The sequence below is a fragment of the Eretmochelys imbricata genome, chromosome 1 (assembly GCF_965152235.1).
Source record: "Eretmochelys imbricata isolate rEreImb1 chromosome 1, rEreImb1.hap1, whole genome shotgun sequence".
In the NCBI taxonomy this organism is placed as follows: Eukaryota; Metazoa; Chordata; order Testudines; family Cheloniidae; genus Eretmochelys; species Eretmochelys imbricata.
In genome coordinates this window covers 285678188-286815855 of record NC_135572.1, presented here as the reverse complement: position 1 = coordinate 286815855, position 1137668 = coordinate 285678188, and the positions used below count along the sequence as shown (strand labels likewise).

Here is a 1137668-nt window from a genome sequence, read left to right as displayed (position 1 = left end):
CTGCGAGGATTATTCAGCTTTTACACAGCACACAGTAGCTCTTCAGGGATACTTGGAGCTATTTAAGCTAACTTGTGATCACCCGGTTGTTGTTGTTAAATGTTGCTAGTTATTGCACATGCTTGATGATGAAGAAAGGATCTCACATTCCTGCTACTTTTGTAAAACGGAAAGGAAAAGAAAATAAAGTTTTAAATTTATTACATATTATAAAGTATGGTAGACTGATTTAAGTACTGTATACCTTCATTCAAATGACCTGAACACAATCTTATACAGTATCTTCATAAGGAATACTCAGAAATTCAATATTAAAATATTTTATTGTTCAGGTGTATAAAATCAAACTTTGTTGCTTTCACATTGGCATAAAATAAGTCACTGAAGCCTTTGAAACGCATGGCTGATAATATTTTGTGCTGGCACAATTCCAGAGAGCACTGATTAATAAAACCCAAATCCTCAGCTCCTATTGCTGCATCATCAAGGGTAGATCCAAAGATGGAATGGAAGAGTCAGGAGGCTCTCAATCAAGTAGCAAAGTATAGACTGATAATTAGAGGGCCATAGGAAACTAATTTTACCATACCCTTGGATTTTACTAGGAAGCCCAGTGCTTTATAGACATTCTCATAGCTTTGCATTGATACATTTTTAAAAATATTATGTGAGGAAACATAAAATGTTCTACTACAAACCAATAATACTATCAAATTGTGGCCTAAGTACTCAAGGAGAAACCTGCTTGAGTGCAAAAAACAGTAAGGAAACTATAGAAGGTTCTCCTTGTAGAGCACCGAGCTCATGTTTGCATTGGGGAGAAGGAGCTTCCAGCCTTGTGGAGGGGACAAGTGGTTCAAATTTTGAACTCTGAGGAGCCTCAGATAAATCAGGCCAATCCCTCTGCACTTGGGACACCAGCAAGGAAGATATATAGTGTGAGTAGGTACATGATCTGTATGTAACAGGAAGTTAACTGGACTCTTATCTATTTCATATACCAAACAGACAGTGTTGTACGGTACATAAATTGATATTTATGCAGGAGTAAACTTCAGTAAGGGTCTGGTTTCTTTTTACAATCTGATGGGTTTGGTACAGATTGTAAATTAGAAGAGATCTTTTGTAAATAGGCAGTGTGTGTCAAGTACCTCAGATGACCATCAAAAGCAGCACTGAGGGAGGGGAAGAGGGTTCGAGGGCATTTTAGAGAAGTATTTTTGGGAAACTCTCTTTCAGGAAGACTGACAGTATTGCAATGTCACCTGTCAACCTAAAGGAAAAACAATGCCTTTTAAAGCCGGACAGAAGGAGAGGTGATGTCCGCAGCTGTTCAGATCTCTGGCAAACCATTCTGTACAGCTCTAGTTTCATTTGGTTCATATGAAACATGTGGTCTTCATTTATTATACATATGTTTTAAAGTATTTTGACAAATTGCTTATAAGGGTCTTACAGATGTTTTTCATGATTGTATTTGTACTTGGTAGCAGTATGTGTAACCCTGTGATAACCAGTGTTCCTCAGACGTTCTTGTCAAGTGCTGGAAATAGCCCACCTTGATTATCACTACAAAAAGTCGTTCCCCTGCCCCCCCCACCCCGCTCTCCTGCTGGTAATAGCTCACCTTAAGTGATCACTCTCGTTACAGTGTGTATGGTAACACCCATTGTTTCATGTTCTCTATGTATATAAATCTCCGCACTGTATTTTCCACTGAATGCATCCGTTGAAGTGAGCTGTAGCTCACGAAAGCTTATGCTCATATAAATTTGTTAGTCTCTAAGGTGCCACAAGTACTCCTTTTTGCGAATACAGACTAACACGGCTGCTACTCTGAAACCTGTGATAAAATGACATTATTCAGCCAGTCTTGTAACCACAGTGCTAGACTAAAAGTATGTTTGTTATTTCTATAATTAAATGTTTTGCAAGAGCTAATTAGTCCTGTGCAGCTTCAAGGTGAACTCTCCAATGCTCAAAAAATGATTATAATTTTTTGTATTTTATCAAAATGACTCCTGTGGAGATTCTTGCATCTTTCTTTAAAGCATCTGGAATCAGTTGCTGCCAATGACTGAATTTAAAGGAAAACTGCTCTGACCATCCAGTATAACACTACTCATGTTCCTGTGATTACTTTGTTAAAGCCAAAAAACTTCAAAATGTTTTAAATATTTCATTGTACAGTTTTATGTAGGCAATCTGATAATCTACCTTTGGAGATTTCAATGTTCTCTTCACGCAGGGACAGCCAGTAGCCAACCCAATCTGGGCACAGCTAACAGGACTTCTACACATGGAAGGAAATTGCTGAGAAGTAGCTGCTCTGCTATCTGTACTGCAGTAATCCATGAACCTTTATATGTACCCATCCGTGGGGAATGAGGAAGGGAAGATGTCCATGTCACAGTAGATCCTCCAGACCCACCCATGAATGCCATGCTTGACACAATATACCCTCTCTCCATAGGTTGACAAGGAATTCCCACATCACCCCACAAATTCTGCCCTCCCATCCCCATCTTTTGCCAGGGGAACTATGGGGGCAAGGTCAGAATTTGGCCATTTTGTGAATAAATAGCTATTTTGCAGCATTGCCGTATGCAGTGTTGTTGTAGCTGTGTCAGTTCCAGGGTAGTAAGAGACAAGGTGGGTGAGGTAAAATCTTTTATTGGACCGACTTCTGTTGATGAGAAAGACAAGCTTTCGAGCTTACGCGGAGCTCTTAGAAGATCTTGTCTCTCACCAACAAAAGTGGATGCAATAACAGATATTACCTCACCCAGCATGTCTTTCTATTTCACAACATAGCATTTTTATTTTTAATTTCTCAGATGATGTTTTACTGACTCTTCGGATAGTATTTGAGTAAAGATGTTATCATAGCTCCATATTGCTAAAATTGTCAGTGTAACCTACTGCATCAAAAACAGAACTCAAACCAACCAACCTATGAAAGTAAACCTACCCTTCTGGAATAGTCCTCTAGAATTTAATAGATAGTGATAACTTCTCTTTAGGTGTTTTACCCATTCTATCTGATGTCCTGCACCTAGGAAGGAAGAATCCCATGCACCACTACAGGCTGGAGACCAACAGGCTAAGCAGCAGTTCTGCAGAAAAAAACCTGGGGATTACAGTGGATGAGAAGCTGGATATGAGTCAGCAGTGTGCCCTCATTGCCGAGAAGGCCAACGGCATATTAGGCTGTATTAGCAGGAGCCAGCAGATCTAGGGAAGTGATTATTCCCTCTGGTGAGGCCACAGCTGGAGTATTGTGTCCAGTTTTGGTCTCCCCTCTACAGAAGGGATGTGGACAAATGGGAGAGAGTCCAGCGGAAGACAACGAAAATTATTAGGGGGCCGGGGCACATGATTTACGAGGAGAGGCTGAGGGAACTGGGGTTATTTAGTCTGCAGAAGAGAAGAGGGGGGATTTGATAGTCTTCAACTACCCGAAGGGGGGTTCCAAAGAGTGTGGAGCTCTGCTGTTCTCAGTGGCAGATGACAGCAAGAGGCAATGGTCTCAAGTTGCAGTGGGGGAGGTTTAGGTTGGATATTAGGAAACACTATTTCACTAGGAGGGTGGTGAAGCACTGGAATGGGTTACCTAAGGAAGTGGTGGAATCTCCATCCTTAGAGGTTTTTAAGGCCTGGCTTGACAAAGCGCTGGTTGGGATGATTTAGTTGGTGTTGGTCCTGCTTTGAGCAGGGGATTGGACTAGATGACCTCCTGAGGTCTCTTCCAACCCTAATATTCTATGAGTAGAAAAGTATAGCCGCGCTATAATGGTTTAAAAAAAAAAAGCTAGTGAAAGGATATTAAGCTTTATCAATTATACAGGTAATTTCTATAGAAACCTATTATATTTCAAAGAACCTATTTGTTTAATTTCTATTAAATTCTGTAGGACATCTTCAGAAGGGACATTGAAGGGGAAGTCATTATAAATTTGGGGTGGGCGGAGGGGGAGAAAGAGAGGGAAAGAGATATGCTAAGTTGTTTGTAAATGAGGCCTCTGGGCTGATATCTACTGTTGATGTCCTCCCAAATTGCTCCTCTCACTCACACATCAATCCATCTTCTACTTTAAAACCATCATTAAGGCAACTCAGCCTCTGGCTTTTAGAACAGTCAAGTTCACCCTCTGATAGGTGTCAGGACAGTTTCCTTTACATACTCAGGAGTTTATCATGTGTGAGGGTAGAACAGATGTCTGTTCCTTTAAATGTAGAAACAGCTCATAGACAGTGGCCACTTCTTGCCCCTAGAGGTGCTGTCTATGTTGAATCCATTTGTGTTTTATCTCTAGAGAGTACAAAATAGTGAAAAGGGATCCAGAGTGAAAGAAACCCACAGATGGCTAAGTTTTAAAGTATGCATCTGCTCACTGACACTTTAAAAATGAATAACAAAAATAAATCCTGCCCCACTTTAGGACATGTAGACTATATGAGGATAATTCAAGAGAGGATTTCAAATGTTTCTTAGAAGTGCCCCAGTCTCCTTTATTGTAGGAAGAGTGTGTGCAATAAAGGTAGAACTGTACTCATAACACAGAGTTGTCTGAGAATTACAAACATTTTCTCACCATTAACATATTTGCAAAATGGTGTTGCTGCTTAGCAAAGGAAGCTGTCCTCCTACTTCCTTTTCACATGATGAAGTAAAGCAAGAAACTGAAATCTGGATGGCTACTATTCTTACATTGGTCTTCTAGATGAAAGGATTTTATAACAAAAACAATTGAATACCAAAATCAGTTTTAAATTTGGGTTATATGTATTTTTTAAATTGCTGTTATAATTTGCTGTGACATTACAAGACAAGGACCTAGTAAGAAAAATAATCAGCACTTTGCACTTTCACTAGTTACATCAAGCTACACAGTAATTTAGTTTCATAATACTGTGTGAAAGATTATAATGTAGAACATCTAGGTATTAAGTTCCAATATAAATTGTATGGTCCTATACAATTGTTAAAAAAGCGGCAAATATAGCTTTGAGCCTGCCATATTTCTTACCAAGGTCACCCATGACAGTGAGCCTTTTCCCCCAGTTATAAGCAGAAAAGTACAAAGCTGCTCAGATTTGGATTAGATTCAAAAATGTCGAAGCAATTTGGAAAAAAAAAAAAGCCCCTCTTCCGTTTGCGTTGGGAAGGTATTAAAAAAAGTCTTTCCAAACATGAAATATCTGACAGTTGCATGCCTTCATTGCCTTTTCTGTGAAGAAATCCACCTGTGGGTACCACAATGCCAGTGCTTACCTTTGACAGTTCCTTTTTATTTAAGTAATTCATATTTACAGTTCAGTACTCTTGGAACCAAAACTGGTTTTATAGCAATGTAACTGTGGTAGTTTTGTCTTTAATTTACGTTAGTTATAGCAAAAAGTGAAGATTGCAAATTTCTTAGCCCAAGAGATATAACATCTCTACATTACCAGGCCTTATACTAAATAAACCACTTAACGTGCAGCAATCATAAAATCATAGAACCAAAGGTCATCTAGTCTAACCCCACACCAAGATGCAGGATTTGTTGTGCCTAAACCATCCAGTTGAAATCAACTTGACCACTTGAACTTACAGTACTTACGTGTGTGAAGCTTGGAGCAAGACAGTCTCAATGGAGGACTCTAAACTCTGGAACGTACATCCACATGTGACCCCACTCTGACACAGCCTGAGATTGCTGAGATTCAGGGCACAATGCAAACAAGAGGAGGGGGCTGAGTGGAAAGCAGCTCACTTGGGAATGTTGACAGCAGGTCAACTTGAACTTTTAAACTTAAAAAAAGTATTTTAGAGAGTGTATCATACATATGCCTAGTGCATTGGATAGGGGCAAATTTTGCACATGGAAATAAACTAACATTCCCAAATCCAAATTCAGTTCTTAATTTTAAGAATTATAGAAAATATCCAGTTATTGCTCTTTGCTTTAAGGAATATATGACTACCTTTGTGTGAAACCATAGTCTGTACCTGACTATGTAAAAGAAGAATGTGTAAACAGTACATGGTCATGGGGACCATTGGAATCCATACACTGTATTAATTTAATACACAGGGTTAAAAATCTTCTGGAACTAGTACTAGATACAAACATCATTCCCAGACCAACTGTACAATAGTCTTATTCCTAAACTGCTGTCTGTCCTTCCTCTCTGAAATGACTTGCAGCTGACAGCAGGGAACACTAGCTGAGCCTGTTGCACTGGCTCTTCCCCAGATCACAATTCTTTCTTCTATCTGGTGTGACAAAGTTCCTCCTATGCCTTGGTGGGTCCTGCGCTTATTGGCGGATTTGCTCACCTCAGAGATTCACAGCAGCGCGCAGTTTGGCCCCTTTTGCTAGTGGCTCAAACCTGCTGTTCACTCAGCTAACCTCATCACTGGCCAGCATGGCAAAAAGGAAGGAGAACAATCCCTGCAGTCTCTGCAGATCCACCATGTGGGTTGGGGAACAGCCCAGAGACCTCCCCTCTGGTGGAACCCACAGTCCAGGTCAACTCCTCCTATGTCTGATCAGGAATTGGGAGGTTTGGGGGGAACCCGGGCCCACCCTCTACTCCGAGTTCCAGCCCAGGGCTCTGTGGAATGCAGCTGTCTAGAGTGCCTCCTGGAACAGCTGTGCAACAGCTACAACTCCCTGGGCTACTTCCCCATGGCCTCCTCCCAACAAGTTCTTTATCCTCACCACAGGATCTTCCTCCTGGTGTCTGATAATGCTTGTACTCCTCAGTCCTCCAGCCATACACCATCTCACTGTCGGCTCCTAGTGCCTCTTGTTCCCAGCTCCTCGCATGCATGCCACAAACTGAAGTGAGGTCCTTTTTAAACTCAGGTGCCCTGATTAGCCTGCCTTAATTGATTCTAGCAGCTTCTTCATTGGCTCCAGGTGTCCTAATTAGCCTGCCTGACTGAATTTGTTCCAGCAAGTTCCTTCTTGTTCTGGAACTGCCCCTGTTACCTTACCCAGGGAAAATAGACCTGCTTAATCTGGGACTAATAGATCTGCCTTCTAGCACTTTCCTGTAGCCATCTGGCCTGACCCTGTCACACTCGATATAGTTATGAGGCACCAAACTGGGTGCAAACTGGGGCTCAACTAAGAGCTGACCTGTGATATCAATTGTATGTCTTCTCAGTGCAATACATTCTTAAAAGTAAGAGGGAATGCATACTTCCCATCCAAGAGATGTTGCTGCTATAGGTTTTGATGATGATTGATGTGTTCAAGATGAAAGGAGGGCTCCAATGATTCATGATAAATCTGTCATTCACCTCTGACCTCACTCTATCTATAGTGAACAAATTACTTACTTTAACAGTGTTCTACTAGTTCCTTTTCAATGGAGGTCCTGACTGAGACCCCACAGTGCAATGACAAGGAAAACATAGAACATGAATCCCATAACTTTTCATCAATGCACACAGCATTGCATGGTGTATTTCACAGACCTTGTTCACTGAGTAGGTTTTGACAAGATGTTGTGCCTCTGAATTTTAGTTTAAAGACCAAACTCAGACAGTTTCTGCATGCTGACCCTTTGTAGGATGACGGCTGCAACCTGCTAGCTGCTATTATGAATAAACCACTCCACTGCTCTTTATAATCAGCAGTGAAATGAAGGAGCTTTTATATGATATTCCTGAAATATTTTGTGGGAGGTGGGGGTTCTGTATGGCATAAAAAAAGAATACTTCGATAGTAGAAACCAAATATTCCTCTGAAGATTTAACAGTCCCAGTTTCATTCCATGAGGCATGCTGCATCGGAATGTGTCATAGCACTCCAGTTGTCCTTTGGGAGTTGACTATTTCTAGGCCAGGTAGGACCTGTATTCTTGAATGCCTAGATTGCTCTGATGTTAAATAAGCAGATAAGGATCTCAGATACTTGATAACAGTGATTAGTTTAACTTTTCCTATAATAGCATGCTAATCGGCTTCTTGGGCCTGAGGAGCATGAACTTTTCAAATTTAGAAAGCTATTGAAAGCTCAGCCAGATGAAAGCAAAAAGGGAATGAATCATAGAAGACTGGTTGATAGTTGAGAAGAGTGTAATGAATGTTGTTCAGATTTGGTTTTTGTTTAGTTTCTTCAACGTTATCAGAGTTAATTGCAGGGTACAATAATGGGAACCCTGTTACAGTCCCATCTCCGTACAAATAGGCAGGGGCTGGCAACCATACCTTCTCAGTGAGAGCCCTTAGCTGTGGAATTTGCTTCCATCCTAGGGTCATCAGAACATGAATTCAGTGGCTTTCATGACACCTTGCACCATCCACTGGTTCTCCCAGGCTTTGCCTGGGTTAGAAGAGTGTTGTTTGGGGAAACTGACAGCAGGTTTTTAGGTGCTGATTGAGGGGACATGAGGTGGCAGAGTTGGGATTTGGAAGTCCTCCAAGGTGCTGAGCTTTCTGGTCCCAGTCCAGAAAAACATTATGATAAATGTCACTGCAAAACTTCTCCAGATCTCTTAAAAATTGTAGCAGCTACATGTAAAATGGGAGTTAAAAATGTAACATTGACCACTTTGCACTGAAAATGAATGTTATGACCGCTGACATGGTCTCCCTGATTCAAGCTGGTGCTACGGAACCAAAAAGGAAAATTGATCCCGTGCTTTTCCTATGCTTAAGAGTGAACCTTTGCTCAAGAAAGCGGCTAAGATCAGGAACCTACAGTTATTAAGCCTATTGTAGGAGAGGGGTTTGATCTCAGCTCCTATTGAAATCCGTGCATGTTGAAGGTGTTCAGCATCTATGGGATTGGATCCAAGACTTACTTTAGGCTACGTTGGGAATGTGCATCTATCTGATCTGAAGAAATTTGTTGGTTTGTTGTTGAGTTTTTTTGTTCCCAAATTTCATGAGACAATTTCAAGATAAATCTGCTTGGAACAGATAGTTGGGGGAAAACAATCAGAAAACTAACCATCTGTAGGGGACAATTCTGTACTGATGAGAAGGTGGATCTGACTCTCTTGATGACTGTTTTCCATCTCTGATTTCTATTGCTCTCTTATTCAGAGATGGACACTGTCCCTGCACTCTACTGGGACAGAGTTCTGTTTAAACCTAACTGAACGAACTTATGTGAAACTTCTGTTTTCTGATCTAACCTGATAAACTCAGGCTCACTGAACAATTGCTACTTGAATTTGTTCAGTTCAAAACTGTGGTAGTTATTTTATATCTAGAAAAATAGCAGCTTACTCATGCAAGCAGCAGTAATGTCTTCTTTGCATTATGATGATGAAAAGAGATTTTTGGAAACACATTTCATCCAGTGAAGAACAAACTGCAACAGAGAGAGATGTTTCAGTCCCTCAGGTCAGGTGTGGCTGGCTGTAGGTTGGGGAAGGAAGTACGACTTGGATTTACTGTCGTCATGACCATTTAGTTTTGATCTACAGAACTAATTGAGTTTGCTTTTTAAAAAACTTTTCAAGGGGTCAGGCTGAAGCCCCGTTTTGTGATGTGTACGGTGGAACAAGGGGCAGGCTGCTCTAGTGGAACTGTGAAATACTTTAGGGCAGGCTCTCGTGTTATATGGTTCTCTAAACACAGAAAGAATGTCCTGCAGGGTCTTATAAGGCAACTTGATAAAACATAAAATTGCTACAACAGCTGAAAGCAGGAGAATAGTTCCATTGACATAAAAATAATGAACCAGTGTCAAAATGGACAGTTGGTGTCAATTCCAGAAGGATTTGAAAGTTAGACATAAACTTGAAGAGCCCGTGTAAACAGACCATTCACTGTCTGTAGGAAAAGAACCCCATATTTAATAAAAGTCCATCAAAAACATCATGCTTGTCACAGTCTGTATTAAAGTGCTTAACAGAAAAGAATGGTGTATTAACAGACCATGTAAGTGCCTTATTCCATTGCTCTCCACAACATATGATGTGTTCTTCTTTTTCCTGAAAAACAAATTCCAAACTCAATTCTGGCCTCAGCTGCAGTGCTGAACCTCAGAGGAAAAATCCGTTACAAAATCCGTGAAGTTTCATTCATAATAAAGGATGAAAACTGAAATGAAAAGGGATGCCAAAGCCAGTCAGTCCACTGTGGTTTCTTGTGTCGCTTTTTTCTGAGAGCCCATGTAGTACATTTTCAAATACATTACGTCCCATCAGACTGGCAGCCACAGATGAAAGCCATAGGCTCAGGGAGGAAATATAAGAATAAATTGTTTGACATTTTCTACCTCACATTCTGTAACCCTCTTTCCATTACACAACATCTTGTCTGATTTGCTACATGACACAGTTTCACCCTATCCTGCCACCTGAGTTTTGGCGGCAGAGGAGGGAGTTAGGGAATGACTTCAACAAGCGTTGTCTTGTGCCCTAAGTGTGTAACAGGGAGAAGGGAACTGCATTCTCTGGCTAATAAAATAACTCCATTTTGCTGATGCAATTCATTTGGCAAGTTTCTAATGATGTATATCAATCACTTCCTGGGACCATATGGCTCCTCTTTGGTGTTCTAATAGTAAACGTGTTTATAGCTTGTTTTAAAATATTAGTTTAATGAGATCTTCAGTGTTTCCTGCTTAAACAAAATATTATAAATAACATAGTAAAAAAGAAATAATATTTCATATTAAAGATAACGTTCCATTTTGATTGTTAAATCATGACACCTGACTGCTCTTTTACTCTACTTATTCATAGGTATCATAGCACCTTAGCATCATTCATTTATCCTCACAACATCCCCTGACGCAGGTGAGCATTATCCACATTTTACAAAAGGGAAACAGAGAGACTAAGGCCAAGATCCTCAAAGGTACTGAGGCTCCTGATGCCCACTGAAATCAATGCACATTGGGAAGCTCAATACCTTTGAGGCGCTGGGCTTAAGTGACTCACCCAAGATCACACAAGAAGTCTGTGTCAGAGCATAGAGTTGAACCTAGGTCTCCTGAGTCTTTTGCCAGTGCCCTAACCACAAGGCGCTCAGATACTATCGTGATGAGTGTGATATAAAAACCAGAATGGAATAAAACAGAACAAGCCCATCTTTCCTTCCTTCAGAAAAGGCCCCAGAAGAGGTAATCTTGCAACCCTTTGGAAATGATTAGCTCAGTATCTTCAAAACGGTAGTATTTTGCTATTGCAGGCTCTCATTTTGTTCCAGTTTTTCAGGTGAAGCTGGTCTGTGCTTTTTCAATAGCATGAATATAGGCCTGAGCCTTCTCTACCAAGTCATAGGACAATCTAAGAGAGCTGCCACAATTAGGCCTAAATCCTCAGCAGCACCCAGTCTGATCGCTGAAGGAGGGTAGCTCTCAGGCCTGGGGCCAGCTTGGGAGTAATTCATTTCCAGCAGAGATGAGAGCAGCAAACGGACAAGATACAATAAGCCAAATAAAGCAGGTTGATGCTCTGGGTTCAGTACATAGTGTAGCAGCTAGCAATCCCTTGCAGCTTGATTATGAACTTTCCATAGTCACATTAGGACTTGACCCATGGATAAATAATTTTAATAGTCATTGGAGCAAGGGGATTGGATGCTGGGTCTGCTACATGAATGCTCTAACTCAGGGGTCGACAACCTGCAGCACGCATGCCAAAGGGAGCATGCGAGCTGATTTTTAGTGGCACTCTGCTGCCAGCCAGGATCACGGCCACCGGCCCCGCTCAGCCCGCTGCCTGTCTGGATGTACAGAACCTCAGGCTGGCAGCGGGCTGAGCGGAACCAGCAGCCAGGACCCCAGCTGGCAAGGGGCCAGCAGCCGGAACCCCAGACCGGCAGTGGGCTGAGCGGCTCAGTCCGCTGCTGGTCTGGGGTTCCGACCGTGGGCCCCTGCCAGCCAGAGTCCCGGCCGCTGGCCCCGCTCAGCCTGCTGCCAGCCTGGGGTTCCAACCGCCGGCCCCTGGCACGCAAACCCTTAAATTACAGTAAATAAATGAAGACTTGGCACACCACTTCTCAAAGGTTGCCGACCCCTGCTCTAACTACAAGGCTACAGAGTCGTTCTCATGCTTGTCTTGTGCATGCTCTCTCTCACTCTCTTGGGCCCAATTATTTTGATTACTTATCCACAATGGAACAGCTTTAACAAGAGAGCCTGAGGAAGCCGCACATCAGACTAGCCCATAGCCCAGTGGCTGGGGTAAATCACTGTTCAAATCCTTTCTCCCCCTCAGGTGGGAGGGGGGGGCTCCCACTTCCCAGGTAAGTACTCCACCCAATGGGCTAAATATTATGATGGAGCTGTTTCTTCCCCTCCCATACACCATTTTGTGGGAGCTGGCCTATGAGGGGAGAGTGATCCTGTAGGCAACATCTAGGCATGCTCATTGGATCAGGCCCTACAAGTGAGTTAAATGGAGCAATGGCTGTCATCTCCCAAATTATGCATAGCACTGGAGCTTACATGTCCCGATGCCTCGCCTGGGGCTGCAGTACGCATGCATTCAGGCAGAAACATGGAGTAGGGATACACCACAATGTAAACCCCGGGTCAGTAGAACTTGACTTAGTAGACTCTGGGTTTATTAAGCTAGGGTTTGAGCATCTACACTCTTTTGGAACCAAAGTTAGAAATTGTTGAACCCTGGAGCTCCGCTGTCTACGCTGCATTATGTAGGCCTGAGTCCAATCACCCATAACCCAGACTTCCCTCCCAAGGTGTGGCTGCTCTAGTCCTTTGTTCCTGGTGCATTGTGGGAAAACTTGCCTGTCCAGAGGACAAAGAAAATTAGCGTGTGGGATTGTGAGGTATATTTGGTGAACTCCCAGAGTCCAAGGGAGCTGTGTCTACATTGCAAAGCAATAGGGGTCCTGGGACCCTGGGTCCGAGCACTTGGGTAGCATGATTTGTGTGTATGTGGAAGGAGGGTTAGGCTTGAGTTTGAACCTTGGGCTTACATTGCAGTCTAGACATAACCAACAGTGTTTAGGGAACCTTTACGGTAATAATTGAGGGGCACATGAGATTAGGTACATACAGCATTCGGCAGCAGTTGAGTGGGGCTTTTGAGAATCCCAGAGGGGCCCAGTTAAGCCTGATTCTGGGATTTAGGTGCCTAAGTCCTTTTGTGAATCTATCTTGTAATGTTCTGAACCCATCTTCCTTAATTCCTCCCCTTTTTAGCTATTTTTTTTCCAGAGGAAGTTTGCCACCAAAGACATATCCTAGGTCAACTGTGCAGTCTAGACAGAAGAACCTCTTCCGATGAGGTAAGGTAATCTGTATTTACGCACCTGCCTGATTTACAGATGTGCTGAGAACTCAGTAGCTTCCATTGGCCTCAAGGTGCCTAACTATGGATTTAGGAACCTAACTTTAGGCCACTATGTTTGAAAATTTTGTCAAGTCATTTACTGAGACAAAGTGAATTGGTTGACGTTAAGTTAGTTAATTAGGTGTCAGCACTTGAACAGCTTCTGTTTGTCATTCATGATGCACAGTGATTTTTGGCTGCTTTAAAGTTGTTAAAGTAAAAGAAATATAGAAAGGCAAAGAAAGGGTTAATCAATAGCAATCCACTAATAATAATGATAATAATTGGCACTTACATAGCACTTTTCATCCACAGATCTCTAGTAGGAGCGAGGCGTTCACTGGACAGTTAATGTTGATTTTCAATAAGTCTTAGAGCAGTGGGGAAGTTCTAGAAGACTGGAATAAAGCTAATATGCCAGTTTTAAAAAAGGATCAAGGGCCTGACCCAGCTAATTATACATCTTTTAGCCTGACATTGATCCAGGGTAAGATAATGGAGTGGCTAATCTGAGACTCAGTTAACTAAAGGAGTGTAATGTAATTAATGCAAATCAACCTTGGTTTATGAAGAACAGAGCCTGTTAAGTTAACTAGATATATCTTTTTGATCACATTACACATTCGGATGATAAAGGTTATAGTGCTGAAGTAAAATACTAGATTTCTATAAGGTGTTTGACTTGGTACCTCACCACATATTGATTAAAAAACTAGAACAATATAAAGTGAACATAAAAACTGGCTGACTGATAGGTCTCAAAATATAATGGTTAACAGGGAATTGTCACTGAGCAGATCTGTTTCCAGTGGGTTCCTGTGGGGTCTGTTCTTGGCCCTATGCTATTTAACCTTTTTATCAATTACCTGGAAGAAAACATAAAATCGTCACTGATAAAGTTTGCAGCTGACACAAAAATTGGAGAAGAAGTAAAAAATGAAAAGGAGGGATCACTGATACAGAACAATCTAGATCACCTGGTAATCTGGCTGCAAGCAAACAATATGCATTTTAATATGACTAAATGTAAACATAATTCTAGGAACAAAGAATGTAGGCCATACTTACAGGATGAGGGACTCTATCCTGGGAAGCAGTGACTCTGACAAAGATTTGGGGGTCATGGTGGATAATCAAATTAACAAGTTTGATTCTGTGGCCAAAAAAGCTAATGTGGTCCTGAGATGCATATACAGGGGAATCTCAAAGTAGGAGTAGAGAGATTATTTTAGCTCTATATTTGGCACTGTTGTGTTAACTGCTAGAATACTGCATCCAGTTCTGGTGTCTACAATTCAAGAAGGATATTAATAAATTGGAGGGGGTTCAGAGAAGAGTTGTAAGAATGATAAAAGGATTAGAAAATATGCCTCATAGTGATAGACTAAGGAGCTCAATCTATTTAATTTAACAAAGAGATGGTTAAAGGGTGACTTGATTGCAGTTTACAAGTATCTGAATGGGAACAAATATTTAATAATGGGCTCTTCACTCTAGCTGAGAAATACATAACACAATCCAAAGGCTAGAAGTTGAAGCTAGATAAATTCCCATTAGATATAAGGCATACATTTTTAATAGCGCAAGTAATTACCCATTTGGAAGAATTTACCAAGAGTCATGGTGGATTCACCGTCAAAGATAATTTATAAGCGATGATTGGATGCTTATCTAAAAGATCTCCTCTAGGAATCATTTTGGGGAAGTTATATGGATTGTGTTATATAGGAGGAGAGACTAGGTGATCATAATAGTTCCTTCTGGCCTTGGACTCCATGAATCTATGAAAAGCTATGAATAGTCTAACCTGTGGTAAGTGTGTTTAAATATAGTAACATTAAGGGCCAGCAGACTGTACTGTAAACCGGCTGTTTCACACATCATGATTAAAATAGTCTCCTGATATTTTCTCTAAGCATAAACATAGATGTAAGTTATCTACCAGGTGCATAATTCTCATTTAAAACTGTTCTGCCAGAATTTTTCTTTAGCTAGTCAGAAATATATTCTTATGAGATTGCTTCTGCTAAGAATTTGCCTAGAAGTTAACCACTGTATCTCTTATAACTACGTGTGATGAGGTGTTTTCTTACCAAGTGTAATAGTTCTCTGAAAACACTCACTCAATATGCAGTGGCAGTCGAAAAAGCTAACAATGTTAGGAACCATTAGGAAGTCACAGACAGAAAATATCATAATGCCCCCATATAAATCCACGGTATGCCCGCAGCTTGAATACTGCATGAAGTTCTGGTCATCCCATCTCAAAAAAGATATACTAGAATTGGAAAAGGTGCAGAGAAGGACAACAAAAATGATTAAGGGTATGGAACAACTTCCATAAGAAGAGAGATTAAAAAGACTGGGACTTTTCAGCCTGGAAAAGAGACAGCTAAGGAGATATGATAGAAATCTATAAAATCATGACTCGTGTGCAGAAAGTGAATAAGAAAGTGTTTTTTACTTCTTCACATAACACAAGAACCAAGGATCACCCAATGAAATTAATAGGCAGCAGTTTTAAAGCAAACAAAAGGATGTACTTTTTCACAATGCACAGTGAACTTGTGGAACTCCTTCCCAGGGGATGCTGTGGAAGGCCAAAACTATAACACGGTTAAAAAAAACAGAACTAGATAATGTTACGAGAGAACTGGACTTGACACAACTGCAGCCATTTTATGTATTCAGCCACCATTAGCTGAAAATGAGAACACCAAATAATTAGAAATAATGTGGCCTTTGTCTAAGTAAAGTGGACAAATGGCTGCACAGCTGCAGCTTTGTACAGATTTATTAGAATAAATAATGAGCGTGGATAACTGATCTTAGATCTATGTGTCATACTGTTATGACTAGGAGTTGCTTTGCTGATAAGTAGCATTATAAGTTTTGTTGTTGTTCCTAGGGAAATTGTTAGCCTATTAGAGGTTACTATAAGTTACGCGTATGCACTCTGTTTTGAGTAACTTATAAAAGATTAGTTGAGAATGTGCAATTTGGAGCAGTTTGAGGAGGATTTCTAAGAGCTAGCAGATTGACGTCTTACTCCCCAGCAGCTGGAAAGACGGCTGATCACTGGAAACCTGCTGCTGAACACTCGACACCACCTCAGACTTTGGGTAACTAAATCTGGGATGCTTAGACTACTGCTATTGCACATGCGTGTGTGAATAAAGAAGGAGCTTTGAGTGAAAGCACTCTTGTTTGTACCAATCATTTATCAGACGATGTAGCTGTGTCTCCACTGATTTAATTCATGACACCGCCTGGAAGACAGAGATTAGTTACCAGAGTGTCGGGTTCATATAACCCCAGGTAACAGATAAGATCATGGAGGCTAGGTCCATCAATGGCTATTAGCCAAGATAGTCATGGATGCAACCCAATGCTCTGGGTCTCCCGAGCCTCTGATTGCCAGAAGCTGGGAGTGGACGATGGGATGGATCACTCAATGAATTCTGTCCATTCCCTCTGAAGCACCTGGTATTGGCCAGTCGGAAGACAGGATACAGGCAAAGATGGACCAGTATGGCCATTCTTACACAAGCCCTGAGCAGGTTAATGTGGGCCAGAATGGGCCAATTATTAACCTTATATGCTGCACCTGGAGGGAAGCCAGGGATTGATAAACACTAATTGCAGATGAAGCCCAGCCGGGCTAGAAGTATAAAGCTAGGAAGTAAGAGCAGGAAAGGGCCTGTAGTCATGCTCTAGAAGAAAGATAGTTGGGTAGGGACAAGGAGGGGAAGAGAAAGCTCTGGGCCCTTATCCTGGATTGGGGGTTTGATAAGAGACTGAAAAGCATGAAGTAGCCCACAAGAAGTAGAGGAAGCTCTGGGGTAAACCCAGAGGTAAGCAAGCAAATAGAAAGGTGGGGTAGGAAGGAGCCCAGGGAAGTGGCAAGTAGGTTTGAGTCTGAGCAGACCGAGGTTGCTAATCATAGGGTTCCTGGGCTGAAACCCAGAGTAGCAGGCAGGTGCCCAGGTTCCCCTACCAGCAAAGTGGCACAGTATCTGTATTTGGAACACAAGACTGCCTAAGACAGCATATGGACAGTTTGTCCAGTCAGACTTGGTTACTCCGGAAGCGGGGGTGACCATATAGTGACCTGACCAGAGGTTAAGTCACAAAGAGGGAGCATGCTGAGACATGGAGAGAGGGACCACTGTTCTTGCAACCAACAGAAAGCTTTTGCCCTGTCTGGTACTCCCAACTTTCAGACTAGCCCACATTACCCAAATATTATTTTAACCAAGAATCCTAGCACCCTGGGAGCCCTTTTTTTGTTGATTCTTCAGTCAAACTGGAGAGCTGACATCCTGTGGTCAATGCAGTTTTTCTGAAATGTTTTCTATAAATGAGTTACAGGATCTCATCTCTTATATGCATGTAGCTGCCTGCTTGCCTTCTGTTCTTCATTAGGACTTCTCAGGGTGTCTGGATTGGATCCTGGAAGCAGGTAAGAAGCTTTCTTAATTTCTTGCAGATCCATAGAGTTAAGTTATAATCTCTTAAGGATACCAGAGGGTAGCACACTTCATTGCATTTGTAGGTGGAGTTGTACAACTCGTTGGGCCCCTTGACCACACTATGGCCAGGTCTCTAACTCCCCTCACCCCATATCCTGAGTGCCTATGGGTAGTCACTCAAGATATAGGGGTGGGGAGTTGGGGTGGGGATTTCAGGGAAGGGGTTGGAATGGGGGCAGGGAAGGGGTGGGAAGAGGCGGGGCAGGGCCTCACAGAAGGGGTGGAGTGGGGGTGGGGCCAGGGGAGTGGGGTGGGTGGTCAGTGGTGCGGCCCTCGGGCTAATGTACTAGTCCTCTTGTGGCCCTCGTGGTCATTTGCGTTTGAGACCCCTGCTTAGGCCATTTACATTGGAAGCTTTAAAACTACAATTGTGTAAATATCCATAGTCTCCCAATTTCCCATGTGTATGCTGTGGGCAGCCATTTTACAGCATCTGTATTCCAGTATAGTTTGAAGGACACATTTCTGAGACCCAAAGAGCTCTCAAGTAGCTGAGAACTTAAGACATGTGTAAAAGGGTATTGAGTGAAGTTGTGTGAAAGGGAGCAGAGAAATGAAGGCACCCCTGCTTAAAGTAGCAGCTATAATTTTTGACAGGCTAATCTGGAGTAACCTCAGTTGCAGAGCTTTATATTCAGAGTAACATACAGCAGCATGGTGACTTGACAACTTCAAAACAGGTTCTCAGCTATGCAAGACAGTCTGATAACATGGCATAATGTAGGTCAGGTTCGAGGTCATTACTGCTTCTTAACACAGAACAAACTTCTTCCTAGGAACATCTTGTTCAAAGGTGTCCATTTTACTTGAGGAAGAGCTAGTTTCATTATGAAGTGCTTTTCAGAGTAGGATGTGTAGGAATCTCTCTTCAGGCACATTTGCACCACATCTGGTTATGTTACACAGGATAATAAAAAGTTTGGAAGGGATATAAACCCTCATGCTTAAGGGCATACACCAATTTAACTGATGGAGCTAGGAGGAAACCTCAGCTACCCTATGGGAAACCTCTTCAGGGTTTCTTGTACCTTCTTCTGAAACATCTGCTACTGGTCGCTTTCAGAGATGGAATAATGCATTGGACAGACCACTGTTCTAACAATGTGTGGAAATTGCTTTGTACCAAATCTGTGAGGGTTTGGGGCTCTTTCTCAATATGGTGGGTGGGGAGATAAAAGTTTTTTTCCCATCTGAAAGGAAAAGTGGGTTGCTTGTCACCAGGGTGAGGTTGGATCGCCAAACTTTTCTTTCAATAGGCCCAGCTCATGAAAGTTCAACATGTGCTGGAGGCTCTGGGTATGTGCTGGGTTGGGGGGATGCTGACAGAAAAAGACCCCCAAGATCTCCACAACATTGCATTCATTCCATACTGAGGATAAAGCTGAGGAAAGTGAAAAAACCTTGGAAGAGATAATGAAAATGTTTGAGGGGAAAAAATGTGACCAGGTCTGTGGAAGCTATGTTTTCTGGATAAATACTCAGAAAGAAGGGAAAATAACTGAGGAGTTTGTCCAGAATGAACACTGATTTTTTTTTAATATTAAAAAATTCCCTTATTAAAAAGCTTAGTTTTGGGGAGCAACATTCAAAAGCTTTGTGAAAAGCTACTCAAGTAAATGGATTTTACACTTGGAAAATCAATATTCATATGCCAAGCAGCACCACGCACACGATGCAAACACATTAGTTAAACAAGGAAGGAAATTGTTAACAGAAATTTAAAAGGGAAAGGAAAGAAACATGCCAAAAAAAAGGGGTGATATCAGCAATGTTACAGCTATCAAGAGGTTAGAAAATGTCCAGCTTTGGGGCAAAAATATAATAAATGCAATAGGCCTCTTGGGGAAATGTGCAGAGAAATCTGGAAAAATATGGGCGAAAGCTAAATTATAAGGATTCTGCAAATGAGGGGAAGAGCTCTTTTTAAGTGCAATGAAGAAACATATAAGCCAAGCTAATATAAACATATGCATGAAAGGCCTACATGTGACTTATAGACTCATTATACATCACTAAATGCAAAACTCAAGAAAGGAGAAGGACCACTGAGGATACAGCAATTGCTTCTGTAAGTACAAAAGCAGGACAGTGCCTAATAATTGCAACATGCTGTCAAGTTGGTATTCTATTCTTAGTGACACAACCAGATATTCTCTGGCAACCCAGATCAATACATGTGAATATGACAAAAGCAGCATGTGCTAGACTAGCAGGATTATGGGACGAACTGGAAAGCAAAGGGCTAAGGATGATATGCTGCAAGCAAGAACACAAACTACAAGTCATAGATGGAAAAATCAACACTTCTCGAAAATCAAGAGCTGGAGAAATTGTACTCTGTCTGCAGATGAACAATGGCATTAATGAAATTGAGTAAGTGTGGAGTTGCCCAAATCACAGAAATGGACAGCAGGCAGAACCTGCAACCTACAAGTCCATGGCACAAAGACAGAATTGATATGTTTCTCCAGAACAAATAAGACCATCTGATCATAATGGACAATCCTAGCAGCTTGCCAAAAGTAGTGACACATCAGGGTACCACAACTTCTGCTGTGTTCTAGCACTTTAAATCCAGGTTTGCACATCACAGAATTCTGAGGACAATTATAATGGGCAACAGGCTACAGCCCAAAAATAAGGAATTGCAGGACTATGCTAAAACTTATGAATTTCTTCTTAATCATCTAGATACACTCAAGCAACTGCATTCATTGAGTGGAGGGTTCATATAATGAAGAGCTGGTTCAAAAAAGCAAAAGAAGATCTGTATTTAGCAGTCACAACCAAGGAGGAATCCTATGATTTAGAAAATCACCAGCAGAGTTTATACAAAAGAAATGTGTAAATACATGATTACCAGTCTGTCTTCCCTACCAGCAAACTCCTCAAGGGTCTCTCAGAGCCCAAACCTTGCCTAGCAGGAACCAATCAATGAACTCCAGCCCCTGAGCTCCTCAGATACAATACACAGCACCCAACACTGTGCATTCAGAGGAGATATTAACTTTGGTCCTCTGTTAAAGAGTCAGTACATCACAACTTATTAATTGAACTAGGGTAAATACACCTGTCACTTCAAACACAGCACTGAATTGGTTTCTAGTGAAAGTAAAACAAGTTTATTAACAAAAAAACATTGTTTAAGAGATACCAAATGAAAGAGAGAAAGTTTGAGATGGTTACAAGCAAATAAAAGTGAAAACAAACACCTAAAAGTCTAAAACTTAATCTAGCCAGATACAGTCTTTATTCAAGATAGGGTGGTTGGTTTTGGTTTTGTTGTGGTGGTGCGGGGTTGGGGGAGAGTGTTTTGTTTTGTTTTTACACTCAGTCTCCTTTCTAGCTTTTTACTGGCCAGGACCCATCACTGAAATCAAATTGCATGGTTTCTTTATCTCCTCAGGAAGGATAAAGTTGGAGTCTTACTCTCTGTACCTTATATTCCTAAAAGGATTGCTTTTTGTCAGGAAGGCCTCCTGGGGATTTAGCCTCCTGTCTCTTTCTCGAGTGCAAGAGACATGCTAATTCTCTGTCTCAAGTTCAAGAGCAGGATAACCCTAGCTGATTTAGCTTGATAAATTTAGTTACTGGTAATATGTAAATTGAGGTAAACCCGCATTCCTTTGTCTAGGACAGACCTGTTTATCATCTTTACCTAGACTAGGCTGTCTGGTCTGAGACATGTTCTAATAACATCATACAAAGGGAACTCATAACTTCACACGTAATGTTAACACATGCTTTTTACAATGATATTAATAACCAGAATGTTATTAGCTTTCACGTGATACCTCACAAGGCATGTTTTGTACAAATATTATCACAGTTGTGTGTAGGGTGTGAATACAGGGCACATAGCATCACAACCAAATATGAGCCATGATCAAAGGATGACAATCTTTACAGGGCTGGAGGGAGACTATAAGAACGGTCATAGTGAGTTAGACCGATGTCAATCTAGCCCAGCATCCTGTCTTCTGACAGAGGCCAATGCCGGATGCTTCAGAGGGAATGAACAGAACAGGTGCATCTGTCCATCTACCCATCCTGCACTGCCTCTCCTTCCCTCCACAGATCTGCAGAGTCTCCTCCATGGAGCCGGGGGGTGGGGGGAGGAATATAGTTATATAGCTGGCTGGTTTCCCCACCACCTTCTGTGCATTAAGGCCTCTCTCTGCACGTGGATCTCAGAGATATGACTGGGCCCAGTGTCAGACTGCGGGGGCGAGTGGAGGAGGGAGTCATTTCCCTTTTACTTTCCTCTTCGCCACCATTTGTGATATTGTGATCATATTTATAACACCCTGTATTCCCAGCAGGGGAACAGTGGGTGAGTAATAGGAGTGGAGAGAAAAAGTATTTTTTCTCTGTACATTTCAGATCAGTTTGTTAAATTAAAAATGAATATTCTTTTAATTAATGTGCGATAGCTGCTGAGGTTTCTCTTTTCCAGAGGGATTAGGTGTAATGCTCAATGTCTTTCTCAGTGTTCTGATACTATCTGAACTGAATGGCAATAGATGGATACCTGTCTATCATGTAAAAATTAATGTAATGTAATTTGTGTAGATTTCTGAAAACCACAGGCTTCTCAGGGAGGCACCCTTCTGCCCCAATGTCCCGCCTTAAGCTATACATAGATAGCTGCTCTGCCTAAAGGGGTCTTACCGTAACTGCAGCTCTTGCAGGCTTCCTATGCACCTGGAGACTTGTCAAATTAACCTTCCATCTGTAAGCACCTGCTTCATGCCAAATGCTCTGAAAATCCCCCCAGCCAGGCACCCCCACTGACTAGGATGTTCATTCGCCTTTGCTGGCTCTAAATAGACTTTCCCTGTCCATTTATCATCATCCAGTCTCATTTGTCTCCATGTTTTTGACAGCTAAATATTTAGTCACTATGAGTTGACAGCTACGCATTTAGACAGTGCTGCTGGAGGTGAAATATTTCATGATCAGACCATTCATGACTAAGTATTTCAGCACTTGTGAAACTGGTGACTAACCAGTCAGCTGAGAAGAAAATCTTTTAGTATAATTTAACATTTATTACCAGATTATTCTATTCTGTAGCTTTCCAATAGCACAGTTCTCCCTCTACCTAAGGAGTGGGTGGAGACATTCTGAGAGATGTAGAGATCGCTAACAATCAATGCCGGAGCTGGCTGGGGTGTTCCTGTCAACTGGATGATTTTTATGCTGTAATGCCACTGACCATTATATTCACTGCCAATCCACTGCAATGAAAACCTTCCTGCAAAGAAACCCCTTCACATATAAATCTTTCTTTTCTGACTCAACCCTTTGTGCCTAGGTATTGTAACACAATATGGTAAATAAGACATCACCCAGTGTGGGAACATAAGGAATGAGGCAAGGAGGAAATGGCAGCTTCAGTGAGATTTTGCTTTGACCAGTTTATATCAGGCCATTGCTAGCTAGCAATCTGAAATTAACTTGTTTACCACTGTATGACCATATGGATGGACTTGCCTGTGATGTGAAATCCTACTGCACAAAGACCACTGAAATGAGTTCATTCACTAACAGGATTTTATGCACAGAAGGTGAAATTCACACCAATACTGAGGTCTCCAAAAAGCCCTCCCCACCGCATTTTCCCCCAGTGTACCTCTCTGGACAGAGCAGCTGCAAAGATGGGCTCTGAATAGGCTGACACAAAGAGTGTCATTGGGGTAAACTTGCTGGGAGAGGGTCCATAGAATACATGTGTATGTAGCTTGTGTCCCGGACTCTCACAAAGGCCATGCCACTATTTCATCAAGTCACAGAAGGGCTGTCCTACAGCCCTGTGGATGACCAGTGGATGGGGAGAAAAAGTCCATCTACTGGCCTGCTAGAGTTCCTTGTACAATACTCGTTTACGTCTGCATGTGTGAAATATTCTTTTATTTACTTTTACTTCTGCGTGTGTGAAATTTTGTGCAGTTTCCTAAGTTCAACAACACACTGCTTATACATACCTTGAATGGGAAATGTATTACATTCACTCCAAAGACCATACCATTGCAAGATTTCTTCCTCCCCTCCCCACCTGCATCCCCATCAAAAAATACCAAAGGTTTCCAAACTCATTTGCTGTGCAAATAAAAGATGGTTGAACACTGAGATTTTTACATTATTTGTGTATCTGGAAATCACAGTTGTGTAAACTGGGTCAAATCAATTTTTCTGCAGAGATAGGCAAAGAACCTGAATACTATGTTTTAGTCCATTGTGAACTGAAATCTATAAGTCCCACAAACCTCATGTTTATTAATGAAACCAAGGGCAAATGCTAAACTATAACAGCTTTGCCCAGCAGTATACAAAGCATCACTCCTAGTCTATAGTGTAAGTATGTTCACAAATACTAAGGGGATGAAGGCCATATTTATTTGCACTGTGATAGTGCTGAGAGAACACCCATCAAGGACCAGGGCCTTGTGCTAATAGCACTGCTCACACAGACAATGAAAATACAGTCCTTGCTCCAAAGAGGTTACCATCTAAGCTGAGAGATAAATATGTGATTTTAAGACTCTAGTATGCAAAATGTCCGATATGCATGCTACATTTTATATAGACCCATGACCCCAATCTTAAATCACAAAAAGAAAAATATCTTTAATTACCCTCATATCACTTACCACCTACAATGTCATATGTGGATTGCACAGCTAATGGTGCCTGTTCCGCTCGGTAACAGTGCAGTGAGCATTCTGTTTCTGATTGGGCAGTTTTCCCCCCAATAAAACGCCTTGTAGTAGAATAAATGTGTTTGTGCAGTGGTGGCTATTTGTCACTGTAAACCCTGACACAGGCATTAAAGCATCTGCCATTTAGAACTATGTGTCATAACCACCCAACATGAGAGCTGTAATAAAATCCTCCCTTCCTATCCCGAACTAGAAATGTCTGTTTAGTTAGCAAGATTGCGCCTCTAGACAACTATCAGACATGTAACTGATCTGAGCACCAAACTCCATATCAAATCAAAGGAAAACAACCATAATTAGAAACAGCCATTCAGCAAAGGCCTCAATTAAGACAATTTTTTAAATTTCCCCCAAATAATTCAAAAAAATAGGTTAACTTTTCAGACTGCTGCTATTTGAATGTGCATTTTCCACTCCCATTCCTAGACTATCATTGAAATTGTCCCAAAGCATATGAACATTTGCCAGGCTGAGTTAGAGGGATTATTGCTTCCACCTAAATTTCAGTTCTCTGAAACAACAACTATACTTGTGCTGTCACTTGGCTATTGATATATTTATTCACAAACACATACATGCAGGCTACACACACCTTCACCTAATTATTGAGTAAGGCCCATCTCCTGCATCGCCTTCTGTGTGGGCAGACCTCTGTGTTTGAATTGAGCTGATTGGTTTCAGCTGGGCTCCATCCAGGTGCAGGGTTAAGATGCAGAATCAGAGCTTGTATGTGTTGCTCAAGCACGTAGTTTTGCATACATGACAATTTGCATGTACAAATAATGTAATCTATGCACACAAGCAGGATTTGCCTGCCCAAAGAAAGTAATTAGGTACATGTAAATATTTGTGCCTGTAAGCAAGCTTTGTGCAAGTAAAATCAGTTGGACATCTAACTACAGAATTTGCAAATGTCAATCATGCACCAATTAGGCTGACCAGAAGTCCCAATTTTATAGGGACAGTCCCAATTTTGGGGTCTTTTTCTTATATAGGTTCCTATTATCCCCCACCCCCGTCCTGATTTTTCACACTTGCTGTCTGGTCACCCTAGCACCAATTCTGGGCCAGGTCGCCCCCTATAGATTGCTGGGGAAGTTCATAGATTTTAAGGCCAGAAGGGACTACTAAAATGATCTAGTCTGACTTCTGCATAATACAGGCCATAGATTTCATCCAGGCATTCCTGCAGTTGGGGGAATTATTCTACCCTATATGTAAGTGAAGTTCTCCTTGTGCATTTTTCCCATGGTTGTTCCATGGCATAGACAGGGTTTGTCCCCTAGCAGAGCAAACAGGGAGTTTAGCCTCCAATACCAACAGACCTCAGGAAACTTGTGGAGGCTAGGCCCCTCCATACAGTGACAGAGACATCAGGGCTCTGACCTTTACTCAGGGTCCCCTTGGTGTCTGTTGTCTGTCTGCTGACCTAGCTAGTCTGTTTTATCTAATCTATCTATGTACACCTTATGTGTGCTGGAGATAAATTGTAAATCTGGGTGGGGGTTCAGGAAAGATTTCTTTCAGGATAAGGTTCCCATTGAGTATGAGTTATAGTTGGTTGATGATACCCCATATGGGTTCCAGTGTGGGGTGGTAGGTGACAACTAGGGGTGTGCAGTCGAAGGGGGTTTTATTTCTGTATTAAAGCAGCTTGTCTCGGGGTATTTGGGTGGCCCATTCCATGATGCTATCTACTTCTCTGGTGGAGTGTCCTTGTTTGGTGAAAGTGTTTTTAAGTGTGTTAAGGTGTATATCCCAGACTTTCTCCTCAGAGTGTATTCTGTGGTATCTGAGCATTTGGCTGCAGATCATAGATTTCTTGATGCAGTTGGGGTGGTTACTGGCTCTATGAAGGTGACTGTGGTGATCCAGGGGTTTCTTGTATATGGGTGTCTGTAGGGTTCCATAGCTGAAGCTGATTGTGGTGTCCAGGAAGTTGATGCTGGTGTGAGAGTGTTCTAAAGAGAGTTTAGTGGATGGGTGGTGGTTGTTGAAGTTGCAGTGGAAATCTATGAGGGAGTTTAAGCCTTGGCCCCCTGGACCCCTCTGTTCCAGCACCCCTGTAGAGAGATCAAGGCACAAATTCTTAAAGGTATTTAGGTGCCAAACTGCCACTGATTTCAATGTGAGTTAGGTGCCTAACTACCTTTGAGGATCTGGACCTCAGTGACTTACCCAAGGTCACCCAGGAAGTGTGTGGCAGAGCAGAGAATTGGCTCCAGAGCTCCTGAGTTCCAATTCATGCCTGAACTGCAAGGTCATCCCTCTTTTTACCTTAAAAAAAAAAAGAAGACAAAAATCACTTGCTAGTCAGCAGCCACATCATAAACATACAATAAGCCACCAATGTACTTACTCTGTGGAAGATTGCCACAGTAGTCTGGGTGCTGTCTCAGCAGCTTTCTACCTCTCTCTGAGATCTGAAAAACACATAAGAATATGAATGGCCCTACTGGGTCAAATGTATGGCCCCTCTAGCCCAGTATCCTGTCTTCCAACAGTGGCCAGATGTTTCAGAGGGAGTGAACTGAACAGGGCACTTTACTGAGTGATCCATCCCTGTCATCCAGTCCCAACTTCTGGCAGTCAGAGGTTTAGAGACACACAGAGCATAGGGTTGTGTCCATGACTGTCTTGGCTAATAGTCATTAATGGACCTATCCTCCATGAACCTGTCTAATTCATTTTTAACACAGTTCTATTTTTGGCCTTCACAACCTCCCCTGGCAATTAGTTCCACAGGCTGACTCTGTGTGTATGAAGAGGTACTTCCTCATGTTTATTTAAACCTGCTGCCTATTAATTTCATTTGGTGATCCCTAGCTCTTGTGTTATGTGAAGGGGTAAATAAGACATCCCTATTCACTTTCTTCACACCATTCATGATTTTATAGACCTCTATCATATCCCCTCTTAGTTATCTCTTTTCTAAGCTGAACAATCTCAGTCTTTTGAATTTCTCCTCATATGGAAGCAGCCCCATACTCCTAGTCATTTTGTTGCTCTTCTCTGTACCTAAACTATTCTAATATATCTTTTTTGAGATAGGACGACCAGAACTGCACTCAGCATTCAAGAGGTGGATGTAGCATGGATTTATGTAGTGGCATTATGATATTTACTGTCTTACTATCTATCCCTTTCCTAATGGTTCCTAACATTCTTTTAGCTTTTTTGACTGCCACTGCACATTGGGCAGATGTTTTCGGAGAGCTATCCATGATGATTCCAAGATCTTTCTTGAAAGGTAACTTTATTTAGTATGTATAGTTGGGATTATGTTTTCCATGGAAATTACTTTGCACTTACCAACATTAAATTTTTGTTTCTCAATCACCCAATTTAGTGAGATCCCTTATGACAGGTTTCACAGTAACAGCCGTGTTAGTCTGTATTCGCAAAAAGAAAAGGAGTACTTGTGGCACCTTAGAGACTAACCAATTTATTTGAGCATAAGCTTTTGTGAGCTACAGCTCACTTCATTGGATGCATCCGATGAAGTGAGCTGTAGCTCACAAAAGCTTATGCTCAAATCAATTGGTTAGTCTCTAAGGTGCCACAAGTACTCCTTTTCTTTTTGAGATCCCTTAGTAACTCTTGGCAGCTTTGGACTTTGGACTTAACTATGTTGCATGATTTTGTATTGTCTGCAAATTTTGCCACCCTACTGTTCACCCCTTTTCCAGATCATTTATGAATATATTGAACAGCAAAGACCCTAGTACAGATCCTTGGCAGACCCTGCTTTTTCCTCTCTCCATTGTGAAAACTAACCATTTTCTCCTACCTTTTGTTTCCTATCTTTTTAACCATGAGAGGACCTTCCCTCTTATCCCATGACTGTTTACATTGCTTAAGACCCTCTGCAGTGGGACTTTTGTCAAATGCTCTCTGAAAGTCCAAGTACACTATATCCACTGGATCATCCTTGTCCATATGCTTGTTGACACCCTCAAATAATTCTAAAAATTGGTGAGGCACGATTTCCTTTTACAATAGCTGTGTTGAGTCTTCCCCAAAGTATCATGTTTGTCTATGTGTCTGATAATTCTGTTCTGTATTATAGTTTCAATCAATTTGCCTGGTACTGAAGTTAGGCTTACTGGCCTGTAATTGCCAGGATCACCAAGGGAACCTTTTTTAAAAATTGGTGTTACTTTAGCTACCCTTCAGTCATCTGGTACAGAGGCTGATTTAAGCAATAAGTTACATACCACAATTAGGAGTTCTGCAATTTCATACTTGAGTTCCTTCAGAGCTCTTGAATGAATACCATCTGGTCCTGGCGACTTATTAGAGACAAGACAGATCAAGAGCTATTAGCTAAAAGTAACACAATAATGATATATTCAACCCCCAAAAGCTCAAGAAAATTCATTCACCTCCACATGATGCTCAGCCAAACCAAACAGTTCAAGGGTACAAATTGATGTTATTTACTTGTTCCAAGGAATTTTGCCATGGATGTTGAGACAGGTGCAACAGTCCACAGGACCTACAACTTAAAAAGGGAATGGCTGTGTGTGGACCTGAAATAGGATGCCCAGTGTAGCTGCAATGCACCACTGCATCTTGAACTGGTGCAATCGGTTGTAATAATGTAAGTAGATGCAGCTAGTGAGGTCAGGGCCATCAGAACATAGCAGTAGGTGTGTGACACCAACTGTGGTATAAAAGAGAGACAGTTGTTCTGGAGCAAAAGGAATCACAAAAAATATGAGTTTCTAGTACATATTGGAGAAGCCATTTGAAGTGCACAACTTTATTGACCCTCCTAACTTATAGACAGTGTTACCTATTGGCAATCTTTCTAACTTTGTCAACATATATACAGGTATATCTGTTTTGTAGAGCACTCTTGTGTCATTTCTCATATACAGATGTTTGATGTGGAGAGAGAGAGAGTTGGGACAACAAATTTCAAGCTATTAAGGTAATATTCACTAGTTTGCTGTCAGTCGAATGAAATATTGTTGGTCACATTAACATGTTCAACGCAACTGAAAGCCAACTTCCCACCTCAGTGCTCTATTTAATATCAATTACTTTCCATTTCATTTATTTTTTATGTTTCCTTTTGCATCACGGTTTGTTTGGATTTTTTTCCAGGACGTTTTAGTTTGGGACACTTCTATTTTTTTTCTTCTGCAGTGCCAACCCCCAGCATTCCCTCTGATGAAGCAAGGAAGGAAATAAGAAAAATGGGGGAAACCCACATATATTTACAACAGGTTTAACGTATGTACTATTTATTAAATATAGCCTTCGATAGCTAAACACAATCAGACTTAGAGTTGATTCCATTGGTCAGGAATCAAAATGTAATTACATTTGTTTTGAAACATCCTTTGAAACAATTTGAACATAAGACTGGCCCTACTGGGTCAGACCATGGGTCTATCTAGCTCAGTATCCTGTCTTCCAACAGTGGCCAATGCCAGGTGCCCCAGAGGGAATGAACCGAATAGGTAATCATCCTCTGTTGCTCATTCCCAGCTTCTGTATCTATCTGTATCTATCTCTATAGAGCATGTTATGATTTATTACGTATATTACAGTTGCAGCTAGCAGACATAATAGAGATTGGGGCCCCTTTGTGCGAAGCACTGTACAACACATGGGAAAGAGTCCTTGGGCCAAAGAGCTTACATTCTAAATACTGTACTCTTTTGTATTGAAACTAGTAGTTTAACTGAGCTTGTTGAACTTTTGTGGATCCATTTAAAACCAGACATTGCCATGATTTATGAAGAGGGACATGGGGCATGATCCTGCAGTATTTACTTAGTCAGAACCAAAATCCCATTGATTCATGAGCCCCTAATGTCAATGGAAGTATCAGTTCAAAATCAGTTTCTGAGGATCAGTCGATCCAATGATCAATTCCATTATAATTCGGGGAACTTAGCAGCAGGATAATGGATCCCTTCCCAAAGGACTGAGTTTGAAGGACAGGTGGATAGAGTTGGTGATATTTCATGGGCTTAGTTCTTTATTTTTACATTTGTTATTGTTAATATCTGCAAACTGTAATCAGACAAGGAAAGAAATTACACATGATTTTGCATCTGGTGGGCTGAGACTCAGGGGGATGAGTGGCAGATACAGGATAAGATTGTGCTTTGCTCCTGATATATCCCTTCTCCAGGACAGCTGGGTGTACCACTTTTTAGGATATAGAGCGCCCCAGTTTGCCCAAGGAGCGATAACTGTGATCACCAGACACTGAAACTTACAATGGGTGTAAGTACAATGCTTAACTTAGTAAGGGTGCCAAGAACATATAATGATCCGTGGAAGAGAGGTTACCTGGTCGTCCAAGCTGAGCTATGCCTTGACAGCCTTCCTGCAAGTGTACGTTGCAGAAGAGTGTGTACCACTTATAACCTTGGGCTGGCGCTACTGGTTTGGGTCACAGGAATGGCATGTTTCGAAGAGGGGGAAAAAATAGCATGGACTCTTCTGAAAATATTAACTTGTCTATTTGGAGAGTAACCGTTGCCTTTGAAACCTCGCTCTATACACCTATATTTAGCACCAGAGGAGGGAAGGAGAAGAGGTTTCCGTTTTAAGCTCCGCTGTTTGCCCTAAAATGCCCCCCACCCCCCCATCTGAACAGGGCAGATTCGCACAGAGAGGGGTGGCCGCTGCCCTTTGGAATTATTCCCCCAAATCCACCTTTGCTTTTCCACTTCATCCCGCGTTCACGAGCTGGTTTGCGATTTTTATCCCCCCCCCCCCCCCCGGAGATGTTCCCCAGGCGGAGCCCAGGAGACTGGTTGGGATCGGATTTGGAGGGTGATGCACCGCGACAGCTAAAAGTTGGATAGAGTTTCAGCAGCTACTATATATAAAGCAGGGGGACTTATGTCACTGCACTAATTAAATTCCATCTGGGTGGCTCCTCTGGGGTTTTTTGAGCCTATCACCCAACTCCAGCAGGCAGAGAGGCCAAGGGGAGAGCATGATGATGGACCTTTTTGAAACTAGCTCCTATTTCTTCTACTTGGACGGAGAACATGGAGCTCTACAGCAGCTGGAGATGGCAGAGGGGTCCCCTCTGTACCCAGGCAGCGATGGCACTTTGTCCCCCTGTCAGGACCAAATGCCCCCAGAGGCTGGGAGTGACAGCAGTGGAGAGGAGCATGTGCTGGCGCCCCCGGGCCTACAACCCCCTCATTGCCCCGGCCAGTGTTTGATCTGGGCTTGTAAGACCTGCAAGAGGAAATCGGCCCCCACCGACAGGAGGAAAGCAGCCACCCTGAGGGAGAGGAGGCGGCTGAAGAAGATCAATGAAGCCTTCGAGGCTCTGAAAAGGAGGACTGTGGCAAACCCCAACCAGCGGCTGCCCAAGGTGGAGATCCTGAGGAGTGCCATCAGCTACATAGAGAAGCTGCAGGATCTCCTGCACAGGCTGGATCAGCAGGAGAAAATGCAGGAGATTGGGGGAGACCCTTTTAGCTTCAGCCCCAAGCAGGGAAATGTAAGCACAGCGATTGTACTCAGTCCCCTCCTGCCCCCGAAAGTCAGCTGCGAAACCGCCTTCCGCTTTTTTTCTCCCCCTCTTCCCCTTCCTTAATGCAGGCTGTCAATCCAGAGCGCCGGGCAAGCTAACGAGTATTTAGCAGACTTCGCGAGGGAAGTATATAAGTCGTCGTTGAGAAGTCCAGCAGGCACCCAGGCTGCCCCGAGGAGCAGCGATCCTCTTTGCTAATACATGTTCTCTCTCTCTCTCTTTCTTTCCTCTGCGCTCTGCATGTTTACCTCAGATCCCAAGTTCAGATTTCCTGAGCACCTGCAGCTCCGACTGGCAAAATGTTTCTGATCATTCCAGAGTGCTAACAATCAACGCCAAAGAAGGTAAACTTCAGGATTCTCTTCACGTGTGGGCAATGTATTTATCCGTGTGTTTGTGTGTGTGTGAGAGAGAGAGAGATAAAGAGAAAGGGATCTATTCCGTTAGTGGAAAAAAACCTCTTACTGACAGTGCTAAGAAAAATGAACACTCTTACTGTATAGTACGCTGCTATATAGCTATTGTAATTTTGCTCACAGGTGTTGTTTCCTTTTCCTAATATTTGAATATCGGTCCTTGTTAGATCTTCTCTTTCTTAGGGCTATGTTCTTTTCTGTCATTTCCTGCGGTCTATCGATCCCTGTTTAACAAAACTAAACCAAACACTCTATTTATCTTTATTATTTATTGAAGTATTTATTATCATTATTTATTTATTATTTATTGACTAGGAGCCTCCATCGTTGAATCTTCAGCTTCTAGCAGCCTTCGTTGTCTTTCTTCGATAGTGGACAGTATTTCTTCAGAAGATCCCAAACTTCCCAGCGTGGAAGAAGTGGTAGAGAAGTAGATCTGCATTTGGCCTGGTAGTATTTTGAAAGCAGATAACAAGGAACTCACCCCACACCCTATAAATGAAATAATGAATTAATTTAATATTTTAGCAATCCCAGACAGGGGCCTTATTAAAGGCACTGGTAGGCAGATAAAATTGAATCTTCTTAAAAAGACATGTTCCTCAAATAATTGTACAATCTAGCTCTTCTTTCTTTCTTTCTTTCTTTCTTTCTTTCTTTCTTTCTTTCTTTCTTTCTATGTTGTATAGACCACTCCTTTTTTATTTAATGTATTTACTTGTTTTCTGGTGATCCACTTTGTATAATACTCAACAAAAAGTTCATTCCTATCTGAGTGAAGCTGTTGTTTGGATTTCCTGTTAGTATTATTTAAAGAGTTCTTAGGTTGTGTTTTTGTACATAATTTTAGTACTTTTTTATGTAAACCGGATCCATAGATATATATTTAAATTGTGGAATGTGATATTGTATATAAGAACGACCAGATTTCATGGGTATGTAAAATAAAGTTCTTTGTGTTACAAAGTTCCCAGCCCCCGCGACCCATTGTTACTTTAAATTGTGGGCCCGATCCTGCTCCCATTAGAATGACATTTTGCCATTGACTTCAGCGAGATCAGGACCCAGTTCGGTCAATCCAAATAAAAAGTGTTTAAATTAAGAGGTTGCAAATATTTCCATCCAGGGCAGCGTCTCTTTAACTGTCTAAACAGTTTCTCTTCTACTCAGAACAGCACAGAATGCCTTAATGCAGTTCCTCTTATTTTGCATTAGAAGCCTTCCACAGCTGAGATTTGTGACTGCTGCTGGGTGTAGGATTGTAGGCGGCCTACCTTCACCCAGGCCAGTGCCTCCCTTCGGTCTCCCTCGGTGGAAAACGCAGTGGATCTACAGTCGTTTCATTATATCGCTGGGGAAAGCGCTTCCACTCGGCTCCTGACTGACTCGGGGCGATATTTACCCCGCATGTTTGACCCGCTGAGCTGCACATGCTTGGAGGAGCCTGGAAGGGGGAAGCCTATTATACCAAGCAATGTCTGGGAGAGGGTCAGTCAGACTCCCGTGTTTAATTGACCAGCTCCCTATGTCTCCTGAATTCTTCTCTGAATTTTTTTTGGGGGCTGGAGGACTTGCACCCAACCCCTGTTTGCAGCAGAATTTATGGGCCTGGCTGGTTTCCTAATGGACAGCAAAGGGCTGTGACAGGAGCCAGCTCCCGTGGGGTCGAGGGGGCAGAGACTTCTTTCGAAGAAAGGTGACTCCTACCGCCTTCTCCTCCCCTGCAGGGGGAGCTTAGGGCCCCCAGGGGCGGAAAGAGTTAAGTGGCTGAAAGTGGGGCCGAGGAGGAAAAACAACACGTGAAGCCTTTCAGTCAGTGCTGTAGAAAAACAAACCCTAGAGTTGAGGGTGGAAAAGCAGGAGCTACTCCCAGTGAGGACTTTAGGGCTCCTAACAGATTTGTTTATAATCTCGGGAAGGGGCGACCACCAAGAAACTAAACCGCTGAGTTTCTCCCCCCAGCTCCCCACCACTTCATGGTAACTAACAAGAGGAAACGTCCCATTGCCGAGCAGTTAAAATGTCCCTTTCTCACCCCCGCTCCAACTTGAATCCTTTAGATTTAAAAATACAGGGTCACTCCCATGTCCCTTCTTAGCCGGCATGGGGGGAGGAATGGATGGCGAAAGACAAAGCTCTCACTCAGCTGCAGCCAGAAACTCTCCATTACAAAACTATTTGCTATTCCTCCCTTCCTATGCTGGCCTCGTCGCCGGCTATAACAGCTCGCCAGTGCCCACGTTATTTGGGTGAGTGGTGGTGGTTTTTATTTTTTTATTTTTTTTAAGTCTGCCACTTAAACAAGGGCATTTCCAGTGGTTGAATGCTGGGATCTGTGTGTCTCAAGCAATGGTAAATAATAGTATTTCCCCCCCACACCCCCGTCACGTCTGAAATAAACTGTCTGCTGTATAGAAATAACAGCGGGCAGGACCTTTGGAAATCTACACTTCCAAAGAATATGGTTTTCCACACAAAAATCGATTGCTTTTGGTAAGAGAGGGTGGCTGTTGTCCTGGCTCTCATGCAGAGCTTTAGCTCGATCAGAAATATACAAAGAAGCTTTTAACCCCCGCTAGAAGCTGTTAGTGTTCTTAATAATCTAGTTCAATGCCTAAGCATGTAAAAGGAGGGTCCCTATCTAGTACCACTCAAGCTAAACTCTCACTAGCTTTACTTTTCCTGAGTACAGAGGGTCGGATCTGGCCTTAAATTGTAACTCTCCTCAAAAGGAGAATTTCATGAGCATCTCATGCACACCTTGGGGGGGTGGCGGGGGGGGGAGGGAAGAGCTCTTTTTCTTCCTCTCGCTAACGGGTAGGTTTTATTCACATCCTAATATTGACGTCAAGAGACGATATAGTCCGGCTGTGTTTGGACCCCGAAATCCGTGTCGTTTCCAGCAACGGGGTAACATGAGAAATTGTTTGGAATAAGTTTGAGTAAAGAAGGTTTTTCATTAAATAAAGAAAATATTTCCCAAAGAGACTCCCTGTGACCTCAATGGCTGTCGCTGACATGCAAGGCTTCCCAATGAAAGTCCTCAGTGTGTTTGCAATTAAAATGTTTTTGTTTGATATTAATAACGGTAATCTTTACCTAAGTCTAAAGCCAAAGCAAACAGGGCCCTGGAAGCACAAAATCAAGAGGTAATAACTCGGTAAAGATAAGCAGTTTGTGATTTAATCTAGCCTCTTTCCAGAGGGGGTTGGGCTTAAAGTTATCAGGTTTAAACTAATGAAAGTGATTTTCTGCCTACATTTTATTAAATGTGGAGCAAAGCTCCTGGAACATGACTCCCCAGATGTCCCTTTTAAGGCCTGGCTCCTGCAGCTTCACCTGTATTGCATAACTCATAGCTTGTGTATTTATTTATATTGAGAGTAGTGGAGAGGGGCCCATTCATTTCATGATCCAACAGCTATTGTAATATACTATGGAATGAAACAGTGCGATCATTCACTTGACGCACTATAGACAGTCACTGCAGTTGAGGTTCCCCTGGGGACTAGAATACCCTGGTGGAACAGATGAAATGTGGGTACAATGGTGGTGGGGAAAGATAAAAGTAGATGAGACTGGTTTGAAATCCCCACTAACTACTGACGGACAAATGTAATGTTCTCTTCCTAAGTGAAAGGATGAAACGAAATGAAATATATTCAGATTAACAGAGAGTGGGCCCGCTTCTCTTTGGGGTAAAACTGTCACCAACTTCAGGGGCAGAGGAGCAGAGCCGCGATTGGCTCCGGAGTTGTTGATGAAATCCGAGAAGACCACGGCACACTGGTGCGATGCAGCTATATGCAAAGGGAAAAGTTTGAACGAACATTCATAAGGAGCACTTGGTAGGATCGTTATGTGGCTGTGGGGACCCAGGCTAGCATTTTGCCAGAGCTTTGCCCTTTTATGGCAAGTGTGGCTGTTTTCACCGGGAGGAGAGAGAGAGAGCTGGAGGTGTGTGAGAGGGCTTGAATCACTCAGCCATGTGCTCGCTTGGGTTTCCCCTTCTGTAGCAGCGGGGACTAGCAACTTTTCCCATTCTCAAGGCTGCTAAAAACCCTCGTGTCCCTTTGATCTCTCTTGGGAGTCCCAGAATGCAAGCAGAGGCCAATGTCTTCTTCAGCTGGCTTCTATACAAATCCTTCCCGCAGCTCTGGCAGGTACTAATGTGTTTACTTAGGTGCGCGCAGTTCCCAGAGCTTGATGGAACCAAAAGTTTAGCACGTTGTTGGAATCCCCTTAATACAGGTCCAACTGGGAAAGAGTTTTTGTTCCTAGTTAGTTCTGGAGGCGGATTGCTGAAGGGGACCTCGGCTGGCACGGTTATTACTGACAGGAGCTAAAACTTCCACCGGTTTAGCATTCCTAAAAGCAATTTGAACTAAAGGAATAACACGTCACAAAATGAATCTTGCACACCATTAGTGATATACACTGGAACAAATCCTTCTCCTGCAGTCTACGCTCAGGCAAAAGTTCCACCGACCCCAATTGGGATTTTGCCTGAATTTTCGAGAACAGCTAATTTCCTCTGTATTTTCTTGGCTGGGATTGTAATGTGTATTTTTAATAAAGGATGCCCCCAAAATAAAACCTCAATAAGTTTAGACTCAGCTGTTAAATATTTGTAGTCCTGACCCCTGAGTTTTCTCAGACAAACTCAATGGGAGTTTTGCTTAAAGTGAGGACTACAGTAACTGCCTCTTGGCTTCAGCTGTCGTTACAATTAATTATATATAAGATCTGGTGCTTTTAAAGTACAACATTAACACAGCCCCAACAAGGGAAATTGTGTTCTGCAATCAGTACCCCACACACATTGGCACACAATCTCTTCACTTCTCACGCCCCAGTAGTTAAACTTCGGGTCATATCTGTAAAGATGGTAGCAGTATGTGATAATATTTTCACACACTCATATTTACATTTCATTCCTACATGTTTTACGCACATGTTGTCAAATTGAACTATGTAACACTTCCCTTGTTTGGTTTGGTGTTTCATTGTTTTGTTCTGTTTTTCGAAGTAAAGTTAAGCCATTTCAGAAGAGGGGAGAAAGGTCATGAAATAAAATCTGATGTTCAGTAATTTTGCTCTTTAAAAAAAAAACCTATTCCTTCTTTTATAGTGGGAAAAAAATAATCGTAAACGAGTCAAAAATGTGTTATAATATTTAAATGTGCGATTCCTACTGGCTGAGGGACGCCTTTGAAATGCTGTGTTCTTTTCTTCTGTGAAGATTTCTTGCTATTTAAAAAAAAAAATCTCTCTCTATTCTTTTCTCTGTTTTAACAAGAGTTTAAAAGTTTTGTTGTCCCATTCTCGGCACTTCAATCCCCAGATCTGAGATTCAATCTCAAAACCCCACCACCCCTCCGACCCCCTCGCAGCAGCCTCATTAACCAACCTTGTAGTTTATGTTTTTTCCTGCTTCTTTTAGTTTTACTCGCCGGCTTTGCTGCACGTTTGCAAATTTGTTTTGAGATCGTTTTGCAAAAGGAAGCTGGCACCTCTAAGGGATACTAATTACAGATTTTCCTGAGTGACAGCATCTTTTTTCCAAAGATTCAGGAAGAAGAGAAACAACCTTCAGAATTCCCCTGAGACTCTTGGGAAGGGCCCATTTCCAAACAACCGCAAACAGTCTGAATAAGGCGCTACAGATTCGAATGCAAGGAGAGACACAGATAATATTGTGTAAGGCATGCCAGAGGGGGTTGGCATTGTTACTACAAGGTATCTTGTACACCCTTGGAGAGAAACCACCGAAAGCTGATCAGACCAGTGTAACTAGCACTTTAAAGACCAAGTTTATTTGTGCGCAAAGCATAAATCTGTAAGCAGGTCTATTTTAGCCAGCCTGAACATGCTACATTAAAATACCCGTGTGCTACACTCCAAGAAAGTCTTCAAGTTACGGCTGACCAGAACCGCCTTATCTGGCTGATGATTTCTTTCAGAACCATTGAGAACTGCAACGTTTCAATCGTGGTCAGCTGAATGTCAACCCGGACTTCAATGGAGAGAGCTGAAATTCAGAGCTTTCCTTTTCTGTAACTCTAGTCCTTTATCAGCCCTATGGCTTTAATACAGTATTCATTTCAAAGGGGGCTCGCTGCCCGTTTATGGCCCTAAATAAACTGGAACAGGACAGATGTAGCCTTTCCAACTGCTGAGATAATTATGTTCCAACTTTTTGAAAGGGTGTGGGCAGGGTTTTATTTATTCAACCTTCTATTTCTTCCTCTGATATATTTTAAAATCGATTTTCACCTTAAAGCAATAATAACATCCCCCCAAGGGAAGTGAACAGTTATCGATCAGTTGTCAGATGGATTCTCCTCTGGGTGGCTTGGAGCTTTGGGTACACGGTACAAAGAGAGACGTGGCTTTTCCGGCTACCTGCTCCAAACTGACGCCCAATCTCTCCTTTTCAAAAGTGTTCGCGGTTCACAGCCTGCATCAAGGCAGTAGTTTAATCACCTTGCTGACACAGAATCCCCTGCCAGGCTCCTTTACTTAAAGGGGGTTTGAATAAAATCACTAGACCAAGAAGTAAACTCACTGGCTATGTCAGCTGCTCCTTCAGCGCGGTTAGTCAAAAATACTTCTGCAGGGTACTAAGCATAACTGGCAGCGCATGGGAATTTCTGAGGGGTCGTTTGGAAACCGTTTTATTTAACCCAGATAACACATTTTCCTAACATATAAAAGCCAGCTGAATGTGGCCAAAGGGTTCCTGCGCTTTGGCAAATGCCTGTTAAATGGCTTCATTACCACTTTAATGGCCCTTTAACAGTTTCAATGATCTGCTACTAGGTCTCTGGAAGGCTTTTGTCACCGACTTGTGTAAAGTTACTCGGGGATTGTGGGGTTAGAAATTTTACACTTCCAGGAGGGGTTTGTTGCACTGACAGCTGGGACGCATCTGTAACGGTACAAGTTTGTCTGAAGGCAGAAAATTAGCAAACCCAAAGCACGGCTCTGCTAGTGCCTCCAGCACCAGCAGGCCACAGGGAAGAGAGCAAAGGGTGGAAGAGAGATTTTCTTAGGCAAACAAATACAATTGTCTTCTGTGAGTACCGTTTCTGGCATGATCAGGGAGCACTAAAACCTGAAATTTACCTGAAATGCCCCCCTTTCATTGTTAACTGACAATATTATTGTTACGCAGGAATGATTCTCTAGCTTTGTCTTTTTTTAAAAAAACCTATATAAATAATCGAACCAAAGGGCAAAACATCCCCCAGCAAAATGAAGAAAACGGATCACACCTATCCAAACAAAGTGAGCCCGTCTGGTTCGAACTGTAGCATTGATTGTGAGAAAAATCAAATGATTAAAAGCGTTCACCGTTTAATTCCCGTGAATATGACGAATAAGGTGAGACTGTATCCTATTTACTCCATGCTGTGTTGGAAGAGGCTTATATGCAGGAAATGTCACGTTTTAGGGTTTCTTTCCCTCCGTTCCTGCTCTTTATTTTTCACACCAAATTGCGAATCTCCTACTTTATTCTAACTTTTGAGTCACTACTTTGAAAAAGTCTATGCAAGTTAAAATGTAATAAACTCATCAGACAGTCAAAAGGAGCGGTGCACAGCAAGCTGTCTCCTGGGGATTGGAGGGGGTTTGCCCAGACAGCCCCAGTAGGGGTTGTGGAGGGATATGCTAATAAAGACTAGCCTCTCTGGACCAGCCTCCCATAACAACATGTGTATATAAAGAGCCCCGTGCCCCAGAGAAAGGACACTTTGTCTCGCATCCCTAATTACTTAGGAACTTGCCCAAGAAAACTGCAGTGTGACTTGCTGAGCCTGGCTCGCTGCAGTCCAGACCAAGCATTGCTCTGTATTAGGGGCTGTAAAGATGGAGGTGATGGACAGTTGCCAGTTTTCTCCATCCGAGTTCTTCTATGACAGCTCCTGCATCTCTTCCCCTGAAGGCGAGTTCGGGGAGGATTTTGAACGGGGACTGGCTGCGTTTGGAGCCCACAAAACAGACGGCCCATGGTCTGACGAAGAGGAGCATGTCAGAGCCCCCACAGGGCATCATCAAGCCGGGCACTGCCTCATGTGGGCTTGCAAAGCCTGCAAGAGGAAGTCCACTACTATGGACCGGAGGAAGGCAGCGACCATGCGCGAGAGGAGGCGACTGAAGAAAGTGAACCAGGCTTTTGACACGCTGAAAAGGTGCACCACGGCCAACCCCAACCAAAGGCTCCCCAAAGTGGAGATCCTCAGAAACGCCATCCGGTACATCGAAAGCCTGCAGGAGCTCTTGAGAGAGCAGGTCGAAAACTACTACAGCTTGCCAGGACAGAGCTGCTCTGAACCCACCAGCCCAACTTCCAGCTACTCGGACGGGATGGTAAGAGGCGGACGTTTCGCTCACTCTTTAGGTTGTGAAGGTGCCGACACAGGCAGGTTACTCCGTGACTGCTTTGTGGTCTAAAGGCAGAAGAGTGAAAAGGGGATGCCTTTATTAAGATCCCACGGAAACACTAGGTGCGCTTAGGAAACGGTCCCTTTCCAGGATGTAATTCACACGGTGTTCTGCACGCAGACAGCCTTGCGGTGCTGTGGGGTGGGGGACTTCATATGTGCAAAGGGGGCAGCTTTGTTGCCCTGCAGGGGATGAAGCTAACTAGAAACCAAGCTCCTGGCTAGGGATCACAGCGTTCAGCATTCAACGCTCGTCAATTCTCCTTCGTGGTTTGTAGCCGAGCTGTCACCAAACACCGCAGGGAAGGCGGAGAACTGAGACTAGGGAGCGAAGCCTTTGCTTCCCCCCCCCCTCCCGACCCCCAGTAACTTTACAGTCTTCATGACAAAACTAGAGGGCAAGAGGGGAACCCACCCAGCTGAAGCCTGGCCCAGAGGAGCTGTGGATGCGTTTTTTCCCGAGCGCGTTTGCTCCACCGGTGCCAGGTTGTAATGTGCTCTCGCTCTGGGAAAGTGTCCTCTTCCTGACTCGCTGCGCCTTCCTCCGGCTACCAAGCCATCCTGCATGGCTAACGCGGCGCCCATTGCGGGCGGGCTCGCCTTTTGCCACGCTGCCCCTCAGCCACAGAGCCGCTGGGACCTGAGCTCAAGTAAGCCGAGGTGCCGGGGAAGCGCGAAGGCGCGGTGGGGTTTTAGGGTCCCCCCCCCCCAGGCTCAGGGCGTTGGAAGTCAGCGGGCAAAGTCGCCCCCCGGGTTCCGTGCGCTCATTTCTTGTCTCTTGCAGGCTGAATGCACCAGCCCGGCCTGGCCCCGGCGGAGCGGCAGTTTTGACGCTGTCTATTGCCCGGACCTTCACACCGGTAAGACTGAGCACGCTTCCCGGGCCAGCTTAGTAGCGCAGCTGCGCCCTGGGTAAGGTGGCCTCGATGTAGCTCGAGAGGCAACATCTGCCATGAGTTTTCACACTCCCGAGCTCTGTGCCAGCCAGGGATATTTACAAGGGATGGTGTGTGTTGCGTGTCGGCGCCCGGACTCCCCAGGGCTGGGTGGGGCTATGTACCTGGGTTGGAAATTAAATCCTAGCTCATTAGTGAGTTAATCCACGTTTCTTGATGCAGGTAAGTATTTACCGATTACTTTCGCCTTACTCTGTTCCCCAGACAAAAGCACTACCCTGTCCAGCTTGGACTGTTTATCCAGCATCGTGGATCGTATCTCCTCCCCCTCCGATCAAGCGGCGTTGCCGCTTGGGGACACCGCCTCCCTCCCTGCAAACGCCAGCCTCGAGTCCCAGCCGGGCACCCCTAGGACCCCTCCTCATTCCAGGCTCATCTATCACGTATTATGAGCGCTGAGACTTGAAACCAACTCCCTCCACTGCTTTTACGTGGGGAGAAAGGCACTCACCCCAGGAACAGCCGCGCCTCTCGGCGAACGAGCTATGCACGTGGAATCCAGGCGGTTCAACCTGTGGATATAAAGGAGAAGCTTTTTAAACTGTACATTTGTGAATAATGTTGCCACGAGACGTATTTAACTAAAGCATTCTTGACACATTTTAGTACTTGTCTGACTTTTATTATATTGTTACCGGGCTAACTTTTTGGCGAGGGTAAACACTGTACTCAGTAAACAGAAGCGGCTTCCTGCAAAGTTTTTATAGCGATGCTGACATTATATTTTCATACTGGTATTTCTTAACTTTCTTGGGGCGAGGAGGCACTTTCATTCCACCTGAAACAGCAAAGCAAGGGAGAGCTCACTTGCAAACAATATTAAACACGTTCCTCTCATCAGATACAAATGTATGAAATACACAGACAACATTGTTGCCTACTGCTGTATATTTTGTTATTTCCATGCATGGGATGCTTTTTGTTGTAAGCACGTCAGTATTTCTGGGGGGAGAGGGGGTTCTCAAAATAAAAGCAACTGCAATTGTCAAGGGCTGGGAATACATGGTATTCTGAAAAATCCTGCTATAAATCAAATGTGTTATTACAGAAGTAGTTCCTTTTGTGGTTCTTTAAACCAGTTCCAAATATTCAGGACTCTAGCCACTTTTTTATGATTGGTAGCTCTTCCATATGCTTACCAGATCTTTGAATTCACCAGGGTAATAATGGGATCGCACATTGCACATTTAATCTAGAGGAATCCCAGACCCTTTTACAAACTAAAGCCTTGGGCCTGCAAAAAGTTAGGCTCATGTTTAACTTTGAGCCTGTGAATAGTCCCTTTGAGTTCGGTGGCACTACTCAAAGCACCTGCATACATGTTTGCAGGACTAGAGCATAAAGGTACAGTGCAGCATTCCCTATGTGAGTGGCTCTTCCTCATGCAAGTAGGGATGTCCATGGGACTACTCAGTAAGCAAGGGTTTGCAGGACAGGCCTTTAGATTGCACATTAATAGCAGAGACTTGCTCCTATTGACATTAATTGCAATGGGAGCAGAACTGGGCCTCACCTCTGCAGTCCTTATTCTGGCAGACCCTTGCCCCCCATTTATTTCTGTGGGAGTAAGGGTGCAGTAAAAATTACAGGATTTGGCCTTAATACTACATTGTCAGTTTACCATGTGTCAACTGCATGATTTGGCTCTTATATTGTAGGCAGACTCATAGATGGGGGAACTAGGGGTGCTGGGGGTGGTACTGTACTGTACTGCCCTCTCTTGAAGTGGTTTTCATTATATACTGGGTTTATAGTTTGGTTCAATGGCTCTCAGCAATCCCACTATATAAATTATTCCAGCACCCCTGGGCAGAATTGTACTGTCTGTGGCAAAGGACTACCAATGTAACAGAGTAGAAGTGGGCAGCATTGATAAAAACAAATTCCAAACTATCCCTTTTTTCTTGCAATGCCCAAACTACAGTTCACAAGGTTCACAAAACACATTATTTTGCCCACATTTTCTTTGTTCCACCTCATATGACGGAAATGCATGCATAATTCACAGATGGCAACAGAGTCACACGGCACTAGAAATCACCAGGCAGCGTTTGCAAAATTATGATCTTTAAAAAAAAAAATTTCCTTTCATTTACTAGGTCGCTTCAGCGAACATGTTCTACGATGAAAAGATTCCAGCCATTAGTAATGCTCTAGCTATAATCTAAGAATGTCTTCACAGTAACGTCCAGAAAAGAAAGATGGATTCTTTCAATAGCGCTCAAGAGTATCTAGCATGAGAAATTATCCTCTCACTGTCAGGTCTCATGGACGAAAGGTGTGTAAGCTTTACTAGCATGGGCTTATGGATATATTTGGCATATTCATGTTATTGTTAGCAATGGATGGCTCAGAGCACTAGTAATGGGATACAGAGCCTTTCATGTCTAGGGACTTATCTACACTGCAGGCAGGCTGTGTGTTATCTCCTGCACCTTTGCCCAAACCCCCAAAGCCCTCAGACACTCATTCAGGGGAGTGTGGAGCAGAACACATGTTGACCAGTGACCCATTCTTACCTACTTTCCCACTTTACAGTGTGGTGATAGCAAAGGGGGTACCACCTGGCCTTGAGCCAACATAATCCTGCATAGCCATTGACACAATTCCCTGAACTTGTATCTTCTTGCCCTTCTACCTACTCACTTCTCACTTGCCCTCTGTGCACTGACAGCTACATGGCATTTAACCTGTCTTTTCCCATGCAGTTTAATTCAGTTTCTGCACAGCTCAGTCCAGCTCTGCCAAACAGCAAGAGGCCCACCACAGAGCATGCCGCTAGCTAGATGGAGGAGCACCCTAGGGTTCTAGTTAACTGTTGGTGTGAGTACTCCAAAGATCATGATTTCATCCACAGCTCCAGCAACATCCACCTCTATGAGACCATCTCAAAGAGGCAGGCAGAGCTGGGCACCCACCAGCCTGGTGTGTAGGACTGGGAGTGTAGCAAGCACCTGAAGCAGCTGGATTAAAAGCAAAGGAAGGGAGCAGCAGGTTGGACACTGAGCTGACAAGTTACTCTTTCTGTGATAAGCTGGACCCACTTGCCACCACCCTGAGCACAGAGGTCACCATCTTGCATGAGGGAGGTCTTGTTTACAAAGTGAAGGAAGAGGGAATAGCAGTGGAGGAGAGCCCAGTGGAGCCGGTATGAAACTGGAAGTTTAGAGTAAGCCCATGTGGGCAGACAGGCAAATGGCCATACTGAGGCAATTATCTGAGGGCCTGTTTGGGGAAAGACCTGTGGAACAGCCTGGAGAGGGAGTGGTACACAGCCAGGGGTCAGAGCTGTGCGTGGTAAGTGCTGCCCACTATCTTTGTTAGTGTTGTAGGAAATTATAGTCTTAAAAAGGAGGGATTTCTTGGTTATGACCAATAAAATTATTATGGATATTGCATGCTAGTAGGTTGTGTTTAGCTTTGATTGAGGGGGTAAACGATGGCATTCCCATAACCCCCCTTTCCTCTGTCTGTCCCTGCCTCCAGTCACATGGATGTGTGGTGGCAGGAAAATTACACACATCATTAGTAGCTATTTCAGAGTATTGTTGTAGTAAGTGTTAGCAAACTATTTAAAGGACTGCAGGTCTGGCAAACATGAACACATATTTATAAATATATTGCTCTTTAGTAACCCATTCACACCAATCTGATTATATACGTTTATACCTAGCCTATCAAACCATTGTCCCACATCTTTGTCCTATAGGAGACAGCATAGATTATAAATCCCAGGGGCCACAAGATGTGACAAAGGTCCTTTTATCCGCAGTGTCTGTCTCTCTTGCTCGGTCCATTTGCAGCAACCTGTCCATTACAGGCAGGGGGAGGATGCGAGGATAGGGGAGCCGGGGGAGAACTCTGCTGATGGCAATTCTCAGCAGCCTAACACAGTATGCTGTTAATAATCACCTTAATTTTCTTCCACTCCTGGAAGGTGATGCTTGAAAATGTTTTATATATAAGGTACTGCAGCTTGTCAGACAGATTCCTTGGCAGGGCAAACTTGCTCTGACTGCCCTGGTATCTCACTCAACTTCTTCACTCAGGATATACTGTTCAATCACCAGCCACCACAAAACCCCCTTGCCATAGATATTTGGGTTTCCTCCACTTGCCTGGAAAAGCATCTCCTTTTTCCCAATCTTGAACTCGGGACAGGCTGATGTCCTGTTCGGCTTTGGTGGAATTCAGCCCAGGTTGGTAGAAAGTGTGACCAAAAATTATCACTTGATTGCTGTTTTGCATCTTCTCTGAAGTGAGCTGGTGAACTCAGTCTACTTCCCTTTGGAGATACCTCCTCACCATAAAAACTACCATCACACATGGCACTAACTGGCTGTTTCAACTAAGATGCTAATGAGTAAATGTGTGTGGACTGACTTTACTTAACTATCCTGTTCAAGTTTGGTAGGATAGAGCGGGGACAGCTGCACTACTGACATGGGGCATGATCTGGCAAGTACTCTGTGTGCAGAGCTGCCACTGACCTCAAGTTAATTTTGGTTTACAGGACTGGGCCCTCACTGTGTGACTTTGGTGTATGTCATTTCTCTTCTCTGGGCCTCTATTTGCCCCTCCTTAGGTGGGGATAATAATGCACAAGTACTACCCAGGGAAGTTGTGAGTTTAAGTAATTATGTGTAAAAGTGCTTTCAAAGCCTTAGACAAAAGGGGCTACAGCAGTACAAAGTGTTAATACCCTGTAATATCATTATGAACATTCCAATCCTTAAACTCTTTCAGTACCAGGTAAATGTTTTCAATCATATGCAAACTTTTCTTAATATACATTTAAAATTTAGGGTTAATGTATGATCACTTCCTCTCTGTACATTCAGTGAAATACATTCAGAAAAACAGGAAAGTCAATGTTTTTATTTATAAGAACACTTCTCTAGGTGGGTATCCCCGTACACGCCTGTTGTTACTTTGCTATGCAGATTATTGAGGCCAAATGAAAATATTTAGGTGAAAGGTAGTTCTAGTGTTCTGCTGATCATTTAACATGATGATTAAACAATTAGATAAGCTATAGAACATACTCTTTTACTTCTGCACTTTACTGACCTTGGCAAGTGACCTTCTTTCAAGTATGCCGTGCAACACTGACAAATCACATGTTTGTAATATACACCTCTCTTTGGCTAGCAGACATTTTAAGAGTGACAATAAAGGTCAACACCTTTGAGAACTAGCTCTTCACTTATTGAATGTGTAAAAGTATACAGCGTGCCGTACATTTGTTAATATCCTTAACAGCAGTAACATGCTCGACTACAATTGGAGGGGCATTTTATGAAGTTTAGGAGATCCAGATGCAGAGTTTAGCAGGCTTCTAAACAAAATAGTTATGAGTCCATAATGTATAATCCTTGGATATCTGACAGTGTTCTAATTTTTCCCACCCATGTGCAGAATGAATTTTGTTAAGTGCATCAATGTGAAGGTGATGTGTGACACATGACCTCCATAATGGTTCACAAAAATAATTCATGTGGTGGGGGTGAGACCAAGGGGTTTGGAGTGTGGGAGGGGGCTCAGGGCTGGGGCAGGGGGTTGGGGTGTGTGGAGGTAAGTGAGGGCTCCGGCTGCAGATACCGGCTCTGGGGTGGGGCCAGGGATGAGGGGCTCAGGGCTGGGGCAGAGGGTTGGGGTGCAGGGGTGTGAGGGCTCCGGCTGGGGGTGAAGACTCTGGGGTGGGGCAGGGGATGAGGGGTTTGGGGTGAAGGCTGCCCTGGGGCTATGGTGGGGAAGAGAGGACTCTCCCCAGCTCTTTCTCCCCACATCAGCACCTGGGCTGGTGGGAAGGGGTACCTCTCCCTGCCAGGGCAACTCTGGGGCTGGGGCAGCAGGAGAGACTTCTCTCCCACATGTCGGGGCTGGGTTGGGGCCGGGGAGGGATGCCTCTCCCAGGGCCGCGGCAGGTCCATGTCAGAGCTGGACTGGGGCTGCGGGAGAGGCGTCTCTCCCATGGCCACAGCAGATCCAGGCCGGGGCTGGCTTGGGGCTGGAGGTGGGTCTCGTCTCCCACGCCCGCGGCAGGTCTGTGGCTGGGCTGGGTTGGGTCCGGAGCTGGGGGAGAGGACGCTCTCTCGCCGCCGCAGCCCTGAGCACTTGCACAGTGCTTAATCGGCTGTTGCGCAGCGCACAGGTTAGTGGGAACTTCGATATCTGATGTAAAAAGGAGTATGTTGTGCCAGCAATGCCCCTCTGCCATGTACATTGGCCAAACCAGACAGTCTCTATGAAAAAGAATAAATGGACACAAATCTGACATCAGGAATTATAACTTTCAAAAACCAGTCTGAGAACACTTCAATCTCCCTAGTCTCTCAATAACAGACCTAAAAGTGGCAATTCTTCCACAAAAAAACTTCAAAAACAGACTCCAACATGGAACTGCAGAACTGGAATTAGTTTGCAAACTGGACACCATTAAATTAGGCCTGAATAAAGACTGGTAGCAGTTGGGTCATTACAAAACCTAATTTCCCCTATTGTTACTCACACCGTCTTGTCAACTGTTTGAAATGGGCCACTCTCGTTATCACTACAAAAGTGATTTTTCCTCCCTTGGTATCTTGCTGTTAATTGAATTGTCTCCTTAGACTGACCTCCCACTTGGTAAGGCAACTCCCATTTTTTCATGTGCTGTGCATTTATACCTGCTACTGTATTTTCCACTCCATGCATCTGATGAAGTGGGTTCTAGCCCACGAAAGCTTATACCCAAATAAATTTGTTAGTCTCTAAGGTGCCATAAGGACTCCTCATTGTTTTTTTGATGTTGTTGTAGTCATGTTGGTCCCAGGATATTAGAGAGACAAGGTGGGTGGGGTAATATACTTTATTGGACCAGTTTCTGTTGGTGAGAGAGACAAGCTTTTGAGGTTAGAAAGAGCTCTGTGTAAGCTCAAAAGCTTGTCTCTTCCACCAGCAGAAGTTAGTCCAGTAAAAAGGAGTGCATGTCACTAGATCTGAAGCCATTCCTAGAGCCTGTGGGATGGGTGGGAACAAGATTTAGAATTATTGGTCTCTTAGGAGTTTTGTTGTGAAGACCAAATTATGAGCATTCAAAGAGGCAAGGGCTTGAAAGCAAGGCATTGAACTCCCTGTACAATCATACTGACAGCGTCCCCATTATTTTACACAAGGATATCCCCACAGGTTTGGAGGTACATGTTACTGTGGAAAACAACACTCCTTGAGCTCCAACCAACCCTCCCTACCCCATGACATTATCTCTTAAGGCGTGCAAAACTCCAAAGCCGCACAGGCATACAATGTCTTCATCTCACCCATTTGCCCTGTGGATGTCATTTCATCTCAAACGAAGACAAAATGTGAGCATGTTTTGCTGTATTTCTGCAGTTTTCCTGACCTTCATCCAATATATTGAAGGGCATGATCCTGTCATATTTTTGTAAAAAATAAATAATATTGTATTTGGGTATTAGCTGGACCTTGCTGAAACAAACTTTCTGCTTCAAGTCTTTTTAAACAAAGGTTGTTTGTTTAGGACTAAAATTCATCTTTTGTTCTTGCTTTGTGTTAAGCAGTGTTCAGAAGACTTTAAGCAGCTGTGCATGTTGCTCTGTGAATAACTTCTTTTACCTCTGGACTACTGATTCAAAGCCTATCAGAGTTCTCCAGTGAAAATGAATTCTCTGATCTTAGTTCAGTTCCTAGTCCAGAGCAGATCCAAACACTCACTGCAGAAATGACAAAACTAACATATGGAACATGACAGCCACGCTCTGATTTGTGACATGACTGGTAAATACTACACAAGAGAGCACAAGTTCTACACTGTGATGTATCAACACCTTAGTTACTGTCCATTTCAAATTCATATTTAGGATTAGTGTGAGAAGCAGTTCTTTACAAGCAGGTCGTGGTATATGGATCATTTGCCTTCACTGGTGTGATGAGAGTGTTGGAAGTACTGTTTAAAAATTTATACTTCCTGGAACTAACTTGCCCCTGTCAGAAAAGTTGCTAAATGGGTCTTATATGTCTTAGTTCTAGGAAATACTGCCTCTTCTAGGGCTGTATTTCTGGGAATTTCCATCTATGTGGTGTACAAATTTGGGTGTGTGTACTCTAGCGAGCACTTGTGGTGCTTGCTTTAGTTAAGGTTAAAAAATAATTTTCATCAGCATGTTTTCAATCACTCGTAACTTTCTTAAACTTTGATCATTTGAGTTGACATTTTCCATGCTTGGCGGAAAGTGAGAGAAAAAACTGTTTAACTTTTTAGGAATTATGTGTATGAAAATACACATTTTTCACCTTGAAAAAAAAAATCACTCCCCTCCCCTCCTTGTCCCCTGCCAACAAGGGTAAAGCTTAAAAGTGGCAAAACTTTGAAACACAAAACCCAGTATGTCGTTACTTCCTCGTGAGTAGTTTGTGCTTTGCTATGTTGCAAAGAATTTGGCTATCGAACAGCAAAGTTATGCGTATTAGGAAATGTGCACGTGAGCCAAAGAAAGTTTTTGTGAGCAATGACAACTTTTGATGCAAACATGCTGGCTTTAAGCCATCATAACTTTAGAAGGCTTGGACTGATTGTCCTCAAAGAAGGCTTAATGTTTAGGTCTCAATCAGGTCTACAAAAGAAGACAAGTTTGTGAATGCTAGCGTCAGTGGTTTGATGGGTGGTAGTACAGTGCTCATTTGATACACAGGGTGGAACTATTCTCCTCAGTATACACAGAAGATCACTATGGATCATGCCACAAGACTGGAATCTGGGGCCCTAGGCACACCACAACATACACCATACATATTGCTCTGTGAAGAACCTCTTTTCCCTCTGGGCTACCACCCAGAGAGCCCAGGGCAGTGGCATGGCAGCCCTTCCCTCCTCACCCCGCCCCAGGGGCAGCGGGGCCCCCTTTGGAGCAGTACTTACTCCAACACCTGGGGTTTATCCGTCTGAGTTGGTGGTCTGGGTTCATTGCACTCTTCTCTTCCTGCCACACAGAGATATGTTGGAGTGGTGTTGGTGGGACAACCCAGAGCAGTAACTCTTGGGCTTAACTCTGATGTTCTTATGTTGCACCTCTCAAAGGTGTAAAGTTGTCTTCAGAATCAGGAAGATGCTTCTGCATCAGTTATACTCAGTTTATGTTTTCTTCACAAGCTGGAGGGCTGGACATATTTTATTTAAATGAAAGCTGAAATTCTAATGCAAGGACATGACTTCAGGAGCTGGGGCTCTGACTCTCTGTGAAAGGAACACTACTATACTGCCCTGGGTGATTCCCTTGCTGTAGCTTGGCATGTCACCAGGGTGCGTGATGACAACCTAGTGAGTCAAAGGCATCAGACTGTTTAGGCCTTCTAGACTGCCGCTCTTACTTTGTGGGGTTGCTCTTTGTTTTGTTAATCTTTTTCCATTAACATGCATATGTTTTGCCTTCATTTTGTTTTCTATTAAGGAAAAGGAATCCCTGCAAACAACTATGCTAAGAGACTGTTAAGGTTCTACTATGAAACACTTTAAAATCAGGAAGTGCAAAAGTTAAGCTGGAGCATGGTGTGCTTGTGTGTCTGCATTATGATAAAGAACCAAATCATGGATTATACCAGGGATTAATTTGGCACACTGCCTTTAATGATGTGATTACACATTATTTCATAAATACTAAACTAAGAATAAGTTCTTAAATCATATTCAACAAATTATTTCTACATTAGATACATCTGTGCCTACCTGAGTGTAAAGCACGCACCAGCAAATAAACAGATGTTCCACTAGGGGGCCAGATTCAAGTGTAATATCCATATTACATGTCTATATCCGCAGCAGGTCTCCAAGGTGAACAGCCTCTGGCATGTTAGAACAATGTAGGTAAGGGAAGTCAGCAAGCCAGATCTGTAACTTCAGGATAAGGATTGGCTCTAAGGGCTGGGTCGGTCGGGCTGGGGCGCGAAGCGGGGCTGGGCGCGAGCCGCGGCTGGACGAGGCGCTGCCCTCTCCCGGGGGGGCGGCTGCGACTCTGGACGTGAGCTGGGCCCTTCCTGTGGATCGCCCCAGCTGTGGCGGGCTCTGATCGCCTCTCCCCCTCCGCGGGGACGGGGGGGGCCGGCGTTCCGCCTCGGCCGGCGCCTAGCAGCTGACCTAGAACTGGTGCGGACCAGGGGAATCCGACTGTTTAATTAAAACAAAGCATTGCGAAGGCTCACGGTGGGTGTTGACGCGATGTGATTTCTGCCCAGTGCTCTGAATATCAAAGTGAAGAAATTCAATGAAGCACGGGTAAACGGCAGGAGTAACTATGACTCTCCTAAGTAACTATGACTCTCTTAAAGTGTTCTACTTTGGGGAGTCGGGCTCTTGAGTCAGGAAGAAGCAGCTTCTCTGAGGAGGGGGGTTGTCTCCTCCCGAGCGGCGGGGCTCTGGCTGGATAAGGAGGTTGCACCTCTCCTCTTGAGGTTTGCTGATTCTCTCACTAGTCTGCACCGTTTAGGGGAAAAAGACATGGTTCGCCACTGATCCCCCTACTCTGGTCTAGTTACTGGGGCAGCAAGAATAACAGATCCTTAACCTTCCCACGGTGCTCGCCGATCGCCACCTATATGGTGGTGGCCAAGAGGATCTGCTGCCCTGCCCCACAGGGTGACTGGGCTGGAAAACACCCTGTGGGAGAAGCCAACACTTCGGTGTTGAAAAACAATATGATGGCCGAGCCTCCGGGTTCGCAGCAAACCACCCTCCATTGCGTAGAGAATTGTGGGGTTCTCTTGAACTACCACCTACGCCCACATACTCGCCAGAGCGGGCGGCGACAGTTGCTCTTCGAATGTAAAGGGTTGGAAACCGGGAAACTCCAGACCCTGAAAAGATTAGCTAAGTCTCCGAACTCTGTTGCCTGGGAAGATTCTGATGACCACTGTTCCATGAGGTCCTTTCCCTTATGCGATGTCTTTCTCCATTTTCCTACTGTTCTTGACCAATCTATCTACCCGCCCGCCTCCAAGGGATTCTCGTAATGATTATATTAATCACGCTTGCTGTCACCGAACTTGACACTGGTTGGACGGGCCACCTGGGGTTTGGAACACCCCGAATAACCTGGAAAAGAAACCCACATGGGTTTGTAAAATAGCCAAATGCCTTGTAATCTAATTAGTAATGCGCATGAATGGATGAATGAGATTCCCACTGCCCCTACCTACTATCTAGTGAAACCACAGCCAAGGGAACGGGCTTGGCAGAATCAGCGGGGAAAGAAGACCCTGTTGAGTTTGACTCTAGTCTGGCACGGTGAAGAGACATGAGAGGTGTAGAATGAGTGGGAGGCCTCCGGGCTGCTGGTGAAATACCACTACTCTTATCGTTTTTTCACTTACCAGGTATTAGAAACACTCCTACTCCACTTGATATCAACAATGATCCTCTATTACCCCATTTAACTTTTCTGAATCTGTTGTAGGTGGTTGAAGTAAGTTTTTCTATGTAGTATATGTAGTTTTTACATGACTCATGTTCCCGAACTCCCTCTTTGTTCCCTGTAGATTTGAATGAATCTCTGTTGAAATAATGTTTCAGTTTGAGGGGTAGTTCTTTTGACCGAGTTGCAGTTTTGAAGTGTCTATATATTGATATAATACCATGATTTTGACTGGATTGTCTCAGGCCATGAAAACGGTGGGTAAAATTTTTAAAAGTTCCTTAGTAATTTAGGAGAATAAATCTCATTTTCAAAAGTGATTTAGACTTTTAAGAATCTAAGTCCCATTGACTTTCAGTGAGAGTTAGGCTTATAAATCCCTTAGGTACTTTCGAAAATTTTACCCACTAAATCATTGTTGTCACCAGATGCCACCGTGGTGCTCTGCTCTGTTCAATGTTGATAACAGTTGGCTGCGTGCATGTGTTCCCTCTGTGTGCTGCCCTGGCTCTGCGCAGATCGCTGACACAGCGGACCCTGAGAGAACCCCCAATGACCACAGACTCCGATAAGGTACGAAGGCACCTTGCCAGGTTTATTGTCAAACAAAGCACAGTAATAGTTTCCCGCAGACTCTACAGAACATACTACGAATATGTGCCCCCGACAATGGACTGGCTCAGTCCGTGGCTGGATTCTCCACGGCCCCCTAGGCCAGACAAAGACAACCCTTCAGGGGTACATTTTTATACACAGGTACAAACAAGTTACACATCACTCCCGACGTATAGAGGTACAACCCCTCTACATGTTAGGGTGCCGCTTCTCACCTTGCACATTTTGGTTCGAACAAAACAACTCTATCCATCATATTACCCTCCTCCCCCTGTCTTTAGGATGGGTCAGTATGTTCCTTGTTATCTATGTGGAATGTGCTAATACTGGAATGTTCTGGTATCATCCTGGCACATGTTTATATTACTAGGGCTTAGTACCTTTTAGATATGTGTATATTTGCAACATCAGCATTCTTCTTGCCAGCTCCTGTGAGCAGGGCCTCCCTCAGGCTCATAGCTTAACTTTGCTTTATGTTAGCAAAGTCTTGACCATTACTTGAGTTCAGGCCTTAAGTTTCATACCAGGCCTTTGATACAAGGGTTTATGTTTCAGGGCCTCATCTTACCACAAAAGTTTACAGGAGCCTTGTATGTTCAGAAAGGCTGCAGCACTCCAATTTCATTGCCTATGGAAACTGCAGTATTGCCAACCATAGGCGGTCGAAATCAGAGTCAAGCTCCCCAAAATCATGAGAGTGACCAAAAATCATGTGATTTTCATGATAATAATGTTTTTATTTGCCTATTGTTTTGTGAGTCTTTAGAGTTCACATTTTCAAGCTTTTCTCTGCAACCACGAAGACTGGAAACTCACTCTCCCTCCATTCCCCTGGAAAGCTGAGATTCGGAAGTCACCCCTCGAGCTGGTTGAAACTCAGAATTTCTGTTCTTTGGGAAATTCTGATATTTCAAAGAAGTTTTCGTTCCAATCCAGAATGAGAACTTAAAATGCTGACATTTTTCATTGCAAGGAAATTCTGAAAGTTTTTGTTTAAGCAAAATTGAATTGTTTCAGTCTGATTCTTTTCAAAATGAAACAGAGCAGCTGGCTGCCCTGCCTCCCAGGAACTCCTCTCTGTCCTGACAGCCAGAGACTTCCTGGGCTGCTCCTGATTCCAGGAGAGTCCCCCAGAGTTGAGATCAGCCCAGGGAGTCCCTCACCATGGAGAAAGGAGCCTGGAAACCCCAACTCCAGCCATGCAGGGGGATCCTGGAAGCCCTGAGAGCACAGGCTCAAGCCTAGACTTCCAAAGCTTCCAGCACTTTCAGACTTCCTGCCTCCAAGCGGGGATCCTGGAGGCCCTGGGGTTCCTGACCCTTGTCAGTTTGTGTTATGCGGCTGCCCCAGAGCTGTGGACCCTGGAAGCACAGGCTCCCTTGCAGCCCACCAGGTGAGCTGGCAGGAAACCATGAAGATTTTTGGTGGAAGTTTGGAAGTTCGTCAAACCCGTTATGTCTCTGCGAAACATTTCACGCTTGGCAAATCAACATTTTCAGATGAAACCCTATTTTGTCAGAATATTTCCAAACCTCTCTAGTCACCACATGACTTTGTGGACCTGGGCTTTAAGAAACACTGTGAGACTCATGAGAAAATTGTAAAAGTTAGCTACATTGACTGTGGCACCAACAGAGTGCAAGAAACACCTCAGTGAGCCACATGTACCTGCAAGTTGCATACCAGAGAGTTAGATGCCCTGACATGCCTCTACATGCCATCTGACGGGTAGCAGAAAAAGAGGAATATTGTCGATGGAGATTGTGTATGTCAAAACCCTTGCCATACACCTAGGCTGACTGTTATGCAAATGTCTGGGAGTCCAATATAGTATCCTGGGAAATATAAGTTAAAATGTGAATAATACTAACATATCTGATTAGTGGAAATGTAACCTGGTTAACCCCATGCCTCTGGGAAAGTTACTGTCTCTTTAAATGGTGGTGCAGCTTGAAAGCTTAGGCTTGGAGACAGTAAAAGGAAGTGGGGGACAGAAATGGGAGGAGAGTAGCCACATGCCCTAGAAGGGGCAGCTCAAAAGAAGGCAAGAGATGCAGGATTCATGGGTGAGAGAGCTGGGAAGGAGTTTGATAACTGAAAATCCTCATGCTAAGCATGAAGAAGGAGAGAAACTGTGAGTAAACAAAGCCAGAGACAGCTGTACCCTCCCACAGCCTGAAATGCACATTTTTCACAGTGGAAAAAAATGTCTCATTTGTTTATCATCAGGGTAAAATTCAAAAGTGGCTGACCTTCAAAACATGAAACTTAATATGACTATGTCTTCTAAGGAGCAGTGTTTACTTTACAAACAACCTGGCTCTCAAATAAACTTACAAATGTGTGAAAATGTGCTGTAATATGTGACCCAAAAAGAAAATGACCAAGGATTCTCTGGAGCTGTGGTCTTACCAGCTTATTCCAATTAGCCATGGAAAAGAGACCTTTTCCCAAATATTAATAGTATTTGTTCAGTCTACCCATGACTTTTCTGTAGCGCCTGTCACCATAGTATGTGGGAGGCATTGGGGGAGTGTATGCATTGTTTTCCTATTTGATTTAGTAGGTTTCCTTTCAAGCATTTAGTAACTACAGCTACTAACCAAATGAGAGAAAACGCCCCCCAATAAAAGTGCATACACCTAGCGCCAGGTATGGAGTAGGAAACCACAGATCTAGTTCTAGCAATTGGTGGAAAAACACCTCCTATAAAGGGGGAAGGTTTATCAAACCCACTTACCCAACTCTGCTGTAGCAGATACTCAAATGCCACATTTGGGACATGGAGTAGGACTGGGATTTATGACAATGAGTAGGATTTATTTCAAGTTTTAATGGTGCTATACCTTGTGTTGTAAGTAAGGGACTTCTTTAAACTTCTCAGGTTAAATCCTGAAATCCTTCATCTGGCAATACCCTAAGTTCTGTAAAAACATTTTTTTATGTTATTACAAACTATACAAGGAGATTTTTTAAAGCGCTAGAAAAAATCCATGAAGTCTCTCATATGTAGAACTCGTGCTCTACTTAAATGAGCCATGCTCTGGAGTTTAGCCATTGAAAATTTCACATGATCCATTTACTATGAAAGTTGAGGACACTGAAAAGGAGTTTATATATTTTTATGCCTCCCCTTGCTTTAATATGTTATGCAACTTCGTGATACCTTACTCCATCATATAACTTCTGTGAAAGAAAGAGCTCTATTTTTACTACTGCTCTTTATTCTGTGAAATTAATCTGTGTGTAAACATGGGTTTTCTATTTTTGCAATGGCAAACTGAAGACTTTTGCTACATGTGTATGTATGAAAATATCTATAATACCTACGTTATGAGCTGCAAATGGAGTTTAATATATCTGTTCCTCTACATCAACTCTGTTCTTTTTTTAAAATAAAACATAGTGGTAGTTAGACCAAATTTATACCAGGGATAAATCTGGCCCTGTATACCTAACCCTTTGAATTTAATGCAGTTGTACCCGGGAAAATTCAGCTGGCAATGTCTAGAGTACAGTTACAGTATATTGACTTTTCTCATGCTACACAAATGGACTATATATGTGCAAAGCAGTAAGGTGATATTTATGATGATTGAAGGCTGACCTAAGATAAAATATTAATAGCCCCAATGCCTGTGGTATCTGGAACTGTTCCCTCCTTTTAGAAGTGGGGAGGCATTATCATTGCCACAAATATGGGTGGATGTCTGTCCCACAACTCCACAGAGCCCCAGGATACTGATGAATACCAAGGGCCAAGCCCACGGATCTCAGAACTTCAACACAGAGGGCTTGCACCAGTGCACTTCTTTGTGTGTCTCCTTTTCCCAATGGAGGTACAGCACCCTAAGGAGACATTTGGCCTCTGAATCCTCCTACTGTAGCAGGAGCTATGGATTGGATTTTTTCTGCTCAGAAAGCCACAGGGCTCTATTAGAGCACCCCTTGGGGACCAGCTGCTCCACCCCCCCAAATCTGTGGAGCTATGAATGTGCAGACTAGGCACAGAGGGGAGTGTGTAGGGTTGGGGAAAACACTCCACCTTCCTGTGGACTTAGGGCACTTTGTGTCCTAATTCCTACTTCTCTGCTGCCTTTCTGGCCATGTAATGGAGGGGAACACAGTTCTCTGATTGCAAAGATTTAGGATCCTCTTCTCATCTTTCTAGTTCAGGGACCAGATCCTGAACTTGGCAAAATTCTCACTGACTAAAATGGCCCCAGCCAGTTCAAAAATGCGGCTAAACCTGCAGCCACAGGGAGACTCCAGGTCAAGAGGACCAGGAGGTGAAATGTTAGTGTGAGGTTCACATAATGACTGACAAGGCCTCAGCTCTGTGGTGTTCTACTGACACATTCTCATGCTCCAGGGAGCTCAGATTTTCATCACAATCCAGACTGGGGCATACTGAAGGTTCATCTCCTCCTTCTGTGTAACAGGCAACCTACAGTCACTGTTTCCTCCACACAGCCACACACTATTTCTAGACATATGTAGTGTTTCTCCCACCCTGGTGAGAATAAACCCCTTCTAAGCTGGTGTGTGAGGAGTTTAGAGCAGATGGGGCTGGGGAGGTGTTGGGAGGAATAGAAGTTATATCCTGAGTCAGTGACTCTCATTCTGGGCTGCCCTTCTATGCCACTTTTGTGGGGTAAAGAAGATGGAAAACTGCTGGACTCCAACAGGGTTCCTTGGGCCAGTCCAATCCTATGCCACCTCCCCTCCACACCTCACAGCACCTGGGGTGGGGTAGGGTTTTGCTGGAGCACTCTGTGCTCTGGGCTGCAGAATAGCACGTGGTGTCTGGGGGAAGCCAGCATAAATTAGAGCAGCCCCAGGTGATGGGAGCTGGGAAGGGCTCTAGAAAATTCAGAAGAAGCTTTGCAGTCATATTTACCACCACTGTTTCCCACCCCGACCCTCCTAAGCTGTGCATCCTGACAGGCACAGCTCAGAATCAAAATGAAGGAGTACAACTTGAATGGCTAGGCAGACTTGCCCAAACTATCCTTGTCAATGGCTTGTGTAAAGACCATCAGACAGTGTGACAAACTGGGAAATATCTGTATTGATTTTTTTAAGACTATGGTACATACCCGGGTATGTTTATGATGGGTTCCTTGCTATGGGGTTAGATCAAAAGGATTGTTAGGGGAACCAAGCAGGAAAGGGGTAAAACAATGACACACATAAGAGGCCCAGAGAAAACAGTGGAAAAACTGTTTATTGGGGAATATCACTAGCTGGCTCTGACCAGGCCAAGAACAGTTTACTGTTGTTAAGGCTAGGATCAAAAGGAGGATAGAAAACATTAGAGGACCCCAGACCTAGGAAAGCATGGGGGTTGAGTGCATGGTCGGAAGTTGTCCAGCGACTGTCAGCTAGAGCTGACGGGGTGGCAAGAAGAAACACAGAAATAGCATGCTGCAAGCTGGACAGTCTGCTTCCCAAGTTAAAGATGTGGGTTAGCTGGGCTGAGGGAAATTTATGAAAGCTGCCAAGGGAAGATTAAGGTGTAACACAGAGCCAGGCAATAGGCCTTTTATTGTTCTTACCCTTTGATTATGTGCTTTGTACCTTCGGGGGAATGAATTCATAATACTTTGTCTTGAAAATGCTGGTTTTGAGTTGGTTTAACCACCTTGTTGGTCATAGGTCCCCAGAGTGAGAGGGCTTATGGGTGCCAAATGCAATTGGCTGGCAGGTCAAGTCAATACAACTGGGAAAAGGGGGCTGCAGCCCAGAGACCCAGTCTGCGTGGCTACAATGAGTGGTTCCACCCAGAGTGTGTTGCAGGAAGCCAGGCCTGTCACCTGAGGGGAGCACCGGAGAGACACTAAAGGGGATCCAAGTTGCTATTCTCACAGTAACCATGACACAGTCCATAGACCATAGGGTGAGGTCTCTATCTCTGCTTGTCCAGTGACTAGCATAATGGGGGCCCTAATCCTCACTGTGGCCTTTCAGAGAACCTGGAATATAAATACAGAATAATAATGATACATCTGCAGGTATACAGATGATGCTTTTTTGCCTATGATCCAATCGTGACTTATTATCCTTGTGTTTCTAGAGTCAAGAGTCACTGAACAGAATTCTGCATTAACACCTACCTACTGCTCAGAATTCAGAGCACTCTATCACACCCCATACCCCCCTTGTGAGGTGTAAATCCAAATAAACTTTCACCCACAAACTTTTTGGAGAGTAAAAAAGGGTTGGAGATTGGACACAAGAGTGTTTTTAGTAAACATAAAACATCTTTTTTATATTTTAGTGAAATTCTTTAGTGTTTTGGTGGCTAAAGGAGTAACTTATTCTGTAATTCATTTATATTTGAAAATTTAAGGGTTGTTTTTGGTTGTTTTCTGTTTTTTAAATTTGCTCCAACTTCAGAGGAAGAATTTTTAGTCTAGAGAGACAGTTCTCAACAGCCTGTTGCTGTTCTGGCTCAGCAGTCAGATGGGTGCTTGGATACAATGATGAGAGCCATAGAAATGGATACAAACTGCTCCTGGTGTGGAAGTGAAAAAAGCTGAATTCTATTCCTCAGTTTGATGTTATGTAGAGGCAGGTGCGAATCTGAACATCTCTACCTCAGCTCATCCTTCTTTAAAAATCAATTTCCTTTATATAAACATATATAAAAAGCACAATATAATAAAAGGAGAGGGGGAGAGACTCTTCCATGGATTTAATTCAGACTAGCTTAGTAGAAATCAGTTGAAAATTCCAGCTGGTTCCATTTGGCAAAGTTTTGGAACAAAGCAACTGGGCTATGGCTTCCCCAGTAGATATCAAAAGAGGCCAGTTGAAGGATTCTAATAGAGGGTATTATAACTTCTATTAGGGTACCTCATGGATCACGTGCCTGATCCAAAGCCCATGTTGATTAGTAGGCATCTTTCAACTGACCGTGATGTAGAAATCATCTTTGTGTTCTATTGGGTGGCCAAGATTTTATTTTGCCAAATAGAACAGAGAGGTAATTTTGACTTGGTATTTCATGGATGAAATGATTGCGTGTGTGTGAGAGAGAGATCAATAGCAGTGCACAGGCCCTACCTTTCAGGAACTGAGCTGTTTAAAGTTACAAGCTGTGTGATTCATTATATCAAGAACATTAATTCTACAATCACAACAATTGTGCATAGCATTTTTCATTAAAACAGTTCCCACCCCAAATGATACACTGTCCTAAATAATCCAATCACAGTCTTACTAAACAATCTGTAGAGAAAAAGTAAAATTCAGAGGCTCCTAAATAAGTGACCTGATTTTGCAAAACTGCTGAGCGCCTAATAACTTCTGTTGCTTTCCATGGTGGATACTGGGTGCAAGGCACTCTGGAAGATCATTTATTTAGAGTCTAACTTGAGGCTCCTATTTTTGAAAATCTTAGCCTTCATCTTCATAGTAAACATCAATATTCAATAAAACCAGGGTGAAGTGTTTGATAATTACGTTTGTTTTTCTTGCTTACTTTTCAAAACAAAATTTGGGGAAGTAGGTGGGCGAGGATCTTTAAGTACCTGTAGGATTGTGACCTAAGACTTAAACACATACTTAACTTTATGCACCTGAGTACTCCCTTTGGAGCCAAAGGAAGTATTCATGTGTGTAAAGTTAAGTATGTGCATACGGGCATGTAGGATCAGGGCCTTAATCAATAAGGAGGATGAGATCTCTCCTTACAACTGAAGTGATCTGTGAGGAGGATGGAAAACACTGTATAAGTTGTAAGTATTATGTGTTTGTTTATTTAAGCCGATGGTCTGGAAATCTATCTTCGTAAGTGTGACCTACTCTTCTGCCCTAGATTCATTTTTTCATTATAAATTAATCCTGGAATGTTGGAAGCCCTAGATTCATATTTTCATTATAAATTAATCCTGGAATGTTGGACGCAAATGTCTCTCTCTACCAAAACTTTCCACAGAAGCAGCATTGATCATGTTGCTGCAGGCGTTTGTTTCTGAAGGCTCCAAAGCCTCACTGGAAAAGTTAGAGGCGTTGTCTGTGATAGACTATATTAAAAATGGGTGAAATTCTGCTTGTCTTACTCACATGAGTAGTCCTGTCATTTGACCTTGAAGGTGACCCCAACAAAAGCCATTGGGGCAATCCTACTTAGTGCTCTTACTGTACAGTAAAATCACATGGTTATTAAATATTTTGCTATAATTTTTTGTGCAGTGAGTGTTCCTTGCTTCTGTTCTTGCTTGTTTTCCAATGAAAAACAGCGATTTGGAACCCATTGGTAAATTTGGTCCTCAAGACTCCCTGCATTTGATAAATGTCAGAACTACGCAGATGAGCTGCTTTAACTGTAACAATCCTGATGGCTTGGCCAAGTCACTGAGAAGGCCTGCATTAGAGGGTAGCAAGCAGGGCAATTGCCTGGGGCCCTGCACAGCTAAGTTACATCATATCTACAGAGTTACTGTGGGTAAATGTAGTGTAAGCATTACAGTCATTTAATCTGTAAAAGTGGAAATAAATCACTCTAAAGCAGAGGTTTTCAAACTATGGGGCATGCTCCTTAGGGTGGCACAGAGGAATGTTTGGCAGGGGGGAAGTGGCGACACCAGGCGGCTTGGGCTTCGGCCCCGAACGGCGACACCAGGCGGCTCGGGCTTCGGCCCCGGGGGGCAGGGTGGGGGCCCACTCCTTGTTTCTGCCCTGGGCCCCAGTAAGTCTAATGTCAACCCTTGTATCTGATGATATTGCAATCTGGAAGCTGTTGAGCTGTGAGATTAGAACTGCTTCATACAGCAAATTATTCTAAATAGCTATGTACATATATCTGTAAATGTGTACTTTGCAAAAACACAGCTCTTTTGAACAACTGTGAAAACTATGGTAGTGGCTTTGAAAACACTAGGTCCTGATCACCCCTGCAATTTCCAATAAATTACCACTCTCTTTGGTCAGTCAGTTTCAGAAGGGTTAATCCCACTGAAGGGGATTAAGTCCATTAGGATGCTCTGCTTGGGTAGCACGGTGGTTAGGGGCTTTATAAATAGCTGGGTGGATAGACTTCAAGTTTTATTTTCCAAATAGAAGATTTTTTTTGGAGGCTGGTCCTGGATTGATTTCAGTGTAGTTCTGTGAGTAGGAGAACTGCAGGACCGGGCCCTAATTTAGGTCAGGGAGCGAGGGAAACATCAGTGGATTTGTTTTGACATTGTCATTCTCAGATTCTGTTAAACAAACTGAAGGAATTGTTGGTGAAGAAAAGACAATCACATCTGGACTGAAAATGTAAACCACAGGCCCCAGCCAGTGTGACTCAGACTTTGTAGCCTAAAAACCGGTGTTTGTATGGGTATTATCACTGGTCCAACTGACCGCATACAGTAGCTATGCATAAAAGAATAGGTCCAATTCAATGAACTCTGATCATGTGTGCTCTTTATTTCCTTTTAGCTTCAATAGAAGTTAGATGCCTGCTCTCAGAAGATCTCCTTTTATAGGGACTCTTTCTGAAGGGTGTGAGCCTGCCCCCTGGTCTCCGGTGGAAGTCAATGTGCTTTGCAGAGGCTGTCCCTCTCTCAGGTTGATGATCTCAGTATGAAAAGCGTGGAACTCTTCTCAGTAAGATTTTTCATATTCTAAAGCTGCGTGTGTCAGAAAAGCCATTATTTTAACATTACTTCCGGTAATGTGTCACTATCAGACTCCTCTGTCTTGCAGGTCTTTTCTGGGGGTGATTAATCTGCTTGTGGGCCTGGTCATGCATTTCCCACCATGGCAAGAATCCCATTGAGTTCAGTGGGAGATTAGCCAAAGTAGCAAGTGGAGGACCATTTTTTTTTTTAAACTGCCTCAAGGATCAAGGGCCAGATTTTCAAAGATCGTTAGGTACCTAACGATGAAGCTAGGTGCCTAGTGTGATTTTTTTTTTCCAGAAGTGCTTAGGTACCTAAATCCTTTTGAAACCAATTGGATTATTTAAGATGTTGAAATCAATAGGAGTTATGGGTCTATATTCTTTTGAAAATCCCTGTCTGCATTTGTAGGCACCTAAATACCTTTAAAAATCTGCCCCAAGGTCCCAATTTAGCAAGGTATTTCAGCACATGCCTGGCTTTAAGTATGTCAGGAGTCCCAACTGAAGTCAAAGGCCTGCACCATAAATCTAGCAACGTGGTTATACTTTGAGGCCTAGGGACCGTATTTTTGCTCTGTGTTGGTACAGCGCCTAGCACAATGGGGCCTTGGTCCACGGCCGGAGCTCCTAGGTGCTACCTCAACCCAACTAATCAATAATAGCATTTTAGAAAGTTACTTTTGTTGCTGTGAAGTGACATGTGGTTAGTCAGATGATATACTTAACAAGGAAGAGAATGGCACATTTGTAAGGCCCCTTAAAAGCTCTCGTGTGGGATCTTGGCAACCAGTTGCTGCGGTACGTAGTTCTTTGATTGGTAGTTATTCTGCAGAATTGCTTATGACACTACAGCCATTTCTTGCTGTCTATGAGGCATGCCCCTGAAATTATTTTTTATTCTTTGCGGACATAGTCAGACATTTTCTGTGTGCAGTTGGTTACTGGGAGTATGTTCCCTTAATTAAAGGGGAATTGGAACAATCAAAAAATAATTAATTTTATCTAGGGTTCAAATTTGCCCTCTCAGCAGCCTTCAGGACTTGGTTGTACAGTTGAACATTGAGTGCTATTGTGTGCTATTGGGTCCTTGGACAGATGACTCTGCAATCATCTTGATTTTACTTTGCTCCGCAGCATCACAAACAATAGACCTTAAAAAAAGAGGGGGGGGGGCTGTACTTCAGTTTATACAGTCCTGTGGAGAACAGCTGGTGAGCCACAGCTTCTGGGTAACTTCTGGCTATGATTGTGTGTGAGAGAGAGAGGCAGAGATCTTCAACTGGGCTGGCAGCAAGATTGTATGTGCAATGAGTAAGGAGTTGGGGGGGGGTCTTTAAACAATAAAATATTAAAACTATTATTTTTAAACAGATTATCTTTTGATGTATGTAAGCCTCTGCAAGGTGACACCATATAAAGTTTACTTTAAGACTACCATGTGCTTAAATGCAATGAGAGGTGCTGACTGATGTGTGACACTGATTTGTTACCAGTTTCAGCAACATAGATTGTTAATGATGTTATGGTCCAGATTTGTATTTTGGATGGTCCGGCTCTTTGTTTGTTTCCATTAGTTTGTCTCAAACAATTGCTAAAATTCACCTGACCTGTAGTTAAAATGAATATTTTATGCATATTGTCAATATTTGCTTCCTATTGCAGGGAGGTTAATGGAATTATTTGTCAGACCTTTTTGGTCATATGCATCTCTTATTCTTTTGTAAATAGCAAGAATAAGTTCTGCTTATACTCACTTGTTTTGCAAATAGTAAACAAAGTGAACTTGCCATGCATTTGATTATTGAATGGGAACTGTAACTAACAAGGAATTTTTTATTCCATGTTACATATTTTTGCCTTTGTTTAAAAAGCTCTTATCCATTACTGTCTAGCCAGATGGAAGAGGAATTAAGGCACAATCAGAGGGACTCCCTGATGAGAACAGCATTGCAACGGTATGCTGAGAGGAAGAAGCAGGATCACTTTAAGGAAGTCATCTTTAGTATGAAGTTACTGTGAGGTTAATAGGAATGAGGAACAAATAAGGAATTGTTCTTACCTTAAGGAAGAGCCAGGATAGCACCTTGCTGGATAAAGATTTCAAGAGGAAAGCAGGAGGCAGCAAAATAAATTAGGATGTAGACACCTGGTCAGGAACTGGACTCAGACCAACCACTCCTTTCAAATAGGACAATAAGATGGTACCCACTTCTACTACTCCCAGCCTACTTTACATTTGAGCCACAGCCCTAGATATGAAAGGCTTCGTCCAATTGAACCTCTCCTGTGTTCAGTCGTGTCTAAATTGCGTGCTTTTTAAATGGTGAAATGCTTTTCAAAATCATTGCTCCACTATCGTTTGTCAGTCCCCAGTTTAAGTGATATCAAGGTCTGTGCTACGTAACTAAGAACTGGAAAATATTACAGGGGGTAGCTACTGGATTAGTGGTTAGAGCTGGAGATCTCGCAGCATCTTCTGGCCATATGTCACAGTCTGCATGCAGATGTACTTCTTTGCTTCACATATTGCACAGTCTCTCTCCGGTTAGTCTGCTTCCCTCCTGTGCACTTACAATTTGTGGTTGTTGCCTCATTGATTAATGCTCTTCTGTCATATTATCAATTAGTGACTGGCTGTTAGCACTGGTCTCAATGATGGGAAGCTCAAGGGTTCTGATTAATAATCTGTCCTCTGACACTTCAACTCATGTTAAACAGTCATGTTTAAATCAGAGAAATATAGTAAAACTTAATACAATCTACTCAAGAGATGGAAGTATTGTTTTCCTCAGTTTTTATTATTGTAATTCCCTTTTTATTTGTCTGATGTTCCAGCTGTCATAGGGTAGCTGGTTCCCATGAATAGACTGGGCCCAGCTTCCCTGAGTCATAGCAGGTGAGTCCAGTCCAACCAAATAAAAGAGGCTTGATTATCCCTGGCCTATAAAGGGCTGCTAGATATCAGGCAAAGGAAGGAGAGATTGGAGTAGGCTGTGCCTGGCGAAGGGAAGCGACAGAGGAGTGGGTGAGTCCATGGAACAAGGGGACAGGTGTTCCAGGGAGGTAGGAGAGTTGGCTTGAACTGGGAAGCTGCCAAGAGCAGGTGTACAGAGACTCCTGGTGGGGGTGGGGTGTGTGGCCCTGAAGTCTGAGGGGGAAAAAATGAGTTAAGATTTTTCCGTTTGTTTACTCACCTGTATTAAGAGAATAAACCTGCTTGAAAGACTGGGTGTGGCATCATATACCTGTACTTGGCCAATAGTTTGGAGGAGAAGTTGCCATGGGGTGACATCAACAAATAGGTTTCAGAAATCCCACTGCTCATCTCCTTATTAAGACATAAACCAACATTACTGCTGAATTGCAGAATTTACTAATAAGATGAATGTATCTCCTTGTAGGTTAATGTGGCTGAGATGTGCTGGCTGTTATGTAGAGAGCAACTCAAGGTCCGTTAGTTCAACATGAGCCTACTGAAAACTACTCAGGCCTGGTCTACACTCTGGGGGGGAAGGGGGTGAGCTAAGTCGGTCTAAGTTACACAACTTCAGCAATGAAAATAGTGTAGCTGAAGTCGACGTACTTAGAGCTACTTACTGCGGTGTCTTCACTGCGGTGGGTTGACTGCTGACTCTCCCCCATCGACTCTACCTACGCTTCTCGCTCCGGTGGAGTACTGGAGTCAATGGGACAGCACTCGGTGGTCGATTTATTGCGTCTTCACTAGACACAATAAATCAACCCCTGCTGGATCGATTGCTCCGGAGGTAAGTGTAGACATGCCATCAGTAGCTCATGAAAAATACGTCTCACCATTAGAGCTGCTCAGCCATTTCACCCCAGTATGTATGCTCCTTTCAGACTCAAGATAAGCATTCTAGACTTGGCCTTTACTCAGGGGAAACTCCCATAGACCTGAATGAGAGATTTGATGAAGGACTTAAGGAGTGGGCATCTTACTAGTAACTGAAGCTTCTGACCACTTAAGGCATCTTATTTGCTTCATTTAGCCATTACTTGGTTAAATATTGGCAAGCCAACAATGGTGTAGCATACCTGGCTACATCCCCTAATGACAAAGATTGTAGCCCTTGTCAGAGGGAGAAGTGTTCTAATGGAATGAGGTAGCTTGTGGCTATAGCACTCCTGTTAGGGAGTGAACACCTTTCCTAGACAGTGGGGGCCAGTATAGGAGGCATGACCTTTGCTTCCCTCATATCTCCATTTCTCCCCACTGCTCTTCAACCAAATCTGCTCCCCCTATGTTCCACAGGAGCATGGTGTAAGTCAAGGGGGGATCAGTGCTCTGACTCTACCCTTCTCCCTCTCTGATAATGGCTGCCTTCTCTGTCTTAGCCCCACAGTCCGGGAGGCATGCTTCCTTTCCCAAACAGCAGTGCCAGTCTACCAAGCCTGGTGCCCTCCCAACCATGAACTTCAGGTTGTTCTCTGACAGAGGAAGCTGTTGGAGAAGAACTAATACGCAGGAAGAATAAATATTAACTTATTGTTCCTCGGAAAGAAATCTTCTCTAACATCTTTTCTCAAAGACTGAATGCCAAATCCGTGATCCACACGTGGGACCCAGGGGAAAAGGGGTTTACATAGGAGAGTTGTGCAGGGGTCATGCAGGATGATGTCCTCCCCTCCAGCTAGGAAAGAGAGTGTGAGGTATCTGTATATCTTGTCCACAGGTACAGCTATTGCCTATGAGCAGTGATAGTTTTAGTGCCCCTTTATGTGGGGTTTTGGCTTATGGAGCCTTTGAGGGATAACATTAGGGATCAAAACAGTGCTACCCAGGAGTGGCAGCCATGAAGCGACTACAAGTGCAGGGAAACCTACCTCGTTTCAGAGCACTGTTTTGGGCCAAGTGCCTCCATTGCTGTGAAAGCAGAGCAACTGCAGCACTTCACCAAATAGCTGCTGCTCCACCTGCTCTAGGTGGTCCCCATTTAGAAAAGCACTTAATGTCCCATTAGCTTCAGTGAGACTTAAGCAATGCTTAAGTGCTTTGCTAAATTAGGTCCTATTTGCTTTCAGTTGTCTCCTCATCATCACTGATCTGATATTAGACAGCAGTGGCCGGTTTAGACATGTTAAGTCTCATGACTGTGTGCAACGCACAGATCGATTTAAGTAATGCTTACATTAACAGCAGATTTCGTGTTTCTGTAGGGCAAGGTATTAACCATACTACTGTTATTCCCCATTCAAATTATGGGGAATACTTGCTCACAGTTCGAAAACCTACTTAATGCTAAAAGGAAACTTTTCTGAACTGTTCACTCTATGTGAACTATATATAAATATTATGACTTAAAATTTGTACGTATTTGTGCTTTTAGCCAGGTAGAATAAAGCTACAGTAATAACTGGTGGACTTGTTAGTTTTAGGGCGCTATCCACATCTTTAAGCACTAGATGTCTCTCTTACTTTATTTATAATAGAGACAGATCATGGAGAGCTCTTCGTTATAAGTGGCTGTTCAGTGAAAAGGACAACATGCATGAATATACATACCCAAACAAATACAGGCATAATTAGATAATTTTTTGAAAAAGGAATGGTTAGAATGCAGTCAAGTAAAACAAATGTTATGTGGCCTAGAAAAAGTTAGCCAAAGACAAAATGGTGATACCAGAACAAATGCTCCTACAAAAGAGGTGAAGACTAACAAGAGTCCATATATAACATTGTGTTTGCATTAACACACATGTAGGCACTGATCCTGCAGATAGTTATGCGTGTACTTTGCATACTGTGAGTAGTCCCAGCTAAGTGCATGATGCATTGCATCCATGCAGTCCGTGACTAACAACACACACAGTGAAGTTAAGCATGAGCATACATCTTTGCAGGACTGAGGCCTCAAAGACGTACTGGCATGTTACTATTTAAGTGATGCATAAAAGTAGTTATATAAACTTTTCTCTTGGTGGTGTATGGTTATCATTCACCTTCAGAATCAAACATACAGATATAACAACTTCAGAAATGTAATTTTGTTTTTTTCCCCCTCTATGCATTAAATTTATATGGCTTTTCTTACATAGAAGTGATTTCATCTTTTATAGCCAGTTTCTCTTTTATAACCCTTTCTCTTTTCCTTCAGGGCCTCTGTTGGCATTATATAATCCAGAATTTATATGGTGCTTAAGGCCAGACTTGTTCAAGGTATTTTAGACACCTAAGGATCACTTAGTGCTTTTGAAATCTGACTTGAAGAAGTTCAATGCAGTGGTGTAGCTGTGATGGTCCAAAGATATTAGAGAGACAGGTGGGTGAGGTAATATCTGTTATTGGACCAATGCCTGGTGTTGAGAAAGACTCGCTTTTGAGCTTACTCAGAGTTCTTCTTCAACTCTGGGAAACTTAAACCAGGTCTACACTATAGACTCCTATTTGTATAACTACATTGCTCAGGGGTGTGACAAATCCACAACGCTGAGATATGTAGTTAAAGTGACCTAACCCCCGTGTACACAGCGCTATGTCAGTGGGCGAGCTTCTCCTGTCAACATAGCTACCACCTCTCGCGGTGGTGGATTGACTGTGCTGAGTTCTCCCATCAGCGTAGGAGCGTTTTTACCAGGGGTGAAAGTAAAATGAAGATCTTACCAGTACAGGGCCGCTCTGCCTCCCGCCCCCAAAAGGGGCGTGGCCTCAGGCGGAAGGGGTGGGACTGGGGGTCAGCATCCCCCAGCCAGTCTGTCTGTGCTCCCTGAGCTGTGCTGCCCATGGCTCCAGCGGCGATTTAAAGGGCCCAGGGCTCCGGTCGGCCCAGCCGCGGTAGCAGCAGAGGCGGCCGGAGCCCTGGGCCCTTTTAAACCGTGGCCCCGAGGCAGCTACTTCTTTTGCCCCTCCCCCACTGTCAGCGGCTGGCGGGGGTGGGGGGGGCAAAAGGGGCAGTGATATTAAAGCGCTGCCGTAGTAGCTTTTTAACATCGCTGCCCCTTTTGCGCCCCCCAGCAAGGTCGTCGTTGCCCCTTTTGCACCCCCCCCATTGGCAACCCTGCTGGTAGAGACGCGGCGGGGGCGCAAAAGGGGCAGCGACGTTAAAGCGCTGCTGCAGCAGTGCTCTAAGCAGTGTTTTAAAGTCAGCGGTACGGGCCAGTCCTGGCGGCTACCTTTTACCAGTACGCCGTACCAGCCCGTGCCCCCTTACTTTCACCCCTGGCTTTTGCTAAAGTGCTACAGCGGCGCAGAGTTTTAAGTGTAGATCTGCCCTTAGTGCCACAGCTAAAGACAAGGTGGAACAGATTGCTTTGCATAAGTAGTTAATATATATTTCAAGGGACCATTCAAGGTGAAGTCCTCCAGTCAGAGGGAGAAAAGGAATGTGGGGGGAGAGAAGGCAGCTGAGGGTGGTTGTTAGTGGGTTATAAATTGTTGTAATAAGCCATAAATCCAGTGCCTCTCTTCAGTCCATGGCTTTTAGTATATAGCAAAGTTATGAATTTCAGCTTTCAGGGCTCATCTTTTGAAAGTGTTGTGCAGGTTTTCTTCGAGGATGAGGTCAAACAGAGTATCATAAATATAAAGGGAAGGGTAAACCCCTTTGAAATCCCTCCTGGCCAGGGGAAAGCTCCTCTCACCTGTAAAGGGTTAAGAAGCTAAAGGTAACCTCGCTGGCACCTGACCAAAATGACCAATGAGGAGACAAGATACTTTCAAAAGCTGAGAGGAGGGAGAGAAACAAAGGGTCTGTGTGTCTGTCTATATGCTGGGGTTTTCTGCCGGGGATAGACCAGGAATGGAGTCTTAGAACTTTTAGTAAGTAATCTAGCTAGGTATGTGTTAGATTATGATTTCTTTAAATGGCTGAGAAAAGAATTGTGCTGAATAGAATAACTATTTCTGTCTGTGTATCTTTTTGTAACTTAAGGTTTTGCCTAGAGGGGTTCTCTATGTTTTTGAATCTAATTACCCTGTAAGATATCTACCATCCTGATTTTACAGGGGGGATTTCTTTATTTCTATTTACTTCTATTTTTATTAAAAGTCTTCTTGTAAGAAACTGAATGCTTGTTCATTGTTCTTAAGATCCAAGGGTCTGGGTCTGTAGTCACCTAGGCAAATTGGTGAGGCTTTTTACCAAACCTTGTCCAGGAAGTGGGGTGCAAGGTTTTGGGAAGTATTTTGGGGGGAAAGACGCGTCCAAACAGCTCTTCCCCAGTAACCAGTATTAGTGTGGTGGTGGTAGCGGCCAATCCAAGGACAACGGGTGGAATATTTTGTACCTTGGGGAAGTTTTTGACCTAAGCTGGTAAAGATAAGCTTAGGAGGTTTTTCATGCAGGTCCCCACATCTGTACCCTAGAGTTCAGAGTGGGGGAGGAACCTTGACATGGTAGCATAGTGGTGGGATTAACCTGAAATCATTTTGAGATCCAGTTGAGATTTTTTGAACTAGAAATACAGATTTTAAAAAGGAAATTTTTTTTTCCTTTGGAAAGGAAGTCCAGAAAGCAGCTGAAACTGAAAGCAGCTTGTTTTTTCTCTGCTTTGTGGCCAAACAGAGACAAAAGGGGATTATCTTTGTGAATTGCAGGTTTTCTTTGCCTGGAGGCAGGGTACTTAACTCCTGCAGGGAAATTCACAGTCTTCCAACCCAGAGTTTTTTTTTTTTCTTTTCTTCCTAAAAGTAAATAAGGGGTGTGTGTTCTACCCATTTGCTTTTTCTTTGGGCTGGGTAAGCAGGTTTCCAAGTAGTTGGAGGTTTTTGCTTTAATTTGGGCCCAGAGCAGAGACAAGGGAATTGTCTTTTTCTGTAGGCTGACAATCACTATCAGAAAATAGGTATTCTATTCCAGCACAGCAAAATTTTACAGCCAAGTTTTGTTTGTTTATTTCTAAACCTTGGGTGTAAAGTTAGTTAAAAACAGAGAGGTTAGAATGACAAAATCCGCAGCTCGACTACAGCTGGAATGAGCCAAATTTCAGGCTGAGGAAAAACAAAGGGAACATGAAAGACAGACAGAACTCATGTGGCTGGAAAAGGAGGTACAGGAGGCTGCCCACAAGAGGGAAATGGAGGCAAGGAGCATGTGGAGGAGGAGAAGGAAAAAGAGAGGAAGCATGTGGAGGAGGTGGAGAGGATAAAGGCCCAGCAGAATATACCAACAAACCCTAGCAATCCTTCTCTAGGTACCACTTCCCATCCCAGAAAGTTCCCCACCTACAAGGCAGGTGATGATACTGAGGCCTTCTTAGAAAACTTCGAAAGGGCCTGCCTTGGGTACAACATCTCTACTGACCAATACATGGTAGAGCTGAGGCTGCAGCTCAGTGGACCCTTAGCTGAGGTGGCAGCTGAAATGCCTAAAGAACACATGAACAAGTATGAACTGTTTAAATCCAAGGCGAGAGTCAGAATGGGGATAACACCCGAGCAGTCTCGTCGGAGGTTCAGAGCCCTAAGGTGGAAACCAGACGTGTCATTTACCCGACATGCCTACCACATTGTGAAACATTGGGATGCCTGGATATCAGGAGCAAGTGTTGAATCTCCAGTAAATTTGCCCTTCCTAATGCAAATGGAACAATTCTTAGAGGGTGTTCCTGAGGAAATAGAAAGATACATCCTAGACGGGAAACCCAAAACTGTAATCGAGGCAGGAGAGATTGGAGCCAGATGGGTGGAGGTGGCAGAGAAGAAGAAAACTGGTCGCAGTTGGAGCGGAGACCAGAAGGGACCACCCCAGACCACACCCTATTACCGGGGGCCGCCCAAAGCCCCACCTACCTCCCAAAGAACCCTCCAGACCCCTTATCGTCCCACCACCCCGTTCTCCAGCAACCCTCCTCGCCCCAGTGACCCGTCAGCTGGACGATGTTTTAAATGTAACGAGCTGGGGCATGTAAAGGCCAACTGCCCCAAGAACCCCAACAGATTACAGTTCATTGCACCGGAATCACACCAGAGGTCCACAGGCCCAGATACCTCCCAGATACCTTTGTAGCGGAGGGAAACTGTGAGTGTGGGCGGGAAGAAGGTCACCGCGTGGAGGGACATCAGAGCACAAGTGTCAGCTATCCATGCTTCCTTAGTGGACCCCAATTTAATCAACCCAGAGATCCAAGTGACGATTCAACCCTTCAAGTCCAACTCTTTCAATTTGCCTACAGCCAAGTTGCCTGTCCAGTACAAGGGCTGGTCAGGAATGTGGACTTTTGCAGTCTATGATGATTGTCCCATCCCCATGCTATGTTGGGGGAAGACTTGGCCAATCATGTGAAGCAGGCCAAGAGGGTGGGAACGGTCACCCGCAGCCAGGCTAAACAAGCCGTGAGGCCTAGCTCTGTTCCGGAAACTTCTATCAGGACCCGGTCAGAGGTGATGGACCCGGAGCCCAGGCCAATGTCTGCAACAGCAGTAGTGGATCCAGTCCCAGAGACCCAGATGGAACCAGTCCCAGAACCGGAACCAGCCGAACAACCAACACCAGACCCCGTGTCAGCACTGAATCCAGTACTTGCAACCTCAACACCAGAGGGCCCCACTGAACCTGAACTGGCAGCAGCCGATAACCCTACACAAGAGGCTCAGCCAGAGCCTGAATCCCAACATAGTGCACCAGCGGAGAGCGGTTCACAGTCAACAGAAACAGCTCCATCCCCTATATCGCTTCCAGAGGGACCAAGCCTAGGTCCACAATCCCATGAGGAACTGATGTCTCCAACATCAAGGGAACAGTTCCAGACCGAACAGGAAGCAGATGAAAGCCTCCAGAGAGCTTGGACGGCGGCATGGAGCAACCCACCGCCTCTCAGCTCTTCTAATCAATCCAGGTTTGTTGTAGAAAGAGGACTTTTATACAAGGAAACTCTTTCTGGGGGACACCAGGAAGACTGGCATCCTCAGAGACAGTTGGTAGTTCCAACTAAATACCGGGCCAAGCTCTTGAGCTTAGCCCATGATCACCCTAGTGGCCATGCTGGGGTGAACAGGACCAAAGACCGTTTGGGGGGGTCATTCCACTGGGAGGGAATGGGCAAGGATGTTTCTACCTATGTCCAGTCTTGTGAGGTGTGCCAAAGAGTGGGAAAACCCCAAGACCAGGTCAAAGCCCCTCTCCAGCCACTCCCCATCATTGAAGTTCCATTTCAGCGAGTAGCTGTGGATATTCTGGGTCCTTTTCCAAAAAAGACAGCCAGAGGAAAGCAGTACATACTGACTTTCATGGATTTTGCCACCCGATGGCCGGAAGCAGTAGCTCTAAGCAACACCAGGGCTAAAAGTGTGTGCCAGGCACTAGCAGACATTTTTGCCAGGGTAGGTTGGCCTTCCGACATCCTCACAGATGCAGGGACTAATTTCCTGGCAGGAACTATGGAAAACCTTTGGGAAGCTCATGGGGTAAATCACTTCGTTGCCATGATCAACAACATGATCACCATCAAACAAATGGCATGGTGGAGAAGTTTAATGGAACTTTGGGGGCCATGATACGTAAATTCGTAAATGAGCACTCCAATGATTGGGACCTAGTGTTGCAGCAGTTGCTCTTTGCCTACAGAGCTGTACCACACCCCAGTTTAGGGTTTTCCCCATTTGAACTTGTATATGGCCGTGAGGTTAAGGGACCATTGCAGTTGGTGAAGCAGCAATGGGAGGGATTTACACCTTCTCCAGGAACTAACATTCTGGACTTTGTAACCAACCTACAAAACACCCTCCGAACCTCTTTAGCCCTTGCTAGAGAAAACTTACAGGATGCTCAAAAAGAGCAAAAAGTCTGGTATGATAAACATGCCAGAGAGCGTTCCTTCAAAGTAGGAGACCAGGTCATGGTCTTAAAGGCGCTCCAGGCCCATAAAATGGAAGCATCGTGGGAAGGGCCATTCACGGTCCAGGAGCGCCTGGGAGCTGTTAATTATGTCATAGCATTCCCCACCTCCAACCGAAAGCCTAAGGTGTACCATATTAATTCTCTAAAGCCCTTTTATTCCAGAGAATTAAAGGTTTGTCAGTTTACAGCCCACGGAGGAGACGACGCTGAGTGGCCTGAAGGTGTCTACTACGAAGGGAAATGTGGTGGTGGTGTGGAAGAGGTGAACCTCTCCATGACCCTTGGGCGTATGCAGTGACAGCAGATCCAGGAGCTGTGCACTAGCTACGCGCCAACGTTCTCAGCCACCCCAGGACTGACTGAACGGGCATACCACTCCATTGACACAGGTAATGCTCACCCAATTAGGGTCCAACCTTACCGGGTGTCTCCTCAAGCTAAAACTGCTATAGAACGGGAGATCCAGGATATGTTACAGATGGGTGTAATCCGCCCCTCTGAAAGTGCATGGGCATCTCCAGTGGTTCTAGTTCCCAAACCAGATGGGGAAATACGTTTTTGCGTGGACTACCGTAAGCTAAATGCTGTAACTCACCCAGACAACTATCCAATGCCACACACAGATGAACTATTAGAGAAACTGGGACGGGCCCAGTTCATCTCTACCTTGGACTTAACCAAGGGGTACTGGCAGGTACCGCTAGATGAATCTGCCAAGGAAAGGTCAGCCTTCATCTCACATCTCGGGCTGTATGAATTTAATGTACTCCCTTTCGGGCTGCGAAATGCACCCGCCACTTTCCAAAGACTTGTAGATGGTCTCCTAGCGGGATTAGGAGAATATGCAGTCGCCTACCTTCACGATGTGGCCATATTTTCGGATTCCTGGGCAGACCACCTGGAACATCTACACAAAGTCCTTGAGCGCATAAGGGAGGCAGGACTAACTGTTAAGGCTAAGAAGTGTCAAATAGGCCTAAACAGAGTGACTTACCTTGGACACCAGGTGGGTCAAGGAACTATCAGCCCCCTACAGGCCAAAGTGGATGCTATCCAAAAGTGGCCTGTCCCAAAGTCAAAGAAACAGGTTCAATCCTTCTTAGGCTTGGCCGGTTATTACAGACAATTTGTACCGCACTACAGCCAAATCGCTACCCCCCTGACAGACCTAACCAAAAAGAAACAGCCAAATGCTGTTCAGTGGACCGGAAAGTGTCAGAAGGCCTTTAGCAAGCTTAAAGCGACACTCATGTCTGACCCTGTACTAAGGGCCCCAGACTTTGACAGACCGTTCCTAGTAACCACAGATGCGTCCGAGCATGGTGTGGGAGCAGTTTTAATGCAGAAAGGACCTGATCAAGAATTCCACCCTGTAGTGTTTCTCAGCAAAAAACTGTCTGAGAGGGAAAGCAACTGGTCAGTCACTGAAAAAGAATGTTACGCCATTGTCTACGCTCTGGAAAAGCTACGCCCATATGTTTGGGGACGGCGTTTCCACCTGCAAACCGACCATGCTGCACTGAAGTGGCTTCACACCGTCAAGGAAACTAACAAAAAACTTCTTCGGTGGAGTTTAGCTCTCCAAGATTTTGATTTCGACATCCAACACATCTCAGGAGCTTCTAACAAAGTGGCTGATGCACTCTCCCGTGAAAGTTTCCCAGAATCAACTGGTTAAAATCGTCCTTGAGATGTGGAAAATATTGTTAGTCTTTATGTACTTGGTAATATATTTAGAGATGCATGTGTCTTATTAACTCGGTTTTTCCTAGAGCTGCAGGAAGAAATCCCAGCCAGTGTTTTACCCTAGCTGAGATTTGGGGGGCGTGTCATAAATATAAAGGGAAGGGTAAACCCCTTTGAAATCCCTCCTGGCCAGGGGAAAGCTCCCCTCACCTGTAAAGGGTTAAGAAGCTAAAGGTAACCTCGCTGGCACCTGACCAAAATGACCAATGAGGAGACAAGATACTTTCAAAAGCTGGGAGGAGGGAGAGAAACAAAGGGTCTGTGTGTCTGTCTATATGCTGGGGTTTTCTGCTGGGGATAGACCAGGAATGGAGTCTTAGAACTTTTAGTAAGTAATCTAGCTAGGTATGTGTTAGATTATGATTTCTTTAAATGGCTGAGAAAAGAATTGTGCTGAATAGAATAACTATTTCTGTCTGTGTATCTTTTTTGTAACTTAAGGTTTTGCCTAGAGGGGTTCTCTATGTTTCTGAATCTAATTACCCTGTAAGATATCTACCATCCTGATTTTACAGGGGGGATTTCTTTATTTCTATTTACTTCTATTTTTATTAAAAGTCTTCTTGTAAGAAACTGAATGTTTTTTCATTGTTCTCAGATCCAAGGGTTTGGGTCTGTGGTCACCTATGCAAATTGGTGAGGCTTTTTATCAAACCTTGTCCAGGAAGTGGGGTGCAAGGTTTTGGGAAGTATTTTGGGGGGAAAGACGCATCCAAACAGCTCTTCCCCAGTAACCAGTATTAGTTTGGTGGTGGTAGCGGCCAATCCAAGGACAACGGGTGGAATATTTTGTACCTTGGGGAATTTTTGACCTAAGCTGGTAAAGATAAGCTTAGGAGGTTTTTCATGCAGGTCCCCACATCTGTACCCTAGAGTTCAGAGTGGGGGAGGAACCTTGACACAGAGTGATCGCTTTGTGAAAAAAAAATTGTTCACCCAGAGGTGACGTGGTGTTTTTTGTCTTCTATCATGTACGAGTTCATTCGAGAGTGCAGCGATTTTTCCGGTTTCACCCAAATAGTTGCTATTGGGACATTTAGTGCACTGGATGAGATAGGCGTGTGTAGGACCTATGGATCTTGAAAAGTGTGTTATGGGGGTGTTGCTCATTGTAGCAATGGAGATATGTCACTTTGAGTTTGTGTGTTCTGGTGGGGAATTGCTTCTGATGAGCTTGGAGGGGTTGCGGTGTTGTTTGAAGACAAGAAGAGGGGATTCAGGAAAGATTTCTTCTAGGATGGGGTTCCCATAGAGTATGGGTTGTAGTTGTTTGATACCCCATATGGGTTCCAGTGTGGGGTGGTAGGTGACAACTAAGGGTTTTATTTCTAAATTGAAGCAGGTTTTGTTGGGGTATTAGGGTGGCCCATTCCATGGTGCAATCTACTTCTCTAGTGGAGGTTTGGTGAAGGTGGCTTTGAGTGCGTTAAGGGTGTGTATCCCAGACTTTCTCCTTGGAGTATATTCTGTGGTATCTGAGTGCATGGCTATAGGTAACAGATTTCTCGTGTTTGGGGTGGTTACTGGATCTCTGAAGGAAGGTATGATGATCTGTGGGTTTCTTATATATGGGTGTTTATTGGGTTCCGTTGCTGAAGCTGACTGTGGTTTCCAGGAAGTTTTTGCTGGCGTGCGAGTGTTCCAGAGAGAGTTTAATGGATGGGTGGGTGCTTGTTGAAACTGTGGTAGAAATCTGAGGGAGTTTGTCATCTGTCCAGAGGATGAAAATATCACTGATGTATCTCAGGTATATAATTAGTTTCATGGTGCATTTGTCCAGAAATTCTTCTTCAAGGGGACACATGATGAGGTTGGCATATTGGAGTCATCCTATGAGGTCATAGCTGTTCCCAATGATTTGAACAAAGTGTTTGTTGTTGAATGTAAATTTCTTATGGGTGAGGATGAAATGGATGAGTTTTGGTGATGTGTTTGGGGTGGCTATCTGAGGATTGTCCATCATCTCGTAAATATTTGAAGCAGGCAGCTATGCCATTATTGTGAGGGATGGTGGTTCAAAGGAAACACTTTCAAAAGATGAGCCTGGGAGATTAAATTCTTAACTTTGCTAGACACTAAAAATCATGCACTGAACAGAGACACTGGATTTATGGCTTAATACAACAATCTATGACCCACTAACAACCCCTCAGAAAACCCAGATTTCCTTCCTCCCCAACTTCCTTTCCTCCCAATGACTGGAGGGTTGTTAACTGGACACTTCACCTTCAATGGTGCCTTCAAATATATGTTAACTACGTATGTTTAACAATCTGTTCCATCTTGTATTTAGCAGTGATACTATGAGGCCAGGTCTACACTATAGACCTATATCAGTGTAACTATGTTGCTCGGGGGTGTGAAACTTCCATATCTACCTAATCCCTATGTAGACAGCACTAGGTCAACAGGAGTGCTTCTCCAACCAACATAGCTACTGCCTCTTGGGGAGGTGGACTGACTATGCTGATGGGAGAAGCTCTCCTGTTGGCGTAGCAGCATCTTCACTCAAGCACTACAGCAGCATGCTATAGCACTATACATGAAGACAAGCCCTGACTGAGGACATGTCTACACTGGCAATTTACAGCGCTGCAACTTTCTTGCTCAAGGGTGTGAAAAAACACCCCCCTGAGCGCAGCAAGTTTCAGCGCTGTCGAGCAACAGTATAGACAGTGCACCAGCGCTGGGAGCTACGCCCCTCATGGAGGTGGTTTCTCTTTTTAGAGCGCTGGGAGAGCTCTCTCCCTGTGCTGCGCCACGACCTCACAAGCCACGTTAAAGTGTTGCCAGTGTAGACGAGACCTAAGTTTCCCAGACCTGAAGAAGAACTCTGTATAAGTTTTCTCTCACCAACAGCCCAATAAAACCTATCACCTCATCACCTTGTCTCTTTGTAGAAGTTTAATACTTCAAAAGGTGAAGTCGGTTGCAAATATATAACAGGCAATTTGTTGATCAGCTATGTGTTTGAGTTTGTTTTAACAATAAGGATGTTAATGAGGCCATGATCTTGTCTTTTTTTAGCGTAGATCACCATGTTAAGTATGAAATGTCTCAGCATAAAATATCTCTATGTAAAATTCTAACAGTTATGAAAGTAATTAAAGAAACATCCCATTTAACAATTGAACACATTTAACAATACAAAATGAGAAAAAAATAAAGAACTAGCAACATGTAAATAAAATGAAGGTCAGCTCAAGGATTTAAATTGTGGAGGGAATGCTGGATTTTCAATATAGATACAATCCTTCTGTCTTGGAGACCTTTGTTAGCTCCTGAATAGTTGCAGACCTCTGAACTTCAGTAATACTCAGGTTTCACCACATTCTTTAGTATCAAATGTATATTACTTTTTTTTTTTTTTTTTAGGTTTGGATAACTTTAATTTTCATGCATTTCTGTAATTGCTAACTCTGAGTAGAATCAGAAGTGCAGAAATACAGTGAAAGAGGCTATTGCTGTGGCTTTCCTTGCACAACCAGAAGCAGGAGTAGGGGTAAGTGTGTGAGAAGTTCAGTCTACGTGAGATTTCCAGCCCAATTTTGCAAAGTCAAGAAATTCATACTGGTCAGGTCAGACCCATAAAGTATGTGGTCATTCTGAATATTTGTCCAAACATTTTGACTGTCACAAAATACATAAGTAGTAGGCAGTAGTATTTATAGACTAAGATCAGAAAGGATCATTATGAACATATAGTCTGACCTCCTGCATAAGCAAGGCCACAGGTTTTCAAGCCCTACATCAAACCCATAACTTCTGTTTGAGCTATAGCATATTGTTATACCAGGGATTTGATGAAACCACATTGAAATTGGTGTGCAAAACAGCCGCCTTTCCGGCAGAATCAGTGTAATCAAGCTCCTTAATAGAACAGATAGCTGAAAGAATAGGCGCCACCACCCAAAACAGAGGCATATACAAGGTCAGTTAGGAATCTGAGCTATTTGGGCAGAAGGATTTGACTGGAGCTGAATGCTAATATAGAGGGTTGGGTATTGTTTGAGGGAGCTGTGTGAGAGAGAAGCAGCAGAAAACAACATGGAACTAGACAGAAAACGTAGTAAGGAATGAGTGACCCTGAGAAAAAAGCAGAGAGAGATTTTGAGGAGAGTGCTGGCTGGAAAGAGACTTAGGTGTTGTTCACAGTCCCATGTCCTGCTGTTTGATCCTTCCTGTGTCCTGGGAAACAGGAGTTTATGTACATTTCTTGTAATGAAACAAGATTGCATCAAAGAAACAGCTGCTTCAATCATCAATTTCTCCTCTTAAAGGAAAGAACCTGCAAGACTCCAAGTATTGGGTAACTGCTCCAGTCAAAAGCAGTAATAATAGCTCTTAAAAAGACATCCAGTTTTCATTTATAAACCTTAAATGATGGGCGAATCCACCATATCACTCCGTAAGTTGATCCAATGATTTATTTCTCTCACTATTAAAAAAAATTGTGCTTCATTTTTACTATAAACTTGTCTAGCTTTGGCTTCCAATCTTTGAATCTGTTCCTTTTTGTGTCGGATTACAGGGCCCTCTTCTATCAGAAAACTCTTTCCCATGTAGATACTAAGTTATAGACCAGGGGTCGGCAACCTTTGGCATGGGCCCATCAGGGTAATCTGCTGGCAGGTCACAAGACATTTTGTTTACGTTGACCGTCCACAGGCACGGCCCCTGCAGCTCCCAGTGGCCGCAGTTTGCCATTCCCGGCCAATGGGAGCTGCAGGAATTGTGCTTGTGGATGGTCAACGTAAACAAACTGTATCGTGGCCTGCCAGCAGATTACCCTGATGGGCCGCGTGCTGAAGGTTGCCGATCCCTGTTATAGACCATGATCAGGTTACCTCTTAACCTCCTCTTGGGTAAACTTAATAGATTGAGCATCTTTCATTTCTCACTGGAAGACCAGTGTACAGACCTCAAATCATTCCTATAGCTCTTCTGAATCCTTTCCAATTTTCCAATGTCCTTTTTCAAGTGTGAACTCCAGAACCAGTGGCAGCATTTAGGGGAAACTGGTGGTGAGTTAATGTCTCTCGACAAGGTTTTTGCACTTGCTCTAAGTTCCATAGGCTCTGAAGCTGGGGGATGTGGGGAGGCACTGTCCGACCACTTTTAAGCAGTGTTTCCATACTAAATCAGTGTGGCTGCTGCCAGAGCAGACTGGAGCATTGCTCTAGCTGCAAGGTTTCAATGCCATTGAAATTTGGCCAGGCCAGGACAAATCAATATTACAGACTGGCACACAGGGGGTGGAGCTCAGGGGAGTCTGCCAAAAATTTGAACCTGGTGGCACTGGCTCATGCACTGTGTGGGTAAGAGAAAGGGAAGATTCACCAGCCAAGGGAGACCTGGGATCCCTGGGTGGAGGAGGGGGAAGAATGAATGGGGACTGGAACAGGGTCTTTTACGTGGCCTAAGGTGGCCCAGAATTTGTCTTTCCTCCCCCGCAAGAAATATTTGAATTGGCACCACTGATGAGAACCAGGCACAGTATACTGATGCTGTATACAGAGATAATACTACCTCCCTATTCTTACTTGATCTTCCCTAGCTTATACGTCCAAAGATCATGTTAGAGCTTTAGCCACAGCATCTCACAGGGAGCGCATGTTTGGCTGGTTATCCACCATGACTCCTATGTCATTTCCAGTCACTGATTTCTGAAATACTGTCCCCATCTGTCAGTGTGACCTACTTTTTTTGTTCCTATTGCGGTAGCTCTCAAAGGTCCCTGGTATAACTGGGGCCCCCATTATACACTGTAGGAATAGCATAATTACTCCTGGGGGTATTCTGTGCATCTGCGGATGCGCAGAATTAATTTGTCTTGTCTTGCATAATTTTGTATTTTCCCACATAAAATACGTTTTGCCTAAGTGCTGAAGTTCTGCCTTTTGGCCACCAGAGGCCGCTGTGGTGCCAGAACAGCCAGCTGCATTCATGCCAGCTGTTCTAGTACCACAGCAGCCTCTGGTGGGCAAAAGGCAGAACTGCAGCACTTTCTTGGGCAAAACGTACTTTATGCAGGAAAATACAAAATTCTATGTCCAGTGGAGCCAGGTTAGGACAGAGTGGGGCACACAGGGCTGCTGAGGGGTCACAGACTAGGGTTCAGAATAGCTAGTGAGGGGAAAGACTGGAGCATGGGCTCAGGAGCCAGTGGGGTGAGGGGACAGGGGCAGATGTGCCTGACTGAATGGAAGAAGCCTGGAGTCAGCCAGGGTCTGCATGGGGGAGGCTTCCAGACACCCTAACAATCCCCCACCCACCCATACTCAACACCCTCCAGGTTCACTCCTAGGCTTCTTCTCTTTCCCTCAGCTCTTCTGTTACCCCCAACTCCCCCAAGCCTTTGCACTGCTTCTGACAAGTGCAGGAAATACAGTTCCGTATTGTAATTTAAATGAATTACACAAAGTTCTGTATTAATATGCTTCATAAGGAATCTATTTGTCAAAAAAAATTACCAGAATCTTTTTTTTTTTTTTTTTGGTCTGTGTTGTTACAGACGTACTTGCTGACAGATATTTTGAAATAAATTACCAAAACTGTAACTGGCATGATTATATTGTGTTATTTTGACAAAATGTGCGGAATTTTCAAAGATTGTGTGCAGAATTTTAAATTTTTGGTGCAGAATTCCCCCAGGAGTATATAATACAGTGGACCAATATGCATTGCAACACTTGTTTTCAATGGGAGACTGCAGAACTGTATGTCATTTCGTTCATTCAAGTGAAAAGCATGTGCACTCGCTGGCTTTTCATCTTTACGCTTACCACTGTGTAAGCTGCACCTGAGAAGCCAACTTTACACATAACTTTCACTGTATTAAGAAGCATGCCATGAAATTCTCTCACCTGTCCCCCAAGCTTCCTTTCTGTAGAATTCTCTGTGTGGTATTCTGAAACACTTTTACAAAAAACGATCAATTTTTTTATCTGTCACAGACAGAAAAAAGACCCTGCCTGGATTAGCATAATACGTTTGTGGGATTTATGCAGGGAGAGTCAAAAATCTAGTGTTCATAGACAGATTTGGATCTTGTCTTTGGATCTTTGGCATGGTGGAAAGATAGCGAAACTCAAAGCCAGACAGCTCCCTCTCGATTATCATTTTGTAGAAGGATTAGGTCTATTTGATAGCCCCCTCCTCTTGTTGGACTAAACTGTGTCCTGCTAGGTCAGTTCACACTCTCTGAGGTTAATTTGACTGAGCTTTCTCAAGGAATCCAGGGAAGCTACTTCTCAGCTGAGGTAGGTTCTTTAATTGAGCCTTCTTAATAAAACATAATCAAACTCTTGCAGATTCTTTCTTCCAACTCTGTGCATGCATAGCAGTCCTTTCCCCCCAAATTAGCCTCTCGCACCAATAATTCCACTAACCAGATTTCCTGGCTCTTACCTCAGAGCCTCAGTAATACAGATCTCCCACCAATCTCCCTTTTTGAACATTTGGCATTCCTGAAGCAGTTCCTCTTAGCAATAACTTCAGTAGTGGGTCATCAGGGAACCACTTCTGGCCTCTCAACTTCCTCCAGGATGTTGCAGTTCCTCTCTCCCCGCTAAACCCCTTCTTGCTGGCCTCTTTATATGAGGATCAGCTAATTAAATTCCAATTCTTTCTTAGGTGCAGCAGGCCAGGCTAATCGGACAGTCAGGCCAGCTCTGGGCCACTGACCCAAAGAACGGTATCCTTTATACGTATCAAGTTAGAGACAGAAAAGATTTAGTGGATCTTGTACTTCAGGGATTTTCAACCTTTTTTCATTTGTGGATCCTTAAAAAATTTTGAATGGAGGTGGAGACCCCTTTGGAAATCTTAGACATAGTCTGCAGACCCCCAGAGGTCCACAGATCACAGGTTGAAAACCACTGTTCTAGTTCAATTCACTGTCAATACAAGGAAATGTATCTGAGGGGGCTCAAGTTATTCCTGCCAAAATCAATGAGACCTTAAACTTACTAAAGTGACGGCAGATAAACCAGTTTCATACGGTAACAGCAATAAATAAAAAGGCAAACAATTAGCTATAGCAGTGGGAATGCATGAATGAGAGAGAGAGAGGCGTGTGCACATTTTTAGGCTCTAGTTAAGTACACGAGCATGTGTTTAAGTGCTATGCTGAATCAAAGCTGTAAATTTTATGTGAAAAATGCAGAAAACATCCATAATTGAAGGTTCAGTTTTTAGAGGACGACCGATTATTGGCAGTATGTAGAGGATGCTGTCAGCGGCTCCAGTGATTAACTTGCTACATCTTTACAGATCCACAGTGCAGGTATGATCATTGAAATTGACCCCATAAACATAGGGTTAGAAGGGACTGCAAGGGTCATCTAATCTAACCCCAATGATTTTTTGCCCCTTCTGTTTCCCCTTAGAATATCTGATTTATTGGTACTGTATTATACTCTCCTCTTATTTTTAAATGTTGGTAGAGACTGAGATGTTAATATTAATATGTATAAATAATTTATTGAACAATAACATATGCAAATGAATTAGATATGCTTCTCTATATAAAGACATTAATGACATTCTATTTTTTTTCCAATTAACTATACTAACTGTCCATTCCACTAAAATCTAGCTATTGTGATGAGGGGCAGGCAGGATCAGGGGAGAGTTCAGAAAGAATGTAATACAGTGGTCCCACTAATCACACTGTGTAATATTTGGTCTCTGAAAACTTACAGAGCAGTAGTCATGTGATATATAATACAGTCATATGCAGTAATAGTTCATATACTATCAATACTAATGTTTTTAAAAAATATAGCTTTAAAATAGATATTTCAAAAGGGTACATCACAATCTTATTAAGTTAAAAAATGAAACAAAAAAGCTGAAACAAAATCCTTGCACAACATAATAAAAGAATATTCTATCTTTAACTTCTGGTGGCACACTCAAGCTACACTGTTTAATTCATGTTGTCACCAGCACCACTGGATGGAATTATTTCTAGGTATTATATTGTTCATCTGGTGTTTTTAATATAATTTGGTTTTAAAAGCATGATTACTTTCAGCAGTTAATTATAGTAAAGGAACACTGTCAAAGCTGGTGGCTGGTAGGTATTCTTTTTTTTAAACCTATGCTACTATGGTATATCAATTTCCCCCTGCTGTGGCTGTCTGCTCTGTATTTGATTAGATCTTATACTGAAGTGAAGGGAATCAATGATGTGAGTATTTGCAAAGAAAAGATGTAACATGTTTTGGCTTTTTTGTTACAAGGCTGCAACCAGAGCATTGATTCAGAATAGTTCAGAGTTCCTTGTGTCCCCAAACTCCAAGTGAAATCAACTGGAGTTTTCAGTATGCAAGAATTGCAGAACTTCCCTCCGTTTGACACTGCTTTGCCTCCTTCTTCTCTATATAGCAGATATTTTTAAATGACAATAAATTGGTCAGGATTTGAGGTTTTTTTCACTTCTAAGGTAGATGATATTTTTAGCCTTCCAGCTTTGGCTGTGACTGTTCATTAGTCTTTGGAAAAGTAAATGTAAACTTAAAAAGGTTCTTATATATTTTGCTTTTACATTCCAATTTGATTTGATAAAGTTCTAAACTTTAAGATCAAACTGAGTTACAAGAAAATATGCCAGGAACAATTTACACTTCTCCTCCTAAATATATTAGCAATGAAATACAAAATAAATTTAAAAATACAGAAAAGCTAAGATAGCTGGGTTCTATTTATCACATGAATACGTGGCAAACAAAGCTTGGTCTTTTGCTAACGTTATCTTACTACATTTGTAATTCATGGTAAGCAAAGATCCTATTTCTGTAACAAGTACATTCTGATAATATATATTTTATGGAATAAATATACAGTATATTAAGTTATAGATTTCAGAATAATAGCTATAGTGGATACAAGCAATACCTATATTTAAAAATACGTTCTAGGATTCTCTAGCCTTACTACTAATAAAATTAAAGTAAATCTAAAACTGCCTCACTCTATTGATGCATAATAAAATATATGGAAACATCAAGAGTAAAAAGCCAATTGCTTTTACAACTGAATACGTATAAATATAGTAACTTGCTATTTTCAGGGAAAAAATTGAAAATTATTATAAACTGGAAGTCAGATTAAAACAACTCTACAATATATAGTAAAAAGAGGTTATGGAATGTGATGTGGGAGTTTGTTTTATGTTTGTGGCAAAATTTTGAACAGATGCAGTTTGGTTGATGGACTACAAGTTGTTCATTTCTGGAAATAACTGCAGAGAAAGACTTCACCCTCACTAGCAGCCGATCTTGGCCTCCTTAGATAAAATCCTCACTGACCTCAGTGAACCAATAGGCCAGAGTTTTGTTAGAATAAGGAGTGCAAGATTGGACCTTACAAAGATTTATTCAGAATCCCCAAACTTCTCTACATTTCATAGTGTTTACTTACCATACTGCTCATTAGGAATAAAGTCATAGAAATCTTGTATCTGAAACTGCACTGTACTGAAAAGCCTGATAAAGAAGGTACCAGGTGTGTTGTGGTTCTTACTAATTTATTACTCCACTTGTTCATAACTTCTTGATAAATTCAGTTATTGTGTTCTCTCTGTTTTCTTATAGCTGTAGGTTGGAATACTGAAGCACAGCTCCAATTGCTTGGTTACTGAATTCTTGATCTAGATTTTATTCTTGAGAATAACCTAGAATTAAACAAACAAAAACATTTCTCAGAGCTAACAAAAAGAATTGGGGGATTAGATCACTCATATTTTCCTTCCTTTCTCCCCAACTAAGAATAACATCAACGAGCACTATAATACTTTTAAAGATTGAGTTGGGGTGAGATTGTCTAAACTTTATTTAAAACCTTTGAAATTTTGCATTTTAATGTTTAATGGTTCCTGAAACAGTCCAGTTTAAGGTAGAAAAACACAATTTATTACACAAAACATAACCATTTATATCTGTAACATTAAGAGCGGAAAATAGGAATTTTGACTAAGACTCACAGAATAAGGATCCATCAAGCAAAATTCTGATCTCTCATGCAAAACCTCAGCAAAAGACTCTTGTTTAGGGGACCAAAGCAAGATACTAGCCTACAACTTGGAAGAGCTGGGTTCAAGTCCCTGCTTCACCAGATTTCAGAGTAGTAGCTGTGTTAGTCTGTATTCGCAAAAACTTCCTGGATGACATTGGATAAATCACTTAGCTTCTCAGTTCTCCATCTGGAAAGTGGGAGTGATAGAAGGAAGTGCTATCTCACAGGGGTGTTGTGAGGATACATTAAAGATTGTAAGGCACTCAGCTACTACAGTAATTTTGGCCATATAGGTACGAAAGCGGTGAATGGAATATTCCCTACCACAGTGGAGGTAGGATGTGCAGCTAAGCACCTTTCCACCACATTATGCAATGGAACCACAGTGGCTCTTGTGCATTTTGGCTTTTTGTAGCTGTGAAAGGGCTGGGAAAACTTCCCCTCATATGTGTAGATGCTATTCAGCGTAGTAGTAAGGGATTGGTATATTAAGCTAAAACTGGTAGAAAAAAATTCTTACTTTTTACAAGAACTCTATTTTTTGGCTGATGGGAGTAAAATACAGTATGAGAGGGTGCCCAGAAAGAATACTAACTTACTGCTCAGACTCTTCCTTGTATTCCCTGCCAGACTTGTATGCCAGGCATTGATTTCTAGATTCAGACTTGGAAAAATAGCTCCACATCAAAATGTGGCAAATCCCCTACTTGCAAAGTGCATTTTTCTTGGGGTAGGGCACACTGAAGTCTACCAAGCGGTAAGCACTCTCCGCTCCCGTTGCGGTCAATGCCCAGCAGCTGGTAAGAGATGCTCAACCCTTCACAGGTTTGAGCCAAAAGCATGAGCAATGAATAGTCTCACCTACGACATATGATTTTGCTGTGTATTCTGCTGCTGTTGCTGCTGCTGAATTAGTAGTTGCTGCTGTTGCCGGCGTCGTGCTGTCCTCAGTTTTTCAAAACGAGCCTCCATCTCTTCCAGCACTTTGGGAGTGTAGCGCACGACCAACTTGACACTATCTTTAGCAGCCTTCAGGAGCTCCACGGCTTTTTCATGGTGCTCTCCTTCCACACTCTGCAAGCAAGGAGAACAGAGAGCATTCTAAAGATGCTGGTTTTATCCAGAGTCCTGCCCTCTTCTAGTACTTGCTGTCACAGAAAGGATGTCAGTGGTTTAAGCTGTTTCCGTATTTTAGACTTTTCAAATAGTCATGGGGGGGGAGGGGTACATGTAAATAGATGTATGCAAGGTTGATGGATTATCTCTCTTTGCATTTTAAATATGACGCCTGAATCATTTTTAGGTTGCATCTGAAATATGAAAATGAGCATAATTTCTGATTCATACAAAAACTGGGGGTGGGGAGAGTTTTGCAAATATACAAGCCAAAATAATGCAAAAACAACTGAATTTAAGAAAAGCATGTCAAACCTTTCCTGTGGCTACCAGATAAGAAAATGGAATGCAGTGAGTGTGAAAGCTTAACATAGGTGAGAACCGAGCAGGTTGGGCCTTTGGGAATGGCTCAACAGCCTTTCATTTGTTAGGCACTGAGACTGCATGGAGCTCAATGCAATATATAAGCCCCTACTTAACTTCAAATATGTGAGCAAGCCCACTAACTTCAGAGATTACTTGTGTTGAGAAGTTAATGGGACTGCTCACATGCATAACTGCATCCTTTGCTGAATGGGAGTTAGCATCACAAGTGCAGACCCCTTCCTGTAGTGACTGTTTGGTAGCCTACGCGAAATGAGCTGGTGCTCTCCATCCAGTTAGTACAGACAGGCATATGTACTGCAATGGGCACTTACTGCATCTTCAAGAGTAAACCAGGAGGCCAAGGGGTGAGTGATGAACCAGGACCTTACTTTTCATAATCCTAACACATGAGCATGTACATAATCCTCCTCATGCAAGTAGTCACTTTGAACTCTGTAAGTCTTGCTCACGTGAGTACAGAGTGATGCACATATTTAAATGTTTGCAAGATCATAAACTAGCCTACCCAAAAGGTCACATCCTCCCCCATCACAGGGTTTCAGAGCGCAGGTTCCAGTCCCACCCCGAATGTCTGCACTGCAATTTTATAGCCCTGAAGCTCTAGACCTACAAGCCGAAATCAGCTGCCCTGGGCTCTGACACTGGGTACTTCAGGTGTTTTTTTTTTTTTTTTTTATCAGTGTAGATATACCCTTGTTGCTAAGCCATGGGACTTAACTGTGTCTGAAAACAGAATTTGAATTTAGTTTTAAAAATACTGCAGTTCTAGCTAAACTCTGCAGTACCAGACTGGCTTTGAGCGTGGTGGTTTGTGGGTGTTGATATTGGAAAAAAATAAAAAGGCGTGTCGCCACAGTGGGGAGGAGGTGGCACAAGTGTAGGTGAGACAAGTTCATGGTTTGTGAAATCCAAACATTTAAAATATGGCATGCAAGTGAAAGAGAGCTTTCTGACTTTTTATGATGTATGAAGGTGGCTTTTTTGTTACTATTCAGTTGGGAATTTTACCCTGGTTTCCTGGAAGACCATAAGGGTAAGTGGAGAACTCTGATATCTATGAATTAAAACATAACTGAGAGAAGTGTGGGGCTTTTTGTTTGTTTTTTGTTATTCAGACTATTTAAAACTATTGTTTTTGTTAACACCCATTTAACTCAAATAGACAACAAACAATTCAGAGGAAAGCTCTTTTGCTAAAGATTGAAGACCTCCTTCAATTAAGAGCCAAGAAACCACATCTCTGGATTCTTCAGAAAAAACAGGAGATGAGACATTACTGAAATTTCTAAGCTTAAAAAAAATAGCAATTTTGTTGACATTTTTTCTATATAGAATTACCCACAAAAGGAGACTAACCAAATTTTCATCCCCTGACCAACCTACCACTGAAGTCAACTTTAAAAAGCAGCTTCCAGTATCTCATTTCCCACTAGCTTCCTTGGAACGTAGGTTTGAGCAGAGTAAATCCTCTTTACTGACTGCTTCTCAACATGTAACTATCTATTCCTTTTCAATTTCCTATAATTCCTTATCTCTCTTTTCCCCAAACGCCCCTTTCCTTCTCTTTCTTTCAGTTCTGAATTCTAGATTTCCAATCCTCACAAGAAGTGATATTCAGTCCTTGGAACAAGTGAGTGATAATGCCTATTTGTGAGAGAAAGCAAGGTCTTCTGTCAATGAGGTTTGATATAGTCCCTCAAAAGTGGTACTTTATCTAACTTTATTTGTGGTAGAGTACAGATGAAAAGAAAGGAATGAGGGAGAAAACACACTAACAACTGACAGATCTCAGGGCCCTGATTAAGGGCAAAATTCTCTTGTCTGATCAGTACATACCCTTTCTCACACTTAATGCAAGTCATTTTTTGAATCTGCTGTGAAATGAAACATACTCCCAAATGTGCTTAATTTCTGATTTGTATGCTTACATTGTTTTTAAATAGTAGGTCTTCAAAAGCAGAGGTGATTTCTCTGAAAGAGGTTTTTCATTTTTTCCCCACTAAATTGCTTGACTGAAGTGCATTTCAGGAGTACAAATTGTTCCACACATTAGGTGGAATGGTGGACTTCTATAATGACAGATGATTGTCATATACATTCCAACAAACAAAAGTGTCTCAGTGCAAAAACCCTACAACCAAGATCTTCATGTGGATTGTAGACCATTTTTAAATGAATGTTTTTTTCATAAAAGAAATCAAAGCTTTGCCACACAGGATCTTGAAGCAATTGTGTATCATGCTATTTAAAAGGAAACTATGCCCATATGCCACAAATTTCCAAAGAGAAGAAGCAGCACGAATAAAAGTCCAATATTGCAAGAATACGTTGGCATCATTTTAGGAATGTCAGAAATTAGAGAAAATTTTGCTTATTTTTGTCACTTCTAATAGATTGTGAATACTGTGTGAACAGGGCAGAACAAATATGAATTACTTCTGCTGTGGCACACTATGAGAGAGAACTTCCAAGGCAGAAGATGCCAAAAGCAGGCACATGACTTGACTTCAATGAAATGTGTAACACAATCAATACTGTTTGTCCTCTAACCTCTTGCTGGCAGCAAACACAAGAGATACATCAACAACATATTTGGAAAATACTGTCGCAAGCAAGGAATAAACTTTTAGATTAACTGATGGGACATAAGCATTTCAGAAATGTGAACATGCTTCAGAAAGCATTATATTTATATTCAAAGTTGGGGGAATGATAATTATCATTTCAGGTGCTAAAATGATGAGGTAGGCCCAGGGGTAAAAGTAACTTGAATGACTTATCGGTACGCAGGGCCCCGATATGGGCCCTGGGGCAACTACCCCTTTTGCCCTCCCCCCCCCGCACCCGTCAGCAGCCCTGCCGGTACAGTCGGCACTTTCTTGCTGGTATGCTATGCTATACCGTACCGTACCAGCTTACTTTCACCTCTGCAGGCCATTCTGTATTTGGCAGCCAGAGTGAGAAGGAACCTTCAACTAACTAACTAACTCCCTTCCATGTAGCTTCAGATGCATGACCATATGGTTTCTGAAGTACAGATTTTCTAAATCTCTTCCATAACCCTCCCACTGCAAGATCTTAAAATAGTATTAAAGTTATGTGACAGAGTACACTTTTTTTTTTAGTTGTTGTGATTATGATGATACAAATCTGCTGAACTTCCAGAGCTAAATGAAAGTAATTTGCAGAAAATAGAATTCCACTATAAATACTTGAAAAATTTTTAGGTGAGAATATGTCTAATGCACAAAATGATCAGAGCTCAAATGGAAAACAATACATGAATAGGGTATTTTAAAATTTATTTGAAAGATAATTTGCATGTACAAACTAAAAATTTGCTTAGGAGTTTTGTGGTTTGATTTTTTTTCAAAATCAATCTATTTTAATAAACCCATAGGATGTACTGAATTCCATCAGAGGAGAATGTACTCAGTGCTTACTGTGCTAGCTATATAATAAATCATTAATATGTGACATGGTCACATTGATCACTTTAAAGTGACTTCTGTTCTTGAAACTAACCACATGCAGCTCTGCATCCTTCTGCATATCACTTTCTTCCTAACTGTTAGGGGGCTTATTCCTTCACCCACTTACTTCCCTGGTCCTTCTCGCATGAACAGAGAGCAACAATACCCGAAGTCCAAAGGTGCAAACAATTCGATGTTTATTGGGGTGAACTTCCAGTAAGCATGATTCCAGTTTCCTTCCTTAGTATCCTCCTTCCAGCTCTGACACCACAGAGCCTTACACCTGTGTCCCTGTTCCCATTCCTACCCTTAGCCAAACATGATTCCAACTTCCTTACTCCCATTCCCTGTTCCCATTTTCCCCTTTAGCAAAACATGATTCCAATTTTCTTACCCCCATTCCCTGTTCCCATCTCCCTTACCCACATGCCCATGCCCACCCTCACCCACTCACTTCCTCACTGACTACAGATTATATAGTAAAACTTGAGTTCTGCTTAGCTATACCTTAACCAATCATTTTCCTGAAATTTAACTAACCAATCCTAACATATTGTAACATGATTATGTAACCAATTATATCCCACCACCTTAATTAGTTTACACCCAGCAAAATTAATTATACAGCAGACAGGAACAATCACAGAACCAGACAGAGATTATACAGACAAACAATAGCAAAGTGGAAACTATAATGAGAAGACAATACAGAAGTGAGGGTTTCACATCCCAGCTATTGATAAGTGAGTTCTTGCCAGACAGGATGCTATCAAACTAAGTTTTCTTTTACATTTTCTAGGCACTTCCCTTTCTCTGGAGGCGATAGGAATACAATCCTGTCCTGATAGTGCCTAACAGCCCAATAGCACCTTATTTCAATGTGACTAGTTTGGAACGTGAGGATGTGACCGTTCACTTCCCAGCTTATGGCTGTCTCTGCTGCTTAGCCAAAGGCCTGAGCCTAAGCACAGGGCTACAAACTGCTGTCACAGTAAGAGAAGGCCCTTACACCGGCAGACAGTGATTTCTTTCTTTTATACCTCTAGAACTAGCCAAGCGATGAGAACACACCTAAATTCTTAAAGTACAGGCCTTTGCAGACAGGCCTGAATGTCTATATCCTAACACTAACGAATTCTGGTCAATATGAATCGGCATCAGCGTTGGGCACCCATAGCAATTAACACTGTCTATATTTACTGAGCAGCATATATTTACTTCACTGCTGTTATTTATAATAGGCAGTAAAGCACATGGCAAGTAGCATATCTGAATTTGCATGCAATTATTTAAGTATAAAACATTTTATTTTGTTTTTTTAAAGGGGATGGATGGCTACAGACAGTGCTGTACGCAATTGTGGTTGTGCCTGTGTAAAGGACTCAACAAGATTGTGTACATCCGCTTCTCAAACCACTTAAACTTGATCGCAATTCATAGCTGCTCATTTTTGGGACTTCACCCCGGTCTCCTCCCCATTTGTATAAAGTCCTCCAGCTTAACACCATCTTCTTCTAGTTAGTAATGAAGGGCTTGACCCTGCTCCCATTCAAGTCAATGGAAAAACTCCCATTGACTTGAATGGTGCAGGATAAAGACTTAAGCTTTCAAACAAAACAAGGAGGGTGAAACTACAAAAGGCAAAGTAAACGATTATGCTACTAAATATGGAACTTGATCCCATCACAGACCTGAGTTCAGGTATTATCAACCAAAGCTAATTTAAAGGTGAGTTCGGCTGCATCCAACACCATTACTGCACTTAGTTTTAATGCATCTGTTCCCGCTGTCACTCTTAAATTCATAAGAGTTTGGCCAGAAGAGACCATTAGATCATCTAGTCTGATCTCCTGTATACACAGGCAATTAAATATTACTCAGTGACCCCTGTATCAAGCCTAATAACCTCTGTTTAACTAAAGCATAACGTGTTTGTATGCTGAGTGTTATCTGGGGGACTGCTCACTAACACCCCCTCTAATAAAGAAGACCAGATGCCAGTGCTGCTTGCTGAATAAAAGGTTGTGATACTATTTAACACCCAACTTGGCTTCCTCCCTCTTTGTTTAACAACCTAAGAACAGCAAAGAGAAAGATATTCAGAATACACATATAATTTTTTTTAATCTTGTAGCATTGGCAGGTGCTATCAAGCAGAATAAAAATAAAATACCTAATGTAGAGATAACAATAGGTAAAGGAATTGCAGATATTATACAAGAAAGCACTGTCATTACTATACCCATGTGCGTATAATTATAGTCAAAAATCCCCTACTCAATTGCAGACAAGGAAAAGGAATCTGATTACTGGGCGACAGGCAAAGTGAGAATAGTATTGCTATTTGAGGTCTGTAAGTACAGATGTTGGATGAGAATTAGTTCTTGTATATTTACCTGCAATATCTGACTAACAGTAGCTATGCAATAAAAGCATAACCAGTGCCAAATATGGACAGCTACCTCTGTGTCCTGGCTGAGCCATCTGCGGGGCTTACTGCATACAAGGTACTTTACTCCCCTGCACACTGATCGGGTATTTCTTTTAAACTTCTGGTGAGACAATTTAAGCGACACCAACCGCTCATGCTAGGATAAGTAATACAGGTTCTGAATGCTCAGCCCTAGCTTTATGTTGATAATTATAAAGTTGGATAACCACCAACATATGAGCATAAGCAAGCTGCTGATATTTCATTTTCATCTCATGTACCACTGCTGATCCATCTGTTATACTGCACCTGCTGTATATTATTTGCTTTTTCTCAGATGCAGGTGACCTGTTCATAGTGAACAATAGGTTAGCAAAACTTAGCTCTTTTTTCTTCTATTCTCAAGTTGTCTGTGAAAAGATCACTACTTCCATATTTTTTTTGTTTGTTTTGAAACTATTCTAGAAATGTTTTGTGTGGGTATAATTCGCCTCTGGATGGCTTGTGAATTGTTAGCAACAGGTATTGTTTCAAGTTTTCAACATTTATAATTCAAAATAGAGGGGTTTTTTCATTAGACATGGATCACAGATACGTTTGTCTCACCTCTCCTGATGAGCATAACTCTTAGATTCATGTTTCTCGTGTGCATACTCGAAATGGTGAATTTGACATCTGTTTTCTGCAATATTAGCTTAATATTTGTTCCAGTGCACTTTCCTGAAAGTAAACTTCTGTAGGCTGCTCACAAAGAGGTGAGAATATAGTCAAAGCAAATGATTTTTAAAATTTGACAGTTCACCTATTTTTACTGCATTTGTCCAGCTGTAACTGAAATAAAAAAATCTTTCCAGTTAAGTCTGTTGGTCAATTAAAATACTTAATTTCCTTTTAACCTGTATTTTTCCCTTTATCGGTTGGCAGTGATGCTAAATACCAATGAGATTATTTGATTTACCTCCAACCTGTGAAATTCAAGTAACTTATTTGGTTAAGTATTCAACCGGAACTTGTGAAGTTGATTGATCTCTATAGTAACTCTTCTTTTTTTTAAGGAATCATACTTTTTCCCCCTTAGTGCATAGGGATGGTCAGCAAATTTTTCACAATTTCCCAAAATTTCCTATTCTGCATGGGGACAAAACTGAGGCCTTTAGACACTTTCACACACAAAAACATGGGGGCGGGGCAGAGAGAGAGAGAGAGAGAGACACACACACACACACACACACACCCCAGCATAGCCTGGTGGTTAGGACACTCACCTGGGATGTCGGAGATCAGGGTTCAAGTTTCTGTTCCAAATCAGACAGAGCCAAGACTTGAATCTGGATTTCCCACATACCACCTGGTGTCATACCCCTAAAGCTATTGGCTATTCTCTTGTTTGCTGTTTTTTTTAAACTAGAAATTCCCATCCTTGACTTGAGAAACCTTCCTGACAAAAGTCTTGCCATGAACAGAAAATTAAGCTGAACATTCTTCTATTTCAAGCCTATTATGAATCATTTTGGGGTGTGATCCTATGTCCCTTTCATAGGGAGGTGATGGTCAATGGGAGATTAGGGTGGAAGTTTTGGGTGCATAAGGAATACAGGATTACAGTCTTTTGTACAGTGTTTTTAGGCAGACACATGCTATTGGAGTGTGCCATACTATTTTAATATTTTACAAAATCTACTTACTGACATTTCACCTCTGCCTCATGGATTTTAATGGGGCTGTGCAAAGGGCAAGGAAGGAACAGAATACTTAGCTTTATGCCACAATGACTTCACATTTTATGATGAGTTGACTATCACACTGAAAATGTGCCCTATTCTGAGGACAAAGATTTTAACACAAAGAAAACACACTGTAATATTTATGAGGCAATTGTAAGAAGAGTAAGAAATAGTGTAATCCTAACTCATCATTAAGTCTTCAGACTGTTAGAAAATTCTTTTAAAAGGGATACATTCTGCCCAGGGACTCAATGTTGTCACTCTGAAAAACTGCAGTGCAATACTTTTATTCATCTCCTGGTATACCACACACAGGAGAGGTGCAACAAATATGTGACAAGAAGTTATGGGGAGATCTGAGGGCAGAACTTGTCCCAAAGACACTTAGGCCTGATTCTTCTCCTCTCTATTCCAGTTCCCCTGTTTGGAGTGAAACTATTGCAAATCAGTCAGTCTGAAAGTGACTGAAAAGTACAGTAACTATGTAAAATGACACCTTTTTACTTTACGCATCCCTGTATGTATTTACCATTTTAATCAAATTCATTTAAATCATGATTTAAATCACTAGTCAGGAAGACTCGATTTAATCATGGATTTCTACATAAAAGTGCATTCCTGTTGGTTGTTATAACCTTAATACATATTCTTCATATGTATTAATAGATGTAGGTTTCATTTTCAGAAGGTACGCACTATATTTTTTTAAAGTGATTTATTTTGAAAACTTTTCAGATTAGTTTTACAGCTATATCAGAAAATGAATGATTGTTCGGGTATTTCATTTACCAAAGGTAACTGAAGCAGATTATTTATGAAGTCATTGGGAGGTGAACTATCTCCAATTCAACAGGTTAATCATTAATATTTGGAGGATTTTCTTGCCATGCTGTATTAGGAGGAGAACATCACCAGACAGACATTTAAATTGTTTTATTTAACTAAAACAACAATGTTATGTATTCTGGATTTTTTTCTTCAACAGCAAACATATAATATTTTAACAAAACAAGCATATGAATTTTGAATTTAGTTAAACATTACAGTTTTTTAAAATCAGGTTTGTTTTTGTTAAAATTGTTTTTAATTGAAATTGTTAAATATTTTTTTAAAAAACAAAAATTAAATCAACTATGTCAGCCTGGTCAACATGAGAAACTTAAAATACTGGCTACTGCAGCTAACTCAGTCGTCTTCACCTTCATTTTCCTGTTTGTTCATAATGTGGAAAAGAAAAACGAGCTTTTCTGCTTTTTAAGGTCCCAACGATTTCTCAATTTGGAATGAATTAGTCCAAAGAAAGAAAATATTCTTTCTACACCGGCAGAAGAAGCTAATGCTGTTTAAAAGTGAGATTATCACTTCAACAGTCTCCGAATCCAAATACTTAAGTAACTTTCCCCAGTTCACTGGTGTGACTTTCTTTAAACATCATCAACAAACATATATTTCTTGAATGGTTCACCCTTAGCTCTGAAGTTTATTATAGTTGGAATTATGGAGGGATGATTGCTGGATGTCCATGTCATCGCCAACTCCTCCTCTTCAGCAGTTAAGGTTTGACCCTGGTACTGAATATTGAGAATATTTGCAAGAAAATGAGCTGGAGATAGTGCTTTGTCCCACTGGTTTTTTAAATGTTTATAATTTAACTCTGTCATTGCATATTTCTCTTTTTAAGATCTCACTCCGTTCCTTCCAAATTTCAACAGCGACAGCAATAAAACAGCTATTTCCCTGCATTTTGTTCAAGGCGACAGAAATAGGCTTCAGGGTACTCAGCATGTGTTCAACATTTCTCTTAAGCCCAATGTTGAAAACTTTTGCTGTGACAGTGCCATCTATTTTCTCACGATTTTGTTCACAAACTGTCATCAGATTAGGCCAGTTCCTGATATAGTGCTCAAAACAGTCCACTACTGAGTTCCATCACATGTCTTGTGGGAGAGCTAGCTTGGTTCCTCCCACTTTTTTCAGAGCAGCTGCTGCAAAGTGGTTGTTCTGGAAGTATTTTGCACTTTCAACAACATTGGCCTTTATTTCTGGAACACTTAAGTCTTTGGCTAGAAGGTGCATCAAATGAGCACTGCAACGGTATGTTATTAGCTTGGGACTCTCTTCACTCTCTCTTCTTGGATAAATTTGCAGCATCGTCTGTGACCGAGCTGCATACTAGACATTTAAATTTTTTTCACAGGCACTTCTTGTAAGTATTCTGCTGTGTGTGTCAATTTCCTGATATATCAATTGTTTCTGTAAGGAAGACATTCCCTTAACAGGATCGTTGTGGACATTGCTTCACCTATCAAGACGCAGGTTAACAATTTTACCCTCTAGACCTTTTGCACACTGCTCAATTTCTCTTTCATACACTTTATCCAACCATTTGCCTGCTACATCTGCTCTGTCAGGTGGACTGTATCCTGGTCTTAATGACTGAATCATGTTAATGAAGTGTGGGTTCTAAGTCATACGGAAAGGAGAGTTTGTTGCATAAACAAACTGGGCAATTTTTTCATCAATTACCTCTTTTTGTAGTTTGCTGGTTCTTATCACAAACTTCTCTATGGTTGTTTCTGGATGTTTTTTTTTTTCTTTTTGCTACAGGTGATGATATACTGTGGCTATGTGACATACATGATGTGACTGAAACACTATCATTGGCAGATGACTCTGAAACTATAGAAAATGATGGTGATTTTGAAGGTGGATAGTCTTCAGAATCCTGTAGGTTGAGGATGGATTCTCCTGAACAAAATAAGTCAATGCAGTTATTTCATTATTACCATACTGTTCATTTAGTATTATTCCATTGCATTCACTGACACTCAGTACCACTTCAAAGGTGAAATTGTAAAAGGAAGATATGCCTATTTATTTTTTTATCACAACTGCATCTAAAATGATTGTACCGTAGAGTAACAACTATATTTTTTTTGCTCAAACATAAGAATTCAAGAATAGCCCAGAAGGAAGACAGGCAGTCCTTAAGAAAGAAGTATGAAATAAAAAAGTTTACCAACCTGAAGATCCTGCATGTTCAGATATGTTCCTTTCATCATCTTCAATGCAGCTTCCGCCTGATAAGGAAGACTTCTCATGATGTTGTTTCATTTGGGCAACCAGGCCTTGCATTTCTTTGTTGCACATTTTGCATGCATGCCTGTCTTACCCACAGGTAGAGGAACTTCATTAAAATATTCCCAGACTGGGTCTCTTTTATGGCCTGCTGCCATTATAGGTTTTCCCTTCTAGTGAGAGAATGGTATGATAGATCTCAAATCAATGAAGTCTACGCTCAGAAAGACCTCAAGACTTCTGGAATATGCTGCTCAAACAGTTTCAGTTTTGTTTCTATTGTCGGTCCCTCTCTTCTCACATTTATCTCCAGACTTCTTCTCCTTGTCCAGATCTATTCTGCTGCCAACAATCTTCTATTCATTGAACTTTTTGAAACTTTGCACTTTTAGAGAGAGGTAAGAGATTGACTCTATGTACACAAATTTGCAGAGGGGCAAGAGGGTTGAGGTCTGTTATTTCTCACCTCTATATATTTATGTATTTAAAAACATTTTTGCTGTTAACAAGCATGTTACGTATGGAGACACAAATCCAGAGTTCGAGAACTTCAAAACTAAACATCTCTGATGGTATCTTCTAGACTGAGCACTGAGACCCATTGGGTAGATAGAAAGACTAACTTAAATAATAGATACAGAAGACCCTGGGACCCCATAAGATGGGGTCCCTAGTCCATGAACTATTGGAACTCATTTACAAAACTTTTGTTAAACATTACATGAATATATTGTCTCCTACTACAGAATTAGAATTTATAATCCCTATTCCATGATGAGACATTATAGCGCAAAGATATTTTTTAATTAAAACTATCTCTACATAGGTTTTTTTTCCTCAAAAAGCATTTTATCAAAAAAATCCGATTTAAATAAAATCCGACTTTTTTAAAATATATTTTTTAAAACACATTGATTTTTTTATCCACTCTGGTATTTACTGATATTAGCTTATTTTAGTGACAAAAATAACACACAGAACAACACAAATAAAAGAGAATGAGCTGGATTTTATTCTTCATTGTGAATCATCAACAAAATTGTTTATTTAGTTCCTTTTTAATTATAGTTGTACAAAGCCACTGAAGCCCACAAGACTGCACAAATGACACAGAGGGCCTAATCTGGCCTGTAGGACTGTTACTGGCTATGAAATACAAGAAGAGAAAAGCTCAGTTTGACTCTCCAATTGACGCACTGGCAATGACTGAAGATATCTTTTTAACTTGTAAATTGCATATATTTTATGCAGAAATCAAGACAATAAACAATGGAAATCCATAAGGACATTTTTAGAGTCACTTTTCAGAGCTGAGCCACACTGGAAGATGAAGCTCTAACAACCAATATTGTAACAAAGATGTAGTGGCACAAAGTTGTTTAGTTCACCGCAAATGTACTATCTCTGGTCTCTTACTGCAGAGCTAATCTTCTTTATGGTGTGCCAGCATTTTAAACCTTCATTTGGAAAAATAAAAACTCACATGAAAAAGGAAATCATTCTAAACTTTTCACTTACCACTCCGTTAACAGAAAGCAGCTGGTCTCCTCGCTTGAGTCCTCCATGTCTTTCTGCCACCCCTCCAGGAATGATACGAGAAATATATATAGGAGAGTTTTGTTCCTTTCCTCCCATCACGTTAAAGCCAAGACCTTCATCAGTCTTTGGCAGCTCCACCACTCGAGGGTGTGAATGGCCTTCACTTGCTGCAAAAGCAGCAACTGTTGCCTGGAAGAAAAGACAGTTATTTGGTCATGTAATGAGATCACTGTTAAGCCCTGTTGTTTGTTTTGCAGAAAGAATTCGTTCACATGAAAATATTTTGAAATGCTATCAAAGATTTGAAAGCACTTTACAAACGTTAAGTCTCAAATCACTCCTTTGAAATAGCTGGGGAAACAGGCACTAAGAGAAGTTAAGTGACTTGCCCAATGTCACCCTGAAATAGATCCTAAAAGGCCGGATTGCTAGTCATCTGTTCTAACTCTGTAACACATTACTTCTCTTTTTAAAGTTGCTTTGTCACTCACTTCTTTCCTTACTGCTGTGCAACACACCGATATAACCTTTTGCTGTACTTCTAATTTATGTAACTTGGATAAAGTTAATTGTTCCCTCCCCCCCGCCCCCAATTTGTATGGGACTGATTATTTGGTTTATTCTTTGCCCCAAAAAAATCCTGAAGAAGGATATTTTCAACTATTTTATTAAATAGCCTCAATAAAATCCTCCTCTTGAAAGAAGCGCTGATAGATTAATAACTTTTATGACAGGGGCATGAGCTTTTATATTGTAACTGCACTTTATATAAATAGGTCTTGAAAAGTAATGCTACATAATCTTCAGATTATGAAAATATAAAATGAATTAAAACTAAATGACTATTCTCACTATAGAAAAATTACAAATATGTAAGGTATTGTAAATCTTGTATGAAGAAAAGAAAAACATTCTTTATTCAGTCTTCCACTAGCAATTGTCTCTTTTTTTTAATTGTAGACCCTGGTAAAGCATTAAGTAAACATTAAAAAATAATTATTTTTACTTTTCAACATATCCTCAGATTTAAAATTACTGCAGTAATTCTACATTATGTTAATGCTTGTTCAGCATTCTAATAATGTTTATGCTTTAATTGAAGCTAGTAGATAATGTGAATATAATGGATCATTCTCAGTTATATGTACTTGCTCATGCAAACCTTGTCATCATGCGTACATTTAAATGTCAGACATGAATGCACTAGGAAAATGCAATGCAGACAGCCCAGAAATAACCAGGAAGTATTGCGATATTCAAACATTGCTCTGTAACCCTGCTGTTCTATATGAATAAGAAATGAGAATGGCAAACACTATTCAGAATTTTTCACCCTTTATTATACCATGTATCAATCATTTTTGTGTTTGCCTACGGTGTAAAAAAAAATCATAATCTAACATAATTTTCTACATTCAGTAGTAGAACCTTTACAAATCTACATTGTTCATTTGAAGTTTCAAGAAAAAGGTTAACTTGTAAGAAAAAGCCGAACTCAATATAACAAAAATAAAATAAAAAATCAAATGTAGGAAAATATGTTGCTTACTGTACGGTAGGCTAATTATTTTAAACGTACTGGTTACCATAGGGAACATTTTTCTGAGATCCTGTAGGTGTCTTTTATACGTATTCTGATTTGTCTGTTTTTACTATTGTCGGGGGGGGGGTATTTGCTTCTTTTCCCCTAGTGTAGATTTACAAGGGTGTAATCACACTAAAGCTAGTGAAATTTTGCCATTGACTTCCCTGGGGGAAGGATTAGGTCTTAATGAATTATTTTCCTGAAAAAATACCATGGCTTTCCTAGAATACACTTACTGCACGATATGTACATAACCTGTTTACCAAGTGGTAGGTAATCTTCTTTTACCATTTGGTGCACAGGGAGTTAATTCCATGATGAAGCCCTGTTGGAAGCAATTATTTTTGTTCATGCACTGAAAACACAAAGCATATTACATATTGGGTACAATAGGGATTCTTCCATTGATACAGGGGAATTCACACATCGTTACCACTCACTTTTATCAGACTTACATACTTGGGCCCTGTTTTTCAGAAGTGATGGGCACCCACAGCTCCCATTGACTTCAATTGGAGTCTTCTGTGCTCAGCACCTCTGAAAATCCTACATGCATTGATTGGAGGCTAGACCACCTGCTACTTGGGATGAGCCCTATAGGAGAATTTGTCATGAAAATATTGATATTCCAGGTTTAATTCTACAGAATGAACCAGTAGATTTGCTTTTGCAAACTGATTTTTCAATAAACCACCAAATCCCATGATATCATTCTCTTTTCTTAAGCTACAGAAGCAGCACAAAGGTTAAATTTGCCATTAGGATTGTTACCTGGGAAGTAGCACTGGTTCTAGACTCTGGGCTGCCACTGATGTCTAAATTTTCTTACAGAGCACACACGAATACCTGAAACACACACGCACACAGTCAATTACTAGGTCACTTTGGTAACAGGTACTTCAATAGTTGCACAGGTCTTACCTTTGCAGTGGCCCTGGCACGGAATTCTGGGCAGCCATTAACAGTTATGGTTTCATGCATATATTGATATACCTAAAATGTTCATGGAAACAAAGAGGAATTAATTATAGGAACAAAACCTTAATTTATTTTACCCTATCCAGGATACTCTTTCCATCATAAGATGGCTTCATTGATGTTCCATTAATACAATTAGAGAATCCTGTGTTTGTTGCCCTAGCTGTACATTTAGTTTCCTTGAAGACAATCTTTGCAATCCTCCCTCTAAGCCTCCCAAAACTGCTCTCTCCCCATCTATGGGTCCACAATTTTATAGAGCCAATCCCTATTCCATCAGTGGCCACCTTCTGGCCATGTCTGCCTTGGACTGTGTCCATTGTCTCTGACAGAAACTTGTTGAGTTTCTGTGACCTCTGAACCCCCTCAAGAATTGGGAAGTCAGGAGGCGGAAGTAAAACAAACAAACAAAAAAACCCCAATCCACTTTCCTCGTAGGGTCTGTGGAGGGAAGTCCAAATTAAATCTCAGGGAATTTAATTGTACAATGTGGGCATCGTCGCTCAGTGCTACAGACCTTCGCTGTCTAAGTTGGGGTGGTGTTGAATTTAATCTTCGCTGTAACCTACTGGCATTAATCTGTCATGACAAATGGTGGGGAATAAGGGATGGCAATCTGGGCAGTAGGTTAGGAATGGTTAACATTGGGGATGGCCCTTTATGGATTGGGATCCTGTGTTGCCACAGAAGTTGTATAAGGTGAAGAATCCCAATAGCTGTAACTTTCTGCACAATGTTCTCTTCCTTGCTCCCCTTCCTCTTGCCCCAACCCTCCCTTTTCATCCTTCCCACTTAAATCTTCTCTCTTAAAGAATACAGAGATGGCATCTTCTCTCATGGCGTTATCCTGGGTCCCTCGGAATGGGTGCAGAGTGGAGGTGATGGAGTTCTGATACCCTGCCCTGGTGATGAACACCCTTTTTATTTTATTTTTTTAAAAAAACTAGATAGTCGGTGAGTGGCTGTTGGGAGCTGTAGATAAGCAGAGGCAGTAAAGGCTCAGGCAGCAACAGAAGAAACAGAGCCTGGGTGCCAGTTGCACTACCCCCTTCCCTCATCCCCCCTGGTAGCTCAAACCACATGCACAACTCATCAGTGTGGGTTAGAGAGGACAGTCTGTTCTACCTAGGTAGCTGCCATCTTTAGGCAACAGATGTTGGGATTCACAGGCAGCCTGGCAGGACAGAACACTGCTAGGAAAAAATTGAATTTGAAAAAAAAATTTGAATTGTGGAACATCCCACATAATGCTTAACATCTGAAAGGTATGGTTAGAATCCCTGTGCTGGAAATGGCTCAACTTGATTATCATACACACTGTAAGGAGAGTGATCACTTTAGATAAGCTATTACCAGCAGGAGAGTGGGGAGGGGGGAGAGAAAACCTTTTGTAGTGGTAAATACCCATTTTTTCATGGTTTGTATGTATAAGAACATCTTCTGTATTTTCCACAGTATGCATCTGATGAAGTGAGCTGTAGCTCACGAAAGCTTATGCTCAAATAAATTGGTTAGTCTCTAAGGTGCCACAAGTACTCCTTTTCTTTTTTTGATAACCTTCTGTGTAATGTCTACAAGAAAATATTCATTAACCACATGTAACTCCTCCGTTAGCTGTTCTCTTACAAAGCCAGAGGTTTTGCCAGTTCTTGTAATTTGTCTTGAGCAAGAGTAATAAAATTCAAAAGGAGTGTCTTATTTCTGTGGAAACTTGGACAGACAATTAGTATCTCTTGTGGCTTGCCTGTTCTGAAAAAATCAGTTGGCCCCCTAAGTATTTCCAGCTGTACTGGGAAAGATCTACAGAATGCCCTTTCTGTATCTGATATACAATTCAGTATTTTTCTATAGCATTGTTTATACAGTTTCATATTGCACAGATTAATTTGTATGTATAAATGTGGAATAAATTTTACATTTGCAGTTACACTGTACCACACAGGTAGCATGTGCAGATGTGGTGGGAGAGAGAGGAAGAAGGATGCAATGGCTAAGTTTTGGGATGGAGCAGGATTCTTTTTGTTTATTTATTTATTTATTTAATATGAGAGTTGAAGCTGCCCCAATGAAGAGGGGAGAATGCAATGTGCAGGTAGGTGGATATCAAGGGAACGGCAAAACAAGGGAAGGGGCTATCCAATAGATAACTGAAATTGTTTATAGCATCCAAATGTGGTAGGCACTTTCCTACAGAGTGGAGAACTCTTTGATTATCACCAGCATAGAAATCGTACTAGGGCTAAATTCTGAACAGTAGTGTCTAATGACAGATTAAGGGAACAGGATGAAACCTTTTGCCCATCTCTTGTTAGGGTGACATTCTGACCCTGTTGAAAAGTACAAATGTACATTGACTTCAGTAGGGCCAAGATATCACCCTAAAACTTAAAAATAAATAAATAACAAACAATAACAGAGTACTGAGATCACTGACTCAGTAATCATTTTGAAACTTCCTTTTTTGTTTACAATGGGTGGAACAGGGGTTAAAACTACATAATTAGCATTGCTTTAGGTAGCTCAGTTTAGTGCTTCTAAATATTAAGCTGTAGGAATACAGTAGAACCTTAGAGTTACGAACACGTCGGGAATGGGGGTTGTTCGTAACTCTGAAATGTTCATAACTCTGAACAAAACATTATGGTTGTTCTTTCAAAAGTTTATAACTGAACATTGACTCAATATAGCTTTGAAACTTTATTATGCAAAAGAAAAATGCTGCTCCCCCCCTTTTAAAGTAGTTTACATTTAACACAGTACTGTACTGTATTTGCTTTTTTGTCTCTGCTACTGCCTGTTCCAGTTCCAAATGAGGCATGTGGTTGACTGGTCAGTTCATAACTCTGAGGTTATACTGTATAGGATTTACCATATCAGATCAAATTACTACCCCGCTTCAGGCATCCAGCGTCCAGTGTGTACTGTTGCTTCAAAACCAATAATGCACTGAGCCAATTACACAATGCTGTATGTTCTTCATACTCTCATATCTGTTTTATCTAGAAGCACGAGATCTGATTACCCTTACTATCATTGCTTGCACAACTACAAATGTTGCAGACCACAAATTAACAATATTTGGCTGACTTAAAGATCTATGATGACAGTGAATTGTGTTGAGAATTAACCACAGCATTCTATCAAGCTAAATCCTGAGAAGTTATTTGCGACATTGATTATGTAGCTTGGAGAAGCCAAGGGGTGGTGGGTATTCTTATCAACGTGTATATGGCAGGTTGAGGCAGAGGTACATAGGAAACTTAAGTGAATGCTGATGAGAGAACGAGGCTTTTAGAATGCATTGAGTCAATGTAATGTTTGTCTGTCTGTCTGTCTTTCTGCAATCAGACATGCAAAAGCAAGAACTTCATATCTTTCCATTCAATGAAAATTTTTTTAAATTAGCAAATTTAAGATGGTGTTCTCTAAAGAATTGTCAGTATCACCATGGTGACCATAACATCTCTAATATAGTTCTATTCGGACAGGAATTTCTCTTGTAATTTAAAACCCTTTCACTACAAGCAGTTGATGCTATTACCCTTGAATATCAGCTTGATGAAACAAGCAAATCCAGTTACCCTACGTGATCGTCACATAATGCTTAATATAATTTGAGATTAAGAGAGATAAAATATACATCTAAATTACTTTCACATTAAGTTAAACAAAACAATAAAAGGATTAACTATACCTGTTCCAACAAGCCCTTGAGGCTTTTAGTATGTTACAGATTACTTGTTGTAACATCATATACAAAGCATATAGAGCTCCATAAATAACTATCAAATGTCTGTAGCCACAATATCTCTTTTATCTAAATTATCTCAGTATCACCTCAGACATTTAGATTGTATTATGCACAGAGAAATGGACATAAGCAATCCATTCTGTTGCCTATCCTATGTGTACAGATACACTAAAAATGTTCTTTGTTCTCAAGGTAAAGAAGATCATTTTTATTCTCAGAAGGGAACATGGCTTTTTTTTTTTCAACACACATTATATGTCAAGGACCAGAAATAGTTTTAAAAATCTTATTGCCAATTCCAACACGAGCAATACATCCAATGAAAGATTTCTTAACAAACTGCAATTCTCATAAATATAACAGAATTTTTTAGAAGACTCACCAAAGATTTACTCAGCTAAAACATCACTCATGGCAAATCAAAGATGATGACAAAGGTACAGTACCATAATTACAAGTGTCTGAATTAATCTTTAGGGATATTTATTAAAGAGGTCTTTGAAAATGATGTCCTATGGTGCCCATGAAACACCAATCATCTCGAAAGACCATGTGGGATCCAGTTTAATGTGCCATGTCTTTTTTCTCATTTCAGTGGAAAAGCAAACAGACTATAATTGCTTTCATTTTAATCTTTTTTTCTCCAACAAAAATAATGTGAATATACAAACCAAGAAGAAGTCAAATGTTCAATTTAATTTAAAAATGTTTGCCAATCTAACTATCCATATAAAAAGAAAAATCCCTATGTTTTCCAAATAATATTGCAGGGTTATAGCCAAGAGGTTTTCCTTGCCACCAAAGTGAACTTTAAACTATAATAAAGTATCATCAATAAGATGAGGCACTGAGACATGAGGAAGTAGCATGAACATTACTAGATTGCAAAGTACTTGTGTGTATGGTTGGTGCAATGGTGGCCTGTTCCTTAAAGGGCCTGGGGCCTGGTCAGTTTTCAGACCTACTGGAAAGGGAGTGAGTGATTATAAAAGCCAGCAAGTGGCTCATTTGAGGGGGAAGGGCAGGGAGACGCTGCAGGAAGGGGCAGGGTCCTTCAGGAGCCCCTGTAGAAGGAAGGCAGGCTCCATGTGGTAAGTCCTGGGACTTGCGGCTGGCTAGTAAGCCCCAGCTGACAGTCTCCGTTTTCCTTTTAGGAGTTTGTGGACATTCAGACAATAAATGGAGCCCAAAGCCAAGGCCTACAGACTAATTTGGTATGGCTGATAATTCCTCAGGCTGATGATGAAGCAAGTATCTTATAGCTAGTTTTTAAAAGTTTAAAGTGCCTAAAATTCTTGATGGATACTGGTAAATAAATAACTACTGAAGACCAGGATGCGTAAGAGCTTCACTGACTGGTACTGTCCACTGTAGTAGACGCACTACACGGAAACCTTCATTTTAACATGAAGGAAAGTAAAAATGGTTACTCTTTAACATTCATTGTGCTGTCTGTTTCAAGAAAAGCTTCTAAAGCCAGGTATTTACTGTGCAAATTTAGTTCTTAATCTAAAATACTGAAAATGAATGTCATTGAAGCTGCAAAGGCTGTTTTGGAGGCACAGGGTTGGAAGGTTGGTTGGAAGGGCACTAGAGAATACAATTGTAGTAGCAACTGAGAGGATGGGAAAAGACCACAAAAGAAACTGGGGAAGCCATCCCCACAAGCAATTAATAAAGATGGAGCTGCAGGTGAACAACAAAGAGCTGCAATTGTAGGTTAAATGGTGACATTTCACCTTTTCTTTGGGGGAAAAAAAAAAAGATTTCTAGGAAGAATGTCAACTCCCACATGCGAACGTTCATGAAGCAAAAATGTGATGTATGTAGGTATTTATTTTTTATTCATGCAGCTCTAATTTGTGGTATGGAGCCAGAAATACCCAGCTTTGTGTTCCACTTTCATATGCCACACACAGTACAACACTCTTATCGAGAAGCACTCCAGATAGCATGAATATAGTATTCAGCCACCATTTATGTAGCTTGTACAGTTAGGAGCCTTAGCTATAATAAACTAGGTAGGAGCTTTAGCTATAATAAGCTAAAGCTGCTCCCTCACAGTACTTGGCAGAAACCCTGAGGGAGGGAAGTCCTAGCAATGCATGCTGTTCTTTGCGGTGAATCCCCATTGTGGTGCAGGAGCTTTAGCTGTCACAAAGAGGTGTACATTATAATAATAAGTACCTAGATCTTACATAGTGCTTTGGATCAGTAGCTCTCATAGCATTTTACAAAGGAGGTCAGGATCATTATCCCCTGTTTTCAGACAGGGAAACCAAGGCACAGTCAGTAGATGTGACTTTCCCAAGATCCTCAGCAGGCCAATGGCAGAGCCAGGAATAGAACATAGGTGGCCCCAGTCTCAGTCCAATGCTCTGTCCACTAGCCTCACAGCCTTCTGTTACATCACATTCTTTCCTCCTCTGGCCTACAAGCATTAGAGGATAGCTTGGTGACAGAAGCTACTGCACAAAGGCCCAGAACGGTGTAATGTGGACTGAGAATGCAGACTGGCCTACTGAAGTCCTGGTGAAGCTGTGGGAAGACCCTTAGGAAGTGTAATGCAGTCAAAGCTCTGTTGCATGAGGGACACGATCAGAACCATTCTGTAATAGCCTGTGTGGCAGTGTGTTTACTGCTTGAGTCCTAGAAGTTACAATTTAAATAGAGACTTCGCTCAGTTAACCCCTTTAAAAGGCTGGTGTTTCTTCCAGTGGTGAAATGTTACCGATATGGGTTCCACCCTATTCATAGCAATAACAGCACATTCAGAGGACTTTAGATTGCTTCAGTCTGAAAAATGAAGGCCAAAGAAAAAAAAAAAGGCAAGAAACAGAAACAAAATTTTGGAGGGGAGAAAAAAAGATGTATTTATAGAATTAGAGGACAAACTAGGACAAATTATAAAGAAATTGAGAGTGGCAAACTACAGGCCCAGATGAAGTTCTTAAGGATTCTAAAGAAAGCAGCAAGCTATTTAAAATACATCTGTAAATATAAGAGTACTTGAGGACTACTAATGGATGGTCACTTATTTCTATAGTATCCAAATCATGTTAGGTGCTTTATAAACAGAAACACAAGATCCTTGCTCCATGGAGATCACAAACTAAAGAGAAACAGAAATGAAGGATGGAGGATAGAATGCAACAAAAGCAAAGTGACTGAGCAGTGAGGTTTAGCACCTGTTTCATTGCTGCCAGGACTTGGTTTAGGTTTTACTAGACTTTGACTTTAATGCTTCAGTGAGGGGAAGTCCAGGGAGTTTTAGAACTTTTGAAAAAAAGTGTGTTTTAATGAGAGCTAGACATGCTAGACAGTGCTGGGGAAGAGTTTCAGATGCAGAGAGCACCAGGAGTTGAATGGGAGGAGGACAGAAATGAGGCAGTTAGTTGTGGAGTGTTCACACATTCCTTCATGCCACAAAAACAGATGATGGCAGACCAGTAGGCAGGAGCTGAGCTGTACAGCACTATTTCTGTAGACTTTTCTCTCTAGCATCCAAAAGAACATAAGAATGGCCATACTGGGTCAGACCAAAGGTCCATCCAGTCCAGTATCCTGTCTACTGACACTGGCCAATGCCAGGTGCCCCAGAGGGAGTGAACTTAAAAGGTGATGATTAAGTGAGCTCTCTCCTGACAAACAGAGGCTAGGGACACCATTCCTTACCCATCCTGGCTAATAGCCCTTAATGGACTTAACCTCCATGAATTTATCCTGTTCTCTTTTAAACCCTTTTATAGTCCTAGCCTTCACAACCTCCTCAGGCAAGGAGTTCTACAGGTTGACTGTGCACTGCGTGAAGAAGAACTTCCTTTTATTTGTTTTAAACCTGTTACCCATTAATTTCATTTGGTGGCCCCTAGTTCTTATACTATGGGAACAAGTAAATATCTTTTCCTTATTTACTTTCTCCACACCACTCATGATTTTATATACCTATATCATATCCCCCCTTAGTCTCCTCTTTTCCAAGCTGAAAATTCTTAGCCTCTTTAATCTCCCCTCATATGGGACCCGTTTCAAACCCCTAATCATTTTAGTTGCCCCTTTCTGAACCTTTTCTAATGCCAGTATATCTTTCTTGAGATGAGGGGACCACATCTATATGCAATATTCAAGATGTGGGCACACCATGGATTTATATAAGGGCCATAAGATATTCTCCGTCTTATTTGCTATCCCTTTTTTAATGATTCCTAACATCCCGTTTGCTTTTTTGACTGCCACTGCACACTGCGTGGACATCTTCAGAGAACTATCCACGATGACTCCAAGATCTTTCTCCTGATTAGTTGTAGCTAAATTAGCCCCAATCATATTGTATGTATAGTTGGGGTTATTTTTTCCAAAGTGCATTACTTTACATTTATCCACATTAAATTTCATTTGCCATTTTGTTGCTCAATCACTTAGTTTTGTGAGATCTTTTTGAACTTCTTCACAGTCTGCTTTGTCCATATATGCTCTAGACACACTTTGAGTTGTCTCCATAGCTTAAACTCTTTTATAGTGTTTTTTAATAGATTAGGTAGTTCTCAAGACCAACAATATTTGTGTAACACACAATTCAGTTTTTACCTCTCTGGATTGAGGTGAATGAAAAACATATCCCCAAGAAATGGAACAGATAGGCCCTCAAGATTAATATGGTGTATACATGTCACTGCTCATATCCTGTGAAAATAATGTTTTCTACAGAGCTACACCAAAACGAACATTAAAACTCAACAGCAAAATAGAGTATATATTTAACAACGCTAACAGGTGATCTGAGAAAGAAGGTGATCTTGACTGTTGAAATATTGGTCCCAATAAAATTAAATTGATTAGAACAGGATTCATAATATGGACTTTCCTCCTTGTTTGCAATTAAATGACATTACTGTGGCAACTACAGCAATTGCTTGGATGGAAGAAGAGTAGTCATGTATTTTTACCTGACTAGTATAAGTGTTTTTTTCCCTTTTTGGGAAAAAAGTTAATGGCAACATCTCCTCCTCTTGCTCATCATTTTATCTCCTTGCGCTCTCTCTCTACCTGTCCCCCTTCTACTCTAGTCTTTTTTTCTACCATCTGTTCTTTAACCTCTCCACTTTCATATGCTTCCGTGCTGCTTAATTCCCTATTTCTTTTGCTCCTATGTATGTGCTATTTGGCTATATGATCCTCTAACCCCTGGACATAACTACCCTGAAGACTCCAGTCTCTGGGTTGACTCTTGCTTCTCTCCTCCAGCTACTATGTGGCACCAGGCTCTTATGAAGGTAGCTAAGCTGCACTCCCTCCCCTTCCCCCATTGTTGTTTTTTAGGCCTCTAGTCACCTCTTCATAATAAAGAGCCTTGCACGTCTCTAGGGGCAATTAGAAACAAAGACAGTAGATGCAATGTAACCAGATAGCTCTCTGTGGAAAACCAACAAGCGCTCCAAGGACTGTCATTGGTGGACCATGGACCACAGTATGGGTGCTGCTGAGTTAAGACAGTACATTTTTTTTCTTTTATCTACTCTTACAAGTCTCCTGCTTGGGGACATGTTTTATGTTACAGGTTATCTGACTGTCCTTGTGCCAGGCTTCTCTTCCCCAGGAACGTTTAGCCTATGAACACTCTCTTTTAATTTCTACTTTCAAGTAAGAAAAACAGGAATAGGTTATTGATTACAATTATTTCTGCACTTACACAAGAGTGTCAGTAAATGAGAATATGCAAAAGTAACAGCATCTGTTAAAGAAATGATTCAAGACACAAAAAAAGGTCCTTTACAGAAGTCACCAACTCAATGAGCATAAAAGGTTATCTCTGCCAATTATAAATATTTATGTAGATATTTTAGATCATATGGAAAAATTAAGGACTCCATGCCAAAACCAAATCAGAGACTGATCTATAAAGTTAGCAAGTCACAGATAAGTTATTTTTATTTAAAGGAAAAGGAAGGTAGGAAAAGGACAGTTACTTGTTCCGTAACTGGTATTCTTGAGATGTTGCTCATGTCTATTTCACAGTAGGTGTGCATGCAGACCACATGCACCAGTGCTGGAAGTTTTTCCCTTAGGTACCTGTAGGGGGAGCACTGCTGTGACCCCAGGAGTGGATCCTATAGTGCGCTATAAGGGGAGCCACGTGCTCTCCCCACCCTCGGTTCCTTCTTGCTGGACCAACTCTGACAGAGGGGAAGGAGGGCGGGATGTGGAATAGACAAGAGCAACACATCTCGAAGAACACCAGTTACTGAACAGGTAACTGTCCTTTCTTCTTCAAGTGCTGGCTCATGTGTATTCCACAGTAGGTGATTCCAAGCTATGTCTGATGGAGGTGGGTAGGAGTTCACAGAAGCACAGCTCTGCCGAAACCAGTGTCATCCCTAGCATGGGAGACAATCGCGTAGTGTGAGGTGAACCTGAGCCCTTGTCGAGTGCGCCCTCATGATAGGTGGTGAGGGAACCCCTGCTAGGTCGTAGCATGTGTAGATGCACTATGTAATCCACCGGGAAAGCCTCTGGGTGGAGATCGGTTGACTCTTCATGTGGTTGGCTGAAGCAACAAATTGTTGTGAAGACCTGTGGAATGGCTTAGTCCGATCCAGATAAAAAGCCAGTGCCCTACGCACATCGAGTGTATGGAGGCGGCGTTCCTCATTAGAGGCATGAGGTTTGGGGCAGAGGACAGGCAGGAAGATGTCCTGGCTCATGTGGAAGGTGGAGACCATTTTAGGGAGGAATGCAAGGTGTGGGCAGAGCTGAACCTTGTCCTTGTGAAAGATCGCGGCGGGGGAGGGGGGGTCACAAGTCAGGGCCCTGAGTTCCGAAACCTGCCAGGCTGACATGATAGCCACAAGGAAGGATGCCTTCCGTGATAGGTGAGACCAGGAGCATGTGGCCAGGGGCTCGAACGGGGGCCCCGTGAGGCGGGATAACACCAAGTTTAGATCCCACTGAGGAACGGGGGAATCTAGCATATGGAAAGAACTGGTCTAGCCCCTTGAGGAAACACCCGGTCATGGCATGGAAGAAAACCGAGCAGCCCTGGACCGGAAGATGGAATGCCGATATAGCCACCAGGTGCACCCTGATGGAGGAGGGTACCAGACCCTGAGTTCTAAGGTGAAGGAGGTACTCAAAGATAAGTTGGAGTGGGGCAGACCCTGGGGAAGTACTCCACTCACCCGCCCACCTGGAGACCCTGGACCACTTCGCCAGGTAGGCTCGGAACGTGGATGGCTTCCTACTTTCTAGGAGGACACGCCTGACCCTTTCTGAACACCTTCTCTCCTCCGCATCTAGCCACTGAGCAGCCATGCTGTCAAATGGAGGGTGGCCAGGTTGGGGTGGAGGAGATGTCCCTGGTCCTGGGAGAGTAGGTCCAGGCGGAGCAGCAACGGCTGCAGAGGGGCCACCAGCAAGCCCAGGTGGGTCCCGTACCAATGGTGCTGGGACCAAGCTGGGGCGATCAGGAGGACGCGTGCCTTGTCCATTTTCACTTTCTCCAGGACCTTGCCGAAGAGGGGGAATGGGGGAAAGGCGTAGAGGAGTTGACCTGACCATGACAGGAGGAACGCATCTGAGATGGCATTCCTCCCCACTCCCCCGTGGAACAGAACCAGTGGCAACGCTGGTTCTGTCAGGTTGCAAACAGGTCTACTTGAGGAGTGCCCCACGCTCGGAAGAGCTGGTGAGTGACCTCCAAGTGGAGAGACCACTCATGTTGGGAGGAGAACACCCTGCTCAAGTGATCGGCCTGTGTGTTGTTGACACCTGGCAGGTGGAAAGCCTTCAGGGAGATGTCATGGGCTATACAAAACTCCCAGAGCCTGAGGGCTTCCTGGCAGAGGGCCAAGGACCTCGCCCTGCCTTGCCTGTTGATGTAAAACATTGCGGGCGGTGTTGTCCGTGAGTACTCTGACCACCTTGCCACGCAGTTGTGGGCTGAATGCCACACAGGCTAAGCGTATTGCCCTGAGCTCCCTGACATTTATGTGAAGGGACAACTCCGAGGCCGACCACATCCGTTGGGTCTGTGAGTTCCTTATGTGAGCCCCCCCAGCCCAAGTCTGACACATCGGACACTAGGTCTAGCAACGGGGTTGGATCCCGGAAGTGAATCCCCTGGAGCATATTGATCAGGCAGGACCACCATTGTAGTGAGGCGATCACCGGCGCCGGTACCGTGAGGACTTTGTCCAGCCTGTCCCGGGCCTGGGAGAACTCTGAGGCCAGCCAGAGTTGAAGGGGTCTCATCCGAAGTCTGGCGTGGCGGACCACGTACGTGCACACTGCCATGTGGACCAGGAGCTGGAGGCATGCCCTGGCCATGACTGAGGCTATGAGCCCCTTAAGGGCTGGAACTTGCCCAGGGGAAGGGAGGCTGTGGGCTTGGAGGCATCTAGGAGAGCGCCTATGAATTCTGTGCGCTGCATCGGAACCAATGTTGACTTGGCCTCGTTTACTAGGAGGCCTACATTGGCACATGTAGCCAAGAGCAGCTCCACATGGTCCTGTACCTGAGACCGCAAGCTGCCCTTGAGAAGCAAATTGTTGAGGTAGGGAAATATCCGGACCCCTCGGCGTCTGAGGTAGGCCGCCACAACCACTATACACTTTGTGAATACCCTGGGCACGGTGGACAGGCCAAATGGGAGGACCATAAACTGGTAGTGGTCCTGTCCCACCAAGAAACAAAGGAAGCGTCTGTGCCCCTCGAATATATGGATATGGAAGTATGCGTCCTGAAGGTCCAGGGCCGCATACCAATCGCCAGGTTCCAGAGAGGGTATGATACATGCCAGAGAGACCATGCCGAACCGGCATTTGGCCATGAACTGATTGAGGTCTCGCAAATCCAGGATAGGCCTGAGCCCCCATTTTGCCTTCAGGATAAAGAAGTAACAGGAGTAAAACCCTTTTCCCTGGAACTCCCTTGGAAGTTTTGCCACAGCTTCCAAGTTGAGGAGCCAACGCACTTCCTGCTCTAGCAGAGGTACATGTGATGGGTCCCCCATGCCGTCCCAGGGAGGGGGGTAGGAGGGTGGGGGTGAGACAAACTGTAGCATGTAGCCCTGGGAAATGGTGTTGAGGACCCAACGGTCCAATGTTATTCGGGACCATTCCGCAAGGAATGTGCACAAGCGGTTGCTGAAGGCAAACTTTATTGGTAGGAGAGTCCTCTCGGGAGGCACCCGGGTACCCTCCTGCAACCAGTCAAAAACGCCTCTTGCCCTGCTGCTTGCCCCTTGAGGGCCCAGGCTGCGGGGCAGAGAGAGACTGCTTCTGAGGTCGCCTCTTCTGGGTCTTGGACCTCTTATAGGCTGGCTCATATCTTGGCTGGGGAGCCGGGGTGGGAGCCTGCAGCTTAGACTTGTCCTTGGCAGGCGGGACGTAAAGCCCAAAGGTTTGCAGGGTAGTACGTGAGTCCTTCATGCCATGAAGTTTCATGTCTGTTTGTTCCGTGAACAGGTCCTTGCCATTGAAGGGAAGATTCTGCATCACAGACTGTGCCTCCATGGAGAGCCCAGACAGCAGTAGCCCTGACGCCCTCCGCATGGACACCGCCGAGGCCATGGACTGAGCAGCTGTGTCATCTGCATCCGATGCTGCCTGCAGAGCAGCCTTTGCTGCAGCGGCACCCTCCTCCACAAGCGGCTTAAATTCCTTCCTTTCATGCTCCAGAAGGGAGGGTTCGAATTTGGGCAGTGACCCCCACAAGTTAAATTCATACCGGCTGAGAAGGACTTGGTGGTTGGCCACCAGGAGCTGGAAACTGGACGATGAATAAAGCTTCCTACCGAACGAGACCAGCCTTCCAGAGTCCTTATTCTTGGGTGTGGGTCCTGGTTGACCCTTTCTCTCCCTATGATTTACAGACTCCACCACTAGGGAGTTGGGGGCCGGGTGGGTATAGAGATACTCATGCCCTTTTGTGGGCACAAAATATTTGCACTCTGCCTTCTTTGATATTGGCGCAAGGGAGGCTGGCATTTGCCAGAGGGCATTGGAAATGTTAGCCACCCCTTCTTGCACCGATTGGGTACCGGTACCGAAGAGGAGAGGACATTGAAGAGCGAGTCTGAGGGTCCCTCCATCTCCTCAGCTTGGAGTTTGAGGCTCTACGCTACTCGCTTCAGTAGCTCCTGGTGAGCCCTGAAGTCCTCCTGCGGTGTGGAGGGGGGGTGGGGCTGCAACCTTGTCATCTGGCATGGGGGAGGAGGCAGGTACGGAGCATTGCACGTTGGCCAGCGCCGTGGGATACACCCCTTGGTCGGACTCCACATGCGGTGCTGAGGGAGGGGGGGTGGGATAACTCAGTGGTTTGAGCATTGGCCTGCTAAACCTAGGGTTGTGAGTTCAATCCTTGAGGGGGCCATTTAGGGATCTGGGGCAAAAATTGGGGATTGGCCCTGCTTTGAGCAGGGGGTTGGACTAGATGACCTCCTGAGGTCCCTTACAACCCTGATATTCTATGATTTTATGATTCTATGACCAGCCAATCTATCCCTTGGAGGCCTGGATAGTGAGGTGGAGGGAGCCTCCGACGCCCCTGCTACTGAACAAGCCCCTGGCTGGGCATGCATGGAGGCCGGGGGGGGGAAGGGGGCAGGGAGTCCACTGGCGCCCCTGGCCCTGCCATGGGGGCCCTTGCCACTGACCATGCTGCAGCACCGGCGGCACCAGCTGGTCGGGTTGGCTGGGCTGGGACATAAGGGTCCACTTGTGGGTCAAGGTTGTGGTTACCAATGACCTATCGGTACCATGGGAGCGGTACTATCGATGGTGCAGAGAACGACATCTGCCATGGGACCGAGACTCCGACGTTGAGGAATGGTGCTGCCTCAACTACTACTTCTTGAGATGCTGCGACGCCTAGATCTGTGACGACGTGGAGCTGGCGATCCCCACTGGGAGTCATGGGCACGGTACCTCGAGGAGAAAGAGCTGGCGCGGGAACGGCGACGGCACCCACGTCGGGAGCGGCTACGGTAGCTCTGACAAGAAGGGGAGCGCCTACGATGCCTGTGCCTGTCCCGTTGATACTCTCTGTTCGGCGTGGAGCGGTGCCTGGAACTCCGATCTGACAGCACCTGACCAGACAACCTAGTGGGTGATGAAAGCGGAGGCCGGAGACAGTGCCCTGACAGGATGCTGAGCAGCGAGAGGGCCCGAGAGCAGTTCCCTGACTGGGATCTGGGTTGGGTCGGGGTTGACTGCCTAGAGCCCAGTGGTGGCTTGCCTCTAGAGTGGGGCCCAGATGCTGGTGGTGCCCCGGGGACCTGCAGAGTCATAATGTCTCGGGCCGCTTGCAGGGCTTCTGGCGTCGAAGGCATCCGGACATTCTGAGAGGCCTGAGTCAATGCAACTGGACTGCTCCGCTCGACAAGAGTCGGAGCTCTGGAGCTCTGGGGTGGGGGCCGGAACTGGGGCTGCCCGACACGGGTATAGCCTCTCCCGTTGCTTTCTCTCGATGCCGCTGAGAAAACCAGGCCTTTCTCTGTTTCTTAGACAGGGAGCGGTGCCGGCCACTGGAAGATGCCGGGGGATCACTGCGCACCGAAGATGAGGTTCCCGGTGCCGAATCCACTCGGCGCACTGGGGTTGGGACCAGTGCCAACTCCATGAGAAGGGCCCGAAGTCTAATGTCTCTTTCCTTTTTGGTTCTAGGTTTGAAGGACCTGCAGATCTTACAGCGATCACTAATGTGGGATTGCCCCAAGCAGCGGAGACAGTCAGCGTGCGGGTCACTTCTGGGCATCAAATGCCTGCAAGAGTCGCATGATTTAAACCCTGGGGCATGCGGCATGCCCCGGCCCGAACACTAACTAACTGAACTGAAACTTGTTGAACTAACTGACACAGGTACCACTAACAACGAACGACGAGTTCTGGGACGAGACGCAGTGAAGCGAAGCTGGAGCAAGTAGTTCCGACGCACCCTCACTGGCAGCAAGAAGGAACTGAGGGGGGTGGGGATTACGTGGCTCCCCTTATAGTGCGCTATAGAGGTGCCACTCCAGGGGTCGCAGCAGCGCTCCCCCTACGGGTACTGCTAAGGGAAAAACTTCCGCACCGGTGCATGTGGTCAGCACGCGCACCTACTGTGGAATACCACATGAGCAAGCACTCGAAGAACTTATATGATGCCAAATGCAACTGTGGTTGTATAAATGTGGATTGAGGCAAGGGTGGATCCAGAGTTCTGTAGCTTTCTCCATACCCACTGATGCGATGTTTCCCTCCTCGCTGTTCCTTCATCCCGCCCTCGGATTAGTCTAGCCTGGCACTTCCACCCTGCTAGTTAGGTAATGGTGTACTAGGTCAATGCGAGTAAACAGACTCGCCATAGATGGGCTACCTGTTGTGTCCCCCACTCCCACCACATGCAATTTCACATACTTCTGTTTTTCTTGTGTGCTAATTTTAGATGATCTCATGAGGTAAATAGGCTCAGGAGAGCTAAGTACTGGATAATAAAAGAATGATAATATATTTTCTACCTCAGTTACAAATTATAATTAAGATACTGTAACACATCAGTTGAACACATAAACCAGGAGTATGGAGAGTTGTAGGTCATGGGTTCTGGCTCTTCCTCTTCTTCCTTTACAGCTGCCAAATAGAGTTAAAGTACAGCTATACAGATGTTATTTTCCAAATTGCTTTCCCATAGTGATAGTTACCATAGGGATGTTTTGCGGTCAAGAACTGGGATGGGGGATATTTTGCATGACTCAGAATAGGAGAGGGAGTATTGCATGGGGCAGTCTCTCTAAGTGGTGGTTCCCACTGTGGAAGACTTTAAGAACCTCTGCTGCTAACAAATCTGTGCCCATCTAAAAACATCATGGCTGTCGCTATGTTGCATATCCTATCCTCTTGGAACTTCGCTCCTTTTCCACAAGCACAATTCCCTATCATATGAGTAAATGGAGGACTGGTGTTAGGATTGCATGGCATGCAATGCGTGGGCAAATAATTCTGGATAGAACCAGAATCAGGCACTGAGATTTTGTGAGTGTCTGTAAACATACAATACATGCCCAGATGTACGTACATTGTATAAGATCAAAAGTATTTTCAATTTTGCAGTCTGAAGCACCCTGACAAAAGACCTCTTTTTAAAACGGACAAAACAAACACACACCTGTGAGCACAGTAAAATGAAAACTGCTGAAAAATGAAATCCCTGCGGGGAGACATTTGTGACATTATGAGTTTACAAGAAATAAAAAAAAAAAAAATCTATATTACAGACGTTGTTTCCTGTAGCTACTGAACTTTGACAATTTACAGAAAAGCTGTATTTTTTATATTAGCTGGCACTGTAAGAATTAGCTATTTGTATGAGATCAAATAAATATAAGGTGGTCATTTAGGCTGCAAGCATTTTGAACATTTTGGTATGGTAATCTTTCATTAGTCTGTAAGTAGTTTTGTGTTTGCATCAGGAAATCTGTTAGCAGCTACCCTCAGAGACAAACATCTGCATCATTATCACAGCTGTCAGAACAATCCCCTACAGTGCAGCCACAGTGTGTCATTTTGCCTTATGCAGCACAGAGGATAACTTATTAAAAAGCCCAAACCTGCAAATGAACTAGATCTCATTTAACTTCCTGAGGCGATATGACAGTTTTAATTACAGAATGTATGAAAGAAATATATGAAAATGTAAAAGCTAACATTTGGAATATGAGGATATTTTTTTAAAACATTTCTTTCAGGGGGGAAAAAAAGAAACTAGGTCAGTTTTACCAAAGTGAAAAATGCTCTGACTCTTGACACCTTATTAAACTATACTTAGGCAGTGAAAAAAATCTGCTATGGGGTTGAAATATCCTCCAAAATAATTGAAGTTTAACCAGTGTAAGGGGAAAAGTTTTAATTTAAGATACCACACTTTCTATAGGATCCAGTTAGAGCCTAAAAATTTGTTTTGCTCCAAAAGATCTTTTTATCTTGTTGTTTTCTGTTGCTTTTTAAAAAATACTTGATAGATACTTAGATACCACGCTGACGGGGCCATATAAATACTTAGCTTAGTCTCTGAGTTATCAGATGACCTCTCCCATTAATTTTTATCAATACTATCGGTTGCTACATTTCAGCTTTCATTTCAATCACCCGTTAGCTGCTAGTGCCCTTTTCCATCTGCCTTCACATCTCTTACTGTAGTTACATATGCTTTGTAAAACTGGCAGCTGTAATAAACAGATAGAATTGGTTGGATTAGCATCTTGCTCTAGTTTTGGGACTAGGTTTTCTGTATGCTGGGAAGGACGGGGACAAGGAGAGTCTTACCCTCTCTTTCTGGGCTTTTGTGCAAGGGCTGGACGCAGTCTTGGTCCTTGAATTTCTGCCATGTGAGGACTCTGACTGTCCTGTGCTGAAAGTCACAGTGAATGACCCCCAGGGCATAGGATGAAGTGGGGCCATGGTCTCACTCCCTTCTGTGTTGGCCACGAGAACATAACAGATGCACGTAGCATGCATGCTGTCATGTATTCCACAGTGTGTGCTCTGATATGTATTGGATGAGTCAGACAGAATGCTCCTGGTACTGATGGTAGGGCAGGGCATCTCTGCATGCCCTCCCTTCCCTCCTGCAATGTGATTTCCTACTGAAAAAGCCAGATTAGTCAACTGAACTTAATTTATATTCTAATAAGATTAATAGAAATTAGACACTGAAAATACCTATTAGGTCATTTGGCATATTTCCCTGTTCCCAAGACAGACTTCCAGGAAGCACTGAGCACTCCCTATTCCATTTGAAATAAAGGGGAGGTGTTGCTGTTCAGCACCTCGATAGAAAAGGCTCAAGATGTCTCAAGTTTGGGCACCCAAAATCAGTGGCCTTTTTTGAAAATACTGGCCTCGGTGTATCTTTAGCGGCTTTTACGACAATTTATAGTAGCTGGAAATGAGGAAGGGAGCAACCAGCTCCCAGAAGACCGCTTATAATCCACAGACAATAATTTAGTAACCCCATCTCTAAACTCCTTGCCTATTCCGGTTTGGAGAAGTATCTGAGCCTTCAATAACCCACACTCCCTTCACTTTATCAGTGAGTCTGTATGGGCTGCAGATCACAGCAGCTCTACACCAAACATAAAAAGCTTTCTCAGTGCCTCGCCAAAAATCAGCAGCTGGCTAAAGCTGAGCACATCATCCTTTTATCTGAGTGCATTCCCAAGTGTTTGTTCTACCTGGCTGGAATGGAAGTGAGAGAGAGAGAATGAGACTATTTGTTTCTATTTTTAGACACTTAGGAAGCAAACAGATAACATGGGGTTCCTAGAGGTAGACTTAGAATTAGGCAAGCTTTTTCCCCCTCCGACGGAGTAACCCAGAAGTATAGATTGAAAGACACTTCTCAAGAATTTCCTAAAAGACTTTGGTGGGTGGGAGTAGGGAACCGTTGGGAGCTGTAACAAGGCAGGAATGCAAGTCTGTAGTAAAACTGCACTGGTCCACTCCAGTGGACTGCCAGAATAAATATTTTTCTCATCAGTTCACCTGGCTGCAGATTTCTCCGATAATGAAGAAGCAGGCTTGAGATGAACTGCAGTAAAGGTTATTGTTATCCTCCAGAGTTTTATATAATCAAATATGATACTGTGACACTAAACAAAAATGATAATGTAGGGAAATCAAATAGGTTGCTGATTTGCGTATCCAATGTTGTATTAGAACAATCTTCCATGAAATAAGTAACTGCAGCAAGCTCTGTACAGAATTAGCTAAATCAAATTAGGACAGTTTATTAGAATTCTAACAATTATGCAGCAGTAACCTAGCCAAACATTGACATGAGAGAAATACAGCATTATTTTACTATTGGGTGTTTGCAGGCTTTTTGTGAATATTGATTTTTTTTTTCTGGGGCACAGCTAAGCAAGCCAAGCACAAATGCAAGTAGTTATATAGCCAGCAGCCATCCTCAACAATTGATCTTTAATCAGTACTTCTCATTGGTTTCAATCAGAACTCTCCATTGAAGCCAAAGGGGAGTACTCAGTAAAGATCAATGGTATGATATGGCCCCAGATTCTAGAGTATTACATCTGTGATATCAAAGTATTTAGCTCTAAGCTGCTTTTTAAAAAGTGACAACAGCAGCTGTTTTAAATCTCCTCTAGTGAAGTCATGGGGATCTTGTAATTGCACAGAGGCTTAATAATGTCTCCTCTCAGATACTGTTTGTTCTGCCTGGTATATTCATATATAATTGCCATTAATGAGGGCCATCTGCCTAGTGACAAGGTAATCATTCCAAAAGTTCATTCAGGCAATACAGTGTTTTCAGGAAACAAAGTAAGGATACTTCACCTATGTTTGTAAGATGGTGACATGAAAGTACTCTTTCCTTCACAGCAGGACATTATGTGTCATTTGGTGTAATTCTGGGTTAAAGTTCCTGATAACTACAGGAAATGGAATGCATCTAACAAGGTGAACTTATACAGGAAACACAATCTCTGCTTATTTAAACCCCAAGTTATTCCAGTTTCTGAACTTTCTAAATACCTTATACATTATGGTGGGAATGGGGAAAGAGGCAGGTTGTTTAGTGAGATTTGACCAGTCATTCCCTGTCCTAATTTCTAAACATGCCCCTGACAAATACTCAAAATTCCTCATCACAGACATAACCTTTTTAACCAAAGACGGGAGGATAAAACTCACAGTAGAGCCTCGTAACACTAATCCTTAATCATTCAGAAGTCACTGCTAAACAAAATTAAATAATGCCCTTTCCCCGGAGGGACAAATACGATGTCTTGGTAGAATTATTACTTTTTTATCACTTATTTCTGTATAGTATTTCATTGAAAATCTTAACACCAAACATCTCATGTCTACAAAGTATCATGCCCCCCACAGAACTATATACATTAATAAGGTCAGACAACTCTGAGTTTCACCCTTTGTAGCTCTTATCATTATGAGATACAACCATAAAAAGCTAGAGAGGTTAAAAGGGGCAAAATTCTGCTCTCGCTAGAGGCCTAATCCTGAACCCATGGAAGTCCAGGGGGTTGTTATCATGGACTCCAATGGAAACAGGATCATACCTTTTTACATCGGTGCAACTTCACAGAAATCAGGAGAACTGTACGAGTTTAACTGAGAATATGGCCAGGATCTGACTCAATATTTCAAAACCAAATGTTGAAATTGCAGATTTAACATCAAATAAAAGCAATTTTAACACAAAGGTGCAAATGTAGCTCTAGTGTAAGCATGACAAAAAATCTCACTGAACTTGGCCCAAAGTCAAGCTTTAAACTGTTTCCAAGATCTGTTAGTTTGGAATGAAAACTACATTACCAGTTTTAAACTATCACATTTGCCCTCTCTTTACCTGTTAAACATATGAATTGAAATTACAATATGAACTGCCAAGAACACAACTTCACAAAGAATTTTGCAAGCATAGAGATTTCTTTAAGAGATTTAAAACCTTGTTTATACAAGATTTAAAAGTCAGTTATGTTCTGGGGGACAAGGTGGGTGAGTTAATATCTTTTATTGGACCAATTTATTCTGGTGAGAGAGACAAGCTTCTGCACTTACAAAGAGCTCTTCTTCAGTAAGAGCTCTGTGTAAGCTCGAAGCTTGTCTCTCACCAGCAAAAGTTGGTCCAATAATAGATATTACCTCACCTCATCTTGTCTCTCTGATATCCTGGGACCAACACGGTTACAACAACACTGCATATGATTATGTTCTGCACAGCTGCATACTATATCTGGGACAATTCCATATTCAGTGCTGTAAGACTGTTCCTGCTAAATTAACAAGAATGTGTTCTGAGACTATTTTTAATCTACAGTTTTACTTGGTATATTTTATATAACCTGTAATTTAAATGATAAATTTTGTTTGCCTTATTCAGATGGGTAGCCTCCTTGGCCACCAGCTGACGTACTAAAGGGCCAATTCTTCCACTTTTACTCATGTTGAGTAGTGTAGTCCCTTAATTTCAAAGGGTAAAAAGAGCAGAACTGGACCTTAAATTTGGGGTTTCATACTGAAGTTAAAGGACAGTTCTATCCTGAAAATTCTATCATCTTCATCCATGGATCTTCTCCCTGTGTGTATTCAAAGTCATATTTTAGTGGCTTTATTTGAATACATTTGTACACACGTTGGCTCTGTAGGGTTACATAGAGAGAACAGGATTCTATTTCTGCTTATCCACCAGCTACAAAAATAACTAAAATTTTGCCTTTAGTGATTGGGGGACAAAAAAGCAGTTACACCGGTGCAATGGAGAGCAGAATTTGAACACTGGGGTTGCTCAGCTGTTAGACTGTAGAATCTGGCCTGCAGAATCCTTTTTTTTTTTTTTTTAAAGGTGGGGCGAGCAATTCAGCAGGCAGAAAGCGTGCAACTGAACTTTCAGAATCTAGGACTGGCAGTGAGAGAGAAATAATATTGTCCTTGTAAACTGAGCAAAAGTTGATCTTGGAACCCTTCAAACACAGAAAAACCTGGGACAGTCTGATGATTTCTGGAACCACACTTTAAATTTCTAAATAAAGATCTTTCTTATAAGAAAGTTAAGGTGGTGGAAGTGTGAGTTGAGTCTAACAAACACCCCAAAAACATTGCACTGAGTATAGCTTTTTAAAAAGAAATCCCAAATATTAGAATGATAAACCCTGAATGCTAGAACTAAGGTGAATAGTTGAAGGAATCTAGCCAGATCCCTGCTGTCAGGCAATTCTTCGTTGCTCAATATCACTGCACCCAACTTATACTACCCACCCAACCTTAGCGTTTCTCCCTGATGTTTGCGAAAACATGTGAAGTGTGAAAGTAACATTTTATTAAGGCACTGTAAGCCAGCTGGAGAAAATAATATATCCGCATGTAGGGCCGTGTGGGATTCTAGTGCTTAAATCACCGAGGCATGGAAATTATCATCCATTATTAATGAAACACAATCACTCACACGTACCATATCCAGGAATAGTGACAGAACATGGGCTTGTAAGAAACCTTTTAAAGGTGGGGATAAACGTTTCTCACTGAATTATAACCTAACATCCTGGTAATGAACCCCAGTTTCGATTATAATATAATATAACCAAAAATATTTCAAAAGCACCAGGGGCGAAATCCTGGCCCCATTAAGGTCAATGGGAGTTTTGCCACTGACTTCAACTTAGCCAGGATCTCACTTTACTAGTTTTATTAAAAAGAAAAGGAGTACTTGTGGCACCTTAGAGACTAACCAATTTATTTGAGCATGAGCTTTCGTGAGCTACAGCTCACTTCATCGGATGCATACCGTGGTATGCATCCGATGAAGTGAGCTGCAGCTCACGAAAGCTCATGCTCAAATAAATTGGTTAGTCTCTAAGGTGCCACAAGTACTCCTTTTCTTTTTGCGAATACAGACTAACACGGCTGTTACTCTGAAACCTAGTTTTATTAAGTTTTCTCCAGAAAGTACTCTAATACACAGATAAAAAGCGTATTTTAAATCAATGAAGTCTTTATATTGACCCTTACTCAAAACAAATACTGTTCCACCAGATAATCCCATACAAAGTACTCAGCTATAGAGTCACCTTTCTTAAACCATGTCTGCTTCTCTCTTTTAAAAACTGTTGACAATCTTGCAAAAATAGCACCAGATGATGACCAGATATTTGGGTAGAAATGTTAATATAATAAAGCAATAAGACAATGCATATTTTAGCTTCTCTGGTTTATAACTAGACAGACTTTTATTTAGTCTTCCCAATCCTATTGTACACGAGATTAATTTATGTAATAAATTCATCCATATCACTGATGTAGGCCATTACCAATCAAATTTTATTTTAAATAACATTCACAGAGAAAACTGGTCCCAGTGGTGCTGAATTTTATTATCATATATTTAGTTATTTGGTATGGTGGTCGTGAGGCACTGATATCTTAATAAATATAGTTGTTTAACCTACAGGTGAACAAAAATCTTCATTTCCAGAACCTTTTAATATGCAACTTCTTAAAGGACAACCTCATACTCCAGGAAAAATAAGGCTCTGTTGATATGTATTACCTTCCACTACTGAATACCAAAAGGCAATAGCAATGTATGTGCATTTTATTTATTAAGTTGTGCCACATCTTTTGCTGATGATTTGTTATTCTTTTGGTTCAGGAATGTATTCTAACACTTTCTGTATATAGCTGTCTAAAATGTATTGATAATAAAGCTTTGCAAAGTGCTGATTTTTTTGGTTCACTAGCCATTCCAAAAAATTTCCCCCCCTCCTCACCCAAAATAGTTTCAGTGAGAAAATTTCAGTTTCTGGTCAACTGAAGCAGAAAAAAAATTTCATGTGAAACTAAATATTATTTTGTCTCACCCAAAACAAAACACTTCATTTTGTTTCTGAGCTTTCTTAAACATTTTATTTTTTCATTAAATTGAAATAAATTTCAAAAGAAAACATTACTTTGAATCAAAATTGAAATGATGTGTTTAAAAATGTCAAAACAAAACTTTGATTTTTTTCAGGTTATTTTTTACTGAAACAATTTGGCAAATTTGACACAACATCACAAAATGTTTCAGTTGACCCAAACCCACATTTTCCAATGGGAAAGAAATGTCAACTGAAATATTTTGCCTTGCTCTAATAGCCAGACTAGGCGTTAATTTCATTTACAATTCTACATAATTTCATTTATTTTTTTGCCTTACCCCAATTATAATCAAACCATAAATGTACATTATCTTATATTTTCATATCTAAGTTCATCTTTTCAGCAGATGAACTGTCTCATTCTGCCTTGCAGTCTAATACCTCACCTATACTTGTTCCTCAGCAACCAGGAGAGTAGAGCATAATGACAGTTTTGATCTAAAGTAATAATAGAAAAGGTGCATGCCTTAAGAATTGGGTTGTTGTATGATGGGCAGGACTGAAGAAGAACCTAGCTTTTTCCAGGCAACAAGGTAGTAACCCTACACCTTTCCCTGTATCTAGAGAACTTGAACTGTGTTAACCAAATAAATCTTACACAGGATTTTTAATGTGATTAGTCCAAAATGAGTTTGTCTGGCCATTATAAAAAATTATGGCCTAGACTTCATGGTAGGCCTAAGGGACCTTAGCTGTGGAAACCATGTACCATGCCAATGGACTGAAAATTGGTGCTTCCATTTTCAAAAGGAATTAAAACATAATTATATATTTCAAATCGCCATTCATTATTTCCAGAGCCAATAAAAATGTCTTGCCAATTTGAGACAAATACCTCCAAGTGGTTCTAATATTCAGCTAAGTGAGCATGCCAGTTAATTATTTTCTGTTAGCTCTTTTTACATTAATTACCGATTCTTGACATGGCATCTTATAACCTTACAACCGTCTTATAAAACCCTGTAATTTAAATCAAATTCATAATTAACAACTACAATCAAGGTCATTTTTAAAATAAAATGATCATCCCTAACAGAGACTAATTACCTAACCTGCATTCTTCCCAATAATCTATTTCCTGGCACGTGTTGTAATATCCCAACCCCTGAGCATTTTCAGTTGGCCACTGTTTTTCAAGATCTTCTTTCCAGAAAAATGTTTTCTTCTTCAACCTCAACCCCAAAGTGGAATTTTCTCCACTAAATAATGCTTGTCTAAGATACATGATGAATTTTTTCTGGCTGGGGCTGCACTGGGTCTCTGCAGGTATCCTGAGCTTCCCTCTGGGGGAAGGAAGACAGTGCCTGGTATATCTCTAGCCAGATCCACACCTTCTGCCTTCAGGCCCTGCCCTCCTTTATAGTGCAGGTAGCCCGGCACGGAGTGTGCTGGCACACGTCTTCCTCCACCATGATACAAACAACAGTTCTCTTATCTCCACCTGAGAGGTCTCTTGAAACCTGTTTGAGTTACCAGTCTTTTACAAGAACCTCCTCAGGACCTGAACTCTAGCTTCAGTGACCAGGTCTATAGCAGCCTCTGAGAGGAAGGGTTCTCCTCGTGCTATATAACCCCCATCTATGTGCACAGATGGTGGAGTCCCCCTTGGTGCACCAAAGGTTGAGCCTGGCTGGCACCATCAGAATCTGAGACCTCCTGGCCTATGGTCAGAGGGACTGGTGGACTCTGCGGTGTTCAGCCAGTTCATGAGGCTGCCCACCCTGCATGACCCCATTGTGTACCTTTTTTTCACAGTGATATTTAAAGAAGAGAGAGAAAAAATAAGTGTCATTTATGTCAGTTGGCACAATTGACCTGACCTCTTATTTGGAGTTGGTCAACTGTTGTGTAAATAAATAATTATAAATATCCTAAAGTGAATATTATTTACTTACTAGTGTAAAACTAAAAGAAAAATCAGTTTAGTACAGGATGGTTTTACCCAATAGCCCATAAAAGTACTTTCTATGCCTTATAGATGATCCTATCAAGTTCTACTTAGGTATTTTTAGTTCACTGAACTGATAGTGCATTACAGTCTAGGCCATTTCCCAGCTTCCTATGCTCCATACCTCTTCAAAAAGCTACATGTTTATTGCTTTTGAGAATATTTTCTGCTGATGAATATAAATCTGATAGGATTTCATTGGTGGTATTGTAGAGATAGCAAAGCTCCCCTTCATAACTTGAGTGCCAAACTGTGCTATATTTAAAAAATAAATAAATAAATCTTCAATGCTTCCTGTCAATTAAGGAAACATTTAGCTAGTTAAATGAAAAGACTAGCCAGGATATCAGCATCTCAGAATAGAGAGTGCCATTATTTACAGTCTTGGAACAGCATTGCCCTAAAAAGTCTTTAAAACTGTGGGCTATTTAAGTGGCACTCTGTTTCTCGCAATGCAGAATATATTCAGTAAAATAAGGGTGTGTTGCACGTTGCCGATAAACTAATGTACCTTCCCTTTTCTCTTCCTTCTAGCCATTCATGAAAAAAAAAATCACAATCAATGCACTTCTGCTGCCTCAATACCAAAGAGTGCAATCCTGCTATTATTGAAGTATATGATAGAACTCACATTGATGTCACTGAAAGAGGACTACTGTTAGGCATTAAATAGATGAGAGGCTTGCTGGGTGCAAGCTGTAAACTGCTGACTCCATAAGAATATTTCCAATCACTTCAGTCAGGCATACAAATAATGTTTAGTTTAGTAGGAAAATAATCCTAAACGCTTAGGAATCCTATTGAACTGATTAGCTTCATTTGTATCTTCTGTCCAAGAAATTGTAAAGTGAAAGAAAACCATTATCAGTTACATATATGAAATTTGGTTCACATTCCCCATGGTATGCTTATGAAAGAGGGTTCCAGAAAGGAACCGACTCTGTAAAAGAAAAATTCTAAAGCAGCCTTAACTATGGTCTCACTACTGTGAGCCCAGAACATATTTCACTGCTTTAGAGACATCCTAACTGTGTCTGTGTGGATATGTTGGAGGTCAAGGAGAGATGAGAGCGCAAGGAGCTCCTTCTCCCTCTGTGTACCTGTGTGGGAGGCAGCCATAATTTATCGACTGCTGGAGAGTGCAAGGAGGGCCTTTTCGCACAGATGGCAGGGTAATGATCCCAGTCCTCAGCACTGCAAGTGGCTACAACTTTCTAACACATACAGCATGACCTCACGCCTCTCTACAGGCCCGATCCAATGCCCACTGAGGTCCCCTGAAGGGGTCCCCTTAACATCAGTGGATTTTGGATTAGCCCCACATTGCCTCTGGAAGCATTATGACTTCAAATCACATATCCTTTGCTGTAGTGGACAAGGCGCTCCTGCTCCCTCAACATTTATAGGAATAAGGCTACGCTAAGAAATGACCTTCATTTCCGTACCTCTCTGATAGCTGTACAAAACTCACTCTGCAGTACTTTCTTTAGGGATTGCAGCTTGTGTACTGGAACTTCTCCGGACTCTTGTAGTTTCTCCAATAATTCAATTGCTCTTGCAACATCTGAATGGGTAAAAATAGGAATAAAGCTCAGAAAAGCAGAGATTTGGCATGTAAGAATGATTAATGTTCCAAATAAGTGGTACAGTGATGATGAGCAATATTTTCATGCACAATCGGCTTTAGCAATGCTTAATTTATTTGTTTTTCTGTTTATAAGTCTTTTCTGCAGGTAAACCACTTGAAATGTACACATTACCTTAAACTAACATATGTGTAGACACTGCTGTTCAGAAATCTGAGTCCTTCAGTACCGACATTACATGCATATTTATCAATTACAAGTACTCTTTTCTAAAAACACAGATACCAGTGTAAGCAGATAATATACAGTAGCATGCTTAAAACAGTTAGAAATACATAACTGCTTCCTTCTGCATTAAAGAGAACAGCACCAAAGAGGTGCTTTCAAAGAGTCTAATTTAAAATAAGTCCTTATATAAGTCCATCTGGCATGATAATGGATAAGGAAAGAATTTAATCTTTTCTTTGTACAAACCTGGAACTATACACTAATATTTTCTTCAAGAATTGTTTTTCCTGTTGCTAGAAGAAGGCTTCTCTAGTGATTAGAGCACTTGCCCAGGGCTCTGAAGAGCCAAGTTCAATTCCCTGTTCTGCCATGTACTTCCTGGATGACTGTGGGAAAGTCACTCAGTCTCTCTGCCTTGGTTCCTCATCTGTAAAATGGGGATAAAAGCACTTCCCTACCTCACAAGGATGTTGTGAGGATAAATATATTAAAGATTGTGAGATGTTCAAATAACGTGGTGATGGGGGCCATATAAGCATGATAGATAAGTGATTTGTTCCATGTATTACTTGATGGAGGCTATCCACTGGTCAAGTGAGGGAGCTGAGTCAGTCCACTTAGTTAAAATACATTTCTTTGCAAGAATTAACTGAAACAGGCAGCTGAGCTGAAAGGGGTGGATCCTAACCAGTGGTAGCAATTGTGGAAGCTGTAGCATAGGCAGGGCTCAGACATTTTTACTACCATGTCATATAAGCCTACGTTACAACTTCTGCTGCAGGAGCTGCATTGGAGGTGAATTACAGCTACAAAACTTGCTGAAGTAGATGAAGTCTGGCAACATTGTAATGATGTCTTCTTGATTGTGTGGTCATTCCCATTGCCTCTAATGTAGACTTATTTTCATTTCTACCCATAACATCACTAGCCAATTATACCAGAAAAAATATCATAGTGTAGTCATATAGTGACTCAGGGAATATACAATACTACATTCATGCAAAATATTTGAGACATTTTAAATGTGATTTAGCTGCGTTTAAAAATAAAATCTTTATAATGAATGGAAATTACCTTAAATAACCCTCCTTCCCCATGATAAAGATTGTAGTGTTTGTGACTGGGAGATTACACTAATTGAAACAATTCTTAGAATCCTCATCTTGCAGTTCAGCTCTTCTGAGCAGCTGTCCTATCTGGCATAGACATGAGAAGCTATTTAGAAATGGGGAAAGGATGGCTTCAGATGCGTGGTTTAAAGTATATTTTTAAATATTCATAATAATAGTTAAAAATGTAAAGAATAAATAGCAATTCTCACAATGAAATACCTCCAAAAATGGGTATTTACCAGATTCATAATTTTGACATTTCCCATTCAAACTGAGAGGTTCACAGTTAGTTCATTTTTAGACTTCCAGTCCTTGTCCCCAGCTTCACCTGCTCTGCTCTGTGCAGACAGTACAAAGCAGATGAAGGGCTGCATCTGAGAATTGCCCACTACTCTGTTAGCAGAGCAGTTTTGATTGGACCTCTGCAGTGGCCATAGCTTAGAAAAGCCCTTCAGCTGCTTTAAATTAAAAGGGGTTTTGGTTTTTTGGTTTTTTTTTTTTTTTTACCCTGGTTAGCTCAGTTTAGAGCTTCCTTCCTAGCTCTCCTCCCAAACTATACTGAGCAGAAGCACAGTGCAGCTGCTGGCTGGTCCACCACTATTTTATTCTCACCTAGCTGTTCTACCTCTACTTTTGTGGATTCTCTGCTTCTCCCCATGTTCACTATGGTCCTGATCCAAAACCTATTAAATTCAGTGGAAAGTCTACTGACATCAGTGTTCTTTGGCACCCTGATTCGTGAAAGTAACCCTATTCTTAAAGCATATGCTTAATTAACTCTAGCCATGTCATTGTCCTGTTGAAATCAATGGGTTTTAAGTATATACTTAAAGATAAGCATGTGCTTAAGTGCCTTCCTGAATTGGTGCCTGGATCATTCACAGTATGATTAATTGCATTTAGAAGTAGGACAAGTTTGCATTTAGTATTGCGATATATTGAAAAGAGAGGAACATAGTAGTACAAATGATAAATGTATGCTCTCTGATGTGAAATCAACAGGAGGTGAGTGCATAAATTCCTAGGCAAAACTGAGTGCCAAGTTGTCATTTGCTGAAGTGAGCATCTCCCATTTTCTGATAGAGTAGTTGCACATGAAAAAACAAAAATTCAGGCAGCACCCATAATAAAGCACTAATAAAGCAAAGCTTGTGATTGTTCTTAAACTAAACAACAAAAACTACCAACAGTAGTAACTTTACCAGTTGACGATATGTTGCATATTATTTGTATTATCGTAGCACCTAGGAGTCCCAGTCATGGGCCACGACTCCATTATGTATATTGTGGGAGGCATGACTTTTCACTGTCTTGCTTACCATAACAAAAGTTATGAGTACTTTACTTTCTCCATGCTTTATGAGGTGTGTATAATATAGTATGTGTATGTAGATGGTGCTCCTGTGCGGGTTTTCAAACCATAGCCACTATACATGGTTTTTTTGAGTCAGACCTTCACCTTGCAGGTACTTACAGTTGTGTTTGTAGTAATAAAGAATCCAGATGCAAATTAGAAAGACAGTATAAGCTTTCTTAAGAAATGTAATTCAACTGCAGGAGCAGGAGAGCTAGGGCTTTATTCTCCCACTGCGAGATAGGCTAGGAATATTTCTCACAAGGTATTGACTTTGCTGGGAGTTACACAGGCTCTGCGGTGAGAGAATAGGACCCCAGACTCTAATCTAAGCTGCAGAGAACAAGTTCAGAATGATTTTCACAGACCCCCAGTCATATAACCATCTCTATCAAGGAATTTAAGTTCTAACCATTACTTTATCAGAACAAAATTGTCCATCGCTGATCAGTGATCCTGAAGGCAGGATACTTCCTGCCTAGCAATTTCTCAGAATTGTAAACCCTGCCACTGAAACCCAAAGTAAACCTTTCTGCTGATAACACATATACTTTTATTTCAATATTTTATTTCTCATACTTTAAAACTCAAGATGTTCACTAGTTGAGCAAATGCAATTTTTAACTATATAAGCAGTATTGCACACTATTTGTTTTTCTAAAATGAAGTCTAAGAAATACATATACAGGTATATACTTATTTCACAAGATTAAACTCAAAGTCTTAGATGCTGTCGTAAGTTACAGTAAAAGTTGAAGCATGATTGTCTGGGGTTTTGGGACGCTGAAAACAGTAAATTGTTTACCCTTTGGCTCCAGGAGTTGGAAGATTTCCCAAGACTAGCAGCAAGTAAATAAATGATACTATTTAATTTATTGTTTCTGACACCAGAAAGTAATATAGCACTGGGAGTTTCCATTTGCAGGTAACATAAGAAAATCCCAGTGCTCAGAAAATATAATGAGACTATCAAGGTGCCTATTACAAAGACTTTTCTTTTAAAATTATATAACTTTCCATGTTCCCAAATTCACCCAATAATGTAAAATAGATGTAGTGATCCAAGCTGTTGCTTTGATGTATTATCTCTCTATCATATTTCTTAACAATGTGCTTCCCTTCCCTTATCACTGCTGGGTCCAGTCTCCGACTCCATTTGGTAGTGACTTTAGGGATAATGTTCATGGCAGAAGAATATATGAAGCAATAAATAGCTTTGGAGGAGGATTAAATCCCAAAGTGAAAATGAGGAATGTGCTCACGGCCATATGTTTGTTCCAAGCAGACACCTTTGTCATGAGCGTTATTCTTGTTTCACAAGACAAAACAAGCTTCAACACACACCATAAAACACACAGTTTCAACACACACTGTAAAATATAGGCATGAAGGTAAAATATTACCTCATGAGGGTTTGAAATGTTGTACTGCTTTCCAGTGGTATGCCTGTTGAGGTGAGGCTTGGGTAAATAGCTACTCTAAAGTAGGTTCAACAAGCGTAAAATTCATCCCTGCATAAGGGCTTAAGTGGAGTGTCAGCTTTGTGCTGGCCTTCTGGACAGGGAGAATTTCACCCAACATGGAATAACTGCTTTAGGGCGGAGTTAAAATGTGAATAATTGTTCCAAGGAGTGAGGAAAAAGAAGTGATGTGACTGGCAGCTATGAAGATTTCAAAGTCACTTGTGAGAAGTTAAAATATGTGGTGAAATCCTGCCTCTATTGAACTTAATGAAAACACTCCTCTTGCTTTCAATAGGGCCAGGATTTCCCTTTGGGGTTCTTTTCTTGACCAAAATCCTCCTTTTGCTATGTAATTACTCTAAGGAATTAGTTCTGTTTGTTATGAAGAATGCGCAAGAAAGCGTTCTCATGTTTTCTCATCTATTAGCAGAAAGTGTAAATTAATGAATTAATTAAAAATCCATTGAAATTGTGAAACTATTTTAAAAACAGTTTAAAGCTACATTTATATTATATAATAAAGGAAATTAAACTCAATCTTTTCTCTTTACTATTTCTAATACATCCCTTTCATCAGTCAAGGAAACAGATTATTCTGTTTAAACAAAAGCCTTCCAATAATAATCCCTTTGATCACAATTTTATTTGATTGAAATTTAGATTGCAATCAAATTAGCATGGATTTATCTTCTTCCACTCACTGATCTTCCATTGAGATCAATGGGAATTTTGTTTGAAGACTGGGAGTGAATGATTACTTGATATTTTATGTTGAATATACCAGAAAAGGAACATCTGCTTATTCTTTCCCTTTTGGACCTAATGCTCATCTTACATTTTTATTTTTACCAACACCTCTTTATACTTCTCTCTTCTATTTAAGCAATGATCTCTACTCTTCCCCCCATTCTATTTAACATTCTGTTCACTTCTCCACTCTTCTCATCATTGAACTCACATGCAGCACTTGAGGAAATAATATTTCAGCGTGGTGGGTCACATTATCAGTGAAACACAGATAATGGTGAGGTGGCTGCAGATGGAACACATTATATCAACAGTGTGCATCGAAAAGGAACATTGTTTTCAGAAAAATTCTCATCTCATGTAATATTTTTATATTTTTTCATTTGAATGCAGTTTCGTTTGCATTCCTGGGGACCATAAGCAGGCTATTATGTTACTGTACAGAGGTAAAGAAAGAGGGAGAAATCACTAGAACATGGAGTTAGTATGATTTCATACTGTGATTAAAAACTGGAACATTACCATGCAGTATTAAATGAAGCAGAATTGTGTAGACATAGCCATGTAGAATAACACAGCTGTAAAGGCAGGTCATCTTGCTTGTTTATCACTGTCCTTCAGTCCCTATGTTTAGTCTCACTTCTTTCAAATGGTATTATTATATGTCATTCTCCCTTGCTGTCTCTTTATTCAAAACTGATTTCATTAAACACAATTTATATAGATCTGCCTGAAATTAATCTGTTTATTTTAAACATAAATATTATTTCCAATATTTTGCATTTCAGATAACTGTAGCCCCAAAACAACAACCAAATGCAGATACTATGAGAAATAAAGATCCTAGGTACTCCAACACTGATAGACATGTCACAGTTCTGTTACCAGTTTGTAAGGTAAATTCTAGCTTTCATTGAAGTATGTATAACAGCTGTAACTGATGGCAGAATTTGGCAAGGTTTGTCTTAATTCTAACTCAGGAGATCCAGGAAATCCAGCAATTCATAGAAATGCCAGGATATTTGATTTTAGCATTCTGAATCATTTTGTGTTCAAGAGTCACTATAACTGTCGGTGTTTAGTGATACAAAATTTCAGTAACTTTTGGAATGCAAGATACTCAGATCCACTATGTACACCGGAGGTAAGAGCTGTACTACATTAATTAATGTATGGTCTTCCACTCCTGTGCTTATCTGGAAATTGTACTGTTATAATCTGCAGCCCCCTGAACAATTTTTAACCATTGGCATAACAGACTCTTTTTGACTAGTAATGACAGTGTTCTGTGAAGTTAGTTTTGGTTCAAGGAGTAATTGCTTACATAGGCAATATATGGCTGTTTTTTCACCAGCTGGTCTGGAACCATCTTACTGGACTGATCGCAATAAGGAAATATAAAAATTTCTTGTAGACTAAAAAGGTTTTGGATAGTAGACTTCCCACCTTTCTAAGACACATTTTATCCTTCTACTGCCACAGTCCAGCTATGAAAAGGTTAATTGAAGGTGAAACTGTATTATTTATCAGAAAGAGGAAATATACACTATAAACACAAAATGCCATCTGGGATGTCATTGCAATTAATAGTAAGAATACACAGTTTGTCTCTGACATTTCACAAAACAGTTATTTAAAAAGCTCATCAGGGCAGAGTAGAAATATACCCAGGGCAGTGTAAACGGGAGAGTTTCAGCTAATATGTCGTTTGAAAATCTGAGGAGACTTGGGCATGTCATTCTTCCTCATTCAAGTGTGTCTAAAGATTTTATCTAGGCAGAAGGTGAAGAGTTTCAATGAAATAAATCTTTGTACAACTTCACAGTTCATCTGGATCTCCTACTCTTCTAATTAAGTGTAGTTATTTCTGTAATATTCAGTTTTGGATGAATTTCAGTGTATACTTCTGAAAATCCTCGGTATTAGTAGAATACTGATGGCACTTGCTACTTTGTATTCCATTACACTTCCTTCCATGATGTCATACACCAGACAGCCCAATTTGCTTTCATTCTTGTGTGTAGTTCCTTACTTACTCACAGACCAGTGTTCTCTCCTGTTCCAGTAATTCTCTTTAATTTACTGATTAAAATGGAGAGTTTAGAAGAATTGAGAAAGTGGGGAGTCTTTTTGTGCCATTTTTGTTTGTTTTTTAAGTTGTACAAAATTTCATGCTAACTAGTCATCTGAGGCCTGGTCTACACTACGAGTTTATGTCAGATTTAGCAGCATTAAATTCGAATTAACCCTGTACCAGTCCACACAACGAAGCCATTTTTTCGACATAAAGGGCTCTTAAAACCGATTTCTGTACTCCTCCCCAACGAGGGGATTAGCGCTGAAATTGACATTGCGGTTTCGAATTAGGGTGAGTGTGGACGCAATTTGAAGGTATTGGCCTCCAGGAGCTATCCCACAGTGCACCATTGTGACCACTCTGGAAAGCACTCTAAACTCGGATGCACTGGCCAGGTGTACAGGAAAAGCCCCGGGTACTTTTGAATCTCATTTTCTGTTTGGCCAGGCGAGCTCATCAGCACAGGTGACCATGCAGAGCTCATCAGCACAGGTGACCCTGCAGTCCCAGAATCGAAAAAGAGCTCCAGCATGGACCGAACTGGAGGTACTGGATCTGATCGCTGTATGGGGAGAGGAATCCGTGCTATCAGAACTACGTTCCAAAAGACGAAATGCCAAAACGTTTTAAAAAATCTCAGAGACTACATCAGGGACGCAACACAGTGCCGCATGAAACTTAAGGAACTCAGACAAGAGTACCAGAAAACCAAAGAATCAAACGGATGCTCTGGGACAGAGCCCCAGACATGCCGCTTCTACGCTGAGCTGCATGCAATTCTAGGCGAGGGAGGGGCGTGGACTCCGAGGATGGGATACTCTCCGCCATGGCTGAGGATTTTGCAGATGGGGAAGATGAGGAGGAGGACGAGCTTGGGGAGAGCACACAGCACACCGTTCTCCCCAACAGCCAGCATCTTTTTATTACCCTGACTGAAATACCCTCCCAACCCACCGAAGCCAGAGAAGGGACCTCTGGTGAGTGTACCTTTTTAAATATAATACATGTTATAAAAGCAAGCATTTTTTAATGATTAAGTAGCCCTGAGGACTTGGGATGCATTCGTGGCCAGTACAGCTACTGGAAAAGTCTGTTAACCTGTCTGGGGATGGAGCAGAAATCTTCCAGGGACATCTCCATGAAGCTCTCCTGGAGGTACTCTAAAAGCCTTTGCAGAAGGTTTCTGGGGAGACAGCCTTATTCCGTCCTCCATGGTAGGACACTTTACCACGCTATGCTAGTAGCAAGTAATCTGGTATCATTGCATGACAAAGCCTGGCAGCGTATGGTCCCGGTGTTTGCTGGCATTCAAGCAACATCCGTTCTTTATCTCTCTGTGTTACCCTCAGGCGAGTGATATCGTTCATGGTAACCTGGTTGAAGTAGGGGAATTTGATTAAGGGGACATTCAGAGGTGGCCGTTCCTACTGGGCTGTTTGCCTGTGGCTGAAAATAAATCCTCCCCGCAGTTAGCCACGTGTTGTGGGGGGGAGGCCATTGGCGCTGAGCTGTTCGCGTTTGGCTAGCAGGGATCTTCCCTGATACCAGCCAGGCAGAGGGGGGAGGGGAAAAGTGATCATCCCAGAGAATTGGATGGGGGGAGGGGTTAGTTTGGTTTCTGCTGCTGCACGTTAACAGGAAAACTGCAGCAGTAAATGGCCAACTCAATGGGCTTTGCTTGGTATGGGAAAGGAGGAGGCTGCTGTTATGAAGGTTGCAGGGGCCGAAAGACTATGGCTTACCATAGCCGCCTGCAAGCCGAATTCTGTTGCCCGGCCCTGCGTGTGCGATCTCTAACACCAAAGCCGCAGGCACTCAATATAAGATGCAAAATGCGACATTGTACCAAAATCACACGTGCTATGTAATGTGAATAGTGTTGTTCACCATGAAAGAGTATAGCCATTGTTCTGTAAAATATATCTTTTTAAATACTTCACTCCCTTTTTTTCCTCCAGCAGCTGCAATTTTTCAAGACTCCCTCCTCCATCCCAGAGGCTACCTCAGATAAGGCGGCGAAAAAAATGCACGCGCGATGACATGTTCTCTGAGCTCATGCAGTTGTCTGGCACTGAGAGAGCTGTGTGGAGGGACACAATAGCAGAGTACAGGATGGTGGCCGATGACCATGAGGAGAGGTGGCAGGAGGAAGATCAGAGGAGGCATGAGGAAACGCTCGGGACTACTGCGGGATCAAATGGACATGCTCCGGCATCTGGTGGAGGTTCATGAACGGCAGCAGGATCACAGACTGCCGCTGCAGCCCCTGCTTAACCGTCCTCCCTCCTCTCCAAGTTCCATAGCCTCCTCACCCAGATGCCCAAGCACGTGGGGTGGAAGGCTCCAGGCACCCAACCACGTCACCCCAATGGACAGCCCAAGCAACAGAAGGTTGGCATTCAACAAGCTTTAAAGTGGCCTTTTCCTTCCCTCCTACCCTCCTCCCACACCCCACCCGGGCTACCTTGTGAGTTATCTCCCTATTTTTATAATCAATTAATAAAGAATACATGTTTTTAAAATGATAGTGACTTTATTTCCTTTGCAAGCAAGCTGTGATTGAAGGCGGGAGGGTGGGTGGCTTACAAGGAATTAGAGTCAACCAAGGGGGCGGGTTTTCATCAAGGAGAAACAAACAGAAGTGCCACACAGTACCCCGACCAGTCATGAAACTGGTTTTCAAAGCTTCTCTGATGCGCACCGCTTCCTGCTGTGCTCTTCTAACTGCCCTGGTGTCTGGCTGCGCGTATTCAGCGGCCAGGCAATTTGCATCAACCTCCCACCCCGCCATAAACGTCTCCCCCTTACTCTCACAGAGATTGTGGAGCACACAACAAGCAGCAATAACAATGGGAATATTGGTTTCACTGAGGTCTGAGTGAGTCAGTAAACTGCGCCAGCGACCCTTTAAACATCCAAATGCACACTCTACCACCATTCTGCACTTGCTCAGCCTATAGTTGAACAGCTCCTTACTACTGTTCAGGGTGCCTGTGTACGGCTTCATGAGCCAGGGCATTAAGGGGTAGGCTGGGTCCCCAAGGATAACTATTGGCATTTCAATATCCCCAACAGTTATTTTCTGGTCTGGGAAGTAAATCTCTTCCTGCAGCCATTTAAACAGACCAGAGTTCCTGAAGACGTGAGCGTCATGAACCTTTCCCAACCATCCCACGTTGACATTGGTGAAACGTCCTTTGTGAGCCACCAGTGCTTGCAGCACCAATGAAAAGTACCCCTTGCGGTTTATGTACTGGCTGCCCTGGTGGTCCGGTCCCAAGATAGAGATATGCGTTCCGTTTATAGCCCCACCACAGTTAAGGAATCCCATTACAGCAAAGCTATCTAGTATGACCTGCACATTTCCCAGAGTCACTACCTTTGATAGCAGCAGCTCAGTGATTGCATTGGCTACTTGCATCACAGCAACCCCCACAGTAGATTTGCCCACTCCAAATTGATTCCCGACTGACCAGTAGCTGTCTGGCATTGCAAGCTTCCACAGAGCTATTGCCACTCACTTGTGAACTGTGAGGGCTGGTCTCATCTTGGTATTCTTGCGCGTCAGGGCAGGGGAAAGCAAGTCACAAAGTTCTATGAAAGTGCCCTTATGCATGCGAAAGTTTCGGAGCCACTGGGAATCATCCCAGACCTGCAACACTATGTGGTCCCACCACTCTGTGCTTGTTTCCCAGGCCCAGAATCGGCGTTCCACGGCATGAGCCTGCCCCATTAACACCATGACCTCCAAATTGCTGGGGACCGCGGTTTTAGAGAAAAGTGTGTTCATGTCCTCAATACTGCTCTGCCGTCGCCTCCTCGCCTGGTTTTCCAGGTGCTGGTTCTGCATACACTGCACGCTAATGCACGAGGTGTTTACAATGGTCATAACTGCTGTGGTGTGCTGAACAGGCTCCATGCTTGCTGTGCTATGGCGTCTGCTCCTGCTTGGGCAAACCAGGGAAAAGGGCACGAAATGATTGTTTGCCGTTGCTCTGGTGGAGGGAGGGGCAACTGGCAACATGGCTTACAGGGTTGGCTTACAGGGAATTAAAATCAACAGAGGGGGTGGCTTTGCGAGAAACAGAATGGCCCCCTCAAAGATAGAACTCAAAACCTCAAGGATAGAACTCAAAACTGGGTTTAGCAGGCCGTTGATTTCACCGAGGGAGGGAGGAGAAAATGAATACAAAACAAATCTGGTCTATTTCTTGTTTTGATCCATTTCATCTATCTTTATACATCTTGCTGGCAGCAGACTGTGCAGTACAACCGCTAGCCATCGTCATCATCTGGGTGCTTGGCAGAAGACGGTGCAGTATGACTGGTGGCCATCGTCTTCTGCTGGCTGCAGATTAAAAGACAGTGCACTGCCGGTAGGACTGAATCGCCATGAGATGAAACTTAAAAGGGAAATGACCCGGCTAAGTCACTCCCATGTTTGCCCAGGCACCCCTGACCTCATCGAGGTCGGTTAAAAGAGCACCCTGGACTATGTCGATGATGGCTACCAGTCATACTGCACTTTCTGCTGCCAAAAGACAATAAACTGTTGCTGTGTAGCAATGCAGTACCGCGTCTGCCAGCACCCAGAAGACATATGGTGATGGTTAGCTGAGCGGGTTCCATACCTGCCGTGCTATGACGTCTGCACAGGTAACTCAAGAAAAAGGCGCAAATGTACCCAGAACTACCCGCAACAATGTTTTAGCCCCATCAGGCACTTGGATTTCTACCCAGAATTCAAATGGGTGGCGGAGACTGCGGGAACTATGGGATAGCTACCCACAGTGCAACACTCCAGAAGTCGACCGTTGCCTTGGTACTGTGGACACACTCCGCCGACTACATGCACTTAGAGCATTTGTGTGGGGACACATACAATCGACTGTATAAAAACGCTTTCTACAAAACCGACTTCTGTAAATTCGACCTAATTTCGTAGTATAGACAAGGCCTGAGAGGTATACCTCACTATCGTAAATTGGGCATAATGGTGTGCAGGGAGCAGCAATTTAATCAGTTAAAATCCAGTAATGTTATCCAGGCCTTTATGGTACATTTTTATACTGCATCTATAATATATAAGCATATCTTTGAAGTCTTCTCAAAATAACTATAATTAAAAACAATGTTAATGTTCTATTATTTTGGTTTAAATAAATGATCTGGTAATCATTACAGGTCTAATTCAAGAGCACTTTTACATTCCAACAACTGAATATTGCTACAGCTACTCAAACATAAGAAAGAATGAATCATATAGAACTTCTACTGTTCAGATAAATACCAAATCACTCATGCATATCTTTTTCAAGTGGTCTAGGTAAACGGCCACTGGCCCCACCATACATGACAATACCCATATGTGACAAGAACTTCATTATTAGCAGGTAGGACATTACTTTTAAAAATTAAAGGTATGTCTACACTGCATGCTCCCCTAATATGGGTATAAACAGCAGTGTGGACACTGAGACACTGCATAGGTGAGCAGCATAACCTTGAACCCTGTGGCTATGTGTGACATTTTGAGTATCATGCAGATCAATAAGGGGTTCTGTCACTGCCTGTCTTGTAGCTTTGGGTGCCTTAATTCTATGCTGCTATGGCTCAGAGTCCTGACACCAGCTCACAAGCACAAAAGTCTCATCCTCGCTTCCACCAGCCTAGTTACTCCTTTCAGGGTGATCCCAACATAAAAACATAAGAATGCCCATACTGGATGAGACCAATAGTCCATCTAGCTCAGTATCCAGTTCTTCCAACAGTGGCCAATGCCAGATGTTTCAAAGGGAATGAACAGAACATGGCATTATCAAGTGATCCATTCTGTTATCCAGTCCCAGCATCTGGCAATCAGAGGCTTAGAGAGACAGAGTGTGGGGTTGCATCCGTGACCATCTTGGCTAATACCACTGATCGACCTATCCTCCATGAACTTATCTAATTCTTTTTTGAACCCCCCTATAATTTTGGCCTTTAAAACATCTCATAGCAATGAGTTTCACAGGTTGACTGTGCATTGTGTGAAGAAGTACTTCCTTTTGTTTGTTTTAAACCAGCTGCCTATTAATTTTCACTGGTTTTTGTGTTAAGAGATGGGGTAAAAACCACTTCCTTATTCACTTTCTCCACATCATTCATTTTATAGACCTCTATCATATCCCCCCCCTTAGTTGTCTCTTTTCCAAGCTGAACAGTCCTAGTGTTTTTAATCTCTCCTCATATGGAAGCTATTCCATATCCTTAATCACTTTTGTTGCCCTTCTCTGTACTTTTTTCCATTTCAAACATATCTTTTTTGAAAGGGGCAGAGGGAACTGCATGCAGTATTCAAGGGGTGGGTGCACCATGGATTTATAAAGTGGCATTACAATATTTACTGTCTTATTATCTATCCCTTTCCTAATGGTTCCTAACATTGTTAGCTTTTTTTGACTGCTGCTTCAAGGGTTGCCAAGCCTCCAGGATTGTCCTGGAGTCTCCAGGAATTAAAGATTAATTTTTAATTAAGGAGTGTGCTGTGATGAAACCTCCAGGAATATGTCCACGCAAAACTGGCAACCCTAGCTGCTGCACATTGAGCAGATATTTTCAGAGAACTATCCACAATGATTCCAAGATCTCTTTCTTGAGTGGTAACAGCTAATTTAGACCCCATCATTTTATATGTATAGTTTTCTATGTAAATCTCCCCAGATTCTTAACTACAACACACTCAGACCTTTCCCCTCTGGTTCGTCACCCCAAACATGTGAAAACTGCCCCCAGTTATCAGTTTCACTTTGGCGCACACACCATAAAGCTTGCACATTGGAGACCTGCATTGGATAAAAATAAACAAAAAGTTTGTTTAAAAGAAAAATCACAAATTCAGAAAAGAAATAGTAAGAAAAAACAATAAACATAAAAAATAAAAATAAAAATAAAAAATAAACATAAAGACGCAACTTCAGGCTTTACACTTATATATTGGGTAAATTCTCTTTCCTTATACAAGTTACCTATTCTGTTTGAACAGGGTTCCAGTGTGCCCTGTCATAGATGGGATAAAGCATTTCAGGGACAGTGTCCTGTTTAGAGGCTGCCCATCAGTTTCTATAAAGCCTTCACTTCAAAGCCCTTCTTTTTTAAGGATTTGCATGGTTTTTGTCCCCCCACCCCCTTCTGTCAACTATGATGATTCATCATTACTCATAATGGGGAAAATTCCCTCTTGACTTGGTAGCTGGGGTGTCTCAGGGTCTTCCCATTAACTGTAATTATTTGTCTTTTCCTGGGTTGAAACATGGATCATTAGTTGCATGTGGTTTTGTGTAAACACCTAGCTTGGAATGCACTCCTCCCTGCAGTGAGGTATATTTGAAATTGTAGCTTAGGTCATAGGCATAGTATTCTATATAGTTGGGGGTGGGCAAACTTTTTGGCCCGAGGGCCACATCAGGTTGCGAAACTGTATTGAGGGCCAGGTAGGGAATGCTGTGCCCCCCAAACAGCCTGGCCCCCGCCCCCTATTGCCCCTTCCCATTTCCCACCCGCTGACTGTTCCCCTCAGAACCCCCGACCCAACCAACCCCTCTGCTCCTTGTCCCCTGACTGTCCCAACCTATCCACCCCCCCACAGGCCCCCTGGGACTCCCTTGCCCTATTCAACCGTCCCCTGTTCCCCGACCCCTGACTGCCCCAGAACCTCTGCCCCATCCAACTACCCCCTGCTCCCTGACTATCCCCTGGGACTCCCTACCCAACCCCTCACCGCCGCGTGCACGTGCCGCCACCCCCTTACCATTTTGCTCAGAGAAGCAGGAGCTCGCGGCCCTTCTGCCCGTGCAGCGGTGTGGCTGTGGGGAAGGGGGGACAGTGTGGGAGGGTCCGGGGGTGAGCCTCCCCAGCCAGGAGCTCAGTTTGCCCACTTCTGATATAAATACATAACCACAGTCTGTATACATATCTCGTAATGGCCGTCAAGTTCAAAACATTACATGCTTTCATAAAAGACCTTACTCCACATATTTGTATACACAACATTGTATACAACCAGCTGATTCAAATGCTTACTCTTTGGGGTTAAGAGCCCCTTTTCTCCCCGAGGGGGGGAGGAGGAGGGGTCTGGACCCTAATTGTCACAGTATATACCCTACACCAGTCGTTCTCAAACAGGGGACTGGGGCCCTCGAGCAGGTTTCAGGGGGGGCTCCCCCAGTGTCCCACTGCCTTCCTACTGCTAGAGTCTTTCCCTGCTGCAGGGGGAAGCTCTTGCAATGGGGAAAGTCTCTGGCAGCAGGGGAACAGCAGGGAAAGGTTCCGGCAGCTCCCTGAAATGCAGAAAGGCTCCATGTGTAGCAATGCACTGTGGTGTGGGAGCAGCCAGTTTTTCACTGCAGCATGTAGCTACACATCTTATACTCCGTTGCAAGTGATTTGCATTGTAGACATACCCTGAAGCTGCTTAAAATAAATAATTTTAAGCAAGCAGTTTAGCAAATGTTTAAGTCTCTCTTTTCCTAACGTATGAAAAAATCCAACCACGCAATAGAGTTGGATGTGCTGTATCTGTCTCACTTGGCCTATTATAGTGGTAAATGAACTTGTAAGTGTGTTGGTGGACTTCCTATGTGCTTTCTATCACAGCCGGGGTCAAGCTCCTTCTGCTGGATGCTCATCAGGCTGCTGTGTTTGGATCCATACACTGGATCCTACAGGTTTCTAAGCCAGTAATTTAAGCACACCCTCCCCAGAACTCCAGCCTCATGGGTACTGCTGTTTTGCAGTTTAACCTTTTTGGGGTCATGTGACAGTTACAATATTGCCAATCTCAAGAGATCAGCACTCATGAGCTGAACCCCAAATATAATGAGATTTTTTTTAACGTCTATATTGGGGATTTTGGTCTGTCTTTTGATTTTGAATTCCCCCTGCCCGGGCCCAGCATGTGACATTAATGTTGCTCACTCTCCCAGATGTGTTAGTAAGGTGATTGTGAGCTCCCATTGCAGAAGCTCTAACCCTAACATCTGCCTCTTCCCAGGCTGGGTGCTGCAGTGTTTCATTTGCAAAGAGTAAAGCTGAATGCAGGTTAAGTTGAACAAGTGAAACTTTGTTAAACCATGTGTTCTGCTCTGTCTTTGTGGTTGAGTTGCTTCTAGTCTCTCTCCCCATTCTCTGTTTTCCTGGTGTCCCATCAATAACAGTCCCTCCAGGGAAGAAACATGAGCCTCTGACTCCAGTTCAACTGATCATGATATTTCTTCATTATTTTACAAACATTTTAACATACAATGTTGATATAAACAAATAATTGACACCCAAACTCCTGCTCCGTGTCCCTTCTGCCCTCCAACAGAGACAAGTTGGAGTCTCATTTTAACCACAGATTCAACTAGTTACATATTTCTTTGAGACAGCTTGGTCTCCTCAACAAGTGACCACACCAGAAGTAACTGATCTCCGTCTCCCTGTCACCATAATCTAGCAAACTCTCTCTGCGGAGTTGCCTCCCTCCCCGTGGGGTTGGCTTCTAGATGGTTCTCTGTGTCTCCATTCTGTGATGATCTCTGTAGTTTCTGGCTGGGTGTTGTCTGCTGGCTCGTGTCTCCTGTTCCTTCAGATCACTTTTCCCTCTTGTGTAATCACCTTCTATGATCTGGTTGCCACTGCACCCCTCATTACTCCTTTAGTGTCTCTCTAATGTCTGGATCCTCACAGAAGTACCTGTCTCCAGGGCCGATAGATCCCATACTCCAGCACCTGCTTTCTCTGATTGCTGGCCATCTCCTTTGCAGTTTCTCCATCCTTCTGGCTGCAGCAGGTCCCCCTTCATTGGTGAAATGGTTTTGATCCTTTGTACCGTCACTGCCTGCGCTGGACAGTTTTGGCACCCAAATGTTAACAAAGATGTTAACAAATGTTAACAAGATGTTAACAAAGGGTCTGAACTAGAGGTCTGCTTGGGCCTAATTTTAAAGCCTGGCCCAACCCCCTGGATAGATACAATGAGGGCACTGATGTACATTTCTGCCCCTGTACTTCATGAGCAGGGGTCTGGAGGCAAGAGTGTGACCTGGAAGGGCTGGAGCAGCCACTATGGCATCTAGGATTGGGCTGTGGAGTAGGAATCGAGCAAGTGGGGCCTCTTCCCCTCCTGACTGCAGAGCATCCTCTGAGCCAGCAGGTGCCAATACTACGTCCGGTTGGGGGGCACTTGGCAGCAGCTCAGCACAGAGGGAGCCGGGAATACTGCACCCATGACTGCGCAGGGAAGTGTGGGGATCAGAGCTGCTGGGAGCCTGGGGCACAGCTGGACATAGGAAATATCAAGAGCTGGGAAGCGGGGCTGTCTGGACCATAGAGCCCCCTGCAGAGAATAGGAGCCAGGCACAGGTAGGAGGAGATGGGGACCGGATAGGCTCTGTGGGGAGTCTGCCCCTATCTTTCTCCCATCTCCCTCTGCTTCAACCCCATACACCTCCCTCATTGTGAATAACATAGTTGGCACACTGAGTGATAAAAGACTATTCAATCCGAGCCAAGCCCCGATGTGTGCTATACAAATTACACCTGACCCAAACCCATCACTTGTAGTTGGGTCCCATCTGGTTTGGGTTGGGGTGGATGATATTATCAAAGAGGTGGGATGTGGACTGAGGCTAGGGAGTAAGAGGCATCCACGGGGAACACGCATCATTCTCCCACTGGTCCTATGAAGACTTCCCAGGAACAGCAATGGGCCCAAAGGCTTTTACTCCTGTTTTGCAGGAAATATGCCTCAAGAGTTATCTTTTTTCTGATTTGACCTTTAAGACCATGAGATGAGTGGGGCAGGGAACTTAAAACAGCTGTATAAACCTGAGAAACTCAAGTGAATAAACTGACTTTATATTTAAATATAGTTTTATAATTTGGAGCTCATAAAACTGAGGAAATAGTAAACTGCTGTGCCAGTTTCCCTGCAGTCCTTGTAATTCAGCTGATTTCTGACCTGGAGTGCCATTCGCTATTGTAGTTTAGAGTCTGTCTTAAGCAGAGTCTGCACTGGAAACTGGACAAAACCACACTAGAGACTAGGCTGAAGTCAACAAACTGAGACACTTTCATGTGTTAGCTGAGCAGGATTTTAATCCAGATAAAAGGCTGGTGCATTAACCCACCCATAACTCTCTGCTTGCTTAATAAAACAAAAATTGCCTTATGAAATTTGAACCTATGGTGAAACCCATTAAAACCCGTGGAGGAATTAAAGAAAACTAGAGCAGTGCGGGGGGAGGAGGGGTCAAGGGGTGTGTGTGTGTGGAGAGAGAACATGTCTGTACCAAGACAAGCTGTAAGAAGAAAACCATTATTTCTAATTGTGATGTATCTTTTTTTCAGCGGAATTCCACTCCATTACCCACCTAACCTGCTAAGTAAAGGACATAACAAGTGATACGTCCTGCATCTAGATCACAAAAAAGTAGCACATACAATATAACTGTGCATGTTGCCACACTGGTATTCAATAGTGTGTTTTTTAGCTATTGTCAGACAGATTTTTCTTGGGGAATGGGGAAAAAGGGAGGAAATGAACCACCAACAGGTGTTTCACAAAGGGAGGTGAGATTAGTTCACAGATACTAATTCTCCTTCACAACAGGCTCTGTGTTTGAGCTAGAGCCACTACTCTTGGTTTCTTCTCTGCTGGTGTGTCATTATTAGAGTCTCCTGCTGTCTGCTCCTTAGTTCTTATCTCTTCAACTAATCTTGATCTTTTATTGTTCATACCAGAAAAGGGAGGAAGAGATGGCAGTGGGCCAACAGTGGACATAAACAGCTTCACATTATTTCTAGCATTATGATTTTAATTTCTTCACTGGCTGTTCCATAAACCTCCTCCCCATAGAGGCAGCAGAGATCAGATGACTTTATTATGTATGACAAATGATGCAATAAGTCATTACACATGAATATATAATGGCACTGTTTCTCTGTTGGAAGAAGTAATGAGAAACTTTGTTAAACTTCCGTCTTTCTGAAGTCACCTTTTTTCATTTTAGTTGACTCCAGCGCTGAACTTTGTAGACTAATTTCCTGTGGCAGCTGACTAGGGAGATACAACTTCAGAGAGAAACACAATTTTCAGAAAGTATATATGAGAAATATTGTAATGGCAAGATTAGTGTAATGGAAGCAACATTCCTTGTTAACATACCCCAGTGTAACTAGACATTGCAGGCAGTTCTAGTATACTAGTGATTGACATGGCCAAATATACCACTTTTTTACTTTTAATTTCCAAGCCTATGACTTTCCAAACAACAAAATGAATGGAACTAGGGTTCTTTGTGCATTAGTACGATCATAGGATAGAGCGATGACTTTCCGGAATTGCTCCTGCGAGCTGAAAACAAACTTTGAAATGAAAAGCTCCCTTCCTGTTGTACAGAGGATATAGGTAATGACAGTATAAACTACAGCTGTGTGGTTTGCTTGATTCTGATAGATTTTGGAAGTGGAAGTGTGGGGGTACAATTTATTTCAAATTGTAGCCTGATTTAACAGGACATCATTTATGAGATGTGGAAAAAACAAAACCTGAGATATTGTGGCATGGTTTCATTGTTAGGAAGCAAAAGGTGAGGTATACACTATGAACTCCATAGCCATTGCTATTATGATACAAAACTGGCAGCATGGCAGGAAATGGTGATGGGGCAGGGATGCACAACTTACTCTCTTCCCAACTACTATTCTTTGTAGGATCATAGATTTTTAGGGCCAGATCACCTAGTCTGACCTCCTGCAAACCACAGGCCATAAAATTCCATCCAGTTACTCCTGTATTCCTCCAAATAACTTGTTTGACTACAGCACATTTTCAATTTGTTTTGAAAGCATGAATAGATGATGGATTTCAGAAGGTTAAGACTGCTGCCAAAGGACTAATATACGCCCCAAACAGCTATCTGATTTTTGCATGTGACGTCTGTGCCAGTGCTGGAGCTCATTGATTGCAGAGGACTCCACACAGTCCAATGTGCAGGACTGATACCTTAAAATATAAATAACGTTTCTTCTTCGTTTTTTTTTTTTTTACATGATATGATTGAGGAAGATAATGAAAGAGTCAGGGTCCTGAAGGATAAATGCTTACCCTGAGGGATTTATCAAAAGGAGCTTCCACAGTAAAGGTGAAGCAACTTTGATTCAGCAGAAATAAAGAGAATGCCCATTTCAGAAATGCTGGTCCATAAACAATACTCTGTGTTTGTGTGTGACATTTTAAAAAATCTTATTCTCTGAGCTACTCCTTCCCAACCCACACCCACTCTGATGATGATACTGCATGCCATTTACATTGTTGTGAGTAATTTTTGTGTACTGTCAACAGTTATTTAACTCTTTGGATTTGTTGCCTGATATGCTCATGAAAACTTACTTTTTCCATCTTTTAAATAATTAAGAACATTCCATTTGTTTTGGAGCATTCCTTCCCCAGCCTCTTCTGGCCATTCAGTTTCTGGATGACAATTTATCCCCTTTATTTAGTATTATCACATAAAGGGGCACAGGGTAACACTTTATGAGAAGCAATTTCCACTTCTTGGTTACTTGGTAGCATTATTCCTGGGTAGTTGTTTTGTCTCACTATTTGTTAGAGACTCAATTCAGGAAAGCTTTTCGGCATGTATTTAAATCCATCCCTGTTTAGGACAGCACTTAAGTATATGCTTAATTTAAAGCACATGTTTGAGATTTCAGTACATGCTTAAAGTGTTTTTCTGAATAAGTATTCTTTCCTGAATTGGTTCTTATGATCTTCTTATCCACAGTCTGAATCTCTAGCAAATGTCTGACTACAACTCTAGGTAAAAGAAGATTAAATCAGCTCAGATTAACTTTCTTTGTAAATGTTTGTGTATTTTAAAGTATGTTAGTATTTTAAAAGTACCAAATATGTTTGAAGTCTCTCATGCGACACAAATTATCTGTACTTTAGAGAAGATAGATAAATTTAGGAATTGCCACTTAAGTGGGGTCAAAACACTATCTGCTTTCACTTGCTTTTTCTCTTGACTTTTCATCAACAATTAATGATGGTTCTATGTAATGACTTTAATTGGTGGCTTCACATTTTATTAATATTTCAAATCGTTGCCTTTTTATCTGCCAAGAGCATCTTTACATTTGACTAGCATAGCTCAACTAAAAGTGTGTATCTTTGTGTACTTGCATAAGTATCATAACTGTTAAAGAGAGCTATGCTTATATGTATTTTTCTGATGGTTAATTGAAAGAACATATCTGCACAAAGCCAAAGACTTTATTATCCATCACATTTCTTATTTCCACTGATTATTTCATTAGAGGAGTGCCCAGCCCAGTAGCACACATAAGCTGAAAAGAGAAGACATATATTCAAACAAATAATTTAATTGATATTTCATTAAGTACCTGATCCTGCCCTCTTTACTCAGGCAAAAGACCCACTAACTTTAGAGTGAATGAGGCATGTAGGATACTAGGATTGGGCATAGGGATTTGTCTATAAAACACATTGTCAAAAGGGAAGGAATATATAATATAGCCTGCCTTGTGTTTCCTAAGCATTAGCACACAAATCCTGTAATCCTTGTTGTATGTGATGGACTCCTGTACCTGCTCAGAGCCCCATTGGGGATTAGGGATGAAAATAACATTTTAAAAAAGTAAATGTTCAAACGACTAAAATTTTACTGGTTAAATGTTTAACTGTTAGGCTCTACTGCCACCCTGCGCACCCAGGGTCCCGGCTGCCAGCAGGCCCCCCGCGCCTGGGGTCCCAGCCGCCACCACACGCAGGGGGTTCTGCTGCTGCCGCGCGCAAAGCCCTGGGCATGGGGGCCACCAGCAACCAGGACCCCAGCCAGCAGCTGGGATGGGGTGGGGGGAAGGGGATCAGCAGCCAGGAGCTCGGGGGCATGGCAGCTGGGAGCCGTGGTGCAGGGCCGGCAGCAGGGTCCCGCAGCAGAGTTTAAATGTTAACCAGAATACCTTACCGATAAGACTGATGCTTATTGGTTAATCGGTTAACCGGTTAACATTTTACATCCCTATTGAGGATCAACAAGTTTCAGGATCCAGAACAATGTAACAAATGAGGAGTAGAATACATTATTGGTAACCTAAATTCTGTTCAGATTCAGGATCTTCCAGCATAAACTCAAATACAGATGCTTCCCGACTTACGCAATCATTCCGTTCCGGAACGCCTTACGTAACTCGAGTTTTGCATAAGTCGGAAATGTATTCCTGACCATTATGCAAAAAAAAAAACAACAACAACAACAAAACCCCCTCCTATTTCTAGCTTACGGAGCTTTTTCCGTAAGTGCGGATATGCGTAAGTCGGGTCTTGCGTAAACCGGGGAGTGTCTGTAAACTAAAATTATGTCTAGGTATTACTATTAAATTGCTACAGTACCAACAGTGTGTTAGGTGTTTACAGACCAGGAGTAAGGCAAAATCCTTGCAGTAATAAGTGTTTGCTGTGAACATTGTCCATCTTGTTTTGGCAACTGTATGCCTAACGTGCTCAACAAACTTTTTCTTAACATGAACAAAGCCACTGAAGAACAATGTGGCATGACTAATCTTGTGTTCAAAAATTACACTTGACTGGGGATTTAAGATATCCCTTTCCAAGTCACAGAAGTGACTTACACCAAATTCCACCAAAACTCTGTGTGTTCGTGGAGTGTTACATATAGACACACATTTATGAAGGACTTCATATTTAAGGCCACATTGTGCCTGGATGCAAGTCTGATGCACAAGTACAAAGTTGAGAGAAGGAGCTGTTGCTCCTTTCTGGTCATTGTACAGTGGCCAGGCCCATTTACAACCCCTGAGGTATCAGGGATTGCTCTCTCCTAGAGGCCTCAGGGCAGAAGCCACCTCAACAAGGACAGGAAAGAGAGAGAAGGAAGCAGGACCATGATCCAGTGAAACTGGTGGACTGCAGATTGGAACACAGACTCCTCAGGCAGATCCAGTTCCTTTCAGAGTCCCCCTGGGGAAGTGGATCTCCATACCTACCCACAATTCAGGGCTGTGCCTAACAGATGCAGTTGAGTTCCTCATGTGCATTTAACTTTTTAAAATAGTAACATTATTTTGACATTTCTTATAAAAATCCAAGCTCCCATATTAAAGGTATAAATATAGGAGCCATAAGACTTTAGGAAGCATTACTAAACTATGTGCATAATTAAAGAAATTTGTTATCAATGCTGCATGAATGCTTCAGTTGCATAGATCTGTAAAAAGCATACTCATTTATAATCCAAAATGCACTAAACCAAGCGGCTTACCCTAAATCCATCTCTTCAGAAAAACATCCAGTAAAAAAAAAATCAAACACAGTGACATAAAACAAATTATTTCAGTCTGTGACTACGTCTTTCTGTTCCAGTACTACATAATCAAATACAGACCAAGCCCTCTGATTTTTTTTATTTTAATGGAATGAGTGATTTTTATTTTTAATATATCATTATTTTGTATATCATCGCCATAAAGGATATCCAGCTGCAAATTTGTGGCACTTAAAGTATTTTCATTGCTCTCAGATCCTACAATGACGGGTGCTATAAAATCTCTGAGATGGACAGATATATTTGATAGATATTAGGTGATACTCATGCCTGTGCAGAGGGACAGTACAATCACTCCAACCCTATTCTGAGGGCTTAAGTGGGATTTAAGTGATGCTGGGTCTCTGTAGTAGGGTCAAGGTCCTACCTTATGAATTAGACTTTGTATTAATTATATTATTTTCAGAACAAATATACATTATAGTAAGACTTACAGTCCAGAATAATGGCATGTTTCCAATTTCCATGAAAATTATATCAATGATATGTACTTACCACACACGGATGTGTGTGAGATGGGGGGGAACCAAACCCACTTAAGTAGGCTATCAAAAGAGAAGGATGAACAGAAAAATAACATAGAGAAGGATGTACACAGACCTATAAAAGAACGGTGTTCTATCTGGCTGGAATGGAAGTTTATTTTATAACTATCAACAGAACACTGCCATAGCTGCTTATATTAGAAGCTCTAATACTAATTTCTGATCTTTTCTTATTTATCTTTATCTTATCTTTATCTTTATCTCTTCTAAATAGAGTGCTGTATAGGACAACTTTCCCAATGTGTTTTGGCACATCCATTTCATTTGAAAGTTAATTGTTTGAATTAATAGAGAATAAATGGAGTTTAGTTACGCAGTGTAGCTTAACAGCAAGAGGTCTTTCCAGTTTCCTAGCATAGATCTGAGAGCAGTAGAAATTAGGCTGTCAATAAGTTTAGGTTATTTTAAGGTTATGTTCACATATATTAATGCCTGAATGATTTTAAATTAAATCCATCCCAGACTGTTCCCCATTGACCTACTGCACAGCCAGCAGTTATGACCCTGGGTGAAGCTTCATAAACAACTGTGGTATCAGTTCTTTCTGTGCAAAGAATTCAGCAGTCTTTCCTTCAATCTGCAAGCACTTAAGGAAGTGTTCACCCCAAGGATGTGAATACTGACTATATGCAAATAAAAAAGTAATCAGGATATGGGGTGGAAGGATAGATGTAGACATCGGCTAGTGGGACCTGGAAATATATTTTTCATGACAATCTAGCTCTTAACCATGAGTCAGTTCAAAACAATTTAAATATCTAATTGACTAGAAATCAAGATGGTCTCTTGAAAAGTGATCTTTCCTAACTTGCCATTTGCTTGTCCTGTGCAAAACCCACAATGAAGAAGATCAGGGAACATGCTGGTGCAATGTTCTGAGTAAACAGTGGCCACAGCAGACTAAGTTCAGCTTCAGAGTGAAGAGTACAAATAACATTTCAAATAAGTTAAGCTTTTTGAAAAATAGTATTTTAAAATGTTCAGTAAAGTATAAAGGTTCAGATAAAGTGAAAGGTGAAAATCCATCTTCTATTATTGACAGATACAATGATGTCTGCCTATAAGTGAAATCTCAGACAATACAATGGCCCTGACCAGAAATATTTGAGAGAGAGAGTAATAAAATGCCCACATGTTTTAGCTTAAAATGAAGGTTGTTTAAATTAATTTTCTCTCAATGCAATCAATAAACATTAACTTTCAGACCAATGTCTTTTTACATCTCTTGAAAGTTTCCCTGGGATGGAAAAACGGTTTCCATCCCACTTCTATGGCCAGTGAGGATGACTGATAGAATGACATAAGTGGTACTGAGTTGGGGATGTAAGGTTGGTGCAGTAGGGAGAGGGGAAGTGTTTAATCTGAGGGGCATATGGTTTGGGAGGCATAGGCTTCTTGGGTAACTGGTAGGGGAAGTATGGTGAGGAGAGTGACATGAGGATGCTGAGACATCTGGGTCTTGGAAAACCCATCCTCTGACAAGCAGGATTTCTCTATGTTGGGAAGTCCTTACATATGTTCTATGAGGATACTCTACCACAGGGAAACTCTGGCCTGTAACAGACAGGCCCAGACACTCAGGTTGGCCACAGTTTGATAGTGGCAGAAAAGCAGTAGTCCTTCCTCTGTAGATTTTGGGGACCATCCATTGACTTGTGGAGGGCAAAAATCCTTCTTGATGTCCCCCCAAAGAAAGAAGATGGGGGTGGGAGAGTTCAGTCTGGTCCTCCCCCACCAGCAGACAATTGGAGAAAAAGAGGTGAATGCCACCCTAAAGACTCTAAGGATACATGAGAAGTCCTAAGTAGAAGTCTATTTGGAAGGTGCAATTGCCTTATGGGGATCCACGGGCATGGAGCTGGGGAGCCCATGCATTTTAGAGACAAGCCTTAGGGATCCCTAGCAAAGAGGGCTTTACTGGTGAGCTGAGTGGAAGTCTGGTGGAGGCATGGGGAGGGGGCATTGGGTGGATCTGCACTGTAGCAGGAGGCATGGTGGAGCAGGAAAAGAACCATGGAAGCAGCAGGTCTCTGGTAGAAGAGGTCATGGGAAAACAGGGTTCTTTTGGGAAGGCCTGGGTTTGAGGTGATCATGACAGGGAGTGGAGGCAGGTGGAGAGTAGGGCTCTGCAAGTAGGGGACGTTAGGTCATAGTGTCACAGGGCTGTAGCTGTGAGGCACTGGGGAGTAAGTCTGCTCCCCAACCCCACATCTCAGTAGCACATTCTTACAGTCCAGACTCAAGAAAGATTGCAGAATGATCAAACTTTAGAAGATTAAATTTTAACTGTTGCCCTTAGCCCCCTTCATGGTTATCTTCAAACAGTGCTTCTCCCATGTTCTCTGTGTCTCCCAACCCTCAACCTCTGACTCTCTGTAAGTCACTACAGAATCACAGGGCTAGAAGGGACCGCCAGGGTTATCTAGTTTAACCCCATGCCAAGATTCATCATTTATTGTATCTAAACCATCCAAGACAGATGGCTATCCAGTCTCTTTTTGAAAACCTCTAGTGAAGGAGCTTCTACAACTTCCCTAGGCGGTTTGTTTCATTGTCCTACTGTTCTTACAATTAGGAAGTTATTCCTGAAATTCAATCTAAATCTGTGATGCTATATTTTGAACCCATTGCCTCTTGTCCTGCCGTCTCTGGCAAAAGAGAACAATTTTTCTCCATCTTTTTTATGACAGGCTTTCAGGTATCTGAAGATAGCTATCATGTGCCCCCATAATTTCCTCTTTTCCAAACTAAACATATCCAGTTCCTTCAGCCTTTACTCATATGGCTTTCATTCCATCCCTTTGATCATCTTTGTTGCTCTCCTCTGGATCGTTTCCAGTTTCTTTACATCCTTTCTATACAGCGCTGACCAAAATTTGACACAGTACTCTAGCTGAGGCCTAACCAGCAGCAAATAGAGCGGTACTATCACCTCTTGTGACTTGCATGCTATGCTTCTGTTAATGCAATCCAAAACTGCATTTGCTATTTTTGCAAAAGCATTGCATTATTGACTCATGTTGAGATTGTGATCCACCACAACTCCCAGATCCTTCTCTGCAGTGATGTTGCCAAGCCAGTTATCCCCCATTCTGTCTTTGTGCATTTGGTTTTTCTTCCCTAAGTTTAGCACCTTACATTTGTCTTTGTTGAATTTCATTTTGTTGTCTATAGCCCAGTTCTCCAATTTATCAAGATACCTTTGCATTTTAGGTCTATCCTCCAAAGTGTTTACCACTTCCCATAGCTTTGTGTCATCCGCAAATTTAATCAATATGCTCTCTGTTCCTACATCCGGGTAATTAATAAAGATGTTAAATAACACTGGACCCAGAACAGATCCCTATGGACCCCACTTGAGACCTCCTTCTAATCTGACATCATTCCATTAATATTACTCTTTGTTTGCGGCTATTTAACAAACTATGTATCCACTTAAGGGTAGTTCTACTGAGTCCACATTTCTCCAGCTTACTTATGAGAATGTCATGTGGGACTGTGTCAAAAGCCTTGCAAATTCCAGGTATATTATGTCCACCGCATTCCGTTATGCATCACAGGCTTTTTCCCCTCCCAAATCTCTTGAACACTTGTAACCCTGCCCCCAACTTCAGCCTCCCCTATAGCAGTGGCTCTCAACCTTTCCAGACTACTGTACCCCTTTCAGGAGTCTGATTTGTCTTGTGTACCCCCAAGTTTCACCTCATTTAAAAACTACTTGCTTATAAAATCAGACATAAAAATACAAAACTGTCACTGCACTCTATTATTGAAAAATAGCTTATGTTCTCATTTTCATATAATTATAAAATAAATCACTGGAATATAAATATTTTACTTACATTTCAGTGTATAGTATATAGAGCAGTACAGTAACTCCTCACTTAAAGTTGTCCCAGTTAACGTTGTTTCGTTGTTACATTGCTGATCAATTAGGGAACCAGCTTGTTTAAAGTTGTGCAATGCTCCCTTCTAACGTCGTTTGGCAGCCGCCTGCTTTGTCCACTGCTTGCAGGAAGAGCAGCCCATTGCAGCTAGCTGGTGGGGGCTTGGAACCAGGGTGGACCAGCAGCCCCACTATCAGCTCCCCACTCCCCTAAGTTCCCTGTGCAGCAGCCGCCCAGCAGGCTATCAATTGCCGGCAGTCCAGCTGTCCCTCCCCCCACTGCCATGTGCTGCTCCTGCCCTCTGCCTCGGAGCTGCTCCCAGGAGCCTCCTGCTTGCTGTGCGGAGGGGGCTAATGTCAGGGTGTCCCGTTCCCCCTTGCTCCTGCACCCTGCTTACCCCATCTCCATAGAGCAGGGGACACACACGACAGGGCTCAAGATGGAGGGAGCTTCCTGGCAGCAGCTGTGGTCTCAGCTTGCTGATTAACTTAACAAGGCAGTGTTAAGGGTAGTGAGGCAGCGTACTTAAAGGGGAAATGGGCATTCCTCTCTCTCTCTCTCACACACACACACACAATGTGTATGTCGCTGTCTGCCATGCTGTCTCCCCTCCCTCCATTCCTGCTGCCTTGTAGAGTGTCAGGCGACATTAACAATGAGTTAACCTTTGAGGGTTCAGCCAAGTGCTAGTTCATCATTTAGCAGTAAGGCATTCCCTGGGAAATATCCCACCCTCTGACTTCACTACCTCATCCAAGCTTCACAATCATCATTGCTGTGTACAGTATTAAATTATTTGTTTAAAACTTATACTGTATGTGTGTGTGTGTGTATATATATATAGTCTTTTGTCTGGCAAAAAAAAATTTCCCTGGAACCTAACCCCCCCCATTTACATTAATTCTTATGTGGAAATTGGATTAGCTTAACATCGTTTCGCTTAAAGTCGCATTTTTCAGGAACATAACTAATGAGGCATTACTGTATAAACAAGTCATTATCTGTATGATATTTTAGTTTGTACTGACTTCGCTGGTGCTTGTTATGTAGCTTGTTGTAAAACTAGGCAAATATCTAGACGAGTTGATGTACCCCCTGGAAGACCTCTGAGTACTCCCCAGAGATACACGTACTCCTGGTTGAGAACCACTGCTCTGTAGAAACCCCCACAGCTGCACCTGCCCTAGTAGCTGAATCACATCATATTCCCACCCCAGGACATATTGTCTTCCTTCCAGCTGTCTCCCTTCCAGCCCTGTACAGTCCTCAGATTAAAGGGAGATGTCTGTGAGATGAAACTGTGATTAAAATTTCCATTATATTGGAAAGTTGCTCTACATATTAGAGTCCTGCAGACACAGATGGTTGTGCAGGTAGAGAGAGACATGCTGACAGGAATTAAAGAAGTTAATTCTAATCAGGCTTCCAATCATGCACACAAAAATGACAGTCACCTTTAAATGTTGTTTTATTTTAACTTACATATTTCTCATTTATCTGTGATGAGGTTTGAAAAACAAAACTGCATATAAAGTTTGTTATGATGACACATTCCAGGACAGTAATAAAGGTTTTACATCTGTATATTATTCACATAGGGCTAGATTTCACCATTTAGACACTGCCCAGAGGAGGGGGCAGTGCAGAGGCACACTGCCCCCATGGACCCCACCATGATAATTCCCTCACCACGATCACTTGAACTACTACATGCCTTCAAGGAATGCACTTTACTCTCCTTGCTGCACTGACTTCTCTGTGGGAGAGCATGGAGCCAGTGCAGGTCTATGGTATTTTCCAGAGTGGACTGTGTCTTAACCTTAGCAGGGCTGAGGCAGACTCAGGAGGAGCCCAGCTCTTTCTATTTTGATAAAAGCAAAGGGAGAGCTTCTCTTCCTTGATCTGAGAAATCTGCTGCCCCAGAGATTCCCCTCTTCCCTGGTGGTAAGGGGAGGACTCAAGTGAAAACACCTGGAGGCACTGGGCCTAGGTGAGATGTCTCTGGGGCTCTCAGCCTTCTCAACAACTGGAGCAGCAGCACCCCCTGAAAGGCGATTGCGTCCCACTGAAGAAGTTGCCTTCTTTTGGAAATGAACACGTTGGATATATTTTTTTTCCTTGTTGCATGCAATCACCTTGTGCTGATGCAACTCTGCATCTCAACTACATTAACAGTGAGTCCTCTTAGGAGTCACTGGGATTGATGAATTCCTTCTCCTATTTTCACCTACTTCAGCCACCAGGTGAGAGGAGGGCATTTTGGCCCTCAACTTGCACCTCTGTGAAAGTGCCAGGCACACCCTGGCCCATATCTAGTGGAATCTTACTTATGACTATTGAGAGAGAGAGTGTTTAAAAAAAACATAGTTTCAATAACGAACAGGAATGCTATGGTATCATAATATTGAAATACTAATAATTCTCTTTGAAAAGCCATGCATTTTAATGGATTGCCATCTGTTCAACCCTTTACCGAGAAATAGATTTGTCCTGTTATTGCAAACAATATTGGGATGAAACTACACATTACACAGTAGATTTCTAAGCACTTTGGACAAACATGTATTCTCCTTCTTTCTGCATGCCAGTACTTTATTTCAGTAATAAATTCATTTTGTTCTTTCTTTTGTCTGAATATCTTATTAAAACAACCCACCTAATGCACAGTAAAGTTGTGATGGGACCACAACAGCTGCTATGCCCTCAATTAGGTTCCAGCAAAGTAACCCTAGTGTCCTCTAAATTAAAATCTCAAACTGAGTTCATCAGGTTTCTTTTCCATTGAATTTACAGCAGGAAGCTCTGTGCCTCTTGTTTCGAGTCCATCTTAATCTTCTAGAAAGAGTATTTTTAAAACCAAGGCACTGGCCTAAATCATTCTCTACAAAGTAAAGGATTTACAAATTGCTCAGCGGCTCAGACACACAGGATGCAGATTAAAAAAAATTGACCTAACACTTAAGAGTCCTATCCAGGGAGCTTGTTTGATCTCATAACTAAGAAAAAGCCAAACAAATAATAAATCAAGTTATTTTCCCCTCTGTAATAACCAAATATTTCTGGGTACCTTATTAGGATTACAAATGTACTTTCAATGGTATCAGTTTAGAAATCATTTCTTATTGTCGCCTAATCAGGTTGGGTTGGGAGATCTAATTTTACAGCCTTGTGGCAGAAGTTTAAATTTAGCATAGTCTCAAGCTTTCTGCACCCCCTCTTTATCTCTTTTGTAATGGACTGTACAAAGAGAAGGATAAAAAGGTGCTGTTGTCACAGTCTCGAGGGTGGAAAAAATTTATCAGTGTTGTCGTCAATGCCAGGGGCAACTAGGTGTCTTCAGGAATATAGCTGTCTTCTATATGGAAGCAGTATTAATTATAGCAAATATGGCAAATTGCAGCTCCCTCCCATTCTCCTTTACTCCCCCAAATTCAGATTTTTCGCATGGCTGACTTTCCTTTGCTTATGTCTGAGCCCTTTTCTTAGAGGAGTTAGCTATGGGGAAAGTGAAGCTACCACAAAGCTAATAACTAGAAATGCATCTATATGCCAAGCAGCAACTCTGCCACTATACTTGAGATGCCAGTATAGGGACAAACTCAAAATCAATGCACTAGAGACGCTAGTAGGGCAAGATGCTGTACCAGATAGCAAGTTAGCAGAGAAAAGCGAGTGCAGAAAAGATGCAAAGCAAGATCGTAGAGCTACATAGAGAGATTAATACACTACATAGAGAGTGCAATACACTAGCCAGCACTACCCTAGATTTCTAATATACAATCCCCTTCCCCCTGGTACTGTGGGGATCCATGGCCCGGCTATCTCCTCAGGATGCCAGCCCTACCCCAGCCTCCAAAACGCTTCTCCTCCTCGAAGAAAGTTTGGTCTCTTTGCTTTCCTCCCTCCCTCCCCTTTCACCTTACAGCCACCTGCAGTCCGAACTGCCATGGGGGGCAGCGTCCCCCCCAGTCCCGCAGCCTGCCCACTGCCCTGTTCTCCGGCAACAGGCTCCAAGCATGCAGGTGCAGCTTCAGCAGCCAGCACAGGTACGGCCAGGGGGCTCCTGCGGCTTTGGGGGCCCCTCCCCAGGACCAGGGTGGGATACAGGCAGGGGCAACTCCGCGGCAGCCAGAAGCAGCAGGATGTGCCGGGGATGCGTCTCCAGGGGACACCAGCCTCTTCTCTGCAGCCTACTGTGGTGACTCCCCGCACCCAGGGGCGCCTGAAGTCCCTGCCTGAGCCGCTGCCCTGGAGCGGGCTAGGGGCGCAGCAGCTGCGCTTACCTCTGTCCAGTGTGAGCGGCTGGACCGCTGTCAGCGTCGCCATGTCTGCGGCTGCAGCGGGAGTGACGCTGGGCTCCAGGAGCGGCGTGCAGGGAGACGAGGCGGAGGAGGAGACAGGGAGGGCGCTGAGGAGGTGGGTGGCGCTGGGGAGGAGGCTCAGGCGGGGAAGGGACAGGGGCGAGCAGTTGGCCGGGGTTGCTGCTCTGTGGCGCGGAGGGGCGCTAGCCCCATGCAGGCAGGCGGGGCTCGCTCCGCGCTGGCCGGGCGCCAGGGAGGTGCGTGAGCCGCCGCTGGCTCCCCCGGGCGCCCTGCCTGTGGCTTCCAGATGCGCGCAGCGCCGCCTGGCGTGGGCCGCGTCCTCTGGCCGGCCTGGGGCTCTCCCGCGCGGGCCGGTGCCTGCGGGGAGCCCACCGGGACCTTCCGTAGCCTTATCATAGAATATCAGGGTTGGAAGGGCCCTCAGGAGGTCATCTAGTCCAACCCCCTGCTCAAAGCAGGACCAGTCCCCAGTTTTTGCCCCAGATCCCTAAATGGCCCCCTCAAGGATTGAACTCACATGAGCAGGCCAATGCTCAAACCACTGAGCTATCATTGCACAGCCCGGGCATGGGGAGCCCCGGAGGAAACAGCGACTTGCTGGAGATGTGGCAATGGCGGGGGAGGGGGAGCCAGGTTCCAGCCCCCGGGAGGGAAGAAACGCCAACTGCAGCCAGGGCTAGGGGGTGGGGGAGGCAGCAGCAGCCTCCAGCTGCTGCCCGAAATGTAGCCTTCCTCTTCTGCCACCCTCTGACGTCAGCAACGAAGTGTGTGTGTGGGGGGGGGCTGTTGGGCAAGGACTCTGCAGCTGGTTGTCCTGCGTCTGTGGGGGGAGGCCAAGGGGTGGGGAGAGTGTGACTGGGTGTGAACTTTGTGTGTCTGCAAAAAGAAAAGGAGTACTTGTGGCACCTTAGAGACTAACCAATTTATTTGAGCATAAGCTTTCGTGAGCTACAGCTCACTTCATCGGATGCGAAAGCTTATGCTCAAATAGGTTAGTCTCTAAGGTGCCACAAGTACTCCTTTTCTTTTTGCGAATACAGACTAACGCGGCTGCTACTCTGAAACCCTTCGTGTGTCTGGTTTGTTTAAAAAAGCGGATCGTCCTACCCTCTGTCCCGCAGAGAAGGAGGAGATAGGTTGCTACAGAGGCAGGGAAGGGGTGTATTTTTTTTTAACGGGTACTTGTGTGGCTCCAGCACCATCCTTATCTGTAAAATGGGGAACTAAGGCACAGAGAATAACATGCTGAAGGTCACATGGAGGTTGTTCACAAAGCAGGGAAAAAAGCAAGGTCTCCTGAGTCCTAGTCCAGTGCTCTACACACAAGCCTATCCTTAGTTTGGCTGCACAGGCATTTTCATTCTCAGTTATCCTTTTGCAGTTTTTACCCACTGGACTGAAGTTTGCCAGGTTAGATGTCAGTCCCAGAGTACACATTTTTGAAATCTTTGAATACAAAGGGTTCAGCCATTCTCTTACAATATAAAAAATGTTTGGCAACTTTTTTTTTTAAAAAAATCACCCTTCATGCCTCAGTGGCTTGAGGTAGATGTTGGGCATTTGGCAGCGAGAGTGTCCCCAAGTCATAGATGTGCCTTTTGGTCATCTGAGGATGTTTGGCTGTGATTTGTGAAAGTTGGAAAGATTTGTAAAGAGGACAGTGCAGGCTCATGGATATTTCTATTGTGATCGCTTAATGGCTTCCTAACAGTTCTGTGCATGCATATACTAGGTAAACCAAAGGGAGTCAGCCACCTTCCTTCTGAGGAGTGAAGGTGTATATGGGTGATGACAGAGAGCCAAAGTACTGCTGCAGCCTGACCTATGAAAGATGAGGTGGAGAAAGGTTTGCATGAAATGAGGCAAGGCTCTTCTGTGCAATATGTGCATTTTGCTGTTGTCCGGTACGTACTTAAACATAGTGGAAACACTGTTCCTACATTTTCCCTTTAAAATATATAGGAAATGCTATACAAAAGAAATTGTGTTACAACAAAGTTACAGTTGCAAAGTAAAGTGTTGTGAGCTCAAGCATGAAAAACTGAATCCACAATTGGAGCAATAAAGAAACTATTACTGGAATATTTTTACCACCATTTGGTGTGTTTTATAATTAGGTGAGTGTAGGAGAATAAATTTAAGACACATTTTATCCTCAGAAAGATGAGTTAAAAACTAAAAGTCTTCTTCTGAGTAGTAAACACAGTAGTTAAATCAGTTTGGCTGTGTTGACAAGAAAATGTTTTAATTGGCTAAAATGCTGAAATTTAAAAATCAGTTACTGGCAGGCAGTCAATTATCTTAACCTAAATTAACATAAGGTTTTTTATTATGTAGATTGTATGTATTTGCATAGCAGCTGGATTGACATAAAGTGTAACATCTCCTTTTAAGCAGTCACATTATTATATATATATGGGATTCATAGTCTGAAATTGAAAAGAATGTACACATTTGGAGCTATAACAGCCTAATGTGACAACTCTCAAACTGTTACGACACTTTTAAAAACCCTATTATGGGAAGCATGTTTAAATAATATTAAAAGCACACTGCCAAGCTAATTAAGTAATCAAGTTGTTTTTCTTGTAGGTTTTCAGAATTCTTCAGACTCTTTTTTAAACTGACAAATTAAAAACAGACATTTTTTAAACAAAAAACAAATATAACATTAGGTGGCCTGTTTATAAATGTGTAATAGACATGCCACATGGATAAGTTATTAAGATCCAGCTCTTCAAATAAATAGTAGTAGTCCTCAGGTTTAAGAGCAACCATATTAGGGGAGATTTCAGATTAACAGCCGTGTTAGTCTGTATTCGCAAAAAGAAAAGGAGTACTTGTGGCACCTTAGAGACTAACCAATTTATTTGAGCATAAGCTTTCGTGAGCTACAGCTCACTTCATCGGATGCATACTGTGGAAAATACAGAAGATCACTTTAGATAAGCTATTACCAGCAGGAGAGTGGGGTGGGGGGAGAGAAAACCTTTTGTAGTGATAAACACCCATTTTTGCATGGTCTGTGTGTATAAAAACATCTTCTGTATTTTCCACAGTATGCATCCGATGAAGTGAGCTGTAGCTCACGAAAGCTTATGCTCAAATAAATCGGTTAGTCTCTAAGGTGCCACAAGTAATCCTTTTCTTTTTGCATATTAGGGGAGAGGTGCTTTCTATGGGAAAAATCAGTAGGCCAACTTTGTGCCTGGTTGAGTGCCCTTTTATGTCTGTTGCTGGATGAACAGGTCAGATGTCCCATGCCATGCAGGATTAAGCCTGATTAGTACTTGAATGGAGATGTCCACAGATCTTGGCTTTCCCGTAGGGAGTGTTGTTGCTGAGGCACTAGATGACATCCTCACCGTTAGATTTAGTGTCCTATTTCTGAACAAACTTTGCTTTGGGCTGTTACATTCTGCCTACCTAAATTCCCCATGTAGTTTCAGTTGGCTATTGTACTCTTCATTTCATGCCATGTTCTGTAATATTACCATGTGTTCCATCCCAGGAATTTCAGCTATGGATAAATTGATTGTTTCACAATATAACACAGGCTTTAATCTCCTCTTCTTCTTTTTATAAAACAAAGAAAATGTTCTGTGTGCTTCCAGTGCTCTCAAACGGTAACAACTTGACAGCTCTGGAGACTGAAATTCACTGTATATTTACAGCAGGGTCAGCTGTAGTGGTGGCTTCTCTTCATTGGAGCCTCGTCATGCTAGCACTAGGCTCTGTATGGAATTCCTATTAGCTTCAGTGGAAGTTCTGTGCACACAGGGGTTTGCAAGATCATGTGTGGAGTTTGTAAAATGGATCCTTTGGGATTAAAAGCGCATTATCTGCCTTTGCTTTACATTTTCTTGCTGATATTGGTTTCAGTCACAACCCACCATAGTATTTCAATGCAAATATAAGCAAAGATGCTAGCACAATTATAATGAAGGGCCTGTTAATTTCTTTCTTCTTTATAACCTGATCATTAAAATTTGCTTTGGAATGAATTCTGGTATATAGTTTGAGTAGGGGAAAGGGCCCTCTTTCTCTTTATTTAATCAGTCAGAGCAACTCCTTGGTGTTTCTATAAAGGACTTGGAATTTGGATATCCAATGGTTTATGGCACAATTTGCTTATTAGGCAGAGAATTGCGTCCTTCTTCCAGCGGGATTTTTTTAGGATTCTAAAATAACGATACAACTTGGTGCTTTTGGTAATAATTATACACCATATATTATATTACCAGCATGTGCAGCGCATTCTGCTCCAGGACAGCCATCCACTGTTAAGCAATATTTCAGATGGATTGGGAACTGGGGAGGTAGTGCTCGACAGCTGCGCTGGTGCTACAATTGTTACAATCTGGGGCCACTTTTATGTTCTAATATTGCAAAACATATGACATAGTTTCAAAAAACTGTTCTTCTAAAAGCTCCAAACCAGCTTCAACTTAACAAATGGTGCTTTTTTAATGCTAAATTCCCATTGGCTACAGTGAGAATAGGACTGAGCTCTTGTGCTCTGGGAGCTTTACTGTTGACTTCAGTTCAGGTGTGGGAGCAAGCCCTTAATCCATAATGTTATAGTGTCAACTTTGGATGTGTTGTATATCAGCTGAAATACTGACATTTTTGAAAGTAGTTATGTTGAATTAGTTATTTTTATGACTGTTTCAAGCATAGGGTGTACAATTTGTGCACACAGTCTATACCACCTTACTTTTAAAAATATTAAAACTACAGTTGACTCAGGAACTGAAGAGAAAAAGTCAAATGAAAAAGAGTCCCATTCAACTACAACACATGAAGGCAGACAACTAAATACTGACAGATTTTATAAGTGCTTGTATACCAATACAAGAAGTCTAAATTACTAAGATGGGTGAACTTGAGTGCCTGGTATTAAGTGAAGACATTGATATAATAGGCATCACAGAAACTTGGTGGAATGATGATAATCGACGGGACCTGGTAATAGCAGCATACAAAATATATAGGAATGACAAAGTAGGTTGTGCTAGTGAGGGAGTGGCCCTATATGTGAAAGAAAGCACAGAGACAAATATAGTAAAAATCTTGAATGACTCAAACTGTACCATAGAATCTTTATGGATAGAAATTTCATGCTTGAATAATAAGAGGATAGCAGTAGAAATATACACCAACCACCTGACTAGGATGGTTGATGGTGATTGTGAAATGCTCAGGGAGATTAGAGAGGCTACAAAACCAGAAAACCCAATAATAATGTGGCGAGCTCTCAACTATGCCCATATTGACTGTGTATGTATAAGGACGGGATGTGGAGATAAAATTTCTGGAAACCATAAATGATTGCTTCTTGGATCAGTTAGTCCTTGAACTCACAAGGGGAGAGGCAATTCTTGGTTTAGTCCTAAGTGGAACACAGGATCTTGTCCAATAGGTGAATAAAGCGGAACCCCTCAGAAATGGCAACCGTAATGTAATTAAATTTAACATCCTTATAGGGGGAAAATACCAAAGAAACCCACCATGGTAGCATTTAACTTAAAAAAGGGGAACTATACAAAAATGAGTAAGATAGTTAAACAGAAATTAAAAGGAATGGTCACATGAGTGAAATACCTGCAAGCTGCATGGAAACTATTTAAATCACCATAATAGAGGCTCAAAATAAACATATATCCCAAATGAAATAAAAACAGTAAGAAGAGCAAAAAAATGCCACCATGACTAAACAACACAGTAAAAGAGGTTGTTTAAAGGCAAAAAGGCGTCCTTTATAAATTAGAAGTCAAATCCTAGTGAGGAAAATAGAAAGGAGCATAAACTTTGGTAAGTCAAGTGTAAAAGTATAATTAGGCAGGCCAAAAAAGAATTTGAAGAGCAACTAGCAAAAGACACAAAAGCTAACAGCAAATTTTTTTTTAAGTACATCAGAAGCCTGCCAAACAATCAGTGAGGCTTCTGGACAATCGAGGTGCTAAAGGAGCACTCAAGGAAGCCATTGATGTTGAATTCTTTGCATCAGTCTTCACTGCAGACGTTGTGAGGAAAATTCCCACACGTGGGCCATTCTTTTTATGTGACAAATCTGACGCACTGTGCCAGACTGAGGTGTTAGTAGGGGAGGTTTTAGAACAAATTGATAAATTAAGGTACCAGGACCAGGATGGTGTTCACTCAAGAGTTCTGAAGTAACTCAGATATGAAATTGCAGAACTGCTAACTGAGGAATGTCACCTGTCACTTAAATCAGTCTCTGTACCAGATGACTGGAGGATACTTAATGTAATGCTGATTTTTTAAGAAAGATCCAGAGGCAATCCTGGCAACTACAAGGTGGTAAGTCTAACTTCTCTACTCAGCAAATTGGTTGAAACTATAATAAAGAACAGAATTATGAGACACATAGATGAATATGATACTTAGGGGAAGAATCAATATGACTTTTGTAAAGGGAAATCATGCTTCATCAATCTATTAGAATTCTTGAGGTTGTCAACAAGCGTGTGGGCGAGGATGATCCAGTGGATATTGTGTACTTGGACTTTCAGAAAGCCTTTGACAAGGTCTCTCACCAAAGGTTCTTAAGCAAAGTAAGCAGTCATGGGATAAGAGGGAAGGTCCTCTCATGGATCAGTAACTGGTTAACAGATAGGAAACAAAGGGTAGGAATAAATAGTCAAGTTTTCAGAATGGAAAGAGGTAAATAGTGGAGTCCCCAAGGATCTGTATTGGGACCAGTGATGTTCAACATATTTATAAATGATCTGGAAAAGGAAGTTAATAAGGAGGTAGCAAAGTTTGCAAATGATACAAAATTATGCAAGATAGTTAAATCCAAAGAAGATGGCGAATAGTGACAAAAGAATCTTACAAAACTGGGTGACTGGGCAACAAAAGGGCAGATGAAATTCAATGTTGATAAGGGCAAAATAATGCACATTGGAAAAAATAATCTCAACTATACATACAAATGATGCATCTAAATTATCTGTTACCACTCAAGAAAGAGATTTTTGGAGTGATTGCGGATAGTTCTTTGAAAACATCTGATCAATGTGTTGTACTAGTCAAAAAAAGTTAACAGAATGTTTGGAATCTTTAATAAAGGGATAGATAATAAGACAGCAAATATCATAATGCCACTACATAAATTCATAGTTCACCCATACCTTGAATACTGCAAGCAGCTACAGTCACCCCATCTCAACAAAGATATATTAGAATCGGAAAAGCTACAGAGAAGGGCAACAAAAATGATTAGGAGTATAGAACAGCTTCCACATGAGGAGAGATTAAAAAAGACTGGTATGATTCAGTTTGGAAAAGAGACGACTGGGGGGACAAGATAGATGTCTATAAAATCGTGAATGGTGTGGAGAAAGTGAATAAGGTAGTGTTATTTACTCCTTCATATAACATAAGAACCAAGGTTACCCAATGAAATTAATAGCAAGTTTAAAACAAACGTAAGGAAGTACTTCTTCAAACAATGCATTGTCAACCTGTAGAACTTATTGTCAGGGGATGTTGTGAAGGTCAAAATTGTAAGTTGGTTCAAAAAAGAATTAGATAAGTTCATGGAGGATAGGTTCATTGGTGGCTAATTGCCAAGTTGATCAGGGATTCAGCTGCATGCTATGGGTGACCCTAAGCCTCTGACTGCCAGAAGTTGGGACTTGACACCAGGATGGATCACTCAATAATATTCCCTGGTCTGTTCATTCCTTCTGAAGCATCTGGCTCTGGCCACTATCAGAAGACCAAATACTGGACTAGATGGATCATTGGTCTGCCCAGTGTGGCCACTCTTATGCTACCATTAACTAAATTGTTGTATCATAATTTGTGAGCTACAAAAGACATTGCTCACTATTGGCCTTGTATTTACTGCATCTATATACAGATGGGGCGAAGGGGGAGGGAAAACAGGTTATGTGGCTATTAGTAACTTGCAGGGTGCCTGCTAAAATGGGTAGAAACCTGATTTCAAGAAGTTACTGTAGTTGATTCTAATTTTAGTGTATGCTATGAATTCTTTTTTTCCTGATCAGTAAAAATGAGAATATGATCAAATTGCTATTGTAATCTTGAATGCTTTTGTAGTTTTTGATTGGGATGTGAGCAAAGGCAAGCAGTTTGCAAAGCCTGATTTGATTACAGACCCAGATGTAGAAGTAGGTTGTCAGTATTAACTGAAATTATCAAATACATAATGAATTCACACAAATAACTTAGTTTCCTAGTTTGAGTTTTAAAAAACAGCAACAAAGCAATGATGTGATTGAACTCAAATTTAGCAGTGTATTTGTCCTAGCCCTAATTTCTATAAATTAAGAAACAAGTTTATTTTAGTTTTCAAAAGATGGCTTATGATGGTAGTGAGACTGTTCTGTGTTTTCCAGCCATATGCTCACAAATATTAAAGCACTGAAGGAGATCAGAATGTCAGATCTACTAATGAGGTTTGTTCTGAGTAATACTTTATCTTCACAGGGAAAGAGAACCAAGAGGGAATGTATTTGAGTTATCTTGCTCTTGAGAAACAGTTCAATGGTCACTGCTGTACTACAGGCCTACATCATTTCAGTGCTAACCTGTGTGCCAGTGTGATCAATCAAATGACATCTGGCCACTACAGCGCAGATCAGGTTCCTTATTTGCCAAGGTATTCTATTTCCTCATGTGTCCTAATGGCAAGACCGTTCTTTAAAGTATTCTAGAAAAAGTGTGCGTATGAGTTCCAGATCTGTAAGGATACTCATGGGTGCAATCATTTGGGGAACTCATTTGTCTGGAGGCAGAGTTTGAAGTCTTACTTTTTATGGGCCTGAGAGTCTTTTAGACTCCGATCCTACAAACACCTAGGCACATACTAACTTTATTCACACGGTATTCCCTCTGACCTCCATGGAGCTACTCCTGTGAGCAAAAGGCACATGCGTACGTGTTTTCAAGATTAATGTCTGAATTAGTTCATTATCTAATTAAAATTATATGAAAAGACCAGGGCTGTCAAACAATTAAAAAAATAATCCTGATTAATCATGAGATTAAAAAAAATCACGATTAATCATAGTTTTAATTGCACTGTTAATAATAGAATACCATTTATTTAAATATTTTTGGATGTTTTCTAAATTTTCAAATATATTGATTTCAATTACGATACAGAATACAAAGTGTACAGTGCTCAATTTATATTATTATTTTTGATTACTAATATTTACACTAAAAAAGATAAACAAAAGAAATAGTATTTTTCAGTTCACCTCATACAAATACTGTAGTGCAATCTCTTTTTTGTGAAAGTGTAACTTATATTGACGGGAGACAATGCTGCCCGCTTCTTATTTACAATGTCATGTGAAAGTGAGAATCGTATGAAACTGTTGTAGCCGGCGTTGCAAGGTATTTACCCGCCAGATATGCTAAACATATGCCCCTACATGTTTTGACCACCATTCCAGAGGACATGCTTCCATTCTGCTGCGGGGTTCTGCTCAATAACGATCCTAAGCAGTGCAGACCGACACGTGTTCATTTTCATCATCTGAGTCTGTCATAAATATAAAGGGAAGGGTAAACCCCTTTGAAATCCCTCCTGGCCAGGGGAAAGCTCCTCTCACCTGTAAAGGGTTAAGAAGCTAAAGGTAACCTCGCTGGCACCTGACCAAAATGACCAATGAGGAGACAAGATACTTTCAAAAGCTGGGAGGAGGGAGAGAAACAAAGGGTCTGTGTGTCTGTCTATATGCTGGTCTTTACCGGGGATAGACCAGGAATGGAGTCTTAGAACTTTTAGTAAGTAATCTAGCTAGGTACATGTTAGATTATGATTTCTTTAAATGGCTGAGAAAAGAATTGTGCTGAATAGAATAACTATTTCTGTCTGTGTATCTTTTTTGTAACTTAAGGTTTTGCCTAGAGGGGTTCTCTATGTTTTTGAATCTAATTACCCTGTAAGATATCTACCATCCTGATTTTACAGGGAGGATTTCTTTATTTCTATTTACTTCTATTTTTATTAAAAGTCTTCTTGTAAGAAAACTGAATGCTTTTTCATTGTTCTCAGATCCAAGGGTTTGGGTCTGTGGTCACCTGTGCAAATTGGTGAGGCTTTTTATCCAACATTTCCCAGGAAAGGGGGGGTGCAAGTGTTGGGAGGATTGTTCATTGTTCTTAAGATCCAAGGGTCTGGGTCTGTAGTCACCTAGGCAAATTGGTGAGGCTTTTTACCAAACCATGTCCAGGAAGTGGGGTGCAAGGTTTTGGGAAGTATTTTGGGGGGAAAGACGAGTCCAAACAGCTCTTCCCCAGTAACCAGTATTAGTTTGGTGGTGGTAGCGGCCAGTCCAAGGACAACGGGTGGAATATTTTGTACCTTGGGGAAGTTTTGACCTAAGCTGGTAAAGATAAGCTTAGGAGGTTTTTCATGCAGGTCCCCACATCTGTACCCTAGAGTTCAGAGTGGGGGAGGAACCTTGACAGAGTCAGATGCCACCAACAGAAGTTTGATTTTTTTTTTTTGGTGGTTCAAGTTCTGTAGTTTCTAAGAAGAAAGAAGAAATTTTAAGAAGTCTGACAGCATATTCCACACCTCATCCCTCTCTGATGTTGGAAGACACTTCAGATTCTTAAACTTTGGGTTGAGTGCTGTAGCTATCTTTAGAAATCACATATTGGTATATTCTTTGCATTTTGTCAGATCTGCAAAGAAAGTGTTCTTAAACTGAACAACATATGCTGAGACAGCATCCAAGACTGCCAAAATATGAAATATATGGCAGAATGTGGGTAAAACCATGGAGCAGAAGACATACAATTCTCCCTCAAGGAGTTCAGCCACAAATTCAATTAACACCTTTTTTTAAACGAGCGTCATCAGCTTCGCCTGTTCTCACTTTCAGGTGACATTGTAAATAAGAAGCAGGCAGCATTATCTCCCGTAAATGCAAACTGTAAAAATGTTTGTCTTAGCAATTGTCTGAACAAGAAGTAGGCCTGAGTGGACTTGTAGGCTCTAAAGTTTTACATTATTTTGTTTTAGAGTGCAGTTATGTAACAACAACAAAAAATCTACATTTGTAAGTTGCACTTTCACAGTAAAGAGATTGCATTACAGCACGTGCATGAGGTGAATTGAAAAACACTATTTCCTTTGTTTATCTTTTTTACAATGCAAATATTTGTAATAAAAATAATAATATAAATTGCGCACTGTACACTTGTATTTTGTATTGTAATTGAAATCAACATATTTGAAAATGAAGAAAAACATCCAAAAATATTTATAATAAATTTAAATTGGTGTTCTATTATTAACAGTGCAATTAAAACTGCGATTAATCATGACTAATTTTTGTAACTGAGTTAATTTGTAAAAAGTTAATCGCATGAGTTAACTGCGATTAATTGACAGTCCTGGAAAAAAACATAATATTCTCATTGTCTAGGCCTTCTGAGAAGCCTGCAATGACCAGCTTTACAAGTGATTTTTCTGATAACTTATTTTTACATTTTAAAAGAACATTTTCTCTTGGCATTAAATTAACAACACTCTCCAGCACCTGCTGTCATCCATCTGCTCAGGGCCCTCAGCTGACACCATTCTGGTAAATCTGCTCTGCACTCATATTCAAAGCCATCAAATTTGCCTTCAAGTTGACCCATATTCTGTTCCAGGGTAAAGAACAAATTCTCAATTTTCTTTCTGCTCTAATGATGTCAACAGTTTTTCTCTGTTGAAGGCTTTTCCTAAACAGATCTAAACATTGCTGGGAGTCAGACTCGTTCATACAGCTCTTCTGAAGGTGTTTGATTTTCACCTGCCATTGTTGGGGTTGATGATGAGCTGGGCTCACTGACACAGCAGTCTGATTATATTAACAACTGTAATCAAACACTGAGCCTCCAAGTTTATCTCTGCTGCTGTTGTAGATGAAAATACCCCAATTTGTTAACTATTGAAATGGACGTTGAATATGCAGAGACTTCCCTCTCCAATAGGTTAACACATTATATATTGAACTGTATTCTGCTCTGTTTGAGTATACAAGGGGGAAAGGACGCAAGAAGTCTCCTTCCCTTGTACCCCTGTATGGGACAAAGCCCCCTAGGGAAGTGCAGCCTCTGCTTCCTGCTGTCTGCCTCTGTGGGTACTCCTTTTCTGGCTGGTCACAATGAGGAGTATAAGTCACTTGTTATCCCATGTCGGGTGGAGCTGCCAGTGCACTGTTGGCTTCCCCGTAATTGGCAGGGGGAATAATGGCTGAGTGGTACCTCTTCCATCAGAAGGCACAGCTCTAAATTTACAAGCAGGCCCTCATTCTTACATTTTCCAAGTGATTTCTGTGATATTTTCATGCAGTTTCTATTGATGTTGAATCAGTTGCTTAAACTTTCCGCCACACCTGAAAACTCTTTCTAAGTTTCCTCCAAATACACAGGAGACTCCCACAGACCTATTTGCATTTAAGTTTTGCCGATTCAATTACTGTCATTTGCCTCCCTTAGCTTCTTGCCATGCTGCTTTGCTGCATTCTCCAATTATCAAGTGAATTCACAGGCAGAAGAAAAATCTTTTGAATAGGAAACAGCCATCTGGCCAAATGTACTCAATCTTTTTAGTTTAACTTACCTTCATCTTCCTAATTTTCATACTATACACTTCAGTCCCACTGGAGAGCTAAATGCCCTTCCTGCTCACCTGAATTAAATGGAGTAAAGCTCAGGGCCTTATTTACAATATATTTGTATATCTTTGTCTATCAGGCTGAAGGATGTCTTTGTATCATACATTGAATGATATATACATATGTAATGAACAGGAGATGTCCTAAAACCAAAATGCGGAGTTCTCCCTATGTAATCCCTTTCCAACTTTCCATCAGCAGTTAGCCTTTTCCATCATTTCCATTGGCAGTTTCCATCAGCAGTTAACCTTTTTCTGCTAATATTAGCTGTTTGGGTACCACACAGCATATCTGGTGGACAAAACACAGTTGCCACAATGCTCTTGCAGGATGCTTTCACATTCCCCAGCTGCATACCAGCCAATGTACCTGGAGGATGTACAGGGTCCATTCCAAGCTGCCACAGAGGCAAGCTGCATATGCTCTGAATTGCTGACTTCCCAGTTATGTTAGTTACTGGCTACTTAGTTCTAGTTTAGCACAAAAGGGTTAAAATCAACTTTTTAACTAAAGAATAGCACTCGCTCTGTGCTAGAGAAATGAAATTCTAATGGAACTGCATTGTGACAAAAGCAGAAATGTTTCTGCTGCTTAAACAAGATAAATACTAAATAAGTATATTATGGTTTGTTTCAAATGGTGATTGCTTCCCCTCTAGCACAGATGGCTAAACTGCATTACATTCTAACGCTGCTCATTTCACATAAGATTGCCATCATAAAATACCTAGTTTTGAACCGACACTATTCAGCAGATATATTCTCCTGTCGTTTGTAGTACTTTGTTTCACTTTTTAAGCATCTAAACTTGGATATCTAAGATGTTTACCTTTGAAAGAGTCTACTATCTTTTAGGGATTTGGAACAGACAGAAGCCCGGCTAAGTTAAAGGCACTGGTCTCTAGGGTGGGAGAAAAAAGAGTTAAGTGGCAGTGCTCAGATTAATCATCAGAGGCTCCTTAGCTTCTCAAGGTATGTCTACTGATCAAAATAAAACCTGCAGCTGGCCTGTGCTAGCTGATTTGGGCTCACGGGGCTTGGGCTGCACGGCTGTTTCATTGCTGTGTAGAGTTCAGCGTTCTGGCTGGAGCCTAGGCTCTGGTACCCTCTCACCCTGCAGGGTCCTAGAGCCCAGGGTCCTAGAGCCCAGGCTCCAGCATGAGCCTGAATATCTACACAGCAATGAAACAGCCCCGCAGCAGCCCAAGCCCCGTGAGCCCAAGTCAGCTAGCACAGGCCAGCTGTGGGCCCCTAGTTGCTGTGTAGACATACCCTTAGAAATGCAGCCTGGAGTGTGAAGAGGCAGGATGTTCTAATTAAAATCTAGATTAATCCAGATTAAAAATGAAGGCTTTGAATAAAACAACTCATTTTTGTAATTTATTTATTTGTGACAAAATTAATGTCATTTGCCTCACTGTATTAAGTCTGACTGTTTATCATTGTAACACTTTATCTGCTACTGCTAACTATATAATTCTGTGATTTTTTTCCAATTTCCTTGGTGGCCATTACATTATTTCTCAAGGAACATAAGTGAAGCAAGTACAAATAAAATTCTGCATTCCATGCACCTATTGGGCCAGATACTGTAGCCCTTATTGGTTATATGCACAATCCTATTGCTACTTGTTACTGTCTCTTTTACTGGTTTCAATGGAGTATTTGTGAGAGAGCTGCAAGTTTGGTCTATAAAGAGGATTTTTGTTGTTAATTACTAAGGGAAAAATGCTGTCTAGCAATGTATGTGTGGCATTTAGGATTCAAATCCCAAGAAAGTAGGTCTAGAAACACTTTTCAGTTATAATTATCAGGATTAAAATAGCAAAACTGCCATGCAATTTGAACAGAAATGTTAACATTAAGTGAACTGCACATGCACTTTCCAAGTGAGTTATACTGAGAAGTGTTAGCAGGTAAAAAGTAAGAATCCAGTTCTGCAGGATGCTGGGCACTTCCGACTCCTTCTGAAGTTGAGTGGGCATTGAGAACGCTCAGCATTTTATAGGACTGAATCCCAGAGTTTCGAACCAACATCATGTAAAGTCACTTTTTTTTTCTGGGGGAAAATACAGATTGGTGCAATGTGGTTAAAGTAAACACTAAAGCAATTATTTTACAGGCTAGCTAGTTGAAATATTATTTATCAAGAAATTAACCCTATCTTTTAATCCTAACATTGCAGGTACTCTCTAGGAAGTGAGGACATAATTTATTTATTTATTATTACCTTCAACAGATTATAGAGCTGATGTTGCCCCTGTTATTACTAATGCCTTAGGCTATTAAAGTCTCAGGAATGGGAAAAGAACTGAGGAAATACAAGAGAATTGGGGAAAAGAGGATGTGTTTGTAAAACCAATGGTTTGGAAAATATTTGAATATAGAAACTATTGTGACTAGCTGTTCAAAACTGCATGGCTTTTTAGCAATCTTGGGGCTTGATCCTGGGAGGGGCTGAGCAGAGTTGCAGGTATTCAGAATCTCCCTGGATGGAGCCCTAATCACCAGCTGTGAAGCATTCTAAAGACACTGCTTCATTTTTCACCAGCACAAAAGCAAAATATCCCTGGTACTAACAGGCACTTTTAGTTTTGCCTCATTGAGAGTTAGAAACGTTATGAAAGAATAATTATTTCTTTCATACCTAAGTCAATAAAAATACAATTTGGCAATAACTGGGGCCATTTGAGTCAAGCATCAGTTGATCTTAAAATGGGAATCTAAATATTTCCCACCAATGGAGTGTGTGATTTCAGGATGCAGCTGTCACTAAACTGTATTCACTGGTGTCTTATTTTAAAGCATAAAGAACAGCATAACAAAGAGTGAACAAATTTTTAGAAGGTTAACACTTAGAAAAGGAAAGGCTTTTCTGTTTTGGTTTTATTTATTTTTACTATAAAGGCATTTCATAATATGCACTGCTACAGACTAGGGACCAAATGGCTAGGCAGCAGTTCTGCAGAAAAGGACCTAGGGGTTACAGTGGACGAGAAACTGGATATGAGTCAACAGTGTGCCCTTGTTGCCAAGAAGGCTAATGGCATTTTGGGCTGTATAAGTCGGGTCATTGCCAGCAGATTGAGGGATGTGATCGTTCCCCTCTATTCGACATTGGTGAGGTCTCACTTGTTGTACTGTGTCCAGTTTTGGGCCCCACACTACAAGAAGGATGTGGAAAAATTGGAAAATGTCCAGCGAAGGGCAACAAAAATGATTAGGGGCCTGGAACACATGACTTATGAGGAGAGGCTGAGGGAACTGGGATTGTTTAGTCTGCAGAAGAGAAGAATGAGGGGGGGGGGGGGATTTGATAGCTGCTTTCAACTACCTGAAAGGGGGTTCCAAAGAGGATGGATCTAGACTGTTCTCAGTGGTAGCAGATGACAGAACAAGGAGTAATGGTCTCAAGTTGCAGTGGGGAAGGTTTAGGTTGGATATTAGGAAAAACTTTTTCACTAGGAGGGTTGTGAAGCACGGGAATGCGTTACCTAGGGAGGTGGTGGAATCTCCTTCCTTTGAGGTTTTTAAGGTCAGTCTTGACAAAGCCCTGGCTGGGATGATTTAGTTGGGGATTGGTCCTGCTTTGAGCAGGGGATTGGACTAGATGACCTCCTGAGGTCCCTTCCAACCCTGATATTCTATGATTCTGTGAATATGAATGAGGCCATTTCAGGGAGTGGGATTATCTGACATGTAAAGCTAGCCTTGTGATTTAGACCATGTACAGAATATAAATATCATACAGCCACAGAGAGCAGGTGGCCAGAGATTTGAGTAATGACGAACATCAGCCTGCTTCTTTGGACTGGTCAGCATCTAGGCCAGACGGCATCTTTACACTTGTCTGTGCTTTTCTGCAATTTTGGGTCTAATACAACTCTCGAGATTCATAAAAAAAAACCAATAAAAGTATGGCTTCAAAAATGCACGGGAGGGTAAGGACAAAGCCTTCCTATATAACTGTAAACAGAGCAGCTTTTTAAAAAATTACACCACCAGCAAATCCAGAAGGGGAGGAAAAATCCCAAATTATTTAGGACTCTGGGACTTAAACTGGCTCTCTTGGATGTCATCCTCATTTATGACAAGCCAGGCCTATCTGTCTTCTTATTCCACCACTACAGTACTGGAGTGTGTCCCAATGACACAGGCCCATTTGTGCCAAATGGCAAAGAATTCACTGTTCATTACAAGCAACTCCTGTCTCAGACCTGACAAACTCACTACACCCAATAAATCAGTGTCATAATATTTAGCCAGAAAGGATAGCATGTGAGGTCTCTACTGAAAGCTTGAAACTTATCAATACTTCTTGTGAGATGTTGTGAGCCAAAGCATCCCATATTCATACTTTACAGTCTACTGCAGTAATATTTGTGCAAAATATGACTTGTGTGGTACCATATGAAAGCTAATAACATGAAGGTTATTAATATCATTGTAAAATGCATGTGTTAACGTTATATGTGAAGTTATGACTTCCCTCTGTATGATGTTACTAGGACATGTTTAAGACAAGACAGCCGGCCCTAGGTAAAGATGATAAACAGGTCTGTCCTGGACAAAGGAATGAGGTTTTACCTAAGTTTACATATTAGCAGTAAACAAAGCTACTGAGCTAAACCAGCGGGGGTGTTATCCTGCTTCTGAACTTGGCTCCTGCACTCCAGAGAGACACAGGAGACTATTATATGGCCCATTACTGTAGAATCTCAGTGCTTCATAATCTAATATGTTTTCATTCACAGCACCCCTGTGAGGCTGGGAACTGCAGTCAGCCCTTTTCTGTACAGATGAGGAATTGAGGCACAGAGAGATTAAGTGACTGGCACAGGAAGTCTGTTGTGGGGCAGGGAATTGAACCTGGGTCTCCTTGGTCTCTGAAGCATGACTGGCAGGGGTGCAGGATAATGGCAGTTAACAGATGGAATGGGCTAAAATTGTTGGAGTCAGGCCAGTCTCCCAGTCTTAAAAACTTTCTGGTTCATGACTGAATTAAGAACTGGACTATTTGCCATGGGTGTCATCAGTGAGGAAAAAGCACTTCTTTTTAACTACAATTTATAGCCCATAAATTACGGTGTAGTGAATTTGCCTCTACCTCTATTGCACAATAGTAGGATCTCATTACCTCCTTCATGACACTGCCATAGATTTGTAGAAGTTCTTTGTGTCTGAGCCTGTCTGTTTCAGACTGTGTTTTCCACTGCTGATGTGTTGGGGTTTTCTTCTTTTCTGCTTTTTCTGTTGCAAGTTGTCGGACAACCATGGGAATCCATGTGTGCAATGGGTTAGAAGGGGACATATTTCGGTGATAGGTGTCTATAGCGTGAGTTGGGGAGCAATTGGAATGTTTCCCTGATTTATAGTCTCCTTAGTGTCATGATTGGGGAGTTTTTTGTTTGTTTTGTTGTTGTTTTATTAGTGTCTTGGAATTTGGCAGGATCCAAGAATTTTCTGGGGAAATGGTGGTGGTCATGTACGGGGAGACTTTGGCAAACCAGTAAAGTGCCTGAAACCACTATGGCTTATTGCTAAAAGCAGCCAAGTCAGCAGGCTTAGCTTAACCAAGGCAGGAGGGGAGGGGGGTCTTTGGGTGCCACAGAGAGGGCAGCTTGACCCTGCGTCCTTCCTGATAAGAATTGTGTTGAAGTGGCTGAGACATGCATTTTAGAAGAGCAGGATGTGCCCCAGGAATGTCTATTGGGGCCTCAAGGCTGCAAACTCTGGAAAAACCCACACCTGGTTAATCAATAATCAGAAGGAACCTTTTGCTGGACCACTGAAACTGCTTGTAACAAGTTTGCTTTAAGGGACATGTCTAATGTATAAGTAAGGGGGGAAAAGTGTGAGGTAGCTGGACTCTTTATGGACTCTCCCTCTGGATACATCTTGCAGTCCCCATCGGCAGACGGAAGATTTGGCCACCGGAAGCCTGCCGCTGTGCCACTCGAGAGCCACACTCAGCTTTGGTAATTATCAAAGGTTGGGGGTGTTTTACTAACCCCTTGTGGATGTGTGTAAGTGCTTGAGACTAAGTAAAGTTTAGCTTTAAGTGAAAGCACTTTTGCATTGTCCTGTTTGTGCTAGCCATCTATCAGTTGGATGGCCGTGTCTCTCCTGATTTATTTCCTGACACTACCTCGCACAGAGTAAATATTACCAAGAGCTTTGGGTTGAAAGAACCCCGGGTAACAGTAATTGTTTCTCATGTTGCCTTATCTTCTGTCACTGTAGGAGAGCTGGCCTTTCTGCCTCTCGCCTCACAGCCTGCTCCAAAGAACAATACCTGCGGGAGAGGGAAGGAGAGCTGACTGCAGGGAGAGAGGGCTACTACTTTGTCTCCTCTGGGGAAAAGCCAGATAAAAGATGAAGATTGTGCATAGAGTATCTCTTCTGAAATGACCTAAAATCTTCTAAAATGCAAGATGTTTCAAAATTTTCCAGGGAAAGGATGGTTGCCACTCCACCCAATTTTAATTTGCTCTTGTATCAACACAGCTTCTCCATCCTAATCAATTATAAGTGATAGCAAAGGGCTTTGTCACACTTGCACTGCTTATGACACTGTGCCTCCCCCCTCATTATTTAAATATGTTATTTTCATTTTTCATAGCCATTCAAACTGAAGCCATATGTTTCTTCTTTTTAACTCCAGGATGCTACAATTCCTCCCCTATTCCTCAACCATTTGCCCTTCTAAAGTCTCACTCTCCTTCTATTCCCCCAGTCAGAATCTGAGTCCCTAAACAATAGAATTTTCCCAGCTCCTGATCACAAGTTTTCCCATGTTGATACCCTGCCATCTTATGTGTGGAGAGATTCCCCTTGAAGCATAAAGCCATCCATCCTCTCAGTCTGACCTCCCCCCCACCCCATGATCCTGCCCATCCATCTATCTACAGATGTAGTTTCCACCTTTCCTCTTATTACCTAACACACAGGTAACACACAGAGAATTGGACTCTCCCATTGCAACCTGCCCATCCATCCATGTACTTCTGTGAGGTAGTCATCCTCTTCCCTGCCAACCACACAAATGTCTCACTTTGGCCTAAGACAAGCTCCAAGTCTGTTTCCCACTCAGTGCCAAGCACCCCAGTCATTGGTATACTCCAGTAGATTTTGGCACTTGAAGTCACAGTAGAAGAGGAGTTGTTTTGCTAAGGAATCTGCGCTAGTCCCAGTCCCTTCTCCAGTCTGCTGTAATTAACAGGTCCAAAGTTCTTTGAGCTAACTAGTAATGGGGAGGGCAATCAGATATACCCATAGTGCAGTATGCAGCGACAGAAATACCACTGAGAGCTACATTCCTATTCTTCAGATGAAATTCATCCTTGGTGCAAATCTGTTGGCTTCCAGAGAGTTGCACTGCGGATAAATTAAGCTATCTGTCTTTTGGTTATTGAGGTGCAGTCTAGGAGTATGGCACTACTCCTTTAGTAATTGCTCTGCACTGATGTAGTGACACGTGATTACCCTTCCATTGGCTGAGGATGACATAATGAGTAGAAGTGGCCAAATTATTAATTTCATGCAATTTATACATCAAATTTAGTCCCTTTTCCTGTTTGTAAATTGTTTCTCAGGAGATCAGTTTTTATGAATTTCATACCAACGTGGATACTTAAAAAATAAAGCAACATAATTCAAGTGAAGAAAGCCTTTGTTGTCACTGTGTCAAGGTGAGGGAATCTATTAGGTGGATACCTTTTATCCATACCTGCCAAGCCTGGCTACTCAGGCTGTGGGGAGAAAGGGGAGGGTTTGCTGCAGAAGGGAATTTAATACTAAATACAGTAAATTATGAGTTATGCTCAATGAGCCAGATCTTCAGGAGGTGTAAACTGGTGTAACTCCACCGATGGGAGAGATACTGACTTTCAGTCGGCCAGACCCTGTACTGATCTATCTAAAGACTCTGGTCCTGATTCTCATTTAGGCTTTACACTGCTCTGACACTTTAAATGGGACTTACAGGTAATGAGTTACAAAATGAGTTACACCTAGCAAGGAACATAAAAGGAAATAAGAAGAGGTTCTATAAACACATTAGGCACAAGAGACAGACAAAGGAAAGTTTAGGTCCTCTACTTAGCAGGGAAGGAGAGCTAATAATGGATGATACTAAGAGGGCTGAATTGTTTAATACCTATTTTGCTTCAGTCTTCACTAAAAAGGTAAATTGTGACCAGAGGCTTAAAACAATTAATTTTAACAAAAAGGGGAAGAAACACAGGCCAGAACAGGGAAATAACAGGTTAAAGAATATTTAGATAAGTTAGATGTATTCAAGTCAGCAAGCCTGATGAAATTTACCTTAGGGTACTTCAGGAACTAGCTGAAGCAATCTTGGACCCATTAGCAATTATCTTTGAGAACTTGTGGAGGATGGTTGAGAGCCCAGAAGATAGCAGAAGGGCAAATATAGTACCAATTAATTTTTTTTAAAAGGGGACCTAGGGAATTATAGACCCCAGTCAGCCTAACTTTGATACTTGGAAGGATATTAGAACAGGAAACAAGCAGTTTGTAAGCACTTAGAATATAATAGGTTATAAGTAATAGCCAACATGGATTTAACAAGAACAAATCATGCCACATACACCAACCTAGTTTCCTTCTTTGACAGGGTTACTGACGTAGTGGGGGAAGGAGTAGGCATAATATATCTAGATTTTTCATAAGGCTTTTGACATAGTCCCACATTACACTCTCATAAAGCAAACTAGGTAAATAGGGTCTTGATTAAATTACTATAAGGAGGATGCACAACTGGTTGAAAAACCATACTCAGAGTAGTTATCAATGGTTCACTGTCAAACTGGGAAGATGTATTTAATGGGGTCCCACAGAGGTCTGTCTTGGGTCTGGTATTCTTTAATATTTTCATGAATGACCTGAATAATGGAGTGGAGAATATGCTTATAAAGAGTGTGGATGACACTAAGCTGGGAGGGATTGCAAGCACTTTGGAAAACAGAATTAGAATTCAAAATGACCTTGATAAATTGGAGAATTGGTCTGAAACCAACAAGTGTAATGTACTACACTTACAAAAGAAGAATCAAATGCACAACTACAAAATGGGGAATAATTAGCTATGCAGTAGTACTGCTGAAAAGGATCTGGGAGTTATAATGGATAACAAATTGAATATGAGTCAACAATGTGATGCTGTTGCAAAAAAGGGTAATGTAATTCTAGGATGTTTTAACAGGAGTGTAATATGTCAGGCATGGGAGGAAATTGTCCTGCTCTACTCGGTACTGGTGAGGTCTGATCTGGAGTACCATGTCCAGTTTTGGGAGCCACACATTAAGAAAGATGTGGACAAACTGGAAAGGCCAGAGGAGAGCAACAAAAATGATAAACAGTTTGGAAAATCTGACCTATGAGGAAAAGTTAAGAAAACTGGGCACGTTTAGTCTTAAGAAAAGAAGACTGAAGGGAGACCAGATAACACCCTTAACATATGTGAAGACTGTTACAAAGAGGACAGTGCTCAATTGTTCTCCATGTCCACTGAAGATAGGGCAAGATGTAATAGGCTTAATCTACAGCAAGGAAAATTTAGGTCAGATATTAGGAAAAGCTTTCTATCTATAATGATAGTTTAGCACTGCAATAGGCTTCCAAGAAAGGTTGTGGAATCCCATCATTAGCGGTTTTTAAGAACAGTTTAGACAAACACCCATCAGGAATTGTCCCTTAGTGCGGGTGCTAGGATATGGACTAGATGATCTCTTGGGGTATGCTTGTACTGCAATGTAAGTCCATGCTTGAGCCCAGGCTAGAGGCTACCCCAGCTCCTTGCGTTTACACTGCAATTGCACTAACCCATGGTTTGGAACCACAGTCCCAGGACCCTGCAGGGCTGGAGGGTCTGAGCTCAAGTCAAGCCAGGACCCAGGGTCTGAGCCCTATTGCTTTGCAGTGTAACCACACCCCACTTGATTCAGGTCCCAGGAGTCAACTGGAAGTATCCTACAATTCCATGGGACAACTTCTTTAGTCCTCTCTATCCCAACAATCTGCAATCCATTCTACTGAAAACAGAAGCCACCCTCCCTTGGCAAACGGCAGAAGCTCAGGTCAGCATCAATCCATCATTCTGTTCTGATCACCAATCTGCAAGCATGCTGTCAGAAAAACCTGCTGGGTTTGCAGTGGAGAGCAAACCATCGAGTCTTTTGAAAAGCTACTTCCTGGTCATGTGCAGGGCAGGCAGTAAAGTTTTCCCATAGTGCACCACGTTCCTGGGGCTAGAGAGGCCACATTTTGGTGGGGGGTGCACTAAAGACTCTGGGATATACTTACTTTGACTTGGGTCTGCACACTGCAGTGTGGATGCCAGAGCCCTAGGATTGAGTAGGGGCCGGAAAATTCTTAACCTTGGGTTAAAATACAATGTAGATGCTCAAGCCCAGGATTCCCTAACATGGGTCAGCTGACTTGAGTGCCACTAACCCTGATCTTACATTGCAGTGTAGACATACTCTCAGTGTTCCTTCCAGCCCTACATTTCTATAAGTCTATGATTTACATCCACATTAAGGCCCATTTACACTGCCAGAATTAGTATAAAGATATGAATTGCCTTAGAATAAATGAAAACCATGCTCCCTTTCATGTTTTCTTAAAAATGTCCTCCCACTCATCAGTTTCCAGATGAGAATTCTCAACCTGGGTTTCTTTGATTCCCTGCCACACATACTCTCTCCCAGAAAGGTTCAAAGCTGATTCCATGTCCCACAGTTTCGCAGGGTATAGCAAAATTGTTTCTACGTTCAATAGAAAGGATTGTTTTACTGTAAAAGCCTTATTTTACAAACTAATTGGGGATTAAGGATTGAAAATCTCAGAATTACAATAGATACGGTGCCTGAGTTGCAGTAGGGTGCACTGCATCCTTCAAACAACTGCAAAGCAGTGAATGCAGGCCAGTGCACGGAAGGCATCAGAATGTGAAAGAATGGGACACTTGTTGGTCATAAGATTGGTGGTTGCAAAATCAAGGTTCCAGTGTATTTAATTCTTTTCTATTTAATTATATATTTGTACCACCATCAAAAAAGAATAATAGCTTAGAACCATTTTGTTTGATATTTTTAATGTGATCACGTGTAAAATCCTGTCTTAGTTATGGATATCTGCTAATGAAATTTAGAGTGCCGCCCTTTTCTGTGTATCTAAATCTCTTGCATAGAGGAATAACTGGGCCTCTTGGGTTCTGTCTACACTGCATTGTAAACCCAGATCTGTGGGACCCAGACTGGTAGACTCAGTGTTTCCAGGCCTACACTGCATTGTAAACCTGGGCTTACAATTGCTGGACATGGGTCTCACAGCCATTCTAACACATCCATACTACACTACGCAGAACTTCTGACTCAGGTCTGAGGCTTGAGCTGCATCCACACTGCAAAACAACAGGGCTTGGACACAAGTCACAGTGGGACTCAGGCTTTGACCCACCCCAGTAGCAGGGTCCAAGGACCTGGGTCCTGAGTGCTTGCTGACCCATGTCAGACTGATTTGGACAAAAGAGGGCTTGGGCTCAAATCTGAGTCCGAGCCTGGGCAGTGTAGACATACCCTGATGTGATAAATTTCATAATATAAGCTGGAGTCTCTTTGGGATCTAAATCAAAAGCATCAAACTGTAGTTTTTCTATGAATGTGATCTAGTCAGTGCTTTCTTTCCGAGGTAAGCAAAATATACAAACTTTCAGGGGCTGAGCTTGGCTTTCTCGTGGTTCCACTCTTCTTTCAGGGGCCATAACATTTTTGACTTCCTGTTAATAGTAAGAATTCGCCCTTTCTTAGCCTTGTGATTTTATGTTTCCCTGCTTGGTGGTTTCAACCCAGCTTTCAGTAAGACAAACTGTAGAGTTCAAATTATTCTCTTCAATTTGTTCTCAGTGGTGGAAATGGAGGATTTCAATGTAGATAGCTTATCACTTGTCATGACAATTGAGTGGTTTATAGGTTCCTCCAAATTATGACAAACTGCGAAGTTCTCATCCTTTGTACATAAACAAAATGTCACAATTTTGTTCCAAGAAATGATACTACATCATGCAATGAAGTTTTGTTTATCATTCCTATCCATGCCATAGCATTATACTTATGTTCTTATGTTTTTTAATCCCAAGTGTATCAGGTTGTCAACTCTTGGATTTTTTTCTCTAGGTGTTTTTTTTCCCCTTGTCAAAAGATTATCTGCAATTAGTTGAATTTTAAAGATTAAGGAACCCATGGCAGAGAGCTTCTGGATGATGCATCTGCTTAAGCTTGAATCCAGCCCTATCCCTACCTTTTCCTAACATATTTCATTTCTACTGCTGAAAAATTAGGGGTTTTATTAGAAATATAATCAAAACAAAATAACAAACATACGGAGATAGTTTTCTGATTGATTACAGGCAATTAAGAGGACAAAAACAAAAGTAATCTTACACATTCTAAAAATCAATATAACTAAATTGACAAGTAAATTATCATAGTCAAACATATTAATTCTTTATTCCCATAAACAAATCTCAGCAAAAGAAACAAAATAACAGCTGAAAACCACAGACAGCAAGATACAAGATATAATTATACATGCAATATTTGCATAGTTCTAAGCTGAAATACATGCAACTCTTTTATATTCAGTTCTAAAAATATTTGCCTTAGGAAACTGGACAGTGGAGTGGGCTAATAATGGAATATAATTTCTCACCTCTGCGCCATCAGTTCCTGTCCAAACCAGGTTGGAAGTGTCCAAAAGTTGTTAGCAACTCATGATTGGTCAGAAGCTTGTAGCTCTTGAGCAAGGAAGATGATAGAACCAGCATTCTTTGCTAGCACTTCACAGAAAAGGCTACTGCTTTCCGTGTACCCAAGAGGAATACATGTTGTACTTGTTTGTTTACACCTTTATGCTCCAACTCCTGCCTTGGTGCACAGCAAGGAATGAAGCATTGTTTCATGGAATAGTGCATGTGTGAGAAGAGGCTATATGTAGATTCAAGTACGGTTATGTATTAGGCATGGTCCTCTGCACTGAATGGAAGAATGTCTCATGCCTCTTGCACGCCTGCTTCTCTACTTTCAAGAACACCGGGCAAAAAATGAGAAAGGTGTGGCTAGAGAAAGGACATGTTTGAGGAGGCTTGGTCATCAGTGGAGGATGAATAAAATCCTTTATGAAATTTTGAAATCCAGTATGAAAAACGTCATGAGAAAATAGAAATAAAGAAAAAAAGGAGAGTCAGGAAAAATGTTACGTGTGTGTGTGTGTGTGTGTGTGTGTGTGTGTGTGTGTGTCTTGCAAGATCAAAGGATAGAAACATAAAGTTACTTTTCAAGATAAGAAAGTTGTTGCAAGGACCATAGACACCTGTCAGGTGACTTCAGAGTGGCAGTGTAAAGGTGTCTGACTACACTAAAAAATATAATGATGAATTATTCAGCAAAGACTTTAAAAGAATTTTCCAAGGGTAACAAAGAACAAACAGAGAAAATAACGAATTAGCTGTTACCACTCAAGAAAGAGATCTTGGAGTCATTGCGGATAGTTCTCTGAAAACATCCGATCAATGTGGAGTGGCAGTAAAAAAAAGCTAGAAGAATGTTAGGAACCATTAGGAAAGGGATAAGAAGACAAATATCATAATGCCACTATATAAACCCACGATACGTCCACACCTTGAATACTGCATGCAATTCTGGTACTCTCATCTCAACAAAGATATATTAGAATTGGAAAAGGTACAGAGAAGGACAACAAAAATGATTAAGGGTATGGAACAGCTTCCATATGAGGAGAGATTCAAAAGACTGGGACTTTTCAGCTTGGAAAAAAGATGTCTAAGGGGGGATATGATAGATGTCTATAAAATCATGACTGGTTTGGAGAAAGTGAACAAGGTAGCGTTATTTACTCCTTCATATAACATAAGAACTAAGGTTACCCAATGAAATTAATAGTCAGCAGTAAAACAAACACAAGGAGCAGTCAACCTGTGGAAATCATTGCCAGGGAATGTTGTGAATCCCAAAACTGACAGAGTTCAAAAAAGACCTAGATGGGTTCATGGAGGATAGGTCCATCAGTGACTATTAGCAAAGATGGCCAGGGATACAATCCCATGCTCTGGCTGTCCCTAGCCTCTGACTGTGCTGGGAACGGACGATGGGGGACGTATCATTTGGTGATTGCCAGTTCATTCTTTCTGAAGCACATGGCATTGGTCCTGTTGGAAGACAGGATACTGAGCTAGATGGACCATTGGCCTTACCCAGTATGGCCATTCTTATGTTCAATTCCTGTGTTGCTATTAATGAGTGATGGGAAGGAACCTGTGAACTGTATTAGGTAGATCCCTGCACCTGTGCAGAACCCACAAAGAGTTAACAGGACTCTGTGTGATTTCAGGAGAGCACTTGTGGTTTTAGGGCCTAATCAGTTCTCACTGAAATTGAAAGTTCTGGGAATTGGTTGGGTCCTTAAGTGAAGTTCACACCCATGCAGAAATAAAACCTTATTACCTGGAACTTAAGGGAGGCAGAGGGCTTTGCATAGATGCTCTGTACCAGGAGAATATCATGTTTAAAGCATCCAATTGTTTCACAACTGTTTTTTATCTAATTAAACAATATTTTCTTGTAGTTTTGCATTTTGCATGTTTGCTTCACAAATTTTAAACGAGGCATTTTCCCAGTCATAGGAGCAGATGCAGGGAGCGGAGGGAGAGTTCAGCACCCGTTGGCTACTTTCATCTCCTTGAGTGAGTCCTGGAGTGCTGAGCATATTTGAAAATCTGGCCCATAATTCCTAGGCAGCAGGCAACCTGTAAGATGCAGATTCACTAGAAAATTACAATTAGCAGGGATCAATGGCCTGCAGTTTCTCTTTCTGCTTAAAGTATCTTCCAACTTAAACAACCAAATGGAGTTCTCAGCAGTAGAGCTTGTGTTGGCCAAAATAAGATTAAAATGTTGCAATCCTGATTTTAGAATATATGAGGCAACTGCTCTGACACTGACAGGGAGTCTTCAACAGGCCTTGTGGCATCGGGCACCGAGGGAGGAGTATTGATGTTTTTGCCAAACACTGCAAAAAATTTAAAAAGTGATGTACTGAAGACTTTTAGAGGAAAAGGTCAATCTGAACAAGGTCTACAGTCAATAACAGTAGCTAAAAATTAACTGCTTAAGTGCCTTTTGATTTAACAAGTAGAGCAGCGGTTCTCAAACTGTGGGTTGAGACCCCAGAGTGGGTCACAACCTTGTTTTAATGGGGTTTCCAGGGCTGGCTTAGACTTGCTGGGGGATGAGGCCAAAGCCCGAGCCCCACCACCTGAGGCCCAAGCCTGAGGGCTTCAGCCATGGGTAGCGGGGCTCAGGATTTGACTTCAGCTCTGGGCGGCAGGGCTCAGGTTACAGGCCCTCTGCCTAGGGCTGAAGCCCTCAGGCTTTGGCTTTGCACCCCCTGCCTGGGGCGGTGGAGCTCAGGAGGGTTCAGGCTTCGGTCCCCCCTCCTGGGGTCGCATAGTAATGTTTGTTGTCAGAACGGGGGTCACAGTGCAATGAAGTTTGAGAACCCCTGAATAACAGAGAGTTTCAAAGGGCATTTATATGTCATTTACATAGGAGAATAATGGTAGGGGGGAAATACATGATGTCTGGTGCAGTGTTACTTTCTTTTGAACCAAGTTAAAACCACAAATAAAGTCAGGAGAGGACGATGAACTTGTCACATCATAATATTTATAATAAAAAGTATATTCTTCACACAGCCATCTAATTAATTGATTTGTCATCTAACCTTTAGCTATAACTAGAAGATGGTGTATTTCGCTCAAGTCATCATGGTGCCTAGTAGTCAGTGACACACCAAGCAGTCATTGTGAGATAATTTTGCTGCACTGTGCATACTGAATGAGACATCTATCAATCTTTGTTATTAAAGAGATTTACATATCTAGTCCATCATGCATGATGCTAGAATTCACTCCTTTGTGCAGAGGAAATGTAAATCTCATCAAACCTTTTCTGAACAGGTTTTTCAAGGCTCTTGCTTACCGGTGATTCTCTGGGCTGCTGTATAAGAAGCTCAGTTTGATCCCAGAGTCTGCCCTTCACTCCCTTGATTAGCAGAGCCTGAGAGCACTACCAAGCTGGCGCATTTAGACCAAGTCGTGCCCTTTAACTGACAATCTCTGTTTTTAATTGCATTTTTTAAATATGCAAACTGTAAAGAGCAAGACATCTGACGGGTTATACAATGTTTATCCATGTAGATTATTTCAGTCCAAATGAAAGATTTGTCATGACATTGTAGATTTTCATAGCAGAGTTCACCATAAAGATCCCTCTTCCATATTTCATTTCTCATTTCATAAAGTGAGGTAAACTGCAAAACTGCAGGGTGGGAGGATCCCAGAGCTTGGGCTCCAGCCCGAGAACAGAAGTCTACACAGCAATGAAACAGCCCATATCCCAAGTCAGCTGGCATGGGCCAGCAGCAGGTTTTTCTTTGCGTGTAGACATATCCTATGAGCACAGGGGGGCTGTGTCACAAGCACCGTAGTACGTAGCCCATACAAAATTTAGAACCCTAATACTACCGAACATTAAAACTGCCTCCTTAAATATGAGGTGAATATTAAGCATGGTCTTAGTGAGTGCTGCATGACTGACAGATTGGTTCAGAGAAATAGGGAGCCTTTAAAAATGGCAATCTATTTGTATTAGTCTAGAAATACAAAATAATACTAAGCAGTTTGTCAGACAGACCAGTTTGTCAGAAGTGGTCTTCATGTCTAGTGTGGGCTTTGGTACTGCTTTATGGGATGAGCACAACACCCAGTGATTAAAAGCAGTGATGCTGATCAGCACCAGCCCCTGCAATACCCTGAGAGTGAAATTGGCATAGTAAGAAAAATAAAAAAAAATTAACCCCGTTGTGCTCTTTCAAAGACCTTCATTGATGGGCCATAATTTAATAATCCAGATTCCTGATCTGTGTCAATATGTACAATATATCTGTTAAACATTATGAATAAATGGAACCCTGCATAAATATATTCCTCTTCATTGCAGATCCAAGGATAATTTGGTGAATCCTGGATAATGTAAAATGAAGCATTTCTAAGCCAAAGATAATAGTTAATATTTACTTAATAGAGCAACACTGAGCAGTAAAAGGAAAATATATAACCATGCAAGTAGAGCTGCTCTTTTGTTCTGGAATGACAGATTCCATGACTTTCAAGTCATGATTTTGATTCATAATCATGATTTCTGATATTTTGGGATTTCCCTGTTTGGGTGGGTGGGTGGCTGGGAAGGTGAACAACTGAATCTCATTGAGAATACAGAGCCACCAATTTAAAATATAAGCAGTACAGGAGACTAACACCCAGCAGGAGCTCATCAAAAATGCTGCTTTGCCACTATTGCGCCCCCCTTCCCCCCAAACAAAACAAACCACCACATTAAATTTATCTGGGTTGATGAGGGATTTTTTCTTCACCAAGTTTAAAAACAACAAAATCATGTGGAGAGTATGATTGACTACACAACAACTGCCTATAACAATGTAATTACTCATGTGTGGCTCTTTTTGTTATTCTCTTGCTCAGGTTTCAGAGTAGCAGCCGTGTTACTCTGTATTTGCAAAAAGAAAAGGAGTACTAGTGGCACCTTAGAGACTAACCAATTTATTTGAGCATAAGCTTTCGTGAGCTACAGCTCACTTCATCGGATGCTCAGGTTATTCTTACTGAATGCTAGATTCTGGCACCCTTACTCAGGTTGAATAGTACCTTCCTCCCCGATTTCAGGTTGAACTCCATGATAAAATCACAGCCCTAATCATGGACCATGTAAAAACAATAGAGAAAGAAAACACACAGGCAAAAAGAACAATGTGAGTTTCCATTTGGAGAGTTTCCTTATCCTTCCATCTGGGGAGCATGGTGTTTGCTCCCTGTGACACACTGTACCTCAGAATCATCATCATGTTCCCATTATGCCTCTGGTGTTTAGGGCAGTGATGAAGCTCCTCCACTCCTGTCTGTTTCTGGCAAGTCTTTTAATGGTTCCCCAGCTGTGCCCCAGGTTTTTCAGCTCGGCTTCCACAGCTCTTCGCCATGTTGTTTTCAGGCAGCCTTGTTTTCGCTTGCCTTCAGATGTCCATCTTATTGCTACTCTGGTGATGGATTCAATTTCCCTCCAAAGCACATGGCTGATCAATCTCCAATGTCTCCTGGCAGTGATGGTGCTCGTATCCTCTTGGCTGCACTGTGTCAAGAGATCTTGGTTTCAGATTGTTCTGGGCCAAAAGATACGAAGGATTTTTCTGAGGCAGGTTGTACGGATTGAAAATAGTCATGTCATACTTTCTCATTCCCCAGAATTCTGCACTATAAAGTAATGTTGAAAGTACACACTCTGATAAATCTTGAGTTTGGTTTGGTTTTGTATGTTGATGATGTCCAGACTGTATTTAAGCTCCTGAAGGTGTTCCTGGCTTTATTGATTTTGTTCTGGATGGGTTGACTTATTCTACCATCCTGGCTGATGGTGCTGCCAAGTATGTGAATATTTCTACATTGATGAGAACATAATCCTCTATCTGTACTGGTGATGGTCATGATATCTGTCTTATTGCAGTTAATTTTCAGTCCAATTTGCTGGCTGAATGCATTGAGTCAAGTTGTTTTTTCTTGTATATGGTGTTGGGAATGTGATAGGAGAGCAAGATCATCTGCGAAGTCCAGGTTTTCAAGAGATGAGAAGGGTGTCCATTTAATGCTTTTTGGCATGTCTTCTGTTGTATGCTGATTTACACAGTTGATGGCAATGCTGATGAGGATTGCAGACATGACACACCCCTGACGTACTCCTATTTTAATTTCAAAACTGAGCTCACTGTGATCAACACTGCATGTAATGTTGAAATAAAAGCTTTTGATGATGTTGATTATACAGAAAGGGATTCCATATGCCCGCAGAATGTGCCATAGACTGGTCCTGTGAATGCTATGAAAAGCCTTCTCAAAGTCTTTGAAATTTATGTAGAGTTGCTGTTGCCATTCTAAGCATTCTTCTATTATGTTTCATAGAGTGAAGATCTGGTCTGTGCATCCACACCCTTTCTGAAAACAAGCTTGCTCTTTTCTGAGAACTCTATCGACTGCCTCTGATATATGCTGGACTATGATCTTACACAATACTTTGCTTGGCACAGATAAAAGTGTGATCCAGGCCAGTTATTACAATCACTGAGAGTTCCTTTCTTTGGTATCTTCACTATAATCCCAATGGTCCACTCATCTGGCACTTTTCTCCTTTCCCAGACTGATGTAAATAGAGGGGCCAGGACAGATGCTGCTAACTCAAGATTTACCTTGAACAGTTCTGCATTCAAGTTATCCTTGCCAGGAGCTTTCCCATATTTTAAGGGTTTGATGTCTTGAATGATTTCTTCCTTAGTTGGGGTGTCTGTCTGTTGATATCAAGATTTTCTTCTGCCTCCTGTATGTTTGTTTCCTGTGGCTCCCTGTTCAGCAATTCTTTGAAATGCTCTGTCCAGAGCATTTCTTGTTCTTTTTTGGTTGTTAGTAGGTGGCCTTGTTTGTCCCTGATGAGTGTTTGTTGGTGTCTGCCATTTACCACTGGTAAGCCGCGTCATTTTGTAGATGGTTCCTTGTTCACCACAAGCTGCTGCATCCTCTGCTTGTTTTGCCAGATTATCAATATAATGTTGTGTGTCTGCTCTCACAAGGCGTTTGACTCCCGGTGTGCCTTGCTATATTGCTCACGGTATTTGTCCCTTAGCTTCTGGGATTTTGTGTCTAAAACCTTTCTCTTTGGAGCTTCTCTGGTTTCTATGGCATTCCATGTGCTGAGTGCAATCCACTCCTTCCTTCTTTTCTGCCTGTAGCCTAGACAGGCTTCACTGCTCTGTTTATAAATTACTGGTACTTTGTCCACTTCTTGTTGATCTCCTCATCTGCATTCCCCTCCTCTTCATCAAGGTCTGCAAGTGCTTGAAACCTATTCTTTACCTGCAGAATGAAGGCTTTCTGTATTTCAGGGGACTTTAGCTTATCCATGTCATAATGTCTATGTCCCTTTTTTGGTGGATCCACACTTCTCAGTTTTGGCTTGATGGAGCTGTCACAAGTTGGTGGTCACTGCCAACATTTGCACCCCTTCTCACGTTCCCATCTGTCAGTGAGCGTCACCATTTGATATTGATCATGATATGGTCAACCTGGTTCTTATCTCTGCCATTTGGAAAACACCATGTCAGCTTGTGAATTTCACGATGTTGAAATAGGGTTCTGCCGATTACTAGGTCATTCATATTACAGAAATCAACAAGCCTCTCTCCATTTTCATTCATGGTGCCACACCCATGTCTTCTGCAGAATGGCTCCCTGTAATCCCCATATTCATCATTCACATCTGATTGTGATATTTCATACAAAGCATGCCATGTAAAGTAGCATATGAGAGGTCATGATCTGCTGAAACCCGTTGTTCTATCTAAATATGTATATAATTAGTGTGTATAAAGTTATGAGATTTTGCTGTATGATTGTTACTAAAATATACTGTAAGTTTGCTAATGACATACAAAGGACCCACACTCAAGAGGGTGCTCCATGACCATTAATTAGCAGAGGAGTTGTGATCAAGGGATTTACAATTCAATGACAGTTGCCCAAGTCCACACAATAAGGGTTTAGTCGATCACTGTGACTCAGCAATGCCCACCACGATATGTCTGGGCAAGTGTCTTCTAGGCACATGGACTTAGGGTATAAAATAAGGAACAGTCGCAGCATGTCTTGGCTTTTCTCCTCCCCCACCTATGCTGGAAGCTGCAGGAATGCTGAGAAGATGACAACTTCACTTGAGGAGACTGGTCCAGGCTTAAGGGGAAGCCTGTGTATTAAGAACTGTAACATCCAGTGGGGTGAGAAAATTGCTGATCTAAATACCGCCTAGTTTAAAAAGGTTTAAGATTTAGATTGTGTGTTTTTCTTTTATTTTCTTTGGTAACTTTTCTTTTTTGCCTACCCTTATAATGATTAAAAATCTATCTTTCTGTAGTTAATAAATCTGTTTTATACTTTACATAAAACAGTGTGTTTTGGTTGAAGTGCTTGGAAAATCTCAGCTCAGTTACAAAGGCTTGTGCATGTTCTCTCCATATTGAGGGAGGGGCATACTGGGTAATAAACTTACACTGGTGAGGCTTCTGGCCAGGGCAAGACAGTCCAGCTCTGGGGTGCAAGGCTGGGGATCTGGGAGGAATTGGCTGGAGCCTCCCTATTGGTAGTTCATGAGTGGCTGAGAGAAGCATTCATGTAACTCAGCTGGGTGTGTCCCTGCCTGCGGATGTCTGTGTAAGTGCAGCACCTGCCAGAGGTTGACAGCTTGTCACATCATCACAGTTTGAGAGGGAGCCCAGGTTGGTGGGACAGAGTGCTCAGCGGTACCCCAGTTCCAGGCTGCACACCAGGGACCCTGTCACACTCCCCTCTCTCCGCTTGTCTTCCATCTTGTGCAAATGAGAAGGCATTCACACACACACACACACACACCCCAGCTCAATCCCATTGATCTCGCTAGATAAGAGTTCAGTGCCCTTGATGTGTTTGGTGAAATGCTACGAGTTTCCTGCCCACCCAGTCCCCATGCAGACGTGCACGCCACAGGAACCATGCAGCTGTGCTGCCCTGCTACAGCTGGTCTCATATCCCCCTGTGTGTGGGGTAAGCCTCCTTGCCTAGCAGTCAGAGTCTGTGGCAGGAGCCCTATCTAGTGGTTAGACTCTGTGGCAAAAGCCCTGCTTGAAGGTACAGAGGTAGGAGAACCTGGGTTCTTCCATCACCTGGTTCTTGAACACCATATTGCATTCCCCTTCCTAAAGTGGATACAAATCCAAGTCATCCCATCCATCTTGAGCACCAGGACAATGGAACTCCACCACCTGCTGTGAGATTCCTCTACCACCCCCAGGCTCAACATAACCTGTAGCTACTGATGTATGATGTATTGCCTGGGCAGGGGATGGTGGCTTTCATGGACCTTGCTCCAGGGCTCTCTTGTAGTGACAAATCAGCCATGGTTCTGACCCTGTTGGGCCAGATGCAGACTTTCCCCCGGGGGAATTGTGTCTGAGTCCTGGGATAATGGAGCCTGGGGGATTGGGGGAGTTGGGAAGGGTGCTATGAACATGCTGTCACAGTCCCACCAGGCCTTAAGAAGGATTATGTGATAAATCTGGGTCTCCTTCCTCTTCCTGGGTTGTCAAATCTCATAATCCGCTGCTCCGACCCAGCATACCTCAAGGGGCCCTCGGCATCTAGCCACTAACTTTGATTCCAAGCCAGGCAGTAGCAGCAGTACTCTGTCACTGGGGTGGAATTCACATAGATGGGCACTATTTTCATAGGCTTGCTTGTGACATTCTTGGGCCCTTAAGACGTTTTCCTTTGCAAAAGCTCCTATTATCTTCAGGTCCTCTGATAGCTGGAGAACATACTGTACTACCGTGATGCCTCTGGGCTCTTGTTGCTCTAGGTTTCCCACACTAGGTCTAGCATGCTCTGGAGTTGCTTCCCATACAACAACTTGAAGGGGGAGAACCCTGTCGAGGTCTGGGAAACCTTGCACACTACAGATAGGAGGGTCAGTAACACGTGATTCCAGTGGTGAGGGTCTTCAGCCATGAACTTTCTTAGCATCCCCTTAGGGTTCCATTGAAGGGTTTGACTAGCTCATCTAGTTAGGGTGGTAGCCAGAGGTTTTCAGAGGTTTGATTTTCAGCAGCTCAAACAAATTCTTCATCAGTTGTGACATGGAGTTCATCCTCTGTTCTGTTATTATTTCCTTGGGGATCCCCACCCTCATGAAGATCTTCATGGCTCCCATAGGTATGGTCGCTGCTTTGGTTGTAGGAAGAGGAATTGCCTTGGGGTACTGCATTGCATAATTTACAATCATCAATGTGTGTTCGTGCTCTTCTCTAGGAGCCCCATCAAATCCATACCTATTCTTTCAGAGGGGGTGTCTACTATCAGTATGGGTATTGGGGGAAGGGGACCTTGGATTGTTCTTGGTCCTTTCAGCTGACCCACGAGGCAGGACATGCAGTAATCCCTTCTTATGGATGTCTGGCTAATAGAACTGGCAGGTAATTCTCTCCAGGATTTTCTCCCTCCCCAGGTGGCTGGCACATGGTACTGAGTGTTCAAGCTGGAATAATTCCTTCCAAAAGGACTGGGGTACCAGGAGTTGGGCCTGGATTTTGTTGATCTGGGGGTACCCCATACCAACCAGTAGAGGCACTCCTCTCCCAGCTCAAAGTGTGACCACTGTCTTACCCTCTGTGGGTTGACTACCTCCCCTTGACAGCAGCCAGCTGTTCATATGCCCAGCTCAAGGTGGGATCTCTCTTCTCTTCCCCTATGAAATTCTTGTGCTGGGTCAACCATTCTGTACCCATGGGGCTTTGAGTTTGTTGGTTCTGCTAGTCTTTCAGGGGCCCTTGTGCAAGCTGTGAAGTACCCTCCCCCAGATCTTTTCGCACACCTGTGTCAGCCAGTTCCATGGACCCGGCTTCTTCTCTGGTCTCAGAAGCCTAGTCATCCGCCCTCTCCAGGTCTTTCTTCCACACTTGCAAGAGTTTGCCAAAGAACTTCCAGTCATGGCCCAAGACCATGGGATAGGCAAGAGAAGCCACCACTCCCACAAGGAGAGCCTCTGTATACTTCTCTACTGTCAGCTGAATTTTCTTTGTGGGAAACAGGCACATGTCCTCATGTATATACCGTAGGAAGATCAGGATGGAAGGCATCCCATAACCTTATACTGCTTTGCAGTGGCTAGCCAGTCTCAGTTCTTGGCTTCTTGAGCACAACAATGATAGAAATCTAACACTAGGTTACATTGTCATTTTCTCACCAGATGTGGATATTCCTACTCCAATGTGCATGCTCACAGAGGAATTCTAGCTGAATCATCCAGAATGCTTGCAGAGATTTCCATTGCTATGTGGCCCACATGTATCCCTCATTGCTACCAATGTGGGCTGTGGGATATAAGACACAAAACAACACTCTAGCAAAAAGCTGGAAGAGCAATGAACTACAGCTTAAATAATTTAAGTTTTTCAGAGACTGATAAATAGTTGATTTATTAGTAAATCTTGCAGTGTCTCAGAAGCACCTCTGGTCTGGTATGGAGTTTCTATGATAGTCCAAAGTTCTATCAAAAGTGTGAATTTAAAATGGATAGAGTTAGTGGATCATTGACACATCACTAATTCTGCTCTAAGAATCTGGAGTGCTGCAAACCTTTGCTTAGCTGCCTCTTTTGCAACTGGATGACAAGGACACATCCAAAAGACAAATTGGATGAGAAATACACAGACGGCTCTAGAAAATAGCATCAAAACAGAGTTTCAAATGAGGTCCACATGCTCACTCACAGCGATCAAATGAAAGCAGCTTTTATGCAGCATAAGTGACTCAAAAGCCAGTGAAAAGTAAGAAAATATAAACCGACAGCATTTTCTGATGGCACTTCAGGCATTTTACAGTATTGCATGAAACCAATAAAAATAATTGTAGGAAAAGCCAAAGTTGTAAATTCTATTCTTAAAAGCAGCCAAAGCGTCCTAGATATCTGATGCACAAGAGCAAAATATTCTGCATTCAACAGTAGAAGCATGCTAGCTAAATGATAAAGCACTAGAGATTATATTCTTGCCCAAGGATGTTAAAAAATGAAGCCAAACTTAAGTGTTGAATCATTTGAGGTAAATTTACATGTTACTAAGTAACAAGGTATGAGAGCTCTTCTATATGCATTCAGTATGATATGATGAGACAGGTGTGACAAAGTCAGATCGCACAGCTGTAAGAGGGTAGACCTGTTGGGTTCTGGGAAGTCGGCTGGTGTTAGCCCACCCATGGCTAAAGGACCCTCCCCCAGCCTATGGGATGGATCCACTGAGCCCAGGACACAAATAAGTATGGGGGACAACAGAAAAAATAACAAGGACAGGTGTAAGGGTCAAAGGGTCAAAAATAGGGAATCTGAAGGGGACACCAAGCAGAGAACCCTGGACAGCACCCACTGCTCCTTGAAGGTGTCAAGGGAGCTAGCGGCTGCCGCTCAGAGGAACTCTGCCCGGGTATGTAAGAAAGTGGAGGAAGGCAGGTATGCCAGCCTAGAATGTTAAAGGCCCTTTTCTCTGTGATCTGAAAAGAGGTCACCTCAGGTCAACTAGGGACACCTGAGTCCAATTAAGGGCTGCCTGTGACCTTCAAAAATCCCTCTTCTGACAAGAGAGACGGAGGAGAGACAAGCTGCAGCAGGGCTTGCGGAAGCAGGGAGAAAAGTCTTCTTTTTCTGGGTGAAAGGCTGCTCCCCACCATATAGGGGAAGCAATTGAGCTAACTGCCTGTTTGGGGAAGGACTGGCACCCTGGAGCCAGCATAACAAGGCAACAGCCCCAGAGAGAGGACAGGGAAAGGTGTTTCCTTTTGGTGTTATGAATTGGTTTCTTTGGTGTGGCTGAAGAGTGCTGCTTGGGTCTATGCTGAAGCCCACCTTTTAAACAGTGAAAAATAAAACCTGAGTGAGGAAAAAAATCTCTCTGGAATGGAACTGATTTACTCCCAGCCAACCCTCCTCCACCCAGTGCCAGAGGGGGAAGCGCTGTGTCTGGTGAGGTGAAGGAGGTGCCTTGCCACATAGTTTAGTTCTTATTAATAAAATTCTGGCTACAGACTTCTGCAGAAGCTAGAGGCAATTTAGAAAGAACACAAAAGACCAGTCAACAATGAATTATAATAACTCAGTATAGCAGAGGCCAAACATGGACAAGAGTGAGTCTGCATATTAAGCATTGGTTGCAGTCTGAAAGTTTTCCAAAGATCACAACAGGAAGCTTTGCTGGTAGCAACACAATTCTGAAATTGCCACACCTTTTCAACCACCCCTCATTGAGGACATCCCTCATTTTAATGCATTCCACACCTATTTTCCTTTCTTGACAGAACAGAAGGGCCCTAATAGAGTTATAAAATCTTGTAGGTTTACATCATGAGAAGCAGACTTTGAGTTCTTTAAAAGAAGATTTTATGGTAATTGCAGATGCTTGACATTGAAATACTGATCTTTGGGAAGAAAGGGTTTCATTATCTTTTAATTTCAAGATGAATAAATGTCATTTTTTAGTCAATGTCTTTTTCCAGCACTCTTGATAACATTTCCACAGCATATTGCCTTCTGGGAAAGGACTGAGATTCTCTTTCACAGATATTATTCTGTTTGAAATTTCTGTTTTAAGAGAATGAATATGAATTTAAGCGTGTTTTTAACATAAACTTGCTCTCCTTAGCAGTCTGCTAGGATAACCTCCTAGCAGTTTGACACTGTAAAAATCTGAGCCTTTAACATGGTCCTTATAATTGCATACAATATTTAAGAAATTCAAATATTTGAATTATAAGTAGGCTAATCTGACAGAATATTCAAATATCAGAATATTCATGTAACACTGCACTTATTGTGTTTTTGATGGAAAGAACTCTAATGTCTGGAGTACCAGAACATTATTATGGACTGAAGAGAAAGTCTGTACAAATCCCACTCACCCTGCATTTTATACAAATAGTCCCTCCACCTTGTTCTTGAATCACATGTAAATGAGGATAATAGCAAACTCTAGATTCGTAGAGTAATGAGTAGATTTGGAAGGTCAACACAGAAGAGGATTCAAAGATTATGACTTTTACATTTTGTGAAGTAGAGTTCCAATCCTTGTTTTTACAATGTTTTGGCAAATCTAATAACTGAAAAGTGAAAAACTAGTAGTTGAAATAGTAATCATTTATATTCTGGCATTGATTCTCAGAGGAATAATGCCACCTTTAAATAGTGTCTCTTTCCCTAGCAGACACTATAGTCTAACATGACTATATTGATTTCTAAGACAAAACTGGGTCCTTTTTTCCCACAATGTGAAAATACTATTGAATATTTTTAGGTAAATCTAAACAGTATGAGGCCTTATCTGACCATTTCTGCACAAAGGGCTTTGAAAGCCCTCTGCAGTGACACTAATGAGGGGAAATTAGGATCTCAGGTCTATTCCAGGTTGTTCAGAAAAGTGATGTATCCATGCTTTTTAAAATCACTTACATTAATAAAGGTGAGAATTAGATATATTCGTAATGATTGAGTCTGGTTGATAATAATCTTGCAATTATATGGTACTCAAAGTCATAAACAATAAGAAGAGGCACATAGCCACTGTGTACATTGCAACATTTCCAAAAATGTACAATATAGCAGATATATAGATTTGAGTATTTTTGTTTGGAAAAAACAAAACTACTTGTAGTGTCACAGATGTAAATGGCATTTTGATCAACAGATGAAGATGGCGTCTCTGCCCTGAAGAACTCACAATGATAGATCACCTGGAATGATTCAGATATCCTGCCTCCACTTCTGTTCCTGTGACATCAAACAGGCTCCTCAACTGTTAATTTGTAAAATTCACCCAAACTGTTTCCCTTTCCATGATGTTCCATCAGTCCCATGTGGCCCTTCACCCATTCTCATGACTTCTTCCCACAATTTTCTTTTCATTGAAAAAACTATGAAAGCATTTGATTTGAGGATCATTGCTTTCTAATTGTCTAAAATACAACTTCTTCCCTGGTCAGAGGTACTTCAGTCCAGAGCATATTCCATACTAATTGCATGAAATTTCAAGGCAGTAGTTTCCAGGGCAAAGCTGCTGTACCTGCCGGACTCCTTAGAAACATATCCAGGGTGGGGTTGGAGGAGTGCTATGGGCTGGTCACAGAGAGGGAGTTGTGAGCTGTTGAGGGATGATATAGAAGACGGGCCTAAACTAGGGTCATGGGAAAAGGAGGAAGCTTTAATAATGGAAACAATGAAAGAGGTTTTCTTATCTCAGCAGAGCTAAACCTTATGAGCCAAATTTTCAAAGGGGAGCCTCTAAATTTCTGCCTGTAACTTTTCACCTCCAGTTTTCTGAGCACAAAGAGTTTAGCTGAACAGATATTGTGACCAGGGACCTCTTGGAGCTAACTGGCAGAGGACTTTGCAGGGGTTCACAGGGTCAGATATATGCATAATAGTTCCCCAAAAGGTGGCATGTAAGGACTCTACTGAGAGCCAGTAGCCAGTTGTTCATCATAATCATTGTGAAATGTATGTACAGATAAATATTTAAGAAGTTATGTAGCTATACTGAAAATTCAATACTTCGGATTAGGGTGGGTCTGCAGGAGGAATATTTTAGGAATGTTCCTTTCAGGCAGGTGATAACAGATGCATATGTCCCTGTCTGGCCATATGTATACTGTATATTTCACAGTGGAGGTCTATTTGCATATTGAGCTTGATGCTAACCAAAAGGTTGCAAAATCAACAAGATAGGGAAGCCGCAGGGGAAAAAAAAATACAATCAGCAAAGAGTGTCCTGTTTATGGGGACAAAAACCCCAAAGGATTGTCCTGAAAGATCTAAGGGTACCAAGAAACACCCGGGATCTTTTGCTGAGGAAGCAAGCAGACATGACTTGCCTTATGAATGGACGATCATGGCTGAGACTGGCTGTAAAGTGCTCAAAGAATTTTGGGTGAACATTGCTCTAAAGACATGAAAGTATCTAGATAAGAAATCTTATGTTCAAGAATGTGTGTTACGATTTGATTTTATATGTAACCATTTCTTTCCAATACTTCTACTTGCTAGCTCTTAATTCTCTACACTTTGTTAAATAAACTTTTACTTGTTTTCATTGTACACACATCTAAGTGCTGTGTGCCAAGCGGAGCAGTGATCCAATTGTAACTGGTAAGCTGGTGTGTAGTGCTTCTATGGGAGCAACGAATCTGTGAATGGCTGCTGAACGCTCCAGGGAGACACTCGGGCGTTGGAGTGTGGCCAGAAGTGCCAACTTTCTAATGTGCCGGGGGGTGCTCGACCCCTACCTCTGCCCCAAGCCCTGCCCCCACTCCACCCCTTCCCCCAAGATCCCACCCCTGCCGTGCCTCCACCACGCTCCACTCCATCCCCGCTCTGCCTCCACCCCACCTCTTCTAGCCCTGTTCTGCCCCCTCCCCCGAGTGCACCTCACCCTTGCTCCTTCCCCTCCCCCCAACACCTCCTGCATGCTGTGGAACAGCTGATCTGTGGTGGGCGGAAGGCACTGGGAGGGAGGGGGAGGAGCTGATTGGGGGGAGCTGGTTGGGGGGCAGCCCTGGACACCCACAGAGTCTGTGCCTATGAGTGTGGCTATCGTTAACCCGTAGAGAGCAAGTGGAGCCTGCATAGGTCTAGAAGGAAGTGCTTGTGTGGCCCTTGGCCACAGGAGTTGGGGAGCTGACCCACCCACAGCAGGCACAAACAAAGCTTCCTCACAGTAAGGGCAGGTGGTAACAACCCTGAGTAAACCCAGGCAGCATCACATCTTCAGTACTCAGGTTTCAGAGTAACAGCCATGTTAGTCTGTCTTTGCAAAAAGAAAAGGAGTACTTGTGGCACCTTAGAGACTAACCAATTTATTTGAGCATGAGCTTTCGTGAGCTACAGCTCACTTCATCGGATGCATACCGTGGAAACTGCAGTAGATATTATATACGCACAGAGACCATGAAACAATACCCCCTCCCACCCCACTGTCCTGCTGGTACTAGCTATCTAAAGTGATCATCAAGTTGGGCCATTTCCAGCACAAATCCATGTTTTCTCACCCTCCGTCCCCCCCCCCCCCACAAACTCACTCTCCTGCTGGTAATAGCCCATCCAAAGTGACCACTCTCTTCACAATGTGTATGATAATCAAGGTGGGTCATTTCCAGCACAAATCCAGGTTCTCTCACTCCCTCACCCCCCTTCAAAAACCACACACACAAACTCACTCTCCTGCTGGTAATAACTTATCAAAAGTGACCACTCTCCCTACAATGTGCATGATAATCAAGGTGGGCCATTTCCAGCACAAATCCAGGTTTTCTCACCCCCCATCCCCATACACACACAAACTCACTCTCCTGCTGGTAATAGCTTATCTAAAGTGATCATTAAGTTGGGCCATTTCCAGCACAAATCCAGGTTTTCTCACCCTCCGCCCCCCCCGCCCCCCAACTCACTCTCCTGCTGGTAATAGCCCATCCAAAGTGACCACTCTCTTCACAATGTGTATGATAATCAAGGTGGGCCATTTCCTGCACAAATCCAGGTTCTCTCACCCCCTCACCCCCCTCCAAAAACCACACACACAAACTCAATCTCCTGCTGGTAATAGCTTATCCAAAGTGACCACTCTCCCTACAATGTGCATGATAATCAAGGTGGGCCATTTCCAGCATAAATCCAGGTTTTCTCACCCCCCCACCCCCATACACACACAAACTCACTCTCCTGCTGGTAATAGCTCATCCAAAGTGACCACTCTCCCTACAATGTACATGGTAATCAAGGTGGGTCATTTCCAGCACAGATCCAGGTTTTCTCACCCCCACCCCCCCGGGGAACACACACACACACACACACACACATAAACTCACTCTCCTGCTGGCAATAGCTCATCCAAACTGACCACTCTCCAAGTTTAAATCCAAGTTTAACCAGAACGTCTTGGGGGGGGGGGTAGGAAAAAGCAAGGGGAAATAGGCTACCTTGCATAATGACTTAGCCCAGTCTCCCAGTCTCTATTTAAGCCTAATTTAATAGTATCCAATTTGCAAATGAATTCCAATTCAGCAGTTTCTCGCTGGAGTCTGGATTTGAAGTTTTTTTGTTGTAAGATAGTGACCTTCATGTCGGTGATTGCATGACCAGAGAGATTGAAGTGTGCTGAAGTGAGTAGCTTTGCCTGTACAAAATTGTGGGCCCATTTTGGAAAGGTTGCTTTTGGAAGTTTGGCTGCAAAATTTTCACATTGTGTAGCAAACCTAGTTTTTCTCTCCTTACTACACATCTGCCCACGCTCATCACGTGATGCTGTGTGCAACAAGCTGTGCAGTGTCTTCCATTCTATACATATCAATGCCAACTTTGACAGCTGTAGTGTTTCTCGGAGAGACAATCTTCTGTGTTTCACTGTTAGCGTCTCCCACAGGAAGCTGTGTGTCTTGTGAATCAGTTTCTAGTGCAGATTCAATTCCCTAATGCTAAGCCTCAGACTTTGAACAAAATCGTTATTTAAATTTAAGACAATCCAGTGAGTGGATTTGATCATATTCCTTGATTTACACCTACACTAGCACATTGTAGTAGCTGTCAACTTCGGGGATGGAGAAGAAATCCACATGGTTTGTCAGGTGCAAAGGCTGAGGGTTAAGACTTTTGTCAGAGGGAGAGAGGGTGGGAGAAAATCAAGACTTTAGTCACTGCTGGCAATGCATTGGCAGCTGCAATTGACTCCTGAGATTGGTGGAGGCTGAGTGGAAATCAGGGTGCACCCTGTACGGTTAGTGGTATGAGAGACTCTTGCACTGGGGAGGCATTTACTGAGGAAATTTGAGACTTGCAGAATGTGAGAGACCCTGCTCACAGGTGAGTGAGTAGTTTTCATTCATGAGTCCTCTGTGAGCTGGGCAGTTCAGATGAAAGGCAGCGTGGTCTAGTGGGCAAAGCCCTGGATTGAGATTAGGTTTTATTCCCTGTTCTGCCACTGGCTCACTGTGTGATCTTGGGCAAGTTTCCCAATCTGTAAAATGGGGAAAATGATACAAAGAGCTCCTTGGTAAAGCACTTAGAGATCTGTTGATGAAAAGAGCTAGATGTTATTATTTAATAGTCCACAATGATAGCTTCACCATCTCCTATAAAAGCATGTGTTCTCTGCACACAATAAACATGTGTTATGATTTAATAATAGAGAACTGAAGGGCAGAAAAGCAGAGGTTGTGTTAATCATTGTGTCTGTTTCTGTGATTCCTGCAGACCTCTCTTTTACTAATCTGAGCGCACATCACCATCCTTTTGCTGCCATCCAATACATATAGCTCTTTCTCAGCTATTCCTCTTTCATGGACACTGTGTTAGACATACATTTGTTTAAGTATCTCCAAAGTGATTCATGGAAAAAACCCATAAATATGAACCATGAATAACTGTGTTTTAAGGATAGAAAATTTCTATTACAATCACATTTTCTTGTACTCCAACTCTGAACACTGGTGGCTTGTAAACAGAACTCTTGCTTATGGTGTTCTAGGCACTCAGATTTAAAGCTAGTCTTGCCCTATTTTTCCCTTGTGTGTTGTATTTTAATAACTCCAAGTAAGAAGTGCTTTTTTGTGTATTATTGAGGCAGCAACTGTGATGGTACGGTTGCCAAACAGTTTCCGCTACAAACACTGATTATCATAGCTTGGTGAAACATTAGCCTTTTGGGATGAAATGTTCCAGGGCTTGTCTCTGTGCAAAGGTGAATCTTTCAGCAGCTTTGACTAGATTCCGCTCATGTATTTTTGAGTCAGAAAAGAGAGGGTGAACAATATTAACCCCATTTATACAAAAAATTCTTCCAATACTTTGGATTCAATGGGACTACTTGTAGAGTAGTACTATCCCAATGTGAACACAGTGGCTGAATCAGACCCCCGGCTCCCTCCCTACTTATTTTTTTAAGCAAAGATTATAAATAGTCACCTAAGGAATGGTATATTGTGCACGAGTGTGAAGCTAATTTCAATGAATTGACTAGCCCCCTGAATAGCTGTGCACCAGAACAGGCAATTTTCAAATGTTTCGAGAAACACAGGAGCTGATCAAAGGGATTCTTCTGCTGCGACAGCTTTCACTGCTGTCGCACTTTTGCTATTCACGCCTTCCTTGCAATTGTACAGCTAGTGCTGGTTTATTGGTATATCAATGTGCATCATGAGGATGAAGCTGTAAGAAACTGACTTCTGCAAAATACTGCAGAACTGGATATATTCACCTTTAAAGAAATGCAACAATAACAAAGTCATGGTTCTGAGGAAGGGAGCAAGAATGAAATGAGTCCAGAACAGGATAGAAACAGGACAGAAAAAATTATCTGGAGACCTCCCATCCTCCATGTCCCCAAGTGTTTGCATATAACCCAAAAGTGTGAAGTACTCTGAAAAGTGACTCTGTAAGAGAAACATTGTGAAGCTGCATATTTATTGTTTCAGTTTCCATGTCAAAAGTACACACTATACAAACAAAAAGATGGCCTTTCTAAATGCCTGCCCTGCAAACTCCATCTGGGTCCTGAGGACTTTCCTTCTCAAACATTATCACCAGTAATAAAGATTCTGCTGGTCAATTATGCCATCAGTTAGACTAATGAAACATCATTGTCCTCAGTTTATAGTTTCAATGACTCCTGTGCAAAGCCATTGCAGTCAACATTGCACAGATGTAAGTGATTAGAATTAAGTAAACTTTTGTGTTGATAATGCACAAAATGGAATATAATCCGACTCACTGCCTTATGGCTACATTGGCTCTGCAGCACACATGGGAGTAAAAAAGTTATTTTTGTAACTGACGCAAGAAGATGTGAATCTGAATATTCGCAGAGAGCAGAGTTCAGCATTTGCTTGTAGAAGCCTTTCTGGAGTCAACACGAATGTTGCCAGCCTCCTTTGTACTAAAATAGCTTTACAGAATAGCTAGTACTGAACGACAGCAGAACGTTGCATGTATCAGTGCCTCACAGGCCTCTGCCCAGGTTCATACTCATAATACAGCAGAAACACTGGGCTGACTATTCTTCTTATAAAGGCCCAGTACTGTAATTACTTCATAATGAGCACTCTTATTGTATTGTAATTACATTATTTTTCTAATACTGTATTCCTGGCTCTACAGTCTACCTATCTGGTATATTTAAATATGCTGAAGGGGTAACCTATATAACCATGAGCTGTAAATCATTCAGTACTCATGGAATTCTGAAAATCCAAGAATCCTGGAATTCTGCAGCTGGATAGCAGGTGCTGAGACTGACATACAGGTGCCATAGGAACATAGGAATAATGTTTCCGTATCAGACTAATGATCCATTTAGTCTGGTATCCTTTTTCTGACAGTGGCCAATACCAGATGATCAGAGGAAAATAGAAAAGTCCATAGTGTACGATTATGAAATGATCTGTCTGTTGCAGGGTGGGATGCTCTTTAACAGCATTGGGTTTGGCCCCACTTATGAAAATATAAGGTCTTCCATGCCCCGAAAAGCTTACAGTTAATTACTTCATTTAAAAATTATAAAAGGTTTCTCCTTTTGATTTCATCACTGTCTCCTTGTTCTTGTGTTGGGAGAAGATAAATAGGAGTTCCTGGATTTACCTTCTCCATATCTTTCATTTTTATATCTTTAAAATGTCCTCTCTTATTTTTCTCCAGTCTAAACTACACAGTCTCATTATTTTCAGTCTTTCATAGCTTGGAAGTCTCTCTACACCTCTTATCATTTTTGTTGCCTGTTTCTTAATCCATTCCAGTATTCCAGATGAGGAAGTACTCGTAGGTTTATATAATGGCATAATATGTTCTGTCTTTTCAAAAAATATATCCTAACATTTTGTTTGCTTTGCTCAGGTGTCTCTTCTAAGTGATTACAGATCAGTTAGAACCCCGCAGTTTATGAATGGTTCAGATTTTTTTCCATTCAGGCTACGTTACCTTGCATCCAACAACACTGAATTTCGTCTGTCATTATACTACCAGGTTATCTAGTAAAGTGTTCCTCTGTTTTCTCTCATCTTGACTAACCAGAATAACTCAGTATCTATAATGTTTACCACTTAGGCAGTACCACATAAGTCACTAAAAAAAAAATCTTCCATTAACTTTTCCATTTGCTGACATAGCCCTTGTATTGTGCCGAATTGAAAGTATTCAGTGCCTCATTAATGTATTTGCTACAGTGTCAAGCTAAATAAGAAAACTATAGGAAGAACTAAAACCAAAGAAACAACTTTTGCACCTCAATTGCTCATTTAAAGACAAATTAACATAAGACCATAAGAATGGCCATACTGGGTCAGGCCAATGGTCCATCTAGCCAGGGGCGCCATTTCAGATTTTGGTGGAGGGTGGGGGGCAACTTTAACCGTGATTCGAAGGGCTACTTAGGCACCTGAAAACTCTAGGGGTTTTTTTGCAGATAACTTAGAAATTAGCTGATAGGAGTACTGTATCTAATTCCTATATAAAAAAGAGGATTTAATAAATATTAGACCCGCTCAGCTCTAATACTAACATGTTCTCACATCTTGTGTCAAGTCACTTAAGTAACACAGGTTAGGTTTAAGATTTTAATGTATATTCTTTGTTACTAACTCTTGAATACAACAATTGAAACAAATGTAGAAAAATCTAGATTACTTTCTATCACAATTTTGCAGTTCACCACACCTGGAATAGATCATTTACCTTTGGAAACATCCTACTAAGGCAAGGCCCCATAAGTTTATACTGCACCTGCCTGGGGTCTACAGCTGTTACCTCACTAGGAATAATAGACTAGAAACTAACTTTAAACAGGAATGAAACTGACAATTTCAAGTCACTTTCACAGTAGTGCCAATCCCAAATGTTCAAAAATCATGAATCACGCTCACGAAAAATCATGAGATTGCTTTAAAATCACAAGATTATGTAAAAATAACAGATTGGGGTTTCTTTTTATTTGCCTTCTGCTTTTTGAGCCTTTAGGGTGCACTGGGGTCACATTTTGAAGCTTTCTCCACAGCCACAAGAACAAGGACTAGAAACTTCATTTTTCTTTAAGAATGAAGGCTGAAATCATCACCTATCCACTTTACTCCAGGAGCTGGGGCTTTAAGTAAAACAATTATCATGAGACTGATGACAAAATCGTAAGAGTTGGCAACACTGCTTTTACTTCTGTTTAAAGGCTAGTTACTTTCCAGAAGGCTCTTAAACACAACAGCACAGCGGTTGAGTTGCAGTTCTGACGGAAGACTATTTAAAACCAAACACCAAGAAAATTCTATTTTTTAAAGCTGAGAAAAAACCGGAGACTTCTGAGGTGTATCAGGGCCACTGCAGGCAGGAAAGGAAAATAAACAAACACGGAGCTCTGGACAGCTCTTCCTTTTGAAAGAAAGTTGGAGGGTCAAATCTTGTAGTCCTTAATCAACTAAAACTTCTATTGCCATCAGTGCCTCCACTTACAGATATAAACATCACAGTGACCATGCTCCCATCTATCAGAGTCCTCTTTTTTTGCAGCATCCAGCAGAGAGAGAATGGCTGGTGTGCTGGATAGGGAGCTAGCTCTAAAAGACCTGGGTTCTACTCCCTCCATGGACTTCCTGTCTGATCCCAGGTCAGTGTTTTAAGGACAGAATTTCAAAGGTTTTTAGGCACCCAAAGATGCAGCTAGATATCTAGTTGAGTTTACAAAGCACCAAACATTCTAAGTGCATTTGAAAATCTCACTAGGTGCCTAAAAACCTTTGAAAATCTGGCCTTTAGTCTGTGTGTGCTCAGTGCCCTATCCGTACAATGGGGATAACAGCATTCCTCTACCTCACCGAAGGGCTGGGAGAAGAAATAGGTGCAACCTCAGATACCATGGTGATGGGGCCACATAAGTACCACAGAGAGTGGGAACTTCTCTATACACTGCTAGCTCTTCCCTGGGTTTGACCCCTTCTTTTCACCTATGTCCCCAAACCTCCCCCTTTTCTGAATGTAACCTAGGTACAGTGCTTTGCTGTATTTTTTCTGAGTCCCCCCACCCCAGCCCCTTCTCTCTAAAACAACCCCTCCTCCCTCTCCCACTCCACAGAGGGATTCCTCTTTTACAGGCTAATAATACTGACTCCCTGCCCCAGGGGCACGTCTCCTCTGCAGAACAGACATTTCACACTAATACTGGGATGTAGTTAAGAGCTCCACCTGGAAGCTTGCACATCTTCTGTATGAAACTCGGTGGGGTGACGACTTTGGCTCTCCCCTGAACCTCCTAATTGCACTCTTGCATCTAGCCCAGTATCCTCTCTTCCAGCAGTGGCTAGTGACAGATGCTTCCGAGGGAATGAACAGAACAGGGTAATTTATCAAGTGATCCATCCCCTGTCATCCAGTCCCAGCTTCTGGCACTCAGAGGTTTAGAGACACCCAGAACATGGGGTTGCATCCCTGACCATCTTGGCTAATAGCCATTGATGGACTTATCCTCCAGGCACTTATCTAATTTTTTTGAACCCAGTTATACTTTTGGCCTACACAACATCTCTTGACTATGAATTCCACAGGTTGACTGTGCGTTGGGTGAAAAAGCACTTCCTTAAGTTTGTTTTAAATCCGCTGCCTATTAATTTCATTGGGTGACTCCTTGTTCTTGTGTAAATAACTTTCACTTTCTCCACACCATGAATGACTTTATACACCTCTATCATATTCCTCTCCCCCCGCCATTTAGTCATCTCCCCTCAGCTTTATTTAATCTTTCCTCACATCAAAGCTGTTCCATACCCTTAATCATTTTTGTAGCCCTTCTCCGTACCTGTTCCAATTCTAATATATCCTTTTTGAGGTGGGGTGACCAGAACTGCACACAGTATTCAAGGTGTGGACGTACGATGGATGTATTTAGTGGCAATATGATATTTTCTGTCTTCTTATCTATCTCTTTCCTAATGGTTCCTAACATTCGGTTAGCATTTTTGACTGCTGCTGCACATTGAGCAGATGTTTTCAGAGAGCTATCCACAATGACGCCAAGATCTCTCTTGAGTAGTAATAGCTAATTTAGACCCCCCTCATTTTGTATGTATAGTTGTAATTTTGTTTTCCAATATGCATTACTCAAGCATTCATCAACATTGAATTTCATCTACCATTTTGTTGCCCAGTCACCTAGTTTTGTGAGATCTTTGATGGGGTGTTCAGCCTACAATTCTGAAAGGGTTAAAGAAGCTCAGAAAGAGTCAATTAGTCAATTAGACCCCCACATGAGGGGATTAGGTTGTAGGAGTAACTCCTAACAGGAAGATGAAGTTCACCTGAGCAAGATGGGCTGTACTAGTATGAATCCGGCAACAGGAAGGGCTGCAGTGAGGAAGTCTGCAGCCATCCTCAGTGCATTAGAGAGGGAAGGTGGGAACCCAGGAAAAGAGCAGGACCCTGGGACTCTGTCTCTGAGGGAAGAGCGTAGCCCAAAGAGAGGAGGCCAGTGGGAGGTAAGTAGGAAGCAGCAAAGGCAGTAAGCAGCAAGGTTGGTAACTGAACAGACCTTGGCTGCGTGTTGTAAGGTCCCTGAGCTGGAATCCAAAGTAATGGCTGGGCCCGGGTTCCCCTACCAGCCACTAATGGAATGGCATTGCCTCGACATCAGGTCCAGTGAGACTCTGGACCTGGAAGGGGAAACCACAAAATGACCTGGCCAGAGGCTCTGAGTCACAAACAGAAGCAGCAGAGAGGGGCCACAGAGTGAGAGAGAGGACAACAGGTGGAGAGATGGCGGGACCTGGAAGAGTGTGAAGGAGGCCTCAGAGTCCTACCACACCCTGCCCCGGGAAAGGAGCAGTGAAGGTGGGTCCTCCAAGCCTGCTAGAAAAGCAGCCAATCAGAGCTCAGCAGGTTCAGTTAATCAGTTCCGGGCTGGGACCAGAGGAGCAAGGATGGGTGCTCATCGCTGGTCACAGGAGCTCAAGAAGAGAACCAGAAGGAAGATTCTGGAGGTACTTGTATTCAGCAAGGAGGAAGAAGATTTGAGAACTTCAGCCTGAGATCAGGGTGAAGAGAAGGAGCTACAGGGGAAATGACCCAGGGAATGCAGCAGGAGCTATTAAAGGAAGCAGCATGCGGCAGCTATTTGTAGGGTCCCTAGGTTAGGAATTTCAGGGCTGGACCACAGTGGCTGGACCACGATCCCCCCACTGGAAAATTGGCCAAAGCCCCAAGAAGGGGACAAGTTTAATTTAGAAGCCCAAGCACAGGGCTGGAATTTAAAGGACTCGGGGTTGAAGACCCTGCAGAGGGTCAACCATTTGTTGGACTTTGTTCCGGAAGGGGACTGAACTTGAACGAGTGAGCTGGCTGGAGAGGTGGGGCAATAAGAACTGATAAAAGCAAAGAATCTCCAGTGAGAAAGCTCTGGGGGCACTGCTCTGTATCAGGGCAGGCATGGACTTAAAGCTTGCCCAGAAGGATCTGAGAACTGAGCCAAGAGACAGGACTAAAGACACTAAGAGGGGCACAGGGAGAGGCCCTGGTGGACACTTGACCTTTGAAGGGGTTCATCCTTCCGTTCACCTATTAACTGAGTGACTTAACTGGAAGATGGAGCCACTGAAGACCCACCTGATTAGGACAAGAGTTGACAGGGGGTGCTGGGAGCAGAGAAGGGAAAGAGTGTAGGATTGCGCTCAGCTGACAGGAGGTGCTCATAAGAAATGAGTGTGCACCATCACAAAGAGCTATTCCACAAAGCAGCCAGGAGGAGGCACCACCTGTGGTGAGTGAGAACCCCTTGACAGATCCCTTTATAACTCTTTGCAGTCAGATTTGGTCTTAACTATCTTGAGTAACTGTGTATTGTCGGCAAACTTGGTCACCTCACGGTTTACCCCTTTTTTCAGATCATTTATGAATATGTTGAACAGTGCTGGTCCCAGTACAGATCTGTAGGGGATCCCACAGTTTACCTCTCTCCATGGTGAAAACAGACCCTTTATTTAGTTTGAGTCTCTATTATGGTATTTTAACAAAATTTCCATGCAGCTTGCAGGTATTTCACCCTTGTGACTGTTCCTTTTAATTTTTGTTTAACTAGCCTCCTCATTTTTGTATAGTTCCCCTTTTTGAAGTTAAATGCTACTGTGGTGAGTTTCTTTAGTATTTCCCACCCTACAAATGTAATTACATATGGTCGCTATTACCAATCGGTTCAGCTATATTCACTTTTTGGACCAGATCCTGTGTGCCACTTAGGGCTAAATCAAGAATTGCCTCTCCTCTTGTGGGTTCCACGACTAGCTGTTCTAAGAAGTAGTCATTAATGCTGTCTAGAAATCTTATCTCTGCATCACATCCTGAGGTGACATGTTCCCAGTCAATATGGAGATAGTTGAAATCCCCCTTTATTGTTTGATTTTCTACTTCTTGAGCCTCTCTAATCACCCTGAGCATTTCACAATCATTGTCACCATCCTGGTCAGGTGGTAGGGTAGTATATTCCTACTGCTATACTCTTATTATTCAAGCATGGAATTGCTATCCATAGAGATTCTATGGTACAGTTTGAGTCATTCAGTATTTTTACTATATTTGGTACTATACTTTCTTTCACATATAGTGCCGCTCCCCTACCAACATGACCACCTCCATCATTCCTCTATATTTTCTACCCTGATATTACTGTGTCTGATTATCTTCATTCCACCAAGTTTATGTGATGCCTATTATATAAATATCCTCATATAATACCATATAATACTCAAGTTCACCCATCTTAGTATTTAGACTTCTTGAATTTGTATACCAGCACTTATAAAATTGGTCAATATTTAGGTTGTCTTTTGGTGATGTAATTGAATGGAACTCTTTTGCATTTGACTGTTTCTCTTCTGTTCCTACCTGCACTTTATCAACTTCTATCTCTTCTCTCTACTGGGATATAGAGAATCCCCTTTAAAAAATCATCCGCTAAGGGATGTGTCTGTCTGAACTGTGTGCTCCTCTGCACATGTCAGCTTTTCCCCAACCCTTAGTTTAAAAACTCCTCTAAGACCTTTTTAATTTTACATGCCAACAATTTGGTTCCATTTTGGTTTAGGTGGAGCCCATCCTACCTGCATAGGGTCCTCCTTTCCCTAATAAACCTAAATCCCTCTTCCAAATATCATTGTCTCATCCGTGCATTGAGACCCTGCATTTCTGGCTGTCTCCTGGAAAGTGGAACCACTGGGAGGCATTCACGGACAGAGGACTGGTCTCACGGGATGGACTCCACCTGAATAGGGAGGGAAGTAGACTTTTGGTATGGAGGTTGGCACAACTGATTAAAAGAGCTTTAATCTAGGAATTCAGGGTAGGCGGTTGGGAAATACTCATGTAGTCTCCATGCCTGATTTTAACATTGAGCTGGAGGAAAATCAAGTAAGAGAGTATTCAGCAATGGAGAAAGGAACAACAGAGAGTAGAAGAAAGTGCCAGTATCAATCATACTAATTACAGCCAGGTAGGCAATACTGACAGTAGAATGACAGTACCTAATCAGGCAAGGAATCTGGATGAAGCCAAGCAGAATCAACTAAGATGTTTGTAAACCAATGCAAGGAGCGTGGGTAACAAAAGGGAGGAACTAGAACTACTGGTACAGGAAATGAAACCAGATATTATAGACTTTGGAAGACAGCCAGCAGAAGGTACTGCGAACAGTGACTGAACCCCGTGAAAATTGGTGGAGAGCATGGGCATGTGGTTGCCCTGATACAAGGGGGGTTTAAGAAAAAAGGACAGCAGAAGGTGGTCACCCTTATACAAGGGGAGTGCAAAAAGGCCACAGCTGGGCAGAAAAAAAGGTAGAGAGACAATGGAGCCACAGTATGCAGAAGCTTTATTTGCAGAGGGCACTTATATCCTCCCAGGCTGGTCTCCAGAGTTGGCACCCCTGCAGAAGGGGACTGACAAACAGCAGGAATGGATCCAGGCTCTGCTGAGGCAGGTGCTGGAGAACTAGCAGAGACAAGGGGAGGCCCAGGTGTACCTGCAAAATTATTTGATACAGCTGGCTGAACAGCAACAGTATTTATTTAAGCTCCTATGGGAGGAAACTGGCAGAGGCTGCAAAGAATAAGAGGGGAAGATAGGGACCAGGGCCAGAGACCCAACAAAGGGAGTGCTATGACTGGAGGTGACAGTCACTCCTAAAAAGAGAGTGCCCTTACCTGTACAGGGACAAGGAGCCTCACCCAGAAGGCAGAAAAAGAAGGAAGCCCAAAAGAGCCCATCCTGCAGGGAGAACAGGAGAGGCAGTGTTTTACCTGCAGTGAGCCTACACACCTAACAAGAAGATGCCCATATATGAGCTGCAGAGTGAAAGCTAACCCAGGAGGGGTGACCAAAGAAGAGAAGGCTGAAGTGCGGCCTACTGAAATGAGAAGACAACGGGTTTGTTTCGGGTGCTGCGAAAGAAAGAGCAGGGTAGCAAAGGGGAAAGGACCGGTCCCAGAGAGGTAGGAAAAAAAGGGCGGGGTGTCTGGGGACTGGAATATGCCAGAGACCACCAGGGTAGATGTGGCAGTGATGATCATGGAACTGGCAGGGAATTAACACATGCATCCAGCAGTGGCTAGCATATAAAACAACTGCAACAGAAAATGCCCAGTGAGACTGAGGTATGAACACTGAAGGGAATTGGATAGTGGTGGGAACTCACCCTGTGGGAAAGGGAGCTGGGGGATCCTGTGGGGCAAGTGAAGGAGCACCAGGGGAAGCTAGTAGCAGCAGAGCAAGCCCTGCAAATAGCTGAAGAAGACCTGGAGTTCCAAAAGGATAAAGCTTAGGGATGCCATGGAGGACCAGCATAATTTGCATCTCCTGGTGGAGGAAGCAGAACAGCAGAGAGGTGACCTGAGGGCTCAATTACAGCAAATGTAGGGCAGGAGAAATCCACACCCCAAGGGTTGTAGACTTGAGGGGGAGTCTATGTGATGGGGCGTTCACCCCACACAAAGTTGAAAGGGGTTAAGGTGGCCAGACAGACCAGTTAATTCCACCAGGTACACCTGGAGGAGGAACCAGGGAGAATGCCACTAATTAGAAGTAGGCTCAGCTGGGCAGGAACAGGAAGCCCAGGAGCAGTGAGCAGCAAGGCAGGGAAGTAGGCTGCAGTTACTCCCTGAGTGAGGGGAGTTAGGAGGCTGGCAAGCCCAAAGAGTGGGGAAGCCAGATGAATAGGAAGAAGCCCAGGGAAACAGCAGCAAGGGGGTCAGACTGAGCAGAGACTGTTGCTGCTTGTTAAAGGGTCCCTGGGCTGGAACCCAGTGTAGATGGTGGGCCTGGGTTCCCCTACAGCCACTGGGAAGGGGCAAAGACATTGGAGATGCCAGCCAGACAGCGGGTCTGAAAGGACTTTGAATTCCCCAGAAGAGGAGGACCTTAGTGACCTGGCAAGAAGGCCAAGCCACGTAGAGAAGACTGCAGATCCAAGAGTGACCAGGGCTGCAGAGCAAGACAGGACAGGGGAAGACACCACTAGAGAGGGAGTGCAAGCCTGGTAGAGCTAATTTCCAGGATGGCCAGCAGGAGGTGTTGTTAGCGGTGTGTGAATCCCATGACAAAGACTTTAATTTCCCAGACTTTAATTGGTGGACAAGTGCTACTAATAATGGTAGATAGATATTCCTGGATGTGATAGCTGACAGATTTCTTCACCAAATAGTCACCGAACCAACAAAAGGTGATGCCATTTTAGATTTTGTATTGGTAAGTAGTGAGGACCTCATAGAATTACTGTTTGTAGAGGACAGCCTTGGTTCGAGTGATCATGAGCTAATTCAGTTTCAACTAAAGGGAAGGATAAACAAGAATAGGTTTACAACTAGGGTCCTTGATTTCAAAAGGGCAAATTTAAAAAAATTAAGGGAATTAGTTAGGGAAGTGGACTGGGCTGAAGAACTCAAAGATCTGAATGTGGAAGAGGCTTGGAATTACTTTAAGTGAAAGATGCAGAAGCTATCCAAAGCCTGCAACCCAAGAAAGGGGAAAAAATTTGTAGGGAAGGGTTGCAAACCAAACTGGATGAGCAAGCATTTCAAACAGGTTATTAAGAGAAAGCAGAAAGCCTACAAGGAATGGAAGAAGGGATGGATCAGCAAGGAAAGCTACCTCTTAGATGTCAGAAAGTATAGGGGAAAAGTGAGAAACACGAAAAGCAAAGCAGAGTTGGACCTTGCAAAGGAAATTAAAACCAATAGTAAGACGTTCTATAGACCTATAAAGAAAAACAAAAAAGGAAAGAAGTGGGACTGCTAAGCACCGAGGATGGGATGGAGATGAAAGATAATGTACGCAGGGCCCAACACCTAAATAAATACTTTGCCTCAGTTATAAGAAATTATAAGACCAATAGCAAGGATTTTTAATGAATCCGTAAACGTGGGGGGTCATACCCTATGACTGAAGAATTGCTAATATGGTACCTATTTTTAAGAAAGGAAACTACCTTTTAGGCCTATTAGTTTAACTCAATTGTATGCGAGATCTTGGAACATATTTTGAAAGAGAAGTTGAGAATGTAGAGATAAATGTTAATTGGAATAAAATACAAAATGGTTTTACAAAAGTAGATAGACCAATCTGATCTCTTTCTTTGAGGAGATAAACTGCATTTCCTTTGTCTAAAAAGTCAGTTCTCATCTACCTGGATTTCAGTAAAGCATTTGATACAGTTCCATAGGGGAAATTATTAGTTAAATTGGAGAAGACGGGGGGTTAATATGAGAATTGACAAGTGGACAAGGAACTGATTAAAGGGGAAACTACAGCAGATCATTCTGAAGGGTGAACTTTCAGGCTGAAGGGAGGGTATGAATGGACTTCCTCAGGGATCAGTCTTGGGACCAATCTTATTTAACATTTTCATTCATGACCTTAGCATAAAAAGTGGGAGTGTGTTAATAAAATTTGTGGATGACACAAAATTGAGAGGCATTGCCAATATGGAGGAGGACTGGAATATCAGAACCGAAAATCTGGAGGACCTTGAATACTTGAGAAATAGAAAGGGGGTGAAATGTAATAGTGAAAAGTGCAAGGTCAGTGACAGAGGAGGAGGAAGACCTGGGTGTATTAACTGATCACAGGATGACTGAGCTGCCAATGTGATGCAGCCATAAAACAGGCTTCTGCAATCCTAGGATGCATCAGGTGAGGCGAGATAGGGAAGTGTTATTGCTGTTATATAAGGTACAGGTGAGACCTCTCTTCAAATAGTGTGTGCAATTCTCGTGTCCCTTGTTTAAGAAAGATTAATTCAACCTGAAACAGGTGCAGAGATGGGCTATTGGGATGATCAGAGGAATGGAAAACCTAATTTGCAAGAGGAGACTCAAGAAGTTTGGCTTGTTTAGCCTAAACAAACACAGACTGAGGGGATATATGATTGCTCTCTATAAATATATCAGAGAGAGAAATACCCAGGAGGGAGAAGAATTATTTAAGTTAAGCACCAATGTTGGCGCAAGAACAAATGGATATAAACTGGCCATCAAGTTTAGATTTGAAATTTAGACAAAGATTCCTAACAATCAGAGGAGTGAGGTTCTGGAATAGCCTTCTAAAGGATTCAGTGGAGGCAAAAACCTAACTGATTTCAAGACTGAAATTGATGAGTTTATGGGGGGGATGGAATGATGAGACTGCCTACAATGGCATGTGGCCCATCTGCGACTGCTAACAGCAGATATTCCCAACAGCTTGAAATGGGGCACTTGATGGGGAGGACTCTGAGCTACTACAAAGAATTCTTTCCCAGGTATCTGACTGGTGAGTCTTGCCAACATGCTCAGAGTCCAACACCAAATTTTGGGTTGGGAAGGAATTTTTCCACATATCAGATTGGCAGAGACCTGGGGTGTTTTTCATGTTCCCCTGAAGCATGGGGGTATGGGTCGCTTGCTGGTTTAAACTAGAATAAATGATGGATTCTCTGTAACTTGAAGCCTTTAAACCATGATTTGAGGAGTTCAGTAACTCAGCCAGAGGTTATGGGTCTATTACAGGAGGTAGGTAGGTGAGGTTCAGTGGCCTGCAGTGTGCAGGAAGTCAGACTAGATGAACTTGATGGTCCCTTTTAGCCTTAAAGTCGAGGAGTCATTTCTGAGAATGCTACCGTAGAGGTCCTGGACTTTAATCTCTTCCCTAGCAACCTAAATTTGGGCTCCAGAACTTCTGTCCTACTTTTCCCTATGTAATTGGTACCTACATGTACAATGACCACCGGATCCTCACCACCAGTGCACATGAGTCTATTTAGTTGTCCCACGAGATCTGCCACTTTTGCACTCAGTAGGCAATTCACATGTGCTTCTCCTGGTCAGCACAATCCCAAAATTAATCTTGTCTGAGCCTCTGGGCATAACTAAAATAAACCGAAAAAGGGAAGAAACTTACTGTAGCTCAAGATTCAAAGAAAATGAGAATTCTTTCCTTCTTCAGTTGAGTATTTTATTTTAGTTTTACTTCTGTGTCATTAAAGGAAAAGAAAAAACAGATAGTACAAAGCTTTGCAGTTTTCAGTCTACTACAGTAGAAGCATTGGTCATAAGTATCATATAATAAAATGGACTGAGCTCATCGCCCTCAGATCCACATGCTAAGAGGACCTCCTTTCCCTCCCCCAAATGGATTTTTTACCACATGGAAGAGAGACAGTCAGACACTATGGAGGCAATATTATGTCCCCTTTTTGAAAGGCCAGAGGAAGCCTTCTGTAATGCTAGGATCCATGCAGGTGGAGTGCGTAGGCCCATGGGTTGGTAGTTGGCGATGGACCTGTAGTATTTCCCAAGGAAAGATAATACAGCATCCTCCTGTGCTTAGAATACTGCCCACCCATCTGAGGAGATGTGGCAGTGGCAAGCCAAGGCCCTGATTGATAGCCCAGTGCCATTGTACCCATCCTACCAGGGAGCAGAAGAGGGCACTAGGATCTCCAAATTGGCACAGCAGCACAGGTCTTCTGGAAGGATTGTCCTGACCTTCTGCAGAACTCATCAGATTAATGGATTCTGAGGCAGACCTGTGGGTCGTTCTGCAGAGTTGCAAATCCTTCCTGTCAGAATGTTGTTGGGGAAATTCTTGTGGCATCTTCCCTCTCCCAACTCTTCTCCCCTGGGGACAATTTATATGTTAAGCAGATTCCTTGTAAAATCATCAAATTAATAAACAGGGTACAAACTAGAATTACATATAAATTTAGTACAGTGTAAGTGATAACAAGGTTTAGCTACTTGTATGTTAAAATCTGCATATTTAATTAAGAGAAGACAAATAGCAAAATATTGATTGTTTCCTGTGTTTTATTTTATAGGTTTTTTTTTCATAATAAAAATATCACACATTTTGCCAGAACAGCTACTCAGACTCAGTGCAATAGAGTTACACAACTGGGAACTGAGTCTAGCAGCAATCAGGCGAGTCAACTTTTGTTGTTGCTTACATATCCCCCCAAAAGTAAAAGGCATATTAATTCAGTCAGAAAATCACAAATCAACTTAACTTCTCTCATCCATGTTTTTCTAAAACTCTCAGATCTATGCAGTCTTGCCTACGTATGTTTCAAACTACCAGCTAGGCAAACATTGTGTCTGTACTACAGCTGCATGGTCCATTCAGAGGTTGACAGTGTCTCTTAGGCATCAGATAAGACCTGACAGTGAACATAAGTGATTCGAATCTTTCACTTGGAGGAGGCACCACTTCAAATGCTTACCAGGCTACCTGTTGGCAGTGTACCTGATTGTTCTAATATTGATCACTTATGTAACTTAGCTTTTCTGGGATGCATTCATCTCAGGGAAGGAATGTGGGCAGGGTGGGGCCTGGGAAAAATGTATATTTAGGATGAACAGGTTAGCAGCAGAAAAATATAATGCACAGGAGCATGAAGTAAAATTTGCTTAAACTTCTGTCCTACTGTTTAAGCAAAATTAACCCAGTTTCCATTGATGTCCATCCCTCCCCCCATAATGATTTGAAACACTAGAACACATTTCTATGTCATATTATTTTTCTTGGTATAACCCTTCCCAGATAATGCATCCGACAAAGTGGGTATTCACCCACGAAAACTTATGCTCCAATATGTCTGTTAGTCTATAAGGTGCAACAGGACTCTTTGCCGCTTTTACAGATAATGCAGGACACTTGTTGAATTAAACAAGGTCTTTTTTCCTCTTTATAGATTATTTCACTTTTACACTATCTTAAGCTGAAAGATTTTTTTGTTACATCAAAGAAAATTTGAAATCTCTTTCAAAAATATAATTATACCGTTAATTTCAGAAAATACAAAACCATGAGTTTCAAGGAGTCGACTCTCTTGTCAAGATAATTTTTTACTAAATAGCAGCAATATCAAAGCAGCAGGCCACTCAATCCTTTAAAAAGCTGTATGAATTTAAAATTAGAAACATAGTATCTCCAAAATTTCCATGCCTTTAAAATGCAAATAACAAACCACACAACTTTAGATTTTCATTTGACATGTCTCATTTGCAAGTTTGGGTTTGTGGGTTTTTTAATGGAAATCTTAATGTGTGGTATTTGTGATAACTCTTCATTTTATTGTAGGGAGCATTTTGATTACATTTGTTTTTATTTGCATATACTTCAGTAAGGTATTTCCATATAAAACAAAAAAAAGAGAGAAAAAGTCCCTCTTTTTCCTCCCCTTCCATTATGAAGTTTCATATACTAATGTTTGAAAAAGTTTGTAAACCATAAATATTTACAAGGTGAGCTACACATAAGACATTTTGTTTTAAAATGAGCTAGTGTACATTTACTCTGACAGGACTTTCTTGTTACCACTCCCAGGCTGTACCAAAGTTTTTTCCAAAAATCATACATGTTACATATTTTTAAACTATTTGCCACCAGTATCCAATTCTTTGTTTTAACCCACAGAGTGTGTAGTAAGAGACATAAAATTACCAGCAAATTCATGACAGGGAGGCATTTCCAAGTACGATTATCATACCATGCCTTCTGTCTAAACAGTTCAGTTTGTTTAGTATTTACTGCATTTCTCATCCCCTCAGTAAAGGTTCTTGCTTCAGGTATTTCTATGGGGTTTTGGCATGGAAAGGATGTAAGGAGACCTTGTATGTTACTGACCCACCCACTGTGGAGTTGCATTTCCTCTCCAGGGTTAAGCCCATGCAAAGAATCTACCCCCTCTCCTGAGATCCCTTTGTGTTGATAACCCCCATCATTCAGTGTCTGAAGCTCAGGTGTGGGAAAGAGTTTACCTGCCCAGGAAGTGGCTGTTGCTGCCCCTTCCTCAGGTGGTTCATTAGTATGTTCACAGAAACCAGGATAATTGGAAGAATCCCCTCCCTGCCTTAAAGAGACAGAGTTAGTTTCCCCAAGTACAGCAGGAAAAACATTTTGCAAACGTGGGTCCTGGATGGGGATACCCTCTGTTGCCCCTCTCTCTGTCCCCAAGAGGTCAGCTGTGTGGCTGCTCCCCTCCGGGGGGGTCAGATACACAGCTCCCGCTTAAAACCTGAGCCACCGGTGAGGTGCCCGCGATTACAGATACAGATCCAGCAACTTTCTCCTGGGGAAACTCTTCCCGGTAATGAGTGGGGAGACACTCCTGTACTCCCCCACATTCCTTCTTAACTTCTTTTTCGGGGCTCCCATCAGGGTAACCTGTCCCCTGTTCAACTGTAGGCTCCCAGCCATGACAGATCCTTCCCTGGTGAGCTCTGTACCTTCTCCCTCTTTGAATTGGGCTGGCTCCCAGTCACAGAGCCCATTGAATCCTCATCCCCTGCAGCAGTTTCTCAGACCCCAACTTCCACCTGAAGGCCCCCTTCCAAGACACATTTCCCCATGCATCCTAGAGCAGGGTTTATTCCTTGCTTAGCTGCAACTTCCTAGCAGCCAGCAATCTGGGCAGACTCCCTACCATCAGGCAAAATATCCCTCTCCCCTGAGGGGATGACCACAGGACAGAAGCTGGCTTTATCCACCCCCACCCCTTGTGGCAAATTGCTTTGCACTCCTGGAGAAGAATTAAAGAGACACTCTCCAATTTCCTCAGCAGTTCTGTAGCTTTGTTCCTTCCCACTGCGGCTTCAGCACAAGGCTTCTCCTAACTGCTGACAGACCCAGGGACAGGCCTATCCACATCAAAAAAGTCATTACGCAAACTAATTTGTGTGGGATTCTGTGGGACAGCCGCCACAGTCAGCTCAGCTTGAAAATCCTCAGTTTCTATGTGCAGCTTAACAAAAGGCACAAGGACTTTGTGACCCCCTACTAACAAAAGAAAAAGGACTAGGGGTTACAGTGGACAAGAAGCTGGATATGAGCCAACAGTGTGCCCTTGTTGCCAAGAAGGCTAACAGCATTTTGGGCTGTATAAGTAGGAGCATTGCCAGGAGATCGAGGGACATGCTCATTCTCCTCTATTCATCATTGGTGAGGCCTCAGCTGGAGTACTGTGTCCAGTTTTGGGCTCCACACTACAAGAAGGATGTGGAAAAATTGGAAAACGTCCAGCAGAGGGCAACAAAAATGATTAGGGGGCTGGAGCACATGACTTATGAGGAGAGGCTGAGGGAACTGGGATTGTTTAGTCTGCAGAAGAGAAGAATGACGGGGGATTTGATAGCAGCCTTCAACTACCTGAAAGGGGGTTCCAAAGAGGATGGCTCTAGACTGTTCTCAGTGGTGGCAGATGACAGAACAAGGAGTAATGGTCTCAAGTTGCAGTGGGGTTGGATATTAGGAAAAACTTTTTCACTAGGAGGGTGGTGAAACACTGGAATGCGTTACCTAGGGAAGTGGTGGAATCTCCTTCCTTAGAGGTTTTTAAGGTCAAGCTTGACAAAGCCCTGGCTGGGATGATTTAGTTGGTGTTGGTTCTGCTTTGAGCAGCAGTTGGACTAGATGACCTCCCGAGATCCCTTCCAACCCTGATATTCTCAGATTCTATTAAAAACTCTGCCATCTGTCCTGGCAGGATGTCTCTCTCCTGACCACAGAAATTTCTGCACCAGTATCCCTCCATGCAGGGAATTCTCTGCCAATTACTCTGACAGCCCATGTGCTTACTGCCTGGCTGTGCAGTGACAACCTTTACAAATCCTGTGTGATAAGTGGCAACTGCCTGAGGTTTCTCTGTGCTCTGGGTAGCAGCATTTCCATGAGTTGCCGTCTTCCTGTTCCCACTCAGCACAGGGCATTTATTCCTCATTTATTCCTCCTGAGTGGAATTACAATGGTAGCACCATCTGGGCTCTTCTGTTTTTACAGGAATTCGGGACAAGGACTGGAGGAGTGAACTTGGGGAGGTGAGAGTCCTGCCTCGCATCCATCCTCCTTCTTTCCAGGGGTAAAATGGGGACCTTGCTTCCCACCAAACTTTAACGCCTCTGCCTGTGACTTATTCCTACTAGGTGTTTGGGATTGCTCAAATTTGTCAGCATAAGAAGCAAGTTCATTGACTGTTTCTATCCTCTTATCCCATAAACACTGTTTCACATCACCACTAGACATATTCAGGAACTGTTCCTGAGCAACCAAATCACACATTCCTTCAAAGCTTGTATTACTTTTTCCCCTCACCCACTTACCCAGTAAATCTCTCATTTGGTTCACATAAGCCACATTACTTAACCCAGCTCCTCTCTTAAGGCTTCTAAATTTTACTCCGTAAATTTCAAGTGTTATCTGAAACTGTTTCAAAACCAAGTCCTTAAATTTACCATAATTGGAAGCATCACCCATGGGCATCTTATTGAATATATCCAGAGCTCTCCCAGTCAATTTGGCAACCAAAGTAGTCATCTTTTCATCCTCAGGAATTGCATGGAGCATACACAGTCTCTTAAAGGTGATGAAATATTTGGCAATGTGGTCGGCACAACCTCTCCTACTTGTGGGTTTTTGGAGAGGTGGAGCCCCCTGGTGTGTGTGGGGTTCTGTCTCCTCCACTCCATTACAGTCAGTTCATGTTGTCTCTTTTTCCTTCTCCTCAAAGGCTAGCCTATGGATCTCCATGGCCCTCTCGTGGTCTGCTTTTTGTCTGGCTGCTTGTGCCTCCATTTCTTTGTCAGCCTCCAGCTTTCTCCATTCTTGGGCTTCCCCAGCCTCTAGCTGTCTCAGTTCCATCGCTCTCTCGTGAGTTAACTTCTGCCTGGCTGCTTATGTTTTAATTCCATCTATCTCTTATGTATCCTCTCATTTTCTTTTACTTGCAGCCTGTGGAACTCCAACTTTTTGGTAGCTTCACTTTCACTCATTTTCCTACTTTTCTGTCCCTACTTCCCTTTCCCGAAATAAGCACCCAAAAATAACAAACTAGTAACCACTTTGTCTATTCTCTAGCCACCACACTTAAAACTCACTTAAAATCACCACCAGTGTTTCAGGGCAATAAGCTGGGCTCATTATCCTGCTTGACTATGCCACTATGATGGGCTGGACCTGGGATGTCACCTGGTGTGCTGGGATGCCACAGAGTCAGACTATTGTGCCAGCCTGGGCCCCTTTTACCTGGTCTTGCTGGGCTAGGCTCCCCAGCCTTTTCCAGCCAAGCATGCAGGCAGGGCCATACCCAGCTGCAGATCACCTCTGGGAAGACTCATCTTAAGAGACTTGCTCCAGCACTCAGATGGCCCCCATGGAGTACAGACCCAAAAATATATTCACCTCTTCCCTCAGTGTGGAAGAGGGTATGCACAATTTCTCCCCCCCCCATTAGAAATCACATAAACTGGGTTGTATTATAAACCAGAAATAAATTTATTAACTCTAACAGGTGTATTTTAAGTAGTTTAAGGAGGTAGCAGACAGAACAAGGCAGATTACTAAGAAAAGAAAACAGAGCACGGACACTAAGCTTAATACACTAAAGAAACTGGTTACATGTGAGTTCTCACCCTAAATGTGGTTCTAATAATCTTCTTCACAGGCCAGACACCCTTCCAACCAGGGCCCAGTTCTTTCCCACTGTTCAGTCTTAGTTGTTTCCAGCAGTCATCTTGGGTGGGGTAGCAGCGGAGAACTGATGACCTGGATTATCTCATTCCCTACCCTTAAATAGGATTTGCATAAGGTGGGAGTTCTTTGTTTCCCTAGTTTGATCCCCCATTCCCTTACAGTGGAAAGTTACAAGAAGTCCCAGGTAATGTTTTAGTATTGGGTGACAAGACCACCTGACTGTATAGGATTACAGTGTCCATGAGTCAGGGGCAGTATGGAGCGGCCACAGGAAGGCCAAGCTTTTCACAATCCATTGTACTTGCTGATGGGCCATCCCTTCTGTCTGGCTTTTCCATTGTTGTACCTGACTTGTTAGCAGTAGGCCTCACCCAACGTAGCATAGTTGAAATACAGCTACAGAGTCAATATTCCTAACTTCAAATACAGAAATGATACAGGCCTACAAAATTGGATAATCACATTCAATAAATCATAACCTTTCCAATGATATCTCACATGAGCCATCTGGCATAAAGTATATCTCAATTATGTCATTCATATCATTAGCATATTTTCATAAAGCATATGGAATGCCATGTCACAAATATATCAGATGCTATTGGTACCATGACTGTATAGGCAAATGTTGGGGTGGAATGTGGCATATAGATATCTAGCTGAACGCCAGCACAATGCCTCCTGGAGAGCTAGGATGCATTGTGAGCAATAATTCTGAGGAGAGTAGATGTTATAGCACCTTTTGGTGAATGTACAGTATCCACTTGGCAGCGAGTTCTGAGGGGTAGTAGGGGCAGGGATGGGAGGGAGAGAGCTCTGGTCCCATCTGCTTTGGAAATGCTAGTTCTGACTGCAGCAGCAGGACCCAGAGATGTCCTATGTTTCCTGATGCTAGGACCCCCATTTTGCCTACTACTTCTGTGGACGCTGGTCTGATAATCTGTTCACTTGCTCTTTCCCTAAATTATTGAATTCTCAGGCTTAGCTGCCTAAGTTTTCAGAGAAAACATTGCAGTTCCTCTCTTCAGCATCTATCTGCTACTTTCTTTTCTTCCTCTGTTAAAATTAGCAGTGTATAACTTACCTTTTGTTTCAGTCTTTACCTCTCCAGCTGACTTTTCCACTATTAAAATAAAATTCCTCCTCCCCCGAAAGATATCAGTAATGAGGTTGCTGTCAAATTCTCTGTTTCCCATAGCCTGTTGCTATGAAGGCTGCATAGTATTAGCAAACATGAGATAAGTGAATGATATGTTAATATTAGGGAAGAAATCTCTTATTTGTTCTCAAGTTCCTTTTATAGTGCTCCTACATTAGTAGTTAAATAGGCTAATATTTATTCTTTGTTTTATATTAATTGAAAAAGGAACAATAGAAAACCCTACAAATAGAGAGGACATGGTCTCACCTTTCACATTCAAAAATAGGATAAGTAGCTTTTATGTCTCTTGTCTACTACTAGAAAGGACATTCAGAAAACAACTTGGTATTAGTACATTTAACCACTTAAATTATATCTTCAGTGCCCCTATCTCCACCTGGCACATTGTGCCCAGCCCCTGCACCAATCTGGCCAGTGATGTGCTTAACAATAGCTCTTGAACATTATATCCATTCTTTTATGAAGAGAGGGAATACCGAGTAGGACATCAGGAGTCTCCTTTACTTTTTGAAAACTGCCAAGGTAGCTTTAGCTGTCACCTAGCCACTCTTGGGAGGAACAAAAGGAATGCACTTTAGTATTTCAGCCAAAGAAACGGTATCTTTGTTTTAATCCTCCTTCAGACTTGTATTAACAAATAGGGTTCCTTATCAAACTTTCAGAACTGTGTGTGCTGTGATAGAAAAGATTTCTTTGAAGGCTGCACAAATTAAGAAATGAGTGATTACATAGGTAGAGCAAATCTCTAAAATTATTCTAAAGGAATTTTGAGAATGTTTCAACAGTTGCAATGGATAAATTCATGTTCAATCTGTGTCTGCACATACACGTGATTGTTCAAGTTGAAACATAATTACTGAGATATTATCAGTTTACTTAGTACCTGTGTTGCCTTGTAAAAGATAGTTTCTCCTACTTTTTGTGTATCCCTAGTTTTCCAGGCCCCTCTAATGTCATCCCCACATTGATTGAGCTATCCCATTTTTATTGGTGGGGGAGGGGGAAACTTATTTGTATTCTATAACACAACATTGATATATTTACTTAGCCAACAATTAAGTGTCATTATTGCCCCAAATATATTTAGCCATAGATACTGCTATAACAGGTCACTGGTGCCTGGGTCCATGTGTACGTACCTGTGCACCTGTTATAGCCTGTGGCCTCTTTAAAACAGTCTGCTGTAGTCATGGGGCACATAAGTAGGAGCATTCATGTGATCTGTAGGAAACCAGAATAAGATTTCCTGCCTCCTACATAGGAGTCCCCCAGTGTCAGGGAAGAACCTGGGGGAGCTCTCTATAGAAGCCAGGAATGGCTGCCTAGCAGAAGAGGATTGGTCCTCCAAAGTTGTGGAAATCAGGAATGTCTCAGTTGTGAATATTGTATTTTTGAGCCTTTTGCATTTTCTGTCATTTAACAGAAAAAGGACATGAAACTTGACTCAAAAGTTTGAGCTTTAGTTGAATTAGCCTGGCTGGTGAATCTGCCCCCTGGCTTACAATTGTATATCTGTAACATAAGTTATTTGTTGATTGCATTCATAATTCAGTATATAAATCAGCAAAATATTAGTTAATATGTCAACTGAAAGCCCATTCCTTCTTGGTGATGCCATAACGTTACTTTATAATAACATGCAGAACAGTTTGATATAGCAAAATATGCAGGTGCAAACAATAAGAAAGCATTGGGAATTTAAAATTGGCATTAAAATCAAGACCAGAGAAGTGAGAGAGGTGTTGAATGACTTAATTATAGACTTGCAATTGTTCTACCAAGCCTTAATTACAAGGGAGAAGCTCATTCCCTACCTCGGGAAAAACCTGCATAGAAGAGCAGACAGGAAACACTGGGCCAGATCATGCTCCAAGATCCATGTGCAGAGGAGACCCTCTGTGTGAGCATCTCTGTGCTCATGTGTAGATTGACAATCTGCCAATCTCTACCTTAACATCTCCTCTTCCTCAGAAACCCTTGAAGGGCTTTCCACAGGATCCACAAAGGAGGGAGGGATGTGGACTGAGACTAGGGAGTAAGAGGCATCTGTGGGGAACACACATCATTCTCCCACTGGTCCCATCAAGACTTCCCAGGAACAGTAGTTGGCCCTGAGTTTTTAACACCTATTTTGCAGGACACATCTGCAGTGCAGGAACTACCCCCTCCCCCAAGACTGTTCCTTGGAAGCAATGGGGGGCTCAGGAGTACAAAGCCATTGTAGAGACATAGGATTTCTGTATGGATGGCTTTGGTCTCCTAGCAATCCCCTGGGATGAGTGGACCTTGTGGGTGAGCCCTGCATCACAGTTTGCAGATGCCAAATCGTACAGTCCTGCAATGGCATTATGGGATGAAATTCCATGAGGAATTCTTTGTTCCTTCCTCTGCCTCTTTCCAAGCTTCTTCTCATGGAAATTCCCTAGATTGTTTCAGGAGGCATTTCGGGGGTGGATCATCGTATAACAGATTAGGTTTCCTGCTCACAAGTTACATGGTTCCCCCAAGATCCATCTGGACCTCCAGTGGATGAGATGGTGAACAGGGTCATCCATGCGGTGCTTTTCTGCTGCTAAACTATGTCTCTGGGGCCTCTGCTCCCTCTGTCTATGTGGCATCAGGAACTTCCCTAGAATTTCAAGGAAGGGTGCAGAGGGCAGCAGATTACACAGTGTGTACAAGGATTCAAAAAGATAACTGACTGAATTTCTTTATAGTAACTTTTGAGAGGAATTTCTGCAGGATTGGTATGCAAATGCTGTGAAAAAAGTGTCTGCCCCAGCCCCCTCCGAACGCATGAATCCACGAGCCCTTGGAGAGCTGTTGTAGGGTGGGAGAAGGCGGGAATGAGACAGCAAAAGTTACACACCCCATCCTGTATGTGCCTCACAGCTAGGAGCTAGTGCTTCCTCCTCTCGTCTTCCTGCTTCCTCACAAATGTTTCTCCAGTTCCACAGTTGTCTCTGGATTGCCTCTCTATCACTACCTGCCCAATCATACATCAAAGACACACCTGAACCTACCTCTGAACTTTCACTGATCTCCCCCTAAGACATGGACAAAAATGTTCGGAATGAAGGTGTTAAACTAATGATTCTAAGGAAAGAAGAAGTGAGAGCAGCAGAATAAAGACTTTAAAAAAAAACAGACTTCAGCAAACTCAAAGACTTCATAGATATGATCCTATGGGAAGGATATCTAAGGGAAAAGTAGCTCTGGAGAGCTGCAAGTTTCTAAAAGAGACAATGTTAAAAGCACAACAGCTTTTATCAAGAGGAAGGGGATTAATTGTTCTCCACATCTACCAGTGGTAAGACATGAGGTAATCAGCTCAGTTTGCAGCCAGGGAGATTTAGGTTGCATATTTGGTGTTAAAGTTTTTTAACTATTAGGATAGGTAAGCACTGGAACAGGTTACCTAGGAAGGCAGTGGAAATCCCTTGGAGATTTTCAAGAACAGGTTAGACAAACACCTGTCAGGGATGGACTCGGTGTACTTAATCCTGCCTCAGTGCAGGGGAATGGACTAGCTGGCCTCTTGAAGTCCTTTCCACCCTTACATTTCTATGACACTGTTTCTATTAAACCACCAGCTGTGGGTGACACATAGATTTGCGATGGAGGAATATTTATTTTTACAGTTGGCTTTCCCCCACCCCCCCATTTTTCTGACTGGGCCAGAGCCCCAATTCTAAACTGCCCCTTCAGCTCACTGCAAAAAGGCTCCTTTCTATGAATAAAAATTTCACCTAGTGGAAGGTCTTCTAATTTGGAAATAGTGTCTGTAAAATGAACCATTAATTACTCAAGAGCCTCATGCTTTTTCAGAGTAACTGCTTCCTTAGAATTATTATTATTATTAGTTGGTAGTAGTAGTTGTATATATTGACAAAGGAATCAGTTAAGTAGGGGGGAAGTAAACCTGCAACAACAAGGTAGATGGCAGAATCAAAGGACGAGAGAACAAATTAACAGTAGAGGAAGTCAAAATAACCCTTCCCTTACAGGGTTTTTTTTTCTAGAGACATTCAGTGCTGCAGGAGTGGAGGAAGCACATACAGGGAATGAATACTGAGATATTGAATTTTCAGAGTGGTACATTTCCCTTATAAAAACAATCATAATGGCAAAAACATCTGCATTCTGACAGAGCTGTAATGTGACATATAACAACCTGATAACTCATGCAGATGTTACACAATACTGAGTTCAGTACAGTCTAACCTCTATCTTTTCCAGAGCATGCTTAACTTAAATGTTTTGTGACAGTGAAATGCATTTGGAGAGAAAAAATATATAAGGAATTGTTGCCGGCACCCAGCGCTGAGAGGCAAAACAACAGCAGGGGTTCGTTACCCGGTATGCTTCACTCGATAATCACAATGGGGTGGAGAAGCAGAAAAGTTTATTTGAAGCTTCAAAAAGGTACAGGGAGATTAGAATCTCAAATCCTGTACACAGAGCAGGAAGTTACACAGGCTTTTATACATCCTTTTTTCAGCATACTTATCCAATAGCAAGCTGCCCTAAGTATCCATATAGCCAGCCAATCCAGTTACCAGCTAGTTCCCTTGTTCTCTGTATCATTTGTTAAACTATACATAAAGCTGCTTTATTCAGCATTGTTCTTCGATATCTGCCCTGTTTGGCCTTGTTTAGTTTCAGGCAGTCTGACTCTGCAACATATTGTTGCAGATCCTCAGCATAACTGCTGTGAGTGCCTCCAGGCAGGGGGGGCCAAGGACACTTGGGCCTAGTGCAAGGGGGCTTCATCGACACTCGTGGTCTTCCATCCCCTCGAGTTACCTAGTGGCCATGCCCAGTGTCCCCAACAACTCCCTCCTTTGAGAACACTCAACAGCCTTGGCTCTGAGTTTTCTCACTTGGGCTACTTATTTCTTTACAATAGGACTTTGCATAAGCACTTTGTGATAGCCCTGAAGAGAATGACTTATTAACTTTTGCAAAAGAGCCCTGACACATGATACTGCACAGCATAATACCATTAATACAAGCAATACAGGAAAGAGAAATTTCAATAACAGGCTAAATAAACCACCAAGCCAAAATGACAAACCCCAGCCTGAAAACAAGGTTTGCAACCAATCGCTCTCTGAGGCAGTATAGGCAACCTGTGCTCCGACTCGGGCATGGGCCTCAGCCTGTACCACCTTTTCATAGATTTCATAACTGCTATCATTTACATATACACAACATCGGGGCCCGATGAGGGCACAAACCCCTCCTTGGGATGTCAAGAGATAGTCCAAAGCCAGCCTGTTTTAGAGGGAAAACATCCTGAGCTGCTGTACCTCTTTATTTAATGTTTTTACTGCTGACCCTAAATCGCTAACTGAGTCCTCTAACTCTAAGGCAACTTTCTCAAGTACCATTTGCAGCCTTACAGTATAGCGGCCTATGCATTGCCATGGCTGGCCCGGTAAACAGTGGCACTATTTCCAGTGCAGAGCACCCTACAAGCTTCTCGGTTGTGAGGGAATTCTTCATATTGCCCTCCAATGCCGTAGTCAGTCGCAGCAGGGTCTTTTCTCGTGACTCAACAGAGGTGTCTTGGGCATTTCTAATCTTTCCTTTGGGCAGTGTGGCAGTTATTGACAGATGAGGAACTCCATGAGCTATATAATAGCTACCTGTCCAGTTGGCTGGCAGCACCTTATAAGCCTTTCGGCGACATACAAAATAGTGACCCTGTAGGGCCCAGTAAGGACTGTTTCTTAAGGGGATTCCTGGGATATTTAAGGCTGCTTTGGCTGTTTTTCTGAACAGTTCATATGCCCCTAAGGGGGCATCCCATCCTCCTGATTGGGTACAAGTGGGGGCATTTCTAATTGTGCCGTTCAAATTACACTTGCCATAGGGACACTACAAACCCACCATTGGCTTGCTACATTGGAGATATTAACTGGACGGCAAGTTATATTTCCAAACCTTTCTTTTGTGGTAAGATTATTTGTAAGAGTTTCCCTAAAAGGGGAGGAACCATTACACCCACACTGCTGGCCTCCCCTTTTGGTCTTTATCCAATACCCATCAGCCCACTGTGTAATAACACAGGAGCTTTTTCCCACAGGATGCCCATAGTGATCAGACTGGTTTCGGGTAAAACATAATACTCCCTCAGTGAGTACTGCAACTGAATACTCCTGGTCCTGATAGGTGGCTTGCTGTAAAGAGGTCTTATTTCAGAACGGCGAGTCCATTCTTTTCTGCTCTTTGGTGGCGGCTAATTCTGCTAGGGTCAAGGGCAGCATGTCAAGGGGCATTCCCGTTTTGGGGGACAGTGGAGTTGGAGCACATACCCAGCAATCAGTCTGGTTTGTTAAAGTAGCAACATGGTGCGCAAGCGAAACAAAGGAGTTATGCACCAGATATGCACAGTTTGGAAATACCAATACAGAGAATAACAATGTTACCCAATTAATTATCACCAGAGTCTTCCCAACCCAGGGTCTCCAGTACCTGGGTGGGACCATTTTAGCGTTAAGGTGCCCGCTATTTGTGTCTTTTAAACAGTAGCTTTAGCCCAAGATCGTCACTAGATGAGGAGTCAGCAAGTTGGATGGTCCACTGTTCTGCTGACGAGGGGGCAGGTACTGCCTTCAGACGAGAGTGATGGATCCAGTTCTTGTGTCCCTCGACCTTTGCAACTGTATGGGAGATCAGCAGGACGGTATAGGGTCCTTTCCACTTTTCCTGGAGAGGCTCGTCTTTCCAGGTATGAACAAGCACGGAGTCACTGGGCTTTAAGGAGTGGAAGGGAGAGTCCAAGGGGAGAGGCTGGGAATCCTTGGTATACCTGTGAAGAGACAAGAGAACAGCAGACAGGGAACATATATACTGTGACAAAAAACCACTACCCAACTCCCATTCCCCTGACAGAACCGGGGTGCCATTCATAGGCCATGCCCTTCCAAACATAATTTCAAAGGGACTAAGCCCTAATCTACCCTTTGGGAGAACGCAGATACGGAGTAGGATGAGGGGCAAAGCATCAGGCCATCGCAGTGAGGCTTCTTGGCACACTTTTGAGAGATGCCATTTAAGGGTCTGATTGGTACGCTCCACTACACCACTGGCTTGCGGTCTCCAGGGCGTATGGAGTTTCCAGGGGATCTGTGAGGCATGTGAGATGCCTTGAATGATTTTTGATGTGAAATGTGTCCCGTTGTCAGATTCCATCCACAGGGGGAGTCCAAAGCGAGGAATGATCTCCTTAACAAACTTAAGGGCCACTGTTCTGGCAGTGCAATTATGGCATGGGAAGGCTTCTGGCCATCCGCTGAACTGACTCACTAAGACGAGGAGATATTTGAACCCTTGGGTCCGGGGAAACTCAGTAAAGTCTATTTGCCACACTTGTCCGGGGCCCGGAGTGGGTTCCAGGGCAGCTGGTGGCACAGGATGTCCCGGTCGGAGGTTATTCTTTTGGCAGACTAAGCAGTCCGCTTCTACCTGGGCAGCCAGGGATCGGAGTCCGGAAGTGATAAAGTATTTTCCCATTAGCTGGATAAGTGCTTCCCTGCCAGCATGAGTGGTTTGATGTAGTTTCTGCAGCACCGGCAGGATCAGGCTCTTTGGTAAGAGGACCTTCCCTTCTGGGGAATGGAGCCATCCCTCCTTTTCCCGGAGACTGAGTTTGTCAGTTAGCTGTCTCTCCTCCCCAGAGTACTGAGGGGTTGGAAGTTCCCCTACTGATGGGATAAGGGCATGCATATGGGCGTTCTCAGTCTGAGGGGATGGCAGGGTGGCAGCATGCTTAGCCTCTCTATCTGCCCGGGCATTACCTCTGGCCACATCTTGATCCTCCTTTGGATGGGCTTTACAGTGTACCACCGCCACTTCCTAGGGAAGTTGTACGGCTTCTAGGAGCCAGAGAATTTGGGGCCCGTACTTGACTGGGGAGCCTTGGGCTGTCAGCATTCCCCTTTGCTTCCATAGGCCAGCATGAGCATGTAGCACACCAAAAGCATACTTTGAATCGGTAAAAATGTTGATCCTCTTTCCTTTTGACAGTTCAAGTGCACGGGTCAGGGCTATTAGTTCGGCAAGCTGGGCAGAGGTCCCAGCAGGCAAACCTTCAGCTTCCACAGTGTCATGGAGGGTCACAATAGCATAACCCGCCCTCCTTTGCCCATCTATTACAGTACTGCTACCATCAGTGTACCACTCATAATCTGCATTTGGGAGGGGTACATCCTTTAAATCCGGATGGCTGGAGTACTGGGCATCTATGATCTTTAAACAGTCATGTTTCTGTTCCTCTGTTTCTGGCAAGAGGGTGGCTGGGTTAAGGGAGGGGCAAGGCTGTAAGGTGACTTCAGAGTTCTCTAACAGCTTACCCTGATACCGAGCAATCCGAGCCTGGGTGAGCCAAAGCCCTCTCTTTACATCCAATAAGGCTCGGACCATATGGGGAGTATAGATTTGCATAACCCCTCCCAATGTTAGCTTCTCGGCTTCCTTAAGCACTAGGGCAGTAGCTGCGACCGCCCGTAAACATGCCGGCCAACCCTTTGCAACCTGATCCAGTTGCTTAGAAAAATAAGCCACGGGACGTTTCCATGCTCCTAACAGCTGTGTGAGCACTCCTAGGGCCACCCCATTTCGTTCATGTACATACAACTGAAACGGCTTAGAGAGATCCGGCAGACCCAGAGCTGGGGCTTCCATCAACTTCCTTTTCAGGATTTTAAATGCCCTGTAGCCTCTGGGGTCCAATAGAAGGGGTCATGATCTGCTCCTTTTACAGTTGTACAGGGGTTTAGCCCACAGTCCAAACTCTGGGATCCATATCCTGCAAAAGCCTGCCATACCCAGAAATGCCCTGAGCTGCTTACGAGTGCTTGGGGTAGGGACTTGACAGATAGCTTCCTTTCTTTCGTTTGAAAGCTGACGCTCCCCTTGCCTTAGCTGTAACCTGATTCCGCTCTACCTCAGACAACAGAGTTCTCAGGAGGATATTACAGTTGTCCCAAGCCGGCTTGTGACTATTGAGGCACCCCTCAAAGACTGAAATAAACCGGCTTGGGTTCGTGGAGAATTCCCCAGCCTGTGTTTTAAAAGCTGCTAAGTCTATTGGATTGAATGGCACATGGGTGTAAACTTTCATGGTGGTAGCCTGACATCCGTCTGCCCCGGGCAAGCCACAACAGTCTCGGTAATCAAAGGACAGAGTCCCACCGAGGGGGCAATCTCTGTAACCTGAGGCATCCTACCCTTATAAGGTGGGGGTGTTGTTGCCGAAGGGGACACCGGCTCTGCCATTACAGTGGGGGTGGGGATCTGGGGACTAACATTAGCTACTACTGAACCAGTCAGGGTCAAATTACAGTTCTGCAGAATTACAGCTCTGTTCTGTCTCTTAAAGCCATAAATGCTTGTGCATACAAATGTTTATTCCATTTACCCATTCACTGACAAAACAAAACTAATTGGAGGATCGTGTTGTAATTAATTGACCCTCCTGGTGGCCACCACTCCTGGTCCTCTTGTTGATATTGAGGCCAGTCAACTTTACAGAATCGTTTTAATTGACTCTTAGTCATTGGATCTGCACCAAATACCTTCCAGTTTGCTAGAATGCATTCTAGGGGCGCACACTGTGCCCTAACCCCCGAGCTCTGTCCCTGTCCCATACCTACAGGGTAACTCTGGGCGTCCCCAGGTTCCAACAGAGCATACAATCTGGATTTCAAAAGGTTCCTACCTTATCCAAGGGACCGGTTCCTCACCGTCGCCTGCAGCTGCTCCTCCCCTATGTCCAAGGGACCGGTTCCTCACCGTCGCCCACAGCTGCTTCTCCACTATATGAGTGTGTTGCACCATTATGCCCTCCGGGGTCGATCAAATCGTGTCTCCTCCGAGGCCCGCGATGAACTCACCGGTGCGCGCTGGGCGTCGGTTCTCGCCGCAATCCTCGACCTCCAGGAGGGGTCCGGGCAAGGCTAAATAGCAGCCTCGTCGCCAACCCAGGGATGCCAAAAGCTGTTGCCAGCAACACAACAGCAGGGGTTCGTTACCTGGTGTGCTTCACTCAATAATCACAACGGGGTGGAGAAGCAGAAAAGTTTATTTGAAGCTTCAAAAAGGTACAGGGAGATTAGAATCTCAAATCCTGTACACAGAGCAGGAAGTTACACAGGCTTTTATACATCCTTTCTTCAGCATACTTATCCAATAGCAAGCTGCCCTAAGTATCCATATAGCCAACCAATCCAGTTACCAGCTAGTTCCCTTGTTCTCTGTATCATTTGTTAAACTATACATAAAGCTGCTTTATTCAGCATTGTTCTTCGATATCTGCCCTGTTTGGCCTTGTTTAGTTTCAGGCAGTCTGACTCTGCAACATATTGTTGCAGATCCTCAGCATAACTGCTGTGAGTTCCTCCAGGCAGGGGGGGCCAAGGACACTTGGGCCTAGTGCGAGGGGGCTTCATCGACACTCATGGTCTTCCATCCCCTCGAGTTACCTAGTGGCCATGCCCAGTGTCCCCAACAGAATTATAGCATAGTTGGGAATAAAAGTATTCTGATTCAAAACTGACTGGAGTACTGTCATGGATGGTTATAAACTGTTCAGGAAGGACAGGCAGGGCAGAAAAGGTGGGGGAGTAGCACTGTATGTAAGGGAGCAGTATGACTGCTCAGAGCTCCGGTACGAAACTGTAGAAAAACCTGAGTGTCTCTGGATTAAGTTTAGAAGTGTGTGCAACAAGAGTGATGTAGTGGTGGGAGTCTGCTATAGACCACCGGACCAGGGGGATGAGGTAGATGAGGCTTTCTTCCGGCAGCTCATGGAAGCTACTAGATCGCATGCCCTGATTCTCATGGGTGACTTTAATTTTCCTGATATCTGCTGGGAGAGCAATACTGCGGTGCATAGACAATCCAGGAAGTTTTTGGAAAGCGTAGGGGACAATTTCCTGGCGCAAGTGCTAGAGGAGCCAACTGGGGGGGGTGCTTTTCTTGACCTGCTGCTCACAAACCGGGTAGAATTAGTGGGGGAAGCAAAAGTGGATGGGAATCTGGGAGGCAGTGACCATGAGTTGGTTGAGTTCAGGATCCTGATGCAGGGAAGAAAGGTAAGCAGCAGGATACGGACCCTGGACTTCAGGAAAGCAGACTTCGACTCCCTCAGGGAACGGATGGCCAGGATCCCCTGGGGGACTAACTTGAAGGGGAAAGGAGTCCAGGAGAGCTGGCTGTATTTCAAGGAATCCCTGTTGAGGTTACAGGGACAAACCATCCCGATGAGTCGAAAGAATAGTAAATATGGCAGGCGACCGGCTTGGCTTAATGGTGAAATCCTAGCGGATCTTAAACATAAAAAAGAAGCTTACAAGAAGTGGAAGGTTGGACATATGACCAGGGAAGAGTATAAAAATATTGCTCGGGCATGTAGGAATGAAATCAGGAGGGCCAAATCGCACCTGGAGCTGCAGCTAGCGAGAGATGTCAAGAGTAACAAGAAGGGTTTTTTCAGGTATGTTGGCAACAAGAAGAAAGCCAAGGAAAGTGTGGGCCCCTTACTGAATGAGGGAGGCAACCTAGTGACAGAGGATGTGGAAAAAGCTAATGTACTCAATGCTTTTTTTGCCTCTGTTTTCACTAACAAGGTCAGCTCCCAGACTGCTGCGCTGGGCATCAAAAAATGGGGAAGAGATGGCCAGCCCTCTGTGGAGATAGAGGTGGTTAGGGACTATTTAGAAAAGCTGGACGTGCACAAGTCCATGGGGCCGGACGAGTTGCATCCGAGAGTGCTGAAGGAATTGGCGGCTGTGATTGCAGAGCCATTGGCCATTATCTTTGAAAACTCGTGGCGAACCGGGGAAGTCCCGGATGACTGGAAAAAGGCTAATGTAGTGCCAATCTTTAAAAAGGGGAAGAAGGAGGATCCTGGGAACTACAGGCCAGTCAGCCTCACCTCAGTCCCTGGAAAAATCATGGAGCAGGTCCTCAAAGAATCAATCCTGATGCACTTGCATGAGAGGAAAGTGATCAGGAACAGCCAGCATGGATTCACCAAGGGAAGGTCATGCCTGACTAATCTAATCGCCTTTTATCATGAGATTACTGGCTCTGTGGATGAAGGGAAAGCAGTGGATGTATTGTTTCTTGACTTTAGCAAAGCTTTTGACACGGTCTCCCACAGTATTCTTGTCAGCAAGTTAAGGAAGTATGGGCTGGATGAATGCACTATAAGGTGGGTAGAAAGCTGGCTAGATTGTCGGGCTCAACGGGTAGTGATCAATGGCTCCATGTCTAGTTGGCAGCCGGTATCAAGTGGAGTGCCCCAAGGGTCGGTCCTGGGGCCGGTTTTGTTCAATATCTTCATAAATGATCTGGAGGATGGTGTGGATTGCACTCTCAGCAAATTTGCGGACGATACTAAACTGGGAGGAGTGGTAGATACGCTGGAGGGGAGGGATAGGATACAGAAGGACCTAGACAAATTGGAGGATTGGGCCAAAAGAAATCTGATGAGGTTCAATAAGGATAAGTGCAGGGTCCTGCACTTAGGACGGAAGAATCCAATGCACCGCTACAGACTAGGGACCGAATGGCTAGGCAGCAGTTCTGCGGAAAAGGACCTAGGGGTGACAGTGGACGAGAAGCTGGATACGAGTCAGCAGTGTGCCCTTGTTGCCAAGAAGGCCAATGGCATTTTGGGATGTATAAGTAGGGGCATAGCGAGCAGATCGAGGGACGTGATCGTTCCCCTCTATTCGACATTGGTGAGGCCTCATCTGGAGTACTGTGTCCAGTTTTGGGCCCCACACTACAAGAAGGATGTGGATAAATTGGAGAGAGTCCAGCGAAGGGCAACAAAAATTATTAGGGGTCTAGAACACATGACTTATGAGGAGAGGCTGAGGGAGCTGGGATTGTTTAGCCTGCAGAAGAGAAGAATGAGGGGGGATTTGATAGCTGCTTTCAACTACCTGAAAGGGGGTTCCAAAGAGGATGGCTCTAGACTGTTCTCAATGGTAGCAGATGACAGAACGAGGAGTAATGGTCTCAAGTTGCAGTGGGGGAGGTTTAGATTGGATATTAGGAAAAACTTTTTCACTAAGAGGGTGGTGAAACACTGGAATGCGTTACCTAGGGAGGTGGTAGAATCTCATTCCTTAGAGGTTTTTAAGGTCAGGCTTGACAAAGCCCTGGCTGGGATCATTTAACTGGGAATTGGTCCTGCTTCGAGCAGGGGATTGGACTAGATGACCTTCAGGGGTCCCTTCCAACCCTGATATTCTATGATTCTATGAAGCATATTGGGGAGGGACCATCTACCATCATAAACTGAGGAGACAGGTTTTAGCAAGTGGCTTGTGTTAGTATTCAGGTGTTTGTTTTTATATTTTTTCCTGTTTCTGCTATGTTATCCCCTTGGCACTCATTAAGCCTTGTGTCCCTGGAGCAGACTATCCACTCAGGCATGAATAATCTAAGGGGTAAGCAGAATGTTGATATAAATACACAAGTGTCTGTTACAAGAAGTATGAAATTAATATACAATTAAAAAAAACACCTACAGAGCACAAATGACCCCTAAAGTGAAACTCAGACAATTTTGACAAAGAATATGTGTTTCTCTTGTATAGTGTTTATTAGACTCTAACTCTAAAACATCTTAGAGTTCAGTGAAAATAGATAACTCAATTGGTGGGTAATGGGCTATTGAATATTTCAGCTCTACCTCACTGTCCTTAAGAGGGAGGCAACTATAAATTTAAGGGGTTTGATTCTCCACTGCCTTGCACTTTATTTAAACATATACACTTGTGCAATGTCAAATGCTAATATATGTGTACATGAGGGGCAAATTCTGAACTGATACAGTTTTACAAAGCTGTAGGCATTGCATGCCATCTGTGTATGCAAGCATGCATTGCATGCCCCATGACTGGCTGTGTCCACAGGACAATTCTATCCAGCCTCTGAACACACATGGAAGACGCCATGTAACAGAACAAAATGGAATCCTCTGCACAGCATGACATTGCATGCACTGTACATGTGAGGTCACGCCACATGGGGGAATGCCATTTTGCATGTAAGTGTAGAATTGCATGCCTGACCAGAAATGTCACAGCAAGCCACTGGCTGTTAGACCCCTCAATTCAGTAAAGTATCTAAGCATGTGCCTAGGGCCACCTCTATTCAGCAGTGTACTTAGGCACACATAGAATCACAGAAGATTAGGGTTGGAAGAGACCTCAGGAGGTCATCTAATCCAACCACCTGTTCAAAGCAGGACCAACCCCAACTAAATCAGGGCTTTGTCAATCTGGGCTTTAAAAACCTCTAAGGATGGAGATTCCACCACCTCCCAAGGTAACCCATTCCAGTGCTTCACTACCCTCTTAGTGAAATAGTTTTTCCTAATATCCAGCATAGACCTCCCCCGCTGCAACTTGAGACCATTGCTCCTTGTTCTGTCATCTGCCACCACTGAGAACAGCCTAGCTCCATCCTCTTTGGAACCCCCCTTCGGGTAGTTGAAGGCTGCTATCAAATCCCACCTCACTCTTCTCTTCTGCAGACTAAATAAGCCCAGTTCCCTCAGACTCTCCTCATAAGTTATGAGCCCCAGCCCCCTAATAATTTCCGTTGCCTTCCGCTGGACTCTCTCCAATTTGTCCACAACCTTTCTGTAGTGGGGGGCCCAAAACTGGATGCAATACTCCAGATGTGGCTTCACCAGTGCCGGATAGAGGGGAATAATCACTTCCCTTGATCCACTGGCAATACTGCTATTAATGCAGCCCAGTATGCCGTTATCCTTCACTGTTGACTCATATCCAGCTGCTTGTCCACTGTAATCCCCAGGTCCTTTTCTGCAGAACTGCCGCTTAGTCAGTCGGTCCCCAGCCTGTAGCAGTGCATGGGATTCTTCCGTCCTAAGTGCAGGACTCTGCACTTGTCCTTGTTGAACCTCATCAGATTTCTTTTGGCCCATCCTCCAATTTGTCTAGGTCACTCTGGACCCTATCCCTACCCTCCAGTGTATCTGCCTCTCCCCCGAGCTTAGTGTCATCCGCGAATTTGCTGAGGGTGCAATCCATCCCATCAACCAGATCATTAATGAAGATGTCAAACAAAACCGGCCCCAGGACTGACCCTGGTTGGCAGCTTGATACTGGCTGCCAACTAGACATGGAGCTGTTGATCACTAGCCATTGAGCCTGTTGATCTAGCCAGGTTTCTATTCACCTTATAGTCCATTCATCCAGCCCATACTTCTTTAACTTACTGGCAAGAATACTGTGGGAGACCGTATCAAAAGTTTTGCTACAGTCAAGGTCTATTATGTCCACAACTTTCCCCATATCCACAGAGCCAGTTATCTCACCATAGAAGGCAGTCAGGTTGGTCAGGCATGACTTGCCCTTCGTGAATCCATGTTGACTGTTCCTGATCACCTTCCTCTCCTCCAAGTGCTTCAAAATGGATTCCTTGAGGATCTGCTCCATGATTTTTCCGGGGACTGAGGTGAGGCTGACCGGTCTGTAGTTCCCCGGATTCTCCTTCTTCCCTTTTTTAAAGTTGGGCAATTAGTCCCATTGACTGAATGTTGCTGCTAAGGTATTTTTCTGAATTAGAATCTAAATGACTACATTAGGTGCAAGACAATGAAGGATCAGACACAAATCATAGACGTGTTGTTTTAAATAAATGGCTGGGAGCCAGACTCTCTCCTCGCGCTTGTTTAAATCAGGAGTAACTCCACTGACATCAGTGGAGTTATTATACTAGTGTTAGAGGACAGTCCTGAGAAGCTTTGGTTCTATTGCTGGATCTTCCACAGACTTCCTGTTTGACCTTGACCAAAGCACAGAGGGCCTGATTCTGCTTTCATTTACAATGGTGTAAATAGGAATTACTCCAGTGGGATTAATTGTCTATACGTATAGTAGTGCAGCGCAAGCTGGGGTGTAACTCTACAGTGGAGTAGCCTGCAGCGTGACCCCTTCTACTGTGCACTAAAAGTTCTGTAGTGTATTTTGACCTACTGCAGTTTGAAATGGGAGTAGATCAAAGCACACTAGGGAACTTTTAGTGCATGATAGCAGTGTCTACACAGACAGTAGTGTGTCAAGCAAGTGCACTGTGGATTTACACCCCACGTATCGCACACCAACTGTCTGTATAGACAAACCCAAAGGCTTCCACCATTTTGTGCTTCAGTTTTCTCATCTGTAAAATGCGGTTCTAATACCTAATACCTGTCTCACGGTGGTATTGTGAGGATAAATACATTTGTAGAGTTGTTCAGAGTCCTCAGATGGAAGGCATTCTAAGTACAAGTTATTATATAGGAAGAACTTGGCAATCAAGACATCTACAAGTCACCTAACAAAACTCTGGCATGTCAAATGTGCAATTAATTCAGAACTCATGGAAAGTGAAATACAGAGAAAAATACCAAGGCTTTTAATCTGTCTCTGAACAAAAATGATAATTTACACTCTAGCAAGAAAAGGAGCTCCAAAAAATAACCCCCCAACTCAGAAACTGCAATTGCCTGCAATCAAGCTTAAAAGGCAAAAATGGATTAGACCTGACCATTGAAACACCCTAAAGAATAGTATAAACACAAGTTTAATGAAAACCAATCAGACAGTCTTTAGATGTTCAAAAACCTATCTAATCGCTGGAAAACAATACCAAAATAAATGCTTATTTCAGAAGAGAAGACCAGATAACTAGGGAAACAGAAGGCCATATTAATGATCAGAATCAACCTTTTGACTAACTGACTAGAAAAAGTTTGTTCATAAACAATGCTATTTTCTGGAATTTGGGGATGGATGGACTTCAGAGATGTGAGTGATATAGGAAGTGGAATGAACATCTCTTTGCTTTCATTGCCAAACCTTTGACATGAAATGTAACAGAGTTTGGATAGCTTCTTAGTACAAAAGAAAAACTGAAGCTGTAGTAGGGTACAATGGTGCAGCCATTTTTTTTATAATTGTCTGACACTAGCTGATCATTATGACATAAAGACATAACTGAGGAAACCATGATTGGTTTATGACTGTTTATGAAGTCTTATAATAACGTAAGAATTCTTCCTCTCATTAAAAAGCTGCATGGCAAGAACAGAACTGCTTTTTATGATTTCACATCTTCATTGAAGCTGGACAAAACATTAGTAACAATTTTTCTCCATTGAAATAAACCTCCTTTCATGTTTGCAAAATGTTCCAAAACTGCAGGCAATTTTTCAATAATTCTAAATTCTTTGAAAATGCATGTAAAACATATTTCTGTGAAGAGGGGGTGAGTGACCGTCTGTACTGTTATGTTCAACCTTTTTACAAAACTATGATAAATTTTGTACCAAGTATGCCATGTGAAGTATCCTTTGAAAACTCTTTACCTGCTGAACATTATTGTCCTCATAAAATATGTGTGGCAGCATTGTATGTAAAGTTATAAGATTATACTCTATAAGGCATGTTTCAAGTCTGAGGAAACAGCTTAAGACCAATTCCCCAGAGACAAAAGGCTTTCCAACACCTCAGCCAGGTGTCAACAAAATCAAATGGACTATCACCTGGTTAAGTGGCCATTCTTTGGTAGGAAGAAGGATGTGAGTGAGAATTTTACATATTGGCAATGGAACAGTTCAGGGTTCCCATGTAAACAGACTGGCTGTCACCAGAACCCCAGCTGGAGATGATTCTCAAAGAGATGGAAAAGATATAAAAATGAGGAACAGAGGCTTTAAATCACCTCTCTCCTTCCTTCCTGTTCACAGCATCAGTGATACCTGAAGGAATGCTGAACTGGGGGAGGGAGCCTGACTGAAGGAGTTCAGCCAGTAAAAGCATGTGGTGAGACAAACCTTTGCTTTGAATTTATTTAGCTTGTTAAGTTAGGTATTAGTTTGCATCTTACCTTTTATTTCTTTGTAACCAATACTGACTTTTATGCCTCATTACTTGTAATCAATTAAATCTATCTTTCTGTAGTTAATATGCTTGTTTTATCATTTTATCTAAGCCAGTGTGTTTGGACTGAAGTGTTTGGGAAACTTCATTTGAGATAACAGGGTTTGTTCATATTATTTTCTATTATTGAAATGACAGACTTTCTATGAGCTTGCATTGTCCATGGGACTACTGGGCAGTACAAGACTCATATTTCTGGGGACAAGTCTGGGACTGGGAATTTGCTGGTATCACTCTGCAGTGTAATTCAAGGGTGACAGGCTGGTTGGCTGAAGCACTCTTGCAATGTAGGTGGGGGATAATTTACATGCTGGAGGCTGTCTGTGAGCCAGCCAGGAGTGGTTGCTCTCACAGAGAAGCAGTGTAAAAGGCACCCCAGGGTGGAAAACTGAGCGGACACAGCTGTTCAACAGTCCATACTGTACCCTGGAGAATATCACCAATTTCTTTTTCAATTGTTTTTGAGTTACTGTCTCTGATTTTGAACTGAGTTGGCTGATTTTTAGTTGATCACCAAAGTCGGATGGTATTGGTTCCAGTTCCCTGAATGAATGAGCAATTTGATCAATTGGGTTAGCAACAGCCATTTTGACTCAGAGGAAGTAGATTCATTTTCTGTACACTCTCTGAACAATTCAGAAATAATGGATAGTGGTCAGGAGTGGCTCTATGTTGCACCCTGATATAGTGTTTGGGGGAGAAAAAGGAGCAGGAAAAGACTTTTTATTCTGAGTTAGAGACTTGTGTGTCAAAAATACTGTTCAAAGTTGAGCAACTGAATACTAAAGTATAAAAGTGAATTTGTAGGCATCTATGTGATGAAACATAAGGAATTGTTCCTTATGTGCATGGTACAATGAAATGTATGGTTGGTGACTTCCTATGCTTTCCACTTCATCTCTTTGCTAAATTTGCATTTTTAAAATTGCTTTCGTTGGATGGTTGAAATAATGGCTGTGGACTGATCCAGGACCTCAAATGTCTCAAAATACCTATGGACCTGCTGACTGATTGACTGGATATAATTTTGGATCCATGGACTTTTTGTGCTTCAGATTGCTGGAATGGTGCATAAAGGTTGAACTGACTGAGTGAGGCCAGTGACTTTGGAAGGAATATTATGTATGATTTGCCAAAAGACTCCTAACGTGCAGTTCCAAGGGGGAGGAACCAGCCAGGCCACCCTCTTCAACAACTGAAGGAAAAGAAGAAGCAAGTTTGCTTGCTTCTGGCCATTGGTTTAAATCCATTGTTTGCTGCTGTCATGGCTGCTACTGCAGCTGCTGGTTTCTGGCCTTTGGACATGTGATGCAACCATGCCTGACAAAAGAGGCCTTCACTCCCTCTGCTCTCCTGGCTGGTCACCAAGGGCTAGGAGTCCAGCAACAAACAGCATCTAAGATTCAACACCTTGCACAGATTTACAGGCCAGGAGGGACCACTGTGATCATCTAGGCTGACTTCCTTTGTAAAACAAGCCATGGAACTTCCCCCACAATAATTCCTATTTGAACTAAAGCATATCTTTAAAAAAAGTCTAGATTTTTAAAATTGTCAATGATGGAGAATCCACCACAAACTTCGGTAAACTGTTCAAATGGTTAATTACCCTCACTGTTAGAATTTTATGCCTTATTTCTAGTGTGAACTTGTCTAGTTTCAACTGCCAATGATTTGATCTTATTATACTTTTGTCTGCTAGATTGAAGAGCCCATTATCAAATATTTGTTCCCCATGTAGATATTTATAGGCTGTAATCAAGTCACCCTTAAACTTCTTTTTGGTAAGCTAAATAAATTTGAGCTCCTTGAGTCTATCACTGTAAGGAATATTTTCTAATCTTTTAATTATTCTCATGGCTCTTCTCTGAACCCTCTCCAACTTATGAACATCATTCTGAGGCCGTGTCTACACTAAAAACTTTGATTGATGCAAACTGCACTGGCATACAGCTGCTAAAGTTGATATCACTCATGTACGGGTGTACTTGGCTGCTCGTGTTGGCACTGTGCATACACACTATGAAAGCTTGTGTCATTGCAAAGTGTGGTGAACTACAGGTAGGTATCCCCATGTGCCACACTCTGACATCCTGGGTGATGCCTTTTGGGAACTTTTTGCAATGTGCGTGGGGTAGAAATGAGTCACGTAGGGATCTCTGGGAGATAGGGTTCAAGTTCCCAGCATGCAACTTACTCCATCCCATGATACTATCCATATCCCATAATTTTCGATCCTTTTTTAAAAAAAAATCCCACAAATCCACACAGTTTTCAGTGTCTACCATCTCTGACAAGAGCATAGAGCCCACAGAGCTCTGCACACTATTGTCATGAACACTGCAAATAATGGACACACAATTCTCCCGTATTTGCAGACTTGCAGGAAGTAGAGCAACAAAGGGCGACATGACAATTTCTTGGACAGTTTACTGAAGGACATAGTGAAAAACTATTCAAGATGATTGGTGGCATTCACGGAGCAGCTGCAGATAGTGAAGTACTGCTTCTGGGCCTGAGAAACAAGCACTGACTAGTGGGATCAGATCATAATGCAGATTTGGGAGGATGAGCAGCGGCTGCAAAACTTTCGGATGTGAAAGACCATGTTCCTGGATCTGTTTGCTGAGCTCACCCCAGCCTTCCAGCTCAAGGACACCAAAATGAGAGCTGCATTGACAGTGGAGAAGTGAGTGTTCATCACACTCTGGAAGCTTGCAATGCCGCATTACTTGTTGTTGTCCTTTATGACCAAAGATGACACTGGCAATGGTATTACATCTTGTAAATGTGACAGGCTAAAAATGCTGATTTGCGAGTGGTAGCTCTTTCCGCATGGAGTGCATATGTAACTCAGTATCGAGGAAGGGATTACAGACTGTGCTTGCTGAATCTGCCGCTATTTACAGCTCAGCCTCTGCGCCTAAAGATCCATATGGTAATTAATCTCTAACTGAGTAACCTCATCATTGACATTGACAGCTGGGAGTCATCAGCAACAGCAAGATCATGCTGGCAAGCAGCAGTCAATGTTGCACTGTTTCAAGTTATGCTTCAGTGTGTCTTTGAAGCGCTTCTTCTGGCAGCTGTGTGTGCAATTACTCACTTTCACCTCACTATACAGCAACCGTTTGGGTGTTCTGGAATCATCCATGCCCACCACATGACCAGTCCAGCATAACTGTTACGCAATGAGCTTGGCTTCAATTTCTGTGGTGTGGCTGCGTTCCAGAACTCATAAGTGGTAACTTTATCTTGCTATGATGTGGAGTATGGCACAAAGATGTGATAAATTATCTAGAAGCTTGATGTGATGCTTGTAGCAGATTCAGGTCTTGCACCTATACAACGAACTGGATAGCACAACTGCTTTATAAACTTGTAGCTTGGTTTGAAGCTTAATATCATCTTGCTGCCAGATTCTGCCTGTGAGTCTGCCGAATGATGAACTGCTTTTGTTGATGCAACTTGTCAGCTCCTTGTCTATAGTTGCATCATTTGACAATGTGCTGGTAAGATAGCAGAAGTTTGTAATAGCATCCAGCTGTGTGTTGCTGATGGTGACTTGTGATTTTGTATAGGGTTTTCCTGGTGCAGGTTGAGACATGATTTCTGTCTTTTTCAGATTTATTGTCAGCCTGAACCTTTTTGCATACTCTTTGAATCTCTCCGTAATCAATTATACCTCTTCATGATGCCTGTAGAGCACAGTCACCAGCATACAGCAGCTCATGTACAATTGCCTCAAAGACCTTAGATCATAGTCTGTTCAGGTTGACTAATTTTCCAGAGGATCAGAAATGTATCCTGATAATGGCACTCAGGTCTCTTGTAGCATCATTGAGCACTGCTGCATAAAAGAAATTGAACAGGATTGGACCAATTAGTTGCTTAATACCATTAGTGATAGGAAATGAGTCAGACAGAACACCATCTACAATGACTTGTTTGAGCATTCCATCGTGAAGTAGCCTCAGAGTGTTGGTGAATTTTTCTGGACAACCAAAGTCCAGGTCTACTGATGGTGTCAACTGCTTTAGTCAGGTTGATGAAGACAGTGTAAAGGACCCATTACTGTTCTGTGCATTTCTCCTGCATCTGACGAGCTGTGATATAATGTCTGCCATTCCTTGTGTTGGCCTGAAACCACATAGTGACTCTAATAGCATGTGATTAGTGATATTGCATAGCAGACAATCTAAGAGTACTCTGGCTAGAACCTGTCCAGTGATGTAGAGCAGTGGTTTACAAACTTTTCTTCTGGCAACCCAGTTGAAGAAAACTGTTGATGCCCGTGACCTAACGGAGCTGGAGATGATGGGTTTGGGGTGTGGGAGGGGCTCAGGGTTGGGGCAGAGGGTTGGGGTGTGGGGCTGAGGGCTGCGCGGTGGGGCCAGAAATGAGGGGTTCAGTGTGGGAGGGGGTTCTGGGCTAGGGCAGGGGGTTGGGGTGTGGGAGGGGCTCTGGGTTTGGGGTGCAGGCTCTGGGGTGGGGATGAGGGGTTTGGGGTGTAGGGGGGATGCTGGGTTTGTGGGGGGCTCAGGGCTGGGGCAGGGGATTGGGGCACAGGCTTACTTCAGATGGTTCCCGGTCAGCGGCACAGCGGGGGTGCTAAGGCAGGCTTCCTGCCTATAGTGGCACTGCGGACCGCGCTGTGCCCCAGAAGCAGCCAGCAGCAGGTCTGGCTCCTAGGCAGAAGCGTACAAGCGGCTCTGCGTGGCTCTCGCCCGCAGGCATCGCCCCACCCAGCTCCCATTGGCAGTGCAGAGCCGGTGCTTGGGGTGGGAGCAGCATGCGGAGCCCTGTGCCCCCCCGCCCCCCAGGAGCTGGACCTGCTGCTGGCCGCTTCTGGGGTGCAGCGCGGTGTCAGAACAAGTAGGGACTAGCCTGCCTTAGTCGAGCAGCACCACCGATGGGACTTTTAATGGCCCAGTCGGCGGTGCTGACCAGAGCTGCTGTGACCCAGTGCCCTACATTCCGCGACCCAGTACTGGGTCGTGACCCGCAGTTTGAAAACCACTGATGTAGAGTAATGAGATACCATGATAGTTGCCACAGTTGAACTCTTCACCCTTCCTCTTGTGTATGAAGACAGTGGTGGTATTTTTGAAGTCTTGCGGTACACCTCCAGTATGCCATATATTGAGAAGGAGTCCATGCAGTCACCTCAGCAAGGTTTCGCCTCCATACTTGAATATTTCTGCTGTTCTTCATGGCACTCATTGCAGGCTGACTTTGCTGAGGGACGGAGCTGTGTCTATGTAGTCATTACAAGTTGGCTGATCCACCACTCTCATTAGTGCCGCATCTCTGTCATGGGACAGTGTGTTCAGGAGATTGCTGAAATGCTGTCACCACCGTTGAAGGATTTCTTCTTTATCAGTGTTAGGCCAGCCACACTATTCAAAGGCACAGTAGGATCACATATGACTTTCAAAGTAGCATAGAAATCTTTGGTTTCATGATGGTTGGCCCACCAGGAATGAAGTGTGTGGAGGGCAGAATTTCATTTGTATGAAACAATAAAATGTTGGTCCCTATTCTGTGGGCATGAGTATGGGCTGATGGCACTGAATATTGGCACTATTTTCCACCTGTGATGGTGGTTTTAGCTGACATCTCATTCCTTAGCATAAGAAAGGCACAGAAAGCACAGATGCTATTGGCATCCCGAAACCACCCAGGTCCCTATGCTGCTAGTCTGTTTACTGCAATGGTGCCTACTGAACTCACTCTGTAGTGGAATGGAAAAGAGTCCTACCACAAAGAAAGGCTGCTGTGCCTAGAAACTGTCAGAGGATTACAGAGCATTTTCATGAAAGTTTAATTGAGATCTCTTAGGAGGATACAAGGGACATCCCTGTGTACATAAGCAAACTGCTAGGCATGCCCTCTGGCCCTTGCCTAACCCAATAAGTGAATGAAAAGCAGATGCTAACTCTTCCTCTCTTTGTTGTACTGCTATCTCTTCTCTTATGAGTAAAAAAAAATGAAAAAAAAAGCTATCCCTGTGTTTTGTTTACTTGGGGATGGGGTAGGTGCCATCTTTAAATTTAAACAAGGCAAGGAAAAATGCATGCACATGCTTACCCAAGTTTTTTTCCCCTGCTGTCATAAATATAAAGGGATCTTTAAAATCCCTCCTGGCCAGAGGAAAACTCCTCTCACCTGTAAAGGGTTAAGAAGCTAAAGGTAACCTCGCTGGCACCTGACCAAAATGACCAATGAGGAGACAAGATACTTTCAAAAGCTGGGAGGAGGGAGAGAAACAAAGGGTCTGTGGGTCTGTCTTTATGCTGCCTTTGCCAGGGATAGAGTCTTAGAACTTTTAGTAAGTAATCTAGCTAGGTACATGTTAGATTATGATATCTTTAAATGGCTGAGAAAAGAATTGTGCTGAATAGAATAACTATTTCTGTCTGTGTATCTTTTTTGTAACTTAAAAGGTTTTGCCTAGAGGGATTCTCTATGTTTTGAATCTAATTACCCTGTAAGGTGTCTACTATCCTGATTTTACAGAGGGGATTTCTTTACTTCTATTTACTCCTATTTCTATTAAAAGTCATCTTGTAAGAAAACTGAATGCTTTTTCATTGTTCTCAGATCCAAGGGTTTGGGTCTGTAGTCACCTAGGCAAATTGGTGAGGCTTTTTACCAAATCTTGTCCAGGAAGTGGGGTGCAAGGTTTTGGGAAGTATCTGGGGGGAAAGACGTTTCCAAACAGCTCTTCCCCAGTAACCAGTATTTGTTTGGTGGTGGTAGCGGCCAATCCAAGGACAAAGGGTAGAATATTTTGTACCTTGGGGAACTTTTTGACCTAAGCTGGTAAAGATAAGCTTAGGAGGTTTTCATGCAGGTCCCCACATCTGTACCCTAGCGTTCAGAGTGGGGGAGGAACCTTGACACCTGCATTGGGCTCATCCATGCTCGGCTAGTGGGACTGGCTAGACTGTGATGGAAACTTAAACAGGTTCTGGCTCGTGGCATGGCTGGGGCCTTCACACTGCATCTTTCCCTTCCTCCTTGCTGTTCATGGCAGGAGTCTCTGTCTTGTGCTCCTCTGTGGTGTCCACAGTGGCCCACAGGGGGCTGGGGGTTCTGCCAAGTATGGCATGCAGCTCATTGTAAAAGTAGCAGGTCTGCAGCTCAGCACCCGATCAATTGTTGGCCTTGTGGTATTCCTGCTTCACTCTCACGCGGCATTGTTGCTGTTCTGTCACACTCTCTTGCTTGCATCCCCATGCCATCTGTTTATAGATGTCCAGGTTTCTGCCTGTAGTTGGGCTTGCACAACCCCTTCTCCCCACAGGGCCAGGAGACTAATACCTCCTGTCTACTCCAGGCAGGAGCACATCTAGTGTGGGGAGCTGGTAGAGTTGGCTGGGCAGTTGCAGGCTGTGCACACCAAGGTGGGGCTGTGCTAGGTGTGCACGCCAAGGTGGGCGCAATCAGGAAAAGGTATCCCAAAAACACTTGGGAGAGGGGAGGAGAGGACGTTAAGTGGCTTCCAGTCTCTGTGACCACTGGCAGTGGAGTTTGCAATTGTGACATGAGTGGTCATTGTTGCAAGGAATGGGGCATTTTGGGACAGCTGCAGGAGGACGGTTAGGGTCGACGCAGGTCATGCAGTGTCTACGCTTGAACTGCATTGAACTGTGTAGGTTGACCATGAGGGAGGTAGTTTTACTACTTTGCCATAATGGGGCTCTTATATCAGCCAGACACAAATTTGAGTGTAGCTACGTGCACAAACAAGTTGATGCAAGACGACTTACATTGATCTAACTTTGTGGTCTAGACTAGGCCTTAGCAAGTAACTGAGGGCAGGTCTATACTACAGCCTAAGTCGATATAACTTATGTACTTCAGGGTGTGAAAAAGGTCTCCTCCTGAGCAACGCAAGTTTTGTGCTGTCCACACCAACACCGCTTCTTGTCGAGGTGGAGTAATTCTGCCAACAGGAGAGCTCCTCCTGACGGCATAGCACGTCTTTGGCTCCAGCTGCGCCTATATAGCACTGTAGTATAGACTTGCCCTTGCAACGTCCTACAAGTGAGTAACTTCTAGCCAGCCAGTAATACCATCAATGTTAAAACATATGAGCTCATAATACGACTGGCTAATCTTTTCAGTGACATACCAGCTTCCTAAACCTGGATGAAATAGGAGTTGTGGCAAAATTCCTGCATAAGTATCAACCTCTTAGTTTTGTTCCTCTCCAATTTTTAGTGATAGAGGCACTTCTCTACTCTAGCATTCTTGCACATTTTTTTAATTCCAGTAGATAATTGGTAGTGAGTGAGAGCAGAAGTGTGTGTGTGGAACCCACAGAGTTTATTGGAGAACGGCATCTATAAAATAGCTCCCCAAATACCTTAAAATAGCCCTAGGTTAAGCAACTTACTGTCTAAAAGATCATGCTTGCGTATTGTTACAGGGTGATGTTGACCCTTTGAAAGGGAATAGTGTCAGTGCACCTGGGCCTTATCAGTACACTCCAATTTGGCCAATTAATTGGGCTTAACAGCGGGCACCTGGGCTCGGGGAGGCAAGACCCAGTGAGTTAAAGCCTGGATCAGTCAGAAAAAGGGCAAGATGTGAGAGGTGCCAAAGTCAGGAGTTATAGGTGGGTCCTGGGGTGAAGGCTGGAGACAGGAAAGCAGCAAGAGAGGTTTGCTGGTTGGAGTCCCCAAACCAGAGAGCCAGGGCTGGAGGGCTGATGGCCAGGGAGCAGAAGAGGGAATTGTCTGTTGGCTTTTAGCTGGACTGCTGGAGGGAGCCAAGGTGGGGTGACCAGATAGCAAATGTGAAAAATCGAGACACTTTTTTTGTCGGGGAGGAGTATGTTTGCATATGTAAGAGAAAGACCCTAATATTGGGACTTCTGGTCACCCTAAGCTAAGGGCTGGAGAGAGCTGAAGGGAGGGGAGCAGTGGAGAGCTGGACCCAGAGGAACTGAGAGGGCCAGAGGGAGCAAGGAATGCCCAACTGGCAGGGATGCTCCCAGCTGTGTGTTCCCATTGGGAAGAGTGGGGTTTTATGCCAGTTGGAAGGGCTGGGGTGGTTATCTAGGGCCAGAGGGACAGAAGAGGATGGGCAGAGAGTCCAGGCATGGTCAAAGGGTGCTGGGGTGTGGTATGTGTAGTATCAGGGGTGAGATATTGGGTGATCTTAATTACTATTTGCATTTGTGGTAATGAATTGATTTGATGTTGGGACTCTTGTTGTGAACTATTTTGTACAAGGTTTTAATAATAAACCAGCCCCAAGGAAGAGGTGTAATATTGAGAGAGAAGAACCTGAATCAAACTTATTTGGTTATCTGAGAGGGGAAACTGAGGCAGGGTGCCTGTGTTGTGCCTGTCATGCGGTGGCTTACTGCAGGGGGATGCCTCAGGTGAGGCTGCTCTATGACACACATTTTATGGCTTAGACGTGTTTTGTGTAATCCTAGGAAATCATTATTTTAACCCATATTTTCCATTTGAATATTTAGTGTAACCAGCTGTGTTCTCTTCAATCAAGTTGGAATGTTTCATGTTACCCTATGTTCGGGGATGGGGAGATAGGTTATTATATAACCACCAATAACTTGGGCAGGCTGGTTGCCTTAATTGGTATCAGAGCTGTAATCACAATTTTTAGCTTCAATCTGGAAGTAATTTGACCCTCACTTTATCAGCCATTTGGAGGGAACATAAGTCTGTTGCTGTTCATTGAGATTGACAATGCCCTATCACTTTACAGGTTGATAGTTAAACAAGACTGCTGTCTTTCTAAATTATTACATAGATCTTATGAGGAGGGTTGGTTTATTGATATTGTTTAATCCACCTGATTAAATTTGATTTTATAACAACCTTTTGGGGGATGTTTTTATATGTAGTTTATTCTATGCTTTTGCTTAACAGTTTAATTAATAAAATATAAAACTATAAACTTGTGTGGGTCTGCTATTCTTCCCCAGATGTCAGGGTCTGGACTCAGAGGAATACTGGGGTCACCAACAGAGGCTCCTCTGTGACCCACTTACTGATAGTCCACAGACTTCTCATAACTGCTTTTGAAGGAAAGTTGACTTATGTGTTGATCATTTCTTTCAATAAGAAATGTGGGTTCCTTAACTTTTAAGGGCAAAAGATGAAAGCGGTGAAAGATACCAGCTGGCCAGCCTTTAGGTTGACCAATTTGCAATAATAACTCTATGCTTCACAACCAGTCCTTTCCCAAAGGAAGATAACACCAGCTCAGGTTGTGCATGGCCTGGTGGGGCCTTCATAGTTAGTTATTCACACTGAGCCTTTGGAAATTTGACTATGGTGAAGCTGGCTTATAGTCTGGGGGGGGGGAGGGAGGGGAGGAGTAGTAGAATGTAGTAGTGGTGGTTGTAGTGAGGGCTGAGATTTGCATGTTTTTTTTATTTTATTCCTGTTATTTTATCTGCTTCTTAGGGTTGCCAACTTTCAAATCGCACAAAAATTAACACCATAGCCCCACCCCTTCCCCGAGGCGCACCCCCCCCCCCCCCAGCATTCCCCATCCCTCCGGTGGCTTGCTGTCCCCAACCCTAACTCACTTTCACTGGGCTTGGGGAGGGGGTGAGGGCTCTAACTGGGGGTGTGGTCTCTGGGGTGGGGTTGGGGATGAGGGATTTGGGGTGCAGGAAGGGGCTCCAGGCTGGGGCTGAGGGATTTGGAGTGTGGGAGGGGGCTGCGGGTTAAGTCAGGGGGTCAGGGCACGGGCTTACCTTGGGCAGCTCTTGATCAGCAGTGCAGTGGGACTAAGGAAGGTTACCTGCTTGTCCTGGCTCTGGGCTGTACCCCGGAAGCGGCCAGCAGGCCCAGCTCCTAGGCCGGGGGGAGTGGGCAGATGGCTCTGCGTGCTACTCTCGCCTGCAGGCACTGCCCCCCAGCTCATATTGGCCCTGGGTCCTGGCCAATGGGAGTGCGGAGCTGGTGCTTGGGGTGGGGGCCGTGCACAGAGCCCTGTGCCCCCACCCTGCCTAGGAGTGAGACCCGCTGGCCACTTCCAGGGCACAGCCTGGTGCCAGGACAGGAAGGGACAAGCCTGCCTTAGACCCACAGCACCGCTGACCAGACTTTTAATGGCCCAGTCAGTGGTGCTGCCTGGAGGCATCCGGGTCCCTTTTCGACCGGGCGTTCCGGTTGAAAACCGGGGGCCTGGCAACCCTATCACTTCTACGTTGTTATGAAAATGAGAGGAGACGGCATTTATCTTTTACATTTCAGATTTATCTATACTAAAGTAAACTAAAATCCAAGATGAATAAGAGACGAAGAAGCCAAGACATGGTATAAAAAGTGAGCAAATGTGGGTGCTGGGAAAATAGAGCCCATCAAGTTCATTTTTTTTTTTTTTTTCTTCTTCAAATGTTATCTGAGGAAAATGTCTTCTTCTTTGGGGACTGTAGTTCATAGAAGATGCCATCTGGCATTTCTACTTTGTCACAAGAGAGACTATTCGGTATGTATTTTTGCTTTGACATATCGTAGAATGTTTCTTCATATGACTTTGGTGTGGTTGCCCTCAGAAAAAAAGCATTTCTTTTTCTTTTTGAATATCATTCAAGGAATTATGTGCATCTGAGAATTAATGCCAATTATTACAAGGGTCTGTAATTAACTTTTATCTACAGAAATAAAACAAGACCAAGAAATTCTCACACAGTCAAAATAGATATACCACCAAACGCTACAAAAAAGGCATGAATACATTCAGCATAAAGACCAGAATAACAACGATATGGCTACTGAAGAATCCACTAAACAAGCTGAAATGGTCCAAACTTTTAGAAGTTCTGTTTCTGCTACAGCCTTCTCCAGTATCTGAATGAGACAAACTATTAAACTAAACAGTAAAATTTAATTTGCACTTATCTTTCCAATTACATATGATGGACCTCTGAGCAAAAGTCAAATGAATGTCTGTTAAATGTATTATAATTGCTGCTGTTTCAGGAGCACTCGTACCATTAGCAGCCAGCATGAATCCTGAAGGCCTAGTAAATTGCAAACATAATCTGAAACATGTACCTAGAAGACATCCACCATTTTAGACTAAAAATAGAATGTGAGTATAAAAATGTGCACTAGGTACGATCAGTCATTATTTGAACAAAGTAGTGTAATTACTTTGACCAAGGTCCAGAGTGCTCAGCAAAGGATAAAGTAGGATATCTGTGATAAGGCAAATGAGCAGGTGCTGGATCTGGATTTCTGCCAAATCCAGTGCTACTGCTATGACACTGAGTTGACAGAAATTGACTCTCGGCTTTTTTTTCTCAGTTCCAGAGAATTAAGTTGAAGGGCACTACCTTGTACTTTGTGCAGTCTTTGCACGTATGCAAAGTGAGTGTAAGATGCTATCATTCTGTTTTGGTAACACGTTGCATACATTTTTCTTTGTTATAAATGACCATTTTTCTTTGTTATAAATACAAATTTCCGTGGATCTGAATTAGAATGTCAGGTCCCTAAACTTTAATCTGAGGAAAGCATGGTTCCAGAACCAAATTTCATGGATCAGGACCCTGATAGATAGGGTGAAATCCTGGTCCAATTAAAATCAAACCAGCACAGAATACAGCCCTAAGCCTATGGGTGAAATCCTGACTCCATGGAAGTCCATGACAAAACTCCCATTGACTTCAAAGGGACCAGGATTATGTTGGATCATATTAAAGAAGTTCTGTATTAAAATCACAAATGAGTTTGATTCCCCATAGTTTAAATTCCAGGGTATTACTAATTAAGAGGTCTCTTGGTTTTTGGTACTGTTTCTCTCCCTCTGTGTGTGAAACTTGCAAGCTGCTAATTGTGTTAGTACATTCTAAGACAGAGTCTGTTCTCAAAGCAATTCACACAGAGAGAGACTCAAAGCAATACTCTAACAACAGAAACAGCACCCAGAGACTCCCTGCCCTTTTGTTGTATTAACAATTGTGATTAAAATAGAGATAGAGGATGTATGTGGATGGATGCTTGGTGTGGCTAATAACTGAATGATCAGGGAGGTGCCAGCCTAAGAATCCAGTGTCCATCGGCTGAAGAAGGCGTCAAGTGGAAATAACCAGAGGACCCCCGGAGGGCAGACTGGAATCCACCCAACAGCCTCAAGAATGGGAGAACCAAAGAACAAGATAACATCTAGCAGCACGGAGCCGTCAGGAATGTGCTATCTGCTGATTGATTCAGCAACAGCATGATGAAGCAATTCCCATAGACTGGCATAGGAAGAAATTCCTATAAAAATAGACTCTAAAAAGTGAGAACTCTGGGGTCTGATTCTGCAAACCAACTTCCAGGAGCATCAGATGAGCATCTGACAAGGCCTTGCTCCCTCCTCATGTTCAGGCCACCTGGCCAGTGCCTTGGCATTAGCAACTCTAAGGTTGGTAACTATGATAACAACCTTGCAGAACCTGTGTGTGTGTGTGTGTGTATGTGTTTGTATGAATGAATGTGTGAATAAATATGAGATTGAATGGAATGTTATAACTATAACTAACTGCTTACTATGATTCTTTCTGTATTCACAATAAATGTGGTATTTTGCCTTTTTCCCTTTAATAAGATCCTGCTGATTTTTAATTTATTGGTATAACAATTTCACCCTATATATCAGGGTCCTGATCCATGAAATTTGGTTCTGGAACCATGCTTTCCTCAGATTAAAGTTTAGTGACCTGACATTCTAATTCAGATCCACAGGAGAAGTCTGAGCCATGGAAATTTGTATTGATCTGCATTTATCTCAAGTTTGAGGGTATCTGGACATATGCTTTGGCTTCCAGCTCATCTCTATATAAAACGGAGTAGTTTTAACACTTTGAGAGTTAAATATTGCTTGGGCATGCAGGAGTGAAATCAGGAAGGTCAAATCACACCTGGAGTTGCAGCTAGCAAGAGATGTTAAGAGTAACTAACAAGAAGGGTTTCTTCAGGTATGTTAGCAACAAGAAGAAAGTCAAGGAAAGTGTGGGCCCCTTACTGAATGAGGGAGGCCACCTAATGACACAGGATGTGGAAAAAGCTAATGTACTCAATGCTTTTTTTGCCTCTGTCTTCACGAACAAGGTCAGTTCCCAGACTACTGCACTGGGCAGCACAGCATGGGGAGGAGGTGACCAGCCCTCGGTGGAGAAAGGAGTGGTTTGGGATTATTTAGAAAAGCTGGACGAGCACAAGTCCATGAGGCCGGATGCGCTGCATCCGAGAGTGCTAAAGGAGTTGGCGGATGTGATTGCAGAGCCATTGGCCATTAACTTTGAAAACTCATGGTGATTGGGGGAGGTCCCGGACGACTGGAAAAAGACTAATGTAGTGCCCATCCTTTTAAAAAGGGAAGAAGGAGGATCCTGGGAACTACAGGCCAAACAGCCTTACCTCAGTCCCTGTAAAAATCATGGAGCCGGTCCTCAAGGAATCAATTCTGAAGCACTTAGAGGAGAGGAAAGTGATCAGGAACAGTCAGCATGGATTCACCAAGGGCAAGTCATGCCTGACTAATCTAATTGCCTTCTATGACCTAGAAACTGGCTCTGTGGATGAGGGGAAAGCAGTGGACATGTTGTTCCTTGACTTTAGCAAACCTTTTGACATGGTCTCCCACAGTATTCATGACAGCAAGTTAAAGAAGTATGGGCTGGATGAATGGACTATAAGGTGGATAGAAAGCTGGCTAGATTGTCGGGCTCAACAGGTAGTGATCAATGGCTCCATGTCTAGTTGGCAGCCTGTATCAAGTGGAGTGCCCCAAGGGTCGGTCCTGGGGCCCGTTTTGTTCAATATCTTCATAAATGATCTGGAGGATGGCATGGATTTCGCCCTCAGCAAGTTTGCAGATGACACTAAACTGGGAGAAGGGGTAGATACGCTGGAGGGTAGGGATAGGATACAGAGGACCCTAGACAAATTAGAGGATTGGGCCAAAAGAAACCTGATGAGGTTCAACAAAGACAAGTGCAGGACTCTGCACTTAGGACAGAAGAATCCCATTCACCGCTACAGATTAGGGACCGAATGGCTGGGCAGCAGTTCTGCAGAAAAGGACCTAGGGGTTACAGTGGACGAGAAGCTGGATATGAGTCAACAGTGTGCCCTTGTTGCCAAGAAGGCCAATGGCATTTTGGGATGTATAAGTAGGGGCATTGCCAGCAGATCAAGGGACGTGATCGTTCCCCTCTATTTGGTGAGGCCTCATCTGGAGTACTGTGTCCAGTTTTGGGCCCCACACTACAAGAAGGATGTGGAAAAATTGGAAAACGTCCAGCGAAGGGCAACAAAAATGATTAGTGGACTGGAATACATGATTTATGAGGAGAGGCTGAGGGAACTGGGCTTGTTTAGTCTGCAGAAGAGAAGAATGAAGGGGGATTTGACAGCTGCTTTCAACTACCTGAAAGGGGGTTCCAAAGAGGATGGATCTAGACTGTTCTCAGTGGTAGCAGATGACAGAACGAGGAGTAATGGTCTCAAGTTGCAGTGGGAGAGGTTTAGGTTGGCTACTAGGAAAAACTTTTTCACTAGGAGGGTGGTGAAACACTGGAATGCGTTACCTAGGGAGGTGGTGGAATCTCCTTCTTTAGAAGTTTTTAAGGTCAGGCTTGACAATGCCCTGGCTGGGATGATTTAGTTGGGGTCTAGTCCTGCTTTGAGCAGGGGGTTGGACTAGATGACCTCCTGAGGTCCTTTCCAACCCTGATATTCTATGAAAGACTGGTGCTAATTTTTCTTAACCATGTAGGGCTACATCTCCACTGTGAGCTAGGGCTGTAGTTCCCAGCTCATGTAGACTTACTTGTGCTAGCTCTCATGTGAGCTAGCACACTGAAAATAATAGTGTAGCTGTGGTATCACGTGCAACAGCACTGTGCTAGCTACCCCTAGTGGAAACCCACAGGTTCATACTTGGGGTGCCTAGCATGTGCTGCCACTGCCTATGCTACTAATGGCTGCATGGCTATTTTTAGCTTGCTAGCTCAGATAAGAGCTAACACAAGCATATCTGTGCAATCATACTCCTAGCTCATAGTGTAGACGTAGCCTTAAGGAATTGCACATTCTGAAATTATTTGAGTGTCTTCTGTAATCCACACCCATTTTTCCCCTTTACATCTGCAGAGGTCTATGTGACAAGCTTACCTTCAGGCTCATAGACTTGAAGGTCAGAAGGGACCATCGTGATCATCTAGTCTGACTTCCTGCACATTACAGGCTACTCGCTCATTCCTGAAATGGACCCCCTAACCTCTGGCTGAATTACTGAAATCCTCATATCATGGTTTAAAGACTTCAAGTTATTCACCATTTACACTCGTTTAAACCTGCCAGTGACCCCATGCTGCAGAGGAAGGTGAAAAATCCCCAGGATCTCAGCCAATCTGGCCTGGGGGAAAATTCTTGAACAGGACTGGGCACAGCTACTTTCAGGGCTTGAGAGTGATGCTATTGGGACTGTCAGAAAGGGTCAATTTAGTGACGTGATTCTTTTGCCCCTCAGACTGAACATTGTGCTGTCATATTGCTCCCTTCTGGCCTGAGGAGCTAAGGACCAAACTTAGCACATATATAGAGATGTCTTCACCACATGGCTGAGCTTTCACTGACATTTAAAAAAAAATTATCCTGCAGCTGAAGAATTCATCTGAAAATCAGAAGAATTTTGAATTTAAAACTTGGTAGATAATTCTGCAAATGAAATAAAATTGTGCATGATGATGCCACCTGCTTCAATGTCTGAATGTCAACTCTACATTGTATGTCGTGATAGAGTGGGGTGGAGGTGGTGAAGACATCTGCTACCAGTAGGAACTCCATTCAGCAGTGGCTTGGAAAGGAGTAGGTAGCAAGGGTGTAACTCTGGGGGAGCAGCAAGAACAGATGATTGGAAAAAGCTGGTTGTTGTTGTTGTTGCAGCCTCATCAGGTAGTTTCTATTTTGAAGGGTAATTTAAGAAGGAAAAAGGCTATTTAAGAAATGGAAGCTGATATCTAAACCAGCTCACTGCTGAATCACTCTTATATTTCATCACCACAGTCACATTTGTAACCAGTAAGCCAGCAAAATAACATATTAATTTTAAGACAGACTTTCTCCTGAAACGTTTTGGAGAACATGAAGGATAATGTTCTGAGGGCCAGGTGCTCAGCTGGCTTCATTTGGCATAGCTCCACTAACTTTGGCAGAGCTATGGTGACATACACCAAACTAAGAATTACAAAAACAACAAGGAGTCTGGTGGCACCTTAAAGACTAACAGTTTGTTTTACCCACGAAAGCTTAAGCCCAAATAAATCTGTTCATCTTTAAGGTGCCACCAGACTCCTTGTTGTTTTTGTGGATACAGACTAACACGGCTACCCCCTGATACTTGACACCATGTAAGAATTACAGGTACTCCTAAAATATTAGGTGTCTCATCCTGCAATTCTTGTGCACCCAAAACTCTCCGAAAAGGGAACTGTGTGTATGAAAGCAGTACAGGATTAGTCTGTAGGTATTGGTGTTGTTTCCAAAAATCTGAAACATAAATTTTTTTACTTAATTATATTATTTTTTATAATGCTAACATAATGGATAATCCTCACACAAACCCCTAAACACTGAGGTAAAGCCTATTCTTTAAACCTAGAGTAAGCGTGGAAATGTTCAGGCAAAAGAGAGTTTTGCTGTTTTATTATTGAAGGAGAGGGTTGAAAATAGAGTTTAGAATGGTTGCAACTTTAACTATGGAACTGATCCATAAAAGCTAATGTCCATGTACTTCAAGTCTCAAGGTGAACTACCAGGAACAAGGGATAGTTAGAAGAAATCGCTCAGATTTTATTTTCAGTTTATCCTGCTCATAATCTCTTTGAGTTGTGCTGTTTTATTTATGGGGTAGGTTTGTTTTTACCAATTTCAGAAAAACAAACACCCCTGTAATGATGCCTGCTGGTCAGTAATATTAGTAAAGACAAGTTTAAATTTTCTGTGTTTTTATTCCTTTTGTTTCCAGTAATGATATTGTATTTATAATATCTAGGGCTTAAGGTTTCTCAGTTATAAGAAACTAAGAAAAAGAAAAGTAACAATGGCCAAGTTATTTTTTGAAAGTTACTTTTTAAGGAATGTCAATAGGAACATCAGTGTTTAGAGTTCTTTTGGTTCCCACTAAGAAAATATATATGAAGCACTGCACATTTGGTAAAAGCAATGCATGTGCATGTCACAGCTTGGACGCAGCAATCTGGAAAAAACAGTTGCAAATCAGGGTTGGCTCTAGGTTTTTTGCCGCCCCAAGCAAAAAATTTGCCGCTCTGAGAGTGCAACTGCCCAAGCAAAAAAAAAAACTCCAAAACCGATGGCTGGAATGCCGCCCCTGGAATTGTGCCACCCCAAGCACGTGCTTGCTTTGCTGGTGCCTAGAGCCGGTCCTATTGCAAATGCACAGCAAACAAACAAGGATAGTTTTTGATTAAACAGATTTTACTCTTGTAGAGCCAAATAATCAATACTCTGTAATTGCATGAACCTTCACAGCCCTGGGACATGAACTACATAAAGATCAATGTTCATTGGCAATTTTTGTGACATTACTTCACAAAGAGCTATTTTATAGTTAGGGTAAGGTTATAGGTTAACTCCACAAAAGCAAATAATTCAAAGCAAAGGTTACAATTTTATTTGTCCTCTATGAAAACTATGCTTGACTGATTTTTATATATTGTTCCTAAATACTGGGTATCATTTCATATACTTTGTTTTATCATTGAACTGCTGTGCTTTTATATGCTCTTAATTTTCAATTTAGAATATTTTTTAAAACATAATCCTCTGTGGGTTTTTCTTTCCTTTTTAAATATACAAGAAGAGTTGCCAGAAGGGAGGATAATAATCAAAAGGCACTGAGGATTTTGGTTCAGATTCAGCAGAATGTTACATGAGCAGGGCTATTTGCACGTATAAAGCTAAATGTGTTTGAAACAGGACTTCAGTTTGGGAAATGTGCTTGTGAAGAAACTTTCTTGCATTGCAAAGAAACCCTTCAGAGGAATCAAATAACAACAGCACTAATAATTTATACTAGTAGTGGAAAGTCTGTGCTGTTGCACAGGTGTAATGCATACAGCCAGGTATGATTTAAAAATCAAAAGGCTGACAACTTAAAAATTAGAAAGTAACAGACAATGAATCCCATAAATGGTTAAACCTGGTGAATTCTAAACAGAGCTCTCAACCATGTTTGTAGCTGTTTCCATTACTTTACTTTGACTCAACAAACATTATAGGCTTCAGAGTGACATTCCTGGAACCTTATTACATAGAATAATGTTGCTCTTCACCCCCAAAGGATCTATATGCGCTGCACAGATGAAATACATATAGCACCACTGACATGTAGCCATCTTTGGGCAGGAGTACAGCAGACAGATAACTGTGGTGAGTAAAATAAATTTTTGTCTATGGCCAGCCCTTAATATTCCAGAACATACCACAAGATCTTTAATGTTCACATAGAATAGACAAAAATTCCTCCTGAAGGGTTCCATTTTAATGTAATTTGTTTCAAATTATCAAAAGTATTGTTTTAAATTCTGTGTGTGAGATGCCTCCTGGATTTTGGATATAAATGTGATTTTCTTTTTATTCTGGGTTTAGTTGACAGGAAACTGGAACACTTGTACTCATTTTAAGACTCAGGCTATCCAGGGCTGAGCCCCGGCACCTCGAAGCTTGGCAGTTCATAAACCTGGCACCTCTGGGCTTGTCCCTCAGTTATGAAAGTAAAAAATTGCTTGAGCCCCGGCACCTCTTTCATTACAAATTAAACACTCAGCCTACCAGTTCCATTTCCATTACCTCTGAAGGAAATAAATAAAAGAACAGGTTCTGACAGAAACTTCACTGGATTACATGGACTACCACCCACTGAACTCAAACGTATTACTATTATTTGTCTATCACTGATAGTATGCCCAGCACTATGAAAGACTGTACATGCCCTAACGAGCTGTCAATCTACAAGTCAGACCAAGAAAGACAGGATGCACTGGTAGAATCAAAGCAAGGTTATTTTTGTTTCAGTAGTGGGCTTTGTGGCAGAAGTGAGTCTTCAGAAGTGATTTGAATTAGGAGATATGGGTACCTGGCAAATTGGGATTAGAAAATTCCAAGAATAGGAGGAGGCAAAATAAACTTTACAATATTTTATTTAAAGTTGTAAAAAGAGTAACAAATTACAAAATAAGAATATTTTTTTAAACTTTTTTCAAAGGTGTGAATTTCTTTCTTTCCCTTTTTTATGTTAAAGGAAAATGTTTGTTTTCTATTGTTTGGAAAAAAACAAACAATATTATTTGAAGCCTAACTTTAGACAATAATTTAACATAGTTTGTTCTTTGCCAAGTTATAAAGCCTTGAGTGTGCATGTGTGTATTTTAATGGAATCTATAGTTAAGATGAGAATTTCTGAACACACCAGTCCACATTATTTGAAAATCCTCCATGTGTGAATTTCAGGAAATAAAATGGAAATGTTAAACTCATTAGTTTTGTCTTTCAAATCTTGCTGGAAAAAATCTTTAGAGATAAATTTCAGCAACCGAGGAATCATCTCTGATGGTGTTTTGTAAATTAAGCTCACGTTAATGGTTTTAACCCCTACCCCTTGAGATATCAGTATGGGCTGCAAGCAGTTTGTTTAATGAATATGATCTTCCATAGTTACTCATTACCAACATTCCTTTAGGAAACAGATTTTAGGACTGTAGCTAAAGTAGGAATTTAATTTGCTTCCACTCTATAGTATAGTGATCAGTCTCATTTTCCTGTGATACTCTGAGCTTCTCCTCCATCTCCACTGTACCATTTGTAAGAGGATGTCCATTCAGAACCTAGTACGGTGAGGTTCACTCCTGAAGTGCTGCTCATTCTGACAATTGATTATTTCACCGTTCTGCTGGTACTATAGGCAGAGTGGAGTGATCACATGAGAAGCAGGCCCAGAAGTGTTCTTCCACACTCTAAGGAGCCTCAGGCAAATTAAACACCTACCGGGGCTTTTCAAGCCCCATGATACTCCGTGTCATAAGAACATAAGAATGGCCATACTGGGTCAGACCATACTGGGTCTTCCAACAGTGGCCAGTGCCAGGTGCCCCAGAGGAATGAACAGAACGGGTAATCATCAAGTTATCCATCTCCTGTAACCCATTCACAGCTTCTAGTAAACAGAGGCTAGGGACACAATCCCTGGCCATTCTGGCTAATAGCCATTGATGGACCTATCCTCCATGAACTTATCTAGTTCTTTTTTGAAGCTTGTTATAGTTTTGGTCTTCACAACATCCTTTGGCAAGGAGTTCCACAGTTTGACTGTGCATTGTGTGAAAAAATACTTCCTTTTGTTTGTTTTTAAACCTGCTGCCTATTTCATTTGATGACCCCTAGTTCTTGTGTTATGAAAAGGAGTAAATAATACTTTACTTTCTCCACACCAGTCATGATTTTATAGACCTCTGTCATATACCCCCCCTTAGTCATCTCTTTTCCAAGCTGAAAAGTCCAAGTCTTATTAATCTTTCTTCATATGGAAGCCATTCCATATTCCTAATATTTTTTGTTCCCCTTTTCTGAACCTTTTCCAATTCCAATATATCTTTTTTGAGATGGAGTCACCACATTTGCATGGAGTATTCAAGATGTGGGTGTACTATGGATTTATATAGAGGCAATATGATATTTTCTGTCTTATTATCTATCCCTTTCTTAATGATTTCCCAACATTCTGTTAGCTTTTTTGACTGCTGCTGCACATTGAGCAGATGTTTTCAGAGAACTATCCACAATGACTCCAAGATCTTTCTTGAGTGCCTGTGGCACCTTAGAGACTAACCAATTTATTTGAGCATAAGCTTTCGTGAGCTACAGCTCACTTCATCGGATGCATACTGTGGAAAGTGTAGAAGATCTTTTTATATACACACAAAGCATGAAAAAATACCTCCCCCCACCCTACTCTCCTGCTGGTAATAGCTTATCTAAAGTTACCACTCTCATTACAATGTGTATGATAATCAAGTTGGGCCATTTCCAGCACAAATCCAGGGTTTAACAAGAACATCTGGGGGGGGGGGGGTAGGAAAAAACAAGGGGAAATAGGTTACCTTGCATAATGACTTAGCCATTCCCAGTCTCTATTCAAGCCTAAGTTAATTGTATCCAATTTGCAAATGAATTCCAATTCAGCAGTTTCTCGCTGGAGTCTGGATTTGAAGTTTTTTTGTTGTTGTAATATCGCAACTTTCATGTCTGTAATCGCATGACCAGAGAGACTGAAGTGTTCTCCGACTGGTTTATGAATGTTATAATTCTTGACATCTGATTTGTGTCTGATTTTGTGACATCTGATTTATTCTTTTACATAGAGACTGTCCAGTTTGACCAATGTACATGGCAGAGGGGCATTGCTGGCACATGATGGCATATACTCACCAGCAACCACATACCACACAAAAGAACCACTAACCCAGGAACCTATCCTTGCAACAAAGCCCATTGCCGACTGTGCCCACATATCTATTCAGGGGACACCATCACAGGGCCTAATAACATCAGCCACACTATCAGAGGCTCGCTCACCTGCACATCCACCAATGTGATATGTGCCAGCAATGCCCCTCTGCCATGTACATTGTCAGTGCATAAGACTGCACAATTTGTTAATTACAGAATGTTGGTGTTTAAATGTTTTGGTATTTTTTGGCTACCGAACTGAAGCTTTGATTGTTTTAGGACCAGATTGTGTCATTAAGGCACAAACCTATGGTAAGGGGCAGTGCATAACTTCTCTGGCTCAGGATTGACTGTAAGAAGTGTTGCCTCCTAAAGTTCACGAATACAGAGGGGGAATAGTGAGAGTGTCACAGAATTTTTTTTTCTCCACAGTCAGCTAGCTCTGTTTGCTGATGCACAGGGAAGGAAGAACACCTGGGCCTCTAATAATAATAATAAAAAAAAAGTTAAACAAATGACATGGGAAATGCTACCAGACTTATTGGAGGGCAGTGTGCTCACACGCTCTTTCCTACTGCTAGTGAAGTCAACGGCAAAATAGGTCATTGACATAAATGAGAACAGGCTGGGATTCATAATGCCCACTGAAATCAGTGGGAGGGGTAGCACAAATGGGCCTCCAGTTATCCCCAACAAGTTTTTAAAATAACCTCTCAATAGTAACCTATTTTTCATGCCAGTGTCACAGGGAGTTAAAAACATGGTTTTACAATGAAAGTTGATTGCAATCTTGGTATAAGAAGAGGTCACAGCCTCTCAGTAAATATATTGTTTTGCATTAACTACGCAGGTGCATCAACTAAGACTGTTTCCCCAAAACTTTGTCTGAGGACTAAATGTTTCCATTCAACATAATAAATATGAAATCAAAGGGAAAAGTCAGGAAGAAAAACACACACAAAAGCCCAAACCTGTAAAACAGATTCAGTTACTTTGAAATCTCCACAATATCTTTTTAGAAAATCCTCCACTGGAGAAAGAGACCACCAAAAACAAGTACAAGGGAAGAGCGAGGAGATAGAGTCACATCTCCTTTTCAAAGTAATTTAAATCAAAGCACCATATAGAACGATGTAAGAAAAAGAATAGCCACATCATGTCAGTAATTGTCACATGATGCAACAAAGCATTACTGCCTTGAAAAAAACACACAAAGGAGAGAATACACTATGTAGAGGATGAGTCTATGCCCCTATGCAAGTACGGCAGCACCACTATAGTTATGTTTGTGGCACAACTTCTCTTTGAAGGTCAAACTTTCTAAGTAATCTGAAATAGTTATGCTTAGTTGGATTCCTTTGAAACTTGATGTACCTGTCCTCAGGAGGGTCAGGGTAGGCTGAGTGACCCAAGGTTGGGGTAATATGAGATGGGGGTTGCGGAGATATATGATCTGAAGAAAATAGCCATTTTTCAAAAAGTTTCTAGGTGAGGCTCTTTTCTTGTGCAGAGGTAGAAATTAAACTATTGATGTGCTGTGGGTCGGAAGTCACAATCTGTTGGGTTTTACCCATGATAGTGCATGTCACCCACTAAACTTTAGGGGGACTCATACTTAGAATAGTATTTAAGAAAATGTACCTTTTTTTTAGAGTGTGCATGAGCCAATACAGAAAAGTGGCTACAGGGTTTCTATTCCTGCCATTTAAGCTTGATTCTTCGAAGTGTGCTAAAATCCAAATGTTTATTTGGATTGCTTTGAAATTTGACATGCATCCTGGAGGTGTGGGGTAGCATTAGTGATCCAAATGTGGTGTCATTTGACCAAGGAGTTTCCAAGTGACAGCCTCCCACCCAAAATGGTTTACTTCTACTGCCTTGGACTGTTACACTGAGGTCTGGTCTACCCTGTGAGGTTAGGTTGAATTTAGCCACGTTAGGTCAATTTTATAAGCAATTCAGCTACACAACCAACCCCATTCTGCTAACCTAAAGGGTTCTTAAAATCGACTGCTGTACTCCTCCTCAATGAGGGGAGTAGTACTAAAATCAACCTTCTTGGGTCGAATTTGGGGTAGTGCAGACACAACGTTGTGCAATTTGATGGTATTGGCCTCTGGGAACTAGCCCAGAGTGCTCCAATGTGTCCGCTCTGCACAGCACTTTCAACTCCGATGCACTAGCCAGATACACAGGAAAAGCCCTGGGAACTTTTGAATTTCATTTCCTGTTTGGTCAGCATGGAGAGCTCAACAGAACAGGTCACCATGCAGTCCCAGAATCTCAAACGAGCTCCAGCATGGAGTGAACAGGGGACACTGGATCTGATTGCTGTATGAGGAGAAGAATCTGTGCAGGCAGAGCTCCGAACCAGCAGAAGAAATGCTGATATATATGCCAAAATCACACAGAGCATGTTGGAGGGAGGCTACACCAGGGACACACAGAAGTGCCGCGTGAAAGTTAAGGAGCTCAGGAAAGCCTACCAAAAGACAAAAGGATGCAAATGGTTGCTCCAGGTCAGAGCCCCATACATGCCGCTTCTAGGGATTTTGTGGAGGAGGAGGAGGAGAATGCGCAGCAGGGAAGCGGAGAATCCGTTCTCTCCGGCAGCCAGGACCTTCTCATCACCCTGGAGCCAATACCCTCCCAAGGCGGGTTCCTGGACCCTGAAGGTGGAGAAGGCATCTCTGGTGAGTGCACATTTGTAACTACGCTAGAGGGGTTAAAAGCAATTGTGTTTAATGTTTGATTTTCTGTGAAGAATTGGAATGCATTTGCGGCCAGTATAGCTACTGGAAAAGTCTGTTAACATGTCTGGGGATGGAGCAGGAATCCTCCAGGGACATCTCCATGAAGTTCGCCTGAGGTAGTCTGAAAGCCTTTGCAGAAGGTTTCTGGGGAGTGCTGCCTTATTTCATCCTCCACGGTAGGACACTTTACCACACGAAGCCAGTGGAAAGTATTCTGGAATCACTGCAGCACAAAGCATGGCAGCAAATGGTCCTGGGTTTTGGTCGCATTCATTCAACATTAGGTCTTTATCTTTCTGTGTCAACATCAGGAGAGTGATGTCATTCATTGTCACCTGGTTGAAATAGGGGAATTTTTGTAAGGGAACAGTAAAAGGACCCCGTTCACGCTGGGCTGTTTGTGCTTGGCTAAAAGGGACCATCCCAGAGAATAGCCATGCGGTGCGGGGAGGGATGTGCTGCACATCCACCCCAAAACCACAGCCCCTCCTTTTAAATGGCAAACCCAACCACTATTGCTTGCTATGGGAAAGAAGGGCGCTGCAGTTTGAAACCATTCCCACATGTTATGAAGGCGGACGAAGCCAACCCCACGTACCCTTTGGCTTACCATGGCTGCCTGGAAACTAAATTCTGTTGCCCAGCTGTGTGTGATGTGTCACCCTACTGGCAGGCGCTCAATATAAAAGGCAAAATGTGACCTTGTACCTAAAAGACATGTGCTGTCTGCTGTGAATTGCTTGATTCACTGTGAAAGAATCTCCCTTTTGTTCTCAGAAATGTATCTTCTTAAATTGTACTCTCCCTTTTTATCCCGCCTGCAGGTGCAAATGTTTCTATGCTTCCCGTATCAACTCCGTCCCTGAGGTTATCGCACATTAGAAGGTTGAAAAAAACACTCTCACGATGACATGTTTTCCAAGCTCATGCAGTCCTCCCACACTGATAGGACACAGCTGAATGTGTGGAGGCATTCGGTGTCAGAGGCCAGGAAAGCATTCAGGGAGCATGATCAGAACACGCAGGAGGAGATGCTGAGGCTAATGGGGGGGCAAACGGACATGATCAGGCATCTGGTGGAGCTGCAGGAAAGGCAACTAGAGCACAGACACCCACTGCATCCATTGTATAAATGCCTGCCCTCCTCGCCAAGTTCCATATCCTCTTCACCCAGACGCCCAAGGATGCAGGGAGAGAGGCTCTGGGCACCCAGCCACTCCACTCCAGAGGATGGCCCAAGCAACGGAAGGCTGTCATTCAAACAGCTTTGATTTGTAGTGTGGCTACAGTAAGCAATGTGGCCTTGTCCTTTCCTCCTCCCCCATCCCATTCAGGCTAGTTTGTCAGTGATCTCAATTTTTTAAAAAATAAATAATGAATGGATTCAAAACAATAGGGACTTTATTTCCTTTGCCAGCTGTGGTCAAAGGGGGGAGGGGAACTGGCTTACAGGGAAGTACATTCAACAAAGGGGGCAGTTTTGCATCAAGGACAAACACACTCAACTGTCACACTGTAGCTTGATCATGAAACTGTTTTTCAAAGCCTCTCTGATGTGCAGCAGGCCTAGCTGTGCTTTTCTAATCGCCCTGACGTCTGGCTGTTCAAAATTGGCTGCCAGGCGATTTGCCTCAACCTCCCAACCCGCCATAAACGTCTCCCCCTTACTCTCACAGATATTATGGAGCACACAGCAACCAGCAATAACAATGGGAATATTGGCTGCGCTGAGGTCTAACCTACTCAGCAAACAGCACCAGTGAGCTTTTAAACATCCAAAGGCACATTCTACCACCTTTCTGCACTTGCTCAGCCTATAGTTGAACTGCTCCTTACTACTATCCAGGCTGCCTGTGTACGGCTTTGCCATGGGAGCCATGGGTAGGCTGCGTCCCCAAGGATAACTATTGGCATTTCAACATCCCCAACGGTAATTTTCTGGTCTGGGAAGAAAGTCCCTTCTTGCAGCTTTTCCAACAGCCCGGAGTTCCGAAAGATGAGAGAGTCATCCCGACCATCCCACGTTGATGTCGGTGAAACGTCCCTTGTGGTCCACCAGTGCTTGCAGCACCATTGAGAAGTACCCCTTGTGGTTTCTGTACTGTTTGGCAAGGTTGTCCGGTGCGAAGATAGGGATATGTGTTCCATCTATCGCCTCACCACAGTTAGGGAACCCCATTGCAGCAAAGCCATCCACGATGATCTGCACATTTCCCAGAGTCGCTATCCTTGTTAGCAGAAGGTTATTGATTTGCCTTGGCTACTTGGATCAGAGCAGCTCCCCACAGTAAGTTTGCCCACTCTGAATTGATTCCCAAGTGACCGGTAGCAGTCAGGCATTGCAAGCTTCCACAGGGCTGTCCCCACTCGCTTCTCAACTGTCAGGGCAGGTTTCACCTTGGTATTCCTCTGCTTCAGGGCCGGGGAAAGCAACTCACAAAGTTCCATGAAAGCGGCCTTACGCATGAAAAAGTTTCACAGCCACTGGGAATGATCCCATACCTACAACACTATGCGGTCCCACCAGTCTGTGCTTGTTTTTCGGGCCCAGAAACGGTATTCCACTGTATCAACCTGCCCCAATGCCACCGTGATATCCCAATTGCCACATCCCATGCTTTCAGGATTGTCCGTGTCCATGTCCTCCTCACAATCGTCTTCATGCTGGCAGCTCCTAGCCAGGCTTTGCACATACTGCAGGATAATACACAAGGTGTTTACAATGCTCACAACAGCAGTGCACAGCTGAGCAGCTCCATACTTGCCATTCTATGGTGTCGGCATGGATGACCCAGGAAAAAAGGCACGAAATGATTGTTTGCTGTTGCTTTCAAGGAGGGAGGGAGGAGACAATGACGACATGTACCCAAAACCACTCGCGATAATATTTTTGCCCCATCAGCATTGGGAGCTTAACCCAGAATTCCAATGGGCAGCGGGGACTGTGGGATAGCTACCCACTGTGCACCACTCCGTGAGTCGATGCTAGCCAGGGTGTTGAGGATGCACTCCGCTGACCTACTGCGCTTAGTGGGGACATACACAATCGACTGTATAAAATCGCTGTCCAAAGATCGACTTCTATAGAATCCTAATTTCAGAGCGTAGACATGCCCTGAGAGGTACTAATGAGTGGATGAATCAAAGCCCTTGTTGAGACTCACAGCTGTGAAGTCACCCTTCAATTAACATAACTAAGGATAATGTTGCTCCTTTTTTACCCAAGTGACTAGCCAAAGATTGGGGCCCAGCTGAAGAAACTGATGGAGTCTGGTATTTTCTTTGATACAATCTTGCTTATTTACAAGTAATGTACTTAGTCCCCCTTGTCTAAATGGAGGATGAACAAGAACAAAAGGAGCAGTTTCTTAGTTTACAGCCCCAAATCTCTTTAGCCAACAACTTAAAAGCTTCTCTCTAGCTTTTCCCCAGGGTCACACTGTGATCATAGGCTACTGCTTGGCCTTTTTGCTTTTTGCCTCTGCCTCTCTCTTTGTTCTTGTTTTTTTCAGTCTTTTGTCTCTCTCCTGTCCAAAACAATACTAAGCCAAAAGCTCCTGGGCAAGTTCACACACTCTGTTTGTCTTAGCTGGGATCTTATGCTTACAGATATATTAACTTAATGGTAAATTTTCACTTACCAATCTCAATGGCATTTTAACTCACCCCATAATAAGATTTCAAGGAGCTTGAAACAAGTTAATCACAGGCCCTCCTAAAACAAAAGGAGTTTGGATGGAGGAGGTGGAGGTTGATAAAATTTGTGAGTCATGGGCATAGATGCCATCTTTCTTAGTTGCCAGAGGGTGCTCGACCCCTGCTCTGCCCCAAGCTCCACTCCACTCCTTCCCTCAAGCCCCCACCTTAGTACCGTCTCCGCCTCTTCTGGCTCCCTCCCCCCAGTGCCTCCTGCATGCCACTGAACAGCTGATCACTGGCGGGCGGAAGGCATTGGGAGGGAGGGGGAAGAGCTGATCAGTGAGGTCCGCGGGGCAGGTGAGAGGCACTGGGGGGAGGGGGAGGATCTGACTGGGAGGTCTGCCGGTGGGTGCTGAGCACCCACAATTTTTTTTCCATGGGTGTCCTGGAGCACTCATGGAGTCGGCACCTATGCATGGCATGTGGGGGGGGCAGTTTTATTTTTGGAGAAATGTAATCAAAGTATTTGGAGAAAAATTAGACATGTGAATGCTTCTTGGGATGGGAGAGATATTAGGGGGCGGTGGAATGGGGGAATAGGATGAGAAGGGCATGGGGCTTTAGAAAGGGAAGGGAGGTTATGGGGAAGGGGTTAAATGGGGATGCATGGTAGGGGAGGGGAGAGAGACTGAGGGCTCAGGTGCGGGAGGCGTAGGGAGTGAGAGGTGGGACACTGGGTTTATGTCTATACTCTGAATCTAGGGGTGTGATTCCCCTGCTCAGGTACTCACACTAGCTCTCATCAAGCTAATGTGAGTATAAATAGCAGTGTAGCTATGCAATAGCACTGGACAGAATCCTGTGAGTGAGAGGGCTGTAAAAGGAGGTGAAGAGCTTGTACATTTCAGCAACTGTGGGGTTGGCAGACTAAAGGTATATGTGTTAATGGGGTATGTTTGGGCATTGCTGAAAGCAGGCAGAGTTAAGGTCGCGCGGGCAGCATTAACTGTGTGTTTCCTGGTTTTTAGAATTTTGAGTTTTCCTCAACAATCTTCAAGGGGATGACATACCACCAAGCAACCTTAACTCTGAGTTCACATAGTTCTTTGCCATTGAATTATATCTATTCCAATAGTCTAACCTTCCAATCTTATAGAACTTTAAAATAAATCTTCGTTTGAGTCTGATAAATCATCTGCTCTGGCAACATAGTCTTGATCTGGTCTGTTCACACATTGTCAGGAGCTGTCAAACTTAATCAAAATAAACATATGAAAGTTTGTCCATTGCATTTAATATCTATCTTTTCAGAGAGCAGGACAGGCAGATTTAAGACTGTATTGCTAAATTCAATTTAAAAGCCATTAACTGTTTTCTTTTAGCCTGAATGTGCATAATATCAAGGAAAAAATGAATAATGATGTCCCTGAAGCATAATACTGTGTTTTTCATAGTAAACATGGCATTATTTTTTTTTAAAACACGGATTAAAATGAATAAATCTTTAAGTGCTTTGAAGTTGAATAATTAGTGGATAGGGTGCAAAACTGTCACTGAATTATGTACAAGACCATTGTAGTCTGAGTGGGGAGAACAATCTTAAACAGCACAGATATAAAGCCTGTGGTTCTCATCCATGTTGGTATGGTAGCAACGTGCAGTAAACTGGTGTAGACTGAAAGCATTGTCAAGAATTGCCCACAGGAAGAGCAACTGCTATAGTACTAGCAATGATTATGTAACACAAAGAGCAATTTTTTGTGTGAACACGAGGTAACAAGTGTTTCAGGCATCTCATCTGTCTGTAGCAATACTTAAATTCTCTGGGGCAGACAGGCCCTCAGAGAGACTTCTCCAAAAGTGAACTTGCAGAACTCAACTGTGCTGCCCACATATCACATGCTTGTGTTCAAGACAACCTGTGATTTATTATTAATTATTATTGTAGCACTGAGGAGCCCCAGTCATAGACCAAGATCCTATTATGCTATGTGCTATACAAACACAGAAGATGGTTCCTGTTCATGCTTATCTGAGACTGTGCGTGTACAAATATATTATTATTTGTTATGATTATTTATTATTTGTATTACCATAGCACCTTAGAGCCCTAGTCATGGAACAGGACCCCACTATGTCAGGTGCTGTACAAACACAGAACAAAAAGACCGTTCCTGTCCCAAAGGGCTTGCAATCTAAGTATAAGACAAGAGACAACAGACGAATACAGAAAGATGAGAGAGTACAAGGGAATGAGACAACACTGGTCAGCTTGTTAGGCAGTGGTCTGAGCACACGAGCAGCCTAACTGTTGTCAATTTTTTTGTGGCCTTCACAGCAAAGGATATTTGAAGGAGGGTTTGAATGAGGATAGTAAGTTAGTTTTGTGGGTGTTTATGGGGAGCTTTTCCCAAGCATGAGGGGCAGCTTGGGAGTAAGCACAAAAGTGCTTTGTTTGAAAATTTAATTCGGGGGCGATGGAGGCTGGTGTCATGGGCTGATCAGGGATGGGAGTTGACCTTTTGATGAGAATGTAGAGACAACAGGTAAAGTGGGGATACGTTGTGAAGGGTCTTGAAAGTGAAGACAAATAGATTATAAATATGATAGAGAAGAGGGAGCCATGAGGGGATTCAAAGGAGAGGGTGACATGATCAAGGTGACATGCTAGGAAAATGATCTTTGCAGCAGCATTCTGAATGGATGCCAGTGGTGCAAGAAAGCATTTGTCAAAGCCAGAGAAAAGGATGTTGCAGAAATTGAGAAGTGAGATGAAGAGAGCATGGATGAGCATTTAAGCTGTCTGTACACATACCTATGTACTAACAGTGCTATGCCCAGCCAACTCAAAAGCTTTCCTTGGTGCCTGAGAACAAAATTTGTTTGCTGGCCCAATCCTGTTCTCATTGAAATCAAGAACAAAATTCCTGTTGTCTTAAAAGGGAGCAAGATCAGGCCCCGACTGAGTATACTGGCTGTGTGCAAGCACTCTCCGTGGACACTGGGAGGAAATGGAACTCTTCTTCTGATGCACCACGAGCAAATCCATAAATGCTATACCAATCTCAGGACTGCAGTCATATTCACAACCCCTTTGCTCCTCTTCCTTGAAGCATATTGGCCAGAGGATCTGTACAGACAATCCTTCCATCCCTGCCTATTTCTTCAGCCACCCTCTCCATAGCTGAGAAAGAGTATCAGCAACATGGTGCAGGTGGCACAGAGTTCCAAGGGGCAGCCTTTTGGTGTCTCAGAAATGCCATTCTGATTCCTTTGCTTTGGTGGCATTCTCCAGTCCTTTCACAGGCTACAGGGCGGGACCTTAAATGTGTGTAGTTCTTTTAGAATGTCTACCGAACAATCTTTACTTGCATTGTAAGCTTCTTTGTTATATATGGGGCCTAGCATATTGGGGCCTCTTGGCATTACTCATGATAATGTGGTTTTGTTTGTCTCAGAAATAGAAGCCACCATTCTTGATGTCTGAAGAGTGGTAGTTGTTTTTGAGGGAGGAGGATGGGATAAAGTGAGAGGGGGTTGGGCCAAAATGAGACCATTTATTGGTCAAATCCTGCTCACCTTATTCGGTCCTGACTGAGAATTTGAGTTAATGTTTTTCCTCTTGTAGTGGGTAAATAGACTATTTCCTTTGATCAGTTTAGTCATTTACCGGTTATGTAACTTGTTGAATGACTAAACTTGGAACATATCAATAATAGTCACCTAGCATAACCCCCAAGTTAACAGTGAATGTTACAATATTTGTGGCTATTCTGATTTGTTGACACACAGATATACTTACTTTGAGTTGTAATTTTTTTCTTCTTGTTCTATTTCCTTTATGCCACTGTTTCTGGTGAGGATCATGGTGACAGTATGGACAGTAGAGTGGAACAGACCTCCTTTTCCTCTGCAACAGGTTCCAGCTCCTCCTGAGGGATTCCCAAGCCTTCCCAGGCCAGGTGGGAGATATAATTTCTCCAGAGTGTCCCGGGTCGGCCTCGGGGTCTCCTCCCAGTGGGACATGCCTGGTAGAGTTTCAAAGGAAGCCTCCCAGAGGGCATTCTTATCAGGTGCCCAAACCACCTCGGCTGGCTCCTCTTGATCCAGAGGAGTAGCAGCTCTCCTTCAAGGCTCCCCTGAATAGCCGAGCCCCTCCCACTATTTTGGAGAGTACACCCAGCCACGCTGTGGAGAAACCTCATTTCTGCCGCTTGTACCCACAGTTTTGTCCTTTTGGTCATTTCCCAAAGTTCATGACCATAGGTGAGGAAGGGGACATAGATTGACCTGAAAAACGAGAGCTTTGTCCAAGAACTCAGCTCCTGCTTCACCACCACAGATTGATACAGCACCCACATCACTGTTACCGCCACACCAATCCACTGGTCAATCTCCTGCTCCCGCTTGCCATCACTTGTGAACAAGACCCCTAGATACTTGAACTCTTTCACTAAGGGCAGCTGCTCCCCCTTCACCTAGAGAGAACAATCCACTTTCCTCTGAGAGAGGACCATGACCTCCAATTTGGAGGTGCTGATTCTCATCCCAGCCGCTTCACAGTCACAGAAAATTACATTTTGCTGCTGTCTCTTATATAATGTCTTTTTATAATGTGACTCTATGAACAATCTCCCCTCCTCCTTTTTTTTCTTTTTTTAACATTATAGATAGAGCCATTAGAACAGTAAAATAACTGATTCCATAAAGGATATATACCTCTGCAAAATTCAGGAGTCTAGCATATTCTTTTAGCAGGTTCACATTTTATAGTACTCTAAAAAGGACCCTCTGAAACTTAGAAAAGTCCTCTGGCATGGCCAGAGATGTAAAAAGAAATTCAAAACACTGTGAAGTAGCTGAGCTTAAGACATTTCTTCCATTCTCAGAGGCCTTGCTGATACTAGTGGTAGTCCTCATTTTAGGCACGGGAATATCTCTCAAACCAGTAGAATCTTTCAAAACAAGGGGTGGGGGAGATGTTTTTAGTTTGTAATTACTGCAGCTGCTCAGTAATGGAGTACACCAAACCCATAATGTGCCAATAGCATACCACAGCTCAAAGGCAAGTACTGTTGGTGCTTCAGAAGCAAGGTCTTCAGGGTGCTGGCCTTGGTAGGTGCCAGTAACCAGTCAGACATGTGGCTACAAGAAAAGGTATTTTACTAGGGCTGGTAGGAAAGGGAAAGGTTGCACATATCTTAGGTTCAGAGGCTTAAACTTTTACAGTTCAAAGTGAGCCATAGCTGTAAATGTTTGGGTCCCTGGAGCAGTCCAGTTGAGAACTAGGGATCTTCAGGGATAGTTCCTGGGGTACCCTCTCCAATGTAGCTCTATTCCAAGCAAATAGGAATGTATAAGTTTCCAAACCAGGCTCAGTGTCCCTGTTTGGGGCTTCTTTGCACTGCCTCCCTGCCCGCCTGCTGTTGCTTCTCTGTAAGTGCCATATAAGCCTGCACCCAGCTGTGATGTCCAGCAGCCACAGCCTTTTCCATGCGGGGCTCTGTATATGGTTTCTGGGAATCTTTTTAGGCTCTAGCTTCACTGTAGCTCCTGGCTAGCCATGCAGCTCTGGCTTTACTGAACAGAGCATGGCAGTGTCCACTTTCTGGTTCAAGACTTTCCCCACTGCACATCCCCTTCCTTCTAGCCAGATAAGGAGAAAGGACCGATTCAAATTGGAATTAATGCAGTCACCTTTAGCCTGGCTGCCCTCAACTCTCCCATTAGGGGCGCAGGTCAAACCTGAGTGATGCAGTGAGCCCATGCCCAAGGTGCCAAGTCACTAAGCCCAGAGTGGGGGGCCGAGCCCAGCATGCCATAAGTGATGGGAACTACTGCTGTGGGATGAGTACAGGGTCACTCTGCAACTCCCCCCTTTGTGGGGGCAGCACCCACCTCCCAACCCCAGTGACAGCACACAACCTTGCCCCTCCAGGGACAGGACCTGCCCTGCGTTAGCTGCTAAAAATGTTGGGAAGTATGGTATAAGTGCAACCAAACACCCAGTACTTACACAAATCATGTAAGTGTTAAAAATAACCCTACAATAAGGTGACCCTCTCCTCTTCCTTTTTTCAGTTTGCTCCCTGTGCACCCACTTAATTCATTCTTCTTAATCCTCATAATAAGCCTATACAGTTGAACAGTAGGTTTTGATTATTCTTTTTTGGGGGGGGGGGGGGGGGAGGGAGGGAGAGGGAATATTTGTGATTTATTGAAAGTAATGGTGGGGTGGGCAGCGGGGAGAGGTACATTGGTGCAGATGTAGATTGGTGTATTCCTCTGCCTTGCGTTCTCACAAAGTTGGCAGGTCTGGCTAACCCCAGGCTTTGGAAGCCCAGGCTGTTGGTTGTGCTGGGTGGAGCCTCCCCTATGGGCCTTAGGTGTTGGAGGTAAAAGGGGTTGCACGCATTGGGTGCATGCTCCCTGCTTTGAGGGACGCGTTGGCTGCTCGAATCTATGTCAAATGCCCTCAGGTGCTATGGATAAGGGCGTCTTAAAAGGAGCTGTGCCAACAGTTAGCGCCCCGGCTGCGCGGATACAAATGTGTAGCCGCGTAGGGCTCTATTACCACTGCCGTATAAGCAGGAAAGTCTGTTTTGCCTGGTCCACACCCCGAGCTGCGCGGCGCGGCGCAGGGACCGTGGCCGAAATCGGGGCGGTCAAGCTTGTGCAATTGAACTCCCCTGGCCCCCAGCCATCAACAAGGGCGGGCAGGCGCAAAGCCCGGGCTGGAGTCGCCACTTTAGCGCCTGCAGACCTGTTGCCCGGGAAGCGCTCCGCAGCAGAGAGCGGCGCCTGCAGCAGGCAGGGGATCCAGCTCGGCTTTTTCGAGCGGCTTCCACGTGGCCCTTCAGTCGGGCTAGAGGGAGCCGCTCCCCAGCCGCACGGGACGGGGCCGGTCAGCTGAGCGGCACCACCATGGACCTCCAGCGCAGGGCGATACGGCTCCTCGCCTGCAGCCGGGTCTGGGGCAATGGCTGGCTGAGCGGGGCAGCCCCGCGCGGCGCAGCGAGCGCTCCCGCCGCCCGGCGCTGCTTCTGCGCCGGCCAGGCCGCCCCCGAGGGCGCGTACGAGCAAGCGTTCAGGGCTGCCGTGGCGGAGCCCGAGAAGTTGTGGGGAGAAGCCGCCGGGCGCATCCAGTGGCACAAGCCCTGGGTGAAAATCGTGGACAGGAGCAACCCGCTGGTCGCCTCCTGGTGAGCGACACCCCGCCTCCGGGGGCGCCCTCGGAGCAGTGGGTGACAGGGCGGCGGTCGAGCAGAGAAGGGCTAGAGACAGCGGGAGGAAGCCCAGTGTCCCTCCCAGCCTGCAGCGGGGGGCTGGAGGGACGCAAGAGAGGGTCGGGTGTGTGGAGAGGAGGAGGAGCAGGGAATGTCCCAAACCTTTCATGGGGATTGAGTGTGGGAGAAGCAGGGTCTCTAGCCTATAGTAAGGGACAGGGGTTGACTTGTGTGTGGTGGTGGGGAGGAGAAGAGAATGCCTCTAATGCATAATGCGGGTCAGGTGTGTTGGAGGGAGAACATGCCCTCAGCCTTTAATGGGGTCACTGGTGCACATCTGTGTTCTTCTTTCCTGGATCTTCACCAGGAGCATGCCTGGTATACCTGCCATAACAAATGTCTCTGTTTTGACTAGACGATATGGACCCTTTTAAGTGGGGAAAATAGGCACGTTTCACCAATACTAAAATATGGAGAAGGAAGCCGAATCGATTGTTCTGTTGGCTGTTTCTGTAGCATCACAGCAAAAGTAGACCACAGTGTAAAGAATAAATGTTTGCTATACAGTTTATGGCAGAGGATGTATATAACATGAGATTACAGGTAAAACATTGCACCGTTCACTGAGAGAGTGCATGCTACTTACACTAAACTAAAATCCAATTACTGCAAGAGATTTTTAGGTACATTAAAATCTTGTTACATTTATTTATTATTATTATATGTTCTAAAAGAGAATACATTAGTCTGCTAAATTGATATGCAGTTTGTGGAAAGTTTGTACTCTGGAAAGAAGACCTATTTTATTATGGTGACTTTTGACCAAAAAGTTTTATATTTTGGCAATAGATTAATGCAGCAACATAATTGATATCAATCAGTTAAAGTAAATTGCAAGATACTTTGTTATATTCAATGCCTTTCCAAAGATGGCTTCACTATTGAACATCCTTTTTTTTTGGTACTGTGGGGGCAGGATATTAGAACAAGCATTTCCATTGCTTTCCCCTAGAAAAACTGAGTACAATATACATCAAAAAACCACTGGAGCAGTGTCCCAGCTGTGTGTTTAGTAAGTCTATGCCCAATGTCTTTTTTTGCTTTCATAAGGGAACTTCAATTAAACTCACTGTTTAGAGACTTTAGTTTAAAAATTATGATCAAGCATGTGATCTGTCAGAGTTCTAAATCATTTCCACTAATTTAGCTGTAATACAATAATTTGTCGTGACAATATAAGCATTATTTGTTCTGCATCTCTCCACTGTAATAAAATAACTAAGGAGGATGTTAAACAATCTACTAGGGACAAATGTTTTTAAATAAGCAGGCCTGGATAACTTACACCTAAGAGTCCTAAAACAGATAGCTAAGGAGATCTGTCATACACTGATATTAATTTTTAATAAATCTTGGAATACGGGGGAAGTTTCAGAAGACTGAAAGAATACTAATGTCATGCCAGTATTAAAAAAGAGCAAGTAGAACAGGGGTGGGCAAACTTTTTGGCTCGAGGGCCACATTGGGGTGCGAAACTGTAGGGAGGACTGGGTAGGGAAGGCTGTGCCCCCCAAACAGCCTGGCCCCCGCCCCCATCTGACCCACCACCCCCCGTTCCCTGACTGCCCTAACCCCATCAACCTGCCCCCCCCGAACCTCTGCCCTATCCAACTGTCCCCTGATTGCCCCCCGGGACCCCTTGCCCCATATCCAGCCCTCCGGCTCCAGCCCCCTTACCATGCCGCTCAGAGCAGCATGTCTGGAGCCGTGCCGCCTGGCCGGAGCCAGCTGCGCTGCCCTGCATGAGCGCGCAGCCGCACCTCCCAGAGCGCTGTCTGTGCAGCGGCGTGGCTGCAGGGGAGGGGGAGAACAGCAGGGAAGGGGCTAGCCTCCTGGGCCAGGAGCTCAGGGGCCGGGCAGGACTGTCCCGTGGGCCAGATGTGGCCCGCAGGCCGTAGTTTGCCCACCTCTGAAGTAGAATGTCCTGACTAATTATAGGCCATTTAGCCTGAGATCACCCATGGGCAAAATAATGGAAGCTGGTACTGGATTCAGTCAATAAAGAACTAAAGGATAGGAATATAATTAATGTCAGCATGGTTCTATGGAAAATAGGTTTTGTCAAACAAACCTGATTTAATTCTTTGGGATAAGTTTGGCTGAGAAAGATAACTGTCTTGGACTTTTGTAAGGCATTTTGACTTGCTACCACAAGTCCAACACAAGTTATTGGACTCAGCGTGAACTCAGTAACTCAGTGAAATTCTATGGCCAGTGTTATACAGGAGATCAGACTAAATGATATAAAGTCCCTTCTGGCTTTATACCTTATTCTTCCCTGTACAAAGTGGATGTAAACTGCTACTAAATCAGAATGATAGTGTTTTGTACCACTTTGCATAGGAGTAAAGAACTACACAAAGGTGCAAGGCAGTGCAGGATCAGAATCGGACCCTCTTTCTGACTGGTGTTGTATTGATGTCAAGTATCTAGTGCTCCATTTTAGTTAATAAAACACATTAATGAAATCAAGTACAAGTCTGTAGACCTCTCATGTCTAAACTCTCTAACAAAGGAGTTTCTTTACCTTCATATGCTCCACAACTGTTATTTTTTAATCCAAGTTCATATGTTCATGCTTATCTGAAACAGAGAGTTAGTGTGCCTATATATTATTACTTGTTGATTATTTGTTTTACTGTAGCACCTAAGAGCCCCAGTTATGGCCCAGGACTCCATTGTGTTAGGTACTGTATAAACACAGAAGACTGTAAGCACTTTGGGGCAGGGACAATCTATGTTTAAGACAAGAGGCAGGAGATGTGGGGGGGTTGGTGGGAGGGAGTATAAGAAAACAATGAGACAATATTGTCTATGTGATAAGCTATTGTCTGATCCCACCAACTGCTTGACCATTGTCATGGTTTTGTAGGCATCGCGGCAAAGGAGAGTTTTAAGGTGGGATTTGAAGGGGGATCATGAGGTAGCTTTGAAGATGTTTATGGGGCACTCTTCCATGAGGGGTAGCATGGGAGAAAGCACAGAAGTGCTTGTTTGAAAATTTAACAAGTAAACAATGGAGGCTGGTGCCATTGGTAGATCAAAAGCAGGAGTCAACATTTCAGTAGTGATGATAGGCAGTGAAAGGCCTTTGAAAGTGAAGACAAGTAGCTTGTATTTGATCTGATAAAGAAGTGGGGGGGGGAGGGGGACAATGGAGGGCTACAAAGAGGAATAATGTGATCAAAGCAATGGATCTGTGCAGCAGCATTCTGAATGGATAAGAGTGTGGCAAGATTGTATTTGTCTTATAAGGTAAACAAAAGATGTTGCAATAATCGACATGCGAAATGGCAGGAGTTTTAGCTTTGTGGATGGATATTATGCAGAGAGAATTTGGCAAAATTTAGACAGACATAGCCTGTGTCAGGGTTCCTTCCCCACTCTGAACTCTAGGGTACAGATGTGGGGACCCACATGAAAGACCCCCTAACCTTATTCTTACCAGCTTAGGTTAAAACTTCCCCAAGGTACAAACTTTGCCTTATCGTTGAACAGTATGCTGCCCCCACCAGGCGTTTTAAACAAAGAACAGGGAAAGAGACCACGTGGAGACGTCTTCCCCCACCAAATATCCCCCCAAGCCCTACACACCTCCTTTTCTGGGGAGGTTTGAGAATAATATCCTAACCAATTGGTTACAAAATCATCAAAGACCCAAACCCCTGGATCTTGGAACCATGGAAAAATCAGTCAGGTTCTTGAAAGAAGGATGTTATTAAAAGAGAGAGAGGTAAAAATCATCTCTGTAAAATCAGGATGGAAAATACAGGGTGTTCAGATTCAAAACACAGAGGATCCCCCTCTGGGCAAAACCTTAAAGTTACAGAAAACAGGAATAAACCTCCCTCTTAGCACAGGGAAAATTCACATAAAACAAAAGATAAACTAATCTGCCTTGCCTGGATTATCTATATTGGTTGCAATATTGGAGACTTGGATTAGGATGGGTTGGAGAAGATGGATTTCTGTTTGGCCTCTCTCAGTCCCAAGAGAGAACAATCACGTAAACAAAGAGCACAAAACAAAAGCCTTCCTTCCCCCAAGATTTGAAAGTATCCTGTCCCCTTATTGGTTCTTTGAGTCACGTGCCAGCCAGGTTAGCTGAGCTTCTTAACCCTTTTCAGGTAACAGATGTTGCCTCTGGCCAGGAGGGATTTTATAGTACGGTATACAGAAAGGTGGGTACCCTTCCCTTTATATTTATGACAGCCTGGATGCAAGGATCTAGAGAGAGGGCTGAGTCAAAGGTGATGCTCAGGTTATGGGTCAGAGTGTCAGATCGGGTAAGATAGTGGGGTTGTCCACCATGATCAAGAGCAGAGGTAGAAGGGAACTGTTAGGGGGCTTATTCCTTCACCCACTTACTTCCCTGGTCCTTCTCGCATGAACAGAGAGCAACAATACCCGAAGTCCAAAGGTGCAAACAATTCGATGTTTATTGGGGTGAACTTCCAGCAAGCATGATTCCAGTTTCCTTCCTTAGTATCCTCCTTCCCAGCTCTGACACCACAGAGCCTTACACCTGTGTCCCTGTTCCCATTCCTACCCTTAGCCAAACATGATTCCAATTTTCTTACCCCCATTCCCTGTTCCCATCTCCCTCCCTCCCTCCCACCCACACCCACTCCCACTCACTTCCTCATTGACTACAGATTATATAGTAAAACTTGAGTTCTGCTTAGTTATACCTTAACCAATCATTTTCCTGAAATTTAACTAACCAATCCTAACATATTGTAACATGATTATGTAACCAATTATATCCCACCACCTTAATTAGTTTACACCCAGCAAAATTAATTATACAGCAGACAGGAACAATCACACACAGAACCAGACAGAGATTATACAGACAAACAATAGCAAAGTGGGAACTATAATGATAAGACAATACAGAAGTGAGGATTTCACATCCCAGCTATTGATAAGTGAGTTCTTGCCAGACAGGATGCTATCAAACAAAGTTTCCTTTTACATTTTCTAGGCACTTCCCTTTCTCTGGAGGTGATAGGAATACAATCCTGTCCTGATAGTGCCTAACAGCCCAATAGCACCTTATTTCAATGTGACTAGTTTGGAACGTGAGGATGTGACTGTTCGCTTCGCAGCTTATGGCTGCCTCTGCTGCTTAGCCAAAGGCGTTAGCCTAAGAACAGGGCCTCAGACTGTCACAGTAAGAGAAGGCCCTTACACCAGCAGATAGTGATTTTGATTCTTTCTTTTATACCTCTATAATTAGCCAAATGATAAGAATACACCTAAATTCTTAGAGTATAGGCCTTTACAGACAGGCCTGAATATCTATATCCTAACACTCCACCCCTTTTTTTTCTTTTGGGATCCTCCTGCCCAGGTATCCCTGGAAAAGCATAGGACATATGGCGACACATTTCCTGATAGGGCCAGGCATCAAGGTGGAAGGTGTCGATATTCCATTTGTCCCACTGCCCCTTGTGTAGTATAGTGCCCTGCACCTTCTCTCGTACGGGCATACCACACCTATTCCAATTAGTGTTCCAGACTTCCCATTATAGCAGGCCCGAGAAGGTTGGGTCCGGGTTGTCTAGTACACTGTAGGGTTTGGAGGGCTTACTACATTACTTATAGATTATCTCCCTATGCAACGTAACACAAGTACAGTTAACAATTCAAAATCCACAGCAACACCAAGTCCTGACCACTGCAGTAAGGTCCAACATCCAAGACACCCCCAAAACACTGCCTCTCCTCCTTCGACGGGGTCACGATCTTGTGTGTCCAGTTGCTGGCAGTTGCAACAAGCTGCTCCTGCAAGTTTTGCATGCTTTTGTCCATATCATAAGTCCATTGAATGTTCACAGAGAAATGGGATATCGTCCAAACCAGCTTGACCACTTGGTATGGAATCAGGCAGTATGCCCTGGCTTATTCACAGCAATAAGATTCACAGATCCATTTGTGCACCAAAGTCCAGATAGCAGCATGTAAATGTGTGTAGTTTGGTTATGGGCTGGTGTAATTGTGCCCCCAGTAATATGTACATTCCCAGCAAAACACCTTATAAACAATACACCCAATTGTTCACCCCTTGCATAGGCTCCTCTATAGTCACAGGAGAGGGGCACATCCAAACATCTTCTGTTGATTTATACTATTTTACACACCCCTCCATTGATTCCCAGTGAGCTCCTCCCCTTCTCATTAGTTCCATAGGGCTTGTGGGGGCCACCTTAGTTGCCATTCCATTTCCAGGTACCACGGTAGCTATTACACAGGTGCTGGCCTCCTAGTTGAGAATTTGCATTCCCATACACATCTTCCCACCAAAGGTCAGCCTTTTGAAGCCATCCCCCACCCACATCATGAGGTTTTCTGTTCATTAAAACACAACAATGCTAGCAACAAGACAAACACCACAGACAAACAACACAAAACATAGATCCATGGTATTCTGAGTTATTCTTTCGCTGGCACCAGCTTGCTTGTAGAGTGTCTGAAAAACAAAAGAAACAATTTCCAACCCCCTGGTGGGGACAGATTATTGCTTAATAATAATACCACTTTCTTTTACAAATTTCCTTGCTAATTGCAGGAAAAACAGAAGAATTACCTCCAGGCTGTCCTTATTTCGTTCTATAGTCAGGCTAGTGAATTACCTCACTCACTGGTCATTTATGAAATTCATGAGATGGTGTACCTCAGTTTCCCCTCTTGTACAACAGACCAAGTTTGCAATAGTTTCTCTGCTGTACCAAGCTTTAAGTTTATTCTCAGGTAATAGCTGAGACACAGCTTCAAATTTTAGCACTGTACACACACACACACACACACACACCCCCCTTAAGGTTAACCTGTCCCCCTTATTTTCAGGCTTGACTTGTTTTTTTCACCTCCCTTTCCTGGAGGGCCATAATCTGAGTCTTCTAGTAGCTTGTCTGCTGACCAGGTGTATTTGTTATTTGTAGCTCCTTTGTGCCCATCAGCTAGGTAATCTGCATTTACACACAGAGGCTTACTAGCTTGCTTCTGGATCCAAAGCTGTTAGCAGTTTAGAGAGTGTCTTAAAAGGGAAACATTCCACTTCCACTAGAGTTCTGATTACTTTCCACTTTCATCTCCTGCTCCAAAACACACAGATCTGAAAAAGAAAGCACAACCTATTGTGGCTCCTTTTGGAGCCCTATTAGGATTTTAATTAAGTACCATGTTTTATTTGCATTTCTTTTACCCCTTCTCCAATATACACCGCACACGTCCTGGGAAAATGCAAATTCCTTCCATATAGTTTAACCTCCATAACATCATATTAGCTATATTAATTTTACACAAGGTGTAACTGCCTCCCCCATGCCCACAGAGTTTTCATGCACACCCACCAAAGCAACAATCTGATCCCCCAGAGCCACCCCAAGGCTCAGTGTTCCCATCATTCCTCCCCTTTTCTTTTTCTTTTTCCCATGCGCACACACAAAATTCTCTTTTGCCTAACATTTCTTGCACTGTGATTACTCTTTTTACACAACTGTACCCCGATTACACTTCCATCTTGTACAACTAGACACAACCAGGAGCAGCCAAGTTAAGTTCCATAAGAAACCCCTTACATCCTTTAGTGATTTTGATTACATTACCCAATAGTCAAATAATTTTGATCAGATTCTCTCCCCGCCTGCTGCCTGCAGCAGTCCCTTATAGACCATTTCTGTGGGAAAAGGGCCCGTGTTCCCTCAGAATAGCTGTAAAGGCTTCTGTGGACAGAAGCATAGTGGTAGTAGTAGCCACTCTACCTGACCCCCTTGGATAATTTAATTACCAAGCTTCCATCCAATGTGACTGCACAGAGTTGCACATACAGTTACATTTATATAACTGGGTTTTATCATTAAACAAAAACTTCTTTCTTGACATCTCACATAAGTATCCAAAGTACCCTCCATTAAAACTTCAGAAAAACAAGAGTGTGGAAAGGCAGTTGCACTTTGAAACTTTTTTTTTTTCTCCACTCCCCCAGGACCAAGTCTCAGATCCAGTCTCTAAAGGTAGTCTGTTAACTCTGCTTTTGACTTTAAACCCTTTTGTGCCAAATCATCTTTAACTACCCCTAACTAATTTACAACCCTTCAGCAGCCCTTGCTGAAGCAGCACCAAACTTGAAAGATTACTGGCAGCTTCCCATAATGCTGCCCTTACTTCAGACCGCTCACAAGCGGACTGAAGTGCCTCCTTTCCCTGGAAGGCATTCAGTCATAGAATCATAGAATATCAGGGTTGGAAGGGACCCCTGAAGGTCATCTAGTCCAACCCCCTGCTCGAAGCAGGACCAATTCCCAGTTAAATCATCCCAGCCAGGGCTTTGTCAAGCCTGACCTTAAAAACCTCTAAGGCAGGAGATTCTACCACCTCCCTAGGTAACGCATTCCAGTGTTTCACCACCCTCTTAGTGAAAAAGTTTTTCCTAATATCCAATCTAAACCTCCCCCACTGCAACTTGAGACCATTACTCCTCGTTCTGTCATCTGCTACCATTGAGAACAGTCTAGAGCCATCCTCTTTGGAACCCCCTTTCAGGTAGTTGAAAGCAGCTATCAAATCCCCCCTCATTCTTCTCTTCTGCAGGCTAAACAATCCCAGCTCCCTCAGCCTCTCCTCATAAGTCATGTGTTCTAGACCCCTAATCATTTTTGTTGCCCTTCGCTGGACTCTCTCCAATTTATCCACATCCTTCTTGTAGTGTGGGGCCCAAAACTGGACATAGTACTCCAGATGAGGCCTCACCAATGTCGAATAGAGGGGAACGATCACGTCCCTCGATCTGCTCGCTGTGCCCCTACTTATACATCCCAAAATGCCATTGGCCTTCTTGGCAACAAGGGCACACTGTTAACTCATATCCAGCTTCTCGTCCACTGTCACCCCTAGGTCCTTTTCCGCAGAACTGCTGCCTAGCCATTCGGTCCCTAGTCTGTAGCGGTGCATTGGATTCTTCCGTCCTAAGTGCAGGACCCTGCACTTATCCTTATTGAACCTCATCAGATTTCTTTTGGCCCAATCCTCCAATTTGTCTAGGTCCTTCTGTATCCTATCCCTCCCCTCCTGCGTATCTACCACTCCTCCCAGTTTAGTATCATCCGCAAATTTGCTGAGAGTGCAATCCACACCATCCTCCAGATCATTTATGAAGATATTGAACAAAACCGGCCCCAGGACCGACCCTTGGGGCACTCCACTTGATACCGGCTGCCAACTAGACATGGAGCCATTGATCACTACCCGTTGAGCCCGACAATCTAGCCAGCTTTCTACCCACCTTATAGTGCATTCATCCAGCCCATACTTCCTTAACTTGCTGACAAGAATACTGTGGGAGACCGTGTCAAAAGCTTTGCTAAAGTCAAGAAACAATACATCCACTGCTTTCCCTTCATCCACAGAGCCAGTAATCTCATGATAAAAGGCGATTAGATTAGTCAGGCATGACCTTCCCTTGGTGAATCCATGTTGGCTGTTCCTGATCACTTTCCTCTCATGCAAGTACTTCAAGATTGATTCTTTGAGGACCTGCTCCATGATTTTTCCAGGGACTGAGGTGAGGCTGACTGGCCTGTAGTTCCCAGGATCCTCCTCCTTCCCTTTTTTAAAGATTGGCACTACATTAGCCTTTTTCCAGTCATCCGGGACTTCCCCGGTTCGCCACGAGTTTTCAAAGATAATGGCCAATGGCTCTGCAATCACAGCCGCCAATTCCTTCAGCACTCTCGGATGCAACTCGTCCGGCCCCATGGACTTGTGCACGTCCAGCTTTTCTAAATAGTCCCTAACCACCTCTATCTCCACAGAGGGCTGGCCATCTCTTCCCCATTTTGTGATGCCCAGCGCAGCAGTCTGGGAGCTGACCTTGTTAGTGAAAACAGTCCCCATGGGCAGGGACCTTCTTCCACTACCCATATACCAAGGAGGGTGGGCTCCTCAGCCACCCCCCATCCCTCTGGGTTCCCTAACACTTCCTCCATTTCCTTTTTAATCTCATCCCATGTTGACCCCTGTACCTGGTATGGGCCCTGGTTCTCCCTTATCCATTTATCCAAAAAATCCTTTACCCTGGCTTGCCAGAACCCGCAACTACCATCACGAGAGTTCGCGATACCCCCTCCAAGCAGCTGCGCGGACTGTTGGGGAGAGGGACTTACAGGCTGCCACTCACCTATCCAACGCGATGCATCCGAGTCACCGGCACCAAGATGTTAGGGGGCTTATTCCTTCATCCACTTACTTCCCTGGTCCTTCTCACATGAACAGAGAGCAACAATACCCAAAGTCCAAAGGTGCAAACAATTCGATGTTTATTGGGGTGAACTTCCAGCAAGCATGATTCCAGTTTCCTTCCTTAGTATCCTCCTTCCCAGCTCTGACACCACAGAGCCTTACACCTGTGTCCCTGTTCCCATTCCTACCCTTAGCCAAACATGATTCCGATTTTCTTACCCCCATTCCCTGTTCTCATCTCCCTCCCTCCCACCCACACCCACTCACTTCCTCATTGACTACAGATTATATAGTAAAACTTGAGTTCTGCTTAGTTATACCTTAACCAATCATTTTCCTGAAATTTAACTAACCAATCCTAACATATTATAACATGATTATGTAACCAATTATATCCCACCACCTTAATTAGTTTACACCCAGCAAAATTAATTATACAGCAGGCAGGAACAATCACAGAACCAGACAGAGATTATACAGACAAACAATAGCAAAGTGGGAACTATAATGACAAGACAATACAGAAGTGAGGATTTCACATCCCAGCTATTGATAAGTGAGTTCTTGCCAGACAGGATGCTATCAAACAAAGTTTCCTTTTACATTTTCTAGGCACTTCCCTTTCTCTGGAGGTGATATGAATACAATCCTGTCCTGATAGTGCCTAACAGCCCAATAGCACCTTATTGCAAGGTGACTAGTTTGGAACGTGAGGATGTGACTGTTCGCTTCCCAGCTTATGGCTGCCTCTGCTGCTTAGCCAAAGGCGTTAGCCTAAGAACAGGGCCTCAGACTGTCACAGTAAGAGAAGGCCCTTACGCCAGCAGATAGTGATTTTGATTCTTTCTTTTATACCTCTATAATTAGCCAAGTGATAAGAATACACCTAAATTCTTAGAGTATAGGCCTTTACAGACAGGCCTGAATATCTATATCCTAACAGGAACTCTTTGGGGGAGTGACTAATACAGATAGGACCACACTTCTTGAAGAACCTCCAGTTACATGTAAGTAACCTCCTCTTCCTAAAAGATACTAGAATTGCAGAATATTTCTGAGATAGGCTACTGGTAAACAATTTTTTTTTTTAAACTTACTTGCAGCAACCATTAACTTTCTTGCTGGTACAGTGAAAGGCAGTCATTAGTGCTGTATCCTGGGGGGCAGCAGTTTTAGGAAGAAATCACTTGAGACACAGAGAGCTGAGAGCCATGAAAGCAGCCATTTATTTTCACACACTGAACTAACCAAACCAGCCAAAATTGGCTGGGCTATCCCCTAATAAAGTAACTGAGTTGCCATAGCAACAACAAGATACACAACATATTCCTCCCCCCTTAATAAGAACATTCCCTAAATAAAAGAAACACTAAACTAGAGAAGGAGGGTAGACTGCCTCCATTCCCAGCTAAACCCTGGGGATTATTTTGCCCCATAACCGTGGATTCGCCCTCGCTAAAGATCCAGCCATTGAGGAGGTCTTCTGTCTCTAGGTGGATTATGGTGAACTTTGGGTGGTGTTGCACCTGAAAGTACCTTGGGCGCAGGCCTAACAATGGGCTCAGGGTTAGTAGCGTGAACGGGTGAGGAGGTGGTATCAGCTTGTTCCGGGCAAGGGGTTATCTCAGCCGCTGGCAGTAATCATAGAATATCGGGGTTGGAAGGGACCCCTGAAGGTCATCTAGTCCAACCCCCTGCTCGAAGCAGGACCAATTCCCAGTTAAATCATCCCAGCCAGGGCTTTGTCAAGCCTGACCTTAAAAACCTCTAAGGAAGGAGATTCTACCACCTCCCTAGGTAACGCATTCCAGTGTTTCACCACCCTCTTAGAGAAAAAGTTTTTCCTAATATCCAATCTAAACCTCCCCCACTGCAACTTGAGACCATTACTCCTCGTTCTGTCATCTGCTACCATTGAGAACAGTCTAGAGCCATCCTCTTTGGAACCCCCTTTCAGGTAGTTGAAAGCAGCTATCAAATCCCCCCTCATTCTTCTCTTCTGCAGACTAAACAATCCCAGCTCCCTCAGCCTCTCCTCATAAGTCATGTGTTCTAGAGTAATGGAGGAGAACAGTCAGGAACAGGTGATTCTTGATTCGGTGTCTTGCCAGAAGAGGTGAAGTCAGACAAATCAACTGAAGATGTGTCCTGAGGACTGGCATGACCTGGCAACAGCTGATCTACGTGTCGCCACCCAGTGAGATTCTCTGCAGTCCGGACTGCAGAAAAACAGGTCCTGTTTGAGCGATGATTGTGGCAGTGACCCATTTAGCTCCAGAAGTATAATTCCGAGCCAAAACTAGCTGTCCCGAGCTAAAGGTTCGGTCTTTTGCTCTGGATGCACGTCTGCTGACTTGATATTGCTGCTGACATTGCACAATTTGTCTGGGTTCAGAAGGTTTCAGCAGATCAAAGCAAGTGCGCAGCTGTCGTCCCATCATTGGAAAGGCTGGGGATGCCTTGGTCGTAGCATGAGGTGTGTTTCTGTAGGAAAGTAAGAAGGTGTCCAGATGCTTTTGAATGGAGTGTTGTCCCCTTGCTGATTTCAAAACTTGTTTCATTGTCTGCACAAATCTTTCAGCTAATCCATTGGTGGATGGATGATATGGTGCTGAAGTGTGTTGTATCCCATTTGCCTTCATAAAATTTTGAAACTCCTGAGAGATTAACTGCGGTCTGTTGTCGCTCGCAAGTTGTTCTGGCAGACCAAAACAACTAAAGAGTTCCTGTAGTTTTTTGGATACTACTCTCTGCAGTAGTGGACTGCATTATAGAGACTTCTGGCCAATTAGAATGGGCATCTACCACCACCAAGAACATGCTTCCTTCAAGGGGGCCAGCGAAGTCAACGTGAATACATTGCCATGTGTTTTCAGGCCAGTCCCATGGGTGTAGGGGCACCCACTGGGGTGCATTCCTGACATGACATACAAGCTCTTGCCTTCTTTTCAATAGCACTGTCCAATCCAGGCCATGAAAAATAGCTTTGCGCAATTTCCTTCATGCGCACTATTCCACAGTGACCAGAATGTAGCTGTTCTAACATCTGTGATCTCAGTGGTGGTGGGATAATGACGTCTCCCCCACAACAAACAACCAGATTGGATCGATAACTCCGTCCTCCTGGACATGTAGGTAACCAGGTCGGGTGAGACTGGAGAGGTTTGTCGAGATTTTTTGCATCACCAGGTCCATATCTTGGGACAATACTGGGTCAATGCGAGTTGCCTTCTTTATCTGAGTAGCAGTGATGGGTGTATTCTCTGTGTTCAAATGAGAAGATTTCCTTTTGGGAAGTATCTTGATGTTTGACTGGCAAAGGCAACCTTGCGAGACCATCTGCATTGCCGTGCAGAATGGATTTCTGATATCTGATTTCATATGTGTGCGCTGAAAGTAACAATGCCCAACGTTGCATACGATTAGCAGTTAATGGGGGAATACCTGTGTATGGTCCAAAAATTGACATCAGAGGTTGATGGTCTGTAAGAAGAGTAAACTTCCACCCAAACAGGTACTGATGAAACTTCCGAATTCCAAAAACGATTCCCAATGCCTCACGTTCGATTTGGGCATAGTTTCTGCTTTGCTTAGAGTGCCTGAAGCAAAAGCAATAGGTCTCTCTTCTCCCGAAGGCATAATGTGTGACACAACTGCTCCCACTCCATAAGGGGAGGCATCGCAGGTCAACTGTAGGGGTAAGGATGGATCAAAGTGCGTTAGAACTTCAGAATTTAGCAGTGCATCCTTAGTTTTGTTAAATGCAACATTACAGGCTTCAGAACACTTCCAGGTCTTGTTCCGCCCAAGAAGTTCGTGAAGTGGTTTTAGCAGTGTGGCTAACTGAGATGAACTTTCCATAATAGTTCAATAGTCCTAGAAATGAGCGCAGCTGGCTAACATTTCGAGGTGGGGGAGCCTCCACAATAGCCTTAACTTTTTCAGGGGCCTTATGAAGACCCACAGCATCAATGATACGTCCCAAATATTCAACAGAGGGCTGGAAGAATTCACACTTGTCTTTGCAGACTCGTAGGCCATACTCTTCCAGTCTTTGTAGGGTAGCCTCTAAATTCTTTAAGTTATTCTCTTCAATCCTTCCAGTGACCAGGATGTCTCCAGATAGCACTGAATTCCTGGCAAGCCACACAAAATCTGGTCCATAGCCCTCTGGAACAGGGCCGGAGCAGACGTTCTTCCAAAGGATAGGTGACAGTATCAATAAAGCCCCTTATAAGTCACAATGGTTAACAACTCTTGGGACTTTTCATGGATGTGCATCTGTAAATACGCTTGACTCAGATCAATCTTACTGAACTTTTGTCCCCCAGCCAGGCCCACGAAGAGGTCATCGATGCGGGGAAGTGGGTATTGTTCTGCATACAACACCAGGTTGACAGTGACTTTAAAATCACCCCAAATCCGGAGGGAGCCATCTTTCTTTCCTACTGGAACGATAGGAGTGGCCCATGGGCTATGGGTAACTGGTATTAGGACTCCATTGGTGACCAGACGCTCCAGGTCTGCTTCAACTTTCGGGCTGATGGCATATGGCACAGTTCGGGCTTTCAGATATTTTGGTTGACTGTCAGGTTTAATGTTCAATGTCAGTGATTCCCTTCATACTTCCCACATCCTCTCCAAAAACAGCAGCATGTTTCCTTAGTATAGCGGTCAGACTGGTTTCTTCTTTAGTCATTCAGTGCACTTCTGCGCAGTTCAGCTGAATCTTCCCAAGCCAAGACCTACCCATTAAGGCTGGGTAATTACCTCTCACCACAAACAGTGGCAATTTAGCAGCCTGTCCATTGAGCTCCACTTTAACATCAATAGTGCCCAACATGGGCACAGCTTCTCCTGTGTACGTCTTCAGAACAGGTTTTGTTGTCTTAAGTGGAAGATGCTGTAGCTTTTCTTTATACACAGTCTCTGAGACCAGCGAGATGGCTGCACCGGTGTCCAGTTCCACGCGTATAGGTTTGCCATCCACCAACGGGGTTACCCAGTATTCATGTGAGCCCACGGCCAAAGACAAAACGTGCAGTGGCACTTCTTGCGATGAGGTGTCACCTTGGTCATCCTGAGCCTGCTCTAGGGCAGGTTCCCCATTTTAGTCGGCCAGACCACAGGTCTCTCTTTCTTTTGTTTACAGGCACACTCAATGTGTCTGTTTTTGCCACAGTGTCAACACACCAGGTCCTTACACCAGCATTCTGATGCCTGGTGACCCGGCTTACCACAACGGTAACATTCCTGACTCTGCACAGTTTTGTGGGTAGGTTCTTGTGACACTTTATGCACCCTAGGGGATGCACTGATGTATTGGGCCTCCTTTGTAGCCGGTTCCATGGAGACTGCAATATCAACAGCTTTCTGTAACGTAAGCTGAGCCTCTGTCAATAGGCGCTTCCATATAGCTTCACTGTACAGGCCGCACGCTAACCTGTCATGCAGGGCATCATTTAGTATCTCCTTAAATTCAGTGTTCTCGTAGCCTTTTTAAAATTGCCACAAATTGTACAACTGTTTCATCTTCTTTTTGGTCTCTTTTGTGGAACCTATATGTTTCAGCAATTACCAGTGGTTTTTGGGAAAAGTGGGACCCCAGGATTTCCACAATGTCACTGTAAGATTTGGTCTCAGGCTTAACGGAGTGTAGTAAGCTGCATAGCAGGAAGTAGGTTTTAGCCCCCACAACACTTAAGAATATTGGCACCTTCTTCTCGTCTGTAATGTCATTTGCAATAACAAAAAGCTCAAAATGCTCAGTATACACATGCCATTGCACTATATTCTCCTCAAAAGATTCCAGTGGCCCTGTAAGTGTAGCCATGGTTTTAGTTTCAGGTTTCACAGTCAGTGCAAACAAACCAGTTCTCACCCCCTTCCAACAGCTAAAAGATTTTGGTAGGTTTTTTTCTTTTTCTTTTACCTTGACTTCTACTTCCTTCTGTTGCTGGGGCACCACAGGGATCCCATCCTCGTCGCCACTTTGTTGCATCCTTGGGGGCAGCAGTTTTAGAAAGAAAATCACTTGAGACACAGAGAGCTGTGAGCCATGAAAGCAGCCATTTATTTTCACACATTGAACTAATCAAACCAGCCAAAACTGGCTGGGCTATCCCCTAATAATGTAACTCAGTTGCCATAGCAACAACAAGGTGCTATTACCACAACAACCAAATACACAACAATTAGCTATTTAAAAAGCTTAATATACCATCATGCAAAGGATGAAAGAATCATCGTGAATGGTAACAAATCAGCATTCAGTGAGGTTTTCATTCTGGAAGTTTTGAATGAAATAGCCTCTGGAGCTTGATAAGTGGGTCAGCTTCTCTAGAAGTCTGAAGATACTCTGATTTGATGTACTGAAAATTACTGAGAGCAAGCAAAGTCAGTCCTTATCTCTCTCAGATGCTGACAGCAGTCTCTGTCTGATAAAGTGAAAAGTCTAATGGGACTTGCTCTTTTCTCACAGAAGAGCTGCTTAGTGTAATGGACTTATGGATGGGAAACCATTACCTTCTCTTCAATATTTTATTTAGAAAATGGAATTTAGACTTGCACGAAATAAGATTTTTTTTTCTTTTTTTCTTTTTTGTTTCATCAAGCGTAAAGGTTTTTTTGAAATGATCACAGTGAACCTACTTGAGAAGAAGGGCATCATTAGTTTAAAATTTAAAGAAGTTTTCATAACCTAGCAAAAACAGAAGACCAGATTGGGAAGTATTTCTTTCAGAAAGCTTTCACAGAAGCTGTCAAGGTTCCTTTCCCACTCTGAACTCTAGGGTACAGATGTGGGGACCTGCATGAAAAACCCCCTAAGCTTATTTTTACCAGCTTAGGTTAAAAACTTCCTCCAAGGTACAAACTTTGCCTTGTCCTTGAACCGTATGCTGCCACCACCAAGCGTGTTAAACAAAGAACAGGGAAAGAGCCCGCTTGGAGACGTCTTCCCCCCCAAGCCCTACACCCCCTTTCCTGGGGAAGGCTTGATAAAAATCCTCCCCAATTTGCATAGGTGAACACAGACCCAAACCCTGGGATCTTAAGAACAATGAAAAAGCAATCAGGATCTTAAAAGAAGAATTTTAATTAAAGAAAAGGTAAAAGAATCGCCTCTGTAAAATCAATATGGTAAATACCTTACAGGGTAATCAGATTCAAAACATAGAGAATCCCTCTAGGCAAAACCTTAAGTTACAAAAAGACACAGAAACAGGAATATACATTCCATTCAGCACAGCTTATTTACCAGCCATTTAAACAAAAGGAAATCGAACACATTTCTAGCTAGATTACTTACTAACTTAACAGAAGTTCTGAAGAGCATTCCTGACCTGGTCCCAGCAAAAGCATCACACAGACAGACAGACTCTTTGTTTTCCTCCTCACTTCCAGCTTTGAAAGTAACTTGTCTCCTCATTGGTCTCTTTGGTCAGTGCCAGCGAGGTTATCCTAGCTTCTTAACGCTTTACAGGTGAAAGGGTTTTGCCTCTGGCCAGGAGGGATTTTATAGTTCTGTATACAGAAAGGTGGTTACCCTTCCCTTTATATTTATGACAGAAGCCAAAAACATTAAATGAGTGAATAACACCTACTAAGTTTAATGATGCCAAAAAAACCTCTTACATAAAGCTTACAGACATTTCAGTGCAAGAGGAAATACAACAGTTCAGACATAGCATTTAATTTGAGTCATTAGTTGTTCATATGCTCTAAAATAGTTAGTTGCCCCAAGAGAAACTGCTCTTTATTGGAGCTTCTTTTTATTATTTTTAAAATTTTATATATACAAGTGGTCAACTCCTGAGCTGGGTATTGAATCATGTTGAATAATACTATTGTTACATTAGTTGGTGAGAATTTTAGATTTTGATGCATGAATGATTCATAGGGTCACGAGTTTCTAAAATTAGTAATAATTGTACACCATGACTAAGGCTACCATTTAGTCACCGCTGCTCGGGCGGTCCTCAGGGCCAGCCACATGGGCCACTGCTCGAGTGGTCCCCAGGGCCAGCTGCTTGGGGCAGCTCCAGCAGCGGCTGGTGCAGCTGGCCCTGGCGTCAGCCACACTGGCCTCTGCAGAAGTCGTAGAGATCATGGAATCCGTGACTTGCGCAACTTCCATGACCAACACGGAACCCTAATCATGAAGTACGGCTTCTCTTAAACAACTTTTAAGAAACTCGGAAGAACACTTGATTTTTTCACTATTGTGGGAAAAGATAGGGAGAAAAAATATGGTGCAGTGGCAATTGCCAAAAAAGAATCTAGCAGTAACTACATGGGACATCAAAGGATATGTTGGAGGATGAGGAAGATGCTTGCTTGAAAACTTCAGAGCAATTGTTCCTAACTACACATGACCTGCTCTACTTAGCACTGCTGAGGCCTCAGCTGGAATACTGTGGGATATGGGGAGCCACACTTTAAGAAAGATGTGGACAAACTAGAGAGAGTCTAGAAGAGAGCAACAAAATGATAAAAGGTTTAGAGAACCTGACCTATGAGGCAAGGTTTACAAAACAAAACCAAACCAGGCATTTTTAATCTTCAGAGAAAAAAGATTCTGGGGATATCTGATGAGAGTCTTTAAATATATTAAGGGCTGTTATAAAGAGGACAGTGATAAATTTGTTCTCCAGGTCTACTGAAGGTAGTACAAGAAGTAATCAGCTTAATTTGCAGCAAGGGAGATATAGGTTAGATATTAGGAAGAAACTTTCTAACTATAAGGATAGTTAAGCACTGGAATAGGCTTCCAGGGGAGGGAATGACAGGGATTCCATAGGAGTGGTGCAGTTGCAGCAATACAGGTATGCCACTGTAAGGTCTGTAGTGTAGACATAGCTTAAGTTTGTGCTGAACTCGTCAAGAATCAGAACAGATGTATATAATATATACATTTTTTAAAAAAAGTAAATGTATTAAAGTAGATAAATTTGAATAGAAGCTGGCTAGTTCTAAAACAAAGGGTTTTAAAATTTTTAAATAAAAGGCTTTCCACAACTTTAATTAGAAATTTTTTTGTGAAATTTTAAAAAATGAACTAACATTATTTGTAAGTAAACATTTCTTCAGGGTTTAAAATCCATACACTGTAGCATTGTGCTGATGCAAAAGGAACAGAAAGTGAAAGTATTTTGTTTGCTTTGCTCTCAGCTGTTTGGTGTAACTTAAACTCTTATCAAAAGCAACAAGGAAAGTTGTCAACAGTCAGGTTAAACATCAGTTGAGAGCTGGGAAGTTGAAGCTCCAAGTCTGGATTCAGTCTCTTGTAATATAATCAAATCAGAAAAAACAGCCTTTTAAAAAAGGGTACAAACATATTTTTGTTTATTTTAGCTTTAGCTTTAACTCTCATTTAATATTGTGTTTAAAAATGTACCCTTCTTGTAAGATGATACATTAGAATTGGGTTAAGAACATCTACAGTCCTAAAAACTAGATGGCTTGTCTTGCAGATGGAAAGGCAGACTCGTTTAGGACTAAGGAGGGGTTAGTTTATATGTGTGAAAGCTGTTGGTCTGATAAATCTGGAGACAGAAGCCCATTATTCACAGACTACCTGACATTACTCTGGTAACAACATTTATGCTAATTTGGAGGAACCCTTTACCCCTAGGTATTTCAGTCTCTATACCCACTCTGTCCTTTTTCCTGATTGAATCTGCCAGGAATAGAATAGGGTGCCAATTCTGATGCTGCTTTTCTGTGGAATGCATAAGGAACAAAATTAAAATCAAACTTGTTTCAGGTAGGGAACTGAACAGCCCTTAGGTGGTAACTCCAGGTCATTACCAACCAGATTAGGTTTAATAATTGTGAACCTGTGATGAAAGATGCTACATACATGCAAATATTTAAATCAGTCTCTTTATTGAGATGAAAAAAGGGACCCTAATCTTTATTTATTTATTTACTTCCCCCCCCCCCCCCCCCCCCCCCCCCCCCCCGCCCCTTGCTCAAAATGGACCTAATTGTTGAGTTTGAGTTGTGTCCAGTGCAGTACCCAGCCAAGGGTGTTGTGATAAAGGTATGCCACTTTAAGCCTCTCTCTTCCTATGGGGCAGTTTCACCCTGGTACTGTTTAGAGCATCCTCCTGGGATCACAGGGTTCATAAATGCTTTCCTTCTGCTTGGTTTAGCTGTTCGTCTTTCGCTCTTGTATTGGGGTATATGCACAGATTGGGAGAGGGATATACAAGCCAAGTCCCACAAAGGGGACCATGGCTGGGGAGATGGCAGGCAGGGGAATAGGACTGAAATTCAAAGCTCCTCTTTTGAAGTACACTTTTTTTTTTATATTGTCTATTTTTCAACTTTAGTGTCCTTTTTGAATACACACTTTTGTATATTCTTGTATTTCAGCATTATACTAGATTTGAATAATCTCTATATAAAATTACAACAAAAACAAATTCCAAGTCTGTGAAACTGTTTTTAAGCAACAGTTCTCTGTAAATATCTGGCTATTGAAGAGATCATAACTCTCATTTTGCAGATTTCTGGTCTTTATGCAGTTAAAGTACAGTGAATAGGCTTATTTACCCATTTTTGAGCAAATCCTTTTTGACTTGGGGCTTGTCTACACTTACAGAGCTGCTGCTTTAGCGCTTGGTGAAGATGCTACCTACGCCAACGGGAGAGCTTCTCCCGTCAGCGTAGATACTCCTGTTCCCTGAGCGGCGGAAGCTATTTCGATGGGAGAAGACCTCCCACCAACACATGCTGTCAACACTGGGGGTTAGGTTGGTATAACTATGTTGCTCGTGGTGTGGATTTTCCACACCCCTGAGAAACATAGTTATACCAACATAAGTTGGCAATGGAAGTAATCAGAACTTCAGAAGCAGGGGCCTTCTGATTTGAAGACAACGTTTCATCAGTTATCTGACTGAATGTTATCTCTTCTCCCCAGAAATTAGTCTAGTTACTTTGGAAAGACTGTTATCTAACATTGTACTTTTTCTCTTTCAGGTTTGTGGATGGAGAGCTGAATATTTGTTATAATGCCGTAGATCGTCATGTTGAGAGTGGACATGCAGACAAGATTGCTATTATCTATGATAGTCCTGTGACAAACACTAAACAGGCTATCACTTACAGAGAAGTTCTTGAACAGGTATAATTGATGATAGAATCGTGTTTTGTACAAACAGATAGGAAATAATGTCCCATTACGTGGCACATAGATGTTACAGAAATGTGTGAATTAGAAATAACCTAGCCATATGATTATCTTGCCTTTCCAACTGCATTTTATTCTTTTAGTTGTGTTACGTTCTGATTTATAAACCTCTCTAATTGTACCTAATAGTGCATTGTTTCTCTCCTGCACTGGTTATTTAGGCAAAACAGCTGCTGTCCTTTTTTGTCAATGTCTTAGATTTCCTTCTCCCCACCCACTTCCATAGTCCATCTTGAAAAAGAAAAACGGTATGGGTAAATTTCTTTAAAGTAACTTACTGTCATCAACAAAACTACTCTTCCAGTAGGGCTAGCAATAAGCTTGTGAAAAGAAAAGCATATATCTTGACCAATACACCAACAAAACATCATAATTAGATTTTAAATATTAAAAGGACAGAACTCCTAAAATATGTGCCTCATCCACCAAATTCTAGATCATCATGGAAGTGTGAAGGTTTTCTAATGTGTTTACCTAGTAAATCAGTGAACATTGTATCTGTCTGCTGCATACCAGCTACAGGGCCTGTCAGCAACGGGGTGTGTATGTATATGTGTGTGTGTGTATATATATATATCACTCATGACTCAGGTGTTTTTCATAAAACAAATGACACTGGCAGACCATGTGCTAGCTCATGCCAAGGGCCCTAGGCCTCACTGAACACTGACAAATGCATAGCTGGAAACCAGTGTGGCTCACCTGTGTGTTGCTATTGTTAAAATGGGTATTAGATTTATAGAGTATTTTTTACTATTTGCATTTTATGAAATCCTTGTGAGTTGCTGCATGCATTAATCTCACTTATACTATCTGTATTGTATTATAAGGTAATATGTAAGTATTTGCTTTGTAACTATAAAAGTGGTTGCTAGGAAACTGGAAGCCCCCACAGTCAGAGAAGCATTAACAAGTGTGAAATGCTAGTTTACCGTTGGAGGTGTCATCTCCTGCCCAAAACAGAAGGCCCACAGACGCTGCACAAATCATTACGGAACATCAGACTTTGTTGATTGCTCCTCATGCACCCATGAAGAGGGAATGGACACAACCTCTTATTCCATCACAGTTTGAACACTGGGGAAAGGGAATAAAAATCCCTGATCTGAAGGATCTGTATCCATATGCTTCTTGAAATTTGGAGAGGATAATGTTTCTTAACATAAGCAAGGGATCCCCAAGCTGCTTAGCTTGGATTAGCCCTAAAGAACAAATAGAGCTTGAATATTACAGCAGTTTCTATTACTGTTTGAAACCTAAGACTGATACACATAAATGAGTTAATGTTTATCTGCTTCAACCTTGTAAATAACTCTAGTTTATTATAGGATTGGCTACAAGTGTTGTCTTTAGTGTGAGGTCTAAGGTGAAATTGACATGGGGTAAGTGACTGCCCTTTCGGACTGGGAGTAACCTGAACTCTTCTTTTTTTCTTTTTTTTTGGTATAAGGGACCACCTATCACAAAAGCAAGCTTGCCATGGCAAGATAGACTGGAGCACCCAACGTTATGACTCCATGGTTAGGCTGCTATAGTGGTTGAGTTAACACTTGTTACTTGGTGAGCTCTAAGTATAGAACTCACAACCGATTTGGGGTTTGTGCCCTGCTTCTTGACTATCTGCCCTGAGGTTGGCAATCACAGTCGTGAGCCACTCCAGACAGCTCGACAACACCTTCACAATATTATCCGAATTTATAAGTTTACAGACATAACTCCAATTCATCATAGTAGGTATGAGTAATCTCTAGCTTGTACTGTGGCAGTAGGTTCTTTCTGTTTTTAAAAAGGTGTGTGTGTGTTTTTGAACCTGAGATGGATGGCCTGTGAGTGCTTGGAGTGCTGAAAGAATCCTGACCTGTCTAACAAGTGGCCTATATTTTTGCCTAGCTGGGAACAAATTTGAATTCTCTCTTTATTAAAAATACAGCCCACTTACCAGATAGTGAGAAAAGGCTGTGTCTACCCTAGAAAAGAGGCTGGTTGAGTATCTGAAGGGAGGATATTTGGGAGGATTCATGTCCACTGTGGCCTCTATCTGTAGCATAGCATCCTGGCCTTGGCCAATCAGCCTCTGATAAAACCTCTATTGTAAGGGTTTTAAATATTATGGTACATTTATTTAAGTGAGTAAAACACTTCGACAGTGTGGATGCTAGTGTCTAATAAATTCTGTAGCAGATTTTTATACGGCAGTTGGTAATCAAACTGGATTTCTTGTACCAGTACTAGTTTTAGCCATTTTGTTTTGTTCAATTATCTTTACCTGTACTGAACTCTAAAGTAAACTTCATTGAGGTAGAATGAGACTCCCACATTGTCTTTAATGATTGCAGTGTCCAAGATGCAATTCAGGTCACTGTTATAGTGAAATTGTTCCATGGGGAAAAAAAGATATTTACAGCATAATTGTGCGTAGTGTTCTGAAATGTGTGAATATGTTTACAAATGTGTAATGTACTCACATTAAAATAGTCCAGTTTGAGTTTTGTGTTACTGGCTTTAGGAAAGGAAAAACCGTGTAGTTGCAAACATTGATACACATCACAGCACTTCTCTAACGCTGTAATGAGATCTACAGAAACCCTTCATTTTTATTGATTGACTTTCAAGAACTTTCAGCCAACAGAGGATTTAAAGGTTAACTATAGTGTTGTGACATAGCTATTCATGTACTTCAACATTTATTGATAAAGTATGTCTAGTTTGTGTTTAAATAGCTATCTTAACGATGTAATATCCCTGTGTAAATCCTGTCCAGTGCCCCCCTTTGCAGTAATTTACTTTGAAAAATCATTTGAAATGCAGCTCTTTACCTTTTTGAACCTGAAATAGATGTTCAGTTTCCTAGGTTTGTGGCTGTGTATTCTGTCGAGGTCTAATTATAGCTTTGGGCGAGAAAAAGAGTGTTTTAAAGAATTAGAGAGCTGCACAAATTAACTTAAACTTCCTCTCCCCACATTGTCTCCTCTTTTTCTAACAAACCCAGTTAACAGGGAGCACTAGTTAACCAGTCAGAGTATGTAACCAAACTCACTCTGAAGTCAGCAGGTCATGGAATGCTACCTGTAGTAGAGTCCTGTCTAAATACTGTCTTTGGATTCCGTACAGCTCATGCATGTGTTCTAATTTACACATTTTCATGCTCTTCTATCATGTGAAGGAGAGAATGTCAGATTAAGTGTATTTATAAACTATGGTATATTAAAGTCTACTGCTAAGCCTTGTGAAGCTGTTGAGTTGGGTGTTATATATTACCTGATTTCCCTGAAATATTCTGTTTTATGCATGATATCTTTTTGTTTTTTTGTTTAATTTTACATTATATTTTACTCCTGTTACATTTCTTACAAAGGACAATATCTTCATAACAAACTTATAATGGAAAACAAATCCTTTCCCCATTTTAACCCATTATGCAGTGTTACCAACCTCACTGTCTTAAAAATCAAGAGATTTGGTATATAAATCATAAATATACACCGGACCCTCGCTAGGACGCAGGATTTGGGATCCATGCTTGGTACCGGGTTAACATGGGGACTGCGTGTAAAATGAATTCCAATTAAAGTAATTAAATTTGGGATTCATGGCCGTGTTATATGCAAATTTGCGCTATATAGGCACGTGTTCTAGCGAGGGTCCTGTGTGTGTATGTGGGTGGGTGCGCGCGCTCACACACACACACATCTTATAAACCTCATTAGGTGCTTATTTAATTTCTAACAGGTCAGAGCTCATTACAAAAACAATATTACTGCATCTGAAAATGCCTTGAAAACTTGAAAAAAATCCTACCTGTTATCTTCACCATGTTGCTGTGCTTCTCAGTTTAAGGTTACGATGACAGCAATTGGGATGACGACATCTGCTGGAGTGCTGTGTGTTTAGCAATTTCCGGTAGTTGTTGGGAAGGTTTCAGTTCATAGCAGGCCAGAACATTTGTTTTTGTTACAGGTAAAATAGATAAGACTTTGCTCCACATTCTAGATAAAAAATGGTGGTTTCTCTGCATTAGGGAGAAAACACACTCCATGCTAGCCTGATCATAAGGAAGAATCAGAAGCGTAGCAATCAGTTTCGAAAGAGTTGGATACCACTTTTCTTGTGTCCCCATTTTGTTAAGATCCAGGACTTGCTCCCCGCCCCTTCCATTCATTCAGTTTTGTGACCTCTGGCTGAAAATCAGGCAGTTCAGAACCTACTTGTACTGGTTCCACTCATACACAATTGTTTGTTTTTCACCCTCAGATTTCATTGCAGATGGAAATCATGTCAGTAGATTAAGAATTGTATCTTCATCATAATCCAGTTATTTAGGCAGGTGTAGCAGTCCCAATGCCTGAAGAATATTATCTGTTAAGTTATATGAAAAAATTACCACTGCTGTTTTATCTGACTTAAAACAGAGTTTTTTCCTATCATGACATTGGCATAGTCAGAAGAGAAACCAGTAACATTCTCCCATGGAATGTGGTGGTTAGCAAAAAATCAGAATTTATTGCACTTACCAGGTTTTCTGCATTTACTATGTTAGATATTTCCATGGCCAAGAGGTCTGTTTTCATAACTTTAAGAGTCTGATGAAAGTACCTAGTTTAATGCAAACCTCCTTGTCATTGCAAACATCATTACTGTCATTTACCATTAAAGTGTTCGGGCTTGTTTTCCCCAACTGATTCGGAATGGTGGCTGGAAAGTGCTTTTATTATTGTAGTGGCTTTTGTTCACCCACCGGGAAATTCTTTTGCAATGTTTGAATTGGGAAACACCAGGTTGATGAGTGGTGGTTGTGTGTTATGGGTTTTTTTTTTTTTTAAATGATCTTCAAATGCAATTGGTAATCCATATTCTGAAATGGCTTGGCAAAAAAGTAAGTCAGCATTTGTAATCTTCTGACCTTTTCATGATAGGAAAAAAACCCACTGTTTTAAAGTTGGATAAAACAGCAGTCAAGTTCCATGTACAGGGGTGCTAGAACAATTCTTATAGTGGGGGTGATGAGAGCCATTGAACCAAACAGTAAACATTGTATATAATGGAAACCACTTCAAGCCAGGGTGTGTGCCAGCACTTCTATTTCCAACACTTGTCTGTGTACGTTCTGCCTTGTGTTTCCCATATTGCACATCTTGCAGTGAAGGATGCTGTTAAAGCAGTCTCAAAACCAGCAGATCATCTGCTAGTGGACACTTTTTATTATTGTAATAGTAGTGCAAAACAAAAAACAAAGAGCAGTACAATTACTGGTGTGATGCAGGTGAGCTTCAACTAATAAAACAAGGTGGAACAGCGTGGCTCAGTCTCAGCCAAGCAGTAGCAAGATGTAGTAACCTATGGAAGCCCCTTAAAGCCTATTTTGGAAGGTGACTTGTCGTTAAAGTGAGAGATGCCAGCACCATAGACTAAAGATTTTAGAGTCTAGTAAAAGGATTTGGTAAGAGCCTCACTATGGAAAGATTAATGAATTAAACAGTAGAATATTTTTATACTGAGATTGAGAATCTCGAATCAAAAAGAGTGAGGGATGGAAATGAAGGAAAGATTAGAAGGAAATGAAGACAAGAAGCTTTATCTCATGGGTGTTGGAAGCTAAGTCAAAAATATCTGCCCAGTATTAAGGTACTGATAGGAAGATGTAAGGAAAAAAAAAAAATAAGGGAGAGATAAAAGTGCCACTAGAAACTGGCCTTATTCATAGTGTTGCTGTCTTGATGTAAAAATCAAGTGATGCCTTTAAGAAATGTAAAACTTGCTGCCTCTGTTCAGGTTTTATTTCCTAATCTTAGGACATCATCTGAACTCCATTGTCTGTCTGGCTATGCCTGAAGGACAGGAGAGATTGGATGTGGTTTTAATTAGGTCCCAACTTTATTTTTAAATGTCTGAGGGTACCCAGCAAATAAGTTGAAGGTAATTCCATAATTTAAATATATACCCGGGGGCTTCCCTGAGCCCTGGCCCCTAGCCAACCTGCTGCTGTGGCCTCACAATCTCTCCCCTCCCAACTCAAATGAGGGTTCAGGGGGATTGGTCCACGAAATACCAGTCATAGTAACCCTCAGCCCCCTCCTCCCTGTTTCTGCTCCTTTAAAGAATACTGCCTTTAAATCCTTTACCGGTCCATTTTATCTGATCACTCTGTGCCTTCCCTATGGTGTACCTGCTCTGAATATCCACCATCATAGACTAATTTCAATTTCATGTTCACCTCACTAAGGCCCCCAGAATCCACTGTGGGGAAGGCATAAAACTCCAACTTTGCCTTGGCCAATCTGGCAGTGAGGGAAAAATTCCTTCCCAGTCCCCCCTCCCCCGCCCCCCAAGAAAGGAGCGACTAGCCCACAGAGGATCCTGACAAAACCAGTATTTCACCACTTCCAGGAGGGTGTGACCGGAGTCCCGGGGAGTCAACTGAGGTCACTCAATGAGGGTGAACTGCAAAGAATGGGGCAGACAATCCCCAAAGCTGGTGGATATTCCAATACTTAGATTTTCTAAATGAGCACAAAACCACTTCTAGAATACCTCTTTGGTTACCCAGAAGCCAACAACATAGTTCCCTTAAAGTAACGCAGCCTTAGGCCTCCACCCAGACACCCAAGTCAAATATGACTAGGATTACTGAACATAATATTCATTGTATAAGAAGGTTGTACCAATCCCAAAGAATTGGACACATTACTTCCCAGGTTAATGAATATTTCAGATCTTACCGAAATATATACTTACAGCCAATTTTTATTAACTAAGCTAAAATTTATTAAAAAATAAAAGTGAGTATTGGTTAAAAGATCAGTATACATACAGATATGAGTACAGTTCTAAGATTAGATTCATAATAGAGATGGTGAGCTTTGTAGTTGCTAAGAGTTTTCAGAATTGGTCCATACGTTATAGTCCAATGTTCATATTCAGGGTGAATCTGGATTAGGACCAGAGATCTCATTCTTACAATTTAAGCTTCCCTTGCTTCGAGCAGCAAACAAATCTGAGATAAAAAGGACGGGGAGCATCTTTATACAGTTCCAGGCTTCCTTTGACAGGTTGGAGTCCTTTGGCGAACAATAGGCAACTATGGAGATTTTGAAGTAGACCTATTTCCTAAGCATCACTGGTAATTAGCTACACAAATTAACTTAAGGCAATTTATCCATTAGGCCTGGGGTGGGCAAACTAGGGCCTATGGTCCGGATCAAATTCGCCCGTGAGCTCCTACTTGGGAGCGGGGTCTGGGGTTTTCCCTGCTCTGGTGCTGGGTCAGGGGCTGCACCACGCGGCTCTTGGAAGCCATGGCATGGCCCAGCTCCGGCTCCTGTGTGCTTCAATGGCCCCCTCCGGTGCTCCAATGGGAGCTGCAGGGGCAGTGCCTGCAGATTGGGCAGTGTGCAGAGCTGCCTGGCCCCGCCTCTCTGTAGGAGCCAGAGAAGGGACATGCCACTGCTTCCGGGAGCCACTTGAGGTAAGTGCTGCTTGGAGCCTGCACACCTGAGCCTCTTCCCCCCCCTTCCCCTTTTTCCAAACACCTTGATCCCAGCCCAGAGCATCCTCCTGTACCCCAAATGCCTCATCCCCACCCCAGAGCCCACACCCCAAACCAGAGCCCTCACCCCCTCCAATACCCCAACCCCAATTTTGTGAGCTTTCCTGGCCTGCCATACAATTTCTATTCCCGGATGTGGCCCTCAAGCCAAAAACTTTGCCTACCCCTGCATTAGGCAGTCTGTCACAAGCTTTAAAGAGACATACAGACAATGACATTATTGCACACAAGATTAATCTAAATATTAATATTCCCTTTTGATCTCTGAATCAATAGCTATAGTGACAGACAGGATCTGTCTTTTACATGGCTACTATCTAACAAGGTATAAGTAAACACATACAATTAGTATCACCTCTAATTCTCTAACAATACATGTTTGCACTTCAAAGTTCTTGCCTATCTACCATAGACTGGCACTAATTACCATTTACATACTTTTCTAATGTGTCTCTAAAGGTTGAATCTGGGTCATTTATCCTGCAGGATGCTTAACCCTTTCTGGCCACCCATCACACTTTGTATAAGATTCGTTGCAATTATATAACAGTGGTAGCAACAATGATTTTGCATGGTCACATTTTAATCAGATAATGTCACAGAGGATGAATGCCTATTTTTCCCAGGTTGTGAATTGCTATGAAGCTTAGTCAGGCAATAGGTGCCCAGATTCTTATCATGAGGCTGTAATGTGCATGCTCAGGCACGTTTTAGGTGGCTGGGTGACTAGAGTGAGGCTGCAGTACAAATGGCCAGAGGAAAAAACTTAGGTATCCTGTGAGTTTAGGTGCCTACAGGGTCAGGTGGCAGCTGAGGCAGAAGATTTGTGGATCACAGTCGTGCCTAAAAATGGGGATTAGGTACTTATGCACCTACCTGGATTGCATCCTTAGTCCCCAGTTATTTTTATTAGTAAAATGTCAAATGCATTAAAGCAGTAGATCAATCTTAAAATCCTAAGAAAAGCAGATAAATAGGGTGGAGGGAGGAAAATAGTAGCTATAAAATTTGGAGTGATAAGTATACTGACTTAATATAAACCATAAATGACAAAATACTGTACCATAAGGGAAAACTTCAGAACTTTTAACAAGTGAATGTCATTTTACCCAGTTATTTTTTTCTTTATAAAAGAGTGATTGCTTGAATGTTTCAGGATTGCCGTATCAGTCTTCAGAGCCAAATAAGCCTTCTCCATAGTATTCTGCATTTTTCTAGGCTTCTGCAATCAAGTAAAATGCTTCTGTGGATATTGTGACCTAAATTCTGGCTGTGTTTGTGGGGGATGAGAGAGAGGGAGCAAAGAGTGTCCTCGCAGTTGTGCTACTGTGCACCAGCTCAGGGACCAGCCATAGTATGGCTGAGGCATACAGGTACTCTACTAGTCTACTGCCTTCAGTGACAGTCCTCTCTCCGGAGGGTGCAGAACAGACATAACTGGGTACATGTAGCAAATATGGTGGGATTCCTGCTACAACATGCCCCCTTCTCCTCATGATAGGTTTGTGCTTTACAATGCTCCAATAAAGGTCCCAAACCACCTAGATTGTAATTTTTTTACACATAAAAATCTATTTTGGAAGACTTATAAGCTTGAAAAGTCAAGCACTCAAAAGGTAGGAAATGCTGGAATTAAGGTTGTGTGTGCATTACAGTAGTATTTAATGACAAGATCACAGGCTTTATTGTGCACAGAATCCATACTTCAGGATGCATTGTGCTTACTGAATGGATAATTAGCTGACTTTTTTCTTTATTCTCCTCATTCAGTGTAAAAAGAAAAGGAGTACTAGTGGCACCTTAGAGACTAACCAATTTATTTGAGCATAAGCTTTTCTGAGCTACAGCTCACTTCATCGGATGCAACTTATGCTCAAATAAATTGGTTAGTCTCTAAGGTGCCACTAGTACTCCTTTTCTTTTTGCGAATAGAGATTAACATGGCTGCTACTCTGAAACCTCTCGTTCAGCGTGTAGCCCTATATTTATGTATATCCACACCACCTAACCCCCGCCTTGAATACAGAATTATTAATTAAATGTCATTAATTGCCTCTTGGTCTGCTTTATAGTGCTCATTCCCAGAGAATGAGTGCTTCTCTGGGGTTGATGACAAGGATTAATCTTCACAAAACTCCTGTGAGGTGAGTTGGTGGTATTATCCCTGTTTGGCAGAGTTGTAAGCAACTGAAAACGCTATAGGTAATGGAAAGTATTAGACAACTCCACCTATAATTACTTTTCCCATGAGTCCCACCTAAAATCTTCTGTGAATACTAGATTATTTTGCTAGCAAAATGGCAGGTGAAATTCAGAGTTGGTAAATGCAAAATACTGCACATTAGAAAACATAATCACAACTAAATTAGCAGTTACCACTCAAGAAGGATCTTGGAGTCATCATGGGTAGTTCTCTGAAAATGTGTGGTAGCAGTCAAAAAAGCTGCTAGTGTTAGGAATCATTAGCAGAGGGATCGATAATAAGACAGAAAAATATTTAAGACCTCTATGTAAATCTATGGTACATCCACACCTTGAATACTACAGGCAGTTCTGGTCTCCGCACCTCAAAAAAATATTAGAATTGGAAAAGGTACAAAGAAGGGCAATAAAAATGATTAGGCGTATGTAACCACTTCCATGAGGAGAGATTAAAAAAGAGGCTGGGACTGTTCAACTTTGAAAAGAGATGACTAAGGCAGGGGTGGGGAGAATATGATAGAGGTCTATACAATCATGAATACTGTAGAGAAAGTGAATAGGGTAATGATATTTATCCCTTTGTAAGGCTCAAGAACCAAGGATCAGCCAGTGAAATTAATAGGCAGCAGGTTTAAAACAAAAAGGAAGTATTTCACACAATACGCAGTCAACCTGTAGTACTCATCACAGGGGATATTGTGAAGGCCGAAAGTATAACTGGTTTCCAAAAAGAATTAGATAGGTCCATAAATGGCTCTATCCTCCATGAACTTATTAGCCACGATGATTAGGGGACTCAGCCTCATGCTGTGGCTGTCCCTAAACCTCTGACTGCTGGGACTGGATGACAGGGGATGAATCATTAGATAATTGCTCTGTTCTGTTTGAAGCATCAGGCACTGGCTCTGATCGGAAAACAAGATACTGGGCTAGATGGACCATTGGTCTGAGCCAATATAGCCATTATGTTCTTACCAGTTGTCATACATTTATCAGTGCCAACGACTGCATTGCTCTTCAGTAGTGCATCTCAGATTTTCACAGTGTATTAATGGTGTGGAGTTAGTTATTTCTAGAATGATGGAGACATTCCTTTCAAGATTAACCACTGAAGTTAACCAAAAAAATAAAATAAAAATCAATAAACCAAGATAAAGATACCTACCTGTTCCTGGTTAGCATATTATATTAATTAGGAACTTGGTAATGGCACTGATAGGTGATCATGACAGTTTTTGGCATACGTTTATTTTCAATGATCTTTGTACCTGGGGATATGAATACCTAGCACTTAGTGGGGGTTTTTATACAAAGAATTGTGTAAACATTAATAAATCCTTACTATAATCTCTCTGTACTAACTATGTGCCTCACGAGGGTAAATAATTTGCTCATGACCATACAAGTCATTGGCAGGGTCAGAATTAGATTTCAGGAGGGCATGAGTTTCAGTCTCATGCTCAGTCTGTTAAACCTGTCTACATGCCTAAATAATCTGGAGGTGAGAGGAAAAAGTAATCTCTGAAATTAAATGGATCACAGGGACGTTTGGGCAGGCACAATGTGGAAGAACTCTTACCCAGAGGACTTAGAAATTAGAGAATACAGAAAATTGGGAAAATATTTGGTATCTTCTCTATTGACTTGTGCCCCACTTTGCTATGTTTTAATGAAACTTGGATTATGAACAGTTCGGATATTTTCCGGGCTTTTTTCATATTTGTTTAGTTTAGTAAAATAAACCTGTCCTGCAAATGTTCTTATTTTGTATGTCTTACATAGAATTTTTTTAGTTAATTGTACTAGCAATATGAGTAGCTAATTAAATGAAATGGCTCGAGTATTTGAAAAAAATCTTTTCTCTTGGTTTCTCTACTTTGTAAAGCCAAAATGCCAATATATTTTGATCATTTTTTTCATCTTTACAGAAGATCATGCTGTATTCTCTATTTTTCTTCTCATCTGGACTAAATTCATTGACCTTATACTGGATCTTTAATTTTGTGTAGCATTCCTGTGGCTTAAAGTGAAAAGCAGCATTAATTTTTAAGTTAACTGTACCACTAATTTATGTCAAGATCAATGATAAAATGGTCAAGTATGTTGTCCAGTTATTGTCTAGATATTGACTGTGTTCTTTTTTGTGAGATGCCACCTAAATTGGAAAAGCAATTAATCTGTTTACTGAGGTGCTTGCTTTATACATTTCTTTATCGTTAACTTGAAAACGTTGCTTATACAGGTCTCCAAGTTAGCTGATGTTATGGTGAAATACGGTGTGAAGAAAGGAGATTGTGTTGTCATCTACATGCCCATGATTCCACAGACAGTATATACCATGCTGGCATGCGCAAGAATAGGAGCCATACATAGCCTCATTTTTGGTGGATTTGCATCTAAAGAGCTTTCTAGTCGCATTGATCATGCAAAGGTAAACCTTTAGAAAAACAAAGCCCATTGTAAATTATAAAAAATAATTGATAAATTGCTTTTTCCAGTGATTGTTATATTTCCCCTTTTATGGTAAATAGCCCTGTTTTGTTGACTGTACGTAGTATCAAAACGCAGACAGATCCTTATGCAGAGTGTTATATTTTTATAACAGATATTGAGTTTTAACTTTTTGACCTATAAATGTATGACTTTTTGTCATGCTGCTCTCTATGCTTAGAACAAACATCCTCCTTTGTGGCAACCATTCTCCGCTCCAACATCTTGGCTTGAAACCAACTTTTCATCCAGCCTTCCCTTAATTGTCTAAGATTCTGCAAACTGGCCTTGTACTCTCCTTTTTGTTTGTTTTCCATCTGTGCATATTATGCTGTGAGCTATTCAGCTGCAGCTTATGTTCAAGTACACTGTGTGTTTATAAAGTATTATGCATGTCTGACACTATATACTGTAAGTAATACCTAGCAATTTCTATTAGAAATGAATAGTGCTGCTCAAAATGTTTTTTAAATTCTGATGATTTATTTTGTGGGAATTACAGTTGGAAAAGAGAAAGGGAAATCACAGCAATTTCTTGAAATTTTATTTCTGCTTTTTCAGCAAGGTAGAGGAATGAATTTTAAGCCTCAGATGCTACTGATTAGCAAAATCATGTGGAGAAAAGAACCAAGTAAGAGTGCAAAACCTTAAGGTCAATTTACATAATAGCACAGAGCTAGCATTTTTCATTTTCATAGTAGTTTCCAAATATTAGATAATTAATCCTAATGGTCCTTCTCTCAGAGACAGAAAGAGAACACCGTATATAATTATCCCTGTTTTACAGAGGAGAAAACACAGAAAGGGAGGTTAAGTGGTTTATCCAAGGCCACACAGCAAGTCTGTGGCAAATCAGGCATAGAACTAGGAGCTGCATGCCCTGGGTTTTGTGCTAGATTATGCTGTCATTTGTTTTAAATTTGAAAGGTGAATCTAATTGAACTATGTTTTATTCTCTTGATGAATGCTTTAGCTAGCTTGCATATTGAACAAAGTGGTGTGTAATGAAATGAGAGGGCAAGACGAGGTGAGCCACATTTATACTGAAATTTCAAGATTTGGCCAGATTTCAGAGCTCTGTACAGCTTTTTAAAAATGTAATACAAATTATATTAGGACTATTTTAAAGCATATGCATTTAAATAATTGTGTAATTGATGGCACTGTGCTGAACTCAAAGTTAGTAAGATATTCTTTAGCAATTGCCCCAGTTAGTACTATAATTTGTGTTTATTGAACATTGAGGTACCAAACCTGATGTTGGTATGATATGCTAGAAAGAGTTGCATCTTTGGAACAGAGAGATCAAACTGTGAGAAGTTCTTTTGGAAGAAAGGTCACAATTTAGCTCTTGTCAAAAGACCCCAAATATAAGTAATAACAAGAACTTTCTATTGGATATAGAAAAGTATGAATATAATACCAGTTTGCCTTAATTTGTCTTGAATTTTAAATAGCTCTGGGAATGCTGTATAGACCATGATGATTGTTAGTCTTCTCAGGTATTGACTGTGCTATATACATAAGTGAATTGAGATGAAGTGATATGGAATGGGAATACAGGCATTTTTTGTAACCTCATCTCACTTGAAGTGGAGCATATATATATAGTTCACTACGCTGAAGTAACAGATACTTTTTTCTAATGTCCATTAAATGACTGTTAGATCGAAACACAATTTGTTTAGGCATCTTATTTTAATACTTCGAGAAATTTAAAAGGAAAACTGCAAGGACACTTCAAATATGACGTGGTCGGATGTGCAGTTTACAGATGTTGTTCTTTAAGTCACTGAAGCCTCTTGAGGTATGTCTACGTTGCAATATAGCCTGTGTCAGTTGACTCAGACTAAGAGACTGTTTAATTGCAGTGTAGACATTCAGATGCAGTTTTTCATTTTCAACAAATTTTAGCATGAAATGGGATCTTAACTGTGTCTGAGAAGCTTCCCCCGAAAATGGGTTGCTATCACCTGATGAACACCAGAAAGAACAGACCAAAAATAGTACTTGAACAAAACCTCTATCCCAAAATCATCATTATTCCTGTCACAGCTGGGGGCACAGGGGCCGGGTGCCAGTAGAGAGCAGATCCCAGTCACTGAATGTCAGCAATCAGGGCCTGCAGCAGAGAGAGTCTCTAGGCAACCTCATCAGTACAGCTGGGCTGCTGCAGGCTGCCTGACTGACCCCATTTCCTTATTGGTTGGAGAGGCCAGTAGGCTAGCTTTTGGGCCACTAGCAGTTCGCTGGCTGCTCAGTGCTCATGTCTGCCCATGTGACTGCTTCTGTATTATCTTCCTGCCTTGCATTCAGCCTTGCCTCTGTCCTGCCACTATCTTGAACCCTTCTTTACCTGCTCTCCTGCTTCCTCCAGCTCCTGATCTCTGGTTTGACACGTGGCTCCAGCCTCTGCCTCTGACCCTAGTCTCAGGTTTTAACATTTTGGTCCTGATGCCTGACCACTAGGCCTGAAACTTTTTCCAACCACTAGGCTAGTACTGCCCTCCTGCTGGTTGCCTGACACTGATACACCCACCTATCAGCAGTGGGGGGGCTGCCACTACTCTCCTCCTTGCATCATGAGCTCCTCAGCTCTGCTCCACCAGGCCACAGGGGGATTGGAGTGACCTGTTTCTGGGCAGGAGCAGGCTCTGTCTGGCAAGTGAAGTGGAAGAGATTCTGTGGCCTGGGGCTCCCCTCCAGGTGGTGATGCATTCCCGGGCCTACCTACTCACAAGGGCTATTACAGGGAAAGGGAGTGCCTGGGCAGTCATGGGAAGGAGCAGGCACAGGGAGGGGGTTTCCAGGCCCAGCTATTCACAGGGGCACTTATGGTCTAAAATAAACAAAGGCAATTTACTTCTTCACATAATGCACAATCAAACTGTGGAACTTGTTGCTAGCCGCTATAACAAGGTTAAAAAAAGCATTAGATAAGTTAGTGGAGGATAGGGCCATCAATGGTTATTAGCCAAAATGGTCAAGGATGCAACCCCATGCTTTAGGTGTCCCTAGCCTCTGACTGCCAGAAGCTGGGAGTGGATGACTCGGCATGGATCAGTAGGTAATTGCCTCTTCCATTCATTTCCTCTGAAGCATCTGGCATTGGCCCTTATCAGAAGACTGGATACTGGGCTAGATGGACCTTTGGTCTGACCCAGTATGGCTGTTTTTATCTTGGGGGAGGGAGGTGCCTTACATTCTTGGGGGAGCTGGTCAGGAGGGGGGCCAGTACTCCTGAGTGCAGCCTCTTGTTCCCTGTAGCCTATCTGTGCAGCAACTGATTGTCTTAGCAGGCTCCCTGCCTGTCTTGCTCCCTGCCTGTCTCACTCCCTCACTGTGCAGCGGCAGCAGCCACCAACGGGGCAATTTAACCTTCCCTGCGCAGGCACGCTGAGGAGGTCTGTGGGGTCTCTGAGCAGGGAGCTGCGTCCAGAGAATTCAAGCAGGGACAAAGTCCGAGTAGAACCCTGGAAAAATACAGATATTGGATTTTTCAAAACCCAGACATTTTTCAGAGGTTTTTGGTGGGGGAAAAAACAAAAATAAGGTGCCCGATTTATTCTGAATAAGATACTGTTCTTGCACACAGATACGTCTATAATTGGCTACTCCTGATTATTATCATGAAACAATCGGACCATTTGTGTGATTAGACACTAAGATGATGAGCCTGGAACTTAAGAGACATGGTTGCCTCAGAATAATGGCAGTCCAATCTTATGTTTAAAGAACTATTTATTTTTGTAATACATGTTTTTTTAAAAAGTCCACTCTTCCATAGATTTAAAAAGCAACTGTATACAGCTTTATTAACCACTCTTACAGTATGATTAAGGCTAAGATTTTGTCATGGATATTTTTAGTAAAAGTCCAGACAGGTCATGGGCAATAAAGAAAAATTAATTGAAGCCTGCGGCCTGTCTGTGACTCTTACTAAAAACATCCGTGACAAAGTGGGGAGGTACAGAGTCCCCACACTGCCTGCAGCTGCTGGGCAGCTGCGGGGGCCCTGGCTCGGAGCTCCAGGAGGTCCCCACCACTCGCGGTGGCCGGGAACTCTGGGATACCCCCACCACCCATGGTGGCTGGGAGCTGTGGGGACCCCATGCTGCTTGTGGCAGCCAGAAGCTGTGGGGGGGGGGTCCCTGTTGCCTGTGGAGGCTAGGAGCTGCAGGGGGCCCCCACCACCTCAGGCAGTGTGGTACCTCACAACTCCCGGCCACCACCGGTGGTGGAGGGGACCCTGCAGCTCCCAGCAGCCATGGGCTGAAGTCATGGAGATCTCTGGAAGTTACGGATTCTGTGACTTCTGCAATCTCCGTGACAAAATCATAGCCTTAAGTATGATTTATCTGCTTTAATGTAGAATGTTACAGAATACCTGACAGAACTAAAGAGGAGTTGCAATCTCATATGGATTATATGCCCACACAGTGGCAGCTAGTCTGGCTAGTAAAACTATGTAAACATTAGTCTTCCCTCCTGCCCCCTGCCCCCCGCAGCCCTTAAAATTTGTCGCCATTGCACTACCACCAATGCCTCTCCACTAGCAGAAGCGACAGAGGGCATGTAGTGTTGCCAGTCTCAAATTACGAGTCAGATCCACAAAATCATGAGCTTCTTAATGTGAGGGTTCTGTTCATTGGTATTCTGTTTTCTAATCCTTTAGATCGTGCTCCGTTCATGTTTTCATGCTGTTCTCTACATCCATGAGGGCTAGAAACTTACTAAAAAAAGTTAAAGCTGACATGCTCATGTGACCACTTTACTCCAGAACAACAAATAATCACAAGTCTTGTGATAAAATCATAAGAGTTTGCAATGCTTAAAGTGCTTAGTGTAGCTCAGATAGTAGAAGCAGTTGTAAAGTCCATTTATTTATGTCTGAACGCTGGTGACATCATAGAATTTTCAGAAGCCTTCTTAAGGCATTCTAAGTGCACTCTCAGCAGTTGACTTCCCAATGATCTGACACACACCTTCCATCCATCCATATCCTTGCTGGTCATCCCCTACTGCGATGACCTACCACCATTCCTTCCATAATAACTTCCTTGAATTCTTTCTATTTCTGTGCCTGATGTGACCAAAGTTCATAAGTTTGTGCCTGTTGATTTCTGAGATCAGATTCAACTTCTCTTCAGCAATGTTTCAAAAACAAGCATTTGTTCTCTTCCATCCAGGAGATACACAAGTGTCTTTGTTAGGACCATATCTTAAAGGCTTCAGTTTTCTGCTTGTCAGCAGCATTATTTCCCAGGAATCCCATCCATAAGTTGTTATGAAAAAATAAGCTTTTTATTTTTTTCATAGCACTTTATGGATGTGAATTCTGGGAAACTAATGCTGCGGACAAGAAGAAAATTGAAGCCTTTGAAATATGGTAGAACAGATGCTGGACTTCAATCATTGTTTGTTTAATTTCATCTGGCTGAGAGAAGATATGGATGACAGGATGGTTAAAGCACTGGTGTCTGCTGATGCCCTGTCTGTCTGAACACTGCCGTTTGTGTAATATATGTTACAAACACATACATGACACATTGCCTACATATTTAAAAAAATTAAAGTATCAGCATATAGGTAAGCTTGAAGGATATGAAACTTTCAAATTTTGACTTTTTGTAAGAAAATTGATCTTATTCAGTTTTTAAAATCTTGATTATCTGTGAAAGTCCAGAGTCAAATTGGACAGCAGGAAGGCAAGATGGGATGCACTGGGGACAAGCAGGAATGTGTGTAGCCTATGCTGAAGGTAGTGAATGGGGATTTCAGAGGGAAGACGGTTCTTTGGGCATGTAGGAGGTCCAGGGGTTGTGGCAGTGTTGGTGTAGAGGAGGGAGAGCAGGAATGCATGGAGAGGCTAGAGGAGGAAGAGGTCTTGCATGTTGGGGACATTGGGTCTGGGCTGGGGAGATGAGTCTCTACTTGAACAGTTCCCTATGGCACTGCTGCTTTTGCTCCACTGCTCACTGAGGCAGGATTGCAAGGGGAGCTCTTAAAGGCGAATTTGATGCTGTGGAACTTTGCTCTGCCCTACCCTATCCTACCTCCCCCACTGTCGTAGCACTGTTTTTCCTAATACAGCCCACTTTCCTATCCACATCCTTCCTTATTCATCAGACCTGTGCATATCCCTCCCACCTCAACACCAGAAAGCAGGGCTGGAGAGCTAAAGGTAATGGGGAGATGGCTGTATGTGAGGAGGTTGTGAGCAGAGATGTGAAGGAAGCATGGCAGGGTTAGCTGGGATATCTTTGTTCCTATCTAACAAAGATAGGAAAGGGTAGGGGGCCAGGCATGGGGTAGCCATCTATGATGCTCCCAATCAATGCCCCTATACTCTGGAGAAAGTATTCATTTTGCCTAGCATGAGTTTCACTCCAATTAACTTGATCTTGTCTGAGAATAGATTTGCAGCATACAGAGTGGCTGGAGAAGGGACCCCTTAAAAAGCAACTTAAGCAAAATTAGCCCTGACTAGTCTATAAACATAACAATGGGAGACCATAGTTGTTAGTATTTTAGATTAATTACAAACTAATTTATTCAAATGTAGCCTCCACATGACTTCAGTTAAGCTGAACTATATGGAAAGTTTGAAGATTCTATCTTATTCTGTTGATGAGGTTATTCTGGTCAAAAAGAGAGAGAGGACAAAGGCTGAACTTATTATTTTTTTTTTAAAGCTCATCAAAAAGATTTTAAAAATCTTTTTGAACTCAAAACAATTAATGAATTTCCTTTAGTAACAAATTTGGAGATGGTACACTGTATTATTCATACATAAGAAAGCTATTCAGTCCCCATTCTAAGTTCAAAGCTCAACTCATCTGTAACTGGAATTGGGGCCACTGCCTCCGTCATGAGATTTCTGGTAATATACACAATTAACAAACGAGCTTGGTCAGATTGTAAGATTGTACAAAATAAACTAAGAGCACTCTTGTTGTTGTGCTTGCAGTTTTGCAGAGGAGAGAAGATTGGTTCTGTTCTAAATAAGATGAGTCTGACTATTAGTTGATTTTTACTTCTTGGAATAGGACTAATAGAAATTTGGTTTACTTAATTTTTGAAGGCAGGGTCTTGGAAGTTATGTCAAAACATTTTTGTATATTGTTGCCTTGATTTTAAATTAAACAGGTGCCCTGACTTTAAATTGTGCAGTCTAATGTTCTCACTTCCAGTGCAAATGAGGAGGATGTCATCCAAACAATCATTTAAAAAAGTACAGAAACTTGTGTGTGAAGAGTACAATGTTCTCTTAGAAATGAAGTAAATGTGTGTATTTGTGTGTAAGGGCTCTATTTACTGAATAATTTTATGGCAAACATTTTTTAATGTACTATGATCCTCTTTACTTTAGCCCAAACTTGTTGTAACTGCAACTTTTGGGATAGAACCAGGAAGGAGAGTGGAATACATGCCGCTTCTAGAAAGAGCCCTGGAAATGATACAGCACCAACCTCAGAAAGTTCTCATATACAGTCGACCTCACTTGGTAAATTTATAGTTGTTCTTGTTTATTAACTTTTTATGTATCTTCTTTTTTTTTCTTTTTTAATCAAATATGTTTTGCTGTGCATTTTAATTGAGATCTTCCGTGTCATGAGATTTAAATAATTTTTAATTAGCTAGTAGAGCTTCTGTGTCTGAGAGATTAGGTATACTAGCTTTGTTCAAGGTATCCATATGGGAGACTGGATGCTGCATATCTCTTGAGCCAGTGTCTTTTATTCCATCTGGTTAAATTTCATTGAATATTTCTGTTTCTTGGTGTATAGGGAACTGTTCCTCTAGTCTCAGGTCGTGACCTTGATTGGGATGAAGAAATAGCAAAAGCCAAGCCTCATGATTGTGTTGCTGTTCGTTCAGATCATCCACTTTACATTCTTTATACATCAGGAACGACTGGCTTGCCCAAGGTAGGGTACTATCTTTAGTATAAATATCTGTGACCAAACTATTTTCCGTTCCATATCAGAGAGCATTTAATTAAAAGGCTGAAAATATTTGCCAAAGCTCACTGCAATGAATGATAAGCATTGTTAAAACTGCTTTGATTTCATTTGCTCGCATTTCATTACTTTAACTTTTTAAGATTTAAAGTTCATTGTCTTCCCATAAATCATAATAGTGGATCTGAATGTGAATGACATAAAATAAACTGAATTCTAATCTAAACGTTTGTTTAATATAAATTCGTTAGGAGAAGGGACATATTTCTTCTCTATGTATGCACATTCTATATTAGCAGTGTGATATGTTGTATAATAATTTAGTGATAGGTTGGTCAACAGTGTTTACTTTGTGATCACTTGTTTGTTTGTTTTATACTGAATAAAGGAGGATCAGATAATACTCCATGAATTTTAACTGGAATCCGGGTGTAATGTTGAATAGTTCCTTCATTTAAAAAAAAAAAAGCATATAAAGATGGAAGTTGAGATTGAATAAGGTTAGACAACTAAGGCAGCATATGCTTTGAAGACTTTAGCTTTTCAAATTCAGTCAGTTATATATCTTTAGAAGAATTCTGATATGCTGAGTAGAACACAGAATGCGCCAAACTTCTTTCTTGGGCTAGTTTTATTGCTATATTAACATTTTTTTCTTGTGTTAATTTGTATATTTTTCCAACTCTCCTCCTCCCGCAAGCCCGAGGAACTTTAGTCAAAAACTTAAGATATCTAAGACATTAATGAAAATGTTACATTTTGTCTGCTTTCCCTCATTATTTTAAGATTAAATGTCAAACCTGTTTCACCTTTGCCCATTGGCTGACTATTGCTCAAATCAGTCTAAAACTGTACACTACTAAAGCAGTAGCCCATAGGGTTTGTGTTAGAACTTCCTTACCGCAAAGGAAAGGAGTATTTCTTCAATAAAATATCTGAAGCAATACTCCATTTAATCACATATGATGCAGATTTAAGTGTCTTCTCAAACACAGTGAATAGGTCTCCCCTCACAAGGGTTCGTGGGAGAGCCCACAGAGGTTCACGGGGAGGGTGGAGGAAGCATCTAAAAAGACTGTCTGTCTCAGTGGAAAGCCCATTATATCTTTGTGGAAAACAGATGCTTAATATCCTAACACTTAACTCTAAATTGTTTTTGGTTTACTGACTCTAGGGAGTGCGAGATGGGTGGAAGTAGGGTAAGGGCATGTCAGTGAGAAATCTGGGTCCAGAGGCACCAGCTATATGCTTTTCCATCCCTTTCATTTGCCCCCTTCTGGCACTGGAAGGATCTTCTCTATATCTTAACAAGCTGGAAAGAGAGCTGTATAGTGCTGGTGGCTGGGTGAGGTCAGTGGAATATGTAATGGATGGCCTAGTAGGTGGAGGAAAATACTGAGTGAGCAGAACCCGAGATAAATAGCTAAAAATACAATTGCACAACAAGAAGAAAACCAAATAAGAGGGAGAAATGGGGGCAGAGAACAGAACAGAAAATCTTAAAATAGAGGCAATGACTGGCATGAAAGGACATAGGCTGAGAGAGGGGAAAGGGATTCCCAGGTGCCTATTCATCTTGAGGTGAAATCCAATTAAAAGGGCTAGGAACCCTACCTATCCTCAGTGAGAAGGAGCTTTTCACAAACAAATAGCAATCCAGTTAATCAAAGCACAGAGGAGTCAAACGCATGTTGCTTCTTTTGAGAACTCTAATAAAGTACTTAGATGAAATAACAAAGTTATTGTGGGGTATTACAGCTAAGCTTACATAAGTAGGTGCACATAGGTCCTGTGATCCCAACTCTTCCAAAATTTCTAGCGACTGTTGTGCTAACTGCATCCCAGAAGCAACTTTTAGATGTCAATAGAGTTGGCCAAAACTTGTAATCTCCACTTTTTGAAATTTGATTTAGTTCTGATTCAGACCGGAATAAAACCCTTGTTTTTCAAAATTTCCTGCAACCCACACATTCTATTTAAAATTTTTACTTTGGAAACTTCAGTACATGATGTTTCCAAAATGAAATCGGCTCTCCAGGACTCTGCCACTAGTGTATGAAATTGATTGTGATTCTTCCGCCCTATACTGTACAACACTGGTGAAATAGCAGCTAGCTAGTCAGACTCTGTATGTTTTTGTGAAACATTCTGGGCTCAACGAATCAGCATTTTCCAGTGAAAGCCTGTTTGGTCGGAAAATTCTCAATCAGCTCTAGTTCTCAACATAACTGACTGTGCAAGATGCTGTTGACAGCAAAATAAATATATATTATTCCATAGCATGGTGCTTATGTTTCTGTTACTGAAGAGAAGGAGAGGATTAATTTCTGTACATACTTGAATTAAATGTTTTATAACTTTTTTGTTTGTAAATGTGTGGAAAACTGATTTTGAATAGAGGATTTTAGCTGGGTGATGGTTGTGTTCTGTAAATAATTGGCAGCAGATCTAATATTTTGTTCTATCTTTTTTGAACTAATTCTCCAGGTAATAATGCAAAAGTTAATTTTAATCCGTACTTGGCCTTTCTTCAATGGGACTACTTGTATGAGCAAATATTTATAGGATTGGGCTGTTATATTATTCTGATATGGCAGGGATGTCAAAGTTCAAGTTAGACAACTTTAAATATTCTAGCTAATTTATAGTAATGAGATTTTTTTAATAGAAGGAGATTTAATGTGTGTTTGCCTTTTAAGTGATCTTAATTTTAAATTACTTCTCACTTAGGGTGTTGTTAGACCAACAGGTGGCTATGCGGTTATGTTGAACTGGACAATGTCCACTATATACGGACTCAGACCTGGAGAGGTAAGTGCTATTTAAATTTTAGTTGCATGTATTAAAACTTTTTGGAACTTTTTTTTAACTGAATTTAATTTTTATTTTATTTTAGGTGTGGTGGGCAGCTTCTGACTTAGGCTGGGTAGTTGGCCATTCCTACGTTTGTTATGCACCTCTCCTGCATGGGAATACAACTGTTTTGTATGAGGTAAATGATTGAAAGAGACACAGTAGGTGTTCCCCAGCATGAAGGAAGCACTGGGAGGGAGGGAGAGGAGTTGATCAGCGGGGTCTGTGGACCCCCTGGATACCATCTGGGACCTCCACGGACCCCAGTTTGAGAAACACTGGTATACGTAACTCCATTGAAGGCAACAGGACTACATACAATTAAATACATATGTTTTTGCATTAAAGTTACATGCTTGTGGGTCTTTGCATGATCATGGGCAATAGTGCGCTATCATGAAATAAACATACGTTTGGGAAGAAATTTGGGATTTTTGTTATCTTGGGCCAGCAAAGAATGACTGCTTTGGAGGAAACACTTTTGTAACCATGGAGATAATGGAGGATTGGCTCTGGTTGTTTAACACTGTGGTTCCCAAACTTTTTAGTGCTATGGCTCCCATACAGATGGTTTAAAACTTGGTGGCTCTCTACAACCAAATACAGTGTTTATTTTTTTTTCTTTAATTGACTTAGGATACTAGATTCAAGAGTTCAGGACACTATAGTTCAGATGGTTTACTTGTCCTGCATATCCCACTCTTCTTTCGGATCATGGTCCTGCCCCGTCAGTGCACGGCCCAGCACATATAGCCTAGTTAAGACCTTCAACAAGTATGAATTAATCAAGGATCTTGAAAATTTCCTCCGTAGTTGTTCAGTTTAGGATTTCTTTGCAAAATAAGTCTTCAGCTGTTATACCCGCTTTGACAAATCTCATGTGTGACAGAAGTTGAGCCATGTTGGCTATGTTTGAATTCATCAAGCTGCAGTGCACAATATTGCCTCTTAACTTGTTTTGTCAACTGCTTCTGGATGTTTTCTGCAAGATAACCATTGTGTCGATGGATGGTATTATTTGACATAAAAATGGTTATTGGTACCATGGCTACTTATTCCCCAGTCATAATTCTACACGTCTATTGCTTCTGGAATTTGAATTGTCTGGTAAATGGTGTGTGCAGGTTTACCTTTTGCAATTCACCTGGCCACAACACAAGATCATTTAAAGCATTTTTGAGGAAGAGTTGCTTCTTTACACATAACTTCTCTCACTCCTGCTGCTCCCCCAAGCTTTAATTCTTGTTTCCAAAAGAAAAATTGCTGCTCTTGTTTTTCGAATTCTGGGTGTTAAATGTCTCTCTAGTTTCCCTGGCCTCATGCTTTCGTTTAGTAACACCCGAAAACAAGTGACATGTTTTGGCTATGGACTTTCCTCAGTAATACGGAGACATGAAAATTCAAATATAATGTAACTATCATCACATTATTTACGTTTCTTCATGTTATATTTAACTGTGTTAAAACCATCATCTTCTTCTGCCAAACATTAGCTACATGTAGGCTTAGTATGTGGTAAAAGTTGTTCCCTTATTAAAATCAGACACTGATACCCACGCACTCCAGGGCACCCACTTTTACCCAGTTCCTAGGGCTCAAGGCACCTGGTTGACTTAGGCACCCCCACCCTTTCCCAGTTCCTAGGGCTCTGGGGGAAAGGCACCTACCCATACCCAATTCCTAGGGCTCAGGGCGTACTCTTCTGTGGGTTTGCAGGATGTTTTTACCAGTGAAAGAGACTTACACAGTAATATCCTTAACGTCTATTTATTAACAATCACCAAAACAGAATGCACACGCTAAGCATACAATGCTCACTACTCCCAATAAGGTATATGAGCTTTTCCTGCTGGCCAGTCAGGATCGGGTCATCCGAGGACTCTGCACGATGTGATTGGCAGAGTGTTGAAGTCTGGCAGCTCTGATCTTGGGGCTGTGTCCTGGAGTTGATTCCAAAGAACTTCCTTTTGGATCCCAGTTTTATATAGTGATACTTGAGTCCTGCTTAGCTGTAGCTTAACCAAAGTACAATAAAAAGGTAATTTTCAACAATCCTAGCCCATTATGAAACAATTATTTAACTAATCATACCCCACCACCATAGTAGATTTATACCGAGCAAAATTAATTATACAACAGATGGAAACAATCAAAGAACCAGACAGAGACCATACAGATAAACAATAGAAAACTAGGGACCATAAAGGCAAAACAATGGAAGTTTGGGTTTTATAATCAGAACTATTGATAAGTGATTCCTTGCCAGACAGAATGCTCTCAAGCAAAGTTTTCTTTAAACATCTTAAGAGATTCCTTGCTTATCTGGTGATGGTGGGCACTATTAGGAGGGGTGCCTTCTTACCAGCCCGATATTACCTTGTTTTGGTATACTTTAGAAGGAATGTGATGATGTGACTTTCTGCTTCTCAGCTCATGGCTGCTAATATGGCTGCAGGGAAAGGCCCAAGGCTTTTGCTGTATCCAGTTTTCCTTTTGCCTTATACTGCCAAAGCAGTTCTTTGCTGTCTAGTGTCCAGCAGATGGTGAAAGCCTTTCTGTATCACCTGGGAATATTGGCTTTGGCAGCTGTTATTAGGCTAATGTGGTGATGATAATTGGCAGAGGTCGGAGGGATACAGCTTTCCAAAAGTTCCACTGAGGCTTTGAAATAGCAGGATCTGGAGACTGACCTGAATTACCAGGGGTCTGTGTTGGCTTTTGGGAAAGTTGTCAAATACTATCCTTGTTGATGGCAAAAGGTGGCTGCTGTTCTCTTACAAAGCAAAGGTCAGGCGTATAGCATTTTTGTCAGTGTGCTAAAAGTGCCATGCTCCTTAGTGTTGTAGAGCAGACAAAGGTCTTCTGCCACTGCCCGTGATGACAGTTTTTCTCCCGCGCAATCGTTGGTATCATAGCCCCACAAATTGTGGTGGTTGTTGAAGTCGCCTACGTGATGGTGGGGTGGCTTGAAGGTGGCAGCACTGCGAGAGGGCAAGTTCGTTAATGGGAGTTGTCATAAATATAAAGGGAAGGGTAACCACCTTTCTGTATACAGTGCTATAAAATGCCTCCTGGCCAGAGGCAAAACCCTTTCACCTCTAAAGGATTAAGAAGCTAAGGTAACCTCGCTGGCACCTGACCCAAAATGACCAATGAGGGGACAAGATACTTTCAAATCTGGAAGAGGGGGGGCGGGAATAAAGGGTTCTGTCTGTGTGTTGTTTTTGCCGGGAACAGATCAGATCTGCAGCCTTCCAACTCCTGTTAAGTTAGTAAGTAATCTAGCTAGAAAATGCGTTTGATTTCCTTTTGTTTAATGGCTGGTAAAATAAGCTGTGCTGGAGGGAATGTATATTCCTGTTTTTGTGTCTTTTTGTAACTTAAGGTTTTGCCTGGGGGGATTCTCTATGTTTTGAATCTGTAAGGTAAGGTATTTACCATCCTGATTTTACAGAGGCGATCCTTTTACTTTTTCTTCAATTAAAATTCTTCTTTTAAGAACCTGATTGATTTTTCATTATTCTTAAGATCCAAGGGTTTGGGTCTGTGTTCACCTGTACAAATTGGTGAGGATTTTTATCAAGCCTTCCCCAGGAAAGGGAGTGTAGGGCTTGGGGGGATATTTTGGGGGAAGAGATCTCCAAAGGTCTCTTTCCCTGTTCTTTATTTAAAGCGCTTGGTGGTGGCAGTATACTGTTCAAGGACAAGGCAAAGTTTGTACCTTGGAGGAAGTTTTTAACCTAAGCTGGTAAGAATAAGCTTAAGGGGGTCTTTCATGCAGGTCCCCACATCTGTACCCTAGAGTTCAGAGTGGGGAAGGAACCTTGACAGGGGTTTATCGACATTCACTACCGTCAAGTTGATGACCTGGATGGCGATGGAATTAGGGGTTGTGTTAGGGAGTAGCTGTATAGAGTTCTTCACATCATCTTTGGTATAGGTTACCAGGCCTTGTTTTGGATGGAAGACTGCTAAAATAGGGATCTATCTGTTGATCTTGGAGCGATGACTTTTTCACTCAATTTACATTTCCTCCGGTCAATTTTCTCAGTTCATAGGATCTTCGTGAGGTTGTTGCATTTTGTGCTGGATAAACCCTTGATATTTAACTGCATTATATGCAGTGAGGGGCCATTGTCTGGTTTGACTTGGAAGGTGCCATTTTTGCCATTGCTTTGCTGACCTGTAGGCCTTTTCGGGACATTTGATCATCAATTTAATGACATTTGTTGTGCTTACACACATAGGAGGAGAGACCACAAGCAGGTTGTCATTTCATCCCTAAACAAATTTATGAAGATGTTCCTACCCTAGGACATCAACCAGCACCTGTGTGCAGCACAAAGTATGGGGTGGTTAGCACAAATTGATGCCACAGTTGGATTGTGGTGATTATCCTGCAAGTGAGGCAAGTGGAAGTCTGCGATCTGGGCCATTATTTAAAAGATAAACTGTTGTTAATTGTAGAGAGGTTTCTTTTTGTTAGCATTTGAAGGGAAGAAAATGAGTGACTGGGAAGGAGGGGGTACTCCTGGTGGAAGGGTCAAATATGCGTTAGTAGGAGCATTGCCAGCAGATTGAGGGAAGTGATTATTCCTCTCTATTCGGCACTGGTGAGGCCACATCTGGAGTATTGCATCCAGTTTTGAGCCCCCCACTACAGAAAGGATTTGGACAAATTGGAGAGAGTCCAGCGAGGGTAATGAAAATGATTAGGGGGCTGGGGCACATGACTTTTGAGGAGAGGCTGCGGGAACTGGTCTTATTTAGTCTGCAGAAGAGAAGAGTGAGGGGGGATTTGATAAGTCTTCAAGTATCTGAAGGGGAGTTCCAAAGGGGATGGAGCTAGGCTGTTCTCAGTGGTGAAAGATGACAGAACAAGGAGAAATGGTCTCAAGTTGCACTTGAGGAGGTCTAGGTTGGATGTTAGGAAAAATTATTTCACTAGGAGGGTGGTGAAGGAGTGGAATGGGTTACCTAGGGAGGTGGTGGAATCTCCATCCTTAGAAGTTTTTAAGGCCTGGCTTGACAAAGCCCTGGCTGGGATGATTTTGTTGGTGTTGGTCCTGCTTTTAGCAAGGGGTCGGATTAGATGACCTCCTGAGGTCTCTTCCAACCCTAATCTTCTATGATTCTATGCCACCTCCAAGAAGGGCAGCATGGCTTGTATTTAACCCAACCCCTTACAGTGGAGAGCAACAAAAGTGGAGTGATTGGCATGCACAGTTCAAAATGGCAACCAGTCTTAATGAGTGAGATGAGTCCAATAAGCTGAAGTTCCTGAGCCTGTTGCTCATAGGGAAAGACAGGGAGGATGAGGATTTAGCAGTAAGGTTTGACAGGCCTATAAGTGTCTAACAGATGCCCTTACACATTCTATGGAGCCTACAGCATGCACTGACTGAGATTGGGCAGCTTTCCTCAACTATGGGAAGAAGCCAGAGGAAAGTGGTTGTGAACACTTTACCATAAACAGGCTCTGAGGTGCAAGATGCTCTAGCTTGAGATCAGTTACGCTTTTAGTGGGGAGATGCAACTACAGCTCTGGATGGGGACGTCCCAAAGATTAGATGAAACTATCAGGCTATCTATAGAGATGGAACTGGTGAGGAGACTGGAAGTTTTAGTTTTCATGGTACTGGTGCTAGGATGTATATCCATTCTCTGGAAGAAGAGAAGTGGGGACAAGACCTCATTGTATGAGTCATGGGTCATGTAGACAGTGTTGGGAGTGTTAGAGTTATGGGGTGAAGTGGATCATTTTAAGGAGGCTGTGAAGATTCAGGCCCAGTGCAAGTTACCATGGAAATAGCAGCCCAGATCATGATGGATGTAGGATCAAAGTGAGGAAGCGGATGGATGCTGGCATTCTGATAGCCCTGACCATTTTTGGAGGGAATGCCCAAGGAGGGAGTGGCACTTGGGGAAGGGAAACAGAAGAGAGCAGGGTCCTCATGCTCAGAGAGACAGAAGAGGTCAGCAGGAAGATACTGATATAGAGAAATTAATAAGATGGAAAAGAACGGATAGTGGGGAGTTCCCAGAGAAAATTCGGTGGCATCTTGCCTGAAAAGCTATCAGACTGTGTGGCAAGAGCTGAGTGTTAGACCAGTATCCCCTGTCTAGCACTTTCCTCCCTTCCTTCTTGCTGTTCAACTATTTTCCCTTTGCACCTGGGTTCACACAGGGGATAAGACAGGTATGTGGGGTGGGAAGATCTGTGTTAGCTCATTTTAAGACAGATTCTCTTTGTTTGATTTAAAACCATCTGCAGCACCCACATCGGTTAGAGGTCTTCTTTTTAGAAACTTCCCCTTATCTCATTATTTAATCTTTAAATCAGACATTCTCCCTACTTCATTCCTTTTGGCCTTATAACTCATTATTTTCATGGCCTTCCTTCTACTTGCTAGTCAGGGCCTTTCTTTAAACACATATATAGTTCCTTAACCAATAAGCTAATTTTTATTCTTTAATTTTATATTTATCCTACAACTTCCTAATACTAGTGCCAGTTGTTTTAATTACACAGGTGTCATCTGCTTGTCAGTACAGGACCAGGATTTGTCACCTAGAAGTTCTGAATGCAGGGGTGCCAGAACCAGGGGGGAGTTAGGAGGGCCATGGCTCCCTCACTTTTCAGGGGCTGTGCTTTACGGCAGCCCCAGTGTCTTCTGGTGTGTGTGTGGGGGGGAGAGAGGGAGGTGCTGAGGTGGGCCTTAGCCCCCAATCATCATGGGGCTCTGCCCCTGCTTCTCCTCTTCCCCCTGAGGCCCTGGTCAGGCTGGGAGCCAGGCCCTGGTAAGAGCCACCCAGGGAACTCAAGCCACTGTGGGGAGCCCCGGGCCCTCCATCTGCTCTGGGCTGGTGGGGACATGGAGGTGGGGACATGGGCCAGGGTCTGCTCTTGGGCCCCCTGGCCCCCTACCAAGGGCAGGTGAAGGGATCTGGGGCTCCTCACAGCAGCCCGGATGCCCTTGGTAGGCAGCTCTTACTACAACCTGGTTCCAGTTTCTGGCCTGGCCAGGGGACAGAGCCTTGGGGTAAGAGGAGGAGTGGGACCTCAGGGGAGAGTTGGGGCCACTGTGCCAGCGCTGAGGCCCCCCCCACCCTTTTACATAGATTCCAGTGCTCCTGTCTGAGTGCAGATATGAAAGAGGTGACTCATTGTAAAAAGTAGAGACATAAACCTGGTGTGAAGGGTCCTCCCCCAGGGTGCAAACTAGAACTGGGGTACCACTGATCTCCCTGCCTTACCAGTCTGGGTTCCCTCTCACACAGTGACATTGTGACAAGCTGCAAACCCCTCCAAGCTTGCACTCTCACCAACATCCACAGGCAGGGATCATACCCAGCTGTGTTCACGAATGCTCTGGCCAGTCACTGCATGAACCAACAATAGAGAGGCTCCAGACATAATACCCGCAGCCTATGACCCCAGAGCTGTACTGTCCTGCTATGGTCAGAAGCTCAACCAGTATGAATTTATTACTCAGTCTGCCCCTCTCTTGATGTGGAGAGGACATGCACAAAGCCTTTGTTAACTGAGCTGATATTTTTCACTTCACTCAAACCACACTGTTTTAGGTAAAGAATATAATAGATTTATTAACTACATAAAGATAGATTTTAAGTGATAGCAAACAGATCAAAGAGGATTACTTAAGAAATAAACAAAACACAATCTAAATCTTATGCACTACACAGGATTTGAATCAAACAGGGTCTGACCCTGTTAGATAGTAAAATCAGTTTGTCGATGTTTTATACACAGGCAGGAATCCTCTCTACCAACCTGGGGCTAGCACTTCCGTCAGTTCAGTCGTTGTTTCTAAAGTGTTTCCAGGTGTTGAGTGAGGCTGATTGGTGAAGTCACTTCCCCCTTTTATAGTTTCTTCCCTATGGAGGGAACACCTTTGTTCCAAGCCAAGTTGCCAGCCGAGTTTGTGGAAAAATATAGGTACCAAAATGGAGTTCAGTATCATATGGTCTAGTCACATGCCCTTGCATGCTTCACTGAGTCATAGCAGCCATTATTCATAGGCAGACTGAAGCACTCCCCGGTAAGGTGGGGGACAAGCTTCTCCTGAGGCCCATTGTTTTCCTTAATGGCCCATTATCTTGAATAGACTCTTCACAATTGGCTGTCTAGACTGGAAGCATCTTGGTTTGTGGGTGTCAGCCAGGTGCAACCACATTTGAAATACAGATACATAGTCAATATTCATAACTCCAGATACAAAAATGGTACATGCATACAAGTAGGATAATTATATTCAGCAAATCATAACTTTTCCAATGACACCTCACATGACACATTTTGTCCAAGATGCATCAGAATTATGTCATCATATCGTTAATCATACTACTATGATGACTATGGGGTGCAGAGTGTCACACCTAGTACTAAAAGAAAAAGAACAGTTTCTAGCTGCTTGCATCTACACCACACAAAGGCCAACAAACAGCTTAACGTCTTCATGAGTGGACACAGGCTAGACCATGACTCAGTCTGTGTATCTAGCTGTTACACTGGACCGTAACTTGAGTTTTCAAGCAAAACCTTACTAAGATCACACTGTAAATGAAAGACAAGAAACAACCTGATCAGCAAACTAGCTGGTTCCTGGGGAGGCAATTAAGAAATTCTGGGCTTGCCTTGTGCTATTCTGTAATAGTGTTGCTCCCTGGTGTGGCTTAGCTCTTCTCACATGGGATTGGTAGACACTCAGTTAAATGGAACCAAGCGTTTAATAACAGATACCATGAAACTGACTGACCTGTCCTGGCTTCCAGTCATGTTCAGCCTCAACCCTCCTGACATGGGGCAACAAGTCGCTTTGCAGAATATGCACTGTAAGGTGCGCCACATCTACCCTTGTTTAAAGATGTGTTTAGTCTACCAAGCCCACAGTCCCAGCTCACACACATCCTGTTTGGACAGTTCCCCTAAGAATCTTGATATCCTCTTGGTGACAGGCATGTTTGAAACTTGTTCTTATCTCATGAACGATCCAACAGTCCAGCCCCCTGGTTTTGACCTTCCACATTATCTCTGGGTAAAACTCAATCACTTCAGATGTAGAGTAATCAGATGTGCTGCTAATGACTGTAAGTGGGGTCCTTGTGACTTCCCCTTTGCTTCTGTGGCCAGTTAAAAGATGTAAGTCACATTTGTAGCCTGCATCCAATAACAAGGACTGCTTGGACTTCATCATAGACTTGCATAATGCTCTTCTCTCAGCTGTTGAATGGTTAAGACACTTAGACTAACACAGTTGACTTGATCGTCTACATAAATGCAATCACAATATGTACACATATATGTAACGCACTCTAAATTCTCATTTATACCAGATGGTGGAGATTTGAGTTTGTAATGTGCATTTGTTTGAGTGCTGTAGTGCAGCAATATGGTGACATTTGCAACTATGAAACGCTTGCTCTGGGCTTGTGGCTTCTTGTCCAATGTTTATGCTAGTGGCATTTTCAGTATGAAAGCTGTATCCTGACTTGGCTATAAACCCTGTGTGATACAGAAAGTTCATCTTCTAAATGTGATCTTTCTAGTGAAAAGGCCCTGGCAATAGCCTGTAGAGCTTTGCCTAAAAGTCCCTCTGTTTTTACTTAATCTCTTTATCATTTAAAATAAACAGGTATGGTGACCTTCACTCACTGCAGCAATCAGGAGCAATAAAATTTTTATTAGAAGATCGCTTGCCACCTGGTTTCCTTATTTACAGCACTGTAGAAAATGATTGCTGCTTTTTATCCCTAGCCATGCTGGGCAATCTGTCACATCTGGTTACTGTTGTTTACTATTCCCCTGGCATGTTTTGAGATATGGAAAGTCAGTGCTTAGGAAAAAGCTGCTATTGTAGCACACCAAAATACAAAGGGCCAGATTTTTGCCCCCCCTCTCCAGCTTTTTTTGTGCTGCTGTAGGGGCATGAAGGGGCCAGAAAGCCAGTATGAGCAGCCAGTTGGGGATTTTTGCAAGGTGAGGGGAATCCTGGGTAGCAAAGAGCCAGCATAATGGAATTCTACGTTACCACTGTGACAATCTATGTCCAGACACCCCAGGGGGAAAACAGAAGGTTTGAACCTCCAAAATGAGCAGTTGGAACCAACTGGTTACATACTGTATAGTTGTACTATAAAAGTGAATTGAGTGGGGTCTTTTTTGAAAGCTTGTCATGTTCTGGACTTGGTCACTATGAGCTATGTATACAGACTGTGGTTATGAATCTAGGTGTTTAAGTACAGAGAAAACTGTGCTCCTGATCGGTACTGCAGTTTTATCATCGCCTCACAATGGGGCGGAGGAGCAGCCAAGATGGGAGAGAACCCAAGCCAGTTCTTTACCCAAAACCAGTTTCAAGTGGCGATGAATTGTCCAGCCTAGGAAACGACAATAGTAGACCATTAATGTTAATGGAAAGACATTGAGACAATTGGGTATTTCCCCACTTGTATAGCAGTAGTGACTGAAGGGGAAAAAAACCTGCCAACCCTTTTAAAATGGAAGGGGTTTGAAGCAGGGGTAGTCAACTATTTTTTTTTTTGTCAAAGTCCAAATTTCTTGGTCAAGGTATAGTCAAGGTCCAGACTCCAGAGAAAATAATACCAATAACGATAATACTAAGTAAATAAAAAGATTTTTTGGGTCCAAAAGCATCTGACTGTCCAGATTTTGCCCATGGTCCGTCTATTGACCACCCCTGATCTGAAGTGAAATCCATCTTAAATTTGAGGGATAGCCTCAAAGGCAGGAGGCTGTCTGTCAACGCTGGATTCCCCACTATGGCTAGGGACATGCTGGGAAACTTTTCAAAGAGAAAAGGTAACTTATTCTAGAAAAGAGATTTTATCGAATATGGAAGTGCAAAGCCTGAAGGTGTCTTTGTATATTTTCTGTGGAACTTGTCTATGTTTGCTTTTCCTTACTATTTTATCTTTAAATCTGTGGTTTTTCTGTTAAATACACCTTTTACCCCTAGTGGGTCTCTGTTGTGCAAACGGTGTGACATGTGAGTGCAACAGTGAACTGATAACTGGGGGGCTAGTTTCATGCCTTTGGGGTGACAAACCAGAGGGGAACAGTCCTAGTGTCTGGTACTTCAGAATTTGGGGAGGACAGTTTGGGGAGACTTGGGACTTGAAGGCTGTTGGTATCACCCTGCAAGGAGTAACTAGGTTGATGGAGGTCAGGGTATGGCCTTGTGCTTGTGGGCAGGCTGCTGGTGTCATATCTGAGCCATAGCAGGACAGCATTAAGACACCCCAAAGTGACTGGGTAGGCAGTCGCAGAACCCCTTACTGCTCTGGGTGAACCCCAAAATATCACAACCGCCTTCTGTGCCTCTGCACTGACAATGTAATTTGGAGAAAGGGAATGTGGCTGGAGTGCTGAACCAGTCCATCATGGGCGGCATGTGAACCCCCAGTTTGGGGAGGCTAGTCCCCTGCCCCACCCCTTCTGCCCAAGGCCCCGCTCCTTCGGTCTGAGGTCCTGCCCCCATTCCACCCCCTGCTCTTGCCCTCTGGGGCCAGAGGAGCCCCAAGCCCCCAACGTGGCTGGGGTTGTAGTGGGGAGCATTAGCAGAGGTTTGAGGTGGCTTAGCCTCCCCCAGCCTCCATTACGTGGCACCCATGCAGCCCGTTAGGACTCTGAAGCTGTTCTACACTGTTCCAGGACCAGGGTTGGTGCAGAATTGACTCTCTGTCTCCAGTGTAGAAACTGCTCTTTTGCGGCTCTTCTTTTAACACACATCCCTCCTCCAACTTTTCCTAGCTGTAGCTAGCACTTATTGGGCACAGTTGGAGATTGAGCTCAGAAGCTTTTGAGTTTACTCTGAAACAAGACTCCAGCTTGTGATATTAATGGTATAGCAAATGAATAATCTCATTGTATATGGACAAAGGTATTTCAAAAGTGTTTTTGAAATACAGTTGTTGATGTGTTGATTGCTATTGTTATGTGTTCAAGTTGTGAGCTGTCAAGGAATTATGAAATATTTTTATCCTATGACATTTTATATTAATCTCTCCATAGGGGAAGCCTGTGGGAACGCCAGATGCTGGTGCTTACTTCCGTGTGCTAGCAGAGCATGGAGTGGCTGCCTTTTTTACTGCACCAACTGCAATTAGAGCAATCCGTCAGCAGGACCCTGAGGCAGATTTGGGAAAGCAGTACTGTTTGACAAGGTGAACTAAGGATAAATTGGAAATCGTTTGTTATAGAAATAAACTTGATAGACTGAGGAGAGTATAATGTCTAGAGCTTTGAACACTTAAGCAGTAGAACATAAATATATAAAATACCAACTGTATTTTATTTATATATGTGTAAATGTATACAGAGCATGTGTGAAAGTGTGTGTGTGTTTATATAATAATCTACATATATTACACAAAATCTACATTAAAATAATATTAAGGTTGCGAAGTTAGGCACTCAAAAAAATAAGGAATGCCTCAAAGTTGCCTGTGCAACCTCCTGGTCTTTATTTATGTCATCAAATTCTGTTTTTTCCAGAAGACCCTGGCATCATTTAGTGCACAGCATGGACAGTGCTCACTTAATGAGCAGCTATTCAGTGTGTTGTTTTGTCCTTGTGTTCATTGTGTTGTCTTAGGCCTTATTTACTCCACACTATTCAAAGCCTGCTCTAAAGACAGAATTATTAATTTCCCCATGGGCTTTTCTGTGGTGCTCATTAGTATAGCGTTTGTGATCCATGCAGATGCTAATTATCTTCACATGATCTCTGTGAAGTGAGGAGGTGATACTTTTCCCATTTTACAGTTGGGGAGCTAAGATACAGAGAGATTAAAGTCAAAAGTTTACCCTAATTTTGGGTGCACAATCTGAGCAACCTGAAACCTGATTTTTCAGCATTCTTAGCATTATATGGAGCTCTCATGTTCAAAGTACAGCTCGCACTGAATTCAGTTGCAGCTGTGAGTGTGCAGAACTTCTTCAAATTGAAGTCTCAAGTTGGGCACCCAGAAATTAAGGAAAACACAGTTATGACCACCTGTGAAAACTTTGTTTTACGTAACTTGCCTAACACCATATAGGAACTCTGTGGCAGAGGCAGGGATGGAATCTAGTTCTCCAGAAAAACATTAACCATGCCTTAACCATGAGACTTTCCTTTCTCTTCCTCCAATCCTCTTCCTCATTCACTTATAGGTAAGGCTAAGACTTTGTCGTGGTTATTTTTAGCAAAAGTCATGGACAGGCAATAAAAAAAAAAAATTCACGGAAGCCGTGACCTGCCTGTGACTTTTGCTGCTGCGGCTCCCTGGTTTCTCACACCACTGTGGTGGCTGGGAGCTGTGGGGCCCGTTCCCCCTCAGCAGCTGGAAGCTGCAGGCCCCCCCACACACACTCATAGCGGTTGGGAGCTGCAGGGTGACCATATTTCCCAAAGAGAAAACAGGACACTCCCAGCCTCTCACCTGAGGCATCCCTCTTCCCCTCCCATGTTCCCCCCCACCCCATTATCCGCACAAGGCTGTCGCCCTGTCAAGGTTCCTCCCCCACTCTGAACTCTAGGGTACAGATGTGGGGACCTGCATGAAAAACCTCCTAAGCTTATCTTTACCAGCTTAGGTCAAAACTTCCCCAAGGTACAAAGTACTCCACCCGTGGTCCTTGGAATGGCCGCTACCACCACCAAACTAATACTGGTTACTGGGGAAGAGCTGTTTGGACGCGTCTTTCCCCCCAAAATACTTCCCAAAACCCTGCACCCCACTTCCTGGACAAGGTTTGGTAAAAAGCCTCACCAATTTGCCTAGGTGACTACAGACCCAGACCCTTGGATCTTAAGAACAATGAACAATCCTCCCAACACTTGCACCCCCCCTTTCCTGGGAAATGTTGGATAAAAAGCCTCACCAATTTGCATAGGTGACCACAGACCCAAACCCTTGGATCTGAGAACAATGAAAAAGCATTCAGTTTTTTACAAGAAGACTTTTAATAGAAAATAGAAGTAAATAGAAATAAAGAAATCCCCCCTGTAAAATCAGGATGGTAGATATCTTACAGGGTAATTAGATTAAAAAACATAGAGAACCCCTCTAGGCAAAACCTTAAGTTACAAAAAAGATACACAGACAGAAATAGTTATTCTATTCAGCACAATTCTTTTCTCAGCCATTTAAAGAAATCATAATCTAACACGTACCTAGCTAGATTACTTACTAAAAGTTCTAAGACTCCATTCCTGTTCTGTCCCTGGCAAAACAGCATACAGACAGACACAGACCCTTTGTTTCTCTCCCTCCTCCCAGCTTTTGAAAGTATCTTGTCTCCTCATTGGTCATTTTGGTCAGGTGCCAGCGAGGTTACCTTTAGCTTCTTAACCCTTTACAGGTGAGAGGAGCTTTCCCCTGGCCAGGAGGAATTTCAAAGGGGTTTACCCTTCCCCTTATATTTATGACACGCCCATCACTGGAACCCCGAGGAGGGCCCCCTCAGGAGTCTGTCACCTGTTGCTGTAACCTTGCAGGGGGCCCCCTGTTGCCTGTCGCTCCTGTCCCTGGAACCCTGCCAGGGCCCCACTGGCTGCCAGCTCCAGAGTCCCACAGCCCCGGGGCCGAAGCAGAAAATATCACAGATTCCGTGACTTCCAAGACCTCTGTGACATAAACATAGCCTTACTTATAGGTAACCTTCCAACTTCTGCAACCAATGAAGCAGGGGTCCTACTGACAAGTTTCCTTTACTACACAGCCTTGATTGATCCCTAGAGAGCACAGTCCATCTTGTGCACTTAGTGAAGCAGGGCTCCTATGAAAAAATTCGCAAAAAGAAAAGGAGTACTTGTGGCACCTTAGAGACTAACCAATTTATTTGAGCATAAGCTTTCGTGAGCTACAGCTCACTTCATCGGATGCATACTGTGGAAACTGCAGAAGACATTATATACACAGAGACCATGAAACAATACCTCCTCCCACCCCACTCTCCTGCTGGTAATAGCCCATCCAAAGTGACCACTCTCTTTACAATGTGTATGATAATCAAGGTGGGCCATTTCCAGCACAAATCCAGGTTTTCTCACTCCCCCTCCCCCAAAACACACACACACACAAACTCACTCTCCTGCTGGTAATAGCTTATCTAAAGTGACCACTCTCCCTACAATGTGCATGATAATCAAGGTGGGCCATTTCCAGCACAAATCCAGGTTTTCTCACTCCCCCTCTCCCCCACACACAGACTCACTCTCCTGCTGGCAATAGCTCATCCAAACTGACCACTCTCCTTACAATGTGTATGATAATCAAGGTGGGCCATTTCCAGCATAAATCCAAGTTTAACCAGAACGTCTGGGGGGGAAGAGAGGGGTAGGAAAAAACAAGGGGAAATAGACTACCTTGCATAATGACTTAGCCACTCCCAGTCTCTATTTAAGCCTAAATTAATAGTATCCAATTTGCAAATGAATTCCAATTCAGCAGTTTCTCGCTGGAGTCTGGATTTGAAGTCTTTTTGTTTTAAGATAGCGACCTTCATGTCTGTAATTGCGTGACCAGAGAGATTGAAGTGTTCTCTGACTGGTTTATGAATGTTATAATTCTTGACATCTGATTTGTGTCCATTTATTCTTTTACGTAGAGACTGTCCAGTTTGACCAATGTACATGGCAGAGGGGCATTGCTGGCACATGATGACATATATCACATTGGTGGATGTGCAGGTGAACGAGCCTTTGATAGTGTGGCTGATGTTATTAGGCCCTGTGATGGTGTCCCCTGAATAGATATGTGGGCACAGTTGGCAACGGGCTTTGTTGCAAGGATAGGTTCCTGGGTTAGTGGTTCTGTTGTGTGGTATGTGGTTGTTGGTGAGTATTTGCTTCAGGTTGGGGGGCTGTCTGTAGGCAAGGACTGGCCTGTCTCCCAGGATTTGAGAGAGTGTTGGGTCATCCTTCAGGATAGGTTGTAGATCCTTAATAATGCGTTGGAGGGGTTTTAGTTGGGGGCTGAAGGTGATGGCTAGTGGCGTTCTGTTATTTTCTTTGTTAGGCCTGTCCTGTAGTAGGTGACTTCTGGGAACTCTTCTGGCTCTATCAATCTGTTTCTTCACTTCCACAGGTGGGTATTGTAGTGATAAGAATGCTTGATAGAGATCTTGTAGGTGTTTGTCTCTGTCTGACGGGTTGGAGCAAATGCGGTTGTATCGCAGAGCTTGGCTGTAAACGATTGATAGTGTGGTGTGGTCAGGGTGAAAGCTGGAGGCATGTAGGTAGGAATAGCGGTCAGTAGGTTTCTGGTATAGGGTGGTGTTTATGTGACCATTGTTTATTAGCACTGTAGTGTCCAGGAAGTGGATCTCTTGTGTGGACTGGACCAGGCTGAGGTTGATGGTGGGATGGAAATTGTTGAAATCATGGTGGAATTCCTCAAGGGCTTCTTTTCCATGGGTCCAGATGATGAAGATGTCATCAATATAGCGCAAGTAGAGTAGGGGCGAACATCAGTCACACTATCAGAGGCTCGTTCACCTACACATCCACCAATGTGATATGTGCCAGCAATGCCCCTCTGTCATGTACATTGGTCAAACTGGACAGTCTCTACGTAAAAGAATAAATGGACACAAATCAGATGTCAAGAATTATAACATTCATAAACCAGTCGGAGAACACTTCAATCTCTCTGGTCACGCAATTACAGACATGAAGGTCGCTATCTTAAAACAAAAAAACTTCAAATCCAGACTCCAGCGAGAAACTGCTGAATTAGAATTCATTTGCAAATTGGATACTATTAATTTAGGCTTAAATAGAGACTGGGAGTGGCTAAGTCATTATGCAAGGTAGCCTATTTCTCCTTGTTTTTTCCTACCCCGCCCCCACCCCAGACGTTCTGGTTTAACTTGGATTTATGCTGGAAATGGCCCACCTTGATTATCATACACATTGTAAGGAGAGTGGTCAGTCTGGATGAGCTATTGCCAGCAGGAGAGTGAGTCTGTGTGTATGGTGGGGGTGGGGGTGAGAAAACCTGGATTTGTGCTGGAAATGGCCCACCTTGATTATTATACACATTGTAGAGAGAGTGGTCACTTTGGATGGGCTATTACCAGCAGGAGAGTGGGGTGGGAGGAGGTATTGTTTCATGGTCTGTGTGTATATAATGTCTTCTGCAGTTTCCACGGTATGCATCTGATGAAGTGAGCTGTAGCTCACGAAAGCTTATGCTCAAATAAATTGGTTAGTCTCTAAGGTGCCACAAGTACTCCTTTTCTTTTTGCGAATACAGACTAACACGGCTGTTACAATTTTTTCATAGGTTTCAGAGTATGTGATCATGTAATTAAAGATTGTATCATAATGCATACGCACAAGAGGGCAAATTAAGGTTATTTATGCAACCTTAATTCTGGTATTTCCTAACCGTCCCAGTCCTGTCTCCTCACCCTTGGCTCCTTGTCCCAGTTCCATTCTCCTTGCTTTTCAACTCTCTATTCCTCAGACTTCTGATCCCAGTCCTAATCTTCCACTCTGTGCTCATGTTTGAATACCAATCTACTCCAGTCCCAGAATTCCATTCCCTCATCCAATTTCAGTCTCCTCGCTCAGCCAGTCCTAGTGCCCTCCTTCCAGCTACTCATCCTAACTCTCTCTCTCCTTCCTCCCTCAACTGACTCCCAGTCTCCCTCACAAGACTCCTCCCATTTCTCTGTATGCATCCCAGTTCCTTGTCAGCTTTCTCTTCCATCCACTGGTTCCTAGTCCCAGTCTCTTTACCCACTACTTGCAATCTCCCTGTTGTCCAGCTCCTCATGTGATCTGTGTCCCCAGTCCCAATGTCCTTGCCCAGCAAGTTCCAGCCTCACTGCTCACCCAGTCCCAGCCTACCTGCCTCTGTCTCCACGCTACCCAGTCCCATTCCACCCCCTTCCAATTCTCTTGGTCTCTCTAGTCTTTGTCCTGATCTGCTCCATTCCTTCCCCCTGGCCCAGCTTTTGTCCCTTCAGCATTTGAATTAGGGGGCTTCCTCCTCTAGCCTGCCTGGGTGCCAGCAGGTGGATCATTGAGAGCACATGAGAGACAGGCTCTCTGCTCTCAGTTCCAGTGCTTGCCGTCCCCCACGCCCCCCGTCCTGGAGCAGCTAGAAGCAACAATTACAGGGAAAATCTGGTTTTGCCCCGTCACCTTCGACTGAAGCATGTTCTGTTGCTCTGTGGGGATGGTGCATGCACAGTGCATTCACACATGGGAGATGTGAGGGGATGGAGTATGCTCAGTTGCTCTGTGGGGATGGCCTGCAGTCTGGTGAGCATTAAGAACTGTGAGAGGGATGAGCATGCTCAGTGAAGATGGATTCTGGAGATTTTAGCTGGTAAAATCGGAGTCTCTACTGAGTATGTGCAAATAGTGATTTTTTTCAAAGACTTAGAACTTGGCCAAATTTGACTGGATTTTCACTGGGATGGCAAAAGGCACATCCCTGTTACAAAGGCCACACCCTGCCAAATTTCAAGTCCCTGCTAGAAAGCATAGGGGGAACTAGAGTTTTCCAAAGAAAAAGTTGCCAGAATTTTGTAATGTGCAGAAACAATGTATTTTTCTCTAGCCTTGTTCTTGGAAAGGGCTGAACAGTTTTGTTTGAAACTTAAAAATCAGTCTGAGGCAGACAGCTGGTGTAAAAAATCACAACCGAATTAGTTACAGTTTGATAAAGTATAAGCAAGTGAAAACAATGTCTTTTAATGAGAAGTGTTGGGCAATCTTAATAGGCAGTGCAACCTGCCCCGCCTATAACATATGTATAATTTATTTTTAGCGAAGAGATATTTAAGTCTTTTTGATTAAAGTGCAGTTAAACAGTAAAATATAACTGTAAAATTGGAATCTGGATGTTGCCAATCTATGATTATCTCTGTGACTTCTGCATCAGATTTGGTCAGCTCACAAATAGAGACAAAGCCTTTAAGTTCCAGTCCTAAAAATTCCCTCTGGAATGTGATAGTCAACCTGTTCTTTCTGGCTCTGACATCAGCAATAATAAAGATTGTGCATCTGGAACCTAGCTAACAGTTTGGCTGATGATATGTGATCAAGAGCAGAATCTCTGAACGTGTATGAGACACCTTTTGGAAGAGCTATACATCTCCTTCTCCTCAGCAAATACGACTCATGCCATCTCACAGATGTCATGATGCCTTCAAGAGATGGTCACCTGGATTTTTTTTTTTTTTTTAAATCTGTCTTCATTGGAAGGGGAGAGGGGGAAATCACTTGGAGCTAGTCAAGGCACTGTCTTTCAGTTGTCAAGATAGTGTTTGATGATGATAAATCGTATAGTCAGTTGCTTAACCAAGCTTTGGTTTGTTATGAAATATACTCAAGAGACCACATAATCAATGTCAGTCAGGTTTATTGCTACAATCCAATAATAATATAATTCAGGAAAAGGGATCTATAGGATACTCGTCTCTGGGAAGCCATCTTGCGTAGCGATGTTACATTCACCTCGTGCAGAAGATGTACTCCCAAAGTTACACATTTCAATTGGTAATATTTTTATGATGATTTTGCAAGTTACACATTTCTTTACATGTCATCAAACCCATCAGTTTGTCCCAGTTCCTTTCCTTGTTGTTCTGTTCCTTTCCTTATCTTTGTTCTGAATACTAGCATTCCTGGTATTGGACTATGAAGGTACCTTCTAGGTTTGTACCATGGTAGAACAATCATATATATTGTCTTCTTCCTTTGGGATATTCCAGTACTGGCCTGTGAGAATAACTCCCTACCTGTTGCTATGGTAAAATACTCATAAATCCTGATCCTGACACCTTTCCTATCTACTTAATCCAAAACTTACTTCAGCTAATGCAAGATGTTATGGGATATTTGGTATAGGATTTTAGAAAAGGAGTAGGCCAATTTAGGATTATAGAAAAGGAGTAATATTTGTACTTAATGCATACTAATGTATATATTATAAAATTTATGGTGCAAATAATATATATTATTAATATATATGCTAGCCTGCATATATTGGTCAGCAGTAAGGTTTAGAGGTAATATAAAGATTATTACTTCTCCCTGGTGGTACTCTGGCCTGTAAACTGATGCTTCTGAACAGTATGGTAACTACAGGGCTATTGGACCATAGAATGATCTATTTTAAATATAACTTCAGGGAGCGCACAGTGAAATTTAATTTTATCTGCATAAAGTTCAAGTTATTGTGGCTTTGTGCAGGGGAAATCTACCCTGACAACTTGAGGTATGAGACATGGAGCTGCAACACAGCCCCTGTGTCAGGCTGTGGGCATGGAATACTAGTAGGGTGACCAGCTAGCAAGTGTGAAAAATCGGGATGAGAGTTGGGGGTAATAGGCACCTATCTAAGACAAAGCCCTGAATATCGGGACTCTCCCTATAAAATTGGGACATCTGGTCACCCTAAATATACCCACGTGTAACAGAGGTGTTAGGCGTTATTTACCTTTGATGAGAGACAAAGATGAGGGATATATAGAAGTATATAAAATGATGCTCTTATGTTATGAGACAGGAAGAATAGAAGTTACTGATCTGGTGTTTAAAAAATGGCAAATTCAGACTAATAAGGGTAAATACTTTTCCAAACACCATGGAATTAGACTGTGTAACTCACTGCTACAGGAAGTCATTGAGGCCACGAATTTACCAAGATTCAAATATAATGGACAACTGATCTGATCCAGTATGGCAGTTCCTATGCCCTACTAGATCTGTGCAATTGTAGCTCACATAGCTCTGTTCCCATTAGAATCCTTTGCCTCAATTTATAAGGGTTCTTGTGAAGTCTCCTGCAGTGAGCTGGGGATGTAATGGCTGATGTGTTCAACTGTTTCCGTATGGCCCTTCCCGATACACCCCTAGAGAGGTATGTTTTCTTTTGTACTAAGAAAAGGAGTACTTGTGGCACCTTAGAGACTAACCAATTTATTTGAGCATGAGCTTTCGTGAGCTACAGCTCACTTCACCGATGAAGTGAGCTGTAGCTCACGAAAGCTCATGCTCAAATAAATTGGTTAGTCTCTAAGGTGCCACAAGTACTCCTTTTCTTTTTGCGAATACAGACTAACACGGCTGTTACTCTGAAACCTTTCTTTTGTACTGGCACTGTACTTACATGAGTAAGTATAATGCCAAAAAAGTACATGCTGTATCTGTCTTCCAAGATTGGATCCTACATGCACTGATCCAAAGCTTTATGTAGCTTAATTCTTCTTCAGTGCATTTTGGATTGAAATCCTAAAAGCTTAATTACATTGATTTATAATGTCAGGAATCCAGGTTTCAGAGACAACAGTTTAGGACATGTTCACGTAACACACAGGTCACAAGATTTCATGAACATCAAGTTCAAGGAGCAGGACTGCAGTGATAAATGCATTGACAGATTGTAACCATTAAGTTTTCAGTGCGATTCAAAATATTAAATTGTTCATACCAGGACTTTTTTTCATATCTATACATATATAGTGTTCTTTTTCACTTACACACCTCTCTTTTGATTTACTCTTCAGGAGGAGAAAATAATTAATTCCATATTTCTTTTGCTTGTTAGTCTATTTAGCTGTGACAGTTAGTACTTTTCCCAGACATGAAGAAGAGCTCTGTGTAGCTCTAAAGCTTGTCTCTCTCACCAACAAAAGTTGGTACAGTAAAAGATATCTCACTCACTTTGTCCCTCTAACTTTAGGCAAGTCTTTTTAAAGTTTTCTCTGTGCATTTATGTCCTGATCTGTAAAATGGGGATAATTATGTGACACTTAAGAGCTTGTCCTCACTACATTGTTAGCTCAAGCTATAACTTGAGTTTTGCCCCTAACCTGACTCCCGTGCACACACACACAAGTCTCTAGCTCAAGCTATCTGGCGTTTTAAGTTCAAGCTATCTGGCCCATTCAGGGAAGGATGCAAGGGGTTGGGTGGGAATGCTTGAGGCTCCGGTTATGCAGCAGTTAGAGTTATAACAAATCATCAGCTGCTAATTGAATCGCTCTGTGCTGCTAATCAAATCAGTCTGTTTTAGTTTGAGTGTGGTCGATCTAATTCAGGGGTTTTAAACTTTTTTTTTCATTTGTTGTCCCCTAAAAAATTTCAAATGGAGGTGTGGACCTCTTTGGAAATCTTAGATGTGGTCTGCAGACACCCAGGGATCCACAGATCACAAGTTGAAAACTACTGTTCTGTGGTAATGACAGCCTTTCATGGACCACTTAGACATAATCTATGGACCCCCAGGGGTCCGTGGACCACATGTTGAAAACCACTACTCTAATTCAAGGTGGGCTAGCTCAGGTGAACAAGCCCTTAGTTTTTTTTAATGTTTTCACAGTTTCACAGTTTAATATTTTTTTTAATGTTTTCACTGTGAGATTTGTTTTAATTCATTATAAACCCACCAAGGTGCATGGATGAAGTTAGACAGAATAAATGTAGGCTGGATTTAGGTGATAAATTTAGGTGCCCATGTTTAGGTTTCAGAGGTGATGTGACTCTGCACCTCTCCTTAGCTCTTGGGTACCAAAATATAGAGTTAGGTGCCTAACTATAGGTTTCCAAGTTTGAAACATTTGGTCTGTTTCTACTCTAACCCATTCATGCTGTCTTGTATTGCTTGCCTCTTTTGAACAAACTTAGAAACTTCCTTATCTGTCCTCTGTTTGCCTGCTTCGACTTGCCAAAGGTTGCTTTTTTCGTGGCAGCAAAATGGTATACGGTATATACACTGGACTTGACTCTTATCCTTGTGGCAGTTGTAGTCATCGTTCTCCATCTTGAACTGCTATGTGAAGTACTCTCTCAAGTCATTGTTAATTCAGAGGATGGACTCTGATCCTAATTTACTGACCCCTAATTGATAATCAGTGATCTCTTTAAAACTGCACAAGCTGTTTTTGTTTTGTTTTGTTTTCTCCCATCCTATTAACTTTTGGCTACTACTAGAAAATTGCCTAGCATATAGAGCTGTGCTGTGAATGGAGCCAAAGAGTCATGTCCATGGAGAGGAAATCACAGTTACAGCCAATAGTATTAATACAATTAAGATTAATTGTTTTAGTTAATACAGCTTTGGTTATTCTTTGGAATCTTGCCTCCTGAGATGTTTCCTTTTGCAAACAATTAGAGTGCTCCACTGAACTGGAATAAAAAAATATTGAAGAATAACATCTCATTTGGTGAGCTCAGTTTAATTTGTGAGGGAATTAAGTTTTTATTCTAAATCTATTCGGATGGAACATTGCTATAAGCTTCCTCACAGCAGGATCCTGCTAATGCTGCAGAGAAAGGAATACTATTATGAATCATCTCAACCTCCTTTCTCTCTTGGGTTGTTATCATTGACAATAATGGAAGGGTTGCCATACACAAGACATTTTGTCCTGTGTGTTACAGTGAAACTCACTGAACGATGACTAATAAAGAATTATAATGCCAAACAAACTTAGTACTCATTAATTTATATAATTATTTCTCAATTTTTTGTAAGGGAATGTCTATGAAAATAGTACATTGTTTGACACAAAACCATATTCTTCAAACGTGAAGCATAATGTTCATGTGACTTCATTATTTGATTATAATACTCTACATCAGAGGATCATGCATGATGAACATCACACACTCTCTTGCTCACTCCCTCAAAAAAAAATAATCAGCCAAAATTTTTTCAGGAGAAATGGAGAACCCTGAATGCACGTTCACCAAATTAGTAAAAGATAAACAAACTTTCAAATATTTTATATGTATTTGTAATGTTTATGGGCCCAGTCCTGCACACATGTATGTGTGTAATTTTATTCACGCAAATATCCTATTGAGGTCAATGTGGCTACTCATGTAAGTACAGTTATGTATCTCTCATTGGACCCAAGTTCAAAGTTTTCTGTTGCTCCTCAAAAAAGGTTGCTTATTATTTATTATTTTTTCCTGGACATGGATGAAATGGATAGTGGTGGATTATTCTTCTTTCAATTACCATGCTTTTATATTGAGATCTTTTTCTTATTGACTCCGTCCTCCTCCTAAGTGTCTATGGGCAGGTACAGGGTATAAAAACAGGCATATGAAAAGTGGTGTGTAAATTATTCGGAAATGAGAAATGTATGTGATATAACAGTGGGACTACTCATGTGAGTAAAGTTACTGTGTAAGAGTTTGCATAAGACCTGTAGTCTGCTAGTATGTTCTAAGTTCTAGATCCTAAATAATATTTTTGTGTTGTAGGGGCCTACTTAAAAAGCACTTCAGTTCACCTTCAAGACCTTACCATACCAAAGGGGGAGTGAATGCATTTGTAGTGCTTCATGACAACTTGTGACAAAGCATATGATAAAAGATGATGTTAAAAGATTTTGTGGGTTTAATACGTGGTTATATAGCACTATTTAATTTAATAATAATAATAATAATTAATAATACAAATGCAAATTGCACCTATTGCTGCTGCCAAAAGATGCCTCTGTTTCTGCTGCAGTTTGCTAGAGAACATCCCTCCAGATGAATAGAATTCTAACACATACTATGATGCCAAGTATATACAGCATCAATTGAGTGTTTAATGTGCACGCAGCATATTGTTCAGCAAAGAGGTGGCTATAATAAGTGTGCTACCTTTATTGTACTATTTGGAAATCTAAATGATTTGTAAACTCTTAGAGTATGAAATCTTCAACAGGGTTTCAAATGCTATATATATTGTCTCTGTTGTTGTTTGCCTCTGAAATTTACAGGTTGCTTTTCAGGCAATCTCTCTCTTTCTCTCTCTCTCCCCTATGTCTCTCAGAATTTACAAATTTTCAAAGTATTATTTTTATTTCATATATGACTTAGAATATTTGCTTTAAGATTATTCATGTACGTTGGTTGTACTTCTGGGAAAGGGGTTAGCTTCAGTAGTTGCTAGAAATCCCATTCTCAAATGATGGTTCAGTTAAGGTTAGAAAACTATTGAAAATCAACCTTAAAACGGAACACTGTTTACAGCTTTAACTAGAGAGAGACTACTGGTCTTGCCATAAAACATCTTAATTTCTGTGTAATTTGTTTTATTGTCTGATACTTTTTTCTGCTCCTTTTCGGTATCTTCCCATCATTTCTTGACTCCTTTTCCTGTTTACACAGGGTCAGAGGTGCCCACGTTTCTTTGCCATTCCTTGCAGTCCATGGTACAGGTTTGTAAGCTTGGCGGTCCAGGCCTTTTCTCTTCAGGCTTCTCTTGACAGGGTCTTTCCATCATATCCTGTCTTCCTTTCTTGCTGTTCACTTCCTCCCATTTTTTCTTTGCTTGTCGTCATTCTCCCATTCTTATCACATGTCCAGCTCACCTCAAACAAGCCAGCCTGTCTGTCACTGAGTGTCCCAAGTTAATCTTCCTCCTGCTTTCTTCCCTGTACACTCTGTCTACCCTCTGCATGCTAGCTATTCACCTTAGTATATTATTGTCTACTACGTATATCTCCTTTTCTTCCATCTCTGTAAGACCCACCATTTCCAAACCATACAGCAGGTGGGACAAACACGCAGCATACACTGTTGGTTTCAGTTAGTTACTTAGTTACCCATCCCACAGTACTTCTGTCACCGTTTTCGCAGCCGCCCATGCACATTAGTTTCTTGTTTTCACTTCTCCAGTTCTTTCTCCGAAGGCACTAAATGTACTTCCCCAGTACACAAATTCTTTCTTCTGATTCTTTTTCTCCTGGAATGTCAGCCACTCTGTCAACCACTCAGTCAACTGCTCTGCTTCCACCTTCCCTACTTGCATAACTTCAGTGTTCTTTGTGTTTGCCTTCAAATACAGATGCCCACTCTGATACCATATTTACCAATTCCTCTTTGGCCTGGGCTACACAGGGGTGGGGGGGCCTTTTGAACTAAGATACGCAACTTCAGCTACGCTGTTCGCGTAGCTGAAGTCGAAGTATCTCAGTTTGACTTACCTGGCCGTTCTCATAGCGGCGAGTCGACCATGGTGGTTCCCCCGTCGACTCCGCTTACTCCTCCTGCTGAGGTGGGAGTCAGGCGTCGATTCAGGAATCGATTTATCATGTTTAGATGAGACGCGATAAATCGATCTCCGATAGAGTGATCACTACCTGCCGATGTGGCGGGTAGTGAATTAATGCCCTTAGCTATCAGCCAAAAGGGACAGCGCACGTTAGTTTTCTCTGTGGCTCTGCAGTCTTGCTGCTTCTACTAATGAACTTCATAACTGGAAGAGAAGTGGACTCAGCACACTGCTTTGTCTCCCACATCACCTCAGAACTCTCTGAAATTCCATGTATAGTTACCACCTTAGCTCATGATCCTTGGTACAGCTCCTTTGTCATCTCCGCTTCTTGAAGTCCCTTTCCTATCCATCTCAATATTCCAAACACCAGCTCCCAAGGAACCAAGACATATGCTTTTCGCAGGATTAGTCAGTACTGCATAGCAATTAAATCCTCCATTTATCATTCTTTCAGATTTCAGTCTCATGGCAGATATTGTGTTTATAGTACTCCTTCCCTTCCTAACACCATGTTGCTCTGTTTCTATAGTTTCCTATACCTTGCATCTCAGTCTTTGCTTCCAGAATTCTCTCAAGGGCTTTGAGAAGCTGACTTAACAGGATGATGCCCCAGTAGGTGTTTGGATAATTTGTATCATCCTTATCCTTTCAGAGAGGCACAATCAATCCCATTCTTCAGTCATCTGGTATCCTACCTTGGTCTAATAAATCACATACCTGTGAAACCATGTTAGTCCAGTATCTTCAGTGACCTTGATCATATCAACAATTTTTATGTTCAACAATTGTTTTACCAATCTTTCTCTTATTCAGTGCTGCTTCTGCCTCCTCTGTAGAGATCAGTATCTTTTGAGATTTCCCCATAATTGTTGGTGCTTAAATGATAAGCGAAAGCTGCAAATGGAAAGCCTATGAAAATATGTTTTCCATACCTCTACCATCTCCGTAGAGTTGCTCACCACACAATTCCTATTCTTCTCACATAAAGAATTCTTCATATCTCATGCTTCATTGTTTCTCTATTTGGCCAGCCGCAAAACCAATTTCCTGCCACCATCTTCCTTCAGCTTTCAGTATCATTCCTCTTCTGCCTCCATTCTTACCTCAACTGCCTTTTTAGCCTCAATTTTTGCTTGCATTTTTTATTCTCATGATCACTAGCTGCTTCCTCAAACTCTGAATTATTCATTCTTTCTTTTTAACTTTTTTACATCAGACTTCCACCACCAGCTTGTTCTCTCTGAAAGCACCCCATCTTACCACTCGTTCTGCCACATGTTACCTCTGCTGCTTTGATGAAACATGCTTTAAAATTCCTCCATTCTCCCTCCACTGACTTCATTGTTCGTGGCAAAGTATGAAAGCCTTCCTTCCCCCCCCCCCCCAAAAGTGGAGGAAAAGTGAACTTTCTCTCCCCTCCTCCCCATATCTCTATTTATATAACCACCAATGCAATTGCTTCCTCAGCATCATCTTTTTTTCCTGGTTTCTCAGGCTGCAATTCTTTTAGGTGTTAATACTTTGTTGTTCTGCCACATAATCTCTCAGTATAACCTTTTTTGTCTTGCACCATTTTCATATGTTCTCTTCTTATCAAAATATAGTCTACCCGGGGCATGCTTTTTCCACTGTAGCATGTCATCAGGTGGGATTCTCTTTTTTGAACCATGTATTCGCCACTGAGAACCCATTAAACAAACAGTGCTCAACCCATTTCTTTCCTTCTGCCTTTCTTTTACCAAAGCCAGGTTTACCCACCACTCGTCTGCTGGGCACCCTTCACCTGCATGGCAGTTTTAGTCACCACTAACAAGGAGTTACTCTCAACCATGACCACTAACTCTGCCAGATCATTTCTAAAGCTCTCCGTCTCTTGCATAGTTCTACCTTGTTTAGTAGCATATGCTGACCTAACACACACAGGCCTACTCTCTATCTTCAACATTCTACCATCCATCGGTCTCCTCTTCTTTCTACCCTTATGAAAACCTCAGCAATGTCTGGGCTCACAATGAGAGCTCCTTTCTGGTAGATTGTATTCGTTTTGTAGGTATTGACACTGTACACACTATACTGTACCTGTTTTTAAATGTAATACATTTTTATATTTGTTTACTCTTCTTGAATTGTTGAGCTAGTCTTGGTGTCCCAAGGCCATCACATTTTAAAAAGGAGGCTATTTTTAAATATTGTATTAAGAAGTATACATTAATATCCATAGGTATGCAATTTCCATTCAGTAGGCTGGAACAGAGACACACTTTCCATCCTTCAACATCTTGGACATAGAACACACGTTTCTAAAGTTTATAGAGAAATATATTCCTTTTCTGTTTTACCTTTCCTTATCAAGCATTAACATCTAAAATTTTTACCATTTTATTTAGGTTCCGAACATTATTTGTAGCTGGTGAACGCTGTGATGTGGAGACATTAGAATGGTCCAAAAAAGTCTTCAAGGTCCCAGTGTTGGATCACTGGTGGCAAACTGGTGAGCACTTTGCAATATTGTTTGAAATTCTCCCTCTCACCAAGCTTTACAGACTTGATTCCTGTTTTCTGCAAAGCAATCACTACAGGTGGATTCTTCCATCCTTGTGACTTCCTATTTATGTTTGCCTGGGGACGGAAAGCAGTATGTGTTTAGTAAACTGTGTGTTTAAAGTAATGTGGGAAACACAATATAGTGTTTTCTGATACCTGCATTTAAAAGATTTAACATCATTATTATCATCACTATATTTCCATCTGTAACGATATTATATATGTACATGTGTTATCACCTCACACAAATCTTGATCTATTAGAGAAGCTTTTAGATTTATTTTATACACTCTTCAGTGTATTTTATGTATGAAAAAATATGGCACACAATAGGCTCCTCAGTTTTTGGTTATGTTCCATTTGGACTTGATCCAGCACCCGTTAAATGACTACCATTGACTTCAATGGGAGCTGGATCGAGCCCTTAGATCACACTGGGAGAATCAAAAGCACCAGTGTGTGTGTAACTGTGTGTCACAAATTCTGGTGACAGACAGCTTGCTTCTGGCAGTTAGACTGAACAGCTCTTTACCATAACTCTGAATGATGTCGGTGTCTCAGTTTTTTTCTCTCTCTCTCTCTCTATATATATACTGTGTGTGTGTGTGTGTGTGTGTGTGTGTGTGTGTGTATATACTGTGTGTGTGTGTGTGTGTGTATATATATATATATATAACATGTATGTATGTATGTAAAATTGTGACGGGTCAGGCCAGATGGCTACAGGAAAGTGATAGAAGGCAGATATATTAGCTCCAGGTTAAGTAACAGGGAAGGTTCCAGAACAATCCGGAACTTTCTGGAAACAATTAAGGCAGACAGGCTGATTAGAACACCTGCAGCCAATCAAGAAGCTGCTAGAATCAATTAAGAGAGGCAGGCTAATCAGGGTACCTGGGTTTAAAAAGGAGCTAACTTCAATTTGTGGTGTGCGTGTGAGGATCTGGGAGCAAGAGACACTAAGAGCTGAGAGTGAGAAGGCGTACTGCTGGGAGAACGGAGGAGTGCAAGCATTATCAGACACCGGGAGGAAGATCCTATGGTGAGGATAAAGAAGGTGTTGGGAGGAGGCCATGGGGAAGTAGCCCGGGGAGTTGTTGCTGTTGCACAGCTGTTCCAGGAGGCACTCTAGACAGCTGCATTCCACAGGGCCCTGGGCTAGAACCCAGAGTAGAGGGTGGGCCCGGCCCCGGTTCCCCCCAAACCTCCCAACTCCTGATCAGACACAGGAGGAGTTGACCTGGACTGTGGATTCACTAGAAGGGCCAAACAGGGCTGCTGTGAATCTCTGAGGCGAGCAAATCTGGCAATAAGTGCAAGACCCACCAAGGTAGAGGAGGAACTTATATCAGAATGGGCTTCATGTGTTACATAAACTAATCACACTGGAGAAGCCTTATGCTTGGGGGGTTTTTTTTGGATCTCTTTGTGCCAAGAATATTCCTTTCAGTGTCTGTGCATCACTGTTTGATTATAGAATTTCACAGATCTTTGTATGAGGCAGAATGTCTTCTGCCTGCTCCATGATGGGTGGCATATGGAATGGACATGAGGCAGAAAAATGTGGTTTAAGGATACAATTGCCTGGAATAGAGGAGCTTCCATAGTTCTGATCTGATCTGATTTACCATATGCACTAAAATCAGTCTAGTAGGCTTAAAGTGCGGCTTATCTGTATAGACATTTCAGCACTTGTGTGAGATATTCGTAAGATAGTGGTGTTGCCTGTTACTTAATCCTTGTGTCTATTAGTTGATAAAAATAAGTGTTACAACATGGAGAGAGAACCTGTTTTTTCCTCCTGTGCAACTTTAGTAATACTGAAGGATAGATTCAGAAATAATATAATCCATTTTCACTTCTGATAGGTTTGAATATAACTTGCGCTGTTCGGTGCAGCTCGTGCACCCAGGCTTAACGGAAAGGCTCCCTGATGTCTGAGAACAAACATATGTCAATCCTAGGAAGAGACTGTGTTTCATATGTGTTTTTTTTTTTTTTTAATGTAGAGAAATCTTGTGATGATCCTATGTTGTCTGTTTTCACTTTGAGGAACATTTTATTAAGTGGATTTCCATTGTTGTGAAAGATTACTGATTCATATACTAAATAAGTCTTCAGTGCATTAAATTGTACCTACCCTGTAGAGATCCATTCAATTACATCTGAAAATTTTGAGCTTTGGAGCAAGACAGTTCCAGCTAGATAATGCTGAATGACTGCTATAATTTAAGCAGGTGTTAAGACAGTTCTTTTGGTCCTGTGAATCAAAGTACATTTTATAAAAGTATTACAGAGGTACAGAATTTAATAGTTATGAATTACTGACAATCTGGCATAGAGCGAGAGGAAATCTCTCAGAGGCATGTCCCCAGCCAATTAGGGCTTCACAGGTTGATACCAAAGCCTTGCTCTCTACCTGCAAACCAACATGCAGATCAGAGCAGAGTCACAGATTCAAAGGCCAGAAGGAACCATTGTGATCATCTAGTCTGATTTCCTGTATGACACAGGCCAGGGAACTTCCCCAAAATAATTCCGAGTGCATACCTTTTAGAAAAATACGTCCAGTCTTGATTTTAAAATGCAGCGATGGAGAATCTACTATAACCCTTAGTAAATTCATCCAATGATTAATTACTAACTATTAAAAATGTACAGCTTTTATTTCCAGTCTGAATTTGTCTAGTTTTAGCTTCCAGCCGTTGGATTGCAATTGTACCTTTCTAATGAAGAGCCCATTATCAAATATTTGTCCCCCATGTAGGTACTTATAGACTATAATCAAGTTACCTCTCAACCTTCTCTTTGTTAACTAAATAGATTGAGGTCTTTGAGTCTGTTACTATAAGCTGTGTGTTTCTAATCCTTTAATCGTTGTTGTGGCTCTTTTCTGAACCCTCTCCAGTTTATTAACATCCTTCTTGAATTGTGGGCACCAGACTGGACACTGTATTCCAGCATCAGTCACACCAGTGCAAAATAGAGAGGTAAAATTACTTCTCTACTCCTACTCAATATTCCCCTGTTTACATGTGCCAGGGTCACATTAGTTCTTTTGACCACATTATCACTCTAGGAGCTCATATTCAACTAATTATCCACCAAGATTCTCACATTTTTTTCCAGTGTCACTACTTCCCAGGATAGAATACCCAATCCTGTAAGTATGGTGTGCTCACAGCTGTCACATTCTGCACTAACTTTAGTTTCCCAGATGATTTAAGGTGAAGTTCCATGTACAGCACATTGCTGTAGTATAATATTAAAGTGACAACGTGATACCGTAATAGCAAGGCCGGATCTGAAAGAACTAGCTATGCCTTCCGGGCCAGATGCAGATGAAAAAATGTTGTCCTGATTACCACCGCTGTGTGATCATCTAACAGCACTTGGGGTTACATCAGTACCCATAGACTACAAACTTGAGTAATAAATGATAGAGAAACACACTCTCAATTGTATGGCCAGCTATAATTCTTGCCAGTGATGACCATTTGAAAGCTCTTTAGAAGATAGGAATGAAGCCTGTGAACCCTAATGGAAGGAAATAGGGCAAGTCAACAGTGCTTCATGGCCAATGGTTTTTATGAGAGCCGATAGATCTGACATATGTATCAGAGGGGTAGCCGTGTTAGTCTGTATTCACAAAAACAACAAGGAATCTGGTGGCACCTTAAAGACTAACAGATTTATTTGAGCATGAGCTTTCGTGGGTCGAAGTGTTTTTTGACCCAAGAAAGCTTATGCCCAGTTAAATCTGTTAGTCTTCAGTATCAATATGGACACTTGATCTTTATCAGCAGATCATCTAGCAAGGCATCCAGAATACTCCACAGTCTGTACCCAGATGGACAGGGATCAGGAAGATTTTGTATGTCAAAATGTTCTGAGAATTGTTTTGCAATAGTAACCTTAACCAAAAATGGAAAATTGCAATCTTGGGAAAAATCTGGCTATTATCATCAGCATCAAGTGATGGCCTCACAACAACTTCCTTTACAGAAATCAGCAACCTGTCCTACCTAGGTCATTGGCAGTCTCCAACAGCTGGGGATGCTGTTCTTCCCGGCTTGCCTTGCTCAGAAAAGATGCACTTGGTTGCAAAGCGTGGATTGTAGCACAAAATATTCCTAACGCCTCTAGAGTAGCAGCTGTGTTAGTCTGTATCCGCAAAAAGACTCTAGTATCTCAGGGAGCATCATTGTCCTAAACTTAGCCAGAAAGTCTTAATGGCTCTGCATCTGCTGAAGTGGATATTTCAGGCCAATCAATTTTCTCTTCAAAGTAACATGCAATTTCCTCGCAATGGGAGGTACTCACTTCAGTTGGAATAACCAAAGCTGTCCATTACTTGAAACAACTCTGCTGATCAGGAGTAAGCCAATGCTAAAAAATAAACACCTGTTTGCCTCATGCACGGCCACTGCAAAAAGGCTCTAAAATTGTTGGAGTGCTATTGGTCAGATCAAGCCTACTTCTGTCATTTGGTACTCTAGACATCTTTTCCTCTCACTTTATTTGTGTCTGCTCACCTGTAAACCATGATGACCTATTAGAATGGAGCCAGGGAAGATGATATCTAGGGGTAGGGTCATTTAATCAATAATACATTTTTTGTTTTAATTTCTTTTATAGAAAGTCTTATGACAAAATATATACACGTTTTATAAACACAAACATTAAATATATAGTTTGCATATCTTAGAAGACATGATTGTAAGTGTTTGGAGTAGGGGAGGTTTGAGAGACCTGCCTATGGATGGGAGTAGTGCATCTGAACATTGTGTTCATCTGTGTATAGAGAAGGGATAATTTTGTTTTGGTTTTATGCATATATTAGTGCAGGTGCTTGGTTTTTGCATATTTATAGAAAAATAATACTTTGCATTTAAATAGCACTTTTCATCTTCAAAATGGTTGTTCAAACGTGAGCTAATTAATTCTCATAACACGCCTGTGAGGTAGGTAAAGTGTTATCCCACTTTCACAGATGTGGAAATTGAGGAAGAGAGATGACTTGTCCCAAGCCACACAGCAAGTCATTACAGATTCATGGTTAGAACTCTAAGTTCCTGTGCTCAAAGAAAAAAGTTTCCTGTCATGCTTACATATGGTTTTGCTCTGTGTGTGTGAGTGAGTGATGGGTAATAGAAAAATATGTTTAGGGTCAGCCATTGTGTGTGCGCATTGGTGTTTTAAGGGAATATAATTTTGCCTCTGCCAGGTTTTTCTAGTTAAGCATTCCAAATAAATATCATGTGAGGTACTTTGACAAAAGTATCCTAAATCTTTTAAAATTCAGGGATTATACTTGGTGTGTCCAGTTTTCCAAGGAGGTCCCCATTTTCTTTAGTATGGATACATGAGGAAATATTGTGAATGGATTACTCCCATTAGAACTGGAACTTGGATTTTAGTAGAGAAATACTATTGTCACCCCATCACCTCTTCATTGCTGTAATTGAAGAGGTGATGGTTGTGAAAGTTTGCATTAGAGAGCTTCCTATGCGTTTAGCTGTTCAATGCTTGTAGAACAAAGATATGAAGTGAAATTGTCCAATAATTTTTTCTGTCTTCAAAAAAAGGTTAACAAATAAGATTTCTTTCACTTTCTATTAAATGTAAGAAGTAAGGCTCATTTGTCTTGTAGATACAAGACCAGGAGATATCTATCTGAGGAGATATATGAGCCACTATCTTTGAAAAGTCATGGAAGAGGGGAGACATTCCAGAAGACTGGAAAAGGGCATATATAGTGCCCATCTATAAAAAGGGAAATAAGGACAATCCGGGGAATTACAGACCAGTCGCTTAACTTCTGTACCCGGAAAGACAATGGAGCAAATAATTAAGCAATCAGTTTGCAAACACCTCAAAGATAATAAGGTGATAAATAAGTCAGCATGGCTTTGTCAAGAACAAGTCATGTCAAACCAACCCGATAGCTTTCTCTGACAGTGTAACAAGTCTTGTGGATTGGGGAAAGCGGTAGATGTGGTATATCTTGACTTTAGTAAGGCTTTTAATACTGTCTTGCATGACCTTCTCATAAACGAAATAGGGAAATACAACCTAGATGGAGCTACTATAAGGTGGGTGCATAACTGGTTGGAAAATTGTTCCCAGAGAGTAGTTATCAGTGGTTCACCGTCATGCTGGAAGGGCATAATGAATGGGGTCTTGCAAGGATCGGTTCTGGGTCCAGTTCTGTTCAATATCTTCATCAATAATTTAGATAATGGCATAGAGAGTACACTTATAACGTTTGTGGATGATACCAAGCTTGGAGGGGTTGCAAGTGGTTTGAAAGATAGGATTAAAATTCAAAATGTTCTGGACAAACTGGAGAAATGGTCTGAAGTAAATAGGATGAAATTCAATAAGTACTCCACTTAGGAAGGAACAACCAGTTGCGCACACACAAAATGGGAAATGACTGGCTAGTAAGGAGAACTGCGGAAAGGGATTTGGGGGTCATAGTGGATCACAAGCTAAATATGAGTCAACAGTGTAATGCTGTTGCAAAAAAAGCAAACATCATTCTGGGATGTATTAGCAGGAGTATTGTAAGCAAGACACGAGAAGTAATTCTTCCGCTCTACTCCATGCTGATTAGGCCTCAGCTGGAATATTGTTTCCAGTTCTGGGCACCATATTTCAGGAAAGATGTTGACAAATCGGAGAAAGTCCAGAGAAGGGCAACAAAAATGATTAAAGGTCTCGAAAACATGACCTATGAGGGAAGATTGAAAAAATTGGGTTTGTTTAGTCTGGAAAAGAGAAGACTGAGAGGGGACATAAGTTTTCAAGTACATAAATGGTGGCTGCAAGAAGGAGGGAGAAAAATTGTTGTTCATAACTTCTGAGGATAGGACAAGAAGCCATGGGTTTAAATTGCAGCAAGGGCGGTTTAGGTTGGACATTAGGAAAAAAATCCTCACTGTCAGAGTGGTTAAGCACTGGAATAAATTGCCCAGGGAGGTTTTGGAATTTCCATCATTATGGATTTTTAAGAGCAGGTTGGACAAACGCCTGTCAGGGATGGTCTAGATAATACTTAGTCCTGCCTTGAGTGCAGGGGACTGGACTAGATGACCTCTCGAGGTCCCTTCCAGTTCTGTGATACAGTCTCTTAAAGAAATCTCTCTAACTACAAATGTGATGTCTGCTCTGGGGTGTCTGCAGCTTAGTTACTTTGAAAGTCACTTAGTCATACTTTGAAAGAGAATTGTACAAATCCTTTAACTGAGCTTTTGTGGAAATAAGCTGCCATAAATGGAGTATGTAAAAGCAGCTTGAGCAGTAGGTATCAAGATAGATACCATGGTGTTTGGCACAGTATGGCTGCTCAAAAGGTGACTGTTTGTATAACATAATCAGGACCTTGAGTACTCTGTAACATGAGACCAAATTCACTGTCAGCAACCCGATAAATGCCATGGCAAAATTTAATTTACTCTGTCACCATGAAACATTCTTCATTCCCCTCCCTGTCTTCTCTCAAACACAGATAACTATTATTATAATTACTATTGTTGATTATTATTTGTATTGTGGTAGTACCTAGGATCCCTAGTTGTAGACCAGGACCCCATTGTCCTAGGCACTGTATAAATATATAACAAAGAGACTGTCCCAAAGATCTTGGCAATCTGGGCTATCGTTCATAGCTGACAGTACTCATTGATACAAAAATTGTTACTGAGTGTTTTTGGCTCTGATAATTTGAGAGGATACGTTTTTATTATGTTCTCCATTGTGGCTGTCAATTAATTGCAGTTAACTCACACGACTAACTCAAAAAATTAATTGCGATTAATCGCAGTTTGCACTGTTAAACCATAGAATACCAATTGAATTTATTAAATATTTTTGGATGTTTTTCTGCATTTTCAAATATATTGATTACAACACAGAATACAAGGTGTACAATGCTCTCTTTATATTATTTTTGATTACAAATATTTGCACTGAAAAATGATAAACAAAAGAAATCGTATTTTTCAGTTCACCTCATACAAGTACTGTAGTGCAATCTCTTTATTATGAAAGTGCAATTTACAAATGTAAATTGTTTTGTTGTTACATAACTGCACTCAAAAACAAAAGTGTAAAACTTTAGAGCCTACAAATCCACTCAGTCCAACTTCTTGTTCAGCCAATCGCTAAGACAAACAAGTTTGTTTATATTTATGGGAAATAAATGCTGCCCACTTCTTATTTACAGTGTCACCAGAAAGTGAGAACAGGTGTTGGCATGGCACTTTTGTAGCTGACATTGCAAGGTATTTACGTGCCAGATATGCTAAACATTCATATGGCCCTTCATGCTTCAGCCACCATTCCAGAGGACATGCTTCCAGGCTGATGATGCTCGTTTAAAAAAAAATTGTTAATTAAATTTATGGTTGAACTCCTTGGGAGAGAATTGTATGTCCCTTGCTCTGTTTTACCTGCATTCTGCCATATATTTCATGTTACAGCGGTCTTGGATGATGATCCAGCACATATTGTTCATTTTAAGAACAAGAGCACTTACTCCTTTTCTTTTTGCGAATACAGACTAACACAGCTGCTACTCTGAAACCTGTCATTTTAAGAACACTTTCACTGCAGATTTGACAAAACACAAAGAAGGTACTAATGTGAGATAAAGATACCTACAGCACTCGACCCAAGGTTTAAGAATCAGAAGTGCCTTCCAAAATCTGAGAGGGGCGAGGTGTGGAGCATGCTTTCAGAAGTCTTTAAAAGAGTAACACTCCGATGTGGTGGCATCTGACTCAGTTGATGAAAATGAACATGCATCAGTCTGCACTGCTTTGGATAGTTATTGAGCAGAATCTGTCATCCGCATGGATGCATGTCCTTTGGAGTGGTGGTTGAAACATGAAGGGACATATGAATCTTTAGCGCATGTAAATATCTTGAGACACCGGCTACAACAATGCCATGCAAACGCCTGTTCATACTTTCAGGTGACCTTGTAAACAAGAAGCGGGCAGTATTATCTCCTGAAAATGTAAACAAACTTGTTTGAGTGATTGGCTGAACAATAAGTAGGACTGAGTGGACTTGTAGGCTCCAAAGTTTTACATTGTTTTGTTTTTTAATGCGTTTTTTTTTGTACTGTGATGGGGCAGCTGCCCCACACTAGCAGAAAAGGGGTTAAAAGCAGCCATAGGGAGGCTGCGCCGGAGGCAGCCAATTAGAAAGGGTCTGAGAGGAGCAGCCAGCCATGGCCCAGCAGGCTCATATAAGAAGAGCTGCAGGGCAGAGCAGAGGGTGTCTTTCCCTGGAGCTTGAGGAGAGAGGTAGACTGGCTACCTTGCAGGTTGAGGACAGCAAGTACCCTGGACATAGCAGTGCTATAGGCTGGTGCTGCAGGCTGAGGCCCTGAGGCTAGGGCAAAGAAGGTGCTGGGGCCTTGGAGAAGTGGCCCAGGGAGATCCACAGAGGAGTCAGAGGGGATGCAGTAAGTGGCTGCTATCTATAAGGTCCCTGAGCCAGGACCCGGAGTAGTGGGTGGGCCCGGGTCCCTCTCCCCTGCTCCTCGCCATTCAGGAAGCGGCTAAACAGTAGACTGCGCTTGCGACTGAAGGAAGTGGCCGGACGGTGGACTGCAGTTCCCCCAGAAGAGGGGAACATGGAGTGTGGCCCGGCTGGAGGGCAATGTCATGAAGAGGACGCCGCTGTCCTGGGAATGACATGGGCCCATGAACAGAGTCGCACCCTGTCACATGTACAAAATTCTGCATTTGTAAGTTCAACTTTCATGATAAAGAGATTGCACTACAGTCCTTATGTTAGTTGAATTGAAAAATAGTATTTCTTTTGGTTTTTACAGTACAAATATTTGTAATATAAATTGAGCACTGTACACTTTGTATTCTGTGGTGTAATTGAAAACAATATATTTGAAAATGTAGAAAACATCCAGAATATTTAAATAAATGGTATTATATTGTTTAGCCGTGTGATTAATCATGATTAATTTTTTTAATCACTTGACAGCCCTATTTTCCATACATACCCTATACATACTCCATAGGCTTCAACTCCCATAATGCCCATGTGACCTGTCTCAGATCCGTCTTCTCTCCATATGTGTCAGGGATGATGGCATTGGATTCCAGTTCTCTCTTTCCAACCACTGCTACCTAGATCCATTGAACAGTGCAGGGAGTATGCATTGTAATCCAATTAATTCCCTCTCTTGCAGAGCAAGAGGCAGCTGACAACAGGTCCCATCAGGACAGGGAGACAAAATAATGTTGGGTTTCTGATTGCAGTAAAATTGTGAATTTCATAGAATCTTCAGAAAATGCCAAATTATGCAGTTGTGAAATTATGAAGCCTACAGGGTCCTGACTGCGATGAGTGAAGCAAGACACATGTCTCAGAGCTATTGTTTCAGTTTACAGTCTATTCATACTTTTGAGATTTTTCTCTGCAGCAAAAAAGGCTTTTCTTTTTAAATTGGAAGCTGAGATTCTGCAGCAAAACTCTGGAAGAAGGGGTGAATTCTGCAGAAAATACCATAGCAGTGAAATGCTTGGGTCACTGAACTTCATGTTTTGCAAAATCTGGACTTGTCTCTGACTTTCATATAGGGGATAGGACAGGTAAGTTACTATCTTACTTAAGAAGTTATTTTTGAAGGGGTTAGTAGTCTAACCTCATCCACTTAGAAGTACACAACATTATCTGTGGCCTCTTTACTTTAAGCAGTTTTTCATAGGGACAATAGTCATTGCCATGACCGTATCTAACTAATAGTCTGGCTAGCTGGGTATCCCATCCTCTACTGTGGCCAATCAAAATATTTCAGAGAAAGGAACACTGTAACTTTTAAAATTTTTGGTTTTTTTCCTATCTATTTATGCAAACATTGTGTCGTGACTGGGGAGCTCTTCCTGATTCCATCTGGTGACCAGTTTTTCCCCTGAGGTGTAAGGATTGATAGCCCTTGTAATTTTTATTGTATGGTAACCATTAATTTATATAATGGTAATAGTATATCTATCACCTTATTAATGAAGTCTAGCATATCCTTCACATTTTGGCTGGTGATGTGCTTTACTTAAACTGGCCACTAGGCCTGATCTTTCTGCCAGCTGTAGTCATTCGGAGTCACCATCGTCTACATTCCTACTCTAATCTTGTATCCTCATGGGATTTCTGAGGCTTTTCTCCGGATGCGGAAGATTCTAATCCAGACACTTAGCTGGCATCTGCTTCATTAATGTACTCAGATTTGAGGATTATTTTCCTGTAGAAAAAATTTAATTCATTTCCACATTCTGCAGTGGGCACTCAAGAATGTTTGCTTTAATTATGTTTGTTCTTTAAAACGATCATCTTAGTTGGAATAAAATTGTTACAGCTACCTAAATTTGCCCTGGGTAGCTGTTCAGTGCTACTCACTCTGATCCATCTCATCATCTTGCTGGATTTGGCTTCTATATTTTCCTCCGAGGTGATCCCATATGAATTACTTCAAATATGCGTTTGACAGATGATCAGTCCTCCTCTGCATCATGGGAAGTGCTCCAGGCAGCAAAGATGGTGCAGGTTCTGTGACCGAGGGAAGGAAAGCTGTCTCTTGAAAAAGCTTCTAATCCCTTTGTTTTTATTTTTAGAAATGATAAAGGTTTGCCTATGGGTTCAGAGAGCCAGTATTAGGGTCTGCTCCAGTAAATTAAAGCACAAACAGCTTGTGCTCTCTAAATTGCACAGGTTTACTGGTTTCCTTACAGTGGTCACCTCCGCTTCTCTATAATTCTGCATTCTAATTTATTGTATCCAATTTGTCACCTATCCTGACATTCTATATCAGTTTAGCATATTTTAAGCTTTTTTTGTTTTGGTCTGATTTTAGTTTCTCTGTGCTGTTTAATCTAAGTAATTTCCAGCTGTTATTCCACATGCAGTGAAGGGACCTACAGTAGTAAGAATAAAGCATTATAAATGTCCACCCCTTTTAAAATTTCCTTTATGCAGTTTTGATGGTTGGAAACAAAGGAATTGTAAAATGATCTTCAGTCATGGAGCTCATCTCTGAGCTATTTTTAGCATGCATTAGATAGGAGAATTTAGGGGCAGGAGGGGGGGCGTTTGTGTAAGAAACAGTGAGTTAAGTCTAATGCAGTCTCAGCTGTGTGAGTGAAAGCGGCTGTGACAGCGCCCCCAGTTTGTATATTTGTGTGAAAATGTTACAGGTTGCTGATGTCATTCTTGTTGCTTGGCAACTGTTCCCCCCCCCCCCCCAGTTCATAGAACAGAGTCCTCATTAGTGTCAAGTAGACAATTTTACTGATGATTTGAGAATAGCAATTCCAGAGTTAAGCTCTGTGAATCTAGTTTATGGGAAGAGTAACCCTTTGCAAGATTTAAGGCAGCCTTGATGAAGATTTTCCTGAAGAGAGAGAGAGGGAGAGAAACAATTTATAAAATGTTAATCCCTGCTGCAGATACATTTGCCTAAATTACACAGTAATAATCTAATCATCCTCTTCCATCGTTACAGTATAACTCTGCGTAAAATATATAAAGCTTTCTCAGAATGATTAAACAGTAAATGGTTAGCACTGAGATGTGTAATTACTTTTTATCACATCCATTTCTGTCTATTAAGTATTTCATCATGTATCAGTTATAGTATTACAACCAGAAGAGAATAAAAAAATGGGTTTCAATTAAAGCATGAAAATACATATGCATTGCATTATTTTATGCCTCTTTAAATCTTTAGTCCTAGTATCTGAAATCTTCAAACTAAGACCAAAAGCATTGCCTACTCCTTATGTCTGAATATCTCAGTAATCACTCTGCTCTTGTCTATTTAACAAATATACTATATCAACTAATACTCTGAGGCAGAGGAAAGTGGTACACTTGCAAATTCCCTCTATAAACTTCAGCTGCACTGTGACTAACTTGGAGCACTACAAGATCACTGGACTTCCATTTCAACCCTTGTCATAGGCAACCAAATTCCAGTTAAGCTAATGAGTGTTTCCCAATAAGTTCAGTTAATTGCAGCCACGCTTCTGAAGTTTGCCAGGTTTGGGTGTTCTTTGAAACCCCAGAGGTGGGCAGGTGTGTGTGTATGTTGTGCACAATACAGTATATAAATATACAGAAAAAGCTGTGTTATCCGACACTTTATCAACCAGAAAGCTCTGTTAACTGGCATTTCTGATATCTCCTAATATAAATCTTCAGTCTAGTAATCAGGACTAGTATAATGCCCAGGAGGTTATGCAATTGCACATTCTGCCCTTGAGGCAAAAGACAAGTTAGCAAGCTCGTATCAGGGATTTATTCAAAAAAGCAGCTTCCAGGGTGTCATTGGGTTGAATCTGTAATGACCCTATCTCCTACACCACCTTCTACATCTACAGTGATAATTGATGTTGGTAATGATGATCCTGAGGCTCTACAAGATCCTGAAGTGCCTTCTGAATTATGTTCAGTATAGTTTTAGTGTTAAGTGTATTTTTAGTGATCTGGGTGTAGGCCATTCACTGCCCATAGCGATATGTAGTGTCATAAGATAACCTACTGTGTAGAAAACTTTTACCTGTATACACATAAGTGTTTCAAGAAACCAACCGCTCTGCAGTGCAGTGCTACTACTGGATTGGTGAGTACCTGTTTACTATTTTATACTTTATTCATTTTATTGTATTCTAATTCTTTGAAATTTTGTATTCCATTGGTAAGTATAACTCTTAGTTAACCAGAATTTTTGATTAACTGGCACCCCCCATTCCCCGCAACATGCCGATGACAAAGCTTTTACATTATACTGTTTACACACTAGACAGAGAGAGTTGGACAAAGATCATGAATTATGTATTTTTATGATTGAATTGAATAGAACAACTATATTACCATGAGAGAGTGGTTTTTACAAATGAAACAGATGTTCATGAAATCAGGTGTGCGGTGACTACTGAGGCGATAGGAAGAAAAAGGAGTTGTTTTCTTATGTAACTACATTTAAAAAAGAAACACAAATTCTCTGAATGGACTTGAGTTTTTATAATTTTATAAAGAAACCAGCACTGTTTCTCCAGACAAAATCATCTTTTAAATATTTTAACTGGTCTTGTGACTTCCTCTGGATTTTGTATACTTGCAAGAAGTGACAGAAGTAGTGTTATCAGAGTTACCAGTTGTTACAGAAACGCTGGTTGTGGCTCCAGAGTCCAAGATCAAGTTTATTTTTATTATGGTAGTACCAGGAAGCCATAGTCAAACTGAGGCCCCTTTGTACTACGTATTGTAAAAACACATAATAAGGGCTTGTTTGTCTACAGCGTTTGTACTGATTTAAGTATATTGGTTTAAAAGTTGTTATAGTTAAATCGGTGCATCTCCCAGTGTGGGTGCAGTTATACCAATTTATAAGTGCTTGTATTGGTGTAGCTTATTTACCAAACTAAACAATGATGCTATAAATACTCTCATATTCAAATAATTGCATACCCACTAGGGGGTTATACTGAGTTTAACTATTGGTTTAGAAACAGATATAGTTAAATCAGTACAAAAACTGTGTATAGATGAGTTCAGAAAGACAGCTTGTGTCTCAGGGAGTTTGCAATCTGAGGTTCTGATTCAGGAAAGCATCTCTGTTCAGGAAAGCACTTAAGCATGTGCTTAAGTCCGATTGACTTCAGTAAGATTTAAACACAGGGCTTATAAGTTAAGTGCTTTCCTTAATGGGACTAAATAGACTAGATGAACCAAAATTGGGAAAGAGGAAGTAATAGTATCCTCATCTTAACTAAGGCTTGAAGATCACACTGGGAATCTGTGACAGAAGGTTCCAATTTAGCACTTTAACTTCAAGGTCATCCTTACTCTTATAAAGGAAACAGTGGCAGCCACCTGTATGGGTTATGTCATGTCACAATCCCTTTGTCCCATCTGTCTTATTTTTAAGTATTTTTTTAGGATGTAAGCTCTTACTCTGTGACTGTACAGCAACTAGCACAAGGGGGAGGTGGATCTGATTCTTACTAAGACCTCTGCATGCTACCATGATACAAATTAATAATGATACTACAGAGCTCTGAGTAGGAGTGGACAATGAACAGCAAATGTGGCCATAGCCAGCAGGAATATTACACACAGACTTTGTGCAGGGGACTGGATCGTACTGTGAGAGTGTATTTGTATCAAGGAATCTCTTTGGTACTGAAGACTTTCCAGTTTCTCTGTCTTTAGCCCCTGCATTGTTTGTTGTTTCTGCTCTTTCTTGTTTTGTATCTTTCCTCTTTTCCATTCTACGTTATACATCACCTTTCCTCTGCATCTTTTCTTTGTTTTATAGGTTAAAATTTCTATGTTTCAGTTTCTGAATGGCGATAATCAGGATAATCTTTGCAAATAAATCGGGTGCCTTTTAAGGTGTCACATACAGTTCATCCCAATGAAGGCAGGTCAAATTCCAGTTTCAGTTTTGCAAAAAGAAAAGGAGTACTTGTGGCACCTTAGAGACTAACCAATTTATTTGAGCATGAGCTTTCGTGAGCTACAGCTCACTTCATTGGATGCATCCGATGAAGTGAGCTGTAGCTCACGAACGCTCATGCTCAAATAAATTGGTTAGTCTCTAAGGTGCCACAAGTACTCCTTTTCTTTTTGCAAATACAGACTAACACGGCTGTTACTCTAAAAGTTTCAGTTTTGTGTGGGAAAAAACTTGGAATGATCAAAACTTCTGTTCATGAGCCTAATGCTGTGCTTCTGTAAAGGTTTTTCACTTTTCTTTGTAGACTCAAGGTAGGATAAAAAACAGTGTGGAGCCCTGGTAGAGCCTTAGCATAGAGATCTGGTGTCATGTCAACCTAAGCTACTTAAATGCCATGTGTCCACATTCTGCACTAGCTGAACCTTCCTAGGGTTCTTTAAAGGTAGTACTAGGGCAGGTACATTGCAACAGTCTGGACTGAGGTGACCAAGTTATCCTATTCCTTTGCTGGTTTATAGAGAATCATCTCCTTGAAGTGCACCTGGAAATAGATAGGAAATCAGGGCGGAGCACAAGAGTTGTGTGCTCCTCTTAGCCTAACCCACTTAAAAGCCAGTCATCCACATTGTACATAGCTGAAACTTCATGGTGCCTTTCAAACATAGTCCAAAGTAGAGTGCATTGCCATAATCCAGCCTGAAGATGACAACATTTCTGTTCTATTTCTCTGGCAAGTAGATCCATTCTGAATAATGGGCAGCATGGTGAATGCAGACTCTCCACTTGGCAAGAGTCAAATAATTCTCACTATCAAAAGTTTTCCAGGTTGTCTTCAGACAAAATCATTTAGTGTATGGCAGTCTCTCTTTCACTGACTACAGGATACCAGAGCAGAAAGGGGAAAAGGGCTATCTTTTTCTGGTTGGGTTTTAGTCTCACTGCTGGATATTCTGTGTATGTTGGAAAAACTTTGTCCTACCTTTATGATATTTCTTTTTAAAGAAATTTTAAAAAGATCACGACAAACTAATGAAAGGAGTCTCCATCAGAAAGATGATTTAAAATCAAATGAACAATCAACTTGAGTATTGCCTTAAATGTAGTATTTATGGTGACTCTTCCTATAAGGTCAGAATCCTGCTGCTTACTCTTTCTGACTTTGTAGTGGATGTAATCCTATTTTGGCAGACCATTGGCACCTAGCACCATGTTGGCACTTTGCATATCTAATAAATAAGAGGACATAGGTGGAGAAAAAAGGATATAACTAGCAGCTTTCAAAATCCTTTGATCTGTGTATACCAAATCTCATAAATAGTCTGGAATTAAATATAAAATTGCCTTTGACACAATTATCACAGTTCAAAGAAACATAAATAGAAAAGAAATTCAGAGGTAAGAATGAAAGTATGTCCTTACCTCACCTCCTTTAATAGTGTCTAATGAGTAAATTGTGTTTAATTCCAGACTGGCTTTCTGACAGGAAAAGGATCTTTCAAGGTGTTATGTTCCTCCAAATTCTTCTGTGTTTGTTTCTCTCTTGCTGCACTTAATCTTGTTGGTCTTCCTTACGGCAACACCCTGTTCAGTATGGTAGGATGGAGTTTAGCCTTTCAGAAAATTGAATCTTTTCCAGTAAATTTTACTTCATTTGCTGACCCACTGAGCAGTGTGAAGAGGGGCAGAGGATGGGATGAAGAACTTCTCACAGTGGTAGGCACCAAACTGTAAATAACTTTTCCTAAGTGTAATTGTTCACTAGCTGTTTTCCTGGTGGTAAAGTGGCTAGTCACAGGTTAGTAGATGACCTATATGAATGTATGTCTTTGTTACTGTTTCCCTAATTTTCCCTCCCCTTTCACAACTGAAATGCCTGCAAGCTGCATGGAAACTATTTGAAAACTGCAAAAAACTCCGACTATGACTAAACAGCAGAGTAAAAGAGGTGTTTAGAGGGGAGAAAGGCATCCTTTAAAAATTGGAAGCCAAACCCAACAGAGGAAAATGAAAAGGAACATAAATTCTGGCAAGTGTAAAAGCATAATAAGGCAGGTCAAAAAAGAATTTGAAGAGCAACCAACAAAACATACAAACAGCAATTTTTTTTTTTTTAAAGTGCATCAGATGCAGGAAGCCTGCCAAACAATCAGTGGGGCCACAGTGCAGTCAAGGTGCTAAAGGAGCACTGAAGGAAGACAAAACTGTTATGGGGAAGCTAAGGCCATGTCTACGCTAGTGAACTAACAGTGGCACAGCTGTACCATTGCAGCTGTGCTGTGTAAGGTCGCTCATGTAGCCTCTCTATGCCGATGTGAGAGAGCTCTCCTTTTCACATAATAAAACCTCCTCCATGAGCAGCGGTAGCTATGTTGGCAGGAGAAGATCTCCCACTGACATAGCGCTGTCCACCCCGGTGCTTCCGTTGGTGTAACTTACGTTGTACAGGTGTGTGTTTTTTCACACTCCTGTGTGACATAAGTTGTACTGACAAAAGTGATAGTGTAGACAAGCTCTACATGAATACTTTGCATCGGTTGTCACTGCAGAGGATGTGAGGGAGATTCCCACACCTGAACCATTCTTTTAGGTGACAGGTCTGAGGAACTGTGCAAGATTTAAGTGTCAATAGAGGAGGTTAACGTAAGAATGGCCATACTGGGTCAGACCAAAGGTCTGTCTAGCCCAGTATCCTGTCCGCCAGTATGCCAGGTGCCCAAAAGGGAATGAACAGACAGGTGATCCATCTCCTGTCGCCCATTCCCAGTTTCTGGCAAACAGAGGCTAGAAAAACCATCCCTGCCAATCCTGGCTAATAGCCATTGATGGACATGTCTTTCATGAACTTACCTAGTTATTTTTTCAACCCTGTTTTAGTCTTGGCCTTCACAACATCCTCTGGCAAGGAGTTCCACAGGTTGACTTTACGTTGTGTGAAAAAATTGGTTTTGGAACAGATTGATAAATTAAACTGTAATAAGTCCCTAGGACCAGATGGTATTCACTCAAGAATTCTGAAGAAACTCAAATATGAAATTACAGAACTACAAACTGTGTTATGTAACCTGTCACTTAAATCAGCCTCTGTAGTAGATGACTAATAGCTAATGAGGATAGCTAATGTAACACTGATGGTTTTTTGTTTTTTTTTAAAGCCTACGGAGGTGATCCTGGCAATTATATAGGCCAGTAACCCTAATTTTAGTACAAGGCAAATTGGTTGAAATTATAATAAAGAACAGAATTATCACACACATGAACACAATATGGTGGGAAAGAGTCAGTACAGTTTTTGTAAAGGGAAATCATGCCTCCCCAATGTATTAGAATTCTTTAAGAATGTCAGCAAGCATGTGGACAAGAGTGATCCATTGGGTATAGTGTACTTTCAGAAAGCCTTTGACAAGGTCCCTCACCAAAAGCCCATAAAGAAAGTAGGCAATCATGGGATAAGAGGGAAAGTCCTCTCATGGATCAATAACTGGTTAAAAGGAAACAAAGAGTAGGAATAAAGGAACAGTGGAAAGTGGTAAATACTGTGGTTGCCCAAGGATCTGTATTGGAACCTGTGCCATTCACTATATTCATCAGTTCTCTGGAAAAAGGGGTAAACTGTGAGGTAGCAACATTTGCAAATGATACAACAGTAGTCAAGATAAGTCCAAAGCTGACTGTGAGAAGTGACAAAGATATCTCACAAAATTGTGTGAGAGGGCAAAAAAATGGCAGGTGTAATTCAATGTTGATGAATACAAAAGTTATGTATATTGGAAAAAATAATCTCAGTTACACATACAAAATGATGGGGTCTAAATCAGCTGCTACCACTCAAGAAAGAGATCTTGGAGTCACTGTGGATAATTCTCTGAAAACATCTCAATGTGCGGTAGCCGTCAAAAAAGCTAATAATGTGAGGTACCATTAGGAAAGGGATAGATAATAAGACTGTAACTATCGCAATATCACTATATAAATGCATGTTACACCCACACCTTGAATACTGTGTGGAGATCTGGTTGTTCCATCTCAAAAAAGATATGTTAGAATTGGAAAAGGTGCAGAGAAAGATAACAAAAATGATGAGGGGTATGAAACAGCTTCCTCATGAGGAGAGATTAAAAAGACTGGGGCTATTCATTTTAGGAAAGATATAATTAAGGGGGGAGGTTATAGGGGTGTATAATCATGAATGAGGTCGAGACAGTGAATACAGACGTGTTGTTTATCCCTTAACATAACACAAGAACCAGATGTCACCCAATTAATTTAATAGCCAGCAGGTTTAAAACAAACACAAAGAAAGTTCTTTACACAATACACAGGCAATCCATGAAACTAGTTGCGAGGGGATGTTGTGAAGGCCAAAAGTATAACTGGGTTCAAAAAAGTAGATAGGTTTATGGGGGTTAGGTCCATCAATGGCTATTAGCCAAGATAGTCAAGGAAAACAGCCTCATGGTCTGTCTTTTTAAACCTCTGACTTCTAGAAGCTGGGACTGGATAATAGTTGCCCTAGAATCATAGAATATCAGGGTTGGAAGGGACCTCAGGAGGTCATCTAGTCCAACCCCCTGCACAAAGCAGAACCAATCCCCAACTAAATCATCCCAGCCAGGGCTTTGTGAAGCCTGATCTTAAAAACCTCAAAGGAAGAAGATTCCACCATCTCCCTAGGTAACGCATTCCAGTGCTTCACCACCCTCCTGGTGAAAAAGTTTTTCCTAATATCAAATCTAAACCTCCCGCACTGCAACTTGAGACCATTATTCCTTGCTCTGTCATCTGGTACCACTGAGAACAGTCTAGATCCATCCTCTTTGGAACCCCCTTTCAGGTAGTTGAAAGCAGCTACCAAATCCCCCCTCATTCTTCTCTTCCACAGACTAAACAATCCCAGTTCCCTCAGCCTCTCCTCATAAATCATATATTCCAGTTGCCTAATTTTTGTTGCCCTCTGCTGGACGCTTTCCAATTTTTCCACATCCTTCTTGAAGTGTGGGGCCCAAAACTGGACACAGTACTCCAGGTGAGGCCTCACCAATGTCGAATAGAGGGGAATGATCACGTCCCTTGATCTGCTGGCAATGTCCCTACTTATACAGCCCCAAATGCCATTGGCCTTCTTGGCAACAAGGGCACACTGTTGACTCATATCCAGCTTCTCGTCCACTGTAACCCGTAGGTCCTTTTCTGCAGAACTGCTGCCTAGCCATTCGGTCCCTAGTCTGTAGCAGTGCATGGGATTCTTCCATCCTAAGTGCAGGACTCTGCACTTGTCCTTGTTGAACCTCATCAGATTTGTTTCGGCCCAATCCTCTAATCTGTCTAGGTCCCTCTGTATCCTATCCCTACCCTCCAGCTTATCTACCTCTCCTCCCAGTTTAGTGTCATGTGCAAACTTGCTGTTGTCTTCATTCCCTTTGGAACTGGCCACTGTTGAAAGACAGGATACAGGGCTAATTGGGCCAAGATACAGGGCTGTTTGTTAGGTTCCCACTGTCTCATGTGAACCATGTATGCACATCAGGGACCAGCATTTGACTCTATGATAGGGTAGATACTAAAAATGTTACATTCATGGTTGTAACTATCAAGACAGTATCACAAAGTAGCTGCTACTGAAATTGCATATTTTCTGTATTAGAAATATATATTCCTTATTTAGAAGAGATGGAACACAGCTCAGTCTTTTTATATTTTTTATTGTGTAGCAAGTAAGTGCAGAAATATAAATCAATATAATAGCATGGTTCAGTTTTAGTTCACATTGTTAGTTCTGTAGATAGTGCATAAAAAGCACCAAGTGGATCCTAACTTATCCTTGAAGACTTCACAAATCTCCCCTCTCTCCAAGACCTTTGAACAGGAGGACTGCAGTGACAAATTTATGTCAGTTCCTAGTGCACACTAATCATATCTGTGGATTAGGTTACTGTAATGTTCTATGCTCATTCCATTTTTTTGACAGAATCATTGCTTTGCAGCTGTAGTAATTTGCCTTGTCAAAGGCATTCCCTATTCCTGTCAACTTGTGTATAAACAGAAATTGGCTGGAGTTCACAAACTGCTGTCTACAATGATACTAATGATAGAATTTATTAATATTTCTGTACTTGACAGTGTTGTGAGTAAGAAATATAAATTGGTTTGCTGAGTTACAGACTGTCACATCCAGAACATTGCATTAAAACAGCGATAAAGTCATGTATTGGATGGTTTCATGAAACTCATGATGAGACATTCAGCCTTTTGGCGATGTCTGATTGTTACAAGTTCAAATGTGGCTTAGGTTGATAGGTACCGTAACAATTTTCAGTGATACAGCTACTTTGCAGCCCATGTGAACTGAGTTTAGCAGTCTCATGCCAACTTCTAGGAGTAGAATAAAGACAAAATAAGTTCTAAAATCAAGAATTTTCCAGAATCTCCATGACCAGACTCTTCCCCGCTTCCCAGTCCCAGACCTGACACTGAGTATATTCTTCCTGCAACCTAGACCAGTCCTACATGTCCTCCCTGATTTGGGAATCCAACATGGGTGTGGGGAGGTTTTCCACCATTATCATAGCAGGGGTCATTATGTTTGTGGCTCTCTTGGCTGCATTGGGATGTCAGCAGAGCTAATCTGACTCCCACAAAGTCCTTTGCTTAGGTGGGTAAATGCTGAATCCTCTCTTCTGGAACAAACCCCAGGTTTCCTGAAGATGTAGGGGAATGGAGGAGGCCCAGGTTGCCCTAAGAGGAGATTTGTGATGGCTGTTGTGTTATAAGGGTGGGATACTGTCTGGGGCCCTGGATTTCCCAGCCCTAAGTTCCTACCTGCCTATGGCTATCCTCCTACTTCCCTCCTGTGTCATCTCCCCCCCCCCCCCACATTTGTTTGGTGCCTGGGCCTATATCCATCACTGGTCTAAGATGAAGTTAATGGAGTTGCACCTGACTCCTCAGCAGTGAATGTGACCTCATCTAAGGGAACAGGAGGCACAAGAGAAAGGAACTGTATACAGTAGCAGTTGTTCGGAGTATACTGAAGCAGAGAGGATAAGCTGGAGGACCTCACAGGGAGAATGTTAACAGGCTGAAGAGTGGTGTTTGGAAGGGGAGCTCTTTCCTCAGTACCACCTACTGCAGCAGCAGGTAGTTGGGCATCAGCTTGTCAGAAGTTTAAATTTTAAATACACTGACAAGTGATGTCCACAAACAAATGATCAGTCCAGGTCATCTGAAAGGAGACTGACTGTGGCCTATGATTTCCTCTTCTCAGCTCTGATCTCAAAGCCAAAGCCACATACCACTTTTGGCCATGTCTGTACTGCAAGAGTCTATTTCAGTAAAGCTATGCTGGCATAGACTGCTAGTGTAGACAGTGCTCGTGCTGACTGAAGGAGTTCTGCCGCTGCAGTAGTAGCACATCAACCCTGAATGATTTTAGCTAAGCTAACAGACAGGCTCTTCGGTCGGCCTAGTTGCCTCTACACTACTCCATTCTGCTGGCATAGCTAGACTGCCTACAGTAGTGGCGGGCAACCTGTGGCCCATCAGGGTAATCTGCTGGCGGGCTGCGAGACAGTGTTTTCATTGACAGGTTTCAAAGTAGCAGCCATGTTAGTCTGTATTCGCAAAAAGAACAGGAGTACTTGTGGCACCTGAGAGACTAACCAATTTATTTGAGCATAAGCTTTCGTGAGCTACAGCTCATGCTCAAATAAATTGGTTAGTCTCTAAGGTGCCACAAGTCCTCCTTTTCTTTTTGTTTACATTGACTGTCCGCAGGCCCACTACTGGCCTAGAAGGTGTGAATTTTTTCACACTCCTACATGACATGGTTATGCTGGCATAATTTAGTAGTGTAGACCAGTCCTTTCTCAACAGACCTGTTGCAGTAGGTTTGGCAGCCTCCTCCCTGCAACTCCTGCAATCAGCTGGAAGATTCTCCCCTCCCCCTTGCTTTCTGATTCCTTCCCCCCCCCACCCCATGGAAATGCAGACTATGTAGAAATTTGGTGTATTTAAGTGTATCTGCCCTTCATTTTCAATATAACTTCATTCTGTTTAAAAAGAATGAATGGGGAAGAAAAGGTCAGGGTCCATAATAGCCCGATATCAGTGTTTTGGGGAAAATTCAGTTTCAAACCTGCTGAATAACATCTTTCAGGGTTTCTGTTTCTGTAGCTCCGTTACGTTCTGCTACTGCCTCCCTGCTTCTACTACAAGAGAACCCTGGCAAATATCCTCACACGTGTTGGTAAATGGGACGCGGCTCCTTTCTTTTACATCATAGGGAAGCAGGAACCCCTTGCCCTTTTTCTGCGTGCAAAATAAGAGTCTCTCTCTCTCTCTCTCTCTCTGAAGGAAATAGGCCCATATTGTGATGTTATTAATCTTTGCCATAACCCTCACTTTTTTATCTAATCTATGGCTCAGAGGTACAGCAACACTGTATCCTTAAAAAGAAAAGGAGTACTTGTGGCACCTTAGAGACTAGCCAATTTATTTGAGCATAAGCTTTCGTGAGCTACAGCTCACTTCACTTCATTTTCCACAGTATGCATCCGATGAAGTGAGCTGTAGCTCACGAAAGCTTATGCTCAAATAAATTGGTTAGTCTCTAAGGTGCCACAAGTCCTCCTTTTCTTTTGGCGAATACAGACTAACACGGCTGTTACTGTGAAACTGTATCCTTATTGTTTTTTCTAGTTTTCACACATCATTTATTCTACTCTTTCTTTCCTCCTTTTGTCATTATAACTCTGAACCATTTTCTCCCCCCTTTCTGTTGTCTACTGTGAATCTGTGCCTGCCCCGCCCCCACACAGATTTTCTCTCAGCCTAGGTGCAACCCTCAGTCTTACTTTCTCCCAATCTCTTCTCCCTCAGTTAGTTGTCTCCATTTGTTTTTCTCTTTTCTACTTTCCCTTTAACCCTCAAGGCTCCTGGTCAGGCCAGTTTCAGCCTCCTCCCACTGGAGATCCCTGAGGTTCCAGTTCAAGCTGCCAGCAGCTGCGTCCACTGCCTTTCCCCTGTTCTATCTGTGACCTCTGTGGCTCTTCTAAGCGTAGCTCTTATCTGCCTCCTGCAGCCAGCGTCTGAGACCGGCTACCTTAAGGTGGGATTGTTTTCGTAACTTGGCATGCTTCTGTGGCTAGGCAAGTTCAAGGGCCATGTCTGGTTCTGCACTGGCTTGCTTAGCTTGAAAAATGGATGAGTTGAAATTCCAGTAAGGCCATCAGTGTCACTGGCCAAAACTACTACACACCAGCCCATTTTGGGCCCTGCGTACTTGGTAAAGCCAGTAGACTGAATAAGGACCCTATTAAATTTTCTGTATTGTCACCACTGACTGGTTAACTCTTGTAAGAATCTGCCAACATGAAAAGCCTCTGTAGCAAGAATACAGACTTAGCTTCCTTCCAGAAGGAAGTAAGGCTGCTGTAGAGCAATACTCCTATAAACACAGACAACCCTCACAGTTTTATTGTGAATATTGTAATTATTTTCATTAACCCTCCTCACAGACCCTGGAGTTATATGAGCACATCAGAACCTCAGCTTTCATTTTAGTGAAAGTAAATTCCTAGCCATCCTGGGTGTGGAGATAAGCTTGAATATCTGAGCACTAAAGATTCACAAGCCAGAAAGCAAGTAAAAAAGAAAAAACACCTCAGTGTGTTGCTTGTCAAATCTCATGTTTTTGGGGGTTTGACTCATGATTTGTTGAATGCTTGGGGCTGGCAATACTGAATGAATGACTCCCCTGCTCGCAGCACTCCCAGGAAGTTTCTTTCTAGTAACTTCAGAAACTTAAGGTACGTCTACATTGAAACATGGGATTTGATTGCAACTTGTGTGAATGTAACTGAGCTAGCTTTAATCTAGAACTTCATGACTGCAGCACAGTCATACTTACTTTATACTACTACTACGGCGTTCTTTATATTACTTTATTTTTCCTTTCCTCTTCACTGTGTAGCTGCAAATAGTTCCCAAACTGGTATCTCCATGAGAACCCCAGGAGTTATAAAATAGATATTCCTGAACTATTTGCAGTAGTTCCAGATAAAGTAGTGATCCATTGCTTCATAACAGAGACTACTCTCTGGTCTTCCTGCCCAGCATTATGAAATTGGGAAATATTGCATTTGTCTGCTTTCTGAGCATCTCAAGGGATAGAATTTCTCAGCCCCAAAATAGAATTCTGTTGACCTTGTGAAGGCTTGCAAAACTGCATTCCTCTGTCTGTATGTAACACCATAAATTTTAAATACAAAATCTGACCAATTCCAGGGAATATTCTAGGCATCAGTGTACTGATATACAAGGGAAATTGGAAAACTGAAAGGAGGAAAATGGGGAACATAGAGCCCCTGCCATCTGTTTAGGACAACAGCAGCTTCCACTTTCTCTGCAATTGTCTGTAAATCAAACTGGTTGAAGGCACCCATTAATATCTTCCAGTATAACAATATCCCATCCCATCTCATTTCTGCTCATCCTTCCAGTAGTTTAACATGTTGACACCCTGAATTACTTATCTCAAAGATGGAAATAAAAATGATGAGGAAAAGGAAATGAGGGATGGGAGCTCTTGGAATGGAAGAATACTGATATAAGGGAGGGAATGAAACCGAATCCATGGTGGGAGGTAATTTGGGGGACCCTGGTATAGGGGAAATGAGGGTGTACACAGAGTCCCTGCCATGAGGGGAAATGGGTGGAGGGCTCACAGAGCCATTTGCATGGAGGGGAGGGAGGGATAGGGACACATAGAGCCCCAGGCATGAGGGAGTGGGTGGGTAAGTTACAGGGGATCCCTGAAATAAAGGGGGATGGGAGGATGGCACCCTGGGAGCTCATGGAGTGAAATGGAGGAATGCCGGTGTGTGTGGTCAGCTTGGCCTACTAAAGCTACGTGCAACCACCTTACACAGAAAGCACTAGGACAGTCTAAACAGAGAGGAAGAATAATAATAAGACAAGGCTGGTGTGTTTTCTAGAGATTGTTCCTCTTGATTCTGGTTGATGGGACAACTCTTAAAATACATATATAAAATAATCTTATGTAGCAGTCCTATCGTCTATAGGTTTCTTGCAAATGTAATTTATTGTTCTCTGACTCTCCTAGGTCCACAGCAGAATAAGCTCCAAGTTCCTTTTTTCTTAGTGCAATACAGATTTTTTTTTTCATTATCTGTTATTGAATGGAAACGTGGCCTTTTGGTACACTCTGATTTCTGTGGTGAAAATTTGCATTCATTCCATATTCTATATGAATCTTTCTTTCATTGCTCATCTGGGAATGTATTTTTGATGTGCTGAACTAGAAACAAAGCTTGGCACCACTAAGTACTTAATGTCACTAAGTACAAGCCTTAACTGACAAATTTTCCTTCTATTACATAACAGAAACTGGGTCTGCAATTACTGCTTCCTGCATTGGTTTGGGAAACTCAACAACTCCTCCACCAGGACAGGCAGGAAAACCAGTGCCAGGATACAATGGTAAGAGTGTGCAGTGTATATCAATAGGAGAGGAGGTTGCTTGCACTTCTGAGTGAGAGCTCAGCACCTCACAAGATCGGGCCTTAAGACTGCAGTTATCTAGGGCCAAAATTGGCCTCTCCTCCATCAGTTTTGCACCTCTCTGGCTTAACTGGCTACTGAACTGGGTGAATGTCCATGTGACGTTGGGTCAACATAGTAGTTCCTCATCAACATTTCTTTATTTTTCCTTCCTCCCCAGTTTGGCTGGGGAAGAAAACATGATTTCAGAGCTGACACATCCAGGAGATCCAATTGTGTATGTTACCAATTGGCACAGTTTAGAGCAGATCTGATGCTATTCCATGTTGCCCCCTGGAACCAGCCCAGTGCCCTCAGGATTGACTTAAAGCCATTTTCTCTCTCTCTCTCTCTCACATGCACACATGCAACTTTTTGACCCATGTCAGGTGCAGAGGCATCAGTTCTTACAATCAGGCTCCAGTATCCAGTACAATTAAAATTACAGCAACCACTTAATCATGTGGGTTTTAATTTATCCTGTATCCCTTGAAGATGCTTGCATTTTTCAGGAAGTGCTCAAAAACTCACAAGGTCAGATCCTTAGCAGTCTGCCCTGTTAGCAAAAATTCCTTTCCATCTTTCAGTTGTTAGTCTGACGCATTCCTTGTGCACCCAAAATTTCTCTGGCATACAGTGAGATTTGAAAGTGCACAAGGAATTGGCTACTGCAGTTGTCATTGTACTGTTGAGCCTGAAGGTTTGGAATGCCTGCATACAAACGAGCAATGGATATTATGAAATGCTCAGAGCTTCAAACCATAATCTGCAGTAATCTCGTGTTAAATCATAACCAGCAGTGACATTGTTTTTTAGTGTTTAGGAAAAATAGTGTTAATAGTGATCATCTCTATAATTGGTGGAGAGGGAATAGTAGCTAGACTATGTAGCTAAATAGTGCTTTAAGAATGTATTATCATACCTGTAGCTTACATCTATGACTTCATGTGTTGTTCAGAGGCTAAATGGTTTTGCTTGTTGGGCATATACATTGTACATATATGTTTGAGAAACACACTGATCTGATCTTTTTCTCCACAACAATTCAATATAAAAACTCACCTGATTTTAAGTGTATAAAGATGATTCTTCCTGTGAAGTCTGTGACCTCTACAAATATGTAATGATGAACTAAAAAGCAACACAGTAAGGGTATAAATCCTGGCTATTTGTACCTGCCTCACATCCCCATTCGTTTTATCAAAGAAGATAGTGTTTGTGTTCAGACTTGTACAGGGGCTCATATTTGAGAGAGTTGTTAAACACGTTATGTTTCCATACTTGTTAGGGGGCTTATTCCTTCACCCGCTTACTTCCCTGGTCCTTCTCGCATGAACAGAGAGCAACAATACCCAAAGTCCAAATTTTGCAAAAAATTCAATGTTTATTGGGGTGAACTTCAAGCAAGCACGATTCCAGTTTCCTACCACAGTGTCCTCCTTCCCAGCTCTGACACCACAGAGCCTTACCTGTGTCCCTGTTCCCATTCCCCCCCTTAGCAAAACATGATTCCAATTTCCCCACCCCCATTCCCTGTTCCCATCGCCCCCCTTACTTCCTGGCTGACTGCAGACTATATAGTAAAACTTGAGTTCTGCTTAGCTATACCTTAACCAATCATTTTCCTGAAATTTGACTAACCAATCCTAATATATTGTAACATGATTATTTAACAAATTATATCCCACCACCTTAATTAGTTTACACGCAGCAAAATTAATTATACAGCAGACAGAAATAATCACAGAACCAGACAGAGATTATACAGACAAACAATAGGGAAATGGGGACTACAATGATAGAACAACACAGAAATGAGGATTTCACATCCCAGCTATCGATAAGTGAGTTCTTGCCAGACAGGATGCTATCAAACTAAGTTTCCTTTTACATTTTCTAGGCACTTCCCTTTCTCTGGAGGTGATAGGCATTATCAGGACAGGATTGTATTCCTAACAGCCCAATAGCTTATGGCTGCTTCTCCTGCTTAGCCAAAGGTCTTAGCCTAAGAACAGGACCTCAGACTGTCACAGTGAGAGAAGGCTTTTACACTGGCAGACAGTGATTTTGATTCTTTCTTTTATATCTCCGTAACTAGCTAAGTGATAAGAATACACCTAAATTCTTAGAGTATAGACCTTTACAGGCAGGCCTGAATATCTATATCCTAACAAGAAAAGGAGTACTTGTGGTACCTTAGAGACTAACAAATTCATTAGAGCATAAACTTTCGTGAGCTACAGCTCACTTTATCAGATAGCTCATGAAAGCTTATGCTCTAATAAATTTGTTAGTCTCTAAGGTGCCACAAGTACTCCTTTTCTTTTTACGGCTGCTACTCTGAAACCTGTCATTATATCCTAACAGTACTTGTGTAGCATTTTTATTTCTAGCTGTACAAAACTGTAGGCTGTGAACCAGCATAGGGCATAAAAAGTGAGAGCTTTTGTTATTTGGAAGGTGTTTGCATGCAGAGTGCGCAGCCATGAGATTAAGAATTCTAAAATATTTTTATACATGGGATTTATACCTCTGATTATGACCCAGAGTGTTCAGGAATTACTTCAAGAAGGACACATAATTAGATTTTTTTTTTTAGGTCAAGCCATCTACAGGAGGAGTGCTCACATTCTTGGGAAGGAGCGGTTGGCTGACTTTTCTTCTAACAAGTAGAAGTGAATATGAACATAAAAAAAAACCTTTTCAGCTGCCCTAGACTTTGGCACTAGTAGTTATTGTATGAAGACAAACAATGAATGAAAGAGGAAGTTAGAGAAAAGGCTTAAAGTTTGACCACAGCTCTAATAATCAGGGAACAATTGCAGAATTTAATTGCATGAAACCTGTTCATAAAGCTCTGGTAGTCAGGCTTAGCAAGAATATGTGGGAAGGACATATACAGAGATTTTAAATGAACTCTGCAAAACCTGATGTTAGAGTATTTAAAAGCTTTGTTCTAAATGGATCAGAGGGAATTACAGTAGAACCTCAGACTTACGAATATCAGAGTTACGAACTGATCAGTTAACCAGACACCTCATTTGGAACTGAAGGATGCAATCAGGCAGCAGCAGAGACCCAAACCAGAAAACCAAAAAAACCCAAATACAGCACAGTACTACGTTAAATGTAAACTACTAAAAAAAAAATAAAGGGAAAGCAGCATATTGCTTCTGCATAGGAAAGTTTCAAAGCTGCATTAAGTCAATATTCAGTTGTAAACTTTTAAAAGAACAACCATAACGTTTTGTTCAGAGTTGTGAACAACCTCCATTTCTGAGATGTTCGTAACTCTGAGGTTCTACTGTACTTTAAAATGGACGACAAAATGGTCACACGTTCAGGTATATTCTGTAAGGGAACAGTCACATTTCCTTTCTAACAAATGGTTCAGGACCACTTACTGGAAAAGTTTACAAATCCTGTAACCCTGCTATTAATGAAATACAGGACCTTGAAATCACTTCTGATTACTATCTCACTTTTCCTCACTTCAGTTGTGTTATGACTCTAGCTGCTGCTACTTTAGCTACTAGTTTGAGATAAATGTTTTATGCCATTTAAAAGATGGGCTGTGTGCTTTTTGATGGTATAAAATTGCATTAGTAGTTCTCTGGACAATGGTTGCTGAAGTCATGATACATTTAAATTGGATTTGGGGAAGTAAAATTGGAAGAAATGCCTTTTCCCCCCAAATGGCCAAATTCTTTCCTGTTATACCATTGTAAATACAGAGTAAAGTAAATTGTGTGAAGTGACTCCAGTTTTACATTGGGGTAAACGATTCAAGATTCAGTGTTGGGTGACGAGGCCAGGCTATGAATGCTGCATACTACTGGAAAACTAATTTAAAACCTGAATTAATTTTTTAATAATATACCTCATTCATTTCTAGCTCTGACATTTTCTGAGATCTGACCTGCTATTTGGTATTGGTCCCTTAGTCTATAAGTTTGTTTGTTATTGATCCAAGACAAAATACAGCAAGTCCTGGATTTGAGGGCGGTAAATACCCTGAATATAGGTTGGTAGCCATGTAATTCAGGAATACCCTAAACTACTGTTCTTTTAAAAAAAAAAAATCTAAAAATCTTGGAAACCTAAGTACATAGCTTTCAGGAAACAAAATCTAATATGAAAAACTGATGTTAGCGCCTTGATAAACAAATTACATTCAACTGAGGACTGTAATGTATCAAAAAAAAAAGTAAGTTGTTGAAATTGTGGTATGAGTAAGACTATCTCCTCCTACTATATGAGTCCAAGTTCTCCAAGTCTAGCTTGATGGATTTTCTTACGTTACTTGAACAGGTACAAGAAACAAATAGTGTTTACAGAATTTGTAGTCATTGCCCAGGAGAATGGAAGCTTCTTGTTAGCATCCCAAACTTGCCCTCCCTCAAGTAGAGGGCACGGAATGACTTCTGAGTTCCTATTCATCCTTCCCAGAACCTTTCTGAGCTTACCTTTTGACTGTCTAATTAACCCTTCGAATTCTTGGGCCTGTATCTGTCCTGATGCCAAGCCTCTGACCCATTGTCTGTGACAGGCTATGTAGGTGTTAAAATCACTGTCCTTTCTGAAGGAGTGGTTTCAGACAGCAAAGATCAAATTGCAGCAGTCTTGGAGTCTGTGTATTAGGTAAGCCCAATGATACTTCAGAGGTCTGTTGGCAGATGTGGGTATCTCCTCTCTCACCTCAACTTTCTTTCATATTGTCCAAGGTTGTTGTAGCAGGATAGACCTAGCTGGATGTTACTGTTGCAGGTCAGGTCAACCTTGTATTCCCCTATGGGCTCCAGCAAGGGCACCCGCTTTTAGGCTCCCTGTTCCTCAGCTGTCACCTCTCTTGGGCAGAGACCCACATCTTGTTCCCTCCAGTCGTGGTCAGGGTTTTCCAGGCTGCATAGTTCCCTACCTACATTGTGTTATTCCTGGCAAGCCAGACTGCCTAAATAGGCCAGCATTTACTCTTTGCTTTCTTTTCAGAGGCCGTAAACATCATAATTGCCCATACGTATAAATTACTGCACAGCTCTTCCTAATCAAGCACATTTATTCAAGTGAAAAGCATTACAGAGAAAACATTAAAAACAATAAAAGAGTCTACACGCGTGCTAATAAGCTTGACAGAGATCACCCCAACTTCAGCAAAGACTGGTAGGAGTCAGTCCTTCAAACCCCGCCAAGGGATTTTCCTGTGGTTAAAACACCTGTAGTTTAGAACAAGCATCCCCATAAAATGGTGAGTCCTTTCTTTAGATATCTTGGATCTTTGATCTTCAGATTCTGGGAGTGGGTAAGCAGTAGACAATGATTTCCTCCTCATGGTATTGCTTCGAAAGGCTGCATTCAACCTCCCCTTTGAGATTCCCCAGGCAAACCACTTGACACTGTCCAAAAGTCCATTCTTGTCTGGCCCATTGTCCTTTGAAGTTCATAACATTTCCCAGGGCTCACATTACCTTTACATTACCATTACCTTTACAATACATTACCTTTGTGTTTAATATAATGGACTCCAAATAAACTTAATTCAATAAGGTTTTTTAAGGATATTGCAGGAAATTGCCGTATCTGTTAGTTACCTCCTCTGCTTGGCCACACTCAAAAAGCTTATGATTTAAAAGGCTTACTATGCCTCTCCTCCCTACCTCCACTTGCTGTTCACATGCATCAACCATTCTTAATGAGGTATCTCTAGCTATTATAAGCCATGCCTCTGAGTAGTTAGTACAGATAAGGGTACCACAGCCCTGGACAACAAGTTATTTGTCATCCTTCCTTTGTTCCCAGGCAGCAAGGATTTGATTCTAATAGATTTCCAAGATAAAGACTGTATCCAAGAGGAGGTTCCAGGCTCTGTCCATGGAAACCTAAATGTCCTCTATTGAAATATAACCGAATTACTGAAGATTGTAACAAAGGTTGTGTGGACCATTGAAAAGGGCACTGGAGTTGGTCTCTGGATTCTGTTCCCAGCTATGCCACTGTGTGAGTTTGGGCAAATCAGAAGTCACTTCACCTCACCTCTCTGTAGTATGAAAAACACAATCCTTCCCTGTTGGGATGGTGGTTTCACTATGCAGAGTCTGACAAATCAGAGACAGATCTTGTGCATTTGAAAAACAGAGAGTTTTAGGTCAATCTCTAATAATCTTAGTTATCACTTACTAATATTTCTTGTGGGCTCTTTTTCGTGGGCTCACTGCCCTACTTCTGAAAGGGCTTTTCTTAACTGAAGATTCAGATTTCGCTGTCTGGAGATTTTTTTTTCTTTTAATTTTTAGTTTGGTGTTGGTTCTTTTTCATTCAAACCAGGTGCTTCTCCCTCTGAGTTTGTGTGTCGTTAGTTTAAGGCGTAGGGTATTTGTGGTGGGGATGCTAATAGCAATCTTTAACTCCTCTATTTTGGTACCCAGAAATTCTATAATTCCTTTTGTTGTCTGTTCCTGCTCGAAACTGAGTGTGACGTAAGTGGGCATTCATCAAATTAAGGTTTATAGACTGAGTGAATTAGTGTGCTGCAAGCCAGGGTATGAATCTACTACGTACTAGCTTCCTGTGTAGACCCTGTTACTGCACACTAGATGTTCCATAGTGCTCTGTATCAGGGTCTACCTAGCCGGTTAGTGCATTGTAGATTCTCACCCTGGCTTGCCTTGCACTAACTCCCCAGGTAGACAAGCTTTTTAGAAATTGTCCTTGTCCATCTGAAAAGTACCATTTGCAAGGGAAAAAATGATCTCTTTCTTTACTTTGCAGTGATGGTTCTGGATGACAACAAGCAACCAGTGAAGGCCAAGACTTTAGGAAATATTGTGGTAAAGTAAGCAAGTCAAAACTTACAAGGTGTCTTATAATTAAGGGGAGCTGCCTTCCATGAAAACTGTTGAGAAGGGCAAACTATTATTTTTTGGGAAAGACCTAAATAGCAGTGGCACATAAAGTAAGGAAGATGAGAGTAGAAGAGCATGGCTGTCTCTGATGTTGATTTTTAGGAATCTCTCACTTTACCCTGCAACACTAATATGGGAGCACTCAACTCACCTGGTACAAAAGGCTTAAAAAAACCCTCTATACTGCTTTTTTTCCTTAATGGCAGCCTTCTTTGCCATGTTTCTTATTTGCAAGCATAAGAACAAGTCTGATTCCTGTGATGCAAGAGAACACTGCCATGTCTCCGACTTCCTCCTGATTCCGTGGAGGTCTTCAGCGTCACAGAATTACATGCTTGATTTCTAGGAGGATAAAGCAATGACTGCTTGCTGCTTCATTGTCTAGCTGGCTCAACCTAAAGCAGCATTTGCAAATTGTTAGGTTTAGAATGATTGTTTCCTCATCCTACTAAAGCAAGAGCCCTTCTGTTATCTGAAAGTGTGGTTTGTATGGAAAAGGTTACTTAGCCCTGGTCTACACTAGGAGTTTAGGTCGAATTTAGCAGCGTTAAATCGATGTAAACCTGCACCCGTCCACACGGTGAAGCCCTTTTTTTCGACTTAAAGGGCTCTTAAAATCGATTTCCTTAATCCACCTCTGACAAGTAGATTAGCGCTTAAATCGGCCTTGCCGGGTTGAATTTGGGGTACTGTGGATGCAATTAGATGGTATTGGCCTCCGGGAGCTATCCCAGAGTGCGCTATTGTGACCGCTCTGGACAGCACTCTCAACTTAGATGCACTGGCCAGGTAGACAGGAAAAGGCCCGCGAACTTTTGAATTTTAATTTCCTGTTTGCATGGTCACCTGCAGCTTGCCACGCTGGCCAGAGCTCATCAGCAGAGGTGACCATGATGGAGTCCCAGAATCGCAAAAGAGCTCCAGCATGGACCGAACGGGAGGTACGGGATCTGATTGCTGTGTGGGGAGAGGAATCCGTGCTATCAGAACTCCTTTGCAGTTTTGGCATTACGAAAACATTTGTCAAAATCTCCCAGGGCATGAAGGACAGAGGCCATAACAGGGACTCGAAGCAATGCCGCATGAAACTTAAGGAGCTGAGGCAAGCCTACCAGAAACCCAGAGAGGCAAATGGCCACTCCGGGTCAGAGCCCCAAACATGCCGCTTCTATGATGAGCTGCATGCCATTTTAGGGGGTTCAGCCACCACGACCCCCGCCGTGTTGTTTGACTCCTTCAATGGAGATGGAGGCAACACAGAAGCAGGTTTTGGGGACGAGGAAGATGATGATGGTGAAGTTGTAGATAGCTCACAGCAAGCAAGAAGAGAAACCGGTTTTCCCGACAGCCATGAACTGTTTCTTGCCCTGAACCTGGAGGCAGTCCCCCCCGGACCCACCCAAGGCTGCCTCCCGGACCCGCCAGGCGGAGAAGGGACCTCTGGTGAGTGTACCTTTTAAAATACTATACATGGTTTAAAAGCAAGCATGTTTAATGATTAATTTGCCCTGGCATTTGCAGCTCTCCTGGATGTACTCCCAAAGCCTTTGCAAAAGGTTTCTGGGGAGGGCAGCCTTATTCCACCCACCATGGTAGGACACTTTACCAAACCAGGCCAGTAACACGTACTCGGGAATCATAGTATAACAAAGCATTGCAGTGTATGTTTGCTGGCATTCAAACAATATCCGTTCTTTATCTCTCTGTGTTATCCTCAGGAGAGTGATATCATTCGTGGTCACCTGGTTGAAATAGGGTGCTTTTCTTAAGGGGACATGCAGAGGTGCCCGTTCCTGCTGGGCTGTTTGCCTGTGGCTGAACAGAAATGTTCCCCGCTGTTAGCTTGTGAGGGGCTAGCCACGTGGTGGGGGGAGGCAAAATGCGACCTTGGAACGAAAGCACATGTGCTGTGTATGTAATGTTAACAGCAAGGTTTACCATGAAAGAGTGTAGCCATTGTTCTAGAAAATGTGTCTTTTTAAATACCACTGCCTCTTTTTTTTTTTTTTTCTCCACCAGCTGCATGTGATTCAGTGATCACAGGATCTTCTCCTTCCCAGAGGCTAGTGAAGATTAGAAGGCGAAAAAAACGCACTCGTGATGAAATGTTCTCTGAGCTCATTGTGTCCTCCCACACTGACATGGCACAGACTACTGCGTGGAGGCAGACAATGTCAGAGTGCAGGAAAGCACAATATGACTGGGAGGAGAGGTGTCGGGCTGAAGAGAGTAAGTGGCGGGCTGAAGAGAGGGCTGAAGCTCAAATGTGGCAGCAGCGTGATGAGAGGAGGCAGGTTTCAATGCTGAGGCTGCTGGAGGATCAAACCAATATGCTCCAGCGTATGGTTGAGCTGCAGGAAAGGCAGCAGGAGCACAGACCGCCGCTACAGCCCCTGTGTAACCAACCGCCCTCCTTCCCAAGTTCCATAGCCTCCTCACCCAGACGCCCAAGAACGCGGTGTGGGGGCCTCCGGCCACCCAGCCACTCCACCCCAGAGGATTGCCCAAGCAACAGAGGGCTGGCATTCAATAAGTTTTTAAAGTTTTAAACTTTTAAAGTGCTGTGTGGCCTTGTCCTTCCCTCCTCCACCACCCCTCCTGCTGCTTCTCTTCTCCACCACCCCTCCCGGGCTACCTTAGTAGTTATCCCCCTATTTGTGTGATGAATGAATAAAGAATGCATGAATGTGAAGCAACAATGACTTTATTGCCTCTGACAGCGTTGATCGAAGGGAGGAGGAGAGGGTGGTTAGCTTACAGGGAAGTAGAGTGAACCAAGGGGCGGTGGGTTTCATCATGGAGAAACAAACAGAACTTCACACCGTAGCCTGTCCAGTCATGAAACTGGTTTTCAAAGCTTCTCTGATGCGCACCGTGCCCTCCTGTGCTCTTCTAACTGCCCTGGTGTCTGGCTGTGCAAAACCAGCAGCCAGGCGATTTGCCTCAACCTCCCACCCCATCATAAATGTCTCCCCCTTACTCTCACAGATATTGTGGAGCACACAGCAAACAGTAATAACAGTGGGAATATTGGTTTCGCTGAGGTCTAAGTGAGTCAGTAAACTGCGCCAGCGCGCTTTTAAATGTCCAAATGCACATTCTGCCACCATTCTGCACTTGCTCAGCCTGTAGTTGAACAGCTCCTGAATACTGTCCAGGCTGCCTGTGTATGGCTTCATGAGCCATGGCATTAAGGGGTAGGCTGGGTCCCCAAGGATACATATAGGCATTTCAATGTCCCCAACGGTTATTTTCTGGTCTGGGAAAAAAGTCCCTTCTTGCAGCTTTTGAAACAGTCCAGAGTTCCTGAAGAAGCGAGCGTCATGTACCTTTCCTGGCCATCCCACGTTGACGTTGGTGAAACGTCCCTTGTGATCCACCAGGGCTTGCAGCACTATTGAAAAGTACACTTTGCGGTTTATGTACTCGCCGGCTTGGTGCTCCGGTGCCAAGATAGGGATATGGGTTCCGTCTATGGCCCCACCACAGTTAGGGAATCCCATTGCAGCAAAGCCATCCACTATGACCTGCACATTTCCCAGGGTCACTACCCTTGATATCAGCAGATCTTTGATTGTGTTGGCTACTTGCATCACAGCAGCCCCCACAGTAGATTTGCCCACTCCAAATTGATTCCCGACTGACCGATAGCTGTCTGGCATTGCAAGCTTCCACAGGGCTATCGCCACTCGCTTCTCAACTGTGAGGGCTGCTTTCATCTTGGTATTCTTGTGCCTCAGGGCAGGGGAAAGCAAGTCACAAAGTTCCATAAAAGTGCCCTTACGCATGCGAAAGTTTCGCAACCACTGGGAATCGTCCCAGACCCGCAATGCTATGCGGTCCCACCAGTCTGTGCTTGTTTCCGGAGCCCAGAATTGGCGTTCCACTGCATGAAGTTGGCCCATTAGCACCATGATGCCCACATTGCCAGGGCCCCTGCTTTGAGAGAAGTCTGTGTCCATGTCCTCATCACTCACATTACCGCGCTGATGTCGCCTACTTGCCCAGTATCGCTTCGCCAGGTTCTGGTGCTGCATATACTGCTGGATAATGCGCGTAGTGTTTAATGTGCTCCTAATTGCCAAAGTGATCTGAGCGGGCTCCATGCTTGCCATGGTATGGCGTCTGCACAGAAAAAAGGCGCGGAACGATTGTCTGCCGTTGCCCTGATGGAGGGAGGGGCAACTGACGACATGACTTACAGGGAATTAAAATCAACAAAGGGGGTGGCTTTGCGAGAAACTGAATGGCCCCCTCAAGGATAGAACTCAAAACCTCAAGGATAGGACTCAAAACTGGGTTTGGCACGCCGTTGATTTCACAGAGGGAAGGAGGAGAAAATGAATACAAACAAATCTGGTCTATTTCTTGTTTTGAGCCACTTCATCTATCTTTATACATCTTGCTGGCAGCAGACTGTGCAGTACGACCGCTAGCCGTCATGTCCTGGGTGCTCAGCAGAAAACGGTGCAGTATGACGACTAGCCATCATCTTCTGATGGCTGGAGGTTAAAAGACAGTGCACTGCCGGTAGGACTGAATCGCCACGAGACAAAACTTAAAAGGGAAATGACCTGGCTGAGTCACTCCCATGTTTGCCCAGGCGCCCGATTAAAAGAGTACCCAGGACTACGTCAATGACGGCTACCAGTCATACTGCACTGTCTGCTGCCAAAAGGCAATTAACTGCTGCTGTGTAGCAATGCAGTACCACATCTGCCAGCACCCAGGAGACATACAGTGACGGTTTGCTGAGCGGGCTCCATGCTTGCCGTGGTCTGCACAGATAACTCAAGAAAAAAGGCGCAAAACGATTGTCTGCCCCTGCTTTCACGGAGGGAGGGAGGGAATGGGGGCCTGATGATATGTACCCAGAACCACCCGCGACAATGTTTTAGCCCCATCAGGCACTGGGATTTCTACCCAGAATTCAGATGGGCAGCGGAGACTGCGGGAACTGTGGGATAGCCGCCCACGGTGCAACACTCCGGAAGTCGACAGTTGCCTCGGTACTGTGGACACACTCCGCCAACTACATGCACTTAGAGCTCTTGTGTGGGGACACACACAATCAACTGTATAAAACCGCTTTCTACAAAACCGGCTTCTATAAATTCGACCTAATTTCGTAGTGTAGACATACCCTTGGATTCTGTCCCAGAATGGCCACAGCTCAGATGAGGAACATGTATTGAAAGACTCCATAGGCAAGAGAATCATTGTTGTTTTTCTTGCTGTGTCTTCTCTTTGATAACACTTGACAGCAAACTCCTTTGTCTCTTCAGTGTTTCATAAACACTAAAAGTCACTTTAAAATGCACACCCTTTTTTATACCTTCCACTCCACTCCACTCCCCAAAGGAGATTTTAGTTACAGGGACCTCAGCTTAAAGCCACTCTAAATATTGACTGCTTTTCTCTTATCTTGTTTTCTGCTTTCTCATCATCTTCAGTTTCCATTGTATCTGCTCCCATGGCACATGCCTGTTGCATTTCTTGGCTGTTTTACAGGAAATACTTGGGGTTACTGTCCTTTTGGTCAGCCAGGTACCCCTTTCTGATTTACAAGCTAGGAGAGCAGTGCTAGGTCAAAAACATCCTTTGGAGGGCTGGTAAGTAACATACTGGAAGTTTAACATTGGTCTGCGTTAGAACTGGTTGGAACATTTTTGGCTAAATTAAATTTCTTTGAGATGTGCTCAAAGTCAAAATGTTTTATGCAGACATATCTGTTTCAACTAAGTTTTTGTTGGGAAATCTGGAGAGGAGGGGAAGGAAAGCATGACTGACTGAGACCGTAACTGGGTGGTTAGGACATTTGGCTGGAGATGTGGGAGAGCCAGGTTCAAGTCCCTGTTCTCCCTGATTATGTGTGATCTGGGATGGAAAAACTCCACTTTGGTTCATGCAGAGCAAACACTTGAACCTGGCTCTCCCAAATCCCAAGCCAGTGCCCTAACTTCCTACCTCTTTTCCTCCCATAAATTTAAAAGCTCAATTTCAGTCAGAAAATGGACACTTTTTGACACATGGCCATCAGAAACTTTTTCCCTTAACGGTACCCATTGGGTGGCTTGAGCATCTTCTGCTCTGATCACTGCTGCATGCAGGTATAAAGGGCAGAACTGTTCCCACGCCCCTTTCAGTTCCTTCTTAACTCCCACAACAGTCACTGGAAGCCCTGTTCATTACCAGAAGTTTTCTCTCTGCTCTGTGTACAAAGTATAATTGTAGTTGGTTAATAAATTTATTTATGGTCAAATTTTTTTATTGTTTTCCATGTTTTGGGGTTCTACCCCCAGCACTGAGGAATGCCTCCGTTGCTGGGCTTCAAGCCATGTGCTTGTTGCTCAAAACCGATGCTAGTGAGTGACCTGCACAGTAGTTGTCTTAAGTGCCAGGGCAAAGCACCTGTGAAAGACTGGTGCCGGATTTGCTGTAAATTCAAGCCTAAAACAAACCAGGATAGGAAGGCTAGGCTGAAGTTCCTGCTGATGGAGGGGGCACTCGGACTATGCTTGAGGTGACCTGCTCCAGCTTGGTGCTGAGTGCTGCAGCTTCAGTGAAGGTACGTCTCCAACGTTGTCAGAGTCCCAGCACTCATCTCCTTCACTTGTGCCTAGCAACAAAGAGGCGCCAACCAGGGGAAGATATCCACCCTCAAAACCCGAAAAGAGGGATGAGAAGGATTTGAGTAGAGTACATCTGAAATCCAAGCATTTCTCCTCCAAATCAGTGCCTAAATCAGTACAGTAGACTCCTGGTGCTGGACTTGATGATGCCCTCTCTGGTGCCAAAGTGGCACCATTGTGGCATAGCAGTAGACAGATATGATCTGAACTTGGGGTTTCAGATGACTGTCTGTTGTTTTAGATTGCAAAGTTCACCCAGTCACAACTGCATGAAACTGTTTGAGGCTCCTGGGGCATGTGGCCTTGTGCACCTATGTGGTTCAATATGCCAGACTGCACCTCATAATTCTACAGGGTTGGCTGCTCAGCGTGCTGTCACCATCTGGACTCGGTAGTGAAGGTGCCCTCTGATGCCCTCACCTCCCTAGCTTGATGGACAATTCCAGCTAATGTATGTGTAGGAGTCCTTTTGCCTCCCTGCAGATGATGCTCATGTTCGTGATCAATGTGTCTGCCTTTGGCTGGAGGACCCATCTGGGTTCTCTGCAGACTCAGAGTTTAGGTCCGCAGAGGACTTGGCTTTCCACATCAATGTCAGAAAGTTGAAAACTGTTAGATTGGCCTGTCAAGTTTTTCTGCTACAGATCAAGGGAAACATCCTTTTAGTCCTCACAGAGAACACAGCAGCAATGTTCTATCTCAGCAAGCAGGGAGTAGCCCGCTCTGTCAAGAGGCTACGCTGCTTTGTGAGCTTTGCACTGCCAACTCAATAGGTCTAGAAGCTTCTTATCTACCAGGGTCCAAAACAATCTGGCAGATCACCTGAGCAGATCATTTACAAGACACCACAATTGGTCTCGTTGTCCACATCTAGTCAGATACATCTTCCATTGGTGGGGGTTTCCACAAATAAACCTATTTGCGAGAAGGATCAACAGAAAGTGTCAGCAGTTCTGTTCCCTACAAGATCACAGCCTGGGTTCCCTGAACAACGCATTCTTACTACTGTGATCAGGCAGGCAGCATCACCGTTCCTTTCTTCAGTTCAACAGCTACTAGATAGCTTATTGTACCTAAAACACTGAGGTTTGACTGCTAGTTCTGTGAAGGTATATCAGGCAGCTTTCCAGCATTTACTCCTGAGGGAATTCTGCGCCAAAAAATAAAAAATTTGGCACCAAAAAAATTAAAAACTCTGCGTACAATATTTTAAAATGCTGCAAAATTCTGAATATTTTATTTGTCAAAATAACACAATACAATCGTGCAAGTTTCAATTATTTTGGTAATTTATTTCAAAATACCTGTCAGCAAGTATGTCTGTAACAATACAGAGAACAAAAAGATTCCCCCATGAGTAGAAAATTAAAGAAACCCTTACGACAACCCAGTTCCTGTTTCTCTGTTATGCTTTTGTCGGGCACCTCAGTCTAGGTGTTTCACACATGCCAGCTGGGCACATCTTCGGGGAAAACTCTGCCCCTCCAGTCTTTTAGTCAATTCTGTTTTTTTTCACCATGTCCCCGTAGATTACTATATTTCAAGTTCCCAAATAGAGAACGCTGCCGGGGTGAGAGGGAGGTGCAGGAGTACATTTGAGGGGTGTCGAAGGGGATATTTGGGGGGTGCTGGAGTTGGCTGCACAGGACCCCCCAGCCCAGACACCTGCGCCCCCTTTCCCCCCCAGAGTTCAGCTGTGGGGCCAGACACCCGCACCCCCTCCCTCCAGAGCCCAGGTTCAGGCACCACTCCACACAGCTTTCGTTATTGTCCTACTGGGCAGAAATGACCTGTATCTGCTCATGGGGGAGGCAAAATTTAAAGATTTGGTTGCCTCCTGGAACAGGTCGAGTCACGCCCCCTTCTGGGAAGGGGCCTCCCCTTAACCTTCCTGGAAAGCAGTGGCCCCTCCCTGCAGCTTTCAGCTGTTGCTTCTGCCTCTCCCTGAAGGGTGCAGCTTGCCAGCTCCAGCAGCTGTTGCTCAGGGAGGGGACCTGAACACTCTACGTGACTGAGCAGGGTCAGCAAACTCTGGCAGAAATCTGGGGGGGCACGTGACCCTGTGTTCCGGGCACTCTGCTTATTGTGCAGCCCTGGCCCACATGCCATCTCCTTTGTTCAGGGCATGCTGGGAACTGCAGCCCGCCTACGCCTCTTGCAGTGCTGCATTGCGATTTGGGGAGGCGGGCTTTGTCAGGTCCAGCAGTCCCTAGCAGCAGCTCTGCAGCACCAGTTCTGTGGGAAGAAATGAAATTCTGTGCAGAACATTACTTTTGTGCAAATTCTGCATTGCACAGTGGTGCAGAACTCCCCCAGGAGTAAGCATTCCATCCCAAAGTAGATAATTGGTCTGTTTTCTCTAACAACATGTTTATAGGGTTTTTGAAAGGGCTAGTCAAATTGTATCCTTGGTTGCAAGACCACCTTCTCCCAAGCAATCTAAATTTAGCGCCTTTAAGACTTACGGGTCCCTCTGTTTGAGCCTTTGGCTACATCAATGAATGAAAATGGCATTTTTGGTTGCCATCACCTTGGCCAGAAGAATAGGAGAGCTGCATGACTTAACGGATGGGCCTCTCTATACAGTCTTCTTTAAGAACAAGGTTTACTTGCAGCCTCATCTGAGGTTTTCCCAAAGGTGGTATCATCTTTCCATATCAGCCAGCCAATGTACTTACCTGCACTCTGCCTGAAGCCACATTTGTAGATTGACAACCTGGTCCTCAATCAACACATTTGCTTCCTATTGTGGTGTTGTTCAGGACTCGAGAGACAATGCTAGGGTTGAGCAAGTTGTTCTCCAATCATGACCTGTCCTCCTAACCCTCTATGTCGGAGATCTGGCAAGATGAAACTGAGGGGGAACAGGGAGCCGCTCTGTCCTTTATACCTGCATGCAGTGGTGTGTGTCAGCAGGAGGAACTCAAGCTACTCAGTGGGTACTACTGAGGGGAAAAGTTTCCAATGGCTATGCGCTGGGCAGACAGGCACCAAGGTTGGATTGGACATGTGCAACATGTCCAGAACAACAGGTACTGAACAGGTTAGTAACCGTTTTTTTCCAAATATCAGCACTCAACAAAATATTTTGAAGCACTTGACTGTTTGCCCCAAAAGTGGAAGAGGAAGAGTACTCATTGGTGAATTTGGTGATTTTGTGGCAGTTAAGCTGAACTATATTTGTTATATATTCATGTATAGCTATTTCTGTATCCTGTATCATCTTTTATTCTAGGTTCTTGTCATTAATGGCCTATACTGTAGGGGACCTTTTAAAGTGTCGTTGCCTGGCTTGGTAAAGCCAACAGTGAGCTTTCTTAACAAGTTTCCCTTTTTAAAGAGCTTTAAAGATTGTAAGGGTATTTGTATTGTGGGTTTTTATTCTGTCCTCCCAACCCCCATCTTGACTTTTGCTGCAGTTGGATGAGTTGGTGGAGAAGGCCGGGGTGGGGAATCTGAATACTTTTTGTATTGTGTAATTCCTGGTAGAATACCAGTACGCTATCCTCTGTTGTTGCAGTTTGACCTTCTGTTGGTGGGGGGTTGGGTCTGCATCCAGCTGTATTGCTTAGTGGCAAGAGTCTGTGGCTCCATCACCTGATGGTGAGAGTCTTTAGGGTCAGCGGTAGGGGAACCCTGGTCCCTCCCTGCTCCACCTGGTTCCAACCATGGCCCTATGACAAGCAGGTCGGATATGCACCTAAAGCTGTCCAATAAACCCATAAAAATGGGCGATATGGGGAGTGGCTAGATACCCCATGGATGTTCATACACTTTACTGGGAAGCGTCCCATCAGCTGAAACTCTGACCACATTCTGTTGCCAAATACATCCTTCTGGTCCTCTTAAAGTGAATCACGTGGAGGATAGCTGAGTCTGACCCTGAGAGGCCCATCAACTTAGGAAGAACAGTGATGATTTAGCTTGTTTTGCCATGGCTTATTCTGTTAATACTTTCTATAGAAAAAAGAAAAATTGTCCTTTTGTGTTGATAAAAGTAAATCTTGTAGTGTAGATGTGGTTGACTTGCTAACACCATTTCCTGTAGGCTAAAGTCCCACATACAGTTTATATTTTATCTGTATGGACACTGCTACGCTACTGGGGAATGTTTCAGTGCTGGAGGTATTGTCCTTTGGATAGTGTTATGAATCATAGTGGCGTTTGTCAGTATTTGGTGACTGCCAGGGTGAAAGTGAAGATCTCATGTATGAGGTATTACTTGGGAGTAATACATTCATCCCAAATTCATACCAGGAGACCTTTTATGGCACATTATTGAATTGATCTAATATATGCATGCACGCTGTCTCTCTCCTCTTGCGCTCTCTCTCTCTCTCCCCCACCCTGCATTCAGAGTTAACCTTTATAGAATCCCAGTTCATCCCCCTTTGAATTTATATCTTTTACTGTTAAACTCAGTTTCCGTGAACTTTTTATTGACAGTCAACACTGTGGAATTAAAATCACCTGTGTCAGCCCAGGAAGCTTTGCAGCTTCTTCCCATCTGACAGGTATTATGTATGTGGAATGCTCCTTCTCCCATCTTCATCACATTCAGATGCTGACTAAAGTGGCAGAAAGGAGCACATATTGAGAACTCAGCTGATGGTGCATTTCAACTTTTGTCATTTCTATTTTCTTCTATGAATTAAACCCAAATTATTTTATATTTGAAAATATAGGTTTTTACCTTTTTCTACCTTCCTCCCCCCCAATAATTACTGCAGTTTAATCTGCATAATTTCACTTCATTTTTGTACAATTAAAATAAGTATAACCACCTGAAAATGCTGTGATCCAGATCCTCATGACTTTGAAGTCAATGGTGCTAGGACAATTTACACAAACTGAGGTCTGATCTTGTGTGTATTTATGTATTACAAAATGTGTGTATCCATGCAGAATATAGAATCATAGAATATCAGGGTTGGAAGGGACCTCAGGAGGTCATCTCGTCCAACCCCCTGCTCAAAGCAGGACCAATCCCCAACTAAATCATCCCAGCCAAGGCTTTATCAAGCCTGACCTTAAAAACCTCAAAGGAAGGAGATCCCACCACCTCCCTAGATAACCCATTCCAGTGCTTCACCACCCTCCTAGTGAAAAAGTTTTTCCTAATAACCAACCTAAACCTCCCTGATTGCAACTTAAGACCATTATTCCTTGTTCTGTGATCTGCTACCACTGAGAACAGTCTAGATCCATCCTCTTTGGAACCCCCTTTCAGGTAGTTGAAAGCAGCTATCAAATCCCCCTTCATTCTTCTCTTCCGCAGACTAAATAATCCCAGTTCCCTCAACCTCTCCTCATAAATCATGTGCTCCAGCCCCCTAATCATTTTTGTTGCCCTCCACTGGACGTTTTCCAAATTTTCCACATCCTTCTTGTAGTGTGGAGCCCAAAACTGGACACAGTACTATTCCAGATGAGGCCTCACCAATGCCGAATAGAGGGGAATGATCACGTCCCTCGGTCTGCTGGCAATGCTCCTACTTATACAGCCCCAAATGCCATTGGCCTTCTTGGCAACAAGGGCGCACTGTTGACTCATATCCAGCTTCTCATCCACTGTAACCCTTAGGTCCTTTTCTGCAGAACTGCTGCCTAGCCATTCGGTCCCTAGTCTGTAGCAGTGCATGGGATTCTTCCGTCCTAAGTGCAGGACTCTGCACTTGTCCTTGTTGAACCTCATCAGTTTTGTTTTGGCCCAATCCTCTAATTTGTCTAGGTCCCTCTGTATCCTATCCCTACCTTCCAGTGTATCTACCACTCCTCCCAGTTTAGTGTCATCTGCAAACTTGCTGAGGGTGTAATCCACGCCATCCTCCCAGATCATTAATGAAGATATTGAACAAAACCGACCCCAGGACTGAACCTTGGGGCACTCTGCTTGATACCGGCTGCCAGCTAGACATGGAGCCATTGGTCACGACCTGTTGAGCCTGATGATCTAGCCAGCTTTCTATCCACCTTATAGTCCATATAGTCTAGATGTATTTGTGCCAGTTGCTTTATCTTGGGCAATCTTTTAAACTGAATGATGATGACAGATATTTATAGCACTTCTTTCACATTTACTACGGCAAACTTTATTTTACTAAAAGTTGGAGGCCCTAGTTTTCTATAAAATGTATCTGCTAGCTGTATCTTCAAGTTTAGAACTATATGAATGTGATTTATCAGTAGTTTATGAAATACATAATTTTCAGAATCATCTGTCACTAAGTAATATAGGTGTTAAGGGAACAGTCTTCCAATTGCATAATCCTCATATGCTTACCTGACTCTGAGATATGAATTCAGTTCTATCACATTGTGATTATCTATTATACTATGCATCATTGAAGTTTTTGAGTTTGTATCTTATTATTCTAACTACTGCACTTTTTTCCTTTTTAATGTAAGGTTGCCTTTGCCTCCTGGAGCCTTCTCGGGTCTCTGGAAAAATCAGGAAATATTCAAGGAGTTATATTTCCAAAAATTTCAAGTAAGAATTGCAAAAGGAACTATATAAACTACCAGTAATGCTGTGGCATTGAATGACCTTAGTTAGTAGTTAGGATTCTGTCATTTCTTCTTTTGATGAGAGAGCTTTGATATGTATCTCTGTGTAAGATTAAAAACTTTTAAAGTTAAACCTTTCATTGTGCATAATATTAGAATGTAGTCACTCTCTTTTAAAGAAAATCTAAAAAATACAGTTTGTCTTCTGTGTGGAGTAACATATGCAGGAGTGGAGCATGACTTTAGGGAGGGGAATCTGTACATAGATGAATAAATTATGTTTCCCCCATCAGATCCATACATGGAAGAGATTGTACATAAGCTGATCTCCTCCATACACAGGGAGGGGTGTGTGTGTGTGTGTGTGTGTGTGTGTTTCCTATGCATGACCAAGAAGGAAGATTCGGTCCAAGGGTGGAAATAGCGGAGGGAACAGATTTATGTGTGGACAAGTTGTCATTTTGTGGTCTGGCAAGGTGTTGCTATCATGCTTCTGGGTCAAGATATTTCCAATAGAAACAGGAATATCATGAGAATTTGAGTTCAGTTTTGCTGCCCCAACCTTTAGAGACAACGCTGCTCTTCCCCTGGGCTCAGGAGAGCCCCATCTTCCAGGGGTTCTGAGTGAGCGGAGAACAGGCTGAAAAGGTGTGAGTGGACTTGCAGGGCATATGCTGTTCCTGCTGACCCCACCAAGCTCGCTTGGGGAGGGGAACCCAATCTGTATTATGAAATCAGAACAGTGAATAAAGTGTTTCAGAATAAAATCCATATAATGAAAAAATTATAATTGGGAAAAGAAGGAACTGCAGTTTATAAAGATTTTTCAGCTGTAAAGTTGATGTGATCCTATTTCTACACCGCACGCATAAACTTTAGGTGGGAGGTGACTATATTAAAGAGGCCAGTAACTTTTTTCATTTTGAGTGAGTCACTCATCCATTTTGCTGGTAGAACATTGCTGAGCTGATGACCCTAGTATTAATATCAATTTATTTCTTGTGGTTTTATTTTCAGGGATACTATGATACCATGGATGCTGGGTACATGGACGAAGATGGCTACTTATATGTCATGTCTCGAGTTGACGACGTGATCAATGTTGCAGGTCATAGAATTTCTGCAGGTGCAATTGAGGAGGTGAGCACAAACTTAACAGTGAAAATGGGTACAAAGAAAGCTGGCATCACAGGGTACGTCCACACATTGAGTGGGAGCCTGTGGAAGTGAGTCTTGGAGCCCAGGTTGACAGACTCAGGTTTGCTGGGCTCACACTAAGGTGCTTAAAATAACTATGCAGACATTGTGACTCGGGCTCTGAAGCCGAAGATGGGGGTGGGCTTCAGAGCCCAAGGTCCAGCACGAGCCTACACAACTGTTTTTAGTGACGGAGCACAAGCCCTGTTGAGCCTAAGTCTGTCAAGCCAGGCTCTAAGACTCACTGCCACAGGCTGCTGCTCGCTGTGTAGATGTGTTCACAGAGACTGAAAACCTCAACAAAAATACGTTTTATTTTTTTCTCAGTTGTGTACTTGTTGGTTTTGATTTCTTTGGGGGTGCAGAGGTTTCTAAGATTAAAACTTTTGGAAAGTTTTTTAAAAGTAGTTTTAGGGTGGATTTCAAAAAGGGCTCAGTGTTGGCTTAAACTCTGCTCCCGTTGAAATCATTAGGAGTTTTATTATTGGCTTCAGTCAGAGCAGAGCTAAGCCAACTCTAAACGCTCCGAAAATTCCACCCTCACATCCTAGCTCACGAATGCAATATACAGGTAACTCCACAAGTTAAAACTATGCATTTTAAAATAGCATTTTAGACTCATTTCCTGATTCACTGACCTGTCCAGATCTACTGTAATTGCCAGAAGATCTTGGATTTCCCTAAAGATCTTGCAAGTAAAGGAAGCCATGCAGGGAGTACAAGAAAATCCTCCTTATTTGGTATTAGGCATGTTGCTGTACTTTTCTCTAGACTCTGAACTTAGCAGTTAAGTCAAAGGAGAACTAATTTTGCAATATTTTGCTTTACAAAATATCTGTTTGCAATCTGTGGGTTGACCTGCATATTTTATATAACATTTTGGATTTTAAAGAGTAGAAAACTTGGAAAAAAGCCAGAGGACAGATTTTTGGTCTCTCTGGCTGCAGAAGCCATTTGGGTTGCACAAAAGCAGCACATAAACCCCATGGAACCACCTTCCTAAGCATTTGCATTATATAAGGGGAATCTCTGGGTGGAGTACAGTGGTATTAACAGCTCTGCACCATGTCATCTCATCCTCCAGGGACATTACTAGGGGATCCCTGCTCCCTGGTGCTCCCAAGATACTGGAATGTCCTTTTAGGCCTATGAATAATCTGTTTTAAATTAGAGCTACTCTAACGTAAGAGTGGTAGACTAGTGTACGTTGGCTCAGAATTGGGAGAATGTAAATGTCATGTAAAGCCACCTTCCCCTCCCACCCCACAATCCTGTAATGAGCACACCACCTGGGAAGGGATTCTTCCCTCCGGTGTGGCCCTTTAGTGAAAGGGCTGTCACAACACCAGATTTAGGTGGGGAGGATCTAATCAACAACCCCCACCCCCCGATATGGACTTTGCACAAGGTAATTTATGCTGCCATATGAGACCCATGCCTCAAGCCCCTGGCATAGGGGGTATGTCTAAACCAGGAGGCAGTGGGGGGAGGTGCAACAGCATAGCACTTCAGGGATTGTGCTAACTTAGGCTGCCCCTCAATGTTAAGTTATTCAAGGGACCACACTGGCTCCTAAAGCAACCCAGGATTAGGAGGCACAAAGATGACTTGAATATATACAGCACAAAATCTTGCCACTGGTCTTTTACTTCTGTATCGTTAAACAAATTATTCAGGCGTTGTTCCTTGTCTTTCAGGCTGGATCTGAAGCTGATAAAATGGCTGGTGTTGTGAATTACCCAATGTTTAGTATTGTACTACTTTATCTCTGTGTACCATGTGAGCTTTCTTCTTTTCTTTAATTTAAGTCACTTGTTTTTCTCAGTCTTCTCCCCTACTGTTTTGTAATTTTGTTCCCCTGAAAACAATATACACTTAATCACACGAAAATGTTTAGTTTTTCAATTCACCTTTTAAACCAAGCTAAAAAAAAGCTAGACTGTAAGTAGTTTACAGAGCAAACTGCTATTTAAATGAGCAAACATTAACAACAACACAATTAAGTCTTCAGTAAGATCAGTAAATACAGAATTAGAAGCTCAGTGAATCTTCCTTTAATTAAATGACAGTCACCTTGTCAAGTATGCATATTTATCTCCATTTCCATTATAGCTACATGTCGTTTAGCAAGTTTTTCTGCAGATTTTGACTATAAATTTCAACTTCATCATGTTCCAGTAAGAGTTGTTTATTTCACCAGGGTTTTCTATAAGTATCATCAGGGCCCTGTGAAGCTACAGAAGTTACCATTTATCCTGTCGCTCAATGAGTAGTTGTTACGTATTTGTGTTAATTTCATCTTCCATCTTGTGGTGTGTGTGTTTCAGCTGGAATTGCTTGCCTTTTCTCTGAAGCAAGGGATTAATACTACAGGGATTTAGCATGACTAGTCCCCTCCTGACTGTCTGGCGGCTGCTGCTGCTGTAGAAAACAGGAATACATCCTGTTTCAGTAACTACCATTCTAGAAACACTGCCTCTTTTTAAGTATTTTTTTCTTGTTTCTTATTTTTACAGTTTTTCAATTACTTTTGGCTGTTTCTATTTTCTATATTTCTATTTTGCACGCTTGTTAAACTTTTATTTTATTTTTTTAAAACGTTCTACCATTTTTTAAAGCTCTTGTCTGGTTCTTATGAATATGGAACCCTTCACTCTTATTCAGAATTATCTATAAACTTTTGGAACTCCACGGAGGGTACCTGGTCCAGTGTCAGGTGAGGGGCCTGAAAGACTGCACTGGAAGCAGTGGCTTTAGAAGGCCTTAGTCCATAGGCCAAAAAATGGGAAGCTGAGAACTTAAGGAAAGGTAACTGTTTACTCTGAACCTTCGGCAGGAGCTGGGACCACAACGTCAAGGGCAGGGTTACAACTGTGTTTTTTTGTATGGTTTCCCTATGTTGTATCAGTGTGTTTATGTTTTTCTGAGGTGCACTGAATTTTTCATGATTTTTCCTCTGCTTTGACTTTATTTTTATATCCCACTCCCAAGGGTTTAATTAAGATTTTACCTTTTCCTTTTGTGTGTGTTCACTTTTCTAGTGGTTGTCTCAAGTTATGTCTATTCTATTCTATTCTTTACCCACTTACTTGTATTTTCCTTGATATATACAAAAAGCAGCTGTGTCAACTAACACTCCTGACTGAGCAGGCAAAGGAATCTTCAGGGGGTGCCATTAAATGATAGACAAAGACTTCCATTAATGGAAATTTGACATTTTGGAACCCAACAGTCAGGGCAGAATAGCCCTTCCTTTTAATGAGGGAATTCTTAAACCTGCAAAAGGAATTATAGACTACTCCAGCATCTCAGCAATCTGAAAGAGAACTGAACAAAAGAATTAAGGTCCCCTTAAAGGGTTAGAGTATTTTTATTCGCATCTGCCGCCATCATCTCTCCTTCCTTCCCCGGCCCTGAAGAAGAGCTGTGTGTTGTTCGAAAGCTTGTACCTTTCACCAACAAAAGTTGGTCTGATAAAAGATATTATGTCACTTATCTTGGCACCATCATCTCTAGTAGGTACTGCAGCTAATGAAGACCACCTCATGAGAAAAAGAGGCAAAGAAATTGGATCTGTTTGGTCGTAAGAATTATTCAGTGATATCTCTTCAGGTCAGGATTGCAAACTACTTAGCTATGCTAGCCAAATACAGTTATATACAATGGGACAAAATTGCAGATTTTTTGAAAGAGTTACCTCAACGTCTGAAGGATGAAATTAAATTGATTTATTGCAGAAAGCGCTTTGCAAGCAGTTTTAGACTCTGCAGACATAGGAGCTAGATCAGTCTTCACTGGAATTTCCATGAGAAGGGACTCACCTTTATCTGCATCACTGCCTAACTGCCTAACGAGGTTAAAAAGGCAGTTCAAGACTTACCCATCAAGGGAAAGGATATATTCAACCTGAAACATTACGTTCTGTGAAGGATTCTAGAGCCACACTCAGATTACTGAGGCTTCACACCTCATGTTTTAAGAGGAAAGCAATATAAGTGACTGTTCTCTTCAAGGCAGAGATCTCAACCATGTATTTTGTTTTATCCTAATTTTATTATCAGAAGCAGCAAGATCAGTTTAAAAAGAGACAGAGATTCTAAAAGAGAAGACTGTCTTCTTCATTCTCTACTCAACCATCTCATTCTCAGAAGCAACGATTTTGATACTTCAGTGGAGATTACTGCACCAGACTGTGTGGATTGGTACCCTTCCCTTCCCCCTTTTGGTAACTGCCTTTCTTTTTTCAAGAGTGCTTGGACTTCAATAACATTGCATTTTTGGGTCATCCAGACAGGATACACCCTCCAATTCCATACCATTTTCCCCTCATGCATCTTCCTCATACCTTTTTGGGGACAAGTCTCATGCATCAAGAAAAACTGTCACTACTGGAGTTAGTGGAAATGTTGTTGGTTCCTTTAGCCTTTGGGGGAAAGGGATTTTATTCCCTATACTTTCTTATACCAAAAAGGTATACTAGACTAGGTGCTCCATAGTAGACCTCAGGCTCCTCAACACTGTCATCACCAACACAGAATTCTGCATGGTGACTCTCACATCCATCATACCTTCTTTATATCCCATGGATTGGTTCAGTGCACTCGATTTGTAAGATGCATGTTTTCATGTTGCAATACATCACTTGCACAAGAAATGTTTTCGTTTCCAAGTTCTAGGTGATCGTCATCAATGCCAGGCCTTTCCGTTCAGACTCTCAACTGCATTGCAAGTGTTTACAAAATGTCTATTGTTAGTATCCACCCATCTTCATCATTGAGGGATTTATGTTTACCTGTCTCTTGATCTTAGCTCCTCTAATCAGGGAGGATCAACTCAACAGATCTCAGACTCAGTAAGTTCGAATCTACATCTGTTCTTAAACTTGGTTCTGAAGTTCAATCTCAGTCCATACAATTCCTTGGCATACATACCTGCCTCAGGAGAAGTTCCAGAATTTATCTCGCATATTTATTTTCAAGCCTGAGATTGGTCTCAAGTACTCATATCACACCCTTTGCCAGACTGAGGGTGAGACCTCTTCAGTCCTGGATCAGGTCAGTTTACCATCCAAACATCCACAGAATGATCATCCCTTCATTGGTGGCTAGAACCAAGCAATGTCTGTTGTGGGTGCCTTTGACTCCAATATTTCCCATTCAGATGTTAGTCACCAATGCATCCACAAAGGGTTGGGGCATTCAACTGGCTTGATTCCAGATCTATGGACTCCTGTGGATTGTTCAGATCACATAAATGTTACAGAGCAGAGCAATTTGCTTAGCCTGCAAATAATTTCTTCCCTCATAAAGAACCAAACAGTATACGTTTTGAAGGTTTAACAGATAAAGTTTTCAATAACAAAATATTACATGGTACATTGTGCTTGTGAGGTTATTTAAAAACTGAAACTTACTGTATCTTCTCTGCACTCTGCTTTTCATATTATTGTAAATAACTTAATTCCATTAATAACAGGATAATTATCTTAATTCTGTGCCAGTTAGGGCAAAATATGCATATATAATCACAGCTACCTTAAAAGTATAGACTGCTTCAGCATATTGATATCATGTACATGTGTGCTGCAAAAATAGTGTCAATTGAACATATAAACTAGGAAGCAAAGAAATGATCAGTGGATTTGTATGAGAAGGTTTCACATGCTTTATGACAGTTGCCCTGCAACCTGAGGCATGTATTATTGGATTTAGATTACTGTCCGTCAATAGCGTGGGAGTGAAACTTTGTTTTTGCAATAGGCTATTTCTTTGAGGAAGTGTTGGCTCATGCTAATGACTTATCCTTTTGGCCTTGTTACTTTAACTCTTTGTAAAAAAAACAAAAACAAAAAAACAGTGGCTTGGGACAATGTTAACTCATGGTGAATTTTGGGTACGTTTTGCATACTATTTTATCAGCCAATGGGGAGAGCATTAATGGATATTATCACTACTATAATTCCTACAGGAAGGGTTTGATTAAGAGTTGGACCACTAACACCTGTGGATCCAAAGAGTTTCTTAGGAGGGAAATCAAGGATGCCTATCCTATAGTTTTTATAATCATGTTGGACACCTGGATCCCTAATTATATATGAAGAGCAAAACAGAGTATCTAAAGGGCAATAGTCAGGATATCTGTTTTGCAAAGCTGAAGTGTTTCTTGCCCAGGTAAACTGAGGTCTCATTTTACCTGGGTTTTGACTACATTATGAGAGGAAAGGGAGAGGAGTCTCAGAGATATCTGAAAGATAGTAGATGAAGGTCTGTCCATTCATTCATTTCAGCTTCCTTCAGTTGCAATATGCATGTGTAGGTTCGTACTCGTGAGCGAATTCTTACAGCACTCCATAGAGTTGCTCCATGCAGGCTTTCTGAGGCAGGAATTTTGCCTTCATATGTGTTTGCACAGCGCCTAGTACACCCGCAAACAGTCTTCATCCACCTAAAAGTCCCTAAAGATGGCAGATTAATTTTTCTCTGATTGTGATCCACCAATGAGGACTCTTCTCTTCAATTTCAGTCTCCCTTTTTCCTCTTTAAGAGGTCACCAATGAATAATGGGGAAATTATACAGGCCATCGTGATTTTTTTTTTGTACGGTTAGGAAAGTTCCCTAAGCAGGAGATGTGACTAGGAGGGAAAGAGACACATTTTTATATATGTTAATTTGATACTTCAACCTGACAGACAAATGTGAAGCAGTAATAACTTGTGGGTTTATTGTTGCTGGTTTGGATTGGCAGAAAGTAAAATTTCAGATAAATTACTTATGTAACTTTAGCCCCCCAGAGTATGTACGTACGTACGTTTACACACACACACACACACACACACACACACGAAAAGTACAATGAATATAAGAAAGGGAATGAAAGGAAAAAAACAACGGGGAAATAGAGGGGGAGTGGTAAAACAGGGTTGCATTCAACTCAAGGCCCCACAGGCCTATTAGTACCATAGTCTGAAAGGAGAGACACCGAGCAATGTGTCTGCACACAGAGTTCAGGAGTCCTGGGCAAAGTTCCAGTCCAATGGTGAGTCTTGGGTGCTCCTGGTCATCTTTGGCACCAGTAAACTTCCCCCAACAAACCCTTCCCGTGCCGCCTTCTGCCTCTCTCTGCAAAGCCACACAGAGTGACCGCCTCCTCACTTAACTAGCTAACAGCCTCCCTCATTATTTCCAATGCAAAGTTTTATAAGGCCCACAGCCCCATGCAGCTTTGGGCAGCAGTGATACTGGATCCAGCTCTGGTCTGTCCTTCTCAGGCGATTCCTCCCTGGCACAGTGCTCCCCCTGGCTCCTGTTCTGGGGCATCACCGATCAGCCGCTCTGCCCCCTCCCAGGCTTCAGACAGGTTATTGACTGTTTCACTCTGTGAGGGCCTGCTTGCTGCAGCCCTTCTGTCTGGACGGACACGCACACGCGCACACACATGGACACACCCCCCGTTGCTCTCTTCCCTTCTCTCTGCTCCCCCACCCACCAATAGCACTTCCTCCTTCTGGAACAATCAGGGTTCATAGAGTTTCATTATACAGTTTTTTTCATAGTTATGGTTGAAGAGGCTCTTTAGTTTCAAGTCCCTGCTTTCCGTATGATTGAAAAGATTACAGGTAGATTACATATCTGAATTGGGATAGATCAGACACCCAAGAATGTACCAGCACTCACTTGCTCTTTCCTCCCTGCATAACTGTGTGAAACATCGATCATAATATTATATTAACATAACATTTTTCCAGCTAAGATCTTGTGGGATGTGTTAAAATTGTCATTTTAATATTGCTATAAAGAGGACATTTAATTATCTTTTCAATTGTATGTTGTGTTACCTAGGGGTTGTTCTTATTTCCATCCAAACACTAGATTGTCAATGCAACCTGCATATTAATTACAGTAGAATATATACTCAGCTATTTGAGGTTTTGTTTTGTTTTTTCCCTCAGTCTGTTCTTTCCCATGGAGCTGTGGCTGATTGTGCTGTTGTTGGCCAAGAGGATGCCTTAAAAGGTCTTGTCCCATTAGCGCTATGTGTATTAAGAAATGGTGAGAGCTCATTACTGTTCATAGACTCGTGTATTGTGTCCCTAAGATTTGTATAATGTTGTAAAGTAGTTACAGCATCTGAAATTCCTCACCAGGTATAAAGATAGAGGAGGAGAAAGTTTTGGAAGAAATTGTTAAGTACGTTCGAGAAAGCATTGGCCCGGTGGCAGCTTTCCGAAAGGCGGTATTTGTGAAACAGATACCAAAGACACGTTCCGGCAAAATACCACGTTCTGCTCTTTCTGCTCTTGTCAATGGCAAACCATATCAGGTAAGCTCTAGGTGCTCTTTAACAAGGGATGCTAGCACATCAGCAGAAGTGGCTTTATCTTTTTTGTTTCTTTAATGTATTTTGCTATTGGTTCACAATATCTGATATTGTAATGTCATTTTATTTTTGCCTGGTATATTTTATCTTCACAGTCTTTATAAATGCTTTCTTCTTGATTACTTTAGAAAAATTAGCATTAGAGGAGTTATTGAACTGATTGCTCCTCACTGTATGTGGTATATGGCAGTTCTCTATCATATGTTTATGTATGTTCTTCCCTCTCAGATAACTCCAACCGTTGAGGATCCTGATGTGTTTAAACACTTAGAAGAAGAACTGAAGAAAAAAAAAATAATGTGATTTTTATCCATCAGACAGTGTCTTTTAACAGTAAACTTCCAAACGTCCAGAATACATGAAGAAATTTTCTATTTGGTAACGCAGTTATAGAACATATTTTAGATGTCTGAAATAACCTGGCGCTAATTTTATTACTACAGAACTGTTGCTGCTTTCTCTGTCATGTCGTCATCATCATGGACAGCGAAACATTCTGAGTTTTGGCAGTGTTTGTCATTTGTATTATACTGGAGGTTTAGACAGATAAGAAGTAGATACTTACAGTAGAGAGTTTTAACAGAGCCCTGTAAAGAGGGTTCATAAATTCATAGAGTTCAAGGCCAGAGGGGACTGTCAGATCATATAGTCTGACTACCATATTACACGGGTTTTTAATTTTACCCGGTAACAAAGATCGCATTAGCACCTTTTGCCACAGCATCGCACTGGGAGCTTATGTTGAATTGCTCTACTATGAACCCTAAATCCTTTCCAGGATACAGCCTCCCATTCTGTAGGTATGGCCCGTGTTCCTTGTTCTACTCCTGGTGGAATTCTGTGCCAAAAAAATTAAAATTCTATGCACAATATTTTAAAATTCTGCAAAATTCTGCATATTTTATTTGTCAAAATAACACAATATAATCACACCAGTTTCAATTATTTTTGGTCATTTATTTCAAAATACCTGTCAGCAAGTATGTCTGTAACAATACAGACAACAAAAAAGATTCAGGAAATGTTTTATGACAAATAGATTCCTTACTAGGCATATTAATGCAGAACTCTGAGTAATAATTCATTTAAACTACAATACAGAACTGTATTTCCCGTATCCCTCAGAAACAGAGCAAAGGCTTGGGGGAGTCAGGGGTAACTGAGGAGCTGAGGGAGAGGGAGGTAAATTGCTGGGAAGGAGGCTGGGTGTGAACTTGGAGGGCTGTTTGGTATGGGTGAGTAAAGTATGGAACAGGTATTTTTGGGAGGGGGCAGGGAGGGATTGTTAAGGAGCTTCCCCCATGCAGACCCTGGCTTACTCCTAGCCTCTCCCATTCAGTCAGGCACATGGACCCCTGTCTCCATGAGTCTCCCGCCCTCACCCAGCCACTCCCCATCACTATGTAGCTCTGCTCCACCTCCCCTTGTCGCCATATGGCTCTGCACCTCCCTCCCACCATGGCCCCATGCCTCCACTCCCATTCAGCCCCTGCCCCAGTCCTCCCCCTAGCCCTTATGAGCCCGTCTGCCTCTCCCTGCAACTTTGGTGGGCAAACGGCAGAACTGCAGCAGTATTTTGGCAGAAGCTTTTTCTGCTTGAAAAATTAGAAATCTGTGGGGCTCATTAAATATGTGCGCACACAGTAGCACAGAATTCCCCCAGGAGTACTTGTTTTTAGATGTATAACTTTGCATTTGCCTGTATTTGGATGCATTTTGTTTGCATAGTCCCCGGTTACCAAATTATCCAGATTGCTCTGCATGACTGGTGAAATGGTAAATAATGATGAGGACTGGGCAATCTATGTCATCTGCAAATTGGATCCCTAGTGATTTTTATATTTACTTTCAGTTCACTGATGAAAATGTTGAATTGCATCAAGCGTCATACCAATCCCAGTGGATTCCCACTAGAAATATCTCCATTCGATGCTTATTCCCCATTGGCAATTACTTTTTGACAGACATTTTTTAGCCAGTTCTTAATTCGTTTCACTGTGCTTTATTGATAATCGTATACTGCTAATTCTTTTAATCAGAATGTTGTGTGATACTTTGTCAAAATCACTTACAAATATGTATATTACATCTGTGCTGTTACGTTTGTCAACCAAACTTGTAAGCTTTTCAAAATGAAATCAGGTTTGTTTGGCAAGACCTAATTTCATAAACCATGTTGCCTAACATTAATTACATTCCTATCCTTCAATTCTTTATCTGTTGAATCCTGTGGCAGCTTTTCCTTTAGTTCACCCAGCATTGATTTCTGGCTAACTGGCTTATATTTACCCAGGTCATCTCACTTGTCCTTCTTGAATATTGGCACATTTCTCCACTCTTCTGGAAGTTTTTTGAAAGTTATCCAGGCCTACTGAATTGAAAATGTTAATCACTAGTAGATGTTGCTTAACATCCTCTTGGTTACTAATGGACTGGACAATACAAGCGTATAATCTTGCTTCAGTTCAAATATAAAATGCAGATATTTATTGAAAACTTCTGCCTTTTCTTCAGCAGTATTAACAATTTTACCATCTCTGCCTAGTAATGGGCCTATACCATTGCTAGGATTTCTTTTATTCCTAATATACTTTAAAAATTCCTTCTTATTATCCTTAGCAGCCATGGATTTCCCCTGATGTGTTTAGCTTCCCTTATCCATTTTCTACACTTCACACATTCTTATTTATATCAATTGCTATTCCTTCCCTTTTTCCATTTGTTGTATGCTGATTTTTTTATTCCTAATTGCTGCCTTCGCTTTGCCACTGAACTAGGATGAGCTTTTAGCCAAAGTTTTTATCTTCCTTTATTGTGGACTTATGGCTTTTTGGCCATTGTCTTGGTGGTGGAGCATGCTAATTTGCCTGATGCTTTTCATGTGTATCTTTACTTTAAAGTAATGTCACAAATAGAGGGAAAAGAAGGAAGACAAAGACTAAATTAGGACTGGATATCTTTCTAAAATATATCTCTAGCTCCTACAAAAATTATGGGATTGATGCAGAAATTACTGGGTGAGGTTCTATGGTCTGTGTTATGCAGGAGGTGATTGTAGATAATCATAATAGTCCCTTCCAGCCTTAAAATCTGTGAACATCTGATTATGGCTGACCATCACTGGCTAATTGATGACAAACAAAGAGCCACTGAGCACCTTTTTAACAGCTGTTTCTGACCTCCTTCCTCCCCTCCGCCCCCTCCCACCCACCATAAAGCAGAGCTGTCTTTCCTGGATAAGCCTCAGACAAACTCTGCCCCACCTTAGTTGTGGTGCAGTCATTCTCGCAAGGTGCTAAATATCCCGGAGAGTTGTTTGAGCACCCCTATGCCTTTATGAGGTGATTGGAGGCTGCAGCTGCCAAGCCAGTCACAGGAGAGAGCCTGTACATTTGAGTGTGTTCTAGGTTTCAAGTGGTAGTTTTTAGTGCATAATGAAATTAATAGTCTTTGTTATTTTTAAATAAGTATTCACAAAATTCGTACAACAGATCTTAAAAAACAAACAAATTCAAAACAAAGTCAGCATTTCCTGCCATAGGAAATGACACGAAGCAATAAAAGTTGCTATAATGAATGAGAGACTCACTTAGTGAAGCTCTGCTATGGGAGAGCCCGTTAGTGAAGATAGTTTAGGGATCTCCAGTTATTTTTCCAGATCGGTCCATACCTGAGGGATATATTTTGTTTCTATAGGGATTTATAGATACCCTAAGAGTATCTATAGGGATTTATAAGACTATGCCTTATTTTTTGCTATGGGCAGTATCTCCTTAAAAAAAGAAGACATCCAGGAGGATAGCCATCAACTAATGAGTAAAGGTAGGAGACTGTTAAGTGACACAGTACTGGAACCAGATAAAACAGCAGACTGATCATAATGGCTGGGAGGGTGTTATAGATATATAGATAGATAGATATATACACACATATATTAAAAAAAATAAAGGTGACTCCCATTTGAATGCTCTCTTGGGCCCGGCTCCTGCAAACTGTTCTGGGTGAGTGTGGAATTCTGCCTTTGCAGAACAGTTTGCAGGACTGGAGCCATAGCTGGTAACTGTAAAATATTCCAGAAAATTCTTGCCTTGCACTGAAAACCTTGGACCGAAGCAATGAAATAGTGAGACTGGGACCAAATATGATGGAAGAAACCACTACACTATCAGATAGAATGAGCAGAGTTACATAATAATTGAGTCCATAGTTAATTTTATGCTTTACCCACCAGGATGAATAAATTAACGATCCTGTTCTCCTGTTCAATTCAGGTGCATGAATTGAATGGCATGGCCCAGCAGCAGGACTAGCCACTACTTAAGACCTCAAAGTAAGGGTTGAGGGGGACTTACATAGGGGATAGGCTCTCTGCACAGGTTTTAAATTTTCTCTCGTGAGACACTTAGGGATGTGAGTAAGTTTGCTCATGCGAGTAGTACTGTTGAATTCAGTAAAGTTACTCACCTGTCTGTTTGCAGGATCAGCTCCTTAATTTCCTCAGTTTGGCTATAAAAATGACATTTTTGCAACGTTCTCCTTCTACTGCATTTGCTGTCTCTTTGTAGGCATCTAAGATGATCTCTATGCATGTATGTGTAGCTTTGAAAGGAAGACTGAGATGTCCCTATGAATGCTGCAATGCTGTCTGTCTACTTCGCTTTGTTAGCTAACTAATGTTAACTTAAAGTGTACTGCCTAATATGGAGTGAATCAAAAGCTCCAACTTCAGAATTTTCCCCCTCTGAAGAGTAGTGTTAAGCTCTGAGGTATAAAATTGCAGAAAAGCTAAATAACACCAGAGAACTGTACAACAGATATGGCAGCTGTAAATATAAACCAAGAGCCTTATTCACCACTGCCTTGCATTTTGTTTAGATCGGTGTGGAAAATGATACCAAATCAGATGTCAAATATTTTTTGTGAATATGAAAAATTCAGTATAGCAAGCTAGTTTTGTTTGTACTTTACTCAAACCAGAACTACTTTATGAGGCATTAGTTTGGATGCAGGTGTCTTATCCTGCGGACTGTAGAGTTGTATGCTAGCTGCTTTCCTATGTAATAAAATTGATGAACATTTAAAAGTAAATTATAGTCTTTTGGGTTACTCTTTTTTCCTTTGTAAATAGAATGCCATAAAAATGTCCATGAAGGTAAAAAGTAATTATAGAGAGGAAGATGCCTTGGGGTTAAGGCACTAGCCTAGGCCTCTAGAGACTTGCTTCATGACCTTGGGCAAGTCACAAGCTCTCTCTGTGCCTGTTTCCACACCTCTAAAATAGGATAATACACCCCAGTCTTTGTCTATTGTGACTATTTTATGCTTTTTCAAGTAGGACTGTCTCTTAACATGGGTATGTACAGCACTTAGAACTGAATGAAACCATCTTTGTAGACTTCTTAGTAGTTGAAGAGCTTTCTTTATTAAACAGGACTAGATGGCTCCAGAAAGTGCTAAAAGGATTTTTTGTCTTTTTGTTTTTTAGTTCAACTATTGCTCAGGTTTCTACTGACCAAAAGTCATTATCTAGATTTGTAGTGTCCTATGTGAATAGAGCTGGGGTTATAATTCTGCATTGAAAAGAGTCTTTAATGACACAAACCACTGTTACAGTTGGTATATCTGAGAATGGAATGGGCCCTTTAAATGAAATTCCTTCTATTTGGATGTTCCTTTTAGGCCAAGGTTCATATCCGTTATACTTGCACCACTACCCTTGGTGGTGAATTAGTGTAGAGATAAATAGGAAATCAGAGATGCAAAACTGATAATTTTCACTAGTGCGTTAAAAAATTAAATTGTGTATAAATGTGTTTCTGGGGTTTTACTGGTGATACAAAAGGCAAAAGTAATTGTTTGGCCATGAAGTTATGATTTCAGACTGTATTTTATTTATGGTACTGTTTGGTGGTCTATGAAATGCACAACCATGCATGTCACTCAGGCCTTATGATGGCCCTTTGTATAGGGGTAATGTCCTCCTCCAAGCACAATGTCGCTTCGTGCACAGCATGGCTGCTGGCTAATAACCAATTTATCAAGAGTTTAAGTACCCTGAAAATAGGAAAGCAGTGATTTTAACTGGTGTTTTTTTTTAAGAATGTGAATAGACTTGAACAAAACTTTGAAAGCTGGTATGTTTGAGCCCACTATAGTGTTTTGTCTGTGTGCTAAAGGAGTGTAAAATGATGTTGTGACATCAACCATGGCCATCTTAGGTTGGCTGAGATAAATGTTCCAGAATCTAAATCAAACATAAGGTAGACACATCTTTGTGAATTTTAACAGCATACCAGCCAAAGAACTCCCTAAAACCCTGGACACTTGGTAAGGATAGCTGAGAATGGGTTTGAATGGCTACCACAATTGCATGTTTTTCTTTTGTTGAGAATGGCAATCTAACTCAGGAGCAGGGGGAAATAATTAGACAGAGGCTCTGGAACAGAACTGTTCACATCCAGCTTTAAGCATTTATAGGTTTTTCCTCCTCTGATCTTCCAGAGTAGAAATAAGAGATTTAGGGGTTAGTCTGTCTTCTACAGGCATGTAACTTCTTATTCAGTTCACAGGGATTTCTCCTTTGTGTTGCTCCTGGTTTGGGCTGAGACTATGTGAAAACTGCAAACAAAACAATAAATACTGGACTGGAACGTAATGAGGGGTTTGCTCAAAAGAGACAAGAACTATTGAAAATGTTGGAGTTTGCACTGTTTTTACTTATTTACATTTTTTCACTAAAACAATCAAAAGGGGGGAAAACATTAACATGAAAGCTAGTTAAGCCTGAGGAATTTGAAGTAATGTCTTTAGCTTTATTGTCTTGACATTTGATCAAATTCACCATATCCTACAAATAAGCAAGTGTAGTGCTCCCTCTAGTGGCAGACTCAACATTAAGCTCGTGTTGATAACAGTCTCTGCCTGGGAAAAATTTCTTATGCTTTGAGATGTGCCAGTCATCCAAACTGCTTTTCCATGCTACCATATATCCAGCCTTATAGATATTAAACACAAATAGCACTGAACATTTTTATTGACAAGGGGGGAGAAAAATCTGTCACCATTTGATTGACTGAAATCTGTCAAATGAAAATAGACAATAAAACAAATGTTTAGGTACGTGCAAACATTGCAGATCAAAATGCTAAAAGAAATAACTAAAAGACAGATCTTGAGATAGTATCAAGCAGCAGAAAATTAGCAAATAGGTCAATGACATTATTAAATTGGTCTTACTTTGAAACTTCCCATATAAACAGAGAATAAACAACACTAACACCACCAAATAAAGCCACAGTAGGTAATAATTGCTCTTCTAAACTTTTATACACTATATATTACCATTCTGTCTTTCAGTTATTTCCTCTGATAAAACTGACTTCCAAGAAGTCTCAGCAAGGCCATCTTGGCTAAAAGCATAACGTTAGACAGGAATTTGTCTAATGCCCTGTTACAATGAAGAAATGGTGGAGTTTGGCATTTTTTAATAGAAAACTTGAACATCAGATTCTTTGCAGTGTTCAGATTTTTACATCCCACGCTGGCTGGCATCTGAAGATCTTGGAACAAAAAGATGGCTCTTGTTCCATAGGTAACACAGGAGAACGTTTGTTTTTTTTAATACATAATTTTTCGGTAATTGCTTTTGACTCTTGTAAACAGTTTTGTTGTTTTTGTTTTTAAAAGGAGAGCCATCACAGTGCTTTTCTACAGGTATTACAAGTATCTGATGTTTCTGCTTGACTTTATAGGTCCATTTTGGCTCCAGTTCAAATCATCCTTTTATACATCATCAGAGGCAGGTGTTCAGCTTTAAATATTGACAGATCTTTAAGTAGGAACGGGTTGAAGCATCTAACTCTGCTAAACATATTAATTTGACTGTTACAATCAAAAAACTGTAAAAATGGTGGAATGGAAAGATACAAACAGTATTGTTGACACTGTGTTGTCAAGTGTCTGCACTGAGACCCCATGTACCATAGATTTTATTTTAAAAAAATCATATTTATATCCCTTTACATACACATTTTAAAAGAAATACACAGTAAATACGTAGATGGCTGGTATATTACAATAAAACTGATGAACAATGTAAAAATGAGTGGCTCCACTGGATAAAACCCTTGGTTGTGCACTACTGCCAAATTTATGATGAGAGAGATGCTTTGGTTTTTTTGTTTTTAAAATGATTTAGGTATTTTATTACTCTTGTATTAAACTAACCAATAACTTAATACATGAAAAGAACATCACATTTTTTTAGCTTGATAAAACTTTGTGTTCTCTTCCCTATTACCCTGTTCTTGAAGAGACCTTTACTGCTCCTTTTCCCCAAAATAGTGGTAGTGCACTTCAGGTAAAGTAGAAGAAAGAGATGATATCTAAAGACAAAAATAAAAAACATTAATTAGCAAGATTCTTGATTTATATCCTTTTTACCCAGACCTGCTTTATAGTGAGACCACTGGAAATATCATAACACTTCATACTGTATTTCATGTTTTGCTAAAACTTGAACTTGAGAGAGAGAGAGAGAGAGAGAGAGTAAACTTTCATTTATTGTAAATCTTACATCTCTTTCTTTCTGTGTATGTGAATGGAATGTAGCTGTAATTCTTTACATTGTTTAATTGTTTACTAACATGTAGAAATTATTTTTCAAATACTGAAATTCAAGCAAATATTACAATAAGTTATAGCTTTAGCATATTATAATTTTGAAGGCCATAGGAGGCCTTCCAGTATAAAAGAGTTGTGTACATTTCAAATCTTTACTCTTCGTCCACTACTTTTTATGCCCTCCATCCTGTAGATCATCAAGGACAGACCGCATTAGGGCGCCACCTACTTGTACCAGGAAGTAAATAAGCAAAAGCTGTTATGTATGGAGTCTTTGTCCATCCACTGCAGAACCTACAGTTCTTTTGCCTCATTGTGCCTGGAAGCTTAAAGCCTGCACCTCAGTGCTCCTTCCCCTAATTCAAGTTCCTTCTCTTTTGGGACCAAAGAGAAAAAATATTCCAAGAATCCAGAATTGTGGATTACTTGAGAAAAAAGATCCTGACCTAGCAAGCTTATTCTTTGGAGCCTCTGAGAATCTAGTTTCCAGGTCTCCCCTTCATCTGGAGTTGCTGAAGTCTTTCCTTTTGTCCAAATGGCACTCATCCCCTTCCCTTGAGGAAACTCTTTGGTCCAAAGGAAGCTTGGTTCATCCGAGTATAGTGTTCCCATTTTCCTCATGTTGCTGGAACTCTCATTTCTACCCTCTTTGAACCAACTGTATATCACCTCAGATATGATTAGCTTGGATTCGGGTACTCTGCTGGGTCAGTACAACTGTGGATGTCACCCCTTTTATGTAGACTAATTAACCTTACAAGATAAATATACTACTAACTAGCAAACAGTATGGTGCAACCGAATCATTGCCTTTTGTTTTATATAGCTTGTTTGTAGTTATCACATTTGCTTTTGTATAAATGTTTATTAAGATAATTTTCTAGCTTCCTTGAAATTTTTGCAGTTGCATATAAAAACAGTGAGGGAGACCATCTGAATAATTACTGTAGTATATTTCTGCTATAAAAAGTGGACTGGAAATTAATAAAACCAGTATTACATTAATAACATTTTAGTCATTCACATGTTAGGGATGGGCAACTGGAAATTAAAGGAAGAAATGATTGATTCTTCTCACTGGAAAGATGACTTGTAATAAAGATGTAATTGCAAAAGACTGGTCAAAGGCTTGGACCCAATAGACATCACTCATACTCAAGGTAGTAGTAATATTCCTGTAGAGTATATTAAACATATTTTTATACCATTCTATAAATGTATTTTGTTTAAAATACAACACAGTACAGCTCCAGTAATTTTTTGCTGCTGCTTATCTGTGTTTAGCTTTTGGGTTCTTGGGCAATAACAGCGCTCCAGCAGTAACAGACCAATTGGATAATTGTAAATTAACATTTTTCAGTATTTGCAATCCCTGCCATTCATGTATTCATTGTAACTTGAAAGAAACTCTTTGGGGAATGTCACTGAAATTACGTCCATGGGAGGCTCACAATATTGGGTAATTTAGTTGCATGCCATTACAACATTTTTTAAATTATGATTTTTGCTTTCTACATTATGCCTTTCAAGCTCAAAGCAATACATTATTAATGCCCACTCCCATTGAACTGATTGAGAGTTTTGTCATGAGGTAGCACTGGGCCCTAAATGACTCAGACATTGTTCTCTGGGTAGAGATGGGCTGTATTGTCCTCTTTCCAGGGTCATGAGCCAGTAGCAGCCAATTGTGCCAGAAACTATTCACCAGCTATGTCACAAGGTTTGAAAGCCAAACTCTGAATCACTTAAGGAAAATTCAGATCTGAGTCCAGCAGGGAACAGGTAGGTTGATCTCCTCTATGTCTCTGGCCATTAAGTTTCATCCAGTTCCCCCTGTATTAAGCCCCAAGATGTGTTTGGCTAAAGCCAAAAAAGAAAGTCTTGATCTGAACACATTAAGAGATAGAGAATCTGCCCCTCCCTTTGGTAGTGGACTGCTCATGATTTCCCTGGACTTACAACATTCTAAGCCCTTCAATTGCCATTTTAAAAAAAATCAACCTGACAGAAATGCTTCCTTCTCATCCTCCATATAACTATTTACCTGCCTGAGGTGCAGGATGTGCCAGACTCACTGCTGAAGCTGTAACGGTTTTTCTTTATATAAAAATGATTTGAATTTTATTTTACTACCCTGCATGGCTAGAAAAGAAAGCTTTATACCATTGGAAAGGGGAGATTTTCAGCTTCTCTAAGGGACCCAGAATTTGCCTAACTCCTATAGAAATCAGTGAGAGTTAAGCCCAGCTCCTCAAAAATATTCAGGTACCTACATCACCTGGCTTTACAGGTGAAGGGCTACAAAAAAATTCTTAATGTTTCAGTAACACACATGGCATATATAAAACAATGGTTGTGTGGTATAAATTTTCTTTTGAACTCATTTGGGGAAACCTATGCACCTCATTTGTGAGTAATGCTGTAATCCAAACTCATGGTTTAATACACGATTGTGTATTTTTATTCTCTCTCTCTCTCTTGCTATACATGAAAATAGAAAGAGGCAGCTGAATACTGTGGTGACAGGTGCTTTATAAATGCCTATGATTATCTGCTGAAACTTAAAATGGAAAGGAAAACTGTTATTTAAGTAAAATTAGCATGAAATGGTGGCATATTAATGGAAGTGCTCATCATGTTCTTATTTTTGTAAGAGGGATGATTTGGTAACAAACTATATATTTTCACACGGCTGTATTTTGTTCAAAAGTGTATTTGTACAACTAGTACGTGTGTAGATGACAAATGATGAGATATTTAAGTAATAAGAACCACTACATCCGACCTGACCCCTGTGTATATCTAGTCCAGTATCCTGTCTTTGCCTGTGACGAATATCAGGTGCTTTGCAGAATGTGTAAGAACTTTCATAACGGATAATGTTGGAAGACCTTATCCACGGGAGATGATTTGTTCTAACTCATGCCAACCACCACCCAAATGATGTCCTAAAGTAGGTTTATAGCTCTGACTTCTTTTTCTTAAGTAAATCTAGTGTAACTGTTCTCTTTCATTAGGCTCCTCTCTAAAGTGAAGTTCCCCAGTGTCATATATGCATGTAAATTCCTCTTTTTTACACCATCATCTCATCCATACAGCAAGACCCTGAAATTCCTCTGTCAAACTTTCTCTTCTTTGAGAACCAGAAGCATATTAGAGAAAGCTATCGTCAAGGCCTGACTGTTCCTTTCTCCTAATTAGCTGAATGTAGGTTCCAAGACCCTGCCCTTCCCTATGTCACTGGTACTAATATGTACCATGACCACAGGTTCCTCCTGAGCTCTCACTAGAAATTCACCTTGATGTCTCAACACATTTTCTTGGTCAGCATCATCACAAGCTATCCGTCTTAAACAGCATCCTTATCTCTTGGTGGGTTTGACCAGTTTATTAGAAGAGTTGCCCATGAAAGAGAGGAAGAAGTTGCTGTTTGAGATGGGAGGTGGAGTAAGAGGCTGGCCTCCCCCAGACTCAGCCCCACTCACTTTGATAAACTAGACCTGCCTGGGGGAATGGACCCCATCTTGGCTTTCATTTCAGTAATGTCAGTGAATACGGGGTATAGTGTACATTTATACAGCCTCCATGATGGCTTTTTGTGAATACTCACAGCAATTCAGTGCTGGCTTCTTTGCTAGCCTTGTCAACATGAGTATGTGCGAACTGTAGAGCTGTCTAACCTCTGCAATCGTGATGAAGCAACTGCAAATTGGAAAAAAACCCTCTTTAGAATAACGAAGAAAATTAATATATTTTCCCCTCCCTGAAAGTGTGACTGTTAAATTACTGTGTAGCTCATTCTGTCCAACCTTCTGGGTTTGGTCTGGTCTATAAAGCTCATTTAGAGTTGCTAGATGTCTGAGACACTGTTGAAAATCTGACTGCTTCAGGAAAAAGAAGAGGTTTTCCAACTTACTGATGCCATTATTGTTGTTAATACAGCATCACAGGTGTGCATTACACTTTAATGTTCATATCACAGGAAGGTGGGAAGTATGGTCCCAGAGCCTGGCTTAATGGACACAGAATTGTGCGTCAGGTAGCCCTGAGCTCAACTGTCATGTCAGCAACAGACACGCTGCCCTATGTGACTTGGGAAGTCACTTAATCTACTCTGTGCTTTAGTTCCCTAGCTGTAAAATGGGAATAATACTTTCCAACCTCACAGTAGTTCTAGGAGGATAAAATTCATTAACGATGGTGCGGTGTTCAGATCCAGTGGTGATTAGGGTTATGTAAGTACCTACTTAGATAGTACCCTTATTCATAGCTGGAAACCACATTTGAAATTGATCCCGCCTGCCCTATGACTTTGCACTATTGCTAAAAAGTATAGAATAGAGGAAAAAAGCATGAATATGAGCAGTGCAGTCAATGGAATTAGTGATGTGGTTAGTAACGTATGCCATTTGTGCTACGATATAAGATGTTTTTAAAAAAGATAAGCTTCTCATACATGGAATGTAGAGGGATATATTTTTATACCAAATTCTTTAAACAGCTGCAAAAAATAACTACCACCAATATACCAATTATTTTGAAGACTGAGACTATTAGTGTTTGATAATGCTTCTATCAAGAATGAAATACTATTCTGTGGTGAAATGAGTGCACAGTGTTTCTTCTTCTGTGTAGAAGGGTTAGAGGGAAAATTAAGACTGGTACGCGATAACATTGTCAATACCTGCAATGTGGCCTTTGACTTCTGTTTACACTACCTACCCAGGGTCTTGATATTTAACTGCTAGCAGCCACGGTTAGTTCGTCGTTAAGCCGAGGGGTCAGATTTGAAAATAAAAGAAATACTGAAAACTGACATTCTGGAACACAGCTTGAAAAAGATGGGGGTTACCATGTCACTGCATTTCCCTTCCCCATTTGAGACCTGATTAAACCTCTATTGTACCTGTGACTGTACTAAACTTGTTCAGTTCAAGGCTTAGTGCTAATTGCCCAAGTTCAAGTTAAGTACCAAAGCACTTCATACCATCTGTTGTCATTTTTCGTGACTGCCCTGATGTTGTAGTTAATCTGAATCCAGCTGGAAGTGTTTCTGAAGAGCCAGGCATCATGCTGATTCCATGGACCTCACGTGGAGGAAACTGTCTTCGCCAGGAAGGGCCACGTCTGAAGTTCTTGTCATCGCTCTGCCAATACAAATGTTTGTGTTTGATAAAACTAAATTAAATTCATGATTAGTTCTCTGGATGGGTGCTTCTTCTCCACCTGTTAAGTTTATTTTCTAGAAAATAGATTACTACATGTTTCATGTCATCCAATAAGAAGGAAGTGTATGTGAGACATTCTTATAAGAGCAACTGCTTTAGAAACTTGGAAATACTGGATTAGAGGGTTTTTTCTTGAATCTTTTGCATGATACACTGTCAGTTCTTTTTGTTGTCTGCTGATGTAGAACATTCTGAAAAATCAATGAGGGATAAAGTATCTCCACCTAGGCTCTCTACTGAATTCAAAGGCAGGAGATAAAGTAATAGATTAATCAGATGAGGAGGAATAAAAGATAGTTTTTAAATCCAATCATTCAGTTCTTCTGTGGTCAGTTATATATATGTAACTCCAAACTCCTAAATAGTGAAATCAGACATGAAATTTATTTTTCAACATAAATTCCAGTCACCTGTCATATACTGGAATTTATTTTTAAATAATTTCAGTTTATGTGAAAATTTGTACCATGTGTTTGTAACCACATGCAGAAAATCCTTGCTAGAAATACTGAGTCTGATAAAAGAAAAAACTAATAGTGTGGGTTCTTCTCTTAGTGTATCTGTGCCAATTTGCATTAATATTAATGAAAACAACATATGTGTACCAAAGCTAGAGAGAGCTATATTAAGTCAGCAATTTATAAACGACTTACAAAATTTCAATAAGTGGTTCTTGAATAGATTAATATTGGGTCAAAAATGAATAGTGAAATCCAGTTCTAAACCAGTTCAACTATCAGTATTTTCTCACAACTTGCTTTAAGGAACAAAGTATGGTTCTGAAAGTATTTTTCATACATCCTACTGCTTTTAGTCTATCAAGTGGAGTTTTGTCTTCCCTGATCAGGAGGCAAAGATCTGTCAGTCAGAGATGGTATATAACTAGGGCCCAACCAAATTCATGGTCATGAAAAACATGTCAGGGACTGTGAAATCTGGCTACTGTAGGGGAGACCAGATTTCACAGAGCTGGGTAGTTGGAGAGCGGTGACTGTGGGCCCAGGAGCACAGCTCTGAAGGCAGCACTGCCACCAGCAGCAGCGCAAAAGTGAAGGTGGCATGGTCATCACTTTTTGGGGGGGCAGGCCTTATGGGGGGGCAAATGGGTGACTGCCCAGGATCACATAGTCAAGGGGCTGCTGTGGTCACCCCTCACACACACACACAGCCAACCCAAGGGCCCTTTAACTCTTGGAGCTGGGGAGGGTCAGGGCTGGGGACGCCCCGGCTTGGGGTTCCTATTGTGTGCCGGACTCCGGCTGCTAGTCCTGGACAGGCTGGGGAAGTACAGGCCTTCCTCTTTCCCTGCACGGGCGACTCTTGGGGACAGATCAGAGCTGCCTGCAGGAAGCTCTGTGGCTGCTGGCTGGGATCCCAGCTCTGAGGGGAATGCTGCCACCAGCAGCAGCGCAGAAGTGAGGGTGGCAATACCATGACTCCCTGACAATAGCCTTGTGAGCACCCCGGCACCTTTTGGGTCAGGACCCCCCACAGTTACAACACCATGAAATTTCAGATTTAAATATCTAAAACCCTGAAAGTTACAGTTTTAAAAATCTTATGACTGTGAAATTGACCAGAATGGACCGTGAATTTGGTAGGGCCCTATAACTCCTGGCCGACCCACTCCACTCAATTATTTTCCTCCTACGTGGGGGCTCCAGCTCCCTTTGCCCTTCTAATTGTGTCATCTTAGCCTTTCTCTGCTAGTACAAGAAAGAAAGGTGAAGGAAACGTTAAGACCTGAATCTCTCTGTTTCTTACAGCTCCATCTTTAAAAAAGCCTCCCTATCTTACAGGACCATGGTGAAGATAAATTCATTAGTGTGTGTGTGAGGTACACTCCTACTCTGGTGACAAGTGCCATAGGAAAAGCCTATAAGGAACTTAATAATTGCCTGTTTAATGCAGCATTTGGATGGTGTGCAGTCTAAGTATGGGACAATGCTCTCATTGATGATGAAAAGAAATATTGAACTGTTGCCTCATTCTCTGAGCATTGTACAGCCTGAGGCAGGAGTCCTGTGGGGAAAATATAGTTACGTGGTCATCTAATTAACTATCATAATGCATATACACAATGGGCAGCAGGAAGGTTGCACAGGCAACCTTAATTTTGGCATTTCCTAATTTTTGACTGTTTGACTTCGTAGCCTTAATAACATTCTTTTAATTGTGTGCGTGTGGCCATGTCCTCCTGAACTTAGTGTGTGGCTTTCAATTTTGTAAAGACATAAGTTAAATTACTTACTTCATCAAGTCGTCTCTCAGTTCCTAGTGCTAAAAGATTGTTGTATTCTCTCTCAAGGATTTGCCGTGCCTATATATAGCAAATTAAATAATTAAAATAATTGAAAATGAGCAAAAATAAAATCCAGACAAAGTAAAAGTCAGGAAAGGACTTGCCTGGGTGTTTTGTGTTGGAATCTGTAATAATAAAGCTAAACTGCTGTAATCAAAGTTTTCATCCAGGGCTATAAGTGACCCATGTACACCACTTTCTAAGACGTTATTTGCATATTCTCGTAGTCCAATAGCCTGTATCCAGCGTATGACTCGCTCATTGCTCCAGACCAATACATCTACAAACACATATAATATAGTATCAGCTTATTGTTAATTGAACTTTCATAAGCATACAGATACATGTATCTATATGGTAGTTAACCTACCACACCACTTTCCATACAAGGAATACTAAAACATGATTAAAATAACCTCAGTGGTTTCATCGTTGATACAGAGTCCAGAAAGTTGATTACTGGTGTCTCCATTCCCACTTGTTTAAACATACCACATGACAACCCTCAGCAAACACAGTAGTGTCAGCAAAGGGCTTTACAATTTTGAGAAAAGATTTTACAGATTTCTGGGAGAAATAAAATCAGTCCCGTGAGGTTCAACCTCAAGGGAAGGTGGAGTGGGATTAAACATCAGCTGAAGTGACCATTTTTAGAGTGAGACCTATACATAGAGGTCAAAATCTGTAGTTTTCTAATGGGCCAGAGGCTTGTGTTGACATTTTTAGTAACCAGCTCTTCTCACTTCTGAAAGCTGATCCATTAAGATCTGTGCTAATTAGAAAGCTATGGACAAGTAAAAGGGAGAGGAGGTCTTATTTGAGGACTGAGTCAAAAAAACCCTCCACATTAGAAAGAGCTATTTGTCCCACATTCTTAATATTTATTATTTTACTTGCATGTGTGATGTTTTGCATCTCTAATCAAACACAAATCGAAGACTGCTTTTTAATGATCTCCTTAACATCTTAAGTCTCAGGTGTAAATAACCATGAGCCAATGAAGTCATCAAACAGCAATAAAGTTAATTTAAATGGAAAGCAAAAAGACCAGATTCCCTCCCTGGCTCCTGCCTCTGTTTGTTGCACCACCAACACAAGGAGGCTGGAAAACTGCTAGTCTGGAATTCTTCTGTGAGGAGGGATCCTCCGCTGGTTTAGGCCAGTGTAATTGTTCTTTGAGTGCTTGCACCTTCCCATGAAGGTGTGTGCGTGCCCCAAGCACAATTTCTGGAATTTTTTCCCCAGTGGTATCTGTTGGGTTGGCTCCAGCACTCTCCGGTGCCGCATGCCCATAGCACTGGTATAAAGAGCCCTGCTGACCCCGCTTCCCTTCAGTTCCTTTTTACCGCCTGTGAAGGTTGCTGGAACGCCTCTGCTCAGGCAGTTTTCTACTAGTGGCTTTTCTACTTCTTTTAGTTACTGTAATTTGATAGTTGGTGGGTAGTTTTTTAATAACTAGGCTGAGATGCTCGGTGTTGAGTCCAGTTGTGGCTCTGAGGTAGGTCTTAAGGCTGCCTCCATGAGGAAGACCTTCAGTCTCGCTTTGCGGTCCTTTTTGGTGCGGTGTTTGAAGTCCCTGCAGATTTGGCAATGGTCTTTCCTTGCGATTCCCCCAGTCACTTGAGACAACTCGAGTGCGGGTCACTCAAAGGCATAGACTTATCACAGGAAGTGCAGGGCGTGAAGCCCAGTGACCAAGGCATGCCCTGGCACTGGGAGGTGGATGACACCACTAATGAAGCGCAGAGGCATCCAAAACTGTTGATGTCTTTACTATCTGATGCATCAGCCCTTGGCTGGGGAGTCCACCGAGGGGCCCTCAGGCCTCTGGTCCCAAGAAGAGCCTTCCCTCCAGAGCTCAGGACAGTCCGCCTATCCTGCCAGGCATTTCTACCTGCTATTACAAACAAGATTGTTTTGGTTCTCACAGACAATAAGATGGCCATATTCTACATGAACAGACAGGGCAGTGAGTGTTCTACCCCCGAGTCAGGAAGCAATCTGACTATGGGAGCTCTCCATTGCTCATTCCATCAGTCTAGAAGTGTACTACCTTCCAGGAATGCAGAACCAGCTGGCAGATCACCTCAGCAGGTCTTTCTCCTCTCACCATGAGTGGTCCCTTCAACCAGACATCGCAAGGGATATCTTCCAACGGTCGGGGACTCCCCTTATAGACCTGTTTGCTATCCACAACAACAGGAAATGCCATCAGTTCTGCTCCCTGTGAGGCTCCAGCCTGGGGTCTTCCACAGATGCATTTCTGGTGTCTTGGACAAATTACCTGTAGTATACATTTCCTCCTGCATGACTGATTCACAAGGTTCTGATGAAGATCAAGCGGGACTGAGAGTGGGTCATTCTCATAGCCTTGTTGTGGCCCAGGCAACATTGGTTCACCAACCTCTTAAGCCTTTTGGTGGAGGCCCCACTATGCCTTCCGGTACACTCAGACTCCTGAGACCATGGTTGGCTGCTCCACCTGAACCTCAGTTCTTTTAATCTGTCAGCCTGGAAGCTCCAGGCTGAATCCTGAGGAGCAGCTTGCTTGGAGCAGGTCCATAGAGTCCTACTGGGCAGCAGAAAGTCCTCCACCCGGGCCACCTACCTTGCAAAATGGAAGTGGTTCTCCATCTGGTCCTCCCAATGGGGAATTCCACCTACACAGTCCTCCCTGCGTACCTTCTTCTGCTGAAACAACAAGTTCTGGCCCTCTCTTCAGTCCCGGTTCACCTAGCGGCTATCTCAACTTTCCCTCCCAAGATTGACAACCAATCTGTTTTTTCACACAAGATGGTGATCAGTTTTCTCAAAGGCCTGGAGAGGGTGTATTCCCAGGTCAGAGAACCCATTCCTCCCTGGGATCTGAATCTTGTCTTGTCAAAGCTTACGGGTCCACCGTTTGAGCTGCTAGCAATGTGCTTGTTGTTACACCTCTTCTGGAAAGTGGTCTTCTTAGTGGCCATCACTTCAGCCAGAAGCGTTGCAGAGATCCAGGCCCTCACATTGGAGCCACCATATATGGTCTTCTTCAAGGATAATGTCCAGCTGTGCCCACACCCATTGTTCCTCCCAAAGGTGATCTCACAATTCCACTGCAGGCAAGCAATCTTCCTGCCAGTAATCTACCCTAAACCACATGCAAACAGAGAGGAACAGTGCCTACACTGGATGTTAGACAAGCCCTGGCTTTATACATATAGAGGACCATATCATTCTGCAGAGCTACTTAGCCGTTCATAGCGGTAGCGGAGAGAATGAAGGACCTACCTACCTCTGCTTGGAGAATTTCATCCTGATTGACTTCATATATCCGAGCGTGCTATGAACTCATGGGCATCTCGCCCCGCAGCTAATCTGACTGCTCATTGTACAACATCTCATGCCTAATCAGCCACCTTCCTAGCGCAAATTGCTATTCAGGATATCTGCAGAGCAGCAACCTGGTCGTTGGTGCACATGTTCTCAACACACTGTGTCATCACCCAACAGGCTAGAGACGATGCCAACTTTGGCTACACAGTCTTGCAGCCAGCCTGTGCTTGAACTCCGAACTCACTTCCTGTACAACTACTTGTTAGTCACCTACATTGGACTGGACATGTGCAAGCACTCAGAGAAGAAAAAACAGTTACTAACCTCTCTGTAACTGTTTTCCTTCAAGATGTGTTGCATATGTCCATTCCAAAACCCACCCTCCATCCCCTATTATCGGAGGCAGTTAGTAAGAAGAAACGGAAGGGGAGCAGCGTCGGCAGGGCCCTTTATACTGGTGCTATGAGCACGGGGCACCAGAAGGTATTGGAGCTGACACAACGGATATCACTAGGGGAAAAAATTCCGGTAGGCGTGCACACCTACACTGGAATGGAAATATGCAACATACCTCGAAGAGCAAGTTACAGAAAGGTTAGTAACCATTTTTTCCCCTCACTACCCATCCTGCAGTCCCTGCCACAGGGAGCATTCCAGGGTTTGGATGGGGGAGTGACTGAAATACAGTGTTCCAGCCATCCCTGGCTGTAAAACGTTCCATTGGGGAGCATGTCCAACCAGCACAGATTGGAACAGCCTGAGCCTGCTGTAACCTATGATGGGGTCGGGACTAGCACAGAACCAGCACCAGTAACCAAAAAGAAAAGGAGTACTTGTGGCACCTTAGAGACTAACCAATTTATTTGAGCATGATCTTAAATTGGTTAGTCTCTAAGGTGCCACAAGTACTCCTTTTCTTTTTGCGAATACAGACTAACACGGCTGTTACTCTGACACCAGTAACCAGTTACTTCATGTGCTTCTCCAGGTACACCCAGCAAATACTGGGCACAGCAGGGAATTTGACCGTAAGTCCTCATTACCAATGTAAGTCTTTTGCACTAGAGTATGCCACCATCCCTGCTGAGGCGAGCACAATTCAGATATTACAATTAATTCTGTCCCACTAGTTCTTGTGTTGTCAATTCTTCCAAAGAAAGTTGCACTTGAAAAGAGTTAACTGAAAATGTTCTAGTTTCCTTTAATACTAGGCAATGCTTAAAGGAATCAAAGGATTCACTTCTGATAACAGGAAAGAAAGCCTCACTCTTAAGTACAAGACCTATACCTTGAGCTTGCATGCTCTCTAGGAAGCCTTATGTAGGAAAATACTGTTTAACTAGCTATTACGTCATACAATAAACCTTGTTCTTCGGGAACTAACATTATGGATCAAGGCCTGACACAAAGTGAAACGGCAAGTTGTAAACTGAAACAGTTGCCTTTTCAGATCTTAAAGACCTGACTTGATGGAAATCCATCCATATAATTTTATTTAAATATGAGCTGCTTTAAAATTAGGAAACAAAAGCAATGATTTTCTAAAGGCTGAAGTTAGGCTCCTAAATTCATGCTTAGGTATTGGCCAGATTTTCAAACGTGCTGCACCCAACAGCTCCCATTGACCAGCACTGGTGACATTCTCAGGCAGCTGGACTTTCCAGTTTTATGGCCAGTTTCTATTGGCAGACTGGTGCAAAGGGACTGTAGTGGGATCTGGCCCACAGTCCCTGCCCTGTAGCGGGATGGTCACCTGCTCCTGCCCTGAAAGGCTTAAAAACAGCCCAGGGGATGGCTGTGGCTGGGGCAAGCAGCCCATGGGGAAAAAGGCACAGCTGGGGCCACGCCCCAATCAGGCCCAGCTGGCCCTTGTAAGAGGGCAGTAGGCCAGGGGCATAGAGACTCTCTCTCTCTATATAGCCTTTTAAGAGGGAGGGACCTGGCTGCTGTGAGCTGAGTAGGGTACCTAGACTGGAGCAGGGCTGGGGGAAGACCAGAGGAGCTGGGGAGCTCCGGCCTGGAAACCCCACTGGCTGCAGGCCTAGTGTAAGGCCAAACAAGTACTGGGATTGCAGGGGGCAGCCCAAGGGTAGGCGGAGGCAGCAGGTCCAAACCCTCCTTGCTGCTGATGAGTGGCAATTATACTGCAGTCTGCTCCAGTGAACAGGGGCTAGATGGTGACTGGCAGTAGTCATATACTGAGGCAAGGTGGGGATAGGGAGTTGGGGGTTCCCCGGGGAGGGGAGACCCAGCGAGACTGCGGGGCACTGCAAGGGGGCAGAATCCTGAGGAAAGGGGCACCGGGGTCCGGGAGGGACACAGGGACCAGTGGCCTGCGGAGAGCACTCCGACAGCTGGAGAGCTATTTCCCAAGACGACCAGCAGGTGGCGCTGCAGGGTTGAGTCGCCACCCTGCTGCATGCCCCAAAGAGCTTACAATCCAATCTGGCCAAACACAAACACACCAACATATACTTGCAACAACCATTCAGGAATGAGACTTCAGAGTATAGGCTTCAGTTCAACAAAGTACTCAAGCATGTGCTTAACTGTAAGCAAATGCTTAAGTGCTTTGCTGAATAGGCATGGACTCAAATTTATGCTTAAAGTTAAGCACATGCTTAAATCCTTTGTTGAATTGAAACCTATAGTTTGAAGTCTCACAAAGAAAAAAAAAGTCACAATACCCATTCCCTGACACTTACCTTTTATTTCATGCTGACTCACTTCTCTTCTTCTTTCCAGTTCTTTTCTGTCATAATTCAGCCTCTTTAAGCACATGATACCGTACTGCAAACTTGTTCTGTTATTTGAGAGAGAAACATTTACAGATTAACATAAGACATTTAAACGAAAATAGCATTGTGGATGTGAATGTATTTGAAGTATTTACTACATTTTATAAATGGTAGTTCAGTATGCTCATGTATCAAATCATAGGGGCAAAGAGCCAAAAAACGTAACAGACTAAAAAATGAAATGAGCACAAACAAAAATGAATGGGGTTTAACTAAGTTATCTAGCAGAAATACATTTAACGTTAAAAATGTATCCAAAACAGGCCAACAAACTATGTGAACTTAAGTAATTTATTGAATCAGGATGTAGGCAGGAAGAGGTGTTTATTGTCAAATCAGACAGTAAAGAATGCATCCTTGCAGGAATGGCTGCCTCCTTTGGTAGATGAACCTACTGCCCACTTGTTTTTTCCACTGTAATCTGAAGGAGTTTAAACATTTTCTTTATCATCATGTTTCTTGTCTACCATCTGCTGATGCTGTGCCTTTTAATATATTTTTTTACAATTTATGTATTGTTACAGTTACATTTATATATTAAGGCTACTCTGTGCACCATGGAATTGCATTCCATAACTAATCACACTTACAGTTACTATGTCAAAAGGAACCTCTTTCATTTTCACATAGTTTATTGGTGCTGATTGTTTATATTTTCATGTAGTTGTCTAAAGTTGGAACAACCTTAAAACTAAAGCTTTGTTAGCTTATGCTGCACTGAGCATAATATTACATCCATGTGCTCATTTTGAGCAGCCTTTGTACAAACATACCGATGAAAGCTATCCACCATTTTTAAATGTACGCGGAGATCTTTCTTCGTCAGATGATCTAACATCCTTGCGTCTACCAGGCACTCCATAAAGTAACTTCGGTACTGAGGTAAACCCAGACTGGGGAGCCATTCATTACCAATCCATTCATGGTTCATATCACCATAAGCAAGGGTCTATAGAAAAATAGGAGACTTCACATTTTAACCTATTTGTGTCAATGCCCCAGAATGAAGGCAGCCTATCCATCTGCTGTGCCATTTCAAATAGGAATTCACCATCTAGGAAATTCACACTGCTTTCCATAGTAATTCTGACAATACTACCATTTGGGCCTCAAATATGTAACTAAAACACTATTGGCTCTCTGTATACATAAAATATTTTTGTTAAATACAAATATGATCTACCAATATCATGTCTACCACCTTTTCGAAATGGAAATTCTAATTGCAATAAGAAATAATGCATTTGAAAGTTCACATCATAGCAAAATCAAGAAAATCAGACACTTAGATTGAGGGAAATTTTTTTACAAGCACCTAAGTGAGTTAGGAGAACAATCCTATTGAATTTCAAAGGGATTTGTTCTCCTAATGCACCTATGTGCTTTTAAAAATCCTTCCCTGAATTAACACAAGCGATAAAATAAACCTTTAGGGTGAAATCCAGGCAGCATTAAAGTGAATGGAAGTTCTGTTGTTGTTTCAGTGGGGCCAGGATTTAATCCACAGCTTTCTACATCTTATTTCAACAAGCAATTAGCATTATACATTTGTAGTCCCTCTGAAACAGTGGTTATTTTTAAATGGTTCTTGGCCAAGCCTGCATGCCTGCCTCTGCTTCCAGCACCAGTAACAGCAAGTAGCCAAATGCACTAACAATATGTTTTAAAGTTTGACCAGCACAAATGAAATGCACCTTGTGGGACTATCAATACGTGAATCCTTGACTAAAAAGAAAAAACAATCTTTGGAGAATTCCAAAAAACCACTACAATCCAGGAATACTTTCTGTGTTGTGAGATTCTAGTAGAAAACAAAAGTGTGTTTGTGTAATGGGGTGCCTGCCCCATACTGAGCTCTAAGGGTTTAACAGAGCCCTCGGGAGGCTGTGCAGGAGGCAGCCAAGCAGGCCTATATAAAAAGGGAGCTTCAGGACAGAGGAAGGCAGTTCTCTGCTGGGAGCTCACGGAGGAAGGACTGTGTCCCTGGAGGGCTGAGAGAACTGCCAGGACCCTGGACAGAGCAATGCTGCTAGCAGGGACCAGGGAAGTGAGACACGGCTCCTGGCTGGCTGCTGGGTTTTTACCCTGAGGCCCTGAAGCAAAGAGGATGCTGGGGCCATGAGGACACTGTGGTCCTTGGAGAGATGTGGGTCCTAGAGCAGGAGTGGTGGCGAGGAGGCACCACCAGAGGAGGGCGCACTAGTGAACTGAGCTAATCCCCAGGACAGCCAGCAGGAGGTGCCACAGTGGTGAGTGAACGCCATTACAGACTGTAATGTAAATACACACTGAACTACTTTTGTATGGTTTATCTGAAGTATACAATCTATATTTTAGAAAGAGAGAGATTCTGCCTGTACTAATGCTCTGTGCAATCCCATTAAAGTTAACCTAAAAATTGCAGGACATTTTTATTTTATTATTTTTTTAGAATCTCTCACTTCTCATAATAAAACACATTTTTGTGACCATTGCTTGTGGTGCAATAGTTTCTTGTCTTATATTTAGATGGTAACAAACTTTTTGGGTCAGAAACTGTCTTTTAGTTATGTGTATATAGTGAAGAACAAAAGAGGGCTGTGATCCCTGACTGGGGTGACTAGTCACTATTTCAATATAAACAAATAATAAATCAATCATCTGGAGTTGTGAAGAGCAGAAATGGGCTTACAGAAGCCTACTACAAGAAACTAGAATTTGGAAAAAATAATTCCCTGCACTTGTTCTTTATTAGCAATATTATTGTTATAGCTAACAGAAGGCTATTGATAAAACTGAATTAGAGGAATTAGGTGTTAAAAGCTCTGTTCCTTCAAATACTGAAATGATATTTTGGCTAATTTTTATTAGAGGTAGAAATGATGCCTACATATGTATTAATGGATAAAATTGCATGTCTTTTACAGCCAAATAAAGATTAGTCTGCAAAAGGCATGCAGGTATATTGTTTCTTTTTGTGTGTGTTCCCCTTGTTTTGTAAAGTGTGTTGGTTTTCAGAACTGGAAACTATACACAGCAAGAAAATAAAAAAAAAGTCTGCCTATAAAATACTGCTTATAAAATATCTGTAATGGATAATCACAATAAACATAATTAGTAATGAATATACAACTTAGAAGTTTAACACTCATGTACATTAAAATTATGTGGCACAAAATTGGATTCTGACAAATATAACTGTAGAAATGATTTACTTCACTGCTTACATTATCTATGTGCTTGGCATCTAGTTGTGAGCTACACATTCAAACGGCAATTTTTGCACAACAATGCAACTGTTTAGTTTAAAATGCCAGGCTTGTTTATCCTTGAGAAAAACCACAAGCAATCAAGATGATTTAACTTTTGATGTTATTATCAAATTGGTAGAACAGCCATATGACGTTACAGTTTCGCTCAGTGGGCAATGTAGTTGTAAACTTTGAAACCCAATTTTAGCTTCACTCAAGTGAAGAATATTCAAACACCAATATTTGTTTCTCAAAAGAGTCTAATGTGCACAAAGTAAACACCTAAAAACAAACATGGATGTACAGTAGGAACACTGTGTTTCTTGCTATTACACAGTATGTGTGTATATATATATGTATACCTTTCCATATAAATAGTCTTCCCTTAGCTGCTGACATCTACAGCAGTACTTTGCTGTCACCCTCTTTATAGTTGGACAGTTTTTTCTCTGAAATCCACACATTCACATGAATCAAATGGAAACATTTCCTTTGCCTCTAGCTGCTTTATTTACACCATTACCTTGGAAAAAGTTAATTGAATTTCCTGTAAATGTAAAGCGGTTGCTCTTTCAAGTGCAAAATATAATGAAGGGTGTATCCATGCTGAGCTTGCTCAGGGAAGCTGCACGTTCACCTCTGGTGTAGAGGTCTGATGCAAAGCCTTCTGCCCCACTCTATGGGGGAGTGGGCATGCAGGGGGAGCAGTCATGCTGTGTGTTGTCTTTGCACCTCTTGCATGACATGGGGAAAGGCTCTGTGCTGCTCCCAAATGGCTTGTATGTAAAGGAGTGAACTGGAGGTGGTGGCATGGGATCAAAATGTATGTGTATTCTATGAACCTTGGGATGGGGGAGAAGGGAATGTCGAATTAGCATCTGTCAGTTATCATCAAAGAAAAAAGACCTGTATTTAATTAATTAGTAAGTGGGAGTTATTGAATATCACATTTGGTTTAACACTTGAACTCAGGACAGTGAGAGCTTAATTAGAATTCAAAAACATTTTAAAACAAGGAAGCTAATCCTTTGGCATAGGGAGAGAATGCTAACCTAACCTTGGGTTAAGAAGACAGAGGGGGACTTGAACAGTTACACATGTGGAAAAAGACTTCCTAACCAAGTTGTATATGTGACATTATGCCCCATATTCTTCGTAGAAATTATTATATGAATATGGCATAACTATATATATTTTATGCAAGATCGGTCATGTGAGGTATCATTGGAAAGGTTATGATTTACTGAATGTGATTATCCAATTTGTATGCATGTATCATTTCTGTATCTGAAGTTAGTTGTAATTGCTACATAGTCAATATACCTGTGTGTATACTTGGGGGAATGCCTGCCAGACAGTAGGCAATCAGCCTGGATGGGACATTAAGAAGGACAAAAGAACTTTGAAGATACTAATCTCCGACCTTCCTGAGAAGCTTCCTGGGATGCTGCTTTGACACTACAAGGTCATATGATCATGTCACCTGGTACAGGGTCCTATCTTGAGCTGGTATTTTTCCACTGGAAGGGCATGGACTAGGAAACAAAAGATTCCTGCCATATGTAAATCCTATTCAAGGCTGGGGAGGGAGTTAATCTAGGCGCTTCTCCACTGCCTCTCTGCCCAAGAAGGAAGTCTGCTGAAAACACCTGAAGAAACAAAGGCTAAGATGGGAGGGCAGGGGACTGAGTCCACGAGAGACAGATCAGCCTGTAAGAGGAATTCCTGGAGATCTAAGCTGCAAGCAGTGCAGTTTACCTTCAAAAATCTCTGCAACCTCCTTGAAACATTTAGGGTGAGAAATTACAATTTGTAGCCAATTTCTTTAATGTATGCAGCCTAGTTTGCGTGTTTTTTTTAATTTGCTCAGTAATCTGCTTTTTTCTGTTTGCTATCCCTTATAGTCATTTAACATTTACCGTTTGTAGTTAATAAACTTGTTTTTGTTTTCTAAAACCCAGTTTGTGGAACTCATAACAGGGGTTGGGGGGAGCAAAAAGCTGTGCATATCTTCCTCCACTTTGAGGGAGGGGGCGAATTTATGAACTTGGCTATATAGATGTCAATACAGCGCAAGACAGTATCATTTTGGGTTTGTATCCCAAAGGAGGTGTGCACTTGAGAGGTCCCTGAGCTGATTCTTCTGACACAGAGCTGATCTCAGTGTCTCTGTGACCATTTGCAGCTGGGTGTGTTCCTACCTGTGTGTGCTGGAGAAGGCTTGAGGGCCTGGCACAGCGGAACAGGGTGAGGGAGCCCAGGCTGGTGGAATGGGGGGGCTCAGTGGGACCCCAGCACGTCAGGTGATACCCTGGAAGGGGAGGTCCAACCCATCACAGTATACAGATATAATTATGGGCACATCAAGGGCTTGTCCTCACTAGAGTTTTTTTTCACCTTGAGTCAATTGCTTGTCAGGCTAATTGTAAACCACAAATTTTGTAGCCTGGTGTAAGTATTTAGGAAGTGTCCAGAGTACCCTTTATCAAGGTGTTAAGTACCTGGAGTTGATTGGAAAACAATTAATGGATATTAAAGAATAGAGCAGAGACCATGATAATTTCAAAATACTGGACATGAACAATTCTCATTGACAAGCTGCTGATCATGTTTGAATTTGGGAGGGGATATGTGGCAGTCCAATATACACACAGCTTCCCGGAGCTGTGATCTTGTTCTCTAGAGTCTCAGCTTCTTTTAAGAAAGTCTCTAGACATTTCATTTATGAAGAAAACCTGCAAAATGTAACCCAAGTGTAAATGATGTATGAATGTTTGCAACCAGTCTGCAACCAGCCTGGAACAATAGCTCTGAACTGTGGTATTAATTTCAATGAGGGTGTAGCAGGGTGACTACTCCGCTCCTGCCCTGAAGGGGTTAAAGCAGCCTGGGAAAGGGCTGTAAATGGGAAAAGCAGGCTGATTGAGAAAGCTTAATCAGGGTCAGTTTAACCAGGGTCCAGCTGATCCTTATAAGAGCGCTGTGGGCCAGAAGCAAGGGTCTCTCTTTAGCTTCTTGAGAGAGAAGAACCTGGCTGCCAGGGAGCTGAGATGGATACCTAGGGTGGGGCAGTGCTGCGGAAGGGCAGAGGGAGCTGGGGAGCTCCAGCCTAGCAAAACCCCAGGCTGCAGGCTTAGTTAAAGTCCTATGAAAGGGTACTGGGGCTGCAGAGGGGCACCCCAGAGATAGGCAGAGGCAGCTGGTCCAACCCCCCTTGCTGATGATGAGTGGTGCATAGGCTGCAGTCTGCCCCAGGGAGCAGGGGCTAGATGGTGACTGGCAGTGGCCACAGAGGCAAGGTCGGGGTAGAGGGTTGCGGGATCCCCTCAGTGGGGAGACCCAGATTGTGGGTTACTGCTGGGGCAGATCCCTGGTGAGGAGGGCACCGGGGTCCAGGAGGGACATGGGGGCCAGCGGGGGCAAGACTCTGGCCTGCAGAGGGCGCTCCGGGCTGGAAAGAACTAATTCCTGAGATGACCAGCAGGAGGCGCCGTGCCAGTGAGTTGATGCCTGCCACAGAGGGTGATTATGCAGATGCAAAATGATAATTATTAAAATATTGCTATTGTGAACTATCTCATGGCTGATTCTGGGTATGAAAGGAGAAGGACTAGTATATTATGAAGATCTGTGCCATATCAAGTGAGTAGAGCTTGGTTTGTAAGTATAGTTTGAAAGAGTACCACTAATTTTTTCAGTTTGGCCCCTAAAGTTCATAGGTACAATAGCTAAAATGATGATGCAGGGGCTGACACCTAATCATAAGAGTGAACTGGGTATATAGGAAGGGATGTGTCAGATGCTGAGAGAAAAAGGGATGCCAAAAGGGAGAGAGAGACCTGACAGCAGCTGGACAGACACAGAAGTCTAAGAATATAAATATTTGATTCTCTGAAGCTTGTGCCCTAACTAGGCAAGGCTGCTTGTAGAGTAAAATCTGTGATTTATATCATTTTACCTTGGATTGTCTCTCCATTTTCTAATCATAGAATATCAGGGTTGGAAGGGACCTCAGGAGGTCATCTAGTCCAACCCCCTGTTCAAAGCAGGACAAATCCCCAACTAAATAATAATAAACCTTCTAATAATAATAATCCTGTTATCTTGTGTGAGTGTGTGTGTGTATGTGTGATGATTTCCCCCTTTGGAGTCACGTAAGCATACTGCAGCCAGGTCTTAAGAGGTCTGTTAGCTAAAAGTGGATCCAGTTCTATTCAATCTCTTCATAAATGATTTGGATAATGGTAAAGAGAGTACATTTAGAAAGCTTGTAGGCAATACCAAGCTAGAAGGGATTGAAAGCACGCTGGGGGACAGGATTAGAATTCAAAATGATCTGGACAAACCGAAGAAATGATTTGAAGTAAACAGGATGAAATTCAATAAGGACAAACACAAAGTACCCCTCTTCGGAAGGAATAATCAATTGCACAAATACAAAATGGGAAACAACTGCCAAGGAAGAAGTACTGCAGAAAAGAAACTTGGGTTATAGTGGATCACAGACTGACTATGTCAACTGTATAACACTGTTGAAAAAAATGAATATCCTTCGGGATGTATTAGCAGGTGTGTTTTAAAGTACAGTGGTGAAAGTAAGCAGGTACGGTCAGGTACACCATACCATTATGATATTTTTAGCTGGTATGTTGTACCAGAAAGACCCATTTTTAGAACTGCAAGGCTCCTGGGAACCACAGTGGCGAAAGGAGCATGGGTGGTCCCACACTGGCAGCTCCTGCGGTGCAAATGTACCGCCAGCAGCCCTTCCACGCAGCTGGGTCACCTGTCTGGGGTCTGTACATCCCCGCTGGTGGTCAGAGCTGGGGCCGGGGCGGTATAGCTGCGCTGGAAGAGCTGCCAGTGTGGGCCCACATGTGCTTCTTTTGCCCTGCGGTTCCCGGGATCCCTGCAGTTCAGATATCTATATCCGGTGTAGTGGGAGAATGAAGTCCCCCTCAGGTAACATGGGATGGCGAGGGGATAGAGAGAGCATGGGAGGTCACATGCCCCCCGTTAGCTATTGTCCCCCTTTGTGTCCCTCCCATGAGTTACCTATGTGTACCGATAAGAATTAAAATCTACTTGCACCACTGTGTAAGTAAGACATGAGAAATAATTCTTCCACTCAGTACTGATAAGGCCTCAACTGGAGTATTGTGTCCAGTTCTGGGCATCACACTTTGGGAAAGATGTGGACAAATTGGAGAAAACCCAGACCGGAACAACAAAAAATATTAAAGGTCTAGAAAACATGACCTATGAAGGAAGACTACATTTGTTTAGTCTGGAGAAGAGAAGACTGAGAAGGGACATGATAACAGTCTTCAAGTATGTAATGTTATTATAAAAAGAGGAGGGTTATAAATTGTCCTCCTTATCCACTGAGGACATGACAAGAAGTAATGGGCTTAAACTGAAGGAAGGGAGATTTAGTTCAGACATTAGGAAAAATTTCCTGAATATATGGGCAGTTATGCACTGGAACAAGTCACTTAGGGAGGTTGTGGAATCACTGTCCTTGGAGATTTTTAAGAACAGAGCAGACAAACAACTGTCAGGGATGACCTAGCTAATACTTAGTCCTTCCTCAGCGCAGGAGACTGGACTAGATGACCTACTGAGGTCCCTTCCAATCCCACAATATGGTGATCAATGATTTAAAAGGACTCGGTAGCATATGGTGTGGTTTTCAAAGAAAATAATAGTAATAATAATAAAAATCTTTGAAACTGTGTCATATACTGAAAAGTTTCTACATTAATGGTTCAGCTCCAAGAACTAGCACAATTTCCTTGATAGCTGTGTCATCCCTCGGCGCGTGCTGCTTCCTGCAGCACCCATTGGCCTGGAACGGTGCACTGCAGCCAGTGGGAGCTGCGATTGGCCAAACCTGTGGACGCTGCCGGTAAACAAACTGTCGTGGCCAACCAGCAGATTTCCCTGATGGGCCGTGTGCCAAAGGTTGCCGATCCCTGTTGTAGACTTTATATGCAGAGCATCTAGGTCCAGATTTTTAGAGATATTTAGGCACCAAACTCCCATTGAAATCAATGGGAGTTAGGTGCCTAAATACTTTTAAAAATCTGATCCCCTATTCTATAAACGACAACTCACAAAGAGCCTCCAAAAATGTATACAAAAATTGTGCAGGGACTTGATTGTACCTTCAGTTACCCCTGCTGCACAGACATATAAATGAGGATCCAAGTTTACTATGAACCAACCACAGGATGGTATCAGGATGTCTCCAGCTGACCTATCACCCTTTCTCCCCCATAGTCCCCTGCTTGTTTCATCATGAAGGGGGAGCATGCCATTTCTGTGACTTAGATGACCTTCCACTATGGTGGACAGTGGTGGCTAGAACAAGAGAGGTCTCTTTTCTGTGCTGGCAGGGTTTGAAAGACATTGCCAGTAGGAACAGGGACCATGCCTGGACCCTTCACTGTAGCCTGACATTAATATCCCATCTAGATAAGCAGCACATAAACACAGTTTGTTGTGACCTAATTGCCCCAAACTTGGGCATGTGTTTAGGAAAAGTTATGCTAAGGACAGTGTGGGAAGGACATGAGGCATACAGGGCCTTACTACTGAGAACGTGTACACAGGCCCACCGACAGCAATTCCGGGCCCCAAGGCAGAACGCGTAATGGTCCTGAGCTGCCGATTGCACTGCTGGAGCCCAGTGAGTTGCTGAGCACATTCTTCTGGCACGGCCAGGGCTTCCATATGCCCGCCTGGCTGCCTTCGCCACTGCCGGTACCATCCTGCGCATGCCCAGGCAACTTAACAAGGCCCGGGGCTCCTGGCCACCGCTACCAGGGTTGCTGGGCAATTGCCCCCTTTGCCCTCCCCCGTAAGCGGGCCTGCATGTACATCCCCCATCCCTCGTGAGCAAACATGTCTCAAACCAATACCAGTATGGTTGGGAGCTGCATCTTGCTGGTGTCGAAGTCATATAGCAGACACCCTCATTCTTTATAAGCATTAGGGACTGCAGGGTAACAAGGCATTTGCAGCCACTGCCATTAATCTACTTACGAGTGTGTTGTGTTTTACTTCCTCATCATCCCAAAGCAAATTATACTAGTGCATATAATGGATAGGTGTGCAAAGTGTATATGCACAAAATAAAGGATTGTGTTGAGTCTCCTTAAAATATCTGGTTACAAAAGATCGTAGCAATTTATATAAAGGAAAATATTTGCTACAAATATGGTATTTATGTTTTATGTAACAAACCTGTCTAGAAAAGATTCTTTTTGAATTAAAAATGTAAAAGATATTCATTAGACTTAAATCAGCAGGAGGAAATCACAGCATTAGACTCATACAATAGCTGATAAAATGTTACAAGGTTTTCTATTACTATGTTAATTAAATTATTAGTAGTCTTCCACCCCAAAAGTATAAAGTCAAAAGATTCATACCTGGGCCCAGCTGCCTTCCTCAGATTCTTTCTGTATTATCAGGAAGGAGCCATTAGAAAAGCAGGTAAAAAATACAACAAACACAAGTCAAGAAGCAAAAGGTGATTATAATGCAAATGTTAATAATTCTAGTACAAAGAAAAATGTACAACTTAATATGCTGATAATGCATTTGACCTAGTGTCAATGGCAAACTGCTTAGCTATGCTACAAAAGTGACACCACTGTAATTAAGGTTGAATAAAAAAACTTCTTAGTGCTGACAAATCAAGAAAATATTAAAGATATGAAAAAATCTTCATAGTTTTGTGAAATTTTACAAGTTCATCTCAAACTCCCTTGGTGGTTTTCTCAAAAGCAGCTATTAAAGTCAAAATGTTGCCATTTTGCCTCAAAATATTGTAAATTAGGGGTAACCCACTGTTTGTCCAGCAAAGTCTCAAAACATTCATAATGTAAAGCTATGTTTACAGGCAGAATGGTTGAAATTTTGCCCTGATTCATTATATACTTGTAAAGCTTTGCCCTTTGATTTGTACATTCTCAAAGGGCAAGGTAACAGTTTAATTCAATTCTGTTAACAGTAACATTTCGTACAACACTTTGCAATAAAGCTACCCACTTTCTTGTACAAAAAGTATGTTGTTTTTTCCTGGTCAGTTTTCCAGGGCTAGCTCTATTTGTTGGTGCTAAAGGTGTTTTTATTGTGTTAGTGTTTTCTTTACCAATAATGATAAAGCTCAGAGGCAGCTCGGTTGTAAAAAATAATTGGCAAAGAAATTGCTCCCTGAAATTTGTAGTGAATATGTAAAACATTATAGCAAATGAAAATGTATAGCAAATCCACCTTTGCTGCATTAAACTGTAGATTTAGCACCTCCCTTGCCATTTATGGGCTGGGCTAACCATAAATTATTCTGAACTGAGGATAAGGTTTCATACATCTTTTTTTTAAGCTTAGTTAATGGCTTACAAGCATGGTCTCATGCTGGCATAGAAAAACCTTTCCTTTGAAAACAAAAATATAATTCTAACCCTGAGGTTTGGAGGAATGAAAAAAATCTGAGCCATTGACTGGGGGATACATATTGCTATATATTTTAAGTCTCTACGAAAATCAGTAAGATGTTTGCCAAAAACACAATGGCACAATAGCCACCCTAAGTCCTAGAAATATGAACAGCTTGGTCTGGTTTTCAAAGAGAGAATTCTGGCTAAAGCATTTTTGTCCCAGTTACATACTCTTTAGGCTTCCTCTAGATTAACATCTCTCAGTGTCATCATTATCGCAAACTTCTATTTAAAGTGATGCTTGCAAGGAGGCTTATGGGCAGGTGCAGTACTGAAACTGCTATAGACTCATTTTTCACAGACTAGATTTCAAATTGACAGTTTCTTTTACATTAAACACTCTTCCTTCATATTCAACACAGTGTGACATTCAAATTAATGACGGGTTTCAGAGTAGCAGCCATGTTAGTCTGCATCCACAAAAAGAACAGAAGGACTTGTGGCACCTTAGAGACTAACCAATTTATTTGAGCATAAGCTTTTGTGAGCTACAGCCCACTTCATCGGATGCAACATTTTGCATTGTTGTCTAAGGTGCCACAAGTCCTTCTATTTAAATTAATGTTTCAGAAAACAGAACTACAGCTGTACAGTGAAACTTCAGTACTGTATGCAAGTTAATATAGTCTCTGTGACTGTAATACATTTGATATTTTAGTTTTTAGGGAACTGTTATCACGTTTTTTCTAATTGTATATTTCAGAAACAGTCTACAGGTGATGCAACAATTGTAACAACTACATATACTTCAGTTGTGTTCTTGGCATTAAAACAAATATCATTGTTGTTTAAATAAAATTGGAAAGACTAACCGTTTTGGCTGGAGCTGCAAGATTTTCCATTTCTTCATGGGTCACCCAAACATTGCCTGAGGGCTGTTAACAAGGCCCACAGGGAAGCAGGTAGAATCCACATTAGGTAAGCAGTGTTAAAGAAGAAAGGCAGCACCACTGTAAGTTAACAGCGTATAGCATCACAATCAGCACAACCATGTTCTTGCCTCAATTGAGCTGCAACTAGAGAGAACTTTAGACAACTTGCTTTACATCTTTCTTCACTAAGATCTTAACAGATGCCTGTTTATTAACCAGAACTGGTGAATGAAATGTCTTACTCCTAATGTGGTGGAAATTTTCTGAATACCATTACAAAGGAAAGAATAACAGTTAAAGCAAGTTTCAGAGTAACAGCCGTGTTAGTCTGTATTCGCAAAAAGAAAAGGAGGACTTGTGGCACCTTAGAGACTAACCAATTTATTTGAGCATAAGCTTTCGTGAGCTACAGCTCACTTCATCCGATGAAGTGAGCTGTAGTTCACGAATGAAGTGAGCTGTAGCTCACAAAAGCTTATGCTCAAATAAATTGGTTAGCCTCTAAGGTGCTACAAGTACTCCTTTTCTTTTTAGTTAAAGCAAGTATATCACACAAAGAGTGAATGTAAGCTTTTATGTGGTAACTGAATCCTGAGGAGAGTTCTCATTTGGTGATGAATTTCCAGCCTAAAAATTCTGCACACATACTGTAGTTGCACTGTAATATAACATAAGATCCCTTTTCCCACAGTTCTGTATGTCAAACATTCTTGAAGAATTTCTTTTAAAAATGTTCTCTTTTCCCCCTCATTCCATTGTTTTTAATAAGGGTTAGATTCTGACTTGCCCCCGGGTGACCAACCAGGGAAGTAAGGGGGTGCAAGAGCTGGCTGAGCACACAAGGGCAAAGGCTGCAGTAAATTAACTTCCTTCTTGAGAAAGAGAGAGGACAGGGGACTTATGACTCATGGTGCAGCTGCATGCCACCCATCCCTCAGGGCTAAGTGCAAAAGGCACAATCTATCCTAATATTTCTAGCCTGAAAATGTGACAGCTCATCTGGTAAACGTCAATGCTTTTCTTGAGCTGTGTAACTATAGCTTTTAAAGGTGCCTCAGCAATGGGAATAGAGAAACTGAGATGTTTAGGGTAAAATTTGACTTTCAATGAAACTCAGACTTCTCAGTGCCTAAGCCACTTTTGAAAATGGTACTTAGGTGTGTTTGTTTGAATATTTACCCTAAGTCATTATGTTTTTTGGCTATTGTCTTCAATGAGAGCAAGATTCATCCTTAAATGAGGAAAGCCATCAGATTTTGAGAACATATGCCAGATTCTTAGGGCCAGGTTACTGATAGTAGTACCTTCGGTAGTACCACTTCCAGGAGGAGCACTTTGAGTAGCAGAAATCAGCTCACTGGAGGAATAAGGTCCTCCTCAAAGTAAGAGTAACAGAATTTGGCCCTTAGCAGTTACTGAAAGAGCTGACATATTTTGAATGCATACATAAAGCTCTAAAAGATGTTTAAACATTAGATCATAGGGATGAAAAACCACCAGGATGGGCACACTGTAGAAAAACTGATTGTACAGATCAAGTGGTACAGAATTGTATATGACCTCATGACAGCACCAACTTGAACAGTGCTGTAAATAGTCTTATAGCCACCTGATCATGCAGCGACTTACAACTATTGTTTGTTCAAGGTACATTTCACTATGACAGATAAAATTCATCTGCTCAGATCTGTGTCTGCCATTGTTTCCTTATATTATGTTACTCAGCAATACATTTAAAATTTGTGTGCAACACGGTTCATTATCATTGAGCATTTAAAATATGGAAATTAAGAAGTTAAGAATATGGAAGTTAAGAGAAGGTAGAGAAATATTCAAATATCCTCACTGTTCAAACAATCTCTTCAGTGAAAGAACAAGTGTAATATATTACACTGCACATTTAAAAATCACCTTAACTCTGTCCCCATATTTCAGCCCAGCTTCCACTTATAGACCTGAAACATTTTAGATAAAAAAAACCTGTGCTTGTATTTGCATCTCACTAAAATTAACATGTACCAGAGGCTACAAAATAGCTTAGTCTCTAGAAATGTCAAAACTTACTTTGCAGACTCAAGAGGTTTGTATACAGGGGTTTGAATAAGCATCCAGACTTTTGGATGCTGATCCAAACCAAGGCTCAGTACCCAAATGGAAAAGTGAAAGTGTTAGTATTCTAATGTCCCCCCTTCCCAGGCAGCATGCTGCCCTGGGGCTCCTTCATTTTCAGTCAGCTTCTCCTTTTCTGACAGGACAATACTACACAACATAGGGAGATAACCACTCTTAATATAATGTACTATCCTTAAATTTGAGCGTTGTCTTAGATTTTTCCATTTCTTTTCCACTTCTTTCTGTTCTCTCCTTTTCTCTCACTTTGATTCATTTGCTTCATCTCTTTTTCCTGCTGCCTACTGTTTTCCTCTCTTGACTTTCTTTCTACCCTTTTTTCCTTCAGGGTCTCCACTTCTCAGACTTTTCCCTTCACCTCTTCTGCACAATTCCCATCTGTCCAAGCCCCTTTTCTCTTTCTCTGACCTCCAATATCTCTTTCTAGGCCCAGCTTTCTCACCTTACTTCCAGTCATCTATTTCTTAGCCTTCACCATCTGTCTCATGATTCTCTCCCTTCCTAACTCCCACTCTTTATTTCTTTCCTCACCAGCATGGCCCCTTTGTTCTCTGTCTCCCAACCTCCACACGCACTCTTACCATAACACACACAGGATTCTCACCCTCTCAAATACACTTCCACTTCTCACCTTTGTTCTCTTTCATACATGCTTCTTCCCATCACTTTCATTCTCTCTCCTAGATGCACTCTTCTCCTGCCTTCTCTCTCTCCTCCCATCACCCACACCATTATACACAGAAAATAAAACACTCTCTATTCTCTTCCCTCTTCTCACTACATAGCCACATGCTCTTGCTGCTTCTCTTAGGGAGGAAAGATAAGCAGGAGGATACAGCAGATCCAGGCTGGGGGCTAACTGAAAAAGGTAGAAAGAGGAAGTGTCAACAGAGTTCTGTGGGAGGAAAGAGCCAGGGCAGGAAAAGTATCTGGTTCATTTGGGGCAAGGATGTGACTTGGAGAAAGGGGGGAAATAAAATACCTGCAAAAGTACAAGTAAGTTTCCAAACATTAGGTATCTATGCATAGTACATGTGAGCATTTTGAGGTTTGCCCTTCTCATATCGATCACTGAGGTAATTTCAAGGTTAATCAGAAGCACAATGTTAAAAAATGTATTTATTACAGAAAATTATCAGTGATCAACAAGCAATGAAAGGCACTTCCACTCTCTTCAGGACAATTCAGACTGATTTTGATTTGGTTTGCACTACACAACTTTTTCTCTGGATTCTGACATGGTGTTAAGTGTGAGAAAGAAAGTTAGCTGAATGTGACTCACTGTTCTAGAAGTGGGAGGAGCTGATGGACTTGTAAGTGATACCATCTCCTGGATTGCTAGTCGGAGCTTTAAGCGATGGAGAGGGTTGCTGATTCCAATTTCTCTTTGAATCTCAGTATCAGACAAAGCAGACATTATGGCTCCACTCTTCACATTTGCACGGCAAGCGGCAACATACCATGCAGGCATTCCCAACCACAGCTGTTGAAAAAAAAGTCACCAGTTTAAGACACTAGAACTCAATTTCTGAGATTTCATACATGGTTTAGTTATTAAGACATCTGCCATGTGAAGTACTATGGTAATGCTCAAGCACTCAAATCACCAGTTTGTGAAAGGCCCTTCTGTGCATGCAGATTCAGGCATTGCACAGGCAATAAGTGTAATCGACAAGTGATTTTGACGTTGTGAAATGGCTTCGGATGCAGGATCTGGGCACGACTGGAGATGTCACGTTAGCGCTCTAGTGTTCCATAACCATAACAGGAATGTCGAACACAGGCATGTTTCTTAGGGTATGTCTACACTTCCAGCTCGAGGAGACAAACCTGCCGTAGCTCAATGAGAGCTAGCGTGCTTTTACATTGAGTATACCCACAACAGCGTGAGCCATGGATAGGGCTAGCTGCCCTGAGGACTTACCGAGCATCTTGGATGGGTTGTACTCAGGTTGGCTAGCCCCTTGAGCCGTGGCTGCTACACCCTGTTTTGAGTGTGGTAGATCAATGAGTGTTAGCACAGGTATGTTTCCTTGAGCTGCAATTTACACCTCCAGCTCGGAGCGTTTTCAGAGCCACTCACAATCCCTGCCTGCAACACTCCTACTATTCTTTTCCTGACCCTCTTATGAGCACAAACTGACCATATGACTGAACTGTGCTCAACTGTTTTGCATTCTTCTAGGTACACAGAAACACAGTGCCTGCTGTGTCACCTTATTATGATTGCAAGAATACCCAGATCTTCTCATCCACAGGAAAGAATTCCATCTGCAATATATACATATGTGAATGCCCCAAAACACTGTTTCTCCAACTCCCCCTGAACCCGGCAGCTCCTCGTCACAGTATGCAATACATTCAATTCTAATGAAATGTGCAGAAGCAGGACCAAAAGACATAACTTGCCAACATTTTCAGAAGTGATTAGTAATTTTGGGTGCCCAACTTGAAAAAGTTAAAGGGGCCTGATTGCAGAGCACAGATGCTCAGCACTTTCTGAAAATCAGGCCTCATTAAGGTGTCACAAGTTGGACATCTAAAAATTGAGGCCCACTATAGCTTTTTATGATGGGGGCATGGTTTGTTTTCAATTGGTCAAATGTTTTCTTTTCTAATGTTTTACATCATTTCTATAAACACCCTGCCCCCCCCCCCAAAATACCATATGATTAATTATTGAAGGCTAATGACAGCCATTGTTCATTAAAGTCCCTGTTATTACATGAAGAACAGGAGTACTTGTGGTACCTTAGAGACTAACAAATTTATTAGAGTATAAGCTTTCATGGGCTACAGCCCACTTCATCGGATGCATAGAATGGAACATATAGTAAGATATATATATATATACACACATACAGATAAGTTGGAAGTTACCATACAAACTGTGAGAGGCTAATTAGTTAAGATGAGCTCTTATCATCAGGAGAAAAAAACTTTTGTAGTGATAATCAAGATGGCCCAATTAGACAGTTGACAAGAAGGTGTGAGGATACTTAACTTAAGGAAATAGATTCAATATGTGGAATGACCCAGCTACTCCCAGTCTCTATTCAAACCCAAGTTAATGGTATCTAGTTTGCATTTTGCATGTGTTTTCAGAAATGAACTGAAAGGCCAAATTTTGAAAAATACCTAAATTATGCCACAGAAATTATACACACACTAAAAGCCCTGGTCCTAAAAATATGCATGAGCTTAACTTTCCATAGCACATAATTTGTAAGAGGCTACAAATACTCACCAATTCATGTGTGCAAAGGCCCTTTTGCATGTCCAAAATCAGGTATTCCATAGGCAACATATTTTGCATGCACATATTTTCCAGTCTAGTCATAGACTCCCATGTTTCCAAATTTGTCCCAAAGTTTAACAAAACAACAACTAAAACCTGACAACTATGCTTTGTTTATTGCCTTATAGGACACTCAGGGGCTTTTTACTTCTACAAATGTGTGTACACACACACATTTCATGATAGATATTTAGTACACTTTTCTATATTAAAATGAAATATGATGTACTTTTCAAATATAAGGTGTCAGAAAGCACATGTCAAATTAAAGAGTTAGCTAGTGGTAGTGTACAAACATTATTTTTTATTCTGTTTCCTATACCACACCCATCGGCATGGAACTGAACGCCTGCTGAGCACCCATAATACCGTACCAATTAAGGCTTACATTTTCAAGAGTGTTCACTAATTTTGGGTGTCCAGTTCAGGAGACCAGGTCTTGATTTTTCATAGATTAATAGATTCCAAGGCCAGAAGTGTCCACTGTGAATTAGTCTGATCTCTTGCCTAACACAGGCCATAGAACTTCCCTAAAATAATTCCTGTTTGCCCTAGAACAATTCCTGTTTGAACTAGAAATATTTTCACAGGTGCTAAGCCTCTGCAGCTCTATCTGACGTAAATGGGAGCTTCGCAGGCTCCATACCTCTGAAAAATCATGTTCTATGTGTCTCTAGTTGAACATTCAAAATTAACATATAATTTTGAAAATGTAAGTCTAAATCCTCTCCAGTGTCTTTGGGTATTAGAAGCTGTTTTACCAAGAGAGAAATTGTAGGCATGGAAACTTTTTAAAACATGGCATTGGTTAATCCACATGCACCTGGACAGGTAGAAGTGTGTCTGATTTAACAATCTTCTACAGTGCGATGAAATACTCAACATTAGACCTAAATCATCAAGTTGGAAATGTGTACCGTGTGATAAATTTCATACGATGGGGGAACCCCAGGATCTACAAAGAGTTAAAAAATGCTCAGTATGGAGAGAACTTATTTTTCCATAGGTGCAGACTTGGGTACAACATCTTATCCTTTTGGAATTTCCTCCAACTCCCTGAGGCTGATGGAGTGCCCTTTTGCATCCTTTTGGGCAGCGTTGTCCCTGGTACCAATCTGTAGTGCACTGAACTACAATACCTATATGCCACTAAAACTGCTGATGCTTCAAAGGATGATCCAGGGAGGCAGCTATCTGTAAGGATTACTTGGCATGTTCCATTAGAATAGGCGATATGAAAAAGCAAAATGGCAAGATTCCTCCTCTCCCTCCAGTATTTGCTTCAGATGTAGACCTAATACGATATTCTGTCAAACATCACAACATCCGCTAATGCAGGATTTTTCAAAACGAATGAAAATATCACCAAACTGTTCTCAAATCTTATGAAAACTCTTATTTTTACCATATTAAAAATCAACAAGTAAAAACTGGAAATTTTGCACAAAAATAGACAGTCACAGACTTTACTCTTGGATGTCACTGAGTTTCATACTGTCCTTTTCCGCAGTAGGAGTGAAATTTTATGATGGCTCGTCACTGGTACCACTGTAACTTGCTCATCATCATAGTCTGTCAGGGGACCAGTTACGTAGCACTAAACCTTGTTGAGGATTAATAAAAATTCTCAGCAATATGGAGGCCTAAACCACACTTCAAGAGTACTAACACTTCTGGCTGCAGTTCAGTGATTTGAAAAAGCCATATGACTCATTGTTTTTTAAAATGAAGACATTCTGAAGAGACAGATTGGAACAGGTACACAGAGGGTGGGGGGAGGGCAAATAGCTCATACCTCAGATGGCCCCATAATGGGCAGCTACCATCACAGTTCCAGTGCCCCAGGGAGTTCAGTCAGATCCTCCATATGTCCCCTAAGGAATAGAGTGCTACAAAGAGGATGGGGAGAGTCTGGGAGGAAATGGATCCCTGTCTCTCCACCATACACTGGTCTACGAAAGAGCACTGCGGGGAGCAGGCTGTGCTGAAATATGGTATATCAAGAAGCTTAGGGAGAGACGGGGTCTCATTTTGATGCACAGTCCCTGCCTTGAAGTCCCCCACACCACACATACAGGACTGAGTCTTAAAGCACTGTCTAAACCCAGATTAAATTGCCATGTGTAGTTTAATAGGGACATGTACGCAGATTGAGTCCAGGCCCCAGATATAGAACTGCCAACACAACTGATCTTAGCCAAAGGACTATGAAAAAATTATGCATGGCTTCATAATGCATCTTCTCTCATGTTTTCTATACATGTAATCTTTAAATAAATTAAATTTTTCTCCTTTTCAGACTCTCTCCAAGCCAAACACTCCACTTAGTTTGAACTTAAACAGTTCCTTAGAACAGAAGACAGCAATTTGGAAAGGAGAGTGGCCCAAGTTCGAGTTGTTTACTTCTGTGCAACTTGATTCAAATTTAACTTATATTAATGGGTAAAAAGGAGTGTGCAGGTCTTAATCAGCTCTGTAGCAGACATTTATCTACATCAGAAACAACCACTTAGTGTGACACAAATAGCATCTCTGAGAAGCCTATACCGCTTTGTTCCAAGCAAGGAACATGCAGATCAAGATTGAGACACTTGGTTAAGCATTGGTTAAGGAACCTCACAGTTCTTAAGATTTATCCAAGCTATACATACAAAAATTACACACCAAATAGCTATGTTTAAAGAACACTAAGATGACAGTCAAGCAATGAAAATTTAGGAAATGCCAATATTAAGGTTGCCTTAATTTGCCCTCCTTGTACTTATGCATTATGAAAAGTCTTTAAATTATATGACCACATACTATTTGTGAGGGTATGATCCTCTACAGTCTACACATGTCTGCCACTGGGGGAAATAAGAGAGACAGACACACTCATCCAGTGGGTTTCCTAGACATTCGCTGACAGCAGAGGAATATTGAGACTCAGGAACCCAGTGTTCAACTGCAGTTTCTCTAGGGTAGCATTCTCCAGAGGTAATAAACCTTTTTTGCCCCCATTCTTTCCATCTTGCCTCTATCTCCCTCTCAGCAGCTTCTGTCTCAGCCCCTCACACTTTACCCACCTGCAGCTGGCAACAATGCTACAGCTAATAGAAAGTAAGAAAAGGAAACATTCAAACGTTCTTTCCAAGTACTGTCTCTCAGAGTTTGGGAGGGTAACATAAATACAGAAGTTCTGTGAATAAGATCCATGTTTCCAAGTTCTCCTCTTAACACTTACCTCCAGCCACGCAACCACTGTAGGCCCGTCCCACTGTGCAAAAGGCAATCCCTTTCTCCGAGCTTCTTCCAGAAGTTCATGCCTAAAAATGCATCATACAGTGTTAAGTAGGTGGCAGTACCTGGGACAGCAGAGATGCACTTATACTTCCAAGGCTAATGCAGCACAATAACTCTCCTCATTTATACCGATAACCTCGTTAAAGTATTTAAGCCTAAGTAAAAGCAGTTCCTTTCCTTTTTTGAACATATTCCTTTCTCTATCCCAAACTTTTTTCTCTTTCTGTTCCAGGACTCCTTTGATAATGCCTAACATGTAAAGGAAATACTTTTGTATTTTAATTTTCAACATTTCTGGATTGCATATAGAAATAAACCATAGAGCAGACATCTATTACACAATGTTGTTACATGTTTTGACACAATTCATTGGATAGGCATTGTGATAATTTATAGACGATATGTGAATCATTACAAAGCTGGCCAGCTATAGATCCAAATTCTGCACCTGCCATCTCCTCTGGACTTCAAAGATTGTGGAACACGTCAATCCACAGTAAGAATTTGGCTTTTGCAGCTTTTAAAACAAAGAGTGTAACATCACATTTAATATAACGATATTGAATATCGTACAGATTATATACATTTTAAATTGATTAAAATACCCGGAAAATGCTAGCTTTCCATTTCACCCATATTAAATAATTTGATCAAGCACACAAAAAAATCCTTTTGCACAGGCGAAAGGAATGACAGGATATTTCAGGGGCACAGAATTGATCACGTAGCCCCTCTAAAACCAGTTTCTTATTAACCAAAGTATTTCTGTCTGCCTCCCACTGAGAGGAGCACAGAAGGCAGGTTCTCAGCAGTAACGGAAACAAATAGATGAGGACTATGTTAATGTAACATTAAAATTTGCTGACAACACCTCATAAGAAAGGCAATGTAGAGTTATAATATTGATTTTGCTTCCTTGTCCTTTATTCTTGGCTGCCTGTGTGATTCAGAGATCCCTCAACAACGCTTCTTTGCCTTAGTAGCCCTTCACATAGTGCTCTTGAAAAACTGTGGCACAATGAAGCAGAGATAAAGGCGAGAGAATTACTCTGTTTTTTTAAAGAAATAAACTTGGGGTTCCCAAACCATGAAGGGTCCGATTCTGTTACTTGTGCTCCTAGTGAATATTCTCTTACTCTGTAAACTGCTCCACTGTAATCAATGAGACCACTCTTGCAGTTAGATGCTAGTGAGTGAGAGTTTCAGGATTTGGCTCTAGTAGAAGAGGAGAAAGACTGATTAAGACCTGCACACCCCTTTGTCCTGATAATCTAATTTTGATTTGAATCAAGTTGTCCAGCAGTGAAGAACACAAACTACTTATGCCACAGTCCTTTCCAAATTTATACCTTCAGTTCTATGGAACTGTTTAATTTCCTAAATGACAACTTTCAGGTACAATGCAAGATTTTTAGATACCCAAAGGTCAGAGTTTATAGGTGCAATCAGCCGCTTAGATACCTAAATTCCCTAAATTATTTTGCATCCATAAGAAGAGTCCATTTTTGAAAATCTGGCCCTACAACTGCCTCAGGTTTCTGTATTTCTCCTATATCTGTAGTTAACACACTGACATCTGACAACACTTTTCAACCAAAATCATCTAAGCTTCCCTCTCAGCACACACACTATCCCCTGCTGCAGAGAGTTTTGCAGCTGCTCGTAGGAAACTGGTTATATAACTGCCACTTGCTATCCATGTCCTCTTCCTGAATCCCAGCTAGGCCGAGGAGACCTGGGGAGCTGGGCCAAGGAGTCCAAAACTATCAGTAAAAAAGTCACTTAACTGCTTGGTGTGTAAGGATGGTGTTAGTAAGGGTTTCCTGCTCCAATTTCCCAAAGAGGATGGAGTGCCCCTCTCTACCACACTGCTGTTGCACAGGTTCTACCCAATAATTGGAGTACGAGATCACTCAACCACCCATCTCCCCATCATCAGTGTGAGCTTCCTCAGTGCTCAGCGGTATGTGAGTTGGGGGGAACTTCGGTCCAGGAGGCAAATTTGGGCTTGTTAGATCTCTTTTCAAACCCATGGCTGAACTCTGGAATTGAAGTGCCAGCAAAGGAGACATAATCTTTAGGCTCCAGAGCCCCTTTACAATGTCTTTCCCCTGAACAACTGACTTCCTCCAGCCTGGAATATCAGAGAAAGTATTGAGCATGTTCAGTATATCTCTGGTGTGATTCCCATGAGCTCAGTTGCCATACGGTAATCAGACTGGAGTCAGGTTTGGGCTCTTAGCTGAGCATTATGCTGCTGCTTCTGAGGGAGCTGTTCTCCCTTGGAGTAGTGAAGAGCCTCTATAGTTGCATGGTCAGCCAGACTCGTGGCAGTACTTATGGGAGAGCAGCTCTGGACGCTGCTTTTGGCTGAACAGAACAGGCCAAAACATGAATTTCTCTTACTGCTGGCTACTGCTATCAGTGACATCACACATAATCCTGAGGTTCTTGGAAGGCACAGCAGGTGAGGGAGGAAAATTATTATAAATAATTTTAATTGTAATTTTAAAATCTATTATTCAGTCAAATATTGTACTAGGGTGAAATTAATCCTTGGGCAGAGTGTCCGCACAAGACCAAAGCCTCACTTAATGATTTGGGATCTTAAAGAGATTTTTATTTATTTAATTTTTTAGAAGGATTTAAATTTATATTTAAAAGCTCACATAATAATTTCCTTTTCCGTTATAGTTTTGCCTACAAATCATGAAGTGCAAATTTTATTTAAGTTGAATTTCCCATTTAAAAAAAACCAAAAACCTGTAGTTTAAAAATATATATGATTTTATATTATATAATATGAAATTATAAATTATGTCACAGAGCTTGAACCTTGGATCTGCAGAACTAAAAACAGAGCCTCTATTACTCCATCTAAAGGCAGTAATTTCTTAGGCGATAGCTGTAGCAGACTTTTATCCTATTATATGAATCAGCCACTAGAGGGGGACAAAGATCCACACTTTGTTAGAATGGGTTACAAAAATGAATGTATGAAGCAAGTTAATTAATAAACTATGTATAATTTTGATAAAAAGTAAATATAATGAATAAAGTTAATATGACTAAAATAGCAACTTCCAGTACTTATGAATAATATGACTCTTCTGCTGCGATTGTAAGGTCTGCAACAAATTTTCAAACGAAAATTCCTTGGCTATTTCAAAGACAAGTTTTAAAAAAATCAAAATCAAGATGCTAGAACCAAAATTGTGTTTTACAGGAGGTCACACTAGCTGATGGCTTTACAATCTCTGAATCTCATTAAAGGGGTTTTCACTGGAGAATATGCTAGTTTATTTTACAGTATAAACTCCTTGCAAAAAGAATCAGATAATTTTCAAATGAATCTGTAATTTTTCATTACAGCAATGTGGAAATGGCTAAAATTGTGTGTAGTTTTCCTAACACCAGGGTAATAACAGCTATAAATTTCGAAGCCATTTTTGGAGAAAAAATTATTCACTACACTTCATCAAAGTAATTTATGAGGCCATGAAGTTATCCTAAGTAAACCCCCCAAATTAGTGACTGAGAGGAAGGGGCCTGTGGCTCCAGAGGGTAGCCTACTGCTTGCTACGCAGATGGACAGAGAGGACCCTGGTTACAGGAAGCTACAACTGCAGCTGCCTCCTCCCTGCCTAGCTAAGAGACTGATCATTAGGGGAGGAGCAGAGAGTGTGCTCAGCTGCATTAATAACAGCCTCAGACTGTTTCCCTCTGCTGGGGCTTACAGTTGGTGGGGCGAAATGTAGTGTTCCCCTCCCTAACCTGAAAGCTGGGGAGGAGCTGGCAGATGTCAGAGAAAGCACTATACACTGTGTGACTTCGTTTGTATCTTTAGGCAGATACAGGACTTTCCTTGCTTTCCTATCTAATTTTTGGCAACATATGCAACCAATATGGTAAGGAGAATTGACATTAATTAGACTTTACTGAAAGAGGTAGTTTGCAGATATTCTCTAAAAGGGTTTGCAAGCACTGGAATGATTACAAAATGAATCAATATTTTTAGATATTATTTAAGAATAAAATCCCCTTTATTTAAGGGAGTAACTGTGGGAGTAACTGTAATATGAATATAGGACTGGGACCTTGACGGTCATCTAGTCCAGTCCCCTGCACTGACAAAGGACTAAGTATTATTTACAGCATTGCTGAGAAGAGTTTCTCTAACCTGCTCTTAAAAACCTCCAAATGACAAAGATTTCCACAACCTCCTTAGGTAATTTGTTCCCGTGCTTAATGAGCCTTATGGTTGGGTAGTTTTTCCTAGTATCTAACCTAAATCTCCCTTGCTGCAATTTATGCCCATTACTTCCTGTCCTCAGTGGATAAGGAGAACAATTTATCACCCTGCTCTTTATAACATCCTTTTATGTATTTGAAGACTGTTATCATGTCCCCTCTCAGTCTTCTCTTCTTCACACAAAACAAACCCAGTTTTTTCAATCTTTCCTTGTAGGTCATTTTTTCTAGGCCTTTAATCCATGTTTATTGCTCTCCTCTGGACCTACTCAAATTTGTCCACATCTTTCCCAAAGGACACAGTACGTCAGTTGAGGCTTATCAATGCTGAGCAAAGCGGAAGAACTACTTCTCATGTCTTGCTTACAACACCCCTATGAATACATCACAGAAGGACATTTGTTGTTTTGCAACTGTATTACACTGCTGACTATACTTAATTTGTGATCCACTACAACCCCCAGATCTCCTTCAGCAGTACTCCTTCCTAGGTAGTCATTTCCCATTTTGTATTTGTGCAGCTGATTATTCCTTCCTAAGTGTAGTTCTTTGCATTTGTCCTTACTGAATTTCACCCTATGTATTTCAGACCATTTTGACAGTTTGTCAAGATAATTTTGAATTCTAATCCTGTCCTCCAAAGCTCTTCCAACCCTTTCAAGTTGATATTGTCCACAAATTTTATAAGTGTGCCCTCTTTGCCATTATCCAAATATTTTATTATTGCATTGTTAACTATCTTCTACTGCCCTAGATAGATGTTGCAAGCTAAGGAAATTATATGAAAGTGGACTTTAGTTAGCCTCTGTCCAAAGCTAGGATGACTCTTCTGTTAATCTAACAGTTTAGAAAGAGGACATGATACAACCGGGTATCCTCACCATTGGTGCAATTAGAGAGGGGCACAGTCAGGTGTGTCTGGGCTGGCTGGCACAGAATGGTGGTGACATGGAAGTGCTGGTTCCCTCCAACATTGACCTCTCTTCCCTAATCCCAAGGAAACTACTTCAGAGGGGCACTATTGTGCTGGGCTGTTCTCCCTATTCTGATCCTCCCCAGAGCCCCGTGGGACTGTTTAGCATACGATTATGGTAACCCACTCAACATCATTATATTAGGGTTGCCATTCAGCACTTTGAAACTCCTCTAAAGGGAGCGGTGGCCAGAGTGGACAATATGGGAGTTGTGCTGTCAGGGGAGAGATAAAACCGAAGAGATCAGTGCTGACTATGAATGTTCTGGACAACCTGAGAGTTAGGGCAGTGGTTTTCAACCTCTGGTCCATAGAGGGGGTCCACAAAAGGTTGTTGTTGCCAAATAACAGTGCTCTTCACCCTGTGGTCTGCAGTCTCCTAGGGGGTCAGCAGACTAAGTCTAAGATTTCCAAAGGGATCCACAACTCCATTTAAATTTTTTTAGGAACCAAAAATGAAAAAAGGTTGAGAATCACTCATTGACCTCTCTGTAGGAAAATATTAAAATCTGGATTAAAAACAAAATCTCTAGCTTGATCTTGTTTACAACTGTCACAAAAGCGAGGCTCACCTAATGAGGTGAACAATAAATAGCTGCTCAAAATGACTGACACCTAACTTCATGTGCAGGAACTATAATACATAGTCTAAACACTTCCATGATGAAGCTTGAATTTCAACACACAGCTCCATACTTCTGTAAAATAATAGTGTGATTAGATAGTTCCAGTTGATTTCACATGTTCAGTTCTCAGTAATACCAATTATAATGGCTCTTAATTAAAATTCAATAGCAAATGTGAGGCAAGTTCATAATGAGGCATGTTAAAATAAGAAGTAACAACATTTTAATAGTATGGTACTAGTAGTTCTCACTTAGAAACGCTGGCTTGTAGACAGAGAAGCTAATTCCCATGAAATGTTGTGCATAAAAGTTTTCTAATAAAGATATTGCCTGCAAGTCAAAATGTTACGTTGAAGACAAAATGCAACAGATTCCCTTTATTGTCATTATTTCCTTTATTATTATTTAACACTAAGTAATGTAAATGGAATGGTTAATTATTGTATTTTTTAAGTAGAAATATTTCCCAAATTACAACCAGCCTTTATACATACTAGATTTCTGTAAATTAAGATAGATAGAAGATGACATTCAATGTGAGCAACTTGAGGATTTCAAACCAAGGTGTAAACACAATTGATTCTCTATGGAAAAATAATATTCAAATAATTGAAACAGACAAATGTCCAGGAACTAGTGTCTTGGATTCAAAGCCCTTTGGAATCAGGCAAGAGTCTTTCCATTGAACTCGTAAGGCTTTGGACAGATGCTATTAGCAGAAGGAATTTTTCATTTCTCTGTATTGGTATTTCTTAGCCACTATTGATTTAAAAGGAACTAGAAGCAAACTTGTCATTGCCATATACATATATAATCTCTTTTAAAAGGGTCTGTATGTGTTTTAAATACAATCCTTAATTAAAAATTAAGTTAGTTCTTCAAACTCTTGCCCTTAGGCTGACCCTGACTTTAAATAATGTAGTCATCTTTTCTATGTATATGCATATATATATGTATTACTTTATATAATAGGTGGACTGGGAATGGTCTTTGCAAAACTTTTTCCAGTTAACTTTAAAAGAGTTTTCAGGGGAGAATAATTGAAATATTGAAACAGGTAAATGTAAGTAATGATTGAAGCAATAAATAAAAAGGGTTTAAATACAAAAGGCAAGGGAAGTTTTATTATTCATTTAATATGAGCATAAGTAACATAGTTATGGACAGAATTTTTAAATATTGCTGTAATTGCTGTATATTAGTGCATGTTCTGGAAGCAGAAGGGCATTATTGCTTTTCTGAAAGCATACATTATGCAAACAGAGGCATATTCTGGAATGCTGAATAGCCATAAAAAATAAAGACCATAACTTTAAATTAGAGCAGCAGAGCATTACTATTAAAATATAATAAAAACAGTAATGAACCAAACAGACTTGCCTAATAGATCACCTTGCAATCTAGTATAAAGTTTACTAGATATTATTAGAGACCCTTGGAGCTTCCAGGTTAATTAAATTTTATTAAATCAGGTTTTGTAGCAGCATTTCATAGTAATACATTTTAAATTAAAATTGTAACTCCTGTCCTCTACAAGTTTATTTCTGGTCTTCCAATCTTAAAAGAGCCATAGTTCATACATATTTAAGAGTTTGTGTACTCTGCATAGAATTTTCTTTTATAAGCATCATAAATAGTTTGTTTCAGGAAAAGCAAAAAACTTGTTCAATTGATCTAAGAGGAGGAGATGAGGATTTTAAAGCTTAAATCAGGAGAGCCAATTAAAACAAATTTCCATACTTTTAAAACAAATGAATTGGTGAAAAAGAAAAATAAGCATGAAATTCTATAAGCATAAAATGAAAATATTGTTGTTCTATATACAGAGCATGTAGACCCAAGAAGCGAATCTATTTTAAGAACTGACTGGCATTATCCCCAGTGTAGACTCATAAGAGTAAGGGCTTCAGGATCAAGTCCTGAATTTGTGAAGAAAAGAGAAATATTGTGCGTTCAATTATTATAAAGTTTTAGAATACCCTGAACATTTGGCTTGGGGTTAGTGCTCTGCATAGGTCTGGTTATATAATTGAAAAAGGAAAAGAAAAAAAGAAAAGAAAACATGGTGCTGAAAATGAACATGTTCAGCAGCCAATGTGATTTAACTTACCCAGATGTGCTTTTCATGAGATGAAGAGAGATGGATGGAAAAGAAAAGCATACAAACATTAATGAATATATGTCAATCCATTAAAAAAATCAGGACAGATAAAATGAGAGCACAATCACAAATATGGCAAATCTCACTATGAAACAGACCTTCCACTAATTTATTTAAAAAGATACACGCTCCTGTATGATTTTTAAACTGAGATAATAGCAGGTTATAATTAAATTGGCGTCTGTTACTTATTAGAAACCTCTTAGCACAACAGACCTACAATAAATGTTAGAGCCAGAAGGTCTGACAACACAGCACATGTTGGATACTATTCACAAACAAATGCAAGTTGTCCCAGCTTTCATCATTCATAACCTTTTGTGCAATGGAATGTTATGTATATTTTGATTAGTGTTTTTCACACAAACACATTTATATACAAACAATGTGGATTTAGCCACTAAGCAAATTACCACGGAAGAATCTCCAACCACACACACAGAAAATACACAGCAAAGGGTGAACCAGGATTTGCTTTCTTGCCTATTACATCAAAAAGCCCCCAAAATAAAATGGTCTAAGTTGTGTTTTCTGAAACATTACAGGAAATGTCAGCATCACTTAGGGATGGATTGTGCTATCCTTACTCATGCTGAGTAGTATGTAACTCTGTGACTAGTCTGATTGGTGTGAGACGAGTTGTCATACTGATTTAAGCAGTTTTGCATTCTATGTAAGGTGTTACTCAGTGTAAGGATAGCAGCATCTGACCCCTTACTAAGGTAATGGAATTTTACTTCCAGTTCATAATGACACTATATAAAAGAGCTTGCTGAGTTGTGTATGGTTGTAAAACAGCTACGATTCTCCAAAAAACATGGACAGAGAAATATCACTAAAAGGACTGTTCACCAATCACACCAGAAATTTGAGTTTATTTTCCTGTTGACACAAGCGTTTAAAGTTATACAGAATTAAAAGCAGGGTAATAAAAATAGTTTCTGGATGAATGACATTGCCCACTAGCCAATAAGTCCGCTAAACATGCAGAAAGCCCAGGAGCTAACCATGTGCCGCCAACATAATTTCTAAAGGTGTCTATTACAGAGTCAGGATGCCACCATTGGTAATATAATTTCCCCAGCATACCATCTGTATCTTATGATTGTCATTCAGTAAAGAAAGGGAGATCCCGTGTCACATGCCTGAATAACATCTAAGCAATCTTACAATACTGTATTTCGAAAAAACCCTTACACAGGTCAAAAGAAAGGTGTGCTGTAAAACTGCTTGGAAAATATAAGTGAAGAAAAGTCTGGCCTGATGAACCCGTGCTCTGATTGAGCCTGGGCAGCTGGTGATGAGGTCGGACAAAACACACAGTAATCAGGAAGGGGGAAGAGGCCAAGAAATAAAGTTTTTGTTTCCAGTGTGTGTGTGTGTGTGTGTGTGTGTGTGTGTGTGGTGGAGAGAGAGGATGGGCAAGAGAAGGAGAAAAATGGGAAGAAAGTGGGAGTAAATGACAAAAGAGTGAGGTATGGAGAGTTTTGGGGCCAGAGGACAGACAGATGGGGAGGAGGAATAAAGTGGGTGACGGAAATAGAGAAATAAATACATATTTGTACAACTCTTAAATTAATGGACACACCATTAGACTTGAAAGTAGAGTCATGAATTGTAACATTTGGGAGAAGATTTTCTGCATTGATATACTCTGTGAGGACTGATCTTAAATCTCTAGCTGGAGATAACCCTACGGGGGTGAAGTTCCCAGTATCCAAAGGCAGCATAGCACATTCCCTATGCTAGGGGAGGCTAGACGAGTGTTAGGATATAGATATTCAGGCCTGTCTGCAAAGGCCTGTACTTTAAGAATTTAGGTGTATTCTTATCACTTGGCTAGTGATAGAGATATAAAAGAAAGAATCAAAATCACTGTCTGCTGGTGTAAGGGCCTTCTCTTACTGTGACAGTCTGAGGCCCTGTTCTTAGGCTAAGGCCTTTGGCTAAGCAGCAGAGGCAGCCATAAGCTGGGAAGCGAACGGTCACATCCTCACATTCCAAACTAGTCACACTGAAATAAGGTGCTATTCGTCTGTTAGGAATACAATCCTGTCCTGATAGTTCCTATCACCTCCAGAGAAAGGGAAGTGCCTAGAAAATGTAAAAGGAAACTTAGTTTGATAGCATCCTGTCTGGCAAGAACTCACTTATCAATAGCTGGGATGTGAAACCCTCACTTCTGTATTGTCTTGTCATTATAGTTTCCACTTTGCTATTGTTTGTCTGTATAATCTCTGTCTGGTCCTGTGATTGTTCCTGTCTGCTGTATAATTAATTTTGCTGGGTGTAAACTAATTAAGGTGGTGGGATATAATTGGTTACATAATCATGTTACAATATGTTAGGATTGGTTAGTTAAATTTCAGGAAAATGATTGGTTAAGGTACAGCTAAGCAGAACTCAAGTTTTACTATATAATCTGTAGTCAATGAGGAAGTGACTGGGTGTGGGTGTGGGTGGGTGTGGGCATGGGCATGTCGGTGAGAGAGATGGGAACAGGGAATGGGGGTAAGAAAATTGGAATCATGTTTTGCTAAAGGGGGAAATGGGAACAGGGAATGGGAGTAAGGAAGTTGGAATCATGTTTGGCTAAGGGTAGGAATGGGAACAGGGACACAGGTGTAAGGCTCTGTGGTGTCAGAGCTGGGAAGGAGGATACTAAGGAAGGAAACTGGAATCATGCTTGCTGGAAGTTCACCCCAATAAACATCGAATTGTTTGCACCTTTGGACTTCGGGTATTGTTGCTCTCTGTTCATGCGAGAAGGACCAGGGAAGTAAGTGGGTGAAGGAATAAGCCCCCTAACAACGAGTGTCAGGCTGCTCTAACCTGCCCCCTGAGCCAGACAGAGAATAAAGAAAGATAAATTGGCTTTCTCATGCCCTCCTACTCTACAGAAACTCTGGGTCCTTAAATTTTAGCTCTCTAATTTTCCTAAAAAAACTTTTTATCCCCATTTTAATGAATCATAGAATATCAGGGTTGGAAGGGACCTCAGGAGGTCATCTAGTCTAACTGCCTGCTCAAAACAGGACCAATCCCCAACGAAATAATCCCAGCCAGGGCTTTGTCAAGCCTGACCTTAAAAATATCTAAGGAAGGAGATTCCACCCCCTCCCTAGGTAACGCATTCCAGTGTTTCACCACCCTCCTAGTGAAAAAGTTTTTCCTAATATCCAACCTAAACCTCCCCCGCTGCAACTTGAGACCATTACTCCTTGTTCTGTCATGAGCTACCACTGAGAACAGTCTAGATCCATCCTCTTTGGAACCCCCTTTCAGGTAGTTGAAAGCAGCTATCAAATCCCCCCTCATTCTTCTCTTCCGTAGACTAAACAATCCCAGTTCCCTCAGCCTCTCCTCAAAAGTCATGTGTTCCAGTCCCCTAATCATTTTTGTTACCCTCCGCTGGACTCTTTCCAATTTTTCCACATCCTTCTTGTAGTGTGGGGCCCAAAACTGGACACAGTACTCCAGATGAGGCCTCACCAATGTCAAATAGAGGAGAACGATCACAGAAGGAAGACAAGGATCTTCCTTGATCATATTTCAGCTTGTTGGAAATATCATCTGATTTTTTTTTTTTGGGTGGGGGAGGGTTGTTTCCTGCTGTCTTTTGTCTCTATCTTCCTTATTCCCATAGGCTCCCATCCTATAAAGGGACTGACATGGCCGGACCTTTGTGTCTGTATGGTGTCCCATTGATTGCAGAATCAGGATTTAAGACACAGTTGGATCCACGAGTACACACTTACATCCATGAGGGTCTTTCCACTGAAATCATTGGGATGCTGCATGAGTGCAAAGCCCTATCAGCAGAGATCAGATTGCAGGGTTGAGGCCTTGTTTTGCTTTTCCTACTTGTGTCTGGCTCAGAATTAACTGTTAGTTGAGAAAAGGAGTACTTGTGGCACCTTAGAGACTAACAAATTTGTTAATCTCTAAGGTGCCACAAGTCCTCCTTTTCTTTTTGCGGATACAGACTAACACAGCTGCTACTCTGAAACCTGTTAGGTGAGGTAAGCCTCCTTATACTGTATAGGGAGAAAAGATTCAAACATTTGGCAAGAGGAATCTCTGGGTCCCGTGTTTATTTTTCACAAACCCTGTATTTAAAATCAAAGGGAAACAGTTTTCCATACATAGGAAGAATGAAATTATGTACTGCTTTCATTGGAATTTGACAGGAATATAGAACTTGACTGCTCTCCCCTCCCACTGTGCTCTGAGTGGACTCAGCTTTGGCGGGCAGATCCCATATGCATCGCTGCCGAGGGGGGAGTGATTCTGATAGGCACTGGAGCACTGGGACCAGTACACAATTTTGTGTTGGTGGGAGGCAATAACCCTGCATGCCCCTCTCCCTAGTCTCTGCATGGGGCTGGCCCCACCAACCCCCACTGCACCCCATTTTCCCGCCACCCATGGCTTTGCGCCCTGGGTGGCTGCTCCGTTCATCCTGCTCTGGTCACAGACCTGCACTCTGGGTACATCTACACTGCAATTAAAAAATCCACGGCCGTCCTGTCCCAGCTGACTCAGGCTCATGGGCTAGGGCTAAAGGACTGTTTAATTGTGATGTCGACATTTGGGCTCGGATTGGAACCCAGGCTGCAGAACCCTGTGAGGTGGGAGAGCCCCAGAGCTTGGGCTGCAGCTCAATCTGAACATCTACGTTGCAATTAAACAGACTCTTAGCCCGAGCCCCCTGATCCTGAGTCAGCTGGCTTGGGCCAGCTGCGGGATTTTAATTGCCGTGTTGACATTCCCTCTGACACATTTCCAAGACCTGAAGAGGAGCTCTGTGTAAGTTTGAAAGCTTGTCCCTGTAACCAACAGAAGCTGGTCCAATAAAAGATATTACCTCACCCATAGTCTCTCTTCAATATCATTACATTTTTAAGTGTACAGTATCTTAATGAAAGCAATTCATAGAATCATAGAATATCAGGGTTGGAAGGGACCTCAGGAAGTCATCTAGTCCAACCCCCCTGCTCAAAGCAGGACCAAGCCCCAGTTTTTGCCCCAGATCCCTAAATGGCCCCCTCAAGGATTGAACTCACAACCCTGGGTTTAGAGGCCAATGCTCAAACCACTGAGCTATCCCTCCCCCCAATTACTGTTTTGGGTACAGGAGAGAGACGGGTCCCCCCCCCCCCAATATCTAATTTAGTAGCATCACATATTAACAAAATTAAGGGGAAATATTGGTAGAGGTCTTTACTGAGTGTTTCAGAAAGATACTTCAATAAATGGAGAGAAAATATGTTTTGCAATGGAATTAACTTGAAAGGAAAAAGCAGTTCTTATTTACACAAAACAAAAATTAGGCCCTGATCCTACAAGGAGAACAGTATGGGTTCATGAATGCAATGCCCCACTGACTTGGGGTTCTCCTAGCCCAGGCATGGGCAAACTATAGCCGGCGGGCCGCATCTGGCCCACCAGCTGTTTTAATCTGGCCCTTGAGCTCCCGCTGGGGAGTGAGGTCTGCTGCTTGCCCCGCTACCTCGCTCCAGCCGGGCAGCAGGGTCGGGGCTGCTCCGTGCAGCTCCCGGAAGCAGCGCCAAGTCCCTGCTCAGGCTCCTACGTGTAGGGCCAGTCAGAGGGCTCTGCTCTGCACACTGCCCCACCCTCACAGCCAATGGGAGCTGCAGGGGCACAGCACAGCAGAGCTGCCTGGCCATGCCTCCGCGTGGGAGTCTGAGGGAGTGTCACAACCTCAGGGGTTCTTTTGGGGAAGGCAAATCAGCACTGCATGTTGCTAACACTGTTGCAAGGATTGCAAAGCATTTTGGGGAGCGTCAAAGGTGTAAGTGAAGAGTGAAAAATTCTTTTGCAGGCTGCAAGAGGCCAAAGGGGGAAGGAGAAAGAGAGCAGAGAATGGGTTAACTCAAAACTGCAGCTAGCAAGCTCAGTCCAATGATAAGACGCTGGCCCCAGTCCAAGGTCACGGCACTAGACAAGAAGTTTATCTCTCACCCAGCCACAACCAGCCATGAAAAAACCAGGGCTGCAAAGACAAAGAACACAGCCAAGACAACGAGGGGCAGGGAGCAGAGCTTTGCATCCTTGGAGCCGTTGTGTTTTGGAAAAGTGAAGAAATCCACAGAAAGCCGCTTTGGACTGGCACAAAGAACACCAGGAACAGAGGTTGCAGAATGGAACACCCCCAAAGAAACCCAGACCTTAAAACCCTCCTGAGAGTTGGAGTAATTCGGAGATCGTTGCGGACCCTGGACAACCTGGGCCTAGGACAGAACTCCTGTCCACCCTTCCCCCTCTTCTGCTTACGTTACACCCAGGCTTGGCCAGCGTCGGGTAAAGCATGTGTGAGTATGAAAGTGGATTAGGGCTTGAGGCACTAACACTTTCTTCCTTCCTCTAAGTAACGTGGGAAGCATCCATCACTCTCTGCTGTTATTTTATTATTTTATCAATAAAGCTTTAAAGCTCAGTTATGTGGTGTGTTCTGTCATCTCCTCCCTAAAGATCCTGCGGTCTCAGCCTGATCACCTGACGCCCCAGGCAAATTGGTAACATAAATCTGTCACAGGGGGACATGCTGCTGCTTCTTACCGCATGAGGTAAGTATGGCCTGGAGCCTGTACCCCGAGCCAAACCCCCATGCCCCAACCCCCGTCCCAGCTCTCATCCCCTGCCCCACCCCAGAGCCTGCACCCCCAACTGGAGCCCTCACCCCCCCATGCCCAAACCCCCTGCCCTGATCTCCCTCCTGCCCTCTGAACCCCTTGGTCTGAGCCCAGAGCACCCTCCTATACCCCAAACACCTCATCCCCAGCCCTATCCCAAAGCCCGCACCTCCCCAGCTCCCCACGCCAGCCTGGAATCCCCTCCCCCACCCTGAACTCCTAATTTCTGGTCCCTCCCCGGAGTCCACACCCCCAGCCAGAACCCTCTCCCTCTCCCCCCCACACCCCACCCCCGATTTCATGAGCATTCATGGCCCATCATAGAATTTCCATACCTAGTGGCCCTTGGGCCAAAAAGTTTGTCCACCCCGTCCTAGTCAGACTGGGGACACAGAATGCACATTTTTATGGCAACAAGACATACTGAATGCATCTTTTGTTTGCTAAAAGGGAAAAAAAGCCTTGGGAGCTCTTACATCAAATGATTCGTCATGAGTGCAGATACAAAGGAAAGAAATTAAATGAAGGACAATTAAAAATAATACGGCATGAGATAAAAATTATTCTTAAGGACTAATGTACAACAAGAACGCACACTTAGAGGATAACAGGTTTTTATAAATGTTACAAATATGAGAACAGTTAGATGGATGGCAATTACGAAGAGCTTAATTAACGCAATTTTGATTAATTTAAAAAAATGCATGTAATTAACAACATCATTAGGAAAAGGCACTTTTATACTGCAGCGGGCAAAGTTTTTCTACTTAAGAATGTACTAAATCAAATTCTCCTCTCAGTCACGCATATAAAACCCCACTGAAGTTACAGGAATTGTATATGTGTATAGCTGAGAGCAACAGATCATCTAGTCTGACCTCTTGTATATCAAAGGCAATTTATTTTCACCCAGTTACCTCTGTTTTGAGCCCAATGCCTTGTGGTTGATTGAAGCATAACTTCCAGAAAGGCATCTAGTCTTCATCTGAAGACCTCAAGAAATGGAGAATCCACTACTTCTGTTGGTAGTTTGTTCCTATGGTTAGTCACTGTCTCTGTTAACATTTTTTACCTTAATTCTAATTTGAATTAGTCTGGTTTCAGCGCCTAGCTATTTGCTCTGGTTGTGTAATCCACGAGATTACAGAGACCTTTAGTACCCAGTATTTTTCCTCATCACGGCACTTATACACTGTAATCAACTCACTTCTCCATCTTCTTTCTGAGCTCCTTAAGTGTCTTAGTGCAAGGCATTTTCTCCAGCCCTGAAATCATTTCTGTGGTTCTTTTCTACATCCTCTCCCAATTTTTCAAGAAATTAAACAAGAGTAAAATCAGCAAAAGGAAAGTAAAGGAACATAGCACTATTAGGAATGTAACTAGGCAAAGAAAAATGAAGCTAAATAACAAAAGTCTCCCTTCTATTTAACATGGGAATTATTCTTTCTTGACATGTTTATTTCTGTAATAAATTATGATTAGTTTGTGTCTAGACTCAACCAAGCAGCACTTCTAGATTAAAAGCTAAAAAATTGTGGGTGAAATAATGAAGATTTATGAACAGATATAGGTATCTGATATAGCAAACACAGAGTTTCTCTGAATATAGGGAGTTTTGTAGCGTGGACCAGTCAGTCCTTGATCTTGCAAGCACTTATGCATATGTGTAAACATGTGCATAAGTCTCTGCATGATCAAGGCTTTTATTTTCTTTTTTTGGCTTCCTGCGTTAAAAGCAGAAACTTGCATTTTGCAAATACAAAGCAAAATTGTGGTTTGTGTAATTAACTAGAATAAGGGTTCCAAAAACACATCCACAGTATGGAATATTTTCTATATCCATTATCCTTGGTAAATCTGAACTTTAATGTTCTTGCCTATTTTGGGGACATGGTGTATAGACTGAAGGTTTAGATTACTGTTTAAAAAACAATTTAAAAAATCAGAACAAGAATATTGTCATTCAGATTCAAGCCAAACAAAAGCAGAGGAAAAGTTAAAGCTGTCAGCTCTGACCTTGACTCACCCTGGTGTTCTTGTTAGACTAAGGACTAGGACAGTACAACAAAATTTAGTTAGGGTGAACTGATTGTTGCGAGGACACCTCTGCCTGCAGGTAATACTGCTTCTATCCTAAGACTGATATTGACAGATGCAGCACAGAGCACAAGAAATTTGTGATCTTCAGAGTTGGATCCTATCAGTGCGCTCTGCGGAAGAGGTGGTTGATTTATACAGACAACTTTGGTAATGTGGGGAATAATTCAGCCATAGGATCTGCTGAAGGAGTAACAGATGAGACTGTTTGAGGCTATGATAGCAGTGCATATGAGCTGACATCCACCTCAGTATGGAAGATCAGCCTACTTAAACCATGCCTTATGCTAGCCCTCTCCACAGGGGCAAATTAAATGGCTCTTTATGCACTAGAGAGTGCACAGATAAGTTGGAAGCATGGACTTACAAGTCAGTGTAGGTGGAGAAACTTTTTTTTACTATAACAAGTTTTTTATTTTTATAGCTAATTATACATTTAAACAAGAATTGTAATACTACTTTATATTTGACAGGTTTTTCTATTTTAAAATATACATTTCCAAAGTTAAGGTTCTAACTTATGTTTGGAAGAAATGTTGTGCACTAATGTGCCTGCCAGATACATGTAGATAATGGTTGACTGCTTACACGTTTACACCAGTTGGTGCATGAAAATAGATAGTTATTTGTTTTTTGTAATGCCATATTGTGGAAATGCAGATAAAGTGGCAACATTTGAAATTTGACTGTAGATGACTGTAGTATTAATTCAATATAATTGTCATTACTGAAACCTGGTGGCAGAGCCGTCCTTTGAGTACGTGAATTGGGGTGACTGCCCCGGGCTCCATGCTTTGGGGGGAGGGGTCCCACAGGTGGACAGGTGAGGTGGGTGGGCAAGCAGGCTGAGGAGGCTAATGGCGAGGCGAGCGGCAGGCGGACAGGCAGAACCTCCTGCTCCCTCTCAGCGCCTACTGCCTGCCACAGATCAGATGTTTCGCAGCGTCAGAAGGTGCTAGGGGAGGGGGAGGAGCAAGGGTGCAGAATGCTTGGGGGAGGGGGAGGAACTGAGCCGGGAAGAGGCGGGGTAGGAAGAGGCAGAGTAGGGGTGGGGCCTTGGGGGAAGGGGTGGAGTGTGGGCGGGGCCTGAGCAGAGGCAGGGTGGAGCACCCCCTAGCAGATAGGCACCGAGTTTCTAATGTCCTGGCCCCCACACCCGCCTAGGGATGGACCTGCCTGGTGGGATAATTTGTGTGATTGCAATGCTAAAGTCTGTTTATAATCTTTTACGGAAGATAGGTAAAAAAGGTATGTTGGGTGGGGGAGAAGGAAGAGGGTGCTCTCTACATTAAAGACACCACAACCTGTTTTAAAGTTGTTGATAACTCAGAAGTGCAGGATCTTGAATGCATATGGATCAATGTACTAACAAACAAAGCCCAGGAAGTGATACCATTGGGGTGGGGGTGGTCGATCACGAAATCAAACCGGAAGAAAATGAGTTACTTCTTAAGCACCTGTCTGCAACATGTAGACAAAAAAAGTTGTGTTATCATGGCGGACTTCAGTTTGGGAGACATATGCCTGAAGTTTCATGCAGGCAGTAGTTAAACCAACAAAATGAAAGATAATATTTAGACAAATGATATTATACGCAACATGAGGTAACTCTATTTTGGACTCCATTATGATGGATAAATATAAAATCACTGGACTGGAAGTTGATAGTTGCCTAGGGACCAGTGATCATGACCTGATTAGATTCAATATAGGCAGAGAGTAGTCCTAACCAGTAATATACACACATGATGTTTCAAAAGGGCTAATTTTCTCAAGATGAGGAAATTATGAGTGACTGGGAGAAAAATATTAGGCTGAAATATGTGAATAAACATTGGGAAATCTTCAAGGAGAATTTATTAGATGACTTTTAAACTGATGTTTAGTTGATAACAAAAAACAAAAACAAACAAGGTTGAGAGGTGACTGGATAACAGTGTACCTTCACAGAGAAAATACACCAGGTACTAGGAGTTCTTTAATCTAGCAGAAAAAGGCATAATAAGATCCAATGGCTAAAACCTAAGCGAGATAAATTCAAATTAGAAATTAATCATACATTTTTACCAGTGAGGGTGACTAACCATTGCAACAAACTATCTAATGAAGTCATGGAGTCTCCCTTTCTCGATGCCTTCAAAGCAAGAATGGATGCCTTTCTGGAAATATATTCTTTAGCCATAGGGTGACCAAATGTCCCGATTTTATAGGGACAGTCCTAATATTTGGGTTTTTTTCTTATATAGTCGCCAATAACCACCCACCCCCTGTCCTGATTTTTCACACTGCTATCTGGTCACCTTATTTAGCCAAACACAAGTTATTTGACTCAGTACATGGACACGGGGTGAATTGTAAGGGCTGGTGATTAACAGGATGTCAGACTAGATGATTTAACGTACCCTTCTGGCATTAAATGCTATGAAAAGATGTGTCAGCTACTGGGACACTCATGTCTGCTGAATTATACTGCTAGATATGTTCTTTAAGGACTGCAACACATTGGCTACACCCTCCTTCAACAGCTTAGGCGCAAAGTAAACAGGTTGGGAGGAAGAGGGAAGCCTGAGAAAAATAAGTGTTGGCAAATTTTGTGTGTGATAAGCTAACGTGGGTTATCAGGCTAGTTTATATTGATAGCAAATAATGCAATTCTCTAGGCCATATTTCAGCATTGTTTATCTTCTCTATACCATATATCAGACAAAATGTAAGAATGCACAGTCTTAACAAAACGAGTGATATGCCTGAGATACACTGATGATGTTTTCATCCTCTGGAGTCTGGACAGAAGATCTAAACTCCCCCACAGATTTCCATCAGAATTTCAATAACCACACTCATTCATCAAAAAGAAAAGGAGTACTTGTGGCACCTTAGAGACTAACGAATTTATTTGAGCATGAGCTTTCGTGAGCTACAGCTCACTTCATCAGATGCATACCGTGGAAACTGCAGCAGACTCTATATATACACAGAGAATATGAAACAATACCTCCTCCCACCCCACTGTCCTGCTGGTAATTCATCAAAATCTCTACAGAATACCCAACACCAGCATCAACTTCATGGATATCACAATTAGCTTAAAAATGGAACCCTACAAACAACTATATATGAGAAACCCACCAATCACCAAACTTACCTCCACAGATCCAGTGACCACCCCAGACACACCAAAAGATCTGTTATTTACAACTCACATACCACAGAATTTGCTCTGAACAGAAAGTCCTGGATACACACCTAAACACACTTAAAAATGCCTTCACTAAACAAGGACACTCCACCAGAGAAGTAGATCCCATCATGTAAAGGGCCATCCAAATATCTGGGAGAACCTGCTTCAGTACAGGAAAAAAAAAAACCCTGACCACACACCTCTAGTTGTCACCTACCACCCCATGGAATCCATGTGAGGTATCATCAAACAGTTACAACCCGTATTTGATGGGGACTACATCCTGCAAGAAATCTTTCCTGAACCCCCTCTTCTGACCTTCAAACAATCCTCCAGCCTGAACAAGCTCATCATCAGAAGCAAGCTTCCCACAGACCAGGACAGGCCAACTCAAAGCAGCACCAGGCCCTACCAGAACAGATGCAAAATCTGTAGACAAATCTCCACTGCTATGATGATCAATACCCCCACAACATACCTTTCAAGATTTATGGGTTCTACACATGCTTATCACAACATCTGGTGTATTTCATCCAGTGCAACAAATGCCCCAGTAACAACTATGCACGTGAAACCAGATAATCTTGAATGAATTCACAGAGAAAAATGATAAAAAACAAAAACACCGTATCCCGTGTGGAGAAACGCTTTTCATAAAGTGATCTCTCTATAGCTGATTTTTCAATACTTGTCCTCAAAAGGAAACCCACACAACACCTTTAAAAAGCAAACCTGGAAACTTAAATTCATAACTCTGCTTGACACCAAAAACCATGGACTTAACAGGGACACTGCTTTTATGGCTCATTACAACAATCTGCAACACACCACACTGCCTGCTGACCTTAATTGCCCACTTCAAATCTTTTAAGCATAACAATCTAACCCCTAATTGCCCACTTCACTTCAAGTGCCAGCCTCCAAACTGCGTTACTCTTTCTGCTTAACAATCTGTCCCAACTTGTATTTAGTTCAAACACTCTGCTTCCTTCCCCAGACCTGATAAAGAGCTCAGTGTAGCTTGGAAGCTTGTAGATTCTGCCAACAGAAGTTGGTCCTATAAAAGATATTACCTCACCTACCTTGTCTCTCTCATATCCTGGGACCAACATGGCTACAATACCAATGCAAACAAATCTTAACAAATGTAAGAATAAACCTATTTCTTTATTCTTAACCAAGTTTCTTTTAGATAATAACAGTTTGCAGTTCTATAGTACCTTTCATCACAAGTTCTTAAAGCTCTCTACATAAATTTATTAATCCTTGTGACAGATTTTTAAGGTTATAATTAGGTGTAAGAGGTAGATTTGCAAAAACTGCACAGTAAATCCCTGATAGAATAAGAATAAACCCAGAGGAGTCCTGAAATTCACTTCCATGCTCTGAACACTAGACCACATTTAAGTTACAAATAATACACCTCTAAAATACTTAAATTAATGTGTCTTATTACATCATGTGTCTTTTGTGGTCAGGCTTCACTGAAAACATACATAACTTTATGAATGTGTAGATGATTCAGCTAACTAACGGCTGTATTATTGGATCAATTTTAGCATCACAGTGGGATCAAATTAACAAATTCTGAAGAGCTAGTTTCCTGTGTCCTTGAAGTTTTAGGATAAGGATACACAGCTGATGACTAACTGTAATAACTAAATTCCTAGGATGAAAATTGGCTCTTTAGGGAGGCCTACAAAAGTCTTGCCTATCACTGAGTAAGGGTTTTCATTTCACTTTAATGGTGTGTAAGTAGTTAATTAAAATACATAGAAATATATCATTAATAGCCAAATAGCATCCTCTAAGCAGGAAGTAGGCAAACTTTGAAGTGCAATAATATGTTGATTACACTATAATCACAAGAGTGGTATTTGAAATGTAGAAGTGTAGCACTCTCTCAGGAAACTTAGAGCAAAAGATATTGTTCAAAAATTTATTTTGCATATGCAAATAGTCAGGGCTAGAGAGCTAAAATAGCGTAATGTAAATTTAATTAGAATTATAATCCAGAATGTAAAATGTGTAAGAGTTCTAAATTTAAGGCATTTTTCCCCTGAGAGAGTGTTCTTCTGAAATATTGTGGCTTAAGTTTAAATAATTTAAAATAATTATTATCATTATCTCAAAGCTAACTCATATTGTAACCAATCTGTGGTCACACTTTGGCTACTTATAACTTTGCTGCAACATGATGGAGAAAACATATTCTCCCACTCTAAAACCACAGTCTCCTGCCACCTGAGTTGAAGGAGCAGTGTCTGAGCTGCAAGCAATATATTGGTAGGGCTTAAGAATGAGCAGATCTGATGTTATCCAGTAGAAGGCGGTGGTCCATATTCTTCTTCATTAAAGTCACCTGTTCATTAAAGCATTTTATTCCCATTTTATTGAAGGGGAAACTGGGGCACAGATCGTTTAGGTGACTTGTCTAAGGTCACATAGCAAGTTTGTGGCAAAGACAGCATAGAATCCAGATCTCCTACTCCCAGACCTGTATGGTAATTACTAGACAATGCTTCTTTGCCTTTTTTCTCATATCTGACCTTCCAGCTAAGTGGCAGGGATCACTACAAAGCTTCTTCCCCTTCAGGGTCTGAGCTTGCTTTCTTTGCAGTGTTCACAGACCCTGATCAACAGAAGCAAGGAGTCAAGCAAAAGGCTTGATCTCAAACTTAGTTGCTGTGCCACTAGAAAACAAGACAGTCTAATAAAGTTAAACTCTCTCAGTTACCTTTTATAAAGACACCTCATTGTTTATGGACAAGGTCCTGTCAGTACAGTATGTTTCTACTATCATTAATGTGAGACACTAAATCTCTCTCTCACTTATATTACCAAAATTGGTATTCATCTCTCAGCTAAGAAGACCTCTCTCCATTTATGCAAGGAGGGAGATATGCATTATTAAATGGGGGCAAGAAGGGTATCTGACATACTGAGACAAACCTTTCTGCTTAAAGCTTTAAAAAAGAAGTATTGGACCATTTTAACTTCTAACACTCTTCAAGGTCTCAGTCACATTAAAAGCCTTAATCTTTCTAAAGCAGATCTGATAACATGTGAATTTTGTACCATCCATTTCACAGGTCCCTATCCCAGTAATGTCCATAATTCCATAAATACCTGTGACCTACATTCTTAATTTTCTGTATTAGTCTTAGACATACAATTATATATTGAATGAATTAAGGACCTCAGTGAAAGAACCAACTCAAAGCACATCCAAACTTGTCTCTGCAAGTAACCAAGGGGTATTCTGAACACTACTTTTAACAGTTCAGAAACCAAAAGCTACAAAGATTGACCACTCTTAAAGGTCTAAAGTGATGGAACAAAGGCCTTCAGGCTACAGACAATGCTTTTGTCTGATTAAGGGTAAGTGCATACAATTGCCACTTTTATATTCTAATATCTTGGACTATCTGGAAAAATATGCACCTGAAATACTATCCCAAGATTATACTCTAAGTGGATGAGTCATAATCACAAAGAAAAGATTCCTAAATGAGACCATATAAGGGCATGATTTGGTTATGTCTACTCCACAAGAAGCCAAGGACAGACACAGAAGAAGAGAAAACTTTGGAAAGCTAACAGCACGAGAAAGTCTGGCTGTGGGAGATTAGACTAAGAGGTCTGGGAATAGATTATTTTGTATATTCTCCATTGTATCTGAATCCAAGACTTTTCCAGGTATTGTATTTGTGTGATGCAATTAACATGTAAAGCTGAATTTTCTGTGTTGTCGATTGTATATACATTAAAACTTTTACATTCTGTTAATAAATACTAACCTAACAGAATAAGAGAAGTTGACATATTTTGAAATATTTTTGTGGGCACTGTGGTAGCCTTTAAAATATCAACATTTGCCATTTCAACCAATACTGGTTGCAGTATTGTGGTATCTTCTATTAGCAGTATTGGAAGATACATGAGTAGCATGGTGAATGCTGAATTTCTAATGGCACCCAATACGGTCTGTTCCCAGTGGTGGGTTCAACAGCTCTTAAGAAATTTTGTAGAATTAAGGATAAACTATTGATATTTTTACAATATAATTCCATAAAAAGTGTTTAATTTCCATAAAATATATAACAGAATGGTGATTGATAATTGATTTAGAGATAAAAAATTCCAGATGCAGAGGAAAGATTGATCTGTTGTAGTATTCTTAAGAACAGTATCCTTAGTTTGGTGACCAAGGTCTCTTGTCTGTTGGGAGAGGATGCTGAAGGAATGCTTCTTTACCTTATTCACAGATTGTAAAATTAGGACCCATTTAAACTGAACACTCATATTTGTACATTAACGATAATGATCGCATGTACCATGACTGCATGTGGTAAAAAGTATATAGTTAAAATACATACTATACATAAAACCACTCAGCGAGGCTGAAAAACATCCCTGGAATTTCCTCATCAGAAGGACAGAATACTATGCAAAGGATCCATCAAACTATGTAAAAGATCAGCAGAAGACTGAGATACATGAGCATACTGTAAATATGAAAGATCAAAAAGAGTCTTAGAAAGTAAAATATTGACACTCAAACAGTAATTAAAGAACAGGAATAAGCTTGTTTTAAAAAAAATGTTTTCAAAGAGTGATTGTCCTTTTTCTCCTCAGATGTCCTCTAATAACACTGGAATTACGAGACTGAATAGATTGCAGAGAGGAGCGGGGGGGGGGGGGGGGGTTTTCAAATGGGCCTACCTACTTTCTTGCAGCTGTTATGACTCAGAGTGTATCAGTTTTACAACTAAGTGCAGTGGGGGAAGGCATGTAATTATTTTATAATTTATGTGAACAAAAAGCTAGGTTGTCATTTTCTGACAGATGTAAGAGAAAGCAAAGTTACCAATGTCTCTGGGGAATCGTATTTTATAATAGATTGAAATAATTATATGCTCAATGGATAATGCAAACAGTCTTGCCTCTTCTTTTTCTTTTGGATAATCCATGCAAAAAGAGCTGGTAAGATGTTTCTTTAATTTCATGTGTAGTTTTAAAAACTGCAATTAGCACAGGACATAGTAATTAAACTGTAATGTCAAACTAAAAAATGTTCCTTTCTTTTAAACTCATGGTTTTTTTGTGAATGATAACTTATTCTATCTTTATAAAGTGCACTTTATTACCACATATTTCTGTTATTTTATGTGGAGTTTTTAAAAACAATAATCCTGGGAAAACTCACATAATGGTCAACTGCTACAGTGTCAGACAAATACAGTAATTTGTTTGATCATGCTTTCAATTATGTGCACATCTAAGACAACACACAAAATCAAAATATGAACAAGGTGTGATGAAAATAAAATGAACAAATAACCTACTTTTTCTTTAGTCTTCGGTCTTTTTCTGCTTGAGTTCCCAGTTTGCCTAACCCCAGAGAGTCCTGGGCGGCAGCCTCTGTTTCCATAAAACCTCCTGTGTTGAAACAGTAAGCAAAAAGGAACATATTTCCTCATAGATCTTTTCTGATTATTCCCCTCCTCAACCCAACCCAACCCAATTTTTATTTTACTTATTTATTTTTCTCTGTTTAAGTCTACTGGTTGCTGACAAATAGGTACCTACTACCCATTTATAATGAGAGAATTAAGGAACAAATCTGACCAAAACTTGACAAAGTCTTTATATATCCTTCTCACTACCTGGAAAGGTCTGAGTAATGCTTTTTAACCTCAAAACACCCCTGTCTGTGAGGGAAATACTATTATTCCCATTTCACAGACGGGGGACCGAGGCAAAGGGAGAATACAGGTGTGTCAGTACTTCGAGCTGGAGGTGTAATTAAGAACATAACAGCTGCGAGACTGGCTCAGACCATGGTCCATCTTGCCTGGTATCCTGTCTCTGACAGTGGCCTGAACCAGAGCTTCAGGAGGAATGTACATAACAGGGTAGTTATGGAATGATCCAGTCCTGTCTTCCTCTCCCAGCTTCGGGTAGTCAGAGGTTGAGGATCACCCTGATCCTGGTGTTGCATCCCTGACCACCTTGGCTAATAGTCATTGAAGAACCTATCCTACTTGAACGTCGTATCCACTTTATATATATATAAAGGGCCATCACAACATACCATGGCAATGAATTCAATAGGTTAGCTATGTGAAAAAGTACTTCCTCCTGTTTGCATTAAACCTGAGGCCTATTAATTTCACTGGATAATTCACAGTTTTTATATTATGTGAAAGAGTAAATAACCCTTCTTTATTCACTTTTTCTATGCCATTAATGATTTTATAGACCTCTATCATATCCCTGCTAAGTCATCTCTTTTCTAAGATGAACAGCCCTAATCTTTTTAGTCTCTCCTCATATGGAATCTGTTCCACACCCGTGATCATCCTTGTTGCCCTTCTCTGAACCTTTTCCAGTTCTACTATGTCCTTTTGAGATGGGCCAACCAGGACTGGGCACAGTATTCAATGCATTGGTCCATGTATTTATATAGTGGCATTATGATATTTTCTGTCTTATTTTCTATCCCTTTCTTAATAGTTCAGAAAATACTGTTAGCTTTTTTGACAACTGGTGCACATTGAGCAGAAGTTTACAGAGAACTATCAAAGTGACTTCAAGATCTCTTAGAATTTCAATTTCAATTTAGAACCAATCATTAGATATGTATGGTTGGGATTATTTTTTCCAATGTCCGTTACTTTGCACTTATCAATGTTGAATTTCATCTGCCATTTTGTTGCGCAGCCACCCAGTTTTGAGAGATCCCTCTGTAACTCCTCACAGTCTGCTTTGGCCTTCACTATCTTGAATGATTTTGTATTGTCTGCAATCTTTGCCAATTCACTATTCACCTCTTTTTTCCAGTTCACTCATGAATATGTTTTACAGGACAGGCCCTAGCTCAAGGAGACATACCCGTGCTAGCTTTCATTTAGCTACCACACTAAAAACAATAAAGGAGTACTTGTGGCACCTTAGAGACTAACTAATTTAATTGAGCATAAGTTTTCATGAGCTACAGCTCACTGTGGCCATGGAGGCCCTTTCCCCTCCCCAAGTATGTACTTGTCCAAGATACAAGATACATATGCAAGATACTAGGTACATATGCAAGATAGCACAGGTGTGTCTCCTTGAGCTGGAAATTACCCCTCCCGCTCAAAGTGCAGACATATCCTTAGTGACTTGCCCCAGGTTGCAAAGGAAGCCTGTGGTGAAGCAGGGAACTCAACCTGAGTCTTGTAAGTCCCAGTTTAGTACCTTAGCCACTGGACCAACCATCCTTTCTTGAGGATAGATAGCTAGTAGGGCTGTCAAATTATTAAAAAAATAATTGTGAGATTAAAAAAATAGTTGTGATTAATCACAATTTTAATCATACTGTTAAACAATAACAGAATACTAATTTAAACGTATTATACATATTTTGGATGTTTTTCTACATTTTCAAATATATTGATTTCAATTACAACACAGAATACAAAGTGTACAGAGCTCACTTTATATTATTTTTATCAGAAATATTTGCACTGTAAAAAGGATAAAATAAGAGAAATAGCACTTTTTCCAGTCACCTCACACAAGTAAGTACTGTAGTGCAATCTCTTTACCATGAAAGCACAACTTCCAAATGTAGATTGTTTTTTTTTACATAACTTCACTCAAAAACAAAACAGTGTAAAACTTCAGAGCCTACAAGTCAAAGCAGGAAGGGGCATATGAATGTTTAACTTATCCAGCATGTAAAGTCCTTGCAACGCCAGCTACAACAGTGCCATGCGGATGCCTGTACTGTACTCAATTTCAGATGACATTGTAAATAAAAAGCAGGCAGCATTATCTCCTGTAAATGTAAACAAACTTGTTTGTCTGAGTGAACAAGACGTAGGATGCAGTGGAATTATATGAGGTGCATTGAAAAATACTATTACTTTTGTTTTATCTGTTTTACAGTATGAATATTTGTAATCAAAATAATATAAAGTGAGCTCTGTACACTTTGTATTCTATGTTGTAATTGAAATCAATATATTTGAAAATGTAGAAAAACATCCAAAAATATTTATAATAAATTTAAATTGCTATTCTATTATTGTTTAACAATGCAATGAAAACATCACAACTTTTAAAATTTAGTTAATTTGTTTTGCATTAATCACATGCATTAACTGTGACTGACAGATAGACAGACAGATCAGGGATCTGTACTGGGTCCAGTCCTACTTAACTTATTCAGAAACAATCTGGAAAAAGGGGTAAACAGTGAGGTGGCAAAATTTGCAGATGATACAAAACTACTCAAGATAGTTAAGTCCCAGGCAGACTGCAAAGAGCTACAAAAGGATCTCTCAGAACTGTGTGACTGGGCAACAAAATGGCCAATGAAATTTAATGTTGACAAATGCAAAGTAATGCACATTGGAAAACATAATCCTAACTATACATATACAATGATGGGGTCTAAATTCGTTGTTACCACTCAAGAAAGAGATCTTGGAGTCATTGTGGATAGTTGTCTGAAATCATCCACTCAATGTGCAGCGGCAGCCAAAAAAGCAAACAGAATATTGGGAATCATTAAGAAAGGGATAGATAATAAGACAGAAAATATCACATTGCCTCTATATAAATCCATGGTATGCCCACAGCTTGAATACTGTGTGAAGATGTGGTCACCCCATCTCAAAAAAGATATATTGGAATTGGAAAAGGTTCAGAAAAGAGCAACAAAAATGATTGGGGTATAGAACGGCTTCTGTATGAGGAGAGATTAATAAGACCGGGACTTTTCAGCTTGGAAAAGAGGTGACTAAGGGGGGATATGATAGAGGTCTATAAAATCATGAGTGGTACAGAGAAAGTAAATAAGGAAGTGTTATTTACTCCTTCTCATAATACAAGAACAAGGGGCCACCAAATTAAGTTAATAGGTAGCAGGTTTAAAACAAACACAAGAAAATATTTTTTCATGCAATGCAGTGTCAGCCTCTAGAACTCCTTGCTAGAGGGTGTTGTGAAGGCCAATACTATATTGGGGTTCAAAAAAGAGCTAGATAGATTAATGGAAGATAGGTCCATCAGTGGCTATTAGCCAGGATGGGCAGAAATGGTGTCCCTAGCCTCTTTTTGCCAGAAGCTGGGATTGGGTGACAGGGCATGGATCACTTGATGATAACCTGTCTGTTCATTCCCTTTGGACACCTACCATTGGCCGCTGCCACAGGACAGGATACTGGGCTTGATGAACTTTTGGTCTGACCCAGTATGGCCGTTCTTATGTTCTTATGTCTATCTATCTATCTCATGTCAAACCATATTAAAAACTGAGGGCTAGATTGTGACTATATGATCTGCCCTGAAAAAGGGAAGTATGTTGTTGTGGTGTTCCAAGAGCATCTGAGGAGGGATACTGTGACTCTGCTTATTTTCCCTGCTGCTCGGGGAAGAGAGTGAACAGCAGTATATAGTGCCCAACCTGCTGTCTCTGCTCACTTCTCACCTGCATGTGGGGAGGTGGATGTAGTAGCTCTGTGGAGACGGCTTCCCCTCCCACGCTACTGCCCATGATGTAGGTAAATGGGGCAAAGGAGGAAGAGGACACCTTACATCTGCTACTCTATGGCAGTGGTTCTCAACCTTTCCAGACTACTGTACCCTTTTCAGGAGTCTGATTGGTCGTGTGTACCCCCAAGTTTCACCTCTCTTAAAACCTACTTGCTTACAAAATCAGACATAAAAATACAATATAAAAATATATTGTCACAGCATGCTATTACTGAAAAATTACTCACTGTCTCATTTTTACCATATCATTATAAAATAAATCAATTGGAATATAAATATTGTACTTACATTTCAGTGTATAGTAAATAGAGCAGTATAAGCAAACCATTGTCTGTATGAAATTTTAGTTTGTACTGACTTTGCTAGTGCTTTTTATGTAGCCTGTTGTAAAACTAGGCAAATATCTAGATGAGTTGATGTACCCCCTGGAAGACCTCTGAGTACCCCCAGGGGTACACGAACCCCTGGTTGAGAACTACTGCTCCATGGAGGCTCCCTAGTGCAAGACTGTAGTCACAGTATGGCCCTGAATTAGTACATATTAGACACTGGCATTATCTCAGACAACGTAATAGAATTTACAATATTAGTTACTTTAAGCAACTAATTTTTCTAAAAAAAAAAAAAATCAGAAACAAATGGATATAGGGTATCACATAGAGGAAATATAACCCTCAAATCTGCAAGCCACTTTTACATGCAGCTCAGTCAAGTGAGAGCAAAAATCTATTTTGCATCAGTTTGCTGGTGTTGAAGAACAAGTACCTTTTAAAAGTCTTCCTTTTAAAATATAAATCATTCTACTGTTATAACTGTCTACAGGGCAAGGTTACATTGTCAGTATTGTCAACAGGGCATTAGCCACATAACTTCCAAGATGGCAGCCATGCATCTGATCACACATACACACAAAAATCACCTTATACATTACTTTATTGTTAGTGTCCTTTGATAGACGTTTTATAGAATACTTTATCATATGTTTCCTTCTGACCCTTGTAAAGATATCACTTACACTCCTTTGTGCGGATTAAGTTGCTTTAGATATAGGTAGTGTGAGTATAGTAACTTTTACAGAATGAAAAACATTCTTAGTATAATATATTTTTACAAAATACAGTTGTGCTGTTTGAATAACCAAGAAAGGATGGCAAACCTGGGTTTATGGCAGCCATAGTCTTAAATGTATATGTGAATGAGATAAGTGCTTTATAACACTCCAGTCTTGCAAACTGATCCACACACTTGCACACACACAGATCAGCTTATATAATCGGGATCTAAAAATCACTGTAATGTATGGTTTGTATTAGGGACAGATATAGCTAAAATATAACAGGAGAAGAAACACAAAAAGAAAGTTTAGCATGATATTCCAAAAAAATGTGAGAAGATGCACAAGATGATAAAGTCAGATGAGTTAACAAAAGATGCGAAGTCCCCCCCAAAATCTTTAAAGAAGTATAAATATGTTAAGGAATGTGTTAGACTTTGGATAGTAATGCAAATAATTTAGCAGACATTGAAAGAATAATAACTCACAAGAGTAACAGATTTAGCACTGGAAAACCAGTACTCTTGCATACATACAAGAAATTTGGTACAAGGAAATTATCTAGGTGAAATCTTGGCCCAATTAAATTCAGTGGTAAAACTCCTGATGTTCCAATATTGTTTTTTATCAACATAACTCAAATGAGAGATTGTGAGACTGTATATACATATAGCTGTTTTACTGGGTCCAGAAATATTAAGTATACTTAAAGTTGCTGGAACCAGAAACATCTTTGGCACTGAGATGATCTTTTTAAGTGCACTCACTCTGTGTGCTAGTTTGCATAGGTGTATGCGCACACACATGCTTATGACTGCACGCACAAATATATAAAAAAGAATCAACTTTTTTGCTGAGGCTAGTCAATTAGATCTATTTATCGCTGTCTGTTGTTTATTGAAGAAAAGGGAAAGTATCTTCTAAATAACAGGAAAAAATGAATATTTGTAATAGTAAATTTGTACTTGCACAGGTCACATCAACATTAGTGAAACCTGGAAGAAAGAAGTTAAATAAGGACTTATTTTATTCCCTTTTGTCAAGTTAATTTGTGACAACACATTAAAAATCTGATTTTAACCATCAGAGGTAGAATGATGTATAAGTCTCACGACATAGCATCCTAATGTTAATGTAACTTGTAATACAGTTATAACTATATAATTATAGTTATTATAGAGCTAATTCAACCAATACTGTAAAAATTTGTACTTTTTGTGTGTTTTTGTTACTATCTTGTATCACCTTTAAAATACTAGCTCTATACCAGCATAAGCATATAAAAGCTGCCTGCCACAAAAGACTTCATTTCCTTCTTTTATCTGCCTTGGTTACAAATTAAAGAGGAAACAAACTGCTCTGTATTTCAGTAGCACAGTGATCACCCTTAATAGCTTCTAAAAATGTTTTTGCTTCTTGTTTTTGGTTACCATATGTAATAGTATGTTTTATTGATCCTGGCTATGTTTATTTAAAATGTATGTTTTTCGCCTTCCCCACAGTGAGTTGGGGATCTATTAGGTTAGGAAACGGTGGTTAGGTTATAATGTCACAACTCATTATGTAAACCTGTGATGGATGTCAGGGGATACGGATCAGATAAAAGTGGATTGGTAAAGGATTTAAAGGAGGCATACTTTAAAGGAGTGAAAAAGGGGGTTCGGGCAAACACAAATTGTACAGCAGAGAGTCAACCCTCTCTCCTTTAAACCTCATAGAAAGGACATGTTGGGGGTCCCAGCAGCAGGATGGCTAGACCAGGATGGAAAAGGAGAAGGATGACGGCAGCCCCCAAACATAGGGAAATGAGACTGGAACTACCTACACTGTACAATTTTATTTGCGGGGTACATCCACATATTTTAAGAATAAAGTTGCAGCCTAATTAAAGCCACATCCAGTGTCTCCTGCTCTCCTTCTGGCATAGCCAGATAATCATTTGTTGCAAATATTCACTAAACTTCATGAGTTGGTGCTTGGGGATTATAAATGTGTTTGATCAGATTACGCATATATAGCATTAACATTTTTAGGTATCATTAAGACAGTAATTTACTGTCATCTTCTGTTGCTTCTGAGACAATCTTTACAGGAATTTTCCATTCTGCGCTGTAAAAAGCAGCATGGAACACCGTTTATTTTATACATTTATTTTATCTTTCTCCTCTGGGCTCTGAGTTACTGTAAATTAATACAATATTATATATGATTTGCCAGTATCAATAAAATTTGTCTCATGGAATGTAAATGGGAATTAATAACCCAGTCGAAAGATATAAATTTCTCAATCAGTGCAGATGGGAACATGCAGATTGACTTGAGAGACCCATTTAATTGATTTTGAAATGCACTAAACTACAGATGATTGAATAAATCATATTTTCATTCTTCCCCAGTGATAAAGCAAGTGAAGCCTAAATTATGATTAAAAATCAGTCCTTTTTCAAGAACACAGGGTTTTAGCAGGCAAAGAGTGGAAGATAGGTGTCCATAACGAGAGGGATATAGAACAAAAATTCTGAATTCTTTGATTTTATACTGATGGATTGACCCTAATATCAACCTATTTTCTTATGTGGAACCTTAGTTCTGTGGTTGTTGACTGTGATATATCAGGAGCAGATTTCAATATGGATTTAGGCTTCTAACGTCAGGCACTCAAGTTAGCCAGATACATTTCAAATCGGTGAAACGTTTTAAAATCTCTCTCATGGACTTGTCTGGTTCCCATTACTGTAGTTTCTGAATACTTCACAATCTTTAACGCACTTATGCTCACAACCCCCTGAGAGATAGGAAAGTGCTATTATCCCTATTTTACCTATAGGGAACTGAGGCACAAAAAGGCTGAGTAACTTGCCTAAGGTCACACAGGAAGCCTGTGATAGAGCAGGGAATTGAACCTAGGTCTTATATGTGCTAAGATAGGGCCCTTAGCACTAGACCATCCTTCCTCCCTAAACATAAGTGATACCATCTAAAGAAGAGTGATATTTTCTAAGTTATAACTTGGACAAAAGATCTTATGAAGTCCTTACCAAGACAAAACTCAAATGGATGTCAATAAGATTTTAAATGACTAAAGATTTCATGATTATATCCTCAGCTATAGCAAAATGGTGAGTATGAAGTTACACCTGAAAATATATCCTGAACTAGTGTAACGTAAACCGACAATAATAGGAAGCTTTTTAATATGAATTATAATGGTTGTTATGACTCTACCACTGCTGTATGTTGCAACAGGAACCACGTCAAACTATCACATCTCTTTTAGGCTCTCATAGCTATCTGGATGCTATATAACATCACATTCTCACTGATATGTCTTCTGAGCAGTAGCCTAAAGGACATTATAATAAGATTTTTTCAAATTAGTGTCAAATTAGTGTCAATCTGGACTGAAGTACCTATTTTCTGAAAACACTGTTTTTTCTCTGTTTCTGTTCTGTAAAGTTTGTCCACTAAGAAGCATAATGGAAGCCAGTCAGACTTAGAGGCAGATTTAGAACCATTAAATGAATTAAATGAAGATCAGAGCTGAGGAAAAATGCATGAACTGTAGAAAGAGAACGGGGAGTTTCAGTGGGAAATGTGACCAACAGCAAGAGGACAGCCAAGGTATGACCAAAACAGCCAGGAACTGCTATCCAGTGAGAGACTGGAAAACTGAAGGGTTGTTACATTGAGTTTTGAGAAACTCCCAGATTGCATTATTAAGACAAGCTCCTTACTGTAGGAACAGAAACTATTACCCTTCTATTTTCATTAGTTAAAGGTATGTTGTTAGCAATTTTGCCCTAATATAACAAAGTATTTAAGAATGTCCTTAATTTTAAACATGTGAGTAGTCCCACTGAAGATGCTAACTCTCAGGAAAAAATGAAGCTTGTTAGCGTAATAGATTTCCTATCATTTAGATTATACCAAATTCCTGATAAATATGCTCATTACTATAGTGAAATTTAATGGAAAGGTTCTGCCAGTGCAAAAGAGGAATATGCTATTTGGAAAACAAAAAAGAAGCAAAAACATATACACAAAAATGACAGTGGACCAATGACCTAGGCCTGGTATAACTAATTGCTTACTGAGCTGTCCAAGTCGAGCCTTCTCTTTTTTACCGAACAAACGTCCTATTGAAGACTTGATTCCTTTCTTCTTGGGAGCTTTGTGTAGGGAGTCCTGGCTGCTACTGGCACTGCCGAGACCAATACTTTCTGCCTCTAGTGAAGCAGGCAAACTACTGTAAAATAGAAAAGAAGAGATAGGCAACATATTATTCTCCTGGCTAGGTTTCATTTTCTCCTGAGCAGCTGTGCAAACAGATTATCTAGAATCTAATAAGAGCCTCTTCATAATTAGAACAATTAATAAAATTATTGATGTTTTCTCTCCTGTACAGCTTAGCAACATATAGAATAGTACAATGTCTAATGTTCTCGTCTCAATCAAGCTGAAGCAAACCCATGAAAAATCGCAAAGAGGAAATAAAACGTAAAGAGTCTTTTAAATTTGTTTTGCCAAAAATGATGCCGGGAAAATGTATGAACCGCAGCAATATATGGTTTCCCAACTGAAATTTGAAGAGTTATTTGTAAAGAAAAATATATCAATGACAAAGTTTTTATCTCATTTACATTGTGTAATTAGACAATTACAGAAAGTAAACTTCAATCAGATTATTTCTGTTTGTTTCACTCATTAACCAAATACAGCATACATTATTGACTATATATTTAAATCAAAGCAATTAAGATTTTGAGCATTTATAAAACTCTAAAGCAGACATATTGACATTACAGGCTACTTCATGGATTTAACTTTAAAAAGGAATGTTTTGCAAAACAGATTACTATATATTCTATATGGATATACTGTATTCAGCATTTGCTACTGGGAGTCCACATTTACCAGTAATTGCCATTCAGTATTATCTCAGATAATGCAGTTATTTCCTGTGCCCATCTTTGGATTACACAGTGTAATAATAGTTGACAACTATTTGCATTTTAAATGGTGTGTACTCTATATTATATATTTATTACACCCTTCAATGACTAACCGCATTCCACTTGGCCAAGACACAGGCATGTGAGTAAAAGAGTTGGTTATCTGTCATCCTCGAATAATCCACTATAATTAATTAGGGTTTGTATCAAATAACATTGGTCAGCTTCTAAGTAGAACACAACAGTCAGGATGATACAACTATCTACATTTCAAGGATGTAAACACCAAGGGGAAGAAGTAGTTAGTGGCACAGGTGATTTTATAATTAAGTTTGATAGGGATAAAATTAAGAATAGAAAAATATAGGCTGTGTATCAGGAAAAAATTATAAAATCTCCTGAGAGCACTTTTGGAATCCTCAAAATTTGGTACATTTGAAGTTAGACTGGACAAACACTAGTGAATGTATGATAGGAAACAACAATCTTGCACTGGTAGGAAAATAGATTGGATTATTTAATTTTATTTTTCTGGGTGAAATTCTGGTCCCACTGAACTCAGTGGCAAAACTTCAATCTCCCTCCATGTGAAATTTCTATCACTCATGCTGAGCCCCATCTCTCACCATCTTGAGTAGGCACTGTGTAACTGTAATCGGGTCTTCCGTGGCCAGGCTGCCTAGTGGCTAGATCGCTGGTCTTTGGTCTGTAAGGCCAGAGGGGATGGTAGGGGGACCCGGGCCTTCCCTCTCTACCAGATCCCAGCCCAGGGCCCTGTGAAGATCACCCTAAACAGGAGAGATGGGTCTCCCTCCTGGTAGGGAGTCAAGACCAGCTTTCCTGGGCTACTTCCTACAAGGCTCTTCAGTTTGGGACATGACGCCGCTAGTCCAGTTTATTGGGGGCTTGCCTAGTCAGTTGTCCCAGGTTCTGGGGCTTATCTGCAGCCTCCCCTAGGCAGGGGAGCCCTTACTTGCCTCAAGTGGCTGCACTGGCTGGCAGGTCGTTGATCCATCCCTTCAGGCAGGCAGGGAGAGAGCTCCTGCCTCCTTGCCAGTCAACTCCTAACTGAGCCAGGCTCCCTTCTTTAATCCCCCTCTAGGCCTGGGATTGGCTGCAGGTAGGGTGACCAGACAGCAAATGTGAAAAATCGGGATGGGGGTGGGGGGGTAATAAGAGCCTATATAAGAACAAGATCCAAAAATCAGGACTGTCCCTATAAAATCAGGACATCTGCTCACCCTAGCTGCAGGTATAGTGGTGTGGTTTTCTTTAACCCCTGCTGTGCCTGATGTCAGTTTCTCTGATCCCTCACGGTGATAATATATGAAAACAATCTCCAACATGTGCAATATCACTTTGTTAATGAATGTAAAATGGGGTCTTGTTTCATCAACTAATGAAATTAACAAATTATTATGAATAAAATACCCCTTTAAAAATCTCTCTCCCAGTTTTTCTCCTTGTGTCTTTTTCTTTTCACCTATATTCTTGAGTTCTTAAAACTCTGTACCTGCTTTCTGTGTTTACCTAGTGGCACCTTTCTATTTTTTAAAATCATATTCTGTGATTCTTTTTGTGTTCCCTTATTTCTTCTCTTTTCACAGCTGTTTCTCCTCTTTCAGTGATTTTATTTTACCTCTTTGAATATGAATTTTTTTCTTGTATAATTACTGTACAACCAGTGCAAGACATGCTGGTCACATACTTATATCTTTCATGTTAGGGAGCAATGCTGCATAGCTATCACTAGAAATGATTGTTTCAAAATTCATTTTCACTATTTTTTTCAAACGGGTGAACCTAGGGAAAATTAATTTACAGCAAATATTTCCAGTCCTGAAATATTTTCTCTTTCTTAGGTCAGGTTTACACTAGAAAAAGTTTGCTGATACAGTTATATGGTTCCAAATCCTAGTATGGACACAATGTATACTGGCAAAAAAAGTGCTTTTACTGGTATGGCTTATATTGCTTCCCCAAGTTAAATAAACTATTCTGGCAAAATGTTTATGCTGGTATAACTGTATCTACATTAGGGCTTTTGCCTAGCACAAAAATGTTATTAAAAATCAGACCCCAGCTGATATTACAACACTGGTAAAAGTTTCTAGTGCGTTGACCTGGTCTTAATGAATCTACTCGCCCCTCTTCTCTGGATTCTCAGTTTACCCATCCCCTATATCCACATCAGTGCTGTCTCTTGGCCTCCTGCAAAATACAGGATTCATTTATTCAGAGGCACTTTTTGCCCTGAATTCCCCTTGTCCTTGTCTTCTCCATTCATCAGGATTATCATCATTCAACAGCACTCTTTCAGGTGAATATTAAGGTTCCTGTTCTAAAGTAGTTATAACTTAAAGTTAGACCAAAGACATGACATAAGAGAGAAACAGACCCTATTATTATTTGTTTTTTAGCACTGGTGTAGTGCTTGGAATTGTAGAAAAGACAAAGAAAAGGACATTTTCTGAGTTGCAGGACATACAATCTCAAAAAAAAAGTCAGGATGTACAGGGAAATCAGAAAAATCATATAATTTCAAAAGGATATAACGTGGTCAATTTGTGAATTTCTGACTCATGTTATGAGCTTCTTACCTTCTGGCATCATTGTGGTATGAAGAAGGAAGGGTATGAGTCATCCTGATGGCTCTGGGTGTTGGAGGAGGAGAGGTTTCACATTTTATTGTGGCTTTATCTTCACGTCCATCTTCTTCTACCACTGCAATCTACCAGTCAAATATATAAGTGAGAGTATGCATCAGCTTTTCAAGACTTCTGGAAATTTCAGCAAGTATTTCAAGTATTTGTCAAATGATCAGGTTTGGAATCAACTGAAATTATCTGAGCAAATGAACAAATGTTAGGATTATGTAAAAAACCCATGAAAGTCCGAGGAAACAGACCAAATGTTCTAACTGTGCCAACTTAAAATTTATATTATAAATGAAAGAAATCATACTTAGAGAAGCTGACTGTTCCTATTATGCAGAATAGGCTTGATCCTGTAAAGACCTCAGCGTACAAATAAGTTTACGCACAAGTAGTCCAATTGAACTCAATGGGACTACTCATGTATTCAAATGTATTTCTGATTCTCATTCACAAGTTTGGTCTAGCCTAGTGGACAGAGCAGGTGTCATGCCTAGTGGTTGGAGCAGGCATCAGGCCTAGTGGCTAGGGTCAGAGCCATAGTCAGGAGTCAAAGCCAAGGGTCAAACTCGAAGGCAGGAACTGGATACCAGCGCCCAAGGTCAAGCCAGAGGACAGGATCTAGAGCGAGCTGGGTATCAGGTGAAGAGGGGTTCAAGGCAAGGGCAGGACCAGTGGTGAGCTGGAGCCGGTTTGCACTGGTTCGTGTGAACCGGTTGTTAAATTTTGAAGCAGTTTTAGAACCAGTTGTTAACCCACTTCCCCACAAGGGGCACTGAGGCTTTGATGGGCTCCGGCCGGGAAGTGATGTAATTCCTCCTCCGGCCGCCGGGGGCGCTATGCTGCGGGAGCCATGTGGGCTGCCGCCTGGCCCTGGGCACGAGCCCTGTTGCTGCTGCTGCTCCCCTGGCCCTGGGGCTCCCGATGCTGCCTGGTGGGTCCCCAGCTGCTCTGCTGGGCCTGGGCTGCGTCCTGCTGCTCGGGCTGCTCTGAGCTGCTCTCCCCATGAGTACCCACCACCTTGCCCACAGTCAGCTCCTGTCTCCAGCCACCCCCGCACCCCCTGCCCGCAGCCAGCCCCTGCCTCCAGCCAGCCCTGCACGCCCCCTGCCCTGCCTGCAGCCAGCCCCTACTTCCAGTCAGCCCCTGCTCTGTCTCCAGCCAGCCCCACACCCCCTTGCCTCCAGCCAACCCCGCACCCTCCTGTCTCCAGCCAGCTCTGCACCCCCTGCCCTGCCCTCAGCCAGCCCTGCACCCCCTGCCTCCAGCTAGCCCTACCCCACACCCCTGTCTGCAGCTGGCCCCACGTCCACTGGTGCCCTGCAGTTCCCAGGGCAGTAACCCTGCACACCTGCTTCAATGACGGGGGCAGGGAGCAGCTGGGACCCACACATGTGCACACCCTAGGGTGACCAGACAGCAAGTGTGAAAAATCTGGACAGGGGGTGGGGGGTAATAGGAGCCTATATAAGAAAAAGACCCCAAAATCTGGACTGTCCCTATAAAATCAGGACATCTGGTCACCCTAGCACAGCCCCAGGGAGTGGCGGGGACCCACACATGTGAAACGGAGCTCATTTCTAGTTCAGGCCCATCTTTTTAAAAAAGAACTTTAGGCAGGGTTCACATACATCCGTATTTTCCTGAACAGGTCAGGCTTTTTGGTTCTTAAATCACTGTCTGGGAGGAATTTTTAAATTTTAAAAATTCCTCCCGGGAAAATACGGACGTATGGTAACCCTGTTGGTACAAAAAATACATACTGGGGCACATCCCTTAAATCAGAACTTTTTATAGGGAACCGGTTGTTAAGATTTTGGCAGCTCATCATTGGGCAGGACCAAAGCTGAGTGCAAGGCAGGAGCAGTAGGAACATGGTAACACAAGACTAGTCACAGTGGTGGGCATGAGCATTGTGAAGCCAGTGAGCTGTTGCTGCTGTTGGTGTAAGAGCCAGCCTGCTGACCTCTGCAGCCAATCAGGCAGCGTGGCTAATCAGACAGGCCAGCTATACTTGTGAGGCTGCCTGGAGACTAACTCTGCTGCAAACCCTGATTCCTGATACTCATGAGTTAAGACTGTGCAGGATCAAGCCAATTGTTTCCACAGCTTGTTTATGAAGGGGTCAAATTTCTAGATAATAAGTGTGAAGGAAATGGAATTTTGTCACAGTTTTTGATGGCTTTGCTAATCTCTCTCATACCAACAGAATTATGACATTCTGTCCCAGTTATATGCATAACTGCACATTGTACCAGCACAGACAAAACTCAACCTTAAAGTTTATGGCTGCTCCATCAATAAGAAGAGTGAACAGAATGTTCTGTGAAAGTACTCAGAATATAACTAAGCTTGGTTTATGATGGTGTGTTTCTTAATGGTTGCACTAAACGATGTATTACCAGATGAAGTCACCTGAGAAACGTAACTCCTAACACTGAATTAATTGTAGATTTTCACTCACAAGCTTTTTCAAGTTGGAATAAAAATGAAAATGCATTTTTTCAATTGTTTAGATAAAAACGACATACAAGTTTCATAAGTAAAAGGCATGAAGAAATGAAAAAAAACATGTTTAATACAGCTATTGTACCATTAACATATCAAGCGTCATACCTTTCGTCGATGTTTCCTTAGATCACTTGGCTTCGGTTGATGAAAAAAGCCACAACAAAAAAGAATGATTAGTAAACTTTATTTGACCAAAGAAAACTCAGACTTCACATATATATTTATCCTGACTTATAGAAATAATGACAAAGATAGCCATTCATATTCTCCAGATGCCCTTGGCATAACTTAGAAATACCTTCTGAGTGCAGTAATTTAGAGAACCCACCACAAAGCCCTGCTTTCCTGCAAATAATTTGCCAGTCCCACAAGTCCCTTTCATTTTCATATAAAGTTTTCAGACATGATATAAAATTTTCATTTTTAGATCCTTTCCCCCCATATATTCCATAAATCCTCCCAAAGGAATCATCAATAATAAAAGGATAATGCTTTCTTGCAACTCTCTAGTGTTTCAAACTTTTTAAACATTTTACTGAAAAACAGATATGAGAGCAAAACATCACCCAAACTGCAGTAGAGGGAAATTTCCCTCCTGTTACGATAATCTGAATGAATATTTTTGTGTACCTGATATTTTCAACAATTCATCAAAAACGCCAATCCTCTTTACCACAGGCATTATCTCACAGTGGAAGTCTACTAGAACATACATTGTTCAACCACTTAACACTTCTACTTTAGACAAATGTGTCACTCTGTGATATATAGCTAGAGCACAACAAATCCTGCAGAGTTTGTTTTTTCCAAGTTTACATGGACCTGTCCTGTGAAATCTGGCTGCAGTTATTGGCATCTAGCCAATCCCGATAGGTTTATTTGGAAGTTTATGTACTATAGAATCTAAACTTCCAAGAGGATCTCCCAACTTAACCCTTCCACCCAAAGAGAGTTTGTCAGTCTGTCCTGTCCATCCCCAGGCAGCAGGAACAGGCAAACCATACCTGCTGAAATAATTATATATTGAGAGCAGGGGCAGTAGCATTGTAAAATGCTCAGTGTATTATTTGCTAGAGACTTCCAGTGGATTCCATAATTACCTGGCTAAGTCTTGTAGGACGGAAATGCTTCTGCTCCTTTGTCTGCTGGACTTTTGTTTGCAGGTTTCATTAGAACCGAAATGTGAATCTTTTGGACAACCCTTTTCAGAGCACTTTCCCCACTCATTTAGTTTAGTTTCAAAATAAATGTTTTGAAATGTTCAATATCAATTTCATGCTCATTGGTGGAATACAGGTGGTTTAAGGAATATTCAAACACATGATATGCAGTTTAAAAATAATACAGGTTAAATGGAATGTGGAAAAACAAGTCATCCCATGCAACTGGCCTTGAAAAGCATATACAGAGAAACACAATGTGCCACTTGTATAAAACAGAAAAAGATCACCTAAACACCTTTAAAAATAAGTTTTAAAAGGTTTTACTATCAATAATGCCCTTGTAAGGCATTTGCTCGAGATTTAAATCTGACCTAGGATTAACAGCCTTCAACTCTGCCTCAAGTTACGTTTTATTAAATGGATTATTTGAAACTTCATTACTTATAATAAAAATCCCATGTAAATTGGTTTCTAATACTTTTTAATAATTGTTATTAATTATTATTTCTATTACATTGGTACTCAATGGCCCTAATCAGAGAAAAGGGCCCCACTCTGCTAGGCACTGTACAGAGACAATAAAAACCCAACACAACTTAGTCTTTCCTCCAAAAACTTTACAACCCATATATAAAATCATAGAAACAAAGGATTGGAAGGGAGATCAATAGGTCATCTAGTCCAGTCCCCTGCACTGAGGCAGGACAAAGTATTATTTAGATGATCCCTGAGAGATGTTTGTCAAGCCTGTTCTCAAAAACCTCCAATGATGGAGATTCCACAACCTTCTTAGGTAATTTGTTCCAGTGCCTAACTACCCTGACAGTTAAGTAGCTTTTCCTAGCATCTAACCTAAATCTCCCTTGCTGCAATTTAAGCCCATTACTTCTTGTCCTGTCCTCAGTGGATCAGGAGAACAATTTATCACCCTCCTTGTTATACCAACCTTTCATGTACTTGAAGACTGTTATGTCCCCCATCAGTCTTCTCTTTTCCAGACTAAACAAACCCAATTTTTTCAATCTTTCCTCATAGGTCATGTTTTCTAGACCTTTAATCATTTTTGTTGCTCTTCTCTGGACTTTCTCCAATCTGTCCACATCTTTCCTGAAGTGTGGGGCCCAGAACTGGACACAGTACTCCAGCTGAGTCCTAATCAGTGCTGAGTAGAGTGGAAGAATTATTTTGTGTCTTGCTTACAACACTCTTGCTAATACATCCCAGAATGACGTTTGCTTTTTTGCAACAGTATTACATTGTTGACTCATATTCAGTCTGTGATCCAATATAAGCCCCCAGATTCTCTTCTGTAGTATTCCTTCCTAGGCAGCCATTTTCAGTTTTGTAATTGATTATTCCTTCCTAAGTACTTTGCATTTGTCCTTCCTGAATTTCATCCTATTTATTTCAGATCATTTCTCCAGTTTGTCAAGATTATTTTAATCCTGTCCTCCAAAACACTTGCAACCCCTCCCAGCTTAGTATCATCTGCAAAACTTTATGTGTTCTCTCTATGCCATTATTGAAATCTTTAATGAAGATACTGCACAGAACCATACCCAGGACAGATGCCTGAGGACTCCACTCAATATGCTTTTCCATCTTCACTGTGAACCATCGATGACTACTCTTTGAGTACAGTTCTCCAACCAGTTGTGTACCCATCTTACAGTAGGTTTGTCTTGGCTATGTTTTCCTAGTTTGTTTATGAGAAGGTCATGTGAGACAGTATCAAAAGCCTTACTAACATTGATATACACCTCTACCCCAATATAACGCGACCCGATATAACATGAATTCAGATATAACACGGTAAAGCAGCACTCCAGGGGTTGGGGCTGTGCACTCCGGCGGATCAATGCATCTGTGTGTCTGGCTCCGACATCCTGCTCTGAGTGGCGTGTTAAAGGTGCCGGGCCGGGGCCAAGGGGTTGGATAAGGGGCAGAGGGTCTCAGGGGGCATTCAGGGGAGCATACAGGGAGCAGGGGGGTTGGATGGTTCGGAGGTTCTGGGGGCGGGGTGGTCAGGGGACAGGGAATGGGGGCATTGGATACGGCGTGGGAGTCCCGGAGTGCCTGCTGACTATTAATAATGGAAATGCTCGAGGCCAAAGCAAGGTATATATAACGCAGTTTCACCTATAACGCAGTAAGGCTCCCGATGACCATGTTATATCAGGGTAGAGGTGTATATATCATATTTCTTGCTACCCTCCTATCCACAAGGCTTGTTACCCTGTCAGAGGAGGATATTAGGTTGGTTTGACATGATTTGTTCTTGACAAATCCATGCTGATTGTTACTTATCACCTTATTATCTTCTGGGTGCTTGCAAATTGATTGATTATTTGCTCCATTATCTTTTTGGGTATTGAAGTTAAGCTGACTGGTCTGTAATTCCCTTGGTTGTCCTTATTCCCCCATCTTAGATAGGTACTACATTTGCCCTTTTCCAGCTTTCTGGGATCTGTTCCATCCTCCACAAGTTCTCAAAGATAATCACTAATGGCTTGGAGATCTCTTCACCCAATTCTTTAAGGATGTATTTCATCAGGCCCTGCTGATTTGAAGACATCTTCCTTGTCCAAGTAATTCTTAACTTGTTCTTTTCCTATTTTAGCCTCAGATCCTACCCCATTTACACTGATGTTCACTATGTTAGTTGTCCGATCACTGCTAACCTTTTTGGTGACAACTGAAACAAAAAAGACATTTAACACTTAGGCCAATATGATGTTTTCTGTTATTGTCTTTCCCGTCTCATTGAGTAATGGCCCTACCCTGTTCTTGGTCTTCCTCTTGCTGCCAATGTATTTGTAAAATGTTTTCTTGTTACCTTTATGTTCCTAGGTTGTTTAATCTTGTTTTGTGCCTTGGCCTTTGTGATATTGTCCTTGTGGGTTTTGTATACATATCCTTTGTAATTTGATCTAGTTTCCTCTTTTTTGTATGACCCTTTTTTGAGTTTCAGGTCATTGAAGATCGTGGTTAAGCCACCAGGTCTTTTTATTATACTCTCTATCTTTTCTATGGTTTGGCATAATTTGCTCTTGTGCACATAGAGAGACAACAAAATATGGACAAACAAATTCTACAGGGGAGTAGGCGAAGCTTGGTAAGGGCTAGGCAAACAGTGATAACAATTTGATCAGTTTATTTTAATAAATATCATGCTCAAAACTGCCATCACACATTTCCTTACCAGTGTCATGACCCCCATGCGATCCATTTCTCTGGCTGGACTGCGAGGTGTGAGTTTAGGGGTTGAGTGCCCACTGGGAGGAGAAGAGCTTGCAAGTGATGAAGCTGTCACTGATCCAGTGATAGATGTACCTGGGTGAACTCTAGCCAGATTCAAGCCTTCTAGACTGACGCTGGCCACTCTGTTCTCTATTTCTTCAGCACGCAGTTCTGTTGATTCTTTTTCTTCTTGGATTAACCTTATGGAGTGAAGAAAGCATATGATAATATTCTGATCATTGTCAGCTACATAAGGTGTGTTTCTGGCTCTAACAGCAACTTCGCTTCTTTGAATAGTTGAGTATGAACTTACCTTTGCAGAAGTTTTATGTGCATAGATGTGGGTAAACCCAAAAAAGTTTGATAAATGTTAGAGGAACAAAACTGTATTAAGAATACTGCCTCATAACTATCCATTCATAGTTGAGGCTGCTAATATATACAACAATTTAACTATAAAAACAGTTTGGGTAAAATTTCAGAAGGTCCCCTACTACAGCACCATTAGTGAGTTTGCAAAATACAGGCACCCATACTTCTGCATACACTTTGCAGGTACAAAAATATGTGCAGACTTGATAAACTCTAACATTTGCAAGTATTAGAATCCGCACCTGCAAAACCTATTGGGCCCATATTCTATCAGAGTAGTGAAGTTTTGGAATAGCCTTCCAAGGGAAGCAGTGGGGGCAAAAGATCTATCTTGCTTTAAGATTAAGCTCGATAAGTTTATGGAGGAGATGGTATGATGGGATAACATGGTTTTGGTATCTAAATATTCATGGTAAATGGCCTGTGATGGGATATTAGATGGGGTGGGATCTAAGTTACCCAGGAAAGAATTTTCTGTAGTATCTGGCTGATGAATCTTGCCCATATGCTCAGGGTTTAGCTGATCGCCATATTTGGGGTCGGGAAGGAATTTTCCTCCAGGGCAGATTGGAAGAGGCCCTGGAGGTTTTTCGCCTTCCTCTGTAGCATGGGGCACGGGTCACTTGCTGGAGGATTCTCTGCTCCTTGAAGCCTTTAAACTATGATTTGAGGACTTCAATAGCACAGATATAGGTGTGAGGTTTTTTGCAGGAGTGGTGGGTGAAATTCTGTGGCCTGCGTTGTGCAGGAAGTCCTAAATATCTATGAATCTATGAATCTGGGTGCTGCTCCAACAGGAAATCAAACGAGGATGTGTGAATTTACCCCCACTGCATCTAACACTAACTTGTTTTATATATTTAAGCTTTATATTTTAGGATTTATGTTCTGTTATTTATACTGCTTCTACTGTCTATACTTGGTAGCATTTTCCCATAGATATTCTAAAACCAATATGACTAATTCATAGCATTATAATGAACTTTTAGTGCTAATTCTGGATTCCACCCTGCTAAGGATACCCTATGGCCTTTCTTGTGGCGTGAGTTGCCGAAGGCAACATACATTGGCTATCTTGTATGTCAGTAGCACTATATGTCTAGTGTTTCTTTAACTATTGTGACAAAGTTCTTCCTCTGCCTTAGTGGGTCCTGCACTTATTGGTGAATTTTCTCGCCTCAGAGGTTCACGGCAGCCCTCAGTTTGGCCACTTTCGTGGCTCAAATCTGCTGTTCACTCAGTTAGCCTCATCACTGGCCAGTATGAGGAAAGGAAGAAGAACAGTCCCCGCAGACTGTGCCGATCCACCTAGTGGATCGGGGAACAGGCCAGAGACCTTCCCCTCTCGTGGAACTCACAATCCAGTTCAACTCCTCCGGTATCAAGTAGGGAGTTGGGGGGATGGAGGGATGGGGGGACCCTGGCCTGCCCTCTACTCTGGGTTCCAGCCCAGAGCCCTGTGGATTGTAGCTGTCTACAGTGGCTCCTGTAACAGCTGCGTGACAGCTACAACGCTCTGGGCTACTTCCCCATGGCCTCCTCCCAACACTTTCTTTATTCTCACCACAGGACCTCCCTCCTGATGTCTGACAATGCTTGTACTTCTCAGTCTTCCAGTACTATGCCTTCTCACTCTCAGCTTCTTGCGCCTCTTGCTCCCAGCTCCTCGCACACACCACAAACTGAAGTGAGCTCCTTTTTAAACCCAGGTGCCCTGATTAGCCTGCCTTAATTGATTCTAACAGCTTCTTGATTGGCTGCAGGTGTTCTAATCAGCCTGAATGCCTTAATTGTTTCCAGAAAGTTCCTGATTGTTCTGAAACCTTCCCTGTTACCTTACCCAGGGAAAAGGGACCTACTTAACCTGGGGCTAATATATCTGCCTTCTATCACGCTCCTGTAGCCATCTGGCCTGACCCTGTCACACTATGTTGAGTAAAAAGAACAAGAGAGCTGTCACTCCTATTACTGTGCTATTCCATATAGACCTCAATCTGCAATGTGCAGGACCTCTGACAATTTCCACTAGTTTCCACTCAAAGGGATCCCAAAGAACTTCAGCATGGCTCTTGAGGATAACTTTGCCTGCTGTCAGGGAGTAAGATCAAAAGAACTGTAAGGCAGGAAGGCAGATAGTCCTCACCAGCAGAGAAACACGACAAAGAATAAATGGGAGACACAATTTAGCATTCACCATTGTGTTTCACTTAACATTCTCAGAAAAGCTTCTTTACTTATTTCCTCAGAGTGGTTTGGTTACTTTCTTGTATTTAATGCCATCTCCTTCCCACCAAAATGATTTCCTCAGTATTATCAGGGCAGATGCTCCAAACAAATCCAATTTTGCTGTACTGGAGGCCCTGATCTAATAAATAAATATGCTAGCATGTGGCCTGCACCCACATGAACTCCCAACAGATCCCTCAATCTCATCCACAGGGTAAATTAGAGCAGCTCTGAGGCTGATGGTCAACTAACTAGGACCCAAGAGGCTATTCTGTCAGACAAGAGATCCCCAGATAGGACCTTGCAGTGGGCATAGTGACTCTATGCACCCAAGGTTTTCTCTAGGCAGGAGAATCCTCAGAGAACTAGATCTGTCAACTGTACAGCTTCTCCAGCAGGACAGTGGGGTGGGAGGAGGTATTGTTTCATATTCTCTGTGTATATATAAAGTCTGCTGCAGTTTCCACGGTATGTATCTGATGAAGTGAGCTGTAGCTCACGAAAGCTCATGCTCAAATAAATTGGTTAGTCTCTAAGGTGCCACAAGTACTCCTTTTCTTTTTGTGTGACACCAGAAAGTCACAAAGCAGCCAGAGCAGCGGACAGTAACTGTCCCAGAGACTACGTTTTCTCTGGACAGTGTATAAAAAAGGAGATGACTCGTTACAGGGCCCATCTGTTTCTGAATGAATTTCACTATATAATGTACAAAAAGGCACTCATTTATGAGTACTTTGTCCTTTCTTCATCCTCATCTGCCCTCTCAGTCACACATGGTCAAAACAATTACATATTCTCATAAATGAGGAAAGGAAGAGGTATTAGTATATCTAGAGGCAGAAAGAGCAGATGAAATAATTGTGCAAGATACAAAGGTGGGATCAAATAAGTCAGTAGCAGCTCCTTAAGTTTTGAAATAGAAACAAACATGCTGCCTCACAGATGTCTACAGTGTGGTCTTCCCTTCTCTTGTGCATGTTAGTAATAATGCTTTACTGGAGCATGTCTTATTTGGAAATGGGAAACAATCTTTTTTGATGATCTATACAGTAACTAGCTATCTCCAAAATGCAAAAGCTATTGTCAGAATCTTCTGAAAGGAAATCCTTTATTTGATATTTAAAAAGCAAATTTACTAGGCCTGTCAAGTGATTAAATAAATTAATCGTGATTAACTGCATGAGTTACAACACAGAATACAAAGTGTACAGTGCTCACTTTATATTTATTTTTATTACAAATATTTGCATTGTAAAAAACAAAAGAAATAGTATTTTTCAATTCAACTAATACAAGTACTGTACTGCAATCTCTTTATAATGAAATTTGAACTTACAAATGTAGAATTATGTACAAAAAAACTGCAATCAAAAACAAAACAATGTAAAACTTTAGAACCTACAAGTCCACTCAGTCCTACTTCAGCCAATCGCTCCTACATTTGTAGGAGATAATGCTGCCCACTTCTTGTTGACAGTGTCACCTCAAAGTGACAACAGGCATTTGTATGGCACTGTTGTAGCTGGCGTCACAAGATATTTATGTATCAGATGCACTAAAGATTTGTATGTCCCTTCATGCTTCAACCACCATTCCAGGGGACGTGTCCATGTTTATGACGAGTTCTGCTCGATAACAATCCAAAGCAGAATGTACCGACTCATGTTCATTTTCATCATCTGAGTCAGATGCCACCAGCAGAAGGTTGATTTTCTTTTTTTGGTGGTTAAGATTCTGTAGTTTCCTCACTGGAGTGTTACTCTTTTAAGACTTCTGACAGCATGCTCCACACCTTGTCCCTCTCAGATTTTGGACAGAACTTCAGATTCTTAAACCTTGGGTCGAGTGCTGTAGCTATGTTTAGAAATCTCACATTGGTACCTTCTTTGCGTTTTGTTAAAACTGCTGTGAAAGTGTTCTTAAAACAAACATGTGCTGAGTCATCATCTGAGACTGCTATAACATGAAATACATGGCAGAATGCGGGTAAAACAGGAGACATAGTGTTCTCCCCCAAGGAGTTCCGTCACAAATTTAATTAAAGCATTATTTTTTTAACGAGCATCATCAGCATGGAAGCATGTCCTCTAGAATGGTGGCCGAAGCACAAAGGGCCATATGAATGTTTATCATTTCTGGCACATAAATACCTTGCAATGCCAGCTACAAAACTGCCTTGCGAATGCCTGTTCTCACTTTCAGGTGACATTGTAAATAAGAAGCAGTCAGCAGTATCTCCCGTAAATCTAAACAAACTTGTTTGTCTTAGCGACTGGCTGAACAAGAAGTAGGACTGAGTGGACTTGTAGGCTCTAAAGTTTTACATTGTTTTGTTTTTGACTGCAGTTATGTAACAAAAACAGTCTACATTTGACAGTTACACTTTTGCGATAAAGAGATTGCACTACAGTACTTGTATGAGATGAACTGAAAAATACTATTTATTTTGTTTATCATTTTTACAGTGCAAATATTTGTAATCCAAAATAATAATATAAAGTGAGCACTGTACACTTTGTATTCTGTGTTGTAATAGAAATCAATATATTTGAAAAAGTAGAATAAACATCCAACATTATTTAATAAATTTAAATTGGTATTTTATTGTTTAACAGTGCGATTAATCATGATTAATTTTTAAAATTGTGATTAATTTTTTGAGTTAATTGCATGAGTTAACAGCAACTAATTGACAACCCTAAAATTTACCCTACTCGTTTTGTTTTATTGTGTAGAACACATCTAATGCAGTTCCACTTCATGTGTGCTAAGTGAATGGTCTCCAGATATAACTCAAAATAATCCATGGAATTTGGAGAGACATTGTATTTTTGGGTAAAATGTAAAATCATGTCAAGACTTCAGGGATACTGTATCAGTAGAGAACACGAAAAGGAGCTAATAGAAAAAGAAGCACACACTGTTGAACGTCTGTTGAACTATTTTACCTTCTACATGGGATATGAATTCGCCACTAAAAGAAAACCTGAGAAATTTCAAACAAAAATTCTCTTTCTCTCTCTCTCTTTTATCATCAAACTCATTTCACCAGACACAGGGGGAATAAAAAGTGTAGACACTCAAAACTACGTTATATGTCTTTTTTCAGAGTAACAGCCGTGTTAGTCTGTATTCGCAAAAAGAAAAGGAGTACTTGTGGCACCTTAGAGACTAACCAATTTATTTGAGCATGAGCTTTCGTGAGCTACAGCTCACTTCATCAGATGCATACCGTGGAAACTGCAGCAGACTTTATATATACACAGAGAATATGAAACAATACCTCCTCCCACCCCACTGTCCTGCTGGTAATAGCTTATCTAAAGTAATCTTCAGGTTAGGCCATTTCTAGCACAAATCCAGGTTTTCTCACCCTCCACCCCCCCACACAAATCCAGGATTTGTGCAGGAAATGGCCTAACTTCATTATCATGCACATTGTGTAAAGAGTTGTCACTTTGGATGGGCTATCACCAGCAGGAGAGTGAATTTGTGTGGGGGGGTGGAGGGTGAGAAAACCTGGATTTGTGCTGGAAATGGCCTAACCTGAAGATTACTTTAGATAAGCTATTACCAGCAGGACAGTGGGGTGGGAGGAGGTATTGTTTCATATTCTCTGTGTATATATAAAGTCTGCTGCAGTTTCCACGGTATGCATCTGATGAAGTGAGCTGTAGCTCACGAAAGCTCATGCTCAAATAAATTGGTTAGTCTCTGAGGTGCCACAAGTACTCCTTTTCTTTTTGTTATATGTCTTAAAAATCTATAACTTTTATGGGAAAAAAGGAGAAATAAAAAAAATCTGCAAATAACCAGTTAATGGATCCCTGCCATCACAATTTCCTGCTATCACACAATCTTTCATCTCTCATCATAACTCTACCCCAACTTATACACCCACTTAAACTGAACTTTGCCCTCTTTGTGTTCATTTGTGAGGAAACTTTGCTGTTGCATCTACATAGTTATTTTTCATGTCATTTACTACACCTGTTGAAGAGACTTCAAAAGGAACATAGTCCCATGGTACATTAAATTATATTAAAGTTCTATCAATTTGTCTCATCGTGGTAAGTAGATGTAAGTAAATCCCCAGTGGTGTTATGAAATGTGTTGGTTACGTTGGGCTGGAGTCTCTTGTCTGCCAAATTCATTTAGTGTTGCTTAGAAAAGAGTAGTGGGTAGGGGGAGCGCATGAGGTAGGTAGGGGAGGCAGGGCCTGAGTCAGGAGAAGGGAGGGGACCATGTCTGCAGAAGGGAGGAGAGGAAGCATGGCAAAGCATGATGCTCTGTTATTGAAAGATCTTCTGCCAGCAGCTTACGTTAAAGCTCCCCCACCAATATTTTAAAATTTACAATGTGGCCAGAAAACTAAGATCAGCTCCTCTCATCCCTCTTCTGCATTGCATCTGAGCGCATGCTGGGCACAGTGGAGAACTGAGCCCACTGTATTTAGGCTTATGTAAGTTTGCCAGTTTGTCTTTTTGACTACATTAATTATTGTGTCTATCAGCAAACATGTTAAGTCCCACATCATCCAACAGTAATGTTGTAGTATAACACAATGCAACCAAGAAACAAAATACTGTGTCCTGCCACTTTAAGGCATAAACGCCTCTGCACAGTGTTCCTCGCTCTGGCCAATCATAGAGAGGGCCTACCGCAGCCTTGTCCATAAAAAGAGACAGACAAAGGAATGGCTGGCTTCAGGTGGAGGGAAAGTCAAACATCCATTTATGATGTCTCTTGAAAATGGAATAGTTACTCTGTGTGAACAAGACTGTCAGTTTCTCTGTTCCAGTGTTCCTTGTCTGAGCCTGGGAGCTTCCTATGCCTATTTCCTCCCTGGGCTGGGAAGAGAGGAAAAGAGGGAGCTTCCTCCCCATTGCCTCTCCTTTACATCCTTACTCTGAGCCCCCATTTAATCCCTTTGCTGCCTACCTTAGTGGAGCATAAGTATGCCCATTCACTGGATCTGTATTTGATATATCCTTGTAATTCCTTCATTTGCTCTCCCTCTCCAGAAAACCAAAACTAAGGGGTACTTTCCCTCAAATGTGGCCAATGAAACAAAACAAATGTGCAGTTTGTAAGTCAAGCCAAAAATAAATTTGAAAATTATTTCCCAAAAACATCTGACAAAGAACCTTTTTAATCACCAGAATTATAAAACTCACGTTTCTATTCCCCCCGTTCTCCCCCAAACTAGTCAGGGAAAAAAACACCTACCCTGGCATAAGTTATGGTTTGTGAAATTTTAGGAGGGTTGGTTTCTTTATGGGAAAGATAGGCCAGGGATTCTTGAAAAATTGAATTTATAATGAGAAACTAGCGTCATCCTTAACTATGCAGTGGCTTCTTCCACCACATAATAGGAAATGTATGGCTCTATCTGATTTTCTGTGGCAAAGGTATGAATATGAATTTGAACCCAAATGAATCCATAGGACCTTTAGAAAGGTCTTTTAAAAATAATCCATACTAATGGAACAGGAGGAAACATGCAAACCAAATTGTCTGTTTTAGCCCCACAAACTACTGAGTAAGAAATATTTATCTATGAAAGCTGTTGCATTTAGTTTCACCTGAAAATGGGATGTGGCATTTACTCATTCTCATGGTAAAATGACTCTCTTCCTGTCAACCAATCTAATGTTCATGAACAAGGCCCAAACACTGCCCTACGTTGCGTCCACTGTGTTCTTTAATCATAGTTTTAAAACTACATATTGCTTCCATTTACTTTCCTATGACCCATAAATATATATTCACAGGGTGAAAAATATCAAGTTCTGAATTGCAGTAATATGGGAATCTGAAAGATGTGGGGCTGAGGATTTGGAGTCAAATGTGAAAATAGAGACATTATAATGAAAGGAGCCATAATGCCTAAAGTATAAAAGAAGCTAAAAGGTCCCTTGCTGAGATCAATCTTCTTGCCTAAAATCCATTTAAGAATTGCCATAAAAGGTCTACAGTATTTTCTGAACTGAGATCTGATGAAAGATTGAATATAGATCATATGCTGGGAATTAAAATAATCTTTTTCATGTTCTTAATAAATCTAAATTTTAGATCAGTTGGGATAAAACAGATGATCACCCTCTTACATAAGACATATTGCATGAATAGAAAACATCTTATCTAAGAATATAGCGGAAGGGATATATTACTGACCACCTGACCAGGATGGTGATAGTGATTGTGAAATGCTCAGGGAGATTAGAGAGACTGTTAAAATAAAAAACTCAATAATAATAATGGGGGATTTAAATTATCCCCATATTGACTGGGTACATGTCACCTCAGGATGGGATGCAGAGATAAAGTTTCTTGACATCTTAAAAGACTGCTTCTTGGAGCAGCTGGTCCTGGACCCACCAGAGGAGAGGCAATTCTTGATTTAGTCCTAAGTGGAGCACAGGATCTGGTCCAAGAGGTGAATATAGCTGGACCGCTTGGTAATAGTGACCATAATATAATTAAATTTAATATCCCTGTGGCAGGAAAAACACCACAGCAGCCCAACACTGTAGCATTTAATTTCAGAAAGGGGAACTACACAAAAATGAGGTTAGTTAAACAGAAATTAAAGGGTACAGTGCCAAAAGTGAAATATCTGCAAGCTGCATGGAAACTTTTTAAAGACACCATAATAGAGGCTCAACTTAAATGTATACCCCAAATTAAAAAACATAGTAAGAGAACCAAAAAAGAGCCACCGTGGCTAAACAACAAAGTAAAAGAAGCAATGAGAGGCAAAAAGGCATACTTTAAAAAGTGGAAGTTAGATCCTAGTGAGGAAAATAGAAAGGAGCATAAACACTGGCAAATGAAGTATAAAAATACAATTAGGAAGGCCAAAAAAGAATTTGAGGAACAGTTAGCCAAAGACTCAAAAAGTAATAGCAGTTTTTTTTAAAGTATATCAAAAGCAGGAAGCCTGCTAAACAACCAGTGGGGCCACTGGCTGATCGCGGTGCTAAAGGAGCAGTCAAGGACAATAAGGCCATTGAGGAGAAACTAAATGAATTCTTTGCATAGGTCTTCACGGCTGGGGATGTGAGGGAGACTCCCAAACCTGAGCCATTCTTTTTAGATGACAGATCTGAGGAACTGTCCCAGATTGAGGTCTCATTAAAGGAGGTTTTGGAACAAATTGATAAATTAAAGAGCAATAAGTCCCCAGGACCAGATGGTATTCACCCAAGAGTTCTGAAGGAACTCAAATGTGAAATTGCAGAACTACTAACTGTAGTCTGTAACCTATCATTTAAATCAGCTTCTGTACCAGATGACTGGAGGATAGCTAATGTGATGCCAATTTTTAAAAAGGGCTCCAGAGGTGATCCTGGTAATGACAGGCCTGTAAGCCTGACTTCAGTACTGAGCAAACTGGTTGAAACTATAATAAAGAACAATATTGTCAGACATATAGATGAAAATAATTTGTTGAGAAACAGTCAACATGGTTTTAGTAAAGGGAAATCATGCCTCACCAATCTACTAGAATTCTTTGAGGGGGTCAACAAGCATGTGGACCAAGGGGATCCAGTGGATGTAGTGTGCTTAGATTTTAAGAAAGCCTTTGATAAGGTCCCTCACCAAAAGCTCTTACGCAAAGTAAGCTGCCACGGGATAAGAGGGAAGGTGCTCTCATCGATTAGTAACTGGTTAAAAAATAGGAAACAAAGGGTAGGTATAAATGGTCAGTTTTTAGAGTGGAGAGAAGTAAATAATGGTGTCCCCCAGGGGTCTGTTCTGGGACCAGTCCTATTCAACATATTCATAAATGATCTGGAAAAAAGTGTAAACAGTCAGGTGGCAAAATTTGCAGATGATACAAAATTATTAAAGATAGTTAAGACCCAGGCAGACTGCAAAGAGCTACAAAAGATCTCTCAAAACTGGGTGACTGGGTAACAAAATGGCAGATTAAATTTAATGTTGATAAATGCAAAGTCATGCACATTGGAAAGCATAATCCCAACTATACATATAAAACGATGGGGTCTAAATTAGCTGTTACCACTCAAGAAAGAGATCTTGGAGTCATTGTGGATAGTTCTCTGAAAACATTCACTCATTGTGCAGTGGCTGTCAAAAAAGCAAACAGAATGCTGGGAATAATTAAGAAAGGAATAGATAATAGGACAGAAAACATCATGTTGCTGCTATATAAATCCATGGTACTCCCACATCTTGAATACTGTGTGCAGATGTGGTCACCCCATCTCAAAAAAGATATATTGGAATTGGAAAACGTTCAGAAAAGGGCAACAAAAATGATTAGGAGTATGGAACGGCTTCCGTATGAGGAGAGATTAATAAGACTGGGACTTTTGAGCTTGGAAAAGAGACAGCTAAGGGGAGATAGGATTGAAGTCTATAAAATCATGACTGGTATAGAGAAAGTAGATAAGGAAGTGTTGTTTATTACTTCTCATAACACAAGAACTAGGGGTCATGAAATGAAATGAATAGGCAGCAGGTTTAAAACAAATAAAAGGAAGTATTTCTTCACACAACACACAGTCAACCTGTGGAACTCCTTGCCAGAGGATGTTGCGAAGGCTAAGACCATAACAGGGTTCAAAAAAGAACTAGATAAATTCATGGAGGATAGGTCCACCAATGGCTATTAGCCAGGATGGGCAGGAATGGTGTCCCTAGCCTCTGTTTGCCAGAAGCTGGGAATGAGCGACAGGAAATGGATCACTTGATGATTACCTGTTCTGTTCATTTCCTCTGGGGCACCTGGCACTGGCCACTGTCAGAAGACAGGATACTGGGCTAGATGGACCCTTGGTCTGACCCAGTATGGCCATTCTTATGTTCTTAAGAGGGTGATCATTTCTTGGTGGACTCTCCTGACTGAATAACTTTCCCTGAAATTTACAAAAGGGAATATGAAAGTAACTAATGTGACCATTAGTTATGTGGGTATCTTTACAAACCAAATTTTTGATGAGAGTCATTTATGCTTCAGGTCATCGGCTGATAATCTGTATGTGTGTGTTGGGGCGGAGGCGAGAATAAAGAATTTTCTTCTCTCAGTCAATCTACAATACTGTAAAAATAACTAAATGTGTTATGTTTTTTTCTCTCTTTTTTACTTTCCTCTAAAGCATCAGGTACTAGTTATTGCCAGAGGCAAGATGCTACACTAGATGGATCAATGATCTGATTCAGCATGACATAAATCCTATCTATCTACATTACCTACAGATATGTTCTCTTCTCCAAACCCCCACTATATCAGATATCTTAAAAGGTCAACATTTTAATTTTTTTAAAATAAAGATATTTGTTTAACCTATAACCTTCTGAATAGTCAGGGTCCTTATTCCTTGTAATAAAAGAAAACATGAATAAAATTCCTTGTTTTCCCTATGTTCGGAATATGCTATTTTAGCAAGATTAAACCGTCCAATCGCAAAATTTTCCTTTGGCCTTTTGTCTTGACAGAACTGCTGTGAAACAGATTTTAGAAAATTGTAGCAAAATTCCCTGTGAATCAAATGGATATATGTTGGAAGTCCCAAATACTCAGTTATAAATCTACAGTGAAAAATAAGTGGCCTCAACCCACCCCAGAATGGAAAAGTTTGTAATGTCATTTTAAAACATGCTCAAGAGTATATCTTACACTAGGCTACCTTACACAAAGAGAAAGACTTGAGGAAAAACTAGCACAAGGTAAACGAGATATTTCAAACTATTCTCCATCTGATTACTAAATAGCACAGTACCTATGGGTATGACCTGGACATTGATGCACTAATGACATCTCTTTCATCTATTTCCTTGGAACTGGGAGGTAATAAATGGATGTTCTAAAGAAAACATGATATATTTATCACACAATCTTTTTAAACCTACCTTTTTTGACAAAACAGGTAAACTGTGGTTCTGCTACGAAAAGTGGCTATTAAAATAGCATCCTTGGGTTCAGTGGTTTATTGCCTCTCAATAATTCCAGATGAAATTAGTGCAGTTTAATAGATTGAGGTTTCTTTTTCCTTGTCTTCGAGCCTCATAACTCAGTTTGGGATATGAAACTCAGACTGAATTCCTTCCTGCTTTCATACCATTCTTTGTAACCCAGACCCACATGAGGTGTATTACAGATGTTACTAACAGCAGGAACCATGCACATCACTGAATTCAAATCTTCAGGATAACAGTTAATTAATGGTAGAATGGAGTTATGTAGGATGGGCACGTAAAAATCTTGAAAAGAAGGCCTATGAATAAAGGTCAATCAGAGAGCTTCCCTGTCTTAGTGTTCCCTAACATAGCTTCTTCTAAAGAGCTAGCTATTTCTCTTCCCCCCTGGAATGTTCTTCACAAGCTCCATGTTTAAGAAAGGAAATTGTTATCATTACTTCCACTATAGTACATATTCTTATACATAAACACGTACATTCCCCAGTTACTGCCCTGGAATGCATGAGTGGGGCTCTGACTGCAGTCTGTGGAAACTGATCCTGAGCACCACGGGGAAGATTGATCTATGACCAGAAAACACATTGCAGTTGGTTGATATTAGGTACCTTATTTCTTTGTTGATTGCATCTAGTTGCTCCTGAAGCATCATGGCCAGAGTCTGGGCATCTGAATGCCCACTTGGTGACAGAAGATCCATGGAGCTAAAAATAGTTTCTCTATCATCGTCATCAATATCAGACATTTCGGTGTCACTTTCAAATGGGTGGCTGCTCAAGACTCCAATCTGCTGAGTTCTGTTCCACTCATGATCCCCAAGAGATTTCACCTAAGCAAGAATTTACAAAATGCATATCGTGCTGTCTGAGAAACTATTTCAAAATTATCTTGCTGGAAAATGGAAAAGATGAAGCGTTAACATTTTAAAATACTGGCTCTGTGATTATTAATCCCTTTCTTATTTGTAACAACATTAAGAATGATAGATTTATTTGATAGGAATAAAGATGCTGTAAAGTTCTTTCCTATGGTTTCTACTGCAGTTCAGCATTAACTAAGGAAGAGATTTTCAAAGGTGTCCAGTTAGGTTTCCAACTCCCACTGAACTTGAATATCTCCCTCTGTGCTATTAGTGTTGGCTGCTATACAGCAGTGGATGTACTTGTAGATTGGTATGGAAAAATCCCATTGTTTGCTGAGAAAACTACACAATTTGTAACCCCATCGAGTATCTTCTACAAAACACTGAGGTACACTGTCATATCCCAGTATGGGGATTTAATTGTTAACATGAGCTATTAATACCACGTGTAATGAAAAGAAGATATCCTATAAGCTGTCTGCAAACTAGTTAGTTAAAGCACTTTTGGGGTGCAGTATGTATGCCAGTGTTTAATGCTGTCATTGTTTAGGAACACATTGTAATACTGCATGCAAAAAAGCTTGCAGTGTTGCACAAGTGAAAACAATTAAATGGCTAACCTTTGGTTCATCTCTCCGGACCTCCATACGACCTCTTCTGGGTCGCCTTATCACTTTAGTTGATCTGTAGTCGGATTGGCTATCAACCAAGGAACCCACAGAATACCTCAGTTCTGCTGATGTGTCAAGGTGAGATCTGAAAAAGGATTGAGGCACAGACAGTAGGTAAATTCAAATAACAGGAATGATAATACAGTGCCTTTCATTCTAGGGTCTCAGAGCTTTACTGACATTAATTCATTAAGCCTTGCAAGAGAAATTACATTGGGGATACAATTTAGTGAACATTTTCTAAACATATTGTGGAGTAATAAAGGAAATGAATCTTGACCCTTTTTATATTAAAAAATTAAATAACAAACCACAACAGGCCAGATCCACAGCTGGTGTGAATTGGCAGAGCTCCAATGAAGTCCATCAGCAGAGTCGGGTCAACATTAAGCATTTTTGCATATCCCACCCTAAACGCTTTTGTAGTATTACTTTTCTATGTAAGCAATTGTTGCCGTAACAATGTTATATGATCATGAATGAAAAGGAAGATGAATCAATCTGCTTATTAAGACATGCTCTACATTATGATAATGTTAGTCAACTTCCCAATGATTTATGGTTATGATTGGAATGCTACATATCTGGTACTATGTTAATAGATTAAACTAATACAACTGATACAGTCTAAGAACCTTGGCTTCCACTAGTGCGTTTGGGGCATGACTCTGGCTTTTAAACCATTGGCTGCATTGCAGGGCTGGAGATGAGGATGGGCTAAGCTCCAGGATGACAGTGGAAGAATTGTGACTGACAGTCAGAATTCTTCCTAGTTTTTCTCGGGGTGCGTGCATGCTAAAATGGGAACACTGCCACTCATTGAAGCAATGCAGCATTCCCTTCCTGCCGCACATCAGTTTTGCTGGCTGGTGGGTGAGTGAGTGACTGGCGGGGGGAGGACAAAGACTATGTTCCCCATCCTTGATTCCTTTCAGGAGGTTAGTGCCCGTGACGGAACTAACCTAGGGCAGTGCTTGTATCTCCCAGACCCATCACAGTTGCTGCTCCTGGTGGGAAATAAGGGGAGTGAAGGCTCCATGTACTCTCTGAGTATTCTTGAACAGTCATGAAGATTTGGCCACATTTTGACCTTAGCAAAAGGATGCACTTGGCATGATAACATTAGAGAAATGAAATGTAATGTTACAAATATTGTAGTGATGATACTTCATCAGTATCAAAGTACAACACATTATTATTACTTGTTTGGTTGTTTATGGTAGCTCCTAAAGTTGTGCTAGTAGCCTTCCAGGCAGACAAGAAGAAATGGTCTGTGCTCTCTGGAACTGGCAGTCTGAAGACTGACACACAGACAAGACACACAGTAGTTAGGGGGAAAGGGTAGATCATCTTTGTGTTTGTTTTAGCATGTGGTAAATATATTGTTGCATCTGTCATCTCTCATTGTACTAACTTGAATGGAAAAAAGAGAATGGTTAAGAAAAGTAAGTTGTTACTCCTACACAGAAGGATTTTTAAAAAAATAATATATCTGTTATAAATAACAACAGTGAAAGGAGAATGTTATCTGATTAGTTGCATTTCTGTAGTAGTCAAGAAAGTTATTCTATCTAGAATGCACATGAAAAATATGCCTCCATATTTAAGTTTTAATTCCTTTCAAACTGGAAAAAAAAAAGCTTACAATCAGCTTCTGACCATCTTGCTTAAAAGGTTCACAGCAAGGTTAATAATCAGTTTTCAAGAAACAAAATAGGATTTTTATCCCTAAAAATATTCGCTTCAGCTCAGTGGAAGAATGTTGCCCAAGAAAATAATGGCTTTCATCTTTAGAGATGAAAGCTGTCTAAGTAAAGGTATAACTGATTTCCAAAATGAAGGCAATCATTTAGAAAATCACATTTATGCTAAAATATGTAATACTATCAGAAGAATATTAATGCAATCCCCCTTCCCCATTCCATCTATGTATTCTATAAATAGATTTCAACAGATGTTCATTTTCAACACAGGATCACTTATTTTGAACTAAAATAAATTGTTGCCTAGAAGAATGAGGCATTAGCCTAAATTTTAGCAACACCACATTAGTAGGAAAGTGAGAACAATTGGTATTGTTAAAATGTAGCCACCTGATGGCTATTCAGTGACATAAGACCTTTAACTGCATCTCCAGTGTGCATGGAGTGCAGAATCAGAGTCTGGGTGATCTCAGTTGGAATTCCTAGTAGGTAATTGCCCTCACCACAAAAAACACAACTGCAGTTATTAGCAGTTTCTCCAGAGAGATAAGAGACAGGACTGACATGGACACAGGACTGTCCTCTTACATTTAGAGACAGGTCCTTCTCTAGCAGGAAAAAGGCACATTGGCTGTGTGATGTGCGGAAGCTTGTTTGCTACAAGGCTAAGATTGCGCGAGGTATTACTACTCTGTTGGAAGGAAGAAACTGTTCCTCAAGATTTTAAAGATGCTTGTTTCATCCAACTCTACAAAAACAAAGGAGACAGAAGTGACTGTAAAAGCCACAGAGCTAAATCTCTTCTTAACATTGTGAGAAAAATCTTAAGCTGTATTCTTTTACCTAGACTTCAAACTTTAGCTGAGAAAAATCTATCCTGAGAGCCAATGTGGCCTCTGCTCGCGAAGGTCCAGCATAGACATGGTCTTCTATGGAAGACAACTACAGGAAAAGTGCAGAGAGAAGCGTATTCCACTGTACACAACTTTTATAGATTTAACAAAAGCCTTTGACACAGTTAGTTGGTCTGAAGAAGCTTGGTCCTCCACATATATTGCTAAACCTTGTGAAATCCTTACACGATGGCATGAAGGCAACTATAATGTATGAAAACCAAGAGCTGGACTTATTTAACATCAACAATGGAGTGAAGCAGGGTTGCGTACTGGCTCCTACATTGTTTAATATTTACTTCTCATGCCAGCTTCAACATGCATCCTGTGATGTTCCACAGGGTGTCTGTCTTAGCATGAGACATGATGGAGGTTTGTTTAGCACTGCAAGGTTCAGAGCCAAGGCAAAGGTGAAGGAGACCTGTTGTTTGTAGATGATGCAGCCCTTGTGGCTCAGTGTTGATGCCCTACAACATTTTATTACCAAGTTCTCTGATTCATGCAAAATCTTTGGGCTAGCAATAAGCTTGAAGAAGACTGTTATCATGCACCAAGGCTCTTCAAAACCAGTTCCAGATATCATCTTAGATGGTATTTGTTTGGATGGCATTGACCAATTTTGCTACCTTAGCTCTACTGTTACCAGCAATGTAGATCTTCTTGCTGAGCTCACTAGTAGAATTGGCAAATCAGCCAGGAACTTTGCAAGACAGAGCCTGGAACAATAACAAATTGTCAACTAAAGTGAAAATCCATATTTATGAGAGATGTGTTTTATCCACTCTTCTATATGGCTCAGAAACATGGATGACTTATGCCACGCATACCAAAAGATTAAACAGCTTTTATACCAGATGCTTGTGTAAAATTCTTCGAATAAGATGGCAAGACAAGGTAACAAATGTGGAAGTGTTAAATCGTGCTGATATGTCATTCATGGGAACATTGATTAGTAAGAAAAGACTCAGGTGGCTTGGACATGTCAAGTGAATGCCAGATTACAGGCTCCTGAAGAGTGTGTTGTACTCAGAAGCTCACGAAGGATCTAGAGAGAGGCAGAGCACTGCGTAGATTTTGGGATGCTTGTAAAGATGACTTACGTATCCTTTGGAATCTCTCTGAATGATTGGGAAAGGAGTGCAGAATGCCGCTCTGGTTGGCAGAGACTGCTTGTAGATGGAGTGAAGTGTTGCAAGGCAGACTGGATCAAGATTTGTGATGACCGGCATCTGAGGAGGAAAGAATCTGCTGCTTGGATTCAGAGCACTGCTAATGTGTGAGTGTGCCCTACCTGTGGACAGGACTGTTACTCGTGCATCGAACTCAGCAGCTATCAAGGAACTCATCGGCACATACACCATGTTCTGTAAAGAGTGATAGTGCCATTTATTACATGTACTGTGCCAATTCTGTGAACAACAAATCAAGGTTTTATTGTCCAAAGTTGCCAATATGGTACCTTTAACCAACAATAAATACTATACAGCAAAACAAAAAGGAAGACAGATACCATATACTCTGAAGTATGAGATCAGAGACATAAACAATTCCAGAGACATATGTTAGAAAATATGTCTTAGGGTTTAGTTCCTAGGTACAGCGTATGTCAGATCCCTATAGTCATAAATGCCAAGTCTCTTATTTTTTTCCTTCATAAATCATAATTGTGAAGGGTGGGCAAGTAGATTTTGTGCTTGAGCTGGTAAATATTAGTGACAACCTGGAAAAGCTATGTTATAACCTGTGTGGATATTCTTATAATAAAAAATCCTTGTTATTTTGATTTTAGCTTTAAATGAGCTAACTTTAACTTCTTAGTGTGTTAAGCCAGAAATGGTTATTCTAAACATAATGCAAGGAAAATTTGAAAATTAAATCAATGATGTGATTTGCATTCCATTTCCCAAACATATTTATGTTTAAAATTAAATTTGAATTGAGCATACAACTTTGAAGTAAAAGTACTGATTACAAACTATGAGAATGACTTATTAATTCTTCCAGAGTACAAACTACAAATAGTAATTGTTAATTTCAAAAGCTTCATATTCCTAATGTAAATTGAAAAATTCAAGATAATACACTGCAAACATACTGTGGGCTGTTTTGCACACACCCATCAGGGTATTCAGGGTGAATTTTTGTGTAGTCTCTTTTTGGAGGATCTTGAAAATCCTTATGGTTTGATGGAAAACTTGCGCCTGGAAGACACGTGCACAATTAGGACCCTCTAAATTAAGCCTGAGTGCATGACTTACAGTAGTGGGATGTGACTGCATCCGTTCGGTGTATGTGTCTGAAAAATGTGAAACCCGTTCTGAATTAGGTCAGGGAGTATACACAATGCCTGCCAGCTCTGCAGTGGGATGGCAGACAGCGGGAGGCAGCCCAGATTCCAGTCTCCAGCCAGTAGACATTCATCTACTGCCCAGCCTCATAATGCCACATAAGCCCATGCTGTATCCTCCTTGTTGAAAGACCAGACTCTTATAATGGAGAGGTAGTTTTGGGATGAGTTCTCCTCCCTCCATTCCTGAGAGGTGGAGGAATTCAAGTACAAGTGGCATCGGGATGAATTCCTCAGCATCAGGAATTCACTGTATTACTCACACTCAGTGAAGAATTCCAGCAGCAGCAGCTTTGTAAGTGTGGGAATAGGGATCGGGATGTAAACAATTTTAGAGTGCTCAGCTGAATTCCCAGGGCACAGCTGTAAGGCAGCTCATGGAGCTCAAACAGCACCTAGGCACAGGTTATGAGGATGTGTTCAGAGAAGAAAGCGAGGCAGTGAATGACAAGAAAATAAGACTGCTATTCCTCCATGATGGTGAGAGGTGGCAGGTAAGCAGCTACACCCGGGGAAGTAACCATTGTGCCAGGTGCTGAGATCTGTCCAGCAGTTCTCTCCATTTAAGCAGATATGTGGTCTTCACTCTAGAAAAAGCATCAGTGTCACAATGAAGTGCTTCATACAGCTTGACACAGAGCTTATGTTGCAATTAAACACTGTTGCTCTGTTCTACACTGCTTGTGTAGCAGTTTCCCCGTCTCTGAAATGGGGGTTATACTTACCAGTTTCATAGGGGTGTTTCTAGGCTGAATTATGGTTTAATGTCTATAAAGCACTCCGAGATCCTCATGAGAAAGGCGCTATATAAAACGTGTGCGTGTCTGTGTGTGTGTCCATATAACTCAAGTTTCAAAAGAACAAAGTGAGAAACCATTATAACAGTTAACAAGCTTGAGTCCAGTACATTAATTTATATTTCTCAAACAAACACATCATAAATAATATAAAATAAAAGGTATAAGAAAATTTAAAAAAAGAGTTTTAAACAAGCATTGAGCAATCTCTCTCAGAAACATGAGGGTGTATAGTAGCTTATTCAGGCAAGTATAACAGCATTCAAGGAAAAAGAACTTGATTCAGATTAGAGTTTTCTCAGTTTAGTTTTGTACCATGTGTTTTGGTTGACAAATCCTAAACTTTAACATATTAAGCTTGCTAGTCATGAAATGAAGGCAGGAAAAACAGAGGTGAGAATTTTATTTTAAAGGACATCGTTGGACAGAAAGGAAAATTGTTCTATTATTCTATAACCATTGCAACAGCTTTCCCAAATAATTTATCTTCAGCTATCAGTAGCAGACAAGATTTGTATTCAAAAAGCTCAAGTCTCATTATTAGTTAGTTCCTGATTCTTCAACAAACTTTGGCAGACAGATCATTGTGCCTGTGAGGAACCTTGCTGAACTTTTCCTGCACAATAAGCTGACGGATCGGAGCCTTACTCTATGCACTAAGCAAAACCTTGTTAACTCTCACTTAAGGGAAAAATAACAGTTAGATATAATTGTTGGAGTATGACTCTAAATTTGTTAATCAATTCTAGTGTGAAACTTGGAAACTGGAATTCTATTTTTAGGCTTTCCTGGAAATTATTAAAGTATTTTAGTATAATTTTAGAAGTATAACATAGTTTAAAACAGATTACTTGATTCTGACCTTAGAAATATGGTAATACATACTCACTTATGTAAGTCCCCAGCTATACTATGAAAAACAATCAAAAGGGACAATAGTAACCATTGAATAGCTAACTTTTAAAAACAATGTTTTTAATGTCTATTGAAAACACAACCTTGTTATAAAGTCTTGAACAATCTTTACATGTTATCTTGAAGTTCAATTATCTTATGATCTTTTTTAAGTTACCTTGACAATGTAGGTTCAATCAGAGAGCCAGCCCTCATTTTCAACTGGTCAAGTTCAGATCTCAGTTTGTCAATTTCTTCTGACAATCTTTCCTGAAAAAAGGAGAAATGTTTTTGAGAGGAGATGTACTGACTATAAAACTGTAAAAAAATTAGTTACTGACTTCTAAAATAGGAAGTAAATTCAGGCATAGTCTCCTTTTGATGAACCCATGTAAATGCCATTACTGTTAATAATGTATGTGCATTGAGAGAAGGCTGCTTACTACTCCTTTCTATTTCCTCATAAGCTGGAAGGGACTTTGTGAAGGGCTCATGTCTGAAAATTACATTTTTTTCATGCAAATTGTGTTAGAAAAGAAGAAGAAACTAAAAAACAAGTAGTTTAGGGCTGAAAAGGCAAAGTAAACACCATTTACCATGGGTGATGACATGAAAGAAGCACTAATAGCAAAATTAGGCTGATAAGAAAAAATGCTGAGGAATGAACTTCCCCAAAAAAATGTGGAATGGTGGCAGATGATGCTGCCATTGCTAGAAATGACTATTACCAACTTAGTAAGTGATGAATAACTTGAAAACCAGGTAAGACCATGATTCAGGAAAGTACTCAAACCCATCTTAAGTCCATCTCTCTTTAGCCCTTTAGTACTTAACTTTAAGCACGTAGTTAAGTCCCACTGACTTATGGCTCCAATTCAGCGAGTACATACCTAAGTACCTGCCTAGCTTTATGCTTCTTTAAAGATAGGCAGATGTTTAAGTGCCTTGCTGAATGGGGGTATTAAGGCTCAATCTTGTGAGCTGATGAGACCTCCTAGGAGATGCTCAGAAACCTCCGTTTCCAGCGATGCCAGCAGACATGAAGGATGCTAATCACCATTTTGCACCTCTCAAAACTGGGATATTAAGGGCCAATTTTTGAACACACCCTAGTTACAACAGTTGCTAGATAAAAGAGGTAGGTTTGTATAGTTTTGGTTTTTTTAACATAAAACAATTCAGCTTTCTTCTGTCATACTAATGGATTTCTAAAAATAATCAAAACAAAGCAAGGAATTGGAAAATTAATAAAAATTGTAAATATAAAAAAACAAAAACAAAAACAAAGCAAGGAAATATAATTAACACTGTCATTTTCAATGTTTCAAAATGTTTCCTGAAAGGAGAAGGAAAGGGACTTCTGCTACGAGACATCCAATAACTCTTTTAGTAGTATTTTTTAAATTGAAGAGAAATATAGAAGTGATTTGGTGATATAGATCACTTGCTAATTAATTCTTAATAACTGCATTTAATTAATGCCATGTCTATTAGACTAAATTTACTTGACCACTGTAAATGTATTAGCATTTCTTTTGCCAAAATTAAATAAATCATTCAAGGAATTTTATTTTGTAGTTTAGAAAGTAAGAAATAAAAATGTGATCATTTGTGAAGGGAACACTTCTATGGTAAATGCACTGAGCTTTCCTGTGGGGCTTACCCACTGAACTAAGAATCTCTCTTTTTTCCTCTTTTCTTCCCTATTCCTCCCACATTCCCTCAGAATAAATACATAAATAAATACATAATTTTTTTCAAATCTTCAAGCAGATTTGTAAAAAGTTAATTTCAGAATATATAACTGATTGTTCATATATATCAATAAGTAATATGAATATTCAGGCTAGAACCCAAACTGAAAAAGAATTACCCATATTCATCTCTAACATGACTTTATTAAGCCAATGCAGTTCAACTTGGGATAACATTAGCACAATTACAGCTTGCCTACACTGGCAAAAAAATGGGACCCATAAAATACACCATCAGTTCAGCTGCACCAGTGGTAGCAACACTAAGACCTTTCATGTGCCCCTGAGAGGACCTCTGACATTTTACTGTAATTTAACCCAGACTAAATTATAGTCCCAATTTCACCAAAATAGGTGCAATTTTACATTTGGGGTAATGGGAAGGAGAAGTTTGATTTATTTGAAAATCCAAGAAGTGATTCCTATACAGCTGCCACATTCCTAGCCCAAAATTAAGTGACAACAGCTATTTTAAATATTTTTGTAGTAGTGTATTACATATAGAGGTAATAATATCATTATTATTTACATTATGCTAGTACCTAGTGGCCCCATTTTGCAAGGAGCTGTACACATACGTAATAGACAGTTCTTTCTCCAAAGAGCTCACAGTCTGGACAGTACAAATAGTGGCTGAAAGCAAGGTTTATTATCTCAATTTTACACATGGGGAACTGAGGCACAGAAACATTAAGTACTTGCCCAAGGTCACACAGCAAATTTGTAGCAGTCAGGAATTGAATCACAATCTCTTGAGCTCTAGTTCAGTGCCTTAACCACAACACCTCCCTGCATCTACAAAATTACTTTATGGATGAGTAAAATAACAACAGATTTAAACAGATATTTTCTCTTGCCATTTTCCTCACTTCATGTTTGTTTTGAGTGTCATATGGTAATAGTTACTTTCCCCTTAGGAACAAGTGCAGCTGTATTTTTTTCCATTCTACACTATGTATTTTAATTTAATTGGACACACTGCAAAAATGCTTTATGTATAAATCTAAAGATGGATGTATTTTTGTGTTCTACTGCCTTTAAGGCAAGTATATCTTTAAAATAAAACTAAAAACTTGTGTTTGGAATAAACATTTATAATTAATTTGACTGATTCACTAAACCAATGTTTTGTGGTTAAATTGCCCTGAACTCAAAAAGGCACCTTTCAGCTATGGTTAGTATAATTTCACTGCACCTGTTAGAGTAAATGCATCAAATGAAATAATTATATTCTTAACTAAAGACGTATAACCATTTACATGAAAATCTCTGTTAAACCTGTCTTTTTAAGAACTACAATTTGTACGGTGAAATCCTGACCTCACTGAAGTCAATTCACTTCAGTGGGGCCAGGATTTCAACCATAAACTATATTTCTAGGAGCATTTTTATATAGCATCAATTTCTAGCTTAAGCATATTAATCTAGCTTAATATGGGTGGGTAAAGAACCATCTACTCCAGGATCCTTGGGAGTGTTTTACTGCTATTTGATCAATTTCCAGATGCCAGTTTGAGAAGTTAAGTACACTACAAACATATTTTCTCATATTCAAATAATATCGAATGATTTTTCTAAAGTAAAACAATGAGATTACAGATAAAATAGGAGAGTTATATAGTACCTTGTCATGTAAAGATTCTTCCAGGTTCTTCCTGAAACTTTCAGATTCCTGAATTAGAACGTTCTAGGAGAGAAAAAGACATTTGAAATGTAAATAAAACAGGAGGAAACATCCAGTACCAGAAGCTGCCATCTGATCAAGTTAACTAAATTAAGTGAACTGATCTACCTTGTTCTCCACAGAATTTTCAATATGAATCTGTTAATACTTTTGGAATGTGTAGAGGTCAGATCAAGAACCCTATAAACAATCCATATATTTTCTTTCAAGGACAGAAGACACTTTTCTAATATCTTAATCTGAGATTTTACACTTTCTTTTCCCCACAGGTTCTCTCTGTGATGGGCATATTCTCTACTTTCTACAGTATTCTGCCTCAGGAGCAGCAAACATCTGCAGGTGTACATGTTGCCTTGGAGAAATTTGGCTGGAGGTGTATTTGAATGAGGATTTCCAAGGAATAGATCATTTTCTTCAACTATTTAAGGAGACTTTAGTGAGTTTTCTCTTACACAAAGGAATCTGATGTTTAGAGTGAAATTCCTCATGGTGTCGAGGGCCAGAGCAACTTTGCACAATGTAAACCCCATTGTCATGTTATGGGATGGAAGCGATGGGGACCCAGAAACCAGCATGTCAATGATGCAGGGGGAACTTGGGACTTCAGGAAGAGTCCCTGAGCCAGTGGCTTTGTGTGAGTGAAATACATTTCAGTCTTTGTCTATGTATGAAGAAGAGTGGAATTGGGATGGCTAAAGTGGAATTACTCAAATTCAGAGGGCCAAACATGGATTTGCTCCCCAATAAGCCCAGGAAACATCTCAAGGATGCATTCAGAGCCAAGCAATAGATAAGACAGGAGCAAATGGAGAATGTTTCTGAATGTTTGTGTCACAAATCCTCAAGCTGAGTCTACAATATCATCACATTAATCATCTTCCAGCCTTCCCTCCTCAAGCAAGTGTTAAACACACCTAATTTTTATTTCTCTTTAAGATAAGGAAGGGCTTAGTGGAATCCACTGAAGAACAACTGGTTAGGGACTATTTAGAAAAGCTGGACGTGCACAAGTCCATAGGGCCGGATGCGTTGCATCCGAGAGTGCTAAAGGAGTTGGCGGCTGTGATTGCAGAGCCATTGGCCATTATCTTTGAAAACTCATGGCGATCGGGGGAAGTCCCAGATGACTGGAAAAAGGCTAATGTAGTGCCCATCTTTAAAAAAGGGAAGAAGGAGAATCCTGGGAACTACAGGCCAGTCAGCCTCACCTCAGTCCCCGGAAAAATCATGGAGCAGGTCCTCAAGGAATCAATCCTGAAGCACTTAGAGGAGAGGAAAGTGATCAGGAACAGTCAGCATGGATTCACCAAGGGAAGGTCATGCCTGACTAATCTAATCGCCTTCTATGATGAGATTACTGGTTCTGTGGATGAAGGGAAAGCAGTGGATGTATTGTTTCTTGACTTTAGCAAAGCTTTTGACACGGTCTCCCACAGTATTCTTGTCAGCAAGTTAAAAAAGTATGGGCTGGATGAATGCACTATAAGGTGGGTAGAAAGTTGGCTAGATTGTCGGGCTCAACGGGTAGTGATCAATGGCTCCATGTCTAGATGGCAGCCGGTATCAAGTGGAGTGCCCCAAGGGTCGATCCTGGGGCCGGTTTTGTTCAATATCTTCATAAATGATCTGGAGGATGGTGTGGATTGCACTCTCAGCAAATTTGCAGATGACACTAAACTAGGAGGAGTAGTAGGTACGGTGGCAGGTAGGAAGAGGGACCTAGACAAATTGGAGGATTGGGCCAAAAGAAATCTGATGAGGTTCAACAAGGACAAGTGCAGAGTACTGCACTTAGGATGGAAGAATCCAATGCACCGCTACAGACTAGGGACCGAATGGCTAGGCAGCAGTTCTGCGGAAAAGGACCTAGGGGTGACAGTGGACGAGAAGCTGGATATGAGTTAACAGTGTGCCCTTGTTGCCAAGAAGGCCAATGGCATTTTGGGATGTATAAGTAGGGGCATTGCCAGCAGATCGAGGGACGTGATCGTCCCCCTCGATTCGCCATTGGTGAGGCCTCATCTGGAGTACTGTGTCCAGTTTTGGGCCCCACACTACAAGAAGGATGTGGAAAAACTGGAGAGAGTCCAGCGAATGATACCAAAAATGATTAGGGGTCTGGAACACATGACTTATGAGGAGAGACTGAGGGAACTGGGATTGTTTAGTCTTCAGAAGAGAAGAATGAGGGGGGATTTGATAGCTGCTTTCAACTACCTGAGAGGTGGTTCCAAAGAGGATGGTTCTAGACTGGTAGAAGATGACAGGACAAGGAGTAATGGTCTCAAGTTGCAGTGGGAGAGGTTTAGGTTGGATATTAGGAAAAACTTTTTCACTAGGAGGGTGGTGAAACACTGGAATGCGTTACCTAGGGAGGTGGTAGAATCTCCTTCCTTAGAAGTTTTTAAGGTCAGGCTTGACAAAGCCCTGGCTGGGATGATTTAATTGGGGATTGGTCCTGCTTTGAGCAGGGGGTTGGACTAGATGACCTCCTGAGGTCCCTTCCAACCCTGATATTCTATGATTCTATGAACTGCCATAATTGATTCTTTCTCTGGTCACTGATTTACCTATACATCTCACTCCTACCCTGAACAAAACATTTATCTGGGAATAAATGAGCATATATCTGTTATGTAAACTTTTAACTGCACAGAAGAGGCAGGATGCAATTCAGGAATGAGAACAGATCTAGGGCTTGGGAACTCCTGAATTTTAACCCGGGTTCTGCCACTGCCTCATGTTGTGGCTGTGGGCAAGCTTGGGTGAGCCCTCCACCTCTGGTTCCCCATCAGTAAAAATTGAGATAATATCCACCTCACAATGGCATTTGGAGGGTTCTTTCACAGAAGTATGTACCTTGATTTGAACATGTAAAAGCTGTATAAGTTATATATTATCCACAGTATTATAAAAACTCTACCACGGTACAAATATCTAATATTTTGCTTGGTGCTAAAAATTTGATTAGATTTGTAGCTATTAGGTTCACATTTGCTTGTGCATCATAGAATCAGCATCACATTTATATCCAGATAAAATATACACCAGTAGTAACCTTATTCAGTTTAAGTTTATACTGCCCTTGACACTTTACCTTTTCCTCAAGTGCTGCCATTCTCTCTTTTAAGTGTAGCTGCAGGCGCTCATTGGATTCTGTCAAAAGCCTGTCTACGGTATCTGATAATCTTTTGTTGTGCTCCTCATTCATTTTCTCTCTTTGTCTTGCCTTCAGTACAGAACAAAGGGAACACAATGATAAGTTTCCAGGTTAATTAATGCCCTATTAAAATACGCAGATTTTATGGTGATTGAAGACATGGTCATTAAAATATCCAGCAACAGAAGAAATTATACTTTAAGTTCATCTATTGATCAAGACACATTAACTCCGGATCAAGGTTTATTAGAAACTTCTGTATCAGCAGACCGTTTATAGCCAACTAAAACGAAATTTAAACCAGTTGACTAAGTTGATGAAAAAATACAGCACAGATTCTGCTCTCAGACTCACAAAAGCATTATTCTTCAATTAATGAAGTTGTAGGCATGTAACTGAGGGCAGAATTTGGCCCTATATTTCAAATGCTAAGCACAGGAAATAAAGTGTCTGCAATACACATACTCTTTGCAGTTCCTGATTCTTTTCTTCAAGTTGAGCTTCCAAGTGTCTCATACGTTCTTCAATGTTACCATGTCTTTCTTCGGCCTGGAAAAAAAATACGAAGACTCGGTCTGAAATTTAAATTGCTTTGCAAATCTTTATGTCAGCAAAGTTTAAACAAAATATAAAGCAAGCTACTACTAACTGCAAACTTAGTTTTCAAAAAATAAACTTTATTTAAACAGGCAGCTGAACAGCATTGCTTGAAATGTGTCAGCTACAAAGGCCTGTTACATCCAAGCATCAGCAAAATATTGGAGTTATTTATGAGCAATGAAATCAGCCAAATGTAACATGCAGACTGTGCATGGTTTGAACACAAACCTGCCATCGTAAAATTGTAAGCTCCTGAAGCACTGAACTGCACGATGGTTGATTATCAATAAAATAATAATAATAATAAAAAAATGAAAACAAATCAGATGGATTCTATTTAGCAATAGAAAGTAAAGTCCAGTAGGACTACCTTCCTACGTATGGAGATCATTTCTTGTAGCTTAGCTTCCATAACATATTGATAATCATCAGATGAGGTAGAAGAGGTTGGATCAGACTAACAAGTTAAGGAAAAGGAGAGGGACAAAATTGAAAAATCAGAACTAAAGACACTGACACTGAAAAGAACACAGCACAGAATGCTTAAACAAAAAATGTGACTGAAAATTTAATACTTTGAATTTTATGTGGAATAAACTACACTGATAGTTGGTGGATGTGATGCAGTTGATGTGGATCAACTAAAAATAATGGAATGCTAAAAAAGCTATCAACCTAGATATGGAAGTTCAAGGTTAGTGATGGCTGGCTGATGAAAGGTTACTACAGAGTGAAATCAAAGCAACTCTGGCTAATACGGTCTAATGTAGTAGTTGGAATTATGGTGAACTAAACACCAGAATATGATGTTGAGAGGCCAATGTCAGAAAGTTCTTTAAAATTCTTGCTACCACTTTATAGGAATGAAAACAATGCACATATGTTGTAGAATATACTAAATTAATGGATTAGTCATTTACAGTAACTGTGCAATATTATGCCAGATTCCATCATTACTACAAAACACGAAGAATTAACCATATAAAATAAGGCTCAAGTTTTAGGATTCTATTTTAGAATAGATCAAGTAACCCCTTTTTATTCTAGTAAAACAATATAGTTCCCAAACTTTTCAAAGGTGATCCCTTTGCAAGATCAAGGTCATAGTTAAGAGAAGAACCTATAAATAAAAATGCATTAATTTGATAAAAAGTAATTTAAAACAGTATAGGTACTGAAGATGAAATATGGTAGTCCATCCAAAGATTCAACGCTTTTCTGAAAGAACAGCTGAATAAGTCATTTGTTCTAAAATATGGGTCTCCATGTTCCCTCTTACCAAGGAAGTCTACAGTATCATTGTAAAACTGAATGTTATGTTGAATATGTTGCTATGGAAACAAGAGACATGCATAAGGAGCACAGATAGCATGGTGCTACCAATGCCTGGTCTTTGTGAGCTCCTAATTGCCAAATGCTCTGAGTAGCCATTCTCTCAAGAGGTGAATTCTGGATCACCAGATGAGCAAACTCTCAACACATCTAACATTATTAATAAAGTAATACTTGGTTAGTGAAATTGTCATCTACAAATGATTTAGCAAAATAACAGTTAAGTATACCTATCAAAGTAATTACCATTAGTACACCATAATTTAAAATCACTTCAATGGTATTATCAGAACTAAAGAGTCATTGACACAAAATTAGACTGATGTTCAGTTTTATAAATATAAATTGCAACTGTCAGTATGGATTCATTCCTATTATGAACAGTATGAATATACACATACACTGATATATGAAGTTTTATACCTAACCACTGGGTTTTTTGAATACAATGTTATTTAGTTAACATCATTTTCAACTGCAAAGTATTTATGAAGTTTATTCACTTGTAAAATGTAAAGCCTAAATGTAAATGTCCTGGATAATTCTTTGATTAATTTAGCCTCTTTTTCTGATTGTGGATTATCTGCAAACAGATTGTGATTTCTTTGGATTAGTCATTATTTGAAACTAGTAATAAATATTTTTATTTATTACTATATGGACCAATCACAATCAGTTTGATATTGAGTATTCAGTACTCAATGTTATAAATTTGAGCTTTATAAGTTAGTTGTATTTCATCACGTAAGTCATATGATATAGTTTCTCTTCCATTATTGGATGAATATGACTCAGTAATAGGACTTGAAAAAAGTTCTCAGAGCTCTGAATCACTGATTGAGGGGTAGCAGAAACACAAGATTAGGGAATTACAGATTATTTAAACCTTTTACTTTCAGGGTCCCAGAGAACTTCCTGGAGGCATCATTCATAGAAAATTAAACTACTGTGAGGTTTAATGGCTGAGTGCAAAGTTAAATTTAATTTTTCTAAATACTTTCACATAAATAATTGTATGCACATGCAAGATCCTTATATGTTCAGGCACATTACTTCTAGCTTTGAAGAGCACCTCACTCAAGACTTCTGATAAGTGTCTGCCTTGTATAGCACACTCTTGATAGAGAAGTCTGGGCAGCTGTTTCATTCAAATGTGCTGCTCACGTCTATATTTTAAATTTTAGGAAGGATTTTCATACAAAATCATACAATGGATCATTCTTTAACTGCACAATTGGTCTGAGGCACTAATAAAACAAACAGGGTAGAATATCAAAGTATTTATCATTATAGGAAAAACTCTATTAATATTTCTGACCAAAATGCACACAGCCTCTTTATAAGTATCTGATTATCCAGTCCCTATGATGACTATCATGCATGTTAGAATCCACACCTCTGATTCAGCAAGGTACTTAAGCATAGGTGTAAGCAGACATATTCATTTCAGTGAGATTACTCATATGCTTAAAGTTATATACTTGCTTAAATAACCTGAGCTCCAGTCATCAAGGTATTTGATATGATATTTTCTGTTATAAAAGGCAATGAGCCTGATTTTCATTTACGCCATAGCCTCTTTACACTGCTTTAGTAGTCTAAAATGAACATAATTTAATGTAAATGAGAATAAAGACCAATGTCATAGTTCCAAATATATATGTATATATTTTAATGTTCAGGCATATTGGTTCTCTTTCAACTTCTTTTTGGCTCTTTCTGTTCCTCAAATTTTGCTCCTTTAATTATATTCTATTTGGGACATTGGAAACTAACTTCTGTTACGGGTCTGGTTAAAGCAGAGGCAGAATTAATAAATTCTAGATGAGGATGTGTACTGTGTACATTGTTTATTTGCAGACCTATAATTCAACTAAGGACACTTAAAGCTCTAGTGATATTGCAATAAATGTCTCCAGTCCAACTGAGATTTAAACATGCTTTAAAAGTGCAACTTTTAAGATTTAAAAGTGCATCGGAAAACATACTAGCAACCAAAGGGATTACGCTAATTTTTTGGCTGCTATTTTGTATTGACTTTGCTCAAATACGACATCATAATCAAATTCCAAACTTTTAAAGTTTTCTCAGGGTAGCAAGTAAAAAATGTTGATCACAATAATGTGGTTGAATTTTGAACACCACATGCATGTTCCATAGTTGATCATGGGTTAAGTCCTAACATAAACAGTGGCTAAATTTAAAAAGAATGTACTATGAATAGTGTTGAACAGCTCATGAAATTTCAGCACACTCCAGTGCAACCCTTGACACAGAAGTCTAGATATTTTGCATAAAAGACATAAGTAATTATTTTCTGTTATTCTCTTCAGGAGGCTCAGTAAAATACCTGGAGCGGTATTCAGCGACAATTATTGAAAATATGTATCCAGAATACTGGGGTATAAATAGATTTGTTAAGCAACTCAGTACTGGGTTTACAATGGTGCCAATGGCACCAGGCTCACATTGGGAAGGGGCCTATTACAGACTCCCCCTAACCTATCCACACAGCCGGGTCTGGCTCCTTGCCTGGGGCAGTCCAGCACCCAGGCCTTGCTGAGTCATCAGCTCCCAGCCAGCAGGTTCTGCTCGCTTGTTGGGGGCTCGCCGGTGCCACCCAGAAGCTGGGCTCTGCCATGTGGGCTGGGCAGGGTTGCTGGCTGCGGGGCCAGTGAGTGCAGCCGGGCCTGGCAGGCTCTCAAGGGTTGCATCCCAGGGATCTGCCCTGCTCCCCAGCATGGCTCCAGCTCCGAGCGGTGTCTGCTGCCCACCACCTGCGGGGCCCTGCCTGTTCCCAGGGGCTGAGCTGCCTGGGACCGGTGCAGAGGTCGGGCTGGTCTCAGCCAGTTGGAGTGTGGGGAAGGGAGCAACACAGGGGTCTTGGCCAGATCCTGCCAGGCTTGTGGGTCCTCAGGGAGCCCACCCTGAGCAGACCCCACTCCTGCTCCAGCCTAACTGATTGCACTGCTCCCAAGGGGCCGGAGTGATCCCCACCCTGGGGCCAGCTCTGGCTGTGGTGCCGGCTCAGCCCAGCAGACACAATCACCTCCCAGTGGGGCCAGCTAGTGTGGCCGGGGGCAGGGCATGGGGGAGTAGGTCTCTACGGGGTCGTGGTGGGGGGCACTCAGCCTTGAGGGGACAGGAGGTGCTCGGCAGTGTGGGAGGTTTGTGTGTTTTAGGTTGCTAGGCAGTGGAGGGGCCTATGGGGAGGTGCTGGGCAGTGGGGGAGGTCTGTGTGTGTTGGGATGCAGTGCAGTTGTGGTGGTGGGGCTGTGGGGGGGTGGCAGAGAGGGACATGTGTGTGTGTGTGGGTCTTTTCAACCATTCTCATTCTCCAAATTCCTCTTCCATTCACTCAGCCAGTGACTCTCTCCACTCTGCTTTCTCTCTCAGGTCTGCCTTTTTCATCTATTTCTCCCACCACAAGGTCTCTACCAACAACTCCCAATCCTAGCCTTATCCCCAACTTTTATATTCTCTGCTAAGTGCCTCTGCTGAAAGTCCCATGACCACACAGACATCCAAATTCCTTCTCTCTTTCAGTTCTGCCATTTTCTTCATCAAGCTGAACTACTACTCCACAAATATTGATCCCAACTGTCTTTTGCCATAAAACCACCTAAGCTCCCGCACCTCTCTCTCTTCACAGAGGATCTTGTCAAGCTCTTCAAAAATAAAGTTGATTAAATCTAACCTGATCTCCCCTTCTCCCTCCACCTCCTCTCCTGTCCCAAACAGTGATATTTCTCTTGTACTCTAAACCATCCCCCTGCCTCAGTGACCTCTCTCCTCCTGCCTCCCTTGTCCTCTCCTTCACACTTTTCCTCAGCCTTTCACTCTCTTCAGGCTCTTTCTCTTCTTAATGCATACTAATTTCTCACATCCATTAAAAACTTTGCTCTCACCTGTCCCTGTAACTTTCACTTTATTTTTCTTCATCTCTCAACTCATTGAGTATGCTGTTTACAACTGCTGCCTCAATACAATACATTACCGCCTGATGTGGCTGGGTGGAGGAACGGGGATGATGACTATCCCAGACTGGATTAAGACTGGGATCCCCAGACCACTCCCTGAAAATACCAGAGAGGGAAACATATCTGACAGACTACTCCCTTGAAGATGTTGAATTCCAGTCAGCCTGCATCACCTCCAAAAAATAAATATCACATATGGGGAAGAAGGGATCATGTTGGAGGGGAGGATCATGGAGTCTTCTATAAAGGTTTGTGCAGATATTCAAGAGACTAAAGTTTTGTCTTCACAGCAGATTTAACTTGGGGTCTATCATAGATTTTTCCCATAGGGCAGATCCTGAGACAGTTATTAACACATGTGGCTACCCAGAGATAACTGCAGTGAAAAAAGGAAATCACAACAACTGAGATATGATGGTCCTCCAATCCATCCCAGAAGGCCCCTGGGCCAGGACCGGATTTACCGTGAAACAAACAATGCAGTGGCCCCCAAAATGCAGGACAAATCTCATCTGACAACCTGCCCCTGAGTCCCGACCGGCGGCACAGCAGGGCTCAGACAGGCAAGTTGCCTGCATTTCATGGCCGGTGGCCCCATGCCACTCCTGGAAACAGCCAGCTGCTGGCACGTCTCTGCACACCCTGGGCAGCACATGGAGACCTGCTGCCCCTTTCCCCGCAAGAGGCTCACAGAGACATGCCAGCAGCAGGGCTAAGGCAGCTCCCTGTCCGCTCTGCCTCCCTCCCTGCGTGCCACTCCTGGAAGCAGCAAGCATGTCCCTGCGGCTCCTGGGTGTGTGTGTGTCTCTGCGGGCTGCCCCTGCCCCGAGCGCCAACTCTGCAGCTCCTATTGGCCAGGAACTGTAATGTAGTGCCCATCTTTAAAAAAGGGAAGAAGGAGAATCCTGGGAACTACAGGCCAGTCAGCCTCACCTCAGTCCCTGGAAAAATCATGGAGCAGGTCCTCAAGGAATCAATTCTGAAACACTTAGAGGAGAGGAAAGTGATCAGGAACAGTCAGCATGGATTCACCAAGGGCAAGTCATGCCTGACTAATCTAATTGCCTTCTATGACGAGATAACTGGCTCTGTGGATGAAGGGAAAGCAGTGGACGTGTTGTTCCTTGACTTTAGCAAAGCTTTTGACACGGTCTCCCACAGTATTCTTGCCAGCAAGTTAAAGAAGTATGGGCTGGATGAATGGACTATAAAGTGGATAGAAAGCTGGCTAGATTGTCGGGCTCAATGGGTAGTGATCAATGGCTCCATGTCTAGTTGGCAGCCGGTATCAAGTGGAGTGCCCCAAGGGTCGGTCCTGGGGCCGGTTTTGTTCAATATCTTCATAAATGATCTGGAGGATGGTATGGATTGCACCCTCAGCAAGTTTGCAGATGACACTAAACTGGCAGGACAGGTAAATACGCTGGAGTGTAGGGATAGGATACAGAGGGACCTAGACAAATTGGAGGATTGGGCCAAAAGAAATCTGATGAAGTTCAACAAGGACAAGTGCAGAGTCCTGCACTTAGGATGGAAGAATCCAATGCACCGCTACAGACTACGGACCGAATGGCTCGGCAGCAGTTCTGCAGAAAAGGACCTAGGGGTTACAGTGGACGAGAAGCTGGATATGAGTTAACAGTGTGCCCTTGTTGCCAAGAAGGCCAATGGCATTTTGGGATTTATAAGTAGCGGCATTGCCAGCAGATCGAGGGACGTGATCGTTCCCCTCGATTCGCCATTGGTGAGGCCTCATCTGGAGTACTGAGTCCAGTTTTGGGCCCCACACTACAAGAAGGATGTGGAAAAATTGGAAAGAGTTCAGCAGAGGGCAACAAAAATGATTAGGGGACTGGAACACATGACTTATGAGGAGAGGCTGAGGGAACTGGGGATGTTTAGTCTACGGAAGAGAAGAATGAGGGGGGATTTGATAGCTGCTTTCAACTACCTGAAAGGGGGTTCCAAAGAGGATGGATCTAGACTGTTCTCAGTGGTAGCAGATGACAGAACAAGGAGTAATGGTCTCAAGTTGCAGTGGGGGAGATTTAGGTTGGATATTAGGAAAATATTTTTCACTAGGAGGGTGGTGAAACACTGGAATGTGTTACCTAGGGAGGTGGTGGAATCTCCTTCCTTAGAAGTTTTTAAGGTCAGGCTTGACAAAGCCCTGGCTGGGATGATTTAATTGGGGATCGGTCCTGCTTTGAGCAGGGGGTTGGACTAGATGACCTCCTGAGGTCCCTTCCAACCCTGATATTCTATGATTCTATGATTCACCAACCAAACACCCAGGAAAGAATTCTCTGTAGTAACTCAGATCCCACCCTGTCTAACATCCCATCACAGGCCATTGGGCATATTTACCGCTAATAGTCAAGGATCAATTAATTGCCAAAATTAGGCTATCCCACATACCATCCCCTCCATAAACTTATCGAGCTTAGTCTTGAAGCCAGATAAGTCTTTTGCCCCCACTGCTCCCCTTGGAAGGCTGTTCCAGAACTTCACTCCTCTGATGGTTAGAAATCTTTGCCTAATTTCAAGTCTAAACTTCCTGCTAGCCAGTTTATATCCATTTGTTCTTGTGTCCACATTGGTACTGAGCTTAAATAATTCCTCTCCCTCCCTGGTATTTATCCCTCTGATATATTTATAGAGAGCAATGATATCTCTTCCTATTACTTATAATATAGGAGGAGGATGAAGGAAAAAAAGAATGAAAAATGTGGGGGTGGGGGAGATAAGAGAGAATGTTCTTTTTCTTGGCTGGGTCCTTACGGGGGAGGGAGGAGGGCAAAAATGAAGCTGTGCACAGGGCTCCACTAACTCTAAATCCACCACTGCCCTGGGCACCTATTCCTGTGATCTATCTTGATATCTGCCTGCACTCTGACCCCTGGCCGGTAGTGGACTATCAATCTGACTTTGCTCATCATCCTACTTGCAGCTTACCGGCCTGCAATTTCTCCAACTTCATGCATTGCCAGTGTTCGATACAACAGAATGATGGCCTCTATCAAGCCCCTGGAACAGTGAAACTCTTATTTAGATTACTTAGTCCAAATATCTTTGAAGAGTTTCTCTCTGGACAAAAAACTTGGATGAAGGCCATTTTGGATGAAACGTCCATTCTGTTCATGGTCCTCTAATCACACCAAATAAAAAATTGTGAAAAAGGCACACAAAAATGTATGTCTTAGTATGTTTATGATCAGAATAATGACTATATTGTACTGAAGTATACTGAGTATCCTGCATGACTGAGATGAGATATTCTCACAACATTAAGTGTTTGTTCAGGAAAAAAAATGGTAGCAACAAAAGACATGCTTGAGGATGAAGAAAAACTACTGATACCTAAAATACTGGAGAATTTATAAAAGAAAATTTCATCTTAAATATAAAGCAATATTCTGCTAAGGGCATTAAAATGTCAGGTCATCTGCCGAATAAATCACAGGCGGAAAACTTAAAGTGGAGAAGGGTGCCTCGGTCACGTGCACCATAATTTTTACAAAATGCTGTAACGTTTGTTCGTTATTTTACACAGCTTCCTTTTAGTTGAATCTTCTTTTTTTCCAGCATTTCCCAGTTCCCTTTCAGATTCCCAAACCATATGCCTAAAGTGGACAGCACAAAATCTTGATTATTGAATACTGATTTTGTCTTAATGAGGTAAAAGAAATTGTATTCTATTTCCTTCTTGACTAAATTACACAACGGTCAGGGTAACCCTATAAGCCACCCAGGCACTGAATCATAGAATCATAGAATATTAGGGTTGGAAGGGACCTCAGGAGGTCATCTAGTCCAACCCCCTGCTCAAAGCAGGACCGATCCCCAACTAAATCATCCCAGCCAGGGCTTTGTCAAGCCTGATCTTAAAAACTTCTAAGGAAGGAGATTCCACCACCTCCCTAAGTAACGCATTCCAGTGTTTCACCACCCTCCTAGTGAAAAATATTTTCCTAATATCCAACCTAAATCTCCCCCACTGCAACTTGAGACCATTACTCCTTGTTCTGTCATCTGCCACCACTGAGAACAGTCTAGAGCATCTTCTTTGGAACCCCCTTCAGGTAGTTGAAAGCAGCTATTAAATCCCCCCTCATTCTTCTCTTCCGTAGACTAAACATCCCCAGTTCCCTCAGCCTTTCCTCATAAGTCATGTGTTCCAGTCCCCTAATCATTTTTGTTGCCCTCTGCTGGACTCTTTCCAATTTTTCCACATCCTTCTTGTAGTGTGGGGCCCAAAACTGGACACAGTACTCCAGATGAGGCCTCACCAATGGCGAATCGAGGGGAACGATCACGTCCCTCGATCTGCTGGCAATGCCCCTACTTATACATCCCAAAATGCCATTGGCCTTCTTGGTAACAAGGGCACACTGTTAACTCATATCCAGCTTCTTGTCCACTGTAACCCCTAGGTCCTTTTCTGCAGAACTGTTGCTGAACCATTCGGTCCCTAGTCTGTAGCGGCGCATTGGATTCTCCCGTCCTAAGTGCAGGACTCTGCACTTGTCCTTGTTGAACCTCATCAGATTTCTTTTGGCCCAATCCTCCAATTTGTCTAGGTCCCTCTGTATCCTATCCCTACCTGTCCTGCCAGTTTAGCGTCATCTGCAAACTTGCTGAGGGTGCAATCCACACCATCCTCCAGATCATTTATGAAGATATTGAACAAAACCTGATAAAGACCCGATAAAAAGGGACAAATAAAAAGTCTTTTTTAGAATTCTGTTAAAATATGAAAATTAGTTGCCAAATAAAATTAGTACAGTGTTCTGTAGTGACAGAGAAAGGAAAATTCAAATAAATCAAAATGATGTGTAACATACTATGCTGTATGGAGTTTTTCATTTTCATCCGACTATAAATATGAAGGATTAAAGATTTTATGAGAATTACAACATGTCCTAATGAAGTTGAAAATACTTTGAATTACACTATAGCATTAACTGCATGCACATCTGCAAAATGTGGTAGAGAGCAATACATGAATTTTGCATAATTTAAAACATACTTTTGTCTTATTGTTTTTCTTCACGAAAGCTGTTGTACAATAAATTGTTAACAGAGAAACCAGACTGTCTTTGGTCCCTTTAGGGCTTTATATTTTTCCTTGTGATTTATCAATTGTAGTCCACAAAGAATCAATTAAAGAAAATCAATATTCAAGATGGCTTTGTTTATGTCACACACCACTAATCCCAAAAGCCAGTAAGAAAATTTTTGTAATTTTGTGTCATTTATTGTGGTGAAAATGATTATTGTGTCTCTCCTAATTAATGTGGTGTAAATAACATTATGGAAAAATGATTTACTAGCTTGATTTTTTTGAGTTAAAGGGGAAATGTTTATTTATTTGAAAGCTAAATGGGTTAACAAATTTGTTGGAAATCCATGACATCTTTTTAAATATAATGTAATCTAAAGTAAGAGTGGTTACTGCACCTGCCAATAAAGACTGTGAGAAATACAGTCAACGCATGTGGTATATCAAATTATATCAATGGCATTAATAAAGCCAGGGTAATATTACTTATGTTACATAATTAACATTTGCTTACCGTGCATCTACACAGCATATTTTCCCCGCATTTCTTATGAGGTTGAAATGAAGTCCTTTTTTGTTATGGTTGTTGTAGGGAGGAATACAGAATGTATTAAACCAAAGTTAAACCAAACATTTCTGAAATGAACCTATTTCTCAGTGCAGTACCTTTGTCAGTGCTGCAATTCTCTGAGCCAGTTCAGCCTCCACTTCAGGCAAGGTCTCAGCCTTCCGCATTGTCTGTTGCAGCTTCTGTTCAGCGAGCTCAAGACGTTCTTGCAGCTGTCTGTTTTTTTCTTCCATCTGAAACCCAGAGATGAAAACAGAAAATATAAAAAGGCAGAATTAAGAAATGACTGCAATTCTTGGGGGACTTTCTGAGGCGGGCACTCCAACTGGGTTCAGACACAGATACTCTCCAGCTTGCAAGAGAGTTTGTGAAAAGGATTAATCCAAGTATGGAACTGTGTGGGCCTTTTACTCTATGACTGATATGAGGACTAAGGATATCATATCAAGGCCAAGTAAAGAAGTTGCAATCTGTAAAGTATGAAGATGAAGAAACATTCCTTTCCCTCTGATCTGTGCGCTATCAGTGCCAGCCAAGGGAAAACAGACAGCGCTTGTGCCAGTAAAATCAGAGTTTTGAAAGCCACAGATACAAACATCGTCTCTACTGCAAAACTGAGAGCGTAAGAGACTGGGGAGAAATACATGTTTTAGAAGGATACATTTGCTAAAAAATTGTTGAAACAAATTGATGCCAATAACATACCACTAGTGTGATGATGAAATCAGCACTGGTTACGCATCCAAGGACATCTATTATTAGTTCCTGTCAGCTATTTGCTTAATGCTGCACAGTTAATTTTTTGTTGTGAATTTACAGTTAAATCTTGTTTTATGTAAATAGAATTACTGAACCTTTGATAATCAATGAAAGAGAAGTACAGAGAGGGAAAAAAAGGGTGGGCCTTTCAGTTTTCTTTTGATAAGTAGGGCATTTCCTGCCCTATGAAACATACAAAATGAATATGATTTCACTTAGTATTAATTGTCCCCTTCCAATGAATTTAGGGTGGGACTAACAAGAGCATGCTGTAAATATTGTAATCTTTTGTAGTGGTATTTTAATCCTCTGACTGGTAATAAGGTTTAAAATGTATTTTGTTGATGTTGCAATGCTGCAAATGTATTCTAAGCCCGCTTTTATGTAGCACAATTATCAGTACTTACTATTCTCTGTAGGCAATTTATGCATATTGTAAAACTACTTAAATTGCTAATAAAAAACTTACAGCTGATATAGGTATCTTGCGCTTTCATCTATTGTTGTTACGGTTAAAGAGGAAAATTAATGACAGTCTTCAAGCAACTTTCAAAATAGAACCCAAAAAGTTTTGGTTTTGATCTTTTCATTCTCATTAATTAACATAAATATTTTTATTTTAATGGGGTTTCACTCAATTAGAGGACAATTTAGTTATCAAGGTATTCTCAAAGTGCCTTATGATGGGGGGAGCTCTTTTTTTTCTTTTGCATTATATACTGTTTACAGATAAGACATTTGAAAAATTAAAGAATAAACCTTTGTTGTCTATTAACGGAGAGAAAGAAACTCACTTCTCCAAAATTTAAACAATATACATAGTTCTGCATTACAGTTTTCTATCCATATTGTAATCCTTACCTGAAACTATAAGCAATGTCCTCCATTCACCTGATCCATTGGTCAGACAAAGGACTTGATTCTCTGTTGCCCTATGGCCCGTTTATAGCACTATGGCTGTGTAAATGTGCCTTAAAGGTAGCAGATCTCTCTTGTACCTCATTTCCCACCCTAGCATGGCTAGTTGAATAGTTCTGGGGGGAGAGATAGCTCAGTGGTTTGAGCATTGGCCTGCTAAACCCAGGGTTGTGAGTTCAATCCTTGAGGGGGCCATTTAAGGATCTGGGGCAAAAATTGGGGATTGGCCCTGCTTCAAGCAGGGGGTTGGACTAGTTGACCTCCTGAGGTCCCTTCCAACCCTAACCCTCTGTGATTCTAAGCCAGCCACCATTACAGAATCTGATGTGCTGGGAATTCCCAGGAGAACAAGGGTTGCGGCAGAGCTTCACTGCACCAACTGACTTTCATCTGCTGAAGCATATGTAAGAGCAACTCTGAGGCTGCTCTAATTTATACTGGAAGGCAATGCCATTTTTGCCCCCACCCCTTCCCAACCACCCTATGCAGTGTGTATTTCAGCCACAAAGGAGAATCAGAGCCAAAGTTTTGTTGTTTCACAAACTTAATCACAAATGACCTAGTTGGCACATAACTAGGATTATTCTGTCACACTCAAATCACTTTGAGTTTGACAGACTACAACTAGAAGCAATTTGAGGGTTCTGGTACTCAAAAGTACTTGTGCCCACTCTCCTGTATAGCACCCGATGACAACAAATATTGAAATATAATAATTAATAATGCCTCACAGCACCCCAGTGAGGTATCTACACAAATTTTACAGAAATTTAAATCCTGTGCCTGTGAGGTTAAAACCAACTAACTCAAGGTTGTACTGAGCCAGCGAAAGAATCAGGAATAGAACCTGTAAGTTCTGACTTCCAGTCTCCTGACTGAACTACTAGAAAACTTCCCTTCCTATAGGATAAACAAACCCTAAGGATTCTAAAAGCTTTTTTTTAGCTCTAGAATCCATAAATTTGAATAAGTTCTAAATGATGGGCTTTGGAGTCCCCTATTTCAACTGTGGACTTGAGGTTTTGCAACAATCGCAGAAAGAAAATATGACATAAAAGAAAACTATCTCATCCTTGTAAACCTTTTTAAAAAGAAGACACATGGATGACACAATTATCTGTGTAATTCATGCATTATTAAAATATTTTCATTTATTAAAACCCATTTTCTGCAAATGACCAGTATTTGGTGGAATAATCTTTCTTTTAAAATATATCATTTTTATTCACATTTATGTGACCAACGATATCCAAGTAAACATGGGGAACAAACTGATCATTGTTTGCTTAGCTCATGTGATTTGATGTGCACTGGTGCAGACACCACAGGGATACATAACTCAGCACAGATACCTCACAGAGCTGAGTGGACAAATTGGACAAATTGGAGCTGAGTGGACAATATATTTACGATTCTGGTAGCTAATGTGAACCTTACAGACTTTGACCTGACTGATTTTCTTAAAGGCAATTTTGTCCATGCTCTGTTATGGTTGATTTCGAATGAGAAACTTGGCCTACTTTAATAGAAACCTCCTACCACAACTTCAGGACTCATTTTTTTTTCTTTCATGTTAACTTTAAATCTGCACGAAGAGAGCTGCTCCGCAGATACTGAACCTGACGCAAAATGGCCTCCTTATTTGCCAGTTCATTTTCCAGTTTATCATTCATGTCATGTATGGAGGTGGATTCCCTCTGTGCACTGAGATACCGCTTCTCAAGGGTAGTGATTCTTTCTTCCATATCTTCTTTCTGTGCCATAGCCTAAAATGAAAAAAACATGTATTTCAAATGTCATTTAGTTTAGATGTCTGCTTAATGTTCATGTTAACAGTAGACAGAGCTGCAAAAAATATGCAGAGGAAGTGATTTTCCAATTTTCTGTAGGGAGCATTTTTTCCCCTATGGATTAATATGTCTTCATATAAATAAACCACCTAAAAATGTCTATAGCAGAATTTAATGCCACCCAATAACATAGTTAAATATATAGTTCAGAAAAACATTCAGGGAAAACTGAAGATTTCTCAACTTGTCTTTTTTTTCCTAGTTATCTGCATTTTGGTATGTGTGATACATATAACAAAGAACCCAACATCAGCTTGCTTACTTTTTAAATAACTGCAGACATGAAGACAAAGGAAAAGAATCCACTTCATATATCAAATCTTAACATCTATAGCAGTACTATAAAAGTTATATGCCGCTGATCAAGAAAGCTTATGTGCTTTAATATATCGTAAATCTATTACAAGAGGAGGTGATAAAGGCCAATACTGAAATCCACAGCACCGGGATCCAGAACTGGCTAACTTGACTCACTGTGAATCCAAACCCTTTCCTACTCTGAGTATTTAGTGTTATCAATCAAACCTAATTCTTTAATTTGCCAGGAGAAGAGTGTGGGTGGGAGGTCATAAATACTAAGGCTGCATGAACCCTTCAGAATCAGTAGAGATATTGTTTGGAAATGGAGTCCTGTAGATTAAGTTCATAAAGGCTGGCATTGAGCTAATCCCTGAATATTTACATGAAGGTTTGAGTTGAATGAATTCAAATCTCCAAATGGAACCTCATTTCTTCTATAGTCAAGCTCTTTCTACCACGAGACACATCTCCCACCCACAGGCTTGTCTCCTTGTCTCCTCTCTGATGTATACAGAGAAAGGGAAGGTAGGGAATATACCATCCCAGTGAGCCTCCCACAATCAGAGTCCAGCAGAAGGGGCCTGGAGCCAGGACTACAACAATTTCCTTGGGGGGGGGGCACTCCTAAAAAGGTCTTCTGAAAGACAGGCTGCAGCCCACACATACCAAACAACTGCGATTACTGAAAAAAAAGAGAGGTGTGATTGAGCACAAGGAATGAGAAACATGCCACAAACCCTAACATGCAGTTACAAGAAAACCTCAGGATCTGTGTAGCTATTGTTCTGTAACCACAGAGATTAAGGTAGACTCATCTCCTGTACTCCGTAAAGCCAATGGCTGGTAGCTAAACCAGGATGTTTGCTATTTCAGCTGCTTTCTGATGCATGTACTGTAAAATCTTTGGGACATGGACTATAACTTACTGTATTATACAGTGCCTAGCACAATGGAGCTCCGACCCTGGCTAAGGCATCTAGGTGAAACTGCAATGTAAGTGAAATAATAACTGAATAAACAAATAAATAAATAATACAGTACACTCCCGTTTATCCAAAACCCTATTATCCAGACCTCTGCATTATCTGAATTCCTTCCAAGTCCCTGGAGCACAGACTGCTGGCCAAGACTCTGCTCTGCCCCACCAGGCCTGCAGCGTCCCACCAGCACCTTGCGTCTGCTGAGATCAGGTGTCACTGGCCCTGCAGCAGCCCTAGGAGCCCTCTGCAGTCCCGCTGTCACAAGAGAGAGAGTGAGTGGGCAGAGCAGAGACTCCTGGACAGGTCTGCGAGGAGGAGGATGAGCCCCCCGGCAGCAGTGACGGCCATCCCACCAATTGAACGGCTCCCACCCTCTTGATTATTGGAACAAAATCAGCGTGCCCCCCCACATGCTATTCAGAAAGTCAGGAGTACACTGTACTCTTGCGAAGATCCTTTCAGGTTTGAATAGGCAGTAGTCTGTAGCAGGTGACTTCCTTAAAGAGCCATTTGGGTGGAGAAAAAATAGCCTCTGATGCTCCTCCTCAAAGATGGGGAAGTGTGGAGGGGACATAGAAAGGAAAGGAGCAGAAGGGAGTCAGGACTAGAGCTGACTAGAAGATGACAATTCCATTTTGTGGCAAATTTTGTGGTTTTGAAATTTGTTTTTGTTCTGCATTTGGGTGTGTATGTGGGTGGCCATTAGGGAACCAGCATGGGATGTGGGAGTGACAAGTTGAAGTCCCTTCTCTGCCTGAGTGGGAATGGAAAACTCTGCTGTAAATTAGGTAGAAGAGAGTTTTAATCTCAGATTGCTTTGAATGAGGGAGCCTTGAAACTGGGTCGCCCACATCGTGGGCCAGCACCCTAGCCATTGCTCTAGCTCATTTCATGCAAGGTTTTGACTTTGACAAAACATCATATTTCACCAAAATTTAATTTAGTTGTAAATATAGTTGTTGTACCATGAACTGTTTTTCTGATTCAAACATTTTGACCAACTCTAACAGGGCTATTGTGTTTGCCAGGAATATCCTGGGGAGACAAAGGGACCTGTTGTGGGCAACCCAGTTAGGGCAGAAGACTCAGATGTCAACAATTCTGATTTTATTGATATCTTTGTGATATTTGTTCTTTTCCTCAAGTCCCAGCTATTGCAGTTGTGTAAATACTTGAGAATCTGAAGGTTTTTTTAAAAAATAAGTTTCTAGTCCTTATGTTTGCTGAGAAAAACATGAAAATATGAAGCATAAAAGCAGGGAAAAACAAGACGACAAATAAAAAGAACCAAGCTGTACAAATTTTTTTAAAAATATCATGATTTCTAAGTCAGTCTGATGATTTTGGGGAGGCTGACTCAAGAGTTTTAAATGCTCAGGGTTGGCAATACTGGAAGAGAAGTCATGCAAGAAGGAAAAAGCTGCTGCTGAAATCATTTTCCCTGCAGGTTCACTGGGATGTTGCCCGCTCATGCCAACCCTCACACTGAGCACTTCTTTAAGGCACCTCCGACAGCAGCTTCCTTTCTCTTACTACCCACTGACAACTGATGGCATTTTTGAAGCAAAGCATAAAGGGGCCTGTGAAGAGATTGCTTTCTTGTCATCTAAAGAGAGGAGCAAACGGATAATACAGGGTGAGAAGGGCAATGCTGATGCAGGAAGTAGTGGGATAGAGTAATAATGTTCCACATTTTGTATTTCAAAACAGTTATTCCCTTTGAAGCAAAATATGTTGACCACTAAAGAGTGGAATCCCTTGATATTTGATTTTGCCTTTTATTCATTGGCTTCACTGATTCACATAACAGAACTGATTTTCAAGCTGCAGGTACAACGTCTACATTTATGCTAGATGTTCAAAAGTCAAAAAGAAACAGCTTCTCTCTATCAACTATGAATGCTAAAACAGTTTCTATAAATACTCACAGTAAACAGCAATCAGAAAAGGAAGGAAACAATAGAAAGGTTCAATTATATCACAGGTAGAAGGCCTGTGTATACCTTGGATACACTAAAATGAAATATATATATATATGTTCCAGTAGTTTTCTTACATACCGACTTGAAGTATAAAAAATCCTGTAATTTACAGTGAATGGGAAAATGTCTCTCAAACCACATGGCTCTTATCTCTCTTGGTTATGCCAATAGTGAATTCACCAGCATGAGATGCAAGATTTTCCAATAAGAAACTTCCAGATGTAGCACTTTTTAATTTTTTCTTCGGATTGTGACTGCATTACCTGTATCTTATTATTATTTATTATTGTTATTATTATTATTATTATTTATACTACAGTCGTGCCTAGGAGCCCTAATCACAGACCAAGAACCCAAAGAACAAAGGGACAGCCTTGAGACAGAAGACAACAGATGGATACAGACAGATAGATGGGGAGTACAAGGAAACAATGAAACAACACGTGTCAGAATGATAAGCTGTGGTCACAGAACATCAGCAGCCTGATGGTTGACAAATATTTTGTAGGCATCATGGCAAAGAAAAGTGTTAAGGAACGATTTCAAGGAGGATAATGAGATAGCTTTGTGGATGTTTACGGGGAGCTCCTCCTAAGCGTGGGGCATTATGGGAGCTGGGGTGAAAAAATTAAGAATTCTGTTTTAGCCATATTGAGTTTGAGCTGAGAGCTAGATGTCCAAGGGTGGAGCCCTATGGAACCCCACAGAAAGTTGAACAGGGGACATGAGAAGGATCCTCTGGAGGACATATTTAAGAAGCAATTAGAGAGGTACGAAGAGAACCAGAAGAGGACAGAATCATGGAAGCCACATGAGGACAAGAAGGAGAGCATGATTGACTGTGTCAAAGTGGCTGATGTGTCAAGGAGGATGAGGATGGAGTACTGGTTCTAAGCTTTGACTAGGAAGCGGTCCATTAGAGACTCTGGTGAGAATAGTTTCTTACAATACATTGTTACTCACATTGTCATCGCAATGGATAAATGTTTACAAGAATTATTTACACAAAATCCCCAAATTAAAACATTATCAAGGTTGCAAAGTCAGGCACTCAAAAGCTAGGAAATGACAGAATTCAGGTTGCATATACAACCTCCATTTGCTTCCCCCCGCTTTGTGTGTATGCATAATAATTAGGGCTCCATGTCTGACACAAAGGTCACGGAAGTCATGGATTCTGTGACTTTCCACGACCTTCGTGACTTCTGCAGTAGCCAATGTGGCTGACCCCAGGGATGCATCTGAAGAAGTGGTTTTTTAACCACAAAAGCTTATGCCCAAATAAATCTGTTAAGTCTTTAAGGTGCCACTGGACTCCTTGTTGTTTTTATGGATACAGACTAACATGGCTACCCCCGATATATGATAATTGCATCAGTAAACAGAGTATCGGGGATCTAAATGGTCAAATTCTGAAGCTCTTAGCAATGTTTTATTCAGGCCTTACTCAGGCAAAATTCCCTCTGAGGTTAATGAGAGTTTTGGCCTGACTAAGGACGGAGTCAAAATGAGTAAACACTTTAGGATTTGGCCCAATATGTTACTCAATCAGAGGAGCACAATGGTGACATACAACAGATTCTGTGCTACTGTGAAACGACAGAAACATTTTAACATGTTACCTTGGAGTTTATCTCTCCCTATTTCAAAGTGAAATGGTGAGCCACAAGTACGATGAACTACCCAGAAAATGACTAACTGTACAGAATTAACATGTATGAATCAGGAATAAAAAATAAGTCCTAAATACACTGATAAGTTGTGGTATAGTCTCCTCTCAATGCGATATATATATAACTGGAAGATTACGCAATATATAATTAATATGCAATACGCATAATTATTGGAAGACTAAGGGTGAAATCTTGACCCCATTAAAGTCAATGGGGGTTTGCCATTGATTTCTGTTTGGTCAGGATTTCATTTTAAGGTTTCTATTAGACTCAGAAATATATGTCAATGAATTTCACTGCCTGCAGAGAATTGTTTTAGCTTCAAAATCTTGTCTGGTTTTTAGAAGCATTTAAATGTTGATGCATTATCTTGGCACATTGAGATTACTTATTAATAAATATATTCTGCTACTCTTCATGTTGTGTATACTTTACTTTCTAAGTTGTCTCACTGAAATAAGTGGGATTACTTAAAGTGTAAGGTACTATGCAACCTAAGTAAAGGTGGCATAATCTGGACCTAAAACAAAGGTTAAACCAAACAACTAGAATATCCTTTTCTTGATTGTTAGAAGAAAATAAAGTTATATTTTTTTCTTAGATAAATAATGAATTTAGTTAAAACATCTTTTGATATTTCTACTTTCCACATAGGTGGAAGAGAGGAAAAAACCCTTATCCTAAGTGTAACAAACCAGTCTACTCTATTTATCACTGCATACTTCAGTCACTGCATTGGAAAGTGTTTCTTCTGCTGTCCAATTAGATCACACAAGCAGTTACCTTTATATCTGTTTGGAAAAAATATATATTAGCAAAGTTGGCTTTTGATAGTTTAGTCCAATTTGATTCTATTTCTGTAAATTAATGTTTCGGTTTTAGAGTAAAAAGGACATGCTGTAGGTTGAAGCATGTGTGTTTGAACATTGGCACATTGTTACAGCTAGAAAGAAAGCTGGCAGATGGGACTCAAGATGTCCAGAAGACCATGAATGTTTCACTAGAGAGGGGAGAAAGAAGTTGAGAAAGGGAATGTCAGAGAGCACAGATGAGGAAAGGAAGCAGTTGGAGACAAGGACATAGGGAGATATCAGAGTGGCATAATGAGACAATATAATTTCTTAAACTGTATAAAACACGTTTTAATTTGAGATTTTAATAGAGATTGAGAAACACAGAAAGGCTGTGTCATGGAGCTGGAGTTGCAAAGGAGCAGTCTCTTGTATGAAGAGTGGCAAGAACATGTGGGGAAAGAGAGAGAAAAGGACTATGAGATAGGAAGAAAATTCCATGAAGGATTTTGAAAACAGAGAAGGCAATTTTGACAGATTCTGAATTGAATGGACAGACAGTTGTACGTGCTTGAGGGTGGGAAGTAAAGTGATTTTTCCTTTTTGTATATTTTTGAGAAGATACGCAGCAGATTCAGTGCAAATCTGAGCCTGGAGACATGATATCATCTGGAAAAAGAGATAAAAGAGAGGGTCACAAATATATGAGGAGAGGAGATAAGGAGCAGGGACGAATATTTCAGTGGCGGTGATGTCCGACATGTATGGGAATTTGTAGAGGAGGAAACATAGATTTATTGAGAGGAGACACACACTTCTGTTTTTGTGAATGATATTTTGTAAAAAGATTTGTAATAATTTTGGGTGCTTTTTGTTTTTTAAAGATTAAACTTTGTGTAACATACTTCCAAGATTTCTGTCAGTGCTAATCTTGATTGCCATGTTGAGTTACCCAGCTTGGCTCACGTCAAATACCCTATGCACAGCTTGTTGAAAAGTTTGAGGTGAACGTGTGGTGAACCATCTTACCTCTCTAATGTCCCTTTGATATTTACTGTTCATTTCTTCTGTTTTAATTAGATCCTTCCTGGCAGTCTCTGCTTCCTGCTCTACCTCCCCCACTCGGGAAGATAGTGCAGCCAAACGTTCCTTCATTTGTGCCATTTCATAATTTTGCTTTTCGAGCAGTTCCTGTAGTTCCACAACTTGACTGGCTTCATCGTTTGAGTCTATAGAGCCATTTGATAGGCGCTGCAGGGAGAGAAACAACAGTATTCATCCATTATTTATCATATAATGTAGAAACTGCCTGAAGCATTTTTTAAACAAATCTGTCAGCAATTAAAAGACAAAATATTACAGGCATTTTAAGTGTAAATAACATGAGATTCAGGGATACTAGTAAACAAAGGAAATAGAAGATATGTGCCCTGTTAAACCGTGCATTAGTTGTGTTTTAGAGTAACTGGGTGTATAAATTGTGGTTATTTATGTACTGGGTCTTTTTAGAGGAAATTGGCGCTATTCAATAGAATTCAACCTTCAGAGCAAGGAATCTCCATCAGGAGAGATGGAATGTTAAGACTTTAGTCTTGTATATACAAATGATAAGGGAAGAAATGTAAACATGAATAATCAACTGTGTTTGGCACTGACACCTGAAGGACATGTGGAACTTCAGATCTCTGAAGTCCCTGCCTCCCAACCCTCTACTCAGTCAGCCAGATCACATTGCTAAAATTCACCAGAGAGCACACAAAATCTGCAGATGCACAGCAGCCCTCCAATGGCCCGTTTGTCTGGACAACTGTAATGTTGAAAGTATGCACAGAACAAACAACAAGGCTCCACCCTGTATATAAAATTAATCAATGAAGTTTGGGATGGCTCCCAAGAATCATCTCCCTAATCTCCAACCCCTAACAGAATGGTATACTTATGGTGGACAGATATCTATTATTTTTGGGTGGAGTTGAGAAATATCATTCTGCAGGCTGATTCTGCTACTTTTTGTCCTCTCTTAAAGTCTCACTCCCAGTGTCTCTTCCTCCTCAGTGTTCATCTTCCTTGAAGTCTCTATTCAGCATCTCTTTCCACCCCTCTACCCAGCTAGGGTTGGCTGCTTCATATTTCTGCAACCCAGCTTCAGTGGGAAGGGAAACAATGAAGTAGCTGCTAAGTGTCTCCACAAAGAGAAGTGGGGGAGAGAAACAGCTAATGGGTTGCTGCAAGTTGCTGGAGTTCAATAGAGCAGCGCTATAAAAGCCACTTTACATTGTCCCATGCTGTCCGAGTGGAGCACAGTGGTGTTGGTCTTCAAGGATGTTGTCCATTGTCCACTGAAGAGCCAAGTGTACACTACTGCATACATGGTGTATGTCTGGCTCTGCCCTGGATAGAATCCATACTTCTGCCCATTGCTGCTTCTGCATTACCAGCATCACTACATATTTATACAGTTGTGTCTATTTACAAATTCAAAGAAAATCACTTTGTTTAATGATTTTAATTATATTCTTGCTCAACTCAGCTATCAAATAAACCCAGACCATATAGTTATACTAAGACCATCTGCATTTCTGTGGATGACTGAATAAGATTATTTTACACTAAAGATTCATTAGATTAAAACAGCTCAGCTCCAAAATTACTTTCCTAGTGATTTGTGTAATGCTTAAACTGTATGTTAATTACTGAAACACAGTTGATCTACTTTGGGATACTACTGACTAATGACAATCGTAGAAGTTGAAAATCTTATTTCCATTTGATTTTGTTGGACAGAATGATTTTAATTACAGCGTTTGCATACGATTACCATTCATATGCTGCAACCTGCATATGAAAATAAAAATACTACCTGGCCACAATATTAAACACATTACCACTGTCCTTTGTTCCAGTGTATGAACTTTAAGTAATTTCTCCACTCATAGTTATTATAATGTTACTTTTAGGGCCTTATTTTTTATTCAGTAATTTCAGCAATTTTGACAGATGGAGTAAGTCATAGACAGATGGACAAACTTTATCATGTGTTTACCTTGCCATATTATTCCCTAAATGGATTCATATGAATTGAAGCTAAAATATAACTAAGCAACCATCTAATATGAAACATGAACACCATCCGGTCACTTGATTTACGTGACCAAAAACATAACAACTTCATCATCAGTAAACTTTAATTACTAACAAGTGTACATTCACCAGCAGTTTCTGTGAAAAATAATTGTGCAAGTGAAAAGAATAATTGCACCATTTTTCTTTGAGAGATTACAATAATTTTAAAAATAGAAATAAAGAAATCAATGATCTAAAAATGTTGAAGTAGATGACTAAGGGATAGATTTTTAAAGGTAGGTAAGTGCCTAAACCCCATTGATAACTCCCAGATATTTCATGGTTAAGTTGAGTCATCATCGTAAAAGGTTATATGTCTTGATCAAAACTGGCTTGCAAGATACTTTTTCCTGTTGTTCAGCTCTGGTAAGAATTTGCTGAATGCAGTTAGTCGAAAACCAACATATTCATGTTCTCTTTTATTTCAATAAGTTGACATTCAAAGAAACACATCTAGTGCCATTAATCATTGTTTTCTTTTAGAAACCACATGTAACACTGAAATAACAGGAATGGGTATTTACTTTCCCCTCTCACCATGCTACATGTTCTCCATCCCTCTGGTTCTCTCTCCACTATCATCCAGACAACAAGAACAACAACAACAACACACACACATGGGGAGGAGGGTCTCTCTTGGCTAAAAATCAATGCCTTTCTTAATACCAATATGAATAAATCATGTCTAGTTTGAGTGGTGTAACATGTACCTAGATCAGTTTTATGGCAGTTTCAATAAGGTATTTTTCATTAACTTGACCGTACAACTGGAATGTGTTAAAGGAACATTTTGATTGCTATGTACCAGTACATTTCAAGCCATCTGTCATTTACAAGAGACTTAGAACACACTGTAGTTTCACTCTGTCCCTCACCCAAAGGAGAGCAACATTTGGTTGTCAAGTCAACCAAGAGAAGAGAAGAGAGCCAATGACCAGTGACCAGATATTTTAGGACCTTTGTAGGGTTTGATCCAGCACCCATTGAAGTCAATGGAAGACTTCTGTCTTGGATCCCAGAACAAGTGAGTCAGACTTCTTAATATTTTTCTTCACTATTGGCTCAGATATGAAGATCCATAGGTTATTGTGGAGATGGGAGGAAACAGAATAGCAGAAGTGATGTTAGTAGAGATTAACAAAGGAAAGACTGAAAGCCAAACACAGAAACCAGGTGAAGTCTGAGGTGTGAGAGCAAAAGGAAACTGAGATCAAATCAAGAGAGGATAGGAGCTATGAGCTCAGAGGACACGATAAACATGAGACAGACAGACAGGCAAATAGGAGGTGCAAGGTAGGGAAAAATGGAAAGAGAGCCAAAAGAAATCTCCAAAGACCCTGTTTCCATCCTAAGCAGAGGTGCAGGTTCCAGGAAAGTTAATTTAAATAATATTTTAAAACAGCATTTCTCAAACTGAGGTAAGTAGATCCTTGGGGGTCCCCCAGTGTACTCCAGAGGGGCTGCGAGCCCCACTGATTAACTCCTTCCCCCTCCCTACCTCATCTCCATCCTCCCCCTCCCTCCCAGTGCCTCCTTCACACCAGCTGTGCCCCAGCGTGAAGGAGGTGCTGGGAGAGAGCGGGAGAAGTGGGGACCCTGGGTCCGCGCCAGTCCCGGAAGCGGTCAGCATGTTCCTGAGGCCGGGGGCAGGGCCGGAGGGTCTCCATGCGCTGCCCCAGGCCCAAGCGCCAACTCTGCAGCTCCCATTGGCTGCGAACTGCAGCCATTGGTCGAGAGCAGTGCACGGAGACCCCTGGCCCACTGCCTAGGAGCCGCTGCCAGAGGGATGTGCCGGTCGCTTTTGGGAGCCGCCCAACGTAGCGCCACCCCCCTCACCCTCTCCCGCACCCCAAACCCCAGCCCAGAGCCTGCACCCAAACTCCCTCTCAGAGCCCGCACCCCCTCCTGCACCCAAACTCCCTCCCACAGCTGCACCCCATCCTCCTGCCCCAGCCGTGAGCCCCCTCAAGCACCCAAAATCCCTCCAACACCCAAACTCCCAGCCTAGAGCCCTCACCCCACACCCCCTCCCACACCCAAATTCCCTCCCAGAGCCCATACCCTTCACCCCCTCCTGCACCCAAACTCCCTCCCAGAGCCCGCACCCCCTCCTGCAACCCAACCCCCTGCCCCAGCCTGGTGAAAGTGAGTGAGGGTGGGGGAGATGGAAGGAGGGGGGATGGAGTGAGTGGGGGCGTGGCATCAGGGAAGGGGGTGGACTAGGGGCATGGCCTCGGGAAGGGGCGGGGCAAGGGTTGAGCAGTGGGGCTTGGGGGTCCACAAAAATTTTAAATCAAACTGGGAGTCCTCAGGTTCCTAAAGTTTGAGAACCTCTGTTTTAAAATGTATTTTAGGTCCTGAAAACCTTTTGTAATTCAAATTATATGTATTGTATGCAGCAGGGGCTCTCAAACTGGGGGTCGGGACCCCTCAGGGGGTTGTAAGGTTATTGCATAGGGGGTCATGAGCTATCAGCCTCCACCCCAAACCCCACTTTGCCTCCAGTATTTATAATGGTGTTAAACAGGGGTGTATCATAGGCCCCTGTGCTCTTTAACATCTACTTTTCTTTCCTGATTCTTCATGCATTTAAAGACAGTAATGATGGCATCATCTTCGAACCGGACTAATTCCCTGCTAGATGGTTTACATCACAAGGTTTAGAGTGAAAACCAAGGTGAAAGAGCTCGGTTTTGAGAGATTTCCTATTTGTGCCTGATGCAGCCATGGTTGCTGTAGTGAGGTAGTGTGGGTCTCTGCTGCCCCAGGGAGAGACGAGCCCCTCCGGACACCAGAGTGGGAGGAGCCAGGAAGCCCTGACCCGCCCACCAGACAGTCAGGTGTGGCACAGGAAGTATAAAGACCCAACCCCAGAGCTCAGTGGGAGAGCAGCCACTGGGGAGGCCAGACGTCTCCAGCCTACCTCCTGGTTGGGAAACCCCAGCGACCTGCGGTGGACCCAAGGGCTGGCCGAGCCTGTCCCAGGCCAGCTACCTGGAGGAGTTGCCGAGCCTGTCCCAGGCCAGCTACCCGGAAAGTTGCCGAGCCTGCCCTGTGCCACCTATCCTGAGGAACCCATGGTGCAGGACCCCCCTGAGGACACCACTCTGATCCAGGTACCTCAAGAGGGGGAGTCCGGAAGTAGCCTGGGGGCAGCTGACCCTAGTCTGGCTGCGACACTGCCAGAACCCATGTCAGTGTGTTGCGGCCAAGATCCCCACTGACACAGCAGTGGGTCTTCTGTTGCTGCTAGGGCTCCGGACTGGGACGCAGTGGAGTGGGAGTGCCTGCGTCCCCCCTGCCACCCAACTTGCAGGTGGCAATCTCCCCCTCTCACAGGCCTTCAGACGTAGGGCCTGGGCTCACTGTTTATATACTGTTATTGCTCAGCCCCTGAGGGCCTCAGCACCTGACTCACCATTGCCCCGCCCTGACCTAGGGCCTGGGCTTATGACTAACTGTGTTTATTTCTTCCCTCACAGAGGAAGACCCTGCGGCCAGACTAATTCACTGACAGGCCTCCTCCTGAACTTAGTGAGACAGTTGGGGGTCCCTGCCACTCCAGAGAGAGACTAGCCCCAGCTAACCTCTCTACAGTTGCCCACAGTAAATCTTCTCAGCAAAATCTCTTGGGCAGTTTTTCTGCATCATTTAACAGGTTTTGGTAGACAATTAGCTTCAAGAAGACTGTGATCATGTACCAAAGGGTGGAAGAACCAATGCCTCCCATTACTCTGGAGGGTAAATCTTTTGGTGTCATTGACAGCTTTTGCTTCTTGGGTTCTATGATCAGCAGGAAGCTTGAACTTCAGATTGAACTGTCTAACAGAATCAGAATTTCAGGCCATTACAGAAATGTGCATGGAATAACAGCAAACTGTTGACTAAGGTGAAAATGTGAATCTGCAAGACTTGTGTGCTGTCATCCCTGCTTTATGTTTCAGAAATGTGGACTACATATGCTAGGCACTTCAGTAGACTGAACAGCTTCCATATGAGATGCCTGCACAAGGTCCTGAAAATAAAGCGCAAAGACAAAATACCAAACACAGAGGTGCTGGAGTGCACAGGACTGACACATTTAGAAATCACTATTAAGAAGGGGAGATTTGCGATAGCTTGGTCATGTCAGAAGAACGGGAGGAGACCTTGTCCCCAAAAATATTTATACAGAGAGATTCGTGACAGCTCCAGAAAGCGAGGTCACCCTTTATGGCAGTACCAAAGTAAGTGTAAAAATGATATGAAGTTGTTCAACATCAACGTAGAAAGCTGCGCGGAGTGCACAGAATCCCATCCAATCTGGAGGAAACATCGGGCACTGGGTGCAGCTCAGCATGAAGCAGCTTTGATTCAGAGGATGGAAACAAAGTGAGAAAGAAGAAAGCAGCCCTGTAATCTTCATTTCCAACTTAGATAATACATGGATCTATGGAATTTGTAAAAAGCTGAGTCTCTCTCAAATTGGGCTTGGCAGCCATAAGTTAATGATATTCACTTCATATTACATAGTATTATAGGACCACAGGGACAAAGAGAATCAGCAAAAGTTAATTTAACATCATTATATTAAAAATAAAAAAAGCAAAAGCAAACTCATGGCAGTGACTGAGAAACCAAAATCACACTCCATATAAAGTGGTGCAGAGATAGTGTCTCCTCACAAAAAAAGCTTTTATAGCTGTCCAAATATAGCAATAGTAGCCAGGAGGAGAAACAGAACAGAGATGAAAGAATTATCAAGCAAATCTGATGGCAGAGATAGTATTAGTTACAACAGACGAGGCATACCACAGAGAAAATCAAAGTTCAAAAATACCCTGTGGGAGCAAGTGCCATGGAGGGCAACAGGGATTAAACAAGAAAAAAGATCCAGAGAAAATATCTTCAAATTGCTAGTGGTGTATGGGAGGAGGAGGAGGGGAATGTAATGCCCATATTCCCTAAAGCTGAATAGCATGAAAAGAAAACCAACATCATTAGTGTGGGATTTTTTTCTCTCTCTCTCTAGATCAAAAGCACAGCAGCAATGCAATCTGCTGTTTGTATAGGCAACATATATAACAAATATATAACAAATTCAGCAGTGGGAAGGAGGATAAACACATGGAACCACAGTAAAATTCCCTCAGACCGTCCCTCCCCCCCATACAACAGCATGAGAAAAGTATCTGCCTACTGGGCTGTTAGAAGGGAGGAATGAAGATAAAAGCAAGACCAGGAATAGGTACAAGACAAGACCCACACTGAATACCTTAACCTCTTTCAATACGTTTCATATCCACACTTCAGTCTAATCCAATAGTACTGCTGAAGGGAAAGCTGTGTTACAGAGATGGCACAATGTAACAACTTAAAACAACAGTAAGGACAGCAGACTACAGTATTCAGAGTAACAGCCGTGTTAGTCTGTATTCGCAAAAAGAAAAGGAGTACTTGTGGCACCTTAGAGACTAACCAATTTATTTGAGCATAAGCTTTCGTGAGCTACAGGTCACTTCATCGGATGCATACTGTGGAAAGTTTAGAAGATCTTATTATATACACACAAAGCATGAAAAAATACCTCCTCCCATCCCACTCTCCTGCTGGTAATAGCTTATCTAAAGTGATCACTCTCCTTACAATGTGTATGATAATCAAGTTGGGCCATTTCCAACACAAATCCAGGTTTTCTCACCCCCCCCCCCCCACAAACTCACTCTCCTGCTGGTAATAGCTTATCCAAAGTGACCACTCTCCTTACATTGTGTATGATAATCAAGGTGGGCCAAGGTTGCTATTTTACAACAAAAAAACTTCAAATCCAGACTCCAGTGAGAAACTGCTGAATTGGAATTCATTTGCAAATTGGATACAATTAACTTAGGCTTGAATAGAGACTGGGAGTGGCTTAGTCATTATGCAAGGTAGCCTATTTCCCCTTGTTTTTTCCTACACCCCCCCAGACGTTCTTGTTAAACCCTGGATTTGTGCTGGAAATGGCCCACCTTGATTATCATACACAATGTAAGGAGAGTGGTCACTTTGGATAAGCTATTACCAGCAGGAGAGTGAGTTTGTGTGGGGGGGGTTTGTGTGTGAGAAAACCTGGATTTGTGCTGGAAATGGCCCAACTTGATTATCATACACATTGTAAGGAGAGTGATCACTTTAGATAAGCTATTACCAGCAGGAGAGTGGGGTGGGAGGAGGTATTTTTTCATGCTTTGTGTGTATATAATAAGATCTTCTAAACTTTCCACAGTATGCATCCGATGAAGTGAGCTGTAGCTCACGAAAGCTTATGCTCAGGTAAATTGGTTAGTCTCTAAGGTGCCACAAGTACTCCTTTTCTTTTTGCAGACTACAGTAGTTACCAAATTAAATATAAAATTGTCCAAGTTAGTGATGGTGAACGTATTCCTTTTTAATTTTGTAAAAGACAAGATATGAGGAAAACACAGAAATATGAGGAAAACACGTTTCACCGTGACGAATGCTGAAGTACTTTATGCCTATTTTGCTTCAGTCTCACTAAAAAAGTTAATGGTGACCAGATACTCAACACAATTAATACTAACAACAAGGGGGAAGGAACACAAGCCAAAATAGGGAAAGAACAGGCTAAAAAATATTTAGATAAATTAGAAGTATTCAAATCAGCAGGGCCTGATGAAATTCACCCTAGGGTACTTAAGGAAATAGCTGAAGCAATCTCAGAACCATTAGCAATTATCTTTGAGAACTCCTGAAGAATGGGTTTGGTCCCAGAGGACTGGAAAAGGGCAAACAATGTACCTATCTTTAAAAAGGGGAACAAACAGGACCTGGGGAATTATATATCAGTCAGCCTAACTTTGCTATCTGGAAAGACACTGGAACAAACTATTAAACAATCAATTTGTAAGCACCTAGAGGATAATAGGGTTGTAAGAAGAACAGGAGTACTTGTGGCACCTTAGAGACTAACAAATTTATTTGAGCATAAGCTTTTGTGGGCTACAGCCAACTTCATCGGATGACAAATACCCAGCATGGATTTCTCAAAAACAAATCATGCCAAACCAACCTAATTTCCTTCCTTGACATGAAGAACAGGAGTACTGTTCTTTTTGAGGATACAGACTAACACGGCTGCTACTCTGAAACCTTCCTTGACATGGTTACTGCCTCCAGGATGGGGGGACGCAGTAGATGTAATATATCTTGATTTTAATAAGCCTTTTGACACAGTCCCACATGGTATTCTCACACACAAACTAGGGAAATGCAGTCTAGACGAAATTACTATAAGGTGGTTTACGATTTGCTGCCAAACTGGGAGGGCATATCTAGTGAGGTCCGTCAGGGATCAGTCCTGGGTCTGGTACTATTCAATATTTTTATTAATGACTTGGATAATGGAGAGAAGAATATGCTTATAAAATTTCCAGATGACACTAAGCTGGGAGGGGTTGCAAGCCCTTTGGACGACTGGATTAGAATTCAAAAGGATCTTGACAAATTGGAGAATTGGTCTGCAATCAACAAGATGAAATTCAATGAAGACAAGTGCAAAGTACTTCACTTCTTCATCATCATCATCATCATGTTCCCATTACGCCTCTGGTGTTTAGGGCAGTGACGAAGCTCCTCCGCTCCTGTCTGTTTCTGGCAAGTCTTTCAATGGTTTACCAGCTGTGCCCCAAGTTTTTCAGCTCAGCTTCCACAGCTCTTCACCATGTTGTTTTCGGACAGCCTTATTTTTGCTAGGCTTCACAAGCCTTCGCTTCATAAGTGAAGACAAAGTGCTTCACTTAGGAAGGAAAAAATCAAATGCACAACTACAAAATGGGAAATAACTGGCTACATGGTAGTATTGTTGAAAAGAAACTGGGGGTTATGCTGGTCATAAATTGAATATGAGTCAACAATGTGATGCAGTTGTGAAAAAGGCAAATATCATTTGGGGATGTATTGACAGGAGTGTTGTATGTAAGACAAGTGAGGTAACTGTCCCGCTCTACTAGGCACTGGTGAGGCCTCAGCTGGAGTATTGAGTCCAATTCTGGGCACCACACTTTAGGAAAGATGTGGACAAACTAGAGAGAGTGCAGAGGAGAGCCACAAAAATGATAAAAGGGTTAGAAAACTTGACCTTTGAGGAAAGTTAAAAAAAACTGGGCATGTTTTGTCTCGAGAAAATAAGACTGAAGGGGAACCTGTTAACAGTGCTAAAATATGTTAAGGGCTGTTTTAAAGAGCACTGTGATCAACTGTTCTCCATGTCTTCTGAAGGTAGGACAAGAAAAAACAGGCTTCACCTGCAACAAGGGAGATTTTGTTCAGAAATTAGGGAAAACTTTCTAACTAAAGAATAGGCTTCCAAGGGAGGTTGTAGAAGCCCCATTATTGGAGGTTTTTAAGAACAGATTGGACAAACAGATTGGACAATCAGGGATTGTCTAGATTGATTTGGTCCTGCCTCAACACAGGGGGCTGAACCTGAGGACACTCTTCACCAATAAATCTAAAATAATACCTATTTTCTCTGGTTACATTATACCATCTTGGTTCTTGGGGACAAATTTTTCCCAAAGAGGCATCCTAATGGTTGAACCAATATCTATGCTAATTATGCTGACTATATCCAACCTATAGCTTACAACCAGAAAATAACCGATGCATTTTTATACTAGAGTTATATCAGAGTCACACTGATATTAAGGATGCATGGGTCAGACATTTATTAATGTACCTGCTTCAAAGATTTGTAGTAAATATTTATACATCTGTGCTAATGAATTTACTGGTACTGATACAACAGCTTTTTCTTGACTTGCCATGTATAATCCAATATGAAGGTGACCATTCAGAAGTTTATGGAAAAAAAAGCGAGCTCCAGTTGTTTGCTATGGGAATGTCAATTTTACAGAAAATGCTTTATGTGGACACACATGAACAAGAAACACAAATGAAACGTATGTAATCCCCAGAGAAATAGATGGATGAGGTCTAATAAACTATATTACCTCACACAACCTGTCTCTCTAATATTCTGGGACTGACACGGTTACAAGAAGACCCCAGAGAAATGTCAGTTTGGAAGCTTTTTGCCAGCAGAAAGGTGGACACAAGTGCAGAAGAAGTGAGAACATGGTAACAGACTTGGGTTCATCAGGAAATCAATTATGGAAACATTCACGGATTTATTCAGGAAAGGTTAAAACATTTATTTTTGTCCAAATAGGACAGCAGGCCAAAGAAAAGGAAATAATATGTGAAGAAAGCCCTGGCAGCCCTTTTGCTGTTGACATATATGACAAACCCAGAAGCATCTCCAAAGCAGAAAAAACTACTGCCTAAGAGAGACTGCCAAAGAGCCAGATGTTGCTGCTAGAATAGCATATTCCAAAGCTTGGCCTCTCGGTTTTGTGACTTCTCAACTGAAGAGAAAGTAGAGAAGTACTGGATAGCAAAGTAAATGGCACGGCCTTTTGAAATGAATAAAATACTGTAAATAATTTTAACCAAGTTGTTTCAAATTTAAAAGATTCACCAAAATTATGAAATAAAATATTAAAGAAATATGCATTGTTATATATCATGGATGAGAACGTACACTAAAATCATATAGCACTATAAAATAATATGAGAAAAAAGGTCAAGGAAATTCAGTCATACATGAAATTAGACAGAAATAAGTCACTAATAGCCATACATTACCACCAGATCTGAGAGCTGGATCGTAGATGAGCAGATTCCTAGAAACATTTTCTAATCCTAGGGTTTTATACTAACACCCATTAACATAGTCTCTGAGGGGCTTTAAAATTAAGTAGATTGGTAGAACAATGTCTCTAGTGAACTTCATGAATTCTTTAACTCTTCTACCTTCTATGGTTACAGAATACCCACTTGTTGTTCCTGAGGATTTTTTGGTGGTGGAGGAACATGGCTGTAAATGACAATCTAGTAACAATGGAAATAAAGATACTGCTGACCAGGAGGGAGCTGTAACGTTTGCCAGTTGTGTCAATTTTCAGGGATGTGTCACCAGCACCATTCCCAACAGCTGGGGCGTTTAAGTTAGGAAAACAGTCTGCTGTCCTGTCATAACAGAAAAGGTGCTACCTAGGGCAGTGAACGGGTAGTGACTGTTCAATGTGCCAGTGCAGGTGATAGGCTCACAGCCCGTCTCTGGCAATACACATCCTAGGGTTTAGTTTTCACTAAGGAAAAATAGAGGGATTCAGACTGGAACAAAGAAATAACAGGAAGGGAAAAGGCAGCGCAGCAATAAGGAGCATGGGGCATGATCTCTAAACTACTGTTGCTGCAGTAGATCAGGGAGGCTAGAGATCTGTGACTCATACTAGCAACATCTGGCTCTAGCTGGCTGAGCCCAAGAATGTCCTGCCTCCATTCCCCATCCTTCAGGGGTAACATCTTGACCCAGGGCAACAGGATTGCACTATTCAATGAAGCAAAACTCTTCCTCCATAGTTGATTATCCTCAAAAAAGGTGGTAGTTACTGCTATTTAAAATGAGAGTGAAAGTGCCATTTAGGTCAGCCTTTCAGAGAACTGCTGACTATGACTGCTGAGGTGTAACAATCATCCTCTTCAGTGTGTATCTTACATTGTGCTTGCCTTCTGCAGAGGAGTTCCCAAACATTTATTGTGGAAGTAATGATGTGCTCATTAGAACTCATTACAAAACCTATCACATATTTGAGACTCATACTTCTATCCAGTGTGCAAATGTAAAAAATGAAGCAGAGGGGTAGGGTGGGAAGATAAAACATTCCAGAAGAGTTGGGGAAAATGTCCCTAAAATAACTAATTTTAGGCACTGGAGTTTGAAAATGTTGGCCTTAGTCTTAAGAAAAAACACAAATTACCCTCAGCAATGGTAGTTACACAGATGATCCCTTCTACCTGAAGAGTGATCAAAAAAGTCAGAACATCACCAACAGAACTTACAAGGAAAGCCAAAAGAGACATACTTCCCAGGTCATCATACAACAAAGGAACCACTCTTAATTATTCAGTACAGGAATCTGAAGGGAAATGAAATAAATACTATCAGATGAGGTCATATTATGCCAATCACCTCTCTTTAGACTAAGGCCTGGGCTACACTGGTGGTGGGGTGTTGAACTAAGATATGCAACTTCCGCTACGCTATTCACATAGCTGAAGTCGAAGGATCTTAGTTTGAGTTACCTGGCCGTCCTCACAGCAGCGAGTTGACCACGGCGACTCCCCGGCGACTCCGCTTACTCCTCCTGCCGAGGTGGAGTACAGGCATCGATTTGGGAATCGATTTATGGCGTCTAGACGAGACGCGATAAATAGATCCCCGATAGATCGATCACTACCCACCGCCTCAGCGGGTAGTGAAGACGTACCCTAAGTGTAGGATGAAATTGGCAAAGGTAAAATTTAATATTGCCTCACAAAATAACAAAGTTGATAGTTACTAGTGTGGTCAAAGTGGTGGACTAAATTAATGGCCACTGCCCTGTCTGTTTGAAGGAAAACATATATATTAGAGAGTCCTAATGAAAACATCCGTTTTGTGAAAAGAAGGCATAGAAGAATTAGAAAATGTGCCACCAAATGAGGTGTTAAACATCACTTCACTGCTTTCATCACAATAGAGCAAATTAACTCCCAAATCAGAAAAAAAAAAATTCTGATAACATCGCCCAGTGCTTTGGGCCAAGCTCACAGTATGTTTTTTTTTTTAAAAAGGAAAAATCCAGCCCTTGATCAATAAAGCAATCACAAACAGGATAAAGTATACATGACAGATATTTAGCTTTCAGCAATGAACCTTGTGAGATGGTTGCTACACAAATAGTAAAGATCACACAATTATAGCTTTAAAACAGACTGATCAATACACTCAGAGGAGTGTACAATGACACTCTTCCTTAATAAGAACATAGCAGGAGCCGTTTAGGAAATCAAGGGCAAAATAAATAATAATGATGAATTTTACTTATATAGCACAAGCTAAGAACCACAAAGCATGTTACAAGCATTAATTAAACAAACCTCACAAGCTCCATGTGACATAGATTAATAAACCCCATTTTACAGGAAGAAACTATGGTGAATATGAAGCACAGAGAAGTTAATGCCCAAGTTTTCAAAGTGTCACGTATTCAGGGATTTGGAGCAACCAAATTTTTGAATTGCTCCACTCCAGCTCCGCTCTGGCACCAATAGTGACTGCTCCAGCTCCGCTCCAACTCCGCTCCGCACTCCAACTCAAATTAATTTTTAACTACATAAAAAAGTGCATACTGTAATTTTGAAAAAACATTATTTTTATTCAGACTTTTAAAACAATTTAAATGTCATCAACAATGATACAAACTAGAATCATTCATAATTCATTCTGTAAAAAATTATTGCAGAAATCAAGTCGTATTTCATAGCCTGCCGCAAATCATTTAAAATTAACTTTAAAACTGAAAACAGTCGATCTACACTAGCTTGAGTTGTTGGCATGCTCGAAGCAATTCTATAGGCAGCCTGAATGCAGTGTGGGTAGCTGTGAATGGCCTCAAAAACAGACTCAACTTTTAGCCTACCAATAGACTCCATTGCCTCACAATCTTCCCAAAAGTTTCTCTCAAATAATGCTTCATTGCAATTATGAATTGCAGAAACTCGCCGCCGTCTTTCTTGTTTATCCAATTCCTTTTTGAAGGCATCATCTTCTGAAGAATTGGTGTTGAATTATCTCCATTTCCCTGTGATGGTTGAAGACATCTCAGGGATGGATGCTCGAACAAGCTCAGAGTGGAGACGGAAGTTTGAGAACAGCCTGCTATTTCTGAAGGATGTGAACTTTCCGAAACTGCAAATTTGATTGTTGATGACTCCTTTTGTTGTGTTTTGTTTTCTTCAACCTCTTTCACTGAGTTCAAATGTAGCAACAGATTTTGTTTTTTGAGTCGTTGAGCAATATCAAGGAGCCCTTCCTTTGCCTTTGAATCTGATATCGTGGGTCAATATAAACTCCAGCAAGGAAATGAATATTGTCAAAAAGCTTCTTGTTGCGTTTCTGCATGGAGGATAGAATTCCTTCTGCAATTTGTCCACCATTTTCTTGCAAGAATTTTGACAGTTTTCGCCATTCCTTCATTAAAACTCCCAGGGTTACATCGACAGCTTGAAGATTCATTGTTGTTTGGTCTGGCTTTGCAAAGAGGTCTCACAGGTTCTTCACTTCATCCCATTCAGCTTTTGTTAACTTGAGTTCTCTTGTTCCAGCAGCAGCCACTTGTTCACAGTAAGATTGAAAAATGAGAAGCTGATCAATCATCGCAAATATTGAACCCCAGCGAGTCACAGTATCCAATGATTGAGTTACCCCATGTAGATCAAGCTGAACACTTTGAATACTTGAGGTTCGTAGTTTGACAATGACTTGTCAAATTTTTGCCAGAAATTTCTTCGCATGTTCTTTGTTCAGTCCATCCCAGATTGCCAACTGAAGAGTGTGAATACCACACCGTATCAGCTGGACTTTTGAGTGGTCCTCATGAAGCCATGTTGGAAGTATGAGGGTAGGGTCATTAATCCATTGCGCAGCAGCATCCATGTTGAGTTCGATTTCATCCATTCCTTTAGTTCCTTCATCAGGCAAAATAGCTTCAGTTCTGTTCACATCCCTGTTCTCAGAGGTAGAAATGGTTTCATTGTCCTCACTGAAATTTTTGATGGCACACATCACGTTTGCTGCATTGTCAATGCAGATGCTCAGCACTTGCATTTCACTGATCCCAATTTTTTCTAAAATAACTTTTACTTGACTTTTCACGTACGAAGAATTGTGATGCCCTTCAGTGTCAATTATGTCCAAGATTTTTATCACAGCTTTATCTTTTCCTTCTTTGTAGTACTGAGCATTGATTGCAAGGAAATTTCTGTTTCCACGGGTTGCTGCATCCATTTTTAGGTAGCACAATTTTTGCTCCAAAGCTTTCTTGAGCTCTTCACGACCAGAATCCGCTGTGCTGACAACTAAATGATGAATCGCATCGTGCCCCATCGAAACGTCAAGCTGCCGACCCATTTCACCTGCAATTTTTTGGAATTCTTTGTTCTTTAACCTGAAGGTAGTGAGCGGTGTTGAACTCAAGCAAACCATTTCCATCAGCCCTTCACAGAAAGTATTGGTATCCATGGTGACTCTAACCTTTGAGGACTTCAAATATGAATCAAGTTTTGTTTGCTCAATTTTGGGTTTCTTTTCAGATGACGCTCCGCAAAAAATCTTTTCTCCAGGAGTTTTCAAAGAGCCAGATGAACGTCAGTTAGCCGCATTAGCTTTGTGTTTTGCCTCAACTTCCTGGTCCTTTTTTGTAACCAGAGCCGCATAGTTTTCAGGATGGTTACGTTTTACATGCCGCCAAATGTTGAAACTTTTCATGGCACTTGCTTCACTTGTCTTGAAGTTGCATGGTTTGAGTTCGCCATTCACTTCCTTTTCCACCTTGCACATTGCCGATTTCTTCTTTGCTTTTCCCAAAAGCCCAAATTTTGGTCTTTTCAAATTCAAAAGTAAAGACGTTGTTGAGATCCTTTCCCATAAATCAGCTATCAATCATGGGGGAAAGATTTGATTTTTTTGTTGAAGCCATGGCCAAATCTTCTTGTGCTGCTACGGCATCCAAATGTTTCTTGTTATGAACTTCGAAAAGCAGTGAACAAAAGCATTACATTTTTTATAATGTATCTGCTTGTGATATCTTAACCACTTAAGGTACTTCGAATTTACTTTGGATTTTCTGGACAAAAATGATCACATTTTCTTTTTACACAAAATTATTATTAAAGTATATATTAATATTTTAACATGTTTCTTGCAGTTTTAATGAAGTAAGAAGTATTTTAATATACATAATTAATATAAATTTTTGTTTATAAATTTCAAGATAGTTTTTCTTATGAAATTTTGCGGTAAAAATATTCGAAATATTTTCCAAGTTTTTAATTAATATCTCAAAAACGCTGTAATATAGATATATCAATGACATTTGGTATATGCCATAGCGTCAGTATGTGCTATTGCTGTTCTACAACATTAACTGTTGGGAAGTAACGAGGCTACACATTACAAGGTTGAAAATAAACTTTAACGGGAAAGCAGATTAAAATTGCAAGCACAGTCCTTTTAGTAAAGAGAGCAAATTTTCAGAAATATGTTTTTGCTTCATCAGCTTGAATAGATTATACAAGATAGAGCAAAAAACAGGTTCTATCTTGTATAATGTTTCCAGCCTGATGTAGGAAAAACACATTTTCGAAAATTTGCTCTCTTTACTAAAAGGACTGTGCTTGCAATTTTAATCTGCTTTCCCGTTAAAGTTCATTTCCAACGTTCTATCATACAACATCATTCAAATAAAATTATTTAAACTACAGGCATTGTGAACTGGGGGGACTGGGCCAATTTTATTTAATATTTTTTAAATCTTCGACTATTTAACAGATACAACCCTGGAATATGATTTAATGCTAAAACATGCATTAAGATGGTACTCTTAATTTATTTTGTATAATTAACCGTTTCCGAGAAAACTGTTTAAAATTTTAATCTGCTTAGATGCTTAGAATGATACAAACAATTTTACTTATTACTTATTTTTCAACTTTGGAACCATAAATTTTAAATGTAATAATAAACAATAACCATAATTATTAACTTATTAGGGAACATAATATTACCGCTCGTAGCCAGGGGCAGTCGACAACAAGCCTTTCTTGAAATATGAAATAAAAATGACCAGCCACCAGTTCAGGGCACCTATGGTTTAAATAATTTTGGATAATGTAATATGGTAGCACATACTAACGCTAAGACACAGACATAATTTCATTACTTTATATTAAAACGGTTTTGAGATATTAATCAGAAATTAACTTTTCATCACCTCCTTGAAGGGACTGTAGTTCCCTTAGGAAGAATTTTAGGACACATGTTCACAGAAATGTTTTTTCTTAAAATGACCTAAGAATTCACCCCCAAAGTTGTGTTGGACATTTTCCAGTCACGCTGGATATATCACAAAAATCACTCCTAATTTATGCAAAAATGTTTACTGTATATTTATATGCCTGCTACACACGACTTTTTCAGTAAATTTAAAATTACAAACAATGATACCAAAAGACCGTTGAACAGATGACATATAAAATAAGTCCACCAGAGTGATACGAGAGCATGTACAAATGAACAAATGTACCGGTAACGGCAGCCTGTGTGAGAAATGAACTTAATTGGTTAATATCTCTTGGGATATCTTAATATATCAATAAACAAAAACATTATTTTTTTCAATATTCCTGTTTGTGATATCTTAAATGTTGCGTCTTGCATCACACTTTTCCGTAATCGCAGCACTCAGCGTGTCTTGTTGATCAACCCTTACAAAAGAAGTATCAACACATACTAATCTAACTATCTAACTAACCTACGCGAGCACGTACTTGCCTAACCTTGGCACAAGGGTGGGAGCAGTCAGCAGTGTTGCCGGATGTCTGATAATTATCTGATTCTTTAATAAAACATATCTCCAAAAAACTTTGTAATTTTGTATCTGTACATTAAATCTTGATTTTGGCAGAAGCGAGAATAAAAGTGGTAAAGTAGATGCTAATATCAATCATTATACAATCTGAAACTTTTTGGCACCTTTAGGACTTTCTTGCTAAATATCATTCATTTTGGATTGAAAATGAAAAAAAAAAAACTGGAGCAGTGGAGCAGTCAAGGTTTTCTGTGCTCTGGTTCCGCTCCAGCTCCGGGCAAAAACCTGCAGCTCCATTGCTCCGCGTTCCAGCTCCAGGCTCCGCGCCAAAGCCCTGCATGTATTTGTGGGTATTTCAATTTTTGGGTGCCCAAATGGATATACCTACTTTGTTTTTATTTTTGTTTGTCAGGGGTACTGAGAATGAGCATCTGGAAGTCCCATTGAATTCAACTGGAGCTGTGGGCTCTCAGCACCTCTAAAAGTCAGTCCCTAGGGGTTCAAATAAGGAAGCCCAAAATTAGAGCTCATTTTTAAAAAATTGAGCCTAGGAGACTTACACAATATCATACTGGAAGTCTGTGGCAAAGATGGAATAGAACACAAGTCTCCTGACTCCCACCCTTGTGCTTTACCATCACACCATCTTTTCAAGACCATTGTATAACCACCATTCTAATTGTAGTACGGAATGCTGGAGTCCTTAATCAGCCTGAGTATCTGAAGCACAAGAAAGACAGATCTAAAAAGAAGTATATGATGTTAATCCAGATGAACAGCTGCAAAGTATAGGCAATATAGCAGCGCAAATGGAAGTGATAACTGTACTGTGGACAAAAACAATAAGAGCAGAACCAGTAAATCACAGTATAAAACAGAACTTTGAAAAAGACTATACCCCAAAATAGTAGCACTATACCTGATGTGTCTCAAACACTTCTTGGAGACTGTTCGTCTCCTTATGAATGGAGGCCTTCTGTCTTCACTGTACTGGAACCGCATTCAGCAACAGTTCTCCTCCTCTCTCCAGTTTCTAAGAATTCTCTCACAACTTCAATAATCTATTCACATTCTGACAAATGAACCTTCTTCTATCTGAACCTTTTTCTTTTCTTTCAAGATCACAAACACTGTTGCTAAAATCATCTTCCTTTCCCAATACTCTGTTTCACTTCTCTCTTCAAACCACTCCTTTATTTTCCTCTCACCTTCTATATTAAGCTCAAGTTTTTTATCCTCACCTTCAAGGCTTCAGGTAACTACCTCTGTCCACCTCTCAGCTCCAATCTGCTGTTTTTCCTTCTGATACCTGTGAGCTTCTGCCTTACTATGCTCCTAAATGCTCCTTTCAGAAATAAAATGGGTTGCTTGATAGATGGGCATTTTCCCTCATTGCTGGTCCCATCTTTGAGCTACTGAACCAGACTATTCCATCCCACTCCCAGACTGCTTACCTTCACCAGAGTACTTCTCCCCCTCTTACTACTGGCTATGTGTTGAAGTCATGTCTGAAAGCTTATTCAGAAGAGATAGAACAGCACCTTCTGATTCCCCAAAGCAAGAGCTGCTCAACTCACAAAACAAAGTCCCACAAGCAACAAAACCTACCTGCTCTGACCAACTGCTCCTCTCTAGTAGTCTCACCAGTTCAGCAAGAGTAGTAATAAGCTTAGGGCCTCTCTCTTGCACCATATCATCCAGTGAAGCTCAGCTATCCAAGCTGTTAGCCATCATTTAGTTTGAAATCTAAACTCCAGGCTCCCTAGCCCAGATAGTAAGAAAGAGACATTATTTTACTGGGGTGTGGGGTATACAGTATATATAGATTTCTGTGGGATAGGGAAAGGGGAAAGAGATGGGGGAAAGAGTTGATTTCTTGGGAAACAAAAGGGATTTGACTGAAAAGTTTATTTATATAGTGAATGCACCCACTTGTGAGTAATACGTCCATCCCAATCTCTTGCCAATAAAAACCTCCATAACCACACCATCAAATATGCACCATACATACACACATAGTCCCTACCCCTCACTAAAACACACACATGATATCTTACGAAAGATTCTTTAAGGTAGAATTTTGAGGACTGGCCAAGAATTATTGGTTTCGCTTCTGTAGCCTTCTTCCTTTACACTTGGAACTCCTTACCTCTACATGTGTGCCAAACAATCAGTCTCGCCATTTAAATCCTCCTCAGACACATACTTCTTCAATGAAGCTTACCAGTATTAATCCACCAAAGGAAGTAGTTAATTTTAAAATTCAAAAAGACATCTGCACTGCTTTGAGACGAACCCTCCATCTGATTATCAACTCTATTTTGTGTCTGAAGTGTATTATCTGTCTAATTTAGAATGTGAACTCTTTGAGGCAAGGTTCATGCCTCCCACTATGTTTTATACATCAAGCATACTGATTGCACTCAATAAATAGCAAAATAATGACAAAACACCTCGAAGCAAACTTTCTCCAAGTTACAATCAACCCTTGAAGGTCAGTGGTAACTCCCTATATGTCCCCTTCATGAACTGCTCTTCTTGTCCTCCAGATAAGGACTCCATATGCCCTGCTTTCACTCCATTCTCTGCTATTCTGTTATGCTGCTAGCTGAAGTCAAAACACCATAGCTGGCAACACACAGCAAAGGAGCAGATATGAAATAAGTTGGCTGACTAAAATGTGGAGACAAAGAATTCTTAGGCCATGTCTACACTTACAAGCTTACAGCTGTGCGGCTGTAACAGTGCTAGTGTAACCACATTATGCCAATGGGAGAGAGCTCTCCTAGTGATATAATAAAAGCAGCTCAATGAGTGGCGGTAGTCATGTTGGTGGGAGAGTGAGCCTCCCACTGACATAGCGTTGTGCACACAAGCACTTATGCCGGCAAAACGTATGTCACTGAGGGTGGTGTTTTATTCACAGTCCTGAACGACAAAACTTTTGTTGACATAAGTCCTAGTGTAAACATGACCTTAATGTAGTTTTCCGAGCAGTAGAATCCCAATGTGGAATCAAAACCACGTGGTAGCCAGGAGCAACACAAGTGGTGTTAGGAAAGTCCAAAAATAAGGCAGATGCTGCTGTCAACATGTTAAAGAAAGCTCTTGAATTTATTATATTAATCCAAAAAATTCCTTTTAATTTTATTTGATATACAATACTGAGAGCATTGTTAGTCCACTCCTTGAGTTTGTTTTGGCAAAACATATTTTATTCCCACTGCTATGAAAGAACATGTTTTTTTTACTAGGATTAATATACTTGGAATAAGGTATAAGAGTCCATAAGCAGCTGGACAGTTTTCTCACTGATTTTGAAATGCGGACGTTATTTGCCGCTGATTAAACTGCTGAAATGTGGGGATGTCTGGCTAAAGGGAAAAATTCTACTCCTCAACTTAAATTAAATGTGAACACCAGATATAGTTTCAGTAAGCATTTGTCCATAGTTGTTCAGTGAATACAAAAATTATCTACAGCACTGATTTGCTCTGAAAAAGTTGGCATACTGTTTATCTCAGGTGAATAGGGCTTGTCTACATAAAGAAGTTATAGCGCTTTAACTATACCACTGTAGTAATAGTTGTACAAGTCCCTAGCGTGCATTAAGCTATACTGGTATAACTGTGATTATACTAGAATAGCTTGTTTCCCTTCAGGAATCTTATGTTGGCACAATTTGTCACTCACTGGTGTGAATAAACCATCCCACTGAGTGACATAAGTTACGCCGACATAAGCACTTGTGTGCACAACGCTATGTCAGCGGGAGAACTTTTTCCACTGATATCACTTCTGCCATTCGCAAAGGTGGTTTCATTATGTCAACGACAGAGTTCTCTCCCATCGGCATAGAGTGTCTTCACCAGACATGCTGCAGCGGCACCTTGCTCTTATAGTAGACATGCCCTTATAGAACAGGCCTGCTGGTTAGAAGGCTGTGGATACATACTAATGTATGAAATGGTAATATTTAGCTCACTGGCACTGATGTTCAAGTTTCATATTGCATTAGTGCTCAGAAGTGGACAAGACCTCAAGCAATAAAGTGTTAAAATAAAAGCAGTGCATCTTCTGGGAACAAAGGCCCTGATTCAGCATAGTACTTAGCACATGATTAAGTTTCCACTAGTTTGACTCCCATTGACTTCAGTGGCACTTAAATAAAACCTTAACGTTAAGCAAAGGCAGCTCCCAGACTGCTGCACTGGGCAGCACAGTATGGGGAACAGGTGCGCAGCCCTCAGTTGTGAAATAACAGGTTAAAGACTATTTAGAAAAGCTGGACATGCACAAGTCCATGGGTCCAGATCTAATGTATCCAAGGATGCTGAGGGAGTTGGCTGATGTGATTTCAGAGCCATTGGCCATTATCTTTTGAAAATTCATGGCGACCAGGGGAGGTCCTGGATGACTGGAAAAAAGGCAAACATAGTGCCCATATTTTAAAAAGGGAAAACAGAGAACCCAGGGAACTACAGACCTGTCAGCCTCACTTCAGTCCCTGGCAAAATCATGGAGCAGGTCTTCAAGGAATCCATTTTGAAGCACTTGAAGGAGAGGAAGGTGATCAGGAACAGTCAACGTGGATTCACCAAGGGGGGAGGGATAGCTCAGCGGTTTGAGCATTGGCCTGCTAAACCCAGGGTTGTGAGTTCAATCCTTGAGGAGGCCATTTGGGGCAAAAATTGGGGATTGGTCCTGCTTTGAGGAGGGGGTCAGATGAGATGACCTCCTGAAGTCCCTTCCAACCCTGATATTCTAAGTCATGCCTGAACAACCTGATTGCCTTCTATGATGAGATAACTGGCTCTATTGATACGAGGAAAGTGGTGGATGTGATATATCTTGACTTTAGCAAAGCTTCTGATATGGTCTCCCATGGTATTCTTGCCAGCAAATTAAAAAAGTGTGGATTGGATGAATGGACTATAAGGTGGATAGAAAGCTGGCTAGATTGTCGGGCTTAACGGGTAGTGAGCAATGGCTCATTGTCTAGTTGGCAGCCAATATCAAGCAGAGTGCCCCAGGGGTCGGTTCTGGGGCTGGTTTTGTTCAACAACTTTATCAACGCTCTGGATGATGGGATTAATTGCACCTCATCAAGTTTGCAGATGACACTAACCTGGGGGGGAGAGGTAGATATGATGGAGGGTAGGGATAGGGTCCAGAATGACCTAAACAAACTGGAAGATTGGGCCAAAAGAAATCTGATGAGGTTCAACAAGGACCATCTGATGAGGTTCTGCACTTAGGAAGGAAGAATCCCATGCACAGCTACAGGCTGGGGACCGACTTGTCTAAGCAGCAGTTCTGCACAAAAGGACCTGGGAATTACAGTGGATGAGAAGCTGGATATGAGTCATCAGCGTGCCCTTGTTGCCAAGAAGGCCAATGGCATAGTGAATTGGAATAACAGAGACTTGGTGGGATAACTCACGTGACTGGAGTACTGTCATGGATGGAAAAAAAACTGTTCAGGAAGGACAGGCAGGGCAGAAAAGGTGGGGGAGTTGCATTGTATGTAAGGGAGCAGTATGACTGCTCAGAGCTCCGGTATGAAACTGCAGAAAAACCTGAGAGTCTCTGGATTAAGTTTAGAAGTGTGAGCAACAAGTGTGATGCTGTGGTGGGAGTCTGCTATAGACCACCAGACCAGGGGGATGAGGTGGACGAGGCTTTCTTCCAGCAACTGACAGAAGTTACCAGATCGCAGGCCCTGGTTCTCATGGGAGACTTCAATCACCCTGATATCTGCTGGGAGAGCAACACAGCGGTGCACAGACAATCCAGGAAGTTTTTGGAAAGTGTAGGGGACAATTTCCTGGTGCAAGTGCTGGAGGACCCAACTAGGGGCAGAGCTCTTCTTGACCTGCTGCTCACAAACTGGGAAGAATTAGTAGGGGAAGCAAAAGTGGATGGGAACCTGGGAGGCAGTGACCATGAGATGGTCGAGTTCAGGATCTTGACACAGGGAAGAAAGGAGAGCAGCAGAATACGGACCCTGGACTTCAGAAAAGCAGACTTTGACAACCTCAGGGAACTGATGGGCAGGATCCCCTGGGAGAATAACACGAGGGGGGAAAGAGTCCAGGAGAGCTGGCTGTATTTTAAAGAATCCTTATTGAGGTTACAGGGACAAACCATCCCGATGTGTAGAAAGAATAGTAAATATGGCAGGCGACCAGCTTGGCTTAACAGTGAAATCCTTGCTGATCTTAAACACAAAAAAGAAGCTTACAAGAAGTGGAAGATTGGACAAATGACCAGGGAAGAGTATAAAAATATTGCTCGGGCATGCAGGAGTGAAATCAGGAAGGCCAAATCACACCTGGAGTTGCAGCTAGCAAGAGGTGTTAAGAGTAACAAGAAGGGTTTCTTCAGGTATGTTAGCAACAAGAAGAAAGTCAAGGAAAGTGTGGGCCCCTTACTGAATGTGGGAGGCAACCTAGTGACAGAGGATGTGGAAAAAGCTGAAGTACTCAATGCTTTTTTTGCCTCTGTCTTCACAAACAAGGTCAGCTCCCAGACTACTGCACTGGGCAGCACAGCACGGGGAGGAGGTGACCAGCCCTCTGTGGAGAAAGAAGTGGTTCGGGATTATTTAGAAAAGCTGGATGACCACAGGTCCATGGGGCCGGACGCGCTGCATCCGAGAGTGCTAAAGGAGTTGGCGGATGTGATTGCAGAGCCATTGGCCATTAACTTTGAAAACTCATGGTGATTGGGGGAGGTCCCGGACGACTGGAAAAAGGCTAATGTAGTGCCCATCCTTTTAAAAAGGGAAGAAGGAGGATCCTGGGAACTACAGGCCAGTCAGCCTCACCTCAGTCCCTGGAAAAATCATGGAGCAGGTCCTCAAGGAATCAATTCTGAAGCACTTAGAGGAGAGGAAAGTGATCAGGAACAGTCAGCATGGATTCACCAAGGGCAAGTCATGCCTGACTCATCTAACTGCCTTCTATGACGAGATAACTGGCTCTGTGGATGAGGGGAAAGCAGTGGACATGTTGTTCCTTGACTTTAGCAAAGCTTTTGACACGGTCTCCCACAGTATTCATGACAGCAAGTTAAAGAAGTATGGGCTGGATGAATGGGCTATAAGGTGAATAGAAAGCTGGCTACATTGTCGGGCTCAACGGGTAGTAATCAATGGCTCCATGTCTAGTTGGCAGCCAGTATCAAGTGGAGTACCCCAGAGGTTAGTCCTTGGGCCGGTTTTGTTCAATATCTTCATTAAGATCCAGAGGATGGTGTGGATTGCACCCTCAGCAAGTTTGCAGATGACACTAAACTGGGAGGAGAGGTAGATAAGCTGGAGGGAGGGATAGGATACAGAGGGCCCTAGACAAATTAGAGGATTGGGCCAAAAAGAAATCTGATGAGGTTCAACAAGGACAAGTGTAGGGTCCTGCACTTAGGACAGAAGAATCCCATGCATTGCTACAGACTAGGGACCGAATGGCTAGGCAGCAGTTGTGCAGAAAACGACCTAGGGGTTACAGTGGACGAGAAGCTGGATATGAGTTAACAGTGTGCCCTTGTTGCCAAGAAGGCCAATGGCATTTGGGGATGTATAAGTAGGGGCATTGCCAGCAGATCGAGGGACGTGATTGTTCCCCTCGATTCGACATTGGTGAGGCTTCATCTGGAGTACCGTGTCCAGTTTTGGGCCCCACACTACAAGAAGGACGTGAAAAAACTCGAAAGCGTCCAGTGGAGGGCAACAAAAATTATTCGGGGCCTGGCATACATGAGTTATGAGGAGAGGCTGAGGGAACTGGGATTGTTTAGTCTGCGGAAGAGAAGAATGAGGGGGGATTTGATAGCTGCTTTCAACTACCTGAAAGGGGGTTCCAAAGAGGATGGATCTAGACTGTTCTCAGTGGTAGCAGATGATAGAACGAGGAGTAATGGTCTCAAGTTGCAGTGGGGGAGGTTTAGGTTGGTTATTAGGAAAAACTTTTTCACTAGGAGGGTGGTGAAACACTGGAATGTGTTACCTAGGGAGGTGGTGGAATCTCCTTCCGTAGAAGTTTTTAAGGTCAGGCTTGACAAAGCCCTGACTGGGATGATTTAGTTGGGGATTGGTCCTGCTTTGAGCATGGGGTTGGACTAGATGACCTCCTGAGGTCCCTTCCAACCCTGATATTCTATGATTCTATAGTGGACTGTATTAGTAGGAGCATTGCCAGCAGATTGAGGGAAGTGATTTATTCCTCTCTATTCGGCACTAGTGAGGCCACATCTGGAGTACTGCATCCACTTTTGGTCCCCCCAGTACAGAAGGGATGTGGACAAATTGGAGAGAGTCCAGCAGAGGGCAACAAAAATGATTAGGGGGCTGAGGCACATGACATACGAGGAGAGGCTGAGGGAACTGTGGTTATTTAGTCTGCAAAAGAGAAGAGTGAGGGGGAATTTAGTAGCAGCCTTCAATTACCTGAAGGGGGGTTCCAAAGAGGATGGAGCTAGGCTGTTCTCAGTGGTGGCAGATGACAGAACAAGAAGCAATGGTCTCAAGTTTCAGTGGGGGAGGTCTAGACTGGATATTAGGAAACACTATTTCACTTGGAGGGTGGTGAAGCACTGGAATGGATTACCTAGGAAGGTGGTGGAATCTCCATCTTTAGAGGTTTTTAAGGCCTGGCTTGACTAAGCCTTGGCTGGGATGATTTAGTTTGTGTTGGTCCTGCTTTGAGCAGGGGGTTGGACTAGATGACCTCCTGAGGTCACTTCCAACCCTAATATTCTATGATGCATGATTCTACACCATGCTATAGTGGCGGGAACCGCTCTCCCACCACCATAGCTTCTGTCTCTCGTTGAGGTGAACTAATTATGTTGACAAGCACATGCTCTTCTATCAATGATGCGCATCTTCACCATTTCAAAATGTTCTTCCTTTGTTAGTTCTGCAAGTTAGGCATTGATCTCTTGTTGCACTTTGAAGTTTTCTAGAATCAGTTTGGGCTTAACACATATGAATTGCAGATCTAGTTGTCAGTAAATAGGACAGATAGAGTGTTTTATACTCTTGTAAAACTACTGTTACAGCCAGTTACTGTTACTCCACAGGTTGTTCTGCAGTTGAAAATCATGCACTATACCAAGGATCGGCAACCTTTGTCACGTGACCCGTCAGGGAAAGCTGCTGGCAGGCCAGGATGGTTTGTTTATCTGCAGCATCCTCTGGTTCGATCAACTGCAGCTCCCACTGGCCGTGGTTCACTGTTCCAGGTCTATGGGGGCTGTGGGAAGCAGTGGCCAGCATATCCCTCAGCCCGCGCCACTTTCCGCAGCCCCCATTGTCCTGGAACGGTGAACCTCGGACAGTGGGAGTTGTGATCGGCCGAACCTGCAGACACTGCAGGTAAACAAACTGGCCCGGCCCGCCAGCAGCTTTCCTGACAGGCCGCTTGCCAAAGGTTGCCGATCCCTGCACCATACTATACATGTTCCTATATTTGTAATCTGATTACACAAAATTCCAACTATATCTCTAAGTGTTTTTCCTTTGTTTTTATGTCAAGCAATCCAGTATTCATGTTAAGCTTCAAAATATTTATTTGTTATTCTTGCCAACTGCTGTGGTGGCTGGATCTATGATAAAGGATAACTAAAATACTTCTAAGTTCCATCCTAAGGACCAACTGCTCTGAATAATTATAATTAGAACTGTTGATAAATCGCAGTTAACTCATGCGATTAACTCAAAAAAATTAGTCGTGATAAAAAAATTAATTGCGATTAATCGCTCTGTTAAACAATAGAATCTCAATTGAAATTTTAAAAATATTTTTAGATGTTTTTCTACATTTTCAAATATATTGACTTCAATTACAACACAGAATACCAAGTGTCCAGTGCTCACTTTATATTATTCTTTTTATTACAAATATTTACACTGTAAAAGCGATAAACAAAAGAAACATTATTTTTCAATTCACCTCATACAAGTACTGTAGTGAAATCTCTTTGTCCTGAAAGTGCAACTTACAAGTGTAGATTTTTTTTGTTACATAACTGCATTCAATAATAAAACAACGTAAAACTTTAGCACCTACAAGTCCACTCAGTCCTACTTCTTGTTCGGCCAACTGCTAAGACAAACACATTTGTTTACATTTACTGGAGATAATGCTGCCTGCTTCTTATTTACAATGTCATCTGAAAGTGAGAACAGATGTTCACATGTCACTTTTGTAGCCTGCATTGCAAGGTATTTACGTGACAGATATGGTAAATATTTGTATGCCCCTTCATGTTTCGGCCACCATTCCAGAGGTTCCATGCTGATGATGCACATTAAAAAAAATAATGCTTTAATTAAATTCGTGACTGAACTCCTTGGGGTGGGGGGGGGGAGGGAGAGAATTGTATGCTTCCTGCTCTATTTTACCCACATTCTGCCGTATATTTCATGTTATAGCAGTTTCAGATGATGACCAAGCACGTTGTTCATCTTAAGAACACTTTCACTGCAGATTTAACAAAACGCAAAGAAGGTACCAATGTGAGATTTCTAAAGATAGATACAGCACTTGACACAAGGTTTAAGAATCTGAAGTGCCTTCCAAAACCTGAGAGGGATGAGGTGTGGAGCATGCTTTCAGGTGTCTTAAAAGAGCAACACTCCAATACGGAAACTACAGAACCTGAACCACCAAAAAAGAAAATCAACCTTCTGCTGGTGGCATTTGACTCAGATGATGAAAATGAACATGAATTGGTCCGCAGTGTTTTGGATCATTATCGAGCAGAACCTATCATCATCATGGACACATGTCCTCTGCAATGGTGGTTGAAGCATGAAGAGACAGATGAATCTTTAGCACATCTGGCACATAAATATCTTGTGATGGCAGTGCCATGCGAACACCAGTTCTCACTTTCAGGTGACATTGTAAACAAGAAGCAGGCAGCATTATCTCCTGCATATGTAAACAAACTTGTTTGTCTAAGTGATTGGCTGAACATGAAGTAGGACTGAGTGGACTTGTAGGCTCTAAAGGTTTACATTGTTTTATTTTTGAATGCAGCGGTTTTTTGTACATAATTCTACATTTGTAAGTTCAACTTTCATGATAAAGAGATTGCACTACAGTACTTGTAATGGGGGAATTGAAAAATACTATTTCTTTTGTTTTTTTTACAGTGTAAATATTTGTAATAAAAATAAATCTAAAGTACTTTTTGTATTTTGTGTTATAACTGAAATCAATATATTTGAAAATGTAGAAAATATCCAAAAATATTTAAATAAATGTATTCTATTATTGTTTAACAGTGCAATTAACAGCCCTAGTTATAATACCCATTGCCTACAAAACTTGAAAATCATAGTTTGGCTATTTATTGAGTAGGAGTATATAGATTTATAGACTTTCAGGCCAGAAGTGACCATAATGATCATCTAGTCTGACCTCATACATAACACAAGCCAAAGAATCTCATGCACTTTGCATCAAGCCTGTTATTTTTGCTTGAGCTATTATATATCTTTTAGAAAAATATCCAATCTTGCTTTAAAAATGTCAAGTGATGGAGAATTCAGCATATCTTTGGGTAAGTTGCTCCAGAGGTTAATTGCCCTCACTGTTAAAATATGTTTCTAGTCTGAATATGTCTAGCTTGAGCTACCAACCAGTGGATCTAGTTATGTCTTTTTCTATTAGATTAAAGAGTCATCTACTATCAGAAATCTATTTCCCAAATAGGTACCTGTAGACTGTAATTGGATAAACCTAAACCTTCTTCTGGATAAACTAAATAGACTGAGCTTCTTAAGGCTCTCAGTATAAGGCTTTTTTTCCAGACCTCAAATCATTCTTGTAGGTCTTTTCTGAATCCTTTCCAATATTTCAACATCCTTTTTAAAGTGTGGACATGAGAACTGGACATAGTATTCCAGTTGTGATCTCACTAAGGCCTGGTCCACACTACACAGTTAGGGTGACACAAGGCAGCTTACATTGACCTAGCTGTGGATGCGTCTACACTTAAATTTAACTCCCACCTATGCAATGGCCCAGCTACACTGACTTAATAACACCACCTCCCCAAGAAGTGTAGAGTCAAGGTTGATGTAGTTAGACCGATGTAGTCCATCAGCATAGATGGTACGTTACTCATATTGACTGTTGCTGGCCTCCAGGAATTGTCCCACAATGTCCCATAGGGACTGCTCTGGTCATTGTTGTGAACTCCACTGCCTAGAGGCCAGGTGTACAGGAAGCCTCCCCTCCCCTTTAAAGCACTGCACATTTTTGAAATTCCTTTTCCTGGTTGCCGGCTTGGCAAGCACACCTAGCAGCTCTACACTGTTGTGTGCAATTGCCCAGCGGACCATGCTGACTACACACTGCAGAGGCGCTCCAGCCTGGAGTACATAGGAGGTGTTGGATCTCCTGGGAGTGTGGGGAGAAGAGGCTGTGTAGACCCAGCTGTAGAAACATTGACATCTACTAGCAGATTGCTCGGGAGAAGGGCTACAAGAGGCATCAGCAGCGTGCCGTGTGAAAGCCCAGAAGCTGTGGCAGGTGGACCAGAAGGCAATGGAGGCCAACAAGCCGCAGACCTCCTGCTTTTACAAAAAGTGGCATGCCATCCTTGCCAGAGATTCCCCCACAACCTCAAGAGTGAATAGAGGAGCCCAAGTCACAGGCTCCCAACATGAACAGTGAGGAGGAGGAGGTGGATGAGGAAGATGAGGAGGAGTATAGAGACAGGTGACTGGGGGATCCAGCTGCTTAGCAAGCCAGGATATGTTTGACTTTAGCGCAGTCCAGCCAGTCCTGACAGTTGAGCACAGGCGAGCCTGATGCACGGGAAGGAACCTCTGGTAAGTATACAGTCAATAATGATGTACCAACAATACCAGAACAGGCTTACGACAAACTCTGCCTCCCACCCTCCTCCTGTGCAATATCCTATGCACCGCACCGGCTGTACTTTCAAAAACGCAGAGGAACTATTCATCTGTTTTCCATTTAAACAAAAATATTTTCTCATAACCATAGCTTTTAGATAGATAATCTTATATAGTGTGCACAAACTGCAAAATCTTATACCTTGTTCTTTGTAAATGGATAGACTAGCATGGTCTTCAGTTTGCATAATTGATATGGACGAGGATCAGAGGAGGATAAATATCTTTTAGAGGAGTCCTAGGATGTCCCTCAGAAATTATTTTGAAAATTAATAATGCTTGGTGCAAAGGAAAAAAATGTACTCTTCACAACTGTGTTTACGAGGCCCAGAATGTGTGTTCTCAGGCATAGATTGCGTAGAGGGGTGAACTCCACCAGAAGCAGAGAACTCAAAGCACCACAAACTTCCCTTCAATTTAGCGATAGAATTATCAAGGACAGGTTCCCAGGGGCACTACTGGTGTTACTGAGGAATGATGATAGTCTCATAATCCTACAGAAATCTGCTGGTAACTCAACTAGGCATTACAACTTAGAGGGTGAGATCCTCTCATGTAATTATAATTACGAAACAATAATGAATAATTGGAATCATAATGGACTATAGTATGTGTTTATCAGAAACTATTATGTGAGATTGTATTTCACGGTCTACAAAGGAATTACAGTTGCTGTGGGAACTGTCATAGGGCTTTGAGGACTCAACTCAGCCAGTCATTAAATAGTGAATTCAAATATGCCTTAAGACTGCAGTCCTTATATTGACAAGCAGCCTCTAATTTTTCTAAGACCAATACTTGCAACCACAATTAGGTGTCTAGACGTCTAAGTCCTGTGGACAATCACAAAAATGGAGATTTGATGAGTTCCTTTTAAATATCAATCTCTATATAATAAACAGAATTTTGAGAAGACTTCACTTAGCATCAGAGAGAGGCAAGCACCGGTGGCCTGAGCAAAGGACTGAGAACGTAAGATCTAAACTGGCTTTCATATAAGCCACCTGTGAGGCATTGGGCAAAACACTCACTTTAACTGCACCAATTTCTCCATCTGAGACATGAGGACAGTAATGCATACCTACTGACTTCCCATGCATGTCATGGGAATTAATTTACTGTTTATAAAGCATTTTGAACATGTAAAACACGAGACAGTGCTAAGCACTATTGGTATTATTTAGTAGTTTTTTTGGGTGATAGTGTGCATCATTTGAAAGTAATAAGGGAAGGTTTGAAAGTGGAAAGTAAGGCAAGCATTCCAACAGAAAGTCTGAAGTAGGAGAAGATCCCCACACATTTTACACATTTCTTCCTATTAGCTGCAGGAAAAAATGAGATTCTGGAACAGAGCAATGGGTCTATTGATTTACTAGTTCATAGATCTACTGGTTCTCCCAGAGACCCATTTAATGATTTTAATGGAGTCTTCTGCAATTTCCAGTAGAGAGTGATTCATGGTGTACTTTACCATCATTGTCCTTCCCCGAGTTTCCACTTATAGGGAAAAACTTTAATTTCCAGATAGGACTACATAAAAGTCACACTGGAGGAGGCCCAAGTGTTCTGTTCATGTTCTGGGATGTGCCAGCCTTCTCTGGCATCTGGTGGGGACTTTCTACAGCTATGGTCCAACAACCTGGGTTTGCTTGATGGACCAGAACTGGGCCCAGTATCTGAATCTGATTATTATGTTAGTTTTAGTTTCAATATTTCTCTTTACCTTGACTTACTGGGGAAAAAAAAACTATTGTTTTATACCTTTTCATGAACCTTTTGCCCTGGCTCCATTCCTTCAATATGTTCTGATTCAGCAGGCCCTTCTCCAGATGCCATTTTCCTTTGAATGTGTGCATTTTGTTCACGTAAAGCTACAATCTGCGAATGAGAAGAGAAATAAATGGTTAACGTCATAGAAATCACTAAGCAGGTTAGCATGAAATGTATTAAGGTCTTGATCCAATCCTTGCAGACACAAGGAGCCATCTACTTGGCTTCAACTGTGGATTTGGGGCATACATTTGTAAGCGGTTTATAAAAATACTAACATCATTAATAAATCATAAAAATTATTAGGGCACAAACTTATAAAAATGATGTTTAAATAATATTGAACATATGACATAAATCAATAAATAGTAACAAATGCAATTTTAAGGCTTGCTCACTCATATTTAACCTCACCTAGTGATGGGGCATTTTTCATTTATAATTGGTTAGAAATCTGAAAGATCTAATAGGTCACTGAGTTCACTTCCCTACATGGACAGGATACAATCCTTCGTAAAGGAAACAACAAATATAAAGCTGACACTACAGGAAAACCTGGCCAAAAGGCCAAGAAGAAACAAGCCATTATGTAAAATAAAGTGTCCGTTCTAAGTGTGAATTTCATAACATTCAGCCATTATGACATATATTTGTAAAGTGTAGTTTATGATGAGAAAATCAACTATGCAAAAAATGGCAACATCTTACTCAACAAATATGCATCCTGTTTGAATTCATTACTTTCCTAGTTAAATTACATTTGCTTGTCTTTTAATTGTTTTTATTTTTAGCCTATTTCAACTCTTGTTAGGACTAAAAGGCAAACACAGTTTTTTGAGAGGAAGCTGGATTCCCTTCTGGCTTGCATATGGTCATCAGAATTGTTAATTAAGTTTCACTTACAGAATCTTTGTTACTGAAGATAATCATAGAATCATAGAAATGTAGGACATGAAGCAAGACCGACTTTTCAGGTGTTTTTCTAATCATTTATTAAAAACAATGGGGATTCCACAGCCTCCCTTGGAAGCCCATTCCGGTACTTAACTATCCTGAAAGCTTGAAAGATTTCCCTAATATCTAACCTAAATCTCCCTGGCTGCAGATTAAGCTCATTACTTCTTGCCTACTTTCAGCAGACATGGAAAACAATAAATACAGTCCTCTTTAAAACAGCCTCTAGTGGGGCCCCACTCCCACAGAACAGGGGTTAAAAGCTGCCCTGGAGAGGGCTGTGGCTGGGAAATGGAGTGAGAACAGCTGTGGGAAGCTGTGGGGAAGCAGCCAGAGCTGTGGCCCGCTCAATTAGGGCCCAGCTGGCCCTTATAAGAGGGCTGTGGGCCAGAAGCTGAGGAGTCCCACTCTAGGCCTGGAGTGGGAATGGCTAGCTGTCTGGGAACAGGGTGCCTGAGTAGAGCAGCGCTGGGGAAGGGCAAAGGGAGCTGGGAAGCTCCAGCCTGATAAGCCCCCAGGTTGCAGACCTTGGTGAAGGCCTGCAGAGGGGCAGCCTGGGGATAAGCAAAGACAGCAGGTCCTTCCCCCTTGCCTGTGATGAGTGGCCATTACACTGCAGTCTTCCCCAGTGAACAGGGGCTAGCTGATGACTGGCAATAGCCACTGAGGCAAGGTGGGTCTAGAGGGTGGGGGTTCCCTGGTAGTGGAGACCCAGAGTGGGGGTCCTGCTGGGGCAGAACCCAGGGAAAAAGGTACCAGGGTCTGGGAGGGACAGTGGCAGGTGAGACACTGGCGTATAGATGGTGTTCCAGTGTGGGTGAAGAGCTAATTCCCTGGATGGCCAGCAGGAGGCGCCGCATCAGTGAGTCTTGCCCCACTAGACAACCCTTCTCATATCTGAACACTGTTATCATTTCCCCCTTCAGTCTTCTTTTCTCAAGATTAAACATGCCTGATATTTTTAATCTTTCCTCAGAGGTCAGGTTTTCTAAACCTTTTATCATTTTTGTTGCTATCTCTGGATTCTCTCTAGTTTGTTCACATCTTTCTTAAAGTGTGGTGCCCAAAACTGGACACAATACTTCAGCTGAAGCTCACCAGTGCAGAGCAGATCAGAAAAATTACTTCTTAGGTCTTAAATATGACAAGCCTATTAATATATCCCAGAATATTTGCCTTTTTTTTGCAACTCCATCACATTGTTGGCTTATATTCAATTTGTGATGAACTATAACTCTGGATTTTTATTTTTCCTTCTTAAGTACTTTTCACTTGTCTTTATTGAATTTTCATTCGCTTCATTCATTTCATGATGCACAGGATGGAAAGAGCCCAGTTTGACTTTGTACAGGAGATATGACACAGATATGCCTTGAATGATTAATAAATAATGATTCCTTCTGGCCCTCAAAAATAAGGAAAGCCCTTCATCTCTGTTTAGCCCAAAATAGGATCCACCTAAGAAGACAATAAGAAAATGGCTCACATCATGTGAGACACTTTGTCTATGGGCTCATAGATCAGCCAAGGTTAGGCATTCCCTTCCAACTATAGAAACGAAAATGGCTAAATAAGGGTATTGTTAATTATCTCTCATAATATACTTATGGATAAAATCTGTTTCTCCTACTCAAGCTAGCTAAAAAGAACTTTAGCTTACCAAGCAAGAGTCATACTCCGCTTTCCTATCCAAAGCGGCACATTGCACGATAAGTGAATCAGGAAAAGAAATGGGTGGGAAAGCTGCACATTAAAAAAAAAAACTAGCAATGTGGCTTTAATATTGAAGGTCAAATTGGGCAAACAGTTACCCCAAGAAATGCAAGACACATGATTTTACCCCCACTTAAAAACCACACATTGTTTCCTTGTCAATCAATTATACCATGAATAATTTGTCTTTCAACCCAAATTAGAATCTGAACATTTGTTTGCCTTATGAGTCAGATCTGTATACTTCTATATGTGGAAAATGTCTCTTGTTCTACTATAAATCCTACATAATATGACATGCTTATGTATAATCAAGGACTATGTACTATGTCTTCCAAATGTAGAAGATTATAAGGATTTTTTTGGATTTCATTGTAAATAATTGCTGTATTCTAGAAGTAACAGGAATTGTCTGGCACAAGGAAGGAGAAATGTTAAAAGATATAAACCAGGGTATAACTTTAGGATATTAAGAACAATTGCTTAAAAGGGGAGGGGGATTCCAACTGATAGTAGGGGCAAATAATGAAATACAATCTTCGAAAAGAAACTTAAAAAACCTCCAAAAAGAAAAGCATTAAGGAAATTTGTTATATGCCATCGCCATCTACTGGATACCAGTGGAAGCAGCAGAGAAACAAAAAACTGAAATTTGAGCACCCACTTGGCACATGTCCAAAAGGAATCAGAGGTTGACTCCCTCTAATGAGTACTAGCACTGAAGTCACCATGTGCTCAGGTTCCTTGAGTGCCTTCCAACACAAGAAGCTGAAAAATACTAAGTGCGACCAAAGCCTGGACTAGCCATGTGGAAAGGACTTTCCCCATCCCAGAGTAAGTGATAAGAAGTGGTGAGATTTCATTTAAAAGATTCAGGGGGTAGCCGTATTAGTCTGTATCCACAAAAACAACAAGAAAAGGAGTACTAGTGGCACCTTAGACTAACCAATTTATTTGAGCTCAAATAAATAGTCTCTAAGGTGCCACTAGTACTCCCTTCCTTTTTTGCGAATACAGACTAACACGGCTACTACTCTGAAAAAAAACAACAAGGAGTCTGGTGGCACCTTAAAGACTAACAGATTTATTTGGGCATAAGCTTTCATGGGTAAAAACTCCACTTCTTCAGATTGTATTTCCCCATCTATTCTTTAATATAAATAACTGTAGGTTATCTTGATGAATCTACACTGTCCAGTGACAGGTTTCAGAGTGGTAGCCGTGTTAGTCTGTATCAGCAAAAAAAAAAAAAGAGGAGGAGGAGTACTTGTGGAACCTTAGAGACTAACAAATTTATTTGGGTGTTTTTGTTGTGTGGTGTGTGGTTGCCCATCTACACAAGAGATCCACTTCCTGGACACTACAGTACTAATGAGCGATGGTCACATAAACACCACCCTATACCGGAAATCTACTGACCGCTATATTTACCTACATGCCTCCAGCTTTCATCCAGACCACATCACACGATCCATTGTCTATAGCCAAGCTCTAAGATACAACCGCATTTGCTCCAATCCCTCAGACAGAGACAAACACCTATAAGATCTCTATCAAGCTTTCTTAAAACTACAATACCCACCTGCTGAAGTGAAGAAACAGATTGACAGAGCCAGAATAATACCCAGAAGTCATCTACTCCAGGACAGGCCTAACAAAAAGTAACAGAATGCCAACAGCCGTCACCTTCAGTCCCCAACTAAAACCTCTCCAGCGCATCAAGGATCTACAACCTATCCTGAAGGACGATCCCTCACTCTCACAGATCTTGGGAGACAGGCCAATCCTTGCTTACAGACAGCCCCCCAACCTGAAGCAAATACTCACCAGCAACCACACAACAAAACCACTAACCAGGAACCTATCCTTGCAACAAAGCCCATTGCCAACTGTGTCCACGTATCTATTCAGGGGACACCATCATAGGGCCTAATCACATCAGCCACACTATCAGAGGCTCGTTCATCTGCACATCTACCAATGTGATATATGCCATCATGTGCCAGCAATACCCATCTGCCATCTACATTGGCCAAACTGGACAGTCTCTACATAAAAGAATAAATGGACACAAATCAGAGGTCAAGAATTATAACATTCAAAAACCAGTTGGAGAACACTTCAATCTCTTTGATCACTCGATTACAGACCTAAAAGTGGCAATATTACAACAAAAACTTCAAAAACAGACTCCAACGAGAGACTGCTGAATTGGAATTAATTTGCAAACTGGACACCATTAATTTAGGCTTGAATAAAGATTGGGAGTGGATGGGTCATTACATAAAGTAAAAACTACTTCCCCAAGCTAATTTTTCCCCTACTGTTACTCACACCTTCTTGTCAACTGTTGGAAATGGGCCATCCTGATTATCACTACAAAAGTGTTTTTTCTCCTGCTGATAATAGCCCAATTTAATAGATTAGTCTCCTTATAGTTGGTATGGCAACACCCATTTTTTTCATGTTCTCTGTGTGTATATATATCTTCCTACTGTATTTTCCACTGCATGCATCCGCTGAAGTGGGTTTTAGCCCATGAAAGCTTATGCCCAAATAAATTAGTCTCTAAGGTGCCACAAGTACTCCTTGTCCTCTTTACCATCCAGTGAGACCTCCAATAATCATATTTTAAATTTTAACTCTTTCATAAGTCCAAGCAAATTGGCCTAAGAGAGATTGAAAAGAATTGTTTTAAGCAATTGCTTTTAATATTCTAAACTTGTCCCTTTTGGACCAAACTAGTTAGAGATATAACTGCACTCTTCAAAGCGGTGTAAAGACAAGTGCACCCTTCTAAGTGTGATAAATGTACTGGGTCCTAAAGAATTGAGAATTGTTGATCACAAATAAATGTAATAAGAAATCTTAGTAACTTGCACTGTTCTTTGATATAACGGCTAAGCCTCAGCTCTAGCCTGTGATAATTATTGCAAGTCTGTTGTGTGTTTATAGTAGTCACAGTTGGTTGTCTACCTTTGAGTGGTGAACTGTTGATTTTTACCTATCTATCTAAAAGAACCCAGCATTAAACTAGTAAACAAATGCTCCCTGGACTCAATAAAAATGGGTTATCCTTTGGATTCTATTATATATTGGCAAAACTACTTTTTTAGATTTCAGCTTGAAAATCTAACTGGCACCCTGGCAAATTCATAATTGACTTTAAAAAACTTTCAGATTCCAGGTTAAAGTTATGTGAATGGAAACTAGAAAAAGTAATCTATTTATTTGTAAATTGAACACATTGGATCTGAAAATCACTGAGAGAAGGTACACTTTGGGACCAGACACTGTTACTTTTACAGAGTGTTTTACAGGACAGAACCACACTTTAATCTTAAAGCATAATTTTCTAACTTTCATTTTTTAACCTACACTTAACTTCTGAGTGCATGTGGTAACTTCAGAATCAGCATAACACACATGAAGGGCTCAAACAGACAACAGTTTAAATAATTAATCTCAAATATAAATTTTATAGGGAAAGTCACACTTTTGGGTTATGAGCCAAATGGATTCACTACATACTGAGTTCCAAATTATGGCTTTTGGTGTGACTCATTGATTTCAGTACAAAGACAAACTGAAATGCAGATTTTGACCCAAAGTACTTATATGAAAATATAAAGTATAATGTAAGGAGGTGAGGTAATATGTATTTTGTGCTGCTGGAAAAGGAAGGGATTTGGATAATGCGTGGACTTGAATAATAGAGAAGAAACCCCAGGCCAGAACTGCGAGGAGGAGGAAGAGCCACTGGCCAGTGTGGTGGCCTCCCCCAGGGCTGGTGTCCCATTCTCCTCCTCCTCCTTGCAGTCCTCGCCCAGGCCCTCTGCTTTGGCCCCACCCATTCATACCCATGACAGTGGGGCTACAGAGGGCTCCCTGTGCTGCAGCAGGAACCATTCAGAAGTAGGTTTTTATCAATATAGTTATGCTGGTAAAAGATGGTATACAGCGCTTTGTACCAGTTTGGATTGTTCAGCTTGGTTGAACAGGAAAAGCTATACTAGTAAAAACTCTTTTGAACCAATATAACTGTCTATATTTAAAAGTTTTACCACTTTAACTATGCTGGAAATTGGGATTCCTCCTCGTGGTGATACAGGGGCTTACAAAGTGAGACAGAATTATCAACAGAAGAAGTACAGTAGTTATTAAAAATACATGTGAAAAATACAGAGAATTCCTGCAGCTTCCTTAGTGTACTCTGCACATGCTCTTAGTATTAGCAGAAATGAGTTTTTATCCTGTTCATTTTCCCCCTCCCCCAACTTTCTAAAATGTAGAAGGTAAAATTCTTATTTATATAAAGGGACATGAAAATATAACTACGGTTCTACTGTAACAATGACTCTGTAAAGGGAGTATCATGGTGTGCCAATATAACAAGCTTAGAGAAAGCACTATACTAATGTTATGTTTCTTTCCCCTTTTCTGTACCGTATCTTACCTCTCTGCTGTGGCACACACCAGAGTTTAGTTTTTGCAGGACTTTGATAGCTATATCTATATATATTATAAAAAGTTAAGTCTACATAATATAGACAGTGGAGGATCCTACCTTGTGCAAGCTCCAAGATGGACAGAATGTGATTTAAGAAACTCACCATACAAGTAAACAAGCCTAATTTTTGGACTTGTAACATTAGCATTTATTGGAAGCCTCAGGGCACTGATATATCAAGTACAGAGCTTAACACCTATACATCAGTTTGAATCTAGCCCAGATCAACAGGAATTAAAAATTATTCTCCTCTAATGCATGTTTTGGTGGCCCACGATAAGATGAGTCTGATGGGTTTCAGGTCCAGTTCCTACATCACATACACCATCACTAATTGGCAGGCTCAGAAAGAGGCCAGTAACTTAATGGGACATGAAAACTATTATTCCTATTGTAAACCCACCCTCACCTCGTCACTCTCCCACATCAGGGTTCACACACACTTGCAGAGCAGAGTGCCAGGGAATCATGTTCTGCTGCTGCCTTGTATGTTAACAGAGGACTTCATGTACCAGGGCTGTCAAACCAAAGCCATTCAGCACCACTAAATCTACACAATTTCTTTTGAAAACCAGTTATATGCAAATTATTTGCAAATATGCTAATTAATTCTAAATAATCTGCATACAATTTCACACATGTAGCTGCAACCAGTGGTACCTGCAGCCATACATACGTTACGCACGGTGTGTACCATTGGCAATGGCCATGAGGAACAGTGCTGGTCATCCCACTGTCCACTCAGTTTTGGTCCCAACGGCTCACTGGTGTGACAGGGAGTGTTGGGGCCAAAACTGAGCGAGTGGCATTGTAACCTGGTGCATGGGGAGGGGTTGCAGCACCACTCAGGTTTGGCCCCCAGATCCCTCTGTCATAATGACAGAGGGGAGGTAGCAGGGCCAAAATTGAGTGAGTGGTATTGCTGCTTGAGAACCAGGTCTGAAGGGAGCTATAAGAAGCAACCTGTTCTCAGTAATGGAGAGACCTGAGAAGAGCAGCATACTGGCTGAAAAAGTTTTCCAGGGAACTTTTCCTGGGCAGTTCCATGGTGGACAGCTGGGGAAGGTGTATGATGAGGGGCCATGGGGCCAAACTTGAGTGGATGCTCTGGCAGCCAGCGTTGCTCCTTCTTGCTGCTGCCATGGGACTGGTTCCTGCACTACGTTTCCCCCCACCCCCACCCCAGTGGCCTACCCAGTCTCGCCTCGCTTTGAACGGCCCATGTTCCCCCTTCTCAGGGATATGGAGTGACTCTGCACCTGGGTGGGGCAGGCTGGAAAGTGAGGGCTCAGCATGGCGCAGACTTGGCAGGTGAAGTGGTGGGGCCAGTGGCTGCAGTGGGGATGGCATCACAGGGATTGACAGGATGTAGCATGTCAAAAATTTCTGGGGGCGTCTTTGGTTGCAACAGTATATGGCCACTACAGGGTCTGTTCAAATAAGGTGAAGATGAAGTACATTGAGTCCATTCTTCTCAAAGTACAATGGTCACCACAAAAACAGCAACTGATAAGAGCAAGAATTTAAATTAGTCATTCACTGTCTATTGTAGATCAAATTCATTCTCATAACACTGAATATGAAACATATAGAAAAGGAAGAGCATGTCTATGTCTTTATATTTGTGCTTTTCGATTTATGATACCCAATTGAACAAATATATAACTACATTAACAATGGAGATTAGCTACATTTTATTTCACCTACATACAAGTTAGCCTTGAAAAGTACTTCTGACTGAAAGAATTAATAGTATTCTTCCCACTGAACTCTCTCTTTAAAAAGATAAATAAATTAAATAAAATATTTGGGACATAAAATACATAGATGTCTTTTTTTCTCTCTCTCTCTCTCCCTATCTTCTGAGCTACAGATTAGAAGTCTAGCTCTCAAACTCTTTCCCTGAGTTGCTCTTGCTGACATTAGTTTCCTCCTTAGCACACTCATAAAGCTTTCAACCTAGGTCATAGCTAGATATTTCAGTGCGACTCTAATTCTGAAGGTAAAGTTATAGAACTGCTAGTCTCCTCATGGTTAGGGTTGAAGATAGCTTTCCAACACATGCCCAAGATTGGCTCCCAACCAACTTTGCCAAACTAAATCAATCTACCTGAAATGTCACAGATGTGATCCTATATCAGGGTAGAAATTTTCTGGAAAGTTTGTAGCAAATCAGACAGGCAAGGTTTGGGGAAATACAAGTGTTTAAAAATTAAATACATTTCCTTTATATATTTGCTATCTTGACTAGGACATTTTCTCGGGGCACCCAGAACTGTGGGTGATCTCGTTACCACTGTGCCTTAGGAAAAGAGAGAAATGCTGAAGCTAAACTGAGTGATAGCTCCCTGTCACCCCAGTCTGTTAGCCCCCAGACAAACTTCTCAGGACTCTATCACCCATTATTTTGCCTTGCAGGTAACACTTGATGCACCTCTGTTTCCGTGCCCCATTGAAGGGGCTGTGGTATCCAGCCCCTGTCACTGAACATTGTCATTGTCTCAGAATAATTATCAAGTCCACTATCTCCAAAGACACCACCTTACTTGATTCAACAAATAATTCACACTGGTTAATGTTACAACATTGAAATCTGCTTATGATAAAACAAAGCAAAGTTTATTAATACAGAGATTCAAGTGATACTGAATGAGGGTAATCAAAACAGATGTAGTTACAAACAAAACAAAAGTATAACATGCTTCTAGGAGACTAAACATAACTTTAGCAGGGCTGAAATCTTTGTCTAAGTTAAGTTTCTCACATAAAACAACCTCCCAGTGTCTCCAGCCCTCTGGCCAGGATCCAGCTTTCATGGGTATAAAAAGCACTGTCCTTTTTGCTCCCTCGGTGATGGTCTACCATAGGGTTCCCTTTCCTCCTCCTCACAGCCTAGAAAACCTTTGAAATACATCCCTTTGAAGTGTACCCCCAAAGTTCTTCTCCCCTGCTTTATCCTTCAGCATGCTGATGCCACATTGTCTCTCTCATTCTTCGGTTACCTTGCCTTTCCTGTGGAGTTAATATGCAAATGAAGTTTGCTATGTGTTGACTTACACAATGCTGATTTACATCAGAGACCAGGCAGACAGGTAAATCAACATTCCTTTGTCTGCTTACATAGTTTAAACATATTTTTAGTATGTACATACTCTTGAATAATGCCCATAAATACATCTTGCAATGCTTATGATGACCAGTACGATATAAGCTTTCATTTGACTTCTTACACAATGTTTTTTTTTATAGATAAATTCTCTGGCAGCCATGTGTTAAGTGTAGTGAGTTTATCACGCCTGATAGAAATTGCTGTTACGTGACAGTGAGCCCTTTGCCAGTAGGCACTGAGGGGCTCTTAGGATCACATTGACACAATGTCTGATGACTCAGGCATCTTGATCTCCAAGTTTCTCTCTCACATGTGCAGACTCTTATTTGTGACTTACAATGGACAATTTTCTAATATTGGAACTCTAAGGTGTTCACACCAATACGGTGTCCCATCAAGGTTTAGTATTAGGCCTCCTCCTTTGGCCCCCTTCTTTCCCCTTGTACTTCATTCTATATTTGTTATTTCCCCTCTGAATTCTGCCTTGTGTCACATTTTTACGCAGATGTTGTATAGATCAACTTCACTCTAATTTTTTAGCTGTCTCAACTTTGTAATTCCTCACTATGACATAAGTCCATTCAGTACGATATACCCAAACTAAGTATCCTAGAAATTTGCAAATAAACAGAACTTGAGAGCTTTGACTTCTGCTCAACTTAGACATTCACTTCTGCTGCTGGGAATTTTGCTTTTGCCTCCCCTATCTGACAGGTCTGTACACAGGCATAGAGCCCTGTGGGGATGCAAAATATGTATCCGCATCCGATCCGTAATCCACAGGCATAGTCCGTGGACACAAAGCAGATATCCAGAGATTTGTAGGGCTCTAGATATAAAATTTGGATCCTCATCCATCTGCGATCCGCAAACATGTTCTGCAGATATCTGCAGATATAAAGCAGATCTCCCCAGATTTACAGGGCTCTGCATAGGCAAACCCTACAATCTCAAAAACATTGCTCTATCTCAACCGCTCTTCTGAAAATATCCTTATTCATGCTTCAATTTCCTTGTTTTGGCTATAAAGTCCCTTCTTTATGGTTTCCCTAAGGCCCAACCTTCTAAATTTCAACCACTATAAATTGTGATAGTGTGACAATCAGGGTTCAGACACCCCAAGGAGAGAACAGACTGTTTAAATCCCCAGAATGAGTAGTTAAACCAAATGGTTGCTTACTGTATTATTGTATTACAAAAATATATCGAGTAAGGCCTTTTATGAAAGCTTGTAATGTTCTGAACTTGATTGTCATTATGAGATACACATACAGACTGTGGTTATGAGTTTGGGTTATCTGTGTATATCGAAAACCGTGCTCATAATCTACACTGCAATTTCAACTCCAGCTCACAGCAGGATGGTGAGCAGTTAAGTGGGGAGAGGCACTTCCCCAAACCAGGTGTTTACGCAAAACTGGCTTCAAGTAAGCATTGTACGCTCTCTGACTATGACACATTAAACACCACAGATAGTGCTACTGGGGGAGAGATAGCTCAGTGGTTTGAGCATTAGCCTACTAAACCCAGGGTTGTGAGTTCAATCCTTGAGGGGGCCATTTAGGGATCTGGGGCAAAAATTGGGGATTGGTCCTGCTTTGGGCAGGTGGTTGGACTAGATGACCTCCTGAGGTCCCTTCCAATCCTGATATTCTATTATCCATTGTGCAGCCCTGGAAAAGACAATGATGGACCATGGAGTTAATGGGAAGACAATGAAACATCCAAGCTATCAAGTCAAGAGGGAATTTTCCCACTCTGAATAAACTGAGTCACCATGGACTAAGAGAGAGAAAAAGGGAAATAACCTTTGGGTTTGGGACTGAGATTTTTTTATCCAGACCTTGAGGGACAGTGTCATAGCAGGAAGATATCCATGAACACTGGATCCCTCCTATAGCTAGGGAGTATGCAGAGAAACTGTGTTAAAGCAATAGATAACTTGTATTAGAAAAGGGATTTTATTGAAAATGAAAGTGTAAAACCTTAGGTTGTGTTTTTATGTTTATTTTCCATGTAGTTTATATATGTTTGCTTCCCCCTTACTGTTTCATCTTTCAATCTGTGGTTTTTATGTAACTGTATGGAGTGTGTATGTGCCAAAGCAAGCTGGTGTCTGGGGGGCTGGTTTCACACCTTTGGTGGTGACAAACCAGAGGGGAAAAGTCTGAGTATCTAAGAATTGAAGAAAGATGTGGGGAGACTCTGGACTGGAAGGGTTGTTGGTGTCATGCTGCAAGGAGTAACAAGGTTGGTGAGAGCTTATGCTTGTGGGTTCACTACTAGGGTCAGATCTCTAAACCATAGCTGCACAGCATAAAGGCCCCCCAAAGTTAGAGGGCAGGCAGTGACAGAAGCCATCACTGGTTCAGGGGGTTTTCTAAGAATGTCACATATAGCTATCTCCTGAATCAGGGACACAGCCCCATCATGCCCCCCCTTACCCCATACATTCACTACAAAATCTGAACTGGCTATTTGTCCACTTCAGAATCCAGTACCAAATATGACTGCAAATTAGAGATGGGTGATTATCACAAAACATTTTCTATGAATATATTTTAATATAGTTCCTTTGACATGTATATTTTAGGGACGGGGTTTACTGTTATTATTATTTCTATTGCAGTAATGTCCAACAGTCTCTGCCCTGAAAGAGCATACAATCCAAAAGAGACAAAGACTTGCAGTTTGAAGAAAAGACAAAGGGATGCAACAAACAAGTAATGAGATCAGATAATGACAGGCTTCAAGTTTAACTTCAAGTTTATTTGTTGTCTTTGTTTAGTTAAATACACTGAGTGAAATCCTGGCTCCATGGATGTCAATGCAAAACTCCCACTGACTTCAATGAGGCCAGGATTTCACCAATGAAGTTTCCTACCCACAATCCTCCCTCTTTTGTTCAAATATCTGGCAGGAATGTTCACAAATGTTAAATTTTACAAAATCTGCAGAATAATGAAGGAAAACTCATTTGAAATTTGAGAGTGGAAATGCACAAAATAATATGCTTATCTAATTAGAGAACATATTATGTGTCCAATTAGTGCAAATACTCACAAGGAACTGCTCATAATTTTTTTTTACACCAAGAATTATTCGCAGAAATTATTCAGTGAATAATTTTGAACAAATAAATTTAAGAAAAATCACAGTCTGTAGATAAACCATAAAGGGAAAAATGAATAAAATTCATCAGATAAATCAATTGGTATAAATTATTCACCCAATTCAATTTCTGATTTTCAGAACCTTGGTCTTCTTACAGATTGTAATCAGTCATGAAGCATTATGACACTTTTGTATTAAATACGTTATATGAAACTATATTATATGGTATACTGGATGGGCCTGAACCTTAACTACAGATTTAGATAACCTTGCAGTTTGAAGAAATTCATATCCAGATCCAAAATTTGCAGCTGTTTTATGTTTGCATAATGAATCAGGAAATATATCTGAATACAGGTCCAAATATACATTTGGAATGAAGAGGACATACCCATCAAGTTACACCAGTTTTCAAGAAGATTACATTTTAGATTACTATGGATTGATCATATTCATTTAGTTTTTAATCCTCAAGTCTCATTCCATGAATACGTCATTACAGAATGACCACAAGAACTTTCAAAGACTGTTACACAGGCAAAGGGTTCACTTCAATGTATAAAACAGCACTGTAGGAAAGGATGTTGACAGTATGACAAGACAGCAGCAGTCTCATTACAAGAAGACAGAGCAAAAATTATGCTAGACTGTGAAACGGTGAACAAAAGCATAATTTCCATCTATTTATCAGGAAAAGTAGTTAATCTCATGATTATCCAGATATGTCCTCCATACAAGGACACCAAAACCCACAACTCTACAGAAATAAATTTAAACAAACAATAGATTTACAATATACTAACAAGGGCTTCCTAACTGTGCTGGATGACTTTAACAAGGAAAAGGACTAATCAGCACAAAGGAACGGTAACATTTATATTGTGCAGATTGAAAAGGATGAAAACCAAGTGAGCTTGCACAAACTACTGGCACAATAACATAGCAGATATCCCTTCTTTTACCTGATTGTAAAACACAGTAATTTTAAGGAGGAAATAACATTTTCAATCAAGTACGTATATTCTCTGTTTTCTCTTACAGCACTGACAAATAAAAATTTGTGTAGAGATGGAAGAGCAAAAGCACCTACAATATCTGCACTAATTCTAAACCACACTAATTTAATCAGCTCTCTTCTGTTTTCACCAATTCATGTGGCTCTTTGTTAACTCATTATGGTTTTAAGCTTCAGATACTAGCTGTATTATGAATACATAATACACTGTACTATAACAGCAATGTTACAGAAGGCAAACACACCAGGAAATTCGGACTAAATACACATACTCCTGGTTTATTACCCTCCCTTATGAATAGCTACCTATTTAGACCTATTTTTAAATATGCAATCATTAGACCATACAGCTTAATGTCATTAAAAAAGCTTTCTTACATCTACAGTACTTTGGTCTTGTCTCTTCACTGCTGTAAACATGTCTGAGTGTCTACAGTATGACTTTTATTAGATTTCATATGAATAGTGATTGGCTTACAGCCAGACCTTCAGTCAGAGCACCAGCATTCTTGAACTTATGATAGTTTTGCCCAAGGAGATATGTGACACTTTGGCTGATTTTCGCTTTGTGTCTAAATGTTGTGTTTTCTCTGAGCGAATGTGCTAAACAAAAGACAACTGGCATCTTATACCCCAAGGCAAAAGTACAAAACTGATTCTAATTTCTTATTTTACTGACAAAGTTAACTACAATCTGTTAAGACAATAGTACAGAAGCAACATAATACCAAAGAAATCCGCCAGAGTTTTAGCACATATCACATTGTCTGGCTATCCCGAAAGGAGAGGAGACATTTGACATAGGTTTAATCAGGCTGCAACTTTATTGTTAGATGTCTGGGACTACCTGGCAGATAACAGTGTACAGTGCAAGTAATCCCATGTTTATTCCATAATTACCCAGGGGGCTTTTACCAGCTCCCCCTCTTTTTCCATCCAGGTCCCTCCAGTAAATCCATTGCCGGGACCTTACCACACCTGGGGTTGGGGGCTTCCACCAGCTCCCCCTCTTTTTCCATCCAGGTCCCTCCAACAAATCTGTTGCCGGGACCTTAAACACCACCCCCACCACCTCAGAGGAGGGTTAAGGTGTGCTATAAGGATGGGGCGTTGGCTCCCTACAGCACCAATCATAGGAATCCCCAACCATCCCCTGTGCGTTCCTTTAATGAACACCTCTTTTTAAGTCCTTTTCCAAGCCGTTTATCGGGTCTCTGTATACCTTTCCAATGGAGTACCTGCACTGGACATCTGCCCTATAGTTAAATAATGAGTTGAGACATATGGTCTACCGCCCATCATGCCATGCATGAACAAAGCCCTTCCTGAAACCAGCTGTGGGGGAGGCAAAAAAACCCCCAACTGCACTCAAGCCAATGTGGTGGTAAGGGAAAAATTCCTTCCCAGCCCCCCTAAAAAAGGAGCGGCTAGTGTAATACCCACAGTAGGTGTTGACCAAATCTGATATTTTAGCACCTAAAAGGAAAGAAAGGTGGGTTTTGATTCAGCCTTGGTGAGTGCCAAAAGGAAGGCTTGAGGCATCAAGCTTCCCTTTTTAAACCCTGCATTCCCAGGGGATGAGTTAGCAACCACGCTGCCCCTTTTTGCAGCTGTTTTCATCTTCCCCCTTCCCCTCCAGCCATAAAGCACTGGCCAGCCAGCCAAACACACCCCTGCCTTAAGGTGCAGGGCGGTCAATTGTGATACCTGTTCAAATAATGTTCAGGAGAAACCCCTCTGGGTTGTGGGTAGGATGACCTGATATCCTGATTTTATAGGGACAGTCCTGATATTCGTGGTTTGTCTTATATAGGTGCCTATTACTCCCCACCCCCATCCTGATTTTTCACACTTGCTATATGGTCACCCTAGTTGTGGGGGAGAAAAAAAATTAAAATAGAAATTGTGACAAATATTGGTCCATTGGTACTACAGGATTGTACTGTACAGACCTAAAAGAGAAGTATATTTTGAGGCTAAAGCAGAGGAGACAGAGTTAGGAGATCTGAATGTATTTACTGATGCTGCCACATTGGGTAAATCACAGACTGTATACCTGTAGGCTGGGAATACTACTTCCATGCCCATCACAGGGGTGTTATAATTTTTTTTGACATTCTCAGATGTAAACTGTTTTATAAGTGCAAAGTATAATCATTTTTATTACTATTGTATATCATTCAGCTACTGTAAATTATAAATACGGTCTTCTGATTACCCTCCCCACCCTCACACACAATCTTGATTTGAAATCTTGACTCTTGAGGCATTATTTCTGCATTGTAATTTAATGTATTGACAATAATGGGCCAAATTCTGTCTCAGTGGAAAAGAGGCACAAATCCCTACAGAACAGGCCAAGCAATGTGCTGTACAAGCAACATTAAAACAAACTCAGATTCTGGTAGGCACCTTCCCATAGACTGTCATGTGCATAAGTTTCTGGGAATATGACATGAAAATCGGTTCCAAAGTTACCTTTTTGTAAAATATTCTTTAAATTTTGGCACTGAATGTATTCAGCATCCTCACATTTTCACTTTTTTTCTCATTATAAAACCAACAGTTTCTTTTTGTCATATATTTATTTTATAGAACAGAAATCAAACAAATCCCATTTAGACAAATTGAATAGCTATGCAGTGCATATTCAATGTCCGCATTATGATTTGACTTCAAAAATGGTATGTGCTGATTATCATATTTAGCCTTCTACCTAGGCTAAATCAAGTGCTACTGTAATTAGTAAAATAGCTACAGCATTCATTTTTCTACTGACTTTCCTTAATGTTCCTGCAATTTAAATTACATTTAAAATAATCTACAGTAAAGTATTACATTTAATCAGTCTAATGATCTAGATTCAAATTTGCTTTCCATTAAATTAGATGCATACAGTGTACAGAAGAAATTTAATTAAAGTAATAAACACAGCATACTAAAAATATAAAGAGGTCAAGTTCTATCCTCAGAGGAGTTTGTCAAATATTTAAAGCATTAGAGAAACCTTTTAGACTTGACCTTTTTTATTTTTTCTATTTTGCATTTATTAAATTAACCTTTTACTCACAGCAATTTTTGAAACAATGCAAGTATATGTTTAGTTTTTAAACAAAGGCTCTAAACACAAATGTATTATGCCAGCTGGTCTCCGAAAACTGTTAAGAAACAGGATCACTGCAAGATTTTATTGTTTTAGTGTAATACAATTGCTTTCTGCCATAAAGCTATTGAAGTAACCCTTCCTTTTTTTTTTCAAAATCCCCCCACTTTTAACCACTCCACCTGTTTCTCTAACAAATCATCATATCCTCAACATTTAAATAGAGACCCTCAACATCTAATTAGAATCCCACTGACAAGTTTATTTTTATTTCATTGCAATTAACAATTCTAAGTCAGACTTTTCTTTTTTTATCCCTCATTAGCAACAAAGTGTTTCCTTCTACACAGATGCTCATGCTAAATAAAATTTGTTGTGATTATACTGTGTCAGTTTTGCATCCTGCACTTTGTAGCCAAACCTTGTTGAGACAAATTGTGTCTTTCAGAGAGCAGGGAGATTTGGCATAGATGCCATACTGTTCTATTCAAATACAATAGAGTATATTTAAGTAGTGTTAAAGGTCTGATTTAAATCTGCTGAAAAACAGAATTAAGATTTCCAGTGGACATTCTGTGCCCTCCTTCATTCTGCTGTGGCTAGCCACAATATGAATCTTTAAACTGTGTCTAGCATTATATGACACATACTTTAGCGGCAAGAGTGAGTAACGGGCCTTTGAGGATTCAGTTAATTTCCTCCTGATTTTGATTTTGGGTTTAGACCTTTATCAAAACATAAATATACCTTTTGGTACTAGAATTCCCTTTTATTTAGAAAATATCAACACACATAAGCTCAGTCCATGAACACTCTATTTAATTTATATCTTGCCAAGGCCTTCCTAGATCCATTATTTGGACAATATACATTTGTTTAATGGTTCTAGGTTCTTGCAGATGTTTCACTTATGTTGCAAAAAATTAACTTGTAAATACATATCAGTACTAAATAATTTATCTGATAAATGTTCTGTTTTAGACTTAGGGCTTGCAACGTGTACATACTTCTCTTTATGTATCAAGTTTCCAAGTAACAGTCCTTGCAATCATTATACAATAACATGTCATAACAATGCACTAGCTTTTTGTTTGTTTGTTTTTGAGCAAAAACACATCTTGGCATACATACCTGCAAAAACTCTGATTGAAAAAACAAATCTGTTCTTTTGGTAATCAGAGTCAAAAATAGAGGTTACTTGTAATTGGAGGTTCTTCAAGACATGTGGTCTCTGTCTGTATTATACAAGTGGGTATGCGTGCGCACTGTGCTCCTGAGATCGGCAATTTCTAGCCGGTCCATTGGGCCGAACCTGCACATTTCTCCTTGTGCTCCAAACTGAGGGTGTAAGGGCAGTGCAGACCGATGCCTCTCCAGCAACTTCTTACTGCAAATCCAGTCATGATCTGCTGCAGAGGGGATGAAGGGTATGTAGTGGAAGACAGATAGGAACCACACATCTCAAAGAACCTCCAGTTACAGCTAAGTAACCTCCATTTCTCCTTTGAGTGCTGGTCCCTATGTGTATTCCACATGTAGGTGATTGGTAAGCAGTAGTTAAACAGGAAGGTGGTACAGGGATTCACTTGGTACAGATGTCTATACTTCTACTGTCTCCATGGCTGTATCTGCAGAAGAGATCTGGACTAGTGCATAATATTTCATAAAAGCATGGATAGAGCTCCAAATAGCCACCCTGCCTACGTCCAGTATAGACACACCTCGAAGAGATGCTGTAGAAGCTGCTTGTGCTCTAGTGGAGTGGGTTCTTATCCCACCTTGGGGAGGAATATATGCCAGTTGATAACAAAGAACGATGCAGCCAGAGATCCACTTAGAGAGTCTCTGAGCAAATAGTGTTTGTGCTTTTGGTTGCTCCACAAAAGCAACAAATAGGCATCTTTCTAATTGCCCATGGGACTTCGAGAGAGTGAAGTATTCTTTCTCCATTGGAAGCATGAAGCTTTGGGAAGAATACCAATAAGTGGATAGATAGATTCAAGTCACATTCAGAAATTACCTTAGGGATGAATTTCAGGTGGAGGCAAAGGAAAACCATTCTATTCCTCATAAGGAGATATGGCGGATCTGCCAGGAGTGCTCCCAGTTCATTCACCCTTCTAGCTGATGTGATGGTGACTAGAAAGGTGATATCCAAATAGAAGTAGGATATGGAGCAGGTGGCAAGTGATTCAAAGGGCAGTCTAGTAAATACATTGTGGCATTGGTTTCACCACCAGTGAGTAAGTCCTAATGAAGCCCTTTAAAAAACTGTTGGATGAGTAAAAACAGGATAGTCCTCAACTGGAGGATGGAAGGAACTGATTGCTGCAAGGTGGATCTACAATGAAGGCTACAGAATGTCCAGAAGCCTTTGCTAGGAATCCTTTTCCTCCTCAGGTTGGATCTGGAGTTCAATCAGCATCCTCTGTAGGATACTGTCTGTGGTCATCAGGTGGGGAAGGTGAAGATGGGACAATTGCTTCATATTGCAAGGAGGGGGAGACACTTATTGGAACCATTGGTCCTCAATTTCTTATCTCTCATACTCTGACAGAGCTTGTTGGTGTTGTCTAGGAGAAGGTAGGCAGGATTCATACATGGATCCGGGGTGTCTAGCACAGGGATCCCAGGGACCCCAATAATGCCAAAAGGTAGTGTCAATTGGTGGAGAGAGAACCCCATGGCATTGGGTAATATCACTCTCCTGGATAGACATATCTGGGTGGAGGACAAAACCCAGATATTCTAGAGCTTCTGCCTGGACTAGCCTCCTTACATGGAGGTGGTGATTCATCTGGATTCTCCAACTCAGTTAATGAGAAGGCAGCCTCCTGTTTGACCTGCAGAGCCATTGGTACCAGTGGTCAAGAGGTCTGGCCTGTAGAGGGAATTGGGGAACAACCCTGTGTCTTCGAGTTAGTTCCCCCTTCCAGTGTGTTGATATTCCTGAATAAGACTGTACCCCAAAGGAGAGGAGATTGGGGATAGCGCAGGGTGAAAATAACCTCTAGGGAAATGTAGGTCTCAGACTATCCCAGAGTGTGAGATGTACTGGTGGTTGGGACCAGTGAAGCCAGCACTTCCCTGATTATGGTGTACATCAGTTACTTTTGGGGATGGGTTGCAACCAGCACAGAGTCTAGTCTGGAGCTCTTAGACTGTGCCAGTAGATGCTGATCCCTTGGTTTATGCATTGGAACTGAAATCAGTACTGATGGATCTGTACTCCTTCATGCCATCCTCAAGCTGAGGAGGTTTAAGCAAGCCTACATCCTTAGGACCATGTGTGAGGACTCACCCAACTTGGAGAGAGTAGGCGAGGGCTCTTATCTTCTAGGACCAGGTTTTGAAGAGGATCTGTCCTTGTGCTTGTGAGCGTGCTCCTTGTAGTCAATAAAAGACATCAGGCATAGTTAGGAAAAAGAGGCGAAATAAGTATTCATTAATGTTGTAACACAGAGCCTACAGGCCTCAGGCCTGTAATATATTTAGCTTAGCCAAACAAAGCCTCAGACGTAAAGATGGACTGACATGAGTAGCTAACCAATGAGTGATCCTATGTCACAAGATGAAACAGTTATAGTAGAAGAGGTGTTTGCTGATATTTAGGGAAATATATTTTGCAAGGTGTCATTTAAAAATGGTTAGAGTATTTCTGGGAATTTTGCAGACATAGGTGTCAGCAATGTTGTTATGGTGACTGAGTGATGTGAATGTTAATGAGCATAAGGGAAACAAACAAGTCAGCCTACGAAAAATGGGACACTCCAAAAATGTGTGGAAGTTCAAATAAAGACAAAGAGTTGAAACCTTCATAAATATGTATGAACCCTAGTGGGCATCAGTGTAACATTTTATAAAAGATGTTGCCTGACCTGTGTGTCTTGGGAGATGCCAGGATGACACCCACTGATGGTGATGATGATAATGAGGAAGAGGAGGAGGAAGATATGACCAACACCTTTGCTCTTGTGTAAAACCTGGGAAGGCCTTCTTTGGGCTTAGTAGTTGTAGTCTCAGCTCCTGAGCTCATGCTTAGAGGGGCACTGTCCATCAACTGAGTCCAGTGTACAGGGCCCTGATCTGACTCTTGTATGTCTCCATGAGATGCTTTCTTAGTCAGAGCTCTCGACTCTCAAAAGTTTGGGGAGGCAAGGATCCTGCACCTAGCGGAGATGTGAGTCTTGCCAAGGCAGTAAAGGCAGCTCTGGTGTTCATCGGTCACTGAGAAGGACTGGGGGCAGGAGATGTAATTCGTGAACCTTGGACTCTGGGCATAGTCATTGTCTGTGGGGCAAAAACTCCCCAAGATGGGGAAAAACTAAACTATACTAATTATACTAAATACTAAAATACCAATATGAGCTACTAAAAATACTAAGAACTACTTACAATGTATATATTTACAGAGTGAAAAAGGATGAAGGAAGTTGTGGACACAGAGGATTCCAACTCAGGCCATGTAGCGGTAAGAAGGAACTGGAGAGGCATCAGTCCAGTCCTCAGTTCAGAGCATAAGCAGAACAGCTGTACATATGCGGACCAATGGACACTTCTTGCTAGAAATCTCTGATCTCAGGCACATGGAAAAATGCTTTGAGCAGGGGGTTGGACTAGATGACCTCCTGAGGTCCCTTCCAACCCTGATGTTCTATGATTCTATGGAAATATTTGTTCTATTTTTATACGGACCAGCACTTCAAGAAGCATTGCAAACAAAAAACAACCAACCTCCCCCCTAAAAAACAAAAAAAAACCCCAAGCAACTTTCATGTTTTGAAACCCTTAATATTATACCAGACCGAAATAGAACACAAAATATGTAAGATTTATATGCTCTTCAGGGCAGGGTTTAGAAAGCACCTACCATACAGTGGGTGTTAAAGTTATTTGAATTCAGTGGGGCACAGCTTGTGTGCAGCAGCCCATCTGCATATTGTAAATTGCAGAAACAGGGCTTAAATAAATAAAATAATAGCAGGTGTTCATTTTCTTTGTCTTCTCTTTTTCCCGGAGTAAGAGGCAGCCATCTCATATATTCCATTCAAAAGAGGCCTTCAATATGTAATTAGAATCCCACTGGCAGTCTTTTTGTTTCATTGCAATGAACAATTCTAGGAATCAGACTTACCCAACCAGACTCAATTTCAGCAGTATGCTCCTAAGAGTTTGTTATATTTTGTGACTTGTGGTTCAAAGAATCAGTCTGCAGTTACTTCAATACAGTACCTCAATGCCAACTATAGCCCTAATCCCGCAGGGTGTGTTTTACATATCTATATTACCTTTATGGGGCCCATTATCATAGTATCTGAGCATTTCATAGGCATTAATGTATTTATCCTCACAACACCCCTGTGAAGTAGGGCTGTACAATTATTCCCATGTTACTGATGTGGAGATGAGGCACAGAGAGGCTAAGTAACTTGCCCAAGGTCACACAGGAAATCTGGCAAAGCAGGAACTGTAACAGAGGTCTCTCAAGTCACAGGCTAGTACCTAACCACTAGACGATTCTTCTTCTAGGAATTTTCTTCCACTGAGATGCGGGGGCCACCTATGAAGTCCACTGAAAGCTCCTTATAAGAGGGACTAAGTGACTACAACAAATCATCTGTGTTTTAATGTCATTTTAAACATGAGTTTCTTGCAGGTTAAATAAGATTCTGCTTTGATTCTGAGCCTCTTCTAAATCCAAATCTCAGATTAGCTAGACTATAGATTTGTTTGGATACATTTTAGCTATAGATGTGAGAACTCAAACTACAGCTGTTCTATGGGTTCACTCAGGACTGGGTGGGTAAGAGAAAGCCATTTTCTTGCCAATACAGGGTTGCATACAGTTACAAAAGACCACCAACATTAAAACAGCCAAACAAACTCCTATTATTTCTCTCCTTTCTGAACACTGAAAAGCACAAAGCCATTGACCAGTTTTCTCATAAATATAAAAATTATCAGCAGGCAGGCAAACCTATGCAGGATGCATTTGACTACTTTGACTTTCAAAGGAATTCATCTGTCTCAACAAAATACTTGGGACCAAATTCATCATGAATTACATTTTGGTGTGAATGGTAACTTAATTCTATGTCAATCTGGAATTCAGTGGGTATTCAAAATGTGTATAATATGCATACCGAAGAGAGAAAAAATTTAGCTGAAAAAGTAACTAGTAGGTCTGTTACCTGGCGACACACACATCTATTCTGTTTCCTGTTTACACCCCTCTTCTGTTCTGTGGGTAAATGCCACTCATTTCACACATCCAATGAATGCCAAATTGGTGCAATTACAGTGTTTTACCACTTACACCCTTACCTGCATCCATTTTCTAATCCATTCACATCACCGTGTAAATTACTGATTAATTTGTACTACAGACTGTCCAGGGCGTTGCACTCCATAAAGCCTTTATAATGCAATGGCTTTAAGCAGCCACTAAAACCATAAACTTGTATGGCAAAAATTTGTTCCATTTTTACAGCATAATGGCAAAATTTTTGAGTGAGTGAGTGATGAAATTTTGCCTAAAGACAAATAAATTAATGAAGATTTTTAATTTGTTCTGGCATGGAGATTAGCCATTTTTAGCATAAAAACTGCTTCCCCGGACAAATTCCCTCTTTAACAAAGTGTTGCTAATAAACACATAAAATCTAATTTTACTTAGCATCTAAGCAAATGTGAAATGAGAAGTAATATTTTCAGCTATATCTAACACACACACACACACACACACGTATTTGAATTTCAATATCTAAAACCATAAAATAATGCCTATCCCATGTGTTAGCTGTCCTTGACAAACATTAAAAATGAAACCCATCAAAGCATCCAAACCCATACAAATAGCAATAGCAAACCAACAACTATTCTCTGCATAAGTGAAGCCTGGCCACCACACTGATATTTTTCCATCTCAGCTCTCACAAAACCTTAATCTTGCCAAATAAAACCCTGCCAAACCTCAACCCTCCCCAAATGCCTATTCGGGTAGATGGGCTTTGCAGCATTCCTGAAAGACCAACAAACTTGGGTTCTTTTGGATGATGGAGGTGTGGAGAGGGAATTCTAAAGTCAAGGGTGCTTTCTGGACGATGCCTTGCCGGCAGCTCCCTCTTTTATACCAAGCGAGCTCCGGTTCAAGCAGTGCTGCTGATCTCATCCGCAGCAATACTGCATGGGGTGAAAGGTGCTCTCTCAGGTAGGCAGGTCTCAAGATACTTACACCACACAATCATCACCTTAAATTCCACCTGGGAACCAACAAATGAAGTCACATACCTCTGCTGAGATACACAATCTAGTAAAAAGAAAAGGAGGACTTGTGGCACCTTAGAGACTAACAAATTTATTTGAGCATAAGCTTTCGTGAGCTACAGCTCACTTAATCGGATGCATTCAGATGAAGTGAGCTGTAGCTCACGAAAGCTTATGCTCTAATAAATTTGTTAGTCTCTAAGGTACCAGAAGTACTCCTTTTCTTTTAGCGAATACAGACTAACACGGCTGCTACTCTGAAACAATCTAGTAAGCACGCCATCAACCAGCTTCAGTTTCACTGCAAGAGTCTAAGCTTGAAGTAACAAAGGCATCTGATAATAAAGAGAGACGTATCGAAGAGAAAGGGTCACAAACTACAGACCAGAAGCAAGTGGAAAAATAAGACTGCTGCTATATTAAACAGCAGCAATTGAGAGTCTAGCAAGATGCCTAAACAGCTAATATGTCTGATAAATAGGAGACACACCTCTTCTACCAAACAGGCTGATACAGTCCTTACCATATTCTTCCATGTGCTTTCCCCAGACTTGTACAGGGCATGTCTGCCTTTCTTAAAGAAAGTATTGACAATCTCCATCAGCAAAGGATCTAGTATTCCCTATTAGCCTTCACCAGAATGAGGGACAAAGTTCAAAGCACAGGTTGTAGAACAAAGTTCTCCTACCACATACAGAATCACAGCAAACACCACCTGCAGAGAAATTATAGTTCTCATCCCCTCAGGTTCCTACTTCACTTCCATGGATGTAAAAGCTTCACCTTTGGGCTTGGTTAGATGAACAATTAGTGCACAAGAAGCTGGGATATACCTCTACAGTGCATTAGCGCTCTAACTGTACACATGGACCCTGTGCACTCTAACTGTACACATGGACCCTGCTAATACACATTAAAAGGTCCCTTGTGCACATTGACCTACTCAAGCCCCACTAAGGAAATTTTGGTGCACAGGAGCAGGGTTCACATGGACAACTAGTTAATGCACAGCACTTTAGCATTCTGTCGACTTGCACCTCAACAGTAACTGCTCACCTACACAAGCCCTACATCTGAGTATTTTCCCAGTCAAACAAGACAGTTTTACATTTCACTTAAATCAGCCCTTGGCAGAAGACAGTCTGAATTAAGCAGACTATTCACTATTTGAAATAAACCGGCTGTTTGAGAGAAATCCGCCATTTGGCATGCAGATGCCATGATGGAGACAAAGAGTTTTCTCAAAAAGAAAAGGAGTACTTGATGCATCCGATGAAGTGCTGTAGCTCATGAAAGCTTATGCTTAAATAAATTTGTTAGTCTCTAAGGTGCCACAAGTACTCCTTTTCTTTTTGCGAATACAGACTAACACGGCTGCTACTCTGAAAAGAGTTTTCTCTTTGTCTTTGCACACCTACAACATAAGGCCATCAAATATTTTTCTTTTAAAGTTCAGTCATCTTTGATGCCAGACTTCTACCACAAGAACACCAATTATCTTCCCTCTTGCTTCCTCTGTCAAAAATCATCAAATTGTAGAAGGGAACAGACACATACAGATATTAAACACTCCTCCACCGTCCTCATGGGTTTTGCCTAGAATTCTTTTCAGCTGGCCTTCAGGACACACTTTAATTTCAACTTGTCCCGTCAAATTTTTAGTCACCAGCAGAACTCTGCTCCAAGTATATTGAGTTTGGGAGCAAATCAGATGGACTAGCAGTACAGTTCTGTTTTATTTACTTGCATTCAATAAGAATGATGAGTGCACAAATTTCCTAATCAATACAGTAATTAAATGCTAATAAGAATTTGAGAATTATATGCAAACAGTGGCTGATCCAATCTCTTCTACTACAAGTATAATAAACACAATCATATTTCTATACAGCTATCATGTAACATGAACATAATTCTAGAAACAGTGACTTTCTTTGCATTAATGATAATTACCAGCAGAAAATGTACACAACTCGTCCGATCCAGAAGGATCCTAAAAGGCCGTACAAACTCATTGGCAGGCCAGAGGACATCATTCAGACTTTTGTATTGTAACCAGCCTAGACTGTCACTTAATTACCTGTGAAGGAAGCTGCCATCTTTATGTCCAATATGTACAAACAAGATTATACTTTGGTTCAATGTCAAATTTAATGACAATTTGAAATACAATCAGTTTTGGCAAATTATTAGTACTTTCTTAATTTAAACCCTTTCTCTCTTTACCTATATAGGCATTTTTATGGCCTGTATTATCACAGAGCCAGATCAGGCTACAATCTTTAATGATTTGGCCCTATGTGATAGAGAAGTATTATCATCCCCATTTCACAAATGAAGAACTGAGGCACAGAGACTCCAAAATCATGCACAAAGTCTACTGCAAAGCTGGACATTAACCCAGATTTCCTGAGTTCATTTCAGTGTCTTAACTACACCATCCTTCTTCTTACTGTATTTAAAGTCACTTGTACCCTATAGAACAACAGTGAATGATGGGTGGGCACTTGCTATTTGAAGTTGAAGTTGAATAATCAGATATTGTTATTTATTTTCCAGTAGCACCTAGAGGCCATGATCAAGATCAGGGCCCCATCATGCTAGGCACTGTACAAATACATTATAAGAAATCGTTTTTGCCCCAAAGAGTTTACAATATAAATAAATAAGACAAAAGGTGGGAGATAGGAAATATTATTATCTCCATTTGATGGATCAGGATAACAATTAACTCCTGCTATCAAAAACATTAAACATTAAAATAAAAAACTCAAAAGGTCAAAATTATGCATCACAAATGGAACTGAAAATCTATTTTGGTTGTAAATTTTGTGGTTTTGGAACAATTCATATTAAGGTCTACTGATTAATAATTATTTTTATCCTCTAGTGTGATTTTACTCTTTTCATATCTGATTAGTCATGAGTATATATTACGCAAAAAGGAGAAAATCTATCAACACATCTAGTTTGCTGTTATACATTTGAACTTGTGTTTCTGCTGAAATTCTGATCTTCTAACTCAAGTCTATTTCTGTTAGAAGAGATTGTCTCAAATCAAGTTCAAATATGTTCAATTAATCAAAAATTGATGCTAATAGAATTACATTTTTTGAAAGATTAGTGAAATAATCTTAGAAAACATAAAAAGGACTTAAAATGATGGATTTTAGTTTTTGAGAAAGAACAGAACCTTTAAGATTCACCATGTGAAAGTCCCTTAAATTTTGAGCATGGATCAAAACAGTTGTGTTATATATTGACTTAGTAACGTATATAGTTATATATAACATATATACAGGTTTCAGAGTAGCAGCCGCGTTAGTCTGTATCCGTAAAAAGAAAAGGGGTATTTGTGGCAATTTAGAGACTAACAAATTTATTAGAGCATAAGCTTTCGTGAGCTACAGCTCACTGCATCCGATGAAGTGAGCTATAGCTCACAAAAGCTTATGCTCTAATAAATTTGTTAGTCTCTAAGGTGCCACAAGTACTCCTTTTCTTTTTATAACATATATAGTTACCCAAGATCTAGATCTAGATAGATATAGCTGGCTATATAATTTTAGACAGCATACATTTCATACTGCACATATACAAAACTGATTTTTCTCATCATGGATGTTGATTAAAATATTATATATGCATGCAATGTTATATTTCTCTTTCTAATTAGCTTAGAGAGTACTCCTCAGCAGTAGCTATTCTTGTAAAGTTCAGGCATTTCTTTGTTATGAATTCACAGAGAGGGTCTTAAAAGATTTTTTCAAGTAAAACCGTTTTTTCCCACCTTGCATTTCTCAAAAATGTATGAATGGATTTTTATAATGGGGTCTATAGAGCCCACACTGGAGAGGAAGGTTCCAGAGAGGCCCTGGGGGCAGGGATATCCCTACCCATCAGTCATAGATGGTAGGGAGGAGACCTTTAAAAAGGAAGAAAATGCAGTCAGCTGGGGGAGAAAGGAGCAGAAGTGCCCTTCACAGGAGACTGTTGAAGGGTCTCCTGGAGCCACACAGAGAACTCCCAGCCAGGAGCCATTGATCCTGACCCAATGGAGAATACAGTGAACTCCCAGTAAGCCAGAGAAACTTAAGAAGGACCACAAAGGGCAAGAGCAAAGTTGCAAAGAGCTTGGGACTGGGCAGAAGTCACCCAGGATATGTCTACACTGCAGTTAGACACCCACAGTTGGCCTGTGCTAGCTGTCTTGGGTGTGCAGGGCTCGGGCTGCAGGGGCGTTTAACTGCAGTGCAGACATTCCGGCTCAGGCTGGAGTAGGGTTGCCAACCTTGTAATTGCAGAAAATTGAACACCCTTGCCCTGCCCCTTCCCCGAGGCCCCGCCACTGCTCCACCCCTTCTCTGAAGCCCCACCCCTTCTCTGAGGCCCCTCCCCTGGTCGTTCCATCACTCTTCCCTCCGTCGCTCACTCTCCCCCACCCTCACTCACTCACTCATTTTCACTGCATTGGGGCAGAGGGTTGGGCTCTGTCTAGGGGTGCGGGCTGTGGCCAGAAACAAATGGTTCAGCATGTGGGAGGAGGCTCTAGGCTAGGGCAGGAGGTTGGGGTGCAGTAGGGGGGTGAGGCTCTGGCTGCGGGTGCGGGCTCTGGTTTGGGGCCTGGGATAAGGTATTTGGGGTGCAGGAAGGGGCTCCAGACTGGAGGGTGCGGCCAAGGGGTTCGGAGTGCAGGAGGGAGCTCCAGGCTGGGGCAGGGGTTTGGGGTGCGGGATGGGGTGAGGGTGCAGGCTCTGGGTGACACTTACCTCAGGCGGCTTCCAGGAAGTGGCATTATGTCCCTCCACTTCCTAGGCAGCCGGGGGCTCTGTGCGCTGCCCCTGCCCACAGGCACCATCCCCACAGCTCCCATTGGCTGCGGTTCCTGGCCAATGGGAACTGCAGAGCCAGTGCTTGGGGCGGGGGCACCGCACAGAGCCCCCAAGGCCACCCCTGTGCCTAGGAGCTGGAGGAACATGCTGGCCGCTTCCTGGGATCCATGTGAAGCCGGATAGGGAGTCTTCCAGCCCCAGGCCAACCAGACTTTTAATGGCCCGGTCAGCAGTGCTGACCAGAGTCGCCACAGTCTCTTTTCAACTGGTGTTCCAGTTGAAAACTGGACACCTGGCAACCCTAGGCTGGAGCCTGGGCTCTGGGACTCTTCTGCCTCGTAATACTTTTGACTCTGAAACTGACCAATGCCTGAAGCTTAAGAAAAGGTGAAAAACACCAGGCTAACTGCACACTAAAATCTTCCCTTCCAGGTCTTTAACAAAAATAAACTAAAACCCCTAAGTGCCTCGATGACTGTAATGCAAACTGATGCTGTGTTAATGATACCTGACAATCTGCGTGCTATTTGATTGTAATAGGGCAGCTACTGCAAGGCACCCCAAACTATTTAGAATGAACATTCTGATTTAAGAATCCAAACATACCATAATTCCACTCTCACTACTCAAATCTTCCAAAATACAACGGATTGAAACTAATCTATCTGAAGATGGCTTTAATGCTGAAATGCCCCAGTCTTCCCATTCAGCAGTGCAGATTCTGACCTTTTCAAGAGGTTATATTTATTATGAAAAATATGGACTCTGAGCTTTGAAAAAGCTATCAAAATATTTTCACCACAGGTAGAAGTTACAATAACTATGGATTGTACAGCATTGTGAGTGTCACTAGCAGCACCTAACAGAACAAAAGGTAAGAAGAAAAAAAGCCCTTTCAGACTGACAAAAAAAAGCTTTGGAATATGGGGAATGCTGTCCTCACCATAACAATTCATTTTGGGCTCTATTGAGGAAGAAAAAAGAATAAAGAGCATTTTTCCTAACGGCTTGTCTTCTCTTCTTTTTCAACTGCTCAAACCCCATGCCCCCAAAGCAAACAGTTCAGAGGAAGGGATCTTTCAGGGGTATTTTGAAAAAATCCTTTTAAAATAAGCCAAAATAATGATTGCCAGCTCTAGCAAGGACTGTTCTTCATGAGGCTATCTATGACACCCTGTGGAATATTATGTATTCACCAGTATACTGACTGATTTGATATTAGGCCAGTGTTCTTTACAGAAAGATTTACTTAACTGAATTTAATGGATGCCCCTTTAAATCAATCCTGAAAATACCACGTCAACAATCTACTTTATGCAAATACTGTTGATACAAGTTTAGAAAACAGACTATAAAAGTAATGAGGAAATAATATATATTTTTACCATTTGCATATGTCATATATACTTTTTTCTCTTCCACTGTTTGATGTTCTTGACCATATATTTGTATTGCTGTTTACCTCTACTACTTCTGGCAAAATTCACATCAGTCTGAAATCCCCCTAATTGGGGAGAACTTAGGTAACAACACTGGAGGATTCAGAGTAGCAGCCGTGTTAGTCTGTATCCGCAAAAAGAAAAGGAGTACTTGTGGCACCTTAGAGACTAACAAATTTATTAGAGCATAAGCTTTCGTGAGCTACAGCTCACTTTATCGGACGCATGTAGGGGAAAATACAGTGGGGAGATTTTATATACTCAGAGAATATGAAACAATGGGTGTTACCATACAGACTGTAACAAGAGTGATCTATTACCAGCCCTGGGTGGGGGGGGGGGTCTTTTGTAGAAACATTGGAGGAATAGGTGGAGGTGGGCACAGTGAAACTAAATAATTGACAGTTGTATTATAGGTATTTCATCTCCATCTAGTTTAACTGAATTGAGCTTAGACTCTAGCTAACGTCCGTCCTGAATAGCCAGCAGGAGGCGCCTTATTACTATGATACTAGTATTTGTTAGCTCGTGAAGAAAGAGGATACACATTCAGACTCTCCGAAGGTCTTCAGTTAAGATACAGCAGTGCTGTCTCAAGAACACTAACCTGATCACATGGACATGACAGAAGAAGGATGGCTTGGAGAGAAAAGGTTGTCTTGTGCTTAATGCCCTTGCCTGGTACTCAGAATACTAGGATTCAATTCCTGCCTCTACCTCAGAATTCTTGTGTTGCCTGAGCAAGCTACTCTCTCATTCTGACATCAGTTCTCCATCTGTGAAATGGAGATAAAAATACTTCCTTTGTCTGCCTTGTCTATTTAGATTATAAACTCTTCAGTATATGGACTGTCTTGTATTCTTGTATTTGCCCAGTACAATGGGGCCATGACCTTGGTTGGGGTCCCTAGGTACTATGTAATACAAATAATGAATGATAATGGCAATGAAAAGTGGAGCTGGTCAGAACTCCTCTGTAGAAACAAAATATCAATAAAAACAAAAAAAATTAATGGATTTTTGTGATTTTTTCCCTTTTGTGACTTTCTCTAATGATAACTATTGACAAATATTGTAAATCAATGTTCTGTTATGTTAATTTGAAAGTCGCGTCTAGCGGTGACAGTGTTACTGTGCTCCATACCCCCAGGGGCTGAGCACACTAACCAGCCTCTGCTGGTCCACAGAGCTAAAAAAAGGAGTCAGATTGACACATACTATAGTGACATGCTGTGTTATTATTAAAACCTCTCAGTCAGCCTATTCTTTTAAACTGCAAATGCCTTACAGGTCCTGAATGTAGCAATTTCTTTATTTCATAACTTAATTGTATGCTTTACAGTTTCAACTGGTAATAGGGCAAAGAGCTTTATTAATCTACCACCCTTTATTATGAACTCTGATCCAGAATTAAAATGTCACTGTACAAAAGAGAATGCAGTCTACAATGTGCACCATTTATTTCTACAATACACCAGTAACACCTTGTAAATGGAACAGAGTCAGTTAAAGTAATGTGGAAAGTAAAGGGCAATTACTAATGTGGAAAGGAATATCTGTCAGTATTTTCAAAAATGTTTGCAAGGCTGCTTTTAAATATATATTTACGGGTTCAAAAGACTTGAGCAAAGTAAACAAAAATATGCAAATTTTGTCCAACTGCTAACTAGTATAATAAAATAAACTATATATATATATATATATATAATATTAATATTCTGACTCTTTGCCTGGTTTGTAAAACAGATGAAACTGCATCACACTGTATAACTAGTTTTGCTCTCCGATTGCAAAACAACTGACTTTGTCTTCAGTTTTGGAGCCCTATTTTAATGTTTTTTCTTCTATTAGCTCCCTCCCTTGAAATAAACCTTTATCCAATATCTTCTTGACTAACTCCATTCTATAGACAACTAAAATTACAACAGGTCCCAAGATTTAGTTGTTGACAACCAATCATCCAGTCCCAACACTGATATTTTATATGTAATCTTCAACAGAGCATTCAGGAAGGGTTTTTGGTTTTGTTCAAATGAGATCTCTTTGTTGTTACCAAAAGACCCCCTAATGCAATTGTTTATAAGGTAAGTAAAGGGCAGTTTCCCAGTGACCCAACTGATAAATACATCCTACTGTATGAGCTGGAAATAAACTTATGCTGAGGCATTTATTACTATCACAGAGAAGGTCACCTACATCTAAAATTATGTTATAGGCCACCAAAATCAACAAGTTGACAGAAGGACCAGAAACACAACAGTCTCCTTGAAGAATTCAGTCCTACAACACAATTGGATACAAAGAAGAACTGACTGCAAACAGAGCCAATCTCACCCTTGTCCTGCCTGGTTGGTAACAGAGCAGATGCTACTTGGGATCTCTACTAGCAAAGATGGTCAACTGTCTTGACTAGAGGAATCTTCCACCCATTCTAAAACATACAAAGCTACTTCATTATCCTTCTTCAAATTATTCTTACAATTCTTCTTTGCCAAGATGCCCCCCAAAAAACTTGACAACAATTTGGCCATTGGTGTGCTGAAACCACTGCCTATCATGTTGACCAATATGGTCTCACTGTTTCCTTGTCCTCCCGTGTCTGTCTCTATCCACCAGGTGTCTCTTATCTCATACTTGGACTGTAAAATCTTTGGCGCAGGGACCGTCTTTTTATTCTGTGTTTCTGTAGCACCTAGCACAAGGGGGTCCTAGTCTATGACTAGGGCTTCTAAGTTCTATGGTAATATGGATGATGATAACATAATAATAACAACAAATACTAAGGAAATTGTTGCATGATGGTGGAGATTTAGACAGACAAATATGCACCCTCCCTTTTCTTAGCAAGATAAATAAGATGGTGGCAAAATCAGTCTCTGATATGACCTGTTAATTGTCCTGGGTGCCTTTCATAGAGGTCATGGTGCAGAGACAGTACTTGGTGGCACGGTAGATGACTTTGCCCTTCTAATAGTCAACGAAATACCTGTTACAGAAACATTATTATTGGCTGGAATGTTCTACAATATATGAGTTATTTAAATAAAGAATATCTGCAGTGCCAAGCAAACTGGATTTCCATGTTAAAATGATGTACCGTTAGCACTATAGACAGCTCTTAGCTATGTGTAAGCATTTTATTTATAATTATCCTTTTAGAGGTATAGATTTTTGCTTTAAAATACCCAATAGGCTAAAAATATTGGCTTTTTAAAGGTATACATCCTCCATTTTTGTCTCTGATGTTTTTAGCACTTTTTCCAATGAAAAAATGACTTTCCTTTTAAAAATAGAATTTTTAGTTCTTCTATGCATAATGTACCCGTGAGCTCATATTTTAATTTGTTTTAACTGCACATCATTATTTCTGAAAACCAACTACTCCACATGTGCAAGGATATTTTTCTCATTACATTTTTCAATATACCATATCTGTATTAAAATCATCATCTTTGATATGAATGGTTACAATACATTAAAAGACATCATATTAAGAATGAGATATGGTATAACAGGGTGAAAATCCTGAGAGGAAATGAACCTTACCCTTAACCTTACAGTTAAAGAATATCAAAGCTCTGACTTACATGCACAAAATCAAGGACTCTCTTCTTAACCTTTTGACGTATAACATGTCAAAATCAAGGCACAGTGGAGTGAATTAAAGGTTATATCCCAACCTTAAAACTAAATCTCATTTTTTGCTGTTAGTCAGATCCTTCATATTTTTCAGCACAACTATTTTAGGGCCCAATCCTAGTTCACAAAGATAGATATTTCCCCACTGAAAACAAAGGAAAAAGTTGTGATCTTAGGGGTTTCATTTTACATATATTTTTAAAGATAAATAAGGCTTTTTAAGTGGATTTTTTTAAAAAACAACAACAGTGTTTATATTGTGCTATTATTCCTAAAAGTTTCTTTTAATGCAATGCTACTTTGCTGCTGCAAAGGAAGGATAAACATTTTTGTGACTATATTTTTTTTTGTTTTGTAACCATGGGTCTGAATCAATTAAAATAGCCCAAAATCAGCTCTGCAGATGCAAGACTAAAGAAGCTAGATCAACTGCTATGGCTTGTACTAAACAAAAGTTGAACAAGCTTGCACAAACTTCTATACTGCAGAAACTGCAATTATTCAATATAATATACAATATGTTAATTAATAAAGATTAATAAACAATTCTCAATAATTACTTTCTTAAACAAAATGTCACTTAGGATAATAAATGTGGTTCCAAGTCAAATCTATTTTTGCACACATCAAACCTAAAAACAAATCTTACTAGGTTTCTTGACCCAAGCTAAAGTGATATAGATAATGAATTTATTCTCTTTCCCCCTACCCACCCCAAAACATATGGTATGAGCCAGTATGATAAAAAAGTGAAACTTGGTTTTAAAATCTGCTGACATGAATGCTTCATCTAATTAATAACTCATATAGGCTGCCTTAATGACAACTGCAAATCACACCTTTTTACTCATTTAAGAACCTGATTTTGCATTCCTTGAACACCCAAAATTCCTACTGAAATGAGAGGCACTTTGGAGTGTACAATGAATGAAAGCTTCTAAAGCTTCTAAAACTTCTAAAATTTTGTAAAGAAAGCTAAAAGGGACTAGGGTTGCCAGGCATCGAAAAGGGACCCTGACGGCTCCAAAGTCCGGTTAGCTGCAGCACCAGCAGGGCAGGCAGGCTCCATGGCCAGCTCCGTGCAGTTCCCGGGAAGCAGCAACATGTCCCTCTGGCTTCTAGGTGGAGGGACAGCCGGGGGGATCAGCCTGTTGCCCCCGCCCACAGGCGCCACTCCTAGAGCTATTTCTGTAGCTCCCTCTGGCCAGGAACCATGGCCAATGGAAGCTGCAGGGGTGGCACCTGCGGGCAGGAGCAGCACGTAGAGCCCCCTGGCCTCCCCTCTGCATAGGAGCCATAGGGATATGCCACCTGAGGTCAGCGCCACCCGAGATCAGCGCCGCCCGGAGCCCACACCCCGAACTCCCTCCCATGCCCCATCCCCTGCCCCAGCCCAGAACCCCCTCCCGAATCCAAACTCCCTCCCACACTCCAACCCCCTGCCCTCCCCCTCACCCCAACCCCCTGCCCCAACCTGGAACCCCCTCCTGCACCTCAAACCTATCATCCCTGGCCCCATCCCAGAGCCTGCACCTCCAGCCGGAGCCCTCACACCCCTCCCCCCAGCACCCTACCCCAGCCCGGTGAAAATGAGTGAGTGAGTGAGGGTGGGGGAGAGCTAGCAATGGAGGGAGGGAGGATGGAGTGAGTGGGGGAGTGGGGCTTCGGAAAAGGGGTGAGACCTGGGGAAGGGGTAGGGTAGGAGGCGGGGCAAGGGTGTTCAGTTTTCTGCAATTAGAAAGTTGGAAACCCTAACAGGGACACTTTATACTCGCTTTATATTTAACTTTTAACAATCATACCACCAACAAAGAAACAAACAAATATTTATGAGATAAATCCATTTTATTTCCTTATTAAAAATCAGTAGGAGTGTGCCAGTCATTTCCTCTTCTCTGTCTATTGGGGTACTAATCCCATCTTGCACAAAGACAACCCATGCACAGTGTGAAGCTGGCAATCTCAGTGCCAGCTCATGCCAAGGCCCCAGGCCTCACAGAATATTGACAAATGAATAGCTGGAAACCAGTATGGCTTACCTCTGTGTTAGTATTTTTAAAATAGATATTAAAATTATAAGAATGTGTTTCATTTTTAAACTTTATGGAATGCTTGTAGGATGTTTCATGTATTAATCCAATTTATAATATCTATATCCCATGTATATTATAAGGTAATGTTTAAATGTTTGCTCTGTAACTAAAAAATGTTTGCTAAGGGCAGGAATACATTTAAAATGCTGCATCGGGACAACTGCCCCAGTACAGCTGTGCACTCTAATGCTTTAGTGCAGATGCTCCTACACTGATGGGAGAGCTTCTCCTGTTGGCATAATTAATCCACCTTCCCAAGGTAGCTATCTCCCGTTGACAGCACTGGCCGCACAGGGAGTTAGGTCAATATAACTACATCACTCGGGGATTTGGGTTTTTCACACCCCTGAGTTATGTAGTTTTACTGATATAGGTGGGTAGTGTAGACCTGGCCTAAAACTGTAAATCTCCTGCAGTAAGGGAGAAGCATTACCACGTGTGACATGCTAGTTTACCACAAGAGATGTTATCTCCTCCCCAACACATGGTCCACAGACATCACACAAGCTATTTGTGGACAAAAGACTTTGTTGATTGCTTCCCTCATGCCCTTGAAGAGGGTACATGCACAAGTTCATCTCATCACATCTTGAATCAGAGAGAGTAGAAAATTCATGCATCTAAGGCCTGGTCTACATTACATTGTTAGGTCCACACAAGGCAGCTTATACTGTGGAAAAACGGTGCCAGTATTCAGTGCACTAACAAGGAGAGGACTAGAAAGAACTCTCAATGCCTTTTTAAGAGATTTTTTTTTTGGCTGTCTGGACTCTGAGAGGCAAATATTCCTAAACATAAGCAAGAGATTCCCAAGTTTCTGAGCTTGGGTTAGCCCTAAAGGACATAAAAGCTTGCTTATTATAGAAGCTTCTATTACCTTTTGAACTTAAGATGGTACCTCATTTGTGTATGTTTATCTGCTTTAAGCTTGTAAATAACTTATTTCTTTTCTTAGTTAATAAACCATTAGTTAATTTATTGACTACAAGTGTTGTCTTTGGTGAGAGATCTGGGGTGTGCTTGACCTGGGATAAGTGACTGGTTCTTTGGGACTGGGAGTAACCTGAATAGTGTTGTGATTTTTGGTATAAGGAACCATCTATCACAAAGACAAGCTTGCGTGGGTGGCAAGATAGACTGGAATACCCAAGGGGGTGCTGTCTGTGACTCCTTGTTAAGGCTGTTATATTGCTTTAGGAGTTTACACTTCTTACAAGGTTGGTGAACTCTAATAATAGAACACACAACCAGTATGGGGTTTGCGCCCTGCTCCTGAACAGTCTGCCCTGAGGTTGGCACTCATGTTCGTGAGCCATTCCAGACCAGTGTGACACATGGATCTTGCCCTACACATGTGGGAGTAGAGGGTCAGCGCCTCTAGATGGACCAGTGGAGCACTCATGTACATTGTTTTCCCTGGCACCCAGTGGTAAATCGACTTACAAGTTAATATGAACTGAGACTTTCCTAACTTTTTGACAAAGCCAGAAAGGATTACTAATTAGGGAAGCACAATCCTGGAGAGAGCAGCATAGTGCTTAACAGTCACTTCAGAGACACAGTGCTTCTCTATAGATGGCCATGCACTTCTATCTTCTAATGGGCTTTGGTATTTCAGGCCCTGATTCAGCAAGGTATTTAAATGTGTGTAACTTTAGGAACACAAGTAGTCCCAGTGAAGTCAATTTATGCATGTTAAGCACCTTGCCGAATCGTTGTAAATGTGAATCCAAGGAATACTCTGAGATCTGCTGGGATAATGAGAGTTTTGGGGGTCAGACTTACAGTATTTTAGGGCAAGTCTACACTGCAAAGTTAAGTTGACGTAAGGCAGCTTACGCCAACCTAACTATGGAAGTGTACACACTGCAATGCTTTAACTCACCTGCTACACCGACCTAATAAAACCGTCTGGACAAGAGGCATAGAGCTTTCTGCGATGGAATTAGAGTGATGCAGTGTCAGTGTAGGGTGCTTATGTCACCCTAAGTGGACTCCAGGAGCTGTCCCACAATGCCCACCGTGACCACTCTGGTCACAGTTTTGAAGTCCACTGCCCTGCAGCCAGATACACAGGTGAATGGCCCTCCTCCTCTGAAGCCCTGGGAAATTTTGAAATTGCTCTTCCTCTTTGCTTGGCGTGGAGAGCAACTGCCCAGCTGACCACGCCAGATCCATGCAGCAAATGTCCTCCTGCCTGGAGTACATGGGAGGTGGTGGATCTCCTGGATCTGTGGGGAGAGGAGGTTGTGCAGTCACCGCTCTGCCCCAGCCACAGGAACTTTCATATCAATGGCCAGATCACTCACAGCATGGTAGAGAAGGGCTATGACAGGGACACATAGCAATGCTGTGTAAAAATCAAGGAGCTGAGGCAGGCGTACCAGAAGTCAAGGGAGGCAAATAGCTGTTCTGGTGCAAAGCTGCAGATGTGCCGCTTCTACAAGGAGTTACAAGGAGCCACCATCTTCAGTGGTGACCCCGCTTCTACTGTCAAGAGCCCTGTGGATATTTGGGAGGAGCTGGGGTCACTGGCCACTGAAGTAAACCCAGAAGATGACATGCTGGACGAGGAAGAGGAGGCAGAGGAGGATGGGGGACAGGCGACAGGGAGGTCTGGTTGTGTGGTGAGCCAGGACCTCTTTTTGACTCCTGAGCAGTCTAGCCAGTTCCAGCAGTCCAGCTCTGGCAAGCATGATGCAGAGGAGGGAACCTCTGATAATTACTCTGCATCAATACTGCAGGGACACCTCTGGTCATGTACTGCTTTTTTTAATCAGACTACAAGAAATAGTGAAATAACCAATGCAGGAACAGTTTCTATCTGCTTCTCATTCCCCTGTACAGCCAGGCAGAGAGGGCCTTGCGGAAAAGTTTGTTTATGCACACTGGGATGTCCTGTGAATCCTCCAGAGAGTTCTCTAGGAACCTTTCCTGGATGTACTCCACAATCCTCTACCGAAGGGTTTTTCTTGGGAGGGCTGCTTTGTTTCTTTGCCTGTGGTAGGAAACTTTGCCACACCACTCAGCAATTACTTCAGCAGGCACCATATCAGCACACAAGCCAGCAGCACATGGTCCCTGTCTTCAGCCACACACATGCAGGAGCTGGACCCTTGCAGCCTCGGTTAACCTCAGGAGTGAGATATCAGCTGCAATCACCCCTGCCTGTGGAAAATGGTGCCAGTATTCAGTACAGTAGACCTATGCACTGGTACTGATACCCCATGGCTACCCCCTGCTTTGTCTCAACTCACCTCCTTGCCCCCCGAGCCATACTCACCATGGCTGGGGATACCACCACACTGTGTGAGTGCCAAGGGAAACTGAGATAGATGTGCTTGACACTTGGTTGGATCAAGGGTGTAAGCTCACTGACAATGATATCTCTGTCTATTGTTTCTTTAGCAGATGCAGATGAGCCCTTGACCATCTCCTGCACACTGGTGGAGCACCTCACTCAGATAAGGAAAAGGAACTGGAGGAGTAAAGCAGACATGCTCAAGGAGGTGCTGCAGTCGTCTGGTGCTTTGGATTGTGAGCAGACAGCATGGAGGGAGGTAGTCAGTGACATATTGTGCCGGGATAGTCAGGATAGGAAACAGGGGCAGGAACAGATAATAGCGCTGCTCAGGGAGTAAACAGACATATTGTGGTTCCTGACTGAACTTCAGGCTGAACACATCCATGCATGCTTCCCCCTGCAGCCCATACGGAACTGCCTTCCTGCACCTCCCCTCACTGCCCCTGCCCACATTCCTCATTTGCTCAGGGGAGTCTGCATTATCCCGGACACTCCATCCCGTGGGACAATTTGTAGAACAATAGCTGGACATACATCCAGCTCTGAGAGCCTCACTTGCAAATGTGCTTCCCCTTTAAAGATACTTTTCTCTGTATGTATGAAGTTTAGGTTACCAATACATAAATATATCTGCACGGATGTGGAATAAAAATGTACTTATGGAAAGTCAATCTTATTATTCTCTAATATATGGCGACTACTGCTAACATTCAGAGACGGTACCAATAGGTGCATTTGCAGTGTTATAGTAGCACACACATAGTAATCATTACAAGGTTCATACCATGGTACACACACACACACAAAAGGCTGGCTAAACACATTACAGCAACACACATTACAGTGGCCCATTGTTAAAATCCTCCTTCAAAGCCTCCCTGACCAAATGGCTCCCCATTGAGCCTTTCTTACAGCCCTGCTCAAAAGAAGAAGACAGCTGCTCCACTTCCTCGCTCCACCCCTGGGAAAATTTCTCCCCCTTTGATTCACATATATTATGGAGGGCACAGCAAGCAGCTATAACTATGGGAATATTTTCCTCACTGAGGTCTAACCTGCTGAGGAGACAGTGCCCCTTTAAAGGCACATTCAACCGTCATTCTGCACCTGCTGAGCCTATTGTTGAAGTGCTCCTTGCTGCTGTCAAGGTGGCCGGTGTAAGATTGCATGAGCCACAGAAGTAGGCTGGGTTTCCCAGGATCACTATTGGCATTTCCTCATCTGCCGTGGTAATCCTCTGGTTTTGAAAGAAAGACCCTGATTGCAGCGTTCTGTACATGTCTGTGTTCCTAAAGATACATGTGTCATGTACCTTCCCTGACCAGCCCGCATTGATGGTGGTGAAATGACCACAATTGTCCACTAGCGTTTGCAATACCACAGAAAAGTAGCCCTTTCTGCTGATTTACTCTGTTGTAAGGTGGTTTGGGGCCAAAATGGGGATATGCATGTTAACTATCACCCCACCACAGTTAGGGAATCCCATTGCTGCAAACCCATCCACTATTTTACGCATATTGCCCAGAGTCACAGTCCTTTATAGCAGGAGGTGATTATTGGCCCTGCACACTTGCATCACTGCAGCCCCCATGGTGGATTTCCCCACTCCAAACTGATTCACAACTGATCGGTAGCAATCTATCGTTGCCAGCTTCCACACAGCCATCACCTCTTGCTTCTCCACCATTAGTGCAGCTCTCATTTTGGTGCCCGTGTGCCGGAGGGCTGGGGGCAAGCTCCACACACAGTTCCAGGAATGTGGCCTTCACATCCGAAAGTTCTGCAGCCACTGGTTGTCATCCCATACCTGCATAATAATGCAATCCCATCACTCAGTGCTTGTTTCTTGAGCCCAGAACTGATGGGCCACTGTGTGCAGCTGCTCTATGAATGCCAACAGTAATCTTGAATTGTTTCTGTCCATGGTATACAGCTGGGCAGACACCATATCATCATCATCATCGTCACAGCTCATGAAATATTGCAGGGTCGGGCGTGTTGTGTTCATAACGCTCATCACAATACTGGAGAGCAGTGCAGGATTCATACTTTCTGACAGAGACGGCAGGCAGGCAGGCAGTTTTCAGGGACTGTTGAAAAGCAGCACGAAACGTACTAGGAAGCCCATGGAATGATGGGACAGAGAAAGCTGCATCATGGGAAACTGAGCCTGCTCCCATGAGGTATTTATTGCAAACCCTTCCCAGAACATTCTGTGGCAGATGGTGGCCAGTTGCACAATGGATAGCTACCCACGGTGCACTGCTCTCTGTATCAATGCGATGTGGACGTGCTTCACTGACACAAGAAGCGTAGTGTGGACATACACCAGCGGTTTAAATACAGCGGTGACTGTACATTAACATAACTTAAGTCAACTTAAGTTTGTGGTGTAGACATGTCCATATATGGGTAGGAGAAAGAGGCTGGAGGAGACTGTTGTATTAATTTACATGGAATAAATGAGCCAAAGGTGTTAACATAACCCAGTCACTGCCCAACATTAAACACTTGCAAACAAGGTTCAGGGTTTAATATACAGAGACATCAGTCTGCTTAGTACCATGGAAAGCACATAATTAAAAATCCTTTTTAGCCTTTTATTAAAGACACAGAAAGGAAGGAGAAACAGTTAAAACATTTGAAATGTAAAGCACTGATAAGGCTTTCACTTTAACAACATCCCTTCTTCCCTTTAGCGGGAGAAAGTTTTGGAAAAAAAGTCTCCTTAGTTGACAGTTTTTTAGATGGTATGAAAGACGGTAATAACTGTATTTTTGGGGGGAAAGAGAAAAAGTTAGTTGAAATGGGCTGCAGCTCTTGTTGATACTGTTGTTGAAGTCCAATCCTATTTCTGCCCAAGTGGTGTATGGAATTCAGCTGGAGCTGCTAGGTATGGCAATGTCATCTGGATCCCTCTCTTTGGCCCAGCTAGGTCAGGACAATTCTCAGGATCAGAACAAAGAAGGTCCAGGATCCCAGGAGATGGTGGGAGTGACAACCATGTTGGTGAAGCTTGCTTCAGTAGCCTCCATCTGTTCTTCCCTCTTTTCTTCCCAAAATCTCTTTTTTTAAGGAATCAAAAAGGGAGTGAGGAGTGGAATACCCCATATCCTCATTATTTTGTCCACCAATTAGGCCTAATATCCAACACACCAATGTTGGTTCATTAATTTATGGCTCCACATTTTCTGTTTTTACCAAACATGATTTTAACATAGTCCTTGAATCATATCAACATGGCCTTTTTTTTTTGTTTGTAGTAATTTAGTCTCTGTCTGGTTCTCTTGCACCTATTTATAACATTCATTATTGAAAACAACTTGACCTATTTCCATCAACATTTGTTATTATAGGTTATTCTATCATCTTACAAACTTTTACATACTTTTTACAGTTGAGATTACAATGAGGGTAAATTTGTAATCCCAATTATTACAATAGGACACAAACTCCTGAAACAAAAATGTGGGGGGAAATTACGCAAGGCTTCACAGCCACAGGTCATAAACCAGAAAACAAGCTGGTATTTCTGCAGATCAATGGAAATTCAAGTCTTATTAAGTTAAAGTATAAAGTTAAAGTTTAAAGAATATTTTCATAATATGAAAATACAAATCAGATGGCTCACAGCTTAATTACAACACCTATTATTATATGTGATCTTATTAAAAATTAAGGTTGCTTTTGCTTATTTAATATTGATAAACCACTGGCTTAAACCTTTTACTCAAATGCAACATATACAATTTATATGTAGATTAAAATATTAATAATTAACAATCATGGTCATAAAAATCCCAGTACTACATTCTTGTTAAATTAATTAAAAACTGGGTTATCACTTGGCAGCAGTAGGTCTTCTCAGTAGATGATCAGCATCAATGATTTTTTGCATGATCACATACATTATAACATTAAATAATGCCAGAATTGTTTAGCCATTTTTAAATAAATTTTTTGATAAATAATACCACAATATATTGCAAGCACCTCAGATAGCCAATTTCTTTTCATTCCTGCAAATTAAAAATAGAGGATCCTCTCCCACCTCACCCCAGGCTTCCGGCTCCCTAGCCATCACCTTTCTTAGATGGAGACCCATGTCTCTCTCCCTCCTAGCCGGGGCATTTCCAGGCTGCACAGATCTCTGCTGACATTGATACTTTCAGCAAGCTGGACTGCTTAGCCAGGCCAGCATCTGCAATTTGCTTACTTTTCAAATGCTATGAACAACGTAATTCCCAGCAGTTATGAGTTTCCACATAGCTCTTTCTAAGCAAGCACACGTATTCTTAAGTGAAAGCATTACAGAGAAAACATATTAAAAATGATACACACATGCTAGAAAGCTTACCAGAGATCACCCCAATTGTAATCTCAGACTCTGGCTGGTGTCAGTCCTTCCAACAGTTCCCTATGCTTTGGCGACCCCCCTTGGACAGAAGGTTCTGTCTGTTTGCTGGGTCAGAAAGATGACCCTGAGTCAGTTTAAACTCAGGCTTTTTATCCAAAAGTCCTTTCTTTGTCTGGGGAATCCAGTTTGAACCCATAAATGTGAGCCTCTCCAGGTGGGGGTACCTAGACTCTGAAAGTGTTACAACCTGAGTGAATTTGCCTAATCACCCTGCACTGTTCTTAATTCTGGAGGAGCTGTGGTCACCCTCCCACATTGAATTACATACAATCCCTAACCCACAGTAATATACATGCTTAGCTATTGCAGGAAATTGCTAGTCACAAGATTCACAATTAAAGGGCAATCACTGTGTAACAAAAAAGTTGTTCTGGTCAGTGCTTGAGTCCTAAAAAAAGACATGCCAAAACATACTTCTGGCACTATCACTCAGAAGTGATGGTAATGCAAACTGGGGCAGCTTCCCATGGGTCTGGAGAGACGTGTAAGTCCCATGGCAGCAGGTTCCACACTGTACCTCCTTTTACTGTGTGCCTTGGAACTGCTGCCAGGGGCTATGCCATGCTCCGACACCGCCAGAGCCTCCTTGCTAGTGCTGGCTGATCCATCAGCGGTGCAGCTCTCCAGACAAATCCCTGGCACATCCTGACAGTGGGCAGAGCAGCCTCCCTTTCCCCCAGCTAAGCGTGGGGTGAAGGGAGTGACGCTCACCCCCAGCATAGAATCGAAAGTGCCCGAACACATTTCTGGCTCCCAAAAAGGTGCCAGAATGGCATTCTGGAGTATTCCAGCACAACTCAAGTCCTGGTTTAAATTTACTTAAATATCAATGTGGAAACAGATTATTATTAGAGGGAGCAGTAAATATTTCTGTCACTGCAGCACTCAAAGACCACAGTCAGGATCAGGTCCCCACTGTCCTGGGCTCTGCTGAACAAATGTGGAAAAGGGACAATTCTTCCCTCCAAGGACTTAGAATCTAAAGCACACAAACAGAGCAAGGCTGATGAGTATATAACATACAGGCAAATTAATACGGTGTAGAACTGGCACAGCTTTGTTGATTACTTATGCTGTTTATGTGTTTTCCTTTTCAAATTGGGACAGAAGTAAGGAGTAAGGAAAGGTCAGAGGAGAAGGAACAGTCAGATCTCCTCACCGGCCTTACTATGATCAGCAGGCAGGATTTTATAGGCATCATGATAGAGATGAATTTTAAGGAGGGATCTGAAGGAAGATAAGGTAGTGTCTCTATACAGATTTTATTGGGGAGTTTTCCCTGGCATAAGAGGCAGTGTGGGGGAAAACAGAGATGTGTTTGAGTGAGAAGCTGACTGATTGATGGTACATCTGGGAACAGTGACAGAGATAAGATTGGGGTCGATGTCACACTAATTTACTAGGGGTGAAGGCTAAGTTGCAAAGAGCCATAAAAATTAAACAAGAACCTTGTGCCTGATGAGGAGGTAGCCAGTGGAGGGATTCAAATGGGAGGGGAAGGGGGAGAGGACATGGTCAGAGCAACAAGAGAGGCAGATGATCTTTGTATATATAGTGATACCGTAAATCCTTGAGGGGGAGAAGCCATATATGATTGTCAAGCAATCGATAATTTGGCACGCACATGTTTCCTAAAATACGCACATGGATCAGAGAACAAAAGAAAGATATAATCTATCTATTACATTGAAATACTGGCATGTGGATTGTTTAAACCATCAAATAGTGAGCCCTAGGAAATGTTTGAACACACTTTTGTAAGAAAAAATAATGGGTCAGGTTTATGCTCTTTTTTGATCAAAGTGCCTGTTTCAGTGGTAATCCTTGTGTTAACAGAGAAAGAGGGTAGGAAAACTTGGCAATTTTTAACCTGCAGTTATCATGAATACAGAGACAAAAGCAAGGCATTAAAAATGTTTCTACTCATGGGGGATCAAGGTTTCATCAAGACAAATGTTTCAGCCAAACAGAATAGAGGTAGATTGAAGAGATTTGCAAAATAGACGTCAAATATCTAAAACTCAGCAGGGAGCCATTTTAATATATCTTTTATAACAGTTGCTTCCTGGTTGCACAGCAGGTTTGTGGGAATGGTAAAAAAAAATAGTAGAACTAGCAAACAGCAATTTTTTATAGCTTTTTGCTCTTTGTTTCCTTTCTTCATGTGTGTCTTAAGATTCTTGTATTTCCTTTTGTTAAAAAGGTGCAATTAACAGTGCCATGGGAAACAAAAATTCTACTGATAATACCTTAAGAGCAACTTATGTCTGCTCATTGGTACATACAGAGCCATGATAGCAGAAAATCTAGAGTTTTAATAGGAGATCTCATGCTGTTTTGTAAACAGCAGCAGTGAAGCTAAGTAAATATCTTCTGCTCTTCAAAAATAAATCAGTGCCAGGATGATTCAAACTCCTTACAAATCTTTTAAACAATAAAATCTATTAGAAAATATAGGTTCAAAAGTAGGTGGAATGGAGTGGAAATATCAGAGAGATGACCCCAAGAAGTAAGAAAAATGTTGGCATTGGACAAACAGGGATATTCATAGAGGATTTAAGGCATAACTTAGTTCACAGAAACTGATTGATCTCTTAATGACCAAAACAGTAGCTAGAAATGTCTTGGAGCAGGCTGATCAATTTAAAAATTGTATCTTGGAATATTTATTTGTTTAATGATATTTTTATTTGTCTGCCTGTGTGGAATCTGATTGCATAACAAAATAAGCACAAGATGCTGACATGCCTACAACAGAAAACACAAATGCTACCAGAAGAGGTAAGAATGACTACTAATCTCATTGCATTCATAATGAAATGTAAACCCCATCTCTCCAGCTAACGTTTCCCCAAAAGCAAGTTACACACACACACACACACACACACACAAGCATGCCACACATCCATTCTCTCTCATCCTAACCCCCACCCAAGCAATTTCTCCTGCAGACTAGGCAGAAAGCAGGATTGCTATTGTTATTTCTATTTTTAAATACTTAGGAGGCTGTTCAGCTCTGATGAGAAAGTGATGTAGATTTCAATGTTACCAGAGAACTGATGACACTGTAGCCTTAAAGCTTTCAAAATATGTCACAAGTGGCCATGCTCTGAAGAGTAGGGGTGACAGAGTAGAACCTTGCTGGACTCCAAGTGAGAGCAGACCAGCAGGGTAGCTGAGCAGCTACACAATACCACTCTGAACTGTTCAGAAAAGAAAGAGCGGAGTCGCTGAATAACCCATTTACTTCTGCCAGATGCCACAATCTTGTCAGCAATATTTTGCGGTCAGCCACAGAAACAGGCTCAATGTATTCTGGGAAGTCAACAGAAGAGATAAGATGTCTCAATGAAATTTTGTACCATGGTTCTGCACACTGAAAGAATGTTCAGAAACCTGTATTTGCCACCACTGAGAAAGGCATATGGCCTTTTTTCCCTCTCATAATGTTTCTCTGAGAAATGTTAATTGCTTATGGTAGAAAGTTATGGAAATCATGGTGAAAGATGATAGATCTCTTTACAGGTGTAATGGTGGTGCTAGTAGTAGACATCGTAATGGACAAAAGTGCTTTGTAATGGACACAGAACACAACCTTAACTGTGGAGGAGCTCTCTCCGGAATTATAATTGTATAACCCATGATTTTAGAATTTTTAAAACAATGGATAAATATAACACATAATGGAGACTATATGAGACAGTAACTTCTTTTTTCATCATCCAGAGAAAAGACAATGGGGTGAGTAATATTTATATGTAAAGGATATTATGGTTTTTACACCAAAATGTTCCTTATAGAGTTAATACATTTTAAGGCTGGAAGGGACCGTTATGATCATCTAGCCTGGCCTTTTGCATGACACAAGCCACTGAATTTCACCTAGAGATTCCCATTTATTATCTTTGTTTCAGGTTGGGTTTGAAATAAGTATCACATATAATACATGTTCAACTAATAAACATTTTTCTTAGCAAAACTGTTTATCCAAATAATATTCTTACCCAAAACAATCGTTTTGCATTATGGAGTGTATTTTCCATGGTGCGTTAATGCACAAGCCCCATGTTATCAAGAGAGTAATGCAACTAACTGCGTTTATACGCCAAGCTGTTGTGAACCTTTCAAACATGTAGCTTTGAATATACGTATGTAGAACTATGTGTAAACACAACACTCTATAGATGGATAAGGTTATCCTTTAAAAAATACATACTAAATTAAATATTTACAGGTAATAATACTTGCATAGACTATGCTGTGCTGCATTATCCTTAATAAGTGGGGCCAAAATTTTCCATAATTGCAGAATGTCCCCATATGATTTCTCCATTTCTTGGCCCACCTTGTACAGAAGAAACAAAGAATTTCATTTGTGGTTTTGGCCCTTTGTGACTGCATAGGTGAGCTAACACCAAGTGACTGCATTTTCTGGAGTTCATGAAATAAGCTAAAAAGAATCAAACCCCAAATCAACCTTTTACTGTGATCTCTAAAATTAAGTGCTAAAATTACTGATGACTGATTCCATGGGTGCTATAATAGTGATTAACTATAAGATAAATAAGGGATGCATCATAAGCTCATCACTAACCACTCTGGGTTAAGAGAAAACTTTTCTTTAGGAAGTGTTGACAAAATGGTTTCTTGCACATTCCTTTGAAGCATCTGGTATTGGCCACCTAAAGCATGTCAGAATAGATGGACCTCAGGTTTGATCCATTATAGCAATTTTTATCTTCCTCTCTCTATATAAACTCCTAATGGTGAAGGCTAATCCCACCTGTAAGAAAGAGGAGTTCAGTAATGTATTTTTGTGACTTTTACTGTGTGTTTTAATTTAAAGTGAATTCCAGCAAATATTAGACATTTACTGATGTCCATTTAGCAAAGGCCAAAGAGGAGGACAGAGGTCACACAAGCATGCGGTTGTATGAAGTAAATGCCTATGGTCCAGCCTTCTTGTAACTTCACTGAGAGCTCTGGGAGTGGGAGATGAATAACCCTGCTTCTTAATTTTATCTTGGAAAGGATGAGTAGAATTCAGCAGAGGAGGATGGAGTGCCTGGAAAAGACACAGGAAATGTAAGGCTCCAATTTTGGAGACAAACACAAGTGTCCATTAAAAATTACCTCCAACAGGAACAGTACTGATAGGGACTTTAAAGATACCCAGGTCAAAGCAGACTCTCAGTTAATGGAGATAACGCATTAGTGTTTGGCATTTGGAACAAATGCTGAGATAAAGGGTTTGGAGGTGCAGTGACTGATGAACCTATGCTCTCTCTTGTGATGCACTTGTATCAATGTTCTACAGAGGTCACAGGGGTCTCATTAGTGTTCCCCAAGAAGAATGATCTTTCCTCTGAGATAAAACATTCTGTGAAATCTGAATGATCTCTATGTTATTTTCTACTCATTTGATCCAGGAAAATGTAAGAGCTTGTTTTTGAACTAAAATAAAAGGGTCTTGGAGGGCCCCATATGATGTTGCCAATATGTGGGCTTTTACAGATGTGGAACGCTTATGGTGTAACACAGCTAGGAAGGGGCAGGGGGAATTTGTGTTCCACATCTTGCAAGTAAGCAACAGATTCCACAACCAGGGTTGATTCCAGTATACTGAGCCAGTGAATTACCAGGCTTGGTGGTAAGGACAAGAGTAGGGGAAAGGGTTTAGAGGTAGTTTCTAGATGAAATAGTGCTTGTTGAGACTTCAGATAGTTCTGGGATGAAGTGAACTCTAATTTGATGGAAGTGACAAGAATTGTCCTTTCCATGGAGCAGTGGTGCAAGAAGGGGATGTGAGAAGCATGTTACAACCACATGAAGCTGCATCATGTTTCCAGGCACTCTGAATTTGCATCCTTCAGAGGCTGCTGGAGTCTCTTAAATATGTCCCAAGTCTGATCTGGCTCCCAGAGATTTTCTAACGTGGACAGCAAGCACTTAGGGCCAAGTGTTCACCGCCTGCCTTTTTCTCTGAGATAAATAGAGCTTAATTAAGCATCTGTTTCAGTATGCTGGAGATGTCCATAATTTAATCAAGCTCTTAATGAAGTCTGAATTTCATAATATTAGTAACAGTACATCAAAAGGTGGGGGTTATGAGGGCAGGCTGCCCTGCCAGCAGTCTCAATAATACAGCTCAGAATGCTACAGAACAGAGAGACAGGCAGGCAATTTTATATTCCAGCTCTTATCAAAAAAAAAAAAAAGAAAAAAGGGCAAGTCCCACTCAGATTAGTGGGCAAGGGGTGTGGCTGTCAGGAACTGGCTGGTGTTTGAACAAGTTTCTATCCTATCTGACAAATGTTCCCAGGCAGAGATTAGTAGACTACCAAACTTCAGTGTTGGATGCACCACCTATTGTGAGCTGGAGGACTAGCAGCAGAAATCAATTGCTAATTACAATCATCTCCCACACAGTTCTTTAATCACATCTGGGGCCTTTGGAATAGGTAGAAGTGTGGCTCCTGGAAATGCAACACCACTGACACACTTGAGTGGTGTGGTGTGTAAATGAATACCTATGTGAGTATGCACAGTACTTTTAACTATTATGACCAAACCCCCTCGCCAACTATTGCAAAAAGCTAGTATATATGTAACAGCTACAGAAAAAAATATGAAAAGTCAACACTTGCCAAATGTGAGCACATATATCTCCTATTATAAACATTAAAGAAAAATGTGGTAACCCAGATACAACTGTATGATAATTGTAGGAAAATGCTAGCATTTTAATGGTGGCTATTGTATGTAATTGTTGGATTACATACAATAGCTGAACTCAAATTTAAAAACCTACTGCAGTAATATTCTTCATGGGGAAATTAACGGGAATTAAGAATGCTGCCCCTCAGCGACTTTCGCCACCATCTTGTTTCTAGTTGTCAAAAACAAGGCAGTTCCCCAAAATGTTGTTAGGCCTTGATTTTGTAAGGTGGTGAGTGCACCCACTGATTTGTAAGGGAGTTGAAGGCATTCAGAACATATTGGAGTTGCTCAACCCCTTGTAGGATTGAGTCTTTAAAACTTAATTTTTATTGTTTGTAAACAACGCTTCAATAGAAAGTGAATATGAAACTTAAGCATCATAGGTGCGAATATGGACGATATAAAATGCAAGTCATAAAGAATATGAAAGGTGGCCTGCTCAGTGAACACGACAGCTAATGTAACCTAGTTTGGGAAATTCTTCACTAGGCATATTATATTTAATATGGTGGGTCGTGTGATAATTTAAGGTACGTTATATCTTTCTTGATTTAAAAAATAACACAAAACAAACAAAAAACCCTACTTTGATTTTCCTTTTTAAACCTTCAAAAATTTCTTCATTTTATAAAACCTGCATCATTTCTATAGTACATTCATTTGAGGATAAGGCAAAGAAATCATACATTTGCTCTTTTTAGGAACTCCTAACTCTGAGGAAACAGAATAGTAATGTACCATTTGAGGATATACGTGGTTTTGAAAAGTACAGCTGAGAACTTTTCCTCGGGCATCTAAGAATTAAAATACTGTCTTTACCATCAGAATATGTAAAGTCAAACCCAGTTAGGGAAATATCACAAGTAGTGATCTAATTAGATAGTGTCCAGCCAGTAGACCAAGAAAAACACAGGCTCAGTAGGAAGTGATGTTTCTGATTTAGTAGGGGAGATTCTTCTTCATAGGTCACTATTCCAGCATTCTGCTGACATAAAGGAGGCTTAAGGCCACTTGTGCGCCCACAGCTCTTTCTGGAAAAGTAGTGTGGATGTCGACAACTGGGTTTTAGGGGACATTAGAACCCCAAAAATTAGGGTTTCCATTAACAAATATACGAAACACTGATTTTGAAACAGAATTTTGTTTATCTCACTTTATTAAGTGGACAAATTTAGTTGTGGTACAAAACTATTCATTAAGGTGTTATTCAATGGCTATTATTTTATTTTTTAGCTTTATCTCCCCCCAGTAAAAGAAGTTGCCCCTGAGAGGTGAAAGCTTGGATCAAATTCCAATTTGGGTAATTATTTTTTGCCTATCTCAACTCTCCCTGCAGTTTCATTTTTACAGGTTTTTGTTTGCTGCCAGCTTTAAATTATTGCATAAGTTTCTGGTTTATAACCAAAGCTGAAACCAAACAGGTTTTGCCTGTGTTCACAATGTTATCTACATTTCTCACATCTGTCATTATGTTTATTAATGCTGGTTATTTAGGAATTAGGCTACAAGGCCCATTTAGGAGTACAGGCTCTTATTTATCTTTTCCCAGTGTAAGTCTGTAGGTGTTTATTGTTTGGAGTATCTGTCTCATTAAGTGCCTAACCTCTCTGAATTTCTTATGTGATTCCTTGTAGTTAGGTTTGGGCACTTTTGTCAGGGCAGCCATGACCTAGGCAGATATCAACGTATTCCTGTGGTTTACTAAACCTGGATCTTCTGTGTGTCTTTCCCCTAGTGATACAACATTTTAATCAGAGTATCAACCTATTGCCATCATTTAGGTATCTATATTAGTCCTGACTATGGAGTGTGTTGCTACAATGAAAACAACATGGATATGGAGAAAAATAATACGAATTATCAAGGGAGGAACATTGCCCATTAGTAGTGAGTGTTTTAGAAGAACAGACACAGAGTGACAGCAATATAGAAATTACTGAAATCCCTGAACCCAATTGCCTTGGAAACTTGCCCCATTTCTTTTCACATACACTACATCCAATTTATGTCTTTCAGATGAACACTGACTGGGTACATTCACTGGAGATCTTGGTGTTAAATCAGCCCCTATATAATGATGATGTCTAATCCATTTTTGGGCTTAATTAAATAATTGTGAACATTAGCTGAACTCCTGTTCAAAATGCACTGATTTTTTTAATGTAATTCATCAATTCCCTTCTGTATATCTCCTTGCCAAGTTCTTTTTAATACATTTTCAGTTTTGAGCTACAGCAGGCAGAAACTGAAATACCAATATTCATGTTGTGTAAATGATCTTGACAGGCTTTGTTGATTAATGTCCTTCTAAATGTTTTCAGCATTATTAACACAGTAAGTTTGTATAACATTTCTAAGGATGGCAGGCAAGAAAGCCTTTCCAATATAGAATAGAATATCAGGGTTGGAAGGGACCTCAGGAGGTCGTCTAGTCCAACCCCCTGCTCAAAGCAGGACCAATCCCCAACTAAATCATCCCAGCCAGGGCTTTGTCAAGCCTGACCTTAAAAATATCTAAGGAAGGAGATTCCACCACCTCCCTAGGTAACGCATTCCAGTGTTTCACCACCCTCCTAGTGAAAAAGTTTTTTCCTAATATCCAACCTAAACCTCCCCCACTGCAACTTGAGACCATTACTCCTTGTTCTGTCATCAGTTACCACTGAGAACAGTCTAGATCCATCCTCTTTGGAACCCCCTTTCAGGTTCCAAAGCAGCTATCAAATCCCCCCTCATTCTCCTCTTCCGCAGACTAAACAATCCGAGTTCCCTCAGCCTCTCCTCATAAATCATGTGTTCCAGTCCCCTAATCATTTTTGTTACCCTCCGCTTGACTCTTTCCAATTTTTCCACATCCTTCTTGTAGTGTGGGGCTCAAAACTGGACACAGTACTCCAGATATCCTCACTTTCAATTCATTTTAATCTGTATATTTATTATCCCAGCATTCTTTTTCCTTCCCCATCCCCATCTGATGCCTATTACTGCTCAGACTGATCTTGCTTTAGAAGAGAGGTTTCTAAGAACTGCCCAGATGAAATTTCACTACTAGATGGTCAGTTGCTTATACTCTAGCCCTGAAACTGATTTTGTCCAGAGATGTAAGAGCCACCTTCTTGGTACAGTAGAGTGTTTATTGGCCAAGGTATAAATAAGTATCAGAAGCAACTGATTCTGTATTTTGTCCTTTACAGTGGATCACAATTATCCAGCTGGCTGGGACTATGACTGAAGATCATTCTCAGTAGCAAACCCAAGCGTGTCTGTAATTTACCTCTTGTGGAAAGATAATTAAGTACAAACCTGGCCACTGTTAGAAAGAGCTGCAAGATGTACTTAGAATCATAGAAGATTAGAGTTGGAAGAGACCTCAGGAGGTCATCTAGTCCAACCCCCTGCTCAAAGCAGGACCAATCCCAACTAAATCATCCCAGCCAGGGCTTTGTCAAGCTGGGCCTTAAACACCTCTAACAATGGAGTTTCCACCACCTCCCTAGGTAATCCATTCCAGTGCTTCACCATCTAATTAGTGAAACAGTTTTTCCTAATATCCAATCAAGACCTCCCTCACTGCAACTTGAGATGGTTGCTCCTTCTTCTGTCATCTGCCACCTCTGAGAACAGCCTGGCTCCATCCTCTTTGGAACCCCCCTTATTTGCCTATGCCTTCTACATTGATTCAGTTCTGGTGTGCTAGCTGAAAAATAAAGCCACAAGCATCCAGGGAGCTCTATGTTTGGTCTCTCTCACCAAACTCTTGAATGTTTAAATGTAAACTTGAATGTGTAAATGTAAACACCTTGTAAGGTGTCTAGATGCTAGTGTGATGAAGTCAGAGATATGATGATAATGGGTGACACCAAAATTGTTCGAATAATTCATATAAGCAGGATTCAGTGAGAAAGAATGGAGTCAAAACATGGGAAACAGAGCTGCAACTCGTTAGAAAGGTTTGGATACTTGCTGTCCAAATAGCTAAAATTCTATTGTATTTAATATACTTATTACTGATTTGTAGATTGTAAAGCAAGAACAATTACAAGTACATATGTTATTTTGCATATTTACCAGGCTCGGAAGGCAAACCAAGAACTACAGTGCTTTTTCTTAGGCTTCCAAGCTATCATTTTAATAGAATTCCCTTGTGTCTGACTGGCAAACACAGAGTATAACTAATCTCCCCAAAACAACTAGATACTGAGATGATTAACTACAGGCCTGGTCCTAAGACAGTAGATGTCAACAGAAAGACTTCTATTGAACTTTATGGATTTGGATGAAGACCTATACATATCAATATTAATTATTAACTAAGGATTGTACAAGATCTGAGCCAAGCCTGCAATCCTCATTCTTGAGCATTAAGCACAGGATTAGGTATAAAAAACCCCTATATGTTAATGCGTACACAGAGAAAATATCCTATTATGATAGGTTATGTAGCGGCTTTAAGTTTTCTCTCTGTAAGCCATTCCCAGGGTATATTTAAATTATAATATTGTACTTACTGTTGAGTTTGCAGGTCCCTAGTTATATAGCAATATCTGATATGAACTCCAATTTAGCAACTGTGTTGTTATATTGTTTACAATTTCTGACACATATCTATTGCCTCATGGCTTTTCCATATCTAGTAAAGGAAAGAAAAGTTTTGCACCTGTCACTAGCCCTTGTTTTTTTAGTCTGCTCACAATAACAGATCTGAATAAAGCAGAAATCAGAAGATTTTATTAATATGACAACCGCTTACAATAGGCCTATACAGAATGTAATTTATTGTTTTGTGACAGTTTCAATAATAGTGATGGGAAACACAAGGGACAGAATGTTAGAAAAATTGCACCTCATACGAGGAGAAAGTGTTTTATGTTACCTCCTGGTTAGCAGCAGCTAGTTCTTCTTCCAGTGCAGAGACTCTTTCTAAAGAAACCCTCAGTCGTTCCCTTACCTAGAAGAAAAACCAAAATATGTGCAGTAACGTGATTTCTATGAGTCTTTCAGGTTTATATAATCTGCCATAAACACTACAGTACAATCTGCAGGTCTGTTTGCAGGTATGTGTATTGTGTCCTGAACACTCATGAAAGAGACATTAACTAAGAAGGCCTTTTAAACCTGACTCTGAGAAGAGTGAAGCCACATATGTGAGCATTAGGTTATAATCTTTAAAGCCTAACGTTGCTACTATAGAATTTCCTTTTAATCTATGAAATGTACAGTAAATGCAACCTTCTACAAGTACACAAGACACTAAATATAAGAATTTATTGGAACAGTTCCAGAGGAAAGGTATGGAAAAGAACTCCTGAAAACACATTCAAGTCCATTGTGTGAAGAATAACTGCTAATACTAATTTAATTTACCAAATTCATTGAAAAAGTTATGTGCAGCACTATTTGTAACTGACCAAGTTAATCTTTGTTAATAAAGTCATTCACTTTATTTTATCTTTGCAAAAAGTTATTAAGAATCTACAAGATATATTTCCTATACACAAAAATCTAATGCTGTGTTTGTAATAAATGAGAGTTTATTATATATGAGAGAAGACATTATTATCTATTTTCTGGGCTTCCCTTAATACTGTCTATATTACACATAAAAGGTCATAGTGTAAACACGAAAGTGATGTATCTTATTCTATAAAACTGAAGGCATATAAACTTCTACTTGTTTGAACACTTATTTCATATCCAAAGGTAATGATGAAAGAAATGCTAATCAATTAAGAACTTTGGGGAAAATAATTGTCTTTTGACTCCTGCTGTCCTTACTGATGAAAGTGGAATTTTGCAAATGCTTATAATACATACCTAACACAACAGCATTCACAAGAACTAATAACAAATAGCTAACACTTCAAACTGTACATATTAGTACACTATTGAAGTTACTTATGTCCAACACTATGCTGCAATGTGTACACTTATTTTGTCTTATTCTTCTTTAAATCAAATTTTGAAATTAACTTAGTCAAGACAGCAAATACACTTGCAGAAAATAATAGCATCATGGAAAGTTATTCAAGTTATATTAATTGACAGGTAAAGAAAACCTTCTGGAAGAAAGAAAGCAATTTACTCTGGCTTAGATTAAATAAAAGATCATGTAAGCCTAGTGTATATCTTAAACCAGTTGTTGCTTGCACAACACTATTTGTTTTAGTTAATTTGAATAAAATATATATTAGCATACTGTTTTAGTAAAAGGCAAGAACAAGTTTAATTGCAGTAAGAACATGCTATGTATCGTCATATAATTTATTCAAATGACCTAAAATATCTACAGTAGTAACTTCTAAATATTATTCATATTTAGGTGTACGTTTTCATAAGACTTCATAGGACTGCCACTCACAGAAACACAAAATTAAAACACATACAAGCACATTCATTCTACAGGTGTAAACACCTGTTTGTATGCTTTAACAAAATTCTAACAGTTGCATGTGGATTTTGAATGGTGTTAGAATTTGAATGTACAAAACCCGCTTGGGCCACATACACAGCTGGAATCTGAAAATTTACCTCTTAAATTCTGTACAGTGCAATACTATAGTACCCAATCCTGACCCTTGTTTATATGGAACTGTGAGGCATAATAAAGCCCAGAAAGCCACATATGTTGCTGCACACTAGGCTAACTAATCCTGGGGATAGTAGGCTCTGGGCTCAATGGATGAATGTGAGGAACCACATGGTTTGTGAGAGCACAGCCACCCAGTGAGAGCAGGCAGGGAATTAGCATGAATAAGCTACATGCCACTCTATGAGCCACTCTATTCACATGCCAGTTTCTCACCCTAAACCATATGGCAGTAGCAAAGGTAGGGCTGTCAGTTGGAGGGAGAGTAATTAAACTGAAAAGGGTTTCATTTCCTTCCTTCCATAAATCAATCAATCAATCAATCAACCGATAATCCCCAAAGAGTATAGGGTCGGTCCACTGTCTTTCTGACCCACTCCAGAATCTTAAGCCTCCTGGCTCTAGTTTGTTCTCCCAACCTAAGCAACCATTACATTGACTGAGGACAGTTCTGTTTCAACAGAAAAGCCTATTCATTCTTTCTATACCTGCTTGCTAAACTGCCCAGGGATAATCCCACGCTCCACCCCCAATTCCGATGTTATAATCATTCCCCTACGTGGAACTGCCAATACATGTCAGTCAGTTAGGCTGACAGTAGTCTGTGACTCCAACAGTGAGAGGAGGGAGAACCTTGGGCAGCCATGAAAACATTGCACAGATGTCTTGAATTGAGAGAAACTTCCCTTTCAAAAAGCAAATTAGTCTCTGATGCAGACCTGTCCTGGGAGCAGAGCTGCAGCAACCAGCGCCAGAGAAGCAGCCCAGGGAGCTGGAGGCAGAGCAGCAGCAGCAGTGCAGAGACAGAGTGGTGGAGCTGGGGTTATGAGGACTCTGCCAGACAGGAGAGTGGAAGGGGAGTCCTCAAGGGCCGGGAGGCCACTGGGTAAAGGAAGTGGGAGCGAGGACTCAGATCCTTTTGCTAGCTCACTTCACCAGGGTAGTGCAGAAGCCAAGAAAGTTCCCCACAATAGCGGGACTATTCCCCCGCTTACATATGGGACAATGGCCAGAGCCACCTAAAAAGTTTACAACAAACTTCTTATAATAAATCCTATGTTGGCATCCCCCCAAATTTATTTGAAAAACAAAGAAAAAATAAAAAACAACAACAAAAGCACACCCTAATCTAGTTTCTGAATGGTCTAGAAAGATTGGCATTCTAAGTGTCATCTTGTTAGGAGACAAATGAGTGGACAAAGACTCAGGATATTCTTACCTCGTCTATTTTTATATGGTTTTTAATTTTTACATCTGGTAAATGTGCATAATACGGATAACTGGCACTATCATAATGCTTTCTCATCTCTAGACCTCAAAGGGCTTCACATTATATCAGTCCCGTTTATATATGGTGCAGCCAAGCACAGAAATGTCAAGCAATATTCTGGAGAAGAACCACAGGGTTTTGTGAAATATCAGAAATGTGCCTCTGCTGTCCAGTCTGTAAACTGTAACAATACTTGCCCACTTTCTAGGGCCTGGTGTGAGGCTTCACTAAATAAGGTTTGTGAAGTACAGAGAATTAAGACTAGTCCTTGTAATGTGTGGTGGCCAATCAGAACATAGCAGAGGATACACCTCTAGGCGACACTTCTCCTATGCAATGCCACAAATGGTGCAGAAAAGGTATTCCGTTTCCTTTCTGCCTGACTGCACAACCACAGAGCCAGATGACCAGCCACACCACTGGCTTTGAAGTGCCACAAAAAGAACCAGGCTCATCATTGATCTTTCAGTGTCACATGGTTAATCTATTGCTGGCATTCTGTGGTGGAGAGGTGCCCCACACCCATGCCAGATTGGGCTACAACAGGCCAGAGCAGCTGTGCAAGGCGGCAGCCAATCAGGGAGGGCCTGTTAGAGAGCCAGTCAGGGCCAGTATTACAGCCAGCCAATCAGGGCTAGGCTAGGCCCTATATAAAGGCTGCCCAGGAAGGGAGTAGGCAGACTCTCCCAGGTCTTCAGTGGGTGAAGGTCTGCTCCTCTGTGTGAGAAGACTAATGTGTGGCGTGGGGGAGCAGAAGGGAACTCCTGCCCGGTATCTGCTGGGCTGCAGGCCCTGAGGAAAAAGGGCCTAGCCGGTACAAAGGGGAAATAGCCCAGGGAGAAAGATGGACAAAGGGAGAGAAGGATGGCAGGCAGGAAGGCTGCTGCCAAAGGGTCCCTGGGTTGGGATGCAGAGTAGAGGGTGGGCTTACCCCCCCATTGTACTTCCCCTGGCCATTGGGAGTGGCCATCACAGACTGCACCAGGCCCCTGCCAAAAGGGGGTTAGACTTCGGGGTGTGGTTGACCATTGTGGCTGGGGCGAAGACAAGGACTGCTGATAACACCAAACCCCTGGAAGGGGGTGAGACTGGAGCAGTGGGCACTGCCGGAGGGCAGTGTCCTGAAGAGGATGCCGCAAGCTGGGAGCAACGTGGGTTGAGATGCCAATCTAGGGCGAGAGATGGACGGGACACCCTGGCAGAGGGTGTGCTGCATGAACTGAGCTAATTCCCAGAGTGAACAGCAGGAGGTGCTGCGGTGGTGAGTCTCAACCCCGTCACACATTCCTGTAGGTGGTTACATGCTGCCTATCCTACTGTATCTCCTGGTAACTGCTTCTCACTTATTTCCCCTCTTCTGCCAAATCCTCCCTTCTTCCCTTTCTAATTCCCAGCCCACAAAGAGCTTTAAAATCATTTATTCATGATAGTATTTGATGTTTTTTTCTATGAATATTTGTGTGACTAAAACTCCACTTACCTGCCTGTTTCTTAATTAAAAGATTGTAACTCGTGTTGAAGAAAATTGGTTGTTTTAATCTGCAAGAATATCTACATATACTTTTCTGTTGTATCTGCCCAGCACTTATGTTAAGGGAATTAATAATCTCTGACAACCGTAATTGAAACCATAAAAACTTCTGTTGCTGTTCTTGTTTATGGGGCAACTTTACCTCAAAATTAAGTCAGAAAACTTTCTTTAAAAAGTTAAGGTTTAAAACCTTTCTTTTCCTTTTAAATTTACTTTTTAAAAAAAATTAGTACCAAAAGTTTAAATCCAGTTGCTACATAAAGCCTGCAGGAGGGGAAACTTGCTTTGACAGATCTTATTATGTCACTAAACAGCAAAGTCCTTCTGCATGAACAAGATTGTTAATTTCTTTGTTACTTCCCAGTCTGGGAGCTTCTTCCAGAAGCCATTTCCTTGCAGGGATTACTGAAGGGAGAGAAAGCACTTCCTCTTCCTCTCAGTGGCCCTCCCATGGCCTTCCTGTATCTCCTCTTTCTATCTGTTTTATAGCCTCTAGTACTCCACATATGTTTGTAATTTGCTTAGTTCCTGCCTTTCTTGACCTCCCCAAAAACACTAAAAGGCATTTCTCAATAAGGCCAACCCAAAAAATCTGGAGTTTTTTTTACCAACCGATTTGGAGATACAATCAGACAAAAAAAGAGGAATTTTTTTTCAGAGACAACAAGAGAAGATTTTAAATGCTCTGACACCTCTGAGAGAGTGGAAGCATAGGCAACTTTCCTTTACCTTCCCATCCCTGAATCTTGGGGGCTAAGTCAGATTCCCATTCAAGTTAGGGCAACACTATAACTTTAAATACTCAGTTTGGAAAAATCTGAAAAGATCTGAGAAGTTCTCTCCAGAGATAAGATGTGGCATTTGAAATTTGATTTCTTTTGTGGGAATTTTATGGTGACTTATAATGGGAAGCTAACTTCAACCTTGACTATGAAGCTGATACTACCATTCCATAGTGCAAGCAAGACTCCCAGATAGGTAACTGGTGGCTGCTGATCTGTGTGCAGACTACAGGAAAATACTGTAACAGATTAACATAGAATTTTATTTCTTTATCACAAACTGAGATGTTTAAAAGAAAAGACAGTCAAGACAGATAAAAAACATGCTCTGTCTTGGGTTAGTGTTTTATTCCAGTTATCTACACAAATTACTGTTTGTCTTGCTACCTGGTGTTCCTAAAAAAAAAAAAATCTAAATATTCACTGACATCATCTGATTATGGCTAAGAACTAATTTTGAGGTTGCTCAAATATATGCACTGGTTTCATGACTGTTTTGCCCATTTTCTATTTTTATTTCTAGCTATTCCTGATTTTCATTTTATACATATACATAAAATAACACAGACTACACTTTGACATGATATACAATAGATTGGAAAGTAGCTTGAAATATCACTTCCTTCTATACCTCAAGCAGAAAGGTCTGAGCTCTTGTGTGGTGAAGTTATGTATGATTTGTTTGTCTGCAAGAGACAATATAAATCTTGAGACTCCTATAGCACCATGTTTTGGATTCAGGATTTATTCAGAATTAAACAAGTTAAACATTTTGCTTTTTAATATGAAAAGACATCTTAAATTACTCCCATTCTGTGGATGTGTTAGGTGTGGTTTGAAGCATCAGAATAATTCTATAAGTATTGCTCTCCTCTGTGAGCCAGGTGGAAGTAGATTCAAATCTGACTTCAGGACTGGATCTGTACTAGGTTCTAACAATCCAGTGCTGTATTCAGCAAGGTGCTGCACTACCAATGTCATCCTTCAGATGAAATGTTACGCAGAGTCTGGATATTTGGGTGGATGTTAAAGCTCAGACAGCACATTTTTCAAGCAGATAGGTATCCTGTACCAGATATGGACTGGTTACAGAACTTCTACCCCAGAGGGAGAGACAGGAGATGTGGATTTTTTAAGACATGTTAATACACTCCTGTATGACAGGTTTCAGAGTAGCGGCCATGTTAGTCTGTATTCGCAAAAAGAAGTACTAGTGGCACCTTAGAGACTAACCAATTTATTTGAGCATGAGCTTTCGTGAGCTACAGTCCACTTCATCGGATGCATTCAGTGGAAAAGTACAGTGAGGAGATTCATATACACACAGAAAATGAAAAAATGGGTGTTATCATACACACTGTAAGGAAAGTGATCACTTAAGATGAGCAATTACCAGCAGGAGAGCGGGGGGAGGGGTGGGGAGAAAACCTTTTGTAGTGATAATCAAGGTGGGCCATTTCCACCAGTTAACAGGAACCTCCGAGGAGTTGGGGGGGGGGGGAGGAATAAACATGCTACATGCCTCCAGCTTTCACCCAGACCACACCACACGATCCATCGTCTACAGCCAAGTTCTACGATACAACCACATTTGCTCCAACCCCTCAGACAGAGACAAACCCCTACAAGATCTCTATCAAGCATTCTTACAACTACAATACCCACCTGCTGAAGTGAAGAAACAAATTGACAGAGCCAGAAGAGTACCCAGAAGTCACCTACTACAGGACAGGCCCAACAAAGATAATAACAGAACGCCACTAGCCATCACCTTCAGCCCCCACTAACCCAGGAACCTATCCTTGCAACAAAGCCCGTTGCCAACTGTGCCCGCATATCTATTCAGGGGACACCATCATAGGGCCTAATCACATCAGCCACACTATCAGAGGCTCGTTCACCTGCACATCTACCAATGTGATATGTGCCAGCAATGTCCCTCTGCCATGTACATTGGTCAAACTGGACAGTCTCTACGTAAAAGAATAAATGGACACAAATCAGATGTCAAGAATTATAACATACATAAACTAGTCAGAGAACACTTCAATCTCTCTGGTCACTCAATTACAGACCTAAAGGTCGCAATATTACAACAAAAAGACTTCAAAAACAGACTCCAACGAGAGACTGCTGAATTGGAATTAATGTGCAAACTGGATACAATTAATCTTGGGCTTGAATAGAGACTGGGAGTGGATATGTCATTACACAAAGTAAAACTATTTCCCCATGTCTATTTCCCCCCACCGCTCCTCGGACGTTCCTCTTAACTGCTGGAAATGGCCCACCTTGTTATCACTACAAAAGGTTTTCTCCCCATCCCTCCCCCCGCTCTCCTGCTGGTAATAGCTCATCTTAAGTGATCACTCTCCTTACAGTGTGTATGATAACACCCATTTTTTCATTTTCTGTGTGTATATGAATCTCCTCACTGTATTTTTCCACTGAATGCATCCGATGAAGTGGACTGTAGCTCACGAAAGCTCATGCTCAAACAAATTAGTTAGTCTCTAAGGTGCCACTAGTACTCCTTTTCTTTTTACATTCCTGTAGTTATTGCCAGCTCAGGTCAGGTACATTACACATGCTGCCACCTAGTAGCTGAATAGTATAATACAGTTTAGCATTCTATTACATCTCTTCCTTTACGTTTTACATTGCCAACATTTACAAAATCATGCTATGCTTAAAGTTCACTACATACCAGTCTGTTAAGTGTTTCTGAATCATATTGGTTTTATCATTACACGACCCAAACATGTACTTAGTGGACAGCCAGATAACCAAGTTGTTACAACAATGGTCTCTGGTCAGTTTTGGAATATTGGAGTCGTGGTCTTATTATTATTGAAATTAAGAGGAACAGTCACAAGAGTAAAATGCCTGAAAACTGCATGGAATTTTTTTTTAAAATACCATAATAGATGCTCATTCTATGTATCCTGCTTCCCCCGCGCCCCCCCGCCCCAAAGAAAAAAAACAGTAAGAGGACCAAAAAGTGCTACCCAGACTAGCTAACCGAGTAAAAGAGGCTGTTAGAAACAAAAAGACATATTTTAAAAATTGGAACTCAAATGCTATTGAGCAATATAGAAAAGAACAAACTCTGGCAAGTCAAGTGTAAAGACAGGCCTAATTGGGCAGGCCAAAAAAGAATTTGAAAAGCAACTACTAAAGACAAAAATTAACAGCAAATTTTTGAACCTGTATTGGAAGCGGAAAGCCTGCCAAACAATCAGTGCAGCCACTGGATGATTGAGGTGCTAAAGGAATGCTCAAGGAAGACAAGGCTGTTGTGGAGAAGCTAAATGAATTATTTGCATAGATGTTGTGAGGGAGATTGCCCATCATTCTTTTTATATGACAAATCTGAGGAACTATCCCAGATTGAGGTGTCCATAGAGGAGATTTTGGAACAAACTGAAAAATTAAACAATAAGTCACCACAACCAGATGGTATTCACCCAAGAGTTCTGAAGGAGCTCAAATATGAAACTGCAGAACTACTAACTGTTGTAAGTAAATCACTTAAATCAGCCTCTGTACCAGATAACTGGGGGATAAGCTAATGTAATGCCATTTTTTTTAAAAAAAGGCTCCAAATGTGATCCTGGCAATTGCAGGGAAGTGAGCCTTACTTTGGTAATAGGCAAATTGGTTGAAACTATAGTGAAGAACAGAATTATCAGATACCTAGATGAACACAATGTGTTGAAGACTCAACCCAGCTTTTGTAAAGGGAAATCATGCCTCACCAATCCACTAGAATTCTCTGAGGGGGCCAAAAAAAAAATGGGGACAAGGGAGATCCAGTGCATTCAGTGTACTTGGATTTTCAGTAAGCTTTCACAAGGATCCCTCACCAAAGGCTCTTAAGCAAACTAGGCAGTCATGGGATGAAAGGGAGGGTCTTTAATGGATCAGTAACTGGTTTAAAAGATGGGAAGCAAAGGGCAGGAATAAATGGTCAGTTTTCAGTTGAGAGAAGTAAATAGTAGGGTCCCCTATGAATCTGTACTGGGACCAGTGCTGTTCCCCAGATTTATGAATATGTTGAAAGGAGTAAATGGTGAGGGGCAAAGTTTGCAGATGAAACAAAATTACTCAGGATAATTAAATACAAAACTGACTATGAAGAGTTAGAAAAGGATCTCGCAAAACTGGATGACTGGGCTAGAAAATGGCAGATGGCATACAGTGGTGATAAATGCAAAGTAATGCATCTTGGAAAATATAATCCCAACTGTACATACAAAATAATGGGATCTAAATTAGCTGTTACCACTTAAGAGAACGATTTTTTGGAGTCTCTGTGGACAGTTCTCTGAAAACATCTGCTCAATGTGCAGTTGCAGTCAAAAAAGCTAACAACGTTAGGATCAGTTAGAGGAATAGATAAGACAGAAAATATCATAATGCCACTATATAAATCCATGGTATGCCCACACCTTGAATACTCTATAGAGTTCTGATCACCCCATCTCAAAAGAGATACAATAGAACTGGAAAAGGTACAGAGAAGGGCAAAAATGATGAAGGGGTATGGAACAGCTTCCGTATGAGGAGAGAGATTAAAAAGACTGAGACTTTTCGTCTTAGTAAAGAGACAACTAAGGTGGACCTGAGAAAGGCCTATAAAATCGGGAATGGCATGAAAAAAGTGAATAAGGAAGTGTTTATGCCTTCTCACAAACCAGAGATCACCCAATGAAATTAATAGGCAGCAGGTTTAAAACAAATGAAAGTTAGTACTTATTCAGACACTGCACAATCAAACTGTAGAACTCATTGCTAGCAGATGTGAAGGCCAAAACGCTGAAGTTCAAAAAAGAATTAGAAAGCCATCAATGGACCTATCCTACATGAAGTTATTAGCCAATATGGTCAGGGATGCAACCCCATGATCTAGGTGTCCCTAGCCTCCAACTGCCAGAAGCTGGGAATGGACGGCAGGGGATGGATCACTCAATGATTGCCTGTTCTGTTCATTCCCTCTAAAGCACCTGACTTTGAGAAGACAGGCTACTGGGCTAGATGAGCCATTGGTCTGACCCAGTATGCCCATTCTTATGTTCTGAAGATGTTCTGTCTGCCATCTGTAAAGTTTGCTCTGTTTTTTTTTTTTGATGAACAAACTGTAGATGTTGAGGGTTTCTGTTGAACTCTCTGCTGGTTTCGAGCACATGACGTGAGCAATTTTTTTTTCATTACAACATCTGGAGTTTTCCATCCTTCTTTCCCCCATCCAGTTTGATGCAAACATGGTCACCAGGTCATAAACCCAGAAGTTCTCTAACTAGTGACATCTCTTGTAAAAAGATTTGTAAACTCTTTTTTTGCTTTTTTTTAAATCTGATTTGGCTACTCTCCTCATGGATGGCCACTTTAGAGAGAGGTCCTTTTCCGAAGTCAGAACTGTAGTTCTGAGTTTTCCCACCAGGAACTGTGCTGGACTATATCTAGTAGCTGTTATCAATGTTGATTTGTAGCTCAGAAGAGCAAGGAATGGATCATCCTGCTGTAGGATTTTCTTGGCTATCTGTAGAGCTCTATCAGCCTCCCTGTTCATTTGTGGATAATGTGTGCTGCTAGTAATATGATCAAAATCATATCTCATTTGGAGTGTCTTAAAGTCCACTGCTGTGAATTGTGGTCCATTGTCCATCACTAGTTGTTAAGGAATACCAAAACGTGCAAAAGTGCACTTCCGTTTCTTGATAACGCTGCAACAGGTTATGTCTTTCAAGTAAATTATTTCTGTATACCTGGAAAAATAGTCCACTACAACCAGGTAATGATGTCCCTTGAATTCACATAAATCAGCAGCTTGTCTTTTCCAAGGTCTGTCTGGTAAAGGTGTTATTAAAGGGTCTTTGTGTTGTGTCAGTCTGTTAATTCTGCAGTCTTCACATGCAGATAGCATATTCTTTATATCCTTGCCGATGCCTGGCCACCACACTGACTGGTTGGCATTTAGTTAATCCTTGATGTCCTTCATGGATGAGGTTTAGGATTTCTCCTCTTATTTAGTTTGGAATTACGATGCAATTGCCTTTTAATCATGAGTCCATTTGACTTGCTTAATTGTCCACATACTGCAAAGTAGTCTCTTATCGCTTCCTTGGTGTCCTTTTAGATACTCTGGGCAGCTGGCCCTCACATAACTTAGAACTTCTTGAAGTTGTGTGTCTGTTAAGGTTGCTTGTTGTAGCTGGTGTAGTCTTTTCTGGCACTGGTCTGTATGTGTTCATAGCATCCATTTACTCATTTGGAACTCATGGATAGTTGAGTGTGATGCTGGGCTCCAAGACAGAGTGTCTGCTACTATCCGATTTTTTTCCAGGAATTTAGCAATTGGGTTCAATTGCTAACCTTATCAATGGATGACTGCATATCAGCAATGCTTGATCCTTGTCTTTTCCGTTGATGAGGGTTACAAACAGATTATGGTCTGTATTCAGCATAAACTAATCCAGTCCACAAAGATATCTGTGAAAGTTCTCACATGCCCATATGCTTTTCAGGTACTCCTTTTCAATCTGTGCATGTCTTTCTGCTTCTGTGAATGTGAGAGCAAAATGCAACTGGCTTCCACTGAGTTCCATGTTGCTACAGTAATAAATCACACAGGCCATAGCTGCTTGAAGAAATGACCTGTGCCTGCTGAGAGTGGGAGGGAGGGGTATAGTGAGGGCAGGCGACTTCAGCAGTGTTTCTGAGCATGCTAAGTCCATGTGAGCATGCTGAGTACAAGCAAAGTGGTGGGGGGTGGGCACATGACCCTGTATTTCCCTCCCCCCCCATACACACATCACCTCTAGCTGCTTGCATCTGCACTGACCGTTGTGGGTTTGTTCCCATCATAGTACTTGAGAACTGGAGGTACTGAGATGAGATAATTTCTTTTACCTTTTTTGAAGGCAATTTCTGTCAGACTTTAATAGTTCACTCAGTGGTTTTGTCACTATAGAAAGGTCTTGGATCCATCAAGGCCATTTACCATCCCCAGCAGGTGTCTCAGTTCTAGTACATTCATTGATGTATTCAATTCTCAAATTGCTTTTACCTTCTCAGGGCTAGGATTGATTCTGTCTTTGTTTACTGTCTGTCACAAAAACTTGATTTTGGGATAAGCAGAAAATGCACGTTTTTCTTGTAGCTTCAGTCCAGACTGACTGACTAAGATTAGACCTTCATTGAGGGTTTCTTCCATGGAAAACCCATACATCATAATATCATCCACTAAGACTACAACTCCATTTGTGTTTTGCCATTTTCCTTTGGAAAATTTCAGGTGCACTGGTAATCCCAGAAGGTAATCTTTGAAAGCAAAATCTTCCAAAGGATGTGATAAATGTAGTCAGTTTAGCATTTCTGAAGTGGAATGGGTAGGCTGAGGAATATACTCTGTAAACTGCATGATTCCTAGGAATGTAGCTTCAAGGCATGACTACTGTTGTGACTAATGTTACTCCCTTCCCATGACACAGAAATCCCTGCTGAGAACACAGAAGTGAGAACCCATGTTTGGGACCTAACTGGCAGTAGAGCTCATGAACATGTCAAGCTGCCATTGGGGAATGGAGGGCATTTAGAGTCACTTCAACTCTTTGTCTGATTGGTGACCTACAGGGCTAAAAAAACCACCATGGCCTATCTACCCTTTTACTGTTCTGTCTCTATACAGGGCTTGTAATGCAAGAATATATGCAGCCCAAAACTAGTCGATTTTTGTGACAAAATTTTCCTCTTCTGCAGGTCCTGCATGGAAAATGATAAACTAGCCCCAGGTTTTCAGAGGACATCTTTGCTCAAAAGGTCACAGAATGAATAGTATGTAACACCTTATTGTAAAACACTTCGGGATCTCTTCTTTACAAAAAATGAGATGTAAACACATTCTATTAAATCAACAAGCTCTTCATGGTTGTTTCTGTGGAAGAACAAGGATTCTGTGGTATTTTGACTGCACTGAGGACATTGTGTAGCTTTTGACACCAAGAGAATCCAGAATTGGCAGTAAAACTCCAACTTTTAGGTTAAGAACCTAAAATTTAACAATTATAACACAGTTAGATATATAGAGAAGGGAAAGAAAATTGATATATGCCGTGACAAAACAAAGAGAGAAAAACAATAATTTTTTTGTATATAGTGCAAATGGAGTTTGTTGCAAAGTCTTCTTCAACTAACTCACCCACAGAAATGCTTAAAGATGTGATGTACTTAAGCTTCCCAGAAAATACATCAGGACTACAGAAGACTGATTTCAGAAGACTTTTGAATAATGTTATTAATATAATGTATGTGTGACCAATAATATTTTAAGACTCACATAATCCATTTTCCCCATGAGTGGTATTTTTTATAAAGCACTTAAACAAGGTAATTTTCAATGACAGCGATTAGATCCCCACTCTTGCATGTTCTTCTCATCTGTTTTATAATGTGGTCAAACTGACTGATCTTTTTTTGTCTAAACCTTGTTGGATCTAAAAAGCCCAGCAGAGTAGGCATTAGAGCCAAATCTTGCTCCCATTATAGCTACTAGGATTTGCTTATTTAGTTCAGTATAGCAGTATCAGGCCTTTAGTGAGTACACTACGTGGAATGGAGACCCTCGAAGTAATAGCCAGATGCTGCGTCAGCTGTTCTTGGGGACATGGTCAGTAGCAATGACAATGGCATTAGCATTGTTCTCTCTGAGTAAGTGAAGTTAAAGCCCCAGCATGATGCATGGGGATACTGTGTTGTTGCAATTGCCGCCTCTGAGATGACAAGCAAAACTCAGACCCTGACCATTTGTAGTTTTCCCAAGGCAACTTCCACAAAAGGGTGTTATCAGCCTTGATGCCCGACCCAGAATTTCTACTTAGATATTTATAGTATGTCTAGCTGGAAAAAAAATCTCCTTTTTCAATTTTAATTGTCCCCCCCCTCCCACTTTCCCTTCTTAAAATACTGTGTGGCTTTGCATCAAATCCCATTACAGCAATGACTCCACTGCAGTGGCTGTTATACTGAGTAGGTAGGAATCATTGCCCCCACCAGTGAAACACAACCACACTACTGTGACAGAATCTGTTGAAACACGATACAACAGTATTTTAGTGTTGTAAGTTAGTGTGAGAGTTGATATTACAAAGGAAAATTTTCAATTAGGCAGAATACACACATCTGGTTAGGATTTTTGGTCAGAAAACTAAGGCCAGTCTCCTTGGGCAAAGACCCTGTCATACTTTCTCAAAAGCATTTGGAATAACTTTGTGTTTTCTGGCCAACATTCTCCCTGCAAAATAAAACCAATTTGAATGTCCAAAGGTCAGATTCTCCCCTCTGTTGCACAAGACTATATATTGAAGAGGTGAGACTGGGCCATATTCACTGGTATTGCCCAGCTGGTTTGTGTTGCTCCACTGCAGGGAGTGTGGATGGGGAAAAAAGGGTATGGCTGGTCCGTCCCTCTGTAACCCATAACAAAACTGTGCTAGTGGTTAGAACACAGATGGAGGTTTATAGGTCTCCTATTGCCTTAGAAATAATTAGCTTAGCCCTTCACCTCAAACGATAGAGGCTCATGATTTTAGATACAGGTGTACAGGTTCAATCACAGATTACTTGAGGTGGGATGTTACACACATATCTAAGTGTTGTAAAAGCCATTTGGAGCTGTGGGCAGCCAGTGGAAGACAGAATGGCCTTCAGCTCTAACTTTCTTTGACAAGAAATATGGTAATAGGACAATACAGGATACGGGGCACATGGTAGAAGTAGCTTATTGTCACCTTTATACTCTCCCTTTAATGTTTTACCAAGCATACCTTGGCCAAACCAGAGAAACTGGCTTGGTATTTTATATCGGTCTATATCTATAGATAGAGACCTGCACATACAACCAACATATATGGAGGTAATACCCATGTGAAAAAAACCATGTGATACATTTTTCATATACCTTTGGCTCCCTCACTGCCTCTTTACCTTCTAATCTACCTCCTCCTAATCAGAGCTGCTGTAAATTGTAAAATAAGGTTTTATCTAAATCTGAATTTTCCATGGGAAAAGACAGCTTTCAGCAGAATTTTCTGCCAGGAAAAACAAAATGAAACCTTTTGTTTCAGGTTAACATTATGCATCCCTCTGAGCTACAATAGTGCCCCATGGGAGTTGTAACTGAGGAAACCTCATGCCACCATTCTCTCTTATGGACCCAGCTTCTGAGCCAGACTAAATCTCCAATGATTCACCACAATCTCAATCTGTGGCTGAGCAACCATGGTTCATCACGGGACAAAAAATTTCATCTTAGGTCAACAAACTGAAATGATACGTTTCATTTTTAAGAATGTTTAAATGTTTTGTTTTGATGTTGAAATGAAACAGTTCCAAAGTGAATTTTTCTGACGTTTTCATTCTGTGAGAAGTTTTGATATTTCAACTTTTCATCCTATTTGGGATTAAAACAACTGTCAAAATATCAGAATTTAATACCATTTTTCAATCTGTTCTCTCCTAAACTATTCTAAGGGCTTCTCTACAAGGCAAGTTAATGTGTGGCAAATCAGGGTTTGAATTTACAGATCACTAGTTTGCTGCACACTAACTCACCCAGTGAACCCTGCTACAGTGCACTAAACATTCTGCAGGACTTCTGAAATGGGAGTATATCACAGTGTGATGTCAAACTGTTAGTGCACTATAGCAGGGTCAACACAGGATGTTATTGCATGGAAAGCTAGTGGGCTGTAGATTTACACGGTGTAGATTTACACTCTGGGTTACTACACACTAATGTCCCATGTAGACAAATCCGAATGTTCCATAACTCTGCTCTGAATAGCTTCAAGCAGCCACCATTCTTTTAAAAAAAAAAAAATAATAATAATAATAAAAAAAAGTCTGTTACAAAACTTTCCTTTTTCTCTACCCCAAATGTGAAATTCTCCCCTCCACCCCCAGTTAGACCTGTCCAAGGCCCAAAATTGGTAAGATTCAGCTATAGGCAAGTCACGCCTTTTCTATACATTAAAATGCCATGACCTTAAATTCAGTTAACTTGCAGCCCTGACTAGGTGGAATTAGAAGCATTATACCCTTGGAAAGGGGATAGTTCTAGCTTCTAGGGATAGGGTCTGGAATCATAGAATTGTAGGACTGGAAGAGCCCTTGAGAAGTCTTCTAGTCCAGTTCCTTGCACTAAAGGCAGGACTAAGTGTTATCTAGACCACCCCAGATGGGTGTTTGTCTAACCTGCTCTTAAAAATCTCCAACGATAGAGATTCCACAACCTCCCTAGGCAATTTATTCCAGTGCTTATCCTACTCTGACAGTTAGGAAGTTTTTCCTAATGTCCAACTTAAACCACCTGCCATAAAAATAAAGGGAAGGGTAAACCCCTTTAAAATCCCTCCTGGCCAGAGGAAAAATCCTCTCACCTGTAAAGGGTTAAGAAGCTAAAGGTAACCTCGCTGGCACCTGACCAAAATGACCAATGAGGAGACAAGATACTTTCAAAAGCTGGGAGGAGGGAGAAAAACAAAGAGTCTGTCTGTGTGATGCTTTTGCCAGGGACAGAATAGGAATGGAGTCTTAGAACTTAGTAAGTAATCTAGCTAGGTATGTGTTAGATTATGATTTCTTTAAATGGCTGAGAAAATAGCTGTGCTGAATAGAATGACTATTCCTGTCTGTGTGTCTTTTTTGTAACTTAAGGTTTTGCTTAGAGGGATTCTCTATGTTTTGAATCTAATTACCCTGTAAGGTATTTACCATCCTGATTTTACAGAGATGATTCTATTTTACTTCTATTAAAAGTCTTCTTGTAAGGAAACTGAATGCTTTTTCATTGTTCTAAGATCCAAGGGTTTGGGTCTGTGGTCACCTATGCAAATTGGTGAGGATTTTTACCAAACCTTCCCCAGGAAGTGGGGTGCAAGGGTTGGGAGGATTTTGGGGGAAAGACGTGTCCAAACTATGTTTTCTCAGGAACCCAGATGAAGTTTGGTGGTGACAGTGGAAGTCCAAGGGCAGAGGGTAAAAAATAGTTTGTACCTTGGGGAAGTTTTAACCTAAGCTGGTAAAAGTAAGTTTAGGAGGTTTTCATGCAGGTCCCCACATTTGTACCCTAGAGTTCAGAGTGGGGAAGGAACCTTGACACCACCCTTGCTGCAATTTAAACCCAAAATAAGCCCCCCCCCGGCCCTTTTTCTTCAGTTGCATCATATTGCTAAAGCTCTTTATATATTAACCTCATAAAATCTCTGACATATGTGTTTGCTGAATTTCTGTAAATAGTATATATGGTGGTAAACTATGGCAGTTCTCAGGACTTGTTTATTATTCAACTAAATGCTAAAAACTACTATGTGGCAGAAATCCTCTGCTTATATTTTTTTCAGCCTTTTAAATATCATAAACCCTACTAATCTCCAAAGGATATTACTGACAATACTTGTTTATGCAAATTATGCTAGTCAAAAGCTCACTAAACCTAACAGCTAAGAGAAGCTACTACATATTGATATACATACATACACCAATACATCTATATAAACTTCTTTAAAATTCATGTTAATAATGTTTACCTTAATAAAATATCATTCCTTGCTAGCTAAACACAGATACACTTTAGGCTAGACTTTAAATATGTGCAGGTGACTTTCACGTAACATAACACCTGCTAGTCAAATCCAATATGAAGAGACCTAACCTGCAATGTTCGACACTTCTAATAACAATGAAAAAACATTCTATTCTTTGAATATAACTAATGTATTCATAAAGTTTTGTGGACTACTGCTCCTCAAATATTAATTTGTGGTGAGTATTTTCAAACTCTTGCGGGACTTACACAAAAACAGGTGTACAATTACATTTAAGAAATCTGTACAATGAATACTATAAAAATTCCCTGGCATTCAGAGTGCTACATTCCAGATCAAAACCTTTATTACACGTAGTAAGCTTTTTTAAAAAGTCAAGTACTAATGTCTAGTTAGGAGAGAGAACTGATGTTGCTACCTCTTTATTCACAATTCCGCTGCAGGGAATTGCAATTTGAGATGCCCATATTTTCTCGGCAATCACTTGCTTCTTGAAATACACAACACAGACTAGCATCTCCATGTGTGAGAGATATGTTTGCTTCATGCTAAATGGAGAGAGGTGTTTATGCCAGTGATGTAACTTTCATGGACTGTTTTATAACAAATTACTAGTGGCCACAAATAAGTTATGATCTAATTTTTATGTAAAATCCTTACTAACCGCCCCCAGAATGAAGCTAAGAAACGAAATATGAACGTTTCAGTTGTTAGTCATGCCTTGTCAAAGATTTTCTTTGGATATGCTACTCTCAGTATGTACAGTACACTCCAAGAACTGAGAAACAATACTGCTGCTCTGCTGTATCGTAAGTGTGGTAAAGCAAGGAGATAACCTGCTGAGTAAGCTTCTTTCCATACTGTACCTTTTCATCCAAAGCCTTATGGTGCTCAAACAAAGATTTCAGTGCTTTGAGAACTTCAACTTCACTTGAAACTCCTGAGGGGGACTGTGCTTGCCGTTTCACTACCGTCATCCTCAGAGACCTTTCATGTCTTGAAACAAGGCACTCCAAATGCTCCAGTAACAGCTGTTGGGTTTAAACATAAAGGGACATCATTCATTTGTACCTAAAGGTCAGAAGCATTACAATTACAAACTGCACACTACCAAATGACATGGCCTTGGCAACCTCCCTAGCTGAGGACTCTCTTAAAGATACTGCCAGCATTCCCTGACTCCAAGTCAGAACACAAAAGAAAATGAATTTTATTCAGATCTTCTTAAACTGCTGTGCACATTTGAAAACAACAAAATTGCTCTACTTAGATTTATTGTTGCCTGTCTAAAATCCACTTAATGTATTTAATTGATTTTTTTTTAGTCACAGTAATTAATGGAATGTTAATAACAAAAACAACTAATATAGCTAACCAACTAGTGCAGTCTATAATTAATGCCTGAAAATCAGTCACCTAATTGTAATTTGTTTCATTTCTACGAAAACTGCATTAACAGAGAATGCAAAAACAAGCAATGTATTTTCATTAAAGTTTTAAAACACTGTATTTATTTTAAATGCATGTTGCATAGCTAATGGTGCATGTTAATATGGCAAGCTCTAAAATATTCACTGTATAGTTATGGAATGTGAAATGTCCACAAATGTTGCTAAATACATTCTTTGATTTCTAGCCTACATTCAGCTGAAGAAAATACTAGAATAATATTTTTACAGACCTCTTTTTGGTGATTTAAAAATAGATTTTCAATATAAGGTATATCAGTGTTATCACGGTAGGATCTGAGCATGCAAGTGGTTAGTTTTATTTATATTAAAAGAGAATGGCTACCTTCAAGAGTCATACTGTATAATAAGAATACTTTAATTACAGTATAATCACAATAGTATTCCTTTTCAATATGCAATTACATCTAATTCATATAACTGAAAGCTTAAAAGTTACATGACTGATTTACTTATTACTCCTTTGATGTGGTTCTTTATACATCTACTATTAGAACACATCTATTTACTACATATATGTTTGCATATATTTATTCTCAGTCATGTAGTTAACTTTGCAGTCTTATGCTTTTGTCATACCTGTTATCACTAACTCATAAGCATAATTGAACTATAATGGCAATGTAACTATACTGAATTTATGGTATCCTTAATAAAAGGGGAATGACTCATGTTTACCATTACTGTACTTTAAAAACACGTCCTGCTTGCATCCTGCCAGTAGTTTACAACCATTTACCAAACACATATGTAAGATTACATGAGGTTAATATATAAAGAACTTTAGCAATACCACACAGCTGAAGAAAAAGAACATGTTTTGCCATTCTGGAATTAAGAAAGCAGATTAACAAAAGCAATCCACATGAAAAGACGTGCATGATCTCGTTCCACTACAATGGTGGGCAACCTGCGGGCCGCATGCAGCCCATCAGGGTAATTCGCTGGTGGGCCACAAGACAGTTTGTTTACATTGACTGTCTGAAGGCATGGCCGCCCACAGCTCCCAGTGGCTGTGGTTCACTGTTCCCAGCCAATGGGCTCCGCAGAAAGCAGTGCAGGTCGCAGGGAGGTGCTGGCCACCGCTTCCCACAGCTCCCATTGACTGGAAATGGCGAACCACAGCCACTGGGACCTACAGGCACCTGTGCCTGCTGACGGTCAATGTAAACAAACTGTCTCATGGCCCACAAGCGAATTACCCTGACGGACCACAGGTTGCCCACCACTGCTCTACTGGGTCCCTGGCTGATGTAACACAAGTTGAGGGAAGGCAAATGCAGGCTTTTTGTGACAGCTTTGGCAAGCAGCTTTAAGGTGCAAATGGGTTTGGAGCCCCACCCAGCAAAGGTTGATGAGGGGCCACGCTAAAGCACTGCTTTCTTAAATGTGGGCCTAAATTAGAGCATCTCCAGGCCATGCTTCTTCCTAGGCCAGTGACTCTTCATTGCTGCACCACTTTACTGGAGTCTCAACAATCTGACCCAATCATAGAAGATTAGGATTGGAAGAGACCTCAGGAGGTATCTAGTCCAACCTCCTGCTCAAAGCAGGACCAACCCCAACTAAATCATCCCAGCCAGGGCTTTGTCAAGCAAGGGCCTTAAAAAACCTTTACGGATGGAGATCTACCACCTTCCTAGGTAACCCATTCCAGTGCTTCACCACCCTCCTAGTGAAATTGTTTCCTAATATCCAACCTAGATATCCCCCCCGCCCCCACTGCAACTTGAGACCATTACTCGTTATTCTGTCATCTGCCACCACTGAGGACAGCCTAGCTCCACCACTGAGAACAGCCTAGTTCCTCTTTGGAACCCCCCTTCAGGTAGTTGAAGGCTGCTATCAAATCACCCCCTCACTCTTTTCTTATGCAGACTAAATAACCCCAGTTCCCTCAGCTTCTCCGCGTAAGTCATGTGCCCCAACCCCCTAATCATTTTCGTTGCCGTCCGCTGGACTCTCTCCAATTTGTCCCTTCTGCGGGGCGGGGGGGAGGGGGACCAAAATGAGACGCAATACTCCAGGTGTCTCTGCCTCTCCCCCGAGCTTTGTATCATCTGCGAACTTGCTGAGGGTGCAATTCATCCCATCATCCAAATCCTTGATAAAGATTTTGAACAAAACCAGCCCCAGGACCGACCCCTAGGACACTCCGCTTGATACCGGTTGCTAACTAGACATCAAGCCTGACAATCTAGCCAGCTTTCGATCCACCTTTATAGTCCATACATCCAATCCATACCTTTTTAACTTGCTGACAAGAATACTGTGGGAGACCATATCAAAAGCTTTGCTAAGGTCACGATATATCCCATCCACCGCTTTCCCCATAACCACAGAACCAGTTATCTCATCATAGAAGGCAATCAGGTTGGTCAGGCAGACCCTACATTTCACAGTTATTACACAAATATTTAGTTAACTAGAACCTTAACTTAAAGGTAACATTAAAGATTAAATATGTATAATAGTAAAAAACCAAAAACAACAACAACCCAACCCCCTAGTATTTGAATGAATAGAAAATGACATTTAAGAGACCGATAACTATTCAAATACCCTCACACTTAATCATAAAATCTGTTAAATTAATGTACCTGTGAAAAATATTCTTTTGCATATTTTGTCATATAAAGAGAAATAAACTGACATCATAGGCAAGTGTTGACAGAACCATGGGGAATTATATACTCCTTGCAAACATTCAACATCTGTTCTTACTGCATTGCTTATGGAAGGGTTTCAGCTAATAGTTGTTCATTTTTCTGGAAATTCACTCTGAACACTGCCATTTTCCAGACTGCTAGTCACATGAATGCTCAAGAGGACATGTGCACATTCTCTGGTGGCTTAACAGGGAGTTTAATTATGCTTTTCAATAGAAATCGACTCCCTACTGAGAGTCCCATATTTCCCCCCCTCGCACAATCTATGAAGATGATGATTATGGCAGGGTTAAGTTGACTGACTTGAAGGCCTTATTAAATGACACCCCCAAAGGATCATCCAATGGTTAGAGTACTAGCCTGGACCATGGGTAGAATGGGGGTTCAATTTTCTGCTCCACTACAGACTTCCTGTGTGGCCCTGGGCAAGTCATTTAGCAGCTTAGTGCCTCAGTTTCCTATCTGTAAAAAAGGGGATGTGAATATAAATATTGAAAAGGAGTGCAAAGTGCTCAGATACCATGGCAATAGGGACCACATATTTACCTAAGATAGATATTGTAGATGTTCATGGGGGGCAAGGGATATTTAGGGTATGATTAGGGGAGGTAAATTATAGTATTTGTCTTCAGGATACTGTAAGGATTGCCTGTTCTATTTATCCCTAGGCACAAGAATGCGCCTCAGCTTTTTCTGGGGTAGGGTGGTTCTGCAAAGTGTTCCAGCATGACCACATGGCTAAATTTCACAGTGGGCCTAGATTTTTCACCTCTAGGTTTATATTCCTGAAAAATTCCAATACTAATCTTCAGCCAGCTGGCCCACTTCTTCCTGTGTTGTGAACCTCTGTTGTTCCACTAGAAACCTATAGTCACCTGAACAAGTGAAGAGAGAATCTAAACTGGAGTGCGAGCTCTACATTGTTTCTTGACCACTTTTCTTTTCCTTCAATATATCAGGTGTTTTTGTCTTTTGATTTTCAGTTAGAGACAAATCTGAAGCTCCATTTACATTTATAAATGGCTACTTGTTGATCATTTCTTCTTAAGGAATATGTTTTGAACCAACTGCTACATATCCAGGTAGGCAGCAGAGGTGTAGCAAATTGTCATGTTAATGATCCTCTGCTTAAAATCTTTTATAATGGCCCTAAATTGCAAAAATAGAGTCTAATGTATAAGAATTATATACTTCCTGGTTCAGAGCTCAGACTGCAGCTTTTTTTCCATGGCTGTTAAAGTGGATATTCAGATTTGTAATCAAACCAATTATACGAGTTCCATTTCAAGTACATTCAACAATTCAAAATGTCAACCATCTTTAATATTGTTCACTCTTCTAACACTTCAAAAAGCTGAACTTTCATACGATTATTAGCCATATTTGATAATAGGTAATGAAAACTAGTTGGGGGGGGGGGTGAACCCATCAGCTTGTCTGAGTTTTCCCTGAGAATACTGTAGAGCAAATGTAAAAGCTTAATTTTTTCTCCATATCCATTTTTTCCCTTTCTTGTAGCTTTAGGAAGTAAACAAGCATTCAGTGTTTTGTTTTATTTCATGTGAACATTTGTATGGCAGTAAAAACAAAAAATGTTAATCCATTAACAAAAAGCTTAAAATCAAAGGCCACATTTTCAAAAGAGCTCAGTGCCCACAACTGGAGGCCACATTTTTAAGAAAGCTCAGCTCCAACTTAGGCAGCTGCATGACGTGCCCATTTTAAAAATGGTCTGCCACCAACCATGGAGCAGGCCACTTCATGTAGGAGCCTAAATGGGAGGACAGCTCTTGATTACTTGATGATGTAAGCTGTTTTCTGAGGTCTTTTGAAAATGTGGCCACAAATTTTCAACTAAGTATAATCAATTATCAAAGCAGAAATATACAACAATGTGAACAGAAGCCTTTTGTTTCTAATAATATTTTCAATATTAGTGTGTGGTGAGAATCAAACCAGTTAACCACATCGTATCTTCCCCAGATGTCTCCTTAACCAGAAAACATGCCATATCTGTAACACATATTTTATTGTGAACCAATGAAGGCTCAGGAAAATTTATCCCATGTTCCATTGTGCACAATGATACCTGTAGGGTTGCTGGGTGTCCGGTTTTCAGCTGGAACACCCAGTTGAAAAGGGAGCCTGGCAGCTCCAGTCAGCACTGCTGTCTGGGAGGTAAAAAGTGTGGTCAGCAGCGCAGCAAGGCTAAGGTAGCTTCCCTGTCTGCCATGGCTCCGCATAGCTCCCAGAAGCAGTGGCATGTCCCCACTCCGGCTCCAATGCATAGGTGCAGCCAGGGAACCAATGGGAGGTGCAGGGGCGGTGCCTGCAATGAGGCAGTGCAGAGAACCAGGTGGCCATGTTGCCGCAGAGGAGCCAGAAGGGAGACATGCTGCTGCTTCTGGGAGCTGCTTGAGGTTAGCGCCGCCTGGAGCCTGCACCCCTCACCCTTTCCCATGCCCAAACCCCTCAGCCCCAGCCCAGAGTGCCCTCCCGCACCCTGAACCCCACTTTTACAGCTCCATGCCAGAAATGGCACCCCCAGCCCAGTGCCCGTACCCCCTCCCACAACCCAACCCCCAGCCTCAGCCCAGAGCCCCCTCCCATACTCCAAACACACCTCAGCTCCACCCCCACTCCCAGTCCAGGGCCTCCTCTTGCACTCCAAACCCATCATCCCTGGCCCTAACCCAGAGCATGTGCCCTCAGCTGGAGCCCTCAACCCCCTTAGCCAGCCTAATTAAAATGAGGGAAGGTGAGGAGAGCGAGCGACAGAGGAATGGGGGGGGATGGAGTGAGTGGGGGCGGGGCCTCTGATAAGGGGCATGGCATGGGCGGGGCCTCAGAGGAGCAGGGCAGAGGCGGGGTAAGGGTGTTCGGTTTTGTGCGAGTAGAAAGTTGGCAACCCTAGATATCTTGTTACTTCATTCAAACAATACCATACATGAAGATCTATACGATTACATTCCTGAAGCACATGTCAGCAGAATCCAGTAAAATTTGATGTCACAACAGTTTTGCAAAAGAGGTGGTCTTAGAATCACAGCATACCAGGTCTGTTAAGAACAGCTTTTGAATTTTTTAAAAATGATAATTAATGGTTCACTTTAATCAGTGTCATGAGGTGCTGCAGACAGCCTGCTCTTTCACACTGTGTCATGCTGCGCCAACATTAGAACTGCCATTGGGATAGCTGCATGGCAAAAAAAAAAAAAAGAAAGAAAGAAAGAAAGAAAATAGAGTTCTGCAGCAAGCTGTCTGAATTTATCCAGGCAAAGTATCAAATTGTTGCTAAGATTTTTCTATTGGAAAAACAATTTTTTTCCAATGCATTATAATGAATTAAAAAATGTACAAATGAACTGTACTCTTATGATTTGTGTGTCATAAGATCCCCACGATGGAATTCATTATTATCTATTGCTGGTAGAGCTACACTTTAAACCCCACAGTGTTAGTAAGCAAGTTGAATTACCATGGTGTGTTTAAAAATCCTGAGTTCTGGTGACCACAAAGTGAAAAGATGTCTTCGCTGTTTTTAAAAAACAAACAAACAAATCCCAACCCCACCTGTTTAAGAATGAATTGAACACCTTTTTAAAAGTTTAATAAAAACAAAAGCCACATGTATGGAGAGGGCATTTCTAGGATTTCCATAATTTTCTTCATATATTGTGTAGACAATTAAGACACTATATCAGCAAGGCACTGATGCATGTGCTCAATTTTCATGGAACAGAAATACATGCGTAAAGTTAGCTGAATTAGGGCCTTAACCAGGAAACCTACTCATTTACATATGTCAGCAATGACAAGTGGACTGAGCTTAGCCAAATGTACAATTGTTTTATGCATTATGAGCTGGCCCATTAACTGCATAAATTTGAACACGTGAATGTGTTTTGAAGGTTTGAGGCTTTAGTCAGTACACTAAAATCAATGGGGTTACTCACAGGTTGTAGGCTTTGCAGGAGCTGGGCTTTAGTAAATTAAAAAAATCTCTCTAATATTTATTTACAGAATATTTCTCTTTAATTCCAATAGGCCATTTTAGAAAATTGTCAAAACAGCAACAGAATAATACACACTTTGAGCAACGGATGAGAGACGGAGGACTCAAGGGGGAAATCAAGAGAGAAAAACTGGGGGAAAGTGGGCAGAGGTATAGAAAACTAGAAGTAAAGGAAATGTAGGGAAAAAAATAGTGGTGGAGGAAAATGGATGGGGTGAAGAGAGGATGAAAAAATACACTTTGAAGAAACATGGATCCTGAATAAGACAGAAGGAAAGATATCTCAAGAGAAAGTAGAGTTCAGGGAAAGAAAGAAAATAAAGTTATTTATTTATTTTATTAATTGATTTTATTAGAAAGTGAGGTTGGTTGATTGTTTCAAAGCAATGATCTAATACTAGTTTAACTATTCACATTAAATCAGGAAAGAGTACATTTCCCCATCCTTCTGCTCAAGAAGAATTGTACAAAGCATTTCACGTATATTTTCAACAGCTTTTGTTCTGAAAAGCTGGCAGCTATGTAATTGGTTAGATTAAATAGCACTAAAACACACACTCTCTGCCTGAAGCAACTCCTCATGCATCTTGCTTTTTTTATTTGATTTGGCAAATGTGTTTAATATGGGTGGGACCAGATTTTCGAAAGCAACTTTGTGATTTAGGAGTGCAATTCCTATTGAAAGTTAGTCAATGAGACTTGCTCTTCTGAATCACTTAGGTACTTCCTACCCTATGTTGTTACATTTATATTCAAATAATCATTTTATCAATGTGTGTCCCAGCATTTTCTAAATATCTGAATCCTACTGAAATTGTCCTAAATATGATTATTTTATAGTAAATCACAAAGGCCTAACATATAGCAAAAGTTTTTTTATGAAAATACCAGCCCTTAGTCTTTAGTTGCAGATGACTACTTGTTTGATATTGGCCAGGAAAGATCATTAACCTAAAGCTACTGAGATATATACTCTTTGAAAGCATCATAAAAAGCTAATACAATGAGTTCTGATCTTATTGTTGTAGTATAGTATATAAATTAGTTACCATCTCCTTGATGTCCCTTCTGGGCAGGTTAATACTAAACTGGTTGTAGTCTGGAGTTGCAGGCTTGTTGACGGCAATGACCAGGGAGATAGTTGTATATGGATTCATAATCAGACCAGATTGGCCATCAGCCATTCACTAAACAGAGCCAACTAGACAATGTCATCTACATATTGGAGATATTGAAGCAGAATGGTGTTCTGCTAAACACCACCACCAGCTGCCCCCTGAAGCTTTTCCATCAGCCGATCAATGCCAATATTCAACGATGGTGACAGAACACAGCCTGGCCAAACTCATGTGGAAATAGGAAACCATGCCATGTATCTATTGATGTTGTGTACATGGCAATTTTCAAATACTTGGGAAGCGTCCTAGGCAGTCCTGGAAGATGCTCAAAAGATGTAGACGCTCATATAGCAGGCAACTGTGCAATGTTTTGAGCCCTTCTGTGTCCTCTGTGAAGATCTGTAATATGGGCAGTGAAACATGGGTGCTGAGAGAGGCTGAAAAGTGGAAAACTGACATTTTCAATTATCTTCGTCAATTGCTCCATATTAGGTGACAAGACAAGATCAGCAATGATATTCATAGTGGAATTCATAGTGGAAGCCAACAACCACCCCTATTAGTACTGGTTTGGTTTCGGTGGCTTTCTTGGTACAAACCTATTAGGATGGAAGACCAACACATTACAAAGTTTACCAAGGAATACTACTGTGATAGATATGGCAATTTCCTGCTATAACCTTGAAAAAAATTGAATTAAGTTAAGGTATCTTTGGAGTCCATTGTATTAAATGTAATGTATAAATTATTGTGGATCAGGGTGTCTAAAAGACTATATTGAACAATGTGGCAGACAAGAATGGTCTTTTGGGACAATACCTGTGAAATGGATTCTTTGTGTGGGTTTACTTAGATTTATTGCTCTGAAAACACAACACTATATTCATTTTCACAGTCAAGTCTCTTAAAAAAACATGAATGTTTTAAATGGTGTGTCTTTTTGAGATAAGGTAATCTATATCTGGTATTTATACATGAGGGAGGTGTTCTGGTCTAGAAAAGACATTCTTATGGGTTTGTCTCTTGACCCAAGATCCTTAGAGTTATCATCTGTCTGCCATAGAAATTAACTTTGATTCCAAAGCACAAATTTCAATAACCAATACATATTTTAAACATAGCACAGAAGGAAATGTGAACCAGCTGAGCGGCAAACAGCAGAGAGACTAACAGAGGGAGTTTGCCTGGGATCTGTCTGAGAGGAGGTATGCTAAGGGCTGCATTAGGGAGGCTGTGTTGGTGAGTATCTGAGTGTCTGTTGTGGAGACAGTTTGACCGTGTGCTTGAGTGGTTGTTTGAAAAGTGTGAATTGGGAGTTCTTTGTTCCAGGTGAGTGGGCCTTGAGTGGGCCTGACTGTTATAAAAAGCCAGTCAGCTGCAAACCAGCTGAGTGGTGAACAGCAGAGAGGCTAACAGAGAGAGTTTGCCTGGGGAGTGCCCACTGAGGCTTACATCTTGCCGGCTTCTCTGAGTAGTCACTACAACTCCTGCCGCCCCGACTGGGAAAACCGAGAAGTCCGTTGCTTGCCAGGAGCTAGGATTCATGATGTGACGGAGAGGCTGCCGAGACTCATCAAACCCTCGGATCGCTACCCCTTCCTGCTTCCCCACGTGGGCACCAATGATACTGCCAAGAATGACCTTGAGCATGCTATGTGGCTCTGGGAAGATGGATAAAGGAGTTTGAGGCACAAGTGGTGTTCTCATCCATCCTCCCCGTGGAAGGAAAAGGCCTGGGTAGAGACCGTCGAATCGTGGAAGTCAACATAAGGTTAGGCAGGTGGTGTCTGAGAGAAAGCTTTGGATTCTTTGACCATGGGATGGTGTTCCAAGAAGGAGGAGTGCTAGGCAGAGAAGGGTTCCACCTAACACGAAGATGCTTTTCCCTCTCTTCAAGCAGGCTGGCTAACCTAGTGAGGAGGGCTTTAAACAACTAGGTTCACCGGGGGAAGGAGACCAAAGCCCTGAGGTAAGTGGAGACGTGGGATACTGGGAGGAAGCATGAGCAGGAGAGCGCGAGAGGGGAGGGTTCCTGCCTCATACTAAGAAAGCAGGACAAACAGGAAGTTATCTCAAGTGCCTATACACAAATGCAAGAAGCCCGGGAAACAAGCAGGGAGAACTGGAAGTCCTGGCACAGTCAAGGAATTATGATGTGATTGGAATAACAGAGACTTGGTGGGATAACTCACATGACTGGAGTACTGTCATGGATGGATATAAACTGTTCAGGAAGGACAGGCAGGACAGAAAAGGTGGGGGAGTTGCATTGTGTATAAGAGAGCAATATGACTGCTCAGAGCTCCGGTATGAAACTGCAGAAAAACCTGAGAGTCTCTGGATTAAGTTTAGAAGTGTGAGCAACAAGGGTGATGTCATGGTGGGAGTCTGCTATAGACCACCGGACCAGAGGGATGAGCTGGACGAAGCTTTCTTCCAGCAACTAATGGAAGTTACTAGATCACAGGCCCTGGTTCTCTTGGGGGACTTCAATCACCCTGATATCTGCTGGGAGAGCAATACAGCAGTGCACAGAGAATCCAGGAAGCTTTTGGAAAGTGCAGGGGACAATTTCCTGGTGCAAGTGCTGGAGGAACCAGCTAGGGGCAGAGCTCTTCTTGACCTCCTGCTCACAAACCAGGAAGGATTAGTAGGGGAAGCAGAAGTGGATGGGAACCTGGGAGGCAGTGACCATGAGATGGTCGAGTTCAGGATCCTGACACAGGGAAGAAAGGAGAGCAGCAGAATACGGACCCTGGACTTCAGAAAAGCAGACTTTGACAACCACAGGGAACTGATGGGCAGGATCCCCTGGGAGAATAACACGAGGGGGGAAAGAGTCCAGGAGAGCTGGCTGTATTTTAAAGAATCCTTATTGAGGTTACAGGGACAAACCATCCCGATGTGTAGAAAGAATAGTAAATATGGCAGGCGACCAGCTTGGCTTAACAGTGAAATCCTTGCTGATCTTAAACACAAAAAAGAAGCTTACAAGAAGTGGAAGATTGGACAAATGACCAGGGAAGAGTATAAAAATATTGCTCGGGCATGCAGGAGTGAAATCAGGAAGGCCAAATCACACCTGGAGTTGCAGCTAGCAAGAGAGTAACAAGAAGGGTTTCTTCAGGTATGTTAGCAACAAGAAGAAAGTCAAGGAAAGTGTGCGCCCCTTATTGAATGAGGGAGGCCACCTAATGACACAGGATGTGGAAAAAGCTGAAGTACTCAATGCTTTTTTTGCCTCTGTCTTCACGAACAAGGCCAGCTCCCAGACTACTGCACTGGGCAGCACAGCATGGGGAGGAGGTGACCAGCCCTCGGTGGAGAAAGAAGTGGTTCGGGATTATTTAGAAAAGCTGGACAAGCACAAGTCCATGGGGCTGGATGCGCTGCATCCGAGAGTGCTAAAGGAGTTGGCAGATGTGATTGCAGAGCCATTGGCCATTATCTTTGAAAACTCATGGCGATCGGGGGAGGTCCTGGACGACTGGAAAAAGGCTAATGTAGTGCCCATCTTTTAAAAAGGGAAGAAGGAGGATCCTGGGAACTACAGGCCAGTCAGCCTCACCTCAGTCCCTGAAAAAATCATGGAGCAGGTCTTCAAGGGATCAATTCTGAAGCACTTAGAGGAGAAGAAAGTGATCAGGAACAGTCAGCATGGATTCACCAAGGGCAAGTCATGCCTATCTAATTGCCTTCTATGACAAGATAACTGGCTCTGTGGATGAGGGAAAAGCAGTGGACGTGGTGTTACTTGACGTTAGCAAAGCTTTTGACACGGTCTCCTACAGTATTAATGCCAGCAAGTTAAAGAAGTACGGGCTGGATGAATGGACTATAAGGTGAATTGAAAGCTAGCTACATTGTTGAGCTCAACGAGTAGTGATCAATGGCTCCATGTCTAGTTGGCAGCCAGTATCAAGTGGAGTGCCCCAGGGGTCGGTCCTTGGGCCGGTTTTCTTCAATATCTTCATTAAGATCCAGAGGATGGTGTGGCAAGTTTGCAGATGAGACTAAACTGGGAGGAGAGGTAGATACACTGGAGGGTAGGGATAGGATACAGAGGGCCCTAGACAAATTAGAGGATTGGGCCAAAAGAAATCTGATGAGGTTCAATAAGGACAAGTGCAGCGTCCTGCACTTAGGACAGAAGAATCCCATGCACCGCTACAGACTAGGGACCGAATGGCTAGGCAGCAGTTGTGCAGAAAACGACCTAGGGGTTACAGTGGACGAGAAGCTGGATATGAGTTAACAGTGTGCCCTTGTTGCCAAGAAGGCCAATGGTATTTGGGGATGTATAAGTAGGGGCATTGCCAGCAGATCGAGGGACGTGATCGTTCCCCTCTATTCGACATTGGTGAGGCCTCATCTGGAGTACTGTGTCCAGTTTTGGGCCCCACACTACAAGAAGGATGTGAAAAAATGGGAAAGCGTCCAGCGGAGGGCAACAAAAATGATTAGGGGCCTGGAACACATGACTTATGAGGAGAGGCTGAGGGAACGGGATTGTTTCGTCTGTGGAAGAGAAGAATGAAGGGGGATTTGATAGCTGCTTTCAACTACCTGAAAGGGGGTTCCCAAGGGGATGGCTCTAGACTCTTCTCAGTGGTAGCAGATGATAGAACGAGGAGTAATGGTCTCAAATTGCAGTGGGGGAGATTTAGGTTGGATATTAAGAAAAACTTTCACTAGGAGGGTGGTGAAACACTGGAATTCGTTACCTAGGGAGGTGGTGGAATCTCCTTCCGTAGAAGTTTTTAAGGTCAGGCTTGACAAAGCCCTGGCTGGGATGATTTAGTTGGGGATTGGTCCTGCTTTGAGCAGGGGGTTGGACTAGATGACCTCCTGAGGTCCCTTCCAACCCTGATATTCTACGATTCTGTGAAATAGCATAAAGTTAAAACAAGGTAAAGTTTAAAATGCAGCTTATCTGAGTTTGTATAACACACCTTTAGGGATAATAAACATGGTATTATGACTAAAGAGGGTTTATGTTCCTGACGTTTTCTTGACCTTGGTGACAGAAAACAGAAACCTCACACAATTTCTTTAACCAGGCTGAACATTTTATAACACAACTAAAATGTCCACAGCTATATTATATTCTCAAACACCTGGCTATAACATACTTGTAGCTATATCTTAATATTCAGAAAAGATGCAAACAAGTTTGTAACAACCTAATCTTAAAAATAAGTTACAAGAAGAACAGCCATACTGAGTCAGAACAAAGGTCCATCTAGTCCAGTATTGTGTCTTCCAACAGTGGCCAATGCCAGGTGCCCCAGAGGGATTGAACAGAACAGGTAATCATCAAGTGATCCAACCCCTGCTGCCCATTCTCAGCTGGCAAACAGAGGCTAGGGACATCATCCCTGCTCATACTGTCTAATAGCTGTTGATGGACCTATCCTCCATGAATTTATCTAGTTCTTTTTTAACCCTGTTCTAGTCTTGGCCTTCATAACATCCTCTGGCAAAGAGTTCCACAGGTTGACTTGCGTTGGGTGAAGAAATACTTCCAGACCAATGATACAAAAATGAAATGTAGATAAGATCTAAATCAGGAACTCTGAGCTTCTCCTCCCACTCTTAATAATCTCTCAGTTTATGGAAGCTGTTCCAACCTCCTAATAATTTTTCTTGCCCTTTTCTGTACCTTTACCTATTCCAATATATCTTTTTTGAGATGGGAAAACCACATCTGCACGCAGTATTCAAGATGTGGGAGTATCCTGGATTTATATAGTGGCATTATGACCTTTTCTGTCTTATTATCTATTCCTTTCCTAATTGATCCTAACATTCTGTTAGCTTTTTTTGACTGCCACTGCAGATTGAGTGGATGTTTTCAGAGAACGATCCACAATGACTCCAAGATCTCTTTCTTGAGTGACAACAGCTAATTTAGACCCCATCATTTTATATGTATAGTTGGGATTATGTGCATTACTTTGCATATCTCAATATTGAATTTCATCTGCCATTTTGTTGCCCAGACACCCAGTTTTGTGAGATCCCTTTGTAACTCTTCGCAGGCTGCTTTGGACTGAACTATCTTGAGTAGTTTTGTATCTGAAAGTTTTGCCACCTCACTGTTTATCCCTTTTTTCAGATCATTTATGAACATTCTGAACTGTACTGGTCCCATCCCAGTACAGACCTTGGAGGACTCCAGTGTTTACCTCTCTCTATTCTGAAAACTGACCATTTAATTCCTATCTTTTAACCAGTTACTGATCCATGAGAGGACCTTCCTTTATCCGATGACAGTTTACTCTGCTTAAGAGCCTTTGGTGAGAGACCTTGTCAAAGGCTTTCTGAAAATCTAAGTACACCATATCCACTGGATCCCTTTGTCCACATGCTTGTTGACTCTCTCAAAGAAGTCTAGTAGATTGGTGAAGCATGATTTTCCTTTACAAAAACCATGTTGACTTTTCCCCACACAAATCACGTTCATCTATATATTGATAATTCTTTTCTTTACTATAGTTTCCACCAGTTTACCTGGTACTGAAATTAGGCCTACTGGCCTCTAATTGATGGGATTGCCTCTAGAGCATCTGGGCTAATTTTATTAACAGACCCCTGAATATCTATTGTCAGTCTGTGATATGTAACACAGATTCTTACTTTTGGTAGTAGAACAGGGGGAAAAAGAACCACCACCAAAGGGTGGTTACTAAGGGATTTTGAGGTCTGGGACTGCTTGATTGTCTCTTTCCTCTTGTGTTTTAGTTTAATATAGTTCTGTGTTATGTAGTATATAGTCATTATCTCACACATCCCATTATACTGATCAAATTAGTGTGATTTGCAAACAAGAGGCAGAAAACAGCAAGAGCGCAGCATGTGTGGCTGGCCAAGCAATGAGGCTGCTGAGCTCACTATAAAATCATAATGTCAAGCAGTCACAGAGGTGCTTCCAATCTCATTATATGGGACAAAAGACCATCTCCACCTGCCATGGGCTGCAGGGATCATAGTAGTGGCAGGTAGACACAAGATGAGCAACCAACGCCCCCTCCTCTTCTCCTTTCAATGAAGGTGTCAAGGTTCCTCCCCCACTCTGAACTCTAGGGTACAGATGTGGGGACCTGCATGAAAACCTCCTAAGCTTACTTTTACCAGCTTAGGTTAAAACTTCCCCAAGGTACAAATTAATTTTATCCTTTGTCCTTGGAATAACCACTGCCACCACCAAACTCTAACTGGGTTTACTGGGAAACATAGTTTGGACACGTCTTTCCCCCCAAAATCCTCCCAACCCTTGCACCCCACTTCCTGGGAAAGGTTTGGTAAAAATCCTCACCAATTTGCATAGGTGACCACAGACCCAAACCCTTGGATCTGAGAACAATGAAAAAGCATTCAGTTTTCTTACAAGAAGACTTTTAATAGAAATAGAAGTAAATAGGAGTATAGGAATCACCCTTGTAAAATCAGTATGGTAGGTACCTTACAGGGTAATTAGATTCAAAACCTAGAGAATCCCTCTAGGCAAACCTTAAGTTACAAAAAAGACACACAGACAGAAATAGTCATTCTATTCAGCACAATTCTTTTCTCAGCCATTTAAAGAAATCATAATCTAATGCATACTTAGCTAGATTACTTACTAAAAGTTCTAAGACTCCATTCCTGGTCTATCCCCAGCAAAAGCACCATATAGACAGACCCAGACCCTTTGTTTCTCTCCCTCCTCCCAGCTTTTGAAAGTATCTTGTCTCCTCATTGGTCATTTTGGTCAGGTGCCAGCGAGGTTACCTTTAGCTTCTTAACCCTTTACAGGTGAGAGGATTTTTCCTCTGGCCAGGAGGGATTTTAAAGGGGTTTACCCTTCCCTTTATATTTATGACAGGAGGCCTTCTTAACCTGGTGCTACATGTACAAGTTTATAATGCATCCATCATTTGTGTTTGAGGGTTAATGAAGATTACATAATTACACGGCCTAAAAGACTGCAGTCTCCATTCCTCCCTTATATACATACTTTGTGGATTGTGACAAATCTGATGAAGTGAGCTGTAGCTCACAAAAGCTTATGCTCAAATCTGTTAGTCTCTAAAGTGCCACAAGTCCTCCTTTTCTTTTTTGCGGATACAGACTAACATGGCTGCTACTCTGAAAACGGCACATAGTGAGATCCATGATTTTACTAATATCTAGAGAAAGGGAGATTATCAGACCCAGGCCAAACATCACTGTGGTCCAGCCTCCTGCTCCTAAGAGCCTCCCATTTCAGTGCTGTTGACTCCATAAGCTCCTGATGACTGGTGTTGTCAAGAAGTTCATGATCATAAAGAGAGATGGCCCCTGACACAGCCTGTCTAGTGAGGATCTTGAAGATCAGGATCTTAAAATTAGATCTAGTATTGCACAGAGAGTGCACCATAAGGAGTAATGGGTCAGTTTCTAATAGGGTTTACTTTCAGGCATTCCTGCACTAACACAATGCAAGAGAATGACTGACTAAATCCAAATGTACATTGTCAGTTAAAGTTTAAAAAAAAACAAACCCTAATCATTTTGTTTGATCTTTTGTTGTAGGATGCTTGTTTTTATACCACTAATTTTGGATCTAGATACTTAGGGTCAGATCCTCAATTGGTGTAGAATGTGTGTAGAATGGTTTATTTCCACTGAAATCAAAGATAGTTATTCAAACTTACACTAAGTGAGCATCTAGCTTTCAGTGTACTTTTTAAATGATGCAATAAATGTATGGAAGATTCAACATGTATGATGCTGGGTTACACAGTTATGAAAGAGCAAATGTTCCTGTTTTTTTTTGTTTTTTTTTCTACTGTTCTAACTAATTAGTAATTAAAGCCTCCCTGAATTGTTCCAATGCATAATTTCCTTCACCTTCCTCTGGAGAGATGGAAGGAATGCTTGGTTTTGTTTTTATACATTGTGGATGAACAAAGAATTATCTCAAAACAAGCTGCTTCATGATTTGTAACATGCTAATTACTGGAATTTTAGAGTAGCTTTCAATTCTATTTGTGTAGCTTAATGTAGAGCTAACTTATTCATTGTAAAATAATGAAATATATGTTTTATAAATATAGTCATATAATATACATTTTGTACTTTTTTACATATGACAAAGAGAAATGTGTTTCAATAGGAAAGCACATTTTTCATGGTTTATAATCCATTTTTAATATTTTAATTATTTGTAAATTCTGAATAGCAATTCCCTAAAAAATTAAGACCAGAGTATTATACAGTGCTTAAACATAACGTCAGCATTGATAAAGCATAGTTTAGGCTCAGTACAACAGTATTCTCAAGCATGCGAGTACATTAGGGCAGGCGTTTTCAATTTTCTAAAAATATTTCAGAGATATTTCAAATTGTTTTCCCTTAAATATGTATGACTTCTGGGTAACTAGGTAGGTGGAAGGATCTGTAAAGAAACATATAGCCTTTCACCTCTAGAGTGCTAGCAAATATCCAGCTAGATCACTAGTGACAGAAGTGTGTTACCATCTAATGGATGTTTAGTGCCTTCTATGACATGTGCTTGATATCTAGTTCCCATCTAAATCACAAAAAAGCCACCACATTTCACAGTAACTGGTACCTTTGTTCACAGCCTCAAAAGATTAAACAGGCAAAGAGATTGAGCTATCCTCTTGCTCTGGCTGGTCCTCCAGATCAGCAGGTCAGTTTGAGGAAGCTTACACTGTCACTTCTTGTTCTGCAAATGTTCTATGTACAGGGACCATCATTCTCCAGGGCTGTCAGCCAGCACTTTCCAACACACTGAACTCACATGAAATGTGTTTTCTCTCTTAAATCTATTACCTTGGACTTCTGAGTCCTGCTTTTCTCCTCCAAATGATTATATTTACAGAATATAGAAGAAGACAAATGGAAATTTACTTTTAATTTCTATTTTAAACAAGGACCTTACCCATTAGCATTAAGTAACTAAAAAATGTTATCAAGTTTACTACAGTATATTCTTCAGCAGTTTTCAGAAACAATATAAAAAGTTTGCTTACTGAACTGTTAATTTAGGCAGATACTTTACTGTATCCTTACCCCCACCTGCATTTACATTCATTCTGATTACAAACTGCAACTTTGTTGGGAAAAGAAGGGATACTTTAACTAAGAATTATCAACTGGCTCAGGTCAGAAAAGAAAAGAATGTCCTCATTTTAACATAACATATATGTTCATTTTTAGTTTCGGCCTCCTTTGATATTCCCTGATATTTGAGATTATCACAATTAATGTACCACATTGGTCTGTGTTCCAGCTCTAGAAGAGATCCTAGAATACCTTTCCATATACTGTAGGGCTGGTTATTCTTTCAAAACTGAAATTAGACAGTAGCATAGGCACCTATTCCTTGGGTGCTCCGGGGCTGGAACACCCATGGGGAAAAAATAGTGGTTGCTGAGCATGCACCAGCAGCCAGCTCTCCTCCTCCAACTCCCAGCACCTTCTGCCCACCAACAGCTCCACTGATCAGTGCCTCCCCCTCCCTCCCAGTGTTTCCCGCCCGCCGCACACCAGCTGTTCCGTGGCATGCAGGACACACTGTGGGGAGGGGAAGGAATGAGAGTGAGATGCACTCATGGGAGGGGGCAGAATGGGGTACAGGAGGGGCTGGAGTGGAGTGTGATCAGGGCAGTGGCAGGGAGGAATGGGGGCAGGGCCTGGGGCACGGCTGGGGGGGGGGGTCAAGCACCCCCTGGCACATTAGAAAGTCAGCGCCTCTGCTCAATACAAAAGTTACTATAGAAATTTCTACTCTTTCTACTTTTTCAAAGTCACATGAAATGATTTTACTGTCAAAAACATATTTGTCTTGCTGTCATCAGTGCAGAGCCAGGCAATATAGATACAGGTGGTCCAGTACTGTTCTATTTTGCCTCACATGTTGAAAGAATTGCAAACTATGTTCTGAAATGAAAGATAATTCTACTAGGGCTGTCAAGTGATTAAAAAATTAATCACAATTAATTGCACTTTTGATTGCACTGTTAAACAATATTAAAATACCATTTATTTAAATATTTTGGGGGTTTTCTATATTTTCAAATATAGGATGAGGGCTGGGGGCTCCGGGCTTCAGCCCCCCTCAGGGCATTGGGCTCGGGGCTTCAGTCCGGCATGGGGCTTCAGCCCCCCTCAGGGTGCATTGTGTGGGCTTCAGCACCTCTCAGGGTGTGGGGCTCTGGGCTTCAGCCTGGAATGGGGCTTTAGCCCCTTTGGGCTTTGAGCTTCAGCCCAGCATGGGGCTTAGGGATCTAGCCCCTCTCGGGGTTCGGGGCGTGCGGCTCCAGCCTCCCCGCGCCTCCCCGGGAAGCTGCTGGCTGGGGCTCCTCCAACCCCTGCCCCCCCCCACCCCACCCACACACACACATCTCCTACTGCCACCTCCGGAACTGGGCTGCTCCAGCCCCACCCCGCATCTAGGTATGGGCTGAGGCTTTAGCCCCCTATCTATGTCTCCCTGCCCCCTTCCCCCCCCAGGTATGCAATTAACACATTAAAGAAAATTACACATTAATTTTACTTTCAGTTAATCATGGGCGTGAACTGCAATTGACAGCCCTAATTTCTATTGTATCTTATGATAATGTAAGAAACAGAAAACACATGGATAAGGCCAAAGGTGAGTATCTCATCCCAGGGAAGAAACCCACTGCAGGGCTGAACTTAAGAAACACTGTGAGAAGGAATAGACATTTTCCTGGGGGGCTCTGGTTGAGGCAGGGAGCTGAGACCCTGCTTTCTTTGTGCCTAAGTTTAAGGTTTCCATAGAATGGAATGCCAATGAGCATACGGGCAGGAGTTCCTCCTTCCTTTTCTCTCAGCAGCATGTGAAGAATTTGGGCTAGACTTGTTTCTGAAAATCAGAGTATCAGGGCATTTTAAGAGGCTCTATTCTTCAAAAGAGGAAGAGATTGTCACAGTTTCAGGATAACTGCACCTGTATTCCTCCTCTATTGGGCATATGGGCACACACTTAAGGTTTCTAGCTTGCAACCATTACCTCTCCCCGGTGGAGACCCTTGCCTCTCCCCCTCCTGTCCAGAGTTTTAAGGCTGCACAGCTCTCTGGCTACACTGAGACATCCCCAGAAAGCCAGTATGACTAAAGGACAGAGCCCGTGCTTTGCTTTCTCTGTGAACAGTGTACTGCCAGCAGTTATAAGTTACCACACAGCCCTTTTTCAGTAAGCACATTTATTCTTAAGATAAAAGCACTCCAGAGAAAACATAACAAAAATCATACACAGATATAAAACGCCATACTAAACATACCAGGAGTCACCCATCAGTCTTATGGGGCCCTGGCAGGCCAAAGTCTTTCCAACCCTTCCGCAAGGGTTGCCCCCCTTGGACAGAAGATCCTGCCTGTTTGCTGGATCAGAAAGAAGACCCTGAGTCAGTTTAAATACAGTCTTTTTATACCAAAAGCCCTTTCTTTGTCTGTTGGTCTCTGGAAAATCCAGTTTGAACCAGTATATGCAAACCTCTCCCAGGGGTGGCACCTCTCTGGAAGTGGTTATAACCTATAATTCACCCTCTCATCCACTGTTCTTACTGCCTGGAGGAGCTGTGGCAATCTCCCCGCCCTGGAACTGCATACAATCCCTGGACCACCATTCATACGCTTAATACAATATGGTCCATAAAGATACTGCATGTGGTTGCAATATCTGTCACGGGCATAAAGACTTCTGAGAGCGAAAGCATCTGGAGAAGCTAGGTAAGCCTGCCTATGGTTGTATCAAATGTAGTGAGGGGGCTGGGTTCAAACAAGGGGAGAGTCAGTTGGTCTCACTTATTTTGGCTTGGTTTCCTCTTCCGAATGCCACACTATATCTTGGCTCTTGCTATATTATTAGTTTATTAGAATACTTTTGTTTGTTTAGTAGGCTGTTTTCGCAGCATTATATTCTGAGAACAACATATGTCTGTATCAGATTGTGAATTCTATTTTGGAGTAACATGCTGAACACATCTGTAAACTTGCCTGAGGGTGGCTTATTGTACTGAATTACAGACAGTACCCTGTCCAGAAAGGTGTTTGAAACTTCATTGAAGGCACCAAGACTGATCTGGAGCCAGCAACTTTGATTGTCTCTCATCCACATGGAACAATGTTTTTTCTATGCAGAGGCCTGCAGGTAAGGTAAGCATGACTGGGGGAGGGGGCTGTAGCATCCCAGTGAAGCACATGGCTAAGAGACAGAGAGTTTACTTAAGGGCGCAGTGCTTCTCTGGGTGAGAGGGCTGACCATCCTCACCTTTAGGGAGGTCTTGCAGGAAGGTTAGAACAGGAGGGTCTCTGCCTAGCCTGAAACACTGACAAACCTCAGAGTCACAGAAGGGGTGAAATCAGACCAATGAAGGGTGTTTCTCAGGTCTTTGGTTTTATTTTCAAAGATCTGTAACTCTTGAGTGCTTTAAGAGTAAAGATTCTGTGGTTAAGAAATTCCTTTGATAAGCCTGTGTTCTTTGCTTTCCTGCCTCTTTGTCCCTACAGGAACTAAACTAGAAGCTCAGAGTGCCCAGAGCCTAGGCAGAGCTCTTGGGGAGTTTGTATATGCGACAGGGGGAGAGGGAAAGTGGCTCAGGAGGTCTCAGACACTAATTTCAGGATAAAGGGGAGCTGAGTGGTGGTACTCCACATTCCAAAGAAGTATGTCTAACAAGAGGTATGAGTCTGCCCTATACTCCTAGCACTAGAAACAGTGACTAGACTCTACCCAAGCCCAGTGGCCTTGGAAGCACATGGGTCCACTTGCAAAAGATTGGTGACTGTACAGTATGGTACCAGCCAGTTTGTGACACGCATTATTTATTCAACAAAGAACTCTCAACACTGATTGTTCTTGCAGATACCAGGTTGACCTTGCAATGCTGACATAAAAAAATAAAAACTGAATTCAATTAATATGGTACCAAGATCATGGAGAGGAAATAAATATGTAACAAAGGTCATTTTTACAAAGTCACTTATAGCACATGCACAATAGTGCTAAAAAGTACACTTTGATGTTTAGGTTTATGGGAGTTAAAGTTACTGTAATTCTAATGCAGATTCATCAGGATAAGACTTGTGTTTGTTTCACAGTTGCAGGTATCTCAAACATTCTTGAATGTCTGCAGTTGTAGTTGTGTTGGTCCCATGATATTAGAGAGACAATATTGGTGAAAAGTTCAATTGGTCCAATAAAAGATATTACCTCACCCACCTCGTGTCTCTGACTTGATTGTCAAGTTGTTCCATTCTTCTTTCCATAGCCTTGGTTTGGATGAGTACATTAGTTTATCTGCATTTACTATATAGTGTATTTTTCCCATCTCTTAGGTCTTCATCTTCCATGTTTAACTGCTTCTCCATTCCATAACACATTGGTAAGTTTATTAACTTTAGCTGCCAGGATTTCAAATGTACCCTCTAGCAAGGCCATCACGTTCTATAACCTTTATTCACTGGTATTAGTTGCCCTAATAAATCTCTTGTTGATTTCTCTTCACCTAGCACAGGAACAGATTGCCTAAGTTTCATGGTTTGCAAAAGTGGTGTCAATGTCAGAGCTTGATTTAGCTCCTGCTGTGCCCTGAAGATGGCATTTCTCATTTAGTAAATGCCTATTATTGACCATTAGCTTTTCTTGAGTGATTCTTTCCATTAGAAACTTATGAAGAGCATCAAATTCACCATATGCATCAGCACGCAGCATTTTTAATGGATATGAATATATATGCACCTATCTACATATTACAGATATGCCCCCATTTAAAATTGGCACTAATTATTCAAGAGCTACAGTATTTTAGATCTAAACGGGTGATTTCTTTACGTTTTCAAACCTGATTACAATACAAACCAATGTACACTATCAGTCAAATTCTGCATTCAAGTAAGTATGAGGAGAATGTGGCCCTCGAGTTTTACAGGACTGTGAAATCCTGGCCTTGCTGAAGTCAACAGCAAAACTTCCATCAACTTCCTGGGGCCACAATATCAGGTTAAAGTGTATTAAGCACATTATGGTCAAAATTATAATGGTTTGTTTCCCTCACATAAAATATATCACACTTTCTTGTAGAAGAATTGTAGTAAACTTATCTTGTTACACAAAATAAACAAGTTCTTACAAACTTGATATGCTTATGTCAGGATTATGATTATTATTAAAGGAAATTAACAGGTGTAGGCACACAGTTGTATTCCTTCTGCTTCATACAAAGTTAGTCCTAAAAGCATATATGTATAAAAATTCTACTATATACTTACTCTTGTGTTGTTTCTTTCAGCCTTCAGTTCTGAAATCTCTTCTTCTTTTTCAAGCAGTTGCTCCCTACACACATTTAACTCTTTTGTCAGTGCAGCAAATTCCTATAAAAAGGAAATAAATACCAAGATTATTTTAAATGTACATTTTGGAGTGTATTCCCAAAATTAATCTGCATTGTAACATTTAGGATTTAATATTTAAGTAACTTTATACTGCAGCCTTTCTGGACTTTTAAAAATTAAAATAGCATAGATAAGTATTATCGTCTATAATAATATGTATTTGTGGTTACTGGTACATAATTCATAACTATGTGTAACTAAAGGATTCTAGAAAGTCATAGGGTCAAAGTCAGCTTCAGAGCTTGGCCAGTTGAAATAGCTGAGGATCTGGCCTACAGTTTAGCAAATTATTTCTGAACACGTCAAATTATTTTGATTAGAGATTGGGAAGCAAATTAATTGCAATACCATAATCAATAACAACAATAAGCTGCTTCTATAGCACTGTCCATCCAATGATCTCAAAAAGCTCTACCATATTAGCATTTTAAGGTACCAGTTCAAGAAAGCATCCTATTCAGGACAGTATTTAAGCATTTATTTAACTTTAAGCACCAGCTAAAGTCCCATTGAATTAATAGGACTTTAGCAGGTACTTTAAGTTAAGCAGGTGATTAAAAACTGACATAAAAAGAAATGAACTTAAGTGTACACTAAAGTGCTTTCCAGAATCAGAGCCTAAGGTGCATAACTTTCCTGTGAGGTTGGTAATATTCTACTTTTGATTTGTTTAGGTTTTAACTGATTTAAAAAAAAACAATAAAAATACCACAGAGACACTTTTTCTACAAAAACCCTGGCCACAGCTGATGAAAAGCACCCATTCAGAACACTGAGACATGGTTAAAATTACAATTGCCAATCAGTGAAGCTGACAGTATCTTTTTTACCTTCAAACCTGAAATTACCAACTAAAACAGGGGTGCTGGAAGAATTTTTATAGTGGGGTGCTGAGAGGCATTGAACCAAACTGTAAACCCTGTATATAATGGAAACCACTTCAAGTCAGGGAGTGCTGCAGTTCCAGCAACTATGAACTAAAACAAAAAAAGTGATAAGAGTCCTAGAGTTTATGGCTCTGAGGGACCCCTCGATCACCTAGTCTGACCTCCTGTATACCAAAGGCCACCATCACCACCCAAGCACCCCCACACTAAACTGAAGTCCTCTACCCTCATATACAAGCTTATAACACCCCCAACACCAGAAGTGAAAGTAAGCTGGTACGGTCCGGTACAGCGTACCGGCAAAAGCCAGTACGCCATGTCAGACCGGACCGGCTTCCCCGGGCTGGTGCTTTAAAGGGCCCCGGGCTCCCTGCAGCGGGTGGAGCCCTGGGCCCTTTAAAGCACCACCCGAGCCCTGCTGCCAGAGCCCCTGGGGTAGCGGCGGCAAGGCTCCAGCAATGCTTTAAAGGGCCCGGGGCTCCCGTCACTGCGGGGAGCCCTGGGCCCTGAAAAGGGCTGCCTGAGCCCCACTGCCGGAGCCCCTGGGGTAGCGGCAGCAGGGCTCCGGCAGTGATTTAAAGGTCCTGGAGCTCTGCGGTGGTAGCGGCGGCCGGAGCCTGGAGCCCTTTAAATTGCTCCTGAGCTTCCAGCTGTGTTTGCAGCTGGTAGCTCCAGGGGTGATTTAAAGGCCCGGGGGCTTCCAGCCGCAGCCCTGGGACATTTAAATCTTGGCTCAGTACTCCGGAGTACTGGTAAGTCTTTTTAAGTTACTTTCACCCCTGCCCAACACCCTTCCTGTGAAGGTAAACACACTTGGACCAATAAAGGGAATGAATTTCAATGACTAGACCCCTACCAAAAACATCTTGTTAACAGGCCCCCTCTATGAAATATGAGGTATGAAACTCATGAACCTCTGCTTATGGCAACTGTAGCTTACAGCATGGGAGAAAGGCATGTATGTATTAGTGTCTTATTGTCACATGTTACACATGTTGTGTAATACTAAAAGCTTTAATATTTCTATTTGACATTTTCGGTTCAAATTAAATCATCAGCATGTCAGCAGAGTATTATTTTGGGGCCAGTCTTGCAGTCTTTAGTCATAAAGGACTCCCACTGAAATCAAGACTGAAGGTAAAACTGGATTTAGACTATATCATATGTGAAGCTGTGACAGGGTGTGCATACCCCACACTATGGGCGGAGCAAGTCCTACCCCTCAGACCGTGCTGGGCATGCTCCAACTGCTGTGCTACAATAAAGGAGAGCAGCTCAGCTCAATCTGGGCTGGCCACTGAGGAGGAAGCACGCTTGCTGGAGGCCCCAGGCAATGCGCTGCTACAGCCCCTGACTGCAGGAATGAGAGATCCCAGGGACCAATCCAGATACCTGCTACCTACAGTTCGCTGGCGGGAGTAGTTAGAGTTCCAGTGAGCTACCTGCACCAGGGAACCTAGAGATCCCAATAATATCTGGCCTATAGGTTCAGAAGACACGGTAGGAAGTGGCCCAGGGAGGCAGAGTGAGTTGTATCTCCCACCCATGTAAGCTCAGCGTGTTGCAGTAGGATCCCCACTGATTGGGTGGCCAACACACTCGCCGCTGACAGGGCTCTGGGCCGGGAACCAGTGGAGTTGGGTGGGCCCGGGTTCCCCTACCCTGGCCACCACTCCCCCTTTGGTGTTTGACCCTGTATCTGTACATCAGGCCCTGAATGTCAAAGGCAGCCATATTGACTTTGGCCATTAGGCCATACAGCCCTGAACCCCAAGGGCAGTCATATTGACTCTGACCCACAGGCTGTACTGCTGTCAGTCTAAGAACCATCTGGTAGACTGCAACCGCAGAGGTATCACAACTCTGATTCCCCAATCCTCCCCCAGAGACGGATGGGATGTGGGTACCCCCTGACAGAAGCCTTTCATATAATACCATTTTCTAAAAATTCTCAAAGAGTAACAGTCTAATAGAGGAGTCTCCAGTTGTCATTCTGACAAAAGTCCCATTGAAGTCTCTGGGATTGACCATTAGTCTGTTGTTCTAAACCAGTGCCAGATATGTACATACTGTACACATTAAATGGTGCATTCATTTTATTGCAATATTGTCATTCCCAGTAACCAAACTGAATATGTAGATGCACAGGATTCTTCTCAAGGCAGTCAATATGCTATGTGCAGTACAAGAAAGATAAAAAGGGTTCTTGGATTTAGTAGGCATATGCCTCAGAGGTAGTATTTTAACGCTTTCTGTGTTTAATTGAATTATCATGTTGTAGTCTCTTTTGTTCTTTACATTAATTACTTCACACAGTGATAAATGGCCCTAGTTATGCTGCTACTATTGCTGCTGTGTAGTTATATCAGCATATTATGCAATAGGGAAAGGCTCTTTTTTGAAGCAAAGAGGAACAAAGGAATTAGTGGGATTTACAACAAAAATAAAATAACAAAACACTCCAGTCTCTGTAATTTCTATGGCCTTCCAATATTTCTGTGGTAAATAAACAGCTTTCAGAAACCATATTGTAAGGCATCCCATGAATTCTTCAGCTTTGTAATTCAGACGAGGTGAAATGCAAAGAAGTTAATTTCAAACACTATTCAAACACATTTTTCTATAGACTATGTTTCATGAACATTGTCTTTTTTCTATTCTGATTTCAGAAGTTTAAGCTCTTTTGGTATATTTTATATAGTATTTATATTCTATCAATAGATGGACTATGAGACTTAAGCTCCTAAGTTACTTTTGAAAGTGGAATTTAAGCGCTTAAGTGACTATGTTGCTTTTTAAAATTTGGCCACAGTGCTTAAAAAGTGTTATACTTTTGTCTATGCAGTTTATTGTAGGTTTGATATACTATCGGACAATGACAATCTGACTAGAGCTCTCTTATACACAGGAAAATGATAAAAGACAAAAACATCACATCACCTGTGGGTGAACACTTTTCACAAAGCAATCATTTTATCTGACCTGTCAGTCCTCATCCTCAAAGGAAACCTGCATAACACTTTCAAAAGACGAGCCTGGAAGCTTAAATTCATAACTTTGGTAGACACTAAAAAGCATGAACTAAAAAGAGACACTGAATTTATGACTTATTACAACAATCTGTAACCCACTAACCCTCCCCAGCTGTTCCCTCCAGTCATATGGAGGCAAGGGAGAGGAGGTGTGTTAATGGGGCACTTCACCTTGAATGGTCCCTTGAAATATTTAACTACTTAACACTAAACAATCTGTTCCACCTTGTATTTAGTAGTGAGTGTGTTTCCCAGACCCGAAGAAGAGCTCTGTGTAAGCTCAAAAGTTTCTCTCTCTCACCAGTTGAAGTTGATCCAATAAAAGATATTATCTCACCCACCTTGTGTCTCTAATATCGTGGGTCCAACAACAACACTGCATATATTTAAGTGATGTCATTTAAACCGTATACCAAGGGATAATATTATATTTAACATTAATATAAAGAAATAAAAGTCAGTTTAAATTAGATACTCAAAACACATATATGCTCTTTCTATACCTGCTTCTGGAAAATAAAAGTTACAGTCCTCCAATCTCAAATCCTACTGATAGCCTTGCTATATATTTTGTGTACTCATATCACAGTGCATGAGAGATTTCTAACTATATTCTAATATTCTGATAGATTTATCTATTTTAGCTATAAATGTTATGCTTTCAAAAACTCATGAATAGATGTTAAAGGTAATATTTTAGCATATTTCATTTTCCATCCTCCAATTCCTAGATAGTCTTTAATGAACAAATAAGTCAAGTGACTGCTATCTAAAATCCTGTAGTTATTGCTGACTTGGGGGCTGTACTATGGTACAGAAAACTCAGCTTTATTAATAACCAGATGTAAGCTCTTTTTGTTTGGAACTTAAATGCTTTAGGCTGTTGGCATATGCTTGGATGCTGGGAAGGGTGTCAGCTGATGTCAAGGATTACACGTGTCACCTAATGATTTAGGAGGATTCATAGTGATTAGCTACAGTAAGGCAGAGATACAGTCTGATGATAAACTTTTTGTTCTTTAGATTTAATGTCTATATGTATCAGTTAGATATGGACTTATCAGGTAGTCTGTTCATCACTAGACCAAATGCAAGACTGTCCCTGCACTATGTCCCCAGTGCTCTGGCTGTCCAGTTTTGAATAATTATGCAACAGAGTTTCCACTACTTCATTTGGGAGACTCTCTTATGGTTTTACAGAACTTACCCTGGTCATCAGCCTAAGTTTCCCATTGCTTAATTTCAAGTCATTACTCTAAGGGGTTGACTACACTGGCAATATACAGCGCTGCAACTTTCTCGCTCAGGGGTGTGAAAAAACACCTCCCTGACTGCAGCAAGTTTCAGTGCCAGTGTAACAGTGCACCAGCGCTGGGAGCTACACCCTGCGTGGCAGGTGGTTTTTTGTTTTTTTTTAGAGCACTGGGAGAGCTCTCTGCTGTGACTACAAAAGCCATCTTAAAGCGCTGCCATGGCAGCACTTTAGTGTTGCCAGTGTAGGCTAGCCCTCAGTTATATGTCTAGGGATCACCAGAATTATCTTACATGCCAAGGTGAAAGTAGGCCGGTACAGCGTACCAGTAAGAAGCCGGTACCGGCCCATGCACCCAGAGCAGCACTTTAACATCGTTGCCCCTTTTGCCCCCACCCTCCCTGACAGGGGTGGGCAAAAGGAGCAGCTGCCCTAGGGCTGGCGATTTAAAAGGGCCTGGGGCTCCCACATGCTATCGCAAAAGCAGCCAGAGCCCCGGGCCCTTTCAAATCACCGCTGGAGCCCTGGGCGGTGCAGGCCAGGCGGCGCAGATGGGCTGGCTTGGGGAGGCTGACCCCAGCCCGGCCCCCCCTTTCTGGGGCCCCAGAGGCAGACCCCCGTACCAGTAAGTGTTTAATATTACTTCCACCCCTGCTTACACGTCATCATTTACAGCTCTCAAAAAGCTATAGACTATATTCATAGTACTGAGTAGTCCTCATTGGGCCAAGATATCTATATACAGCTTTCTAGATCTTTTCCAGAAGTCGATACGTTCAAGCCCCTTAATTATTTTGGTTTTGTTGTTCTCTGAATTTCCTCTATGTTGTTGATATCTTTGTGGTTCTGATATTTACAAAAGGCAGTTACCTCTTTGTTCATTAAGAGCTGAAGAACATTCAGTGGTCAAGTTTCCTTTTTATCTGAAATAATAGATAGCACCCAGTTGTCAAGAGCTTTGACTTCTCTGAATTGAAAGGTGACACTATGTAAATTCCAAGAAGAAAATCCTTCTAAGACCTCTACAGAGAATGTCTCACTGTAACAGTGAATTTGATTTTGGTCTTTACAATCAAATTATTTTTGTCATATTTGGTTTTTGATTGGTAACTTAACAACACCTAAAACTTCACAACAAGCTGCTTGTGAATTCATGCTTCAGAAAAACATGCGTAAATGCTGAAATTCTTTTAAAGTGTATCATTAAGTCTGTGATGTCGTCTGAGTAATGTACATGTAAATATCTCCAGAGTATGAAAGCTCAAGTGGAAAGCAAAGAAATACATGTTTTTGTTTTACCCAGTTATGTAATAGCATGTGATGCCAATGACCTCTCCTCTTACATTTGCCTCCTAGATGTACAGGAACCAAAAGAATACTGTCATCTAAAATTACTGTTTGTAGCAGAAATGTTGCATGGTCAGTCATAGTTTAGGACCCCGGAAGGTAGAATCTGCCGCATAACTAATACAATTTGACAAGCACAACTGCACTCTTAAAGTTGATACAGAAGTTGTTGGGCTCTGAAGCCGATTAAGAATTAAACAGGATTAAAACTATATGGAAATTACTCAGATGTTTGCACTATTTTTATATTATAATATGAAAAGACTAATAAAGAAAAATTGCTAATGACTTAAAATATAAGAAACTGCAATTATTTTGAAGTCTGAATAAACATACTGCAGGAGGTTATTAGTCTATTTACTCTGCTGAATATTTCCCCGCTCCCAATAGCTCACTTGAGATATAACAGACATCCGATTATATAATAATGCATTCGATGAAGTGAGCTGTAGCTCACGAAAGCTTATGCTCAAATAAATTGGTTAGTTTCTAAGGTGCCACTAGTGCTCCTTTTCTTTCTGCCAATAGACACAATGTGACTGAAAAAATAGTCAAATCAAAATGTTAGATTTTCACTTACGTGTGCATATCTTTGAAGAGCTGGCAGATCTTTAAAAAAGTTCTAAATTCAGATGTAGTTGAGAACCATTCAGAATCATAAAAAATATGTAGGGCTGAAAGGGACATCAAGCAGTCATCAAGTTCATCCCCCCAGGCCGAGTCAGGATTAAGTATACCTAGACCATCCTTAGCAGGTGTTTCTCTAACCTGTTCCTAAAAACCTCCAGTGATGATCATCCTACAGCCTCCCTAGATAACTTGTTCCAGTGCTTAACTGTCTGTGTTAGAAGGTTTTTCCTAATAGCCAACCTAAATCTCCCTGACTGCAAACTAAGCCAATTACTTCTTGTCCTTCCCAGAGTGCACATGGAGAACAATTGATCATTTTTATGACAGCCCTTAACATATTTGAAGACTGCAATCATATCTCCCCTCAGCCTTGTCTTCTCCAGACAGAATACACCCAATTCTTTCAACCTTTCCTCATAGGTCATGTTTTCTAAACCTCATCACTTTTATTGCTCTTCCCTGGACTTTCTCCAATTTGTCCACATCTTACTTACAGTATCTGATTAAGTGAGCTATAGCTCACGAAAGCTCATGCTCAAATAAATTGGTTAGTCTCTAAGGTGCCACAAGTACTCCATTTCTTTTTGCGAATACAGACTAACACGGCTGTTACTCTGAAGGCATCTGATGAAGTGAGCTATAGCTCACGAAAGCTCATGCTCAAATAAATTGGTTAGTCTCTAAGGTGCCACAAGTACTCCATTTCTTTTTGCGAATACAGACTAACACGGCTGTTACTCTGAAACATCTTACTTAAAGTGTAGTGCACAAAACTGGACACAGAACTCCAGCTGAGGCTTCACCAGTGCCAAGTAGGTGAGACAGATGGACCAATTACCCCCCACATCCTACGTGTGACACTCCTGTTACAACATTTTAGAATGACATTTGCCTTTTTTTGGCAACAGCATCTCACTGTTGACCCTCATATTCAATTTGTGACCCACTACAATCCCACATCCTTTTCTGCAGCACTACTGCCTAGCCATTATACTCCAACTGTATTTGTACATTTGATTTTTTTCTTCCTGAAGTGTAGCACTTTGCACTTGTCTTTATTAAATTTCATTGTATTGATCTCAGACCAATTCTCCAATCAAGATCATTTTGTATTCCAATTCTGTCCTCAAAAGAGCTAGTAACCCCTCCTAGCTTGAAAGGTATTTGCAAATTTTATAAGCAAACTCTCCACTTCATCATCTAAATCATTAATATAAACATTGAATAGTACTGGACCCAAGACAGACCAGAATACCTAAATGTTTTACAAAATAAAAAGCAAAATGAAAACTGAAACTACTTGCTCATTACTGGGCACTGTGTTAACTCCCAGTTAACTCCCAGCTGCTAGAGTAGATCTATAATTCCTCTAGTACAGGAAACAGAAGTACAACCTGAGATCAGAGGGGACCAAGCTCAGCAGAAAGCGAAAAGATGCATGCAAGAAGGAACAGAAGGCTGGAGGTTTTTGCCTAAGCACTGGCAGTGAAGGAGGAACGCAGCTTGAGAGCTGGGATAACTGCAGGAGATGGTCACAGGGCAGTGATCTGCAGGCAGGAGGAGAGTGTGAAGAGGATTCACCAAGAATTTATGACCTCTAAATCTCTGTTGTAGATTGCCTCTAGTGGCTGGGCTAAGAACTGCTTTGTTTGTTTAGCATAACCGCTAAAGGAAATTCACGTGGTGTATTTTACCTTTTAGTTTCTAGATTCTAGTGCTGGGAGCACCTATAGCACTTCCCTTCAAACTTGTAGTATACCCAGGATGAGCAAATAATGGATTTTTTGGTTAAATGACAACTTTGACAAGCTGAAAAAAAATTGTTTTGAGTCAAAAAAAAGCATTTGTTGTGACAAGATTGAAGAACTTAATTTCCATTATGATCATTTTTAAACATTTGATTTTTTTAAAAAAAATTGAAATGGCAAGTCATTTCAATCTGAACAATTAAAATGTTTTGTTCTAAAAAAAATGCTGAAACAAAATGTTTTGATTTTTTAAAAAATTTTTGGTGTTTTTTTTTTTTTTTAGAAACGATCAATTTGGCAAAACATACGTAAATTCATAAAATGTCACCACATCACCATTTTTCACTTTGAAATGACTTTTCATTTCAAAATGTTTAAAAAAAGACAAATGTTTAAAAGGATCAACATGGAAATGAAATGTTTCAATCTTGTCAATGCTCAAGGTCAGTGGGATACTATTTTACCAAATGAAAATTTCTCTTGATTCAAGATTTGGTATTTAGTTACATTTTTATACTGATATGGTATCAATTGATCCCTTAAATAGTGAAAATGTCAATCTTTTTCTGATCTCATGTATTTAGGTTCTTCCCAAACTCCAGCAGTTTAAGAGAATAGGCATTAATACCTTCATGTATTAACTGAGATCCATGGTACGCCCACACCTTGAATACTGCATGCAGTTCTGGTCACCCCAGCTTAAAAATATTGGAAAAGGTACAGAGAAGGGCAACAAAAATTATTAGGGGTATGGAACAGCTTCCATATGAGGAGAGATTAAAAAGACTGGGACAGTTCAGCTTGAAAAAGAGATGAATAGGAGGGGATGATAGAGGTCTATAAAATCATGAATGTTGTGGGGAAAATCAATAGGGAAGTGATTTACTCCTTCACATAACACAAGAATAACTTGGGTTTGGGTATCATTCAGTACGCTGTTGCCCAAGACAACAACAAAGCAGAAGAGGGTGGAACTGGGACTATATATACAACTAACATCATGGAGAACCTCCATTGCGTTCAGGTGCGTATAATTTGGGTTTGTTTCGTTCGCACGAAGGGCATGGCTTCATTTAAACCGTTTTGTCATTTCAACATTGGAGTGATTTGTTAACTGTTGTTTTTGTTAAATAAATAAATAAATTAAATTAAATAAAGGGGTCCCAAACCCTCAAAATAATGTTTTTTAAAAGTCATGGAGAATAAAATCTTTAAAAAGATTTTGACATTCTTTTGTATTTTCCAACAGATGCAAAAGGAGAAACCATGTAAATACCTCTCAAAACATCACCTATGGCCTAATATTGGAAAACATAAATGTTTCCTATGTTTATGCTTCACGTGCCTCAAGTGTCTCTCCAGCACTGCTCAAAATTCTTCAAAAACTCCTCTAAAGCAGAGATTAATAACCCCATTTACCAACAGTCTTTCTGCATTCAGAAAGATCAGTGCATTGTTGACCTTTGAAACACCTGAATTCATTAACAGTGTTTCAGTTTTTGTTTTGTATGGTTTGGGGGTTTGTTTGCTTTTAAAATGACATCAGCTTCTGGTAATATTATTATACTGACAAACTTTAAAGATTAAAGCTTCCCTCTATGAAGCTTCTCACTGTAGTCCTTGATGTCTTACAAGATGGTATTCTAATTACTAATACAAGAATAACAATATGTATATTTGACCATATAGTAAGATATTGCAGTGCTGGACATGTACAATCAAACTTGTGTTCTTTTGTGAGAATGGAGAGATTACAATGTTACCAGGGATATCCATTTTTTAAAAACAGGAAATAAAACCATGCAGAATGAGTGAAATTCAAACAAGTGTGAAGGGGGACCACGCAAGACCCTCCACAATTAAGCCCCTTGAGGGCTGACAGCAGAGTAACTACTTAGTTTAGGTTTCAGAGTAACAGCCGTGTTAGTCTGTATTCGCGATTACAGACATGAAAGTTGCAATATTACAACAGAAAAACTTCAAAACCAGACTCCAGCGAGAGACTGTTGAATTGGAATTCATTTGCAAATTGGATACAATTTAACTTAGGCTTGAATACAGACTTGGAGTGGCTAAGTCATTATGCAAGGTAACCTATTTCCCCTTGTTTTTTCCTCCTCCCCCCCCCCCACGTTCTTGTTAAACCCTGGATTTATGCTGGAAATGGCCCACCTTGATTATCATACACATTGTAAGGAGGGTGATCACTTTAGATAAGCTATTACCAGCAGGAGAGTGAGGTGGGGGGAGAGAAAACCTTTTGTAGTGGTAAACACCCATTTTTTCATGGTTTGTATGTATAAGAACATCTTCTCTATTTTCCACAGTATGCATCCGATGAAGTGAGCTGTAGCTCACGAAAGCTTATGCTCAAATAAATTGTTTAGTCTCTAAGGTGCCACAGGTACTCCTTTTCTTTTTACTTAGGGTATGTCTACACTACGAAATTAGGTCGAATTTATAGAAGTCGTTTTTTTAGAAATTGTTTTTATATATTCGAGTGTGTGTGTCCCCACAGAAAATGTTCTAAGTGCATTAAATGCATTAACTCGGCAGAGTGCTTCCACAGTACCGAGGCAAGCGTCGACTTCCGGAGTGTTGAACTGTGGGTAGCTATCCCACAGTTCCCGCAGTCTCCGCTGCCCATTGGAATTCTGGGTTGAGATCCCAATGCCTGATGGGGCTAAAACATTGTCTCGGGTGGTTCTGGGTACATATCGTCAGGCCCCCGTTCCCTCCCTCCCTCCCTCCGTGAAAGCAGCAGCAGACAATCGTTTCACGCCTTTTTTCTAGAGCAAATGAGATTCAAAAGTTCGCGGTTCTTTTCCTGTCTACCTGGCCAGTGCATCTGAGTTGAGAGTGCTGTCCAGATTGGTCACAATGGAGCACTCTGGGATAGCTCCCGGAGGCCAATACCGTCAAATTGTGTCCACAGTACCGCAAATTCGACCCAGCAAGGCCGATTTAAGCGCTAATCCACTTGTCAGGGGTGGAGTAAGGGCTCTTAAAATCGATTTCCTTGAAGCGTGCAGCGTTAAATCGATGTAAACCTGCACCCATCCACACGCTGCTACATTCGACCTAAAGTCTTAGTGTAGACCAGGGCTTAGTTTAGGAAAATCTGTGCGACTCACCAGCTGTTGAAGGATTTCTACAGTGGCCTCACAAAAGCCAGCACATAGGTGGGTAGTATGGGGAGGGAGCACACAATCTAGAGATCCTAACCTGTGGTGCAGATGGTTATGATCATGTTTAGCCCATAGGCTAGTACAGCAGGGAAGTTCAAAGGAGTTGGCATCATTACTGCAACCTCATACTTTAATTACAGGTTGAGGTGAGTTTTGCCACCCTAATGCCCCCCTCCTCCAACCTACTACACACACACTGTAACCACATGAACCCCAATTCCTCAAGCTTTATGCAGATAAAGGGAATTTCACCCTGACCGCATCTGTTTTTCAAACTTGTTATAATGATTCAATTTATTGCTCTTATTTTCTTGTCTCATAGGACTTCATACTCATCTGTGGGGAGAGAACCTGGGACCTTCTGTTCAGAAGACACAAGCACAAATTGCCAGGGTGGATTTCACTTCAACCAATTGCAGTAAAAGTATTTGTTTAATTTACATCTTCTGTGGACCAGCTCTTAAGGAACATTATAATCATAAACACTTAAACAGATCTGATTTCTATTCACAAGGGAACATTAGAACACATACTCGCTGTCCGTTGAGTCATTACAATGCATTTTATTACATTCTAACTAGACAGCAAAATTGTATTCTAAATACTGAACTTATCTTTGGTACAGCAACCCCCCAATATTATAAAACTATTTATTTTCATCCGTAATCCAATAATCCTTATCTGTATCCAGTACAAACAAATGGAAGAATTTCTTGAAATTTGTTCTGTTTGGTTTTATTTTTTGGTTTTTTTTTTAAACAAAAGTGTTCCAGGGATTAGACGGTGTACTGTATGTAAATTTCAGCTCAGCATATCTTTATGAGAACATGAGCTAAGCACTACAATTTCCAGCTAAACACCTCTTTTTATGAGTTTATAGCTCAGCTGTCAGAAGTAATGAGTTTTTACTTCTGACAGCTGAACTATAAACTCATAAAAAGAGATGGTTATAATGAGAATGCTAATATGAGGGATATTAGCTAGAGAAAGCCTCACCAATATTAAAAATGGACATGTTTGTCCCATTTTCTGACAACTGACCGTTTATGGAAAATTACTAAAGATTTATCCCAACTGCTGTCTTTATAATTTTTCCCACTTGCCTTGATTTTTAAATAATCTAACACTGTGGCAATACATCAGATGTTGGATATCCACCATTAATCACAACCAATACATTCTGAAGCATAATGTTCTCTCAATAAGCACTTATTTCATTAAAACTAATGGAAATTGCACATTCAAATTGATGAGAGAGACAAAGGGGTGGAGAAAATGGGCAAGATATGATGGGCCTCATGCTTTTAACTTGTTTCTAAAATCGTTTAAGTTCTGTGACAGGTTTCAGAGTAGCAGCTGCATTAGTCTGTATCCGCAAAAAGAAAAGGAGTACTTATGGCACCTTAGAGACTAACAAATTTATTTGAGCATAAGCTTTCGTGAGCTACAGCTCACTTCATCAGATGCATTCAGTGGAAAATACAGTGGGGAGATTTATATACATAGAGAACATGAAACAATGGGTGTTACTATACACACTGTAATGAGAGTGATCACTTAAGATGAGCTATTACCAGCAGGAGAGTGGGTGGGAGGAACCTTTTGTAGTGATAATCAAGGTGGGCCATTTCCAGCAGTTGACAAGAACGTCTGAGGAACAGTGGGGGACGAGGGGAATAGTTTTACTTTGTGTAATGACCCATCCACTCACAGTCTTTATTCAAGCCTAAGTTAATTGTACCCAGTTTGCAAATTAATTCCAATTCAGCAGTCTCTCGTTGGAGTCTGTTTTTGAAGGTTTTTTGTTGAAGAATTGCAACTTTGAAGAATCACATATTAAAAGTAGACTGAATCTACTAAAACAAAACATTTTCATATTATGATAGCAGATGTAGGGACACAAGGCACAAAAGCTTGAACAAATTACCTAAAACACAAGGCAGTAAGACACTATAAATAAATGTTCCTTATTTGTCATCATTAACGTCAAGCTATAAAGCTTAAGCCTTCAAAGGATTTGACAGCCTCCATCCGCAAGAAAGTAAATGTTAAAGGTTCTCAAAACAACCTACACATTTTATTTCTTTTTGGATGATTATGACCTGGCAATTCCAATTATAATAAACTAAAGTTCTCCTTTGCAATTCATTTAATTAAATGCAAATAAGGTTTCTTTTTTAAAATGAATATTCTGAAGATTGCACATTATCTTGTGTTAATTTGTTCATGTTAACCAGGGTTCATTGTATTTTAGATACTTCTATGTAGAACAACATAATTATCTTTCATGTACGTAATGCAGGGTTACTACAGTAGCTATTAACAATAACATAATTTAGTCCTTAAGCCTTTACAAGTATCCTTACTCAATTGTACAGATTGGAAGACTGAGGCACAAAGGTATAAAAATGAAATGAAATCACAGGTTAAATGTCCCTAGCACCAATATTGAAATATGATAAAACATCAGTCTGGTTAACATTACAAATGTAATAGAGCAGAACATTTTGTGAATCAAAATGCGGGGAATTTTGAAGTAAACATAACATTATAGATGCTGTATGACATGACTTTATAAGAATTGGTTTATGTATTTTACTGATTTATAATACTTCATAATTTTCCAGTAAGCACAATACACTATACTTTGCAGAAATATTAATAACTGACATCACTGCGGCACGCTGTTGAGAAATGAGGTTAAATTGTTGGTGACTTGGATTGTGGAGAATCATACACTGTTGGTCATTCATTCAAGAGAGGTAGTAAAAGAACTATACAACAAAGGTAAACCTGAGTGAATATATCAAACTTCTGTCACCAACTGCTTACCGATAAGCAGAAAAAAATGCCTATGCTCTGTTCGTATACGACACAAAACTACTTTTCATAATCATTTGGCAGATACTAGAAGACTGAAAAACTATTTCTGTAGATATTGCTAAGGATCGTATCCTGGCATTGATCCTTGCATGGTTCTCTCAATGAAAAGAATAGTACTTTTGTATTTAAACATAGCAGAAAATATCTCTAATTATGGAAAATTAAAAGGCAAATATACTACACGGAAAGGCTGGCAGATACAGTTTCAGACTAGAGATTATGTATGCTTTATTAAAGAAGAGAATCTAAGAGGGAATGTGGACAAATTTAAAAGGGGATTAACTTCATTCTAACTGACTAGTGTATTCTTCAAGACATGAAATGATCATAAAACAGCATACACAGAACACAAACAATAAAATGCTGAACTGGATTAACAAGAGGCAACAAAAATTAACCTAAAATGTTAATCAGAAAATAGAATTTTAAGTTTATCAGCTACCACAGTCTTACAAAAAGAAAATAAAAGCAAGACCTAAATAGAGGATAAATATAGATCTATCTCTACCATACAGTGCAGCCCTGGAAAGACCTTCACAGATTGCAGGGACACATATTGCCTTCAGTGCACATATGCAACTCTCATTACACATGTAGATTTAGGACAGTACACGGCCCTGAGGAATTAACTAAAATGTATCCTGAAATACAGGGTGTGTGGAGAGATAGTGCAAGCCACAATGGACCTAATCCTAGGAATGTACAACTCAACTAAGGCCCAACTCACACTCAACCCATCATAATTCACATCCACAATCCCAGGGGCCTTTTTGCCACCCTTGACTCACTCCTCAAATTCTCCCCTGCTCACCTCTCTCTCTGCATCCTGACTTTCCACCATCCTTTGGCTTACCCTCCAACAATTTACTTCTCCTTCTCCCTGATCACAGATGCAGAGGTTCTTATCTGCTCTCCACCAGTAAACCCTCCTCTTGCCTCAGTCACACCATCCCATCTCCTGATGTGTCTCATACCCACTCTCTTCTCCTCCTTATTCTTCTCTTTAACCTCCACAATGCTTCGGTCAGGACACCCAGAACGGTAAGCCACTATATTACTTCCCTGCCTCAGCACGAAAGAGGTTTGCTGGGGTTTAAACCATGTGTCTGCTCTCTGCCACACCAGTCTGTCCATCTCACCAGCAAACTCCTCAAGACTCTGCCAGTCTTAACCTTGCCTAGCAGGTAACAGTCAGTGAACCCCAGTCTCGGAGCTCTCCAGAGACCTCTCTCTGCAACTTCTAGACCCTCTCACTGGACACTCACAGAAATTATTAAATTTGCTGTCTCCAAAGGACAGTGCACACACCAGCCTGTTAGGTTAGCTGAAGACCCATACTTCAATATAACACGTATTAGATGGTTTATAGGAAAACTAAGAATAACTTTATTAAAAAAGAATGGAGATTTAAGTGATACTAAGCAGGAGAAGGAGACAGGTATGGTTCAAAACAAAACAAAATAAAACACTCTTTTCCAATAACTAAAACTGAATTGTAACAAATTACAATCTTTGTCTAAATAGTTTTTTCCAAACAAGACCATTTTTCATCAGAAAAAAGTTTCCAATGAAAGTTTTCAAACTGTACTATTAACACCACCTAAACTGACCTCGCACACAAGACCAGACCACACCTTCAGTGGAGATTTTCCTGTATGACTAGGGTGAGCAGGATTTCACCTTTACTCTGACACAGTCCTCACAGTTGTCTGAGTCTTCTTAGCATATGCACAATGTGCCTTAGGTGGCACATGACCAGGATTCCTCACCGAATTTGACCTGCTGGTTGGATCATTAGCTCGCCCAGCCTGGGCCATGCACTGACAGGAGTGCAAGGTGAATGCTGATCCATGCCCTGTGCTGCCTGAGTAAGGAAGTGTTTCTGGTTCTGGGGCTAATTAACAAAAGTTGGTTGAAGGAAGTAAAGAGTTAAACTTTTAGCTAAAAATTTCTAAGATGTTGTCCATATGTAGAAATTCACTGATGTGATTTTTTAGTTTCTTCTTATTAGAGATGAATATTAATTTATATGTCTGCATTCATATATTCATGTATTTATTACTCTATTTCCATATATCTATTTCTAGTCATCTAAATTTGTAGCTAATTCAGAAGCTTTGATTTACTTTTTATTTGATGAGAAATAAAAGATATGAACTGTCTGTCTGTACAAATGTTTATACCAATACTTATATATAACTCAAACTGATTTTACTGTATATAACTTTTGCTATTGATTTGGTCTTTTGACTTTTCTGTTAGTTATTCTATATTGTCAATTTAGTATCTGCCAACTACCAAAGTAGTTTATTTGAAAGAGGAAGTCCAGGGTTAAAATTGTCACATGCTACAGCTCCCATTGGCCGGAAACGGTGAACTGGGAGCTGCGGGCGGCCATACAAATGTAAACAAATGATCTGGCAGCCCACCAGTGGATTATACGGACGGGCCGCAGGTTGCCCACCACTGATATACACCAAAAATTAAACGTAGAGAAATAGGAATAAACACTTTTCAATTACATCAGAATCCAATAAAAAACAAAGGGCTTGTCTACACTGCGAGTTAGTGTGCAATAAACCAGTGTGTGAAAATACAGTGCAGTAGCTTGCCGTTCAGTATCTGACTGTATGGACCTACTACAGAGCACTAAAAGTTTGACATACTCTGGTTTCAAAGTCAGCCATGTAGTAAAATTATCAAAGTTTTTCAAAACTTGTAATAAGAATGCTAAATAGCTATAATAAAACAATTAATCTTCCAACCCTGAGAGTGTAATGAATTAAAGGTAGTAACTTTTCCTTTGAGAAGAAAGATAAAAATAGTTTTGCAGTTTATGTTAATTTTAATTAATGACATGGTCTGTAATCTAAAAGGATTTTATTTTAATCCACCAAAAACTAATGGAAAAATTCCCACTGATTTCAATGGAAGTTGACTTGGACACTAAATCAGGATTTTCTATAAAAGAACCTCTTTGATATATAAATGATGCAAGTAGACAATAAGTAATAAATTATACCTACCACACATCCAGCATTCACTGACTATGAGAAGTAGTTCAATTTACAGGAAACAAATTACTGCTTATCAACAGCTCTGCAGTGCCAAGGTGATGACACTCAACAAATGGGAAATTTACATGAAAATAAGACCTCCAGTATCTATATAATAATATGTAAAATAATGCTACTTATGTGACTATCTATGCAGTGTACGTGCACCCTTGTCTTCTGTTGAATGCTATGACAGCACTGCTCTCAAGTGTGTATGTGATCATGTCATCCTCTAATATTTGCAGCCTACCAAGGTGTAAACTACCAGTGAACACTATTTTATAGATTACTATATCCCCATGACATTAATTTTATTAGGTACCTATATAGCATGCTATTAGCACTGCCCAAATTTCAAATATGTTCATAAAATGGATAAAAATGAAATTGTGGGATTGAAGATAGCAAATACATTTTCTCACTACTTTCAATTATGTTTAAAATGACATATGACAGTTTTTAACCGCAGAGATGCAAGAAGTCTGAAGATTCTTCTCCTCCTTCCCAACTCTCCTCTGGAAGTAATTCCAGCTGCCCCCTCAACTGCACTTCAGAGATGTCCAGGACTATTTGAAGCTTAACTTTCATGTACAAAGCTAAACCAGGAGCTCTGTTGATCCTTATTTAGCTTTCTAAGTGAAAGTTCAACTTCAAACAGGCCCCGGCTGCCTCCAAACCATTGAGGAACACAGGGTCTTTGCCTGAAATTCACCAGGCAAGTACAATACTATCAATTCCATATTACATCTGTCTTATTTTATATATCCATTCCAAATAATTATAATTATATATGTGTGTGTATGTGTGTGTACAGTAATGGTTAACAAAACAGTGCATATTTGGTGGCCTAGTGGAATTACATTGCTTGGACACTAAGGAAATCTGATTTCAGAACCAGATTCAGGTCCCACCAGGTCAAACAGGGACACACAAAGAGAAGAGCTGGGAAATAAGATTTTCCCCAAAGGAACTTTTTAGGGAAAAACATATATATACACTGTGAATATGCTTTTAACTATTCTATTTAGATCCCATTAGTTGCTTGACTTGCACTATAATTTCAGAACAGACCTTCTATATTACCTAACATTTACAGTGGTCAATAGCAGATGGGCATGGAAAACACAATAATACTACCATTTCCCACAAATCAAGTCAGATTTATAACAAAGCCTATTTGTTTTAACTCTATTTTGTAAAACGCATAGACACTAATTTTCCTCCCATGTGCCAATAGACGCACATCCGATTCATGATATAGAAATACTGAACAAGCTTTCATCTCTTATTTTTATTTTATTATAAAATGCTAAGCAATGCTTTGCATATTCCTAATCCCACCTCACCCCCATATGGTATACACAATGATATTCAGGAAATATAAAAACAACTGAGCAAGAGCTCCAAGTGTGTTTTTTATGTTAATTCTTCTCCTGAGCATATTTCCTAACAGGATATTTCTAGAAACAGGTGTTTCTGAAAATTACATGCAAACATCCAAACAAATCCAAACATCAGAAATCTAGCATAAATGCAAACACCTGTCTCTGCAACCCATAATTGCTAACCAGCGTGAAATGCATCACCACCAGCAACATAAATCTTTTCCAGATTGTCTCTATAACTATTTTACTATCATTTAATGTTGCTAAATGAGACAACATCCTATTTCTCCTAAATTGGATACTTATATTTGTGTTGCTAATGCAAAGCGGAAATCACAGTATGCAGTCAGAAATGTGCGGAAATTTGGGCACTTATGATGAACTTGGAGATGTTCAAAGCCCATGGGTCAAGAACAAACAGCTGATATGTTGAATAGTTCAAACCACATTCAAAGCTTATGACCAAATTCTGTCCTTATTTGCGCTGGTACTCCTCTAATTGAAATGAATTGGAATTTCGCCAGTGTAAATGAGGCTATTTATTAGAAAGTCAGTTCACAGTTCTTAAAAGTGACCTGGTCCATCGATATTTCATATTGCAGCCACAAGGACACTACATGAAATGCAACACATGACAACTTGAGAGCTAATGAACAGCCCTTATATTTTCACAGTGACTGAGTAAAAACCAATGGTGTTTCTAAATTTGTGAGCTATTAATACACACACAAAAATTACCTCGTGTGTCAGTTGAGGTAGGTCTGTTACAAACATACCTAAAACAAACCCAAGGAAAATGAAACTTAATAATCCATATCCTTTTCTCTTCCACTTACACACACGTCTCATCACTAGAACCACCACCATACACCCACAAAAACACTACAGTTTTTACTCTACCTCTGTAGGAATTGTAGTCTTCTAGAACTCTCTTTCCCAAGCTTCCCATCATTACCACCACAAATTAAATGAATTCCTCTTACTTTTCTGTACAGTTCTGGAAATTCCATTTTGGGGACAGGGTTCTTATACTTTCCCAAGCAGTTGCAGATGGAAATTGACATAGTTATTTCTCAACAGTGGGCATGAAACTAACAACAGTTTTGTTAATTTCACTTTGCAACTGCTGGGAAAAATTTACAGCAGAAAGTTACCAGAGTAACTAAAGCTGTCTGGGTAAAATTTTCAAACGTGCCTAAATGACTTAGGTTCCTAAATTCCGTTGATTTTGCGACTTTGAAAGTCAATGGGACACAGACACTTTTGAAAAATATTACCCTTTGCCTATAGACATGGAGAACAGCATTGCATTGTCACACTGAACTCATATATGGAAGGTTAACTTCACAATCATAAGAGCTAGAAAGTATTTTTGTACATGAGAACTTATATTCTGAAGAAATTGATCTGTTAGGGTCTCCCTACTCATTAGAAAATGTTTTCTGTTTGCTCCTGGTTAGTGAACAATTTGATTTGCAAGCCCTGAAAGATAATCTGTATTGCATTCACAGTATTTATATTTTTTCATATATTTAGAGCCATGCAGTACCTTGATCTGCAAACATGACTCTCTCTCACAACAAGAGAAGCTGAGTGCTTAGAGTAAGTAAGGTATGTAGCCATCACATATTAATTTACTAAATATTTTAGAGATATCTGAACAGGTAATCATCACTCTTACTTAACATTGCTGTTTATGTTCTTTAACAAAGGGATTTTTGTGTTTTGTTGCACAAAAATGTAAGAAGCTTGGACAATAGAAGTGAAAGTGAGGAATAGTAATAGAGATTTATATTAAGAGTTCTATGAAATGACTATCTGCCCCTTTCAAATAAACAGCTTTATTAATTGAAATAAATGGATATGGGGAGGGTTTATGGATGAAATTAACCTTGTAAACTAAACACTCCACCTAAATTTTGAGGTCCTGAGAGCATCAGATTTCCTGACTATATAAGAACTCTAAGTAGTATGTATTGTATTCTGAATTTGATGTATTTTTAATGCTGTGTACAGCTACATGTGTTATCTACTCTTAAGATTTGGAATCTTCAGTTGTTCACATTTTAAACATGTTACACGAAATAATGACTGTGAGAACAATCCTCTGAGTTTCGATAATTTCATGAGTATTGATGCAAATGCTCATATCACAACAGCAAATGGCATTAGAAAGTGGTACAACTCGTGGTTAAAACTGTTGTTGATTCCAATCTGTCTCCAAGGCCAACAATAACTGAATTAAACAAGTTAAACAGTATGACAACATTGACTGTGTTCATTTCCCAACTTTAGACCTTTTGGAAGACAGTAGTATATTTTTCCATTACAATCATAACCAAAGATGTTCTGAAAAGGAAAGAGTCAAATATTGTAAAAGCTGAACTAAGTCATTTTGCAAAAGTAAAAGGGAGGGGAAAAAGAGCAGTCCTCTACTTTGCATCACAAAAACATCCTATAACTGCTCAAATAAAAAATATCTAAAAATATTTTCTTTTCCTTATCATGCTGAGCTTTACATAAATTTACACGTTCTCTTTTGCCTTAGGGAGTCCATTCAATTTGATTTGTTTTTCTTCTAAAGATCATGCTGAGATTCAAGAAATTTTATTTGCCTGTTATTACACAGTACCTGTAAAACCATACCATATGTACTAAATATTTTCCAGCCTTTGACACAAGACCCATGTGCCTCCATTAAAATTTTACATACTTTTAAATATAATTTTAATTTTTACATATTGTGATTGACCCAGGCCAGTTGGGTACAGCAGAGTAGCCCTATTGGGATCCAGGAAGTGGGCGGGCGAAGCCCACTCGCAGGACCCGGTTGAGGTAAACCCGAGCAGCGGGCGGCAAAGCGGCCCTCACCTCCTGAAGTATACGCAGGGGAGTGCGAGGTCTGGAGAGCCCCATGCGCTAAGCGAGCGTCAGGGGATCCAGCCAGTCTCCCCGGTCGTAGTCCAGGAGGTCTCCGACTCTGGTGACTTCTGCCAGGACCAACCTCTGGTGCACCGAGGGGGACTCCGCCACCTGCACACGGAGCTGGGGGTTGTGTAGCAGGGGCTCCGCGAGGAGATCTTCCCCCACGGAGGCCGCCATGGACCTGGTCACTGTGAACAGTTTCCAGGTTCGGAGGAGGTCCTGGTAGAAGACCAGCAGCCCAGAGAGGTCTCACGGAAGACCCCTTGGATGGAGATAAAGGAGCTGCCGGTCATATTGGAGCCCTTGGAAGCGGCGCAAGAAGGTGTGTGCCAATATGCTCCATGCCGGACTACCTGCACCATAAAGGAGCCTCTGCAGGACCTGGAGGCGGAAGACATGGACCTGAGTGGGGAGACACTTCAGGCCCTGCCCTCCCTCCTCCAGGGGTAGCTGAGTATCCTTATTGGGATCCTATATCATAGGAGCTAGTGATATATGTTTCTTATCACCAATGTTTATTGGAGATACTTGAAGGGTAGAGGGAGATAACTACAGGGCCAACCCTCCAAATGAGATACAGACTGGGATTTTCAAAAGAGACCAAGGGATTTGTCCAAGAACACAACTAAGCTCAAAAAAGACCCAGCAGCACTGTCAGGCCCCTTAGGAAAAGCAGCATGTGAAAGGGGTAGAAATGGTGTGGTGTTTTGTTTTGTTTTGTTTAACTTCAGGAACTCCACAGAACTGAATTTGGCTCCAGTTTGAATAGAAAACTCTATGGATACAGCGATGATACCAGCTAATCTCAGAATAGAGACTCTCATGACACTGGGATTAAAGATGCAGGGGAAAATGCCTATAGAACCTACCTCCCTAATCCAGTCAGGGAATAATCCATGCAAGGCATGGAGGACAGATGCAAATAATCAAACACTTCCTCCTTCTGACTTTTTAGGGTACTTGGTGGCATGGCCAGGTGGATCTGAAATGTACCCCAATGCAAAAAAGTTGGATCAGCCTATAATGTACGGTGACCCTTTCTTTTTTGAGGAATCCTAAAATCCAAGATCACCACCTAATTGTAGGATCTATTGGATCCAATGGCTGAATCCCTTGCCAAGTGCCTCTTTATCCTTCTTCCTGTGTTGACTCCTCGAACCCTTTAAATCATGGGAGGTTCTCCCTTCAGCACCATCTCAAGACTGCAGCTCGTTAGCCGCTGGAGGAACCCATATGATCAGATCCTTTCTAGATGTCCTCATAGGCCTAACCTGAGCTGATTTAGGCTTCTATTTGAGACTCGTGAACTGATGAACAGCCATTTAGGCAAGGAGACTCCTTTTCAGGGGACTGAAACCTGAACCCCCAGAATCTGCTAAAAAGGAGATTTTGAAGTATGGTCCTGTGCTTCGTGACTCTCTTGGAAAATGCATCACCAAGCGGAGTGCATCCCTCCCAAACATAAAAGAGCTTTAGAGGTTTAGTCTGAAGAACAGAAGACTGAGGCGGGACATGATAACAGTCTTCAATACACACAAGACTGTTATAAAAAGGAGGGTGATAAATTGTTCTCCTTATCTACTGAGGACAGGACAAGTCGTAAAGGACTTAAACTACAGCAAGCGAGATTTAGGTTATACATTAGGAAAAAACTTGCTAACTGTAAGGGTAGCTAAGCATTGGAACAAATTACCTAGATATCTGCATATCTGGAGATTTTTAACAGGTTAGACCCATGGTTCTCAACCAGGGGTAAGTGTATCCCTGAGGGTACTCAGAGGTCTTCCAGGGAGTACTCAACTCATGATGAAGATTGTTTCTCAACTTGGGGGTTGCAGCCCCTGGTGGGGAGGTCCTGGAATGGGTTTAAGGAGATTGCAAGTTCAGGGTTGGCATTAGGGGGGCAAGCAGGGCAATTGCCCAAGGCTCTATACCATGGGGGCCATGCAAAGTTAAGTTATGCTTCAGCCCCAGGTCGGGGGCTTGGGCTTCAGACAAGGTTCACAAGTGGAAAAACAGCCTCAAGTATCATACTGAAATGTAAGCACAATATTTATATTCCAATCAATTAATTTTATAATTGTATGGTAAACATGAGAAAGTAAGTGATTTTTCAGTAATAGCGTGCTGCGATACTTTTGTATTTTTATGACTGATTTTGTAAGCAAGTAGTTTTTAAGTGAGGTGAAACTTGGGATACACAAGATAAGTCTTACTTCTGAAAGGGGTACCATATTCTGGAAAGGTAGAGAACTGGGTTAGACAAACACGGGGATGATCTAGATCCGCATTTCTCAAATGTGGCCACCATGGGCTTTTCTTGCGGCCATATCCTCCTGGGCTGATTGGGGGAGGGGGAAAGAAGAAGTGGCCCCTCTCCCAGGGCCACCAGTGGGGGTTTGGCCATGCCACCCTCCAGAGACACAAACATTGGAGATGCAGGGAGTTGGTGAATGCCCCACTTTCCTGAGGGTGGGTAGGCAGGCTTTGGCCATGGGGCTTCAGACTCCATCCACACGATAGCAGGCTCTGGTTCCAGGCTCATCACTCATTCCATCATCCTTGGTCCTCATGGCCTCCCTGCATACCTCCCCATCCAGGGCTTAATTTGTCCCAGGGCTTGCTGGGGCTGAGTATATGTGCTGTGAAAAGTGATATTAACACACATACAAATATCTCTTTTCACAGCAGCACATTTACTAGCTAACAAGTTTTTTTTAAAAAAAGCAACCAAAAAAGCAAAAGCAGCAACAACAACCAAAAGACAAGAACATGCAAAACACTGTATTTGTATTTCTAGTCTCTTTAGGTACAGTAAAGAATAGAGACCACTGTATATTATTTGTATTACTTAGTCTAAAAAAGCCCTACATCAATAAATTACAATGATTTGGCCATGTATATGTGCATATTTATTTTTCCTAAAGTTAATTATTTTAGGAAAAGTTGTCAGTGAGGCCTCCAGCAAGAGTTGGTGGCCGCACTCTGAGGCCAACAAAAAATTTGTTGTAAGAACCCCTGATCTAGAGAACACCTAGTCCTGCCTAAGTGCAGGGGACTGGACTAGATGGCCTATTGAGGTCCCTTCCATTACTACATTTCTATGATTCTATATGAAACAAGTAAGAAAGGGAAGACTGTAATATATGTCATAAAAGCATAGCAATGAAGAATGTCTGAAGCAGAGTATAATATCCATTGGTTTATGGGTTCCCTGATAATCGGGAGAATATATACTAACAGTTCTGATTTCTCATGTAAAAAATGAACAGCTTGGCAACAGTACTGCATTCTCCAACCAATTAGGGTTGCCAACTTTCTGATTGCAGAAAACTGAACACCCTTTACTCAGTCCCTGCCCTGACCCCTTTCTGACTGCCCCTGCTCACTTCATTTCCCACCCCCCATCGCTCACTCTCCCCCACCCCTGCTCACTCGCTCATTTTCATTGAGCTGGGGCAGGTGGTTGGGGTGAGGGCTTTAGCTGGAGGTACAGGCTCTCGGGTGAGGTATAGGAGAGGGTGTGGGCTCTGAGAGGGAGTTTGGGTGTGGGAGGGGGCTCAGGACTGGGGCAGCGGATTGGAGTGTGGGAGAGAGTCCAGCGAAGGGCAACAAAAATGATTAGGGGTCTGGAACACATGACTTATGAGGAGAGGCTGAGGGAACTGGGATTGTTTAGTCTGCAGAAGAGAAGAATGAGGGGGGATTTGATAGCTGCTTTCAACTACCTGAGAGGTGGTTCCAGAGAGGATGGTTCTAGACTATTCTCAGTGGTAGATGAGGACAGGACAAGGAGTAATGGTCTCAAGTTGCAGTGGGGGAGGTTTAGGTTGGATATTAGGAAAAACTTTTTCACTAGGAGGGTGGTGAAACACTGGAATGCGTTACCTAGGGAGGTGGTAGAATCTCCTTCCTTAGAAGTTTTTAAGGTCAGGCTTGACAAAGCCCTGGCTGGGATGATTTAATTGGGGATTGGTCCTGCTTTTGAGCAGGGGGTTGGACTAGATGACCTCCTAAGGTCCAACCCTGATATTCTATGATTCTATGAGAGGGTGCGGGGTTTGGACTCTGGGAGGGAGTTTGGGTGCAGGAGGGGGCTCAGAGTTGGGATAGTGGTTTGGGGTGCAGGAGGAGGTATGGGCTCCGGGCAGCACTTACCTCAGGCAGCCTCCAGAAGTGGCCAGTATCTCCGTGCGGCCTCTAGGTGCAGGGGCAGCCAGGGATCTCTGCATTTCGCTGCCCCCGTCCATAGGACCACCTCCACAGCTCAGGATGGGGGCAGCACATGGAGTCTCCCTGGCTATCCCCGCGCCAAGGGGCTGCAGGGACATGCTGGCCATTTCTGGGAGCTTTGCAGAGCCAGGGCAGGCAGGGAGCCTGCCTTAGCCCCACTGTACCACCAATTGGACTTTTAACGGTCTAGTCAGTGCTGCTGACCAGAGCCACCAGGATCCCTTGTCAACTAGGCATTCTGATCGAAAACCAGACGCCTGCCAACCATATCACTAATGCCAGTCATGCCGACTGAAATGAGCCTCTGACTGATTGTTCTTTGTGAGTACAGAAAGTGAGAACAGAAGTGATTGCATAAATTCCTCTCTTTCAGTTCATTTCTTGCATTTATTCTTGAGGCAATTATGTTGAGAAACATAGATCAAATATCAAAGAAATAGAAAGACCCATCAGGCTAATCTGTTGCCTTGGTTTTCTACCAATCAAGCCACACTTCTTATCAGCTTTGTGTTTTTGTTTTTTACATCTCCCATCAACTTGCTTCTTTTCCTATTAATTTCCCCTGTTTTCACAGTTCAAACCTCCATGTAGGTGAGATCCATAGAGTTACACAGCCATAAAACTAGTGCAAAGCAGTGGTGACTCACTCAGGCACACTGTATTTGAATTTTTCTAAAGAAAAATAAATATATTTCATCCTGTTGCAGAACAATCTAACAGTTACCTGGAGTGAGGATCCGATTTAGCAGTTACTTTACTATAACCAGTACAATCTTATCAATCCCAGCAATGCAGATGGTACAAAACCATGTTTTTAATTAATTAGAATTATTGCTACCATTTGTATGTTTTCAAATTTTAGTGACAAAACAATTTCCAAAGGACATTTCACTGCATAGGTTTACTATACACTTGAAAGAAACAATTATTGTTAGAGCTCAATCCTGCAAGCAAAAGGCACAAGGGGACAGATTTATAAAGGAGTGTAGGTGAAATAAGCAGAAGTACCTACATGAATTAGGTGCCTAACCTGATTAGGCACTTTTGTGAATCCTATAAGGTGCCTATCTGCATTTTTAGATGCCTAAATACCTTTATATACCTTGCTAGGCAAAATCAAGAGCCATGAACAGAGGCAAAACACAAAGGAGTTTCAGAGAAATTAGTTCCAGCTATAGACTCTGTACTTGGAGGTAGCAGGACTTGGTGAGTGGTGTGTTTGCTCTCAGTGTAGAGCCTGCATAGCTGGACCTTGGGCCCCTGAGTAAACCCTTGGAGCTTTGATTGGTGCGTTGCTAAAGGCCATGAGGCTCTAGCCCTGGGAGCTTTGATCAGCCCAGCTGTTTGAAGTCTGAGTGGCTAATCATTCCATGATAAGGTGCAGAGCTGAGCTAAGCAGAGAAGATTTGGTATAAAAAGTTACTTGATAGGTGAATTCTAGAGCCGTTAATAAGGGGGTTTCAGAGGGAATTTGGAAATGGAGCGAGAGCGGCATTCCTTCTAGGTTTAGCACTACATGTGATATCAAGGGTATGCTTATACTACCTGCCGGATCGGCGGGCAGCAATCGATCCAGTGGGGTCGATTTATTGCGTCTAGTCTAGCCCCCTAGACAGGCAGTTCCTCCAGGGAGTCTGTTCTTCTCTGAATGTTATACCTTGTCATAAATATAAAGGGAAGAGTAAACCCCTTTAAAATCCCTCCTGGCCAGAGGAAAAATCCTCTCACCTGTAAAGGGTTAAGAAGCTAAAGGTAACCTCGCTGGCACCTGACCAAAATGACCAATGAGGAGACAAGATACTTTCAAAAGCTGGGAGGAGGGAGAGAAACAAAGGGTCTGGGTCTGTCTGTATGCTGGTCTTTGCCAGGGATAGACCAGGAATGGAGTCTTAGAACTTTTAGTAAGTAATCTAGCTAGGTATGTGTTAGATTATGATTTCTTTAAATGGCTGAGAAAAGAATTGTGCTGAATAGAATAACTATTTCTGTCTGTGTATCTTTTTTGTAACTTAAGGTTTTGCCTAGAGGGGTTCTCTATGTTTTTTAATCTAATTACCCTGTAAGATATCTACCATCCTGATTTTACAGGGGGGATTTCTTTATTTCTATTTACTTCTATTTTCTATTAAAAGTCTTCTTGTAAAAAACTGAATGCCTTTTCATTGTTCTCAGATCCAAGGGTTTGGGTCTGTGGTCACCTGTGCAAATTGGTGAGGCTTTTTATCCAACATTTCCCAGGAAAGGGGGGGTGCAAGTGTTGGGAGGATTGTTCATTGTTCTTAAGATCCAAGGGTCTGGGTCTGTAGTAACCTAGGCAAATTGGTGAGGCTTTTTACCAAACCTGGTCCAGGAAGTGGGGTGCAAGGTTTTGGGAAGTATTTTGGGGGGAAGGACGCGTCCAAACAGCTCTTCCCCAGTAACCAGTATTAGTTTGGTGGTGGTAGCGGCCAGTCCAAGGACAACGGGGGAAATATTTTGTACCTTGGGGAAGTTTTTGACCTAAGCTGGTAAAGATAAGCTTAGGAGGTTTTTCATGCAGGTCCCCACATCTGTACCCTAGAGTTCAGAGTGGGGGAGGAACCTTGACACCATGCATGAAGTGGTGGCTGTGCTGGATGAAAAGATTCTTAGATTGGAAGAGCAAGTTGAAATGCTACTGCAAGCTGAATACCTCGGCAACCAGATTGGGGAAACACCAGTACCCCAGACTAAAAGAAAAATGGAGCAAACCACAAAGGAATCAGTGAGAAAGTCGGAGAGGAGGCCTGGCAGTTCATAATCACCAGAGGTAAGAGGTTGGAGACAGATGAGAATAGGCAGATTGTGACCATGAGAGAGAAGAGAAGGAGGAAGAATTCCACACAGCTAGAAGTTTCAAATTGACATCAGATTCTCAATGTGTAAACTATGGAAGATACCTCTCAAGATCCAGTAGGCCCAATGGAAGGGAGAGATGTACAGTCCACATGTGCAGATGGCAGCTCAGCCCAACCTGTACTAAAATCAAGCTTACCCACAAAGCTCCAATCACATATATCACATTGGTAGATGTGCAGGTGAACGAGCCCCTGATGGTGTGACTAATGTGATTAGGTCCTATGATGGTGTCACTTGAATGAATAAATATGTGGACAGAGTTGGCATCGGGCTTTGTTGCAAGGATAGGTTCCTGGGTTAGTGTTTTTGTTGTGTGGTTGCTGGTGAGTATTTGCTTCAGGTTGAGGGGCAGTTTGTAAGAGAGGACTAGTCTCCCAAGATCTGTGAGTGAGGGATCATTTTTCAGGATAGGTTGTAAATCTTTGATGTGCTGGAGAGGTTTTAGTTGGGGGCTGAAGGTGACAGCTGGTGGCGTTCTGTTATTTTCTTTGTTGGGCCTGTCCTGTAGTAGGTGAATTCTGGGTACTCTTCTGGCTCTGTCAATCTGTTTTTTCACTTCCGCAGCTGGGTATTGTAGTTCTAAGAATGCTTGATAGAGATCTTGTAGGTGTTTGTCTCTGTTTGAGGGATTGGAGAAAATGCAGTTGTATCTTAGAACTTGGCTGTAGACAAATGGATCGTGTGGTGTATCCTGGATGGAAGCTGGAGGCATGTAGGTAAGTATAGCGGTCAGTAGGTTTCTGGTATAGGGTGATGTTTATGTGATCATCGCTTATTAGCACAGTAGTGTCCAGGAAATGGACCACTTGTGTGAACTGGTCTAGACTGAGGTTGATGGTGGGATGGAAATTGTTGAAATCATGGTGGAATTCATATACGGCTGCTTTTCCATGGGTCCAGAGCTACCAATGTGATATATGCCATCATGTGCCAGCAATGCCATGTACATTGGCCTAACTGGACAGTCTTTACGCAAAAGAATAAATGGACACAAATCTGAAATCAGGACTCATAACATTCAAAAACCGGTAGGAGAACACTGCAACCTCTCTGGCCACTCAGTAAAAGATTTAAGGGTGGCAATTTTGCAACAGAAAAGCTTCAAAAACAGACTCCAACAAGAAACTGCTGAGCTTGAATTAATATGCAAACTAGATACCATTAACCTAGGTTTGAATAGAGACTGGGAGTGGATGGGTCATTACACATATTGCATCTATTTCCTTAAGTTAAGTATCCTCACACCTTGTCAACTGTCTAAATGGGCCATCTTGATTATCACTACAAAAGCTTTTTTCTCCTGCTGATAATAACTCATATTAACTAATTAGCCTCTCACAGTTTGTACGGTAACTTCCAACTTATCTGTATGTATGTGTATATATAATGTATATATCTTACTATAGGTTCCATTCTATGCATCCGATGAAGTGGGCTGTAGCCCACAAAAGCTTATGCTCTAATAAATTTGTCAGTCTCTAAGGTGCCACAAGTATTTCTGTTCTTTTTGCAGATACAGACTAACACGGCTCTACTCTGAAACCTGTCACTATTAAAAGCAATGGTTACTACCTATTTAGGAAGGATCAAGTGGGCAAAATGGGGGGCAGGGAGTGGCAGTCTTTCAAAAATGGTATTACTTGTTTCTGAGTCACTGATAACTTGGAAAAAAATGATACTGAATACTTATGGTTCAATGTCCTAACAGATAAAGCACATGATGGGGTACTGGTTGGTGTCTGCTACAGACCACCAAATTACACAAGGGAAACAGTTAAACATTTTTAAATCAACAGGTCCAGGTAACTTCCATCCAAGAGATTTAAAAGAGCAAGCTGATAAACTTGCTGGACCATTAATGTTGATTTTCAATAAGTCTTGGAGCATGGGGGAAGTTCCAGAAGTCTAGAAAGACGCTAATGTTGTGCCATTTTTAAAAAAGGGTAAACAGGATGATGCAGGTAATTATAGATCTGTGAGCCTGACATCAATCCCCGACAAGATAATGGAGTGACTGACACGGGACTCGATTAATAGTGAGCTAAAGGAGAGCATGTAACTAATGGGAATCAACATGAGTTCATGGAAAATAGATCCCGTCAAACTAACTTCATTTGATTTTTTTTTATAAGAGTACAAGTTTGGTTGATAAAGGTAACAGTGTTGATGTAATATACTTACACTTCTCTAAGGCATTTGGCTTGATGCCACGTAACATTTTGATTAAAAAAATAGAATATAAAATTAACATGGCACGGATTACATGAATTAAAAGCTAGGTAACTGATACGTCTTCATGTAATTGTAAATGGGGAATTCTCATTGAGAGGGTCTGTTTCCATTGGGGTCCTCAGAGACTGGTTCTTGGACCTATACTATTTAACATTTTTATCAATGACCTGGAAGAAAGCATAAAATTAGCACTGATAAAGTTTTCAGATGGCACAAAGACTGGACATGTTGTAAATAAGGAAGAGGAGAGTTTACTGATTCAGAGTCATCTGGATCGGTTGCTAAACTGGGTGCAAGCAAACAATATGTGTTTTAATATGGCTGAATGTAAATTTATACATCTAGGAAAAACAAATGTAGGCCATACTTACAGGTTGGGGGACTCAATCTAGGGAAGTAGTCACTTGGAAAAAGATTTGGTTGTCGCGATTAATAATCAGCTGAATATGAACTCCCAGTGTGATCCTAGCATGCATAAACAGGAGAATCTTGAGTAGGAGTAGAGAAATTATTTTACTTCTATACTTGGCACTGGTGCTACCACTGCTGGAATACTGTGTCCAGTTTGGGTGCCCACAATTAAAGGAGCATGTTGATAAATTGGAGAGGTTTCTGAGAAGAATCACAAGCATGTCTAAAGAATTAGAAAACATGCCTTAGAGACAGACTGAAGGCGCTCAATCTATTTACCTTAATAAAGAGAAGGTTACGGGGTGACTTGATTACAGTTTTATAGGCATAATTAACACATATTTAATAATAACACATATTTAATAATAATAATAATAATAATAATTTAAAACATGCCTTAGAGACAGACTGAAGGCGCTCAATCTATTTACCTTAATAAAGAGAAGGTTACGGGGTGACTTGATTACAGTTTTATAGGCATAATTAACACATATTTAATAATGGGCTCTTCAATCTAGCAGAGAAAGGTATAAGACGTTCCAATGGCCAGAAGTTGAAACTTGAATTGAGACTGGAAATAAGGCATACATTTCTAATGGTGAGTAATTAATCATTGGAAGAATTTACCAAGTGTCATTGTGGATTCTCCATCACTGACTATTTTTAAATCAAGATATTGATTTTTCTGAAAGATCTGCTCTAGGAATTACTTTGGAGAAGTTCTATGACCTGGGCTATACAGGCAGTCAGACTAGATAGATCACAATGATCCACTCTTTCCTTAGAATCTATGCATTATCTTTGAAAACTCATGGCAATTCGGGGAAGTCCCGGACCTTCCTTATAAGGAAGTGCCCATCCTTAAAAAAGGGAAGGAGGATCCTGGGAACTACAGGCCAGTCAGCCTCACCTCAGTCCCTGGAAAAATCATGGAGCAGGTCCTCAAGGAATCAATTCTGAAGCACTTAGAGGAGAAGAAAGTGATCAGGAACAGTCAGCATGGATTCACCAAGGGCAAGTCATGCCTGACTAATCTAATTGCCTTCTATGATGAGATAACTGGCTCTGTGGATGAGGGGAAAGCAGTGGACGTGTTGTTCCTTGACTTTAGCAAAGCTCTTGACACTGTCTCCCACAGTATTCTTGCCAGCAAGTTAAAGTAGTATGGGCTGGATGAATGCATTATAAGGTGGGTAGAAAGTTGGCTAGATTGTCGGGCACAACAAGTAGTGATCAATGGCTCCATGTCTAGTTGGCAGCCGGTATCAAGCGGAGTGCCCCAAGGGTTGGTCATCGGGCCGGTTTTGTTCAATATCTTCATAAATGATCTGGAGGATGGTGTGGATTGCACCCTCAGCAAGTTTGCAGATGACACTAAACTGGGAGGAGAGGTAGATACGCTGGAGGGTAGGGATAGGATACAGAGGGACCTAGACAAATTGGAAGATTGGGCCAAAAGAAATCTGAGGTTCAACAAGGACAAGTGCAGAGTCCTGCACTTAGGACAGAAGAATCCAATGCACCGCTACAGACTAGGGACTGAATGGCTAGGCAGCAGTTGTGCAGAAAAGGACCTAGGGGTTACAGTGGACGAGAAGCTAGATATGAGTCAACAGTGTGCCCTTGTTGCCAAGAAGGCCAATGGCATTTGGGGATGTATAAGTAGGGGCATTTCCAGCAGATTGAGGGACGTGATCGTTCCCCTCTATTTGACATTGGTGAGGCCTCATCTGGAGTAGTGTGTGCAGTTTTGGGCCTCACACTACAAGAAGGATGTGGAAAAATTGGAGAGAGTCCACCAGAGGGCAACAAAAATGATTAGGGGACTGGAACACATGACTTATGAGGAGAGGCTGAGGGAACTGGGATTGTTTAGTCTACAGAAGAGAAGAATGAGGGGGGATTTGATAGCTGCTTTCAACTACCTGAGAGGTGGTTCCAAAGAGGATGGATCTAGACTATTCTCAGTGGTAGCGGATGACAGGACAAGGAGTAATGGTCTCAAGTTGCAGTGGGGAAAATTTAGGTTGGATATCAGGAAAAACTTTTTCACTAGGAGGTGGTGAAACACTGGAATGTGTTACCTAGGGAGGTGGTGGAATCTCCTTCCTTAGAAGTTTTTAAGGTCAGGCTTGACAAAGCCCTAGCTGGGATGATTTAATTGGGGATTGGTCCTGCTTTGAGCAGGGGGTTGGACTAGATGACTTCCTGAGGTCCCTTCCAACCCTGATATTCTATGTTTCTATGATCTATTAATATGGCCTAAGGCCACATTCTAGAGAGGATGCTTAGTTATAAGTAATTTAAATTCTCTGAAGGCATTTTCTCTGAGCCACATTATGCCACACTCTAAAGCCATGGAACTGTTAGAAATAGTACAGCTGTTTGGGGGACTTTGGGGATCTCTGGGACCCAAACATTCCAGAAATACAGATTATAAAAGGCCACATTCTGCTACCTATCTTCAGTTTCTCTCCACCCCAAAGCTTCACTCAGTGAACTCTGAAGGAAAAAAAAAGGAGGCCCATGTGGATCTGCAGAGGCAATATATTTAGAAAACTCCAATACTAGTAAGTAAGTTTCCTTTCTTCATCATAATTTGCCTCTGTAGAGACCCCCTACAGGAGACTAATCAGCAGTTTTACAACCCAGAAGGGGGATAATGAGTGTGTAATTAAAATAGGAAATGAAGAAGGACTGTGTTGAACTGAGCATCTGACCTAGTTCCAGAATCAAGAAAATAATGATTAGTGAAGGTGCAAATGAAGTTCCAAGTGGCAACTTGATATATTTTAACATTAGACATTTCTAATAGCAACAAAGATTTTGCAGCAAGCTTTTCCCTTAACCCTTCTAAATGCTGGGATGAAATTACTTTTTAAAAATCACTATATTCTTTGTGTAATTCAATTTTAGATCAGCCATAGGAGTCAGTAGGTCCTGGTGGCCAATGTTACATGCGTCAAGGAGGCTTCTACAAGAGCGGGGGAAAAGCAATATAAAGGACATTCTCCTGAGGCACAGATCCATCAAACTGGTAAGACTATAATCCAAGTTCCAAGAGTTTACAGTTTGGCAAAGTGGTGCAATAAATATAAGGTTATTAGGAACCTTGTAACTGAGGAGTGAGTTTATTATTAGATGAAGAAAATGTTGCAATTTTAAAGCATGTCTTGCTAACAGAAGGCTTTCTGGACTCCAAGTTCTTTCCTTAACTTTCTGAAAAATTCAAAGGTGTATTAGAACTTTCAAGAGAAGACACACAATACCGAGATAGGGAATTCTGCCCTCCTTTTGAGTTGAGATCTGGCACTAATGGGAAAGGCTGCATGGACAAAGCTAGCAGCTGTGAATACCATAGTTGAGTGACTCATCTAGTGCAACTAAAATCTCCTGATTTGTCATACCTTTCTCAAGATTTGGGGGTTTATAGCATATGGCAGACAAGCATCTACCTGCCCTTTTCTATAATGCAGTAGGAAAGCATCCAACTCCATGTTCTTGCCTGCTCAAGAAATAAAAATGGACCATGTTATAGAGGCCCTCTGGGGCCATTTATGGTGATCCTGGCCGATCTGAGATTTTTTTGCTAACAAATTTTTCACACCTTCTAAATGGATAGCAGAAAGATGATTTCCACTGATGTTAAAGACTAGGAGTAAGTACAGACTCATGCCAGAACACACTAGCACAATCCTTTTGCTTTCCTTGTTTTTATATTCTCCGTGTGTGTGTGTGTTTCACCAGTCATGCTCCATCTGGTATATTGCCTTGTTATACTAGAGATTAGTCATGCAAGATTATTGTGCAAAGCAATCTAAGAAGTGGCATTTCCTCATTCTTTCCATTATAGAGAGTTGCTCCCTTACAAATTCTTCAGGAGGAATAAGCAGGAGGGACTGGTAAGCACTGTTCCCACTAAGCTGTGAGCATGTGCGTGCGCACAGATCCTAAACCGTGCGCACATGTAAAACACCGCACGCACAAACATTTGCAAAGAAGCACAACAATTTGCACAGAAGAAATTTTTTGCACACACGGCCTGTCAAAAATTAGAAGTCAGAAGAAAGGTATATCTTTAAACTACCATCTAGAGGAGATAGAGACTACCTCCAACAAGTTTAGAAATACGAAATGGTTGGGAGTATGATAATTCTCGGACTCCCTGGTCAGATGTGTGTCAGGTAAGTCTATGGAATGAGAATGTTAGATATTTAGAACAAGGCCCAACTGCTGAACACTTTACCTCTCACTGATTTCACAAGATTAAGTCAACAGGGAGGATTTGAGATAGATTTGGTTTGAAAAACTATTACATCACACCCCCTCATCCTTTTCCCCTCTCCCTTCTCTTTATTTTTCTTTTGTTCTTGTATGTGTTTACTTGTCTGTGGGTTCCTTGGACCTGTGGTTGTGTGTCACGCTTCTTGTTTTGAACAATTAAGTAACAGTATACACTTGTTAAAATTTTGGATTTCACTCTTGTGAAAACTGGTCTTAAGAACGTTAACATCAGGTAGGCTCTAACCACCAGAATTCATATTAACACGGTGTGAGAGTGTGAAACAAGATATTAAAACTTCTTTATGCTTCTGGGACACAAATACAGACAGAGAACTCTGATTTGAACTAATAGTGGAATTTTCCTTCCACTGCTCAACATCTGTATATGTTGACAGAAAGATAGGTAACTGACATGGAAGAAAAATAGGTCAGTGACTAATACACTGGAGAAATTGTTCAAGAATAGTTCATCATTATGAAAATATTTTACTTAAAATACTGCCTTTGCCCCCCACCTTACCTCTGAGACTGGCCCACAGTGGAATTTGGCACAGCTGGGATGTGAGGGGGAATTGTTGAAATTGGAAGGAAAGCCACCTTCATTATTACTCTCCCTTTCCTCACAAACATAGTTCCACAGAATCTCTGCAAGGTCCCAACTCTGCAGAGATTGAAAGGACAAGGAGGGTGTCTGCCAGACTCTCCATAAATGAACTGCAGGTCAAAGCAAGTTACTGCAGATGTTTGCATTTACTTACACTGCTGCCCCCTGCACAGTTTGGACTCCCATTGTACTCCTGCAAGGGATCAAAGGTGACTGGGGGAGCTATGCTGTCTTTGAAGAGGAGCTAATGGAGCCAGACAGTAGTGTGGAAGTACATGTCAGGAGGCAGGCCCTGTAGCAGAGCCAGTCTCCAGGCCACCTAAAGAGTACAGCTGGCCTGCAGTGGGCTGCCTGATTGGCTATGCCACCTGATTGGCTGGAAGAATCAGCAGACTGGCTCTTAAACCCAGCAGCAGCAGCAATTATGCAGTTGTTCAAAGCATGTGGCCTGTACTTGCTTGTTCTCAGCCCTGCCCCTGCCTTGCTCCTGCTTCACCTCAATCCAGGTAACCCAGTTCTCACCTTTGACACTGGTTCCTAACCTCTGATTTTGGCTTTGACCCTTGGCTTTGGTATTTGACCTCTGACCCTGGGCTCAGATTCCTGACTCCTGTTCTAATCACTAGGCCTGACTCCTGGTCCAACTACTTGGCATGATTGCCCATGTTCCAGTCATCTGACATAAAGGGCCCTGTGAAGTGGTCCTTCACTTCCAGTGGATCTCAGTTATCAATAGATTCAAGAGAAGAATAAAATAATGACACTGTTTGGGAGATGAACCCATCTCTCCCATCCTATTGATTGAAGAATTCACAGGAAACAGCAAGTTGAAACTCACTGTGGTTTCCAGTCCCCATGTAGTTTATTCCTGCGTAAGCAGAAATGGTGTCAGTGTGGCCTAATATGATCTATGTGAGTGCAGCTGTGCTTGTTTGAACAATGTGGTGAGTGCTACAACATACACGTCCCATTGTTTATCTATATTTAGAAATAATAAATAAATACAATGTGGTATCCCTAGTCCTAATCTTTTTCTGCTTTCTCATCCTATTTGGGGATGGTTTTTGAGATAAAACCAATGTACGGGGTTGAGTAGAGAAAATTAATGAGAGACTACCATTTCATATAGTTTATGATACATCATGCTACATTTTTGTTTATATTATTTGAAAATCTGACACGAAAAATGTCACACATGAACTCAAAATAGGACCAAGAGATAAATGCCCAGACATACGAATCAAACCATCAACCCTGAAAAACACAAACGTCATTTACTATCTTTTCAGAAGAAATACTTTAACTGTGTAACCATACTATCTCAAAACAGATGCTGAATTCTCTTAATCAAACTAAATATTTATTCTTGCCAAAACTTAACATTTTAAAATTAAACCAGCTGAGAAAGTAATTTACTCTTTCTAGATCTTTGTCTATTTATATATTGAATGTAAGCGGCACTGTTTATTGCTTAAATAAAAAACTGTAGCATACAATGTGAAGATATTTGCTCATGAAAAGGAAAACTAATTTAACAACAGTAACAATTCCTAATAAAGCTTCAATAATTATATTGGACTGAACAGCACAATTGTTTAAGCTTATGAGAAATTTCAAATTGCTTTTGAATGGGGGTAAGAAGAGAGAGACCTATCAAAGGAGTGTGGGGCAAATGCTCTAAACAACTATTTTTCTTCACTTTTTCAAAAGTAGCAGTTTAAAGAGATCAAGGGTCAAATTTTCTCTTGGTGCAAATAGGCAAAAACTTCATCAGTCAATGGAGAGGAGTTCATTTACATCTGCAGAGAATTAGGCCATTCTTATAACTTCAATCCATTTTGAAATCAAGTGAAGTTTTTTTTTCACAATTTATGCAACTTGTTACATCTTCTCACATATGTTTGTGAAATGCCAGTTGTTCTGTTTGTGTCATGTTATTCCATTCCAAAAACCTCTCTATCAATTTTACTATCTTTGCTTTCCCTCCTGATACAAATTCCAGTTCTTCCCACAACTAGATACTATCACAGAACTTCCCATAATTCCTGATTTTCCCCACCAACTCCTTTCCATACACCCTATCAATCCAACACAACAGCAAGTCCTAATTCATCTTGCATCTAGTCAAATTCCCTGCCTACAACACCAGCTCAGGAATAATACACATTCACCTTTGTGTGACCATGCTGACCAAAATAATTTTCAGAGTATAGAAGGAGTCATCCTAAAGAACGATGCAATATTTATATTTTTCAGGGCAAACTTTATTTTGGGTCCCTGAAAAGATTGTTCATAACACTTGAATGTACAACAGGAGAGGGTACTGGAGGGAACAGGAGGAAGTGGGGAATAAATACCTGGTGCAGTGGACAATGGAGTCCAGGAGAGAGGAACAGTGGGTAGAGCTACAGAGGAACTTTGGGCACTAAAGAGGCTTCATAGGAAAGGAGTTCATAAAGAGAAAGCAAAGGTGGGGTTAGGAGAAAAGGGTGAGGGAGTTGAAGGCCATGCAGATGACCAGGAGAAGATAAAAGGATTGTTCATGTTTGAGGTGGAGGGAGGACCGCCCACGGTAGGGAAAGAAAGGAAAGGAAGGAGTGGTGAGGGTGCACGGGTGGGCTAGGAGGCAATATGGAAAAAAGGGAGAGAGTTTTGCCCTGTTAAACTTTAAACACAATTTTTTAACATTCATCTTAGAATCATAGAAGATTAGGGTTGGAAGAGACCTCAGGAGGTCATCTAGTCCAACCCCCTGCTCAAAGCAGGACCAACAACAACTAAATCATAAATAAAAGATAAAAGGCCTTCCCCTATATGCCACAGAGATACAATTTGTCCTCCCCAGATAACACATGCTGAGGAGTCCAAGAGGAGAATCCCACTACAGAGAGTCCCCGCTGTGGTGTGTCTCATAATATTTGTCAGAGCAGAGCCATAAACTCAGAAATGTTTGCTACAATACACCATGTTAACATACAATTATTTGTGTATTGATAGTGCAAAAATAAAGTGTTCTTAAATACAAATGTCACTTATTTAAAAATAGTGATATAATAATAATTAATAATAAACAGTTTAAACATAAATCTTTCACTAACCTTTTTTTTCAGTGTGCAGAAGATTAATAAATGAAAATATCATAACATTGTTTCTTAATTTTTTTTCTCTGCTGTTCCCAGTCTCGGCCTTCGCTCTGCTCCCCCGTGGACACAGGTTCTGCCACGTGGGGCAGAACCAAGAACCAGGAGCCCATGGGCTGGTCACAACACCACTCAGATTTGTCCCAGCGACCTTTCTATCATGCTAGTAGGGAAAGGGCTCCACCATTACACCACCCAGTTGTGGTTACTCCCTCCCCACTGGCAGAATTGTGCCCTGCTCCTGCCCAATGATGGAGGGGTGCTGGCCAGAACCTGATTGGTTCTCAGCTTCCAAACAATCAACCAATGGGCAGGCAGGAACTGGATTTGGGTGGAGTCAGAGCCTGGGCAAAGTGAAGCCGAGCAGAACAATATGAGGCAGCAGCAGCTTTACCAAATTCTACGCCCCTCAAGGGTGTGACTAAATCTTTTCCTTTTTTAAAAAATTCTGTAGCTGTGACCCTGCCTGTGGGCAGGTCAAATAAAATGATCTGGCAGGATGGATGCAGCCCCCAGGCTGCCTGTTGCCCATTTCTGGTATAAAATGTTTTGTGATGAAACATTTCAGATGAAAGTTGTGATTCTATATAAAATATTGTATTATTTGTTTCTAAACCATCTGAGAAAATATTTGTCACAGACAGGCTGACTGTTACATGTGCTGCAAAAAGATCAAACACATTTTAAAGGCAAATCTACATTTTCGAAAATTCTTTGAATTTATGTTTGAAAAAATTACCAAGACCTTTCGGTCTCATACTAGGTTTTGAGTTTCTGAGGACCCAGGAATAGGATGACCAAATCAGAATGGCAATAAAGTCAATCAGAAATACAGAAAGTGTTTGTGCATGCAGTAGTAATGGTATATCATCAAAAAAGGGAAATGTTTTATTTTAAACTTCAAGTAAAATCTTTACATTCCACTTCCTGTAAGCTCTTGCTATTCATTTTTCTAAATTAATGTTATATTACTTTCAAAATATAAATTCAGAAAGGAACCCTCTAGTCCAGAAGAGTTCTTTAACTACATAAAATTGGAGCATCCATAAGTGTCTTTTTAGATAAGAATGTTTTCCTGTATTGAGGCATTCAGCATGTGCTTAAAACTGAACACATACTTAAATGCTTTGCTGGATCAGACCTGAAATGTCCTTTACCAGAACAGTAGAAAATGGTAGTATACATAAAAATCAGGAAGTCAGGGTGATAAAATCTGAACACCATTTGTGACATGGATGGCATGATCAGAGAGAGCAATGTGTGTTTCACAGAAAGATTAAATACTTATATGGGCAATTACTAAACAGATCATAAATCAAGAATTAAGAAGAAGGAGCACATCAGTCAGCTTTGTCTTTCATAGATGGTTCATTTTCAGAGTTTGCATCTAGTTTTCTTTTTTTCTCTCAGTAATCTTTCCCAGGAGTTTTTGAACAGAGGTCACACTACTCAGAACAGCTATGTCTAATTATCATTCACTACTCAGAGGGTAGGCAGAAACAGATGAAACAAAAACACATTCATCCGTAACAATCTTTTCTATTTCTGGGCTGTCACAAGAATTCTCTCCACAGCCCATGTATCAGTAAAAGTAGACACCCCATGCTTCATTAGCAATACATACTTTATTATGTTTTGATGGAAATTAGTAGCATGCTTCCACATGCAAGATCTTTGTTGACTTGAAACCCAGGTAGGGCAAGAGTTTTTCCTTGTACAAATCGCACTCGTTTAATGAAATCTTTTCCATCAGGGACTCCACCAGTCCTTAAATTTTGTCTATTGCTTTGTTCTTAGGTTGCTTTATTTGCTTGTCGGCACACAGATCCCATTAAAAAAACCAAAACACAACAAAAGTCAAAGCCTTAGTTCCCGCAATATTTGCCCTCATCTTGTCTTTGACTCATGGTTCTTTCCCCCTTCAAGTTCAGTGTCTGCAATTCTTTGTTTTTAAGTGTAAACTACTTCACAATGTATTATCAAGACTGGCAGTACAGTATTTTTATTAACAGAAGGGGGCCATCAACACAGCTAATCAGATCAGTTTAAAACTAATATTGTTTACTTAGGAGATATACAATACAGTATTCTTGCAGTATAGAGTCTCTATTTGAAAGGATGAATTTCCTTTGGGAAACAGAAATTGAGTTTAATTCCTGTCCTTGGATTGAATGTGATCACTGTTTTATAAAGCATTATGTATTTGCATGCCAAAAACATTCTTGAGAAGGAAATTAAGGAAATTAAAACAATCTTTTGCACGTGCATTTTCTCTAAAATTTCACTTGCAAACACTGAAATGCTTTCAAATTATTTCTGCTTACTCTAATTTGAAAAAAAAGCTTTCATCATATACTGAAGAAATACTGACATCTAGAATCATCCCTTCTGTGACTGTTGGTTTTTTTTTTTTTTTTTGGTGTGGCACAATTATTGGTAATTCAGCAAACCTAAATTATTGGGTGTTAAAGCTTAATCTTACATCCCAGTACTCTAATTTCAATATGTATATGCACACACACATACATATATATATATATATATATATATATATATATACATTCACATATATATAAAACTATGTTAAAAGAATATTATTAACGTTGCAAAGTCAAGCACTCAAGTTAGGAAATGCCAGAATTAAGGTTGGCTGTGCAACCTTAATTCAGCTTCCTTGTGCATATGCATTATGGTATAGCCTTTAATTAATGATCACATACTATTTTGTCCACAGGACTCATTTAGAAAGAGGCACAGTTCTTGTGGAAAAAATCATAGAATCATAGAATATCAGGGTTGGAAGGGACCTCAGGAGGTCATCTAGTCCAACTCCCTGCTCAAAGCAGGACCAATCCCCAATTAAATCATCCCAGCCAGGGTTTTGTCAAGCCTGACCTTAAAAATATCTAAGGAAGGAGATTCCACCACCTCCCTAGGTAACACATTCCAGTGTTTCACCACCCTCCTAGTGAAAAAGTTTTTCCTAATATCCAACCTAAACCTCCCCCACTGTAACTTGAGACCATTACTTCTTGTTCTGTCATTAGCTACCACTGAGAACAGTCTAGATCCATCCTCTTTGGAACCCCCTTTCAGGTAGTTGAAAGCAGCTATCAAATCCCCCCTCATTCTTCTCTTCTGTAGACTAAACAATCCCAGTTCCCTCAGCCTCTCCTCATAAGTCATGTGTTCCAGTCCCCTAACCATTTTTGTTGCCCTCCGCTGGACTCTTTCCAATTTTTCCACATCCTTCTTGTAGTGTGGGGCCCAAAAATGGACACAGTACTCCAGATGAGGCCTCACCAATGTCAAATAGAGGGGAACGATCACGTCCCTCGATCTGCTGGAAATGCCCCTATAAATCCCAAAATGCCAATCACCTTCTTGGCAACAATGTTGACTCATATCTAGCTTCTCGTCCACTGTAACCCCTAGGTCCTTTTCTGCACAACTGCTGCCTAGCCATTTGGTCCCTAGTCTGTAGCGGTGCATTGGATTCTTCCGACCTAAGTGCAGGACTCTGCACTTGTCCTTGTTGAACCTCATCAGATTTCTTTTGGCACAATCCTCTAATTTGTCTAGGGCCCTCTGTATCCTATCCCTACCCTCCAGCGTATCTACCTCTCCTCCCAGTTTAGTGTCATCTGCAAACTTGCTGAGGGTGCAATCCACACCATCCTCCAGATCATTTATGAAGATATTGAACAAAACCGGCCCCAGGACCGACCCTTAGGGCACTCCACTTGATACCGGCTGCCAATTAGACATGGAGCCATTGATCACTTACCTGTTGAGCCTGACAATCTAGCCAGCTTTCTACCCACCTTATAATGCATTCATCCAGCCCATACTTCTTTAACTTGCTGGCAAGAATACTGTGGGAGACCATGTCAAAAGCTTTGCTAAAGTCAAGGAACAACACATCCACCGCTTTCCCCTCATCCACAGAGCCAGTTATCTGATCATAGAAGGCAATTAGATTAGTCAGGCACGACTTGCCCTTGGTGAATCCATGCTGGCTGTTCCTGATCACTTTCTTCTCCTCTAAGTGCTTCAGAATTGATCCCTTGAGGACCTGCTCCATGATTTTTCCAGGGACTGAGGTGAGGCTGACTGGCCTGTAGTTCCCAGGATCCTCCTTCTTCCCTTTTTTAAAGATGGGCACTACATTAGCCTTTTTCCAGTCGTCTGGGACTTCCCTGGATCGCCATGAGTTTTCAAAGATAATGGCCAATGGCTCTGCAATCACATTCGCCAACTCCTTTAGCACTCTCGGATGCAGCACATCCGGCCCCATGGACTTGTGCTCATCCAGATTTTCTAAATAATCCCGAACCACTTCTTTCTCCACAGAGGGCTGGTCACCTCCTCCCCATGCTGTGCTGCCCAGTGCAGTAGTCTGGGAGCTGACCTTGTTCGTGAAGACAGAGGCAAAAAAAGCATTGAGTACATTAGCTTTTTCCACATCCTTTGTCACTAGGTTGCCTCCCTCATTCAGTAAGGGGCCCACACTTTCCTTGACTTTCTTCTTGTTGCTAACATACCTGAAGAAACCCTTCTTGTTACTCTTAACATCTCTTGCTAGCTGCAACTCCAGGTGGGATTTGGCCTTCCTGATTGCACTCCTGCATCCCCGAGCAATATTTTTATACTCCTCCTTGGTCATTTGTCCAATCTTCCGCTTCTTGTAAGCTTCTTTTTTGTGTTTAAGATCAGCAAGGATTTCACTGTTAAGCCAAGCTGGTCGCTATAATGACAGACTGTATCATAATGCACATTGAATTAAGATTGCACTGGCAACCTTAATTCTGGCATCTTCTAACTTGTGAGTGCTTGACTTTGCAACCTTAATCATTTTCTTTTAATATATTGTTGCACATAATTCTCTAAAAAAGCAAGTAGAAAAAACAGAAATTCCTTCTTGTGGCATAATATTGGCTCCCACTTCGTTTGTCTGCAGAATTGGAACCTTTAGATCCACTGCACACAACTCTGCCACTTGAGCTAATGGAGTAACTGATAGCAGTAGGTTCTCATCCAGATGACAAGCAGTAGAGGGATACACTTTGCCAGTGGGTTTCATAGATATTTGTTGACAGCTGATGCATACTGAGACTCAGGAATCTTGGGTTCCAGCTCAATCTCTGCAGAGGAGTGTCTTCTGCCTCTTTCCCCCAAGTTTAACCTCTTCTGCCCTGTCCCCTGTCCTGTCTCTTCCCTGTTTCTGGTCCCAGTCCCATTTTTCCTTACCTCCCTTGCCCCAACTTCATTGCTGCAGATAATCACTGCCACCAAGATGGGATATGGTTCGCCCAGGGTTATGTTCCCATCCCTTCCCAGATCCAATGAGCACTTCTCAGCTTTCAGATCTGACTCTGGCACCCCAGCCTCCCTTCAAGAAAATCCTAATTGAACTAAGGGATTGTCCAACACCTCCCAAAAAACCCATCACTTAATTTTCCCTCAATAAATTGGTCTGCCAACAGTCCTGCCAACAGCCAGGTGTAAAACACCCATTTTAAGGTCACCACCTGGGGTGTGAAACTGAAGATAGCCATCCCTGTGTGGTTCATGCAAAGTAATCTTGGATGTCTCAGTCCTCCTGCCTAACTCCCATGATCCTGCCAGTTTGTTAAAAGGAATAGAGATATATGTCTGCTTCTAACTTGTCTCTAGACAAATAAGCCTAGTGGGAGGTAGGTGTTTTCTGTACTTTGGTTGCTACAATACTCCTATCTTGCCAGCCAATGTGCAAAGAAGTCAACATCTTTGTATCTTCTTTTGAATCCATTCTTGCTACAAACAAAAGTGTATCCTGGTGGCCCACTACATGCAAAGCTGGTCTTCAGTAAACTGTTACACGTTGGCATCCATTACCCATGGTTAGGTGGGGAAGGGATTCGTGCTCTTCTTAATTCTTGCTATGGCATGACTTCCAAGGGGTTTGTCTGTGTTCCTGGGCAGGGTGTATATGAGTTAACTATCTCCCTTCTTTGGGATTAATGCTATGTTCCTTTCACAGAGACAGCTTCCTCCCTCTGCCCTGCCTCAGTGTGTGTCGGGAGTCAGGGTCCCTAGACTGAGGTGTCCCAGGGCCACGTTCTATTCTCTGTTGTAGTCTGCAGCCTCCCAGTTGCTGCACTTGTATCTTGGACACAGTGCCTCAATTTTGCTAATTTCCCCTGGAGTCTTAGCTGTGGTCACACTGGAGTGTGCTTCAGCTTCCCAGATCTTAGCCGGGGTCCCTTCCACAGCCACCCTGGGTCATATCTCAATTTCCCCAAATTTGGTCTCCAATTTCTATGGGCAGCTACCCTGAACTGTGCTCCAGATTCCCCAGTTTTGGTTCTCACTATCCCCCTGAAGCTTGACTGCAAAGACTGTGAGCTATATTTTTTATACCACTAGAATCTTGTCTACATAGCCTTGTCGACATCATTTTCAGAAAGTGAATACACAGGGCTATATTCTACTCTGATTCTGGCCAGTGTCAGTTACACCAAACAATAATGTAAAGCAAATGGTTCTCTCATTCAGATTGAAGAGTCTGTATTCTCCTTGCCCAAATGTGACAGGGTTCTATTTCCAGTTATATAAGAAGAATTACTAATATCCAAAAAGATGCCCAGGCATTAATTTATATTTCGAATGAACATTTCTCAAAGAAAAGCAAACAGCTTGGTGGTTTCAGAATTGCAAAGGGCTTGTTGGTTGGGTTGGGATGGATTGTCCTCAGTACATTCATGGAATGAAAGCCATGTTCTGTGGAATCCACCTCCATAACATTTGAAATTATAGTATTATTAATATTTCCCAAAAACTCTGAAACGATTTTTCTAAGCCTTGTCTACATATTAATTTCCAGTGGGCTGTAATTTTACTTGTCTGCAGCTGGCATATGAGAGATTAATTTCATATGCTCTCAGTCATACTTTTGTGCAACCTGATGAATCCAGCAAAGAGTCCTGTGCTATGCACTATGCAGAATATTATGGCTAATCATATTCTTTATCAAGAATGGTTATCTGATGTTATTTGATATTTTGGTACCACATATACAGGATGGTACAAGTACCACCAAATGGATTCTCATCCTTGCTCTGTTCCCTTTGCTTAACATATGGGGGCTAGAGCATTGTAAAGGGGCTCACATAGTCCCAAACCTGATTGGGGGAGAATTCCCCAGATGCAGGATTTGAGGAAGACAACCATAGTCTATTTTCTGAGGATCACGTCATAAACCTTGGTGTAAGGTGTGTGCCAGAGGTGGGACTCGGGGTGAGAGGGGTGTGTCAGGACACAGCTGCAGAATTGCAATGATTCTGTGCTGCACTGCTATCTATAGGACAGCCTTGTGAGGCTGCTGTTCTGTAAAGAAAGCCTCCACAACTGTCTACATTACTCCAGGGGCTGCTCTGGCCCATGGAGCAGGTCAGAATTATTAGGGCCCAAAGGTGTCTTAAAAATCACTGTAGTTCATTCCTCAGGGAGGCACAGCAGAGTCTCACCCTCGGTCCCCCCTATGAATTACCTGCCATTCTTGTGTATTGTGCTTTAGACACATAGTGGTGTAATCACATTTTAAAGTAATTAATGCAATAGGCAGACATGATGTTTGGTAGTACATACAGAGACAGTGACTATTGTGCTCTATTTCTTGGGACTTCTCTCTCTCTCTTACTCTTTCCAAACTAAGGCCCTGACAGTACAATTTAATGAGCAAATGATCATCCCTACAATGGGGCTCTGCAGGGGTCCACTTAGCAGATTATATTGCAAAATGAGGGCCCAAATTGTCCTAGTTTCTTTTTATAAATAGGATATTTATTTTTGTGTATGTGATAAGTTTAACAACAAAAGTACGGTAACTCCTCACTTAACGTCGTCCCGCTTAACGTTGTTTCGCTGTTACATCGCTGATCTATTACAGAAAATACTCATTTAAAGTTATGCAATGTTTGCTTATGATGTTGTTTGGATGTGGGGGCTTGTAACCAGGGTGGGCCGGCAACCCCCATCAGCTACAAAATGTGCCCCAAGGAGCTCGTTAAAAAAATAATGCATTAATTAAATTTGTGGACTGAAATCCACTACCGCTAGCACCTCCTGCCCACAAGCCACCCCGCGGATCAGCAACTCCCCCCTCCCTCCCTGCACCTCCCGCCTGCAGCAATCAGCTGTTTTGCGGCATTCAGGAGGCTGGTGGGGGGTGGGGCAGGAGTGAGGACGTGGCGTGCTTGGCGAGAGGCAGTGAACTGGAGGCAGGAAGAGGCAGGGCAGAGGTGGAATGGGGGCAGAAAGAGGCGGGGTGGGGCCTTGGGGGAAAGGGTGGAGTGGGAGCAGGCCTGGGGCAGCATCGAAGTTTGAGCACCCCTTGGCGCTTTGGAAAGAAGAGCAAGAGGAGCAGCTGGATGATCCACCCTCTTTCACCCTCTGACTCCATCACCTCAACCAAGCTTCACAATCATCATTGCTGAGTACAGTATTACACTGTTTGTTTAAAATTATTTAAAAAACATATACTGTATACACGTATAATGTCTTTTGTATGGCAAAAAAATTTCCCTGGAACCTACCCCCCAACATTTACATTAATTCTTATGGAGAACTTGGATTTGCTTAACATCGTTTCACTTAAAGTCACATTTTTCAAGAACATAACTACAACATTAAGTGAGGAGTTACTGTAGAGAATAGTATGTGTGCTATTTTATGAGGAAATAACAGCTATTGATTAATTACAAAGTAATTACCTTAAAGTATTTTAAATAAGTACAATTATCTCTTTTAATTAGAATTTTAAACATCCCTTAATTAATTTTCTTATTTGCAAAACTTTATCTGTTTATTCTCCTGCTCACTCCTATAGTTTCTGATCAGACTCTTCTTGTACCATTGGCATGATTTCCCCTTCCCAGGAAGTGAGCCTTTGTATAAGTGTCTGCAATTTTTATACACTTTTTGGCCCCAATTCTGCAATGGAATGTGCTAAATGTAATACCCCTGCACCGATATGGGGCCCCGTCCTATATGAAAAACTTTGAGAGGGGACTTTTGGAGAACCATGTAAATATTGCCCCAAATTTTCCAGTCAGTGCTGAAGGGTTTGCTCCTCTCCACAAAAGCCTATAGGGACAATTCCCAAACTTGGTGGATTCTGGGAGTTGCCTCCTTCATCTCGGAGATGCTGCCATACCAATCTAGCTATTGGCAGCATCCCCTCCCCCATCCCAGGTTCCTGGTCCCATACCTCTTTTGGAGGGGTATAAAGAAACCAGAAAAGAGGTAATGTGCTTCTTTCCCCTTCATCTCATCTCCAGATCACTCTCCCCTCCATTTGGCCTGCCCAGGAGCTGCCCTCTTTCCCAGTACAATTTCTGGATCACATGGAGATAGGTGTGCCAGATATGGGGCACTGGAAGGAGACTGTACTATGGAAACTGATGAATCTTGTACTCTCCCAGAAACGGATAGATGCAAATGCAGCTATATACTGGATGAGCAATGATCTGATTTGTTGGTTTTATGCAAATTTGACCTCTGTTTTAAGACACTCAAAAATGTCATCATCTTTGGTAGGGGAGGGGCTGGGGCAAGGTTATTAATTTTAAAACATGTTTTTTCCCATATGTGATACTTCTAATGCCTAGTTAACATGCTGGCAGTTAAGGAACACCTAGACACTTTTTAAAAGTTATTAAAATTTACATGTAATCAACTCAAAATTAATGGTATAATTTGTAAAAGTGCAGTAAACCTGCAATTTAATGTACTGCTCAAGTTACAAATTAAAGATAGTAATTCTTTTAAATCAAAATGAAAATTCAAGTTGTGTAATCAAGTATTTATATTTAACTGAAATATCAGCATATTCACACACATACATATATATATAAACAAACAAACAAAAAGCCTTTAGCCAAGAAAGAGTATCAATAAACAAAGCTGCATTATGCTGAATGGGCTAAATCTTCACATTTATGAAGCCAAGAGGAGTTTTACCACAGACTTCTACAGGTGAAATCCTGATCCCAGTGAGTGTAAAAGTTAAGAATATATCAAGCATTACAAAGGTTAAAAATACATTAATATCTACTTTACTCAGTAATTCTAATCAAATCACAGTACTTTATTGCTGCTTAATCAAAAATGATTTTCTAAATTAATTTCAGCTATTTTTCCTTCTGAATAACATGACAGATATTTAAAAAATTACAATATTATTGCTTGTTTGTTTTAAATAAAAGCACAAGATATATCATTCCAGATAAAATTAGAATTTTACACGTACAATTTCTGGATGAGTAAAGAATGGCAAAGCAGATTTCTGAATGGGATAAAGGATTAGTAAGGATCAGGTTGCTGGTTATCATAATTATAATGGATGGCATATCATTACTTTTTTAAAATATTGCCTATTTTTCATCATGTTAAGTATATACCAATTGACCAGAGTTTTACTGATTAAAAAAATAAATGAAATGCTTATGAATACCATATACAACTCTGTGCTAGTGGCCTTGTGGTATAACAACAAAACTGTCCATTGTTCTTCTGGGGAACAAATTTAATGGTCCCTGACCAGCATGGACACGAAATACTGTGAAGGCACACACAGTTTACCGGAAGAGGAAGTTTTTGAAAATATTGATTTAGATTTTAATAAAAAACAAACATACAAAGGGGTCCAATGTCATTCCATTTGCTCATTGTGTGCTCTTTATATTCTGTAGGTATTGGGAGTTCAAGGATTCTCAAGACTTTTCTTCATGTTTCTCTTCCACAAATACTCACACATCGATATAACTAACTGTACAACAAAACTCACAGATGCATCCTGATATCTACTTTCCACTAAAACTACTACATATAAAAAGATAGCTTCCAGAACAACAGAGCAATCTTTTGTAGTTCAATCATATTTATAAGGATTTTCTATAGTTTATACTCTTCTCTGTTGGTCTTCAATACCTGATCTCAAAAAATGGTATTATTTAGGTCATTCTAGTTAAAAGAACTATTACTTTCCGAGAGCCTTGATGAGATGCCATTGCTAGTTCAAAGATTCCACAGATACTATCACATGATTCATCACCACACAAAACGATTTTTTTTATATATTGGACTTGGCAATTTACTAAAGGAAATATAGCACTCTTATTTTTGGTTTACTGTACAGATGACAAAAATGGGAATGTATTCCCATTTGAAATCTTCTTGCAGATTTACATTTTGTGTGTGAGTGTGTGTGAGAGAAATATATCCTATACATACACAATCTCTCACACACATACTTTGTGTGTATTACTGATTAATTTTTATTAGGATAAAAAAAGTTTCACTAGGACAAATTGGCTATTATAATGATATTTTTTCAATAAATAAATAATTTCAAAAATAAGACCAGAGTCTGTCCCTTGTTAATTCTGCTTTGTGCTGCTCTGACAGTGGAAACCAAACTCTAAACAGACTTAAGTAGTCCGTTTAGCCTCTAGCTTAGCTAAATCCACTAGTTGCATAGAGCTAGTGTAACTGTCCCTATGTCACCTGCCTCACAACACCTGCCTCAGTACAGAGATCATGTTGGGGGGAACTGTATTGTCAAAGGACTTTTGTACCCTTTAGAGCCATTGCAGATGCGCATAACTTCCAGAAACTCTGAGGCTGCCCTAAATTGTATCAGGGCTAAACTAGCCTTCACCTGGCCCCAGGACCGGGAGGTGAGGAATGAAAGAGATGTATAGCCATCTTTGCCACACCAGCTGCAGGTCCTGCATGGAGCAGAGTTAGGCCAAAACTGAAGATTGACCCCCAAAATATATTGACTTTATTGTCTGTTAAAAATTCACATGCATTTTACAAACAGACTACTCTTAATGAAACAACGTATGTTTGGGAACTAAAATTCCCAAATAAATTACAAAATACATGAATAAACTGTAAAGGGAAACGTTAAATCACAAATTACTTATGAAAATTAATCTCAAGAATGTCATGAAGTGACCTATGGGCTACACAAAAGACTAAATCTTTTTTTCCATTTGTGTTACATAGTAACATTTGCCTTCAATTATTTGATATGCGGCCTGAACTGCAGAACAAAACCTCCCTGTACCTCCCAATCTTATGGACAGACGTAAGTGCTATGCTGGATCATGGCCTAAATGGGAGCTGAGGGCTCTCAGCAAATGGCAACACTGGGTCCAATAATGGACATGTTCTCCTTAGCAAGAGGACATAATTGGAGTTTTAATAAAAAAAAAATTCCCTTTTAGTTTGTTAAACAGAACATGGCATAATAATGCTTATAGGTTAATTGTAGTTCTGTGAAAGAAACTGAAGATGAGTTTACTTATTTAAATATGCCCTTTACAACCAGACCAAAAAAGGCCTAAGGTATAAATCATATATCCCAGAAATGCTTGAGAAACCAGACCAATCACACTCAAGACTCATCTGTGCCAGACAATTAAGCCTTCAGCTGCAATCATAGTCTGAACACTGGGAGAAAGCCTTTAACCTGTTCACCTATCTGACAAAACTTTTCAAGGCTAATAATATATTATTTTTGCAGCAAAATATACACATATTCCCAAAACTAAGACCCAGGGCTATAGGTTAGGAAACATCTTCCATTCTTGGCACAAAATGGCTGCCCGCTGCCCCATATCAAATTCTTTCTTCTCACTTTCCCCAGACAAACCGCAATCCTACTCTCAGTATAGATCAAATTATTCAATACTGTCTGGACATACATTTTAAAACAGCATTTATTTTGTTGCAGAGAAATAGAAACAACTACTTTTTGTAGCTAAAATGGCAAAAAACGTGAATTCCCCAATATTCAGAGGAATGTTAGATAGCTCATTACAGAACGCCTCACAAGTAGTCTAACTTCAAAATTTTCTACAAAATTATAAGTAACAGAATCTCCGTCACATTCTCTGCATCCTTTTTATCGTTTTCTGGTTAATGTTGTTTATATATTCACATTTATTTTTACACCATGAATGTGACTTTCCTATCAATGCAACTGTGATATTTTGAAGTCATGAAACTGAAATCTGTGCCAAATGAGCTGAACCTCTCCCCTCTCCCCCCCGCAAAAAGGAATACAACTATGCGGGGATAAAGAGAATTGTGTACATTTGTTAACAATATGTACTGTGCTGACCTTGCAGAGGTTTTAAACAAGTTGTGAGCAATGACCTTCATACAATTACATATCCCTACCCAGAGAAAAATATAGAAGTACTTTGTCCTCTGAACCAAGACAAAATATTTTGCTGAAATGCGGTTGAAAAGCCCACTAAAGAGAGTAGTGACAGGCCAAACTACCATGAATAACAAAGCAGCTTTTAGTATATTATTTTTTTCCAGTTCCTTTACCTTCAGACAGCTTTCTTAATGCCAGTTAGAATGAGCCCATCAGATGTTATTTTATTTGTTTACGGCATAGTTCGCTATCACTCTATCACATACGCCCTCATCTATTTCCTAACAAAAGTCAGAACTCCAAGCGCTTCAAAATAGTTCGAAAATAAATGTAGATACATTTTGGCTCAAGTCCTGCTCACTTTATTCACATGAGCAACCTCACAAAAGTCAGTGGGAGTTGCAGGATTTGGCCTAGAAAAAGAAATCAAGGAAACATGGGTATTAAATTATCAATCTTAGTCAAGGAAAACCAAGTACCACCGTATCTGGAGGTGCCAGAATTTTGCCAAATCAATTTTTTTTCTCTCTCTCATATTATAATCTTCCTAAAGGATCCCAAAGAGTTTCACAAACACCATACAGTACAATTACCTATGGGCCAGAAAGTGGCAGCTAAGTGTTTTAAAGGACACAAGGGAAGTTTCGCTCAAGAACGTATGAGCAATTTGCTACTTTATTACAGAATTGTTATATGGACTGTATGTCCAAAGGAATAAAATGGACTTCACTGCATACTACTAAATGTATCTTCCTGAGAAGGATGAAGAACTGACCTACTATGCTGATATTTGAACCTGTATTTCCAGCTCTGCTGGTATAAAATGTGAGGTTTACAATATATTGCTGAGGAAATCCCTCTAGGTAAAAGAAATGTGGATAATCTGTTATCCACTATTCTTGATAGTTTTCATAATTTCATTTCAACCTGCTGTTCTTATAATATATATTTTGAAGAAAATAAGAAGGGGTTTGTATTTGAAAAAAATAACAATGAACTGGAATGAGTTATCAAAATTCCCACTAAGCAAAGAAATATGGCAATTATTAATATTGTTTGGAATACTTGTCACCCATTTCACCATAAACAAATCTGCAATTTATATAATAGTTTATGACTTTTGTGATTTAAAAAAGAAGTTATTTTTTTACAGGAAGACACCAAAAATTAATACTTTGTATCTATACAGCAATCTTTATTTGAGAATATCAAAGAGCTATAAAAATGAGTGTTAATATCCCAATTTGCAAAGGCTCAGGGTCACACAGCAGATTAATGACAGAGTCTGAAATAGGACCTAGATCGCTGACTCTCAGCCCGTTCTGACTACTAGATCACACTGCTATCCTAGCATCTGAACAACTATATATAGATGATCGTTTGCAAAGTGGAATAGAGTGTTCAGTCTCAATGCATTGTATATTTACCAGTATTAATTTAAAATGTGTACGTTTATCCAAGCATGCCAAAACTCTTGGCAACTATACACAGTATATATATATTCTTTCCACCCTGAATTGCTGGGAAGGGTTGCTGTACACAGTTCAAAAGTTGTTGTTTTCTGACCCACAGGAGGATGAACGTCTGTGATGGATAAAGTGATCTCTGTGTGCATATACACGCACACAGAGATCACTTTATCCATCACAGACGTTCATCCTCCTGTGGGTCAGAAAACAACAACTTTTGAACTGTGTACAGCAACTCTTCCCAGCAATTCAGGGTGGAAAGAATGCTGTATGCAAATGAAACTAGAAAGGAATTTTAGGTAGGCAAAATGTAATTACTCAGTTGGGCTTTAGCCAAACAGACAGGCTAGCACACTATTCTTGGAAAAATAAATGAACGAGGCCTTGGTTTTACCTTTCATATGAAAGGCAGCATAACAACACTTATCCTACTTGGGTAGATGTTCAACACTGATTGAGGGGGAGTGTACAAGTTATAAATAGCATTTTATTATTTATAATATCAATTTATTAATTCAACTTCTCTGATGTAATTATTTACAATAATGAAAAAGAGAACAGTAACTCTGTGTGAGACAAAAGGTAAATTGGGGACAGTAATGGAAGACGGTGAAGATGCATACTTCAAAGACCAATTATCTACATACAATCTAGATTTTACCTTTTGTGCATGTAATGTTGGTAACTTCACCATGATATTAAACATCATTTCTGAGCACTTGAAGTGAGAACAGATGGCAACGTTCCTTTATGATTTTCAGTTTTATGTTAAGTTTTGCATGTGTTGCGGTCAATGTACTGTTACCTTTTATATTTAAAATATCCTCTTACATTTGTTACTAATAGCAATATAATACTCAGGTAGTGTTGAAGGTCAAAAAGAGCTCTATTTACATGTTTACATTAGCAAAACTTAATACATCACATGCACTGTCTACTGTATTCAGTTTAGTCTGTAAAAGTGTTTTTGTGTAGTTTGATAATACTCAACCTATCCTATCAACATATTTTAATCGCTCTTTAATATTTTTAAATATCAGGTTAGGGGTCAGAAGAGTAAACTAAAGTATACTATGGCTCTATCTTACCAAGAATATAAGCCCTGGAGAAATATATTTAATTAATTTAAAGTAATTAAAATGCTGAGCTAATGTATTCTTAACTACTTGAAATTTCAAGTTTTGGAGGGCATCCTATTGAGGAAGATGGATCACGATAGAGCAAATAAAAATATTAAAGAACTCATACACCGTTTTCAATTCTCCTGGGACCAAACGTGTAAACCTGTGCTTCCCACAGCATTTAGAAGAAACTAGAGAGAATTTCAGATTAATGTAGTCCTGTCACTATATGAAAAGGTACCAGATAATTAAACTTAGGGTCAGCAATCTTAAACCAATCATTAATACTTAATTTGGAGTTCTAAATATTTCACAGTGTATGCTGGTTTTGGGTTTGGAGTTAAATACAACACAAAATGTGTGGCTTGGATATTTTTTCTTTTTTGTATATACACCTGTATAAAAATTGTTGGCACTGAAAATTTCTTCAAACCTAAGGAGAAAAACAATGTATCATCATATGAAAGGCAGTGGTGTACAGCTCATAAACAAGCTTTAAACACTGTATTTGAACAACACTGAAGTGTTACACATTTCGTAATTATCAGGAGACGGGATGGTTTATGTGTTGACAGCATGCATTGCAGACTTTCCACTTCTCTAGCTTATATTCACCTCAGGTTGGTATTGATAGACAGTAAGTACCAATTGTTAGGTAACCTTCTGTGTATGGGACAGAGATGTGCAAAGTTTTTGGCTTGGATTGAGCTGCAAAAAGTACTCAAAATTGGGGCTGGGTCTGCTTTTGTAATCGCCATTATTGGTACATTACCTTGACCCAAGGAGTACTACTTATCACAAAAGAGGTCCTTCCAAAACAAAAGGTCTAATCTTTCTTTGGGGAGATTTGTGCCAGCGTTAAAACCTCCTCCTTGTTCTAGATCTTGTAAACTTTAGAGACGTTTAAGTGTTGGTTAATATTATTTTGTATCTGTGCATCTGGTGGGCTTGTTTTGGAAATGCCAGGACTTTTTGTTAAATATAAGTTCTAAAATCTGAAGCTTCCCTGGAAGAATTTATGAAGAATTCTGAAAATCTTTAGTGCAGTAAATCATCAGAACTGGATGAAATTCATCCATGAGTTCTCAAGGAAGTGTGAAATAGCAGAGATACTAACAAGGAGGAAAAAAACAAAAACAAAACCTGTTCCTGACTGGAAAATTATTCACACAGTGCAAATCTCCAGAAAAGGAACGTGAAGTGATCAGAAGAATTTCAGACCAGTGAACCTCAGCTCAGTCTGAGGAAACTGACCAAATGTGTAATTAAAGGTAGACTAACACATAGAGAGAATGTCATGCCTCGTTAACCTGCTAGATGTTTTTTGAAAAATTAACAGAATACTAGATAAAGACAAACAAACTAATAAATGATAATTAATTAGGATTTCTAAAAATAAAATTTAAAATGAGATCTGTTATAAATAGTAATATTAAAGAAAAAACTAAAGATAAAAGGCAAATTAAAAACTGACTCTTTCCTGGGACAAAAACAATTGTAGTAAATGGCTGCTCTTCATAGTGGACAGATGTTGATAATGCATTTCTCAAAGCCATTATTAGGTGGATGTGGACAGTTTTGGATGATATCAGTTTTATCAAGTTCTTGGTGACCAGGCATCATGGCAGTAATTGGTTAGCATGATGTTTAATCTTTCTTATGGGCCAAGAAATTCCAGATGCTAAGGCTATTGAGCCCTGATATATATCAGAGGATGAGTGTGCAATTTTGTCCATAGGCATGATATCATAATTTAGGTGAAGAACATCATCTGATGAAGTTTTACGTTAGTTTTGGAAAGATCAGATTATAAAGATCAGTTTATCCTTTATTGACTAGGAAACAAGGGATATCTTTTTGTGTTAAATTAAGTGCCTAATCGCAGAGCTACAGGGAGGGAGTTAGGGAGTTCTAAATTCACTAAAACACCTATATTTGATGAAGTGGAGACTACTAGATTCACTTCTTGAACAGATACAGAAAGAAATAGCTTTTATTAGTTTATCTTTATAAGAAATTAGATGGAAACTTTACTTTTATAATTCTGTGGACCTGGGAGAATCACTTTTATAATACATCATGGAGCTAGGCTAGACCAAAAGGTAATGTGAATCATGACAATGTCAATTTCCTACAACAAACATAGTGAAGTATTGATGGCTTTCAGCTAGACAGTAGGTATAGTATAAGCAGTAGTATAAGCAGATATGCATCTTAATTGTCAACAGAAGTGAGATTATTTTGTATTCTAGGAATTTTTAGCTATCTGAAGTCAATAACTGGTCAAAACCCCATCCTGATTTCCAGTAAACTATGAAATATAGAATATATTTCTTGACATGACTGTGTATCTGGTCCTTTGTCCCCAGTAACTTTCCTCATGTGAGAAGTCCCATGGAGTTCAGTATGACTGTTCATGTGAATGAAGTTGCTCAAATGTATGTGCATGACGTTGCTCAAATATATAAGTATATATATATTGACGTTGCTCAAATATATAAGTATATATATATATTTGACGTTGCTCAAATATATATATATTTGCAGGATCAAGCGCTAAAAGATTTATTATATGTTTACCAATTTTTGAGATATGAGATATTATTTTGCTAAGTCTAGATAGAAGCAATCTTCCAACATTCTAAGTAGTAACTATTTGAGATAATACACCTTTACCCTGATATAACGCTGTCCTTGGGAGCCAAAAAATCTAACCACGTTATAGGTAAAACCGTGTTATATCGAACTTGCTTTAATCCACCGGAGCACGCAGACCCGCCCCCCCGGAGCGCTACTTTACCGCGTTATATCCAAATTCGTGTTATATCGGGTCGCGTTCTATAGGAATAGAGGTGTAAATATAAAATTTTGTCTTCGCTGATTTATTCCTATTCTGTGACACAGGAAGAGTGTCAGATCCCTAAAGGTAGTTTTAATGGGAAAAGACCATTAGAAATAAAAGCAATTTTCCCTAAACTTATGTGGAAGTAACTCTGCCTTGGTTCTATCAAGCAGAAGAAATTCTGGAATAGACTTGATTTGTATATCTTGTCATACCACAGAACCTATATGGGGTTCTTTCATTAGGTATTTCTTCTCTATTTTGAGGTATCTGTCAAAGAGAACAACTGTCTTTGCATTAATCCCTTTTATGGTAGCATCCAAATTATCTTTTAAAAGCTTATGGTACCTTGAAGAGAAGAGCCATTTAATTTAAGTTACAGGCAAAATCACCTGACCAGAATTTGAACCACAGGGCATTTCCACCTACTCATTAAAGTGACATTCTAAATAGGACCATAAAGAGCATATGTAGCTGCATCAGCACTGAAAAAGTGAAAGTCAGCAGCCAGAGCAATTAGGTCTACAGGAATTTTGGATTTACTGTACTTCTTTCTATAGTCAGAATCTAAAATTAGATCTTAAAGCCACTTTACAGTGAGTCCAGAAGTAAGGCATGAGTGAATCATCACATTAAGAACGTAAGCTGGAAGTTTTATACCTTGTGAGAGTGCATGTGTGATTATTTTCTATCCATGGGATCTGTGTTCTAAACATTAACTTTCAATATGAAAGACTTTTTTATAGGTTTACAATAAAGATGGAATCCACAATGGGCACTAGCTCTCTTTCTTGAAAACTAGACTTGGGAATTCTTTCTAACTTGTGAAGAGACTTCAGAAGCGATTATTAAAGCCCAGAGTCTCCCAACCCTGTTGTAAGATTTATTAGTGTTATTGTAATAAGAAATACTTTGTCCTCTATTTCACCTTTGGGAAATAGTCACTAAAATTCTTCTTATTCACTGAGTTATGAGAATATTCCAATTCCTTAAATATTTGGGTATATACAATTCTTATGTTTGAACCTCAGTGTCTTCTGAGGATTCATAAACTTCCTTTTTGTTTCTTTTTGGAGGAGAAAAATTTGCTGTCAGAGAAGACAGAAAATGAGGAGTGGGGTGAATTTGTGATTTTGGCTTATCATTGAGGCCTCTCATCCTTTCTTGAGGATTCTAAACCCATTGAAGACAATAAAAGAACTCCCATTGCTTTCATTGGTGCAGGATTTCACCCAAAGAGTACAAGGTTGCTGTAGGATGGCCTGTATCTTTGACTTCTTTCTGGAGGAAGTATACTTTAAGTCCTCCTAAGTTTTAAAGACCTCTTTATCAATTATTTTTAATGTTTAAATTACCCTTCCTATGCTTCTTTGAAGTGATAGTACTAGTCTTTGTGCATGAGTTTGAAACATTATTGTACACTGCCAAGCCTGTGGTTCAAGTCCTCTAATTCAAGATTTATCTATAGATGACATCTGAATGATGGGAAAGTGATTACCTCTTCAAATCAGCAGACTGATCTTGTCTTGAAGGAGTTAGTCAGGTTGGTTATGGGGAGAGGATCCCCCATTTGGAAATCAATCTTGCATTGTATATCCATGGCATCTTCTCCCATTCCTCCTGACTAACCTCTACATGGATATTTCATACCCTGAAATGGTCTTTAGCCTCATCAGATAAAACTGTAACTAGAATTCAAGAGAGCAGTTCTTAATCAAGCAGTGTTTTCACTGGCCCATTGAAATAGATGCCCAGAAATACATACTGGTGATCCATCCAAATAGCTAGAAGCAGGATACCAATCAGTTTCATCCATTACAGAAAATTGGAAACTTCTATGCTCCTTGAAAAATGGAAAGTTTCTGCAGTAAACTAGGTTTTGGGTTTGTGTTTGTTTGTTTTTTGAGAGATGGGAATGGTTCAGTATCCCCGTGCTGTTTCATCTTGACAATATCAAAAATAGTAATAACAATAATCATTTGATGCTTAATTATCAATATGGTCTAACTCGATTATACTTACCTGGATTACATTTTATGCAATAATAAGTCTTGAATTTCAGGATCAATAGCCTCCTCCCCCACAAAAAATGTGATCTTTATCAAGAGAAAGTAATGCTCAATATACAAGGTATTCAAGACATAATGTAGGACCCAGAGCCAAAGTCTGCCCTTAGAGTATGTGCTGAATTCCCACTAATGTTCTGCATATCAGAGGACAGGCTTTGGGCCACTGAGTTCCCACTTGTAGAACAGGCTTTTTGCAAAAGATAAATTAGCTATTATACTACAAGTGAATCAATAGTTTCTTTTTAACAAAAACATAGGTTTCTTATTCTATCCTTCCATCACTAGTGACTCCTCCCTCACCTTCATTTTAAGTCACACAATACAGAGAAAATAAAGTTTCCTTCCAAATTTAGTATGAGATATTTTTGAAGTCCAATACAGTACAATGTAAAATAGAATAAAAGTGCCCTCATCTTACTTTTCTCATTTTGCTAATTGCTATTTTACTGATTTCATCTGACAGGAATATTCAGATGGGAGAGAAGCAAGGTAAAGTTGGAAGGAGCTGTGAATATATCATCCTAGTCTTTATTTAGCTGAGCTGTCAAATCATACAGGAAAAAATGACAGGAATTCATCATTTTGATAGGCTGAAACCTCCACTTGTAGTATAATATGTGGTGACCCTGAGATACATGAGATTCTTGTGGAAGGCAAAATATCAGATTCATGTAATGAGGTTTTGCATTGAAATTACACACAAATCCAAGATATGTGGAACATACATTAGGGCAGGATATGGTCCTTTGAATGTTATTCTCAATGCTCGTACCAGCAGCAACCGTCATCTGAAAAAGGGGGCAACAGAGAGTCCACTCAATTGAACAGAATTTTTGAAGTGTACAGTATATTCAAATTATACCATGATAAACAGATGAATATTTTAAATTTTCATTCATACAAGATGACCAAATGCAATGTTCATCGGGTTCAACCAAAACTTGCAAAAAAATCGAAAGTATTGTTACATACAGTGTGAAAATCATGGCTGGCTAAAAGCAGTCTTGTGATGAGTCAGCAAGTTTCTATTATTTACCTCCATAGAAATGAATGCAAAAGTCTGAAGCAGTGTCAAACAGTTAATTATGGAGGTGCCAGTCACAGCTCTATGGTTAGGGATAAGTTGAATTTTCCACTTAAAGTAAGAATTCAACCTCTTTGTTATATCTGAATGCAGGATATCCTCCCCAAAATTAAAACACATTCTCTGACTTTAGAGATTTTTTCTGACAAATTGACGGTAAAAATTAATTAATTTTTCCATTAAGAAATTTAGCATTCTATCTCACACCTTTCTATTGCCTTGAATGATCTTAATAATGGAGTCTTTAACTTCTTATATAGTTAAAACTCATTGAAATCTCATGCATAGTCTATATATGAAGAATATCTTTAGAAATAGTGGTCATTTTGTGACTATTTTTCATAACTGTATGTTTCTCTTTCAGCAGTAGTTGATGCATAAAATATTTTTCTTCGGAGAAACTCTGAATGGCAATCTGACTGGCTGACATTCCTTCGGACTTTAATAAATACATCAGAGGAAATAAATAGCTTGTGTTTTTAAATTTTTGGTTTCATCAGTACTGAATGTTAATTTAAAAGAAAAAAATTATACATTGAGAAAGTATCACCATAAAGTAAAGATTTCCAAATGTTTGATCAAATGTTGATCCTATATGAAACAATACACACACTATGCTGATTTCATGTTTATTATAGTCAAAATTCTTTGTCTCTTGAAATAAATACTGACCTAACTTAATTAAGCCAGTGTTTACCTCTCACTCTGTAAAGCTGGTGTTCATATCAACAAACGTCTATATTTTCTTGCTACAGTATTTATCTATAGCATAACAAGAAAGTAGAAAAGATACACCTGCACTATCTGTCAACATTAGTTTTATAACTACTTTATTATTTATGGAATGAGGAATTGAATTCATGCTTTTCAATAGTTTAGTCAAGTAATAACCAGGCATATGCACAGGTTATGCTTTTATGCATTTTCACCTATTATCAAAATATTGTCAATGCACTTCAAATGTGCTTTGTAATAATATAAAAAGACTTAAAAGATTTTTAGTTTTTTTATTTCTTAAAAGGATTATGCTACTGACGGAAACAACATTTAAAACTTGGATCTCCACACAAACAGAATCTGTTCACACACACTGAAAGGACTATTGTTTACTTCTATGAGATTTCCATTCTTCAGATTCTTGTTATTTATTGTTTCTTTCTAAATTGAAAAAAGAAAAGGAGTACTTGTGGCACCTTAGAGACTAACCAATTTATTTGAGCATGAGCTTTCGTGAGCTACAGCTCACAGCTGTAGCTCACGAAAGCTCATGCTCAAATAAATTGGTTAGTCTCTAAGGTGCCACAAGTACTCCTTTTCTTTTTGCGAATACAGACTAACACGGCTGTTACTCTGAAACCTTTCTAAATTGATACATTATTCCAAGAAATGTTTACAGCGCTTTGGTCAAATTTCTTTTAGTTTGGTTGGTTTTTGTTTAGAAATTTACAGAATGTCTCTAGATATAAATTAGCTACATTCAACAAGAATGTTTCTGTGCATAACAAGTTCACAATCAATTCACAGGTAATGTGTAGGTGGTTCTTTAACAAAACCACTATTCTGGAATTTTAAAAGAAAAACACAGTCTATATGATATCAGCATGATATAGGCTTTAAATAGCAGTATCTCAACACAAGGAAACATACAATCTAAACAATGAATGAATGCTTTATATAATATCACCACTTTCAGAGCTTGCTTAAAAAATTAGTCCAATTCCTATTTAAAAAATGAGCTTCAGTGTTTACACATAAATATCTAAAATAAAGCAAAATACAATTATTGAAAATCCTGAACCTGAGAGATTGTATATATATTTGTATGTATGCATTTATTCATAGTTATATATATATGCACTCTATAGACGTGATGGTGATATCTTGTGAAAAGCTGGGTTTACCATACACTTTTGACTGCTGCATCTGCCCTTTGGCCCACTAAGCTGTCATCTCTGGGATGTAGAATTCTGATAGTTCTTATCTCTGATGAGCTTCAGACACATTTGTTTTAAAGAGCCTTTGAGTTTTTTTCCCATTTTTCCCCTTCCAAAATGTGAATTTTATAGCCCAAAGAACATTGCGTGGGATATGTATAGTCAGTTCTAACCTGTGGCAGGTTTAAGATTTAATATCTTCGGACGCTTCAGGGATAGCATGGAAAACTTTACGTAATTGTAAATAAGTGACCACTGATTTTTCAATGCTATAAGGCACTTGCTTCTATCCCTGGTAATTTCCTGAGCAGCTGGTCTCATGGTCATTGCCAAGTTTTAGGACAGAAATGAAAAACAAAATCCAATACATATTTTAAAACTTAAAAATATTTCCAAATTTTTGTAAAATAAGTGGGATCTATAAAATACATATTGATCTGGCATAAAGATTTTGCTGGCTATCATTTTAGATACCCTGCATAACACATTCATGGATTTAATAAGTAATACAGCCCTACCAAACTCATGCTGATAAAACCTTTTTACCACATATTTAATATTATAGCAAGTACTTAGTGGTACCTATTATGACTAATATTCACAACACTTCCTATTACAATTGAAATCTATTACACTTTGATTCACCTCCTCAGAAAAAGCAATAAATGAACAGGCACTGCAAAATGACAAAAAAGGACAACAGGTTCAATTTGGAGAAGTGATTTCAGAGATGAAGCCCCAACGCATAAAAATACTGGGACTGTCAGATTGCAAACATGAACCGTGAACCACATCCACACTAAGTTAATCCAGGCTCCAAATTATAAAGCAGTTTATGTATCAAAACCACAATTTGACTTGAAAGTAGATATTAATTGTAGGGCAGGGCAGATTTTACAGCACAAGTGAAAGAATTTCCATTTGTGAAAAACCCTACAATTAAATAGATGGCCATATTCTGCACTTTCTGAAATTTCTAAGGGTTCTTCTCGGTGTTGCCCCAGGTATAGTAGAGTGCAGTACAGACAACTGGTCTGAGGTAACAAATTGCATGGAGGACTGTGCTCAGCATATCAGATAAGAGTGCTTTCAAACCTGCTATATAAGTGCTGGTGTAAATAAATGTTCCTGGCTAATGCTGCAATCTGGACTACCAGAAGCAGCTGAAGAGCCAACAGGTCCCCTAGGTTGCAAACTATAGAAACAATCAGCAGGATTGTTCCCTGAGTTGGTAGCTATAACTTCCACAATTTCCTGTGTTTTTTTCCACTAGACTTTTATCTGTGTTTTTGTCCCAGCCCCTACACCTGTTTGATACCAGAAAAGTTGAGCAACCACATTATTTAGATCAGATGAAACAGAGAGCAATATCATCACATATGAGTGGCTCTACAGTCCGACTCACTTTACCATCTCTCTGTTGAAGGAGTGGTGACAGAATAGAAGCCTCTAGTCCTACTTACTATATAAGGAGTCATACAGTAACTAATTCAAGGTCCTGTTCTAAAGGAAGGTATGGACTCATCCAAATTCAACTCCACCAATCTCTATCCACAAAAAAGACAGTTTTCACGGTCAGTGGCATCAAAGTCTGCTGACAGTTCTAAAAGAATCAATATAGACACTTAATAGGTTAGTAGATCAATGAAACCAGTGTAGAATCTGAGGACTCAGGAACTCAGAGCCTATCAATCAGTTGTTAAAATGATGGCAGAATCTTGATGAAATGATGAAAATCTCCACCAAATAGAAGACCTGATGTTTCCTGATAAGGGTTTTGGTAACCAAAAGGGATATAGGTACTAAATCATAGTTCATACCCCAAAGCTCCCCAAAGACTGCCAATTAGTAAGTGGATTTGGTCAAAACCCAAACAGAAGGCCTTGTGTTTGCTGTTTCACCTACATTTGTCATGGATCACAGATCCCAGAGACTGCTAATCCAGTTCATATCTGATAAACTAACAGAAAACTCTTCAGAGCAAGAAACACTCCACGTCCCAAAAGAGACAGACCAACTGACTACCTTTTGGAACTGTTCCAGATGGCAGATACTTTGTAAACACTTCAGTGAAGGCCAATCATGTTTTTTCCCCCCTCCCACAACAGCTACAGCATAAAATTTCAAGAACTCTGTGTTACAGGTGGCCTGGTTTAGAAAGTAATTTCCACTGCTTCTGCTCATTCAAAATCTGAAGTGCAGTGGCATGGCCTCTATTTACCACAATATTCCCATTTTAACCCTATCCCAGGACTCGCACAAAAGGAAGTGATATTTCCATTATACCCATTTTTGGAACATGACACCTCCTACACTGAAGAAATGATGCAACCAGCATAGTCACATCACTAACTGAAACTGATTCAAACTCATGAAGGAATCAGTCTTCAACAGGAGAAATCTGGGATAAAAGAAAAGGCAAATAGATACATGCACAGGTATGGAAACAAGTCCTTGCTTTGCAGTCCCAACACACACATGTTGATGTTTGGCTGACTGCCTCTTAGGGTGTATCTATACTGCAATGTAAACCCAGGGTCACTGGAACTCTAGCTCACTAGCTCAGTGTTTGCAAGGCCTGGCTTGAATGTCCTAAGTTTAGAATTTCTGAACCAAGGTCTCACACCAGTGCTCAGGCATCTGCAGTGCCTTATGCAGACTCGAGTCAAGCCAGGCTTCCTAGTGCCCTCTCCAGCTGTAGCCAATCTAGCCCTTTGTTTGTGGTGCAATGTGGGAAAATTTTCTTGCCAACCCCATTGCAGGAAGTTGTCACAGCCTGCCAACACAACCTGCCAAACCATCTTTTGGGTCTGCATGCTCTCGGCAGCCGGAGCCAGCGACAGGGAGGAATCACCGTTTGAAGAACTTGCCTTGCTTGGGCTTTCACTCTTGTTTCAGGAAACAGGTAGAGCATCCATGAGACATTGGTGGACATTTTGGCAGTTTTTCTGACCTCCCAAAGGCACCTTACAGAGGAGGAGGAGGAGGATGATAAAACAGACATGGCAGACTTGAACTGGCTGATGCCGCTCATGACTCTTGGTGTAGCCACTGATGCACCTTTCATAGACCTGAGCCTTTGGAGCAAGGCTACAAGCATAGACTGGTGGGATCCATCATCATGAGGACCTGGGATGAGCAGCAGTGGCTCCAGCAGTTTGCCTCAACCCTCCAGCATCATGGCTACCCAAGACTGCTACATGTCCATTGTTAACCAGTTTAGTGTTGGAAAGTTAACTGAGAGTAAAGTGGTGGTGGAGGTGAAATCAGGAAAGTGATTTACCCAAAAGTAGGTGGCCATAAACAAAATCCCTGAAGTAACTGCTTGTTTTGGGAGATTGGTGTTTCTAAACTGCATTGGCACCACTGATGGGTCTCACGTGCCCTTGTTTGCCCTCCTCAAGAAGCATGAGTGCATAAACTGCAAAAGATACTACTCAACTGTAAAGCAGTCCCTGGATTACAGAAGCTGATTTATGGATCCCAATGTGGGCTGTGCTGAAAAAAATCAAGATGCCAGGATTTTCTGCTGATCAAGGGTCTACCCTCATGGTCAGGTCAAGACACTATTCTCACCAAATGACATTGTCATAAATGGAATTATTGTCCCCACTATTATTCTAGGAGACCCCCCCCCATACACACACACCTCCTTTGGCCTTGGCTTATGAAACCATAACCTGATCTCAGAGGCCCTGGCAGAGGACATTTTAATTAAACTCTCAGTAGGTGTAGAATGGTGGTTGAATATGCGTTTGGCAGATTGAAATCCCACGGGTGCTGATACAGACACATTTGGATTTCAGTGTCATAAATGCTGTCCACATTATTGTGGCTTACTGAGCTCTTCACAATCTTTGAGACCCCAAAGGTGAGCCTTTTGGCCCTGAATGACAGTAATGGATTGCTGAACAGGTACACTCAGCCAGAAAGTGCACCTGTCACAGCTGGTACAAGATGCCCCCAGGCAACACAAATCAGGGATGCTCTGTGTTCTCACATTAGGGACTTGCATAGCCCAATGGAAGAGGGAGAATAGTATGTTTATGAATGTGTTTGTACAGAAATGTTAACACAAAATGAGGTAGTCACTGTACACAATGAATGGGGGGATTTTAGTTATGGATGACATGACTGCTTATGAAGTGGGGGTAAGGGGCGGTGCACTGTGTGGCAAGAACTGTGGATTTTCATTATGGATTGATGTAAACAGATATCCTGCAAAATTATGTTTGGAGAAAAACTTCCTCGCTGTATGTTTATCTTCAGTATTCAAAATACTCATAATATGATGTGATGCAGTTTATTACTTCCTTAATAAACAAATAAAAACTTTCTTAAGGAAAGTTCAAATAAAATAAAAGCCGTTAATTTGTGAACAAGGTTATATTACAAAACACAATATTAAAGCATTGCTGGGCAACCCAGTGGCCATTAGAACATCAAACCACGAGTAATAAACTGTCAATAAAACCAGTAATAAAAGAAAGTGCAAAACACACACATTGAGTAGTATCAGCAGTGAAACCAGTACCAACAAATAAATCACCTCCTTTTGCCTGTCCCTGGACCCCCTGTTCTCCTTTCCCCTTTTTCCATATGTAGCACGCACTTGATGCTGCTGCACAGAGGTGGAGGCCAAAGGGGTACCTTTGCCCTGTCCAGCTATTTGTAGGTCCTGGATGCATGGGCCACCCAACTGTGGAACTGTGCAAATTGTTCCTGGTCTGCAGTACATGGTACCATGGAAGGATCAGGACATGGAGTGGGTAAAGCAGGAGCCTGTACTCTAGTGGCCATTAGCGAGAGAGAGACTATTGTCTCAGTACTTCAACAAAGGTTTAGTGCCTCTCCAGAGAAATGTGCTTTGTGAAATCTCAAGGCCAAAAAATACTTTCTAAAACTGTGCTTCAATATACTGTAAGAGGAAAGCTTCAGATCACAGAAGCTCTGTGGACACAACTGAATTAATCAGAGTGAAAAGAGAGCACAAACAATGGTGAGTTAAAATGTACTTGGTAACTGAGCAACATCTGAGTGGAGTGGGCTGGTGGCCTACAGAAGTGGGCCTGAAAAACACACACTTCCCCAAAATGTGCCTGCCTATCTGGAGTTTCTACTATGGGAAAAATTTCACAGCTATCAGCACCTGGGACTGGATGAAAATTCATTGTAGAATCAACAGGGCACTGTGTTGGTGTCCACACAGATTACTGCGTTCCTACAGTTTCCGATACTGCCTGGTCTGACTATATCTATCTATGGACTCCATGCAAACACACATGATAATACAGACTCCCAAAGAACTACACAGCCACTCCCCCTCACCTGGAATATTTCTGAACTGCATACAACCCCCAGCCACATTTTGGACATTGATTTAGTCACCCATGGATTACATTTCATTCTTCCTTCCCTGTATTGTTTACCGTTTACAGATAGCTCATTATGCTGTGGCATGGCCAATTTGTATGGAGCAGTGTACTAAAGGAAAAGCAATATAAGATTCTTACTTTTAACGCCCCAGCACATTTACGTTAGAATGAGCAAGTAGCAAGTAAAAAATTAAATGTAAATGTTTGTTTAACTTTTGTTTGTGCTTCCCAGGATCCATTTTGAATTTCACATGGCTTGGTGCAGGTGAAGGGGTGATGCCAAGGTGCTGGCATGCATTCCACCATTAGGAGATTCATGCTGCTACCCGTGGCTTATAATAACAATTGTATTGGTTTATAAACCAGAAATCCCTCCAATTCATATATTAACAACAAACAAACATGGAGCCAAACACCAAGTTCTGGGGTTTCTTCTGCCTCTTCTACTTCTGCTGCTCCTCAAGGGAGTCATCTACAGCTCCTCAGAGTATAGACCCAGGACATGCTCCGGCAGCAAAGCCTCCTCAAGGACTGGTGTGAGCACCCGAGTTACTTCACTAGCTTGATCTGGTGCCTGTTGGATCCTCTCCAGTCTGATATTAGATTCAGGGGTCAGCAGGTTGACATCATGGCTGACCAGGCTGTCATGAACCATTGGTGGCTCAGTGCTCGACACAGTACCCAACACCCAGTGAAACTCTTCATAAAAGAGGCAGGATGATGCCAAAGTTCTCAGAGGTGCGGTTCTCATCCCTGGCTTTACAACAGTTGCTTTTGAGCCTATTAAATCTTCTCCCTGCACTGGTCACCAGACTGGTGAATCCCCAACGCAGCCAGCTCCTTTGCTATTTCCTAGTACGCATGGTCACTCCTGGAATTTTTACTGAATTTGAATGTTTTGCTTGCCTTGCACCAGAGATTTACCAAAATCTGCTTGTGATCCTGTGACCCAGATAGCAGTGCACTTGGCTGGGGACTTCTTGTTGGTGGCCATTGCAAATTCATGAGTAGGCTCACTCTGTTTGCAGCTCAATGGTCAGAATAAAATGGAAGGGTTAAACATCAAGAAGTTGTAGTGAACTAGGAGGATGGGGGGGGTTGCTTCCATTCACTGGGAGTCGATTGGCTAGTCTTGGAATGACAAGGAACACCAGTCCAGGGGATTGTGGGATAGCACTGGCAGGCTGTCCAGACCTGAGCCTGGGGAACCCAGGCCCGAGCTACTTCCACACACAGCAATATGATGGACTTTGGTCCCAAGTCCCAGTATGACTCAGCCTTGGAACCCCCCTGCCCTTGCCAGGTCATGGGTCCGGCCCAGAAGACCTGTGGGCCTGAGTCAGACAGAATTGTGTATAGATAGAAGTGGGGGGGGTTTGGCTTGAGCCTGAGCCCAGGCTTACACTGTAGTGTAGACATACACTTAGGTCTACAAATGACTTTGTGGGCACAAATTGGTTTTTGCTTACTGGGGTCTGTTAAGCAATGGAACTGAGAACTTTGATTTGTACAGTGTGTCTGTGACGAGAAAAATGTGTGGGTGAAATTATACATGCATGTGCACACATGTGCATATACATACACAAATGAGAGGTCAAGACAGTCTTAAAAAGTGAATCATTAGCTGGACACAATGGAATAAAATAGGTTATTCCTTAGTAAAACTGAAGGCCATGCTTCTATAGATTTAGCAGAAACCTGTGATATTCCTAGTATACTAATTTCAATCATAAAAATTCAGCACCTACCAATGGTTATTACACAGTGACATCTTAAAAAAGGCACTTACTGTCTATTCTAAACCTTAGGGAAATGTGATACTCAGATACCAATACAGAGTCCTTTGAGGATGACTATGTTTAAAGTCTGCAGTTCACAAAACCACTGGGCAAATACTTTTCTGTAGAAGTTATTTTACTGGTGTGTTCTGTTTGATAAAAGAACTGTTCGAAGTAAATATTAGTTATCATTATTTGTATTACAGTAGCACCCAGAAGCGCCAACCAAAATCAGGGCTCCACTATGCTATATTCTGTACATACATATAGTAGGGGAGGGAGAGAGAGAGAGAGGGCCCCTTCCCTGAAGATTTTACAAACTACAGAAGATACACAAAGCACACAGAAAGTGAGTATCAGCATCCCCAGGTGAGCAACTGAAACTCAGAGATTAAGGCCCTACAGTTATGTACATGCTTAACTTTAAGCGGGAGAGTAGTCCCACTAAGTCAATGGGAGTATTTGCAGGCTTAAAGTTAAGTGCATGTCTAAGTGTTTGAAGGATAGGTGCCTATGTGACTTGACCTATACAACAGAGGAAGTCTGGTGACAGAGCCAAGAACTGATCTCCGATCTCCCAACTTCCAATCTGGTGCCATACATAAGACCATATACATGATTCTTCTTCGTTCACATTCATCCTACAGACTCAGTGGGAACAGTCGTGTTGAAGGCACCTCCTCTCCTTTGCCTGTTGAAGGGGACCCCGAACCCGTTCCCTCTCCTCAAGTGCATCAGTTGAAGGAAAATGTTAGTATTTACTGTGTTTTTTAAACTAAACCCAGCACGTTGGTACATATCCATTGTACAACTTAGCAAATTATACACCTTCATGATTTTCTCAAGCTTACAATGCAAAATAAATTGGTGAATATTTCATAATTCACATTCAGATCTCAGTAAATTGTACTTCTGGTGTATATAGTAAAACTGTGGCCCAAATTCTGTCCTTGCCATGAAATTCAACACATAAATGATATGATAAATTCTGCTCTCAGTAAAATATGCACAATCCCACCTCAGTCCCTTATATTTTAATGGAGAGGCACAAATATATTGGAGGACAGAATTTGGCCCACTTACTAAGTCACTGATGCCATCTAATTAATGGAATATTATCTATATTTCATTGGCAATTATGCTAGAATCCAAATTTGAAGCTGTCTGATATTTTGGTGGGTTTTATTATTACATGCACAAAAGATCAGAAATAACCTTCATTCACTGAATCAAGTGATTTATATTGCTGTATCTTCCTACTGACTGACCTTAGTATCTCAAAGTTGCCTTTGTGAGAGGCATCTTATCTGTAGTTGTCAGCTGGTTCTGTGCATACTTTGATTTCTGTTGTTATATCATTAAACCAAATAGAAATCATTTTTATTTCTCTTTTCTCCACAAATAAATCATTAATAGAATGATTGTTTTTTTCTATCATAATTTATCATCCAATTAACACTTAGTCTAGTCAAACTGCATAGTAAATAGGGCTAATGAATGACTGATCCCATAGTGTGAGCTTTGTGTTACCATGTCAGCAGTATCTAAAAATTCTTTATTCCATGTAAATTAAAGCTATGGAAATCTCATTTAATTACCAGAATTAAAAGAAAATATAATTCTATTTAAATTAATTATACTTATATACTTGGATGCTAATGATAAGCAGCAAAACCACCATTTTTTGGGTCTTTCTTTAAATACATAGGCACTCAAATATTTCAGTGATGGAGCACTAGCATTTCTGCACATGCTTGACTTCAGACATGTGAGTCTTCCCACTAAGTGAAATTCAACTACTCATCTGCATAGAATTATGCACGTGCATATGTGTCCACAGGATTGGGGCTGTATGCCTACTGAAGTAGGTAGGTAGATAGATACCGTACTATAAGCAAAACTCTTGCTACAGTATCACTTCAGTTATGTCATAATATATTCTGAGGTTATACTTGGTTAAGTAAGCATTTAAAATATGTCTTAGTAATACTTTTTAAATGGTCATATTAACAGAGCTTGACCTGATTAATCATTTTGGAAATACTTTATAATATAAATGTTGGGAACCATAATTAAAACAATATTTCATAGTTACACAGCAAAATATTTTGTGATTACTTCATTAACAAATATATCTAATTTATAGCAAATCAAGTCTTAGCTGAATAATTACAATAGCACCATTTAAGTTGATATATCCATTAAAATAGCCCAAGATTTATATCTGTGATGATCCCAAATATAAATTTAAGAATATATTTCCCTGACTAATGAAGTAATAAAAACATTAATGGTTTTAAAAGAATGTATTCTGAATATGCTGCTAGTCTGCAAAGCAATGTTACTTTTTGCTCGGTAAGGAAGAAACAAGAAACTGCCAAAATTTATAATAAAACAAAGCCTTTACAAACTACAAGAACTTTCCAGTAAAAAATGTAGAAACAAAGCAAAAACTCATGTGATAACATGTAAGGAAAATTGGAAATGGTGGGAACATTTAAAATGTTATGTTCATTCAATTTGCAAATCTGGACTTGTAGAAATCACACTAAACACTTTTTCAGTGCCTCAACCAAATATACACAAACCCATCTTCTCGGTTCCAATCCACACTGTAACTCTGCGTAATGAACTTGCATCTGAGTCTACACTTAAGAGAGGATCTCTAGTTGTCTTTCAAAAAAAATGGAGGGTGAATATGTCATGCTCTGGAGTCCTTTATTGACTTTGCGAGCCTTCTGGTGGACCTTGCGAAGGAGAACAAGCCCAAGAAGAGAACATGGCTCAGGTAGAATGTGACTGTTCTCTCGTGAAGACAATCAGAAGAGAGGACTCTGAACGCTCTCATTTAACAAAACATCTAGTGAGTCTTTTGCACTAGGACATGGAGCTTTCTTCCTATATTTTTTGTCCAAAATTACACTATTAGTCCAGAAAACAAAGCCACAAAGGCTATGTTTAAATCGTCCGGGTGAACTAAATACACATCAGCCAGCATACTGCAATAAAGCGAAGAAGGCTCTGTTTAAATTTCAAATGGTCTCCCTCTTTACCATATCTTAGACTAATACATTACTTCTAATTTTTTCTTTGTATCATCAGGTAATAATGAATCCCAGTGTAGGAAGAATAAATGAAATGTCTGTTTTGTTTATTTTATAATAAAATGTTAAATCTGGATTGTCTCTAAGCATGCTTGAACTTACCATAGTTTCTTTCAGCAGAGCAGAAGAGCAGCTGCATGTTGTGTGACAAACTGCTCACTGGTCTGCTGGAAGAAGGATGAGGGAGGGAGAGGAGGCAGAAACTGCTGAGCATACCTTCGTGAAGGAGTGCAGGGCCTGCTCCCTCCTTACTATGCAAGGGTGTACAGTAATCTCAAGGGAATGGAGGGGAGGTGGGGCCAAGCCCACCATGCACTGGCCTGAGTACCAGAATGGGAACACTGGAGGAAAAAAGGTTATACCCTGTGCAGCAGCAGGTGTGTTCCCTGTGTTGTTGAAGAGCTCCAGGAAGGCACAAGCGAGCTCTGTATGGGAAAGCAGAAGTAAAGCTGGCCAGGAGGCAAAGTAGGTTGTCCTGTGTTAAGGGACGTAGCCATTTTGCATGTGCACTCCCTGATCCATTTGACATTGACTGGTGGGACTAAGCTGCACATGGGGCTGCAAATAAGGAGGATATGAACTCACAATGATGTTTTAACAGCGTCATTTTGCATGAAGTTTCAGGGGAAATGTGGCAAAATACCTAAATTAGGCCTTTTATATATGTTTCCAGTAACTTCAAAACTAAAAACAATGCACAAAGCAAGTTAAATGTTTCCAAGAACTAGAAAGACAATTGTTAGGGATTTTACAGGTTAAAAGTAATTGCTATCTGTTATCATGGATTTCTCTTTCTTTCTTTCAGAGGATGCCAAACACTATTCATATTTCATTATTAAGTGATATGCTGTCTGGCTTCATGACTAAATCACTGTAGCAAAGGACTGGAGGTACAGTGAAGCATAACAATTAGAACTTTACCTAAGATTCTGAATAGTGACTTGCGTGTACAGCCTATCTAAATTTAACATCTGCTACTGCATTTAAATATGCTTGTTAGCATACTGTTCAATTATGCCAGAGTATGAGGCTACTATAGTGTCACAATCATCAGAATGATCAAGTCCCATGACTGTGTGAGATCAATAAACACCTCAGAATTTACTATCGGGACCATGCTTATGTAAAGCTTCCAATCATACAGGAAACAGGAAGGTTTTATGCCATTATCTAAGACTATTTTACAGAAACATGCTCCTTGAGAGCAAGATATTCACTTCTTGCACAGAATTAAATAGAAAATAGTTAAATGTCACTTCTAAAAATATGTAAATGTTGCTCTCCAGAGCAAGCTAATTTACTCTTAAAACTAATTCCTATTTTGGAGAAAATAAATGTTTCTGGTTTGTATATTTATTTGGATTTATACACTCTAAAAAGGAAGCCTATACATATGCTCTGTTTTCCCTTAACATAATTTAAAAATACATATAAAGAAAATACTCTTACGTAACTGAACTGCAGCTATATCATCTATTATAATTGAATTGTATATGAATCAATACAATGATTCTCACTCGAAGTATTTAAAAATGAGCTAAAATTACAATACACTGCTTTGACAATCTGCAAATTTAAAAAAATAATTTGAAAATAATTAAATATGCAAGATTGTCCACATCAGTTTCTTATTTTTTTCATTATATCTTTAATCACAGATGGCTAAATTTTAGTAATAGCTTTAATCTAACATTAATTTATCCTCAATCTTCAAAATAAAGACCATTATGATATAACAAAACAACCTCCATTAATTTAGAGCTCAATAGAGTTTTCTATTTTAAACTGAGTATTTTCAGCCTCTCCATTTCTCTTGCATTAACCACTTAGAGGAAATAAAGTACAGTGAAATGGTTAGCTAGCTCTCTACTCAATGGAATCAAAACGTCACCATGCATACCAGCAGATATATACAGAGTAGTGAGTTTTCTTTCTTTCATAATACATTTATTTAGAAATCATGCAATACTGTATAACCCATGCACAAACTAATTTTCATGTGCAGTACAAGCAATAAAGGATATCTTCACATAATACAAAGCTGTCAGGTTCAAGAGGCTTGAGGGATATATGTACAGATTTGGATGGAGAGTCTGATTTATCCTCCTGCTTTTCTTCACCCAACTGCAATCTTGTTAATCTCTCTCTTTCTTCACCCCTTGTCATTGGCCTTCCAGTCTGAAAGAGCTACTGTACTTACTGCTATTACTCCGTCACTCCAACGTTCAGAATGCCCGCTCCACCTGACACAAATGGTTAATGAGAGGAACTGACTAGTAAAGTAGGGGTATGCATTGATAAGAGTCATTTCTGGATAGTCCTAAACTCCCCTTCAGGCAGAGTAGGATGCTAATGCCTTATAATAAATATACTCATCAAACCCCATTTCCTCTAATTTGTAACTCCACCCTTAACAAATCATATCACTTCACGGTTTACTGCACTCTACAAATCCCAAATCCCACAAATTTCCCTGTCACCTCAGTCCTTGAACATAAGATTCCATTACACACCACCTGAAAAAGCACCTACTAGTATTCATGTGTTTTCTACATTCCACTCAAGTATGAAACAATACCCCTGTTTTAATCCAGAATAAGCTTCGCCAGTGCAACTCATGTCTTGTTTGCCTCCGTTTGTGGCTTGCACCGGTGCAATTATGCTAATGGCTGAAATTGTGGCAAATCCCCAATGTAAAAAAGGCCTAAGTTTCTCTTTGAAATTTTGTTATGGAGCAGTAGCCCTTCTTAGGGAAGGTAAGAGAAAGCCTATAGGAGAGTGGAAAGAAATTCCCCAATAACGAAAACCCTATGTAGATGGTAGAGTTGAAAAGTATACATATATGACATAAACTACCTGTATTACTCTTATCGCAGAAGAAAATGATGTACTCCTCTAGCCTGGATCTCTTCCTTGACTCAAAAAAATCCTCTGAAGCTCTTTGGGACACAGACCACATCTACAACATTTTGTACAGAACCTAGCAAAACAAAAGCCTCATGGCTGTTTGGATTCCTGTCACTATCCTATTACAAATAATAAACATTAATAATCCAGCTACAATTAACTACAGGAGTAACCTATAAATATAAAAGAAATAGCTGGTTATTTTACTGAAATAATTCTAAGGGGGTGCACAGACATTTAATTGACAATCTTACTTTCCTCTGCACTTCTGTCTTGCCTTTACAGTCATGGGAAATATGACTCAATGTCAAAGTAAGTAATGCTGTCTAACTTTTTGATTCAAAATTACTAAAATCTTTTATTGCATCTCATCATTTGAAGCCATAGTGTGGCCTAGCCTATGCCCTTGCAAAGGGGTCTGAGCATAAAACACCTCTCCATACTCAAACTCATTTCCATGGGTAGCAGTAGCAGCACCTAGAGGAGATCAACTCCTCACCGGCTGTGCATGTGATTGGAAAAAGGCAGGCAATGGATGGAGCTTTGACTCTTCCTCTCCCACAATGCATTGGGCAGCACAGCTCTGCAGGTATAGGGCTGAAGCAGAATATGTTCCCACCTGGAGCAGGGGGAAATGGAGTCAAAATCTGCTTCCCAGTCTACTTCCAGGGCAACACAGTTACGTACTGCCCCATACACAGGGCTTGTGGAAAAAACACACTTTAGGCAAATATCTTAGAAACTTGACAGGTGTGTAAGGCATAAACACATCCAACACTGGAACGTCCATGTTAAAAAAAAATCTTGCAAAAATTGGGAGCATTGTTTTAAACTGCCCTAGTGTAGCTCTGACGTGTACAATTACCACTTAATCAGCAGATAAAATCCTAGGTCTCTGTGACCCTGACAGCACTGCAAGGGTAGTATTTTTGCACAGATGGAAAATGTTGATTTTTCAGCAATATATTGGGCAAGAAGGATTTAATCCACATTAGACATACGTCCCCACCTTTTCCTGAGCATAGATATATAAATCAATTGCGTCCCTTACAAAAAAATAAATCTACTCATTTGAGTTCTCCTGTGACATTCTTATTAACTTTGAGTAGTCATGAAGAACAGAATCTAATCCTGACCTTGTTTCTTAGTTTGGGTGAGAGAGGCAGGGAAAAGTCTCATTTAAAACTTTGATGCTACAGAGAAGAAGGAAATTGGAAGAGAAAAGAATAGTTAGTATGTCCACCATTTCATTGCCTGATGACCCAAGTGAAATAAGGACTTTGATTAAAGATGGTAGCAACTAAATTTGCTGATTTCACTGACCTAAACACTAGATACAGCAAAATGAATTTCATATTCAATTCTACACTGATTTGCATACCACTCATCACTGCAGTATTTGAGGACTTTACAGTCGTGCAATATATGACATGATTAGCATGCATCACAGATGGCTTTTTCTATCCCTCATCCTTTCCCCAGTGAGTGAATTGTGTGTACTCCATAGTGTTTTATTTTGGTCGGGTTTTTATTTAAATGTACATGCTGTTGTGTGTTTCTGTTAGACAAGGCAAGGTTGAAGAAGTGCATCTTGCCCTTGGAACAAAAGATGGCGAGGTCTGTTGACAGTCCTTGGTTCCTGAGGGAGTTCATTCCACAGTCTTGGACTGGCTCCCAAGAAAGCTCTGTCTCCTGCCCAGATGAGATTCACCTTTATGGCAAAGCTCCATCGTGCCGGAGGAATAGGGTGGTCAGCCACTTTCTTCATTCCAGAGATCTAGGAGATCTCTTAGATTTGCTCGGTCTAAGCACTGAGTACCTTGCAGATAAGGATGAAGATCTTAAATATGAGTCTATATCCTATGGGAAGTCAGCACAGATATCAGGGAACAGGTACAATGTGCTCGTGAAAGCCCATATTACTGAGGAGACATGCTCCACTGCTCTGTATTTGTTGGAGATTCCGAGAGGCTCTTGGCTTCGTGCCCTGTATATTGCATTGCTGTAGTCCAGGCAGGAGGTGACAAAGGCATGTATAACCAAAACAAGGTCATCATCCACCAGGATGGGAAGGAGTCTCCTAGCCAACCACAGCTGGCAGAAAGTGTTAGTTGTAGAAGCTGCTATGTGAGTGCCCAGCATCGGAGATGAATCCAGGAGTACTGCTGAACAATTGACAAAATGTTATATGTGGTGAAGGATAGGGTCCTTTGAGAAGCTCACCAGTGACTAGAAATCTTGATTTTTGTTTTCTTTTTTTACGAGTCAATTTCCTCCTCCTAAGCAAATCCAATCAAAGTTCTCTCTAATGCCAATAGCTAATAAGTCCAAACAACAGTAATTCCATGCTCTTGAGATGCAAACCTGAAATCTGATACTGTGCAGAAATATTGGTATAAGCGTATCACAGGGGCACACAACTGCTCCACAAAGTCCTAAAATCAAGCTATTTTTTGATATAAACTATAGTTTTTAAAACAAACAGAAAACCTCTAAACTCTAGGCTTCTGAACAACCCAGCTTGTTTTCTCCTGTGATCAAGGTAGCCTCTTTCCCTTCTCCTTCCTGTATAAAACAGCTGGTCCTGATGGAATCAGCTCCAGCTGCCTCCTGCTCCTAGACCCATAACCTTTCCTGTAACTTAGGTTCTTGAACCCCTCAGATAACCAGGAGAAGAGAGAGGGAAGTGCTTCCACTTTGACTTTTCTTTTCTTCGGTACTGTGACCTCTCACAAACCGCAAAATCTAGGAGGACAATATAGGATGATGGGAGAGGGCAGAGAAGTTAACAGCAGATTCTAATTGGGTCTGTGTGTGTATGTTGTGTTTTATTATAATAAAATTATACAGGTACATACACAGGTAGCAGGTTTTCAGAGTTTTTAGAATTCTGCAACCAACAAATGAATTCTACAGAAAAATATTGTTGGAAAAATAACAAGAAACGCTAACAAAATTCTCTTAATCTTGTTGGAAGAAATTGTCATGAGTGTGCTTCAGAATTCCCAGATCCTTGATATTCAGGAGGATTGTTATGTTCTTGGCTATTTTCCTATAGCGATTACTATTGGTAGTAATTATTTACATTATGCTACTTCCCAGGACTAGGCTCCATTATGTTGGCTGTCCACTGTACAAACATAGGTATGTAGTTCTATTTGATTTTTATTTGGGGGTGGGGAGGTGGAAGGAGGACAGTAGGCGAAGGAACGTGTGTATAGTAACGGTATGTCCTTATTCCATCCCCAGTGGCATATCCTTGCTGCACAGCATTACATTTAAGGATAGCAACTAACAGGTTACTGCGTCTGGAAAGTGCATATATCTAGATAGAGATATTAGGGCTGTCAGTGAATCACAGTTAAGTCATGTGATTAACTCAAAAAAAATAATCGCGATTAATCGCAGCTTAGTCACAGTGTTCAACATTAGAATACAAATTGAAATGTATTAAATATTTTGGATGTTTTTCTACATTTTAAAGTATATTCATTTTGATTACAACACAGTATGCGAAGTTGACAATGCCACTTTATATTATTATTACAAATATTTGCACTGTAAAAATGATAAACAAAAGAAATAGTGTTTTTCAATTCACCTCATACAAGTACTGTAGTGTGTTCTCTTTATGGTGAAAGTGCAACTTGCAAATGTAGATTTTGGTTGTTACATAACTGAACTCAAAACCAAAACAATGTAAAACTTTAGAGCCTACAAGTCCACTTAGTCCTACTTATTCAGTCTCGCTAAGAGACACAAGTTTGTTTACATTTACAGGAGATAATTCTGCCTGCTTCTTATTTACAATGTCACCTGAAAGTGAGAACATGCATTTCAATGGCAATGCCAGCTACAAAAGTGCAAGGTATTTACATGCCAGATATGCTAAACATTCATATGCCCCTTCGTGCTTTGGCCACTATTCCAGAGGACATGCTTCTATGCTGATGATGCTCATTAAAAAAAATAATGTGTTAATTAAATTAGTGACTGAACTCCTTGGGGAAGAATTGTAAGTCTCCTGCTTTGTTTTACCCACAGCCTGCCATATATTTCATGTTATAGCAGTCTCGGATGATGACCCAGCACATGTTGCTCATTTTAAGAACACTTTCACTGCAGATTTGACAAAACAAAGAAGGTACCAAGTGTGATTTCTAAAGATAGCTACAGCACTGAACCCAAGGGTTTAAGAATCTGAAGTCCCTTCCAAAATCTGAGAAGGTCAATGTGTGGAGCATGCTTCCAAAAGTCTTAAAAGACTAACTCTCTGATGCAGAAACTACAGAACCTTAACCACCAAAAGAGAAAATCAATCTTCTGAAGGTGGCATCTGATTGAGATGATGAAAATGAACATGTGTCAGTCCGCACTGCTTTGGATCATTATCTAGCAGAACCCATCATCAGAATTGACACGTCTTCTGGAATGGAGACTGAAGCATGAAGGGACATGAATCTTTAGCGCATCTGGCACTAAGTATCTTGCAACACTGGCTACAACAGTGCCATGTGAACGCCTGTTCTCACGTTTAGGTGACATTGTAAACAAGAAGCAGGCAGCATTATCTCCTGGAAATGTAAACAATCTTGTTTGTCCTAGCGATTGGCTGAACAACATGTAGGACTGAGTGGACTTGTAGGCTCTAAAGTTTTACATTGATTTGTTTTTGAATGCAGTTATTTTTTGGTACATAATTCTACATTTGTAAGTTCAACTTTCATGATAAAGAGAGATTGCACTACAGTACTTGTATTAGGTGAATTGAAAAATACTATTTCTTCAGTTTTTTACAGTGCAAATAATTGTAATAAAAATAAATATAAAGTGAGCATTGTACACTTTGTATTCTGTGTTGTAATTGAAATCAATATATCTGGAAATGTAGAAAACATCCAAAATAAATAAATGGTATTCCATAATTGTGTAACAGTGCGATTAATCGCAATTAATTTTTTTAATCGCTTGACAGCCCTAATAGATATATATAGATATACACACACAGACACACACACACACACAATTGATAATCTACTCACTTTCCCTGATGAGTATAGGAGCCTAAGCCACTTATTTCTGTCAGGGAGGAGGAACGGGGGAGAGAGGGACTAGTGCCCCCACAGGGACATATTGTGGAAGCTCTGCCTCCTGCTCCCCAAACTAGCACATGCCCGGCAGGGAGGTGCAGAGGCAAGAATGTGACCCAGAGGTGTTGGAGCAAAGGATGGGGCCGAAGAGACGGGAGCGGGGGACCCAGAGAGGTGGGGATGGGCTGGGAGCAGATAGGAACCACCAAGTCTCAGTACCTCGCCTTACTCCCTTTTCCTGAGTTCTGTAGAATTAAAATTTGACTTAAAAATTCCTAGGGCTTATCGTTGCAGAAATAACCTTCCAAATGTGAAGGGACTATAAAAAGATGCAATGTTGTGCTTGTGATGCCACAGACAGTTCTAGCAACTGCTGTTGCTCGTGGTTCTGCCAAGCAGCCGCAGCGTGAACCTGACAAGACTTCGGTCAGGTTCTTCGCTGATATTCGGAATCCTTTGGGCAAGTGCCAGATGTCAAGAATCACTCCGAGTTCACACTCATGTGGCTTGAGAAAGCTGTAAGCAGCAGCTAGAGAGGCACACCTAGAGAGGAGACTACCCAAAAACAGAGGCAGTGGGAGGAGCAGAGCAGCAAGCACTTCTTCCCTTACAAGAAGCAGCATGCTGTGAGTGCGGGGAAGCAGCCCCAGAACCCTCGTCTCTCTCGTTTCCTTTCCAGAAGACTATAACACAGAGCATAATTTTAGTACTAGAAAGAAGATGATCCCTCTTTAAATCAGCTTTGATGGGGGAATTGGGCTGCTATTTTCCCCTATAGTGTGCCACAGAAAAGATCCATTGAAAGAACATATGCACCCGCGATACGGAAGAGCAGCTAAAAAGCTCTCATTTCTTTTTAAAGAACATCTAAGGGCCGCAGTCACATCAACATGTACATTTATTCTGCTTAAAAAGAGCATTCAATTTCTCAAATGTAAACAAATCTTTCCATTTGTAAGAAATTAAAACACCAGCTATGACAGATGTTCAGCAAAAATACATACAGGATCCCCAAAGAGCATTGCCGATAAAGAAAACCAAGACTAAAGCTATATTACTTTCTGTCAATCATCAGTGGTAAAAGATTGCAATGCACTTCACTGAAAGTCACATTTTAATCATATGTAAAGCTACTAAGGAGGACTATTCTGGATAGTCTCACTAAAGAAAAGTTATCTTAAACTCTTCTTAAAGAAAAAAATGACAGCATTTTCTATTAAATTAAAGTTTTCTTCCTTTCTATTTAAACATGTATATAAAATCAAATAGGTTGCAACACAGCAGCCAAACGATTCTATAAAATTATCTTTAATCTCAAATGGAATATCTTCTCTCTAAATATACTTTCTCATTTTCAAAAAGGTAAATTTTAATCCTCTTCTCTAGGTTTGGTAGGAAACTATCTGCTCAGCTTGGGAAATTTCAAGGTATATTGTTTTGCCATCAAAACCAAGAAAACCATTACTCATACAAAATGACAGTCATGTGTTGCTGGCAAACTAGAAGATTCAATTTCAGAAGAGTACATCAGGATTCTAGGCCCCAGACCAGTAAAAGATACACAAACTTTTTAGGTTTCAGAGTAGCAGCCATGTTAGTCTGTATTCACAAAAAGAAAAGGAGTACTTGTGGCACCTTAGAGACTAACCAATTTATTTGTCGTGAGCTACAGCTCACTTCATCTGATGCATTCATTGGAAAATACAGTGAGGAGACTTATATACACACAGAACATGAAAAAATGGGTGTTATCGGGGGCGGGGAGAGGGGAAAGAAAACCTTTTGTAGTGATAATCAAGGTGGGCCATTTCCAGCAGTTAACAAGAACAAGAGCTTATGCTCAAATAAATTGGTTAGTCTCTAAGGTGCCACAAGTACTCCTCTTCTTTTTACAAACTTTTTAGAGCAGAAACTCTCAAAGCATGGATGGCTTGAAGCAAGAGGATCCAAAAGGAACCATTATTGTGGCCAGAGAGAGAAACCGAATATACAGTATAATGGTAACTTGATAGCCACAAGAAAGTGAGAAAGGAAAAGACAAACATGGAAGGCCTTTGGTTTAACCTGTTCCATAATCATACACTACTAAGTAGGATACACAATCATCTAATCATGTCTGTGCAGGCTCAGGGTCCACCCAAAGAACTGTTTGTAAGATCAAGTCCTGCAATAACAGAGTCAGGTAGTACAAGTTCATAATCTGGCTGTTGTATACAAGAGTTTTTATTAAAACTGTTGTTAATGGAACTAAAGTAATAAAATAAAAATTGTAATGAAAATAGCTGAAGTGTTTGGATTTATATAAATGAACAATTAAATATTTCTGGAGAATGACAGAAGGCTCAGGATTGCCTTTCTCCAGGCTTTCCTAATCAAACCAAAGTGTACAGAGATAAAAATGTGGTTATTTATTTTTATCCTAGTTTTTAATAAGTATATGCACCAGTTTATCACCAGCGATAGGGTGAGCTGCAATCATAGGTGCAAAACCCAAAGACTTTGGGAAAATTTGGATCTGGAACGTGCATTTTGCTCCTCCCTAGTAGGATGAGACAAGCTCCCATATCCCTCAAATGTCTCTATACAAGTCAGACCCATCTCTAGGTGTAATAGACCCTTGACTCTTTGAATAATAACTTTTCCAGACTCAGACTGGTGGACAAAGCAGGCTGTGTCCATTATTTTTATCCATCACGATATCTCTTTAACAAGAGTGAGAAGGAATGGTTGTGTCCCTCTGAAAGGTCTGTGATATCTTGGGGCTGTTGCACAAACAGGGTGAAGTGCTTGTGCCTCAGCAGGAAGTCAATTAAAAAACAAAAACAAAACAAACAAAAAAAAAACCTATGCACAGAGGAAAAGAGGGAAAACTAACCAGGCAGGTCCATCTAGCTTTCTCCCTGTGGTATAGCACAGGGTCTCTGGAGACGGCTGAAGCCTGGGGATTGTAGTACTGGCCACAGATTGGTTTGGGTGTGGGAGGATTCTTTACCCCAGTGCCTGCAGCAGACCTTGGCGCACAGCCAAATTACATGGGCTATCCCTGGTTATGGTTTGGCCCTAAAGTAGACTTTATCAATATAAACTAAAAAATACAACATAGTTGTCAACTAACATCCAAAAATTGAACCTAACAAATTTCACTGGCTGCTATGGAAAAAAATACACTGAGAATTTAAAGCATTTCCATAGCAACACTTATCTAAGCATCCAAAGAATCAGCAACAAAGAGTGCTAACGGGTAAAACACTGGCTATATTATTTTCCCCCATAGAATCAGGATTCTGTTCACCCACACAGCAACATGACGTGCTGCATAAAACCCTTCAGATACATACAATCTTTTTTGAATACTTCATAAATTGTGGACATAAACAAAAGCATATAAGTGAATCCAGAACCTGCTCTGCAAAATAAAATATTATGGTGATTAGACTAGGAATAGAAAATCACTCCATGAGGATCTGACAACAATTTAAATAAGAAAGGAATGCCTCTTTTAACCTACTGTAATGTTTTCCTAAATTTAATATGCTTTAAATGGATAATATCACTCTTGGAATAGAAAAAGAAATACAGCTGCACCACACAAAGGCTTTAAAAATTCCTATACCATATTAACATTAGTACATTAGTAATAATTTGAACAGAAAACATAACGCATAGTATTAATGACAATAATTAGTATTTATGCTCATGTTTTTTAGTGTAGCCATGTTATCCTAGAATGCTTGGAAGCAATTTTTTTTCCCTGTCCAGCATTAACATGGGACTTGGCCATATTTCAACTGCAAATGGAAGTGGAAGTACTAAATTTAGTACAGACTGCATCATCCCTGATGCCAGATTAAAACAAGACACTGATTCACAATGATTTAGAAACCTGAAAGGGCACTATCCATTATTGGTGTTACTTACTGGTGCTATTCTAAGTATTAGAAGAATATGTAACATGATGGTTAATATATCTGCCACTGAAATGCAATTCAGAGCCATTATTTTTTAATCAGATATATTCTCAAATCAAGAACTTATTTTCAGGAAACGATTTGTGTACATTGGAAAAGAGAAAATAATGTATTTGCAATTTCTGCATAACATGAAAGTGTTGCCAGATCTGCAACCTGGAGAACCTTAGGACACTGAGTCCCAATGTCCCCAACAGAGACAGGAGAAATGCTAGTCTGATATTTGTTATTCAGGCTCCACAGCACAAATAGATGGTGTGCTCTGATACAGCTGTGTGATGATAGTTTGAGTCCACAGGGAATTGGGATAGCTCCCCCTTCATCATGGCCCTGACAAAGAAACACATTGCATGTTCTTCCCTTTGTTCTGTTTAACAGGAAACTGCCATTCATTATTCCCCTAGTTCTCTACAGAAACATGAAATGAACACCATGTCTGGATATATTCCCTATTACCTCTCCCTCCATGGGACCAAACATCCCCAAAAGGTACAACAGAAATAGTTTGGGGGAAAGTGTTGGGGATGATGAGAGAGAAAGGAGATTACAAGGTGAATCAGGAGTACAATTAAATGGCTTTGCAGGAGTCCTCAGCTTTGACTTAACTGGTTCTCATCAAACAGAAAAGGTTATAATGCCCTTTACCAGCTGATATTTAAGTACTATTATACTAAGGGAATACTAAGGTTCATCCCCAGTTCAGATGCAGCTCACTCTGGCATGAAACATGACATATCAATCAGTACTTTAGACAATGAAATGAAGAGGAAGTCAGCATGATCTAGCAATTAGGATCCAAGCTGCGAGCCAGTGTAACACACACATCTCCTGGATATGGTGCTCTGTCCCATCTAGTGGCACCGAGACCACTTCGAGATTAATAAGTCTGCTACAGCTTTAGCTAATAGGCATGTGGCTTTTAGCTCATGCAGCAGAGACTCATGCATTTTGCTCCAGAGGTCCCACATTCGATCCTACCCACCGATGACTGGGGTCTGTAGGCATTACAAGTTGGGGATTGTCCGGGATATCAACTGGGAAGTCTCTGAAGCTTGGGACACACTTTCTCAGCTAGGGAAAGTATGTAACCCACACACCTCCTGGGTGTGGTGCTCTGTCCCATCTAGTAGCACCAAGACCACTTAGAGATGAATGAGTCTGCTACAGCCTAAGCTAACTGCCATGTGTTTTTTAGCTCATGTGATAGAGGCTTACGGATTTAGCTGCCAGGTTTGATCCTGCCCGCTGATGACCGGGGTCTGACGGCGTTACATCAGCAGACCCAGGTTCTAGACTCTTCCATCAAATTGCCTCGAGACTTACAGCATATCACTTATATTCTTTGCAACTCAGTTTCCCAGTCTATAAAATGGGACTAATGATTAAAGCTGGTCAGAAATTTAAAATGCCAGTTCATTGAGCCTGAAACGCATCACAAAAAAGGTTTGGGTTCAGCAAACTTTTGTTGAACCACCAGCAGTGTTCCGATGAAAACCTGCCTGGAATGCTGCCGGGGAGCCCAGGCTTCAGTGGTTCATGGATCTAGGGCAGCAGCCTTCTTATGTTGACTACCCCATGGTTCTGGGGCAGCCCGGCCATACCAGGCTCCTTGGTACACAGTTGGGAACATGGAGGTTCTAGGATGGGTTTTCAGGGTCAGTGGCTCTGGCTTAGCACTGCTATGCAGACTGCCCCGGCTGGGAACCGCAGCCATTTCTTCCAGACTCCCTGACCAGGTGGCACCATGGTTGCCCAATTGTGTGGCTGGCCCAGGAATTTGGAAGCCCTAATGTCCCTAGTCCTGGGGCAGTCTGCATGGCATAGCTGCCTTGGAGCCACAGATCCTGGGAGTCCCAGCAGCTGCTGACTGAAATTGACATTCTTGTCAGTTTCACCATTGCTACTGAATACCACCCTGGGAGTGGCGGATGTAGAATGAACAGCAGGAGTGAAAATGGCAAAAATGCCAATTTCAATTAGCAGCTGTCAGGTCCTGGAGAGCACATTTCATGTCAAAAACACCATGTATCAGTGTTTCTGAAATTATAATTTTTGAGGATTTCCAGTTCATAAGAACTTTAAAAAAATTTGGTTTCATTCCAACTTGGAACAAAACCAAGCTTTGAAATATCGAAATTTCCTGCTAAATTGAAATCCCCAGCTCTAATAATTATATACACCTTGGCAAAGCACTTTGAAATCTGTAGATGAAAAGCCCTAAATGCTAAGCATTATTGTTTTTATTCTGCAACTTACACTGGAGAATCTAAGAACTCAAACTAGAATTTTGCCAGGACATCAGTTGAAGACATTGTTGCTCTTGTGTAAAGTGCCATGGGATATTGAAAAGGTTCAGTACCTTGAGTTTATTTCTCAGTTAAAAAATGGAGAATCCCACAAGACAATGCGTTCCCCAGCACTTGGAACTGACTCAGATACAAGTATCACCTATAAAATCACCACTTCCTGCAACATAATGTATTTGTTTTGCAGTACTATAAAGCAGTCTTGGCCCTCTCAGGATCTGAGATCTGAAAGCATTACAGCCCAAACTGGTAAGATTTCAAACAATTAATAATCATTAGTATCTATGTAGCACTTTTCATCTTTAAATAATGTTAAAATAAACTGGTTAGGCCCCACAAAAAATGTGTTGACAAAATATGATTGATAAATTATTGTCCCAATACTTAATTGTTGCTATTTATTTTAAATGTAATTCAAGTTCAAAAAATGATTAAATATATCACTCAATCCTCAGAAGATGCCTGCAAAGTAGGTAAGTATTGTCATTCCCATTTCTCCACTAGGAAAAATTGAGGCAAAGAGATTAAGTGACATATTCAAGTGACTCTGAATGGACTTGCCACTCCATCAGAGACAAGATGATGAACGCTTTTAAAGGTTGAATAAGTACAAATCCTGCAAAGTCTTACTCATGAGAGTAGTCCCACTGATTTTAACCTACAGAGTTAACTACAATGGAACATTTTATGTGACTAAGGTTCCCTCAGGAGTGTACAGTTTTGCAGGACTACTGCCCTAACCATATATGCTACTGTGTTTGTGTGAGTGTGAGTACATGAGAGAGAGAGAGGGAGAGATAGTACATCTACCAGTATGCAATAAAAAAAACTGAAACTGGTTACATATGACATTTTTTTTTAAAAAGTGCAGAATCACCTGCACTTTGGATATTAAGATAAATAAATATTCATGAACACTATTTTGGAATTAGGAACACTTCTAAATTGTCACAGAATGTCACAAAAGAAAAATCCAGATAAACCTGACTACCAAAAAGATCACCCTTCCTATATTATCCACAGTATGGAATACTGACAAAATAATGTTTGTAAATATGATATATTCTCTTACTACAACATTAGCAAACGATCCACATAAAACAAGTGTTTTAAGCCTATGAAGAATATTACCATATGTATATTTATTCACATTCTCCCTAGATATGGTGAACTTTAGTAACATATGCATATGTGCACATCAGAGGAATACATAATTAACACTGGTGGAACACATGGCTAATAATTTACAAATCAGAAACTTGGCAGTTTTTATCATTAATATAACTAACATTTGTTGTTGAACATCTATCTGATCCGAAAGTGTGCACGTTATGAATATTTCAGGTAATTTTCTGATGACTGAAATTTATAATTTCTCTATATTCTAATAAATAATTTTATATGAGACCTATTTATATGAGAGGTCATAACCAACCTGATTTTTATATTATTAAAATCAGGATGAGGAATACTGTATCTTCTGTTGAGACAACAACATCAGGTTACCTGCAAGTTCCCATTATCTGGTAAATTAATTTCCAGTAATTAAGCACTCTTGTTTTAACAAGTGTTTATTAGAATTTTTTAAACATCTCTTATTATAGATCATAACTCAAAGCTGAAATCTCAATATCATGTGATCAGATTTGTGTGAAAGGAGCTGACCCAATTAACTGTGGGTTTGCATCACATTCATTTTCACTTGCATTCTTTGGAACATACATTTAGAAGAGTTCAGTATAAGATCCAGATTACCTACAATATTGCAATACTATAGTTTCACAATGTCCTTCATAATTAAAATAAAGAAAAAACGCTGTCTTTGTGTGGGGCTCAATCCTCAAAACGCTTCCTCACACAAGCAGTTCCAAAGAAGTGAATGGCACTTTTTGCATGAGTACAAACTTCTCACCTAATTAGGATTTTGTACGATTGGGCTTTTACATTGTCATTTTGATCAGATTACTTTAGAGCTACAGAAGATATAAGGTTATGAAGAAATGGGACCTGATTTTTTTCTCAGTTTCACTGGTAAAAATCAGAAATAACTCCTTTGAAGTCAATGGAGTTGTGCCAATGTAAAAGTAGAGATACTAAGATCAAAGTCAGACCCATTTAGTCAGTTCTAATGTGTTTTTCAATGTGAAACAATCTTGTGTGCTCACATGGATTTATAGAACAAGCCAGCATAGATGTGGGGTATTGTCTATCAAATTATTTTTTCATTTATCCTGTTTTTCAAATATCTTGATTCTGTCGGACACTGCAAAATTAAATAGTGTGCATAATAGAAAGCAATAACAAAATGTTCCCATGATACTGGAATGCAAGGGAAAAATCTCAAATGTGTTGGTTTTTCAGGGTCATTCTCTTTCAAGAAAGGGTTAAGATATTATGTTTCTGCCTCGTGCATTTATCCCTGTGTTCATCAAAGCGTTAGATTTTTTTTCTGCTCAACCCATTTCTCCTAAAGCAGTGGTTTTCAGCCTGTGGGCTGGGGATGCCTGGGGGTCCACAGACTATGTCTAAAGGGTTTGCAAAAGGTGACTGAAAATAAATTTTCAGATCCCAGAAAAGGCATTCCGTTTTTTCTGATCAAAAGTGTGTAAATATCCCCAGCTACCGGTCAAAAGCCAGAATTGATGCCATTACCGTACAAGCCCACAGTTTAGTGCCCTTTCTCACACCGCATCACATGCTGGGCCGAGCACATGCAACATTTATAGGTGAATTCTGTTCTGTAGGCCTGGGACTTAGCTCAGCCCCATACTAAACTAGCCTTGGTTAGCCTGAGGTGAAACTCAGAGATGTCACCACTAAAATTAATAAAAAAGAATGCTCAGCTGCTAAGGCACCCCCACCTCAGGAATGTGCCTACCAAGAGTTATAACAGCAAGGCTTGTAACGGAGAGACAGCCAGGCACTGGGAAGTTTAGGGAGGATACAGAAAGCCCAGTAAATGATAAAATAGATAAGATAAGCTCCGAAGAGTGAATTTATGCTGACCAACTGCACAAACAAAGAAGGTCATAAATAAGTTACAATTTGGGCATGAGAGATAAAATATAAAAAAGACTTGAGCAGGGAGGAGGAAACATATGTAAGTGGGGGAATAGTCCCGCTATTATGGGGAACCTTCCTGGCTTCTGCACTACCCCGGTGAAGTGGGCTAGCGAAAGGATCTGAATCCTCGCTCCCACTTCCTTTACCCAGTGGCCTCCCTGCCCTTGAGGACTCCCCTTCCACTCTCCTGTCTGGGAGAATCCTCGTAACCCCAACAAGGCTGGGCCCAGGATTCCTGGGGGGCTCGACCCCCAACCCTGCTGCGCTCACCTAAGACAGGGGCTAGGGTGTCCCGACTCCTGGGTACTCTCTCTGCACTGGGCACTTCTCTGACCCACTGACCATTACATACAAGTTAAAGCAAATGCAAGTTATTTAATCAACAATTAATTTTAAAAAGAATAAGGAAAAATGGGAAAGGATAAAGGAAACACATCACCCCGCTCTGTGGCAGGGAACATCACAAACAGTGACTCTGGAATGTCAGGGCAGTTCAGTCTGTTCCTTGTAAGTCCCAGGCCTCCTCCTCAGGCCCTGGCTGTGCTGTAGGGATGCTGCGGGTTGGACACTTGCTCTGGTGGTGGCCACACGCTCTCAGGCGCTAAGTGGCAGAACCCTTCTTCCCAGTGTCGCCCCCGCCCTGTCGGGGTTACGATCCAAGCCTGGCCAGCAGAACATCTTGGCTGAGGTGTCTCCCTGTGCTGGGCCTGCTGCCCAGGGTCCCCCTCGGTCTCCCCAGCTGCTCACTGCACCCAGCTCCAGACTGCTCCAGCCCCAGCTCCACCACTCTGTCTCTGCACTGCTGCTGCTGCTCTGCCTCCAGCTGCCTGGGCTGCTTCTTGGGCCCCTCTGCCTCTGCTTGCTGCAGCTCTGCTCCCAGGACAGGTCTGCTCTGCAGGCTGCTTCTGTGACTCTGCTCCCAGCACTGACCTGCTTCCTGGGCTGCTTTTCTAGCCCCTCTGGCTCTGGTTGCTGCAGCTCTGCTCCCAGGGCAAGTCTGCTCTCTGTGGGCTGTGCCTCTGGCTTTGGGGCTGCAGCTCTGCTCCCAGGACAGGGTCTGCTCTCTCTGGATTTGGCCCAGCTCTGCTCCCCAGCTCAGCTTGGGCCCCTGCTTTCTCCTTAGCTCAGCCCCACTCTGTCTGACCCAGGCAAATCCAGCTCACACGGAGGATGGGACCCCCCCTGGCTTCCTGACTCCATGATTAGCCTGCTCGCCCTGTCATTCAGGCTGACGTGGAACACTGGCCTCTCCCCATTGTTCCTGGGGACTGTCAGTCTCAGGGTCCTGGTTTCCCATAGACCCTTCCCCTTTTAGTACTGGGAGCTAGCCAACCAAAACACCCCCACTGAATGTTAGTAAGGGGGCAACAGACCCTTTACACATAGGTACCAGTGCGTGATTGGTTAAATTTTGTTACCTAGGGATGTGGGATAATGTGATAGGTTTAGTGATGTTAAAGGAGGTAGCTAGTTTTAATCTATATAACGTAAATGAAAAACAGTGCTCTTTGGGAACCATTTCTGGACTGCAGTTCAGCATCCAGCTGCTAGAACTCTGGCCCTTCTGCAAGACCGTGACATGCAGGGGCATCACCAGAACCACCAGATGAGTGGATCCTGACTGGCCATCAGGTGAAGTTTGTCTGTATATTGGGAGTGGTGAGCATAATAGATTTGCTTGGTATATATATCCTGTGTGTGTTGCTAAATAAATAGATGTTTAGAGCACAGTTGTGTAAGGCTCTTTCACTGGGAAAAAGTTCTGCAGAGCCATAGAGCCCCGGGAAAGGGCACGTACTTAAATTGACCAGGTTTTTCCCTGAGCTCTGTGGTAAGGTTTTGTGCTTTATACCCTGAGCCTTCGGTAGGGAAAGGGGGGGGTTCCTAAAATAACCAGATCACAACTTCAGCCCTCGGTAGGGTATAGGCGGGGTGCCCTAGATTTTTGTGAGTAACAGTTCAGTCAGTTTTTCCATCTAAGACTTCTATGGTAGGGGTCTGTGGACCATAGGTTGAATTTCCAAACAGGTCCGCACCTCCATTTGAAATATAGGGCTTGAGGATGAAAGTGATCACACTTATGAAATAGAGTATGCAGTGTGATATTTATCAGCTATGAGGACATTCAAATGCTTATCTCTCTTCCCTTTGTTTCCAGATTTTTAAATGCTTAGAGATTTTTTAAAATATAATGTTCCAAGATTTACATACATTTCAACTTTAATGTTAACTGCTGCAGTGTTGATAAATCAAAGATAATAATTGGGGGGGGGTTTGTTGGGGGTTTTGTTTGTTTCTCGGTTTCCTTTTTAAAGAAACAAATATAGAGCCAACTTGGGACTTGGTTTCCATCAGCATCTCTCTGCCTGCCTTGCAGAGCCTGGAGGAGCTTCATAGCTCTGGAAGGCCCCAGCTAGCCCAAGCTCATACTTCTCTGTGGGGCTGTGGAATTCCGTACACAAACTCCTTGGTTCCCATTCACCAGACCTGTGGATCTCTTGTGCTCCTGCAAGTTCCTTCCATTTCAGGCTCCTTGATTCATCTGTCCTGTAAAGCTTTGGAGTAGTTTGGATACTCAGATACCACAGTGATGGGCATGGTATAGGAACCTGAATAAATTAGAACAGGGTAACCAGACCCTCAGCTCTTCCTGCCTCACCCTGCCCTGTGAAACTTAGAAATCTGTTAGCTCTTCCATTTTGTCTAAGCTGTATCAATTTAGCTTCAAATTTGGTCTTCAGCTCACGTATATTTTCTCAACTAGATCTTGTGTGGAGATGGTATTTCAGCTGGAGATAGTGATGAAAATCTGACTTTTCAAGTTTGTATTGTTAGGTCACTTGTTTAAATGATTTTATGTCTGTAATTTGAAGGAACTGGTCGAAGTGAGTCGATATGAGATGTTCTTCACCCATCTATTTGTAAGTGTCATGAGAGGGCTGAGTGGTAAGCATGTAATATCAGATGTGTTAGTCCAAGTAAGATAGTTGGGTTGGCTAAGTAACTGTTTCCAGATTAATGAGTTCGATTAACCCACATCTTGCTCATAAAGTATAACAACAACAATAATAATTAATAAAACCACCAAGCTCTAAATATACAGAGGTCAGTATATTTTGATCTTTTTAGGGCACAGATTGCATTTGCCAGGGAAGTGGGGTGCTTGTAATGAGCTCCAGCAGTTCATCTTCTCAGCTGCTCCCCATGCTTCAGCTGCTACCCTATTCTGAAGATAGCTTAACCAATCGGCCTCCACTTCTGGCTCTCCTCCACTCCCTGCTGAAAACTGGACTCCAGCCGTGGCTCTCTGATCTCCTCTCACATCTAGTTCTAAAGAATGGTGAAAGGAGCACACACATTAATCCAATTAATTCACCCTGTAGAAAAAGATGAGTAGCAAGAGGCATATGTAGGTAGATCTCAGAAGAGCAGGGAATTCTGTGGCATTTTAGAAAATTTCCAGTTTCCACAGCAGCACAATTGCAGGTCCTGAATTACATAGATGGGGCAGTTCACACCTCATATCCATTGTTTCAAACTCTTTGCAGGCTCAGGTTGGCACTGGCTCACATTCTCAGAGTTACCATCACAATTATAAAGGCTAAAAGAATAACTTTTTAAAAAATGAAAGCTGAAATTCTGGAGCATAATTTTGCAATGAGTTCCATGGTCCCAGAATCCCTGGGGGTCTAGTTGAGAGCTTTTGTTCCCTAATGTTTCCAGTGTTGCCTTTGAGATACGTTTGTGGTAAAATTAACTACAGCCCACATAATCAAAAAGATTACAAGTATAAAATTTGGCAGCTAATCCAATCAGAGATCCAGATTAACAATACTTTCCATCAATATGGTCTAATATTATTGTTAACTATTTAAACTGATCAAGGTCTGGTTGAATTTAAGTGTTGAAGAATGCCCAAATGGTTCACCAGTGTTCCATATCATACAGCAATGGGAAGAACATACACATTTTAATACAAAAAATTCCATGCATATAAAAATATCTCTGCGCCCTGAAGCTACATGAGAAACGAACACTAGCCCCCTGCACATTGTGTGAAATAAAACAATCTCCCTTCTGTTCACTTGCTTAACAAAATGCCCTCAAAATGCACCCAACTGAAAATGTGAATAAGGCAATCAGGCCAACCACTTTAAAGTTAAAGTGAATCAAGTACTTGAACCACATTAAAAAGTGTAAGATGCACGCTAAAAGCTCTCAAAGCCATGCTGCTTACTTATGAACCATAATACTTTAGTTACATCAAATACAAGTTTAGTGTTAAAGGTAAAGTTTTGGAAGTGATACAAAATAAATCTTTAGAAACTAGAAAAAATATCCATAGTAAACAGGACTTCTAGGATTATCATTAGAAAAACAAAATCAACATAAATCTCCACAATCAACAAAATCCCACTCATTCTGAATACCCAGGATCAGCATGAAGATAGATAACAATAGTTCTGAGCACTGAAATACGAAGACCCTTAATAGTTTAAGGTGTATTACCAGTTTTTATCATAACGTGATGTCCCCTCTTCCATTAATCTTTATCTCCACTTTTGCAGCCAGACAGCCCAAACGTAGGCTTTCTAGTTAGCATTGATTAGTAATTACCTTTATACACTTTACCTTCTTCTAAATGTCTGAACCCTGAAATCTGATGTTGAGTATAAAATTGTTGAGTATAAAATAAGTTGTCTCAAGTGCATTGATGAACAAGATACAAAGAGAAGCTCAGGTAGAAGAGTTTTGAGAGATTCTTTTGAAAAACACCTGCCAAAACTGATGGAGCAGGAATGTCAAAAAGACTCAGAATAAGCCTTCAATAACAATATGTACCGTAGATCAACACACTGTAGTATCTAAACTGAGACAGAAGCAGTACATTCAGCAACATAATTCAGCTCAGGCAAATGGAAAACTGTCATCAACTACTTTCAGACCTATTAATTTCTAGTCTAATCATAGCCTTTATGTGACCTGCAATCATGCCATAGATAGACATTTTAGCATGAGAACAATTAGACACGACTGCCATTTTATCTTTTCCTAAAAACTAAGAGGAAACTCTCAAGCTGAGCTAGTGCAAGTCTATTTACCTGGCCTGGGAGGCTTGCTCCCAGATGTAGCATAGACATAGTCCTGGTGTCAAAGGGTGTCTTTTTAGTGAAAGTTTATGTGGTGCCTAGAACAATGGCGCCTTAATCTGTGATTAGTATCCCTAGGTTCTACAATAGTAACATATTCTACATATAGTACAGAACAATCCCTATGTAAAAGGGATTACAAAAAAATTCCATGGAGGACAGCAACTGCATGTGCCATAGTGATGTGTGTATTGAGAATTACGTTACAACTACCACAGGAAGTACAAGATCTTTATAGCTGGTATAACCTCATAATAAAGCCTTAAAAACAAAAGCAGACGGATTAAGGCAAACTCCGTTGGAATAGAGCTCCATAGAATCGTGATGCAGAAGCAGAGCAGCAGGGTGCAGGTTCTGAACACAGGTGATTATAGCTGGCCAGCTGCCTATTATAGTAGAATCATAGACTCATAGGACTGGAAGGGACCTCGAGAGGTCATGTAGTCCAGTCCCCTGCACTCAAGGCAGGACTAAGTATTATCTAGACCAGGGATCGGCACCTTTGGCACGCAGCCCGTCAGGGAAATCCACTGCGAGTATCAAATGAGGGAAAGCGTCAACAACACTCAACAGGAAAACAAGGCAGGAGAGGTAGTATCTTTTATTGGATCAACTTATGCTGGTGAAAGAGACCAGCTTTTTAGCTTACACAGAACTCTTCTTCTGCAGACTGGAAGAAGAGCTTTTATAGGCTTCAAAGCTTCTCTCTTTCACCAACAGAAGTTGGACCAATAAACGGTATTACCTCACCCACCTTGTCAATATGGAATCACCGGGAGAATCCAATGGAAAATCATATCATTCCAAATATTCATTGTACAACCCATGTCTAAATAACAAACGGGGAAATAAAGAACATTCATGCCTGTTTCCCACCCTTTGCCCCTCCAAAAATTTAAACAGATTTAAAAGTACTTCAAAAGTAGTGCTTCTGCAATCCAAGCACTGCATTATGCTAAGACATGAGAACCAGAAACTGGAAGTGACCAGAAGCTGGCTGATTTGTTTTCACTTTTTCAAACTTAGAGAAAAGCAAAGAGTAAACAATATAAATGGTATAAACATTAAATTAGATTTTTAAGGTATTAATAACATTGATAAGGAAATTTGTTTTTAAAACTAAACTGTCATTTTAACCCAACAGCATCCCTATGATTTGATGTGTACACAGCACCAGGACAAATGGTGACACCACCCCAAGCGTCAGGACCACTCCTTTCCCCTCAGTTCTTGAGTCCAGAAGTTACTGCCACATTGGGTTCCAAAATTCAACAAGAATATCCACCAGCAAAGGGGCATTTTTCCCACATCTAGTGTGGGACCTATTTAGCTAGGTATTCATGTAGCACCCATACTCTTGATTTATTATCATGGTATCTCCCTCTGCCTCTTTCTCATACTGACAACAATGTCAACTGTCATCAACTGTCAATCCAACTTTCCTGTATAAACCTTCATGCTTTTTCCCATGCTACCTCTTACGTGTGGGAGAAGTTCATCATACACATCTGCAAAGCAGCTATACCAAAGGGGGACAAACTACGGCCCGCAGGCCACGTACGGCCCACAGGACCCTTTCCTCTGGCCCCCGAGCTCCTCCCACGGAGCAGGGTCAGGACAGGCTTGCAGAGGAGCCAGCCCAACTCCCTGGCAGCGTGGTGAGTGGGACGGAGGCTAGCCCCGGCCCCTCCCTTTCTGCTCCCTTCCCTCCCTGCCTCCGTCCCTCGCAGTCACAGTTCTCCCAGCACTTGGGCAGCGTGGCTGCAGCTCTGGCTGGGTGGCACGGCTATAGGCCAGACCTGGTGCTCCAGGGTGGCGTGGTCAGGGGGAGTTCGGGGGGGGAAGGTGAGGAGCAGGGGGGGTTGCAGGGGGGACAGTCAAGGGGCCTGGGCCCTGCTTCTGGGGACAGGGGCAGAGCAAGCCAGGCCCCCCCTCCACCTCCAGCATGCTTGGCCCCTGTCCCCAGCAGCCAAGCCCAGACAGGGAGCGAGCCCTGCCCGACCGCCAGGGAGAGCAACCAAACGAGCAGGGGAAACACACAGGGAAAGGACTGAGCCCCCCTTCCCCCACCCCACAGGTAATGTGGAGTGGGGAGAGCAGGGATGGTTGGATAGGGGACTGGGGAACGGTCAAGGGTGGGGAGCAGGGGAGATTGGATGGGGCAGGATTCCGGGGGTGGGGAGCAGGGGGGATTGGATAAGGGACAGGTGTTCCGGGGGGATGGTCAGGGGCAGAGAGCAGGGGTGTTTGGATAGGATGCAGGAGTCCCAGGGGGCAGTCAGGGGTGGGGAGCGGGGGGCGGGGATTGGATGGGGGTGGGAGTTCCAGGGGGTACAGTTTTTGTACCTGATGTGCCCTATGGCCAAAAAGTTTGCCCACCCCTGCACTATACATTGTCCATTATCAAATTTCTTTTAAAACTCACACATAAAATGGCAATGCCTAGGCAGCTTGTGGCGGTGACGATTGCTTATTATGCTGTTGTGTTACCCTGTTCTCCCCTCAGCTGTTTATTGCCTCCACCAGCTTCCTCTCATTCTTAGATCATAAATGCTATGGGACCCTCCCTTCATTATGTTGGCGTACGATACCTAACACAACGGGGTCTGAACCCCTGCAGATGTTACCCAAATACAAATGATAAGGAATAATAATGGTATCTGTAGAATACCATGAGCCAGTTCCTGGCCTCTGTCTCCCATCCTTTGTACCATTTCAAAGGGATGAGAAAGCCATCTTGATAATCAACTTTCACTTATTTTCCCAATTTTTTTAAAAGCATCTCATTCTAGTAGTTTGCTGATTTCTTAGTGCAATCCTGAGACAATTGCATCAGACAAAAAACTCGAGAGTAACGGAGTGTGCTAAACGAGAAATCATTCAGAGTACTTGTCCAGAGTTTGTGTTTGAGCTGGGGTTCATAATATATTTACTAATCTAAAGAGATGGGTATCTCTGGCACATTAACTCTATTGTTGTACTTTTAGTTTTCTTGAAGAAATATGGAGAACAAATAAAATAATTAGGAATATAGCAAAATGGTGGTCATTAATACCTCACTGAATAAACAGTCATGAAAATCCCAGCTGTAAATATAGGTTAAGTCTTTATATTGTTAAAAGGGTATCTCTATGCACATATTAGAATTCTGTGTGCATCTGCTTGACTAACATAAAACCATGTCCAGATGCTGCTACAAGAATTTGTAATAGAATAGTGAGGAATTAAGTCAGACAAGGAGACTTCAACAATAGACCTACAGCATATAAGCCATTTTTTAATTGAATAGTGCTACTGGCAACCTACTTAACCCTCTTAGGCTGATACCAAATGACACAGATTTAGGTTTTGATATTTAATAACAATGTATTATCCCACCATCCTTCTTTGGTAACCACTTAAGTCTTTCAATTCCATCAGATTTTAAGGGATGAGCTACTAAGAAATACAAATTTAATATCTCTATCAACAAACAAACAAAATAAGAGTGTGACCAAGGACTACCAGGGAAAATCTTCGTTCATTTTTTTACCCAATTTTATTTTGACCACACTAGAAAATATATTAATAGAGATTCAAATACCAGCTAAAATACTAAAATAATGGAAAGACCATGTTATCAGATTCTCTCTCTCTCAGCTGTTCCATAAAACCAGTAAACGGTTAGAAAAACTAGATTAAAGCCTAGTATGTTTCCGTTACTGTTTTAATATTTGAAAGAACAATTATTATAAATGGGTTTTTTCTAAAGATAGTTCTGCATTGATTGTGAAACTATATCAGCATTAAATAAAACATTTTCAGTCCCAGTTGCAAAGCTTATAAAATGCTGAGAATTACTCAAATCGATTAAATTAGGCAATATACATTGTATGTTTGACACTTTTCCAGATCTTACCTGTTGTAACCAAGTAGCATTTTCATAAGCTTCATTCACATTACACATGAAAACCAGTTAAGAGAGAAACTAACAGCTATGATACTGCCAGCAAAGAGTAGCTTATAGAAGCTACTTTAAATGCTGTTTTCTTCAAAAACTTTGGATACTGGCATTTTCCCTAGAGTGACTTCTAATTAATGAAGACACATGATAAATAAAAATCTATACAATACCACGACAACAGTTTTTACCATAACTAGCATTAAAATATACTTAAATGTGAATCTACTTTAAAATGCTTTGATTAAAAAAAAGAGAATCGTAGGGTTTATCGTTTCTCGGTGACATCCACATCACATCTGCTCAGTTTCCATAACTTTTCTAGCTTCCAGGCCTTCAGAATGAAACCAGAATCTAAAAGTCAAGCTGGATTACTACTGGGTCAAGGAACAACAATAAGAATTTGCAACTAGAGTTTAGTTAATAATAATGTTGATTATATGCCAGCTGCAATACAATCCACCCTTTCTTCCCCAGAGCCCAGTTGTCTCTATAGCTCTAAAGAGTAATGAAAAATTGAAAAACAAAACATTTTTGACACTAAGGTATATATAAGTGACTCAGAGTGTCCACTGGAGCTCCTTGGGTGAGTTGGAAATTGCCATTTCACACAATCCCTTTTCTGAGCAGCAACACTTTGAATTGGTCATTTTCAATTGTAAATGTAATCATTATTCCAGATCCAAAATTATGGCTATGTCAAACTAAGGTTAGTTAATAATACACTGTTCCTATTGGCCCCTTTCATCTCCCTTCCCAAAATTCCAACAATAGAACTTCCCCTCAATCCTTCTAATTAAGGGGGGGGGGGTTCCACGCTACAGAATAGGCAACAATTCCACCCCATAGTTCTGCAGGAAACCAAAGCCATTTGCATGGTGGAACAGATGGTGCTCTCTCTGGGTTCCTCCATCTGAGCATAGGAGCTATACTGGCAAGACTTCCGCAAACTGATGCCACCCTGGGACGCCACTACTCAGGCTGCATTAACTTTCCAACAATTCTTCTGCGAGTATCTAATGGAGAAATGTGCATCACTCTGCCCTACAATTCCCTCTTACTCTCTTCCCCCCACCAAATATCCTTTGGCTGGAGAAGGGCTCTACCCAGAGTCTCAGAGGGTAGGGGGGAAACAGTGCTGGGGTAACGGCTTATCCCATTTCTCCACATTGGGAAAGGATACCTGTGCAGAGAATCCCTCTGTATGCTGAAAAAAATGGGAGCAATAGACCTGATCATTCCCTGTATTTTAATACCATATCATCATCTTCTTTGCATTTGCCTTGTCCTGTCAATCAGGGTCAGAGGCTCTTGTTAGTCTCCAAGTGTTCTTCTCAAGTGCATCTTCCAAGCTTCCACCAACCTTCTTCATGTCCTCTTTCAGTGTCTCAAACCATCTTTGTCTAGGTCTTCCTTGTGGTCTTTGTCCCATGACAGCTAGCTCTTGTTCTCTCTGGCCAACATATTCCATGTCTTGCCATCTCACATGACTCAGCCATCTCAATCAATACTCACTCAGCTTTTCCATGATGGGGGCTATCTGCATCCTGGCTCGTACCATTTCACTGCATAGCTTATCAGATCTCATCTTACCCAGCTTCCACTTGAGCAATCTCATTTTGGCAGTGTGAAGTAGTAGTTCTCTCTTCTTCATTGGCCAGCATGCTAATCCATACATCCTGGCTGGCCTAATAATAGTGCTTATACGTGTTGCTTCTTAGTTTACTTTGCATATTCTTATCATAGAAAATTCCTGCCAAATCCCTCCATTTACACCAAGTACTCGTCAGATGGCTCCTACCATTTGCATCCACATTATTGTTAGGATATAGATATTCAGTCTGCAAAGGCCTGTACTTTAAGAATTTAGGTGTATTCTTATCACTTGGCTAGTTCTAGAGGTATAAAAGAAAGAATCAAAATCACTGTCTGCTGGTGTAAGGGCCTTCTCTTACTGTCACAGTCCGAGGCCCTGTTCTTAGGCTAAGGCCTTTGGCTGAGCAGCAGAGGCAGCCATAAGCTAGGAAGCGACTGGTCACATCCTCACATTCCAAACTAGTCACATTGAAATACGATGCTATTGGGCTGTTAGGAATACAATCCTGTCCTGATAGTGCCTATCACCTCCAGAGAAAGGGAAGTGCCTAGAAAATGTAAAAGGAAACTTAGTTTGATAGCATCCTGTCTGGCAAGAACTCACTTATCAATACTGGGATGTGAAATCCTCACTTCTGTATTGTTTTGTCATTATAGTTCCCACTTTGCTATTGTTTGTCTGTATAATCTCTCTGGTTCTGTGATTGTTCCTATCTGCTGTATAATTAATTTTGCTGGGTGTAAACTAATTAAGGTGGTGGGATATAACTGGTTACATAATCATGTTACAATATCTTAGGATTGGTTAGTTAAATTTCAGGAAAATGATTGGTTAAGGTATAGCTAAGCAGAACTCAAGTTTTACTATATAATCTGTAGTCAATGAGGAAGTGAGTGGGTGTGTGGGTGGGTGGGCGGGTGGGGGAGATGGGAACAGGGAATGGGGGTGCGGAAATTGGAATCATGTTTTGCTAAAGAGGGGAAATGGGAACAGGGAATGGGAGTAAGGAAGTTGGAATCATGTTTGGCTAACGGTAGGAATGGGAACAGGGACACAGGTGTAAGGCTCTGTGGTGTCAGAGCTGGGAAGGAGGATACTAAGGAAGGAAACTGGAATCATGCTTGCTGGAAGTTCACCCCAATAAACATTGAATTGTTTGCACCTTTGGACTTCGGGTATTGTTGCTCTCTGTTCATGCGAGAAGGACCAGGGAAGTAAGTGGGTGAAGGAATAAGCCCCCTAACAATTATCATCAAGGTTCAACACTGAACTGAGGTATTTAAATTGTGGCACAGACTTTAAACTCTACATCATCAAGATTTACTGGCATCTTGTCCCTCTCAATGAAGCATCACATGTATTCCATCTTTTGTTAGATAATTTTCATAGATTTTTCATAGATATTAAGGTCAGAAGGGACCATTATGATCATCTAGTCTGACCTCCTGCACAGTGCAGGCCACAGAATCTCACCCACCCACTCCTTCAATAAACCTCTCACCTACGTCTGAGCTATTGAAGTCCTCAAATCATGGTTTAAAGACTTCAAGGTGCAGAGAATCCTCCAGCAAGTGACCCGTGCCCCAGGCTGCAGAGGAAGGCAAAAAAAACCCAGGGCCTCTTCCAATCTACCCTGGAGGAAAATTCCTTCCTGACCCCAAATATGGTGATCAGCTGAACCCTAAGCATGTGGCAAGATTCACCAGCCAGATACCCAGGAAAGAATTCTCTGTAGTAACTCAGATCTCACTCCATGTAACATCCCATCACAGGCCATTGGGCCTATTTACCATGAATAGTTAAAGATCAATTAATTGCCAAAATCATGTTATCCCATCATACCATCTCCTCCAGAAAACTTATTGCGCTTAATCTTGAAGCTAGATAGGTCTTTTGCCCCCACTGCTTCCCTTTGAAGGCTGTTCCAGAACTTCACTCCTCTGATGGTTAGAAACCTTCGTCTAATTTCAAGTCTAAACTTCCTGATGGCCAGTTTATATCCATTTGTTCTTGTGTCCACATTGGTACTGAGCTTAAATAATTCCTCTCCCTCCCTGGTATTTATCCCTCTGATATATTTTGGGTATTCAAGGTAGAAAGGTGAGTGCTGAAGGATCCTAGAGTAGTGGTTGTACTTGGACAATGGGTGGGAGTGTCTGGGGAGAGGAGGATTGGTATCTGGGGACAAGGTACAATTGACTGGAACCAAGAGAAGCTGGGATTTAGCTGTGGGGGGGCCCAAAGCCAATGTTGGGTCCCCTTACCTCTTTCCCCACTGTCTCCACTTGCTCTTGCTGCTGCTCCTGCCACTACTGCTGTAAGTGGCAAGACTGGAGTTTCATGGTTGCTTCTCCTGCAGCTTGCAGTAGCAATTGTAGCCCATGACATCTCAGTTGGGCTGCGAAAATCTGCAACAGAGCTGTCAAATGCATGACAAGTTGAAGATTTTTCTTGGTCAGACAGTATCTTCATCTGGACCACCACTCCCTGTTCTTCAGGTTTGCTGAAGTCCATGCCATAAGAGGGAGGACTCAGCCCCTACCCATAGGAACAGGGAAGCACCACAACAGAGCCATGATGGGTTGTTGACAATGGGGGCCTCCATCATAGAGCCCTGTGCTGGGAGAGTGTTGGTAGGGATCCTCCAGTGCATGGTTTTTAGAGTTAACATCTCATTCAGATGAATGGAACAATCCCTGCTTGAGGTGTTGCTTTTGGCTCTGTTCAGACATTCCCTTCATCATAACACCCAGATTATGCTTTCAAACTTTTCTTTGAAGCAATAAGGGCTAGAAACACTTTTTCTGTACAGTGGAAAGCTTAGATTGGCATCATCATGTGACTGTAGGAGATGGATTCTACAGTGCTTATGCCTTAATCCAGCTCTGGTCCTGACCAGCTGTGGGAGAGGACTGCAGAGGGCTGCTCTGCTGTTGAACTAGAGTAACTTTTGCAGAGGAGCTCCTCAAGTGGGGGATGATTCCTTTTCTCATCCCCACATAAAGAGATACACAGCGCAATAAATGCTTGTTACTTGAAAGAGAATAAACCAATATTTATGTAGAGTTGGAAGAATTAGATATATATTGATAAATGTCTATTTCACCATACAAAAACACACACAACAGATGAAAAAAAAATATTTCCACCAATAATAACTAAAATTTACAAATAGGCAAAATGATAAAAATGCTGCTTGAGGACTTGGAGTTGGGTTTAAGGATATTTACTTTGTATATTTTGAGATGTAATGTTGACAATTTGTGCTTTAACGATTCTAAAGCTTTAGCTTTCTGAATCTCAATGTCTATTGTAATTAAATAATTATTGTCTCACGCTTCCCCATAATTTCCTACAACTGTTAAAATTTAAATCAATAAAAATAAAAAATGCTTAAAATAAACAATTATCTGCCAACGTTATCAAAAAAATAAAAATTGAATTCTGACAAGTCTATTTACATGGAAAGTTTGGCAATACTTAGTGTAAGAAATATGTCAAAGATGAAAGTCAGTCAATATTAAGTTTGGTTCAAGCTGTCTCCTCTTAAGACCAGAGCATCCCCTGTGGTACTGGTATATCGTTTGTGAAATTCACATGTCATAAACCTAATGAGACCATTTATGCTAATAATCCTTTACAGCAACATAATGTACTTGGATAAAAATGATCTGGCTATATATTTATTAAAAATCCTTCATTTGAACATAGTACCAGCATTTACAGAGGAAAAGCATAGAGCAGAACAGCCAGACACTCAGAGTTTAGATTTATCCAATTCTGTCCAATGATAGATCCCAGGGAGAGGGGAAGTGCTGTGATGATTAGCTTGAGCACCAGGGGATCAATTTTACTATTAATTAACAGCTTACGAACATCTGCAATTTTGCTAGTGTTAAGCATGCACACATCAGGTTCTAGGGAAAGATCTCTAGCAAGAGATCAGGCAAGCTGAGTCATATCATCCTACGCTATTCTGCATGTTAGTCTGTTGGGACTGAGGACATGTTGCAATAAATCCCATGCAGACTACACTACTGCAGGTGAAAACATCAGAAACACTATGGATCACAGGCTTAATGCATGCATTCTGAGTTTTGATATCGAATCATATCTCTGATCTTTCATTCCCTCTCAACACCAGCAGTACTGCTTGCTCGTTTGCTGTACCACAAAAGGAAGATGCATAACACACTAAAGCAGTGGGTCACATATGGATTTTGCAGATAGCATAGTCAAACAGATTGCTGTGCTGATTCCTTCTTAGTGGCAGTGTTGCTGAGTGGCTAAGAATTGGGCCTGCTATATCAGAACTATGGCTTCTATTCTCAGTCACCATAACTCTCAGTGGGTGTGAGGCCTTACCCCGTAACAAGGGCTGTAAGGAACAGAGGAGAGAATTAACACCAGCCAGTAGAAGAAGTGAGATTTTACAATTTCCTGGTTCACGGCCCACTGCACTTTTATCTTTGGCAAAGAGTATTTTGGTGGGGAAAAGCAGCAGCAGCTGTTGCCACCAAGAGAATCCTATTTGTCTGTGTCGTGTCCAATTTTCAACTTTGTGTGGCATGCTTAGGTGAGATGCCAGGACAGCGGTGATTTATTGTTGAGGGATTTTAGCAACAAGCCTCCAACAAGCTCTACTGAGCACTACACAGATGGGAAATGACAATATTTAGCTGTTTAGGACTCAGTCAAATCTAAAATTCCTGACATATGTCAAGTTTTATGCAAAACCTGGCAGAGTTCTTGAAAAAGAGAAATATTTAGAAAAAACTATATAATGGAAAATAGTTCAGCGAGTTTAATACAGAGGTCACTGCTACTCCCCCAACCCTAGTACAGGATGAAGTTTCTGTATAAGAATGATGCTTTACTGAATTGTTATTATGTGAACTCTTCTTGCCATGGCTCTAGGCTGTTTGAAGGAGCCTTCAAACCCAAATACACATCAAAAAGATCCTTGAAGACAGAGATGAATTTGTATATTATCATAGAATATCAGAGTTGGAAGGGACCTCAGGAGGTCATCTAGTGCAACCCACTGCTCAAAGCAAGACCAATCCCCAATTTCTGCCCCAGATCCCTAAATGGCCCCCTCAAGGATTGAACTCACAACCCTGGGTTCAGCAGGCCAATGGTCAAACCACTGAGCTATCCCTCCCCCCCACATCTTGAACAGTGTGTGCGTGTGTGTGCTCTGAATAAGTATTAGTCAAGGGTTATATTGTGCATTAAAGACACACTGTAACATGTTGAAGACTCCAGCAAGGGTACCAAGAGCAATTCTGTACAATTCAGTCAGGCTCTTTGGGAGTACATTCTGCACTGGCAGCTCTACCGCACTGGGAGAAATGCAGTATGAGCTCTCTTCTACAACCATCCAGCCCCCCCTACTTGTCCCATCCTGCCTTTTTGCTACTCCCCCTGAAGAACCTATGCAAGGGATGGGGAGGCGTCAAAATCTGGCACCAACTTTATTAAACATTGTAGACATTCTGGATTGTAAATTTAACCTTGCTTTGTATTTTATTTTTACTCATTTGTAGTGAGTACTGTGGATGGAGTTGAACAACAGAATAATGCACTTGTCTATTATGGATCTGTAGTGAGGTGGTGTAGCCTCCCCCTGAGGTCTGCCTCGCCCCTCCTGCCAGAAGTACATCACTGGGACAGGAAGCATAAAGGGCGGGGCCTCCTGCTCAATTGGGGCTGTGACACTGAGGGAGGCAAACGGATCCTGCTCGCTCCCGGCCACTGACCCTGCTGCTGAGCCCAGCAGCTCTCTGCCTGCCAGGGAACCGGCTTCTGCCATGAACCTGCCACTGGCTACCTACCCAGAGGAGATGGAGAACTCCCCGCTGATCCAGGTACACCCTGAGGGCAGGGGAGGAAGTGGCCCAGGGACAGCTGGACTCAGTCTAGCTGTAGCTCTGCCTGAGGCACAGTCCATGTGTTGCAGCTGGGATCCCCGCTGACCCAGTGGCGGACCACTCCACCACAGTAGGGGCCCTGGGTTGGGGTAGTAGAGTGGGCCTGGGCCTCATCTGCCTCCCCCTCCCCACAACCTGGGTGGCAGCCTCCCCTCGCCAGGTTCAGTGGTCTGGGGTCATCAGTTGTCCACCGGAGCTGGGACGCCTGACCCCTGGGGTTTGCTCTGTCTCTGCAACCAGAGACCGGAGCTCATTAACTACTGTAATTTGCTCAGTCTCTGCATCAAGAGATCAGGGCTAATTGACTCCTGGTTTTGCCCCATCTCTGCACCCAGAGACCAGAGCAGATTGACTCCTGGGTGTGCTCTTGCCCTGCAACTAGAGCCCAGAGCTAATTGATTGTGGGTTTTGCTCTGCCTTTACCTCCAGAGGCCAGAGCTAATCAACTACTGTGTTTGCCCCCCACCACCACCCCCGCACCAGCTGAAGGGCCTGGAGCTACTTGATGCCTGTGTTGCCTCTGCCCCTGCCACAAGGGCCCAGAGACCATAGACTAAGGTGCACGCAGCCTCCGCTTGAAGGGCCTGAGGGCTATAGACGGTTGACTGCTTAGCCTGTTAGACCGGTTGGGATGCTAATGCCTAATGCTAATTCCCCTCATACTAGGCAAAGACCACAATGGCGTAGTGAGGCAGTGTGGCCTCCCTCTGACCCAGAGAGGGAGGGACAACCACCATACCACTACAGGATCCATAACAATGAAAATGTAAAGAAAATCTTTGTGAAAAGTAGCTATTGGCCACAGATGGCAATTTACAAATACATGGATAAGAAAGGTAGCTTTTCCTTGGGGGAACAAGATGAACAAATAAAAGCTGAGCTACAAGCTGGCTGCATCATGCCTGCCTCCATACAGCTGGTACAGAGTGCCCACTCTCCCATCTGTTTCAACCCAGATATATCCATTTGGGAGATTTAATCTATATATACACACTCATACACCCCTGTCACAGGAAGAGAACTGCTATGATAATTCTATTATTACCCTCATGTGTACACAGTTCCAACCCTTTCTTTATTATCCTAGATTCCTATCCTTTTTTTTTTTTTTTTTTTCTTTCTTCATGGATGGAAGTAAATGATGTCTCTGAACTAGCTAGTAAGCATCAACGAAAGAGTGCCACGACCAAACCAAGTTCTTTACAGGTTCATCATGACACCTGCATGTCACAACTCATAGTTGGCCTCTAATTGCATAATGCCTACATTCATAATTAAAAGCTAGATTCTGAGTTGGACTGCACGTACATGCAAAGGTGTACAGGAAGTAAAAAGAAAAAAGAAAACCCTCTTACATTGCTACACAGTCCAAATGGATCTTCAGTCCAGGCTGGGCTACTTAGAGCTCCACATCCACATTCTATCTTGAGCCTCTTAGGAAGCAGTACCAAATCTCTGGGACTTTTAAGCTTTAGTTTGGCCACATTGTGTGTGTAAATAAAGTGAAGAAAAACTGTTGGATACCTATTAATTTACATATACTTGTTTAAATATATTCTCCTCTTTAAAAAAATACTTTTGAAATCAGCTTGCCCATAACTGTTGCTTTCAGGCTAGATCATAACTAAACAGTAACTATTCCATTAGTACATTAGTAACACAGCAGTTGAAATAAGGGAGAAGTTAAAATCACTAGCCTAATATTTGGCTACAGTAGTAATAAGGTTATTAAGATGAAATAGTACAAACAAATAAGTGTCTTTCTTTCTTTAGTTTCCATAGCATGATCTTTCTAGCAATGAGTATTCTATACTAATTAAAGTGAGATACACATAATATAAATGATTACATACAACTTGTACCCGGGAGTGCAAAGGGAAGGGAGAGTATTTTCAGTTACCAAGTGCTGCAAAGGGAGGAAACACGCCAGTCTACACAACTCTTTACATTGGTTCAAATTTTGGAATATTTCCCCTACTGTAATTAAATCAAAGTGATTACCCCAATGCAAATAACTAATGAACTGGCATGTACATTGGTGCAAGTAGGCATTATACTGGTGTAACAATCTGGTAAGTCACACGGGTACAGTGAAGTATGTCTACATTAGAATTTGCACAGGAGTAACTACTTTGAGGTTAAGAGTCCTGTGGCACCTTATAGACTAACAGATGTATTGGAGCATATGCATTTTACTTTGAGGTTATTATACTGGTACAAGTTCTCAAAGGTGGCAGGTCTGAACATACAATGTCTCTTGAGTGCTAGGGAAGGCACTGGTCATCAGCTCTCACTGCAGCTGTGTAACCCCACCAGAGGGAACCTATCTGGGTGGTGGCACAGCAGGACTGCATCTGTGTGTTATACAGGTATGCTGTGCACACACTAACACAGCTTTGCCACCATATTCTGTGGCGTAATAAGACCTGGAGGCACTGTTAGCTGACCTTGCCTTGCACTCCCAAAGTACAAGCCTCCAAACTGTAGCTGCTTCATGTGTCACTGCACATAAGGGAGGAGGAAGAGTAGCACTTCATCTTCTCTCCTCAGTCATACTTGGAGCCATCATATAACTGAACAAATCTCCAACCACTGTGACCTTATCTTCCTCTATATCTCCAAAAAAGTTGACAAATATCAGACCGTTTAGATTATTATGTAACTGGCACAAACATGGCACGTATTAATAGACTAAGACAAGTATGTTTTTACAAGAGTAAATAAAATCTGACTTTGTGCTTACCAATTATAGCATCTTCCCACTAAGCCACTAGAATTACATTAGTGTCAGCAAATCAATTATTATGGTTTTCCATAAACCTATAGCTAGGACATAAAACCCAGTCAAAGAACTCAGCCTGTAGGACTTTGCACCATGGGCTTAGCAAACTGGTAAAATTCCAGTAGGTTTACAAAAATGGTTCAAGATTTGTTTAGGTTCCTAACTCATTAACTCAGAAAACTCTGCACAGACATACAAATAATGTACATGTAGCAAACAAAGGATTCTTTTGCTTACAATAAAATAACTCAAAAGAAAAAAACAGATGTACTATAGTGTGACATTATACTCCATATTCTTTATGAAAATATGCTTGTGGTAGGAATATGACATAACTAAGATATGCTTTATGCAAGATAACTCTTGTAAGGTATCATTGGAAAGGTTATAATTTACTGAATATGATTATCCTATTTGTATGCATGTATCATTTCTGTATCTGAAAATAGGAATATTGACTATGTATCTATATATCAACTATGTTACTTTGGATGACGCCCCCTGCTAACACTTGAGGTACAACTATGAAAAAGCCCAACAGTGCTGATGGCCCATCAGTAAGAGACAATGAACTGTAAAAGAGCTTAGTCTTCTTGTGAACCTGTGGGTCAGCCTGTGACGAATGGCTACAGGAGCCCTACAGAGGCATGTGACCATGTCACCTGATACTGGAACCCATCTTGAATTCTGTACTTTTCCACAAAAAGCTTGGGGGGGGGGTCAAACTAGGAAACAAAAGACTCCCACCTTATGCAAATCCTATTTAAGGGTGGGCAGTGAGGTAATCCAGGTCTTCAGTTCTCCCCTGCTACCCCACCCAAGATGACTGCTGGAAACAACTAACACTGAACTGGGGGAAAGAACTGGACCCAGGCTGAAAGGGCGTCTGGCCTGTGAAGAAGATTATTAGAACCACATTTAGGGTAAGACTTACATGTAACCAATTTCTTTAGTGTATTAAGCTTACTTTGTGTGCTCTGTTTTATTTTCTTAGTAATCTGCCTTGATCTATCTGCTACCTCCTTAACTACTTAAAATGCACCTGTTATAGGTAATACATTTATTTCTGGCTTACAATCTAACCCAGCGTATGTGATTTCTAACTGGGTGGGTGGGGGAGAAATTGTGCATATCCTCAACCACATTGAGGGAAAAGGCGAATTTCATATAATTTTGAGTTTGTAATCCAAGGACAGGTGGACATCTGGGTGCTGTGGCAAACCCCTTAAGTTGAGCCTTCCCAGAGCGGATCTCTGTCTCTCTGTGCAGCTCGATGTAGCCCTGCCTGTGTGCTTGGCTGGAAAAGGCTGAGGAGCCGAGCCCAGTAAGACCAGGTAAAAGGGGGCCCAGGCTGGCAGAATAGTTTGACTCAGTGGCGTGCCAGCACACCAGGTGACATCCCAGGAGGTCCAACCCATCACACTATACAATACATTGCAAAGTAACCATTCAAGATCAGGAGCTCTAAAGTACGCAATAGCATGTGCCATTTATAAAAATACCACCAAAAGTTACATTCAAATAATGTAAAGTGTGTGTTCCAGACTAACAAAAGTATAGAAATTAAAAATCTATGCAAACCAAGAGTTCCAAGCACATATATGTATGTACCTTTTGTGATATCAACACAAGCAAAATGGGATGAGTTCAGGATGGAGGTCATCTTCATTTTGAATTTTATGCCAATAACATTATTTATCTTTTGTTTGCTTGTTTCATATGAATAGATTTCTAACTGAATTTTACCTTTAACCAAAATTTTTCTTCTTTGGTTTAGCTAATACACCCTGTGTATTTCCAATGACAACATTTTTAGGTAATATTAATGTTTACTTTGATACTGGGGTATCTCCTTTAGCATGGTCATCTGTACCGGATGGATGATAGATACGTTCCATAAGATCTCCTGTGTGCAGAACCTGCAAATGCTCCAAGCCCATATGGCAGATGTAGGCTCAAGTTTAAGGACATTTGCAAGAAGGATTTAAAAAGTTTCAACCGTGATACCACAAGTCTGGAAGATGCAGCTAACAACAGGCTACACTGGAGGGCTGTGTTGACCAGGATGCCAAAGACATGGTTAAGAGAGAAGAAGTGATGAGAGTGACGAGGAAAGCGAACAAGGCCTCAAGTGCTAGTAGTATGCCAGCTTTATCTTCTGGCCTTGTGTTTTACACCTGTGTTATCTGTGGCAAGGATTGTGGCTCAAGAATTGGACTTTTTTTTTTAAGCCACTCGCGATGCTGTAGCACTATACACAGTAACTGAACTGATTTGGTGCTTACACCATCATCTTCCAGTCGCCACTGATGAGTCTCTACCCAAAGCAAGCAGCAAACTACAGGAGTGCAAGTAACTACCTCACCCTAGAAAAAACTGATACACTTAAATGGTGGCAAACAAAATATCTATTATATGTACGTTTGATAAGATGAAGGTCAAAAGCATGATTATATTATCACATTAATCTTTAATAGCGATTTAAGCAGAAAGATTATTTCATTATATCATCAAGAGGTGCCTAAGAGGCTCTTATTAATCTCCAGCCTTAAAGGAGATTTACCATGGAAAAAAAACTGTGGAACACGGTTGTAAGAATTAAAAGACTAACAGTATTAAACCTATTAGAAACTGTCTTTATGTCAGTGCACTGTAAGAAAGCTTCAGGACAAGTAAACATTATTCATTTCACTATCAGAGGCTATGTGCTCTTTCTAAATGTAATTTATGTTCACAATTATCTTAAAGTTTTAAAGAGTATCATTCATAAAAGCTAATCATGATGCATTAACTTAATCAAAATTCCTGTTACAACTACCTTCTGGGATGTTGTTGGAATTAGATATGTTGCACAGTTCATAATGTGTAGAAGTTCAAGAATCTATCTTGATTGGAAGTTATAAACTTCAGAGAGTAATAGGAATATAAGAATACAAAAGATTAAATAAAAAATGCATGTTAAATTGTCATATTATTTCATTAAAAATGCCAATGACCAAATTTGTGCTATATGCAGGGATTCAGTTTTAAATATTGTAGGGATAAAATCCAAGCCATAGTAAAGACAAAACTGGCAAAATGGCTAGAATACCTCAGTCTCTGGTGCCCATAGAACCCTTTTGTCATATGGCAATTTGAATTGAAGATTCCCATTGATATACTATTATTTCCAGGCAAAAATTACCCCCGCTGAAGTCTGCAATCTTTCTTCTCGAGCTCTAACCATCACTGAGAGACAATTGGCCAAACCGTCCCTATTTGAATTTGATTGAAATAACCCTATTCCAGAATATTGTAGAAAAACAGCCTTACCTTCATGTGCTCTTGCAAGATGCTGAACACTATGGCCCTGGCCCAGCAAAACACTTGACTTCAATGGGACTATTCACATACTTAAAATTAAGCGTGTGTGAAAATGTTTTACTAAATTTGGGTCAGAGTTCTTGGCACTTTGCAGAACTGACCTCTAAAAGTGCGCTTCTCATAGACTCCTAGACTTTAAGGCCAGAAGGGAGCATCATGCTCAACTAGTCTGACCTCCTAGACATTGCAGGCACCAGAACCTCCCCAACCCACTCCTGTAATAGGCCCCCCAATTGCTTGTATGCCATTGTATAGCTAAAGACCCTTCCTCTTAAAGCAAATGGATGCAGATGGTCTCCAAGAAAGACATTTTTTTCTTCTAGGGGCTTCTTTGAGTCATCATAACACAGTTCATAAATATCCGCTACTAAGGTATAGCTATAGGGAAATAGTGGGGATCTCTCAGATACCATGTTGTGGGAACCATTTGTAACTATTGACTTTTTAATTTTAACTAGGTATGCATGTTCAACAGCCACACCTCCCTTCAGAAATTTACGTAATGTCTTCCATTTCATAATATCCACCACTTTGAAATAAAAAATCCCTATATTTAAGAAGGGGAATAACTCTGAAGTTGGTGATATCTTTCAAAATGGAATGGATAGGTAGGGTGCAGAGGAAAACAGAAAGATGCAAAGGGTAGCTGTAGAACCACATCTCTGTACTTATCCATTTTCCTTTTCTCTGCCTTTTTTATTTAGTTATTTATTTATTTTTAACCTGTCTTTTTGTTTGCACCATTTAGGCTCATTATCACAACGCAACGAAAAGTTAATAGGGGGAGAAGAGTACTGAAGAACTTCACAAGACTGAACGTGTGCAGTTAGCAATTCATTCTCCCCTTGTGGGGAGATGGTTTATGATCTCACAGAAGGTGCATGAAAACCCTGCAGAGCATAAATATCTACAGGAATACTCTTCTCAATCCTGTAGATTATGGATCATTAATGGGAAGGGCCTGCCTCTCTGAGCTACTCTTTACATCACCCTTCACTCTGGCAGTAGGAGCTGTGGTTGCCATTAACTCTATGAAGGGGATAGGAACCAAATTAATTCTACTATGGTTTTCTGCTAGAAAGATTAACAATTCACATAGGAAGCCCATGACGTTGTGCAGCTGCTCCTGGGTTTCGGCTCTTGCCCAATCTGGCATGTCTCCTCGAGACCCAGGGGGCCTTCTGTGACATTTAACAAACATTAGGTTTTCACTAGTCAATGCTAAAAGGGATACAAATTGAAAAACAGATGTTACTGGACAACTTTCTTTTGGATTTTACCAGCCATACCCATACTTGACCAAAGGAACTTACTTTACAAAGATACAATCACTTAAAATCACAGTAAACATGACGGTTTGCATTTGTCGTATCCCAACATTGTGCATCATCTATCAGAGGCGACTTCTAAAGTACACACAGCAGTGCAAAGGCTTCTATGATCAGTTCAAAGTTTTTCTTTTGATATTAATAAAATATGATTATGAGAGGGTTTTGCATGAATAGCTCTGTATATTTAGGCTTCAGAGGCAGACAGATTGCTGAATAAAAAAATGAAGTGCTGGCTGCTGTGTGCTACCTTTTCATCATTCCTTCGCAAAAAGAGTTCACCCTGATGATTGAATTACCTAGTAGCATAAAAGCATGGTCGCTGTCCACTTTGCATGAACAAGTCTAGATATTACACAATGTATTTTTAAATTATTCCCAAAGCGTCAGCAATGAATTGCTCTGCATATTAAGTATAAAAACATTTTTTTGCCTAACCAGGCAATCTATGATTATTTTACTCAATAGAAAATAGAAGTGAGTCCTCTTCATCCCCAGGAGTTTGCAAACCCATTCCCACCCAGAAAGAGGTGTTTTGTCACAGACATCAAAAGGCCAGCCAGGGAGAGACAGTGGACCAGTTTCTTTTGCTTTCTGGCCCCTTTATAAAGCTCTGCCCTAATATAGGGGCATACCACCTGCAGGGAAGGCCATATGAGGAACATGACCGGACCATCCTGTGTCCTAATCCTGGGGACCATTGCCAGCTGATGTTGGCTAGAGTGGTGGCCTCCAGGCTTCTCTAGTCCACACCATGGCACAAATCAACCCAGAGAATCATGGAGTCACAATCAGCTCCTTGGCAGTCCCTTGCCACATTGCGCTGAGCAGAAACTCAGTGCAACAGAGAAGCAAGGCCACAGATTGCTCTGGCATGTTGCTTAGTAAATTGAACACCTGGCAGTAGGAAAGTATTTAAAGTGGATTTGGAGGTTAGCAACTGCAGCACTGATTTGTGGGTAGAAGGTACCCAGTTTTCCCCAGGTCATGTCCCCTGTATTGACCCTGCAACACTAGATACTGACCACATGCAGATATGTTGTTCAGTTTCTCAGGCCTGGATTAACAAATGTGCACTTGGTGCACTTACACAGGGTACCCATCTCATGTGGGTCCCCCAGCCACAGGGGTCAGAATAATCCCCACACAAAAACAACCCAGGGCCTGGATGGGGTTAGAGGGAGGGCCCCTCCTGCATGCTGTGGCAGGAGCCAGTGGGCTGGAGTGGGGAGCTGGGCCATCCCTGCAGGACAGGAGCCATTTCAGGGTAAGCATGGGACAGGGAAGGTAGGAAGCCCCCCATTTTCCATAGCACACATGGCCCCCAAATGTCATTAATCTGGCACTGTTTTTGCAGTCTACTGTAGATGAAGCTGAGTGCTTCTAATCAGGTGTGCTTTTTGGGAGAGGCATTCATTTCATAGCTATTTTCTGTGTAACCACTACACACACAAAAGAACCATATTAATTATAAATATAGCTTGGATAACATACCTTAATTGTTAGATATTCCCTACTGACTGACTGTGTACAAGTAGTGGCATGTTGAGAAGGCCTCATTGGGGCAGCCTTATATTGTTCCCTATTTCTTGTTAGTTTGGCTGACTCTGTGTCCTGAAATGAAGTTCTGAGTATTCAAAAAAAAAAAAAAAAAGAAATAAAAAACTGATGATCTGCAGTGAAGCTGTCCAGGATAAACACAGTAGTGTTTATTTCAGCTCCTTTAAAAGCTCAGCAGGAAAAACAGATATATTTATTTTTCCACTGTGGCAGGAGGATTTTCTCTTGAATTGCGAAACAGATCTGTTCTTTTGGGTTGTGTGAGAGAAGGCTTTACATCTGTGTAAGCACTGGTTTGCACTTCCATATCTTCCCCTGTTCTCCAGAAAATATAATCGCATTTTGGACAAGGGTCATCACTAAAGAACTGCTAATCTAAATCCAAACCCTACCAAAATTTAAGGGGGAAAAAAAAAACCCAGTAGAATACTACAAGGTCTGAACAAAGTACTATGGATGGTTATATTTATCTTGTAATGGTATCGGCCAACAAATTTACAATAAAGCTCAATATTACATCTAATTTAAAATTAAATTAGGGTTTTACAATGTGATTCTATGACAATCTTCCTAATGTTCACAAAGACTATTTTTACAGTACAACAGTGTAATGTTGTCAGTATTTATTTTAAATTTGTAGATGATTTATTTCTATATTTGAGGGGAAATTTTCATTACAAAATAATCCCAATCATTTAGGAGTTACTAGATTAATATCACCCATCATTATAATAAAATATAGTAACAATTTTATTGCAATCGGTTGGGTGACTATGGAAAATCCATGGGTATTAAGTGAAAAGGGCTGTTTACAGTGGATAATTAGGTTAAATTTAATACCTTACATTTTAGTTAAACTCCTGGTTAAGCTATAAAGGAAGTTTTTTGTTATCACTTTCTTCATAGTTTTTCATAACCATTCTGCTCAGCGCAGCTTTCAAATCAAGATAACCTGAAGTGTATTTGTCTGAAGCACATATCTAACCTTTTCAATTGTTTGTGACTTGCTCACTGTGGTAATAATCAGTTTAGTCAACCTAAAAATCCCCACTGAATCTCATCACACAGTAGGTTTAAAGACTTGGGGCTTAGAAACCTCATCACAAGCAGCAAAAAGCTCATTCAAAGCACTATCCTACCATAGATAAAGATAACCTTACTGTCCAAAGGTAAAAAAGAATTTTTTTTTATTTTACTCAAAATAATTATACTCTATTCTTCCAGTAAGAAAAGTAAAATGCTTATCAGACCACTGGGCTGTTTAACACATAGAGGCTTCAGAGACATATTAAAAGCCTCTAAGGACTAGATTCTCAAAAGTATGTAGGTGCCTGAAGATGCAGATATGTGCCTGGTGGGATTTTCATCAGCATCAAGTGCTTAGCTCCCACTGATGTCAAAACCCACATTGCCTTGGCCAATGTGGCAGTGAGGGAAAATTTTCTTCCAGTTCCAAAAAGGTAACTAGCACAATGCCCTCAGCAAGACCCAAAAACCCAGATCTACTCTAATCCCAAGTAGAGGTGTGGAGGTTTTTCTCAGGGATCAGAATTGTGCCCCTGGGTAGAGGGAAGGGCTTATAAGATGTAGACTCTAAGATAGGGTGGCCAAACTTTTTGGCCCGAGGGTCACATCCGGGTTTTGAAACTGTATGGAGGGCTGGGTAGGGAAGGCTGTGCCTCCCCAAACAGCCTGGCCCCGGCTCCCTATCTGCCCCCTCCCACTTCCTGTTCCCTGACTGCTCCCCTCAGAACCCCTGACCCATCCAACCCCCCCACCCCGCTCCCTGTCCCCTAACTGCCCCGCCCCCTATCCACACCCCTGCCCCCTGACAGGCCCCCCACGCCTATCCAACTGCCCCCTGTTCCCTATCCCTATGCTCCCCAGGACCCCCTGCCCCTTATCCAACCCCCCACTCCCCACCCCCTTACCATGAAGTTCAGAGCAGCAGGAGCTCGCAGTCCCACTGCCTGGCCAGAGCCAGCCACACCGCTGCACTACTCGGCAGGAGCAGTGGGCCAGAGCACCAGCGGCGCAGTGAGCTGAGGCTGTGTGGGGTGGGGGATGGGGACGAGTGGGGGACAGCAGAGGAGGGGTCAGGGGCTAGCCTCCTCAGCCAGGAGCTCTAGGGCCGGACAGGACGGTCCTGTGGGCCGGATGTGGCCCGCGGGCTGTAGTTTGCCCACCTCTGCTCTAAGTGCTAAATATAGATTTGAAAGGCAAATGTAGACTCTAAAGGCTATGCAAAGCTGGACAACATGTGTGGAGTAACAGTCTTTGCTTCCTTTTAGCTATTTCATTAGAAATAAACAGTAAAGTACAACTTGTGAATTTTTAATCTTTCATTTATTTGATTTATTCTAATCTCTTATTTTATATGTTTTAATTTCATTTTCCTCTATATCAATCCTTATGTCTATCCAAAGTTTCTTGTGTTTATTTCTGTCTTTATTTCTCACAATCAGAATTTCCTTTCTTTTGTGTACTGAAGTGAATTTAACAGTTAAATAGTTCTAAATACCTCAGGAAAAACCTAAACAGAAAAAAAACTATTATGTCAATTACATACATGTCTAAACTTAGTTGAGGGTATTCTAAGCTATCAGAATATAAAAGGTATTATTTCTCAAGATAGAATGGTTCAGAATGTTTCCAATAATGTAGAACAAATTAGACTCATTCCTCTTCAGGCACTTTTTGTGGACTCAGTCCTGCAAGGTGCTGAACCCCCTGTCCCTGATTCTGCAAATCACTAGAACACATGCTTAATTCAAGGATGAGGATAATCCCACTGACTTCCATGGGACTCCTCAGGTTCATAAAGACAAGCACGTGACTAAGTGCTTTGAAGAATTTATACCATGTATTCGCTGATTTAAAAAAACCCGATCCATTTCTAACAGCACAATGAGAAGTTTGAAGTGGGTCACAAATAATAAATAGGGCTGTGAAGCGATTAAAAAAGTTAACGCGATTAATCGCACTGTTAAACAATAATAGAATACCATTTATTTAAATATTTTTGGATGTTTTCTACATTTTCAAATATATTGATTTCAATTACAACACAGAATACAAAGTGTACAGTGCTCACTTTATATTTATTTTTGTTTACAAGTATTAGCACTATAAAAAAACAAAAGAAATAATATTTTTTCAATTCACCTAATACAGGTACTACAGTGCAATCTCTTTATCATGAAAGTTGAACTTACAAATGTAGAATTGTGTAAAAAACAAAGCAAAACCTGCATTCAAAAATAAAACAATGTAAAATTTTAGAACCTGCAAGTCCACTCAGTCCTACTTCTTGTTCAGCCAATTGCTCAGACAAACAAGTTTGTTTACATTTCCAGGAGATAATACTGCCCGCTTCTTGTTTACAATGTTACCTGAAAGTGAGAACAGGCATTCTCATGGCAGTCTTGTATCCAGCGTCGCAAGATATTTACGTGCCAGATGCACTAAAGATTCATATGTCTCTTCATGCTTCAACCACCATTCCAGAGAACATGTGTCCATGCTAATGACTGGTTCTGCTCGATAACAATCCAAAAGAGTGCGGACCAACGCATGTTCATTTTCATTATCTGAGTCAGATGCCACAAGCAGAAGGTTGATTTTCTTTTTTTGGTGATTTGGGTTCTGTAGTTTCTGCACTGGAGTGTTGCTCTTTTAAGACTTCTGAAAGCATGCTCCACACCCCATCCCTCTCAGATTTTGGAAGGCACTTCAGATTCATAAACCTTGGGTCGAATGCTGTAGCTACCTTTAGAAATCTCATATTGGTACCTTCTTTGCGTTTTGTGAAATCTGCAGTGAAACTGTTCTTAAAATGAACAACATGTGCTGGGTCATCATCCGAGGCTGCTATAACATGAAATATATGGCGGAATGCGGGTAAAACAGAGCAGGAGACATTGAATTCCTTGGGAGAGAATTGTGTCACAAATTTAATTAACGCATTATTTTTTTAACAAGCGTCATCAGCATGGAAGCATGTCCTCTTGAATGGTGGCCAAAGCATGAAGGGGCATATGAATGTTTAGCATATCTGGCATGTAAATCCCTTGCAACGCTGGCTACAAAAGTGCTATGCGAACGCCTGTTCTCACTTTCTGGTGACACTGTAAATAAGAAGAGGGCAGCATTTCTCCTGTAAATGTTAACAAACTTGTTTGTCTTAGCGATTGGCTGAACAGGAAGTAGGACTGAGTGAACTTGTAAGCTCTGAAGTTTTACATTGTTTTGTTTTTGAGTGCAGTTATGTAACAAAAAAAATCTACATTTGTAAGTTGCCCTTTCACGACAAAAAGATTGCACTACAGTACTTGTATGAGGTGAATTGAAAAATACGATTTCTTTTGTTTATCATTTTTACAGTTTAAATATTTGTTATGATGGGTTACTCACTGTGGAGTTAGATCAAAAGGGGTTGTTAGGGAAACCAAGCAAGAAAGATAAAACTATGCCCTAGATTAGAAGCATCCTGACACTCAAACACAATAGCCAGGTATATAGCCATGAAGAGGTGACTCCTCAGCCCCAACCCAGGTGACATGGCTGTTTTCCCAAGGCTAACATTAGGATTAAAAAAAGGACAACAAACATTAGAAGACTCTGGGCCTACAAAAGCATGGGGGTTGAGTGCATGGCCAGAGGCTTCTCAGGGAGTGTAAGCAAGAGCTGACAGACTGGCAAGGAGAAACACAGAGAGAGCATTCTGCGAGCAGAACCGTATATTTCCCTCAACCAGAAATGGGGTTAGCTAGGCGGAGGGAAATTTATGAAAGTCGCCAAGGAAAGATTAAGGAAAGAAATACAAACCTATGAATATAAGCCTTTTATTGTTTTTCCCTTTGCTCTATGGGGGAAATGAATAGACAATGATGTGAAGAATTTGTTTTTGAGCCACTTTAATCAGCTCACTGGCCACAAGTCCCTGGACTGAGAGGCCTTATAAGGTGCCAAACGTAGTTGGGCCTGCCAGGTTAACACAGATGGGAAAAAGGGGGGCTACAGCCCAGAGATCCCATCTCAGTGTGGTTGGGCTCAGTGGTTCTGTCCAGAGTGAGGTGCAGGAAGCCAAGTGTCACAGGGTGACTGGCTTCTTTAAGGGGAGATGGTGTCAGCCCCTTCTGTATTGTAATTAATTAGTTGCTTCCCAGTTTTTTTGTGTTTTTTTGGCGGGGGAGGGGGAGATTAGAGGTGGTAAGGTTTGCCCTGTAACCATGACAGCTACCCAGATTATACAGATATTATGAGAATGTTAATTTATCCTGCAAATAATTCTTCCCTCAATCTTGCATTATACTTTTTTTTGCAACTGTTCCCTTGTCTTTTGCTACCTTTTAGTCTTCTTTAACATATTTAGATAAAGTAAAACATTGCCTGATAAAACTATATTACCAAAGCCATAAAGAACTTTCCATTTAAATTTAGCAGAAGTGGGGTTGTAAATTGGATTACAGCTATATTCTTCCTCTTTAGTGGCAGCTGCAGTCCCTGAAAGACACAGCAGTCGATACTTCAAGCAACACCTCTGCCTCAGACCACTCAAAACACTGTGGCTCATCAGGAAATGATCCCTATACCAAATGCAAATGATTCGTCTCTGTGCAGAGGACCAGCAGAATGGCTATGAACCCCTTAAATCCTCTTTTTGAGGCCTCCTTATGTTGGGTGTCAATGGAGGGATGAATTCTCCCACAAATAGATACCACCTCTGTCTCCTTTGATTACATGGTGGATTCCAAGAAAACTTCCCAAGCATCAGTGTCGTACTATGTTTGGGAGCACTGCCATATATATTAGTCAAACAGTAATATTCTGGTAGAAATGCACCTACAAATAGGTGTGCTGTATTGGGCTCAGGTTAGTCCTGCTGCAATTAAATCGGGTTTGTCTGGTCTGGATAGCATGCAAATTTACAGTAAATAGTTACCAATATTAAAATAAGTTTCTCGGAAACTCAGAAACTAGAAGGCAAATAAAAAACAAGCCCAAATTTATTATTTCTTTTCATCTCATATTTTGGAACTACGTAGTAGTCTCACTCCTTTTTTTAACAGAATGACGGAGGAATAATTTTATTCACTGCTCACAAGAAATTATGTTGTTTTGGAAACAATGCAGAATCTGTACTAAGGACTAGTTTTCTCTGTGTGTGATGTGCATTATTGGGATGTCAGAGAGTGTTCTCAGCTCTAAGAGCCTTGTGGCAGAGATAATCACTATTATTTGTTATTTATATAGCACTATAAATGGACACAGCACATTAGAAAACAAAGAAAAATGGAAACTCTGCCCAGAAGTGCATACAATATACATAAAGACAAAAATAACAGAAGGAGATAACAAATATGGGCCCCAGTTCAGGAAAGCGTCCCTACTCAGGATGTCATGGAGAGGAAATGAACAAGGGAAGGGAAGGGGTAAAGCCAGTGCAAATACTTATCTATGCAAATACTATGAGTGATGTGCACATATTAAGTGTAATTTAAGAAAGGACTAATGCTTATAAGCCTCCTTGAAGAAAAGTATGTTTTGTGCAGAAGTGATATTGAGCGTGGGGCTTGAACAAAGGTTTTAAGGATTCCAAGCCGTGATTAAGTTTTCATGAAGGAAACAGCACAGTGGACTTTTCTAGGACAGAGAAGGCTGCTGTGTGAAGCCTTGAGAGACAAACTAAAGGAGACTTTTTCCTCAGAAAATGAGTTCTCATCTGTGCCATGGGAAGAACTAACAGAAACAACAAACAACAAGAACAAGATCCAAGACTTCTTCCTGGATTGATCTGGAAACGTTTGATGGATCCCACAGCACTACTCTAATGGCTGTCTCTCTCCAGACTACACCTAATTCCACTTTCAAGGTGTCATGGAGTCCCCGGGCGATGCTCTGGAACTGCTCCCTACGAAGCCAGTCAGGACTCTGGGGAAGTCTCCTTTCTGTGGGCAGACTGTCTTCAGGACACACACCTCACACAACTTCCACCTTCCTGGGTCTGACCTCGGTGCGTTCAGCATCCTCTGCCCCTCCGTGTGCTTCCCACAGCGAGTCCGCCCCGGCGGGCTCCTGGGGAAGCCAGAGGGTCCTGCACCCCAACTTCGCAGTCAGACGTGACTCTCAGCCAGCCAGTAAAACAGAAATTTTATTAGATGACAGGAACATGGTCTAAACCAGAGCTTGTAGGCGCAGAGAACAGGACCCCTCAGCTGGGTCCATTTTGGGGGGCAGTGAGCCAGACAACCATGTCTACACTTCACTCCATGTCCCCAACCAGCCCCAAACTGAAAACTCTCTCCAGCCCCTCCTCCTCTGGGCTTTGTCCCTTTCCCGGGCCAGGAGGTCACCTGAATCGTTTGTTCTCCAACCCTTTAGCTCTCACCTTGTAGGGGGGAAGGGCCCAGGCCATCAGTTGCCAGGAAACAGGGTGTTGGCCATTCTCTGTGTCCAGACCCCTGCACACACCTGCCCTCTAGGGCTCTGCAATGATCATACACCCTTATCCCACCACTTAGATACTTAAGAACTGCATAGGGGAAACTGAGGCACCCCCACAATGTTCAGAGGAAACATTAAGAACAGTGCCACTTCGTCACACAAGGGTTGCTGTTACTCCTGACAGCTGCTCCATGGGCTTGATCCTGCTCTCATTGAAGTCAGTAGCAAAACTCCAACTGACCTACGGTGCAGTATCAGGACTCATGTGAGCTTCCATAGCTTTGTCAATCCCCGTTCTTCCAGGATCCTGTCTCTCTGAACTTCCTGGTGTTCTTTCTTGAATGCAGTAACTTTTTCCACATCATTGGATTGTTGAAGGCACTATGTTGAGGGGGCGGGAGGGCTTGCTGCTGCAGTTCTTAATTGTACTATTGTGGTGTGTTGTGACTGACAAGAATGCGATGCCATGTTCAAGGAACAAAAAAGCTTTTCAAAAGGAATATTTCTCTGAACTCCAAGTATGTCTCATTTTATTTCCATAGCCCTAAAATTAAGTTAATAAAATAGAGAGCTTACTACAACTCTGAACAATAAGAATCAGACAGCTTGATTTGGTAGCTATATTCTTGACACATAAATCACCATGCTACCTACTGTATGTGTCAGATTACATCTGTTATGGCGGGTATGATCACAACAATTCTGTGTCTGAGATGGTAACAGCTGGGAGAACATGAAGAGAGGTCTGATCATGAAAGAGAAGGGTTCTGTTTAATCACAAATACTTTTCATATATTTTGCACTAGCCAAAAGAACAACACAACCACAAAAACCTAAGCACACCATGTATGTGATTTTAGTAGTAAAATATCCTTGAGAATACAAATTCTTAGACCAAGTTCTTTGATGTCTGAAGTATACTGATTCTATAAGCTGACAACCACTATGCATTTTTTAACACTATAATAAATTCTGACCTGCAGAGAAGCCCTGCAGGATTGAGATTTAATTATGGCCATGCAGGAAGTAAGTAAATGTATTGGACCCGATCCTACAATCTGTATGATGACTTCAAAAGCAGTTTCCCCTGAGTACGCAGAGAAGGATTGGGCCCTAAGAAAATTTACACTCGCTCCTACAGTAGTTTTAGGTAAACTATTAGAACAGAAACTTAAATACTTCAAAAGGTAAAAATATGGGACTCAAACAAACCATAAATATGCCTATTTAAAATATACACATTTAATTTCAGAAAGTATAAGCATACATCTTTCGTTACCTCCCTCCTCCCCACACAAAGGTAAATCACCCTATTTTTATTATTGGTATTATACTAATAAACGACCCACATTGTGTAAAGTTGCCAATGATTACATTAAGCTTTTGTTATCTGTAAACAGATAAGGAAGCTAGATATTGTATAATTTCATGTTGTTCTTTCTTAGGATAAGCAATCACAAAGTAGAAAAAATCCTAGCTGAATTTTAAAAATAAAATAAAGATCAGTAGATGATTTTTCAGAAATACCTTTAAGACTAAAAAAGAGATTGGTGTTTAATTACATAGCAGACCCCCACCCTCTGCCCAAGCTTACCCGTTCTTTTTTCAGGCCCCAATCCTGCAATTCACTATATGTGAGCCCACCACAGAATCTGTGTACAGTGAACTGTAGGATCGTGTTTCATTCCTAATCCTGTTATTTCCAGTTATCCATGCTAATTATGTTTCTGGTTTTGTTAGCCATTTAGTATTAGACATGCTTTTCATTTAATTGGTCACTGCCAACTCCCTTAGGCCTAAAATGGCCTTTTAAATTAAATTCCTGATTAGCAACACAACATTGGATTTAGTCATTTAATTCTGTAATGTAAAAAAAATCCACCTTAATTATCATAAATGTACAGGGCATGATCTACATGCAGGAAATGCTGAGTGAATCCGGCGACACTCACTTCATTCATCTGTCTGAGTTAGTGCAGTGTGAAGTCATGAAATGAAAATGAGCTTGCTAGTCATCATCATCATCGGTGTATGCACAATGTGCCCAGCCATTTAATGGTGTCATCATAAGCCAGATGGAGATCCGGTATCTCACCGAAATAAACTGGTGAGCACTCAACAATGATATGCGACATAGTCTGAAGTTGACTGCTGCTGCATCACTGGCCATTTAAGGAGACTGGCCTCATAGTTGCCTTGTCCTGTTCAAAACCGGTTCAGAGATGACCACAGGTGCTTCGGTAAATCAAAAACCTTGTGGACAGATGGTTGGGTCAGCGATGAGAGAGTGATTAATGACTGGTGTCGTTGATCGCACATTGCACCAAATAGATTCCACTGTCATGTTCTGTGATGGCATAAATGCCCATAAAGGGCGTCAAGAAGACAGGTGAGCTGGTGGGTGGTCAGAGAGGTCTATGTACAATGGCAGATCACTATTCTCACAGATCTTAGCCAGCAGAGTGACAGAAACCTTTTCACAGCAAAGATGGGGCAGTGCTATGTTTGCTAAGTTTCGGTAGCCATGGCAACGGAGTTGCCCGTAAAGTCCCAGTAACAATACACATAGCTTTGTTAAGCTCTACATCCACCAGCCTCATGTGAGATGAACGACACCAGACAGGAGCATAGTACTCTACTGTTGAATAGCAGAGGGCAAGGGCTGATGTTCTAAGCATCTGGGTGCTCACATCTCAGGTTGAACCAGCCAATTTTATGAGCAGGTTGTTCTGAGTGCTGACTCTGGCTGCTGTCTTCCTCAAGTGGTTGTGGTACATTAATGACCTAGCCAATGTTACACTGAGGTGAACTGAGTTTGGATCATGCTGCAGGTGTTGGCCATTGAGGAAAACATTTAATTGACGCTTGTGCTTGCATTATATGGATGGAATACACTAGAAACAGTCTTAGAAAAGCTTGGCTGCAGGTGTCATCGACTACAATGGTCTGCCATGAGCTTCATATCTTTGTTCAAGACCTTGTCAATTTCTGCGAAGGACAGCTTGGAGCTGCAGCAGATTTCATCAGCATAGATAAACTTGCATGACAGTGTAGCTGGAAGGTCGTTGATGTACACATTGAACAGTATGGGAGAAATAACTGGGTCTCGAGGGAAGTCCTTGATCTGACTCTTCCAAGAGCTACAGCAGTTGCCCATGTGTACGCTAAACCACTTGTTCTGGAGAAAGAGCTCTACTACTTTGACCACCCAATGCGGAGCAACTTGAGAGAGATTAAACAAAAGGCCTCTGTGCCAAACTGTGTCATGGGAGGCAGTCAAATACAAGATGATGGCTCTCATCTTTAGATTTTGTTGAATACCATTTTCAATAAAGGTGGTCAAAGCCAAACCTTGATTACAGGTGCTGTGTCCTCCCTAAACCTTGCCTGCTCAACTTGCAAGACATTGTCCAAATCTGGAGCAATTTGTTGGAGACTCAAACACCTTGAAATTCACTACTAGCTTGCTAGTATCAGCTTACAGAAAAACTTCACAGGTACCCTTATTCCTTATGGGAAAGTACTAAATAGAGCTTTGTGGAAAATAGGATGAAATTTGAAGGAAGAACTATTTCCCTTATCAAAACTGGATAGTTTTAACAAAAAATTCAAATTTTGATTTTTTTGCATGAGCCATAACGCACTCTGAAAAACAGGACAGGATTTTAACGCATTTTTATTCATATTTAGGACGACATTTTGAGAAAAATATTGTAGAGGTTTCCTAATTCAAAAATTTCCAACCAGCATCGAACCATACAATGTTTATGCAAAGACAAAGCTTCGTGAACCTTTCCCAGCCACGAGGCATGCTGACTTACTCTGCTTACAATCTCATGTAGAGATTGCTCTAGATAAGCTAAGCTGCACAGCATCCTAGGAAAGCGGATTTCTATATGAACAGTTAGTTTGGAGTGGGAATCTACTCCATGCTAGCCTGTCATGGACTAACTGTGTGCGTGCATCCTGACACACATTAACAGTTCATTAATGCACTTTGATCTAGTCTTCTCTCAAATGGGACTATATCAAAGCGTGTTAATGAACTGCTAATGTGCTTCAGTGGGGTGTACACGGCATGTACCCTGCGCGCATTTACACACAGGTAGAGGCCTTGATGTGAATCATATGGCTGGAGGGCCAAACAGCCTGGTCCAGCTCTGGCAACCTCTCCCTGGACAAGCCTGAGGACAAGGGGCCCTAATGGTAGGCGGTGACTAGGTAAGTTAGCATCCCTTGCCATCCCATCTGCTCCTGACCCCCAATCCCTATATACCTCCTCTACCTTTCCCCCATCTCCCTGTATCCTAGCCCTTCTGCTTCTACAGGGTCTTGGCATCCATTTCCTTCTGTGTCCTAACCTCCCGCCCTCGCCTTCCTGTCCCCATCTCCCCACATTGTCCTATCCCATCATCCTCCCACCTCATCTGCCCCCAGACCCTCCCCAGGGTCTGACCTCCTCCTCAACCCTATTACCCACCACAGTCTGTCCCACTTGTCCTACCCCGCATCTGCCCCTGGGGTCCACTGCCATCAGCACCCTTCTCCAGCATCCTGCCCCATAGTCTTCTCCTTGTGCCCTTTTTTCCTAGCCCACCCACCCATCTGCTCCACAATGTCCTAGTCCGCCCCCACCCCATTTGCCACCTACTGCATCCTGAACCCCACCCCATCTCCCCCCAGGTCCTGACCTCCATCCCTACCACAGATCCAGACTCCAGTACTGCTGTATTATTCCCCCCCGCACCCGTTCCACCCATGTATTGCATAACTCCTGCAGCCTCATGTCAGGGACCCCCACCCATAGGCACTGACGCTGAGTGCTCTGGGGCTGGAGCACCCACAGAAAAAAAAAGTGGGTGCTCAGCATCCACCGGCAGCCCCGCCAATCAGCTTCTCCCCGTCCCTCCCAATGCCATGATCAGCTGTTCTACGCGGGGAGGAGGTGCTGGTGGGGAGGGGGATGAGCAGGAGCAAGAAGAGGCAGGGGGAAGGGGCACAAAGAGGCAGAGCAGAGGATGAGGCCGGGGGCAGAGAAGGGGTTTAACACACCGCGGGAACAGATGAAGCTGGGGGCCATGCCCCCACCCCTCTGTACTGGTGCAGCTCCCCCTGCAACCCAGGGTGCCTGCTTGGGATGGGGCAACAGAGCCCAAATGGGGGGCAGATGAAGTCCCTAGCCTTGAGTCCCAGTTTATGGTGCTCTTGAGTATAGACCCCTAATGTGGGGTGGGGGTGGGCTGCTGACTCCTTGGAGCTCAGTGGGAGTCCTTCCAGGGAAGCCTATCGATGGGGGAGCAAGCTGCTATAAATGGGTAGTAGGAAGGCAGAGGCATGCTGATGTTCTGTCTTGGACAGCAGATTGTTTTGAGCAGCCTCTGACCTCATACCAGATGACATTTCCATGGAGAGAGAGGAGAGTGCAGAGGAAAAGACAGACTTCTTACTAGTAATTGTACGTCAAGAGTGTGGGATGCTTCCTCTCGGCCACTGCTGAATTTCAAGTACCTTTGAGAAAAGCCTTTGCTGTTGGGACTACACAGCTGCTCTCTCAAGAAAGTGACCACGTGGAACCAAAGTTATGAGAGGACATGCATCCATCAACTCCCTCAATTTACACAACTAGCTGCTGGAGTAGGAACCTTTGCTGGAATAATTCTCCACTTGGTTATGTTTTCTTAAACCAAATCTTTTAGCTAGTTACTGTGGTTTTAAATATGGATAGTTCAGATAATTTTGAGTACAGTAGTTTGTTTACCACAAACACCCTTTACATTTCAAGACCTTCCAATTTTGTGCCCTATGGTCTTCTTTCGCTCAGGTACGTCTCTCAGGTACTTTGGAGATGATCATTCCCCACAGAGTTGTTTCTCATGCAAAGCCTTTTAAGCTCTTGTCAGAAAGGAAAAACATAATTAGCTCCAGCCCCTCCTGATGATGCAGGCATTATGAGATAGACCATCCAATCTAGTCTTAGGTCATGGTCCCGTTCCTATGCAATGTAAGAATAGGCCTTTGTCTGCATCAACCTAAAGCTCACCAGCAATGAAGGCACCTCTCACAATCAATAATATATTGAGGAAACCTCAAAAAAGAACTTTGCATTTCTTCTCCCATGCCAGGTGGCACTCATCTGGGCCAGGTCCCCAAATGAATCCTACAAAAAGGAGCATTTTAGTATGAATTCTTTCTGGATATTTACTCACATTAAAACCCGACCATATAATCTGGTATAAATACTGGGCTCTCCTTCCCTGGGGACTGTACCTTGATGCAGTGGGAAGACTTTTGTGTTCAAGTGATCTTGAGAGTTTTAACTCCTAGTAGACGTCACACAAGTCAGACAAGTCAAAGAGAAGGGACTAGATGAAAACCAATTCCCCGGTGCTCGCGATTGGGTACTAGGGTGTTACAGATAAAAAATAAGGTGGCCTTGGTAATACTGACCGGGGAAGCTTGCACAGCACTTGTCTACACTATATGAACACTATCAGTGCCTTTAAGTACATTAATGCAAACCAAATTTGAAGAACAAAAATAAAGCATCAGTTTTTAACTGAGCACAGAATGAGATTTGCATTTTATAGTGATGGCTTTATAGATTTAAAGGATTGATAGCATCCCTTTGACAGTCTTAATTATTCTCTATTATTTATATCCTTGACTTCACAAGCAGTGAGTTAATGATAAATGGCACTAGTGGTGTAACTGACTATATGCTGCCTTTGTAAAACAATTGCAGAATTCAGAGAAATATTATATTACTCTGTTTATGTAATATCCTATTTCATAACAATGGTACATTTGCAACATAACTTTTCAGAAAAAACTATTAACTCCCATTTATAAACTCAACTCTATTGCTCTTGAGAAAGAAAAACAGCAAAAATTAAATTCCACAAAAAGGATTAATAATTATCTCAGAGTAATCATAGGATTATTCTGTTGGTCCAGTTTCAGACTCTTAAAGCTGATGCTCATCATACTTATTAAATTTATCTCTACTAAGCAAGAAATGTCTTAACAGAAACAGGTTTTCAACAAATAAACCAATGTATTTGCATGGAATCACTTGTCTCTCTGTAGATCTCATTGCATGTCTTCACCCCCTTATTACATGTATAATTTGGTGGTGAAAAGGTAAAACTAAAATATCCCCGTAAACGTAACTGGTATGAATCTGATAAGTCTTTGCGTGATGTAACATGCTGTCAAAAAAACATCTCTAAAGAGACATGCACAGGGATATAGAATGCAACAGAGCACGGCTATAGTAAAATAAGATACCCCTGATGAAATGTCATGTGACAAGTAGTAACAAAGTGATAGGCACTCATTTGCTAGTTTGATTTTCTTTATAATTCTGCATGCAAATTTTTAAAAGTAAGTTAGTGAATTTGCAACTTAAACAATCAGAGCTGGAGAGGTAATAGAACATTTTGTTCTTATACAGGAAACCCAAGTTCATAAGCATTCTCAGACAGTCTACTCCAGGTAATTGGAGTGGTGGTATGATAATTCATCATTTAAAACACACCTCTTTCACACTGATCCATACATCACCCTTGACAGCAGCCTACACAGTGGTAAGCTTTGCCTTCCTAGAGGAAAGATCCCACAGGGACAGCTGTTCTTGCATAGTAGACAAGTATTACATGGATAGAACAATTAATGAACGCCCAGGGGAAAGTAAGCCATACCCTAAACCCCGATATCCTAAGACTGCCAAAAACAGATTTTTGTTTTAACATTCCTCCAGTTAATTATCCCCAAAGCCATTACATTCATGATTTTTATTAGACTGATTCCATTGACAATTTGTCAACTCAGGAGACATATCAGATATACTGCTTCACATGTCAAATCACATATGCTTAGATGCTAGAAACATGTCAAGTTTTCTGGTTTCTTCCCCCCTTCCCCATGTTTCAAACGAATATCCAGGGACACTATTTAAGGAAATAACATTAATAAAATTTTATTTATAAAGCACCAAACCCCGCTAATGCTCCTATGGTGTTGTATAATATAAGAAAGAAACTTCTTAAAACTCAAACAGGTAGATTTGCATATCCAAAGACTAACTTTGTCTAGACTCACTTTAAAACTTTCTTATCTTGAATTTAAAACTTCCTTCTTAAATAATATAAAAGCTGTCCATTGGACCAAGTCCAGAAGACCCTATTTAATGTTATTCAATATTTAGGCAAACTACGATTGTTATTTTTATTGTGACAGTGCCTAGGGGCCCCAAATGAGATTGAGGATCCATAGTGCTAGACACTGCACAAGCACATTTATTTCAATTTATAATAAACAAACGCCCTTCGTCCACAAACTTTGAGCACCCGGACACTATTTAAAATTACTAAATAAAATGCATTACAATCATATCATCCCAACTGCAGCAGCGGCTCAAATATACCACCCCCATACATTGGACAAAACCTCCATCTTCTTCCAAGAGCAGGTGAAACAAACCAGCCCTGCATTTTGTCCTAAAAGTCATCAAATCCAGGCTACTTTGGACCAGAGGCAGAAGGGCACTCCAGAGCCCTGGGGCCTATTGAAAACTGTGACCCAAGAACCACTTAATGGCAACTAGCAAAGGGTTACAGAAATTTCATGTACATCCTCGTTCACCAAAGAATGTCATGTGAGGTCTCAAAAGAAAGCCAGGGACAAGGGTGCACCTATTGTTAGAAAGAAAGGGTTGGCATCGCCCAGATGAGAGTGCTTGAGTGGCTAACAGTTTGGTAGTGTTACAGAGCAAGACCACCTCACACTGGAGGCTGGGGGTAGCAGGGTGATTCACAATCCCGAGTACCCTAAGAACAGTCACAAGAATACCCTGCCAGCTGATGAGGGATCTACCGTGTGCACCTCTGCTGACTGCAGCTGTGGCATGGCATTACAGAGGGAGAAGAGGTTTCTCAGGGAGGCTTGTCCCAAGCCATTTAGGGATTTATAGGTCAAAACAAAGACCTTAAAACCTATTGAGAAGTCCACAAGCTATAAGACCTGGCCCCAAAGCATTTGCAATCCAAATAGACAAGATAAAGAAAGGGGAGAGAAAGAGGTTAAGTGATTTACCCAAGGTCATACAGAGCAACCACGAACTGAACCCAGGTCTTCAGAATCCCAATCCACTGTCTTAATCACAAACCCATCCTTGAAGTTAATGGCAGTTTGTCTAAGTAAGTACCTAAGGTTTTGCCCTTTATTATTAATGATTTTTTTTACACTGCCTCAAAAACCATAAGACTCTATGTGTGTTACGTGTTAGTACTGTTTAATTTTACTATTATATACTTCAGGCTTACTAACCAGCAGAACATAACTAACAAAAATCATTAGTGACTTAAACATTGCCACATGAAATAATAATGTACAGTAGCATTCCAGGAGAATGGTGTGTTTTATAAGTTTTAAAGTTACTTAAAATAATTTCATATTATAATCATTCTTCCAGGTAACAGAGATGGAAGAAAACGTTAACAGCATTAGTGTGTTGATAACTGCCCTATCTGGCTCATCAATCATACTCAAAGCCGTGTTTGAATGTATTCACATACATTAAAATGTTGACCTGAACACTGAGCCTCTCTCTTTATCAGTTATCAAATAGTGCAGTGTAATCAAAAATGGCAAAGCCAACAAAATATCTCGTATTTAAATTACTGCAATAGTAGCCAATAGAGAGAATCTGGGAGGGGAGGGGAATGGGTGAAGAGAGAGAGGTCCAGAAAGTGAAGGAGAAAGAAATGCAAGAACGAATAGGCATGGGGAGAGGCAGAAAGACTGTCCTTTTCAAACAAGTGCCTCTTTTCAGTCACAGCAGTAGGGGCCTGGTGCAAAACTCATTGTAATCAATGGGGATCTTTCCTTTGACATAAATGGACTTTAAATCAGGCCCGAGGTGGTATCTCAGTAAATGCCAAGTCAGGCACTGGGAAGTGACAGACAGAAGTGATAGGGAGAGTAGCCTCTAAACAAATGGATACTTTTAGAAACAGCACAACTTTTTATAATAAGACAGTCATCTGGCCTTCCAGTGAAACGCAGTGTGAACCAAATTCACCTCTGGTGTAATTCCACACTGGACTCAGCACATCTAATCTGTTGTCTGAAGCATTTCAGCTATAAGATTCTTATGCCAGGAACTCTTGCTTCTTGCCTATATGGCATTCATGTACAGCACTGCTAGTGTTCAATAAAAGGGACCAAAGTGTAGCTGGGACAATGTCCATACAGGAGTATTGGGGTACGGGAGGAGAAGTCCCTGTAGGCTTTGGGTCCACATGTGGAGGGTAAACAGTGCTGAACACCCAACCCACTACTTCTTCCTCATTCAAGCAGGTGCAAATGGTCAGAGAGGGACAGGGAATGGCCAGAGCCTTGCAATTTCCCAGCATGTTGGCCAGCGTAGTTGAGCCAGTGGGTGACGGTGGGGGGAATAGTAATCTGCCAGTAGCAGGTTACTGCCCAAAATGATGGAATTATGCCTGAGACACTATCCCTTCTCTAAAATGATTCCACAATGTTTCCGTTTTTCAAACCTGTTTTAATGGGAAGGAACCCTATCCACCTAGATTTTGGATTCAAAATGTGGAGTAAATTCAGCTTCTTTAAAACATCACCTCGTCTTTTCTACCCCGTCCTCATTCAATTTTTAATTTAACTGCAATGTCAAGTGCCAGACAAAAAAATCTCTGCCAAGCTTATGTTGCTGGATCCTGTTGAGACCTTAAAAAGGTTCCAACATCTCTTCTACCTTCTTTTCACTAGTGTCCATTTAAAAATATTTCACTAGGCAAGTCTAGAGATCCTGTACTTCTCAAACTACCACTGTTCCACAGAGCACATTACAGGGAAGTGGGGAGAGGGAGTGAAGTAGTAATATAAAGAGAGAAAGTTAGAAGAGACTGAAGCAACATTTTGCTATTGACTTCAGGAGAAGAAAATCAGTTCCAAAGACTGTAGAGGAGTACTTAGAGGTAAGTGTGACTGATGGCCTTTCCCTCTGAGCAGGATTCAATTCAACCTCATCTCATTCACTACCATAAAGTTCAAGTCCTGCCAAATATATTGCACTTGGTTGAAGCAATCCTATTTGTAAATTACTAAGAGGTAATAAATTGTAACCCTTCAGTCCCAAATTCAGAAATGATAGCTTTAAGGTCTGAAGTCATCTCTTGTTGATGATTCCAGCTAAATTCATTATACATGGGGTATTATATAAAAACCAAAAATTTTTTGTTATGTTTTCAGACACTCCATGGAAAGGTCTGAGATTTGAATTAATCTTAATTTTTGTTCAATTTTTTTCTTTTAAAATCATACTACTTTCTGACATTCTAAGATTTTAGAACAATCCACTAATTAACAATTTTTTTCAAATTTCTTTGAAAAAACCTGATCTGGATTTTTGAAGTGAAGGAAATTAGTACCCAACAGAAACACAAGTCCTATTAATATGTACACATTTATGAGTACATTTTCAAGTACACTATTTTAAAGTAAGACATACAGCTGGCTTTCCATATTCAGTATTGCTCTGGAAAGATAATTAAGAGCCTGAGCCAAAGCCCATTAGAGTCAATAGAAAAACTCCCATTGACTTGAATGAGTTTCAGATTAGGCCATAAAACCTTCCGGTGTCTCCCCTATTACAATACTCCTCAAGAATGGCTCACCTCTCCAATTCATCTGGACAGAGTGAGGCTATGAAATTCCTTTCAATTGTGACCTAAAGCACATTTGAGCCATAGTATCCATAAATAAAAGCCTAATATATTATAGGATGATTTTCAAAAGGCACACATGGGAGTTAGGATTTGGGCGTTTAACTCCCTTAGGATCTTTTGAAAACTCCAGTCTTAATCCACTGGCCATCTAGCCACAATCCTATATAAGATCAACAAAGTACTGAAAGACCAAATGTGTGCATCAGTATCCTCAGCAATAATAGAACAGAAATGGATGATCTGTACCCTCTCCTGAAATGGGATGCTGCAAATATGCCAAATCCATCATGACAACAACTAAGTTCTTACATCCCTCCAATCACTATAGATCTTGAGTGCCTCAAATGTGGAACAAATGGAAGAATTTGTTCAACAAGTTAACTGAAGAGGAGGCTGGAAGATTTTTATATTTTCAAATGTTGTGGTATGTACTGCATCTCCTCAACAAGAGGCTGACTTGTCACAGCACTCTTTTACGATAGAAATAACTAAGGCTTTGTCTGGAATGATAGTGGCATGTAGAGTACAAGCCCTACATGTGAAAGACAGGCTTCATACACCTTTGTCACTGTGATGAATAGCTGCATGTGGCAGTAGGGAAAGGCTCCGGCAGCTTCTTTCCCTGCTGTCTCTCTGCGGCCAGAGCCTTTCCTTGCTGCTGGAGCCTTTCTCTGGGCGTGGGGAAAGGCTCTGGCAGTAGGGAGACAGCATAGAATCATAGAAGATCAGCGCGCTGGCTCATCCATGCAGCCTCCCTGCTGGAAAAACAGGCCCAGCGCACAGCCATGCAGAGACCTGGTAAACGTGTCCCAGCGCTGAGCTGGCAGGCCATGCCTCTGGCTGCTCCCAGGCTCACGGCAGGGCTGCAGGACACACAGCCATGACACTACACTGCTATTATTAGTGAGTACTAAATAGCAGTGCAGACGTGGGAGGTACTGCTTGGGCATATAGAGAGCTGTGGAGGGTATATTCTCAGGTTCAGGTGTGTAGGGCACTCTACTTGCCAAAGTCATGTGTATCATCATCTACACTACTATTTATAACTGGCATGTAGTGTCTGTACTCTATAGGCTGCTGTAAGTGTAGATGTACCTTAAAAAGTATCAGTTGTACTGTCCACACTTCAATATAGACGTAAAGCTAAACTCTCTGTTGCACTGTCAACATTTAGCTTGTTGCATGCAATGTAGTTGTAGGTGTGTTGATCCCAGGACATTAGAGAGACAAAGGAAACTGCACAATACTTTCAAAAGACAAGCCTGGGAGCTTAAATTCATAACTCTGCTAGGCACTAAAAAATGTGGACTGAACAGAGACACTGGATTTATGGCTTATTACAACCATCTACTACCCCCTAACCTCCCTTTGTTTGCTCTGTGACTGCAAAGGTGTTAACTGGCCACCCTGCCTTAAATGGTCCCTTACAATATGTGCTAACTACTTATGCTGTTCCACTTTACATTTTGCTGTGATGCTCAGAATACATTTCCCAGACCTGAAGAAGAACTCTCTCACCAACAGAAGTTGGTCCAATCAAAGATAATACCTCACCCACCTTGTCTGTCAAAATGTACCACATTTAACCACCCATGTCCTTTTGCTGCTCCAAACATCCAGTATATTGAAATCAGGTTCCATACAACAAAGACTAGGGCTCCTAGGCACTACAGAGATAATAATATATTTTTCTACCATGTGTAAACTGATAAGCAGTGCCAATAAAATCATATCACAAATAACCTACCTTATCTGTTAGCTGATCAGCTCATCCTCAAGATAGGTCCTTAATTTGATATGTAAGTACAAAAATATGTTTTGAAAAACTCATTTAACCAAAGGCAGTTTTCATTTTTGGACAAAAATATTCTACTATCAGTGGCATGCAGCAAGAGAGGAAAAGATAGTTCCTTCTTCTTGTTCATTGTAATACACTCAAAGAATTCTATTGCTACATCCACCCATGCTGATTTGGCAGTTGGGAGGGGGGAGGAAGGGGAAAGCAACAAACAAAGGGTATACTGTAGCCTGAATATCTCCCTGGATGGTTCTCTACTCTCAAATTATTCTTAACTCCAATTCTGCAGGTTTACCATTATAGAAAACGAAGGGTTTTTTTTATGTCTTCAGTTGGGTATTTTATCTGTTTCAATTTCTATGACAAAAAAAAGGGATGTTGTTTCTGATATTTCAGGTCACAGGTAGCCCATAAAGAGGATGTGATGTAGTTTGTTGATAAGGCATGCTTTAAAGGGGAAAAAAAGATGGCAGCTGAAAAATCTATGAGATTTTTTACATTCATAATAAAATATGACAGGGATTTGTAAATTCTTCTTTTCCGCCTGTATATTATTTTGTAAGTGTTAAGAACTGAGAAAGCAAAGCTTCATTGATAGATGTCTATGGATTATTGTTTATAAAGCTCTCTCCTTTTAGTGATGTCATCCTTTGGCAAGGTGTAAGGTGGGAACTAGGCTGCAGGGAGAGCCCATCACATATCTTCCGATAAATAAATGCATCTCTCTCTTTCTACCTCTCCCCCTACCCCCACCCCGACACCATGGTCTTAAGTTGTCCTCATGCTCAGAGAAAGGAAACTACTTAGCTTCAGATTTAAAATAATTTAAAATGGTGCAATTCTCTGTTGATTGTTTTTTGAACACTGTGAATATAACAGACTGGAAATCACTTATCCAAAGCATGAAAAGAATGCAGCATATTCAATATTTGAAGTGAATACATATAGTAATATTACAGTTAAATTCTAATGCAACATTTGTGCACACCAGAAACCAGTGTATTTTTTATACCTTACTAAACAAAGATAATCCTCAATCCATCAACCCTGGAAATAATCTTCTCCAACCTCTTTTTCCATTAATGAAAGTAAGAGCCATTTGGGTTACAGAAATAAAGAGAAACCATACATTTATTCTGTCTATCTTAAATATGTAAATATTCTAGTCCAACAATCTGAAAGGAAACAAAATAAAGCACAAGAAGCTATAGTATATAGTTTCTGTTTGGGATAGATCCTTATTTTTTTCTTGTTAATTATTCAAACCTTGAATCAAAAGTATGTGCAAACATCTCACAAATTGACATGTGAAAAAGCCATCCATGGAAAAAGTTATAGTACTAGAATTTTCACCAATTCATGCACCTTTAACAGTTTTTTATCACAGCTGACAGCAATTAGGAAAAGGGAAAGGGAGGAGACTCAATCACATATCAGAAAATGAATAATTTCTCTGTGCAATTAATGTTGATCCCAAAAGCAATAATTCATAATAAACTGTATTCACTGAAGATACTGATGTGGTTCTAGGGTTAGGTTTTATATAGAGGAATTATTGGAAGGCCGAAGGAATCTTCTTACACACTCTTCTCAACTGCCTGTAGAAATATGTTTTCTTGTTTTATATTTGGGATTATTCTTAGTGAGTTCTGCAGGCACTGCACAGCAGTGGGCGGACTATGTGGGAAAGCATTGACAGGCTGCAAGAGGACTGCCAGGGTCTGCATCATCCAATCCTCTCTCCAATAGAGATAGTCCGGTTACGGAGCGTAGAACTCCAAATAGTGCAGTGAGCTCAGCTGCCATTCTACAGCTTGGGTAAAGTGAAGTTCCTCACACCAGCAGAATACCTCAGAACCACTTATTGTAGAATACCCTAGCCTTCCCTCAAGGAATGAATTTTGCATAGGAAATGGCAGTGAGGAAGCAAGAGAAAATTACGTATCACTGTGCTGAACGAAGAAAGAGAAGGCCAAACAGAAGCAAATATGAATCAAAAATTGCAATGGTGTTTAATTAGTAACTTGACATGCATGTAGTTCTATCTGTTTTGCCAGAGGCTCCAAGAAACAATGTTTGTTGAATTAGCAGCTCTATGGTCAAACTCTTTCTACTTCAATACCTGCTTTGCTAGTACAGATCATAATTGCATTTTACTTGAGTTCAGTTGTCTAGCGTTAATGTTTAATTTCAAAACAATTTTCTTTTATTTCTTTGAAAACTCCACTGAGGAAATGGACATACTCTACTAGCTTGCAAAGGTTGATATAGGTTGTTGTTCATCAAGTTGTCCAGCCAATTAATAAAAAGCCTTATCATGCCTATGGATGAGACAGGAAGGCCTGTTGTACAAGATCAAAAGGGCTGGGAGTGAGGGGGCAGTGAGGGAAGTGGAATGAAGCTGCCTTTTCACCCAGGAATTAAAAATTGGTTTAGTAGTTGGAGAAAAGGTCAAGTAAATGAATTCTTTGCCTCCCGCCCAAGACAATTTCCTCTCCTGATTTGGCCTTCTATTCCCTCTGCTGTGGCCTCTTCTCATGAGAGTTACTTTGGTCTGCAGAAGACTATTCTCCCTACATAAGACCCAAGCCAAAGTGATGGGAACATACAACAATGCTTATTTATTTATTGCCTGGTGTTGAGGTGGCCTGGAGAATCACCTATTCTGTTAATCAGAAAGGAGCACTGAGCAATGGTTTTCTGAACAATCAAGTAGAGAGAATGAGAACTGGAATTGTTAGCTAACTTGGACACTTCTTCCTAGCCAGAATGGAACTGTCAGTCAGAGAAGCATCTCTACAGACTATACTGTCCCTTTGAAATATCCTTCTTGGTTGAGACAGATAGCAGGGGAAAAACCCACTCCCCTGATAGGAAGTCAGGGAATGCATTGAGCACCCTGATATCACTCCCCCAGGAGTCCAGTTGCAACACACAAAAGTCAGGTTTTAGGGGAGGAGCACAGCTGAATATAACACCTAAATTTGAGATCATGGGACTTGCATTGCTTATGTGGGAAAACACCCTTTTATGGTACAGCTGCATCATCAAATGGCTTCATGATTTAGGAGGCTCAAACCCTCTGGGAAGCAGCATTTGTGTAGGTAAATTTGAGCTGGATTTAATCCTAAATAATCTGTTTGCAAAAAAAGAAAATAATGCTACCTTCCTCAAAGGAGAAATATACAAGATTTTAAAGAACTTCACAGTCCTAGTGTCACATTATATTTCTGAAATTTCTTCCAGCTGTCATCTACACAAATCTGTAGTAAACCAATTCACTTCAGTTTTATAAATGTTTTCCGTTCTATTTTTCAAACATTCCTCTTCCTTTTAGCTGATTACTTTCACCGCCACCTCCTTTGAGATGAGCAAGATATCAGTCCAGACTCCTTACCTCTGGAGCCTGGGTGTCAGTCTGATACCCAGCAGTCCCTGTCCCACTCCGCCACCCCCATTCGGCTAGAGAAACCTTTTAACTGTTTAGTGTCCTTTTAGAGCTGTTAGTTCCCAGCCTTAGCAAAATGAATCTTGTTACTTTGCTGGCTCCTGGAAGTAGTATATCTACAGTTTAAAATAGCTCAGGCATTGTTTCTAAGCCCCCTTCAAATGTTTACCAGGAGGGTATTTATATAAAGCTATTGTATTGCCTTTCTGCTAGTTTCCTAGTAGTCTTCCTGGTAAACTAAATCAACATATGCATGCCGTAAACATTCTAAAACCCCCATATAGCTACACAGCAATTATCTTAATAAGCAGGTCACATACAGTATTAATGAATTACAGATCAGCCTTACATCCTTCACTCATGCCTCAAAAAAGTTTAAAATGATATATTTTATATGCTCATTCTACTTCCTGTTCAGCCATAAACCGACTTTTTGTTGGACTCATAATCCCAGAATAAGAATTTGAAATGAAAATTGACACACAATTTATTAGACCCGATTTACATTTTGATTTTAACTGATAAACACTTTGTGGAATTTATCAGCATCCTCTTATATCAAGCTTCAATATCATATCAGAGTCACAGAGACAAGTAGCTGTCGTCAAGCAGATTCAGGAACATTCAACCTGATATACGTGATATTGTATGTTCAATTAATGATAGTTATTGTTATAGTTCTGAATTTTAAATATATATTGCCCAGTTTTCGTATATCTTTCTACAGTACATCATACACTAGAAAAATACAATCCCTTCTGTATTATCATTTTATTCCATAAAGCATGAACTGAATTCTAAAGATGTACCTTTCTGTATAATCTGTGGACGCTAAGAATGTCATTATACATTAGCAACATTATGTGTAAGATCTGTTCCTCAAACCAAGCAGAAAGCCCCTTTTAACCTGAAGTCCATGTCTCCTGTCAACATTAATTACACAAAACCCAGAAAAATTAAATCAATTTCCCCATAGCCACTGAAATCTCTAAACTTATTAAAATTTACCTCTGTATTACCTGGATTTTTGACCAAATAATTATATTGAGTACAATTCATAGGACAGACTTAAGTTCAATACATGGTGTCACAGTTCTGGGTAAATGAACATGTATTCTTCCTCAGTGATCCACTGAGAGCATCCCACTTTAGGCTCCCAGCTCCTCAGCCAGCACCTCTCTTGGGCAAAGACCTGTCTTTTTGTCCCACCTGACTGAGATTTTAAGGCTGCAGCACAGCTCTCTGGGTTACACTGCGATATCCCCAGCAAGCCAGACTGACTAAGCAGGCCAGTGCCTCTACTTTGCTTTCTCTCTGAAGGCTATGACCAATGTATTGCCCACACACAGCTCCTTCTAAGCAAACATATTTATTTCTCAATGTGAAAGCATTACAGAAAAACATACTAAAAACAATAAAAATCTACACTTATGCTAAAAAGCCTTCCAAGGGTCACCCAACAGTCTTAGGAGCCTCTAGCAGGTCAAGTCCTTCCAATCCATCCTTAAGAATTGGGTCCCTCACGAATTGGACAGAGTGAATAAATTGAGCAACTGTCTTGTCAAGCTTGAACAAAATAGAAGTATTGCAAATGTTAGGCCTCAAACGTCCATATGCTTCAAAATGTAAGCTTTGCAAAAACAAAGCTTAAGCTTGTGGCTTGTGGTCAGGGATGCGCTGCAACCAGATAACAATTTATGCTGACTACTATGTACTTATCAACCCCAAATTACTCACATTCAAGATCTAATTGGCTACAGAAAATAAATAGGCCTAAATTATATGAACAACTAACAACTGGACATAAAAATTAAATATGCATCAATTATACAACTAGGGCAACCACGTAAACAATGTGGCCCACCCTGATTGGTTGGTCTGTTCTAAAACACGGCCGTCAGACCAGATAAAAAGAACAAAGGTACGGGACTGTGTGTGTGTGTGTGTGTGTTTCGGTAAACCTGACCCACACCCCCTGAACCGAAGGGACGTGCACTTCTCGACTGTCTGTACCTGGCCAGTGCGGAAAGCGGCCGACTGACGGGTAACGTATTTTCGGACGAATGCAGGGTAAGTCTATGGAGTAAAGAAGTCTGGTCGCTCAAGCTGAATTGATCATAGTTGTATCAATACTGTAGCATAAAATCAATAGTAGATGGCTGCTGCATAATAGCTTTGCATGTATTTGCGCTTGTCTTTAATATAATCTGTCTTTTGTATTAATTCTTACTCAGTGCTGGTATTTGGTTTTCCTTTTCTTGTTTTGTTTATGCTGTTATTATAGTCGAAAATCATTAAAAGCCTTTCTTGAGAATAATTAGTAGTTCTTACTTATTTTATATGGACACCACTTATCCTCATTACATCTGTGCTGGGAAGTAGTGAACACCCCAGGGTGAAATAGGGCCCCGAGGCGTGCCTCCTTCTTCCTTTATCTCCACATGGTGTCAGCAGTGGGATGATAAAATCTGGGATAAGAGGATGCAGTCAGACACTTAAACGGTCTGCCCTGAGACCCGTAAGCCTCTAAAGACTCTGCAGTATATTTTTGGGATAAGGGGATGCAGTCAGACACTTAACCCATCTGCCCTGAGACCCGTAAGCCTCTAAAGACTCTGCGGTATATTTTTTATTCGGGTGCCCTGTCAGATACTTGTCTGCCAAGCTGCAGTAAAAGACTCCGGTGATACACACTACAGGATACAAGGACGTGGTTCACATTTTAAATTTCGGTACTGGGCCTTGATCTCAAAAGCAAAAGACAGCAGTCAATGTTTCCAAACATGTGGTTCTGTCAGTCTGGTTCTTTTTACGTTGTCAACTCATCTGTTTTAAACCCCCAGGTCACAGTTAGCAAACCTCTTGTATTTCTACCTCACACCTTCTACCTGACAGCACCTTCTTGGTGCTACTACAATACATTCTTGCTACTTCATTAAGAAGGATTTCACCCCTCCAGTGTCATAATTTACTGTGCCGTCTCTTTTAATCTACGGTGAAAATGTTAGCGTCAGTACAGGTTATAAAAATTGTCTTGTGCTGGGGTTGATCTTGTCACTGTGCATTGGTATTCTTCTCTTTGATTTATGGTGATAATGACAGTGTTCCCATGGGTTATAAGAATTGTCTTGTGGTGAGACTAGTCTTTTCACTGTGAATCCACATTCTCTAATTGAGTTCAGGATCTGACCCAGGAATTATTGCCGCCTGTTTCTTCTCTGGTCTTTGGTTTTTGTTTGAGTAATTTGTTGTCTTCTTAAGCACTGTTTTGGTTCCCGGTAGAGAGAGTATCCTCATAGGCAACTTGACGATCTGGTTCTTCCATTAGTAGAACTAACCTCAGAAGGTCAAACTCCTGCCTTTGAGAGGATGGCGGTATAAATGCCGAATTATTGCTTGGTAACATTATATCGTAATACTGGTAAGTGAGCATTCATAGGAGACCATCCTATATTAACTTATATTGCGGGATATTGCTAGGAACTTCCCCCTCCCAGATCCGGAAGGGAAAAAATCCAAAAATACCTAGGTTCTCCAGATCCAGTACCCCTATCGCTCCTTGTAGAAGTCTTTGCCTCCAAACTTGAGAATTTATATTCCACACAAATTAACCAATTTCACCATAGAAGGACAGTAATTTTCCTCCAGTAAAAATGGATAAAGCCCATAAAGGAGATGCATTATCGGTCCCTGCAGGCCCTGATAGGCAATGCCCGTACATGGGTAGGTTATGAATACAGCAAACACCCCAACTGGGCTTTTAGTGGAACATATTGCTTTCCATTACAATGAAAATCATGGAAATATACAAATAAATATTCAAATTGACTATAATTTTGATCTTACCAAAATGCCTCGAGAAACTGTAGCAATGGAGGGTCAAACTTCCAACATGAGGCTTAATTGCTTGCATAAGACAGGAACCTTGGCACCCTGGGAAATTCGCCCTACCACCTGTGTTAATTTTAATGAACAAGGTAAAATTCCTGCTGATGGTTCTGCCCACATGCTATTGGAAGGTCTAGGGAAGGTTTGCAAAGTAAAGGCAACTGTCCCTGAGAATCTTCAATGTATGGACCAACTTCTTCAACCATTGGTCCTAAAAGAATTATTGTGGGATAAAAATAAAATAAAAAAGAAGGGATTACGTCAGTCTGTGTTGGACTGCTTGGCGTGTTTAAGTTCCACTATAATTAAACAGCGAAAAACCATTCACTTGCTGCTTCAACCTCATTGTGCCCTGTCCCCTCCTCCTGTCAAGTTTGAGGAAGGAGTCCACCTCCTCCCTACAGTTCGCCGAGGCAGTTCCCTCTGCTCCACGTGTACCTCTATATCCTGTAATTGCTACCAAATCCAAAAATGATGGTCAACAGACCACTATAATCACTGAATGTAGGACCTTCACTCCTGTTGAGCTCAGAGACTTGCGGGCCAGAGTGTCTAGGAAAGGTGGTGAACCTATTTGGAAATGGATAATGTGATTATATAAGGAACATAGTGATGATTTTCTCACTATGCTGGATGCCCCCTTGGTGTTGACTTACCAGTCCACCGGGGGACTAACCGGAGGCAACTGGAGAGTAAAAGTAGGCCAGAAACCAACCTCGGTTCCTGTCATGGCCTTGGCAATGGCTTGGACTAATACCCAGGGAAAGAGAACTAAGCCAAACCCGGAGGAAATCCGAGACTGAGAGTCAATGTATGGGTACATTTTTTTAAATATATTTCTCAGTATAAGAGATAACATTGACGGTACCACTGGGTGGCGAAATGACACTTTTATAGAAACACAAGCCAGGGTAGTGACTCCAGCTACCACTTGACGTGTGGCTAACTATCTGTCAGACAAAATTAAGCGCAAAAATCTGAGGCTGGAATCTGTTGTTTTAGGGTTAGGTGGACTCACCTTGGAGGCTCTGTCCTCCCACCAAATTCAACGGCACCAAGAAAATGTAACTAATCACCCCAAACCTTTAAAATCAAATCCCTCCATAAACCTTAGACAGGAGCACTCTGGGGTTGCAAGGGCAGCCTTTGCCTTTTTACGAAACCTGAATAAGCTTCCAGAGGCCTGGCTGCCTGATCCTGAGCTAGTAAAATTGGCTGAACACCACGGATTTGTTGTGCAGGGTAAAAAGAAAAATGAATAGGGAAATTCTGGCTCGAACAGGGAGACGAGCAAAGTCATTTCAACAAATCTTAACAAAAGTCTCCCTGTGTTAAAATTAGATACCAATGGAAAGCAGGAAAATTGGTTACTCGATACGGGTGCTGAAAAATCTGTTTATTTTGTCAAAACCATTAACAAAAAGGGCCTTCCTGAAGTTTGGTTACAGAGAATCGGGGGAACTAAAAAAGGTTTTGTCTCAAATCTTTCAATAGAAGGTAGTAGTTGTCCTATTATCCTAGTACCTATGGAATGCAACTCCTTTCATATTTTAGGAAATGATAATATTGGAAAAATTCCTCCTGCTAAATCTTTTTTGACTACCTACATTACACTCCCCATGCTAGAACAGACTCCCTCTGTAGTCCAGTTGAAACCAAATGTACAGGTGGAACCTCAAAAGCGGTACCCATTGTTGTGTCAGCAAATAACCTTGGGTAATGAATTAGTTGACCAAACTTTAACTAATGGGTGGATTGAGGAGACAGTCTCACCATATGCATCACCTGTTTGGATTGTGGCTAAAAAGGAACCCGGAAAAGGGTGATTGGTAATAGATTATAGATGAATTAATGCTGCTGTTCAAACAGAAAAAGGGGTTATTGCCAATCGAACTGAAATTCAATTTAACCTTCTTGCTAAATTGCACGACAACCCCTGGAAGAAAAGAATGCATCTGATGAAGTGAGCTGTAGCTCACGAAAACTTATGCTCAAATAAATTGGTTAGTCTCTAAGGTGCCACAAGTACTCCTTTTCTTTTTGCGAATACAGACTAACACGGCTGCTACTCTGAAACCTGTCATTAAAGGTATGTTCTTTCAAATTCCAATCCTAGATCCTCAGGGACAGACTGCCTTCATGTGGAATGGGAAAAAATATAAATTCCAAGTTGCCCCTCAGGGATTTTGTAATTCCCCTGCATGGGCTACACAAATGATGGCACAATCGATGGCCTCCTTCAATTATGATAATTGAGTTAGTTATTTGGATGATATCTTGGTCTTTGATTCCACCCAAAAAAATTGCAGTATTGTGTTAAATGCCTTGCTGCAACATCTTACAAATCAGGGTTGGTAAATCAAAAAGGAGAAGGTAAAGGACCCCGCCCTTAGGCAAACATTTTTGGGGTGGATATGAGGTGCCATAGATATTACCTTGAATTCAGATGTAATGGAAGCAATAGACAAACTTACTTCTATCCGTTCCTGAAAGGACTTCCAAAGGGCTGCTGGATTAGTGGTTCAAACTAGCCTCTGGTCTCCCTCCTGGAATACCTTTTTCAAGCAGGTCTACCTTCTAAGTAGGGGGAAAAACCCTGATTGGTCGCTTATACAAACAATATGGCAAAAATGGAAGGTCCACTTCTTTAAGGAACCTTCTCTTACCTACCTAGACGCTTCCAAAAGGGTGTAGGTGTATGTAAATACTGGGCATAAATATTGGTGGGTGGAATTCAAACAAGAAAAGCATTCTTCCTTTACCATTGGTACCTTTCATTCTTATCAGTACACCCAATCCTCCACAGACAAAACATTAACTATTCTTAGTCAGATTTACCCCATTCTTCAGAGATTTGTGGTAAACATGTTCATTTGGTCTGTGTTTTCATATAATCCTTTTTCAGTAGGTTCTGAGTTTCAGTGGATGCATCAGGACATGCCAGAGGCAGTAATAAAAATGGCATTGTCTCTAGAAACCCAGTTTTGTCCACTGCTTGTAAAATGGATCCGAAGCAATCACCAGTTTTTACAAAAACAATGGTGTATTCCAGAATATAACATGGAAAAAGTATGGTTATGGATCGATGGCACACCACAGCATGGAGGGGCAGTTGGGTATAACTGCCTAAAATGTGCCTCAATGAAAACTCATAGACTTCAAATGAATCCTTCGGCTCAACTGGCCGAGGTCGAGGCATTGGCATTCTCCTTATCCCATGCACAACTAAATCATGGAGGAGAGAATTGGTACATTGGTGTAGACAGTTCTTACCTTTATAAGGGGTGTTTGGGGGCCCAAAGCTCTGACCTCATTAATTCTGAAAGGGTCCATAATACACCCTGGAATTCTATAGTGAAAAACAAATATTGATCTTGTTTTATCTATTGCTGTTAAAAAGGACCCTTGCAGAAATGCTTCTGCTTGGGAAGAAGCTTTTAGAAAAGGACCATTATTCAGTGCCATTTGTGGCCCTGTAAGTATTAAAAAACATTGTACTGCTCAAGTAAAATGTATGATGCGTGAGGGATGGCTCCACCTTAAAAAATCTTTCGTTAACAACACCTATTCTGAGGAAGCAATAATAGAAGATAGGTGTGTGGGTATTCCACAAAAATTCACTGAAACATCATTTTTGTAGTTATCAACTATATGCTCAATGCGCAGTCAGTCAGTTGTATTTCAGCCAACCAAAAGCATAGTTTGCACCAATCGGTCTTACTGTTATCACTTCCAATTAGGCACCATCATCAACTCTACATGGGTCCTTGGTGCACGAGACTCTGTCAAGCTTTAGGTGCACCTGCCTACGCTCCTATGGGTGTCCAAATTAGAAGAGATTGTTCAAAAAATTCTCTGAAAATGACTTAGTAATAATTCAACTGGGCAATGTTATGTCGGCACTCCTTAATGTCTCACAAAACCGTCACGAGGAACTAACCCTGGTAATTCCTCCCTCTTCTCAAAATCTGAAAATTCAGTTATAATTCCATGGTTGGAAGGGATAGAAAAATTTGTCTGCCTAGTTAGGCAAGTTGCAAAAGAAGCGGCACACCAGGTGATTGACTGAAAGATTGTTACATACTGTTGAGGAGTGGGGCCACATATTCTTTTGGGATTATTAGCTTGAGTTGCCATAGTTATTGTTGGGGTCTCACTGGTTGCTTGTATTTGCTATCTACCCCCTGTTAGAGCGGGATATACACAAGTGAATGTTATTGTACCCAAGCCAGAAATGTAGGCCTCAGGATGATGTAAATAAATTGACTGTCTTGTCAAGCTTGAACAAAATAGAAGTATTGCAAATGTTAGGCCTCAAACGTCTGTATACTTCAAAATGTAAGCCTTGCAAAAACAAAGCTTAAGCTTGTGGCTTGTGGTCAGGGATGCGCTGCAACCAGATAACAATTTATGCTGACTCCTATGTACTTATCAACCCCAAATTACCCACATTCAAGATCTAACTGGCTACAGAAAATTATTAGGCCTAAATTATACGAACAACTAACAATTGGACATAAAAATTAAATATGCATCAATTATACAACAAGGGCAACCACATAAACAATGTGGCCCACCCTGATTGGTTGGTCTGTTCTAAAACACGGCCGTCAGACCAGATAAAAAGAACGAAGGCACGGGACTGTGTGTGTGTGTGTTTCGGTAAACCTGACCCAGACCCCCTGAACCGAAGGGACGTGCACTTCTCGACTGTCTGTACCTGGCCAGTGCGGAAAGCGGCCGACTGAAGCGTAACGTATTTTTGGACAAATGCAGGGTAAGTCTATGGAGTAAAGAAGTCTGGTCACTTGAGCTGAATTGATCATAGTTTTATTGGTACTGTAGCATAAAATCAATAGTAGCTGCTGCATAATAGCTTTGCATATATTTGTGCTTGTCTTTTAAGTAGTCTGAGCGGATGCATGTAGTGCTGTTGTTCATCAGCTTTATGTTGCCTTTGACATAGTTTGTCACCAATAATATAGAGCTGGTGAATAATAGTTTTACTTATGCTTGTCTTCTGGGCTTTTATTATGACCTACCAGGACCAGCATATGTAGAGTCACTGTTCAGAAACTCACAAATGGTCCACAATATTACATGTACTTGCGCTTGTCTTCAATATAATCTGCCTTTTGTATTAATTCTTATTCAGTGCTGGTCTTTGGTTTTCCTTTTCTTGTTTTGTTTATGCTGTTATTATAGTCAAAAATCATTAAAAGCCTTTCTTGAGAAATAATTAGTAGTTCTTACTTATTTTATACGGACACCACTTAACCTCATTACATCTGTGTTGGGTGGTGGGAAGTAGCAAACATCCCATGGTGAAGCAGGTCCCCAGGCATGCCTCCTTCTTCCTTTAGCTCCGCACAGAAGGTCGTATCTGTTTCCTAGATTGGAAAGGTGGCCCTGAGTCAGTTTAAACTCAGGCTATCTATTAAAAAGGTCCTTTCTTGGCTGGGTAGTCTCTAGAGAATCCAGTTTGAAGTAGTATATGTGAGCCTGTCCAGGCAGTAGTTCTTCCCTGACGGATTACAACAACCTGACTGATTTGCTTTAATCACCTTTGACACTGAACCAGTAAGGGTTACACAACCAGCAGGCTAAGTGACCCAAAATCAACTTTTAAGAACATATTACAGAATTATTGAAATGTAGATAGTTATCAAAGCCATAATAAGTAGACTAAATTCTTTGAAATGTAAACCTGTATTGTCAGAGAATTAGAAATAGATACTAATTGTATTTGACTGTGTTAACCTACATCTATTAGAAGTTTAGCAATGTGACCTAATTAGCTTGTAGATGATAAACTTCTGTTCCTGATCAAATTAGCTGGTAGATGATAAACTTCTGATAAACTTCTGTTCCTATATTCTATTGATTCAGAGATCAAAAAGGAATATTAACATTTAAATGAAACTTGTGGTGTAACAATATCATTGCCTATATTTCTCTTTGAAGTTTGGCATAAACTACCTATGAACTGCTTGAATGGTTAAATACCTTATACTAATGAATGCAACTAGTTACTGGTGTGTGCCTAGGAAAAGAAGATTTACTTCAAAGCAACAATATACACTGCCCAGTCTTCATCCAGGAAGGCCCCTGCTGTGATGTCTGCTGTCAAGAGGCTATTAGCTTCCTAGAGGACTATAAAGGAAGCTTCAGGCCTGATCCTTGGTATCTCAGATCTGCTTAAACTTTGTCAGAGGAAGTTCAAGCCATAACCTGAGGTCTCCAGGCCTATGCTGGAATATCCCTGCAAATTCTCATGGAAGAATTTGAACAAACTCTACACCTGGACTGCCTGTTGGACTATAACCTATTGAATTGATTCTGGAAGGACTTTTATAAATCAGCATCCTTACCACCTCTTATGAAATTGACCTAAGAACTTTATTCATACCTGTATGTATAACGATTTTTTAACCACAGTAACTCTTTCCGTTCTTTTCTTTTCTAAATAAAGCTTTGATTAGTTAATAAAGATTGGCCGTAGGCCTGTATTTGGGTAAAATCTGAAATGTTCATTGACCTGGTGGGTAACGTATCTGATCTCTTTGGATTGGTAGAACTTTATATATGGTGAATAACATTTTAAGTAACCTTCTATTTGACTTGGCTTTCTGGGTGGGAGCCCAAGGCTGGATTGATTTAAGGGAGCTGTATTTTTGGCTTCTTGGTAACCAGGAAGGTATTACGGAAGCTGGTTTATGACTGACTTGGTGAAGCTAATTATGAGAATAAACCACCAGTTTTGGGGGATCATCTGCCTATTCTTTGCAGTTTGCCTTGATTGAGCAGTCTGAGTGTGGGCCCTCCAGCAGCCATGCTCTCATCATCACTCACTGCTATTAGATCCTACATAAATCATTCATTTAAAATAGGGATTGGCAACCTTTGGCATGCAGCCCGTCAGGGAAATCCGCTGGCGGGTTGGGATGGTTTGTTTACCTTCAGCGTCCACAGGTTCCGCGTTCCAGGCCAATGGGAGCTGTGGAAAGTGGCGGCCAGCACGTCCCTCAGCCCGCGCCACTTCCCACAGCCCCCATTGGCCTGGAACAGTGAAGTGTGGCCCCTGGGAGCTGCGATCGGCTGTACCTGTGGACACTGCAGATAAACAAACTGTTCTGTCCCGCCAGCGGATTTTCCTGACTAGCCGTGTGCCAAAGGTTGCCGATCCCTGATTTAAAACCAAGGATTCCTAAGATGTTGCATGGTATTGTAATATCGGTCACATTTTCCTCCTAGAGAGGTTACATACAATCCTGGCCCGCAATCATACACAAAATTAATACAATAAGGTCTTTCAAGGATATTGCAGGAAACTGCCATAGCTGTCACACATGGTTCCTAGCAAAATACTATACTATTCTTAGTTTATTATGTCAAGATTAATCTTCTGATGTGTAGGTTTTGACTCTAATTCATTCTAGTTGGCTCTATGGGTCTCAATTTTTTGTCAGATAGGAATACATCAAAATGATCTGGAATATTGAACAGACAGTCAGAAATCTCCTTTAGCAATACAAGAAACAGAGAATCATAACAAAAAATTGCTCTCTCAGAAGTAATGATCACATTTGGAAGCACAGACAGTTATGCTACAAATTAAAATGAATAAATTATATTTTTAGACGTATTCCTTAAAGAAATATAGATTTAAAAGACTAAATTACTACATTTGTTACCTTTCATGGGCCTCCTCAATCTCATTTAGATTAAACAAATAACATTTGATATTTAGAACAGGCAACTTTGTTATTTGAGAAGAGCAAAGTCATTTTTTCCACCTCAGAGTATTCATCTTACCCTCCAATATGTTCAGTGAAAGAGAGCAGATTATCACTTCAAACCTTGCCATTGGAGTACCATATCAATAAGGCTCACCTACCCCTGTTTTTGAACCAGATAACAAGTCATTCCCAGAACATGCATTTTTAAAATATTCTCTCCTCCTTGAAAAATCCCTTTAATAAATAACTAATCAAAAACATTTACTAAATATTCAGCAAGAACAGACTTCTCTAGATGATAAAAACATGAAACAAACAGCAATTAAATATGCTGCCATTCAAGTTCTCTTGTAGCTAACAACCTTCCAACACTGAAGGTCCAAGTTTAAAGCACATATTGGCCAGAGTAATCCTCAGAGAAGACACCACTGTATACTAGAAATAGAATAAATTTATATATTAGTCTGGCTTTGTGACACTTTCCTTAGAGAGCCCAAAACCCTATGCCTGTTTTACCTCCCTGTCTTAGCAAGCAAGAATTTTGCTGGAGTTGAAACTGAGGGTTCCCTGCCACACCAGTCTGTCTGCCTTACCAGCCAACTCCTCAAGACTCTGCCAGTCAAAACCCTTCTCTGCAGATAACACTCAGTGAACCCCAATTCCCGAGTTTGACAGAGATATCAGTCTGTAGCGCCCAGGCCCTCTCATGGGATACTCACAGAAATCATGTCTGCTGTCTCCAAAGAGACAATACTCATATCAGTCTCTTGGCTCACTGAGGACACACTCATTAACTTAATACACAGCACGGAGATGGCTTATAATAAAACTAAGCATATGTTTATTAATAATTAACAGATTTATATGATACTAAGCAAGAGAAAGAGAGACGAATATGGTTACAAAGAAAACAAAAGTAAACATTCACTTTCTAATGTCTTAAAAAGGTAACAATTTACAATCCTGGCAATTTCTCACCTACAGCATCATCTTGATGTTCTCAGCATCATCTTCAGCAACATGGCTGAAGGATCCACCTTTCACAGATTCTAAGACTGCTGGCATCTTCTGTCCCTTAAGTGATGGATAACTATGGAGTTCTCTCACTTCTTTTTATAGTCCAGAAACACCTTGAAAATATATTCTTTGAAAAGTAAACCCAAATAAAGTTCCTCACCTCTGCTGGTGTGCAGATGCTATGATGTCTTTCTTGTCCTCTTCTGAATTAGCTCTTTCTAGTTGTTTGATTATATGGTTTAACTTAGATGCAAATGTACTTCCATTATCTCTGGCTTACACATCTTAACCCTGGCAGACTGGCAAATCCACATTCCTTTATCTAAGACAAACCTGTTTAACCACTTTACTCAGATTGGTTGGTCTGGCCATATTTTAGGAACATGTTATCAGTATACACATAACCCTTTACACACTAACCATACATACATCAAGCAATAATATTAATGACCAGTGTGTCATCCAATTATCACATGACAAAATACTGTTTGGCTAAATATTTTAACAGTGTTGGGTGTACCCTTTGCTAGTTGGCATAAAGGGACTCTTACGGTCACAGACTTCTAATCCAAATTTTGGGTCCTTCTCTAAGAAACCCTCTCTAAGGGAAAAGAAAAAAAGTGGAAGCTTACCTTCACTTCATAAGTAACAGGTACATTTATGTAAGGATAGGAACCATAAATGCACACATAGTGTATGTGCACACTCATATGTACACACTTTGTCCAGCATAACAGATTTAGCTGCCAAGTTAGCATCTCAGTTAGCTTTCAGTAGGTCAGATAAGGCCACAGTTAGGTCTTTTGAAGATGAATTGAGGAAAAATCCAAAAGGCCATTTATTCCACTTGTGAAGGAGGAATGTAACCCAGTTATTTAGAAAAAACAGAAGGGAAAACTCCTCCTCACACTGAATTTCCACAAATTTGAGGGCAGAAATTAGTCCTAATGGTCTAATCTACTCAAACAAACGGAATTGCCCATTCTCAAAGTCAAAAGGTAATCGGTTATAATTCAGGAAATAAAGCCACACTATTTTTCTTTAGGAAGTAACATCTTATTGTAATATGGTACCTGAGACTCACAATCAATTGTCATCTGGGGAATCTCTCTTGTACTTTTTAAGTGGGCTGCAGAAAGAATTGTGACTATAATCAGAAGAATTACTAATTGGAACTGGAGCAGCTTCCCCTCTGAATGAGGGTCACAAACTTGGAAACATCTACATCTGATTTTTTTTTAAATGAGATGTAATCCAATATTTGACTTGGATCTGACACTGGTTATTCAGGATTTACAGTTGCCACAAAAAGATATCTCTACCAGTACTTCCATCACAAGAGTTTTCAATATCGCTTTAGATCTTTCTTGTCCAAGATGATCTAGAACAGAAGGGGAAACAGTACTTCTTGTTTAATATCCACTCTCCAGCGAGCCAAATTAATTGCTCTTTGATTTTTTTTCCTCATTCAAAGGTTGTTGGTCTTCAAAATGCCTACCTCTGACCTTTTATCTGACCAGCAAAAAGCTAGCAGATGTGTTAAGGGATGTGTAATTTCTTAGGCTGAAGAAGGAACTATCAATGATGGTTTAACAAACACTGGAATGCAGAAAGGAAATATATTTGGTCTTGATGGGTTTAGAAGGGAGACAGCCTTTACCAGCATGCCATATTCCTTTGGTTTGGTTACATGAAGGAAAAAAGGAAAAGCTAAGCCTGGTGTATCAGATCTCAATGCTGACAGTAGACCTGCCTAATGCAACCCTTTTGTCTATTCACTGATTAGGGATCTAGCCCTTGAAAGTGAACCTTTCCCCTCTTGGTTCTGATTTAGCTCAAGAACACACCTCAAACTTTGATGGATGATTGATTAGTAGCCTTCCGCCCCCCACCCCCTCTCTCAAACTGAAAGTAGGAGTCTAATAGTCTTTTTCTGAAATCCTTTGTTTTGGAAGGATTCTCTGACAAGGGGAATCTTCACACGGGAATTCTCAATTTCTATTTGTGGGGTCTCTTTTCCCAGCTTCCCCAGGACCCAGGACAAAGATTAGCAGATACTCTATTATCAAGGGAAAACATGGCCTGGATGATAAAGGGAGAAGGACCAAGAGGCATCTCTATGGCCATAATTTTTGCCAGTTTTTTTTTTAATATAAAGTACTGGAAGGGAAAAGGAGGTACAGAAATGGTCTAGAAACTCAAGAATGCCTCTCTTTCCACTGATGGCCTACACAACAATATCAGAAACAGCTGGCAAAGGGACCCTGCTGTGAAGTTTCCAACTGGTGACACAGTTTGAAGAACATGCCCTGTATCTTTTCCCACAGGTCCTTGCCCCTGGCCTAGGCATAGGCTGTTATGTTATCTGTCAACAGAAATGTGTTGGGCAAACAAGTTGCATTTTTTGTTTTGACACAGAACTTTCATAGCACATCAAATAAGTGATTTGATATTCCTCCCCTATTGGAGAACACAGTGCTAAACTGTTGGTTCAATACTGCTCAAAGGGAAGAATGCCAACCTCCTGTATCGCCCACACCATTTATTATGGTATTCTGGAACTTCCTTGAGGCCTCTGTTCCCAGCACTGACCAGACCTGACCCCATTTAGCTTGTGAAATCAGACAAGATCAGGCAGCACTGCTTTTAGGCAATTACATCTATCCAGGGTATGATTTGCAGCCAGGCTTGGGAGTATGCTCTGTAAGTTGCAACACTCATCCTATATATAACAAAACATTGTGGGCCGGATTTTTAAGCTATTTAGATGCCAAAAGATGCAGATAGGTGTTCTTGAAAAAAATCTCACTAAGCACTAAGGTGCTTAACTCCCATAGAAACCAATGAAAGTTAGTTACCTAAGAGCTTTTGGAAATCCCACTAAGTACTTACCTGCAGCTTTAAAATTCTGGCCCTGTGTTTAATGTAATATATGTTCTCTATATATTTACATACTGTTCAGTTATATGGATAAGTAGATAATCCATACAACTGTACAATATGGCAAGGATGTTGGTAAACTATTTTATTGTTCATATACAACAGTTTTAAAATGCTTATTGTTTATGAATTGAAGGGTAGTGTAAACCGAGTGCAAATGGAAGGGCTTGCCTACACTACCTGCAGGATCAATGGGCAGTGATCGATCCAGCAGGGGTCGATTTATCATGTTTAGTATAGACACGATAAATCGACTGCCAATTGCTCTAGTGTCAACTACGGGTACTCCACCTCAACAAGAAGTGCAAGGGGAATCAACGGGAGAGCGTCTCCCGTCAACACACTGCAGTGAAGACACCACAGTAAGTAGATCTAAGTATGTCAACTTCAGCTACGTTATTCACATAACTGAAGTTGCATAACTTAGATCGATCCCACCATAGGGTAGACAGCCCTTAGACACACATGTAGACCACACCCACATCCAAATGCCATGGAGTTTATCCTTCACAGAATTGCATAGGATTAAAGCTGTATTGGTTCAGCGGCCACTGACTGTGACATATGCCTCCTCAGATAAGAATAGTAGGAAGCTAGTTGGAAACCTACGCTGACAATTTTGGGTAATTAGAGGATAACAGACCAGAGAAGACACGACCAAATTATCTTTACTTGTAAGTGTGAGAAGCTGTTATGACACCTTATCTCAATGAGATTATGAAACACCTAATTGTCTGTCTAGGTCTTTATCTGAACCCCACACCCCCTCAGTTTCCAAGCACCTCACACAAGTAAAAACTCTGCCTTCCCCAGCAAAGACATCTAAGCAGCTGCCACATTCTCACAGAGACTGAAGTTAATGCATTGACTAATTCTTTCTTTGTGCTGATAGGACCTCTTCCAGGCAGCAGCATCCACTCCACTCTTTTCCTCCACCCAAATGTGCCAGACCTCCCCACAATCCTTTCAGCACAGTTCTGTGAAACCTCATACACTCGGAGTTGAAAAAAGAGGATGCTGAAAGACTGGGGCTGAGTTAAGGTTGCTGTGCATTCTCAGTGATGCCTTGGGTGTGGCTGTTAATGAAGTGTGAGACTCTGGGTGAAGGAGTTCAGAGAACATTCTGTCAGTTGCCTTAACTTTTCATTTCCTTGCTTTTTACTTTCTGTAAACCAACTTTCACTGACACACAACATTTCTGTGAAATTATTTCCCATGTTACCCCCCAAATTTCTGGTGCGGGAACATCACTAATGGCATATAACAAAAAGAATACCTCTTCTAAAATATTCAACAAGTCTTTGTCATACTACACTGGAGAATGGAAATATATGACACAAGCCATGTTCTCTGTCAGCTGTTTTACATAAGGATTCAGTTGACAAATACCTCTAATATTCCACACACACAAACCCTTTTTTTGTTAATTGACAAAACAACCACTATCCTATAAAAATCGGAGATCCCCCAACTCTCCATTATGCACAATTTTCTGACTTTCTAGTACTTTTAAAGCTGAAGGGGTCCTATCATAGACTTGTCCTGGAGCACCCCGTTGAGGCATCACACAGTGTTTCAGTGACTCACTCTCCTCCTTGGGACTTGAGTGTTCTGGCATGCTGGTGACTTGGCCCTCTGGCCAGTTCACACTATGCCTTTGGGGCATCAAAGTTCTAACCCAGACTCAAAAGAGGGGCCATCTGTTCCAGTCTTTAGTTGGATGTCACCCTCTGCTCAGGCTCTCTTCTCTTCTGCAAGAATCTTTAGTCCTCTTGCACTCAGCTTCCAGTTCTTTCCCACTCTCTTGCAGAGTGTGGACTCTCATGGCTTTTTCCCTGTGGAAGTCTCCCTTCTTCCAGGGCCAATGACAGGAGCAAGCTAGCCAGTCAGCCTCCTCAGTCCTCTTGCCTGGGGGTTACCCTTCTTCAGAGCCTAATGAAGAAGCCAGTGCTCCCAGCACTTTACTGAAGTGTTTTGAGATCTTTCTGGAAAAGGGCACCATAATTCTGTTTTCTATGAACCCTTCAAACTTAATTTCTGGCTTAAAAATTCCTATTTCACAATCTGTAACTACCACTATCTGTAACTACTAAAAATAAAAATATTTTTCTTAGAACACTGAATTTGTGCGCATTAAAGGCAAAAAGTGGAAACCACATTAAGTTTTATTTTCCTTCATTCTCCCTTTAGGCTGCAAAACTTTTTGTTTGTTGTTCCAAACGTATGCCGCTTCTCACCTGAAAATTCAAAACTTGATTCCTCTGGACCAATATTTAAAATATCTGGGTCATATTCCAAAACCAGAAGTGTTTAACAAGCATAGTGCCAAATTCACCTCTTGCATAAGTGAGCTAACTTCCACTGCTGTCAATGGATTTGCAACTTTCTTGTCCACTCAGCTTTTCTAAAATGCATAAGATTAGTGAAGGTAGAGTTCTACCTGCAGAAGACACTAACTAGATCTTTCCTAATAGCCCCCACTCTGTGATATTTCAGTTAGACATCTGAAAAAATTATTTGCTTCTTTGTAAGGACGAGCAACTCCTTTTTCGCTTTCACTCAGTTCATTGAGAGGACAGAATCAACATCTTTAATGCCCTGGAAAGCTGTATTTAATCTATTTTTCAATATTTTTCTCACTAATAACCTTTTTTACAGCATATTTTAGCAGGCGCTTCTAGCATTTCAGCAAACCAATTTAGGGTCATTAGATATCCTTCTACATAAAGTTGTTGGATTTGCTTTATAGGCAGAAGTCTCAATTTTCACAATTTCTCTATCTCTGACCAGGTTTTTTAACACTTTCTTTCCTTTTTCTAGAATTCAGAATTAATTTGGGAAATTTCACTAGCAGTTCTCTTCTCAGGAAGTTTTGTTTGTTTGTTTATTTATTTATGTATTTTGCGCAGGGGAGGGTAATATTTCCATCATGAGCTACAATTTCTTCTGCTTTTTCTGACTTATTTTTCTTGAAGAAATAGTATCATTACAGAAGAAATTCCTAATGGGAAGCTGGGTTATTAAACTACCAGAGTGATTAGGTCTGTTATGTATACCTGTTTCATCTCAAACTTGCTACAGGATTTTCAACAGAAACCAAGCTGCACAAAATTCTTTGAAAATTAAAACACCATAAGAAAATTTACTCATTCAACATTTTAAATACATAGCTAAAGTGCCATTAGAAGGAACTGTATAGCAGCCAATTAAATCAATTAATAAAAACCAATTAATTGGTCTTTCCGTGGACTCATGATGACCCACACATCAGAGAGCTGGTGCTTTATCAGAAAAGTATATATAGTCCAGCATCCTCATTCCTGAAATCTGTTACAATTAAATGTCATTAAATTTTCGACAATCATTTTCATTAGAGAAGTTTTATTTAAAACAAAAAGTCTGGTTTACTCTAATTGATAATTCTTCAACAGAAAACACTTTCATTTCCAGAAAATTGTTACCCTTTCAATACAAGTACTTAAGAACTTTTGCTTTGAAAATATACAAGTCTCCAGGGCTGTGTCCTTCAGAATCTATTAAGCAACTTCAGATGCTGAGCTTACTTGTAAAACATGTGAATGTAGTGGGGAAAATGTCTGAGATAGCTCTCTCATCTTTTCAGATGTTGTGCAAGACAAATAGGTGAGATCAACGATGCAACTTAGCTTGTTAACTATACAAAAATAGTCATAACAACTACTGAAAAAAACTGGTATATTCTTCAAGAACATTTTCAGCCATTTACACCAAACTCTACATTGCTATTTTCCATGTTGTAATACTGTAAAGGGGTACACAACCCTGCACTGGAAAGGAAGAGGTTAAAGAGCTACTTTGGGCCCAGGCAGCCCCACCTCACCTCAAATTTTGGTGGATGAAACCTTATCAAGAAGTGAAATATTTCAGAAATAAATGTCAGAACATTTTCTAAACTGTCTATTCATATTTTATGTGATAACAGTTCTCATTTATTTCATATGATTTACCTTTAAGTATAAAAGACAAGTTATGCACAACATCAAATGCCCTTCAGAGCAACTGCATATATTTGGATTAATCCTCCATTGACACAGAAAAAGTTCGAAAGCACCCATAGTTTAGTTTCATATTATCTGTATGATACTTCAAAAAATCAATTAGCTTAGCATCCTAAACACTAATGAAAGCAGAAAAGTCTTTTAGATAACTATGATGCTACAGTATGCTGCTAGGTACACTATTTTTCAGAACTACAGATATGCTTACAAGAGCCACTTGACTTCTCTTAACGAAATGAGACTCTACAGTTGATAAAATGCCAACTGCTTCTCAGATCATTTAACAACAAAAAACATGTTGGCATGTCATTTTTACTACAACCTATGTACATAGTAGGCAACTCTAGAACGCACATAGGCCCCAGCTGAACAGGTGCTGAAGGCAATTGGAGTTGTCACAGGGAGTGAAGTTAACCATCCATTTAAATTTCTGCAGGATTGGGACCTTAATTAGTATAATTAAGGGATAGCTTTTCAATGGCACAATTTCCAGGGAGGATCAGTGCCTCACTGTCCTTTGTGCCTTTGAAATCTCTGCCTTGAGACTTTAATCAAAAAACTACTAAACAGAGATGCAATCTTTTCAGTACAGAATTTATTGTGCCCTTCTGAGTTTGCCCTCCCCTACAGATGTTAAAGTGCACTAATAATTAGCCATAAACAGATTCATGGACCACTTCCAACTGGCAATAAAACACAAGTTTTGTTGACCTGTGATACAGGACTATTGGTTGAAAAACTATGAATTGATGATTCTTCAGAATTTAAGATAAATGATCTAAAGGGAAATTGTTAATCTGAAATTTAGAGAGACAAGGAGGCTGAGGTAATATCTTTCATTGAACCAACTTTTGTTGGTCAGAGAGACAAGCTTTCATGCTCACACAGAGCTCTGCTTCAGGTCTGGAGCGGATTCATCTTATGTCTCTAATATCCTAGGACCAACATGGCTACAACACCACTGCATACAACTTGAAATTTAGTCAGTTTAAAAAAACAAAACAAAACTAGCTAAAAGCTGTTTCATGTGCAGGTGATACAACTGTCCTCGCCCATTTTTATGGTTTTAACTTCCATTTTTCCCCTTTTTTTTTATTTATAACATGAGAGAGCCACACAAACAAAAGGAGCTCTAGATCCTACAACTGGATCTGTTAAACACAGACCTCTGTAGATTCCCACTGACACTAATTAGACTCTGCAGGGGAGTCTACTCTAGAGGATTGCAGTGTGGAATAGGGCTTCGCTGTCTATACAGGGAAACAGTGAAACTGACAACACACAAACTGCCGCAAAATGGAAAAAAAAGAAATATTTTTATTCTAATCTCTTTCAGTTTGAACAATATTAGGTAAAAATGTTTTACCTAACTAAAGTCTGATTTATTAAGTTGACACTGTCTACTTAAATAGCAATGGGTATTTAAATTATGTGATCTAATGAGATGCTCAGCAAAACAACATAAAAATACTGACTACTCCTTCAGATGTTACATTTAGAGGATTACACAATTAATTCGGGGCTAAATTGTCACTGAGTCCAACATGACTTTCTGGGGAGTAATAGGGCACAGGCCACACGGCTGCATGCAGCCTGCCCAAATCACAACTCCAGGTATTGGGGAGATTAGCAGTTTTTGTGGAGCCTCTCTTCCTTCACAAGGGACAGGAAGTTGGCTGAGCCTTGTCTTACTCCCTCACTGTTACAATGTGCTAGCCAGTAGAGTAAAGCCAGCGTGAGAAGGCAAGTTAGCTGAAGTCTGTAAAGGGATGCAGAAAAGTACTTCCGTCCCTAGAATCAAGAAAGCAGGGAAGGAATTGTGAGAAACTCTGAGTTGCAATTCCTTCCCAGGCCTCCTCCAGGCACAATTACACATGGCCCTTACTCAGGATTTAGAGTAAAACATTAATCTAGCCCTTCAAGATTATTGCATCATATTCCATATTTGGAAAATTATTATAAAAAAACCTGACCCAGATTATTTTGGTATATGATATAAAGATATTATTTTAATTTGCTCATTTATTATCTGACTTTCAAAGTGATAACTGATAACAAATGTATTTTACATCTGTCACAGAGTATGCAGCAATACTTTAAATCTGAAGTATTAAAAAAAATCTGTGACAAGGAAATGCCCTAAAAGACAATAGGGTAAAAGTTATTATCTGGAGATTTTAGATTGAGGCTAAGAATATTTAATTACAATATCGTATAAGTAAAATGAGAGGATAGCTTTTTGTGTATCTAAGGAATCAATTTATGGTTAGATCTTAAAAGTGAACTTAAAGGGTATTTTAGAATTATTTTTTTTAATTAAGATTCTGTATCTTTACCAGAATAAATGAATAGAAATAAATATTTAATACATTTAAAGCCAAATATATGTTAAAATTACTCACCTTCACCTCCAGGATTTCATGTCATCACAAACACCTAAAATGCTGTAAGTTACGCAACTTTCTGCTCAGCTTTGGGGGCTTGGTGGCAAGGAATTAAAACTCTCCAGAAACCTGAACCTCATATTGATAAGGAATATTAAACCCTTCACTTCACTTTGAAAATGACGTATGTAATCATGGCAAAGCTGCTACATGCATTCTGCTAATGCAAAGCAGACAGACAATTGTTTGTATTTATTCATTTCAAAAGCATTTCACTGCATCATTAAAAGAGAAAATCACCTAATAATTCTTACTACTTTTTCTAAAAAACTGAATACTAAATTGGAATCAGCTGCCTGATGATTATGTCATGCTCTACCATGTGAAAAGCTGAGTTTTGATCACTGAACTCAGGCTCCTCTTCTCTGTTTAAAGAGGCTAGGAGTGTTCCAAATGTGGCAGTCAGTCTAGACTGGGGACAAGCAGGGGTAGTTCTTGTGTTTCAATGATGAGGCCAATTGGCCTGCTAGAAGACAGCATAGTTCAGTTGATGGAGTACAGGACTGAATGTAAAAAGATTTGGGTTCTGCACCATTTGAGACCTGAGTTGTATGACACAGCTAATTCACTGGGTAACACTTCTTCTATGTGTGTGTGTGTCTGTGTCTGTGTCTTTTTCCTCACAGCAAAATGGATGTAATAGTATTTACTGACCTCTGTAAAAGTATACCAAGCTCTATGGATGAAGAGAGCTATATCAAATACTAATCATACTTATCCTCTTAAGTCCAAAACTCAGTTCAGCTTTAGCTATGGAGCCACAACCGATGCCTACATAATTATCATTTTAAAAAAAGATACCCCTATTGGAACTCCCTGTGACACTGCACCCCATATTCTTCACAGTGATATAATTAGGATATGTTTTGCACAAAGTATTCCTTGTGAGGTATTATTCTAGAAGTCTCTATCTGCTAGACATTAATATCTCATTGGATTGCACGTGCTATCATTGTATTTGAAATTATGAAGTTTGTTTAGATATGTGTTACTGAAACATGTTGTGAGGTTGAAAACGCCCACAAGCAGCCTTTCAGGTACAACAGTAAAAAGGCCAATGTTAATGGCTTATTGAGGAAAGGCACACCAGCACAAGGATTACCCCAAGAACTGTGTGCCATAGAAACTTCTCCTAGATAGCTCTACACAGTGGGAACTGTTTGACCCAGGTCACAGCAAAAGAGCTTTCCAGCAAGTGGAAAGAAAATATAAAATGGAGAAAATGACATCATGATGGGTCCTCACTCTTCCTACAACAACACACCTGGAAACACCTGAGGAAAAAAGACTGAACTGGGGGAAGTGATGGTTCCAGGCTAAAGGGATTTTTAACCTGTGAATGGAATACCTGGGGATGCCAAGCTGTAAGCAAGTGCAGCTTGCCCCTTAAGAATCTGTAGCTTACTTGTATTATTCTCCTATGATGAGAATCTGCTATTCATAACCCATCTATTTATTGTTTATTTATTTATTGTTTATTTGGTAGGCAATCTGCTTTGATCTGTTTGCTATCATTTATAATCCCTTAAAATCTATCTTTTGTAGTTAATAAACTCATTTTTGCTTTATCTAAACCAGTGTGTGGCAATCATAACTCAGGGGGAAAAGCTGTTGCATATTCCTCTCCACATTGAGGGAGGAGGTGAATTTTATGAGCTTATGCTGTACAGTTCCTGTGCAGCACAAGATGGTATAATTTTGGGTTTATACTCCAGAGGGGGGGCATGCTTAAGGAGCTGGGAGTAGCTTTGCCATTCAGGGGCTGGTCAGAGAGCCTACTTGTAACTGCAGCTGGCTGTGTCCCTACCTGTATGTATGCTGGTGAAAGTGCAGACTGGAAGGCTTTGTAGCTTGTCACAGCAATACAGTGTGAAAGGGAGCCCAGGCTGGTGGGTCAGTGGGGCTCAGTGGTACCCCATTTCCAGGTGACACCCCTGGGGGAACTCATCACACTCCCATCTAGTAATCCAGACTTTAGAAGGAATTCAACCTTCTGAGTGATGAGGCTAACATCATGACGGTAGGAATTCTCACTAATCTCTAGGATTGCTCTCCATCCTTCGAGAAGCTTGGCATGGGCATGGAAAGACAGTACCAGTAAAAATAAAAGGAGGAGCAAATTATGTTCCCCTGCAAGATCTGTCCACAATGGATAAACACTTTGGTTTAGTTATTGGCTTCTGCTTTGGAGTCCTTTGACGTGTGCTCTTCTGCTTCAGGTTTTCTTTCTTTGAGGAATTGCTTCAAAGATAGGGAGTTTTATACCATGATCTGAAGCTGGTGAAAATAGAATTAATTCTGATTTTCTTGCGGATGTTGATCTAGAATCAAGGCTTTTCCCCAGCTACCTCATATTTATATCTGGGATCTGTTGGCCATATGTACCAAATGATCATAGCTTCTGTGATAGTTACAGGAAAGAGAGATTCCTATCTGATAGCAAATGGGGAGCTGGTGGAGGCGGCAAAGTCTTAGTTTAATATTATCTCTTCAGCTCATTTTACCCAGAACATGACTGAATCTGTATTACACACCATCTGAAACTGTGTGTCCCCAGACTGAATTACAATATTCTTGTCCTCAAGCTACTACTGCAGTCAGGCCTTCATCGAAGACTCATGGGATGTTACTGTTGACAGCTACTGAAGTTGTTCCTTTTGTTCAAGTACTTTTAAAGAAAGTCATGGATTTTATTCTCTATACTACCTATAGTTTACCAGGTGTCTGTGTATGTGTTACCACAGATCATGACAGTGCCAGCCAAGCTGTCCAAGGCTTTCGGCCTATAGAAGCAGTGTGTACCTTCTGATCTAATGAGATAAACCAAAACTGTCCACTGAGCCAATCTGAGATTCTAGATTTAAGCAAGGTGAAGCAGGCATTCAGTTATTAATCTTAAATAATTGCCTGTCTGCCTACTCATTGTATGAGTGACAGTGGTGGAGACAAGGCATTTCAGTGACTCAATGAAAAGCAAGGAGTTACAAACATTACCAAGTATAAATGAACCATTTTTATTTTGCTTCCTCATTTAGCTCATGCTTATTAGCACTTCCCTATTTGCTTAATCCTAAAACCAGAGAGGCTGCCAAAAATAGATAACATTTTCACATACAAGGTTTAAAAATACTTTGGGAATAATTTCTTATTAAAATGATCAATGAGCCAAACTGCAAGTCACACACTTCTTACATACACAATATACTGCTGGTGTTTCAGATACTGTCGGACATGACATCTTCACTTTGTATTTACATTTTTGTTGTTGTTGAATAGTTTACTGAGCTAACTCTGCATCAACAGTACATTTTCAGTACCATGGACACTTCATAATTATTGACTTTGTTCCATAGTAACACAAAGCAGAAGCATCTTCACAGTACCTGAAATTGTGACTAAATTCAATGTTTTATACTGTGACATTGCAAGAGGTACAAAGTACCTAGAGTTAAAATATTTTCTTTTACAAGAAACAGTCATATTTCGCTCATCCTTTATTCGATTTATCACTTGAAAGAAGTAAATTTCATGGGAGCAGAAGTCTTTTTTACTTGATTCTGTACAATTCATTTTAGTGTACAACTAAAAACAGATAGCTTTGATATCCATGAATTAATAATTCTATTTTCTCAAGTGGAAATAGTGAATCCGTTTTTCTCATTTATTTGCATATTTTAGCAAATCACAATACCAACTGAATGTTTCAAAAGCATCACATCCCCATAAACCCTCCACTAACATTCTTTAAAATAACTACCCACCTGATATTGAATTAGACAAGAACAGATGAAAAAGAAGTGAATTTACTATATTCATTAAAGTGTCTATTTTGAATATTATAATCTGCAGATATGAAAACACCATCCCACTATTTGAGAAACATGTAGCCTTTAATGAAACCTATAAATTTTTCTACAAACACAAATTACTAAAAACCAACACATCCACAAACCAACCACCAGTGAAAAAACCCAGTATTTAAATCTGAACTAAGGCAATTCAGAAGACGTGAATCACTCATTACAAGACTTCTTTTTCATCACCAGACAGGTGAACAACCACCAAACATTTAAAGGTTTCTGGAAACCACTCTGCATGTGCTCAATTTCTGTTCCAGTTAGAGAGATCTCTGGATAGCAAACCTCTCCCTGAAACAGCTAAAAGAAAAAGGATACATTTCTGTTATGCCTCAAGATTAGAGTTTAATTTTTTTTGTCAAAACACTTATTGATGAAAAATGCTGCTTTTGACAAATTCAAACATTTCAGAAAATATGTAATTTTGACAAACATTCTATCAGGGAAGAAAATTAAAATAAAAAATAATTGTTTTTCAGAATTCCCAAATTGTGTCAATATTTTTATTTTCATTTTTATATTTTACATTCATAATAGTTAAGATAGTCTATTATTTTATGTCAAAGTATCAAACTGGGTTTACAACACAGACACTGATCTAGAAAATATAACACTTTCTAAATAATCTTTCACAGTACTAACTAGCAGCTGCCCTTCACAGTTTTAAAATAAAAAGAGGAGAAATATTTCATCTATTATATTATATTTAGACATATAATATGCACTACTTCTACCACTGACAAGTTATGAATAAATGAAAAATGAAAAAATGAAAAAATAAAATTCAAAATAAGATTTCAGAAATCCAAAACTATTTTTTTCAGTAATTCTGATTTGTGGGAAATTTCAAAAATATCTGTTTCTGTTCCAGTTCAGACCAAACCCAAATTTTGAAATTTTCCAGGAACCAGAAATTCTGAGTTTCCACCAGCTCTACCTAAAAATACATCACCCAACTCCAGTTATCATTCTTATTATTGTAATGCATAGAGGATCACAGGCTATCAAGGCCTCATTGTGCTTGATGCTGTACAAATGCCCAAGTAAGAAACTGTCCCTCTGACCTGAACAGCTTTCAGCCTACATACACGAGACAGAAAAGAGCATTATATAAGCAAAGCGAGTACATGTAAATTCCATGTACCTTTTTTTTTTTAAATGCATGGTTAGCAGTGTTTTGTATATGTTGTTTTATCCTCTAGACTGGACACCAGAACACTATTTTTCTTCAAGTATATGGAGATTCAGTATTCCCACTAGTGAGGAACAGAATTAGTGATTCTAGCATCCCATTTAAGTCTTTACAGTTGATTCCTCAAGATTACCAGACAATAGAACCATGTTCTCTCATCACAATCACCTTGCTGAAAAAAAATTCTTAAACTGGGGCTCTGTGGAAAAAATTCTGCAGCTTGCACTTGGACAAAGTCTTCTAAACCAAATTCATACCAACCCAAAAAGCTCTACCAGAGATCCCAAGAGATGGTACTGGCCTCCATTTGCTCGAGGCTGAAATATAGTCTGGAGAAGCAGTAGCACACCGCAGAGCTGAGGCAAGTGTTCAAGACATATGAAACATACAAAGGAATAGTAATGTTAATTCTCCTTTAGTATTCTTCCTCTAGATGGTGAGGGAAAAGGTTCAATAGCATTCATAGCAAGATGGCTAAAATTATCCATCAAGGAAGAGGAGCTACTTCCCCACAAATTATCCTGACAATTTACATGAGACATTCAGTGCCGAGATCCATAGAAACTCATCTGATCTGCATTTCTCACTCCAATGGGTTATGCTTTGCCCTTTAACAAACATTACCCTGAGCCTATATTTCTCCTCCATGTGCTCTCTAATTTTCTCCCATAAGGATGGTTTATTACCCAAGTCCTGCCCTGGTTCCCACACCACTGGAATACATCTTACCATCAGCTGAGTGGAGTGAGCAAACATTACCAAAATGACACAAATTGGGACAGTACTGCCACATTCAAGTCCCAATGTTTTCTGCAGAACATTAGCACTCCCTTGCTCCAGGTCTCTTTCTTTCTTTCCTTCCTCAAATTCTCATAGATGAAAACAAATGCCCATTTCAAGTCACAGTTAGCCTCCCAGTTGCCAGCTAACTTCAGGAGGGATGTACCTTAACTATAGCCCAACATCTGGAACCATGTATGCACCCTGGCGCAGATGCAGGGCCTAACATGTTAGGAGGAATGGAGACAATGCCAAGGCTCCTCCTACTGCTCACTTCCCCCTCTTGCCCCACCTGCCTGGGAGGAGAGAGTAATAGCTCTGCAAAGCCAGCTTTCCTCCTTGTGCTGCTGGGGCAGAGGAATAAGGGGGTGCTTTATGCCTCCTTATGCCCCAGCGCAGGCATGCAGAGTGGGCGACAACCTGGCCGTAACAGTCTCTCTGTTTGGATCCCAGCAATTATCTGCAGGAAACTACACTGACAGCTCCTGTTGGTTACTACTCAGCTTGAAAAGTGTTGTGGTGTGTGGATAAAGCTATTCTGGCAAAATAAGCAAAAACAAAATGTAAAGTTTGTTTGGCTATTGAATTCCGACTCAAAACGATCCATCTCCTCTGACTGAATTTCAGAGCTGATAATCCTTGCACACCTTTCTTTCTTACTGTTTCTTGCTGCCAAAGTACATAGTGGGATTTAAGATAAAGCAATCTAAGGATGAAAGATATAAAACAATCTAATAAAATAAATCCCTTCAACTGGGAGATTTCCATACACACATGTGCCTTTTAACTACTTACTAAAGCAAAAATACTACTGTGTTTTCCAGTCTCCATTCTTAACCATAAAATCATCTCATTAGTTTAGAATCATGATGCTTACCGTTTCTTCCTTGCTAGGGGTATATGTTTCAGCCCATAGGAATATGCAAATTTGATCTATAATTGATCATACATTAGCTATTCTCTTGGATTGTCCAAAGTAATCAGTATATATCACTGAATGTTCAGCATTCTTCGGTCTGTTAGTCAGTCAAGTTTCCTAGTGCATTGCATACAGAGCAGCAAGTCCCATAAAAAGATTTAGACCATTTTATTGAATGACTGGAAAAGATACAATGATAATTTGTAGCCAGATAGTGCCATTGATTTTTAAATAGAATGGGAGGAGTAGGGAGTGGGAGCAGCAGCTGAAGAGGCAGATTCTGGCTGCACCATTCTTGACAAGAAGCAAGAAGAGAGCCAAAAACCAGGGTACAGGCACAGGACTTTTTCATGGCTATCCTCTGTGACTATATGTCACGGACCTCAGAGGAATGCTTGGTCTGAGTGCCATGTCTTCTACAAGTTCTGCAGGGGGCAAAGCAGCTCCACTGAAAAAATGGTAAAGAAATTTGAGGGTTAACTAACTATAGCCTTCAATACCACTGTATTATTATACTAATTCTATGGTATTGTTAAAAATACTAATAAAATGTCACTGGGTTCAAGCCAACATTGATTATTCTTATTGGAATCACAGTGCCTGATCCTCAGCTTGTATAAAATGGCACAGCTGCTTTGATATCAGTGATTTACAACAGCTGAGGATCTGGCCCATTGTGAAGAAAACCAAACTTCTGCTAACAGTCTAAGTTTCTTTTTCATACTTTGTTTCAATGTATAAAAACGTTTATACATTATTCATTCAGAATTCTATATGGTTTTGTCTCCGTTTGCGTAATTGTTTGTATGCAGAAAACACTTTATTTCTATCTTCTTTTCCAGGGAGACTCACATGGGGAGAAATTATATATAAGCATGACAACACTGTGTTTAACATGTCCTTATTTCAGCAGAAATGTCTGGCTTTTGTTCTCTGCAGAAGAATAATAAAAAAGAATACAGACCACAAAAGGAAGTGATAAATGACTGCAAGGGGCATCCTTTAAGAATTATAACTTGAAACAGTCTTCCACCCCCAACTATTTGTCAGCTGTTGTGGGTTAAAAAAAAAGCCTGCAAACATATTTGCCCCACCATAAATCTTCTACCTTCCAGGTCATACAAAAGCCACTTATATTGCTATTGAATATTTGCATTTTAATTACAAGGCAAATCACTTCATGATTGTGTCCTTGCTGTGACTCTGCCCAGATTTCTAAATTACTTTGCTACATTCAGCTTCAGGATATAACTTAAATTCTGACTAGTCCATCACTGTTATCCTCTCCTTGACATAGTTCAAATGCTGTATCTCTTTGAAAATGCCCCACAGCTATGCAGCAGCTTTGCTGCCACTGGTACTGCTTGCATTTACTAACTGGGTTTCAGGCAGTTTTCAAGTCCAGTAGGAGCCCCACTCATCTGCACCACAAACTTCTGCAAACCAAAGCAGTCACTCCCTTGGCACTTGGTACAACAGGACTTTTATTTCATATTTAAGAGCACTAAGCTATCCAACAGTCACCAGGATGCTATGGACTTGTGACTTTCACATTGAACATGCCCTTAGGATTTTAACGCACAACATGAAAATCACAAATATGACTGAACTTGTCAAATAAATTAAGAGCATTGTTGTATCAGTAAGGAGAAATGATCCAGGGTTCAGTAATAAGGAAGATATTTATTTAGGTATGTCAAGGTTCCTTCCCCACTCTGAACTCTAGGGTACAGATGTGGGGACCTGCATGAAAACCTCCTAAGCTTACTTTTACCAGCTTAGGTTAAAACTTCCCCAAGGTACAAACTATTTTACCCTTTGCCCTTGGACTTCCACTGCCACCACCAAACTTTATCTGGGTTCCTGAAAAAACGTAGTTTGGAAACATCTTTTCCCCCCAAAATCCTCCCAACCCTTGCACCCCACTTCCTGGGGAAGGTTTGGTAAAAATCCTTATCAATTTGCATAGGTGACCACAGACCCAAACCCTTGGATCTTAGAACAATGAAAAAGCATTCAGTTTCCTTACAAGAAGACTTTTAATAGAAGTAAAAAAGAATCACCTCTGTAAAATCAGGATGGTGAATACCTTACAGGGTAATTTGATTCAAAACATAGAGAATGTTTTGGCAAAACCTTAAGTTACAAAAAAGACACACAGACAGAAATATTCATTCTATTCAGCACAGCTATTTTCTCAGCCATTTAAAGAAATCATAATCTAACACATACCTAGCTAGATTACTTACTAAGTTCTAAGACTCCATTCCTGTTCTGTCCCCGGCAAAAGCATCACACAGACAGACCCAGACCCTTTGTTTTTCTCCATCCTCCCAGCTTTTGAAAGTATCTTGTCTCCTCATTGGTCATTTTGGTCAGGTGCCAGCGAGGTTACCTTTAGCTTCTTAACCCTTTACAGGTGAGAGGATTTTTCCTCTGGCCAGGAGGGATTTTAAAGGGGTTTACCCTTCCCTTTATATTTATGACAAGGTATAACATTCAGAGAAGAACAGACTCCCTGGAGGAACTGCCTGTACATTCAGGTCAAGGGTAGTACACAAAGGAGCAGAGGGAAATCAGCTCTAGAAACCTTCTGTAGACCAGTCCATGGACACCTCAGAGTAGACAACATCCTCTGATTTTCTCATGTCTTGCACATTGTGTAGTTATTCACATTTTCACAAAGTCTATGTAAAGAGTGCAAAACACTACCAATCAGATTTAGTAGCATTTTAAACGCACTTTGCACTGGTACAAATGATACAATGTGCAGGGCAAAGGAGAATGAGGCCCTATCACTACAATACAACATACTATGCAAACACAGAGGATTTTACAATGGTACTAAAAATGTTTCAAGACCTTGCCTCTGATGTCAAGTGATTGTGTAAGGCATTTATATAAGTACTTTAAGTAATAAAAGAAAACTGAGGGTTTAATAAATATATTTTGAATACAACCTTAGGTTATATATGTGTGTATGTATACACATATACACACACACACACATATAACCTAAGGTGAAAAGTGGTTCATAGTAAGTGAAAGCCATTACAAATTTTAATAAGATCATAGAATCATAGAATATCAGGGTTGGAAGGGACCTCAAGAGGTCATCTAGTCTAACCCCCTGCTCAAAGCAGGAACCTCCTGCTCAAAGATAGGTAAGTCCTCTGTTACAGAAGGAGCATTTTGAGTCATTTACGACTTTTTCCACACAAAAAATCTGTATTAAGGAAAACTTTAAGGATGGTGAGTGAAGCACTCATAATGATAATAAGAAAAATAATGAATAATGATAATAAAAATGAAATGTAATGTCAGGATAAATATACGGCTTTAACTTTCCTCACTTCAGCTATTGCCATCTAGAAATCACATACCATTCCTTAAATAATAATATTTTTCATATAACCTTAGCCACATGTCCACAGAATCTACCAATATATTTTTGTCATTCTTGCTTACTTGTTTTTAGTTCAGACTATAAAAGCACAATAGGATTTTAGTGATAGGTTATATATAAGTATTGTTTTCTAATAAGTATTATGACTTTTTTGTCACCATAACACTTCACATACAAATAAAATAAAAATAAAAACTAAGTTCTTCATTTCATGAGATAGTTTTAATGTGTTAATAATTCATTGCTACACAGTATTGATTTGAAGGCTAAGGACCTAGATGTATCTAGCAGACATGCATAGCTCTGTGCACTGGAGAACTCAAGGAAGGTTTCTCTCTCTAGTGCAGAATTATTTCGTAAGTTCCACTTGGGGTGGTTCAAATACTCTCTGGCCACCACTCAGAATTGTACTTAACATGACATGATATTACCTTAATAACTGAAAATTACAAGACAATTTTTAATAAGTATTTCTGATGGTACCATCATTATGGAAATCATTTTTCTTATGCAAAGATACCAAACATAGAGATCTCATATTTGGTTTGTTGATTGATTTTGTTGAGACAAACTTCAAGACAAGTCCGAAGATAAAAGATTCCATAGTTTTAAAGTTATGAAAATTTAGATTGGACAATTTCTTAGCAAAGACTTCCGATTTCACAAAAAGGCAAGAATTTTGACTGCATATAGTGAATATACATTGACATATACATACATTTTTTACAACCAGTGTTTTTTCAGCTTAGCAAAGCACAGAAGCTTTGTGCCCTATTTACAAAGCAAATTTGAAGTTTGAAAGTTCAGCTACTTTTGAGATATCCCTCCAGAATATTTTTTAAAACTTGGGTAAAATATAATTTTGCATCTCACAAGGTGCATCCTATTGCATGATGAAAAACATAGTTAGAAATACTACCTTGCTTAAGCCATGCTGACCCCCATCATCACATTATGCACATAATCATTGTATTACAATGAAATTCAATACATTGTGCAGACAGTGGAATGCATATACCAGCCAAAGAGGAATTTAATGTTAGTAATATTTGGACTTTGACATTTATAAGTTACATTAAAGATAAATTCTTATTTCAAGGACTGATGGCAAATTAAATCATCCATGTACAGCAGCAGCAATGGTATCTTCCTATACAAGGCAAAAGAAAAATTAAAAAGAAAAGAAAAAGGAATATCTGCCTTGTTTTACACAGCTACACAAGTATACCAAGTTTTACATAAAAGAAGCTAAATATATTCATGCCCACGCAAATAAGGTGAAATAATGATTCATTGATATATAGAAGCCTAAAAATCTGCATTTTATTTGTTTTTATTAAAATAAATCTTTATTAAAATGGTATAATTCCCAATTAATTGTTACTGTCATACAGCATGTAACTCCTTTATATAACCTCATCTCAGAGTAGTCTTGTTTTAATTGCTTTGATCGAGTATACTCTAAGGATCAAAGCCCAGAGACTTGTTTTGATGATAACAAGCAGTTCAGCAAATACAGCAGCCCAGATCAAAATTTAACACTATCAGAAGTTCAAGATGATTCTCCTGAGTTGAAGAATATAGTGACCGATATTTTCAGGGTCTCTAAAGAGTCCATTGATGTCTAAATACTGTTTTCTAATACCTGTGTAATACTTTTCCTGAACACTGGGTGACCAGGACATCAAGTGTATGATATGCCATAAATATGACTTTTTGAAATAAATAAATAAATAAAGGCTAAGTTTGTTCATTCCAGTTCATGTTACATATGGAAATTTAATTTCATAAACACTGCAATTCATTTGAGAGAAAATGTCTACATTAGCATAACCTGCTTAAAATAAATCATGCAAAAAATTTATGTGAATTTGCATACTTATGGCACACTTCATAATCTCCTCTCCTTTGATGCGTATTTAAACATTTCAGTTGTTGAGGAGAAGTTGATTCCAAGTCTTATCCTTCATCTTTCCTGAAGTGCTATTTTAGCAAAAATTGAAAGACATCTGAGTATTAAATGAAGAAAAAGCATAACTCAGCCCTCTGTATTTTAACCCATATTAAATTAAGTTGATCATTCATAACATTTAATTAAAAATCTGGTAAATGTTTTCCCCAAAATCTTTTACACAGATCTCTAGTGGTTTTGGCTCTGCCCAATGGCTGAGCTATGCTAGCTACGTTTATACAAGGCAACTATGACTCATTGGCCTGCAGTGTCTAAATATGTCTTATTTCCTAAGAATTTCAGTTTAAAAGTATTTAACAAATATATGATTTGTGCACAGGCTTCGTTTCTTTTAATACAGTTGTAGGAATATACGGATAATATTACATGCTGAGATTCTGAGTCAGTGAAGCTATTTTAACAGCTCTGTTATTAATAACCACAGTTTAGGACTGATGCTGCAAACCTTTCCTCTTGGGTTTAACTTTAAGCATGTCTGTAATCCCAGTGCCTTCAGTAGTACTATTCATGTGCCTAAAACTAAGTACATGTATACGAGTTTCTAGGGCCCTTATATAGTGCCTTAACTTTGTATGGCACTTTACAAATATTACAATAAGAGATGGTCTCAAAGACTTTACTATCTAAATTAGACAAGTATAAAAATATGTAGCTAACAGGGGGGAAAAAAGAGAAGGTAACAAAAGGTGGGACTAGGGATTAAACAAACACAGATTCATTATTAAGCAAATCTTACCAATTCTTATCTTTTTAAAATACAGGTTGAAGTAGGACAGGAGGAAAAGAGTAGACAGCACAGGAATGGAAGTCAAAGCTAGAACCAAAGCGAAAGAAGTGAGTGGGCTCTGAGGTGAGATTTGAAGAAGAGAGGGGGGTGCTTTACATATACTTTATTTTTTTATTTACTTTTTAAAACTATACATATTGTTTTCACTGTATAACATCAGTTTCAAAGCACACGGCAAGAAAATATAACACTATAGGAAGAAAGATATAATTTGGGGTCTTTTTTTAAAAAAATGGTCTCCCAATGGCACCCAGATGCATTAGTACACAGACAACCTATCCTGTTAATAGCAGCTTCATTTTCCAAGATCAGTCAGTGTTATATTGCTCACTTAGCATCCCTAATTAGTTAATTTCTTCCTTTAGATTATGCAATCTCATCCCAAAATCCTATGGATAAATAAAGTAGTTCTTGAGAGACATTTTTGTTCATGTGAAAATGAATGCTATAGCCTGGGTATTTATTCTAACCATAACATAAACCTACATAAAACAGCCTTCTATCAAGTTGCTATCAGAGGCTCTATGGTCAAAAAATAACACATGATGAAACAGCCATGACTGAGCATGTTGACTATACTGACCCTTTCAGTTTAAGAGGCTCAGAAAGAATACCTGATGCCAAGAGTTGTGTAAAAGATCCCAGCTGCAGGAGACTGTAAAGAATGTTTAGATCTCAGTGTGTGGAAAAAGTAGTCATTCTGCAGAAAAACAGCCCTGGGGCACTCATGTCTCTGAATCATTGCCAGGATCAGCAGATATCTGCTGTGAGGTAGACACACACTGTTTCAGCACAGCCCTCAACTATCAGTAGACATCAGTGTAAGGATGGCATGATTAAAAATAATAGCTTAATAGAGGAAAGGAATATGAACTAAAAAATGTATACCTAAGTTCTTTCAAGTTCAATAGATGTAATAAATGCATCGGGTGCTAAGTATTTTAGTATAAACTTTGTATCATCATATTGATTGTTCTGGGAATGTACTCAGTTTGTTATACATTAAAGGTGCTATTCTCAAATCCTGTATAGTAATTGCCAAATGAAGACTGATACACATATTTAAGCATGGAGATATTTGTTTTAAAGCTGAGCTGAAAGAGATAGTCAGTTTAAGTCATGATGGGTTTGAATTGTTATTCAGGGCCAGAGTGCTGTAGGGTGCACTTTTGTCAAGCCTTAATGTGGGATTACCTAGTTTTCTAGATTGAAGGCATTAAAGATTTCATTTTTTTGAAATAGGTTAGGGATAAGAGATTTTTACATCAAACATATCACAGTTTTGTCACCTTTAGCTATAGCACAGAAGACTATTCACCTGCATAAGGTGAAAGTTGGCTGCACACTGAAACCCTTAATAGTCCTAACAATAGATTCTTGCAGCGCTGTCTATTGCTCACATATTACTACTCTCCAAATGAATCACATTGAAGACCAGACAGCATTAACCTACATTTAGAATATTAAAAACATGTCTCTATCAGGATGGGTACATTACATAAAGTTTCAAAAATACTTTTGAATTTTACAGTTTGAAATTTGTGATGATGCCAAGAAAGTGTCTATTCTTTACTAAATGCAAACACTAATGCAGCTCTGGCTACGAAATTACAAAATCCACTGAACCTGAGAAGGATAATATTACTGAAAATATTCAATAATAAAAACATACCCAATGCAACTCCACCTTCAATTACAGACAAGTAAGTAAACTGATTTGTGACAATACTAATTTCTTACATCTCTTCTTCCCCAAATAAACAGCAATTAACACACAGGTTTCTTATCCTATTTAGCTTACTCTTATTCAAAGTTTACCTACATTTTAACTTCCAGATAACCGATGTTATTAAATACACTTACCTGAAAAGTATAAAATCGGGTCCCATTAGGAGGATGCACCTTAGGGGAGCCAGAGACAGTGTTCATATCTGAGAAAATCATTTCTGATCACAGACACAATACAATCCACAAGGAGATACAGACGCAGAGTAGAGTGCTAAGCTTACAGATAAATCCTTCATATATTTAGGGAGGCAACTGTATGAAATGAAATCTGCTTCATCCATTCACATACAGAGTGACAGCATTTTGAATTCCCCACTCCTACATTTGTGAGCTGTACTGTAAGGTCTTTAGTCACTGACCTTTGAGTGTAGCTAGTTCTTTAGAACATGCAGGACGAATAAAAATTAGAATTGTTGAAGAAACGAAAGCTAGAACTACAGTAAACGGAGCTTGGGCAGAATCTGGCAATGCTTTGGACCTGCCCATCTGTTCCCAGTGATAATCACCTCCCTCCACCACAGCCTAGCAAAGTGATTATGCTAAGCATCCCAGTTAACCAATAACACAGTTTCATTTCAAGCAAGCAAGCACAGTGTAATGCAGAGGACCTCTTCTGACTAACCTGGAGCATGTCTGAGATTCTGTTTATAGCTATGTTTGATAACAGTGATTATTTTATCATTTCAGTTATTAACAACCATATTAATTCTTACTTTTGCTGACCATTGTTTTATTTTAAACATTTATATATGATTTTTGCATTGTCTTTTTACCCAGCTGAAAAAAAAAACGTGTTGCTCTTCATATGAAAAAAAAAATGTCCAAACAAATTTGTGGCTTATCTCCTATAGACTGAGAACATAATGAAAGACAGGGATACAGAAATAAAGTCAGTTTAATTAACGGTTAATGCAACACAGACTTCTTTTCCCATTATTTGTCCCTTATCTTTAGAAATGGCTTCAAAAGCAATACTAATTATAAGGGTGAAATTATTTTACATTTTTCCTCAGTCTTCACGTTTTTCTCAAAGCCGTTCTACAGAAACCACGACATCTCATTTTCATAATTCATAACACAAACTATTGATTGTAAAACTGACCTACAGGTGAACATACACTGTATAGACATTTCTTGGAGATATTTCTTAAGAATAAATCCATTCCTTTTTTTTAAGATCACAAAATGATACTTGCAAACATCTATGCTGAACAGGCAACAAGGATTCATTATGTTACTTGTTCACACACCGATTGTTCAGGCAACAGGAAGGCATAAAAGATCATATTCAAATGACCTGGCACCTTTTAACAGAAAAAAGAAATGTTCCATTTACACATAATTCAAAGGTGGGGTTTGAGGAAAGGATGGAAAATAGAACACAGCTAGAAAGATAGAGCCTTTATGTTCTATCAAGCATGTTACCTTTATACAAAATTTTAAAAATGAGAAAGAGCTTAAGAAATACAAATTTAAAAATGGAATCTGTCAAAAAACTAAGAAGCTGCCAGGCTGCCAGCTTGGTTCTTATTCTCTTTCTGCATTTCATTCTGAATAATCTTAATGTTTTAAAGCAACTCAATATAATATAGTTCCTCTGCTTTTATAATGGTTAATAGAGGGCATATATTCCCACATATACACAGATGCCCTTTTCTTTAAATTTGCATGCTGACCTCTGCTGCTGTCCACATTATGGTATGATGTGTCCCATAACGATATTTTGTAAACCAAATTCCCCCTTTGTTCCAAGTCTTTCCAACCACTCCCTTTTAATTGTACTCAGAAGAGGCCATAATTAATCTAGAATTATTATTTCGACCCATTCTTGTACTGAAGCTTGCAAAAGCTACTCATAAGTCTTTGCTTAAGAAATAGAGTATAGAAGCTGTACAGTCTATTTTTCCCCCTTTATTTTGGAAAGAAGGACTAGGCATGGGGTTATGCATTTGGGTCACTCAGCTGGCAAAAGTAGAAACTCCAGATCTTTGGTAATCTCAGTAGGGAAACTTTCATTCTGAGCTACTATTTTGTTGCTTTATAAATCATCCAAACAAACATCTGCTGCTATTTCCCCACAGTTTCATGAATAAACAGCATTTTGTGTAGATTTGAAGACTAAAGGGACTAGTATGATTGTCTAAATCTGACCTCCTGCATACATAGGCCATAGAATTTCACCTAGTAATTCCTGTATCAAAAGTCTATATCTTCTGTTTAAGATAGAGCATACCTTTTAGAGAGACATCCACAATCTTGATTTAAATACTTCAAGACCGCATCCTGTTGATAAATTGTTCCAATGGATAATTATCCCCACTCTTAAATAAATTGCATTTTATTTCTAGTCTGAATTTGTAGAGTGTCAGTTTCCAGCCACTGGATCTCATTATGCGTATTTCTGCTACAGTAAAGCTCCCTTTACTATCAGAGATCTTCTTCCCACCAAGCTACTTCTATACCATGATCCACTCACCTCTCAAATTTCCCTTGGAGCAACTAAATAGATTGAGTTACTTTAGTCTTTGACTGTGAGGCAGGTTTTCAGACTCCAAGTAATTCTTGTAGCTCATTTCTGAACCTTGATCAATTTGTCAACATCCTTTTAAAGTCTGCGCATGAGAACCAAACACAGTGCTCTAGTAGCAGTTTCACTAATGCCTTATCCAGTGGTCTTGGCACTGCCCTACTTCTGTTCAGTATTCCCCTGTTTGTAAATCCAAGGATCGTATTTGCTCTCTTAGCTACAACATTGCACTGGGAGCTTATTTTCAGCTGGTTATCTACCATAACCCGCATGACCTTGCTTTCCTAGCATCATTGCTTTTCTAAAATACAGTCCCTCACCCTTTAAGTGTGACCTACATTCTTTGTACCTGGATGTATGAGATTGCATTTGAGTATTTTAAAGTGTTGTTCAAATGAGCCCACCTTACAAAGTCAGCCAGATAACTCTGTAGAACTGATCTGTCCTTCATATCTACTACTCCAGTAATCTTTGTTTCATCTGCAAATTTTAACAGTAATGATTTTATCGTTTCTTCCAGATAACTGTTATATTGAACAGAGGGATGCCACTGGAAACACCCCTATGGTAGATAATTCTTCATTTACAACTACTTTTTGAGCTCAATCAATTAGCCAGTTTTGAATCCATTTAAGATGTGCTACTTCGATTTTTATGATGCTATTTTTTAAAATCAGAATGCTATGCAGTACTCAGTCAAATGCCTTATCGAAGTCTAAGTAGATTTCCAAAACTCTAACTGTGCCAGAGGGGTACCAAAGGGCTATATATTCCATCCCCTCACCCCAATCTCAGCAGGAAAAAACCTAAGTTTGATCTCCACCCAGGATCTCCCTGACAGAACAAAATGCATGTTTCAAAACTCAGCTTTAAAAAATAACTACTATTTTGTCTCAGGCTAGTTTATATGAATCGTTTATTTTGTTGACCACTTTTTGAACTACACTTTGCAAATCTACATCACTTTTTCATAAACCAAGCCAAAGTTTAAAAAGCTACTCCTCAGCAAATACTGGTGCACTGAAATTTGGTAGCCAGGGCTATGACATCCCAAACCTTTAGAACAGTAACATTCTTTAAGTAGCAGCATTCCTTTGTGGGCCTGACAAACGCTGGATACCAGCCCTCATATCTTGTTGGATCTGGCCGGGAATGGATCTCACATGCAAATGTCATTAAAAGAAAAGGAATTTTCATTTGTGGTCTGACAAAGATAAAGTAAAAAAAATCCAAATTAGCAGGTCATGGAATTCAATAAAAGATGCACTAAACAATGGTTAGGCAAATAACACTTACGACATTTCTGGCAAATAGTGAGGTAACCTTTTTGAGACCTAGACCCGTTTGAACACCATTGGTCAATCAAGTCCTCTGGAGGGAGCACACTCTAATAACAGAAGTCCTTCACAGACTATAAACTCTTCCTTTATAGGCCATATCTGTTGAGATCAAGTGTCTCTCCACTGATGATCATCCTCCCAATTCTGAGAGTTGGAGCTCCTTGGGTTCAAACCCTACCATTACAAGCACCATTAAACTTTAGGGCAGTGGGATAATTTTGCACTGAAGGTTAGGGGTGGGGGAGAGACAGAAACATTCCCCACAGCTCCAGAGGGTCAGCTTCTTTCAGTACAGTCAAAAACATTCTTTCTTGTAACCCCTTAAAAACAAACAAGAAAGTCAAAGTCACCTCCACAATGCTTACTTTAGTGTCTTGCTGGCGTTCTTCCTTTGACTGGCTTCTATACTGTGCTAGAGCAGACTTCAGAGAGTTCACTGAAATATCACCCTCCCACTAATCGGCTGGCATATGTGGAGAGTACTGAGCACTGTCGTGCAAAGCCGATTCAAACTCTACTCTCTGTCTCCTCTGCTGTTTATCTTTCCAGCCAGCAAAACATTTTGGAGAAAGGCCCTCCCCCAGAAGTGGAAAATTGAGGTAACGTCAATAGCTTTCTTCCACAGAATTTTTATGCCCATGCCAAGAGTCTTTTCCTCCCTGGTTTCTGGGCTGAAGCTGAAGCTTTTCACCTTTGGACAATCTAAACAAGTCCTAAGTCAGGTCCCTGGCTCCTCCTGACTCTTAACAGGTTTCTCAGAGGATGCTGCAAGAAAGCCTCTAAGGACTTTTCTTGTTGGGACTCCTGTATCTACATTGACAGTCTGCAAGTCTAACTTAGGTCTTCCCCTCCGAAGGCTGGATTCCTGAAGCTTCCCCTTGTTACCACCTATTCCTCATGGCCTAGAAAGCTGCCTGCCTTATCCCTTTCTTCCTCTAACCAAAACCTGGGGACCCCTGCTTATTTCCCACTCTGATGAATTTCAGTTGACTATGATGGAGATTGTTCCCCACTGCACTGATCAGTCAGGGTTGTCCATCCAGATCTCCCCTGATCAGTCTCGAAGCTGCAGCATCTTAGTCCCAGGCTGGCAGAAGGACAGTAATGGCCTTTTTAAGGGTCCAAAATAATACCTCGTTTTGTGCATTGCTATGAGTATATGTCACACTAGATTTAACTGCAACTTAATTTTTATGTTAAAGAAAACCTCATCTTCAAAACACCATTTTGCAATGAAACACAGGACTATGCATTAGACAAAGAATAAAACAAAGAACATTGTTTTTATCGACAAAAGGCAGTTTCTTCTAAATGGTTTCCTATGCTAAGGGTTAAAATGATAGCAACATGTGATACAAAGTGCATGTTTCTGGATAATTACAGGTCTAATTTGATAAAAAACTAGTGATTTAAATCTTAACTCAAAACATCTGTTTTTCCATTGCTGTTCTCTACCTATTCTGGCAAGGAATATGCCATACAAGAGCTAACATGTTTAACAAGCTAACCACATTTGGCAATTAATAAAAAAGCTTCTCCATTGATGCCTTACATTTTTGCATATGCACACCCTTTAATTTTCTAAGTATTTATTTCATACATTTTGTAGCCTTTGATTAATTTGGAGTGCAAATTGCACAAGTCACTGATAACAGGTTCTTTACCAGGCAGCAATGTAAAATTTATTATGAAGTATGAGATTGTTGAGCCACACACAGAAACTTAAAAACTGTAATTAACATCCAAATAATTCCAAACATAAGCATTAGCATACAGACAATAGATGTACAGAAAGTAACAGTCCCCAATACTAGCATACTCACAACACCATGGAGACTGTTGGAAACAAAGATAGAAAGAAACTGTAAGCAGGGATCATCATAAATGGGATGCGATGATCTAGGCTGTCTCTATCTTATCATCCTGATGAACCCGCTAGCAGTTAGACATACACCTTATTTTATACCCACACCTGTCTAGTGACTATATTTGAATTACCTCCTGGCCCACTGTCCATGCGTGGCATTTTGTGGAACCATAACTTGGGCCTTATTGCTGACATAGGCTGTTTGCATCAATACATTTCCCAGTATTTCCAACACGCTAATGCAGTTAACTTCATGGTTACAAATTCCAAAAATCCCCTATTTCAACCATATTTTGTTCTTTTGTAGTTTATGTGTTTATCCCCACTGCACACATTGCAAAAAGCCCTTATAACCTTATTACCTAAGTCAAACACTCATCCTACCTTATACCTAAAAAGCCCTTATAACCTTATTACCTACTCAAACACTCATCCTTATAATAATGGCCATGCTAACTGCCAGGCCTCACTAGGCCTCTTGCTTATAGCCAAGTCTATTTCCAAAAATATTTTAAACAACTATTTCCCCTACTTAAATTAAGTTGTCATGGGATAAGAGGGAAGATCTTTTCATGGATTGAGAACTGGTTAAAAGACAGGGAACAAAGGGTAGGAATAAATGGTAAATTTTCAGAATGGAGAGGGGTAACTAGTGGTGTTCCCCAAGGGTCAGTGCTGGGACCAATCCTATTCAACTTATTCATAAATGATCTGGAGAAAGGGGTAAACAGTGAGGTGGCAAAGTTTGCAGATGATACTAAACTGCTCAAGATAGTTAAGACCAAAGCAGACGTGAAGAACTTCAAAAAGATCTCACAAAACTAAGTGATTGGGCAACAAAATGGCAAATGAAATTTAATGTGGATAAATGTAAAGTAATGCACATTGGAAAAAATAATCTCAACTATACATACAATATGCTGGAGGCTAATTTAGCTACAACTAATCAGGAAAGAGATCTTGGAGTCATCGTGGATAGTTCTGTGAAGATGTCCATGCAGTGTGCAGCCGCAGTCAAAAATGCTAACATGATGTTAGGAATCAGGATGTTCAAAAAGGGATAGAGAATAAGACGGAGAATATCTTATTGCCCTTATATAAATCCATGGTACGCCCACATCTTGAATATTGCGTACAGATGTGGTCTCCTCATCTCAAAAAAGATATACTGGCATTAGAAAAGGTTCAAAGAAGGGCAACTAAAATGATTAGGGGTTTGGAACGGGTCCCATATGAGGAGAGATTAAAGAGGCTAGGACTTTTCAGCTTGGAAAAGAGGAGACTAAGGGGGCTATGATAGAGGTATATAAAATCATGAGTGGTGCGGAGAAAGTGAATAAGGAAAAGCTATTTACTTGTTCCCATAATATAAGAACTAGGGGTCACCAAATGAAATTAATGGGCAGCAGATTTAAAACAAATAAAAGGAAGTTCTTCTTCACATTGCGCACAGTCAACCTGTGGAACTCCTTGCCTGAGGAGGTTGTGAAGGCTAGGACTATAACAGGGTTTAAAAGAGAACTGGATAAATTCATGGAGGTTAAGTCCATTAATGGCTATTAGCCAGGATGGGTAAGGAATGGTGTCCCTAGCCTCTGTTTGTCAGAGGGTGGAGATGGATGGCAGGAGAGAGATCAATTGATCATTACCTGTTAGGTTCACTCCCTCTGGGGCACCTGGCATTGGCCACAGTTGGTACACAGGATACTGGGCTGGATGGACCTTTGGTCTGACCCAGTATGGCCATTCTTATGTACTTGTATAGTAGTGTTTCCTTAAGCAACTTATCTTATCCTATCATACAAATGTTAATACAAAAGCCTTTATGTAAGGCGTTCCAAGATCACGTCAGGGGTGAAAGGCCAACAGGGCAAATAATTAACATCAAAGTAATGGAGGACTGGTGTGAATTTACCTGTCAAGCTGAGGAACTTTGAAAAAGCAATCAATTTTTTTTAAACTATACGAACCCAAGCCAAGTATCATCCAAGCCAATGGTAGCAGGATCAACTCCAAAGTATCAATTTGCATGCATAGTTGATATGAGCCATTATGTTATCAATATTTTCTCCAAATATTTAAATTTCTTTTGTCTTTTCATCCCTGTGCTTTCCAAGGTTCACAATCTACACAACACATTTGTTTCTTTTACCAAAGGCAGTGAAATGTTGAGACTCATTGCACATTTTCCAGATAGCTTTCATGTTAAACATTAACCACATCACTTCTGCTTTGTGAAGTTGTGAAAAACCCCTTCAAGATCATCTTTTTAAAATCTAGCATTCTGTAAGCACACCTTCAAGAAAGATGTGCAGAGGCTCCTGTCAATGTTAAGAGTGAATTGTGTGCCTAATCTCCATGCACTGCTTTAAAATGAACCTTTATTCATTTAAGTATTCTCAAAACACTGATATTAACTGTGAGTGCTACAAAAACTAAAGTCTCTAAAACATTTAGAGAGCTAGAGGCTCTGACCATGAAAAATTGAAAGACAGTAATCCTTATTCACAACTCTGCTGAAAAAAATATTTAGATTTTTTTTGTATAGGTGTTATTTAGTGCATTAATATCAAATGGCCTTGATATTAGAGTATTTTCATAACTATTTTGGTGGATTTTTTGAAAAGAAATGTGGGTTCTTCCTAGCCCAAATTTATATCCCTAGCTGCTTTATGGAAGATCTGCAATTAAACTGTACACTTTTGCAAAGGAGTATTTTTCCCTCAGTAGCAGTACAGGGATTATGTGACCGTCCCCTATTCCCAGAAGCATGGTTTATTCAATTGCACTGCACTCTATGGAAATCAACCTCACGGGATAGATATTGAGGATGCACTGATGTAGGTGACTAAATACCCAATATCCCAGGAAAGTATTTGAAAGAGGCTGTTTGCTCCGATGATAAAGTCTACTTGAGTGACCATTCTAAAAAAATGGAGACCAGAAATAAGAAGATCCAACAAGACAAACATTTCTATTTCTCCATCACACCAGCCAGGGGATATGTTGTATTTTCCAAATAATGGCAATGAGGTGTAGAGCTGCTGAATTTTCTCATCAGAGATAAGAAATGCACCCCCACTGAATATATTAAAAATATTTAACACACACTTGGGCCCAAGATCTGTTCTTTCCTGCATGAGGTTATTCCAGGCCCAAGGTTGTAGGAACTTTCACAAACCCCAACGAGGTGAAGGGACAAGAAGAGATCTAGAAAAATGTGATTCGGCCTAGGGGAGTCATTTGCTCCTTTCCACCAAGCAACTCTGCCATTTCCAGGTGTGCAAGGATTTTTTTTTAGAAGCAAGGACCCTATGAAACAGGCCAGCTCTTCTTCTGGATATGTCAGCCTTCTCGATATGTCAGCCATGAGCTAGCATCCATGGTCTAAATGGCCATGGATATTTTCCATTAGATAAACTCCTTTATTTCGGCAATTTAAAATGTTTTTATACTGCTGTAGTTAAATGTTGCTGTATGGCTCTTTATATTACAAGGAAGTGCTGGTACCTCCACAATATATCGTGAAGCTGGCATTCCATTGTAAACCCTATTTTGACCCACTCATAGATAACTGAAACTAAGTATCTGTGTAACTCTGAAGACAATTGGATTACAAAAATAAATCCAGTTGTAATAGCTGGACAAAATGTGCAGTTATATCAGATCCTTGCATACTCTATGTTAGCTGCACTTTGAAGCATAAAGACTCGCAAGTCCATGCCTTCAAACACCTTGAAAGTGAGTGTACTGAGAATAATTGCTTATTCTTAGTGCTTTATGAAACATGTGCTTCATTTCATTAACTGTTGCAATTATTCCGAATACCCACGCAGTCAGAGCCTTCATCAGCCCATCAAATTCAAGCTTTCATGATACCCATTTAATACACATTCTAGATGACAATGGCCACAATCCATTTTTCTTACACTAAACAGAATCTTGGCACAACAAAAACCCCACCATAAATTAACAAGTTTAGAATCACCAATTCAAATACATGAATGAGTTTATGAATGCAGGAACTGACCTAAATATCAGTTTGCAGAGCCTAGCTAGTGTATAGTTCCTCAATTGACAAGAATCAGACACAGTGTGGAAGCAAATAAATTCAACATATATCCCACTTGAGCTTAAAAATTCAAACTGAAGTTTGATGTGACATTGACAAGTTTAAAGGAAATACAAGATTCCTACCCTTCAGAGCTCTGTTTGGCTCTTGTATAGGTGCTCAAGAGGAAGATGGACACAAGAAATCTCCTCTTTTTGTGCCACTCTGTAGCTGGCAGCCAAACACAACTGGGACAGCTCTATGCTAATGCTTCTCTGGGGGCTAGCCTGCCCAGAACTGTGAGTAAGGACTTGAGAAGTAGATGGGGCTATGTCTTTTGTCTTCTCTACACTGGCCAGGACAGTTGGCTGGCTAGAGTGGACCATACAAAGCATTCCAACAGCTGTACTCACCATGGGACATTGCAGTTCCTAACTAATTCCAACATGGATACCCATCTCCTAAGCACAATTTGGTCCTAAATAAACCAAAATTGCACACTGAAACTCACTAGGAGACTGAGAAGATGGTGTTACTATTTGTATCATATTCTGGAGATGTTGGATGGTGACGGCAACTCAGTGAGTGACTGTTAAAAAACCCCCAACATAGTTATGAAAGTAGTATGAAGGCCATTTGATATTAATGCACTAAATAACACCTATACAGAAAAAATCCTAAATATTTTTTCAGCAGAGTTATGAGTAAGGATTAGTGTCTTTCAGTTATTCACAGAGCCTCTAATGCTCTAAATGTTTTCAAGAGAATTAAAAGAAGATGGATGGGAATATGGAGGGAAGGGGAGTTCGGGCATAGGGGGTAGAAAAGAAGTAGGACTGAATATGAGACTGGAAGAAGGAAGTGGATAGAAGGGGAGATGTATCTCTCATCTAGTCAAGAGTCTAGTCTAATATCTACCTAGTTTTAAAATATATCTAATTTTCCTTCATTCCCACTGTTGGGCTTCAGTTATCCAGAACACACATACTAAGTTGATGAGGGTTGTATAAGATGGGCATTTTCAATTTGTCTACTGGCTGTCACATTTGACAGCAGAAGTGATTGCATTTCTATGGTGCCTAGACATATATTTTCTGAAGAACCCTAAGATCCTCTAGGATGAAAAAGCACAAATAAGTGTAAAATCTGAGTATTTGTAAACTAAATTAAGTTTTGAAACATACATTTACTACTACCCACAATAAAATTATAGTCATCTTTAAATTAAATGTTGGTGGATCAAAGCCAGTAGAAAGATAAAATACTGTCTTCCCAGATGGTAGTGAAAAAGTAATAAAACCAGTCAGCTTGCTATCTCACCCCGCATCATATCACTTAGATGTGTTTTACATGATATTTACATCTTTTAAATTACTATTATAATTATTATTTATAATATACACCGTGGCACTGATGTGCCTGGCACTTTATAGGCAAATTCAAAATGACAACTTGCCCAAGGACTCTAGAATCTAAATTACACATAACACTGCAAGGGATTACAATAAACCAAGGATGAGAGGAAGGCTGAGGAACAGTGAAAGACATTGAAAGAAGATGGTTGTTGCCCATCTATCTAGTTAGTTGATTTAAAGAAAGATAAGTTAATATGTTGCAATATTTTGTACATGATGTTTGGAAAAAGTGCAAGAGCAGAGGCCAGCAATGGAAGGTTGACAGAAACAAGTAAGGTTAAAGGAGGGATCTGAAGGTGAATGAGTTTTCTTGGCCCACCAAATCATAGTGAATCTTTCAGGAACAATGACCTGAGAAAAGGAGCAGAGTTATTTAGGGTAGGAGACATGAGAAGCACCAAGACAATGCACTGAACTGCCAATGTGAACAATGTCCGTAGAATAACAGGGGCAACAGAAAGGTTGATGAAGGCAAGGGGAAAACTGGGCATAGATTTGAAAATGAACATTTTCATTTGCCCCCAAAATTTTTGACCCCTTCCTTGCAAAAGGTTTCTCTCATTCAACAGGAAAGAACCCCAGATAACGGTATTAAAAAGGGCATAGTTCTGCCACCCTTTCTTATGGTGTGGAGTACCTTGTTCCACAAATATTTCCACTAACTTCAGTAGAAATATTTACAGAATAGTTGAAATTACTATTCAGCGTGAGTAAGGGAAGCAAAAGTAAGCCTCTGAGGTACAAACTGGCAGGAAGGCTCATGCAAGGACAATTGTCTTAGTCATTTCTCTTCTCGCTCTGCTCCATCTGGAAGATAGCTATTATTAAAATATGAGCAGTGAAGGTTGCTACCTGGCATTTTGTTGTCCTCTGATTCATTTCAACTTTGGATACAATCCCGTGAACCTTTACTCATGTGAGTAATCGCAGTGACAAGCTGGAAGTACTCACTTGAGTAAGGACTACGGATATGAGTCAACCTTTGAAAGAGAAAGCCTGTTTGTTTTCTTATTTGAGTAAGAATTCATAAAATGTTTTTGATAATGACAAGTACACTGGGTAATCATATTTACATAGAAGTGAATATAATTTGGAGAAACATGAATTTCCAGGATAACAACTTGTAAAACTGGATAATTATGTTCTGCTTCACATTGCTCAAGAAGCTGAATACTACTAATGGTCTAATAAAAATCTGAAAAGTAGATTTACTCTAGTAGCTTTTACTGCATGAAACCAGCTGAGTAGATAATTAGAGCAATAATTCTGAATTTGGGTATAATTATTGTTTTTGTAGCAATTGGAACCTGACACAACACTGTTAAAAACAAAGAGATAAAAGATTAAAAAATATATATATAATTTACTGCCAACCTTTCAAAAGTGCTCATTAATTTTGGGTGCCTTCATTTTTTGCATGTATAACTGGAGATGGTTTGCATCTAATTTTCTGAGGTGCACAGCACCTGTACCTACCACTGGTTTATGTAGGAGTCGTATGCTCAGCAGCTTTGAAAATTAGGCCTCAAGGGGTCTCAATAAAATAAATGAAGCACCTATAATTATTGACCAGTTTTGAAAAATCTCAGACTTGTCATTCTTAATACACTTACTTTTTTAAAGACAACGCAAAACTACAAAAACTTGCATTACAATTTAATATTTAGGGTTGAGATAAGCAATCAACCCATCAGTACATTTTTTTTTAGTATAAAGTAATATTTATATATTATCTAGTAAATGATCCCATTTTCCATAGTGTACACAATGTTAAAGAAATGGTTAGCAGTCATGAAGAACTGATGTACCGTACCTTCAGAAAGTATCCTATTTACTCACTGGTTGTCCTTAACCTTTCAATATCACTCTCCCTTTCAAAACTGCAGCGAAAGTGTTTGTGTACTAATATTCTGTAAAATCATTTTTCCTCCAACACCACAAAGATATGGGATTCTATGACAAGTACAGGCAAAGCTCTCCCCAGGGCAAATGGCTGTTCCGGCTCTTGACTCAGCAGACTTTCATTTTCCCTTACAAGTGCTTATAAAAATACAGAACTAGCCAACCCAATGTATAACTATTAAGCAGCAGAGCCAGCAAATGTTATATTTTTCTGGGGAGGAAATTATGACACAAGTATAGTAGGAAGTTAATTTTTTCTGAGCTGGAAGTTGGGAATTGAAAAGGAACCTAAATATTCTAAGTATTCTAGATTCTAATATGTTGTGCCATTTCTTCACCCCCCACCCCAGTACTGATTGTCAATGATCCTTTTTTAAGGTCTTTGAGGGAATAATGACAGAAGACCTGTAAGCCAGGGCCAAAAAAAATCCCAAAACAAACCAAAAAACCTCACTAATTTTCCTAACTATTGGATAGAATCACTTCAAAACGTGACTCAATGAAAATATACATAGAGAAAAGATTTTTTAGCTGTCCATTTTGTAAGGCTTAGTTCACACAATAGTTGCCTTTGTTCTTTTTTAACCATGTAAAAGGAGTAATTATGGGATATTTTAAGATAATGTTTTGATTTTCATTCCATTTCATTCAGCATTTTGTCTGGATTAATAAAAGGAAGACTATTTTTTCTTCGATATGCACAGCATGAGTGACTGAGCATCATTATCCTCTAACCATCTTACTACAAAAAATGCCATTCACATATACAGGTGGAAAATGTACATTCTTGAACAGTCTTACAATTGAACAAACAGATGGTTCAATCTCATTCCCTAGATACAGAATGGAAACTAACACAGATCAATACCTACTAAATGTTTCTCATGTTCTAGTAAGTGTTAAAATATCAATTGTAACAGCCTGGTAGAAAGACAGGAATGTAACTCTGCTCTACAAAGACCTTTTATTGGAGGTCATGGCACTTGAAAATTCACTTGAACTTAATGTCAGCATAAATGGCTCATGGGCAAAATATAGTCAAACCTACAAACTGTGATACTGGTATGGAATTGCTCTCAAGAGTGGACCAAATCCTGGCCCTTTCTTACATGAGGGGTTCATTAGCATCTCAGGCCCAAGTAATTCAGGTCTGCACTGGCCCAGATAACTAGGTCAAACCCTAGTGTTAAAAAAGAGTGGAAGGACTGCAGTCAACACCCATAAAAATACTCACGGGGAAGAAGAGGTTCATGATATTGAGGCAGTCTCAATATCAGACCCTAGGCGTGGGATAATATTTTATGGACACTTATGAGCTATGCATCTGCCAATGAGAGGGATAAAGATTGTGGTTATTTCAGAAGTACCAGGACTAGGGGTGAGGGGAGCTGTAATGGAGATATTTATGGTTGATGACCCTGAGACTAATTTTCCACCAATGCTGTCCTCAATGTACTTTTGAATAGCCTCAGGGCTGCTTTAAATTATGCCAGCCACATCCTCTCTCACACCAGCATATCTGGATCTACACCAAACAAAGATCCCTCTACACTGGGACAATACCTAGTTACTCACCTAGGACAGCTTTCTAGCCTCTGTGCAACTGAAGCATTGCAAGGATCCATACAGGGACTAGCATCAGCACCCGAAAGTTTGAACTACAACAGGTAAACAAGCTCTCAAAAATAAGCCATAAAAAGAGAAGATAATGTTATAATCTAAGACAAAATGAAAGGGATACATTATTGAGCATACAGGACAATGTATTCATTGAAATAGCCATCCCACTGATTCTGTAAAACAAATAAGAAAATGAGTTGCAGTACAGATTGCAATAAAGAAAAAAAAAGCCCTCAAACAAACAAACCAACTGAAATGCAAGGCTTAAACAAAATTTTGCATTTGCCTAAAACAAATGAAGCGACGAGGCACATCCATAATAATAAATTTGCTTCAGCATTTTAAATCTTCCATTATAATCATTCACAAGATTAATATCCTAGATTGCAACAGGCAGATGTGAGAATAAGAAACTAACATAACCTGACACCACTGCTGTGAAGCCGGTATTACTATATCTGTTTTATAACTGCAGACACTGAAACACCAACAAATGAACAGACCTCTTCAAGGCCACCGAGCAAGTCCATGTCACAGCAGGGAAGTCTCTAGTTCTAAAACCCAGTCCTGTGCTCAGTTCATGTAGCAGACAACACACACATACGATCTATATTATTTCTATATAAACACAGACAAGTGCTGTATATTAAATAGCCAGATAACTACCATACCAAGAAGCTTGGGATTTTGCTTACTGTCAGGTACTGGCAATATTAATGGCTTGGCTTATACTCATAGATGGTGCTGAACTAACTGTAGAGCAATTCATGCCTTCACTGGCTGTTGGAATCATGAGATGACGGGATTACTCTTAGTTTTAGTGAGGAATGATATATGCATAACTGGCATATAGCAATCAAAGTACAATTATGACCCTTCTTAGTTAGGGATGGAGAATTTAATGATTTTCCTAGTGGAGAATTATGAAATAACCTATGCATAAGGAGAGTTGCTCCCTAACCCTGGTCAGTTAGCAGTTGATTTGTGCCAATTTTTATCCTCTCTGCTGTAACTCTGTTTATTTTTATTATTTCTATAAATGTCCAGTCCTTTTCTGATTCCTACTAAGTTCTCAGTCTTAGCAATGCTCCACAATGCCTTGTGGCGAAAAGATCCACAGACCAAATATGCATTGTGTAAAAATCTGTTTCCTTGCATCCATTTTAAATTTGTTGTCTTTCACTTTCATTGACAAGCCTTTGTATTTTGAGAAAATAAACAGGAGCACCTGCTCTAACTTCTCTATACTATTCATTATTTTATATACATTTCCATAATCATTTTTCTCTCCTCTAAATTAAACAGCGCCTCAATCCTCTCAAGATCTCCCCTTTTTGCGTCTAAATCATTTCCATTCCCAATCTCTAAACCCCTTCATCTTGGCATAGAGAGAATTTGCTTGTTTCTTCTTCAGCACATCCAGCTAGGTAGCCCTCTCATCCACTTACTAAGAATCCCAAATCTCCTAGAGTGGGTAGATAGAGGTATCTGTGGTATTCTGTGGTTTTGTTAGCAGGGAACTATACTGCACCTCTGAGCACTCAGGTGTAACATGCAAATTTAGATGTAATAAAGACATAGCTCAAATCTTTTAAACACTGGTTAAGTTAAAAAACAGATAAGATTGGTTAGATAGGTTAGATAGAAATTTATTGGGAAGGAGGAAGAGATTGTGTATTCATTGGCAAAATATAGTCAAACCTACATACAAAGCCAGTAAGTCATAGATGAGTCAGCAATTTAAAATAAAACTTGTGAATTTAATAAACATGTACAATGACTCACCTCTGATTATTTTTCATGACAGACTCACTGCTTTAGAATACAATCTGAACAGATGAACATGGTTTCTATTTAAGTCAAACAAAGTATTTTATTGGCTCAAGTGTCTTTGAAGTGTTCACATATTAACCAGTGAGCTGCAACAAAGCTTTATAAAAACCTTCACAAATATAAAATCATATTTTTGTTATTAATAATTTCCCTAAAAATCACAAATAGCAAAGAGATATTTCAGATATAACAATCTACCTTTACCAGATATAAAAATATTAAAAGTCTGAGAAAAATAGTCATGGACTTCTTAACAATTGTGAAGATCAGAATCACAGCTGTCAATAACAGCCCAATTTGCAATTTTATTCATCAATGAATTTGTGCCAGTTTTGTAAGCATATCATACTTGCCACTGGATTTCTGCCCTAAGTTCTGAATAGGTTTGAATGAGAAGGAAACTGGCTGTAATTCTCTCCTCTTGCCACTCTGGGACACTTATTTTGATGCTGACGAGAGTGGCATAGGTTTCCTTCTCAGCTGATATTCTTCATCGTTTCTCATGATAGTTTCCATAGGCAGAGACAACCACCTCTGCCGGTGGCCTCAGTCTGTCCCACTACCATCCTTAATATCAGCTACTTCTGACACCTTAGCAGTAGAGAGAGAAAAGCCATAGGGGGTGGGGTGGAGACCTCAGAGTAGGAGACAAGGATGAGTAGAAAAGGTCTGACACAAGTGGCAGAGTTAGAGTGGAAGGTGAGACACCCTGGGGCGAAATGTCAGTGGGCTAAAAAGAGCTAGACTTCAGCAGGAGATTGAAAATGATGACACACGCTGCAGGACAGGTAGTGCTATACTTCTGGTCACACTTGGTATTGTTTAGATTGAGATTTAAAGGTGTGATAGAAGTTACCTAACTCAATCTAATTAACGCCTTCTACAACTCTGTTCAAGACAAAACAATTGTACTTGCATGTACTAAACTGATTGAGTTAAAGTTAAGCTGTGTTTACATTGGTGTTAAGTTGGGTTTTCAATCAGGTTATACTAGCTAACTCAATAGACAAACAGCACCTTGACTCCTAGGATTTATCTACACCTAAAACACTACAGAGGCACAGCTGCACCCCTGTAGCACATCAGTGAAGACACTACCTAGCCTGTTGGAAGGGGTTCTCACACCTGTAGATTCTCCACCTCCCGGAGAGGGGCAGTAGGTATGTGGACGGGAGAATTCTCCTGTTGACTTAGCGCTGTCTACTCTGAGGGTTATGTCAGTTTAACTACATTCCCCAGGGGTGAAGATTGTTCGCATCCCTCAGTGACATAGTTATAGCAACCTAATTCCCTAGTGTAGACCAGGCCCTCGTCTAAACAAGGCTTCAAACAGAGTAACCAGTTGCAGGCAGTGAGAGAATACAATCAGGCTAGACTGAAGAGTATCGGTACTGTTTATGGTATTTTCCTCCATTGTTGCTGTTTTAAATTAGTAAATAATCCTTTAACCTGCTTTAGATATTATTGTATGCAGTACTGTTGTTGCCGGCTTGGTCCCAGGATATTTGAGCGATAAGATGAATTAGGTAATATCTTTTACTGGACCAACTTCTGTTGGTGAAAGACACAAACTTTTGAGCTTACTCAGAGCTATACTTCAGCTAATATTAAAATAATACATTATACAAGGAGCGGAAGGCAGTGTTCTGGAGATCACACAAAAGGAACAACAATATTGCAATGCTTGTTGAAAAGTGCTGAAAACAAGGAAAAACATAAAATGGAAATGGCTGCTGTGAAGGCTGTGTATCTGCAATATATAAATCCCCTACCAGCTGTACAAATTATGGGGAATGCTTAGGATACTTTGAAATAGATTAAACAGCAATTTGAACTGTATATGAAAGCCATGGGGGCTAATGGAATGAAAGATGAGCCAAAAATTGCATTTCTTTTTAATAGTAATTTAATCTTTTTAATGGCTGCTCAGAATCACTAGATATATACAATGTCCTTCATACATTGGGAGAGGAGAAAGAAAGGGGAAGAAAGCAGTAAGGAAGCAATGAAAAGTTTTGAGGAGTAGCATCCTAGAAAAAATGTTAATTATGAAAAATATATTTTCCAAATAAGGATCCAGAAAGAAGGTGAAACAAAAGTGTCAAAGACTTCAAATTAGATATGCTCCAGGAATTATTTTGAGAAAAGTTCCTCAAAGGAACCTTTGAGGAAAGTGACATAGGTCCTATTTTAGACAACAGGTCAGACTAGATCATCACAAAGATCTTTTCTGGCCTTGAAATCTATGAAAAATGCCATTCCATGAATTGGGACTATTCAAAGAGAGACTCCCTGGAGCAATGAAAAAGTTATGTGAAAGGATACTCAGGGACATGGACCTGACACCTGAAAAGTAATGTTCATGTGCCATGCAGCAGAACAAATAGCAATGCAAGACAGTAAGGTACATATAGGGAGTAGTTTGGGGAGGAATGGGGAGTTGTTACCCCCCCCAAACGACAAGCCTTGGACAGGCACGGAATTTGCCCCCTCCCACGGCCATGTTGGCCTGGCTGGAACTCCCCTCCTCCTGCAAAATATGTAAGTCAAACTACACCTCTGGATAGAGAGGATGTAATGTTTAATTGTGTGGTATTTTCAAGTAAGGAAAAAAACTACAGAAAATAAAAATGTAAAAGAAACAAAACAAAGAACAACAGGAACTAGCTAGAGCACAGAAAATATCCAGCATTCAAGCATATATGTAGACAACAATAAAGCCAACTATTTTGCAACAATGTGCAGACAAAGCAGTAAAATCTATGAGTTATAAATAGAATGCAGAGATTCTTCAAGTGAAGGGGAAGAGCTGTTCACAAACACCATAAAGAGAGACGTGCAAAAGCCTGGCTAATAAAAATACGCACAAATGACCTACGAGACAGGATCAGAAGTGAATGTATTAACAATAGATACTGAAATAGACTGGTTCATAGGAAATACAAAGCTCAAAGGTGAAATTGAAATCTTACAGTGAGTGCAAATTTCACTCCTGAGAAAGCGTGAACAGTCACTGAGATGCAAAGACAAAACAATAAAATCTTCACTGAGGAATTATGCACAGGTGAAGTGCATGGCCTAGCTAAAACGGAGTTTAAAGGGTGCATTCCATAAAGAGTGACTCTGATAAAAAACCTGAACTAGATGTAAGCACACTAAATTGCATCATATGAAGATATGTTTACATGAAAGGGTCGTTTTGTGGTGACATACAGACACAGTTATGGGACAAGATAGTAGTTATAAAATCTACGGTGTTCCACAAGATTTAACAAGATATCAGAGGAAGACAGCAGATAGTATTATTCACAGAGTACAAAAAACATTGTGGGAGAGGGAGTGGAAAGACAGATGATAGACTCAGATTTCATATTAAGTCCAACAAGTTGAAGAACATTTGTACTTGGAATTAAATTCCACAAAGGAATTAAATGTTTGCTGAGAATTCAGCAGTGACATATTAAACAGTGAACTACATGTGTTAGCATGGTTTTAGCAGATTCTTTTGTATACAAAAAGCTCCAACGTGTACATTCAAAACACTGTTTGGCATAGTCTGATTCTTAATGATACCTTTCAGAATATGTTTGGCACTAGAAATATAATTTGGGACAAAGGTTGATTGAATGATTAAAGTTTAGGAACTTCCATAGTTTCAGATATACATATGAACTTCTGGATACTTTTCTGAAATCGAAGGCTTTGGGGCTCTCCTATCAATGGTTTTATTTGTTTCTTAAATACTCTTAAACTTCTGAAACGTTCTATCATTGTGACAATTGTCAAAAGTCAATCATTTATAGATTAATCATCCGCAGGTAGGTCTCAGAGAGAATCTCAACAATGTCATGATGTAATATATGGAGAAATCATGGACTTTTGGGGGCTCAAGCCAACTAATTCTGGAAAGATTACCAGTGGCTGAGTGGAACTTGGATCAGGCCACTCTCTTGGTAGGAGAGAGCTTTCAGAACATCTTGTAAGCTGTATAAAAGTTTTGAGGCCCTGATGATAAACATTTTAAGTTACCCAAAATTCATCAGAGTGAACTACTCCAGTGTTTGGGGCATAGTTCCTCTTAGAGTCCCAGCTTGGATATTGTCCCTAGAAAATGTTTTTAGATATGGTCAACATTTTTATATATTACATATAAATAACTACATTAAAAATGTTAAGTGCAAAGTCAAGCACTCGAACGTTAGGAAATGAAAGAATTACAATTGTCTGTGTAATCTCCATTTGGCTCCCAAGGGCAAATGCATTATGATATGGTGCTTTAATTTAATGACCACATACTATTTTGTCCACAGAACTCCAGCCTCATTCAGTGCACGGGATGGATGGTGCTCACTTAAAAAAAAGAACAAAAAAGCCCAACATTATTGAAAAACTACCCATCACCCTCATTGTTCAATGTGTGGCCGTATGCCCTATTTACTTCACACTGATCAAACACTGCTCTGAAGACAGAATTATTAATTTCCAGTGGGCTTTTCTATGGAAATCACCAACATAATATCTTAGTCCTTCATAAATATTAGTGAAATTATTTTCACAACACACATGAAATGGAGGGGGGGGGGATACTATCCCTATTTTACAGATGGGACCTAAGGCACAGACACACTAAGCTCAAAAGTATCCACTAATTTTTGGTCAGACAGCTGAGAACCGATTTTTCGGAGCATGTAGCATTATATAGCACTTTGTGTGTTCAAAGTTCAAACTCCCAGTGAGTTGTGGTGCCGTCTATTGCCTCACTGCAGTTTGGGAGCTCCATTGCTGCAAAATCATCCAGTATGTCTTGCACATTACCCAGAGTCACATTCCTGTGCAGCAGGAGGTGATTAATGGCCCTGCATACTTGCATGACAATGGCCCCTGCAATGGATTTCCTGACTCCAAAATTATTCCTGACTGCCCAGTAACAGTCTGGCTTTGCAAGTTTCCACAGAGCAATCGCCATTCGCTTCTCAACTGTCAGTGCAGCTCTCATTTTGATGTCCCTACACTGGAGGGCAGGGGCAGGTTGGCACACAGATCCAGAAATGTGGCCTTGAGCCTCCGAAAGCTCTGAAGCCACTTCTTGTCATCCCAAACCTGTGTTACAATGTGATCCCACCAGTCAATGCTTGTTTCTCCAGCCCATCACCTGTGCTCCACCATCTCCAACTATTTCATTAACACCACCGACGACCTGGAATTGTTTCTTTCTATGTCCTATAGAAAGCAATGTAGCCTCCAAGGAATTGTCATGTTCTGCATGGCTCCTCTTGTGGCTCTGCAAATACTGCAGGATCCGGTTCTTGTGCTTGCAATACTCATGACAATAGTGCAGAGCTGCATAGGCTTCTGTCATAGATGGCGGACAGCCAAGAGGGACAAGTGGATTTATGGGACTTTGACAGGAAGGCACAAAATATTATGGGCTGCAGATGAAATTATGGGATGGAGAACACTGTATTAAGGGAAACAACGAGGAGTCTAGTGGCATCTGAAAGACTAACAGATTTATCTGAGTATAAGCTTTCATGGATAAAAACCCCACTTCTCCAGATGCATGCACGCATGAAGAAGTGGGTTTTTTATACATGAAAGCTTATGCCCAAATAAATCTGTTAGTCTTTAAGGTGCCACCGGACTCCTTGTTTTTGTGGATACAGACTAACACGGCTACCCCCTGATACTTGGTACCAGGTATTAAGGGAAGTTGATCCCATGCTCTCAGTCACCCCCCTGCACAACTCGTGTCAGCCTCATCAGACATTGCAAGTGTAACATCGACAGACCCCCGTCATTGGCAGGTGGGATCGAACCTGGGACCTCTGAAGCTTAGTGTATGAGCCTCTATTGCATGAGCTAAAAGCCACGTGGCTCTTAGTTAAGGCTATGGCAGACTCATTAATCTCTAAGTGGCGCCACTAGATGCGACAGAGCCCGGTGCACTGCATTCTGCATCGATACAAGCGCTCCTGGTGAGGACTTGTGCTGCCGACACAAAGAGCCCAGTATGTGTGTGTGAACGCACACACGCAAGTGATTTAATAACTGCTGCAACTGTATGCCAACCTGATAGGTCGACACGATTTTGCAGGGTAGACATGGCCTGAGAGTGTCAGGCTTATCTTTATATTGTATTGCTGGTATAATTGTGTGTCACAAATAATCTAAAGATTACTTACATATGACTGTGTATGTTACATATTCCTTATTTAGGTTGTCACCACCTCAGGCATTTTTAAATCTCTCCTCTCGCTGATGAAAATGTCGTGCCAAAGAGGCTTTAAAAACTCTCTAGTGAAGAAACACAGGCAACATTTTGAAAGGAATACACTTTATTCAAAGATACAGCCTGATCATTACATTATGGATCTTACTTAAACAAAATTAATTATCCCCCACTGGATTTACAATTGCAAGTACAAAGAGAGCAAATCTGGTTATCCTATTATTCTTGCAAAAATAATCTGTGAACCATCCTACAGAAGGCCAATTAAGAGTGTATATATTGGGTTTTAAATGTTAAATAAAGATTTTAAACAGCATACTTGAACAAAACCACTAATTTTCAACTGGTGATTTTAAAATATTTATCACTGTATTAGAAATTTACTGGTGAAAGCTGGATTTAAGGCCTGACTATTCTCTCATCAGTATCACACTTTTCCACCTATAGTAAATAGGCAGAGCATACCATATCACTGAGATTAGAAAGTGGCCATACTCATTAAGTAGGCTTTTCTTTAAGTATATCCATATCCTATTTAAAACGTTAAGCCCACTTTCTAATCTCAGACATGCAGCACACAGCTAATATACATCTAAAAATATATAGTCATGCAGTGTGTGTGCATTAGCGGATGTTTTGAGAGATTTAAATTTAGAATCTGGCACCAAATCTTTAGAAGTTAGAATAGCTGCATTGAGATTGATGCTCTAGAAACCTATTCTCCTTTTAATGCCTGGGGGAGAAAAGATTTACATATATAAATTCTCTGAATCCTAACGGGAGTTACTCATTAAATGTCAAGAGGAAACTTGATCTATTAATATCTAAATGTAACTGTACAAACTTAAATAGTACTTTGACATGAGCTGGACACCAATTAATTCTGATACACAGGCCTGGTTTTCCCTTTAAAGTTGCCATATTAAATTGGTAAAATATAATATTTTTTCTTAAGTTATTTAGAGTTTTTGTAGCAGGTTTTTAGAGATCTACATCTATTTTTATAGAGCAAAGTTTATCATCAGAGCAGCCATATTGTACTGCTGATTTTTATACAGAACTACTATATATTAAAGTCAAAGGAGAATTTGACTAATCAACAAAACAAGTAATTAAAAAATCCCCCAGTGACACAATATGGATCCTAATGCAAGACAGAGTGTAACTCATGGTGAGTTTGAGTCACATTGTCTCATGGTGGATTAATTGATTATTGCAGTGAATAATTTACACATGATTGGAATCCATTCAAAAGGGGAAAACAAGTGCTACACATGGAGAAGTCTAGAGTTTGTTCTTACAGGTTGTGCATCATAAATGCTAAAGTCTTGATATAAGAAAATGTAAAGTTGAACTTCATGAATAATTATACTGCAGTGACTCCCATGCATAACTGTACTCCTGTGAAAAGTCCCATTGATTAAAACTCCCAGATTAACAGTTTATGTATTAGGGCCTTGGGCCAAGATTTTCAAGCACGACTTCCTGAAGTTAAGCACAGAAATCTATGTCCAGATCATCATTACAGATGAAAACAGTATATTTTCCAAGGACAAATACCCCTGTTGGTACATTATTCTTTGGGGAATACCTGCCTGTCATTTCAAAGGTCTCTGTAACAAAAATGAAATAACTCTGTTAACCTTTTATTATACATATATGCAAATGTGCATGTGTGTGTGTGTGTGTGTGTGTGTGTGTGTGTATTTGTGTTCATTACAAAAATATACATATACACATAGAGGTCTTCCCTTAAATATTACTCTGCTTGTTGTAATGAACGCAAAAATATGCAACATTGGAATAGCTCCTATGCCTTTGTGCAAATCATTTTCAATGACTGCCATCTAGAGGCAAAAATATGAAATTAGAACAGCAAAAATAAAAATCATACTTTTTTTGTTTTTTTTTTTCTGTGAATACATTCTAACATGCTGATGCTGGGCTGTTTCAAATACACAGTTGTTGCATTTCTCCCCAATTACTCTGAATGTGTTTTCCCTGAAATACTCTTTGGTGAGAACTGAGCATCCCTATAAGAAAGCACTATCAGGACCATCTGAAGACCAAGAAGGGCTTCTGTATCAATAATGATGAAATTTCTCTTCCAACATATATTTTTTATTCCCCAGGTAAATATTTCCTTGCTTGGCAAAGAAATCAAACAATTTTTCAGGCATTCACTTGCATCTGTAATAGAACTCTTAGCAGAAGGATTCAACCCATAATTGCAAGTGAAGGAAAAGATGTGTAAATTTGCCCAAGGTTTAACACCAATAAGCACAGTTTTATATTATATTTAAGCCTCAGTTTACTCACTGTTGGCCTCTTTTTGGATAATTATTAACTAAAAGTCAAATAGTGGTAACTCTAGCAAGCATAATACTTTACAAATACATACTAGATAGTTTAACAATTTTCTTACAGAAATATATTGGTATTAATTCTGTAGACATCTTTGTTAAAATGTTTTGTCTTTATTGTAAAAAATAAATAAAACAAAATATTGAGTTTTATACCCATTATTCTTTTCTTTTCGAAGACCTATATTAATGTTACAGTTCTGCCTTACAATGCCCGCAGGGTCCTGATGTGATGAAAATTCTGCTTCAAGTCAATTTAGTTTGCCCACAAAAAGACTGAAGGATTGACCCCTACAGCATTTTCTAAAATTAAATATAAACTTTGTATTCTTTGTTGTTTAAAAATAAAAGCATTTCTAACAGAAATTCAAGACAGTAGGAAAGGGAGTAAAAATCAGTGGTAGTCTGAGATTAACAAAACAGTAGTTACCAAAACTAAATGTGTTATACATTTACTTCAAGGCATTGCTTTGTAAAGGCAGTAAAGTAAGGTGTAAACAATCTTTAACACACTCATAAAAATGTTTGCCAACAAGTTCATAGCAGGAAGCACATAGGAATTAATTTTGGATTATTCTTTTGTTAAACCCTGGATAATCTAATATAGATTTGGAGAAAAGCTCTGTTATTCAGTCATAAAGCTCTAAGCAACTAATCCTGCAAACACTTACACCTGTAAGTAACTTTAGTCATGCGAGTAGTTGGTGTTAATATTAGTATAAGGGATTAATATGCTAATTCAAAATCACTGATTTATATATATACACACCAATCGGTAATATCAAGTCAGTTTGGGGAGGTTAGTCTATGCAGAGCTTTTGCTGTGTAGACATATGCTAAGGCCACTCTACGCAACTCTGGAAGTATAAAAGGAGCCTTAAAGTGGTTATATGTACTCCCACTTTAAGTCTTCTTTATACTGCCATATTAGCATTAGTATACATGAGAATTAGGAGCACGAAGTCCAACTCAGTTCAATTTTCCTATAAGTGAACTCTGAGAGAACAATTCTTCATTAATTGTAAGCCCTGTGGCCTGAAGCATTAGAGAAAAGGGACCTCACTGCTGCCATCTGTTGGTGAAATGGGAGAAGAGCAGCACAGATGGGCAGGAGTCCACTGGGGAGGGACCTCTGCCCACATCTTTTGGAGAAAAAAAAGGAGATGACAGTGTACAAGACTTCATTTACATTTCTGTTTTATGATGGCTTGGGAAATTTTGATTAAAATTCACTTAAATGTTGAGTTTTGGGGCAATGGATCGGGTTGGGCAATGCAAGACAGGAAATGTTCTGGAGTCACCCTGACCGAGGCTGCTCTCAGGCACAGTTGCTCCTCGACAGACCTAAGGGAGGAAGAAAGGGAGTGGGGGAGTGAGGCTCCTGCCATTTGTTGGTGGGGAGGGATAGCTCAGTGGTTTGAGCATTGACCTGCTAAACCCAGGGTTGTGAGTTCAATCCTTGAGGGGGCCATTTAGGGATCTGGGGCAAATATTGGGGATTGGTCCTGCTTTGAGCAGGACATTGGACTAGATGACCTCCTGAGGTCCCTTCTAACCCTGATATTCTATGAGAGTGCCTCTTTGGTGGGGAGGACGCTGTCAAGGGTCCTATATAGCACCGATCCCTTCCTAGGAGCTGAGCAGAGACCACTGACGTGGACAGTGCCGACGGCTGGCAGTTCCAAGGCAGCTGCAGCGGGTTGTTGGCGGTGGACAGAAAGAGCAGCAGTGGCAGCAGTGCCAAGGCAACGGATGGCACAGAATGGCGCCAGCGGCACCTTCCAGCAGCCAGACGGCGCAAGGCAGCGGCAGAGCTAGGCAACAGCTGAAATGGCAGAGAGCAGCTGCCTACCCAAGGGTCTCTAGCCCAGGGCTCCCTACCCAGCAATTAAAGCCGCAATTACTCCAGCTGAGTTAGGCAGTAGAAGCTCCAGAGCAGCCCAGGGAGACTGGCCTGCTAGAATTGTGGGACTTCCTCAGTCCAGAAGAGCAAACGGTGAGAGAGGAACGGGGGAGGAATGAAGTGGCCAGAATACATCAGCCACGTACAAGGGCCTAAGGAGGACGGGGAGTGGTCCTGTGAAGACCTCACAGACGACCTCACCTCATTTAACTGGTTAATTACGGTTTTTCCCCAAATTAATTCTGTTGTCTTCCAACCCCTCCCACCAAATAAAGTTCTCTTTGTTGTCACTCCTAGACTTAGTGCTTACAAGTGGGGAAGATTTACTCATTTGGGCACCCATGGAGGTATTTATAGTTTCCCAGATTTCTCAACCCAGTGTTAAGTCTTTAGGGAAATCCCTAGAAAACTGAATGACCACACCTGCCAGAAGGGTTACATCATTAACAGATGTCAGTGGAATGGAACATTGTCACAGCTTCTTGTTAGGTAAATTCAGAAACAAATCTGAGTTTATTTTCAAAGCATTGCTCCTGTGACAGTGGCTTTATTGTTATTATACCAGAATGACTGATGTTGATGCCATGAGATTGCCTGATGGATGCTGCAGTACTACTGTGACAATTGCTCACTGTTGAGTGCGGCACACAATACAAGGTCTATTTTAAGTAACAGTTCTATTCGGCTCCACAATAAGGCCTCCTGCATATGCCATCAACCATGCTTCAGTTTATCCATAAAAATAAAGGACTTTAAAAAGCTAAGATGCTCTTACAAACAAGCTGGCTTTTGAATAGTTGACTTTTTAAGGGAATTTTATTTTTAGTAAGGGGCATACAACAATTGATTAGCTAGCAAAAAATTGGTCACATACCTGATATTTTATGTTTCTTTCTTTTCTTTTTGTTTTTAAATCACAATGATGAGCCTGAGTATATCAACACTGGAAGTTGACTATTGTGGGCAAAAGTATGGCTGGGAAGAATGAGTGCAGAGGCAAACCACCCTTGACTGGAGTTTCTAAAGAGATTATGCCTCACACAGGGCACAATACTGTTGTATTAATTTGGATGCAATATATGGATGAAAGGTGTTAACATAACTCAGTTATGGCTTACAGTACTTCTTGGACTGCAAGCCAGAGTGCCTCCTGTTATACTCTGTAAAAGAGCACATCATGGACTTTGCAGGCTGGCTCTACCATATTGGGTAAGCAGAGAAATGGCAGTAGCTTTTGCCCCAGGTTGTCTTCCATGGGGAGATTACTGCCTCTTTCTTGGTGGCGCTAGCTTCAGGAAGCTCAAAGCCCATTCTCCAGCTACTCTCTGTGCAGAACTACAAAGGCAGGTTGGAGGGTTTCTTGCTCTCTGTCTCTCTTCCACATTTATGCAAGGCCAGTCTCAAATCTAGCCTCTATTTTTATCACAGAAAGTAGTATATAAAAATATCCCTATTGTATAGGCCAGTTTTGACTAATCAGGGAACTTTCTGCATTTTTGTTGTGATTTAAATGTCAGTCTCCATGTGCACTAATCATAAAACATAAGAAATGTTCCTCATCTTCCTCTTTTAATTTTATTTCACTGACTCAGTGTTAAAACTACAACAGTACAGATTACTGGTCAGATTTTCAGAGATGCTGCATAGACCCAGCTCATATTGACTTCAGAGATCTGGATGATCAGCACATCTGACAATCAGCCTATATGGCCACAAGGTGGTGCTCTTTCTTACAAATCCTACTTGAACTCCAAGTGCAAGCCACTCTGTCACTACAGAAGAGCAGAGAGGTTCGAATCAAACATGTCTTATGTGAGTAGCTTCACCGAAGACTAAATATAAAGAATTCGACCTTTTGTTCTACAAATAAAAATTGTAAAGAACAACATTACAATGTATCTTCATTAGCTACTGCCACAATAATAAATTCATTAGTATTTATCTGATTATTTAACAAAAGGAAATCCACGAGGCACATAAGACTTATTTTAAAAGTATAATTAAAATGTAGAACTTTTGGATTTAGGTTTGGTAGAAAAAAATCCAGCTCAGTGTATTCAAATACAATACTGGTGTCGTACGTACCTTCTGTTTTCTAGCTTATTATGTGTTTTGCAAGAGCATTTGATATCCTCTCTGTGGTATTTGTTTGTGTGAACCAATAGTTAAATTCTAAGCTTTATGCTTTTGTTTGATTACTAATCCTAGGGTGTGTGCAGTTCAATTTTTATGATAAAACATGTATTCTAGAACAATTATGGATTAATAACCTTATTTTCTGTAAATTCATTGTACCTGTTCAAATCTCCCTTAACGTTCAATAAAAAAACCAGACTTGTTAAATTTGCACTTTTTGTAGAACCTGAAGCTCTCAAAATACCTTAAAAGGTATCTGGATATAGCCATTGTACATATGGGCAAACTGAAGTATAGAGAAGGTAAGTGACTTTTCCAAGATAACACAGTGAGTCACAGTGGTTTTCAAACTGTGAGGTGGGACTGGGCCCCACAAAAAGTTGAAAACAGACATTTACTATGGAAACTTGTTTTCATTACATCCTTGTTTGTAAAAAATCAACAAAGAAACAACCCCCCGCCCCCAACCCTAAAACAGTGGTTCTCAAACTTTTTTTTTCATGGACCACTTGAAAATTGCTGAGGGTCTCGGCGGGCCACTTAATGATCTTTCCAAATGTTGTTTGTACCATTAGCTAACTATTGTAAAGTGCTTTGGATAAAAGTGCTATATAAAAAAATCTTAATAATTAACATTTTTTGTTCTACAAATAAAAGCACAAATCTCATGTTTTAATATCAGTAGTCTTACCTCTCTAATGCGATGGATGTGCCCTCTCCCCCCTGCCACGACAGCCCCTGAGCTGGGTCTGGGAAGGAGGGGGGGTCCCTCCCCCACCACAGCAGCCACAGATCTGAGGCTGGGAAGGAAGGCCATCTCTCCCTGGAAGCTGCAGCCCTGGAGCTGGGGAAGTCGCCTCTTTCTCTGGCCGCCGCAGCCCAGCAAGTCCCAAATTCCCCCCACCCCCTCTTCTCACCCTACTGCCCCCTCCCATCTACCCCCTATTCCCCAAAGGCCACCACCTCACCTTACATGTGCATCTTCTCCAGGGTCCAGGCACGTAATTAGTGGAGCCACACCCGCGCGTCTCTACTAATTACGTGGGTGGCCCTTCATTCTCTCGTGTGCAGCCACTCAGGCATGCACCTTAGAGGGAACTATCCGCAGACCACCTGAATGGAGCCCACGGACCACAGTCTGAGAACCTAAAACAAACAAAACACAGACACACACAGTTTGAGTAAACGAGTTTGTCCAGCTATAGTTCAAGGCACAGCCCATCATCTGCATACTTGCAGTGGTACAGCCTCTCTCTCTCTCCTAGAGTGGGTCTTCCCCCCAACAAATGGCCTTGTGGTCTTTTCCTCTCAGTGCAGAGTTCTTTACTTTTTGAGAAGCAGCCAACTGAGCTTGTAGTTGAACAGAAGGTTTCTCTCACGACATCAAACTCCCAATAACACAAAAAAGGACAGTGCAGCAGGAGTAAAAGAAAAACATAGCACACAACAGAACCCACCTCCAGATACTAACTTCTAACTCTTGAAATGCCAGGATATACACCTACAGCCCATCTGAAATAAAACTAAACGATAGCTGCCTCTGCCACACCCACGGCGTGACACAAACTGTTCCACTCCTACCCTCCATAGTCGCCATTTCCTCTTAAATAGTCACATATGCCGTCAGCAAGAGGACACTAATCATGGCCTCATCTGCTCCATCAGCAGAGGCAGTGGGAGGCAATACCCTTTCTGATGTGCTGCTGATCTGATGGCTTTGAAATTTACATTCATTTTCAGACTTCCCTACAGCATATGGCCTATGGTGCGTAATGGGGTATTATATAGTGCACGTTATCCTTGAGATAATAAAAGCCTGGTGTATGTGGCATTAGTTTCGTCTCATTCTCTGATCACAAGATTTCCTTTTTCTCTCCTGTGTTGTTTTTTTTAAAATTCACTCCCTTTTCTCTTTTGTTCCTTGTTCTCTGTTACCCATTTTTGTGCTTCATATTCCCTCTTCTTGATCTATGGTTAGTTGATTCTCCCTTTCCTCCCAGACTAGTTACTGATTGGGTTTCCCCGACTGCTCTGCTCTCTCTGGCTTCATACCACTGATGTGTTCTCTGTGGTCACCTCCTCTGCTACTCTGCTCCCTGTGTGAGTAACAGCAGAGTGTAACTGACAAATATCAGAACAGAAAGAGAGCTGTGATTTCTGCGCTTTTCCCTTGCTGCGTGCACAAGGAGAAGAGCAAGGAAGTAGGAGGGAAAAGCTGATAAACTTATTTTCTTATTACTTATTTTCCCTTTTCAACCACTACTCTATTTATAACTTAAATGGTGGTAGATATTGTACCACCATTTAAGTTATAAATAGAGTAGTGGTTGAAATGTGGTTAAAATGTGCCACAAGTTTTAGAGAATCAGGATAGTAAAGCTACTAATATCTACAAAATTTAAATAAATATGAGACCAGAGGGTCTACCAAAAGCTTTTCAATTATTTGCTTAGAAAGATTGTTTTCACCATGCAAACAGGGAATATGTGGCGATTTCTGCTTTAAATCTGCAGCAAAATTGCAGAGACTCTGCCTTAAGTGGGTGCCAGAAGATTTTCCAAAGTTGAACTAAAATATGTTCATAGCAGAAAATTGAAATGATGATCATATTGGGAGAGTCTGTGATCCATGCTAAAGAGAAATGGCATTTAGTGTGAAATGTTTTGGCTCTTAATACAAGTAGCTGTTTGCATAGTTAATATTGTATGGACAGTATTATTTCATATTTCTCGTTAAACATTTTTTATTCAATTTTGTTAAATATTTATTTAGATTTATTGAGCACCAGTCCATAGCGCTAGGTGTTGTACAAAACATTAAATACACAAAAATAAGAATCTAAACTGCAAGCAAGCAAAAAGAACAGAAAATAACTGCCCAGTCAAGAAGATCCAGACTCCAAGTCTTTCCTTTAAAAAACAAACAAACAAACAAACAAAACTGAGCAGCAAATGGTTATGATGCAGCTGTGGTGGCGTAGAATGGACTTCCACCTGCAGCGATCCATTGCAAGTCTTTTTCCTTCAGCAAGAGTCACTATGAGAGGATTTAAGCTTCTTAAATCCCTCAAAATTATATCTTCCAACCTCATTCATTGTTGGCCTCATGCTCTACTTCCTTCAATCTCAGTTCTATAAACCTACTGTAAAATTATATCTTCTTCTGCATGCTACTCTGAAAAGGGTAGGAATAAAGGGTCAGTCTTCACAGTGGAGAGAGGTAAATATAGTGGGGTCCTCCAAGGTTCTGTATTGGGACCAGTGCTGTTCAACATATTCCTAAATGATCTGGAAAAGGGTAAAAAGTGAGACAGAAAAGTTTTCAGATACTACAAAATTACTCAATGTAGTTAAGAGCTGACTGCAAAGAGTTACAAAGGAATCTTACAGAATTGGGTGAGTGAATGGGCAACAGAATGGCAGATGAAATTCACTGTTGTTAAATGTAAAGTCAAGCACGTTGGAAAACATAATCCCAAATTACCATCATTTTGTATGTATATCTAAAATAGCTGTTACTACTCAAGAAAGAGATCTTGGAGTGGATAGTTCTCTGCAAACATCTGCTTAGTGTGCAGTGACAGTCAAAAAGGTTAACAGAATGTTGGGAACCATTAGGAAATGCATAGATAAGAAGACAGTAACTATCATAATGCCACTATAGAATGCCATGTTACGCAGTATTCAGTGTGTGGGCATACAATTCTGGTCACCTCATCTCACAAAAGACATTCGAATTGGGAAAAAGAAGGGCAACAAAAATAATTAGGGGCATGGAACAGCTTCCCTATGAGGGGAGATTAAAAAAACTGGTATGATTCAGCTTGGAAAAGAGACAACAAAGGGGGCGGGGATATGATGGAGGTCTATAAAATCATGAATGGTGTGGAGAGAGTGAATAGGGAAGTGTTACATAGCACTTCACATAGCGTAGGAACCAGAGGTCACCCAATGAAATTAATAGGCAGTAGATTTAACAAAACAAAACAAAAAGGAAGTACTTCAGGCAATGCATAGTCAACCTATGGATCTCATAGGCAGGAATGTTGTGAAGGCCAAAGAGTTAAGTGGGTTTGTGACGGGGCACACTTGCCTGACACTAGTACCACAAAAGTTAACTCTACCCTCTGGGCCAAGGAGGCCATGCCCCTGCGGCACTGCTGGGCATGCTCCAGCTGGAGACTTGATATAAAAGGGAACAGATTGGCTTATTCTTTCACACTGCAGGCTCCAGCCTGGGAACTGCCCAAGCCACAGACGGTGGAAGCCAGGGATGCTGAGTCTCCAGAGGATGCCCAAGAAATGTTGGAGCTGCTGGGAGCTGCGCTAACCGAGGAGCCCAGAGACCCCGGAGACGCCGGGGCTCCTGCATCAGGAACAGGGTAGGAAGTAGCTCAGGGTAGGAAGTATTGTGCCACGTGGGGTCTGTGTGTTTCAGGCAGATTCCCCGCTGACCCAGTGGCAGGCATACTTGTTCCTTGCTGACCCAGTGGCAGGCATACTTGCCACTGACAGGCCCCTGAGCTGGGACCCAGTGGAGCAGGGAGGGCCTGGGTCCCCCTCCCCAGCCACCACACTTTCCCCCCCCCCCCCCACAGGTGATGGCCCACTTCCCTTACTGGCCGCCAGGCCAAACAGCCCTACTGACTCGGCCATTATACTGATTCGGGCCACTGGGCCACGAAGCCCTGCTGAACAGGGGAGCCCTACTGACACACAGCCTTGCTGAACAGGGCAACCTTACGGACTTAGGCCACTAGACCACACAGCTCTGCTGAACAGGTCAGTCCTATTGGCTCTGACCGCGAGGCCACAAAGCCCTGAGAGAGGGCAACCATATTGACTTTTACCCCTAGGCCAAGCTATTCCAAGACAAGGGATGATTGTATAGACTCAGCCATGGGGCCATCATTACCCCCACCCCGTTCCACGAAGGGACGGGGTGCACTTGCCCCATGACAGGGTTCAAAAATAGAATTGAATAAATTCATGGAGCACAGGTCTGTCAACGGCTAATAGCCAAGATGGTCAGGGGTTCAACCCTATGTTCTGCATTTCTCTAAACCTCTGACTGCCAGAAGCTGGACTGGATGATGGGGGATGGACCGCTCGTTAATTACCCTGTTCTGTTCATTCCCTCTAAAGCATTTGGCACCCACCACTTTTGGAAGACAGGATACTGGGCTACGTGGACCACTGGTCTGACCCAGGACGGCCGTTCTTATGTTCTTATGACTGAAATACTGTCTCAGCCCAAAAATGAGAGACAAGTAGTGTGGTTTCTGCATAGGTCCATCTACAATCCATGCTATTTGTGCTCTACAAAATATTATTGAAAAACCACTAGTGCGAAAAAAGCCTTATGTACACTTACAGTTTTGGGGGTAATCTCTCACCAGTAAAACTCTCTCTATTAGTGCTAGTAATGTTGAGAGTGCTAGAATAGATTAGCCACTTGCATTTTTAACCAGTGCTCATTTAGATCACTCTGAATATTTCCGCAGCTACCTAGCTCACACCCATGTGCCAGTATCAATGACTACTGGGCCATTCATTCCACTTGAACTGGCCAGGTCAGAATGGAGACTTAAAATTGGTTGTTGTCAGCATGCTCAAGAGACTGTAGCTCATGTCTCCTCATTAGCCCTTCTATGCACTGTGGATCAGGAAAGATGATAAAATTGACTTCTGCAGGACCCTATATGTGAGAGCCTTCCAAGTAGAAGAAGCAGCTGATGGTTCAAAAAAAGTCGGTGTGGACATGTTGGCCAGAGTTGTTTTTATGAGCACAATATGTGTGGATGGATGCAATATACACACAGTCCCTGCACTCATGGGCAGTTGTACTGCTGGATGCATGACTCTTTGAGGGGAATAGATTATGGGATTACTGACACCTTCTAATATAACTTAGAATCCAATTTCTCATCTGTGTTCACAATGATTACAAAATTCACTATTCACAAATAAGCCATATTTGCTTAAAATTCCCAGCTTCAATTAACATTCCTGCTAATAAACTCATTTACTAGAAGTTTTGTGGGAAGAATATACAACCACGCAAATTGGTTTAAAATCTTGAACAAGCATTGGCAGAAAAAGAATTACAGTAATTCATAATATGTGTTAAAAATGGAAATGTTATGAAAAGATTTGAGTTTGTCACAGAGTTACTGCTTTTTGATAAGCATGTCGTGGTGTACATTACAGGACTGTTGGAAAACTGCCAACAGCAATAATCAATGATGCCTTTAGAAAGGCATTTGTTTTCCATTTACTTCTATTGCTATAAAGTCACAACAAGTTTGAAGAAAATTAGAACTTCTGTGAGGCAGATCACTTAATAAATGAATCATTCCATAAATTTAATTTAAAATTAGGCCTGTCAAGTGATTAAAAAAATTAATTGCAATTAATCGCACAATTAAAAAAACATCATCAACATGGAAGCATACCCTCTGGAATGGTGGCCGAAGCATGAAGATGCATACAAATCTTTAGCGTATCTGGCACATAAATACCTTGCAATGCCAGTTACAAAATGCCATGCGAATGCCTGTTCTCATTTTCAGATTACATTGTAAATAAGAAGCGGGCAGCATTAGCTTTTGAAATGTAAGGAAACGTGTTTGTCTTAACGATTGGATGAACAAGAAGTAGGACTGAGTGGATTTGTAAACTCTAAAGTTTTACAATGTTTTGTTTTTGAGTGCAGTTATGTAACAAGAAAAATCTACATTTGTAAATTGCATTTACACGATAAAGAGATTGCACTACAGTACTTGGATGAGCTGACTTGAAAAATACTGTTTCTCTTGTTTATCATTTTTACAGTGCAAATATTTGTAATAAAAAATCATATAAAGTGAGCACTTTATATATAAAAGTATATATAAAGTACACTTTGTATTCTGTGTTGTAATTGAAATCAATATATTTAAAAATATGGAAAAACATCAAAAATATCTAAAAAATTTAAATTGGTATTCTATTGTTACACAGTGTAATTAAAACTGTGATTAACCATGATTAATTTTTTAATCATGATTAATTTTTTTGAGTTATTCGCGTGAGTTAACTGCGATTAATTGACAGCCCTATTTAAAATGGGATATTTGAAAAGTAGAATTTTATGCATTGTTCAAAACTGGAAGATTATAAGTGTTGGTGTTCAACAAAATGTCAAATGTGGATGAACATGAAGTACCAGATCAAAATGATGCCCAAAAGTACATCCCCCACAATCAAATACAGTCCTCAGAAGTGTGGCTCTTGAATTTCAACAATGGAACTCTTAAAGCCTTCTCTGATCTCCTTCTGTATCACAAACTCCCCACTTTCAAAGTGATTCACTGCTCTGCCCTGCTTATTAGCTCCTATCTGTCTCCAACCATTCATGAGTCATGACCTACAGTCTGCTGACACAGTATACCTTGTTTCCTTTCCCCAAAAGAAACTCTGTGCCTTTTCTAATGACATCCACTAGCCTGGATCATCCTCACTGATCCTGTGAAACTGCCTTCAAATTCTTCTTCAAGACTTCCTGCTTTTGGTCACTCTCCCATCACTGACCACTTCCTGCTGGGCCTCGACGTAAACATAATACTTTTAATTAATGTAGATTAAAAATGCAAAAAAAAAGTGTGTCTATAATGTTAAGCACATCTCCTGATCTTTCACTTCTGCAGCAATTATCATTCTGTATCCAGTCCCCTTCTCATTGTTTAATGCCATTCGTTGTCATTCATTTCAACTGTAAGCCCTCTGAGATAGAATACTGCCATTTTATTTGTTTGCTAAGTGCTATTCTGTCTGACAAATAAATAAATAGTCATCCCTTGTTTCCCTGTATTTTAGAAATAGCAGCAAGACTCATGGAGACTAATGGCTGGAAATCTGAACCTGTTTGTGCTCTCTGATGACTCTGCAAATGCCTTGACTTTTTTTCCCCCCTTATCACTAAGAGAACTCAACTCAGTTTCTGTGCATCTATCAAGGTACATATAAGAACAACAGAAAGTATTGTGGACATATGTATTTATTTTTGTACAAATTATGTAAAATGTACATGCAAATAAACTGAAGTACACAGGCACCTTGTTAATATGGTCCTTGGTGCCACAAAGCCTGGGTGCACCAGATTAGATATTAGAAATGTTGCACCCTGCAACCCATTTAAGGCTAGAAAAAAGATTCAGATTTTTAAACAGTGATGAGAATTAATCCCTGAAATAGATTACCCAGGAATGTAGTACATTTTCTGTCACAAGAAGTCTTAAAAATCAAGATTGGATGTCTTTGTATAGGATAGGCTCTAGCTCAGTGGTGGGCAACCTGTGGCCCATCATGGTAATCTGCGGGCGGATGCCCGCACCTTCCTGCAGCTCCCATTGGCTGGGAATGGCGAACCGTGGCCACTGGGAGCTGTGGGCGGCCGTGCAAAAGTAAACAAACTGTCTGGTGGCCTGTCAGCAGATTACCCTGAAGGGCCACATGCGGTCCGTGCACCGCAGGTTGCCCACCACTGCTCTAGCTCAATCACAAGGTAAATACAGGAATCTCTGGGTGACATGTGATGTCCTATGTTATAAAGGAGGTCAGACTCAAACACAGTAGTCCCATCTGGCCTTAATCTAGGAATCTAGATAGTTTACAAATTAACTTGAAACTACTTGATTTAACTGCTAAAATGCCTCTAGGAAGATAGAAAACACACACACACTTTACATGGTTTAGAAGAGAAGATCTGACAGATGCAAACTCATCCATATCAGGATAGTGACTAGAACTGCTACTTTATGGCCCTTAACAGGGGCTAAAATCGCATAACATTTGACCTTTCAGGCAGGAGGATTAATGAACAGAATACCAATTTGTAGACACTGTTTCAAATTGAGGAGTGATGTAAACTGGTTTGCAAATGGGTGTATATAGTAAAGTGGTGTATTGGGAAATTGGGATTCACCTTGTGTGCAAAATTGAAATAATATACAGCTCCAGGGGGTTTACAACGAAAGCCAACTAACAGAAGCATTCAAGATTAAGAAGGTGGACATGTTTTAATTTACACATTGCTCTCAGTTGATTTTCTTGGGCCTTCCTGTTGTCCCTTCAACATGAAGGTTACTCACATTACTCACCTGTTGTATACTGACAGTGCAAGTTACTGCGCCCCTTAGAACAATTTTCTGACAAACTTGCATCTGACCTTTAACATACATCACTGATGAACTTAGTCTGTTAGTCAAGGAAAGCCAGACACCATATGCCATGTCCTTTGGATTTACAGCTCCAATAACCTGACTTGCATGAGTTTCATGAGATTAAGTAACAGTCTAGCAGGTTTATCATTAGCCATACAATGAATCCAGGGTGATTCAGCCTGACAGTGATAAACATGTCAGGACAGGACCATCATTTTCCTCTGCAACAAAAGAACAATCATCCTCTTGTCAGTTATCTACAATAACCTGTATCATCATAAATGACTCATTGGCAGATATTTTCAAGTTTCTTCAGAGGTGTTGTTTCACCTCAAAGTGAGCCATATCCATATTTCATTATGAAATTCAACATCCAGTGAAAACAACTTTTAATTCAAGAGCAAATAATTCTACTACTTTGTCCATTACTCTTATTAAATTATCTTTAATAATGCATTTAAATTAAAACTTGCCTTTCCTGCACATCACAAGCTTGAGTTATATTAGTATAACCTTTATTTCAATATTGAATGCAATACTGCCATAATAGTAAACCAGTAATAGTTATCCCTCCCACAAAAAGAAAAACAGAAAAATCCAAACTCTTTTCTTGTTATAATTGGTGTCTGAACATAACTTGGGATTTTTGGCTCTGAATTGTCTTCTATATAGTTGTAATTCATTGGATATTATGGCCTGACAGAATCAAATGCATTATTGTTATGGAGATAATATTTTTCTTGGCAATGCTATGTACGAACTATGAATGCAGTGGATGAAATCTCACAAACGTGTTCAGTGTTTTTTTTTTAAAGTAGACGGCCAAATTTTGCCAGCCTTATTGATCTTGAGGGAGATTTCCAGAGGAACAAAAGGCAGGGAGGCACCCAGCTCCCATTGACTTTCAATGGGAGTTGTGCACGTAAGTTGCAGTCTGTGCCTTTGAGTAGAGTGCCTTATTCTGCAAGTAGCTGCATTGATTTCAGTGGTATTTCTGTTGGAGGGAAATACTATTCAGCACAATGTGGCACAAGTTAGGCCATATGCTCTGTGCATCCATTTTCTTGGAAAAGCCATTAAAGAGCGTAACAGGATCTGCGACTCACACTCAGTGGTGCCTCCTCATGGCTCATCTGGGGAATTAGCTTACCAATGGCGACCGGGGGAGGTCCCGGACGACTGGAAAAAGGCTGATGTAGTGCCCATCTTTAAAAAAGGGAAAGAAGAGGATCTGGGGAACTACAGGCCAGTCAGCCTCACCACAGTCTCTGGAAAAATCATGGAGCAGGTCCTCAAGGAATCAATTCTGAAGTACTTAGAGGATAGGAAAGTGATCAGGAACAGTCCGCATGGATTCACCAACGGCAAGTCATGCCTGACTCATCTAATTTCCTTCTATGATGAGATAACTGACTCTGTGGTTTAGGGGAAAGCAGTGGATGTGCTGTTCCTTGACTTTAGCAAAGGTTTGGACATGGTCTCCCACAATATTCTTGCCAACAAGTTAAAGAAGTATGGGGCTGGATGAATGGACTATAAGGTGGATAGAAAGCTGGCTAGATTGTCGGGCTCAACGGGTAGCGATCAATGGCTCCATGTCTAGTTGGCAGCCGGTATCAAGTGGAGTGCCCAAAGCAGGACCGGCTCTAGGCACCAGCAAAGCAAGCACGTGCTTGGGGTGGCACAATTCCAGGGGCGGCATTCCGGCCAGCCTTTTTTTTTTTTTTTGGCTTGGGCAGTTGTGGTTTCGGAGCTTGGGGCGGCAAATTTTTTGCTTGTGGTGGCAAAAAACCTAGAGCCGGACCTGGCCCCAAGGGTTGGTCATGGGAACGTTTTTGTTCAATATCTTCATTAATGATCTGGAGGATGGTGTGGAGATCCAGATGACAAGTTTGCAGATGACACTAAACTGACAGGAGAGGTAGATACACTGGAGGGTAGGGATAGGATACAGAGGGACCTAGACAAATTAGAGGATTGGGCCAAAAGAAATCTGATGAGGTTCAACAAGGACAAGTGCAGAGTCCTGCACTTCGGACGGAAGAATCCTATGCATTGCTACAGATTAGGGACCGAATGGCTAGGCAGCAGTTCTGCAGAAAAGGACCTAAGGGTTACAGTGGATGAGAAGCTGGATATGAGTCAAGAGTGTGCCCTTGTTGCCAAGGCGGCCAATGCCATTTTGGGCAGTATAAGTAGGGGCATTGCCAGCAGATCGAGGGACGTGATCGTTCCCCTCTATTCGACATTGGTGAGGCCTCATCTGGAGTACAGTGTCCAGTTTTGGGCCCACTACAAGAAGGATGTGAAAAAATTGGAAAGCGTCCAGCGGAGGGCAACAAAAATGATTAGGGGACTGAAATACATGACTTATGAGGAGAGGCTGAGGGAACTGGGATTGTTTAGTCTGCAGAAGAGATGATTTAGTTGGGGATTGGTCCTTCTTTGAGCAGGGGGTTGGACTAGATGACCTCCTGAGGTCCCTTCCAACCCTGATATTCTACGATTCTAATGTCTGCACCTCCTCTTGCGGTGCTCAGCCTGTTGCCTCAGTCACTCCCTCTGTGGCCCCTCTCTTGCTAGTCAGGAGCTGCAGCACCTCTCCTTCATGGCTTAGCAGCCAAGTCACAAGCATCCTCAGTCTCAGGCAGTCTCCAGATCCACTGCGCCAGCTACACCATTCCTGCAATGTCAAGTAGTGGAACGTGGGCCTGCCCTTTATTCCATGTTCCAGTCCAGGGACCCTCAAACCAGCAGTTCAGGTCTATACTCTCTGACTTTACTGCTCCCTCCCTTCCCTTTTCAGGCTCTCCCCCTTATATCAGGGAACGTGACAACAAGTTTACCTTACTGCAGTCCCCTCCATCCTCAGCTCCTAGGCTTTATAGAAGCCCTGCCTGTTCCTGCCCAGGTGAGTGATATTCTCAATTAGTATCATTGACCCCTTAGCTCCCCCAACTGGTGCAACTTATGGCTAATTGGCCTCTGTTGCCGCTTGTTTGCTATATATCTCACAGCATCCTGTGACATGTAATGCTGGTGCAGGCCATGTACTGTTGAATTCAGTTGCTGTGGAACAAACACATTACATCATATTTCCTATTAACCTAGTCTGTGAGCCAGTCAATAATGGTTATAACTCTTACTTTTCAAGCAGGTGATAGGTGTCCTTAATCCTGTGTCGCACAATGAAAGGTATTTTATGGCTCCTGTGGACAATGGTATTATTTGGGGTTCTCTCTTGTTATCCCTGAGATTTCCATGGTTTTGTTGTATATAGCAATTAAGCCTTCTTGGGTGAAAGGTTTGTTACCCTTACTGTTTCTTTGTTGTGGACTAGCACCAATACTGCATATGCTGTCCTGCCTAGGAAGTGGGATGTCACTTCTGTAAAGGGTAAAACAACCTTTCATAAAGTTCTAGCATTCATTCTCTCTCTCTCTCTCTCTCTCTCTCTCTCTCAACTCTTTTTAAGTGTATCTAGGACCATTCAGATGCTACAAGTGAATCTCCAAGCTTGGCAAGAAGTTTGTTCTCTGGAATTGCCTCAGGTGTGCTCAACAGATTGTAACACATTAGTTTGTCAGCTAGTGTGAACAGACCTTCCACATGGAGTTCACACGCAAGAGTTTATCTCTTGCCTTCGCATTACATTTTCAGACACTACTTATACCCCTTTGCATACTCTACCATAGTGACTTAACCAGCACATTGATAACAAAGCCTTCCATATATAAGACAATTTTGTGGGCCACGCACATGTCTACCACTGACATTCCTTGCCCAAAGGCTTCTTCAGGTTTTTTCCGTCCTTTTTAACTTTCTCCTGCTCATTCCTTGAGGGGCAATTCTGGCTGCTAAACTGTGCCAGACCTCAACTAGTAGAAGCTGTCCCAGAGGTGTGCAGAATGTGTGGAATTTTTTGGCCACTGAACCCCTTTTTTCACTTCTAAAACACCCATCTTTTTAAGCACTGTTTTGTGCAATGCTCTGAAGCAGAGATCTAACAGTAAAGGACCTCTGGCAGGCACTTTTGTCCAAAGCCATTTTACCCATTTGAAGGTTAAGTCGACACCGACTTCTCCCTGGACCATTAGACTTTGGAGCCATCAAATGTGCCTGCTGGTGAAACTCTGCTCCAAGGGATGTGATTGGCTGGGTTGATTATGTGGCCCACCCCACAAAGGCATGCATACTGGTATCTGGCAGGAGGCATATGAAGCAGCATGAACTGCTCATTTCAAAAGTAGGACTAAGGATTGCTGCTGGGTTAGTTCCTTCCAGGACCCCCGAGCTTCTCCGCATACATCTGCTCTGGATACACTGAATGACTTCTGAATGCGTGCCTGAGCCAAATGAGAACTTCAGCTCAGGCACTGCTGCGTGCGCCCTGGCTCCCACCATTCACCTTTGGCAGGAAGAACCAGAATTGAAACTATTTGTCCAAAACCAGACTATATTTCATGCGGAACACCTGCCTCTTGGTCTCCGAAGGCCACTGTACATGTTCCTCATGGAACAGCCTTCCCAAGCTGGCCCACCTCAATTTCATTCCATTTTTCCTGAAGATGGACCTCTACCTTGAGGTATAATGATATTATAATGATCTGTCTGTAGAGTAATCTGGAATTAGCTATATACTTTTCTTAAAAGTACAATAAATTAGGATGTGACCAATCACTAGCAGAGAACCTTTCGTTCTCCTTTTCTCTACCCTCTGCCTCTGTTTTGTGTTGGCTAGAACACAAACTCTTCAGGGTAGAGAATACACCTTTTGTTTGAAAGTGGTTGGCCCATTTTGAGCACTAATGGATACAATGAAAATGAAAACAATGACAGTATATTGCCAGCAATGACATATCCCATTGAGAAATGCAGGAGTCATCAAGACCCCCTGCACTTTCGCATTTTAGCCTATAATGCAATACTGGCCACATGATTAACATTTTGTTTCTGATAATTCACTGACTGATTGGCACATAATCCATAGTGCTACCGATATATATATATTCACTTTGTATAGTGGTAGCCATGATTTTCAATGTCTGCTTCATGCGTATTGTAAAAAACTGTAAAATCTCTCTTCAAAGTTCATTACTATCTGCCATTTTAATAGCATACAAACCAAATGTAATACAAATGTTACTGATTAAAGTATCCTGAGTTTTTACAATTAAATAATAAACCATGATACTGTGTTGGCATAAACGCTACATCAATGACCTTCAACACTCTAAAATAAATCTGCCTAATAATATACTTTCTGAAACAAGAATGTAGCAGAATTCTTCATACATTTTAAGGAATAGGCATTCCTAAGCTTTGTACACTAGATGGCACTTATTCTATCATTTGTTTTGTGGGTATAGTACAATGTAACATACGTACAGTTTTCTTCAGTGTCTGAACTCTAGCAGTTATAAGTCTTTTCCTGTTTGCTTGCAGTCAACTGAGTAAGTTCATTTGGATATTCTCTATGAACAAATTCAAACAATGGGATTCTAGTCTATATGAGATACCTCTGCAATAGATTAACTATAGAAAGAAAATTTCAGACCAAATCCTCAGCTGATGTAAAACTACATAGCACTCTGGAAATCAATACAGCGATGTTGATTTATATCAGCTGAGAATCTGACCATCAGTTTTCACTATTTGTGTATTTATTATTGGTAGGACAGTTAAACTGGTTGAAATGACAGTAAAAATGATTGCATTTCGATTATCTTTAAATTGATTCGTTAAATACACTCAAGCAGAATACTAAGTTCAGCAAGTAAAACATTAGTCAAACCAAAGAATGCCTGAATTGAATAAAGGGAAGGAATAAATACATCTGTACTAAGAAATAATATAAATGTAATATTTCAAACTTATACTTTGCAAGACATATAAGAAAACAGGCATGGCTTGAGGATTTATTTAAAATGTATCAGGCTCCATAAAAATATACACACACACACATACACACATTTCCTTTTTACACATCTAGTATAAATTAGATTGCTGTCAGGGCTGGATTAACCAATTCCGTTAAAATAAGAATTTACAAAATTTTATTCGTTCCTTGAATTTAAAATTTTAAAAGGGTTTCCCTTCCTACCAAAACTCACTTGCAGTGCATGGTCTTCTTGGGGTAATAGGTAACTAAGAATTACAATAGCCCACTCCTTAACCCCTCCACAGCCTCATGTATTTTTCTTTTGTGGCCTAGAATCCTTTTTTTTCTACCCACTCCCACTCTGGTACCATAAGTTCTAGTACATCCTTTCACAGGTTCCATGGAATCCCTCAAATTACAGTGGTAAGAATTCTGTACAAATAATCAGAGTGCATGTGAGACAGTGAAAGCATGAAAGATCTCTCCCTCCCTGCCTGCATTCCCATAACATTAGGCCACTTTGCCCTTTGTTCAGGTATGGTTTTGTGGTATCTGAAGATGTATATACAGACTTGAGGAACCAATGATTCAAGGCAGTGCTAAAGGAGGGACTTCCTGTAGAAGAGAAGCAACTTTCACAGTTATGCAGTCTCTTCATCTAGACCCATTGTTGTCTGGCACACATATCCCATGGCGAGGTGTTGACCTATTTGTGAACAGGCACCAGGCCACCCAAACAGATGGGCAAAAATGTAGGCAGCCAAGAGACCATGTTTGTACATCAAGCATGGGTGCTGAGGGCACGATTCCCAGCTGAGAACATTGAAATAGTTGTTGTTTGGCACTTATACTCCTGTCATTAAAAGGAATGTACTGCCATTAATTCAGTGTTGAGTTTAACTACCTTTAAAAATGACTTCCATTACATATCTGTGCATGGTTAGATTATGGATATGTTAGGGCTTCATAGAATTCTGGAAAAAGACTGAGATGAGTATTAACTAGAGAGAGACAGAAGAGCATTGCATGGTTGTACGATTACAATAATGCCTGAGTTCTAATCATAGCTCTGCCACTGACTCCATAAGTGACCTTGGCAACTCACTTAACCATTGCTCTCTCAGTTTCTCCATCTTAAAATGGGATAGTTGCCAGTACTTACTTACCTATTTCCAAGGAGTATTGTGAGCATTAGATGGATGTTTGTAAAGCATTTGGAATATTAAATGATCAAAATTATTATTTGTCTATACACTATTTAATCTCCCTGTGGGATAAGTCTGTATAATAAGTGAAAACTACGTTTTGTAGTCCCGAGGAATTTCACTTGAATAGAGCAACATACTCTTGGTCTTAAAAATGAAGTAAATTTCAGCATTGTATAGATTAAAACAAAGAATCTGGAAGCAAAAATATATAGAATTGCAAAAGCTTCCACTTTGTCTGTTGCAAAACTGTACACTTCATTGACTTTCAATATAATCACCATGCAAAATGTAGATGAGTGGGTTTAACAAATGATTTCAGAATAATGCCAAGATTAATAATAGTCACTACTTATAGAGTGCTCTCTACTAAAACTGTTTCAGAAAAAAAGGTAAATAGAAAAGACATATGCCATGTACACATTTTTGCAAACCAAAGAAACATGTTAAGATAGGGGAAAAGTTTAAATAAATACTGTAATGTGACAGTTATTAGGGGTATTTAATATTAATGTCAAATGTTGATTCATTTTTAATTTCTTGACTACTTTGTTCCTTATATCACAAGCACACAATTTATATCACAGAATTTAAAGCCAAAATTTCTAACTTGCATGCATATTATTAGGCAACAAAGTCTAGATTTAGCCAGCGAAATACAACTGGCCTAAGCCTAAATTTTCAAAAGTGACAGATAATTTTGGATGCCCCGCTTGATAAATCTTTTATGGCCTGGTTTTCTACGGGAAGGTGTTCAGCACTTTCTGAAAATCAGACCCCTTTTAGTAGTCTCAACTAGGGCACTCAAAACTTGAGGCCTTCAAAAATCACTAGTTAATTGCCAGTTTAGTAGCATCTTATTCTATATGTAGTCACATTGACTTGAATGGGACTACTCATGGAGTAAGGTATTGTTTACCATAAGAGTATCAGAATCTGGTGCATACTTCTTTTACCGCATTACTATAGTAATAAGGAACGAATCCTTAAAAGATTGCCACATCTACTGATAAACTAATTCTTTATCAATTAGCAGTTTACACACAAGCATATTATCCAAATCACTTACACCCTGTGCTGAGGTTACATTTAAAAGCTTTTAAATTATATTAGGACAAGGATAGGTATACAGTCTTTCTCTGGACACGGTATAAACCATACACGTTCTCGGTAAATACTCTGATAGCCAGTTATATGAAAGTCCATGAAGAGTTAAATTTCAGAAAAATATTATGTTGACACACAATCCTTATTTTAAAGTCATGTTAAGCACACAACTGTCCAAAAAAAATCACTTGTGACCTAACCAGTAATGTTCTCTACATTTAGAAAACCTTAACTAATTTAATTCACTCACTCTACATTGCACAATAGAAGCAGTGAGGAGAAAAAAAGTATCTTACATCATTGTGCAACTTGGTTCCCATTTCAATTAAAGAAATACAACTCTGACACAGGAAAAAAAAATCCAGTACAAACAGTGAATTGGATGAGATGTATTTATAATCCAATTCACAGACGTTATAAGGCAGCAAAGCAGCAATGAGCCTATGATGATTAAAATGTCAAAAAAAATCTAAGCAGTTATATTGAGAATTCCCCAGAGATGCTTATAGCCACTGTTCCACTTGCACAAATCCCCACTAACAATGGACAGACAGAGGGTTCTATGTGGCCATTACTATGCAATTTAAAACTGTATAAAAAGAAGTATTACGAGACATTTTACGAATTCATTAAAAGTAGCCTACATAGGGGCTAGCACAAATGCAGTTACTGTGCTCTCCTTATGACAATGACTGCTCCCTTAAAGAACACCTCATGTTGGCCATTCCAAAGGGGATAGACTGTAAAAAGGCAGAACAATTGCTCTGCCTCCCCTCCTGAAACAGACTGTGGCCTCCTTTTAAGGCATAGTGCAACATATACATTTCCATTGCTTGGTGGATAGCTCTTATTGTCCCACCTAACACACAATACCTCCTGCTTCTCTCCTTGTGGCAGTGTAGCTGTGCATTGTCCCCCAGCTTGGGCCTATAACCTACAGACACAGTTTTATCTTCCATTTATAGCAATGTGCAATCGTGCTGTAGGAACGAATTTTATCTTCATAAAATATTATTTTATTATCCTCCTGGGATAATAATTAGGGTTGTCAAGTGATTTTAAAAATTAATCACAATTAATCATGCTGTTAAATAATAACAGAATATCATTTAAATATTTTTGGGTGTTTTCTACATTTTCAAATATATTGATTACAACACAGAATGCAAAGTGTACAGTGCTCACTTATATTTATTTTGATTACAAATATTTGCACTATAAAAAACAAAAGAAATAGTATTTTTCAATTCACCTAATACAAGTATTGTAGTGCAATCTCTTTATCGTGAAAGTTACTTACAAATGTAGGATTATGTACAAAATATAACTGCATTCAAAAATAAAACAGTGTACAACTTTAGAGCCTACAAGTCCACTCAGTCCTACTACTTGTTCAGCCAATCGCTCAGAAAAACAAGTGTGTTTACATTTTCAGGAGATAATACTGCCCTCTTCTTGTTTACAATGTCACCTGAAAGTGAGAACAGACATTTACATGGCACTGTTGTAGCCGGCATCGCAAGATATTTACATGCCAGATGTACTAAAGATTCATATGTCCTTTCATGCTTCAACCACCATTACAGAGGATATGTGTCCATGCTGATGATGGGTTCCACTCAATAATGATCCAAAGCAGTGCAAACCAACACATGTTCATTTTCATCATCTGACTTAGATGCCACCAGCAAAAGGTTGATTTTCTTTTTTGGTGGTTTGGTTTCCATAGTTTGCACATCAGAGTGTTGCTCTTTTAAGACTTCTGAAAGCATGCTCCACACCTCGTACCTCTCAGATTGTGGAAGGCACTTCAGATTCTTAAACCTTGGGTCGAGCGCTGTGGCTGTCTTTAGAAATCTCACATTGGTACCTTCTTTGTGTTTTGTCAAATCTGCAGTGAAAGTGTTCTTAAAATACAACATGTGCTGGGTCATCATCCGAGACTCCTATAACATGAAATGTATGGCAGAATGTGGGTAAAACAGAGCAGGGGACATACAATTCTCCCCCAAGGAGATCAGTCACAAATTTAATTAATGCATCTTTTTTTAAAACGAGTGTCATCAGTATGGAAGCATGTCTCCTGGAATGGTGGTCGAAACATGAAGGGGCATACAAGTGTTTAGCATATCTGGCACATAAATACCTTGCAGTGCTGGCTACAAAAGTGCCATGCAAATGCCTGTTCTCACTTTCTGGTGACATTGTAAATAAGAGGGCAGCATTATCTCCTGTAAATGTAAACAAATTTGTTTGTCTTAGCAATTGGCTGAACAAGAAGTAGGACTTGTAGGCTCTGAAGTTTTACATTGTTTTGGCTTTGAATGCAGTTATGTAACAACAACAAAAAATCTACATTTGTAAGTTGCACTTTCATGATAAAGAGATTGCACTGCAGCACTTGTATGAGGTGCAATGAAAAATACTATTACTTTTATCATTTTTACAGTGAAAATATATGTAATAAAAATAATAATATAAAGTGAGCTCTATACGCTTTATATTCTGTGTTGTAATTGAAATCAATATATTTGAAAACGTAGAAAAGCAACCAAAAATATTTAATACATTTCAATTGGTATTCTATTGTTTAATAGTGCAAACTGTGATTAATCGCAATTAATTTTTTTAATCATGATTAATTTTTTTGAGTTAATAGTGTAAGTTAACTGCAATAAATTGGCAGCCATAACAACTTTAAGAAAGTTTTAAAAGATTTTGGCTTAAGCAGGAAAGCCTAATTAACATATAATGCAGAACACTTTACAAGTAAAAAACAGAAATAAGAGAGTAAACAAAGTCATCTAACGCCTTTTTCTAGAGAAACATTATAATATTTCATAGTTGCGAATGATTTTTTAGTAACATGGCTTGTTCTGGACTTACAGCTACCAACTTAATTGTTAACTGCAGATATCAGCAGGCTTTAAGCCGTTCTTAATTTTTTTGATTTAGAAATAGAATTGTTTATGCAAAAAGGTCATGTTAGCCCTTTCTCAAATCATTTCAAATTGTTTGTATTAAATTATGTGCTCCATGACTATAGTGGAGATGTCCATATAAATATGTTTATGCATAGATCAAGATTCTATAAGGCTGTAATAGGTCATGTGCCAGTAGAAATGAATTTTCATTTCTGTTCAGAGGGAAATGTGTATCCAACTCTTACCAGGAAGCTGCATGGCAGGGAAAGGGATGATTATTGAGGACTTTTATGTTTCTGATGAACTAGAAATCATTCTCTGTTTCTTAAATGAACATTCAAATGAAGATTTTGAAGAAACGCAATTTCTTAAATCAAGCCATTGTCTTGAATAATGCAAAAACTTATTATCAAAAAGTATTATTAGCCTGGTAAGGAGCCTATGCTTTATTACATCCAATATATATATTATTTGGACTCCATCACCATCCTATGAGAACAAATCTTTCCTGGAGAAACTAAAGCCTAAAAATATGCAATTAATAGATTTAATTAGTTTAACTATTTAAAACTGTGATTAAAACCTGTGGTCCAACTCTTTGGCTTTGGCTGAGGAGCACATGAAGGTCTAACATGCTTGCAGAACAGCTCAAGATTGAGCTGCAAAGGTGGCCATAGGCCACATCTCTACTCCCCCACATCCTGGGACTGCTATGTGCCAGTTTGGTTTCCTGTTTTCCTAAAGACTGCTCTAACTTGTACCAGCTGCTAGTATCCCAAAGAATGGTGATAGTAGTTGGAGATCACTGCAGGGAAGCAAAGGAATCATTAAATAAATGCTATGGCACACAAAGATCCTCTTATGCTGGGTGATCTTCCAGTGGTTAGTTACAGGGCCAGTCCACAACATTTTGGCACCTGAGGCTGGGAGCTCAAATGATGCCCCCATGTCCCCTCACTTAGGCCAAAACTTTGAAAGGTCTCAATTCTGCCTTCTTCCTGTTCTACTCCTCTCATGGTAATGCTCTGCTACCTACCCCAATAAAGGAGAACTAACAACTTAAAATGCCATCTTCAAAAACTTTTAAGTAACAGTTAACTTTCAAGCACCTGAACAGCAAATATAACTTTTCTTGTCTTCATAGTAAACACCGGCATTTTTATCTGTTTGAATAATCAAAGTGGTGCTTTCCATGCCTTTTTGGTTGCAAAGATTTGAACTGCTTCCTGAAGGTCCACAGCCTGGGCCAGCTCATGCTCTATTGAGATGGTTGCAAGGCCGACCAGCCTCTCCTGTGTCATTGTGGAGCGCAGATGTGTTTTTATTAACTTCAGCTTGGAGAAGCTGCGTTCTCCACTGGCAGCTGTTACAGGAAGTGTTAGAAGTATGCGCAGAGCATCAAAAGCATTTGGAAAGAGGGTGGTCATCTTATTTGTGCACATATATTCCAGAACAGCCTTTGGAGTTGATCCTGCTGAAATGTATCTTGAAAGGGCTTTCAGTTCATCACCTAAATCACTCGCATCAATATCGCGCATGTCATCATGTGTCAGCACTGTCTCTAGTGCCCTGCATTGATGGTGTGGGTCTTCTTCAGGTACAGTGGGGAGTTTCGGAATATCATACAACATCCCAAATATACTGCTGTGTTCCTTGAGCTGCATGAAATGTTCTTCAACTGACTGTATTGCACAATCTGGCATCTGGTTAAAGAATTCAACTTTGAATTGTTGTTTGGGGTCTCTTATGGGTTTATCCCGTGCCTCGTAATCAAAATGTCGTCTTCTTCGGTGACTCTTGTATTCTTGAATGGGTGGGAAAATAGCTTCAGTGTGAAGTTCCTCTGCCAACTTCTGTGCACTCTTCAGAACGTTTTGAAACCCCTCATCTGACCGGCAAGACTATAGGTATGACTTTGCTTTATCCAGTTGTTCCATTGCTCCAGATATATCAAGGTCAACACCTTGGAGTCTCTTGCTTACAACATTTATTTCAAACAGTATGTCATGCCACAACACTAAGCCACGCAGAAATGTGAACTTATGTATGTTTCTGGTGATTCCATTTTCCTCTGCCACTGTTCTCCCACGAACAGTTTCTGTCATAGCATTATCCTCCATAATGGCAACTATGGCATCATCTATCGTCCCAATTTGCTGTTTGATAGGCTTTATCGCCTCCACTCGACTTTCCTATCGTGTGGCACTCAGTGGTTTCAGTGTCAGAGAGGATGTTCCCAGATGTTGCTTCAAAATTTGCCATCGATGAGTTGATGCAGAGTTATAGATGCATAGATGCTTTGAATTATATTAAAAAATTCAGCAGCCTCACTAGAAGCTGATGCTGCATCACTGACCACCAAGTTCAATGAATGAGAACTGCATGGGACAAAAAAAGATCGAGGGTTTAACTCTCAGATCCGTGTCTGCACTCCTCTGTTCTTTCCTCTCATGTTGGCCCCATTATCGTAGCCCTGACCTCTCATGTCCGCTATTGCAATTCCCATATCCTCCAGCTTTTAGAGAAGCACATTTGTCATACCAGCTCCTGTAGTATCATCAATGTCAATAAATTAAAGAAAATGCTCTCTGACAGTCACCATTGCAGGGACATTTTCACTAGGTTCTGTTGTTGTTACAAAATGCACCATTAAAGTCATTTGTTCCATATGGCGGATGTCAGGTGTGCAGTCCAGAATAACAGAGTAATATCTTGCTGACTTCAGATCTGCCACAATCTTCTGTTTGACTTTTGTTGCCAAAAACTGTATGATCTCATTTTGAATGGTTTTTCCAAGGTAGTGGTGTGTGTACATTTCTTGGATGGTGACTCTTCTTAGATGCTCCTGGAGTACAGCATCAAACTCAGCCATCAGCTCCACAATTTTAAGGAAGTTTCCATTTTTTGGCACATACAGCTGATCTGAAGTATCACGCAGTGCTAGGTTTTGGGTAGCAAGCAAGCATTCTCACAATGGCAATGAGCCTTTTCAGAACATTTTGCCAGTAAAGAGACTCTGATGCAATCTTCTCTTGATGCTGATCATCAAAGGTGGCCTTTAACCTTAGTCTCATCTCAAGCTCTTTCCACCTATGGAATGCTCTCTGGTGATTTGCTGCCTTCTCATGGCATGCTAGATTTTTCCAGTCCTTTGAACCCAATGTGGCTGGAACATTAGACTGGCAGAGTTTGCAACAAAAACAGTACGCAGCATTCTGGGGTTTTTTGAGTACATAAGCCATGGCATCTCCACTTTGTCACCATTGGGGATTTCATGCCAGTAATGTGTTGGATGGAAACTTCTATTTTCATTGTCTTTGGGGAATGAAGGTTTTTACTTGCTGTGGCCCATGCAGTACAAGGAAGTCCCTCAAGCTACTGCTCAAGTGGGTCCAAAGTCCTGGATCATCTAGACTTAAGGAACTAAACTCAGCAGCAGCTGTTTCTTGCGCCTCCACCACACTCTTCTCTGATCTACACTTTTCTTCAGGAATGGGCATAGTTACATCCATTTGAGATGGAGATATGGATGCTGCAGTAGCTGCCAGGTCACCTGCACTCTGACTAACTGGACGATCAGGCATCTCCTCACCACTCACATCCTCACTGGAGCTGGAAGGCTCACCATGAACATTTGTGTCTATGTATCTCAGGAGAGCTCCTTCCTGCTTAGATAGAAAAGCTTCCTTTGCTTTCTTTCTTTTTCTGAATGCTGCCCCAGAGGGGCATTTTCTTCTTTCACTCATGACTGTTGTTCTGTGTCAGCTTTTGTGGCTCTCAACACTCAATTGAATGGGACAAATAAGCAGACTGGTAGCAGAGCCTGAGTGAGGGAAGATATCGGTGTCTTAAGGGCCTAACTGGCTCCTACTACTTCAGTTGACTGCCTGTTCTCCTCAAATGGGTTCAGGGAAGCAGCAGGAAACAGGAAGCTCCCTGAGAAGCTGGTGTTAATCAGTCCAGGCTCCTGGAGGTGCTAGAGAGGTACCTAAGAGGCTCCTCCTCCTCTCTCTCCCTGCAGCTCCTGCTGCTTTCTGTTATTCCCTCTCACCTTTTCTCCTGCCTGTCTGTTATGTCTCTTGTGCCCTCCTTCCTCCAGCACAGCATCTCTGTGCATCTAGAGCAGAGAGAATACATATGCACCAGCAGCAGACACAATTTTCTACACTCTGGGTCCTAGTGGCGCCCCCTCATCCCCCACAGTCTGGCAGCTGAGACTGGCAGCGGCCGCCTCAGTTTGCCTAATGGTAAGGCCAGCCCTGGTTAGTTACAGCAGTTTTAGGACCATTTCCCACCATTGCAGTGACACAAAATGCAGGGAAGAGTCTAGTCAGTGAATCAGCTCACCTAGACTTAAATCAACCCACCCTTTTCCCAACATTGTGCGTTGGTCTCGCTGACAAATGTGTCTGTGTATGTAGCTGACCTGGGATCATTACAGTAAATGTGTAAAATAATGTTCAGATAAGATTCTAAATTTAGGAGGGCTTCTCCAAACCTCTAGAGATTTAAAGCCATTAGTGTTTCCTGTGTTAGTCAGTAAACATGGATATTAATTTATGTGCATACTTGATTTTCATGCACATCTGCTCACCACATTTAAACTCTGTCCATGTACTGCATATGGTGAAAACTATAATTGCCTTTTTTTTTTTAATCTAAGACCCTTCTTATCCACCCCAGAAGCTATGGTATGTTAATGGCTTTAAAACTACATTCCTTGAACTGAATGGAACCTTATCAAACAAGTTTTGTCATAGAGAATTTACATCTTTGCAGAAGTGGCACTTTTGAAGACGGGGGAAGAAAAAGACATCTGAACTGTGGATGCAATAAAATTAGGTGGTTTTTTTAACCAAATCATTTAAGCAATTCTGCTTCTAGAAGCCTTAAAAAGACAACACAGGAAGATTATTTTTAAAAGCACCAGAAAATATCTCCTTAAATAAAAAATCAACTATTTTTACAAGATAGGTTTAGAACAGTGTAATAGTAAAAGGAGGAAATTTAATAATAAAGGAGGAAATTTTCACAGGTGAGTTAGGCACCCAACTTTCATTCGATGGGAACTGGGTGCTTAACAATCTTTGGTGCCTTTCCCCAAATCTTTGCTTTACACTAAAGAAAGCACTGAAAGCTTTAACCTAGTTTTTTGAGTTTTCTACAATGAGCTTTCAAAAGCTGATCAGTAGGATATAAACAGAGCTTGAGAAAACTTCAGATACTGACTAGCTGGATGTCTTGACCTCGTAGAGAAAACCTGATACAAAAGTTAAAGGGTTCAGGTTATGCCTTGAGAAGCACACTCTATCTCCAACTGCTAGGAGGTGGGAGTTATGCCTTGAGAAGCACACCCTATCTCCAACTGCTACTGGAGCACTGTCTCTCGATGGTGTCTGGGTTGATCCATCTTTCATATCAGGTTCTGGTTAGTAGGTACAGTAGAGCCTCAGAATTACGAACACCTCAGGAATGGAGGTTCATAACTCTGAAACGTTCATAACTCTGAACAAAACATTATGGTTGTTCATTCAAAAGTTTACAACTTAACATTGATTTGATAAGGCTTTGACACTTTACTATGCAGAAGAAAAATGCTGCTTTCCCCCTTCTTTTAGTAGTTTACATTTAACGCAGTACTGTACTGGCTTTTTTTTAAAAAATATTATCTCTGCTACTCCCTGATTGCATACTTCTGGTTCCAAATGAGGTGTGTGGTTGATTGTTCAGTTCGTGACTCTGAGGTTCATTAAACTTGAAACCATCCCCCTACACCACATGGCTTCTGGCAGGGTAAAAGAATACTCCTTTCTATATGTCTCTCCTCTCCCACCAGAACCTATAAGGCTCTACAAGGAAGGGGGTGTTCTCCATTATTCTGTCTTTACCTCATAATGTTGAATTGTTGTGACGTGGTGGAAGAGGGGAAGGAGAAGGAACTTCTTTGCTACTTTCCTCCTCCCTCAACCTCTTGGCTGCTTCATGTGGCTGTATGTGGGGAAGGAGCGGGAGAGAGGCACTAAGAGGGCGCTAAACTACAACTCCTCCCACGTCTGTTTTTGGGTCTTCCTCTATGAATAGCTCTTACTGAGTTCATAGCTTTTCCAAAAAGGAGAGCTAAATTGATATGTCCCTTGTCAGCTTCTCTGCTTCCCACAGGCTTCTGAATAGAGCGAGGTGAATAATTCATTTGAAAAAAAAGCCTGTCAAATTTACAATTTTTTTCTGATTTTTTTTTTCAAAAGATGAGTCACCAAATAATTTCAAAGAGACACGGAGCCATTGATCACTACCCGTTGAGCCCGACAATCTAGCCAGCTTTCTATCCACCTTATAGTCCATTCATCCAGACTTCTTTAACTTGCTGGCAAGAATACTGTGGGAGACAGTGTCAAAAGCTTTGCTAAAGTAAGGAACAACACTTCCACTGCTTTCCCTTCATCCACAGAACCAGTTATCTCGTCATAGAAGGCAATTAAATTAGTCAGGCATGACTTGCCCTTGGTGAATCCATGCTGACTGTTCCTGATCACTTTCCTCTCCTCTAAGTGCTTCAGAATTGATTCCTTGAGGACCTGCTCCATGATTTTTCCAGGGACTGAGGTGAGGCTGACTGGCCTGTAGTTCCCAGGATCCTCCTTCTTCCCTTTTTTAAAGATGGGCACTACATTACCCTTTTTCCAGTTGTCCGGGACTTCCCCCGAACGCCATGAGTTTTCAAAGATAATGGCCAATGGCTCTACAATCGCATCCGCCAACTCCTTTAGCACTCTCGGCTGCAATGCAATGTCAATGGTGCAACGCAATGTCAATGGTGACAAGACCCACTTAAAGTTGCACATCTTTCTTCATTGCTTACCTTGTATTAGTTGATTTAGTTGATTGAGAATTTAGTTGTTGTTGGTCCTGCTTTGACCAACAGGGGTTGGACTAGATGACCTCCTGAGGTCTCTTCCAACCCTCATCTTCTATGGTTCTATTAGAAGATCTGAGCAGACCCTATGTAAGATAATTGTGATTCTGTCATCTATAGTTACCTGGGGAGGTGGGAACTGGACTCATGTAAAAGGGTGAGCACAAGAATATTGAAAGCAAAGTGGCTGGACATATCGGAACACATGGAGAAGCTTGGGACTGGGAGTGTTTGGGGTCACCAGCTCACATTACCCAAGTCTGGTAAAGACAAAAAAGCGTGCCTGTGATAACTACTGGCAGGTTGTTGGATTACAGCGTGGTTGAATCAGAGCTGTACAGCATATAGAACACAAAGTGTATGCTGGCTGAGCTTATGTCCCAGGCAAGGAGCCAAAAGTAGTAGAGGCATTTTGGGGCATTTAGGGTTATAATACAAGTGGTGAGATAACCTTTCACTGATCTGAATTGTACCTCAAAAGATGACAGTAGGTAAATTCTGTGCCTGTGTGGTCAGAGCAATATCAGAATAGACTAATTTGCCTGATAATGTCTGGGGAAGGTCACTGGAGTACCTATTAAACATGATCAGTGCTAGCACAGATCCCTGTGGTGGCCCATTACTGTGACTCCGCTGACCTGGTCAGCGAGAAAAATTAGGGCTGTCAAGCGATTAAAAAATTAATCGCGATTAATCACACTGTTAATCGTGATTAATCGCACTAATAATAGAATACCATTTATATATTTTTTGATGTTTTCTCATTTTCAAATATATTGATTTCAATTACAAAGTGTACAGTGATCACTTTATATATATTTTTGATTACAAGTATTTGCGATGAAAAAAACCCAAAGAAAGAGTATTTTTCAATTCACTAAATACAAGTACTGTAGTGTAATCTCTTTATCATGAAAGTTCAACTTACAAATGTAGAATTATTTACAAAAAAGATGCATTCAAAAATAAAACAAAGTAAAATTTTTGATCCTGCAAGTCCACTCAGTCCTACTTCATGTTCAGCCAATCGCTAAGACAAACAAGTTTGTTTACATTTGCAGGAGATAATGCTGCCCTCTTCTTGTTTACAGTGTCACCTGAAAGTGGGAACAGGCATTCTCATGGCATTGATGTAGCCGGCGTCGCAAGATATTTATGTGCCAGATGCACTAAACATCTGAATGCCCCTTCATGCTTCAACCACCATTCCAGCGTACATGCTGAGGATGGGTTCTGCTTGATAACAATCTAAAGCAGTGCAGACTGACACATGTTTGTTTTCATCATCTGAGTCAGATGCCACCAGCAGAAGCTTGATTTTCTTTTTTGGTGGTTCGGTTTCCGTAGTTTCCACATCAGAGTGTTGCTCTTTTAAGACTTCTGAAAGCATGCTCCATACCTCATCCCTCTCAGATTGTGGAAGGCACTTCAGATTCATAAACCTTGGGTTGAGTGCTATAGCTATCTTTAGAAATCTCACATTGGTACCTTCTTTGCGTTTTGTGAAATCTGCAGTGAAAGTGCTCTTAAAATGAGCAACATGTGCTGGGTCATCATCCGAGACTGCTATAACATGAAATATATGGCAGAATACAGGTAAAACAGACAGGGGACATACAATTCTCCCCCAAGGTGGGGCAGGACAGTTTGTTTCCTGCAGCATCCGCAGACATAGGCGCCGACTCAGGTGCTCCAGGGCTGGAGCACCCATGGGGAAAAATTGGTCCCCTTCCTGCTCTGCCCCCAAAACCTGCCCCACCTCACCTCCGTCTCCTCTCCTGAGCGGGCTGCGTCCCCGCTTCTTCTACCAGTGCTTGCCACCGCAAAACAGCTGTTTTGTGGTGTGACAAGCTCTGGGAGGGAGGGGAAGGAGCAGGAACACAGCGTGCTTGGGGAGGAGGCGGGGAAGAGTCGGGGTCAGGGTGGGAATTTGGGGAAGAGGTTGGAATAGGGGCAGGGAGGGGGCGGAGTTGGGGCAGGGACTTTGGGGAAAGGTTTAAAATGGGGTTGGGGAAGGGGCGGAGTCAGAGCGGGGCCAGGAGCAGAGGGGGGGTTGAGCACCCACTGGCGCCAGCAGAAGTCAGCGCCTATGTCCAAGATTCAGCTGATCGCAGCTCCCACTGGCCACAATTCGCTGTTCCAGGCCAGTGGGGGCTGCGGGAAGCGGTGGGGGCCGAGGGATATACTGATATACTCCTGCAGCCCCCATTGGCCCCCATTGGAATGGTGAACCGCTGCCAGTGGGAGCTGTGATTGGGGGAACCTGCAGACACTGCAGGTAAACCGTCCCAGCCTGCCAGCGGATTTCCCTGCGGGCCGTGTGCCAAAGGTTGCCGATCCCTGATTTAAATAATACATAGGGAGTACACTTATAAAGTTTACAGATGATACCAAGCTAGGAGGGGTTGCCAGTGCTTTGGAAGATAGGATTAAAATTCAAAATGATCTGGACAAACTGAAGAAATGGTCTGAAGAAAATAGGATGAAATTCAATAAGGACAAATGCAAAGTACTCCACTTAGGAAGGAACAATCAGTTGCACACATACAAAATGGGAAATGACGTCTTATGATGGAGTACAGCAGAAAGGCATCTGGGGGTCATAGTGGACCACAAGCTAAATATGAGTCATCAGTGTAACACTGTTGCAAAAAAAGCAAACATTCTGGGATGTATTAGCAGGAGTGTTGTAAGCAAGACACGAGAAGTAATTTTTCCACTCTACTCCGTGCTGATTAGGCCTCAACTGGAGTATTGTGTCCAGTTCTGGGTGCCACATTTAAGAAAAGATGTGGACAACTTGGAAAAAATCCAGAGAAGAGCAACAAAAATTATTAAAGGTCTAGAAAACATGACCTATGAGGGAAGATTGAAAAAATTGGGTTTGTTTAGTCTGGAAAAGAGAAGACAGAGTGTACATGATAACAGGTTGTTATACAAGCAGGAGTGAGAAAAATTGTTCTCCTTAACCTCTGAGGATAGGACAAGAAGCAATGGGCTTAAATTGAAGCAAGGGTGGTTTAGATTGAACATTAGGAAAAACTTCTTCACTGTCAGGGTGGTTAAGCATTGGGGAGTAAATTGCCAAGGGAGGTCGTGGAATCTCCATCATTGGAGATTTTTAAGAGCAGGTTAGACAAACACCTGTCAGGCATAGTCTGGATAATACTTAGTCCTGCCATGAGTGCAGGGGACTGGATAAGAAGACCTCTCAAGGTCCCTTCCAATCCTACGATTTTATGATTTATGAATTACCTCCTCCCTCTTACTTACAATATTCCTGTTAATACACCCAGAATATTATACTTTTGCAGCTGCATCACATTGCTGACTCACTCAATTTGAGAACCACGATAACTGTCAGATCTTTTCAACAGTACTATCTCCTAGCCAGTAATTTCCCATTTTGTAGTTGTGCATTTGATTTTTCTTTCCTAAGTGAAGTAGTTTGCACTTGTCTTTATCAAATTTCATCTTGTTGCATTCAGACCAATTCTTCAATTTGTCAAGGTTGTTTTCAATTCTAATCCTATCCTCTAAAGTGCTTGCAACCCCTCCCAGCTTGGTGTCATCTGCAGATTTTATAAGCATAAAAAGTGGTAGCACTGCTGAAAAGGATCTGGGGGTTATAGTGGATCAAAAATCAAATGAGTCAACAATGCGATGTAACTGAGAAAATGGCTAATAGCATTCTGGGGTGTGTCAACAGGAGGGCCATATGTAAGATATGGGAGGTAACAGTCTCGCTCTACTTTCCATCCTATTATCCAAGTCATTAATGAAAATATTGAAAAGTACTGGATCCAAGACTGATCTTTGCAGAACCCACTAGATACACCCTCCCAGCTGGACAGCAAACCATTGAGAACTACTCTGAGTATGTTCTTTCAACCAGTTGTGCACCCATCTTATAGTAATTCCATCTTAACTACATTTTTCTAAATTGTCTATGAGAATGTTGTGTGTGTTTCAAAAGTCTTACTAAAATCAAGATATCTCACATCCACTGCTTCCCCCTATTCACTATGCCAATAACCCTACAACAGAAGGAAATTAGATTGGTATGTCATGATAAATCCATTCCGGCTATTGCTTATAACTCTGTTATCCTCCTGGTGCTTACCAACTGATTGATTAATAATTTGTTCCAGTACCTTTCCAGGTACCAAAGTTAGGCTGACTGAACTATAATTCCCTATAATTCTTAAAGATAGGCATTATGTTTGCCCTTCAAGTCTTCTGGGACCTCACCCATCCTCCAGAAGTTCTCAAAGATAATTGCTAACAGTTCTGAGATTGCTTCAGCTAGTTATTCAAGTATCCTAGGATGAATTTCATCAGGGTCTGATAACTTGAATACATCAAACTTATCTAAATATTCTTTAACCTGCGTTCTCTCTCTTTTTTGCAATCCTTCCTCTTTTCTATTCCTGTTACCTGTGTTGAGTATGTGGTTACTATTAACCCTTTTTGTGAAGACTGAAGCAAAACAGGCATTAGATACCTCATCTTTCTTGATGTCATCAGTTATTATCTCTCTTTCCCTGCTAAGTAGAGGACCTATATTTTCCTTCATCTTTCTTTATTCATGGTGTATTTTGTTCCTAAATGCTTGTGCTATTGTTTTATAATTCTCCTTAGCAATTTGTCCATGTTTCCACTTTCTGTGGGATTCTTTTCTGATCATTAAGGAGCTCCTGATGGAGCTACATTGGCCTCTTACTATTCTTATCTTTCTGTCGCATTGGGATAGTTTGCAATTGTGCCCTTAATACTGTCCCTTTGAGAAACTGCCTGAACTCCTTTTTCCCTTATATTTTCTTCACATGGGACCTTACTTAGCAGTTCTCTAAGTTTGTTAAAGTCTGCTTTCTTTGACGTCCATTTTCCTAATTCTGCTGCTTTTGCTTCTCTTCCCTAGAATCATGAAATCTATCACATTCTCTCAAATTGCCTCCCAACTTCAGATACACTACCAATTACTCTTTGATGGTCAAAATCAAGTCTGAAATGGCTGTTCTCTGGTTACTTCCTCCACTTTGGGGATCGTGGGGGGGGAAGAGTTGTCCCCAGTATGTTCTAAGAACTTATTGGAAATTTTGGGTTTTGCCGTATCACTTTTTCAACAGGTCTTGTATTTTGGATATTTCTATTATTTGTTCTAGAGATGTCTCATTCCCCTTCTCTTTCTGATTTGGTGGTCTATAGTAGGCTCCTATTATGATGTCACTCAATTTTTTAAACCTTTTATTTTATGTGTAGCGTAGACTCTCAACAGGTCTGCTTCCCACTCCTTCTGGACCTCAGAACAAATGTATATATTCTTAATATATAATGAAACATTTCCTCCTTTTTTACCCTGCCTGTCCTACCTGAATAATATATACCAATATTTCAGGCATGAGACTTATCCCACCAAGTCTCTGTGATGCCAATTAATTATTAATTTAGCTTAGAAGAACGGCAATACTGGGTCAGACCAAAAGTCCATCTAGCCCAGCATCCTGTCTTCCGACAGTGGCTGATGCCAGGTGCCCCAGAGAGAATAAACAGAACAAGTAACCATCAAGTGATCCATCCCGTCACCCATTCCCAGCTTCTGGCAAACAAAGGCTAGGGACACCATCCCTCCCCATCCTGGCTAATAGCCATCGATGGACCTATCCTCCATGAATTTATCTAGTTCTTTTTTGAACCCTGTTATAGTCTTGGCCTTAACAAAACATCCTCTGGAAAGGAGTTCCACAGGTTGACTGCGTGTTGTGTGAAAAAATACTTCCTTTTATTTGTTTTAAACCTGCTGCCTATTCATTTCATTTGGTGGCCCCTAGTTCTTGTGTTATAAGAAGGAGTAAATAACACTTCCTTATTTGCTTTCTTCACACCAGCCATGATTTCACACCTCTGTCATATCCCCACTTAGTCATCTCTTTTCCAAGCTGAAAAGTCCCAGTTTTATTAATCTCTCCTCATACGACAGCCATTACATACCCCTAATAATTTTTGTTGCCCTTTTCTGAACCTTTTCCAATTCTAATATATCTTTTTTAAGATGAGGTGACCACATCTTCACACAGTATTCAAGATGTGGGTGTACCATGGATTTATATAAAGGCAATATGATATTTTCCTATTATCTATCCCTTTCTTAATGATTCCCAACATTCTGTTTACTTTTTTGACTGCTGCTGCACATTGAGTGTATGTTTTCAGAGAACTACCCACAATGACTCCAAGATCTCTTTCTTGAGTGGTAACAGCTAATTTAGACCCCCATCATTTTATATGTATAGTTGGGATTATGTTTACCAATGTGCATTACTTTGCATTTATCAACACTGAATTTCATCTGCCACTTGTAGCTCTTTGCAGGCTGCCTGGCACTTAACTTGAGTAATTTTGTATCATCTGCAAATTTTGCCACCCCACTGTTTACCCCTTTATCCAGATCATTTATGGATGTGTTAAATAGGACTGGGTCCAGTACAGACCCCTGCGGGACACCACTGTTCACCTCTCTCCACTCTGAAAACAGACCATTTATTTCTACCCTTTGTTTCCTATCTTTTAACCAGTTACCAATCCATGAGAGAACCTTCCCTCTTAACCCATGACTGCTTACTTTGCTTAAGAGCCTTTGGTGAGGGACCTTGTCAAAGGCTTTCTGAAAATCTAAGTACACTACATCCACTGGATCCCCCTTGTCCACATGCTTGTTGATACCCTCAAAGAATTCTAGTGTATTAGTGAAGCATGATTTCCCTTTACAAAAACCATGTTGACTATTACCCAACAAATTATGTTCATCTATGTGTCTGACAATTTTGTTCTTTACTATAGTTTCAACCAGCGTGCTTAGTACTGAAGTCAGGCTTACTAGCCTGTAATTGCCAGGGTCACCTCTGGATCCCTTTTTAAAAATTGGTGTCACATTAGCTATATTCCAGTCATTTAGTACAGAAGCTGATGTAAATGTTAGGTTATGACCACAGTTAGTAGTCCTGCAATTTCACATTTGAGCTCCTTCAGAACTCTTGGCTGAATACCATCTGGTCCTGGTGACTTATTACTGTTTAGTTTATCAGTTTGGTCCAAAACCTCCTCTAATGACACCTCAATCTGGGACAGTTCCTCAGATTTGTCACCTAAAAAGAAAGGTTCATGTTTGGGAATCTCCTTCACATCCTCAACCATGAAGACCGATGCAAAGAATTCATTTAGATTCTCTGCAATGACCTTATTGTCCTTGAATGCTCCTTTAGCATCTCGATTGTCCTGTGGCCCCACTGGTTGTTTAGCAGGCTTCCTGCTTCTGTTGTACTTAAATTTTGCTATTATTTTTCGAGTTATTGGCCAGCTGTTCTTCAAATTCTTTTTTGGCCTTCCTAATTATATTTTTATACCTCATTTACCAGAGTCTATGCTCCTTTCTATTTTCCTCACTAGGATTTAACTTCCTCTGACTCTTCTTTTACTTTGTTGTTCCGATACTTCCAGTTCTTCCTATTTATTAGCCATCCTCCTTGTATTTGTTGAATATTTCCTTTTAACTCTAACATTGTTTTTCTAACTACCCTGAATTATTACGCTTCCAATGGTTTAAAAAGTGCAATTATCTTACTGTATTTAATAGTGTGAAAAAGTAAAGGTAATAATACAAAATATAATGCATTTCAGACACAGCACATGATAGTTAAAATTGCACGGTCAATTATTTAATCTCATTTCTACACATACTTTTCAGTTCTGCTTCATAATCTTTAGGAAAGATATGGACAAATTGAAGAGAGTCCAGGGGAGAGCAACACAAATGGTAAAAAGGTTAGAAAAACCTGACCTATGAGGAAAGGTTAAAAAACTTGGTATGTTTAATCTTGAGAAAAGATGACTGAGGGGAGAACTTGACAGCAGTCTTCTAATATGTTAAGGGCTGTTCTGAAGAGGAGGTGACCAGTTGTTCTCCTTGTGCACTGAAGATAGGACAAGAAGTAATAAGATTAATCTGCAGCAAATGAGATCTAGATTAGATATTAGAAAAAAAACCTTTCCAACAATAAGGGTAGTTAAGATTTGGAACAGGCTTCCAAGGAAAGTTGTGGAACCCACATCATTGGAGGTTTTAAAAAACATGCTGGAAAACACCTATCAGGGATAGTCTAGGTTTAATTTATTCTGCCTCAGTGCAGGAGGCAGGACTTGATTTCTCGAGGTCCTTTCCAGACCTACATTTCTATTATTCCTATTTACCTTTCAAACATAATACAATAAGAAACATTACAAAATAGCCCCTCATGAGCTTAATCTTGTTATAAATGATTTCCATGCCTTATAAAATGTGTTAGGTAATCAGCAGTAATCTTGACTTAACAAATGTAGGACTAGCCTCCTTTATATTATTCCCTCTCCCCTGTCAAATGGTGAGCATTTTTTGTTCACAAACACTGACTCCGATCTTGAAGGCCCTACTTGGCAAAACTCATGCTGCCCTTAATGTCAATTTTAAAGTACTGTTGTATTTACTTCTACCATATAGTACACATGGGAGACTGAGAACTTCACCCAGATGGTAAAATAAGAAAGAGTAAAGAAAGAAAGAAAAATAAGCAGAGTCCAGCCACATTTCAGTGCTTTGCCACACCCATCAAACCCATTCAGTAGTGAAGGCAGGTCTGGATTGTCCCAACCAGATCTTTAGGATTACTCACTATGCCAAAAGCAATAGTTAGTTCAATTGGTATTTTACTGGGTCAGGCATTTCTCATACCTTTGCAAATCAACTCACTTGCACCAAGTGATGACGAACAATTCAGTGATCTCTCACATAATGGGTCACCAGTATCCAATTGGGGGTAAAATTTCTCAGAATTCTACAAAATGTACAATAAAGTGCCCTTCTGACCATATTACCTCGAACAACAGTCTGCATGGTGTGCAGCTTTTCCTTTTAATTCTCATGTTATGCGCTTGTATTGCATTTCCCCCATACCCTGTGATACTGTATAGAGTAGCAACCCAGATGAGATTAATCTAACCACATCTCTAATTCAAGTTGAAATCTTAATGCTTTCTCGCACTTTAGCATGACAGATCATGTTGAAATAATTGCCTTGTTTAATCTCGCTAAGAGCCTCTGAGTCTTGGCACATGTAAACAACATGGATTCAAAAGGCAACAACTCTGGTAATTATTTTCATTGTCAAATTTGTGTAGAAAATGTGCAGAGGAAAATAAGGGAAAGAGGGAAACCAGGCAGTTTCCACCTATTCCTTCCCCTATTCAGGGACAGAAATGTCTCTCCTTCGGAGACGTGGAAGTAATAACAGTGATCTGAGCTCCTTATACTCCCAGTCTCCAAGACTTGGGAGCATGTTGTGGCAAATGCATAAAAAGGGAATTGCATATTCTGCATTTTAAATCTTGTCCTTATCTTCTTCTAGGTAGCTGCTGAAAGAGAGCTATAAATATGTGTGGGTTAGTTTTAATCAATGCACATAGCTTAAAGAGTTCTAATACTCTTGTGTAGTCACTTTTCCATGTCTATCTCATGGCATTCTTGGCAGCCAGTTTGAAGACAGCTTTCAGCTGTCCTCTGTTTCAATTTTTTAATGTCTGAAAGGGGTAATCCTTCCTCTGCAGTGGTCTTTGCAAGAGCTTTAGGTTCAGAACAGTTTACCTGCTAGCATCTAGGTGTAAGGGGACTGTTGCCCCCTTACTAACATTCAGTTGGGGTGTTTCGGTTGGCTAGCTCCCAGTACTAAAAGGGGAAGGGTCTATGGGAAATCAGGACCCTGAGACTGATAGTTCCCAGGAACAATGGGGAGCAGCCAATGCTCCAGGTCAGCCTGAATGACAGGGCGGGCAGGCTAATCAGGGAGTCAGGAGGCCAGGGAGGTCCGTCCTTCATGTGAGCTGGAATTGCCTGGGTCAGACAGAGTGGGGCCGAGCTAAGGAGAAAGCAGGGGCCCAAGCTGAGCTGGGAAGCAGAGCTGGGCCAGATCCAGAGAGAGCAGACCCTGTCCTGGGAGCAGAGCTGCAGCAACCAGAGCCAGAGGGGCCAGAAAAGCAGCCCAGGAAGCAGGTCAGTGATGGGAGCAGAGTCACAGAAGCAGTCCTCAGAGCAGACCTGTCCTGGGAGCAGAGCTGCAGCAACCAGAGGCAGAGGGGCCAAAGAAGCAGCTCAGGGAGCTGGAGGCAGAGCAGCAGCAGCAGTGCTGAGACAGAGTGGTGGAGCTGGGTCTGGAGCAGTCCGGAGCTGGGTGCAGTGAGCAGCTGGAGAGAGCGAGGGGGACCCTGGGCAGTGGGCCCAGCACAGGGAGACGCCTCAGCCAAGAGGCTCTGCAGGCCAGGCTTGGATCGTAACCCCGACAAGGCGCGGGAGACACTGGGAAGAAGGGTCCTACCACTTAGAGCCTGAGAGCGTGTGGCCACCACCAGAGCAAGTGTCCAACCCACAGCATCCCTACAGCACAGCCAGGGCCTGAGAAGAAGGCCTGGGACTTACAAGGAACAGACTGGTTTCAGAGTAGCAGCCGTGTTAGTCTGTATCCGCAAAAAGAAAAGGAGGACTTGTGGCACCTTAGACACTAACAAATTTATTTGAGCATAAGCTTTCGTGAGCTACAGCTCACTTCATCGGATGCTCAAATAAATTTGTTAGTCTCTAAGGTGCTACAAGTCCTCCTTTTCTTTTTAAGGAACAGACTGAACTGCCCTGACATTCCAGAGACACGTTTGTGAAGTTCCCTGCCACAGAGCGGGTTGTTGTGTTTCCTTTAACCTTTCCCATTTTTCCTTATTCTTTTTAAAATTAATTGTTGATTAAATAACTTGAATTTGCTTTAAATTGTACGTAATGGTCAGTGGATCAGAGAAGTGCCCAGTGCAGAGAGAGTACCCTGGAGCAGGGACACCCTAGCCCCTTCCTAGGTGACCACAGCAGGGTTGGGGGTCGAGCCCCCCAGGAATCCTGGGCCCAGTCTTGTTGGGGTTATGAGGACTCTGCCCAACAGGAGTGTGGAAGGGGAGTTATCAAGGGCAGGGAGGCCACTGGGTAAAGGAAGTGGGAGCGAGGACTCAGATCCTTTCGCTAGCCCACTTCACCAGCGTAGTGCAGAAGCCAGGAAAGTTCCCCACAGTAGCGGGACTATTCCCCCACTTACATAGGGCAGAATTGGAGGTAGGCTAACCAGATGTTGCTGACAGCAAGGAGGAATGCTATCACACAAACCTTTTCAAAGCCTTCATTTTTCTTTTCCATTCCACTTGTAAAAAAAAAAAAAAAAAAATCCTGTATCTGCTGAAGTTTTCACAAGGACTGGGAATCTGAATAGAAAAGGAGAACTATGCCAGCTGAAGAAAATCAAAAGAGATGGCTCCAGTGACCTGATTCTCCTTAGCCATTTGTTCTGGAGTGCAAAATGAGAGTAAAGGCGAGGAGAATTGGGCCCTAGATTGCTTTTTCTGCTTGCTTTCTGCTGAGGAGAGAACAATTTTAGATTGTTGGACATGAAGAGTGATAGACTGATATTTTGAAATGGATACCCTATGCCATCTTGGGTTTTATTTTACAGTCTATAATACGCCCAAACCAAAAATGTTTATGCCAGGAGAACAACAGGCATTAGAGTTGCTGCCAAGAAACCAGTTGGATTTTACAAATGTCTCAATTACTCATTGTAGAAGCCCGAGGTAAAACACTTCTTTTCTTCTCAATAATACATACAACTTGGTTTTAGTTATTTGATGGATGCAGATACTCTTAAAATAAAGTAACTAGAAACATAAAAAAAGAAAATAGTACTATGAATAAAAGAATCAACCCTAAAGGGGAAAGCCATTTTTTTTAAAGTGTCAAATCTCAGCCTAAAAATAAAGTCTTGGCAGTGGGATTATTTTTTTGTACATCAAACATGTTACTACAAACTGTCATTTCATGTAAAACAGTGTTATACAAAGACAGCTATTTATGTATTACATTTTTTGTGAATGTACTTGCTTTTACCATAGGAAGCATGTTGACTTAGCTTGCCTTTGCCATGTATTTTTTGAATTACAACAATTTATACCTGTTGTAATGCTTTAATAGATTACTGGATAATTAATTCCAGTAATTCACCGAACCCACTGCTTGGGTTATATTTTCTGGTTTCAGGAATCAATTTAGTTGGTGACCCACTCTGTTAAACGCAGATTAATTAGTATGTTAACTACAATGTCAGTGAAGGAAAACGATCCATCTTTACATGAGTGGGTTCTCACTTAGCATCCTCTTCCCTCCTCCTCTTCCTTTGATCATTTGCACAACTACAAAATGGGGAATAACTGGCTAGGCAGAGGTACTGCTGAACAGGATCTGGGATTATAGGGCATAACAAATTGAATATGAGTCAACAATGTGATACAGTTACCAAAAAAGGCTCATTCTGGGGTGTATTAACAGGAGTGTCATATGGCAGACATGGGAGGTCATTGCCCTGCTTTACTCTGCATTGGTGAGGCCTCAGGTGGAGGCCTTAGGAAAGATGTGGACAAACTGGAGAGAGTGCAGAGGAGAGCAACAAAAATGATAAAGGGTTTAGAAAACCTGACCATTTAGGAAAGGTTAAACAAACTGGGCCCGTTTAGTCTTGAGAAAAGAGGACAGAGGGGAGGGTGGACCTGAACACAGTACTCAATTATGTTAAGAGCTGTTCTAAAGGAGAACAATTGATTATCGTCCTCATGTCCACTGAAGGTCAGACAAGAAGTAATCTGCAGCAAGGGAGATTGAAATTAGAGTTAGGAAAAATCTAATTATAAAGGTAGTTATGTTCTGGAATAGGCATCCAAGGGAGATTATGGAATCCCCATCACTGGAAATTTTTAAAAACTGGTTGGACAGACAGCTGTCAGGGATAGTCTAGGTTTACTTGGTTCTAGCACAGCACAGGGGGCTGGGTTTGATGACTTCTCAAGGTCCCTTCCTGCCCTACATTTCTAAGATTCTGTGATATCCCTAATCTCTTCCCTCCTGCTTTTCCAACTTCCAAATCCTCTCTCTTCTTAAAATACCGTGAAAAACACTTTATTTATGCACCAGAAAGAGTGCCTATAGGCTTTAGAATAATAGGACTGGTAGGGACCTTGAGAGGTCATCTAGTCCAGTCTCCTACACTCATGCCAGGACTAAGTATTATCTATTATACATGTACTGTATTATGTATAAATCAAAACTGAAACACTTTATTGCTTTTTTAAGTGCTACTATTGGTTGTAGGTGCTCATTCCCTACCATAGCTTTTAGGGAATGGGGAATTAGATCTATGGCTGTCTACAGTGTCAAACTACTAGTAACTCCAAAATTATTCTTCCTGCATATGAAGTTCCAGCATCTGTCAGCTTTTTCACAAAGTCTCTTCCACCATGGGGGACCCAGCTACAGGCCCCACAGATACCATGCTTCAGAGCTCATCACCAGAAGAGGGTGAAAACGAGGAAGCAACCTGGGTCCTGAATCTTGTATACCACCATTAGTTATTAATCAGAGATGAAAGGCTGGAGTTCAGATGAAGGAGACATATACCCTATGCAAACTGCCTCAAAACCTTTTTTTCCCTTAGAGCACCAGTGCACCTAGACTTTGCCCTGTCTATCAAATGTTATATACAAAGTTGATCTTTGTAAAAGAGACAATGCAATAGAAAGTTTAATGCATTTACAGTGTATGCTACTGCTACTACAAGGAATTGCACAATTTCCCTTTAATGAAAAGAGAGCTTTAGCAGGTTTATATCAGTGAGGATGCCACAGGCATTCAGACATAACAAGCATTCTAAGCTGTACATTGGGCTAGGCTGTTGAATTCATAGAGGCTTTACTGGGAGCAGGACTAACCAAATCCTGAGAAAAGGATATTAAACCACCTGGAGCTGTTTTTGGTCATGGATAAATCTTTGCTGGGACTGTCATTGTTGGATTAAGCCTTTGTCCTTACAACAAAAGTCATCCCTGGTCTTAGAAGTAGCCCTGTCCCCTGCCTCAGTTTGAGTCTGATAGAGTGTCCAGGGGTACTGTGATCAGAGTGACATTGCCAGACAGAGGGGAAGAGCTAACCTGTGTGGTTCCAATAGAGCCCCAGACAGATCTCTGAAAATGAACTGTCCCAAACAAATGCCAAGTGATTATACCTCCATCAAATACTTGTTTGCAGTGTTGTAGTAGATGTGTTGACCCAAGGATATGAGACACACAAGGTAGGAGAGATAATATATTTTAATGGACAGAAGTTGGGACAGAAAAGACAGTATCTTGAAGAGTGATAGACTGATATATAGACTGACAGTATCTTGGGACAGAAGTTGGTCCAGTAAAAGTTATTACCTTATCTACATAGTCTCAATTAAATATATTCATTACCATATTCTTTATTAATTGACCCTAAACATTTGCATTCTAGATGAGCTACACCAAAAGGTTTTTTCTCTCTCTCAGGAAACTGGGATATAAATGGATTTCAAATATTGCTGTCTCCTACAGAGTTTACTGTATACCCCACAGAATATTGGTTTTGCAGTAAACTCCTTCCAGATACTGCACCTTCTGAATCAACAGTTCATTAGCCACATTAATATCAGAAAACCAAAAGATACAGGGCATCCACAAATCCAACAAATATTCTAACAACTTCAAATTTTTCCTTTTGACATGTCCTGAAGAGTGAGTCTGATGCTTACCTTTCTCCTTTAAAATGTCACCAACTTTACCCCATTTAAGAGGGGATTTAAATCTTTTAAAAATAAAATTTAGTTTGTTGTCTATTTGGCTAACATGGAACAGTAGACCATTTCCAATCTTCTGCATACCGAAAGGCAAATATACTTTATTTTTCACACTTCAGAGAGGCTCAGCTCACAAGCATTAGGCTCCCCCTTTGATGACATATTTTAATATTTATAGGGGAACAGTACATATATTAAGGATTGGTTCTTTTGGTGGTTTAGGGGACTGATCCAAAAGACTATTGAAACCAATGGGAATATTACCATTGACATTGATTTTCAGTGTAGCAAAATAGTCACCTCAACATACCCCCTCTAATCTGGCTGCTGCAACTTTTGCCTAACTTTCCCCCTCCTATCCTTTGGTCTACCCTGGCCATGGGCATGTTCTGGCCCTTCAGCCACAGAGTCCTTTACCAAAGTCTAACAGAAACAGAAACAAAACAAAATCATCAGCCTGGCTGGACTCAGCTGGCTGCCACTTTCTCACAAGTGCACCTCATCCACTACAGTTTCCCCCCATGATTTCTCTCAGGCTCCTGTGCTTTCAGTAATCCCACTGTCCAAGGGCTAGCACACTCCTCCCCTCACTCAGGGGCTCAGGCAGGCTACAGGTCCCCAGGGCCCTGTCACCGTACAGGATTCCAGCTCATCTTGGGAGTAGCCTCTCTGCTCTGCTTCTCAGCCTTCTTTCAGGCTGCTTCCCAGACAGAGGGAACTCTCTGCACCTCCTCTCCTCTGTATCTCCTCCCCTGCCAACTGTGCTCACATAGTTCTTTATGGGAATGAGCCCTGCTCTCGCCCAGGTGGGCTTTTATTTGTAATTAGGCCTGGCCTCCCCCTCCAGGTGCAAGTAGGCAAGTTAATTGGCCTCTCAGGCACGTTACCCCTTTCAACTTATGTGTGGGGTAAACATCCTGAACTCCCGGGAGCTGTAGGAACTCAGCATCTCTAAAATCAGGCCCAAATATTAAATACATATGGTTTATACGTATTTCTAAAAATATTTATATTTCACATTGAAAAATAATACTTACTGGTAACTGCTTATGAAAGAACCATTTCCTATCTGGTCAGCAAGCAACTACATTGATAATGGAAACAGAAATTTGGGGAAAATGGTCTTAAATATGTTTCAGATATAAGTTCTACATGGTAGGCACCTTATACATACAAATCAGGCATCTAAATGGACTTGTTCCTAACCTTACATCCCATATTTAGATGCTGAAAATCTTATTAAGGTACCCATATTTGAAAACTGGGCTCTGGAAATTAACTCCATTATAAGGATTAATACACACTGTAGGGAAACACAGCTGTGAACAATTGACTCCAGAAATAAAAAGTGAAGCCAAAACTATTATTCAGGAAGAAATAAGGTTTTAGGAACAAAATAAAGAATGTTAGCCTGACAGTGAAACACCAGAATCTAATATAATCAGGTGTACACAAGTATATGATGAGACAGCAAAATAATTGTTACTAAACAAACATAGGAGAAAAGGACATTCATAGAAATGAGTAGATAAGATTACATTTATATAGGTGTAGCAAATGAAAAAATTACATTAAATTTAGAAAAGAAAACTAAGCTACTCACTCAAATTATTATAATCCTTACTGGTGGTGACAGAGAGATTGTGTTGTTCTACTAAAAAAATTTTAAAAATCAAGCAAAATATGTTATTAAATTGTCTATTCCAAACCAGCACTATCTACAGTTGTCTGACTATATGATTGACAAGTAAAGTCTATTTTAGATATGTAAGGCTTCTAAACTTAGCAGAAGTCCCAACTATTATGCCAAGGAATGGCTAACAAAAAACACACATCTTGGCACAATTTATATTTAAAAAATAACTTTTTAGACAACAAAATATTAATTTAAGTATCCAAACATTGTATTTCCCAGATGGTACTCAGGGTGTGTGTGTCTGTGTGTGTGTGTGGACATAAATAAAAGTGTCACATACTGCTTTAGGCATACAAACATTCAGAAACTCTAGAAGCAAATCAGAGTTTTCAGTAGCTAGACGTGCAATTTTCTGCTACAGTACGTGCCTGGTGGAGTATGAAAAGATTTAGGGAATTTTCTGCCCCTTATATGAAAGAATGTACGGAAGACAGAAGTGTTACATGTATGGCAAAGATTTATTTTGTACATACCACCAGGAAGAGGAAATCTTGATTTGTTCAACAGCAACACCTACGAGTTGGACAGAAAATGGCAGGGAAGGCGCAGGAGATGACTATCATGGGCACAGATTGGGGTGGGTGATTGCCTTCTCCAAACAGAGATGAGGCAGGAGGGGGCACACTGGGTTACATGCCACTTCCCCCTCCCCATTTCTGCAAGTGCAGAGCTACACAGCTGAAGGAGGCTGTCTCTTGGCTCCACTGACTCTGCAGCTGAACACCGCCTCCTGGGTCTTAGTGCCAGTCAAACTCCCCTTCTGTGTGATGGGAGCCTTCCTGTTTTTTGTGCAACAGTGAATGCCTGCAGTGGAGCTGAGTAAGGGGGGATGGGGGAAAAAGGCAGTGGGGAAGGAAGGGGGTGGAATAGGGCAGGGGAGGGGAATGTGGGAGTGAGGGGAGAGGGATGGAGAAGAAAAGGCGGTAGGAGAATTGCTGGGGGAAGTGGGATCCCAGCATGCAGCAACCCCTCACCACAGCTGGGGCTCCCCCATTAAACAGGCCCTCACCCTGACAAGCCCTACCTCCCTTGCACCTGGATCACTCTGATGAGCCCCCCACACCCAGAGCCCCACACCACTGATCCCCAACCGGCTGCACCTGGTCCCCCACCCCATCAAGCCCCACTTCCCCAGCACCCAGACCTCCCCACTGAGCCCCCCACACCCAGACGTCCTGGCTGGCTGTTGTGTCTGTTGGGCTCCACTGAGACCTAAAGCAAGCTCTCCAGTCCCAGTTTTAAGAGCCCTCAACTCACCCCAGGACCCCAGATGCACCATTCCTATATTCTATTAATGGCATATTTCTTCCTCTTCTTAGTCACCAGTGAATTCTACTTGCCTGCGAAGGAAGAGAAGCAGTTGCCCTGGGATCCTCCTGAAACCATGAACAGATCATAGAGTCATAGAATCATAGAATATCAGGGTTGGAAGGGACCTCAGGAGGTCATCTAGTCCAAACCCCTGCTCAAAGCAGGACCAATCCCCAATTAAATCATCCCAGCCAGGGCTTTGTCAAGCCTTACCTTAAAAACTTAAAAGGAAGGAGATTCTACCACCTCCCTAGGTAACGCATTCCAGTGTTTCACCACCCTCCTAGTGAAAAAGTTTTTCCTAATATCCAACCTAAACCTCCCCCACTGCAACTTGAGACCATTACTCCTTATCCTGTCCTCTTCTACCACTGAGAATAGTCTAGAACCATCCTCTCTGGAACCACCTCTCAGGTAGTTGAAAGCAGCTATCAAATCCCCCCTCATTCTTCTCTTCTGCAGACTAAACAATCCCAGTTCCCTCAGCCTCTCCTCATAAGTCATGTGTTCCAGACCCCTAATCATTTTTGTTGCCCTTCGCTGGACTCTCTCCAATTTATCCACATCCTTCTTGTAGTGTGGGGCCCAAAACTGGACACAGTACTCCAGATGAGGCCTCACCAATGTCGAATAGAGGGGAACGATCACGTCCCTCGATCTGCTGGCTATGCCCCTACTTATACATCCCAAAATGCCATTGGCCTTCTTGGCAACAAGGGCACACTGCTGACTCATATCCAGTTTCTCGTCCACTGTCACCTCTAGGTCCTTTTCCGCAGAACTGCTGCCTAGCCATTCGGTCCCTAGTCTGTAGCTGTGCATTGGGTTCTTCCGTCCTAAGTGCAGGACCCTGCACTTATCCTTAGTGAACCTCATCAGATTTCTTTTGGCCCAATCCTCCAATTTGTCTAGGTCCCTCTGTAGCCTATCCCTGCCCTCCAGCGTATCTACCACTCCTCCCAGTTTAGTATCATCCACAAATTTGCTCAGAGTGCAATCCACACCATCCTCCAGATCATTTATGAAGATATTGAACAAAACCAGCCCCAAGACCCACCCCTGGGGCACTCCACTTGACACCGGCTGCCAACTAGACATGGAGCCATTGATCACTACCCGTTGAGCCCGACAATCTAGCCAACTTTCTACCCACCTTATAGTGCATTCATCCAGCCCATACTTCTTTAACTTGCTGACAAGAATACTGTGGGAGACCGTGTCAAAAGCTTTGCTAAAGTCAAGAAACAATACATCCACTGCTTTCCCTTCATCCACAGAACCAATAATCTCATCATAGAAGGCAATTAGATTAGTCAGGCATGACCTTCCCTTGGTGAATCCATGCTGACTGTTCAAGATGAGCTATAGCAGCCCACACAATTCCTTGCAACCAAGCAGGCCCAGTCTAGATAGCTAAGAACTAGGTGACATGAAGGAAGGCCTCCTTTGCCTGTGTTCGTGTGTCCATATTTGAGGAGAGGGTAGAGGAAATGCCACTGACCATGCCCCCCACTTGACGGGGGAGCAGAGCCATGCCCTCTGTCCTGGTAGTAGGGCCTCGAGGCCCTTTTCTTCCTGGGGCTTTCAGATATCTTGGTAAAAAGGGTTTTAAAAACTTTTCAGAACCAGCTTCCTCTGGCTCATAAACTGTTTTTCACTCAGGCAATCACCCTCTTCCATTCAAGGAATTGCCAGTCAACCAGCAGGATGCTCCAACCAGAGATAGCCAATTGCACATCAACTGATCCAAAGAAAAAGTAATTTCCTCCATCCTGTAGAGCAAAAATAAACATCTCTGCACAGCTGGAAGAAAGAGGCAAAAACAGCCAAAGCATTCATCTCCTGTCCTACATAACAGAACAACCCAGTAGGCCCTATGGCACTTGTAATACCTGTTAGTGCATATTAATTATTTTAGTCCTCTTTTATTAATACGTTAAATTCATTCACATATTAACTATTCTTCCAAAATCTTTATGCTATTAGTGAAGAGCATGTTTGAATTCTTAGGCCCACAACGCTGGTTCTTAATCTGTGAGTGATCTGTATTCATGAATTTTATATGATTGAGTGTTGGGCTATATCTAATTATCCTCAGCACCTTCAAGTCTGTGTATGTCCAGGGAAAAGAACCCCTCAAAGTATTAAAAGTGTCTACAGAAGTATGTTATAAACAAAACTGGGTAATTGATAAGGAATATTTGTTATGACAGATGTTTTCTGTAATGGACTGGGTGATCAATGCCACAGTTCTGGAGCACAGTTTCTGCAGCAGTTCTGCAGAAAAGGACCTAGGGGTTACAGTGGATGAGAAGCTGGATATGAGTCAACAGTGTGCTCTTGTTGCCAAGAAGGCCAATGGCATTTTGGGCTGTATAAGTAGGGGCATTGCCAGCAGATCGAGGGACGTGATCGTTCCCCTCAGACATTGGTGAGGCCTCATCTGGAGTACAGTGTCCAGTTTTGGGCCCCACCCTACGAGAAGGATGTGGAAAAATTGGAAAGAGTCCAGCGGAGGGCAACAAAAATGATTAGGGGACTGGAGCACATGACTTATGAGGAGAGGCTGAGGGAACTGGGATTGTTTAGTCTGCGGAAGAGAAGAACGAGGGGGGATTTGACAGCTGCTTTCAACTACCTGAAAGGGGGTTCCAAAGAGGATGGATCTAGACTGTTCTCAGTGGGAGCTGATGACAGAACAAGGAGTAATGGTCTCAAGTTGCAGTGGGGGAGGTTTAGGTTGGATATTAGGAAAAACTTTTTCACTAGGAGGGTGGTGAAACACTGGAATGCGTTACCTAGGGAAGTGGTGGAATCTCCTTCCTTAGATATTCTTAAGGTCAGGCTTGACAAAGCCCTGGCTGGGATGATTTAGTTGGGGATTGGTCCTGCTTTGAGCAGGGGGTTGGACTAGATGACCTTCTGAGGTCCCTTCCAACCCTGATATTCTATGATTCTATGATCAATAAGGAATAATTGTTATTATGGGTGGGTTCTGTAATGGATGAAACAATGATCTACTGAAAGATGTTTTTAACTGATTGAGAACTGTTGGGTTTTCACAGTCATTAGTAACAATGACCGGATTAGAGATCCCTTTTAACTCATCATGTAGGTAAACTGAGAACCATAAAAGCAATTCCATCACTAATTAGGAAAGCAGAACATGGTAAGTTTAACCATGGGAAAGTATTTTTCCTTCCAAAACGGGGTTTCTTTGTCTCATACCCTATAAAAAAAAAGCAGAGGTTTTGGAAGTTGTGTTGGGAGTGCAAATTGCCAGTATCCCCCAAGTTACAGAGGAGAGGGACACAGAGGCCAGCTCTTTACCTTATACCAAGGGTGGTAATATATCTATCCTTTCTGACTTCTGTCTAGTGCTGTACTAATCTCTGATTGATCAACTTTGATTAAATGCTTTCATTTAAGCCTATTATATGACAATCTCAAATTATTATTAAATTCAAACACAACAGCACAGAGGGAGAAGAGGCATGGAGCAGGGCAGACCTGACACGCACTCTTCATTTAAAGGAGAGCAGTTATTTTTAAATTATCCATCTATCCAAATCTATTTACTCTTAATTCACAGATTATATTGCTCGCTTCTCTGTTCCATATAATATTTGTTTATGCCCTACCATACATCAGTTCAGTGCACTATCATGTTGCTTACCTCTGCCAGAAGATGGCAGTGCCAAGTGGTATTTCAAAGTAAACACTACACCTGGAACAATAACTTCCTGTTTTCATTAACTGAAATCTCTCTAATCATAGTGGTTAGAACAGGGGCCTAAGTATAAGGTACCCTTGGGTCTAAAATGACTCACTGTGTAGCTTTCGTCAGCCCATTTAATCTCCCTACTTTCTCTTCTGTAAAATCAGGATAATACTTAACTTTCCCTTCTTGGGATTGTGAGGAATAGTTAGGCTTGTAAAGTGCTTTGAAGATACAAAGAGTTATAAATTCTAAGCATTCTGATAGGGTCTTGGTAGCTTCTGCTACAGTTAAGGTGTTTAATAAAAAGCTTTTATAAATAAGTAAAACTACTGGAATACTGGAAAAGTAGTAAAATAAATTATTCAACATATATTGCCATTATTCACTGAATAATTTATTTAACAAATAGCATCCAACTAGCTATAGAGATGGTCAAATACACCAAAAGGTATTCAAATTATTCAATGAGTACAAGCACCATTTGTCAAATAATGTAGCTGAAAAATAGTATTCAGCCAGCACGCATTAAAGCACCCTTCCTCCCAACTCCACACATTGTCACATGCCCTAATGTTGGGAGATACTCACATTTGTCATTGAAATTTTCCACATTTGCTCTCTCCAGCCAAAATGTATTGTTTTTAGTTTAGTTTGATCATAGTCCCTTCAGTTATTTTGAATTAAGAATTCCTAAGCGGATGAAGGAGGGAGCAAAGGCCAATATGTATTTCTTGCTTTCCCATTGCGAAGATGAAAGTATTCCACTGAAAACGGATAAGCTGACATCATGCTAGAAAAGTCTGTAAAAAAATATCTGCAGCCAAAGAATATCAGGAGGAAGAAAAGCCAGATTTTGCTAGATGCTGAACATCTCCTCTAGGTGCCAACTGCCATCCCTTTCCCCTAACATCAATGTCTTGACCCAAAAAGGAGTTGTGGGGGTGTTGTAAAGCTGTTGTACGGGAATCACGGGATTCCCACCCTCACTTCTGCATGGCCTTCAGAGCTATGGGCTATGAAGGCAGAAGGCCTGGAGCTTCCTGCAGCTGCAGGAGGTTGCTGGAGGTGGAGATGGATCTGATCTCTCCTGTGCTTCTGGGAGCGCCCCAACCAGGGGTTCCTAGCTGCGAGTCCTGTCTGGGCCGGGGAGGGACAGGACTTGCTTTTCCTCTGCACAGCCACTGTTGGAGGTGGGGCAGGGGAAGCTCAGACCCACCTCTGGTGCCTCCCCGGCTGCAGGGTGCTACCAGCAGCATGCGGGAGATCAGACCCACCTCCACCTCTGGCAACCTCCTGCAGTTGCAGGAAGCTCCATGACTGCTGCCCAGCCCCAGAGCTTCCTGCAGCCATTGGAGGTACCCAGAGGTGGGTCTGATCTCCCCCACCCCGAGAGCGGCTGTGCAGGGGAAGAGAAAGTGCCGTCCTCCCCAGCCCAGAGGGGACTAGCAGCTGGAGCCAGGGACATGGAAGGAGCCCCCAGCCCGGGCACCCCCAGCCCTGCCCCTCCCCTCCAATAGCTAGATTTCATGGGGGAAGTCTGATTTCACAGTCCGTGACACGTTTTTCGCGGCGATGAATTTGGTAGTGCCCTACTTATATGGCCTCAATTACCATGGTCTGTAATGTAGTTGTCATAAGAGCAATGCTGTAAGGAAGGTAAGTGCTATTATTCCTATTTTACAGGTGGGCCATTGAGGGCACAGAGAGACTAAGTGACGTACCCAAGATCACACAGGAACTCCGTAATTAAACAGGGAATTGAGCCTGCTTGTCTTAGGTCTAGGCTAGCTACCACCGGACCAGCCTTCCTCCAAGCCTCCTTATACTACTTATACCAATAAAGTGTGAACTTCCAAGCCTGTTTATCATAGGATTTTCTTATTCCTTAAAAAAGGAAACCAAATGCAAAACTAAGGGAAAGCAGGAAAAGAAAACCCTGGAATAAACTAAAGTAGTACAAAGAAGAGTATACCTTGTAAAAACTAGAATCATAGAAGATTAGGGTTGGAAGAGACCTCAGGAGGTCATCTAGTCCAACTTCCTGCTCAAAGCAGGATCAACCCCAACTAAATCATCCCAACCAGGGCTTTGTCAAGCTGGGCCTCTAAGGATGGAGATTCCACCACCTCCTAGGTAACCCATTCCAGTGCTTCACGACCCTCCTAGTGAAATAGTTTTTCCTAATATCCAACCTAAACCTCCCCCACTGCAACTTGAGACCATTGTTCCTTGTTCTGTCATCTTCCACCACTGAGAACAGCCTAGCTCCATCCTCTTTGGAACCCCCCTTAGGTAGTTGAAGGCTGCTATCAAATCTCCCCTCACTCTTCTCTTCTGCAGACTAAATAAGCCCAGTTCCCTCTGCCTCTCATAAATCATGTGCCCCAGCCCCCTAATTTTTTTTTGTTGCTCTCCGCTGGACTCTCTCCAATTTGTCCACATCCTTTGTGTGTGTGGGGGGGGGGAGGGTGCAAAACTGGACACAATACTCCAGATATGGCCTCACTAGTGCTGAATAGAGGGGAATAATTACTTCCCTCGATCTGTTGGCAGCACTCCTACTAATGCAGCCCAATATGCCTGTAGCCTTCTTGGAAACAAGGGCACATTCTTGACTCATATCCAGCTTCTTGTCCACTGTAATCCCTGGGTCCTTTTCTGCAGAACTGCTGCTTAGCCAGTCAATCCCCAGCCTATAGCAGTTCAAGGGATTCTTCCGTCCTAAGTGCAGGACTCTGCACTTGTCCTTGTTGAACCTCATCAGATTTCTTTTGGTCCAATCCTCCAATTTGTCTAGGTTACTCTGGACCCTATCCCTCCCCTCCCCAGCATACCTACCTCTCTCCCCAGCTTAGTGTCATCAGCAAACTTGCTGAGGGTGCAATCCATCCCATCCTCCAGATCATTGATGAAGATGTTGAACAAAACTGGCCCCAGGACCGAACCCTGGGGCACTCCGCTTGATACTGGCTGCCAACTAGACATCAAGCCGTTGATCCCGACAATTTAGCCAGCTTTCTATCCGCCTTATAATCCATTCATCCAATCCATACTTCTTTAACTTGCTGGCAAGAATAGTGTGGGAGACCGTATCAAAAGCTTTGCTAAAGTCAGGGTATATCACTTCCACTGCTGTCCCCATATCCACAGAGCCAGTTATCTCATCATAGAAGGCAATCAGGTTGGTCAGGCATGACTTGCCCTTCGTGAATCCATGTTGACTGTTCCTGATCACCTTCCTTTCCTCCAAGTGCTTCAAAATGGATTCCTTGAGGACCTGCTCCATGATTTTTCCAGGCCAAGAAAAAAGTATAACCCTCACTGCAAGCTGTTTTGGTTCCATTGGATATATTGAGCCAATAAAAAGCCAGGATGCAAAAGCTTCTGGGCCTTGTATGCTGCAGGAGACTTCATATATTTCAACTTGAAACTTCATAAACACTATGATTGGTGGCATGTTGAGGAGACAGTAATCCTATTTGTGTTTTAATTAACTTGGCAATATAAATGGCCCAGTTACTTTCTGAGTTGGCTTTTTTTTTTTTAATAGAGATTGCAGCTTTAGAAGGCTGATCTTTTCTTTCAGATAATTTTGTATAGTAGATCTTACGTGTTTTGGATCTCTCTCTCTCTCTCTCTCTCACACACACACACACACACACACAGAGTGAGAGAAAAGGAAGAAAAGCTCTGTAAGCCCTCCACATTGCTTATGAACTGTAGCCTTCTTGTAATCATCTTCCCTTTACATAGAAAATACCAGATTTACCAGAGTACACAAAGAGATAATGGCATCTGATATATGATAGAAAGTGAAAATCATATATATCTTTAGAAGGAGACAACCTTAATAAAATATTGTCTTCATTTTCAGAATGTTTGACAGTTTACTTCAGTGACCTGGCATTATTTCATAGTGTTCTCTCTCTCCAATTCAGCAAACAACACACAATTCAGTGTGTGCAAGCTTCACGACATCTTTTCTTCCCCTTATTCCAGTGCTTCAGTGAAACACTCTTTGGACTCAACAATGCTTTCATTTTCCTGTTGTATTTTAAGGCCTGTAAGTTCAACATAGTCTCAAAGCCTGATTCTCCTCTTCTGTTATATCAGTTTTACATTGGCCTAATGCCACTGTTACAACAGCATAAAGCTGCTGCAATAGAGTGGAAAATTAGGTGCTCTGAATAAAAGCCAATAAGCAGCCATTTTTAATGTTTTTTTCTGTTTTAAAAGAACATCACTGAAGACAAATGTTTCTTCTGGTTGGGGCAGATTTTATATTGGTTATGAACAGTGATTAAAAAGCCAGCATTCTGTTAATGACATTTTTTTCCATTAAAGGCCAGCATTTCCCCTGAGCTAAAGCAATAATTTGACATAGTAGATTCAGCCTAACATGTGTTTGAAAGGCCAGCTTGCTTAAAATCACTATAGGCTATTGGATCCTAAACAGTCCTAAAATCTGTGGTTTATTATATTTTTAGATTTCAAAAATATTAAAAATAAACAGATAGTAACTAACTCAAATATCTGCTGTTATTATGTATTGGATTTATACTAGTATACCACCTCTGAGTCAGTCAACCCAGCATAAAAAACAAGATCTTAAACTTTATGAACTATATGTATGAGGTAATCACATTAGTTAGGACTTAAAAAAAGGAAGCTGGCAACACAGATATTTTACTTCTTGCAAACCGAGTTGCCCTAAAACTAAATTTGCAGGCCAGATTCAGAATATTTGCCCCATCTAAGAATGCAAACAGAGTACACACACTATCCAACATTGCTATTCCTTCTAGTTGTACTTTCATTCTGATTCCTGATTCTTTTGTTTTGTAACTAATGATTAGCTAAGTCACACCAGCATTAACACTGTACAAGATGCAGAAAAGGAGAGCTATTTTGCCTCAAGGAGTTTATTATATGCAAAATACTTTAACGCTGTTTGAGTAACTTACTTCCAGCTGTTCCCTACCAGGAGCTATGTCTTTTTGGGAAAAGAATCCAAGAAAGAGAGACATGCCACTTTGAAAATTACCCCTCTCTCCTCCCCATCTAGGGTTGCCAACTTTCTAATTGCAGAAAACCAAACACTCTTGCCCTGGCCCTGCCTGCCCCTTCTGCTGATCCTGGCCAATGGGAGTTGTGGAGCTGGCACTCGGAGTGGCACCTGCGGGCGGAGGCAGCACATGGAGCTCCCTGGCTGCCCCTCCGCCTAGGGTGGGGAGGGACATGCCGGCCACTTCCCAGGATGCATGGAACTGGGCAGGGAGCCTGCCAGCCCCGCTCCAGCCAGCCAGACTTTTAACATCCCGGTCGGCGGCGCTGACTGGAGCTGCCAGAATCCCTTTACGACCAGGCGTTCCGTTTGCAAACCGGACACCTGGCAACCCTATCCCCATCCAAGGGAAGTGTTCTGTCAGTGGATTGAAGAAGGGTGTTATATTCCAACAGCAGTCAGTCTGATTTAGCGCTAAAAGAGCTGAAGAGACCCAGGTTCCATCCTTTACTAGTCAAAGCCATTTACCATTATTTATAAATGTCAGGTTTATGTTACAATATATTTTCATCTTTATCCTTCTTTATTAAATATTCATATACATACGCACACACATTTTGATACAATACAATTAAACCCACCATCTCTTGGGGTGATAGTGAGGGTGAAGAAGAGAGGGTGCATGTGCCAATTTTAGCACCATGTTCATATTTTTCATGTACTAGCTACCTTTTGAAAAGGAAAATCCCACAAGCACTGGATGTTGTACTGAAACTTTACATACAAAATTGATATTTACCATCCTTCAATCTCCATTTCACGACACAACGTGACACCCATGTATCACGACCATTTACAATAATAAGAAAGTCTACAGATCATAAAAATATAAAAACACTGCACAATTTTGTACCACTGGCAGCCACATCTCAAGAAAGGGCTAGAACTGAAATAGAATAGGCAGTTATGGTCAGAGCTATGAGGGAACCTCACATTAGCACCTTCCTATGTTATATCTTGCTTGAGACAGCGAGGAGAGTCTTTTAGTATGTCATAAATATAAAGGGAAGGGTAAACCCCTTTGAAATCCCTCCTGGCCAGGGGAAAGCTCCTCTCACCTGTAAAGGGTTAAGAAGCTAAAGGTAACCTCGCTGGCACCTGACCAAAATGACCAATGAGGAGACAAGATACTTTCAAAAGCTGGGAGGAAGGAGAGAAACAAAGGGTCTGTGTCTGTCTGTATGCTGGGTCTTTGCCAGGGATAGACCAGGAATGGAGTCTTAGAACTTTTAGTAAGTAATCTAGCTAGGTATGTGTTAGATTATGATTTCTTTAAATGGCTGAGAAAAGAATTGTGCTGAATAGAATAACTATTTCTGTCTGTGTATCTTTTTTGTAACTTAAGGTTTTGCCTAGAGGGGTTCTCTATGTTTTTTAATCTAATTACCCTGTAAGATATCTACCATCCTGATTTTACAGGGGGGATTTCTTTATTTCTATTTACTTCTATTTTCTATTAAAAGTCTTCTTGTAAAAAACTGAATGCTTTTTCATTGTTCTCAGATCCAAGGGTTTGGGTCTGTGGTCACCTATGCAAATTGGTGAGGCTTTTTATCCAACATTTCCCAGGAAAGGGGGGGTGCAAGTGTTGGGAGGATTGTTCCTTGTTCTTAAGATCCAAGGGTCTGGGTCTGTAGTCACCTAGGCAAATTGGTGAGGCTTTTTACCAAACCTTGTCCAGGAAGTGGGGTGCAAGGTTTTGGGAAGTATTTTGGGGGGAAGGACGCGTCCAAACAGCTCTTCCCCAGTAACCAGTATTAGTTTGGTGGTGGTAGCGGCCAGTCCAAGGACAACGGGGGGGAATATTTTGTACCTTGGGGAAGTTTTTGACCTAAGCTGGTAAAGATAAGCTTAGGAGGTTTTTCATGCAGGTCCCCACATCTGTACCCTAGAGTTCAGAGTGGGGGAGGAACCTTGACATAGTAGTACTAAGTTCACACACAAATTTATTAAGTGTATAACCATCATCAGGAGTTTAAAAACACTCCATCAGATTTAAGAATTCCTTATATTACCAAACATCTCTGCCAACTATTTCACTGTTCTAATATTTCCTCTGCACAACTTCATCACTTCACAGATGCTTGCCTAACACATATCTATGGCATCCAAGTATGGCTTTTAAACTTCCAATAGCACATTTCACTATACTGCAGAGAAAAAAAAACATGACTGATCTTTTTGCATACACATCAAGTGCCGAGTGCAACTATACAAACTGTTTCTACAGATGACAATACCAATTTATATTTTCAATAAAAGAAAAGCTGTCTAGGTTAAAAAGAAATGGAGAACATAAGGTAGGTCTCTGTCAGCTATAACTTCTGATGACAATTTTCACAGTTCTCAAAACGTATAGCACAGATAAGTAGTTTTGTTCCATAATCCACTCCTTTTTGCTCTTCTAATACAATGTGCTTTTTTTCAGTAGGTACTTTCACCTGTTCTGAAATATGTAGTCCACTAAAAGAAAAATGTATGTCTACTCAGTTTTCTTTTATTCACACTTTGGGGCAAATAAAACTGGAGGTGATTTACTGAGTCTATTAAATTGGAAAAGGCCGAAAAGGAAAAAAAAGGAAAGCTAGTTGGACACTGACGTATGTAGATTTGTGATACCTATTATTTAGGAAGATCTTTGGAGATCATTTCTTTTGTTTTAATGAATCAGAAGGAAAGACTTAATTACCCCACAATGACTGCGAGTTCTAAGATACCAAGCCACGTATACAGCAGGAGAGGTGTCTAGACATTCAGCAAATAGATGCTGGAAGTGAAGTTGTTAACAAGAACTGGCCTATAAAAGATATTTATGTTAGAAATGAAGACAGATCAAATGATTTCATCTTATTGGTATATTACCAAAACAAATTGTTTGGGGGAAAAAATGAATTATATTTGGGTATGTCATGGGTAACCAGAAGAGCTGGTTGGACAAATTCTAATGAAACATTGTGGCGAAATCAAAAGATTTCATGGTGGTGCCCTGATGCCTGGTTTCCTGCCATCTCACCCACCTGCCTCACTGAGAGCCCAGGCTCCCAAGGTTTACATGTCCAGGGCAGCCCAGTGTGTGGATTATCCTGGGGCCAGGGACCCAGGGGTTTCCATGGTTCACTGCCTCAGAATCTGGGCTTTATTCCCTTTCCTAGAGAACTTTGAAAATTTAAATTTTTGTTCCTGGTGGTTATGAAAGCCAATTATGAAATATCAAAATCCTCTTTGAAACAGAATTGTCTTTCTCCACACAGCTCTTGTACACGGTGTTCTGGGATGTGAAAGCATTAAGATACAAAGTGAATGCATGTTTTGAGCCACTACCATTTAATGCCCATGTTTTAAAAATGCTGAGCACCTTCAACTGCCCTAGTAGCCAGTACAGCCATTGCGAAATGGGAGTTGCTGGTGCTCAAAAACTCATAAGATTACCTCCGATAGCATTCGTACCAAAGAGTGGAGGGGACAGAATACAAGATGTAATTCTGTACTAGGCCTCTAGAGGCACAGCCCAGGGCGTTGTCAGGGCTGTAAGCCATGATTGCACCTTCCTGATACAGTGCTGCTGCAGTGGTCAGAGTGGCCTTCAGCATAACTAAAATACAGCAGCTTGTCTCAGGCTGCCCAGAATCGCCACAGTGATTCCCACTGCAATTCCACCTCTCCCACCTCTAGCCCCACCCCGGCATAACCTGTGCCCTGGGGTTTGCAAAGGAATCCTTTGAAGGCAGTCTCAGGCTGCCTTCCTCATTTGCTGTGCAGGGGGAATTCTCCCCCCAGCCCACTCTGGGCTTTTTAGAGCCCCTTGACAGTCTGCAACTGATAGAGCATGTGTGAGAATCTAACTCCTATAAATAATAATGTGAAGAGAGTGGGTTTGATTCAATCCCACAGGCACAGAGGAATGCAACAACTCTACAACAACATGAGGGTTGTGCTCCAAAGTTATCGCTACTGCTCTTGCCAGGAAGTTCTCAAGGGAAGGACATCTTTAACTTGTAGCCAGGGCTCCACAGGTGTCTGTGTGAGAGATGCACTGAATCATCTCCTTACACAAGCCACTGCAACCCCTCCCCCCCACAAGAGGATTTTTCACAAATGGGGCCAGGCATTTAACTGAGGGAAGTGGCTGATTAAACCCACTCATTCAATAATGAGAGGTCATGTAGAAAGCCATGTACTGATTAATTCAGAGCACAGAAGATTTTTTTTCCATAAAGAAATAGAATTTTCATAGTACATTGATCATTTTGTTTTCTTTGTCATCCTATTGGCCCATTTCAGTCTCTCTCTATAGTGTCAGGATTTTTACACAGCACCCAATAAGGAGACTGTGAATTCAAGTTGTACAGAACACTCTCTTCCTACATAAAATGGACAGAGAATGACATCTGGAAGCAGTACTGTAATAAACCTATTGGCTCACCATTAGGTATATTTCCTTCACCTCAACTGAGATGTAGGGAAGGGGTCTAGCCTTAGAGGATGCTGTTACCCAGTTCAACATCCAGCCAGTAGAGGGCTCCATAATCCCCATTTTACATGAAAAGAAAGTAATGTCCTGAGGTCAGAACAGACCAGATTTTGGAAAGAGCTGGAGGCTACACAGCTGCAGGAACAGAAAGCTGGAGGCAGCACTTGGGAAGTAGCTGTGGACATAAGTGCTGGAGGAGCTGCCACATCCTCTGGCTTGAAGTGGTTCCCATCATACACAGGGTTTAAAGTTTGGTTCAATCGTTCTCAGCACCTCCACAGTAAAAACTGTTCCAGCACCCCTGGCTGTGAAGGGAAGGACAAATGGCAGACATCTGAAGAAATGGGACTGAAAGGCTGAGAGCTGGGAAGAGATGCACCCTACTGCTGGGAGGTAGTAAGCAGTAGCCACAGCAAGAGGACACATGGCAGAAGCCTGTAGGTGGGGTGACAGTGTATTGGACTGCCCTAGGGGCTGGATTTGGACCTGTTGGTTTGATCTTTTCTTATAACTGTTAAAGTATTTGTGCCTGGGGTTTTGGGACTTTTTAGGGTATGTCTACACTTGGATCTGGACGAGTGAATCCCCTAGAGGAGACATACCTGTACTAGCTCTTATGAAGCCAGCATGCTAAAAAGAGAGAGTAGCTGCAGCAGCATGAACAGCGGGATGGGCCACCTGCCCCAAGTGACAGCTTTGGATGGGTATGGACTCAGGGCAGCTAGCTTGTCCCACCACTCATACTGCTGTGGCTACACTCTATTTTTACAATTATGGGTTCTAAATTTTCAGTAACCACAAGAAAGAGATCTTGGTGTCATCGTGGATAGTTCTCTGAAAACATCCACTCAGTGTACAGCAGCATCAAAAAAGCTAACAATGTTAGGAATCATTAGGAAAGGGATAGATAATAAGACACAAAATATCATAATGCTACTGTGTAAATCCATGGTATGTCCACACCTTGAATACTGCATGCAGTTCTGGTCACCCACATTTCCAATTCTAACATATCTTTTTGGAGTAGTACAGAGAAAAGCAACAAAAATGATTCGCGGTATGGAACAGCTTCCATATGAGGAGAGAAAGACTGGGACTGTTCAGCTTAAACAAAGAGATGACTAAGAGGGGATATGATCGGGGTCTATAAAGTCATGTGTGGTGTGGGGAAAGCGAATAGGGATGTGTTATTTACCTCTTCAGACAACAATAACTAAGGGTCACTCAATGAAATCAATAAGCAACAGGTTTAAAACAAACATGAGGAAGTACTTCCTCACACAATGCAGAGTCAACCTGTGGAGCTTGTTACCATGGGATGTTGTGAAAGCCAACAGTATAACTGAGCACCCACTATTTTTTGCTGTGGGTGTTCCAGCCCCTGAGCACCCATGGAGTCGGCACCTATGAGTGTTGGTCTCAGGATATTAGAGAAACAAGGTGGGTGAGGTAATATCTTTTGTTGGACTCACTTCTGTTGGTGAGAGACAAGCTTTGGAGCATACACCCAGCTCTTCTTCAGGTCTGGGAAACATAGTCAGATTGTCCCAGTTAAATACAGATTGTTTAGCATAAGCAGTTAACATATTTCAAGGGACCACTGAAGGTGAAGTGGCCGTTAACATCCTCAAGTCATAGGGAGGAAAGGAAGGGGAAGGAAGCAGCCAGGGGCGGGGGTGGGGGTTGTTAGTGGGTTTAAATTGTTGTCTCTCTCACCAAGAGAAGTTGGTCCAGTATAAGATATTACTTCACCCACCTTGTCTCTGTAGCTCAAGTGATAGAGCAAAACAGCACTCAAGCTGCACAGAGTGATTGCATTAGCAACACAGAGTGTTTGTAGTAGTGGTGCCAAGTAGCTGACTCCCCACAGCATTACTAGCTTAAATGCTACTGATGCTTGAGCTTCAACCCACACCCCTGATGGGCCAACTAGTTCAGTGTTAAAGCTCCACTTAACTTGAGCTAGAGAGTGTGCGTGTGATTAGGAGTCAGGTTAGAGGCAACATTCATATTTTACCTTGAGTTAACTTTGCAGTGAACAACCACCTTCAGGCCCTGGGTTCCTGTCTAAATTACGCTGGGATACTCTCTAGCATCTAGAGTAGCCCAGTATCCCAAGGACGCAAAGCTAACTTAAAGATATCTTAAAGGAAACATGGAAGTGGTACCTCCTGGGCTCTGAGTTCTGTGCTGAGCCAAAGGTTTTGAGTGTCCTTTCTATAGAACCTGATAAAAATTCTGTAAATTCATAGTAGTTTCATCCCTTTTAAATTCTGTGGGACTTACAAGGGCTGTGTGACCAGTCAGCTCTGCTGACAAATGTTGAGGGAAGAGGAAGCATTGATCCATCCCTTCCTCATTTACACTAGGGCAGTTAGTGCTTATGTGGGCCCCCAGGGCAGAGCTAGTCTTTGTGGGCTTGCAAAGCTCACAACTATGGGCCTCCCCTAATTTGAGGAATTTAGAAATGTTGTAGGAGAATCTGAGTTTTCAAGAGAAACGGAAAAATGCATAGATTTTTTCCCTGATACTGTAGCCTTGAAAACGTAACTGATGCAAACTAGTCACTAGGGTTGAAGACTTGTGATTTCTGCCCATAAGTCACAGCATATTCACAGACCCCTCACAGCCGGTCTTTGGGCCTCGAATGTCAGGATATTTTTGAATCTCTTCTAGACTATATGGCCATAATATGTCCTTCTTTCTGCCTATCCTTCTCTGCCAGCCCCACTTTTTTCCTTGCCATGTGGTTTAATTTTCCCCCCCTTTTTTTGGTAAGGTTAAATTGTGAATAACTCAGTGGATAGAAGTATATGTAAAATCCAGCCCACTCAACTGATATTAGATGGGTCTTTGGAAGTATAGCTCATTCTATGAATTGCTTATTGTTTTCTTAATAAAGGGGCTGGGGGGAGAATCGCACCTTAAGAAAATGCATTATGTGTTGGGATATCAGGTCACCCCTCACAGTTATTATCCTTCCTCCTGACCTAGAAGTGTCCATTTGAGCTTGTAGCAATGTACTTGCTTACATCATGGAAAATTTCTGGGTTCAAAATGAGCCCTTTAAAAAGAAATTGACTCTTTTCAAGTATGCTTCTTTAATCTAATGGAAATGTCATATAAAATGTAAATAATGGGGATGAAAATAATAGAATTTTATAGAATCAGAAAGTTATATACTTTCTTTAGGTTTTTGAAGCCACCTATAGAATTCTCCATCAAATTCTACAGAGAGGTTATAATTTTCCATTTGACTTTTCAGGAAGGGGGCATACATTTTAAAAAGTTTATGTAGATATAAAAGTACAGGCAGAATATTATATAGAAATGAAAAATCCGCCTTAGGCTGCTGTGACCCACCTTGAAAAGGTGGACATCACTGCAACCAATCAGTTTCAGTTACTAGTGGGCATCAAGTCAGGTTAGACCCAACAGGAATGGTCACCTCCACAGCTGGCAAGATTTGTTGTCCTATCTCCCCCTAAACCTCCTTCTCCCAACATTAAATTGAGTAATTCACAATGCTGACAATCTCTTTACTACTTCTGTGAGAGATATCGATGGGTGTGCTTTCAGGCACATTACTAATGTACAAAAAGGTATAGTATGCTTCAGGCATAGAAGAGATAATGTACGGGGAAGCATTGCTGCAGAAATGTGTTATAGTTATGCCTAAGGAGCAGACACTAACACTGGGGATATTTTTAAGAGGCTGAATTGTTCCTGGAGAATTTCTCACTGATAAGCACCTTTCCTTCCATTTAAAAAAAAAAATCTTAATGTGATGTCACTATTCTTGCTGCCTCCCAAAACACAGTCCCGTATTGCAATTTGACGATGATTGGTTTCAAGAATTCTTTTGTATGCCAGACAGCTTAACACACCCTCAAAAAGATTTTGCTTTATTCTACTGTCCATTCCACATGAAGACTTGTATATTTATTTGATATTTGTATATCCAAAGACAGGAATTACATCAGACTGTTAATGTCCAAGCCTATATTTAGGCAAAACTGACATTAATATCTGCCTGTTCTTACACTTGGATAAATATTGTGCAGCCAGTGCATTTTTTTTCTGACTGCAGAGAGGAGAGTACAAAATATAGTTGTGATATACCAGTAAATTATAGAACAAACAGGAGAAATGGGATAAGACAATCAGTGAATGCATGCATACACATATTAGAAATGAGACATTATAAAGTATTTTCCAAGAGAGAAGCTCAATTAGGTTTACAGATATTAATGGACCAGGTCAGTTGCAGCCTGAAGAAAAAGCCACTCAAATCTTCAATGCCCTAGAGTTCATTAGCAATGAATGTTCCATAGGAACTCCTTGGACCACAGCTCTACAGAGTGATTTAACATTATCTGTCAGTATTCTTCCATTTTGTACAGCATTTGACAGGTACTGCCCTAGGTTATGTTAGGACCCCATGCCAAGTAAGATGTGAATGGCCTAAGGCAGACTTTTATGACTTGTATAGTATATCAGTGGAGGGCAGGAAGAGTGGGGAGGTGGGGGAAGAGGAGAAAGGTTTGGAAGCTGGGCTAATCACAAACGGTCACTTTTTGGCAGCAATGATGTGATTGTGTAAATACTAAGCCTTTAGTGTAGACAGAGCTAAGGTACGTTTATTACTGTGTCACGAAAAACATACTTGGTGAAGCAGACCACAGTGAGGTGTGGAACAATTCTGCTTGAAAGTCAGTATATCTTGCAATGTTATGGATTAATCCAATGTTACTGTGGGTTATTGGGATTGCTGTACATATTTCATAATCCAATACAATTCCCTGTTGCATTAATAGAACTGAGTTGAGATTGGGAGTACATTAACAAAAGTGATTTGGCATCCCGGAGATGGGGAATGACCAGGACTAAAAATCCCTGTAAGCTTTAGTGTGGGGCAAAAAATCAGTGCAAACAGCATTGCTCCTAGATGGGGGGAGCCAAATCATATAGGTGGGATGGCAAATAACTGGTTCAATTTGCTATGCCAGCTCTGATTCAGCAGGATTATAGGCAGCTGTGATCTCACAGGTTTCTGGAGTTGTTGTCAGAGCAATTTAAGGAAGCCAAAAATATGCTGAGCAGAGAGATCTGAATGTTAATACTGACTCAGCCAATTTTAATTTATGAGTAGAGCCCTACTAAATACACAGTCCATTTTGGTCCATTTCATGGTCATAGGATTTTAAGTATCGTAAATTTCATTATTTCAGCTATTTTAATCTGAAATTTCATGGTGTTGTCATTGTAGGGTCCTGAGCAAAAAAGGAGTTGGGCGGTGTGGTCACAAGGATATTGTAGAGTGGGTTGCGGTACTGCTACCTTTTACTTCTGCGCTGCTGCTGGCTGAGGCGTTGCTTTCAGAGCTGGGCAGCTGGAGAGCGGCAGCTGCTGGCCAATAGCCCAGCTCTGAAGGCAGAGCCACTGCCAGCAGCAGCACAGAAGTCAGGGCGGCCTGGAAAGGTATTGCCACTCTTACTTCTGTGCTGCTGCCTTCAGAGCTGGGCACCTGGCCAACAGCCGCCATTCTCTGGCCACCCAGCTCTGAAGGCAGCACAGAAGTAAGGGTGGCAATACCGCAACCCTCACTAAAATAACATTATGACACACACACACCCTGCAACTCCCTTTTGGGTCAGGATCCCCAATTTGAGAAACGCTGGTCTCCCCCAGGAAATCTGTATAGTATAGGGTAAAAGCACACAAAAGACCAGATTTCACTAGGGGAGACCAGATTTCACTAGGGGAGACCAGATTTCATGGTCTGTGACGCGTTTTTCATGGCCGTGAATTTGGTAAGGCCCTATTTATGGGCTAAACTGTAGCAACTGTAGTGTAAGGTTCTGGAGCTATCTTTGCTACTCCACATCCCCACCACTCAGCCACACCTCCTGATACTGCAGAAAGCCAATCATGGATTTAAGGCCAGAAGGGACACATTGTCTTTCTGTATAACACAGATCATAGAATTTCACCCCTCGTATTCCTGTACTGAGCCCAAAGCTTCCAGTCTTTATCTGAAAGATCCCAAGAAATGGACAATCCACCACCTCCCTTCACTATTAAATAACTGTGCCTTATTTCTAACCTAAATTCATCAGATTTTAATTTCCAGATGTTGGTTCTTGTTATGCTTTTCTGTGCTAGATTAAGAGCCCCAGGAATTGTGAGGCAGCTACCGGCTTGGGAAAATGTAAGGAGATGTTGCTTTTCACTCCCCTTATATATGCCTGCACTTTGGCAGATGTACTGTTTGTTACTCATCCCCTTTACAGGGCAAGATCATCAAATAATAATACCTGACTCTTAGAGAGAGCTTTTCAACTGTAGATCTCAAAAGATACTGAAAGAAGGAAGCACAGAGAAGTGAAGTGTCTTAAGCAAGGCCACACCGTGGGCCAGTGGGAAAGCTGAGAATGGAATTCAGGCCTCCAGAGCCCCAATCCAGTGCCGTATCCATTGGTCTTCTCTGTGCTTCTGACACTGCTCAGTATCTTTTGAAACAATTCAATAACGTTTTGCCACAAGACTGACATTTAAGCCATAATATAAATTAGGAGTTTAACCTAACCATACATTTGTTCTTTGTGATCTTAATTTTTATATAAGTCTGCCAGACTCATTAAAAGGACCCTTTTAATTAAAAAAATAGGTCACCCCATATGCAACAGATATAGTCCCCATGATAGCAGAATAATATGGCAGTTAAATTTATATTCAAGCATCTGTATAAGAAATACTTCTGGATACCCTTTGTTACTCAGGGAATTCATAATCTGCCCTCCCACTATATGTCAATTTACATCATGTTTAAAAATTATTACATTAAAAGTAGATTTCCAAGGTCATTGCTTCTCCAGTCTATAATGTGTTAGGGATAGAGGAGCAATGCTAAACTGAACTACAATATGAATGATAACCTATGACAGGTTGGAGTATTGTAGAGAAAGAGACCAATGGGGGCTGAGGGTACCTCTACAAGAAAGCACTCAGCATTGCACAGTATTAGGTCCAAATACTGCAGAACATTCTCTCTCTCTCTCTCTCTCTCCAATGCACAAGTCCTAACTTTTTGCCTTGCAATGTAGTATAGCACCCATAAGAAAATACGTAATCTTTATTTACTGTAGATTTTTATTACATATGCAAATATTGTGTGAATGCATTAATTTCAGAAGAATAACCCAAGTGCCAATGTGTGATTTTACAATGTGTGTCATCTGAGTATTGTGAGGATGGTAGATTTTTTTTTCCCTGTGTGAAACAAGCAACTACGTCAAGTAATAACCCAAGAGAGAAATTCAGAACAACATATAACCTATTCTTTATGTCCCTCCCCACCTGTAGAAACATTATCTCTAAAATGGGATAATTGTTCAAAACTAAATGTCTTTTACTCTGATCACAGCAGCACCTCTAGGACTCAATCAAGGATCGGGGTCTCATTGTCATAAGCACTGAATGTATTATGTTATGTATAAAAGAACCAACTACATTTGATGAGATAGGCAACCACTAAAAAAAAAAAAAAAAGAAAGAAAATGCCAGAATTAAGGCTGCCCGTGTATACTTAATTCAGTCCTCAAGCATATGTGCATTATCATTAGAATTGCGTGATCACATATTATTTCAAATATGTTCTTTTAACAGAGGAAAAGATGAACAAAATACCATATTTTTAAAAAAAGCAAACTGAAGAACATCCATCATGAAAAAACATATTGACCCCAACATGGGTCATCTGCTGGGTCAGGACTTTTAGATCCAGAGCTTTTCTATCACTTGAGTTAACAGACTGACAGGTAGTCGTAGCTGTTATCCTGTGGGGGGAGTCATTAGTGGGGAGTTATACATTCACTGCCTCAGTAGGTTTCACATCTATCTTATGACAGCAGGAGAATGTTGTGACTCAGGAATCCTGGATTCAAATCCATGTTCTTCTGAAGAGTGGAATCTAGTGCCTGCCCCCTTCTGTCCAGTCACCTAACCCCATCTCCCGATTGCTCACTCCTATCCCCTACAGCTTATCCCTGTTCCTCTTCTGCTCCTGACCCCTCTCCATTCAAGCTAGACTGTTTCCTTGTCATCATCCACACTATCTGGATGCCAGCAGGGGGTGGGAATTGAGAGCACCGGAGATAGTCTCCCTGTTCTCTGTCACTGGTGCCCAATGACACAGCTGTCCTCAGTTGCCAAGAGGAGCAGTTGCAGGAAAGCTCTGCACTGGAGGACGCTCAGTGAGTACTAAAGGGGTAGAATAAGCTCAGCATAGCTGGCATGGACCTCTGGGGAGGGGCAGGTTGTGAAGCATATTAGTTGGAAATGGCATGTTCTGAGAATTTTGATGCCAGCCTCTAATAAATCTACTGACCACTTGACTTTCAGAGGCTTATCAGTAAGCCAAATTTGGGTGTATTTTCACAGGGAGAGGAAAAGACACGCTTCTGATCCCTAAACTGCCTTATTACAATCTCTGTGGCACCAGAGCACAAGGTAGTAAATCTGTTAAACTCCAGTCTCAGTAGTATTGACCTATTTGATCTGTTTCCTTTTCTTCTGTATGCTGAGCCTTTTGTTTTAGGTTGAGAATCATAAAACATGGAACGCAGTCTGCTGACCCTGCTCCTCTCCTCAGCCAAGAAAGAAGTTACTGGAGAAGTAGGGAAAGAACTTTAGTCATTTGTGATAGTAAGAACAACAACAACAAGTGTGTAACTCAGATACTGCTAGACTTTGGGTTAAATAAAAGAACACACTGTACATTTTCTTGATCCAGGCTAGGAGAAAAAAAAAACTACACACACACACACACGTAATTAAACACATTCATGGCTGAAGAAGAGGTAGCCACAACAATCCTGTTTGGTGCCAAAATCAGGATAAAAGACATGTAGTCAGATGTAAACACTGAACAAACCACCTTTGGGTAGGGGTGGGGGATGGGAGAAAGAGAGGAGGAGACACAAACACTCAGTGAAAACCTCAGATCGGCCCTAATCTTGAGAGTGTGCACCCTCAGCTCACTTTATATGAAAGAGCACTGAGGACCATGTAGTATCTTGCAGTAGGTGGGCTCAGCATCTGACAGGATCAGGCCCAATCTGAGTCTTTTTCTAAATGACTCAGTAGGAAGCAGAGAAGAAAGCTGCAACAGAGAGAAAGACTGTTGGAAGGAAATGGTCTCCTTTACAATAGTTCAATTTTTTCTTTATAAAGTTTCTGGTTAATATAGTGTCTAAGGTATTTAAATTTTGCCTGTTCTAATAAATCTACAGTGCTGTTCATTTTATAGTATGGGGTGTACAGTTGCTAGAACTCTTGATATGTTTATGGGTGACAATGTTTGCTATTTAAAGACAAAGCAGGATTCAATATGAAATGCATTCAAAGATTTATTACTACATACAAAATTGTAACCTTTTTTTTTATTCTCCACTTCATGCAAATGTAGATGGTGCCTGCTTTATACACTTATACCAGATCTACAAACTAATAAGATAAAGTTTTGTTTCACAGAAGGGACACTAGCCTGACCTCCTGCATTGGACAAGCCAAGAATCAATTTCTGTTAGAAAAACATCCAGTCTTAATTTTAAAATGGTCCATGAAGAGTCCACCACAACCCTTGGTAAACTGTTCCTTCACTGTTAAAAAACATGGGTCTTATTTTCAGTCTGAATTTGTCACACTTCAGCTTCCAGCTATCGGATCTTGTTCTACCTTTTTTTGCTAGATTGAAGAGCCCATTATCAAAATGTTGTTCCCCATGTAGGTACATATACACTGTGATCAAGTAACCCCTTAACATTCTCTTTATTAAGCTAAATAGATTGAGCTCCAAGAGTCTATCACTATTAGCCATGCTTTCCAATCCTTTGATCATTCTCATGGCTCTTCTTTGAACTCTCTCTAATTTATCAACATCTTTCTTGACTTGTTGACACCAGAAGTGGACACAGTATTCCATTATCAGTCACACAATGCCAAATAGAAATAATATAAACTCCCTACTGCTACTTGCATTTCCCCTGCTTACACATCCAAGGCTTACATTGGCCACAGTGACACACTGGCAGCTCATTTTCAGTTGATTATTCACAGATAACATAGAATATGCAAATAAAACACTTTCTTACCTATTTCAAACTATCCTGCTCAGAGTGGATAGATAAAATAAACATTGCAAAGCAGTACTCTCTGTAAAAGATTAAGGCATAGCCTTCTTACATAAAAGTTTCAATTTGGGTGAATTTAGGGCTAGAGTTACAAAGGTATTTCACTGCCTAAAGATGCAGACAAGATTTCTAGTGGGATTCAAAAGTGCCTAAGTATGTTAAGAACCTAAATCCCATTGATTTCTGTCCCATATTAAAAGGTGGCTTGCAAAAGTTTCTGAATGTGTTTACAAAATGGGGTTGCCTGGGATAGCAGGTGGTTGGAATCTGTGACCCAGGAGTCCCTTTCAGTCCTATGTCCTAAAAGGAAAAACATGAGTGGTCTTCTTTGTTAAAATTCAGGACTTGTCCAGCCTGAAAGACTCTATGGTGTCTGGAAAACTTGAGTTTCTTCAAAGACCAGTCATGGCTTCTTTTTTTTAAATGTATTTTTTGCAGGTTACTTTCAATGGCCTATACACTCACTCTCTCTCTTACACACACACACACACACACACGTTATTTATGTTTATGTTCTGAAGGGATGGTGGAGAGTTAAGAGGCTGATTATCAGAGGTGCTGAAAATTCATCTTCAGTTTAAGTCAGAGGGAGTTTCAGGTGTTCAGCACCTCCAGACAGAGATGGAGGCGGGGGGGAGGGGAGGGGGGAGAAAAACCTCTGTCTAGTTTTACATCCATAAAGTACCAAACGGTTAAAATCTTCATAAAATATTCTAATTTAGTGCAAAGCTCTGAAATCTACTAGCCTGTTGCACACAACAATGGGGAGATACAGAAAATGCTATCAACATCCAGACCTCACACAGTTCTAAGATTCAGAAGCATTTAAGATGAGGTTTCTTTAGCCTCTCCTCCACCAGATTTCTGTATATTAGTTGGCAGCATTGTAGAACCTGTGATTTAGTTTCAGCATATTTCGTCCTACATGTGTCTTAATTTCAACTTCCACAACCAGATATTAACTATGCAGCAACCTACCACGCTCAGTTGCGGTCAAGCACAATACTCTCAGAGCACATATTACAGAGCGATTTTAATATAACCATCAGAAACTGCATTTTCCAATTCTTTCATTGTGAAATGGAGGGAAGTTATGTGTGACCTACTTTTTATATGAAAGTTGCCTTCTTTGCTACAACACTTAAAGCCACACACAGTTACCTACAGCCTGAATTATAGAAAACTGGCGTATCAGTTGCTGCAAGGATTTAAAATATTTTACACAAGAAAATTTAAACTGATAAAGAAGAACAACTCCAGGATTATTTTCTTTTAGACAAATTAAAATTGTGTCAAATGTGTTACATTTATTATTCAGCTTATAAATGAGTTCATGCAATATTATTTTCTATTGATTCTTTTGTCAAAAAGACCTCAATTTTGAAACACAAACAGGAAAGGGTTTATTGACCATATTGTTGAAGACTTTTGGTTTCTTTTTCTTTAACCCCATTAGCCTTGTACATTCCTTATATCATCAACCCTAGCAGTTTAACATTATACAGAGATATTGTTGCCACATCGCTAGTTAAGCTGCGTACCAAGATAGTATTTTAGTATACAAGACAGTGTTAGGGACTCTATCATATGACATATATTTTCTATTAAACCAAAAATAATATAGCATTCATCTGAAAAATCTGTTTGAACTTTGCAGGGAAATTTAAGGGTACAGTAAACTGTTTCTGATTAACTATGTTCTGAACATTTAGTGATTGCTTTTATAGAACTGCATTTCAAATACTGCATCACAAAAATCAACATTTAAGCTACCACTGGAAAGGGATAAACAAACAATTCACAAGTCTCAGGTTGATTGCAAAGCTTTAACCTCTCTCATTAGTATTAATTTGTAAAGAAATACTAAAGAGGCAATACGGTTACTACACAGAGTATTTTTAGATCCCATCTGGAATACTGCATGTATGTGCTAGACACAGAGCTCCAAGATAGATAGTATTATCTTACAAAGAATGCCGTGTAGAGCATCAAAGATAATGGCAGGTTTAAATCTAAATTTGAGGGAAGTAAGCTTATTCCCATTGACAAAGGAGACTTTACGGTAAAAGAGATTTTCATAATTATGAAAAGTAAATAGTACGCAAAACTTCAGACTCTATTTCTTTAAATCTGTATCAAGAAACTAGGCAGGAAAGGAGCTAAAGAAGACTATACAGGCAGAAGCTCTACAGTGGAGCAGAGAGAGAAATATAGAATAGCATTATCCTGGATACTGTTTTTGTTATTCTAATGAAGTTCCTTGTTCACTGTTCGAAGAAAGTGACTATTTCTATGATTCTTGATCATTGTCTCATGACAGTGGCATCGGGGAGTTAACCCATTTTGAACCAACATACATGAGAGGAAGGAAAATAGGTCAGATTCAACTCTGCACAAGATATTCAGTTTAATAAGCCCATAAGTGGCTGCAGTGGAAGGAGCACGTCACCATATTGAGAATCACAACAAAGCTTAACATACAGAATGCAAAGTACTGGTGAGTTCATTATTCTATGCATCAAGGAGAGAAGCTGAAATTATTTATGAGTGACTTGCCTTCACGAAGGAAGGACATGAGAATCACTGTGTCTTTGTTCTTTAGAGGTTTGACAAGCACAGTATTCTCACAAGGCCTGCAATACACAAACAGGGCATGCTTTAACCTTACAGTGCAGAGGCCCAGAGAAATGTGGAAGCTATTATAAGTAGAGGGCATTGTGACTTTGGTATATGTAAGGAAAATCACTGAGGAAGTTTTAGAAAAAATACAGTTAATATCTGAGCTAAATCTGGAATGTGTGGAACAGCTGGCATGGCAATCTGAGCAAGTGAAAATACAAGTCATGTAATAAGAAAACTGTGGAAGTATGGTGCAAGAGGCAGCAAAGAAAATACTACCATGGGAACAAGGAAGCAAAAAAAGACCTCTTGGGATCACTCAGTTTCTTAGGCAGTAATGTGACAAGGGAGCAAACACGACATATGAGGTGAGCCCAGCCAAAGCAAACTGAGTGAGATTCTGCAGGGCTTAAAGTTTATATGAATGACATGTAGTTGCATAGAAGTTAGAAGGAGAAAATGGCAAATGGGTAAAACAATACTCAAAAGCCATTTGACGCTGCTCAAACCCCGTATTAACTGGTTTAGTAGTGGTGATGTACAGGCTAGGGTTTACCAGGCTAGTATTAGCAGAGGCATGTTGGGGGTAGCTTCTATTACTCTATATGGTTAAAAAAAGGAAATAGCCCAATGTGTTCCAATCATTCCCTGAACATCTTGCTGTTATGTTTTATTACTTACTCCTGACTTTGATGTGCTTTTTAGTCTCAGTCCCTGTACTCCAATAGTCAGATGTGCTAATGTGGACTCTGCATGATCAAGGAGACTCCTCTGGGTGCAGGATCCTCTTTGGATCAGGATTTTAAATTCTTTTGGATGGAGACTTCTTTCATGACTGTACAGGACCCCCAGTACTGATCGGGATCTTTGGATGTCAACATCGTATAAATAATAATACACACATGTGCACTGTAAACAACAAAAAGTGACTTTGGGGCAGAAACCATGGCCACTGACTTCTGATTTTAATGAATCTATTATTTTAGTCTATGACCAACTGCTGACTTTTTTCCCCCCTAAAAATTAGACCAGTCCATAATGATTATTTTATAGAAGGTTGATTTTCTTTTTGAAAAGAAGTGTCTCGCAGACAAAAATATCATCTAGTTTTCAACGTCTGGAAAATATCCATTGCTTCCCTTTTCTCAAACCATGAGGGCTTGAAAAAAGACCAAATATAGCTGTGCATAAGGATCTGGTGACAACATTACAGCACTGTGGATCAAAAATAGTAGGTCAATAAAAAAAATGACACAGTAAGGTTGAAAAATAAATCACCGGGCAGGTAATTTCATTTGAGCACCTGTATATTTCTTTGATTTCACTTACTTCTTTGCTGTTTTTCAATGACTGAGTCAATGCTGTATTGGAGACCCTTTTATTTGCCAAAAACGTAACAGCTAAGGAGATCCATGCTTTAAATACAATATCTAAACTATCACCAATCATTTCATTTTTAATTGACCTTTTCATGGCTCTTCTAAACAGGACAATTTTGGCTCATCTATTTAAGGCTACACTGTGCTCTGGTTCTGGGTGGATGCACAGGACAGCACACAGACCACTTCACAGGACTTGTTTGGATCATTCCTAGGCATGATGCCGGGGTGGAGGGTAATAGAACTGATCATTAGCAAGTGGGTAGGCAGTGACTGCAGCAGCTCCATATCTACTTGGTACAAGATAGGTGCCTAGGATTTGCAACTCTGGTTGAGTCTCCTGGAGTAAAGCAGCTACTTTTCACTCCATATGCAGGGCTGAACCAAAAGGCTCAATCTAGCCCCAAAATTTATTTAAGTTTTTAAAATGAGCCTGTTCTGAGCTCTGGAGGTTTATTGTATAACACTGCCAGAATACTATAGAGACATAGCCACACTCTACTGCAGTGATACTCAGACTGAGGCTCACAAGCTGCAAGTGGCTCTTTACAAGTGGCTGTTCTGTGTCTCCTGTGGCTCTTTAAAACACTGTTTGATTTAATTATTAACCAATCTAAGTTATTAACCAATCATGATGCTTTTACTATCTTATTAAGCAATTGTAGTTGATAAAAATACTTGGTCAGTCATTCTGCTGTGAGCATTTTATATAGATAGATAGATACAGATACATATATAGATACACACTAACTATTTCCCATCATACTGTTTATATATGAACAGACCCATCTTAACTAGACCCATCTTAACTACGTTGCTCAAGGAGGTGAAAAATCCATACCCTTGAGTAGCATAGTTAAACCAACCTAATCCCCATTGTAGACAGCACTATGTGAATTCAAGAATTCTTCTGTCAGCCTAACTACTGCCCCCCGGGAGGTGGATTGCTTATGTCAATAGAAAATCTCCTCCAGTCGGCGTAGGTAGTGTCTACACTGAAGCTGTGCTGCTGTAGCATTTCAAGAGTAGACAAGCTAGACAATCACACATGCTGCATTCACTATACACCATTCAAGTACCCCAGAAAACTGCTACTGGTTTCAATTTTACAGTCTGTCCCTGTTGGTTTTTACAAAAACAATTGCTTTGCCTTGGTTCATGTCAACCCCATGAGGCTAGCCACATCTAGTAGATGTTGATCCACTGAACATGCAGAATACACTACAGACAGCACTCCCCATCAAATGCATGTACCCATCAAGGGCTACCCTAGTTCCCCATATGGTCCCTAAAGCTGTAATGCCAAATTGGCTTTTACGTCATTATCCCAAAATACATGATTCATAACCGGTTAACAGAAAAAGCAGAACATGAAAAAAATATACATGCTCAACAGTGTTGGAATGTGTAACACTCCCAGACACCCTTTAACAGACCAGGTAGTTGTGCAAAGCAAGATCAGTTAGAACTTGTGTAATCAGATGTATAACTGTCACCTGCAAAGGAACTAGTTATTTTGCACATTTCATTTTTCATGTTGTGCTTTTATGTACCAGTATGACTTTATTAGAGCTAATTCAACCCTTTTGGTGTCCGTTCCCTTTGTGGTTTCCACATATCCTTTCCCCATCTCAGCCTACCAAGTTAGTGATCCACTGTGTGCTGAGAAATGTTAATGATTAATCTTAATATTGTAACATCTGCTTGCAACAAATACCTTCCAAAGATCTTCCGTCTATAGAGCAAGTTACATAAAAAGTCATGAAAAACCCATAAGAGTTCAAGGTTTTGTGATTTTAAGAAGCACTAGATATGTAATTATATTTTGTGAACACTACAGAAATTTGTCATGTACTTTTGCTCCACAGGGTAGCATCATAAATGAGCAAAGAATCATTTACAAGGCTACCATGTGTTTTCCTGATCCTGTTTCTAAGATACTAGCTGAATACTTTTACTTGGTATTACATTATTTTGTATGGAATTGTTTTCAAGAGAACATTTTTTACTGTACTTTAAGATGTAACAGCAGATCGTATCGACTGACTTCAAGATTGGTAAACTAGTTCTTTTATTCACTTGCCACCTACCCATTCCTTTCCAAGTTACATGACAGACATCAATAATTCCATTTCATTAGAAGCCAAATGCACCTAATCACTGAACTGAATTCTAACATTAATAGTCATTTTCTCTCTACCCTTGTCCCACCTAGTGCCCCCAGACTCTACATCTCCACTGGGTCTCTCTCTTTACCACCTCAGAAGTACTGATAATATCGGCTAATGGAAAAAATGCTCATTTGATGCCAACTTATGTCTGTTTTATGTCCAAGATTCCTGTTTTCATTTCTGGCACTGGTTTTACACTTTTCTCCTATCCTCCTAGCTATGGGGTGCCTTAAGCCTCCACCCCTTTCCCTTTTCTCTATCTGTCTTCTCCGCCTAGTACAGCTTATTACTTATCTTCTATTTGGAAGATCGTATCTACATAGATGATGCACAATTTCACATTTTTACTAGACCCATTCTCTGGTTTCTTTATTTTCCCCATGTCTTGAGTCAGTAAGGTTCTAATTTTACTAAAAATACCTGTTGAAAAAGGCTTAAAAGGTTGAAGTTCTCTTTTAGGATAAAAAAAAAGTCATTTGACATCAAGTGATGAAGAATCCACTATATCCTTTGGTAAGTTGTTCTCATGGTTAATCATTTTCACTGTTAAAAATGTATTCACTCCATCTTATTTCCAGTTCAAATGAGCCTAGCTTCAACTTTCAGCTATTGTATTTTATTATGTCTTTGTTGCCTAGACTACAGAGCCCTCTACTATCAGACACTTTTGTGGAGAAGATTTCAACAAGCCCACAAAAGCAGGAAAATGTAATACTGATTGTAGATCAATGTCTTCAGAATTTAGCTTGTGATTTAACTTTAATTTTTTATTCCAGTTAGCCCCAAAGTGAGTCATCTACACTACCAGCCAGGTCAAAATTAGACAGTAGAAAAGGCAAAAGTTCTACTTGAAATAACTCCATACAGAACAGAATGCAAAGTTATGTGTGTTTGCATAACTCTGCCTAGAGGAGATGAACAGCCAGCATAACATACTTTGGTCTTTCCTTGACCTCTTTTATATGCAGTTCAGCATCAGTTTTCAGCAGCCTGAGAGGCCAAATGAATGGACATGTTTTCAACCAGTTACATTCTGTTGACCATTCTATATTAAAATAGCAGATGGTATGTTACTCTAGAGATCTACATTTTATACCAATATTGTACTCCTTAGTATGAAAGTATTAAAACAAAACTATAATTTCTCAAGGTGTGCTGAACTTCCTCAGTACATAGGATGGCCAGATTTTTCAAATCAGATCAGGGACACCTACCCCTCCTTTCACCAGCTTGCAAGGATGGGGAATGTGCTACTCTGGAGCCTTTGCAGCTGGTAAGTCACTTTCAGCTAACTACTAAAAAGGAGGGAGAGCTCTGAGGGATATGTTTTGTGAGATATGTTGCAAAGAAAATCCGGAGGTATAACTATAACTAAAGAGACATGTATCACCAAAGGCGAGTCAGAGTCGGGGATTACAGTGTTCCTCCATAGCTACTACATTCCTCCAGGCTTCAACAAATGCCTCACCTTCTTCCCCCAGTGTGTCCTGGGCCAAACTCCAAAATCCGTTCCAAAGCAGGGTGCTTTGGAGTGTGCTCCAAAGGGTCAGTGAAGAGCAGGCAGCACAGCAGGCCAAGCACAGAGCCAGTAGGGCCCCTATGAGGGCACAGAAGTCCCAGAATCTTGAAAATATGTAGGGAACAGGAAACTGGAGGGCGGGTTAGAGGGAGGTCATGAGACAGTAGAGAGCCCAGAACATGAAGAAAATGAGGGGAAAATAATGTCCAGCTATGTTGAAGTCAGAACCCAGAACCCTAGTTTCAATCCATAACATTTGCTGAGGAACGGGGAGTGCCCCGAAAAGGATAAGCATCCAACCAGGACAGGAGTTCACCCTACAGATATACGCTTATTTAACTGCATTGATGTGGAGAAGTGATTGTTTCGTGAGCTTGCTAACTAGGCTAATTACCAAGCCTCTCAAATGATTTAACCTATACTCGGCTTTCCAATTTATATTTGGTAACCTCCATGAATTGAGTATGAAGTACCTACTGTGTTAAAAGCATCTTTAAACAATATCATAAACATGTTTAACACTCTCCTTCAAATTATTCAGAATTACACAGCTATTAAAATGCATGAGGTTGCCATTTAATAGCATCCTGTACCTTAACAACTTAAATCAGCTAGACAGTTTTAACAAACATAATCACTAAGCTCTAAATGGAAATTTTTATTAATTTTCAGAAGTGACATTTTTATTATTAGCACAGTCACTTTAAACCTGTATCGCACCAAGTTAAAATGTTTAGAAAGGAAAAATTTGTGTGTGTTAAAGCATTGTAAATACACTTTAAACTTCAGTAAAAAGGACACTTTATACGGTATTTTTCCAGTCTTTATAATGTATTATTCCACAAGACACTTCTCCCTACTTGTCTTCAAAAATGGACTTCTGTTAATTTACTGGGCAATAGCTCAAAACATTATGTATCCAGGAATATAAAAAAGTCACACACTGTTTATAAACCCAAGGAGAGGATATTATTTTTTAAATTAAAATTGGAATTACTAAACTTTGCAAAACTTATTTAAGTGAAAAAAGTAAACATAGCAAAATCTGAACTTCAAGAAGCTTACTTTTAATTATTAATGATAATGTTTCATAATACACTGGTAATGCTCCCTGTTTGGTAAAAGCAGTGATGTCTTATTACAGGACCTTGCTAAAACTCTCTGCTATTAACTCTTTGTTTAAGACCATGGGATATTTCTTTGGAGCGAGCAAGTTAGTGAGACTCTACCGGAATTTCTTGTTAAGATTCAAATGTTAATTTTTTTTTGCTTACACACAAAAAGTATTGAAGGCCACTAACAGTTAATGCAGGAAGACCTATTAATTCCATGTTTCAGAGTAGCAGCCATGTTAGTCTGTATCCACAAAAAGAACAGGAGTACTTGTGGCACCTTAGAGACTAACAAATGTATTAGAGCATAAGCTTTCGTGGGCTACAGCCCACTTCATTGGATGCATAGAATGGAACATATAGTAAGAAGTATAAATAATAAATGGTAGTCTCTAAGGTGCCACAAGTACTCCTGTTCTTTTTATTAATTCCATGATAATGGAAAACATGTCAACTTGTTTTATGAAGGCCCATCTTTGTGTCAGTTTTGAACTGTACTCCAAACGTATCAAATGAAACACCATGCAAATGTAACACTTTACTAATATGATGTTAATTCATTAATGTGATAATTTTGTAACAATTCTAGTAGTAAATTTCTCCCCAAAGCTGTTGCATTAATCATTGCTGTCTACTGCTACCATATAGACATATTTAGCAAATTATTGTATAGAACAGCTGTAGAATATAAATCTTAGACTTGGATCTCGTTGAATACCAGTAAAATGTTATACAAACCCTTACCTCTAACCTATGATGCTGGCCTCCCCTCCAACACCTCCTAATTATATGGTAAAAATGCACCAAGTGTTTCCACTGCGAGCGTTTTACAGATAGTAAGGAGAAGTAGTACCTGTCCCAAAAATATGACTAGATTATGTTCAGATGTAGGTTGGGAATAGGATGTAACAGTAATTGCCATGATGGAACAGCGAAACTCAGCATGCATCTAGTTAGTTCCATGGTTTTTGTCTGGATCTACTTTCCATCAGTTTTTGTAACATTTCTTTGAATTTCTTTGAGTTGGATGGGGGAACTGACGTTATAGGCTCCTGGAAGAAATCTGTTTTAGTCAGGGACCTGATCAGGGTCCAAGCATAGCAGAGCCAGGGAAGGTTCAGTATTTAGTGGACTGTGTGAAAGAAGACACGGAGAGTGCCAGAGGAGCATATGAAGAGGGTGGATAATTGTGAAGTTTATGGAGCAGGAGAGGGGAGAGTGAAAGGCGATAGAGCAGAGAGATTGGGGTGTTAAGTTGTGGAACACCAAGAAAGCGAGGATGAGGAGGTTAGATTTTATGCAGATAGTGATGGGAAGCCAGGGAAGGGTTCTAAAGAGAGGCTGAATATGGTTAGGGTCAAAGTTATCAATTTACAGTAGTTGAGGAGATATGAAGGAGATTTAGGCGAAGTTGTAGCAGTGGAAATGGAAAGGCAAAGTAGCTACTATAGATGTAGAGGCAAACAGACAAAAATATTATAGATATTGTCTGGGCTGCTTTAACCCACTACTCCAGTAGGACCATGACTGCAGTTCAGAAACTGACCTGCCACTGTTTTACTAATTGTTTTAAATTTAGCTTTGTGATTACAATCTGCAAGGACAAAAAAATAGCAGTTTTTCTATGATCAGCCTTAACAGTGATCTACTAGTCAGAAAGGCTATTATGCATGCCCTTTGTGCGATAACTTGAACATATCTGATTCATTTCCATAATTTTCTTTCAGTTTAATTGGGCCTCAGCAGGAAGTACCATTTAAAATGTGCAAAGTGCTTGCAATGGTTATAGTTCAGATACAAAATTAAAACAGAAAAGGGAAATATATCTATGCAACATTTTAGTATGAAGTGGATAAATTGTGTGTTTGCTACCTAATTTTTAAAAAGGTGGATTCTTCCAGATTTTTTTTTAAAAAAGTCTACCTTTCTCAATAACTTCATCCTCATGGAAGAGCAAAGAGAACATGATGAATGTGATTTTGACTGATAATCAATAAAAGGTTTAAGAGAAAAATTCAACTGTCACATCTGCACATACTTAATCTCTGAAAAATGATGTAAGTGTAGGTGAAATGCTTAATTGATGCATTTTGGGCTTCTTCAAAATTCCTGAATGTGCTTAGTTCCAGATTCACAATCCTTTGGCATTTCTGATGGTAGAATTCCAGAAGAGGCATTCTTAACACAATGAAAAGGAGTACTTGTGGCACCTTAGAGACTAACAAATTTATTTGCGCATAAGCTTTCGTGAGCTATAGATCACTTCATTGGATGCATTCAGTGGAAAATACAGTGGGGAGATTTATATATACAGAGAACATGAAACAATGGGTTGTTCCATACACACTGTAATGAGAGTGATCAGGTAAGGTGAGCTATTACCAGCAGGAGAGCGGGGGGGTGGGGGGTGGAACCTTTTGTAGTGATAATCAAGGTGGGCCATTTCCAGCAGTTGATAAGAACCTCTGAGGAACAGTGGCGGGTGGGGGGAGCAAGGGAGGGAATAAACATGGGGAAATAGTTTTACTTTGTGTAATGACCCATCCACTCCCAGTCTTTCTTCAAGCCTAAGTTAAATGGCCCACCTTGATTATCACTACAAAAGGTTTTTTCCCACCTTGCTCTCCTGCTGGTAATAGCTCACCTTACCTGATCACTCTGGTTACGGTGTGTATGTTAACACTCATTGTTTCATGTTCTCTGTGTATATAAATCTCCCCACTGTATTTTTCATGGAATGCATTCGATGAAGTGAGCTGTAGCTCACGAAAGTTTATGCTCAAATAAATTTGTTAGTCTCTAAGGTGCCACAAATCCTCCTTTTCTTTTTGCAGATACAGACTAACACGGCTGCTAGTCTAAAACTTAACACAACGAGCCTCTCATTTAATTTCCATCATCTAAAAAAACAGTCCTTTGTGTCACAAGTGCATGTTGTGACAAATTCAACAGTAAAAGCACAAAAAGCACTGTGAATAAATCCCACACATGAAAGTTAGTCGTGTGCAAGGGAGTGAATCCAAAATATGATTCAGCAATGCACAAGGCACAAAATTAGATGTGTAAACCCCAGGCACAGCGAGTGGGTAGGCTGGGACAGCGATTGACAAGATGTCTGTTATGCAACCAAATCCATGTTGCAGAGGCCAACAAGAAGCTATTTGCTGATATAGCAGACAATAGTTGTGACAGGCAGGTAGTTAAATCCTGAGGAATTCAGACAGAAAGAGAACGCAATGTCTGCAGCTGCACATGTCACCACACAAGGAACATACAGCTACTCTAAGACCACCATTAGCTCCTTTTGACCGGACATGGCTCGGAAAAATGCTCAAGAGAAATCTTGTGGAGGACCCTGAAATCCAGGTCCCATTAATCTAATACCACTCCTACTTTAAATTCTTGATCTTAATCTCATCAGTTTGCAGATTAGTGAAGTTGTAACTTCTTTGATCCTGAGCCTATGCTAAAAGTTTCCCAAACGAAAGTCTCCCTCCCCTCTGGGAATGAAGGGCCTAATTCATCCCTGTGGAGTTAAGGTAGGGAGGAATTTGGCCCAAACTCAACAAGGATCTGGCCCTAGTAACTATGATATAGCTGGCCTAAACCTAACTCATTCATAGATAAACACTCAAAAATAGTGCCAGAAACAAGCTTCACTTGCTTTGTAAATCTCTCTAAGATTTAAAACGGCAAATGAGATTAAAATCAGATTACCTGATATATTTATAAAGTTTGGCAAATAGCTAACAAATATATCTTTGACCATAGCTGCCAAATTTGGTGTGGCTTCAGTATGACATTTTGAACAAATGGTATGAACCAATGTGCATATTTGCAAATAGTTTGAACATCACCATAAATGTTAGCTTAAAAAAACGTGGATTTACTGCTGGTATGCAGTAAATAAGAGTTCTTTCTGTCTGTATGTATACACACACAGCTCCACACCTCAGGGGACAGGAGAAGGTAAGTAAAGTCCCCAGCAATGAGTGAACTGGAAGGTTGAATTTTTATCACAAGAATGACCATATTGTGTCAGACCAAAGGTCCATCTAGCCCAGTATCCTGTCTTCCAACAGCGGCCAATGCCAGGTGCCCCAGAGGGAATGAACAGAACAAGTAATCATCAAGTGACCCACCCCTTGTTGCCAATTCCCAGCTTCTGGCAAACGGAGACTGTGGACAACATCCCTGCCCATCCTGGCTAATAGCCATTGATGGACCTGTCCTCCATGAATTTATCTAGATCCTAAGACAATCATGTATTTCCCCAAAGGCGTCAGGGCGGAGGGGAGGTGTCAAAAGGCAAGTGAAAAACAGTGACATTTATTTTAAATCCGAAAGGCAGGGTGGCAAAATGGATGAGATCAGAGGCTGTTACATTAGAAACATTTATTTTATTTCCGCCTCTGCCTGAAGTAATCTCATGAAACTCCTGTTACCTTATCCATACATAGATGAAAGATAGGAGCCTCCCCGAAGGCACAGTCCTGAGACTTTGGAAAACAAGGATTAACAGGAGACAGTGGAGGATTGGGATTGGAATTCATGTTCTCCTGGTTTGTAGTTCAGTGCACAATACCCTAGGCTATTGTGCAGTGGAAAGTCTGTGTTCTTCCTCTCATCTTATACACAGACAGACCTTCTACTAGTTCTGCAGCAATGTATGACAAACCTCCCACTTGGCAGGTCTGCCCAACTAGCATATCCTTAAAATGACTTTTTTTTTTTTAAGTGAGTTGCATGCTCTCCCAGTTTTCCATGCCAAACTGATGAGTGGTGAATTAGGAAGTAAAGTGGCTGATAAATTTTTAAGTTTACTTGTATGTAATCAAGAAATATTCAACAAAAGAAGGATAAAAGTGTTCCACTGTATTCCTGTGAAAGCCCCACTTTCAAACATTCATAAATTTAAAAACTAGTAAACTGAAGTTTTCTTCCAACTTTATTTTAAATCTCAATGAGATCTACAGAACAAGTTAGGTTTGAATTTTCTAGATTCAGCTATTTGAGTTGTAGGGGCACACATTTTCTTCAGAGAACATATAAAGAGTCTTTTTTCTGCCCTTCCACCAATACATGAATAGCCCACACTTGACACAAATTCTTCCAAGTCAAACTTTACAAAAAAAAAAAAAATTGGCTGAGAAAATTTCAGTACAAGAAGAATTTGCTTGAGAAACCCTAAGGTTATAAAGAGACTACAAAGGCTGATTTTGCCTTGCCCTATGAAGGGACATAAAAGATGTGACTACTCATTGTGCCCCATCATCCATGTCTGTGTGAACCTGCATAGTATTGGGCACAATTGAATCCATACTGTGTAAGCTAGAAATTGTATATTGCATAAAAATGTCTATGTAATTTTTTTTTAAATTGCATCACTTGGAATCATTTGTAAAATGCATTTTACTTGATTCAGATTATGAACTGAAATTATAACATTTAACGTCAATCTATAATACAAACATCACAACTCCAATGCCTGAAGATTATCACTGTTGGGCAAGATAGATATTCATACTTAACTACAAAACTGAATGTTCCAAAATACACTGTACATCTTTCAAAACATTCAGCTATGCAATTTCTATATGGGAATCTATTTTCCACAAACAAACCAAGGCAGCTGCTGGAATCGGAATAGAAGCAATGAGATACAAATCATACTTTGTGAGCAGTCTCATGAGTAAAACCCAGAGTCTAAAACCTACAAATGTTCATTTGCCTCTGGCATAAATTGGGAGATTAAATTTCACATATGTCACCCAGAACTGACACTGAACATTCTTTTAGTCTTGTAGAGTGTTCAGTTAAATATATATTTGTGTTTCGGTTAGCACAGACTGCCATTCACAGCCTTCTTCTCTTATCTGTAAAAAAGTTAAAACCCCTCTAATAATTTCTTTCAAAGTAAAACTTTAGTACTTGTGAATACAATTTATATTTGAGATGAGAAGATCCACATAGTCCATTCCAACTGCCAGTGCAAAATTATTCCCTACAGTATATTTTTCGAGTGCTTTGGCCACTCTAATTTTAAATGTCCCAAGTGAATGGAGCTTCTACTAGTCTCTTAGAACACTATTCCACAGCTGAATAGAGCTCAGTGTTAAGATCTCACAAGAAAGGGGCCTATTGTAATATGTGCCCCTGCCCACATAGAAAATATGTTTTACTGAGCTCCAGGGGAAACTGACACAGTTGGAACCACTATTCTATTCAGATTCTTAGACCATGCTCATCACTATAGTATCTGACCCTTTCCAGGAGCACATTAAGCAATGTAACTATACATCTGTCACACTTAGGCTTAGTCTCCAAGGGACAATGAGAAGAAAATGCAATGAAACAATATCCCCCAACACATAATTTACAGATGGAGAACTGAGACATTATAAAATTAGCCAATTGATCCAAGGTCACAAAGGAAGCCAGGGGCAGATCCTAGAATCATTCACACTGTGGCATTGCACTCCATATGTTTTATGGAAATATGCTTATGAGTGTGAATATGATGTAACTGGAATATGCTTTATGCAAAAGGTCTCTTGTAAGGTATCACAACAAAGGTTATAACCTACTGAATATATTCCTCCTATTTGTATGTATGTATCATTCTTCTACCTGAAGCTAGAAATATGAAGTATAACTCTGAGGTCCTGTTGTAGTCATGCAAAGTGTGGACCATTAATGGTGGTTTAGAATCTTGATGGCTCTCATTGACCAGGACAATTGGTTGTAAATGGTTTATTTACCTGCAAATCTCCCTGTGTATGTGTGGCCCAACCCAGGAAGAATGGAGACTAGGGATCTTACAGTGACATGTGACCATGTCACGTGATACTAGAATCCATCTTAATCCTGGTACTTTTCCATTGATGAAGAGTGGGTGGGGACAAGCACAGACAAAAGATTCCTGCCTTGTGCCAAAGCTATAAAAGGGGGTGGAGCAGGCCAAAGGGGCTGCCAGTCATGAGAAAACCCCTGTTTACCACCTGAGATGTCTGCTGGAGCTAACAAAGACTGTACCAGGGAAAGGATTGGGCCCAGACTAGGAAGGAGTCTAGTCTGTGAAAGAAGCTTACTGGAAAATCTCTGAGGGTGAGATATTACCTGTAATCAGTTTCTTTATGTATTAGGCTTAGACTTGCGTGTTTTTGCTTTATTTTGCTTGGTGACTTAACTTTGTTCTGTCTGTTATTACTTGAAACCACTTAAATCCTACTTTTCATACTTAATAAAATCACTTTTGTTTGCCCAGAGTAAGTGATTAATACCTCGGGGAGCAAACAGCTATGCATCTCTCTCTATCAGTGTTATAGAGGGTGGACAATTTATGAATTTACCCTGTATAAGCTTTATACAGAGTAAAACCAATTTATTATTTTGGCTTGGATACCATTGGGAGCTGGGTGTCTGGGTTCTGGAGATAGGAAACCTGCTAAGCAGTTTTGGCTAAAGTCTGCAGCTTTGGGAGCATGGACCAGACCCTGGGTCTGTGTTGCAGCAGGCTAGCGTGTCTGGCTCAACAAGACAGGGTTCTGGAAGTCCCAAGATGGCAGGGAAAACGGGCTCAGAGATTATTTCAGCATATCAGGTGGCAGTCCCAAGGGGGTCTCTGTGACCAAACCCATCACACCCACATTTTCTGAATCCCAGGCCAGTGCCTTAGCCACAACACTGTTCATTCCCCTCCCCCTCAGCACCCACATTTCAGGTGCCTACCTGCAACTCCTCAGCAAGGGGCCTAAAGAAGGGATATCTGGAGACATTCTTTCCCTGCTTGCCTAAGCAGGAAGGCCTGAATAAGAAACTGTAGACCATGACCTCTCTCTGTTGACTCTGTTGTTTGAGCTCATCTTCAATATGCAGGGCTTTCCTTGCTCTCACAGGGTGGAACCCCAAGCAGCATATCTTCACCTCCTTCTCAGGTCAGCAAAGCTTTTTTCACCTCTACTTAGATAAATTTCACTGGTAAGCTTGGGGGCGTGCGGGGTGTGTTGGGGGTTTATCCTGTGAATTTAAACGGACTCTCTGGTGACCTTTTTGGCCTCATTTTTCAATGAGTTTTGGCATCGGGGGATTCAGTTTGCAGGTGAATTCCCCCCTTTCCCTAAAAAAGTGTCCTAACATATATGAGCATGATATGCTAAAACATAGGGGAATGGGTGTCTTCTTCCTCCCTTTCTCTTCTATTGTGTGTTTTATCTTCTACTAGCCCAAATACGATGAAGGGCTTGTTATCCTATCAAATTCATACTCTGTTTCTGATGGCACTGCCGGCTCGTCCCAGATTTTTCCTTTAGGTTTTGCCTGTGGATGTGCATGGTTTCCTGCCATGAGCATCCTTTGCTTGGGTGGTGTACATGAAAATAGTTGGTGTTTCATAATGAATAATGAAATTCAGGAAGAAGGAAAAATATACTACAAAAGTAGTACTATAGCACTGAGTGGCAGTTTCTTATACGTAGGTGGGGGAAGAGTGAGGGACATGGACAAGGTTAAAGCCAAACAACATAAGCTCACCAATGGCTTGAGGAATGGATGGCTGCATTTTTCATATATGCCATCCCTGCTATTGTACAGCTAAGTCCATATACAGAATTAACAGAATTGCCTATATTTTGCCTGATTTCCAGGACAGGTTACTAGCCTTGGTAGTGGAAGCCAGCAGACGGCCAACAGTTTTGCCACCATTCTAGTGGAGCCAGGACACTTCAGTGCATGCTTTCATTTTATTAGCATGTTTCAGCAGAAGATGTCCTCTTCCATAATATGATTGCACCTTTCTGTATGTGCCCTGCTGGCTTCCCAGATCGATGCAAAGATTTTGTAGTCTACAAACTGGTTGATGAGGGCCAAAGCTGTATACATTTTCATGCAGACCCTCAAGCCCTTGTCGTGTATTCTGGAATACATCAGCTCAAATAGGTGCTTTACTGATCAGCCTTGTCAGTAGTCTTTTTGAGTGTGTCCATATATTTGTAAAACTGGTCTCTGCTTCCACATAAGGCTGTTCCAGCTGGGTCTTCACTCTGGAGCCAGATTTTTAAAGGCATTTAAGCACCTCAACATGCAGATAGACACTCTGAAAATCCCACAGAGTGCTTTAGTAATTCTGCTTGGTTTAGGTATCTGGGAAATTCAGGCTGCTGGCATTCAGGGTTCCTTGGGTTTAATCAGATTGTATTGTGTCATGGGCCAGCAGAGATTTCTTTTTTTCTTCTCCATATGTCCACATTTTATTCTTTTTTCATTACAGATTAATGTTCTTCAAAGGAGAGAGGTGGGAGAGCAGGAGATGAGATAAAAGCATCACCCACTGACCACAGAAGCATGTAACTGCTATGGAGGACTGGTGTGCAATTTGGGCTTAAGTATGCAGGAATATGCATCTTTGTTGGCATGGCATATGCTGAATGCTCTGGGATCCACTGCATTTTACCCTGTATTCTATGGAGTGGCATCTGAATCTGCTACAAATTCCAAGAATCTTGAAGGGAAATGAACTAGAATGAGAGAAACAAACTAGTAAGATGGACAGGGATAGACCTTTTAGTCAGCTCCGTTCGCTACTTCCAGATATCATCTAGTTTTCGTCTAAAATGGCAGAGGATGGTGAAGCCCTGTCAGATGGACTGTGACAGAAAAGGGTAAGTCAGGAGACATGGTCAAGCATTTAATCGGCATGCATGGTGGATTATCATCATCAAGAAAGAGAGGTTACAAAGTAATTCAATCTTGTTTAAGGAGGATGGATTCACTTGTCCAATATTCTGGTCAGATTTCCAGTTTTGGATCAAGGTACATTTTCTTCCTTGAACTCTTCAAGCCAATTACTGGTGTTCTTTGGCAGAGTCCACTGAAATTTGCTGTATAAATGAACTTCATATTTCACCCCAAATCTGAGTACGGAGCCAAGGGTGAGACAGTGACTAAAAGCAGGTATGCGCAATGTCATACACACGGTTAAAGCATTCCACTTTCTAAAGAGCAAGTTGGGTGATTTTTGACATTTCTTGTTTGAACTCAAATGCAGCAGCACAGGGCAGTACCTTGTTGTGTGTGCTAGCTAAGCCATGATTGGAAAAAAGGGTTTGAGATAATTTTATTGATGGCCAACAGTTTTAGTTTGTGATGGATCTGCTAAGCAGAGGACTACAACTCCCATCAGCTCCTTCTCCACTGCACATCCACTGCCTCCTGGCCAGGTAGGGGGAAAATTCCTAAACCAGGAAGTGGCAGGCTCTGTTTGGGAAGAGGACATGGCCATTAAGGAGCTGCAGGAAAGCTGGAAGCAGGAAACCTCAGCAGGAATCACATGCAGAGCCATGTATGGAACAGGCTGTGACTACCAGACATTACAGCTTGGTGGAGGTCTGTGTGGGACTTATGGGGGAGCAGCAGCAGCTGGGCAGGGAGCCAGTGCAGAGGGGCCCCAATGAGAGACACTGACTGAACCTGGCCTGGAAACCTGTAAGCACCTATTTGCTTTGATAAAGACTAGGTTGGAGAGGGCACCCCAGGCACTAGCTCTGAAACTCGACTGGACTGCCCCAGGAACTCAGACATTTACAATGATCGCTCACTTTGAACTACAACTGTTGAAGCCTCTAAACCTATGGTACTGTAAGCTCTCTCTTTCCCGCCAGCCCACCTTTCACTTGACCACTCAGACACATGGCTATTGGACCTAGCAGGGTCTGCGCCTACAGGGACTAGGTGCTGATGCACCTGCAAGGGCTTGCCTCTGAGTCACAGTACACTAGGCACATTTGGTGTCCTAGGGTTTGGCATATTGTGGAGCCCCAGTAATTTCAAGTTTAATGGATACTATAATATTTAAATAAAGGTTGCAACCTAACAGTTACCCATCACACCTACTTTATGTCTATTTCCAGTTACTTCACTGGCACTGGTAGTGCTTCCTATGCAAATGACATAGTGGCTTTGGTTTCATAGGGGAAGGGGAAAGTGAGTTGGAAAGAGGGTGTTTTTTTTTTTTTTTTTATGAATGGGCTAAATTTCAGATTGTCCAATATTAAATACTGTAAAGAAATGATAAACATGTCACATGCCTTCAGCTGCAGGATGGATTTAAAGAGTACATTTTTAATGTCTTTATCTCGACACTAATCTCTGTATTATGAAAGATACAGATCACATTCTGAAAGTCAGATTAGCTGGGGATCTTCATTAACAAACTCCTTTAAATTTTTTCCCCATTTGTTACAATAGAATGAGTCTTTTAAATTGTACTGAACACAGCACTTGAAAATGGCTCTTGCCTGCTTATCAGTGATGAATAGGAAAGCCTACCTCATCCATATCTGCTGAAACCAAGCTTGTATTTACAAACAAAATTAAGCTTCAAGTTCTCAGTGTTGCAGATAACTTTCCAAATGTGAGCTAATTCAGGGTGGCATTCCTGAGTCTGCAAGTGGACAGCTCTAGTGGCTCTGCTGCTGCTCATTACTTTGCTAAGAAGTAGCAGAACGAAATTAAGAACATAAGAACAGCCATACTGGGTGAGACCAAAGGTCCATTTAGCCCAGTATCCTGTCTTCCGACAGTGGCCAGTGAGGTGCCCCAGAGGGAATGAATAGAACAGGCAAATCACCAAGTGATCCAAACAAGATTAACAAAAATATGAACAGTTTCACTGCTTCTGTTCAGAACATTCTGAGCAGTGGTGAAACATTCAGTTATGTCAATTTTATTCTACTACTATGAAAGCTGTTGTATGGATAGAATTGAAGTTACTGGTGGAGGAGTGACTATAGTAACGAGACAATATAATGCTAACATAGAACTGATTATGTCAGTACCTGCAATAAGCCTCTGAGCATTCACAGTGGTGAGATAATTTTTTCAGGAGCCTCAGCTGAGTCATGCAGCTAACTGAGACTGACTTACCTATGATATGATATATGATAAATCATGAATAAGTGCTCATTAAAGATCACAGCTACCAGCTTAAAAATCCTTCCTTCTTTGCACATCTCTGGTAAATTGGTTCTGTGCATTGTCATTGTAAGTACTAGAAGAAAACTCAGGACAAATTCTATAACTAAAAAAAATTAAACTAAAGGAAGGTCATACGACAATGCTCTACTTTTGATTATACTACAACCCATTTACTAAATAGCCAAAACTCTGGATAGTCAAAATTTGATTAATATCCCTTGGGATGTATAAGGTACCCCGATGCAAAGATGCTGTGCTGCAGGGTCCCCAACCTCCGAGTATAGAAACAGCAGAAGGGTGGCTTGGAAAGTGCATCAGTACCTGCAGGTTTTAAAAACTTACACTGGTTAGTACTTAATCATGAAGTGACATGTTGGTATGTATATAGAGCATTGGCCTGGGACGTGAAAGACCCAGGTTCAACTTCAGAGCAGAGTTTTGTGGATTAGACTAGATGATCCTTGTGGTCCCCTCTAACCCTCTGATTCTATGATCAGTGCCCCCAAAACTCCAGCCCCTGCAGGCTGCCATAGGTTTTACTACAACACTGGCCTCTGTCAGTGGGGATGATGTGCAAATCAGGGAGAAGCTCAGCTGAAGTGAGATATCCCCTTGCCTCAGTCATCTTCAGTGATGTTGAGCAAGTGCAGATTAATTTTTGCAAAGTGCTTTGATATCCTTGGATAAAGGGCTCATGGAGGCTTAAAGATCTGTTGTGTCATTTTAAAATAATTTTCTTAAAACAGGAATATTAGTTCTTTGGTAATCTTCCTCTGGGAGCAACTAAATAGAAGAATGCAGTTATTTCAAATGTGAATGTTTTATCATGACAAACATTTTACCATTTAGAAAAATCAGAGTAAGTTACCCTGTGGAAGTATCACATTTTAATTTCCATGCTCCAAAAGTACTGAATGTTGTTACACCCAAAATCATACCATGAAGTTGAGTTTAATATGACAACCTGCGTTTTAGACCCTCTGAACTCTCCTAAATTAGTTAACAAAATTTACACTATGTACAAAATTGCCCAAAGGCAGGAATTTGTAGTAGAGAACAACCCATATGTTTTTGTCAGCATGTCTATATCTGTCGTACTTCAACTGTAAACATTTCATGACAGGGACTCTGCATTTCTGTTCCTACTAGTGCTGAGCACAACTGCAGGGTTAACAAATGAGAAAAAAGATGAATCAATTACACCAACCGCCCTCCCCTCCTCTCCCCCCCGAAAAAGATGGTAGGGAGTGTAGACTTATTACTATTATTTTTAAGTAAAGTCAGTTTCACATTAGCAGAGAGGTGTACAATAACTTGTGAAAGGCCTACACCTCTAAGCATAGTAAAAAAGATTTTCCCCACCTGGAGAAAGGCCTAAAGGCAATAGGCTTCAAAGTAGCTGCAGTCTAGACCCTCTGACCTTGGAGAGCAGCAAAGTACGCCAGTCAGCTTTCCAATCCAGCAGGCTTACAAGGAACATGCTAGTTAGAGAACCGCCACTTTCAATGGGTAATACTAATAGCACCAAGGGGACAAAGCATAAGCACTTAAATAGTTGCCAATATAGGATTACATGCATGCCTCCCAGCCATACAGTTCCTCAATAAAGCAAGATTCAAGTATCAATCAGTTTGCTGTGTGCATGTCCACATCAGAATCATGCACTTAAGTTTAAGCAAGTGAACAGTTCTATCCCTATTCAGATCTAAAAGTTAATTGAACTTAATGTGCTTTACAGAATTGGGGCCATTCTGATAAATTATATATTTTTCTATGTATAGATATACTTGTTTTCAGGGGATCAAAATAGATATTGCAGATTGTCATCACTTTGGGGTACTATAAAAAAATACCTAAAACGAAACCATACAAAACTTGCAACGTTTTCAGCCGGTAGACCTTTTGGAGATGGGGGTGGGAAGAGGAGAAATATCTGTAAGAGACATTTTTAATTAAAGGTAAACTTATTGCTATAAGTTGTTTACTAAGGTAGGAGAAAGATGTGCATACAGGTATTCCGACATATTCAGAACATTCATATTTTATGCCATAAAAGAAAGAGCTCACATGACATTTCCTCTTAAAAGTCATTGCTAAAGGTGGAATCTCATTGGCTGGCATGATGCCATTAGGTTCACTTTTAAGCATGGAAAGGCAAGTGCTGGCATGTAACCTAACAGACTCAAACCCTGATGCTACCCCTCTCCCCTTTTATTTTTTGAAAGTAACCTCACTAAGTGCAGTTCAATAATAGCATTTCTTGTACTATTCAAAGCATAAGGCCTTTAGGGTCCCACCACACTCACGCTAGTGCTAGCTGTAAAACAAAGGAAGTCTTTCTTGGAAAAATTTCAAATTTCAAATTTCTTCACCATTACTACTGCTGGCTCAGCTCCACCTGCATCAGCAATGGTGGGAGAATTAGCATAGGCAAGGATACTGGCAGCCACTGGCATTTTAACCACAGTGTTATTCAGACCAGATGATAGGAGTAAAATAGCTACTGGCCAGTCTGCACTAGTGCTATCACTGGGAGAACTGCACTGGGCACCGACAGTGGGAAAACTTAAGGGTATGTCAACACTGTCCACGTCAATGAGCCTCACAGCCTGCATTGTCAGACTTGGGGCTCATGCTAGTGTGCTGAAAGTAGCTGCGTAGACAGTACTTTGAAGTTGCGGCTTCGGCTGGAGCTCAGGGGTTTGACACCCAACCCTCTCCGCAAGCTTCAGAGCCCAAGGACCAGCCCGAGCTGCAATTTCAAAGCAGAGTTTAGACAGACAGACAGTCCTAAAGGGCCTAATTTTCCTTTCAATTATTTCATCTTAAACAGCATATAATTCCATAGATTGTTAATGCATGAAATGAATGCACACCAGCATGCATGAAAGCATTATCAGGCCCCAGGCGACCAAAAGTCCCATATTACCAACCTCTGTGTCTTATGTGACTAATGGGAGTCTAATCAGTCACATTCCAGGGTGCAGTCAAGACCAGTGAGGGACTGTGTCCTGCAACCTTGGGTGCCTCACAATGCTCTGCTGCTGTATCTCCCAACCTGAGCCACGCACAAACAGCCTATTAGCATGCAGGGCACAGTCTAAGTGTCTGTTTATAGCCGCAGTTCTGACCCCAGCAGCCTGTCAGCAACGCAATAGCTGCACACTAGCTTCCAGCAGGGTGATCCCAACACACTCCAGTCCTGAATTTTCCCCAAAACATGTGTTCTACGCTGTCCAGCCTTCTCCTGGACAGTTCAGATATTGGTAGTCTGTTGCCCCTGTAAGGGGTCAATATACAACAGGTGACTCCTTTATTAGGAGTTACCAAACAACTCAATTTAAACAACACTGGATTAGTTTGTATTAAAAATAAAACAATTTTATTTAACTACAAAGAGATTCTATTTGAGTATAAGGTATTAAAGTCAGAAATGGTTACAAGATAAAAATGCTTTTTAGCAGCTAAGACCTAACTAGCCTTGGTTCAAGGTAAAATATTCTTTCCACATGTTCCCAGCAAAATGGCAGATCAAATTTTCATGTCTGAACCCCTGCCAAAGTCCAAAGGCTTGTTCCTTTGTCTTCTGGGGAGAGAGAAAGATAGATCGATTCAGGGGTGTTTTTGCCCCTCACTTTTATACTCAGTCATCCTTTGAAATGAATATTCCTGAGGGTTACCCCTAGATTCCCACTGTAAGGATGGAGACATGGAGTTTCATGGTGAAAGAGGTTCCATACTGTTATTTGCTAAAATGCAGATGATCTGTTCCTATCCCCCTTTACTGCCAAAGAATGTCCACTTGACAGGTGACTGCCCATCAACTTTGATGACACCTGGCTAGAGGTGCCAGCTTGCTCTTTGTCGCTGAGGAATAGGTTTGCCCCTCCCCAGACATTTCAGTTATAATTTTAACCTGTGTTCATAACTTCACATAGAACATTGCCACACACATTCCACCATGATATTATTGACCAGCAAGTTATTAGTTTTCAAATGATACTGCATAAGGCATATTCTGTATAAAGATTAGTACAATAGTGTGCAGGGTGTGAATATAGGGGTGCATTCAGTCACAAAACCCCATTAGAAAGGGATTTATCCTTCATGTTGCATAGAAATATTTGTGGTCTTTCTTTGGCATTTGGAATATAATTTCTTTCAAACTGGCTATTTAACAGTCCACTGAAATAGACCTTGCGTGTCAGTATTCCAAACTTACCCACTTTGACTTCTCTTGCAGCTCTTCAAAAATAGAAACACTACACATGCCAAATAAAATACGTCACCTTTGAAGGAAGCTGTACGATGACCATTCATGAGTCATTTATTGACTCATGGGGGAGAAAAAAACAACAACACTATTCTACTCCTCAAGGACACTTGCTTTATAGAGAAAAAAAACATTTCAAAAGGCCCCTACGTAATGTGATGTAGATGGCTTGTTTTGCATTCAGAATCTGAACAATGGAATTGTTTTTGTTATAACCTTATTTTGCACACATTTTCCTCATAAATGTAACCCACTCTCCTTTTCAAAGTGTATATGCTAACATGCACACTTAGTTACATTCAGTTTTCTGTAAGCACTCAGACAACCAGCATCTAGTTACACTAATATTTGTGGAGGCCTCGTTTATTTTTTTGAGAATGAACCTATTAACATAGAAAGTTGCATATTTGCAGAAGTTCACAGGCATTTGTAAAAAAAAAAAATATATATATATACAAATATCGGTATGCCTATCCATTTGCATATCGGATGGGTTTCTTTGGAAGCCTGGATGTCACCAGTTGGGAGGCAGGCTAAGAAGGAGAGCAAGAAAAACAGGTTTTAAAAAACAAACAAACAAAAACCACCAATACCAAGTGATCAGCCACTGTCAGCATGAGCAACAGTGAGGAGAAGGAAGGTCAAGACAGGAAGTTCTGGTAAAAGATAAGATCTATGGATTGGAAATTGTTTGCATGCTCCAGCCCCAGAAAATTGAGAAAGGTGTCTGAAATGTCGTCAGACAATGATGCAGATGAGTATTTCCAAGGAGGACTGCTCTATGAACTGCCTCAGTATATGGTATACAGGCTTGCAACCAGATGAGCACCCTCTGGTGAGCATGGGCACATGATTCATGAGAAGGGGAATGGGGTGGCGAATGACAATGTGGTATAAAATGGGAGGACAGTGAATACAATCCACATACTTTACAACAGAAGAAAATGCAAAACATGGAACAACAACAACAACAAAATCACAAATATTTAGCCAGTGAGATAACAAGTGCTCTATCATTCTGATTCTTATACTGCACATCATCATGATAGCAAAAACATCTCTATGGTAGCCAAGTGCTTTAATCACCTGGCTGTGGGCGAGTTGTTTCCAATCTCTATAAGGGAAATGTGTACTCAGACATGAGTCTTTTTCTTCACCTGCAAGAGGCAGAGTTTTGCAATTAACAGATTTTTAAAAAATCCTCCATGCTAAAGCGGGTTTAATCTAAAAGTGGGAAACTTGGGTTTGAAGACTATGGGTATGTCTACACTACGAAATTAGGTCGAATTTATAGAAGTTGGTTTTTTAGAAATCATTTTTATATATTCGAGTGTGTGTATTCCCACAGAAAATGCTCTAAGTGCATTAAGTGCTTCCACAGTACTGAGGCAAGTGTCGACTTCCGGAGTGTTGCACTGTGGGTAACTATCCCACAGTTCCTGCAGTCTCCGGAAATGAGATTCAAAAGTTCGCGGTTCTTTTCCTGTCTACCTGGACAGTGCATCTGAGTTGAGAGTGCTGTCCAGAGCGGTCACAATGGAGCACTCTGGGATAGCTCCCGGAGGCCAATACTGTCGAATTGTGCCCACAGTACCCCAAATTCGACCCTGCAAGGCCGATTTAAGCGCTAATCCACTTGTCGGGGTGGAGTAAGTAATTCGATTTTAAGAGCCCTTTAAGTCGAAAAAAAGGGCTTCATCGTGTGGACGTGTGCAGATTTACATCGATTTAACGCTGCTAAATTTGACCTAAAGTCCTAGTGTAGACCAGGGCTATGAAGGGAAAACTGTTTTCAACTAGGATTCCTTGAGATCAGAAAAGATTTTCCTTTCAAGAGAAAATTACACTAAGGAATTTTATTCTGTTAAGTAAATGATACGAGTTTAAATTTTTACACCATGTACTTTATTGAATTTGGAGGCTAAATTCCTGTAGAGCTGTTTGCCAAAGGGATTTAGCTCTAGGCTGCAGTTCAAAGAGGAGGAAAGGAAAGAGCCATTAGTTGACTCTTCCAGTTACATGTTGATACAGGACTGCTTTATTATTTTGGGAACAGCAAGAGTGTGCACTCTGTAACTCGGGTTAGGTCAGTGCTATGAGTCAAACAGATCTACACCGGAGGAGGTCTGCCATTTTCCAAAGAAACAAACAGAGAACTTCAGCATTTTTCTGTGAAATCATTTCACTGGGCACAGATCCAGAGAGTTCATAGCTGACATTAATTCCCGTTCTACTTTACTTCAAGACAAAGGGTTTTTTAGGAAAAAAGGGATAGTTACGCTCTATAAAGTTTATTCTCTTGCCACCTGCATTGATAAAATGTATCCATAGCACTTTACAAGTATAAGCTCATCATCATTTGTTAGCCTATGAATTGATCGTACATAGAAGAGAGAGAATTCTTTTTGTGTGGTGACTTATTTTAAAGGATTTTTTTTTCTTTAAAGATGAATAATATATTTTCCTCTCAAGCTAGTCAAGTAGTATAATGATTCATGAAGTACTCTGGAAAACAGACAGTGAAACCATCCAGTAACGAAGAAAGGGTGACAGCAGAAAACCTGCACATAACGATATTATTTCATCAGGACATATATTCCAAGTTATCTAAGCTCACTCAAAGATTTGAAATATAGGCCCTGATCCAACCACAATGGAGTTAATTGGTGTCCTTCCATTGATTTCAATGGGCATTGGCTCCTTAAGGCACTTCAGTAATATTACTTTCTGCCAATACTGTACTAAAAGAATCTAGTGTAGGAGTCTGGTGGGGCTTAAAGCCCAACACTTGCAAAGCAAGCGAAAGGACTCAGTCATGCTCTGCTCCTGGGGGAGACTAATTGACTCCTGGACAGAGAAGGCACAGCTAAGCCATATAAATAGACAGAGCTCAGTTGAGGGGGAGAGACTACAGAGACAGATGTCTCTGACAGAGAGAAGCAGAGACAGTATCCTAACAGCAGTATCCTGCCTGTTACAACAAGGGAACAATAGTGAAGCCTGAGAGGAGCAGAAGGGCTATTAATCTGATGACTTGTTTGAATCTTTATATGGACTTGTTCATGCTACTTGGGAAGGAGTTTAGACCTTTGTGTGACTTGACCAGAGGGCCAAGCCACGGAACACCCAGAGGAGGAGTCAGGAGAGGATGTAGATTGAGAAAGTCTATTGTAGGCAAAGGAACCTATGTTTGCACATGCAAAGCAGGTGATTCCATTTCTAGTTACCTGATCTGTGCATGGAAATGCCAATATGGATGCACAAATGTGAGCTTGTGTAGGTACATCAAGTTGCCTACAAGCATTTTGCGTTCATTAATGGAAGCTGGTTGAGTACTTGGCCCTAAAAGCTACATAGTCGTATGACAACAACAAAACATTTCCATTCACTGAGAAGTATAATGTTGTAAATTTACAAATGAGATGGTCAAAAACATATATTGAGGTATTAGACTGTACATACTATTACGTGATAGCATATCTTACTCACTATTGTGAATATGAATAGCTTTTCAAAATATGTGTCAATGGAATCATCACACAAAATTGATGAACTGTACAGTTCTCTAGTAGTAGTACAAAAAGTTTAAATAATTCAGGTTCCATTTGAAATTATCATTATGCCTCAATAAGAGAAAAAAAGAAAACCTACTGAATTTAGGCAAGCATATAACAGATAAAGGAAAAGTGCAACCACTTCAAATGTAGTATTTAATTTTCCATCCATACCGTGTTAAAATTATTTAATGCATGTTTTAATATTTTTATTGCAATAGGGTTTTTATGTTGGTTTACAGGAGGCACAAACAGCATTTCATATAATTGAAAGGAAAGATACTCCCTAGAGCCTGGCATGAAAACCTATGGATTACTACTTTCTAAATATATTTTCTTGCATTTTGAAATATAATCCCCCCTTCTTTAGAATGCATCTCCCAACATCCTTCTGATAGATGCCACCGTAAAGCTGCATTATGTCACAACTTCCCATAGTGAAAAACCAACCAGTGCTCAACTTACCAGCGAAACATACCAGTTTATAGCTTGCCCACAACATGGAAGGAAAGATGGCCATTTCCTTTTTTAGCAGGAAATGTTTAGTTAAGTGATTCAGCTAGTGGATCAAGAGCTGTAAACATTCTGCTGTTTCACTTTTAATTTTCCACTTATCTAGGAGACTTGTATATTTAACAACCACAATTAGAGCCTGATTCAAAGCCCAATGACTATTCCCCAGTTAAGTCCTGATGCAAGTCCCATTGACTTGCATGGGCTTTGGATCAGGTGCTTTGTCCACTAACCGAGGTGTGTGTGCGTGTGGACCAGTGGGTAGGAGAGTTTCAAAATCAGTTCATGTTAACTGAAGAACCTTTACATTCAAACAATTGTGCCATGTATTCTCTTTCAGATCATCAGGACATTATCAAAGATGACTAACAACAATAGCAGTATCCAATTGACTTCATCGGGAAATGGACCAGGTCCTAAATCCCTACACGGACTGCCTTTTACCTTCCACATCATGGTATTAAGGTGTGGTCAGGATGGTAGAACAATACATGTACATGCTCCAGCCTACAACTATTGTCATTTTGTACTGCTCCTCTGTTTCCCCCACAATGAATCCCACCTCACTTCTTCTTTGTCCCATTTTCTCATTGCTTTTGATCCTTCCTATATCTGGAATTTCCTTCCTATCCCAGCATACCAGATATCCATCCTCTTTCAAATCCCTCCTCAATATTCACTTCAACTGGGAACCCCACAAACTAAACCACATAAATAAAAATGCTATCGCACATGTAAAACAGAACCTTCTTCTAATCTCATATATTATTTTAAATCTTCTAGCTGTTTTGACTGCAGGTTCTGAGAGATGGACTATGATTTCTTCTGTGACTTAGTGCCAAGTGGACTATAGATTCCTAACAAATTCATACATATTCAGTATTCAGAAAAATCATGAATGAAAAAATAGCTAAGAGATCTTGGCAAGATCCTGGAAATGCAAACAGAAAATTGTGTTTAAAACTGATAAAAGATTCAATTAAAACTTACAGCCCATTGTTTTTGAAATCTTGAGACAGATTCTTGGCTAAACTGCAGAAGTTTTGTACCAGTCTGGAAGTGCAAAACCACCTGGCTTACATTTCCCATATCTAGGGGAGTCTCGGGGTGCAATGAGGCAGGCAGGTATTTAGGTGGGGCAAACCACTCTGCATTAGTAGCAGAGTTAGGCAAAGTGAATTGCAAAACTACTACGGACTCCAATAGGAGCAGTGTTGAGTCAAGGAAGAGAGCTTTGGAAAATCCCAGCCCTAAATATTATTTATGCTTATGAACAACTGATTGTGGGTGTAAACATAGAAGCTGGATGGAGGCCTCTTTAAGAGCTGTCCCTAAATGTTTTCCATAGTTAGTGAGGGCTTATATGTTTTCAAGAAGTTAGAGACACAAGGTGGGTGAAGTAATATCGTTTTTGGCCCAACTTCTGTTGATGAGAGAGATGAGCTTTCACTAGCAGAAGTTGGTCCAATAAAAGATATTACCTCACCTGCCTTGTCTCTCTAATATCTTGAGACTGACATGGCTACAACATCACTTAAGTCAGTAAGTTAGATTTTTATCTCCTTGCATTATTCTCTTGACATATTCCTGTGGCGTCTTTGATTGTGGAACTATATCGCTCAGATTCTTTAAAGCAAGCAGAGAATTTATCAGATTTTACAGTTATGCCTTCTAAACTTGCTTATATTTTTTCCACTTCTCACCACCAGCTATAGCTAATATGAAAGTTATTTTGTCTACAAATTTTAGTGGCAATGGTCTCCTTTGTAAGCATTTGGACTCCATCTCTATTCTATTGACTAGCCCAATTTATTTTTATCTCATTTTCAGTCATGTGTCTTTATGAGCATTGAGATGATGAACCATCAATAGTTTATGTACCAGTTGATGTGTCTGGTTCAAACTAAAATAACTGATAGTGATGTTTATGAAGCAGAATTAGAAAGCGAGACTGATGCATGCAGTTCTTACTGCTGGTTTCAGGCAATCACCACATGATCATCCTACTCCCCTACATATTAATATTTCAAAGCTTTCTTACTTACAGCCCAGCATTTTCTTCTGCTAGATGCTGCAAGGGAGCCATAGTTCTGTTTGTGACATCAGTCTTTTATCGTGAAAATGATTAAGATACCACAAACACAGCACTACTGCTTTACATGATCAAATATTTTAGGAAGAGAGACAGGATCTAAGAGAAAAGCTTTCTTTGCCTACGAATATTTCCAGTAATTACCAAATATAGCCAAAAATTATAAAGAAGAGAGAAGATCAATGGGTTTGTGCTTTAAAAATAATATTACTTTAAAAGAATTCAGCTGTACATGTCATAGCTCTCTGTCGGGAACATGCAATAGGAGAGACAGTAAAACTAACAGAAAGCAAAATAAAGCATAATCCTAGTTATTATAATGTTACAGCTAGTCTGCATTTTGACAGATAATGTTAACCAGGAGACATTAGCAATAGCCAAGTTTATATTTAATACTGGGCAACCAACTTTTCTTGTGTCATATAAAAGCAAATAAAATCTATGAATATACGATTCTGGGAAAAAAAATAAAGAAGGTTATTGCTTCTGACTGTTACTGTACCTTCTATTTCCTCAGGCATGACCACAAACAAAATTTCATTGTTATTTCCTACTTTCAACCTATGTTAAGAATACTTTAGTGTCCACTCTTAAGCCATGCCCCCTTTGTTTCCATACAGTCTAGGTTTCCTATAGTCTGCACATAGGGTTGCCAACCATCTAATTACAGAAACCCAAACACCCTTGCCCTGTCCCCTGCCCCGCCTCTAAAACAAGGCCATGCACCTACCCCATCCCTTCTAAAGCCACGCCCCCACTCACTCAATCCCACCTCCCTCCATTGCTCGCTTTCCCCCACCCAGGATGGTTGGCAAACCTATCTGCACACCTATATAAAAATGTACTTAACTTTGTTTTACTCTATTAAACATAAATAGAAGATGATCATTTAAGAGCAATATATAGTTCTTTAGCTCCAAACGCAGTGTATGGCCCCTAATATTGTACAATGGTTGGCTTGAGTGTAGATGGTGGGTTTTTTTAGGGGGGAGGTTGGGGGGGATTAGACACACATGAGAAATATCAACTGAAATTATTTATTGTAAAACACAGATTTCACTGGGAGCTGCAGATCCTCAGCACATCTGAAAATCAAGCTCTTCTATTTAGGGGCCCAAATAAGTGTTCGCTGAACCCCATGGAAGTCCTTCCCATTGACTTCAATAGGAATTGGATCAAGCTCTAGGTAATAGATATGGGTATGATGTCTAATAATAGGCACCCAAGATTGAAAGATTTGGCCTTCAACCTTAGATTAGTTAAATGGGACACGATATCCTAGCAGCTTGTGGGATTCATTTTTAAATAGCTTTGTAGAAGTTCACATGTATCCATTTTATCTTCCGAAACTGAAACAGAAAACCCTCCTGTTGCACATCAGTGTAAGAGAAAACTAATATTCTATAATTTTATTATCCTAAAAATTGATGTGTTCTTACAAGAAAAAAAAAAGTTCTATGCAGTGTTGTAGCCATGTTGGCCCCCGGATATTAGAGACACAACGTGGGTAAGACCACCAGAAGACCTCTGTGTAAGCTCAAAAGCTTGTCTCTCTCACCAACAGAAGTTGGCCCAATAAAAGATATTACCTCACTCAGCTTGTCTCTCAAGAGAAAAGAGTGGCAATTCACCATTCAGAAATTTCTGGTAATCCATTTAACTGCATAGTAGGACATGGGTGTTGTCTGCCTTCTGTATAGTCAGTGAAAGATAAATCTGCATTCATCACAAGATCTCAAAGAGTGATTTTCAATATGGAACTTGGTGCTGTACTATTCCAAACAATTATACCTGAAATTCCTGTCATGGAGATTTCCAACCTTCTATGAAAAGCTGTCTAGCTGGGGCTCTTTCCTAGTTTTGAGCTTCTGTTTACTTTTTCCATTCTTAGGGGATACATTTTATTGTATTAAGGGCACAAGTTCTGCAACTAGCAACAATAAACTGAGGGCTGGGTAGGGAGGATGGAGTTTGTGCAGAATGGCAGGCCCTCAAAAGTATGACCTTGCGTCATCATTAACTTTAACATTCCTTTTCTTTTTATACCCTCCTATTCCCAATCAGAGAAGCTTTAACTGTTTGTTGGTACTGGAAGAAACTGCAAAGCTACCAACAAACGTCCCTAAACAGAACCCTATTACATCTTAATATTGATCAATAAAGAAGGCCATTATATCTTCCCCCCCTGAATTTTCCCTTCTCTCCCCTACACAAGTCAACATTTCCAAATAAGTTTATCTAATCTGATAAGACATTAACGAAATTCCTTCAGTTGCATTAACAATTATCAGTATAGTTATTACTGAAGTTTGAAGTGCACTAGTAAATAGCAAAATATTTATCTAATTCGAAGAGAAACCGGCATATAATCCTTTTAACACTGTGATCCACTACACTAGAAATAACTTGTGTATCTATACGTGAAAAATGGACATTATTTTAAAATAATCTTCCATGATATAATATTGCAGTACTAGAAAAACAAGGTGTGTGATGTCAGGCAGACAGAAGTCTTTACAATATATCATTTTTGACCATTATACTGTGAAGAGGTCAATTCTGAGTTCAATTTTTTAAAGTGTATTTTAAAAAATCTGTGCACAGTAAAACAAAGAAAGACTTTGGTGCAGAGTCAAATCTTGGTTACACCAGTGAAAAAACAAAGTAATCCTGATGACAGTGGATTTACACTGCGTAAAATCCTGAGATCAAAATCTAGACCTTTGTAAATAAATGGCAAAGATCCAACATCATCACACTAGAACACATCAGAACCAGTGTTGAGCATGGACTATTTGAATGAATCTATTTGTGAGAACAACTACATGTATTCTCTATACTCTGGGGCATATTCTGATGCTCAATGGGACACATCAGCTGGTGCAAATTATAGCTCTATTGAAGTCAATGAAGCTATGACAACTTCCACTATCTATGAATTTATATTGATAAAGATAGATCTTTATTTCTTGAATAGTCTCAATGAAACCACCAGGGCAACATAAATAATAAGATTCTAGTCAACAGGTGCAGGACACATTCTGCCATGTTCAAATAGTAATATATTTCATTTCACAACAACACAAAACAAAGTTGTCATGGTAGGTTTTTCAGACTTGTGTCAGCATCTCTATTCTCTGCCATCAGTTTGCATCAAAACTAAATCATTTAAACATAATGATAGGTCTTACCCATCTGTGTTCATCCTTATTCATGATCCCAAAAGAGCAGCTTGCTCAATACTGTATCTTAGGCAAGGTATTTTTATGCACGAAGCCAGTTCACTATAGTGAAAATATTACAGCACTCACTAACAAATACAACATGACGGAGATGAAAAACACACTTCCATTATAAACTAGAGACAGACCCAAGCAGCCATCTGGATCTGGAGTCAGATTTCAGTCTCCATCAGCGTTCAAGGGTGTTCAGAATGCCATTAAGAAGCCATCTTTTCAGTCACTAATAACTTACTTAAACTTTTTACTTTTCCAAAGCTTGAAAGAGCCATAACTAACAACAAAATGTCAGACCACATTTTCATCTTGCAACAGGTGCAGTTTAAAAGTTCTGCTCAAAGTTTAGAGTGGTCTGTACAATTTTCTAGATGGGGCTTTGATTCAAAGCCCACCGTAGTCAAATGGGAAGTCTTTCAAGATGCCTTCACTGGGCCTCACCACAGACTCACGCTGAGTCTGCTCTCATATTACAAGTACAGAACTACACTTCAGACATTTTAAATAATTTGATCTACTCCCTTTAACTATAGCAGAACAAGCTACAGAATGCAAATACCTTTCCAGAAATATGTTCCAGCTGCCCAACTAAACAGTCCTTTTTTTCTCTCCTACCACTTTAGTCTTCATGCCCTATTCCCATGCTCCCTTTATGGCAGGAGCTCACTCCCTTTCCTTTCACACCAAACATTCTGCCCCTCTTTAACCCAATCACTCTTAACACATACTTCTTCCACAAATCTTTATAACTTTGATTTAAGAAATAAAGAGTCTGTAGTACTTCAGGATTTGGAATCTCTGTGTCTCTTGAAGAACGGAACCTTGCTTCTTTCATGTTTGTACAGCATCAGACACACTGTTTGCACTCAAATGTCATGTTAAAAAAACCAGCGTGTGACTTTCCTTTGATGGAATGATCTTTAACATTGTGATGAGTTGGCACTGCAGTCTGTAGTCCTGATCCTGAATCCTGTGAGTTACAATATGTGGCTAGACACCTGCACAGAACCCATGGAGTTCTATGTGCAGGATGAGAAAGTAGCATTTTTCAGAATTGTATCACTTCCTTTTTATAGCAGGTATAAGCTTATTTTCATAAAAAAGTTACATTTAGATAAGTAAATATGATCTTAGAACTAGCATCAATCTTATAATCAGACCAAATTATGCTCCACCATGTCATAAATATTATAATAGAGAAATAGATCTTTGGACCCCTTTCAGCAACTCTAAAGATCTATGTCCAATTTAAGTCTGATTTTTCTAAATGTGCTTTCTTCTAGTAAAGTAATACTGACAGTGTTATACATGCATTTACTGGACTAGACTCTCTACTACCTTGTACACTGTGTGATCACTTACAGCTCGGCAAAGCGAGCGCAAAATGCTGCCAAATTAAAAGTCTCCACTTATTTATCCTGATGGCAATAATTTACAACCATTTTAGGTAATATTCTATATTTGTGCAAGGCGTATAGGATCCGGGCTACTGTGTATTGTACATGTCTCCTTAAACAGACAACTGAAGGCAATTAACAGAATAATTCTATTTTACTAATCTTACTCATTTTTATCAGTGAAAAGTCCAAGAGTCCTTATGCTGAACACACCCTTTAGTAGCCAATAAATACTGGTTTAAAGAAGCAATTCATTAGTTTCACTTTTGATTTTTTAGTTCTAGGAGTATATAGGATTGTCTTTTTTCATCAAGGGGAAAAAAAGCACTGATTACAGCTAGAATGTTGCTAATTACTTAAACTCTGTTCTCTATGCCAAGATACCAGTATCAGGGCCTAGAAAGCTGCTGGAAGTATATTACTCAGCCAGATTTTTTTTTCTTAATGTTTATTTTAAAGAGAGACTAACAGGTGTTTTGTTTTTTTTTTTAAAAAAGATAGAAAGTTGCTGTAAATTTAAGTAGTCAACAATATTTATGAATATAGGAGCAGATTTGCCCCAAACATCATGGCTATTTTATGTCTTACCACTAGCGCAGAGCAATACTAAAGCTATTATAGCTAGCCATGGAAAGATCACCCCCAAACCATGGGGATTTTCTAGTAGCAGATAGCTGGCATAGTGGGTTTGGTGCCACCCACTTTCCCTCCCAGCTGTAGAGGTAGGAGTATGGTTGGAAAAACCTGCACCCTAACAATCCTGGGAGCCACCTGAGCCTCTTGGGGCCATTGGCAACTGTCACAAATTAAAAACTGCCCTCAGGAGTGCTGCTCAAATTTACCATCCCAGCACTCCAAAGGGGCTAGTCCAGTGTTGTGTGTGTTTCTGGCAATATAAAATGAGATTAATTTCTAATTAAGCCACGGAGCAAGTGTATTGCTAATGTCCAATATGCACTTGTTTGAAAGAAATTGGGTTTGTTGTAAGTGTCTTACTATATGAGCAGGGGCCATCAGCTTTTCTATCCATTAAAGATTGGTGTCTCAAAAATCCATCAGTTATTTACACACCATATGGAAAAAATGATGCTAAATAAGATCTGCCATGTAGTATCTTACCAAGATTATTACAAACCTTATTAACACTGGAATCAGGTATTCAGCTAAGACCAATAGTCCATCTAGTCCAGTATTTTGTCTATCCTGCCCTTTTGTCTATCCTTGACCAAACACTTCAAGGGACAGTGCAATCCTACAATGCATTGTTTGAGAAATTCCTTCCAAACTCCCAGGCAGTTATGGTAGAATCCAAGAAAGGACTTACTGCTGCAATGCTGAGAATCAAAGCACCCAACTTTTAGGTGCCTAGAAAAAAAAAATCACAGGAATAATACGGTGATCAACAAAGCTGAATTAGGTGCCTAGGCTCCCTATATAATGAGTGGGAAAGGACGGGGTGGTGATGGTGCCCACCTCATAACTTTTAGCGCAGCAGTTAGAACACTTTCCTGGGATATGGAAGACCCATAATCAATTCCCCCCTTTCTGCCAGAGGGGAAGAATAGATTAGAACTTGGGTCTCCCACCTCTCAAAAGGGTGCTGTAACCACTGAACTACATGATATTCCAATGTGGGGCTCCCTCAATCTCCTGTCAAAGGTGTTGTACTCTGGGGGCCAGGGTGCCCCACCTCCCACATGGGTGCCCTACCACTTGACTTCAGAGTCTCTCTCTCTCTCAATGACTGTTTGAGTATTTATCCACAGTGGGCCAGTGACAGAGAGACAGAGGTAGAAGAGGTGAATGAAGCAGCAGGTCAATGGGAGAGCCAGGAATTTAAGCCTGGCTTCCTGACTTCCAGGTCAGTGCCCTATCCACTGGAACACATTGCTTCAATTAAAGGGATACTGTCAATTTAACGTTTACTGTTTCCAAGTAAAGTATATTCAGAATCCCCATCCCACGAAAACTCTGTTCATTGTACATTTTTTGTTTTGCACTTTTGGCACATAAAAGCTCTCAGGCTAGCATTTTGAAGACCCTTGTAAGCAATGGTGTCTGAGCCCAGACAAGCAGCACAGCTGCCAAATTTGGGAGACCTGCAGGGCTTCCCCTGAAATGCAAATGTTCTAAAGAAATCACCAAACCTGGACTACAGCACATCAAAATGTGAGTGAATTCCCCTGCACAATACAGAACAGAAACCCCCAACAACGGATTGTGGATTTTTTTTTTTTTGGGTGGTTTGAAAGTCCAAAAGCTCATGGAGAATTTCTTCTTTTTCTTCTCTCACTCTGTGGAAGAAGGGGCTTCTGGTCTGAGCATCCCCTTATCCTCCAAGCTCCTTAAACAGTCCTGGAGGATAAGGGAATGCTCAGACCAGAAGCCCCTTCTTCCACAGAGTGAGAGAAGAGTAAGAAGAAATTCTCCATGAGCTTTTGGACTTTCAAATCACCCCAAAAAAAAATAAAAAAAAATATCCACAATCCATTGTCGGGGGTTTCTCTTCGGTATTGTGCAGGGAATTCACTCACATTTTGCTGTGCTGTAGTCCAGATTTGGTGATTTTTAGAACATGTGACAGACGTTTTTATTAACTCTGACATCTTCTTAAATGAGGAGTGTAGCCACAATCCCTTCTTTCATTTAGACGCCTGCTGTACTTATTCAGTATCTAATTTAAGCTCCATAGTCACTTGCATATTACATTGCAGTATAATAAAAAGGGGAACTCAGAGAGAGATGCGAAATAGAAATACCAGCATAATCATTTACTACAGTAATATGTGGTCCTCATTTTGAAGATTTAAGATGTTCTATAGTTTCCTACATCCTGTGTTAACCCAGGCCATGTCCTTTCACTGTGTGTGGAAAAGGCCTTTGACTGAGAGATCGGGCCCTTATTAAGAGGTAATTTCCTCTGAATATAAACATTTGTTACCAAATGCAGAGCTTGCTACAGGGAATAGTCTCAGTGCCTGCAAGGAAGCAGATGAGTAATATTGGTGTCGTGGATAACCCCATTGAAGTCAGTGTAAGCACTTACACTGGAGCTGTTTAATAGAAACTAAAAGCATGAGGCAGGTAGTTTAAAATCTTCAGAAAGGTGGCTCCATGTTAAGAAGGTTAACTGGTATCGCCACTTTTCACTTGGTTATTGCAGCATTCTCTGTTGCCCAGTTTAGCTACAACTAACGTGCTGTGAAAAAATGCTAGATCAGGTGAGCTAATCCTGGAAGTGGTTCTGTGAAACAATGTGGGTGGAGGAGTGTAAGTCAGGAGTGCCACCAAGTTCAAGTATTTAAAAAGGAAAGATATTTAAAGTATTTAATAAATTAAAAATAGGGGACTACAAATGCTGGAAGACGAGCGTGTTTCCTTTCTCTCCCATCCATCCATTATGAAGTATTTTCTGCCACTTGTAGTATGCTGAGTTGCACAAGCTCATGTACCACCATCATCACCCTCAAAATAAAAACACCTTAGAGGTCTTAAGGTTAAAGTGCATTATAGTTGTGTGTTTGGTTAAATCATGCCCCACCGTAGAGCAATGACATGCCCAGCAATTCTGAAGGTTATTGTAGACACTAACACATCCTCATTGTTTCCCTAAAAAATGCTTAATTTACTTTCTGTCCACACACACTCAGACTTTTTTTTTTGTGGGCGGTTCCTTTTCCCAATTGAGAAGAGTTGGATGCAACTCCCCGTCCCCCGGACCCCAGGAGTCCATTAATAACTCTTTTGAGCAAGAGGGATTTTTCCAGGCTGATGGGAGGTAATCTCTACTGTTTTCATAGCATTCCCAGCTGCTGCTGGCCTGGGATCAGTCTTAAACTTGGTTGTGTTGCGGTACAGTGTGGCACCACTAGACTACTGGGTAAATTCCTCTGTTTATTTTCTATACTACATGATGTATTAAATAAACACAGAAAATTAATTAATTTTTTTTAACACACACTCACACTCACGGAGCTATATGATATTTGCAGGGTACCCTACTGTATTTTTTTAGTGGAGCAACAATATATTCTTTGGTGATACTACAAAGAAACATCATATCGGCTGTAATAAAAAATGTCTTGAGGATTATTATTTAACTTGATAATAAATGGAAGCTGAGCTACTGTCAAATAATGTATTTTCTCTACCATATCTTCTTCTTTGTGATACATAACTAGTGTGCAATGAAGCCCAGAGATTTTTGATAATGAGCTGCTTTAATATTCTGTGCTAATAAACATTTTACACATTGTAAAAATATATTTCCAGTGTAAACTTTAATAATGTATTGCCATGCAAGTGTTATAGTCAGATATGACAGATGGAAGCTTAACTGGGGAATCCTTAAAATGCATCAGAAAGAAAATGGGGGTTGTGGAGAGAGGGAACTCAAATGGACATCAATAAAGTTGAAGACTGAAACCCCAATCCTGAAATTGGATCCATGTATATAGTGTTCACATTCACAGATTAAACAATATTGGCCAAATTTCCAAATGATTTATCATTAAATAGAGAAAGAGTTTGGAAGCTTTCAGCCCAAAAAGGAATAACTGAAAAAAAGTTTCAGAATAGAAATTGCAATTTACTCTTTATTAACCTTTTTCTTTTGTAACTTGACTCTTTTGATAATTGTTGATCTTTCTGAGTAAGCTATATGCAAAAAACTTAATTCATCCCAAAGCAAAAGTGGAATATTAAATATTGTAAGATAGATAATTTAACTCCTTGGCACAGTCCAGTCCTGTTGTATCTGACGTTTTTTTTCCTGAAAGATTCATACACTGTGACCCAGAGTACTGGCTATAAGTGACACACAGCCCAAGTGTCGACCCAAGTGCAATTCCCTCAGAGTTCAGTTCGAGCACTTTCCAGGCAGCCTCTGGAATTCCTTGCCCAGCAAACATGTCCACTATTCAGCAGGATTCTGAATATTGGAAGACCAGTGGAGGCTGCAAATTAATGCCCCATTGTGCAAATACTTATACACACTCTTAAGTTTACTACTTCAAGTAATCCTGTTTGTTTTAGTGTTCATACATGTACACAATCTTATTACTGTGCATAGTCCCATTGAAACTAACGTGACCACTCAGGGTAGTAAAGTTAAGATTGTGTATAAGTGTTTGCAGGATCAGGATAAGGAGAAAACGCAGAGGAGCCCGCCAGAGACTCCAGCCAGTACAAGCAAAAGTAGCCAAAGAAGAGACTTTTGGACGTTCAGAGAACTTCATGCAGTTTTGAACAGACTCTCTCTGCCCTGTACTGATCAGCTGCATACTCCAACTTCCACACCTGCTCTTCTTACCTTTTTCTCTCCTGCCCTGACCCCTGCCCATCTCCCTTTTATTTCCATTTAATTCATCCCCTCCTAACTCCCTCCCCTTCCAAAAATAAAATAAAATATTGTGGAGCATGCCATTTGTTGCTATCACATTGTTCAATCTGCTTGTGTATTCTATCCCTCCCCCAGACTGTCTTGTCTATTTAGATTGTAAGATCTTTGGGGCAAGGACCATCTACTACAGTGGTTCTCAACCTTTCCAGACTACTGTACCCCTTTCAAGAGTCTGATTTGTCTTGCATACTACCAAGTTATACCTCACTTAAAAACTACTTGCTTACAGACATAAAAATACAAAAGTGTCACAGCACACTATTACTGAAAAAAATCACTTACTTTCTCATTTCTACCATATAATTATAAAATAAATCAATTGGAATATAAACACTACACTTACATTTAAGTGGGTAGTATATAGAGCAGTATAAACAAGTCATTGTCTGTATGAAAATTTTAGTTTGTACTGACTTTGCTAATGCTTTATCTGTAGCCTGTTGTAAAACTAAGCAAATATCTAGATGAGTCGATGTACCTCCTGGAAGACCTCAGTGTACCTCCAGGGTACGTATACCCCTGGTTGAGAACCACTGGTGTACTACCATGTGTGTGCGTGCAGTGCCCAGCACAATGGGCTCCCATTTTTGGTTGGCCCTTAGACACTACCATAATAAATACATTTAATAAATAATAATAATTAATAAGAAGAGTGTTTGCAAGATCAGGGTCTAAGACTGCAGAAACCATTTCTCAATAGAGCCCTCTAAGGACACGTCTACACGTACTGGGGATGGATGCTATGGCAATCCATGCACCAGAGATTGATTTAGTGGGTCTAGTGAAGACCCGCTAAATCGACTGCAGATTGCTCTCCCGTCAACTCCAGTACTCCACTGGAACAAGAAGAGTAAGGGAAGTTGATGGAACAGCATCTCCCGTCAATGCAGCACGGTGTAGACACCACAGTAAGTCGACCTAAGCTATGTTGACTCCAGCTACATTATTTTCATAGCTGGAATTGCTTAACTTAGATCACTTTACCCCCATAGTGTAGACAAGGCCTAATTCTCTCTCTCATCTTGAGTGATATCCTATCCCTAATGAAGTCAATGATAAAATGCCTATTGACCTCAACAGGGCCGGGATCTCATCTCCTATACTTATATTTTGAAATAGCCTGACAGTGAAATCGCTATAATACATATACACTTCGTAGGTGACAGAAACAGTTGTGGTAGAATACACTGTTCAGTAATAAGTTACATTCACTTAGCGCTGTACTGTAGCTCCTATTCATATTTATACATTTCAATATCCTAAATGTAATCATTTAACATTTCAAATCAAAGTGAACAGTTTCAAATCTACTTTAAATCAATTATTGTCTCCAATTAGGCAAATTTTGAAATATAGTCTATCCTTATGATGAAATTGTGGGGGGGGAGGGGATAAGGTGTTGTTCTGACACAAGATTTCACTAATGTATTTATGCCCAGAAGTAGTAAACTGGAAAAAAAGTTTTTACATGTACAAGACTGGTTGTACAGCGCTTTGTAGATAGAAAGTATTATGTAAATACTAAATATTATAAATAAAATATGGTTAGTACTTTATAGGTTGCAAATCATTCAAAAACTGAATGGTCTATGCAAATGTCACATTTGCAAGATTCACAAGTGCCACACAATATACAAATCTTAATTATTTTGGAGATTATAATAAATTTTTTTCTCTACCTTTAAAAGAACCAAGATTCTCCCAATGCACAATGAGATTAGGTCAAACAGTTAAAAATACTAGCCTGTCATTCATTTAAAAAAATCCCTCCAAACAACCCATCAGAAACACACAACTCAGGATTTTTCAACTTCAAAAAAGGGAGCTAGATAGTACAAGCATGGAACACATTTTGTATACTTTTGTTTGGGATTTTCTTCTTTTTAATGACACTGATAGCATGGTGCTCCATATTTATAAACGTAATTCGCTACACAAAACTTAGTTACATACACAAACACCTAGATGACCTAGCTGATGAAAAACCATCTGGTTTTCTTTCAAAATATAAGCAAAAAAGTGCCTTATATATTATATGGTACACTTTCTTATGGAATTTTGGGGATTATATGGCGTTTCCAGGAATCAACATTTGTATTGTCACATAATAGATTAAATGATCTGACAAGTCATCTTATACATATCTTTATGTTTTGTATAAATCTAATAAAGTATTAAAAATTAACATTTAATATAATGACAGGTTTCAGAGTAGCAGCCGTGTTAGTCTGTATCCTCATTGTCTCTAAGGTGCCACAAGTACTCCTTTTCTTTTTCCATTTAATATAATGGAGTTACTAGAGATTAGCATCACTTCACGCACAGGATCAGGTAAAAGATTATTTGTGTCATATTACTTTAGTTTCCTGTAGGATGTATATCACTTTCCTATTCACTATTGTTTCCCTAATAATTTAGATTGCCAGGCTTCAGTAAGGGTAAGGACTGAGTCATGAATACAGGATCTTTAGGACTAAGTTCTCCCAATACTTCTACAGTGTAGCGATACCTAATACAAAGATAGCGTACAGCCCCTCTAACCTGCATTACTTACCAAATGCTCTGCAGTGCTGTTGTAGGTTCATAGCTACAGAGTATATGCCCCTAGTATAGGTCCTACCCTGATCTGCACCTTTCCACATGCTTTTATCAGGAGACATAACTTGTGGGAGTGAAGATGAGTTTAATTTCCTCTAGACTACAGAATTTCCTCTACTATAATGGGAGCAGTGGTCATCATTACTGTTCCGGCCCTCAGCTGCCATTCCAATGTTTGACCGCCACCAGCAGCATCTGAATAGCTCTTATTCCCCCAGATCGGTGCGGACATTGGAGACCCCCTACGCTACTTTTCAACTGATTGCACAGTCCCTGTCCTACTTTCGCGGCCCTCATCTGTAATTGCAAGCCCCTCCACCAATAGTACATCCTTAATCAACTTCACCCACCATTGAACTGAATTCTCTCTCCCACTATTCTCAACAGCTGCCAACACTGGCTCCTCATTACCTTTCTCCTTTCCCCATCCACACCACCTTCTTCTCCCAATCTCATATCTAAATCTCTCCGCCGCCCGTCCTTCCCACCCATCAGCAATAATTATGGGCAGAGCTTTGCTCTCAGGACTCTCAAGTTCCAAGCACATCTTTAGCCAACCAAAAGTTAAGAGACCAGAAAGGAGTATGGAGAAAACCCATCTTTACCATGTGTCATATTCCAAACCCCAGGGCAGGATATAATTTGTAGATCTTGGCTCAGGGTGAGTTTTGGTTTTGTTTTTTTTAACTTGTTTTGTTTTTTAATTGATTACAAATGTTACCTTGTTTTAACCAAAGCAAACAATGTTTTAAGTTTTTGAAAAATGTCAGAGTAAAAAAAAAAAATCATTAAGGTTTATTTTAAAAACAGGAGGGAAAAAAAAAGAGAGTAAAATGCCTATTTTTTTTATATTCCATTTTCAATCACGTCACACAGATTGTGTGGTGCAATTTACTTACACTAATTGTAAACTAATATGGTAGCTCTACTTGTGGTAATATTAGAAAGCAAGTCCTATCTGTAGCAAAGTGTGCCTTTCTGGACTTGACTGTAGTGAACTTGTGATATCACCATCTCTCAGTTTATATGTTGTTCTACTTCCACCATCACAGATTTAATTTCAATAAACCCTAAATTGTCAGGGACATTAGAGCAACAGCCAAAAGTATGAGCGGTTAGGAGCCTTGATCCTGTTCTCCTTGAAATCAGTAACAAAACCCCCAATCTCTTCTATGATACAATACCGAGGCTTAAGGGCCAGACCATATATTATTGAATCTAATGGGAGTTTTGCAATAGATCTTAATAAGAACAGGACTGGTTCCTTAAGGAATAAATAGATGCTGTCAATTAATATTAAAATCACTTTCATCAATTTTCTGGTTAAGGTTACGAGAAAGACTTTTACAAGCAACATACCTGTGGCAGGGCTGAATTGAGCTGTCGCTGAAGGGAGTCTCTGTCGTAGATGACATCCTGAAGGCGTTGCTGTGCAAGCGACAGACTTTCCTGAGTCTCCCGAAGGGTGTCAAGGAGGCGGTCCCTTTCATCTAGCATGTTCACCATCAGTTGTTCAAAGTGAGAATCCGAGTCCGACCCGCTACTCTGGGACCCCCGTTGACTCATTGGGGTGTCCTCATTTATCGTTGGCATCACTTCACACATCATTTCTTTAAAATAAGAAGTTAAGGGAAAAAATCTTAGGTAGAAAAACATTTAGGAGAACTTTATATGAGGAATTTAATATAGTCACAGAAACTGCTAGCACATTATTGCATTGATTCACATCTCAACTTCACTTTTTCACCAGTCACATGGCTGACAAAGTAACTGATCATTCAACATTGCAAAAATGATGAATGCACTTCCTATATAAGGGGAAGAGTTATTTAATTCGTATTAATGGCTTGGCACAAAAAAATCATGTCAAAAGTTTCCTTTTTGGTTTCAGAGTAGCAGCCGTGTTAGTCTGTATTTGCAAAAAGAAAAGGAGGACTTGTGGCACCTTAGAGACTAACCAATTTATTTCAGCATAAGCTTTCGTGAGCTACACTCACTTCATTGGAAAATTTGAGCATAAGCTTTCGTGAGCTACAGCTCACTTCATTGGATGCATCCGATGAAGTGAGCTGTAGCTCACGAAAGCTTATGCTCAAATAAATTTGTTAGTCTCTAAGGTGCCACAAGTCCTCCTTTTCTTTTTGGTTTAGTTCGTTTTATCTTTCCTTTGCCCGCTATCATTTTCCACTGGTTTGTATTGACGCCAATAGCTGCCACTAATTGCAGAGTTTGGTCCTACTGCAGGCTTTTCTACAGCAGACTCCAGACTGACCATTGATCTAGTAGCATGCTGCCTTAATAATGCAAGGTTAATTTATCTTTCTACATAGTTATTCCTTCCCTCGGGGGAATTACTTTAAGGTAATCTCTCTGAGTAAGATGTGAAAGACGAGAGGCTAACTGCTAATTACTATCCTTGTGATCCTTTGTCCAAATTGAGCCACTAGGAACAGGGCCACAATTGCGTGAAGCCAATGTGTTCACATAGGCCACCACACAAAGAGTGGCTTCAGGGGGAAAAAAAACAAAAAAAATCCAACCAATTAGTCTCACTTGGCTCAACATTTCCACTAAAATGCCTCTCATGTCCATCTCACAACCTAGATTTAGACACATGTGGAATCCTGAACCTTAAGATAGTGGATGCTGGGTACAACACACAAAGAAACAACCAGGACATCGCAGTTCTCAAAAGCCACATAAACATTTACTTTTATGGAAGTCTGCAAATAAGGTCGCCACCAGCAACCTTAACTTTGCCCTTCCATCACTACTAAATTATATTCCTTTTATATATAGCAGATGTAAGTTAGATTTGGGTCTAAGGATTAGTCTTGGAGCCTAAATCTTGGAGGTCTTATATACCAGCCAGTGTGCCTATGGAGTTTGTCACTAGCTGCAGGTTTAAAACGTTTTTTCAGTTTGTCTGTAGATCTTGTGTAGACTAGAGCTTCTGGAAGCCTTGCACATAAGATATAAATTTCAGGCACTTCCATTACAAGCCTGCCAACACACAAAATCTTCACCATTTCACACTCTCGATACTTGTTTGGATTAGCTCTGCATATTCTCTGTTTTGGCAAGGATTTAAGACTTCTTAAATCTGGTATATTTTTCCTAATAGAATTTAAGGGACTGAAATGTTCTGTACCAGCCACATCTACCTTAAAGTCAGCCCAATGTTGTTTCAAGTGGCAGGGGGGTAAAGACAGCTAAGCCACTCTTGCAAACAAACACACAAAGATTTACTGGGGACAGTGATCCAGCTTTCTCAGGAGAACTGGTCTTGCCTACATTCTAAGCATTTACACAGACTCTAGTAGATTTCAGTTTCAGTTTCTTCTTAGCAGATGTAGAGTGGTAAGCAGAGTAAACAGGGAACATATTAATATCTCAATATTGGTTATGGACCACTACCATGTAGGTTGGCTAGTATTTTCTTTGTTGAGGGTCTCTGGCGTTCAGTCATAGGGTTCTCTTTGGATTTTGTGGGGCTATGAGAAGCAGCAGAGTAAAGGTTATTTAAGTACCCATCAGTGCATTTCTAAGATTTTTAGGTCGGTCTTTGTGTTTTGTTGTTACTTGCTTTTGTTTTTCTTTTTAATGGGTAGCTTTAACCTTGAATTTCCAGCTTACCACATGTTTTTGGCTATCTGAGAAACCTCAAGGGTTCTATACCATAATTAACTCAGGTATTTTGTAGACTCATAGATTTTAAGACAAAAAAGACCTATTATCACCATCCAGTCTGATCTTCTGATTAACACAAATCATATATTCCAGTTGAACTATTGTATATCTTGTACAGAAAGATATCCACTGTTGACTTAAAGGCTTAAGAGATAGGGAACCCACCACATCCACAGGTAAGTTGTTCCAATGATTAATTATCCTTGTTATTAAGAATGTAACTTATTTACAACCTTACCTCTAGTTTAACAGTTTTATTCCTCTTGTCATAAATATAAAGGGAAGGGTAAACCCCTTTGAAATCCCTCCTGGCCAGGGGAAAGCTCCTCTCACCTGTAAAGGGTTAAGAAGCTAAAGGTAACCTCGCTGGCACCTGACCAAAATGACCAATGAGGAGACAAGATACTTTCAAAAGCTGGGAGGAGGGAGAGAAACAAAGGGTCTGTGTCTGTCTGTAGTCGTCTTTGCCGGGGATAGACCAGGAATGGAGTCTTAGAACTTTTATTAAGTAATCTAGCTAGGTATGTGTTAGATTATGATTTCTTTAAATGGCTGAGAAAAGAATTGTGCTGAATAGAATAACTATTTCTGTCTGTGTATCTTTTTTGTAACTTAAGGTTTTGCCTAGAGGGGTTCTCTATGTTTTTGAATCTAATTACCCTGTAAGATATCTACCATCCTGATTTTACAGGGGGGATTTATTTATTTCTATTTACTTCTATTTTTTATTAAAAGTCTTCTTGTAAAAAAACTGAATGCTTTTTCATTGTTCTCAGATCCAAGGGTTTGGGTTTGTGGTCACCTATGCAAATTGGTGAGGCTTTTTATCCAACATTTCCCAGGAAAGGGGGGGTGCAAGTGTTGGGAGGATTGTGCATTGTTCTTAAGATCCAAGGGTCTGGGTCTGTAGTCACCTAGGCAAATTGGTGAGGCTATTTACCAAACCTTGTCCAGGAAGTGGGGTGCAGGGTTTTGGGAAGTATTTTGGGGGGAAAGACGCGTCCAAACAGCTCTTCCCCAGTAACCAGTATTAGTTTGGTGGTGGTAGTGGCCAGTCCAAGGACAACGGGTGGAATATTTTGTACCTTGGGGAAGTTTTGACCTAAGCTGGTAAAGATAAGCTTAGGAGGTTTTTCATGCAGGTCCCCACATCTGTACCCTAGAGTTCAGAGTGGGGGAGGAACCTTGACACCTCTATTTCCTTATGCATTTTTAAACTGTAACCCAACTGTTCAGAATTCCTTATGGAATCCCCAAATTGAAGTGCCATGCCAAAGAAACACCTAGAGACCCCACAAAAAGGCCAAATCCAAAGTCCATCAAAGTCAATTGAAAGACTCCCATTGACTTCAATGTGATTTTGATCAGACCCAAAGTCTAAAGGGAAGACCTACAGAGCTTACAAAATGTGCAGGAGTCTATGGGCCACAAAGACAGAGGGAGAAAACAGTGTGAAGTTTGTGCTGAACTTCTAAGAGGTGCAACAAGTCTCCGCCTAGGTGGAGGGAGAGCCTATGGTCTTTAAGCCACCTTTGTGCTCTCCTGCTCCTGGGCTGCTCTGATGGCTGGAGATGCCCCCAACATAACTTAGATAGGAATTAGGAAGCCCAAACTGTAGAGCTAACTTTTGGTGGAACTTCAGCAGTCAATAAGTTCACATCCAAAGACTACATGCTTTTTAAGGTGTACATGGAGCATCAGATACTAATTTGTAATCCAGATCCCATGTATTAAATATGTGCAACTACATAGACCCAAGGATCTGTATAAAAATCTTAGAACCAATTCTCCATTCCATTCCATTGTTTTTAAACCAACACCCTTCAATTCCTCATACAGCGCTGTGTGCACACTGGATTGTGGACCTGAAAATACAAATTGTCTATGCACATATTCCCATGTCTCTACTAGGCCTGTGTGTGCATGGTGCTATGTGGAGTGCTAAGATCTGTGTATCCTAAGACATTGCTTCCTTAAGTAATGAAGCTATTACCCATGGCTACCTCTGCCAAACAGTCACTCATCTTAGAAAGGACTTGTCTAAGAAGCTGGTTTTGAACTAGAAGGGACGTGGGGAGGAGACATAAAACCAAAAACACAGCCACTACATTTTTAAAGTGTCAAATCCCTTATTTTTGAAGTCTCATATCATCTTAGAACACCTCAGCTGGATTCGCCTTAAACCATAATAATTCTGCCTTGGCAAAAGACCTTCCCAGCCAATCTCCAGACAGACTAGTGAAGTTGGGCTGTATCAAAATCAGTTTTCGAATGCCTTAGGAGACTCAACTGCAGCTAAACAATTATTTTCAACTGCCTGTGGAGAAGGAGGATCGATTAACTTCAAAGGAGCTACTCACTGGTCATAGGATGCCATAATTGAATTTAAATGTAGAGATACAGAACTCAAAGGAAATTTAAAGAAAGTTAAGAAAAAAAATAAAGGCTGTGGGCCAAATACTACTCACTTCACTCATGCAAGTAATCCCTTTGCCTTCCATGGGACTAGTTGCATGAGTAAAGCAGAAGGATTTGGACCACCAACCACTGTGGAAGCATTTTAGTAAAGCTAAAGAAAACCCTCTTTTCATAGCATATTTTGGCGTTTAAAGTACTGTTTATTAAAAACGTAGCCTAAATTTTCAGAAGCAACTTGTGATTTTGGGCATCTCTATTTCTGAGTATTCAATTTGAGACAACTTAAACAGGGCCTGATTTTCATAAAAGTGCTGAGCAATTGTGTCTGAAAACATGGTTACTTTTGAAAATGTAGGCAGTTATTCATTTTAAGAACATGAGCCTCAGAAGAACAAGCCAGGATTACACCCTCTTTTGGTAGAAAGTGGATTCTCACACAGGGCATCTGAAATCTAAATTTTTTTAAGAACTGCCTTTCATAGCTGAAAGTATAATGTTGATAGTTATTTTCCTGCTTTGCTTGTCATTCCAAGAATCTCACATAAAAGAAAAATGTGAAGGAAGATTTAAGATTGTTTTACCACCAAACACAAAGGAATTGTAACAATAGAAATTTAAAACAAGACTCTAGGCTGGTGAAAAGCTACATATTGAATAACTATGTCTTTCTAGCAAAGCCAATCTCTACTAGGATTTGTGGAAGGGATCATCAAAAGAAAAAAAACAAACAATAATACTTTCTCATTAATCACAATAGTCACTGAATTGTTTAGAATATAGGTGATAAAGACACTCTAGATTAAAATTAAACTTTAAACATGTTGCAAAGCACTATGAGATTCAGATCTTTGGGGAAGTTATCCTTCAATATATAGTTCTGAACCTACCACTGGTGAGTTTTTTCTGCTTTGTCAATTTCCTAATTTAGCATTAATGAATAACAAAGATTAATGTTCATTCTATTCTCACCAGAAAAAAAACAATCGTTTTTTTTTTTCTGGAAACAACTCCCTTGGGGAACACAGAGTGGACTCAGCAACTTGGTTCCTGATAGTGAAACCCACTAAGGCCTCAATTCTGCTAGCAATACTTAGGAAAATGCCTATTGAAGTAAATGAGTAAGGATTGAGATCCTGAATGATTATCAGCAGGATTATTTGGTGACTTGAATCCTTCACCATAAACAATCTCAAAAATTGGGGTCTGATGGAGACAGAACAGTCTTTTTTCTTTCAAGAAGGTTAAAAAAAAGTTAGGCAGACTAGAGATCTAAGCGTGACATATTATTTGAATAAAAGGGAGCATGCACAGGGTTATGGTACAAGAGAACCTAGGAGGCACGCAAAGTGTGAAAACTGAGGTACGGCATCCAAGTGGCATGTGAGGATTTAAGGTGCACCTTTAATTTCCACTGGGCTTGTTTAATATTGTGGATATTTAATATGGATAGACAAGAGCAGAAGGCTTAGCTATGAAGGTGGTAGGTGCCTCGTGAGTACCTTAAAAATTGATAGAGGAAAGAATAAAGGGGGGGGAGAGTACCACAAGTTTTAGGGGTTTTTTTTAAGGGAGGCCAGGCCAGGAGCCCTCATGTCCTGTAAAACAATCACCTGTAGTCACTGTTATAATGTGAACTGATTGACTACTAGGCTCCTTTAAAGGAGTTTTCAATTTCAATCTGTTTATTACTTGCAAATAACTAAAAAAACCCTATTTTTAATGTTTTGAACTGGAATGTTTTCTATCTGTAATAGTGAATGGTGAAATAGCATGATGCCAATCTGAAGGTTTGCACATTTCAGTGGTTTCCCATCATCTGACTAGAACCTGATCCAAACCCCACTGAAGTCAATGCTAATATTTTCAGTGACTTCAGTGGTCGCTGGATCAGGCTCCTTGAAGATGATAGGAGAAACCACTGAAATGTGCAAAGTTTCAGATTGATACCAGGTACCTTCAAACAGGGATGTGTAAGCAAAAAGTATCTGACATGTCAGCCTGTATTAGCCAGATCAAAGTGAGTATTATTTGACCAAGGCTTGGAATATTAAGTGAAATCCTGTACATTTTTCCCCAGTGGTCACCAGAGATTGTAATTGACAATTAAAAATAGACTTTGCTCAAAAGTAGTCTGTTCCTAAAAACAGTTCAGTGTCACTGCATTACAGATCTGTCAAGTTATCTACCTAGCTACCTGCAACACGTCCTCACCAAGAACAGTTGCGTAGACGTCTTGGGGTTGCAGACCTGAGTTTATAATTACAGATGAAGTGACTGGACATGAATTGAAACAAATTGTATAGTTCATCACCATCCTGTGGGTACAGTTATATAAGGCTCTTTTTCAAGATCACCCCAAATAACGATTATGATTATTTTTTTTTCTTTTTATATTTCTTATGCTCACAGATGCAGATAATCACGTTCACACCTGGACTGTAAGAGAACATTTAAAATTTGCTTTATTTTGAATGATTCTCAGAAGACAAGGTATTTGAAATACATATATGATGTGTGCAGTAAGGGAGGAAAAAGTTCTCATCTTTCTTCTGACTCGACCCCACCCAACTTGAGTCCCTCTGGTGTCTCAATTATAAAAAGAAGTTGTATAACCACAACAACAATTTTCACTTCAGGAGTAAATCATGTGGTCTGGGACTTGGTTTGCCACCACTACTCCTTTCACTTGGGGAGAATTTGGGTGTGGGAATCAGAAATTATACCTATCTGTAGTTTGACAAAAGCTCTTATTAGAAGAACATTCATTTAGTTCACCCTGAAGACTTCCAGCTTCTAGGAAGTGTTTCTAATTTTATCCCATCACCTTTGTACCTAACCTCAGTCTTAAACCCCTTGACTTTGGTATACCCAGATATTAATTTTGCATCCAGGTTTAGGAGTCAATTTCAAGTTACTTTTCCCCTTAGCAATACCCTAAGGAGAAATTCAACTACAGAACGCTCTGATCTGAATCTGTCTGCAGTGACATCAGCTTTGAAGACTTACCCTACACTCCATCCTTTTACTGAACCATTTTTTACATTTTGCGTTTACAACTAAAAGAAATAGACACAGCGACTAGTACAACCAGTTCCTATACTGCAATGATTTATTTTCAGATGCTTTCAACAACACCTCACTTAACCCGCACAGTGTAATTCCATATGGAAAATCCTTGCCATTGTCTGAGTTGCATTACATGCATATTCCTCCTCCTAGTTAACTCATTCTCTCTCAGAATCTTCACCAAACTGTGAAATCACCTTTAACAGAAGCATTTCGCACTCCTTTCACCCACAGGGGTAAGCAACACAGTACATTAACATATAACCTGTTCCAATCACCTATTCTGCATGACATCACTCCAGCAACCCCCACCCAAGAAGAAGTTGACTTCATGGTTTTTTACAATGAAATTCCCCCATCTCCCAAAGACCAGTACAGAGCCACATTTAAATAAGACAAGGCATACTAGAAGCAAGCAGCAGAGAGGAAGAATTTTCATGTGTATCACATCTCGCCTTAGGGGGCTGGGGTCAAGGAGGGATGGAGGAGCTCAGATATGCAGGTTTCAGTACCTAGTGGCTTTTACTTCGGCGTCTGCTTATTCCGTTGATCAATGACAACCGCAGTCTCTCCCGGCTTTGATGGGGGCTCACACAGCTGGGCAGTCCTGGAGCATCTTCCTAGCAACGATGACACAGGCGTTGCTCAGAGAAAACCGAAGCCCCAGCGCCCGTCGCCGGACAGGAATATCTGCATGGCACCTCGGCATTTTCTTCGGCCACTTCGTCAGCAGCCAAAAGGGAAAGCGTCCATGGGAAAAATGGCATATTACAAATTTTGCTTTGGGAAGCAGAGCTTGGTTCAGACCATTGTTAGGAGGAAGAGAGGGGGGAGGCGGCTCTTAAAGCTCCAGCAGCCCCTTTCAAGCAGCAGCAGCATCTTTACAGCTGGAGGCCGGGGATTAGGGGGAAAGGATGGGGGGGGGGGGAACGTCTCTTTTGTTTTTCTTAAAAACTTGACGGAGTGTGGTCTGAAATCCCCGTTTCTTCACAGCCCGCCCTCCCCCAGGCTCAGCAGCCCCCGCGCGTGTAATTAAGGCAGTACACACGGGGGAGAAGTAATAAGAAAACGCCCTATTAGAAAGAAACTTGCTGGCCCTAGCCCCACTCCTGCTTTACAGCCCCCCAGGCGCCGGGGTGAAGCAGAAGTAACTGCTGCGGTCCCCGCGATGGAGCTGCCCTGCTGTCCGTGGAGCAGAACCAAGGAAACGCCCGGGGAAGGGGCGTTTCAGGACCCGCACGAGAGTCGCACGCCGATAGCGGTCTGTGGGGCCGGGCTGCCCGCCGCTCAGGTGCGCTGGGGGTGGAGGGCCAGAGCTGCGAATGGAAGCGGCGGGCAGCCCCTTCTCCGCGCCGCCTCCCAGAGCTCCGGACACTTGCGGGATTGTTCCCAAACGCGGGTGGCGTCCGGGCTCGAGGGGGGCCTGTGGTTCAAGCCCTAGGACAGCCCTAAGCTATCATTTGGAGAGGTCAGGCACATGCTCCTACATCTCCTCTAATCGGATCCGTAGCGTAATAACATGGATCCGATACGATAATCCGGCCAGGACAAAGCAGCGATAATATCGGGTCTGATCTGACTGGCGCAGCCATGCAATTAAAACCGTATTGTGTGTTCAGAAATACTACCTATACCAAAGTCACGTTTTCCCAAATCGGGAGGGCAGGGTGTTGCCCATAGCCCCCCAGGGTGCGCCTGCATTGATGACACAGGGCGCCAGGTAAGGAGGAGGGAGCTGGGGGGAGGAGTGGTTTTCTCTTCCTCCTCAGCTGGGGCTTCCCCTGGAAGCTGCTGCAGTGGTTTCCACCAGCCCTTAAATAAATTCTGAAGTAATCACGTCTGCTCTCCCTGCCTCACGCACACACGGGTCCCCAGCTGCAGCTGCTCGCACGGTGTTAATTCTCCAACACCCGCCCATCCACAGGGACAGTGTAGAGCCCGGGGGAGCAAGGAAAGAAGCGAAGCCATGCTAGCAGGGAATCATAGAATATCAGGGTTGGAAGAGACCTCAGGAGGTCATCTAGTCCAACCCCCTTGCTCCAAGCAGGACCAATCCCTAATTTTTTGCTGGAGATCCCTAAATGGCACCCTCAAGGATTGAGCTCACAACCCTGGGTTTAGCAGGCTAATGCGCAAACCAGTGAGCTATCCCTCTGCTCTCTTCTGCTGGCTTAGGAGTTTGAGGGGATGTTATGGTCTGTGCTATTGAACATGGATGAATTTCTAAAACATGCCAGCCTCTGATCTTGTAACACACCTTTCAGTCGGACAGTCTAACCTGATTGCCCTCCCCTGTTTGTCTAGTTAAGGGTGTCCCTGCTCCCAAGGTGTGTGGGGAGGCAGGGACCTTTTGCTGCCCCACCTCTTTCTGTACATATAAAACCTTAGGATCTAAATTAGCTGTTACCACCCAAGAAAGGGCTTGGAGTCATTGTAGCTAGTTCTCTGAAAACATCTGTTCAAAGTGCATGGCAGTCAAAAAGGCTAACAGAATGCTAGAAACCATCAGGAAAGGGATAGATAATAAGACAGAAAATATAATACCACTAACTAAATCCATGGTATGCCCCCACCTTGAATACTGTGTGCAGTTCTCTTGGTCCCATCTCCAAAAAGTTATATTAGAATTGGAAAAAGTACAAAGAAGGGCAACAAAAATGACTGGGGTATGAGACAGCTTCCACATGAGGAGAGAGTAAAAGGACTCGGGGGGATATGACTGAGGTCTATAAAATCATGAATGGTGAGGAGAAAGTGAATAAGGAAGTGTTATTTACCCCTTCACGTAACACAAAAAGCAAGGTCACCCAATGAAATGAATAGGCAGCAGGTTTACAACAAACAACAGGAAGTATTTCTTCACACTACGCACAGTCAACCTGTGAAACTCATTGCCGGGGAAGGCCAAGACTATAACTGGGTTAAAAAAAGGATTAGAGACATTCATGGAAGATAGGCCCATCAAAGGCTATTAGCCAAGATCATCAGGGATGCAACGCCAGGCTCTGGCTGTCCTTAGCCTCTCACTGCCAGAAGCTGGGACTGGATGACAGAGGATGGATCACTCAGTGATTGCCTGTTCTGTTAATTCCCTTTGAAGCACCTGGCATTGGCCACTGTTGGGAGATAGGACACCAAGATGGATGGACCATTGGGCTGACCCAGTATGGCCATTCTTGGCTTGTGATCATCCCCTGCCCTGAGCAACTGTGGCAGTACTCATGGGTCCAGAAGATGAAGATCTCCCACTCTCCTGGATCTCCTAGGCTTCATTTCCCAGAGCAGCTGTGATGCTCTTCTCCCTTGTCACCATAGGCACTGACTCCATGGGTGCTCCAGGGCTGGAGCACCCACTACAAAAAATAGTGGGTGCTCAGCACCCTCCGGTGGTCCCCACCAATCAGCTCCTACCCAGTGCCTCCTGCTTTCCAGTGATCAGCTATTCAGCAGTGGGCAGGAGGCTGGGGGAGAGGAGAAGAAGCAAGGGGCAAGAAGAGGTGGGGCAGGGTGGGGCCTTGGGGGAAGGGGCGGAGCAGGGCTCAAGCACTCCCCGGGAACTCAAAGTCAGAGTCTCTGCTTGTCACCCTCCTTCCTGTAACTGCTGCTCCTTGGTCCCACAAAAGGGTCCAACTAATAAAGACTCTTCTTTCCTACATCCCCTCCCCACACCGACAGCAGAGCAAATCTACCCCACTCCCCATCATCACTGCTCCCAGAGCAATAAAACTAAATAAAATAATCGTTCTTTTACTCCATTTCCCTTAATCTCCCTCCACCAGCTCCCAGTCCTTCCTAACCCTATGACACAGAGGCCCAGGCAATGAAGATGCCTCCTGCTCAAGGTCTCACGCAGGGGTCCAGGGTGTGACCTTCTCTGCACCCTCATGCAGAATGATCTGGAGAAGGGAGATCACTCCTCGCCAGTCCTCTCCCTTGACTCTGCTGCCCTCTGACTCTGCAGAGGGACACAGAACATGCTCACCACTGCTTTCTTCCCATACCCTTTTCCTGCCCTCCTTTATGGCTCTGCCAACTGAGTGAAGACTATTTATGAAACAGGTAACCCCCCTTCCTTCAGTGACTTCCCAACCTCAGGGGAGCTTCCACGTCTATCTGCACATCAGTCCCTGTGGCCTCCTCAAGAATAAAGACTAACCCACTACCCTGGGCTCATTTACCACACAACCCCAGTGAGGTTCAGTGTGTAGGAGCCAGCTCCCACAACCCCTTCCCTCTGAGGTTTGAGGAGTCTCCTCATCACAGCTTCAGGGGGTTAGAAAGAAACCCTTCTGGCTTCACCTCTGTTCCCTTCACAGGCTTCCTGAAGTGGGACACACTAACCTGATTGCTCTGTCAAGGTCCATTGCATGGGGCGACTACAGAGTTGCACAGAATTACATGAGTGTGAGGTCACCATGCTAGCAGGACTATCCCAAACACTGGCAAATGTGAAAAATAAACAAGTTAGGGGAGAGGGGGAACGGGGATACAGGAGGGAAACCATTTAGTCTTTTTGGCCCTGGGAGTTAGGCACCTAAATACCTTCAAGGATTTGGGCCTTTCAGTCACAGCAATCTATGGGGTTACTTAATATGAACAGCTAAAAATATTTTTAAATGATCTTTAGGTAACATGAACATTGTCTACCCAGTCTCAAAACTCTGGTGTGAGTACCAATAGAAGCCCTCTCCCTCCCACCCACCCCACACTGACATACACTGACATACACAAGCAGAGTCTTCTGGTGAGTGGGGGTTTACACCTACCAGGAGGGAGAAAAGTCAGGGGCAGGGGAAATGAGACACACACAAACAGAACAAACAGAATAGCAGAAAATAAGAGGAAAAACTGGAGTGATATGGTGCAAAGAAACTTGGGGCACCCATGTGCTAATCCATCCTGAAGGTATGGAGCTCTTACAATAAGAGCTTGGGAACCACTGAATAGCAGGATAATACACTACTGAAAATGATTTATAATCATGGTTTTCTAAGTTCCTCCTATTGGTGCCTAACCAGCAATCTAGAAATTGGGGACCAAGCTTTAGCTTAACTTTCATATATCAAGTTAAGAAAAGGCTTGGTCCATGATTTCTAGATTGCTCATTTGACATCAATAGGGAACTTCCATTTTACAAGGGGCCAAGAAACATTTCAGAAAGTGAATTTTATTTTTAAGCTTCTTTGGAAACATCATTCATCTTTGTGAGAAGGAGCACAAAACGTACCCTGAGCCAGTGCTATCTATTCTATTCAGATTCTTATACCAGACTCAGAACTGTAGTAAAGGTTCTCAGAGATTCAGTAGAAGATTTGGCCTCCACATTTGCTTGTTCTATTGCTACCCATATGTAAGTGAACGGTGAAATATGAATAGCTAAGGAAGGTCCTGACAAGACCATTATAAAAACAGGCACAAAGAAAAAATGACAAGTACTAGTCTGTAAGCCAGTGGGCTGGTGAGCAGGAAGGATTGATGCCATGCCAATCTGTTTCAGCATTTGCCTTGAGGCATAATTTACTGGTTTAAATGAAAGATTATGCAAAATACCAAGATGGAATAGTTCTTCTGACCAACATAGGCTATAATCCCTAGAGGCTTTCCCCTCACCTCTCTCAGCCCTTCTGGGTCCATGCCCTGGCCCAGGGATTCCCACAGGAGTCCTCAAATACTTGATACTTTATGCTCCCTGCAGTTCCCAACTCCACCAGCAGGCCATCCACTATTTTCCAGCTCACCTGAGCTCTTGCCAGCCTTTATAAGAACTAAGTGCTCTTCCAGCTAGCTCCTGACCCCTAGCCGCAGCTGTAACATAGCTGATTAGTCACAGTTGGGGCTGGGTCCCCATTTCCCCATACAGAAATCAGTCATCCTGTGACTTACAATTCTTAATAGCGAGTGAGCATCGTATAAAATGGTCCTTTGCATCTGGATTAAATGTGAGGGTCCCAATGTATTTAAATATTAATTAAACCTTATAACACTTCTGTGAGGCAAACAACTGCAGGCACAGGAGGAAAATGGAATTCCTGCTGACTCACATGCCCTTGGAGAGGTCAAGCCATTCTTTCCTATGTTCTAACCAATACACAGCCCTCTTTCCCATTCATATGATTTATAAATATATTGTGGAATAATTCATAAAGTCTCTCTCCCCTCCACCCCATCAACCTCCTTCCCTTCTCCTCTTTCTGTGCTGAATTTCTGTTTTAAAAGTGGAAAACTATTATTGCTACTTGTGAGACTGCTCTTCTTGACTTGCTGCCCCAGATCTCTGCTGCCAACTTCACCAAGGAGTAAGTGGCTTCAGAATAATTTAGGATACTGAGGTTACTGTATAGTAAAGAAGTTTCCCCTTAGTGTCAGTTCATGGCAACTGCACTGTATTCCTCTGTGTCCCATGAGGGCACCTACTCCATCCTCCTCAACCTTCACCTCTCTTGGATAGGGACCTACATCTCTCTCCCGCCTCAGCAGGGTTTTTCAAGACTGCACAGTTCCCTGCTTACACTGTGATTCTGCCAGCAAGCCAGACTGCCTAAATAGGTCAACAGCTGTGCTTTGCTTTCTTTTCAAAGGCTATGAACAATGAGTTACCACATAGCTCTTTATAAGAAAGCACAGTTATTCTTAAGTTGAAAACAATATAGAGAAAAAAACATATAAAAACAAGTATCTATAAGCATGCTTAAAGCTTACTAGTTTTATGGGACCTCAGAAGCCAAACCCTTCCAATCCCTCCCAAGAAGGATTGCCCCCCACCCTTGAAAAAAAAAAAAAAAAGAAGGCCCACAGTCAGATTGAAGTCAGGCTATTTATCCAAAAGTCCTTTTTTTTTGTCTGTTGGTCTCTTGAGAATCCAGCTAAACTTGTATACGTGAGCCTCCCTAGGTAGTGGTACTGCTTGGCCATCCCACAAGATTGTTTCCTGCACTAACAGGGACTCCTTCAGAAACTCAAGACCACTTCCACGGTGTGAGTTTTCACTATTAACAGGTTTTATTTAAAAGTTGCTGAAGGCAGAGACACTCCATTTAGCTATGCAACACAAGCTTCCCCTGGGCTGAGTTTGACTGAAAACACAGAAAGGAAAAAAGACTGTATCCCATTAACAAATTCCCTTGAGCCATTCTTTCCTGTGTGGAGCACATTCTAAGTCTAGGCACAATGACCAGATCTCAGATGCACACTTGTGTGGCAAAGTTATGTAAATTTGCAGCATGCAAACCAAATCCATTCCAAGTGTCAATGAAAAAAGGATCAAACACTCAAAAAAATCTCACCACAAAAGTAAGTTCTATGTTCTTGCATTATCGTATATGGCTCATCTCTGGATAACTGTTGTGGGGGTCGGTTGACGGGGTTTTTTTTGGGGGGGGAACATAGCAAAAAGATGCTCCCTGCTCCTCAAAGTTTGAATCTAAAAGTACAAGATAAGTGGATACAGAAAGACAAAGGAGAACACACTCAGGCTAGGTCTACACTACAAAATTACTTCTGTATAACTTATGTTGCTTAGGGGTGTGAATAATCCACACCCCTGAGTGATGCAAGTTATACTGACCTAAGAACCAGTGCAGAGAGGAGAAGTGCTCCTGTCGACTTAGAATGCCTTCATCAGAAGCACCAGAATAGTACAGCTTTACCGCTGTAAATGATGTAGTGTAGACATAGCCTGAGACAATACTGATCAGCATGTTAGCAGGGCTTTCAGCACATTAGCTAACTGTTATTTGTAAACATCACGGGTAGAGCTCCTCCCATGTGTGAAGGTAAGCATGGGAGAAAGCACAAGGGTGCTTGTATGAAAATTTAATCAAGTGGGCAATGAAGGCTGGCTCTATTGGCAGAGTGGAGGTGAGAGTTGACATTGTCAGTGTGTGAGGTGAGATAGGGAGCATGAGGATAAGCCGAGAAGGGACTTGAAAATAAAGACATGTAATTTATGTTTGATGTGACGGAAAAGGGGGAGCCAGCAGAAGGATGCAAAGAGAAGGTTCACATGGTCAAAGCAACGAGCCAGGAAAGTGATCTCTGGAGCTGTGTTTTGAATCGCTGTAAGTGGGGCAAGATTGCCTTTGCCAGAGCCAGAGAAGAAGTTGTTACAGTACTCAAAATGATGAGGATTTATCCTGTTTGGATAAATAAGAAAGGCCATATCTTGGATATCACACAAACTTTCAACAAGATTTAGAGAGAGCCTAGATGTGAGCATCTAGGTAGAGGGCTGAGTCAAAGATGGTACCCAGATTATGGACTTAAGTGATAGGAAAGATGGTGGTCCACAGTAACCGAGAAAGGAGTAGGAGGGGAAGGGGGAAGGAAGATTGAGAGCCCTTTTTGAGTTAAAAATGACAGCTGGATAGCCACAAAGATATCAAAAACAGGCTGAGATTTTAGTTTGTACAAGAGACAGATCTGTAGTGAAGAGGTAACTGTGAATCATCAGCACAGGGATAATAGCTGAATATGTATTTGCAAAGAAGATTGCCCAGAGAGAGTGTAGTGTGAGGAGGGGATCAGAGACAGAACCCTATAGATCCCAAGGAAAATTCAAGGGGGAATAAGAATCCTCCACAATCCTCCACATGGCATGCTAAAGGAGCAATTAGACAGGAGGAGAACTAGGAGAGGACAAGATTTCAAGCAAGTCAATCCTGGGGAGTGAGCACTAAAAGCTAAGGGAGTTCTGGTTTATCTATTTTCTGGTTCTTGTGGAACTTCTCAAAGGTGCTTTTACTGAAGACCTATTTTAAAGGTTCTGAGCACCAAGTATCTCCTAGAAAGTCCCAAGTTACCGGAGTCACCATTATGTAAAAGTTGGCATACTGAAGTGTCTCTTACGTGATCAGCAAGTACAGTTTGCAATGCTATGTTTTCTGTTTGCCTGAAAGTGTTCTTTTCCTTTGTTACTGTCTCTAATATTATTCATTAGTGTTGCTTGTAACTACTGGGAGTAATAAGTGAATGAAAAGTTTAATTTAGTCTACTCTTAAGACACTCTGTTAAAAACTGCAGCAAAGCAGGAGTAACAGAATTCCACTCTGTTCCAATTAGAACAAAAAATGAAGGGTCAGGGTCATGTATTAGAGTAACTAACAAATTGCATGAAGATAGGTGAAACTATCTCATATGGATAAATTATGAAACAATTGCTCATTTTGTGTTTCCTGCACCTTCCTGTTAAGCACCTAGTACTGGCCTTTGTTCAAGGCAGGCTACTAAGCTAGGTAGACTCTTGGTCTGACCTGCTAGCATATTTGTACGTTCTGAGGAAAACCCTAAAATCCTATATTGTCCAGCCAGATATAGCACATGACAGAGGGGTCAACATTTCAGCATTGAAAGTAGTCATCACTGAGCAATATGAGGATATAAAGCACCCATGTGCTCCCTCTCTGGAAGGTTAAGCAATGCAGCTTCTGTAGACTCCCAACAGAGGAAGTGAGCAACTGCAACCAAGAATCAATGTCTCATGATATTTAAAACATTTCACCCCCTCCCCACCATTTAATCTTCACAATAAATCCCTTGGAGACTTGAAGTTTAAATCTGTTTCTTTATCCCCTTCACTGCACTCACACACTGTTGTGTTTGGAAGGTGGGAGTGTTAGATGAATGCTGGGCTTCTGGCATTAATATCTTTCAAAAGAAAAATTCAGCCTTGAAACAAGAAAAAACAATTATAGGACCATTTCAAGCTGATCCTACAGTAAGATGTGTAGGATCAGGGTCTTAAAGAGAAGGTTTCAGAGTAGCAGCCATGTTAGTCTGTATCTGCAAAAAGAAAAGGAGTACTAGTGGCACCTTAGAGACTAACAAATTTTTTGAGCATAAGCTTTCGTGAACTACAGCTCACTTCATCGGATGCATTCAGTGGAAAATACAGTGGGGAGATTTTATATTCACAGAGAACATGAAACAATGGGTGTTACCATACACACTGTAACAAGAGTGATCAGGTAAGGTGAGCTATTACCAGCAGGAGAGCCGGGGGGGAAGGGATGACGACGGTACCTTTTGTAGTGATAATCAAGGTGGACCATTTCCAGCAGTTGATAAGAACGTGTGAGGAACAGTAGAGGGGGGGAAATAAACATGGGGAAATAGTTTTACTTTGTGTAATGATGCATCCACTCACAGTCTTTATTTAAGCCTAAGTTAATTTTATCCAGTTTGCAAATTAATTCCAATTCAGCAGTCTCTCGCGGGAGTCTGTTTTTGAAGTTTTTTCGTTGAAGAATTGCAACTTTTAGGTCTGTAATCGAGTGACCAAAGAGATTGAAGTGTTCTCCGACTGGTTTTTGAATGTTATAATTCTTGACCTCTGATTTGTGTCCATTTATTCTTTTATGTAGAGACTGTCCAGTTTGGCAAATGTACATGGCAGAGGGGCATTGCTGACAGATGATGGCATATATCACATTGGTAGATGTGCAGATGAACGAGCCTCTGATAGTGTGGCTGATGTGATTAGGCCCTATGATGGTGTCCCCTGAATAGATATGTGGACACAGTTGGCAACAGGCTTTGTTGCAAGGATAGGTTCCTGGGTTAGTGGTTCTGTTGTGTGGTTGCTGGTGAGTATTTGCTTCAGGTTGGGGGGCTGTCTGTAAGCAAGGACTGGCCTGTCTCCCAAGATCTGTGAGAGTGATGGGTTGTCCTTCAGGATAGGTTGTAGATCCTTGATGATGCGTTGGAGAGGTGTGAGTTGGAGACTGAAGGTGATGGCTAGTGGCGTTCTGTTATTTTCTTTGTTGGGCCTGTCCTGTAGTAGGTGACTTCTGGGTACTCTTCTGGCTCTGTCAATCTGTTTCTTCACTTCAGCAGGTGGATATTGTAGTTCTAAGGATGCTTGATAGAGATCTTGTAGGTGTTTGTCTCTGTCTGAGGGGTTGGAGGAAATGCAGTTGTATTGTAGAGCTTGGCTGTAGACAATGGATTGTGTGGTGTGGTCTGGATGAAAGCTGGAGGCATGTAGGTAGGAATAGTGGTCAGTAGGTTTCTGGTATAGGGTGATGTTTATGTGACCATCGCTTATTAGCACCGTAGTGTCCAGGAAGTGGATCTCTTGTGTGGACTGGTCCAGGCTGAGGTTGATGCTGGGATGGAAATTGTTGAAATCATGGTGGAATTCCTCAAGGGCTTCTTTTCCTTGGGTCCAGATGATGAAGATGTCATCAATGTAGCGCAAGTAGAGTAGAGGCATTAGGGGACGAGAGCTGAGGAAGCGTTGTTCTAAGTCAGCCATAAAAATGTTGGCATACTGTGGGGCCAGGCGGGTACCCATAGCAGTGCTGCTGATTTGAAGGTATACATTGTCCCCAAATGTGAAATAGTTATGGGTGAGGACAAAGTCACAAAGTTTGGCCACCAGGTTTGCCGTGACATTATCAGGGATACTGTTCCTGACGGCTTGTAATCCATCTTTGCGTGGAATGTTGGTGTAGAGGGCTTCTACATCCATAGTGGCCAGGATGGTGTTTTCAGGAAGATCACCGATGGATTATAGTTTCCTCAGGAAGTCAGTGGTGTCTCGAAGATAGCTGGGAGTGCTCGTAGCGTAGGGCCTGAGGAGGGAGTCTACATAGCCAGACAATCTTGCTGTCAGGGTGCCAATGCCTGAGATGATGGGGCGTCCAGAATTTCCAGGTTTATGGATCTTGGGTAGCAGATAGAATACCCAGGTCGGGGTTCTAAGGGTGTGTCTGTGCGGATTTGTTCTTGTGCTTTTTCAGGGAGTTTTTTGAGCAAATGCTGTAGTTTCTTTTGGTGACCCTCAGTGGGATCAGAGGGTAATGGCTTGTAGAAAGTGGTGTTGGAGAGCTGCCTAACAGCCTCTTGTTCATATTCTGACCTATTCATGATGACGACAGCACCTCCTTTGTCAGCCTTTTTGATTATGATGTCAGAGTTGTTTCTGAGGCTGTGGATGGCATTGTGTTCTGCACGGCTGAGGTTATGGGGCAAGTGATGCTGCTCTTCCACAATTTCAGCCCGTGCACGTCGGCGGAAGCACTCTATGTCGAAGTCCAGGCTGTTGTTTCTGTTATTTCCCCATGTTTATTCCCCTCCCCCTCCCCCGCCGCCACTGTTCCTCACATGTTCTTGTCAACTGCTGGAGATGGCCCACCTTGATTATCACTACAAAAGGTCCCGTTGTCTCCCCTTCCCCCCGGCCACAAGTACTCCTTTTTTAAAGAGAAGGGTAGTTATTCTACTCATTCCAGAGAGCTTTTCATTGATGGTCACAGAACAGACTGGTGGAAAGAGGACTGGGAAGGAAAAAATTCTTCAAAGTGACCAGTATCTACAGAGTTGTCTTCTAAATTAACAAAAATGTGGGGGGGATGGAGAAGGGGAAGCAGGAATTCTGGTATATAAACCATACCTCTATATGGTATAAGCTTGGATTCACAATCAGACCTACAACCATACCAACAAAAAGGGCACATGTTGAGGGACAGTACATACTGCTGGGCAGGCACTGGGGCAGCAGAAATACCCATTCACCTTTAGTTTGAGAGCTAGTGTAGGCATGTGTTTATTTATAGACAAAACACTATGTTGTGTATCAGTTAAGGCTGCTGCACATAATATATACCTGGCACAAAACCTCAGAAGCAAGAAATTGAGAACTTAAGCCATTTAACAGAACACACCATTTACTATCTTGTACCAGAGAGAGAGAGAGACTTCACAACTAGGACAACCACCATATCCCACAGTTTCCTACAGGAATGCCAGCCTTCAAGTACTTCCCTCACCAAGCTCCCCACCAACACAGACTGGTCAGGCTTCCCCATTTTTGTCCAGTTCTGGGAAACACCACTACCTTCACCATGGGGCCACTTGTGAGATCCTAAGTATCACTAAATGTGAAGAAATACAAAAAACTAAGATTACACTGACAATGTTAACTCAGTATTATTACTCTCATTGTATATTTTGTGGTATATATTTTTATAACAAAGCAATCTATGAAGCAAGCCAGTGATAAGCAGGCATAGAACATACTCCATACTACTGTCTGTTGCATCCTTATATTTTGCTTATCCTTTTATTTAGTGATATCAAGTGCCTGTGCAACCTTAACAGTAGCCCAGTAGTTAGAGCACTCACCTGAGAACTGAGAGTACCCCATTCAAATCCCCAGGGGCGGTGGGTAGGGGAGGCTGGGAGAGGCTGTGCCTTCCCAAACAGCCAGGCATGGCCCCACCCACACTCCACCCCCAGGGCCCTGCTTCGGTGGTGCTGCTGGGCTTCAGGGGCTGGGGCCGCGCCGCCCACCTTTCCAGGGTTGTGGGGCTGTGGCAACCACCGCACGCTCTCCCTCCCGGTGCTCTGGGGCTCTGAGGCTGGGAGGGCTGCAGCAGCATTGCCACGTGCTCTCCCTCCTGACTCTAGGGTTGCCAACTTCTAATTGCTCAAAACGAACACCCTAGCCCTGCCCTTTCCCAAGGCCTCGCACCCCATGCACTACATTCCCCCTCCGTCAGGGGCTCACTCTCCCACACCCTCATTCACTTTCCCTGGGCTGGGGCAGGTGAGCAGGAGTGGGTGAGGGCTCTAACTGGGGGTGCAGGCTCTGGGTGGGGCCAGGAATGAGGAGTTAAGGGTATGGGAGGGGACTCCAGGTTGGGGCAGGGAGTTGGGGTGTGGGTGAGGCCTCCAACTGGGGATCAGGGGTTTGGGGTGCAGAAAGGGGCTTCAGGCTGGGGCTGAGGGATTCAGAGTGTGGGAGGGTGCTGTGCGTTGAGGCAGGGCATTGGGGTGCAGGAGGAGGTATGGCCTGTAGGCTGGGGGTCCAGGCTTTAAGGTGGGGCTGGGGATGAGGGGTTGAGGTGCAGGAGGGGGCTCTGGGTATGGAGGGGCTCAGGGCTGGGGTAGGGAGTTAGGGGCATGGGCTTACCTCGGGCGGCTCCCAGTCAGCAGCGCAGGGGGGCTAAGGCAGGCTCCCTGCCTGTCCTGGCTCTGCACCCTGGAAGTGGCCAGCAGGTCCGGCTTCTAGGCAGTGGGGTGGGGGATCAAGAGGCTGCATGCGCTGCTCTCACCCACAGACACCACCACCCCAGCTCCCATTGGCCGTGGTTTCTGGCCAATGGGAGTGCAGAGCCAGTGCTGGGGGTGAGGACAGTGCACAGAGCCCCGTGGTACCCCCGCCTAGGAGACAGACCTGCTGGCCACTTCCTGGGCACAGTGCAGTGCCAGGACAGGTAGGGACTAACCTGCCTTAGCCCCTAGCACTGATGACTGGACTTTTAATGGCCTGGTCATAGATAGGAGCCGCCAGAGTCCCTTTTCAACTGGGTGTTCTGGTCGAAAACCAGACACCTGGCAACGCTGCATGGTGTTCCTGGCCTGCAGCAGTGCCTCTGTGTGCTGTGAGGCTGAGGGGGGAAACTTCAGGCACTAACCAGCCTGGGACAGGGGCTGGGAGCCACAGTTGGTGGGGCTCTGGGGCGTGTGGCAGGTCCTCAGGTGGAAGGGGTGGGGTTAGGGGCTAGCCTCCCCCAACCAGTGGTTCACATGCTGCCCATGCAAATCCCTTTTCACTGGGGGCTAAAGGTTATAATGGAGACCTCTATCCCCTTGAGTATTTTGTGTGGAGTTAGACATGCTCAGAGCCCACCTATCGCTTCCACCCCTGGTGGCAGGACAAACGTTGTTTGCCCTAAATCTCTTCATTAGGTCTGAGGATCATGCTGGACTTTAGTCATCTGAGCCCTGGTCTACACTACGAGTTTAGGTTGAATTTAGCAGCGTTAGGTCGATTTAACCCTGCACCCACATGGTCCACATGACCAAGCCTGTTTTGTCCACTTAAAGGGCTCTTAAAATCAATTTTTGTACTCCTCCCCAGTAAGGGGTTTAGCGCTAAAATTGACCTCCGGGAGCTATCCCAGAGTGCTCCATTGTGACCGCTCTGGACAGCACTCTCAACTTAGATGCACTGGCCAGGTAGACAGGAAAAGCCCTGGGAACTTTTGAATTTCATTTCCTGTTTGGCCAGTATGGCGAGCTGATCAGAAGAGGTGACCATGCAGAGCTCATCAGCACAGGTGACCATGGAGTCCCAGAATCGCAAAAGAGCTCCAGCATGGACCGAATGGGAAGTACTGGATCTGATCGCTGTATGGGGAGGAGAATCCATGCAGGCAGAACGCCGTTCCAAAAGACGAAATGCCAATATATATGCCAAAATCTCCAAGGGCATGATGGACAGAGGCTACAACAGCGACACATAACTGTGCCGCATGAAAATTAAGCAGCTCAGGCAAGCCTATCAAAAAACAAAGGAGGCAAACAGTCACTCTGGGTCAGAGCCCCATATATGCCACTTCTATGATGAGCTGCATGCAATTCTAGGGGGGGAAGGGCTTACCACTACCCCACCCCTGTCCATGGACACCTGCAAAGGGGGAGTCTCACACAACAGGGATGAGGATTTTGTGGATGAGGAAGATGAGGAGGAGGAGGAGGTTGAGGATAGTGCACAGCAGGCAAGCGGAGAATCCCTTCTCCCCGACAGCCAGGAACTGTTCATCACCCTGGAGCCAATACCCTTTCAACCCTCCCAAGGCGGGCTCCCGGACCAGGAAGCCAGATAAGGCACCTCTGGGGAGTGTACCTTTGTAAATATAATACAGGATTTAAAAGCAAGCATGTTTAATGAGTAATTTTCCCTGAAGACTTGGGATGCATTCGCAGCCAGTACAGCTACTGGAAAAGTCTGTTAACGTGTCTGGGGATGGCACGGAAATCTTCCAGAGACGTCTCCATGAAGCTCTCCTGGAGGTACTCTAAAAGCCTTTGCAGAAGGTTTCTGGAGAGTGCAGCCTTATTCTGTCCTCCATGGTAGGACACTTTACCATGCCAAGGGGACATTCAGAGGTGCCTGTTCCTGCTGGACTGTTTTCCTTTGGCTGAAAAGAAATCATCCCCGCTGTTAGCCACGTGGTGGGGGGAGGCCTGTTCATGCTGAGCTTTTCGCGTTTGGCTGACAGGGATCTTCCCTGACACTAGCCATGCAGTGAGATTGGGGTGAAGTGATCATCCCAGAGAATTGGGGGGGGGGTTGGGTTGTGCTGCACGTGCATCCTAAAGCCACAGCCCCTCCGTTTAAATGGCCAACTCAATGGACTTTGCTTGGTATGGGAAAGGAGGGCGCTGCTGTTTGAAACCATTCCCACATGTTATGAAGGCTGAAGAAGCCAAAACCTTTTGCCTTACCATCGCTGCCTGCAAGCCGAATTCTGTTGCCCAACCGAGCATGTGTGATCTCTCACACCAAACCAGCAGGCACTCAATGTAAGAGGCAAAATGCGACCTTGTACTAAAAGCACATGTGCTATGTAATGTGAATCGCTTGATTCAGTGTGAAATTGTCTTCCCTTTGTTCGCTAAAATGTATCTTTTTAAATACTACTCTCTCTTTTTTCCTCCTGCAGCTGCAAATGTTTCTGCTTTCCCCCTATCATCTCCATCCCAGAGGCTAGTGCAGATTAGAAGGCAAAAGAACCCTGCAATCGTGATGACATGTTCTCAGAGCTTATGCAGTCCTCCTGCACTGGAAGAGCTCAGCAGAATGCATGGAGGCAAACAATGCCAGAGTCCAGGAAAGCGTTAAATGAACACGATGAGAGGAGGGAGGAGCATGATGAGAGGTGGCAGGATTCAATGATGAGGCTAATGGGGGAGCAAACTGACATGCTCAGGCGTCTGATGGAGCTGCAAGAAAGGCAGTAACAGCACAGACCGCCACTGCAGCCCCTGTATAACCGCCTGCCCTCCTCCCCAAGTTCCATATCCTCCTCACCCAGATGCCCAAGAACGTGGGTGTGGAGGGGGGCAACGACACTACAGGCACCCAGCCACTCCACCCCAGAGGATTACCCAAGCAACAGAAGGCTGGTATTCAATAGGTTTTGAACTGTAGTGCGGCCTTATCCTTCCCTCCTCCCCTCATCCACCACCCCACCCAGTGCTTCCCTCCTTATCCCCCCCTCCTGGGCTACCTTGCGAGTTTTCCCCCTATTTGTGTGATGAATTAGTAAAGTGCATGATTTTGAAACAATAATAACTTTATTGCCTCTGAAAGTGGTGATCGAAGGGGGGAGGTTGGTTGGCTTACAGGGAAGTAGAGTCAACCAAAGGGGCGGGTTTTCATCAAGGAGAAACAAACAGAACTGTCACACCGTAGCCTGGCCAGTTATGAAACTAGTTTTCAAAGCTTCTCTGATACGCAGGGCACCCAGCTGTGCTCTTCTAATCGCCCTGGTGTCTGGCTGTGCATAATCGTCTGCCAGGTGATTTGCCTCAACTTCCCACCCCGCCATAAACGTCTCCCCCTTACTCTCACAGATATTGTGGAGCAAGCAGCAATAACAATGGGAATGTTGGTTGTGCTGAGGTCTGACCTAGTCAGCAAACAGCACCAGTGAGCTTTTAAACATCCAAAGGCACATTCTACCACCATTCTGCACTTGCTCAGCCTATAGTTGAACAGCTCCTGACTACTGTCCAGGATGCCTGTGTGTAGCTTCATGAGCCAGGGCATTAAGGTTGGGTTGGGTCCCCAAGGATAACTATAGGCATTTCAACATCCCTAGTGGTAATTTTCTGGTCTGGGAAGTAAGTTCCTTCCTGCAGCTGTTCAAACAGACCAGAGTTCCTGAAGATGCAAGCATCATGCACCTTTCCTGGCCATCCCACATTGATGTGGGTGAAAGGTCCCTTGTGATCCACCAGTGCTTGCAACACCATTGAAAAGAACCCCTTGCGGTTTACATACTGGCTGCTAAGGTGGTCCGGTCCCAAGATAGGGAGATGTGTTCCATCTATCACCCCACCACAGTTACGGAACCCCATTGCAGCAAAGCCATCCACTATGACCTGCACATTTCCCAGAGTCACTCCCCTTGATAGCAGCAGTTCAGTGATTGCGTTGGCTACTTGGATCACAGCAGCCCCCAGAGTAGATCTACCCACTCCAAATTGATTCCCGACTGACCAGTAGCTGTCTGGTGTTGTAAGCTTCCAGAGGGCTATCGCCACTTCCTTCTCAACTGTGAGGGCTGCTTTCATCTTGGTATTCTTGTGCGTCAGGGCAGGGGAAAGCAAGTCACAAAGTTCCATGAAAGTGCCCTTACACATGCGAAAGTTTTGCAGCCACTGGGAATCATCCCAGACCTGCAACACTATGTGGTCCCACCAGTCTATGCTTGTTTTCCAGGCCCAGAATCGACATTCCACGGCAGGAACCTGCCCCATTACCACCATTTTTTTGTTTTTTTTAAAAGGGACAAATTTAACAGGTATGGTCTACATCAGTAGTTCCCAAACTTGTTTCGCTGCTTGCACAAGGAAAGCCCCTGGTGGGCTGGGCTGGTTTGTTTACCTGCCGCGTCCGCAGGTTCAGCTGATTGGGGCTCCCAGTGGCCGCAGTTTGCTGCTCCAGGCCAATGGGAGCTGCTGGAAGCGGCGACCAGTACGTCCCTCAGCCCACGCCGCTTCCAGCAGCTCCCATTGGCCTGGAGCAGCAAACTGCGGCCACTGGGAGCCCCAATCAGCTGAACCTGCGGACGCGGCCGGTAAACAAACTGGCCCAGCCCGCCAGGGGCTTTCCCTGCACAAGCGGCAGAACAAGTTTGGGAACCACTGGTCTACGTGAACAATAAATAGCTGAACAGAAGGGGGAAAGACTTGACAAATATTTTTTCTCTCTGGTTTAAACATCTTTTAAATAAAATATTTGCCATCTAAATGGTTATAAGATACTTAGCTTAATAACAAATTAAAAAGTAAGCATGTACATTTTCCAGCTTACTGGAACCTGTGCTGTTTAAATAAAGATATACAGCAATATGGAGTTTATAGATGGCATGTGTTGGCCCATGAGCTATGGGTGAAATCCTGGGCTCATTTAAATCAATGGTAAATCTCCCATTGACTTCAATGGGATGAGATTTTGCCCTGTTTAACCTTCCTTAAGAATCATTCATTAAAATTGTTTAGCATTCCCTTTTCTGGATGAGATTCAATATCTGGATACCTCGACACTTACATTACAGTTACTAGCATTTGTTAATCATCATTCTCTCCCAGCTCTGTAAAACACAATAAAATCCTTCACTCCTTAGTTTTATCACTTTTGTGTGAAGTACTAGATATGTATAGAAAGTGGGATTATGATGTAAGAAAAATGAATTTGATAGCCGCTAACAAAATAACACTTAACAGATGGTCCATATTTTAAAACCTCACTTGTCTGCCAATTTAACACACATTATTTGTAAAAATAAATACCATACTGACTGTACACAAAAGCTGAATCCTTTAAATAATTAACCACAGAAGGGAGAAAGAAGCTAAGAAATGAGACTGAAGACTATGTGGTTATAACTTTATTTCAAAGTGAGGGTGCATGTAAGGTAAATTGTACGAATAAAAGAGCTTTGTCTGGGGAAATATATGAAATCCGCTCCACAATCCATGAAGCTCCACTGCACCCTCCTTCCACTGGCCCCCTAACTGGCCTGCTCAGCCTGGCTCCAAGGTGTGCCTCTATACAAACCTATTTAGGAGTTGGAGTATAGAGTGCGTGAGTGTTCTGCCCTCTGACCCCCATCTATAAAGCTCAGGGGAGGGCCCTCTGCAGGGGTGTATATTTCACACCTAAAGAAATGAGGCAAAGCCAGGCACCTTCACTATTCCAGGGCTTCTGGAAATTCGAGGTGTCATACTGCCTGGGGTGGTTCATGACAGAGTGCCAAAAGCATGTCGGATACCCCTAACTGGTGGTGCATTCTATTGTTAGATTTCACCAACCCAGTAACAAATATGAACTCCTTTGGATCACTGTAACAGTCTTACAAGGGAGTCACAGACAGTCCTCTTAGACTCTCCAGTGTATCTTGCCACCCAGGCAAGCTGGACTTATGGATAAGTGGTCACTTACACCAAAAATTCAGATTGCCCCAGTCCCGAGAGACCAGTCACTTACCCCAGATCAATTTGTACCTTAGATCTCCTAAGCCAATCCTATAGTAAGCTAATTAAGGATTCATTAACTTGGAAAATGAAATGAGAGAGATATTTACAGGTTAGAGCAGGCAATTTGTATGCACAAATGAGTTCAGTCTATGGTTCCAAAAGGTGACAGCAACATAATAATTTGTCAGCATTGACTATCTTTTCAGGGTTTAACGCAAGTCAACCCAGGGGATCTCTGCTTCTTATTTCTTAGCTCCGGCCCTGGCAAGAGCAAAGAGAGGAAAAATCTTCCTGTCAAGTATTTTTATTTTCCTCATCCAGCATTCAAACTGCGGGGATGAGACCTTTTGCATACACTTCTCCATGGGTGGATGGGGCAATCAACAAAGCTTTTGTCCTTCAATGGCCCACTTAAATTTGATAATACTCCTGGTTGGGAAAGGGGAGTCACTCTTCCCATCTAAGCTCACAAGTTCAGAGAAGGTATTTTTACAATTATAAAACAAACATATTTTACTTGTAGCATGGAATAGACATTACAAGATTAATGCATGCAGCAACTTACAAGCATTTTATAGAGTCCAAACAATCCTTACAAGTCCAACTCCTGAACAATAGTAACACATAGGTGAGCTGGGTTTCCAGCTATGAATTTGTCACTGCTCAGCTGACACCTACAGGCTTGGCAGGAGCTGGCACCTGGTTTACAAGCAACACACCAGGACTCCCCCGTCTCTACCAAAAAGACCATACATAACTGTGGCAGGGGCCTCTCACTCCAGCTTCTGCTCAACTCCACAAACTTCTCAGAAACCTTTATGCTGGTAAAACCCACAGTGCAGTTTATTTACAATGTTGGTTCCACCACCCTTGTACAATATACAGCCCTACTCCTACAGTCTTAGGGAGCCCTCAGCTCCTGAGGCAAGCAGGAAAGAGCAATCTCTCTCTCTCCCTCTCACTGCCTGCTTTCCCCCTCCTACTTCCTTCCTTTGCCTTTTTGTAGCCTCTGCCTAATGGTTTAATTAGCCTTCCAGGTCTCTTCCACCCACCCATTAGGCACAGCTCTTCTTAACAAGGTCTGTTATGCAGTTTTTAATTGGAGCTGCCATGACCAGAGAGCTGGCTCAGCCATTGTTGACCAGCAGGAGTAGGTGGGTGAGGTTCTGTGACTTGCAACATGGAAGAAGGTCAGACTAGATGATTATGATGGTCCCATGTGGTCTTAAAATCTATGAGATTCACTGTGGACATTAACACATTGTTGCCCAGCACTCTGTCACAGTAACCTTGACTCTTGTCTTCTAAAATTCTAAAGACAAGTCATTTCAGAAGGGACGTGGAGGAGGAGAGGGCAGAGCAAGGCAAGATCATGTAAGAGAGCACCCCAAAATTGCATCATGCTAGGGAAGATGGTGAAATGGCCAAAAGTAAAAGAGGAGACAAAAAGAGAGGAAGAAGAATGATGAGTTTGGTGTTCATCATACTGGCCAAGCCAGAGATGCAAGTTTGAACCTAGGGGGAGAGGTCAGATGCCAAGAAATATATTTGCAAGTTGTCAACACAAAGATGATAAACTGAAGCCACGTGATTATTTATCTAACATCAGAGGGATGCACGTTGCTTAAAATACATGTAGGAATATACAATCCCTTGCCCAAAAGAGCTCACAATCAAAATTAGATGGATAACAAAGAAAATGACTTCTACAGAATTTGGTCACAAATTTTCTGACAAAACAGTTTCGTTAGAAAATACCATGTTTTTAAAGAAATGTCTTGGGTTCAATAAATTTTTGTTGAATCATAGACAGGGGTTCCAACAGAACCCCTCCACGTTGCCTGGCAGGCTGCTTGGGAGCCTGGGCTTCCAGGTCTATCGCTGGAGGACAGCCCCATCATATGAACCGCCCCAGGGCTGGGGACCCCAGTGCTTCCAAATTCCTGGGTCAGCTTGCGCCCCAGGATGCTGGGGAACCATATGAATGGCAGTCAGCAGCTTCTGAAGTCCTGGGGAATATATTTCATTTAGAATCAACATGCATTGGTGTTTCCAAAATAAAAATATCATGGAATTTGAGGTTCATGGGGAAATTTTGAAAAAATTGGTTTGGTCTGAATTGGAATGAAACCAGATTTAATAGTGTTGAAATTTCCTGTGAAATGGAAAGCCTGTGTTTCAGCCACCTCTAACAAACAATGGATGACCAAGGTTGCATTAGGGGAATTCAGTGCCCAACACATTCTAAAGCAAGGGACTCCCATGGTTCTGCCTCTGTGCCCCCACTCCTTGCTTAGATCAGCAGTGGCAGAGAGCCCCAACCCTCCCACAGAGGCAGAGGCAACAGCAGGGGCTATATCTCTCACCTGAAGTGGCAGTAAGCCCCATCCTCAGACACAGGAGGGCCCCCCTGCCCTCTCAGCTAGGAGGAGCAAATATGGCTCCTGCAGAGCTCTGGCCAGATAACCCCTGTGAGTTGGAGTTCAAGAAAGGAAGGTGATCTGAAAAAATGTTTGTTTGTTCTGGACTTTTGAGTCCTATTTTTGACAGACTCTGTTGCCAGCTGGAGGAGAACTGGTAAAAAGCATATTAAAGGATTGAGTTTAAAAGGTCACTGGAGACTTAGTGAGTTCTTAAAGGGGGCCCAAATGAAGGATTAATTGCAGTGGGATGGCCAGAGAGGCAACCCAAGCCACGAGAGTGTGCTTGGGAGGCATTAAGAGGCTACTGTGCTACGGTCACATTTTAAAGCTTTTCTTCGCAACCATAACAGGTAGACACTTTAAAAGAAAGTAAATTCAAATTCTGATGCAATCACAAGACTCTAGGACCTGGGACATGGTCTTATGATGCCTCTGCCTTATCCAGCCCTGCTGACTACAAGGGGAGGGAGGAGAGAACAAGGAGAAAAATAATGCTGTTTGTGGGAGAATATTTTTCAAGAGGCAGGTCACTTCATTTGTTTTTTCCTGTTCTTTTAATGTTTTGTGTGAGAAAAAGAGCAGTTAGTGTCAGAGATAAGTTTAGTGATGGAAAACCATCTGAAGAGATTTGTTCTGAAAACCTGAAGGAGGAATGGAGGATAAATCAAGATTTATTGACAGAAACCTTCTATAAATCAACAGGGGGACTCTGACAAATCTGGAAGAAACCTAAAAATAGCATGGGAAATAGTTAAACATTTGGCCTGTCTTCCCCATCCAAACAGTAAATTCTGCAGCAGCTAATCCAGCCAAAAGGCAAAGCAACTATGCATTCTTAAACATCACCTCCATGATGCAGAGGATGGCCGATTACTGAAATCAAGAGACACATTATTGGCAACAAACCAGTCATTCTGAGACTCATTTAAATCATCTGTTTGTCTCTGCAGCCTGGCTCCCTGCAGATCCCCTTCCAGGGATGAGACAATTTTTGAATAATCAGATTAGCTGGATGGTTGCTGCCATACCTTTCATACAGGCATGGCATACCAAGATGAGCCCCTTGTTCATTTTTTATTGATGTACTGTTGGTGAAATATGCTGGTTTGATCCTCCTAGAAACCTAATTCCTATTAGTCCACAAAAAAGTACAGCACAAAAAGCAATAGTGCAAGATTAAATAATTTCTCCCTCCTAGTCAAATCTAAAGATTGGCATATAAAGAAGCATAGGATAGTCCTAAAAGGCATCTAACCCCATAGCTTCCTACAGCCCCTTGCGCTCACTTGTGATGTGGCTCTTCTTATGCTTGGGGAAAACAAGCATTGTTGATTTTGATATAGAAATTGATTACCTTTGACTCCTTCCCTTACTATAGTTCCTGATTCCTGCTCTATAGCTTTTTAGCAATCTCCCTAAATAATAGTCCCTCAGTATGGATTATTTCAAATGAGCAGATTTATTTTAGTATATCTTACTATAGCAGTATAGTCCATATTCCCAATTAAATTTTAAAAAAGTTGCAAGATTAAATTTCAGGACAGCATGCTAGATATTTACTGTGGTAAGTATTTATGCTTAGATGTCTCAGCTTCACATGCAAATTTTGAAAGATCTGTGTTTATGACATCTCTAGTTCTATTCTTATAGATAGCAAGTGAAAAAAATCCAAATTTAGGCACTTATATTCAAGGGTTTTTTTTTTATATTTGTCATGTCAAATAGAACAGACATCAGATTTCATATGTTCTGTAAGATTGAATATCATATCAAAATGCATGTTTCTGATCAGGTGACAATATTAATAAGGCACTATCCCTGTGTAGCTGATGAGGCAGGCATAGGATTTTGCCAGTTGGCACAAATCTTCAGCTGGGGTAAATTGCCATAGCTCAATTGTCTTAATAAATTCATAGATTCTACAATCAGAAGGGACCACTGTGGTCATCTGGTCTGAACTCCTGCATAACAGGCCATAAAAGAAGGTCCCTGAATTAATTCTTGTTTGAATTAGAACATATTTCACAGAAAAAAAACATCCAATCTTGATGTTAAAATTACCAGTGATGGATAATCCACTACAACCCTTCGCAATCTTGGAAATCCCAACAAACCCTTGGAAATCTTTTTCAATGGATAATTACCTTCACTGTTAAAAATGTACACCTCATTTCTGGTCTCAGTTTTTCTCGCTTCAACTTCCAGCCACTGATTTATTTATTTATTTTAAATAAAACTTTGTCTGCTAGGCTGGACAGCAAATATTTGTTCCCCACATAGGTACATACAAACTGTGATCAAGTCACCCTTAACTTTCTCTGTTAGACTCAATCACTATAAGCTATGTTTTCCAATCTTTTAATCATTCTCATGGCTCTTCTCTGAATGCTTTTCAATTTATCAACATTCTTCTTGAATTATGGGCACCAGAACTGGACACAGTATTCCAGTAGCAACTGCACCAATGCCAAATACCAAAAGATAGCATTAGCCCCTTTGGCTACATCATTGCACTGGGAGCTCATGTTCTGCTGAATAGCCACCGTGACTACCAAGTATTTTTCAGTCACTGCTTACCAAGCTAGTCGCCCATCTTATAAGAGTGGCCTAGATTTTGTTGTGTTCTCATTTTCCCATATTAAAATGCATATTACTTGCTTGAGCCCAGTATCAGTGATCTGTCCTCTTCGTTATTAACCACTCCCCCCATTTTTGGGGGTATCTGCAAACATTATCAGAAATGATTTTGTTTTCTTCCAGGTTATTGATCAAAATATTAAATAGTGTAGGGCCAAGAATTGATCTCTGCAGGACCTCAATAAAAACACACCTATTTGATGTCATAATTTGATGACACTATACAGCAGCTGAGGATCTGACCTTAGTGTCTGAGGATGACTGTTGTTTGTGGGAGGATTGCATTGTTGGCTAAGAACAAAACTAAAATACTAGGTTACCTTCTGATTTCAATGCAACTCCTGTAGTGTAGGATTGTTCCTATGTAACTGGGAGCAGAATTTGGGCCACTATATGCAAAGCAAAAAGAAAAGGAGGACTTGTGGCACCTTAGAGACTAACAAATTTATTTGAGCATAAGCTTTCTTGAGCTACAGCTCACTTCATCGGATGCATTCAGTGGAAAATACAGTGGGGAGATTTATATACATAGAGAACATGAAACAATGGGTGTTACCATACACATTGTAACAAGAGTGATCACTTAAGGTGAGCTATTACCAGCAGGAGAGCAGGGGGGAAAAAAAGCATTTTGTAGTGATAATCAAAGTGGTCCATTTCCAGCAGTTGACAAGAACGTCTGAGGAACGGTGGAGGGTGGAATAAACATGGGGAAATAGTTTTACTTTGTGTAATGACCCATCCACTCCCAGTCTCTATTCAAGCCTAAGCTAATTGTATCCAGTTTGCAAATTAAGTCCAATTCAGCAGTCTCTCGTTGGAGTCTGTTTTTGAAGTTTTTTTGTTGAAGAATTGCAACTTTTAGGTCTGTAATCGAGTGACCAGAGAGATTGAAGTGTTCTCCAACTGGTTTTTGAATGTTATAATTCTTGACCTCTGATTTGTGTCAATTTATTCTTTTATGTAGAGACTGTCCAGTTTGACCAATGTACATGGCAGAGGGGTATTGCTTGCACATGATGGCATATATCACATTGGTAGATGACCCCATTACACACATTCATATTTCTATTCCTTATTTTGGTTGATAATAGCAATACAATAAGGTATTCCTTTAAGTATACCATAAAACACCTAAAATGTACAATAGTAAATATGGTGTCTTCAGAAATTCGTAATGTAAAGACAAACTATGGAGTGCTTGATCTTGAATCTTAATATTGTACTAATGCTAGTTCTCTTGTATTGAGTATTTGATGTGCTTATGAAAAAATTCTCTTACACTAAAGCTGCCTTCTGGAAAGGGTCTGGAATTAATCTGCATTTATTTGGTTTCTGACAAGTTTCCCCCACTGGTTTGTATCTTTCATTCTCTGTCACCTCAATACTCACAATTGACATATCTAAAGCAGTTAGCCAGCTCTGGGTCTTAGAATCTGTAGTTCTCCATATTTTGTATAAAATTTCAAGTAAGTCATGCTCTCAGAGAGAAATATCTGGGAAGCTATTTATTTATTCATATTTACTTAAAGTGTCTTTTCAGAGTCTAGGTTATTGTGGAGTCATCAAATTCATCCACAAATACTCATTAGGTCAAAAAACCTCAAGGTGATATCAATCTTAAGAATTTAATAGCTAATGAGTTATACTAGATAAATATCAGTATGTCATGTTACTTTAGCATTTCACAATGTGTCACTCTTTATAATTTCAGTTTTACACCAAAGAATACAATAACCCAGTTAGCCAATTAATGCTTTCAATTGTGGATTTTTCAGTAATTCAAAAATCTCTTGGAAATAAGGAAGTATATTATGGTATTTATATTAAGTATCATGTCTTCCTTCAACTTTCTGTCATGTTGGATTCAAATCAATCTTGGTATCATAAAGAAAGGCTCCCCCCGCCACCCTTTAAAATTATCTGCTAACAAAAGAAGTACTCACTGATGAAACCATGGTTACAATTAAAATAAGTTGTTTCTGCTCAATTTGTTGTGTCCTTCACTGTGGGCACATGTTCAGCATTCTAAAGCACCAACACTTCCTCTGGTATGTTGAAAAAGAAAGTTTTCTGAGTTCAAATTTCTAAATATGTCCCTATGACTCTCATTTAGTGGAAGAGGAGCAAAACCAAACACCCGGACATGGCATCACTACTTCTTTGTGAAAACGCGTCAGTTATCATTCTTCATGCATCCTTGTCATAATTCAAAGCCAAATCAGAACAAATACCTAGACAGTTTTCCAACTTAAATCCAGGATTAATAGCCAGATCTGAAATCAATGGGTCTACTCATGAAATAAATTACTACTCAGCAAGAATAAGCGTAGTCAAAACTGATCAACAAATACTGCATGAAAGATTGTCTCTTTTCAAAACAAAATTAACTATCTTCCGCCTCATAACACCAGCTGCAATGGAAAATCCTAGTGCCTCACATTCAGATTTTGCGGGACAAAGAATCTGTTAACCTCACAGCTAGTTTTTTAACCTCACAGCAACAGGTCTTGAATTGTATCTACATGCGCTTGTATTCCACATTGGCACTTTTAGGGTCAGATCTGGACACCCTCATTCACATTGAGTAGTATGGTAATCTGTGATTAGTCATGGCTTGAAAGTCATGATCTAATTGTGGAGTAATGAACTACTCAGTGTGAGTAAGAGTACCAGAATTTAGCTTTTAAGTAGCAGAACTCTTCATAACAGGTTTTTGTTTTATCTCCCCTCCCCCTGCCTCCCAATCTTCCTTCCCCTTCCCCCTCCCCCCGTGGGTAGGGGCTGGTTGGTGAACATTGATATTCATGTCAAATTCAAGCATTGCCTGGTCAAAACAGAAAATGCTGTTCTATTTTCCCATAATAAAATGCTGTCCAGCTATCCTGAGAGAATTATTATAAACAAACAAAAATATCAGGCTGAAGTTTAAGCAGCAGAGCAATAGTTTACTGATGTAGAACACAGAGGCTAAAGAAGTTTTTCACATAAGAACAGAAGATTTGCCATACTGGAGCAAACCACTGGTCTATCAGTGCCTGTATGGAACTCCTATAAACGGTCAAGAGCTGATCCCTCAGGGAAGTGGATTACATACACTGACAGGAGAATCCCTCCCATTGACATAGGTCATATTTACACTGAAATGCCACTGCGTTGCAGCTGTGCCACTGTAGTGTTTCAAAGGTGGACAAGTCCTTGAAAGTTGCTGTGGATTAAGGCAGGGTGTACATTTAAAAAGCAATCACTGTTCCTGAACAACACCAGGTGTGGACACTACTATTTTGCAACAAAAGTTCCTGTTTAGCTTAATTCATTACAAAGTGGGGCCACGTCTATACTACAGAATTATGCCGACCTAACTTATGTCACTGTTCAGCCACTGCAGTTATTACATTGCGTGTGGGTGTCCACACTACGCTCCTTGTGTCGGTGGTGTGCATCCTCACTAGGAGTGTTTGTATCAATGCAGAGAATAGTGTACCATGGGAGCTATCCCCCTATGCAACTCACTGTCCACCATCTGTGACAGAAGCATGAATCCTGCACAACTCTGCATTATTACAATGAGTGTTGCGAGCATGGGCTGCCTGCTCCTGCAGTGTTTGCATAGCCACAAGAGGCGCTGTGGAGAATATGACAAATTCCTTGGAGGCTAGATTGCTGTGGAACATAGAAAGAAACAATTCAAGGTTGTTGGCAAATGGCGATTGCATTGTGGAAACTTGCAACTCCCGCATGCTACCGATCAGTCAGTAATCAATTTGGAGTTGGGAAATCCGCCATGGGGGCTGCTGTGATGCAAGTGTGCCGGGCCATTAATCGCTTCCTGCCCAGAGTCACAGTCCTTCATAGCAATGTGCAGGACATAGTGGATGGTTTTGCAGCAAAGGGGTTCCCAAATTGCAATGAGGAGCTAGATGGCATGCATATCCCCATTTTGGCACCAGACCACCTTGCCACAGAATAAATCAACAGAAAGTGAAACTTAATTAATAGAAAAGTAGCCCTAAAAGAAAATCTATGATCAGATAAGGTACATTTTTTCACATATGGAGAAGAGAGCAACAAATATCATTTTCTGACTGAAATCTTCAGGCTCCTTTATATTCTCCAACCTAGAATAAATGAAATATCTGGACACCAAACTGGAGCAGTTTAAGTCTCTGCCTACACAAAAGGAAGATTTTGTAACAGGCTTTGATCATTTGGGAGTGTGACATTGTTACTGTGAGATACTCAGTGTAGCAACAGGGAGATGGAGTGAGTGTCTGTTGGGTCAGACGCAGGTGTAAAGGTGCTAATCTTTAAAAGAAACAAATACTTCTAGACAAGCCTAGCAGACCTAATGTCCTATAGAACAAGCTACATCAAGTGCAGAAGGCTTTTAAGACTACTAGATTTTCCTGGGTCGAGTGGGCTAGAGACATGTCTGACCTCATACTCAGAGAAAAATTTGGTAGGGGGTCAACAGGAAATTAACATAATCCACCTGTGGCGTGAGTAAACAGTTTCTGGAAAGGCCAAAATACAGCTAGCTATAACTCCCTCAAGGGGAAAACTGAATCTACAAGATTGAAAAGATGGACATAGAGTAGTTATTTCAGAGTACAATAGAACTAATACATTCTCATGAATATGTCAGTTAGTCAAAAGTAATACTGCCCTGGCAAGGTACCTACTTGCTGGAGTGGCAAATGACATTCCAGAATGCAAAAGTAAACTGGTTCCAGTGGGCAAACAAAGGCTTGATCTAGGTGTCCGTATGGAATCAATGGTTCATGAATTATTGAAGAGTGGCAATCCTCTCACAAGTGCCTCCTTAAAAGGGCATAATGGACTCCATGAGCATCTTCTCTCACTGATGTCCATATCCAACAAGCATTGCTCACATGCAAAAAAGGCAGTGGTTCTGACTGCCACTGCTGCCCATTCTTCCATAGCACTGACAGGCAAGCCGTGTTTTCTTCCTGATTCATCGTTCATCACCAGATTTTGCAATTGGAACATTGGTTTAACTAACTTTTTTTTTTAATTAAAGCAATAAATCAATAAAAGGCAGTGGTAAACCTATATAAGTCTGACCACACAAAGGTTTGCACCAGCAAACTAAGTTAACTTAATAACAAATTGTAGTTAAACAAAAGCCTTAGTTAATAATTCTGTGGAACATGTACAAAGCCTAGAAGCCAGCTAGCTCAGTTTTAGCTGTATTTGACTCTGCTGGACTAACAAAAGTAAAAAAGAAAAGTCACCACAGTAAGTGGTTAAGACCCCAAATATACAAAAGTTGAAGTTCTGTTGAGAGGAAGATGCCATTTTATACAATCAGTTTTCCAAGTCCAGCTATTCTTTTATTATATACAATTCTGCTGCATGGGGAAATTATGTAACTTACCGGTGAAGAAACAGAATGATAGAAAGTAAGTGTGTGGGGTGAGGGGTGGAAGAGAAAGGGGGCATGGTTGTCTCATTTGTGGATATATGGGTCCAAGAGTGGATTTTTGGAAACAGCTTTGCACAGGAATTAAACTGAACTTAGAATGAAGGGGGGAAATAAGCTTCCATCTCTCTTGACCTTAGCTCTATGGGCAGAGACAGATCAGTTTGAGAACTCTGTGTGTGTATATATATAAGAGAGAGAGAGAAAAAAAATCAGAAATATTTTAGTTTAAGGAAGTATTATGACTAAAAATAGTGGGGCAAATTCACTTCTTAGGCCTTGTTTATATTACCACCATAAATTGACCTAAATTATACTACTTCAGTTACGTGAATAAAGTAACTGAAGTTGATGCAGCTTAGATTGACTTATTGGGGTGTTGACACCATGTTGTGTTGACAGGAGACGCTCTTACTCTTCTTGGGGCCTGGAATACCCAAGTCAATGGGAGAGCGCTCTGCCATCGACTTAGCGGGGTCTTCACCAGACCTGCTAACTCCACACCCTCAACGTAGATCTCAGCAGTACCGATTTACCCATAAGTGTAGACATGGCCCTACTTACACTTGGTCCAGAAAGGACCGCTTTAATCAGTGGTATAACTCCATTGACTTCAGTAGAGATGAATTTGGCCCCAAGTGTTTTATACCTTTTTGCAGCTAGAAAAAAAATCTGCTTTTTCAATCATAGTCTTTTCTAGTCCAAGAAATGTAACTCAGTGGAGGTATGTGGGTGTGATTTGGGCTATCAATCAAAATTGCTTAACAGAGTTTTAAATCACAAACAAACTATATGATTCATTTAATTCCAATACTATATTATTTCTACAGCATTTGTCACAAATTGTATATGCTTTATTTTGTTTCATGTGTAGGAGGGCTCTTGTAAAAACCTTTGGTTCTAAATCTCTGTTTCTTGGAGAGCACTGCAGAAGCATTTTCATTCTTACCTCATTGTGCTGGAAGTGGGGAAGGAGGATGCTGAAGCTAGGCGCTGTTTTCTGATCAAATGTTGTGTACAGCCCCAAAATTCAGGAATAATTGAACAAATTATACAAATTTCCCATATTAAAAAAGTGTCATATTCATTTCTCTTTGCTAAATATATATTAGGATGTTGAAAATGTACCATAAATATTCTCATGGCCATGAGAGTAGAACATTTGAGGGACCCCTAATGCTCAAGCAGTGTGGAAGCATGAGGCATAATGCCTTCTGGGCTGATGGGTAGTCCTTGTTTATTGTTAAAAATGTGCAGTTTGTGCTGTGTAATGATATGGGTCACACTCTCCAAAGAAAACCCCCTTCTAGGGACACTGAATACTGGCAACAATGCTGGCTGCAATCCAGGTCCACTCTAAATTGCCTTCAGTCAATTTGACTGCCTTGTATACAGAGGGAAAGGATTGAAAGAGGATCCCTGAAACCACTCTCCACTCTAGGGCTCCATTCAGAACCAGCCACAATTTAGCCCTAAGAGCTTTAAGGTTTGGAAAGAACAACAGGCATTTGTCTCAACAATTTTGTTTGTTACTCGGTACTTTTCACTTGATCTGCACAAAACTTTCATAATGAAACCTGAAGCCTTTTTACTTTATTTGTGGATTCACTGAATAAACATTTGGGGTTGCAAACCCACATGAACAAACCCATCAAGTTTCACACTGTTCTACTTTCCACTCTGAAACAGACAATATTTTTTACAACTTACTCTGACAAATAAGGCATCAAAGACTTGTGAATATTTTATGCTTCTACGACACCACAGATTATTTGCCAACTTTGTCATATGCTAGTAGTAAGAATCAAGTGGCTTTATCTGGCATTGAAAATAAGTCTTTAATGTGCTATACTTTCTTTCAGTTACAGCTCTAGTTGAAAGAAGAAAAGGAGTACTTGTGGCACCTTAGAGACTAACAAATTTATTTGAGCATAAGCTTTGGTAAGCTACAGCTCACTTCATCGGATGCATATGCTCATGAAAGCTTATGCTCAAATAAATTTGTTAGCCCCTAAGGTGCCACAAGTCCTCCTTTTCTTTTTGCGAATACAGACTAACACGACTGCTGCTCTGAGCTCTAGTTGACTAATTTGTTATGTTGTGTCATTTTTTTCCTGCAGAAAAGAATTAGTCATGAGTAAGGTAATGAGCCAAACTGTGTGGGTGTATCACTGCCAGTACATAGGGCAAAACCAAAATATGCTTATCACAGCTTCAAAACCCCAACTTACATGTTTTCTCTCTTGACAGTCACAAGATAAAACAGAGCAGGATGCGGACTCAGTACTAGAAGAGAATAGTACATGCATTTAATACTTGTCTCAGATGCTCTGTGATTGCAGTTGTAAGAGTAGGATTTTATATTTGTACTATAAGAATTAATGTATGTCTTGATTTCATCCTGCTAGTGCTCCCCCTTTGAATAGCAGAAAGAAATGACCCTCTGGGACTATGAGATTCTGTTTTCCCATATGCATTACAATTAGGACCTGTTACAAAGTTTAATTAATAAGAGACAGAATTTTGTATTGTGTCTATGTTAATTAGGTTTCAGAGTAACAGCCGTGTTAGTCTGTATCCGCAAAAAGAAAAGGAGGACTTGTGGCTCCTTAGAGACTAACAAATTTATTTGAGTATAAGCTTTCGTGAGCTACAGCTCACTTCATCGGATGCATTCAGTGGAAAATACAGTGGGAAGATTTTATATACACAGAACATGAAACAATGGGTGTTACCATACACACTGTAACAAGAGTGATCAGGTAAGGTGAGCTATTACCAGAAGGAGAGCTGGGGGGGAGGGGGGACGATGGGACCTTTTGCCATCATGTGCCAGCAGTGCCCCTCTGCCATTACATTGGTCAAACTGGACAGTATCTACATAAAAGAATAAATGGACACAAATCAGACGTCAAGAATAACAACATTCAAAACCAGTTGGAGAACACTTCAATCTCTTTGGTCACTTGATTACAGACTTAAAAGTTGCAATTCTTCAACAAAAAAACTTCAAAAACAGACTCCAACGAGAGACTGCTGAATTGGACTTAATTTGCAAACTGGATACAATTAACTTAGGCTTGAATAGAGACTGGGAGTGGATGGGTCATTACACAAAGTAAAACTATTTCCCCATGTTTATTCCACGCCCCACCGTTCCTCAGACGTTCTTGTCAACTGCTGGAAATGGCACACCTTGATTATCACTACAAAATGCTTTTTTTCCCCCCTGCTCTCCTGCTGCATCCGATGAAGTGAGCTGTAGCTCATGAAAGCTTATGCTCAAATAAATTTGTTAGTCTCTAAAGTGCCACAAGTACTCCTTTTCTTTATGTTAATTAGATTAAAGGAATGTTGGAGGCCTGAGCACAATGTAAACTGTTTTTGACCACAAGATTTAGTGAAGATTAATTTCCGTCTTCTCTGTGAGAGACTGTGTGAATGAGGAATGCATGTATCAGGAAAAGATAAGGTGTGAAGGCCATTGTTATAGCCAGATGGTCAAGGAAGAAAGAGTGAAGAGAGTTAAGGACACCAGAAAATCATCAATGGGCATCCATAATGAAGGAAGGGCAGACTGATGACCCTGAGGGGAAGGCTGGCACCCCAAAAGACAATTGATTAAATCTAAACTAGGACAGGATGACCCTCTCAAAGGTGTTTTGAAATGTTAACACCAATCAAGGAGTAACCGGTCAGAAACTGACACAGCAAAATCCATAGACTTCAACAGAGAAAATGATTATAAGAACAGGGTGCTTGGCCATGAGACTTTGGGTTCATCTTGCCACACTCCAGGAGCATCGGATCACGACTGACAGAGCCCTGCTGCCCTCTGCGACCAATCTGGCTGGCCACTAGATTGATCCAGACTCTGGACTGGTAACTATAAACATTAACTGGCAGGACTGTGTGCATAGTGTGTGTGTGTGTGTGAGAGAGAGAGATTGAAAAGCATATGCTAACTGTTGTATTTACAGTAAACACAGCATTTTGCCTTATCCCTCTTATAAGATCCTACGGGTATTATTTTATTAGTGTAACACAGTGTCAGAACTGAAACAAATGCAATTTTTAACAGCTGCTGTAAAGGTGGAAAAAGCTCAAATGACTTAAATCCACAAATTAGTTCATGCTGTATATACTATGTATATGAGATGAACTGGTTGAAAGATGCTCATTATGCCCATTAGCAGTTTCATTCGGAATCCAGAAAATGACTAGTCAATTCAGTATATTGTTAAGCTGATAATGTTAGGTAACAAGGTAGAAAACATTTTAGTTGGAGTCTATATCATAAAATAGATCTATCCAGGTACTATATAGCCCTCAAAACTGTAGCATAGGCCCCTTTAGTGACACATCCTTGTCATTGTAAGATAAAAGCTGGCAGACATTGAATGTAAAAGCTTCTGTTGCTCAGGCAAAAAGCTAAACTATGGCTTTAACTATCTATGGCTTATTGGTAAGCATAAAGTAAATGATTCTGTTTGTAGTGGGTGGAATGAATGCCAAGATCAAATGAAATAAATCAAATATTTCCTTTGTATCAGGATTCCAAATGACTGAAAAGGAATATGACAATTTTACAAATCCTTTGCCTACAGAATGATTCAGAACTGTTGCAGGCAATATTCTTCTCTTTCCTTATAAGGACACACACAGGATATACATAAATATTGATTAATATCTTGCAATGTATGAATCATGATTAGAAAAGATTAAATGACAAACCAAGAGAGAAATGGTAAGAAGTATAATCCTATGGATCACTAAATGTATTGTGTTAATGAAAGCAAAGGAAAAGGCAAGGCATGGTGTGCTTTAATGTTTTAATCTAGTCACAGTTTAAGTCAAAACTTAGAAACATTATTTTAAAAATAAGGTAGCTAAGATGAGGTAACTAACTAGTTTCTGGGACACAGCAGTAAAGCTATGGCGTACAAAAGGACTTAAGCTACAAAGAGGAGGAAGGATTGTCCAATGGCTAGAGGTTGCTCTGCTTAGGATTGCAATGCCTGAGGGCATGTCTACACTTACAGCATTGTAGCTGCACTGAGCCATTGTAAGACTTCAGTGTAGACACTCACTACAGCAATGGGAGGGAATCCTTACATCGACCTGGCACTGTCTACACTGGGGGTTAGATAGGCATAGTTACGCCTCTCATGGGTGTCGATTTTTCTCACCTCTGAGAGATGTAGCTATGCTGATGTAAATTTTCAGTGTAGGTAAGCCCCAAGTCATTTTCAAATGTGACAAAGGCTCTTAGGAAATCCCAGTGTGCACTAGTGTGTTACGCATACTAAGTGGGCAGTGTGGATCCTGAAAAGTTCCCTAGTGTGGATTAATGTAGCCCATTAAAACAGGACTACATGAATATGCACTGGGGAACTTTTAGTGGCACCAGCTGAGTCCACACAGGTCAGTTTGTGTGCGCACTGGAATTTACAACACTCTAGTGCAAACTATTGTACCATGTAGACAGAGCCAGTTCTAGCCTATTGGGAGCCCTAAGTAGGAATATTTTTGGACCTCCCTGCCACCACAACACTAAAACAGCCACATTTTTATAATAAAAAGTGAATGGGGGCCACTTGAGCTGCTCAGGGCCCTAAGCAATTGTTTAATCTGCTTATGCCTAGTCGGCTCTGCATGTAGACAAGCCTTAAATCCCATTTATTTTCAATGAGATTGAGGCTCCAAGTCTTAAATCAATGGTGCATAAATACCTTTTGAGGATCTGGGCCCAAGTGCTTAAATCACTTTTGAAAATGAGACTTCATTCTTACCACATTGAGTGGAAAAATGGCAAAAATCTGGGCCTTAGTCTCTGTGTGCCTCAGTTCCTCATCTGTAAAATGAGAATAATAGCACTTCCCTATGTCAAATGGTGTTGTGAGGGTACACACATTAAAGACTGAGGTACTCATATACTGTGGTGATGGGGCCATATAAATATTATGGATAGAAAAGCCTTGGAAAAGATGGATCTTCAGGGCTAACATGAAGTTGTAAACGCTTAACGGCAATTTTTCTCTCAAACAATGACAATTTAATCCAGTGTATGATTTTGCCCTATGTGGGAAACTTGATTTTCTTGTTGGTCTCAGGGTATGAACAGAGGAATGGTACATTCATAGGGAAACGCAGAGCCACCACCACTCCTCAGGCATCTGTATCAGCACCACTCCCTGGGGATCTGTGTTTCCTGCCTGCACCTAAATCAAACCACTCCTCAAAGAGTAGGATAGTATCATACCAATATCTAAGATAATGATGACAGTGTCTGTGTTATCTAATATGGAGTTTGGAAGCAGATAATGCTGCAGAATGGCTCAGAGTTTGCTTTAAATGATTTTAGGAAGCACTGCAGGTCTGTGAAAGAAAGACCAGTAAAGGACACCTTATACCCTTACATCAAGTATGAATCTATAGATGTCAATTGATAATTCAGTGCTGCTAGGGAAATGGTAAAATACACTGACTTCACCAACCTGCAGCAGGAAATATGCCCTATTGAAATGAGAAAATTATACTTAAGTCATAATTCTCAGTTTGTATTAATTTTAATGGCAGATGAAACAAAACATTTTAAGCCAGTGTAGACTGGGTCAGATGAAAGGAAAGAAGAAGCTGCTAGGTTTTCACAGAATTGTCAACTGAATCCATACTGATTACAACAGGGCCATACAGTATAACAGCTAGATTATCTGTACCTACATGACCCTGTAACTTTAAGCGTCTATCTAGCAATGATCAGTTCTGATTGTTTTTCTAAAATCATCAACAACAGTGAGTCCTGCAAATGTTAAAGAGGTTAAAAAGTGGGAACATGGCTAAGAGGTGATGCCAATCTGTAATACATACAAATTTAGTCAGTGTTTGTTGCCCACTTACAATTAATAGTAAAGAAAATATAGCAGATTGATAAGATCACTGTAGATTGGAAACCCAAGGCAATAAAGAAACTATATGAGAAAGATGTTCATTTCACATTTAAGGGACATTGTTATCCACTTCTTTGCAGGAATCATACCTTCTGAGTCTAGTCCTCTGACCAGATCAGAGGTGATTGACAGCGCTGGGCTCTCGCCATTGGCAAACCTGCATCTGGCTGCCTCTCAGTCTCTTTGGGCACAGTCTTCCACACTCGCATACACATCCTTTCACTTGCCTAATTCCCCATAATGATTTCTAAGTGTTATCAACTACATCATTTTCCCCCTAAAGTCTTGAGTAAAGAACTTATGAGAGCCCATTTCTGACCCTCTTCGACCTATACCACTGTGTGTGGGATGTTATCCATTGGAGAACTGTTTTTATCCTCCTGTCCTGAGGGGAATCATCTTTATCTTTAGGTTAGACTTCTTTTTAATGCTCCTTTAATTAAGGTCTTGTGCTGCTGTTTCCAAATCTTTGGTTGGAGAGAGGAGCCTCATTTCTTCCTCCAAACTGTACCAGTCTGTTTTTTTTTCATTCTGTAATTTCTTCCACTCTCCTTTCAGCTGGCTCTTCACAAAGGGTAACTGATCTCTCTCTGAGTTCCTTTTGCATGCCCTGGATCTGCACTTGAAATATATATCTAATATACTCCAGGAGCTCAGTCTGGACTGAGGGCTAGAGGCTAGAACCCTGGCTTCTCTTTCAGGCATTCGTACTTTTCTTTCAGGGCTTGCTGCCTGGCTTCTTGCAAAGCAGAAGTTCCATTTGATGCTTCTCAACCAAAGAGAGCAGGGATCTCATGCCCTCTCCTCTCAGGGCTGTATAAGTGGCCTTAGTTTCTACCTATTTCTGTTGTGGGTTTGGTGCACCCTCAGACCTTTCTGTAACAGCAAGTGCTGCTGTTCTTGGTCTTCTATCCTCTTCAGATGGGCTAATTCTTGCCCAATTCTTGCCCTCATTTTATGGCTTACACAAAGATCCAGTCCCTTGAGGAGTGTATTTCCTCTCACACCTGCAAAACTGCTGCTTTTTGGCCCTGTAAGTGTTGAGCAGTGCCATGATTTCTGCCTTGACCCTGTCAGCCATGTGACCCCATCTTCTAACTCTCATTTCCATTAGATGTTGGAGAGGCTGCCACCATTATTGCAGCTTCTATTGTGGACACCGCACCTGTATTTGGGACAGTCAACATCAAGTCTTTCACTGGGAGTTGAACCTGTCTCCTTGCACAATTCTCCAAGATGCTTTAACTCTTACCATACACAGGGATGCAAGTCCCTTGGTAAATTTTGACTGTTCTCCATTTCACTGTACATGCTTGTAGACACGCAGCTCAACCCTCTCCTGGCCCACCCTTGTTAATCCTTTCTATTCCTTAACTTGTTCCAGAGGGTGGCTGTTGATTTCAGGTCCTCATCCTTCCTCTGCTTAATCTCGTCACTTTTAGTCCTGCTGTGCTTTTCCATCTGTAGCCTCAAGCAACTCTCCTGCTGCTTCTTTAGTTTCTTGGAGAGCTTGTTCAGCTCTTCCTGAAGCAGAAAGTTCTCCGTATGCTTTGCTGTCTCCAAACTCTGCAGTTGCTCCTTTTGCAGCCTCTTCTCCTCTTTCTCCATCTTCCATTTCACCTCCACTTCTGATCTCAGCTACTAGCCCTGGAAGGGGTAGGTATCCAGATCTTGCTGTTGCTCAGGATCTCCTCCAGTCTTTCCTGAACCTTGTCTGCTCAGTCACACTCCAGGTGCAGCTGCTGTTCAAAACCTTCAGTGCAGCGCTGCCTTTTTTCTTCAGGATGTGCTGTCCATCTATGGTGTCTTGCACCTTCAGTCTCAGCTGGTTGATGATGTCTGGCAGCTATTTTAATCCTGTCTGGCTGCTTTTTCCAGAGTCCTTCCATCAGGAATAGTAAGGCTTGTTCATACTCTTTCCATTTCAGATCTTGGGTATTTGTCCAGAAGGACTAGTTTGTTTTCCACCTTGGCTGCCTGGCACATCTTGGACTACACATCCTACTGCCATTCAAACTGTGCTATCCTCACCTCCAAAGAAGAAGTTCTGTACTTAGCATGATGAGGTCCATCACCTGTAAGTTGGCCCTTAAGTTTGTACTTGATTAACTCTCCTACCAGTTTGCTGTTGTGGTTCAGTTGTTCCCCATTTGTGCTATTGCTGTGCTCCTCCTTGAGTTCAGTTACTTGGGACTCTGAGCATTGCTCCTCTCCTATGGCCATGGCTCTCCGAGCTTGAGTGTCAGCCACCACCACGACCAGTTCTTCCCAGTCAGAGGGTGTCTGGTATTTTCTATTTTGTTCAGCTGTAAACTCCTTCTGCACCTGGACCACTGTAGACACAACCTGCCCATGCAGGTGCTGGAGTTGCATCCTTAACTGCTGATCTCTTAAGAGCTCGCACTGATTTTTTATCCTGCAAGAGGCCAAGTTCCTTTTCCGATGCATTGATCTGTCCCTTAATCTTAGCCATTACTAAATGACTTCAGGACTTACATTTCAGTAGGAAAGCCTGCATGTGGCCCTGCAAACTGCATAGCTGTTCAACCATATCATTAATGCTCTTCTCACGTGTTTCCTGGTACCCAAGAGGCTCTGGACCCAGTTTGACCTTCCCCAAGCTTCCTTGACTTCAAAATACCAGACAAGGGGCTCATAGTGCATAAACAGTGTTCAACCAACCCCAAGGACTTTCCACAACCTGCTGGAATCTTCAGAAAGGAGAGGAGAAAAGTGAAATTTCATAGGGCCTCACAGCCTCCTCCTCTTAACACATACTGATTTGTCCCTTTTTCAGCCACCAACAGGGCCTTTAGTGAATGCAACTACTTGGAAAGCTGCATGGTGAAATGAAAGAAGTCCAGAGGGCTCTTTGGGCCTCATTCAGCTCCACTGAAGTCAAAAAAATCTGGGTCCATTACCTTCAAAGAGTGTTGCATCAGGCCTGAGGTAAACATGGCATGATATTGCCTGAGCTTCACTGACTAATATCTTGTGTATTCGGCTTCAGCAGATATTTTTTGTCTTAATTCGATTTTATATTTTTATGCTCAATGCTTCTTTATCCTGTTTCTCATTACCCTGTTTGTACATTAAATCGTGTTTCTCTTTAAATGAATTTAGTGCTCATTAATTTAAGCCTGAAGACTAACGTCCTCTAACTTCAAAGACAATGTATTCAGGCTTTGACCCACCCCACCACACCGTGGTAGATAAAGAGTTGGGTTGAATTGATTCTAACCAAAGTGCCCACATGTCTACCTGACTCTGGTGAATACTACTTTTCTGGGTTTAGTGCATATTAGTTAATAATTAGCAAAGAGCTACTTCCTTATACCAATTTTAATCCTTAAACTTTTTATTTTAAATATTTTATGCAAACTTTACAACAGATTGCATAGTATAAACATAGCACAACATGCAAAGCATGTGAAATTATTATACCAAGTTAGATCTGTGGTTGAGAGAGTGCTTTGCAGATTTGTCCTATTTTAGTTTATTTTTCCACCAAAAGGTCTTTTACGTGCATTTTATCTGTTTGACCAATTGCAGGAGGATGACAACTTTTCACAACTGGGGCATTAGTACAAGCTAATAATTAAAACAGCACAAATTAATGAGATTGTGAAGCTAACCATAGAGGTAAATATGTGTATATGTTTGTGTGGCATGAAAAATCATTGAGTCATATAATTGAAATCTGTCCCTCTTGAAGTGGAGAAGCAGGGGAAGGAAGGATAGCCTTGTGCTAAAGGAGATATGACTTCAATTCTTACCTCTACCACTAACTTCTTGTGCAACCTTTGGCTAATCACGTTGGCCCAGCTCCACAGCAAGCATTGTGATGCTGAGTGGTGCGATGCCTTGAAAATCACAGGAACAACACTGTGATCCATAAGCCACCCTAAGTTCCCCTGTACAATGAAGGGGAAGAGACATTCTAGAATGTGATTCACAAAACCCTGCATGCTAGGAAAGGAGCTGCCTAAGCTAGCCAATGGGAGATACTGATGAGAGGAGTGTATCTTAAACCCCTTCCCTCTTGCAGAGATGGGTGCCTCCTTAGGAACCTGTGTCTGCTAGCTATCAATGAAGTGGGGGAAAATAGGTGTTCCTCTGCTTAACTTGCATGCAGGGCCTAATCTGGGGTGAGAGGCCCTTAATGTCACACAAAATGACTGAGAGAAGGTGCTCCCTTGTAACATTTATCCCAGGGAGTAGGGTACTCAGATGGAATGTGAGAAACCCCTGATTCAAGTCCTTCCCCCTCACACCAAATGAGGGGAAGGGATTTGAAGAGGGATATGCCACTTAGGTGAGTGATCTAACCATTGGGCTAGAGTTTCTCACATTTCCTCTGCTCCAATATTTAATTATTCATTTATTTAAAGTGGAAAAACTTCAACAGGAGAAGTCGAGGGATATCCTACAGCCCAGGGCACTCACCTGTGAAGTAGCAGAGCATTGTTCAGATCCCAACTCTTCCTCAGGGAGAAGGGAGAAATTGAACTGGGGGTCTCCTACATCCTAACTTAGTACCCTAACTATTGAGCTAAAGATTATAAGGGAGGGTCTCCTTGTTCCCTCTCTCCAGCTGTTTTGTCTGGAGTTAAGTGGCCTCTAAGCACACTTATAGGACCAGGCCCTGCTCGTGAGTTACGAGGAATACCAGACTTCCCCCACTTCATGGATTGTTCTAGGGCATGGATCGGCAACCTTTGGCACGCAGCCCGTCAGGGAAATCCACTGGCAGGCCGGGATGGTTTGTTTACCTGCAGCTTCTGCAGGTTTGGCTGATCGCGGCTCCCACAGGCCATGGTTCGCCATTCCAGGCCAATGGGGGCAGCGGGAAGCGGCGCTGGCTGAGGGATGTGGATTTAGCATCCCAGCCCGCTAGTGGATTTTACTGACGGGCCGCATGCCAGAGGTTGAAGACCCCTGCACTAGGGCTTTTGAGGGAGATAAGCATCCAGCTGCTTATAGAGAAGCACTGGTGTGTGCATGTCCAGAGGCTGAACCATAGGTATCCAGTTAGTGGTGCTGGAACACTTTTTACAGTGGGCGTGCTAAAAGCCAGTGGTCCCCGAACTTCTTACTTTGCACCTCACCGTATCCCTCTCTGTGCCCCCTCTCCCCAGACCTGGGGCCAGGACATGGCTCTGGGATGGGGAGGAGGATGAAGTCAGAGGTAAGGGAGCTGAGGTTGGGACCATAGCTGGGGGTGGGAGCAGAGGCCTGGGCACGGGTCCTGCAGCTGGGACCCCGGGCATGAGTCTGGCAGCGTTGTGACCCTGCGCAAAACCTGGGGGCACTGCAGCGCCCCCCGCATCCTTGATTCCCACACCTATGTATCCGGTGAATTTTTACCCTGAAAACTTAGGTGAGGAGTGAGTTTAAGTGCCTACAGGGTCAGGCAGCAGCCAAGCAGATTTTTGGGGGTTGTAGTGGTGCCCAAATCTGGGGAGTAGGAAACAAAGTACCTTTGTGGATCCAGTCCTTAATCTCTTTGGGTCTCAGCTTCCCATCTGCAAAATACTTCTCTATTTCACAGGAATATTGTGAAGCTACCAGATACTACAGTAATGGGGGACTATAGAAAGAGCTACATGGAATACAGGAGCTGAGTCATTTAAAAGAGCTTTAAAAATAAATGTATGGACTGTTTTTTTGGTGTGGGGTGTGTGTGTGTGTTTTAATAGAAATGTCTGGTACTGTATGTAACCTATGACCATCCTAATTGTGGCTTTCAGCTCTCTCTCATGAAAAGTGAGGAGCCCTGACTGACCACTGGCACTGCACCTTACACCCAGTGACAATCTTGATCATCGAGGTTCTAACTGTTCCCAGAGTGATTTAGATGAAGTTGCAAGTAAATAACAGAGGACCAATTTTAGTCTGTTGCTGGCTGAGGGTGTTTAAAGTAAAAAGAGAAGGAGGATGCATAACCTAAATTTTTTATCCCTGTTTTCCCTTTTGCAGAGGACTGATGCAGCAGGGTAGGAGCTTATCTCAGACTGAAGCAGCACCTTTACTGTGCAAGATTTGTAGCTTACCTGAAACTTATCTGAAAAATCAAATATATTGACTTTTTTGAAATGCTGATATAACTCTCCCTAGAAAGGCTTAGATGCACACAGAAAGGCTACGATCCTGTGAACATTTTCACATAGGCTTGACTTTGAGGGGACACTACTCACAGTAGTAAAGTAAAAGTTAAGTATATACGTAAGAGTTTAAAAATGAGGGCCTAACAGCTAGAATGAGTAAAAAGAATTATGTCTAAAAGGGGGAGCCTACAAGTTAAGGATAGGAATTTAATGCTACTATCATCCTACTCTGATAGATGGAGAAAGAGTTGCAACAGCAACCCCCCGCCCCTCCCACACACAAGCATGGTTTTTAGACAAACAAGCAAAATGAGAGAAATTGCAATGCTGATGCAAAATCTTGTACAATGCATTTTAATTTTTCTCCTCAACCTGTAGTGACTATTATACATAGTTTCATAATCAGAAGGGGCATTGCCCAGATGTTTAGAACTGTGTATACTAATCCATCCTTTTCACTGCAAAAATATATCTATCTTGTTTCTTACATGGCCCCCCACTTGTTTCTTACATGGCTGAGCACATCCCACAAATAAAAATGACAATGATATTACTCTTTTTGTCCCTTTCTCTGTCATCAAGAAGTGGGCTTTGGGGGGGCATGTGTGTAAGTATGGCAATAGGGGTCCTGCCCAGGGAAAGCCAGGGTGAAGTTTCGGGTTCCTCTGGGAGGAAAAAGGCTTTAGTTCTGATCTGCTGTTGCTATTTAGGAAGCAGGAAAGAAATGAAACTGCAATGTACCCTCTAAACATCCCTCCCCCTCACTAAATTAGAATCTTGTTAATTCATTTTGCTTATCTGCACAGCATCCCTTCCTGTCAATAACCCCCACATACAAAACATGTGAGATACCTGCATTCTGCCTGCCTGACTTCTGGTCCCATGCCCAAGAGCATCTTCCTCTTCAGCTTCCTTGAGCCCTAAGGTCACTTCCTTCTCCTACACTGCCACCTCAGAGCCCTGAGGCATTTTCTCTTTTTCCTTCTGCTCATCCCCTTGGTAGAATCAAGGGGTAGCTCTTGTCCTATGAATGTCCCTTCCTGCTCCCTAATCTCCATGGCAACTGCAGTTCTGTCTGATTGTGAAGTCCCATCATGGATCCTTGGATCCTAACTCCCGACTTGTGCCCAGAACCATGGTTCCTGCCCTAACCCCATCAGTGTAAATCAGTGCTGTTGTGAAAGGCTACCTCAAGGAATGAGGGTCATTTTCTCCCGTTGACCCCTCACAGCGTAGACCCTGCGGTAACTCGACCTGAGGTACATTGACTCCAGCTACGTTATTCATGTAGCTGGAGTTGCGTAGTGTAGGTTGACTTACCATGGTAGTGTGGACATAGCCTCAGACCCAGATCCACAAAGCTACTTAGATGTGTAAGGTCTGGTCTGTGCCATAATGGACTTTTCGGTTTGCTGATTTTACAAAAAATTCACATCAACACAATTTTAAAAAGTTTAGGGTTAACTGATAAGTATACAATTATTTTGTTTTGGGTCCCAAGCAATGCTTTCTTTGCCCCCAAAATGAAACTTTTTAATTATGTATTTTTACCTTTTAATTGTATAAAATGAAGTACATTTCAAACAAAGTTATTTTGAATTGAAAAATCAAGACATTTTATTTAGAAAATGTTAGAACAAAATGTTATTTTTTTCAGATTTAAAAGAAAATTAATTTGAAATTTTCACAAATTTGTGAAATTTGTTTGAGTAGAATCTGTTTGGCTAAAAATTTTTGGCCAAAAAAGTCACCCAGCTCTAGTTTCATGACTGCTACTGAATGTTACACCCTCTCCAGAGGCATACCCTTTTGGGATCCCTGGGCCAGGAACGGGACCTTTCTTCTCCCTTTTCCCACTTCTGACAAGTTTCAGTTGTTGCTATCCATTCCCTTGAATGGAGAGACGTGCAGAAAAACAGTGTGCTCACACGCCTGTTTTCCTAGATCAGCTCTCAATCAAATGGATTTCAGAAAACCATGATCTACAACTACAAACTGTGCATCTTTTAATTGAGATCTCTTGTCTCAAGTTCCTTTTTAGAGAGTTAAAAGCTCATGAGTAACATGGTCAGTGTTAATAAATATGTTTCAAGAAAGGTCATCCTAACTTTGATTTGTATCACACTACCAAGTGTTGAAACTAGGGCTGTCGATTAATCACGATTAACTAAAAAAAATTAATCGCGATTAATTGCACTTTTAAATCGCACTGTTAAACAATAGAATACCAATTGAAATTTATTAAATGTTTTTGGATTTTTTCTACATTTTCAAATATATTGATTTCAATTACAATCCAGAATACAAAGTGCACAGTGCTCACCTTATTATTTTTATTACAAATATTTGTACTGTAAAAATTATTTTAAAAATTGTATTTTTCAGTTCACCTTATACAAGTACTGTAGTGCAATCTCTTTATCATGAAAGTGCAACTTACAAACGTAGATTTTTTGTTTTGTTACATAACTGCCCTCAAACAAAACAATGTAAAACTTTAGAGCCTACACGTCCACTCAGTCCCATTTCTTGTTCAACCAATCACTAAGACAAACAATTTTGTTTACATTTATGGGTGATAATGCTGCTGGCTTTGTATTTACAATGTCACCTGAAAGTGAGAACAGGCATTCACATGGCACCTCTGTAACTGGCATTGCAAGGATATGTGCCAGATATGCTAACCATCTGTATGCTCCCCTTCATGCTTCGGCCACCATTCCAGAGGACATGCTTCCATGTTGATGATGCTCGTTAAAAAATAAAATGTTAATTACATTTTTGACTGAACTCTTTGGGGGAGAATAGTAGGTCTGCTGTTTTACCTGCAGTCTGCCATATATATATTTGTTATAGCAGTCTCCAATGATGACCCAGCACATGTTCTTAAAACGAACACTTTCACTGCAGATTTGACAAAATGCAAAGAGCGTACTAATGTGAGATTTCTAAAGGTAGCTACAGCACTCAACCCAAGGTTAAAGTGCCTTCCAAAATCTGAGAGGGATGAGGTGTGGAGCATGCTTTCAGAAGTCTCAAAAAAGCAACACTCCGACGCGGAAATTACAGAACCTGAACCACCAAAAGAGAAAATCAACCTTCTACTAGTGGCATCTGACTCAGATGATGAAAACCAACATGCGTTGGTCCGCACTGCTTTGGACCATTATTGAGAAGAACGCCTCATCAGCATGGAGGCATATCCTCTGAAATGGCTGTAGAAGCATGAAGAGACATATGAATCTTTACTGCATCTGGCACATAAATATCTTGTGATGTCAGCTACAACAGCACCATGCAAATGCCTGTTCTCACTTTCAGATGAGATTGTATACAAGAAGTGGGCAGCAATATCTCCTGCAAATGTAAACAAACTTGTCTGTCTGAGTGACTGGCTGAACAAGAAGTAGGACTGAGTGGACTTGTAGACTAAAGTTTTACATTGTTTTATTTTTGAATGCAGGGGTTTTTTTATACATAATTCTATATTTCTAAGTTTAACTTTCATGATAAGAGATTTCACTACAGTACTTGTATGAGGCGAATTGAAAAATATTTGTTTTTTACAATGCAAATATTTGTAATAAAAATACAGTGAGCACTGTACACTTTGTGTTCTGTGTTGTAACTGAAATCAATATATTTGAAAATGTAGAAAACATCCAAAAATGTTTAAATAAATGGCAGTCTATTATTGTTTAACAGGGCAATTAATTGTTTTAATTGCTTGACAGCCCTAGTTGAGACTAATTGTTTTGGTAATTATTTTCACAGAGCCACCAGCGAATTTTATCACTAATTGCCAAGTAATTTTAAGCAACTCCAATAATACTGATAAATGTTAAGAAAAACTGTTACAAAAATGGGTGTGTTCAGACCGCTTGTTTACAGTCACCTCCCTTGACTCAGCAACTCTTTCTTGCCCTTCAAAGCTTTACCTTTGTTTCTCATCTCAATGAGAAACTTGCATTGGCTTTATCATCAATATAACTAAACCAGTGCAAATAGCTCTGATTTCAGAATGAATGACTTATGTCACTAAAGTTAAGTCTGTTCCTAATGACATTATTTAAACCAAAATAAGCTACTCTCAAATCAACCTAAGAATGTTTACACTGCATTGTTTTAAAAACATCAGTTTATAGTTGCACCTTAAGTTATCCTGCTGCAACTGTCTCATGTAGACAGGCCCTCGGTCTCACTGCTGCTGCCGTTCTATTCATTAACCGTTCTCTGCTGTTTTCATCACACTCCATTTGTTACACAACCTTTGCTGCTGTCAACAAAAAGCCCAAAGGTTCATTTCATTGTGTGGTCTAGGTCCAAAGAGATTTCATAGCTGAGATAGTGGAATATTTCAATTTAACTATACTCCCCCACCCCTCCCCCAGTCTCCCAACTCTGAGATCTGAACAAGCACTGTATTTTTAATATGGTTAGGAAAGAACCTTGTGCCTGAAAAAGGCAGATCTTTGTGAAAGCATTTAGCTGTATTGACTTTAATGGGACTCTGCGTGGCCATGGATCTCATTGCAGAATGAAGGCCTTTGTGAGAGATATATGTACACAATGGATTGTTTTTTGAAATCATACAATCTAGCAACCTGATGTCTCTTTCCAGTGCCAGCTCTGACAATCCCACTATCTATTCATTGTACAACACTACTTGATTTTTCAAAAGCTCACTTTGGTTCTTAACAAAAATATGTACACTTGACACCTGGTAATGTCTTGGTGCTTTGTGGGTTATGTTAAACTCCTGCTCCAGGTTATCCACTGACTTTCAAATATGGATTAACCCTCTCTGTAAACTGGTCACATTTCTTATCCATGTGTGAAAAAAATAACCGTATAATAGTGGCCTGATTGCCCCCTCCCTAAACACAGCAATGATTCTCACCTTGAAGCCAAACAAAGAATACAGAGAAACACGTCAGCGAAAGTTCCATTGAAACAGACAGTTTAATTTGGAAAATAGCCTGAGGTAAACAGAATAAATCACTTGACAAGTCTTTCCCTAGATATTTACCAAAATTTATAGATATTCTTCACTGATCTTCTGACTGGTCCAAAAGTTATAGATGGTTCATCCCTTGTAGATCTCACTGAACAATCATTGGAAAAAGTACCAGTCCATTAGAAAATCATTAGCAATTACCTCACCAATATGGGGCCCCCACCTGACCTCCAGCTGAGTTGCTTATGTTTTGTCAGGGTTGGCTTTACTCAGATCACTTTCCAGCCAATTCATAATTATTCAGCCAGGGTGGGTTGTAGCAGAGAGATCTTTGTTTAAGAATGGGGTCTGGTCTGTTTTTTCCTCTTTCACCAGATCTGGTCTAATCTCAGTGACAGCCAGGTGTCCTGTCTAAGCTTAACTATGATGTCGGTGTGCTGCCACCCTGCTGATTTCTCACAACATGGCATGGTAAACTTCTACTTGCACTTACTAATCTTTGGTATTCACTGGTTGTCTGCCCCACTTTCACGGGACCCCACTGATCTGTCCACTTAACTCTTTGTTTGGAATCTTCCCTTGGTGTCTTTTCCCTCTACTTTCTGTGCCCAGCTTTCTGGTTCAGCTGACATTTTCTGAGCTTGTTGCTTTGTAATTAGATCCCCACCTCAGTGACAGAGCTGTTTGGCAGCATCTTTCTTTCCAGTCCTATAAACTCCTCAGTCCTGCATCTTTTCTTCCTGTGGAAATATTCACTAGACAAAAGCATGGTGGGGTAAAATTGCTTCCTTCCCTAAGATTGTAATTCTTTCCGATTTTGTTATAATGCAGTGTTATTCAGTTTTCCCCCTCTTTGAGATCTTACTAAGATGTTTGAATTTTTTAGCTCTAATCTTCGCAGTTCACCTTTATGGAATCTAAAAGGCAACAACACACAGATAGGAGGGAGGACTCTGGGATCCTCCTATTTTGAGGATTATTGCAAGGTGAGAACCTTAAATTGTAGAAGAAAGAGCAAGTAGGAAAATTGAAATAAATTGGTTCAGCTCTCTGAAAAGTCAGCACACATTTTTCTCTTCTCTACTCCACATCATGTAAAAACCCTTATTTTATTTGTGCTTTTTTTTTAAAGCTTTGTAGATCTTGGATCAATATTTTATTCTCCTAGTATAAGGAGTGGTATTGCAATGTCATTTGAAATCTCACACACTGTGGTACTTTGGCACTTTTTTGAATATTTCTTCAGCATGAGAATTATTTTTTGAACTAGAAAACCAGGAAGATTCTCAGATCCTCCTCCAAGTCAGTAAAACTATGTAATTTATACCAGCCCGTTAGGAGCTTAACCATAAAAAGCATATGTTCATTAAGGAATTAGAAGACAGAGCTCAACTACCATTATGAAAGGTGAGGCACAAGACCCTACAGATATAATAGGTAGTGCTCAAAATATATAGGACAGCAATAACCTTCAGGAATACAAAACTGTTTGTTTTGAACTATTTATATTAAAGGGGATTTAAAAGATGAATTAAACACTGCACGAGTCAGTGCATTGTATTTGTCTCTCAAAACCATGACATCTCCAATGCACTTTATGGGTCTACATTTCTTTGCAAAAGAAGATTAAGTTCAACTGATCTTCTATGAATACTTTAGCATTTTTGGCATATGGAGAGTTTACTCAGTTACATCATGAGCAACTTAAGCTACTGTGCTTCTCTCAAATTTATATATAGCAATCAGTAACATGTTACATTTAATTTCTTAAATAGGCTTCATCATGCCTTTGGATTTTCTTGATTGGGTTTTTTTCCAGATGAATGGTTGTGGCCATGGCTTTTTGAGGGGGGAGGGGGGGTCTGTGACGATGTAGATGGCTAGGGGAAGTATCAGTTTTTGCTCATTTATGAGTAATCTCTCTTCAGTTATGAAATGGTGTTATTCTTCAGGTCAGGACCCCTCCCCCAACGTCCAACATATATTGCCTTTTGTCTTTTCAGGTGCAGAGAATGGAGGGGGGGGGGCTGGCAGGGTCTACCCACTTCTTTTTATAGCCCTGTCCCCACTTTCAGAAGCATTTCCAACTGGGAGCAAGGCAAAAGGCAGGCTGGTGAAGAAAGGAAACGCCATGCTATTTCTTTGCTAAGATATAGAGATTTTTCTTCCAGCTCCTTTCCCTGCCAAAGGATGGCCATTTAGCAGAGATTTTCAAATTGTAGGGCCCACCCTCCTGTGGGGGGGCGGTATGTAGGAACATTTGGAGCAGTGCCACCAGTCCCTGCTAGGGAAAGGGGATGATAGCAGGAGCCCCTGGCCCCCAGTCCCATCCCCCACCTGGGGGCATAACCAAAAATTTTAACTTAAAGAGGAGCAGCTCAGCTCAAAAGTTTGAAAATCGTCAATTTATCAGCTAATGGTATATCAGCCTTATTGACCCCTGGCTGAGGCAGCAGCTTGCCCTTTGTCTTGGAGGAACTGGTTTAGTTGCTCCCCAGTTTTATCTGGAAAACATGCTTCAGTCAGGATTTCAGCTTATATGCATAATGTCACAACATGCACTGATATTATTGATCAGTAATTTGAGTTTAAATGATACCTCACAAGTCATACCTGTGAATGGTGCTGGACTCACGGATAGATGGCCCCACTGCCTAGCCATTCTGGGGATTAGCTTTATGAGGTCAACACCCTTTTCCACAGTTGCTCACTATCTCTCTCCCTCCCCCTGCAGGCCCCCCCTTGCTCCATGAGTTACTACTGCCTCTTCAGGACTCAGCCCTCCAGCCAAGTCACTATACACATTTTCCCCTTCCAAGGGATCAAAGGATTTTCTCCTCAGTCTTAGGCAAGCTTCACATTCATTACCCTACAGTGCCATTTCCCCAATGGTTAGCAGAGGAACCTGGGCCCACTCTTTACTCCAACTGCCAGCTCAGGGACTATCTAATCAGCAGCTAAGGTCTGTTCTCTCCTGGACCTTACTGCCTTTCCCTAAGCCTTTTCCTTATCATTGGTTTTTTCCTTCTGAGTTTGCCAGCCTCACAACTCCTTCCTTCCAAGGAGTAACTTGGCTCTGTAACGCTAGACGACTCCTCCTTTCTCCCACAGAATAACTATAGATTTCCCCCAATAACTCTTTCCTGCTCTTTACTCCTACTTTCCTGTCTTTATAAACCCAGCCTGGCTCTTATGCCTCAGCTGGGCTCCCGCACTCAGTCAGGGGATTACTTAGTCATTTGATTTCCCTCTGCTGTGGCCTTTCAGATTAATTAACCCCCTTCTCAATCTACATTAACCCTTTCAGGGCAAGCGAGAGGTGTCACAATACCTTGTACAAACATTATTACAGTAGTATGTGGAGCGTGAACACAGGGGTGTATTCTGTCACAGTTACCATAAAATGAGAAAAGAGTTCCACACTTGGCATTTAGTGCTAAGAGTTTAAAATATATCTGGTAGATCCCTGGTCAGATCTCCAGACTGTATTTGTAGAGGTCTGCTCTCAGAGGGTGAGGTGGGGGGAAGTTGGCCAGCGTATGTAAACTATTTTTGGTACATACTGCATAGACAAAACAAGAGGAAGAAGATTAAATACTCCTTTATGTGCCTGACCCTAAAGGCCAAAGAAGAGAATGGAAAGGATCTCATTGATTTCAATAGGCTTTGGAATACATCCTGTATCATCCCTCTCCATTCCCCTCCCACTAGGAATTATTTTGTCTTGTTGAAGTCACAATCAAAAACTCCCCTCTGGAGCCATAGAGGTAGTTATTTTTTATTTGAATACGTTAATCCAGCCCAGCAGCTGTACTTTAAAAAAAAATAGAATTAGGCATTTATTAGGCAGGTGTTAGTAATGGGAGATTCGATCATTAGAAACATAGATAGCTGGGTTTGTGATGACCGGGAGAACCATATAGTGACTTGCCTGCCTGGTGCGAAGGTTGCAGATCCCTTGAGGCATCTAGATAGACTTATGTGCAGTGCTGGGGAGGAGCTGGTGGTCGTGGTACATGTAGGTACCAATGACGGAGGAAAGGGTAGGAGAGACGTCCTGGAGGCCAAATTTAGGCTGCTAGGAAAGAGACTAAAATCCAGGACCTCTATGGTGGCATTCTCAGAAATTCCATAGGGGTACAAAATATATTGGAAGGACAGAACATTTTGAGGGGGTGGGGGTGTAGTGGCACTATATGTGAAAGAAAATGTAGAATCAAATGAAATAAAAAATCTAAAATGAATCCACATGTTCCATAGAATCTCTATGGATAGTAATTCCATGCTCTAATAAGAATATAACAGTAGGGATCTATTATCGACCATCTGACCAGGATAATGATCGTGAAGATGAAATACTAAGGGAGATTAGAGAGGCTATCAAAATAAAAAACTCATTAATAGTGCGGGATTTCAATTATTCCCACATTGACTGGGTACATATCACCTCAGGATGAAATGCAGAGACAAAATTTTTCGATACTTTAAATGACTGCTTCTTGGAACAGCTGGTAGAGGAACCCACAAGGGGAAAGGCAACTCTCGATCTAGTCCTGAGTGGACCACAGGATCTGGTCCAAGAGGTAACTATAACAGGTCCGCTTGGAAATAGTGACCATAATATAATAACATTTAACATTCCTATGGTGGGAAGAACACTTCAACAGCCCAACACTGTGGTATTTAATTTCAGAAAGGGGAACTATGCAAAAATGAGGAGGTTAGTTAAACAGAAATTAAAAGGTACAGTGACTAGAGTGAAATCCCCGCAAGCTGCATGGGCACTTTTCAAAGACACCATAATAGAGGCTCACCTTAAATGTATACCCCAAACTAAAAAACACAGTAAAAGAAATAAAAAAGAGCCACCATGGCTTAACAACCATGTAAAAGAAGCAGTGAGAGATAAAAAGGCATCTTTTAAAAAGTGGAAGTCAAATCCTAGTGAGGTAAATAGAAAGGAGCATAAACACTGCCAAATTAAATGTAAAAATGTAATAAGAAAAGCCAAAAAGGAGATTGAAGAACAGCTAGCCAAAAACTCAAAAGGTAATAACAAAATGTTTTTTAAGTACATCAGAATCAGGAAGCCTACTAAACAACCAGTGGGGCCCCTGGACGATCGAGATACAAAAGGAGCACTTAAAGACGATAAAGTCATCGCAGAGAAACTAAATGAAATCTTTGCTTCAGTCTTCACGACTGAGGATGTTAGGGAGATTCCAAAACCTGAGCCGTCTTTTGTAGGTGACAAATCTGAGGAATTGTCACAGATTGAAGTGTCACTAGAGGAGGTTTTGGAATTAATTGAGGAACTTAACAGTAACAAGTCACCGGGACCAGATGGCATTCACCCAGAAGTTCTGAAAGAACTCAGATGTGAAATTGCAGAACTATTAACTATAGTTTGTAACCTGTCCTTTAAATCAGCTACTGTACCCAATGACTGGAAGATAGCTAATGTAACGCCAATATTTAAGAAGGGCTCTAGAGGTGATCATGGCCGTTACAGACCGGTAAGTCTAACATCAGTACCGGGCAAATTAGTTCAAACAATAGTAAAGAATAAAATTATGAAACACATAGGAGAACATAAATTGTTGCACAAGAGTCAACAAGGTTTTGTAAAGGGAGATCATGTCTTACTAATCTATTAGAGTTCTTTGAGGGGGTCAACAAATATGTGGACAAGGGGGATCCAGTGGACATAGTGTACTTAGATTTCCAGAAAGCCTTTGACAAGGTCCCTCACCAAAGGCTCTTACATAAATTAAGTTGTCATGGGATAAGAGGGAAGATCTTTTCATGGATTGAGAACTGGTTAAAAGACAGGGAACAAAGGGTAGGAATAAATGGTAAATTTTCAGAATGGAGAGGGGTAACTAGTGGTATTCCCCAAGGATCAAACCTAGGACCAATCCTATTGAACTTATTCATAAGCAGTCTGGAGAAAGGGGTAAACAGTGAGGTGGCAGAGTTTGCAGATGATACTAAACTGCTCAAGATAGTTAAGACCAAAGCAGACGTGAAGAACTTCAAAAAGATCTCACAAAACTAAGTGATTGGGCAACAAAATGGCAAATGAAATTTAATATGGATAAATGTAAAGTAATGCACATTGGGAAAAATAATCTCAACTATACATACAATATGCTGGGGGCTAATTTAGCTACAACTAATCAGAAAAGGGATCTTGGAGTCATCGTGGGTAGTTCTCTGAAGATGTCCATGCAGTGTGCAGCCGCAGTCAAAAATGCTAACATGATGATAGGAATCATTAAAAAAGGGATAAAGAATAAAATGGAGAATATCTTATTTCCCTTATATAAATCCATGGTATGCCCACATCTTGAATGCTGCGTACAGATGTGGTCTCCTCATCTCAAAAAAGATATACTGGCATTAGAAAAGGTTCAAAGAAGGGCAACTAAAATGATTAGGGGTTTGGAATGGGTTCCATATGAAGAGAGATTAAAGAGGCTAGGACTTTTCAGCTTGGAAAAGAGGAGACTAGGGGGGGATATGATAGAGGTATATAAAATCATGAGTGGTGTGAAGAACATGAATAAGGAAAAGTTATTTACTTTTTCCCATAATATAAGAACGAGGGGCCACCAAATGAAAGTAATGGGTAGCAAGTTTAAAACAAATAAAAGGAAGTTCTTCACTCAGTGCACAGTCAACCTGTGGAACTCCTTGCCTGAGGAGGTTGTGAAGGCTAGGACTATAACAGGATTTAAAAGAGAACTGGATAAATTCATGGAGGTTAAGTCCATTAATGGCTATTAGCCAGGATGGGTAAGGAATGGTGTCCCTAGCCTCTGTTTGTCAGAGGGTGGAGAAGGATGACAGGAGAGAGATCACTAGATCATTACCTGTTAGGTTCACTTCCTCTGGGGCACCTGGCATTGGCCACTGTCGGTAGACAGGATACTGGGCTGTATGGACCTTTGGTCTGATCCAGTATGGCCTTTCTTATGTTCTCATTGTTTTTTTCTTCTTACCTAGATCTCAAATATGATGAGGAGCCCTATCAAAGCAGCATGGAGTGGAAAGGTTTGTTGATCTACCTAAAAAGCTAGCATGTTCTCAGAACTGCAGCAATAGTTTGTACCGTTAGCAAGATTGTTATAACAAAGTTTGCGTCAGAGATGACTTACTGATTTTTATTTTTACTTTTTTTACTAGAAAACATGACAAGACAAATTCATAGAAGATAAGCGGGTAGATGAGGGGGTTTTCTATTCATTTTCAATTAATGAGAAAATGTAGAACAATTATTTATCAGAATTTTGAATTTCACTGAATTGGTTTAATGAATTTAATCGAAAACAGAATGTCAAAGAGTCAAGCTTTTAATAACATGTATTAGTTGCACATGCAGTTTCATATGTCTGGATAGCTCTCAACTCTACCCCCTCACTTTGAATTTGGGGCTGGAGGGATGACTGTGTCAGTAACAACAGAGAAATCCTTAAATCAGTGCTGAACACTAAGACCTTTAATGCTTCTATGATCATCTTACTTTGACATATTTGATTCATGTTTCTACTTCCTATGAAAGCTTTAGTTTCCTTTTTAATCATGCCTCCTTTTAGGACATTTCATAATGTTATATATTGTGTAACTGAGATATCACTTCCACAGTCATCTCCTGTAGCGTCTAGAACTGCTATAGTAGGATGTTTTGAGGGCAGTCATATTAGGTTGCTTCCATTCCTCCTCAAATTACTGTTCTTTTACATATTACCAACCAAATCACAAACACACACTTTATACAGAAGGGAAAACACTTAGGCCAAATTCTGACTGACTCTCTGTAAATAACTTCCATGGGACTATTCATATGCTTAAATGTAAGCACTTGTGCAGATCGGTATACATAATCCCTTATTAATCTTTAGAATATAACTATAAGTAAATTTTCTTTTGTTATTCACTGGACAACATGATCAGTCATAACGCAATTTGCTTCAGTGGAGTTTCATCCACTAACATCAAGGATAAATTTGGCCCTAGCAATACCAATAAGAAGTTACCTTTTCATTAAAAAAAAACCTCCTAACCAATCCATCAAAAACCCTAACCAATCCATCAACGTGGTGCGACTGTTTGAATTATGACTTGGTGTCACATTTATGGATGGTTTAATCATCACTTCTTCTGTTTAATGTTTGTCAGACAACAATATCTGGCAGTAGTTATAAGCATCTCTAGAAAGGTATTAATGATGCAGCTAACTAGTTCATTTTGCTTTGAATGTTTTACTTTTTTTATGTATCGTAAATTGTACTGTTCGAATGCTTAAAGTTAGTCATGTGCATAAAAATCAGGGTGTGAACCTATACATACAATGAAGGATCATGAATATATTGACGAGCCAGACAAGCAAAAATTGAGAGCTTTATTAATTCACTTGAATTTGACAACATAAATGGTTTTAAATCTGTATTTAGCATTGTGCTTTATATGCTCAGAAAAATAATAAGAAAACAAGCTAATATTTCTCTAATATTCTTCTTCTTCTTTAGGCTGTAGCAGCAAAGTATGCCATAGGCATGATCATCATCATAGTACAAGATAACAAAACACAATATTTTTAAAGAAAAAACCTGCCACTTATATTCAGAAAGGACATAACTAGTAAAAACAAACAAACAAAAACCCCTCCATAAGGTATAATGTACTGAAAACAGCACAATTCAAAACTTGCATTTTTAATCAGGTGGTCCTGATAACCATATAAACTACAATGCACTGGGGAGCCCCATAAAGAGCTTAATTTAAATCAGTAGGAGTTTTGCCATTGACTGCAATGGGAACAGACCCAGACCCAAAAGGAAGTAGTTTTATTTTAAAAAAAATATAAGCTGGACACACACTTGTTGTTTGAACACTGCAGCATTTAGTAACAATATTCTGCATCCCTGTTCCACCCCCCAAAAAATGAATTAAGAAAATGTTAAAATGGCAAAATCCAACTTTCAAAAGTTGCTTAATTGGACCTATTATGTTTTATACACTGTGATACACTCTTTATCATGATCACATACAATTTTTAGCACAGGACCCCTGCCTCATTCAGTTCATAGGATAGGTGGTCCTGACTGAATGGGAAGCTCAATGTTTCTTTTTATCCTCATCATTCTAAGTATGGCTGTATGCATAATTACTGGGCACCATCCAAACCCTGCACTCAAGAGCAGCCCCAGCTGATTTGCCGGACGAGGAAAATGTTTTCAGTGCTGCCTCCACCCCATCTCCCATGAGTGGCTGCAGGTGTGTGGAGGAGGTCAAGCCAGGTGAAGAGGTATGGGGCCACCTGGAAGTTAGCAATTAGGGTGGCCACCCTGCTCATCTGCCTCTAGAATCAGCCCTGCCAGCACTGCATATGGAATTATTCATTTCCTCGTGGGCTTGTCTATGCAGGTCTCACTATCATAACTTAGTTCTTGAAAAACCTGAATGAATTTACCTTCACCATCAGGCTGTGAGGTAAAATGATAGATTACCTCCATTTCAACATAGCAAATAAGACACATAGATCAAGATAGAAATTACCAAAGTACTACATTTGGAGCCCAATTTGAGACCCTAAGGGCCTAAGCAAAGCTTCTATTCAGCACTTCTGTAAATCAGACCTCAGGATTCTACTCACTGTCCCCTGTGTTTCTGTCTCCCCAGATCCTGTCCCTGTTCCCACACCATTATTCCCCCATTGCCCTCCTCCCTCTGCTCCTGTTCCCATTCCCTGCCTGTTTCTCCTTCTGCTCCAAATCCTGTCCTCACCACTCCCTGCTCCTATATTTATCTTCTCTTCCATCCGGTCCCTTCCCTCTCTGTTCCTATTCTTCCATGCTCCTGCCCCTCTTTCCACTTCTGCACCTGCCCCCTACTTGTTCCCAACTATCCCTTCGTTGCCAATGCTTCCTGCTTCTTTTCCCCCATCCCAGCTCCTACTCCTATCACTCTTCCTTCCTGAACTCCTACCTCTGTCCTCCTGCCCTGAATCTCTTCCCCCCACTCCCTTGCTCTCCATCCTTCATTCAGGTAAGGCTTCTCCCTCTTTCTTCTGAATGTGAGAAGGGGAACCATTAAGAACACTCTCTTTATTCTCAGTTCTGGTGCCACAGTGGTGTGCAGTACCCAGGAGGAGCTCAGTCCTGCAGTGCTGGGATGGAGCATGCTCAGTCACTCACCAGGGATGGCATATGAACAGTCCAATTGGCACAAGGTAGTCAAGAGGGGATGGAATCTTTAGCTGTCAAATACTAACAAATCTTTACTGAGCATGTGCAAACTGTGTTTTTTTCAGAGTCTTATAACTTAGACAAATTTAAGAAAAAATTTACAAAGGTGTAGCAGGCATATTCCCAGAAACAAGGGTGCCCCCTGCCAAACTTCAAACCTTTGCTCTAAAACACAGAGGCACTGTAACATCTCTACAAAACAGTTGTAAGTATTTTTTTTTAATATGGGCAAAACACCATATTCCCACTAATCTCTGAGAAATGGCTGATCTATTTTAAGCTGGAACTTTAAAAAAATCAGCCATAGGCAGAGACGTAGCCTGGAAAACGTTAGCCTGAATGGTCTAAAGTTAGGCAAAATTATAAGCAACTGAAAAAGAGGGTCTTATAATGGAAAGTGTTATGCAACCTAAACTATAGCTGTCACTACCTGCACTGCCGATAACACAGTTTCATTATAAAACAGATTCCATAACTGATTCTATATCATCACAACCCTTTGTGCTTTTATTTGGCTTTGATTTTATTATGTACACATACAGTCCTATATAAATTATAATATAAAATATTAAAATAGCATATTGTAGGAATATTGCATACACCCTCTCATGGCAAGGGATGGCCCGGCAGGAACCCTGCCTCACTCTCCCTCATTCATTGTGAGAATAGCCCACTTATACCCAGAGTCTTTAAGACTAATATGCCCCCTCCCTTGGGGCTAATCTAATCAGATTAACTAGCTCTGCCCACAAAGGGTGCATTTTTTAGAATTAGGGTTTCCCAGGCCCTCTTCCTGGGGCTGTATGTTTCAAGCTGTAGCTTTCCTAGCTTGTAACTCTCCCCACCAGTTCAAGGTCTTCATGGCCCTCATTTCTGGGGGGCTTTGTGCTTTAGTTTTGACTTCCCAAGCCTCTTTCCAGTTCAGGGGTTTCACACTCCTTCTTGAGGCTCTGTTTCTAGTCCTGCCCAGGCTGTTCTGTAGACTGTCCCCTTGGGTTCAGGGTTTCATAGCGCTCCTCCTTGCAGCTTGTGTCCTAGCTGAGTTCTTCCTCTCAGGGCTTGTCTACTCAATCACTTAATTTGCAGCAAGATGTGGGGTAAATGTACCTTGCACTAGCCTGCCATGCACTAACTCTCCTTATGGACCCTGCTACAGTGCACTAAAAGTTCCCTCCTGTTTTAAGATACTCCCTGGCTTAAAGCAACTCCCCATTTGACTGAACTTAGATCCTCTTTTTGAGTCACCCACCCAGTCAACTAATCAGTCTCGGAATCCTCCCCAACTGGGTCTAATAAGCCCAATCCTCTGTTTGTGCTGGCTGGGAAGGTGAAGAACCTCTGGAGCTGCAGAAGTGGGGTTGGGAAGGTGTATAATTAATTGCTGGGCTGAGAGATGGGCCAAAGGGGGCATAGAATTATTAGAATTTTGAGGTTGGAAGCTCTGTACCATCAGGCACATGGTAAGAGCTCCTGCAGCAGGGGTGAGAATCACTTTACTCTACATCTGGGAGAGTTGGCACCACTGTAACTGCTCCATACACTGGGAGAGGCAGAGGGAGTTCAAAAATCAAAAGACAGGACCCTCCCCCCCCCCCCCCAAAAAGGACAAATTGGTCTCAAAATCATGAGATTTATTTTAAAATCTCATATTTTGGGGTATGACGATACTGCTGAAGAGAGAGGGTGGGATGGGATAAGGCTTTCTCCTGGCTCAGGTAGAGAAGAGGCTAGAGGAGCAGGTTTCTTCTATTCAGTGGGTAGTGGTGGGGTTAAGGGCTCACCAGCTGCACCAGTAGTCCTCCAATGGAAATGGGCAGTTCTGCACCTTGTAGAACATCAGTCACACTACCATGACATTATTAGTGGGTTTTAGCCCTATCAGTCCCTAATGACCAGCTACCCATTTCTGAATGCATTATATTAGTGGAAGATAGCTTATTTAAAATGGTCTGGGAATGGACCAACAAGGTGTGTTTCTCAGTTCCTCCCATGTCAGAAGATTTTAGGGCTGACTTTAAGGCCAGAGGAGGTAGTTTGGGTGGCCTTTTACACCATTCTCTGTGTCTAGGGATAGTAGAGGAAGGCTAGAAAATAACGGAAGCAGACACTGAGGGAGAGAGAAAGATGGTGTTGGGGAGCAGACAATATCTGGGAGAGGGAAAGCAGAGGGACATCCCAGACCATTTCCCCTCTCTCCAGGCCCAGAGAGCAGCTGCAATAAGGTCCTCTTCTACCCCTTTCCAGGCCTGTGTGGAATACATTTCATTGCATTCTTCACCTCTTCTTCCAAAGCCTTGTGGTGCAGGAACGGAAAGGGGAGGAGAAGAGAGTGGAGTCCTCCTGAGCCATTTTTCACAGATGGGGAGGAGGGAGCAGTGCCACCCTGAACTGCTGGACATTTTCCTCCTCTCCCACTCCTCTTGTGAGAATGATGTTGACCTCTCCCCCTTCCCCCCTTACCTACCCCCCTTCAGGAGCAGAGAGGAGTTTGGGGTATGTGTGGAATGAGAGCTGTGCCTGAGTCATACCCAGGAGGCAGAGAAGTGGGGAGGGCAGCCAATCCTGGGGGATTTCCCCCATGCCAGGATGGAAATTGTGTGAGAGTGGGAGTTTTATGGCTGGAGACTGGCTTGAGCAAGGGGCCAAAATCACATTACTTGTGATTCAAAGGTTAGCAACACTGCATCAGGTAGGGTAGACCACCTTTAGTTAGAGGAGACCTGCCCCCTGCAAAAAGCAAAGGGGACCCACTCCCTACCTGACCACTCAGTGGCATGTATTTTTTTAACAGACAGAGGGAAGAGTATTTTTACTGAGGGGATGTCATATATATTGCTGGTCACAGATTGTGCTACTTAGATTGTAAGCTCTTCAAGGTGGGATCTCTTTGTTACACGTTTCTTTTATGCCTAGTATGTGTCCCAGATCCATGAGTGGGGCAGCTAGGCATTATCACAGTACAATGATGAACAACAGCATCACAGATTAAGGTAGAACAATTTAAGGGTAATGTGTTAAAATTTTGGCATCACATCAATATCTTTTCAGCTGGAGCGAGTTTCAGCTGGAAAGGGTTTACACTGTCATCAATATTACTCATTTACATGTATTGGAGTCAGAGGGGAACATTTGTGAACTCAAAACATACTATTCACAAAGGGGAAAATATGCAGACTTGCCTAATGTGCTGCTGCTTATAATTGTCTCCTAGCTACTGCTTTCCTTTCATTAGGTTGTCAAAGGAAAGAGCCCTAAGAGAGGGAAATGGTAACAAATTAGAAATGTGGACATTACTGATCAATTCTGTAAGACCCACTGCAATCAATTAGAGCGTTGCTTAGCAAACTGGAGCCATAGGGATGGTGGGGGGGGCAGCTGAAAGGAGCAGTAGTATATACAGGATAGCTTTAACCTTTGCAGAGCTGAGGAGGAGTCCCTTTGTCATAAACTTTGTGGATCTCTGAGCCTGGAAGGCCTGTCTCCCTGTAAAATTTCCAGGCTCCCAAACCTTCTCCGACTTGAGGAATGCTTCCTAGGGTACTCTGTAAAGAGAATTTTGAGGCACATTCTGCCTCCTATAGGTCTGACTCACATTTACACCAGGGCAAAATGGGTGTTAAATGGTACCATTCTGATTTGGTAGCATTTTACATCCACTGTGCAATCACCTCACCTTGGTGTAAATGACTACACAAAGTACAGGGCTATGGAGAATCAGGACCTATATTTCTTGGTCCAAAGAATTTAATGCCATGTCATAGATGAAAGAAATCCTTAAAAAGCAAATGCAAAAGCAAAGAGAACTGCTGTCACTTCCATATAGCTATTCCAGTGTGGATTAAGTAAAAGTGTAACATTACTTTCTCCTTTCTGAGGCACAGTACAGAGCACAAAGAGACTCCAGCATTTCTCATATATTTATTAGAATATTAATTGTTTGATCATCATTTCTGAGCATAAAAGTGTTTGCTCACATTCATCTATACTTTCAAAATATTGACAACTTTTATATTATATTTGTACTGGAATGCTAGGGTTAACCAGTTTGATTCCCTCCAGTGAATGGGAGAAAATGAAAAATTTAAAAAAATGCTTTAGGTTGAGAAAGCTGGTGAAAAACCCAGTTCCCTCACCAAGTAAAATATTTATGCACCAAAACCAAATATGATTGAATGGTGTTTGATTGGTTGGTTTGTGTTTTGTTTTGTTTTTTGTTTTTTTTTGGGGGGGGGGAGAATGTTTTTCATTTTCTACTTCACCAAGAAGCCACTGCAAAAAACTGACCCAGTTACTAGGATTTGGATTGAATTGGACAGATGAATGGATGGATAGATATAAAGGTAGATATGCAAAAAGATAGCTACACAATAATATGAACTTTTTTTTATACACAGCACTCTAAGAAAAAATCCTCTATTGATTGAGGACTCTGCCTGAAAACTCTTTTTATGATTAAGGATTTAGATGCAAGAGTATATCAATGTTTGTTATTTGGTCTGATAAAATGATTTATCCAGCCATAATATAAAGTGATAAAGCAGCAGTCTAAGGATCACCACACTCCCTTGAACTATAGGTTCAAATCCTGACAGGACTGACTTAGCCCTTACTCCTTCTGAGGTGACAGACTAAACTGGCATGCAATTTAGTATATTTTGGTCTTTTATGAGGCCTTAAAGCTGCAGCCCTGTCTTTACTATGTGAATTGCAAAGATCTCATAAGCCCTTTCCTAAGATTAATGGTTTACACCAATTTCCTTGCCCAAAACTTTTTCTTCTTTTTCTGAAGTTATATTATGTTCCATGTGTCTCCTGTTTTCCTCTCCAGCTGTTATGTATTTCAGCAGAGGTGTGTTATACAGGCTGAAAAGCATTTTGGCAGGAAATATGCTTTATAAATGTAAATTTAAAAAAACCTAACCACCAAACCCTTAATTTTAAGATAAAGGGACTGATTCTCATTAATATCCATTTACGCTTCTCTAGCAGTTTAAAGGGGCCTTAAAAGAAATGAGACTCAATCAGTGCCAGAGAGTTTATCTTCATTATATTGCATTGTGTAACATCTGTAGAAAGATATATAAAACTTAAATAAACTAAACAAAAGTACATGCACCAAAGGTGAACTCAACTGTAAATGTGATTCCTATTTATTTTATCCCCTCATCTGCTACCCTAGGTAACTGATAAACCTATTAAGCATTTCTCCCATCAGGGATTATATCAGTTTAGATAGATCAAATTGCTTTTTTCCTCTCAAAAATAAATTAAATTACTTTACAGTTGCGGCAAAAGACTCTGTGAAATATATACTGTAGGTGACCTACCTGACCAAACCTGACTTATCTGAAGGTTGTAACTGCTATCAAATGCTATTGTAATTCATTGGAGCAAATGTTTTGTCTGTACTCCAATTTATTTTCTCTAACTGGCAATTATAAGTGAAAGAGCAGACTTCTTGCTTTTTGAAGGGAATTGGTGGTAAGTGATTTCCTCTCAAGTGCCATATACAGTTTTCACTATTTGTGGAAGCCAAAAATTAAGAAACATTCTTAAGTGTTTTTTTTTTTTTAATTCTATTCATCCCCTTGGGATTGGGAATACAAAAGCTATGCTGTTAATTTCTGCTATCAGTTACAGGTCTGACTGCTACTGAGGTCACCCAGTAACATCGCTAGAAGGCACACCTCTTTTTTACCTCATTCCTGAGGATGAATCCAGGATACCTACACCCTTTCCTCCTACTAGTGTACCAGTGCAGGAGCCGACATGGTTCACCCTGTAGGAATTACTAAATTAGGTGGATGATGGGTAGAGTTAGGTTAGATATTTGAAAATATTAATGAGACACAGGAGGAAGGGGGTGAAGTTGCAGTCTATGATAGTGATGATAAATTACAGCTGAGGGATAGGGGTGGTTTGGGGTTTTTGTTGTTGTTTAAATAAGAGGAATTGTTGAGGCAATTTGGATTGAAGTATTAAGGGGCAAAGGTCAAGTATTTTTATAGGAAATCTTTACTAAAGAAAGCTGCTGAAATCTTATAAGAGACACTAAAGATAGTTAATCCTAGCAGGCTAGGAGTCACAGTTAGAAGTTTATCACAGATCAGTAAGAACAGAATAGAAGTTGTATTGTAGAGAATCTATTTTCTAAAATTAGTAATGTCTTTGAATCAACTAGCCATTTTGGACTAAATATGAGCCAGTGAAGATATGCTAAATAAAACACCTAGTGAGGATGATTTGGGAAATAGTGATCACAGTTCAATACAGTTCTCAATTTTAACCAGTGGAAAAAATTGGGGTGCACAAAGAGATTTAATTAAATTTCTTTAAAAGGTTAAATTTGAGGGTTAACTGAAGTTAAATGAACTGGCAACATTCATTAGCAGGCATTTAAATGGTAAAGTGATAGCAGAGTTGATTCAAGAGGAGTGTTTCGTGCCACACAAAACTGAACCGACCTTCAAGACCAGTGTGAACAAGTGATAAGCAGTTAAAGTTAATTGCCAGTAAAATCAAAGCTCTTTGGTCACAGCAATCAAAATATTGTAGCATTGTTAATTTTTATAGGATGTAAAGAATGTATTCACAAACAGGAAAAATGAATAATTTAGCTAAGGCTATTTAGAAAAGCAATAAGAGATTCATTAACTTTATTGGACAAAAAAAAGAAGGTGAGACCATTAAATGAGCACTAAAGTAAGGAATTATTGGTTACTGAAAAATGATCTGGCAAAAAACTAAATGTTTCCTTCACATCTGTTATTTAATCTTCAGAATAGTCACAATACAGCCATAGAGGAGGTAAATGGCATCAGATAAGTCTGACTGCACTTTTAATAACTAATTGGTTATAGTTTATTTATTTCAATTTGTAAACATGCCAACAGGCACCCATCCAGCAGACTAAAATATAATTCACCTGAGGATGGCCCAGATTCTGCCCCCATTATTCATGTTAAGTAGTACCTCCCTCTGGGAGAAGTTGCATTTCTTTCCTCATGCAGTAAGGGACTACTCAGTGTGAGTAGCTTGGCAGAATCTGACCCTACAGGTTTAAACTTTAACTTTCACATTCAATGTATCTTGGCTGCTACTGTGATTAATGGGGCTTTTTTTTTTTTAAGTCACTTTCACGGCCCCACCATGTTCCTTATTAGTGAGTTATAATTTGTGGGTAGAGTTAGCACAACAGGAAGATAGTCTGGAAGACAACTAGCCCAGATGGCTTTTCATGCTGGTGAACTGCAGAGTAATTTTCATCTTCTTGAGCGCTTTTGTCACATATCTAACAAGGGTGCAGAACTGATTATTGTCATGAACTACAAAATAAATGAATATGATGTAACAGGTTTCTTTTGTAAAAGTAGGCTGCTTGCTCTAAATCATCCATTTGTAATTTCAGTATGGCACATCGTTCTCCTCGATAATCCTGGTATTCTGGTAACAATAGGGTTTTTGTCTGTTTGTTTGTTTTTTTTAATATAATGTGAACTGACTGCTCATGAAGTTGCCCGACTATCTGATCCCTGTAGGGATGGGTGGGGCCAAAGGGGCTCCTCCCTTGACAAAGGGCAAGGAGAGGCAAGCTATAGAGGAACAAGGATCAATTAATCATGGGGGGCAAAGTATGCGAGAACAGGAGTGCAGGTCATAGGGTCAGAATGAGGGAACCAGAGGAGGCCACCGAGCAGAGAACCCTGGATAATGCCCACTGTTTGGAGAGAGACTCTAAGAAATCAGTGGACAGTGCTTAAAGGAACCCTGCCGCATGTGTGATTTAAGGAATGAAGCATGCTCCATGGTTTCCTCTCCGAGTCACTGCCGAAATGGCAGGTGGTAGGAGACTGTAAACCATGCCAACAATATGCCCATTCTCACAGCTATGTGAAGGTGGCACCCACTTATGTCCCAAGCAGGCTTTGTAAGCAACATGGAATGAAAGCTGGCCTATGTGAATTCATTGCAAGCAACTAGGAGAGCTCATAGGATAGGGACCTAATATCAAGCTTCAGAGGACTCCTTCCCAGGATCTGCAAGGAACTGGATAGTCTTCACCTCCTCAAGCACACAGAGAGGAACATGTGGGGGAGCAGCCCCATGCACAGGGTGAGCATTGGAGGGTCCACCCAACCCTGCCAGCTATAGTCCAGGAGCTCTCTGACTGGTGACACCCACTAGAACCAACCTCCAGTGCACTGAAGGAACCTCCACAGCTGTGCACGTAGATGGGGACTGTACAACACGTGTTCTGGGATATGCAAAAATGGGTAGGGGGAAGGAGGAAATGGAAATATCAATGTGACAAGGATTGGGGCAACCTGTCCTCTAAAGGTTAAAAGGTCTCCCTAGGCAGATGTCACAGTTAGAGAGTTAGCTGTACCTCAACCCATCTCTGGTCTTTCCTGAGTGCACCTTTTCAAGTGACAGGCCCTGCACCTCCACTCCTCTCAGAATGAATTCTGTGATGCTCCCACTCACAGATCAGGTCTGCAGGATGCAGCATCCATGACTACTGACGATGTTTCCTCAGCAGATCCAACTGGGTTTGGGACCTGCAAGAGGCTTCCTTTCAGGAGCTATGACCAGTAGAACAGCTTATTCAAGACAAAGTATTGCTTAGTTATCCAAAGGAACATAACAACAAAGAAGCTTATGTACATCTTGTTTTATCTAAAGCTTAGCCCTTCCCTCAAAGGTTAGGCAGGCACAACTCATCCAGGTACCCCTACTTCTGGGGACTGGTATTCCGCCTACTTTCCTGCAGACACTGTGTCCCATGAGCTTAGGTTTTTGGTCCAGGTTTTCCACCTAAAGGCCCCCTTCCCTGTCAGAAGCTAGAGGTTCAGCTTGATCAGAGGCAAAACATTGAAATAATTGAACACCTGTATTGTCCATTAAGTACCAGTAACTGGTACTTATCTAAAGTCATTGGCTGCCTTCCTGTGAACATGGTGAGAGCTCCTACAGGAGTTAACCCTTTGAACCCGTGTATCAGACAGCACAACAACTATCAAACAGAGGTGCACATGGTATTCATAAAAATAACATAATATCTCCCACGTTCTTCACTGTAGGTAGAGACTGGGAGAGGAGATGGACAAGGAGAGGTCTGGACTGGAAAAGGGAAGGGAAAGGAGGAAGTAAAAAACATAACAGGGAAGGGACAAACAGCACAAAAAATAACTACAACAAAAGAAGAAGATCAAATAAAAAGGGGAAGGGAAAATGAAGTAAAGGACAGTACAGGGTGGCAAGATCATGGTAGGGTGGAGAGAGAAATCCACACTTCTCCCTTTAACAGCAGCAACAGCCCTGCACCCACGTTAAGCAGGGAAGATGGCCAACAGAGGAGGGTCCTTCCAGGAAGTGAAAAGTGACAGAATGACAGCCATAGAAACTGAAGCCTTCAGTTTCATACCTTCATAGATACTAGGGTTAAAAAAATCCAATCATCTGTACTATGTAGAATGACCTACATTTTGCACAGCTGCTCATTAAATCATTCCCACTAATGTCATTGACTTCAATATCAGTGGTGATGTTGCCATGACCACTTCCCTTGGTTATTTATTCCAAGGTTAATTGCTTTTACTGTTTTTTTCACCCCCCAAACATACTTATAAATTAAGGAGACATAATAGCATACTCTGTGTGTCATTAATCTGAACATGTAATATTCAAAAAGGCTTAGTGTTTCCTTTATCTTTTGAAATTGCTTGTGAAAGAATAGTGTTCATTTTGGGTCAGAGTTAAGGTTATATTGAAACATGCATTATTTACAGTTTATAAGAATAATCTTTTTTATTATGAGGACAATGTAAATTTTGTAATGAATTTATTTCCTGGCATTTAAGCACTGTGTTTTATCAATGATCTGACAGGTCAGTTCAGTGTTTTGACTCTGAATCCTTAAATGGATTTTCTGTCATTTTTGTTTTGGAATAAATATGAGATATACCCTGCTATTTACTGAATTATTTTGTCCCTTTTTTTAATTACAGTGCATCTTTGAGGATAACTGCTTCTTTGAGCTTGCCTCTTTATGGACTTATATTTAGACAGCTGGTAGATATTGAAAAGCAGTTGCAAAATTATGCTAGACTGAATCTTGTAGCTCTGAAGGATACATAGTTCTTTGACCCCTTTCTTTTGGAAAATGAATGGGTATCTTGGGTTGTACCTGCCTCTCACCAGACACTGCTGAGTGGCTTGGTCATTAAAAAAAAATTGCTTAATGACTAACAGTTTTTCTTTTCTGGACAGATGGCAAATGTATCTCAGAACATAGGAAACAGGGCTGGGATGGGAAAGCTTTTACCATTTTTAGTCTGAGGAATCAGGGATTTGCTTTTGCAAGGGGGGTGGTGGGGTGGGGCAGAAGCTCACTGTGAATGGGATGTGGGGCAGAAGTATAAGAGGGGCAATGAGGAGAGCTACTTGAGGTGGAGGCTACTTGAGCTGGCTTCAGATTGGGGAGAGCCAATGGTTCCTACCTGCTCACTGATCTGATCCCGGGTGCCACCATGGCCACTCCAGCCCCCCTGGGTCTTGCTCTCACCTCTGCCCCCTCCCACCATATGTGCAAGTTTACATAAGGGTAGAGTCTCCACAGTATTTCCATTGCAGGTATGTTACAACCCCATTCTCTCCTGGTTCCACCACCCATGCTCCAAGGGGTTGGCTTTTATAGGTAAAAGAGGATGCTGTGCAACTAGCAAGAACTATGAAGCAATGCATTGACTTCAATGGGCTTTAAGCACAGGCTTAAAGTTAAGCAGATGGTTTAAGAGCTGTGCTGAATTGGGGCCCTCATCATTAGTGAGCAGCTTCCATTTACAACAAGCTCAATGCACTTAATCCCCTGAAGATTTTCACTATGCTGAAAATGTTCACCTTGCACTCTTACCTGGTAATAGCTCTGATGCTATCTGTGAACAAGCCCTCTCAGTCCATTTGCCATAGTTCTGAAACACAGGACAATGTAAACAAAACATCTGGAAACAAAATAAAATACAGTTTAAAATATGAGGTAGGTTTGACTGATAAACTGTGTTTGGTAACCAGTAATATTTATTACTAACCCTCCAGCTGTCACCTAACATAAACATGTCTTCAAAAAGAATCATTTCACTGTCAGTAAATTCAGTTACAGCTCAGTGAGTGTAGCTAATATTTACCAGTGATATCCAGGGGGGGAAATAAAACAGGTTTATACTTAATGATGTATCCTCCTATGGTGGCAATGGCCAAAAATAATCCATGAGAGAAACTGGGAAGTACAGAAATCAGACTTGGGTCTTAACAGAATCTTGCCATTAAAAGAAAAATCAATGGGAAAATAGCTAGTTTTATTTTAGGTGTGTTTGCTGTCCTAACAATCTATATAAAACAATTCTGATAGCTAAAGATATTTTTAAAGATTTCTTTACTTTGTTACCATATTTTATTTCTTTTTCTTAATCTTCTCATTAGCTTGTCATTTTACAGACAAACATGAAAAAGCTTTTTACAATGCTTATTATATTCAGGGCCATATTCTCACTTCTACTACCGTGAATGGAAAGAAACCAAACTCAATGCAACCTGCCAGGCCATAGGGCAGAGATGGTGGCATGTCCCCTCTGCAGGGATATGGATCTGTGACCAGGAATGGGAGCATGCAAGGATGGAGAAAGGATGCACATCATTCATTACAAGGCCTCTGGAAAATTCATTGAAAAGTTAATGCAACCTGAGGTGGCCCCAGGCCGTGTTAAGAAGTTGCTGCCTGGGAATTACCTGGAAGCACGTTTCCTCTGACGCTGACCTGTCAGAGAGCTGTGGGATGGTGAAGGCAAAGGGAGTACAAATGGGACTCAATGTTTCTGGGACTACTGTACAATCTTTGCCCCATTCTGCAAAGCTGTAGAAGAGAGTTTGGAAAGCCTCTCCATTATAAGCTTGAGCTAAACCCTATTGAAATCAATGGAACGACTCCCACAATAGATTTTTCAAACAATTAAATGGATCATGGATAAATCTGTGCAATTAAAAGGGGGCACTCCTGTTTATGAAGCGTATATTAAAACTCTGTACCTAGCCAGTGAACCTGTCAGTAGCCTACCATTTCTAGAAAAGATTGCTCAGGCAAGGGCTGTGTGAACCAGCAAGGAAAAAGCGTTTGTTTTTTAATTCCCTAAACCTGTTTATCTGCTACATTTCCATAGCCTGCTCCCTCTCTCAGAGATATTTACATCTTCCTTAGCTTCCTCAAGTCTGCCTCTTAACAGTGGCTCTGATCCTGAAAGTTGTTCCATGCAGGTGGGCTTCAGTAGGACTTTTTATGGGAGCAAAGGTCTGCCCATGTGGAAAAACTGGCAGGATTATGCTCTTCATGATCATGCTTATCCATTCTGAGAACAGAAACAACATCATGTGACTTACATGATCACCCCCACCAACCAGAACAGCTCAAATTTCAAATAATGAACGTCAGATACCTGCAGCAAACTGATCAAAATTGACCCAGAGAGTAAGCCTTCTTCCTTCCCTTTTACGAACATAGGTGCTGGAAGTAGGGGTATTGGGGATATGGCAGCAACTCCTGGCTTGAAGTGGTTTCCATCACTGAGGGTTTACAGTTTGGGTCAATGGTTCTCAGCACCCCCACTATACAAATTGTTCAGGGCCCCTGTCTACAAATAACTTGCAAAACACAGTAAGTTTTAAATAAATGTGAGAAAATCCTGATCTGTTCATAGCCATTCTGCAACGAGAAAAAGTGACTGAATTTGTTGATATTATTTGCTGAGGTTACTTGTTCAGCAATCACCACAACCACTGCTGCTGGTTTTTCAAACCAAATGGCTTTGACAGATACTGCTCCCTTTTATTTAAACACTCAACTAATGCTCTAGACACTTGAAACAAATTAGTCTCTTTTCAATCAGTTCATTTTTGTATCTTACCAATTTTGATCATACCCATTTAACGTTTTATTATGCTTCAGTATAGCAGTTTGTTTCTTTGCAAAAAGCGCTTTGCTAAATAAATAATAATAATGTCTAGGAAAACTATTTCATTCAGATCAGTTAAAATTATTTTAAATGTCCCCTTGATACAAAGATCACACAATTATATTCTTCACTGAAGTGAATCTGAGAAAATGTGAAATGTCATCCCTTTTCCACACAATGAAATATCTGATAAAAATTAAGGTTTGCTATGAGACAGAATGTCAACAGAAGAAAAAAAATCCTAGAAGCTATAGAAAATAAGCAAAGTCATTAATCAGGGTCTCTTGACAGTAGCAGAAAAGTTGATTGGATCCTACTATGTCCTCTGCCACCAAGCAGCTATTGCTGTTCAGCACAAGACAGACAATAAAACTTCCTGATTTCTGAGTTACACTTGCCTTAGTTATGGCCCCGATTGTGAGCAACCACTGGACCAGCAAGAAGTCAACTACCTTTCTCCTTGTCAGCTGTGCAGCTCACAGTAACCAACCTTGTACTCTGGGGAATGCATGGTCCTACTCCTCTTCACAGGGCTCAGAAGAGAAAGAAAGAGGGAGAGGGGGTCAGGGCCCAATTTCCCACCATCCCCTATTTCCCTCATCTTTGCATTCTCCCACAGAGTGAGGCTGGTGCACCAAGGGGAAGCAATCTGCTCCATTTTAATGGAGAGAGCAGATTTGTCATCCTCCAAGCTCAAAAGCAGGCCCAGAGAGGTTGTGTTTATCTAAGCCCTTCTGTCCTCCTCCTGGAGCAGTGTGGCCCTACATAGGGCTGTGGCTTAAAAGCCACAATCTAGTTCAATATGTATATAAGATCCAGTAAAGCTTTCAATTACAATATTCAGCACATGTGATAGCAGAACATGTAATCTATTTACACAGCTGTGGGGACCTTGTGTAGCCAAGAAAGACAACTTCTTTCTGTGGCTTCTAGGTTTCTTTTCTCATCCTCTCTACCACCTATAAGCAAGCCACCATCCCAGCAGTTGATAAAAGGGGGTTCAAAACTACTGGATTTGCCTCTCCTTTTTCTTCCACCAGTGATCAATGTATACAGTATGTCTAATCCCCATTTTAATGTTTGAGGCCACCCATCACAAAGATAGTGCAATGATGGTATAATTCCACCCTTCCCAAGTCCATCATATCCCAGATTATTTCCATTTTACCTATTAGATCTTTGGCAGGTATCCATTTATATAAGATCATATTAATGTTCAACATTTAAGTTGTTTCATCTGAGAGATCACACAAAGGGCTTGATTCTGATCTCACTTATGAAGTGTATATCCATCTACATACTCATCTACCTACTCTGCTGTAGTATCTAGGCATTTCACAAAATGTAATGAATTTATCCTCAGATATTATTCCTGTTTTATAGATGAAAATCTGAGGCACAGGAGAATTAAATGACTTGTCCAAGGTTATATGGGAAGTCCTAGTCAAAGCTGGGAATTTAACCCAGATGCTTAGTTAATTATTATTGTTGTTTATTATCTATTGTATCAACCACAAGACCAACCTCCCTTAATGGAGTTACACTGGCATAAAACCAGCGTGAGATCAGAATCAAGCCCAGCATTTTTACTTTCACACCTGTTCACTTATACAATATCCACTACATTACCCAAGAACAGCCACAAGACACAGACAAAAGGTATCAGGTTTTATTTCAGCAAGCTGTAGAGGCTAACCACTAGAGACATGCTAGAAGACACAAAAAGCACTTCTACCAATAATGATCATTCACCCTCTGCTAGTTCGCTTCCAACAACCATCACCACAGCAACAGTATAACTCCACACAGGCATCTGACATATAGATGACATCATCCTTACTCTACCAAGGTTCATACAAAAGAGAAAATATGGGGTGCCAAAGTGAAACTATAAAAAATGGTGTTTTGGTGAACATACATTCGTGGAAGGAAACGGTCAAGGTATTTGCTAACAAATTGTGATTTTTGGACTTCCTTTTCATAATAATCCCTTGCAGGTTTGGAACAGAATTATATCTTAGTTGTGACTGGTTAACTCTTATGAATTTTGAAGTTCAAATTCAATAATTTGGGATGGGCTACTTATCTATACACTTTGAGTTTAAAATGTTGGAATGAGGAGACCAGGTGGAGCTATGTGGATATATACCAGTTGAAGATCAGACTGCAAAACTGGGATGGGAGTGCTTAACGACAGAGTATTAAGCAACTAAGGGGAGACTGCAATAATACATTCAATAGTCTGGCTGAATAATGAGGTAAACTACTTGGTTCAAAAAGGAATCCTATTCTATTTAGGTCTGGATATTACAAACAACAATAACGAAGTTTCCCAAGTCAGCCATGGCCAATAAGATGGTGGTCATTATATGGGATATTCAGTATTGAAGGTTTAAAGCAGTGGTTTTCAAACTTTTTTTCTGGCAATCCAGTTGAACATTGTTGATGCCCGTGACCCAGTGGAGCTGGGGATGAGTGGTTTGGGGTATGGGAAGGGCTCAGGGCTGGGGCAGAGGGTTAGGGTGCAGGAGGGGGGGAGGGCTCTGGACTGGGGATGCAGGCTCTGGGCTGGGGCTGGGGATGAGGGGTTTGGGGTGCAGGAGGGGGCTCCAGGTTTGGGGGGCTCACGGCTGGGGCAGGGGCTTGGGGTCTGGGAGGGCTCTGGGCTGGGGGTGCAGGTGCTGGAGTGGGGCAAGCGATGAGAGGTTTGGGGTGCAGGAAGGGGCTCTGGGTTTGAGGAGGGGAGATCAGGCCTGGGGCAGCAGATTGGGGCATGGTGTTGGGGAGCAGGCTTACCTCTGGCAGCTCCCAGTCAGCGGTGCAGCCGGGGTGCAGAGGCAGGCTTTCCGCCTGTCCTGGCACCGCAGACCACACTACGCCCCGGAAGTGGCCAACAGCAGGTCCGGCTCCTAGATGGAGGTGTGCAAACGGCTCTGTGCAGCTCTTGCCTACAGTTACCACCCCTCCCTCCCCAGCTCCCAGCCAATGGGAGTGCAGAGCTGGTGCTTTGGGCGGGGGCAGTGCATGGAGTCCCCCGGCATAGGAGCCGGACCTACTGCTGGCCGCTTCCGGGGTGCAGCATGGTGTCAGAACGGGTAGGGACTAGCCTGCCTCAGCCAGGCAGCACCGCTAATGGGACTTTTAACTGCCCGGTTGGTGGTGCTGACCGGAGCCAGTGCCGTATATTCCGCAACCCAGTACTGGGTCACAACCCACAGTTTGAAAACCACTGATTTAAAGCAGCCTAAACTTGGAGCCTCTTTATGGTCTCCAAATCTCTGAGAACCCTGGTGAAAAATTGTAGCTATGGGTCAAGGTTTTAAAAAAAATGACAAGTGACTTTAGGTACTGTGATTTTGGGGTGCCCAAGTTGAGACTCCTTAAAAGTGCCTGATTTTCTGGAGGTGGGTACTCAGCAGTTCTTGAAAATCACTCGTCATTTATAAAAAGCTTGACCATTAATGTTACATTAATAAATATGAATGCATCAAATGCCTGGTTTTCTGTTAGTTGGAAATGCATTATTAATGTCTTCCTCAAATTATTTGGGCTTACCTAAAACATTGTCAGATTGCTTCCTTCTGTCTGAAACAAAGGTGAACTCATATATTTCAGTGTCCTCACAAGGCATCATATTGACAAACATATGCATACTGTATCTTCAGGTGACCTTATAAAGAACATAAATCAGTCAGCATAATTGCAGAATCAGACATAGTACTCTTAAAATCTAAAACCACCGGTATTGTTTTGTGGATCAGTGTTTTAGTTGTGTGTTTTTGTTTTAGTTAATTTAGTTGTTTTATTCCAGGATTCCAGTTTTTACTACTCCAAATCCATTTATATCTTTCTCCTATCTACATCAGGCTTTTCTGGTTCAATATGTTATATCTATATATGGACATAGATATACTATAGAGACTACACAGGCATACCTATGTCGGCATAGCCTTGTAGAGTAGGCATAGCGTACACTAACAGAAGAAGTATTTCCATCAGTGTAGGAACACCACCTCCCCATACAAAGTTACCTGTTGACAGAAGTCCTGCTCTGTTGACAAAGCTGTGTCTACTATGGGGGTTATGTTGACATAACTACATCAGTCAGAGGCGTGGCTTTTTTCACATCCTGACTGATGTAGCTATGCCAATATAACTTTTCTGTGTAGACCAGGCCCCGCTCTCTCTCCCCCAGCTCTCAGATTATTTTATAAAAAGGGAAGTTGGAGTGATTAAATATTAGTGACCCCTATATTTAGATTGCCTAACACTTTCCACTATAAAGGATTCTTGTGATCTTTTCTTTGAGGAATTCTCACACTTCCAGTGTTTGCAACAAGTCTGATTATTCAGCAGGAGGAAGCCATTTGGACTACAACAACTTTTCTTTGTCCACTGAAATTTCATTTAGATTCAGCTGAGATATGAACTAGTCGAAACAGCCATTTCCCTTCTCTTATTTGTGTTCATGAGAAATTTTGCCAGCCCGCCCAAAACACTAAACATTCTGAGCATAGGCATGGACTTATTTTTCCCTGGAGGTGCTCCACCTTTGCTGTGCCCGGAGGCCCCAGCCCCCACTCCACCCCTTCCCCTGAGGCTCCGCCCTCACTGGGCCTCTTCCCACTGCCGCTCCGCCCCTCCCTGAGGCCCCTGCCACCTGCCGCTCGCTGCTCTCTGCCCTCCCCATGCCGCTCCCCCAGTTGCCAAACAGCAGATTGGCAGCGCCCCACCAAACAGTTGTGGCTGGTGGGGGCTGAGTACCCGCTATTTTTTCCTGTGGGTGCCCCTGCTCTGGAGAACCCACAGAGTCGGCGCCGATGATTCCGAGGCCAGGTTCACCTTGCTGCTAAAGCTCAACACTGCCACCACCACCACCACCAACTGCACTGGGAATACCAGGGCGGTGCTGGTGGGGAAATAGAAGCTGCACAAGGGGGCAGACTTAAAGTGGCATGTTCAACTGTTAATCTAGCTTTTCCTAACTTTTGAATGCTTAACTTGCATCCTATAGAACATTTTTAACATTGGGGTTTCCCCTCCCCATGTGTAATTCTATTACAAAAGTGCCCAGATCAGGACTAAGGCCTGTTGTGTTAGGCATTGCAGAAATGCTAAGTAAGAAACAGTCCCTGCCCTGAAGATCTTATCTATTTTAATACAAGACACAAGAAACAGTGAAACATATAAATAAACATATAAATGATTAATTATTATTATGCTACCAATGCTTCCTTTCATTCATGATTCCAAATGGAGAATATGTCCAACGGACAGACAAGCTATGGCACCTGCAAGTACGAATGCCCCAAATCTGATTCATTTGGGCTCAGCCAACTCAGGAGTGGATAGGAAAGGAGCAGATTGGTAGGGTCACTTCTAAGTCTGGGTCTCAGTTATGGTGCACAACAGGCAGCCAATGAAGGCTGATTGAAGAGATTTTTCACCCTTAGCAAATACTTTATATTGCCTCTAATTTTTCCATTGATCTTTGTGAAACAAAGGCAGTTCAGACAGATGAAAAAATGTCATTTTGCCAAGAAAAAGGCAAAAATTCCTCAAAAAATGAGAGCATGATATTTCCCTCTGCAAACTTTTGTCACACTTGCAGGAGAAAAAAAGGTGTTGGACAAGTTGAATAGCTCTAAATGGCTCCAAGTTAATTTCAGATATTCTTATGAAAGTTAATTTTTTACAACAAATTTGGTTCACTACTGGCAGCATCTTGTCAGCATTCAATTATAATAAAACGTAGGCCAAATAACTCCGACAGGCAATACTGTAATTTTTTTGCCTTGTTTATTTAGCAGGAGCAATCCTCCATAGTCACATCCAAGCAAGCTATCAGTGTAAATATGGTACACACACAAAATAGGCATAATACACATGTTGGGAGGAAAAAAAGGAACAGTTAGCTGACAATGAACATACATTAAATTTGCTCAGTGTTGCTTGACAAAAGGCAAATGTAAGCCATACTCAGATCATTTAGATTTCATGCCGTTTGACTTACCTTTGTCCCACTTGGGACTAAGAATTATAATGTCTTAAGGAATGCCAGGAGCTATAGTCTTCTTACTGAATGGTATTCTTGATAAGAAAACTAATGGAAAGATCTCATTAGTGATATGGCAGAGCAGTTACTATTCTGATGCTGAAACACTCCCAGGTGGTATTCTTTAGGACCTGATCCTGCAAACAAACAGTGCAGTATAGTGCTTACTACAAAGAGAAGTCTTGTTCAAGTCAATGGGGCTATCACAGTCAGCACTATGCTCGGTAACAAGTGCTTACTGGTTCAGACCCTAAGATTGTAAACCATTTGAGCCAGAGACCATAAGCTAAATTCTCTACAGGTGTAACCCCGCTGAAGTCGAACAGGGTTATGCCAGCAGAGAATCCCCATTGTGTGTGATGTGTGTTATGTGTGTCTGTAACTTTACAACAACTCTTTAGAAGCTTATTTATAGGGAGGGCTGGTAGCACTGCCTATGATTAAGGTTGCCCTGTACTTCCCTTTATCAGATCCCATTTTAGTTGCTTATAACTTTGCCAAACTTGAACCACAGGGGTTGAAATATTCCATGCCGAGCGTCTGCCATAGTGTTTGAAAAATTTCAATCCAAACCATCCAGCTATTTCCAAGATTGAAGGTAGGGAAAAAATACATTCTTTTGCCCATCTTACAAAATTCTCATGACCTTTTCTTTGAGAAGCACTAGCACCTCCATGACTTGGAGCAGAGACTTGAAATATGTCCTCTTTTCCAGGGATGCACCTTTTGCCATCTCTGTGAAAATCTGCCTACATTTGGCCATGTCATAAGCCTTTGAACTATCACAGCTCATACATGCTCACTAGAGGATTGCCACAGCTTTGCACTCAATTCCTTGAAGATTCCATATACAATAGGCATGATCCAGCCTGCAGTTGACCAAGACTTTCTCTGCAACTGAGGTCTAGGTTGCCACAGAATGGGCCAAAGTGGGGCACCAGACCTGAGAGCATGGAGAGTGTTTCTTTTGCTCTCAGTGACCACCCTTCTGATGCCCAGACAGCAAGAAGGAATTTGCTTCATTCGAATGCAAAGGAGACAAGAGCCACACCTGTGAAGGATGGGGGAATAGATTGGGACAAGGAACCAAGGGAGGAGACGACTTGGACTAGTAGTAAGCATAAGGGGGACACTGGGACTGGTGAAATAAGGAGAATAGGACAACTGGTGGAGGGGGACACAGAGACTGAACAAGGGACTGAGTCTGGGGAGGGACAAGGAAGAGAGCCCAGGGTGGGAGACTGGAACTGTGTGCCAGTGGCCTTGGGAAACATGAGTGAAGAAGAGGGAAAATGGAGGCCAAGGGGGTGGGCAGAGAGAATCGATGAGGAATTAGGAGGGGGAACTGGGGGCTGGCTGGGCAAGGAAACTGGGGACAAGGAACTGGGGGATGGGGTGAATTTGAAATGGCTGAGTAAGGGAACTGAGAGGTGGGGACTGGGATGAGGAGTTTAGGGGGTGAGACTAGGACTGGATGGTCAAGGAGAATGGCACTAGGACCAGGAGCCAGGGATGGAAAAGAGGCAGGACTAGGGCAAGAATGGATTGCAGGGAAAGGGGCAGAAGGGGTAACAGGCAGAAGAGTCTGTGCTCATTAGAGAACACTGCCCCTCCCATGCCAGAACCTGGAATTCAACCAAAGATTTCTGAGTCTCACCATTCCTCTGCAGCTAACAAGTATCTGTGAAACCCACTGACACAGTGTCTCACCCCTTTTAGTGCTGGTCCACACAGAGGATAACAACCTACTACTGCTATAACTACTATTTGTTAGTTCAAGTGTCAGAGCTCTGTGCATTGGATCCAAAAGTTCCAATCCTTCTGATGATTCATGTGGGTATCCATATGATACTACAAGATGGAATGTCTGTTATTTCTGTTTGCTTTTTTAAAAGCCTAGGAAATTATGCACTCAAACACAATGTATTTTAGAAGATTATTATGGTTGCAAACACACACAAAGTTAGGAAATGCCAGAATTAAGATTGCCTGTACAACACAGCTCTGCTTTCTTGTGCATATGCATTATGATGACATTAATTACATGATCACATACTATTTTTCCACAGTACCCTTATCTATCTCCAACAGAATGTAAAATATATACTGTAGATCTTTAATTTGTAGCCTATGTTCAGGAATGAAAGTAATGACTCATTAAGTAAAATATAAAACTTAAGCAATATACTTCCTCCCTGTACATAAAAAGTCTAATTTCAACAAGTTATTATTCTATTAATAAGTAATAGAAAACAACTAACTAAGAAGACTAAAGAAGTTTCCCTGTGTAAAAGTGAACAAATAACATTAAGTTGCAAATGTGCTGCTCTTTTATTACAGATCTATTCTGAGATCTCTTTTGGTCAAAATAAACTGGAAGTGTATAATCTAGTTAGGCAAATTGGCACATAGCAGCCAATGGAAGAGACCCTCACTAATGGTTAAAAGTACTATGTTTTAGAAGAAAAAATAGTATTTTTCTCTTTAAGAAGAATTTGTCAATCCATCCTCAGTTAGAAGACTTGAGTCATGAGGATGCAATTTATAAACAGCCTGGAATATAGTCCATATTCAGCATTCACTATATTCATCTCAGTACTACAGTTCTCCATCGGTTCTGCCAGAAAGTCATGTAGATCTGGCTGAAATGCCACAAGATGCAAAGCACTGTTAGTAAAGAGAAGTAACAGGATATTAATTTATTGTTCCAAATATTGCATTATTTCATCATACTTCCATAACTCCAACATTTTCATTAGACAGATATAGACTTTCAGCAGACTAAACAAGGTATGTAAAACTACTGAAAGACTGAGTTTTGGAAGAGGTCTGATCTTTCCCTGGGGCTTCTTGTTATCCCATAACTGCCTTTTGAGGGGCTTCTTGCTCCTTCCTCTGCAGCAACTGGTTGCTGTTGGAGACAGCATGGTCAATTAGATGGACCACTGGTCTCATCCAGTATGGAAGCTTGAAAGACCCTTAGGAAATTCCATTTTAAAAGTGGTATTAAAATAATGTTAAGATTGCACTCAAGAGTTAGGAAATGATCAAGGTAAGTTTATTTCTGTAGCCTTAACACTATCCCTTGTGGCAGGGCATTAGAATAGTCTGTAATTACATAACCCATATTATTATTTCTCTGGAACCCTGCCTTAGAGTTATTGAATTAAGTAATAATCTAAGCTATGTGTTTTGACAGGCTCATGGCTGCCACTTATAGTAGTCAATCAAATGATAACCCACAGCTTCTAATCTTTCAGTACTGCAATCAGCAATTCATATTTCAATTTTATTTATAAGCCTTACTTACTACCAACTAATACTATTAAAAACAATATTTCTTCAAAGGTTTAGCATATAATTCAGGAGAACTGTCTTTTGGAAATATTCCACATTGGTTAATACTTTGGAAAATACTATAGTTCATTATCAAAATTAATTGTGTGATTCACTGAGAGTTCTCTTCAGACAAAATATTACATGGTCCAAGCATCTGTATAAGGAGCTGAGGAGAAAAGAGTATGGGCCCGTAGAGGCAACCACAGAAAAATGTTGGGGGCAGAAATAACACCAGTGGACTCATATTTTGCCCTAAACATGGCAAAGGATGAAGAACTGGCTGCACACTGGAGCTCAGTTCCCCTTCCCAAAGCTCCTTAGTAGCAGCATGGTCTATATTTATGCCAGACAAGTGCATCCACATGCACAGAAGCATACATTCATGTGTTTGAATAGGGCTCTGTCTTTCCCAGGGCTCCATGTCCACCCAGCACATTCTGGGCCCTCTGTGGCACTCCCCCAGTACTATGTCCTACTTCCCGCCATGTTCTGCATTATCTCCCATGTTTTGTATCTCCATGGCCCTCAGTGCTCGGTCACCCCCATCTGTGGTATGCATCCCTGTCCCCTTTGGGGGCATTCTCCAAAATAAGGGTCCTCTCAAAAAGTACTTTCCTATCTCCAGAGGTCTCCTCTGCCTCCTCCCATGTACTTTAGGCCTTGGGGAGGATGTGGAGGCAGGGAGGGGACATATTTTTCCTTCCCCTTCCTGTGAGAGGAGCCAGGAGGAGGAGAGCAAGGCTCTTTCATCCAATTCTCTCAACTGTCTCTCCTTCTCCACACATTAGCTCATAAGCAATTAGGGAGCTCCCACAAAGTGAAGAGGAGGAAGTACAAAGCCTACTGCTGCTTCACACACTTATGGGGCTGGGACTGATCTCTCATGGCCTCTCTCTCATGGCCTCCCTCCCCTCCCCTTAGCCACAGTCTCAAAGTTGCCGGGAGGAGGGAAACATTGCTGCCTTTAGAGATTACAGAAACCTAGAACACAGTGAATGGAGAGGGAGGAGAAGGGGGGGTGCAAGACTGCCTTTATTTCTTGTTTACACAGTCTGCCTCTTTGCTCTAAGGCTAGGGTTGCCAACTTTCTGGTTACAGAAAACCGAACACCCTTGTCTCACTCCTGCCCCTCCCCCGAGGCCCTTCCCCGTCCTGCCCCTTCTCCAAGGCTCCGCCCCCGCTCACTCCATCCCTCTCCCTCTCCACCACCCTCACTCATTCGCTCATTTTCACTGGGCTGGGGCCAGGGATGAGGAGTGTGGGATGCAGGAGGAGGCTCCGGGCTGAAGGGTTTGGAGTATGGGTGGGGGTGCAGGCTTTGGGAAGGAGTTTCAGTGTGGGAGAGAGCTCAAGTCTGAGGCAGAGGGTTGAAGTGCAGGAAGGGGTGAAGGCTCTGGCTGGGGGTATGGGCTGTGGGGTGGGGCTGGGGATGAGGGGTTTGGGGTGTAGGAGGGGTCTCCGGGCTGTGGGGTGGAGCCAATGGGTTCGGAATGCAGGACGGGTGCAACCTCTGGGAGAGATTTCAGAGTAACAGCCGTGTTAGTCTGTGAGCTATAGCTCACGAAAGCTCATGCTCAAATAAATTGGTTAGTCTCTAAGGTGCCACAAGTACTCCTTTTCTCTGGGAGAGAGTTAGGGTGCATGAGGGGGCTCAGTGCTGTGGCAGGGGATTGGGGTGCAGGCTCCAGACAGTGCTTATCTTAGGCAGCTCCTGGAAGTGGCCAGCATGTCCCTGCGGCCCCTAGGTGGAGGCGTGACCAGATGGCTCTGTGCGCTGCCCGTCCACGCAGGCTCTGCTCCCACAGCTCCCATTGGCCATGGTTCCTGGCCAACGGGAGCTGCGGAGCTGGCGTTTGGGACAGGGACAATGCACAGAGCCTCCCTGGCCATCCCAGTGCCTAGGGGCTGCAGGGACATGCTGGCTGCTTCCTGGAGCTGTGTAGAGCCAGGGCAGAGAGCCTGCCTTAGCCCTGTTGCACCGCCAACTGGACTTTTAACAGCCTGGTCAGCAGTGCTGACCAGAGCCACCAGAGTCCCTTTTTGACCAGGCGTTCCTGGCAACTCTATCTAAGCCCCCTAATGGTGGATCTAAACATTCACAACTAATACCTCATTTCCCTACCTGAAAGCTGGCAGGAAGGTACCCCTGGTGGTTGTGTGATTAAGTATGGTACAGCCCTCAGCTTCTGTAAGTTGCATAGCTCAATTAAAGTGGATGGCTCTATGCCCCCGTTTTTTCCCCCTTACAGACTTCGGGCCAAACCACCAGAAAGTCTGTGTCCAGAGAAGACCACAAAATACTTTAAATCTGTTTGGTATTTAAAACATCCTTCCAAGGGAGAAAGCATGATATATGAGTTTACCAGGCTATTAGAGAATATGGATGTAGGTCCATGCTGTACTCTAAAGCTTGTAGGTTGTGTCTCTCTCAAACACATGTTTCACAACCCATTTTTTCCTGTCATGATTAGTGGGTCTGTGGTTTTCAATAATGCTTCACTATGGTTGCTCTAGATAGTAAATTTTACTGATAAAATGCCAGCGTAAGTTAAGATAAAAAAAATATGTCAAGGACTAAGATTTTAAATAATAAGTGAAAGTTAAAAGACAGCACAGCTGTCGGTGAATTACTGATTATAGCTCTGAGAGATTGAGAGAGGCCAGAATAGGAAAAGAGGGTTATGAATCTTTAGAGAGAGAGAGAAACCATGTTGCCTAATATAAATAGACGTATGAATCATTCACAATACTGAGCAATTTTCCACCTTTTCTGCTATTTATTTTTTGGAATAAAAATGAATAGTAACAAGTATAAAATAACAGGTTTCAGAGTAGCAGCTGTGTTAGTCTGTATTCGCAAAAAGAAAAGGAGGACTTGTGGCACCTTAGAGACTAACAAATTTATTTGAGCATAAGCTTTCATGAACTACAGCCCACTTCATCAGATGCATTCAGTGGAAAATACAGTGGGGAGATTTATACACATAGAGAACATGAAACAATGGGTATAAAATAAGTGAGAGAAGGAGGATAATGAGGAAGATGCCATTTCATTTCTCTATGTAAACAGCATGGCATCACCAAACAACAAATGCTCCGTTGAGGAGATTACAGCTTTTAATACATTGCACCATTTTTACTTTATATTTAAGGGATGGGAAGCTGCATATTGGACTCAAGGTCGTGACAGCCACAAGGACAGAGAGGATAGGAGCAGGAAAACCAAAGGCCAGAGGTGCCACCTTGTAGAAAAGTGAACCTAAAACAATAGTTCTCTAAGAGCAATTCTCTTCATCAAACAACAATACTTCAATATTATAACTGCAACCCTAATTTGGTTACAGTGGAGACATGTTGGGGATTGATCCTGCAAACAGCTGAATGCTCTGGCTCCAATCCAGCAATTCAATTAAACATGTGGATTGGGGCCTAAATGAAATTTGTCTTGAAGAAAAAATGGGGTAATGGGTAAAAAATGCTAAAATCCTGACACAAACATAGGTATGGTATCAATATAAACAGCACTAAGAAAGCTAAACTGAGACCTATAGAATGGCACTGCCTGCATTCTTTGCTATTCTCATTGCAATTTAAGATTTTTTCCTATTCCCTTTACTACAAAATGGTTCATACTAAAAAGCATAAAAATCCAGGATAACACAGAGCCACCCAAAGTGCAAAGGGGAACTCAGATTCACAGAATTTAAACGTTACTTTGCAGTCTGTGTTTGGTTTATTAAGCTTCATTTGAATGTCAAATAATGGCACAGAAGTACTGTGAAAAAGACCTCTTATTTTTCAAGAGGCAAAAATAGCTGAACCCTGCAATTTGTGGAAATTCAATATACTGCATGTAAAGGGGCAGAAGGGTTAAGCCTGAGGTAGCACGGGTGTTAGTATTACACTGACAGCCCAATGCTAGGGAACACTAAAAGCCACTGGGGGGGGGGGAAGAGAGGAGAAAGTTTTAACCAATATTTCAAAATACAAATAAAAGTGAGTGAAGTTTAGAACATATCACACTAGAGCACCTGTTGGACTGAGCACAGGGCAGGGGGAGAGACCATTCTGTGCCTACCATCAGTAGAAAACCTTCTCTCCTTAAACACCCACTCCAAACACAGGTAACAGACAGCAGGGCAATACCTAGCTATTCTGGGGCCCTATGCAGCACCCCTGCGAGGGTGCAGGAGGGGAAGGGGAGGGGCAGGCCTCTGTGGGGGGGGGGGGGAAGAGCAGAGGGGCTGGCCTAGGGGGCGGGGAAAACTACCCCCCAGCACGGCTGGGGCCGGGTCTGCACTTCCTGCTGCTGGTGAGTGCAGGCCCAGCCCTGTTGCAGAGCTCAGGGGAGTGGGGGCAGAAAGAGGTGGGGCTCGGGCAGGGGCCCTGGGGAAGAGCTGGAGCAGGGCTGGAGCAGAATGCAGCTGCGCAGGGCACAAATTTCCTGGTGCCCTACGCAGCTATGTGCTTTACGTATGGGTAAGGACGGCCCTGACAGACAATTGAGAAAAAAGCTGATGTCAGCTCTTGAACTCACCACATGCTATCCATCAAGCCTACTTAGAGGATAAGGATTTGGCAGCTAGGAGGGCTGCATATCATCTAGCAAAACAGATGGTTCAGATCGGACTTTGGCAAATGAAAAACCAGTGGTGGGAAAAGAAAGTGGTGGAGTTACAACTGGCAGCACACCACAAAGACCTTAAAAGCTTTTTTGCTGATTTCTGTGCTGTGTATGGCCCCAGGTGCAACAGGATAATCCTTCTATTCATACGGGATGGCAATCTACTCTTAACTAACAAAAAAGAAATACTTGCTTGATGGAACATTTCAGTTTGCTTCTCAACCACCCTTTGAACATCTCTGAGGAAGCAATCAATGCTGTTCCTCAACACCCACTAAAAGAGCTTGCATTAGCCCCTTCCTTACACAAGACCGCAACAGCAGTCAAGCAGATGTCATAAGGGAAAGCACCTGGACTGGATAGCATTCCAGCAGAGATTTACAAGCAGTATGTCCACCATATTGCAAGACATCTTACAAGGCTCTTCTGCATTATCTAGGAGCAAGAGTCGGTGCCACAGGATTTCAAGGATACTAGCATTGTTCACTTTATAAATGTAAGGGTATTAGGGCAAACTGTGATAATCACTGTGCTGTGTCCCTACTCTCTGTTCCTGGAAAAATTCTTGCATGGGTTATATTGAATGGACTTAATATCTATTTTGTGGAAACCATCTTCCCTAAGTCTCAAGGTAGATTTTGGTCTGGACGGGGCACTATACACCTGGTCTTCACAGCCCATCAGCTTCAGAGAAAATGTTGAGAGCAAAACCACAGTCTTTATATGAAGAAAGAAAAGGAGTACTTGTGGCACCTTAGAGACTAACCAATTTATTTGAGCATGAGCTTTCGTGAGCTATAGCTCACTTCATCAGATGTATACCGTGGAAACTGCAGCAGACTTTATATATACACAGAGAATATGAAACAATACCTCCTCCCACCCCACTGTCCTGCTGGTAATAGCTTATCTAAAGTAATCGTCTAACCTGACGATTACTTTAGATAAGCTATTACCAGCAGGACAGTGGGGTGGGAGGAGGTATTGTTTCATATTCTCTGTGTATATATAAAGTCTGCTGCAGTTTCCATGGTATACATCTGATGAAGTGAGCTATAGCTCACGAAAGCTCATGCTCAAATAAATTGGTTAGTCTCTAAGGTGCCACAAGTACTCCTTTTCTTTTTGCGAATACAGACTAACACGGCTGTTACTCTGAAACCAGTCTTTATATGGTTTGTTGATTTAGCCAAGGTTTCTGAGCCTTTAAAGCATGAGGGACTCTGTAAGCTTGTGTTGATCTTTGGATGCCCTGCAAAATATATTTCTGTCATTCGGTCCTGCCACAATTGTATGATGGCCAGAGTGGTGGGAAACTGCAAGATATCAGACCCCCTTTCCGGTCACTAATGGCACCAAATAGGGCTGTGTGCTGGCTCCCACACTCTTTCAGCTCTGCTTATGGATGCATTTCACAACACTGACCAAGAAGCATTTATTCAGTTCTGCACCAATGGGAAGTTGCTTAATCTGCAATGCTTCTGTGATCACACAGAAGTGGCAGATTTACTTAAGGCACTTTTATTTGCTGATGACTGTGCACGAGTTGCTCATTTGATCAATGACATTCAATTTATAACTGATCACTTCTCTTGTGCAATCAATTATTTTGGTTTCACAATTAGCCTAAAGAAAACTGAAATACTGTACCATGTTGTGCTAGGGTATGCACATGTCCACCAACTATTAAGAACGACAGTGTTCCTCGAGTCCATGGAGAAGTTTTGTTACCTACTTTTGCAGAGTGCAGCAAGTGATCATGAAATTAACCATCTCATAGCCAAGGGCAGCTCTGCATTTGGAATGTTGCCACACTACCTATGGAAAGATAAGGGTGTCAAAATAAGCACTAAGCTAAAGGTCTATCAGGCAGTTGTGCTAACCGCACCTCTATATGGTTGTGAGGCATTGTGACAGGTCCAGCACCACAGCGCCACTTTCTGGCGGGGGTGAATGGGGTGTCGGGGCCTTGCCACTCTTAAGTTCCCACGCCCGTCCCTTTAAGGGCATTCCAATGTGGCCCAATGGCCGGTTTCCCCATGCTCGCCCAGCATATCCAGGCAGCGTGGCCCAGCGGCCAGAGTCCATATAACTCGCCCCCTCAGGCGGTGAAGTGTATCCCAATGTCGGAGTGGTAGGGGGATCTGGGCCCTCCCTCTCCACCAGGTCCTGACCCCGGGCTTGCCTATTGGCAGGGTTCCCCCTCGCAGTTAGCTCAGCGGGGATCTGCCCACAACACGCTGAGTGTCGGTGCAGCTTTAACGCCGCTTGTCTCTAAAGTTCCCCTGGGTCACTTCCTACCCTCAACGTCGTGTTCTCCACTCTGGCGGGGGGGGGGGTGTGTCCTCTGGTCCATCCCCTCCTGTCGAGACCTCCGTCTGGGAGGCCAGGTGCGTCCCAGCTTGGCTGGATCCTGGAGCATTGGCATGGGTATGATCTGCCATATATCTGTTCATTTATAGTGTTCACTAAATCCTTAAATCCTTGTATGTTGACACTGATGTGAGACTTCATCCAGACTCCAGCCATATAGCTCATGTTACTTCAGCAATAACCTCCTTTCTGCAGTCTACAGTACTTCCCAAGTCTTATTGAATTATGTACATTTCACCTTACAGTGAGCACTGTAAATAAATATATCAGTTACAGTAACTCACCCTAAACCTCTGGCCTCTGTTATTTACTGATGTCTAGTAGCTATCAGGATTCAGTTGGCCTTAGGCTCTCTGTACAATTGCCTGAGCTAGGTGTGAGAGAATTCTGACTAAATAAATTACCAGTACAAAAATGTATATGTCAGATGTCTTTAAAAGACGGGACCTCATTTTCAACAGAAAGGCAAGGCACAAAATTTATAAGCCAATGTGGGTGCACTTAAAATTCTCCTTTCACTTCTACTGATGTAAATCAAGAGAAACTTGAAGGAGTTACACTGGAGTAAAACCAGTGTAAATGAGAGGAAAAATCAGGCCACATGCATGCTAAGGCTTGTAGGCAGTTCATACAGACCTCTTTTATAATGTATTCATTCTGCTAGTTCCAAATAAACTATTCCTGATAAAGTCAATGAGACTCAGAAGACTACCTCTCCTGATAGCTTTACTGCATTTAGATATGTGAAATATTTCCTAACACTTTAATGTAAATATGGATGTAAATTCCATGGGTCTTATCCTGGGACCCATTCCAGCAACTGCTCCACCAATGCAACACAGCCGGAAAGATAGCCTAATCAGCTACCCAAGGATTCCCCTTGTATATTAGAATTTCTAGGTGGCATAGGTCTCACATAACTGCTCATGTGCCATGTTCTCCTCTCAGCACCCAGATAAGTGAGTATTGGCAGGGAGTCTCTCTGACAGATCTCTGGCTGCCAGAACAGCACGTAGGGCCATGGATAGTTGGGCATTATTTAGAGCAGCTGCCCAGTCCCTCACAGAATTCCCAGGAGACCATAATGAGAGCATGAAGCCACTTTTTGCCCCTGCCCCTACTTCCTGCTCCTGCACTGACCAGATAATGCAGCCACAGCAGTTTCTTACAGAGAACAGGAATATTAGCCATGCATTTAATATATTTATCTGTCTTTTAATGAAATGTTGTGACTGAAAATGTGGCGAAAGAGCGAGAACCATGTGCTCAGCCAGCTCTCCAAGGATCACCAGCAAGTGTTTGGTAGACCACCAGTGGTCCATGGGCCACAGCATGGGAACCTCTGCACTAGACGATATTTTCCTATGACTAATGTTGTTTGAAAATACTGTATGCATAGACAGATCCCATGCTATTGGAAAATGATGCAATATATTAATAGGGTACATCCATTATGTTCATTGACTAAATTAACTTTCATCATTGTGCCAGGAAGTTAGAATTCCTGTGGGATAAATATTGGTACATGCAGATGGTTGGTAACAAATGGAAGCAATTACCTAAGGAATTGAATGAATGTTTCGAAGATTGCTTTGTACAGGATGTGCAATAGACAGGTTTCATCTCTCATCAGCCTACTGGGAATTTATGAAAGTAACTCCCATTAATGTGTGAAATGTATGTTTGAATTGGCTCTTCCTGTACATGAAGTGATCTCACCTCTAAAGAGCTAATGCACAAAATACTGAGAAATATGCCAGATAAATTTTAAAAAGGTACATAGGCTTTGATCTTATTCAAGAGAAAGCCAAACATGAATTCATCGTTTCCCCCCAGGTTTAAAGGTAAATGTTCTGAAGCCAGCCTATAAGCAAAGACAAATAAGCAACTGCGAAAAAATAATTCCTGAAGGACATGTGTGGAGACAATCCTACATGAAATATTTTCAGTCTAACACAGATAATTAATAAATCACTGACTTAATCTGTCACACATTACTCAAGTTCTGGTGGCATTTATCAGAGCCAAAACTAATTCCAGGGACCTTAACTTGACTGTCTCAATTTTTGGTCATTATGTCAGATGCTGATCTCCTCAATGATTAGTAGGTCACTTGCCCTTATACACATTGGGGGAAAAAAATCTGTTTTCTGTATTCCCAGGTTTGCAGACACCCAGTTAAAAGTATAAGGTGGTTTGTCATATTAATTGTGCAACAGTCACATTTGCAGGTGACGAGCATCATCCTGGTCAGCAGAAAGTAAGACTAAACTACATAAATGTTACATCCCAAAAAAAACTACCCTAGACCTTGCCTTATTCAGCACCCCCTTTCAATTTTATGCAGGAGATGACGCAAGGGTCCTGCAGACAAGAGTGAAGAAAAAAAAATGAGGCAGGGATCCTGCATTAAAAGTGTGGCCATATAAAAAATGGTTACTAACTTTTTGTAACAGTTGTTCTTCAAGCTGTGTTGCACATGTCCATCCACTCTTGGTGTGCACACATCACGTGCACAGTCGTCAGAAATTTTTCCTTCAGTGATACCCATTGGGGTGGCTTGAGTGCCCTCTGTACTTCCTCACGTCACTGTGCACCAGTGTAAATGGTCCAGCTGAGCCTGGACCCCTCAGTTCCTTCTTGGCAGATGACTCCAATGCAGATGGATGAAGGGGAGGTCATGGAATTGAAATGTGTAAAACATCTCAAAGATGAATTACAAAAAAGTTAGGAACCATTTTTTCTTTTTTGAGTGATTGCACAAATGCACTGCACTCATGGTGCCTCATGTGTAGTAATGTAGGAAGAGGAATCAGAGTTCATATACACACAGATTAGAGTTCAACTCATTCAAATTTAGAATATCTCCAGAGTATTGAATGATGGAATAATGAGATGGGAAGGTGTGAACTGAAGACCAGGTTGCTGCTCTACATATGTCTTGGATAGGGACCTGTGCCAGGAACGCTGCTGAGGCTGTTTGTGATCTTGTGGAACATGCCGTCAGTTTGCCTGGCAGGGAAATGCCTGCCAGATCATAACAAACATGAAGACAGGAAGTTGATCCAAGACAAAATTTGTGAAGAAACGGACCTATTATTCTGTCTGCTATACCCATGAGCAGTTGAATTGACCAAAGAAAAAAAAATTAGTCCCATCTATGTAGAAAGCCACTGCCTTTCTAACATCTAAGGTATGAAGCAGTTGCTCTTCTCTATTGGTGTGGGGGTTTGAGAGAAATGCAGGTGAGTACATTGACCGGTTAATATGAAATTTGATACCACTTGAGAGAAATCTTAGATGAGGGCATTAAAAAAGTATAAGGTGGTCTGGATGTCAGAGTATGCAGGTCAGCCACCCTCCTGGCTGAAGTGATAGCCACCAGGAAAGCAGGGCTGGCCTTACTATGAGGCGAACTGAGCCAGCCACCTCAGATGCCAGACTGTGGTGGGGGGGCCACTAGGACCCAGAGTGTAGAAAATTGGGTCTGCTGCTGGTGCATATGTATTCTCTCTACTCTAGATGCACAGAGATGGTGGAGTGCTATGCTGGAGGAATGAGGGTACAAGGGACATAACAGGCAGGCAGGAGAAAAGGTGAGAGGGAATAACAGAAAGCAGGAGCCGCAGGGAGAGAGAGGAGGAGGAGCCTCTAATGTACCTCTCTAGCACACCAGGAGCCTGGACTGATTAACACCAGCTTCTCAGGGAGCTTCCTGTTTCCTGCTGCTTCCCTGAAACCATTTGAGGAGAACAGGCAGTCAACTGAAGTAGTAGGAGCCAGTTAGGCCCTTAAGACACTGATATCTTCCCTCACTCAGGCCCTGCTACCAGTCTGCTTATTTGTCCCATTCAATTGAGTGTTGAGAGCCACAAAAGCTGGCACAGAACAGTCATGAGTAAAGGAAGAAAACTCCCCTCTGGGGCAGCATTCAGAAAAATAAAGAAAGCAAAGGAAGCTTTTCTATCTAAGCAGGAAGGAGCTCTCCTGAGATACATAGACACAAATGTTCATGGTGAGCCTTCCAGCTCCAGTGAGGATGTGAGTGGTGAGGAGATGCCTGATCATCCAGTTAGTCAGAGTGCAGGTGACCTGGCAGCTACTGCAGCATCCATATCTCCATCTCAAATGGATGTAACTATGCTCATTCCTGAAGAAAAGTGTAGATCAGAGAAGAGTGTGGTGGAGGCACAAGAAACAGCTGCTGCTGAGTTTAGTTCCTTAAGTCTAGATGATCCAAGACTGTGGACCCACTTGAGCAGTAGCCTGAGGGACTTCCTTGTGCTGCATGGGCCACAGCAAGTGAAAAACTTCATGTTCCCCAAAGACAATGAAAATAGAAGTTTCCATCAAACACATTACTGGCGTGAAATCCCCAATGGTGACAAAGTGGAGAGGCCATGGTTTATGTACTCAAAAACCCAGAATGCTGCATACTGTTTTTGTTGCAAACTCTGCCAGTCTAATGTTCCAGCCACATTGGGTTCTACAGGAACAAAGGACTGGAAAAAATCTGGCTAGAAATCTGGCATGCCATGAGAAGGCAGCAAATCACCAGAGAGCATTCCATACGTGGAAAGAGCTTGAGATGAGATTAAAGTTAAATGCAACCATAGATGATCAGCATCAAGAGAAGATTGCATCAGAGTCTCTTTACTGGCAAAATGTTCTGAAAAGGCTCATTGCCATTGTGAGAATGCTTGCTTGCTACCCAAAACCTAGCACTGTGTTGTACTTCAGATCAGCTGTATGTGCCAAAAAATGGAAACTTCCTTAAAATTGTGGAGCTGATGGCTGAGTTTAATGCTGTACTCCAGGAGCATCTAAGAAGGGTCACCACCCAAGAAATGTACACACACCACCATCTTGGAAAAACAATTCAAAATGAGATCAAACAGTTAATGGCAACAAAAGTCAAACAGAAGATTGTGGCAGATCTGAAGTCAGCAAGATATTACTCTGTTATTCTGGACTGCACACCTGACATCAGCCATATGGAACAAATGACTTTAATGGTGCGTTTTGTAACAGAACGTAGTGAAAATGTCCCTGCAATGGTGACTGTCAGAGAGCATTTTCTAGAATTTATTAACATTGATGATACTACAGGAGCTGGTATGACAAATGTGCTTCTTTAAAAGCTGGAGGATATGGGAATTGCAATAGCAGACATGAGAGGTCAGGGCTACGATAATGGTGTTAACATGAGAGGAAAGAACAGAGGAGTGCAAACACGGATCTGAGAGTTAAGCCCTCGAGATTTTGATGATACTACAGGAGCTGGTATGACAAATGTGCTTCTTTAAAAGCTGGAGGATATGGGAATTGCAATAGCAGACATGAGAGGTCAGGGCTACGATAATGGTGTCAACATGAGAGGAAAGAACAGAGGAGTGCAAACACGGATCTGAGAGTTAAGCCCTCGAGATTTTTTTGTTCCACGAAGTTCTCATTCATTGAACTTGGTGGTCAATGATGCAGCATCAGCTTCTAGCGAGGCTGCTGAATTTTTTAATGTAATTCAAAGCATCTATATATTTTTCTCTGCATCAACTCATTGATGGCAAATTTTGAAGCAACATCTGGACATCCTCTGACACTGAAACCACTGAGTGCCACACGATGGGAAAGTCGAATGGAGGTGATAAAACCTAACACACACCAAATTGGAATGATAGATGATGCCATCGTTGCTATTATGGAGGATAAGGCTATGACAGGAACTGTTCATGGGAGAACAGTGGCAGAGGGAAATGGAATCTGTTGCGGTTCAAATACAAGACAGAACAAGGCTTTAAGCAAGCAAGCAGGCTGGTCTGCTGACGGGCTGGTCTGCCTGTCAGCTTTCCACCCTCTCTTTTTTTTCTCTCCCTCCTCCTGCGCATTACATACTCCAACAGATAAAAGGAATACACTGGCTTTGTTTAATATTCTTATTTATCAATTTCTATCTACTGCATTCCTTGCTCTTGGGCCTTGAGCCCAGTCCTGGGAGGCTTCCCACGGTTCAAGTCATCTGGGCGAGATTCCAAGGTTCATGCCCTTGAGAGGAGCCGTGTGTGCACTGCTCCTACACAACACTCCGGGTGTGCCCTGCATGTTGCCAAGTGCATGAACCTTGCATGAATCCTACAGGAATCAGAAACATACATAACTTCACATTTCTGTGTGGCTTAGTGTTGTGGCATGACATACTGTTTGAAATAAATGTTGTAAGCAAGAGACTCCAAGGTGTTGACCTTGATATATCTGGAGCAATGGAACAACTGGACAAAGCAAAGTCATACCTACGGTCTTACTGGTCAGATGAGGGGTTTCAAAACGTTCTGAAGAGTGCACAGAAGTTGGCAGAGGAACTTCACACTGAAGCTATTTTCCCACTGAAGCTATTTTCCCACCCATTCAAGAAAACAAGAGTCACCAAAGACAATGACATTTTGATTATGAGGCACGGAATAAACCCATAAGAGACCCCAAACAACAATTCAAAGTTGAATTCTTTAACCAGGTGCTAGATTGTGCAATACCGTCAGTTGAAGAATGTTTCATGCAGCTCAAGGAACACAGCAGTATATTTGGGATGTTGTATGATATTCCAAAACTCCTCACTATACCTGAAGACCTAGACCAGCAACGCAGGACACTAGAGACAGTGTTGAAACATGACATGTGATATTGATGAGAGTGATTTAGGTGATCAACTGAAAGCCCTTTCAAGATACATTTCAGCAGGATCAACTCCAAAGGCTGTTCTGGAATATATGTGCACAAATAAAATGACCACCCTCTTTCCAATTGCTTTTGTTGCTCTGCACATACTTCTAACACTTCCTGTAACAGTTGCCAGTGGAGAATCCAGCTTCTCCAAGCTGAAGTTAATAAAAACACATCTGCGCTCCACAATGACACAGGAGAGGTTGGTCGGCCTTGCAACCATCTCAATAGAGCATGAGTTGGCCCAGGCTGTTGACCTTCAGGAAGCAGTTCAATTCTTTGCAACCAAGAAGGCATGGAAAGCACCACTTTGATTATTCAAACAGATAAAAATGCCGGTGTTTATTATGCAGACAAGAAAAGTTAACTTTCAAATGTCTGAACAGCAAAGGTAAGTGTTACTTAAAATGTTTGAACAAGGCATTTAAGTTTTTAGTTCTCCTTTATTGGGGTAGGTAGCAGAGCAATACCATGAGAGGAGTAGAACAGGAAGAAGGCAGAATTGAGACCTTTCAAAGTTTTCGCCCAAGCGAGAGGACATGGGGGCGTCATTTGAGCTCCCTGCCTCAGGTGCCAAAATGTTGTTGGCCGGCCCTGCAGGATAGACACCTTTGAAGAAAGGTGTACTAAGGAGCATGTTGCTAGAGGCTCAAATGAGGGTCCCATAAGCTTTGGCAAAAGTAGGTTCAAGTCCCAAAGGGAAATAGGTTCTCTATTTAAGGGTTTAACCTTTTCAGGACCTTCATAAACCTGATTTTCATGTCATTTGAGAATACAGACTGCTATCTACATGAAGATGGAAAGCTGATATTACTGCCAGTGGGACTGTGATAGAAGAAATTGATAGAAGAAACCCATGCTGTTTTAGGTGCAATAGATATACTAAACTGTGTTGCATAGAGGACTGCACTGGTGAGACTCTTGTTTGAAGAGCCCAGATAGAAAAACATCTCCATTTTGACAGGTAGCCAGCTTCAGTGAAAAGATTTGCACTATTCAGCAAGACATGGTGAACTTGCTCCGAGGAAGATTCCTGCCTGGGATTTAGCCATGGAACTTCCAGGCTGTTAAGAGAAGGGCTCAGAGGATAGAGCAGCTGACCATGATCTTGGGAGATCAAATCCAGGTGTAAAAGTAAAATTGGAGTTGCCACCACCAGGTCCAGAAGAGTGGAGAACCAATATTGGCAAAGCCATTCTGGGACTATTAATATAACTCAGCCTTGCTAAGATCAAGTAGAACCAGCATTCAGTGCAGGAATGGGACTCAGGAGAAAGCGTAGTAAAACATGCTTGACCAGGGTAGCAGGAAAGCATCTGTGATTGAGCTGTGACGGTGGCCTTGTAGGGAGCAAAACAGATGATATTTATGTTGGCCTTGTTTGCAAATAGGAGTGAGGAGTCCCCCACTTTTGGAAAATGTGTCTGGCTACATCTGGGCAGAGACACTGGTGGGCACTACTTGGCCTTTCCCTTCCTAAGCAATAGTACTCCTTTGCAGGTTCCTTCTACTACCTGCCTGGTTCGAGCTATCCAATTCTGGAATCATTAGTAAGTATTTAAACAATATTTATTATGGAAATGAAATCATAAACACTGAAGCTCTGTTGGTCAGACAGAATCACAGTGGGGCAACCTAGCTAGCAGATAACTCCTTGCCAGATAACTCCAAAGATTTGGAAACACACACACACACAAACACAAACACACACCATTTTCCACCAAAATCTGTTCTCTGACCTTAACCAATTGTGTTCAGAAATGATTAATGAAAACCACCAAAAGAGTATCATATGCTAAGACACCTCCCAGCCCTTATTACAAACAGAGGAAGTATGATTTCTGGAGACACTGTCTATTCATCCATATTACATATATAGACAATTGACCAATCATAGAATATCAGGGTTGGAAGGGACCTCAGGAGGTCAGCTAGTCCAAGCCCCTACTCAAAGCAGGACCGATCCCCAACTAAATCATCCCAGCCAGGGCTTTGTCAAGCCTGACCTTAAAAACTTCAAAGGAAGGAGATTCCACCACCTCCCTAAGTAACGCATTTCAGTGTTTCACATCCTCCTAGTTAAAAAGTTTTTCATAATATCCAACCTAAACCTCCCCCACTGCAACTTGAGACCATTATTCCTTGTTCTGTCATCTGCTACCACTGAGAACAGTCTAGATGCATCCACTTTGGAACGCCCTTTCAGATAGTTGAAAGCAGCTATCAAATCCCCCCTCATTCTTCTCTTCTGCAGACTATCCCAGTTCCCTCAGCCTCTCCTCATAAGTCATGTGTTCCAGTCCCCTAATTTTTGTTGCCCTCCACTGGATGCTTTCCAATTTTTCCATATCCCTCTTGTAGTGTGGGGCCCAAAACTGGACACAGTACTCCAGATGTGGCCTCACCAATGTCGAATAGAGGAGAACGATCATGTCCCTCGATCTGCTGGCAATGCCCCTACTTATACAGCCCAAAATGCCATTGGCTTTCTTGGCAACAGCACACTGTTGACTCATATCCAGCTTCTCGTCCACTGTAACCCCTAGGTCGTTTTCTGCAGAACTGCTGCCGAGACATTCGGTCCCGAGTCTGTAGCGGTGCATGGGATTCTTCCGTCCTACGTGCAGGACTCTGCACTTGTCCTTGTTGAACCTCATCAGATTTCTTTTGGCCCAATCCTCTAATTTGTCAGGGTCCTCTGTATCCTGTCCCTACCCTACAGTGTATCTACCTCTCCTCCCAGTTTAGTGTCATGGTGCAAACTTGCTGAGGGTGCAATCCGCACCATCCTCCAGATCATTAATGAAGATATTGAACAAAACCGGCCCAAGGACCAACCCTTGGGGCACTCCACTTGATACCAGCTGCCAACTAGACATGGAGCCATTGATCATTACCTGTTGAGCCCAACAATTTAGCCAGCTTTCTATTCACCTTATAGTCCATTCATCCAGCCCATACTTCTTTAACTTGCTGGCAAGAATAGTGTGGGAGACCATGTCAAAAGCTTTGCTAAAGTCAAGGAACATGTCCACTGCTTTCCCCTCATCCACAGAGCCAGTTATCTTGTCATAGAAGGCAATTAGATTAGTTGGGCATGACTTGCCCTTGGTGAATCCATGCTGACTGTTTCTGATCGCTTTCTTCTCCTCTAAGTGCTTCAGAATTGATTCCTTGAGGACCTGCTCCATGATTTTTCCAGGGACTGAGGTGAGGCTGACTGGCCTGTAGTTCCCAGGATCCTCCTTCTTCCCTTTTTTAAAGATGGGCACTACATTAGCCTTTTTCCAGTCTGGGACCTCCCCCAGTCACCATGAGTTTTCAAAGATAATGGCCAATGGCTCTGCAATCACATCCGCCAACTCCTTTAGCACTCTCGGATGCAGCGCATCCAGCCCCATGGACTTGTGCTCGTCCAGCTTTTCTAAATAGTCTCAAACCACTTCTTTCTCCACAGAGGGCTGGTCACCTCCTCCCCATGCTGTGCTGCCCAGTGCAGTAGTCTGGGAGCTGACCTTGTTCGTGAAGACAGAGGCAAAAAAAGCATTGAGTACTTTAGCTTTTTCCACATCCTCTGTCACTAGGTTGCCTCCCTCATTCAGTAAGGGACCCACACTTTCCTTGACTTTCTTCTTGTTGCTAACATACCTGAAGAAACCCTTCTTGTTACTCTTAACATCTCTTGCTAGCTGCAACTCCAGGTGTTATTTGGCCTTCCTGATTTCACTCCTGCATGCCCGAGCAATATTTTTATACTCTTCCCTGGTCATTTGTCCAATCTTCCACTTCTTGTAAGCTTCTTTTTTGTGTTTAAGATCAGCAAGGATTTCACTGTTAAGCCAAGCTGGTCGCCTGCCATATTTACCATTCTTTCTACACATCGGGATGGTTTGCCCCTATAACCTCAATAAGGATTTGTCATAAATGTAAAGGGAAGGGTAAACCCCTTTAAAATCCCTCCTGGCCAGAGGAAAAATCCTCTCACCTGTAAAGGGTTAAGAAGCTAAAGGTAACCTCGCTGGCACCTGACCAAAATGACCAATGAGGAGACAAGATACTTTCAAAAGCTGGGAGGAGGGAGAGAAACAAAGGGTCTGTGTCTGTTGGTATGCTGCTTTGCCGGAGATACACCAGGAATGGAGTCTTAGAACTTTAGTAAGTAATCTAGCTAGGTATGTGTTAGATTATGATTTCTTTAAATGGCTGAGAAAAGAATTGTGCTGAATAGAATGACTATTTCTGTCTGTGTGTCTTTTTTGTAACTTAAGGTTTTGCCTAGAGAGATTCTCTAGGTTTTGAATCTAATTACCCTGTAAGGCCATCCTGATTTTACAGGGGTGATTCCTTTACTTCTATCTACTTCTATTTCTATTAAAAGTCTTCTTGTAAGAAAACTGAATGCTTTTTCATTGTTCTCAGATCCAAGGGTTTGGGTCTGTGGTCACCTATGCAAATTGGTGAGGATTTTTACCAAACCTTTCCTAGGAAATGGGGTGCAAGGGTTGGGAGGATTTTGGGAGGAAAGATGTGTCCAAACTGCGTTTCCCAGTAAACCCAGTTAGAGTTTGGTGGTGGCACTGGATATTCCAAGGACAAAGGATAAAATTAATTTGTACCTTGGGGAAGTTTTAGCCTAAGCTGGTAAAAGTAAGCTTAGGAGGTTTTCATGCAGGTCCCCACATCTGTACCCTAGAGTTCAGAGTAGGGGAGGAACCTTGACAGGATTCTTTAAAATACAGCCAGCTCTCATGGACTCCTTTCCCCCTCATGTTATTCTCCCAGGGGATCCTGCCCATCAGTTCCCTGTGGTTGTCAAAGTCTGCTTTTCTGAAGTCCAGGGTCCGTATTCTGCTGCTCTCCTTTCTTCCCTGTGTCAGGATTCTGAACTCAACCATCTCATGGTCACTGCCTCCCAGGTTCCCATCCACTTCTGCTTCCCCTACTAATTCTTCCCAGTTTGTGAGCAGCAGGTCAAGAAGCGCTCTGCCCCTGGCTGGTTCCTCCAGCACTTGCACCAGGAAATTGTCCCCTACACTTTCCAAAAACTTCCTGGATAGTCTGTGCACTGCTGTATTGCTCTCCCAGCAGATATCAGAGTGATTGAAGTTTCCCATGAGAACCAAGGCCTGCGATCTAGTAACTTCCGTTAGTTGCCAGAACAAAGCCTCGTCCACCTCATCCCTATGGTCTGGTGGTCTGTAGCAGACTCCCACCACGACATCACCCTTGTTGCTCACACTTCTAAAATTAATCCAGAGACTCTCAGGTTTTTCTGCAGTTTCATACCGGAGCTCTGAGCAGTCATACTGCTCTCTTACATACAATGCAACCCCCCCACACCTTTTCTGCCCTGCCTGTCCTTCCTGAACAGTTTATATCCATCCATGACAGTACTCCAGTCATGTGAGTTATCCCACCAAGTCTCTGTTATTCCAATCACATCATAATTCCTTGACTGTGCCAGGACTTCCAGTTCTCCCTGCTGGTTTTCCAGGCTTCCTGCATTTCTGTATAGGCACTTGGGATAACTTGCTGTTTGTCCTGCTTTCTAAGTATGAGGCAGGAGCCCTCCCCTCTCATGCTCTCCTTCTCATGCTTCCTCCCGGTATCCCATGTTCCCCACTTACCTCAGGGCTTTGGTCTCCTTCCCCCGGTGAACCTAGTTTAAAGCCCTCCTCACTAGGTTAGCCAGCCTGCTTGCGAAGATGCTCTTCCTTGTCTTTGTTAGGTGGAGCCCGTCTCTGCCTAGCACTCCTCCTTCTTGGATCACCATCCCATGGTCAAAGAATCCAAAGCCTACACCACCTGCATAGCCATTCGTTGACTTCCACGATTCAACGGTCTCTACCCAGGCCTTTTCCTTCTACGGGGAGGATGGACAAGAACACCACTTGCGCCTCAAAGTCCTTTATCCTTCTTCCCAGAGCCTCGTAGTCTGCAGTGATCCGCTCAAGGTCATTCTTGGCAGTATCATGGGTGCCCACATGGAGAAGCAGGAAGGGGTAGCAATCCGAGGGCTTGACGAGTCTCGGCAGTCTCTCCATCACATCGTGAATCCTAGCTCCTGGCAAGCAGCAGACTTCTCGGTTTTCCTGGTCGGGGTGGCAGGTAGATGACTCAGTTCCCCTGAGGAGAGAGTCCCTGACCACCACCACCTGCCTCCTTCTCTTGGGAGTGGTGTGGGAGACGTTATTGATACATTCACTGTATTGGCCCTACACTGTGAGCGCAGCCTGCAGAGACCACTTGTGGTGACTCATAAATGACCTGCTGAGGCAGTCTTCTAGCTCATTTTGCACCCCTGGAAGGTAAGAGGCCTTGAGGTTGATTGAATTGGCTATGCAAAAGTTCCATTGCAGAATTGCTGCCTGACAAAGCAGGAAAGAGTGAGCTTCCCCTTGCCTGTTGAAATAAAACATCATTGCAGCATTGTCTGTGAAAACAAACAGGCTTTACTCCTTGGTATGAGGTAAGGCGGCCTGACAGGTGAGGCGGGCAGCCCTTAGCTCTTTGATGTCCATATGACAGGAGAGATTCCTTGAGGACCACACTGTGATGGGCTGAGCCCCCCTTCTGGGATGCCACCTGAAGTACTGGAATTTCACTGAGTCTCTCCTGCTCAACGAACCTTGGCTCCTCTCCCTGCTTTGCTGAATTAGGCTTTCCGGCCTCTTGCAGCACACACACACACACACAGGTAGGGCCACACCCCACTGCAGACCCAGACTGAAGTCAATTCTGTGTGAGAAGACCCCACCCCAACACTCATGTGCACACCTCTTTTGGGAGGTAAACCCAAAATAAAACTCTTGCACTGTATAGAAAAATCTGCACAGGGCAAGCTCATACCTGCAGGCCCACATATGTAGCCTGCTCCAGGACAATGAGGGCTGCAGGAAGCGGCGCGGGCCAAGGGATGTGCTGGCCGCCACTTCCCGCAGCCCCCATTGGCCTAGAGCAGTGAACCACGGCCAGTGGGAGCTGCAGTCAGCCGAACCTGTGGATGCAGCAGGTAAACAAACCAGCCTGGCCTGCCATGGGGCTTACCTTGGCAGACTGCGTGCCAAAGGTTGCTGACCCATGCTTTAGATACTAAAGGATTGGCAACAGCGTGGTTGTGGGATAAGATATGAATTGTATATTGACCTGGGTGTGTGGCTGGTCCTTTGGTATCAGAAGAACCTTTTATTTGAGGAAAGTGGTTTAAATTGATTTAATGCTGCTAAATTCGACTTCAACTCCTAGTGTAGACCAACGGCATAGTGTAGACCAGGGATAGTGTTTTCAGTGGTATTACAAAGACTGGAAATCTAAGGAAACTGCTTTTATGACTTCTTGTTAGCCTCTGTGGTGAAACAGAAGTTTACTTTTGTTGCTGGTTTGATATATCTCATGGGAGAATAAGCTCCAGTTTTGGGGTGTTATTCCTCAGCAGTTTGTCCTGAATTTGGTATTCTCAGTTGTGACCCACAGAGGCACACAGTTACACCCTGTAACTGTGCCGTCCACATCTAGCTCCTGCTCTTGTCACTGTGTTTTCCCCCCCTTCTGCTCTTATCTTCCCCTCCCACATATCTCCCGCCTTACCCCATCCCTGCTCCTATCCTCCCCATCTTCCTTTGCTCCTGTCTCCCCTTGTTGATCCTGGATCATGCTCCTATCCTTCCAATCCTCTCAACTGCCCTACATCTCTTCACCCTCCCCTCTCCTATTCCTTACCATCTGTATTCAAGTTAAGCCTATTCCTCCTCCTCCACCACCACTCTGCCTGGGAACCAGCTATGAGAATAGTGCAAGCGAGGAGAGATTGTCTTTGGGAATGGCTGACCCATTTTACTGAAAGTTTCCAAAAAATTCAGTCCAGAACAGACACCTGACATGGAAAATGTATCACAAACTTAAAATCTGGCAATGTTAGAGAAAATGAAAAACATGTAGTATAATGAAAAAAGTGTGGGACTACTTTAATAGGCATCACTACCTACTCGACCTATAATAAACTTCAGACTTGAAACCTAGAATCCCTACTTACACAGATTCAAGTCAGATTCAGGCATGATCAAATCAGTGTTTTATGTTTCCACAGCATACAAATAAAGTACTCTATGGAAGAATTTCAAGGAGAAAAGAGGCCAGCTTCTTAAATCAGAAATACTGATTTATATAAAGTGAGGATCTCTATTAAAATAATTCTTGTTTGCTTTACAGTAAAGAATGTTAAAAAAGCAAACTATCTTGTAAATAATTTCTCCTGTCACCTCTGTTATGTAGCGTTATCCCTGACTGTTGTCCTCCACTCTGAATGTAATTCCATTTCACTGCAGGCTTCATTTAACCCAACAATTATAAAGCACTTCAAAATCCACTGGGATGAAACACTCCATAGACATAAGTTTTTTACATCTAACTTGCCCCTTCCCCTGAAAGTGAAGCTAACAAAAGAGTGTAGATTAAAGTGATCATAAATAATAATAATAATAATAAATAAATACACCCTTATACAAGGTCATAGCAAGTTGTCAAGAAAATTCAAAGTTAAGGGAACAGCAAATAAAGATTAGGAAAATGAATATTTGCCCAAACATTGTTGTTGCATATTCTGGTCAAAGACTTCATTAAAACTCCAGAAAGCAACTGAGGTTTACATTAAGTACAATAGTTGTAAATGCCATGATGTTAAAACGCAGTCCCTTAAGTGCAAAGAATTATTCTGACAGTTCTCCTAATTGAAATGATCAAAAGAAACTACTTGTACAGACTTCCAAGGTGCACTAACCTCTGGACACAATAGATGTTACCTTAACCAGAGAAATGGGAACTTTGGAAAACCTAGTATTGTGGTAGAAGTGTAAAGGAAAGCACAAGAAAAAAAAATTCTGTGACCATAGGTCATAACAATAGCCATTTAGAAGCAATGGCTATCAAAGTCTGTAATATTTTGAGCTGCTAAACATATTGAAAGCATTTCTCTCTCAACATGAAATCATGGCTTAGAATAGCGAGGGTGCCAGGAGTTGTATCTAAGTATTTCTCATTTCCTGTATCATTACATAGCTTGGATTGGATTTATGCCCTATTTAATTAAATAGCTGGATTGTGACTTTACACAGCTACACAAGGGAGGAAGGGGGCATAAGGCCACATAGGACTTACTAGATTTTGAGTACAAATACAGGGAGAACAGTGGTGGCTGCATACCCAATACACCTTGCCTCTTTTGAGCAAGTGGGCAGAGTAGGGCCAGAGTGGAGATGGTTCCATTTACTCCCTGCCAATCTCCATTACTCCAACTCCCCACCACAAAAGGAGATTACTGGAAGTGATGGGGGCAGGGAAGTATGCTGCATCTGGTAATGAGTTGAAGATAAGCTTCTTGACCTATTGCTTAACCCCCTACTTAAAGCACCAGTGGGCTGCTTCTCTTTTAGTCCCCCTACCCTTTGGTCTATCCAGCTTGGGTGTTCCTAGCAGGAGTTAAGATTCATCCCAGCATTGTAGAACACAAGCCTTCCCATCTCCTCCAAGACAAGTCCCCAGGGAAGGAAGATTACCATGCACCAAAAAAAAAAAAAAAAAAATTAGTCATGCCATTTATTTGGAACATTCTAAGTGGCCATTTGCAACTTCAACATAGAAGTGGCTTGGAGTAGCGTTCTGTGCTTTCCTTTATTTTTGTTCTGTTGCTCATACTCCAGTAACATCTGAACAACATTCACCAAGCCCTACACTGCAGCACAATGAAAAGGGAGCACTCCCATCGTATTCCACTTCACTTGAAACCTTCTGAGACAACTGCACCTTTAAAAAAAGGTTTCAGAGGTAAACACAGAAGAACCTGATTTTAGTGAACTCAGATAGTAAAACTTCATAAGCATTGAGGCAGAATTTATTATTTAAGATCCTAATAAGCAAATTCATCTTGTATAAGCAGAATTATACAATTAGTGAAGTTGTTTTGGTGTGTGGGGGGGGTGGGAAGACACTTCGCTTTTAGTGTTACAACAATCAACATATTCTTAATCAAAAGAGGGGAAAGTGACAGCGGTCCCAAACAAGCACCTCTTAAAGATGTGCTTCAGAAGTTTGCTGTATGTGAGAGTTGCCATTCAGAGAAGGTCTATTTTGTGAGACGTGTCTGGTACAAACAGCACACCCTCCCACATCTTTATGTCCACTTACTATCCACAAATAATGGCTTCTTTCAATCTGATTTTAGACATAGGTATTGGATAGTGCCTGTGCCAATTTCATTGGTCAATGATTTCCTGATAATGAGAAAAGGTTGAATGGCCATGCTGATCATCTTAGACTTATCAGCTGTCTTTGGTGTTGTTGGTCATGGAACAGAGATGGCACATCTGCCATCTTTGGCAGAGACAGATAGAGTAGCAATGGGGTAGTTCAGTTTGCTCTTTTTGGAGAGAGCCCAGTGGGTAGTGCTGTGTAATTGCTCTTCTGACTCAAGAGGTCTCTCTCTCTCAAGTGTATTTCTATTTTGTCAGCCCTCTTATTTAATATATAAATAACACTGTAGTGGGGGTCTGAGTTCCAATGCCACTAGCATGCTACTAATAGTCAGCTCAGTTTCCCTGTTTTATCAGGCCTTACTTGTGTGATTTCCCAGTGGCTGGCCAAGAAGTAGCTGGCTGCAACTCAATCCAGATTTAAAAGAAAAATAATGTTGGAGAAGCATTCAGAGGAGACAGTGGAGGAGTTATGATTACCTTTTGATAAAGAAGTTGCAGCCTAGAATTACTGTTGGATCCTGTGATGTCCTGACCCTTTAAATGTTTGAGCACTGTTCCCCTCCGCAGCACAAAGCCTCACTTTTGGGTTGTTTCAGTTTTGCTACAGGAACAATACAAAAGTTTCCGTGACAGCTAGCTGTGCTTAAATGGGCTCTTCTATGTCTGCATCCCCTTCTCTGCTAGGTCCAGATATAACAGAGCCCTAGTTCCTTCTAGATGCCCAAACAGCAGCAGTAGCCAAAAATGCTTATTTCCATTTTTGTCTTGTTACCTGGGGTTCTTTAAACCCAAAGCTCTTGGTAACTTTACTCTGTGTGAGCTGGTGTCACGAAATAAATCAGTGGAGACCAGGGGTTGTCAACTGTCTAGTTGCACAAACCCAAACACCCTTGCCCTGCCCCAAGGACACACCACTGTCCCAACCCTTCTCCAAGGCCCTGCCCTAGCTAACTCCATCCCTCACTCCATACATCACTTCCTCTCCCCCACCCTCACGCACTTTTACCAGGCTGGGGCAGGGGGTTGGGGTGCAAAAGGTGTTGTGGGCTCTGGGCTGGGGTGCAGGAGGGAGTAAGAGGGGGTGGTGCTTACCTAGGGTAGCTCCCAAAAGCAACTGGCACATTCCTCTGGCAGTGGCTCCTGGGGGGGGCGGGGCGGAGGCATCTCCACACATGGCTGTCCCTGCCCACAGGCACTGCCCCTGCAGCTCCCACCAGCCACAGTTCTTGGTCAATGGGAGCTGAAGAGTCGGTACTTGGAGCATGGGCCGTGCATGGAGACCCCCTACCCCCACGCTCAGGGGCCGTGCCAGCTGCTTCCAGGGGCGGTGTGGTGCTAAGGCAGGTAGGGAGGCTGCCTTAGCCCCACTGCCCTCCCAGACTGTTAGCTCCTAAAATCTCCTGGCTTGGCTGCAGTAGCTTCCAGGAGGTAGAGCACGATTCCAGGAGACTACCGGGAAAACTGGGAGGGTTGGCTACCCTAATGGAGACATGGCCGTCCGCGTGATAGATGGTTTGCACAAACAGTATGATACAAGAGTGCCCTCACTTAAAGCTATACTTGTAGTCTCAAGTACTTCTACATGTCCACAACAGGTTAGTAAAACGCCCCAAAAAAATCCCTATTTACTCAGGGTCTTGAGGAGGCCTCAAGTGAATAACTGCAAATGTCCAGTGGCCAGCCACCCGTCTGCCGGGGAACTTGAGATGTCCAAGCATTCAAGAGTCCATTGAGCTCAGATTTCTTCCTTTTTTACATCCAATTTGTTAGTATTACATAGCTTGTTCATAAAAAGCCCCAATACATACACACCCCAACACTGGTAAGCAGAAACTAAATTAAGTGTGGAGATTTCCAGCCTGTTAGCAATATATTTCCAGCTGTATAGCAATAGTTAACTATTACCAGACTTTCAATCTTGCAAAAACCACATGCTTACACACACACACACACACACACACACACACACACACACACACACACACACACCCTCAAGTCAGGAGGGCATAGGGTCATGGTCACTCCTTTAAGGTTTCAGAAAGTCCTCCTTTTAGCTGCTTTCAATAATAAGCATAATTGGTTTAAACCACCGCCAGCAGCTGGAATACATGTTACTGGGCTCTGGGTTATCAAAAAATCTTCTCCTAGTTTAAGAGCACATGTGAAGACCATTCAGATTTCAGCTAATGTCAGATGTGTCTCCCCACTTAGTAATATTTCACACATGGAACACATTATACTAGAGACTACACTGGCTTCCAGTTCATTGAGGTGCAACTCAAGATGCTGACTTTGACTTTTAAAACTCTTAATGGACAGTCAAGCTCAGCAGAGGTGTGGTCCTGGGGACGGAGGCCATGATATTTTCAGTAGAAGGCCCTTCGAATCTAGAACTGCTTTCTGCCATGAGTCATTTTCCTCCTTTTCCTCAAGGTGTGAGTCCAATAAAAAGAGGGTGTTTTTTTTGTTAAGTGTGCATGTGCAATTCATTAAGCGCCGTTAAAAATAGTCATTTTAAACTATTCATACCTGAGCTTTTCAAACTGGGTATGACCAGCAATGGGTGGTAGGTGCATTGTATACATTGAAAGAAATAGATTACACCAGAATTAGCAAAGATGCCAACTTTGGATTTCAAGTCTGTTGCCTTTTTTGTTGTTAAAGGAAATCAGACAGTTGGAATAACTCAACAATGCAGAGTCAGCATACAGAACTTCTACTTTTCAAAAGTAGATTTTCCATCTTAAAGTGTAATCCAAAATTTACATTTTGTTTGGAATAATAAAACCCTCCTAAAAATCACTACCATCATAGGGAAAAAGATATGGTCGATCTTACAGAAACATGTCTTGTTAATTATAGCCTGAAGTAGATTTTTAACATGAGATTACTTCATTTTATAGTACTCACATACCTTATTATTTTCTCTTTGTAGAAACAGAACTTCAAGCATAACTATTTGCATCTTGGGTGCACCAACATCTTGGATTGCTGTTAGCAGTAGCACTGACTTCCTGTAAGTGGGCATGTAGTGAAAGGCATGTGGGAGTAAATGGCGTATTCTTACTTTTGATTTCTGGAGGCCAGAATAGGACCACCCACCTCTTGCCAGTTGCAAAAGCAAAAAGTCTTAAAGTATTCCAGGCTCTCAAATTTACTAGCTACATGGACAGCAAGAAAAAATTAGCACAACTATATCCTGACATTCTTATATGGGCAAAACTGGAGACATGTCAATGTACAGAAAGCAAGTAGGATCCTAAAGAGAAAAACATCCACTTTAAAAGTAGTTACACAGCAGCTGACGGTCTCTTTGGAACCACCCACTTTGACAAATAGAGAACATATCAACGTGAAGATTAATAGGTAGCAACACCTAGCTCTTATATCGCACTTTGGGTTAATAGATGTCAAAGCACATAAAAAGGGATCAGTATAATTGACCCCCATTTTACAGATGGGGAAACTGTGGCACAAAGAGGTGAAGTGACTTGCCACAGGTCATCTAGCAGGTGAGTTGCAGAACTGGGAATAGTACCAAGGTGTCCTGAATCCTAGTCCAATGCTCTGTCTAGTAGGGCACACCACTTCTCCACATTGATTAAGTATCAAACTGGTCACATGTTGTTCGCAATAGTCTTGCAGAGCTCACCATTTTCACAAGGCAGGTATAACTGATCTGATAAACCATACAATAGATGGCATGTAAAGATGTGCCAGTGACTATAGTGTACTTTTTTTTCTACTTACAGCCTCAAAGATGCAACAGCTCTTAATAGTTTATCTAGGGGAAAATGTCAGAGATGGGAAGGTATATGCTTTCCTGCAGTTTTGCAGCACCATGTTTCCACAAAAATTTTCATTGAAGCAAAAATCAAATTTGAATTAAAAAAAGTTCACAAAAATTTCAAACAAAAAAAAAGGTCAAATATTTTTGGGGTTTTCCGCCAGCTCTGTAGTGGGCCAATTTTTTTGGACAACTTAAAATTTTTGATAAAGCTGAATTTGGCTTTTTTTAATTTTGAAAAAAAAACAGGAATAGTTCTATATATTTACTAGGATAAAAACAAAAACAAAAAAAACCCACCACTTTCCCCTACCAGCTTGAGTTGGTACTAATTATCACCTCTTGTTTGCAACTTCAGCAGAGAGAAAAGGATTCATTTGACCTCTCATCCTTAGAGGAAGTCTTTGCAGCACAGGATTTAGGCACATTGGTGGAGCAATGTGTTTGCAGGAAGCTTGTTCCGCCACTCCCTGTGCTCTATTTACTCTGAGGATAACTAGGATTCAAGTCTTCAAGCGCTGCCAGTATGGTACCTTCCACCATCACAAAATTATCACCATTTACCAAATATATAGATAAGAATCATCCTTGTGAAGTACCACTCCTTTCCTTCCTGCATCTATTTATAGGGGATAAATTCTTCTAAGTTCTGTAGTTACCCTGGTTATTGGTCCTTGCAAGAAAATGTAAGTGTCTATTTCCAAATAGAGTTTCCAACTCAATATAAAAAAAATCATGCCCACTTACAAAGCTAACAATTTTGCTAATATTAATTACAAGTTACACAAACTACCCTAGCATACTGGACTTTCTTGTACCTGTCCTTTGCTACAGTGTACTACAGAAAAAAAAAAGTGTTTTGGAGAAGGAAAAGCCCCATTAGATTCCACCTTGTTCCCCCAACCTCCAGTGCAAAGGAAATGGGCTGAAGACAGGAAAAAGGAAGGAAAGAAGTTTATAGGGGGCAACTGACCATCTCCCCATATCATCATCATAGCAGATGCTGGATTGGAGTGTCTGAGCTTGGATTCTGAACTAGGATGGGGCTAGAAATCTGTTTTCAGTTGGACGCTCATGGGCAAATCCAGTTGTCTTAACCCAGAAAGATAAAGGACAGACTGGTCTTTGCTCAAGGACATTCCAGCTGAAGAAGAGTACAAGCTCTGGCAGAAAGAGACAACTCCCTTCTCCTTATATGATGTCCTCTGTGACACTTGGGAGACCCTATTAGCTGAAAGCAAGTTGCATAGGTATGGCCTTGCCCCGATTTCAGTTGTCCAACAAAAACAGCCGGAGGCAATTCTGCTGAAAGCAAAATCAAAGCTTCTTTTGAGAGGCCCCATTTATTAGCCTCAGATAACCTTAAATAAAGCAGTCAGATTCAAATTCTCTGTTCAGTCCCTCAGAACTTGCTATCATTATTATTATTTGTGGTAGTGCCCATGAGCCCCAGGGATGGACCTGCACCTCATTGTGCTAGGTGCTGTATAAACACAGAACAAAAAATGACAGTCATTACCCCAAAGAGCTTCCTGTCTGCACAAACAATCCCAAATGTAAATAAAAAAAACTTACAACAAGGGGATTCTAACTATGCCAAGCATATTCCCCTAAGCCTCCTAGAGAAAAGAAAAGAGACATTAGAGACTGCCTTCTTAGTTATAAACCTCTCTACAGGTAACGTAGCACCGCTGCCTTTGCTTGTGAGTCAGTCTTGTGAGTCAGACTCCCAGAGAGATTCAGGTCTAAACCAAGTTTTCTGAGCTATGCAAGGAACACCGTTAGGCCCTCTTTTCCCCTGAATCCCATCCCATTTAGGCTTAACAACCTTATTTTATTCTGGGGCTAAGGTTTATCAGACCATAAAGGACCCTTTTGGAGTCCCAAGCCAACCTATCACACCAGTTGTCACTGAGGGCATAGTTTGAAAATAATGGGGCTAGCCAGATAGATCGGAGTCACTTTGTAAAGTGGTGCATCTCTTTTCCCCTGGCTGACAGTAGAGACCCAATAAGTGCCAGGAGCCAGGGGCAATCAGTGAGCACAGATGTTTCATGCAATCCCAGTTGCTTAGCAGGTGTCCTTCCCAAATTACTATGATGGGTTTCAGGAATGAGTTAGGCACCTGCCTAATGCCACAACAACAACAAAAAACCAGCATGAGGTAGTGACACCCAGGTGCTCCTTCTAGCCCAGTGGTTAGAACACTCAGCTGGAACACAGGAGACACAGGTTCAATTCTCCTCGCTGCCTGGAGAAAGGATTAGAACAGGGGTGTAACAGGGCACACACACCTCTGACAAGCATCCCCTTGGCTGAGTAAATGTGCCTGCACTCTTCCCCGCTCCAGGATAGAGCAGTGGCCCAGGGCTCCCTCCCTGAAGGGAGCATCTTCAGCCTGTCATATCCTTTCTGGTCACAGCTCTCCATTTGGGCCACCACCATTCGGTTTCCCCTCTGGGGTGCCTCAACATTCAGGTCACTTCCCCTAGTGGCTAATGAGGGGGTGGAGGGAACCTAGGCCTGTCCGCTAATCCAGGTCCCAACCCAGGGACCCCATAGATAGCAGCCATCCACTGTGTCCCTTTATCTGTGTCACACTGCTGCTCTAATTCCTTGGGCGACTTACCCAAGCCCCACATCATCATCACCCTTACCCCAGGGCCTTGTTCTAATTGAGTCCCAGCAACCACCTCACACCTCCTTCTCGCTTTCCCCAGCTTCTGGCAACACTGCCCTGTCTGAGGCTCTGCAGCTCCATCCATCAGCCAGTCACACTCCTCCAACTCTAGTAAGGAACTGACCTGCCTATGGTCCTGCAACTCTTCTTATACTAGGCTGCTGGGCCTTGATAGGCAGTGTCCCACACAGCCACTCTAGGCAGCTTGAAGGACCCTCTCCTCTGCCCTTTTCTGGGGAACCTTACATCAGAATATTCCATAGCTCAGTGGTTAGAGTACTCTCCTGAGAGATTATAGACCCCTTGCAATGGGGTGTGGCAGGGCCATGAGGCCTCCAAAAGGGGGCCTCAAAGGGTCTGGTATACCCCATCACAAGGGATTTATCACCTCTCAGGAGAGTACTCTAACCACTGAGCTATGGAATATTCTGATGTAAGGTTCCTCTCAAAATCTCCTGTTTAAGCTGTTCCACTGTGGACAAATTATTAGGGAAACTTTGGACCAGAAGGACTGGACCTTAGGGGTACATCTAAACAGACTTCAGCAGCAAGTCTCAGAACCCAGGTCAACAGACTGGGGCTCATGCTACAGTGCTAAAAACAGCTGTGTAGAAGTGTGGCTCAGGCTGTGAAGCCCAGCTCCCTCCCTAGGCTTCAGAACCCAAGCTGTAACATCTACATCGCTATTTTTAGTTCTGTAGCATGAGCCCCCTGAGCCCAAGTCTGTCGACTGGGGCTCTGAGACTCTGCCACTTGCTGTGTAGCTGTATCTTAAGTCCCCAGCCCTTCACGTGAGTACCTCACCACCACACCACAGCGTCTGCAATAAAACCAGACAAACCTTTCTTTCCTTTTACCCAAGCACCTGCAGTCCCATCCCAATTACTTGTATCAAGCAAATAAACTTAATGTGTATCTGGAACATTTTATTAAACGCAAGAACACACAATCAAATCTAATTATAGTATGACCAATTATTCTGAATTATTTGGCTTTACTGGCCATGATTGCACACTGAATGAAACATCCGTAGCCTAAACAATAAAATTGACACAAGCAATTAAATTGTTTAAAGAACATGCAACTCTGTAAAAAACAAAATCAATTACAAATAAATCTTGAGGGGAAAATAGCCAATGCAGACCTTGCTGGTTCTTAACCAACTCTGAAACTGTTCCCCTGTCACATTCAGCCTTACCCCGAGCCTTACACCCTGCCTAGCAATTTCAGATTTGTTGTTGTTCTGACAGGACCAGAAAACGATATATAAAATGTTTTCTCTCTGCTGGTCACCTCCATGTGTGTGGCTATTCGATATGTAAATACGATGAACAGCAACCACGACAGCTGTGATGGACTTGTGGTATTCCACTAGCTGTTAAGAGCCTTTTCAGTGCAAAGAACCTCAGTATGGAGCCAAGAAGAGGGGAATTATGTGAAGAGCAGTAAATCATTGCCACTGCCTCTGAAAACAGAACATTTGTATTCATTTAATTGTACTCTTATTTCTAGTATTGAGAAGCAATGTTAGAACAGTCTAATATCTACACTGGAATTCTACAGTAGTCTGACTATATTTTAGATTCTTTTGGATGAGATGTAAAGTCCAGGTTCTGACCACTTATACTGAAGTATGAAAAGTTTCAGTATTATTCACCATTCCTAGATTGCCTCTAGTTTCAACTGGATATGAGATTCTTCTTCACTTCATGTATTAGGCCCCTATCCTCCAAGATGTTCCACACAGACAACTGCAAATGTTCAGTCACACCAGGGAGCACAGAGGGGGTATTTAAAATAAGCTGATGATAAAAGAGAATGTTCTTAAAAATCTCCAGTGACAGAGATTCTACAACCTCCCTATGCAGTTTTTTCCAGTGCTTAACTACCCTGACAGTTCGGAAGTTTTTCCTAAGTTTTTCTAGACCTTTAATCATTTTTGCTGTCCTCCTCTGAACCCTTTCTAATTTGTCCACATTCTTCCCAAAATGTTGCACCCAGAACTGGACACAATACTCCACTGAGGCCTTATCAACATAGAGTAGAGCAGAAGAATTACTTCTCGTGTCTTGCTTACAACACTCCTGCTAATACATCCCAGAATGATGTTCGCTTTTTTTGCAACAGTGTTACTTACACTGTTGACTCATATTTAGCTTGTGATCCACTATAATCCCGAGATCCCTTTCCACAGTACTCCTTTCCGGGCAGTCATTTCTCATTTTGTATGTACGCAAATGATTGTTCCTTCCTAAGTATAGTACTTTGCATTTGTCCTTATTGAATTTCATCCTGTTTACTTTAGATCATTTCTACAGTTTGTCCAGATCATTTTGAATTTTAATCCTATCCTCCAAAGCACTATGTAGATGTTTCTCTTCAGGTCCTCTCTTGTGCCATGAGGTTGGCACAAAATGATGTCCTAATGTCCAAGCTGAACCTCTCTTGCTGCAGTTTAAGCCCATTGCTTCTTGTCCTATCTGTAGAGGTTAACGGAAACAATTTTTCACCCTCCTCCTTCTAACAACCTTTTTAGGTACTTGAAAACTGTTATCATTTCCCCTCTCAGTCTTCTCTTCTCCAGATTAAACAAACCCAGTTTTTTCAATCTTCCCTCATAGGTCATGTTTTCTAGATCTTTAATCATTTTTGTTGCTCTTCTCTGGACTTTCTCCAAATTCTCCACATCTTTCCTGAAAAGTGGCACCCAGAACTGGACACAATACTCCAGTTGAGGCCTAAACAGTGCTTACAATACTCGTGCTAATACATCCCAGGATGATGTTTGCTTTTTTTGCAACAGCATTATACTGTCGACTCATATTTAGCTTGTGATCCACTATGACCCCCAGATCCCTTTCTACAGTACTCCTTCCTAGGCAGTCATTTCCCATTTTGTGGGTGTGCAACTGATTGTTCCTTCCTAAGTAAAGTACTTTGTATGTGTCCTTATTGAGTTCCATCCAATTTACTTCAGCTCATTTTTCCAGTTTGTGCAGATCATTTTTTAATCCTATCCTCCAAAGCACTATGTAGATGTTTCTCTTCAGGTTCTCTCTTGTGCCATGAGGTTGGCACAAAATGATTGCCATGTTCCATCCCAGAAGGATTGCTTTCTAGGGACAGGTGAATGATCAACATGGCCCAAATCCAGAGACACTTACTCATACTGAGGAGCACCGTACTCCATAAATGGGCTTCAAAGGTACTGTTCAAGACTGGTAAGCATATTAGAATCTGGCCCTATATGAGCAGTCTACCAAAAATCTAGGATCCTTTAAGATAAAAGGTGCTGAATAAATGGAGGTTATTTTTATTACTTGTCTGAGCTTAGCACTGTAAGCAAGGTAGATGAGGTTTTCAATAAAGATGTAGTCTCATTCAGACAAATTAGGCTAACAATCAATTTTAGTGTACTTGTGATTTTCAGGATATTCGCTTCCTGTCCTAAAAATAATTACGGGTGTGAAACAATTTTCAAAGCCAGATGATCTAAATATATAAACCTTCATTAAAAACTAGGTATTACTATTAGATGGCTAATTTCCCCCTAACTTCTTAATGAATTTAGCTACCAGTAGTCTGATCCCAAGTAAGTCATTTATTAAACAGTTGATTTTTTTCCCCCTGTCTAACTCTAATTTTCATAGCAGGATCATATCAGGGCAGTCTTCATACCACTGTGCTTTTAAAACCCTTCCAAGATCATAACTGTAGTTTAGATCTGAGCAAATCAAAACATTATCAATTTCCAGACCCAGATCCAAAAACCATGACCTGTGCCAGATAAGAGATTTCCAAAATAAACTCATCACTTTCACCATTCTAAGCAGAAAACTTTAAAATGTTCTCAGAGGATCTGAATAAAGACTGTGTGCTAAAAGATATCTAAGATATATGCTAGATTTTGAAAGAAGAAAGAACTTATCTACTAGATGTCTGGCTAATAAATGTTTATAGATAACCTGAATTACACACTTCACAAGGTTGTAAACTCAACCTAGTTTGCTTTTAGAACTTACAGATTGCTTATTTTTATTTCTTTTATTGCATGTTTAGAGTCTGAAATTTTCAGGAGACACAGCAAATCTCATTTGGATAGACATTAGGAATATTAATGTTTTCCAATAATTTTTGCACATTTACCGTGCCATAGACTTCTTGGGCAGTATGTAGACTATATAATGATTGGTAGAATATTTTTCCAGGTGTAAAGTGTGACTGGGTGCCATACTGAGAATGCCACAATCAGAGCAGACTGCAAGAATCAGGGCAGACTATCCTTAAGAATGGGTGATTTATTCTATAATTAGATTCACCAAGCCAGTAACAAAAGAGCTTCCACAGTATCATGCCAGTTAACCAGAAGCCAAATACAGTCCCCTATAGGAATTCCAGCCCTTGGCTCCCATCCAGACAAACAGCTCTAATAGAGGTTACTGAAAACCCATTTCACCGTATGTGAGGTTCTCACTAATCCCAAAGGATCAGACATTTATCCTCAGGTCAATATGTATCTGAAATCTTACCCAAATACACCATGTCAGCCAATCCTTAGTAAACTAAGTGAAGACTCATATTTAAAGTTTAAATATGTGATATATACCAATGTGATATATGCCATCATGTACCAGCAATGCCCCTCTGCCATGTACATTGGCCAAACTGGACAGTCTCTACATAAAAGAATAAATGGACACAAATCAGACATCAAAAATTATAACATTCAAAAACCAGTTGGAGAACACTTCAATCTCTTTGGTCACTCGATTACAGACCTAAAAGTGGCAATTGTTCAACAAAAAAACTTCAAAAACAGACTCCAACAAGAGACTGCTGAATTGGAATTAATTTGCAAACTGGACACCATTAAATGAGGCTTGAATAAAGACTGGGAATGGATGTGTCATTACACAAAGTAAAACTATTTCCCCATGTTTATTTCCCTCCCCCTCGCCACTGTTCCTCGCACGTTCTTGTCAACTGCTGGGAATGGCCCACCTTGATTATCACTACAAAAGGTCACCCCACCCCCCGCTCTCCTGCTGGTAATAGCTCACGTTAGCTGATCACTCTTGTTACAGTCTGTATGGTAACACCCATTGTTTCATCTTCTCTGTGTATATAAAATCTCCTCTCTGTATTTTCCACTACATGCATCCAATGAAGTGAGCTGTAGCTCACGAAAGCTTATGCTCAAATAAATTTATTAGTCTCTAAGGTGCCACAAGTACTCCTTTTCTTTTTGTGGATTCAGACTAACACGGCTGCTACTCTGATAACTGAAGGACTGTTTGTCTTAAGTTTGTAGTAGTGATGGAATAGACTGCTGGCTTGCAAAAGTCTTTCCGGTAACTTCCAAATGATTGGCAGGTCCTCAGTCCATAATGCAAGATACTCCTTTTAGTTGTAAATCCACAGTCAAGAGAATTAGAGCAAGAAAGAGGCAAAATGGAGATGTCTCCGGTGTTTTATATCCTTCACCATGTGCATGGAAATTTACTGTCCCAAACAAAGCCCACAGCCCCTGTGTATGGAAAGTTAGTGGCCCAAGATGGAGTCCAGGGTCACATGAGCATATCATACGCCCCTACATGTTTTGCTGATTCACAGTGCATGGCCATTGGCTCCTCGCTGTCTGAGGCATCCACAGGAAAGGCCTGCTGGGTGAAATGAGATTCTTCAATGGCCTATTGCGAGAGTATAGTGTCCTTCATGGGCTACCAGCATATAACTGTCTAGCCCTAATATAAATCTATCTGGGGGGGTGGGGTGGGGTGGGGAGTGTTACCCAGGAATACAACACGTTTAAGATTCAAGTGTATAGCCAATATTCATAACTTCAGATACAAAGATGATACATACATATAAAGATAATCATACTTAGCATTCATAACTTTTCTATTGATACCCTAAATTTCATACTTTGTACAAAATTTATGGTAATCATGTAACAGTGGTAATAATGGTGATATAAATGGTCACCTTTCTTATACACAGCATCACAAAGTGTGTAAGAATAATACAATAGATTTATAATTACTCTGCCATAGACTGAAATGGTTGCACCACAAAAATTTGGGAGCGCAGCAACACTTCATGTTTCCAGAACTAGCTCAGGATTTTATATTTACACATATTGTTAAACAGCCTGCAGAGTGGGCTATTCGTGAATCTACTCCTAAGAATGGAAATGATAAAATGGTAAGGTTAAAGCTGGGTAGCATATATCACTTGGGATATTTAAAATTAGACTGGATAAAACTCCAGAGCAGGAATGATTCTGTATTCTTTAGGAGGGGGACAGATTAAATTAAATTAAATCAAATCAAAGGGGGCCTTTCCATGTGGCTCTCATTGCAGGACTGGGGTCCTAGAGAATAATCCAGGAAAGGATTTAGGCATTGCAATGCTGAGCAACACAGCACCAAACTAAAAACCTAAAAAAAAAAAAAATCACAGCAACAACACTGTGATCCGCAAGTAAGTTGCTGAGGCGCCCTATGAAATGAATGAGAGAGAAAGGAGCTTTAGGATGTAATCCACAAAATCCAGAATGCTAGGCAGCTCCCTGCCTAAGTAAGCCAATAGGAGACACCAATATACTAAGACCCGACCCCTTCTCAGAGATAGGCATCTAAGTCTCAGCTGCAGTGAGGTTTGCGATCCGTGAATGAGAACCCCCTCTTCAGCTTGAGTGTCTACATAGTTTTCTGTGGGAATGAGTTAGGTGCCTGCCTCACTCTGCAGAAAATGAGAGTGGTGGTGCCCACCTTATAAATTTTGATCCACTGGCCAGTTTCTGACTTGGATTGTGGGAGAGGCGGGATCAATTTTCCATCCCGCTCTGGCAGAGGTAGAGAAAGGATTTGAACAGGGATCTCCTGCCTCCCAGGAGAGAGGCAGAGTGCACATGTGCACGTGTGTGTGTGTGTGTAGGAGAGATAGAATAACTCTGCAGTCTAGTAGTTAGGGCCCCAGGCCAGTAGACCCTAGGGCAAATCCAATCATTCTCTCCTTTATCTCATTCTCTTTCTTTATCCAGAGTGCAACAGCCTAAACAGGAGAGACTGAAGGAGCCCCACATCAGAATATCCCATAGCTCAGAGGTTAGCACACCACCACCTCCTCCTCCTGGATTAACAGGGCCCAGTACAGTAGGCTCCTGCTGACCATGCCTCCCTGATCAGGCCTCTGAGTCTTGGACAAATTAGGCAGCTGAACCCCTGATTTGTGAATCGCTCTGCAACTTTGGTAGATGGACACCTAGAGTGAGGCAGCAATGCTAGTGCCCACAGCCAAAAACCGAGGTGCCTACAGAATTTTTACTTTGAAAATCAGTCTCTGAGTGAGTTTAGGCCTACAGGGTTCAGCGAGAGTTTTGTGGATCGCAGTGGGGACGTAGGCACCTAAAAATCAAATTTAGGCACCTAAATCTGGGTTTAGGTGACTAAGCATCTTTGTGAATTGCACACTTAAAGACCACAATTTTATTGGATTTTAAAGATAGTTAAACACATTAAGATATATTTAAATATATTAAATAAACATATATTTAAGAAATAGCTGGAGATCGGGCTCGTGTCCCCATCCAATCACCACACAAACTGGACATGATTTAGTGTCTTGGTGGCAGAGAAGTCTAGGACTGAGTTGGAGTGACAGAGCATGGGTAAAGTCTGCAAAAAGTCTGACCACCCTTGGAGCTTGGTTCATACGCATTCACTTACTATCATAAGAGCTAAATGAATACAAAACGGACCAAAACCAGTTGTAAAATTGAAAGTCGTCTGAGTTAAATATAAACGGAGACAAAAGCAACAACAGTGGGTATAAAGGCCAAAATTTTCAAAAAATGGCTGCCTAATATTAGGCCGTAAATCCACACTTAGGCACCTATGTCTGTGTCCTGATTTTCAAAAATGCTGAGCACGTGGCAGTTGACATTAACCTCTATGGGTTGCTGAGTATGTTAGAAAATCAAGTCATTTATTTGGGTGCCTAAATATGGATTTAGAAGACTAACTTTAAGCAGCCATTTTTTGAAAACTATTGATCAGAGTCCTGAAAACATAGAGCAGAAGGGTTTGGTTTTTTTTATTTTTCATGAAAGCGTATGCTCAAATAAATTTGTTAGTCTCTAAGGTGCCACAAGTCCTCCTTTTCTTTTTGTGGATACAGACTAACACGGCTGCTACTCCTAAACCAAGCAGAAAAGCAATTCTGCTTTCATGTTTATGACAGAATAGTAACAACTCTTCCCTTTACAGAGTCTAGTCCCTATAGAGCAGGGATCGGCAACCTTTGGCATGCGGCCCGTCAGGGAAATCCACTGGCAGCCAGGACGGTTTGTTTACACCGGTTTGGCTGATCGCAGCTCCCGCTGACTGTAGTTTGCCGTTCCAGGCCAATGGGGGCTGTGGGAAGTGACGTGGGCTGAGGGATGTGCTGGCCGCCGCTTCCCGCAGCCCCCAGTGGCCTGGAACGGCGAACCACGGCCAGTGGGAGCTGTTATCAGCTGAACCTGCGGACGCTGCAGGTAAACAAACTGTCCCAGCCTGCCAGTGGATTTCCCTGATGGGCCGCATGCCAAAGGTTGCCGATCCCTGCTATAGAGGTTGCAGGATTCTACAATAATGCAAACCGGCAATTGGCTTTGCTTTCGTACTTGTCCCCATATTGTGTTGTTATATACAAAAACAGAGGCTTTTGAATGGAAAAACTGGTAATCCTCAAAAGGAAGGTAAACAAGAAAAAAAGTGGTCTAGGAAAAAGAATTTTTGGCTCATGGAAGATGTGGGAAACATTTCCATCATTTAGTATAATTATTTTTTAACCTCATCTGTAAAGGTTTGTGTAAGTGATACAATTTAATGAGGGCACTTGCTCTATGAAAACTGATTCTTAGAGGCCTCTATGCAGCCTCCCAAATCCTACCCCTTTTTTCAACAGCATAACTCTTTTATAAAGATGGAAACACAGTGTCAGTACTTGTGGAAACTGATGAATGGATTGAGAAAGAGTGAGGTAATAACACTAGGTCTGCATCTTGGACTTCCAGTTTTGTTTTGTTTTTTAGATGAAAGCCTGGGTTTTTTCCAAAGAATGGGGGTGGATCTGCACTTTTAGCAGGTGATCATTAGATTAATTGGGTATAGTAAACCAAATCTAACTTTAAGCAATTTGCTGATAGTGGTGAAAACTCAGTTGAATCAGTCACGAAAGACTAGGGCCCCACCAAATTCAAGGTCCATTTTGGTCAATTGCATGGTCATAGGATTTAAAAAATTGTCAATTTCAGTTTTAGATATTTACATCTGAAATTTCAGGGTGTTATAAGCATGGGGGTCCTGACCCAAAAGAGGGTTAGGGGTGGGAAAGTCATGTTATTGCCTAGGGAGGGATGGAACGTCCTCTTCTCTTGCAGGGGCTGCTCCCAGGGCCAGGTGAGACCCACCTCTGTGAACCTCCCCCAACTGCAAGAAGCTCAGCGGCTGCTCCCTGTATAGTGACCCCTCCCCCATGGCTGGGAGCGGTGGGGGCAGATTTCATGGGGAAGACCAGATTTCATGGTCTGTGATGCATTTTTCATGGCCATGAATTTGTTAGGGCCCTAATTATGGTGTATTTTAAACATTTTCATGCAGCTTGCAGGCATTTCACTCTTGTGTCAGTTCCTTTTAATTTCCATTTAACTAGCTTACTCATTTTTGTGTAGCTCCCCTTTTTGAAGTTAAATGCTACTGTGGTGGGCTTCTTTGGTATTTCTCCCCCGTCGCAGATCATGCACACCTTGTTCCCTTTTGGGATGGGGCATGGGTCATCATAGGCCCATGGGCGAGTCTGCACGACCCCTCCAGATCTCCGAGTAATGTGGCCTAACAGCCAAAGTCAGTCTACTCACCCTCTCTATCCTGGTGGGGTGGTCTGGCAGTCAGAGTCCCTATTGCCGCCCTCTCTATCAGGGCTGTGCAGCCTAGCAACCAGAGTCAATAGACAGAGTCAATAGGGTTGCCCTCACAATCAGGGCTGTGTGGCCTAGGGGCCAGTCAGTAGAGCTGCCTGAATGATCAGGGCAGCCTAGTGGCCAGAGTCAATAGAGCTGGTGAGGCAGGCCACCACCCCCAGGTGGATGGCAGCCAGGACAGGGGGATTCGGGCCCTCTCTCTCCACTGGGTCCCAAGCCAGGGCCTTGTCTGTGGGAGGGTTGCCTGCTACCAGCTCAGCAGGGATCCAGCCAAAACGCACAAAGCTAAGTCTCCAGTTCTCCCACCATCTCCCCACAAAGACTCCCTGGGTTAGGTCCTATCCGCTTCTCCACAGCTTGTGGTCTCGTGGTTCCCCTTGTTTCTCCTCCCTCTGTGGCGTCTGGAGCCTGGGGGTCAGGGGTCGCTGCCGTCTGGCTGGCCTCCACATAGTGAAGTGCTGGCAGTCCTTCAGCAGGAGCCTGCAACACACCTCCTTCCTCTCCAGCAGTCAGCCACAAATGAACTGGGCTGCTCCCTTTTATACCTGGCCTCCAGCCAGAGCAAGCACAGCAGAGTCAAGGGGGCATTGCCTCCTCAGCCCAAAGAGAGGAATTAATCTCCCGCAGTCCCAGCGTAGAGCATGCATGCCCCATCACATACCCCCTACAAAGATGTTACATTTAATTACATTATGGTAGCTATTACTGAGCGTTTCGGGTATATTCACTTCTTGGACCAGATCCTGTGCTCCATTTAGGATTTAATCAAGAATTGCCTCCCCCCTTGTGGATTCCAGGACTAACTGCTCCACGAACCAGTCAGTTAGGCACTTGACAATGCCCATACAGCATTGCCCTACATGAAAATTTAAACTAGGGATCTGTTATTTTGATACTTTTATCAATGCTAAACTTAGATTACAGAGTAGAAGCCGTGTTAGTCTGTATCCGCAAAAAGAAAAGGAGTACTTGTGGCACCTTAGAGACTAACAAATTTATTTGAGCATGACCGTTCGTGAGCTACAGCTGATTAGGTTCCCTGAGAAGCTGGGAACGTAATGGAAATTGAAATTCTTATTCTATCTTCAGCTGACACCAAAACTCATCTTAGCCATTATTAGTTTACTTCTGGTCCTGCTGAAGTTCTAGATATTCCAAAGAATTCTGTAGCTACTGCCCCACTGTTTACTTTTAACATTAACTGGCACATTTAGAAGCATCTTTAATAGAAGATCTTATCCCACTAAAGTTCTCCTTGTTTTAAGAAAACATTGGGATCCAGTTTCATTCGTATAAGATGATCATGCCCATTATTCTGAAAACACAAGTAGACTCAACATTTACTAAGTGAAGTATTGTAGTTGCACTGTTTGTGTGCCCTTGAATAAGGCTATGTCAGCATTTAAACACCTATTTTATGGGCTTAGAGCGCAGCTGTAAAACTACACTGGGCTTACAAATGCATACCTGGGGAGGAGTTTTAAATTTATTTTTTAAAAATGTTGTGTTACAGGAGTGAAAACAAAATAGAGTTTAGGTGCTGGCAGAATTCAAACGGGCTTTGTTTTCTAACCTGAATTTTGCAATGAATATTGACCAAGCTCCTTTTCTGGCTTGTTAAATTGCTTCTGTTCCAGGTCTCTGGTGAGGGTTTTTGAGAAGTGTTATCTGCTGTGTCAAGCAACATTCTATCCCATATAAATGTACCTTTTCCAGTTAGAATACCTTAGTGTGGAAACTAAAACTTCACTGTCCATGAGCATTAGTGTGTGTCAAGGTTCCTCCCCCACTCTGAACTCTAGGGTACAGATGTGGGGACCTGCATGAAAAACCTCCTAAGCTTATCTTTACCAGCTTAGGTCAAAACTTCCCCAAGGTACAAAATATTCCATCCGTTGTCCTTGGATTGGCCGCTACCACCACCAAACTAATACTGGTTACTGGGGAAGAGCTGTTTGGACGCGTCTTTCCCCCCAAAATACTTCCCAAAACCTTGCACCCCACTTCCTGGACAAGGTTTGGTAAAAAGCCTCACCAATTTGCCTAGGTGACTACAGACCCAGACCCTTGGATCTTAAGAACAAGACAATCCTCCCAACGCTTGCACCCCCCCTTTCCTGGGAAATGTTGGATAAAAAGCCTCACCAATTTGCATAGGTGACCACAGACCCAAACCCTTGGATCTGAGAACAATGAAAAAGCATTCAGTTTCTTACAAGAAGACTTTTAATAAAAATAGAAGTAAATAGAAATGAAGAAATCCCCCCTGTAAAATCAGGATGGTAGATATCTTACAGGGTAATTAGATTCAAAAACATAGAGAACCCCTCTAGGCAAAACCTTAAGTTACAAAAAAGTTCTCTCTTACTTGTGAATTTTCAGTTGAATATCCTCCCTGTCAGACAGTTTTTACAGTGGACATTCCCCATCTCCATATAAGTTGGGTCAGCCCAGATCTTTGTTCTGAGCCGGGGCTTAGGCCCATTCCCAGGGAGAACTCCTCAGAATGATCATTTCCAAAGCTGAAAAACATTAAGGACTAGATTCACAAAAAAACTTGAGGGTCACCACACCTATGTTTTAGGCACCTAGAAAATCAATGGGATTCACAAAGCCAAGGCTTCCTATACAATGAATGGGGGGAG

General features: G+C 41.3%; 5 protein-coding genes across 7 annotated transcripts; 3 read left to right on the top strand and 2 right to left on the bottom strand.

Annotated features, from left to right (window-relative positions):
* The first annotated feature begins 31481 nt into the window (after positions 1-31481).
* MYF6 (myogenic factor 6) lies at positions 31482-32883 on the top strand. The gene is made up of 3 exons (XM_077807718.1): positions 31482-32000; positions 32287-32377; positions 32765-32883. Exons 1-3 carry the CDS (start codon positions 31482-31484, stop codon positions 32881-32883), a joined length of 729 nt encoding a protein of 242 aa, XP_077663844.1.
* A 7438-nt stretch (positions 32884-40321) lies between these two features.
* On the top strand, positions 40322-42244 carry MYF5 (myogenic factor 5). The gene is made up of 3 exons (XM_077807717.1): positions 40322-40822; positions 41681-41756; positions 42057-42244. Exons 1-3 carry the CDS (start codon positions 40322-40324, stop codon positions 42242-42244), a joined length of 765 nt encoding a protein of 254 aa, XP_077663843.1.
* Positions 42245-87645: 45401 nt separating this feature from the next.
* LIN7A (lin-7 cell polarity scaffold A) lies at positions 87646-104365 on the bottom strand. Its single transcript, XM_077807715.1, has 4 exons — positions 104306-104365; positions 101779-101988; positions 88913-89125; positions 87646-87710 (listed from the first exon to the last, which is right to left on the bottom strand). Exons 1-3 carry the CDS (start codon positions 104363-104365, stop codon positions 88913-88915), a joined length of 483 nt encoding a protein of 160 aa, XP_077663841.1. The 3' UTR covers positions 87646-87710.
* A 179899-nt stretch (positions 104366-284264) lies between these two features.
* Positions 284265-415054, top strand: ACSS3 (acyl-CoA synthetase short chain family member 3). The gene is given in 17 exon segments (XM_077807714.1): positions 284265-284430; positions 284433-284919; positions 306238-306382; positions 318436-318624; positions 326056-326190; positions 326474-326614; positions 329378-329458; positions 329544-329639; positions 341556-341707; positions 357937-358040; positions 384984-385079; positions 391905-391968; positions 405079-405160; positions 406195-406317; positions 414324-414423; positions 414519-414694; positions 414980-415054. Coding segments are annotated over 17 exon segments (2412 nt in total).
* Positions 415055-427016: 11962 nt separating this feature from the next.
* Positions 427017-1005908, bottom strand: PPFIA2 (PPFI scaffold protein A2). 3 transcript variants are annotated; one of them, XM_077807711.1, is made up of 33 exons: positions 1005660-1005908; positions 947187-947206; positions 910770-910788; positions 894107-894114; positions 830619-830625; positions 684412-684513; positions 660719-660883; positions 641952-642026; positions 585842-585958; positions 552536-552757; positions 545550-545696; positions 542352-542486; positions 531177-531260; positions 530649-530780; positions 527492-527554; positions 524292-524383; positions 517429-517564; positions 516555-516775; positions 503363-503600; positions 499103-499132; positions 496433-496563; positions 492972-493126; positions 483629-483722; positions 458277-458358; positions 453038-453238; positions 449566-449628; positions 447683-447712; positions 437790-437965; positions 436924-437021; positions 431008-431183; positions 430853-430921; positions 428361-428520; positions 427017-427075 (listed from the first exon to the last, which is right to left on the bottom strand). In XM_077807711.1, exons 1-33 carry the CDS (start codon positions 1005906-1005908, stop codon positions 427017-427019), a joined length of 3756 nt encoding a protein of 1251 aa, XP_077663837.1. The 3 variants fall into 3 exon arrangements, with proteins under 3 accessions (XP_077663837.1, XP_077663838.1, XP_077663839.1); XM_077807712.1 differs by lacking the exons at positions 449566-449628; positions 830619-830625; positions 894107-894114; ... (1 more) ...; positions 947187-947206; positions 1005660-1005908 and adding an exon at positions 862908-862988; XM_077807713.1 differs by lacking the exons at positions 641952-642026; positions 830619-830625; positions 894107-894114; ... (1 more) ...; positions 947187-947206; positions 1005660-1005908 and adding an exon at positions 862908-862988.
* Between the last annotated feature and the right edge of the window lie 131760 nt (positions 1005909-1137668).

Coding starts and splice junctions, on each gene's coding strand:
- MYF6 (XM_077807718.1), top strand. CDS start 31,482: ATGATGATGGACCTTTTTGAAACTAGCTCCTATTTCTTCTACTTGGAC. Junction 32,001..32,286: donor TCAGCCCCAAGCAGGGAAAT/GTAAGCACAGCG, acceptor TGTTTACCTCAG/ATCCCAAGTTCAGATTTCCT. Junction 32,378..32,764: donor AACAATCAACGCCAAAGAAG/GTAAACTTCAGG, acceptor TTTATTGACTAG/GAGCCTCCATCGTTGAATCT.
- PPFIA2 (XM_077807711.1), bottom strand. CDS start 1,005,908: ATGATGTGTGAAGTGATGCCAACGATAAATGAGGACACCCCAATGAGT. Junction 545,697..552,535: donor ATCAAAGGGACATTAGAGAG/GTAAGATGGTTC, acceptor TTTTCATTTTAG/GCTATGGCACAGAAAGAAGA. Junction 431,184..436,923: donor GAGTCAGCATGAAATAAAAG/GTAAGTGTCAGG, acceptor ATGTGTTTGTAG/ATGTATTGGTCTGGAGCAAT.
- LIN7A (XM_077807715.1), bottom strand. CDS start 104,365: ATGCATGAAACCATAACTGTTAATGGCTGCCCAGAATTCCGTGCCAGG. Junction 101,989..104,305: donor GTGCCAGGGCCACTGCAAAG/GTAAGACCTGTG, acceptor CTTTTCTTCCAG/GCAACAGTTGCTGCTTTTGC. Junction 89,126..101,778: donor TGCTTTCTGTTAACGGAGTG/GTAAGTGAAAAG, acceptor CCTTGCTTGCAG/AGTGTGGAAGGAGAGCACCA.
- MYF5 (XM_077807717.1), top strand. CDS start 40,322: ATGGAGGTGATGGACAGTTGCCAGTTTTCTCCATCCGAGTTCTTCTAT. Junction 40,823..41,680: donor CCAGCTACTCGGACGGGATG/GTAAGAGGCGGA, acceptor TGTCTCTTGCAG/GCTGAATGCACCAGCCCGGC. Junction 41,757..42,056: donor TTGCCCGGACCTTCACACCG/GTAAGACTGAGC, acceptor TCTGTTCCCCAG/ACAAAAGCACTACCCTGTCC.